Source organism: Cetorhinus maximus, chromosome 15, assembly GCF_964194155.1.
Source record: "Cetorhinus maximus chromosome 15, sCetMax3.hap1.1, whole genome shotgun sequence".
NCBI classification, from domain to species: Eukaryota; Metazoa; Chordata; class Chondrichthyes; order Lamniformes; family Cetorhinidae; genus Cetorhinus; species Cetorhinus maximus.
In genome coordinates this window covers 29,871,102-30,971,173 of record NC_135893.1, presented here as the reverse complement: position 1 = coordinate 30,971,173, position 1,100,072 = coordinate 29,871,102, and the positions used below count along the sequence as shown (strand labels likewise).

At 44.5% G+C, this 1,100,072-nt stretch overlaps 1 protein-coding gene across 1 annotated transcript; it reads right to left on the bottom strand.

Moving 5' to 3' along the window:
• Window positions 1–192,843: 192,843 nt before the first annotated feature.
• On the bottom strand, window positions 192,844–941,081 carry disp3 (dispatched RND transporter family member 3). The gene is given in 27 exon segments (XM_078559213.1): window positions 192,844–193,206; window positions 210,041–210,207; window positions 217,509–217,622; window positions 242,836–242,995; window positions 252,924–253,069; window positions 269,857–269,983; window positions 271,362–271,543; window positions 280,457–280,587; window positions 283,448–283,629; window positions 284,879–285,015; window positions 287,083–287,178; window positions 315,609–315,770; window positions 320,317–320,478; window positions 323,798–323,958; window positions 398,748–398,887; window positions 401,033–401,193; window positions 420,918–421,052; window positions 441,467–441,603; window positions 498,944–499,163; window positions 534,306–535,388; window positions 540,495–540,650; window positions 556,745–556,836; window positions 604,305–604,471; window positions 884,070–884,176; window positions 886,834–886,924; window positions 931,084–931,194; window positions 940,449–941,081. Coding segments are annotated over 20 exon segments (4,038 nt in total). The 5' UTR covers window positions 535,261–535,388; window positions 540,495–540,650; window positions 556,745–556,836; window positions 604,305–604,471; window positions 884,070–884,176; window positions 886,834–886,924; window positions 931,084–931,194; window positions 940,449–941,081.
• Window positions 941,082–1,100,072: the final 158,991 nt, after the last annotated feature.

The following is a 1,100,072-nucleotide window of genomic DNA, read 5'->3' as shown; positions in this document are numbered from 1 at the left end:
CTCTGTGGCACCTGCCCACCACATTCTAGCAGCAATTACCAGCACCGCTGAGGAGCAACCAAGGAGTTCGTGGCTAGACCATCACTGTGGTCTGAAGGCTGCACAGAGCACAGGGAAGAGACCCTGGACTGAGATACCTGCCTTTTATCTTGTGTGGAAAGGTTTAACATCCAAGTGACAAGAACACTGCTCATCAGAACAAGTAGCTACAAGCAGGGAGACATTTTTAGGAGTTTATTGACAATGGTGAACATTATGTACAAGTGACCAACACTTGTGCCTAGGCTGTGCAACTACTTTTCCTTAACTGTCCTAACCCTTCCGCTACGTCTTGGTGCTCCCCGGACATCCACAGTGGAGGTGGAGGCAGCCTGTTGACTGTGACGCCCTGTCTGTGGTGACTTTGGCAGGTGTCCTCTGGAGGGTCAAGACTTGGAGGGCCCCAGCCTTTCGAGGTCCTACTGTGTGTCCTTCTCTGTCTGTGAAGCTGGAGCTGCGGAGGTCACAGGAAAAGGGGATTTGGATGGGCTGGATACTCCTGGAGTCACCTGGGTGGAGGACCCTGGGGTGTGCATATGCTGAACCTCTTCCCTATGGGTGCCCAAGGGCCCCTGGCTGATTCCATGATGGGAAGGGGTAGCTGGCGTGAGATCGAGTTGCCTGGCACTCCTCTCGCGTACACACTGTTGGAGGCCAACTATGGCATCAGTGATGGAGTTAAGCCCATGCAGCAATGCAGGAGTGATGTCTTGGACCAAAGTCTCCCTGGCGGTCACCACCCTGCCAGTGTTGACCTCAGTGCGTTGCAATGCTGGCGCTATCACCTCAGCCTGAAGACGGATGGACTCTTGTATTGTGCCTTGCAATCTGAGGAGTGCAGCAGACATCCCTTCCTGATGTTCTCTAGGTTCAACTGTGACATGACCAAGTCCAGAGGCTTGTCATCTGATTTGGACTCAACGGGTTCCTGGCCTCTAGCAGCCCTCCAAATGCCGGGGACCTGGGAAGTCCCTGCCGCCACCTGCTGTGGATCAGACTGTGCAGTGTGCTCACCAGTTTGTGATCCCATGCCTATTCTAGAGCTAGGTCCCACTGATGCGTGTGTCTCTGCGCTAGTGGAGGGTGTGGGTGAGCGCTGTGACAGAACTTGTAGGGGGGTACATTCTGGTTCCCCTTCAGATGTCCCTGCCGAACTTGTGTGGAGGCCCTGGATCATGGACTCCATCGGCTCTTGGAGTGATGGGCCTGCGGCAACAAGGAGAGATAATTAGTGCATGGTAGTGGCCTGTGGCACGTAATATATCACTCATGGCATGATTGTCTTATGGATATTGCACTGCTGGATCCTCACTTGCTAGAGCAGCGCCGACCTCACTGTCAGCACAGGACTGGTCCTGATCATCACCAGCCAGCTGGATGGCTGTGTTCTCAAATTTCATAAGGACCTTGAACTCCGGCATTCCACCACTGTTCTGTGACCTTTCCCTCCTGTTGCGTCCCCGTTTGTCCTGCATAGATAAAGATGGCGAGAGTGTATCAGGACACCTGCCGGGCCAGATGATACATGTGCCCGGCCTGTGCGGGTGGTGTGTGGCCCCATGGATAGAATGAGGACAAAGCAGGTGTGTGTGTGAGACAGTGAATGGTGAGGTCCCTTGCACTGGCAGTGAGTGAGGGTCTTGTGGATGTGTGATGGATTTTATAGGTTTGTGAGTGTGTGAGTTGAGAGTTATGAGAAGAGTGACTTACCCTGGAGGAACAGAGATCTTTCATCCTCCTGTGGCACTGGGTGGCTGTCCTCTTCTGAAGGGTGTTTGTGCTGACCGCCGCTGCCACTGCCTCCCAAGCTGGGTTGGTGATGTTGCTGCCCATCCTGCAGCAAGAGCGGGGGTACTGGACATCCCAGCGGGCCTCCACGGCATCCAACAGTTGCTCAAGGGACCTGTTGTTTAAGCAGGGGCCTGCAGTCTTTTTTCCTTTGCTAACCGTGTCTCATGGGCAGCGGTGGTGAGCTGGTAGCGATGAGCGTTGTGCTGGCGGCTGCCTTTTAAACATGGTGACTGGCATGATGCAACGACCGGGTGATGGCAGGACAGCGAATGAGAGCCTGCCCGCCATGGAAACGGCATGTTTCTCGGGAATGCATAAAAAATGAGGCGGGTTTGGGACAATATGGTGCAAAAATCCACTATATTGCCATGATCACTCGAGAAAAAGTACTGGGAAAACTAATGGGACTGAAGCCAAGTTGATGTCCTGCATCCCAGGATATTAAAAGAGGTGGCAGCAGAGATAGTGGATGTATTGGTTGTAATCTTCCAAAATTCCCTAGATCCTGGAAAGGTGCCAGCAGATTGGAAAGCCACAAATGTAGTACCCCTATTCAAGAAAGGAGAAAGACAAGAAGCAGGAAACTATAGGTCAGTTAGCTTAACATCTGTCATTGGGAAATACTAGAATCCATTATTAAGGAGGTAGTAGCAGGACGTTTAATAAAGCATAATTCTACCCTTAATGTCACCATTAGCACATAGCTAATATCACCACCGTCAACACCCCTTTGTCCTTTTGTCTATGACACCTTTGGCAATCTCTTCTTTGCCTCCACCTATCACTGGCCCTCTATCCAGCTCTACCTGTCCCACCCCCCTCAACCAATTTATATTTCACCTCATTTCTATTTTTCCTCAGTTCTGATGAAGAATTATACAGACTCGAAATGTTAACTGTGTTCGTCTCCGCAGATGCTATCAGACCTGCTGAGTTTTTCCAGCTATTTTTATTTTTGTTAGCGTCAGTAGGGTTTTGTGAATGGGAAATTGTGTTTGACAATTTTATTAGAGTTCTTTGAGGATGTAGTAAGCAGGGTGGATAAAGGGAACCAGTAGATGTAGTGTATTTGACTTTCCAAAGGCATTCAATAAGATGCCACATAAAAGGTTACTGCACAACATAAGAGCTCATGGTGTTAGGGTGATATGTTAGCCTGGCCAGACAATTGGCTAACTAACAGGAAACAGGCAGCTGGAATAATTGGGTCATTTTTAGGTTAGCAAACTGTAACTAGTGGAGTGCCAGAAGGATTCACTCAACTATTTATGAGCTATATTAATGGCTGGGATGAAGGGATTGAATATGTAGCCAAATTTGCTGACAATACAAAGATAAGTAGGGAAAGCAAGTTGTGAGGAGGATAAAAATAACCTACAAAGGGATATAGATAGGTTAAGTGAGTGGGCAAAAATTTGGCAGATGGAATATAATGTGTGAGGTTGTCCACTTTGACAGGAAGAATAGAAAAACAGACTATTATTTAAATGGAGAGAGACTACCGACAGAGGGTTCTGGATATCCTTCTCAAAAAGTTAACATATAGGTACAACAAGTATTTAGGAAGGCAAATGGGATGTTGGCCATTATTGCAAGAGGGCTGGAGTATAAAAGTCGGAAAGACTTGCTACAATTGTATAGGGCAGTGGTGAGATTGCACAGAGAATACTGTGTACAGTTTTGGTCTCCTTATTTAAGGAGGGGTATACTTGCATTGGAAACAGTTCAGAGAATATTTACTAGGCTAATTCCTGGGTTGAAGGTGCTGTCTTATGGGGGAAGGTTGAGCAGGTTGGGCCTATACTCACGGAGTTTAGAAGAATGAGAGGTGATCTTATTGAAACATAGATTCTGAACAGGCTTGTCAGGGTAGATGGCAACAGGATGTTTCCCCTCTTTGGAGAATCTAGAACAAGGAAGTCCGGTTTCAAAATAAAGGGTCTCCCATTTAAGATGGAGATAAGGAGGAATTTCTTCTCTCAGAGGGTTGTTAACCTTTGGAATTCTCCACCCTATAGAGCAGTTGAGGCTGGTTCATTGAATATATTCAAGGCTGAGTTAGACAGATTCTTGAATTACTAGGGAATCAAGGGTTAAGGTGTGGTGAGGGTGGGGGAACAGGCAGGAAAGTGGAGTTAAGACTAAATCAGATCAGCTATGATCTTATTGAATGGCAGAGCAGGCTCGAGGGGCTGAGTGACCTACTCCTGCTTCTGTTTCTTATAATCTTATGATCAGTGAGTTGGCCTTAGAGATTGGAATGAGGTCCAGTGGGATTCTTGCATCTGATGATTGTGGCTGTCTCCCTACACCACACGCCAACACTCACACCCTCCCCCCAACTCTTACATTGCAAAGAGTAGGGGGGCTCTTTAGCCTAGGTTTAGCTCACCTAAGAGAATATAGTCCAAAGATAAAAGCTGTGAGGAAGGCACCAGGAAACAATCCCAGTTATTAGGACCCCAAGTAAGTGGCTGAGGAGTCTCATGTCTGAGACTTGAGTTCGGACCTGCCCTTGAACAGAACACAACAGATGCATGGCACATATAAGCCAGTTAAAAATGTTCAAATCCCAAATTTCAAAATAAAAATCAGTTATACAGCACCAATAATACTGGAGTTCCACTTTAAGATATACAGGACCAGTTCGGACATGTTTTACTGGTACCCCTCATTCCCAAGTTTCACTAGCTTTTCTTTTTGGGATTGATACATCATAAACTAGCATAAAGATACAAAGATTGTCAACTTGAAATTGTGGGAAACATTAGAAGCTGGAAGGGATTCATACTATTGCAAATATTGCTTCACTACCTTGTTTTTGCAGTATACTGAATGTACTTGAGAACACAGACTGCATTCATTTTTTCCAGTCAGAGACTGCAAACTGAAAGTGCTAGATTACGATGGTTATTGTGATTCAATTATGCAGTTTCAATGTTCCGGATATAAAAATGCCTCAACAGTTCCTGCAGTTTTACATTTGATTCCCAGTAGATGAACCCTATAGCAGGTCATCAAAGCTTGAACCTAGGGTGCCTAAAATATAGTTTGTGGAACACGTGTGGCCCGTGTGCCCTAAAGCTCTGGCCCATGTGGCCTTCCATCTCAGTTCGGGTTCCACTGTTCACTTGCTGTTTCATCCTGTTTGAGTTTTGTGGGCTGCCAGGTTTAGAAAGGGCCCATCTCTTAGCGCTATTGCTTCATTTATGGTTGAAACCTAAATCAGAACTACCAGCAACCTGAGATCTATGCAAATTAATGTGAACATGGACTTGTTATGGGTGACTGGTGAAAACCTAAATGACCGACAGACACAAACAGCTAATATAGTTCCTGCCTTGCACCAGAGGACTAGAATTAGAATTCCAGCTGTACTGAATCTCAGAACAAGGGAGCCTGGGCCCTGATCTTTACTAATATTCACTCTTAGTTGCTTCTGCTGCCAAACACAGCACCAGGTGATGGAGGAAAGAAGCACCCATTTACATCCAGTGATTTCCGGTGAATAAATCAAAAGCTTTAGTGTTGTCCTGGTCATATCTACCGTATTATATCAGTTTGGGATGATTGACCAAATCTGGTGGTATAGGAAGGGTGGAAGGGTTGGTGGAGATCAGTTAAAAATACTCTTGTGATTGTCAAACATGTTCCTTCAGTTATTCAGAAATTTATTCATACCATCCAGTTTATACTTACACACAATTTTACATACACCATGCAAGTGTACACAGATACAGTATTGTAATTCAGAGTCATTCAAGCCTTCAACATCGTAATGCGGGGTCATTCATTAAAAACAATGTTCCTTTGAGAGACCATTTGTTTTTGCTTCCAGGAAGTGATCTTACATGTATAACAAGACCAATGTAATTTTGCGGCATTATCATAGCCCCTGCTCCCATTTGTCCTCACTTGAAAACACATGTTATTGGAAAGAGCCTACCAGTGCACAGGATAATGGCTGGGAAATCGCTTGGAGCTGCTCCCCCTTTGCTGGCATTACATCGCCAGTAATGTGGCGAAGCAAGAGGAACTCTAAGGAATTTTCTGGCCAATCATTTTAGGAGGCCAGAATGATCCAAGAGTTAAAAGACCTGCATTTTTAAAAATTATTTATTTGTTTATGGGAAGCAGCCATTGCTGACGAGGCCAGAATTTATTGCCCACCCCTAACTGCCCTTAAGAAGGTGCTGGTGAGTTGCCTTCTTGATCCGCTGCAGTCCATATTGTGTAGGTACACAGTGCTGTTAGGAAGGGAACCTTATATAGCCTTTTACCATGTCCTTAGTCTCTCAAAGCATCTTACATACAATGAACAATTTTTAAATGTAGAAGCCCCTGTTACATAACCTAAAGTGGGAGGAGAAAAGGATAGAAATTGGGATAGAAGGTGGGATAAAAAGGGGATAAAACCATGGATAAATGAATAAAAATAAAAATAAGTGGATAACAAAAATAAAAATGAATGTAGAAAAAAGGGGATTAAAAAAGGTGGTGACAGAATGTTGTCAACAAATAGGATTCAAGGTCATTAGAAAGGCACCATGGAACTACCATGGATAGGTGAGCTAGATGGGCCCAAGGTCTTCTGCTTGAAACTGTCACTATATTACAATTCATTTAATGCAGGCAAATTGAATAGGTGTGATAGAAAGCATTTTTCATTTTAGAATTTTTATGAATTTAGAGGCACAGTCTCCATCAAGAAGTGTTTGGCAAGCATTTCCTTATTTGTGGAGGTTTAGGAGCCAGAATAGTCGCTCACCATTTTCATAACTCCACCAGCAAGTGACACAAAACATTTCAACGTGATTTACATTACTGCATATGTGTTTATCAACAAGTAAGAAAAGTTTGCTAATCATATTTTCATCGATAACATGCCAGATCACAAGAAAGAACTTGTATTTTTAAACAGCACCCTAAAATCATGTCTCTCAGAATTTCCCAAAGACTTCATATTTATTGAATTACTTTGAAGTGCAGTAACTGTTGTCAAGTGGACAAATGTAGCAGCCATCTTGGACACAGTAAGATCCCACAATAAGATGAATGGGAGCTCTATGGGTAATGTTGCTTGCCAGATAATTGTTGGTCGTGACTTTGGAAAAGCCCTGTACTCTTCTTCAAATAATACTAAGATCCTTAACATCCACTTGTACCAGAAACATAAAGATGAAGCCACCCTTTAACATCTTGCCTGAAGGATCTCTGGCAATATAGAACTCCTTCAGTACTTCAATGCATCAGCCTAGATTGTATGCTGAAGGTCTGAGGTGGGGCTTGAATTTTCTGACTCAAATGACAGTGAACAAAATTGACAAAGAAAAATATTGGTAAGGAAACCTGGATGGTCCATTCTCATTCATCCATCCAAAAAGAACTTGTAGGCTATTCCTAGTACACCAGCCAAATGTTTAGAAAATCATTTTATAGTTTTCACTTTCACCACCATACCAGTTGTGATGATAACTCTGTGTGAAGAGTTTCCTGATAAATTCGTTTTTTGTTAGCTTTAACTTGTGTCCCTTGCCTTAATGTTATCAGTTAGTTTGAAGTGTTGTTTCAGGTTACTTGTTCTATACCCTTTACTCTTCACACAGAGTCATCATCACAACTGGTATGGTGGTGAAAGTGAAAACTATAAAATGATTTTCTAAACATTTGGCTGGTGTACTAGGAATAGCCTACAAGGTCTTTTTGGATGAATGAATGAGAATGGACCATCCAGGTTTCCTTACCAATATTTTTCTATATGACTACGCTTCATTGGCTGTAAAGTGTTTTGGAATGCCCTAAGTTCATGAAAGACATTATAAAAATGCAAATCTTTTCCTTTCTGATAAGGTTGCCTCTCAGTCACCTTTGTTTAAGCCTGAATTATTTGCATTGCTGCTGCAGTTTGACTATATTTCCTGTGGATGGCAATATTACACAGAAAAGATGCTAGAATTCTTCTAACATCTGTGTAATAGTGCTTTAAATATCTGTGTTTTCATTCATGTCACTGACTTTTCTTAGCTTTTTAAATGTTTCAGTGTATTATTAAACTACTGAATTAAGAAACTGTGGTAATCTGAGGTGCAATATACTTTAAGAGAATGTGAGTGGCTGACCATGTGACTGTATTACCCAATTGCTGTGTAATGCGGGCTACAATGTTAATCGTGGTTTAGAATAGGGTCTGGTTTGAGAAACACACATTTGTTAGTGCTCTGCTGCTTGTGTTAATAAACAGCATGTGCTTCATCTTACATTGCTTTCTGTGTCTGCAGTATCTTGTTTGCCAACTCACTCACCAGTAGATAGGTGTGCAACTGTATTCGCTGAGCCAAGTGACCCGACAGAAGGAGCATAACAACTGGCGACGAAGAAAAACACGACCAGTCGACAACACCAAAGAAAGCCCCGAAAATTCAACAGAAGTGAATCAGCCTTACCTTGCAAGGTGATTGTGAGTGCAGCCTTCATCATAGTGGTCAAAGTTATCTCCCTCCAGCATGCCACAGTTTGGCCATATCGAACCATTTGATCAGATCACCGATGACTGGTCACATTGTATTGAACGCCTCGCATTCTTCTTTTTGGCCAACGACATTTCAGGAGAGGAGAAGAGGCAACCAATCCTCTTATCGACATGTGGCAGTAAAACATACGGCCTAATTTGTAATCTAACAGCACCCAACGCCCCAGATTCCAAGAGCTTTGATGTGTTGGTAAGTCTTGTGGCAAGCCACTTTTAGCCGAAACCCTTGGTAACAACGCAGTGTTTTAAATTTAATTCAAGATGCTGCACCCCTGGAGAGACAGTCGCTTGCTATGTAGCAGCCTTAAAACAACTGAGAGAGCACTGTGAGTTCAGAGCGTCGATTAGTGACATATTAAGAGACCAATTAGTCTGTGGTATTAATGAAGATGCCATTCAAAAAAGGCTGTTGTCAGAAATGAATTTAGACTTCAGCAAGGCGCTGGAGTTGGCGCTCACAATGGAGACGCAGCCAGGGGTTCAAAAGTAATCAAGAGAGCACAAAATGGCGCCGTTCATCATGTCGGGAGGGAAGTACCGTTTAGAAATGGCGCAGAAGTGCAGGACTCCGTGGAAAGGTGGGGATCAGCCACCATTAACAGACCAGCAAAAAGCAATGATTTAACAGAGAAAATCCACAATAATAACGGCACAAATGGAACCAGGCAGCTTTCAAGCGAACGACAGTTTAAAAGAATCGAGTGTTTCTACTGCCATCGTAATGGGCACATTATGCGATATTGTAAAGAGAGATTAAGACAAAACTTTAAGCAGAAAGGTAGAAATCGTGAAATCCACATAATAGAGGAACCAGAAGCAACAGAGTCAGATTTTTTCTCTCTACACAACTTAAAAATGGGTATAACAGAGCCAATCTACGTGACAGTGCAAGTCAATGGAAACCCATCCAAATGAAGATGGATACAGGGGCATCCATGACAGTTATAGGGGAACATACATTCAAATATCTGAATGGAGGAGACCACTCACTAAATCCGAAAAATTCAGATGCTAAATTAAAGATATACTGGTGAAGACATACGAGTAAGAGGTATATGCAAGGTTCCAGTACAGTTAGGAAATCAATCCGTTAATTTACTCCTGATAGTGGTAGCAGGGGAGGGTCCAAGGCTACTTGGTCAGAACTGCCTTAAGGAAATAAAGTTGGAGTGGACCAAGATTTTTCAACTCCGAATGAAAGATCTGCAAGAATTATTACGGAAATATGCCTCTGTCTTCAGGGAAGAGCTTGGGAAGATTCAGAAGCTGCAAGCTAAATTCCATTTAGCAACCCCAAGATTCTTGAAGGTGAGGCCAGTCCCCTGTGCATAATGAGAAAAAGTTGATGTTTAATTAGACAGGCTGGAAAGGTTGGGAGTCTTACAACCTTTACAATTTTCTGAATGGGCAGCACCCATAATTCCAGTACTAAAGCCTGACCAGAGTGTGCGAATACGCGGGGACTACAAGTTGACTATTAACAAAGTGGCCAGACTTGACAGGCACTCTATACCAAAAATTGATGAATTGTACTCCAAGCTGGCAGGGGGAAACCGCATATACCAAACTCGACATGAGCCACGTTTACCAGCAAGTTGAGCTAGAAAAGGCCTCTCAGGATTTTCGACTATTAACACACAAAGGGGGTTATACCAATATACCAGGTTACCCTTCAGAGTCTCATCGGCTTGTGCCATTTTCCAACGGACAATGGAAAATTTACTTCAAGGATTTCCCCATGTTGTGGTTTATCTCAATGATGTCCTAGTAACAGGACTAACTGATGAAGAATATCTGGCTAACCTGGAAGAGGTGTTGAAGCATTCCTCACAAGCTGGAGTATGTTTGAAAAGAGAAAAATCTATCTTCCAAGCAAACGGAGTGGTTTGCCTGGGTCATAGGGTCGACTCGTGGGGCCTTCACTCAGTAAAAATCAAAGTCGAGAACTATTCGTGAGGTGCCAGCACCGAAAAACACCTAGAAGTCAAGTCTTTCTTAGGAATGATTAACTATTGTGGCCGTTTTCTCCCAAATTTGTCAACAGTGCTGGCTCCATGATACAGTTTACTCAAGAAAAACCACAGGTGGACTTGGAAAGCTCCACATCAGCAGGCTTTTAAAACAGTAAAGCAGTTGCTACATTCATCATCCCTGTTGGTACATTTCAACCCAAAGAAAGAATTGATTTTGACCTGCGATCCCCTTACAGAGTAGGGGCAGTACTCTCCCACCGGATGGCGGATGGCTCTGAATGGCTCATTGGTTACGTCTCAAGAACACTCAGTGTTGCAGAACAAAGATACTCACAAATAGAGAAGGAAGGCTTATCTATTGTATTTTTCATTAAATAGTTCCACCAATACATCCATGGTCGCCACTTCACCATTGTATCCGATCACAAGCCACTACTAGGTGTGGAAGAATAAAATACATCTACAGGACAACTAAGGGTTAAACAGTTAAAACCGTAGTGGAATACTACAGCACAGTTCCCTCTTTTGTTCTAGCAGGTACACCTGCAGCTGCCAGCTAATTGAGCAGGAAAGGAGAAAAGGAGTATCTTAAACAAGCTTCCTAGAATCCTTGAGACAAGGCTAGGATGTCTGCCCCCAACACAAAGAGACAGGATCAAGCAATGGTCATCTGTTCTCTAGAGTGTACACCCCCTAGCACTAAAGATAAGGTCAAGCATGGTTATCTATTCTCTGTCTCACTTTTTTATTACCAGATGGGCTTCCCCCAATATCCTGTATAGTCATAAATTAGAATAGACTAATTGTGTGTTGCATGCCAAAGACAATGATTCTCAATGTAATTAATTATTGAAGGTTAGACAGTCTTATCACCTTCAAGCTCTTTGATATGTACGACTTTTACTATAACTGTGTACACTCTGATGCTTCCTCAGAGTGCCGGCTAGCTCCATTGTATGCTGCTGGGCTCTCTATGATATCATGATTCAGTAAAGACTTCCGAGACAAACCTCCTGGGTCTGAGTGTTCACTCCGTTTTCCGCGACACTAGGCTTGTTTGCAGAAGTTAAGCAATACGCCCAATTGCCTCTGAACACATCCAAAGGTGGGCACTGATTCCAGCTGCTTGCAAATATACTTTTATCCACCAGCCGGGAAGCCAGATTGCAAATACTGACATGCTGAGCCGATTACCTCCATAAGACAGTAATGTGAACGTCCCAATTCCTCAAGAACTTGTCTGATATTAAACTTTCTGGATTCGTCACCAGTACATGCCAAACAAATAAGGGAGTGGACAGACAGTGATCCAGTTTTGTCTCACGTAAGAGAACAAGTCTTAAAGGGAAGGTCTAACGAGCCAAAGTCAGATGAAATTAAGCCCTATTTTTATAGGAGATACAAGCTCACCTGCCATGATGGCATCTTGCTGCGGGGGAGCGAGAGTCATTGTGCCTCCGAGAGGAAGACAACCATTATTGATGGAATTGCATAGTGCTCGCCCTGACCTCTCTAGAATGTTGGTGTGCAGCTACTTATGGTCGCCTGGGATGGATACAGAAAACAAAAACTTAGTCAAGAGCTGCATACAGTGCCAACAGGTGCAGAAATTGCCTACTTTTTCTCCACTGCATCCTGGGAATGGCCAGGAAGGCCAGGGGTTCGCCTCCACGTTGACTACGTGGGACCTTTTTTGGGCACAATGTTCTTCTTGATTATAGACGCTCACTCGAAGTGGATGGAGGTATACGAGGTGAGATAACCCACATCTGCTGCCACCATAGACAGATTGCATCAGAGTTTTGCGATACATGTGTTACCAGAGATAATAGTGTCTGATAATGGAACGGCATTCACCAGCGGGGAGTTCCAAAGATTTACAAGTCTCAATGGCATTACACATGTTAAGACCTCACCACACTACCCTGCTTCCAATAGTATGGCCGAGAGAGCAGTCCAGGCCTGAAAAAACAGGATGGAGACTATTGCAACTAGATTATCATGGTTCCTACTCAGCTATAGGGCTACGTCACAAATGACCACCAGTATTGCCCCCGCAGGATTATTGATGAAGAGACATCTCAGGACATATTTGAGTCTCATAAGGTCTAATTTAGGGGGGGGAGGGGGTGGAGAGAAATCAGGAGGCTGAGAAAAATTGACATGATTACCACAGCTGTGAAAGAAACTTCACTGTTGGAGACACAGTTTTTGCAAATAACTTTGGAGATGGGCCCAAATGGCTTTCAGGTGAAGTTAGAGCTGTGACAGGGCCCCTTTCCTATCACATATTGGTTGAAGGTTGGATAATTAGGAGACACGTAGACCACCTCAGGAAAAGGGGAACAGATCTAAAAGAAAAGACGTGCCAAGCATTCCCGTTGGAGACTACACATGTGGAAGGAACTCCACTTGGTTTTGAAGTGCCTGTAGGATTTGTTGAGCCTGAGAGAGTTGAGGAGACAAACTTACAGGTTCCTACTGGAGAGCCTAGTGGACAGATGACTAAGTCATAAAAGTACGATGTTTGACACGTTTGAAGAAGCCTCCAGAGAGACTGAATTTGTAAATAGTTTATTTATGTAAATAGTAGATATATTGTAAAGATTGTAACTTGTACTGTTGAGTAAATGGGGAGGGGTGTGGCCATCTGAGGTGCAATGCACCTTTAAGAGAATGTGAGCAGATTGACCACATGACTGTATTACTCAATTGCTGTGTAGCGCGGGCTATAATGTTAATCAGTAGTTTAGAATGGGGTCTGGTTTGAGAAGCTCACATTGTGTTAGTGCTCTGTGATTTGTGTTAATAAACAGCATGTGCTTCATCTTATATTGGTCTCTGTGTCTGTGCTATATTGTTTGCCAACTCATCCACCGGTAGATAACGTGCAACCATGTCCGCTGAGCAAAGCTACCCCACAGAAGGAACATAACGGAGACATTTTCCTGATTTATGCACAAGGTAATCATTTGCATCACAATTTCATTTCACCAAAGATAGGAAGCAGCACTTCCTGGTTTTGATTTTTGTTTTGCAACCATTCTCCAGACATGACTTGATGTAACATATACAAAGTGAATCTCCAGACATGACTTGATGTAACATATACAAAGTGAACCTGAATGTGCAGCCAGCAGGAGTAGGACTGCTCCTCCCGTTACCACCTTATAGAACCTGATCGCACCAACGCCACCCCCACCCAATCATCACCACTCCCTGGCACAATCCAAAGTCCAGGACTACGTGCTGAGGGACGCACTAAAGCTTGGGGCAGCTGCCGCAAAGGCGCAATGGGGAAGGGTCGCTGTCTAAGACCTTTCTACCACAGCGCACCGAGAGACTGGGAACTGTTTAGAGCCCCTCGGGCTGTACAGATCAAAATGAAAGGCTGTAAATGACTGTAATATTGTTTGTACTGATGCACCTGGTGATACATTTTGTAAAAGTTTAACCTGGATTGTACCCTTGTAATGTTGTTTTTGAAATGGTTTTGAATGTGATTGAAGATTTTTATGAATAAAGTATATTTTTACAATAAAAAAAAAAAAATCACCACTCCCAACCCAACCACTTATACCTGGCCCCTCCTGCTCTTGTCCTGACCCCATGACACCCAAGCTCATGACTCTTGAGCCAGGCCCCCATCTTTCATCGAAGAGACGAGTTTTGAGAACTTTTTTAAAGGCGATGGGAGAGGTGAAAAAGCAGCTAAGGCTCAGGAAGGTGATTCCAGAGAGGACTACAAAATGGCTGCAGGCTCGATCTGCCAATAAGGGGGCAAAGGGATGGTGGGATGCTGGTGGAAATTACAGAGATAGCATTGGGGATGGCTTGGAGAAATTTAAAGATCATGATAAGAATTTTAAATTTAATTCATTGGGGGTAGGTGAGGTAAGTAAGCCTGTAGTCTCACTTTAACAAGTGCATGGAACCATTTGGGTATTCAGTCTGTATTTGTAAAATCCTGCTCAAACCATTGTAGGCTAAGAATATGAACAGTAAAAGAACCCTAATAACCCAAGTCATCTCTTCAAGTGTTATTGTTTTTTCTGTCAAAACTCCATTCATATTAGCAAATTGAAGTTTGATTTCTTCAAAGGAGAAAGCCAATTCCCTAATTGCTGGGTGAACTTCAGAAGTACATTGCTCCACATAAACCTTTCAAAAGGTTGGAGCTATTTTCTGTGGGTCACCATGAACAATCTCCTTTGTGATCTTTAATGACACTGAGACTGATTTAAATCTCCATTTATATCAAATATCTAAAACTTCCAAATATGTTCAAACCACAGACTAATATTGTTGCTTTGTAAGGGCTATGGTGTGATAATGATTTCTGTACATACAGGCAGGTGTTGGTGTGCACCAAAATATCTGTTTTCTCAACTACAAATTGCTGTAACTTGCAGTTAGTTATAAGTTGTTTGAAGAGAAAACTATTCCCTATGGGATTTAATATTTGTGCTGCTGGGATTTGCTGGTTGAGACCACAACCAGATCAGCCATGATCTTATCGAATGGTGGAGCAGGCTTGAAGGGCCGAATGGCCTACTCCTACTCCTAAGTTCTAGGTTCCTATTTTCTAGCAATGCTGGAGCGATTTACCCAACCTATAGGAAATCTTAACAAATTGGTAATAATGGTAAGTGCACCATTGACATTAGCCATAAAGTTTGTCTCCATGGTTGAATAGTCAATGGACACTCAGCAACTGGACCCATGCGTAAGGAACATCCGCTTGAAGGTCACTGTTGGCTGCTGATCCCTGGGAACTGTATCTCAGCCTGAGTGAGCGCTGACGAGAAAACTAGCAAAGAAATATTCCTCACTGTGCTGAGAACTCTATCTTTCGCCTCATTTAACATGCTAATATTTTCAGAAATGAGGGTCCAGCTCCATAGGAGATGCCGTCATTAATGCCAATAATAAAAAATCCTCAAATGCTGGAAATTTGAAATAAAGACAGAAACTATTGGTAGAATTGGACCTGCTGTGTTATTTTCAGCATTATCTGTTTCCATGTCATTATTTATACAAGCCACTATGTCAATGTGGTGATATTAATGCTGAGAGATGATGGCCAGCCCTACACACAGTGATATGGGTTGAAGTTTGGTAAGCAGCCTCAAACAAGCTCTTGAAACTTCATCATAATTCTGCAGATAATTCAATTTCTGTAGAAAACTGAACTATTTTGTGTCATTGCATTACGAAAAATGTGTAGTGCAATTCAGGTGAAGCACATTCTCCATTATATTTAATACAAATTTCAAGTCCAAGCTCAAGAATCGATATAAGTTGTATCAAATATAATTTTTCAAAAGAGCAAACATCTCAGGTTAGTAATCTGACCAACTCAGCACATAGATGACAGGTCATTATGCAGAGACGGACAACAATGCTGAAACCTATTAATTACAGGGTAGGTTCAGGCCAGCTAATGGCACAAAGGTTGACAAATTGATCACTTCTGCCTCAGACTGAAATCTTGGTCGAGGATTTTTCACCAGCAGACACAAGCCGGTTCCATCTACTAGGTGTAGAATGGCCCAAGACATCAAGAGATATACAGCACTTTTGAAAGAAAAAGTAAGGCTGACAATGCAATACATTAGCCCTTAGCAATTAATCATTGCATGTTGTATACTATATTAGCAGCTGACAGATTTCTGTGAAGAGCATATGGAGTTAAGGCCAGCTTAACATTCCTAACACCGTAAAGCAATGGCACTACAAATATTTCTGTGTCAGAAATCCCCTGTAAATACTGGTACAAACATGAGAGTTCAACATTCTGAAAGAAAATAGCGTCAGCTACCCAAAGTGAGACAGTGCTACATTACAGATTTTTAAAATTAATATTCAGTTGTAGAACTTAGATACTAATGAATCAATAAATACAGAAAAGTTGAGGAGACAAAATTCTCAAGACACTACTGAACTGTGCATTATACCCAGCAGGTGAACAGAAATTTGATAATCTTGTACCTGACTCTGAAGTATGCAGGCACAGGTTAGAAACTTCTGATTTATAGAATCTGCCACCTTATTTTTACAAAGATTTTATCACAAAGGAGAGAGCAATGATACAAGCAGTATTGGAACAATATAGTATTGAGGACACAGAAACAGGCCATTCAACACAACTGGTCTATGCTAGTGTTTATGCTCCACACGAGCCTCTTCCCACCTTCATCTCATCCCATCTGCTCTGTGTCCCTGATTGTACCTGTGACTACATATATTGTTTTTCAGTTTCTTTTTCCATTTTCCCTCTCCTAAAGGCACAGGTGTATGTTAGGTTGCAGTTCCACAATTCCCACTAGGCCTTAGATACCTCACCTTAATTTGTGAGTTCAGACGAAGAAATGGCATGTCTAATCCTACCCTAGGTTATTGCTTTACTTGCTTTCCAGAAATATCACTGCATAGCAACCATGCGCATTGCTCAAGACTGTTTCTCACTTCTCCAGCCCCAGGCACCTCACTAACTTAGCTGCAATCAGCTAACTCAACCTGGCATAAGCCTGGAGATCAAAGATGGGACCTTTTAACCTGTGTAGTTCAACACTACATTGCATGTGGTGGCCATTCTTCAAACACATTCATTGGCCATAAAGTGCTTTGGGCCATCCTGAGGGTGTGAACGATGCTATATAAATGCAAACTGCTGTTTTCAAGTTCTGTATGTAATAATAATTCTCAAAAAATATTCTCATTGTTCATTTTGCATGAATCTCATCTATTTAAATAATATTGGTCCTTTTAATTGTTATTCATAATAAGGGAAGTGTGCAATTACAGCATGCCTCTCCGCTTCACCAGTGACTGAGAAGTGATCCTTTTGCTAAGTTTTAACTTTCCAGCCTCTATGTCAACCATTTCTAGTTTGAGGAGACCAGCTCTTAATTATGCATTGACATCTAGTGGGATTCGGGTGCCTGGTGGGTGTGGGTGTTACCCCCTTATTGTATGTGTTGTGGCAACTCATAACACACTCCTAACATAAGACAAGCCTCTGTATTCGCTAGAATAAGGAGTATTCATAGCATGACTGATCAGGCTGTTGTTTAACCTGTGAATCATTCCACTATTTCACATTCTCCAAGTCATTCCACTATTTCACATTCTTCAAGTCATTCCACTATTTCACATTCTCCAATGGAAGAATATGAAGATATGAAAAGCACAACCACTGACCTTTAGCATAAATGCTCCTCCATCTGTCTCTGTGCCTCCAGTGTCAGCATTCCTAATATGGGTCATTGCCATGGATAATATTCAGCGCTGTCCCCTTTACAAGTTAAAGATGAATAATATCTTTCAGCCCATTTTCAGTGTAGTTCATTCATCTACAGGGAACCTCAAATAGTCTCCAGTTTAAATGGCAATTCTTTAATTTTAGACTCTTAGCCTCCAATATTCTGACTGAGTCTTTCACTTATTGACTCATTCCATATGCGTTAACTTCATTTCATCTTATCGATTTTCCAGAATTCCTTAGATACTAGAACAGACATTGAAGGTAGCAACTGTGCTGTTCAAGAAAGGAGGAAGAGAGAAAGCAGGGAACTATGGGCTAGTAAGCCAAACACCAGTAGTAAGGAAAATGTTAGACTCTATCATTAAGGACTTGGTAACATGGTAAGGATACTTGGAAAACTCAAATAAATGGGTAATTTTTACACTAGGCTGTAACTAGTGGAGCACAGCAAAAGTCAGTGATGGGCCTCAGCTATTTACAATCAATATCAATGGCTCAGATGAGGGCACCAAGTTCAATATGTCACAAAGTTTGCTGACAATACATAGTTAGGTGGGAAAATAAGCAGTGAGAAGAATGTAAAGAGACTGCAAAAGGATATAGACCAGTTAAGCGATTAGGCAAGGGAATTGCAGATGGAGTAAAATGTGAGGAAGCATTACCCACTTTTGTAGGAAGAATTAAAAAGTGAGAGATTAGTAGATGTTGGTATTCAGAGGTTTTTTTGAGCTCTGAATACGGACTGGAAACATTAACTCTGTTTTTCTCTCCACAGATGCTGTCAAACCTCCCAGGTTATTCCACCATTATCTGTTTTTCTTTCAGATTTCCAGCATCTGCAGTATTTTGCTTCTATCTTGGAGTCTTTGAAGTGTTTTCTTTGTCCTCCCCTGAAATGTTTGCCAGTTGAGAGTTGAGAAGATAGGACCTGGCAGTGGAGATGCTTTGCAGCCATCGGACAGTGTCCTGCCCATCGAGGCTGATTTTGCAGGAGTTTTGCCTGAATTCTTGTGGAGATGGCTTCTGGAAAGGCTCTAACGTTTGTTCACGGTTCTCCTATTGAATCTGCAGAAGCATCGCTGATGGAATTTCTTTAATGCTCTTGTGTGTCGCTAATGTACAGCCTAGGTCTCACTGCAGTACAGGAATGTGATGATGACAACTACCTTAGAGGGTGTGCAATGAATCTTCACTAGATTGATTCTAGGGTTGTCCTGTGAGTAGGATGGGCCTATAATCTCTGGTTAGGAGAATGAGAGGTGAGAAAGTGGAGTTGATATAGATGGGTTCAGCCATAATCTCATAGAATGGCAGAACAGATTGAGGGGCTGTATGGCCTCCTTCTGCTTCTATTTCTTTAGGGATTAACCTATCCCTCCATTCACAAAAACAAATTGAAAGGGTTCTATTTTCTCAAAGCCATTTCTTGATAGTTTCTTTTTCTTTCTCATGGTTAAATTCCTGGCCACTTGCCAAGTGCCTGCAATTGAAATATTAATCTCTTTTTCCTTTTCAGCATGTGGGTGGATATGCTGTGTTTTTGCAGCATTGTCTATTTTTCTTCTGCACTTCCTAAAGCAGGTTCTGCAATAGAAACCACCATTAAAACTTAATCAGCTGCTGCAGAAACCACCCTGCATCATCTCCAACTTCTGGATTGCAGGTTGCTTTTGGAGAAATGCTTCATAACATGGAATCAACCTGACATTAAATACTGCATCCAAAGAACTGGGGCATTGCAGCTAAGGGTTTATAGCTTGCTGCCCTGCAATGACTGAGGCAGAAGGTTAAAGGACTCATTTTCACTTTTGTAAGTGCTAATGTGTTAATTCTCGAGAGTCTAATTGGATTACTTTATCACCTCATTATTTAGTGCCTCAGCAGAGTACCTGTCATACTGGAAGAACTTTGAACAGTTTTAAACCATCCAATTATAAATATGAGACTGAAGTGCCCTTGATAGGTGGTTTATGTTGAGTTAGATGATCTTGGCCTTGGCAGCAGTGGATCACGGCAATTGACCTCACTTCTTGAGCTAGGGAGGAAATTCAGTCAGTGTTCCCACTTACGTGATTTCTTCAATTGAACTACTGTATTTTAAATGATGGTGCCTCATGCCAGTGGGGTTTTATTCTCCTATAAATAGTGACCCTCCAATTTTGCAGATTTGTGTTCACAAATGTTCAATGATGGTCTATGTTGCAGAGGAACCCAATCAAGTGTCCACTGAGTGTGTTCCACTTTACCCATAGCTAGAGTTGTAAGTTGCATTTTCAGAGTTGTAATAGAACAGGAGTGCACCATTTAGCCCAGGGGTTGGCAAGCTGCAGCTCTGGAGCTGCATGCGGCTCCCTGGGGTCTGATATGGAGCTCCCAAACGGCTCCCAAATGAACATATCTTTCAAACACCCAACTGAATGAGGTTTCAGAGAATTATTCACCCAATATGTTCCCATTGTAGAAACATAAAACAATCATCAGCTGTCTAAATATTATCTGTCAAATGCTTCATCAGCAAAAAATACATTCTGTAGTATTGCCCGCCATCCAATCATGTGGTCATGCCTCCAGAGTGACCAAATCTTTTGAAATCAAATAAGAGACATTTTGATCAAGCAAACAGGATTTGTTGGTGACCATGGGAGCGGGGGAGGGGTTGTCCATGGGAGCAGAGAGAATGGTACATAAGAGCGCAGTGTGGAAATGCCTTAATGGGCTTCCAAAGCAGTACTTCCCAAACTATTTTCCAACGTGACTCCATTTTAATACTTGAAAATGAACGTGCCCCAGACACCGACAAAAACAAAGCAGTAATAAAGCAGCATCATAACATTCATAGAAACATAGAAACTAGGAGCAGGAGTAGGCCATTCGGCCCTTCGAGCCTGCTCTGCCATTCAATATGATCATGGCTTATCATCCAACTCAATAGCCTGCTCCCGCTTTCTCCCCATACCCTTTGATTCCTTTCACCCCAATAGCTATATCTAACTCCTTCTTGAAAACATACAATGTTTTGGTCTCAACTACTTTCTGTGGTAGCAAATTCCACAGGCTCACCACTCTCTGGGTGAAGAAATTTCTCCTCATCTCAGTCCTAAATGGTCTACCCTGTATCCTCAGACTGTGACCCGTGGTTCTGGACTCCCCCATCATTGGAAACATCCTTCCTGCATCTACCCTGTCTAGTCCTGTTAGAATTTTATAGGTTTCTATGAGATCCCCCCTCATTCTTCTGAACTCCAGGGAATATAATCCTAATCGACTCAATCTCTCCTCATATGTCAGTCCCGCCATCCCAGGAATCAGTTGGGTAAACCTTCACTGCACTCCCTCTATAACAAGTACATCCTTCCTCAGATAAGGAGACCAAAACTGCACACAATATTCCAGGCGTGGTCTCACCTAGGCCCTGTACAATTGCAGCAAGACATCCCTGTTCCTGTACTCAAATCTTCTGGCTATGGAGGCCAACATACCATTTGCCTTCTTTACCTCCTGCTGCACCTGCATGCTTACCTTCAGCGACTGGTGTACAAGGACACCCAGGTCTCGTTGCACATTCCCCTCTCTCAATTTATAGCCATTCAGATAATAATCTGCCTTCCTGTTTTTGCTACCAAAATGGATAACTTCGCATTTATCCACATTATACTGCATCTGCCATGCATTTGCCCACTCACTCAGCTTGTTCAAATCACACTGAAGCATCTCTGCATCCTCCTCACAGCTCACCCTCCCACCCAGCTTTGTGTCATCTGCAAATTTGGAGATATTACATTTAGTTCCCTCATCTAAATCATTAATATATATTGTGAATAGCTGGGGTCCCTGCACCAATCCCTGCAGTACCCCACTAGTCACTGCCTGCCATTCAGAAAAGACCTGTTTTTTTCTTACTCTTTGTTTCCTGTCTGCCAACCAGTTTTCTATCCATCTCAATACACGACCCCCAATCCCATGCGCTTTAATCTTTCACGCCAATCTCTTATGTGGGACTTTGTCAAAAGCCTTCTGAAAGTCCAAATAAACCACATCCACTGGCTCCCCCTCATCAACTCTACTAGTTACATCCTCGAAAAATTCCAGTTGATTTGTCAAGCATGATTTCCCTTTCATAAATCCATGCTGACTCTGTCCAATTCTGCCACTGTTTTCCATGTACTCAGCTATTAAATCTTTTATAATGGACTCTAGAATTTTCCCCGAATTTACTGACGTCAGGTTGACTGGTCTACAATTCCCTGTTTTCTCTCTGCCTCCCTTTTTAAATAGTGGGGTTACATTAGCTACCCTCCAATCTGTAGGAACTGTTCCAGAGTCTATAGAATCTCGAAGATGACCACCAATGCATCCACTATTTCTAGGGCCACTTCCTTAAGTACTCTGGGATGTAGATTATCAGGCCCTGGGGATTTATTGGTCTTCAATCCCACCAATTTCCCCAACACCATTTCCCTACTAATACTGATTTCTTTCAGTTCCTCCCTCTCACTAAACCCTGTGTTCCCCAACATTTCTGGTATGTTATTAGTGTCCTCCTTTGTGAAGACAGAACCAAAGTATGTATTTAGTTGGTCAGCCATTTCTTTATTCCCCATTATAAATTCCCCTGTTTTTGACTGTAAGGGACCTACATTTGTCTTCACATACCTATAGAAACTTTTACAGTCAGTTTTTATATTCCCTGCAAGCTTACTCTCGTACTTTATTTTCCCCTTCTTAATCAATCCCTCGGTCCTTCTTTGCTGAATTCTAAACTGCTCCCAATCCTCAGGTCTGTTTTTTTTTCTGGCCAATTTGTATGCCTCTTCCTTGCATCTAATACTATTTCTAATTTCCCTTGTGATTTGGCCACCTTTCCTGTTTTACTTTTGCACCAGACAGGAATAAACAATTGTTGCAGTTCACCCATGCGCTCTTTGAATGTTTGCCATTGCCTATCCACTGTCATCCCTTTAAGTAATGTTTCCCAATCCATCATAGCCAACTCGCGCCTCATACCATCGTAGTTTCCTTTATTAAGATTCAGGACCCAAGTCTCAGAATCAACTACGTCACTCTCCATCTTGATGAAGAATTCTATTATATTAAGGTCGCTTATCCCGAAGGGGCCTCGCACAACTAGATTGCTAATTATTCCTTTCTCATTACATAGTACCCAATCGAGGATGGCCTGTTCTCTCGTTGGTTCCTCAACATATTGGTCCAGAAAAACATCCCGTATAAACTCCAGGAATTCCCCCTCTACGGTGTTATTAATAATTTGATTTGCCCAATTTATATGCATATTAAAGTCACCCATAATTACAGATGTTCCTTTATTACATGCGTCTCTAATTTCCTGTTTAACACCATTCCCAACATCACCACTACAGTTTGGGGGTCTATATACAACCCCTACCAACGTTTTTTGCCCCTTAGTGTTTCTCAGCTCTACCCATACAGATTCCACATCGTCAGAGCTAATATCTTTCCTCACTATTGCGTTAATTTCCTCTTTAACCAGCAATGCAACTCCACCGCCTTTTGCTTTTTGTCTGTCCTTCCTAAATACTGAATACCCCTGGATGTTCAGTTCCATCCCTTGTCACCCTGCAGCCATGTCTCCGTAATCCCGACTATGTCATATCTGTTTACATCTATTTGCGCAGTTAATTCATCCACTTTATTGCGAATGCTCCTCGCGTTAAGGCACAAAGCCTTAAGGCTTGTCTTTTTAACATTACTTGTCCCATTCCCACTATTTTTCACTGAGGCCCTGTTTGATTCTTGCCCTTGATTTCTCTGACTATCACTTTTCTTATTCCGCTTTCTGTCTTTTGTTCTTGTCTTTGATTTCCCTTCCTCTGACTCCTTGCATAGGTTCCCATCCCCCTGCCATTTTAGTTTAAATCCTCCCCAACCACTCTAGCAAATATTCCCCCTGGGACATCAGTCCCGGTCCTGCCAGGTGTAACCTGTCCAGTTTGTACTGGTCCCACCTCCCCCAGAACCAGTCCCAATGCCCCTGGAATCTGAAGCCCTCCCCTTCACACCATCTCTTCAGCCACGTATTCATCCGATATATCCTGCTATTTCTACCCTGACTGGCACATGGCACTGGTAGTAACCCAGAGATCACTATATTTGAGGTCCTACTTTTCAACATACTTCCTAACTCCCTATATTCTGCTTTTAGGACCTCATCCCTTTTTTTACCCATGTCATTTGTACCAATGTGTACCACGATCTCTGGCTGTTCACCCTCCCCCTTCAGAATGTCCTCTAGCCGCTCTGAGACATCCTTGACCCTAGCACCAGGGAGGCAACATACCATCCTGGAATCTCGTTTGTGGCCACAGTAATGCGTATCTATTCCCCTTACAATTGAATCCCCTATAACTATTGCATTCCCACACTTTTTACTCCTCCCCTGTGCAGCAGAGCCAACCGCGGAGCAATGAATTTGGCTGTTGCTGCTTTCCCCTGAGAGGCTATTCCCCTCAACAGTATCCAAAGTGGTATATCTGTTTTGCAGGGGAATTGCCACAGGAGATTCCTGCACAGTCTGCCTAGTCTTCTTGCTTTGTCTGGTGGTCACCCATTCCCTCCCTGCCTGTGGACTCTTAGCCTACGGTGTGACCACCTCTCTATACGTGCTATCCACGATACTCTCTGCCTTGCGGATGTTCCACAGTGTCCCCAGCTGCCGCTCCAGCTCCAAATCCTGGACTTCCAGGAGTTGCAGCTGGGGACACTTCCCACACACATGCTGGCCCCAGGCACTGGAAATGTGCCCAGCTTCCCACATAGAGCAGGAGGAGCACACCACGGCTTTGAGCTCTCCTGCCATGACTTACCCCTTTAAATTATATTAAACCTTTTGGAAGATACTTAATATCAATTACTCTCGGGCCCTTCTTCCCTGCTCTTCGTTATTGCAGAACATAGCCCCTACAAATGATGAACCACAAAATAAGACCTTAAAAATTATAAGCAATAAAAGTAGTAAATGCTTACCCGGCCGTACTCACGGTACTCAAAGGATCACCTCGTTCCCTCCTCACCGAACTCCCTCAGTCACCCCTGCTCTCCCAGCTTCTCTTCAACTCCTGACTCCTCTCATGCTCCTCTTCAACTCCCGACTCCTCACACGCTCCTTTTCAATTCCCGACTCCTCTCGCGCTCCTCTTCAACTCCTGTCTCCTCATGCACTTCTCTTCAACTCCCAGCTCCTCTCATGCTCCTCTTCAACTCCCGATTCCTCTCACGCTTCTCTTCCACTCCTGACTCCTTTCGCGCTTCTCTTCAACTCCTGCCTCCTCTCGCGCTCCTTTTCAACTCCTGACTCCTCTCGCGCTCCTTTTCAACTCCCGACTCCTCTCGTGCTCCTTTTCAACTCCCGACTCCTCTAGGTGCTGCTGACTGCCTGTCCCAGAGCCCTTCTTTCGCACCCTCCTCAGTATATGATTATTAAAATTTGTGTATTATAGGTCAACATATAATACGTCATATAACCATACAAATCCAGCTTTAAAATAGTTCGTAAAAAAGTTATTTTTTCACTTACATTTCACTTACATTTTTCACTTCATTTGTAGGTTTCAGTCTAGCTCTCCATACTCCCCGACTCAGTGAAGACCTTCTCATCCTGCTTCCTGTCCCAGGATGGCTGCATGTGACCCTTGCTGCGCATTGCCCCCTATAAAGATGGTGGTCATTAACCCGAAGAATTCAAAACTTAACTTTCAAACCTCAAACATTCAAGTTTGGCTGCTTCTTTGGGGGGGGTTCCAATCATACACTACCTTGTGGCCAATGGCAGGAATGCTGCTGTTCCATGTTTAGAAACATGGGACAAATATGGTCCCAGGAAGAAACAATATGGGACGTGGGACAATGAGTGAAATTACGGGACAATCTCATTTAAAAACAGCACAGTTTGTATCCTGCTTGTGCACAGGTAGGCAGATTATTCAATAAAACATTGCCCTCACCGCGGCCTTGGTTGATCTGTTTGAAAATGGTGCATTCTGATTGGTCATATTTGGAAGCTAATTGATTGATATTAATGGGTTAATACTCTGTTGGGTGGATGCACGACTAGAATGCTGATTAGGCAAAATTGTAACAGAAGTGCTCTTGATGGTCTCGATGCCAAGTGCAGGCAGGCACGTTAATCAATAAGAGAGTGCATGCACTCTGGGCCTGGTGCTGAGGCTGTGCTGGTGAGCACTAGCATTGTGTGCAAGCAGGCAGATAAATCATTGAAGAGACAAACGTACTCTGGCCCTTGCTTTTGAGGCTGCTTTGGAAATGGTTGCAATGAAGAGAAGAATTGAAGCGGAAGATCGAGAATTTCAAGATGAATGGACTGATTCATTTGCATCCACCTCAAATTCAGCTGGCCTCCCTGCATGTCTCATTTGCAATGAGAAATTCGCCAACAACAAGAAACCAATTCTTGAGAGACATTTAATCACTAAGCACAGTGCCAAAGCTGAAAGCCAGCTGGAGAAACCCAGAGGAAAGCGCATTGCTCTGGAGCTGAAGGACAAGGCAGAGAAATTTAGGAACGGATTCGCTAAGTGAGCGAAATCACCAAGTTGCTAAATACTGCTAGTTTTGTGGCAGCTCAAGAGATTGTGAAACGAGGAAAGCTGTTCACGGATGGTGAATATGTATAAAACGAGTGCTTTATCAAAATCTCTGAGCAGATGTGCAGTGATTTTAAAAATAAAAATGAAATTATTCAAAAAAATGAAAGACATGCCTCTATCTGCAAAGACCATGAGGGACAGAACAGTGAAAATGGCCATAGATATCACCAACCCGACAGGTTGGGGATATAAATTCAGCTCCAGCGTATGCAAGTGTTTTCAAATATGAACTTTATAAAAAGCAAATTGAGAAGCTAATTGAATGATGAAAGTTTACAATCCTGCTTGAAAATGAAAATGACAACACACTATCCGAAAGAAAATGTTGAATGACTCCCCAGAGAAATCCAACAGCAGAAATCTGATTTTTTTTCATAAAAGGGGGGAGTTGATGTCAATTAAATGGCATGTTTCAATGTTTAAACTTTTATTAACATTACACTTTTGAGAAAGCATTGTTCAATTCAAAACTTCTAGTCAAAATCTTTAAAATGTAGTTTATAATCAAATGTTCTCATTGATATTAATACATATACATTTATGAGCTTCAGTAAAACAGTGTTGCATAGAAATTCTTAACTGTTTCTCTGTCTTTTCTATGTTATTACTAACTGCAGCATTGTAGCTCTTAAATATTGCGTTTTTGACTAAATTTAAAATAATGGCTCTTCTTGTCATTAAGGTTACATAACCCTGATTTAGTCCCTCAGACCTTCCCTGTCATTCAATTAGATCATATTTGGATCTGCATCTCAAGCTTATTTTTCTTCCTTTGTTTCTTATCCCGAGGTAGCCTCACTCCAAAAACATCTATTGACCTCAGTCTTGAAAGCTTCAACGTCCCAGCATCCACAGCCTTTTGGGGAGTAAGAATTCCAAATTTCTACTAATTTTTATATGAAAAGGTGCTTCCTGAATGGCTTAGCTCTAATATTATGATTATGTTCCCTTGTTTTTGATTTCCCCACCAGAGAAAATAGTTTTTCTGTAGCTATCCTAGAAAACGTTTTACCATTTTAAACACAAAGTGACTATTGAGCAGCAGCTCAGTAACAAGAACATAAAAAGGTAGAAGTCAATCTAACCCAGTGTTTACCCCAGAGCTGATAATTGAATGTTTCACCAATTAGTACCTGACCTGGGAGTGTTTGATGATAATTGTTGGGTGATTGAAATGGAACATGCTTTCATTCTTTAATACCGACATCCATCACATTCAAAGGCACAAAAAGTGGAACAAAAGTCATGTGGTCTCACTTACACAATTTCCTCATTAAAAAGGATCTTGTTGATTTCATCTTCAAAGTACTTCCAAGCACCAACCTCGTGATGGATGGGCATCACTGCTGTACACAGACTGCATCTGTTCAGCATAGACTGTTCTTGAGCATCGTTTCCCATGCTAGTGTTTCAGGAAATAACAACTGCCGGTGAGTGTCCCATTAACTCTACACATTCTTTGTCATTATTCTGAAACACTGCAGATCGATTTCAGACTGATTCCTAGGATGCAAGGATTGTCATATGAGGAGAGATTGGGTCGACTAGGCCTGTATTCACAGGAGTTTAGAAGAATGAAAGGGGATCTCATTGAAATGTATAAAATTCAGACAGGGCTGGACAGACTGGATGCAGGGATGATGTTCCCGCTGGTTGCGGTGGGGCCATTTAGGACTGAGATGAGGAGAAACTTCTTCACTCAGAGGGTGGTGAACCTGTGGAATTCTCTACCGCAGAATGTTGTGGAGGCCAAGCCACTGAATGTATTTAAGAAGGAAATATAGATTTCTAGACTCTAAAGGCATCAAATGGTATGAGGAGAGAGCAGGCATATGGCGTTGAGATAGAGGATCAGCCATGATCATAATGAATGGCAGAGCAGGCTCGAAGGGCTGAATGGTCTATTCCTAATGATAGGTTGTGGAAAGCAGCCAAGCGTTAATAATGACATAATTATAGCCCTTTGGGTAATGTCAACAAACAACTATTGTAACCGCGAGACCAAACTTTTTTTAAAACGCATGCTGACACAAGCTGCCAGACCTGCTGAGTATTTTATCAGAGCAGGAGTCTAGAGGTAACAAAAACATAACTCAGTGTTTTATTTGAAAAAATTGCTTAGAGGTGGACAATGTTATGGAAGTAGAAGTTGGCTGATTTTATCATGAAGAGGATATTGTGTCAGACACTAGGAATGAACAGGACACCATGGTTGCAAATGGCCTGATTTAGTCTGAGGCAGTGGCCAGGGCAGGTGATGGAGACAGTGGTGAAGACAGATATTGTGCCAACTGCCAAAATCAATGACTTTGGCCTTCCTAATACTTACCTGGAAGAAGTTACAGCTCATTTAAAACTCGATGTTAAACGAGCAATCTGAAAGTGTAGAGGGAATGCTGGTGTCGGATATCCAGAAGGATAGTGAAGATTATAGCTGGATGTTGTCAGTGTTTATGTGCAATGCTATGCCGTGTCTGTGGATGATGTCATCAAAGAACAGAATGTGCATGAGAAATAGAGGAGCCAAGAATATATCTTTGGGTTCTCTAGTGGTGAAGGTGTAGAGGTGAGAAGAAACTGCAGGGATGTCTCCTCGATGACAGGAAATATCCTCAGAAGACATGGTTCATGTCACCTGTGCAGAACCCACAAAGCTCAGCAAACAAATAGTACAATGCCTCCCATAACTTAACAATGGGAACAATAAAACAGACCTTTGGATTGCTGAAGACGAGGTTCCACTGCCTGGATGTTCAGATGGAATGCTGTGGTACACATCACAGAGAGCCTCACAGATCATTGTGGTCTACAGCACCCTACACAATCTTGTTCAGCAAAGGGGTGAAGAAACCCCAGCCAGGGAGCTGGAGGTGTTGGATTCATTCTCAGAAGAGATGAAAGTCTGGTTCCCCTCCTCCCTGTCGGCACATGATGGCACCTCCCTCACTCCTGGATGAGAAGGGCACCTGGAGGGAGGTTAAGGTGCCTCGGCCCCTCTTGCCTAGCCACCTCTGTATGGAACCCATGGCCAGAGAGTTGGAATGCATGTCCAAGGTCATATCTGGCAGCAACTGTGTGTTCTGCTGGACCATGCTTTTCATGGCAATTGCCAACCTCCCATCGAGGAAGCCAAGGGCTCACATGCTGGAGACATGTGGAACTCATGGACTCATGGACTTATGGATGATGACTCTTGGACTCCTCCACCGTTCTTGTAAGGCTGTGCATAGCTACTGGTGTCTCTGCCAGACGTTCCCCTCCCTGCATCTTCAACAGGTTTCTTGCTGCTGTTTCCTGAGGCCCATCACCAGCATGGGGCTTAGCATGGGCCCAGCCTCCAGCAGTCCTCTGATTATCAGGGACCTTGCTATCACATCCTCGAGCAGCTGTGACATGTCTGTGACGTGCTCACCAGATTGTGACCCTACGTCTAATTGCAAACCCAATCCCACCAAGATGACTGACTCTGCATTGGTTGAGGGTGTCATGATAATAGTTGATTATGGTTGTGAACTCCAGCATTAGATACTAAACAGTACTCTGTACTATATTTAGGGTCACTTGACCTGGGTGTTGAAGGTCAGATGGCACATGTTTGAGCCTGTCTTGACAGAGTTCAGATACTGCAGAAATGTGCTCATGTTAGCAAAATGTGTTATCAATGAAGTTAGCTGAGCTACAATGTTGATGGCCTGTGTGCATCTTAAAAAAAGAAACAAGAAACAAGACATGGTGTTAGAAGTAAATTAAATGCAACAATGGAGATTCTTAAACCACCGACAGCTCCATTTGGAGGCAAATTTCGCTGAAAACTGGAGGAGGTTCCAGTAACAATTCAAGCTGTACCTCACAGCGACGGGCAGTGATAAAAAAAGCCTTCAGGTACAGTCTTCTATCTTTCTTTACGTAGCAGGGGAAGAAGACCTAGAAGTCTATTAAACATTCACGTATGAAGGTGATGAGAAATGAAATGACTTGAAAGAAATAATGAAAAAATCCGAAGCCTACTGCGGCCCTAAGAAAATCATCACATATGAAAGGTATCAATTTTTTACATGCACGTAAGGCAGTGACAACATTAGTCAGAACGTAACTGAGCTGAGAAAATGAGCTAATTTGTGTGAATTTGGAGAACTTGAAAGAATCACTCATCTGAGAAAGAATAATTTGCGGCATCGCAAATGACTCTCTGAGAGAATGGCTTTTGAGAGAAGTTGATCTCATGTTGGAGAAAGCAATAAATAATTGTAGAGTGGCAGAGACAACAAAATGCCAGATTAAATGGATGACAGAAGGTGATAAGCCACACACAGTCAAGCAGTTAGATGCAGTTAAACAGAAACATCCCCAGAAAGAACAAATAGATAACTTGAAGGAAAAAACAAGAAAACTGCTATTAAAACATTTAAATGTAGCTGATGTGGAACAGAGCATTTACCATGTAATTGTCCAGCCTATGGAAAGCAGTGTAAGAACTGTGATAAACTAAATCACTTCGCTAAGATGTGTAAATTGAAGAAAGTGCACACAATTGCAGATGATGACACAAACACTGAAATTGAACTTTTCGTTGGTGCGGTAACAACAAATTCCAAAGAAGATGAATGGAAGGTTGATTTAAAAATTGCCAACATTTTGGTGAATTTCAAGCTTGACACAGGTGCACAAGCAAATGTCATTCCCATAAATCTGTATCATAAGCTATGCGAAGAAAAACAGCTGTTCCCTGTCATACTTATACAGGTGAAAAAATTGCAGTAGAAGGCACACTTAAGGTGAACTTAACAAAAATAGTCTCAAGCACTTTCATTCATAGTGGTGAAAACTGATGCAAAACCCACTCTTGGAATCAAAGCTTATGAAAATCTGAAGCTAATGAAGAGAACAATGACTTTCACCACTGATGCCATCCTGAGCGAATATAAAGATGTGTTCCAGGGCATTGGCTGCCTCAAAGATTTACCATCAAGATTGAAGAAACTGTGACATCCAAAATACCCAATTTCCACCCAGGAAAATACCAGTAATGCTGAGAGACCGACTGAAAGCAGAGTTGGACAGAATGGAGAAACTTCACATCATCAAGAAAATTGAAGAACCGACAAAGTTGGTTAATCCAATTGTAATTGTAGAAAATCAGATGGGAATCTGTGAGTCTGTCTGGATCCCAGCGACTTAAACCAGGCAGTACAAAGAGAGCATTACCAGCTGCCCACAATAGAAAAGATCACATGTAAGCTAGCTGATGCTAAATACTATTCAGTCTTGGATGCGAGTTCAGGCTTCTGGCAGCTCAAGCTGGATAAATGCAGCTCTTATCTCTGTACCTTCAACACACCACGTGGGCGTTACGGGTTTTTACGCTTACCTTTTGGTATTAATTCAGCTCTGGAGGTGTCCCACAGAACAGTGAAGCAGCTATTTGAAGGGTTAGAGGGCATGGAAACCTCAGGAGAAGAACATGACCGCAGACAGAGGCAGGTACTGGCCAGAGCTAGAGAAAGGAACCTCAAGTTGAAGAAGGAAAAGTGCAAAATAGGTCTTCATGAAATCCAAGTACTTAGGACATGTGCTAACAAGTGAGGGGTTGAAGCTGGACCAGAGAAAAATTGAAGCATTCGTGAACATGCCACCCCAGAATGTAAGAAAGACTTGGAGAGGTTTTTGGGAATGGTGACCTATCTTGAGAAATTCATTCCAAACATGTCAGATCTGACAGCACCTCCCAGAGAACTTTGATAAAACGATGTGGAATGGCACTGGGAACAAAGTTACCAGGAAACTTTTACCAGTCTGAAGATAACACTGACCCAGGCACCATTGTTAAAGTATTACAATGTCAGTCAGCCAGTCAAGATCTCAATGGACGCTTCAAAGGCTGGCCTGGGAGCTGCCCTCTTGCAAAATGAAGCACAAGTGGTATACGCTTCAAAGGCAATGATTGAAACACAGCAGCGTATGCCCAAATAGAGAAATAAATGCTAGAAATTGTGTTTGGCCTAGAACGCTTCCAAAAGTTTGTCTATGGCAAAGACGTGGAGGTAGAGTCTGATCATATATATATTGGAAGCTATACTTAAAAAGCCCCTGAACTGTGCACCACCTAGAATCCAAAGATTACTAATGCGTATGCAGAAGTACCAGGTCAGAGTTAAATACAAACTGGGCAAGGAAATGCACATTACAGACACTCTGTCACGTGCATATCTAGCCATCATGGAGGAAGAGGATAAAGAAATGGAAGCACAGGCTCATATGCTGACAAAGAACTTAGCTGTGTCTGTAACCAAATTGGATGAGATCAGGGAAGTGACCAAAAACAACGCCACTCTGAGGAAACTGCAGCAGACTGTGCAAACTGGCTGGCCCACACATCGAAGCAGAGCCCCTTCTGCTGTACAAGAACACTGGAACTATCATGAGGAACTTCATGTAGCAGAAGGAATACTTTTCAAGGGAGAAAAGATCATAATTCCTGCAACACTGTGGAAAGAAATGCTGCAGTGCATACATGAAAGTCACCTCGGCATAGAAACATGCAGGAGAAGTGCTTGAGATGTAATGTATTGGCCTGGAATGGGAGCACAAATCGGGGAAATGGTGAATGCGTGTGCAGTGTGACAAAAGTGCAGTGAACCACAACAAAAAGAACCACTTCAACCACACACTGTTCCAGAGAGGGCCTGGCAGATAATTGGAACGGACTTCTTCACATTTGACAACATTGAGTACCTACTAGCAGTAGATTATTACTTAAAGTTTGAGTCTGTGTTGCTGAGAAATGGTAGTAAGAGCATCACTGTAATAAGTTTTTTTATTCGTTCACGGGCTTCGGGCTTCGCTGGCTGGACCAGAATTTATTGCCTAGTTGTCCTTGAGAAGGTGGTGGTGAGCTGCCTCCTTGAACTGCTGCAGCCCATGTGGTGTTGGTACACTCACAGTGCTGTTAGGAAGGGAGTTCAAGGATTTTGACCCAGAGACAGTGAAGGAATGGCAATATATTTCCATGTCAGGATGGTAAGTGACTTGGAGGGGAACTTCCAGGTGGTGGTGTTCCCATCTATCTGCTGCCCTTGTCCTTCTAGATGGTAGTGGTCGTGGGCTTGGAAGGGGCTGTCAAAGGAGCCTTGGTGAATTCCTGCAGTGCATCTTGTAGATGGTACACACTGCTACCGTGCATCAGTGGTGGAGGGAATGAATGTTTAAGGCTTTATAAGGCTCTGGTCAGATCACATTTAGAATATTGGAGCAATTTTGGGCCCCGCATCTCAGGAAGGACGTGCTGGCCCTGGAGAGGGTCCAGAGGAGGTTCACGAGAACGATCCCAGGAATGAAAGGCTTAACATATGAGGAACATTTGAGGACTCTGGGTCTATATTCGATGGAGTTTAGAAGGATGAGGGGGGATCTGATTGAAACTTACAGAATGCTGAAAGGATAGAGTGGATGTGGGGAAGATGTTTACATTAGTAAGAGAGAGTAGGACCCTAGGGCACAGTCTCAGAATAAAGGGAAGACCTTTTAGAACAGAGATGAGGAGAAACTTCTCTAGCCAGAGAGTGGTGAATCTATGGAATTCATTGCCACAGAAGGCTGTGGAGGCCAGGTCATTGAATGTATTTAAGACTAAGATAGATAGGTTCTTGATTGGTAAGGGGATCAAAGGTTATGGGGAGAAGGCAGGAGAATGGCGTTGAGAAACTTATCAGCCATGATTAAATGGTGGAGCAGACTCGATGGTCCGAATGGCCTAATTTCTGCTCCTATGCCTTATGGTCTTATCGTCGTATGGATGTGGTGCTAATCAAGCGGGCTGCTTTGTCCTGGATGGTGTCAAGCTTTTTGAGTGTTGTGGGAGCTGCTACTCCCTCCCACCTGCCACCCTTGGATCTGTGTACCTGCTGCTGCCCCTCTCCCCACCTGTTGATGCCGATCACATTCCGGTCCTGCCATCGGGACACTTGATGCTTCCAGAGAATTCCGCCCTTGGACTTCAGAAATCAGCAGTGCAAATGCCCCAATGACACCCAGAAAAATATTCCCTCCTGCCCCTGGCCCTGCTGTTACTAAATCTGAAGGATTTTTAAGATCTCCCCATGCTTTGCTTCCAAAAAAAAAGCACATAGCCAAAATATTATGTGGGTAAAGTTCAAAATGTTCATGTGCTGGGAATGTGATTTGGAGAGATGTCCTCATCATGCTACACTCAGAGCTGTTTGGAGAATCTGGCAAAAAAAATTGGCAAATCCATTTTGTTCATAGTGACAGAAATCCCCCATTTATTTAGGAAGATGTAGAGGAAAGTGAGAATACAAAAGGTTAACACAGCAGTTCTAGTAAAACTGCTGCAGCATGTATTTTACAAAATTTTAAACAATAGGCTCTGCAACGACCAATTAAACATGATTGATTACATGGTCCATTATGGCTCAGCCAAAGATTCATTCTAAATTTTCTTTCCTGCTGATGGGTTGTGTGGTAGGGGGCATTTTTATTTCAATGATCACAGCAAATGTCAGCAAGGAGACTTATTTAATCCAGTAGAGAGGCCTTCGCAACAATCTTGCAGATGATGAAGCATTCAGAGTGTGAAGTTTAGATGAAGATAACCAGAAAATTTAGGATCTTAGCTACTGAAGAGTTTAATGGGCTTTATATATCAAATGGAAGTGGGCCCATAACTGTTTGTAAGCAACTTTTGAGTAACTGGCCTCATGTAAATCTGTCATATATCCCACTGAGGAAGAAGGATTCTAGAAAGGGGATAAACCAACCATGGTTAACCAAGGAAGTTAAGGATAGTATCAAGTTGAAAGAAAAAACATACAATGTGGCAAAGATTAGTGGTAAGCCAGAGGTTTGGGAAAGTTTTAAAAACCAACAAAAATGACCCAAAAAAATGAATAGAGAGAAAATATACTTTGAGGGTAAACTACCAAGTAATATAAAAACAGACAGTAAGAACTTCTATAAATATATAAAAAGGAAGAGAGAGGCCAAAGTGAACATAGACCCCTTAGAGAATGAGGCTGGTGAAATAATGATGAGGAACAAGGAAATGACAGAGAAGTTGAATAAACACTTTGCATCAGTCTTCACGGTAGAAGACACTAATAGCATTCCAGAAATACTAAATAATCAGGGGGAGAAAGTGGGGTGGGGGTGGAATAAATACAATAACTATCACTAGAGAAAAAGTACCAGGGAAACTAATGGGGCTAAAGGCCGGTAAGTCCCCTGGACCTGATAGGTTGCATCCTAGGAATTTAAAGGAAGTAGCTGCAGAGATAGTGGATGCACTGGTAGTAATCTTCCAAGAATCATTAGATTCTGGAAAAGTCCCAGAGGATTGGAAAACTGTCAATGTAACACCCTTATTCAAAAAGGGATGGAGACACAAAACAGGTAACTATAGGCCAGTTAGCTTAACATCTGTCATTGGGAAAATGTTAGAGTCTATTATAAAGGATGTAATAGCAGAGCATTTAGAAATGCATAATATAATCAAGCAGAGTCAGCATGGCTTCATGAAGGGGAGATCACGCCTGGCAAATTTATTAGAATCCTTTGAGGAGGCAACAAGCAGGATAGATAAAGGGAAACCAGTATATTAAATATATTTGGATTTCCAAAATGAGTTTGATAAGGTACCGCACATAATGCTACTTAATAAGATAACAGTCTGTGGTGTTGGGGGTAGTATATTAGCATGGAGAATAGAGGGTTGGCTAACTGATAGGAGACAGAGAGTTGGGATAAGGAGGGTATTTTCAGGATGGCAGCCTGTAACTAGTGGAGTGCCATAGGGATCAGTGCTGGGGCCACAATTAGTTACAATATATATTAATGACTTGGATGAGGGAAGTGAGTGTACTATTGCCAATTGTGCGGATGACACAAAGATTGGTGGGAAGGAAAGTGGTGAGGATGACACAAAGAGTCTACAGAGGGACATAGACAGGTTAAGTGAGTGGGCAAAAACTTGGCAGATGGAATATAACGTGGGAAAATGTGAGATTAAGCACTTTGGCAGGAAGAATAGAGGAGCTGAATATTATTTTATTGGAGAAAGACTTCAGAAAGCTGCAGCACAGAGGGATTTGGGGGTCCTCCTGCATGAATCACAAAGAGCTAGCATACAAGTTCTCAGCAGGTAATAGGGAAGGCAAATGGAAGGTCGGCCTTTATTTCAAAGGGAATGGAATATAAAAAGAGGGAAGTCTTGCTAAAACTGTACAAGGCACTAGTTAGACCACACCAAGAATACTGTGAACAGTTTTGGTCCCCTTATCCAAGGAAAGATATACTGGCAGTGGAGACAGTCCAGAGAAGGTTCACTAGGTTGACCCCAGGTATTAAAATCCCGGATTTTTTTATGAGGAGAAGTTGAGTAGGTTGGGCCTGTACTCACTGGAGTTTAGAAGAATGAGAGGCGACCTTATTGAAACACATAAGATTCTTAGGGGCTTGACAGGGTAGATGCTGAGAGGTTGTTTCCCCTTGTGGGAGAGTCTAGGATCTGAGGGCATAATCTCACAGTAAGGGGTTGCCCATTTAAGACAGAGATGAGGAGGAATTTCCTCTCTCAGAGGGTAGTGAGTCTGTGGAATTCTTTACCGCAGAGGGCTGTAGAGGCTGGGTCGTTAAGTATATTCAAGGCTGAGATAGACAGAATTTTTATCAGTAAGGGAATCAAGGGTTATAGGGAAAAAGAGGAAAGTGGAGTTGAGGATTATCAGATCAGCCACGATCTCATTGAATGGCAGAGCAGACTCGATGGGCAGAATGGCCTACTTCTGCTACGTCTTATGGTCTCATGGTCTGCAGGGCTGCAATGTCGGTAAAGGGAACATATAGGACAGCAATATGCAAAGGAGACCAAGCAGCCCACCCCTAGGGCAGAATCAAGATAGTGGATCTAATACAACATGTCCTTAGTGGCAGCTGTTTATCTTTGTTGACAGTTAACCTATTCCAAGGGAGACACTCCGGAAAACTACATCCTAAGAGCAGCCTTTCACAAAAGTAACAAGAGGCTGCTTTCACTGCGTAGTTGTGGCACTTTTGCTGTTAGCTGCATGCTTGTAGGGTAAAAGGAGCATATCAGAAAATCAGAAAATAAGTAGATTACCACTTTGCATTTTCTACTTATTATTGAGGAAAGTAGGAAGCAAGGTAATTGGATCAACTTGACAGCCTCAGCATAGACCTATCAAGTGTGCATTGGTTCTTTGCTAGAATAGTCAAAATAAGCCCTGCTTTCTCCCTATAGCCTTGAGTCTTCCTGTGCTTTAACCATTTAACAAATCATCTCTTAAAATATGCAATGGTGTCTGTCTCACCATTCTCTGTGATAAAACATTCCATATAACACAACCCTCTGTTGTAAAGATATTTGTCAAAACCTCTCTCTCTTTTCAGTATTAATTTTAAATTGATGACTCTTTGTTATTAAATCCACAACCAGAAGAAGTAGTCTTTCTCCTTTTATTCTAACAAAATTTGACATAATTATAAAATCTCCAATTAAATCTCTGTGCTCCAGCGGAAATGGTCGAAATATCTTGTTTCTTCTCTTAACTATAATTTCCCATCCCTAGTGAATACATCCTGTACGCTCCCTATATCCTTCCTATAATGAGTATGAGGCTATAATAGTGACCTAACTAATATTTTATTTCTTTACCCTTGTACTCAACACTTCTCTATAAAATCCACATTTTATTGGCACATTTAATGGCTTTATTAGTCAGCAATAGCATCTTTCAAGGACTTATGTATTTGAACACCTAAGTTGATCTGTTTATCCATTACCTTCAGTGTCTTTCCATTAAATGTGCACTGTAATTCCTTGTTTCTGTCTTCCAAAATGTATTACCTCACACTCAGCCACGTTAAATTGAATCTTCCATCTGTCTGCTCATTCCACTATCTTGTATCTTCCTGGGGTCTTTTATAATTTTCCTCATTGTTCAATTCAAACAGTTGTAATACTGGTGTGAAGGCACTAAAATTCACCTTGGTGTCCCCAAGCAATTTGTGAGTCTGGCAAGCTCAGTGGAGAGAGAAACAGAGTTAACGTTTCGACTCCGAGTCACATGGATTCAAAACGTTAACTCTGTTTTTCTCTCCACAGATGCTGCCAGACCTGCTGAGTTTCCCAGCATTTTCTGTTTTTATTTCAGATTTCCAGCATTAGTAGTATTTTGCTTTTAATATATTTGTGAGGCTTGTTCGTCTATTTTTACTTTGCAACACGCAGCTAGACCCTGTTTGGGGATCAATGTAAAGAATCCAATAAAATTGTGGTGTAAAACAACACGGTGTGCACAAGTTTACTACCTCCTTTATATTGATTACATGCCATTGATGGTGGGAGCATTGTGTGCCTGGTGCCAGCAGGACAGTGACATTATTAATATAACAGGGCCGATGGACATAAGAGGGAACTCGCAACAGTTCATCTATCCACTTTCTCTGCATGGCATGGGTGAAAGTAAGGCAGTCTTTAAATCACCATCAGGCAAATCAAATGCTGAATCCAAATGAAGCCTTTGGGGAAACAGAATATTAATTAGCAACCAAAATATCATGCAGAGTTATTTATTTATTAACTAAACGAGATTTTAAAAAATCATTGTAAACACAAGGGAAAGGTTATTTGTCTCTTGACCTGTTCATGGAAGAGAGAGATTGCAGCTGAAAAAACAATTAGCAGCATAGCAGGCAGTGTAATTTATTACACTAATTAGTTATGACCCAATGGAAGATCAATTGCAAAGCAGAGAAAATAGTACCAGTTGGTCAATTGAGTTAATGAACAATCTTTTCATGAAGTCTAAAAATGCATGAATTCTGATTTTCAGAAACTCTACACCAAGGTACGAATTAGGAAGAAAGAATGATCTTGCATTTATATAGTGCATTTGGCAAACCGCTTTACATCTAATTAACTATTTTTCAAAGTGCAGTCACTGTTCTGATGTAGGAAATGCAGCAGCTAAATTGTAACTCTTTTGGAGTCAAACAATTAAACTAAATAGCAGCTAAATTGTACATGTACAGCAATAAGGCGGAGGTGTCAGCTGTGGCTCAGTTCATAGCACTCTCGCCTTTGAATCAGAAGGTTGTGGGTTCATGTCCCACTCCTGGAAACCAAGAACTGTGAATGTACTCGAAAGAGTTACAGCAATAAGGCCTCACAAACAGCAGTCAAGTAACTGAACAATTGATCCACTTTAGGTGTTGATTGAGGGATAGATATTGCCAGGACACAAGGAGAACTCCCCACACTTGTGTAAACAGTGGTATAGGAATTTTTATGTCCACTTGAATGGCTAAAGAAAAGAATGTTCGGGTGTAGTAATTATGGTTTTATTTAGTGTGTAATGTACCTTAAGAATCATACATATTAAGGAAAATCACATGATCTGTAGTAACTAATGGCAGAGTAACACAGGCTACCTCAGGGTCAGGGGAGGCGATGGCATAGTAGTATTGTTGCTGGACTAGTAATCCAGAGACCCAGGGTAATGCTCTGGGGACCTGGGTTTGAATCCCACTGCAGCAGATAGTGGAATTTGAATTCAATAAAAATCTGGAATTAGAAGTCTATTGATGAGCATGAAACCATTGTCAACTGCCGTAAGAAATCTGCTTCACTAATACCCTTTAGGAAGAATCTGTCGTCCTGGCCTATATCCACTAGCAAGCAACTCAGTTGTATCAAATTGCTACAGAGTCACAAAAAAGGAATGAAACTGGACGGACCACCCGGCATCGACCTAGGCATCAGAAACGACAACGGCAATCTCAGTCCTGTCGACCCTATGAAATCCTCCTTACTAACATCTGGGGGCTAGTGCCAAAATTGAGAAAGCTGTCTCAGACTAGTCAAGCAACAGCCTGATATAGTCATCCTCACAGAATCATATCTTACAGACAATGACATCACCATCCCTGGGCATGTCTTGTCCCACTGGCAGGACAGACCCAGCAGAGGTGGCAGCACAGTGGTATACAGTCAGGAGGGAGTTTCCCTGGGAGTCTTCAACATCGACTCCAGACCCCATGAAGTCTCATGGCATCAGGTCAAACATGGGCAAGGAAACCTCCTGCTGATTTATCACATACTGCCCTCCCTCAGTTGATGAATCAGTGCTCCTCCACGTTGAACTTGGAGGAAGCGCTGAAGGTGGCAAGGGTGCAGAATGAGCTCTGGGTGGGGGACTTCAATGTCCATCACCAGGAGTGGCTTGGTAACACCAATACTGACTGAGCTGGCTGAGTCCTAAATGACATAGCTGCTAGACTGGGTATGCGGCAGGTGGTAAGGGAACCAACAAGAGGGAAAAACATACTTGACCTCATCCTCACTAATCTGCCTGCCAAAGATGCATCTGTCCATGACAGTATCGGTAGGACTGACCATCGCACAGTTGTTGCGGAGACAAAGTCCCGCCTTCACATTGAAAAAACCCTCCATCATGTTGTGTGGCACTACCACTGTGCTAAATGGGATAGATTTTGAACAGATCTAGCAACTCAAGTCTGGGCAACCATGAGGTGCTGTGGGCCATCAGCAGCAGCAGAATTGTGCTCGAACTCAATCTGTACCCTCATGGCCTGGCTTATCTCCCACTCTACCATTACCATCAAGTCAGCGGATCAGCTTTGGTTCAATGAAGAGTGGAGGACGGCATACCAGGAGCTGCACCAGGCATACCTAAAAATGAGGTGTTAACCCGGTGAAGCTATAAAACAGGACTACCTGCGTGCCAAACAACGTAAGCAACAAGCGATAGAGCTAAGCAATCCCACAACCAATGGATCAGATCTAAGCTCTGCAGTCCTGCCACATCCAGTCATGCATGGTGGTGGACAATTAAATAACCCACTGGAGGAGGAGGCTCCACAAATATCCCCATCCTCAATGGTGGAGGAGCCCAGCACATCAGCGCAAAAGTTAAGGCTGAGTCATTTGCTACAATCTTCAGCCAGGATTACTGAGTGGATGATCCATCTCAGCCTCCTCCGGAGGTCCCCAGCATCTCAGATGGCAGTCTTCAGCCAATTTGATTCACTCCACATGATATCAAGAAATGGCTGAAGGCACTGGATACTGCAAAGGCTTTGGGCCCTGACAATATTCCAGCAATAGTACTGAAGACTTGTGCTCCAGAACTTGCAGTGTCCTTAGCCAAGCTGTTCCAGTACAGCTACAACACTGGCATCTACCCAGCTATGTGGAAAATTGCCCAGGCATGTCCTGGACACAAAAAGCAGGGCATATCCAACCCAGCCAATTACCACCCCATCAGTCTACTCTCCTTCATCAGTAAAGTAATGGGAAAGGTCATCAACAGTGCTATCTAGCGGCGTTTGCTTAGCAATAACCTGTTCACTGACATCCAGTTTGGGTTCCGCCAGGGCGACTCAGCTCCTGACCTCATTACAGCCTTGGTTCAAATATGGACAATAGAGCTGAACTCCCGAGGTGAGGTGAGAGTGACTGCCCTTGACAAAGGCTGCATTTGACTGAGTGTGGCATCAAGGAGCCCTAGCAAAACTGGAGGCAGTGGGAATCAGGGGGAAAACTCTCCATTGGTTGGAATCATATGTAGCACAAAAGAAGATGTTTCTGGTTGTGGAGGTGAGTCATCTCAGCTCCAGGACATCAATGCGGGAGTTCCTCAGGGTAGTGTCCTCGGCCCAACCATTCTCAGCTGCTTCATCAATGACCTTCCTTCCATCATAAGGTCAGAAGTGGGGATGTTTGCTGATGATTGCACAATATCCAGCACCATTCATGACTCATCAGATACTGAAGCAGTCCATGTCCAAATGCAGCAAGACCTGGACAATATCCAGGCTTGGGCTGACAAATGGCAAGTAACATTCATGCCACACAAGTGTCAGGCAATGATCATCTCCAACAAGAGAGAATCCAACCATTGCCCCTTGATGTTCAGTGGCATTGCCATCACTGAATCGCCCACTATCAACATCCTGGGGGTTGCCATTGACCAGAAACTGAACTGGATTAGCCATATAAACACTGTGGCTACAAGAGCAGGCCAGAGACTAGGAATTCTGTGATGAGTAACTCATCTCCTGACTCCCCAAAGCCTGTCCACCATCTACAAGGCACAAGTCAGGAGTGTGATGGAATACTCCCCACTTGCCTGAATGAGTGCAGCTCCCACAACACTCAAGAAGCTTGACACCATCCAGGACAAAGCAGCCTGCTTGATTGGCACCACATTCACAAACATTCACTCCCTCCACCACCGACACACAGTAGCAACAGCGTGTACCATTTACAAGATGTGCTGTAGGAATTCACCAAGACTCGTTTGACAGCACCTTCCAAACCCACGGCCACTACCATCTAGAAGGACATGGGCAACACATAGATGGGAACACCACCATCTGGAAGTTCCCCTCCAAGTCACTCACCATTCTGACTTTTGCTGGGTCAAAATCCTGGAACTCCCTCCCTAACAGCTCTGTGGGTGCAGCTACATCACATGGACTGCAGCGGTTCAAGAAGGCAGGTCAACACCACCTTCTCAAGGGCAACTAGGGATGGGCAATAAATGTTGGCTCAGCCAGCGAAGCCCACACCCGTGAATGAATTTTTAAAAAAGTGTTGAGATAGAGTAGGAGTTGAAAGCACAAGTTTAGTTGTTGCTGAGTATATTGAATTATATTGAGTATAAATTTAATGCTTCCACCCAAGAAGATCAACTCTGTCATTAATAGCACAACTCGGCCACCCTACAACAAACTGGCCACAAGGGTAAAACAGGATTAAACAGAATAAATCAAGTTAAAAATAAATTGGCACTGTACCTCGCCCAATGATTGTAAGTAGCAAGCTCCGTTAAAATAGAAGAAATTATCCCCTCTCAAAATGCCACAATTTGGGAGAATTGATCCTTTTGAACTAGCCACAGATGATTGGTCTCAATACATAGAACACCTGACGTTCTCTTTTCAAGTGAATGAGATTACGTGGGAAAGGAAGAGGCGAGCGATCCTTTTGAGTACTTTTGGGAGTAAAACCTACAGTGCCTTCAAAGTTTGATGGCACCCAGTGCTCCAGATTCGAAGAATTTTGATGAGTTGCTGAAGGGTCATTTTCAATCAAAGCCCTCAATCACGATGAAGAGGTACAGGCTTAATTCATGAAATAGAGCCGTGGGTGAGATAATTGCATGCTACGTCGCAAATTTGAAGCATCTAACTGAACCTTGTGAGTTCGATACGACTCTGGATGACATGCTCAGAGATCGTTTAGTGTGTGGTGTGAAAGAGGACACTATTTAGAAAAGTTTATTGTCCGAAGTGAATCTGGATTTCATGAAGGTGCTACGTATAGCGCTGGCCATGGAAAGCGCTGTAAGAGATTCAAAGGCAATACAGGGTGTGCATAATGGCGCCATCCTCCACCTCGAGCGGGAAACCTCAGCCGAAAAGGACGTGAAAAAACGAGACTCTGCTGAGGAGCAGGAAATAGCCCCTGCTAACCGAAGAATAAAGAAAAATAGCTTAGCAGCGAAATCAAAGAATAATTTCAATAGAGGTGGAAACAATCAGTCTTTTAGCGATTGGCAGTTTAAAATATCAAATGCTACTATTGTCACAGAAATGGACATATGATGAGGCAATGCAAGGAAAGATTCAAGCAGGCTTGTAAACAAAAGAAGAAGCCCAATGAAAGCTACAATGTAGAAGAGTCTGAAACAACAAATTCTGTCATTTACACATTATTCAATCTGAAAGTTGGAAAGACAGAACCAATATTTGTCACAGTGAAAGTAAATGGCAAACCTGTTAGAATGGAATAGAATGGGAGCTTCCACTTCAGTAATTGGGGAACATACTTTCAGATACTTGAATAATGGGGAACATCAATTAAGTTTAGATGAAACAGATGCCAAGCAAAAAACATATACGGATGAAGACATTAAAGTAAAAGGCATAAGCAGAGTAACTGTCCATTATGGAAACCAATTGGCAAAGCTACCAGTGCTAGTATTGAGAGGGAGAGGACCAAGTCTTCTAGGGCGAAATTGGCTAAGGGAGATCAACCTTGATTGGCCACTGAGATTCCAAAAGGAAACTGGAAGCATTCCTGTTTTGAAAAAGGTGTGTGCAAAGACTCAAAAACCTGAAGAAACGCAAGCTGTCCTAAGCCAAAACCTGGAAGAACAGCAGAAGGAACTCAAAATGACCCTGCTTGATGACAGGTGAGCCACCTTTGAAGGGAAAAAGAAAACTTGTTGAAAGACATTCACATACTACAAGATTCCCTCAGGCCAAAGTTTGTACCTCTGAAAAAGTATGAAGAGAAACAAAAAGAATTCAGCACTCCTCTGAACAAACTGAAGAATGAGATGGCAGAGAGGACACAACAATGTTTAATTTTCCAGGAGGCAGCAAACAAATACAAAAAAGAGACCGAAGAGCTGAAGAATGAGCTAGATGAAGCCAAAGAGGATTTGGAAGCAAAGGTCGCACAGCTATCCAAGAAGCAGACAGACAAAATTTTGAGAGACTCAGCCACTGAGCTCAGACAAGTTGAGCTTGCATCTGAGAGAAGTCTGGACAACAGTGAAGTCAAAAAGAAAGCTGAGATTAAAGCCTGCGCTAGAAAAAAGAAAAATGCACATTCCAAACAAGGGAGGTAATCTATTTGGGACACCGGGTAGATTCAAAGGGCCTCTACTCGGTTGAGGAGAAAGTGGGAGCCATAAGAGAGGCACCTGTACCAAAGAATGCCTCAGAGCTCAAATCATTCATATGAATGATCAACTATTATGGGTGTTTCTTACCCAACTTGTCTACAGTGCTGGCCCCCTTGCATTCTCTACTCAAAAAGAACCAACGTTGGTCTTGGGAGGTGCCCCAGAAAGAAGCTTTCATAGAGGTGAAACAATTGTTGCACTCGTCCAATCTATTAGTGCGTTATGACCAGATAAAAGAGTTGGTGCTGACATATGATGCATCTCCCCATGGAGTGGGAGCTGTGCTCTCTCATCGATGGACAACGGCATGGAACGGCCAATAGGTTGCATGTCAAGAATGCTCTCCATAGCAGAAAAGGGACACTCGCAGGTAGATAAAGAAGGCCTGACCATTATCTTTGGTGTCAAGAAATTTCACCAGTACATACACGACCGCCATTTTACAATCATTTCAGACCACAAACCATGCTAGGATTGTTTAGTGAGGACAAAGCTATACCACCCATAGCCTCAGCAAGAGTACAACAATGGGCTTTAATTTTGGCAACATACGAATACACTTTCATACACAGGCCTGGCAATCAAATCACAAACACTGATGCCCTTAGTCATATGCCTTTACAAGAAAATGATGAGCACGTCCCAGTTCCACAGGACCTGGTTTACCGTTAAATTTCTTAGAGTCCTCGCTGGTATGTGCTTGACAGATCAGAGACTGGGCAAGCCGGGACCCAGTCCAATCTCAAGTACGAGAAGAAGTGCTACATGGTCGGTCACAGGAGTCTGTACCTGATGAAATGAAACCGTACTTCAACAGAAGACATGAAATAACCAGGCAGGATGGCATCTTATTGTGGGGAGCATGAGTGATCATTCCTCAAAAGGGAAAGGAGCCACTTATAATTGAACTACACAGTGCCCATTCAGGAATTTCCCGAATGAAGACCATAGCATGCAGCTACCTATGGTGGTCTGAGATGGATGGGCAAGGTCAGCAACTGCAAAAGTTGACAGCTCCATTACACCCTTGAGAGTGGCCAGGTAGACCCTGGGTGCGGATACACATTGACTAAGTTGGACCTTTCCTGGGAACAATGTTTCTGCTCCTTGTCGATGCCCTTTCAAAATGTTTGAATGTATATGAGGTGAAGTCACCAACATCGGCCGCTACAATTGAGAAACTACGTCATAGTTTTGCGATTCATGGACTACCAGAAATAGTCTTATCTGATAACTGCACAGCACTTATGAGTGCTGAGTTTCAACGGGTTTATCGGCCTCAACAGTATCACTCATCTGAAAACTGCACCGTACCACCCTTCCTCAAATAGATTGGCCGAAAGTGGGGTTCAAACGTTCAAGGCAGGCATGAAAAAGCTAACTGGCGATTGCTTAGCAACCAAACTAGCACGCTTTCTTTTTCATTACAGGACTACACCTCATACAACAACAGGTGTCACATCTGTGGAGTTATTGTTGAAACGCCATCTCAGGACAAGATTGAGCTTAATAATGCCGAATTTAGAGGGGAAGGTGAAAAGGTGTCAGGGAAGCCAGAAAACTAGACATGTCTGGAATAGTCGCGAGAGGAAATTTACCGTAGGAGAGCTGGTATACATCAAGAACTTTGGGGAAGGGCCAAAGTGGTTACCGGGTGAAATAAGTCTGGTGACTGGACCTCTATCTTACCACGTGGAGGTGGAAGGCCGGATCATCAGTAAACATGTGGACCATTTAAGATAGAGAGGGACAAGTCACCAAAATTTGGTTCCACCATCATGATCATGAACGGCTCTGCATTTCCTGTTGAGGATACTCAACCCAGGACTGACATGTCTGATGTTGCTGTAAGAGTTGAGGATACAGAACTGCAAGTGCCCACTGAAGCACCTGATGTTCAGGCAAGTCCGTAAAAGGAGGTTCTTGACAAAGAATCTGAAACTGTGTAGCTGCAACGTTCCACACGTACCAGGAAACCACCTGAAAGACTGAACTTGTAAATTCCTTATCCAGTGTAAATATTGTGTCTTGAAAAATATGTACTTATAAATATCATATGTATAGCTGAGTTAAAAGGAGAGGAATGTAGTAATTATGGTTTTACTTAGCGTGTAATGTACCTTTAAGAATAATACTTGTTAAGGAAGATCTACTACATGATCTGTAGTAACCAATAGGAGAATAACGTGGGCTACCTCAGAGTCAGTGTAGAGATAGAGTTGGAGTTGAAAGCACATGTTTAGTTGCTGCTGAGTATATTGTTAATGAACTTAATGTTTGCACTCAAGAAGTGTCTGCAGATCAGCTCTCATTAATAGCACAACTCGGCCACCCTACAACAGGGGGATACTGAATTCAAACCACTCTCAGGAAACACTGACATATGAGTGCACAGTGCCCTTGCCAATGTTCAGAAAAGCCTCTTGTAACCAGTAGCCACCTCTTTGTAAGCTGGTATTTATATTATTTGTATATTTTTTGTGCATTGGCAGTACTCTCACTACTGGAGGCACAGTATAATATAAACAAAGCACATTTTATGTCTGATGGTGTCCAGGACGTCACTTTCTGGGTGAAAAGTGGCCTTTAGAAACAATGCATACTTACTTCTTCACTGGCTGGCATGGCACCAGAGTGCCTAATTTGGATCACGCAGATTCAGACGAATTTATTCATCACTAGCTGGTGTTGAGTTGCAAGTTGGGCCCCGCACTGGTGTTATTTAAAGAGTCAGGAACCCAACTTGCAGGTATGTTTTGCAGGTGGCGTAGTAAGTTTCTGAATTTGCCAGAGACTATTGCTGTATCCTCTCAGAATTAGGGCGGGGTGGAGTAGCAGAGAAGTAGGTGACCTGTCCACACAAAGGCTGCAATAGGTATGAGGGCTGCAGCAGCAGTGTCTCTGGGCCTGCAGCATAAGAGGGGGATAGACCAGAGGCTGTGGAGAGGGCAAGCTTCTTGTGATGTCCTCAGCTAACCTGGAGTCAGATTTCTTCATTCTTCTTGACAGTGTCAAGAGGCTATTTGGACCCAGCATCTTGGCTTGCATGACCATCAGCATTCTACTGTATGCTGTGCATTGAGGTCCTCACCTAAGTTCTCTACAACAGAACTTGTCTGGCACCTCAACCTCCAGCGAGTTGGCAAATGAACCAGGGCCTGGCCGCAGTCCACTTATGTCTTGTGACTCACCCCATGCTGACCCCAACTCTATTCTTGCCTCCAAAGTGTGTTCAGTGCCAGTATCTGAGCTGGAGACTGTGACTGTCAGACCAAGTGATGGAATCTCTTCACCTGTGCAGTGCTGTTGCTCTCTTCCTCCTTGGGCTACTATAGTTGGGCAGGGCACTTCTTGGGCACCTGAAAGCAGGAAATCGGAAGGGGAAAGTTGGTGTAAGGAAAGGTAGGGATGGAGTGCGAAGCAAGAGGTCTATGGTCACACCATCAGGAGCGTGCTTATCAATCCAGGTAACAGGATGGGGGTGAGCTGGGCGTTGAGAACTGACATACGGCAGGAACATACTGCTCTTAGCAATGCTGGATGCCACAGATTCTGTTGTCACCGGCCCTATGATGCTGAGAGCCATTTTCTCCATAGGTTTAGGAAATGCAGGCACCTTGTGCCCCATTATTTCAGCTCTGCTCCTTTCTATTGTGTGCGACTCTGCCCTGTGGGAGGGCAGAATGCTGGTGATGTGTAGCGTTCTGTTTGGGTGGTGTCCCTGCCACAGCTGAAAGCTGGAGGTATGTGGAAGCAGCAAAAGGTGTATGTGAGGTTTGTAGGATTGGTAGGTGTGTGGAGTGAGGTGGATTATGAGGTAAGTCCTGAATGCCAGTGAGTGCTGCTAGGTGAGTGATGGGGGTGTGGTGCATTGAGCAGCATGAGGTACTAGTGGAGCAGTGGGTAGGAGATGTGAAGATGCATTCACTGACATCGACTACCCACATGAGATTTGTTGTCACACTGCTCCTAGGTCCTCGGGACCAGAATCCAGGAATTCACCTGCCTGGCCACTTGCTTCCAATCCCTTCTGAGGGTTGTTCTTGAGGGATTCCTGGCACTCATCGCGGATCCATGGCATCTCTCCTCCTGCCGACCTCCACCAGTAATGCCGCCACCACAGCATCCTTCACAATGGAACTATCTCTCTGCCCTGGTTCACTTTGCCACCGTCGTGAATCTCAACACCAACTTCCTTGAAACAGGGCAAACCAATTTTTAGCCCAAAGTTCTATATCTAAAACATTAACCCATTTCTCCTCTCTTTGGATGCAGATGGGCCTGTTATGCATTTTAGGCATTTTCTCCTTTAATCTGTTACTGATCCAAAGCACAAGTGCAATAATACGACAATGTCCAGGAGTAAAGTGCCTCCACTTGATAACTCAAACACATTGGGCAGGATTTTATGCTGATTAGGCAGACGTGCGCCTGACCTGATCGGACGTGAAATTGCGTGGGATGATGTCAGGCGAGCGTCCCGATGTCACCCCACGCTCACGCAATATTTCAGTCGGTGGGCGTGCGCAAAAGTCAGAAGCGCACTTGCCGACAATTAAGAGGCCGATTAAAGTCATTAATGATGCAATTGTCTTTGATTTTATGTTGCCCGTCAAACCTTATGGTTGGCGGACGGGTGAATTGGCCAGGCGACCTTTACATTTTTCATGAAACCTCATCCAAGGGCGGGATGAGGTTTCCGTTATTAAATGAAAGAAAAATAAAAATATATGGACAGCATTTTTATCATGTATATGTTCAGGTGATGGATTGTGATGGTTGGACATTTTTTTCCTGATCTTAAAAACTATATTTAATGCTTTTCAGGTCTTCAGCTCCCTGAGGCAGCTCTCTGCCTTCAGGGAGCTTTCGGTCAGTGCACGCCCACACCCATGCTGACCTCAGCGCCCGCCCTCCTCCGTCCCCACCCCGGCAGCACTGAGCTTATCAGTGTGCGCTTCACGTTGGCTGGCCATTAATTGGCCAGCCAGCACGAAATCGCGGTCAGGGGCCGACTGCTGTTGACGGTCCGTTCCTCAGTCGAGCCTGGATCCGCTGGTTGTGCCTGCCTGCCGACCGAAAAATTCTGCCCATTAACTAGCCCAGCACTTCAATGCAGTACCAAAGGAATGCTACACTGTAGAGGCACTGTCTTTTAAATGCTATATTAAATGAGGCCCTGTCTGACCGTTATTGTGGTTCAAGTTGATATAAAAGATCTCATGGATGAATTTGATAAAGAGCAAGTAGTGCTTCCCATGCCTTGGCCAACCTTCCTTTCTCAAATTATACCAATCAGAAGTGCATGTCAGGAATTGAAGTGAGGTGGTCAACGTGTCCATATCATAGGTCACACAAACCTCTGTTCATTAAAATAGTTGTAAAATCATCTTCCAATCCACATTCTTGAAATGAAGTAAGCAGAATATTATGGAGGGCGCAGAGTCAGACATGAGAATCCACTCACCCAAGTTCTCATTTATTCCTGCTATGTAAAGCTTTGTGCCAGGACTCATAATTCATAATATCCACACTTATATACGTTACCCAATTCAAGGAGTTCATCAGATCGACGGATGACAAAAGCCAATAGTCAACATTCAATCTACTGGCCCTAATAAATCCAATTACAGTTTTCCTATCAGTGTGCAATAATATCCATATAATCTTCTATCACTCATGTTGCTTATTATCTATTTTACTATGTAATAAATGGAACTAGTTTACAGCATTAAAATAAAATTGATTTAGAAAGGCTTTTGACTGTATTTGCATACTAATGGCTTTAATTGCCTTATTAATGTGATTGGAGGTTGGAAGTTAATTAATTTATCATAGGAGTTGGATGAGAGCTGTCATTTTGGATCATTAAATTTTCACTAAACTGTTGGTTAATTAGTTGATCTTAGTGGAAAGTCACAGCTTTGATCAGCCATAAAGAAACATTTAGCTTTGTGACTGTTACAGTGCTTTGGTTCAGCTAACATGATGAGCAGATGACTTCACTGGACCAAAGAAAACATAGCTAAGGAGCAAAGAAAAATGACCAAGAGGAAGAAAAAGAGAGGAAATAAACAAAGAAATGAAGGAAATGAATAAGAGCCATATTTGGCAAATTTGAATCAATAAAACCTTTGCCGAGATTCATTTACATTTTTCCAAATTTCTCTGTTTCTCCTGTAGGTGCTGACTCTTTCTGGGTCTGGCTCCACAGCTGTGCCCTGCTACATCTCTCGAGTGGTCATTCCTCAATGATCAGCCAAGATGGTGAATGTCACCAGGCTATTTGATTGTGGAATATTGCAGCTGAGCCCAACACTGTACTGAACCAATATCCATACACATGTATTTTACAGCAGGAGTTACTGGATCATAGTCAGGCGCAGACTGATATTTGTTCCCTCTATAGACCTGGGGCATTGAGGCCAGTAGTACGCCTGTGGCTTTCCTGGCTGAGATCAGTTAACAGCACAAATTGGGGATTTTGTGAATACAGGAATAACAACTTGCATTTGTATAGTGCCTTTAACATTGTAAAATGCCTCAGGGCACTTCACAGGAGCATTGTGAAACAAATTTGACACTGAGGCACATATTTTTTGAATATTTGTTCATTGGATCTAGGTGTCACTGGCTAGATCAGCATTTATTCCGCATCCCTAACTGCACTTGACAAGGTGGTGGTGAGCTGTCTTCTTGAACTGCTGCAGTCCATGTGTTATAGGAACACCCACAGTGCTGTTAAAAAGGGAGCTTCAGGATTTTAACACAGCGACAGTGAAGGAACGATGATATTGTACCAAGTCAGGATGGTGTGTGGCTTAGAGGAGAAATTGTAGGTGGCGGTGTTTGTGTGCATCTGTTGCACTTGCCCTTTGAGGTGGTAGAGGACATGGGTTTGGAAGGTGCTGTCAAAGGAGGCTTGGTTAGTTGTTGCACTGCATCTTGTAGATGGTACACACTGCTGCCACTGTGCGCCAGTGGTGGAGGGAGTGAATGTTTAAGGTGGTGGATGGGGTGCCAATCAAGTGGGCTGCTTTGTTCTGGATGGTTAAGCTTCTTGAGAGTTGATGGAGCTGCACTCATCCAGGCAAGTGGAGTGTATTCCATCACAATTGGAGATTCTGTTACAAATGGAGATGTTAGGACAGATGACCAAAAACTTGATCAAAGAGGTATTTCTAATGAGTGTCTTAAAGTTGGGGAGATGCAGGGAAGTTTAGGCAGGGAATTCCAGTGTTTAGGGCCTAGGCAGCTGAAGGCATTGCCACAATGTTGAAGTGATTAAAATTGGGTATGCGCAAGATGCCAGAATTGGAGGAGCTCAGAAATCTCAGAGGGATGTAAGGTTGCAGAAGACTATGTAGAGATATTGAGTGGGCAAGACAATTTGAAATCAAGGTTAGGAATTCTAAAATTATGGCATTGTTGGACTGGGAGCCAATGTTGGTCAGTAAGCATAGAATGATGGGTGAACAGGACTTGTTAAGGATCTGGGCATGTTGCATAAATGACAATGGTGAAAGATTTCCACATGTGTAGCTAGATGGCAGGCAATTTTGCCATGCATAGTTAGCTAGCTTGGCAGGTTTCAGCTAGTAAAACAAATTCAAATGGGCACTATCTAGTCTTTAGGGAATTTTTTAGGGAGGCTCAGTTCCAGGAACAGCTTACTTGAATAACTTAGCTGCCAAACCACTATGCTGCAGAGTATGCTAATTTTTAAACACATTGAAGGCCAAACACAATCAATTCCATATTTCATGGCTGATTAGCTTGTGGTTATTCTATTTATTGATTGCAATGAAGCAAAGCATAAGCAGTAATATCCAACAAATGGAAGTGTGAACCAAATGTGGCATTGATTTAACAAAGTATTATTGTGAGCAATTAGAGACAGCAACTTCTGCTACTCCTGTGGCTTGAGAGAAAGGATTATTAACTGTCAAAAAGAAGATAAGATTTCAGAGATGAGTAGCTGCATTTATACAAAGTGTGTGAGCAAAATTGCAGAGGCATAGAGAAGAATAAGTGCAGAGAGATTTTCCCTCAATTGAGCTTACCATAGAGCAAAAGACATTGTGTGAAATTCAATTTTAGTGCACCTCAAAATGAAATTTTCCATAATGAATTTGATACAAATAGTGAAGAATACAGCACAATGTTTAGGAATCATGCTACTAACAGACCAATCAAAAGGGAATGTAGTAATTATGGTTTTATTTAGTGTGTAATGTAACTTTAAGAATAATACTTGTTAGGGAAGATCACATGATCTGTAGTAACCAATAGGAGAGTAGTGCGGGCTACCTCAGCAGTCAGTGTAGAGTTAGAGTTGAAGTTGAAAGCACATATGAAGTTGCTGCTCAGTATACTGTAAATAAACTTAATGTTTCCACTCAAGAAATGTCTGCAGATCAATTCTATCATTAATAGCACAACTCGGCCACCCTACATCAAACTGGCGATGAGGATAAAACAGGATTGATCAGAAGAAATAAAGTTGAAAATAAATCAACACCGTACCTCGCCCAGTGATTGTAAGTAGCAAGCTCGGTTAGAATTGAAGAGGTTATCCACTTTCAAAAGGCCAAAATTTGGGAGAATTGATGTTTTTGAACAAGCCACAGATAATTGGTCTCAATTCATAGAATGCCTCAAGTTCTTTTTTCAAGCGAACGAGATTATGGGGGAAGAGAAGAGGCAAGCGATCCTCTTGAGTACTTGAGGGATCAAAACCCACAATCTGATTCAAAGTTTGATAGAACCCAGTGCTCCAGTTTCGGAGAATTTTGATGAATTGGTGGACTTCGTGAAGGGTCACTTTCAACCCAAGCCCTCAGCCAAATGCAGAGGTTCAGGTTTAATTCATAAAATAGAGCCCCGGGTGAGACAATTGCATGCTACATGGCAAATTTGAAGCAGCTAATGGAACATTGTGAGTTCAATACGACTCTGAATGACATGCTCAGAGATTGTTTAGTGTGCGGTGTGAAAGAGCACGCTATTCAGAAAAGACTATTGTCCGAAGTGAATCTAGATTTCAAGAGGGTGCTAGAGATAGTGCTGGCCATGGAGAGCACAGTAAGAGATTCAAAAGAAATACAGGATGTGCAAAATGGCGTCATCCTCCAAATCGGGCAGGGAACCTCAGCCGAAAAGGCATGAAAAAGCGAGACTCTGCCGAGAAGCAGGAAACAGCTCCCGCTAGCCGAAGAATAAAGAAAAATAACTTAGCAGCGAAATCGAAAAATAATTTTAATAGAAGTGGAAACAATCAGTCTTTTAGCAATTGGCAATTTAAAAAAAATCGAATGCTACTATGATAATGGACATATAATGGGGCAGTGCAAGGAAAGATTCAAGTAGGCTTGTAAACAAAAGAAGAAGCCCAATGAAATCTACAATGTAGAAGAGCTTGAAACAACAAATTCTGACATTTACTCATTGTTTAATTGAAAGTTGGAAAGACAGAACCAATATTTGTCACAGTGAAAGTAAATGGCAAACCTGTTGCAATGAAGTAGGCACGACACTACAGTAATTGGGGAACATACTTTCAGATATTTGAATAGTGGTGAACATCAATTAAGTTAGGAACGAACAGCAGCCAAGCTAAAAAAATGCACAGGTGAAGACATAAAAGTAAAAGGCGTAAGCAGAGTAACTGTCCATTAGGGAAGCCAATCGGCAAAGCTACCAGTGTTGGTATTGAGAGGCAGAGGACCAAGCTTCCTAGGGTGAAATTAACTAAGGGAGATCAACCTTGATTGGCCACTGAGATTCCAAAAGGAGGTTGGAAGCGCTCCTGTTTTGAAAAAGCACTCAACAACCTAAAGAAATGCAGGTTGCCTTAAGCCAAAACCTGGAAGAACAGCAGAAGGAACTCGAAGAGACACTGCTTGATGACAGAGTTCAAGAGTAGGTGAGCCACCTCCAACGGGAAAACAAAAACCTGTCAAAAGAGCTTCACACACAAAGGTCAGAGTTTGTACCTCTGAAAAAGTATGAAGAGAAACAGAAAGAATTCAGCCCTTCTCTGAACAAACTGAAGAATGAGATGGCAGAGAGGACACAATAATGTTCAATTTTCCAGGAGGCAGCAAACAAATACAAAAAAGAGATGGAAGAGCTGAAGAGTCAGCTAAATGAAGCCAAAGAGGCTTTGGAAACAAAAGTTGCAGAATTTTCCAAGAATCAGACAGATAATGAAATTTTGAGAGACTCAGTCACTGAGGTCAGACAAGTTGAACTTTCATCTGAGAGAAGCCTGGCCAACAGTGAAGTCATAAAGAAGGCTGAGATTAAAGTCTGCACTAGAAAGAAGAAGGCACATAGAAAGAAGATACAGAAATACTAATGGGGCCTTAATTCTGGCAACATACGAATACACTTTCATATGCTCTCCACAGCGGAAAAGGGATACTCGCAGATAGAAAAAGAAGGCCTGTCCATTATCTTTGGTGTCAAGAAATTTCACCAGTATGTACACGACTGCCATTTTACAATCATTTCAGACCACAAGCCATGCTAGGATTGTTTAGTGAGGACAAGGCTATACCACCCATAGCCTCAGCAAGAGTACAACAATGGGCTTTAATTTTGGCAACATATGAATACACTTTCGCACATAGGCCTGGCAATCAAATCATAAATGCCGATGCCTTTAGTCATTTGCCTTTACAAGAAATTGATGAGTATGTTCCAATTCCAAAGGAATTTGTTTTACTGTTAAATTTCTTAGATTCCTCACCGGTATGTGTTCGACAGATCAGAGACTGGACAAGGAGGGACCCAGTCCTATCTCAAGTATGAGAAGAAGTACTATATGGTTGGTCTCAGGAGCCTGTATCTGATGAAATAAAACCGTACTTCAACAGAAGTCATGGAATAACCAGCCAGGATGGCATCCTAGTGTGGGGTGCATGAGTGATAGTTCCTCCAAAGGGAAGGGAGCCACTTTTCATTAACTACACAGTGCCCATCCAGGAATTTCCCGAATGAAGACCATAGCACACAGCTATTTATGGTAGCCAGGGATGGATGGTGAAATAGAAAGTTTAGTAAAGCACCATGTGCAATGTCAGCAACTGCAAAAGTTGCCAGTGACAGCTCCCTTACACCATGGGAGTGGCCAGGTGGACCCTGGGTGCAGTTACACATCGATTACATTGAACCTTTCCTGGGAACAATGTTTTGATGTTTCGATGTGATATTTGCTTCCACCTGCGATCGGCTCCCAACCCCAATTAGCAGCTGGGCAGCATGAAATGCACAAAGACTGGCTGAGCTTTATTGGTGAGGGAGGGAGCAGGGTGGGCACCGGGTCCAATGGGGCTCTGGGTGTGGGGGTGGGATTTAAAAGTGGACAGGAAGCTCCCTTATGGCTGCCATGAGGTAGTCAGAAGCCTCAGGGAGCTGTATGTGAGTCTGTCAGTGGCTGAATGGATATTTTCTGTCAGAGCTGTAATTATGGCCTCAGGACCTGAATCCCATGCCAGGCAGCAAGGCAATGCCCACGGGCACTCTCTCTCCATTTTACCATGTTCTTCTGGAGGCAGTGAGTGCCCAGGGAAATATATTGATCCTGCGGGACTGTAAGAGTGAGCCCAGGTGAGCGGCCATGATGTTGTGCGCCACACTTGGCTCCAGTGCAGGAAAAGGTTCACTGGCCTTCTGCATTCTGCCAGGGTGAGTGGTAAGCCCATTAGGAACTGTGTATAGATGTCTTAGTGGGTGGCAAGACTTGTTGGTGCTCATGGGTGTGAAATGCAGAGTGCCAAATGTTGCATATCCCTGTGCCTTGCAGGACTGAAAAATGTGCCTGGTTGGCTTGGAACTATGCTAAGGTGAGGTGTGCAGATGTGATGGGCACCTGCACCTGTGTTTCTTTGGTGGGGGAATGGCTGGTATGGTCTGGCATGAAGTTGGGGGGGTGGGGTGGGGCTCATGAAAGCACTTCCGTCCTTATAGGAGATGAGAAGTCATAATGCCCAGGAGCGAGAACGAATGGGTGGAGGTGTGCCCAACCCCCTGGCTTTGATGCAGGTGGAGGAAGAAGCTCTGGAGATGGTCTGCAAGTGTGGAGCCAGGTTGTGGAGAGGCAGGGGTGTTAGAGGAAGGTAATAGTCCAGTGGACAAGGAAGAGACGGGGACGGGGTAATAGAGATGTAGGGCAGTGGCAAATGGAATGAGACGCTGTTATGACACAGCAGTTGGTAAAGGCTGAGTTATTTAAAATCCCAGAGGGAAACTGTAAACAACTGTCATAACCTATATTTTCAACTGGTATGTTTCAGATGCAGCTTTAAATTCAGGAATAAGACCACCAGTTCTCAAGAGGTTTTTATATCAAACTACATGAGACATTTATTATTTTCCACAAGTTAAACATATACACATGGCTACAGATTACTACTATCACAACTTTTTAATAAATTCCCAAACTAATCTCCACTAAGGCAACAACAACCTTAAGCAGACACCAGGCAAAGCATTTTCACCTCACAAATTCAAAATGAGGTTCCTTTCAATTTGCTTCCTGTGCAGACAGTTGTAGGCTTACAGCTGCTTTGATGTTACACACCTCTGCCCTGCACACACAAAACTGCTTTGTTATACCCAGCTTTGTTATACCCTTCTGTTTGAATGTAAATTCTCATTGTATCACCAGTCCCTTTGAACCCCGCCTCTTCTAACAATAAAACCCCTCCCATAGTACCAATTTTATTAGTAATATAAACATTGATTGGTGTCTTCTAGCTAGGTGCAAGATTTCACTCTCACTCTTGAATGTGCTACTCAACAAAATGCAAATGTACTCTACTGTTTACATCTCAAAACTACCATACATCAAAACATCCAGACTAGCTGGCTTTAATCCAGTTAACACATACAGACACACCCACAGACTAAACCTCTATTTAAAAAAAATAATTTCCAATAACATTATGTACATTAATAGCTTAATGACAGATGTTTAAACCAATAGTCCCTGTTGCTTGTCCATTCACAATGTGAGGCAGTTTTCCATTGTGAGAAGCAACCAGAGTGCATTCACTGTGACTTGGAATGATGTTTGCTACTGGCATTTTCTCTTTTTCCCTCAGATGCACCATCCTCACAATGCCAGGCAGACTCTGAGGATCCTCCCTTGACCCCTGAGGAGGGGCCAATCCCAGAAACAGATGCGTCACATCCTCCCTCTGCACCAAGCACCAGCACAGACACAGGCATGTCGGTGGGCATTAGTATGTCAGATCAGATGGTACTGCACAGTGGTGAGGGCACATCACACTCGCCTGAGGAGGTGATGGAGGCAGAAAGTCCCCAGGGTGCCGGCAGTCAGAGTTGGAGACCAGGACAGTGCTGAGTCCGAGGCAGATGATGAGCCTTTGGGGAAGTGGTGGCATAGTGGTATTGTCACCGGACTGGTAATTCCGGGGACCCAGGATAATGCTCAGGGGACTCAGCTTTGAATCCCACAAAAACAGATGGTGGAATTTGAATTCAATAAAAGTCTAGAATTAAGTCTAATGATGACCATGAAACCATTGTTGATTGTCGTAAAAACCCACCTGGTTCACTAATGTCCTTTAGGGAAGGAAATCTGCCGTCCTTACCTGATCTGGCCTACATGTGACTCCAGATCCTCAATAATGTGGTTGACTCTTAAATGCCCTCTGAATAAGGGTAATTAGAGATGGGAAATAAATGCTGACCTCACCAGCAACGCCCGCATCCCATGAACAAATAAAAATAAGTTGTCCATCAGGCAGCAGATAGATGCTGGATGTCCAGCGGGGTGCGTGGGAAGGTCTGGCGGACATCGCTGAGGGTTTGTGTGCCATGGCCCCTGTCTAGGAGGAGTCCTTGAGGTGCATGAGCACACTCTCCTCTATTGAGAGAGTGGCAACTCTCTTGGAGAGGCAGCTCCAGGAACACAATCAGGGGATTCTGGGGTTGCCTTCAGACCTGCAAGCCCACGCACTGGCATTGACCTCAGTGGTGTGGTACATGGATGAGGCACCTAGTAACTTGGCTGGCTGCCTGTCCATCAATGTTGAGCAGGGAGGTTCAAACCAACCTCATGTTGACAGATGAGATGCAGCTCACATCTGCAATCTCCTCTCAGGGCAATGTGGATGTTGGCAGCAGCTCCTCTGCCTCTCTGCCAGTGGCCGTTGCATCTGATGAGACCCATCTGATGAGGAATGCCTGAGGCATCAAGGCCGACAGGGCATCAGAATTAGCAAGCTGTCTCCAACCCAGCTGCCAGCGAGGGGTGGGGGGAGGGCACCAAGGCGACACACGTAAATTGAAGATTAAGACTATGATCACAAAAGGGGTTGTCACTGGTGATTTATGTTTCCTTGGCATGTGTGCGCTGGTTCATATATGGCTTCATTATAAAAATGTCTCATTAGGTGCAACCTGTGGACAGCAGAATGGGAAACACCCCATAGGTCTCCCACTGAACTTTAAGCTTTGGAAAGGGAATAGGCTTGGGAGTCATGTGTGACACAGAGGGAGAGATGTAAACTTTATTTCAGAGGTCGGACTTTGACTTAAGGGTGACAGGATTGCCTCATCAGGAAAGGTCATTCAGGTGGCACGACCCTTGCCATGGCCTTGACTCCTTGCATTGGATGCTCAGCTGAAAGCTCTCAGAATCAAGGCCTTCCTGGTCTCCCTGCCTCACACAGGGATTCTCACATTGGCTTCTGTCTCCTCACCCGGGGGCTCCCCTCTCCTCCTGAGACCCAGCACTTGAGACATCCTCTGCAGCATGAGGAGCAGGATTGCTGTCTTCATCCTCCAATTAATTTAACAGAGCCAGGTTGTGCAGAGTGCAGCACACAATGACAATAAGCAAGACGTGCTCTGAAGGATATTGCAGTGCTCCCCCTGATCAGTCCTGACAGCGGAACCTTATTTTCAGCAGTCCAACAGTCCTTTCAATAATGGCCCTTGTAGAGGCATGACTTTGATTGTACCTCTTCTCTGCTTGTATCCTTGGGTGTCTGAGTGGTGTCATGAGCCACCTTTTCAGAGGATAACCTTTATGCCCCAGGAACCAACCATCCAACTGAGCTGGAGTGTCGCAGGATGTACACATCATGGCAACTGCCAGGAGTAACTGGTGCAGACCTGCAATATCTGAGTCTTATGGTTGCAAACGATTTGGACATTGATGGAGTGGAGGCCTTTTCTGTTGACAAAGGCACCTGGCTTGCCTGCTGGAGCCTTTATGGCCACATGCATGCAATCTATGGCTCCCTGGATGCAGGGAGACCCAGCAATTGCAGCGAAGTCCCTGGTTCACTCAGCCTGGCTGGCTTCATAAGTCCAGAAATGAATGAAGTTATTGATCCATCTGAACAGAGCATCAGTGACTACCTTGACACAGCTGTGGGCAGCAGATTTGGAAACACCACATAGATCTCCCACTGAGCCCTGAAAAGAACATTATTGCGACAGGTCCCAGGCAAGGTCTCCCAATTTGTTAACTTCCTGAATGGGACGACACTTTTGTTATGCTCCTGGGTGAGGAGGAATGAGCTGGCTACCCTTCTTTATTCAAACCCCTCGGTTGGTCACGGCAAGGTTAATTTAAAAGGGATCCCTTCCCCCTGTGGATACCTTTTCCCAGTCCAAATGTATAAATGTTTTAGAAGGAGCCAATTTAACTAGGCTTTCTCGAATCGAAGAAAGAGTAAGTTTATTAGTTACTAAAAACACAAGAAAAAAGTAATAGAAACACAACACATATACACACAGATCAGAAATGAGAAGTTGAGTCCAAATAAAAATTTTAAAAAATATATGAATCAGTCTTTGGCTTGTCTATGAGTAGTAGATGGCAAAACGTTACGGCTGTTAAGTTGGGTGATTCTGGTAGAGCTGACTTTGGCAGTTTAGCAGTTGGTTTGGAGACACTTGGTTCTCCAGGTTGGTTGAAGAAGCTGTCCTATTTCATTTTTGATTGTGGCTTTGCTGACTTGCCTCCAGCAACAGAGCGAGAGAGCCTTTGCCTGCAAGCTGCAGAGGTGCCTAGTTGATCTTCTGCTGCCATCACTCTCACAGCACACTAGCACACACGAATCAGGTCTGCAGCTAGCTTTTTAACCCATTTCCTTGTGTATTCCTGGAAAGGAAAAAACAAACATGTCCTTCACCCAGGGTCTGTCTTCTTTCGACTCAGACCATTTCCACATTCTGAGATTTAACTCAACAGGAGGTGGTATTGGATATCTGCTGGGATGTGGCAATCAGTCTACATTGTCTCCGCAACCATAGGAGATTAAAGTTCAGTCTTTTGCATTTCATTTCTCTCCATCAAGTGTCTCTGTCTGAAGTAGGCTTTGACACCTTTTTAGGTGTGGAATTCCATGTTCTCTCAGGACTGGTCAGTCAAATATATTCCACATAGGAATTTTCCAGAAAGTGGTTACTTTACATTGTCAGCCATCTTTTGCTCAGTGTCTTTGCTTGTGTGTCTTTTTTGAAAAAACACATGTCTTCCTGAAAATGTTCAATATGCCTGTAAGTAATTAAGGGCCGTAACGCACTGTCGTGACAACCTGGTGCAAAAAAATTCAGGGCCACTGTAATCTTAAGAGCCACTGGCAAAGGATGGCCACCTGCACAGTTCGAGGTGATCTCTGGGCCAATCATCTGGAAAATGGAGGTCACAGTGTCCCTGAAGAGGCTCTAGACCCTCAGACATGTCCAGTAACAAGGGTGCTACCTGTAAACTCTGACTGCAGGATAATGGTTTCTTCTGTGGTCCCTTCTGCCTTGCACTTCCTGCTGCCCCTGCATGCCCTCTTGTTGTGCCTCTCCTTCCACAGGTCGCTCTCTGGGACAATGCCTGTAGACACCAGGCCTCCTATCCCTTCTGGCCCTCTCCCCCTCTTCTGAGAAGGTTCCTCCAGCGGAGTAGACAATCCCCATTTGCTGAAATACAGATTGCATGGGATAGTGCCCTGAAAGTGCTGGTAAACCAAAAAGTCCTCCAGAACACAGAGAAAATGCAATAAACTGTCTGATAAACACCTCCAAACAACTCACAGCCAAACACTACCTACTCAACTTGCCAAGATCTTGTTGCCTTTTATCTTGCCCTGCATCGAGTTTTAATTAAAAATGTGATGGCCGCCTCGCCAAGCAGATTGTGCACCGAGCGTAATATCACACGGGCAATATAAAATCCTGGTGAATTGCCTTTTTAATTAGCCTAAATGCCCTTTTCCTTGCCAGCGGGTGTGTGCAAATGCCCCTCTGACATTTTATTGTGCGATGTTACCTGAGATTGGGACTGTCGCATGCCTGACACTGTAATATTCAATGCATTGACTTTTGTAAGCTCAGCAGACAGCTCCGATCTTGTAGCCCAGATGCCTTCACTCTTTGTACTGCTTTATGGATGTTTTTAGTTTCACTTCTTGTCTCAACTGGAGCGCCCATACTGCCTCCAATAATAAAGCTTTTCTGCCAGAAAGTCTCTCAGCAACTTTAAACTCTCAACCTTAGGTCAGATGGATGTGGGTTCGAGCCCTATGTTAATGGTTGGAGTTCATAATTTAAACTGCTACTGCAATGCAGTACCAGTGGAGTTCTACACAGTCAGACATGCTGTCTTTTGGATCAGATGCTAAACTAAGACTCCATTCGCTCTTCAAATGGATGTTATGGACCCATAAAGAATAACATGGAGTTTGTTTTGGTCAACAGAAGCAGATCCTAGCAAACAGAAGCAGATCAACTGGTCAGTCATCCTGTAGCTGTTTATGGAATCTTGATTAGTAGTATTGGCTGTGGCTCAGTTAGTTTCATACTCACCTCTGAGTCAGAAGGTTGTGGGTCAAGCTCCTCTCAGAGCCTGCTTGCTGGCTAATTAGATTCATTATTGAGCCACTTAAAGGCCATTATCCCTGAGCCCTCCAGGCTACTGTGGAATGTCCCAAACCCTTGCGGGTCTATCGTGTCTCCTGAAGACCATCCAGCAAATGCTGTTGGGCTTGTCAGCAGCCTCCAGAAGGCACCCGTCTAACCCTCTCAACCCTCCCTTGCCACTAACCATCTCCCCCCCAACCCCTCACCCACCCAAACTCACCCTGGTAAGGGCCTAACTGAAATACCGCCAGCAGCCACTGCTCTTGATGGCGCTGCCTGTACTGGAGAACTGTCAGCCTCTGATTGCTTGGCAGCACTTGGGGTGGGATTTCCGCTGTCTGGAGGAATTAATTCTGCGGGAGTCTCACACTGCCCACTTAAGTGCCCTATTGCATTTCAATTGCATTGGGCACCCTTGGAGAGGTGACATGGGTTTCCCACTGGTGGGCTGAACACACGTCACCTACATGCAAAAATACTGGCTGGTGCTCCAGTGCAGTACTGAAGGGGCACTGCACTGTTGGAGGTGCCATCTTTTGGATCAGACATTAAACTGATGCCTAGACTTCCCTCTCAGGTGGATGTAAAAGATCCTATGGCACTATTTCAAAGAAGAGCAGGGGAGTTATCCCTGGTGTCTTGGCCAATATTTATACCTCAATCAATATTACTAAAACAGATAATCTGGTCATTATCATATTGCCGTTTGTGGGAGTTTGATGTGTACATGTATGTTGATTTTCTCCTTCTGTAAAAGGTAGAGAGAGAGATGTTTAACTCTGATACTGTATACAAAAAATGAAAAGGTATTCCCTTTCCTCACTTCATGGGCACAAAATCCATTTCTTTTCCAAAGAGGCGGGGTGGTGTGGAGGGGAAAGGGGCTGGTTGAACAGACGAGGGAGTTAACTAGTTATTCATTGTGGATGTTCCTCTTGGCTGAATATACACCTGCAGTTGAAGAATCAACCTGGGCTCCAGTTTGGCAATTTGGCTGAGGTTGGAAACACATGAGGATCTTTAATATGGAGAAACCTAGGTGAAAGCCCAAAGTCCATGATGCAGGGCGCCATCAAAATTGAGAAGAGGACGAGAGAAGATGGATTAAATCAAAAAGCAGTGATTAGGTGCATCAAATCTGGGTTTTAAGAGCTTGTTGATGAAGAGAGGTAAGTAAAGAGCTAGACAGTTTGGATGCCCTGTAGGAGAATGAGTTTCAATGAGAGATGATGCCATGAGTCTCCATTTGAACACAGTGAGGATCCAGGAAGGAGGAAAAGTGCGAAAATGGCAAATTTGCAGTGTAGGGGTAATAGCTGAAGAAGGTTCAGAGGAGCAAATAATAAAATAAAGATATTTTAGAATGAAGGGTGTGAGCTTAGAGATTTGGAGGCCCTGTTGTGTGCCTATGCTCTGAGATGCTTCCCAATCCACTCTCTTAAATGCAGTGTCATTGTGTGGTAATTATGGCTTTATGTAATGTGTGGTATACCTTTAAGAAGGATGTTATAATTGAAGGTCACATGATCTTGTGTAACCAATAGAAGAATAGCACTGGCTAACTCTATCATCAGTTAGAGGTCAGTAGTCTGTAGTTAGTAGTCAGTAGTTTGGAAATAGGGTTTGATGTAGATGCACACATGTGTAGCTGCTGAGTACTTTGTAAATAAACAGAATGTGTCCCACCTCAGAAGTGTCTGCTGGTCAACTCTATCTATAGACCAACTCGGTAGTCCCACAACAAGCGTGCAACTGGGATTCACAAGTTCCAACACAATGTTTTGCCATCTATGTAATTATGGTAGGGTCCAAGGCCCCACTACTACAGTTGTCAATGGAGTCTGGTTTTGTGCAGTTTACATTTTACAAAGTGGTTTAAGAAACTAGCCCTCTCCCTTAAAGCAAAACTCTGATGTTTAACAGAATCCTCTATTACTGCATTACAATTTAAAGACTTTCGTTCTCTTAACATATCCATTCTTGTGACATACAACCTTCCTACGCCAATTGGAAAGCAAAAAGACTCATTACCCAATTAGATGATGCTTGACTATTAGCCAAACAGCTTTACCCCCATTTTCAACAAGAGAAATGTTCAAATCAAATTACAGAAAGAACAGTCAATTTAATGCTTTTTCTTTAGGGTTACACGGAGCTCTGTCCTGGAGATTGATCTTCAATTCCTGGAGATTGATTTTCAATTCCTGGAGACTTCAGGCCAATCCTGGAGGGTGGCAACCCTATGACTGACCCACTCTGTATTCAAACATTTTCTGTTTTTATTTCAGATTTCCAATTTTTTGCAATTTTCCTTTCATCTCTTTCATTGATTGGCTTATGTAATCATAAGAGTAGTTTAGAGGGTTTCCGGACAGTGTGGTTGAGGCCAAGAAACTAGAGTAATTGAAGAAATAGCTAGATACTGTAGTAGGAGGACAATAAGGGTGACAGTAAGGTACAGAGCAAATAGGCTGTAGGGCCTCCTTCATCCTGACTATTGTGTAAGCCAACATATCACTTACTGGACACAATTACACAAATAAATAGCTATCTATGGAGGATTTTTTCAGAACCTGCAATCAAACAAATTAGTACATATAACCCAAAATCGGTGCAGTTTTCCAATGATATATTGAGAGCTGGTGTTGACTGTTGACATTCAATACCAATATTGTCAAATAACCTCAGTATGCACATGGTTAGCCTCAGCCCATCATTCTGGCAAGATTCAATCTGATGCAATATTCACACACTACATCATTGAGAACTTCAGGAGTGCAGCAATGAATTTGAATTAAGCAGATGAAAAATCACCATGCAATTCTTGAGTAAAAACCCCCTCTAGTCTCAGCACCTGCTCTCCTATTTCCTTTCTAACATCTCGTTCATCTATCACAAAGCAAAAGCTTATCCTAAAGCTGAACTGCTGTTTTTCCAATAATCTAATTAATTTCAGATCAATTTCATCACTTGAAAATCAAACAACCATGAATCGTGGTTTATGTAGCTTTAGGACATATGGCATGGATCAGATTAGTTAGAGGATACAAATCAACAGTAAATGATTTACAAGAATTAACCAGTGAACTCTTCCAGCTGCAAAACTCATGAACACTATAGCAAATGGCAAAGGAGTGATTTATTTTCTTTATACTGCTGCACCTTGGGCATTTCATTTATTTAAATCTAAATATTTAAAGCAGTTGAAGTTTTTTTTATTATCCTGACTGCAATGTGATGCTGTTTTAGCATCTGGGGGAGGACTTTGGGGTCGTTGGGCGGGTGTGGCAGGCGTGCCCGGGAGCAGCCAGGAAACAGTCTGCCATCGCGATCGGGCACCGACTGCAGCTTCATGCTGGCGGGCCAATGAATGTCCCCCCAGCAAAAAACGTGGCTCTGCACTGGCTGGGAAAGGCCTAGTGGGGGCGGGGGCCTGTCGGCCACAGGGTCCAATGGTGACCCCGCGGCCGGTTTAAAAGCAGCCCAGGCAGCCCCTGGAAGGCTGCCATGGAAGGATGCCTCCTGTTCTTTCGCCATGGATCCAACTGTGGCTGGACACGGCAGGTGGGAGGGCAGGTCGGGTGGGCACAAGGCCCCCTGCTTTTCTAATGAGTGCCTTGCTGTCCTCCTGGAGGAGGTGACTACCAGAACGGACAGCCTTGTCCCCAGGGATGGGAGGAGGAGGCTACCGCACCTCACCAATAGGGTGTGGGAGAAATTAGCAGCAATGGTGAGCAGCCATAACGTGGTGTGGCGCACATTGGTCTAGTGCCAGAGGCGCTTCTATGACCTGCTGCACTCAGGAAGGGTGAGTACCGTGTTGGCATGGGTCAGTGTGCAGAGGTGTAAAGGTGTGGCTGTCCCTCCTATGGACCTCAGGGGTGTTAGAGTCTGAATGCCAACTGTCAATGATGCCAGAGCTGGCCAAGGGGATGAGCCCTGGCTGCCTGGACTGGGTGCCTTGCGGCTCGAGGCCCACAACTTGCATGTGCCCTGCAAGGTGCTCCTCAGTTTCGGTTGGTCAGGTTGCAATGGTACTGCAGGTACAGAGTGGACTAATCAATGCTCCTCTATTGTTTCAGGAGAAGTTGGCCCACAACAATATAGAAAGGTCGCGGACCGGCAGAAGCCCTGCTAGCCTTCTATCGTTTTCAGATATGAACAAGGTGCTCTGGAGCTGAAACAAGGTGTGGAGAGGCTGGGGTGGCAGACGAAGGTAAGAGTGCAGTGCATAGAGGCGAGAGTTTCGGATTGTGCAACCATTCGAGTGTAGTCTCTTCACTGATGTGAACCTTGAATCTGGAGTCCCCATTGATCATTGGAAGATGGAGGCAACATGATGCAGATCTCCACAGTCTCTCCAGGGCACCTGGCATGCAGTGACAGTGTGATGACTTTAACTAATGACATGTCCTTGTTCTCCCTTTTAGGTTCGCCAGCAGGCATGCGCTCTGTGGATCCTGAAGGACCACCCCTAACACTGGAGGACCATCGAGCTTCTGTTGCCACTGTGTCACACCTGCTCTCTGGAGCAGGCACCAAGCATTAGATCGGCGGCTATTATTTTGGTGCACATTGGTGAGGGCACTTCACACTTGCTTGAGGTGCAGGCGCAGGCAGAGAGTGCCCAGGGCGCCGGCAGTTGGAGGACTGCGGGGGACCAGGATGATGCTCAATCGAAGGCTGATGATGAGCATCTGGAGTCGTCCATTAGGCAGCAGATGCTGATGTCCAGCAGGGTGTGCAGGAGGATCTGGCAGAGATCCATGAGGGTATGCGTGCCATGGTCTCCGTGATGGAGGAGTCCATGTGAAGCATGAGCACTGTGTTGACCGTCATGGCCAAGCACACTGCCTCCTCCATTGAGACAGTGGCAACTCTCATGGAGAGGCTGCTCCAGGAACTGAGTCAGGGATTCCTGGGGTTGCACTAGGACCTGCAAGCCCTCACACAGGCAATGACCAAAGTTATCAAGGCCAGCAAGACAGCAGGGTCAGCAGGCTGTCTCCAATGCCAGTACCAGGGAGGGGCAAGCACCTAGACAAGGCACTCACAAAAGTAAGTTCAAGGCAGTATGAGCAAAGAGGGACAGGTCACGGGTGATTTTATGTTCATTTATGTTGACTTTATGTATACTGGTCTGGGGTTGAAGGCCAGAAACATTTATGTAAATATTATAGAACTGTCAGAATGAGATAAATTGTGTTTTTGTTGTCATGGCTTGAGTATGCTTCACCTTTTTATTTCTGGTGTGGGGAATGCCAGTATGTAATGCTGGACGTAGCTGGCTCTGAACTTCATTGTGTTCAAATGAAAGGGTCCTTTCAGACATCCTGGATGGAGGTGGCAGCACTGGCATGCGGTTGAAGCTGATCTTTGGTAGCCTAGCTGAAGGAGCGTTGGATCAAGGGATCCCTGGTGTCCCTGCCTCCCTGTAGGTTACTGAGGCCTGGCTTCATGCCCTCAGCATTCTCCTCACTGTGCTCATCTTCAGACTCACCACTGGACTCATCGTCTGTGGCTTGTGTAACTGTGTCAAGATTCTCTTCCTCTAATGGGTCCCCCCTTGCCAGTACCAGATTATGGAGGGTGCAGCATGCAACCACTATCAGTGACACCCACTCTGAGGGCTATTGCAGTGCTCCCCATGAATGGTCCAGGCATCGGAAGCGCATCTTGAGAAGACCAATGGTCCTCTCTACCACCGCTCTTGTGGAGACATGACTCATATTGTAACGCTTTTTTGCCTCTGTTCTTAGGTGGCAGAGAAGCGTCATGAGTCACCTCTTCAACTGATAGCTGTTGTCACCAGCAGCCATCCATCCAGTCGGGCTGCAGCACTGAAGAACCTCTGCACCTCAGAGTGTCTCAGAATGTAAGTGTCATGGGAGCTGCCAGGGTACCTTGCACAGACTTTGCATCCCGTGGTCACACAGCTACCTGCACGTTCAGGGAGTGGAATCCCTTCCTGTTGACGAAGGCACCCGGCTGACCCGCTGGCACCTTGATGGCCAGATGTGTGCAGTCGATTGCACCCTGGATACGGGGGAACCCAGCAATCACTGCAAAGCCTCTGGCTCACTCAGCCTGGCTGGCCTCATCCGTACGGTAAAAAATAAGGTCAGGACCCACCTGAATAGAACTTCTGTCACCAGCTTGACGCAACTGTGGACAGCTGATTGGGAAACTCCACAAAGATCCCCCACTGAGCCCTGGAAAGAGCCGGAGATATAGAAGTTGAGGGCCACTGTGCCCTTCAGCGCCACTAGCATGGGGTGTCCACCCACACAGTCAGAGCTAATCTCAGGCCCAATCATCTGGCAAATGTAGATCACAGTCTCCCTTGAGAGGTGGAGCCTCCTTCGGCATTGCACCTCTGACATATTGAGGTAGCTGCATCACGGCCTGTAAACCCTGGTAGCAGGATAGTGGCATCTTCTGCGGCCCCCTCTGCATTGGCCTACCTGTTGGCCCTGCGCCCCTTATGCCTGCGCCTCTCCTCCCACAGGTCACTCCCCTGGAAGCTGCATTGGGACACCTGGCCTCGTCCCCCTTCTGCCCCTCTCTTCCTCCTCAGAGGAGGTGCCACCAGCAGAGACCACAATCCCTATTACCAGGATAACAGAAGACTGTCTGGTACCTGGAAGGGTCCACACAGTCTGAATCCCCCGGGGGCCTTGCAAACACAAATAAGTCCTGAAATGAAGCCTGGAAATGTTAAGAATGAAGCCCCAAATAGAGATGAGGCTGCCAAGTACCAATAAGGAACCAGCAGCAAACTATCTCCAAAACTCCTCACTACTCACATTGGCAATGCTGCTTTCTATCCCGCCCATGGATGAGGCTTTTGAAAATGTCAGCTGGCCACCTGCCTGCATTGCCCGTGCGACGAGCTCGAAATCGCACGGGCAAAGGAAAATTGCCATCAATTGGAACTGTTAAAGGCCTTAAGTGGCCTCTTAATTAATGGCGGGCATGCTCCGGCACCCGTGTGCACCCGCCAACCGAAATATCGCGCAAGTGCGCGATGACGTCGGGACGCTCACCCAACGACATCGCATGCAATTTTACGCCCAATCATATCAGGCGCATGCCCGCCCACGGGATGTAAAATTCTGCCCCTGGAGTCTAGATGGTGATATTTTTCCACCTCTTCTGCCTGGATTAAACTTAAGCACAGAAGTGGACTCTACCTGACAACGCTTGAACTTCATTCAGTTTTCAGGTTCATGTCATGATTTGGCTTTGACAGACCTTTAGTGCAAGCCTGTCCTGTTTAAAGGAAAGACCCATAATAATGTAGGGCCTTTACAACCACAGGACATCCCAAAGTGCCTTACAGCCAATGAGGTACTTTTTGAAGTGTAGTCACTGTTTTAACGTAGAAAATGCGGCAGCCAACTTACACACAGCAAACTCCCACAAGCATCAATGTGATAACGATCAGGTCATTTGTCTTTGTGATGTTGATTGAAAAATGAATATTTGCCAGGACACTGGGGATAACAGGCAAACACAGTCACTTGCAAGTGCCGGTCACATGCATGCACCACACCTAAACAGATTTAGGGCGGGATTTTCCGCACTTGCCCGCCGCCGGGATCTTCAGGTCCTGCTGCAAGTCAATGGATTTCTGACTGGGGTGCTGCCTTGCCCGCGGTGGGGTTGGAAAATCCTGGCTTTAGACCTGTACCCTCCTTACGGACCATAACACATTAAAAAGACTCAGATCCCTTTGAGGTTTTTGACCTCAGGGGTGAAGGGGAGTCAGGATGAAGAGCAGCCATTAACCTCTTCAGGTGCAGATACACATCAAGCCCTTGGTAAAAACCCTGTGAGTCATGGCGCAGCACAAAGGGGAAAGAGACAAATGATTTTCCCAAAGGCTTTGGGACCCCAACACTGGGACTAAATAGGGGTTACAAGCCCGCACTTGTCAGGAGATAGGTCAGGGAGCTATTTTCATGGAGGTGACCTTAATTGGTTGCCTTTGCTCTCACCATCCTATATAGGACAGCTGGCAGTCTCTCGATGCTGTCGGCCCAATCACAGGGCTGGCAGCTCTAGAACCATGGCAGCCCCACTGGGAGAGGAGGGTGCCGCTGAGGCGTGTAAGTAACCACAAGGCTGCCTCAAAATGGAAGCGCTACCAGAGGGGCAAGAATAATTATATGTTTTAGAGGGGGGAAGGCGGCAGGCCCCATGGAACAGAAGGAAATGTCCTTCAGGGGATCATAGGTATCATGGTGTGGTCCTCTGTGTGGTCCTGTCAATGAGGCCTGCAGCTTCTGGCTCCAATGACTCCCCGCTGCCTGCTGCAGGGGTGCTACCTCCATTAAGCTGGCAGCCTCTGCTCATGTGGTTGGGAGCTGCTCTGCTGCCAGATAAATGCTGGTGAGACTGAAAAATTACCCTCAACCGATGCCTTAATCATTTAAATTGGCTGCCCAGTTCTGTGGAGCAGGCAGCCAATCAGCAACCTGACCCACCCCTCTGAGAAACTCCCCAGTGGTGGGAATGCATCATGGCACTGTCCCAACGTGGCTCTCCGCTATCGCTCGGCCCCACCCCACCTCTATTTCACTACCTGGAGCCAGGAAAATTCTGCCCAAATTGTCACAGGCCTCCATATCTCTCTCTTGCCTGTTTAGAGCCTGGTGAATGAATGTTCCTCGGGTATACAGGAAAGGAAGTTTGGGACTGTTGTGCCTTGTGCCTGTGCCAATCACAATGGGGTTAACTGTCTGAAATATCCAGGCAGCCACACATGATTTTCCGATGTGTACATGGTGGACAATATTTTCCACCCCGAGCATGTACTTGGGGTATTATCCCTGTTGTTGTATGTGTTCTTATAGTTGGCTTGACTGCAGGACAACTGTTTGGCCATCTTCATATGTTCAGCATCATTGAGAATAGTATCATATGTTCAGATGGATTTTATGCAATCCGTCTCATCGTGTGAAGTTAATGGGTTGGAAGAAGGTTTATGTCTCCCACAGTGGAACTTATTAAGAATAAATCATCAATTTAGAGATTTTCTGTTCACCAGTACCTCTAATCTTGAGCCAATAAGCACAAAACAGATGTAAATTTAAAATCAATGACAAAAACATAAAACAATTTGACAGTGTAGGGAATTGAAGTTGAAATCTTAACGACCGTCAAAAAAATTAGATGGACAAATTCCTGACATCTGTAGGGATTCACTTTTGCTAAATGATGGGCTATAATTTGCTATAGAAGAGGGCACCTAAGGTGTCTGCTGTCAGTTAAATTTGCCCTTGAAAAATTTTGCATGGCAAACTGCTGAAATCATGAGCTAATCATGTTGCAGTGAGGGAAACTGCATCTGGGACCCTGGTGAACAGGACAGTATATATGCTTCCTCTGATTGACGGATTGTGAAATAAACAGAGAATGACTGAAGAGAAAGTGTCAGATTGAATGGGTAAATTCAATGACAAATCAAATGCAGGGAGAAATGAAGAGAGGAAAAGAAAGACTGGATTGAGAGAGAGAGAGTGGGAGAGAGTAAAAAAGGCAGAAAGGAAAGGTGGAAAACAGATGTTTAAATTTTAATTTTTTAAAATCTCCAGTAACAGTTAAAACCTGGAGGAATGAGACTTCATACTAGGAATAATTAATTTTCAGTGCCAAAGAAGTTAAATGGCAGAAATTAACACTTATCATTGGGGTACTTAACCTTGAAATGACCAGAGTTAACTTACTGTAGTGAGCTTAATTTGTAATTACCATGCTAGTGCAGCAACTCCATGGCATTCATGCTTTTGATGGGGAAGTATACAGCAAAGTGTCATTTTTGTGAAGCTATAAATGAGAGGTGATCTGAGACAACAATTTTTGGATTTTCACATTTAACTGCACATTTCCCCTCACCTTAGCTTGTTATTGCATTTGCGTCTATAGCGTAGTGGCACGTGCCATTAGCCTCACTGATACTATGACAGCCAATTATGGGCCATTATAAATAATACAGATGGATCTCACAGAAAGATCAAGTGTGTTCAGGACCAGACAATAGTTGCACTTTGATTTATGGGACACAAATAATCTTGATAGCAATTCCATGTCGCCACCACCATAACGGTTTTCTCTGGGAATCTTGGATGAGGACTTAAATAGAAGGACATGAAAGAAAGATAAAACATTTGCATTATGTAATGCCTTAAATAAATATTGGCCAAGGTAGCAGGAAGAACTCATTTGTTATTCTTCACATTGTGACATAGTATCTTTTGTATTCACCTAAGAGGGCAGGTGGGGCCTCAGTTTAACCTGAAAGACAGCACTTCTGACCATGCAGCATTTCCTCAGTATTGCACTATAGTGTTAATCTAGATTTGTGCTTACACCTCTGGAGTGGGACTCAAACATAAGAACATAAGAAATAGGAGCAGGAATAGGCAATACTGCACCTCAGTCCTGCTCCGTCATTCAATAACACCTTGGCTGAACTTTTGTCCAAAAATCCATCGATCTCAGTCTTGAATATACTCATTGATTGACTAACATCCAGCTTCTAGGATAGAGAATTCAAAGATTCACAACCCTTCGAGTGAAGGAATTTCTTCTCATCAGTTATAAATGGACAACTCTTTGCCCTGAGACTATAACCCTTAGCCCTAGATCCTCCAGCCAGGGGAGACATCATCTCAGCATCTACCCTGTCAAACCCTCTAAGAAATTTAATAGGGTTCAATAAGATACACTCTCATTCTTCTAAACCACAGAGAATATAGGTCCATTTTACTCAGTGTCTCTTCATAGAACTGCCCTCTTATTCCAAGAATCAATTTAATGAATCTGTGTTTCACCCCCTCTAAGGCAAGTACATCCATCCTTAGTTAAGAGGACCTTTGCCTTACACAGTATTCCAGATGTGGTCTCACCAAAGCCCTGTTATAATTTCAGCAAGGCTTCTTCACTGTTATACTTCAAACCCTTGCACTTAAGGCTTAAATACCATTTGTCTTCCTAATTGCTGACTGTCCCTGTATGTTAATTGGTGTACAAGAACTCCCTAAGTTCCTATTTGAGTGCCTCTCCGTCGTGGCAAAAATGGCAGAGGTGGCTGAAAATTGTAAGTCTCACCCCTGAACATGGCACTTCCCATTTTCACGGGGGCAGGAATGGGGGCGAGGCGCTTTTTGCACATGCATGGTTGATGCAGGCAGCTGGACATTTAAATCATCAGCTGCCTCTGCTGAAGTGGGATTTTGAAATGCCAGGAATCAAATCTGAAGTGTGCAGATTAGACCAGGTCTGAACTTTGTGGAATAATTTGGATAGCCAGTGTATCCCTTTGGATCTAGTCCCAGCACATCTTTGGGGAAGGTAAGGTGCCCTTTGGAATTGTTAAAAGTAGGCATAAATGTGCATAAAAAGTCATAAACTCATTACCATCAAGCCCATTGGAACTGTCAACAGACTTGTCAAAATTAACTGTCAAAACTGTCAGAAGCACCTGTCAAAGGAAGCTGTCAAGCTGTCAAGGCATTTAAGCGTCTGGCCTTTAAATCTTTGAAAAAAATGTGAGTGTTTAAAAAAAATGATTGCTCGCTATTTCAATCTATCTGTTGTCATAAGCCTGAGGTCTTCCATTACTGGATTACTGCTGCTTGACTGATTTCACAACCATCCATTATCACAGTAGGGTGCTTGCCATTTCACGGTTTGATTGACAGCTACAGTGGTTATCAACTCTAATGTGGGACTATGAATTCCAATGCTTGTTGTTTTAAGGGATTGTACACCTGCATGAAATGTTTGTTGAAGGAATGTAAATGTAGTAAATAGGTTTTTTTATGAACGAGTGTTTTTTTCAATGTAGTGAAGTCTGCAATAGACATTTAGAATTTTATTTTATAGAACTTTATTTTATCTCATCTCTGCATGGGTCCACCCATGGTGTATGCTAGGTGAATTGGCATGGTAGATGTAAGGGAAAAGGGTGGGGGCATGGGTTGGCATAAGTTGGCATTAAATTGACACAGGGGCTATAAAGAGCGATGGGGGGTGGGTGGGGGCAGAGGTTGACATAGGGGTATAAAGAGCCCTAGGGAATGGGTGGAAGGGCATAGGTTGGCAATGAGGCTATAAAGGGCCATGGGGATGGACGTGAGAGTCAAAAACAAGTAAGTTATGGTAAACCTTTGTAAATCACTGATTAAACCTCAGCACATCTGGGAAGAGAAGTTCATGCTTGGGGATCTCAGGGATGCTGCGACCATGACTATATTCAATAAAGGAGACAAATCATATTGTGGTAACTACAGAGGAGTCTCCCTGCTGTCTGTCACAGGGAAAATAGTCATAAGGATCCTCATCAATCACCTCCTCTGAGTGACCGAGGAGCTCCTTCCAGAGTTGCAGTGCCGTTTTCACCTATCAAGAGACAACAAAGACATGGTTTTCACCATGCAGAAAATCCGAAAAAATTGTAAGGAACAACACTAATCACTCTACATGGCCTTTTTGGACCTCACGAAAGCTTTTGACTCTGTCACCCGCGAAGGGTTATGGAGCATCCTCCTCAAATTTGGCTGCTCTCAAAAATTTGTCACCATCTTCTGCCTACTCCATGACAACATATGAGTTTTAAAGATCGGGAATGCACTCCCTGCAAGGGTGGTTGAAGCAGATTCAACAGTAACTTTCAAAACATCTCTGAAGGTATCATTAGCGGACAACCTACCCCTAGGATTGTCAATGCTCCCATTTCCCTTCACTCTTCCAAAATTACTTCACAATACTTAACTCCACTTCTTCTTCCTCATTCTCACAAACTCATCACCATTGTAACCCTGACTTCCCCACATCTCACATCTTATACACTGCATACCAACTATTCCAGTACGACAGACACATTCTCTAAACACCTCACCAGAATGTCACTAACATACATCCTTCTTTCTTGCAGGAGAAGGTTTTGCCCAGCTTGTGCCACCAGAGGAAAATGAGCATAGTCTCTTCAATGTGGGATAAAGCATGCTGGTCATCACTGGCAGGGACAGAGTCATGACTGTGGCGAGTGGCAATGCAGGAGGAGACATCGTCCAGAATTTCTTCACACTTTATCTTCTTTTTCTCTTCTTCTATCTCACCCTATGCATTCAGCAGGACAAAGTGCAAGCTACATTTTGTAGCTATTCATCTCTCTGTGCTCTGCTTTGACATTAAAAGATAACACTTGCCCCTCTTCTTTCATTGCAGGTGCATCTGCCATATCAGGAAGAAGAGGCCAGAGATGAGGATTCACTGTTAGTTAATCTTACCACAGCAAATGGCACCTCAGAGATTAGCAGTATATCGTAAAGGGTAGGACAGGGAAGCAGTCATCACACTGTGAACACTGTTAATCACAGGTGTACAGGGTCTCAGGCAATGAGATAGGATGCAACGGGGGCCAGGCTACTGGAGGACAAGTACACATAGTAGCTCTGTTGCAGAGGTCTCAGCTGCATACTTTAAAGCCCAGACTACTGAAGGAGGCTTTTTAAAATTTATTGATGGGATGTGGGCTTCGCTGGCTCGGCCTACATTTATTGCCCATCCCTAATTGCCCTTGAGAAGGTGGTGGTGATTTGCCTCCTTGAACCACTGCAGTCCATGTGGTGTAGGTACACCCAAACTGCTGTTAGGGAGGGAATTCCAGGATTTTGACCCAGCAACAGTGAAGGAACGGTGATATATTTCCAAGTCAGGATGGAGAGGAACTTCCAGGTGGTGGTGTTTCCATGTGTTTGCTGCCCTTGCCTTTCTAAATGGTAGTGGCCGTGGGTTTGGAAGGTGGTGCCTAAGGAGCCTTGGTGAATTCCTGCAGTGCATCTTGTAGATGGTACATACTGCTGCTACTGCATGTCGGTGGTGGAGAGAGTGAATGTTTGTGAACGGAGTGCCAATCAAGTGGGCTGCTTTGTCCTGGATGGTGTCAAGCTTCTTGAGTGTTGTTGGAACTGCACTCATCCAGGCAAATGGGGAGTATTCCATCACACTCCTGACCTGTGCCTGGTAGATGGTGGACAGGCTTTGAGGAGTCAGGAGATGAGTTACTCGCCGCAGGATTCCTAGCCTCTGAACAGTCAATGCCACCTACATTGACAGGAGGTTGCATTTTACGTGCCCCCACTGGGCATATTTTCAGAGAGCGGGTATGTAAAGTGGACAGGTGTCCACCTCATCACCTTACTGCCCACCCCAAGCTCACTCCCATAATATGAGGGTGGGCGGGCTCTGAAATTGGCAGCTCACCCACCATATTTAAACAGATATCGAAGGGCTTGTTACCAATCCAATTGATCCCGATAATATGCTGCCCATGCCATAAAGTGGCTGGTGTGGGCAGTCGGGCGGGAGTGGGCAGCCCAATATTTTAAAACATAAAATGGCGGGAAGGAAAGGGCTGTTTCAAACTTTGGGGGCTGCCCTTTGCAGATCAGCGGGTAGTACCCCTTAAGATAGAACTCCACCTTCCTTCCTACCCACCTGTTGCTTTAAATCCACCACCCCCACCCCTTCGCCCTCTCCCTAACTGCCCAAACTCTCCCTGCTCGAGACCACGGACTAACTGGTCTCTGTGATCCATGAAACTTCTTCTTCTCCCTCATTGCAGTCCCAGCAGTGCCTACTAATACACTCTAGACGTCGCTGAGCTACCGATCAATCGGATTGGCTGGCAGCTCCTGGGGGCAGGACGTCCTCCCCACTGAGGGGTGGAAGTCCCACACTGCCCCTGTTCAGGGGGCCGCAGTGTGTTATGGCTGCGGATGGGCTGGCATAGAACAGGTCGGCTTTACCCCAACTTTGCTTCCGGCATGGGGAGGGTGGGCAGCCCTATGCCCCCTGCCCCCCCACCACCCCCCACCCCCCCCGCCCAAATAATATTCTACCCGGAATTTCTCTTAACAGTTTTCATGAGAACTTACACAGCAGCTTAAATGAGCAAACCTGAGTGGAGTGGATGAGCCCTTTAATGAGTACTGCTGATGTGTCCTTCATGGCTGTTAGCCTTACAAATTACTAAGTGAGTTCATCATGTGGCAACTTAGGCACTGGAGCAAACCAAAAATGATCCTATAACAAGAGTGGGACCTTTATCCAAGTATTTTAATAATACCTTTTAATGTTTTTGCTGTGTGCACGTGTCATCTGCAGAGGAGGCCAATTAAATATTATGGGTGGCACAGTTACAGCATGGAATGAGGGTATGTACACTGCCCACCACATTGGATGCTTAGGTGCCCATTTTATGCCTGTAGAATTAAGTCAGCCACTGACTTTTATTGGTGTACATGAGTAATGCCACCCACACTAAAAATCTGTCGCCAGCAACATGTGCACAATCATGCTTTCTAACCATTTCATTGGACAGCTGATGGGATCACACATTTAGATCAGACCAAGACTTGAGCCTCAGGCTGTGCCAATCTGTACAGCTTAAGTACCTCGTCATGCTCATTGATCCATCAGCCCATAAGAAATTAATATAAACATTCCACATTTTAACCTCTACAATTAAAGACTTGGGGCTGGATTCCACAGAGTCAGCAAGACTCCGCAGACCTTTAGAAATGGCAGACAGGACCTAGACGTGGAAGTCCCATTCCCATTTCAGGCAGATTCCATTTTAGCCAGTAGGTTAGGGGATGGGGCATGATTCACACAGGCTGGAAACCTGAACAGAGCAAGGCTATTTAAACTTGGTGCTGAGTTCAAACAGAGGCCATTTTGGCAATTCCAAGGGACTGTGAGTAACAAATTTATGGAGTAGACATAATTGTTCTTGAAGGGCGGACAAGGTCTATTTAAATGTAATTATCTGAAGTTTTTTTAAATCTCCCAAAAAACAAGGCTTAAACTGTAAGAAGAGTTATGAGAATCTCTCTGCTGGAATGCTTTGATTGAAAGGCCATCTGGTGAAGGTTAAAAAACAAATTATTATCTGTTCACGCAATTTCAAAAGATGTTGTTGTTGACACTTCTCAAGAGCTATTATTATGTCATTATGGATGCTTGGCTGAGTTTCAAAGGTTACAATTAATCTCAGCAGGGAGTTCTGAGGTCATAGTTTGACAGATTAAAGTGGCTGTTCAAGGATTAGCTGTCTTTGATGTGTGGCCTGGATAGGTTTTTTTGTTTTGATAATGGATTAACCACTTGAGGAGATTTAAAAGCTTTGAATGTGTTTTATGAATGGGAGATTTTTTCACTGTCAATTGTGTACGAGTAAGAGCTGCATTTAATTTTCAGAAGTTTTTTTTTGCATCTCCACGTGACTCCTGAGGTCTGCCTGAGGTGGATACTGCTGAATGGCTATGGATGTGGCACGGAGGGTATGAAGGAGCATGGAAGATGGGTGGTGGTAAGAGTTGGCATGGGGCTATGAGATGGCATGGGGGTATTAGGCTTCATGGAGATGGCTGGAGGCATAGGTTGGCATTGAGAGGCCAACGAGGGGATCAGGGAGCTTGGGGGTGGTTGGAGGCATGGGTTAGCAAAGAAGGGTTTTGGGGGACATGAGGGGGTATAAGGGTTGTGGGTATATGAGAGCTAGAGGGCATAATAGCTTCTGAAAAGTGAAGCTCCAGAGAACCAATGTGGGCCTTCGAACCAGCCAACCTTGGCACTTGCCTGCCCTTGTGGCCACCTAGGATCTGCTTCCAGGGTTGACGAACCTGACCTGATCCCACCGCCGCCTCCTCCCGTCTTCCTGGAGTGAAAATTTGATCTAGTGGGGTCCTTTAAACTGAGGCGGGTCTGCCAAGTTGGGAAATTTCCTGACTCAAGTTATGTGCTTAGTCGTGAAAATCTGGCCCTTATTTTTACAGAGTGATTGATTACATCTCACAGAAATATCCCGGAGTGCTTCAAAGATGTGGATTTATGGCAAATAGTAGCCATTTTGCCAGACCTTACAAACAGCAATGAGAAGAAATTATTTCTTACATTTTTCATTAAAAGCAATCATACAAATGACTATCTTTCAGTTTTCATCAACTTAAATTCTAATGTACAGATACATTATTTATACAATGCAAAGCAAACCACGTTAGTAAGCAGTGGATGACCTTAACAAGCATTACTTTCCTTTGGTGCAGATATTATTTGCTTAATCTTCCTTGACAGGTTCGCTGGGAGTTTATGTACCATGTCAATCTGTTGAGCATAGAATCTGATCATCACACTGTATTACAGTCATTTCTTGTTTTTGGATTGGATTAACTGTTTCACTGCTAAGCATCGAAATAAATTAGATGTATCTATATTATTAAACATCTTGTTTATACAACCACTCCCTGTCTAACTTCCTGTTGTCCTATTTTTTCTATATGTTTACCATTGAAGTTATCTATGTAAACATTTAGAATGGAAATCCTGGCCCAGGTTTTTGCCATGATGGTGAAAATGGCAGATAAACCCGGAAATTCTAAGTCCCACCCCTGAACATGGCACTTACTATTTTCATGGAGGTAGCACTGGAGTTGGGCCAGGGTTCGCATATGCACAGTTTACTGAGGCAGCTGGCCATTTAAATTGTCAGCTGCCTCCACTGAAATTGGATTTTGGTAGGCCAGAAGTGTGAAACCCGACATGTGTAGATTAGACTAAGAAATGGTCTGAACTTGGTGGGTTAATTTGGATAGCCAGGGTACCCCTTTGGAGAGGCAAGGTACCCCTTTGGTTATGGCTCGAGAATACCTATGGGAGAGCTATGGCACCCTTTGGGAGAGGTAAGGCACCCTTTGGGATTGTTAAAAGGAAACATGATTGTGCGTAAAAGTGCATAAACTCATTGGAACTGTCAAAGCTGTGAAAGAACTGTTAAAGCTCATTGGAATTGTCAAAACTGTCAAAGACCTGTCAAAACTCATTGGAACTGTCAAAGATGTGAATGGATTTAACTCTGCTGGGCTTTACATTGAAAAAAGTCTGGGGTTCAAAAAAAATCCCTCCTTGATATTTCATTCTGTCTGTTGACGTAAGTCTGAGGGCTTCCATTACAGGATTTGTTCTGCAATGACCAATTTTACAAACTAACATTATCACAGTGCGGTGCCTGTTAAGTGAGCAGTTTAATTGACAGCTGCAAATGGCTATAGAATAGAAATTTTTGTTTTCATAAGAGATTAGCTGAAGGAATTTCTATGTATTGAATGTTTCTTTTATCAATGAGAGTGTTTTTTTAAATAGTGACATCATCAATAGACACATAACTTCCTTTTATCTCAGCATGGCTCCTGAGGTTTGCCTATGTTGGGTACTAGGTGAGTTGGCATGGAGGGGTTAAGGGCAAAGGGTACTGGGTGGGGGGCATGGCTTGGCATGAGTTGACATGGAGGTATGAGGAACCATGGAGGGTGGGTAGAGGAGCATGAGGTGGTCTAGATTGGCATGGATGGGGCATGGGGAATGCGTGAGGGATGAGGTCTGGAGGGTAGTTTTTTGTTTTAATCATTTTTAAACTAAATTCAACAAAGTGCTGGATCACAGAGGCAGGCCTTCCGCCCAGCCTGCCTCTGCACCTGGCAGCCTCCGCACTCATTCCTGGGCCGGTGGACCTGATTTCTAATTCAGCCCACCCCTCTCCCCCCCCACCAAATGAAAACTAGAGCTGTGGGTTGCCATTTTTAAAGGTCGGATTCATCCAGCCCTGCACACCTGACCGAGGAACGAAAATCTGGGTCCCTGTGTCTAAACAATTGCCTGCAATGCTGAGTTTCAGGCTTTGTAAAGTATGTGAAGTGTGTTTCTGAATTCCCAACTTCATCACCACCTCGTATTTATTTTATCATCTGACCATGAGCTATTTAACAAAAGGGGACCAAAGCCATGGATGATTATAACGCAATTTATTAAGAAGCAACAGTTTAGATATGATACATAGTGAATGCCAATGGTAGGAGCCTGAACTTATCCTCATTTGCGTCCGCACACACCTTCCAACAACTGTAACTGGATAACAACCTCAGACAAATTTCCCCTTCCCTAGCTAAGGGATACTGAAGCCAAATGCAATATCTCTACCTCTTCCTCAGCACAGTTCAGGATCTGAACCTGGAACTCCCTATGTCTAGTTCATTGCAGTTGTCTGAAAATTCCTCTCTTATTTGATATTCAGTCTCTGTCTTACACATGATTTCCTGAAAAAGAGGGCAGGCAAGCATGATCCTCCCAGGTCTTTGCCAATGGTATTCTTAAACTACGATATACGTTCAACTGGGGGTGGTATGGAAGTTGGAGATGGTTACCCTTAGTGATATTAGTGGAGGAATGTCTTCTATTTCAACACAGGTATTAATCTGTTTATTTTAAATGGGTTAATATGTCTGCTTAAGTAATGGACAGAGGAATGCCATAAAACATTGGCAATGGAGGTAAGGTGTAGGGGAAGTTATAATCACTGGCCAGCAATTCACTTTCCAGGGAATTGTGCTCTCAACTGTGTCCCATATCTCTTTTGAATCAAGCATACATGGTTAAATTTAAATTTACTTTACATAAAAATTCTTATCGAATTAAAAGTAACATTTATCAAGACTAAACTGACCACCAGAGTTGTGAATGATAGTGTGGTAATTATGGATTTATCTGATGTGTAACATATCTTTAAGAAGAATGTTATTAAGGAAGATCACATGATCTTAGTATCCAATAGCAGAGTAGTGTAGGATATCTCTGTAGTTAGTAATTTGTAGTCAGTAGTTAATAGTTAGTTGTGTAGAGGTAGAGTTTGATGTGAAGACACATGTTTAGTTGCTGTTGAGTACCTTTGTAAATAAACTAAGATTTTCCACCTATGAAGTGTCTGCTTTATCAATAGTACCAAATCGGCCACCACTTACAACAAGCGTGTGAACAGGATCCAACAAACTGGTGACTAGGATCCAACATATAGGGTATTATGTATTTATCCAGAGACATTTGCTGATTTCTAGATCCTTACATGTTGATGGTTGGCCAGCGGAACAGATTCCAACTTCCTGTCAATCTATCTTGCTTAATGGTGCACGCTGCCAATTTCCTATCAGCATCCTTTTCTTAAATTAAGAAACATAAATTATGGGTGGAAGTATACCATTAAGTCTGAAAATAGAATGGAAGATTAGAATGGAGAGGTGGCGATTGGTTGGTCAATATTTAGCCATCAACTGATGTCACTAAAATAGATGTCTAGCCATTATTGCATTACTGTTTGTTGGAGCTTGCTGTGTGCAAATTGTTTTTTGCATTTCCTACATTGCAACAGTGACCACACTTCCAAAGCTACTTCATTGTTCTCAAGTATTTGAGACATCTTGAGGAAGCAAAAGGCATTAAAAATGTAAGTTCTTCCTTCATGGGAGCCTTATGATTGCAGAAGTCAGGGAGGACTGAGGAAAATAAAAAGTAACACAGGTTTGATGTCCTAGAAGAGAATAATTTTGAGCAGGGGTCAGTCTGACAGATCTTAATTTCTAAGTAAAATTCTAGGTGAATTCCTTAAACGATACACACACACATCCCCATATGGGTAAATAGACTGATCAGTAAGATTTGTAGAAATGGCCACAGGGTAACAATATGTTGGTTATCTTTGATGCCAACTGGACTAATAGACAGCCCAACTAACTGAACATGCAGTAGGCGGTTGTGTTTCTGCATGGCTGGTATCAGTACTGTGATCATATGGTCTGATGAGAGGATGTACTGCTCTAACATCAGGCTTTTTACAATACTACAGTTATGACAGCCCACCAAGATGTGGCTGAAATAGTCATGGATTTTTCACCTGATTGTTTATTAAATGAGAAAGAGAATATAATAAATCATCATTCCTGCCTTCATGGGTTGCTGTAGAGGACATTAACTTGACAAACCTTACAAAAAACATACAGTGAAGTCCCATTTATCACAATCAAACTGGAGCTGTCAAAATTCAAGGACCACATCAATTTTTTCATGAATAATTTGAATTACACCAGTATTTTGGATTTATGAATAAGCTCGGTGCAAGAATTTTAATGCAATCTGCACAGTGCGGCTGAGGTATAAATATTCATGAGCACTGCAAGACTATCAGGAAGAATATAACTATTCATGAAAGTAATGTTTCAAATTCCTTCCTATAATTTTGATTTAGTTGCTGATGTATATGAACTTTTTGTTGATGAGTTAGTCTCAACAACAGTGTGTTTTATTTTCAAAACCAATTAAAGATGATTTGTTCAATTTATAAACATTGCTTTCTATGCTTGGTGAGCAGTGGCAAGTGGCGATTATTTATCTGAAACCTAGATTAAACAGTGAATGCTGGCAAGCTATTTGGCAGCATCAGATCTGGTTGGATTGTGTCCTCAGCTAACATTCACATGTGCAAATAGCCAGCAGGTGTCTCCAAACAATGGTCAGGATTCTGAATTACATGAAAAAGGCCCAAATACAAAACAGTGCAGAAAATACTAGAAAGGCATTCAGCAACTCGGACTGAAAGGAAATAAGTTATCATTGCAAGTGTAATCCTTTGCCAGGATTGGAAGATATTGCAGCTTAATGGCTTATAAGAAGGAACAGAATAAGGTGAGAGAGACCACATATACGGGGAAAGAAGAAGATTGAGCTTCCTGCTACTTAGGTGGAGAAGAGGAGGTGGGTTAAATAACAGAAGTGATGGGCTAAATAACCGAAGTGGTAACAGCCTAAGATAAAATGAAGTACAATGATGGAAGTGATAGGCAACCTTATTGAAACATATAAGATTCTTAGGGGGCTTGACAGGGTAGATGCTGAGAGGTTGTTTCCCCTTGTGGGAGAGTCTAGGACCAGAGGGCATAATCTCAGAGTAAGGGGTCACCCATTTAAAACAGAGATGAGGAAGAATTTCTTCTCTCAGAGGGTAGTGAATCTGTGGAATTCTTTACCTCAGAGAGCTGTAGAGGCTGGGTCATTAAGTATATTCAAGGCTGAGAGAGACAGATTTTTAATCAGGGATTCAAGGGTTATGGGGACAAGCAGGAAAGTGGAGTTGAGGATTATCAGATCAGCCATGATCTAATTGAATAGCGGAGCAGACTCGATGGGCTGAATGGCCTACTTCTGCTCCTACATCTTATGGTCTTATGGTCTAAATAAAAGACATTTACAAAACCCAGAGAACATCTGAGTGTTTAAAGCAGGTTAGCTAAATTGGAGAGGGAAGCATGAAAACCTGGCAAAGTGGAGCAGGCTGCAATAGACCAGGTGTCTGATGAAAGAGAAAGACAGGCTGAAACAGTAAAGATGAAATAATTAAACACTGACTTCAACCATGTATGGTAATTTAGCACCCTCCCGAGTTAGAAAGTTGTGGGCTTCAGCCCCTTTCTGAGACCTGGGAACAAAATCTAGGCAATACTTCATTGCAGTGCTGAGGGAGTGCTGCACTGTCGAGAGCCTGTCCTTTGGGTAAAATTGATGCCATAGTTGTCTTCTCAGGTGGATGTAAAGGATCCCAGGTCGCTATTTCCAAGTAGGATAGGGAGTTATTTCCAGTGTCCTAGCCAATATTTTTCCCTCAATCAAAAAAAAACAGATTATCTGGTGTTAATAAATTGCTATTTGGGGAACTTGTTGTGCACAGATTGGCTGCTGCATTTCTACATTGCAACAAATGCATTGCTTTAAAAGTACTTAATTCGCTTTAAAGTGCTTTGGGACGTGCTCAGTGCCAGAAAATGTAGGAGGAGAAAATTTTTTAAAATGCCATACTTAAATGTCTAGTGCTGAAGACAAGATCAAGAGGATTGGTTCAGAAGAATTACAGAAACCAACCGTATGAGGGAGCTAAATTATAGTGCATGGTGAAGTCACAGTGCCACAGGGTAATCACTTTACCTCTATTGGTGTTGATGGATCTAATTGGCATTGTAGGTAGTTAGCATCTTCTTAAGCCCAACTGATGAAACATAAGACGTATCTTGCCTTATTCAAGTGGAAGAATACAACCTATTTTGATTCCTCTTAACACACATCAAAGATTATTGTGAGAGATGTTGCCTGCATTATATGGAACTGGCAAGTATATAGGATCAGAGAATCTTTTGGGGCAATTTGTACGTGTCTGTGCTGCTCTATACTAAGGTCATTGTTAGCCTTCAGTTTGTGTAATGCACGACCGGCAGGATATTGATAAAAATGTAGCTCTTGGATTGTAAGGGATGGAATGCTCTTATGAAAACTGCTGTAAATCAGGGAAAATGGTTCTATAAGAACATGAAATTGTAACATGTAGAAACATCATTCAAAGAATCAATGTATATAAATTATATTGAATAATAGATTCTATTAACATGAATATGAGTTACCCTAGTGAGCAAGTTTTAGAAGTGGGTGCCAAAATATTTCTGTAGCTGTCAACCTGTCTGTTTAATCACTCCTTGATCCTGGCCTTTCATGTTCTTGTCCTCAAATGAACACTTACTCTCTCTCACCCTCTGTTATGGTGCCCATCTTTGTCCCTTCAAGAAGGAATGCGACTTGAATGTATCTGGTACACAAGCGACCTAGCAATTCATCAGTTCTGGCTGGACCACATCAAGTGTTAACAGGCCCTGACCTCTTCTTCCAAAACCTGCTCATTTTCCGGAATCATCCTGGTAGGCAAAGTTAGCCTTCAGCTTCCTTTTTCCACCATTAACAATTGCCTTAAAACCCCCTCCCCTTCCCTCTCTGCCCTCGCTTTTGACAAATGTGAGCAGCTCATGGACCTCTTTGTGACTAAGACTGAAACTCATCATTTAGCCGAGTGCTGCATCCTTCCTTATCCACCAGGACAACCTTGTCCCTAACCTAGCCCTGAATCCATGGCCAGAATTTTGCAGCCCCATTGGCATATAGTGTCAAGGTGGATGGGGAGGACAATATGGTGAAAAGGCCAACAATCGGTTTCACGCAGTGTGAAAGCACAGCGGGGTCATCCGATGGTGTCCGCCATGGCGGAACACGGGTCCCACCGGAGGCCGGCATGAACCCGATTTGTATACCTCTAATGGGATGCAAAGTAAGGCCCGACCGGACTCGTCCACTCACGCCAGATTTACCATTACGCCGGTGGTAAAACACGCCAGCCCAGAACACGTCCGGACAAGTGTGACGTGCAGAAGTTGCAACTTACTGTTAGGGCCCTGCTCAGATCACGGACATCTGAGGAGCAGAAGATGCAGGAGCCCTGCAGTTACCAGGCCCTGGAGGAACACGTGCATCGCAGGCCGGGTGGATTCTCATGGGCGTGGCTCCGCCGCGATGCAGCTCACAGAAGGCGGGAGGGTCTCCGTTGATGTCTCGGGTCTGTTTCGGAACAACACAGTCTTGGCCATGGGTTGCTATGGATGATTGGTGAAGTGGGTGGGGGGAGAGGAATGTCCAGCTGTAAGTGGGAGAGGAAGGAGTACTGGGGCGGTGTTGGGGGGCAGGGGGTGGTGGTGGTTGGTGGGGGGCGGCTGTGATCGGAAAGGGAGGTCTAAGTGTGACCAGAAGAGGAAGCTGTACTGGGGATGGTTTGGGGGGGGATGGAGTTTGGGAGGGGAAACAAAGGTGTCTGAGGGGCTGAGGTTGGGAGGTGGTGATGGAGGTGTCGGGAGGATGAGGTTGGGGGGGTGAAAATGTCGGGAGGGCTGAGGTTGGGTGGGGCAGGAGGGTGTAATGGGGGAAGATGCAGCAAGTGGGGAGGTAGGTAGAAAGAAGGGAGGAGACTGCAAGGATAGGAGTTTGGGTGTGGTTGGGGGAAGGAGTTCGGAGGGGAGAAGGAGTCTGTAGGGGTAAGGAGTGAGTTCAGAGGGGAGTCGGAGTCCAGTGGGAGGAAGGTGTCCGGGGTGGGAATGGGGGGGAGGGAATTTGGAGTGGCGAAGGAGTTTAGGGGGTGGAAGGTGCCAAGGGGGCGGACGGAGTTCGGAGAGGTGAAGGATCTGGGGGGTGGAATGAGTAGAGTGGAGGAGGGAGTAAGGGTGGAGTAGGGTGGAGGAAGGAGTAATGGGGAGGGGGTGATGTCCAGGTGAACCTGCAAGGGAGGGGTCTGTGGCTGCCTCCTGTGGAGCAAACTGAGGGCGGGTGTGGTAGGAGGGAATAGTCAGTATGAGAGGGGGCAGAGGAGCTGATAGGGTGAGGGTACGTCGGTAGAAGGGACAGTGAGGGTGGTTGGTGGGGACTTGGAGGCAGGCACGGACCCTGGGGTGGGAAGGTGGAGGCCAGGGAGGTCAATCTGGATGGGATGGGAATCTAAAGAAGGCAGGGAACATACACGTTCACCTCTACATCCTGGAAAGACAAGGGTTCGGGTTGGCAGGTGACGGTGGGGAGGTGGAAGGTGATGCCGGGGGAGGGGGCTCGACAGAGATGGGGGAAAAGCCATGGATGACTGGGAAAGGGGAAAAGGTCAGGGAAGTTGAGCAAAAATTTGCAACGGCCATCGCTGTTGAAATGGAAAGTGAGCGGAGCCTCGTGTTGGACGGACACAGGTGCTGCATGGGAGTGCGATCAGTGGGTGGACGGAGATGCAGGTCAGCTCAGATGGACAACTGAAAGAGAACCCCAGTAGGCAGCATTGAAAATATTCAGGGCATTAAGGTGAGTGTGATGCATGAAGGCTCCACGTGGTGGGAGAGTGCTTGCACAAGTCTCCGAAAGGCACTGCCACACACACACTTCTCCCTCCAGATTCACTCATGGTCGGGCCGTGTGCAGCTGAACTGCTACTGGGAATGGGGAGGTGAGGTGGGGTGGGATGCAGTAGAAGGACTCGCAAAACCTGTCAATGAAGCTGAAAGACAACGTTACACATTATTCAGTGAAAGTGAATATATTTTCAGATTATAAAGTGACAAAATGTGTTCACCTGTGCAACCACTTGTGATCAGAATTTCTTAACTTTTCTAGGCCTATCATTTCTTCTAGGTGCTGCCCTGACATCCGCAGCAGGGGTGGAGACAGCCTGTGCAATGGTTGACTCTGTTAACACTGATGACTTTAGCTGTCCTCCTGTGGGCCAGCTGCTCCTTCTGTGGTGACAGAGGACGCGGTTGAGGGGGTCACAGGCAAAGGGGACTCGGAGGGAGCGGACAGCCTCTGAGATTCCTGAGTGGATGACCCGGGGTGTCCAGCTGCCACTACTCCTCCCTTTGGGTTCCCGGAGGCCACAGCTTGATTCCTTGAGGGGAAGGAGCACCTGGAGGATGTTGAGGTGCCCCGTTTCCCTCTCACATTGTCACTGCAGGAACTCACCCATGGTTACCGCGATTGGGTGCAGGTTTGCACACATCTCCATGTTCTGCTGGATCAGGGTCTCCATGGCATCCACCATCCTCGCCATGGAGACCTCCATACGTGCACATGTGGGCACCACTTCATCAGAGAGCAGGCAGATGCACTCCTCTGTCTCACGTGCCACTCTGTTGATGGCTTCCAATAGCTCTGCGTGATGTTCCCCCCACTTCTGCTGACTCTCCACAATGAGTTGGAAGGTGTAATCCAGAGGCTCATCATCTGAATCAGGCCTCACAGATGCCTCTTCCCAAGCAGTCCTCCAAGTGCCATGGAGCTTGGCTGAACCTGCCTCCTCCTGCTGCGGACACATGTTCGTGCAGTGACCACCAGATTACAAATCCGAGCCTGCTGTAGATCTAGGTCCCACCGAGGTGTGTGTCTCTGCACTGGTGGAGGGTGTGGGTAAGTGCTGTGGTGGGTCTTCCAGGCTGCTTATTTCCAGCTCTTCAATGAAGGAGGTGTCCTCTTTGCTGGAGGTGAGGATCTGGATGGAGCTGAGGGACTGGCTGGCTGAGGGTGTGGGCCGCTTGGCAGAGCTCCCTGTGAACCAAAGTAGAGATAATTAGTGTATAGCAGCAGAGTCAAAAGCAGGAGAGAGAGCACTCACAGTTGCGTTGAGAGAGGGATGATGTGGTGCAGGATCCTCACGAAGGTGTTCACCACCGACCTCACCATCGCCGCATGCACGGTCCACATCCTCACCAGTCAGTGCGATGGCATGGTCCTCAAAGTGAGTAAGGGCCTAATGTTGCCACTCCACCCCTGGTCTGGGACCTCCCCCTGCTGATGTGAGCCAGCTTCTCCTGCATGAAAACAGATGGAGATAGTGTGAGCAGAACACACGGCACTGCTTGGAAAGTTTGTGTGGTGAGCGGAGCCATGGACGGGGTGAGGACGTGAGCTCCAGAGGATATGAGCCTGATGGAGATGTGAGGGTGCGTGTGAGAGTTAGGGGTGTTGGCCCTTGAGGTGTGAGATCCTGTGGATTTGTGATGAGTTTGAGAGTGTGAGTTGAGAGTGATGAGGTGGTTGACTTACCCTGGCGGAATGGATGAGAACATTCACCTGCTTCCTGCACTGGATGGTTGACCTCCTCTGTGCTCCCGTGGCTGTTGCAACTGCCTCCCAGGCCAGATTGGTGACTGGTGGACATCCGGCGGCCAGAGCGGAGGTTGAGGACACACCAGGCACCCCAGAGAGGCATCACTAAATTTGTCGGCTGCCGTCTTCTATGCTTTTAGGGCCATCTATTGCCTGGAGCAGTCCTGGTCTGAAGACATGAAGTAGGGAAGTAGGCTGCGCTCTGATGCGCTTTAAATATGGAGCCCAGAGCGAGGAAGCGCTGAGGTCACAGTGGGGTGGGCAAATCTGAGCCTGCCCGCCAGAGATCCGATGTGAATGCATTAACTCCGGTGAATGCATTATTAATGAAGTGAGTTGTGCCAGAAATGGGACAATGTGGCGTGAAAACATGCCATTACGGCCGGTGGGTAAAATGACTTTTTGCCCACCTGCTACACACTTTGTGCAAATCTGGGATGATTCAGCTCCATGTAGGTCCCCTCTTATCTCTCCTCATGCTCTCTCTGAGCTTCTTTTGTCCTAGAGACGCACCTCCTACTCTCTCAGCTGGCTGAACCAGGCTGTTTGCCTATTTGACCTTGAGCTGAGCTTCCAACCCCATTTTCTCTCCTCTACAAAGACTGCCTACTTCTACCTCTGTAATATCAGTTGACACTGTCCCATCCTTGGCTCATCTGCTGCTGAAACCCTCAACCATGTTTTTGTCACCTCCAGATTCAACCATTACAAACCTCTGTGGCCAGCCACTCAATTTCTGTCCTCCATAAATAAGCTCATCTAAAACCTTGCAGCCTGTATACTAATCCCCACAAAGTCTTGTTCACCCATCATCCTGCTACATTGGCTTCCAGTTCACCAATGCCTTGATTTGAAAATTCTCATCCTTGGGTCCATAGCCTTGCTTCTTCATATTTTTGTAGCGTCCTCTAGTCCTACAGCCCTCTGAAATCTCTGGATTCATCTAACTATGGCCTCTTGCATGCCCCCACTTCCTTTGTTGCACCATAGGTGGCCCAGCCTTCAGCTGTCTAGATCCTAAGATTTAGAATTGCCTCCTTAAACCTCTCTGCCTATCCTCCTTCCTCTTCTCCTTTAAGACCCTCCTGAAACCGAGCTGTTGTTGTTGTTGAATTCGGGTGCTGAAGGTATCAAGGTTCATTGGAATTCCAGTTTGAGCCACAGTCAGATGAGTTGGACAATGAGCTGGAACAACTCGCTCTGGATCTAATGTATCTTCAATTAGAGTTTGCGTTTATAAAGCATTGAGTTGACTCTTTAAGGGGGGGCAGTTCATTAATTAATTTGTTTATTAGTTTGCATATTTTATTGGTATACTCAAAAAGAGTACAAAACATTCAGCGAATGGAATAACTCCACTGAGAGAATCGGACTGGAAAGCACAGCAGGTTACCCTTTCACCTCCATCGCCAGATAGCTGGAGCTCTTTGCTCCGAAAACTCAGTTCAACAGGATGCGCACTGAATGTGATTTGAAAAGAATTCCAGGGGAAAGCATGATGATATTGGCCTGTAACCTCCGAGCTCTGGGGCATTGTAACTGAGGGGGGGGCACCCCAAATATGCACAGGGGAACCCGGCGCACCCACCCCCCGAAACCTCAGAAGTCCCCAAGTAAGGATTGCATGGCATTTGCTCAGGAAGTTCAAACTTCCTTTGGGCAATTGCCGTGCAATGGGTACCATCCAAAAGTACGATTTAAATCGTAAACTTAGGACAGTTCCAACTGAGTCATGGCAAAAGTTACTCAGAAAAGCTTAGAAGGATTAAAACCACTTATAACTTCTGGATAACTACAGCGCCGTCCCCCACTGACCCACCCCCATGGGACTCCCCCTACACCCCTCCCCCCCACTACACCCATCCAAGCACCTCTCCCCCCACAGGCCTCTCCCCACACCCCAAATCCCATGGGACCCACCAACGCCCTTCCCTCCCCCCCAACTGATCGCCCCCTGGCCACCTGAACCCCCACTGACAACCTGACCCTGCCACTGACTTTCCCTCGCACTGACCGCCCCAGACTGACCACTGAGCCCCGCACTCCCCACCACCAGCCGCCCGGCCCCCGGCCAACTGACCGCCTGGCCCCTACCCCCAACCACAAACTAGCCCCCGACCACTCAACCCCCCTCACCCACTCCCCCACTGACCCCCCCAACCACCCGGCCCAACACCACCGCTGACCACCCGACCCCTCCCCACTGACCACCTGGCTCTCCCCTTCCTGCCCATTTACCTCCAAACTTACCTTCCCTCTGGCTTCTCAAAGTGGCTGGACCTTTAAACTTACCACTTTATGGCAGCTAATACTGTAAAAAATGGCTCCTTTACCCCCGACTCTCCTGCCCTCCACAGAAATCCTCAGGAAACCGCTGCACTGCACCTTTCAGACCCAGTCCGAGTCGGAAGGTCAGGCGAGAAAGGAGCGGCTGCATTTCAAGGTAAGAAACTAGCAGCAGAGTGGCAACCCAACTCTGATTCCCACTCCATGGAAATTACAGACCTACGATGCATTAGCAATTCACATTCAAAATGGTACAAGTCATTTTGCCAGTTGAAAAAAAAAATTAAAAAAGCTGTTGTGCTATAACCTATGAATTTTCTGACAGTATAAATTTTCTTTGGTTAGGGTGTTAAGCCAAACTTACCTGCTTGTTCTTATGGTTTGCATGGATGTTGAAGACTATGAGGGGTGAGTTGTATCAGTGTTTTAGATAATACTTTTCCCAACCAACATAATCAAAATGAAAGATCAGCTGAGCAAATATATAGCTGTTTTTGAAATGTTATTGACGCAGGATGTATCCGATATAACAGCCACTGTACCTCAAAAGTAATTCATCCTGTGAAACGCTTTGGACATTTTCACATGATACGTTGTTATATAAATGAATTGAGACGAGCTTCTTCTCAGAAGCACTCCAATGACAGCAAGCCAGAATTAATGCTGTTTGAATCCAAAATCCAACAAACTAGTCAGAGATAAAATCGCAATAGCTAGTAGAAGGTAGAGTGCATCAGATTCCAAGATGAAGAATATTCACAGCTGCTTGGAACTAAATTCTTTAGTAGGTTGTCAAACCTTGCTACCTCTGGGGATTGTGTGATTCCAGACACCAACTATGGTCATGCAACCAATAACTGCTTCCCACCTGAATATATCTGTGCTCCTGACGGATGCTCAGCTGCAAGAAGTCCTTCTTGATTAAAAATTAGGATGCAAATTCATAACATAACGCAGCTGGGTGCTGGCCACACCTAGTTGTTTCCTCTTATACATCTCAAGGGCAATTCAGGATGGGCAGCAAATGCTGGCCTTGCCAGCGATGTTTGGATCCCATGCAAGAATATAAAAAAAAATTCAGTGTCATTTCTCATTTATCAAGCATTCAGTTCATGGAAAATCTTCATTAACAGAATGCAAAAAAATGTGACTGGGTGGCGTAGTGGGTTAACCGTTTATATGTGAGTTTCGGGTTTGTCATGTTGTTACTCCGGGTTCACTCTGCTCAGCGAACACGGCTGCATGCGTTCCTACTGTGGTGTTGGTAAACTAAACGATGTGGCTGAAGAGACCATTGTGGGGTGAAACGTAAGCTATTTATTCATATAATCACCAGAGCACAAACACATATGTGCTTCTTGAACCAGAACCCATTCTAAACTACTGATTGACAACGTAGCCCGCGCTACAGAGAAATTGGGTAATACGTGGACAATCTGCTCACATTCTCTTAAAGGTGTATTGCACCTCAGATTACCACATCTATTCATCTTTACTAGAAGGCACAAATTACAATATTTACAAATATATTATTAACTATTTACATAAATAACCTATTTACAAATTCAGTTTCTCTGGAGGCTTCTTCAAAAGCATCAAAGATGGTAGTTCTACGACTCCTGATGGTTTGTCCGAGGCTTCCCTCTCAGGAGTCATCTGTCCATTAGGCTGTCCGGTAGGAACCTGTAAGCTTGTTTCTTCAACCCTCTCACGCTCAACAGATCTTCCAGGTGCTTCCAAACCAAAAGGAGTTCCTTCCACATGTGGTGTAGATTCCAACGAGAATGTTTGCACCGTCTGTCAGACCTAACCGCATGCACTCATGCTGCCCCTCCCCTCCAAGTTTGACAACATGAAGGTTACTTGTCAGGAAGGTTCTCAAAGTCAGGATGTTGGGCAAAGCTAAATTTAACGCGGTATGATGAGCTTCCAGTTGTGTAAAAAAAATGTTGGCGTCTTGTCAGTAATTTTGCTTTTTCTTTCTACATGTCTTCTTTTGATGGGTTTTCTTCTTGGCAGCGCTGACTTTAATCTCGGCTTCCTCTTCAACTTCCCTATTGGCCAGGCTAGGTTCAGGTATAGGCTCAATTTGAGTGAACTGAGTGGTTGGGTCTTCCAGCATTTCCTCATCTGTGAGCTCCTTTGAAAATTCAGGGAACTCTACTTTTAAAACTTCTTGACTTTCACATAGTTAATTTTTCAGTTCTTCCATTTCTTTTTTATATTTGTTAGTTGTTTCCTGGTGAATTAAGCATTGTTGTGTTTTCTCAGCTAATTTATTCTACATCTCGGCCAGAGATATGCGGAATTCTTTCTGTTCTGTTCATACCTTTTTAGTGGTACAAATTGGGATCTGAGGGAATCTTGCAATATGTGAAAGTCCTTTAGCAGTTTTTCCTTTTCTTTTTGGAGGTTACTGACTTCAACTCGAACTCTGTCCTGAAGCATCACCTCTACGAGCTCCTTTCCTTGAGTCTTTACATACTCCCTTTTCTAAACAGTAACATTTCTGGCTTCTAATTGAGATCTCAGTAATCTCTCAGGATTGTTCTCTCTTAACCAGTTACTTCCGAGGAGACTCGGCCCTCTGTCTGTTAACACTATTAGAGGTAAATTAACAGACTGATTTCCATACTGTACTGGAACCTTGCATACATCGCTTACTCATATGTCTTCCCCACTGTACGTCTTTAATTTAGCGTCTGAATTTTCCAGATTTAATGGGTGGTCTCCTCCATTTAAATATTTGAATGTATGCTCCCCTATAACTGTCATGGATGTCCCTGTATCCACCTCCATTTGAATGGGTTTCTCATTGACTTTTACTGTCACATAGATTGGATCTGCTTTACCCATTTTTAAATTGTATAGTGAGTAAATATCTGGCTCTGTTTCTTCTGGTTCCTCAATTATGTGAATATCACAGTTTCTACTTTTTTGTTTAAAGGTTTGTCTTAATCTGCCTTTGCAATGTTGCATAATGTGTCCTTTACGATGGCAGAAGAACATTCAATTGTTTTAAATTGTTGTTCGTTTGCAGATGTCTGGTTCTGTTTCTGCTGTTATTGTTATGGGTTTTGTCTGTAAAGCCTATGCTTTTAACTAGTCTGTTGATGGTGGCTGTTTCCTGCCTCTCTGTGGAGCCCTGCACCTTTGTGCCATTTCTAACCAGTGCTTTCCTCCTGACATGAAAAACGGTGCCATTTTGTGCTCCCTTGATAGCTGCTGAATCCCTGACTACACTCTCCGTTGCAAGCGCCAACTCCAGCACCTTGCTAAAGTCTAAATTCATTTCTGACAACAACCTTTTTTGAATGGCGTCTTCATTAATCCCGCAGACTAATCGGTTTCTTAACATGTCATCCCGAATTCATAATGCTCTGTCAATTGTTTTAAGGCTGCTACATAGTAAGCGATTGTCTCTCCAGGGGTGCGACACCTCGAATTGAATTTAAAATGCTGTGTTGTTACTGAGGGTTTCGGCTGAAAGTGGCTTTTCACAAGATTCACCAACTCATCAAAGCTCTTGGAATCTGGGGTGTTGGGTGCTGTTAGACTACGAATTATGCCGTATGTTTCAGTACCACATGTCGATAAGAGGATTGCAACCTCATCTCCTCCCCCGATATGTCATTGCCCATAAAGAAGAACACAAGGCATTCAATGTATTGTGACCAGTTATCGATGGTCTAATCAAACGGATTGACATGGCCAAACTGTGGCATACTGTAGGGACGACTATGATGAAGGCAATACTTACAATACTTGACTTTGAAGGGCTGATTTGCTTCAGTTTGATTTCGGTGGCTTGCCGTGGTGTCATTGACTGGTTGTGTTTTGCCTCGTCGCCAGTCGTTATGTTGTTACTTTGGGATCACTCTGCTCAGCGAACACGCCGCACATGTATCTACTGTGGTGTTGGTTGGTAAACTAAATGTGGATGAAAAGACTGTTGTGAGGTGAAACATAAGCTGTTTGTTCATATAAACACTAGAGCACAAACACATGTGTGCTTCTTGAACCAGAACCCATTCGAAACTACTGATTAACAATGTAGAAATTGGGTAATACAGCCACGTTGTCAATCTGCTCACATTCTCTTATAGGTGTACTGCACCTCAGATTGCCACAAGGTTTAAATGTAGCCCACATCCTTTCCTTCTCTCGCCCCCTTTTTTTATTTCTCTCTAGTGGCTGTGAAGGGCTGAAATGAAACAAATCTCAATAAATTGATTTCATTTTCTGTCCTTCACAGAAAGCTGATGTTCTGTTTTTTGGATAAGATGTTAAACTAAAGCCTCATCTGCCCTCTGAGGTGAGTGTAAAAGATCCCATGGCATTATTTTGAAGAACAGCAAGGGAGTTCGGCCCTGTTTCCTAGCCTTTATTTAATCCTTAACCACCATCAGTAAAAGGCGGATTATCTGGTCATTATTCCATTGCTGTTTGTGGGAGCTTGCTTTGTGCTAATGGGGTGCTTCATTCTTAAAATAAATGATTCATGGGATGTGGCTATTGCTGTTAATGCCATTGTTTATTGCCCATCCCTAAATGCCCTCGCGAAGGTGATGTGAACAGCTTTGTTAAATATGACTGAGTGCCTTGCTGGGCCATTCCAGAGGGAAGTTAAGAGTCAACCACATTACTGTGGGTCTGGAGTCAATAAGAACAGCAAATTTCCTTCCCTAAAGAACATTGATGAATTGAAATAATTTTTATAACAGTCTGATAGTTTCACCATTGCTGATACTAGCATTTTATTTCGGATTTATTTAATTTACTGAATTTAAGTTCCCCAGCTGCCATGGTGGAATCTGAATTCAAGTTTCTGAGTTATTAATCCAGGTTTCTGAATTACTCTCCAGCAACAAAACCACTATGCTATGTTGCCCCTACATTACAGCAGTGATGACACTTCAAAAATACTTCAGTAGCTGTAAAACACTTTTGGATATCCTGAGGTCATGAAATGTGCTATATAAATGCAAATCTTTCTTTGTTTTTCTTTTACACAACTGTGGAGGTGAATGTGTGAAAAATAACCCACATGAGAAAGGAACCACAGGTTAACTCTATGGAATCATATCCCATAGGAAAAGGAGATGGCCATTGAGCCCTCGAGTGTGTTCCACTATTCAATGAGATCATTGCTGGTCTGCAACTTAACTCCATATACCCGTCTTTTCCCCATATCCCTTAATATTTTTGAATAATACAAACCTATCAGTACCAATTTTAAAATTAAACACTGATTTAGCATCAATTGCCATTTGATGAAGAAAGTTCCAAACTTGTACCCCCCTTTGTGTGTAGAAATGTTTCCTAATTACTCTTCTGAAAGCTCCAATTTTTAGACTCTGTCCCATAGTTCTAGACTCCCCAAGCAGCTGAAATAGTGTCTCTCTATGTACCCAATCTGTCTCTTTCCTATCTAGAACAATTTGATCAAATCACCCATTAATCTTCTAAATTTGAAGGAATATAAACCTAGTTTGTATAATACCTCCTTGTAATTTAACCCTTGGAGTCCAGATGTCATTCTGGTAAATCTACGCTGCACTCCCTCCAAGGTCAAGATATCCTTCCTAAGGTGTTTTGCCCAAAATTGCTCATAGTATTCCAGGTGTGGTCTAACCAGGCTTTGTAGAACTGAAGCTGAACAGTGTAGGCTGTTACCTTTGGAAAATGAAGAACAAGGGGCAGAAAATCAAAGAGTGAGAAAATAAATTCAAATCGTAGGATTAGAGACTTAAGATTCCTCATAGCTACAACTGGAATAGAAAGGGTTAAAGGAACAGTTGAAAGAATAGTAACTGCAGGTGACATGTCTGCTGGCACTGAGTGGAAAAGCAAATGTTTAATGATAGCTGGTATATTTTCATTCTAATAGAGGGGATAGATTCTGGCACTTCTGTTCACTTAAAGCCTGTGGCTACATAAAAAGAATATCAATGCCCTTTATTTATACACAGCTGCCTGTGCTGATGGCCTCTCTTCATTTATGACAAGCTACAATCTGTCGTGTCTTTTTCACCCTCCTGCTGATCTGTCGAGATAGAATTATTGGGATTTAAAGCTTCCTGTGTGGTCTGTTCAAATGCTGAAAGAGAAGCTGTTTGTTGGCAGCATGCAGCCCGAGGACCTCTTTGCAGTACTTCTGCTTGCCTCTTTCACACATGGTCACAAAGTTGTATTGCTACAGGAAATTTCCTCCCTCTCACTCGCTGGCTGTTGCTGCAGTGCAATACCGCACACACCAGGATCTCTCCATTCTTGCAGTGGAAGCCAAATCACTGAACATCAGTAGCCTATTCAACCATGGGGGGCATTGTAGCCAAGCCCGATGTCGTCCTTGTCTGATGCCATGAACATGCACTCAACTGCAGAGACTGCTGGATAATGATCAGGATTGGGAACATGTCACCAATCATTCTTCAGCTATCCCAGGAATGCTGAGTCCATGGGCTGGATTTTCAAGTCCCGCTGGGGATGGAAACGAAGGCAGCTGAAACTCCAAAATATCAGCGCTGGCAGGTGTGATGGTTTCCTGATGCCTTTCTCAGTACCATGTTCACTAGGGCATGGTGGGGAGGGGCAGTCTTGCAATCCTACTTGATCCCTGATTAAGGCCAATTAAAGTGGTTGAGGAGGTCATTAAGAGCTCATTAATGGGAGGTGTTGTGATTTCCGCAAGGGCACACGGGCTGCATGCACAGTTTAGGGCTGACCAGGTGAAGGGAGTCGGGTACACAGTGGGGAGGCAGTTATGGATGCCCCAGCGAATTACCCTGGCCCCATAAAAGGGTGAACTGTGCAGAGGGCACTCGGCCATTGACAAATAGTGCCATTGGCACTGCGTAGGTGGCAGGGAGAGTGGATGGTAAGTGCCTGGGCAATATAGGGAGTATTTACCCTCTTGGCATCACACGGTACAAGGCTGCCAAGCACAATTGGGCAGCCACCTGACCACAAGGAAGAAAGCAGTTACCTTTGAGATATGAGTCTCAGATTTTGGGCCTAGTGGTGATGAGGAAGAACAACCTCCAGAGGAAGTGCAAATCCACGAGCCTCAAGAGTGCAGAGGAGAGAGATGAGGGGCTGGCAGGACATGGACACCATACTCTCTATATAGGTTTTACCAACAAAGATGGAGCTACCTCAACTTTCAGCTGGTCTGCGACCACAACAAGAGCTTCTTCCATGCACTCACTTTCCTGGCAACTGCCATTACTCCTTCATCCTCCAGCAGCTGCAGCTCTTCATTCCAACCGCCAAAGTCCATAGATGGCTCCTAAAATACATAACCTTTGAAGAGATGGCTACCCACCCCTCTACAGGAGCCCCAGGCAGAGGCACTTTAACCAAAGCCATCTTCTCACCAGGACCACCAGTGGGCAGGCATTGGGCTTCTGAAGATGCGGTCCTGGCGCTGGACCAGTTGGGTGGTGCCCTGCCCTATTCTGCTGCACAGATCTCACTCATTGTGGCGATCTGCTCTGCTCAACATAACATGCCCCGGAGGCAGATAGCTATCGAAAGAGGACGTGCAGGGGAGGATGCAGAACACTGAAGTGTTCCAGTTGTACAGGGAGGTGGCATGGTGTGCGGAGGTCTCATCAGGTTGCTATTCACATCAGGGATCATCTGATTCAGGAACGTTTCAACTGAGACCCTCTGAGCCAAGATGAACATAATGGTATGGAACTCTCTCTGAGGTGCCTATGCTAACACTTCCATTGAAGATGCAGCTCAGAACATGTAAACCATTACTGTCAATGAAGGATAAACATCTGCATGGAGGTTTTGCTATAATCATTGAGGAGCACTTGATCTCTTTCTCAGCTTCATACCTCTTTTTTTTGTCCCCTCATCAATAAAGGGGGTCTCACGTGTGCAGTTTCAAGCGACATTATTTATATTATGAAAGAAACATTGCACAGTTAGAGTAAGAAGACAGCCCAGTGACCCACTCAGTGCTCCGTGTGACATGTTAGCCTTTATACCCAGCCACTTCTACACAGTGTACCCCTTGTGGCAGAGGTGGAGGCAGCCTGCTCACTTGTCTGGACTTGCAGCTGTGGGGGCATCTCCAGAGGCTGCTGCACCTGTGACACTGAAGGGGCAGCCTCCATCACTTGGCTCTGCTGCACAGGTGCTTACTTTGTTAGAGGAGCTGAGGAGGGCCAAAGATGAAGGTGAACCATGAGGGGTGTCACCCTCATCGTCCTTGGTGACAACCCATCATGATCTGGATAGCTGGAGGGGAGCACTAGCTGGGGCACCGCTGGCATCTCTGCCAAACATCTCAACATCTCCAGTGCCACTGAACGGTCTAGACTACATAGTGTGGCATGTGTCCTGTGAATGCCAATGCGCAGTTCCTGGATACTTTCAAGTGCTGCTGCATTTAGCTCTCCATAAGGTTGGCCACTGTCTCCACAGAGGAACTCATGTGCTCATAGCCCTGGGTCATTATGATGTACATGAGCTAGATGGATTCCTCCATTCTCTGTCAATGACCCCACGCTGCTTCAGGAAATTCCAATATGTGCGGGTACGTCTGCTACTGCTGGTCTACGTGCTGCCCCCTTTCCAGGGCCTCGAGAAGCCCTGCATCTATGCCCAGCTGATCAGAGCTGTGTTGGTCCTCCCTACTCTTAGGGGAACTGATTACAGCTGTCTCTGCCTCCGACCTCCCCTTCTGCGCACTTGTGCCATGTTCCTCACCCAGTTGTACCCTACCTAAATTGTGGCGCTGGGCGAGGAACATGGCCACAATCCACCGAGGTGATAGTATCTGCACTGGTGGATAGCACACTGTAAAATTTGACAATGCTTCTTTGGATCTTTGCTGGTCACCTTGACCCAGTGATGGAGAGCGAGAAGGTCTCTTGGGTAAACGTCTGCACCTGTGAGAAACACAAGAAAAGATTGCGAGAATTAGCCTTGGAGAGCAGCAGCCTCTGCAGTGTTGATGCTCCCCAATATAACTCAGTCTTTGGTATGCTGTCGGATACGGTAGCCTGCAATGCACCCCTTTAATGAACCTAGATTGGTCAGTGGTGCTGGTGATGCTGAGATGTTTGGAAAAGTTACCAGCTGCTTCTCAGCTGGTGCTTCCCTCCAGCCATCTGGATCACCAGACAAGGGCTGAGGCTGTCACCGAGGACGATGAGGGTGACAACCTCATCTCAAACTTCACCATCTTTGGCATCCTTAGCTACTCTAATTGAGGCAACCTGTGAGCAGCAGAGCTGAGTGATGGAGGCAGCCCCTGCAATGATGCTCTGTAATTATCATTACCACTGATTGTACCTATTTTGCCATTGCTGGCAACCTCATTATCTGCAATCCTGGCTATTTCTGCAGCTCTAACCTCCATTTGACAATGTTAGAAATGCAAGCCCTTTAAAAGTAAACCAGGACAAGCTTCAGAACAGGTGATGCTCATTGAAGCTTGTAGTTAAGAATTAGATTTCCCCCAGTAAGAGAGGTTTTGCTTCTGGCCAGGGAAAGGATCCAGAAGGGAAAAGTGGAAACTGATATTTTCTGAAATATAGTTTAACAATAAAACAGTTGTGGTTCACAGGATGTTGCCTGCTGCTTGATTGGGTAAATGGATATCGACTTACTAAACACATTGGTGTGGGGATAGCTGTAGTGCTACTCAATAAACACCAGGAGTCTTAGGAACAGGCTTCGATCATTTATTCAAGGGAGAGTCGGCCACAGGCAGTCCAAGACTGAACTCTACAGATTACAGTGAAATCACCCTTTTATACACAGCTAGTCACGTATACATACAATCACATGTTAAACAGATGTCCCTTTCCGGTGTCTACAAAAACCAGGCATTGTTCTCATCTCCCAAGAGGCCTCCCATATCTTGCTGATTGTGCAGTCTAGGGCCGCATCCTGGACTCAACAACCACTCCCTGGCCTTGCTCTTTGTCCCAGTAGCTTGTTTGTCTTATTCCTTATCCTGTCTAGAGTACATCTGCTAATCTTCAGTTCTGCTCATATTTTATTTTTTACTAAAAGACACTTCTAATTAAAGTGGTTTAACCCTTTCAGGGTCTAAAGGTAAAGTACCCCTCCACCTGCCTGAGCTCTCTCTCAGGCATGTGCCCGTTTCTCCTGCAAGGTCAAACAAGAGTGAGGCAAGGTACTGCTGCCCTTGATGGCTAATGGCAGCTGCTCCAATTCAGTGGTAACAGGTCCTCAGCAGTAGTATGGCTCTGTACCTTGCTGAGGGGTCAAAAGTGCCTTGAGCATAAACCTCTCGCACACTCAGGAGCAGCATCCAGCGTCGGTCTCCTCAATTTGTGTTTCTGCCACAGCATGAATACCCAGGGGCCTGTCCTGAGGGTTGGGGCAGCACGCACTTCTGTTTCCTGCCCCTGCCATGAAAATCCAGCCCCATAGCACCGCCCGAGCTGACCTCAACTAACTCTGTGGAGAGCAAGGGTGAAACCTTGAGGATTCCTGGTCAATTTGGCTCAGTTCCAAACTGGTTGGTGGCACCATTTTAAAAAAAAGCAGGGCTGCTCTTCACAAAGAATACAATTAACACCAGTGCCAGATTTATTCCTGACCAGGTTATCTGGTGATGATTTTTACGTGAGGGAACAATGACAAAATATTTTTAAAAATTGTACAATGCATAAAAACAAGCAAGTAGTATGAAAGTTCAGCATGATGCATGAAGCAGCCTTGACTACGGTTATGTTTTAACTTTATTGAATAGCAATTGACCATGAACTGTTAGCGATTGTGGTGAAGATGAAAACTGATACTAATGGGCACTGAGTTCCATGCGTAAGGAACACTAGGGTATATTCATCATCATTATTACATTCTTCACAAAGAACACAATTAATGCTGGTGCAATGTGGGCGAATGATTCGATTATCTCAGGATAAACTAATTCATGAAGTAGTCGGGAATGTCAGCTTTTAATTTTGATTCTTTTTTTCCTCCCAGGGGTTCTCTCTTGACTCTGCATGTATCAGGGCCGAATGGGGAAGAAACCCATGCCCAGTATTCACCAGTGTTGCTCGATAGCTGGTTGCTGCAAGATGAGGCAGAATGGTTTGGCAATGACTCTTCCAATGGTACAACAACAATGCAATAAAACATCCCAAGGTACTTGACAGGAGAATTATAAGACAAAAATGATACCAAGCCACAGGAGGAGACATTATGACAGGTGACCAAAAGCTTGGTTAAAGCGATAGGTTTTAAGGAATGTCTTAAAGATAAAGAGGCACAGTGGTTAGGAAAGGAATTCCAGCATTTAGGACCTAAGCAGGTGAAGGCACGGCCACCAATGCTGGTGCAATTAAAATTGGGAATGTTCAAGATGCCAGAATTAGAGGGGCACAGAGAACTCGGAGGGTTGTAGGGCAGGAGGAGATTACAATGATAGAGAGGGACAAGGCATGCAGGGATTTGGAAACAATGATGAGAATTTTAAAACCAAGGTTCTGTTTAACAGTGAGCCAATGTAGATTAATGAGTGGGTGAATGGCATTTGGTGTGAGTTAGGGCAAGGGCAACAGGGTTTTGGTTGACCTCTGGTTTACAGAGGGTAAAATGTTGGAGGCCAGCCAGGAGTGTGTTAGAATAGGCAAGTCAAGAGGTAACAAAGACATGAATGAGGGTTTCAGCAGCAGAACAGCTGATGTAGATGCAGAGGCAGGCGATGTTACAGAAGTGGAAATAGGTAGTCTTAGTGGGTATGTGGTAGAAAGCTCATCCTGGGGTAGAACTTGACAGAGTCCAGTATGGTTCAGCTTCAGATAGTTGTCAGGGAGAAGAGGGATGGAATTAATGGCATACATCTAACATAATGAGTGTGCACTCCGGCATGCCATATTGGAGGATTAAAAAACTGATACACGCTCAATAAATGGGAACAACTCTGCCAAATTTCTAGGCTAGGTGTTTATGAATCTGACCATTTAGCAGGAGAAATATGGTTGGTGTTTCTCTTGATTGGCTGCTCTAGTAACGGCCGAAAATCATTGTAATCTTTTTTGATGTGGTGTCCACAGACCTTTCACTGACAGCACAGAAGCGACTGAGAGAACACTTGAGGAAATACCTGTGATTGTTTTACACACGAAAGGAAACTCGTGTTGTCAGGTATGATGGTCATGAGAGAGCCAAAGAGCGGTTTAGGAGGCATCATTTGAGATGGCATCAGTTGTAACTAATACAAAAAGGCACAGAAGACTTATAGCCTCAAGCACATGTATTTTAGAAGCAATTATTCTGGAACTGAAAATAGCCAAGGACACTATCAAATGCAGACTGTAGGTCAAATTCAGCACAATAAACACAACACAACACAAATTCAACCCTGCTAAGTTTCAGAAAATATGCAGAAACATCACTTACCAATACCTCAGCTGCAAACTGGTTGATAGATCTATATCTTGTTCTAAGGCTTTTATAAAACTAAAATGAAGGATAGCAGTAGCAAAAGGGCCTTCATGTTTGGCTGAGTTTCTGTGGTCAGTGAAATTCAAGGAGAAAGAGGTCAATTTAAGGAATGTAATAAGAGAAACCAGTGTGGTATTTAATGATGTATTTGTTCTCTAGGAGGATGTACAGAATATAGATGTTGGTGTTAAGCAAGTCATATTATGACTTTTCAAATTATAGATGAAATTAAGGGCAAGACCTGGCAGTGGAAGGAAGCAGAGAGAGATTCCCTGGAGGACACAGTCTCACACTGCTTCATTTCGAAGCTAGTTCAGGTTTTCACATCCAATTTATGCTGCTCAATTTTATTGTTAGTGAAAAGATAAAACCACTTTGCATCAACGCTTAACTTGTGGCTATAGATTGGGGATGATTATCATTGACATCAATTATACTATCAGAGGTGAGGGCAGATGAGCTATTTTCCAGCCTAAGGCTTACTTTAAGACAACGGCCCAGGTTTCCCTGCAGCGGTGGAAATGTACACCAAATATTTTGCCGTCTGGCGTGCTGCTTTTGCTGTTGATAACTTACTCCATGGGCTGAATTATACAAGGTGCCGGATTCTACACACCCCTACTGGCTAGAAGTTGTGGGGTGGCGGGGGTTAGCTGAAGGTTACACTGGCTGCCCGCAGTCATTTAATGGTCAATTGGCCATTAATAAACTTGAGGTGGGACTTGCGCCCTTCTGGATCAAGAAGTCCCATTGGTCAATCAGAGGCCGGCATCTCTCCAGTACTTTGGGACAGAGGAGTGTGGCATTGGATATGGAATTTTGCAAGTGTTGGGAGTCTTGCTAGGCGCCAGGTTGGATGACAGGCCCCAGCAAGAGGGTTGAAAGGTGTGGAGGGCTAGGGTTTGAGAGGCCACGGGGGGAGGGGAGGGGTGAGCAACCTGGAGGAGGACCTTGGGAGGACCCACCGATCTGCTCCAGGACCGTGTTAAGCAGGGATCTGCAACCCTGCCCACACCAGCATGTACAGGGCAACCTGCTGGACTGGGCACTTGGCATGGACTTCTCCCCATCGGTTCAATCCTGCCGTTGGCAGGATGAGGCCCTTGGTGGGAATTAATTACCCATTTAAGGGCCTCAGTTGGCACACTGGTGGGCAAGCCACCTGATGCCACCCCTGCCACTGGTAAAGTTACAGTAGGGACAGGGGCGGAATGGGAGGGGGGAGGCCACTGGCTTGATTCTATATGCCCCTCATACAGAGCAGAAAACAAAGAAAAATCACCTTTAAAATCAGTTACTTGCAATAATAAAGTAGCTCTAGATTTTACTTCAACGGCTTTTATAGCAAAACATTATAAATATAAATATTAAATGGCTATTATTGATTATTGAAAAGTGATTTTTCTGATTATTGGACTTCTCTGTTTCTAGCAATCTCAAAATGTTGCTCTGTTGTTTGTTGGGTGGAGTATTTTCTGCAGCAGATGCTAGATTTGATACCTTGACAGGAAGGGAATCTCAGTTGGGTTGACAAGCTGTTAAAGTTTCTCAGATTTAGCAGCGCCAATGGTTTAATCCTTCCAACACTTCAAGAACCATCACCTGCACTGCACAGAAGTATTTAATGCTGACATATTTGCTATGTAAATCAAACCTGAAATAAATTAACATCTGTTGATAAATGTTGACAAAAATATCTTTGTCACAGTCAAACAGCAAGAAAAGAGAAATAATCATGAAAAGTAAAATAAGTTAAAACTTACAATGATCTAATTAAGTCCCTCAAATAGCCTGAATGTTCTTCACTAGTGTGGACATAGCAAGAAATAAAGGATTTGCATTTCTCTTTCACATTTCTCAAAAACGTCTCAGGTGTCCTGAATTAATTTGAAATGTAGTAACTCTTGTTACATATGCACACCACATGGACAATGGTTCAAGAAGGCAGTTCATCACCACCTACTCAAGGGCAATTAGGAATGGGCAATAAATGCTGGCCTAGCCAGCAATGCCCACATCCCTTAAATGATTAAAGAAAGCACTACAGCCATGTTATATACTGAAAAGTCCCACAGACAACAAGATAAATCACTGGTTAATCTGTTTTTGGTGGTGTTGATTCAGGAGAAGAATGTTGGCCAGCACAACAGACAATCTTCCAAGAGATGGTTAATAATTACCTGTACCTCAGAAAGAGCCACAGTTCAATATATCAAATAAAAAAAATTCACCTCCAACAATACAACACTCACACTAGTACACTGGAGTGACAGCTTAAATTGTGGAGCCTTGCTCTGCATAAAATGGCCTATCAGTGTCAGCTGTGACTCAGTGGGTAGCACTCTCACCTTTGAGTCAGAAGGTTGTGGGTTCAAGCCCTACTCCAGGGATTTGAGCACAGAATCTAGGTTGGCAGTCGTGCATTTGGATTAGACACTAAATCAGGGCTCTATTGGTGTGGTAATGGTGTTGGTTATAGAATGTGTCTGTTAAAGTAGTCTTCCATATGATAGCAGCAAGTCTTTATTAACTACTTGTAATGATATACATATCTACTGTAAAGGGTACAGGCATGGAATTACCTCCATGTCTAGATCTTAACACGTCTCTGGCCAACACCACATTGACGCTAGGCCTGGGTCATGTGCCTTCTTACATCACTGTATGGGTGGTACTGTACTCAGTCCCATATTGACTCTGTATATATCAGCTTATACTACAGTTGGTACTATTTTCAAGACGAGCAGGGGAAATATCCTTCGTGCCTTGGCCAATATATAGTACACGACCAACACCAACACAGGTTTTCTGGTCATAATCACTTTATTGTTCGTGGGTCCTTCTGCACAAATTGGTTACCGCACTTGTGCCTGCACATCAAAAGTAGCCATTGGCTGTAAAATATTTGGGATGCCCTGAGGTCATGAAAGGTGTCATATCTAAGCCTTTATTTCTTTTAACGCTTACTACACTTCAAAGCAATCATTGTATGTGAAACACTTTGACATGTTTTAGAGAGACATAAAAATGCACTCTGTAACTATGAGTCCATTCTTTCTTTCATCAACCCTATTTCCAGGCCAGTGGTGAACAACACTGAAAGCATCATGCAATGATGAAAGCATCATCAATGCAAATAGTAGTTTGATTTTTGAATGAATGTTCACCATTTGAACATATAGCTTCTAACTCATTGATGTGAGTGCTCCCAACTGAAGCAAGCAATATTTGATCAATTACCCTGTGGAGCAAACACTTCCAATTGAGTTGAGATTATGGAAATTTTATCTGTAAAATTATGTGATCAGAGTTGAGTGACGGGGGTCATCACGTTAGTTTGATATCCATTGCTTTTTAAAAATTACTTTGCGAGACAGAGAAATTTCATGTTTATAGAATCATAGAATCATGCTGCACAAAAGGAGGCCACTCAGCCCACTGTGCTTGTGCTAGCTTTTTGGAAGAGCTATCCAATTGGTCCCACTCCTCTTCTCCAACCCCACAGCTCTGCAAATTTCACTTCAAATATATATCTAATTCCCCTTTGAAAGTTACTATTGGATCTACTTCTACCATCTTTTCAGGCAGTGCATTTGAGATCAAAGCAACTCGCTGCATTAAAAGATTCTCCTCTTTTCTCCACTAGATTTCTTGCCAATTACCTTGAATCCTCTGGTTACCGACCGTCCTGCCAGGGCATACTTGGAAATGCTTACATGTAGTTAATTACTTTCCCCTTTCAGATATTGGGCAAGATCCATAATGAACAAATTGGACATAGTTTGGTGAAGGCCTTATCACATGCGTCATACATAGGTATGTCCTTATTATCCACGTGGACATAGTTGAACTGACACCATAACAAAAGAGAAAACCCTAAGCAAGATTGATTGGACAATTTTATGTCAATTTATGTCAATTCAACCTGAGTTGTGCCCAATTCAAGGCAATTCACATTGACCCGCCGCTTTTATAAAAAAAAGTGTAAAATACAAGAACCAAAAACATTCATGTACAACTCTATTTTATGTTGGCTGAGGTCAGAAACTTAACGTTGAAGAGAAATTCATCTTGGACCTTTTCTGGTCCATAAGGCTCCGATACTCGGGGGCCCCTCCCCACTTGGGTGACCAACTGCCCTGAGTTTTCCGGAATTGTCCCATAATCTGGGCTTTTGTCCTGCATCCCGGGTCACCCAGAAGGAAATAACAGTTCGGGTCAGTATTCTTATTCACCGGTTTTTACTGTTTTTTTCCTCCTGAGCAGGCCTTCCTGGAATGCGTTTGGTCCTGGATTTATGCTTTATTCATTTCTGCACATGCATCAGGCCCCAAATGTTCTTTTCTCATCTCTGCGCATGCGTCAGGCCTGGTTGTGCTGAACCCAGAATGTGTGCAGTTCACGTTAGGGATGTATGGCGGTACTCTGTCTCAGCCCCTGCTGTTACAGGGTGTCTACCATGTCAAAGTGTTCCTTAAATTTTCGCCAAGAGCTGATCATCCTGCTCCCCACCCACACGGCAGTGCACAAAGTCACTGTGAGAGTCCATGATTTTAAAAAAATTCCTGAATAGCTATAAGTAAGGTCTAAGCACTGTGGTCGGGATCGCTTATTATCTGGCTCGTCTTTCTGGCTTGCTGTGCAATAAGCATAAAAAGGAATGTATTTGGTAAAGGCTCATTACAGCCAGCAGGACTACTAACTATGTCCAACCCATAGATCAGGAAATATCTCCTGAGGCCAAAGCTTATTTACTTGCAGCACAGAACACACTAGCAGGTGTCAGAGTCCTCATTTTTAGCATGCTAATTAATCTATCGTAGTTTGAAGAACAGTGAAAAGCATGATGACTTCAGAGAGCCATATTAGATTAACTTGCAGCCTCATTTCCCATCTAATTAGTGAGTTCCCTGGTGGTGCAGTTTGATGCCAAAATATATCGGCTATAATCCATAAACTCTTATAGCTAAAACATATTAAAGGAGAAAATGGCATAAAAAAAGCTCTAAGTGATTCAACAGTGCCTCATCATCATAATTCTTCCTTATAGTATTAGTTTGGAACTTTAATGAAAGGAGCCAGGAGTGCATTAAAAGCAAGAAGAAATTACACATAACATATAAAATTATGGAACATCTCCAGAATGTCCCAAAATAATTTACAACCAATGGTTTACTTCTGAAGTGCAGTTACTGCTGTCATGTCAGTAACTCAGCAGCCAATTTGCATACGCTGAGGTAAAAAAATGAATGAATGACCAAACAGAATATACAGCAGAGAAACAGGCCATTTGAGCCAAGTGGTCTGTGCGTTGTTCATACTCCACACGAGCCTCCTCCCATTCTATCTACATCATCTCAGCCTTTCAGCGTACCCTTCTATTCTCTTTCCTCTCAGTACGTGTTTTTTTGGTGATGCCGGTGAAGCCATTTTGGGTGGTGTTATTTAAGGGGGAATGCTGGCCCGAATCCTCGGAGAACTCCCTGCTTTTCTTCAAATAGTGCAATGGGATCATTTACTTCTACATGAGCGTGCGGAAAGGGGCTCAGCTTATTGTTTCTTCTGAAAGAAAGAAGTTCTTCATTTGCAAACATTCCTTAATACTGCACCAAAACACATAAAGAGAGACATCCATTAAAATTCTGCGTGCAATGTCGCTTGCTAACCAGTCTCATATACTTGCCACTTGGGACTATTCTGTACAAGCAGCACTTGCTTCTTTTGAAGACCAGTGGTCCTATTCACACAATAGCCACAAGTGTTTGCTCTCATGAATATACTCTATAAATGTAACGCCAGCAACTTTAAGGGCAGAATTTTCTGGTTTCGTGTGCGGGAGAGGGCCCGACACGCCGACGCGTAAAACGACGAGCAATGACATCGGGCGTGCGTGCCGACATCATCGTGTTCAGCAGCGATGTTTCATTCGGCAGGTGTGTGCCGGAGTCAGCTGTGCGCCTGCTGATATGTAAACGGCCTATTAAGGCCATTAAGGATCTTATAATTAAAGTTATTCTAAACACCAACCTTAAGGTTGGCGGGCAGGCGAAAAGGCCAAGCAGCCTTCGCGTTTTTTAGGAATCCTCATCACGAGTGGGGTGAGGTTTTCCGAAGCATTTATTAGGTAAATTTTAAAACTTTCATAAAATTTAGAAACATGTCCCAACTCATGTGACACAGTCACATAAAGGGTCATGTTTAAATACATTTTTGCACCTTTTATTTAAAAATTTTATTATCGATTCAATCTCCCTGGGGCACGGAGCACGCGCGAAAGAGCGGTGGCCCCGACTCTCCTTCCTCCCCCTGCCTGCACAGGTAGCGCTGAACGCTACCGGCCGCGTATTACGCTGGGCGGGCCTTAATTGGCCCACCCGTGTAAATTGCCGTGCGGAGCCGATTGCAGGCAGCGATCAGCTCCGCGCCCTCCCCTGCCTGCTCCTGGCAAGCCCGCCCGCCGTATGAAAAATCCTGCCTTAAATTAATTATAATCAAAGCCCGGAGGAAAGCTTACAATTACTGGGAATTTTTTCTCAATTTACTTAGGATGCTCTTCTACTCTTTGAGCCTTAGCATTGTTCCTCAACATGGCCCTTGGCCATTCACCTTACTTAGGAACAGAGGAACAGGAGAAGGCCATTCAGCCCATCAAGCCTGCTCCACCATTCAATACGATCATGGCTGATTGAACACTTCAATGCCTTTTACCCACACTACCCCCATAACCCTTTAGGTTAATCAGAAATCTATCAATCTCTACCTTAAATATACTCAGTGACTGAGCTTCCCTGGCCCTCTGCGGTAGAGAATTCCAAAGATTCACAACCCTCTGACTAAAGAAATTTCTCCTCATCCCAGTCCTAAGTGGCTTCCCCCTTATTTTGAAATTGTATCCCCTGGTTCCAGAGTCCCCAACCAGGGGAAACATCTTACCTGCATCTACCCTGTCTATTCCTTTAAGTATTTTGTAGGTTTCAATGAGATCAACTCTCATTCTTTGAAACTCTAGAGAATACAGGCCCAATTTGCCCAATCTCTCTTCATAAGACAGTCCCGCCATCCCCAGAAGAAGTCTGGTGAACCTTCATTGCACTCCCTCTATGGCAATAACACCCTTTCTGAGGTAAGGGGACCAAAACTGCACACAGTACTCCAGGTGCAGTCTAACCAAGCTTCTATACAATTGAAGCAAGACTTCACTACTCCTGTACTCAAATCCTCTTGAGATAAAGGCTAACATTCCATCAGCCTTCCTAATTGCCTGCTGCACCTGCATGTTAGCCTTTGGTGGCTTATGGACAAGGATACCCAGGTCCCTTTGTACTTTCTAATCTGTTACCATTTAGGAAATACTCTGCACATCTCTTCCTTCCAGCATAGTGGATAACCTCACATTTTTCCACATTATATTCCATCTGCCATGTTCTTGCCCACTCACTAAGTCTGTCCAAATCCTCCTGTAGCCACTTTACATCTTCCTCACAACACACATTCCTGCCTAGTTTTGTATCATCCACGAACTTGGAAATATCACATTTGGTCCCCACATCCAAATCATTGATATATATTGTGAACAGCTGGGGCCCAAGTACTGATCCTGTGGTACCCCACTAGTCACAGCCTGTCAAAACGAGAATGACCCGTTCATTCTTACTCTTTGTTTTCTGCCTGTTAGCCAATCCTTAATCCATGCCAGTATATTGCCTCCTATCCCATGTGCTTTTATTTTGCTAATCAATCTCCTGTGGGGACTTTATCAAAAGCTACTCAATTAAAAATTCTAAGGGGAGGTGGATTTATATTGAATAAGTTTTTAATGTGATTCTCTTATTGTCTTCTTCATGCAAGAGATGGACCTGTTTTGGGCTGGAGCAGATATCACCTTGTTCATAAGGTAAGTACTGTATGGCATTAATCAGGGACAGAATAGCCTCCTGGAATAGTTTGGATTGGCTAAAGTGGCCAGAGAGGAATTTTCCACATTTTCCCCCATATTTGGACTGGATTTTTATCTGTTTTGCTTGTCCCTACCAGGAGATGAATTGACTTTAAGGTGATGTGAGGAGTGTATATATGGTGGTAGGCAGGGCATCACTATTATGTGGGACAGGCTGGATGGGCCAGTGGACCTTTCACTGTCTATCATTGCTCATATGTTCTGCTGCATTAGAAAACTCAATCCATTTGCCAGGCTGTTCGCCTAAAGGTCAATTGTTCTCTGGTGAATATTCTAGGTGAAGAATAGACAGGGGAGCTCACAATGACAGAATTGGTGGCACAACAATGCCACACGATCCTTGATTGTTTCTGGAAAGCAAAATATATATACTTATCAATTGAAATCTTCAAGCTTTCTCAAAAGGTCAACAAGCAGATTTCTACATCACAGGGTAGCTCTGGAGCATATTTAGATCCTAGTTTGTTGTTGCTTTATTATTGCAGTTTCTATTGTCATCGTCAACACCATCTGAACAGTCCCATGTATTTGGCAGCCTTATTAGCCGGTCTGCTGTCATCCACAATTCTATAATTACTTCGTTGTTAATACCAGGCAGTTCAGTATAAAGGACGGTGCCTGCCCACCAGCATAACATGCTGCTCAGAAAATAAGTAACATGTCCAGTAGTTGACTTTTTCCTATGATTGAAAACAAACTATTCTTTTTATTAGACCATAAGACCATAAGACATAGGAGCAGAAATTAGGCCATTCGGCCCATCAAGTCTGCTCCACCATTCAATCATGGCTGATAAGTTTCTCAACCCCATTCTCCCACCTTCTCCCCGTAACCTTTAATCCCCTTACCAATCAAGAACCTATCAATCTCGGTCTTAAATACACTCAATGACCTGGCCTCCACAGCCTTCTGTGGCAATGAATTCCATAGATTCACCACTCTCTGGCTAAAGAAGTTTCTCCTCATCTCTGTTCTAAAAGGTCTTCCCTTTACTCTGAGGCTGTGCCCTTGGGTCCTAGTCTCTCCTACTAATGGAAACATCTTCCCCACGTCCATTCTATCTAGGCCTTTCAGTATTCTGTAAGTTTCAATCAGATCCCCCCTCATCCTTCTAAACTCCATCGAGTATAGACCCAGAGTCCTCAAACGTTCCTCATATGTTAAGCCTTTTATTCCTGGGATCATTCTCGTGAACCTCCTCTGGACCCTCTCCAGGGCCAGAACATCCTTCCTGAGATGCGGGGCCCAAAATTGCTCACAATATTCTAAATGTGGTCTGACCAGAGCCTTATAAAGCCTCAGCAGCACATCCTTGCTATTCTAGTCCTCTCGAAATAAATGACAACATTGCATTTGCCTTCTTAACTACTGACTCAACCTGCAAGTTAACCTTAAGAGAATCCTGGACTAGGACTCCCAAGTCCCTTTGCAGTCCAGATTTCTGAATTCTCTCCCCATTTAGAAAATAGTCTATGCCTCTATTCTTCCTACCAAACTGCATGACCTCACACTTCCCCACATTGTATTCCATCTGCAACTTCTTTGCCCATTCTCCTAACCTGTCCAAATCCTTCTGCAGACTCCCCACCTCCACAACACTACCTGTCCCTCCACCTATCTTTATTGTTTGTGAATTCGCTTTCAAAGTGCAATAAAACTGTCCAGTACTCGTTTTAGTTTTCTTTTTGAAAAGGAGCATTATGCTGTTGTTACTGACAGTTTTGCTGCAGTGAGTCATCATGGCAGAAACAAGAGATATATTAGAGAAATATCTGGCCATGTTACCAACCCTCTAGGATTGGCCTGGAGTCTCCAGGAATTGAAGATCAATCTCCAGGACACAGCTTTCTACAACCCTGGAGAAAAATCATAGGGTCTTTAAAAGTATTATTTTTTTTTTGTCATTTTCTTTGAATATTTCTCTTTACCAGATATAAACTGAAAATGGGAAAAGAATGTTGTTTGGTTAACAGTCAAGCGTCTTCGAATTGGGTAATGAGTATTTTGCTTTCCAATTGACATAGGAAGGCAGTACATCACAAGGATGGATGTATTGGCTGACTAATGGCTAGAGCGAGGGAACAAGTCGTGTAATGAAACCTGCAGGAATACATTTAATCACAGTTGGCAATCCTAGCCATGTTCCTACTACTTAATCAGGTTTATTGTTAATTTTCTGGAACACGCAGCATAGCTCATGTGAAACCATTCTGACTCCTCCTCACATAAACAATTCCACTTCTGAGAGAAATTATCAAGATTTTCTTTCACTAATTCCAGTAGTGCACATTAAACTGAATCTATGGGGAGAATCTTCTCCCTGTCGGGCGGGCAGTTCAGGAGCGGGCGCAGGCGGGCATGGAGCCGATTGCCGCCCGCGATCAGCTGCACACCACCATTTTGTATGGGCGGGCCAGTTAAGGCCTGCATTGCGTGATGCCCACCCGGAAGCGCTCAGCACTACCTGTGCAGGTGGTGGGGAGGAGGGAGAGTCGGGGCCTGCGCTCTTTCGCTCATGTGCGGACCTGCTTCAGGGAGATTAATTTAATAATAAAACATTGCAAAAAAGAGGAAAAAAAATTACTCAGACATGTCCCCTCATGTCCCCTCAGTGTCACATGAGCTGGGACATGTTTATGTATTTTAATAAAAAATTTTATTTAATTTATAAACCCTTCATGAAACCTCATCCTGCCCGTGGATGAGGTTTCATGAGAAATGTGAAGGCCGCCTGGGCTCTTCACCTGCCCGCCAACATTAAGGTTGAATGGGCAGCCCTGACAATCACTTTAATGAGGTAATTAATGGCCTTAACAGGCCTTTGACAGGTTGGCGGGCCCACAGCCGACTCTGGTGTGTGCCCGCTGAACTGAAGATGAGAATGACGTGTGGTGATGTTGGGATGCATGTCCGACATCACCGCATGATATTTTATGCATCGGCGTGCGCACGCCAAGCGGAAGGTTCAGGCCTATGGGCAGAATTTTCCTTGCCCATCGGCGTCGGGCATCATGGTGGGCTTGAGTGGACAATATGGCGGGAAGGCGAAAAATCAGTTTCACGACGTTGTGAAACCAATTTCCAATCGTCTGCTGCAACCGTCAATGGCTGACCACGTTTCCCACCACTGCACATCGGGAACTTCATTTTAATCTGCATACCATTATAAGCCCTGCTCGTCGGAATCATTCCCCCACACGCACGTTGGCGTGATTGCATGCTGACGTGTTTCACAACTGAACATAAGTGACATGCATTTGGCGAACTGCACTTCACTTGGGACCTTGAGGCTTGTTTGACTACCTTGCTTCAGGCAGCACTTACAGTCATCAGTGCCACATCACTTTTAGGGTGCTCATGAGCGGGCCTCTACTTTGGAGACCAGCCATGAGGCAGGGGTGGCTTTTCAATGGCTGCAGAGCTATGGCTTGCTTGGGGAAGGGGGAGAAGTGGTCTCCGGCAAGGGAAGAGGCTGTAGGGTGAGGGAATTACTGGGGAAGGAGGGTATCCCAGGGTGTGTGTGGGGACACATGTTGATCTGTGCAAGTGGCCTCAGAGGGTGAGGGCTGAGGAGGTAGTCTCCAGAGGAGTTGAAGCCAGATAGAGATGTGAGGGTGTGTTTGAGAGAGTGAGTGGTGATGCCTCTTGAGCTGGTAGTGAGTGAGATGCCAGTGAATGTGTGATGGCCTTGTGAGTGTGTGAGTTTAGGGTGATAAGATGGTTGCCTTACCCTGGTGACATGGATGAGATCATTCATCCATTTTCTGCACTGGATGGCCAACCTCTTCTGTGCAGCATTGGCACTGACCACCTCTGCCACTACCTCTCAAGCCGGAGTAGTGACATCATTGGCCTCCTGCAGCCAGAGCGGGGGTTGAGGACATTGTGATTGGCTCCAGTGGTGCCTCAGGGATGCGTCACTGAATTGGGGGGCTGCAGTCTTCCTGCATTTTGGGGTCTTGTCTTCTGTACAGCAGTCCTGGGCTGGAATCACTGAGAGGCGTGCATGTGACTTTACTTTAAATCTGGTGCCCTGCCTGAGGAAGCAATGGGTTGACAATGTGGCTGGCGAATCAGAGGCCGCCCACCAGCGAAACCGCGTGTTTCTTGGGAATGAATGATTAATGAGGCGGGATTGGGACAATATGGCGTGAAAAGCCGACATTGCGGCTAAATGGTAAAATGTTGTTTTTCCCACCCGCTACCGCACTTAGAGAGGAATATTCCCAGATTTGCTCCATGACAAGTATGGACTCACGTAATCATGATGGATGTGTGGTGCATTACATTAAACAATGACCTTTCACTTCTGGGCCAGGCTGTAATCTGGACCAGAGCAAGTAAAAAGCTCCTGTAAGAATCTTACAGAGTCCATGTTGAAATGATTTGGGCTAGTCTCAATGCAGTTCTCAATGGGAATGGTCCTACCCCACAATACTGCCCATAATTTGGCCTTAAATTGGCAACTTAATTCATGGAGGCTTCCCAATGGCTAGCGTGAGAATTGGAAGAATGTGACAATTGGACTCTTCTGAGGTTGGGGCTGAGGCAGATTAAAGGAAGCTTTACTCTGCATTTATCCTGATCTGAGACTTGAACACATAATCCAGACTGGTGCTTCAGGACAATTACTAAGGCAGTGCTTTACTGTCAGGGGTGTTATCTTTCAGATGAGATGTCTGCCTTCTCAGGTGGGCATAAAAGATCCCATGAAACTATTTGAACAAAGAGAAAAATGTATTTACTCAGAGAAGGATTAGGATATGGAATTCACTATCACAAGGAACAGTTGAAATGTCTAACACAGATGCATTTAAGGGAAAGCTTGATAAATGTATGAGGGAAATATGACTAGGTTATACTGATTGGGTTAGATGTAGAGGAGTGAGAGAAGGCTTATATGACTGGCCTGAACCTGTTGGGCTGAATAACCTATTTCTGTGCTGTGATGATGACGGTTGTCCTTCAAGTTCGAAGGAGGTGATGGATGTGCAGACTCATCAACGATGAACATGGAGATGGTTATGTGGTCCCAGTCTGGATGCCCAGAGTCAGAAGCAGTTGGGGCATTGGAACTCTTATGTTGTGACATGGAGAGATGCTGCTCTATGATATTGTTCATGGGCAGAAATTAGACATTGATGTCGATCCTTTTCAAAGGTGACAGAAAATCTATGGATCAGGGTTCTCCAGCGGGTTCCTTCTCACGTGATTCTTGCAGTTCATTACGTTTGATGTTGCACCGCTTCAGCTGTTCCCTTAAGCATATCTTTGTAGTGCTTGTGCAGCTGGCCTTGGTTTCTTTTGCCAGATGCTAGCTCTCCAAATAGCAACTGTCCCTGAATGCGATGGCCCTCCATTCTAATTACATGCCCTACCCAGCACTGTTGCACTCCCAGGAACACTGCCTCAATACTTGTTGTCTGGACTCGGTCTAAGATTTCGAGATTTGTGATCTGGTCTTGCCAGTGGATTCTGAGGATGTAGCGAAGAGTACACATGGGAAATTGTTCCAACTGTCTTATGTGTTTGCGGTATAAAGTCCAGGATTCACAGCCATAGAGGAAGGAAGTAATGCCAAGAGGGTTGGACATCTTGATCTTTGTGGACAGTCTAATGCTGTGGTGGTTTGCTACTCTAATGCAAAGCCTTCCAAGCACCTGGCTCTCCTTGCTAGTCCTAGCTGATATCTCATTATCAGGAGAACTGTCATTGGAGATAATGGCTCCAAGGTGTTTGAAACTATCAACATTCTTCAGCTTTGTATCATCGATGGAGATGTCTGGTTGAACAATGCTGGAATTTGGCAAGGGCTGGTATAGAATCTCCCTCTTTCCGAGACTGATGCACAATCCAAACAGCTTTGAAGCCTCTGAATATCTGTCAATGATGATCTGCAAATCTCTCATTTTGTGAATCATTAAAATACAATCGTTGCTGAAAAGAACTTTCTGGATGAGGTTCTCAGAAGTTTTGGTTTTTGCACTGAGACGTTGTAGGTGAAAGAATGAGCCATCAAGACATCTTCAGGTTCCTTGATAGCATGGCTAAGGATACAGGTAAAGAATAGGTTAAAGAAATTTGTGCTATAACACAGTCTTGCTTAACTCCATTCGAGATCTCAAAGAAAGCTGATGATTCAATATTTATAAGGACCTGGCCTGCATTCTGTCATGGAGCAGCTGTATGATCTTGACAGAATTTTGGACAACCACGCCATTCCAGGATCCTCCAGAGGGCCTCCCTGTTGACTGTGTCAACAAAAAATGGAGTAAAGGGCCATGTTCTTCTTGAGGCATTTTTCTTAGATTTATCTCACAGTGAACATCGTAATCCACTGTGCTGCAACCTGGTCACAGTGAGCATCGTAATACACTGTGCTGCGACCTGGTCACAGTTAACATCGTAATCCACTGTGCTGCGACCTGGTCGCAGTGAACATTGTAATCCACTGTGCTGCGACCTGGTCGCAGTGAACATTGTAATCCACTGTGCTGCGACCTGGTCACAGTGAACATCGTAATCCACTGTGCTGCGACCTGGTCACAGTGAACATCGTAATCCAAAGTGCTGCAAACTGGTCGCAGTGAACATCGTAATCCACTGTGCTGCGACCTGGTCGCAGTGAACATTGTAATCCACTGTGCTGCAACCTGGTCGAAAGCCACACTGAGCAAGTTGATAACCTGTTCAGAATGATTGAGCAAAGAATTTTCCTGCTATGGATAGAAGTGAGATATCTCTGTAGTTGCTATGCTCTGCTTTGCTGTCTTTGTTTTTGTAGAGAGCAATGTTCATGGCATTGTGAAAGTCATTTGGCATTTTTTCTTCATTCCAAATGCACAAGAGGATATCATGGAAGACCACTATCATGTCAGGGCCTGTTGTTTTGAAAATTTCCACTAGGATTCCATCTTTTCCTGAAGCCATGCCTGAGTTCATCTGTTTAATGGCCTTCTTGATCTCATCAACAGAAGGAGGCAAGGACTGGTTGCTGAGGGTAAAAACAAAAAACTGCGGATGCCGGAAATCCAAAACAAAAACAGAAATACCTGGAAAAACTCAGCAGGTCGGGCAGCATCGGCGGAGAAGAACAAAGTTGACGTTTCGAGTCCTCATGACCCTTCAACAGAACTAAGTAAAAATAGTAAAAGTTTTTACTTAGTTTGGTTGAAGTGTCATGAGGACTCGAAACGTCAACTTTGTTCTTCTCTGCCGATGCTGCCAGACCTGCTGAGTTTTTCCAGGTATTTCTGGTTGCTGAGGAATCTGGTTGAGGGCTGTGGGGTTGATGGTGGATGGTCTGTTCAGCAGGCTGCTGAAGTGTTCCGCCCATCTGTCTCTTATTTATGCCTTAGTTTTGATCAAGGACGACCAATTGGCTGAGCGCAATGATGTGGATCAGCCTGTGCTAGGAGGTCTATGTATAATTTGATTGAACTGAAGAACATTTGAGTTGTGGGGGTCTGCATATTGTTGTAATTCTTCAGCTTTCTTTTCCCACCACCTGTCTTACCTCATGCAGCTCTTTCTGAACTTTGCTCTTCAGGTGTCAAAACTTGTCTCTTTTGGAGGTGGAGCTTGGCTTGTTCTGCCACTCCATATATGCTCTATTTTTGACCTGCAGGATTTGAGAGATGTTTTTGTCATTTTCATTGAATCAATCCTGAAGCACTCGCTTCTTCGGTCCAAGAACAGTGTTTGCTGTTTCAGTGATAATGGGCAGAATTTTCTGCCTGTCGGGTGGGTGGGCCCGACCCAATATCCGGCGGGCGGGGAGCCGATCCCTGCCAGCGAAGTGGGCCCCGCCACCGTATTACATGGGCGGGCCAATTAAGGCACGCCCAGTGTGACATCCGGCGGGAAGCGCTATGCGCTTCCTGTGCGGGCAGGGGGGAATTCCCCAAAAGCGAGAGTGCGCTGTTTTGCGCATGTGCACAAAAGAGCGCACATCTCCCTGAGGCTAAGTGCTGCCTCAGGGAGAGTGCTGACAGTTCTAAAAACATTAAAAATAGAAAAAAAATCCTTAACATGTCCCCCCTCATGTGACAATGTCACATGAGATGGGACATGTTCATAATTTACACTAAAACTTTATTAAACTTTTTAAATCCCTACATGAAACCTTATCCCGCCGGCGGATGAGGTTTCATGTTTTTTCTATTCCCCGCCGGGGCTCCTGGCCTGTCCACCAACCTTAAGGTTGGACGGGCAGGTCCTTTAATTGTTTTAATGATCCTGTCAATGGCCTCAATTGGCCATTGACAGGTTGGCGGGCGGACAGCTGATTTCGCTCCGGGCCCGCCTTCCTGAAAATTTAAATGGGGCGGGATGATGTCGTGGGTTCCCCCCGATGTCATCCCGTGTCATTTTAAGCATCGGTGAGCGGGCCCCGCCCCCGCTTACCAACGGCAAAATTCAGCCCAATGTCTTTAAATCTGCTCCACTCCTTGATACAGTCTTCAACTAGGGGTACGCTAGCTTTGAGTTTTAGATCATTTGTGTTCCAAAAGTGGCTGTAGCAAGCGATGTTACTCAGTTTAGCCGTACTGAAAAGAGCTCTGACAACCTTTGGTCGCTTGTGCTAAGTTGGAGCAATTTGCAAGTTGAGAATTGCCCTGATTAGTCTGTGATTTGTCCAACATTCTGCATCTCGCATTGCACGACTATATCGTACACCCTGGAGATCCCTCGGATGTACCATGATGTAGTTGATCATGTGCCACTGTTTGACCTTGGATGCATCCAAGTAGCCTTGTACTTATCAACTTGTCTGAACATTTGTGTTGGTAATGCAAAGAATCGCTGCTCAGCACATTTACTCAGGAGTAACAGGCCATCGCTGTTAGGTTTTCCAACCCTATGATTACCCAGAACTCCTCTCCGCTTATTTTTGACTTTCCCACATGGGCATTGAAGTCTCCCAGGACCATGAGCTTATCATTGACAGACGTGAACTTAATGAGTCGACTGAGATCATCATAGAACTGTTCGTTCACATCTTCAGAGCTGTTGAGAGTTGGTGCGTAAGCACTGACGATGGTCAAGTGGCGTGTTCGGTCGAGTGGAAAATGCAACTTCATGAGGCGCTTGTTGATCCCAACAGGAAGTGTAGTAATGTCTTTCATCAGAGATGATCTGATCGCGAATCCTACACCATGTACCCTGTCCTCACTCTCCAATTTTGCCTTCCAGAAAAAAGTGTAGCCACCTCCATCCTCCTTTAGTGAGCCCTCATCAGCGAGACTTGTCTCACTCAATGTTGTAATGTTGATGCGTTAGCATGCTAGTTCTTTGTACCTTTTCTAACCCCTTTCCTCACAAAGGGTGAGCAGTGCTGTCCTAAAGAGAGCTGCCCAGTTACCCTGGATGCTGCCGAACACCTCTGCTGCCCTGTGTACAGAGTCGAGCAGCCACTAGTCCAAGGGCCACCTATGTGCAGAAACTGAACTGGTCTAGCAATATAAATACTGTGGCTACAAGAGGCTAGGAATCCTGCAGCAAGTAACTCATCTCCTGACTCCCCAGAACCTGTCCACCATCTACAAGGCACAAGTCAGGAGTATGATGGAATAGTCTCCACATGCCTGGAGGAGTGCAGCTCCTACAACACTGAAGAAGCTTGACACCATCCAGGACAAAGCAGCCTGCTTGATTGTCACCACATCCTCAAACATACAGTCCATCCACCACCAACGCACCGTGGCAGCAGTGTGTACCATCTACAAGATGCACTGTAGCAACTCACCAAGGCTCCTCAGACAGCACCTTCCAAACCCACGACTGCTACCACCTAGAAGGACAGGGGCAGCAGATGCATGGAAACACCACCACCTCAAAGTTCCCCTCCAAGCCACTCACCATTCTGACTTGGAAATATATATAGCCGTTCCTTCACTGTCGCTGAGTCAAAATCCTGGAACTCCCTCCTTAACAGCACTGTGGGTGTATCCACACTACATGGACTGCAGCGGTTCAAGAAGGCAGATTACGACCACCTTCTCAAGGGCAATTGGGGATGGGCAATAAATGCTGACCTAGCCAACAATGCACACATCCCATGAATGATTAAAAAAAAGGTTTGTGACTATGACTGCTAGTGGTCACCTCCACCTGTCGCTTTGCCATGTCTCCAATGCTGCAGAACTTTGGAAGAAAGAAACAAAGATGAGTTTGCACAAGAACCTGCATGAGAATACTTTTAAAGTGGGAGAACAATTGCACAGGAGCAATTTCACTCTCTTGGCCACAGAAGCCTGGGTACAGTGGCAAGGAGAACCATTACAACTGAAGACTTGTTTTCTGCAGTGGATGACCATGTCTTTTTTGCCATGTCAAGCTCTTCACGCTCCACAGCGCTATGCTGGACCTCCTTCTTGACCACTGAGTCAATCAAGTGATTTCTTCTGCCCAGTTCGCCAAAACAGTTTTGCATGCTAGAGATAGGCAAATCCCAAACTCTGAGGGTTTGAGATTCATTAGCTACCTTCGCCTGTTTTATCCGGCCTGTCGAAGCGGTTTCCTGTGGTGTGGCCGTTGCCACATGCAAGCAACTTTGAGGAGCCACAGTTGAGAGCTGGGTGGGGACCAAAGCCGGCAAACAACTCAAAGCATGACAAGTCTCCCCATTACTCCCTGAGCACCCCGTACACCATATGTAATATAAGGAGCAACTCTTTCAAGTACAATCACAGTTCTTGGTTTCCGGGAGTGGGACATGAACCCACAACCCTCTGATTCAAAGGTGCTATGAACTGAGCCACAGCTGACACCTGAATATAAGGAGCAAGGTGTACTCCCGGTGCCTGACTAATATTTATCCCACAACCATTGAAACAGATGATGTGATAATTTGCCTCATTGCTGATTGTGGCTCCTTACTGAAACTCTTTCAAGTTATCAACAGTCACAGATTGCAACTCTTTCGAGTACAATCACAGTTCTTAGTTTCCAGGAGTGGGACATGAACCCACAACCCTCTGATTCAAAGGCGAGGGTGCTATGAACTGAGCCACAGCTGACACCTCTGTGGCTCCTTACTGAACTATGACTGGCTACATTACTAAAGTGATTACTTTTCAAAATAAGTACCTCATTGGCTGTGAAGTACTTTGGGAAATCCTAAGGGTATGAAAGATACTATATAAATGCAAGAACCTTCTCTTTCTTTATATAAATGCTAATGAACTGTTCCAAAAGCCAGAATGCTGCTACCTCCAGCACATGGTGGTTCTCTCAAAGCTGAGATCAGTGGTTGCCAATTTAGTAATCAACTGTGATTAGAGCTGACTGCACATCACTTAGTGTTAGTTTTAGCAAATGAATCATCAGAAAGCTCAAGGGTTTGACTGGTGAAACTTGCCTATCTATATATGGGAACCAATTTCCTGTAGTAACTATGTCACACCCAATAGTTGAGTCATCACTTAAAGCCATAATCCAAATAATTAAATTGTCACTTAAAACATAAACCAAATAATTACCCTGTCACTTAAGATTTAGAGATACCTGAACCAGTCCCCACTGCAGTCAGGTTTCATTTCAACTGTTTTTTTCCTCCAAGGTTGCATCTTTCCCAAGTTTCACCTGAAAAAAATAAATCCGTATTACTTCAAGCAAGTGTCAGCACTACAAAGGCATTGTCACATGGAGGGGGCAATAATAGGCAGTGGCCCTGACATTAATCTGAACATGGTTTCCATATAGGGTGGGGGCAGGATTGTGTGGGGATACCTGGAAGTCAAATAAGCAGGTTGGAAGTTGTGACCTCAGCTCAATTGTATCAATTTGTTTTGACTTCCATGTTTTGCGTCACCAAGCTGTGCAGTGGACATGTTACACACCTGCATGATGCAATAACAGCTGTATTTCAAGGAACAGCCCACATATGCAAATTGGGTGCATTTATGATGGATGGTGGACACAGAACAAAGGAGTCAATGATGCCTCACTGAAATTACTTGGGGGGGGGGGCACACTTTTCCTCGACGTATGGGAGGAAGAAACTTGCTGCTCTTGCCCAGAAGGTGTGGTTGGAGATAGCCAAGGAGGTGAACAACATGAGCATTATGCCCAGGTCTTGGAAGCAATGCAGAAAATAGTTAAATATCTGAACCAGGTTAGGAAAGGTTAATATATTTACTGATTCAAATACATCCTGTGCTTTATCTCCTCCCCTTTCACTCTTTCTTACTGAGTATTCTCCATCACATCACTCCTCACACTCAATTAACTTTCAGCAGCACCCAGCACTCACTTTCATCACCTCCCTGTTTATCCATCCACTGTTGGCAATGTGATGCATCTGTCTCATAGTCACCCTCACCAAATACATTGTGTCCATTGGTCCTTGTAGCAGAAGAGCACAAAATGTAAGGGAGAATGACAGAATTTCAGGTGGGCCATCACAAATAGTACAGCTCACAGAGGAAGATAACCCAGAGAGAAGTGGGTTGTCTGTGTCTCTGTCAATCAGAGATGCTTGCAGAGAAGTGATGAAAAAATGACAAGTATCTGATCACACATGCTGACTTAATTTAATCTAAACTATGGTATTGTATTAAATTACATTTATTCTTCCATTCACTCCTCCAAGTGAGCTAAACAGAGACTAGTTATTGATTGAAGTGTAACAAAATCCTCTGAATGACTGAACACAAAGAACCTACATATTAGCTATCTAGATGCTCAGAATCCTCAAGTTTTGTGGTTTCACTCCTTCTTCAGAGTTGGGTGTGAGATTGGAATTCACCCAACTCTTCCTCCGAGCTTTATATGGTACTCAAGATGAAGGACTTTGGTTATGTGGAGAAACTGGAGAAGCTGAGATAGTTCTCCTTGGACCAGACAAGGTTAAGAGATGATTTGATAGAGGTGTTCAAAACCAGGAATGGTTTGGATAGAGTAAGTAAGCAGAACCTGTTTCCAGTGCCTGAAGGGTTGGTAACCAGAGCACACAGATTTAAAGGGATTTGCAAAGCAACCAGGGGAAACATGAGGAAACATTTTTATTCACAGTGAGTTGTTGTGACCTGGAATGCAATGCCTGAAGAATGGTGGAAGCAGATTCAATAGTAACATTCAAAAGCAAACTGGATAAATATATGAAGCAAAAATATTAGATGGCTATGTGGAAAGAGCAGGGGAGAGGAACTAATTGGATAGCTCTTTCAAAAACCTGGACAAATGGCCTCCTTCTATGCTGTATCACTGTATGATTTGTAATATCCTTTCTCCATCTGCTGATTGCAAATTGGCAAGTGTCAACATGAGTCAATGCAATGATGTTTATGTGGGTTAGGATGATTAACATTGTTGCTGTTTAACACTTGTTTTCCCCCTATGCCTTATCACTTTTTCCGTCTCTTTTTGAAGCAGGGCTCCAGTTCTTTTTGTATCAGGTGTCCTCTCTTGTACCTTGAATAAACATTATTTTATGTGTAAGTCTAGATATACAGTCTGTCAATGCAAGCCCTTATCTATCCTTGTTTAATGTCTACACCACCAGACTTCCAGCAGGGGTAACTGGATAGCTTTTCCCCCTCCACTAACCAACCAGCTGACATCTTTGTGCTCTGCTTCTTGTCCCTGCTAATATCACCTTATGTGGCCCAGTATCAGTTTTTTCCTGATAATGCTCCTGAATATGTTCCCATATACACTACACTACATATATGTAGTGAATGTGGGTAAAACCTTTCCTGCCATTTTAGGAGTCATGTATTGATGAATCAGCCCTATGTGCAGGTAGTCTTAGGGGTGGAGCTTTTTAGTCGTGAACCTGGTTCAAGCATGTAGCTTCTAAACGAGCTCTGTAAATAAAGTTATCTGTTTCAAGTAAGAAACCTGTCCAGTACACCGAGTTTATTACAATTGGCAATGAGGACAAATAGCTCCGACACTGCATCTTGCTTTGTGAATGTGAGTACATCAATTCTTAAGGGAAGAAAGAAAATTATACTCACCAGACATGCCACACAAAATCGAGCCTTATGACTCGTCCATGGAAGGCTGGAGTCAGTACATAGAGCACCTAGGTTTTTATTTTGTGGCAAATGAAATAACAGAGGAGGAGAAGCAGGAAGCAATTTATTTAAGTGTCTGCAGGAGCAAGACTTATAACCTCATCCGCAGTCTGATGGCCCCGAACACGCCCAATTCTAAATCTTTTAACAAGTTTGTACACCTTGTGAAGACACATTTTCAGCTGAAGCCAATGGTAAGAATGCAGCGATTTAAGTTCAACTCCAGAGGAAGAGCCCGGGTGAGTCAATCGCAACTTATATCGGGAAGTTAAAAGTTGACTGAGCACTGCAACTTCAGAGATACTCTCAATGACATGTGGTGAGATCGTTTGGCTTGTAGTGTACTCAATGGCGCCATTCAGCACCGTTTACTTGCAGAAGTTGATATTGATCTGAAGTGCGCCATGGAAATAGCGCTAGCAATGGAGAGTGCTGAGAGGGACTTGCAGGCTTTGCAGAGAGTCCAACAAGATGCCGTTCTTCAGTTGGGGCAGGAACCTACTGCCGGGTGTGGCTCAAAACCCAGGGAGACAGCCGCAAGATCGCTGCGCGAGAAATGAAATGGCAGATTGGAAGCATCTCACTAGCGATTCAGAAATTAATTTGTTACCGATATGGGGCAACCATGTACCGGAAACCTGCAGATTTAAAGAGGCAGAATGCCACTACTGTCACAAAAAAGGGCATGTTATAAAGCAATGCAGGGTGAAATCGAGACAGCCAAACAGACGGCAGACCAAGATGATTGAAGTGCACTATATAACTGAACCAGAAGCTGCTGATACTGATATCTATTCCTTAAACAATGTCAAAACAGTAAAAACTGAACTAATTACCCTTTAAGTGAATGAGAAACAGAAAGTAATGGAGGTAGACACAGGAGCATCGACCACAGTGGTAGGAGAACATTTAAATACCTAAGTGATGGTACCCAGCCACTGAATCTGGAGCAAACCACGGCTCAGCTGAAGATGTACACTGGAGAGGCAATAAAGGTAAAAAGCATTGTTAGGAAATAGAGATAGTTTAAGTAAGTTATATTGGTATTTGTGGGTGTTAAGAATGAGTTTTAGCTTTAAAGTTTAAGTTTGATTTGTATTTCAGTATCTGTGTGTTAAGAAAGGTCAAATGGAGTTTTAGTTTCACTTTAGAAAGGTGCTTGCATTTCTAATGAAGAGTTTTACGACCCCAAAAGAGGAAGTAAACAACAAGGGTAGAAGGATTGGACTGTTGCCTAGCAACATGGGACCAGAGAGGCCGGTAACTCCCACAGAGACACACAGAGAAGAAAAGAAACAGCAGGTTTGTTTTGGAAGCTGTTTGAGTTCAGTTGGTTTGAAGACAGCTGTCAAGCAGAAGCAGCCTAAAAGGGGACAAGAGGACATCTGGCATGAACATAACATAGCACCTTCAGGAGAAGAGGGCAGAAAGATAGAGAGAGGAAGAAAAGAATATTAAATAAATAGAAGCAATACATATACGTGGGCTTATTTAAAGAGACAAGCTCATTGCAGTCAGGATCTATACTCAGTAATCACTTGCAAGCAGCTAAACGTTCTAAGTCCTTACAAGAGATGGTAAAATACTTGTCAGTAATTACCAACAAGGAAAGGCTTCTTTCAAGCTCTGTTTTAATAATGGGACCTTTCTCTTACAGGAGCTGGGCATGTTGAATGGAAAATCAGAGCTGCTGTCATGTCAAAACCTGCCATTTGGAGTAAATCACCAAAATAATCACACCAGGCATGACCCAGAGATGAGTAAGGGTCACCTCGGAGACAGCATCGAGGCTGTCTGCCTTGTAAATGAAAACTGACACTAAGGCCTTCAAATGATACTGTGCGGTGCTAGGAAATAGAGATAGCTTAAGTAAGTTATATTGATATTTGTGGGTGTTAGGAATGAATTTTAGCTTTAAAGTTGGTTTGATTTGTATTTCTGTATCTGTGTGTTAAGAAAGATCAAATGGAGTTTTAGTTTCACTTTAGAAAGATGCTTGCATTTCTAATGAGGAGTTTTAGGACCCCTAAAGAGAAGGTAAACTTACAAGGGTAGAAAGTTTGGACTGTTGCCTAGCAACAGGGACCCAGAGAAGCAGATCACTCCCACAGAGACACACAGAAGAAGAGAAACAACAGTTATTTTGGAAGATGTTTGAGTGCAGTTGGTTCTGAAAGTTGCGGCCAGGACAGACTGGAGCAAAGAGGACAGATAGCCAGTCCCAAGCTAAAGGAAAACATCAAAATCCAGGGGAGTGGAAGAAGAGAAAGTCCAAAGATGACCTTCTAGTCAAAGGAAGGACAGGAACCTGGAAAAAGTCCTGTTAAGTGAAGTTAAGAGTGAGGGGCAGAAAAAAAGGCTCCATGCTTCAGGTTTAAAGAGACAAAAGCTGCAGAAAGCAGATTTAAAGTGAGAACCACTTGCAAGAGACAAGAAGGTCGAAAGAGATGACTGAAGGTCTGTAACTCTTTGATATGGGCATGTGAAGCAGTGGTACTGTTGACGGCTGAGTCAGAGAAATAGAGTGTGTGGAAGACAGCTTGAGCACATGTGGTGACCCAGGGAAGAGGAACATCAGAAGGATGTTCATTTCATTTCATTAATTTCTGATCAGCTGCCTATTATACATCTCCTGATTTCACTTCCATTTCTTCAATACAAGTGTTGAAAATCAGGAGAAATTTATACCAGCCATCTGTTCCATTATAGCCTAGAAAAATATTGGCTCTTTTATGTGAATACCTTTTTGGAGATTAACTGCTAGCTTAGTTCTAATTTTAAGATTAAGATCTGAATTTTGCAGCCAGTGGTGAAGTGACGTACTCTCGCTGACAATGAAGAAAGCTGCCCATCATCTTTTAGTGGGCTCTGTGGTGTCAATTTCACCTTTTCAGATGTTGTTGGTGCTAGCTTTAGGACCAAAAAATCCTGCGGCGAGTAACTCACCTCCTGACTCCTCAAAGCCTGCCCATCATCTGCAAGGCAGAAGTCAGGAGTGTGATGGAATACTCCCCACTTGCCTGGATGAGTGCAGCTCCTACAACACTGAAGAAGCTTGACACCATCCAGGACAAAGCAGCCCGCTTGATTGGCACCCCTTCCACAAACATTCACTCCCTCCATCACCAATGCACAGTAGCAGCAGTGTGTACCATCTACAAGATGCACTGCAGAAAATCACCAAGGCTCTTTAGGCAGCACCTTCTAAACCCATGACCGCTACCACCTAGAAGGACAAGGGCAGCAGATGCATGGGAACACCACCACCTGGAAGTTCCCCTCCAAGTCACTCACCATCCTGACTTGGAAATATATCGCCATTCCTTCACTGTCGCTGGGTCAAAATCCTGGAATTCCCCCCAACAGCACTGTGGGTGTATCTACACCACATGGACTGCAACAGTTCAAGACGGAAGCTCACCACCACCTTCTCAAAGGCAATTAGGGATGGGCAATGAATGCTGGCTTAGCCAGCGAAGCCCACACCCCATAAATAAATTTTAAAAAACTATCCCGAGCATTTTCAATGTTGCCTGCTGGGGTTCTCTTTCCGTTGTCCATCTGAGCTGACCTGCACCTCTGCCCACCCACTGATCACACTCCCATGCAGCACCTTTTCCCACCCAACTTAAGGGTCAGCTCACTTTCGATTTGACAAATATAGTGGTGGTAAAGTTCTTGACTAGCTTCCCCGTCCTTTCCCCTCCCCGAGTCACCCAAGTCCATTCCTCCATCACTCCTGGCATCACCTTCCACCTCCCCACAGCCAGAACCTTGGTCATTCCAGGGTGTCCAGGTGAATGTACCCATTCCCTACCTCCTGGAGAATCCTACCCCTGTCCACATTGACTTCCCCAACATCCTCTTTCCCACCCCCAGGGTCCGTGTCTGCCTCCAAGTCCCCACCAACCACATTCGCCAACCTTCTACCACTACCTCACCCTCCCACTCTACTGGCTCCCTCTGTCCCCTCTCACACTCAACATTCCCTCCTACCATGGGGTCCCCAGGAGGCAGTCATTGACTTCACAGATCCCCCGCCCTTGCATGTTCTCCTGGACATCTCCCCCCACCCTGACTCCCTCCTCCACCTCGACTCCCTCCTCCACCCTGATTCCCTCCTCCACCCTGACTCCCTCCTCCACCCTGACTCCCTCCTCCACCCTGACTCCCTCCTCCACCCTGACTCCCTCCTCCACCCTGACTCCCTCCTCCACCCTTACTCCCTCCTTCACCCTTTATCCCTCCTACGCCCAGACAACTTCCCCTCTCTGAACTCCCTCCTCCCCTGGGACACATGCCCCCTCCAAAACCACTCCCTTACACCTTCCTCCCCTCTTATACCTACGTCCCGTCATTGCAGCTTCCCCCACCCCCGTTACACCCTCCTTTCCTGTACTCCCTCCTCCCCTCGACACCATTGAACCCCCTCCCAACCTCACCCCCGATACCTTCATCCCCCCCCAAGCTCACTCCCCTGACACCTTCAACCCCCCTGAGACCTTCAACCCCCCCGACACCTTCAACACCCCCCCAACCTCCCTGCCAATCTCCCCCCTCACTGACACCTTCATTGTGCCCCCCCAACCTCCCACCCCCAACACCATTTTCACCCCCTCTCCCAACCTCACCCCCCCTGTACACCCTCCTCTCCCACTGAGACCTAGACCTTCCTCTCCCACTCCCCCACCCCCGCCCGATACATCCTCCTCTCCCACTCACAGCTGGACCTTCCTCTTTCCAGCCACCCCCCTTCGCCCATTATCCATAGCAGCCCATGGCCAATACCATGATGTTCCATACCAGGCCCAAAGCATCAACGGAGACATCTCACCTTCCGTCAGCTGCTTCATGGCCAAGCCATGTGCGTGAAGATCCACCCAGGATATGACGCATGTGTTCCTCCAGGGTCCGGTAGCTGCAGGGCTTTAGCATCCTCTTCTGCTTGGATGTTTTCCCGCCAGCGCAACGGTAAATCTGCCACAGTGGGAAGTTTCCGATCAGGCCTTACTTTGCTTCCGATTAGCGGGATGCAAACCAGATTCACGTCGGCCACCTGTGGGATTCGCATTCCGCCATGGTGGATGCCATTGGACGATCCCGCTGTGAATTCACGCTGGCGTGAAAACGATTTCTGCCCCTCGTGCTCAATTCTACCCACCCTGCTCCTGCCATAACACCCACCGTCAATGGGACTGGACAATTCCGGCCATAGTCAATCCGATCAGTGGGGAGCTGTGTTTGAAGGGAGTTTAGGTCAGAAAGCCCAATGTTCAACCCACTTGGCTTCACAGCACAGAACTTCATGGCCAATGAAAACCAAAAGTTTGGTCATCCTTACTTAAGAGAGAGCAATGATAAACTTCCAAGGGAAAAGATACTTATTTGGATGCACCAAGGAAGGAGCAACGTTCATACAGTGAGACCTGGTAGGGCATTATGGCTACAGAATCAGAGTTCCTTTCCAGTAATTTAAATTTAAATTGGAATGAGCTCTCTAAGATCTCAAGTTTCAAACCAATTCTTTGGCAATGAGCCACCTCAGTTCCCTCCTGAGTAGCTCATACACTTTACAGTCCAAAATAAAAATCATGCTAAATGCTGCCAATTTAATTTTATAAGCAGAACAGTCTTGTAAATATTTATCTTTATAGTTTGGGATTGTCAATTACACTGCTTACAGGATTGACATTTTAATTTAACATGTGAAAATCAGAAATGATTATACATTTCTGTATAACACTTAAGAGTCAAAGCAGTTATCTGGAATTCATTAGTGCTGCATTTCATATTACAAAAGGATGTAGGATTTGCATACTAATTTGTGTATCACCTTCTGCAGTGAGGAAACTGCTTGACAGGAGGGTAAAGTTTGCAATTTAACATTCCCGACACAGGGGTTTCGAGTGACAGTACTGCAAATCAGAATTTTGGGCTGCAGAGGTCAGTATGCATGATTTATGACCTGAAAGATTTTCTGTTCATTTAAATGAACGGGTGGAAAATTGTGAAGACCACGAAACAGTGTGCAGTGACCTTGGCACTGAAATGCCAGATCTGTGCTCCTTGTGTGTGAAGCTGCCTGGCGACAGTTCTAAATTATAAGACGTGTCCAGTCATCATTGTGAGACTCTGTCACCCTTTATCTAAAGAGCAGCAAGCTCAACATGAACCCACACCCTGTTGAGTCAGAGACAAGAATGCCACCATAATATAAAAGCAAAAAACTGCGGATGCTGGAAATCCAAAACAAAAATAAAAATACCTGGAAAAACTCAGCAGGTCTGACAGTATCTGCGGAGAGGAACACAGTTAACGTTTCGAGTCCGTATGACTCTTCAACAGAAGACTCGAAACGTTAACTGTGTTCCTCTCCGCAGATGCTGTCAGACCTGCTGAGTTTTTCCAAGAATGCTACCAACTGTGCCACAGCAGACACTTAAAGCAATGTCAGGCACAATTCTGAGCCTTATCAACCAAGAAATCACGGTTTCAATCCACATTCCGCACTGAATCATCTATTCTTAGCTAGAGTGACAGTGGGATGCTACTAGTGGTCTTACTGAGCCTGGCCTCGAAAGCATAAAATCCAGCAAGAAGGGGAGAAATTGGTTCACATTGCACTGCTTTGTTGAAGAATGCCACATGGGCCACATAGTAGCAGCCTGTGGCCTTGTCTGGCCCAAGGGAATTGGCATTAGTTTGTGTAGGACCACTCAAATTGCTGCTACATGAACAAATTTTGGGAGAGTCCACTCTTAATCACTGTGCAATAACCCTATTAGAAAGTGAGTGTGGTAGGAAGCTTGGTGAGCACAGAATTGGGCTAGATATCGAATTAGAATACACAATACAGAAACAGGCCACTCGGCCCAATTCAGCTGGTGCTGGTTTTTATCCTCCACTCGAGCCTCCTCCCATCTTTCATTATTTAACTCTTATCAGAATAATTTTATTACGGGAATGAACTATATCCTGGTGGCTCAGCTGGTCTATGCTAAGGAACTGCTCCCTGTTGGGCAGTAGCTGGGGTGCTACAATTGACCTCAACAGCCAGCGAAGGAAGGGAAAAGTTTCATCCCGTCTCACCACATATCAAGTCATTCTTACTTAAAGTCTTTATGTGAGGGTTGCGATGGTTAAATAGCTGCCTGGCACTGCCTGCCAAGCTCACACACAAAGCATGACCAATTGAGTGAAATATCAGAGAGCTGCCTGTATCTATGGAACATATATTTACATAGAATTATACAACATAGAAACAGGCCATTTGATCCAGTCAGTCTATTCCAGCGTTTATGTACTACTCAAGTCTTCTCCCATTCTTACTCATATAACTTAATCAGCATAACCCTGTCTTCTCTTCTCCTTCATAGGCTTATCTAGTTTCCCATAAAATGTATTTATACTTTTCACTTCAACTATTTCCTGTGGTAGCGAGTTCCACATTCTCACCAATCTCTGAGTAAAGATGTTTCTTCCAAATTCCCTATTTCATTTCTTGGTGACCATCTTACATTGATGGCCTCTGATTTTGATCTTTCCTACAAATTGAAACAGTTGGGCTTGGCTGTGACAAAACGAATCACATCCTTGATCTTTCCATGGTCCTACCATTCTCCATTAGGGACCTTGACTCTGTAGGAAAGGAGGGGAGAAAAAGTGGGATAAAGATCATTCAGTGCATGTAGTGTCAGCAAGATAATTCAATAGAACACTGGTGAGCTGTGATCAAAGGGAGAGATGGTTAATTTGAAGAGTACACTAATCAACAACTCTAGTGAATGAGGGCACAACACATCATTTTTGTTTAAACAATTCAAATATATTGTGCATTTTCTCCATTAGGTGATCCTCCATCATGTACTCCTAGCTCACACGCTGCCTCAATATTTCCCATGTAATTGACATGTGACTGCATCTTTTACAAATCATGGAATGCATCAGTTAAAACAACTGATATTTCAACATCAGACATATGGACAAATGCTTTGTATACTAAATAGTTCATTTATTTTTCATTATTAACTATTTGCTAGATCAGTACTTAGCACAGATATTAAATGCCAAATCTCTCAGCCAGTTTCTGTAACTCAAAGGCATTTTACCCTGCTTCACAAATGAACATTAAAGAGATATGGGAGCCTGAATCAATATGCTCACTCGGTCTTTCAAAATAAGTCACTGGTCTCTTTCTTGTTTCTTCCTCTACATTTAACCTGATTGCTCTGTGGTGTTGCCAGGAAGAGCCAAATGCACAAGAAAGATACTGATACAGACATCAGCAAGGAGAGACAGGAAGAAAATAATCAATGATATCAGCTTAATTCTGCGGAATCTTGGCCTCTTGCTTGAGTTTAAGCTGAGCTTCCACCCTCACATCTGATCTGCTGCCAAAAGCATTTCATCTAAGCCAGAAATCATTGCTCTCCACAACCTTTTCCCACCTCTATTACTGAAATGTAAAGTTGTGTCATTTTGGGTTTCTTGAAATCACGAGGGGGATCCCTGCAGAAATTACTTCATAGAAACATTAAATAAAGCAAATCTAAAGAAGGGTTTCCTGTTGATTAATCTGGGTAAATGATCAAATTTACTGAGATAACAGGTCAAATGTGAATGTGGCAAAAGTCCACTTAGGATAGGATTCTGAGACTGAAATGCCAGAGTAATATTGCAGTAAAAATGTTTTTCAAAAAGCATAAAATACTCCCAAAATATAAAAGCAGGGCTATGCCTTGAAGAGAATAATCTGCTGACTCCAGCTCAACACAAACACAGCAACAACATGTTAAATCAAGTTACATACAGTTTTTAAATAAACAATATAAAAATAAACACTGCTTCCTTTTATAGGGACATTTCCTTCACACAAAACTGTTTCCTGAAGCCGTTTTTTTTTTTGTTTTATTTATGGACTAGAAAAGCTGGGATAATGTGAGGCACAGCTGATTAACTCTAATGTGACTTGCATCTTTGTGCTATATGTTTATGAATGAAAAAAAATCTATTTGAAATTATTATTTAAATACATAATTAAGTTCTGTCTTCCTTGTATTTGCATCTCCTTTTTTTCATACAATTCAGTGAAGCAATAATTCAGCCAGATTGTACTTCAGGATAGAAATAAAATATGTCCAGTATTTACCACACTGAATTTCTTTTCTCTCTTTAACTTGATCTTTTTAATTTCTATCAAAGAATATACAGTGCCCATGGAACAAAGCTAAAGAAATTCTCTGATGCTATCTAAACTGAGCTCTTGAAAATTTATAACACTGGTAATTGTAGCCTGATAGCTCTCTTGTTTCCTCTTCTTCAATCAACATCATAGAGCCTCTTCTAGGCGAAATGTGCTCTCATTTGGTGTTAGCCATGGCTGAGTGATAGCATTCTTACCTCTGAGTCAGGAGGTTGTGGGTTCAAGTCTCACTCCCGAGACTTGAGCACAAAATCTAGGCTGGCACTCTTGGCGCAATACTGAGGGAGTGTGGAATTGCCGATCGTTGGATGAGAGATTAAACCAGGCTTGACCAATCCATGGCCCGCAAAGCCCTTCTGTCATGGCCCGCGGAGGCAGTTTTCAAAATGTCGGGAAGTGGAGTGGAAGATTCTGCAAAGAACGGCTCTTCCAATCACAGGCCAGCCCCCTCCAAAGTTTGCTACTTATGGGTTCAATCAGAAGCAAATATGGGAGAGAAACAGTCTGGGATTGGAGGAGCAGCGAACACCAGTGATGTTGAGTGTGCTGGGGAGAGGGGTTTTCAGGGAGGGGAGGGAGAGAGAGAAGCTGGCTGCGGGGCCTGGGAGAGAGAGAAAGATGTTGCAGGGCCCGGGGAAGAGAGATACTGCTGGGCCCAGGGAAGAGAGACATTGGCTGCAAGGCCCAGGGGAGAGTGATGCTGTGGGGTCCTGGGGGAGAAGAGGCTGTTTGCAGGGGCTGGTGGTGGGGAGAGGCTGGCTGCAGGGCCTGGGGGAGAAGAGGCTGGTCATGGGGCTTGACCCTGGGTAAAGATACTCACTGCCGGGCCGGGGGGAAGGAGGGAGAGAGAGAGAGAGAGAGCAAGAGCGAGACTGGAAGAGAGCCCCCACACACCAACAAGTACTCACACCCATTCACACAGTGGGTGAGGGTGACTGCATGAGCACCCTGAGACAGGCTGAGCCAGATGCACACACTCTGAGATAAAAAAAAAATACTGCGGATATTGGAAATCTGAAACAAAAACAAAAATTGCTGGGAAAACTCAGCAGGTCTGACAGCGTCTGTGGAGAGAAAGACAGTTAATGTTTCGAGTCCGTATGACTCTTCAGAGCTGGTATACTCTGACCCTCTCACACTCTAATGGTCATCTATTACTCTTTTTTAAAATTATCAATTTATTGCTTTGACATTGCTTTATTTTTGCTTAGCAAGTTATTTCTTTTCTTCATACCTGAGGATTTTAAAAAAATTCATGTTTAATATTGTGCCAAACCTTATCTTTCTGAAATCTGCTCAATGGTCCTTTGAGTGCGAAAAAAATGGAAATAATGACCCTCCCCTTCACCAGAAAAGGTTGGACAAGCCTGGGTTAAACCAAAGGTCCCGTCTGCCTTCTCAGGCGGATGCAAACAAGCCTCTGGCACTATTTTCAAGAAGAACAGGGAAGTTCTTGATGTCCTGACCAACATTTATCCCTCAATAAACGTCACTAAAACAGATTATCTAGTTATTATCACATTGCTGTTCCTGGGAGCTTACTGCATGTAAATTGACTGTCGTGTATTCTATGTTACAACAGTGACTACACTTTTGAAGTATTTAATTGGCAGGAAAGGACCATGGGACATCCTCAGGTTGTGAAAGTTGCTATATAAATGCAAGCCCTCTTTGTTCATTTTGATGAAGCCAATGTTAATTTCTTGGAGATGAACACTAAGGAAGGTGTTATAGAAGCAGCTATATATCTGATGGTGTTCACTATCCCACATTGGAACAAAAAGCTGAACATTTTCTATGCAAATATGTCAAAACTAAGGTTAATGAACTGGAAGACAGATGATATGAATCATTGATTCGGCCTCAGCTAGAGTATTGTGTCCGAATCTGGACACCACATTTTAGTAAATTTGTCAAGACCTTGGAGAGGATGTGAGGATATTTCCCAGAGTGAAAGGAAAAGAATTGGTGAAAGAACCAAAAGGGCACTTGAGGAGAATTTCTTTTGTTCAGCGAGTTGTTACGATCTGGAATGCATCATCTGAAAGGGTGATGGAAATAAATTCAGTAACATGTTACAAAAGGGAATTGGATCGATGTTTGAGAAGAAAAAACTTACAGGGCCACAAGGGAACAGCAGGGAAATGGAACTAATTGAATGGCTATGTCAAAGAGCCAGCACAGGCATGATGGGCCAAATGACCTCCTCCTGTGCCGAGTGATTCGACAATCATATTGCAGAACTTTACATGGAAACATCAGATGGCAAAATTCTTCCTTTTGATAATTTTTTTGGATAAAATTATTGTCAGGAAACAATTCACCTCGGTCTGTAAGGATGAAATCTCACTATTTGTAAGACCCATGGGAGTTTAGGGCGGAATTTTCCCTGCCCGCTGGTGTCAGGCATGGTTGGGAGTGTGAGGGGACAATAAAAATTGGTTTCACGGCATTGTGAAGCCAGTTTGCAATCGCCCACTCTGCCTGTCAATGGCAGGCCGCATGTCAGACATCGGGAACCTCATTGTAATACATCTGCCTATCTTTATAAGGCCAGCTCACTGGAATCATCACCACACACTGGATCATCCGCCCACGTCGGCGGGAAAACACGCTGGTGCAGAACACGTCTTGACAACTGTGATGTGCAGAAGTTGGGACTTACCGCCAGGGCCTTGCTCACATCGTGGACATCCAAGGAGCAGAAGTTGCTGGAGCCCGGCACCAATGGCAAATGGAGGAAAGTCCATGGCATGCTGGATGGATTCTCATGGACATGGTTCTGCTGCGAAGCAGCTCACAGGAGGTGGAAAATCACCATTGAGGGTCTGCTCACAACGGATGATGGTCAAGGCGGTGAAGAGGAAGGTCCAACTGTGCTTGGGAGAGGAAAATGCACCAGGGGGTGGGAGAGGAAGGTCTAAGATCAATTGGGAGAGGAAGAGGTGCCTAGGGGGTGAGATAGGGAGGAAGGTGTCGGGGGGGTGAGGGTGGGAGGGAGGAAACAAAGGTTTCTAGGGGGAGTTTTGGAGGGGGGGAAGGGACTACGGGGGAGGAGAGGGTAATGGGAGAGAAGACAGCAACTGGGGAGGAAGGTGTAAGGGGGTGGTGGAAGGTGTAAGGGATGGAGCTCGGTGGGGAAGGAGTGTGGGGAGGGGAAGGAGTCCAGGGGGAGGCAGGAGTCCGAGGGGAGGAAGGACTAAAGGGAGGGTCTGGGGGTGGGGTGGAGTTCTGGGTGGGTGGTCTGGGGGGAATGAGTTCCAAGAGGGGGGAAGGAGTTCCGATGGAGAAAGGGTTTCGGAGGGGAGGATGCCCAGGTGAAAATACAAGGGGGGATCTGTTGAGTGCATGAAGCTGAACGACACCATTACACATTACTCAGTGAAAGTGAATATATTTCCAGATTGTAAAATGACAAAATGTGTTCACCTGTGCAACCAACTGGGATCAGAATTTCTTGACATTTGAACGCCTTAAACTTCTAGGTGCTGCCCTGACATCTGCAGCAGGGGTGGAGACAGCCTGTGCAATGGTTGGCCCTGTTGCCTCTAATGCCTTCGGTGTGGGACCTCTGGAGAGCCAGGCTTGCTTTGGCTGTCCTCCTGTGGGCCAGCTGCTCCCTCTGCGATGACAGAGGACTAAGTTGAGGTGTCATAGGCAAAGGTGACTCAGAAAGAAAGGACTGAATCTGCAATTCTGAGTGGATGACCCAGGGGTGTCCAGCTGCCCCTCCGCCTCCCTTCCAGTGCTTGGAGGACCCGGCCTGACTCCTTGAGGGGAAGGAACTCCTGGGGGTACATCGATGTGCTCCATTTCCCTCTAGTGTCACCACTGCAGGAACTCACCCATGGCTACTGTGATGAGGTGCAGGCCTGCACACATCTATCTCCAAGTTCAGCTGGACCAGGGTCTCCATGGTGTCTGACATCCTTCCCATGGAGCCCTCCATACACGCACATGTGGGCACCACTTCATCAGAGAGCAGACGGACTCACTCTAACAGCTCTGCGTGATGTTCCCCTGCCTTCTGCTGACTCTCCAGCTTGAGTTGGAAGGCCGAATCCAAAGGCTCATCATCTGACTCAGACCACACAGATGCCTCTTCCCCAGCAGTTCTCTGAGTGCCAGGGAGTTTGGCTGAACCTGCCTCCCCCTGCTGCAGACATGCGTCCATGCAGTGACCACCAGATTGTGAACCCAGCTTGCTCTAGATCTAGGTCTCACCAAGGTGTGTGTTTCTGCACTCGTGGGGGGTGTGGTTAAGCGCTGTTTTCCAGGCTGCTTATTTCCAGCTCTTCAATGGAGAGGTAGTCCTCTTGGCTGGAGATGAGGACCTGGATGGAGCTGAGGGTGTTGGGTCGCTTGGCAGAGCTCCCTGTGAACCAAAGTAGAGATAATTAGTGCATGGCAGCAGAGTCAAATGCAGGAGAGAGAGCACTCACAGTTACGTTGCGAAAGGGATGATGTGGTGCAGGATCCTCACAAGGGTATTCACCTCTGACCTCACCATCGCCACAGGCATGATCCACGTCCTCCCCAGTCAATGAGATGGCACCCTCCTCAAATTGAGCGCGGGGCCTAATGTGGGCCGCTCCACCCTCGGTCTGTGCTCCCTGCTGTTGTGAGCCAGCATCTCCTGCATGAAAACAGATGGAGCGAGTGTGAGCAGGACACATCGCACTGCGTGGAATGTTTGTGTGGTGAGTGGAGCCATGGACGAGGTGAGGATATGAGCTCCAGAGGATATGAGCCTGATGTGAGGATGTGTGTAAGAATTGGCGTTGCCCCTTGAGGTGTGAGATCCCTGTGGATGTGTATTGGGTTTGTGAGTGTGTGAGTTGAGAGTGATGAGAAGAGTGAATTACCCTGGCAGAATGGATGAGACCATTCATCCTTTTTCTGCACTGGGTGGCTGTCCTCTTTTGCAGGGCATTGGTGCTGGCCACCACTGCCACCGTCTCCCATGCTGGATTAGTGATGTTGCTGCCCCTCCTGCAGCCAGAGTGGGGGTAGAGGACATCACGGAGGGCCTCCACTGCATCCAAAAGGCACTGGAGGGACGCCTCATTAAACCAGGGGCTGCTGTCCTCTTGCCTTTTGGGGTATGTCTTCCATGCAGCGGTCCTGGGCGGAAAGCACTGAGAGGTTTGCGCGTGGATGCACTTTAAACATGGTGCCTGGCGTTAGGAAGCAGCAAGGTGATGGCATGGCGGATGAATGAGAACACGCCTGTCCGCCATCAAAATAGCGTGTTTCCTGGGAATGCATAACTAATACATCGAGTCTGGGATGATACTGCGTGAGAAGCTACCATTGCAGCCGGTGGGTAAAACATTGATTTTTGCATTTAGTGCAAATCTGGGATTATTCCGCCCTTAGTCCCCCAAAACTCATCATGATAACCATTCCCAAGTGGTCACTATTGGCTTTCGACACTTCCAACTCCACAAGAGAGTGCCACAGTAGGTCAAAGTCAAGTAGATCATTGCTGGCAAGGTTGTCTTCTCTACCTATATAGGAATTTGTCAGAGAAAGCACGACCTTTAAAAGCACAATGTTACCTTGGCTTAGTTGATAGAATTCCTACCTTGGAGTCAAAGGTAGTGGATCCAAGACCCATTACATATCTGAGCATGTAATTTAGGCTGACAGTTCAGTACTGAGGGCACGTTGCATTGTCAGAGGTACCGTCTTTTGGTTGAGATGTTAAACTGAGGCCTCATCTGCCTATTCAGGTAGGTGTAGAGGATATGAAATGAGTCGTAGTGCAAGTCCTTTCATTCACAGAGATACCTGCTTCAACGCCCAACTTGCAATCCAAACCAAAATCTCAGGTAGCTCCCATCTCTTTATAACCCACCTCTCCAGCATGAACAGTAGTCCAAGATAAGGCACAACCTGAAATGTAAATGAATTTAGCTCTTACACCAATCTGCCACATTGGTAACCCTCACAATTATGTTGTAAGAAGATCCTAAAAAAATAAGAGACTATATGTTAGTGAACATTATTTTCTTGCCTTTCATCCAAACATCAATAATGCAATTAGGACTCACAATGATGATTGAAGCCAAGACCTGGTCGCACTCAATTAAAAAAGATTGATCCAGCCATCCAGGCGGACAGAAGATAAACACAGGATCAGTCAACAAATCAGATAAGATACATGAGATGTATTGGATACAGACCAGCCTGTAGATGAGTAGGATTGTAACTGAAGTGGAAACTGTGGGGATGAGCAAATGCTTTTTTCTTGCTTTCTTTTTATGATGGACTTCATTGATTAACTTCCATTGGATTTTTAAAGGTGATCGTCATCGTCTGTCATTGGCATCCTTCCACCTACCTAAGATGATGGATATGGAACAAATCAAATCCACTGGAGATGGGGTAGCTTCATACAGCGCACTTCTGCCTGTGGCAAATGCAGGAGAGGCAGATTCTGCCACAAGTGCCGCATATGAAGTGGTTTTCTGGTGTCATGGGCTGTTGTTTTTGCTGTTATCAAGCAGCTGTAGCACTGAAAAGGGGATACGTTTGCATATGCTTTTGTGGTGAGAAGGATTCTGTTGTTATTTCTTACCTTGACACTCTCCTTTGAGGATAGTGTGTAGTACAAGAAGGATTTACTGGCTGCTAAGCTGCAAAGTGAACACTCCCTCCATGGAAAAAACTCAGCAAGCCTGACAGCATTTGTGGAGAGAGAAACAGAGTTAACGTTTCGAATCCAATATGGCTCTTCTTCGGAGCTCCTCTTCAAAGACGAGCCAATATTAGACTCGAAATGGTGCTCTGAAGAAGAGTCATACAGACTCGAAATTTTAACTCAGTTTCTCTCTCCAAAGATGCTGCCAGACCTGCTGAGTTTCTCCAACATTTTCTGTTTTTATTTCAGATTTCCCGCATCCATAGTATTTTTCTTTAATTTATTAAATTTGTAGATGTACTTGGTTTTTCCAAACAGGTCTGTGTGGTAAACAAGGGCTGGAAGAGTTTTATATCTCCTTTTCTTTCTCTCCCTTTCCTTGCAATGGGATACAATCTTCGAAAACTGAGATAAGTGTAAGAATCCTATATGCATTTATCTAAAAATTTTTTCTCCATTATTTTAGCTCAGGTATTAATCTGCACATTTTAAATGGTTAATATTTCACTAAAACAGCTGATTTTTCTTCTTCTAATCAGAGATGTGCTAAGGGCAGATTTTCACACCCTTATGGGCACCCCAGATGAGTTGAAATTACATTATCAAGAGTTTCACAATTGTATGATAAAATAAGACTTTGTAGTTATAAAATACCTTTGCTCTCCAAATGTTAATTTTGCTCTGCCTCCTCTGTTTGTTTGAAGTTTACTATCTGCCTCATATTTCACAGGTTTGTGGAGATCATGCGATGATTTTGTGGCACTTTTAATATCGTGACATTTTGTCATGAACAGGAATTAAGCCCAAATGAATTTTGTTGCATTGATATTGACAGCAGTGTTGGTGATGAGTCACAACGCAATAAAGGTGCAATTCTGGGAGTTAGCAGCAAACAATGAGTAGGTGGCTGAGTGTAAAACTAAATGTGAACAGCTGTCAATATTTAGCATACAGATTTTAATTAATGCTAACTCTTAAGAAATCCTATACTATGTGAAATGTGTTTGAGCAATTTCAATCCAATGACAATGGCTGCGAAATCATGGCATGAATCTATCTTATTTTGGAGCTAATTGAAAATTTCAATCAGCCCTCTGTATTTTACTGTTTTCAGCAATTTGGTGTCAACATCAAACACTGGCTTCAACTCTGCCTTGACAATGCATCGAGTGGCTGAAGAATGTCCCAATTCCACTGTGCTGGAATACAGGAGGTTGAAAGTTCTGCAACAGTTGTATTAAGCTCTGGTTAGACTACATCTGGAGTACTGCATTCAGTTCTGAGCACTGCATCCTAAGAAGGATGTTTTGGCCTAGAGGGGGTGCAATGCGGATCCACCAGAATGATACCAGGACTAAAAGGGTTAAATTTGAGGATAAATTGTATGAACTAGGCTTGTGTTCTTTTGAGTTTAGAAGAATCAAGGGTTAGATCTAATTAAGACAATTAAAGGGTTTGATAGGGTAGATAGAGAGGAACTATTTCCTCTCGCGATGGAGACCCGAACAAAGGGCCACAACCTTAAAATTGGAGCTAGGCCATTCAGGAGTGATTTCAAGATGCACTTCTTCAAACAGAGGGTAGTAGAAATCTGGAACGTGCACTCTTAAAAATCTGTTGATTCTGGGGGTCAATTGAAAATGTTAAAACTGCCATTGATAATGTTTTGTTAGGTAAGAGTATTAAGTGTTGTGGAACCAATCTGGATAAATGGAATTATGATACAGAGCAGCCATTATTTAATTGAGTGATAGAGCAGGTTTAAGGATGAATGGCCTACCACACTTCCTATGTTCCCATGTACATCAGTGGCCCGTGGGCAGTGGTATTAAGTTGAGGCTGACTAAACTTTTCTTCTACAGTTCCTGACTGAGGGGATTTGTGTAGAAGGAGATGGGGATACAACAAAAATTAATCTTAAGTATGAAATCCCCAGACTTAAAACAAAACACTATTTGCCTTCAGCTAAATTATATTTTGGTAATGGAAAATTACAAATGTATTACCAGAACTGAATGCATTCTCTTCTGGGCAAGGATAACATATCATTACAAAAAAGAGGTTTGAAAACTGACAAGTCATATGTTGAAGTAATTAGGGTGATTGACAGTTCACAACCTATTCAGTCAATCGGAAGAGATAAGCATTGGTTGGTTATTGCTGCAAAGCATATTAATGTAAAAATCTGTTCAATACCATTCATCTCCAGTTTGCTTGTGAATGTTGGTCCTTCTCCAAGGAGATTAATTCTATCCTTTGAAACATTGCCTTGAATTAGATAACTGAGAAGAAATCTCAATTGAATGTTGTTGGCAAGTTACGTAGTCTCCTTCACTCATGGAAGAAATGTAGTCAATTATTTCCTTTGCTTTATTCTCTGTGCTGAATATATTGATGTACGCGAACATACTGACCTATAATTGTGATCATTACCATATTTACTCATATGTGGGTCGCATGTTAGAGTGTGTGCTATCATATGCATGCAGTGAGATTCCCATGTGGTTCTATACATTATGTTGAGAGTGCTCAGTGACAGGACTAGATGACAACCTTTATTCTTTGGATTCCTAAATGTTGGCTTCTTATACATCCCCGGTTTTAATTTCTTGACCATTGGCGGCTATGCCTTCAGCTGCCTAGGCCCTTGAATTTCCTTCCTAAACCCCTCTACAATTCTATCTCACTCTCCTCCTTTTAGACTCTCCTTAAAACCTACCTCTAATTAAATAAATAAGGCTAGACAGCCATGGCATGGATGGTGTGGTTCCGTGACTGCAACATGTGGGAATCTATGGAATGCATTGCAGTCCCGGACGGCCATATTTGCAGAAAATGTCTGCAGCTTGAACAACATTGGTTCAGAACTTTTTTTTAATTCATTCAATGGATGTGGGCTTCACTGGCTAGGCCAGCATTTAGTGCCCGTCCCTAATTGCTCTTGAGAAGGCAGTGGTGAGCTGCCTACTTGAACCGCTGCAGTCCATGAGGTGTACATCCACAGTGCTGTTAGGGAGGGAGTCCCAGGATTTTGACCCAGCGACTGAGACAATCTCCCTAATTGCTTCAACATATGACTTGTCAGTTTTTAAACCTCTTTTTTGCAATGATATGTTATCCTTGCCCAGAAGAGAATGCATTCAGCTCTGGTAATACATTTGCAATTTTCCATTATCAAAATATAATTTAGCTGAAGACAAATAGTGTTTTGTTTTGAGTCTGGGGATTTCATACTTAAGATTAATTTGTGTTGTATCCCGATCCTCCTCTATACAAATCCCCTATTTCCAAGTCAGGGTGGCGAGTGCCTTGGAGGGGAACATGTAGATGGTGATGCTCCAATGTTTCTGCTGCCCTTGTCCTTCTAGATGGTAGTGGTTGTGGGTTTGGAAGGTGCTGTCTCAGGAGGCTTGGTGAGTTCCTGCAGTGCATCTTGTAGATGGTACTGGGCGTCGGGGGTGAAGGGAGTGAATGTTTGTGGATGGGGTGCTAGCTTGGAAACTGATGCAGGTGAGATATCTCTAGTAAGTTTTTCTCATCCTATAATTTAGATTAGCAGTCAGACTTTGACTTAGCACTTTAAAACTGCAAGATAATTAAAAAACCTAGTTCAACAGAAACTGTATGGTATTGGCAGTTATCTGTCAAACATTAAAAGTCCTGGCTTAAATAGGTATTAATTACTTAACACGAAACTGACTCAACAGTTGCAACTTGGGTGTGTGTCGCTAGCCCTCTATAAAAACAGAGTGGAAACAGCAAGGACTAAGTGTGAGGTGGAAGAAGGGTGCTGTCTTTTGTGCCTTGTTTCAGTCTTCAGTAGCTGGTGAACCTTCAAAGGCATTAATTAGGTGGGCAGGTTATTGATTGATTGGTGAGTTTTATGCCTCTAAATAGGAACAGTAGTTTAAACCAGTACTGGGGGCTTATAAGTATTGCATTAAATTTATAGTTAATCTTGCTAAACTACTTACTGTAACTACAGATTGCAATTGAGTGATATTTCTAAACTTGAAACCTAATTAGTTAAATAAAACACAATAAAGATGTCAGGGCAGGTGATGTGTTGCAACTGTAGCATGTGGTAGCCAATGGCCACCAGTGTGACCCATGGCAACCATTCCTGCAACAAGTGTCTTCAGTGACAACCTTTGGCTCAGGGTTGATGAGCTGAAGTCCAAACTTTGGACACTGCAATGCATCAGGCAGAGGGAAGGCTACCTTTGCTCTAGGAAGCAGTCACACCCCTTTGGGTAGGTACTTCTGATTTGGTCCATGGTCAGAGACAGTGACAACTGTGAGTGAGGCAGATATAGGGACCCGGAAGGTAGCAATGGAGGAGCCACAGTCCCTGCAATTGACCAACAGGTTTGAGGTTCTTGCAGCTTGTGTGGACGAGAGCACTAATTGCAGGGTGGATGAGCAAACTTATCATGCACTGTGGTGCAGGGAGCCTTTCAAGTGGAACAGGAATGTAGTTATAGTATGGGAGGGTATAGTTAGGATGGCAGATACTGTTCTCTGCAGCCGAGAGCATGAGTCCCGAAGAAATATCACTCAACTATCTGCCCAGTGCTAGGGTTAGGACATCTCCTCTGGGCTGAAGGGTAACTTGGAGTCGGAGGGGAAGGATCCAGTTGTCATGGTCCATGTGGGTACCAATGACATAGGTAGGGTTAAAGGTTCTGCTGGGGGAGTATAAGTAGCTAGAGGCTAAATTAAAAAGCGGAGCCATAAAGGTACCAATGTCTGGATTACTATCTGAGCCACAAGCAAATTGGAATAGGGTAATTAAAGTCTGTGAGTGGACTATGTGGCTTAAAGAGTGGTATGGAAGAAATGGGTTTTAATTCATGGGGCACTGGCATCTGTACTACTGAAAGAGGGAGCTGTACCATTTGGATGGTTTTCATCTGAACCACATTGGCCAGTGTCCTAGCAAGTCATATAACTAGAGCTGTAGAGTGGCTTTAAACTAAATAGTTGGGGGGGTGGGGGAGGGGGGCGCGTTTCATGTGGCTACAGTGCTTTGGCAACAGATGCCAATGCTGAAAACAACAACCCACAATAACACCTGGATAGCTTCATGTGCGGCACTTGTGGCAGAACCTGCCTTTCAGGGATTGGTTTCTTCAGCCATGAGCAAAGGTGCCATATAAAGACACTCTATCTGAAATGAATTGCTTGTTGTATGTCCACTGTCATTCACAGGTGGAAGGATGCCAACGACAAGTCTTTTTGTCGTTACATGCTGCTGCGTCTGTCTTTTCGCAGGTAGCCCTGGTTTGGTCTGATTGTGGAAGTTTGAGATAGGCGAAAGGCTCACCTTTACAAGGAGGCCCCACATCTTTAGGTATTTCTCCAGTTCCATGCATGATCTATGTATGACTGGCTCTGATTCAAAGATGTTCCTTGTAACTTTAGACCACATATTTGCTGTGAGAGGTGGTGGACTTCGCCACTATATGGGGTTGGGGGGTTTGTTGGGGAAAGGAGTAGGAGGAGAGGTGTTTGTGTCTGCTTTTCAGCAGGGATGAACTCCATGTAAGTTTGTGAATGTTACTGCTGCCTGTTGACTGAGTACACATGGGCTGGAGTTGAAGAGAATGGTCATTGGCCGCCATCTTTAATAAAGAAGAAAATAACTTGCATTGATATAGCATCTTATCACATCCCCAGGGTATTTATGAGCACTTCAGAACTAATTGATCACTTTGAACTGTAGACATTGTTGTTATCCACCCACATATGGCAAACACTTTGCATAAAGCAAAGTCCCCTAAAAAGCAAATGAACCCAGCATGTATACAATCAGGACCTAATGGTTTATCCACTGAGTTCTGCTAATCTTTTTCAGAATCAAATCCTTTTCTACATTTATTTCTGAACAGAAGTTTCCCCACATCCTCCTGTAGTACATATATTCTCAGTTTTATCGAGATTTGTAAACAGAAATGTAAGATACTTATTTAATATCTCCACCATGCCTCTACAATGCCTTTATTCTCTGCAAAGAGATTTATCCATAAGCAATCCTTTGCCATCTTTAATTATTTTACCTTTCACATGCTTGTCAAGGCCCTTACTGTTTCTTTTTTTTACATCTGTTACTCTTTCTGGGATCAAATATGGACCCATGCTGTACTAAGTTCTGTGCTTTAGCGATCTGTGTTATAGTGGGGCCCCAGTCTAATTTCATAATAAACCCAACCAATATATGGGCCAAACTATTGCTCAAGGGGTCTAATTTGCAGTGTGTGATAACATTTGGGCACTGGTAATGTATTTCTCTTCCCTAAATCCTTCCCTCTTAGAATGAATGAACAGACAACTACATTAAATAACACAGACTAGAAGGTAATATATTGTGTTATCAGGTGCACTAAAAAATAGTAGAGGTAGAAAATTAGACCCAAATAAACACTAACATTTGAAGTTATGGGCAGAGATTGAGTGTTAATGTCAGAGAAGTTTAGTGCCTGAGAAATCACCAGAAAAAAATAGACTTACAACTGGAAATAACTTGGACACTGTGGCAATGGGAAATTCCTGGCTCTGATTTCAGTCAAATTGTACCAATGCCAAATACACCAGTTCATAGTTATAATGACAGTAATTATGGACAGATTGCATATATAATTCAAATCATTTCATGTTTCAAAACAATGATCTTCAATAAAAAGATTCTCACTGTGTTTTGAAGTTCACACACCTACATGCTGAGAGTTGAGCTGTTGTTGGCTGAATAAATGTAATGCAGAATATTTGTATCAAGGCCTACTGATTGTTGTCTTGATTGATGTCCTTATTCACTGCAAGCACTCAGCATTAAGTGTCATCCATCGTTTCCATCCAGCGAGGAGAAAGTCAGGCAGATCATTTCTTAGATTCGTATTCCAGCAGGTTCCAGGCACATTATCAAGCAGCATGGGGGCAGTTACCTGCATGTACAATCTGTACTCTTTTGCTTTTCCAATTTTTCATTCAACACTCTTACAGAAACTTTGAATAACAAAGTATTCTTCACAGCTGGTTGTATAATGGTCTCGGTGTGTATTTCACAAATCTTTTATCTTTCAATTCCCCATGTTGTTATTCGCTGCTCTAAAATCCTTCAGAGCCTTAGGTTACTTTAATATAGGTTAGAATGGTTTCATTAGAGAACTGAAATGATATTTATATGCTAAGATGATTGTGGATACAAATAGACAACATGAAACCAAATTGAAACCTGGCGCCTACACTCAACACTGACCTACACTGTTCCTTAATCCACATTATCCACCCAGCTTGCCCACTCACTCATCTCGCTAGTCTGTCTCCCCCTTACAGCTCTTCAGCTTTCAAAATGATTTAGCAGCCTAATTTCTCGCCATCCAGGTACTCAATCTCCCATTTATCCAGTCTCCCACCATTAATTTCTCAGTATCTCTCAGCCAATGTCTCAAGTGATTATTCAGTTGCCTGCTACATATCTCATCGCTCATTTACTCAGTTACTCAGTCTTTCATCTGCACTAACTCCAGAGGCTCTTTTCCATACCTACCTAGTCATTCAACATGTCATTTAATTATTAATAGGATAGTTATATGGAAGCTTGGCTTCCTGGCTATGCATGATAACCAGTATAACTGCAATCAAGTTAGCAGCTGCTTATGATTTGACATCAAGTGTGATCTCACTAGGAGAAGGTAAAATAACAGCTGAGGCCAATTTGGTCTTCACCTAAGGTCTATCATGATAATAGTTGATTGTGGTAGTGGACACCAGTATTAGATACTACACGGTACTCTGTACTAGATAGGAGGTTACCTGACCTGGGAATTGAAGGTCAGTTAGCGCATGTTGGAACCTGTCTTGATAGAATTCAGTTACTGCAAATATGTGTTTATGTTTGGAAAGTGTATTATCAATAAAGTTAGGTCAGCTACAATGTCGACGGCCTGTGTGCATCATTGAAACAAAAAACAAGACATGGTGTCAGAAGTAAACTAAACGCAACAATGGAGGTTCTGAAACCACCGACAGAGCTCAGTTTGCAGAGCAATCTCACTGAAAACTGGAAGAGCTTCCAGCAGCAATTCAAGCTGTACATCACAGCGATGGGCAGTTATAAAAAAGACCCTCAGGTACAGTCTTCCATTTTTCTTCATGTAGCTGGGGAAGAAGCCCGAGAAGTCTATAACACATTCATGTTTGAAAATGATGAGAAATGAAATTACTTGAAAGAAATAGTGGAAAAATTCAAAGCCTACTGCAGCCCTGAGAAAAACATCATGTATGAAAGATACTGATTTTTTACATGCACACAAGGCAGTGACAACATTAGTCAGTATATAACTGAGCTGAGAAAACAAGCTAAATCGTGTGAATTTGGAGAGCTTGAAGAATCACTCATCCAAGATAGAATAATTTGCGGAATTGCAAATGATTCTCTGAGGGAACTGCTTTTGAGAGAAGTTGATCTCAAGCTGGAGAAAGCAATAAATATCTGCAGACTAGGAGAGGCAATGAAATGCCAGATTAAACAGATGACAGAAGATGATAAGCCACGTACAGTCAAGCAACTAGATGCAGTTAAACAGAAACAGTCCCGCGAAAGAACAAATAGACAGTCTGAACATAAACTGTCTTAACATGCTGTTAAAAAACATTTAAATGCAGCCGATGCAGAATGGAGCATTTACCACATTGTTGTCCAGCCTACGGAAAGCAGTGTAAGAACTGTCATAAACTGAATTTCTTCATTATGATACGTAAATCGAAGAAAGTGCACACGATTGACACAGCCACTGAAACGGAACTTTTCGTTGATGTATTAGCAACAAATTTTAAAGACAACGAATAGAAGGTTGATTTAAAAATTGCCAACATGGTGGTGAATTTCAAGCTTGACACAGGTGCACAAGCAAATGTCATTCCATAAGTCTGTATCATAAGGTGAGCAAAGAAAAACAGCTGACTAAAACAAAAGTGAAGTTGTCTACTTATACAGGTGAAAAAATTGCAGTAGAAGACAAGTGCACACTTAAAGTGAACCAGAGGAACAGTCTCAAGCACTTTCATTCATAGTGGTGGAAACTGATGCAAAACCCATTCTTGGAATCAAAGCTTGTGAAAATTTGAAGCTAATCAAGAAAACAAAGACTTTCACCACTGATGACATCCTGAGCGAATATAAAAATGTGTTCCAGCAGATTAGCTGCCTAAAAGGAGAACAGACCATTAAGATTGATGAAACTGTGACACCCAAAATTCACCGGCCCAGGAAAATACCAGTAATGCTGAGAGATCGACTGAAAGCAAAGTTAGACAGAATGAAGAAACTTCACATCATCAAGAAAATTGAAGAACCGACAAAGTGGGTCACTCCAATTGTAATTGTAGAAAATCAGATGGGAATCTGTGTCTGTCTGGATCCCAGAGACCTAAACCAGGCAATACAAAGAGAGCATTACCAGCTGCCCACTGTAGAAGAGATCATGTATAAGCTAACTGATGCTAAATACTATTCAGTCTTGGATGTGAGTTCAGTCTTCTGGCAACTCAAGCTGGATGAATGCAGCTCCTATCTCTGTACCTTCAACAGGCCATACGGGTGATACAAGATTTTACGCTTACCTTTCGGTATTAATTCAGCTCTGGAGGTGTTCCACAGAACAGTGAAGCAGCTGTTTGAAGGGTTGGAGGGCGTGGAAACTTATATTGACAATGTGCTGGTCTGGGTAGACTCACGAGAAGAACACAACCACAGACTGAGGCAGGTGCTGGCCAGAGCTAGAGGAAGGAACCTCGAGTTGAAGAAGGATAAGGGACCAGTTTCTGAGACAATGGTTCCAGGAACCCAACAAGGTCCACTTCCTGAAATTCCACACAATACTGTGTCTCCCACAGTGAACGTATGAGCTTTGCTATGAATATCGTGATTTATTTTTGATGACTCTGATTCCTCTCTGCCTTCCCCTATAAGTTTGGAAACACCAGACTTAACCCTGTACATAGGCAGCGTTTCATCAATAATTCAGCCGGTGTTGAACCTGTAGTTGAAAGAGACATTGTACAATAACAGAGAAGAAAGAGGGGAGCCGAGTTTCTAGATTACCTTCTGATAACCCCTTAATTCCAGATTTGAAAGTTTGCACAGCTCTCTCAGCTAAACCATTTGATGAGGGATGATATGGAGCTGTTTTATTATGTCTGATTCCATTTAAATTCATGAATCTCTGAAACTCTGTACTGGTAAAGACTGTACCATTATCAGGAACAATGATTTCTGGTAGGCCATGTATGCTAAAACAATGATGCAGCTTCTTGTTACTTGTGCTCAATGTCGATGACCTGACTTCGTATATGTCCATTCATTTGGAATGTGCATCTGCGATCAACAAAAACATGGTACCTAAGAATGGTCCTGCATAATCAGTATGCAGTCTAACCCAGGGTTGACCAGGCCACTCCCACGGATGCAGTGGAGCTGAAACAGGCAACTTCTGCTGTTGCTGACAGTGGAGACAGTGCGTGACCATGCTTTCAATATCACTGTCCATGCCTGGCCACCAGACTTAGCTTTGCACAAGCATTTTCATCTCTGATATGCCTGGATGCGCACTGTGAAGCTCTGTCAAGAGTGGTTCTCTTCCTTGCAAAGGGACGACAACTCTTGATCTGCACAACAAGATTCCATCTTTACAACTTAACTCTGTTTTTCAGGCATGGAATAGTCTCATCTCTTCAGATACTGGTGAATTCGACCACCCTTGCCAACAAAGTCTCTGACTTCCGACAAATTTGGATCCCTATTCGTCCAATTTCTAATTTGTTTTGCACACGCAGGCGAAGAATCCAAGAAACTCAGTAGAAGTTCAACTTCTTGTGGCACTGGAGCATGTACAATGCTATCTTGCAACGGAAGACAACTGAGTGTGTCTGCATTTGCAATATGCAAGCCAGGACAGTGCATAAAGGTATACTCATACGCAGATAATATCAAGGGCCAATGTTGTATTCTTGCTGATGCTATTAGCGGAATGGCTTTATCCTCACTGAATAAACCCATTAATGGTTTATGGTCTGACACAATGGTGAAATGTCATCCATGTAGATACTGGTGGAATTTCTTCACTCTGAATATCACCGATAAACCTTCCTTTTCTATTTGGGAATAACCCTTCTTGGCTGTGGAGAGGTTTCTCGAGACATAGCCAATGGGTCTTTCTGATCCATCTTTCATTCTATGTGATAACACAGCTCCTACACCATAAGGAGAAGCATCATGTGTTAATACCAATTCTTTCAATGGGTTGTAGTGTACCAATAAACACGAATGCAACAGTTTCTTTACTTTGACAAAGGCAAACTGTTGTAAATTCCATGACCAACAATGATTCTTTTTTAACAACAAGTGCAATGGTGCTAATGCAGTTGATAAGTTTGACAAGAAGTGGCTATAGTAGTTGATCATACCCAGGAAAGGCTTGAGTTCGGTTACATTGGATGGAGAGGGCAGATCTTTTATTGCCCTAACTTTCTCTTCTACCAGATGCAAACCCATGGCATCCACCCTGTGACCCAGGTAAGTAGCTTCGGGCACTTGGAATGTACAATTTTCTTTCTTTAATCGTACACCGGCTTCCGTGAGCCTTATTAGCTCCTCCTCCAGGTTGGCCAAGTGCTCGGTCTCGGTTGACCCTGTGATCAGAACATCGTCTATGTATACTACCACTTGGGGAAGTTCTTGCAAAAGACTCTCCATTGTCCTTCGGAAGATTGCACATGCAGACGATACTCCAAAAGGTAGGTGAGTATAATGGTAAAGACGGTTGTGTGTGTTGATAGTTACCTATCCTCTAGACGTGGGCTATCCAGCTCTAATTGTTGGTAAGCGTGGCTCATACCCAATTTTGTATAGGATTTGCCTCCAACTAGCTTTGCATATAAGTCATCTATCCTTGGAATGGGGTACTTAGCTTGTTTGGCTGCCTTGTTTACGGTCAATTTATAGTCCCCACAAATGCGTATGGTTTGGTCAGGCTTAACCGCTGGAACTATGGGTGCTGCCCATTCCGAAAATTGGACAGGTTAGCTTTTCTAACTGGCACAGTTCTGTATCCACCTCCTCCTTCAATGCAAAAGACAGGTCTGGCCTTAAAGAAGTGTGGTGTCACCTGAGGATCCACATATATGTTTCCTTGCAAACCTTTTAACTTCCCTAATTCATCCTGAAATACACTGTCGTGTTTCCTTAACAGTTCAGGAACTCCTCCTGTTCTCAAGTGAAATATTTCAGCCCAGTTGAGCTTGATTTTCTGTAACCAGTCTCGGCCCAGAAGACCAGGACCTTCACCTGTCAGTTATGTGCAAGGAAGTCATACAACAGCAGACACATTATTATGAATAACATCAAAAGGAACCAAACAAGATGATTTACACTCATTGAGCAGGTTGAAGCATATACATCCTTAATCACTCAGCACTTACCAGCTTCTGCAAAAGACTTGCAGGAAATAAAACAATCCCAGCAATGAGATGAAGAATATCTCCAAGTCTGAGAATACTGTTTGGGAGTGTGGCCAGACTGTATACCCATTAATTTGATACTATGTCATTACTTTGAATAGAGTAAGCACCTCACTGTCATTGACTCTTACTAGTCTTCAACAAGAGAACAGTCATACCGAGAACACTTTGGCTTGATACTCTTCAAAGACTTCACCAAGGTAATCTAGGAATAGCAGAATGTTGTGTGACAGCACAGCAATCAGTCTGGTGGCCAGGCATTACTTGCTCTATAGAAGAAATGATTTCTAACTGTTTTACTTGTGCCATTCGCAGCCAGGAACAAAAATTCAAACCAAATGTCACATCAAACGACCATGAGAGGGTGAAACAGCATGAGGAAGTACAGAGAAGCAACCAGGCTCGAGGCTCTAATCACAGGCATACAGCATCTGAGTTACCAGTGCTGAAGCCCAGGGAGAGAGTATGAGTCTAAGACCAACAGAAGGAAGGCACAATCATTGAGAAAGCTCCACAATCAAGACCATACAGGACTGAGACAGACCAGGGTATCATAAGGAGAAACTGCAGCACTCTAATATCCTTGGGGAGAAAGCCAATAGAAACTTGGGCTTACTACTCAGATCCTGATGATGAAGAAGAAAGACTCATTACAAGCTCTACAGCCATCCAGGAGAAGAGCACTCATACCGACAGAAGGAAGAGTACGATATATCTTCAACCTCAAAAACGGATCAGAATGATATCAGGGAGATTGATCAAGGCACCTCAGAGACTAACCCTGTGAAATCTGAGACTTTGGGGGAGGTGTAGTAAATATGATTGGGATAAAGATTTGGAGGGAAATGACGGGTAAAGGGTTAACATCAGAAGCTTACATGATGCTGATGTAATAATGATGTCAGATTACATGACAGAGAAGTAAGAGAGATCCGGAAGGAGGAGAAGCTCCAACTTCGTGTAGAGGTCCAAATGTGTAAATACTTACTGTAAGTAAGGAGTAATGATTTTGAGAAACTACAGACTCGAGCAGCATATTTTGGGAGAAAAGACGATTTCCAAAACACTGTCTAGACTCCAACCGTACAATGAAACAAGGATCAGTGAGGGACCCAGGCCACAGTCGACTGAGTGTGGGATAGGGGGCGTGTGAATGGGTTCTCTGGCTAGGGTTGCTGGGATATCAGAAGAATGGTCAGGGTGTGGCTGTCATTGGGCCTCCCTCCTTCCCCATTCTGGGTCCCTTAATCAGGCACTCAGTGCCTGACAATGAGGGATCCCCGTTGAGAGCCTGAAAACAAACACAACAATGTTTGCTTTTTGGGCTTCTCATGTGGCGATTGCCCTTTCAGCTGCTGGTTAAATACCAGCAGCGGGAGGGGGATGAGGCACTTAAATGGATATTAATTGGCTACTTAGGGGCCTCAGTTGGGGTCGGGGTGAGAAGACTGTCCACGAGCCTTCCCACCTTGGACTTAATCAGGGCAGAGATGGGAAAGAGGCAGGGTCCACATCCGGCAACTCCCCGGCAAATCAAGTGCCCCCTCGCCCCTATACTAGCCTTGGGGGGAGGGCATTAAAGTCCCCCCACAGTCTGCAAGACAAATCCAGGCACAGAAGGAAATGTGGTGTGAGTGAGAGTTTTATGCATTATCCTTTGTACATTGTCAATTGGAAAGATGTCTGAGTTGCTTTGTGATTAAATTAATGATTCAATTAATACTGAGGTTTTGGAATGATGAGAACTCTCAACATACAGAATATTGTGCATTTTAATCGCCCCAGGAGCAGCATGGCACAATCGTCCTAATTTTGTTCAGCCCTTTGAGTTTCAATTTTATAAAATTGGTTGCAGTTTGCCCCATTGGAATCAGAGACAAGATAGAAATGCTAAAGAAAAATTATGAATCCTCATGAGTGTCATACCATTGAAGACTTTCTAAGTACAACCTCAAATCCCACTTTTTCATACTACGCCTAATTGTAGTTCTTCAGTGAATGAAGCCACAAAGTGTTTTTTTTTCCTTGTCTGTGGGTATCATCCTGAATAATGTGTTAATCAGGACTTCACAGGCAAGTGGTGCCAGGGGAGGATTTTTCCCTCATCAGGTGGGTGGGGTGGGCGTGGCCCAGGAGCAGCCGTGCAACAGTCTGCTGCCCGCGATCGGGCCCCGACCGCGATTTCACACTGGCTGGCCAATAAACGGGCAGCCAGCGTGAATCACGCGCTAAAACGCTCTGTGCTGTCTGGGTGGGGTGGGGAGGAGGGCGAGCACGGAAGTCAGCTCATGCGCGCGGGTGCACTCAGTGAAAGCTCCCTGAAGGCACAGAGCTGCCTCGGGGAGCTGAAGGTTTTCAACATGAAAAATAAAGAATGGGAAAGTAAGGAAAACAGGTCGCCTCATCTGACCCTGTCACATGAGCAGGGACGTGTTAAAAATTAGTTTTAAAAGTTTTTTTAATCACTGGTTATCCAGCCCGTGGATGAGGTTTTGTTAAAAAATGCAAAGGCTGCTTGGCCTATTCGCCCGCCCGCCAACCGAATGTTTGGATGGGCAGCGAAAAATTTGATTTAATTATTAATTGATTAAGGGCCTTAATAGGCCTCTTAATTGTCAATGGGCGCGCTGCCGCCTCTCATGCGCACCCGCCGAGCGAAATATCGTGAGAGTGCACGGTGACATCGGGGAGCTCGCTGGACGTCATCGCGCACTATTTTATTCCTGTTCGGGTCGGGCACGTGCCCGCCCAACGAGGGAAAAATTCTGCCCCAGGTATTTTCCTACACCTTCTAAATATAGCTCCTGCCCACCTTGAGCTCTGCTGGTTTCCGAGGAAAAAGAAAAGAAAAACTTGCATTTATTTGCTCCTTTTCATGTCCTTATGATGTCTCAAAGTATCATACAGCCAATGAAGTACCTTTTGGCCAACTCCTGCTCCTAATTCAAATGCCCATATGTTGAAGTGTAGTTACTGCTATAACGTAGGAAACACGACAGCAAATTTATATGCAGCAAACTCCCACAAACTGCAATAAGATAAATGATAATCTCTCTTTTGTGATTTTAAAAAATTCTTTCGTGGGATGTGAATGTTGAAAGGTCCGAGGAATACTCTGGAACAAAATTTCAACACTCGGAGTCCAGATGCAATATTCAAGTGGTTCCTTTATTACGCAAGCAGGGAGCAAACGCTGGGCAGTCCAGACACTTCTCCACTGAGGTTCAAATGAGCACAGTTTATATATTTTTTATTATCAGTTACAACTTAATGGTATTATAGTTAGACAAAGGCCACAGCACAATGACCCCCCCATGGACTGATAATTGTGTTCTTGTACAGTAATTGCAGTGCAGAGACTGGGCATTGTCCTTTTGAGGATAGCAAAGATTATATGTTTGTTCTATACAAAAGGTTAACGGGGGCTGACTGGATGTGGTTCGAGGCTATCAGACGGTGTTAAATGGCCTTCCCCATTTCTTGATCGAGTCACCCCGTGTCCCCACCCATGTGTGTCTCCCATTTTCTAATTGCAGATTTACAGCTGAGCCTTTTGTACAAGTTTTTAGCTTTTGTGTAAGGCTGTGATTATCTGTGTATGCTTTAGCACCCTAGCTGCAGGCCCTGGCTGGCACTTTAAAATAAATCCAAATTTTCTGCACCTTCAACGTCCCTAATTGCCCTTTGTAGTGGTGAGCTGCCTTCTTGAACTGTTGCGGTCAATGTGGTATTGGTACAACCACAGTGCTGTTAGGAAGGGAGTTTCAGGTTTTTTGATCAAGCGACGGTGAACGCAACTGATATAGTTCCAAGTCAGGATGTTGTGCGAACTTTTAGGTGGTGGTATTCCTATGCGTCTGTTGCCTTTGTCCTTCTAGATGGTAAAGGTCTTGGTTTTGGAAGCTGCTGTCAAAGGAGGCTTGGCAAGTTGCTGCAGTGCATCTTGCAGATGGTATACAGTGCTGCCACTGTGCGCTGGTGGTGGAGGGAGTGAATGTTTAAACTGCTGGATAGGGTGCTGATCAAGTGCGCTGCTTTATCAGAATGGTGGTGGGCTTCTTGAGTATTGTTGGAGCTGCACTCCCCCAGGCAAGTGGAGATTATCCATCATACTTCTATCTTGTGCCTTGTAGATAGTGGACTGGGTCTGGAGAGTCAGGAAATGAGTTACTCGCTGTAGAATTCCTAGCCCCTGACCTGGTCTTGTAGCCAAAAACTGTATAGGCAAGTTTCTAATGGATGGTAACCCTGAGGATGTTGATGGGTGGATTCAGTGATTGCCATGCCATTGAATGTCATGGGGAGATGCTTAGATTCTCCTTTGTTGGAGATAATCATTGCCTGGCAATTGTTTGGTGTGAATGCTACTTGCCACTTATCAGCCCAAACCTAAATGTTATCCAGGTCTTGCTGCATGTGGACACGACTGCCTCAGTATTTATGGAGTTGTGAATGGTACTAATCACTGTGCAATCATCAGCAAACATCCCCACTTTTAACCTTATGACGAAGGGAAGGTCATTGATGAAGCAGCTGAAGATGGTTGGGCCAAGGATACTACCCTGAGGAACTCCTGCAGTGATGTTCTGGACCTTTGACCTCCAAGAACCACAACCATCTTCCTTTGTGCTAGGTATGACTCCTACCAGCGGACATGGCTGTAATGAAGCCAGGAGCTGAGTTGCCTCGGTGGAACCCAAACTGAGTGTCAGTGAGCAGGTTATTGCTGAGTAAATCTGCTTGATAGCACTGTCGATGATTCCATTCAAAGCTTGGATGATTGAGAGTAGACTGATGGGGCAGTAATTAGCTGGGTTGGATTTGTCCTGCTTTTTTGTGATTATGACCTCCTTGGGCAATTTTCCACATTGTTAAGTAATTTCCAGTGTTGTAACTTTACTGGAATGGCTTGGCTAGGGATGTAGTTAGTTCTGGAGCACATTTTTCAGCACTACTGCAAGAATGTTGTCAGGCTCCACAGCCTTTGCTGTTTCCACCACCTTCAGCCATTGCTTGATGTCACATGGAATGAATCAAATTGCCTGAAGACTGGCATCTGAGATGTTGGGGACCTCAGGAGGAGGCTGAGATGAGTTATCCAGTTGGCACTTCTGGCAAAATATGGTGAAAAAGCCTTGTCTTTTGCACTCTTGTGTTGAACTTCCCCACCACTGAGAATGAGGATGCTTGTGAAGCCTCTTCCTCGCAAATGCTTATTTAATTGACCATCATCATTTACGACTGGCTATGGTAGGGCTGCAGATCTTTGATCAGATCTGTTAGTTGTGGGATCGCTTAGCTCCGTCTATCACATGCTACGTCTGCAGTTTAGTATGCATGTAGTTCTGAGGCTTGCAGCTCATTTTCAAGTATGCCTGATGCTACTCCCCATTTACTTCTCCCAGCCGCTTCTCCTCCACACCCATGCGTTCTTACCCAATCTCTTACCTGAGCATTGGCACAGGAGCCTGTGTGGGTTTCCACCACTGCATCTTTTACATGATCACCAGGTCTGTGCCCCTAACTCCCACACTCCTTGGACCTGCTATTTGAGCATCGGGGTGATGGTAGTGGGTCGGGGCTCAAATCTGGGAACGCTTGCCAGAACTAATTTGGTCTCTGATCTTCTGCTTAACCCCAAATCCTGCTTGAAGCCTTGAATCTGCAGTGCTCCCGATTTCTTCACATGGTCCTCTCTTGGGCACCTGTCTTTCATGGGCAGGGATACTGAGGGTGTGAGGTTCAGAATGCCCATCTGCCACACATCCAAATCCTGACATTGGGCCCACGCGCAGACCCAGTACTGGAGATCTCAGGGAAATCTGACAGGATGTAAAGGGGAAGAGATCTGATGTAATTTTCCATGTGCAACAAAGGCAGAAGTCCACCTCAATATCTTTCACTAAAAATAAATTGCCTTTTAATTAACAGTGCTACTTGCAAATTGAAGATCAAGTGGCCCTTGAACTTTCTGAACTCTGCTTACTCACAGCAAAACAAAATTAAATCTCTGTGTTAACTCCTCTGATCTTATCAAAATGTTTCATTTGCTGGACAGTTGTGTTTTTGAAGTAATAATGGTTAATCTTGAGATTGGAAAGATGTTCTTCCCCTTAGAGTAGTGGAAATGTGGAATAAAGTGCTAGCTAAAGCAGTTAATGTTACAATGATAACCATGTATATCGAGAGGGAACAGTTCCTCTTACTGGACATTCTTAATTGCAATTCTAGTATACATAATGTACAGGAAAATCTCCCAACTCAGATCAATGTTTATGGAACACAACCCTGACTCCAAGGACCAGTCAAATGTCATGCTAATGAAGACTCTGGTCAGGAATGTTTAATGTAAGATGGTAATAATTAATAATGATTAATAATTAGTGGTAATTATAATACAGGATGGTAATAATGTCTAATGTACATTTAAGTACATATTTTGGAGTTTTCCATGATTTATCTATGGAGAAACTTTGGATTACCATCCCAAGAAAACGAAATGGCTTGGGTAGAGTTCATGATAGAACAGATTGTACGTTGTGTGTTGAAGGAATGTACTGGAATGGCTTTTTCCCATTTCATGATTTCTTATGTTTTTTAAAAAATAATTCATTTGATATGATTGCCTATTGTGCTTATTGAGGAGAGGATTATTCTCAAACATAGCTTTAACGGCCACAGGTTCTCCTATTTTGCAACTTTGTGGCATATATGCTATTTTTACATTATTAAGTGGAGGGGAATACTGCTCTAGTTACTCCATCAGAACATTCTCAGCTTCACACAATAAATAGGTGTTAGTGTGTTAAGCATTTTTAATTTATTTATTGACAAGCCCAAGTGAAAAGCCAAGATACACAGCAGAGCTAAAGATTGAAAAGAGTAGGAAGAAAGCACGTTCAATTATAAAGCACCTTTAATGTCCTATAGAAGCTCACAAATAATGAACTGTTTGTTTTTGTTTTGGCAGCCAGTTTGTACACAGCAAGATCTTATAAACATAAATGAGTTGAATAACTTGTTTGTCTGTGTTGATGGCGTTGATTGAGATGTTAGCCAAGATAGCAGGAGATCTCCTCAGTTCACTTCTGTACCACAAGAAGTTTCATGTCTTGCTGAACAGGCAGGCAGGGCCTCAGTTTAACAGTACAGCTGAAAGATGTCACCTAGCTCTAACAACACAGAACTTCCCTCAGTGATGCATTGAAGCATCAGCATAAATGAAGTGTTCAAGTCCTGAAGCAGGACTTGAAGCAAGATGAGAGAATTCAAGAAGTAGTGGTTAAGTGACTGCGAGCTGGGGTTTCAAACTCTTGTGGGAGGAAGGGAAGACAATGTACGAGCTGGAGAGAGCATTGTCTGCTTGTAGGGTGAAGTTCTGATGATTACTGGTTTTACTGAGCAGTCTGTAACAAAGTAGTAGTGTCTGATTACCTGCAGGATGATCAGAGATTAATGGACCATTCCACTCACTCCTCTGTCAGTGGTGGAAGCAATTTAAATGTAATAAAGTAAATGCTTCACAGGAAGGTATTAGCACAATGTTAGAGCTCTGGGATTGTGAGCCTGCTCCCAGCATGGAATTTCTTAAAATGGGAATGCAGATTGGAGAGTCCTGTGCCTGCAGTTGTTCCTCTCCTATCGAATGAGACTCCACATCAGCAGTGGAGACTCATGGTTTCAGCATGTATAAGCTAATACCTAATAAATTGGTGCCTAATAACCATGCGTGGGCTGCAAAGAGTTAAATTGCACATAGTGTTCTACAACGGTCTCTTAAGAATTCTAATGAGTTTCTTCCTATAATGGACAGCCTTTTAAGCCATTTTTAATCTTCATTTGCAGCTGAGCAATCTGTAACAAAGTAGTAGTACCTGATTAACTGCAGGATGATCAGACATTAATGGGCCATTCCCCTCACTCCTCTTGTTATCAAAGGGGTGATGATATATTTTCTACGCTCTCTGGCCACAAAGCCTTTCTGCACAATTGCTTTATTAGGCTACAGCTGCTTTGGGTACTTACTGAGTAGCAAAGCTGAGACTGAGGGGAAAGAAACAAGGGAAAGCATGTTATTTTTGCATCATTTAGTTACAATCACATGTAAAGACATAGCAAAGATTCAAAACTGATCCCTTTTACCATTTCCTTTTCTTTTCCCTATCAAGTGCTCAGTTCCACAGATATTCCATTCCCCCTTAACGTGCTTGGAGTAGGGGGTCTCGGGATGGTGATCAGGAGCAGGAACCCAGAATGATCGTAAGATCAAAGGCTAAATGGATGTACCTGCAACTTGGGTGTCTCATGGCAGTAACCACTTTTAATAAAAATATTACACACTATTTATACACACAAACTGAACATTACATGGCTTCAAAGTTGCATGAATACAATTTTAAATGTTTTAATTTAAAAAGTGGCTTGAGAGGTCAGTACATCGATGAGAGAAACAGTGGGATCCTTGTTCTGAGAAAGGGATGCTGCAGAGATCTGCCTGACACTTTACAATTACAAGCTCCTGGATGCATTAATATAAATAAAGGATTGGATGGAAAACTGGAATCAGTGTAGATGTGCAAATTTAACAACTTGCATTTATGCAGCTTTAAGGTAGTAAAACATCCCAAGGTACTCACAGGAGGGAAATCAGACAAACATTTGACAATATAAATTATACAGCAGGAGTGCCCCTTAGGAGGGGGAGCATCACATCATGAAGCACTTTTGTTCCCTGCTAAAGGTGCACTTAAGGCTCTAATTCCTGATCACCATCTGTTTCCAGATTACCTCCCCCACCATATCCTTCTCCCCTTTAATGATTTACCTGAGAGCCGCTCAGCAGCTGAAAATTCAAAAACCTCTCCACCCGAGAGCTACTTGGAGTTGCCCAAAAGATGTCAGTAGTTTGCCCGTCTCAATTAAATAAGGACATATATCAGGTGTGTATTAGGTCTACCTGCCCCAACAGAGAGGTTAATCCCCAGTTTCTAGGCTTGCGTCTCTAATATACTAATAGGTCATTATTTTCCCTTTACATGGAGTAGGCCTTATACTATCAGATTTAAATTGACTTTTCATATGTTTATATCTATGATCTCCGGTTCCACTGCCCTAAAGTATTTTAATGTTTTCATTCCAAATTTATTCTTCCCAACCCATTTAATATTTAATGTGCTTCAGTGAGGTTGTCTTTAGTGGTGCCCTGCTCCTGAATGTTGAGATTGGGCATTTATAGTTCCCTCTGTTAGTTGATCCCTCCTTTAACAAGGGACATGAAATATGACTGAGCAGTGCTGGGAGAGGTAGCAGGTGCTGATATGCCTGAGTGAATGTGGCTCCTGTTTGTATAAGATGTGCAGTTTATTTGTTTCTTACAACAGGTTACAGGAATGAAAACCTGTAACTAAAACAGCATTAATAGGTGTTGATACTTTATACTAGAGTTGGCTGAAATTGCAAAATGAAAGAGAAAGATATAAATGTCACAGTTATCTCATAATAAATTATACCTCATCTATCCCACTTCAATCATTTAACATTCTCTTAAGCTTTCCTGTGTTCTGCTTCGAGCTGGAGAAGTGAGGAAACAGAGGGGTCAAAATTGGACTTCAGCACTATAAGGCAAAGCAAATGGTGGCCAATCAATTACATCCCCCCGATTATCTTGTCCATTCACTTCAATGGAAAAGATTATCGAGCAGAGTATGAAATGTCTATAGATTCACATCACCCATTTTGCCTAATTGCTGAAGACCAGTTTCACCTTCATAAAAGTTCAAAGTAAATCCATCCTGTAGGACTGATCTGTTCTGTTAGTGAGGCAAAATCTGAACAGAACTCGGGACTGGGTTAAATGAACAAATGTAACATGCTGATTTCCAGAAACAGTATGATCATCACTTCCCTATAAGTATTTCAGTGCATTGATCCAGGTGGTGCTGAATGCTATGTTTTTATTATAAAGTTTACAAATTATGCAGACAACTGTAAAAGAATTTACCAGCCATCTCTGCCGATTGGTTGCCATGTCTGGGGAGGGGACTGGCTGCAAGTTTGAGAATCCTTTTAAAACAGAACAGGAGCACATAAAAACATCTTGTATTCATTCAGTGCCTGATGAAGTTTTAAAAATATCTCAAAATTCTTAACACATCTAGAATCACAATGAAATACAGCTAATTTACTTTGTAGGTAAACACCCCAGCCATTTGGTGCATAGAAAAGACTGCAGGTAACTTGTAGGTGCAGAGTGTGACATGCTGATGGCAAGATTCTGGATCAGCTGAAACCTGAATTGCTCTCTGTTCATAGAGAAGGGAATATCGGTTGGAGCATTCTATTTCCCACAGGATTTGAAAGGCTAGACAGTAATATAAATACTCATATTTCTAATTGTGTGCTTGTCTTTTCTGTTACCTTACGATATATTGCTTCCTTGAGACCCTCTACCAGGTCGTCCGCTAAGACATGCTTCAAAAATTGTGCAAGATTACAAACGAGCCACTCATTATAGCTACCTTGAAGTCAATGCACCATACACTCTCCTACACAACTGCTACTTCCCAAGCCTTCTACTGCAATCTTCAACCATTCTTATTTGAAGCTCGCCCTCCAACCCCATACACTAAACATGTGCACATGGAGTTGCACTATTGATCTTTCAATGGATATCAGAATGAGTTGACCCTGTCTTTATGGTGGGGTCAGATGGTGGATAGCATTAGTGGGTGAAATTAGGGCCAGGGAGAGAAATCACAGGCCCTTGTGCTCCTCGTGTTTTCTGTCCCCTTATCTTCCACTACCACCCTTCAACCCTCCTCCTCAATCATGCATGTTGAACACGTGTTCAGCTGTGCAAAGTTAAGAGAGGACACAGGTTAAAGTCTGTTGCTCTAAAATGGCAGCACTGGCATCAGATCAGTGTTACATGTTGATTTATGCCATGATCTGCCTGCTCTACATATTTCTGGGAAACATGAGGTGTGTGCCAGTAACCCCTCACCAATATGGCATCTAACCGCTGGCCAGCACACTTTATATCAGAAGTGCGTGTATGTGTTGCAAACTCCATTTTCGAACTTTAAGGTGCCTCATAGCACCCAATAATCCAATTTCGCCTCTGATCCTAGCATTTGGTCCTTTCTGCTTGTGAATCTTGCTAAATGCAAATTGGGTGTTTGAATTCCCTACATAACAAACATGGTTACAAAAGTACTTCACAATAGCTGAGGCTCCTGAGAGAAGCACGTTTGAGAAGTTGTGAAAGGCATTCTATAAACCGATAGGCAGGCAAAATAGAACAAGGGCCACACCATCGATGGAGGAGGTCAGGTCAGGAAGGACCTGGCCTGATATACTAAGTACTTGATAGATAGGAGATTAACCAATAGAGTTTAAATCATTACAGGTTTAATGTTTCACAATAACTTAACATCAACTGGACTCGACTTACTACAGGGTTCCACTCGAAATCCAAGATTAAAGTGAACTCAACCTTTAAGATTAGGTTCCTTGTGTAGCTGCCAATTTAACAACTTTCAGTATTAAATATGTCCAGATGAGTTGCTGTCTAATTCATCATATTGTTGTTAGTTATAAGCTTCGCACTGCCTTGCCTTTGAGTCTTGGCCTGGGTACAGTGGAGGGCATCTGCTGCTCCCTGGTCACTTGTATTCACCTTGGGCCTGCAGCAAGGTGCATCTCTGGGGCAGGTCACACACCAGCGAGAAGGAGGAGATTGGGTGGGAAGGGCATGGTCCAGGGCCACACACCTTTGAGGGGAAGAAGGTCGGGAAGGGCCTTCTGGGGGCAAAGGTGAGGCACTAGGCACCAGTTTACCTTACCTTGCGCTGAAGTGAAGAAAACTCCAACAGAACAGAAACAGAACATTCCTCACATGAGACCTGACAGGAGGTAAGCAAGAGCAAGAAGGGAAGGGCAGACATTGAGCCCCCATATTTTAAAGAGCATCTTCACAGCCAACAGACTAAAAATTTAATCTCACCAGAGAGAACCAGGTTAGAAGCCAGCTGAGTTGTACAGCTTAAAGGCTAGTATCTAACTCATTGTGGGAGGTCTTGTGATGCAGTGGATAGAGTCATTACCACTGAGTCAGAAGCACTGGATTTGACTCCCACCCCAGGACTTGTTGGTCAAGGAAGGCGCATTCATAACACAGCCAAACAGGTTGATTATCAACCTACAAACCTTTCCAATATGTGGACTCAATATCTGTTTCCTGCATCTAAAATACTTAAAAATAATCTGTATTATTGTCTAGCGTTGTCCGTCCATGACCACAGTGATGGCAAACAGCCAGCAAAGAAATTATCTGCCAATACTGCAGCCTATAACCACCAGCTCAAACACCCTCTGCCAGCAGTGCACCATGGCTGCAGTATCTGCAATCCACAGGACGCTCTGCAATAACTCACCAAGGCTCCTTTGCCAATTGCAGGTGGTAAGAGTGGGAGAGATTCCTGGTCAGCCATACGATGGAAGTTGGAGCCTACAAATCACTATCCATAGTTCCAGGTTACCACATGCATCTAAAAGGTTTTTGCCACAGCAACTTGGACTCCCTGAGTAATCTGTAACACACCATCACCATCTAACTCATTGCCGCATTCACTGCTCTATACCACATATCATTCTACCAATTTGCTACTTTATAAATTGGAAAAGAAACATCAACAATTATATTAGAATTTTTATACAATTACTATTTTAATTAATGCATATATTTGCTGTGTCACATCAACTCATTTGTCTTATCTTTTAATATTAGCACATCAATGCATTTCAAAATACCAATTTATATAGATTGAAGTGTTTTGCTAGAAGTTAAATTCCACTGATAAACTCATTGCCAGTAAAGTAAAACAAATCAGGACTGACTTAAGTACATTTTATGACACAGCAGTTGGTAAAGGCTGAGTTATTTAAAATCCCAGAGGGAAACTTTAAACAGCTGTCATAACCTTAAATGCAGCTTAAATTCAGAAATGAAACCAACAAGCTTCCAGAGGTTTTTTATATGAATTAAATTAAATATTTATTAATTTAACAAGGAATTAAACACATACACATGTCAACAAATTACTACCATAATAACTTTTAAACAAATCCCCAAATTAATCGCTCCCAGGTAAATCTTCACCAAGGCAAAAATAACCCATAGACTTTAAACAGACACCAGGCAAAGCACATTTTATCTTACGAATTCAAAATGAGGTCCCTTGCAATCTTGTTCCTTTGCATCGTTGCAGACTTACAGGCAGCCTAGATCTTACTTGCCTCTGGCTTACACACACAAAACTCTTTTCCGTATATGCCTAGCCTCCCCTTTGAATGCAAATTCTCATTGTATCACCAGGGGCAGGATCTTCCGGTCGACGAGCAGGAGCGGGGCCTGCTCACCGACGTGGGATGACATCGGGTGGAACTCCAGACGTCACCCCACGTCATTTCCATTTTCAGGTCGGCGGGGGCGCAGCCGAGTCAGCTGCCCGCCCGCCGACCTGTCAATGGCCAATTGAGGCCATTGAAAAAGTAATTAATGTTGTTAATGGACCTGCCTGTCCAACTTTAAGGTTGGCAGGCAGGCTGGGAGCCCTGGCGGACTTTGGAAAAGGCATGAAACCTCATCCACGGGCGAGATGAGGTTTCATGAGGGTATTTAAATCTTTAAGAAAGGTTTTAATAAAACTAATGGACATGTCCCAACTCATGTGAGTGTCACATGAGGGGACATAGCAAGGAAAATTTTTAAACATGTTTAATAAAAGTTTTAAATTGGAGCTGATCTCCCTGAGGCAGCACTTAGCCTCAGGGAGATGAATGCACTCTTTCGCACGCATGCACGAAACAGCGCACTCCCAGCTGAGGGGATCCCTCCCCGCCTGCACAGGGACTGCATAGCACTTCCTGGCAGACGTCACACTGGGCGGGCCTTAATTAGCCCGCTCACATAAAATGGCGGGTGCCCCCAATTGGGGGCGCCAATCGGAGGCGCGCCCGCTCCTACACTTCTGCACCCGCCCCCCTTCCCCCTCCCAACCCCCCCCCAACAACAGGGGGAAAATCTTTCCCCAGGAACTTTGAACTCCACCTCTTCTAACAATAAAATCCCTTTCATACTACCAATTTTATTAGTAATATAAATTTATTGCTTGGCGGCTCCTAGCTAGATGCAAGAATTTACCCCAGCCTTTGAATGGTTTATTCAACAAATGACAAATGCAAATGTACCCTCTACCTTACTGCTTAACATCTTTAATCTAATTAAGACACACATTCACACCCACAGACACAGACCCTACTACAAGTCTAATTTAAAATAATTTCCAATAACATTATATACATTAATATATTCATTACATACAGTATATTGGCCCTTAATTTGCAGTAGACAACAGCAAATATATTCTGGAGTGCAATGGCTATGCTGCAATTAACCAGGGGTTGTTGGTGTTGGGGGGGTGGTGGGTGGGGGTAGGTATGAGTTCCCTCAGGCTTTATCACCATAACTGTGGCCATTCGATGTTTACATCTATAGATGGCTCTTCCACCAAAGTGACAGCAGCAGATCCGGAGAAACCTCTGAGGAAACTCCCCCCATTTCATGGTTTACAGATGTTTTGGGACTTGTGTGGGACTGTCAAGAGGAGTGTCACCCTACTAATTAAAAGTAATGTTCTGAAAATAAGTCTCATGTGATAACCATTCCGAAGAGCTACTTGCAGTAGTGGAGTCAATGTGTTGAGACTGATTGATTTTTATTAGGTAAGGTTATTAAGGGACTAGGAGCACAGGTGGGTAGTGGTGGTTAAGATACAGATCAGCATGACCTAATTGAATGGCCTTCTGCTGTTCCTGTTTCTAAAAAAGGACACGCAACTTTCAAAGGCAGAATTTCCTAATTTGGTTTGGTTTGTCATCTGATATGTCCCATCCCCACCTCTAATCTTTCCCTATCCCAAACTTGTTGTTCTTTGTTTTATTGATACTCTGGTCAATGATCCTCTAAACCTTCCTTCTCTCAAACTCTAAATTCACCAGCCTTTCTGCTGTCTACATCCTCACTGTGAAATCAAAGTTCATCTCTGCATCCTACCTAACACATTCTTAACCTGAACCTCATGCTCAGTGTTGCTATCTATAGTAGACCAGCCTTTAAAATCCAGGCTTGGTGTCACCTGCCTCCCACTGCTTGATCAATTTTCCACAGTAATCAGTGCCTTCACTATGGGACTAGTTCCTTTTCCTAGTTTTCTTAGATGAAGAGGAGTGATCGCTGCAAAGAACATTCAAATCATTTTATGTATGGGCTGAGACAGACTATAAAACTTGTTGACTTGCATTATTTACTAGTACAAGCAACGGGCAGCTGTTAAAACACGACTTAAGTCCACGGTGAAATGTAAATGATTAAGAGCTTTGCCTGTAGTCCTATGAGACACACAAGAATGGATTTTTGAATAGGATTGGTGACTGTGACTTCAATTTCTTATTTCTTTCAATATCCACTACGATTATACTAAATCACCTGCCTTAATAGATGATCTTGGAATAATTTGCGAAGTAAGAGCAGAGCAGCTATATCTGTAGGGTGATCGGAGATTAATGGGCTACTTCCCTCATTTCTTTGCTTCCCATTTGGCCATGTAATATATTTTCCACACTTTCTGCACACAGCAAATGCATGTCCTACTGTCAGTGCAAAGTGTATTTATTGTAACCAGCTACTTGAGGTATTTATTTAACTGTAGTTGCAATCAAACAATGCAACTGTGATTTTCATATGTTCTACCTTTTACTGAAAGAGCGATCTTCAGCTCAAGAGTGTTTTGAACTAAGAATCACATGAGGCAGTTTTTGTGCTTAGTCCAAGTGAAATTAAATTCCCCATTTATCAGAGAACTTATCAGTGGTGTTTTCAATGTCTTTGGAAATCGGCTAGTGATTGAGGTAGTGTCCCTGCCAAGCCATTTGCATTACTGTTCCTTTTAAGAACAAACTTAGAACTTGACTCCAAGGTTGCTACTTACCATTAGGGGAGATGGTGGCATAGTTCATGGTAATATTATCACTGGACTGGAAACCCAGGGTAATGCTCTGGGGACCTGGGTTCAAATCCCACCAATTTGAATTCAATAAAAACGTGGAATTAAAAGTCTGATGATGATGATGGCCATGAAACCATTGTCAATTGTTTTAAAACCCCATCTGGTTCATTAATGTCCCTTTAGGGAAGGAAACCTGCCGTCCTTACCTGATCTGGCCTACATGTGACTCCAGATCCACAACAATGTGGTTGACTATTAAATGCCCTGTAAACAAGGACAATTAGGGATGGGCAATAAATGTCAGCGATGCCCTCATCCCATGAGTGAATGAAAAAGATATATTGCTACCCTAACTGGTTCAGTGGATCCAAGGATCCTTTTCAAACACTTCTTGAATTGTCCCATATGATGATGATGGGCAGTTTACCCTACTAACCCGTCAACACATTATACACAATGGCCTGTTTCTGTGCCATATATCCTATGTAATCTAGTCTGCAATGTTGTGCAGTGATCTTCCATCCCAATGGAAAATGGCAAGGGAAAGGTATATTGTGACTGTCTCCAGGATCCAACAGCACCACAGCACTCGCTGTTCTGGCATACAAATGAAGAGTGCCACTTGTAGGGTGCCAGGGAGTTGCTGGTGTCCAAGGAGCTAAAGTTTGGAATGGATTGAGATGAAATTGACAAAAAAATTAAGCATGAATAAGTTTGTCAGTTTAGAAAAGTGATAATGTTTGGTGTAGAATGTAGGGTAGCTTATTTGTATCAGGGTAATAGGGTTCTGGAAAGCCCCCAGGGTGTGGTTGATCCTGCCCTTTTGCAAGCCCCAGGTTCATCTAACCGGGCTGATAGTCCCTGGAATGGTCCCATGCCAGGGTTGGAAACAGGGTGGTGGATCTTCTTGGCTGGCAGAAACCTGGTTCAACTGGTGCAACAACAGCGGATTCAACCTGTTGTTAGTTGAGCACTACAACCTGCAGAAGGCAACGGCAAACCACTGCAGTACCTTGCCAAGCATAACCATGGACCAACATTAATCAAAGAAAAATTGCAACAGCATGAAGGGGATCCCCTCCAAACCAGGAGCGAATGCTTCACTCGGTATGGCTAGTCATGCTGTACAGGTGACACCAGATCATCATCATGCTACTGTTAACATCTAAAAGAGAAGCATCAGCACTGGAGCATGAAGTGTGAGGACCCTGTTATAACCTGAAAAATTGATGAATGTCAAGAAAGAAATGAGGCATTTGAAAGTCAACATTCTTGGTTTGAGTGAAATGTACTGGAAAGCCGCAGGTAATTTTACATCAGGGAGCATCACACTCATCAACTCAGGAGGTCAGAAGAATGAGAGAGGTGTAGGAATCCTCCTAGATGAAGATGTTTGAAAATGTGTGTTAGATTAATGGCTACTTTGGACAGAGTGATCCTAGTCAAGATCAGAAACAACCTTTCAATCTTGCCATGATCCAAGTCTATGCACCAACATCTGACAGTGAAGAAGATGTTGGTCACTTCTATGAAGACTCTGTTAAAGCCAAACCTCAATGTAAAACAAATGAGTTGAATTTTGTAATGGGTGATCTAAATGCAAAAGTAAGTTCTATCAGGAAAGGCAACATAGTTGACCCCATGGCCTGGGTGATGTCAATGAAAGAGGGGAAATATGGATCAATTGCTGTACAGCAAATGATCAGGTTATTCTAAATACCTCGTTGAAGGAACATCCAAGAAGGAAATACACCTGGGGCAGAATTTTCTGCCTGTCGGGCGGGCAGGCCCGAACCAATCTCCGGTGGGCGGGGAGCCAATCCCCGCCAGTGAAGCGGGCCGCACCGCCATTTTATGTGAGCGGCCCAATTAAGGCCCGCCCAGTGTGACGTCCGGCAGGAAGTGCTATGTGCTTCCTGTGCGGGAGGGTGGGTGGGGGGGGGATTCCCTAAAAGCGAGAGTGTGCTCTTTTGCGCATGCACACATCTACCTGCGGCTAAGTGCTGCCTCAGGGAGATCGCTTCCACTTTGAAAAATATTAAAAATAGAAAAAAAAAATTCCCTAACATTTGCCCCTCATGTGACAATGTCACATGAGATGGGACATGTTCATAATTTACAGAATAACTTTATTACAATGTTTAAAACCCTGCATGAAACCTCATCCCGCCGGTGGATAAGGTTTCATGGTTTCTCTATTTGCCGCCGGGGCTTCTGGCCTGCCCACTAACCTTAAGGTTGGACGGGCAGGTCCTTTAATTGTTTAATTGCTCCTTTCAATGTCCTCAATTGGCCATTGACAGGTCGGCGGGCCCGCAGCTGATTTTGCTGCGCCCCCGCCTTCCTGAAAATTTAAATGGGGCGGGATGATGTTGGGGGTTCCACCCAACGTCATCCCGCGTCACTTTACGCGTCGGCGAGCGGGCCCTGCCCCCACTCGCCCACGGCAAAATTCTGCCTCTGGAAATGCTCTGGCGACATGACCAGAAATCAAATTGACTATGTGACAAATACAGCAGGTTCTGAAACGCAGTTCAACAAGCAAAGACCTATTCGGACACAGACTGCGGAAGTGACCGTGTACCTCTAGTTTGCACAATCAAAATAGAGCTGAGGAAGTTGAAAAAAACAGGATCATTAAAGAGTCTAGATTATGAACTACGCAATACAGAGATCTCAATTAAAGAAAAATTTAAAGTGGAAGTTCAAAACCGTTTTGAACAGCTTGGAGGCCAAGGAAACCATTCAACATGGGAAATATTCAAAGCATCAGTGTTAGAATCAACAAAAAACACCATTCCAATTAAAGGAAAGAGAAAGAAACAAAAATAGATGATAGATAAAATATTGGATCTGAAGGAGCATAGAAAGAGGTGAAGCAAATAGAATAACGGAATCATTAGGAATTGGATTAAAAGGATCAAACAAAATTGAGTTGAAGAGAAGGAAAAATGGTTGAACAAAAAATGTGAAGGAATAGAAAAATGTAAAAACAGAGATTCAAGAACAATGCATAAAAACATGAGGGAAATCACAGGAAAAGTTGGGTCTACATCTGGCAGATGCATCAAAAGCAAACATAGGGAAGTTATCATGGAAAGGGACCAAGTGCTTGCAAATTGGAGTGACTACAGACAAGGTTTATTTCAGGACAACAGACAAGAAGAAAAGCCAACAATTAAGAAAACATGGATGGTCCAAGGATCATGAAAGATGAAGTAAGAACAGCAATAAATAAGATGAGAAACAATAAAGCCAAAGACCCAGATAAAATAGTCACCGAACAAATTAAAAGTTTAGAAGATTTTGGAATAGACAAATTGACTCTCATCTTTAATGAAGATTACGACACTGGAGAAATCCCAGAAGACTTAAGTAAATCAACGTTTATTGCACTCCCTAAAAAGCTCAGAGCAATTGAATGTGAACCCCATCACACTATCAGTCTGATTTACATTACTAAGATTCTTCTCCGAGTACTGATGAATAGGGTGTTACGATCCCAGCTGATGTTAATGCTGGGCAAGTCAGATTCCAGAGTGGAACCTGGCTTGATAGACCCTAACTTTTATGTTTTTATTTGGAAACCATGGAGGAGCAGTTACTGAACACATTTATAGGAGTCCGCTAGTGTACTTTTAAGAAAAGAACAAAACATGTATTAAACAAGAGAAGATGAATTATATTCCACTTCTCCTTCACTCCAACTGTACTTTTATAGATATACACAAATTCTTAAAAATAACACAAGTTATAAAATCTATCTTATACTCTAATGTTTAAAGTAAGTATACAATCTATGTAAATTAATAGACAAACTGTGGTCAGACACACCACACTCCGAAACCAAGTTTCTATGGATTTCTTAACAATCCTCCCAGACGCTTGTCCACCATGAGACAACCAGTTTCACTGAAACCCTATATTTCTCATGAGGATTTCCAGTCTCCATGTTCAAAGAATTCACCTTGGAATTTTCTATCGGATGTCTTCAACAAGGATCCACCTCCAGGGTTTCGACCTCTCTTTCAGAACCTTTCCAGCTCCTCCAGATCTCTACATGAATTCAAGCTTCACCTTCCACATGCACTCTGTCAGATATTCAGCCATGCCAAGCAGAATACCATGGCTCCAAAAGCACGTAGTAAGGAGTCACCAACTTTCAGCTACCTCCTCGGATCTTCTGGTTTCTCTCAAGCCCACTTTGCTTTAAGTCTGCTCCCTGCAGCTCTGTCTCTTTAATTCAGAATCTTTTCTTCCGCTCCTTACTTTCGATTCCACTTAACAGGACCTGTTTCAGGTTCCTGTTCTTGTTCCTTGACGACTGTCTTTCTGGGAACTCTTTTTGTCCCACTCCCCGGTTTTTTGGGACTTTATTCTTTGTTTTGAGACCTTCTCTCTGCAGCTCCTGTGTCCTGCTTCTTCTAGCATTATTTGCAGAATGGCACTCCTCTGTTGAGATGCAGAATGTTGCCTGACCTTTTCGCACTGTTTCACTTTCTTCCTCTTCTTTCCCTTCTGTGCAAGTGTGCAGGAACAGTTTCCATCCAAAGATATTTTAAAAAATGAGCTCCACATGTACGGAGAGCCATTTACTGGCCTGGAACTGAAAAAAGTGCACCAACTGCGTATGTGCAGCCATTCCCTGGCTGGCACATGCGCAGAACCTGAAGATCGGAAAAAGAACAAACTGTGCATGTGTGGCTATTCTACGGCTGGCACATGCACAGAGACTGCCAGGGCCCACTGGATCTGTAGTTCCCAAACTCGGAGGCTCAGTCTCCAGGTAAGTTACTTTCTTTTCCTTTTTGGGGTCCTCAGAAGGGCCAGGAGCAAGATGAAGCCAGAAATGTCAGCTCTTCAGTGTGGGTTTTGTAGAAGATAGAGGAACAAGAAATGCTATCTTTATGGTATGCATGCTATCAGAAAGAGCCATAGAGATGAAAAAGATGCACCATGTTTTTTTCAGCTGGCGCAGACTCAATGGGCTGAATGGCCTCTTTCTGTGCTGAAATTTTTCTATGGTTCTATGGTTTTATTAATTATAGTAAGGCATTTGATAAGGTGAAAGATCAAGAACTGATGAGCATGTTAGAGTCTCTCGATGGCAAAGATCTTTGAGCGATAATAAATCTTTATTGGGAACAAACCGCAGTCATAAAAGCTGAGAATGATTTAAGTGATTTTGTGAAGATCAAAAAGGGGGGTCTGACAGGAGGGTGTTTTCTCCAGATTTATTCAGTTTGTATAATGAAAATGCTTTTTGAGAGATTGAAGACCTTCCTGGATTATTAGTTGAAAGTTACAACTTTAATAATATAAGATGTGCTGATGACACTTCTCATTGCTGACTCTGAAGAGAAACTGCAAAAGATTTTGAATAGAGTAGCGAGTGAAAGAGCTGAGCGTAAATTGTAAGAAAACAAAATGCCTAGTGGCGTCCAAAGAGAAAGTCATTCCAGAAAGCAAGATCACAGTGAAGAGTCAAAAGGTCAAACAGGCAGACAAATTTTGTTACCAAGGGAATATGTTAACATCGGATGGAAAGTGCGACCATGAAATGAGACGAAGGACTGGAATGGCCCAAGATGCATTTCAAAAAATGAAAAAGATTATGATCAATTCAAAATTCGCTAGGAAAACAAACACACACATTCATGCCCCATCCATGCCCACCCCCCTCATACTTTCCATGCTAATTATGGTCCTCTACCCACCCCCATGGCCCTTTATAGCCCCTCTGCCAACTTAACGCAAACCCATGCCTCCCCACCCACCACCCTTTGCTCTTATATCTATGCCAACTCAGCCGGTATCCACTACGAGCAGACCTCAGGAACCATGCTGAGATTAAATAAATTCTGGTGTGTATTGGTGAATTCACTATTATTAAAAAAAATCTCTCATACATTAAAAACCCATTCACTACATTTAACTTTGTTTAATCCCTTATTTAAAAAAAACATTTGTGTTCATAATCCCACTTCAAAGAGCTGAAGGCACAGGATACTGCAAAGGCTATGAGCCCTGACAACATTCAAGCAATGGTATTGAAGACTTGTGCTCCAGAACTAGCTGTGCCATTAGCCAAGCTGTTCCAGTACAGCTACAACACTGGCATCTACCTGGCAATGTGGAAAATTGCCCAGGTATGTCCTGTACACAAAAAACAGGACAAATCCAACCCAGCCAATTACGGACCCATCAGTCTACTCTCAATCATCAACAAAGTGATGGAAGGGTTGTCGACACTGCTATCAAGCAGCACTTACTCAGAAACAACCTGCTCACTGACACTCAGTTTGGGTTCTGCCAGGGCCACTCAGCTCCTGACCTAGCAAAAGTGGAGTCAATGGGAATCATGGGGAAACTCTCCATGGTTGGAGTCACACTTAGCACAAAAGAAGATGGTTGTGGTTGTTGGAGGTCAATCATAGCCCCAAGACATCACTGCAGGTGTTCCCCAGAGTACAGCCCTAGGCCCAACAATCTTCAGCTGCTTCATCGATGACCTTCCTTCCATCAAAAGGTCAGAAGTGGGGACGTTCGCTGATCATCGTACAATGCTCAGCGCCATTCATGACTCCTCAGACACTGAAGCATTCCATGCCCACATACAGCAGGACCTGGACAACATTCAGGCTTGGGCTGATAAATGGCAAGTAGCATTCTTGCCACACAAGTGCCAGGCAATGACCATCTCCAACAAGAGAGAATCCAACCATCTCCCCATGATATTCAATGGCATTGCCATTGCTAAATCCCCCACTATCAGCGTCCCGGGGTTACCATTGACCAGAATCTGAACTGGACCAGCCATATAAGTTCTGTGGCTACAAGAGGCTAGGAATTCTGCAGTAAGCAACTCACCTCCTGACTTCCCAAAGCCTGTTCACGATCTACAAGGTACAAGTCAGGAGTGTGATGGAATACTCTCCACTTGCCTGGATGAGTGCAGCTCCATTAACACTCAAGAAGCTTGACACTATCCAAGACAAAGCAGCCCACTTGATTGGCACCCCCTCCACCACCAATGCACAGTGGCAGCAGTGTGTGCCATTACAAGATGCATTGCAGCAACTCACCAAAGCTGCTTTGGCAGCACCTTCCATACCTGTGACCTCTACCATCTAGAAGAAAAAGGGCAGCAGATGCCCTCCACTTGTAAGTTCCCCTCCAAGGCACATGCCATCCTGACTTTAAATTAAGCACTGTTTCTTCACTGTTGCTGTGTGAAAATCCTGGAATGTCCTCCCAAATAGCACTGTGGATATATCTATACAACCTGGACTGCAACGGTTCAAGAACACAGGTCATCACCACTTACTTAAGGATAATTAGGGATGGGCAATAAAAGTGCTGACGCCCACATCTTGTGAAAGAATAAAAACAAACATAAGCACTTGGAGCTGTCAATCAAACTGAACTGACAGAAGCGTTAGTGGTGATCTTTCAGGAATCACTTGAGTCAGGGAGGGTCCCAGAGGACTGGAAAATCGCTAATGTAACTCCCCTGTTTAAGAAGGGAGTGAGGCAAAAGACGGGAAATTACAGGCCGATTAGCCTGACTTCGGTCGTTGGTAAGATTTTAGAGTCCGTTATTAAGGATGAGATTTCAGAATACTTGGAAGTGCATGGTAAAATAGAGCAAAGTCAGCATGATTTCATCAAGGGGAGGTCATGCCTGACAAATCTGTTAGAATTCTTTGAGGAGGTAACAAGTAGGTTAGACAAAGGAAAGCCAATGGATGTTATCTACTTGGACTTCCAGAAGGCCTTTGACAAGGTGCCGCGCAGGAGGCTGCTCAGTAAGATAAGAGCCCATGGGGTTAGAGGCAAGGTACTAGCATGGATAGAAGATTGGCTGTCTGGCAGGAGGCAGAGAGTGGGGATAAGGGGGTCCTTCTCAGGATGGCGGCAGGTGACTGGTGGAGTTCCGCAGGGGTCAGTGTTGGGACCACAACTTTTCACTTTATACATTAATGATCTAGATGAAGGAACTGAGGGCATCCTGGCTAAGTTTGCAGATGATACAAAGATAGGTGGAGGGACAGGTAGTATTGAGGAGGTGGGGAGGCTGCAGAAGGATTTGGACAGGTTAGGAGAATTGGCAAAGAAGTGGCAGATGGAATACAACGTGGGGAAGTGTGAGGTCATGCACTTTGGTAGGAAGAATAGAGGCATAGACTATTTTCTAAATGGGGAGAGAATTCAGAAATCTGGACTGCAAAGGGACTTGGGAGTCCTAGTTCAGGATTCTCTTAAGGTTAACTTGCAGGTTGAGTCGGTAGTTAGGAAGGCAAATGCAATGTTGGCATTTATTTCGAGAAGACTAGAATATAAAAGCAGGGATGTGCTGCTGAGGCTTTATAAGGCTCTGGTCAGACCACATTTAGAATATTGTGAGCAATTTTGGGCCCCGTATCTCAGGAAGGATGTTCTGGCCCTGGAGAGGGTCCAGAGGAGGTTCACGAGAATGATCCCAGGAATGAAAGACTTAACACATGAGGAACGTTTGAGGACTCTGGGTCTATACTCGATGGAGTTTAGAAGGATGGGGGGGATCTGATTGAAACTTACAGAATACTGAAAGGCCTGGATAGAGTGGACGTGGGGAAGATGTTTCCATTAGTAGGAGAGACTAGGACCCGAGGGCACAGCCTCAGAGTAAAGGGAAGACCTTTTAGAACAGAGATGAGGAGAAACTTCTTTAGACACAGAGTGGTGAATCTATGGAATTCAATGCCACAGAAAGCTGTGGAGGCCAGGTCATTGAGTGTATTTAAAACCGAGATAGATAGGTTCTTGATTGGTAAGGGGATCAAAGGTTACGGGGAGAAGGTGGGAGGATAGGTTGAGAAACTTATCAGCCATGATTGAATGGTGGAGCAGACTCGATGGGCCGAATGGCCTAATTTCTGCTCCTATGTCTTATGGTCTTCTGGACAGGCACCCCACTGTGATAATGAAAGGTTGTGAAATCAGTCATGTAGCACTAATCCTGGTATGATAACCCTCAGACTTAAGTTGAAATAACAAGCACTGATTTTTTTTAACACTGCAGCTTTTATCAAATATTTAAAGGTCAGAAGATTAAATCAATTGACAGCTTGGCAGTTCAAATGAGCTTGACAGTTTCACTGAGTGTGTGCACTTTTTACACACATTCTTGTCTAATTTTAACAATCTCAAAGGACACCTTACCTCTCCCGAAGAGCACCTGCCGTCTCCCAAAAGTGTCCTGGGACCATATCCAAATGGGTACCCTACCTCTCCAAAGTACCCTGGCAGCTTTAGACCTTCTCCTACCAGGTCTAAAGTGCACAAGTCATGTTTGGGACATCCTACCTGCCAAAATCAGACCTGACTGAGGCAGCTGCACTTTAACATATACTGTTGCCTCCCTGAACCATGGATATATATTTTAGAATGCACTCCCATTCCTCCCCCAAGGAAAATGGCTGGGGCCGGGTTTGGGGTGGGGACTTTCGGATTTGTACCTCTGCTGCTATTTTTGTGAAGACAGAGGGCTTCTCTGTCTGACCGAAAATTCAGGCCCAGGACTCTGCGTATTAAGCACAACCTCAAAACCTGCTGATGACACATAAGTAGGAGACTTGGTAAATAGTGCGAAGGCCTTTAAAAGACTAGAAGAAGATACAGACATGGTACCAGAATGGGCAGATGTGGGCAAGTTCAATTTATTTTAGCTAAATGTGAGGTAATACATTTTGGAATTAAGACAAGGAATGGAGTAAACTATTAATAGAAAAACACTGAAGGGTGTGGATACACAGAGAAACAGGGGTACAAATACATAATTCTCTGAAGGTGCCAATGTAGTTAGATACAGCCATAAGAAAGGACAGTAGAATTTTGGTTTTATAAACAGGATTTTAGAGTACAAGGGTAAAGAACTGATGAGTTTACACAAAGCATTGGTTAGGCCATAGTTGGAGTAGACTGTGCTGTTTGGAACATCTGTCATAAAAAGGGCATTAAATCCATAAAAAGTGCACAGATTAGATTTAGAAGATGTGAGGAAAGGCTTGAGATACTGAAGTTATTTCTACTGGAACAGAGTACAGGCTAAGGGGAGATTTAAGAGGGTTTTTTAAGTGAATAAGGAGAGGCTGTTTCCTCTGATTGGGGAATCAGTTATAAAAGGAAGAGAGGGGTAAGGAAAAATTTCCACAGAGAGTGGAGGATAAGGGAGAAAATAGCAAGATAAAAGAATTCCCAAATTGTTCCGAGATGGATGGTCCAATCTCGGAAGCCACAGATTTTATAACATGGTATCTACTATGAGGAAACAATTTTGACATTGGAATGCAAGTAAGTGTTAGTTGAATGAAATGGAAACAGAATTTGTTTGCTTTCTCAAAATTTGCAGTATCAAAATGTTATGTGAAGCTTGGTAATCTGCAGTGCACCTTCTGTTATTAGGCCTCAGACTCTGATCATTTGTTTCACTGACTCTATACCAACCTGTAATACAGCTTGTATGCCTCATGAGTGAGTGTTGCCATAAAGCCTGACCTGGATTGGTTTAAAGAAAATACATGTTCAATCCAGTTCATCACCGTTGTGTTTGCAAACCACAGGATATTAAAAGGACCCATAATTCATGAAAAGTCTCTACCAATTTTTAAATCTTTTTTTTGTTTCCTGCTCATGTGGTTTGTAAACAAATTTTGTTAACAATTTGTCTGTTCATATTTTCCTTCACTCTCTCCTGATGCCTTTGGTTGAGAAGCCTCTTTCATGAAGGTGCAGAGTTTGAACCTTGCTTCAGAAATCTCAGCCAGTGGAGCCTGAAACTCTGGCTCTGAATTCTGGGTTAATATCCAGCAGGGTACTCACATCTGGCAGGTTGTGGGAACCTATAAAACCCTTCCACCTGATATGACTATCAACTGGCATAAAGTTGGTTATTGCCATGAAAGAAGAGTTCACCTCACAGCTTGTGAAATAATTAATTGGCCTGTGAATTTTTCCACTATTTCACACTGTTCTCCAACGGAAGAGAATGTAGATAAAAATTCTACCAATAGTACCACACACATTTCAAACCACATTAAGTGGGATAAATATTCTAGATGGTTAATAAGTCAGTGTTGAATTCCCTGCCATGCGAATTCTTAACTTTGTGTTGGAGAGACATTCATCATTTGTATCTGATAATTCATTTGAGTATCCAGATGAGGTCTGGCCTCCCCCAAAACCTTCAGATGCTGCAACCTCTGGCACTGCAAATCTACGCAAGGGCCAGGATTTTCTGTGATCGGTGGCGAGTGGACAATATGGTGAGAAGGACAAAAATCGGTTTCGTGATGGCATGAAACCAATTTACAATCATCTGCTCAGCCCGTTGATGGTGGGCCATGTTCTTCAGCATAGGACACCGGGAACCTCATTGTAATACATCAGCATATCATTACAAGGTCAGCCCGCAGGACTCAACCTACCCTGCTGGATCGTCCGCCCATGTCGGCAGGAAAACATGCTGATGTGTTTCACAACAGCATATACAAGGTGTGCATTTGACTTCAAGGTTTGTTTGCTTACCTTTCCTCGGGCAGCACTCGCAGTCATCAGTGCCAGGCTTCACAGGCAGCACCACATCACTTTTAGGGGGGCTCACGGGCAGGTCTCTACCTACTAGATCAGACATATGTGGGTGGCTTTTCAATGGCTGCTGGGCTAGGGCTTGCTTGGGGAAGGGGGAGAAGTGGCCCCAGGCAAGGGAAGAGGCTGCAGGGTGAGGGCTGTACTGGGGAAGGAGGGTTTCCCAGGCTGTGTGGGGGAACATGTTAATCTGTGCAAATGGCCTCAACATAGTGAGAGCTGAGGAGGCAGTCTCCAGAGGAGATGGGGCCAGCTGGACATATGAGGTCATGTGTGTGAGAATGAGTGGTGATGTCCCTTGAGCAGGCAGTGAGTGAGATGCCAGTGAATGTGTGATGGGCTGAGTGTGTGAGATGGTTGCCATATTCTGGCTGCACGGATAAGATCGTTCATCTTCTATCTGCATTGGATAGCCAACCACTTCTGTGCAGCATCGGCACTGATCACCACTGCCATCGCCTACCAAGCCAGAGTGGTAATGTAGCTGGCCGCCCTGTGGCCAGAGCGGGGGTAGGAGACATCACAGTGGGCCTCCACAGCATCCAAAAGGTGCTTGAGGGCTGCAGGCTTCTTGCCTTTCGGGGCCATGTCTTCCTTGCTGCAGTGCTGGACTGTACTTTAAATGTAAAAACAAAAAACTACTGCGGATGCTGGAAATCCAAAACAAAAACAGAATGACCAGGAAAAACTCAGCAGGTCTGGCAGCATCGGCGGAGAAGAAAAGAGTTGACGTTTCGAATCCTCATGACCCTTCAGCAGAACTGAGTAAAGTTAGGAGAGGGGTGAAATATAAGCTGGTTTAAGGTGGGGGGGAGAGAAGTTGGCGGGGGGGTGAGGTGGTAGTAGGGACAAGCAAGCAGTGATAGGAGCAGATAATTAAAAGATGTCACAGACGAAGGAACAAAGACGTGTTAAAGGTGGTGATATTATCTAAGAGAATGTGCTAATTAAGAATGGATGGCAGGACACTCAAGGTACAGCTCTAGTGGGGGTGGGGTGGAAAGACTGACAGGGCATTACTGATTTAAAAATAATGGAAATAGGTGGGAAAAGAAAAATCTATAAAAATTATTGGAAAAAAACAAAAAGGAGGGGGAAGAAATGGAAAGGGGGTGGGGATGGGGGAGGGAGTTCAAGATCTAAAGTTGTTGAATTCAATATTCAGTCCGGAAGGCTGTAAAGTGCCTAGTCGGAAGATGAAGTGCTGTTCCTCCAGTTTGCGTTGGGCTTCACTGGAACAATGCAGCAAGCCAAGGACAGACACGTGGGCAAGAGAGCAGGGTGGAGTGTTAAAATGGCAAGCGACAGGGAGGTTTGGGTCTTTCTTGCAGACAGACCGCAGGTGTTCTGCAAAGCGGTTGCCCAGTTTACGTTTGGTCTCTCCAATGTAGAGGAGACCGCATTGGGAGCAACGAATGCAGTAGACTAAGTTAGGGGAAATGCAAGTGAAATGCTGCTTCACTTGAAAGGAGTGTTTGGGCCCTTGGACGGTGAGGAGAGAGGAAGTGAAGAGGCAGGTGTTGCATCTTCTGCGTGGGCATGGGGAGGTGTCATAGGTGGGGGTTGAGGAGTAGGCGGTGATGGAGGAGAGGACCAGGGTGTCCCGGAGGGAACGATCCCTACAGAATGCCGCCAGGGGGAAGATGTGTTTGGTGGTGGCATCATGCTGGAGTTGGCGGAAATGGCGGAGGATGATCCTTTGAATGCGGAGGCTGGTGGGGTGATAAGTGAGGACAAGGGGGACCCTATCATGTTTCTGGGAGGGAGGAGAAGGCGTGAGGGTGGATGCGCGGGAGATGGGCCGGACACGGTTGAGGGCCCTGTCAACGACCGTGGGTGGAAAACCTCGGTTAAAGAAGGAGGACATGTCAGAGGAACTGTTTTTGAAGGTAGCATCATCAGAACAGATGCGACGGAGGCGAAGGAACTGAGAGAATGGGATGGAGTCCTTACAGGAAGCGGGATGTGAGGAGCTGTAGTCGAGGTAGCTGTGGGAGTCGGTAGGCTTGTAATGGTTATTGGTGGACAGTCTATCACCAGAAATTGAGGCAGAGAGATCAAGGAAGGGAAGAGAAGTGTCAGAGATGGACCATGTGAAAATGATGGAGGGGTGGAGATCGGAAGCAAAATTAATAAATTTTTCCAGGTCCCAACGAGAGCATGAAGCAGCACCGAAGTAATCATCGATGTACCGGAGAAAGAGTTGTGGGAGGGGGCCGGAGTAGGACTGGAACAAGGAATGTTCCACATACCCCATAAAGAGACGGGCATAGCTGGGGCCCATGCGGGTACCCATAGCCACACCTTTTATTTGGAGGAAGTGAGAGGAGTTAAAGGAGAAATTGTTCAGTGTGAGAACAAGTTCAGCCAGACGGAGGAGAGTAGTGGTGGATGGGGATTGTTGGGGCCTCTGTTCAAGGAAGAAGCTAAGGGCCCTCAGACCATCCTGGTGGGGGATGGAGGTGTAGAGGGATTGGACTTTAAATGTGGTGCCTGGTGTGATGAAGCGGCAAGGTGATGGCGTGGCAGGCGACTTGGAGCCCACCTGCCATGGAAATGGTGTGTATCCTGGGAATACATAATTAATGCAGCTGGTTTGGGATAACACGGTGTGAAAAGTCATCAACGTCATTTTCCCGCCCGCTACCGCACTTAGTGCAAATCTGGAATGATTCCACCCAAAATGATATTTTGTCATCTCTACAGAATTAACCCGTGACCAAACTGTTGGTAAAGTGATTCAGGAATCTATTTGATGCCATGTGGCATACAACCCACGTCCTCAGTGGTTCCAGAAAGGGCCCAAGTTTGAGGTGGAGGACCCTGAGGGAAGCTTCTGGGACTTACACTGATGAACAACTCCATCCAACCAGGGGTGAAGTTGGATAGGAGTGTTCCACGAGCCTGAGCCATATCAATCCACCGCGGTGTAGAGGATTCTCAACCTACAGATACCTCTGCAGTGTCTGAAAGTGGAAAGTCAGCACTTGGGTGCAAGTGCACACCAGTAACTGACTGCTATTCTTAAACGGGGATTCAACTCCGCAGAGACCCAGAACTTCCCTTTGCCTTGGAAGATACCAGTGAGTTTCCTCTGTATTTTCTCTAGATATCCAAGTGGCCAACTGGTACAAAAGCATATGGCCAGCAGCTGTTTCATGACCAGTGCTCGACCACTGCAGAGCAGCAACTTGGATCAAGGGAGTCTGGTGTGCAAGATGAATCACGGCTATTAGCTCCAGCTCAGTCCAGTTTGCCAAACCGGCCTCATTTGCAAGATTCAGGTGGATTCCCAGGACAGGAGGTGGGCAGTGGTCCCTTCACAGGATAGCTAAAAGTTTGGAGTATTTATCCCCAGCTGGTCATTGTGAGGGGTTGCGGCAGAGTACACCTGCTGATACTTGCAACTCCTCCACATGTCAGTGGAATCAGTCACCATGAGGAGCATGTCATTGGCATAAGTAGAAAGGACAAACTCCACACCCAGTCTACATAAGAGGTGCAGGAAAGGCTCTTGTACATATGGAATATAACTGGCTGGACCTGAGCATTCCTGAAACATGCCTCCTCCAAAACAAAGGGGTGCCTGGGGAGTGCTTTCAAAGATCTGTAAAACTAACTCAGGCAGTCTGCTGTGTCACATAGATGCTAGATCCAGTTGCAAATCCACGTAAATTTTATCAACCTAGGCTGCTTCATTCCAATCATCTGGAGACAAGAAATATTGCTATTAAGTTCCTGCTGCAATTAAAATAAGTCAGAGTTTCCTGTCCTCAGTTGCAGCTCATTCGTGAGCAGTCAGTGCTAACGGAGTCAGTACAATGATCAGGCAATGCTACAATAGCTTGATAACAAGGATGAGGTAAGTAAGTAATTGTGTGACTTTGTTTCTCCAGTGTGTTGTAATAGTGATGTATAGCAACCACTCACAATGAAGTAATTCAGTCAAATTCAAATGTTTGATTAAAATAGACTAGAGTATAAGCATTCTTTATAACATAGCTAAATGAAAAGTGAACTCATTCTGTTGGCTTGCTTTCCTTCCTACAAATGGCAATTTCTATTAAACAATTTGTATATCAATAAGGTTAGCAGTATTTTTGAACCTGTTTAGCAATTTTGACTCAATAAATTGGTTGTAGTCACATGTATTTAATCACCATCTCATGATGTTTTCTAATTCGGGGTTGAAAAGCGACAAAGGATTATTGAACTATCCAATTGGAAAAGGGGGAGTTAAACATCATTTCTTGCCGTTCAATCTATCCCCATGTGAATGATGAGGTCTTTCCTTTCTTATATGTACTCTTCCCCTGCTTTAGATAACTGGGCTTAGGTTGCGGGTTTTCCCAGGGTTCTTTGTGCCGCCCTCTGATCAAACAGCTGAGCCGCAGCTTAAGTGCTCTGAGCCCACCAAGATCAGCTTTTCTGCAGCTTCCAAGATGAGATGCTGCATACTTGGCAGGGCCTTGATCAGCAGCAGGATGTCCAACCCCTTGTTTGCTCCATTTTTATGAAGTATCCCATTCCCAAACCTGGCCCCTGCAATTTTTGTGGGGGTGGGGGATTGGGGGGTGGGTTCTAAATTGCACATCTGTAGTTCACGGAGGCAACTGCACATGTTAAAGTGCCACTGCCTCAGTCAGATCTGATTTTGGCTAATGGGATATTCACTTTAGACCTGGTAGAAGATCTAAAGCTGCCAGATTTCTTCAGGGAGGTAGGGTGCCTTTTCTGATATGATCCGGGGACACCTTTGGGAGAGGTCAGGTGCCCTTTTCGATTGTCCTTTTAAGTGCATAAACTCAGTGGGACTGTCAAGCTCATTTGAATTGTCAAATGGTGTTTGGATATTGTACAGGTTGCAAACTCACCAATTTATAATGCTAATGTGAAGGTTCGAGTAGGGAGTGCATGCCATATTGCAGCAACCTTTTCCTTTTCCCTTAAATTGAATTTTATCACATGGCTGTGCATGTTAAGGTCTGATAGGAATGGATCAATGAGTCTCATCTGACATTTACAAATGGAACATCTGGGATGGGTTATTAATTCCACTTTTTCTTCCCATTTTCTCCCTTCTCATCCTTCTCTTTTAAACATGTGGTCAGCACCTCACCCAAACCATCATTTATGTGTGAGCCTGGAATGTAAGTAGTGTGGAGTATCACAGCTAAACCCATTTCTGCCCTTACCTGCTGTCCCCAGAAATACACCAATGGTCACTGGAACAAATTGTAGTGCTTTACTGCTGCCCTGGATGAGATCAGATAACACAGATAAGAGGTCAAACCTGGACCCTTTCTGGTTTGCATGGCTCAGGTATTCACTGCCTTCACCACCTGAGTCAACAGGAGAAGTTCTCAGCTCTGTGGTGAGCATCAATGCTCCAAGTATAAATCCAGCCAACTCAACCACAGCTGTTGTGCCAGGTGAATGATTCTGCCTGGCAGTAATCAATTCTAGACAAAAGTTAAAATCCGATGGGAAGACACCAATATGAAATTGGAGGCCTTCTCATAGTATGCATTGCCTTCTGGGTATGAAGGGAAAGGGTAGGATTCAGAGGGAGAAAAAAGCAAGACAGACAGAAAACTCTCAAAAAGGTTTTCATTGACAATGAATAGAAATTTATTTCGGTTTGAGTTAAAGCAGCAGTAATACAACAATTTGAATGTCAAATAATTCAACAACAGTTCCTAAAACAAGGAACATTGTCCAAAGATTCTTTTTCTACAAAATTACTTAAGAAATTTGCACAATATGGAAAGAAAAGTACCAAGTCTAACAATATGCAGTAATTAGAAATACTCAGGCTTTTTCCAAGACTTTGTTAGATGTTGATATTAATGTTGGTTTTTTGGACAATTCAGTATTTTAGGACTAATTGCCTTTAGCTCCTGGTTAAATAGCCATCTCATTAAAATACATTGGGGTATATTAGTCAGTCAATGATTATAAAATGGGGCAACCTGTTTATACTTCCACTTGACTTTTTACTGACACCAGCTATGGAAGAAAATATACTCAGTTGGCTTGCAATGCCTATTTGCAAATGCTCTTATGTAATTTTGATGATGGTAAAGGTATAATGAAACTGTGCCTTTTAACAGCTGCATCAATGGATTTTAATATCATGTCTGGTCAGGCACCTCCAGTCTGTTAAAGCAGAGGTGCTCAGGCAATGGATCAGCTTTACAAGTTAGTGGCCCTGGGTGCAGAGCTTTCCATGATGGCTGTGCATTTTGCGAGTGTGGGTAGAGAAGGCAGCAAACCTGGCATCATATTCCATCCATTTTTCCACTTAATTTAAAGGACCGTTTTGGCAAGCAATTTAGGTTATTTATCTTTTCCCATCAGTTAACTGGAATTATGTAATTTATATTAATTCATTTTTGGATCTATCTATATGTTAAAATATAAATTATAATGCCAATAAAATATTTCATTCTGAACTGACAGCTGCCATCTAATCTTCATTAAACTATTTTGTTAATTTGTGCATTTTTATCAACATTCTCTAAATGTGTTTTAGTGTTGGTGTTTAATATAATTATCTATTTGTTTTGTGTTTGACCATGAAAATAAAATGGATGAAATCAGATTAACAAAATACAAGTGCAAACAAAAAGTGACTCACCTGGGCTTTGTGGGCTAGATTGCTAGGGTAGTTGGATAATGGAATGTTGTGTCATGGGCAGTGGTTGAGGCAGAAGTCATTGCATATTTTAAAGGAAAACTTGATAAATATTTGAAGCACAGGAAGCTAGAGCTACAGGGAGAGAGAGGGGAGCGGGGATAGTTTTGGATTGTTCTAGAAGAAAGGCTGGACAGATTCCATGGGTCAAATGACCTCCTTCAGTGCTATAAAGAACTGTAACTCTCTGGTCGGATATGTATTACAAGCTATGGTTTGGACATTCTAGTGTTAAAGCATGTACTGAAGCATTGGCATGTTGGTGTATTACTTAACTGTCTGCTCTGGAAATATTTCTCCAAGCACTCTGCAAATATTTGGATCTATGTGAATTGCTGATTTACAACAATACCCTATAAATGCCCTGAATATATTGGTTATAAAGAGTAAATGATTAATTTAACAGTAATAATTGAACGATAAGTTACTAACAGGGCAGCAGTTATATAATCCTCTTCTTCAGGATTGGAAACTACAAATCGATGTTCTTTTCAATATAATATATTTACAATACACATCCACACTTTCTACACAGATCCATCTCTCAGATCATCCTGAATAAGCAGCCACTGTACCTTCTTTAAATTTCCTGTCACTGTACTCTCCCTGACTTCAGTTTTCTTCCCTTCTCTGTTGAAGACATTGACTCATGCCTGGGTAAATGTTACAGTCACTCTCCAATATGTACTTAAGTTGTAAGCCCAAAATATGCCAAGAAATTTGGGTCAAAAGCAAAATACTGCAGATGCTGGAAATCTGAAATAAAGAAAAATAAATCTTCATCATTTACCTCAACAGCACTACAATCTTCAGTCTTGCATTACTGGTGAGCTTCCCATTACTGTTTGCAGCTTGGTGGCTCAATAGAAATGAGGTCTTGGACCTCAACTTCAGACCCAGGAATGGGGCACCTGAATTTCTAAGCCCAAGTGTCAGCAGTCAATTCAAATATGGTGGAAAGGGGGGCAACATTGCAATGGTGCCCCAACTTAAATTCACCCAAATATCACCCACATATATTTTCCATCAGAGGTTACTGGATGATGAGCAGGAATAGGAATGTGGGCTGATTCTTCTCCACTCCTTAGCCCAGGGATGCTAAGGCCCATTGCTTCACCCTTATTATGACTTTAGCCAAGGCCAGCAATCTCAACACAAACTATCTGGTCCATATGGCTTAGTGCCATACTTACTTACTTATGTACCAAGTGAACCATCAGCTGTCCCATTAATTACACCTACCTTGCACTAATGAAGTGGATTAGCTATTCTACTTGCAACTGGCTTAAGCATCTACTTTTAAACAGACTAGGGATCAGCGGGATGCATTTATACCATTTGACTTTGTCACTTTGATTCTACACATCGAGGAACTGGTTTAGTTTGATCTCTTAAGGTTTTCACTGTATTTTCTTTTTGTTTAATAGAACAAAAATATTCTATTTGTTCTTTAGATACAAATCTAGTGGAGCCACTTTAGTTTGAAAATGAGATTTTCCTTTAAAGAAGCAACCTGTGTGGAAAAGCATCAGTTAGGTGGTTCTTGTATGTGCATGTCATATTTGAACACCCACACTACTGAAAGTGAAGATGATGGCTTGGCTCACACTTGAGTGCGGTTCTAGGGGAGCAGCAGTGTCAGAGGTGCTACCTTCTGACTAAGACATTAAATCAAAGCCCCATCTGTTCATGTGGATGCAAAAGATTTTGTTTCACTATTTGAGCAAAAACAGTGAGTTCTCCTGATGACCTAACAAAATTCATCACTCAACCAACCTCATTAAAATTTACTACCTAGTCATTTAACTTTTTTGCTGCTTGTGGGACACTTCTGCTTGCAAATAGCTGTTGCATTTAACACCTAATAACAGCAACTGCACTTCCAAAATTATTAAGAGTGTGAAATGCTTTGGGATGTCCCAAGGTTGTCATATATGCTAAATAAGTGCAAGTCCATTTAACATCCCATTAAAGATTTGACCCAACAGGACTTTTGGCCATACCTCTGCCTAATACCATTTGTATAGGGCCACTTGGCACAACACTGCATCATGTAGACCAGGTCATCTGGCCCCATTGTAGATAGCAGTGGAAAGGGCCTACTCTACTTGGCTTCATTATCACTGGTCTAGAAAGGTAAAAAATAACATTTTTCACCTTATAACAGTGGTCTCTGTTGGCAGTGTCTGTGCGTGAAGGCCAGGTCAGCTTCCGCAGGTGAAGAATGGCACTTGGGTGATATAGTGCATGGCTGCATTCATGGGACTACAGGGGAAGAGGAGCAAGTGGAGGAAACTGGAGAATAACAAAAAGTAGAGCAAGAATAAAAAAACCCAGAAAAAAATAACTAATAGGAAAATGTATCCAAAACTTAAATGCTTAATTTCACTTTAATCCAGAAGGTTAGAGAGTTGAGTCTCAGTGACCCATGTCATTAAATCCTGTTGGGAAGACCATCTTTTCTCAGTTGGCCTTTCAGGCGATATTCCTTCTCAGGGACGGAAAAGAATAGAGGTGAAGTGGAATTTCCCTCCCTGGTTTGCAGCTGCACTGGCTGATCATGAGCACTGACACAAGTTTTGGAGGAATCTGTCCAAACTGACACAACCTTGGTTAAACAGCTGAAGGAAGCGACATGGCAAATATGTAGTGGGGAAAAATGGGCAAAGGAAAATAAGGAGACTTTTCCCAGTGCTAACTAGATAGCTGCCAGCTTTCAGTTGTGATGAACAGATTTCCCCAGAATTATGTGTAAAAGATGTAATGTGACTAAAAAGTATCTAGCATCTATTGCTCTCAGACTACATTTTCATTTGTTTCAACTTTTTCCTCAGAAATGGTGAAAAATCGGGGAGTTTGTCAGTAGTTGTACATCTAAACTAGCAATAAAAGCTGCACTCAAACCATTGCTTGCAGTTAATTGGTTACTTAACAGCTTCATCAAATCAGCAATCGTATACCACACACAGGAAGGAAAAAGTTTATACAAAAAAAAGTGGCAATGGTCCCAGTTTTTGCGTTGTGATGAAATTCCCTTTTTTAAACATTATTTCTCTAGTCTCTTGTATTAAAATTATATAAATAAATTACAGTGTTTATCCATTTGGGAGTGGGATTTTGATTCCTAATTTAATTAGTACAAGACAGACACAGAATCCTCCACCACCTATGGTCACTACTCCTAGGACTGCTTTAATAAAAGATCTCCTTGAACGATAAAAGTCATTTGGAGCCAGGATGCTGAGCAGAGCCGTGTTGACGGTCAAGGTGTATAATATAGAGATGCCGGTGTTCAGGGCAACAATCTTTCCAAACTTGGCAAATGGAGTGATGATGCAAAAGAAGAGAGGGACGGTTGCTATGACTGTCGTGATGGCACTGGAGACAATGGCAACACCAACGTGCCTCACAGCTGCTAGAGTCCTCCATTTCCCCATTTTGCATTTATCCTATTAATCAAACAAGGCAGGCTGTTAGCAAACATGTTCATCCATCCATTGAAAATAAGCTGAAAACTGCAAACATGTACATCTTTTAGAAACTGAAATAAAAACAGAAAATGCTGGAAAAACTCAGCAGGTCTGGCAGCAACTGTAGAGAGAGAAACAGAGTTAATGTTTTGAGTTCGTATGACTCTTCTTCAAAAACTGAAACGCACTTATGACATATGTTTACTGAAAACTGGATTGTTACAATCTTAAAGTCACTTTTAATCAATTTCTGGCGTCTTTTCTCTACTACCAGCCATTTCTTTAACTTCCTCTCCTGTGCTCCCTCCACCATCACTTCCAAGTGAGGTGCTCAGTAAGACCATCCTTTCAGCTGTTTCTGCTGCATGCCTCTCTCCCCCTTGGCCACAAAGCCAAGGTTTCCTCAGTAGTGGCCCTGAATTCACATCTTTATCTAGTTTTTCTTCTATGTCCTTTCTTGGCTTCTTATCTTGAGCCCATCTTGTCCACAAGGCCTACCCCTCCTGCTCTCTCAATTATATTTCCACTAAACTGCTGACCACCCAATTTCCCTTCCTGGTCCCAAACTAGTTAAATATTGTTAATAGTTCCATCTCCTCAGATATTGTCTCCCTGTTCCTTTCAAATTTCCTGTCATCATCACTACCTCAAAAAAAGCAACCCTTAAGCCATCTGTCTGCAAAAAATCCACCCCATCTCCAACCTCCCTTTCCTTTCCAAAGTCCTTGAACACATTGTCACCTACAAAATCCATGTCATCATTCTCGGCACTCCACGTTTGAATCCCTCCTGACAATAACTTAAATTCATATATTATATTTAATGTAGTAAAGTGTCCCAAGGCATTGTCAATAAAAAACTCCGAGCTGCATAAGGAGCTATAAGGATGGGTGACTTAAAGCTTGATCAAAAGGGTTCATTTTAGGGAGTTTTTTTAAAAGAGAGAGGGGCAGAGAGGTGCAGAGATTTAGGGAGAGAGCTTCTGAGCTTAGGCCCAAAGTTAGGCATCTGAAAATATGGCTGCCAAAGGTGAGGTGATTAAAATTGGGGATGTGCAAGAGGCTAGAATAGGTGGAGCTTAAAGATCTTGAAGACTGAAACACAACATCAAAATACCTCTAATCAAAGTTACAGATGACATATTCTGTGACTCTGATCGACCTCTTGATCTCTCTGCAGCCTTTGACACATTTGGCCACATTATCATCTTCCAATTTCTTTCTTCCGCTGCCCAGCTAAGTGGGACCACGCTTGCCTGGTTGCACTCTTACCTATGTAATTTTTTATTGTTTCAGAGGCTATGGGTATTGCTGGCAAGGCCAGCATTTTATTGCCCCCATGAAGATGGTGGGCTGCCTACTTGGATACAATTGAGTGGCTTGCAAGGCCAATTCAGAGGACAGCTAAATGCCAACCATATAGCTGAGAGTCTGGAGTCACATGTAGGCCAGAATAGGTAAGGATGACAATTTTCCTTTCCTAAAGGACATCAGTGAGCCAGTTGGATTTTTACAACAATCTGGTAGTTTCATGGTCACTCTTACTGAGGCATGCTTATAATTCCAGATTTTATTTCAAATTGACGTCAAATCCCTGAGTAAGACCTGCCTTCCTGAGGAGGGCAGCTAAAGGAATAAACAAAGGGATACATCTACTGGAAAGGAAAGGCTGACAGCAACCCTCGTGTCTACTGAGTTGGTTTTCCCATCCGAGATAGGATCTTGGATGCACTGTCAGAACTCCCAAAATGTATAAATGAAAGGCTCTTGATTCTTCACCTACAACTCAGCTGTAACCAATATGCCATTATCATCAGTGCTTATGCTCTGATGCTTGACTCTGATGAGGATATTAAGGAAAAGTTCCACTCAAACCCTTTGATGAGTCCTCGCTGCCATCCCAAAGAAGATAAGATCATCCTTCTGGAGGACATTAATGCCAGGGTTGGCTGTGACTCTGATGTTTGGAAAAGTACCATTGGGAAAAATGGTGTGGGAAAAGCCAATGGGAATGGTGTCCTCCTGCTAACAAAGTGTGCTCAGCATGGCCTCATTATAACAAACACCCTCTTTCACCAGAAGGACAAATACAAAACCATAGGGAAGCATCTAGATCAAAGCACTGAGACTCCTGGATTATGTCACTGTTCGAGTCAAAGTCGAGATCTAAGTGAGGTCTGTATCACTCAATCCATATGGGGGACTGATGTCTGCTGGGAAGACCACCGGCTTGTTCGATCGCTGATGAACACCCACCTAGAACCAAGGCATCACAAGAGCCAAAGGTCCAAGAGGAAGAAGATCAATGTATCAGCCCTAAAGCAACCCTGAAGCACAGCTCACAACCAATGTGGAAAATCTTCACACATTCAACTCAATTTCAGAAAAATGGGATCAAATAAAGTCAGCTGTACTAGGCTCCTGTGTCCAGACCTTTGCTTCGGACATTGTCTTCATCAGGACAAGTTCAGCAAAAATGATGCCGAAGTATGTGACCTCCTAAAACAAAAATGAGCAGCCTTCATTGCTTGGCAGAACAACGCAAGGTGGGAAGTCAAGAAGGCAGCATTCCAACAGCTCAAGGCTTTTATACAAAGACAAACATGAAAGATAAAGAACAAATGGTAAGAAGAGAAAGCCTTGGAGATCCAAAAGCATGCTGAATGTCATGATATGTGAAGCTTTTTTAAAAGCTTTTTTTAAAGCCACCATAAAGGCTGTCCATAGACCAAGGTTAAATGGATAAAATCCCCTTTGCTCACAGTATAGTGTTTCTCTTCTTAAGGATGACAATGCCATTTGTCAATGCTGGAAAGAACATTTCCAACAACTGCTCAACTGTGAATCCACAGTGACTGCTGAATTTCTCTGGGCTATCCCCCAGTAACCTGTAGTAGAGTCCATGGGTAAGCCACCTTCGATGGTAGAGCTGCAACAAGCAAAGAAATGAATGAAGAACAACAAAGCCCCGATGGTATTCCTGCTGAGGTCTTCAAAGCTAATGGGCTTTTACTCACTTCAAGACTCCATACACTCATCCTATGGGTTTGGGAGGAATAAGAACTCCCCGCACACCCATGCCCCCCAACTTCAGGAATGCGACAATTGTAACTATATTCAAGAAGGGAGATAAATCATGTCGTGGAAACTATCAGGGTATTTCTCTATTGACCATAGCGAAGAAAATCCTGACACACAAACTCCTCAGTCGCCTACTTCCTGTGGCTGAAGAAATCCTCCTACAGACAGTGTGTGGCTTTAGACCTTGCAGAGGAACCTCTGACATGGTCTTAGTTGCCCAGCTTATCAAAGAAAAATGTCAAGAACATCACCAGGAACTCATCGTTGCATTCATCGATATGACCAAAGCATTTGACTCACCATATTGCGAGGCTCTTTGGATTGTGCCCCAGAGATCTGGATGTCTAAGAAACTTCATCACAATCCTGCAACTGGTTCATGATGCTATGACTGTAACTGTCGAGTGGGAGATCTGAAACAGATGCCTTCAAAATTCGTACCAGTGTCAAGCAAGGTTGTGTGATAGCCCCCATACTATTTACAATCTACCTGACAGTAGCTACGCACCTCAACAAAGATCAACTGCCCTTTGATGTCAATATTAAATACCGCCAAGATGGAAAATGCTTTAACCTCAGTTGCCTCTGTGTCAAAACTAAACTGGCCACCATAGACATTCTCGATCTACAGTAGGTAGATGGCTGCAGTGTCATTGCCCATTCTGCACCAGATTTGCAATCACTCTCGATCTCTTCAGTTTGCATACAAGAGACTTGGCCTGTCCTTCGATGTTGCCAAAACAAAATTCATATCAACCCATACCTGGTCAGTCAAATATTCCACCTTGGCAGCCACCTCACTCAAAAGGCTGCTACTGACGATGATATCCAACTCTGGATCAGGTGTGCCAGCTCAGCCTTCTACAAACGATGGCAGCAAGTGTTTAACAACAAAGACCTCCCCAAGTCAACAAAAGTCCTGGTGTACAGAACAGTTGTCATCACCACACTCCTGTTCTGCAGTGAGACCTGGACTGTGTATCAGCGACACATAAGAGTGCTAGAGAAATTCCACCAGCAATGCCTCTGCCACATCCTCCAGATTCAATGGGAAGACCATCAAACAAACACAAGTATCCTTCTTGAAGTTAGCTTCATAAACATTCAGGCAAAACTCCAGCAAAATCATCCTCAATGGACAAGACACTGGGCTAGATTTTACATGGCCATGCTGGGCGTGTTTTCAGCAGGCGGCACTTAACATAGGGTGGGTGACCACCCCTGAGCTCACCTCATAATATGGACAGTGGGCGGGCGCCGAAATTGACAGCCTGATCGCCATATTTAAATAGATAATTAAGGGTTAATTAGGCTTGTTACCAAGCCTATTGACCCTGTTAATACACTGCCCATGGCATAAAATGTTTAGCGTGGGCAGTTGGTTGGGAATGGGCAGCCCAAGTTTAAGGCTGCGGGCAGGTAGGGAGAAATGGGGGGTTCTATCTTTGGGGGCTGCCCTTTGCTGATCGTGGGATGGCCCCCTGAGATAGAACCACCCCCATTTCTTCCTACCCACCCGCAGCCTTAAACCCACACCCCCCAGCCCCCTCCTTGACCTGCCCAAACCATCCCTGCCCAGGACCCAGGACTTACCTGTTTCCAGGGATCCATTCAACCTTCTTCCTCCTCCTCTTGCAGTCCCTGTAGTGCTCACTAACTTGCCCTTGGCACCGCTAGCCAATCGGATTGGCTGGAAGCTCCCGAAGGCGGGATTTCCTCCCCAGTGAGGGGTGGAAATCCTATCTGACCCTTGTTTAGTCCGCCCGCTGCACATTATGGCTGCTGGGCTGGCCAGTGTGGAGCGGGTTTGCTTCCGGGGGTGGGGGTGGGGAGCCGCCCCGACAGCAACCGCCCCCCCCCCCCCCCGCCCCTGTAATATTTAATATTCAGCCCACTGTGTTCAGATGGCTGAAAAACAACTCCTGCCAGGTCCTATTTTCTGAACTCTCAAATGGTCAGTGTTCCAGGGAGGACAAAGAAAATGTTACAAAGACACTCTGAAGCTCTCCTCGAAGCATGGCAGCAGTGACACTAATGACTGGGTGGAGCATGCTACCAATTGTTCATAAACTTGTCCATTAAGCTACAACATGCTTTCAGTCCAAACACCTTAATGATGAGGCAGAGCAGTGACAGAGATGGAAAGAAAAGGAAGCCAATCCTGCACTCTGGATGCCGCTACCTTGTAGGACATCCTGCCCCACGTACCCAAAGATCTGTGGGTCGAGAAACAGCTGGTTGGGTCACGTGAAGACCCATGGCAGAAACTCACGACCCTGAGCAGACATCATCCTCAAATCCAGGAACGGCCAATGACAATTCCAGATTAATTAACTGAATTTAAATTCCCTAACTTCCAAGATATGTTTTGAAGTCATGTCTCCAGATCATTAGTCCAGTAACATGACCACTACACTGCCGTACCTGATTTGCTAGCTATAGTCAAAGAATATCTTGCAACGGCTTCACTTCCTGCACCTGAACGCTACCTCTAGAGCCTTTCGAGGATTCATCCTTGGTCCACATTTATTTCTCATTTGCGTGCTGCCCCTCAATGACAGCATCTAAAGATATGAAGTAAGGTTCCACATGTACACTCACAACACCTAGCTCTACTTCAACACTACCTCTCTCGACTTCTATATTACCTCTGTGTTGTCAGACTGCTTAGCTAACAGCCACAGCCAGTCCTTGAGTCACAAATTCCTCCAGTTAAACATTTGAAAGACCAAATTTACTGTCTTTAGGCTCTGCCACAAACTCTTCCCTTAGCACTAATTCCAACTTCTTCCTTGGCCACTTTCTCAGGATGAACCACATGGTCCACAACCTTGGCATCCTATCTGACCCTGAGCTAAGCTTCCGCTTCCCATATTGTCTCCCTTAGAAAGACTGCCCTTCAATCACTGTAACATCAATCATCATCAATCCTGCCTCAGCTTCTGTGCTACTGAAAACCTCACCTATAAGCTTATTACCACCTGACTTGACTAATCTAAAGTGCTCCTGGCTGACTGTCCAACTGCTACCCTATTACAAAGCTCATCCAAAACTCTGCTGCCTGTACCTTAATCTGCGCCAAGTACTGCTCACTCATCACCTACACTGGCTTCTGGTCCACCAAAGCCTTGACTTTAAAATCTTTATCCTCATGCTCAAGCACTATAACCATTCAAGAACTCAGTGATCCTCCAACTCTGGCCTCCCGTGCATCCCTCACTCATTTCGCTCCAACATTGGCGGACGTGTTACCAGCCCTATAGAAATGCTGAATTCCCTCCCTGAATGTCCTTATCTCTCTCTCCCCCTTTTTTTAAGCCCTTTCTTAAAATCTACCTCTTTGGCCAAACTTTTCATCACCCATCCTAACTATCTCCTCAGTGTCAATTTTTGTCTAGTTACGTTCTTGTGAAGTATTTTGGGATGTTTTGCTATTCTAAAAGCACTATATATGAAACCAAGTTGTTGTTTTGTTGCTGTGTAAAAGTGACATAGAAATATGAATCAAATCAAGGATGACTTCTCGTATAAGATTAGATAAGAAGGTTATTACAGCCAAAATCAGAGAAGTATTAATGGCTCTGAAGAGTACCTTCAAAACCAAATCCAAAAGACCAAATGAATCTTGAAGCATTCAGGACTTCATTATAACTGAGAAGCAATAAAAGAAAGACCAGAGTCAGGATTAACAAAATGCCTGCCAAGGTTCCTTTAGTATGGATCTTGGAAGAGTAACATTTAGGTGCTGTCCTGCATGTTTACATTGCTAAACATTCCCTTATCCCTATTACAGTTTCATACACCAACATTTATGTAGAAGCAACTGTACCAACATGAACACAGAGGAGTTAGCATGGAGCGTCACTCTCTCAGGAAATGGTTTATATAAAAGCATTCCTGATTTATCCTCAAACTAAAACTCTTTGTATTCATGGCCCTTCCTTTTTCTTGCTGACCTTGTTCTCAAAAGCAAATGGCTCAGTCTTTCTAGAAACTAAAGTAAACTTAGTTAATATAGTTAATTTGGTTAATAATCCAGAATACTCCTAAAGGTGCTTTTTCATCCAACTGTGTTTGTATGTAATATAGTGGTACTTAACATATGTCCCAAGGTGTTTCATAGGAGTGCAATCCAGATAAAAATTGACACCAAGCCAAAGGAAATACTGGATGAGTGATTAAAAGTTTGGTTAAAAAAGTGTGATTTAAAGAGGGTCTTTCTTATTTTATTGCTGAAGGCAGTGGGGACACAGCACAGCCATTGGCTCTGTTTTGGCATAAGAAGCCTGGAGTTGAATCACTTCATTTGTATCAATGGCTACAAATTGAGACAAACTGGTTTCCAACAGACGCGGCCATGACAGATAAAATAAACAGGGGAGAACGACAGGTGCTGGGTTTCCATCTGAGCTCTAGTTCTCCAGGAACCCTTACTGTATGTCAAAGTGGCTTATATGACAGACTAGCATTCTTGGTGCAGCTGTTCATCTCAGCAAGTATTTGTGCTATCGATTGATAGAAAACAAACATTAGAAGACTCAGGCTTTCAAACGATCTGCTACTGCTGTGCGCAGTTGGTTACCATGACATTAAGTGATAATTCAACCAAGTGTATGATTGCAGTTAAATTTCTCTCAAGTGTATAGCCATTGATCAAATGAGTTAAATATTTTCTATATTTCTTCAACATGCATTTTTCACATATATTCCCATTTACTTAGTTTCACAACAGTTTAAATGGAAATTACCCCTCACCTCTAGTTCTACTGCTCATTTATCTTCAGTACATCCTTCATGTTAGTTAACTCACTCAGATCAATCGTGTTTACATTGGATACAAAATGCCCTGTCTACATTACTGGAGTACTCCTTCCCTTCCTCCACAGGCCACATGTTTTTAAAATCAGAACTTCATGTCCTTTAACATTTATTTCTTAGCCTTGAATTTTATCAGTGGAATCCACCAGAAAACAGCTGTGCCATTTTATGGTTCCCCTTCTAAGGTATGGATCCTTGGCTTGCTCTTTGCAAGGGCAATAACAGGCATGGGGACTCTCAGTGCAGGGAGTCAGATAGGTAGGGTGGGCCATTCCACTTGTACTAATCTTGTGGGCTTGTGAACGTGGCTGGAATAGGATAATTATTGCCCCATTCTGCCTCGAGCGATGATACCTGTTTGATGACCACTGACTATCTTGAAGAATTACATTTCTATTGGGTCTGACCATGAGTTTCAGTAAGTTCAAGTACATGAAATTCATTATAAATGAGTTCAATAAGATTAGCCGAATAAAAATTATGACATTACAACTCTCTCTCTCTTCAGGTACCATGCCCTGAGAGGGTATTGGATTTCTGAGTTGGTCCATAGTTATGCTTGGCAAAGTACTGCAGCGGTTTGCCGTTGCCTCTGCAGGTTGCATGCTCCATCACATGGCTTACCTGGAATTTTTCCCACTCTTATTGCCTGCCATTGACATATGTTGGAAAGGTTTACAAGTTGATACTCAACCTGTTTAGCCTCATTATGAATGAGCCTTCCTTAACCATCAAGTCCTGGGGCAGAATTTTCCCTGCCCATTGGGTGTCATGGCGCGCGTGAACGGACAATATGGCGGGAAGGCCAAAAATTGGTTCCACGACATCGTGAAACCAGTTTGCAATCGTCTGCTCCTCCCGTTAATGGCAGACCGCGTTTCCCACCGCCGCATATTGGGAACTTCATTTTAATACATCTGCATATCATCATAATTGATGCTCGCTGGAAACAGCCCCCCACACAGGATCATCCAGGTATGTCGGTGTGATTGCATGCCGACGTATTTCACAACAGCATTTATAAGGTGTGCACCTGGCGAGCTGCACTTCGAGAGGAACTTGTAGGTGAGTGCACAGTAATATTGCGCAGTGCTTGCAAGGGTCGCTTGTTGGACCTCTAGGCTGAGGCGCTGTGCATTCAGACGAGGGCACAGGCAAGTTGCATTTTCCCGGCTGGCTGACAGTGTGGTGCTGTGGCAAGGGCTGCACTGCTGTTGAGACGAGTTGAGGGGTGGGCAAGCGCTGCACTGCAGGTGATGGTGGTGCACAAGCATGTGCAGCGGGGGGAGGGAAGTGCATTAGGGAAACCTTGTATAAAGTGACCATTCCTCCACAGCTGAGACAGTTCAGGCGCAGCCACATTGCATGCTTGGGGTTGGGCCTTTAGCTTATCTGTCCACTCAAGCAATGCAGAGGCATGAAAGTGCCACCAAATGCTCCAGAGCTTTTCACCCTTTGTGCACAGACTGCAAACTAATGAGCATGTTAGAGGACTGCAGATCAATTGGATGACTGGGCATGTTGTACAATCTCCTTGCTAAAGCTGGCTATGGAACATCACTGGTGGAGGCGCTCACAGCTCCTTGCAATGTCATCATTCTGGTTTGGACCAGTCTCCCCAATGGTTCAAGCTAACAGTGCAGCCTTTCAGTGCGGGTTAGGAGAATGCTTGCACCTGAACTGAGAGCACAGCATGCAGTCCAATGGGCAAAGGTCAGGTGGAGTGGAGCGGAAGTGAGTGGGGTTTCGGGCAGCCATACAGCGCACTAAACTCTAGCCTTCCAAGCGGTGACCAGCACTCTCTGGGATGCATTAAAGGGCCTTCAGACTTAACCAAGAAATATTCTTAGATCACCCAAGATAACCCGCGCATCTCTCTCGTTCATCCTGCAGGAGGAGTACATCAGGGGCATGGAGCCTCGTGACCGAACTAGATGCCTCAAGGCTTATAGAGAGCAGAGGTGAAGGCGAAGAGCAATGGAGGTGCTTGGCTGGGCAGGGGGATAAGCAACACCCTCAGGAAGAAGGGGCAGCTGGGGCTCCCATGCACATCGCTGAAGAGCCGCAGCGAGCTATCGCTGGTTGACACCTAGCGACACACAGGGTATATAGACAACATTTGTCATTCCTGCAGATGACCGAGAACCAGTGTCGCCAAAGGCTGCGCATGTCCAGGGAACTGATCGGTCACACCTGCCACCTGCGGCAGGATTTGGCACCACAGGGACATGGAGTGCATCCATTGCCAGTGGTCGTGAAAGTGACCACAGTGCTCAATTTTTACGCCAGTGGCTCCTTTGAGGGCTGCATAGATGGCCTCTGTGGGATATCGCAAGCCTCCATGCACAAATGCATCCATGAGGTCACGGACATCATCTTCACACAGGCACACAAACATGTGCATTTTTCCCAGGATCAGGAAAGCCAGGAAGCAAGAGGGCTGGGATTTGCCCAGATATCAGGTTTCCCACAGGTGCAGGGTGCAATCGACTGCACTCAGATCTCCATGGCAACAAGTGGTCAACTACGTCAACCTCAAGGACTTCCACTCGCTGAATGTTCAGCTGGTGTGTGACCACCATAAACTCATCCTGCAGGTCTGTGTTCGGTTTCCAGGAAGGAAGGAAGGAAGTGTCCACGACTCCTACATTCTCAGTCGGTCTCAGATCCCTGACGTCTTGAGGGTGCAGAGAGGCTGCAGGGTTGGTTCCTCGGGGACAAGGGCTACCCACAGAGGACATGGCTAATGACACCCATGCTTCAGCCTCAGAGTGCAGCATAGAGAAGGTACAATGAAGCTCATGTTGCAACTCGTACCTTGGTGGAGCAAACCATTGGGATGTTGAAAATGAGGGGCAGAATCTTGCCCTTCTCAGACGTGCTCGGCGGGGACAGTTGGGAAGCTGACTGCCGCTCGCGATCGAGGCCGGAAGGCGATTTCACGCTGGCGGGCCAACTAATGTCCGCCCAGCGTGATACGCGAATGGCAGCGCTCAGTGCTGCCTGTGCAGGCGGGTGGAGCGAGAGCCCAGTGAGTGCGACCTTCACGCATGCGCGCGAGTGTGCGCTTCATAATCACCCTGAGGCACAGAGCTGCCTCAGGGAGATGAAGCATTTTCAGAAAAAAAAAGAAATGAATAATGTAATTAAACATGTCCCCTCACATGACTGTCACATGAGCAGGGACATGTTATTAATTAAATTTTAAAATTTTAATTTTATTTTTATTTACTTTAGAAAACCTCATCCCGCCCGTGTATGAGGTTTCCATAAAGTGCAAAGACCTCTTGGCCTTCTCACCTGCCCACGTTGGACGGGCAATGAAAAATGTCAGTCAATTGTCTTTTTAAAGGCCTTAACAGGCCTTAATTGTCGGCGGGCGTGCTCTGATTCCCGCATGTGCCCGATGACCGAAATATCGCACGACTACGCGTTGATGACTGGGCGCTCATCTGATGTCAACACGCATCATTTTACGCTCGAGGGGGTCAGGCATGCGCCTGCCCGCCGAGCTAAAAATTTTGCCCAAGGTTTCAGTGGTTGGACCGGTCTGGTGGACCCCTGCAATACAGTCCACAGAGGACGTCATGCATCGTTGTTGCCTGCTGCGTCCTTCACAACCTGGCACTGCAAAGGGGCAAGGAGCTGGCTGAGGAGGAGATGGAGGAATGCACGTCTCCTCTGATGAGGAGGTCATCGACTTGGATGAGGGCGAGGAGGTCCTCGAAGGCGAGGATGATGGCAATGAGGCCATCGCACTGACCAGGTGAGGCAGGCGCACTTGGGAGGCCCTCATAACTGCTAGATTCGTGGAGGATGATGACGACATGCAGTAAGGAGACACCATATATCCTCACATTGCATCTGTGAATGTTTGACTCCTGTCTGGCTGATGGCAGCGCAAATATCCTCTGCGATAAGGCTCCTGTCATGGAGATGCTGTGGATGCCCATAGTCCCTACATTCCAGAAGGGTGATGCTGACATGCAGTGAGGACATACCATAGATCCTCACATAGCTTATGTGAATGTCTGACTCCCACCTGGCTGTTGGCACCTTGCTTGTGCTCTGTGAATAGTCATATCATGGAGATGTAGAAGGGAAACTTTAACTTCTCCTGATCCTATGGCATCTTTCGTGAGCTGAAACCTTCAGGACTCCACTGTCACCGGACACAGATGCTGATGAGATGGAGGCCGAGCCGCAGCTGAAAGGTGCTGGGAGCACGCAAAGAGAATAATGGAACGCTGTTCTGGCAGCAATGATAAGACCCATCGAGGTGCAGACATGGCTGATGTGACCAGTGACAGTGGAGGCACACCATCAGTGTGCTAGGGAGGTTGCACAAAGCATTCCAGGGAAGAGGCCCTGGGCTGAGTCACCTGCCTTTATTTTGTGCTGGGGCAAAGGTTTCACATCTGAGTGACATGAACACTGCTCATCAGAACACAGGGCCATAGGCAAGGAGACACTCTTGGGAGTTTAATAACAAAGTGAACATTATAGAACCATAGAACACTACAGCACAGAAAACAGGCCATTCGGCCCTTCTAGTCTGTGCCGAAATATTATTCCGCTAGTCCCATTGACCTGCACCTAGTCCATAGCCCTCCAGACCTCTCCCATCCATATATCTATCTAATTTATTTTTAAAACTTAAGAGTGAGCCCGCATTTACTACGTCAGATGGTAGCTCGTTCCACACTCTCACCCCGCTCTGAGTAAAGAAGTTCCCCCTAATGTTCCCCCTAAACCTTTCCCCTTTCACCCTAAAGCAATGTCCTCTCGTGTTTATTTCTCCTAATCTAAGTGGAAAGAGCCTACTCGCATTTACTCTGTCTATACCCCTCACATTTTTGTAAACTTCTATCAAATCTCCCCTCATTCTTCTACGCTCCAAGGAATAAAGTCCTAACCTGTTTAATCTTTCCCTGTAACTCAACTCCTTAAGACCCAGCAACATCCTAGTAAATCTTCTCTGCACTCTCTCAATCTTTCTGATATCCTTCCTGTAGTTAGGGACCAGAACTGCACACAATACTCCAAAGTTGGCCTCACCAATGTCTTATACAACCTCACCATAACATCCCAACTCCTATACTCAATACTTTGATTTATGAAGGCCAGTATGCCAAAAGCTTTCTTTACAACCTTGTTTACCTGTGACGCCACTTTCAGGGAATTATGTATCTGAACTCCCAGATCCCTTTGTTCCTCTGCACTCCTCAGTGCCCTGCCATTTACTGTGTATGTCCTACCTTGGTTTGACCTTCCAAAATGTAACACCTCACACTTTTCCGCATTAAATTCCATCTGCCATTTTCTGGCCCATTATTCCAGTTGGTCCAGATCTCTCTGCAAGCTTTGAAAGCCTTCCTCGCTGTCCACAATGCCTCCAATCTTAGTGTCATCAGCAAACTTGCTGATCCAATTCACCACATTATCATCCAAATCATTGATATAGACAACAAACAACAATGGTCCCAGTACAGATCCCTGAGGCACACCACTAGTCACAGACCTCCAGTCTGAGAAGCAATCATCCATTACCACTCTCTGTTTTCTCCCACACAGCCAATTTCAAATCCAGTTTACAACCTCTCCATGGATACCAAGTGTCTGAACCTTCTGAACTAACCTCCCATGTGGGACCTTGTCAAAGGCCTTACTAAAGTCCATGTAGACAACATCCACAGCCTTTCCTTCATCTACTTTCTTGGTAACTTCCTCGAAAAACTCTACAAGATTCGTTAAACACGACCTACCATGCACAAAGCCATGCTGACTATCCTTAAACAGCCCTTGGCTGTCCAAATAATTATATATCCGATCTCTCAGAACACCTTCCAATAATTTACCTACTACTGATGTCAGGCTCAGTGGCCTGTAATTACCTAGTTTACTTTTGGAGCCTTTTTTAAACAACGGAACAACATGAGCTACCCTCCAATCCTCCGGGACCTCACCCGTGGCTAAGGACATTTTAAATATTTCTGCCAGGGCCCCTGCAATTTCTACACTAGTCTCCCTCAAGGCCCGAGGGAATATCATGTCAGGCCCGGGGGATTTATCTACCTTTATTCGCTGTAAGGCAGCAAGCACCTCCTCCTCTTTAATCTCTATGTGTTCCATGAAACTACTGCTTGTTTCCCCTTCTTCCTTATACACTATGCCAGTTTCCTGAGTAAATACTGATGCAAAAAAACTGTTTAAGATCTCCCCCATCTCGTGAGGCTCCACACATAGACGGCCACTCTGATCTTCAAGGGGTCCAATTGTGTCCCTTACTATCCTTTTACTCTTAATATACTTGTAGAAACCCTTTGGGTTTACCTTCACATTATCTGCCAAAGCAACCTCATGTCTTCTTTTTGCCTTCCTGATTTCCTTTTTTAGTATTTTCTTACATTTTCTATACTCTACAAATACCTCATTTGCTTCTTGTTGCCTATACCTGCTATACACCTCTCTCTTCTTCTTAACCAGATCGCCAATATCCCTTGAAAACCAAGGTTCCCTATGCCTGTTAACTTTGCCTTTAATCCTGACAGGAACATGCAAACTCTGCACTCTCAAAATTTCGCCTTTGATGACAGGAACATGCAAACTCTGCACTCTAAAAATTTCGCCTTTGAACAATTATGTACAAATGATTTAACACCTGTTGGGCACAAGGCAACTACATCTTCTTAACCTTCCTAACCCTGCTGCTACGTTTTTGTGCTCCCTCGACATCCACAGCGGAGGTGGAGGCAGCCTGCTGACTACTACACCTTGTCTGTGATGACCTTGACAGGCATCCTCTGGACGGCCAAGACCTGGAGGGCCCCGGTCTGCTTTTGGGGTCCTGCTGTGTGGCAGTGGCACCCTCCTCAGCCTGTGGAGTTGAGTTTACTGGGGTCACAGGAAGAGGGGATTGGGATGGGCCAGTCACTCCCAAGTCATCTTGGTGGATGGCCCCGGGGTGTGCACCTGCTGATCCACCTCCCTATTGGTGCCCGAGGGCCCCTGGCTGACTCCTTGAGGAGAAGAGGTAGCTGGAGTGAGATTGGGTTGCCCCGCACCCCTCTCGCATTGACACTGTTGGAGGCCTACTATGACATCAGCGATGGAGTTCAGCAGTGCAGGACTGATGTCCTGGACCAAGGTCTCCATGGCAGCCACCATCCTATCAGTGTTGAGCTTGGTGCGTTAGCATACCGACGTTATCACCTCAGACTGAAAGCAGATGGATCCTCCATAACGCCTTGCAGACTGAGGAGTGCAGTGGACATCCCTTCCTGATGTTCCTGAGCTGTAGCTCCAGCAAATGAGGTATGGCTAAGTCCAGAGGCTCATCATCTGACTCAGCAGATTTCTGGTCTCCAGCAGTATTCTGAGTGCCGGAAACCTGGGAAGTCCCTGCCGCCGCCTGCTGTGGATCAGACAGTGCAATCTGCTCACCAGATTGTGACCCTGACTCTAAAGCTTGGTTCCACCGAGGTGTGTGTTTGCACTGGTAGATGGTGTGGGTGAGTGGTGTGATGAGTCTTCTATGACGGTTTCAGCAGATTCCTCTTCTGAGGTGTCTTCAGGGCTTGAGTCAGGGACCTGGATCGTGGACTCCCTCAGCTGTTTCCCAGATGTGCCTGCGAAAGCAAAGAATGATAATTAGTGCATGGCAGTGGCCTGTGAAACAAGACACATCATTCACAGCATGATTGTCTGATGGATGTTGCACTGCTGGATCCCCACTTGGTTGAACACTGCTGACCTCACCGTCAGCACAGTAATGGTCCAGATCATTGCCGGCCAGCTGGATGGCTCTCTTTTCAAAGTCCGTGAGGACCTTGATTTCAGACATCCCTCCACCAGTCTGCGACCTCTCCCTTTTGTTGTGTGTCAGCTTGTCCTGCATGAAGACAGATGGAGAGAGTGTAAGCAGGACGCTTGCTAGGCCAGATGATAAGTAGGCCTGGCATGTTTGGTTGGTGAGTAGTTCCATGGATGGGATGAGGACAATGAAGGTGAGAGAGTGAATGGTGATGTTCTTTGATCTGGCAGTGTGTGAGATCCCTGTGGATGTGTTATGGGTTTGTGAGTGTGTGAGTTGAGAGTGATGAGGAGAGTGACTTAACCTGGCAGAATGGAGGATATTATTCATCCTCTTTCGCAAGGCAGTGGCTGTCCTCTTTCGCAAGGCAGTGGCACTGATTATTGCTGCCACTGCCTCCCAAGCCTGATTGGTGATGTTGCTGTCCCTCCTGCAGCCAGAGAGGGAATAGAGGACATCATGGCAGACCTCCACAGCATCCAAAAAGCGTTCCAGGTCACTGAATTGAGGGTGGGGGGGCTGCAGTCTTCTTGCCTTTCAGGGCCATGTCTTCTGTGCAGCAGTCCTGGGCTGGAAGCACTGAGAAGTGTGCATGAGGCTGCACTTTAAAAAAGGCGCCCGGCATGAGGAAGCGGCAAGGTGATGGTGTGGTGGGTGAATCAGAGGCTGCCCACCTATGAAATGGCATGTTTCCTGGGAATGCATGTTTAACAAGGTGGGATTGGGACAATGTGGCGTGAAAAGCCACCATTGCGGGTGGTGGGTAAAATGTTATTTTTCCTGCCCGCTACCACAGTTAGTGCAAACTGGGATGATTCTGCTCTGGATTGGGACTTGAACCTGGAGCTTCTGGCTCAGAAACAGGGATGCTACCACTGGGCCACAAGACCTCCTACATATTACAACTAATTGACTCAAAATTCTGGAAAAGTTTCAGCCTCATTTTTTTCTCGGCATTAATGCTATTACTACTTTTTCCAACAACTTATATCATGTATATGGAACTGGCATCAACTTGAAAAGGTTGCAGTTGACAGTGTTTAATGCCAGGAAGGTAAACTTTGGCATTAAAAGAAATTGAGCTGGCAGCTGGTTCTACTTACGTCAGTCTCAGCTATCGGAAGGTTTTCTCCCGCCAGCAGGTAACCCTCAACGAGATGGACACAATAATCCACAGAGGAGCCCACCAAGATGGACAGAGAGATGGCTTCCACTGCTCCCATCTCCCAGCCAAACCAGTACATGGTGGCAACCATCAAGCAGATAACACCTGGTAAAATATAATGGACATGCACGTGTCAACACATAAATACTCAATATCCAAGGACAATTCCAAGAAACTTGGAGAAAGTAAAAAAAAACATACACAGTGAAAGGAAGAACTAACTTGCATATATATATGTATATTATATATAGTGCCTTTGCAGCAGTGAATTACTTCTGCAATGTAGACATGGTTGTTTTTTGGCAAACAAAGCAGCCAATTTGTGCACAGTAAAGCCCTACGAACAGCAAACAAAATAAATAACTTGGTATCATTCTTTGGTCAGGATACCAAAGGTAACAATGATGCTCTTCTTCAAAAATATTGTTATGGGATCTTTTATGCCCACCTGAAAGAACATATGGGGCCTTGGCTTAACATCTCACCTCAAAGGTGGCACTTCTGACAATGCAGCACTCCTTCAGTACTGGACTGAAGTGTCAGCCTAGATTTTCATACTCAAGTCCAAAGTGGGACTTCACTCCATAATTTTTTCACTCAGAGGCAAGAGTGTTACCAACTGAGTCATGGCTGACATTGTAATTAATTGATTGATTGATGAATGTTGGCTAGGGACCTCTCTGCTCATCTTCAAGTAGTACCATGGAATCTTTTACACCCACCTGAGCTGGGAGATGAGGCCCTCATTAATGTCTCATCTGTAATATGGCACCTCCAGGAATACAACACTCCCTCAGTACTACACTGAAGCCTAGATGACGTACCCAAATTTTTGGAATTGAGCTTAAACCCACAACTTCTTGCTCAGAGACAAGAGAGCTCCTAAATAGGAAGGAAATCTTATGAAAGATCAAAGTTTGCAAATCTTGGCCCGATAATAGTCATGTGGGTCAAATCCCTGCTGTAGGATAGTAAATTAATGGGTTCATATGAAATTCTTCTGTCTTGAATTTCAACCAAAGAAGAAAATGTCTACAATAAATTGACACCTTAAATAAACAAAGCCAAATTCAATTTCAATCTGTTACTGCTTTCATATGCTGCAATTTCACCCATTGTTGTTTTTAATAAAAACAATTAGGGCAGGATTTTTCACACACCATCCCCCCTAGCATGAAATAAAGCGTGTTGACGTCGACTGAACGTGCCGACATCAACACGCACTCTCGTGATAGTTAGGTCAGCGGGCATGCACCGGAACTGGCTGCGCGCCTATCGACAATTAAAAGGCCTATTAAGGCATTTAAGTTAACAATTGTCCTGAATTTTTCACTGTCCGTTCAACCTAATGGTTGACTGGGAGGCAAAAAGGCTAAGAGGGCTTTGCATTTTTTAGGAAACCTCATCCACGGGCGGGATGAGGTTCCTAAAGCAAATTTTAAAAAAATTAACACTTGAATTAAAAACATGTCCATGCTCATGTGACAGAGTCACATGAGGGGACATGTTTTATGACATTTTTATTTTGTGCATTAGTATTTTTAAACAGCGCTTTGCTCCCTGAGGCAGCTCCGTGCCTCAGGGAGATTGAAGCACTCTTTTGCGCATATGTTTGCGCTAGGTCCGCTCGCACTCCTCCCCCCGCCTGCACAGGCAGCACTGAGCGCTGCCACTCACATTCCATGCTGGCATGTTTATTGATACCAATAACATACAGTGACCAGAGGAAATCATCTGCCTATGATGCCCAATTGGAAAAGGTTTTATTCTCTCACCTTGATCAGTGTAAAATTCACACAAATAAAAGGAAAACAGAATACAACTCTGCATCTGCTCTGATTGATGATATCTGTAATTCACTAACTACTGTGGGAATTCAGTCCTAAAAAAGTACACGCAGTAAAATTAAAAGACAAAAATCCTACACAATGAAGAGCGAACAAAAGACTCCTTAAGCTCTTTTAAACAGGATGTGCGGATACAGCTGAGAGACATATCATTCAAAATTAAAACAGCAAAGACTCTAATTTCGAAAACAATTTGTATGTGTTTTGCATCAATGGAACTGACAACATACTTGTCAATTTCACTGTATGTCACAGGGCAGTTTAAACTTTAACACCTCTGGAAATCTTATTGCAATTCTGTAGGCTAGTTTTTATGTATGTGTACAACCAGAATCTATGCAGGCAAAGAGTTTTATCATTTGTAATGGCTTAGTCAAATGGCTTTCATGCAGTCTACTTATTCTTCTGTGGTTGAGACTTCCTCTTTCTGTACTTTCTCCCTTACTTTTTGGCGTTTCTTCCTCCTCCCCTGGCAACTTACACTCTTCCTACCCAAGATTGCAGGCAGCTAATCAATGTGCCTTCAAGCTTTACCAATGCTGTTCTGAAACAATGACATGTGGAATGGGCAATTATGAAAAACAAAATCCATCACTTTTTAACAGGGCCCCATACTTTCCAGTTGCAAACTGCAGTTTTTTATATCAATATAATAAAGGGGAAATGTCTTTATGAGAAAGTGCTAGTAAAATCTTTGTTAGAAGAAAGAGGCATTGCCTTCGCCACAATGCTGGCGTTGTGTGATGATTTATTTCAGCATATCAAGCACTCACGCATAGAGAAAAAAAGCTTTGTTGGGCAGTTTTTCATGAACATGATAGACCCTTTTAATGGTCATGGTGTTACAAATCCTTATTCACCTCTACTGACCACCTGCATTTATTTCAAAATTCTCATCTGCAACCATTCCATGGCCTCAATCCACTGAGGCGCTGGAGCTTCTTCCAATCCTACAGTGTAGCTTCCATCCTCCCAACCTCCTCCGGCCCTACACCTTATCCTGCACCCTACTAACTTCCTCCAACCTCATAACTTATTCCTTATACTCTCAGTGGCTTATACTAAGAGACCAACAGGGGGAATTGGTCCTATCAGAAACTCTTGGCCCCACAAATTACCAAGTTATGCCCTTTCCTTCTTTTGGATGCTGATCAACATTATGTATTTCCAACACTTTCAGTTTTTCTATGTAACCCTATCAAGCTAGCAAATTATGCTGATGATGTTTTTTTTGTGCAGGCTAGATAGTCTTGTTATAGTTTTTCCTTCACCCATCTCCTATTTTATCTTGATGGCTGTAGTTTGATTTTAGGGCTCAATTGAAACAGAGTCTACAACTTATTAGCAGAGGTTGTCTGTGGACAATGGGGCCATTTACAGTGGAACTCATTCTGTCAAGACACAATGCCATTGCATGAGAAGAAGATTCAGACTCTGACTATTCTTGGTTTTCTGAAATGTCATTATTGAGTGACATTCATCTCAACAGAATTCACTGCAAGAGACTTTCATTGTAGTTAATCCTGACTAGTGACAGATATAAAATAAGGCTGTAAATAAATTATTACCACAAACAGTTAAAAAAATTCTATGGCCAGAATTTTCACGTTGGCATGTGGGCCACGGGCCCGGCACACCAACGCATAAAATGACGCCCGGTGAGGTTGGGCATGTCATTCCGATCTTTCATTTGGCGGGCGTGCGCTGGAGGTGGCTGCACGCCTGCCGAACTGTCAAAGGCCTGTTAAGGCCAATAGGAGACTAATTTAGGTAATTGACAGGGCTGCCCATCCAACCTTAAGGTTGGCGGGCAGGCAAAGAGCCCAAGCGGAACTTCGCGTTTTCAGGAAACCTCATCCACGGGTTTCATTGCATAAATAAATATTTTTTACACAATTCATAAACATGTCCCAGCTCCTATGACACGGTCACATGAGGGGACATGCCTAAATAATCTTATTCTTTCTTTATTTAAAACTTTCAATTTGAACTTAATCTCCCTGAGTCAGCACCATGCCTCAGAGAGATTTCTGTGCTCTTTTGTGCGCATGCGCAGGCCCTGACTCTCCCTCCTCCCCCCACCCGCACAGATGGTGCTGAGCGGGCCTTAAGTGGCCTGCCCACGTAAAATGGCGGTGTGCAGCCGATCGCGGGCGGTGATTGGCTCCGCACCCGCCCGTGCCCGCTCCTGACTGGCCTGCCCAACAGGCAGAAAATTCTCCCTTATGTTTTTTTTTTGTAAATAAGGAAGGATGGTTACAAACCAGAACAAAAATAAAGCTTGGAAATCAAAATGAATTTGCACAGTACCACTAAACATTACTGTTGAATGGTGCTGTCACAGCCCCACTCCACGGCTCCAAGATATGGTATGTGAACCTCACTGAGTTGGGGGGAGGTATGTATTGATGTAAAATGCATCCTCTGTGTGGTTCGTTAATAGAACAAATGCATTTTTATCAACCCAAATAATATTATGAACATACGTATGGTTCATTAACATGCTGTTCATGGAAATTTGTACCAATTCACCTTGAGTTCTAAGTGAAGGCATTTCCTTTCTATAGTGTCTGGACTCAAAAGTGTCACTACCTGAGATTTTTTGCCAGTTCCCGGTTATTGTCCCTGCAGAATGACCCTGGTTGTCGGAATTCCAACCATTGTGTCTTTATCAAATTATGAATATCTAGGCAGGAATATTTCAATGCTCTTCAAGAAATATTTCAGTGGGAATATTTCCCTAATAGTCATGGAATAATGAATGAATCATGTAATGTGCTAAAGCTGTGTCTCCCACAATGCAAATCAGGCCCTGACCTCATTAACTATTAAAGTTAAAATGCATCAGAGGATAGAAGAAACTAAAAAGAATGCAGCAAAGATATTGCTGCAAATTCAGCTATATTAAATGCAAAGAACCAAAGGAACTAATACAAACATATTAAATAAAATCCATAAGAAAATTCACAGCAAGCTTCACTTCAATTATGATCTTGTTTCTTCTCTGTGTTGGATAAGGTTTCCATAAAATCTATTATTTGGTTCCAATCTTAGTCCTAGAAGTTCACTCTTCCAGGCCATAAACAGGTTCCCGAGTTGCTTTAAGTCAGCTCAGTACTAGAAGATCTTCCCTCTCTATCCCAAAATAGATCCATTTTTAGGCCTCAAACAAACCTGAATCCTCTCATTCTATGACCCAAATGCATCCATGAGTAGCTTTGGCTCAGTGGTTACTTTTTCACATCTGTGTTGGAAGTTTGTGTTCCAATTCCACTCCAGAAGCTTGAGTGCTAAATAGAGGCTGAATTTCAGTGCAGTGCTGAGGGACTGCTGCACTATCAGAGGTTTGTTGTATGTTGTAAATTTAGTAGGTCTCACAAAGAGGTTCTGAGTCTTGTATGGTTGAACATTAATGTTCAATGTTTAAATGTTTATTGATAACACATAAATATGTACATATATACAGGGTATAGCCCAAGCTACGAGCTAACTCCATGCTTGCTTCTACACAGTCCACAACTGACTCTAGTCTCAGGTAACGTGTCTCTTTTTCTCACACTGTGGGCGGTACTGTTTCCCAGTCCCACATTAACCCTTGCTATGCCAGATACTACAAGATTCTGTCTAAACCAAATCCCCATCTGCTTTCTAAAGTGAATTTAAAATACCCCATGGCACTATTTAGGGAAGAACAGGGGAATTATCCCCAGTGCCTTGCATATTTATCCTTCAATCAACACCACTTAAACAGCTTTTATGGTCATTTCACACTGTTATTTGTGTGACCTCACCGTGGGTAAATTGGGTGTCAATTCCCCAAATTACAACAGTGAGTACATTTTAAAAATATTTTGTTGGCTGTAAAACTCTTTGAGATGTGAAAAGTGTTATATAAATGCAAGTTCTTTCTATCACATCTAGTTCCAAACAAGCCCAGTAACTTTCCCTATTTTACCATTTAAACATTCACAAAAGATCTCCGCTCTTGAAACTTTAGACTGATTTAATAGTTTCCTTTCTTTCTCTGAGCTCTCAACAGAAGTTCTCAATCCAGGTCCTTTGAGCTCCCCGGTATATTTATTAATATATAAATTCACGGGATTATGATGTAGACACACAGGAGTTTTGGTGGGATGGTCCTCATGTCTTCAAGAACAAAACTAATGCAAATTAGTCTTTCCCTCCTCAGCTCCAGAATGGTGAACTTCTATTCTCATTCTGGTGTTGCCATTCTAAGCCAATGTCTTTTAAAATTAATTGACAGGATATGGGCAACGTTGGCTTGGCCAGCATTTATTGCCCATCCCTAACTGCCCTTGAGATCGAAAACAATTGAATGCAGCTGTATTGTGTGGATGGGACTTCTAGCAAAGTCAGGAAATCCCACACACTGCATGCCCTCACAATTAATCATTTTAGCCGACAGTGATAATAACAAGAGGAGGGCTGGATTTAGGAGTTCCATGAAGTGGAACTGACAGGAAGTGGGAAGGGAGGAACCAGGACATGTGTGGGTAGAAGAGAAGAGGGTGCTGATTAAACCACAGATTCTGGGAGGAAAGAAAGTACGACTACAAACCACAGACTGGGGTAGGGGAAGTTTGCGGGGGGTGTCAGTGGTGAGTGGGGGAGAAAAGTAGAGCTTCAGTTGAGAGGGTAGATGAAGAAGACACTAGCATAATTGGGAAGTCTGGATGGACAAGAGCGTGCATCTCTGAACTGAGTGTCAAATATTTTCTAAAATGTATGTCTCCAAACTCCCTACAAATTAAATCTAGAGCTTTCAAGACTTGCGTCCCCTTTAGGCATTCATCACTTACCCTTTACAATGTAAGTGAAGGAATATATACGGCTCAAGTAACATGCCTATGTTCCACTGCACTTTCAGTGCGCTTACCTGTTGTCAGATTTTTGGGGAGCCATGTCAACTTTCCATTGCCAGTTTCTAGTTTATTGTGTATGTTGTTGACATAATTAATGACAAAACTTGGACTAGAACATTTGGAAAGGTAATTGGCAAGGATTTCTAACTATTGAAGAACATATATTGTTGCAGTGCATTTTGTATCCTCAGGATGACTCGAAAAACTACTTTTGAAGTGTAGTCAATCCTGTTAAAAAACAAATATCCTTACAAGATTAAAGCAAAATAGTGTGGATGCTAGAAATCTGAAATAAAAACAGAAAATGCTGGAAAAACTCAGCATATCTGGCAGCATCTGTGGAGAGAGAAACAGAGTTAACGTTTCGAATCCGTATGACTCTGAAGAAGTCATATGGACTCGAAACATTAACTTGGTTTCCTTCTCCACAGATGCGGCCAGGCCTGCTGAGTTTTTCCAGCATTTTCTGTTTTCATTGCAAATATTCTTGCAATCTTTTTAACCTTTTTAATGGTGTATGGTTATTTAGATGCTGTCTTAAGGTGGTACTTAAAAAAGAAATACAAATCATTAAAATGCCCCCTGAATGGTATATCTGCCCATTCATCTATTATTTATTATGCATTTAATAGCTGTGCAGTCAAGGGTAGGATGAAACAATCAATGGTTTTCTTACCTAGAATGGTCAGCAGTACTGGTAAGAGGAGTAGAACATGGGTGGTAAAAATAGCGACTGCAGCAACACAGATCACCAGAGAGAGAATCAAACTGTACAGTGCACTCTGAACACCTGCAGAAGAGGAAAAGACACTACAATGTTCCCCGAATCATTTCAAAGAATAATGGAATATTAAATTATAGCTGAACAACAGTGAGACAGTTATTCAATCGGGCAGTCTGGTGACAACATTAACATACTGAAGATTCAGTCTCACAAGTATTCAACAGAACCAGAACCTCTTCAACTTTCTACCTGATCTTGTCTTTTTGTTAAATCTTCTAGTGATTCCCTGGTAGCATTGCCCACAGTAAATCAGTTGATATCCTTTTTTATAACAACAGAAATGTCATACCAGGTAACACATGACAGTATTCTGTTGTTAAAGTGCAACAGTATGTGCAGTGTGCAGTTTTGGTGCCCTTATCTCAGAAAGGATATTATTGCCATAGAGGGAGTGCAACAAAGGTTCACCACACTTGTTCCAGGGAAGGCGGGGCTGTCTTATGAGAGGTGGAGGAGAGAGAGAGGAGAGACAGCCGGTTGGGGGAGAGACAGATGGGCAAGGTGGAGGGGGAGAGTGTGTGTTAGAGAGAGCGTGTGTGTGTGAGAGAGTGTGCTGTGTGTGAAACAGTGAGTATGGGAGAGTGAGGGTGTGTGTGTGTGAGTGAGAGTGAGTGAATGTGTATGTGTGAGAGTGAGTGTGTGTGAGTGAGTGTGTGCGTACATGAGAGAGTGAATCTTTGCATGTGTGTGAGAGAGTGAGAGCTTGTGTGTGTGAGAGTGCGCACGTGTGTGTGAGAAAGTGCATGCAGATGTTTGCGTGTGTGTCACAGAGTGAGTGTGTGTGCTTGTGGGAGAGCGTGTGTGTATTTGTCTGAGAGAGAGTGCACGTGTGTGTGTGTGTGTGTGTGAGTGAGAGACAGAATCACAGAATTGTTGCGGAGTAGAAGGAGGCCATTTGGCCCATCGTGTCTGCACTGGATCTCTGAACTTTTTTACTTAGTGCCAATCTCCTGCCTTTTCCCTGCACATGTGTGTGTGAGAGTGAGTGTATGCACGTGTGTATGAGAGAATGAGTGTGTTTGAGAGATATTGTCTCTGCATGTGTATGTGAGCGCATGTGTGTATTTGAGAGAGTGAGCGCATGTGGGAGAGTGTGTGTGTGTGTGTGTATGTGAGGGTGAGTGTATGTGTGTGTATGGGAAAGTGAGTGTGTGTGTGTGTGTGTGTGTGTATGTGTATGGGAGAATGAATGTGTGTGCGTGAGGGTGTGTGTGTTTGTGAGAGACAGCGAGTGTATGAAAGTGAGTGTGAGTGAGTGAGTGTGTGTGTGTGAGAGAGAGAGAGTGCATGTGTGTGTTTGCCAGAGAGAGTGTATTTGTGTGTGTGTCTATGTGGGAGAGTGAATGTAAGTGTGTCTGGGTGAGTGAGTGTGTGAGAGTGTGTGTGTATGTGAGACAGTGAATCTGTGCATGTGTGGGAGAGAGTGAATACCTGTGCGTGTGTGTAAAAGAGTGCATTCACATGTGTGTGTGTGTGTCACAGAGTGAGTGTGTTTGGTTGTGTGCTTGTGGGACGGTGAGTGAATGTGTGTGCATGGGAGAGTGAGTGAATGCATGTGTGTGTGGGGGAGAGTGAGTGAATGGGTGTGTGTGTGGGGGGTGGGTGGAGAATAAGTGTATGTGCGTGTGTGTGGGAGAGTGAGTGTATGTTGTAAAGAAAAATATAACTTTTTCCAAATATTACTGTGGGGCCCTGTGAAGCAGGCTTGTGGGGGGTTATATGTATGTTTGTGTGTTTGTGTGACTACTTTAATTAAACTGAAGACAGTCAGACTGCAAGGTTTAAATCATTAAAGGGTTAGTTGTAAAAGTAGGCATGTTAAAGTGGAGATGAACAAGTTAAGATGGAATACCAGTAGATACAGCATGAATAGGAATTTGCATTAGGAGACAAATGAGGAGTTGAATTTTTAGCTGTTGAAATTCAAAGAAGAAATGAAAGGAAGCTTTACAACTGGCATAGATCATAAATGAATAAAGCAAAGTTATTAAGTGTATTTTTCTTGAAAGTAGTGGCCATAAAGACAACATGAAACATTTTTATATCCTGGGAAAGGCAGCTTCCAAAGAAAGTTAAGAACAATGGGTTTAAAGATGAAAGAGAAAAGAAAACATATTTAAGGAAAGATTGAAAGCTGTATGGGGTGTATGACCATATGATCTTGAAGAGTATGCTGTTCGAGGACAGACCGGTGAAGTAAGCAGCCTCTAGCCACCCCAGAGAAGTGTTTGTTTGTTCCAGAAAGCAAGGTTTTGTTACAAGCCTTGGATTTCCATTGTTGAGTGAGAGGGAGAGAGAAGCCTGTGAAATATCTGCCCTATAGCAACAGTGGGTACCTTGCAGTAATATTACTGGATTCTTCATGGATTAAAAATCTATATAGGGACTGTTGTCTTGAAAAGCATGTTCATTTGAGAGTCTAGTTAAGTAGAAATCTTTTGGGAAATGCTGCAGGCTAAATTTAACTTTGCAACTGCAAACTTGTGTGTTTAAGTTTTCTTTTACTTTGTTAAAAATGTTTTAATTTAATATTTAAAATTTCCAAAAGTGGTAGTGGAATCTTTACTTCTGACTTCAGTACACATACCTTCTCATAATAAATGCAAATTGCAAATCATCGTGATTGCTTTACCAGGTTTCCTTTCGGGATTTGGCCAGCCTGGCAATTACCACCTACCATATCATAACAAAACTGGGGACCTGTCTTGGATTTTTAAAAATTTCCTTCATTGGCTTTGTGTTGGTGAATCTGAAGGCTATGAGTATGAGAAGAACACTGAACTCAGGAATTGGTGTTGAGGGATTTTAAATTGGCCAGCCAGCGTGAAACGTGTGTTAAGAGCCTCAGCGCTGCCGGGATGTGAGCAGGAGGAGCGCAAGTGCTGAAGTTTGCGCGTGCGTGGGGGTGCACTCACTGAAAGCTCCCTGAAGGCGCAGAGCTGCCTCAGGGAGCTGAAGATTTTTAAAATGAAAAACTAAGATTTCTCAAATAATATAAATATATCCCCACATGTGACTCAGTCACAAGAAGAGGGAGATGTTAAATATGAGTTTAAAAGCATTTTATTGTATTTTTATTAATTGTTGGAAACCTCAACCCACCTGTGGATGAGGTTTTGCAAGAAATGCAAAGGCTGCCTGGCCTATTCACCTGTCCGCCAACCGCAAGGTTGGACAGGCAGCAAAAAATTCTACTTAATTAGCTGCTTAAGGTCCTTAATAGGCCTTTTAATTGTCAGCGGGCACACTGCTGACCCCCGCGTGCACCTGCCGACCAAAATATCTCCTGAGTGCGCGATGACATCGGGATGCTCGCCCGATGTCATCGTGCGCTGCTTCACGCTCAGGCGTATTGGGCGTGCGCCTGCATGCTAAGCTGAAAATCCTGGCCCTGGATATTGCTTCTACAAAGCAGGTTGGTAGGTAGAGCTCATGAGTTTTATGTATTGCTGTCAGAAGAAGTATCTGTGGATTATGATGCAGTAAAAAAGACTATACTGAGTGCATGAGTTGGTTCCTGAGGTGTACATGCAGAAAATTCGGAATGTAAGGAAACAGCCCGGACAGACTTATATTGAGTTTGAGAGAGCTAAACAAGGTAATTTTGACATTGGATACAGCATTAAAAGTAGAGATGAAATATGCAGCTCCCAGAGAAGTAATCCTTTTGGGATAATTTAAAGATTTACTTCCTTTGGTAGTTAGAACCCATGGCCTGAATTTTCAGCTTGGTGAGCAGGTGCGATCGACGGGCCCGGTATCTGCCAGAAAATGGATCGCCGACAGCGATTGGCACCCGACCACCATTTCACATTGGCTGGCCAATTAGTTGCCAGCCAGCGTGAAACATGTGCTGAAAAGCTCAGCGCTACTGGGTTGGGACAGAAAGAGGGTGGACGATGACATCAATGTGAGCACGGGCAAGCACTGACAGGGAGTTCCCTGAAGGCAGAGAGCTTCCTCAGGGAGCTGAAGACCTTAAACAGCAAAAACAAAGGTTTCAAAAGCTGAAAAAAGTGTCCATACATCATAATCAGTCACCTTAAAATTTAGCTAATGAAAATGCTGTCCATAGAAATTTATTTATGTTTCATTTCATCACGGTCCCGTCTGTGGATGAGGTTTAATTCGCCCGTCCGCCAAACGCAAAGTTGGATGGGTTACGAAAATGGCAGGTAATTGCACCATTAATGAGCTTAATTGCCCTCTTAATTGTTGGCGGGCGCGCTTCCGACTTTTGTGCCTGCCGGCCGACCGAAATATAGTGTGTGCGTAGGATGATGTTGGGATGCTCACCCGACGTCATCTCGTGCGATTTCATGCCCGGTCGGGTCGGGTGCGCGCCTGCCTGATCAGCATAAAATTCAGCCTCATGTGGAAGAACAGAGATTAAAACAGCTAGGCCAGCAGCGGGGATAGCTGATGATTATGAACTGGTCCATGTATGAAAACCTTTTTCCATTACTCCTTAAAATCCAAGAAGGCTGATTATGATGCACGGACACTTTTTTCAGCTTTTGAAAACTTTATTTTTGCTGTTTCAGGTCTTCAGCTCCCTGAGGAAGCTCTCTGCCTTCAGGGAACTCTCTGTCAGAGCTTGCCCGCGACCGCATTGATCTCATCGCCCACCTTCTTCCCGTCCCCACCCCGTGGCCTGAATATTCAGCTCGGTGAGTGGGTGCAATCGGCGGGCCTGGGATCGGCCAGGAAATGGACTGCCGACCGTGATTGGCCCCCGACCACCAAGAAGGTGGGAAGGTGAAAGGAAGGAGGTAGTCAGGGAGAAGGGATGGCATGGAATTCTCAGGGAGCTTCTCCTCAGACCAGAAAGGAAGCTGCTGAAGGTGGAAGTGACACTCAAAGACTTAAATTTTTCCATTGTAACAAAGTCAATGTGTTGGAAGTTATATGAAAAACCTATTGTGGTAATTGGGAGTCAGAAAAGTTCTGGAAATAAGAGTACTGCGGGTCTGGAGATCCAGAGGCAAGAAAAACTAGTGGTTTGTATACAGGTGGAGCAGGAAGAATCAGTGGTAGCTAGAGAAGTGGAAACATGTTCACAATTTAGACAAGGGAGTTCTGAAGGGAAAATTACAGAGATGTTTAAAGATTTTATCTGTGAAACGAAAATCTATCCATGTGTACAGGGTGAAGCAGGCAAAGATATCAAAATTTGAAGGGACACGTGGACTAGTCAGTTCTCAATATTATGATATAGTGCTATTCATTGTCCAGAAGGGTTATTGCAGGAAAGAGTATTAGTAAGTGGAATTCATGAAGAAACTAAACATATTCCATTGTGTAAGGTAAATTTAAAAGGTACGTTGAAAATAGGCAAGGTGATTGTTGGGGTAGTGGAAAAATTGCCCATTGCAGGGGTTCAATTTATCCTAGGAAATTATATAGCTGGGTCACAGATGTTGCTGATGTCTACTGTAGTGGAACAGCCTGTGGAGATGCAACTGATGGAGATATTGCAGAAAGAGCATCCTGGATTGTTTCCAGATTATATAGTAAGAGATCACAAACTCAAAGGTTGAAACAGGAAGAGGGATAATCTAAAAGACAGGGGAAGGATGCTGATATCCACAGGATATCATATTAACTGGATCTGTATTTGAAAAGATGGTTCAGGAGGAGAAAGGTGGAGAGAGTGAGGCTGAAGTGTTTAGTTCAGTGAAATTAGTAGGGTTACAGCAGAAAGGTCCACGAATAAAGCAGTTGTGCTTATTCTGAAACAGAGGCAGAATGTATTCCAGAGTGTTATTAGCTTAAAAATAATGTGTTAATGAGGAAATAGAGGCCTCCTCATGTTCTGGCTGATGAAAAGTGGATGGTAGTATATCAAATAGTAATACCATCTGGATACAGAAATGAAGTGGCTCATGAAATTCCAATAGCTCTACATTTAGGAATTAGGAAAACTCAAGCTAAAATACAAAAACATTTTTAATGGCCTGGACTACATAAAGATGTAGTCAAATTCTGTCCAACATGTCACACATTTCAGGTGATAGGGAAACCTCAGGCAGTAATTAAACCTCCACTTTTGATTCTGATTCCAGCATTTGAGTAACCTTTATCAGGGTCCTGATTGATTGTGTAGGGCCCCTCCCTAAGACCAAAAGTGGAAATCAGTATTTGCTGATCATAGATTTGTCCACTAGATTTCCGGAAACGATACTTTTACGAGATATTACAGCATAGAGAATTGCAGAGGTGCTGACCAAATTCTTTACAAGATATGGGTTACAAAAAAAATACAGTCGGATCAGGGTTCAAATTTCATGTCAGAGCTGTTTAAGGAAATAATGAACAGCCTAAGAATAAAGCAGTTTAAGTCCTCAGCCTATCACCCTGAATCACATGGTGCTTTAGAGAGATGGTATCAAACTTTAAAGACTATGATGAGAACATATAGTCAAGACTGCCCACAGGACTGGGATCGAGGGATTTCATTCTTGTTGTTTGCTATTAGGGATGCCCCTAACGAATCAACAGGGTTTAGGCCTTTTGAATTAGTCTATGATCATGAAGTAAAGTTGGCGTGGCCTCAAGTTGATTTAGGAGAAACTAGTGGGTCAAAGTTCAGAAACTACTCTTCTGGATTATGTGACAAAATTCAGAGAAAGATTGAATAGAGCATGTGAGTTTGTTGAGGAACATTTAAAGATATCACAGCAAGTGATGAAGACAAATGCAGCTAAGAGGGCAAAAGGTTGTAGTTTTTTTTGCTGGAGAAAAGATTTAAAAAGTAGGTTAGTCTTGTTGCCAATGTCAGGTGAACCATTAAAGACAAGGTTTAGTGGGCCTTATCAGATTGAAAAGAGACTGAGTGAAGTAAATTATTTAATAAATACCCTAGATAGAAGGAAGAACCAGAGGGTGTGTCATGTAAATATGCTTAAAGAGTACTTTGACAGGGAAGATAACCAAAAGGTGGTATTAGTGGTGGTAGATAAGGAAAAGGAAGTAGAAATGAAGGATTCTGAAATTGACTTTCCTCTGATTAAACTGTACAATGAGGAAGTGCTTAAGAATTTAAATGTGATACTGAGATACCTTCCAAGTGTCAAAGTGATTTGGAAAAGCTATTGCAGTCACACAAAGCTATTTGTGGGAATAAGCTGGGGGAAAAAAATGGCTATGCATGATGCAGATGTGGGGGATTCAGTTTCAATAAGCAACATCCTTATAGATTAAATCCTGTAAAATTAGCTCAAGTGCAAAAAGACATTGAATTCATGCTTCAGAATGACATCATAGAGTCCAGTTGAAGTAACTGGAGTTCACCAATCATGATGGTACTGAAACCAGACAGGTACTGAAATCAGGAACATGACTGTGTGTGGATTATTGAAAAGTGAGCGCAATGCCAAAAGTGGATTCATATCCTATTCCACGGTTGGAAGATTGTATTGAGAAAGTGGGACAATCAGAGTTTATCCCAAATGTTGACTTGCTGTGAGGATATTGGCAAATACCCTTATTGGAAAGAGAAAAAGAGATATCAGCTTTTGTAATACCAGAGGGGCTGTATCAGTTCAAAGTTAAGCAATTTGGTATGAAGAATGCGCCAGCAACACTTCAAAGACTAGCAAACAAAATAACTGCAGGACTGAGCAATTGTGCTGTTTATATTGACAACTTGGTAGTTTTCAGTAAACATGGGAGAAGCATTTACAATTTCCAAAAGAACTGCTGATCGACTGCAAGAAGGTAATTTGGTGGTGAACTTGGCCAAGAGTGAATTTGCAAAAGCGTAAGTTACATATTTAGGCCACGCCATTGGACATGATCAGGTGGCCCCACGAGATGTGAAAGTAAAAGCCATCATGAATTTCCCAGTGCTTACAACAAAATGTGAAGTTTTGAGATTTCTAGGCATGAGTGGATTTTATTGGAGGTTTGTACCACAGTTTAGCAGTGTCGTTGCTCCATTGGCTGAACTACTAAAAAGGAACAAGAAATTTCAATGGACACAGGAGTGTCAGAATGCATTTCCCAGTTTAAAAACTATGTTGACTACTACACCAGTTTTGGCAGCGCCTAATTATGCAAAGCAGTTTAAGTTGGCTATTGATGCAAGTAATGTGGATATTCGTGCTGCGTTGTTACAAGAAGATGAAACAGGAATTGAAAAGCCGGTAGGATATTTTTCACGGAAGCTGAATGTACATCAGAAAAGATACTCAACCATTGAAAAAGAGACTCTAGGTCTGGTGTTAGCATTGTGGCATTTTGAGGTTTATGTTGCAAGCAATTCTTCAGAAACTGGGCAGAATTTTCTGGGTGACGTGCGGGGGGCGGGCCCCGCATGCCAGCGCTTACAATGGCACGCGGTGATGTCGGGCGAGCGTCCCAATGTCACCGCGCGCCACCGCGATATTTAGCTGGGTGGGTGCACGATGAAGTGCGACGCATGCCTGCCATTAATTAAAGGGCTTGTTAAGGCCCTTAACTCGGCAATCGACGCTGATTTTGAGGTGCCCGTGCGATCTTCGGCTTGGTGCACGGGCACAATGAGCAGGCGGGTAAGTGACTTTTTAACAAAACTCATCCATGGGCGGGATATGTGGGCTCAGTGGGGTTGTCAATGTTTTATGTGAAGTATTATTGCAGCAAGTATTTTAAACTTGCCTGTGTGATCTGTAGCAGTTCAGAACGAATTCCAGCAGCTTTCTCTGTACTTTGAAGCTTCAGCTCAGCACTCTGCAGTCAGGAATATTTATTGGGCCTGCAGCTTTCCGGAGGCCTCCATTTAGTCTGGGTATGGGTTCTGACATCTCCACTGAAGGCAGCTCCTCCGAGTAGGAAGGGAGGGTTAGAATAAGGAGGAGACCAGGAGTGGACAATCAGCCTCCAGGGGAGCCACCTTTGGGAGGACAGGCACAGGCACAAGGGGAACAGGGCCAAGAGGTAGTCCGAGGTGGAAGGGGCCGCAGAAGATGCCATTATCCTGCTGCCAGGGTATACAGGCGGCGAAGCAGCTACCTCAAAATGACTGAGATGCAGTGCCGAAGGAGGTTCCGACTGTCAAGGGAAACAGTCAACCACATCTGTCAGATGATTGGCCCTGAGATCTCTCCTAACTGTGTGGGTGGACACCCCATTCCAGCAGCTCTGAAGGTCACAGTTGCCCTCAACTTCTATGCTTCTGGCTCCTTCCAGGGCGTGGTGGGTGATTTTTGCGGTGTCTCCCAATCAGCTGTCCACACTTGTGTCAAGCAGGTCACAGACGCTCTGTTCAGGTGCGCATTGACCTCCATCCACTTCCGCCTGTGACCAGGCAAGTCAGGCACAGCGAGCCAGAGGCTTCATGGCCATTGCTGGCTTCCGCCGTATCTAGGGTGCTATAGACTGCACACATGTGGCCATCAAGGCGCCAGTAGGTGAGCCCGGTGCCTTTGTCAACAGGAAGGGCTTCCACTCAATGAACGTGCAGATAGTATGTGATCACAGGATGCAGATTCTGCAAGTTTGTGCAAGGTACCCAGGCAGCTCCCACGATGCCTACATCCTCAGACACTCCCAGGTGCCGGGGCTCTTCAGTGCTCCGGCTCGGCTGGATTCGTTGCTGCTGGGTGACAAGGGCTATCCCCTCAGAAGATGGCTCATGGCACCTCTCCGCTATCCAAGAACAGAAACTGAGGAGTGCTACAATAGGAGCCACAGCTCCACAAGAGCTGTGGTGGAGAAAGCCATCGGTCTTCTCAAGATGCGCTTCCAATGCCTGGACTGCTCAGGGGGCGCACTCCAGTACCCCCCAGATCGCGTCTCTCTGGTAGTGGTAGCATGCTGCGCTCTGCACAATCTTGTGCTGGAAAGGAGGGACGCAGTGGATGATGAAGACCTTGACGCAGTGGATGATGAAGACCTTGACGCAGTGGATGCGGCTGCACATGATGACTCCAGCAGTGGTTCAGAGGATGAGGAAGCACAGGGCAATGATGAGGGACAGCACGCCGACCGGCAACTACACCAAGGAGGCAGGGCTATCCGGGACACTTTAACCCAACAAACCTTCAGCTAGCTCCACACAAATGGATCTGCAGGACCAGCATTGCCTGGCGCATCCATACGCGGCACTTAAGTGCTACATCTTGCACTTCATCAGCTGCAACTAAGGGCTTAGTACATAAACATCAATGTCTACTCAAACACTCATGATATGTCTGTGAAACATACAAATGCGGCACAAAAGAGACACCCTCAGCCATGGTAACAAATGTGGACTTTAATCCCATCCATCCATCAGATGGTGCCACAAAAATCAAAACAAAATGTTGCTCCAACATTGAAAAATATAAATTCTCTAATTTATAATTATAAATAACAGAAAAGCACCAGTGAGAAATCCATGGAGTGCCTAACGTGCCTTATGCTTGCATTTGCGGGTGCCTCGTCTTGGTGCCACCCCATCGCTCGGAGTAGCTTGTGAGACAGCCTGTTGACTCTGCTGTCCTGTTGGCCTTGATGACCTTGGCGGACGTCTCTGGCCTGTGGAGCCTGTGCTGGCTCTGCCTGGGAGTGGGTGGCCAGTTCCACAGCTGGCACCTCCCCAGTTGTCGCAGCCTCAACGGATGCAATGGTCATGGGCAGAGGGTCGGAGGAGCTGCTGCCCTCATCCGGAGTGCCCTGAGAGGAGCTCGCAGAGATGACAGGCAGCTGCTGCGCCGACGTAAGGTCACTTTGGACCTCCCTGCTCACCGCAGATGGATGGGCACCGAGCTGGGACACTTGGTGCCCAGAACATCTCCCACATTGCCAATGACCACCTGTGGCCAGTAGCACTGTGAGGGCTTGCAGGTCCAAGCGTAACCCCATCAGAAGCTGATCAATCCGTTGGAAGCCCCTCTCCATGAGAGTCGCCAATCTCTCCATGGGGGAAACCTGATGCTCTGACATGAGGTTCATGCCATCACTGACACTCTGCCTGGATTCCTCCACCACAGAGACCAAGTGAAGCACACTCTCATGCAACACCGCTAGATGCTCCCGCGCACCCGGCTGCTTTTTCTGCAGCTGCTGCATGGCGAACATCTCCAGAGGCACATCATCACGGCCCGAGTCAGCATGTGCCTGGATCCCTGCAGTCCTCTGGCTGCTGGCACCATCGGCACTCTCTGTCTGTGCCATCTCCTCCAGCGATTGTAAAGTGGCCTCTCCACTTTCCCCCGGGACACTAGCCGATGTTACATTCCCCACTGATGTGGTAGTCGCTGCGCTGGTGCCTGGCTCGCTGAAATGATGTGACACTCGTGACAATTGACGCCCCTCAGGTGTGGAAGGAGGACTCTGGATGTCCTCCTGGCGGCCATGCTGTGGTGATGCTGAAATTAACAACAAGGACAGTGGATCAGTTAGCGTTCAGTCAGTAACACAATTCATCCCTTTCCTCCCAGGCTCATAATGTGCTCAACCTTCAAGAACCTAAGGAGACGAATATTGGTGGGGTGGTAAATAGTCAAGAGGAGGCCCAAACATTACACGTGCATACAGACAGGCTGGTCAGATGGCCTAAGGAATGCCACATGGAACGTTCTGTGGATGTGTGAGGTTATGCACTTGGGCAAGACAGACAAGGTACGGGAATACAGGAGTAATGGTAGGACCGTGGGAAGTCACGACGATTACAGGGACATTGCTGGGCAGACCCGTTAAGGTAGCAGAACAGGAACATAAGGCGTTTAAGAAGGTAAAAGCCAGACTTGCCTTTATTAGCCAAGGAATAGAATGTAGGAAAAGGGAGGTCATGTTGCAAGTGCAGAAAACGCTGTCGAGGCCACATCTACACTTCTGCGTTCAGTTGTGACCTGCGCTTCATGGGAGGGATGGCATCGGAGTGGAGTGCAGAGATTCCTGACCAGGATGCATGCTGGCCTGGAGAGTTGGAGTTATGAGGAACCATTGCATACACTTGTGACATTTGTTGTGGAGAACAGGAGATTGACAGGTCACATTATTGACCTTCATACTGCTATGAGGGGCATAGACCGGGTGGACAGAAAGCAGCGTTTCCCCTTGGCGGAGGGATGACTAACCTGGTGGCATTCATTTAAGTTGAGTGCCATGAGGTTGACAGCTGAGGTGCTGAGGACCTTTTGGACAGAGTAATGTGGGATGCACTGGCTGAAAGGGTGGTGGAGGTACAAACCCTCCTAAGATGCAATAAGTATTTGGATGTGCAGCAGCGATGCCATGGCATGTTAGGCCATGGGGATAGTGGTCAGAAATGGGGTAAGGCGACTTTGGAAGGTGCTAGAGACGCGCATCCTCAAGGGGCCGAGGGTCTTTGGGTATGACCCACACGTCTGATTGTATCAGTCTGTGAATGAGCAGTGTTGCTGCATTAACGATTGCAGCAATCATCAGTGCTTTGGATGGTGGGAAGACAGAGTGGATGGGACTGAGGGCCTCAAATTCCTGGCCGCTGCACCCCAGCCTCACCGACACCTGCCGACCTGGCCGCATGGTGTCTTTCCAGCTCCACGGCCTGTTCTTCAAATTGGGTGAGTATGTGGAGCATGGGCTGGGCACCATCAGTGCGCGAAGGCTCATGGATGTGTGCACATTTTTCTCCTGCAGAACAGAGAACACCATTTATTGGGGCTGATCGCTCATGTACTCTGCACGCGCACGCCGCACCCCAACCACAATGGCCCATCTGAGGCCTCCAGCGGCTCCTGTCCACACTACTGGTGATCAGTCCCCAGAAGATAGTACGGCTGCTCCCAACCCCCTGCCCCAGTGGCCACCTTAGACACATTCGGCGTCCATCATTTTCAATAACACAGGGGTCTTAGATCCCATAGCAAGGAGGCACAACTAGGAGTGGCGCCGAGGCCACCAGATGGCTCTTGGCCACGACTCCTTGAGGCTCCCCTTCCACCATCTCATCACCATCAATAAGACATGTGTTGGAGTTCTGAGTATGTGTCTATCTGCCTCTCCTGCAGGTTGCCACCAGACAACTCAAGTGCGACAAAGACTAACACATGGTTTGGGGAGAACCCATCTTCTCATCAACTACTAAGGCTGATGTAAGCATGGTCACTATCTGTTTTCCCACTCAGCGTGCGCCAGATGCCCAATGCAGTAACGACACTAAGACATGGGGGGGGGTGGCGGTGGTGGTGGTGGCCTCAAAGGCTAAGGCTACCTGCTGGGTTAAATGGCCAAGGCCAACATGGTACTCACCCTTCCAGAGCGCAACAAATCATTGAAGCGCTTGCGGCACTGGATCCATGTTCGCCGCACAACATCCCTGGAGCTGATCACCTCCTGCCAGACCCGCTTCGTCACATGGGGTGCCCTACTCCTCCCATCCTGGGGAAACAGGACCTCTTGCCGTGCTGCCACCTCCTCAACAAGGGCAGCAAGGCTGTCATCAGAGAAGTGAAGGGCACATTGGCCTACCCTGCAGCCTGCCCTCCTCCTCTGGCCTTCCCTCTACCAGAGCCTGCTGTGCAGACCCCCTGCAGTACAACCTGGAGCTGGCCATGGTGATCAGCCTAAAGAAGGCTGCCTGGCCTTTCTTTATGCAGACTGCCGGTTCCCCATTGGAACTGGTGGTCTGTACACGCCCGCCGCAATTTTAAAAGTCCTGTTCTCCACGGGAGTGTGAAATGTGCTGGGCGAGCCTTAATTGGCCCGCCTGCGCAAAATGGCGGCGCGGCCGCTTGCAATTGGCTCAGCTCTGCCCACCTGCTGAACGGAAAATTCAGCCCAATTAGTTGGACAGATCACAATCTTTTAAAATTTCTGGAAAATTTTCAAAACCAGAATGACAGACTGTTCAGATGGGCTTTATTACTGCAACTGTTTAATTTAGAAATTATACATGTGGCTGGATGATAAAATTTAATTGCAGATGTGTTGTCAAGAGTTTAAAGTTCAAAGGAAATTGGACATTTGAAACATGGACAATGGACTGAAATGACCTCTGTTGATACAAAGAACTTATGTATAGTGTCATGTTAATGCATGTACCTGGTAATGTAATAGTTTTGTGTATATAGATAAATATAGTAAGTAATGCGAAATGGATTGTAAAAATGAAACTGTCTTTTAGAATTATGGCAGTTCATTTTTCCATTAGGATTCAGATGTAAAGAAAGATATTTTTTCCAATATTACTGTGGGATCATCTGAAGCAGGCTTGTGGGAGTTGTATGTATGTTTGTGTGTGCTTGTGACTAATTTAATTAAACTGAAGACAGTCAGACAGCAAGGTTTAAATCATCAAAGGGTTAGGTATAAGAGTAGGCATTTTGAAGCGGGGATGAACAAGCTAAGATGAGGTACCAGTTGATACAGCACGAATAGGAAATTGCATTAGCCGATAAATGAGGAGTTGCATTTTTAGCTGTTGAATTTCAAAAAAGAAATGAAAGAAAGTTTTATGACTGGCAAAGATCATAAATCAATGAAGCAAAGTTATTAAGTGTATTTTTCCCAAAAGTAGTGTCCATAAAGACAACACGAAAGATTTTTATATTCTGGGAAAGGTAGCTTCCAAAGAAAGTTAAGAACAATGGGTTTAAAGGTGAAAGAGAAAAAAACATATTTAAGGAAAGATTGAAAGCTGTATGGGGTGTGTGGCCATATGATTTTGAAGAGTGCGCTGTGTGAGGATAGGCCAGTGAAGTAAGCAGCCTCTAGCCACCCCAGAGAAGTGTTTATTTGTTCCAGAAAGCAAGGTTTTGTTACAAGCCTTGGATTTCCATTGTTGAGTGAACGGGAGAGAGAAGCCTGTGAAATATCTGCCCTATAGCAACAGTGGGTACCTTGCAGTAATATTACTGGATTTTTTTTATAGATTAAGAACCTATAGAGACTGTTGCTTGGAAAAGGGTGCTTATTTGCGAGTCTAGATATGTAGAAATCTTTTGAGAAATGTTGTAAGACTAAATTTAACTGTAATCTTGTGTGTTTAAGTTTTCTTCTCTTTTGTTAATAAACGTTTTAGTTTAGTGTTTAAAATCTCCAAAGATGGTAGTGGAATGTCTACTTATGACTTCAGTACACATACCTTCTCGTAATAAATACAAAATTGCAAATCATTGTGATCATTGTGATAACAACATGTATGTGTGGGAGAGTGAGTGTATGTGTGTGTATGGGAGAGTGAGTGTAGGTGTGTGTGTGTGTGGTAGAGTAAGTGTATGTGTGCATGTGTGGGAGAGTAAAGTGTATGGCCTTAATTTTGAGGTTGGTGGGCAGGTGGGCATGATTGCGGGTCCAGGATCGGCTGGGGAACAGACCGCTGACTGCAATCGGCCCCCGACTGCGATTTCACGCTGGCTTGGCCAACTAATAGCCAGCCAGCATGAAACGTGTGCTGAGAAGGTCAGTGCTGCTGGGGTGGGGGTGGGAGGAGTGCAGGTGCTTACGTCAATGTGGGCCAGCGCTGAGAGAAAGCTCCCCGAAGGCAGAGAGATGCCTCAGGGAGCTGAAGACCTGAAAAGTCAAAATTAAAAGTTTCAGAAGCTGGAAGAAAGTGTCCATGCATCATAATAAATCACCTGAAAATTTGGCTCCTGAAAATGCTGTCCACAGAAATTTATTTGTATTTTATTTCATCACAGAAACCTCATCTTATCCATGGATGAGGTTTCATGAAAATTGTAAAGACCGCCTGGCCGATGCGCCCGTCCGCCAACAGTAAGGGTAGATGGGCCACGAAAAATTGGAGTCAATTGCTCCGTTAATGGGTTTAATTGCCCTCTTAATATTTGGTGCACGAGCTTCTGACTTTTGCGCGTGCCTGACGTCCGAAAAATCACGCGTGCGCAGGATGACATTGGGATGCTCGCCTGATGTCATCTCATGCAATTTCACATTGGATCGTGTCGGGCACGCACCCACCCACCGAGCTAAAAATTCTGCCCTATGTGTATGTGTGTGCGTGCGTGTGTGTGTGGAAGAGTGAGAGCGTGTGTGTGGGAGAGTAAGTGTTTGTGTGTGTGTGTGTGCATGGGCAGAATATTAAGCTCGGCGGGTGGGCGCGCCCCTGACCTGGCCATGCATAAAATGACACGAGTTGACGTTAGGTGAGTGTCCCGATGTCATTGCGCAGTCCCACGATATTTATTTCAGTGGGCGTGCACCGGAGTCAGTAGCACGCCCACCAACAATTAAAAGGCCTGTTAAGGCCATTAAAAAGGTAATCAAATTCAAATTTAAGCTAACACACACGCCTGCTGCCCAAGATTGGGGCCCAACTGCGATTTCATGCTGGCGGGCCATTTAAGGCCTGCCCGGTGTGAAATGCACGCTGCAGGACTCAGTGCTGCCTGTTTGGGGGTGGGGTGGGGAGGGGGGAATGAGGGCAAGCAGGGAACTTCACACGTACGTGCAAGTGCGAGCAGGAAAAGCTCCCTGAGGCACAGAACTGCACAGAGCTGCCTCAGGGAGCTGAAGATATAAAATATCAAAAATAAAGATGTAAAAATGTTACAAAACATGTCCCATCATGTGACTCTGTCACGTGAGTAGGGACATATTTTTAACTCAAGTGTAAAATTTTTATTTGTTTTAGGAAACCTCATCCTGCCCATCGATGAGGTTTCCTAAAAAATGCAAAGGCCGCTTGGTCTTTTCGCCTGCCTGGCAATAGTAAGGTTGGATGGGTAGCAAAAAATTACATAATTGGTACTTTAATGGCCTTAAAAGGCCTGTTAATTGTCGGCGGGTGCGGTGCCAATTACTGCATGCGCCCACTGACCGAAGTATCGCATGAGTGTGCAATGATGTCGGGACGCTCACCTGACGTCATTGCACTTCACAGAATCACAGAATCACAGTGCAGAAGAGGCCCTTCGGCCCATCGAGTCTGCATCGACATTTTATGTTCTTTTGGGTCGGGCGCGCGCCCGCCTGACGAGGTAAAAATTCTGGCCTATGTGTTTGTGTGTGTGCGAGACAGAGAGTGAGAATTGTGTGTTTGTGTGTTTGACAGAGTGAGCATTTGTGTGTGTGTGAATGTGTGTGTGTGAGAGAGAGAGTGAACGTCTGAGAGAGTGAGAGTCTATGGGCAGAATTTTGCCCTCGGATGGCGTACGGGCCCCACTAGCTTGGCGGCGGGCGGGCAGCCGACCCCCGCCACTGAAACAGGACCATTTTGAATGGGCGGGCCAATTAAGGCTCGCCCAGCGGCATCTCCGGCGCTTCCTGTTCCAGGGGGGAGGGATTCCCCAACTGTCAAAGTGCGCTCTTTCGCATATGCGCGCAAAAGAGCGCACTTCTCCCTGAGGCAAAGTCCTGTCTCAGGGAGAATAGTGACATTGGAAAAAACTTTAAAAATAAAAACAATAAAAAATTATTAACATGTCCCCCTCATGTGTCAATGTCACATGAGATGGGACATGTTAAAAAAGAACACACAAACTTCATTATTTTTGTTCAAAACGGACATGAAACTTCATCCCGCCAGTGGATGAAGTTTCATGAATAATCAGAAGCCCGCTGGGGCTCCTGGCCTGCCTGCCAGCCTTAAGGTTGACCGGGTAGGTCTTTAAGTACTTTAATTAGCCTGTCAATGGGCTCAATTGGCCATTGACAGGTTGGCGGGCAGACAGCTGATTTCGCTGTCCTCCCGCCTTCCTAAAAATTTAAATGGCCTGAGATGACGTCGGGGATTCCTCCCAACGTCATTACGCGTCATTTTCCGCTTGGCGAGCGGGCTCCGCCCCCAAATCGCCGAGGGGAAAATCCTGGCCTATGCATGTGTGAGTGAGTGAATGTATGTGAGTGAGAGAGAGAGTGAGCAAGTAAGTGTGCGTGTGAGTTTGTGAGTGAGTGTGTGTGTGTGTGTGAGTGACTACATGTAATAGTGAAAAAGTGTGTATGTGGGAGAGAAAGTGAATGTGTGTTTGAGAGAGAGAGTGAAAGTCTGAGTGTGTGAGTGTATGTGTGTGTGAAAAAGAGTGAATATATGTGTGTGTGAGAGAAAGTAAGCGTGTGTGAGTGAGAGAAAGTTGTGTGAGCGAGTAAGTCAGTAAATTTTGTGTGTGTGTGAGTACGTGTGTATGTGTGAGAGAGTGTGTGTGTGAGTGAGTAAGTGTGTGTGAGTGAGTTTCAGTATGAGAGTGACTATGTGTGTATGAGAGAAAGTGTGCGAAAGAAAGAGAAGTGTGTGTGTGAGTGAGTGAGTTTGACAGTGAGCGTCTGTGAATGTGAGAATGTGTGTGTGTGGAAGAGAGTGCCTGTGTGTTTGAGAGAGAGTGTCTATGTATGTGTTTTTGTATGAGTGAGAGTGTGTGTGTAAGTAAGTGTGTGAGAGAGTGTGTGTGTATGTAAGTGAGTAGGTAAGTGTGTGTGTGTGTGTGAGTTTGTGAGTGATTGAGTGTATGTGTGTGAGAGAGTGAGCACATGTGTATGAGAGGAAGTGTGTGTGTGAGAGAGAAAAAGAAAATGAGAATTTTGTGTGTGTGTGAGTGAGAATGTGTGTAAATGAGTGTCTGAGAGAGTGTGTGTGCATGTGAGTGAGTAGGTAAGTGTGTGCTTGTGTATGAGTTTGTGAGTGATTGAGTGTATGTGTGTGAGAGTGACAACGTGTGTATGAGAGGAAGTGTATGTGAGAGAGAGAGAATGAGAATTTTGTGTGTGTGTGTGTGTGAGAGAGTGTGACCAGGGTTTTCTGTTTGTGGTGGGGGAGCGGGAGTGGGGGAGGGGCGGGCGTGGACCCAGTCGCTGCCTGCAATCGGGTCCACTCTGCCATTTAACACGGGCGGGCCAATTAAGGCCCACCCAGCGTATTTGCCGACTCCTGTGGATAGTGGGAGTGTACGGGCGGCGGTGGGGGCGTACAGACCACCGGGTCCAATGGTGGCCCGGCAGTCTGTTAAAAGAAGGCCTGGCAGCCTCCTGTAGACTGCTCACAATGGCCAGCTTTAGGCCGAGGGGTTCAGGTGTGCAGGCCAGGCTGCAGGGTAGGCCAGAGGAGCGGGTCAGGCTGCAGGGTAGGCCAGTGGGGGGCCAAAGCGCCCCTCATTTTTCTGATGAATGCCTTGCTGCCCTCCTCGAGGTGGTGGCAGTATGGTGGGAGGTGTTGGTCCCCCAGGATGGGAGGAGGAGGCCCCCCCACATGACCAAACATGCCTGGGAGGAGGTGGTGAGCTCCCGTGACGTGGTTCGGTGAACTTGGATCCAGTGCAGCAAGCGTTTCAACGATTTGTTGCGTCTGGCAAGCTGAGTACCATCTTGGCATTGGGCACTTAACCCAGCAGGTGGCCTTACCCTCTGAGGCCCCCCCACCCAAGTCTTACTGTTATGACTGCATTGAATCATTTAGGGCATTTTTCCTTTGCTGGGTGGCCAAGCAGATAGTGCCCGTGCTGAGGTCAGCCTGAGTGGGTCATGAGGAGATGAGTCCTCCCCCGCACCATGTGTTGTTCTTAGTCGCACATGACTAGTTTGGGGGAAACCTGGAGGAGCTGCAGCTAGGCGCAGACTCAGAACTCCAGGACATGTCCTATTCAGGGTGATGAGATGGTGGAAGGGGAGCCTCAAGGTGTCGTGGCAAAGAGCCATCTGCTGCCCCCTATGCTGCACGTGGTTGCGCCTCCTTGCTATGGGAGGAAATACTGTGTGGTTCCTAATGTGATGTATGCAGCATGTGGGGCATTGGGGGGGTGGGGAGCAGGCCTAGCATCTTGGTCTAAGTGATCAGCAGCAGTGGGGAGAGGAGGCACTGGTGGCCCGATATGGCCCACTCTGGTTGGGGTGTGGCGTGCGCGAGCAGAGTCCATGTGCAATTTACCCCAATGAATGGTCTTCTCTCTTCAGGAGAAGAATGCTCATAATGCGTCCGAGCGTGCCAGGACTGGAGGTGGCCAGGCACAGCTCTCCATATGAAGCCATTTCGAACAGGAGGCCCTTGAGCTGGAGAGGCACCTTGCACCCAGGGTTTACTGGTGTCGGTAAGGCTGGGGTGGCACGGCCAGGTATTTAAGGCCAACAGTGAGGTCCGCATTGTCCTCCCAACAGCCATAGCATTGAAGATTGTTAAATTGGTTCTGGAATGTTGAGTGTATAATGAGCCTGGGGGGACAGGGATGAAGTTTGTCAATGTGTCCTTGTTCTTCCTTTCAGCATCATCAGAGCAAGGCCAGGAGGAGGAGCAGCAGATGCCCCCTCTCACTCCTGAGGGACCTGAAGTCTCACCAGCATCACACCATTTCTGCGAGGCAGGCACCAGCGCAGATACTAGCACCTCGGTGGGAATTGGAACATCGACTAGTGTCCCAGGGCACAGTGATGAGGGCACTTCACAGTCGCTCGAGGAGCTGGCAGAGACAGAGAGTGCCCATGGCGCCAGTAGTTGGAGGACTGCAGGGGACCAGGCACATGCTCAGTTGATGCCTGATGATGTGCCTCTGGAGTCATCTGAGACTCCCGGGTGTGCGGGAGCATCTGGGTGTGATACATGAGGCTATGCATGGCTTGGTCTCCGTGGTGGAGGAGTCTACACAGACACTCGCCGAAGCTATGAGCCACATGTCCAAGTGCCATGCGTCCTCCATGGAGAGAGTGGTGACTCTCCTGGAGAGCCTACTCCAGGAGACCCGCCAGGGCTTCCTGAGGATGCATTCTGACCAGCAAGCCCTCACATTGGCAATGAGCTCAGCTGGTCACTGCCAGTGCGGGAGATGGTATGGGCATCAAGCTTCCCAGCTCATTGCCCATCCATCCACGGTGAGCAGGGCGGTCTAAAGCGACCTCATGTTGGTGCAGCAGCTGCCTGGTGTCTCTGCGGTCTCCTCTCAGGACGCTCTGGATGAGGGCACCAGTGCCTCCGCCCCTCTCCCAGTGACCATCCGGTGAGGCTGTGACGACTGGGGAGATGCCAGCTGTGGAACTGGCAGCTCCCTCCCAGGCGAGGCCAGCGCAGGCTCCACGGGCCAGAGGACGACTACCAACGTCATCGAGGCCAACAGGACAGCAGAGTCAGCAGGCTGTCTCAGATGCCACTCCAAGCAATGGGGCAGCACTAAGACATAGCACCTGGAAACGTAAACATAAGGCACATTAGGCACACCATGGGTTTTTCACTGGTGCTTTTGTGATGGCCCGAGATTAGGTCCTTATGAGTTATTTTTGATTGTTTACACTAGTGATTAATAGTTGTGAGAATTTCTGAATCACTCATTAAATACCAGATGTGTGATCATGGCTGAGGGCGGCTTGTTTCTTCTGCATGTGTATGTTTAAGAAAAGTGTCATGAGTGTTTCTTTGGACATTCAACTTTATGTACAAGGCCCTTAGTTCCTGCTGATGACCTGGCAGATTTTGCACTTAGGTGTCGAGTATTGAGGCACCAGCAAGGCTGGTCCTGGTGATCCATCTGTGTTGTGCTAGCTGAAGGTTCATTGGATTAAAGCATCCCACGTGTCCCTATCTCCTTGGAGTAGTCCCGGGTCAGCGTCTACCCCTTCAGCATTTCCCGGTGCATGCTCATCCTCGGAATCACTGCTGGACTCATCATGTGCAGCCGCAGACACTGCGTCAACGTCTTCATCATCCACCGTGTTCCTCCTTTCCAGTGCAAGATTATGGAGAGCGCAGCATGCAAACACTATCACAGAAACATGACCTGGGGGTTACTGGAGTGCGCCCCCTGAGTGGTCCAGGCATTGGAAGCGCATCTTGAGAAGACTGATGGCTCTCTCCACAGCCCTTGCGGTGCCATGGCTCCTATTGTACCGCTGCTCAACTTCTGTTCTTTGATTGGCGTCATGAGCCACCTTCTGAGGGGATAGCCCTTGTCACCCAGCAGCCATCCATCAAGCCTGGCTGGAGCACTGAAGAGCCCCGGCACCTGGGAGTGTCTGAGGATGTAGGCATCGTGGGAGCTGCCTGGGTACCTTGCACAAACTTGCAGAATCTGCATCCGGTGATCGCACACTATCTGCACGTTCATGGAGTGGAATCCCTTCCTGTTGACGAAGGCAGCGGGCTTATCTACTGGCGCCTTGATGGCCACATGTGTGCAGTCTATTGCACCCTGGACGCGGGGGAAGCCAGCAATGGCCGCGAAGCCTCTGGCTCGCTGTGTCTGGCTTGCCTGGTCCCAGCGGAAGTGGATGAATGTCAATGCATGCCTGAATAGAGCGTCTGTAACCTGCTTGACCACATGTGTGGACAGCTGATTGGGAGACTCCACAAAGGTCACCCACTGAGCCCTGGAATGAGTCAAAGGCATAGAAATTGAGGGCAGCTGTGACCTTCAGAGCCACTGGCATGGGGTGTCCGCCCACACAGTTAGGGGAGATCTTAGGCCCAATCACCTAACAGATATAGTTGACTGTCTCCTTTGACAGTCGGAGCCTCCTTCGGCACTGCACCACAGATGTATTGAGGTAACCGCTCCGCCGCTTGTATACTCTGGCAGCAGAATAGTGGCGTCTTCTGCAGCCTCTTCCACCTTGGACTACCTCTTGGCCCTTGTGCCTGCGCCTGTACTCCCAAAGGTGGCTCCCCTGGAGGCTGAATGTGCACTCCTGGCCTCCTCCTCCTCCTAGTCCTCCCTTCCTCTTGAGAGGAGCTGCCTCCAGTGGACAGATCAGATCCCATACCCAGGCTAAGGGAAGGCTTCCTGAAAGCTACAGGCCCGCAAATGATTCCTCACTGCAGAGTGCTGACCTGAGGTTAAAAATCCAGAGAAAGCTGCTGATCCCAGTTCTTCAGAGTTCTGAGGTACTGTAGATCACACAGGCAAGTTTAAAATACTTTCTCCAATAAATACTTCACAAAGCAGATTCATGACCCCACTGAGCCCTCTTATCCCACCCATAGATGAGGTTAATAGAGAAGTCTCTTACCTGCATGCCCGTTGCGCTCATGCGCCGAACTGAAGATCGCACGGGTGCCGATAAATCGGCGTCGATTGAAGACTAAAGGGCCTTAACTGGCCCCTTAATTAATGGTGGACATGCGTTGGACTTCATCGCACGCCTGCCCAACGAAATATCGTGATGACGCGTGGTGACGTCGGGACGCTCGGCCGAAGTCACCGTGCGTCATTGTACGCATGGACATGCGGGGCCCACCCTCTGCACATCAAACGGAAAACTCTGCCCTATATGTGTGAGTGAATGTGTGTGTGTTGGAGAGTGAGTGAATGTGTGTGTTGGAGAGTGTGTGTGTGTGAGTGAGTAGGTAAGTGTCTGTGTAAATTCGAGAGTGTGCGTGTGAGAGAGAGTGAGTACATGTGTGTGAGAGAAAATATGTGTGTTTGTGTGTGAGAGAGAGTAACTGTGTGTGTATCTGTGAGTGAGTGAGTGAGTGAGTGTGTGTGTGTGTGAGTGAGCACTCTGAGACTGGGAGTGAGCCAGACACACACACTCTCACCCTCTCATAATCTAATGGTCACCTTTATTAATTACTTATTTAAAAAAATTATCAATGTATTACTTTGACATTGCTTTGTTTTCTTTTCTTCATACCTCAGCTTTTTATTGCAATTCATGTTTAATGTTATTTATTTGAAAATTGCTCATTGACCCCTTTAGTGAGAAAAGTGAAATGTGTCCCCTCATGTGAAAAGGTTGGACAAGCCTGTTCTACACAGTATATAGTGGGTGAATGGGCATGGAAGTGCCATATCTTGGAATGTGGTGCATGAAGGCCCATGGGGGTGGGTGGGGGTATGAGGTGGCACGAATGGGGCACTGGGGAGTGTCTGGGGGGTGAGGGGATGTGGGGGCTGCAGGCCTTTCTGCTTGAACATAAAGTAAAATGAAGAGCTAAATGGAATCTGGGAACCACTCCAGTAAGTTCAGAGAAACTACTCTGGGAATAATTGTAACAACGATCAATAATAATGATTTTTTTTTATCCTGTGCAATTTTTTGGGGCTCTGGGGTGGGTATTATTAGAAGATACAGGGCATTCACAATGTTTCATCTTTCATCACTTAACCTACGTCAGCAACATCTACAGGATTGTAAGAAATAGGATTCCAATTTTCTTTTTGGCCATTGAGATTTCTCCCCTTGCTTTATTTCACAAAAAAATGACATTAGCAGAATGTAGTATTGATAGAAAGCTCGGAAGGACAAAATTAAGGAAATTGAAGCTGAAGTACAAACAACAAAGTTCAAACAAAACATCCATAAAAATGACTTTATCAGCTTTCAATGTTGGGCATTGTTGGCCCAGTGATATGATGTGTTACAGAACAGAGGGAATGGTTCCTCTGAAACAATTCATTCCTCAGTGAGTCCCTGATCTTAGCTGGATTGGTCACAGAGTGGCCATGAATGAATGACTTTTATGGACAGAGGAAAGATTAGGTGGCTAGGCACTACCCAGTCTTACACTTCTTTTTATTTTATGAATTCCTGGGATTGAGGTGCCATCGGCAAAGCTGCATTTAATACCCATCCCAAATTGCCCTTGAGAAGGTGGTGATGAGCATCCTTCTTGAACTGCTGCTATCAATGTAGTGAAGGTACTCTCACAGTACTGCTTGGTAGGGAGTACTAGGATTTTGACCCAATGACAATGAAAGGCCGATAAAAGGAAATGCTACATCCCAGGAGGAAAAACTATTAAAAACTGGGAAATAATAATACTAGTCCTAACTGGTCTTGTATATCTTAAAATGGAACACCAGTAAAAACTGTGAAATAAGAGTGCTGATCCAAACTGCTTTTTTCCTTCTGGGATGTCACAAGGAACCTATGGACCCAAAAGAAAAAAATGAGAAAAAGCCACACCTGGTTTCCTTTTAAAAAAAAAGTCCAAAAGCATAATTCAGGCAAAATAACATACTGACCTTGGGCCAGTCAGAGGACACTGGTATTATATCTGTGTTGAACAATTACCATGTCTCCTGAATCTGAGGTGGATTACTAGGAACCTAGTTATCTGGAGGCCAGTGTAAAACTTTAAGCAGTACGAAGTACAAGGAATGCTATGGGGCACCATTCAATACCATTTATTTTCCCACTTGGGAAAAAAATACTGAAATGTCAGGCTTAAGGAGCTGAATGGTCTTTTCCTGTTCCTATATTCACCTAATCCCTTTTATAAAGTAGCACCTGGAATAAATCTCCTACAAGTAGGACTTTCTGTAGTGTCAACTGTTCAATCTGGATATTCTGATCAATGTTATCCCAGTGGCAACCCATTTATTTTAAAATGTCAATTGAAAAATTCAGGCTTTTGTGCCTTATCTCATGAGCCTATACTGTTGTTCTTGCGACTTACCTATTATTTCCATAAAGATCTGTTTCCAGTGCTCGCAAGTCTGGAATCCATGACGTAGTGATGATTGTTCTGAAAACTGAAGTAGCTGCTCCTGGAGGTAGCTCTCCCATTTCAAGTAGTCTGCATATGTCTGAAAAGAGGACTTTCCTTTATAGGTTGTCTGTGAAGAATCAAAGATCATGGAGATAGCAAAGGGAATCAAAATACCTGAAATCACATATTGTATCAGCTAATTGATGCTTCCGCCTAAAATATAATGCAAAATAGAATTACATTTTGGTAGGCTCACCAACAACAACTTAAATTTCTACATGACCTTCAATGTACTAAAACATCCAAGCGCTTTTACAGGAGTGCAATAAGACAGAAACTGACACCAAGACAAAGAAGGGGATACTAAGACAGTTGACTTGTCTCTGACAAAGCTTTAAGGAGTGTCTTAAAGAGGAAGAGGTGGAGAGATTTTCGGAGGGAATTCCAAAGTTTAGGGTCTAGGCAGCTTAAGACAAGGCTGCCAATGGTGGGGTAATGGGAGTGGGAGATGAACAAGAAATCAGAAGTGGAGGAGTGCAGACATCTTGGAGGGCTGTAGGGCTAGAAGGGATTACAGGGTTAGAGTGGGTGAGGACATGGTGGGACTTCAACACAAAAATGAGAATTTTAAATCTGAGGTGTTGGTGGACAGGAAACCAATGTAGATGAGCGAGCACAAGGGTGATAAATGGGTACTATCTGGTGCAGGAGAATATCAACTTTATACTTAATATTTTAGAATTTCTGCATGATGTTATTCTCCATTTAGCTTGGTCACCAGGTACTGGGCTTTGTAGGTCACATTGGCTGGGCTTTGTAGCTAAGTTGGAAATGCATAGTTCCTAGTGTCTCGTGTTTGCAGTGAGAGGCATTTGATCAGACGCAGAGCCAAAAAGCCACAATTCCATAAGTCTTTAGTGCTGTTAGTTCTTAGTAGGTTGGGCAAATTATATTTGGTGTGGCAGCTGAAGAAGAACTGTTCCTGTACCTGTGGTTGATAGCAAGTGCAATCTGTGGCGACTTTTATATGGTTCAGTTAGGGTTGCCAACCTTATAGGATGGCCCTGCAGTCTCCAGGAATAGAAAATTAATCTCCAGGACATTGCTGTGAGCAACCTGGGAGTGAAATATTAGGAGCATTAAAAATCTTGTTTTATTCCCCATTTTCTTTGAAAGCTTTAATTTCTTAGTCATAAAAATAGTTGACATGGGAAGAAAGGCTGTTTGACTGAATGTCATTAATCAGAGATCTTTAAAATTATAGAAGATTTTGATAGAGAAGATACAGAATATTCCCACTTGTGGAAAGAACAAAACTAGAAACCATCAATATAAGATAGTCACCAAGAAATCAAATTAGGAATTCAGAAGAAATTTCTTTACCCAACGAGTGGTGAGACTATGGAACTCGCTACCATAGGGAGTGGACAAGGCAAATAGTATAGATGAATTTAAAGGAAGCTCGATAAGCAAATAAGGCAGAAAGAAATACAGGGTTCTGTGATAGTTAGGGCGAGGAAGGATGGCAAGAAGCTCGAGTGGAGCATAAATCCCAGTGTGGACTGATTGGGCTGAAAGGCCTCTTTCAATACTATATATTCTATATAATTCTATGTAATGGGGTAATGAGTATTCTGATCAGGTTTCAATTGGAGTGAGAAGGCGAGGCATCTTGGGGATGGTTGTATTAGGCAACTAATGGTGGGAATCATGGCTGTGGGAGGGTTGAAGGTGAGACATCATGTGATGAAAGTTTCAGGAACATATCCAGCCAGTGTTAACAACACTATGTTTAGCCAGAATCAATTAAAGCAGGAGTGTGTCCTCCAGAATTGCCTATAAACTTAAATGTTGTGACTAATCATTCACTGTCCACAGAAAGCAGCTTTTTACAATTAAATGTGTTATGTGTAATGAACAGCCAGGAAGCATACAAATTGAATCAGGAAACTAATCAAACATAAAATTAGCAGGAACGGGAAAGGGATTAAAGCGTGGCTTGCTTCAAAGATCATGGCTAATGGATTCACAAGATTAAATCACTGGGACAGTGCTTGAAAAGTTTTAGGTATGTAAATGTATGGTATTAAATGTTTCAGTAATTAATTGGTAAGCAGTGTATGGATGTGAATAAGCATCAACTTGGAGTTTTGATTCCATGATAATTAAGGATGCAGCCTGTTCAATAGTAATGTGAAGGACCATGGTTTTGGTCAGGTGATCCTGTTTCTTTGAGAAGGAGAACTATACAGTTTGGAAACAAAAATGTAATTAGACCTCCATTATATGCTGTTCTGATCTAGCAGTTGGGAGGTTAAGGAAAGTACAGGACCATTTATCCTGTTAGTGCACTCCCCCTTTTCCCATAACCTGCTTTTGCCTGGCATTGCATACTGGTACCCAAATGCTTCCCACCTAATGCTGCTTTGTATATGGCTGACCCACTGAGTTGAAGTCAGTATGAATAATGTGTGTGTGAGTTTATATATATAAATTAGCAGTGCCATGTTGGAACAGGGGAATATTCAACACCTTGAGCCCGCTCAATCATTGATTTAGATAGTGGCTGATCTGTTTCTTAACTCCACCCAACCACCTTGGTTTCATTACCCTTAATACGCTTGCCTAACAAATATCTGTCAAATTGGTTTTAAAATGTGCAATTGACCTAGTCTCAACAAATGTTTTTGGCGAGGATGGAGTTCCAGATTTCCACTACTTCTTGCATCAGGAAGTGCTTCCTGACATCATCCCTGATCAGCCTAGCTCTAATTTTAAGTTTGATAGTTTAGCACTGGAATATTGCTGAAAAGAGAGACTTGTTGTTGAAGCTTTTCATCTTGCACTTTTCATGACGAATACAAGAATGCCAAATTTCAAACAATCACAACAATTTATACTACAGGAAAAAAGGTTGCTGATTGGTTGGCAAGTCAGCTCTGCTTGGCCGAAGCGTTGCTATGGAGGAAGTAACAGGGAACGATAGGTACCCAAGCTCCCAGGTAATTCAAAAAAGGTGCAAGGCTTGAACATATTCCTTTTGTATGTAGAAAATGGGTCCATATGAATGTATGTCGCTTCTAGCAAGTGTAAATGAGCCACTTTAAGAGCTTGACTAGTTACCTTAAATTGGTTAAATTTGTCCCCTGCCCACTCATGGAATCACATCTAACAGCAGGCATTTTGTTTTGAGTTTGGCAAGCACGGGCTCATTGAGTACGTACGGTCTGTACTCTGCCAATTACGAACAACCGAAGGAACATGGTGTTTGATTCACAACCGAAGGAATATGCTGTTTGATTCAATCAGCCAATTGCATTTGTGTGAAAAACTTCGGCAGCATGTCTCTCTTTTCAGCAATAATTTAAAGTTTATGAGCTCTTGGTTCTAGAATCCCCATTAGATGAAAGAAGGCCACATCTTCTGGTCTCCGGATTGTTGGAGACCGGACATATGACCCAAGATGTGCATCGGGACCTTGAGGAAGTCTTGGTACACTGTCCTCTGTGTCAATTCCCTTGTTCCCCGGGACCCTCCACAAAAGTCTCTGACTCTGAGCTAAAATTGGAGACTATGAATAGTTTTGTGGTACTTAGCTGAATAGTTACCCAGGAAATGTTAGACAGAAAAATCCTAGTCTAATTCCTGTGTAACTACAGAACTGACCCCCAATTCATTCACACTGAACCCCCTGACTTCCTCCTTGATCCCCCCCACTCCCCCAACTACCCCCTGACCACCCGACTACCCCTCAACCAGGCCTGACTACACTCACCACCCGACTGCGCCCCCAACCTGACCTGACTAGCCCTGACCTGACTACCATCCTGACCCACCTGTTATCTCAGCCATCTGCCACCTCACCCACTTGCCACCCAACCCATTTGTCCCCTGCACACCTCCCTTCCTGCACAGTTTCCTCCCTACCTGCCTACCATCCTACCCACCTGCCACATCACCCAGCATTCATCCTTCCCACCTGCCACCCTACCAACCTACCACCTTGTCCACTTGCCACCCTAGCCACTACCACCTCACCTACCTGCCACCCTACCCTCATACACCTGCTATCTCACCACCTACCACTCTACTCACCTGACCAACTTACCTCACCCATCTTATTCACTTACCTCATCCATCTACCCACCCTACTGCCTACCCATTCACTCACTCATCCACTCAGCTATACACTAACATTCACACTGGACATTTAACATTTGCCATATGGCAGCTGGTGCTATAAAAATGGGAAGTGTCTTGTTTACCCCCAACTCTAGAGTGTTGTGATGGAGTTCTCTGAAGGATGCTGCGCTCTGCATTTCTGTAGAAGCTGGGCTCAGTAGACTTGGCAAGAAATACGGAGCAGAACCGGGACGTGGAAAAGTTTGAGTGGGTCAGCTCCATGTAAGATCCAGACCATGGTTTCTTTCTCCTCCATCAACTTCTTTAATTATCTTAAAAATCTGTTGGTTGAATCTCTTGGGAAAAAAAAATCTCATACATTCCTTCTGATTGTTGCCCTATTTTGCCATGTTTGTTTGTTTGTGTTACTAAAATATTTAGTAGTTTCCTGGTGTCTTTAATATTTCTCCCTGAGCACATGCTCAAAAAAGGAGAAACTACTCATGTATGGCACTGCTGTATGTGGGGTCTTGCCATTGACAAATGACTGGTGTTTGCCTTCATAGCAAACTGCTACCACACTTCAATGTATTTCATTGTAAGTGAAACAAGTCAGCACTTTCTCAGAAACCTCCTATGTAATGGTAAGCTCACTTCTTTAGTTCACTGAAAAAAATTGTCTCTGTAATGGAGGCAAATCAAATATTCAGGTCTTGCTGAAGAATATACTTTGAAATTATATATGAATGCAACTGTAGACTGTCAGCTTTAGCATGGTTCCTGGTCATATCATGTTTATTTAGTTTTTACCCAAGTTCTTCTTGGTTTGCTGAAGAAAACTGTCTTGTGCAGCAGATGACATCAGAGATTTAAAGAAAGCCTCACCTATTGCAACTAATGTCAACTTTCCTCTGGTGCACAACATTTTGGGTTCCTATTTTGGTCTTGGGCACACTTCTAGAGATAGTCTCCTTTGGAAAACTAATTCCCTGATCTGCTTCAGATGCACAATGATTGCTGTTGATTTGCAGGAAATGACATCCCACAACAAACCACACATCAGTTATAATATGCTGCAACTTTTGCATAAGAAGTCCCAGGATCAGTGAAACCGTTGGCTCTTGAGTGAATGTGGCAATAACAAATCGCTTGCCATAGGCAGTGGGCGGAATTGTCCCAAATTTGCAGTAGCAGGTGTGAAAAAAGTCATTTTACCCGCCGGCTGCGATGGCAGATTTTCGGGCCGTATCGAATTAATAGTGCATTCACCGAAAACACTCTGGATCGCTGGCAGGCGAGCTCGGATTTGCCCGCCACAATGTGACCTCAGTGCTTCCTCACTCCAGACACCATATTTAAAGCGCATCAGAGCGCAGCCTACTTCATGTCTTCAGACCAGGACTGCTCCAGGTGACAGATGGCCCCAAAAGCAAAGAAGACAGCAGCCCCCAAATTTAGTGGCGTCACTCTGGGGCGCCTACTAGACACAGTGGAAGGCCGCCGTGATGTCCTCTGCACCCACTCTGGCCACAGGATGTTCACCAAAGTCACCAGTCCGGCCTGGGAGGTGGTGGCAGCGGCGATCAGTGCCACGGGAGCACAGAGGAGGTCAGCCATCCAGTGCAGGAAGAGGATGAATGCTCTCATCCGTTCCGTCAGGGTAAGTCAACCACCTCATCACTCTCAACTCACACTTACAAACTTATCACACATCCACAGGGATCTCACACCTCAAGGGCCAACACCACTAACTCTCACGTACATCCTCACATCTCCATCAGGCTCATATCCTCTGGAGCTCACATTCGCATCCCGCCCATGGCTCCACTCACCACACAAATATTCCAATCAGTGCCATGTGTCCTGCTTACACTCTCTCCATCTGTTTTCATGCAGGAGAAGCTGGCTCAGAACAGCAGGGTGTAGTCCCATTCCAGGGGTGGAGTGGCCCACCAATTATGTCCACTTTGGTTCACAGGGATCTCTGCCAAGTGACCAATGCCCTCAGCCAGCCAGTCCCTCAGCTCCATCCAGGTCCTCATCTCCAGCCAAGAGGACACCTCCTTCACTGAAGAGCTGGAAATAAGCAGCCTCAAAGACCCGTCACAGCGCTTGCCCTCCACCAGCGCAGAGACACTCACCTTGGTGGGACCTAGATCTAGAGCAGGCTTGCATTCACAATCTGGTGGTCATCGCATGGACATATGTCTGCAACAGGAGGAGGCAGGTTCGGCTGAGCTATCCGACACTGGGAGGACTGCTGGGGAAGAAGCATCTGTGAGGTCCAGGTCAGATGACAAGCCTCTAGATTTGGCCTTCCAACTCATTATGGAGAGGCAGCAGAAGGCGGGGGAACATCATGCAGGGCTGTTGGAAGTCCTCGACAGAGTGGCACGTGAGTCAGAGGAGTGCATCCACTGCTCTCTGATGAAGTGGTGCCCACATGTGCGCGTATGGAGGTCTCCGTGGGAAGGATGGCAGACACCATGGAGACCCTGGTCCAGCAGAAGACGGAGATATGCGCAGACCTGCACTCCTTCGCGGTAGCCATGGGTGAGTTCCTGCAGTAGCAATGAGATACGTATAGGGGGCATCTTAACATCCCTCTAGGTGCTCCTTCCCCTGAAAGAGTCAGGCAGGGGCCCTCGTGCACCCGAAGGGAGCAGAGGCAGCAGCTGGACACCCCTGGGGCATCCACTCAGGAATCTCAGAGGCTGTTCACTCCCTCTGAGTCCCCTTTGCCTGTGACCCCCATAACCTTGTCCTCTGTCACCACAGAGGGAGCAGCTGACCCACAGGAGGACAGCCAAAGCAAGCCAGAGCCCTCAAGGCCTCAGCTCTCCAGAGGACGCACGCCAAAGCTATCAGAGGCAACAGGGCCAAATATTGCACAGGCTGTCTCCACCCCTGCTGCAGATGTCAGGGCAGTACCTAGAAGAAGTGGTAGGCCTAGAAAAGTTAAGAAATTCTGATCACACGTGGGTGCACAGATGAACACATTTTGTCACTTTATAATCTGAAAATATGTTCAGTTTCACTGAATAATGTGTAATGTTGTCTTTCAGCTTCATTGACAGGCTTTGCGAGTCCTCCCACTGCATGCCCCTGCACCAGCAGTTCAGCTGTATGCAGCTGGACCACGAGTGATTCTAGACGGAGAAGCATGTGTGTGGCAGGGCCTTTTGGAACTTCATTTAAACACTCTCCCACGAATGCAGAACCTTCACCATCACGCTCATCTTATTGTGCTGAGCATTTTCATTGCTGCCTGCTGGGGTTCCCTGTCAGTTGTCCATCTGAGCTGACCTGCATCTCCGCCCACGCACAGATCGCACTCCCATGCAGCACCTGTGCCTGTCCAACACGAGGCTCTGCTCACTTTTGATTTCAGCGATACGGTAGCTGTTATGTTTATTGTCAGCTCCCCTGTCCTTTCCGCTCCCCCAGTCACCCACGTCCTTTCCTCCATCACCCCGGCATCACCTTCCCACCATCATCTACCAACCCAAATCCTTGTCCTTCCAGGATGTCCAGGTGAACGTGCACGTTCCCTACCTTTCTGAGAATCCCACCCCCATCCACATTGACCTCCCCAACATCTTCCTTTCAACCCCCAGGGTCCGTGTCTGCCTCCGTGTTTCCACCAACCACTCTTGCTGTCTCTTCTACTGCTACTGACGCACCCACCCTACTGGCTCCCTCATACTCATCATTCCCTCCTACCACACCCACCCTCAGTTTGCTCCCTAGGAGGCAGTCATTCACTTCACAGATCCCTCCCTTGCACGTGCACTTGGACATCCCCCCCCTTTACTCCCTCAACTCTTAAGCCCTCCTCCACCCAGACAGCTTCCCCCCTCCAAACTCCTTCCCCCCTCAGAACTCCTTCACCCCCCCCGAACTCCTTCCCCTCCCCCGAACTCCTGCCCCCCCCTCCGAACTCCTTCCCTAAGACCTTCCTCTCCCTTACACCTACCTCCCCATTTGCTGTATTCTCCCCGTTATACCCCCCTCACTGCTGTACTCCCTCCTCCCCCTCCCAACCTAAACCTTCCCTGACACCTTTGTCCCCCCACCCACAACATTCACTCACCCCCGGTACATCTTCCTCTCCCAGTCAAACCTAGATCTTCCTCTTCCAACCCCCCGCCCCCCCGCCCCCTCCCACCCCCCCCGCCCCCCCCCCACCCCCCCCCACCCCCGCTACATCTTCCTTTCCCACTCACAGCTAGACAGCTAGATCTTCCACTCTCTCCCTCACCAATCATCCGTAGCAGCCCATGGCCAAGACCATGATGTTTCGAAGCAGACCCGAAGCATCAACGGACACTTCTCACCTTCTGATAGCTGCTTCACAGTGGAGCCACCCAGCATGCGATGCATGTGTTCCTCCAGGGTCCAGTAGCTGCTGGGCTAGAGCATCTTCTTCTCCTCGGATGTCCGCAATCTGAGTAAGGCCCGAACGGTAAGTCCCGACTTCTGCACATCATACTTGTCCAGATGTGTTCTGGGCCGGCGTGTTTTCCCACCAGTGTAATGGTTAATTGGGCATGGGGCAGGGGGCGATTCCGATCGGGCCTTACTTTGCATCCCATTACTGGGATGCAAATTGTGTTCACGCTGGCCTCCAGAGGGATTCGTGTTCCACCATCCGGGATCAGATGATCCCGCTGTGCTTTCATGCCAGCGTGAAACCAATTTCTGCCACTCACGCCGAAATGTACCCCTCCCACCGCCCGCCATGATGCCCATGCCAACTGGGCCGGATGATTCTGCCCATAGTTCTTGCTGGTTTCCACTTGCGGTGGGATGCTACTGAGATGAGATTTCCTGAGCAACAGATTGTGAGAACTAAAATCTGAAGGGGAGACACCCAATGACCACACACATACAAATTTCAACAAGGGAAACGGATGACCATCAGAAGCAATAATCTTTGCTGATTTCCCCTTTGCTAGCACAGAGATGCTAAGGTTAATGGTAGCACATTTCAATGGCTAAATATCGATTGGCATAGGTAGAGACCTATGCTTTAGCGTGACTGAAACTTCAGGAACAGGAGAAGGGAAACTTTAACTTACAAAAAAAAGTAAATCTGGCAAAGCTTTATTCAGACAAAAAGTTAATGGACATAGGGTTAGAAATACCTTTAGGGTATTAAAAGTTTGGCTTGAGACCCAGTGATCCCTGTAAAAAACCTAGGTCTTTACAATGGAAAGGCATCAATCCAATGGTTAATTGGGAACAGAGGAATCAAAGAAAACACCTTACTTTGAGGTCTCACTGGTCCTGCTCTCCAAAGTCAGAGCAACATTGTGCTGCCCCAACATTCCATAGCTGCTTTGGACAGGGGCTGTTGATGTTCTCTTGCAGATATTGGGCAGCGTGTTCTCGCCACAGAGATCATCCTGCTCCTGGGATTTATGATTAGGTCCTGGCTCGGATCGAGGGTGGGCAGCAGTCCTACTCTGCTGCACTTCAGGCAGAAAGGCCCACCCAGGAACTTTCACAGAATCACAGAATTGTTACAGTGTAGAATGAGGCCATTTGGCCCATCGTGTCTGCACTGGCTCTCTGAACATTTTAACTTAGTGCCAATCTCCTGCCTTATAACCCTGCACATTATTTAAATAGAGACAATCATCCAATGCCTTCTTGAATGCCTCAATTGAACCTGCCTCCACCACACTTCCAGGCAGTGCATTTCAAACCCTAAATACTCGCCACTAAAAACATGGCAGCTAGTCATTTCTTGTTTGTGCAGCATTGGTTAAAAATGGTTGGTGGAAGACAGCTGTTGTGTTTTCCTGCAAAAAAGCCACTGCAAAACATTCACCCCAAAAAGGCAACTTGTTTTGCATGAAGCGCTTTGAGACATTTCAAGAATGTGATCATGGTGCTAATAAATTTCTTTATATTCTTTCAATGCTTACAGACTCAAAAGCCATTGAGATCCACTGGACTTTCCCTTCTTTCACTCCAACAGCACCATGGGAAAGTTGTCCAGGAAGTAAGTTGGGCTCCGGGATGCTCTTGCACTCTGGATGTAACATTTGCAGGAAGGTTGAAACGCTGTACCCTAGGAGACAAGAAGAACTCAATATCACATTCAAGCCTTCACAAGTTGACAGCTGACATATCATGGAAAAAAAGTGCAGCAGCCAAGTGCAGGCTAGATGCTTTGCTTCACTAGCCATTCTCATTGCATAAATTAAAATGGAGGCTGGCTATCCAATGCTTCAGTTGTTAAATGCACTGTAAACAAGCCATAGAGATATGGACTATTCCAGATTTATATCCTTGTCTGAGAAGAGTTTACTGAACTCAACCAGGGAGCCACGTTGCTGGGGGACTGTGGGAAGGGTGTGGGGTGTGGTGGCAGCTACAGTTGGTCTCAGCGATTCCTTGGCTATGAACATACGAACAACAACGGTCAAGAAATTACACTCTGGTTCATCCAGCCTGTCCTACATAATTATGCTACTTTATGTATCACAATATATGCAGTCTCTGTTTCACCTGAGAAAAGCAAAGAAAAAACCCAGGCTAATTTGTGGGGAAATCAAGGAAAATTCCTGCCTGATCCCTAAACCACCACACCACCCCCTCCAGCCAGATGATTGGAATTAGTTCAGGAGGTTACTCTGGTCCTGGCACTTCTATGCAGTACCTACCTTTTATACAAAGGAAGAATAAACACAGTCAGGACTCAAATTAATCCTTGTTACCCAATTGGATGATTCTTGACAGTTAGTTAAACAGCCTTTTTCCATCTTTAATATTTCTATAATCATTGAACTTAAGTTTTCAAAGAAAATAAAAATAAAATTTTGAAAAAATAATTCCTGGGTTGTTTGCAGCAGTGCCCTGGAGATTAATCTTTAATTCCCAGAGACTCCAGCACACTCCTAGAGGGTTGGCAACCTTATTTGGGTGGAATACTAGAGGGCAGCAGGAACTCGTTAAACAGTACTCTAATGTGATTTAGAGACTTCAGGAGAGGGAACTAGAAGGAATTAGGGTAGAAAATAATTGACAATTATCAATTTTGTTGTCAGAAAACATTAAGTAGCTTTTTGAATCCTGCTTCCTGTTTATTTCGGATTTATTGCATATCTGTAACTATGGTACGCACGTTCACCATCCCCATCTCCACACCAAAAAAATGAGCCAAGGATGTAGAGGGCTCATTATAATTTGATACTGAAAAGAAAACTGTTCACAACAACCTCAGAAATTGAGATGCTAACCTTTGATAAAATAGAATATCTATAAGGGGAATAAAGCTGCAAAAATGCATTTCTATCACACTATAGCTCTTGTAAGAACCATGCATGAGGCTGAATAATTTATGCGAGGTTTACAGACAGAAAAGAGTATTCATGTGGTCCTGTGTCATACTATATAAAAATTATCTCAAAGAAAAGCAGGGGTGGTCTCCTTGTATCCTGGCCAATATTTATCCCTCAATAAACATAACTAAAAACAGCTTATTTGGTTATCACATTATTGTTTGTGGGGGCCTTGCTATGTGCAAATTGGCTGCTTTGCTTCCTAGATTAAACAATTCAAAAGTAATTATTTGGTTATAAAATGCTTTCGGATATCCTGAGGTTGTGAAAGGTACTACTGTATATACATGCGCAAAAGTCAAATTTTTGAAATTAATTTTTTAGGCCAAAAGTCACGGAGTTGACTTTTACATGGGTAACGTTTCTGAGGGTTTGGCATGTGTGCTTGATTTGACCCTAAAAAAGCTTGTCACAATGGAATAAAGTAAAAACAAACAACACTAAAGAATTCATATTAATTCGTTAGAGTTTATTTATATTATATTATAAACTGTATATTTCTTTATTCTTTGATGGGATGTGGGCATCACTGGCAAGGCCAGCTTTTGTTGGCCACCCCTAATTGCCCTTGAATAGAGAGATTTACTCGGCCATTTCAGAGGGCAGTTAGAGTCACCTAAATTGCTGTGGTCTGGAGTCATGTGTAGGTCAGACCAGGTAAGGATGGCAGATTTCCTTCCCTAAAGGGCATTAGTGAACCAGATGGGTTTTTACAACAATCGATGGTAGTTTCATGGTCACCATTACTGAGACTAGGTTTCAATTTCAGATTTTATTGGATTTAAATTCCACCAGCTGCCATGGTGGGATTTGAACCTGTGTCCCCACAGCATTACCCTGGGTCTCTGAATAAGTAGTCCAGTGTCATTACCACTACAGCACCATCTCCTCAACACAACATAAATATATACCATAATGAATTAACTACAACATTTCACAATGAAATCCTTTGAAATCACTCTGATCACTACCTGAATCATCGGACAATTTGTTCCATTAGCCCCGTAGCATAACATCATCAAATCGATTTTCTTCGTCTTCATCAGTGGTAGTACCAGTAAGATCAGCATCATCATTCCACAAGTAATCGTCTTCAGTGACATCAAGTGCATTTGATATTCTGCATTTTGGAAATTATTTTTTGACAATATTGGGATCACATTCATTTCATGCATCTATGAGCCATTGACACAATGTTGCTAGTGAGAGTGCTCACGTATTTCTGCCTTTAGTGAAAGTTTTTTTGCCTTCTAACATTCATTTATTCCACATATTTTGGATACTGTCCTTAAGAGGTTTATTTACACACAAATCCAAGGGTTGAAAAACACTCCTAAGACCGCTGTGAATAATTGCCACATAGGTGTTGGTTGATCTCACATCATGGACTATATTGTCGTCAAGGTGGGATTTGAACATGTCCCTGATGAGCAAACTTTTTTCTTTGCAGAGTCCTCCTGGTCTCAAATTCCACACTTCAGTGATTAATTTCTTTCAACTGCCTACATCCATCCAGACTTTCTCAAGAACATGGATAACAACACCTTTCTGAAATTTCTCTTTGGCGAGAGCTTTGCATTTAAAAATTACCAAGATGGAACCACTGTGAACCGTATCTTCTCATGACCAGATGTCTTTACAAGGATGGCTTTTTTCACCAATTTTGATAACGGTCTTGCTTACTGGCATGTCAAAGTTCATTCATGTTTCATCCATATTTCTAATGCAGGACAATCAATATGTATTCTTTTCTTGATGTCAGATGACAAAACAATGGAATTTGATGATTTTATCATCGAGCTCAGGTGGCAAAAGCTGTGAAACTTTTGCTTTTTGATGGAGTACTAAATTTCACGAAGCTTGTGCACCACCTGACACTGGCCTTGAATTCTGGAATATCACCTTTCTTCGCTCCTCTGAGTGCGTAGAGTCAGATAGCTCTGCGGTTGATAATATTATCATTTTGTTGATGTTCTTTAACCCATTCTGCCACTTTGTTCTCCAGTTTAAATTGAGTTGTGTACTTGTTATTTGTGGTAATCTGAGATGCAATACACCTTTAAGAGAATGTGAGCAGATTGACCAGATGACTGTATTACCCAACTGTTGTGTAGTGCGGGCTACAATGTTAATCAGTAATTTAGAATAGGGTCTGGTTGGAGAAGCACACATGTTAGTGCTCTGCTGCTTGTGTTAATAAACAGCATGTGCTTCATCTTACATTGGTCTCTGCGTCTGCAGTATCTTGTTTACCAACTCACTCGCCATTAGATAGGTGTGCAACCATGTTCGCTGAGCAAAGTGACCCGACAGAGAAGGAACATAACAACTGGCGATGAGGCAAAACACAACCTGTCAATGACACCAAAGGAAGCTGCGGAAATTCAACAGAGGTAAATAAGCCATAAGGCAATTGTCAGTACAGCCTTCATTATAGTCGTCGAAGTTATCACCCTCCAGTATGTCACAGTTTGGCTATATCGAACCATTTGATCAGACTACCAATGACTGGTCACATTATATTGAACGCCTCGTGTTCTTTTTGGTCAACAACGTATTGGCGGAGGAGAAGAGGTGAGCGATCCTCTTATCGACATGTGGCAATAAAACATACGGCCTAATTCGTAGTCTAACGGCACCCAACGCTACAGATTCCAAAACCTTTGATGAGTTGGTAAATCTTGTGAAAGCTGTTTTTAGCCGAAACCCTCAGTAACAATGCAGTGTTTTAAATTTAATTTGAGGTGTCGCACCCCTGGAGTGACAGTCGCTTGTCATTTAGCAGCCATAAAACTACTGACAGAGCACTGCGAGTTTGGGACGTCAATTAATGACATGTTAAGAGACCAATTAGTATGTGGGGTTAATGAAGACGCCATTCAAAAAAGGATATTGTAAGAAACAAATTTAGACTTCAGTAAGATGCTGGAGTTGGCACTCGCAATGGAGGGTGCAGTCGGGGATTCAGAAGCAATCGAGGGAGCACAAAATGGCGCCGTCCTTCACACCAGGAGGGAAGCACCGGTTAGAAATGGTGCGGAAGCTCAGGGCTCCGTGGAAAGGTGGGAATCAGCCACCATTAACAGAACAGCAAAAAGCAATGGTTTAACAGAGAAAACCCACAATAATAATGGCACAAATGGAACCAGGCAGCCTGCAAGCGAATGACAATTTAAAAGAATCAAATGTTTCTACTGCCATCATAATGGACACATTATGCAATTGTGAAGACAGATTAAGACAAAACTTTAAGCAAAAAAGTAGAAATCGTGAAATCCACATAATAGTGGAACCAGATGAAACAGAGTCAGATACTTACTCACTTCACAACTTAAAAATGGGTAAAACAGAGCCAAACGGAGGTGGATACAGGGGCATCCACAACAGTTATAGGGGAACATATGTTCAAATATCGGAATGGAGGAGACCACTCATTAAATCTGGAAAATTCAGATGCTAAATTAAAGACGTATACTGGTGAAGACATATGAGTGAGAGGTATACGCAAGATTCCAGGTACACTATGGAAATCCATCTGTTAATTTATCCCTGATAGTGGTAGTATGGGAGGGTCCAAGTCTACTTGGTTGGAACTAGCTTAAAGAAATAAAGTTGGAGTGGACCAAGATTTTTCAACTCAGAACAAAAGACCTGCAAGAATTATTACAGAAATTTGCCTCTGTCTTCAGGGAAGAGCTTGGGAAGATTCAAGGGTCCAAGCTAAAATCCATGTGGATCCTGGGGCAATCCCCAGATTCTTGAAAGCAAGGCCAGTCCCATATGCATTACGAGAAAAAGTTGATATCGAATTAGCTAGGCTGGAAAGGTTGGGAGTCTAACAACCTGTATAATTTTCCGAATAGGCAGTATCCACAGTTCCAGTACTAAAGCCTGACCAGAGTGTGCGAATATGCGGGAACTACAAGTTGACCGTTAACAAAGTGGCCAGACGTGAGAGGCATCCTGTTCCGAAAATTGATGAATTGTACTCCAAGCTGGCAGTGGGAACCGCATATACGAAGCTTGACATGAGCCACGCTTACTAGCAAGTCGAGCTAGGAAAGGCCTCTCGGGATTTTGTAACTATCAACACACATAGGGGGTTATACCAATATACCAGGATACCCTTCAGAGCCTCATAGGCTTGTGTCATTTTCCAATGGATAATGGAAAATTTACTTCAAGGTTTGCCCCATGTTGTAGTTTATCTCAATGATGTCCTAGTAACAGGACTAACTGATGAAGAACACCTGGCTAACCTGGAAGAGGTATTGAAGCATTTCTGACAAGCTGGAGTACATTTGAAAAGAGAAAAGTGTATTTTCCAAGTAAAAGAAGTGGTTTACCTGGGTCATAGGGTCGACTTGCAGGGCCTTCACCCAGTAGAAGAAAAGGTGAGAGCTATTCGTGAGGCGTTAGGGAATGATTAACTGTTATGGCTGTTTTCTCCCAAATTTGTCAACAGTACTGGCTCCATGATACGGTTTACTCAAGAAAAACCACAGGTGGACTTGGCAAGCTCCACATCAGCAGGCTTTTAAAACAGTAAAGCAGTTGCTACATTCATCAGCTCTATTGGTACATTTCGAACCAAAGGAAGAATTAATTTTGACCTGCAATGCATCCCCTTACACAGTAGGGGCAGTACTCTCCCACCGGATGGCAGATGGCTCCAAACAGCCCATTGGTTACGTCTCAAGAACACTCAGTGTTGCAGGACGAAGATGCTCACAAATAGAGAAAGAGGGCTTATCCATTTTATCTGCTGTTAAATTCCACCAATACATCCATGGTCGCTACTTCACCATTGTATCTGATCACGAGCCACTACTAGGCTTGTGATTCTAGCTGCTTACCAATATATATTTATTCACCGGCCAGGAAGCCAGACTGTAAATGCCGACACACTGAGCCGATTACCAATTCCTCAGTTATTAAACTTTCTGGATTCGACACCAGTACATGCCAAACAAATAAGAGAGTGGACAGACCGTGATCTAGTTTTGTCTTGTGTAAGGGAACAAGTCTTACAGGGATGGTCTAATGAGCCAAAGTCTGATGAAATGAAGCCCTATTTTAATAGGAGATATGAGCTCACCTGCCAAGATGGCATCTTGCTGTGGGGAGCGAGAGTCATTGTGCCTCCGAGAGGAAGAAACCATTATTGACCGAATTGCATAATGCTCACCCTGGCCTCTCTAGAGTGAAAATGTTGGCGCACAGCTACTTCTGGTGGCCAGGGATGAATACAGAAGTCAAAAACTTAATCAAGAGCTGCATACAGTGCCAATAGGTACAGAAATTGCCTCCTTCTGCTCCATTACCTCCCTGGGAATGGCCAGGAAGGCCATGGGTCCACCTCCACATTGGCTACGTTGCCTTTTTTGGGCACAATGTTCCTCTTGATTATAGATGCTCACTCGAAGTGGATGGATGTATATGAGGTGAGATAACCCACATCTGCCGCCACCATAGACAGATTGCGTCAGAGTTTTGTGATACATGGGCTACTAGAGATGATAGTGTTTGATAATGGAATGACATTCACCAGCGGGGAATTCCAAAGATTTACAAGTCTCAATGGCATAACACATGTTAAGACCTTGCCACACCACCCTGCTTCCAATGTTATGGCCGAGTGAGCAGTCCAGGCCTTCAAGTCCGGAATGAAAAAACTGGATGGAGACTCTGTTGCAACTAGATTATCACGTTTCCTACTCAGCTGTAGGACTATGCCACACATGACCACCGATATTGCCCACACAGGGTTATTGATGAAGAGACATCTCAGGACACGTTTGAGTCTCATTAGGCCGAATTTAGGGGGGAGGGTAGAGAGAAGTCAGCAGGCCCAGAAAAACGGGTGCGATTACCACAGTCGTGAAAGAAACTTCACTGTTGGAGACACAGTTTTTGCAAAGAACTTTGGAGATAGGTCTAAATGGCTTTCAGGTGAAATTAGTGCCATGACAGGGCCTCTTTCCTATCACATATTGGTCAAAGGTCAGATAATTAGGAGACACGTAGATCACCTCAGGAAAAGGGAAACAGATCTACAAGAAAGGATGTGCCAAGCATTCCGGTTAGAGTCTACACCATATGTGAAAGGAACTCCATTTGGTTTGGAAGTGCCTGTAGGATCCGTTGAACCTGAGAGAGTTGAAGAGACAAACTTACAGGTTCCTACTAGAGAGCCTTATGGACAGATGCCTCCTGAGAAGGAGGCCTCAGACAAGCCATCCGAAGTCGTAGAACTACAATGTTCGTCACGTTTGAAGAAGCCCCCAGAGAAATTGAATTTGTAAATAGTTTATTTATGTAAATAGCTGATACATTGTAAAGATTGTAAATTGTACTTTTGAGTAAAAAGGGAGGGATGTGGTAATCTGAGGTGCAATACACCTTTAAGAGAATGTGAGCTGATTGACCACTTGACTGTATTACCTAATTGCTGTGCAGCATGGGCTACAATGCTAATCAGTAATTTAGAATGGGGTCTGGTTGGAGAAGCACACATGTGTTAGTGCTCTGTTACTCATGTTAATAAACAGCACGTGCTTCATCTTACATTGGTCTCGGCATCTGCAGGAGTTTGTTTACCAACTCATTCACCAGTAGATAGGCGTGCAAAAGTGTTGCTGAGCAAAGTGACCCGACAGAGAAGGAACATAACATTATTCTTTCTCAAAGGCATTGTGGTAGATTATGTAGTACACATTAGTCTTGTTGATTGGCTGGATGATTGCTGCCAGAGTTGGCGGAGGAAAAATTGAAAGATTCTCGACTTTAAATGAATGAATTGTAGTAATTACTGGTAAGTAATTAATAATCACAAAGCAGTTTTGATCCCTAAAAAATTAGGGTAGACTTTTACACGAGGTATTTGAAAAATTACATATCTTTATGCTAAAAGTTATGAGATTAAGTTTTTTACGAGATCGACTTCTACACGAGTATATAAATTTAAGTCTCATACTTACATATATAGATGCATACAGACATACCAACACTGCAAGGAAATTACTTTCTTCCTAAAAGTGATGATGCAAAGTGGAGGATTATTATAATCAAAGATTTATAATGACTGAATATGAGCAATTAAAATTAATACACTGCTGCTGGTGAGGCATCATGTATGGAACAATTATTAGGATGATGGTGAATATGTGACCTCTGTTCAGAGCACTTTCAACTCAATATCACTGCGTTGGAGGAGGTTCAGAGGAGGATTATTAGATTGATACCTGGAATGAGTGGGTTGACTTATGAGGAAAGGTTAGATAGACTGGGCTTGTTTCTACTGGAATTTAAAAGAGTGAGGGGTAACTTGACTGAAGTATGTAAGATCTTGAGCAGTATTGACAAGGTGGACACGGAAACGATGTTTCCTCTGGTGGGTGAGTCCAGCACTAGGGGGCACTGTTTTAAAATTAGGGACTGCCCTTTTAGGACAGAGATGAAGAAAAAATTTTTCTCTCAGAGGGTTGTGTGACTTTGGAACTCTCTACCTCTAAAGGCAGTGGAGGCGGGATCATTGAATATTTTTAAGGAAGAGGTAGATAGATTTTTGTTAGGCAAGGGAATGAAAGGTTATCAGGGGTAGATGGGAATGTGGAATTCAAAACACAAACAGAGGAGCCATAATAAAAACAAAATATGCTGGGAAAACTCAGCAGGTCTGGCAGCATCTGTGGAGAGAGAAACAGAATTAACGTTTTGAGTCCATATGACTCTTCAGAGCGGCCGTGATCTTATTGAATGGCGGAGCAGGTTTGAGTGGCCAAATGGCCTACTTCTACTCCTATTTCATATGTTCGTATGTAAATATTGTCTGAAACTGCAGTTTTAACCTGAGACATTAATTCAAAGCAGCTGTCAAATGCTTTGACAAGCCACTTTGGCCTTTACATTTAAAGGTTTTCTTGCAGTCAGCCTGCTTAAAGATTTTCTTGTTTTCTAAAGAAAGCCCATTCCCCCACCTTGCACCTAAATACTTCTATATCAGTTCCTGTTGTAACTGAAGTAGATCCAGAGAATAGTCTAACTGACTTTGTTAAAACACCTAGGGATCTATCAGCTTTAGTGCTGAAAAGAATGTGAACTTACTAACCCTCGATCAATGTAGGAACGTGCCAAGCAACAGCCTGGGCCGTGAATATTTTATTCCAGTTGTCAAGGCATAACAAACCTGTTTTTCTTGAAATATTGATGCACCTTTTATTAAATTTAAAGGCAAATAGTCAGCCACCTATTTTGAAACTGCTGTTTTTAAATTTGAAAAAAATATGATAGGCATTCATATTTCCCTTTGTGCATTGCTGCAAAAGTCCAGCTATACAGAGAAAGCATTGGCTGAAACAGGGAGGGGAACACATCAGAGAGAATAAAAGAAAGATGGATAGACAAAGTTTCATGCACAGGAAACAAGAAAAGGGGTGTGGAGTCAGAGAGTGTAGGTGATGTGGAATGAATAAGTGAGACAAGGGGATGCAGAGCCAATGAGTGAACGGGATGTGGAGTGAGTGAGTGAAGGGGATGTCGAGTTGGTGAGTAAAGGTGTTACTGAGCAGAGAGTGAAGGGGATGCAGACTCGGAGAGTGATGGAGATGCAGAGCCAGAGAGTGATGGGGATGCAGAGTCAGAGTGAAGGGGATGCAGTCAGAGGGTGAAGCGGATATGGAGTCGGAGAGAGACAGAGTTGCAGAGTCAGAGAGTGATGGGATTGCAGAATTGGACAGTGATGCAGCTGTGTAGTTGGAGAGTGATGGGGCTGTAGAGCAAGTGAGTGAAAGTATTTGTAGCAGGCAAATGAAGGGACGTGGAGTGAGTGAGTGAAAAAATGCAGAGTCAGTGAAGGGGATGCTGAGTCAGTGAGTGAATGAAAGCAATCTTAGCTGATTTTACTTTAAGCTTGGGATGGCGCCCAATTGTATCTTCCCTGCCCAATGTTTGTCTGGTTGGCAGACTTAGTTTTACCAATGGGACCTTATTTGGCCATGAATATGCCAGAAGAGGGAGAGCTTGGGAGCAAAATTAATTATTTTTTCCAATTGATATTGTCAAGCACTTTCACATCAGGCAGAACTCAATGCTGTACTGTGTGGCGATCTTCAGTTTGGACCTCAGTCACTACTTGACTAATTGCAAAACTGTCATTTCAGAGAAATTATAGAAAACCACCCATTGAGGAAATTTCAGAAGAACAGAAAGCTCTGAAAACACATGGGTGACTAATCCCAAATACTCATTGGGTATCACTTCCAGTGTTTTATGTTCTTATAAAATGGACTTTGGTGCTCACCGAGGCGAGGAATGCTATTAACTAGGTCATGAAAGGAGTCTTCTTTAAGAAACCCAGTGATAACATCAAGCAGTCTCAGGTAATGTAGAGAAATTAGATGCAGAGCCAAACTCAGCTCACTCTGCACCAATATATGCATCTCAGCACCAACACCAGAACAGTAGGGTCAAAGCATGAGTGTAGCTTTATTCTGTTTATTTGCACCAGCTGTCCTGTGTCCTCTCATTGAAGGTTGTTAGGGTCAGTTCTCTGCCATGGAGCAATGCACATGCTATGGGGTGATAAGCTAACTTCTTGAACTGCTGCAGTCCTTGAGGTTTATACACCCAGTGATGCGAGAGAGGGAGTTCCAAGATTTTAATCCAGCGACATTGAAAGAACAGCAGTATTTTTCCAAGTCAGGATGTTGTGTGACTTAAAGGAGAATTTGCAGCTGGTGGCGTTCCAGGTGCCTGCTGCCCTTGTTCTTCCAGATGGTACAGGTTGTGGATTTTGAAGGTGCTGTCAAAGAAGCCTTAGCGAGTTGTTGCAGTGAATCTTGTAGATGTTATGTACTGCTGCCACTGAGTGCTGGTGGTGGAGGAAGTGTATTTTTAAGTTGATGGATGGCGCACCAATCAAGTGGGCTGCTTTGTCCTAGATGGTGTTGAGCTCCTTGAGTGTTATTGGAGCTGCACTCATCCAAGCAAGTGCAGAGCATTCTATCACACTCCTGACTTGTACTTTATAGGTGGTGGGCAGGCTTTGGGGAGTTGCTTGCTACATAATTCCCAGCCTCTGACCTGCTTTTGTGACTATAGTATTTATGTGGCTGGTCCATTTAAGCTTTTAGATGATAGTAATCCCCAGGACGTTGATGGTGGGGGATTTCAGCGACTGCTCTTGTCACTTATCATCCCAAGCCTGAACGCTGTCCAGGTCGTGCTGCGTGTAGGCATAGACTGCTGTTTCATTATCTGAGGAGTAACAGAAGGAACTGAACACTGCAATCACCAGTGAACACCCCATTTCTGATCCTATGACGGAGGGCACAGAGGAAGCAGGTTAAGATGTTTGGCCTGAGGTGAAGAGCAATTACATAGAAATTGAAATGAACTAATTGTAATTAAAAATGTTACATCTGGACTTAACTCCTAAAAAATCTTTACATAACAATTTATCATGAATTGTGAGATAAATAATATGATAAAATATTGCAATAACAATAATGTGAGATAATCCATGGTTTCAAAACTTGTATTTTTTGAGACGTATCCTAATTGAAAAGAGAAACCGAAAAGGGAAACTGAGAAAGAAAACTGACCCTCCTAGTTTCTAAGGACTGAAACTGAGATTGGAAACCAAAACTTCTGGGGAGACTGAAACTGGTTGAAACCATATGAAAAGGACAGAGCCATCAGAGCTCAGATGTTGATCTCTGTGGTGTAGTACAAGCAGGCTGAAGAAGACAGGGCCTAGGTCTAGATGCTGAAAATAAGCAAATTTACAGTTGCTGCAGCTGTTTCTATTACTTGAAGATAACATTGGTGATGGACACCAGGGGTGGGGAACCCCTGGCCCGGGGGCCGGATTCACTTTTTCATCTGGCCCGCGATGAGATTTCAAACTCTGGCCCTGACCCCCCCCCCCCCCCAATGCGTGCTGCACTCTGGGCCAGCTGCCACCACGTTCTGATACCTGAGCCTCAGCCACAGTCACCAGAGACCAAGGGAGAGAGGGGAGAGAGCGAGGCCCAAGATCCAGGAGCAGGATGTAGGGCAGGGACAGGAAGCTACCCAGTGCTGATCGGGTGGTGAAGTGTGAGTAACCTGGGGCGGGGAGAAAGGGAGCAGGACAACCAACTCCATCGGTGGCTCACCCCTCTCTTCCCCTCCCAGCTCCACTGGTGTCTGGGGACAGGAGCTCAGCCCTTGCAGACTGAGGAAGAGACTCAAGCTCCAGGCCCAGGTGCAGACTCGGACTGGGAGTTGGCCAGGGCCTTGGGTTGTTGAGTCGCTCACCTGGGCTGCTTTGGAGGTGAGACAGAGTGGGAAAGGAGAGAGAGACAGAGAAACAGAGAAGGAAAGGAGAGAGAGAGACAGGCAGACAAAGTGGGAAAGGAGAGAGAGAGACAGACAGATAGAATGGGAAAGGAGAGAGATAAACAGACAAAGTGGGAATCAGAGAGAGACAGACAGAGAGTGGGAAAGGAGAGAGACAGAGAGACAGAGTGGGAATCTGAGAGAGAGACAGACAGAGTGGGAAAGAAGACAGAGAGACAGACAGACAGAGTGGGAATCTGAGAGAGAGACAGACAGAGTGGGAAAGGAGAGAGAGAGACAGACAGACAGAGTGGGAATCAGAGAGAGAGACAGACAGAAAGAGTGGGAAAGGAGAGAGAAAGAGAGAAAGATGCAGACAAAGTGGGAAAGGAGAGATGGAGACAGAGAGAGAGAAAAGCCAGTTGAGAGTAGCAACATCATCAGTGCCAGAAGACACAACAAGGCTCATTAAGGAAAGCAAACTCAGTCATCGCATTAAAGCAGTGGGTGAGTTGAATGTTTCTGTATTCTCTGTAAAAAATAAATAAATTAAGTTGGTTTTTATGTGTGTGTGGCCCGCGACTGATTTTGTCCATGTGTGAGTGCCCTTGATAAGAAAAAGGTTCTCCGCCCCTGATCTACATTCAGACTGTGGTAAACAGAGTTGTGGAGGTTCTGCAGATGTGTGACACATTTGGTGAAGATCATGCCCGTGGAACTCAGTTTGGTTGTGCACTGCTGTTGGCTGGGGAGCAGGCTAAATCCTAGAAGAAGAGGAGCTAAGATTCCTCGTAAGGAAGACAGAGTTTTGAAGGATTTTGGGACTGAGATTGATGACCTATGTGCTGGGTGGACTCCGAAGCCTATTCATAAGATCTGTCTTCTTTGTATCTGCCATTTAATGTGTAATTTATAGTTTATAATCAGCCACAATTTGTCTGCTTAGGTAAAGGAGGTTACCCAAGATAGTATTTAGTATTTGGTTTGTTTGACTCTTGAATAATAACAATTATTTTGTTTTAAACTGTGGAATCATGTGGCTTAATTCTTTCAGTAAATAACTGGTATTTTGGATTGTTTTTTTAAAGTTACAGGTCTCGAACGAGATCATAGCAATAAGGACAGACTATATGACTTGGAAATATGGAGTGAATTTTGTCTGTGTTCTGGTCCAATTACCTCTCATCCTCTAACCCTGTTTCATTTGAAGATTCGCTATGTTTAAGGCCCAAAGAGATTAACTAACAGAACCAAAGAAGCTTACATGCATTGAGGGAGGTCACTTAACCGAATGTTTCTGTGCCAAAAACACCCAAAACTACTTCCACCACCTGCCCTCTTCGCATATCTTCCTTTGCTTCACTTCCACTTTCCCATAACACATGCAAAAGGTTTTATCTCAACTACATTGTGTGGCAAAGCTATCTATGTTCAGGTAACTTTTTACATAAAGGAATCTCTACTAATCTCCCTGCTCACTCGTGGTAATTTCAAATTGATGACCCTTATAGCCCCCATTCATTGTCAAATCCTTCATAATTATAATAATCTCTATTGAATCTTTGCTAGTCTCAAGTCCTTCCTTTCAATTATAGTTTTTCATTGCTGGTATCATTGTACTGGATAAATTTGTGCCTCACAACCTTTCCAGCTTCAACATGCCTTACATTAAGAAGCATTAAAAACTTTACAAAGTACTCTAAACTGTGACCAAACTGTAGCTTTGTACAAATCTATTATTATTTTCTCGCTTTTGCAGTCTTTATAAAATGAATTTATTAAAACGACATGAAACTATGTATTTGAAGGGTTTTGGATGAGTTGAGAGGTTTTGGATATACATATCAAAGCTAGATATGCCGATCTCTTCTATAGGGTTTTTAGCAAGACTCTTGATAAGATTCCACATGGTAGAGTGGTCAGAAAAGTAAAAGCCCATGAGCTTGAAGGGAAAGTGACAAATTGAATGCAAATTTGGCTCAGTGGGAGGAAGTAAAGGGTAATGATTGACTTGTGTTTTTGTGATTGAAAGGCTGTTTCCAGTGGGGTTCCAAAGGACTGAGTACTAGGTAACTTGCTTTTCATGGTATACATCAAAGATTTAGATTTAAACATAGGGGCATGATTGAGAATTCTGCTATCTCCCCATGACATTCAATAGCACTACCATTTCTGAATCCCAATCATCAATATCCTGAGAGTGACCATTAACTAGAAACTTAACTTGGGCCAGGCAATGACCATCTCCAACAAGACAGAATCAATCTAACCGTCTCCCCTTGATATTGAATAGCATGACTATCACTGAATCTCCTACCATCAACATCAGGGATTACCATTGACATGAAACTTAATTGGATCAATCACATAAATACTGTAGCTACAAGATCAGGTCAGAGGCTGAGAATTCTGCAGCAAGCAACTCACATCCTGACTCCCTAAAGTCTGTCCACCGCCTACAAGACAGGAGTGTGATGGAATACTCTCTACTTGCCCAGACGAGTGCAGCTCCAATCACGCTCAAGAAACCCGACACCATCTAGGACAAAGCAGCCCGCTTGATCGGCACCTCATCCACCTACAAACGTCCACTCCCTGCACCACTATCGCATAGTGACAGTACTGTGTACTATCCACAGGATGCATTGCAGCAACTTGCCAAGCCTCCTTCAACAGCACCTTCCAAACCTGCGACCTCTATCACCTAGAAGAACAAAAGCAGCAGGCACATTGGAATACGACAAACTGTAAGTTTCACTCCAAACCACACACCATCCTGACTTGGAACTATACTCCTTCATTGTTGCTGGGTCAAAATCCTGGAACTCCCCCCTAATGGTACTTGGGGTGTACTTATACCACATGGAATACAGCAGTTCAAGAGGCAGCACACCACCACCTTCTCAAATGCAATTAGGGATGGACAACAAATGCTGGCCTTGCTAGTAAGATTCACATCCCATGAATGAATTAAAGCGAAGTTTGCAGATGAAAATAATTTGGCCATGTGGTTCATAGTAAGGAAGAATGTTGTAGACTTAAAGAAGATTTTGATGGGCTGGTCAGTTTGGCAGAAAAGTGACAAATGGAATTCAATCCAAAGTGCAAGATAGTGCATTTGGGGAGGAAAAACAAGGTAAGGGAACACACATTAAATGGCAGGATACTGAGAAATGTAGAGGAACAGAGGGACCTGGAATGCAGGTCCACAGAACTCTGAAGGTTGTTAAGAAAGGAAGGAGATTATGCTAGAATTGTATAAAACACTGGTTAAGCCACAGCTGGAGTACTGTGTATAATTCTGGCCACTGTGTTGCAGGAAGGTTGTGATCACACTAGGGAGGGTACGGAGGAGATTTACGAGGATGTTACCAGGACTGGAGAATTTTAAGTTTGAGGAGTGATTGGAAAGGCTGGGATTGTTTTCTTTGGAACAGGGGAGGCTGAGGGGAGATTTAATTGAGGTTTATACAACTATGAGTGGACAGGAAGGACCTATTTCCCTTAGCAGAGGGTCAATAACCAGGGCGTCTAGAGTTAAAGTAATTGGTAGATGTATTAGAGAGGAGATGAGAATTTTTTTCATCTATAGGGTGGTAGGGCTCTAGAACTCACTGAAAGGCAGGAAACCCCATCAGATTGAATTGCCATAACCTACAAAGCAGGCTGAAAAATAGGATTAGGCTGAGTAGATATTTTTTGGCCGGCAAAGACATGATGTGCCAAATAGTTTCTTTCTGTAGAATTCTGATTCTATAGCAGCAAATATGTTTGCAAAACATTGTTAAAAATAACTTGGTCACAGCTTCTCTCTGCTACTTTCAGTTTGAGGGTTTCACAGATAGCAAAAACAAAAAGGAGGCAGCAAGCTGGAACCAGATGGCACAGAAAAAAGTTACAAACATACAAAACCATCACACAGAGAAAGTCAATCTGGTCAATCAAGCCTGCCCCACATTATCATGGCTGAGGCATCATGGTTAGAGGTTTTATCATTCCCTCCCGAAAACCAACCACCCCCACCCCCCACCCCCCTTGTGGTTGCCCAAACACCCCACAGCTGTAATTTCCTGGGCTATTTTAGAGACTGATCTTATGCTCCTTTTATGAGTCATTAGGTTAGTGGTTTGCCCAATGTGGAATTGAGCCATACAGATGGTTAGCTTTGGCTATGAGTGTGTTCTTGTCTTACCTGAAGGTAAGCACTGAGCACCTCCTGGCTTCACCAGCTCTGAGTTACTGCTGATGGCTTTGCAAATCTTACACAGATTTCCAATTTCTTGGAATAGATCAAAACTCTCATCATAGATGACACTGCCCTTTCAGGAGAGAAAGAAAGAGGGAGAGAAAAAGAAATTTCTCACATTTCAACATCAAACATTGTCTTACATCACCTATGAAAGCAGCTTCATATATTCCATGAACATCATGGACACAGGAGAACACCATCCGGGTCAAAGCAGCCCACCTGATTGGCATGCCATTTTAAACAATTACTCCCTCCACTACTGGTGCAGAGTGGCTACAGTGCGTACCATCTACAAGATGCACTTTAGTGACAGTGTCTTTCAAGCGTGTGACCTCCACCATGTAGGAGAAGGGCAGCAGATGCATGGAAACACCACCAACTACAAATTCCCCTCCAAGCCACATGCCATCCTGACTTGGAACCATATCACTGTTTCTTCACTGTTACTGGGTCAAAAACCTGGAACTCCCTTTCTAACAGCACTGTGGGTGTACCTACATCACATGGACTTCAGAGGTTCAAGAAGGCAGCTCACCACCACCTTCTCAAGGACAATCAGGGTGAGCTATATTTGCTGGCCTTGTCAGTGACATTCACAATCCCATGTATAAATAAAAAAAATCTACTATAAGAATGAAAGCTTTTTAATGATCAACTCATTTCACTATGACTAATCAGGTACCTAATTGATTCCATTCCCAATGTTTTGTTGGCCATTTTTTAAGGGCTCGCAATTGCAGAACATTGCTACAATTTTAAAAACTCATGTTGGGGATGTGGGCATTACTATCTAGGCCAACATTTATTACTTATCCCTACTTGCCCTTGAGAAGGTGGTGGTGAACCTCCTTCTTGAACCGGTGCACTGTGGCAAAGGTACCTTCCCACACTGCTGTCAGATAGCGAGTTTCAGGATTTTGACCCAGTGAGGGTGAGGAAATAGCAATATATGTCCAAATCAAAATGATGCATGACTTGGGAGCATGGAGGTGATGGTGTTCCCATGCACTGGTGCCCTTGTCCTTCCAGCTGGCTGAAATTTTGAGTTTGGTACATGCTGTACTATTTGTTTTGCACAATCAGTGCCCAATCTCAGCCAGGTCGCTGCTGGAAGGGTGAGTACTTTCTACAAAAGTATAGGGATTGTTTGGAATTGGAAAAGGTCATAGATGCAAAATAAGCCCATTCCTTGCTCATATATAATTCCCATCTTCCAACAAGGGAGGCAGGAGAAGAAGCAAATGGTGAGGTATCCACTGAATCACTTTCATGCACTTCATAGTGCTATTGTAGGGAAAAATCTCTTACAGAAAAGGAGTCTTATTCTTTAAAAAAACTGTTGAAAAGTATTTCAGCTTTTGTGACATTTAGGCAGGGTGACTTTGTAACAGATCACTGGAAAAGGAAGGCTACAATTGGAAAAAAGGTGACATGAGTCAGTTATGTACCATATCTCCTATCACATGATTATCTTGCTTTCTTGTGCGGTTCACTCCCAGAATCCCAAACACAACGAAGACCATGGCACCTGTATCCACCAGAGGACGTACTGCTGGCTTCCCACAGCCATCGTTCATGCAGGGGTTGAAGTCAAAGGTTGGAGTCTCCTCAACATTCAAGACTGAGAAAGCTGAATAAAAGTACATCATTAAACATGGGCACCATTTTTAAATAAGACACAATTTTTATATGCCTTTATTGTTTTTTGTTGAAAATGAGATTCTCTCTTCTTATTTACTATTTAAAAAAAACTTTTTTCTCCCCTTCCTCTTCCTTTTCTTCTACATAATTCATAGGACCTTGGGTGAAGGACCTGGTTCCAGGTTGTCAGCAATGCCATTCTGAAACCAGCCACAGCAAAGTACTCTAAGGTGACATTCTCTAGCCACACCTTCCACCCCTCTCCCACTCACTACTAGAACTTTTCAATGACCATGTCCCTGCGCTTGTAACTTTATCACTACTCTTGCTTCAAAAGTATCTTAAAAACCTACTTCTTTGACTGCATCTTTGGTTTCTCACTCTTAATCCTTCCATCTGTTTATCACTATCCTCCTCTCCATTTCTAATGCTTGTCAAGGTGTTTCCTATGAAAGTTGTAGTCGAGTGGGCTTGGGTTAGCAGGAACCTATCCAATTGTCTTGCACACCCTTTAGGAAATGCCTAGCTTTTACTCGATGCCTCCTCACTGCGACATGGCCAGGATCAATGGCAGTGATCATGGTGAACTATAGTGATGAGTAAGTCTCCAACTTTTCCTTGACACCTAAGAGCTCATTTCTGGTTATGCACTTCTGGTGGGGGGTGCTGGTTTTATGTATCAGGAATCACAGACATGCTGCTCTTAATTTTCTGTCTATTAAAATCAAGGATGGTTTTAATCAGGGCATCACGCTCAGGATATTCTGCTGGCATCGGTTTCCAGACTGCCCACCAGCAGAGTGAACTCACAAAATTTAGAATCTGGAAATGATGACTCTCTAATTCTTCTTTTCAAAGCACCAATTTCAAGAGATAACAGCATTTTTGCACACTTTTTTGAATATTTTGCTTGTAATGTAATGCGACTAATTAAACAGTAACCTGGCTTATTATTGCTTGTTGAGATTGAAGTTTCTGATATAACAGAGTGAGCTTATGAAACCCCATCTGACCCTGAAATTATGTCACAGGCATTCCGCTGTTCTTTCTGATGGTGTTAATGGCACTAAAATTATGGGCATTGCCTGGTCAACAACTCCTCTTTCTCACCCCAAAAAACAGTTCCTGGGCCAATCTACACATTGCAAGCCAAGATGGTCCTAGATGGAAAGCTATTTAACCTTGGGAGCTATGTCTGATCTTGGAGGTAGACTTCCTCCACGTTCCAGGCCTATTGCAACACCTAATAGTTGTGCAGCTAACTCAGCCAAAACTAAGAATCAAACCTGGTCTCATGTGGTGACAAAGTGCTAAACAGTTAGATATGGTGAAAGGTATGCTTTAAAGGTTTCCTTCAGCATTTTGAACACAGACTTTGTCTTGGAATTTCCCTTAATTCAAATTTTGCCTGTTGGCTTGAGTTGAAAAGAAACTATGCTTCTTTACCTGACTGTTCTACTTAAAACCCTCTTCCATGTCTCCTGCACCCTCACCTCCAATAACATGTAGAGCTCATGAACTTCTTCATCACTTAAGACTGGGACTATCCATTCAGCCACCTCTTCTGCTTCCCACCCTTGCTCTAGCCCACTGGATCAAATTTTCTCAAAGGGTTCCTGATTCCCTGGCTCTGAGCTCAAAAAGAAACAGAAAATTTATGGCACAGGAAACCATTCAGACCTTTGTGTCAATGCTGGCCAAAAAAGGTTATCCAACTTAATCCCACTTTCCAGCTCTTGGTCTCTAACATTTTAGGTTACAACATTTCAAGTGCGTATCAAGTGTTTTTTCAATGTGACAGAGTTTCTGCCTCTACTACCTTTTTAAACACTGAGTTCCAGACTCCCACCATTCTATGAGTGAAAAAAAAAGTTTTTCTCAACTCCCCGCCTAATCCACTACCAACTACTTTAAATCAATGCCCTCTGGTTATTCACCTCTCACTAAGAGAAATGGGTTTCCCTTATCCACTCCATCTAAACCCCTCATAATTTGAAACACCTCAATTAAATCTCCCCTTAGCCTCCTGGCTAAGAAAACAACCCCAACTTATCCAAACTTTCCTCACAGCTAAAATTCTCTATACTTGACAATATCCGTGTAAATACCCTTTGTACCTTCTTTAGTCTGATCACATCCTTCCAGTAAGCCAGAATTGTAAGAGGTACTCTGGTTGTGACCTAACTAGTGTTTTATACAGTTCTAGCATAACCTTCCTGCTCTTATATCCTATGTCATGCCTAATAAATGAAAATATCCCTATATGCCTTCTAAACCACATTATCTTTCTGTCATGCCCAAGAGGAAAAGAAAATGCAGGCCTACGGGGAGAAGGACCAGGAGTGGGACTAGCTAAATAGTTCTTGCAGAAAGTCATCATGGGCTTGATTGGCCAAATGGCCTCTTTCTGTGCTGTAACCATTCTATGGTTCTATGTGCAGGATCGTTCCAGATTTGCACCAAGTGCAGGAGCGGGTGTGAAAATAGTCGTTTTACCCACCGGCCGCGATGGCGGATTTTCGTGCTGTATCGTCCCATTCCCGGCACGTCCTGCCTCATTAATAATTTATTCACGGGAAACACTCTGGATCGCTGACGGGCGAGCTTGGCTTTTCCCGCCACGCTGTGACCTCAGCACTTCCTCGCTCTGGGCGCCGTATTTAAAATGCACCAGAGCACAGCCTACTTCATGTCTACAGACCAGGACTGCTCCAGGCGATAGATGGCCCCAAAAGCAAAGGTGATGGCAGCCCCCAAATTTAGTCACGCCTCGCTGGGGCGCCTGCTGGATGCAGTGGAAGGCCTCCACAATGTCCTTTACCCCTGCTCTGGCTGCAGGATGTCCACCAGTCACCTATCCAGCCTGGGAGGCGGTGACAGCGGCAGTCAGTGCCACCGGAGCACAGAAGAGGTCAGCCATCCAGTGCAGGAAGAGGATGAATGCTCTAATTCGTTCCACCAGGGTAAGTCAGCCACTTCATCACTCTCAATTCACACACTCACAAGCCATCACGCATCCACAGGGATCTCACACCTCAAGGGACAACACCTCTAACTTTCACACACCCTCACATCTCCATCAGATTCATCCTCTGGAGCTTGCGCCCTCATCCCGTCCATGGTTCCACTTACCACACAAACATTCCACGCAGTGCTATGCATCCTGCTCACACTCTTTCCATCTGTTTTCATGCAGGAGAAGCTGGCTCACAACAGCAGGGAAAGGTCCCAGACCAGGGGTGGAGTGGTCCACATTAGGCCCCTCACTCACTTTGAGGGGCGTGCCATTGCACTGACTGGAGAACACATTGATTGTGCCTGCAGCAACAGTGAGCTCGGCGGCAAAAACCCACGGAAGGATCCTGCACAACATCATCCCTCTCTCAACACAACTGCGACTACGCTCTCCCCTGCTTCTGACTCTGCCGCCATGCACTTATTATCTCTACTTTGGTTCACAGGGAGCTCTGCCAAGCAACCAACGCCCTCAGTGAGCCAGTCCCTCAGCTCCATCCAGGTCCTAACTTCCAGCCCAAAGGGCATCTCTTTCATTGAAGAGTTGGAAATAAGCAGCCTCGAAGACCCATCACAGTGCTTACCCACACCCTCCACCAGCACAGAGTCACACACTTCAGTGGGACCTAGATCTAGAGCAGGCTTGGGTTCACAATCTGGTGGGCACCGCATGGACATGTGTCCGCAGCAGGAGGAGGCAGGTTCAGCTGAGCTCCCCAGCACTTGGAGGACTGCTGCGGAAGAGGCATCTGTGAGGTCCGATTCAGATGATGAGCCTCTGGATTTGGCCTTCCAACTCATTGTGGAGAGTCAGCAGAAGGCGAGGGAACATCACACAAAGCTATTAGAAGCCCCCAACAGAGTGGCATGCGAGTCAGAGGAGTGCATCTGCCTGCTCTCTGATGAAGTGGTGCCCACATGTGCTCGTATGGAGGTCTCCATAGGAAGGATGATGGACGCCATGGAGACCTGGTCCAGCAGAATGTGGCGATGCATGTGGACCTGCACTCCATCACGGTAGCCATTGGTGAGCACCTGCGGTAGCAACATGAGAGGGAAATGAGGCACCTTCATGTCCCTTCAGGTGATCCTTCACCTCAAGGAGTCAGGCCAGGACCCTCGGGCACCCAAAGGGAGGAGGACCGGCAACTGGACACCCCTAGGTCGTCCACTTAGGAATCTCAGAGGCTGTCTGCTCCCTCCGAATCCCCTTTTCCTGTGACCCCCTCAACCTCATCCCTCTGTCACCACAGAAAGAGCAGCTGGACCACAGGAGGACAGCTAAAGCAAGCCAGGGCCCTCAAGGCCTCGGCTCTCCAGGGGGTGCATGCCAAAGGCAATTGAGGCAACAGGGCCAAATATTGCACAGGCTGTCTCCACCCCTGCTGCGGATGTCAGGGCACCTAGAAGAAGTGGCAAGCCTAGAAAAGTTAAGAAATTCTGATCACAAGTGGTTGCACGGGTGAACATATTTTGTCACTTTATAATCAGAAAATACATTCACTTTCACTGAATAATGTGTAATGTCTTTCAGCTTAATTGACAGGCTTCATGAGTCCTCCCACTGCATCCTCCCCCCCACTAGCAGGTCAGCTGCACACAGCCAGACCACAGTGATTCTGGAGGGAGAAGGATGTGTGTGGCAGGACCTTTCAGAGCCTTGTGCAAGCACTCTCCCATGCATGCATCACACTCATCTTACTGTCCCGAGAATTTTCAATGCTGCCTGCTAGGGTTCTCATTCAGTTGTCCATCTGAGCTGACCTTCATATCTGCCCACCCACTGATTGAACTCTCATGCTGCATCTATGCCCGTCCAACACGAGGCTCCACTCACTTTCGATTTCTGTGAAATGGTAGTCGTCAAGTTTCTCATATGTTTCCCGTCCTTTCCCCTCTCCCAGTCACCTACATCCTTTCCCCCATCACTGTGGTCCTCTTCCATCTCTCCACCGTCACCTATCAACCTGAACACTTGTCATTCCAGGCTGTCCAGGTCAACGTGCACAGTCCCTACCTTCCTGAAAATCCCACCCCTATCCACTCCTCCTTCCCCCCATACACCCTCCTTACCCCTCCCAACCTCACACCCCCCTGACAACTTCGTTAACCCCACTCCCAACCTCACCCACCCAACACCTTCATTCCCCCCCATTTCACCTCACCCCACGCCACCCCCCTGGGACACCTTCCTCTTCCACTCACACCTAAACCTTCCTCTCCCCCACTTCACTGATCATCTGTAGCAGCCCATGGCCAAGACCGTGATGTCCTGAAGTAGGCCCGAAGCATCAATGGAGACCTCCTGCCTTCCGAGAGCTGCTTCACAGCGGAGCCACATGCATGAGGGTCCACCAGCATGCGATGCATGTGTTCCTCCAGTGTCCGGTAGCTGTAGTGCTCCAGCATCTTCTGCTCCTTGGATGTCTGCGATATGAGCAAGGCCCTTACATTGAGTCCCAATTCCTGCATGTCACACTTGTCCAGACATGTTCTGAGCCGGTGTGTTTTCCTGCCAGCAAAATGATAAATTGGGTCTGGGGGTACGATTTCTGTCAGGCCTTACTTTGCATCTCATTACCGGGATGTAAATTGTGTTCACACCGGCCTCAAGCGAGATTTGCGTTTTGCCATGGCGGACATCATCAGATGATTCTGCTGTGACTTCATGCCAGCGTGAAACCAATTTATGCTCCTCATGCCGAATTTTGCCCTCCCACCCCTGGCTGCCATGATGCCCGCCGTCAACAGGACTGGATGATTCTTATGATAGAAGCATTGGTCGTGTGGTTGATAGGAAGAAAGGTATAGGCTGTAGGTGTAAGAAGATATCACTAGACTAGCCAGGACTAGAAAAAAAGTGGCAAATAGAATTCAGTCTGGGGAAGGGTGAGGTAATGCATTTGGTGAAGTCAAAAAAACGCAAAGGCACATTAAATGGTTGAATACTGAGAAATTGTGGAGGAACAGAGAGAGCTTGGAATGGGTGTCCATGGATGCTTAATCAATTCCCTTTTGAAAGCTATGAGTGAATATTCCTCGACCCCTCTTTCAAGCAGTGCATTTCAGGTTGCAGCCACTCAGTGCATGTAAAAGCTTGTCCTCATGTCGCCTTTAGCTTTTTTGCAAATCAATTCAAGTCTGTGTCCTCTGGTTCTCAACCCTTCTGCAATGTGAACAGTTTCTCCCTATTTACTTTTTAAAATATTTGTTCATGGGAAGAGGGCCTCGCTGGCTAGGCCAGCATTTATTGCCCATTCCTAAATGCCCTTGAGGTGGCGGTGGTGAGCTACCTTCTTGAACCACTGCAGGCCATATGGTGTAGGTACACCCACAGTGCTGTTAGAAAGGGAGTTCTGTCCAGGTCCCTCGTGATTTTGAACACCTCTATCAAATCTTGTCTCAAACACTTCTCTAAGGAGAACAACCCCAACTTTTCCTGCCTATCCATGAACTGAAGTCCCTTCTCCCTGTAACCATTCTCATAAATCTTTTCTGCACCCTCTCTAAAGCCTTCACATCCTTCCTATAGTATGGTGCCCAGAATTGGATACAATGCTTCATTTGAGGCCGAACTAATGTTTTATAAAAGTTTATTATAGCTCCCTTACTTTAAACTCTATTTATAAAGCTCAAGATCCCTTTTTTAACCACTTTCTCAACCTGCCCTGCCACCTTCAACAGTTGGTGCACATATACCCTCGGGCCTTTCTGTTTTTGCACCCTCTTTAGAATTGTATCCTTCAGTTTACATTGTCTCTTTGCTTCCAAAATATATCACTTGCAACTTCTCTGTTAAATTGCATCTGTCACGTGTCTGTCCATTCCACTAGCCTGTCTATGTCTTCTTGAAGTCTTTCACTCCTCACAGTTCACCATACTTCCAAGTTTGTATAATCTGCTAATTTTAAAATTGTGCCTGTACACACTCCCAGTCTAAGTCATTAATATATGTCAAGAAAAGCAGTGGTTCAAGCACTGACCTATGGGGAATATCACTATGTACTTTCCTCCAGTCCAAAAACAACCGTTCATCTCTACTTCCTGTTTGCGTCGCTCAGCCAACTTCTTATCCACGATGCCACTTTCTTTTTTATTCTATGGGCTTCAACTTTGCTGACAAGCCTATTTTGTGATACTTTTAAAAGTCCTTACACACCATATCAATCACATTAGCCTCAACAGCCCTCTCTGTTACCTCATCAAAAAACTCAAACAAGTTAGTTAAACATAAATTTGTCCTGGCAATAATGGAGACCTTGCTCAAAAAAGGGCAGAGCTGGGCACTGAATATTCCTGGATACAAGTTGGTCAGAAAAGATAAAGAAAGGGAAAAAGGTCAAAAAGTGACAATATTACTCAAGGAGAACACTATAGTGCTGGAGGGTAAGGATGTCCTGGAGGAGTCAAGTATAGAAGCTATTTGGTTTGAGTTAAGAAATGATAGAGGTGCCATTACACTTATAGACTAAATGTATTCTATAGATCACCAACTATTGGGAAAGATACAGAGGATCAAATTGCAGGGAAATTACAGAAAGGTACAGGAAGTATAGAGTAGTGATAATGAGGGATTTCAATTATCTTAACAATAGCCTGGAATACTAAGTGTAAAGGGCACAGAGGGTGGAGAATTTCTGAATTGCATTCAGGAGAATTTTCTTGAGCAATGCATTTCCAGTACTATGAGGGAGGATGCACTGCTGGGTCTGGTTCTGGAGAATGAGGTAGGTCAAGTGGATCAAGTGTTAGCAGAGGAACATTTAGGGAATGGTGATCATCATATAATAAGTGATCATCATTATAATAATAATTAGCTATGAAAAAAGACAAGGAACTGCTGGTGTCCTCCAAAAATCTATCCTTGCACCCCAGCCCTCACACCTCCTGTTGCTCATCTACACGATCTCTCATTGACATCATCCAAAAACAGAGATCAGTTTCCATATGTGCGCTGATGGTATGCACCCAGCTTTGCCTCACCAGCACCTCTATCGACCCTACTGCTGTTTCTAAGTCGTCACATTGTTTGTGTACCATCCAGCTCTGGATGAGCAGAAACTTCCACCAATTAAATATTGTCAAGATCAAAGCTATTAGCTTTGGTCGTGACCACAAACTCCGTTCTAGCTACTAATTCCGTTCCTCTCCCTGACATCTGTGAGGCTGAACCAGACTGTTTGCAGCCTTAGTGTCATATTTGACCCCAAGATGAGCCTCCGACCACATATCTGCATCATCACTGAGTCTGCCTATGGCAACTTAACTGACACTGTCCCTGCTTCAGCTCATCTGCTTTTGAAACCCTCATCCTTGCCTTAGTTACCTCTAGACTTGACTATTCTAAGATACTCCTGACCTGCCTCCCATGTTTTACTCTCCATAAACTTGAAGTCATCTAAAACCCTGCTGCCTGTGTCCTAACTAACACCAAGTTCATCATCCCTGAGCTGATTGACCTGCAATGACACCCAATTAAGCAATGCCTTGATTTTAAAATCCATCCTTCACATCCTTGTTTACAAATCCCTCCATGTCCTCATCCCTTCCTATCTCGGTAATCTCTTCCAACCCTTCAACTTTCTGAAATATCCCCATTCCTCCAATTCTAGTCTCTTGTGCACCCCTGATTTTAATCAATCCATCACTGCCATGCCTTCAGCTGGCAAGGTCCTAAACTCTGGAATTCTCTCCCTAAACCTCTCTACATTTCTAAGAAGTTCCTTAAAACCTACTCTTCGACCAATCTTTTTGTCAGCTCCCCTAATATATCCTTTTGTGCTGTGGTGTCAAGCTTCGTTTGATAACACCACTGTGAAATGCTTTGGGACCTATTACTATGCTATAGGTGTTCAATGAATACAAGTTATTGTTGTTGTTAACCTACCTTTCTCATAGGGGACGTAGAAAAATCCTTGATTAGGGCCATTGGGTCCTGCACTAAGAATGCAGCCAGGTGGTGCTATGCAGATCCGACTGTGATAAGGAGCCCTCCGCAGCTGAGCAAAGTACAGCTTCCTAAAAGAGCCAGAATTTAAACTGTGAGATGAACTTGAAATCCTTTCACAGGTTCAAGCTCGAGTTGAAATTAATGCTTTGTGCTGTACACATCTTAACTAGTGGTGAAATATGGGACCAACAAACCTTCTCAAACAGGAGATCTCTCCACAATGCAGCAGATAAAGGGGCCCTGCTCAACCTTTTTTTTAAAAACGGTATCTCCAAGAAAGATGAAAGTATTATTTATCACATTACCCTAGATTAACGAGGAGTGCCTCCTAAATTTGGCAGCTGAATTGCAGACATATTGGTTAGAATTTTATGCGGCCTTTCGGGACGGGTTCAGAGGTGGGATGACTGGCAAAATGATGTGGGAAGGTTCGGTTGGCATATCTGACACATGGCCTGCCACTATGCCATTTTGCCAGTGGCAGGAAAGGTGGTATATGGCTTGCCAGCCTGGATCCCAATTAATACACTTAGGTGGTCAATTAAGGGTCTCTTCCTACCTCTGCTGGCATTTTACTAGCAGCAGGTGACCCTCCACTGCAAGTACAGTCAGCGGGTTTCCTCTTTTTGGACACTCTTTGGCCCCAGCCGCAATTGCTACCCCCTCAGCAATGACACCGCCTGGCCTCAGCAACCCAGCATCCCCAGACCCCACTTACCTTACCGTGAGGTGCATCCTGTCCTCCAGTAAAGCCTCAGCAGTGGCCATTGCTCTCAGTGGCACTACTGAGACTGCTGAGCTGCTGGCCCTCTGATTGAGCCAGCAGCTCTCCCAAGGTGCTGCTGAACTTAATAGGATGGCTTTCCTCACGGCAGCCACTTAATTGGCATTCACTGATAAAATGCAACCCCGGGTCCTGCCACCCACTGAAGCAGAGTCACTACCCACTTTCGGCCCTGGTGGTGAACCCCACCCACCTCTGAAAAATTCTGGCCACTGTGTCAAAAAGGACTAAGGTTACGGCAATAACCTTATGGTTGAGCCAAATATAGGTTATGGGAGTAATACACCATTTTGGAACATTGCAACGGTTCTGTGGCTCAACACTCTGCAAAATGTGTTGTTGAGAGGCAAAGATCAAGCACCTAGATGATTTTATTTTTCTTTATTCTTTCATGAGATGTGGGCGTCACTGACAAGACACACTGATATTTGTTGCCCATCCCTAATTTCCCTTGAACCGAGTGGGTTGCTAGGCCATTTCAGAGGACAGTTAAGAGTAAACCGCATTGCTATGGATCTGGAGTCACATGCAGACCACAGCGGGTAAGGATGGCAGATTTCATCCCCTAAAAGAAATCTGTGAACCAGATAGGTTTTTACAACACCCTGGAGGCCCCCAGCAGGCTCTGGGGTGGGTCCCCTCTTATTTTGGGCACTCTTTAGCCCATTACTGAAACTAGCTTGCAATTCCAGATTTATTAATTAAATTTAAATTCCACCAACTGCCATGGTGGGATTTGAACCTGTGTCCCCAGAGCATTAGCTCAGGCCTTTGGATTAATAGTCCAGTGCTACCATCTCCCCCACATTCCCTTGTCTGTGGTTGCTTAGTCAATCTCAGTCAGGGTGTGACTGAATGTTATGAATGATACCAGAGTTGCTGGGTTGAGGAGTGGGTTAGGAATGATTTGTGCCTCTGATAGAATTCCAGCTAGTCTTGTTTGAAAGTACCCTCGTGTTATGTTGGGTGAAGGTATGGGCTCAATTATGACGCCCCACACTGCTGAATAGTTTTTCAACACTCATTGTCTGGCTTCATGAATTAAGAATGGCCACTTCACTGAATGACTAGAACACTGCGGTTCCTTTGGGGTGAAACATGGCAGAGAAAATGAGGCAGAATTACAATTTATCTTGACACAGGGAACTGTGTATTCTGGTGGGTTTGCATGCTGCCCAACAGCTTTAGAATCCATTTTCAAATCAAGCTTGGATGTACAGGTTGAAAAGTTTCTCTGCAAGTAAGGCTTGAGAAACCTTGATCCCAGTTCTTTGTGTAATGGTACACAGTACAAAGCTGCCCCCAATTTGGGACAATATAGTAGTCAACTGGTCAGCTCATTCATAAAGGCCATTAGCATGGTTGGGTGGGAAGTGGAAGTGGTACACCAGTAAGAAGGGCATTACTGAGATTGGGTTAATGAACGTTGTTGGACCAAATTGAGGGATGTTGTACTTTAACTTGATGCTCATGCTGAGTGCAAAATGTAGGAGCCTGTTCTGCCAGCATTGACATTCCTTATCTCAAACACAACAAATTTTCACGAGCTTTTTTTCTTCAGATGCTATGTGGGCAAGGGAAGATATAGAAACAGGAGCAGGCCAGTTAGCAACTCCAGCATGTTCTGCCATTCAACTGGCTTATGACTGATCTGTATCCTAATTCCAACCTACTTTAGTTCCATATTTCTTAATATGCTTACCTAACAAATATAAAGTATGTGATATGAAACAAAATGTAAGAGATCTAACAACCTGAGGTTTGAATTTTCAATTGACTGAGGTTCGACAGATTTTTGAGTGAGAAAATTCTAGGTCTCCACTATACATTACATGAAGAAGAGGTCACCTCTGAATGACCTAGCTCAAATATAAAGTTCTGTCTCATTCTTTTGGAGATGCCACCAGAAAAAAACAGTTTCTCTATGTGTACTTTATCAAATCCTTTAATCATCTTAAGCACTTCAATTGGATCACCCCATAGGAACAGGACTAGGCCACGCAGTTCTTCGAGCCTGTTCCACCAATCAAATAGATCAAAGCTGATCTACATTTTAATTTAATTTATCAGCCTTAGTTCTGTAACTGTAATGCCCGTGCAGATCCAATCAGTAAAAGAGGCTTTTGTCCAATCTTGTAACTTACTGAGTGTGATGTTGTTCTGTGGCTGATGCATAGAAATGGAAATCAAGCTTCCAGCCTTTCCTAGTATTGCAGGATAATGATGTGATCATCCACTTCCCTGGACACTTGGGACTTAGTAGCCCAACAATGGAAGAACAGATGGTCAGCTTCTTCGTAAAGTTACCATAGGGCACTGCGTAAACCTTGGAAGCAGAAAGAGATAATCAAAGTTACTATTACAATTGAAATTTGCATATATCTAGGGCCCTTCAACACAGTAAAAATGACCCATGGCACTTCACTGAGAAGTGTAATTAGACAAAAATGGACAGGAGGGAGTTATTAAAATTAGGTAGGGGTTGGTATTATAGAAGGTCTCAAAGGAGAAAAGGGAGGTAGAGTGGTTCAAGGAGGGAATTCCAGCATGTGGGTCCTATTTGCTACTGAGGTAGCTGCATAGGATTTAAAGGCTAATCCCATTAGAAACTGATCGGTAATGGGAGGTGACTAGGGGTACCTACATTTAATAACAAAATCTCTACTCTTCCTCCTGAAGGCATTGGCTTATGCTGTGACATTTCCCCATAGTCGTTGGCCACCTTTAGGTAATCTGCAAAAGTAACCGCAGTGGCAGTGAGGGTCATCCGGCTATTTTACCATGGGAGACATTGGTATTAGCTTTACCTAATTCCACATCTCTGCATTTTCTAGTTGAAGTCACTGGATCTAATTTGATAATTGGGAACTTTGGCTTAGAGGCACTGAGGCCAAATTTAGCACTCTCCCCTATGGGATCAGTTCACAGCATAGACCAGGGATTAAACCTGAGACCGACATTGTTCCATTCTGTTCTGGAAGCCATCAGCGTATTCTGTACACAATATAGACTGTGCCAAAGAACAATGAATGTAATACATTTGGAAGGTGATGTTGATAGCATATGGTGTTATCATTACTAGAATTTACAGCACAATTTACAGCTCAGGAACAGGCTATTCAGCTCCAATGGTTTGTGCCAGTATATTTACCACACAAGCGTCTCTCACCCTGCTTCATCTAATCTTTCACAGCGTAACCTTTTAGTCCTTTCTCCCTTATGTACTTAACTAGTTTGTTCTTAAATGCATTTGTACTATTTGCCTCAACTACTCCATGTGTAGCAAGGTCCTCCATTTAACCACTCGCTGGGTAAAGGAATTTCTTCTGAATTCCCTATCGGATTTATTAGTGAATAGCTTATACTTACAGTCCCTAGTTCTGGACTCCCCTGTAAGTTGAAACATTTGCACCATGGCTGCCATAATAAACTCCTTCATAATTTTACTCTGTTAGTTCACCCCTAAGTCTTCCATTTTCTGCGAAACCATTTCCTGTTAAGGTAGGAACTTCTTGTTGCAGTTATTATAGATCAATAACTTTAGTCTATTCAAAAGCCACTTTGCAAGAACTCACTTTGAATGATGGGATCTCCCCATTCCTTGTTGCTGGCTGATGCCATGGCAAGGGAACAGAGGAATCCAAAGAAAATCTGTAAATGGCAGGTTGGACATCATCTTCGTACTTTGTGACATAAACAGTTCGTAAGTCACCTGAGAAGAATACATTTTAATTGCAAAGATGGTAGAGGTAAGGTTAGAAATTTCACAGTTAAAGAGATAGATCAGAGTTCAACATTTCTCTTTGATTTATGTTTCTTTCCTCCTCATCTTGTTTTTCATGCATTTTTCTCAACTTTTGAAATGTTCTGTCCATGAATTATCTATGTGGACAGTGTCAGTATCGCTTTGTAGCTCAGCTGAAAGACATAATGAAGCAGGCTGTACTGTCAGTGACTCCAGAGGAAAGACCTATGCGGCAAGCTTAACCACAGACGAAGGGCCTGTCTGCACAAGAAGGACATGCTCATGTTAGGAAGTTATACCCACCAGCTGGATCTGGATCTGCCAAAATCTTCAGCTCATTAACTACCATCAATGCAGTCTGAAATTAGCAACCTAATAAAGAGCTATATTAGCATCCGATCGCCCCATCTTCATGATGCCATGAAACTTTGAGAATACTGCCAGTTTTTGAATGGTACAGATCATAGCCTGTTTATCAATGAATCATTGATTGGATTCTTACTTGGATTCAGCCACCTGAGCTCAAGACACCACTTTTCACATGTGAGCCTATACGATGAATGCTGGCAGTTTATCCAAAGGAGGATTAATCCTGTTCTCAGCAGATTTAAAGTGTATGCATTTCTAGCAGAAGTGAATGTGATTAGGAATAGGGACCCTGGGTGATTTTTCCCCTTCAGGTCCCAGGCACATGGAGGTCAACTGTAGTTTTGATAGTATGGTGGTTTGGCTTGATTAGCTACATTCACAGAGGCTAGGGATGAACCTTGGGCCTTCCTAGTTTTATGGCTCACACAAGGGGTGGAATTTTATGCTGCCCTCCCGGTGCAAATGTCAGGGGTGAGCTCACTCCCACTCTGCTGGCTTGCCCTGCAGCAATTTAGCAGTCGGCGAGCTTGAGCTGGGTGTTCCGCCCATCTGGGGAGACCAATCAAATGGCCGGCAGCTCCCTGATCACAGCAATACCACTCCGAGCGGTTGCCACTGCTGGGACTACATTCAATCCCCAATGGAGATTGATGATGGGGCTGGACACCAAGCTAAGTGGGTGGGGTGCTTCGCTGGGACCAGGCTGGCAGGCATTGGCTTGAGGGGTGGGATGATGGGAAACCAGGGGAGAAATGTATGGTGGGGGTAGGGGCTGAAGGGGGGGGGGGGGGGGGGCACTTCTGACAGGCCCAGGAAACCAATAGAGGAGGTAAACCCCTTGCTTGCCAACACTCTAAGCAGTAAAACCTGCCGGGGGTCTTCCTTGGCACCAGCCTCCACCTGAATTGGGGAATAGTCCGAACTTAAGTGGCCATTTAAGTGCCTCAATTCATCCATGGATGGAGGGCAGCTCAATGCCTCCCTAGCCCTGTGTAAAATTACAGCGAGGGTGGGGGTGGGCTTGTAGGGACTGGAACAATGCCCATGGCATTATGGCTAATTTTACATCTCCTGCTCACCTGCCAGCTCGTCCCTGGGGGAGTGTAAAATTCAGTCCCATGGTGTGTGTATCTCCAAAAACCATCTCCTGAATAGCTTTAGGAAAGAGGGTGAGAAATTGGGCAGGAAAGAAGTAACTTTAAATGGCACAAATGCAGTTGAAGGGAAGTATTAGCGCTGCTTACAATCTAGGAAAGAGGAAAGCAGATAAATGATGGGTGGAAAGAAGGCCTGTTCTAAATGGGATGCTCAAAATTGTTCCATTATTATTGGGGAAAATGATTTGTCATCGTTACAATAGCTCAGAAGCCACCATTTTCACTACCTCAAAGAAATGTTAATGTAAAATTATAGCATTTGGTCAACAACTGCACAAAATCAAGGAGTTTATTGCTGCATATTATGCTGTTCCAAACTACTAGCCCCAAGTGTTATTAAAGGCACATCGTTTTCATGCAAAAAATTTTTGACGCACTTAATTTGGTCCAGAACCCAATCTGCTACTCTCTCAGCAGAGGCAAGCATCCATAATGGAGGAAAAACACTGATAACAAAGAGAAAAACAAAGGGGGCACACCTGACCTGTGCCTACAATCTGTGTTGTACCTGCTTTATTCCACAGGAGATTCTGTCCTCGTTTCTTCTTGTCTGAAGATGTTCGCATGTTATTTAGCAGAGGCTGGGGCTTCTCCTGAAACACACCTATTGCACAAGAGCACATCAGTTAGAAAACCAATATATCATTATGTAATGACAACCACAAGTTATGCATTAACAGATTTTCACCCGCTATAGGCAAATACATACGAACGTATGGGGCTGAATCTTCAGTTCGGTGAGTGGGGGCAGGGCCCCATTGCCGAGGCATAAAATGATGCGGGGTGACGTCGGCCGTGTGTCCCGACGTCACCGCACATCATTTAGATTTTCAGTTTGGCGGGCGTGCAGCCGAGTCAGCTGCGCGCCCGCTGAACTGTCAAAGGCTTGTTAAGGCCAGTAATGAATGAATTAAGCCTATTGAGAAAGCTGCCCGTCCAACCTTAAGGTTGGCGGGCAGGCAAAGAGCCCAGGCGGCCTTCGCATTTTTCATGGAACCTCATCCATGAGAAAATGAGGTTTCATGAAGGGTTTATAAATTAAATAAATTTTTTCATTAAAGTTCATTGACATGTCCCAGCTCATGTGACACTATCACATGAGGGGACATGTCTTAATTTTTTTTTTCTTTATTAACATTTTTGGAACTTAAGCTAATCTCCCTGAAGCAGCTCTGTGCTTCAGGGAGATTTCTGCGCTCTTTCGCACGCATGCGCGAAAGAGCGCAGGCCCCAACTCAGGGAACTTCCGGGCACGCATCACGCTGGGTGGGCCTTAATTTGCCCGTCCACATAAATTGATGGTGCAGACCTGATCGGGGGCGCCGGCCCGCGCCTGTCCCCACACAGCCCCCGACAGGGGGAAAATTCTACCCATGAATTAGGAGCAGGAGTAGGCCATTTGGCCCCTTGAGCCTGCCCTGCCATTTGATAAGATCATGGCTGATCTGATTGTGGCCTCAATTCTACTTTTCTGTCTACCCCCTATAACCTTTGATGCCCTTGTCACTCAAGAATCTATCTAACTCAGCCTTAAAAATATTCAATGACCCTGCTTCTACTGCACTCTGGGGAACAGAATCCCACAGACTAATGACCCTCTGAGAGAGTCATCCTTCTTAAATGGGGGCAGCAAGCAAATATAAATAAAAGTATCTGATTAATATTATCTATCAGGCAAATATCAGACTTTTAGGCCAATCTTTAAACAGTTGAAAATGGCCACATGCTTGCACTGTCCTCTTGAGCAGGAATGCTATAGGAACGGCATTCAGTTCCTCTATGGTTTCACAGGTATAGTTACTACAGGATAAAACACACTCTTCACTATCTCATGTGTGCTAGCATTAACAAGTTCATAACACAGATGGAGGCAAAAGGCCGCATTGCTCCTGTGTTGCCCTCTGAAAAAGCCCATCTCCCGTTCTGTTTCCGTTACTCGTTTCATTCTTTCCTTTTCAAATATTTATCCATTTGTCTTCTATAAGCTGTTATGGGTTCCAGTTCTACCATCTTTTTTATTAGGGCAATCCATGTCCTAATGCAGCCCTTTGCATAAAAGAATTCCTCGTAACTTCTCCTTTCATTCTTTTGGTGATGTTTTTAAATTGATGCCCTCTAGTTACTGACACATTGACCAGGGGAAATAGATATGTCAGATTCTTATTTGCCTTCCACAATCAATTGGAGAATGCATCTGGAAAGTGATACACAGGAACATCCATGAACTAAGATACTGCAGCTTTAAACCTAATAAAACATCCATCTGCACAAAATAAAACTTCAACCAGTTTAACAGATCAAAGCAAACCTTTATAAGTGGTTTATAAAGGAAAACTGACTGCTACACTGCACAGTGTTACATTGCAATATTTTGCAGCATGAAATTTGATTTGCCCAGAATATATCAAAAGTGGTTTATGTGAGGAAAAATGGTCAAATTATTTTGACAGCATATAGTTTTTTTGGACAAATATATAACTATTATGAGGGAAGGGAAGGTTTCCTCGAGTTGGTGCACAATCGTACTGGTAAAAACAGAGTATACTCTATCACAGGGGTTGGCAACCTTCCAGAAGTGGTGTGCTAAGTCTTCATTCATTGGCTCTAATTTAAGGTTTTGCATGCTAGTAATGCATTTTAACATTTATAAGGTTTCATCAAAACAGCTTACTAAAATCTTGCCACAACTTAGCCACCGAACATTGCTGTGAAGTGGAATGTCATTATAAGCACTGTGCATCTCTTCCAGCAGTGCTCGAAGCTGTCTGTGAGTCAAAGCAGATCAAGCAACAAGGAAATTCACAATTCACACCACTGGATTCATTACATTATTAAGCTCTGGATTAGAAATTTTAGCACACAGGCTTTCTTGATGTATAATACAGTGAAATTTGACTGCTGGGTGGCCAATTCAATCTTCAAGTAACTTTACAAATCCCTTTTGTTTTCCGGCCATGGAAGGAGCATTATCTGTTGTCACACAAAATATTTTTCTGATATCAACACCTCGTTCTTCAAAATGGTTCACAAAAGTTTCCATTACATCTTCCCCTTTTGTCGTGCCATGAAGGAGTTTTAGGCAACAAAGTTCCTCTCGGATTTCATCAGAAGCACAATATCTTGCAACAATTGCCAAACGTGGAACCTAATTTATATCCATGCTCTCATCCAGTGCAACGCTAACCACTGCTGTGTCTTTTAATACAACCATCTGCTTTTCATTAATGCATTCTGCCATTTCACTTATGTGTCTCTCGATGGTTTTAGCAGAGCAAAGCAGTTCTTTTATTCGAGATACAATTGCATCTTTATTTGGCAAATCATTGAAAATAAACTCCGAATTGCCGAGGAAAGCTTCTTTTATATATTCCTGATCTGTATACAGCTTTCCATTTCTTGCAATGCACTGTGCAATTTTGTAATTTCTTTCTGTGGCTTGATTTTTACACTTAAGCGTTTAAAAATATTGTTTTGCTTCTCATATTCTGCTACTGCCTTTTTGACCAATTCAATCTTGTCCACTTTGTCAAGAATAGTTTTCTTATGCTACATTTGAAAATGTCGTTGAACACTTGATTTGCGACAAACAACACTTTCACAACAGAAAGCACAGACAGCATGGTCCTTCTCTTGAATAAGTCCAAATTCCTCTGTTCAAGAAGACTGAAATGAACTGACATCTTACTTTGCTTTCTTTTCAAATTGTCAAATGCACCCCTCAATTAACAGTGAAAAAGAAAAGACAGATGGCATGCACAACGTCAAATGCACTGCGTTCTTCTGCATTACATAATACTGATGTAAGATGGAAATCAAGGCTTTAAAATATCCCTGTAATGAATAAAACACAAGCATTCACTATTTGAATTCTATATATCTTTTATCAATGTAACATACCTTCTTGGGATAAGTAAATGACAAAACATTTCTTCTTCAGAGCTTTTTCTGCCGTTAATTGGATGAGCAGTGCAAGTGCCAGCCAAAATCACCTGGTTCACTGATATCCTTGAGGGATACCTGGTCTGACCTACATGTGACTCCAAGTCTGCAATAATGTAGCTGACTCTTAAATGCCCTCTGAAATGGCCTAGCAAGCCACTCAGTTGTATCAAACCGCTAAATAGTCAATAAAAAGAATGAAACCGAATGGACCACCCGGCATCAACCTATGCACCGGAAATGACAACAGCAAACCCAGCCCTATCAACCCTGCAAAGTCCTCCTTATTAACATCTGGAGACTTGTGCCAAAATTGGGAGAGCTGTCTCACAAACTAATCAAGCAACAGCCTGACATAGTCATACTCACAGAATCGACCTTACAGATTATGTCCCAGACACCACTATCACCATCACCATCCCTGGGTACATCATGTCCCACTGGCAGGACAGACCCAGCAGAGGTGGCAGCACAATGGTATACAGTCAGGAGGGAGCAGCCCTGGGAGTCCTCAATATCAATTCTGGCCCCCATGAAGTCTCATGGCATCAGGTCAAACATGAGCAAGGAAATCTCCTGCTAATTACCACTCCATCATGTTGTGTGACACTATACAACCACGTTAAATGGGATAGATTTTGAACAGATCTAGCAACTCAAGACTGGGCATCCATGAGGCACTGTGGGCCAACAGCAGCATCAGATTTGTACTCAACCACAATCTATAAACTGATGGCTTGGCATACCCCCCACTCTGCCATTACCACCAAGCCAGGGTATCAAAGCTGGTTCAATGAAGAATGCGGGAGTGCATGCCAGGAGCAGCACCAGGCATACCAAAAAATGAGGTGTCAACCTGGTGAAGCTACAACACAGGACTACATGGGTGCCAAACAGCATAAGCAGCAAGTAATAGACAGAGCTAAGCGATTCCACAGCAGTGGATCAGAACTAAGCTGTGCAGTCCTGCCACATCCAGTCGTGAATGGTGATGGACAATTAAACAACTCACTGGCGGAGGAGGCTCCACAAATATTCCCATCCTCAGTGATGGGGGAGGCCAGCACATCAATGTACAAGATAAGGCTGAAGCATTCACAACAACCTTCAGCCAGAAGTGCCGAGTGGATGATCCATCTCGGCCTCCTCTGGAGGTCCCCAACATCACAGAAGCCAGTCTTCAGTCTATTCGATTCACTCCATGAGATATCAAGAAATGGCTGAAGGCACCGGATACTGCAAAAGCTATGCACCCTGACAACATTCCAGCAATAGTACTGAAGTCTTGTGCTCCAGAACTTGCCGCATCCCTAGCCAAGCTGTTCCAGTACAGCTACAACACTGGCATCAACCCGGCAATGTGGAAAATTGCCTGGGTATGTCCTTTACACAAAAAGCAGGACAAATTCAACCCGACCAATTACTGCCCCATCAGGCTACTCTTGATCATCAGTAAAGTGATGGAAGGTGTCATCATCAGTGCTATCAAGAGGCATTTGCATAGCAATAACCTGCTCACTGACACTCAGTTTGGGTTCTGCCAGGATCACTCAGCTCCTAACATCATTACAGGCTTGGTTCAAACATGGACAAAATAGCTGAACTCCAGAGGTGAGCTGGGAGTGACTGCCCTTGACATCAAAGCAGCATTTGACTGAGTGTGGCATCAAGGGCCCCTAGCAAAACTCGAGTCAAAGGGAATTAGGGGAAAACACTCCACTGGTTGGAGTCATAGCTAACACAAAGGAAGATGGTTGTGGTTGTTTGAGGTCAATCATCACAGTTCTAGGACACCACTGCAGGAGTTCCTCAGGGTAGTGTCCGAGGCCCACTATTTTCAGCTGCTTCATCAATGACCTTCCTTCCATCATAAGGTCAGAAGTGGGGATGTTCATTGACAATTGCACAATGTTCAGCGTCAGTCATGACTCCTTATACACTGAAGCAGTCCATGTCCGAATGCAGCAAGAAGACAATATCCAGGCTTGGGCTGACAAGTGGTAAATAACATTCGGACCACACAAGTGCCAGGCAATGACCATCTCCAACAAGAGAGAATCTAACCATCACCCCTTGACATTTAATGGCATTATCATCAGTGAATCCATCACTATCAACATCCTGGGGGTTACCATTGGCAAGAAACTGAACTGGACTAGCCATATAAATACTGTGGCTACAAGAGCAGGTCAGAGGCTAGGAATCCCATGGTGAGTAATTAACCTCCTGACTCCCCAAAGCCTGTCCACCATCTACAAGGCACAAGTCAGGAGTGTGATGGAATACTCTTCACTTGCCTGGATGAGTGCAGCTCCAACAACAGTCAAGAAACTTGACACCATCCAAGACAAAGCAGCCACAAACATTCACTCCCTCTGCCACCGACGCACAGTGGCAGCAGTGTGTACCATCTACAAGATGCACTGCAGGAACTCACCAAGGCTCCTTCGATAGCACCTTCCAAACCCACGACTGCTACCATCTAGGAGGACAATGGCAGCAGGTACATGGGAACACCACCACCTAGAAGTTACCCTCCAAACCACACGCCATCCCGACTTGGAAATATATTGCTGTTCCTTCACTGTTGCTGGGCCAAAATCCTGGAACTCCCTCCTGAACAGCATTGTTGGTGTACCTACACCACAGGGACTGCAGTTGTTCAAGAAGGCAGCTCGCCACCTTCTTCTCAAGGGCAATTAGGGATGGGCAATAAATGCTGACTTAGCCAGCGATGCTCACATCCCGTAAATGAACAAAAAAAAAGAACGTGCCACCCTTGGCATGCATGTCATAGTTTGCCGACTCCTGCTCTATCAGCTGGAAGGTTTCTTATATTTGCCTTCTTTAGCTAAGTAATAAAGAGTATACTCCTTGTTACTTAGCTGAAGAAAGCAAACAGAAGAAATCTTCTAGCTATGTGCGTGATGTTGCTCACACTTTACAACTAGATGAAATCTCTCCTTGCAAAATCTAAACAAGCAATTATAAAATACTGGTTTTAAATAATTCTGGGCAGAACACCATGTATGATCCTCCACATTGTAATAACATCAGTGTAGCATCAGCAACTTTTCCTAGCATTTGTCAATACAATAGATGCTTAAGGGTTAATTTCTATCTAAAGTCTAGTCTTCTCTTTAATTTGACAATGAACTAAAAGATACTTTTCAGTTGGGAGAGGTTGCGGTTTAGTCCAGCTTTAAATCAGGGGTCCCTCCCCCTACCGGAAGATCATCGAGGCCTCCACCCACCTTCCATCTTCCACCAAAGACACCCACCTAGACTTTCCCTTTTCCCTCCTGTGCCTCCCTGTCCTCTACCCCTCTCCCTCCTCTCCTCTATTTAATATCTCAGAGGGGGAGGTTAATTCCACCTTTCTCCCCCTCCCCCCCAGGGAGGAGCTTTATTATAAAAAAAAATAAATTTAAATCAGGGGTACACAGGTTCTGCTTGGACCTGCAGTCAGTTAATTAGATAACTGGCTTAAACTGGTGTTCAGAAGCTTGAATAAGGGAACATATAAATAGGCCTCCAGTGCTGCTTTTGTCTGCTCAGGAGTGCTGCTTTGTGTGCATTAGAGTGCTTAAGTTGGAGTTTGGTGATTGAACGAGTTTGGTGAAAAGGGAAGGAAGTGATCCTTTCGTTTTCTACCTTTCCTACCCTTCCAGTAGCTGGGTAGTTGGCTGTCACTTGGCTACAGGGGAGGTCCATAAAGCAGTGAGAGTTTGGTGAGAGAGAGGGAGAGCCCAAAAAGCAGTGGAGAGAGAGGGAGCCAGAAGTTTAAACATAAAATCTATAAGTTACATCACAGGAGTCCCCTAAGTTGATTGGTTGGTAAGTATAGGCCTTTTTGGACTTGGCACAAAAGGAGATTATTGGTGAGTGACAGATGAGTTATTATATTATATTATACCATTCTGTAGTAAGCACTTTATATAAAGTATAAGATAGGTCAATGCAGCTCGGCCATGTGGAATGTGCATCCTGCAGAATGTGGGAAGCAGTGCAGATGCAAAGTGCCCTCGATGACTACATCTGCAGGAGGTGTCACCAGTTGCAGAAAATTGAGCTCCAGGTTGCGGAACTAGAGTAGTGGCTGGAGTCACTGTGGTGCATCCGCAAGCCTGAGGATTACATGGATAGCACATTTAGAGAGGTGGTCACAGCGCAGCTAAGAAGTACACAGGCAGAGAGGGAATGGGTGACTGTTAGAGTATCTAAGAGAAACAGCCAGGTAACCTCAGGGGGTTCCTACACTACCTCACTTTCTAACCACTTTTCCATTTTGGATACTGGTGAGCGAAATCATTCCTCAGAGGGCTGTAGCAAGAGCCAAGCTCATGGCACCATGGGTGGGCTCAGCTGCACTGGAGGGGAGGCCAAAGAGTGAAAATTCTGCAATGGTAAGGGATTCCATAGTTAGGGGAGCAGACAGGTGTTTATGTTGCCTCCCTCGTGCCAGGGTCAAGGGTGTCACAGAACGGTTATGGGACATTTTTTTGGGGGAGGGTGAACAACCAAAGGTCGAGTCCACATTAGGACCAATGACATCGGTAGGAAAAGGGGTGAGGTCCTGAAAGCAGATTTTAGCGAGTTAGGAAGGGAATTAAAAATCAGGACTTCAAGAGCAACAATCTCAGGATTACGCCCAGTGTCTCCAAAACTGCTCACTACTCACACTGGCAATGCTGCTGGCCCTTGGATGAGGTTTGTGAAAATGTCAGCTGGCCGCCTGCCTGTTTTGCTCATGCGATGAGCTGGAAATCATGCGGGCAAGGAAAAATTGGCTCTTAAGGGCCTTAAGTGGCCGCTTAATTAATGGCGGGTGCCGCTCCGGCACCCGTGTGCGCCCGCTGAGTGAAATATCGTGCCCGTGCGCAATGATGTTGGGATGCTCACCTAACGCCAACACACATTATTTTACTCCTGATCGAGTTGGGCACGCGCCCACCCACAGAATGAAAAGTTCTGCCTTATATTTTGACAAAGTTTGGACTTTTCAATATTAATTGCCTGCTAAAGGAGTTGAGTTTGGTCAAATGTATGAATTCAACAAAGGAACTGTTACACTGACTGTTCAGTGCAAACCTGGGAAGGTTGGCCACATTTGAAAAATCTTATGCAGCAGACTGTCTAGAGAGTTAAAGATGAAACATCTGCTAGACTTCAAGAGTCTGAGAGACAGTGTTGTAAATATCAAATGCTGTATTACCAACTTGTTTTTAAATAGTGGGAATAAGAGTGTTCAAAGTACTAACACTGTACTTGTTAGCAAGTTATAAAACTAGTTTTAAAAAACAAGGTCCATGAGACCGATGGCAGATCCTGGAACAGACCACAAGTAGTCTACAAGACCAGCCATTGAAGTCCACAAGGAGACCATGAAGACACCCCATGAGGAGACCGTTCACAAAGGTTTGAGAGATGGTCCATGAGGAGATGAATCATAGGCCACGAGACCGATAACATACAATCCATAAGACCAGAGGCAGTCTGTGAGATGGGCTAGAAGCTAATTCTTCATGCTTCTCATTCTCCCAAAGTAGGAGAAGTGTCTATTTTGAGTTTCGAATCATACTTCTAACAATGTTCATATGAATCTTTATCTGTAAAAGTTGTTGTATTTCAAGTTTAGCACAACCAATTTTTAGAAAAGTTTAATGTTTTGATTAGTCTTACATCTGATTATCCATAGCAGGAAATAGTAAAAACTCAGCAATTATGAAATCAAATGTGGAATCTTGAGACCAGTTATAGTGGCTATTGGCCTGTAGTTTGACATCAGTTGATGGTCTCAATTGCGGGGCCTGAGAATGGTAGCCACAGATGACCTTCTGAGATTGAGGCAGAATAGACAGAGCTTAGTGATGCTGAAACTAATGGTGCAAAATGGAAAAGAGGTGTTTTTCCCATTGAAAATATTCTCCACCTCAATGAACAAAAATTAATTAAACAACTTCTAAAAAAGCAACAATCTCTTTTTTAGTTGGCGACTTTCGTCTTGATGACAGTAATGCGTCCAGGGCTTGTATAGCAGATGTTGCAGGTTAATTGCACTGTTGAGCTTCTCTTTCTGCCTCAGGAATACGATTGCAATTCAAAGGTGAAATACTTCTGGACGTCACAAAGAGACATTTCCATTGTCTGTGCTTTCAGTCTTGAGTATTTGAAGTCTAAATTAGGAGTCTGTAACAGACAGGATTGCACTGGAGACTGTTTTCAACCATGAATGACTGTAATGTGAAACTGCCAGAAACAATTCACTTCTGACTCTCAGCAATCATCAGTAGAGTGGATCTTCATCCCATCTCACTGAAGTGCATTTGTCGTATCTACATTTCTCATGCAATTTCACAACTTCTACCTCTTACTCCACTTGATTGCATTCAGTTTCCAGTAAGAGGAAGAAATGGCTGAAAAGTTTTCTACAGTCAGATTCCATACATTTGGATTTCGGTCTCAATCCTTTCAGAAAAATCTACTCAGTGTAAAGTGCAGAATTGTAATGTGCTATTGTAGAAACTCTCTAGGCTGAATTTTGCCATCGGGGCCTGCTCGCCGACACGTAAAATGACGCGGGATGTCATCGGGGGAACCCGCATTTAAATTTTCAGGAAGGCGGGCCCGCAGCAAAATCAGCTGCGGGCCCACCGACCTGTCAATGGCCAACTGAGGTCATTGACAGGATCATAAAACAATTAAAGGACCTGCCCGTCCAACCTTAAGGTTGGCAGGCAGGCCAGGAGCCCCAGTGGGGAACAGAAAAAACATGAAACCTCATCCACCGGCGGGATGAGGTTTCATGTAGGGATTTAAAAAGTTTAATAAAGTTTTAGCGTCAATTATGAACATGTCCCATCTCATGTGACATTATCACATGAGGGAGACATGTTAAGGATTTTTTTTTTCTATTTTTAATGTTTTTAGAACTGTCAGCGATCTCCCTGAGGCAGCACTTAGCCTTAGGGAGATGTGCGCTCTTTCGGGGTTTTTTCAGTAAATTATTATTACAATGTTCAGTGATATTTTTGTCATGAAGCACCATCGCAAATAAGTCACAAATAGGAATCTCTTGCTACCCAATCCACCACTGATTGACTGGAAAATAAATTTATGAATTTTGTGCATTTCAAAGTAAAGAATGTTGGTGTGGGGAAATTTCATGCCCCCAGACTCAGCACTTGCAGGTTGGGATTAACAAGGTTTAATAAAGCTCCCTTTACACTACTCACTAACTATAACAAATATGACAGTTTCTATTTCACCCACTGACCATCTTGTTGCCTCCTGGAGCACATGTTATGCTGTGACCTGATGCGCAGTGAGAATTATATAGGAAGACATTGCAGCCATTTGTGACAGCAATGGTCATAACAAGATGAGTGAGCAGTTAATTAACTATTTAGACAATGTTTGGAGAATGCCATGAGATCCTCAACATCAACTCAGATCACTGGAGAAGATATTAAAGATGGCCCTTGGTTTAACCCTTCATCTGACAATGCAGCAGTCCATTTGCATTGCACCAGGGTGTCAGGCTACACTATGCACTCAGGTTCTGGTAGTTGGCTTAGGTCTGCAACTATTTGATCCAAAGGCAAGAATGAAAACACATCAAAATGATATATTAGAAGCATTCACTAACAGAAGCACAATTGCCACATTGGTTTGTGGACTACTGGCTTACAGTGAGACTAAAGATTCCCTCCATATGAGAAGTCCTGGTCTTTATCAGGTCGTAATAGGCTAAAAAGATAATGGGACATCAACTGTTTTAGGGGGCCGGGAGGGTGAATCACCTTAACCCCTCATACAGTCTCTTATACAAGCAGTGGTATAGACCTGTGATAAAATTCCTTTCTAGGCTCTGGGCTGGAGAACAATTTGTAGCAGAGATCTAATAATTCAGTAATATATTTTTAAGTTAATGAGCTTTGGTACATTGCTTATTTGCTCCTGATGAAATGCTAGTTTACCAATATAATTTTCTAAATTGAATTATAAAATAACAAAGGAATAGTGAGTGATACACAATAAACAGCGTAAAACGAATACCTTCTGAGCAGTTTGACCAATCAGACTAATAGAGCCCTTTTCTGCTCAGCTCCTCATATGACATTGATCAATGGTTTGCAAAGTTATTATGAGGGAAGCCCTATAAATAACAACATCCAGTATTTATATAGCACCTTTTCATGTGAACATCCCAAGACTCTTCATAAATCGATGGAAACAATGAACACTGAGCTAGGGTGAGAAAGATTAGAAAGGTGAAAGTTTGGACAAAGACATACGGCAGAATTTTTAGCTCGGCATGCGGGCACGTGCCCGACCCACTCGAGTGTAAAATAGCACATGATGGCGTTGGTTGAGCATCCCGATGTCATCCCGCACTTGCGTGATATTTCGGTCAGCAGGCGCATGCAAAAGTTGGAAGCGCGCCCTCCAGCAATTAAGAGGGCAATTAAGCCCATTAAAGTCCCAATTAACTCTGATTTTTTGTGATCCATCCAACCTTATGGTTGGCGGACAGGCGAATCTGCCAGGCAGACTTTGCCTTTTTGATGAAACCTCATCCAAAGGCAGGATGAAGTTTCCGTTATCAATAAAAAAAAACATTTGGACAGAATTTTCATCATGTATATGTTCAGGTGACTGATTCTGATGCGTGGACATTTTCTCAGAATTTTAAAGTCTTTATTCATTGTTTTTAAATTCTTCAGCTCCTTGAGGCAGCTCTCTGCCTTCAAGGAGCTTTCATTCTGTGCTCCCCCATGCCCATGCTGACGTCAGCACCCGCCCTCCTCCTGATCCCACCCCAGAAACACTGAGCATTTTAGCATGTGATTATCGGCCAGCCAGTGTGAAACCGCAGCTGGGGGCCAACCGCAGGTGGTGGTCCTATCCCCGGCTGCACCTGGGCCCGCCGATCAAGTGCACCCGCTGGACTAAAAACCCTGCCCATAAGCTATGACAAATAGCAGAATTTTCCCGGGTGTATGGAGACAGGGTTGAATGCGGAGGGCTGGGAAATTAGGGCATGCCACATCAGGATGGTTCCCCACCTATTCCTGCTGTTGGGGAACTTTTCTAGAGATGGGCCGGGATGTGGATCGGCTGCCTGCTCCACGAAGGTGGACAGTCAATTTAAATATTTAAAGCCCCAAATACGGGTGATTATTTAGGTTTACTGGCATTTTGCCGGCAGTGGAGCACCTCGCACCGTGTGGAGAGTCTGCTAGTTCAATGAAGGCAGCCTCCCTGCAGCAGGCTTGGGGTCATTGGAACTGGAGGCTCCATGTTCCAATGATGGGGCCACAGGAATGAAAGCCTCCCCTGCATCCCCAACAACTCCCCCCAGGAGCTTTCCCGTCTGTTCTGCGGGGCCTCCCACCTTCTTCACTCTGTAATTTATGCCTTCGAGGGTGCTTCTATGTTGAGTCAGCCTCACCTCAGAAGTGTCCATCTCTTCCAGTAGGGCTGCTGAGGCTCCAGAGCTGCGAGCCCTCTGATTGAGCTGAAAGCATCGAGAGCCAATCTGCATCTTTAATAGGACAGTGAGCATAGAAGCGGCTAATTAGGAGGCTGCTTTTGGGAATATTGTAATGCTGGTCTCACTCCTGGCTAATGTGGACTCAGGACCAACGATGGGGTCTTAAACCCACAGGAAAATTCTGTCCTAAGATTTTGAAGATGAAGAGAAACAGATTTGTGAAGGGACTTCCTAAGTGCAGGACTGACACGATTGCAGACTCCACCATTAATAATGAAGGCAAAGGTAGGGCAATACACAAGAGGATGGAAATTGCTTATAGGTCAATAAACTAGCAGTGTAATGGAAACATGCACCCCAAACGAAAGGCATGAGATCACCTAAAATTAGATCTCCAACCTAATTTCAGCAATGCAGGTGAGTTGCTGGCTCCTGCCATGCCTCTGCAGGAAATTAATATTGGTCCAAACCCAAATGCCAGTTGGTGGAGGGGGTGGGCTGAGGGAAGGGGGAATTCAGAGATTCATGTAAATACAGACATACTCCAGGGGATCCATGGAAATACCGACACGCTTCCAGGAATCCATATACATATGTGGCACGTTCCCAGTAACCCATGCAAATACTGACATGCTCCCAGGGATCTATGCAGATACTGATTCTTTGGATGCTTTTTACTAACTACAGAAGGTTCCTGTCAAGCTACTGAAAGAAAAGCAGCTTTTATCATTACAGAAAAAGGTTCTTTTTTAAAAAAAAATTGTTTCCAGCTACACAAGTAACCTGTCAATTTGCTAGCATATAAACTAAAAATTGATTAGAATGATGTCTCGCGACACAGAGGTGCTGCATGTATATCTGACAAGAAATCTGATGACCTCTGGGATCTAGAGATACCAGTCTGAAATCCTTTGGCTTTAACCCTCCTTTTAAAAAATATCAGCTGCCTATATATTGTAATCCCTCTGATTCACCAAATTAATTTCCTGTTGTTGCAAGTTCTCACAGTTACTTCACTGGGGCATTCTTAGCAGACTGAAAAGTATTAAAACTGCAGGGCAGGCAGCAGAAGATGGCAAATTCTCATGCAATGCTGTAGACAAGAACACTAAAAAAAAATCACATCTCTGGTCTGCTGCATCAGCATCATGTAATGTGTTCCTTCGGAAGCCCCCTTTCAATAACAGCAGGGATTCTTCATTTTGCAGCTGTTGAACTTGATGTTACTTTTTAAAAAACATTAATAAAAAGAAAACAATAAAAAAAGCCCAATATTATCAACTGTGTTTAGGAAAATCATATTTTGCATGCTTGACTACATCACAAAATTTGGTCTGGTTTCATCAATCCCCCAAGAGTACAGTCCTCAAAGGAACAGTTCCAATGACACAGAGAGATCTGATATGATTTGTTTTATTTAGCACACTTCTTATTCTATTTTCAATTCTCTCTTGGATTCTTTCTGCTGTTATTGGATATACTTTACAGTGCATGTCATTTGCATAAAATAAAAGGAAAGATTGAGGTGATATATGCTGCTCATCATTCACTCTCAGGCTGCTTTGCCATACTTTATTATGTATAAATCTGGCTTGCAGTAAGTTAGGAAGACAGCTTCACTTTCAGAGGCTGAATTTAATCAAAGGTCTGAAAGCACCAGAGCTGATAGCTACACTAAAATCACACTTGCACAGTCTCAACAACAGACTTAACAGGCAAACACAAAATAAAGAATATAGGAAAAAAATAATCAAATGTGTAGTGCAACCCACAGTAAGATTGATTCTGGGGCTCATAAACACAAACTTTTTTTCCATTATGCTGCTAGTGTGATAAACTAGTAACAAAACATGTTAAAACATTTATAGAATTTCTCCATCATCTATTTTAATAACGTATTAGTGTCAGCTTAGCCCACTGATAGCACTCTTGCCTCTGGGCCAGGAGATTGTGGGTTCAAACCCTCACTGCAGGGTTTGAGTACATAATTTAAGCTGACACTGCAATGCAGTACTGAGTCAGTGCTGGCTGCATTGTTAAAGGTGACATCCTTGATGATTAGATACCGAACAAAGACCATGGGCACAATTTTCAGCTTATGAGGCGGGCCGTGTGGGAGCGGGAGTGGGCACGGACCTGATCTTCGTCCGCGATTGGGTCCATGCCACCATTTTACGCGGGCGGGCCAATTAAGGCCCGCCTAGCGTGAAACATGGCTTCCGAGGAGAGCGGGAGTGGGCGGGCGGCGGCAGGACTGCTATGATCGCCGGGTCCAATGGCAACCTGGCAGCCTGTTTAAAAGTGCTCCTTGCAAAGGCTGTCAAACATGGGCCAGCAGGAGGGATCCCTGGAGCGTTGCTGGTGAGCAGGCCAGGCAGGAGGGCAGGGCAGGGGAGCACTGTGCCTCTCGTTTCTTAGATGATTGCCTTGTTACCCTCCTCGAGGAGGTGGCAGCACGGTGGGAAGTCCTCGTTCCCAGGGACGGAAGGTCCTCATTCCCAGGGACGGGAGGAGGAGGCCCGTCGACATGATCAAATGTGCCTGGGAGGAGGTGGCGGAGGTAGTGAGTCCCCGCGGCGTGGTGCAGCGTACCTGGATCCAGTGCCACAAGCGTTTTAATGACCTTTTGCACTCTGGAAGGGTGTGTGCCATGCTGGCATTGGTCACTTAACCCAGTAGGTAAGCTCTCCGCCCTGGTCGCGCCCCCCCCACCCCCAACAATTCTGAGTGCAGTTACTGCATTGAATCATTGACAGCATGTGTCCTTCGCTGGATGGGACAGCAGATTTTGGCCAAGCCAAGGTTACCCTGAGAGGGTGGTGAAGAGATGGGTTCTGCACCTGCAGCATGTGGTACAGTGACACCCACGTTACTGTTTCGGGGGCAACTTGGAGGATCTGCACCTAGGCACAGTGCTGGAACTGCAAAACATGTCAAAGTCAGGGTGCTGACATGCTGGGAGGGGAGCTTCCAGGTGGCGGGGCACCAATCCATCTGCTGCCCTTTGCGTTCAATGTGCTTGAGCCTCCTTGCTTTGCAAGGTTGGACTGTATGGTGCCAAATATGATGTAGGCTGCATTTGGCCAAGGGCCGGGGGGGGACAGGCCTGACATCTTCGTGTGCGTGTGCGGCAGCTGCGAAGTGAGGAGGCACTGGAGCCCTGCAATGTTCCAGTCTGGTTGGGGTGGGACGGCAACGAAGAGATTCCAGGTACAAGTTGCACTAATCAATGCTCTTTTCTCCTTTTCAGGAGGAGAATACTCATAATGCCGCTGAGTGGTTGAGGACTGGTGGGGGAGCTGGCCCAGTTGGCCATCATTACCAGGTTCGAGCAGGAGGACCTCGATCTGGAGAGGTGCCATGCGCCCAGGTCCACCGGTGTCGGTGAGGCTGGGGTGCCAAGGGCAGGTATATTAGCCCAGCCCATTAGTGTCCCAGCAGCCATGACACTGCTGAATGTTCAGTGGCTGAGGTTTGCATAATGGCTTGACCATTGCTTACGAAAAGGTGAGTGCATAATGATCCGGGGGACAGGGATGCACATTGACATTGTCTCCACGTTAACTAATCAAAAGTCCTTGTTCTTCCTTTCAGCAGCAGCGGAGCAGAGCCGGGAGGAGGAGCAGCAGGGACCCCCTCTCACACCTGAGGGTCCTGAAGTCTCTGACCCACCAGCGTCACACCATCTCTGCCAGGTAGGCACCAGCGCAGATACTAACACCTTGGTGGGAATTAGATCATCGGCTAGTGGTCCCGGAGCACAGCGGTGTGGGAACTTTACAATAGCTGGAAGAGCTGGCGGAGACAGAGAGTGCCCATGGTGCCAGCAGTCGGAGGACTGCAGGGGACCAGGCACGGGCTCAGTCGGTGGCTGATGATGTGCCTCTGGAGTCGTCCATGAGGCAGCAAATGCTGGAAGTCCAGCAGGGTGTGCGGGAGTATCTGGCGAAGATACATGACGCTATGCTTGGCTTGGTCTCCATGATGGAGGAGTCCACGCGGGCCATCGCCAATGCAATGAGCCTCATGGCCGAGCGCCATGCTTCCTCCATGGAGACAGTAGCAACTCTTGTGGGGAGGCTCCTGCAGGACACTAATCAGGGCTTCCTGGGGATGCACTCGGACCAGCAAGCCCTCACATCAGCATTCATCTCTGCTGGTCAGTGCCAGTGGGGGAGATGGTCTGGACACCAAGTTTCCCAGCTCAGTGCCTATCCATCTATGGTGAGCAGGGAGGTCCGAAGTGACCTCATGTCGGCACAGCAGCTGTCCATCGTCTCTGTGGGCTCCTCTCAGGGTGCTCCGGATGAAGGCAGCAGCTCCTCCGCCCCTCTGCCAGTGACTGTTGCATCCGATGAGGCTGCGACGACTGGGGAGATGCCAGCTGTGGAACTAGCCGCTCCCTCCCAGGCAGGGCCAGCACAGGCTCCACAGGCCAGAGGACGTCCACCAAGGTCATCAAGGCCAACAGGACAGCACAGTGAGCAGGCTGTCTCAGATGCCAGTGCCAGCGAGGGGACAGCACCTAGATGTAGCACCCAAAAGCGTAAATTTAAGGCACCTTTGGCACACCACGTGTTTCTAACTGGTGCTTTTGTGTTGCCCCTAATGAGGTCATGATTAATTGGTGTGGTGTTTAACACCTTTGTCATTTTGTTTTCTTAAGATAATTTTGTTATATCATTAAATTTAGACATGTGACCATGGCTGAGGGTGCCTCTTTTCCTCTGCAGGTGGATGGTTACCCATGATGTTATGAGTGGATTGTGTCACATTGAGCTTTATTGACAAGGCCCTTAGTTAATGTACCTACCCAGGCAGATTTAGCACTCAGGTATCAAGTATGGAGCCTGCTGCACAGGCTTTTGTTGGAGGTCCATTTGTGGTGTTCTAGCTGAAGGTTCATTGGATTAAGGCCTCCCGGGTGTCCCTGCCTCCCTGAAGCATGCCCGGGTCAGCGCCTACCCCCTCAGCATTTCCCTGTGCGTGCTTATCCTTGAACTCACTTCTGGGCTCATCGTGTGCAGCTGCAGCAATTGCATTTACATCTTTTTTGTCCATAGAGTTGCCCCTTTCCAGCGCAAGATTGTGGAGAGCGCAGCATGCAACCTCTATCACTGACACACGATCTGGGGGGTACTGGAGTGCGCCCCCTGAATGGTCCAGGCATCGGAAGCGCACCTTGAGAAGGCTGATGGTTCTCTCCGCCACATCCCTTGTGGAGGCTGCTCAGCTTCTGTTCTTGGATGGCGGAGAGGTGTCATGGGCCACTTTCTGAAGGGTTAGCCCTTGTCACCCAGCAGCCATCCATCCAGCCGGGCCGGAGCACTGAAGAGCCCCGGCATCTGGGAGTGTCTGAGGATGTAGGCATCGTGGGAGCTGCCTGGGTACATTGCACAGACTTGCAGAATCTGCAGCTTATGATCACACGCTATCTGCACGTTATGGAGTGGAATCCCTTCCTGTTGATGAAGGCACCAGGCTCACCTACTGGCACCTTGATGGCCAGATGTGGGCACTCGATTGCACCCTGGATGCGGGGGAAGACAGCGATCGCTGCGAAGCCTCTAACTCGCTCTGCCTGGCTGGCCTGGTCCCAGCAGTAGTGGATGAACGTCAATGCATGCCTGAATAGAGCGTCTGTCAGCTGCTTGACACAAGTGTGGGCAGCTGACTGGGAGACACTGCAAAGATTATCCACCAAGCCCTGGAAAGAGCCAGAGGCATAGAAGTTGATGGCAGCTGTGCCTTTTAGAGCCACTGGCATGGGGTGCCCACCCACACAGTTAGCGGAGATCTCAGGGATTATCATCTGACAGATAGAGTTGACTGTCTCCCTTGAGGTACGGAGCCTCCTTTGGCACTGCATCTCAGATGTATTGAGGTAGCTGCTTCGCTGACTGCATACTCTGACAGCAGGATAGTGGCGTCTTCTGCAGCCCCTTCCACCTTGGACGTCCTTTTGGCCCTGCGCCCCCTGTGCCTGCACCTCTCCACCCAAAGGTGGCTCCCCTGGAGGCTGAATGTGCACTCCTGGCCTCCCCCACAGAGGAGGTGCCTGCAGTGGAGAGCACACCGTTCATTCCCAGGCTAAGGGAAGGCTTCCTGAAACCTGCAGGCCCCAAAATGGATCTTCACTGTAGAGTGCTGACCTGAAGGTTGTGAGTCCTGTCCAAGCAGCTGGTATGAGTTTTGAAGTATTTCTGCTCACACAAGCAAGTATCAGTAACTTTCCAAATTAAATATCTGACTGAGCACATTCGCAACCCCACTGACCCCTCTTATCCCGCCCTTGGATGAGGTTTATACAAATGTGTCCTACCCGCTTGCCCATTGCACCAGTGCGACAACCTGAAGATCTCAGGGGTCTCGAAAAATTGCCGTCAATTGGTGCCTCAAGGGCCTTAAGTGGCCCGTTAATTAATGGTGGGTACGCATCGGAGATCATCGCGTGCCCGCCCACTGAAATATCGCGATGGCGCACGGTAATGTTCTGCCCCATGACTGTTCAGTTGGAGGTAAGAGGTCCCACAACATCTCTTCAAAGAGAAGAAGCTCCTCAGCTACAGTGAAAAGGAAAATTTAACCTATTGGTTAGTCATCCATTTTTGCTGTTTCTGGGACTTTGCTTTGCAAACTTCCTGCTGCATTTGCTTAACAATATTGACTTTACTTCAAAAGCAATATTTTGGTTGTGAAGCACTTTGGGATATCCTGTAGAGCACTTTATAAATGGAAGTGCTCTTTAACATGAAATTATTTATTTTAAAGAGGTTAATTCCTTCAATCAAAATGCTGCCATCAGAATTTCATATGAACATTTAGTGTGTTTATTCCTAATAGTGCACAGTGCAATTTCAGGGGATGCCTTTAATAGTTTCCCTTCAGACTTTCCCTTTACTCTCTGTGGTCTCACCCTCCAATAATTTCTCACATTCCTCTGCTTCCTTTGTCTCATGTAAACACATCACCTGTATATTTGGTCTTTCTTATCAAATATCTTTTGGCCTGGTTGGGGATATGGTGGAGGGGGTGATGGTGTTGGGCGGGGTGGTCTTATGTGCTGCTCTAAAAATTAAAATGGAATGAGAAACAGCATTATTCTTTATTGAGAGGATTTTATCATGCTTTCTTTCGATGTGTGTTAAACTGAAATTTGCAAACTCGTGCACTTTTAAGTTTTTCCGGAGCTGGATACAGCTCAGATATTAGCATTCACATATAAACAAAGAAAAGGTTGAATCGACAGGATCATCGCTTTCTCTGGAAGTCTGCCCTTTTTCCTAACTGCCCCTTCTGAAGATGCTGCGCGGAATCATCCCAGATTTGCACCAGGTGCGGTAGCGGGCGGGTAAAATGATGTTTTACCCGCCAGCTGTGACGGCGGGTTTTCATGTCGTGTTTTCATGTCGTGTTGTCCCAAACCCGCCACATTAGTTATGCACTCCCGGGAAACACACCATTTCCATGGCGGGCGGGCTCTCATTTGCACACCAGCCATCACCCCGCCACTGCATCATGCTGGGCACCAGCCGCAAGAACACATCTCAGTGTTTCCAGACCACCATGACTGCATGGAAGGCATGGCCCGAAACTGAAGAAGACAGCAGATCCAGGTTCAGCGACGCAACTCTCCAGTGACTGTTGGATGCTGTGGAGGCCTGCCAGGGTGTCCTCTACCCCTGCTCTGGCCACAGGATGGGCAGCAACAGCACTAACCCAGTTTGGGAGGCAGTGACAGCAGCGGTCAGCGCCGATGCCCTTCAAAAGAGGACAGTCACCCAGTGCTGCAAGAGAATGAATCATCTCCTCTGTTCCGCCAGGGTAATTCACTCTTCTCATCACTCTTAACTCACACACTCACAAACCCATCACACATCCACAGGGCCCTCACTCACTGCCAGTTCATGGGACATCACCATACACTCTCTCACGCACACCTTCATTGTCCTCATCCCATCCATGGGACCACTCATCACCCACACTGGTCAGGCATACTTATCGTCTGGCCTGGCAGGCATCCTGCTTACACTTTCTCCATCTCTATTCACGCAGGACAAGCTGGCACACAAGAGGGAGAGGTCGCAGATTGGTGATGGAATGCCCGAAAATCAAGGTCCTCACGGACTTTGAAAACAGAGCCATCCAGCTGGCTGGCGAGGATCTGGACTGGTCCTGTGCTGACAGTGAGGTTGGTGGTGCTCTACCAAGTGGAGGGTCCAGCAGTGCAACATCCATCAGAAAACCATGCTGTGAGTGATGTGTCTTGTTTCACAGGCCACTGCCATGCACTAATAATCTTTCCTTGCTTTTGCAGGAACATCTGCCAAACTGCCGATGGAGTGCACCACCCAGGGCTTCCAATCAAGCCCTGAAGAAACTTCTGAAGACGAATCTGGAGGCACCTTCCCTGGAGTCCCATCACAGCGCTCACCCACACCCTCCACCAGCACAGAAACAACTCGGTGGGACCAAGCTTTAGAGTAGCCCCGGGATCACAAGCTGGTGAGCATTTCACCTCTACTCCCTAAGGATGTTGCAATCAGTTGTACTCCAATTGCTGCCCTTGTTTGGATCAGCTCGTTTAACAAAGACCAGAGATTAACCATTGCTGGTGTAGCTCAGCTCTACACTGGGCACTGGATTTAATCAACTGATCCATGGGGAGAAATCTATTTTGGGCAAAACTTCCAACAAGTTACTCACAATAGATGAGGTGCCACTTTGAACTCCATTTTCTGTTGACATTTGCAAGTGGAAACATTTCTTCATTATTACAAACTCCCTCTTACTTAGTTAATTCAACACAAGTATTTCAGACAGAGATGAAACACAGGGTTAATTTAGTTAATAGAAAGGCAAACTTGTTGAGGTGAAGTGGCAATCATTTCAGCAGCCATTTAACAGCAGTTTTAAAACGTAATGGGGAAGCTCTCAAAAAGATGAAATAATGCATTAGATATATGAAATCTGACAGTTGTACGATGTGACATGATTACTACATTTGTCATGTATGAGCAGTGTTATGTGACCTATTCTGCTACAAGGATGGTACGCTCAAGCTTGTGTGGTCATCAGCAGTGTGTGTGTATCTAACCTAAACCAGAGCTGATCAATCCCGTCCAACTAGTAATAAATTTTGATTTCCGCTCACCTGCACTCTGAATAGGATAATACATTTAGTGTCATTCAGATATGTATTAATAATACTGTACAGGACACGTTCTGTAATGCACTGTCATGTATCATCTCCCCTTTACAAGTTAAAGCAGCAGTTTCTGAATTTCAGATTGAGATCCAATTTCATGGCTGGTTGGCTTTGACTTGTGCCATTTTGGTACATTGACTGCAATTGTGTTTTGAGATTAAAAGCTCAAGTTGGGGTTAACAGCAAAGGCTTTGATAGATCCTAAAACTTATTCAGACAAAACAATCAGATGCAGCAAAAGCCAAGTCACGGGCGAATAGTTTGATTCCCCCCACCATTATTTTGTTTCCTTTGTCTTTTGTTTCAACATTACTGGATTGCACATCAGTGACTGCAGTTTGGCATATTTCTTTCTAGAGATCACAGATGTAAAGTGTGCTGTGGACAAACAAATGAGCCAGCATTTTCCTGCCTTTATTTCAGGCACAGTTTCTCATCCTCTTGCAGCTGCCTCAAGTTAAACAGAAGGCTAGCCATCCTTTTCCGAAGGGCTGGATGTTTGTGGTGGAAACAACCATTTGCCACGGTGCTGAGTTATGGAGCATGCTTCTCAACCTGTGCTGTGCTAAAAAGATGTAACTCAGTGTAATGCATAGGCTGGGACCTTGGTGCACTGAAGAACCAGTGAACCAGGTGAATTTGCCATTTTGTGTTGGTGGTGTGCTTCTACACCACTGCAGTCATTCTTGGAGGAGCTTAATGTTAGATGCAAGTTCTGCTATGGAGATATTCCACTGACATGTCAACATCAAAAGTAGCCAACATCTCTTTTAGTTTCTTGCAGCTCTTTCTGAATTTGAAGATTGTCACCTCCTTTCAGTCTGAAGTTGCTGGTAATAAAGATTATTCTAAGCACCTGTTTACAAAATCATGCACATATGGGAAAATGGATCATGTTTCCAACTCAGAATTTTCTTTCTGTCAGTAAATAATTTCATTGCAGTTTCACAAACTTCAGCAGGCTGTGTTGGAAGCTGAAAGAATTGCTAAATTTATGTTAAAACAAATCTTAAACTCTACCCCAAACACAGTGCAGAGAAGTACTACACAAGAACACAGTAATTAACATTAATTGTTTAAAGTTGTAGCTCCTTTACAAAACCAGTTAGTGGACAGATGGTTTATATCTGGCCAATATTATGGGTTTCTTTGGTCAGTAGCTCTGGACTCAGGCAGGTTTAAGTTCATGTCGCTTGCTGTTTACAGAGGCGCTGATCTAGAATGCCCCTTGTAATTGGTGGTACTGGAATGGCCTGGTAGTGAAGGAGATCTTACTAAAAAGTCTCTAGGCCTGGTAGGGAAGAAGATCCTACTCCAAGGTGCAACTTATAAGAAAATGCTCAAGGAAGTTATTCTACAAAATGTGCAGTGCTTTAAAGAGTGAAATTGAGCCTGTTAACATTCCATCTCTTTTTGAAATATCCATGAGGCGGTTTCATAAAATTTACTCACAACATGGAACCTCTCTCACCAGGAACCAAACAGGGCATGTTCCCCATGGATTTTCCGCTCATTGATCTTAATGAATAGCAAATCATGGGAATCAATATTAAAATAAAATTAAACGTATAACCAGCAGACAACTGTCCATTCTCATTTATAACACCTAAAGATTCAAGAGAGAGCAAGAAACATGCACACACACACATCCAGGTCAGGCAAAATTATTTTTAAAAAGTGAGAAGAAAAGCTGTTCTGTCACCAATGGTGTAAAAATTTGCTTTTGACGTATCCCTCATGAATGGCCTGCCACATCCAGTCGTGAATGCTGGCGGACAATTAAACAACTAATGGGAGGAGAAGGCTCCACAAACATCTCCATCATTGATGATGGGGAACCCAGCATGTCAGTGCAAAAGACAAGGCTGAAATGTTTGAAACCATCTTCAGCCAGGAGTGTCAAGTGGGTGATTCATCGCAGTCCCCTCCTGAGGACCTTGTTATCACAGATGTCAGTCTTCAGTCATTTGAATCATTCTGCATATTGCTAAGGGCTGCATTTTCCGGTCGGTGAGTGGGGGTGGGGTCCACTCGCCAACGCGTAAAATGACACGGGGTGACGTCAGTCGTGCATTCCGACGTCACCGCCCGTCATTCTGATCTTTAGTTCAGTGGGCGCACACCTGACTCCGGTGCGCTCCTGCCGAACTGTCAACGGCCACTTTAGGCCTTTAAAAAAGTAATTAATCCAATTAATGGACCTGCCTGTCCAACCTCAAGCTTGGCAGGCAGGCGAAGAGCCCAGGCGGCCTTCAGAAAAAACATGAAACCTCAACCACGGGCGGGATGAGGTTTCATGAGGGATTTAAAATGTGCATAAAATTTTTAAATAAAAGTAATTGACATGTCCCTGCTCATGTGACAGTGTCACATGAGGGGACATGTCAGGAATATTTTTTTCTCCCTTTAATAAAGTTTTCAAACCTGAGCAGAGCTCCCTGAGGCAGCACTTTGCCTCGGGGAGATCTGTGCGCTCTTTTGCGTGCATGCGCGAAAGAGTGCACTCCCGGCTCAGGGAATCCCCCCTCCGCCCACATAGGGAGCGCACAGCACTTCCGGGAGGACATCATGCAGGGCGGGCCTTAATTGACCCATTCACGTAAAATGGTGGTGCACCCCCGACTAGGGGCACCGATTGGGAATTGACCCGCCCCTGCCCACACCCGCACAACGCCCCCGACAGGGGGGATATTGCTGCCCTAAGAAATGGTTCAGCGAACTGGATACAGCAACGGCTGTGAGCCCCAGCAATGCTGAAGACTTGTGCTCCATGACTAGTTGTACCTCTAGCCAAGTTGTTTCTGTACAGTGGCAATACTGGCATTTACTCAGCAAGTTGGAAAATTGCCCATGGATGTCCTGTCCACCAAATGGGAAATGAGTTTTTTGCTTGCATGCTTGGCTATATAAATAATGGTGAATATACTGACACAATGGGCCGGATTTTTGTGTTGCAAGAAAGTCAGGAATGGTGTGGGAATCGGCAAAATTAAGATTGTGGGGCCAGTAATTAACCCCACACAAACTTCCCACTGGGGCAGAAAGAGGTTTGGGTTAGGTTTGGGCCACGACCCCGCACGCATGGCCTGTGATGTTGGGACCGTCATTGACAGGCCTAGGGGAAGTTTGTATTTCATGTCCCACAGTATTTTCATTGGATCAGGTGGGTTTTGAAAGACTTTGGAAAACCCAACCCACCTGGTGAGAGAGGTCGGGAACCTTGAGGGAAACTTTTTGAGGAATCAAGAACATTATGACAAGTGTGTTAAATGTTTTGACAGCTTCAAATGTCATTATTAGATGCCATCTTATAAGTTAGATGTGTTTTTACTGCAGTGATTGATCATCGGTCCTACAAAGATAAGTTGACCATTACATTGACCAGCATTGTGTGAATGTTGTGATGCATTAGAGCATTTTTCCCAATGGAAACAATGCTATTGTGCATTCAAAAATGAAGGAAACAGTGCCTGGGAACTCTCCTGTCAACAATGATTTAAATGTCCAGAGTGCTTTAACTTAGAAAAAAATGCCTGCTGCTTAAACTTTAAAAAAATATTGTTTCAGTTTCAGTAAGTTCCATTGTCTGTTTTGGCAGCTGAGCCCATTATGCTTGACTGAGTTTCGAAAGCTGCTGAAGCACTTAGCTCAGCAGGGGGTTTGTTTAGAAACTGACAGCATGGCTTGATTGAAAGTTTAAGAGGTTACAATAGGATTATCTGCCTTTGATGTAGTTTCTCAATAGATGTTTGTTTGTTTCATAACTTAATGACCACTTAAGGAGATTTGACTTTTCTTTCAATGGGACTGGAGTTTTGTTTCTGTGCAGTATGAATGGCTGTGCGTTTGAGTGGCCATTTTATTAGGTTGTTATAGGTTTAATTTTTTTTTAATCCATTTCAGAGGTTCCCATTGTTATTACATAGGCCTGAGGTCTGCCCATGGTGGATACTGGGTGAGTGGCAATGGAGGATACATGGGGCAGGGCAGGATGGAGGTATGAGGGGGCATTGTGGAGGTAGCATGGGGGTATGAGGGATCATGGGGGTTTGAGGCATGGAGGGGGTATGAAGGGGCCTGGAGAGGGTATAGGAATCAATGCAGGGGTTGAGGGTTAGGGGGCATAGGAACAATGTGGAGAGCTGGACCGATGTCCCTGATAACTGAGGCAGGCCTTCTAGCCAGCACACCTTGGTACCTGCACTCCTCTGACACTGCCTCTGGCCTACCCAGGGAGGCAGCATACCCAAACCTTGCCCACCCACATCTTCAGGAGACAGAAATATGGTGGATGGGAGGTGGTAACGGGTTTGAATTGGTGAGGCCAGGAACTGCTCTGACTCACATTACCCAAATTTGAGACAAAGATCCAGCCCAAGTCCAGCTAGAATGGAGGTGGTAGTTAATTTCCAGCCAATCATACTTGGAGACTACATTGCTGGGATTTGATTTACACAAACACTTTGTACCATATAACTACTATCCACTTGATGTATTTTGCTAGAGAAGTAATTCTGCTGGACTCAGGAGACTCTTTGCACTAGTTTCGTTCATGAGTGTAGAGACTCTGTAAATTAAAACCACAAGTCCCACCCTGCCTCTAACTCACCCAGTTGTGTCTTTAATTACTCTGTATAAAGATACTTTGATTGCCAAATGCTCCATTGAAACATGAGTGTTGTATTTCCTAATTATCATACAGGGAATCAAGAGCATGTACAATGTTGTTTGAGTCAAGCTGAAGATACTTAGTTTTACGTGCAAGGTTTACCATGTAACAGTAAAGTATTATACTGCTGCTAGGATGGCTCTGCATCTCTTTAGGTCCAATGGACCTAACTATTGCAAGTCTTAAAGACAGTAACAGGGTAAATCGTCTCAGACACATCTGGCATCACTAGGGACAGGGAGCTAGTAATAAATCCCAAGATCCTTCCCAACAATAAGGAAAACTAATAGAAATGATGAGCTTTTTTTGTGGAGACGATGCATCCACAACAGAATTGTGACACATGGAGTTTGATTAATTCAAAATTACATGAACATACACACGAGAGAGTACAACATATGCACATTGTAGAGATTATATACCCAATATGTATGATATTGAACCTCAATTACTATATAAAAGACATTAATTCAAATGGAGATGGCATAAAGTCAGGTTGTTTAGCAAAATAGCAAGTTTGTGAAAAAAGAGTTTTTTGATTAAATACAGTGAACATCCCCACTACTATGATTAGCTATGCCCAAGTATGTCCTGTCCACAAAAATGACAAATCCAATCCAGCTAATTACCGCCTCATCAATCTACTCTCAAACATCAGCAAAATGATGAAAGGTGTCATCAACAATGCTCACCAATAACCTGCTCATTGATGCTTAATTTGGGTTCTGCCAGAATCACTGGGCTCCAGACATCAGTGTAGCCTTGGTCCAAACATGGACTAAAAAGTTGAATTTCAGCATTGAAGTGATTGATTGCCCTTGACATCAAAGCAGCATTTCACCATGTGTGGCATCAAGAAGCCCCAGTAAAATTGAAGTCAATGGGAAACATGGAAAGTTCTTCGGCTGTATTCATTGACCTTGCCTCCATCCTAAGTTCAGAAGTGGGAATGTTATAGTGTACAAATAAATTGCAACTCCTCAGATAATGAAAGTCAACACCTGTATGCAGCAAGACCTGGATAACTTTCAGGCTTGGGCTGATAAGTGGCAAGTAACATTTGACAAGTGCCATGCAATGACCATCTCCAACAAGAGGGAGGCTAACTATTCATCAATACCCTCGATGTTACTATGGACCAGGAAGTTAACTATGAGAGGCTGGTTATTTTGTGATGAGTGACTCACTTCCTGACTCCCCAAATCTTTTCCACTACCTACAAAGCACTAGTCAGGAGTGTGAATGGATACTCCCAGATGAATACAGATCCAACAAGAAGCTCAACACTATCCAGAACAATGCAGCTGTTTGACTGGCAGCCCATCCACCACCTTAAAATTTTGGTCCCTGCAGCCATGGTGTGCTGGTGCTGTTATGTATACCATCTACAAGATGCAGTGCAGTACTCTCAAAGGCTTCTCTGAAAGCACCTTTCAAACCTCCATCCTCTACCTCCTAGGAGAACAAGGGCAGCAGGCACATGGGAAAACTACCCCCTCCAAGTCACAAACTATCCTGAATTGGAAACATATCACCATTCTTTCATTATCACTGAGTCAAAAATTCTTCACTAAAGGGATGGCAACAGTTAAGGAAGCTCCACCACCACCTACTCACTGGCAGTTAGGAATGGGAAATAAATGCTGACCTCATCAGCAACATCCACATCCATGAATGAATAAAAAAGTGTGCTATTGGTTAGTGATGGATCCATGACCTTACCTGAACATGTGATGCAGGAAATGCCCTCTGAACTGAGGTTATACTTGAGGTCGAGGAGGACCTGAATATTGGTATCAGGGCTGAAGAGCAGGGGCGTTCTGCTGGCTGCTCGCAGTTGGGTTGCAAATCCTATGGACATCACTAGGGTAATGATGTAAAGGCCTGAAAGGATGAAACACAAAACAGATCAACAAAGAAATGTGCATTTTTGCTTAGAAAATAATCAGCGTCAGTTTTTAAAAAGTTATCTGTGTTTTCTTTTTGTAAGAGGGCAAATTAACTGATCCCACAGATCTTATGAGGAGCTGAGCTTGAGCACAAGTTGGGGGAATTGATGGTGTGTCGTCACTCCATCTCCAAACTGTGCTGGGTTGTTGGAATTGGTGAATTTAGCTTAGTTTTTTTTAAAAAGGAAAACAAAGCCTTGAAATTGTGCATTTTAATAAGGTGTTAGTGCCTTCATAGTGCACAAAAGAAATTGCAACTTTAAAATTAGAACCAGGACATTCAAGAGTGAAATCAAGAAGTATTTCTAAACATAGGAGCCCGTAACTTCCAGTGGAGTGGCAATTGAGTCGGATTGTCACTCCACTCATAATTACTTACCTTGAAATCCAGCCACTCCTATCTCGCCCGACCTTCTGACTCAGGCTGGGTGAGATATGCATAGCACAGCAAATTCCCGTAGCCTACAGTGCAGGGGAGCTCAGATGAAAGTAAGTAAGCCATGTGCTCTTTTTAATACAGCATTAGCTGCCATAAAGCAGGTAAGTTTAAAGGTCTAGCTATTGAGAAGCTGAGGACAAGGTAAGTGTATAAGGTAAGTGGGTGAGATTGGGAGGGGGCAGGTGTCGGGTGATTTGGGGAGGAGTCAGGGAGGCGTGGTCAGGTGGGGTGCAGTCAGGGGGTCCCGGGCAGGTTGTGGTGGGGGGGAGGGGGTGGGGGGTGGGGGGCTGTGGAGGGTTGTCGGGGGTCCCATGGGGGTCAGGGGGCGGTAGGTCAATACAATAGTTACCCAGAAACTAGAAATAGTTTTAATTCTTCTAACTTTTTTCTGGGTAACTATCTCTGTAAGACATTCAAAGTTTATGATTTAAATCGCATTTTGGATGGTTCCCAGTGCAGGGCAATTGCCCATTGGAAGTTTGAACTTCCCAGGCAATTGCTGTGCAATCCTTACCTGGGGACCTCCGTGGGGGTTCCCCAGTGTACATTTGGGGCACCCCACAGTTATGCTTCCCTGGAGCTCAGAAGTTATGGGCCAAAGCCTCGTAGAACTCTCCTCCCCAATAGGCTATTGGTTCTGGCCATTTGAAACTTTCAAGACTGAGATCAATGAGTTTTTATTGGGTAAGGATATCAAGGGATATCCATGAAGCAAAGGCAGGTAAGTTGGATTGAAGTGTAGATCAGACATGATCTAACTGAATAGCAGAACAGGTTCAAAGTACCTATTTAGGTTCCTATGTTTGTATTAATATGAACCCATTAGTTGATACATTTTTCAAGAATCACTCATGACATGGAACTTTGCAAACTAAAACATTAATGTTTACATGCTAATCATAGAATTGAATTTAAATTCTAATTTTTGGATCTAAAAGTATTAATTGAAAAATTACCAAATATTCTTTAGTGTCCAACAGGCAAAGAGTTTAGGTTTACAGTATGTTTCCATCAGTCCATATGTAACATTTACACATATGGGAAAGAATAGTACTATTGCATTGACTCCTGAGATCGATGCTTTCCCTGGTTTTCTACAGAGAGACCCCAGTTTTGAATTTGGAAGGTGTGCAGCAAATATATACAAAATGTGAAGGTGACTGGTTGCTAAAGGAATGCGGTCTTCTTGGAAACAGGCCAATTCTCTGCAGCTGAAAGCTCTTTCAATTTGACCTGCCTGCTGACATTCGGATCCAGTCACAGATCGACACTTCAATTTACCCTCCATGCCCAGTGGGCATCACACCTGTGCCAATATTGATTGGGCAACCGCTCACTTCAATATCTGCCCCCTGGGAGCCATCGGCTCCCCTCCCTGCCCCACCGCCGCCCCACAACCTGTTCATTATGATGGTAGAGTGAAGTGGCAATTCTTTGGGTCCAACATTTTAAACTTGTTGTGAAACATCCAGCTGTTCTGCACATAGGCTTAGACAGCCAGCAGTAAATTAATTCACTAGAAAAATCAGCAAGCTGATGAATCTTGACATCCATAATGTCAAATATATTAACCTAAACAGCGGTACTTAACCTGCAGCCTTAATTTTATTCTTGAAAGCCTCTTGTCATCTTTTCAATGATTTTAGCTTTTGTATGCACTGGAAGATCATTAACCCTTGAAATATTTTTTGCACTAAAGAGGAATTGGAAGAAAAGGCCAAAAGATTCTTGAATATATTTTGAGCAAGAACTTTGAAGACTGCTGTAAGAATCATCAGGGAACAGCTTTGGCATCTGAAAAACTTTCAATTGAGATATCTTTGGCCAGTTGAGAACACAATGGAAACAAGCAGCACAAGTGCAAATTGGATCAATTGCTGAGTCAACTGTGGTCGCAACAAAGCTTCTTCAACCAATGGTGCAGTTATATTTAATTGCTTTTAGCCATGTGTAAAATCCTTCATAGGCGAAAGAGAGGAGAAATTATACCTTTTGCACCCACAGAAACAAGAGGGAAAGGGACTGATCCCACATTCCTACTCCACATGGGCTGGTAGCTATTTGTCAGATTTGTACTTGCTTCAAGTGTGGCTTCCCAGCTGGGAAGGTAGGATTAGTGAATTAACCCAAAAGTCACATTTTTGAAATAGAATGAAATTCAAAAGAAAAACATAAATCAACTAACTGTGGAGAGGTTGATTCAACTGAAGAATATAGAAATAATAAAAGAAGCAATTTCAGTTCCCACTGTGCACAGCTGACATATGTTAAGCTTCACTGTGCTTATTTTCAGATGATCAAACAGAAATAATAAAAGAAAACTCCCCCCAACAAAATCCCATAAACTGAATATTGTAAAGTAGAAAGGGGAAACTCTGTTGTGGAACAAGAGTTTCAAATCCATCATAAAATTATCCATGTTTATGTCCCAGACTCCTCTGTACTACGGCACACTCCCCGTTCCACTAAGGAATTAAAACACAGCTTGAGGAATCATACCTTTGATTATTTATTCTGAGAACCAGTGAGTTATCAATTGCATGAAGTGATAGAAAAATTCAGCAATTTTCAAAGAGGAAAGTTGAATAGAGGAAATTGTAAGTGATGCCAGTGACCTGATCATTGTTGGAAAATCTTTTACAGTGTTTTCAGCATTTACCGACTGCTAGCTCCTAGCCGTTGCCCCTGGGACTGCTCTTATCTCTGCTCCCTTAAGTCCAAGGGATGCAGACTTGAACTGAAATGGCAGGCAACTGGTTTAGCCATTCGCCACCAGATCTGACTGGATCACATAAAGTAATATCAGGTCCTGCTCTCTCCTGCAAAAACTTTTTACTATTTCAGGATTATCCTGGAATGCAAAGGCAACCCCCAGCTTCTTTCCTCGACTGTAAGCTGTCATTTTAAACTAATTTCCCAATTTCCTCCAGCCTCCACCAACAGTAAGTGTGAGGAAACTAACTCCAAGATGAGCTTTCAACCACATATTCACTAAGACTGCCTATTTCCACCTCCGTAAAACTGCTTTCCTCCACCCCTGCCTCATCTCTTCTCCACTGAAATCCTCATTCATACCTTTGTTACCTCCAGACTTGACTATTCTAAGGGATCCCAGGCTGGCTTTTCACACTCTAACCTCTGTAAACGCGAGGTTATCCAAAATTCTGCTAACTTCCACCAAATGCTATTCACCCATCACCCTTGTGTTCACTGACCTACACTAACTCACAGTTAAACAACACCTTAATTTTAAAATACTAATCCTTGTTTCCAAATCCCTCCATGGTCTCACCCTCCCTATCTCTGTAAATTCTTCTAGCTCTACCAAGCTCCGAGATATCTGCACTCCTCTATTTCTGGCCTCTTGTGCATCCCTGATTTTAATCGCTCCAGCATTGGTGGCGGTGCCCTCAGCTGCCTGGGCTCTAAGTTCTGGAATTCCCTCCCTAAACCCCTCTGTCTTTTTACCTTGGCATTCTCCTTTAAGACATTCCTTAAAACCTACCTCTTTGACCAAGCTTTTGGTTAAATGTCCTAATATCTCCTTATGTGGCTGTGTCATATTTTGTTTTTTAATGTCTCTGAGATGTTTTATTATGTTAAAGGTGCAATACAAATACAATCCTTGTAGCAATTTCTACATTACAACAATGACTACACTTCAATAAAAATATTTAATTGGCTGTAAAGTGCTTAGGGACATCCTAAGGCCATGAAAGGCACAACATAAATGCAAAACTTTTTTTCTTTTCACACACACTCACGTTGAAAAAGCAAATATTGATAACATCTATACTGTTTCATCAAGTGTATAAGATCACTATTTTTTCCCTGACACTTGGGCCAGAGTTTTATGGCCCCGGCGCAGCATGTCTCCCCTGGCGGATGTGGCGAGCTATTTAAATCTCCATTCAGTTCGGCGCGATCGTAATATCCCACTGGGTGGGAGAGGCCGTAAAATCCTGGCCCTGCTAATGTTCTGTTCCCTCCATTTGGATTGAAATAATGCCAACAGTTCAACAATAATCTATGTAATTCTTACCTAAAATGATCCATTTATTCTTTACTGCAGGAAGTGCAACAAAATGGTAAAGTGCATCCTGTAGTCTTGTTATCAGTTGACCAGGGTTGTGTCTTCCATCTGCAGGTGGAAGTGCCTCAGGCACCAGTGAAACCAAAGGGATGTCCCCATTGTCCAAAGATGCTTTAGAAAAAGGCAATAAACTATTTTAAAGAGGTGCACTTATGTGAAAATATATTTGGCAAAATTATTTTTTTTAAATTATTCACTTGCAAGCAGGCAAGGATGCTGAAAGAATCGTGCTGTAAGAAATAATATATTCTGTTCAGTTGTTACAATGTGGCCCTTCACTAAGACTATGCTGTTCAAAAAGATTAATATGATGAAAATGGTGCACCGTTTATCTACCTCATCAAATAGGTCTGCTAAATATCATTTCAAGTAAACACTAAATCAGGCAAATATATTTAATTTAAAAACAAATGAACAATAGTGTAAATTTGTATTGGTGGTCTGAGCTGCACCTTTAAGAGTGCTCAGGCTTAAGACTCAGTGGCACAGAGTTGTAACCTGTTTCCGATGTGCATGCTGAGTGCAGCTTCCTACAAGGGACCAGTGAACTTACCCTGATGTCTTAACAAAGGCTTCTGTAAAGTGGGAACCATTTACCAGATTTTATTTTGTTAAGATGTCTCCAGAAACTTGCTAATTAATTAAGATGCTGCAACGCAGGAAAAGCAGGGAGCTCTCCCAATGTCGTGGCCATCGCTTCTCCCTCAACCAATAGCATTAAAAAACAATCGGATTAACTGGCCATAAAAACAAAAAACTACTGCGGATGCTGGAAATCCAAAACAAAAACAGAATTACCTGGAAAAACTCAGCAGGTCTGGCAGCATCGGCGGAGAAGAAAAGAGTTGACGTTTCGAGTCCTCATGACCCTTCAACAGAGCAATATCAGGAGAAAGGTGAAATATAAGCTGGTTTAAGGTGGGGGTGGGGAGAGAGAAGTTGGGGGGGGAGGTGGTTGTAGGGACAAGCAAGCAGTGATAGGAGCAGATAATCAAAAGATATTACAGACAAAGGAACAAAGAGGTGTTAAAGGTGGTGATGTTATCTAAGAGAATGTGCTAATTAAGAATGGATGGCAGGACACTCAAGGTACAGCTCTAGTGGGGGTGGGGTGGAAAGACTGACAGGGCATTACAGGTATGGATTTTAAAATAATGGAAATAGGTGGGAAAAGAAAAATCTATATAAATTATTGGAAAAAACAAAAGGGAGGGGGAGGAAACGGAAAGGGGGTGGGGATGGAGGAGGGAGTTCAAGATCTAAAGTTGTTGAATTCAATATTCAGTCCGGAAGGCTGTAAAGTGCCTAGTCGGAAGATGAGGTGCTGTTCCTCCAGTTTGCGTTGTGCTTCACTGGAACAATGCAGCAAGCCAAGGACAGACATGAGGGCAAGAGAGCAGGGTGGAGTGTTGAAATGGCAAGCGACAGGGAGGTTTGGGTCTTTCTTGCGGACAGACTGCAGGTGTTCTGCAAAGCGGTCGCCCAGTTTACGTTTGATCTCTCCAATGTAGAGGAGACCGCATTGGGAGCAACGAATGCAGTAGACTAAGTTAGGGGAAATACAAGTGAAATGCTGCTTCACTTGAAAGGAGTGTTTGGGCCCTTGGACGGTGAGGAGAGAGGAAGTAAAGGGGCAGGTGTTGCATCTTCTGCGTGGGCATGGGGACGTGCCATAGGTGGGGGTTGAGGAGTAGGGGGTGATGGAGGAGTGGACCAGGGTGTCCCCGAGGGAACGATCCCTACGGAATGCCACCAGGGGGGGTGAAGGGAAGATGTGTTTGGTGGTGGCATCATGTTGGAGTTGGCGGAAATGTCGGAGGATGATCCTTTGAATGCGGAGGCTTGTGGGGTGATAAGTGAGGACAAGGGGGACCCTATCATGTTTCTGGGAGGGAGGAGAAGGCGTGAGGGCGGATGCGTGGGAGATGGGTCGGACATGGTTGAGGGCCCTGTCAACGACCGTGGGTGGAAAACCTCGGTTAAGGAAGAAGGAGGACATGTCAGAGGAACTGTTTATGAAGGTAGCATCATCAGAACAGATACGACGGAGACGAAGGAACTGAGAGAATGGGATGGAGTCCTTACAGGAAGCGGGGTGTGAGGAGCTGTAGTCGAGTAGCTGTGGGTGTCGGTAGGCTTGTAATGGATATTGGTGGACAGTCTATCATCAGAAATTGAGACAGAGAGTTCAAGGAAGGAAAGGGAAGTGTCAGAGATGGACCATGTGAAAATGATGGAGGGGTGGAGATTGGAAGCAAAATTAATAAATTTTTCCAGGTCCCAACGAGAGCATGAAGCAGCACCGAAGTAATCATCGATGTACCGGAGAAAGAGTTGTGGGAGGGGGCTGGAGTAGGACTGGAACAATGTTCCACATACCCCATGAAGAGACAGGCATAGCTGGGGCCCATGCGGGTACCCATAGCCACACCTTTTATTTGGAGGAAGTGAGAGGAGTTAAAGGAGAAATTGTTCAGTGTGAGAACAAGTTCAGCCAGACGGAGGAGAGTAGTGGTGGATGGGGATTGTTCGGGCCTCTGTTCAAGGAAGAAGCTAAGGGCCCTCAGACCATCCTGGTGGGGAATGGAGGTGTAGAGGGATTGGACGTCCATGGTGAAGAGGAAGCGGTTGGGGCCAGGGAACTGGAAATTGTTGATGTGGCGTAAGGTGTCAGAGGAATCACGGATGTAGGTGGGAAGGGACCGGACAAGGGGAGAGAGAAGGGAGTCAAGATATCGAGAAATGAGTTCCGTGGGGCAGGAACAGGCTGACACGATCGGTCTGCCAAGACAGTTCTGTTTGTGGATTTTGGGTAGGAGGTAGAAACGGGCCGTCCGAGGTTGGGCAACTATCAGGTTGGAAGCTGTGGGAGGAAGATCTCCAGAGGAGATGAGATCAGTGACAGTCCTGGAAACAATGGCTTGATGTTCAGTGGTGGGGTCATGGTCCTTTGTTCCTTTGTCTGTAACATCTTTTGATTATCTGCTCCTATCACTGCTTGCTTGTCCCCACAACCACCGCCCCCCCCAACTTCTCTCCCCCCACACATACACACCCCTCCCCCCACCCCCCCCCCCAACCTTAAACCAGCTTATATTTCACCCTTCTCCTGATATTGCTCAGCTCTGTTGAAGGGTCATGAGGACTCGAAATGTCAACTCTTTTCTTCTCCGCCGATGCTGCCGGATTAACAGGCCAGTCTGTGGGACATTACGGGTACAGAACGGCTGTTGCATTTGTCAACAGAACAGTCACTACACACCAAATACATCATTAAGTGAAGCACTTTAAGAAATTTCTATGTGTTAAGGTATTATATTAATGTATTACTTTCTCTTTCGTTGTACAGTGCTTTGTATAGTCTAATCACATGCATATTATGAAAATGAGAGTCTTATTATACATTAATCTCCAGGAAGAAAAGAAACACCTGTTTCTTCCTCAACTGATAGAAGAGGAATGTCATCATCCAAGTACTGTAGTATCCCACCAATTACCAACGAATCATGGTCTGCAACTAGAAGTGAATCATCACACCCTCCTGAATCCTGTGTTGTGTTGCTATCTTTCTTCTTACACATATGTCGGCAGCTGAAACAGAAGTTTAGAAATGAAATATTCAATCAGAGCTCAAGGTTTCCAATTCTAAGACACCTGTACTATCACTCCAAATGATTGGAGTAATTCAGTACACACCAAGGAGTGAACTTAGGAACTTCCTACTCAACTTATTAAAGTTAGGCTGTGCTGCAATGTTCATGTGTTGAAAGTCAAAATTTGTATGCCAACAGCTACTCATTTATCAGGGAAAGGTGCTTTCACACTTGTGTATTCTATGACTGACCACAGATGTAAGAAAATCATCCCACGACATATTAAATCTTTGTTGATTAGTAAAACAGCAACAGAATAAGATGCTAGCAAATACAAGAAAAAATAGAATTCTTCAGATACTGCACATGTGTTGTCAATATGCGGGTCAGGCTCCACTTGGAAATCAGTCATAGCAGGAGACTTCCAGGAGGATGTCCTTGGGATATCCTCAAAGTAAACATTGAGAGGTTAAACATCCTCACTGACTCATGGAGGTCCCTGGCCTGTGACAGACCAAAATGGAGAAGATTCATTCGGAAAGGCACTGAACACATTGAGACACTTTATTGGGAACACGCAGAGGTGAAGTCAAGGCATCGGAGTGCACACACCTCTAAACAACTCATCTGTCTAATGCTTCAAGCATCACCTGCCCCACATGTGGCAGAGTCTGCAAATTGTGCATTGGACTTATCAATCATCACAGAACCCACTGAACTGGAGTCATCCTCAATCTTGAAGGGCTACCAAAGGAGAAGAAAATGTTGGTCCCAGAAGAATGGAAATCTAATGACCTAATGCTCTTGGGAACCACTGTCAGATCCCGAGGACAACGGATCCTAGTTTGAAATCTTGTGGTCTGCATCGCCATTATATATCAGACTCCTACAGGCATATAACATCAGCTCATCTATAACAAAGATAATAGGCTGCTGCTACATTGCTTTGAAAATACTTCCCCTACATTAGTATTCCCCTTTAAGCAATGCATAAATCAGTGAAGGAAACTTTTAATTATATATGTACTGTCTGAAATCCCAGGGTGTAGCAGTAACCACTTGCTAAAGGACAAAGGAGTGATTTAGAGCCCAACACAATACTGAAAGACCTAAACACAGATTTTCGGCACGACAGAGAGCTTCTCCATTGTGGTGAAAATAGTGGAACTGCCCAAAAATCTCAGTCCAGCCCTGAACATGGCACTTCCTATATATTTTTCTATATTCATGGTGGGGGGAAGGGGTAATGGGGGCTGGACGGGTTTCACACATGCGCATTTTATGGAGGCAGCTGGTCATTAAATCATCAGCTGCCTCCACTCTAATTTCATTTTGGTAGCCTAGGAGTGCAGATCCTGAAGTGTAGAAAGTGGACCTGGTGAACACATTTTCCAGCATTTTCTGTTTTGATTTAAGAGCAGGTCTGGACTTAGTGTTTTCTTTGGATAGCCAGGGGGCTCCTTTGGGGAGGTAGGGTACCCCTGTGAAATTCGCCTTAAAATTTTATTCACAGCTCCAGAAATGACACAAAACAAATTCCAACTGTCTTCCTTTAACCCAAAGGAGTAGGAGGGCGGGCTCCTTGTCTCACAGGGCAATTGCTTTTGCCCCTACTGACTCGTGCACACAGGCGCCAGGAAGAACTTTGTGCTGGAGAAGGGCACATAGCACTTAATATGAAGGAACATAGAAGGTGGGCATGGCATCCTCACACAGAGGCCATAGAAGCCAGTGACTGTGAGCAGCCGGAGGAGGCCATGGTGGTGGTGGAGGGGGGGCGGGGGGGTGCAGAATGTCAGGAGGGAGAGGCTGCTTCCCGTGCACCTGGAAAGATGAGGAGAAGAGACAGGAAAATCAGATACTACCTTGTGGGAAGGGTGTACAGACTTAGGACATCCTACCTCAATATGAAGGAGAACCAATGTACTCAAATCACAATCCATCGGCCCCTATGCCCTGCAGTGGTTGAGGAGGTAGCTGTTGCTCTCAACTTCTATGCCTCATGATCTTTCCAGGGATAATCAGGAGACTTGTCTGGTATACCCTGGTCAGCAGCACAGAGCTGCATTAAGGCTATAACTAATACCCTGGTTGCTCATGTGCGGATCACATTAAATTTCCTATAGATTTGGCGTCTCAAATGCAGAGACCCTCAGCCTTTGCCCAATTAGCAGGCTTCCCTCAGGTGCTGGTGTTATTGAGTGCACCCATGTTGCAATAAAGGCCCCAACTCAAAATGTGACAGCTTTGTCAACCAGAAGTCCTTCCATTCAATCAATGAACAGATGGTTTGTGACCACCAGAAGGTTTTCCTTCATGTGTGTGCAAGGTTCTCTGGCAGTTGGCATGACTCCTACATACTAAGGAGTTCCCAACTCCCTCAGCTATTTCAGCCACCAAAGCAGATCTGTGATTGCCTTCTAGGGGACAAGGGCTACACCTTAAGAACTTGGATAATGACCCCTTTCAGGACCCCACAAACAGCAACTACAACAGCAGCCATGGCGTCACCAGGGGTACTATTGAGTAAGCAATTGACATTTTAAAGGTGTGCTTCAGGTGCCTTGATCATTCAGGTAGAGCTCTGCAAAATGTCCGAACAAGGATATCAAGAATAGTGGTGGTGTGCTACATGCTGTACAACATTGTGCATCGGATGGGCATACAAATCGATGATGACGACACCATAGGTAGAGCTTCAAACCCTCATTACCAGGGTTACAGAAGGCTTTCTGATACCTGGAAGGGTTCACATGGTCAAGATTCTCCGGGGGCCTTGGAAACATCAATGGGTCCTGAAATGAAGCCTAGAAATGCTAAGACTGAAGCTCAGAACAGAGATGAAGCTGTCAAGTTCAAATAAGCAACCAGCAGCAAACTATCTCCTAAACTCCTTACTGCTCACAATGGCAATGCTGCTGACTCTTTTTACCCTGCCCTTGGATAAGGTTTTGCAAAAAGTGGGCTGCCCCCCCTGCCCGCTTTGCCTGTGCGACGAGTGCGAAATCGCACAGGCAACGTAAGATTGAATTCAATTGCCTTTTTAATGGCCTTAAGTGGCCTTTTAATTGATGGCTGGTGCAGCTCCGACACCCACGCACGCCCGCCGACCTAAAGATTACGTGCGCACGGGATGATGTCGGGCCGCTCGCCCAACGTTATCTTGTGTGATTTCACGCCCGATTGGGCCCGCCCGTGAGGTGTAAAATTCTGCCCGATGTATGCCTAAATAGATGGCGTTGCCATGGGATACCGTCTAGGCCCAGTTTTTGCAAGAATCTTTGTTGGGTTCCATGAGAAACGTGTCTTCAATGGAATGACACCTAACCTCCTAACCTTGCATATTTCCGATACGTTGGCGATACGTTTGCCATAATAATGCATGTAATAATTTTCTTGCATGTCTTAATGGGCTTCAAATGAACTTCCTTTCCTTAAAGTACTAGTTGAGAAATCTGCCAGGGGTTCTCTACTACAGTTTACTGCAAGCCTACCATCACTGGTCTATATACGCATTGGGATTCTTACAGTTCAATGTGCTATAAAATTGGCCTTATCAGTAACCTCCTAAATAGGGCCTGTGCCATTTGCTCATCATGCAAGCTTGATGCTGAAATAGGGCATGTTAAAGACATCTTGTGGGATAATGGCTACCCTGATCAGATCATTTCACGCTGTATATTGAACAAACTCATGAACGGGCCCAAGGCTGTCACTTTCGTCCCTGAATTGTGCCCATATACCTCTGGTTACCCTGGAAGAGCTAGGTATCTCAGAAATTGGAACAACAGATGAAGCTAGCTGTTTCACGCTGCTACTATGCAGTAGCAACAGGAGTGGTGTTTGCCACTAACAGGATGCTGCCATCAAGCCAAAAAGATGTTCTACTTATCACACAAATAAGTAAGGAGTATATGAATTTCAGTGCCAGTGTGATGCTAGGTACACAGGCCATATGTCCCAAAGATTGACATATCGCATTAAACAGCATGTCCCTTCCACTGTTCACAACAGGCAAGGTATAGACCATACCCAACCAGCCCGTGCTTGCAAAACTCAAAACACAGTGTCCAATATTAGATGCGATTCCATGATTGGACAACATTTGCTAAATAATCCTCAATGTGCTAAGAATTATGCTGATAACCGATTTAAGACTGTCAGTCGGTCTCGCAGTGTGATGCATTTGTGTGTACTGGAGGCTACATATATTAATACACAGTGTCATGTTCTTTGCAGACAGAAAGAACATGTACACGCATTATGTCTGTTTCAGCTCAACAAAATAAGTGACAGCCATTCACTGGTTCATTCCCCAGGGCAATGCCTTGACCAATCAGAGTCAAGCTGTCTGGTTTAAATTTCAAACAATGTTTGGCAGTTAACTGTCAGTCACTATCAACTGGTGCATGCTCCATGGCAATGCCTCTACCAATCAGGGTCCACTTGCTAGCCAATTAGCACTCACTTCTCATACAGTATAAATTTGTTGTTTCTGCTGATTTTGGCATTTTCTTGCGAATTCTCCTGATGAGTGCAAGACAAAAAGCTTTGACAATTTTTTTTTCAGCAATACTCAATATTCTCATTCCTGTGTTCAAATTCCTTCGTGGTCTTGCCCCTCCCTATCTCTAACCTCCTCAAGCCCTACAACCCTCTGAAATCTCTGTGCTCCTCCAAAGCTAGCTATCTCTGATTTTCATTGCTCCCCAGTGGTGGCTGTACCTTCACTTACCTAGGCCCTAGGCTCCAGAATTCCCTGCCTAAGCCACTCTGCCTCTAACCTTCTTTCTTCTTCTCAGATGCTCCTTGAAACATACCTTTAAGACCAAGATTTTGGCCAACTGTCCTAATATTTTTTATCAGGACAACTATTCAGTCTTAAACTTTGTCTGATTTCACCCCCGTGAAGTTCTTGGGATGCTTTTATTTTGTTATAGATGTATAAATTCTAGATGTTGCAAATGCAACAAAACATGTGCACGGACTTTGCTCTCCCACAATCTGAAGTACAGAAGCACTAAACGTGAAAAATGTCGCCATAAACCTGTTAATCACAATGCTAAAAAAAAACACAGATCGAAAGACACCCCTTTGGAATAAAAATAACAGCTCAAAGGAATACAGAAGTTGAAAATTGGATAGAAACTTGACTTGATGATTGAAAGCATGGGGTGATTATGAATAGTAACTACTGAAGTTACATGACAGTGGAGCCTCCCAGAATTTAGGCCTTTATAAGTGTTCTATTTTCACAATATTTATTAATGGGCAACATTTTCCCCCCGTCGGAGGGGATGTGCTGGAGCGGGAGCGGGCGCGCTCCCGATCGGCGTCCCCAATTGGGGGCGCGCCGCCATTTATGAAAGAGTGCACAGGTCTTCCTGAGGCTAAGTGCTGCCTCAGGGAGATTGCTGGAAGTTTCAAAAATTTTTAGAAGTGTGAAAAAAAAATTCCTGACATGAGCTAGGACATGTCAATTTTTTTTATTTCAACATTTTGTAAACATTTAAAATCCCTCATGAAACCTCATCCCGCCTGTGGATAAGGTTTCATGTTTTTTCAGAATCCCGCCTGGGCTCCTGGCCTGCCTGCCAACCTTAAAGTTGGACAGGCAGGTTCATTGATTACCTTAATTACTTTATTAATGGCCTTAAGTGACCGTTGACAGGTCGGTGGGTGCGCAGCTGACTCGGCTCTGCGCGCGCCGACCTGAAACTGTAAATGACGTGGCGTGACGTCGGGACACCCACCCAACATCACCCCACGTCATTTTACACGTCAGTGAGCAGGCCCCGTCCCCCGCTCGCCGACCAGAAGATGCAGCCCAATGACATTCAGGGAGCCCAGCAAGCAAAGCCTTCTAGACAGAACTTTTGTGTGTGGGGTTGCTTATGTCAAGTTAAACCATTTACAAATTTGAGCCTCAGAGATTGATGCAATCAACTTATGATACTCCTGATTTTGCAGTCATTGATTTCAATGGTTGGAAAATTAGACAAGCTGAGATCTGTGCCCAATTCTCTGTTCTGTGCTCTCATTGAGAAAGGCGCCATTGCAGGGAAGATAATCACGTGGTAAAGGTTTTGGAAAGGGCTCTTTCTCAACAAAATGACTGTCAATTCCTGTTTTTCTTTGTTCCTAACAACCTACTAATAAAACTGAATTGTCAGAGATTGCGTATTCCAAAGCCTCGAATCACAACATATTAGGAATGGGCAATAGATGCTGGCCTGTTCTCTGCAGACAGAAAGAACATGTACACACATTGTGCATATTTCAGCTAAACAAAATAAGTGGCAGCCATTCACTGGTACATTCCTCGGGGCAATACCCTGACTGATCAGAGGCAAGCCGCCTGGTTTAAATTTCAAACAATGCTTGACAGTTAACTGTTAGTCATCATCAATCAGTACATTCTCCATGGCAAGGTTTCTACCAATCAGAGTCTGCTTGCCAACCAATTAGCATTCTCTTCTCATATAGTATAAATTGTTGTTCCCTTTTATACCTGGTATTTTTGCGAATTCTCCGGATGAGTGCAAGCTGAAAAGCTTTGATAAAAAAGGCTCTTTTTTCATCAAAACTCAGGTTCTGTACTTGACTAATCCTCTTTCTGTGACCCCTTGCCCACGATTTGCCAATCAATGGAAAAATATACCTACCATCTCAAAACCTTTCATAATTTTGAAAACCCCTATTCGAACATTGCTTAACCTTCTCTGTTCCAATGAAAAAGCCCCATTCTTTCAAGCCCTTCTTTCATAAGCAGTCTTTCATTCCTGGTATCATCGAGTGCACCCTTGGCTGTGCTCTAGTATCTGTCTTGCAATGGGTGTTCGGAATAATACACAATACTACAACTGTGGCATATCCAACGTCTTGTACAAATTTTGCATGATTTCCTTGTTGATGTCTTTTTGATCTGTAATCCCATCAAGATTAAGGTATCTACATCATTAGATATCCTGTTAGATACCCCGTTCCCTCACTATCTGAAGAGACTTGGGGTATTTTTAAATTTAGAACTACAGTGTAAGGCAGGCGATACTGAATCAGTAGCCTATTTTACATTACACCTGGGGGAGAATTTTCTCCCTGTCAGACGGGCCGATTGGGAGCCGATCACCTCCCGCAATCGGCTTTGCGCACCGCCATTTTACATGGGTGGGCCAATTAAGGCCCGCCCAGCGTGATGCGCACCCGGAAGCACTCAGCGCTACCTGTGCGGGCAGAAGGAGGAGGGAGAGTCGTGGCCTGCGCTCTTTTGTGCATGCGTGCGAAAGAGCGCACAAATCTCCCTGAGGCATGGAGCTGCCTCAGGGAGATTTAAGTTCAGTTCAAAAGATGTTTAATTACATTATGAAAAATTGAAAAAAATTTTTAAAAAATTATTCAGACATGTCCCCTCATGTGACAGTGTCACATGAGCTAGGGCATGTTTATGAATTTTGATAAAAATTTTTATTTCATTAATAAATCCTTCATGAAACCTCATCCTGCCTGTGGATGAGGTTCCACGAAAAATGCGAAGGCTGCCTGGGCTCTTCGCTTGCCCACCAACTTTAAGATTGGACGGGCAGCCCTGACAAGTACTTTAATTAGTTTGTTAATGGTCTTAACAGGCCTTTGATAGTTCAGCAGGCGCGCAGCTGACTCTGGTGCGCGTCCGACGAACTGAAAATCGGAATGACGAGCGGTGACGTCAGGCCCCGCACGCCAAATAGAAGATTCTGCCTCTGATTTTATTTCTATTGACTTCCTTTGAAACGAAGATAAGGCAAGTTGTATAATGGGTGGCTGATTTGATATTGTTTACTTTACACTATCGCTCAAAGTCTAAATTACTCGCTTGATGTTTAAGATATGCTTCCTTTCCCCAAAATGTACAGCTTAATATTTCTCTGCATTCAACAGCATCTGCTGCCTATTTGCCCAATTTCCTAAGCAGGTCTATTTCCTCTGTAACCTCTTGAATTTAGCATTATCAGGAATCGCAATATTTTCTTTTGACCTATATCCATCTGTAAATGGAAAATATGGATCCTTGGCACCTTGTCAAAGTCTTCAGCGGATGCAAAGGAAATTTACTAGAATTATATCAGGGATGAGGGATGTCAGTTATATTAAGAAACTAGAGATTCTGGGATTATTCTCCTTACAACAGAGAAGGCTGACTGGAGAGTTTTGATTGTGTAGACTGGAAATAACTGTTTCTACTGGTGGGAGGGGTGGTAATCGGAGGGCACCGATCTAAGATAATTGGATAAGTATCAGAGGGGAGATGAGTTTTTTTTAATGTAGTGAGTTATGATGTTCTGGAGTTCATTATTTGAAAGGATCATGGAAGCAGATTTAATTATAAATTTCAAATGGAATTGTATATATTTGGAAAAGATTAATTTCGAGTGGTATGTTGTAAAAGAATGGACCCAATTGGCGAGCTCTTTTAAAAAGCTAGTAGAGGCATGATGGGTTGAATGGACCCCCTATGTGTTGCATCATTTTAGGATTCTATAGCCTGTTTTATCCAAGTCTCCACATAAAGAATGGATAATTATACGAGGTATTGGAAGTCTGTGAACACCAAGAGCACGATATCATAGGATTGTTTGGCTTCAGAGAGGTTGGGATAAAATTGGCAAAAAAAGAATTAACAGCAGTTTAGAAACATAGGGCTGAATGTTCCTGTCGGCGTGCGGGGGCGGGCCTGACATGCTGACGTGTAAAATGATCCACGATGACATTGAGCATATGTCCCGGCGTCATCTCAATATTTCGTTCGGTAGGCTTGCACCAGAGTCGGCTGTGCACTCACTGAAATGTCAACGGCCTATTCAGGCCATTAAGAAAGTAATTAAAGTGTTTGAGAATGCTGCCCCTCTAACCTTAAGGTCGGCGGGCAGGCTTAAAGCCCAAGCAGCCTTTGCGTTTTTCAGGAAATCTCATCCACGGGCGGGATGAGGTTTCCTGAAGCTTTTATAAAACAATTAAATCAAATTTCCCAACTTAACAAACATGTGTCAACTCACATGAGGGGACATGTTTAAATAAATTTTAACATCATTTATTAAAGTTTTTTATTGTCTATTCAATCTCTCTGAGACAGCTCTGTGCCTCAGGGAGATTTGTGTGTGAAAGAGCACAGGCCCCGACTCTCCCTCCTCCTCCTGCCCACACAGGTAGCATTGAGCGCTATCTGCCACATGTTATGCTGGGCGGGCCTTAATTGGCCCGCCCATGTAAAATGGCGGCGCGCAGCCGATTGAGGGTGGCAATTGGCTCCGTGCTCGCCCCCGCCCGTTCCTGCCCAGCCCACCCACCATAGGAAAAATTCTCCCCATAGAGTAGGATTTTATGTGTTGATGGGGTTCCTATCCTCCACTCTGAGATAAAGTTGACGTTGAACCTGCCCCTGCTCCGGCAGGCTGCCCCACAGCCATTTAATGCTCAGAAGAATGTTAAATAGCCCAGTGCGAGACTTCTGTGTCCATTTGGGGGGCAAGCCCTGCGTCCTAGAGGTGCCAGTCAGTCAAATGGCTGGCAGCTCTTTGGTCCCAGCAGCACTGCCAGGAATGGAACTACTGCTGGGACTGCATCCAGTCCCCAGTGAAGATCATTGCTGGAGCCAGGTGGAGAGGCAAGTTGGAGCTTGTCCTCGGTGGAACCAGGAATAAGAGGTTCTGGGGAGGGAGGTGAAGGGCTTGGGGAGATGGGGTGCACAGGCTGGGGGAGAGAAAAAATCTGGAGGGTGTCTGACTTTGAGGGGGTTCGTCTAATGTGTCAAAGTGATCTGTAAAGGAGGAACCCACCCTTTCCTGCCAGTAACCCCAGGAGTGGAACCTGCCGGGCTTCAAATGCGGCTCCCTCTTCGGCCACTGTGTGAAAAATTGTGGCGGGGCAGGAAGAGGTCCTTAAATGGCTACCCAAGGGTGGGTGGGCGGCCTGATATCTCCCCCGCTGCATGTAAAATTGCAGTGGGGTCAGAAGCAGGTGGGTAGGCACCAGAAAATGCTGCCATGGCATCACGCCTAATTTCATGCTCCCCGTCTACCTGCCAAACTGCCCCCAGAAAGCATAAAATTCTGCCCATTGAAATGTTCTTCTGTACTCATTTGTCTGTGCTTAACTGCCAAATGAAGGCCACCTCATGTCCTAATGTAATTTAGGACCACTGATGATCTTGTGGATATATCAGTTATTGCACCTCTACCGTCAGCATGAGCTGAAAATTTCTTGCAGAACTGAGGCAGCTTCCACATTTAATGTCATGTACATGGAGAGATAACAATATCCATACAACTCAGCTGACCATCAGTGCTGAGCTTGGGCAACCATCTGGATTCTTGTGAACTGGGATCCTGTGAAGCTGCTCTAATTTCATCTGATTTGGGTAATATGAAATACTCAAATGCAACTTTACTGTCCCAGTTGAGGATTATATTTTGTTGCCTTCAGTGCTCTAACAATGTATTTTTTTGCTGCCTTTTTTTCACAACTTTGGTGGTTGCTTTATACTTCAGGTTTTGGCCCTTCACCTAAGTTTTTCAATTTAAAAAAATAGATCAGAGAAAATGATAAATAAAGTGATGGAGAGGCCAGCTGAAGAGGCACTTGGCTCAAGAGTTTTTCTGGACACTAAAGGCAAGGATATGGTGATACAGCGGGAAAGTGGAGTTGAGATAGAAGATCAGCCATGACCTTACTGAATGGCAAAGCAGGTTCAAAAGGCCTGTAGCCTACTCCTGCTCATATTTTTGAGTGTTGTTAGGCTACGAATTAATAGTTTGATAAGCTTTTGATATAATGTGAAACACAAGCCTGGCCAAATGCACTGACATTGCAATCAAGAGCTGCGAGAAAGACTGTTAATGGATGTTGTTGCATACAGTTTAATCTTATTTAATGTATTTTAACTTCATAAAGATCTGTACATGGATGATGAATTTGCCAAAGTTTTAAATATCTATACATGAACCATACAAGATAAATAATTCTTCAGTCACAATGATTTTTTAGCTTCAAGTTAAAAATTACACATAGTTCAACTATTTTCACAACTAGTTGGACAATTCCAGTCAGCACGTTTACATCAAGTCTCTATGTCAATACATTTACTAATTAACTCTTCATGCAAATTGTCACACTATTCGCAGGGTTAAATTTTAAAGTGGGGCACTCGAGGCTTCTCTACTACATCACTGCCACAGCACAAGTATTTCCTTTTAAAGGCTTCCAGTCATTTGACAAATTTAACGCAGAAGGTAAAAGTACACTAGAATTAAATAAATTAGATTGGTGTTTAATACCCAAAATCTACTGAATTAAGTTGAAAGGCCTCCACATTAATTTAGCACTGTTTTGATATATACCCAAGGCAGAATTAAGTGATGGAACAACAATTTTGATATTTAAATCAAAATACTGTGGATTGCAGTGAACAAGTTGAGCACTGAAGCTTCAAAAAATCCTCCCAAAAACAGGGGTCGACTCATACGGAATATAAAATATGTCAAGCCAAGCAGCAAAAAGGAATGTAAATACTCAGACTTGTCTCTGTTGGGAGGTACTGAAAAATTGTACGCTGCTTAAGAGGGAAGATGGCAAAGCCAAACTTTTTGGGAGGAGGAATATTTTCAATATTTTATTTTATAAATCCAGTTTGCTCTGGTGCCTTGCAATAGACACCTGCGCCAAAATAACATAAAATATAAACAGCGAAGGAAATGAGAGATGTGCCAAACATATATTAAACTCTAAGGCAAAATTCAAGTTTTTTCCTCCCTCTCTGTCACAAAATATTGATAGTTAAACAGCATAGGGGAAAGTCCAATGATATTTGAGTAATTGATCCATGCACACATAACTCCATAAAAATGGAATTCTAATCAAAATCATGCTCATTTAGTGAACATAAAGCCTATTCATTTATTAATACAACTCAAAAACTCTTTTTAGATGTACACTGAAATCCAACCCCAATCGCCTTTAAGATGCTTTACTTTTGTGGAGGAATAAAATACGTGTATAATTGTGAATGAAATGAAATACATGTATAATTGTGAATGAAATAAAATACACGTATAATTGTGAATGAAATAAAATACACGTACAATTGTGAATGAAATAAAATACACCTATACTTGTGAGAGAAATTAACTTAAAATACATGTATAATGAAATTCCTGTAGAATGTCCCCAAACAGTCACGCAGCCAGCACATAAATTAGCAAATCAAAGGGCCAGTGCTACCTTCCCAGACTAAGGGGCTCCGGATGTCAGATACGGTGGCAAAATCTAAGAGGAAAAAAACTATTGTGTGTGCATTGCCCAGGATATGTAACCAATTAGCACTATCTATTTGCTGAACCATCGACATTGTCCTGTCTATTTGCTAAACCATTGACATTGTCCTGTCTAATCGTTAAATCATTAACACTGATCGCTATCCTTTGAAGCCATTTGAAACTATTGTAATTGCCCAAGTTTCTGTCACGAACCTTTTGCTATATCTATGTGTGTAAAGAGGTGTTAGGCAGAGACTGGTTCGCTCCGTTGTATGCGACTAGGTTCTCCGTGATATCACAACTTTAATAAAGACTTCCTAGACAAACCTCCAGGGTCTGAGTGTTCACTCCGTTTTTCTGCGACAAGATGGTGACGAAGGTGGGATCCGACTGAAGTCCAGTGGCCTCTTAAGTTGGAGAGGTAACCTCTTAAGTTGGAGATGTAATTGAAAACCTGGACTGTCGGATCTCTGAAAAAGAACACTCGCGGAGAAAGGGAGAGACTCTCCTAAATTGGAGAGAGTACGAACTGCATCCTAGTTGAAAGGAGGGAGTGCAGTTAAATAGCGTCCCAGCTACCTCTTAAGTTGGAGAAGTGGCCTCTTAAGTTGGAGAGGTGAAAGGGGGACGAAAAGCATCCAAGCCGAAAGGGGGAGTGCTTGAAAAAGGGTAGCTACCGACCAGACTCAAAAGACCCAAGGAACTGGAGGACTTTTTAGGAACTCTTAAACACAAGTGAGCGCATAGGGTAGGAAACGCACCGCACTGTTAATTGTGTTTTCTTTTCAGAAAAATGGGAGGTCGCAACAGCAGAGCGGGCTCTGCCACTCCCCCCGCTTCGCAAAGTACTAAGAACAAACTGAAACCGCCGAAACCGGAGCTTAAAACAGGAACTTTGAAGATGAGTATGAAAACGAAAAAAAAGTAGTAGTAGTATACCCAGGGGTTCGAGTCCCCTGGAGGTGAAAAGTAAGTAATTTCTATGCTTTCTTTTGTGTCCATTATAGTCCTGAAATTGTCCAATATGTTTCTGATTGGGTTAAATGGACTCAAAGTAAAGGAGAGAGCTTCCCACCAGCTGGAACTTTTAATCGGGACAGAATTGAGCACTTATAATATGTTTTAAGGGAGGTAGATAGTCCGCTAATGAATTTTCTGTAACTTAAAAAAAAAGTGAATTGATCTAAGTTACAAGAGCTGTTTGTGCTGAAGAGAGAGAGAGAAAGAAGGTACCCCTAGGGGGTTAATGAGCAATTGACAAGCAGCAGCAGAGAAAATGTGAGCGTTCATCAGTTTGAAGGTCCCTATAGGTGGAGCCTTCAAGATCCCTTTATTCCCCCACTGCTACTTGAAGATTCGTTTAGAGTTAAGTTCAATATTATAGGAGTATCGATACATACCTTTATCTATGTGTTTGTTTGTGTGCAATGAAGCATTTGTATGTGAGCTACAAAAAGTAAAACCATAGGATTAACACCTTGATGACAGGCAGAGTTAAGCGGTTCCCAGAGAGAACCTTCACTGGAAGTGAAAATACTGAGCCATTGAAAGATAGGATAAGAAGGTGCATTGTAGAGTTGTTTAAGGAATTGAGGTCTGACATGAGACAGCAGCAGGATGGGAGTAAACTGGAAGGAGTGGGGGTGCCTACCTAAATGGATTCAGATCAGGGAACTAATTTCACAGGGAGAGTCATTAAAGAAGTGTGTAATGTTATGGAGATTAAACAGAAATTCCATATTCCTTACCACCCCCAGAGTCCAGGGATGGTGGAAAGGATGAACTGAACTTTTAAAAAAAACATCAATCAAGAGACAGGGAACAGCCCAATATTCTAATGCACTGTGGGCTACCCTAAGCAGGACCGACAGGTTCACCCCATTTGAAATGATAACAGGTAAGGGCCATGCAATTACCTGAAGGCATTATAGTAGGAGGTGTAGGGCCACAGAAGGGAAAAATACAGGACAATGAAAGGGAATTAAGTAGGCAATTACATAAGTTGAGAGAGGAAGTTAGAGACTGACAGATGATTAAGGATATGGAAACAGGCAAATCCAAAGAACAACAATGGACCATACCAGGTAATTATGACAGGTGATACATGCGCACTTGTAGATATGAGAACGGGAAGTAAATGGAGGCATTACACACAGTTAAAGATACATGACAATTGACCAAGCGGTAACCCAGAGAACGGGAGCCGATGTTAATGTCTCCACAGATCTACAATCCTAGTTGTGGGCCTATCAGTACTGGGAACAAGGTCAGGGATCATCAATGCTCATCCTGCACCGCAGGAGGAACTTTGGTACAGCATGGACAGTGCCGAATGCGACACGCAACGGGGAATGATAAATGTAACAGTAGGAGAACAACTGCTTTCAAATTGTAGTAAGGGTTGCTTCAGATCGAGCATGGGAGGTCCGCCCAAAAGAGCCACTACCCAGCCACCTCGCACCTCTACTTTCACAGTCTGAGTAGAGATAATTGAAGCCCCTCAAACCACACCGACTGATCCATCTTGTCCGACTATGCATCCAGGACCGACGAATGCTTTGGTACTGGTTAATCAAAAGTTTTGTATGATAATGTACACCATGAGCTGGTACCCGTAGTCTTGAATGTATCCAGTGTTGTCCTGCCCTAATGGTACTCAACCCATACCCAAGCACTCTATACGGCTCTGACGCGCCAGTTGATGACTGAAGCAGTTCAGTTCAGTGGCGAGATGCGATCAGGCTTGGGAGGGAACCGCGTTAAGCGCAGCCTGATAAATGATGCCGCTACAATATTCAATATAGGGACATCATTGGTTAATCCAAAGCCTGGCTTCCATGCTCGAAAGTCATGCGGGGACTATCAATAAATTAATGGAAATAGGGAAAAATATTTCAGGCGAAGCGAGCAGAAATGATGTATGCAACACCTATGGATCTTGGGCACTGGAACAAGCCTGGGAAAATTTAAGACAGACTAAAGAAGAGGTAGTCCCTTTATGGGTAACTAATGAGCATTTATTGAATCTCTCACGACACAGGAATCATGACTTGACTGGTTGCCAGCTCAGGGGTTTAACACGTGTATGTAGAATGAATGTTGAATGTATAGTGAATAGTAATATGCTAATAGGCATTGTATTAGTAATACCTGTCATACCTATGTCAATGACATAACCCAGGCAAGACGCCCACAGTGACTGCTGGTACGGGACCCCAGCCATGGGGCCCATTTGTACACCTACAAATGGACTTTATACAAATGCCTAAATGTATGGAATATAATTATGTTTTAGTTCTAGTATGTTTTTTCTTGCGATGGGTGGAGGCGTATCCCACCCGACGAAATGATGCTGTTGTTGTTGTAAAATTGTTGTTCATTTTACTGCTAAAGTGATAAAGGAACTGTTGAAGGCCTTACAATGCAACCATCACCTTTCCTGCCCATACCACCCCCAGTCTACTGGGGCGGTGGAAAGACAAAATGGTATTCTGAAAAACAAACAGGCTAAATTATGTGAAGAAACCAGTTTGAAAGGGCCTGAAGCTCTACCCTTGGTGCTCATGACTATGCGCTCTCACCCTAACTGTCTCAAGAGCTTGCATATACAGGTAGTAGAAGCTCAGAAAAAGCCCACCATTGAAGATGCCATCAATACCAGCCTGGGGACCTAGTCCTAGTAAAGACCTTCAGGAGAAAGAACTGTTTGGAACCTCGATGGGAAGGGCCTTTCCAAGTCCTGCTCACCACCCAAATGGCCGTAAAGGTTGAAGGACGCCCTTGTGGATCCACGCATCGCACGTCAAGCGGACGCTGACCTCGGACGGAAGTGCTTGTGCAGGAACTTTAACTGAGCCGTCAGAATGCTGACTCTGATTTGGATCCTCTCCTGCGTGGTCCTTGCGGGGGCATGGAATACCAATTCTGCGGTTCAACAAATGCAGGCCGTAGCCTCGCAAGTTAATCGGACTAAATGTTGGATTTGTACTCATTTTCCTCTATGCAAAACAGCAGCTGAATTGCATGAGAGGGTGTAAAGGACCCAACCTTGTGCTGCTAACAACTCGAACAGCCCTGAAGATTAAAGGGAAGGAAGACTGGGTCCATGCCACTCGTTGTAAAAAACATTGTCCGGCAGTCCTATAACCGTTGTTATCAGTGAACTAATTTGCGTTATGTATTGGATACTGCTTTTTGTTATATTCTGTCTTTTTGCTATATTTTGTGGGGTGTACCCAAAGGATTCTCACCCCAACACCTTTTTGTCTTTATGTCGCACCTATGCTAGAGAGGTAGGACAGGGTGCCTGTTGGATATGCGCCCAGACTCCCCAACATGGGGGAGAGACGGGTAATTGGCGTGCTGTTCCTCTAGATGACACTGAGTATGCTGACGTTCAAACTTTTGATATTGTAACACCGCAGCACAATATGTTTAGGGGTTGGTTCCGTCGCTCTCCACCTGCCAATGGGTGGAACTATACAGAACATGGGATTAGAATTAGAGCCCCACTAGAGCTGGTAAACGCCACCTGTTGGTGTTCCAACCTTACACTCAGCACTTATGATCTGGGACAAAGCTCCTGTCATACTATAGTATCATACATCTTTGACATTTCTGTCCGAAAGCCCGCCAGTACTGAACATCCACCAGACCCTCTTAATGGTACATACTGCGTTTGTGGAGATAAAGCTTACCCCTGGTTGCCTGGGATGCCTCAACTATCCCTTTTCTCTAATGTGCCTGTAGGAAATTCGGAAAAAAACGAAACCACTCCCACCTGGAGTGGCTGTTGGTACCTAGCATACTTAAATCCCTATCTTCGCCATATAGGTAAATCAGATATGCACCCACATCGGCGCCTACATCGCTGTTGCATTTCGGAATCTGAACGATTCTGGATGATTGCTTTGCCCCCTTATGGATCGGCTCGTAATTCACGTGAAATTATCAACCTGGCAGCTGCGCTTGAAAAAGTCTCTAATTCAACGGCTGATGCTCTGATTAAAACACAGAAGCAGATCTCAGCTAGCACCACTGAAATGATAGCATTACGCCTAACTGTATTACAAAACAGGATGGCCCTTGACTTCCTCCTAGCTGAAAAAGGTGACACTTGTGATATGATAGGCGCAGAGTGCTGCACTTATGTACCCGATGTCTCTGAAAATATCACTGACTTGGGACAGCATGTCATGGACAAGGTACAAGAAATAAAGAAGGCTGGGGAAAGTTCGAGCAATTTTTATAAAAAAGATTCTCAGTGGTCTACAATACTAGGTTGGTTTTCCGATTGGGGAAGTTGGTTGCTATACTTTTTAATTGGGATAGTCGTAGCATGTATCATAGGATGCTGTGCGTGTGTTACTTTACGGATTTGCTGCTCCCAGATTATCAATAGTGTCTCCACTGGATTAGGGGGTGCCCCAATCATTCCCCAAATGATGCACACTGGTTCCAGCGAAGCCCACTGGTGGGGAGAGAAAGTTTATCCCACCAGGGACCGGCCTTTTCCTCATGGTTATGAACACCCATATGATGATGAAGGTATTATTCCTCACTGGTGTTAATCTAAAAGAAAAGATTAACAAGGAGGGACTGTGGAGGAATAAAATACGTGTATAATTGTGAATGAAATGAAATACACGTATAATTGTGAATGAAATAAAATACGTGTATAATTGTGAATGAAATAAAATACATGTACAGTTGTGAATGAAATAAAATACACCTATACTTGTGAGAGAAATAAACTTAAAATACATGTATAATGAAATTACTGTAGAATGTCCCCAAACAGTCACGCAGCCAGCACATAAATTAGCAAATCAAAGGGCCAGTGCTACCTTCCCAGACTAAGGGGCTCCGGATGTCAGATACGGTGGCAAAATCTAAGGGAGAAAAAAACTATTGTGTGTGCATTGCCCAGGATATGTAACCAATTAGCACTTATCTATTTGCTGAACCATCGACATCGTCCTGTCTATTTGCTAAACCATTGACATTGTCCTGTCTAATCGTTAATCATTAACACTGATCGCTATCCTTTGAAGCCATTTGAAACTATTGTAATTGCCCAAGTTTCTGTCACGAACCTTTTGCTATATCTATGTGTGTAAAGAGGTGTTAGTCAGAGACTGGTTCGCTCCGTTGTATGTGACTAGGCTCTCCGTGATATCACGACTTTAATAAAGACTTCCTAGACAAACCTCCAGGGTCTGAGTGTTCACTCCGTTTTTCCGCGACAACTTTAAGGTGTCCCTGACTTGAACTTCAGTGAATAAAAAGATCCCTGCAAAACTACTGCAAGTTATGGCAATCCCCAGAACCAATGTGATAAATTGTACACATGACACCCACAGAACTTTGTCCACTGGAGAGCTTTGCAGTTCACATAAAACGGTGAGAAAAACATTAATAAACAGATGGAAAACATCAAGCAACACTGACCTTCCCCTTCGTGGCGACTTGAAAAAACTGCTTAGAAAGTACTTAAAAGCATGTTGGTTATTCTGGACAACAGCAGATAATATTCATGAAGCTGGTATTGACACACTATACAGATGGATGGATCTGTGGGATGTATACAGCACCAAAAAATCAGCCCCATATTACTGGCGCAACAACAGAGGTCCCTGTCTTCGACATTCCTCAAAGACAGTGAACAACTTTCAACCCAATCTGCACGGGACATGGATGGTGCAGTCACCAAAAGTAGAAGACGAAGGATGACTCAAAGTGCAACTGTGGCCCTAAGTCCCAGAACCTGGAAGAGATTTTATCAACCTGCCTGCTAAGATCTATTGTGGGAGGCAACTCATTTCTACACTTGACATCTCAGGAGGTCATCGAATGGATTGCCAAACTTGACATCCCATTATAAGCTTTGTCCCATCATATGAAAGTTGTAGTAGGCGAAAGTGGGTGATGTACGATGCACACACTGGGTGCTTTGGCTTCCTCTGAAGCTCTTTGTTCCATTGTGCAGTTTCAGAGAAAACAAAAAATGTCACCAAATACTTGTCAATATTGCCCTACCAATGCAAGTAAAACAGAAGTGTTCAAATAATTGATTTCATTTTCAGTAAGGTTGTTAAGGTAACAAGTCTGTGAAGCAAATTTCACTGTTACATGGTGCAGGCTCCATTGTGATGGTTGCTTTTGTAGATTAGATGCTTTCATACTTAATCATTGAGCATAAATGTAAATCCATGGCATAAATCCAAGCTTTTCTAGGTTCAGATTTATATTTATTTCTCAAGCCAATTGTCATTTAAAGTCATTGTCATTCCACAGAGAAAAGAAAACAAGGAAATTTGAACTGGACAGAGAAAAGCTTTGTTTATGTGAACAGCAGGAGTGGCGGTGGGAGGTTGATGGGGAGATGCGGTGGGTGGTGGCGGTTAAACTTAAGGATGACTGAGAATTAACTGTTGGTTTTGATCTGGCAAGGAATATTCACTTAGCACCTAAATTCAGGGAGGAAGGAGTTGAAATGTATTTTATTTCATCTGAGAAAGTTGACACAAAACTAGAGTGGCTGAAAGAAAATCAGTCTATTTTACTGCGCAGTGTGTTGCAGAAAATGCTTTGGAGGTGTCCTCATCTCTTCCAGATAAACACTTTAGTGACTAAGAGCAGAATTTATGCTCGTCAGGCAGGTGTGCGCCTAAGCTGAACGTGCGTAAAATGATGCGCAATGACATCAAGCGAGCGCCTGACATCATCACGCACTCACGCGATAGTTCAGTCAGCGGGCGCGCATGGGAGTCAGCAGCGCGCCTGCTTACAATTAACAGGCCTATTAAGGCTATTAAATATCTAATTGAATTAAATTTTTCACGGCCCATCCAACCTTATGGGTGGCGGGCAGGCGAAAAGGCCAAGCGGCCTTTGGATGAGGTTTTGATCAGTAATTTTTAAAAAAATTAAAAATTTTTAAAACTAATTTCAAACATGTCCCTGCTCATATGACAGAGTCACATGAGGGGACATGTTATTTACATTTTTAAATTCTTTTTTATTTTCAAAAATTTTCATCTCCGAGGCAGCTCTGTGCCTCAGGGAGCTTTTCCTGTGCATACCCGCGTGCATGCGCGAACTTCCGCGCTTGCCCACCTCATTCCCTCCACATAGGCAGCGCTGAGCGCTGCAGCACATGTGTCACAGTGGGTGGGCCTTAATTGGCCCGCCAGTGTGACATCGCAATCGTGGCCCAATCGTGGACAGCGGTTGGCTTCCCGACCACTCCCACTCACCCCCGCTGAGCTCGCCCGACGAGGGCAAAATTCTGCCCTATGATACTGCTATTCTCAATGTCTGAGTTGGTGCCAAAGGCTACCAGACAGAAATTTAGAAATTTAAGGAAGAAATAGAGTCGGGCTTTTGTGGAATTTGCTAGAGCAAAAGAAATGGGGCAGAATTTTGCCCCCGTTAGGCTGGCTCGGCGGGGGGCGAGCGGGAACGGTTGGGAAGCCGCCCGCCGCCCACGTTTGGGCAGTGGTCGCGATTTGACGCTGGCGGGCCAATTAAGGCCTGCCCAGTGTGAATCGCGCGCAGCAACGCTGCCTGTGTGGACGGGAGGGGGGATGTGAGCGAGCGAGCGCAGAAGTTTGCGCAATGAAAGCTCCCTGAGATTAATTTTGAAAATTAAAAATAAAGAATTTTAAAATGTTAAAAAGTATGTCCCCTCATGTGACTCTGTCACATGAGCAGGGACATGTTAGAATTTAGTTTGAAAATGTTTTTTTTTAATGACGGATCGAAACCTCATCCCGCCTTTGGATGAGGTTTTGCAAAAATTCTAAAGGCTGCTTGGCCTTTTTGCCTGCCCACCAACCATACGGTAGTCCGGCAGCGGAAAATTGAACTTAATTATTACTTTAATGGCCTTAATATGCCTTTTAATTGTCGGTGGGTGCGTTGTTGACTTCCGCATGCGCCTACCAACCAAAATATCATGTGAGTGCACGATGATGTTAGGATGCTCGCCCAACGTCATTGTGCATCATTTTACGTTCGTCCGGGTTGGGCCCACGCCCACCCGGTGAGCGAAAAATTCTGGCCATGGTGTTTGATAGGTAGCATGGATCAATGAAGGTTGAACATGACTGAGAAGATGAAGGAGATGATGCTAATGGAAGAATTTAAAATGGTGTCCCTTTGGGCATAAGGCCTCACCTGGAAGTCCATAAAGTTTCTATGATAAAGGGAGGCTGCAGTAATGGCAGGTGACTGAGTTGTCTCACAAACATGTCAGTAACAAGTCTTTGTTTGGGAACTCACAGAGAAACTGGAGAGATAAGAAATCTGATCATAGTTGTGCAAATGGCCCAAAGGAAGAAACAGACCCCCCTCAGAGTACAGAGTCTGAGGGTTAAGTTTGATTTAAAAGGAGCAATATGTTACCTTTGTCATAAAAATTGTGAAGGCTGAATGTTGGAAATTAAAAAACAAAACTATAACATTTGTAGGATTACACAACGTTCCTCCAGAAAATTCTGCCCAAGTGGGTAAAACTGATGATAAGCTGGTATGTTCTTCTGGGTAGAATTTTCTCCCTGTCAGGCAGGCGCAGACCCAATCGGTGCCTGCTATTGTGTTGGCGCCGCCATTTTATGCGGGCGGACCAATTAAGGCCTGCGCAGCATATTCCTGTGGATAGTGGGAGTGTGCGGACGGTGAAGGGTGTGCACAGACCGCTGGGCTAATGGCGGCCTGGCAGTCTGTTTAAAGGAAGGTCTGGAAGCCTCCTGTAGGCTGCTCACAATGGCCACTTCGAGGTCACACTGCAGGGGGTCGGCTGAGCAGGGCACGCTGGAGGGAAGGGCGGAGAAGCAGGCCAGGGTGCAGGTTCTGCCACAGGGGCAGGGCAGGCTGCAGGATAGGCCAGCGGGGGGCCAATGTGCCCCTCGCTTTTCAGATGAATGCCTTGCTGCTCTCCTCAAGGAGGTGGCAGCACGGTGGGAGGTGTTGGTCCCCCAGGATGGGAGGAGGAGGGCCTCCCATATGACTAAACGTGCCTGGGAGGAGGTGGCGGAGGTGATGAGCTCCCGCGACTTGGTGCAGCGCACCTGGATCCAGTGCCATAAGCGCTTCAATGATTTGTTGCGCTCTGGAAGGATGAGTACCATGTTGGCATTGGGCGTTTAACCCAGCAGGTAGCTTTAGCCTTTGAGCACCCCCCCCACCCCCCAAGTCTTACTGCCGTGACAGCATTGAATCATGTTGGGCTTTCTTCCTACGCTGGGTGGGCAAGCAGATAATGCCCATGCTTACATCAGCCTGAGTGGTTCATGAGGAGATGAATTCTCCCCCATGCCATGTGTTGCTCTTAGTCGCACATGACTAGTCTGGGGGCAACCTGCAGGAATTGCAGCTAGGCACATACTCAGAACTCCAGCACATGTCCTATTCACGGTGATGAGATGTGAAAGGGCAACCTCAAGGTGTCGTGGCCAAGAACCATCTGCTGCCCTCGATGTTGCACGTAGTTGCGCCTCCTTGCTATGGAAGCAAAGATCATGTGTTTCCTAAAGTTATGTATGCAGAATGTGTTGGGGGTGTTGGGAGCAGGTGTACAATCTTTGTGTGACTGATCAGCAGTAGTGGGGAGAGGAGGCACTGGAGGCCTGATATGGGCCACTGTGGTTGGGGTGCAGCGTGCGCGAGCAGAGTCCATGTGCAAATTGTCGCAATGAATGGTCGTCTCTGTTTCTCAGGAGAAGAATACGTCGGTACGTTTGAAGACTGGAGCAGCCAGGCTCACCTCATGATGTTAAGCCGCTTTGAACAGGAAGCCCTGGAGCTTGAGAGGCACCATGCACCCAGGTCAACTGGTGTCGGTGAGGCTGGGGTGGAACGGCCAGGTATTTGAGGCCAACAGTGAGATCCGCAATATCCTCCCAACATCCATAGCACTGATGATTGTTTAATTTGTTATTGTTGCAACATTGCTCGGTCACAGAGTGGTAGAGTCAGAGGAGTGGATCATAGATAAAAGTCCTTCGTCCCTTCGAGGATGCACGTGTCAAACATGTTTCTAAGTCGACTAATCCCACTTCCCAGCACTATGCCCATGGCCTTGTATGCCATGGCATCGCAACTGTACATCCAAACATTTATTATATGTTTGGAGGGTTTCTGCGTCCACCACCCTTTCAGGCAGTGCGTTCCTCATTCCCAACACCCTCTGTGTGCAAAAGTTGCTCATCACATCCCTTGTCAACCTCATGACCCTTACCTTAAATCTATGCCACCTGGTTACCGATCCCTCCGCCAAGGGGAAAAGTTCCTTTCTGTCGACCCTATCTATGCCCCTCATAAGTTTATACACCTCAATCATGTCACCCCTCAATCTCCTCTGCTCCAAAAAAAAACAGGCTATGCTATCTCTCCTCATAAGTCAAACTCTCCAGCTCAGCCAGCATCCTGGTCAATGACCTCTGCACTCTCTCCACGCCAATCACATCCCTCCCGTGAAGCACATTTCAGAACTGCATGCAGAACTTTGGCTGTGGCCTAGGCAGCTTTTTCTGCGCTTGGAACATTACCTCCCTGATCCTATATTCTATGCCTCGGCTAATAAATGCAAGTATGGCATCTGCCTTCTTAAACACCTTATGTACCTGTCCCGCTACCTTAAGGGACCTGTCAACATGCACAGCAAGATCCCTCTGATCCTCCTTATTTTCCACAGTCCTACCATTCACCGTGTATTCCCGTGCCTTGTTTGTCCTGCCCAAGTGCATGACCTCACACTTATCCACATTACATTCCATTTGGCGTTCATCAGCCCATCTGACCAGCCCATCTATATCTGCCTGTAATGTAAGGCTATCTTCCTCACTATTTGCCACCCCACCAATGTTCGTGTCCATTGGGTCTGGAAAGTTGAGCGCATAATGAGCCAGGGGAAAGGGATGAAGTGTGTCACTGTGTGCATACTAACTGATCCACTGTCCTTGTTGTTCATTTCAGCATCATCAGAGCATGGCCGCCAGGAGGAACTGCAGATGCCCCCTCTCACACCTGAGGGCCCTCAAGTGTCACCTGCGTCACACCATTTCTGCGAGGCAAGCACCAGCGCAGATACTAGCACCTCGGTGGTCTTTGGAACATCGGCTAGTGTCCTGGGGCACAGTGGTGAGGGCACTTCACAATTGCTGGAGGAGCTGATAAAGACAGAGAGTGCTGATGGTGCCAGCAGTCGGAGGACTGCAGGGGATCAGGCACATGCTCAGTCGGTGCATGATGATGTGCCTCTGGAGCCGACTGCGACGCAGCATCTGCAGGAAATGCGGCCGGGTGTGCGGGACCATCCGGGAGTGATACGTGAGGCTGTGCTTCGCTTGGTGTTCGTGGTGGAGGAGTCCACGTGGAGCATCACTGATGCAATGAGCCTCATGGCAGAGCATCATGCTTCCTCCACAGAGAGAGTGACGACTCTCGTGGAGAGGCGCCTCCAGGAGAACAATCAGGTCCTCCTGGGGTTACGCTCGGACCTGCAAGCCTTCACAGTGCCAGTGGCCACAGCTGGTCAGTGTCAATGTGGGAGGTGGTGTGGGCTTCAAGCTTCCCAGCTCATTGCCTATCCATCAACGGTGAGCAGGGAGGACCTTAGGTCGACGCAGCAGCTGCCTGTCGTATCTGCGGGCTCCTCTCACAGTGCTCCGGATGAGGGTATCAGTTGCTCCGCCCCTCTCCCAGTGACCGCTTCATTGGGCAAGGCTGCGACGACTGGGGAGATGCCAACTGTGCAACTGGCAGATCCCTCCCAGGTGGGGCCAGCACAGGCTCCACGGGCCAGAGGATGACCGCCAAGGTCATCGAAGTCAACAGGGCAGCAGAGTCAGCAGGCTGTCTCAGGTGCCACTCCGAGCGATGGGGCGGCACCAAGATGTAGTACCCGTAAACGAAAGCATAAGGCTGTTTAGGCACACCATTGGGTTTCTCACTGGTGCTTTTGTGTTGGCCCGAGATTAGGTCCTTATAATTTTTTTCTGCTTGCTTAACGTTTTGTTTTGGATTTGTGAGAACATCTGATGTTTAAAATAAAAGTCAGATCTGTTACCATGGCTGAGGGTGGCTCCTTTGTTTTGCATGTGTATATTTAAGATAAGTGTCATGAGTGGTTGTTTGGATATTCAAGTTTATGTCCAAAGCCCTTAGTTCCTGCTGATGACCTGGCAGATTTAGCACTTAGGTGTCGAGTATGGAAGCGCCAGGCAAGGCTGGTCCTGCTGATGCATTTGTGTTGAGCTAGCTGAAGGTTCATTGGATTAAAGCCTCCCGGGTGTCCTTGCCTCCTTGGTGTAGTCCCAGGTCAGCGTCTAGCCTCTCAGCATTCCCCTGTGCTTGCTCATCCCCAGAATCAGTGCTGGATTCATCGTGTGCAGCTGCATCTGCTGCGTCAATGTCTTTAATGTCCACTGCGCCTCCCCTTTCCAGCGCAACGTTGTGTAGAGCGCAGCATGCAAACACTATCACCAATACACGATTTGGGGGTACTGGAGTGCGCCCCCTGAGTGGTCCAGGCATCGGAAGCGTATCTTGAGAAGACCGATGGTTCTCTCCACCACAGCCCTTGTGGAGGCGTGGCTCCTATTGTACCACTGCTCAGCTTCTGATATTGGATAGTGGAGAGGCGTCATGAGCCACCTTCTGAGGGGTTAGCCCTTGTCACCCAGCAGCCAACTATCAAGCCGAGCCGGAGCACTGAAGAGCCCCGGCACCTGGGAGTGTCTGAGGATGTAGGCGTCGTGGGAGCTGCCTGGGTACCTTGTACAGACTTGTAGAATCTGCATCCTGTGATCACACACTATCTGCACGTTCATGGAGTGGAAGCCCTTCCTGTTGACGAAGGCACTGGGCTCACCTGCTGGCGCCTTGATGGCCACATGTGTACAGTCTATTGTACCCTGGACACGGGGGAAGCCAGCAATGGCCGTGAAGCCTCTGGCTCGCTGTGTCTGGCTTACCTGGTCCCAGCGGAAGTGGATGAAGGTCAATGCATGTCTGAACAGAGCATCTGTGACCTGCTTGACACAAGTGTGGACAGCTAATTGGGAGACACCGCAAAGATCACCCACCGAGCCTTGGAAGGAGCCAGAGGCATAGAGGTTGAGGGCAACTGTGACCTTCAGAGCCACTGGCATGGGGTGTCCGCCCACACAGTTAGGAGACATCTCAGGGCCAATCATCTGACAGATGTAGTTGACTGTCTCCCTTGACAGTCAGAGCCTCCTTCGGCGCTGCACCTCAGTCATATTGAGGTAGCTGCTTCGCCGCCTGTATACCCTGACAGGAGGATAGTGGCGTCTTCTGCGGCCCCTTCCACCTTGGACTACCTCTTGGCCCTTGTGCCTGTACTCCCCAACGTGGCTCCCCTGGAGGCTGAATGTGCACTCCTGGCCTCCTCTTCATTCTAGCCTTCCCTTCCTCCTCAGAGGAGCTGCCTCCAGTGGACATGTCAGAACCCATACCCAGGCTAAGGGGAGGCTCTGGAAAGCTGCAGGCCCAATAAAGGTTACTGACTGCAGAGTGCAGACCTGAAGGTTCAAAGGACGCAGAAAGCTGCTGGAATTCGTTCTGAACTGCTACAGATTACACAGGCAAGTTTAAAACACTTTCTGCAATAAATACTCCACAAAGCAGATTGACGACCCCACTGAGCCCTCTTATCTTGCCCGTGGATGAGCTTCATTGAAAAGTCTCTTACCCGCCTGCCCATTGCGCCTGACCCAAAGATCACACGGGTGCCTGAAAATTGCCGTTGATTGACGAATTAAGGGCCTTAACTAGCCCGTTAATTAGCGGCGGGCACGCGTCGAACTTCATCGCACGCCTGCCCATCGAAATAACACGATGGTGTGTGGTGACATCGGGACGCTCGCATGACGTCACTGTGCATCATTTTACGTGCTGACGTGTGGGGCCCACCCCCCGCACGTCAAACAGAAAATTCTGCCTTCTCTGTTTACTACTAAGGTGGGACAGTGTGCAAGAAATTATGGAAGTTTTCCGTTTAAAGGTGAAGTGTCTTCATTCTTCGTTGGTGAGGCAGGGAAGTCAATTGTTACTCTCAGAGATACAGGATCAGCACAGTCATAGAATTGGCAGACGGGAATTTACCTCCAGACTATTTGCTAAATAAAAACATTGACGGAATTTTTTTTACCCGCTTCTTTGTATAGAACTAATTTAAAATGTGGCTTAATTACTGGCCCTGTATATGTTGTGTTTCCTGCATCCACTTTCCTGCATGTCTCAGAAACCTGGACAATAAGTAAAGATCTGTGGTAGAAAATAGAGGCCTTTGAAATGTGGATGCTAAGACGTGTGCTAAAAATTCCATATACAGACCAAAAGACAAATGAAGATGTATTTGAAACTGCAAAAGCAAAAAGAACTCTTAAGAAGTGACAGTCAGAAAAGAAAATGTCAGTTTTTTGGCCATTTGATCAGAGCTGATAAGGTACAGAGATCTCTTCTAGGAACAAAGTGGGGAGCAGCAGAAAGAAGGGTTGACCTTGGTATAGTTGGATGACGGACGTCACAGAGTGGATACTGCTACAGTGGACATGTGAGGACGGAGCAAGACAGACGAGAGTGGCATTCCATGACAGCAGATCTCCTGGCAGGAGTGGCTACAAGCAGAGCAGCATTAATTGGTGGGTGGTTCATAATTTGCCGATTGATGGTGTGGATTTTTTATTGGAAATGACTTGGTTGGGGATAAGTTAGTTCCATCTCCAGTATTTCAAGAAAGCCCATTGAGGCTTGCTGAAACTGAAGTTGTACAAGAAAAGCTGAGTGGCCTAAAATAATCAATAGCTTTCTGTAATCCTGCAATGAAAAATACTGTTTCAACTAAGGGTGTGTCCAAAGAATCAGAAACTCTGTCTGCTAATTTTTAAAGGACATTAGAGCATCAGGCTGAAAAGAAAGAGTTAGTGGCAGTTGGAGGTGAGTTAAAGATGTATGAATTAAAAATGCAGAAAAAATATGATCAAAGTGTAGTAAAACAGATAGCAACAGTATGCAAAGGTAATGATGAAACAAAGAAAAGGAATGCTTTGAAGGAGAGTGGAAAGATTGTAGCCAGTGCTGACACAATACAGCAGTGAGGAAGGATACGGGTTCTTGAATGTAAATTAAAACTTTGAAATAAAGAAGCAATCGCGCTTGTTAGAAAGGAATTAGACAAAGCCCAAACCCAATGGGAGGTCGGAATTTTTTAAAAAAATTTGTAAACTGAATAAAAAGAGCCATCAAGCTTTCTTAGCTAAACATCAAAATAAGATTAACGCAATTCATAAAGCAGCTAAAGAAGATTTTACTTGACAGAGAAATTAACTGCTTGCATGAAAGGAGCCAGTGTTTAATCTCTTAGAAAATATCAAATATCAAAGAATTAAATCATAGGAAAGAACTTAGGAGAGAATTTTCTCCCTGTCAAATGGGCGGTTTGGGAGCAGGTGCAGGTGGGCGCGTAGCCGATTGCCGCCCGCGAGCGCCTGCACACCGCTATTTTGCGTGGGTGGGCCAATTAAGGCCCGCCCAGCGTGATGCCACCCGGAAGCGGTTAGCACTACCTGTGCGGGTGGGAGGAGGAGGGAGAGTCGGGGCCTGTGCATGTGCGCGAAAGAGCGCAGAAATCTCCCTGAGGCACAGGGCTGCCTCAGGGAGGTTTATTTCATTGTGAAAACCTGAAAAAAAGATTTGAAAAAATTAATCAGATATGTCCCCTCATGTGACAGTGCCACATGAGCTGGGACATGTCTATGAATTTTATTAAAAAATGTTATTAAAGTGATAAAGCCTTCATGAAACCTCATCCCACCTGTGGAAAATGCGAAGGCCGCCTGGGCTCTTCGCCTGCCCGCCAACCTTAAGGTTGGATGGGCAGCCCTGAAAAGCAATTTAATTAGTTTAATAATGGGCTTAATAGGCCTTTGACAGTTCGGCAGACGCACAGCTGACTCCGCCGCGCGCCAGCTGAACTGAGGATCAGAATGATGCGTGGTGACGTCAGGACACATGGCCACTGTCACCACGTGTCATTTTACGCGTCGGTGAATGGGGCCTGCCCCTGCACACTGACCAGAAGATTCAGGCCTTAAAGTTAATGTAATCCTGAATTTAAACTGGGTTAGGAGAATTCAATCATCTTTCATGACAATTCAGATTGTTGATTGGCTGGTTGAAACTTTCTTCAAAGACATTAAAAATCATGCAGACATGGAAGAAAAAGGAGATCAGGAGTTAGAACCTGAATGGAGTGGTTCAGAACTTCTTTTGAAAAGTGAGAACCCTGATGACAATTTAGTATCTGGCTTTAAAGAACAAAGGAAGATGCAGAATCCAGAGGGTAGGAAACATTATGACAGGGAATTTTCCTTGAATTCCAATTGACGGCCACCAGTACCCAGATATCAGTTGTTTTTTCTAGCAATAAGCGATGTTGTTCTTGACAATGCCACGGACCGAATATATCTGCTCTCTTACTGTCCATAATCAGTAAGTTTTGCATGGACAGAAGTGTGCCCTGTCTTACCCTGGAATGTATATTCCAATTAAATGATTTAGCAGCAAGTTTTTGTGAGTTTACAGTGAAGAATGTTATTTATTCTCATGCACTTACCTGAATTAATGGAATATCACACACTCAGTCTCATAAATGCACACACACACAAAGATTGGATTCAGATTACAGTTAATTCAATCTCTGATTTATGATTTCTGGTCATTCAAGTGGCAGGCCTGTGGTTCCTTTAATGGAATTGACCATTTAAAGTTGAAGTGATGATCTTGTAAAGTGAAAGGTTTACAGCCAGTTGTGAGGTTTCTTGTAGTCAAATATCTAGGCGATTGGTTATCAGATGAACTTTGCAACTGGAATAGGTTAAGTACTTTGGCTACTTGATGACTTTCAGCTAGCTTCAGAGCCAGGTTTTCAGGCTAGCTGATTACCAATGGCTCTGATAATCTGCAGGGTCTGGGCATAAAAAAGGTGCAGTCCCTGAAAATAGTTTTGATCACATGACCACAGGATAACACTTCTGATACCCACGCAGCCTAGTTTAAATGCCATATAATGGGAAGTTGATAGTGCCCATTAAGTTTGGATCTTCCCTTTTGTCCAGTATGAAACATGGGCCTGAATTTTTCCCGCGTCAGGCAGGCTCGGCGGGAGCGGGCGGGGTCGGTCACAGAGCCAACAGCCGCCCGCGATTGGCTCTGCACCACCAATTAAGCCCGCCCAGCATAATACACAACCGGTAGCGTGAAAGAGTGCCGGGCCCGACTCTCCCTCCTTCCCCCGCCCGCACAGAGAGCGCTCAGTGCTTCCGGGTGCGCGTCATGGTGGGCGGGCCTTAATTGGCCACCCACGTAAAATGGCAGCGATCGGCTATGCTCCCGCCTGCGCCTGCACCTGCTCCCGCTCTGCCCCCCAGACGGGGAGAAAATTCTCTCCAAAGTTAATTAGACCAAACAAATTGTAAAATTCTTCGACCATCACAAATACTATCCCAGGTTTTGGATTGTGTACAGTACATTATCCCACAGGAAACAGTTACCTACATAGAATTCAATGGGTAAATTATTCTCAGAATGCCCCTTCCATAGGATTTCTCTTCAAATATTTTATAAGTAAAACCGCATTTCAATTACCTCTATTATACGCAGTGCTTCCACAAGATACACTAAGGTATTTTTAACCACCCTTTTTAATTTCTTAGCTTCTCAGGCCAAGGGACAACATTTTACATTTTCACCCAACAATAATATTATAAACCCCGCTGTACTTTAATACCCATCTGGAAGACTGGTACAGGAAGCATCACTAAAAAGGACTTTGGGTCCTTCGGGTCACCTGAAGCTGGAAGTTTGAGGACGCATTTTTCTGAATTTAATTTCCTTAATGCTTTATTTGCTCTTAATACATCCGCAATTGTAACGTGTTTCATCATAGTGCTTAGTTCCAACACATCAAAACTAGCATTGGGTCTTGTCTGAGTACATAGCCAATTTAACTGTCCAATCTAGCTTCTTAACTGCTAGCTTCTTGAGATGCAAAATCGTCTTTCTGTGACAACCTAGCGTGATTTATCAGGATATGATGAACACTTTTGAGACATGATTGCTGATTCAAGGTTACTCCCAAACTATTCTGCTTAATGTCTAAGCCTAAAGGTCCCCGAAGCCTAACTTCCAATCTTAAATTCTCCTTTTATCTTAACTATAACAAATTGCACAAATTCCACAGAACTCCCTATAGAAAATCATTGACATGAATCATAAAGATGCCTGAAAGTATCCTTTTGTGGTACCAGTAGAACATCGTTGGATTTGCTTTCAAGTGAATACAGCCTAATTTTTGCAAGATAGACCTAACCAAGAAATACCATACACTCGATGCGTGATTCAATCATAAACATATTTTTAAATTTCCAGTTTCCCTTCTATAATGCTTGCCTCTCTAGCTGGTTTCAAAAATACTTCTCTCTGAAATTTCACCCTGCAAAAGTGTGGCTTTTGTATCAATTGACCTACATTCCCAAAAATATGTGACCAACAGAGCTAAGAAAATTTTCAGAATTACTTTTCCCGCTGTGGGGTGTCCACTCTAATATCTTGATCTCCAAGTCTCTCTCAAAACTCCAAGCCACGAGTCTCATTTTAGACATACATGTCCCATCTGGGAGTACTTTTTCCATCTGTGATAAGGCTGGCTGTTCGTTATTTGGCACTTCAGAGTAGACACCAAATTCCTTCTAACTACCCAATTCTTTGTTTTGCCTCTCTTATTAATTTATCTTCTAATTTGTTGGCAGCCACCAAAACTTCCCGGCCATAAGGGTTTTTAATTCTAGCAGTGTTCCTAGATTGTTCTGTAGTCCTTGTTCTCTCGCATAACCTAGTCAAGCTATGGACTTTACTTACTTAGATAAAAGCAAAAAACTGCGGATGCTGGAAATCTGAAACAAAAACAAAAATACCTGGAAAAACTCAGCAGGTCTGATAGCATCTGCGGAGAGGAATACAATTAACGTTTCGAGTCCATATGACTCTTCTGGTGAAGAGTCATACGGACTCAAAATGTTAACTGTATTCCTGTGCAGATGCTGTCAGACCTGCTGAGTTTTTCCAGGTATTTTTGTTTTTGTTATGGCGTTTACTTGCCCTCTTTCTGGACAACTGCTACAGGATTGCTCCCTCCCATGATCAGAGGTTCTACCAACAGTGCATAATTATTTTCTAGTGCAACAGTCACTCCCTGGTCCAGTATCAGAACTTGTACTGTATTTTATTGCTTTCAATTGTTTCAACTCCTTTTGCCAGTCAGTAGATCATACCTCTTGTCCATAATCTTGGACATTTAGCCAATGCCTGAACTTGCCAATAGATTTCCCTGCTCTCCCTGCAACAGTTACATCCCTCCTTTCACTGGACCCTTCTGGTATGTATATCACCCTTGAACTGGCTCTAGGCAATCTAGGTCCTTTGGATACCATAGCCCAGTTCTGTGCATTGGTATCATTTTCGTATTGCCTTCCAGCCCCTTATCTACCATATTCTGTTCCTCATAACTATCAAACGTATGAGTATGAGTATGTGAGGTACAGGGTGCCTCATTGCCTTCTATTATTTCCTCAGATTCTGAAAGTTTGTAATCAATCCCAATTGACTGAAGTGAATGGACTTTAGTAGTTTGACTATCATTTTGTAGAATCTTTGTCCTCCCATCACACTCCATCACTTTATTAGGATATTTCAACTCTTCCTGTCCCTCTTGTTTATGGCATACTAAATTCCCAGGATTAAAGTTTATCTTGGACAGTCTTATGCAATGCCACAGAGCTTTCAGAATTTTCTCCTAAACCTCTGCCTTCATGAATGCCCTGCTCCCTGCGTGTAATGCATTCAAATGTGCAGAAAAAATGGAATAATGGTTATTGTAGTCCCTTTTAGGGCTAGGGGATTATCTCACAGCACTGAGTCTATTTTTGGATTCATCCCATAGCCCAACAGATAAGAACAATAACATCGCCTCAACCATCTGAAGTGCATTATTTGCATGGACGTCCCATGCCAGGGCAGTTGTTAGCTTGCAGTTTGGTTGATTGGCTAAGGTCTTGTGGAGCATCTCATTGATCACTGTCTGATTTATTTCACAGAGTCCATTGCTGAAAGGACTTTTAGCTGGGGTGATCATAACCACAATATTCATATTTTTGCATGTCTCTAAACTCGTCATTGGCAAATTACTCTTATTGTCAGTCAGAAATTTAGCCAGTGCTCCCTATTGGTCCCTATCCATTTTTCCATGATTTTGTCTCTAGCATGCATTACTGTGGAAAGACTGAGCCTGGTTGCCATGGGGAGAATTTTCTCCCTGTCGTGGGCTGGTCGGGAGCGGGCGTGGAGCCGATTGCCGCCTGTGATCGGCTGCGCACCGCCATTTTATGTGGGCGGGCCAATGAAGGCCCACCCAGCTTGACGTGCGCCCGGTAGCACTCAGTGTTACCTGTGTGGGCGGGGGAAGGAGGGAGAGTCGGGGCCTCTTTTTGTGTGAAAGAGCACAGAAATCCCCCTGAGGCACAGAGCTGCTTCAGGGAGATTAAATTAAAGTTCAAACCTCAAAATAAAAAAAGTTAAAAATCATTTATACATATCCCTTCATGTGACAGTGTCACATGAGCTGGGGCATGTTTATCAAGTGTTTAATAAATATTTATTAGTTTAATAAACCCTTCATGAAACCTCATCCTGCCCGTGGATGAAGTTTCATGAAAAATGTGAAGGCCGCCTGGGCTCTTCGCCTGCCTGCCAACCTTAAGGTTGGATGGGCAGCCCTGTCAAATTGCTTAATTAGTTTATTAATGGCCTTAACAGGCCTTTGACAGTTTGGCGGGCGTGCAGCCGACTCCGATGTGTGCCCGCCAACAAAAAATCGGAATGACGCGCAGTGACGTCGGGACACACACCCGATGTCACCGCATGTCATTTTACTCATCGGCGTGTGGGGCCCGCCCCTGCACACCGAACAGAAGATTGTGTCCCATGTCTACAAAATGTAAAATGAAAATATACCTCCCCTTGTCCCACATTTTAAAATCCATTACCTCGTTAAAGTTTCATGCTAATGAAGACTTACAATAGGCTGTGATGGTGTCCTCTCATACTTTATACATGCATCACACTTTTCACTAATCTCTTCAATGAGTGTTGCGTACTTATCATCAGCACACTTTTGCCCTTTAGTAGGATTTTTAATCTGTGACAAGAAAGATGAGCAAATTTTCTATGTAATTTGGCAACTTGCTTCTTCTCTCTCAAATTCCTATTATCTAATGCTACCAACACTTCTTTAACATTCTGATTAGAAATGCCAGGTATGTTAAGGGGATGCAATGATGCCTTGATTAGGTAAACTGTAGATCTACTGACTTTCAAAAAACAATTGCTTTATCATGTTCCATGCCCAGTTTCATTTGTGCCTTTTTCATGGAAAGCTTGCTCAGCAGCAAGAGCTTTTCACTAGAGACTGCAGCTATACTGATAAGGTGGCTTACTCCACTTATTTTGTATGGACTCACCATTCTTTTCAATTATCTCAATTTGTTGTCATTCCCCAAACCTGAAACAAGTAGAACTTTCATACTCTCTGACCTTATTTTGATCCTTACAACTGAGTGGGCAGAATTTTATGAGTCGGTGAGCGGGGGTGGGGCCGGCTCGCCGATGAGTAAAATGACGCACGGTGACGTCGGGGGGAATGCCTGATGTCACCGCGCCCGATTTAAATTTTCAGAAAGGTGGGGGCGCAGCAAAATCAGCTGCGCGCCTGCCGACCTGTCAATGGCCAATTGGGGCCATTGACAAGATCAATTAAGTAATTAAAGGACCTGCCCGTTCAACCATAAGGTTGGCGGGCAGGCCAGGAGCCCCAGCGGGAACTAGAAAAAACATGAAACCTCATCCATGGGCGGGATGAGGTTTCATGTAGACTTTAAAAAATTTTAATAAAGATTTTGTAAAACTTATGGACATGTCCCAACTCATGTGACATGAGGGGACATGTAAGGGAAATTTTATTTTTCTATTTTTGTCTTTTTTACATGTGCAGCCGATCTCCCTGAGACAGCAATTAGCCTCAGGGAGATGAGTGCGCTCTTTCGTGCGCATGCGTGAAAGAGCGCACTCTCGATTTTGGGATTCCCCCCACTGCCTGCACAGGGAATGCATAGTGCTTCTGTTCGAATGTCATGCTAGGCGGGCCTTAATTGGCCCACCCACGTAAAATGGCGCCGCGCCTCCGATCGGGGGCGCCGATCGGGAGCGCGCCCGTATGTGCCCGCCCATCAACTTCCCCACCGATGAGGGGAAACTTCAGTCCAGTGAGTCTAAATAACATTTTAACCCATCTATTCCACACACTGTCTTGGTGCAATCACTATCCAACTCATCACAATTGAATGAATCAGTGACTAGTACACTCATTGACTGACTAAATTCCACTTCTTAATTCCACTTGATCGTATTGTTACATCAGTGGGAAATGGCATTGTCAACAATGAGTAGTAGATTAATTGGTGGTCTATGCTAGGTTAGTTGTAATTCACAAGAAACAAAGTTGGATGCAATTTATTGAGAATTGTGGTAGATGATCTATTTATATTCTCTGCTGAGTTAAGACTTGGGAAATGTTTGATTGCATTGTACAATATTTCCACTTTTATGGGGTAAGAGTACATTATGGTTAACACAATACTTTCAGGTACAAACACTGAGGATCCAATGCTGTAGCTGACTATCCCTGAATCCCATCAGGTGATAGACCTTGAATGCCTTTCTAATCAACTGAATCCCATGAATATGACATTATCATACTTCCAAACATTAACTAATTAAAAAAAATACATGAATCCAATTTTTCCCTCCCAGTGCTATCAGAGAATAAGTAATACGGTCTGCATCATCAAACCTTTCTGGCTATGTGGCAGGAAAGGGAAATGCTTTCCAACATTTGGATATTAGATACAATATAATATAATCAGCTGATGGGAAGAGCGGTTTTGCTAAGCAACTGTTTAATACTTATGTATATCACAAACCTGTTCCGCCTTTCGATTCACAATTCAAAGCATCCAAGTTACTATGATGTTAATATGTTGTGTGGCACTACCACCGTGCTAAATGGGATAGGTTTCGAACATGAGGCTCTGTGGGCCATCAGCAGCAACAGCAGAATTGTACTTGAACACAATCTGTAACCCCATGGCCCAGCATATCCCCCACTCTAACATTACCATCAAGCCAGGGGATCAACCCTGGTTCAATGAAGAGTGCAGGAGGGCATGCCAGGAGCAGTACCAGGCATACCAAAAATGAGGAGTCAACCTGGTGAAGCTATAATGCAGGACTACTTGTGTGCCAAACAGCATAAGCAGCAAGTGATAGACAGGGCTAAGCGATCCCACAACCAACAGATCAGATCTAAGCTCTGAAGTCCTGTCACATCCAGTTGTGTATGGTGGTGGACAATTAAACAACTCACTGGGGGAAGAGGCTCCACAAATATCCCCATCCTCAATGATGGAGGAGCCCAGCACATCAGTGCAAAAGATAAGGCTGAAGCATTTGCAACAATATTCAGCCAGAAGTGCCGAGTGAATGGTCCATCTCGGCCTCCTCTGGAGGTCCTCAGCATCACAGATGCCAGTCTTCAGCCAATTTGATTCACTCAATGTGATATCAAGAAATGGCTGAAGGCACTGGATACTGCAAAGGCTATGGGCTCTGACAATATTCTGGCAATAGTACTGAAAACTTGTGCTCCAGAACTTGCCAAGCTGTTCCAGTACAGCTACAACACTGGCATCTATTTGGTTATGTGGAAAATTGCCTGTCCTGTACACAAAAAGCAGGACAAATCCAACCTGGCCAATTATCACCCCATCAGTCTACTCTCCATCATCAGTAAAGTAATGGAAAAGGTCATCAAAAGTGCTTTCAAGCGGCACTTGCTTAGCAATAACCTGCTCACTGACGCCCAGTTTGTGTTCCATCAGGACCACTCAGCTCCTGACCTCATGATAGCCTTGGTTCAAACATGGACGAAAGAGCTGAACTCCCGAGGCGAGGTGAGAGTGACTGCCCTTGACATCAAGGCAGCATTTGACCGAGTGTAGCATTAAGAAGCCTGAGGAAAACTGGAGTCAATGGAAATCAGGGGGAAAACACTCCACTGGTTGGAGTCATACCTAGCACAAAGGAAAATGGTTGTGGTTGCTGGATGTCAGTCATTTCAACTCCAGGACATCACTACAGGAGTTCTTGATGGTAGTGTCCTCAGCCCAACCATCTTCAGCTGCTTCATCAACGACTTCCTTCCATCATAAGGTCAGAAGTGGGGATGTTCGCTGATGATTGCACAATATTCAGCACCATTCACGACTCCTCAGATACTGAAGCAGTCCATGTCCAAATGCAGCAAGACCTGGACAATATCCAAGTTAGGCTGACAAGTGGCAAATAACATTCGTGCCATGCAAGTGTCAGGCAATGACCATCTCCAACAAGAGAGAATCCAACTATCGCCCCTTGATGTTCAATGGTATTACCATCACTGAATCCCCCACTATTAACACCTTGGGGGTTACCATTAACCAGAAACCGAACTGGACTAGCCATATAACTACTGTGGCTACAAGAGGAGGTCAGAGGCTAGGAATTGTGCGATGAGTAACTCACCTCCTGACTCCCCAAAGCCTGTCCACCATCGACAAGGCACAAGTCAGGAGTGTGATGGAATACTCCCCACTTTCCTGGATGAGTACAGCTCCCACAATACTCAAGAAGCTTGACATCGTCCAGGACAAAGCTGCTTTATTGGCACCACATCCACAAACACTCACTCTGTCCACCGCTAACGCACAGTAGCAGCAGTGTGTACCATCTACAAGATGCACTGCAGGAATTCACCAAGGCTCCTTAGACAGCACCTTCCAAACCCATGACCACTACCATCTAGAAGGACAAGGGTAGCAGATAGATGGGAACACCACCACCTGGAAGCTCCCCTCCAAGCCACTCACCATCTTGACTTGGAAATATATCGCTGTTCCTTCACCATCGCTGGGTCAAAATCCTGGAACTCCCTTCCTAATAGCACTGTGGGTGTACCTACACCACATGGACTGTAGCAGTTCAAGAAGACAGCTCACCACCACCTTCTCGAGGGCAACTAGGGATGGGCAATTAATGCTGGCCCAGCCAGCGAAGCCCACATCTCATGAATGAATTTTTTTTAAAAATCCTTTTTAATCCCAACAATGCTTTTGGGCTACAGTTATTTTGCCCTAGATCTTTGCTTGTACTGCTCCCTTCTTTTGCATTAAAAATGTCATGCTTTCTGAACAAACATGGCCTGACGATTTGCTGTTTTGTACCTTGTACTAACTTAAAATAATCTCTTTATTGATAAAATAATTGCTGCTAAGCATCAGACAGTTTAGTTGCTCATTCTGGCACAGGTTAGGTATCTCTATCTCTCCTGAAACTCACAAAATTTTCTTGGAAGTAGCCCATGGGCACCAGCAGTCACACCCAAGTGGCCAAGTTTCAAGTGTGAATCCAGACAATGGGCTGAATTTTACATCCCACAGGTGGGCGTGCGCCCGACCCAATCGGGTGTAAAATCATGCGAGAAGACAGGCATGCTTGGCAGGCACGCACAAACGATGGAAGAGCATCAGCTGACAATTAAGACGGTAATTCAGCTCATTAACAGCACAATTGTCTCCAATTTTTCATGGTGCGTCCAACCTTATAGTAGGCGGATGGGCGATTTGGTCAGGCACCCTTTGCATTTTTCGTCAAATCTCATCCAAGGGTGGGATGAAATTTCCGTTATCAGCTATATTTTCAGGTGATTGATTATGAGGTATGGACATTTTTTGCAGCTTTTTAAATCTTTATTTTAGCATTTTCAGGTCTGCAGCTCCCTGAGGCAGCTGTCTGCCTTTAGGCAACTTTCTCACAGTGCTTACCTACACCCGCGGAAATGTCATCGCCCATCCTCTTCCCGCCCTCACCTGGCGGCGCTGAGCTTTTCAGCTCGTATTTCACACTGGTTGGCCGTTAATTGGTCAGCCAGTGTGAAATCGCGGTCGGGGGCCGATCGCAGCCAAGAGCCAGTTTCCCAACCGCTCCTGGGCCTGCCAATTGTGCGCGCCCAGCAAAGGTAAAATTCAGGCCAATGATTTTCAGAAAACTATTCAACTTCATGGCATTACAGATGAGCCAGTCTTTAAAAGATACCTACATAGTTCACAGGATAATGATTAAGAATGGAAAATCTGGCTGACTTTCCTCTCCACAACTGGGAGATCAAATGTAGTATCCCACCTGAATGAACACAGACCAGAGCTCAAATTATAGAATCATGAGGTTGACCCGGGCCTGACATCACATGATACAGAATTTATGTGTCAATTTATATCAAGCAACTCTCAACAATCTCACTGGAGGGGAGGGGGAAGGTTGTGTGTTTTGCATCGTGGAAAAAAGCTGCTTGTGAGTTGAACTGAACTTTGCTTCACCCAGTGTTAATTTGGTCTGACTTCAGATACTGAAGGAGTACAGATGCATAAGACACAGAAATCTGGTCCTGATCCTAAGAGAGTTTCATTGTTATGCTCTTGGGTTCTACTACTCCACAACTCGATATAAGACAGCAGGGGTAAATTTTCATATGAAGTAGGTGCTAAAACCAAAGGGAGTGACTGACATCACTGATCTGGCAACATCTATGATAGCTTGGAATTTGTAACAGTTATAGTTGGGGCTGGCTGACTTCACCTGACACACCCCCCCTCCATTCAATAACCTCGTCCCTGCATAAGTTTATAATTTAACAAGGTACTTTGCTGCTGCTTTGTGGGCCTAGTTTTTCTACATTTTGAGATTCATCAAAATTTTTGGAGGACAACCTTGAGTGTTCATCATTGTTTCATCTTTATACAGTTTCCTTAGCGAAATTAATTTTTCTCCAAAAAACCCGATAAACTCGTTTGTCATCGCAAGTGAGATTGAATCACTTATAAAAGTCTTGTCATTAATATTTTGCAATCATCTTGTCAATTCCTCCATTCAATGTGACATACTGATTTCAATCTCCCTTCAACTCTGAGTTAATATAATGAAATACACACATTTAATAGGATCACAGCATATGAACAGCAACAGGCTCTGTTTGAAAGATATAGGGCAGAATCTTCTGGCTGGCGTGCGGGTGGCAGAGTCCGCATGCCAGCGCTTAAAATGTCGCGCGCTGACATCGCGCGAGTGTCCCGACATCAGCCCGCGGCATCGCGATATTTCAGTCGGCAGGCGCGCTATGCAGCGGGACACACGCCCGCCATTAATTAAAGGCCTTGTTAAGGCCATTAACTCTCCAATAAACCAGGATTTTGAGGGGCTCACGTGAACTTCGGGTCAGCGCAAGGGCCCAACGTGCAGGCGGGTAAGTGATTTTTTTACAAACCTCATCCAGTGGTTGGATGAGGTTTGATATCGGGTTTAAAAATTTTTAATAAAGTGTTTGTGTTCTTCACTAACATGTTCCATCTCGAATGCCATTTTCACATGAGGGGGCATGTTAATGATTTTTACATTTTTCTATTTTGAGTTTCACAGAGTTTCAGCGATCTCCCTGAGGCAGCACTTTGCCTCAGGGATAAGTACGCTCTTTCGCGCGCATGTGCGAAAGAGCGCACTCTGGCAGTTGGGGAATCGCCCCCCACCTGCACAGGAAGCACACAGCGCTTCCTGTCGGGCGACACACTGGGCGGGCCTTAATTGACCCACCCACTTAAAATGGCGGTGGGGCCCATTTCGGCAGCGGCGATCGGCTGCCCGCCCGCCGACAAGTCGGTCGGGCCCGCCTGCCCATCAAGGGCAAAATTCTGCCCATAGAAACTGTAACAGCCAATTAACAGAATATTTTTTTGAAGAATCTAATTCAGATTATACTTTAAAGCCAGCACTGCAGAAGCTGAACCCTTGGCAATCTGAATCTTCTAACCCACATAACTCCATTCTATTTGCCCTTATATTTCTTACTGGCTGATTTGCCCAGTTTGAGCATTGTGGACCTGGAGGTTTGTAAAGTGCTGTTCTTCATGCTGTTAATATCCATTGGTATCAATATCTACTAATTTATGCACATTAATAGGAACATGGGATCATAGTTACAACACAGGAGGTAATTTCACTTATCAGGGCGGTGCTGACTCTCTGTAATAGCCCATCACTCCTGCTACCTATTTCCTATAACCCTTTTAAAATGTTCTTTTTCAAATATTTATCCATTCAATCCATTTCCATTATCCCAAAGCACTGTTTTGAGGGAGAGCAGATGAGTTCTCTTTGGTGTCCTGGTCAATATTTATCCCACAACCGATATCACTAAAACAGGTTATCTGGTCATGATCTCATTGCTGCTTGTGGAAGCTTGCTTTGCATAAATTGGTTAACGTGTTTCCTATATTACAACAGTAACTACACTTCAAAAGTATATCATTGGCTGTAAGGTGCTTTCAGATGTCCTGATATTGTGAAAGGCACTATATAAAGTTTTCTTTTTCATAATAATGGGCAGGATTTTCCCATTCACGAGCGGGCGGCGCGGTTGGGACCCGCTCGCCAACGTATAAAATGACGCGCGGTGACGAAAGGCGAAACTCCCCAAGTCACCGTGCCCCATTTAAATTTTCAGGTAGGTGGGGGCGCAGCAAAATCAGCTGTGCACCCGCCGACTTGTCAATGGCTAATTGAGGCCATTGACAGAGTCGATTAACTAATTAATGTGTTCTGTTGAAGAGTCATACAGACTCGAAATGTTAACTGTGTTCCTCTCCGCAGATGCTGTTAGACCTGCTGAATTTTTCCAGGTATTTTTATTTTTATTTTTGTTTTTGTTTTGGATTTCCAGCATGTGCAGTTTTTTGCTTTTAACTAATTAATGGACCTGCCCGTCCAACCATAAGGTTGGCGGGCAGGCTAGGAGTCCTGGCGGGAATTAGAAAAAGCATGAAACCTCATCCATGGGCGGGATGAGGTTTCATGTAGGTTTTAAAAAATTTTATTAAAGTTTTTAAAAAAATTATGGACATGTCCCAACTCATGTTTCCGTGTCACATGAGGGGACATGTCAGGGATTTTTTTTTTCTATTTTTAATATTTTTGACAGCACAGCCGATCTCCCTGAGGCAGCACTTAGCCTCGTGGAGATGAGTGCGCTCTTTCGTGCGCGTGTACGAAAGAGCGCACTCTCAGGTTTAGCGATTCCCCCCCTCCCTGCACAGGGAGCGCATAGTGCTTCCGTGAGGACGTCATGCTGGGTGGGCCTTAGTTGGCGCACCCACGTAAAATGGCGCCGCGCCCCCGATTGGACGCGCCGATTGGACGCACTTCAACTTTGCCCCCGACAGGGGGAAAATCTTGAATTAAACAAAAATATAACAATAAGACACAGGTGCAACATTGAAATTGAAGTGCAAATCTACCTTTCTTTTTAAAGCATGGATTCTGCTTCCGTCATGGATTTAAATTATATATCTAGCCTGTGAGGCTCCATTGGTATTGATAAGGAAACTTGGGCACTCTTTAAGGCATAGGTTTTTAAAGTTCAATCCTTGGGATGCTGCAGGAATCCATGAGATTAGTTAACTTACTTCAATCTCGGGCTCTTCAATGATCAGTCATTGCACAGTGAGCAGAATTCTATGTTTATCAACTTTCTAAATTGTAAGCCTTGCCTCAGTGGTAACACTCTAGCTTCAGAGTCAAAAGGTAATGGGTTCAAGCCCCACTGCACAATCTAGACAACAATTCAGGACTGAGGGTGCATTGCAATATCTTCTTTCAGGTGGAGTGTTAAAGCTCCATCTACCCCTCATTACAGGAAAAAGAGTCACCTTGTTGGAAATTATATGAGTTTTCCTACAGTACAGCAGTGACTATCCTTCAAAGGTACTTCGTTGGCTGTGAAGCACTGTGGGATGTGAAAGGTCCTATACAAATACAAGCTCCTTCTTTACTAGCACATGATTTCTGTTGTTGTACATCGATAAAATCATTTTCTGGAATGTTCATACTCTACTTTTGGGTAGCTCACTATTATCTGGAAGTGAGAAAAGATTTTGCTGTTCTTGCGAGTTTTGCTAGTTTTACAATAAGTTTGCAATTGACAGTGCGAGACCTGCACATTAGGGACTAGTGCCCCAAATATCTCACAGACATTAATATAAAATGGCCTCATCTAATTGAACAGTGCCACCAGGGAAGTGCTACCACCAAAGTCAATTAACAACTTGCACCAGTGCAGAAGGAAGAGGGGAATGCACATGAAACCAGAGTTTGAGGTGAGATGTCTCAGAGGGTAGTATAGATGTAGAGGAGGTTACAGAGATTGGGAGGGGAGAAGCCATAGAGGGATTTGAACACGAGGAGCAGAATTTTAAATCTGAGGCATTATTGGGCCAGTAGCCAATCTAGTTCAGTGAGCACAGGGGCGATGGGTGATTGGAACTTTGTGTGAGTTAGGACACAGGTAGCAGAGTTTTAAATGAGCTGTCGTTTATGTGGCAGGGGTGGAAGGCGAGAGGCCGGCAGAGCTCAGAAAAAGGAGGAAATAGATGGTGTCAAACTCTGGGGTCCAGTGGGTAGGGGGGGCCAGGCTTGTTGCTCTCAATGGAGTTTCTTGTTGTCCCCCAGCCTGAGCAGCCAGAGACAAAGCTGCAGACCTGAAAGACCGACTTTTTAAAAAATCAAGACTCTGGCTGACAGTTCCGATCTTTTTAAAGCTGGTCAGGCCAATTTCACTGAGTTGCTGTGCTGCTGCTTCCCACCTTCTGGCAACTTCATGGTTCTGATTTTTTTTGAAAAGCCTTCCAGGAAACCACAGAGCTATCTGAAGGTCAACAGCAACAATGCAGCAATTGAGTTTTTGCTTCAATAATGGAAAGTGAAATGTCTATTTCAGAACTAATTGGATGTTGGGGGTGGGGGGGAATCTGGGTGGTGAGGTGAAAATGGTTGGAGGTGTTGGAAGGGTAGGGGTGGGGGGAGGTTGGAGGGGTGGGAAGTGGTGGGGGGGGTTTGAAAAGGTGGGGGTTGAGGGGAGTTGGAGGGGTGGGGGAAGTTAGAGGAATGTTGGAGGGGTGAGGGGCTTGGAGGTGTTGTAGGGGTGGGTAAGAGGTTGCGGAGTGGGGTGGGTAAGAGATTGGGGGGATTGGGAAGGGAAGGTGGTAGGGATGGCTAGCATGACATGGGGGTGTCGTTCTTTTTTTGCCATTGGCATTTCTTATTCATTAATTGCATTTTTTCATTTTAGGCTATAAATTCACAGTGTACAACACAATTTTTATGAGAGCATCTGGGGAAGGGGAAACAATCCAGATCTTGAGTTAAAGCCACACTGAAATTAGGTACAATATATCATTCTTCTCTGAAAAGTTCAGATCAACAATTCAATCTATATTTGTCCTAAGCTGCTGACAAACTGACACATTGACAAATCCTGAGGATCATGCCATTAGTGTAAAAGAGGCAGATGACATTTATGGTATATTGTGGGTTAGTGCCAGAGAAGTCAGAATGGTAAGATTGTATTAGCTACAGAGTTGAATTGTTTTGTAAATGTAGTGATTTATTTGTATCCACTTTCCTAACATCAGTTGATTTCTCTGTGATTAATTATCCTTAGAGAATTAGCATTGGACCTCCAATTTCACCATTGCTCCAGTCACTCTGGCTACTGCATGCAGATGCAATGAAAGAAAGACAAACCTACATTAAACAGAATGTTTCACAATGTCTCAAATTGTTTTGCAACCAATTAAATACTTTTGAGTTGTAGTCACTAGTATAATGTAGGCAATGTTATCAAATGGCAGAGCAGACTCGAGGGGCCAAATGACTTACTCCTGTTCCTAATATGTATGTTCGTATGTCATTCTGGATGGATGAGATTAGCTGGACTGGATGGCTTTTCTCATCCATAATTACCTTGCAAACAGAGGGTGGAATCACGGCTGGAGTTCTGTTTATTTTGTTGCTAATGGAAGTTTACTGTGAGCAGGCTTTGTGGGGTGAAATTTCCAGGACAGGTGCACGTAATGGGCTCATAATGAATCAGTAACCTGTTTTATCCTGCACATGATTCTCAAGAGTTATTTCTATTGACTCCAATCTTGTCCTTTTGCCTACTTACCCATTATCACACTCTATCTTGGCATTTTTCTGAGTTTTTTGAGAAAGGAAACATCATAATAAGGTTGTGTTGCATTGTTGATATTGAAAATATCTAATAGTGAGAACTAGCAATCAGCAGAGTCTTCAGACTTGCTGATCAAGAAAACACAGAAACAGGCCTCTTGAAAGTTATGTCGCACAGAGACACCTGAGGGCTCCAATGCTTCTCACTGACAGTGAAGGCCTATGTTCTACAATCATTCCACTTTGTTGCTCAGGAGTCATTTGATCTTTCTACCCTGTCAGATTACTGATAAAATGACATTACTGATGACACCCCATCTGTGAAATAATTATTTTGAATAATATCATGCACTCAGGCAGGAGTAAGTCTTCAAATTCTTCTACAGAATGGATAAGATCTTTGCAGTTTATCATGATTGCAAGTATTGAATCGTTCCCCCAAATGTGAATTTACTGTCACTGTGTCCAAATGGTTCAATGTGCAGAACACATTAATGAGGGCTGAGGTAGTCACTGAAATCAGTGTTATCATCTGCACAGTATTATAAATAACTAATAGGATATTTTCCTGTCAAATTAATAATATTGCACAGAGCTGATAAACAAACCAGAGAATACAAATTTTACTTTAAGAGTCACAGTGCGATCACCTATAGGGCGCACACAAACTAACACTGCATTATATTGTTGCTGCTCTTAATATTAATGACCCACACTGCATATATGTCGGATGATGTTTGTAACCAGATGCGAACAATGGGGGTTATCATTTTACTAGTACCTTTCTGTGATTGGTGAATTGATTGGTGAATCTTGAAAGAGGGCAAAATAACATGCATGATTGAGGGGGAGGATTAAGTGGGAAATAAGGACTCCGGAAAGAGGAGAGGCATCGGGACCCAAGATTTCTCTCCCTGGCCCTGGAGGCCGGTCAGGAGACAAATCCATGACCAAACCCTGCTGAAGCTGGACTGTACTGGCCACACCCTGATGCAAAGCACTGATGTCCTACAGCTGCGGGTTACAGCCTCAACTCATTTTTAAATTATTTTTACATACATGGGAAAAGAACAATTCTGAAAATCGTGCCCAATCCGTTTTGTTTTATATTAGTTCATGGGATGAGGGTGTCCTGGCAAGGCTAGCATTTGTTGCCCATCGTAAATTTCCCTCGACAAGGTGTTGGTGAGCCACCTTCTTGAACTGCTGTAATGCATGTGATGATGGTTGCTCCTACATTGCTGTTAGGTATGGAATTCCAGGATTTTGACCCAGCAATGGTGAAGGAACGGTGATATATTTCCAAGTCAGGATGGTGTTTTAACTAGAAGGGGAACATGAATACAGTGTTGTTTAAATACAACTGATGCTCTTGTTCTTCTAGAGAGTCAGGAGATGAGTTACTTTTTGATCTGCTCTTGTAGCCACAGTATTTATGTGGCTCATCCAGTTACATTTCTGGCCAATGGTGACCCCAGAATGTTGATGGTGGGGCATTCCACAATGGTAATGCTGTTGAATGTCAAGGGGAGGTGGTACGACTCTTTCTTGTTGGAGATGGTGATTGTACTTCTGTGGTACAAATGTTACTTGCCACTTACCAGCTTGAGTCTGAATGTTGTCCATGGCTCGTTATATGCACACACAGATTATTTCATTATTTCAAAACTTCTGAATAGAACTGAACACTGCAATCATCAGCAAACATCCCTATTTCTGATCTTATGATGAAGGGAAGGTCGCTGAAGATGATTGAGCTGAGGACACTGCCCAGGGAACTTCTGCTATCCTGGAGCTGAGATGATTGGCCTCAAAAAACCAGAACCATCTTCCTTTGTGCTAGGTATGACTCCAACCAGTGGAGAGCTTTCCCCTGATTCCAACTGACTCCAATTTTGCTAGGGTTCCTTGATGTCACTCTCATCTCAGCTCTAGAATTCAGCTCTTTTTCCCAGGTTTAGGTCAAGATTGTAATGAACTCTGGAGCTGAGTGGCCCTGGTGGAACCCCAAATGGCCATTGTTGAGCAGGTTATTGGTAGTATGTGCCACTTGATGGCACTGTTAATACCACCTTCCTTCACTTTGCTGATGATCGATAGTAGACTGATGGGGAGATGTCTGGTCGGATTGGACTTGTCTGCTTTTTGTGGACAGAAAAAATCTGGGCTATTTTTAACTTTGCTGGGTAGATGCCAGTGTTGTAGCTGTACTGGAACAGCTTGGCTAGAGGCGCGAATAGTCCCAGAGCACAAGACTTGAGCACTACAGCTGAGATATTGCTGGGGCTCATAGCCTTTGCTGTACCTAGTGCTCTCAGCCATTTCGCAATATTACTTGGAGTGAATGGGAATAACTGAAGACTGGCATCTGTGATATTAGGTTTTCAGCAGGAGGTCGAAATGGACTGTCCACACAGCACTTCCAGCCGAAGATGGATGCAAACACCTCAGCCTTGTCTTTCCCACTCAGGTGCTGAGCCTTGCCATTATTGATAATGGGAAAATGTTTGGAACCTGTTTCTCCTGTTAATCATTTAATTGTCCACCACCATTCATGACTGGATGTGGCAGGACTGCAGAGGTTTTACATGATCCTTTGATTGTAGGATCACTTAGCTCTGTTTCTAGCATGCTGCTTTCACTATTTAGCATGCATGTAATCCTGTGTTGTAGCTTCAAATGACTGGCACCTTATTTTTAGGTATGAATAGTGCTGCTCCTGGCACCATTTCCTACACTTCTCATTGAACCAGGGTCGGTCCTCTGGATTGATGATAATGGTCGAGTGAGGGATATGCCAGGCAATGGGATTATAGATTGCAGTATATTATAATTCTGCTGCTGCTGACAGCCCACAGCGCCTCAGGGATGCCCAGTTTTGAGCTGCGAGATCTGTTCTGAATTTTTCCTGTTTGACACTATGGTAGTGCTCCATAACACGATGGAGGGCATCCTCAGTGTGAAAACAGGACGTCACCTCCACAGCGCCCATGAGATGGTCACAATTACCAATACTGTCATGGGTAAATGCACTCTATCATATGTAATGGGCTGGCAGAAGGCATAAACATGCATTTATTCATGTCGTCAGATGTTCTAAGATATTGCAAAGCCCAGAACAGTCAGGCTCTAGAAATATATTTCAATGAAATGGTTAAACAAGGTTCATGAACATATAATCTTCAAAAATAAATTCAGAAATTAAGAAATTACAGTTATGGGGCTGGATTTTCAAAGGGCTACTGAGTTAGGACTCGGTGTAGGAGGTAGGTGGTAGCAGCACCCAACATGGCTGCCGCCTGCCTCTGCTGCTGACACTATGCTGGTAGTTCCCACCCCCTGGAGGCTCAAGGCATCACTATTTGGGCATCGAGCTCGCCTTCAGGCCAATTAGGCCACTTGAATTTAAAAATAGCATTGCAAGAAACTCAGGTGTGTGGTCAGGATCTGGAATTCATCCAGATGTCATATTCCTGACCCTGCATTGAAAATCTGGCCAATGGTTTCTCCAGTTACTAAGTTGTTTTGCAAGTAAATTACTTAATTTATATTCTTGTTTTTCAATGAAAAGGTGAAACACATTGAACAGTGCATTAATTTAGGGATTTAAACAATGTAGTGCATTTTTGATGTTTCCATAGAGATTGAGAGAACAATTAAAGTAAACAAAAATCAGGAGAGCAACTATGGTACATGAGACCTTGTCTACATACTTAATGCACTTGTACTCAAATTCCTCTTGGTGTTATTGGAGAAAGGTGTTAATTCATGTCCAAGTTAAAGCCTGTGTTAGCACGTGGAGCATTTGATATGAGTGCTTTGGGATTTCACACTGTACAGCACCTCAGAATTGCTGCCCATTACTAGACTAATGGAAAGAATGTGTGATGGGCTTTTTGACAACTTTTCAAGGGCCATCAATTATGCAGCTGACGACATGGCCAATGGTGGAGCAAAGAAAATATGGGATGTGCAAGAGGAATGAATTGGAGGAACGTAGAGAACTTGGACAGATCTAGTTCCAGATTTAGAACTAGAGGAGGTCACGGGTTGGGGGGGGTTGGAGTGGGTGTGGACAGGCTATGTGGGCATTTGAAAACAAGAATGAGAATTTTAAAATCAAAGTGTTGCTGGAATCGGGAGTCAATGTTGGTCAGTGAGCACAGGGATAACGAGTGAATGTGACCTGGTTCAGGTTAAGACATTTGCAACCAGAATTTGGACAAGCTCAAGTTTACAGAGAGATCATGGTGGCGGCCCAGCCAGCAGAGCATTAGAATAGTTAGGTCCGGACTTAACAAAGGCTTAAATGTACCCTTTAGGACTAACATACAAAGTACAGCACAAATTTTCTTCCAAGTTTTACTTGCGGCAAGTTGAACTGAGATTTGCCAATTACCTTGAGAGCTCATGTTCATGACTTTGAATGAAACCCTTAATATTAGCAAAGAGACATCATAATTAGCATCAATATTAAATTAAAAAGACCTGCTCCCATCTCATTCAAATTTACTACAGCACTATAGCTCTCAAAAATCAAAGGGCACAAGTTAAAATGAGAAAGGTAGGAACAAGTCAGATGGAATTTCATTCCAACAAAGTGTAGTGGAATAACAAAACCAATTCAACAGAGAAGACTGTTGTATAAAAGCATTTTACAAGCTTTCTGCTGAATATTGTTAACCTTGCAGGTACATAGAAACATACACAGAAAATAGGAGCAGGAGTAGGCCTTTCGGCCCTTCGAGCCTGCTCCACCATTCATTATGATCATGGCTGATCATCCAACTCAATAGCCTGCTCCCGCTTTTTCCCCATATCCTTTGATCCCTTTCGCCCCAGGAGCTATATCTAACTCCTTCTTGAAAACATACAATGTTTTGGCCTCAACTACTTTCTGTGGTAGCGAATTCCACAGGCTCACCACTCTCTGGGTGAAGAAATTTCTCCTCATTTCAGTCCTAAATGGTCTACCCTGTATCCTCAGACTGTGCCCTCTGGTTCTGGACTCCCCCACCATTGGGAACATCCTTCCTGCAAATACCCTGTCTAGTCCTGTTAGAATTTTATAGGTTTCTATGAGGTCCCCCCTCATTCTTCTGAACTCCAGCGAATATAATCCTAACCGACTCAATCTCTCCTCATATGTCAGTCCCGCCATCCCAGGAATCAGTCCAGTAAACCTTTGCTGCACTCCCTCTATAGCAAGTACATCCTTCCTCAGATAAGAAGACCAAAACTGCACACAATATTCCAGGTGTGGTCTCACCAAGTCTCTGTACAATTGCAACAAGGCATCCCTGTTCCTATACTTGAATCCTCTGGCTACGAAGGCCAACAATACCATTTGCCTTCTTTACCACCTGCTGCACCTGCATGCTTACCTTCAGTGACTGGTGTACGAGGACACCCAGGTCTCATTGCACATTCCCCTCTCCCAATTTGTAGCCATTCAGATAATAAAGTGGAAAACCTCATATTTATCCACATTATACTGCATCTGTCATGCATTTGCCCACTCACTCAGCTTGTCCAAATCACATTGAAGCATCTCTGCATCCTCCTCACAGCTCACCCTCCCACCCAGCTTTGTGTCATCTGCAAATTTGGAGATATTACATCTAGTCCCCTCATCTAAATCATTAATATATATTGTGAATAGCTGGGGTCCCAGCACCGATCCCTGTGGTACCCCACTGCCTGCCATCCGGAAAAAGACCCATTATACCTACTCTTTGTTTCCTGTCTGCCAACCTGTATCTTCATCCTCGAGGTGGGAGTCAGGGAAAATTCCCAGCTTGGCCTGCCTGCCTCAGGAGAAAGTGACCCAAAGGCAGGATCTTTAGCACTGGGGGCAGTGCAGGCTGGAGTCAGGCCTGGAGTAGAGCATGGAGTCCTCCAGCTGTAGACCAATTAAATCTTTTTTTAGATAGTATGGCCTGAATTTTCACCGAGACGACATGACTCAGCGGGTCCTGATTCTGGGATTCCCGAACCCATTTCTGGGCCGTCTGATTTTCGGGAGTGCCTTTAAAGAGTGCAGACTGGTTTCTGTCAGAGGCCCGAATCCAGCACTCCCACCCTGGGTGGCTCTATTGCAGAGAAAGACATCTCCTGCTTTTCTGCAATTCGATTTTCTAAGAATTGGGCCAGGTTTTTAAAGAGTCGTGGTTCACAGCCCCTCTGGGGAGACTTGGATCCTCATCTTTTAAGTTTAAAAGGTCCTCCTCATGCCCTTTGTGCCAAGCTCTGCCCCACAACCGGCCCCCTATGGCTCCTCATGCCTCAATGCCAAGCTATGGCACTTCCATGCCTATTGACCCGCTATACACTGTCTAGAAACTATGAACCCTGTGGTGTATTGTGGCATGTGTAAAAAAAGCTTTAAAAAAAGTAATTCATTTATAACTTTCTCTTGTGTTGAAAACATTTTTTTTCACTCAAAGGGAATAAAAGTGCCAGACCCTTTAAAGTATCTGTAACAAAAACCACTGAACCTTGTGGAAATAAACATTGTGAAATTGATAGCAGAGATCAGAGAGCCTGAGCCTGAGCTGTCAATTAAAGAATGTTTTCTCTGGGGCACAGGTGTTTTAGTACTCTAATGGTTGTCTGGGCTGTCAGCCAAACGTGCATAATAAGGGGCCATAGGAAGTAGGTGGAATGGCAGAGCTTGGCATAGGGGGCATGAGGGGCCATAGGGAATGGGCGGAAGAACAGAGCTTGGTATGGGGGCATGAAAGTCCATGGGGGCAGGTAGGGGGCATGAGGTAGCATGGATGGAGCACGGGTAGTGTTTGGAGGATGCGGGGGGGGTTGCTGTGAGGGGCTAGGGCTGGTGGCCCTTTGTGCTTTTATTTTAATTAGGACAAAGTCCCACGGCACCGAGGCAGGCCTTTCAAACAGCCTGGCTCCACATCTGGCAGCCCTTGTGGCTGCCTCCAAACTTTTTCTCGGGTTGGCTGGCCTGACTCCAGCCTGCAGAGCCCCAGCACTGAAGATCCTGCTTTTGGGGAACTTTCTCCTGAGGCAGGCAGGCCAAGCTGGGAATTTTCCCTGACTCCCACTTCGAGGATGAAGATCCAGGCCTATGTCATAGTTGTGTACCAAGTAGCAAGATACCTTGGCCAGAATTTTCCTATTACCAATTGGGCCAGAATGGAGGAGGAATGGAAACAAAATGGCTTTAGAGTGGCACAGAAATCCCACCTCCATTTCCACCTTGTGCCATTTTTCCATGGGCAGGAGAGGGAATAGGCCCTGAATAGACCTGCTCCTGTCAACAAGCCAATTTACATCATGCTAGGCTCATCAACAGCCGTCTCCAGAAAATTGTGATTTCAGCGAGAGGGTCGGGTTCAGCAGCTGTTGGGTTTTACACCAGCTGCATGGAGGCGAGAATCATGAACATATACGAACATACATATGAATTAGGAGATGGAGGTGGGGTGAGTTTTAAAAGGTAAGTAAAATGGTTTTCCCTCTTTTACAGATCATTAGAAAATTATGGGTACTGTAGCATAATTTGTATATGTGTTCATTAAGGTAAGTCACGATAGTGTTGCGAATGGAAGATTTAACTACTCATTAAACAATGTATTTTCCAAATTTTTACTTGACAGCGTTAGACAATTTGTAGGAATTACTAACTTTGTGTGTGATGAGAAGAGGAGCAAAATGCTGGCAATGAATAGCAACTTGGTTTCTCATGTGCAGCTCACCACCACCTTCGCAAGGGCAATGAGGGATGGACAATAGATGCTGGCCTAGCCAGTGATGCCCACATCCCATGAATGAATAAATCAAAATGCATCTCATCCGGTACAAAAGACCATAAACCCCCGACTAAACAATTTGACCCCAGAACTGCTATTCTCAGCAGCTGTCTAAACTGAAAACATAAAAACAATCAAAAGTGTTTAAAAATCAATGGATAACGGCCTCCGTCGCATCTGTTCTGATGATGCCACTTTCAAAAACAGTTCCTCTGATATGTCTTCCTTCTTCCTTAACTGAGGTTTTCCACCCACAATGGTTGACAGGGCCCTCAACTGTGTCCGGCCCATCTCCCGCGCATCTGCCTTCACCGCTTCCTCTCCCTCCCAGAACCATGATAGGGTCCCCTTGTCCTCACTTATCACCCCACCAGCCTCCGTGTTCAAAGGATCACCCTCCGCCATTTCCGCCAACTCCAGCATGATGCCACCACCAAACACATCTTCCCTTCACCCCCCGGCGGCATTCCGCAGGGATCATTCCCTCCGGGACACCCTGGTCCAATCCTTCATCACCCCCTACACCTCAACCCCCTCCCACGGCACCTTCCCATACAACCGCAGAAGGTGCAACACCTGCCCCTTTACTTCCCCCCTCCTCACCGTCCAAGGGCCCAAACACTCCTTTCAGGTGAAGCAGCATTTCACTTGCACTTCCCTCAATTTAGTCTACTGCATTTGCTGCTCCCAATGCGGTTTCCTCTACATTGGAGAGACAAAACGCAGACTGGGTGACCGCTTTGCAGAACACCTTCGTTGTGTCCGCAAGCATGACCCAGACCTCCCTGTCGCTTGCCATTTCAATACACCACCCTGCTCTCATGCCCACATGTCTGTCCTTGGCCTGCTGCAATGTTCTAGTGAAGCTCAACGTAAACTGGAGGAACAGCACCTCATCTTCCGACTAGGTACTTTACAGCCTTCCGGACTGAATATTGAGTTCAACAATTTTAGATCATGATCTCTCTCCTCCATCCCCACCCCCTTTGCGATCTCCCTTTTTTCCAATAATTTATATATATTTTTCTTTTCCCACCTATTTCCATTATTTTTAAATGTATTTCCATCCATTGTTTTATCTCTACCTTTTAGCCTATTTCGATCCCTTCCACCTACCCCACCCCCATTAGGGCTATCTGTACCTTGCTCATCCTGCTTTCCACCCTTAATGTCACCTATTAGCACATTCTTAGATAATATCACCACCGTCAACACCTCTTTGTCCTTTTGTCTATGACATCTTTTGGCAATCTCCACCTATCACTGGCCCTCTATCCAGCTACCTGTCCCACCCTCCCTTAAACCAGCTCATATTTCACCTCTCTTCTATTTTTCCTCAGTTCTGTTGAAGAATCATATGGACTCGAAACGTTAACTGGATAACGGCTGAGGGTGGGTGGGAGGGATGGTGGGGGGAATATTAATTGCTGCATTTTGGGGCCTTCCCAATACATCTCAACATTTGCCGCCAATTTCATTGGAAGATCTCGGCCAATATATTTTGGAACGGACAGGAATGGATGCTGGCCTTTTAACTTGCCTGCTCTGGGTTTGGCCCACCTCCACTCCAGGTAAGGGTCTGTCGATGAGAGCAGCTGACCCGTCTTCAAGGAAAATAGGAAAATCCCACTTCCTGGCAGGCTGACAACAGATGTGGGATTGGTCCCAACTCCTGATTCAGACCTCCAACGTGAATATCTGCCCTCCCCACATCACCAATATTATCTCATATTTATATTATGATGGCATGGTAGGTTCAGGTAGTCTCTGTTTCTGGCTTCTTGTAAATCGCATAGAGGTGACCATAGTCTGAGACAGAGAGAATGGTTGGTGTGCAGACCCAAACGGAAGGGATTTAAGGTTCAGCAGAACTAATGTGTGATTGTGGGCATACATGTTAACACATGAAGTTTACACGTTAGGAAGCTTTTGGAGTGAGAGTGGAGGCACAAGTGTTACCACAAGGCTCTTCAAGAGTGGTTGCATTGGAATCTTGTCAGTATTAAGTTTTGCCAGGTTCTCACCCAATGTCTAATTTAGCATGTTATAATTGTACTTTTGCATTGTAGCTTGTTAATAAAACTTGTATATTTTGGAACCAAACACCCTCTTGTCTGTTTGTGCAAGGGACCAGATCTTACACAGGTTACTTACAGGGTTCAAGAGACAATAGATGGGTTTCTAGAGACCGAAGGAACTGAATGTACAAATTGGTTTAATCTAATCTAATGTATGAAAGCTTGATTGGGTCTAATGACCCTTTTCTGGTTCAATTTAATATCAAATTGAATGTAAAAAGGCGAAGTAAAGAATTGAGTAATTCCTGACTATGAGAAAAAAAAAGTAGCAAAGCATGTACCTATCTCCAAGTAGATAATAGGGCTCATTATAATTGTGTAATTATGGACTACTGTACCACATTCCAAGAACATAGTGGGGACACATGTTGGCATCCACATTTATCAGCATGTATGCAAATAAGAAACATGTGTCTGGGTTCGATTGGTTCTTGACTTTGGCAGGCTTAAGATACGGGTCTTCCACAGGCAAGGCCCAATTGTCACAGAGCCACCAGGGTCTGGATGTCTTCAACAAGCAGTACAGCTTTGAAATTTGAATTAAATTGCAAATAAGCTATGAGAACTAAAAGGCAGTGCAATGAAACCAGAGATGCATGCATATGGAAGCCATTTTATCCCTCTGTGCCTCTAAATTCATTGTTTTCCAAACTTTGATAAATGTGGTTATATGTGAATAATTGAGCAATGAGCAATTTGCATTTTTGTTTTGGGAAACAGTTTCTACTGCTCATAATTATAGTGAGATTGTAATATGTTCTTTATATAACATTTTGCTATAAGTAACAAACAGCAGTAATCTTTTTTCAATGGGCATTGTCAATACCTATTTTAATAGGAAAAATCAGGACATTTAACAAATTTGAATGCAAGTGGAGTTTGTATTAATCCTTGGACTGCTGACAAGGCACAGAAAAGTTCAGATTCCCTTCCTTATTCGTTATTTAAAAAAAAGTTATCAGCTCACACACCTATTGCAGAAACTAAACACTAACATTTTGCTGATAAAGCTAATCATAGCTAGATTTACTGCTATTATCATACTCTTATACTGCAAATTCTATTATTTTAACCAAATCATTTATATCCCTGATTACAGGTTCTTTGTTTTTAAAATTGTAACTATGTTCAAAATGGGGTCAAAAAATAACCTAGCTACAAACCTTTTCGCAGCCAAAAAATAAAGTTCTTTTATCACTAGTGGGGCCCTATGTTTGAGGAGATACACTGGCCAGAATTTTCTGGCTGACATGCGAATGGCATAGCCCGCACGTCAGCGCGTAAAATGACGCGCGCTGACCTCGCTCAAGCATGCCGACGTCAGCACGCGCCATCGCGATATTTTGGTGGATCAGTTCACCCGCCATTAATTGAAGGGCTCGTTCAGTGCCACAAGCGCTTCAACGACCTCTTGCTATCAGGAAGGGTGAGTACCATGTTGGCATGGGTCACTTAGCACAGCAGTTAGTTTGACCCCCTGGTGCTGCCCTCCCCCTCCAACTCTGAACGTAGTTACTGCATTGAATCATTCATGGCATTTGGCCTTCACTGGGTGGGCCAGCATTTATTGTCCATGCCTAGTTTACCCTGACGGTGGTGCTGAGCTGGCTTCTGTATCCGCTGCATGTGGTTCCCTTACACCCATAGCACTGTTTTGGGGACACAGTGCTGAAACGCCAAAACATTTCAAAGTCAGGATGCTGACTGAGTGGGAGGGGAACTTCCAGGTGGCGGAGCAGCCACCCATCTGCTGTCCTTGGTGTTCTAGGTGGTAGTGCTTCCTTGCTTTGGAAGGTGGTACAGTGTGAGTGGCAAATGTGATGGGGGCAGCATCTGGGCAAGGGGGTCAGCCCTGGCTGCTTGGAGTGAGTGTATGGCGGTTCCAGGGTCACGATTCACATGACCCCTGCAATGTTTCACTCAGATGGGGGTGGCAGGGCTGCAATGGTAATCCGGGTACAGGGCGGACTAATCAATGCTCCTCTCTCCTTTTCAAGAGAAGACCACACACAATAATGCTGAACGGACTGGTGGAGGGCAGGCACAATTGCTCACTCTCACCAGATATGAGCAGGAGGCTCTTGAGATGGAGAGGTGCCATGCGCCCAGGTCAACTGACAGTGGTGAGGTTGGGGTGCCAGTGGGAGGTAAGAATGCCATGCACTGAGGTCACAATGTCAATCATTACAACCATTCCACTGTTGACTGTTTAGTGAATTCAGCATCCAACATGGGTTTCCAATTGATTATGGAAGGAGGAGCGCATCCTGATCCGGGGGCCCGGCATGCCTATTAACAGTGTCACGATTTCAACTAATCAAATGCACTTGGTCTTCCTTTCAGCCTCACCTGAGCATGCCCGGACCGAGGAGGAAAAGGGCCTGCCACTGACACCTGAGGGCCCTGAAGAGTTAGAAGCACCAGCGTCACACCATGTTGGTCAGACAGGCACCAGCGCAGGTGCAAGTACCTCGGTGGGGATAAGATCATTGGCTAGTATCCCGGGGCACAGTGGTGAGGGCACATCACACTCACTTGAGGTGCAGGCGGAGACAGCGAGTGCCCATGCCACTGGCAGTCAGAGAACTGCAGGGGACCAGGAACATGCACAGTCGATGGCTGATGATATGCCTCTGGAGTTATCCCTGAGGCAGCAGATGCTGGAAGTCCAGCAGGGTCTGCGGGAGGATCTGGTGGAGATACATGAGGCAATGCATGCCATGATCTCCATGATGGAGGAGTCCATGCGGAGCATCAGCAATGCATTGACCCTCATGGCCGAGCGCAATGCTTCCACCTTCGAGAGAGTGGCGACTCTCATGGAGAGGCTCCTCCAGGAGAACAATCAGGGCTTCCTGGGGATGCGCTCGGACCTGCCAGCCCTCACAGCGGCATTGACCTCAGCTGGTCAGTGTCAGTGTGGGAGATGGGATGGGAACCCAATATCCCAGGTAGGTGCCCATCCATCAATGGTGAGCAGGGAGGCCCGAAGCGACCTCACGTTGGCACACAAGCTGACTGTTGTATGTGGGCTCCTCTCAGGGTGCTCCGGATGCAGGCAGCAGCTCCTCCGCCTCTCTGCCAGTGACTGTGGGATCCAATGAGGCTGTGGCGACTGGGGAGATGCCAGCTGTGCCAATGGACGCTCCCTCCCAGGCGGGGCCATCACAGGTTCCATGGGCCAGAGGATGCACACCAAGGTCATCAAGGACAACAGGACAGCAGAGTGAGCAAGAAACAAAAAGCTAAAAGCTACTGTGGATGCTAGAAATCCAAAACAAAACAAAAACAGAATTACCTGGAAAAACTCAGCAAGTCTGGCAGCATCGGCGGAGAAGAAATCAGTCAACGTTTCGAGCCTCCATGGCCCTTCGGCAGAACTGCTGAAGGGCCATGGAGGCTCGAAACGTTGACTGATTTCTTCTCCGCCGATGCTGCCAGACTTGCTGAGTTTTTCCAGGTAATTCTGTTTTTGTTTTGTTTCAGCAGAGTGAGCAGGCTGTCTCCAATGCCAGTGCCAGCGAGGGGGGAGCACCTAGATGTAGCACCCAAAAACATAAGCTTAAGGTACCTTAAGTACACCATGGGCTTCTCGCTGGTGGTTTTCTGTTGCCCCGGCACTGGTTGATTATTAGTTGGCGTGCAGCTCAACACATGTGAATGAACTTTCTTTTCTGTTTTGTTTGATGAAAACATTAAATACTTTAGTTCTGAACAAGGCTCAGGGTGCTTCCTTACTTCTGTAGGTGTACGGGAACCCATGATGTTATGAGTGACTTGTTCCTCATTGAGCTTAATTCACAAGGCACATAGTTAATATTCCTAACCAGGCAGATGTTGCTCTCAGGTATCAAGTATGGAGCCGGCAGCCATGGCATGTGTTGGAGGTCCATCTGTGGTGGCCTAGCTGCAGGTTTGTTGCATTAAAGCCTCCTGGGTGTCCCTGCCTCCCTGGATGTTACCTGGGTCAGCATCTATCCCCTCAGTGTTCTCCTGAGCGTGCTCGTCCTCGGACTCACTACTGAACTCATCGTGTGCAGCCAGAGCATCTGAGTCTACATCTTCTTCCTCCATTGCACCCCCGTTTCCAGCGCCGGATTGTGGAGAGCACATCATGCAACCACTATCAGCGACAGAATTTCTGGGGGGTATTGTAGTGCACCCCCTGAACGGTCCAGGCATCAGAAGTGCATCTTGAGAAGACCAATGGTTCTCTCTACCACAGCCCTTGTGGAGGTGTGGCTCCTATTGTACCGCTGCTCAGCCTCTGTCCTTGGATGGTGGAGGGGCGTCATGAGCCACTTTTTGAGGGAATAGTCCTTGTCACCCAGCAGCCAACCATCCAGCCGGGCTGGAGCACTGAACAGCCTCGGCACCTGGGAGTGTCTCAGGATGTATGCGTCATGGGAGCTGCCTGGGTACCTTGCACAGACTTGCAGAATCAGCATCCTATGGTCAGACACCATCTGCACGTTCATGGAGTGGAATCCCTTCCTGTTGACGAAAGCACCTGGCTCACCCACTGGGACCTTGATGGCCACATGTGTGCAATCTATTGCACCCTGGACACAGGGGAACCCAGCAATCGCTCTGGCTCGCTCCGCCTGGCTGGCCTCGTCCCAGCGATAGTGAACGAAAGTCAATGCACATCTGAACAGAGCTTCTGTCACCAGCTTGACACAACTGTGGACAGCTGACTGGGAGACTCTGCAAACATCACCCACAGATCCCTGGAAAGAGCTGGAGGCATAGAAGTTGAGGGCAACCGTGACCTTCAACGCCACTGGCATGTGATGTCCACCCACGCAGTTGGAGCTGATCTCAGGGCCTATCATCTGACAAATGGAGATCACTGTCTCCCTTGAGAGATGGAGCCTCTTTGGCACTGCACCTCAGACATACTGAGGTAGCTGCTTCGCCGCCTGTAAACCCTGGCAGCAGGATAGTGGCGTCTTCTGCGGCCCCTTCCGCCTTGCACTTCCTGTTGGCCCTGCATCCCTTGTGCCTGTGCCTGTCCTCGTAAAGGTGGCTCCCCTGGAGGCTGAATATGGACTCCTGGCCTCCTCCAACTTCTGGCCTTCTCTTCCTCCTCAGAGGAGTTGCCTCCAGTGGAGAGCACAACTCCCATTCCCAAAATAAGACAAGGCTGCCTGAAACCTGCAAGGCCCCAAGAATGGTGTTTACTCCAGAGTCCTGGCCTGAAGCCTGTTATTGCTGTACAAGGAGCTCTGAAGAGATTTGAAGTTCTCCTGTTCACTCAAACCAGAAAGGATGGTGCTGAGCAGAGGAATGAGGCCAAGAAGCCTTTGTGTTTTAAATGTCACAAGGCGGGACATGTCGATGCTGATTCCTACAGATTATGGGAAAAACCTGTGGGATTTGTAGGGGCACACAAAACCAATGCAGGAAATGGGAGTCAGAGAACAGAGCAGATCAGGCTATAGCTCTGACTGTGGCAGCAAATCCCTGTAAATGCACGACTGAGTGCGTGTGAGTTTAAAAAAATCCTAGAGAGTTACAAGCATTTGTATCAGAAGGGACAGTGGCCACATTTCCCCAGAGTAAGGCAACTATATTGATATTGAGAGATACAGGGGCCAGCCAAACTCTACTGCTAGGAAAAGGCATGACTTTTCCACAAGAGAGTGCAGTAAGTTCCAAGGTGTTGGTAACGGGTATTGAAAGAGGGTACATGCCCACCCCCTTATACCAGGTGCACCTGGAATGTAACCTTGTGTCAGGTCCGGTGACCGTGGGAGTCACCTTCAGTTTGCCTGTGGACAGGTTGACCTGCACCTTGGAAATAACCTGGTGGGATCAAAATTGATAATATCCCCAGTAGTCTCAGAGAAACTGACCAAGGTCAGGGAGAAAGGACAGCTGCAGGAGAAAGTGCCTGGCATTTTCCCTGACTGCGGTAACCAGGTGTATTGTCAGACAAACTCTGTCAGAGGAAGCTGAAGTGTCACTGCAGATAGATGACCCTGCTGTCTGATTATCTGAGAACTTTTTCAGGAGTCTAGAGGACCATAAGGAGCTAATAAGTAGGTTGCGGCTCAGCAAGCCGACCCACTGTTAAGAAAGTTAGCTCAGGCTGCCCAAACTGAAGCTGAGGCAGAGACAATTCCTGAATGCTACTTCATTAAAAATGAGGCGCTAATGAGGAAGTGGAGAACTCCCTTCACAGATTTGCAAACGAGGATTAGACAGTGATCCACCAGGTAGTGATGCCACTGAGGTACCGTGGGGAAATATTAAGGCTAGCACACAAAATTCCAATGGATAGGCATGTTGGGCTGCCTGCATCAACCTGCATTTTTAATGGCCACACCTCCACTGGGATGTAGTAAGGTTTTGTAGAAACTGCCACACCTGCAAGGTTGTGTGAAAACCTTAGCCTGCAATAAAACCTGCACCTATGATTCCCGTGTTGGCTTTTGAGGGATCAGTCAGCAAGGTGCTAGTGGACTGTGTGGGGCCCCTGCCAAAAATAAAAGGGGGCTACCAGTATATCCTTACCATCATGGATGTGGCTACCCATTTCCCAGAGAACCATATCTGCCAAGATAGTGGTGGTGAAAGTAACACAATTCTTAACCCGGTATGGACTGCCTTTTGAGATCAGGGCTCAGATTTCATGTTACAAGTATTCCAGGAAATCATGGATAATCTGGGTGTGACCCAGTTGAAGTCCTCAGTGAATCACCTGCAGTTGCAGGAGGCACTAGAATGGTACCACTAGACCCTAAAAACAATGATCAGGGCATACTGCCATGAGTACCCCCATGACTGGGATAAAGGACTAGGTTTTCATCTATTCGCTACCAGAGGCTCACCCAAAGAGACCACCGGTTTTAATTGGGTTGAATTGGTTCACAGACACCAAGTGCAAAGTCCTCTGAAACTAATCAAAGAGAGATTTTTAGAACAGAAGGAGGAAGTCTCCATGTTAGACTGCATAACCGTGTTCCGTAAGTGACTCATGAGAGCCTGTGATGTAACTCAAGGACACTTAAAAATCTCCCAAACATCTATGAAAATACAGGCAAACATGCCAGAGCTTGAACCTCTCAGCCAGGAGATTACATGCCTGTGCTCCTGCCAATACTGGATGAACCCCTAAAAACCTGGTTGAGTGGCCCATACAGAGTAGCAAAGAAACTTGGGGAGGTAAATTATCTAATTCACACCCCAGACTGCAGGCAAAAGCAAAGACTGTGTCATGTCAACACGATAAAACAATATCACAGCTGAGAAGGGGACAAGTGGGTAACGGTCTGTCCAATAACAACAGACCTGGAGGATGTGGAGAACAGTGAAGATGAACTGGAGGGAGATGTGGGTAAGGCCCACATTGAATCCCCTACTGTCCAGCTAGCAAACAGGAATTCTAGTGAAAGTGGATAGCATATTCACCCAACAAATACAGATAGGAAGGAGACCTGACAAGGCTGCTCACTGCATTTAAAAGCATCGGTAGAGACAAGCCAGGCTGCACCACTTTAACTCTCCATGATGTGGATATGGGAGAGGTCTTCCCATAAGGCAACATCCCTACCGTCTAGGTCCAGAAAAGCTGGCCCAGGTCCGGGAGGAGATTATCTACATGCTGGAGCACCAGCTAATAGAGCCTAGCAGCAGTAGCTGCAGCTCCCCAGTTGTGCTCATGCCCAAGCCAGATGGCTCCACAAGACTCTACATTGACTACTGCAAGGTTAATGCAGTGACCAGAGCCGATTCCTACCCGAACCCCCGCCAGGAAGACTGCATAGTTAGGGTAGGTAACGCAGCCTACATTACAAGGACAGATTTACTTAGGATACTGGCAGATTCCCTTGACTGCCCTTGAAAAGGAATTCTCTGCCTTCATGACTCCAGATGGATTATACCAGTGCCCTGTCATGCCATTTGGACTCAGAAATGCCCCAGCCACCTTTCAAAGGCTGATGAACCAGGTAGTGGTGGGCTTGTCAAATCTTGTAGTGTACTAGATGACCTCCTAGTTTACAGTGACCCTGGGAAACTCACTTAGAACAACTGGAAGCCCTCTTCCAGAAATTACAGTCGGCTGACCTAGTGTCAATCTTGCAAAGAGCGAGTTCACTAAGGCTCAGGCGACCTACCTTGGACACGTGGTGGGTCAAGGACAGGTACTGGCCAGAGCTGCAAAGGGACAAGCAGGAGTACAATTTTCCATCCCACAACAAAATGAGAAATCATGAGATTTTTAGGGATGTGTGAGTTCTACCACAAGTTCGTCCCAAACTTCAGCACTGTAGCTGCCCTGCTGACACAACTACTATAGAAAAAAGCAAAAGTAGTACGTACCAAGAAGTGTCAGACAGCTTTCGAGAAGCTAAAAGCCATTTTAAGAAATGCACTAATGCTAGCAGCCCCAGATGTTAACCAAGCATTTAAAGTAGCCATCGATGCTAGTGACCTTGGATAGGGGCTGTTGTTGCGCAGGAGGGCGAATCAGGTATAGAGAGACCAATCGGGTACTTCTTCAAAAAACTGAACAAACATCAGAAATGGTATTCCACAGAAGATAAAGTAACCCAAGGTTAATTACTGGCTCTCAAACACGTAGAGATAAATGTTTGAAATGGATAAAGAGAGACCACAGTCTTATACGAGACCACAGTCTTATTAAACGACTTTGACCTTTGTGGAGATATTCAAAATTCAGAATGTAAGATTATTCCGTTGGAGTTTCTTTCTCCCACCATATCACCTATAAGTCACTCATATTGCAGGAAAATTGAATGCGATCACGGATTCCCTAACCAGAACTTGAAAGAGACACAGTTAAAACTGATGAAATAAGCCAAGGCTAAGAGAGTGAATGGAAGTGAATGTGTTTTTTTCTGTGTTTTTATACCTTGTAATGAATCTCATTTCATTTCTTTGTGATAGGGAGGTGTTACGAGGCTATGTCCCTGTATTTTTAAAAATATGATTTTTCTAATTTCAACTGACTGGAACCTTTGCAATTTGAACTGAGACAGAGCAAACTGTTTAAAAATGCAAGGCCACATTTCAAGGTGGAGGTGTAAAACCAACAAATCACCCTCAGGGGAGTGTGAAGAGAGACATTTCCTATAATGCAGATACCCATCAAAACTCATAACTGTCTAAGGAAGAGACATTAAAAATGCAAAGTACTGGATATTGAAATAGTGACTGCCACAGACAGACCCACCCAAAACCTCTTGGAAATACACATTGGGTGAAGTATTTCAAGGCAAGGCTGCCAGCCACTAGAGAGAGATTGTAAGTGACACAGGCAGTGCCAAGAAAGTCTTCAGCAGAGGAAACAAACTGAGGGTTTTCTCTCTCCCCCTCTCTCTCTTTTGTAATCAGCATGTCGCCTGGTTCGAGAATCTGACTCTACCAGAAACCTACCAGTGAACTGAGATCTCGTAATAATTTTTTAAAAAATTCCTTAATGGGACGTGGGCGCTGCTGGCAAGGCCAGCATTTGTTGCCCATCCCTAATTGCCCTTGAACTTAGTGGCTTCTTAGGCCATTTCAGAGGGCAGTTAAGAGTCAACCACATTGCTGTGGGTCTGGAGTCACATGTAGGCCAGAGCAGGTAAGGGTGGCAGATCCTTCCCCAAAGGACATTAGTGAACCAGATGAGTTTTTACAACAATCTAAGGTTGTTTCATGATCACCATTACTGTGACTGGCTTTATAGTTCAGGTTTATTAACTGAATTCAAATTCCACCAGCTGCTGGGGTGGAATTTGAACCCATGTCCCCAGAGCATTAGCTTAAGCCTCTGGAATACTAGTCCAGTGATATTACCACTACACCATCATCTCCCCTTAAATAGCAGCAGCTTCTACATTTGGCTGTACCCAAGAAACCAGTTAATCTAGATGACTGCAACGTTTAAAATCTACGTGTCAAGGACACTCAAAGGGCACTTAACCATATATTCTGGCTGATATATTTGTGTGTGTGTGTGTGGATGTACGCGCATGCATGTGTGTGTGCGTGCCTGCGCCCTAATGCTGCATGAGGGCCAAATGCTTGACGTTGTGTTTTATTACTTTTCTCAGGTTTAGGGGTTAATAAATTTGCTCTTTCTTTTACTCAAGAAAACCTTGTTTGATTAACTCCTTATTGCTCACTGCTTAAACAGTAAAATACATTCTGATTTGCAAAAGGACATATCCTTGTGAAAAAAGTAATTTAAACCTTTGTTATGACCAATCGAGGAGGTTGATTAGAGGGGAGCCAGTTCGCACCTTTGCACCTGATGTAACAACATCCAAAAACACTTCACTCAATGAATTACTTTGAAGTGCAGTCATACGTGCTATTCTGGCAAGTGGAGCAGAAATATTGTGTCATGCAAGATCCTAATAAAAAGCAGCAAGATTCCTGAACATGAATTAATTTTTGGGGGTGTTTGTTGAGGGATGGATGTTGTCCAGGACACTCAGGGAATTCCCAACAATAGCTTAGCATAAGAATACCAGAAATAGGAGCAGGAGTAGACTGTAAGGCCCTTCAAGCCTGCTCGGCAATTCAGTACGATCATGGCTGAACTTTGGCCTCAACCACACTTTCCTCCTGCTCTGCATATCCCTTGATTCCCTGAGAGACCAAAAATCTGTCTCTCTGTCTCAGCCTTAAATATATCCAACAATGGAGAATCCATAACCCTCTGGGGTAGAGAATTCTAAAGATTCATAACCCTTTAAGTGAAGATATTGCTCCTCATCTCAGTCCTGAATGATCAGTCTCTAATCCTGAGACTGTGCCTCTGTGCTCTAGATTTCCCAGTTAGGGGAAACAATCTTTCAGTATCTACCCTGACAAGTCTGCCCAGAATCTTGCATGTTTCAATGAGATCACCTCTTATTGTTCTTAACTCCAGAGAGTATGGGCTCAATTTACAAAGCCTCTCATCATAGGACAACCCTCTACTGCCTCCAATGAAAGTATATCCATACAAGTATATCCTTCCTTAAATATGGAGACCAAAACAGTACACGGTTCTTTAGGCGTGGTCTCACCCTTTACAATTGTAGCAAGACTTCCTTATTGTATACGGGATGGTTTTCTGGACCAATATGTTGAGGAACCATCTAGAGAACAGGCCATCCTAGACTTGGTGTTGTGTAATGAGAAAGGAATAATTGGCAATCTAGTTGTGTGAGGCCCCTTGGGGATGAGCAACCATAATATGATAGAATTCTTCATCAAGATGGAGAGTGATGTAGTTGATTCTGAGACTAGCGTCCTGAATCTTAATAAAGGAAACTACAATGGTATGAGGCGCGAGTTGGCTATGATGGATTGGGAAACATTACTTAAAGGGATGATGGTGGATAGGCAATGGCAAACATTCAAAGAGCGCATGGGTGAACTGCAACAATTGTTTATTCCTGTCTGGCGCAAAAGTAAAACAGGAAAGGTAGCCAAACCATGGCTTACGAGGGGAATTAGAGATAATATTAGATGCAAGGAAGAGGCAAACAAATTGGCCAGAAAAAACAACTGACCTGAGGATTGGGAGCAGTTTAGAATTTAGCAAAAGAGGACCAAGGGATTGATTAAGAAGGGGAAAATAGAGTATGAGAGTAAATTTGTGGGGAACATAAAAACTGACTGTAAAAATTTCTATAGGTATGTGAAGAGAAAAAGATTGCTGAAGATAAATGTTGGTCCCTTACAGTCAGAAACAGTGGAATTTATAATGGGGAACCACGAAATGGCTGACCAACTAAAAACATACTTTGGTTCTGTCTTCACAAAAGAGGACACGAATAACATACCAGAAATGTTGGGGGACACAGGGTTCAGTGAGAGGGAGGAACTGAAAGAAATCAGTATTAGTAGGGAAATAGTGTTGGGGGAATTGATGGGATTGAAGGCCGATAAATCCCCAGGGCCTGATAATCTCCATCCCAGTGTACTTAAGGAAGTGGCCCTAGAAATAGTGGATGCATTGCTGGTCATCTTCCGAGATTCTATAGACTCTGGAACAGTTCCTACAGATTGGAGGGTAGCTAATGTAACCCCACTATTTAAAAAGGGAGGTAGAGAGGAAAAAGGGAATTATAGACCAGTCAGCCTGATGTCAGTAGTGGGGAAAATTCTAGAGTCCATTATAAAAGATTTAATAGCTGAGCATGTGGAAAACAGTGGCAAAATCGGACAGAGTCAGCATGGATTTATGAAAGGGAAATCATGCTTGAAAACGCTACTGGAATTTTTCGAGGATGTAACTAGTTCAGTTGATGAGGGGGAGCCAGTGGATGTAGTTTATTTGGACTTTCAGAAGGCTTTCGACAAAGTCCCACATAAGAGATTGGCGTGTAAGATTAAAGTGCATGGGATTGGGGGTAATGTATTGAGATGGATAAAAACTGGTTGGCAGACAGGAAACATAGAGTAGGAATAAACGGGTCTTTTTTCCGAATGGCAGGCAGTGACTAGTGGGGCACCGCAGGGATCGGTACTGGGACCCCAGTTATTCACAATATATATAAATCATTTAGATGAGGGAACTAAATGTAATATCTCCAAACTTGCAGATGACACAAAGCTGGGTGGGAGGGTGAGCTGTGAGGAGGATGCAGAGATGCTTCAATGTGATTTGGACAAGCTGAATGAGTGGGCAAATGCATGGCAGATGCAGTATAATGTGGATAAGTGTGAGGTTATCCACTTTGGTAGCAAAAACAGGAAGGCAGATTATTATCTGAATGGCTATAAATTGAGAGAGAGGAATGTGCAACGAGACCTGGGTGTCCTCGTACACTAGCCGCTGAAGGTAAGCATGCAGGTGCAGCAGGCGGTAAAGAAGGCAAATGGTATGTTGGCCTTCCTAGCCAGAGGATTCGAGTACAGGAACAGGGATGCCTTGTTGCAATTGTACAGAGACTTGGTGAGACCTCACCTGGAATATTGTGTGCAGTTTTGCTCTCCTTATCTGAGGAAGGATGTACTTGCTATAGAGGGAGTGCAGCGAAGGTTTACTGGACTGATTCCTGGGATGGCGGGACTGATATATGAAGAGAGATTGAGTCAGTTAGGATTATATTCGCTGGAGTTCAGAAGAATGAGGGGGGACCTCATAGAAACCTATAAAATTCTAACAGGACTAGACAGAGTAGATGCAGGAAGGATGTTCCCGATAGTGGGGGAGTCCAGAACCAGGGGTCACAATGTGAGGATACCGGGTAGACCATTTAGGACTGAGATGAGGAGAAATTTCTTCACCCAGAGAGTGGTGAGCCTGTGCAATTCATTACCACAGAAGGTAGTTGAGGCCAAAACATTGTATGTTTTCAAGAAGGAGTTAGATATGGCTCTTGGGGCGAAAGGGATCAAAGGATATGGGGAAAAAGCGGGAGCAGGCTATTGAGTTGGATGATCAGCCATCATCATAATGAATGACAAAGCAGGCTCGAAGAGCCGAATGCCTACTCCTGCTCCTAGTTTCTATGTTTCTATTCTTGTACTCCAATCTCCTTGCAATAAAGGCCAACATGACATTTGTCTTCCTAATTGCTTGCTGTACCTGCATGCTGGCCTTCTGTGTTTCTTGTACGGGTACACCAAAGTTCCCTAGGAATAACATTTACAAGTTTCACACCTTTTAAAATTATATTCTGCTTTTCTATTCTTACAACCAAAGTGAATAACCTCATGCTTCCCCACATTATATTCCATCTGCCACCTTATTGCTTACCCATTTAATCTGCTGATATCTCTTTGCAGTGTGATGAACCCGAAGGAAAAGAAAGAAACTTACCTGAAGCTTAAATCAGAGTTCAGAGACTGGAAACTATAGGCCTCGGTGTTTCTGCGCATGCGCCCGTCATAGAATGGCCGCACATGCACAGTTTTTTTTTTAACGATTCTCGGGTTTCTGCGCATGATGGCTGTACATGCATATTTGGTTGATTTTCACGTCTTCGGGCCAGTAAATGGCCCTGTGCACATGTGCAGTTCTTTTTTTAAATTTTCACCTAGAAACCAGCACCGTGCACAGAACGGAAAGAAGTCCCCAAAAGTGAAACAGTGTGAAAAGGTCAGGTGACCTTCTTCATCTCCACGGAGGAGTGCCATTCCACAGAAAGTGCCCAGAGGAGAAGGACAGGAGCTGCTGGGAGCAGGTCCTAAGTACAAAGAAGAAAGGTCCCAAACCAGAGAGTGGGACAGAAAGAGGTCCCAGGAAGACATTCAAGTCAAGGGAACAAGAACAGGAATCTGAAAAGGTCCTGTTGAGCGAAGTCAAAAGTAAGGAGCAGAAGAAAATACTCCGAATTAAAGAGACAGAGCTGCAGGGAGCAGACATAAAGCAAAGTGGGCTTGAGAGAAGCCAAAAGATCCGAGGAGACAGCAGAAGGTTGGCACCTCCTTACTACGGGCTTCTGGAGCAGTGGTGTTCTGCTTGGCATAGCTGAGTATTTTAGAGAGTGTACGCGGAAGGTGAAGCTTGAATGCACGAAGAGATCCAGTGGAAAGGAACATTGGAAAGGGAGGTCGAAACCCTTGATGAAGATGTCCGAAAATAAGTGTCATTTGAGAGAGAATTTTAAGGCAAGTTCTTCGAGCTTGGAGATTGGAAACCCTCATGAGACAGACAGAGTTTCAGTGAGACTGGTTGACTCACGGTATAACAAGTGTCTGGGGGCGTTGATGAGAAATCCATAGCATGTGCTTTGTGTGACATCTGTTTCTTGATTTTTGGAGTGTAGTGTGTTTGACCACTGTTCGCCTATTAGTTTACATGTACTGTATACTTACTGTGAACATTAGAGTAAAAGATAGACTTTGTAACTTGTGTTATCTTTACAAATTTAATTAACTATCTGTAAAAGTATAGTTGGGGTGCAGGAGTAGTGTAATATAGTTCTTTTTTTGGTTTAATAAATGTTTTATTCTTTTGTTAAAAGATCATGAACAGATACTGTGTCTCTGCTCAGTAGCCACCCTGCTTTCTTAAAAAAAATAAAAGTTAGAATCTATCAAGCCAGGTTCCACCCTGGGATCCGACTTGTCCAGTAGTAACAGCAGCTGGGATCATAACAGCAGCCCCCTTGTGTCTTCCTCAAAGTTTACATTCCCAACTAGCTTTGTGTCTTCAGCAATTTTAGATACATTACTCCCTTTCTCTTCATCTAAGTCATTAATATAGATTATAAATAGCTGAGATCCCTTCTGAACCTTGCAGTACTCCGCTACCAACTAGAAAATGCCCCATTTATTCCTACTCTTTGTTTCCTATCTGTTAACCAATCCTCTAGCCATGTTAATCTGTTACACCAACACCTAGAGCCCTTCCTTTGTGTATTAATCTTTTGTGTGTTACTTTATTGAATGCCTTTTGGAAATCCAAGTAAGCCACATCCACTGGTTCCCCTATAACTACCCTACTGGTCACATGCTGAAAAAAACTCTAATCAATTTGTCAAACTTGAATAGCAGTGTTTCATGTGCTAACTTCACATTTTCTGGAGAATTTTATAAAATCAAAATCAGCGCATTCACTATCTGTGTAGCTACTTCCTTGAGAACCCTAAGATGTAGGCCATCAGGTCATGGGGATTTGTCAGGGTTTAGTCCATTAAGTTCCTCCTATACTTTTTCCCTGCAGATATTAATGCCCTCACATTCCTTATTCTCTTTAGTATCCTGGTTGCCCTCTATTTCTGATATGTAATTTGTGTCTTCTACTGTGAAGACATACATACAATATTTGTTCAATGTCGCTACAACTTCCTCATTCACCGTGATAATTTCTCCTGTCTCAATGTTTACTTTAGTTACTCTCCTCCTTCATATACTTTTAAAAGCCTTTACAATCTTTTTTATATTCCTGACTGCTTTACTCTCATGTTCTTTTTCTTTCATTTTTGTCAACTTTTTTGTGGTCCTTTTCTGGTTTCTAAAATATTTCCAATCTTCAAGCTTACTACTATTCTTTGCATTGATATATTGTTTATATAGAAAATATGAATGAAAGGTTTTATGCTCATCAATATCTTACAAATACAAAAAGTGCTGGGAAAACTCAGCAGGTCTGACAGCATCTGTGGAGAAAAAGACAGATTTAATATTTCGAGTCCTTATGACTCTTCTTCAGTTGGGAGTTCTTCAGTTGAAGAAGAGTCATACGGACTCGAAATGTTAACTCTGTCTTTCTCTCCACAGATGCTGTCAGACCTGCTGAGCTTTTCCAGCACTTTTTGTTTTAGTTTCAGATTTCCAGCATCCACCGTATTTTGCCAATATCTCAAAAATGATCATGTTGTTTGATACGTCCTGTGTGCAGTGATAGTTTCAGTCATTTTGCAGTCTTTCGAGTTAACTGTTACGTAGTTTGGAGAATTTTGCAGAATAGTTTATCTATGGGTGTTGTTAAAATTTATTTAACTTATATTTTAACAACTTGCATTTATATAGCACCTTGAAGTCCTTAATATTGCAGAATGTCCCAAGACAGTCAGGCAAAAATCAGCCAAAAAATTGACACCAAGCCAAAGGAGATATTAGGACAATTGAAGCAAAAGCTTGGCCAAAGGGGTAAATTTTAAAGAATGCCTTAAAGGATAAAAGAACCTGGAAAGTTAGGAATGTTTAGGGAGGGAATTCCAGTGTTTAGGGACTACATGACTGAAAGTACTGCCACCAATGGTGGAATGAAAAGACTGAGAATTGCATAAATCCAGAGTTGGGAGTTCTTGAAAGTTTGTACTGCTGGTGAAGCTTTGAAGGGAGATAAGGAGGCACAAGGCCATGGAGCGATTTGAACATGAGGATGATTATTTTAAAATTACAGTGCTGGTGGACTAGATACCAATGCAGATCAGCAAGCACAGGGTTGATGGGTGAATGACACATGGTGCAGGTTGGGTGAGAATACGAGTAGCAGTTTTGGATGATCTCACGTTAATGAAGTGTGTAAGATGGGAGGCCAGCCAATATATTATTGGAGGCAACAAAAGCATGAATGAGGTTTCACCAGTTGATGAGGTGAGGCAGGGACAGGGTATGTGTGATATTATGGAGGTGGCAATAAGCAATTTTTGTAATGGACAGGATCTCAGGTTGGGAGCTTAACTCAGTTTGCAAGCAACCTAATTTAATCTTAACAGTGGCAGGTAGGGGATTGGTGGCTAGGGAACAGAATTTGTGGTAGGGGCTGAAGATAATGGACTTGGTTTTCCCAATGTTTAATTGAAAGAAATTACAGCTGACAGGACTGAATGTCAGGCCACCCGCCTGACAACATAGAAACAGTGGAGGACACGAGAGAGTAGCTAGTGAGGTAGAGCCAGGGTTCATCAACATATATGTGGATCTGGCATCATGTTTAATTCCATCACAGGAGACATTAAAGGCAAGCTTGCCCTCATTTTTATCCAACAGCTGCACATGCACAATTCGAGAAGTCAGTTGAGAGGAATATCAGCTGGAAGAAATGGAAATGTTTCTGGAGATGCAGTATGGGTTGCTCTTCTAAAGGTTGAAATTAACGCAGATGGTTAGTGTTAAGTAATATTCCCACTAATAGGCGCAAACCATTGCTATACTCTCTGGCATTGTTAGTGCCTGCCACTAGTCGCTAAAGAAAATGTTTCAAGTATAGCACTTTTACTAGTGCACAGTTTTACCTATTATTATAAAGAAAATAAATAGCAAAACTTGTGTGTCAGCTTTGCTCAACTGGTAAAAATCTCATGTTTAAGTTAAGTGAGTGTTTAAGGCCAGCCCTCAAGTACAAAATCTAGACTAAGGCAGTGCTGCATTGACAGAGTAATTGTCCCTTTGAAGATGTTACACTTAGGATCTTTTCTCCTGTTTAGGTTTTATGGCACTATTTGAAGGACAGCAAGGAATTTTCTGATTTTTCTGGCCAAAATTCCTCCTTCAAATCTCCTTCAAACTCCGCCTCCTTCAAACCAACACCACTATAAAAAAATAATTGCTCACTCATCCCATTGCCAAGATCCAGCTCTGTGCAAAATGTATTGGTCTATTTAATAATACACTTGAAAGTAGTTCATTAAACATGAAGCACTTTGAGTTGTTTCTGTAATAAGTGACCTTGGCTATTATAAATTACTACTTCTCAGTAAAATTTAACAATAAGAATGAGATTTAGTAAAAACTCCATGTGGTTCTCATACTGATTTTAATTTTAGTGGATAAAGAGAAAGGACCTCATGGTAGATGTATTACAAATATCATTTCAGAACAAGGTTAGGGCAAGAGCTCAGAAACGGTCAAGCTCATGAGTGGCTAACATTTATAATTCATCAATTCCTGAACCATGTACAATTTATATGTGCTAACTAGCTCCTCCTGTACATGCTATTTAAGCAATGTGACTTTTTTCTTATGATGGCCTAAAACTTAATTTTGTTTCCCAACGTTTCAGGTCTCCTTGTTGTTTAGAGCTGGCAGCTTGGAGGTGCCCATTAGGTGTTTCTCTCTGTCCTTTTGCAGGGAAGAGGCTCACAACTTCTCCATAGCAGCATGCACAATTAAAGTAGAGGTTACTATATAATGATTAAGACTGGGAACCCTTGTAATTTCCCTCCTACTTAACCAAGGGACCAACTGTATCCCACTATTGAGAACTCTTTAGGGGTGAAGTTGGGCAAGGATGCAGATGTAAAAAAAAAGGCAGAATTGCTTTTATACACCTGTTCCACAACATTTCAGGAAAGTTCTATTAAAATTGATGAAGCTGGATATGGGGTGGTGGGGTGGTTTTACCAGATATGACATGCACATTCTGCATCCTTGTCGAATTTTGCCCAAAGTAATTCATCACATATTTGAGAATGGAAGCTGGGACCTTCCTGGTCTGTATGGCATTTTCTGCATCATTTGCTGAGTAGAAGTTAGAGTCTAATACAACACTTATAGTAATATTACAACATATGGTAGTGGTATGCTACAGGTCACTCAGACAGTCCAAGTTGCTATGGGAACATGAACTTTTACAAGCATGTTGTAGTCTGGAGCTATGGATAGTGATGAAACAGGCTCCATCACTTGTCTGACCAGGAATCTTTCCCACTCTTACTGCCTGGCATCAGCATGTGTTGGAAGGATTTGCAGGTTTATACTTAACCTGTTTGGCTGTGATATGAATGCACCTTCCTTGGCCATCAATTCCTGGAGTGGGACTTGAACTCAGAGCTTCTGGTTCAGAGGCAGGGATGCTACCCACTATGTCACAAGACCTTCCTCATTACAACATAGACTGAATTCTAAAAATACACCCACAATGTTAAGCTCATGTTCTTCAGCAATGCCACCTTTCACTTTGGTAAATACATACAGAAGAAACTAAAAAAAAAAAATGGCCCTTACTTTGAGTAGCAGGAAATCTCCAGAGGTGAGATGTATTGGCTCCAAATGCAGAGTGCAGCTGGCATGAGGAACAGAACAGCCACCCAACAGCAAGCAACTATCAAAGACATGAACAGTCCAAAGTCATGGACAGCTGGGATCTGGTAGTAACAAAACAAGATTATTGTTAAAGATCTTAAACAGAAGCACAGTTCAAATGGACTGAGTCAGTACTGAAAGTGGAATAATCTGGGTACTGGATTAGTATGCTAAATCCTTGGTTCAGTTTTAGCTAGACTGGTTTCCTCTCCTTCTGGCAGGAAGGTCTGTACATGAAACGCATCTTTGGCAGGTTCATTGCATTTCCTAGAATATATAAACATACTGATCGTGAGTTAGGGCTAAATTGGCAGTTGCTCAGTGAGACCAAAGTTGTGGCTGGTTATAGATAATGAAAACATCATATTGATGAAGGTGTAGGGCCACTCTGAGGTAGGGACTAAGGCATTAAATTGGGGCAATAAAAAGGAGGCTTTACTTTGAATGTAACCATTTGATTCCTGATTGAAGAGGATATGTTGCTGATACTGTCAACTAAATTAAAAACAATCATCCAGCATTAACGCTCTTCACATTAATAATTCCAGAAAAGTTATTTTCATACAATATATTCAAAACATTAGTTTATGGAGGGTGATAATTGGGAGGTCAGCCAGGAGCTGTTGGAATAGTCAAGTTTGGAGGTAACAGAGGCATGGATGAGGGTTTCAGCAGCAGGTGAGCTGAGGCAGAGGTGGAATCGGGTGATGTTACAGAGGTAGAAAAAGGCAATCTTAGGGAAGGCACAGATATATGGTCAGACTAGATGGCAATAACGGGTTTCCTTTCCAAAAGGTGTGGGAAAATGAATTGAAATTAAAATGAGATGTTCAGTCTTTCAAACAGATGTGAGGATTTGGTCATGGTCTCAACCGAGCTTTTAATCCTTTAAACACTGAAGACCACCCTGATGTTATAACCAAAACATACTGCTGCAAATTGGACAGGCTGAGCAACTCTCAGTTGTGCCAATGGGGTTACAATCAAATTAGTTAGCAATAGCAACATTGCATATCATAAAATCAGAAATACACAAGGAATGCATGTGGTCCACCGTGCCTGTGCTGTCCCTTTGAGAAGCTATCCAATGAGTTCCATTCTTTTTGCCCATAGCCCAACAATTTTTTCCACTTCATGCAATTCCCTATTGATGGTTATTATTGAAACTGTTTTCACCACCTTTTCAGGCAGTGCATTCCAGATCATTACAACTCTGCATTAAAAACAATCTCATCCCCCTTCTGTTTTTTTTGCCAATTAACTTAGCTCGGTGTCCTCTGCTTACCCACTCTCTTGCCAGTGGAAACATTTACTCCTTATCAACTCTACCAAAACACTTCCTAATTTTGAATGCTTCTATTAAATCTCACCTTAACCTTTGCTGTTCTTAAGAACAATCCCAGCTTCTCCAAGGGCAGAAATTTTCGCTCAGCGGGCAGGCGCGTGCCTGACCTGCTCGAGCGTGAAATGATGGGCGGGTGAGGTTTCCAAAAGCAAATAATAATAAAAGTTTTAAAATTTAATTAATAACATGTCCCTACTCATGTGACAGAGTCACATGAGAGGACATGTTTTATTACATTTTTATTTTCTTCATTTTCTTTTTAAAAAATGCTTCATCTCCCTGAGGCAGCTCCGTGCCTCAGGGAGATTATGCAGCGCTCACTCATGTGCATGCGCGAAGTTTGTGCTCGGCCTGCTTGCCCTCCTCCCGCACCTGCACAGGCAGTGCTCAGCGCTACCACTCGCATTTCAAGCTGGGGAGGCCTTAATTGGTCCACCAGCATGAAATCACAGTGCGGTCCTGATTGCAGGCAGCGGTCGGCTTCCCGACCGCCCCCGCCAGCCCCCGCCGAGTCCGCCCACCAAGGGCAAAATTCTGCCCCAAGTCTCTTGTAACTGAAGTCATCCCTGGTACCATTTCATGTACACACAGCATTGTGAGTACCTTCTTCCATCTGCATTGGGGCACTCTGAATATTAACGGAAACTGGAATGGCCGTTGTAAGCAATCTGCTTCAGCTAATAAATGGATTTTACTCAACACCTCACTCTCTGGAATAAAAGCCAGCCCTTGAGTTTGGCGTTATAAACAAATATTATTGTGCAAAAAAATGCAAACAGAAATAAACAGGGAAGTATGTCATTCATGCAAAAAGAATAAATTAGCAGACTTCACAGCATGAAGTCTGTTATAACTAACTAACCTGGGAAAATATATTTGCCGCATAGGCGGCAGCTGTGGTGAATGAGGTGAAGAAGGTGGCTTTCCCCGCTGTTTTGATGGTATGAATCATTCTTTCCTGTGGGTCGCGAATGTGGCTTGCTTGCCGGAAAGTGTTGATGAAAACGAAGACATCATCAACCCCTGAAAATAACAACATTTACTGCTGAAAAAACAAAGAATATACCTGACCTTTTGACCCTTTCAAAAGTACAGGGTGGAAATCTCATTATATATCAATCAGCTTGGATGAAATTCCTCTGTCAGCCATCTTAACAGAGGTTTATTTAAAATTGTTTAATCCTTCTTTTAAATGGCAGTAAGAGACAGGTGGACTATTTAAAAATGAAGGAGATTTCAAACCCTTGTAGGGGTTTGGGGAGCTCAGAGTTGTAATGATCAGAGTTGTGATGACTAGAAACTGGACTAGCCATATAAATACTGTGGCTACAAGAGCGGGTCAGGGGCTTGGAATCCTGCGGCGAGTAACTCGTCTCCTGACTTCTCAAAGCCTGCCCATCATCTGCAAGGCACAAGTCAGGAGTGTGATGGAATACTCTCCAGTTGCCTGGATGAGTGCAGCTCCAACAACACTCAAGAAGTTTGACACCATCCAGGACAAAGCAGTCCGCTTGATTGGCACCCCATCACAAACATTCACTCCCTGCATCGCTGATGCACAGTGACAGCAGTGTGTACCATCTACAAGATGCACTGCAGAATCTCACCAAGGGTCCTGAGACAGCACCTTCCAAACCCACGTTCACTACCATCTAGAAGGACAAGGGCAGCAGGTACATGGGAACACTGCCACCTGCAAGTTCTCCTCCAAGCCACTCACCATCCTGACTTGGAAAGATATCGCCGTTCCTGCACTGTCGCTGGGTCAAAATCCTGAAACTCCCTCCCCAACAGCACTTTGGGTGTGCCTACACCATGTGGGTTGCTGCGGTTCAAGAAGGCAGCTCACTGCTACCTTCTCAAGAGCAATTAGGGATGGGCAATAAATGCTGGCCTAGCCAGCGATGCCCACATCCCTTAAATGAATTTAAAAAATTCTGGAATGCACTGCCTGATAGGATTTGATAATAGTCCCTACTGCATACAATGGGCACGTTCATTCAAACATGATTTGCCCGCTATATGTGGTGAATGGGAAATCCATCTAACTGCCAGTACCCAAGATTTTGGAGAGGTAAGGGCCCATGAACCCTAATTGTGTTTAAAAGTGCTAGGCACTTTAGTGCATGATGCTAAATTGATCCAAATTGGATAATGATTTATTTGAATGACACTCACAGGTCATGTATTTAATGAACAGCTGGTTGATGTTAGATTGCTTACACTGTTAACCAGGACAGTCAGATGGTAGAAACTTTGGGCAGCTTCAGCATTCCTGGACACTGCACAAAGGCACTCAGTTTCTTAAGTAAATAGTTAACAGCAATTAATCACATTTTAACCTGGTTTGATAAACTTACTGAATTGTCTGAAATAGACAGTGATTAACATGTTACAAAATTCTTTCGAGTTATCAACAGTCACAGATTGCAACTCTTTCAAGTACAATCACAGTTCTTGGTTTCCGGGAGTGGGATATGAACCCACAACCCTCTGATTCAAAGGCGAGGGTGCTATGAACTGAGCCACAGCTGACACCTCATTAATATGTTACAGTTGAATTCAATAATGCTGGCAAATGATTAGTGTTATTTGTCCAATACACACATAAAAGTGTTGGGGGCTTTATTTTAAAAACCTGGATAAGGTCAAATATACAATGTTTCAAAAGAATACTGTCCTCAATCTACACCTGAAGTGCTGTAACCTGCAAGGCTATGGACTGGATACTGGAAGGTGGGATTAGAATGGACAACTAGTTTTTTTTTAGCCAGCGCAGAGAAGATAGGCTGAATGGCCTCTTTCTGTGCCATAGCTTTTCTATGGTTCTATGGTTCTTCATGCAATTTCTCCTCCAAACTACGTATGAAGCTGATATCCCCATTTGCCACAAACTCCAAGTATCCCTCCCTCAACTTGAATGCTCACTTAGAATCATAGAAAGTTTACGGCACAGAAAGAGGCCACTTGGCTCATCGTGTCTGCGCTGGCCGAAAACGAGCTACCCAGCCTAATCCCATTTCCAGCATTTGGTCCGTAGCTCTGCAGGTTATGGCACTTGAGGTATATATTTGGACACGTTTTAAATGAGTTGAAGGTTTCTGCCTCTACTACCCTTTCAGCAGTGAGTTCCAGACCCCTAGAACTCTCTGGGTAAAAAGAATTTTCCTCACCTTCCCTCTAATCTTTCTACCAATAACTTTAAATCTATACCCGCTAATCACTGACCCCTCTGCTAAAGTAAACTGGTCCTTCCCATCCACTCTATCCAGGCCCCTCACAATTTTGTACATCTCAATCAAATCTTCTCTCAGCCTCCTCTGTTCCAGGAACAACCCCAACCTATCTAATCTTTCCTCATCGCTGCAATTTTCCAGTCCTGGCAACATCCTCACAAATCTCCTCTGTACCATCTCTAATGCAATTACATCCTTTCTGTAATGAGGTGACCAGAAGTGCATACAGTACTCAAGTTATGGTCTAATTAATGTTTTATATAGTTCCAGCATAATCTCCCTGCTTTTATATTCTATGCCTCGGCTAATAAATGAAAACATTCCATATGCCTTCTTAACCAACTTATCAACCTGGCCTGCTACCTTCAGTGATCTGTGGACATTCACTCCAAAGTCTCTCACTTCCTCCACACCTCTCAGTATCCTCCCATTTACTGTGTAATCTCTTGCCTTGTATTACCTCCCCAAATGCATCAACTTACACTTCTCTGGGTTGAATTCCATTTGCCACTTTTCTGCCCACTTGACCAGTCCATTGATATCTTTCTGCAATCTACAGTAATCCACCTCGCGGCCAATTTTTGTGTCATCTGCAAACTTCTTGATCATTTCCCTTACATTTACATCCAAATCATTAACGTATACCACAAAAAGTAGGGGATCTAGTACTGAGCCCTGCAGGACCCCACTCCAGTCACAAAAACATCCATCAACAATTACCCTTTGTTTCCTGACACTGAGCCCATTTTGTATCCAGCTTGCTACATTCCTCTGGATCCCATGGGCTTTTAATTTTTTAACCAGTCTGCCATGTAGGAATGTTATGGACTTGATTTTCCAGACAGGTTTCTCATTCGAAACATCAAACTTTATTTACAGGCTGCAGCAGCAGTTACATGCTTCCATCAAACTTCCCAACTAGAAGAAGCACTCCCACTCTAAGGTTCCCTGCACTTACAGCTGATTCATTCACACCATCACGTGATACTATGCAACACAATAAGTCTTAAAGCTACAGTCATTATATTCCTTAAAGCTACAAATACACATTCCTCCCCCTTTAAATCTTTTGTACAGTTTGCAGTTACAAAGAACATCTACCTTCATGACATCACAAATGTATACACAGGTCATGGAATTATAAGTTCAGTCTCTCAGGTGGTTTCCTGATTTGGGTGGAATGTTGTAGTTCCACGACTTTCGAATCTCTTACACGATCCACATTATCTGGAACTGCAGCAACATCAGGTACTTCTTTAGGCAAAAGCACAATGTTATCTACTCCAACAAAAACATATGGTATGTCTATCTTTGGTTGAACAACTTCAACAAGGGCCATAGGTTCTACAATGGTTACAGGTGGAATATCATTTTGTTCTTCTTAAATGATCCACATGTTTGCGGGTGATTCAGCCCTCCACTTCTATGTGGTATAAAAAGGGTCCAGTCACAGAAACTATTACACCAGGTAACCAACTTGATCCACCATCGAAGTTTTGTACGTTTACTGCTTCACCAATAATAAATTCTTGCTCATGACTATGCAACTCATGAGTCACTTTTTGATTCCCTTGACTTTTCTCCACCTTCCTTTCCAAATTGGGAAGTATCAGGCTTAGTCTGTATTAGTCTCCAATGATCCCCCTGATAATTTTTTCATCCCAGGTTTAAAAGTTTATACTGTTCTCTCAGCTAATCCGTTAGACGGCGGATGATATGATGCTGTCTTTATGTGTTTGATACCATTTAGGCTCACAAATCTTTGAAATTCAGCACTAGTAAATGCAGTACCATTGTCTAAGACGATTACTTCTGGCAATCCATGTGTAGAAAAGCTTTGGCGTAACTTTTCTATAGTTGCACCTGACGCTGGCAATCTAACCTCATAAATGTCTAGCCATTTGGAATGTACGTTAATTATTAGTAGGAACATGGTGCCTAGAAAAGGACTGTCATAATCTATGTGCAGTCTCACCCAGGGCCTACTAGGCCATTCCTACGGGTGTAATGGGCCCACAACAGGTAACTTCTGTAATTGTTGGCATTGTATACAGTGTTTCACCACCTTCTTCATATCACCGTCCATGCTCAGCCACCAAATGTAACTTTGCATGATCGTCTTCATTGTTGAGATTCACTGATGTGTGCTGTGTAGCTCTGTTAAGAGTGGTTCCCTTCCTTGTGAAGGAATGACTAGTCATGCACCCCATAACAGGATACCATCTTGACTGCTCAATTCATTCCTTCGAGTGAAGAATGGCTTCAATTCATCAGGGACCGGTTCCTAGGACCATCCTTTCAACACTTGGTGTCTCACTCTAGAGAGGACTGGATCACAATTCGTCCAGTTTTTTATCTGCCTTGGTGAGGAATCCAGGAAATTTATCGCTAATACGATCTCTTGGGGTATGTCCATTGCTCTTCTGCAAAGGAAGGTGACTTAGGGCATCAGCATTGCTTACATGCATCCCTGGTCTTCATATGAAGATAAAATTAGAGCCCCTCTTTGAATTTGTGCAGAAGCTATGGGAGGAATAGCTTTTTCTTCATTGAACAGACCCAAGAGCAGTTTGTGCTCAGACACTATCATAAAGTGTCAGCCATGTACATATTGATGAAATTTTTTAACTCCGAAAGTAATTGATAATCTTTCTTTCTCAATTTGTGAACACCCCTTTTCGGCCGTGGAAAGGGTCCTGGGCATGTAGTCTGTCGGCCCTTCTGAAATGTCATCCATCTTGTGCGATAGTACCTCTCCCGCACCATAGGTGGATGCTTCACAGGTTAGTACTAGTTACTTCGTCAGGTCGTAGTGTACTAACAAGTTTGAAGAGTGCAAGAGTCGTTTAACTTTCGTGAAGGCTTCCTCATGGGGTGACTTCCAAACCCAATGCTGGTTTTTCATTAACAATGTGTAGAGGTGCTAGGGCTGTTGGTAAGTCGGGTAGGAATTGACCATAATAATTAACCATACCTAAGAATGACGAGTTCAGAGATCTTTAAGCGAAGGTGCGTCCTTAATAGCTTTAACTTCTTCTTCTACCGGGTGTAACCTCTGGGCATCCACCCGGTGGCCTAAATAAACAACTTCGCTTGCCTGAAAGGCACACTTTCAGGCAAGGTACTGCTTCCCAAAATCATTTCAAGATTCCTCCAAATTAGCCAAGTGTTCAGCTTCCGTGAACCCCGTTATAAGGATGTCATCCAGGTAGACCATGATTTGAGGTAGTCCTTGTAGCAAGCTCTCCATCGTCCTCTGGAAAATCGCGTAGGCTGAAGAAACACCGAAGGGCAGACGTGTGTATTTATATAACCCCTCTGTGGGTGTTTATGGTCACAAACTCTCTGGAGGTATCATCCAGTTCCAGCTGCTGATACGCGTGACTCATATCTAGCTTAGTAGAAGTTATCTCTCCTGCTAATTTAGCACTGACATCCTCAATCTTGGGGATACGGTACTTGTCCAACTTGGCAGCTTTGTTTACTGTTAATTTATAGTTCCCACAGATCCAATGGTCTCATCCGGTTTTAGGACAAGGATTATAGGTGCTGCCCACTCTGAGAATTGAACCAGCTGTATGGCCCCCAGCCTCTCTAAATGGTTCAATTCGGTGTCAATTTTCTTCCTCAGAGCATATGGCACCGGCCTTACTTTAAAGAAATGAGGAGTTGCTTCTGAGTCAACCTAGGTCTTAGCCTGTAGGCCTTTGATTCTCCCCAGTTCGTCTTGAAAAACTTTGTCATATTTCTTTAGCAGCTCCGGCAGTTCTCCTGCTCGTAGCTGGAAAATTTCAGAACAATTTAGTTTAATTTCTTTCAACCAATCACAACCTAGAAGGCTTGGCCCTTCGCCTTCTACTACCATCACCGGGAGTTGCGCTGTTTGGTGCTTATAATAAACAGGTGCAGTAGTAATACCCTTCACTTGGATAGTTTCGCCAGTATAAGTTTTCAAATTGGCTGAAGTCTATTCCAAATACAATTGCTGAGTACCCTAGTTTAAATTTTTGAAGGCATGCTCTCCCACTGCAATGGTTGAAGCACCAGTGTCCACTTCCATCATTAAAGGTCTTCTATTTTCCTGCAGAGTAACAGTGATTGGCTCTGTCTTTCCTACTTTTATATTAAATAGAGAATAAATATCAGAATTGGTGGCTTCTGGTTCTTCCACATTAAGCATTTTGATTAACTTAGTTTGCTGCCTGGGAGTCTGTCTCAATCTTGCTTTACAATGCTTCAGTATGTGCCCTCTTTTGTGGCAAAAATAGCACTCCGCCTCTTTAAAATGGCAAGTTTCAGGATTATGATTTCTTGCACATCTGTAACAATTCATTTTCAGATTTGCTGCTGAGCTGTTTCCTATATTTATTTTAAATTTTCGGGTAGTGGGGACTGTTTCCTGCTTCGTGGCTGAGTCTCGGCTTTTCGCACTACACCTCCGCCAACTGGAAAATGGCACCATTTTATGCACCTTGTATAGCCTGCACATCCCGTTCAGTGCTTTCCATCATAAGCGCTATTTCCAATGCATTTTTAAAATCAAGCTTTACTTCAGCTTATAATTGTCGTTGAATGGCATCATCTTGCACACCACAGACAAAACAATCCCTGAGCAAATTGTTTAGGGTCTCCCCGAAATCACAGTGTTGAGTCAGTTGTTTCAGTTTCGCCACGTATGTAGCAATGGTATCCCCGGGGCTCTAACCCTCAAATTAAACCTGAACCTCTGCATGGTGACTGAGGGTTTGGGTTGAAAGTGTCCCTTAATGAGGTCTACCAATTCACCAAAGGTCTTCGAATCGGGGCACTCGGGGCCGTCAAACTTTGGATTAAATTATAGGTTTTACTCCCACAAATGCTTAGGAGAATTGTTCTCTTCTGTCCCTCCCCTTGAAATAGAACCCGAGGCATTTTACATATCGACACCAATCCTCTGTGGATGGTTCGAAGGGGTCAATCCTGCCAAAATGCAGCACATCTGGTGAGTATATCTTCCTTTTCTTCTGTTTAAACAAGATACTCACAGTCGCTGGGTGAGGGATAATGCCGGACCCAATTTATCCTCGTTGTCAGTTTGTTATGGGCTTGATTTTTCAGACAGTTTTCTCATTAGGAACATCGAACTTTATTTACAGGCTGCAGCAGCAGTTACATGCTTCCATCAAGCTCCCCAACTAGAAGAAGCACTCCCAAGCTTAGAGGTGATTCATTCACACTGGTCACGTGATAGTATACAACACAAGTCTTAAAGCTACAGTCACTACATTCCTTAAAACTATAATTATTACAAGGACCTTGTCAAAAGCCTTGCTAAAATCCATGCAGACCACATCAACAGCACTGCCCTCATCAATCCTCATTGTTACTTCCTCAAAATTATAATCAAATTAATCAGACACCATGCTGACTGTCCTTGATTAATCCATGCCTCTCTAAGGGACAGTTTATCCTGTCCTTCAAAATTGATTCCAATAATTTGCCCACTGCAGAGGTCAGAATGAATGGCCTATAATTATTTTGTCTATCCCTTGCTCCCTTGTTAAACAAAGGTACAACATTAGCATACCTCCAATCCTCCAGCACCTCATCTGTAACCAGTGAGGATTGGAAAATGATGGTCAGACCCTCTGCAATTTCCTCCCTGGCTTCTTTTAACAGTCTGAGGTACATTTCATTCCATCCTCATGTTTTATCCACTTTCCAGGATGCTAATCCCTTAATACTACCTCTCTCCCTATGTTTATCACATCCAATACTTTGCACTCCTCCTCCTTAACTACGTTACCTGCATTGTCTCCCTTCTTTGTGAAGACAGACACAAAGTATTCAAAAAGAACCATATCCACATCCTCTGCCTCCACTCATAGGTTACCTTTTTGGTTTTTAATGGGCTCTACTCTTTCCTTAGTTACCCTCTTACTCTTAATGTATTAATAAAACATCTTTGGGTTCTCCTTGATTTTGCTTGCCGCTATACTTTCATGCCTTCTCTTTGCTTTCCTAATTTTCTCTTTCTATTTTCCTCTCGGCTTTCTGTAGTATTGAGTTTTCGATGTCTAATGTAAGTTTTCCTTTTCTGCCTTATGTTACCCTGTAAGCTCCTTAACATCCAGGGGACTCTACACTTGGCTGACTCACCCTTTTTTTGTGGGAACATATTCACTCTGAATCTCTTGAATCTCTCCTTTGAATGCCGCTCACTGCTCTGACACTGATTTACTTCAGGTAGCTGTTTCCGGTCCACTTCTGTTAAATCACATCTGAGCTTAATAAAATTGGCCTTGCCCCAATTTAAAACTTTAGCTCCTGGGCCAGAATATAATGGCCCCCTCCCGTCCGGTTGGATATTACAGCCCCGCCGAGCTGAATGGAGACTTAAATGGCTCGCCCCATTCACCAGGGAGAGATGTGCCACTGCAGGGCTGTAAAATCCTGGCCCTGTTTTATCTTTATCCTTTTCCATAATTATGTTAAAAATAACTGAATTATGATCACTATCACCAATATGCTCTCCCACTGTCAGTGTAGTTGTATAGTTAAGTAGCAGTTTTCCATCTTGTGATTAGATGTTTTGTGCTTTGGTGGTCAACTCTGTGTTAAGCATTGCCTAATATGGCTCAGGAGTCCTACTCTGGCATATTTGCAGCAGAGGAAGATAGCAGGCTGAAACTGTGCAGGATCCACTGGCTTCTGTTTTCACTGGGCCTTCTTCTCGCCAGCTGAGTTTTCCATTTCTGCTCACCTCTCCCAGTGCCTTTCCAAACAGTCATCCTCTAGAGATCACAGCCATTGATGACTGTCTGTCAGTGTCAATGTCTGCCATCTTCGCATCTCACTTGCAGGTGTCCTTGTAGTGGAGGTATGGATGCCAAGGAGGTTGTGAGACAGTGGCCAGTTCATCATACAGAAGTTCTCTGGGTATATGGCCATTATCTATCTGATGAACATGGCCAAGCCAGTGCAGATATTTTTGGCTTGGCAATTAGTGTATGCTGATGGAATTCACACGCTCCAGAAACTCTGAATTGGTGACCTTGTCCTGCCAAGAGATGCTGAGGATATGTCTGAGACAACGAAGGTGGATACTATTCAGCCTTTTCTCTAGCCTATGTTGTCCAGGACATTACTATAAAGGAGTGCACGGAGGTCGCAGACTTGGTAAACATGCAGTTTGTTGTTCTCAGTCAGGTTGCTTTGGTTCCACACACTCTGCAGATCAGCTGTTTGACTATAAAAACCATCACATGGTTGAGAGCTCAACATGGACTTGGGTTAAACATCTGAATTAAACATTTGGCAGGCCATTGGTACACTGCAATTGGTTACTATTCTATGGTGAATTAGCCCTGAAATTAATCACCCTGCATTAAACTTGAACCCAGGTCTGATTTATGGAAATTGTTCAATCATTGTTCACAAAACAGATGAAAAACTGGAGAACATTTGATAATTACCCATTCAGTTTTGGGAGTTTAGTATGCAACCATTTAGTTGCCATTTTAATTTTCTACAATGTAAGCAAGGAAACCTTCTTTGTAACTTTGTTTATGAAGGAAACATTTACAAAATCCTTGCACCTTGCACAAAAAGGACACCTTCCTCCCAGAAGTATGATTTTAAAAGCAGAAGTCTGTTCTTCTAACCGATTACTTGTGTGCCTTAAGATGTGGAGTTATTGATGAATGGTGAGCACTTGAATCATATTAGACTGTTATACTACCCATTGTACTGACCTAGCCTCCCACTACTTAATTTTGGAATTCACAGAATTTTTGTACTTTTCGAAGAGCATGATAACCTCCATTTCTACAAAGTACCCTGCCCAAAGTACACAAATCTACAATACTTAGGTTGTTACTTTTATGCCCAAATGTAAGGCTGTTTTGGGCATGCCTCATTGTATAGGCAGCACATCAAATCAGGAGACTACTAAGCACACTAAAACCATGAGATACAAAATCGTCCCCAGGAGGTTATCTCAATGCTTTCAATTCCCTAACAGCCCAGTATAAACATATTTTACTTAGACGCCAGTCAGATCAACCCAATTAAAAAGCAATCTGCCCATTGAGCCACAGCCTAAACAAATTGCCATATTTGTGTGACAATTGTTATGGAGCGGGGGAAATCAAAAGTATTTTTTAAAAATAGAAACACTGGAGGGAATTTACCGCTCCGGAGACCAAGTGTGGTGGCGGGCATGAAAAGTGGCACGTTTCCTGCTGGCTGGCGTGGCAGGTTTCCACGCCAAAATGTTTGCTTTCTCAGCTCATCATATATGCATGAATGTGAAACACATCATATTTTGTGGCGGGGCATGCTGGGATTCATCGGCCCCGCTGTGACCTCATTGGATCATCTTTCAGGGCACCATATTTAAATTGCACTCATGTATATCATTTATTCTGCATCCCGGAACGGTTGTGAAGAAGAAAAGTAGGAAGCCAACTACCACCAACTTCAGCAACAATGTAATGGGGGCACTTCTGGGCACTGTGAAGGCATGATGGGACATTCTTTACCCTCATGATGGCAGGAGGTCCACCAACCCCACCATGCCAGCTTTGGAGCAGATTGCCTGGGTGGTCAGTGCTAATGCTCCTCAGAGGAGGACCACCATCAAATGCAGGAAGAGGATCTGGCTCTTACACACACACACACACACACACACAAACACACACATACACACACACACACACTTTGACATCTTCATTTCTTCAAACATCCTGTGCAGCTCGCATCCTCAGCCCTTACACAGGTCCACTCAGCACACGGAGAAGTCAGGCATCCTTATCATCTGCCTTGGCATCCATCTTGCTCACAGTCTGTCCAGTTGTCTTTATGCAGAAGATCATTCACAAAAAAGGGACGGAACCCAGGCCGGAGAGGAGATGCCTGAGCTCAGGAACCTCAACATCTATGAAGAGTGGGCAGCAGAGCTGGCCGACGAGGACCTGGACCATACCTGAGCCGAGGGTGAGACCAGCTCCTCCCAAGCCAGTGAGGACCCATCAACAGCTCACTGGTCACCTGATGAAACTGAGAGTGCTCTGTAATGTTGTTGACTATGCAGCCAATCACTAATTATTGCTTCTCTCTTCGACAGGCACCAGCAGCAAAAGGAAGAGGCCCATCAGCAGCCAGCCCATCAGCCCCAGACCCCACACCACTGCGGATGAGGATCCTGAGGACCCACCAGATGTAGAGCTGTTACAGCATTCACGCGGTGCGCCACGTGCCTCCACCAGCACAGAAACACACACCACGGTTGAACCTAGTTGTAGGGCAGGCTTAGGGTCGCAGTTTGGTGAGCACATCACAGATTCAGGTTCACAGCAGGTGGAAGCAGGGACATCCAAGGTCACCGGCACTCAGACAACTGCTGGAGGTCAGGCTCCTCAGAGTCCAAGTCAAACAACGAGCCTCTGAACTCGGATCTCACACAGATGTTGGAGCTGCAAAATCAGACATAGGAACATCAGGCAGGGTTCTCAGATGCTGTCACCAGATTTCAATGGGCGATGGAGGAGTCTATCTGTGTTTAGTCTGATGTCATCACGCCGACATGCCAGTGCACCAATATTAACACTGGTAGGATGGCGAATGGCATGGAGATCTTTGTCCAGGACATTGTGCCTGATATGCGGCAGGACCTGCACTCCATCACTCTAGCCATAGGTGGGATCTATCAGTGGCTAAGCGAGAGGTGGAAGGGGCAATTTGACTTCACTCCAGGTGCCCCTTCTTCTCAAGGAGTCAGGTAAGTGCCCTTGGGCATTGATAGGGAGATGCAACATCAGCTGGACACCCTGGGGCCATCCACTCTAGTGACTCCGAGGGAGTGCAGCCGATCCCAATCCCCTCTGCCTGTGACCCCATCATCTTTAGCTTCACAGGCTAAGGAGCATGCACTTGCCCCACTGCAGGAGACCCAACGCAGGCTAGGGCCCTCCAGGCCTTGGCCCTCCAGAGGTCGCCCACCAAGGTCATCACAGCCAACAGGGCGCAGCAGTCAGCAGGCTGCCTTCACCTCTGCTGCTGATGTACAGGAAGCACCTAGATGTAGAGGTATGGTAAGAAAAATTAAGAAATACTAAGGGCACAAGGGTAGCATGGACGTCCACAATCTGTATAGAATATGCACAAATGTAAATAGATTTTGACTCATTCCACTTCTCATCTTGTGTATGCCTCTTCTATCCGATGATATGCTCTGTGGTCAGTCAAATGTCACAGATGTCACCCCCCCCCTCCTCCCAGATGTCCCATCACCTGCCTCCACCCTATGCTGTCTAGAACCATCTCACTACAATGCCTGACCATTCTCTGTGCAGTATCAACATAAGTGAAGACCTCTGCCTCTGAGAAAGTTGTGGTTGGCCAAGGCATCTCTGAGACCTGCTTCAGCAGTTCATATAATGTTGCCTCATGAATTTAGAGCCTGGAGGCTGCTTTAGTCCCCCAGTGCTTCTGCATTATACAGTGCTCAATGTGGATCTTACAGGTTAGAATGGCGACACACTTGGAGTCAGTGCATCTTTCATTGGCCTTCATGTACTCTCAGTAAGACTTGAGTGAGCTTTACATATGACCCCATACTCTTATGCGCTCCTGTCTGCCTGCTACTTTATCTCATGTCTGCGTGTATATCTGAACATCACCCCAACATAAGTCCCCATCTTCTAACCTCCAGAATTTTGAGTTATGAGCCTTGCTGACAGAGTTGAGCCTTGCGATTCCTGCTAGATGGTTAAAACTGTGTGACCTAGGAGTTGTGTGCAGAGGCCCCAGATGCCTGATTTGGTAATGGGAGGTTGCAGCGCTTGGCCAGAAAGTCTGGCTAGCGTCTCATCACATTAACCCTCTGCCAGCTCCGAGATGGTCAATCGACATGGTAATGCGCAACTTAACATCACATCGATGTGCCTGGGTTCCGTGTGCATCTGTCAGATGTTGGAATGAAAATGTGGAGGTCTCAAATGGGATTAGAGCAAGTCTCCGAGACATCTGGTGTGTGCTCTTTATTAACAACATTTGGGGTCCGTAAGGCCCAGGCGGAATGTCATCATTTTGTTTCAGGCCCACAAATGCCACGGCTAGGCAGCATGGGGTGTTGGGAGACTCCAAACGGGGGCACAGTCATGAGTGCTTAGTAGATATTAGAATATGCTACTCCTAAAGGTTTCACAGTCCACTGAAAGGAAAGATGAAGTGTAGCCCCACATCCATTACTGAGAATTACAGATGATTGCGCCCTGAAGAAATATTTAATGCTGGGGTCTGAGTATGATGATGAGGCCTGAACACTTGTCTTGCCTGTCGATTGTCTGTGCGGACAAAACACAGTGTGGATTCAGAATTAACCTTACACATGAAGGCAAGAACCAATGGGTGATGATTGTCCTCTTTGAGGCGCCTTGTCAGACAGCAAACATATTGCCACAAGAGTATGAAGGATTGCATTGCTGCTCCTGCCTCTTGAAGTTTGCCATAGGCAGTGGAATGTTGGCGAGATGCTTGAAGAGGCTGCACCACTCTGCACACAAAACGCTATGTTGCAGTTATTATCCCATAACATAAAAGCCACAGGTTCCTGAGGTTGCTGTATCTTCCAAGGATGAGTGCATCATGACGCAAGACTGTAACTCCTCATTCAGAGATGGATGTGCTGCAGTGACCTGATTAGGATTGCAACTAAGGTGGTAAGGTGGATCCAGCATGGAGGGTACTGGTTGAAGAGGCTCATGTGAGCCTCTTGATTTTTTATCATCCTCCTGGAACCTGGTGGCTATAAGTGTGTCAGGTGCACACCTGCCTCATCTGGCCCATGCTACGGCCTCTTCCTCTGGAGCCTCAGCTTCCTTGCTTTCATTGAGCTCTGCCCTTCCAACGTCCTCTTCATCGGAGGAGACGTGTAACTCCTCCATTTTTTGTTCCGTCAAGACGTCCCCCCTTTGGAGTGCCAGGTTGTGTAGAGTGCAGCAAGCCACAAACTTGCTTGAGACCCTCTGGGGAGAGTACTGGAGAGCACCGCCTGACCTGTCCAGACATCAAAAGCGCATCTTCAAGATGTTAATGGTCTGCTCAATCAACGAGAATATTGTAGAATGAACAGCATTTTACCTCTACTCTGAGGCACTTTGTGGCCGCCGAATGAGTGCCATCAACTACTCCTTTGTGGGTAATGTTTGTCACCGAGGAGCTAACCCTAGATGTGTTGAGGGCCCTTGAAGATCTGTGGCACCTGCAAACGTCTCAAGATGTACGAGTCGTGGGAGCTTCCAGGGTATCTTGCATATATGTGCATTATCTGCTTCTGGTGGTTGCAGACCAGCTGCACATTGAGATTGTGGAACACTTTCCTGTTGACAAATTGTAGTGGCTGTTCCCAGGGAGCTCTTAGAGCCTCATGATAGCAGTTGATGGCACCCTGCAACTGTGGTAATCTGGAGATCACTGCAAATCCCACTGCTTTGGCAGCCTGGCTGGCTTCTTCTAAGGAGAACTGGATGTAATTGTGCGCCTTGCTAAATGGGGCATCCATAACCTCTCGAATGCATGTGTGAGCAGATACTTGAGAAATCTCGCAGAGAACCCTAGTGGAGCCCTGGAATGAGCCACTTGCAAAGAAGTTCAGAGCGGCAGTCATCTTTAGAGCTACTGGCAATGGGTGGCCTTCAAGTCCTTGTGTCAACTCCTCTCGGAGAATGTGACAGAAGTGAGACTCCACATTCCTAAACATGTGAAGGTGTTTACGGAACTGTCTCTCACTCATCTGGAGGTATGTGAGGCATCTTCCTTGGGGCTGAACTTTGCCCATGATGGGTGGGCGGGCAGCTGATCGCCGCCGCCGAAACGGGCTCCGCCGCCATTTTAAGTGGGCGGACCAATTAAGGCCTGCCCAGCATGACACCTAACGGGAAGCGCTATGTGCTTCCTGTGCGGATGGGGGGGATTCCCCAGATGCGAGAGCGTACATCTCCCTGAGGCTAAGTGGTGCCTTAGGGAGATCGCTGAAAGGTTTTCAAAGTTTAAAAATAGAAAAATAAAAAAATCATTAACATGTCCCCCTCATGTGACAATGTCACACGAGACGGGACATGTTAATAAAGTGCACAAAAACTTTATTAAAATTTTTTAAAACTGACATGAAACCTCATCCCGCTGGTGGATGAGGTTTCATGTTTTTTCAGAAGCCCGCCGGGGCACCAGGCGTGCCCACCAACCTTAAGGTTGGACAGGCAGGTCCTTTAATTGTTTTAATTATCCTGTCAATGGCCTCAATTGGCCATTGACAGGTCGGCGGGTGGACCGCTGATCGCACTGTGCCCCCGCCTTCCTGAAGATTTAAATGGGGCGGGATGACGTCAGGAGTTCCCCCCGACGTCATCCCACGTATTTTTGCGTCGGCGAGTGGGTCCCGCCCCCTTCTCGCCGACGGAAAAATTCAGCCCTTGGTCTTGCCAGACCCCTCCTCTTAATGGCTTTATTAACCTCAGTTTCTGGGTTTTGATGGGACCCCGCTGGCCATTGTTCAGCAGGGTGAGGCTCTTCCCTTTGCCCAGCCTGGTGGCGATGGGCCCTTCTTCTCCTCCTTCTTTGTTGCCTGATTACCAGGATGAACACAATGTTGCCTACTCCATCCATGAGGCACTTATGCTCGGATCTGTGGAAACATTGAACAGAAACATGAATGAATATAAGCCTGCGATGGTCACCTTCCAATCGCTTACTACGGAGTCATTGTGGAGCCAATGGGTCACTTTCATCCCAGATGTTACATCCCCATCTCGTCCCTTGGAGTGCCAATAAAGCCTTCTGAACCACCGGTAGGGTGGGCATGCACACTCTTCCAACACCCCGTCCCTCCCCCAAATGTCAAAGGCATGGCAGGGCTTTTGGATCTGATTGAGTTCTGCCATGCGACAGAAGCCTCAGTCAGGGCATTGTCAGCCTATATCCTTTATTGTACAGCAGCCCCAGCTTGCACTCACATTATGAGAGGAATGTGGGGGAGGGGCCTTCAAAATCTTAAACTGCCAGCTGCAAGGTTTAGAGTTATTAGGGCCATTAGGCATTTCTATTTTGGCCCTTGGCCCCTTTTCAGTTGGTTCCTTTTGACACTCGGGATTTCCCACGAGAGAGACAATGGCCCCAATCGGGTTTATAACTCTCACAAGAATGTGCAACATGAGTTAAGGCACCACATTCCCTTCATTGGCATTTGACTGTTCCTAACATGTCTCAGCTCTGCCTTCCTCTCCATTTGGAAAAGCAAAAATTAGTAGGGTACCCCTTCAATCAGCCCATGTGCAGCAGTTGACTCCTCCCACAAGCGCTGATAGCCCTCCCCTGACAATTTTTTCAGAGCTTGTTTTTGCACTGCGTCATTGGATTAGGCTTGAAAATTTGTGGGTGCTGAGGTTTTACTATCAGGCCAGCTTTGGCTCCCCTGCTGTGATTATCAAAATCTCTCTCATCATTCTGGAAGAGCATCATGTGCAGGTTTCCCTCCAATCGCTCTCCTTCCTCCCCCTCTAATTCTTGATCCAATCGTTATAGTCGTTGACATTCCTGTCCTGCCTCCTGAACCGTTTGATGTTGGTGTCCAGATGCCCAATGTGGACCTGGCCCTTCCCCATCCTGAGGCCCATTGTGCTGTGACTTACAGAAACCCACACCATGAGACTATTGAGTGCCACCCCTACATTACCTGTTCCCCATCTAAAGGCTGCAGAGGCCTCCCCTGACTGTGACTGTGCCATCCGTGGCCCAGTGTCAAGCTACCAATCCCCAGGAGTGACATGTGAGAGGGACTGACCACGCTCTGCGCACCATGTTGGGCACGACTGACACAGAACCGACAGGCCCTCCCTGTCCCTGGACTGGGACCAGGACAGGCATGCCAGGCACAGCCCTCTAAATTGTGACGCTGATCCACAGGACTGACTATGCTTTGTGGCCCTGACTATCCGTTCCTCCATTGCCTAGAATTGTCCATGCTTTCTGGCCCCGACTACCTATGGCTCTTTGGCACAGGACTGTCTATTCCACCCTTCCCCCCAGTCATGTGTCTTTGTGTCCTTTTCCCTAATCATCCACACCCAGTCATATGCCTCTGTGCTCTCTTCCCCTGGAGGAGTCGCGAGCGCAATACTGTGAAAAGTAGGTGAAGATACCTTGAGGTCACGAGTGAAATGGTGCTCGCCAGGTGCACATCACTTATATCTGGTCGTGAATCATGCCGGCCTAATTTGCTGCCGTATGGCCATTTGATCTGGGATGGGGGTTTGATACTGGTGAGCTGCCTTGTTAATGAGTATTCATGATATTCAAATGAATGCAAATGCAGTTCCCGACATGGTGCAGGCTATCCGAATTGCCATGAAAGTTGGGAGTGGAAAATTGTGAACTCTTTTTACGCCAATGGGAAACTGACTTTTGGCCTTTCTCCACATTTTCCCATTCTGCACACCATGACGCCCACCGCTGATGGGACTGGAAAATCCCACTCACTCTGTCTGATTCATACCAAATAGTTCCAGAAGGTAGTACTTATTTCGAGCTCAGGATAAAAACCACTGTTATATAGGAGCTTGGATTGCACAAGCCTGGTGTCTGAGATTGACACTGATAAACACAGTTTTCATAGACCGATGATAGATTTTTAGATCTTGAGCTTTAAATGGGAATACAAGGTTGCTTCTGGTTTATGAATTTTATAGCCTAAGTTTTATAGCCTATCTAACTCAAGGAGACCAGCATTCTAGCAGATCGATATAAACAGCACTTTAAAATTGAACAAACTTCTCCGCACTGTGTAAACACTGAACCTGAGGTATGGATTGGCAGCAGATTTACATTGCCAGCTGTGGCTTTCAACATCAGAATAGAAACGTTAGAGAGAAAAGACATGAAAAGCGGGAAAAAAACTTTGTCTTACTTTGGCTGAATAGTAGGACTTGTCTAATGAGGGCTTAAAACAGTATTTAGCTAAGCATTCATATGTTCCATATTCAGTGAGAACCAGTCAAAGGAATTCATTGGTCTAAGGCTGAAATGTTTTATAAAAAGAAAAGCCATTGATGGCCTAGTTCATTAGCTTACTATAACTGAAACCATTAATGATATTCAAACGCTTTATGTTATATTAATAATTACATTTTAATGTCTAGAATCAAATTACAAAACAGACGAAATGCAGTTCCGTCGAGCAGATAAATCCATATGCAGTGTGAATGTCACTAAAAATTTAATTACTTATCTATTCAAATAAAAAAAACTTATTTGATTCCAGCTTTATTTATTGTGCTCTTTTGTTAAATTTGTCTAAAAACTGTGACTGATTGACTGGTTGAAAATGTGCCATTAAAATACCAGGGATAATCTTATGGTAAGTGCTCCTCTGCATATCAGTCCCTCTTGTCCTTGTGTTTTTCTCCCATTCTATCTTTTCAGCCTGTATGCTTGACTCACTTTTACATACAATTTTTTTTGAGCAGATATTGATTCTAGCTTCCTCCACTCTCCTTGGATCACTTGCAATCTTTCTTGGCTGAGGCAATCAGGCAGTGACCCTGCTTCATACCATCAGCAGAAGCCTCTGGTGCAATGTTGAGGTGAACCAGGATCACTCAGTCAACAATTATTTCTCTTTCTCTTCCTTTTAGGATGTCTTTCATTAAAAACAGGAATTTTCTATGAAGGCCATCATGCATATGACCTGTATTGTACTATTCCATTATAAGATGCAGAAAGGGCCATTGCAGAATGAGAAAGTGGCTGCTAATTAGATCCTAGATATTAGATGCTTGTACTTTGCTTTCAGTCTGCCTCCATGTAACTTGCAACAATAAGAGGCGACTGAGGAATAAAACTCTCACTTTGTAACATCTTGAGATTATAGGGTAACTAAATAAATTAGTTAATATTATTTCTTGATTTATTTATATAGGTGGCTTTATTTTACTTGTGATACAAACAGAATAGTTTTGGCTGTGAGAGGGTACGGAGGAGTGAATTTGGACAGTCACTTCCAGTGGGCCTGTGCCTAGAGCACCATATAGCCTCTAAAAGTTGGTATTCCTCACTCAGAGAGGCCACAGGATAGCCAACATGGAAAAAGGCGTAGGAGAGTTTTCTGGTTTAGAAGAGGTTTTCATCTGAGTTTGGGGCTGAGGCATATTGAGGGATCTTTAACCATGCTGTATCTGGCCAGACATGTTTGATGCTGATAATGGATACCTGTAATGGAAAGTGTTCTATTCCCCCAGCATTAACATCCCTCACTTGGGTGAACATGAAAAAAGAAAAAGGACTGGGCACCAATAGAAAAATTAGTCTAAGATCTTATCCACTTGTGCAATAAACTTTGAATCCTATCCATGCGTTTGAGATATAGGTTATCCTCCACCCATTTAAAAACCATAAATGAAAATATATGCCTTCAGATGGGTGAAAATGAAACTTCTTTAATGTCACAGCATCTGAAATCATTGAAAAATCACTCACCAATCCCCACAATGACAAAGGCAGCCACTCCATTTAAGATGCCCAGGTACTGGATGCCAAACACTACATGGTACAGAAACAGGGCAACCAGGCAGCTCAAACCAATGCTGGCAATCCCAAAGAATGTCAGAAAGGCTGGTGAAACATAAAAAACGTGTGAGATTCAGCACAGATTAAAATGATATTCCCTTAGAATAGGAAACATTTTCAAAAGGTAGCTAGTTAAAGAAAAAATTTAATTTTAGTTTTCAGAATATTGCAACTTAAAGCATGTGGTAATGTCACAGAAATAAACATACAATCCAAACAGGTTCTGCTGCAAGTGTAACTTGTATCTCAACTTCCATTTCATCACTAGACAGCAAGGTATAGTGTTTATTGACGTGCACCACCGATCAGGGGTCTTGCCCGCTTAAAGTGGGAAATTGTGAGTACGATGCGCTTGATTTTTTGACCATTAATTTAATGTGGCTGAGTACATCTGGTAGAAGAGGCACCCAGCACATTTACAAAATTGGCTGTATTGTTTCCAAGGTGGGAGGCAGTAATGGAAAATCCTCCAATCAGCTGAGTAAAGGGAGAGAGGAAACAAAATACATTTCACAAGTGTGGGGACAAACAAATACATTCTCAGTAAGTAATTTTTTGTGGGCATGTTTAGTTGTTAAATGAGAAATTAATGTTGGGTTTTTTTGGTTTGCAATTAACACAAAAGTGGTGTCAAACGGACAGCTTCTATGCTGTTTGAACAGAAGTTAGGAGTGCTGCCTTGTAGAGCCAGAGATAATAGGGACAGTGGAATAAATGGGTGTCATCAGGAATAAAACACATTAATAGAAAACTTTAAACATTATTCAAATATTTTAAGAGTAGTACAAATAAAAAGCAAAATGGAACATTCAAAAACATGAAAGAAAATGCTAGGTATACACAGCAGCCTCTGAAAGAGGAAGACAAGACTCATTAGAATTCAAAATGTTAATCTTCACTTATGTTAAATATTATGAAGGCTTATGATAGAACAGACACAGAGAAACTGTTTTCACTGGCAGAAGGGTCAGTAACCAGATACAGAGGCCGGGATTTTCCATGCCCACTGGCATCGGGTGTGTTCGGTAGCGTGACCAGACGATATGGTGAGAAGGCCAAAAATTGGTTTCACAATGCCATGAAACCAGTTTGCAGTCGTCTGCTCCGCCCGCCTATAGCGGACCGCGTTTCCCACCATTGGACTTCGGGAACCTCATTGTAATACATCAGCATATCATTATAAGACCAGGTCACCGGAATCATCACCCCTGCTGGATCATCCACCCACATCGACGTGACTGCACGCAGACGTGTTTCACAACAGCATATAAAGGAAGTGCACTTGGCGGGATGCAATTTGAGGGGAACTCGGAGATGAGTACACAGCAATGTTGCAGAGCACTCGCCTGGGTTGCCTGTTGGACTTCAAGGTTGAGGCAACATTGGCAGGGAGGGGGTGCTGGGGGTGGCATGGGCTGCCCTGTGGTTAAAGGTAGGACATGAGCACGTGTGGGGGATGGGGTTTGGGGGGTGAGGGAAGCAGACAGATATTAGGGAAACCTTGTACAAAGTGACCTTCCTCTGCAGCTGAGACAGTTGAGGCACAGCCACATGGATATGACTGGAGTTGGGCCTCTAGCTTCTCTGCCCACTCAAGCAACGCAGGGCATCAAGGTGCTACCAAGTGCTCCAGAGCTTTTCACCACTCGGGCACAGACTGCAAAGTAATGAATGTTTTAGTGGGCTGCAGAGCAGTTGGACGACTGGACATGATGTACAATCTCCTTGTTAAAGCTGGCCATGGAGCAGTCACCAGTGGAGGTGCTCACAGCCCCTTGCAATGTCATCATCCTGGTTTGGACCAGTCTCCCCGATGGTTCAAGCTAACAGTGCAAACTTGCAGTGCGGGTTTAAGAGAATGACTGCACCTGAGCTGAGAGCACAGCATGCAGTCCAATGGGCAAAGCTGCCACCAATCGGTTGGGTGAAGTGGGGCAGAGGTGGGTGGGGTTTTGGGAAGCCATGGAGCGCCCTAATGTCTGGCCATCCAAGTGGTGGCCAGCACTCTGCTGGATGTGTTCAGGGATCTTCAGACTTAACCAAGACAGGTTCTTAGTACATCCATGCTAACCCACGCATCCCTCTCTTTCATCCTGCAGGCAGAGCACATCAGGATCATGGAGCCTGGTGACTTAGCTGTATGCCTTGTGGCTTACAGAGAGTGAAGACGAGGGAGAAGAGAGTGACTCAGGCGCCTGGTTGTGCAGGGGGAGGAGCAGCCTGGAAGAAGGGGCAGCTGGGGCTTCTGCATATGCCGCTGAAGAGCTACAGTGAGCTGTCGCTGGTCGGGGCTTAGCCAGACCCAGGGTCTTTAGACATCACCTTTTATTCCTGCAGATGTCCGATAATCAGTGTCACTGAAGACTGCACATGTTGCGCTGGTTGGTCACATTTGCCAGCTACTACAGGATTTGGTGCCACGGGGACATGGAGGGCATCCACTGCCAGCTGCTGTGAAAGTGACAGTGGTGCTCAATTTCTACACCAATGGCTCCTTACAGGGCTCCACAGGTGACCTCTGTGAGATATTGCAAGCCTCCACTCACAAGTGCATCCATGAGGTCATGGATGCCATCTTCACGAGGGCACACAACTTTGTGCATTTCGTCCAGGACCAGGACAGCCAGGATGCAAGAGCGATTGGATTTGCCGAGATCTCAGGTTTCCCACTGATGCAGGGTGCCATCGACTGCACTCACGCACCATTCAGATATCCGTCGCAACACTTGGTCAACTATGTCAACCGCAAGGGATTCCATTCGCTGAATGTGCAGCTGGTGTGCAACGACCATCACAAATACAGCCTGCAGGTCTGCACATGGTTTCAAGGGATTGTGCACGACTCCTACGCTCTCAGTTGGTCACAGATCCCTGGAGTCTTCCAGGGTCCACAGAAGCTGCAGGAATGGCTCCTTGGGGACAAGGGCTACCCGCAGAGGTTGTGGCTGATGACACCAGTGCAGCGGCTTCAGACTGCAGCTGAGTGAAGGTATAGCGAAGCTCATGCTGCAATTGCAACTTGGTGGAGCAGACCATCATGATGCTGAAAATGAGGTTCCAGGGTCTGGACTGGTCAGGTGGAACCCTGCAATATAGTCCACAGAGGGTCTCACATATCATTGTCGCCTGCTACGCCCTCTACAACCTGGTGCTGCAACAGGGAAAGGAGCTGGCTAAGGAGGAGATGGAGGTCTCTTTGATGAGGAGGACACCAATGGGGATGAGGGTGAGGAGGTCCTCGAAGGCAATGATGACCGGGATGAGGCCCTTGTACTGGCCATACGAGGCAGACACGCTCGGGAGGCCCTCATAGCTGCTAGGTTTGTGGAGGAGGATGACGTCATGCAGTGAGGAGACACCATGGATCCTGACATTGCATCTATGAATGTATGACTCCAGTCTGGCTTATGGCAACACACATACCCTCTGTGATAATGCTCCTGCCATGGAGGTGCTGTGGAGGCCCTAATAGTCGTTCAGCTGCAGGAGGACAATAACGACATGCAGTGAGGATGCTCCATAGATCTTCATATAGCCTCTGAGAATGTCTGATTCTTGTCTGGCCGAGGGCAGCTCACTTGCGCTGTGTGATCAGGGTCATATAATAGTGATGCAGCCATGAAACTTTAAAAGCATCTGATCCTTTGTCCACCTTCAGCACCTGACTCCTTCAGGAGCACAGCATCACTGGTCATAGATGCTGAAATGATAGGGGCCAGCCCCACCTTCAAGGCGCTGAGAGCACACAGAGAGAATGATGGAATTCTGTGATGCCTGCTCACGACATTCTGGCAACAATGACAAGCACCGTTGAGGTGCAGGCATCAGTAATGTGTCCAGGGACTGTGAGGCCGAACCATTACTTGCGTCTGAAGGCTGTAAAAAGCACAGGGAAGAGGTCCTGGACTGAGACACCTGCCTTTATCTTGTGCAGAAAGGTTTCACATCTGAGTGACATGAACATTCCTCATCAGAACAAGGAGCCATAGGAAGGGAGACATTTTTTGGAGTTAATTGACAATTGTGAACAGTATGCGCAAACGATTAACACCCATGCCCAGGCTGTGCAACTCCATTTTCTTAACTTTCCTACCCTGCCACTATGTCTTGGTGCTCCCCCAACATCCACAGGGGAGGTGGAGGCAGCCTGCTGACTGCTATGATGACCTTGGCAGGCGTCCTCTGGACGGCTGAGACCTGGCCTGCATTCAGAGTCCTGCTGTGTGGCAGTGGCACCCTCCTGGGTCTGTGGAGTTGGAGCTGCTGAGGCCAAAGGAAGAGGGGATTCGGATGGGTCGAACACTCACACCTGGATGAATGGCCTCCTCCCTACTGGTGTCCAAGGGCCCCTGGCTGACTCCCTGAGGAGAAGGGGTAGCTGGAGTGAGATCGAGCTGCCCCGCAGCTGGAGTTGTGCCCGCGCAGCAGTGCAGGAGTGATGTCCTGGACTAAGGTCTCCATGACCACCATCCTACCAGTGTTGACCTCGGTGTGTTGGCATGCTGGTGCTATCACCTCAGCCTGAAGGCAGACAAACTCCTCCATTGTGCCTTGCAATCTGAGGAGTGCAGCAGACATCCCTTCGTGATGTTCTCGAGCTTGACTTTGCAGCTCCAGCAACTGTGTCATGCCTGAGTCCAGAGGCTCGTCATCTGCCTCGGACTCAGCCAATTTCTGGCCTCCAGCAATCCTCTGAGTGCCTGACATCTAGGAAGTCCCTGCTGCTGCATGCTGTGGATCAGATAGTGCAATATGCTCACCAGGTTGTGATCCCAAGGCTACTGTAAAGCTAGGTCTCACCGAGGTGTGTGTCTCTGCGCTGGTGGAGGGTGTGGGTGAGTGCTGTGCCTCCCGAATCCTCTTCAGAGATTTTTTTGAGGCTTGATTTGAGGCCCTGGGTCATGGACTCCATCAGCTGTTTCCCAGTTGTGTCAGCAGAAGCAAGGGGAGATAATTAGTGCATGGCAGTAGCCTGTGAAACAGGACACATCACTCACAGCATGGCTGTCTGATGGATGTTGCACTGCTGGACCCTCACTTGGTAGAGTCCTCACTGTCAGCACAGGACCGGCCTAGTTCCTCACCAGCCAGCTGGATGGCTCTGTTTTCAAAGTCCATGAGGACCTTGATTTAAGGCATTCCTCCACCGGTCTTCGGCCTCTCCCTCTGTCTGCGGCCTCTTCCTCTTGCTGTGTGCCAGCTTGTGCTGCATGAATATACATGGAGAAAGTGTAAGCAGGATACCTGCCAGGCCAGATGATAAGTATGCTTGGCATGTGTAGGTGGTGAGTGGTTTCATGGACGGATGATGACAATGAAGGTGTATGTGAGAGACTGAATGATGATGTCCCTTGAACCGGCAGTGTATGAAGAACCTGTGGATGTGTGATGGGTTTGAGTGTGTGAGCTGACAGTGATGAGAAGAATGACTTATCCTGGAGGAACAGAGGAGATCATTCATCCTCTTGTGGCACTGGGTGGCTGTCCTCTTTTGAAGGGTGTTGGCGCTGAGCACTGCTGTCACTAGCTCCCAAGCCTGGTTGATCATGCCGCTGCGCATCCTGCGGCCAGAGGGGGGGTGGAGGACATCGCGGCGGGCCTCCAAGGTGTCCAAAAGGCGTTTCAGCGACACGTCATTAAACTTGGGGGCTGCAGTCTTTTTGCCTTTTGTGGACATCTTCCCTGCAGTAGTCCTGGGCTGGAAGCACTGAGATGTGTGTGCATGGCTGGACATTAACTATGGCGCCCGGCCTGAGGAAGTGGCGGGCGATGGCAGGGCAGGCGAACAAGAGCCCGCTCACCATGGAAACGGCGTGTTTCCCGGGAATGCATAATTAATGCGGTGTGTTTAGGATGACATGACGTGAAAAGCTGCCATTGCGGCCAGCGGGTAAAACGTCATTTTGCCTGCCCGCTACTGCACTCAGTGCAAATCTGGGATGATTCCACCCAGAGATTTAAGAGAATTGGAAAAAGTACGGTGTGGCAAGGAGGTAATGAGAGGGAGGAGAGATGACGAGAAATATTTTTTATGCAGCAAGTTATTTTGACCTGGAATGCACTGTCTGAAAGGTTGGTGGAAGCAGATTGTGTGGTAAATTTCAAAAGGAAATTGGATAAATACTTGAAAAGGAAATATTTGCAGGACTATGGGAAAAGCGCAGGGGAGAGGGTTGAATTGGATAGCTCTTTCAAAGAGCCAGCACAGGCATGATGAGCTCAATATCCTCATTCAATGCTGCACGATTCTAACCTACGTATGTTAACCAGTGGATAGCAGTGCAAAGCCTGAGAAGTGATGAGGCTTGTTAGGTATAGGGGCGAAAAGCAGATAGTAATGATGAGCAGTTGGTTTTCAAACTGAAAGAAAAAACCTACATTTATATAGTTCTTTTCATGACTACCGGTCATCTCAAAGCACTTACAGCCAATGATGTACTTTTGAAGTGCAGCCACTGTTGTATTGTAGGAAATGTGACAGCCAACTTGCCCGCAGAAAACTCCCTCAAACAACAATGTGTTTTAGCGATGTTGATTGAGGGATAAATATTGGTCAGGACACTGGGGATAATGCCCCTGCTTTTCAATTGTGATTGAATGGGTGGTTCGAGATGTTGGGTAATGGTGAGGAGGTTGAAGGTGGTTCCATTTCACAAAAATCGAAAGTGAGCGGAGCCTCATATTGGATGCGCACAGGTGTCACATGGGAGTGCAATCAGTGGGTGGGTGATATGTAGGTCAGCTCAGATGGGCAACTGAAAGAGAATCCCAGCAGACAGCATTGAAGATGCTCAGGACAATGAGATGAATGTGATGGATGAAGGCTCTGCGTGTGTGGGAGAGTGCTTCCACAAGGCTCCGAAAGGCCCTGCATTCAGCTGGACCAGGGTCTCCATGGTGTCCGCCATCCTTCCCATGGAGACCTCCATGTGCGCACATGCGGGGCAGCACTTCATCAGAGAGCAGGCGGATGCACTCCTCCGACTCATGTGCCACTCTGTTGAGGGCTTCCAGGCTACTTATTTCCAGTTCTTCAATGAAGGGGGTGTCCTCTTCACTGGAGGTGAGGACCTGGAAGGAGCTGAGGGACTGGCTAGCTGAGGGCAGTTGTCACTTGGCAGAGCTCGCTGTGAACCAAAGTAGAGATAATTAGCGCATGGCAGCAGAGTCAAACACAGGAGAGGGAGCACTCAACAGTTGCTTTGAGAGCGGGATGATGTGGTGCAGGATCCTCACGTGGGTGTTTGCCACCGAAGTCACCGTTGTCGCAGGCAGTGTCCAAGTCCTCACCAATCAACACAATGACATGCTCCTCAAAGTGACTGAAAGGTCTTATGTGGGCCACTCCACCCCCCAGTCTGGGACCTCTCCCTCCAGTTGTGAGCCTGCATGAAAACAGATGGAGAGTGTGTGAGCAGGACACATGCCACGGCAGAGGATAAGGGTGTGTAGAATGTTTGTGTGGTGAACGGAGCCATGGACGGGATGAAGACGCGGGCTCCAGAGGATATGAGCCTGATGGAGATGTGAGGGTGTGTGTGAGAGTTAGTGGCGCTGTCCCTTGAGGTGTGAGATCCCTGTGTGATGAGATGTGTTTGGAAGTGTATGCTGAGAATGATGAGGTGGTTGTCTTACCTGGCGGAACGGATGAGCGCATTCATCCTCTTCCTGCAGTGGATGGCTGACCTCCTCTGTGCTCTGTTGGCGCTGACTGCCGCTGCCACCACCTCCCAGGTTGGACTAGTGGCTCGGACCTCCTGTGGCCAGAGCGGAGGTAGAGAAGTTCGTGGCGGCCTTCCACTCTGTCCAGCAGATGCCCCAGAGAGGCGATACACAAATAATGTACAATAATGCACTGATAAATTGGAGGGATGCTGCTATCTTTGCTTTCGGTGACATCTGTCATCTGGAGCAGTCTTGGTCTGTAGACAAGAAGCAGGCTGCGCTCTGGTGCACTTTCAATATAGCACCCAGAGCGAGGAAGCACTGAGGTCACAGTGTGGCAGGCAAATCCGAGCCTGCCGTCAGCGATCTGGAGTGTATGCTGTGAATGCATTATTAATGAGGTGGGACGATACATTGTGAAAATATGGCATTGTGGCCAGTGGCTAAAATGTCATTTTTCATGCCTGCTACTGCACTTAGTGCAAATCTGGGACGATTCTGCCCTAAGTTAAAGAGGTAGCTTTTAAGGACTGTTTTAAAGGAGGAAAGCAAGGTAAAGATTCAGAGAAGTACAGGAGAGGAAATTCCAGAGTTTAGGGCCTAGAGAGCTGAAGGTACAGCCAACAATGGTGAAGCAATTAAAACTGGGGTTGCTCAAAAGGCCAGATTTAGATGAGCCCAGATATCTTGGGAGGATTGTAGGGCTGTTGGAGGTTACAGGGATATGGAGGGATGAGGTCATGGAGAGATTTAAAAGCAAGGATGAGAATTTAAAAATAAAAACATGCTTGTAGATCAGTGAGAATAGGAATGATAGGTGAATGGAATTTGGTGAGAGTTAGGGCATGGGAAACAGAGTTTTGGATGACCTCAAGTTTATGGAGGGTTGAATGAGAGAGAGAGTAGTTTGGAAAAAGATTTGCAGGGATATGGGGGGAGGACTGGGGAGTGGTAGCTAAATTGCTCTTGCAGAGAGCACTTACAGACTCGATAAGCCAAATGGCCTCCTTCTGTACTGTAATCATTCTACGATTCTATGGGTGCGTTGGAACAGTCAAGTCTAGAGGTACAAAAGGCATGAAGAAGATTTTCAGCAGCAGATGAGCTGAGATAGGGGTGAAGTAAGCCAATGTTATGGAGGTGGAAATAGTGATCAAGTGAATAAGTGACGGAATATGACACCAACATTACAAATGTGTCTGGTTTAGTCTCAGACAGCTGCCAGGGAGCAAGATGGAGTCAGTAGCTAGGAAGCCGACTTTGGAAGAATTGGAGAACATTTCTGTTGATCCAGTGATGGATGTTGGACAAGCAGTCTGATAATTTAGCAACAGTGGAGGCATTGAGAGAAGGGGTGGTGAGCTACATGTTATTAGCATAGATGTAAAAACTAATGCTGTGCTTTTGAATGAAGTCACAAGAGACAGTGTGTAGGTGGGAAATAACAGGGAGCCAAGGATAGATCCTTGAGGGACACCAGAGATAAAGGCGCAGGCTTTATCAGAATGTTACAGAGATGAAGATCTTCAGTTACACGGAGAAAGTGGAAAAGCTGTGATTGTTCTCTTTAGAGTACAGAAGGTTAAGAGGAGATTTAATAGAGGTGTTCAAAATCATGAATAGTTATGATAGAGTAAATAACGATAACTTTTCCAGTGGCAGAAGGACTAGAGACTAGAGAACACAGGTTTATGGTGGTGAGCAGGGGAAACAGAGGTGACATAAGGAAACATTTTATTTTATACAATGAACTGTTGTGATTGGAATGCAGTGCCTGAAGGAGTAATGAAAGCATATCCAACAGTAACATTCAAAAAATAATTGAATAAATACTTAAAGGGAAAAGAATTTACAAGGCTATGGATTAACTGGATAACTCTACCAAAGTGCCAGTATAGGGAGAATGAACCAAAGGTTTCCTTTACTTTAACAATTCCATGATACTCCATGCAGGCAACTAAAAATTTAGCATTGTAGGAAACTGAGCATAATTGAATGTTGGAAGAATTTGATGCTGATTTATAAAGTTTTGATACAGGATTTTTTGATAGATTCACTCAAAGATCTGATGACAGGAAAGTGTTAGGTGAAATCCCCAAAGGATTTTGAGTTATGAGCAAGAAGTCAAATTTTGCAGGTATTCTGTCAGGATCCTTCTGGTTCTGAATGCTCCCTTTTTTGTTGAGGAGTAGAGCTCTTTATAGGAACATTGTATGCACAATCTGGCTGCAGAAACAGAACAGTGAAAATATATTTTTTTTGAATAGTGTACAGAAATTTGATGTAGACACAGACCAGTGTACAATAGTGCACTGATAAATTTATGTTCAAATAAAACAAAATAAACAGACAGTGATGGCTCAACACCTATGAGATACACTCAAGTTTTCAATGCAGAGGGATAATAATCTCAGAGCTCTGACATATGATGCTTCAAATGCAACAAAAACACTTGCAAAAATGATTATAATATGCTATCTTCCTAGTGATTATAACATTTATTCTTGCAAAACTACCATCACTTTTGCAATTTATGGTATGCAGCCACATTTTCTAGAAGAAATGAAACAAGTATTCATAACTATTTGCAACTAACCTCTACGGTCATTTCATGGCCCCAGTAAATATTGTAAATAGCTGAGGCCCCCACATTGATCCTTGCGGAACTCCACTAGTCACAGCCTGCCAACTTGAAAATGCCCCAGTTACACTCTGCTTCCTGTTCATTAACCAAACCTCCACCGATATTAATATATTGCCCCCATTTCGATGAGCCCTTATCTTGTATATTAACCTTCAGTGTGGCACCTTATTGAATGCCTCTTGGAAATCCAAGCATACCATGTAATGACTTAAATAAAGACACCAAGAGTAAGTATCCAAGTTTACTGCTGATGCAAAGCTAGGTTGGAATGCAAGCTGAGAGATGGACACAAAGAGGTTGCAATGAGATATAAACAAGCTAAGTGAATGCGAAACTTGGTGGGAAATGGAGAATAATGTGGAGAAGTGAGATTATTCACTTTGCTCATAAGAATAGAAAAGCAGGATATTTTTTAAAAGGCATGCAAATTGTAAATGTTGATATTCAGAGACTTTGGTGTCGCCATACAAGGATGCAGAAAGTTAACATGCAGGTACAGCAAGCAATTAGGAAGGCAAATTGCATGTTGGCTTTTGCTGTAAAGTGATTGGAATACAACACAGAATGAAAAGACAGTAAAAACTGGGAAATAAGAATAATGGTCCAAACTGGTCTTGTATACCTTAAAATGGAACGCCAATAAAAACTGGGAAATATGAATACTGGTCTAAACTGTTTTTTCCTTCTGCAAAGAATAAGGAAGGCTTGCTGCAATTTTATAAGGTGAGACCACACCTGGAGTACTGTGCACAGTTTCGGGTTCCGTATTTAAGGAAGGACATGTTTGCATTAAAGGTGGTACAGCAAAGGTTCACTAGATTGGTTCCCGGAATGAGAAGGTTGTCCTTTGATGACAGGCGGAGTAAATTGTGCCTATATTCTCTGGAGTTTAGAAGAATGAGAGGTGTTCTCAATGAAAAATACAATATTCTGATGGGGCTTACAAGCTAGACACTGAGAGGTTAGGATGAACTTTACTGGCCCTGGCTAGCCAGAGTGGAGACAGTGGGGCCAGTAAAATGCCAGAGGACTGTGTCAGGGGTGGCTTTCCAATATAGTCCCATGGCCCGAATGTTTAGTAGTGGCGTGCTGCATGCCAGATCGGTTGCCTGTCCCAAGGAGGTGGACAGCCATTTCAAGTGCTTAAGGCTCCAGTTTGGGGTCATTAAGTGGAGCCACCAGCATTCTGCTGGTGATGGGCAGGCGCCCACTGTATGTGGAGGCCACAAGTTTCATGGAGGCATCTTCCCTGTGGCAGCTGGGAATGGGGATGGGGTGGGGTGGGATTAGAGAGAAAGTCATGGATGCTGGAGGCTCTACGGCGTGAAGTGAAGGCTGCAGGCAGGGAAGGCAGCCCCCATAACCCCAAAGATCCCCCCAGGGGTTCCTCCACCGACCCTCGGCTCTGTGATTTTTTTATTTTTAATTTATTTACCTGAGCCCTGTGGTCTCTTAGCTACTTCATCAGCATCCTCCTCTGCTGGTGGAGCTGCTGAAGCTTCAGAGGGCCTGCAGCATCTATATCCCCCCACTGTCCTTAATCACCAAGCTGATTCTGCTGCTGGCAAGTACAGACTTGGGGCCCCTATTTTGTCCTAACATTGGTGTTTCGAAACGCGTTGTTAGATTCAGACTGTTGTTTCCCATGGCTAGGGAATCTCAAGCATGAGGATACAGTCTCAGGATAAGGGGTCAATCATTTAGGACCAAGATAAGGAGAAATTTCTTCATCCAGAGGGTTATGAATCTTTGGAATTCTCTACCCTAGAGGCTTGTGGCTACACTCAGCTTAAGGCTGAGATAGTCAGATCTTTGGTCCTTCAGCGAATCAAGGGAGCAGGGGGGAAAGTGGAGTTGAGGCAGAAGATCAACCATGATCACATTGAGAGCAGGTTTGGGGGGCCACATGGTCTACTCCTGATCCTATTTCTTGTGTTAAAGTAGAGGGGAGTGAACAGTCCACTTGAAACATCCATCAATGGACTGAAACATTACAATGAACAAAAGCCACCTTATACTTATATTACTAATGCTTCAGGAGGAATATTTCTGTTTGTATAAATAGACGGTAATAAGCTATCTCATTAGAATCAGAAATAAAGATTATTTTAATCTAATTTTCCATTAATGGGATCAGTCTGTCCGGCTTTCATATTTTGGGTCAAATGGCCACAAATTCTCCCTGCAACCAGATTTTAGAAAAAGCTAGTCCTACCAAAATACACCCCTTCCAACTGATTTACCCTTACCTCTTGTAGGAAGATGCTGTGCCATCCTCTTATCCCCTAAGTTTGCTTCAAGTCTGGAATTGAATGGAGCTGGCGTTAAACGTACACTCACCACTTTATCCCATGGGGTTAACACTAATGCTCGGCATCGCTCAACTAATTTATATATTTTTTAAAGAAGTGTGGTGAACACAATAGATTTTAAAAGCCCTTTAAAAGCTTATATAACTAGCAGTTGGAGTAGTGGTTATGTCCGATGCCAGTGGTAGTGAGACAGCACAGACTCTGAATTACATGTTCAGTGGGCTCTTACGATAAATTAATTGCAATTCCATTTGCGCTTCATTAACAATTTCCATGAAGATGGCTTTAACATAACTACAGTATGCTCGATATACAATAAAAGATGATACAAAGTGAATTAGAGAGTTATTTTACAAATTTAGGCCCCACATTACGTTGTAAACCACAAGAGCAGTGATTGGGAAAAGATTTCGGTACCTCAATGAATCTTGCTCTGGAAAGTTTTTCTTGAATTGTTACATATTAAACAGTGAGAAGTATGTTCCAGCAGTACTGAAGGATCCTTGGTGAGATGGTGGCTTTGTGGTATTGTCACTGGACTAGTAATCCAGAGGCCCAGTCTAATGCTCTAGGGACATGGGCTCAAATCCCACCATGGCAAATGGCGGAATTTAAATTCAATTAAGAAAATCTGGAATATAGAGCTAAACTTGGTAATGGTTGCCATGAAGCTATCACTGACTGTTGTAAAAAACCCATCTGGCTCACTAATGCCCTTTAGGGAACGAAATCTGCTGTCTTTACCTGGTCTGGCCTACATGTTATTCCAGACCCAGTGCAATGTCATTGACTCTTAACTGCCCTCTGAAATGGTCTAGCAAGCTACTCAGTTTGAGGGCAATTAGGGATAGGCAATATGTAATAGCCTTGCCAGTGACACCCACATCCCATGAAAGAATAATGAAAATTCTTAGCTTTAACTTCATAATTTTTGTCTGTGACTGGCATTCTGGTATTCGAGAACAGACCACGTGTCCCACTAGAGAGCTGATTTAGATGGAGCAAATGACTGAAGGGCCAAGAACCAAAGGGCACAGATTTAGGGTGAATGACAAAAGAACCAGAGGTAACATGAAAAATCTTTTTATGCAATGAGCTGTAAGGATTTGGAATGCATTGCTCAATAGGATACAGGTTCACTGGAAGGTTTCAAATGGGAAATAGATAAAAAGTTGAAGGAGAAAAAGTTGCAGGTATATGGGAAAGAGCAGGGGAATGGGACTAACTAGATTGCTCTTCAAAGAGCTGCACAATAGGCTGAATTACGCTCTTTTGTGCTATACTACTCCATGATTACAAGATTAATAGCCTTTGGACTTCCGGCTCAGGGACGGTGGTGGGGATAAAAAGCCACTACTCATTGATTGTGTTTGAAAGTGTATGTAACTATACGCTATGCAAGGAGAGGAATAACCTGCTGTTATTCACTGTTAAGGTGGAGAATGGCCACTTAGGAGAGCTACCCCTGCAATTAATCAGACCTTTCAAGAGACAAGGAGAGAAAATTCAGAGGTGTGGTGGCAGTGGTCAGTTGACACAGTGGGGAGTGTGTGTATGGTAACTATTTAAATTCTGTGCTAGCCATTTAAGTTTTAAATGAAGAGGGTTTCACTGCAATAGGTTATTTTGAAAATGCTATTCATAACTAAATCTCACTCTGTATCTAAATTTGACATTAATTGGCAGTATGATTGCTTACATTGTACGAAGGGACCAGAACCATAATAAAGTTCCCCTTGTCCTCACCTTCCACCTCAACAACCTTCAGGTTCAATGACTCATTCTTGATTATTTCTGCCAACTCCAAACACATCTTCCCCTCCTCTCCCATTTCAGCATTCCAAAGGGTACATTTGCCCCTCAAACACATGCAACAGCTCTCTCCTTTCCTTGGCACTTTTCCATGGAAGCGCAGGAGATGCAATACCTACTCTTTTACCTCCTTGCTCCTCATATTCCAAGGCCCCAAACATTCCTTCCAGGTGAAACAATGACTTACATATATTTCTTCAATTTAGAATACTGTGTTCACAATTCACAATGTGGTCTGCTTTACGTTGGGTTCCAAAGGCAGATGGAGCGACTGCTTTGTGGAGCACCTCTGTTCAGTCTGCAAGCATAACTGTGAGCTTCTGCTTGCCTGTCATTTTAATTCTCCACCTTGCTCCCACGTTAACTCTCTGTCCTTTGCCTCCTTCAGTGTTCTATTGAAGCTCAACGCAAATTTGAAGAACAGCACCTCATCTTTTGATAGGTACTTTACAGCCTTCCGGACTCAACATTGAGTTCACTAATTTCATAACCTCTGACCCCATTTTGTTCCCTCTTTCTTAGCTGGTTTTTGTTTCTTTCTCATTTTTTTTGCTTTCGGGTGGCTGTTGTTCATCATTCTGCCTTTCACACCTACTCTAGACACATCTTTCATTTCTTTACTAGTCCCTTTACCACTTCCATTTGGCCTTGCACCATCAACCTTTAGTCATTAATCTCTTCTGTCTTCCACCAACCATAGGCCTTCCTTTTTCTTCTTTTATCCACCGTCCCCCTTTTGCTTGCATTAAACCCATTAGATTTTTAACTTTTCCCACTTCTGATAAAAGGTCATTGACCTGAAACGCTAACTCTGCTTCTCTGTCCACAGGTGCAGCCTGACTTGCTGAGTTTATCCAGCATTTTCTGTTTTTATTTCAGATTTCCATAGTATTTTGCTTTTGTTTTAGTTCTTGATCTCGGCACATAAATTCTTTGTGCCAAGTATACATGTGGGAACCAGGTGAGGAGAAAATCAAGGGCAGCTTTTCTCTTTTCAGGGCTGAAAGGCTGCGCTGAATTTCCAGCATTAAGGTTTGATTTTGGGATTTATTCTGGTGGTTTCATTAGTCATTTGCAGGCCCTTTCCTATACCCACATATGTACCTTTTAAGGGCAAAAGTCAATGAGCAGCCTACTATCATCTGCACTCCAAAATTAAACATGATATAAGGCCACAAGCAGTTCTCCAGAAACTTCCAGTGTGTGTCCTTGAAACTATAATGTAATTATGAGTTGCTGACTTCAAAGAAAGAAGAGGTTTACTGGTAATTTGATGGAGCTTTAGGAGGAAAAGGGAGTGGTGCTGGGACTCATGGGAGAGGCCGGGAGGCGGAGAGGGGTGTGTTTGATGAATAGTTTGGCCATCCACTTAGAATTGCAGAATACTCGAACAAAGCCGTGGTCCAACAAATCTCTTGTAGTTTTTTGTCTTCACAGGAACAATTTTTTTAAATTTATTCGTTCACGGGATGTGGGCATTGCTGGCTAGGGCATCCCTAATTTCCCTTGAGGTGGTGGTGGTGAGCAGCTTTCTTGAACTCCGGCAATCCATGTGATGTGGGTACACCCACAGTGCTATTAGGGAGGGAGTTCCAGGATTTGGACCCAGCGACTGTGGAGGAATGGTGATATTGTTCCCAGTCAGGATGATGAGTGGCTTGCAGGGGCACTAGCAGGTGGTGGTGTTCCCATGTATCTACTGCCTTGGTCCATAGGTGGAGTCCTGACTCATGCCTTGCAGATGGTGGACAGGCTTTAGGGAGTCAGGAGCTGAATTGCCTGCCATAGAATTTATAGCCTCTGACCTGCTCTTGTAGCCACAATATTTATATGGCTGGTCCTGTTCAGGTCAATGGTAACACCCTAGGTGTTGAAGATGAAGCTGAAGATGGTTTGACCTAGGGCACTACCCTGAGGAACTCCTGCAGTGTTGTCGTGAGATGATTGACCTCCAACAATCACAACCATCTTTGTTTGTGCTAGGTATGGCTCCAACCAGTGAAGATTTTTCCCTTAGATTCCCATTGACTTCAGTTTGCTAGGACTCCTTGATGCTACACTCTTCAGCTGCTTCATCAACAATCTTCCTTCCATCATAAGGTCAGATGTTGGGATATTTGCTGATGATTGCACAATGTTCAGCACCATTCATGACTCCCCAGATACTGAAGCAGTCCACATCCAAATCCAGCAAGACCTAGACAATATCCAGGCTTGGACTGACAAGTGGCAAGTAACATTTGTGCCACACAAATGGCAGGCAATGACCATCTCCAACAAGAGAGAATCCAACCATCACCCCTTGACATTCAATGGCATTACCATCACTGAATCTCCCACTATCAACATCCTGGGGGTTACTATTGACCAGAAACTGAACTGGACGAGCCATAAAAATACTGTGGCTACAAGCGCAGGTCAGAGGCTAGGAGTCCTGTGGTGAGTAACTCACCTCCTGACTCCCGAAAGCCTGTCCACTATCTAAAAGGCTCAAGTCAGGGGTGTGATGGAACACTCTCCACTTGCCTGGATGAATGCAGCTCCAACAACACTCAAGAAGCTTGACTCCAAACAGCAAGGGCAGAGGGGGTCCTAATCCAGGTCCCTTTGTTCCCCCTGGCGGGTGCCTCCATCTAACACAGAGTGCCTGGAAAGGAGAGAGCCCACCTAACAAGCGTGGTTGTGGGATGAGGCACTAAAATGGCCAATTAGGGGCCTCAACTGGCCTCTGGGTGGGTAGGTCGTACTCGTCTCTTAGTGGGGAGATTAAATTTTGTCCAATGTTTCCACTTGTGAGTGAGGCCAAAACAAGGGGCCATGAATATAAGGTAGCCACCAACAAGGAATTCAGGAGAAATTTCTTTAGGCAGAGAGAGTGGATAGAATGTGGAACTTGCTACCACAAGGAGTAGTTGAGGTAACTAGCATAGATGCATTTGAGGGGAAGCTAGTTAACCGTAGAAGGGAGAAAGGAATGGACAGTTATATTGATGGGGTTAGATGGGCATGACAAGCTGAATGGCCTTCTTCTGTGCTGTAACTGTTCTATGATTCCATGAATAAGGTGTGGGAGGAGGCTCATATGGAGCATAAACACCAGTATGAGTTTGTTGGACTGAAAGGCCTAGTTCTGTGCTGACAATAATATGTAATACATTATGGCCAGGATTTTCCTGTCGGCGATTTGGGGGCGGGGCCCGGTCGCTGACGGGAAAATGACGTGGGATGATGTTGAGAGGAACCCCCGATGTCATCCCGGTCCCTTTAAATTTTCAGGAAGGTGGGCAAACAGTGAAATCAGCTGTCCGCCCGCCGACCTGTCAATGGCCAATTAAGGCCATTGACAAGCTAATTAAGATTGGTAAAGACCCTGCCCATCCAACCTTAAGGTTGGCGGGCAGGCCAGAAGCCCCAGCGGACCCCTGATTATACATGAAACTTCATCCACTGGCGGGATGAGGTTTCATGTCCGTTTTCAAAAAGTTTCATAAAGTTTACGTGTTTCTTATTAACATGTCCCATCTCGTGTGACATTGTCACATGAGGTGGACATGTTAATAATTTTAATATTTTTCTATTTTTGGAGTTTTTTTACCTGTCAGTGACCTCCCTGAGACAGCACTTAGTCTCAGGGAGCAGTACGCTCTTTCACGCACATGCGTGAAAGAGCACACATTGACAGATGGGGAATCCCTCCCTCCCCCGCACAGGAAGCGCACAGCGCTTCCTGTCGGGCAGGCCGCTGGGCAGGCCTTAATTGGCCCACCCACTCAAAATGGTGGCGGGCCCCGTTTCGGCGGCGGAGTTCAGCTGCCCGCCTGCCGCCGAGCCGGTGGGGCCCACCCGCCCACCAAGGGCAAAATTCTGCCCTATATCACAGAACAAGCTCATTATTCTATACTTGCCATGTCTATCCTCCTACGACTACCTTCCTCTAGGCAAGGATAGAAATTTGTGCATGTGCCTTGCTGGCTCTGTGGGACAAGGGCAGTGTGACTGGAATTGAAAGAGGAGTTCTCAGTTTTAGTTGGCATTGGGTGTGTGAGTTGACATGGGCAGACTTGTATACACATCAGTTGGCAAGGGAGAGTTTATGTAGGAACATAGAAACAGGTGTAAGCCATTTACTCAACAAGCTTATGTGCCATGGACCACAGATGATCTGCGACCTAATTCCATATAACTTAGGGTAACAAAAATCTATCAATCTCAGATGTAAAATTTACAATTGATCCAGAAAAACTGTTTGTGGAACACTGTTCCAAATTTTCAAATGTTTCCAAATTTCACTTCTGAAAGATGTTGCTGTAATTCTTAGACTATAGCTCCTAGTCCTCAACTCTCCAACCAGCGGAAATAGTTTCCTTCTATCTACCCTATCTGTTTCCCTTAATAACTTGACAACTTCAGTCAAATCACCCCTTAACCATCTAAATTCTAGGTAATACAACCCTAGTTTGTGTAATCTCTCCTTGTAATTTAATCACTCATGTCCAGGTATCAGCCAGAATTTTTCCGTCGGCGATTTGGGGGCGGGGCCCACTTGCTGACGGGAAAATGACGCGGGATGATGTCGGGAGGAACCCCCGACGTCATCCCGCCCCATTTAAATATTCAGGAAGGAGGGCGGACAGTGAAATCAGCTGTCCACCCGCCGACATGTCAATGGCCAATTGAGGCCATTGAAAGGATAATTAAGCTAATTAAAGGCCCTGCCTGTCCAACCTTAAGGCTGGCAGGCAGGCCAGGAGCCCTGGCGGGAAGGACAAAAAACATGGAACCTCATCCAATGGTGGAAAGAGATTTCATGTCTGTTTAAAAAATCTTTAATAAAGTTTATGTAATATTTATTAACATGTTCCATCTCGTGTGACATTGTCACATGAGGGGGACATGTTAATAATTTTTTTATTTTACTATTTTTGATGTTTTTAAAACTGTCACCAATCTCCCTGAGACAGCACTTAGTCTCAGGGGGCAGTGTGCTCTTTCGCGCACATGCGCGAAAGAGTGCACTTTGACATTTGGGGAATCCCTCCCCCTCCACACAGGAAGCGCAAAGCGCTTCCCGTCGGGCAGCCCGCTGGGTGGGCCTTAATTGGCCTGCCCATTCAAAATGGCGGTGGGGCCTGTTTCAGCGGCGGAGTTCGGCTGCCCACCTGCCGCCGAGCCGGTGGGGCCCGTCGACCCATCGAGGGCTAAATTCTGCCCATCATTCTGGTAACTCTACACTTCACTCCCTCCAAGCCAATATATCCTTCCAAAAGGGTGGTGCCCAGAACTGCTCACAGTAAGTCTGAATTAGGTCTCCTGCCCTACTTGGTCAAAGGATACTTTCTGGTGCTGGGATCCTAATGAATGGAATGGGGGTCTTGTCAGATGAAGGGAGAACGAGCAAATTCATTAAATATGATAGTTGAAATGGTCAAAGTGGCCAAATGTGAGGAGGCTATAAAATGAATAGCAGGATACAAGCTAGTGTCTACAATTCTGCATATGAACAACCTTCGATTCCAAACAATGTATCAACAACAACAACAAGCATATATATAAAACCTGTAAAATAGTAAAAACATGCCAATGCATGTCACTGGAGCGTAATCAGGCAAAACTTTACATTAAACCACATAAAGAGATACAAGGCCAGTCACCTAAACTTTGGTCAAAGTTGGGTTTTAAGGAGAACTTCAAGAAGGAGAGGCAGGGAGCAAGAAGTCTGCAGGGAGTGAATTGCAGAGTTTAGAGCTTAGATGGCTAGATGCCCGCTGCCAACGGTGAAGTGGTGAAAATCAGGGCTGTGTAAGAGGACAGAAGTGGAGAAGCATTGAGATCTTGGAAGGTTGTATGGCTGGACCAGGCCTGCACTTCTTTCACATGAAGAGGACAAAATTAGAACTGGAACTATTCTGTGCTATTCTCCAGCCCCTCCTGTTGACTATCTGTAAGGTGGCATTGGTAAAGATAAGGAAATGGAAATGAAAACAATACATACCACAAGAAAAAATAAAATGAGGAGGGGCTCTAACCTGAAAACGAGGTGAGAATGTATACCAGGACTGCTATACATCCACTGCTGATAAAAGCCAACAACATGTCATTCTTAAATGTTCGTCTCACTTCATAGTCAAACAGGTCTGTTCCACCATACAGGACTTGCACTTTCCTGCAAAAGTAATGAAAAAAGCAAGAACCTTAATGCAAATGCACCATTGTATAATTCCACAATGTTGATTATTATAAATATATTCCCACCAGTATTGATCCCTAATTGCAGCAGAAAACATTTTAGGGTTTGTAATACCCTATACATCATACCTATCAATTGGTGGGTAGCCAAAATATTTTACAAGGAATTTGATAAACACAAAAAAGAAAAATATAAAAATATGTAGAATATACAGCACAGCAACAGGCCGTTAGGTGTTTATGCTCCACTCGAGTCTCTTCTCATCTTCCCTCATCCAACTCAGCAGAACTCTCTATTCCCTTCTCCCTCATATGCTTATCTAGCTTCCCTTTAAATGTATCTATAGCATTTGCCTAAACTATTCCCTGTGGTATTGAGTTTCACATTCTCATTACTCTCTGAGTTTTCTATTTCATTTCTTGGTGACTATTTTACATTGATAGCCCTTACTTTTGCTCTTCCCTACAAGTGGAAACACACACTCTATATATCGATCTAGCATAATTTTGAAGGCCTCTATCAAGTCAAACCTCAGTTTTCTGGCCAGAATCTTCTGTTCGGCATATGGGGGCGGACCCCGCTCGCCGATTCATAAAATGGCATGCGTCCCGACGTCACCGCGCGTCATTCCAATCTTCAGTTCGGTGGGTGCGCACCCAAGTCGGCTGGTGAACAGTCGGTGAACTGTCAAAGGCCTGTTAAGGCCATTAATTACCTAATTAAAAGTGATTGTCAGGGCTGCCCGTCCAACCTTAAGGTTGGCGGCGGCAGGTCAATAGCCCAGGCGGCCTTCGCATTTCTCATGAAACCTCATCTATGGGCGGGATGAGGTTTCATGAAGGGTTTATAAATTGAATAAAATTTTTTATTAAAAGTCATAAACATGTACCAGCTCATGTGATACTGTCACATGAGGGGACATGTCTGAATAATCTTATTTTTTTATTTTAAACATCTTTTGAACTGAACTTAATCTCCCAGAGGCACGGAGGTGCTTCAGGGAGATTTCTGCGCTCTTTCGCGTGCATGCGCACGAAAGAGTGCAGGCCCTGACCCTCCCTCCTCCCTCTGCCTGCACAGGTAGTGCTGAGCACTTCCGGGTGCGCGTCATGCTGGGCGGGTCTTAATTGGCCCACCCATGTAAAATGGCGGCGCGCAGCCGATCGAGGGCAGCGATCGGCTTCGCGCTCGCTCCCTACCAGCCCGCCCAATGGGGAAAAACTTCTCCCCTCTGCTTTCAAGAGAAAAGAGACCCTGGCTGCTTATTGTTTCCTCATAGGTATAACCTTGCAGTTGTGACATCATCCTTGTTACACACAGGGTGGCGGGGGGGGGGGGGTAACTTAAACAGCCCTGATTTGTCCTCTGACCACCCATCCGTAAACAGAAAAGTGTTTTTGATTTTTTTAATCTCTCCCTTTATAAGTGGTTGCGTATTTTCCCAACTCCTCATTTTTGGTGTGGTATGATTTGTATTAACAACACCACAGCAAACTCGAGATCGGGTAAAATCAGAGGGATTGTTTATTTTACACACACTCAAAATGCAGGAAGAAGGTTCACAATGTCTCCCCCACCACCCCCCACCCCCGCCTTGTGTATTCATACAGTAAAAGAGGGATAAAGAAAATAAAGGTGTACAGGGCAAAGACCACAGAGAAAATAAGAATTATTGTCTCACATGGCTCCAGAGTCCGGATTCAAAGCCCAATAGTATATTCTTTCACAGAGTGGATAGGTTGAAGACTGATTCTGGATAATTCACTTTTCCAGTAGAGATAATTTCCACAATGGACTAAGTGTGTAGAGATAGTCTTGTAGGCACTGGTATAGAAATTCAGAAGTTCCAGTTGAAACAATGTAGATGGGGGCTAGGCATTCACCTAGACTGAGCCCTTGTTCTGAGCTGCTGCTTGGTTGATCGGAGATGGCAGTCTGAGCTGTGCAGCTCTACAAGGCACAGTGACTGGTTCTCCCAACTGGGGAGGGGGGGGTGGTGTGTGGGGGCTGGGGGGTCATGTGATATGACTCCCACTTTTCCACTTTGGTTTGGCCACAGGATGTATGTTCCTTTGTCTGGATTCTTAAGATTGGTAATGTTTCAACCATTAATAATTTCAAAAGTGGTTTCAAGGTCCTTTGTCCTTGCAGATTGGTCATCTCCATTGGCCAGGGTCTAGCCTTAGAAGTGTAAATGGCTAATGTACAATTCCTTTGGATTTGATATCTGCAATCACGGGGGTTATTAGAGATAATGAGGTGGCAGCTGTTCTGAGTACCAGGAAGTTCCTTTTGTTTGAGTTGAAGCCAATCATGGCTTCAGTCATTTTAAAGCCTTTGCTAGTTTATTATTTTTAAAAAAGATTTTAGTCATTAGCCATGCTGATATATATCTTAGCTCTGGGACAGCGTAATTTTTTTGCATCCTCTCCACTGCTCCTATATCTGTTTCATAATATGGCAACAAAAACTGTGCATAGTACTCCAAGTATGGTCTAAGTTTCAATACAAGTTAAGCATAAACTTATCTTCTTTCCAATTTTATCCCTATAGTAATAAACCCTAGTGTTTAGTTTACATTTATTCTAGTATTATTGCCATGTTGTAAATTTCAGAAATTTGTTTATTTGTAACCCCAGATCCCTTTGCTCCTTTAACCCATTAAGATTCTTATTTTCCAAGTAATATAAGACCTTATTTCTTACCAAAATGTAATACCTCACACCTATCTATGTTGAAATTCATTAATAAACTTACAGAATGGGCATATAATTAGCTAATATCTTCTTGTAATTTGTTATAATCCCCCTCAGCCCAGAAATATCATGTTAAGGACACTAGTACTCCAGCTGGGGAGGCCGTTCCACCAATTTTAACTTCATGGAGTTTACATTGTTCTAACTTTTAGAAGATGGCAGTCTGAGCTGTGCAGCTCCACAAGACACGGTAACTGATTCTGCCAGCTGGGAGGGGAGGGGGTGTGGGTGGTGGCAGGGGGGTCATGTGATATGACTCCCACTTCTGCACTTTGGTTTGGCCAAAGGATGTATGTTGAAGGTGCCATCTTTCAAATGAGACGTTAAATTAAGAACTAGACTGCCCTCTCAGATGGACATAAAGGATCCCATAACACTATCTTGAAGAATAGTACAGAGTTTTTATTTCAATTCTGAATTAATGTCAGTAAAACCAATTATCTGGTTAGCTCAGTGCTGTTTAAGGGAATGTGTAAACTGGCTGCCACATTTCTCACATTACATTACATTGGTGACTACAATTCAAAAGCATTTCATTAGCTGTAAAGCACTTTGGGACACCCCGAGGAAACTAGCTAGAAATGTCAAGATGTTTAGCAAGCGTTTCTACAGGTACTCAAAAAGGAAAAGAGTAAGTAAAGTGAGTATTGGTCCTCTACTGAGTGACAATGGGGAGTTAATAGTAGATAATAAGGAAATGGCGGATGAAATGAACAAATATTCTGCTTCTGTCTTCACTATAGAGGACACACTTTGGCAGGAAGAATAATAAAGCAGAATATTACTTAAATTGAGAGTGACTGCAGAATTCCAAGGTGCTGAGGGATCTAGGTGTTCTAGTGCATGAGTCACAAAAAGATAGTATGCAGGTACAACATGTAATCAAGGCGGCTAATGGAATGCTATCCTTTTTTACGAGAGGAATTGAACATAAAAGTTAGGATGTTATGCTTTAGTTATACAGGGCATTGGTGAGACCACATCTCAAATACTGTGTGCAGTTTTGGTCTCCTCATTTAAGGGAGGATGTAAATGTGTTGGAGGCGGTTTAGAGGAGGTTTACTAGATTGATACCTGGAATGAGCAGGTTGTCTTATGAGGACAGGTTGGACAGAGTGGGCTTATTTCCACTGGAGTTTAAAAGAGTGAAGGGTGACTTAATTGAAGTTTGTAAGATCCTGAATGGTCTTGAAAAGGTGGACGGGGAAAGGATGTTTCCTTTTGTGGATGAGTCTAGAATTAGGGTCGCTCTTACAGGACATAGATGAGGAGAAATTTTTTCTTCCAGAGAGTTGTGCGACTTTGGAACTCTCTGCCTCAGAAGGCAGTAGAAGCAAGGCCCGCTGAATATTTTTAAGGCAGGGGTAGATAGATTCTTGTTAGGCAAGGGAATCAAAGGTTATCAGGGGTAGATGGCAATGTGGAACTTGAAACACAAACAGATCAGCCATGATCTTACTGAATGGCGGAGCAGGCTCGAGAGACCGAATGGCCTACTTCTGCTCTTATCCAATATGTTTGTATGCATCTCGAGGTCATGAAGGACACTATATAAATAGTTTCTTTTTCAGATCTTTTGGTAAATTTTGTTCCAGAATGATGGAGAAAAGACCTGGGAAACAGAATTCATTTAATTTCCCTGGACATCCAATGTCAGAATCAAGCATTTTCAGTTGAAAAGCTTGAATTAAATGCAGATTAAAGCACATTCTACTCAACCTCAACAATGTGCCTTTTCCCTCAGGAGGTTTTGGCTTACTACACTAAACTGACATTTCCAATTTGTCACACCACATATACAAATAACATGAGTCTAACTCCCCTTCCAATTCAGGTTGAGACCGCCTTAAAAGAGCAAGCAGCAGTAAGATCTCGTCAAATTTTAGAATAGAAGTTCAGAATACTGCCTCCAACACAAACTTTGAAGCAAATGAGTGTGCAGTGTGACTGAATACTAAATGGGACCGTCTGAAAACCCTGTGGCATTTCTTCAGAAGCTCTTGTAATCCCATAATCCTTTTCATATCAAACAAAAGATCAGCATTTTAATAGCAGCTTTTCAATGGAGTGCCAAATCATGTTCACAATTTAGGCCACCCCAAGTATAAAACAATTCTGCTTAATCACCATATTTCCTGTTTATTTTGCTTGTTTGCAGATAATTGAGATTAGAACAGCATGAATCTTCCTCGGCACCCAGTTTGCTGACTAACTGCCCGAGCACTCGTGATTTTGCCCATTAATATTTGATACTGTGTGCACAAATAGCATCTCTTTTAATTTTTATGGCCTTTGTGATTGGCAACATTCTCCCATAACTGTGAGCTGGAGAAGCGGGAGCCTAATTAGTGTCCATGCATTGGAGGTGGTCAGATAGGAAGAGAAAAGCTGCAAATGTGACATACAGACCACAAATTGCTGAAAATAAACAGTTGTTCTGTCAGCATTTAAGAGGAGAAAAAGAGAGGTTAACTGAGCTTTAGATGTATTAACTCTTTCTACAATGTTAGTCTCTACTCTTTTTCCATATAATGATGGACCTGCTATGTATTTCCAGCAGTTCCTATTTCCATATTCCAAGGGCAGAAAAATCTGGAGTCTTTATCGCTGTGCAATAGTAGCACATGAACATGCTAATATATTTGTTTGAAATTCATGTCTGGTATGTCAACAAAAGGCATCAAGTCATTTAAGATAAGATAAATGTTAATATCTCAGTTGAATAAGCAGACTGAGGACTTTCATATGTGTGCAGTAGTGCTCCCTTGTCCCAGAGTGCGTTTTCAGCCCAGAAATATCATGTTAAGGACACTAATACTCCAGCTGGGGAGGCCGTTCCACCAATTTTAACTTCATGGGGTTTACATTGTTCAATAAAGAAGAAATTAGCCAGAATATTGGGAAAAGCCAGGAAATTACAGGTCAGTTAGTCTTTCCTCATTTGTAAAAAACACACATGGCAATTGAAGCAGACTGGGGTGGGGAGTGGTGTGTAGAACAGGATTAATAGGTTAGCCCTTTTAAAGAGTCAATAGAGTATGATCGGCTGAATGGCCTTCATTTGTGCTGCAAGGTTATATGGTTTTTAAAAAACATGGGCAAATCAGGGAAGTCGGCAAGGATTTGTAAAGGGCAGATCATGCTTGACCAATTTAACTGAAATTTTCTAGGGAATCACTGCATGTACAGAGAAAGAGCATGCATTAGATGCATAAAAATATTCTCAGTAGGTTTGATAAGATGTCACATAACAAATTTGTTGCAAAGCTGATGTATTAGTATTAGAGGAAAGATAGTATCAGAGGAAAGCAGCTGCATGGATAATGACATGGCTAATGGCCAAAGTAGAGACAAATGAATATTTTCAGTTTGGTTCATTGTAGATAGGTTGTGTTCAAGGCTCAGCATTGGGGTCTCTTTTAGTCTAATACTTTGTCAGTATATTTACATTGGTTTTTTTGATCATCCTAGATTAATACAGAAGATTGAGGGAGGCACAGTAAGTTTGGTGGAGGGCGACAGAGTGGTGGCAGCTGCAGAGAAATGCATGGTACACATTATGAAAAAGAACTGTGAAAGGAAGTATATTGAAGTAAGATTGAAGGTGGAATTGACCATAAATAAGCAATGGGACACTTACTATAAAAACAAGAAGAATATGGTTAATTTACACACAACTTTAATTAGGTCAGTCCTGGAGTTCTGAGCACCCAATTATAGGAGGAGTACAAAGATTCATTAGAATACCACAAATCTGTGGTTATAAATTTAAAGAAAGATTTGAAAAATTGTGTGTTTTTTCTATGGAACAAGGAATCAAATATTCTTTTCAAAATTATGAAAATCTCTTAAGAGGTTAAATATTGCAAGATTGTTTCCACTTGTTGAAGAATTGATAACAAAGTGGCATAAATTCAAAAAATATAAAATGAGAAGAATATTTTGCATGCAGAGAGTTTTACAAAAAAACAATTTTAACGCATGTTTCACGACCACAGGACAACTCAAAGCACTTTAAAGCCAATGAAGTACTTTTGACTTGTAGTGACAGTTGTAAAGTAGGAAACACAGCAGTCAATTTGTGCATAGCCAGCTCCCACAAACAGCAACGTGATAATGATCAGATAATCTGTTATCTTGATTATGTTGATTGAGAAATAAATATTGGCCAATACACTGGGAATAACTCCCCTATTCTTCTTTGAAATAGTGCTATGGGATTTTTTACATTCACCGAGCAGGGAGATGGAGACTCAGTTAAACGCCTCATCTGAAAGATGGCACCTCCGACAGTGCAGTACTCCGTCAGTACTGCAATGGAATGTCAGCTTCGATTTTTGTGCCCAAACCCAGGGACTTGAACCTGGAATTTTGTGACTCAGAGGCAAGAGTGCTAACAATTGAGCTCCAGCTGACACTTATGGAATGTCTTTCTACAAATACCTACTGAACCAAAGACTGTAACATAATTTAAAAGGGAATTGGAAAAGAACAAATATAAAAAGGCTATACAAAAAGGACAGGGAAAGAAGAATAAAGTACACAACTCAAGTTAAAGAGCCATGACCGACATAGGTGAGGTGGGCTGGATGGTCTTCTTTTCTATAATGCATATGGTTCTGAGACTTTTAAGTAGGCAGCCATTTTGCAGACGGCAATGTCCCAAAAATAGCAGAGAGATGAATGATAAGTTCATCAGCTTTTAGGGGTGTTGGTTGGGGGAGAAATGATGGCCCGGATACTGGGAGAAGTTCCTGCTCCTCTTTCGAGAGCGTTCTGAATTTTTTGTGTCTTTCTGAAGTACTGAAATTGGTTGATAGGACTGCTGTTATAATCTCAGTCAAAGTAGCGACTCTGTTGTACTGCACTGAGGCTTGAACGCGCAAGTCTTCTTTTATTTATTCTTTCATGGGGTGTGGGCATTGCTGGCATGGCCAGCATTTGTTGCTCATCCCTAATTACCCCTGAACTTAGTGGCTTGCTAGGCCATTTCAGAGGGCAGTTAAGACTCAACCACATTGCTGTGGATCTTGAGTCGCTTGTAGGCCAGACCAAGTGAGGATGGTAGATTCCATTCCCTGAAAGGATAGATTTTTATGACAAATCGATGATAGCTGCATAGTCACTATTACTGAAACTATCTTCATATTCCAGAATTTTATTAATTGAATTTAAATTCCACCAGCTGCCCAGAGCATTAGCCTGGGCCTCTGGATTACTAATTCAGTGACATTACTACTATGCCACTATCTCCCCACCAGTCTGTGAGCTAGATGAAAGAATGCTACCGCTTGAGCAAAGGTTGCAGGCCTTCCGCATTAAGGACCTATAATTTGTTTTACTGCCACCAAATGAACGAGGTAACAGTTTATCATAAAATGATGGAAGTTGACAAAACCTATCACTCATCACATCTTGGGATTATTGCCTCCCTTTTTAGCAGACCTTAAAGATCCACTCTAGCATTAAGCAGTTTGCACGACATATCAAAACATTTCAGCAAGACATTGAATTTTACAGCCGGAAGTACTCAGCAAAAGATAAAGGAATATTATTTAAGCCATTGAAAGAAATGTTACCAATCTGAATGTCACAGTTTATTAATTCCCTCGCAATTCTTTTCCCTTTAGAGTTTGGAGTTAAATCAGTCTGGAATCCATAAAGAGGGGAATTAATGACAACAGCACCTTGTGATGTTAATTGAAGCCGACATCTGCAGCACTTTAATTCTTCCGTAAGTACCTTCAAACCTTTGATCCACTATCCTTCAGGGCTTCCGATCTTTCTTTTGATCTGTGAGTTCTCTATTGATAATACTATTCATAATGCACTTTTCTTGTATAAGTTTGCAATTCCACAGCTTGTACAGCTTCATCTACAGTACTACTTCTAATGGTTAACAAAGTAGGAAGATAATTTCTGCAATCCTAATTTCTACTGAAATTTTGAAATGGCCATTGGCTTGATTCAAATAACAGCATCAAGTGGAAAAATGTAAAGTTAAATTTTCCCCCTATTAATTCTCTTTTCATAAAGATCTGGACAAAAATATTGAGTTAAACATAAGTTTTATAAGGACAATATTAATACTTTTGCTGGATGTTGCCTCTCTCCATACTTCTGGTAATTCATGAGTTTTAGATGTGGCATTTCTCATGTATTCATATTATGACTACAACAGTAATATACGCAAATTCCCAATCAGTTTGGGCTCCAGGGCAACACATTCTTATGCAAATAGTTTTACAGTGTATTGATGGAAAGCCCTACATACAGAGATACCAAATTCAAACCCGAAGACATTGTCACCATAAGACCCACACAGGATGCTGGGTAGGTGATGAGGCTTAACCACTGGAGCCGAAACAGAGCCCTGGACTCCATTGTAAATTTAGCCAGAGTCCTGCACCAACTAGTTCTACGTAGAATTACAACACACACACAGGCCATTCTTCCCAACCAGGGTGGAATCTTGTGTCTTCCCATGAGGTGCGTTTGGTGGTGAAGGGACATTTAATCAGATGGGAGGGCGGTCGGTGGGGACACCACCACCTTCCCACCTCTACACCGATTAATTCTGTGGTGGGAAGGCCTGTGGATGGCTTTCCCGCCCTGCCACCAATTGAGGCTCTTAAGTTGGCAATTAATGGTCACAGAATCTTTACAGTGCAGAAGGAGGCCCATCGAGTCTGCACTGGCTCTCTGAAAGAGCATTCTAACTAGTCCCACTCTGCTGCTTTATCCCCGTAACCTTTCACGTTTTTTCCTTTCAGATAGCAATCCAATTCCCTTTTGAATACATTGATCAAACTTGCCTCTACCACGCTGCCAGGAAGTTCATTCCAGACTCAATCCACCCTCTGGGTGAAAAAATTGTTCCTCACATTACTATTACTCCTTTTGCCAATTATTTTGAATCTCTGCCCTCTAGTTCTTGACGGTCACTTGAGTGGGAACAGTTTCTCACTATTTACCCTGTCCATACGCTTCAGGCTCTTGAATACCTCTGTCAAGTCTCCGCCTTTTTGTCTTCAATGTAAACAGTCCTAACCTCTCCAGTCTTTCCTCATAGCTACAGTTCCTACACCCTGGAACCATTCTTGTGAATCTCCTCTGTACTCTCTTCAATGCCTTCACATCCTTTCTCAACTATGGCACCCAGAACTGGATACAGTACTCCAAATGAGGCCTAACTAGTGTCTCATACAAATTCAACATGACCTCCTTACTCTTGTACTCAATGTCCCTATTAATAAAGCCTAAGACACTGTATGCTTTATTAACTGTTCTCTCAACATGCCCCGCCATCTTCAATGATTATGTACACATACACTGAGGTCCCTCTGTTCCTGCACCTCCTTTAGAGATCCTCCCTCTATTTTATACTGTCTTTTCATATTCTTCATGCCAATTTGAATCACCTCACATTTCTCTGCATTGAACTCCGTCTGCCACATGTCCACCCAATCCACCACATGTCTACATCCTTTTGAAGTTCACGGCTATCCTCATCACAGTTGACTATGTTTCCAATCTTCGTACCATCTGCAAATTTGGAAATCATGCCCTGAATAACACAGTCTAGGTCATTAATTTACATCAGGAAGAGCATGGATCCCAATACTGACCCCTAGGGAACTTCACGAGAGACTTTCCTCCAATCTGAAAAACAACCGTTTATCACTAATCTCTGTTTCCTCAGCCAATTTCTTATCCAAATGCCTACTTTCCCTTTTATTCCATGAGCTAGAATTTTGTTCACAAGTCTGTTGTGTGGCACTGTATCAAATGCCTTCTGAAAATCCATATATATGACATCAATAGTTTGTCCTTATCAACCTTCTCTGTTACCTCCACAAAAAACTCTAAATAGTTAGTTAAACATGATTTTCCCTGAATGAATCCATGCTGGTTTTCCTTAATTATCCTGCACTAAGCGATTATTGATTTTGTATAGGACAGAATTTTTTGCTGAGCAGGTGGGCGCTTGCCTGATTCGCTCGAACGTAAAATAGTACGTGATGATGTCGGGTGACTGTCCCAATTTCATTGTGCACACGCGTGATATTTCGGTTGGCGGACACACACAGGAGTCGGAGCCCCGCCCACCATCAATTATGAGGCCAGTCAAAATAAGAACATAAGGAATAAGAGCAGGAGTAGGCCATTCGGCCCCTCAAGCCTGCCCCGCCATTCAATAAGATCATGGCTGATCTGCCCCAGGCCTCAGCTTCTCTTCCGTGCCAGCTCCTCTTAGCCCTCAACGCCCCGATATTTCAAAAATCTATCTACCTCCTCTTTAAGTACTTTCAGTGATCTAGCCTCTGCAACTCTCTGGGGTAGAGAATTGCAGACATTCACTACCCTCTGAGAGAAGAAATTCCTTCGCATCTCAGTTTTAAATGAGAGTCCCCTTATTCTGTGACTATGTCCCCTAGTTCGAGATTCCCCAACTAGTGGAAACATCTTCTCAACACCATCCCTATCAAGCCCCTCAGAATCTTGTACGTTTCAATAAGATCACCCCTCATTCTTCTAAACTCTAATGAATAAAGGCCTAACCTGTTTAGCCATTCTTGATAAGTCAACCCCTTCATCCCAGGAATCAGCCTAGTGAATCTCTTTTGAACTGCCTCCAATGCCAGTATATCCTTTCTTAAATACAGGGACCAAAACTGTACACAGTACTCCAAGTGTGGCCTCACCAACACCCTGTACAGTTGTAACAAGACTTCCCTATTTTTAAACTTCAACACCCTGGCAATACAGGCCAAAATTCCATTTGCCTTCTTAATTACTTGCTGTACCTGCATGCTAACCTTTTGTGTTTCATGCACAAGAACACCCAGATCCCTCTGAGCTGCACTTTTTTGGAGTCTCTCTCCATTTAAATAATTGTCTTTTGATTCTTCCTGCCAAAGTGCATGACCTCACACTTTCCTACATTAAACTCCATCTGCCAAGTTTTTACCCACTCACTCAATTTATCTATAATCCCCTTGTAGATTCCTTATGTCCTCATGACAACATGCCCTCCCACCTAATTTTGTATCATCAGCAAATTTGGATACATTACACTCTGCCCCCTCCTCCAAGTCATTAACATAAATAGTAAATAATTGAGACCCTAGGACTGATCCTTGTGGCACTCTACTAGTTACGTCTTTCCAACCTGAAAAACACCCATTAATCCCGACTCTCGGGGCAGAAACTTCCGTTCGGTGTGTGGGGGCGGGCCCCATATGCCGACACGTAAAATGACATGTGGTGATGTCAGGCATGCGTCCCGACGTCAGGGCGCGTCATTCTGATCTTCCATTCAGCGGGCGTGCACTGGAGACGGCTGAGTGCCCGCCAAACTGTCAAAGGCCTGTTAAGGCCGTTAATAAACGAATTAAAGTGATTGTCAGGGCTGCCCGCCCAACCTTAAGGTTGGTGGGCAGGCGAAGAGCCCAGGCGGCCTTCGCATTTTTCATGAAACCTTATCCACGGGCGGGATGAGGTTTCATGAAAGGTTTATTAATTAAATAAAATTTTTCATGAAAATTCAAAAACATGCCCCAACTCATGTGACACTGTCACATGAGGGGACATATCTGAATAATTTTAGTTTTCTATTTTTTCAATCTTTATATCTGAATTTAATCTCCCTGAGGCAGCTTTGTGCCTAAGGGAGATTTCTGCGCTCTTTCATCCATGCGCACGAAAGAGCACAGGCCCTGAAACTCCCTCCTCCCGCCGTCTGCATAGGTCACGCTGGGCGGGCCTTAATTGGCACACCCATGTAAAATGGTGGCGTGCAGCCGATCGCAGGCAGCGATCAGCTCCACGCCTGCCCGCACCCGCTCCCAACTGGCCTGCCCGACAGGGAGAAAATTCTCCCCTCTGTCTTTTGTGTGTTAACCAATCCTCAATCCATGCTAATACATTACCCCCAAAACCGTGAGCACCTATCTTGTGTAATAACCTTTTATGTGGCACCTTGTCGAATGCCTTCTGGAAATCCAAATACAATACATCATTTTATTAACTCTGTTTGTTGTATCCTGAAAGAACTCCAGCAAATTTGTCAAACATGATTTCCCCTTCACAAAGCCATGTTGACTCTGTTTGATTGTGTTAAGCTTTTCTAAATGTCCTGCTACTTCTGCTTTAATAATGGACTCTAGCATTTTCCCAACAACAGATGTTAGGCTGACTGGCCTATAGTTTCCTGCTTTTTGTCTCCCTCCTTTCTTGAATAGGGGCATCACATTAACGGTTTTCCAATCCACTGGGACCCTCCTGGAATGACATCAGTTCTGGAATATTTCAACCAATACCTCCACTATCTCTGCAGCCACTTCGTTTAAAACCTTTGGATGCAGGCCTTCAGGTCCTGGTGACTTGTCTGCCTTTAGTCCCATTAGTTTGTTAAATACCTTGTCCCTCGTGACTGTTACAAGATCTTTCCGCCCATTAGCTCCTTGCTTATCTGATATCTTTGGGATGTTTATAGTGTCCTTCACCGTGAAGACCGATGCAAAATATTGGTTTAAATTATCTGCCATTTCCCTGTTCCCCATTGCCAATTCTCCAGTCGCATCCTCCAAGGGTCCCAAGCTCACTTTAGCCAATCTCTTTCTTTTCATATACCCATAGAAGCTCTTGCTATTCGTTTTTATATTTCTTGCCAATCTACTTTCATAATCAATGTTCTCCCTCTTTATTAGCTTTTTAGTCATCCGCTGCTGGCTCCTAAAAAATCCCCATTCCTCTGGCCTACCACTGGTTTTCGTTTTTGTATGCCTTAGTTTTTGATTGGATACTCTCCTTGACCACCTTTGTTAACCACGGGTACTTCTTACTTCTTTTTGACCGGGAGAAATTTTTGCTGAGTATTATGAACTATCTGCTTAAATGTCTGCTACTGCTCATCCACTGACCTTCCCCTTAGTCTATTTTCCCAGCCTGCTTTAGACAACTCTTTGTTCATACCTCTGTAATTGCCGTTATTTAAGTTGAGGATACTGCTTTGAGACCCGAGTTGCTCGCCCTCAAACTGAATTTGAAATTCTACGATGTTGTGATTGCTACTCCCTAGAGGATTCTTAACTTTGATATCTCATATTAATCCCACCTCATTACACATAACTAGATCTAAAATAGCCTGTTCCTGGGTAGATTCTGCAACGTTTTGCTCTAAGAAACAATCCCTGATGCACTCTACAAATTCGTCTTTCATGTTACCCCGTCAATCTGATTTGTCCAGTCAATATGCAGATTAAAATCACCCATGACAACTGTAGCGCCCTTCTTACACGCCTCCATTATTTCCCCATTTATAATTGTCCTACAGTGAGGCAACTCTTCAGGAGCCTGTAGACCACTCCCACCCGTGATTTCTTCCCCTTGCTATTCCTTGTATCCACCCAAACTGATTCCACATCATGATCTATTGCACCTATGTCACGACTCACCATTGCACTGATACCTTCCTTTATTATCAAAGATATCCCATCTCCCTTTCCTTTTTGCATATTTTTCTGGAAGGTTGAATACCCTTGAATATTGAGTTCTCAATCTTGGTCACCCTGCAACCTCTGTAATAGCTATCAGGTCATATTCATTTATTTCTATTTGTGCCGTCAACTCATCTATCTTGTTACAAATGCTGCGTGAATTCTGATAAAGAGCCTTCAGGTTTGACTTTTTACCATTGTTACTCATTCTGGTTCTAATTTCTGCTGCACTCTTCTGCTTATATTTTCTGCCCCTTCCTATCACACTTTGATTATTGTTCATCTGTTCACTACCCTGCACCTCTGCTCTCTCGTTTCTTTTTGACTTTTTAAACTTCCCTTCAATTGAACCCTCCATCCCACTAATTAGTTTCAAGACCTATCTACAACCTTAGTTATACGATTGGCCAGGACACTGATCCCAGCATGGTTCAAATGAAACCCGTCCCAATGGAACAGCTCTCTCCTTCCCCAGTACTGGTGGCAGTGCCCCATGAATTGGTACCCATTTCTCACCCACCAATCTTTCAGCCACGCACTTACCACTCTAATCTTATTTAGCCTATGCCAATTTGCACCTGGCTCAGATAGATACCTTTGTGGTTCTGCTTTTTAATTTAGCTCTGAGCCACTCATAGTCCCTCAGAAGAACCTCTTTCCTAGTCCTACCTATGTCGTTGGTTCCAACGTGGACCATGACAACTGGATCCTTACCCTCCCATTCCAAGTTCCTCTCCAGCCCAGAAGAGATGCCCTTAACCTTGACAGCAGGTAGGCAACACAGCCTTCGGGACTCTGTCGTTGCTGCAGAGAACAGTATCTATCCCCCTAACTATGCTATCCCCTATTACTACTACATTTCTCTTTTCTCCCCCCATTTGAATGGTGCTCTGTACCATGGTGCTGTGGTCAGTTTGCTCATCCTCCCTGCAGTCTGTGCCCTCGCCAGGACCGGGGGCAAGGACCTCGTACCTATTGGACAAGGGCACTGGCTGAGGCTCCACTAAAGGTAAATTTTGGGTCCCCATACCTGCCTCACTTGCAGTCACACCCTCCTGTCCCTAACCATGGTCCAAATTTGATGTAATTAAGTTAAGGGGTGTGACTGTCTCCTTAAATGCAGTGTCCAGGTAACTCTCCCCTTCCCTGATGTGTTGCAGTGTCCGCAGCTCGGTCTCCAGCTCATCAACTCTGAGCCAAAGTTCCTCGAGCAGCCAACACATGCTACAGATGTGGTCACCGTGGATCGCATCGGCATCCACCAGCTCCCACATACTACAGCTGCAACATATCACCTGCCTCGCCAACTCTATTCTATTTAATTAATTAATTTTGATGTTAAATATTTTAAAAGTGGATTTCTTAACTGTACTCTACAGCTGTAATAACGTCTCCTGATTTAAACCACTTGGCCACTCAAAAGAGACACAGAAGAGATACCCACCAATCACCTACCTGTTTTCCTTTGATGTCACACTTCGGCTCTGACAGATAGAAACGGGTCCTCCTCTCACACTCTCCTCCAGGTGCTGCTGACTTTTTTTTTGTAAAAATATACTTTATTCATAAAATATCTTCAATCACATTCAAAACCATTTCAAAAACAACATTACAAGGGTACAATCCAGGTTAAACTTTTACAAAATGTATCACCAGGTGCATCAGTACAAACAATATTACAATCATTTACAGCCTTTCATTTTGATCTGTACAGCCCGAGGGGCTCTAAACAGTTCCCAGTCTCTCGGTGCGCTGTGGTAGAAAGGTCTTAGACAGCGACCCTTCCCCATTGCGCCCTTGCGGCAGCTGCCCCAAGCTTTAGTGCGTCCCTCAGCACGTAGTCCTGGACTTTGGATTGTGCCAGTCCGCAACAATCGGTCGGGGACAACTCTTTACGCTGGAAGACCAACAAGTTTCGGGCAGACCAAAGCGCGTCTTTCACCGAGTTGATGATCCTCCAGCTGCAGTTGATGTTTGTCTCGGTGTGTGTCCCTGGGAACAGCCCGTAGAGCACAGAGTCCTGTGTCACAGAACTGCTCGGGATGAACCTCGACAGCAACCACTGCATCTCTCTCCAGACTTTCTTTGCAAAGGCACAATCCACAAGGAGGTGAACAACGGTCTCTTCCCCACCACAGCCACCTCGAGGGCAACGTGCAGAGGGGGTGAGCCTCCTGGCGTGTAGGAAGGATCTGACGGGGAGGGCCTTTCTCACCACCAGCCAAGCTACGTCTTGGTGCTTGTTGGAAAGTTCTGGCGATGAGGCATTCTGCCAAATGACTTTGACAGTCTGCTCGGGGAACCATCCCACAGGGTCCACCCTCTCCTTTTCCCTCAGGGCCTCTAGGACGTTACGTGCTGACCACTGCCTGATGGACTTGTGGTCAAAGGTGTTTTTCTGCATAAATTTTTCCACCAGGGACAGGTGGTACGGCACGGTCCAACTACTTGGAGCGTTCCGCGGCAGCGTGGCCAGACCCATCCTTCGCAACACCGGGGACAGGTAGAACCTCAGCACGTAGTGACACTTGGTGTTTGCGTACTGAGGGTCTACGCACCGCTTGATGCAGCCACACACAAAGGTGGCCATCAGTATGAGGGCGATGTTGGGCACGTTTTTTCCCCCTTTATCTAGAGGCTTGTACATCGCGTCCCTGCGGACACGATCCATTTTCGACCTCCAGATAAAGCGGAAGATGGCTCGAGTGATCGCCATCGCGCAGGAGTCTGGAATGGGCCAGACCTGCGCCACGTACAGCAACAGCGAGAGTACCTCACACCTGATGACCAGGTTCTTTCCCGCAATGGAGAGGGAGCGTCGCTCCCACATGCCCAGTTTCCTTTTCACCATAGCCACTCGCTCCTTCCAGTTTCTAACGCATGCCCCGGTCCCTCCGAACCATATCCCCAGCACCTTCAGGCCGTCAGCCCTGACAGTGAAGGGGACAAAGGATCGGTCAGCCCAGTTCCCAAAGAACATGGCCTCGCTCTTCCCACGATTTACCTTGGCTCCCGAGGCCAGTTCGAACTGGTCGCAGATGTGCATCAGTCTGCGCACCGACAGCGGATCCGAGCAGAAGACGGCGACGTCGTCCATGTACAGGGAGGCTGCTGACTGCCTGGCTCCGGGTCCTCCTCTCACACTCTCCTCCAGGTGCTGCTGACTGCCTGGCTCCGGGTCCTCCTCTCACACTCTCCTCTAGGTGCTGCTGACTGCCTGTCCCAGGGTCCTCCTGTCACACTTGCATTAAGCTAGATTTTATGTTGCCCGTGCAATTTTGTGCTCATTGCACAGGCAAAATGGGCAGGCAGCCAGACGACAATTTGCTAAACCTTATCCAAGGGTGGGGTAAAAAGGGTCAACAGCATTGCCAGTGTGAGTAGTGAGGAGCTTTGGGGATAATTTGCTGCTGGCTGCTTATTGGTACTTGGCAGCTTCATCTCTGTTCGGGGCTTCATTCTTAGCATTTCCAGGCTTCATTTCAGGACTAATAGATGCCTCCAAGGCCCCCGGAGGATTCAGACCCTGTGAACCCTTCCAGGTATCAGACAGCCTTCCGTTACCCCGGTAATGGAGATTGTGGTCTCCGCTGGTGGCACCTCCTCTGAGGAGGATAAGAGGGCAGAAGGGAAAGGAGGCCAGGTGTTCCTATGCAACTTCCAGGGGTGGGATCAATGGAGGATAAGCGCAGGTACAAGCGGTGCATGGCCAACAGGAAGTCCAAGGCAGAAGGGGCCACAGAAGATGCCACTCTCCTGCTGCCAGGGTTTACAGGCAGCAATGCAGTGACCTCAATATGTCCGAGGTGCATTGCTGGAGGAGGCTCCGCCTCTCAAGGGAGACAGTGACCTCCATTTGTCAGATGATCGGCCCTGAGATCAGCTCCGACTGTATAGGTGGACACCCCATGCCAGTAGCGCTGAAGGTCACAGTGGCCCTCAACTTCTATGCTTCCAGCTCTTTCCAGGGGTCGGTGGGGGAATCTGTATGGAGTCTCCCAATCAGCTTTCCACAGTTTCATCAAGCTGGTGACAGAAGCCCTGTTCAGGCTGGTACTGACATTTATTCTTTACCGTATGGACGAGGTGATCCAAGCTGACCGAGCCAGGGGCTTTGTAGCAATTGCTGGGTTCCCCTGCGTCCAAGGTGCAATTGACTGCACACATGTGGCCATCAAGGCGCCAGCAGGTCAGCCGGGTGCCTTTGTCAACAGGAAGGGATTCCACTCCATGAACGTCCAGTGTGTGATCACAGGATGCAGATTCTGAAAGTCTGTGCAAAGTACCCTGGCAGCTCCCATGATGCTTACGTTATGAGACACTCCCAGGTGCCAAGGGTCTTCAGTGCTCCAGCCCAACTGAATGGATGGCTGCTGGGTGACGAGGGCTATCCGTTGAAAAGGTGGCTTATGACGCCTCTCCGCCGCCCGAGAACAGAGGCAGAGCAGCGTTACAATAAGAGTCATTTCTTCACAAAGGCAGTGGTAGAGAGGACAATAGGTCTTCTCAAGATGCGCTTCCGATGCCTGGACTGTTCAGGGGGTGCACTACTATACACCCCGAGCGGGTGTCACTGATAGTTGTTTCATGCTGCGCTCTCCAAAATCTGGCACTGGCATGGGGGCCCTGCTGGAGGATGAGGATCTTGACGCAGCTGCACAGGCCACAGATGTAATCCAGTAGTGACTCAGAAGAGGAGCATGTGAGGAGAACACTGAAGGCATGCAGGCAGACCTCAGTAGCCTCCAGGGAGGCAGGGACATCAGGGATGCCTTGATCCAACGCTCCTTCAGCAAGGCTGCCAAAGATCTGCTTCCACCTCATGCTAGAGCTGCTGCCTCCGTTCCGGATGTCTGAAATTACCCTTTCATTTGAACCCAAAGTCCATTCAATGTCAGTGCAAAAAAGTATTGCATACTGGCGTACGTGCACCAGTAAAAATAGGTGATGCATGCTCAGGCCATCAGAACAAAAGCAAATTTAATGTTATTGTCACATTGAATGTGTAATGACATTACCATTACTGGTGTTGATGTGCACACCAGCAGACATAAAAATGAAACAGAAATGAACAGAAAATCACCAGTGACCTGTCCCTCTTGTGCTCATGGTGCCTTTAACTTACATTTCCGAGTGCTACATCTTGGTGCTCCCCCCTTGCTGGCAGTGGCATTGGAGACTGCCTGCTGACTCTGCTGTCTTATTGGCCTTGATGACCTTGGGGGCCGTCCTCCGGCCAGTGGAGCCTGTACTGGCCCCACCTAGGAGGGAGGGGCCAGTGCCACGGCTGACATCTCCCTAGTCATCACAACCTCATCAGATGCCACATCACTGGTGGAGGGGCGGAGGAGGTGCTGCCATCATCCAGATCATCCTGAGAGGAGCCCGCAGAGGCGACACGCAGCTTGTGTGCCAATGTCAGGTTGCTCTGGACCTCCCTACTCACCATTGATGGGCGGGCACCTAGCTGGGATACTGGGTGCATCATCCATCTCCCACAGTGGCACTGACCACCTGAGGTCATTGCCTGTGTGAGGGCTTGCATGTCCGAGTGCAGCCCCAGGGTCCCCTGATTCTGTTCCTGGAGCTGCCTCTACATGAGAGTCACCACTCTCTCAGTGGAGGAGGCATTGTGCTCGGCCATGAGAGTCAACATAGTGCTCATGCTTTGCATGGACTCCTCCACAACGAAGACCCTGGCACACAGACCCTCATGGATCTCCACCAACTCCTCCCATACATCCTGCTGGACATCCAGCATCTGCCGCCTAATGGACAACTCCAAAGGCTCAGCATCTTCCTTCGACTCAGCATCGTCCTAGTCCCCAGAAGTCCTCCGACCGCCGGCGCCTTGGGCACTCTCTGCCTCTGCCTGCATCTCAAGCGAGTGTGAAGTGCCCTCACCAATGTGCACCGATATTCTAGCCATCGATCAAATGCTCACCAAGGTGCTGGTATCTGCATTGATGCCTGGTTCAGAGAGTGGATGTGACGCAAGTGTAAATGAAGCTCGGTGGTCCTCTGGTGCCAGGGGTGGCCCTTCGGCTCCAGAGGCCGAGTGCGTGCTGGTGAATCTAAAGGAGAACAAGGACATGTCATGAGTTAAAGTCATCACACTGTCACTGTGCATGTCAGGCACCCTGGTGAGACAATGGAGGTCTGCCTTATGCTGCCATCATCTTTCAATAAGCAACGGGGACTTCAGGTTTCAGGCTCCCATCAATGAAGACACTACAAAAGAGTGGTTGCACAATCCGAAACTCTCACCGGTGTGCACTTCACTCTTATCTTCATCTGGCACCCCCACCTCGCCATGCCTGGTTGCAATGTGGAGCGTGCCGGCTCTTTAGCTCCAGGACATCCTGATCAAATCTGGTGAGCAGCAGCAGGTTGGGCGGGCCTCTGTCTGTATGTGACCTCTCTGATTGGTTATGGCTCGTCTTCTCCTGAAAGGACAGAGGAGTTTGATTAGTACACTCTACCTGCAGCACCATTGCTGCTTGGCCAACCCCAGCTAAGGAACACCTTGCAGGGCACATCTGAGTTGCGGTTCTCGAGCCGAAAGGCACTCAGTCCAAGCAGCCAGAGCTCACCTCCTTGGCCAGCTCTGGCATTGACAGTTGGCTCTCAGACTCGAGCACCCCTGAGGTCCACGGGGAGTCCACTTCTGCACACTGACCCAGGCCAACATGGTACTCACCCTTCCTGACCGCAGCAGGCCACTGAACCTCTTTTGGCATTGCACCCATGTGCGCCACACCACATCATGGCTGCTAACCTGCACTGCAATCTCCTGCCACGCCCTCTTTTTGAGATGCGGTGGCCTCCTCCTCCCATCTCTGAGGACAAGAGTGTCCCTCCTGGCAGCCATTTCCTCCAAAAGGACCACGAGGTACTCATCCGAAAAGCGGGTGGCCAAGTGTCCAAACAACCTGCCCTCCCATCTGCCATCTCCAGTCGCATTCGACTCCATCACGTTAGGTAACGAGAGACAGGAGAGATGTTCTTCCGTGCCAACCTTCAAGGGGCTGCCTGTGCTGTTCTTAAACCAGCTGCCAGGTTACCATTGGACCTGGCGGCCGACAGGCCCTTGCCCCCACCCAGCCCTTCCTGACCAGTGGAGAGCTATGTTTCACACTGGGCGGGCCTTAATTGGCCCACCAGCGTGAAATTGCGGTAGGAGAGCGATCGTGGGCAGCAGCCTGTTTCCTGGCTGATCCTGGGCCCGCCGACTGCGCCCGCCTGCTGAAATGAAAATTCTAACCATTGTTTACAGCAGTTTCCATAGCACTGAAGTCAAACTGACTAGCCTGTAGTTGCCGGCTTTATCCTTGCACCACTTTTTGAACAAGGGTGTAACATTTGCAATTCTCCAGTCTTCTCCCTGTGTCTAAGGAAGACTGGAAGATTATCACTAGTTCCTCTGCAATTTCCACTCTCACTTCCTTCAGTACCCTTGGATGCACCTCATCCGGTCATGGTATCTTATCTATTTGAAGTAAAGATAGCCTCTCTAATATCTCCTCCTTCTCTGTTGTAAATTTTTCTAGCGTACCAGTTACATCCTTTCTCACCTCAGCCTGGGTAGCATCTTCTTCCTTTGTAAAGACAGATGCAAAATAGTCGTTTAATATCTCTGCTATTTCTCCTGCTTCCACGTGTAAGTCCCCTTTTTTATCCCTAACCGGCCCCACTGTTTCTTTTACCATGGGCAGAATTTTCCCATCGGCGAGTTGGGGGCGGGGTCCACTCGCCGACGTGAAAATACGCAGGATGACATCGGGGGGAACCCCCGGTGTCATCCCGCCCTATTTAAATATTCAGGAAGGCGGGCAGACAGCTGTTGAGGCCATTGACAGGATACTTAAGCCAATTAAAGGCCCTGCCCGTCCAACCTTAAGGCTGGCGGGCAGGCCAGGAGCCCCAGCGGGCTTCTGAAAAAACATGAAACCTCATCCACTGGCGGGATGAGGTTTCATCTCTGTTTTAAAAAACTTTAATAAAATTTATGTGATATTTATTAACATGTCCCTTCTTGTGACATTGTCACATGAGGGGGACATGTTAATAATTTTAATATTTTTCTATTTTTTAAGTTTATAACACTTTCAGGGCTCTCCCTAAGATAGCACTTAGTCTCAGGGAGATGTGCGTTCTTTTGCGCACATGCGCGAAAGAGCGCACTTTGACATTTGGGGAATCCCTCCCCCCCCGCACAGGAAGCGCATAGTGTTTCCGTCGGGTGGCCCGCCCACTCAAAATGACTGCGGGGCCCGTTTCGGCGGCGGCGATCGGCTGCCTGCCTGCCGCCGAGCCGGTGGGGTCCGCCTGCCCATCAAGGGCAAAATTCTGCTCCATGTCTTTATTATTTATATGCTTTTTAAAACTTTGGGATACTGTTTTATGTCAGCTGCCAGTCTCTTTTCATGCTTTCTCCTTGCTTTTCTTATTAGTTTTTTCACTTCCCCTCTGATCCTTCTATATTCAGCCTGATTCACCTTTGCATTTTCTACATGACACCTGTCGTATGCACATTTCTTCCTTTTCATCGTCACCTCCATCCCTTTCGTCATCCAGGGTGCTCAGGATTTATTTGACCAATCTTTCCCCTTCAAGGGAATATACCTTGGCACTGCCCGCAATACTGTTTCTTTGAAGGTGGCCCATTGTTTAGCTACCATCTTTCTTGCCAACATTTGATTCCAACTACTTAACTCAGGTGCATTCTCATCACATCCAAGTTGGCTTTCCCCCCAATTAATTATCGCTGCTCTGGATTGTTCCTTGTCCTTTTCCTTGGCCAACTAAGCCTTATGATACATTGGTCACCGTCTCCTAAATGCTCTCCCACTGATATTTGATCCACTTGGGCCAACTCACTCCCCAGTCACTCAGGGCCTGATTGAGGGACCCGGCATCAGGAGAGAGACCGCTGAGAGCCACACCACTACCTTACTGCCTACCTCCCTCTTCCCTCCCTTGCCACCCCCACCTCGTGATCCCCTCCCACCATCTCTCAGCTCTGCAATGAGATCCACCGATGATCCTAGGCCTTGGGTGGGTATAGTACCGGCAGCAGCCACTGCCTCCCTGATGGTGCTGCTGATTTACCAGCAGCTCTGGCAGGCGGGACTTCCACCCCTGGGATCCTTGTCTCCTGCCGCTGGTATGTCAAGTGACTATTTGGCACATGATTTGGCGGGCCTTCCCGAAAGAGGCGAAGTGGGGCTCTCACCACCTCTCCAGCCGGCAGCCGAGACCCCAGTTGCCTCCACAAGATTCCGCCCCCAATGTTTATCCTCCACATGAACAATGGCTCAAATCCCACATGTCTGCTGTTTCCATATTCCTTTAACCCCATTTCCTTAAACCATTACCGAAACAAAATCTTAAAAGTTGTCATAATCTTATCTGCAATCACCATCTCCCATAATACATTCTATAGGCCACCACCCTTAAAGTAAATATTTATTCTGCTTTCTGTCATAAATTACAAATTTTATATCAATGTTCTTTTGTTCAAGATCCCTCAATTAGTGCAAATAGTTTGTTTCTATCCATGTTGTTCCTCAGTTTCATCATTGTAAACACTAATACCATAGGAACAGGAACAGGAATAGATCATGTATGTCATTCAATGAGATCATGGCTGAACTGTATTTTAACTTGCTTTGGTTCTATAACCTTTGACGTCCTTTCTGAACAAAAATCTAACAATGTCTGACAGCATCTATGGAGAGAAAGACAGAGTTAACCTTTCGAGTACATATGACTCTTCTTCAGAGCTTATATGGACTCGAAACGTTAACTCTGTCTTTCTCGCCACAGATGCTGTCAGATCTGCTGAGTTTTTCCAACATTTTTTGTTTTTGTTTCAGATTTCCAGCATCCGCAGTATTTTGCCTTTAAGTCTATCAATCTCAATTCTGAAATTTTCAATTGACCTGGCTTAAATAAGTTCATGATCTCCTCTGTTCTAATGAAAATATCCCCAGTTTTTCAAGCCTTGTTTTTGTATTTCCTGATACCGAGCAGCAGCTTATTGAATCTGCGCTGTACACAGCTGGGTGATGGACATGTGATCTGGCACGCGTATATGTGCATAACTGCTCTAAGTCTCGGAGCAAACTGCATTATTTGTAGCCAATGCAATCAGGCCAAAGTGGCTGATGGAACGTTGGTCAATGCACCCGAGTGTCAGGTTAACGTAATTCAGGACCACTCATCCCTATTTCCATTCAGTGATTCCTGGAGGAGCTGGTGGGATTGCTCTGTTACATCAGAATCTTTCAAACGACTTGAGAAATACTGAAACTATGGAACTATACTCCTTAAACATATATCTTTATAGAATAAAACTTATATTGACTTCTGCGTTATTTAAATCAAAGGAAGATTGGTTTAAAAATCTTCAATATTTCCCCCTAAATAGTTGCAAATATTTTGAAAATTTGCAAATGCCATATGTAGTTCAAATGGGAACAGCACAGCATTGTTATGGTTGTGGTGGGATGGAGATATGTGATGAGGAGCAATGAACGCATTATTACCTATGTCTTATTAATAACCTGACTGGTCATGAATGAGGTTATAGCCCCTGCCCCTCTAATGTCCCATAGATCTTTGCCAACTTGTTTTATCATAAGCCAGATAAGTAATTCAAAATTGATGGCCAACTTTAAACATTTTCATGCAACTTAAATAGGCATGTTTGCAAAATGAAACAGCAGGACAGAAGAGCCATATCTTACTGACCATAAAAATGACACCTTTCAAGTATTTCTATTATCTGACAGGCTGCAGAGCAATCAAAGAAACCAGAAGAGTTGAGAATAATGATAATTTACATACAATTTAAATCTTATGCTATTTCTTGCAATATTTTTTCGCATAGGCCTTATCTAAAAGCTATATAAAAAGAGATTCCACTAATCCTACAACAAACAACTTGATTGCATTGAGGCTAAAAACACCAGGGGCTGAATTTTATGCTGATCGGGCAAGTGTGTGCCTGACTTGATCGGACGTGAAATTGCGCAAGATGACGTCGGGCGAGCGTCCTGACGTCATCCTACGTTCGCGCGATATTTCGGTCCGTGGACCTGCAAAAAAGTCGGATGTGTGCTTGCCGACAATTAAGAGGGCAATTAAGCCCATTAACGGTGCAATTGTCTGTCATTTTAAGTAGCCCGTCCAATCTTATGGTTGGCTGATGGGCGAACCGGCCAGGCGGCCTTTACATATTTCATCAAATCTCATCCAAGGGGGGATGAGGTTTCCATTATTAAATAAAGTAAAAATAGAAATCTGTGGACAGCATTTTTATAATCTATACATATAATCTAATTGTGATGTTTGAACATTAAAAACTTTATTCTTTGGGTTTTGGGTCTTCAGCTCCCTGAGGCAGCTCTCTGCCGTCAGGGAGCTTTCTGTCAGTGCACGCCTGCGCCCGCATTGACATCATCGCCTGCCCTCATCCCGTCCCACTCCGGCAGCGCTGAAGCTTCTCAGCGCGCGCTTCACACTGGCAGGCCATTAATTGGTCAGCCAACGTGAAATTGTGGTCGGGTGCTGATCATAGAAGGCGGTCCCTTTCCTGACTGCTCTCGGGCCCGCCAATCGCGCCTGCCCAGGAGGAGCTGAAAATTCAGGCTCAGGATTTCATGCATCCTCATTCTCTTGCCTAAGATCCATGGACAGCTTTTGAATAAGAATGGAGGGTATATTTTTGGCATTTGACAGAGTTCAGTATTCTCGCAGTTACAAAGTTGTGTGTTCAAGTCCCATTCCAAGGCTTGAGCACCAAGAGTCAAGGCTGACAGACACTCCATTACAGTACACTACATCTGCCAGAGGTGTTGTCTTTCGAATGACTCCCTGAAACTCTGGACCTAAATGACAGAAGAGTTAGTCTTATAGGACCGCAAGGAATGATGGTGGGGGAGAAAAAAACAAAGAAACAAAAGATATGTCTAGATCAAGTGTGCTGCTGTCTGAAAGCAAAAATAAGAAAAAAACTGAAACACGAAAATTAAACACAATGGGGGCAGAGATTACAGTCTGAAATTGTAGCTTCACTGGAACAGTGCAGTAGGCCGTAGGCTCCCATTTTGTTTCGGACAACAGTACAGCTGCTCGAGGCACATATTTTGTTTCTTTCTTTTTCTTGCTCCATCAACATGCCCTTTGGCCCTGTAAGAATAAATCTTCTGTCATTTAATCTCTCCTGTTTTCCACCCTATCGCAGACCTTTTACCCACCCACCCCTTGCTCAAAACCTATTACATATCTAATTTTTCTGATGAAAGATCAACGACCTACAAAAATACATACAAATGACCATAAGCATTAGGAGCTATTTGGTACCTAAAACATTACCTTTGTTTCTCCACAGATGTTGCCACATTTGTGGAATATATCAAGCTTATTCCATTTTTATTTCAGATTTCCAGCATCCGCAATATTCTGCTTCTCAATAAACTATAGATTTTGTTTATTCGTTCACAGAATGTGGTTGTAACTGGCAAGACCAGCATTTATTGGCCATCCCTAATTGCCTTTGAGAATTTGGTGGTGAGCTGTCTCTTTAAACCACTGCAGTCTGTATGATGAAGGTACTCCTACAGTGCTGTTAGTTCCAGGATTTTGATCCAGTAATGATGAAGGAACAAATATATAATTTCAAGTAAGAATGGTGTGTGACTTGAAGGGGAACTTGGAGGTGGTGCTGTTCCCATGCACCTTTGAAGCACAAAGCAGGCAAGTCAGTATCTGTGGAGAGAGCTGACTAATCTAGACTCTGCGTCAAATCTTTTCTACCCTTTCTAAACATGTTACACAGGTGGCATCTTACTGAGAAAGAATTGGGTAAACATTTGCTTCTAATCAAACCCATAATGCAAATCATGCAAATGACATCAAATGCATCATTGCAGAAATTAACTTCTTTTCCTCAACCAACCCATCATATAAAAATGTTTTAGACACAGTGGGAGGGAAACATAACGTGTACCCAAAATAAGCATAGATTTGGTGGGCTGATCACTCTATGCCTGCCTTATGGCATGAGGCAAATGCATGCCTCTGTGAGCTGTAGGTATAAAACAGGTACCCCTCTGTAATGCTGGGAGGGCAAGTACTTGGTTGGCTTGAGTGGAACGGCTGGCTGTTCAGCTTGAAAGAGGCTTCGACTCCACTCCCAGAAGGAAAAAAACAGTAAAAACTGGGAAAGAATACTGATCTGAACAGGTCTTGTATACCTTAAAATGGAACGCCAGTTAAAACTGGGAAATAAGAGTACGAGTCCGAACTGTTTTTCCCTTCTGGGCTGCAGGGGCCCAAAGTTCCTTTTGTAGGCCAAGGAGAAGATCGGCTGTTTCTCCTGGTCCCACCCAGTGAAAACTGAGTATTTTTGGACCATTTTTAAGCAGCCTGAAGTGATCCCTTTAATGCAACTGGTACAACTAGGCAGAGCATGCTTGGCACAAGCTCCATCCAAATGTACTCAAATTTCCAACTGGTGTAGGAACTAGATTTACATATATAAGAAGCCTAACATCTGTTTTAAGCTGAGGCCTTGGATGATGTAACATCGTCTAAGCCAACATGGTGTCTAGTGAACTTCCAAAATTGATTGAGTGTGACAGCTTGCAAAGCAAAATTTGGAGGCCAAACCTCTATTTTACACACATAAACAGGTGGTTGTAAATGGATTTTCTTCCCCAGTGCCTCTTTAAATATATCTTTATGATATGGAAATCTGTCCTCTGTCATGAACACTTTAATCACAGAAAATAGTTAATCTTCAAGGACTAAGGACATTCGAGACAAATTTGGGTTTTAAAAGATACTGATCATAAAAGGGTTACTGGAGGACTCTGACTGCTATTCCTGATTTTATTATTACTAATAAGTTTGCTGTTTATTGAAAGCAGCCTGTTAAAGTCTGTTTTATTCTGGGTCTAACAGTAGCAAAGGTAAATAATTGGCCATTTTGATGAGTGAATTAAACTTCTAAACTAATGGTGAAACCTGCAGATTAGTGGGGCTAGATAAACTGCGCACTCCTCCCATCCCAGTCATAACACCTCCCATTTTAACTAGGGCTCCGTTAAAACCATGGGGGGAGAATATTCCCCATGTCGGGCGGGCCGTGCGGGAGCGGGCGCGGGCGGGTGTGGACCTGATTGTTGCCCGCAATTGGGTCCACGCAGCCATTTTACGCGGGCGGGCCAATTAAGGCCTGCCCAGCGTGGTTCACGACTCCCGTGCATAGCGGGAGTGGGCAGGCGGTGGCGGGCGTGCTCAGACCGCCGGGTCCAATGGTGACCCGGTGGCCTGTATAAATGAAGGCCTGGCAGCCTTGGAAAGGCTGCTCACAATAGCTAGAAGGGCTCAGCAGAGGGGCAATGTTGGTGACGCAAGTCCGGAGGGTAGGCCATCAGGGCGGGCCAGGTCGCAGGGTAGGCCATCGGGGCAGGCTAGGCTGGAGGTTAGGCCAGCGGGGCAGTGTGCCCCTCGTTTTTCAGACGAGTGCCTAGCTGCCCTCCTGGGGGGAGGTGGCAGCACGGTGGGAGGTCCTTCTTCCGAGGGATGGGAGGCGGGGGCCCCCCCACTTGACCAAACGTGCGTGGGAGGAGGTGGCTGAAAGTGTTAGCTACCATGATGTGGTGCGGCGCACATGGCTCCAATGCTGCAAAAATGATCTCCTGCGCTCGGGAAGGGTGAGTATCATGTTGCTTCAAGTCACTTAATGCAGCCATCACCCTTTCCCCCAACCACCACCGCCCCTCCCCCACCCCGGCAACTCGGAGTACAGTAATGTAATTGAATCCCTCACGGCCTGTATCTCTCGCTGGGTGTGACAGCAGAGATTGCCCATGCCCATTTCACCCTGAGATGGTTGAGCTAGGATGTTCTACATCCACAGCGTGTGTGACACTGACACCCAGAGTATAGAATGGGGTTGAAAGTCAAGAGTCTGCATCTAGACAGAGTGCTGGAACTGCGAAGAATGTCAAAGTCAGGGTGCTGACACGTTGGGAGGGGAGCTTCCAGTTGGCGGGGGACCAATCCATCTTCTGGTGTTTGCACTCTACGTGCTTGTGCCTCCTTGCTTAGCAAAGTGACACTTTGTGGTGCCACATGTGAAGGAGGCAGCATTTGGGCAATGGTGGGGGAGGGGGGGGGTCAGCCCAGGCTTGTTTGGTTGAGTGTGCAGCAGTTGGGGGTGACGAAAAACTGGAGTCCTGCAATGTCCCACTCTGGCTGGGTTGGCAGGGATGCGATGGGAATTCAGGTGCAGGCTGGACTGATCAATGCTCCTCTCTCCTTTTCAGGAAAAGACTGCGCACAATGCATCGGAACAAATGCGGACTGGCGGAGGGCAGGCCCAGTTGGCCATCCTAAAGGCTTTCGAGCAGCAGGCCATGGATCTTGAGAGGCGCCACGCCCCCAAGTCCACCAGTGGCAGTGGGGCTGGGGTGCCACGGGGAGGTATGTTTGGCGAGCACTCAGGTCACCATGTGTGTCACAGAAGCCATGGAACAGCTGAATGCTTAGTGATTAAAGTTAGCAACATGGGTTTACCCTTGTTTATGGAAGGATGAGCGCATAATGATCTGAGGGAACGGCATGCAATTTGACATTGTCTGCACTGTAACTAATCAAATGTCCTTTTTCTTCCTTTCAGCATCACCGGAGCAGGTCTGGGAGGAGGAGGCAGAGGGCCCGCCTCTCACCCCTGAAGCCCCCGAGCAAATGCACTCATTTGCCAGGCAGGCACCAGCGCAGAGACTAGCACCTCGGTGGGAATTAGATCTTCGGCTAGTGCCTCGGGGCACGGCAATGAGGGCACTTCACACTCACTTGAGGTGCGGGCAGAGGCAGAGAGTTCCCAGGGCGCCAGCAATCGGAGGACTGCTGGGGGAACCAGGTACATGCTTGGTTGATGGCTGATGATGTGCCTCTGGAGTCGTCCGTGAGGCGGCGAACGCTGGAAGTGCAGCAGGGTATGCGCGACGATCGGGCAGAGATACATGAGGCTATGCATGGCATGGTGCCCAAGCTGGAGGAGTCCACACGGAGAATCGCTGATACAATGAGCCTCATGGCTGAGCGCCATGCTTCCTCCATGGAGAGATTGGTGACTCTCGTGGAGAGGCACCTCTAGGAGAACAATCAGGTCCTCCTGGGGTTGTGCTTGGACCTGCAAGCCCTCACAGCGGCATTGACCTCAGCTGGTCAGTGCCAGTGTGGGAGATGGTTTGGGCACCAGGCATCCCAGCTCGATGCCCATCCATCTACGGTGAGCAGGGAGGTCCGAAGTGACTGCACATCGGCGCAGCAGCTGCCTGTCATCTTTGCGGGCTCCTCTCAGGGCGCTCCGGATGAGGGCAGCAGCTCCTCCACCCCTCTGCCAGTGATGAGACCGATGAGGCTGCGGCAACTGGGGAGAAGTCAGCTGTGGAACTGGCTGCTCCCTCCCAGGCAGGGCCATCAAATGCTCCGCGGGTCAGAGGACGTCTGCCAAGGTCATCGAGGCCAACAGGACAGCACAATGAGCAGGCTGTCTCAGATGCCAGTGCCAGCAAGGGGACAGCACCTAGATGTAGCACCCGTAAGCGCAACGTTAAGGCACACCATGGGTTTTTCACTGGTGCTTTTATGTTGGCCCATAGTACTTTGTGTGTGATGTCAACACCATTTTTGTTTTGCTTTATGAAGTTACATTTGTTTACTCAATAAATTTTGACATGTTGCCATGCCTCAGGGTGATTCCTTACTTCTGCATGTGTACACGAAGCCACGATGTTATGAGTCAGTTGTTTGACATTGAGCTTTATTGACAAGGGCCTTAGTTAATGTTCCTAACAAGGCTGATTTAGCGCCCAGGTATCGAGTGTGGAGCCCGCAGCCCTAGCTTGTGTTAAAGGGCCATCTGTGGTGGGCCAGCTGAAGGTTCCTTGGATTAAAGCCTCCTGGGTGTCCCTGCCTCCCTGGAGTATGCTCGGGTCAGCATCTACCCCCTCAGTGTTCTTCTGTGCATGCTCGTCCTCAGACTCACTGCTGGACTAATTGTGTGCATCCAGAACAAAAGCGTCTACGTCTTCCTCATCCACTGCGTCACTGGAGCACCGAAGAGCCTCGGCACCTGGGAGTGTCTGAGTATGTAAGCATTGTGGGAGCTGCCTGGGTACCTTGCACAGACTTATAGAATCAGCATCCTGTGATCACACACTATCTGCACATTCATGGAGTGGAATCCCTTCCTGTTGACGAAGGCACCGGGCTCACCTGCTGGCGCCGTGATGGCCACATGTGTGCAGTCTATTGCACCCTGGACGCGGGGGAAGCCAGCAATCACTGCGAAGCCTCTGGCTCGCTCTGTCTGACTAGCATCGTCTCAGTGGTAGTGGATGAAAGTCAATGAATGCCTGAATAGAGCGTCTGTCACCTGCTTGAGACAAGTGTGGACAGCTGATTGGGAGACACCGCAGGGATCATCCACCGGCCCCTGGAAAGAGCCGGAGGCATAGAAGTTGAGGGCAGCTATGACCTTTAGAGCCACTGGCATGGGGTGCCCACCCACACAGTTTGCGGAGATCTCAGGGCCTATCATCTGACAGATGGAGGTGACTGTCTCCCTTGAGAGACGGAGCTTCCTTTGGCATTGGACCTCAGACATATTGAGGTAGCTGCTCCGTCACCTGTAAACTCTGGCAGTAGGATATTGACGTCTTCTGCAGCCCCTTCTGCCTTGCACTTCCTGTTGGCCCTGCGCCCCTTGTGCCTGTGCCTCTCCGCCCAAAGGTGGCTCCCCTGGAGGTTGAATGTGGACTCCTGGCCTCCTCCCCCTTCTGGACCTCCCTTCCTCCTCAGAGGAGGTGCCTCCAGTGGAGAGCACAACTCTCCCAGGCTAAGGGAAGGCTTCCTGATAGCTGCAGGCCCCAGAAATGATCTTTACTGTAGAGTCCTGACCAAGGCTTTTACTCCTGTCCTAGCAGCTGGTATGAGTTTTGAAGTCTTCCTGCTCACTCAGGCAAGTATAAGTTACTTTCACACTTAAATACCTCAAACATCACATTTGTGACCCCACTCACCCCTCTTATCTTACCTGTGGATGAGGTTTATACAAATGTCTCCTACCCACCTGCTCGTTGTGCCCGTGCGATGTCCTGAAGATCACATGGGCTGCGAAAAATCGAAATCAATTGCTGCCTCAAGGGCCTTAACTGGCCCGTTAATTGATGGAGGGCGCGCATCCGAAGTTATAGTGCCCGCCTTCCCAAATATCGTGATGGCGCACAGTGATGTCGGGACACTTGCCCAATGTCATCGTGCGTCATTTTACGCGTGGGCGAGCGGGTCCCGCCCCCGCATGCCAACAGGAAAATTCTGGTCATGATGTCAGCCAAAGATAACTTGCAAAATTCAGCATGCTGTTATTGGAGAAATAAAAGGAAAAGAGCGGGAATATATGGTATTCTTCTTAAAATAATCAATGGTTGCACTCGATGATTAAAGCATATTCAGTCACTGTGTTTTGTTCAGCTGGCACAGTCACTCATGGTTGCATTTCTCATGCAACATATCAAGTTCATGACAGAACAGGACAGCCATCCATCACTTCTCACTATGTAGTGTTACAACCAGGTGAGAAAGGGTGAACTGGCTCCCCTCTATTCAACCTCCTCTGTTGGTCAAAGCAAAGGTTTAAGTTTCTCTTTCACGAGGATATTCCTTTTCCAAATCAGAAAGTATTTAACTATTTAAGCTGTGAGCAATGAGGAGCCAATGAAACAAGGTTTTCTTGAGTCAATTATTAAACACTAAACCCAAGAAAAATAATAAAAGCACAGTGTCAAGCATTTGGCCCTCAGGCAGTCATTTGGGACCACACACACACAAACCAACACACAGATGTCAGAAGGGGAGTTAGAGTCCAAATAAAAAAAAAGGTAAACAAATATACAGTTAAGTGTCCTTTGATTCTCCTTAAGGCATAGATTTTAAATGCTGTGGCTGATTTGGATAAGCTTGGGTATGGTCAGATGTAGAAGATGTTGCAATTATTACTAGATCTCGGTTTGCTGGTAGATTTCTGGTAGAGTTGGCTTCTTGATCCAGGCGACATGTTTATTCCAAAAGAAAGAGAGGGAAAGAGAGCAGCCTTCAGCCTGCTTCCTCTGCTGAAGACTTTCTTGACACTGCCTGTGTTACTTGCAACTTCTCATCAGTGGCTTGGCAGCCTTGCCTTGTAATACTTCACCCATTGTGTATTTCCAAGAGGTTTTCGGTGTGTCTGTCTATAGAAGCCATTGTTTCCATTTCCAGTACTTTGCATTTTTAATGTATCTTCCTTAGACAGTTACGAGTTTTGATGGGTGTCTGGACTACTGGGAATGTGTCTCTCTTCACATTCCCCTGAGGGTGATTTGTTTGTTTCTCAGCTTCACCTTGAATGTGGCTTTGTATTTTGTAAGCAGTTTGCTCTGTCTCGGTTCATGCACGACCCACTCGGGGTAAAGTCGCACAAGATGACATCACGCGAGCGTCCAGACGTTATTGCGCACTCGCACGATATTTCACTCGGAGGGTGCAGGTGGAAGTCAGAAGTGCACCTGCCAACAATTAAGCCCATTAACGGCACAATTGTCTGTGATTTTTCATGGCCTGTCCAAGCTTAAGGTTAGCGGATGGGCGAATCAGCCAGGTGGCCTTCACATTCTTCATGAAATCTCATCCAAGGGCAGGATGAAATCTCCGCTAGGAAATAAAATAAAAAGAATTATCCGGGGATGGCATTTTTATGAGGTATGCTTTCAGCTGCTTGATTGTGATGCAGGGACATTTTTTTTGCAGCATTTTAGTGCTTTATTTTATTATTTGCAGGTCTGCAGCTCCCTGAGGCAGCTGTTTGCCTTCAAGGAGCTCTCTTGCAGTGCTCACCCACGCTCAAGGTGATGTCGTCGCCTGCCCTCTTCCCACCCCCCACCCCGGCAGTGCTGAGCTTTTCAGTGTGCGTTTCACACTGGCTAGCTGTTAATTGGCCAGCCAGCATGAAATTGTAGCCGGGGGCCAATCGCGATCGGGGGCCCATTTTCCTGCTGCTCCCGAGTCCGCCAAGCACGCATGCCTGACGAGGGAAAAATTCAGGCTCATATTTTCAAAACTAAAGCAGCAAAGTCTGGTATCACCTCTATCACAAAGAAATGAAATGAGATTTTTTTTACACTCACTTCATTACAAAGTGTAAAAAATAAAAAAATAACACATTCACTACCATTCACTCTCTTTACCTTGGTTTGGATTATCCCATCAGTTCTAATTGGGTCTTTTTAAGTTCTGGAAAGGGCACATGTAATCACATTCAATTTTCCTGTGATGTCAGTGATTTTTAGGTGATATGGTTGGAGAAGAAAACTGCAATGGGATGACCTTGCATTCTGAGTTTTGAATTTCTCCACAAAGGTCAGTTGTCGGGAAAGACTGTGGTTTCTCCACCTCCTTTTGGGACATATATCTCAAAGTGTTTGAAAGCCAGTAATAAACATAGGGTTTCTTTTTCTACTCTGGAATACTTTTCTGATGTTTGTTCAGTTTTTTGGAGAAATGACAATTGGTATCTCTATGGCAGAAACAATGGGAGCTTGTCAGAAAGGTACGGTGATAATCATAGGGGATTTTAATCTACGTTTGACTAGAAAAAGCAAATGGGCAAAGGTAGCCTATATGAGGAATTCATAGGGCAGAATTTTTCCCTGGTCAGGCAAGCATGGTGAGTGGGCCCGTGAGCAGCCGCGAAACCAACTGTCACCCGTGATTTCATGCTGGTGGGCCAACTAAGGCCTGCTCAGCGTGAAATGCGGCTCCAGACTGGCCGGGAAAAATGGCCCAGGCAGCCCCAGAAAGGCTGCCAGGGAAGGCCGTCTGTCTGCCATTTTAGTGATGGAGTCGAGTGTAGCTGCAAATGCCAGGTGGGAGATCAGGTTGGGTGGGCACTCAGCCTCCCGCTTTTCTGATGGGTACCTTGCTGTCCTCCTGGAAGAGGTGACTGCCAGGAGGGGCATTCTTGCCCCAAGAGGTGGGTGGAGGAGTCCACCACATCTCACAAAGTGGGCATGGGGGGAGTTGGCAACACTGGTGAGCAGCCATGATGTGGTGTGGCACACATGGGTGCAGTGCTGGAAGCGCTTCAATGACCTGCTGTGCTCAGGATGGGTGAGTACCATGTTGGCATGGGTCAGTGTGTGCAGAAGTGTTAAGGTGTGGCCATACCCTCATGAGCCTCAGGGGAGCTAGAGACTGTGTGCCAAGTGGAGCTGGCCAAGGGGGTGAGCTCCGGTGCTTGGATTGAGTGCCTTACGGCTCTGAGGGCTACGACTCGGATTTGCCCTGTGAAATGCTCTGGGGACCAGGGTTCGAATCCTGCCACGGCAGATGGTGGAAATTGAATTCAATAGAAATCCGGAATTAAAAGTCCAATGATGACCATGAAACCATTGTCGATTGTTGTAAAAACCCATCTGGTTCACTGATGCCCTTTGGGGAAGGAAATCTGTCATCCTTACCTGGTATGGCCTACATGTGACTCCAGACCCACAGAAATGTGGTTGACTCTTAAATGGCCTAGCAAGCCACTCAGTTGTAACAAACCGCTACAAAGACACAAAAAAGGAATGAAACTGGACAGACTACCGGGCATCGACGTAGGCACCTGAAACGACAACGGCAATCGCAGCTTCCTGCAAAGTCCTCTTTATTAACATCTGGGGGCTATTGCCAAAATTGGAGAGCTGACTCACAGACGAGTCAAGCAACAGCCTGACATAGTCATCCTCACAGAATCATACCTTACAGATATTGTCCCAGGCTCCACCATCACCATCCCTGGATATGTCCTGTCCCACCGGCAGGACAGGACCCAGCAGAGGTGGCATACAGTCGGGAGGGAATTGTCCTGGGAGTCCTTAGCATCGACTCCGGACCCCATGAAGTCTCATGGCATCAGGTCAAACATGGGCAAGGAAACCTGCTAATTATCACGTACCGCCCTCCCTCAGCTGATGAATCAGTGCTCCTCCATGTTGAACATCACTTGCGGGGAGCACTGAGGGTGGCAAGGGTGCAGAATGTGCTTTGGGAGGGGGACTTCAATGTCCATCACCAAAAGTGTCTCAGTAGCACCACTACTGACATAGCTGCTAGACTGTGTCTGCAGCAAGTGGTGAGGGAACTAACAAGAGGGAAAAACATACTTGACCTCATCCTCACCAGCCTGCTTGCCACAGGTGCATCTGTCCATGACAGTATCAGTAGGAGTGACCACTGCACAGTCGTTGTGGAGACGAAGTTCCGCCTTCATATTATTCCATACCCTCCATCGTATTGTGTGGCACTACCACCGTGCTAAATGGGATCGATTCCGAAAAGATCTAGCAACTCCAAGACTGGGCATCCATGAGGCGCTGTGGGCCATCAGCAGCAGCAGAATTGTACTCGAACACAATCTGTAACCACGTGGCCTGGCATATCCCCCACTCTACCATTACCATCAAGCCAGGGGATCAACCCTAGTTCAGTGAACAGTGCAGGAGGGCATGCCAAGAGCAGCACCAGGCACACATAAAAATAAGGTGTCAACCAGGTGAAGCTATAAAACAGGACTACTTGCGTGCCAAACAACATAAGCAGCAAGTGATAGACAGAGCTAAGCGATCCCACAGCCAACAGATGAGATCTAAGCTCTGCAATCCTGCCACATCCAGTCGTGAATGGCGGTGGACAATTAAACAGCTCACTGGAGGAGGTGGCTCCACAAATATCCCCATCCTCAATGATGGAGGAGCCCAGCACAGCAGAGCAAAAGATAAGGCTGAGGCATTTGTAACAATCTTCAGCCAGAAGTGCTGAGTGGATGATCCATCTTGGCCTCCTCCGGAGGTCCCCAGCATCACAGATGCCAGTCTTCAGCCAATTCGATTCACTCCACGTGATATCAAGGAACAGTTGAAGGCACTGAATACTGCAAAGGCTATGGACCCTGACAACATTCCGGCAATAGTACTGAAGACTTATGCTCCAGAACTTGCCACGCCCCTGGCCAAGGTCTTCCAGTACAGCTACAACACTGGCATCTACCCAGCTATGTGGAAAATTGCCCAGGTATGTCCTGAACACAAAAAGCAGGACAAATTCAACCCGGCCAATTACCGCCCCATCAGTCTACTCTCGATCATCAGTAAAGTAATGGAAGGGGTCAAAGCTATCAAGCGGCACTTGCTTAACAATAACCTGTTCACTGATGCCCAATTTGGGTTCCGCAAGGGCCACTCAGCTCCTGACCTCTTAACAGTCTTGGTTCAGACATGGACAAAAGAGCTGAACTCCCGAGGTGAGGTGAAAGTGACTGCCCTTGACAACAAGGCAGCATTTGACTGAGTGTGGCATCAAGGAGCCCTAGCAAAACTGGAGTCAATGGGAAACAGGGGGAAAACTCTCTGCTGGTTGGAGTCATATCTAGCGCAAAGGAAGATGGTTGTGATTGTTGGAGGTCAGTCATCTCAGCTCCAGGACATCACTGCAGGAGTTCCTCAGGGTCATGTCCTAGGCCCAACCATCTTCAGCTACTTCATCAATGACCTTCCTTCCATCCATCATAAGGTCAGAAGTGGGGATGTTCGCTGATGATTGCACAATGTCCAGTATCATTCGTGACTTCTCAGTTACTGAAGCAGCCCAAGTCCAAATGCAGCAAGACCTGGACAATATCCAGGCTTGGGCTGACAAGTGGCAAGTAACATTCGCGCCACACAAGTGTCAGGCAATGACCATCTCCAACGAGAGAGAATCCAACCATCGCTCCATGATGTTCAATGGCTTAACCATTGCTGAATCCCCCACTATCAACATCCTGGGGGTTTCCATTGACCAGAAACTAAACTGGACTAGCCATATAAATACTGTGGCTACAAGAGCAGGTCAGAGGCTAGGAATCCTGCAACGAGTAACTCACCTCCTGACTCCTCAAAGCCTGTCCACCATTTAGAAGACACAAGTCAGGAATGTGGTGGAATACTTCCCACTTGCCTGGAGAGTACAACTCCTACAACACTGAAGAAGGAGAAAAAGCATTCCGCTCGATTGGCACCACATCCACAGACATTCACTCCCTCCACCATCAATGCATATTAGCAGCAGTGTGTACCATCTACAAGATGCAATGCAGGAATTCACCACGGCTCCTTAGACAGCGCCTTCCAAACCCACGACCACTACCACCTAGAATGTCAGGGGAAGTAGATAAATGGGAACACCACCACCTAGAAGTTCCTCCCCAAGTTACTCACCATTCTGATTTGGAAATATATCGTTGATCCTTCACTGTCACTGGGTCAAATTCCTGGAACTCCCTTCCTAACAGCACTGTGGGTGTACCTACACCACATGGACTGCAGCGGTTCAAGAAGGCAGCTCACCACCACCTTCTCAAGGACAACCAGGGATGGGCAATAAATGTTGGCCCTGCCAGCGAAGCCCACATCCCATGAACGAATAAGAATAAAGACCCCGAAGGGCCACCCCTGACAGCAGAGGACCACAGTGCTTCACTTTCACTTGCGTCACACCCAATCTCTGAAGCAGGGACCAGCGCAGATACCAGCACCTCACTGGACATGCGAGCAGTGGCTAGTATCTAGGTGCTCATTGGTGGGGGCAGTTCACGGTCACTTGAGGTGCAGGAGGAGGCAGAGAGTGCCCAGGGCGGCGGCAGTCGGAGGTCTGCGGGGGGCCAGGACAATGCTCAGTCAAAGGCTGATGATGACCCACTGGAGTCGTTCATTAGGTGGCAGATGCTAGATGTCCAGCAAGATGTGCGGTAGGATCTAGCAGAGATCCATGAGGGTCTACGTACCATGGTCTCTGTGATGGGGGAGTCCACGCAGAGCCTGAACACTGCATTGACACTCATGGCCGAGCACACTGCCTCCTCCAATGAGTGAGTGGCAACTCTCATGGAGAGGCAGCTCTATGGACAGAATGAGGGGTTCCTGGGATTGTACTCGGACCTGCAAGCCCTCACACAGGCAGACCTCAGGTGGTCAGTGTCAGTGTGGGAGATGGATGAGGCACCCAGTATCCCAGCTAGGTGCCCATCCATCAATGATGTGCAAGGACTTAGATGTCCAGAGCGACCTCATGGTGGCACATGAGCTGCCTGTCGTCTCTGCAGGCTCCTCTCAGGGCGCTCTGGATGATGGCAGAAACACCCTGCCCTTCTGCCCGTGACCATCGCATCTGATGAGGCTGCAATGATTGGGGAGATGCCAGGCGTGGCACTGGTCGCTCCCTTCCAGGCAGGGCCAGCACAGGTTCCACTGGCCAGAGGATGACCACCAAGGTAATCAAGGCCAACAGAACAGCAGAATCAGCAGGCTGTCTTCAATGCCGGTGCCAGCGAGAGAGGAGCACCTACATGTAGCACTCACAAACGTAAGTTAAAGACATCATGAGTACAAGAGGGACAGGTCACTGGTGATTTTATGCTCATTTATGTCTACTTTATCTATACTGGCCTGGGAATGAAGACCAGAGAAGTTTATGTAAATAGTTTGGAATTGCGCAAATGAGATAAATTTTGTTTTTGGCATCAAGGCTGTACCTTTTCATTTAATTGGTGCAGAGTACGCCAGTATGTAATGCTTGACGTAAATGACTCTGAACTTTATTGCACAGGCACTGAGTATTCTTTGGGTTCAAATGAAAGGATCCTTTCAGACATCTGGGATGGAGGAGGCAGCCCTGGCATGCGGTTGAAGCTGATCTTTGGTAGCCTAGCTGAAGGAGCATTGGATCAAGGCGTCCCTGGTGTTCCTGCCTCCCTGGAGGTTACCGAGGTCTGGCTCCACATCCTCAGCGTTCTCCTCACCGTGCTCATCTTCAGACTCACTACTGGACTCATCATCTGTGGCCTGTGCAGCTGCGTCAATATCCCCTTCCTCCAGTGAGTCCCCCATTGCCAGTGCCTGATTGTGGAGAGCGCAGCATGCAACCACTATCAGTGACACCCGATCTGGGGAGTATTGTAGTGCTCCCCCTGAATGGTCCAGTCATTGGAAGTGCATCTTCAGAAGACCTATGGTCCTCTCTATCACCACCCTTGTGGAGGCAATGACTCTTGTTATAATGTTGCTCTGCCTCTATTCTTGGGTGGCGGAGAAACGTCATAAGCCACCTTTTCAATGAATAGCCCTTGTCACTAGCAGCCATCCATATAGTTGAGCTGGAGCACTGAATAGCCTTGACACCTGTGAGTGTCTTAGGATGTAAGCGTCATGGGAGCTGCCAGGATACCTTGCACAGACTTGCAGAATCTGCATCTTATGGTCACACACTATCTGGACGTTCATGGAGTGGAAGCCCTCCCTGTTGACAAAAGCACCCAGCTGAACCGCTGGTGCCTTGACGGCCACATGCGTGCAGTTGATTGCACCCCGGATGTGGTGGAACACACCAATCGTTGCAAACCCTCTGGCTCGCTTGACATGGCTGGCCGCATCCATTCGGAAATGAATAAATGTCATTACCCGCCTGAACAGAGCTTCAGTCACCAGCTTGATGCAACTGTGGACAGCTGATTGGGACACTCCACAGAGATCCGTCATTGACCCCTGGAAACAGCCGGGGGGCATAGAAGTTGAGGGCCACTGTGACCTTCAGTGCCACCGGCATGGGGTGTCCACCCACACAGTTGGAGGTGATCTCAGGCCCAATCACCTGACAAATGGTGGTAACAGTCTCCCTGGAGAGGCGGAGCCTTCTTCGGAATTGCACCTCGGACATGTTGATGTAGCTGCATTGCAGCCTGTAAACCCTGGCAGCAGGGTGGTGGCATCTTCTGCAGCCCCTTACGCCTTGGACTGCCTGCTAGCCCTGCGTCCCTTGTGCTTGCGCCTCTCCTCCCACAGGTAACTCCCCTGGAAGCTGCATAGGGACACCTGGCCTCGTCCCCCTTCTGCCCTTCTCTTCCTCCTCAGAGGAGGTGCCACCAGCGGAGAGCACCATCCCAATTACCAGGATAACAGAAGGTTGTCTGATACATGGAAGGGTCTACATGGTCAAAATTCATCAGGGGCCTTGGAGACACCAATAAGTCTTGAAATAAGCCCTAGAAATTCTAAGATTGAAGCTCAAAACAGAGATGAAGCTGTCAAGTTCAAATAAGCAACCAGCAGCAAACTATCTCCTGAACTCCTCACTACTCACAATGGCAATGCTGCTGACCCTGTTATCACACCCTTGGATGAGGTTTCATTAAAAGTGGGCTGCCCGCCTTCCCGTTTTGCTCATGCGACGAGCACAAAATTGTGCGGGCAATGTAAAATCCAGTGCAATTGGCTTTTTAATGGCCTTATGAGGCCCTTTAATTGTTGGCGGATGCGGCTCTGACACCCGCACGCGTCCGATGACCTGAAGATTGCTCGCGTGCGGGATGACCTCGAGACACTCACCTGACACTTGCACTATTTCATGTCCGTTTGAGTCGGGTGTGAACCCGCCCGCGAGGTGTAAAATTCTGCCCATGCTTGCTAAATTTGCTAATGACACAAAGATAGGTAGGAAAGTAAGTTGTGAAAAAGACATAAGGGGGCCACAAAGGGATATAGTGAGTGGGCAAAGATTGGGCAAATGGAGTATAATGTGGGAAAAAGGGAAATTGTCCATTTTCATTCAGGACAAATAAAAAAACATTATCTAAATGGAGAGAGTGCAGAGCTCTGAGATGCAGAGGGATCTGGGTGTCCTAGTGCACGAATTGCAAAAGGTAGTATGCAGGTACAGCAAATAATTGGAAAGCTAATGGAATGTCATAATTTGTTGCAAGGGGAATTGAATACAAAAGTAGTGAGGTTATCCTTCAGTTATACAGGGCATTGGTGAGACCACATCTGGGCCTGAATTTTCAGCTTGGCAGGCGGCTACAAACAGAGCAGTCAGGAAACAGACTGCTGACCATGACCGGCCTCTGACCACGATTTCATGCTGGCTGGGGAATTAACGGCCAGCCAACGTGAAACGCACACTGAAAAGCTCAGCACTGCTGGGGTGGGGGCAGGAAGAGAGCGGGAGAAGGGCAGGCAATGAAGTTTCCACGGGCATGGGCAAGCGCTGACAGGAAGCTCCCTGAAGGCAAAGAGCTGCCTCGGGGAGCTGCAGACCTGAAAACCATGAAATAAAGTTTTGAAAATCAGGAAAAAAATGTCCAAGCATCACAATCAGGCACCTGACCATATAAATGATAAAAATGCTGTCCATAGATTTTTATTTTTATTTTATTTATTAATGGAAACCTTATCCCACCCTTGGATGAGGTTTAGTGAAAAATGCAAAGTCCAGCTGGCCAACTTGCCTGTCCACCAACCGTAAGGTTGGATGGGCCATAAAAAATTGGAGACAATTGTGCCACATGCTTTCAACTTTTGCACGTGCCCGACAAGCGAAATATTGCACGAGCACAGGATGATGTCGGGATTCTCACCCAAAATCATCTTGCGTGATTTTACGCCCGATCAAGTCGGGCTTGCACCTGCCCGCGGGATGTAAAATTCTGACCCTGGAGTACTGTGTGTGATATTGGTCTCCTTATGTAAGGAATGATGTAAATCATTCATTAGTCCATTAAACCTTCTCTGAACTGCTTCCAAATTGGAAGCAGTTCAGAGAAGGTTTAATGGACTAATACTTGGAACAGACAGGTTGTCTTATGGGGAAAGGCTAGGCTTGTATCTGCTGGAGTTTAGAAGAGTAAGAGGCGACTTAATTGAAACATATAAGATCCTCAGTGTTCTTGACAAGGTGGATGTGAAAAGGATGTTTCCTCTTGTGGGAGAAGCTAGAACTATAGGTCACTGTTTAAAAATAAGGGGTCAACCAATTGGGACAGAGATAAGGAGAATTTTTTTCTCTCATGAAAACGGGAGTCTTTGGAACTCTCTTCCTCAAAAGGTTGTGGAGGCAGAATGTTTGAATATATTTAAGGCAGAGGTTGGTAGATTCTTGATAAGTAAGGGGGTGAAAGGTTATCGGGGATAGACAGGAATGTGGAGTTGAGGTTACAATCAGATCAGTCATGATCTTATTGAATGGCGAAGCGGACCCGACTGGCCATTTCCGCTCCTAATTTGTCTGTTCATATTCCTGATTCATCCTCCTGGAGGAGGGTAGCCCCTACCCCAAGGTCACAAGCATTGATGGCTATTTTAAATGCTTGGTTAAAGTCTGGAGCTACTAGCACTGGTGTGTTTATTAAAATGCTTTCAGTTTCTTGAAAGTTTTCTGGCATTTCTCGGTCCATACTTTGCTTTTTTCTGTAGTAGGTCTGTAGGGCAGCTACAGTACTGAAGTTTGGGACGAACTTGTAGTAGAACCCACATATCCCCAAAAATTTCCAGATTTCTCATTTTGTTGTGGGAATGGGAAACTGTACTATTGCTTGTAGCTTTGCAGCTCAAGGCAGTACTTGTCCTTGACCCACCACATGTCCAAGGTAGATCACCTGATCCTTAGCAAACTCGCTCTCTGCAAGGTTGACCAAGTCAGCTGACTGTAATTTCTGGAAGAGGACTTACAGTTGCTCCTAATGAGTTTCTAGGTGTCACTGTACACTAGAAGGCTGTCAAGGTACACTACATAATTGAATATGCCCGCCACTACTTGGTTCATCAGCCTTTAAAAGGTGGCTGGCAGATTTCTGTGTCCAAATGGCTTGACTTAGCACTGGTATAACACATCTGGAGTCATGAAGGTGGAGAATTCCTTCACACAGGAGGTCAAGGGAATCTGCTAGTATCCCTTGAGTAAACCTTTCTTTGTAATGTAGGCTGCATTACCTATCCTACCTATCAGGTAGGAGACAGCTCTAGTCACTGCATTAACCTTGCGGTTGTCAGTGCAAAGCCTTGTGGAGCCGCCTGGCTTAGGCACGATCACAATTGGGGAGCTCCAGCTACTGCTGCTAGGCTCTATTAGTTGGCGTTCCAGGGTTTAGTTAATCACCTACTGAACCTGGGCCAGCTTTTCTGGACCTAGAGAATAGGGATGTGGCCTTATGGGAAGGGCCTCTCCATTATGCACATCATGTAGACCTAAAGTCGTGGAGCTTGGCTTGTCTCTACAGATGCTTTTAAATGCAGTGCACAGCCTTGTCAGGTCTTCTCGCTGTTCTGCATTTAGTTGGGTGACTATGGTGTCCAATTTCGCTAGAATTTCTGTGTTTGCTGGGCAGTAGATGGTTCAATGTGGGTCTCACCCATATATCCCTCCAATTCATCTTCACTGTTCCTTTCATCCTCTAGGTCTGTTGCTATTGGACAGACCGTTACCTGCTTGTCCCCTTCTCAGCTATGATATTGTTTTAACGTCTTGACATAATACAACTTTTGCTTTTTTCTGCAGTCCGGGGTATCAATTAGGTAGTTTACCTCCCCAAGCTTCTTTGCTACTCTGTAAGGGCCACTGAACCGGGCTTTTAGGGGTTCACTAAGTATTGGTGGGAGCATTAGTGTGTAGCGTCCTGGCTGAAAAGTTCAGGCCCTGGCACATATGTCTGCCTGTTTCTTCATAGCTGTTTGGGAGATTTTTAAGTGTTATTGAGCCACATCACAGGCTCTCACGAGATGCTCATGGAACACGGTTACGCAGTTTAACATGGAGACTTCTTCCTTCTGTTCTAAAACTCTCTCCTTGATTAGTTTCAGAGGACCTCTCACTTGGTGTCCGTAAACCAATTCAAATGGAGTAAAACCAGTGGACCGAATAAGTGAGTCTCTTGTAGCAAATAGAAGAAAACCTAATCCTTATCTCAGTCATGGGGATACTCATGGCAGTATGCCCTGATCATTAATTTTAGCATCTAGTGGTACCGTACTAGTACCCCTGCTGCTGTGGGTGATAGGTTGAGCGCTTCAGCTGGTCATGCCCAAGTTTCCCCATTCTTCCTGTAATATTTGTGACATGAAATTTGAGCCCTGATCCGACTAGATCTCCGTGGGCAGTTCATACCAGATAAAGAATTGTGTTAATTTCCCCCACCACTATTTTGGCAGATATGGTTCTCAGGGGCACAGTCTTTGGTAAGCGGGTAGCCACATCCATGATGGTGAGGATATACCCTTTTTTTTTTGGGTAGAGGACCCTCACAGAGTCCACTAGCACCTTACTGATTGACTCCCCAAAAGCCGGCATGGGAATGATAGGTGCAGGTTTTATTGCAGGTGGGGGTTTTCGCATAAACTGGCTAGTGTGGCAGGATCTGCAAAATCTTCTACATCCTTGTGGAGGTGTGGCCAGTAAAAATGCTGGCTGATGCGGTCTTAGGTTTTTTGTATACCAAAATGCCCAGCCAACAGGATTTTGTATGCTAGCCTTAATATTTCCCAATGGTACCTCAGTAGCACCACTGCCAGGTGGATCATTGTCCATTCTCATTTGCAGGTACTTGAGGAGCTTTCCACTTCCTCATCCACATCTCATTTTTAATGTAGTAGCATTCAGGGATTGCCTCTGCTTCAGTTTCAGTTTGGGCAACCTGAGCTAACCTTTTTAACAGTGAGACAGTCGGCTTTCCAAGCTGCAACAAAAGAGGATCTATTTATTACCTCCTTAGAGTCTTCTAAATTCTCAAGAAAGGTCTCAGATAACCAGACAGTAGGGGCATCTGTCTGCAGTGCCACTTCAGCCTGCTCTGATGGAGTTTGTCTGGCCATAGATCAGGTTACCACAGAGTCAGGGAAAACGCCAGGCACTCCCTCCTGCAGTTGTTCTGTCTTTCTGACCTTGGTTGGCTTCTCTAAGTCTACTGGGAATACTATCACATTTGATCCCACCAGGTCACTGCCAAGGAGCAGGTCAACCCTGTCTACAGACAAACTGGGGACGAATCCCATGGTCATCGGTCCTGATACAAAGTCACACTCCAAGTGCACATGCTATAAGGGGATGGGCTGTTTCAATACCCTTTACCAACACCCTGGCACTTACTGCACCTGCTAGCGGTAAGGTTATGCCTTTTCCCAGCAGCCAGAGTTTGGCTGGCCACTTATCCCTCAGTATCACTATAGGCTTGCTCACAACGCTCTGGGGAAATGTGGCCACTCTTCCTTCTGGTAACTCTCGGGGTTTTTTTTAAACTCAAGTGCACTCACAGTAGTGCGTCTACAGGGATTTGCTGCCACTGTCAGAACCATAGCCTGGTATGCTATGCTCTCGCTGTCTCTCTCTCTGACTCCCATTTTCTGTGCAGGGTTTGTGTGCCCCAACAAATCCAAAGGTTTTTCCCATAACTTCCAGCAATCAGCAAGGAGATGTCCTGCCTTGTGGCAGTTCAAACACACAGGCTTCATGGACTTCTAAACTTCACTCCTCTGCTCAGCACCATCCTTTCTGGCCTAAGGTGGACCCTTTAAGCTTCCAGCTGACCCTTCTTTCCCATAGGTGGTCAGTTTCCTATCACTCTCCCACCTCTTATCCTTCCCAGTTGGTTGAGGGAGATGAGGGAAGGGTTTCCTTTGGGATGAGGGTTTGTGGACAAAGTCAATCATTGGCCAGGTTTCCTGCCTGTCTTGCCCCTGTTACTCTCTGTTCCTTTATATGAGTTCTTATCGGGAAGGGTGTGGAGCTTTTAAATTCCGAGGACACTTATTTCAAGAAGGTTTTCGTGGGTGGCCTAAATTTTAAGAACCCATATGCACCATTCAAAAGCGAGTTGCTTAAGCCATTCATACTCCAGGTATGTCTGGTCAGGCTGTATCCTGAGGGTACAGAATTTCTGACAGTATGCCTCCAGCACTAACTGGTATGTGCTTAAAATAGCCCTTTTGCTGCCTCCTAGCTTGTTTCACTTCCCTCAGCAAAAGGGAGTAAACTTCGTGAGCTTTTCCTGTCATCCTACTCTGCAACATCAGGGACCAGTGTTGGGCTGGCCACTTTAACTGCTGTACTACTCTTTCGAAAAAGATAAAGAAGGCGTCCACCACTTTTTCATCAAACTTAGGCATTAAAAGGGTACACTTGAATACCTTAGCCCTTAAGTCTGAGCCTGGGGTCATTCCATCACCAGGAGTGTCTTCAATGGGCACAATGGGGTCCTTCATTATCAGCTCGACTGTTTTAATTTAAACTCCCTTTCCTTTTCTCTTTCCTGGAATTCTTTTTCCTCCTTCCGTTCATGCCTGCCTCGCTCTATTTCCCGTTCCTGCCTGTCTCTCTTTTTACCTTTCCTCAAATTCCAGTTCTAATTTCCGCTGCTCTAATCTTAATTTCTCTGCCGCTAATTTATCTGTTTTAGCATCAATTTCTGCCCCTAGATGTATCACCATCTGTTCTAAAATTTCTGTTTTTCTGGCTTTCATGTGAAACTCCACCTTCTAATTAAACTTTTAATTCTAAGGACAGTGGCCTTAACTTCTCACGAGTAATTTCTTCCTGTTCTATGAAAGCATTGACATCAAATGTAGATGCTTTAGCACTTTAGCATTACATACCCAAGAAAACCTTTTGCAGTTTTTAAATTGCTTTTGAAGAAACAATTTAATTTCTCCACTCCAATTCTTTCATCAGTCTGTGGGAATGATCCTGGACAAGCCCCCAATGTTTTTACGGCCAGATGAGGAAGAGTGAACTCTCTTCGCTCTATTCAACCTCTTTGGTTGGTCACAACAAAGGTTTACAATCTTTTTCACAAAGTTGTGCCTTTTCCAAATCAGGATATATTGGCCTATTTATGCTGTGAGCAATAAAGAGCCAAACAAACAAGGCTTTCTTCAGTCAAAAAGCACAATAATACAAACACAGTGTCATGCATTGGGCCATAAACTCACTCTCCCACATCCATACACACACAGGTAGAGTTGGCTTCTCAAACCAGGTGCAAACTTATTCCAAATAAGAGAGAGGAAGAGAGAGAAAGCCCTCAATTTGTTTCCTCTGCTGAAGACTTTCTTGACACCGCCTGTGTCACTTGCAATCTCTCTCTAGTGGCTGGCAGCCTTGCCTTGAAATACTTCATCCATTGTGTATTTCCAAGCGATTTTGGGTGTGTCTGTCTGTGGCAGCCATTGTTTCAATATCCAGTACTTTGCATTTTTAATATCGCTTCCTTAGACAGTTACAAGTTTTGATGGGTGCCTGGATTATAGGAAACGTGGTTTATTGTTTCTTGCTTTCACCTTGGAATATGGCCTTGCATTTGGTAAGCAGTTTGCTCTGTCTCAGTTCAAATTGCAAAATTTCCAGTCAGTTGAAAGTTGAGAAATCATATTTTCAAAAATAAAGGGCCATAGCCTCATGACAGTAGTATAATATACCCTGACACATACACAAGCAAGATTAGATTTGCAGAAAACAGAAGTTAGTTTCCAGCAATGTTTTTCAGTTGAAAAATCAAAAGTACCAACTAGGAATCAACTTAAATTATTAACACATTTTCATTATGTTCTGTAAAATGTAAAGGAATTCTTGAAAAGGTGACAGAGAGAGTGTCTTGTAGTATATACAGGTCAAGGCGCTCTTGGCAATAAGTCTGAACTGTGCAGTTGCCAGTGAGCTAATGGTATTTATTTCTTGCATTTCCAAAAGGGGCAGGCTGTGCCTATTGGGGTGGGGATGTGGGTGTGGGGGGTGGGGGGGGGGGGGGGTGTGCAGAAGAGCACAGACTTGCTCCGCTCCTTATTTACCACAAAATCATTGATGGGGTATTTATACTTATGGATATTATCTCATTAAAACTAAGGGAAGAAATCTTTCTTCCGCAGTGGTTTAACCCATATTACCAAATCAAACACACCCTCATTATAAGCGATGGGTTTTGAAAGGCAAGAATCTTCAGCCCCAGTAGTTTTTAACCTTCCTTGTTGATTTACTGTTGTTCTTCTCAAAGTCTGTGTTTTAAAAAAAAATCTTTCATTGAATGTAAGCGTTGCTAGCAAGACCAGCATTTCTTACCCATCCCTAATTGCCCTTGAGAAGGTGGTAGTGAGTTGCTGCCTTGAACCGCTGCAGTCCATGTGGTGTAGGTAGACCGACAGTGCTTTTAGGATAGGAGTTCCAGTATTTTGACCCAGTGACTGTGAAGGAACAGCGATATAGTTCCAAGTCAGGATGGTTTGTGGCTTAGAAGAGAACTTGCAGGTGGTGTGCCCATGCATCTGCTGCCCTTGTCCTTCTTTGTGGTAGAGGTTGTGGGTTTGGAAGGTGTTTTCTTGCCCATGTTTTATCTGATGCCATGAGACTTCACGTGGTCCAGAACCCATGTTGAGGGCTCCCAGGGCAACTCTCTCCTGATTGTATACACTGTGCCGCCACGTCTGATAGGCCTGTCCTGCCTGTAGGACAGGGCACACCCAGGGGATAGTAATAGAGGTGTCTGGGACATTGTCTGTAAGGTATTATTTGTGTGTACTACTATGTCAGATTGTTGCTTGACTCGTCTATGGGACAGCTCTCCCAATTTTGGCACAGAAGGATTTTGCAGGGTCAACTAGCAGGGGGTGCCGTTGTCATTTCCAGTGCCTATGTCAATTCTGGGTGGTCCGTCTGCTTTTATTCCTTTTCGACTTTTCTGGAAAAATTTGGTTCAACTGAATGGCTTGCTGGGCCATTTCAGGGGTAGTTAAGAGTCAACCACTTTGTGTAGGTCTGGAGTCATATTTAAGTCAGACCGGGAAAGGCTTGCAGGTTTCCTTCCCTAAAAGGACATTAGTGAACTGGATGGGTTTTTATGACAATCTGATCGTTTCATGGTCACCATTACTGAAACCAGCATTTTAAAAAAAGATTTGTTAATTGAATTTAAATTTCATTAGCTGCTGCGGTGGGATTTGAACTCATGTGCAGCTGGCATTATCCTGAGCCTCAGGATTACTTATCCAGCAACATTACCACAATGCCACCATCCCTCTAAGCCATCAGTAACAAGAATGCTCAGAGGGGAGGAGAAGGAGAGCTTGTATTCAAACAACTTCTTTTATACTGTGCTGTAACCATTCTATAATATCCTTAGGATGCTTCAAGGCACCTCACATCCTATTAATTATGTTTACAATGCTGTCTTTGTTGTTATGTTGGGAAACGTGGTAGCCAACTTGCCAAAAAAGCTAATCAATGATTTGCTTTTAGCGGCGTTGGTTGAAGAATTAAATATTGGTTAATACATTGCAAGAACTCATCTGTTCATCTTTGAATACTGCTATGGGATCTTTTATGTCAACCTGAACAAACAGCTTGGGGCCTTGGATTAACACTATTTGAAAGGTGGAACCTGTGACCATGTTGCACTTGTGCTGCGCTGAAGTATCAACCTAGAAAATAGTTTTAACTCTTCCAATACTTTAGATCTACACATTGTAAGGAACATATCTTTTCATTTCTGTTGGTCTGTTGTAAAGAACAAATCTTCTTATTTTCTGTTGGACTGGGGATTAAAGTTACAATGGCTACAGGTTGAAAGACATGTCCAATGGAACAGGATGAGAGATATGTACAATGTTGCAGTCCTGGAACAGAATGTGCCATGAAAGACAGGATGGTGCCAGAAAGGAGTCCTGGACCAAGAGAGCTGCCTGGAAACAGCATTTTAATTGACTCCTGACCAGGTGGCCAGGTTTTATATGAGAGCAGTACAGCTGAATAGCTCCTAGCCTGAAAGGAACAAGACCTAAAACCTCTCTCTCCTGTGAGTATAAGATTCCAGTAATCCTACAATAATAGCTAGATGGCTTTTTTCTTCTCATATCTCTATAACCTGATCTCTCTCTGAAAACCCCTGTCAAGAGGCAAAGGGGATAATCACTGTTAGAGACATTGAAAGGCAAGTGCTCAACCAGTGAACTAAATGCTGAAAGTGCTGGAAGACCACCTCGTGTCATTAACAAGAACTGAAAGGAGTTTGGAAGACTTCGATCAAAATCAACCCATTGAATCCTGTATTCTGGAATTGGTGCTATCGAACTGTTTTATCCGACCCTTAAAATCCATGTTTTTGTGTGTCTTGTATGTGTGTGCATAAGGATTTAAGAAGGGGTAGAGCTTAGGTTATAGAGTTAGAAATTAGCAGTTCATATACCTTTCTTTTGCCACTGATTAACAACAGTTTGTTCAATAAACACTTATTTACTTATTAAGTTTACAAACCTGGTGCTTGTATTCTGTTAACCTAAATTAAACAGTTAGTTAGAATTAGGGCAATCTGGTGGTTTGGTCAAACATTTTCACATTTGTTATGGCTCGGGGAACAGTGGGGCTTGATATTACAGCGCACTATCCCTAGTTAATCATGACAACATTATGACGTGCATAGGATTTATCCACTTCAAGAGTCTGAGTTCAGAGGCCAATGGAATCATGTTGGTAAATGGGTGTGATGTTTGCTATTACATCACATTTAGACTATGTGTCATTTCCTTTGAATTTTGAAGCACTGGATAACACAAGATATGTGCATATTTGCAGTCATATTCAAAGATTCAGAAGGTAATTTGAATACCTCAGGTTTATAAGTTACCATGGGTGGTATTTAATGGAGGTGATGGGCATCTCACCCACCGGCTTGAAGGCTGGTGAGAACCCAGCATCCCATTTTTTTGGGAAGGTCCACCACAATAAGTGCCAATTAGGCACTTAACTGGGCAGTGGTGGGCCTTCCCTGGGATCAAAGACCCTGAGGTTGGCAACTTTTTATTGCTTGGCAGTACCACCTGGCAGGTGGTGGCTGCTGCCAGTACTACCCCTGCCAGAGGCCTTGGAAAACCATGTACCCAGGCACAGGTGAGAGATGTTGGGGCGGGGTGGGATGGGGTTGATGTGGGGGTCAGCATTAAAGTAACGTAGAGAGAGATAATAGTGCAAGCAGTTAGTGTTGGTATGAGTACAGGGTAATTTTCCTTTAATATGTCCATAGGCAGCTTTAGAGTGGTCTTTTAAAGGTCAAGAAACTGGCAGCGTGGCAAAATTAAGAGTTAATAGCTATTTGGTTTCCCCCAACTTATACTGTATTAAGTTTAAAATTACTTCAGTGAGATACTCTGATCAGTCGACATTTTGATTTAGTGCAGTATTAATATTTATAATCTATTTGAAATGTGGTCTCAATTTTAATGATGTGCCAGATCATCTGACATTCCCACGACTTATCCATGTCACAGGATAATTCATTACTGGATATTATTTCACTATTACAAGGAAGGTTTACTCTCTGGCAAGATCTCTGAAGAAAACCATTTAATATTCCTTCATTGTGCAGACGTGATCTCCCTGGCTCAGGGTTCCATTTAAAAAGCGAATTATGGATGCTAATCTCTCCATCCCTGTTCTGTCAGCCTTCATGTGAATGCAGTTGAGAAAATGATTACACACTGAGGAAAAGGAGTGAGACAAAGGGATCAGTGCTGTGGAATCACAGCAGAGCTTATGGCATATGTGTCTGAATATAAAGTGGATAAAAACAGTGTGAAAGAAACTCTGATACAGGGTGCTTATGGAGTAGTCAGTGCTTAATTTCCTGTTATTACATTAAGATTCTATAAAGTGAATTTTCCCAACTATCTTTTTTTTTAAATGCAGTTTTCAGCCCTCTTTCAGTCAGTGAGTTCATACCAAGTGCCCACAACATCATCTGCTCTATATAATACAGAAATCTATAGAAAAGAAGATAGAAAACTTAAATGAAAGAGAAAATCTACTGAGTCATAACAGAAACTAAAAATGCTGCAAATGCTCAGCATTTTAGGCAACATCCCTATTTATTAACCAACAAACCCCTCCTCATTTTCTTACCATCTCCCAATTAATCTCTACACAGAGTAGATTATGAGGAGGAAGGTTGTTCAGTCCATTTTAGCTAAAACATCTGGAAAAATTCCACTCTCCAACATGACACAATAGAAATGTTTCTTAAAAATGCTATCAGGAATTTTACCTACAATCACCCTACCCAGAATTCAATGGGCCATAACTTCCCAGCCCCCCAGCGTCGTATTGGGAGGATACCCCAAGGATCGGGGAGGGGAGGAGGCAACCCACTCAAGAGGTGTGGGGAGAGGGGAAACAACTTAAAGAGGTGCAGGGGGAGGGAACAACCTAAAGAGACATGGGGGGAGGGGGAAACAGCCTAAAGAGATGTGGCGGGGGGAAGGAGCCCCCTAAAAAGGCGCAGGGCGAAACCTCTAAAGAGGTGGGGGAACAACCTATAGAAGCAGTGGGGGCAGGGGGATTTTCTCTTTCATTTAAGTTTTCTATCTTCTTTTCTATAGATTTCTGTATTATGTAGAGCAGATGATGTTGTGGGCACTTGGTATGAACTCACTGACTGAAAGAGGGCTGAAAACTGCATTTAAAAAAGATAGTTGGGAAAATTCACTTTATAGAATCTTAATGTAATAACAGGAAATTAAGCACTGACTACTCCATAAGTTGGGGGAAACAAACTAAAGAGGCGCAGTGGGGGGGAACAACATAAAGAGCCGCGGGGGTGGAGGGGAACAACCTAAAGAGGTGCAGGGGGAGGGAACAACCTTAAGAGGCGGCGAGGTGTAGGGGAAACAAACTTAAGAGACGCTGGGGGGTGGGGGGTAACAACCTAAAGAGGCATTGTTGGGGGGGGGGGGAATATAAAGAGGTGCAGGGGGAAGGAACAATCTAAAGAGGCACAGTGGCGTGAGGTGGAACAACCTAATAAGGTGGTGGTGGTAGGGGGAACAACCTAAAGAGGTGCGGGAGGGGGGTGAAGAAACCTTAAGAGGCATGAGGGTGTGGGGAAACAACCTAAAAGGGCACAGGGCGGTGATGGGAACAACCTAAAGAGGTTGGGGGGGGTGGTGGCCCCTAAAGAGGCACAGGGTGGGAGGACACACTAAAGAAATGGAGGGGAGGGAACATCCCAAAGAGGCAGGGGGGTTGGGGGGGAGGGGACACCCTAAAGAGGTGTGGGGGGGAATCCCCCTAAAGAGACAGGGGGAGCACCCCCCAAAAAGTTGTGGGGGGAGGACCCTTTGAAGGGGTGCTGGGGGAGAACCCTCTAAAGAGGCGTGGGGTGAATCCTCTTTGGACGTTTCCAGGTAAGGTTTGCATGGCAATTGCCCAGAAGTGCAAACTTCCACTGGGCACTGGCCTTGCACTTGGAAACATCTGAAATGTGATTTAAATCACTAACTTCCGATGGTCCGGACTGTATTACATCAATAATTACCCAGAAAAAGTCAGGTTTGAAATGGTTTTAATCCTTCTGGGTAACAATTGTACAGACCCAGACTGACCACACACAGGACATCCCCCCACACCACCCTTGGATTCCCCACACCCCTGACTAATGCACCACCACTTACAGGTCTCCCGCACCCACCGACTACCCTGCCATGGGACTCTCCACTCCCTCCTCCCCGACTCCCTTCCAAGGGACTTCCCTCTTCCCATCCCCCCACCCCAGAGCCACTCCCAGGGTACTTCCACCCCTCCCCAATTCCTTCGCAGGGCACCCCCCCGACCCCCTCCACGATCCGCTCCTTGGGGACTCCCCCCACACCGGACCCTGTCCCAGGTGACTCCCTTGCACACCCCACTGGGCAACCTAACCCCTCCCTTGGGACTCCCCAGCTGACCCGCCCCACCCATGGACTCCCTGACTGCCTCCCAAGGCACTCTCCTGCTCCCCACCTCCCTGAACACCTCTCAGGGGCCTCCCAAATAGGGAACCCCGCCCCCCCGAACTCCTCCCAGGGAACTCTCCCGAACCCCTCAGCGGAATCCCCAAACACCCCCGGATTCCCCGGCCCCCTCCTAGGGGTCTCCCCCAATCCCTCCCAAGTGATTCCCCCCCACCACCAACCCCCTCCCAGGGGACTCCCAAATACACCCCAGGGGTCCACCACACCACCGACCCCCTCCCAGGGGACTCCAAACCACACTCATAGGGGTCCCCCGATCCCGCTGACCCCCCCACCCAACCCCAGGGGTCCCCTCCCACTCCCAGCCGACCACCCCCCCCCCCAACACTCCCAGGGGTCTCTCCTACAACTCCTGCTGACCTCCCCCTCCCCCAGTGGTCTCCACCCACCCCCCCACTCCCTGCTGACCTCCCCCTCCCCAAGGCAACTACTCTCCAACTCGTCAACCTCCCCTTCCATCGGGGTCTCCCCCACAACCCCCCCGCACAGGTCTCCCCCAACTCTCCATGGGGTTTCCCTCATAGGCCCTGCATAGGCCTCCTTAACCCTCCCAAAGCCTGACTCTCACCTCCACCTCCCCGCCCCAAAGCACGACTCTCACCCACCGCCTCCCCCCCAAGCCCGGCTCTGACCCCCACCTCCCCCCGACAGAGCCTGATTCTCACTTCCACCTCTCCCCAACCCCCCACCCCCTGCCCCGCCTCCAACAAAGACCTGACCTGAGGCCCAACATGCTTCTCCCACTGACATCTGACATGCCTCCCCTGACCTCCGACAGCCCCCCCTCAAATCCTATCCACTTACCTTAGACAATTAACCTTCTCCCTGGCCTGTCAAGAACCTTTAAATTTAAATGGACCTTTAAACCTACTTGCTTTACGGCAGCTAGTGCCTTAACAATGGGGGCGTGGCCTCCTTCACTTCAAATCTGCTGCACTTTGACACTGGGCCCTGGAGACCCGCTACACTGCCTGGATCTCACCCGGACTGAGTCAGAAAGTCAGGCGAGATAGGATCATAAAAAAATCAGGGTAAGAAATTAGGCACAGAGTGGCAATCTGACGCTGATTTCCACTCCGATGCCCAATGTCATATGTTGATTCATGTGCAAAAAATACCTTCCAGAGACTCACTCTAAATGATCCTTTCTCTACTTTGACCACATACCTTCTTGATTTACTGATACATTTCAGTCTGAAGTAGTGTCTGTATTTACCGTTTTTAAACTGCAGATAACTTTAGACAATTCTAACTTCTAAATTCCAAAGTTAAAAGCACTTAATTTTTTGCAGTCTTTTCTTACATTGCTCAGGTCTGTGAAAACATAGACCATTCTTGTAACTCTTTTCTGTACCACCTCCAGGATTCGAAAGTCTCCAGTGTCACACAGTGAACCAGAGATATACTGAGATGATTTATATATACCATGGCCTTCCTTGGTAATTTATTCTGAGTTCAGCCGCCAACTTCCCTTCTTACTCCTAACTTCCTCATTTTTGCCTCATATCCTCCAGTATGTGAACCCTTTGCCTTGCTGGACAATTTACCTAAATCAATTTTGTCAGTCCTTGGGTTCAGCACATCATATCACAGAGTGACAGCAACTAAATCAGCATAAATCTGGGAACAAGCCTTTTTATTTGATTTATTAGTAACACAATAATACTGCTACCATCCTACTGCATGTCCTACAGCATTGGATGTACCAGGCATACTGTCGTATCTATCACTAAGCTGCAAGCAGAGTGGAGAGATAGGGCTGGTTGGATGAGAGAATTGCTTTCATTACTATTTCAATATAAAACTTAAGAAAAACAAACAAGACTATTGTGATTAATTGAGGTGTATATAAAGTTACATATAAAAGCTATGCGTATGGTCCATTTGGGAACTGTACTGCCCAGTAAGGAATTGAGTCAAACAGGCTCATCCTAGGTTCGATCCTTGTTGAATTAGTTTATCATAGTTTTGGTGGCAGTAATATCACTGTAATTGACCTCAGTGCCCCGGGGCTAAGCAACAGGCAAAATCAACCAGAGTTTCAGCTCCGACTACTATCCATATGCCCTTGCTGGGAAGTACATTTATGGACACTGGTTGATGGGAACAGGCTCAGCTCTGAAGCCTAATACCAAAGTCACAGGATGAATAGTTATTTAGGAAAATTAATGAAGGTAAACTGACTCAAGTAAAAGCATTGATTAGGACCTTCAGGAAAGGGAGAAAACTGGGGAGAAAAGAAACATCTTTAAAGAAATAATTACAAGGTTAAGTCCATACTGCACATATAAATGTTCAGGTTGTCTTCTCTTAAGCACAATCATGTACTTAAGTTACTCACTTGGTGGACTGTGAAGCCAACAGATCGACGTAGGAGATCACGAACTTCTGAAACTTCCTGTGCTGTTCTTCCCAACGGTCATCCACTGAGTAGTAATTGGGAAGTGGGGCTCCAAACAGGATCTCACTACGAAGCAATGAGCTTTTCATGTTTTCTGCTGTGAGTCCCTCATCGACATACCAGTAAAACTCAGGGTGAGTAATAGCCAGCTGGAGTGAGCCTGGAAAATTAAAATCAATATAAATTATGCCATAGATAATAAATATAGTGAAGTTCTGGCTGTTACTTATATAATGTTCTCAGTAATTTGATTCAAAGACCCGACAGTACAGTGATGGGATTTCATGCATGTTAGATACTTTGCTGACCAAAATCAGAAGAGCCGAAACAATCACAATTAAGAAGCCTATGGAGATCCTTAAAAACAAAGGCGACTACATTTTCCTGAAATATTAAGATCAATAATTATCTACATTGTAACAGTCACTGATTTACTACTTGACCCACTTTTTCTTTCAGTCTGCAGGTTTTTAAAACCATACAATGAATGATTATCACTTAATGACTACTCCTCAATTTATTATGTCTTCACTCCAGGTAACAAACCAGGTGGTGTGTCCTGCACTAGGGGTTCTAGGGTTTAGCCTAGGTTTCTCAACAATAAAATAAAGTATCTTCTTTAAAACCAGAGAGATCACAGTATTAGACTGAAGGATTTTCTCACCCCAAATTGTTTAAAAATTTGAAACACTGGAGCTGAACTATCCCATACATTTAGGATGAGTTGAACAAAGGTTTTAATGAGTTTGTTTCAAGGATTTCATATATCTCAATATTAAGTCATTTTGATCATTCATCCTATACTTTTGACATTTGTTTATGAAGTCATCTGCATTGCAATATACATTGGCCTGTAAGTATCTTTAGGGGTGGGGTGCTGACGTTCTCATCTGTGTTTATTGATTTATGAAAACTCAATATACATTCACCTTACTTAATGCCCTACTCATTATACATTAATTATTTACATTTGGTTACATAAACAACATTTTCATTTTCTGTAAAGCATGTTGGGATTTTTCTGAGAAGCACGCTTACATAAATACAAAGCTTTCTTCTTTTGAAATAAATTAATAAGCTTGGCCTGCTATGTATCCATGCTTCTTGCCAAAAAATGCACCCAAGTCTAAGATTCACGACCAATTCTTCTTGACTTTTCCATGCACCATGTGCTGTCACAAACTAGAAGTTAACAAACATGAACAGAATGGGATATAAACTGATATCTAAGTTTGCACCAACCAGGACTTCAGCCTACGACTGAAAATCTATCTCAATACAAAGTGAGAATTCATATGTGGTAACAGCAACAGTTCACAGTGTGCAGTATTTTAGGACTGGATCATGGTGTAAAGATCAACAGCATTGAAGAGTCTGCCAATGTGTCAAAACATTGTATGTAGTGTAACAATTCATTTTGCCATTGTCGTATTGGGATTTTGGGCATTCCATCATAGAAAGCAGCTGGAATATTGAGAGATATTTAATATTCTCATTTTCATGTGCCTTCATGGCCTTGCCCCACATTTCTCTGTAACCTCCTCCAATGATACAACCCCATTAGAACTGTCTTCCTCTGACATTCTGACTTTATCATCACATCCACCCTTCATACGAACATATGAATTAGGAGCAGGAGCAGGAGTTGGTCACTCGGTGCCTTGAGCCTACTCTGCCATTCAATAAGATCATGGCTGATCTGATCATAACCTCCACTCCACATTCCCGCCTACCCCAATAACCTTTCACCCCCTTGCTTATAAAGAATCTATTTACCCCTGCCTTATAAATATTCAATGACTCTGCTTCCACCACCTTTTGAGGAAGAGAGTTTCAAAGATTCATGATTCTGAGAGAAAAAAATTCTGCTCACCTCTATCTTAAATGGGCAACCCCTTATTTTTAAACAGTGACACCTAGTTCCAGATTATCTTACAAGAGGAAACATCCTTTCTACATCCACCCTGTTAAGACCCCTCAGGATCTTATATCTTTCAATCAAGTCACTTCATACTCTTCTAAACTCCATGGATACGAGCCTAACCTGTCCAATCTTTCCTCATAAGACAACCTTCCCATTCCAGGTATTAGTCTAGCAAACTTTCTCTGAACTGCTTCAATGCATCTATATCCTTCTTTACATAAGGAGACCAATACTGTACACAGTACTCCAGATGTGGTCTCACCAATCCCCTGTATAACCGAAGCATAACCTCCCTACTTTTGTATCCAATTCCCCTCACAATAAACAATAGCATTCTATTAGCTTTCCTAATTATTTGCTGTACCTGCATACTAATCTTTTGCAATTCATGCACTAGAACACACAGGTCCCTCTGCATCTCAGAGCTCTGCCATCTTTCACCATTTAGATAATATGTTTTTTTCTCCAGCACTGGCAGTGCTTTTAACAATCAGGAATTCCCTTCCCTAAACCTCCCTGAAAACTGCCCTTAAATCTCATTTCTTTGAACAAGTTTTTGGTTACTCCTCCTAATAGCCCTTTGGCTCAAATATTCAATTTTATCTGATTAGGCTTTGTGAAGCATCTTGCAACAGTTTCCTGTGTGACATGTGTTACATAAATGAAAGCAATTGGTTTTCTTATGTGCCTGTCTCCAGAAGGGTGCACATAGATTCTACCAATGGGGTTTAGGTCAAAAAAGTGGAAACTTTCTGAGCTGTAGCTAGGGTTAGGATGGCTGTGGTGGTGGTGTGGTGGGTTGTGGAGGAAAGAAACTCCCATATGGACAGGTTGCCACCCCCAGTGCCTGGCCCATGGTGACGGCAAAAAAGTGTTCCAAGTGGCATTTTCACCAATCTGTGTCGCATGAAAATGAGGCGCACTCTCACTGACTCTGCAAAATCCAGCAGATGATGGTTTTAGAGGGCACTTTGGGTCTAAATGTTTGAAAGAACATGGAGGAAGGTGAGGTTGGGGGAAGTGGGTGGTTCTGCCATGTGGACAAGGCTTGTCACTGCAACAGATTCACACTAAACATGGTTTCAAACCATAGCGGTGTGAAATGGCCAAGGAATTATCACCACTTCTCGTGGCAGACATGTTAGCCCTTGATTTCAGATTTCCACTGAAAGTTTACCAGAATCAACTTTACATGAATGTTGAATTTATGTCACAAACAAACAATAAAGTGGTCAACAGGTTTGGTAGGAGAAAAGGGAAAGAGCCAGGGAAAACATTTTCTCAACTGTTTCAAAGATATCAAATATCAAAGGCAGTACAATCACCCCAAGCAGTCCCAGTGAACCTACCATTCCTACAATAAATTATGGCCCAATATATTCAACGTAAAAAAAAAATTAGCTGAATGGTGAAGGAGCCAACAGGGTCAATTTAAAGGATCACACTGCTAATGTCTCCCAACAGAAGAAACAGAGCATGAGTGTACATCCAGTCATCTAAGGGAGACATCAGTTAACAATTAAATGAAGGGATTGACCAAGGGTAATAACATGAGGTAGGAGCAAGTTTGGTGCAGAAAAACTTAATTTTCATTGAGGACACATGTTACAATGCTTACACGCTTGGCGCCCTCTGCCTACCGGAAGCTCCGCCCCTTGGCATCAAACCATGGTTGATAGACAGGAGGGAGGGATAACAAATCTAATTACTACATTTCCTCCGCCGTAATTTCCTTATAGGCAAGATTTTTAGCTCATTGGGTGGGTATGCACCCGACCCAACCGAGCGTAAAATGGGCCAGGATATTCCCCTCGGTGATTTGGGGGCGGGGCCCTCTTGCCGAGAGGAAAATGACGCAGGATGAGCCCCCGACATCATCCCGGTCCATTTAAATCTTCAGGAAGGTGGGCGGTTAGCGAAATCAGCTGTCCGCCCGCCAACCTGTCAATGGCCAATTGAGGCCATTGACAGGATAATTAAGCCAATTTAAAGGCCCTGCCAGTTCAACCTTAAGGTTAAAAACAAAAAAACTACTGCGGATGCTGGAAATCCAAAACAAAAACAGAATTACGTGGAAAAACTCAGCAGGTCTGGCAGCATCGGTGGAGAAGAAAAGACTCGACGTTTCGAGTCCTCACGACCCTTCAACAGAACTGAGTATAGTTAGGAGAGGGGTGAAATATAAGCTGGTTTAAGGTGGGGGGGGGGGAGAGAGAAGTTGGGAGGGGTGGTGGTTGTAGGGACAAGCAAGCAGTGATAGGAGCAGATAATCAAAAGATGTCACAGACAAAAGGATCAAAGAGGTGTTGAGGGTGGTGATATTATCTAAGAAAATGTGCTAATTAAGAATGGATGGCAGGACACTCAAGGTACAGCTCTAGTGGGGGTGGGGTGGAAAGACTGACAAGGTATTAGTTGTAGATTTTAAAATAATGGAAATAGGTGGGAAAAGAAAAATCTATATAAATTATTGAAAAAAACAAAAGGGAGGGGGAAGAAACGGGGTGGGGATGGGGGGAGGGAGTTTAAGATCTAAAGTTGTTGAATTCAATATTCAGCCCGGAAGGCTGTAAAGTGCCTAGTCGGAAGATGAGGTGCTGTTCCTCCAGTTTGCGTTGGGCTTCACTGGAACAATGCAGCAAGCCAAGGACAGATATGTGAGCAAGAGAGCAGGGTGGTGTGTTAAAATTGCAAGTGACAGGGAGGTTTGGGTCTTTCTTGCGGACAGACTGCAGGTGTTCTGCAAAGCGGTCGCCCAGTCTGCGTTTGGTCTCTCCAGTGTAGAGGAGACCGCATTGGGAGCAATGAATGCAGTAGACTAAGTTAGAGGAAATGCAAGTGAAATGCTGCTTCACTTGAAAGGAGTGTTTGGGCCCTTGGACGGTGAGGAGAGAGGAAGTGAAGGGGCAGGTGTTGCATCTTCTGTGTGGGCATGGGGAGGTGCCATAGGTGGGGGTTGAGGAGTAGGGGGTGATGGAGGAGTGGACCAGGGTGTCCCAGAGGGAACGATCCCTACGGAATGCTGCCGGGGGGGTGAAGGGAAGATGTGTTTGGTGGTGGCATCATGCTGGAGTTGGCGGAAATGGCGGAGGATGATCCTTTGAATGCGGAGGCTGGTGGGGTGATAAGTGAGGACAAGGGGGACCCTATCATGTTTCTGGGAGGGAGGAGGAGGCGTGAGGGCGGATGCGCGGGAGATGGGCCGGACACGGTTGAGGGCCTTGTCAACGACCGTGGGTGGAAAACCTCGGTTAAGGAAGAAGGAGGACATGTCAGAGGAACTGTTTTTGAAAGTGGCATCATCAGAACAGATGCGACGGAGACGAAGGAACTGAGAGAATGGGATGGAGTCCTTACAGGAAGCGGGGTGTGAGGAGCTGTAGTCGAGGTAGCTGTGGGAGTCGGTAGGCTTGTAATGGATATTGGTGGACAGTCTATCATCAGAAATTGAGACAGAGAGGTCATGAAGCAGCACCGAAGTAATCATCGATGTACCGGAGAAAGAGTTGTGGGAGGGGGCCGGAGTAGGACTGGAACAAGGAATGTTCCACATACCCCATAAAGAGACAGGCATAGCTGGGGCCCATGCGGGTACCCATAGCCACACCTTTTATTTGGAGGAAGTGAGAGGAGTTAAAGGAGAAATTGTTCAGTGTGAGAACAAGTTCAACCAGACGGAGGAGAGTAGTGGTGGATGGGGATTGTTCGGGTCTCTGTTCAAGGAAGAAGCTAAGGGCCCTCAGACCATCCTGGTGGGGAATGGAGGTGTAGAGGGATTGGACGTCCATGGTGAAGAGGAAGCGGTTGGGGCCAGGGAACTGGAAATTGTTGATGTGACGTAAGGTGTCAGAGGAATCACGGATGTAGGTGGGAAGAGACTGGACAAGGGGAGAGAGAAGAGCGTCAAGATAACGAGAAATGAGTTCCGTGGGGCAGGATCACGCTGACACGATCGGTCTGCCGGGACAGTTCTGTTTGTGGACCTTAAGGTTGGCGGGCAGGCCAAGAGCCCCAGCGGGCTTCTGAAAAAACATGAAACCTCATCCACTGGCGGGATGAAGTTTCATGTCCATTTTTAAAAAATTTAATAAACTTTATGTGTTTCTTATTAACATGTCCCATCCTGTGTGACATTGTCACATGAGGGGGACATGTTAATAATTTTAATATTTCTCTATTTTCTGGCTTTTCTTACCTGTCAGTAAACTCCCTGAGACAGCACTTTGCATCAGGGAGTAGTGCGCACTTTGACAGTTGGGGATTCCCTCCCCCCAACACAGGAAGCGCATAGCGTTGCCTGTCAGGCAGGCCGCCGGGCAGGCCTTAATTGGCCCGCCACTCAAAATGGTGGCGGGCCCCATTTTGGCGGGGGAGGGGGGGCTCAGTTGCCCGCCCACTGCCAAGCCGGTGGGGCCCGCTCATCCACCAAGGACAAAATTCTGCCCATGATGTGCGATGGCGTCGGGCATGTGTCCCGATGTCATTGTGCACTCTTGCGATATTTCAGTTGGCGGTCAGGTGCCGGAGTCGGCAGCTCACCCGCTGACAATTAAGAGGCCTATTAAGGCCATTTAAAAAGTAATTGAAGTAAATTTATCGCTGGCTGTCCAATGGCAAAAAGGCCAAGCAGCCTTTGCACAATGTCTTTGATATGAATGGGCTCTCCAGTGTAGGTTCTCAGTTTGGCGGACATGCATTCCAATGTCAATGGTTCACTGCCTTCATTGAGGTACTTGAACGTGTGCTCCCCGACAACAGTAGCTGAAGCACCGGCGTCCACCTCCATCTGCAGTTGCTTGCCATTCACCTGCACTGTCACTGCAATGGGCTCAGTTTTGACAGCAGTCACCCGATTCAGAGAATATGCATCAGCAGCGTCAGCTTCTGCACTGCCAGTTGACTCAAGCAGATTTGTTCTCTGCTTTGCTGATTGTTTATTTTTTGTTCTGCACTGCCTAGCCACGTGCCCTTTCTTGTGGCAACAGTTACACTCTGCCTCTAAATCTGTAAACATCTGCTCAATGATTCCCGCCACATCTATAGCAAATGAGTAGCTTGTCAGCTGACATTGTTATTATGCTTCCTGATTCGTCGTTTGACAGACAGGGAATCACGCTTAAAACCTGCAGTGCCACTTTTCGCACTATGCTCAGCAGCTGGCCTCCGTCCAACATGGTGCACCGTGTCATTATTCACATGGTGCAAATCCTAAGAATCTTTTGCGGCGCTCTGCATAGCGAGAGAAAGGTCCAAAGCGCACTTAAAATCAGTATCCAATTTAGCAAGCAAACAGCACTGCATGGCGCTGTCATTCAGCCCATATACAAGTCTGTCCCGCAGCATACCATTCAAGCCATCCCCCAGTACTTGGTTAGCTGTTTCAGGTTCGCCACAAAGGTAGCAAGAGATTCACCTGAAGCATGAATTTTCATGTTGAACTTGAAGTGCTACATAATTACAGAAGGTTTTGGCTGAAAATGTGACTTCACAAGCTCTACTAACTTGTTAAACGACTTAGAACTAGGTACATTCGGGGCAGTCAGGTTTCTGATAGGGTTATATATTTTGCTTCCACACACACTCAGCAGGATAGCCCTACGTTTATCTTCACAGTAATTTCATTCGCAATGAAACAGAAACCGAGTCTCTCGACATACTGACTCCAATCCACTGCATCTGCATCGTACAGATCAATCCTCCCAAACAACGGCATGACTGGCAAATATTTCTCAGCTTTGTGTTACTCACAGCAACCAGGGCGAAGTGTGCAGCATAAGTTGGTTTTACCCTCATCACCAACTGTAATAACTTGAGGTAGGAGCAGATTTGATGCCGAGAAACAACTTTTATTGAGGACACATGTTACAATGCTTACACGCTTGGCGCCCTCTGTCTATCAGAAGCCCCACCCCTTAGTGCCGATCCACAGATGATAGACAAGAGGGAGGGGCAATCAATCCAATTACTACAACAAGCTTACATGTTGATCCATGATAATTTGGGCATAAGCTTGCACTCAGGAATTGGAAAGAATTATCTATCATTGAGCTACTTCTAGAATCAAATTTGGAAAACAAAAGGTTTCATATTGACGCCTGCCCCCAACATGTACATAGATTGGATTGAAAAATGAAAAAAAATTGAATGGAGCATGCTAGAAAACTATTAATGTAAGCCTTCAGTGACCTTAGACATCATCACACCGAATGACCATCTTGTTTCTGCTTCACATAACTCACAATGCTTATCAACGGATGAAGACACAGGGCATGTCGAGATTGAAGAACCACACTGGGCTCCATGATGGGATGTTTCTGTCACCAATATAAAACTAGCTAAGTGATCATTCTAGTTTCTTTTATTAAGTAGGCAGCAACCCTTCTTGCTATGTAATGTAGCCTCGTTATTCTATTTTTATTTAAATTCAATCAAAACAGAGATTCAATTTGAAATTGGAAATCATTTTGAGTGGTACACAGCAGCATCTCATCCAGTTTAGGGGAATTACTGGTCATCTACTGGGATTAAAAAGAAAGCCTTTGTGAATTTAAAGTGTCAAAGCACTTTATGCATAAAGATATTTCTGACAGCTTAGAAAAAAAACAATGATTAATAAAACTTCAAGACAAAATAGTTTGAATGAGTTAGTCAAAATGTCATGTAAGCAAACTGCAATTAAAGATCTTAATCCTGAAATGATTCCGTTAGGTAATCATGTTTAAAATCTTGATGTGTTTATCTGAAATCCTCTCTACTAGAGTAACGAACAGGAAATATTAATCATCTTAAAGTAAACGAATAAATGCCTCCAGTGAAACAGCACAGAGATTAATATTTTTCAGCTTTCATAACGTAGTATATTACAGTGTAATGTTCAGGAATCTTGCCTTCTCAGAAGATGAGGGGGAAAACAGCTAAGTCTCAAAATTTTGTGTTATTTTTTTCTTCATACTTTGAAAATTTTCTTAATGATTCCAACGTTTTAATTCTTTCATCTTGATCCTAAGGCCATATATTTTCTCTTATTATTAATTAGGACTGATTTGTTCATCTTGCCCTGCTGTTGAAGTACAATGTGCTTACAAATGTACAGAGCCAGCAGGTGAGGCACACCAATCAATAGCATCACGCACTTAGATATATTTACCCCCCAGAATGTTATAGTAAACCCCAGTTCCAATTAGTTAGCAGTTTTGGATGCTGATGCAAACATTGCTTTGTGTTTGATAGTGCAGAAGGACGCTAAACGGGACCAGGATCACCGCCTTCCCAATCTGAGCATCAACAGTCTGGTTTTTGAGTGGGTCGTCTAGAAATTTTTAACCAGTCAGCTGGGCACGAGGAGCTGAATTTCATCCCAGATAATCTTGAGGGGCATCTGGGTTTGTGCAAGATAAAAGGGATACTTTAAAAAAGGTACAGTTATGACATTTGCTATTCTTGTGAGAAGGCTTTCATTAGCAGGCATGCTCAAATATCAGCCCATCACAACACATCTATAAAATGTATCCTTTAACACTTCGCAAGCAGCTAACAAGCCACTTCATCAGTTTAAATGGCCCACATGCTGTTAATTCAGCTATGGTTTGTGAATGTTTCTCTTAAATAGCTCATCAAGCAAACACAGGCATCAACTTATGTGCAACATTGGGGTGCTGAGGTTGTGGTGGCGAACAGGACTGAACCATTAACAAGCTTGATAGTAGTTTAAATTTTCCAACTCAACACTATCTTAGAGGAAAGGATTAAAAAATGACCACAATATTTGATTCACCAATCAAAGTTTAGAATTACAGACTAGTCAATCCATCAAGTTCACACTATCAAGAGTGATTATAGACTTCACCCCCACTTCTTCCAGTCACTACCTGTGATTGTCTTCTTTAAGGACAAAGGTCATTTCCCAGCTTGCCCCTTGAAAAATAAAATTAGGCAATAATATTTTATATCTTATAGCCTCTCCATTGAGATCTTAACATGCCAAGTTCTTAGCAAAACTGATTGTCAGAATAGAAGCTGCGTTTATTAACAGGCTATAAAAGTCTAAAAAGTTGGAGCAGAAATTACTGTTCGCGCTAGCCTCATGTGAATGTGCTTGATTTGTATTATCCTCAGCGTTATTTAAAAATGTTAGCACAGAAGTTAAAATAACAGAGAATTTGGAAAGAGTGCATTAAGAAGCATGGAAAATTTCTATAGCTTCAGGTTCTGTCTAAATTTCTTACATTAAAACAGTTACTACACTTCAAAAATACTTAACTGTTTGTAAAACATTATGGGACCTTTGGAGGTGGTGAAAGATGCTATATAAGTACACGCCTTTCTTTCTGCTGTTGGCTATTTGATTTTTAAAAAATTTTCAAGAACAGAAATTAAAAGAACCTGACAATGTTAAGAATGGGAAATTACAGTTACGAAGACAGAGGTGAGACACTGATTATTTCAACGGGAGCACAGAAAGCTAAGAGGGGGTTGAAAAAAGGTTTTTTAAAATTATGAAAGACTAAATGGGGTGAACAGAGAAAGTTAACTTTTCTAGTTAGCCAAATTAACTATTGAAATTGATGACTGCTTGTCTAAGAGAGTGAGGAGAGAATTTAGCAATTTTAGCAATTTTTAATGTTTGAATATGGGATGCTTTGTCATGGAGCAGCTGAGCCAGGGATCACTTAGGTTTTAAGCATTTGTCCCTTGAAAGATGAAGCAGAGAAATATACTTGGCTACAGGGAGAGAATAGGGAAGTAGAATTAGCTTTAGATGCTCTAGAAAAGTTAAGGGACAGAGACAAGTTGCTGAATAGCCTCCTGTGCAGTTAAACTCTTAAGGCTTGTCTCAGTATCAACCTTCCTGAGGGGTGAACACTGGAAGCAATCTACTGCCTGACATAAAAATGAATACTCTTCCAGTTTGGAAATGATGAAGACAGTTTTACACAGATCCTTGTATTGTGTGTAATGTGGATGCATTAATAACTCAGAATTATGGGAAATCGGTTGTTACTAAACTTCCCTAAATTGGCATTTATGTTCTATAATGGTTGTAGCCTGGGGAGCACCTTCCATGCAGGACATCCTAGGGTCTCTTACCTCTCCCTACCATTCTGTATTAGCTTCTGCTTCTCCAGCGAACTACATACTCTATGTCTATTTCTTATCCTATTTATGTCTTCTACGTGGTAGTTGCAAAGCTTCCTCATATTTCAACTCACTAATTCCAGATGTTAAATACTTACTTTTCAATGAACCTCTATTACTGTAAATGCATTTTTTAAATAGTATAATGCAAAGGGTGTCTCTCCAAGGGAAAAAAAAAAGACTGAACAAAAGTTACAGCCAGTGAATTGTTCATGAGAGAGAGGGTAAGACTGAAAGAATCCCAATTTGCATTGTCTAATTGAGGATTCTGCTTTTTCCTGTTGGGAGTGCTGCCTAACATTGAGGCCTATTCCAAATGGCAGCAGGCCATCCCGATCCAAAAATTTTAATATCATTTTTGCTTTCAAGTATACTCAATGCTCTCAATTACAATTTGACATCAAAAACTTTAATTTGGAATGAATTTGACATCAAATCTGATAGCGCCCTCAAACTTAGATCCAGCATGCTCAAACCTATCAAATGCAGTCAGCAATCTGCATCGAAGAATACAAGGAAATTAATTACTTAAATAATATCTGAATTTATTCAGTTTTCCATTTTGTCCAAAAAAATCATTCCACTATGCATTATATGCTTGAGAGCACCACCTGATCCCTAGCAGTTCTTAATTCATTTTAATCTCAGGGTCTATACTTTTCACCCACCCACCGCCCCCAGGTCTCAGGTTTAAACTCTCCCACCCATTACCACCCCTCCCACTACCCACCTCCAATATCGGGGTCTAAATTCTCCCTCCTGCCTCCAAACTCTGTCCTTTATCCCACCTGTGACCAAACTCACCCCATCCCTTCTGCCAGTCTCCGGGCCTCACTGACCTCTCTTGACGACCCTCCACCAATTCCCCAATACTTTCCTCATTGTTACGGTCCTGGCTGTTCCTGTACCAACTTTAAATCTGCAATAGGGCTGGCTGGAAAATATCACTTCCAGTTTCCAGCTGGCCCTGTGACCAGAGATCTCCAGTTGGGGGAGAAAAGGGGAGAAATGGGGTGGGGGGAGAAAGGGGTGGGGGAGAAAGGGGGAAGGGAAGAATGGGGGAAGGGAAGAATGGGGGAAGAGAGGGAAAGGGGAGGAGGGAAAGGGATAAGGAAGGGAAGGGGGAAGAAAGGGAAGGGGGAAGGAAGGGAAGGGAGAAAAAAGGGAGGTGAGAAGGGGAGGGAAATAAGAGGGGGGTTGGGGCAGAGAATAAGGGGTGTGGTGGGAGGGAGGGCCAGAGGGAGAGGTTGGGTCAGGGTGTATGACCCTACACACTGGATACATAATCAGCTGGTACTTAGGAAAATTTTGGCTGTATACATAGTCACATTTTATTGTCATCAATTGCCGTCCTGCAGTGGTCACAATGATATCAGCTGATAACTATCATTTGACATCGCAATTAATGGTTGTGAGTGAAAATGAAATAGAAACAATCATCTGGCCATCATTCTGAGTGCAAGTGATATCAAATGATGACAATGTGATTGCATTTGAGGATTGATGTCAAATGATGACAAAATGATTACAATTGAGTACAGTTGATGTCAAATTAACACTGTTGAAAGTAAATGATGTCAAATTATATGAAATTTTCCAGTAGGAATGGGCAACAAGATGAGCTCCACCTCTTTCCCGCTGAAAAATGGGACAGTAGAGAAACCAAAATTGTCCCCATTGATTTCTGTAGCCCAGAAGGAATCCATTCAGCTTATCATGCCTATGCCAAGTCTCTGAAAGATCTATTCACTTCATCCCTTTTCCCTGTGCTTTGGCCCTTACTGTTGGATTTTTCTTTTATAGCTATATATTAATGGCTCTCTTAGAATAGAATCTGCTTCCAGCACTGTTTATGATTGGACAACCCATAACCCAACAAATGTGAAATCTATTGCAGTTTATGTCTATATAGATTTTTCAACCATTGCCTACAATAATTTAGAACTGCATGATTACAACCTGCATTTGGTGGCAGAGTTGTGCTGATAGGAAAGCAGATCTCAGAACCACAACCTTGCAAAGATTTAGTTCTCATCACTGAAACTCCTCTGTCCTTTCACTGGGAATGTTAAATCCATAAATTTGTTGTTCTTTCAAAGAAATCTAACCACTTTCTAGAGAATTGTTCATTGATTGGTGCAAGAAATATCACTACTGCTGAGATAGCCATTTTGTGCTCTTTAACCTAGCCAGACCTCTCGAGCTTTCAGGTCTAACTGGTTAGAAATGTAGAGTTGGAAATAACAGAATATTAGTTAGCTATTTATTTGCATCGTTGAGCAACCCCGATTAATGCAATTTCAAATTACATTAGGTGCAATTTTTTTTTAAATAGCCAAGTTTCTGGCTTCACATACTCTTCAATCACAAAAAAACACCTAATTCCAACTCCATGAGTCTTTGTTCTGTCTCGGCACATCTGCTGCTGAACCCCAATCCATGCTTTTAACATCCCAAGACTCAACTACTCCAACACACTCCTGGATGACCTACCATCCTCCACCTTCCATAAACTTGAGCTTATCCAACACACTGCTGCCCAAATCTTATCCTGCACCAAGCATTGCTCACCCACCTACCCATGTTCACCAATCTACATTGGCTCACAATATCCCAAAACTTTGATTAAATCTTCATTCTTTTGATTAAAGCTTTATGGCATTGTCACTCCCTACCTCTACCATCTAAGAACTCTGCATCCAACAACTCTGGCTTCTTACACATTGCTCACTCCATATGCCCCACCATTGGCAGTGTGTGCCAGCATGGGAAGCCAGGGTGTTGGGGCCAACTTGAGGGTTCCAACGATGCTATTCGACTGTGGCTACTTTTGGTCCATCAATTATTCGAGTGTGGCTACTATTGGTCCATACAGGTGCACAGTGCTCAGCTATGGAATACACAAGAGCCATCGCTGAAGTCTATGGTACAGGAGCTGAGGCTCCTTAACTGGTGTTTGCCAGTTTCTGATTCTTGACTTCGTCTTGGTGGTTCAGGTGGTCAAGATTAGCGTGCGGTCCAGCTTCACTCCGAGGTAAGTAGGACTGGGGTCTTGCCGTGCAAGGTTGTCCCAGGAGGTCAGATTCAGGGTGTGTTTAGCATTCTTGATAACAAGCTGAAATGCGAATACTGGTGTTTTGTGGGGATTTGGTTTGAGCCCTATTTCTGATAGTACTCAGAATTGATGTTGAGGACCCTGTTCAAAGTGGACTCAATGTCAAATATGGCTGCTTGCGTTGTCAGGACAAGATCGCCTACATGTGCAAATTTGCACGGCTTTATTGGCTGCAACATGTCGCTCATGTAGACCTTGAAAAGCGTCGGTGCAGTACTGATACTTGTGGTCGTCCATTGTTGAGAGATCGAGGTGAGGTGGCTTTGTCGCCAAGGTGGACACATAGCCGTCTATTGCTCAGTATCGCCAAAAGGAGGCAGTGTTTTAGGGCAGGGGGTGATCCTTGCGAGTTTCAGCATCAGGCCCTTAATCCAGACTATGTCATCAGCCTTAAAGGGCTGCACCGGTCAAGTTTCCTCTGGAAACTGACCTCAATGTGTGTTGTGAGGGCAAGAGCTTGGTCATAGCAGCTATGTTTAGGCTGGAAGCCTGCTTGTTCTTCAGGAATCGTGGCCTTGACAAGAGTAGAATGATACGTTCTAGGGAGTTTGTAAATTGTGCACAGAAGTGATATTGGCCTATAGCTTGCTGGGTTGATCAGCTTGCCAGGTTTTAGTATGGCATAGACCATTGTCTCCCGCCATGCTTTTGGGATGTATCCTGATTTCATGGCTTTGCTGTATAGTTTCACAAGCCACTGGAGTCCCTTTGGGCCAAGTTGTTGGAGAAATTCCAGGGGAATACTATTTCTGCCAGCTGCCTCCCCTTTCTTTATTGCCACTAACCCTTCCTTCACCTCATCTATGCTGATGGGGGTGGGGGCTTGTGGAGGGATCAAGGTCATTTTCCAGCATAGTTGACAATGTACCTCTTGGCGTTCTTGTCAAGAGGTCCTTTTGTCCTCTCCACTAACTTGGAGGCTATGGAGTTGGGCTGGACTTTTGGGGTCCGGCATTCCATAGGATTAGCTGCTCCAAGATGACGTAGGAGGGTGTGAAGTCCAGGCCTTTAATGCACTCAATCCAATGCTGGAGTCCGGCTGAATCTAGAGGCTCAAGCAGGCCCTTTGCAACCTGTGGGCTGCCAGAGCACGTCCTGGGTCTCCTTTGTCCAGCATGGAGTGTATTTTTCCCTGAAGCTTGGTGGGGTTGGGGGGGAGGTGGTGATGGGTGGGTGGCAAGGTGCAGTCAGGGGACCAACAAATCAATGATGATAACATTCTGGGATCACGGGGGATTCAGGTCACTACTTTTTTGATGGCTTCCCTATAGCATATAGCAGTCCCAGTTGCACCTTTGGATTCGTATTGATGAGATCACAGAGATTTCAATACCGACATGGGTAATGATGGGCCTATTGGCCTGTTGGGAAAGTCAAAGTATTTTCCGGGATGTGTGTAATGTATTCCTGCTTTGGTCTTTGGACATGATGGTGAGGTCGGGTTGTAGCCTTGTTGTCAATGGCAGAATGGAAAGTTGCTTTGATTGGGATTGAAGACCAGTTGCAGGTCTTCTATAGACATCCAGTCTGTTAGGTCTTCTCTATTGGCTTCATTTGTCTCATTACCTCACAGTGTGGTGACTGTTAAAATCAGTAACATATACAGCTGGGATTGGTACGCTTGGGAGTGCTGGCTTCAGCCATTTTGAGTTAGGGGCTTTATACACATTAGTCATGTGCCACTCTTCTTGTGCGTTGTAGATGGTGGTCAAGCTTTGGGGAGTCAGGAGGCGAGTTATACGCCTCAGAATTCCCAGTCTCTGACCTATTATTGTAACCACAGTATTTATATGGTTAGGCCAGTTCAGTTTCTGATCAATGATAACCCTCAGGATGTTGATAGTCATGGATTTCAGTGACGGTAATGCCATTGAATGTCAAGGGGAGATGGTTAGATCTAGAATTCGGTATAAACGTGTATAATTTTAAATTGGCTACATGTATCTCTGGTTGGCGTTTAAGTGCACAATTGGGCAGAATAGAGGAACTTTTATTCTGCATCAACTCTGATGCAAGAGTGTTTGATATGAACAGTGGGATGAAAAACATTGAAAACTGTTTACGTCTCAGAATGGATACCTCTCACTGATGCACAAAAAATGCATTAAAAAGCATGCAATAGTTCCAAGAGAAATTCCGTTACTTATCTAACTTTGCATTTCTGAGGGGTTCAATCACTTGCTTCAGCTCATTGAACCAATTCAGTCTAGCTGATGTAGTGCTAAGTAGGCATAGGCAAAGGGCAATGCAATGCATAAGCAGTGCATCAAGACTGTGATTGCACAGATATTACTCAAATGGCAAAGAACTCACTGTACAATGAACTAACAGAGTACCAGAACTGTTGTCCGAATGTGTCATAGCTGGACTGCCAGTGGAAGGATTGAAAAAGAGATGTTTCAAATTGGTCCGAGAAGTTCTCTATAATGGTTGCCTCCTTTCTGCATAGATCCTGATGAGTATATTTTAATCTTCAGCACCCAGGGCACATAATGCTGCATGTCAGGAGCACATATGAGGAATTTAGACTCGTGCTTGATTAATAAACCAATGATTTATGGTCCATTGATACTCATAGACAGAATTCATAGGCCTGAAGTGGGGTGAGTGGTTAAATTGTTATATAAACATAGTTCTGTGCTGGGGCAAAAAAAGAGGAAAATTACCCCTACATTGAAACTGGTTTCAATCAGTAATGGTGATCTTTAAGGTACTGAAGAAAAGGTGTTGGGCTAATGGCTTATGGTCTGTTTAAATTGTGACCTTTAGACCAATGGATGCAGTCTGAAAATTTCTCACATGACCACATGACTGTGAGGGCTTCCTTTTAGATGGTGGCGTATCTCGTCTCTGTGTTCAACAGTCATCTGGAAGCACAGTATACTGGTCGGCGACTAGCATCCAGTTGATCCTGAAATAGGACCATTTCAAGGCCTGTGGATGAAGCATCTGCTGGTATGGTGGTGGGCAGGGATGGACCGTAAAATGTGGTTGTGAGCAGCATCGCTTTGATACAAATGAATGTTTGCTCTTGACTTGTTTTCCAGGACCATTACTGGTCTTTCTTAAGTAGATGTCTCAAAGGTTCTGTGACCTGTGCCAGGCTTGGTAGGAATTTTGCCAGCTGGCTCACCATCCCCATGAATCTATGGAAGGCCAGAATCGATGATGGGTTGGGAACTTGCTAATAGCTTTTACTTTCTGTGAGTCTGCAGTGATGTCTTTATTGCAGACGACGTGTCCCAGAAACCAAATTGATGTCTTGCAGAACTCACATTTCTATTCAATGTTAGCCCTGCTTCCTGCAGGCATTCTAGGGTTGCTGTGAGTCTTTAGTGGTGTTCCTCCACTGTTGTGCCATGAACCAAAACATTGTCCATGTGGCAGATAACAACCTGTAGGCCTTGCAAAATGGCTGACATCGTGCGTTGAAATATTTCAGGTGCCAAGGCAATTCCAAATGGCAGGCGGTTGAAGCAGAATCTGCCGAAGGGTATAATGAATGTAGTCAGCAACCTGGACTTAGAACCATAGAAAAGTTACAGCACTGAAGGAGGCCATTCGGTATATCTATCCTTGGTTGACAATTCAACAGGGACCACGGGTTCTAAATGGTTACAGGTGGAACATCATTTTCTCAAATGATCCACGTGTTTGTGGGTGATCCGGCCCTCCATTTCTATGTGGCACAACAGGGATCTGGTCACAGAAACTATTACACCAGGTAACCAACTTGATCTACTGCAGAAGTTTTGTACATATACTGCTTCACCAACAGTAAATTCTCACTTTATGCAAATCATGAGTCGCTTTTTGATTCCCTTGACTTTTCTCCACCTTCCCCTCTAAATTGGGAAGTATCAGGCTTAATCTTGTTCGAAGGCATCTCTTCATAAATAACTCTGAAGGTGTTGAACCTGTAGTAGTGTGGGGGGTTGCTCATAGCTCAGAAAAAACAATCTTCCATCTTGTCTTCTTCTGTGTACCACAGAGTTTAGTCTCGTTCTTCATTTTGACTCAGTTGATTCTTCAGCTCTTCTGTTTCCTTCTTATATCTGTTGGCTTCCTCCTGAAACCTTGAACATTGCTGCATCTTCTCTGCCACTGATTCTTCAGTCTGTTCAGAGTGATGTTAAATTCTTCCTCCTTCTGTTCATAATTTTCCAATGGTATAAGCTTTGACTTAAAGGATCCTTGTAGTGTGTGAAGGTTTTTCAACAGGTTTTCCTTTTTTTTACGAAGCTCACTTGCTTCATCTTGAATTCTCTAATTCAGCAGAGTCTCCTTTCGTCTCTTCTGCTGTTCTTCCATGCTGCTGTTTAATACATTCTTCATTTCCTCAGGTTGCTGAATGGCTACACACTCCCCTGACATCCTGTTAAGGTCCTTTGACTCTCCAGGGTCATTCTGAAGTACCTTGCCTTGTTCCTTTCCCAACTCAGGAACTCTTCCTGCTTCCTTTTGAAACCTCACTGGCCAATCAAGACTAATTTCCCTCAAGCAATTGCGACCTAGAAGGCTTGGTCCTTCGCTTTCTACTGCCATCACCAGGAGTTGTGCTGTTTGGTGCTTATAATAAACAGATACAGTGGTAATACCCTTCACTTGGATAGCTTCGCCAAGTATAAGTTTTCAATTTGTCTGAAGTCTACTCCAAATTCAATTGTTGAGTACCCTTGTTTAAATATTTGAAGGTGTGCTCTCCCACTACAGTGGTTGAAGCACCAGTGGCCACTTCTATCAAACCATAGAAAAGTTACAGCACAGGAGGCCATTTGGCCCATCTTGTCCATGCCAGCCCAAGGACACCCAGGTACCCTTTCTAATCCCACCTTCCTGCACCCGGCCCATAGCCCTGCAGCTTACAGAACTTTAGATGCAGATCCAGGTACTTTTTAAAAGAGTTTAAAGTTTCTTCCTCTACCACCAACTTGGGCAGCGAATTCCAGACACCCACTACCCTCTGCATAAAACCCAGGCTTCAGGGACCTGCAGCTGGAGACACTTCCCACACACATGCTGGTCTCGGGCACTGGAAATGTGCCCGGCTTCCCACATAGAGCAGGAGGAGCACACCACAGTTTTGAGCTCTCCTGCCATGACTTACCCCTTTAAATTAAATTAAACCTTTTGGGAGATACTTAATATCAATTGCTCTCGGGCCCTTCTTCCCTGCTCCTCATTGTTACAGAATATAGCCCCTACAAACAATGAACCACAAAATAAGACCTTAAAAACTATAAGCAATAAAAGTAGCAAATGCTTACCCGGCCGTACTCGCGGTACTCAAAGGATCTTCTTGTTCCCTCCTCTCTGAACTCCCTCAGTCATCCCTGCTCTCCCAGCTTCTCTTCAACTCCCAACTCCTCTTCAACTCCCGACTCCTCTCGCACTTGTCTTCAACTCCCGGCTCGTCTCATGCTCCTTTTCAATTCCCGACTCCTCTTGCGCTCCTCTTCAACTCCCGACTCCTGTCGCACTTCTCTTCAACTCCTGATTCCTCTTGTGCTCCTTTTAAACTCCCGGCTCCTCTCGCGCTCCTTTTCAACACCCAACTCCTCTCGGTTCTGCTGACTGCCTGTCCCAGAGTCCTCCTCTCGCTCTCTCCTCTAGGTGCTGCTGACTGCCTGTCCCAGAGTCCTCCTCTTGCACTCTCCTCTAGGTGCTGCTGACTACCTGTCCCAGAGTCCTCCTCTCGCACTCTCCTCTAGGTGCTGCTGACTGCCTGTCCCAGAGTCCTCCTCTCGCTCTCTCCCCACAGTGCTGCTGACTGCCTGTCCCAGAGTCCTCCTCTCCCTCTCTCCTCTAGGTGCTGCTGATTGCCTGTCCCAGAGTCCTCCTCTTGCACTCTCCTCTAGGTGCTGCTGACTACCTGACCCAGAGTCCTCCTCTCGCACTCTCCTCTAGGTGCTGCTGACTGTCTGTCCCAGAGTCCTCCTCTCGCTCTCTCCTCTCGGTGCTGCTGACTGCCTGTCCCAGAGTCTTCCTCTTGCACTCTCCTCTAGGTGCTGCTGACTGCCTGTCCCAGAGTCCTCCTCTCGCATTCTCCTCCTGTAAAGATCTCTGGGAACTCCTTTCTATACTTGGAGCCAGGCCCTTGTTGGTTGGCCTCATCAATTTTTTGTAAAAGTTCAAGGTTGACGCAGGATTTCTGGCTGAGCAGTGGTTAAGGACCTTGATCAGGGTCTCTCAAATTCTTTTGGCTTTGTACCCAAGTGTCACCTGCAGAGTACCATTCATCAGGAGTTTGATGCCTCCTGTTCCATACAAGTGCATTGTAGGTGGCATCAACCATTGGGTCACCAGCCATGGTTCTCTGTCCGATAGGATCGTAACGCTGGTTCCTGTATCCAACTTAAAAGTTTGTCAGATGGCCATTAAACAAGACATCCACATTCCAGTACAAAAATCCAGGATCTTTGAGATCACCCAAGCAGCATGGTTGTGTGTCCTCTTGGTGTGCTGTCTCGAGCTCACAAATGCTCATGGTATCTTCTGTGCATTTTGATGTTTTGGCTTTGCACAGCTTCCCAAAGTGTCCTATTCACTTACATTGAAGCACTGGGCTGAAATTGCCAGACACTGATCACGTTTGTGGGATGCTTAGCTCCACAGCACTTGCATGGCCGCTCTATTGGTCGGTCAGGGTATTGCTTCCCTTGGCCTGGATTGTCCCTGTTTCTCTGCTGTTTCACTAACTGGACAGTGGGGTTTACTTTGTACCATGGTTTGCTTTCTCCTCCTAACGTGGATCGGTGCTGCAAATGAGACTTCAGATTGCCTGACAATCTGGATGGCTTTCTCAAGGGTTAGACCTTCCTCCACTTGAACCTTGTTTGAGAGTGCACTGCCCGCCAATCCTAAAACTATTCTATCCCGGTTTACTCCAGGTATTTACATCATTACTACTACCCCTGATTAGCTCAGATTTCAGGTCCCCGTAGTTACAGTCTTCAGCCATTCTGTACAACTCACTAATGAATGAGTTGACAAGTTCTCCAGGCTGCTGGACATGTTTAGTAAATTTAGCCCTTTCAAGGATTTTATTACTTGAGGTTAAAATAAGCGTTGAATGATTTTAAAACTTCATCAAATTTTGCAGATCATTCGTTCATTCCTTGTCTAGCTATTATATTATTGGTTATCGGGCCTACCGAATAAAACAATGGGCTACCTTGTTCACCTTGTTCTGTCTTTTTGTCCACACCTGAAGCAATCGTGTATCTAAGCAATCTGCTTCTCCAAAGTCCCAAATTTTGTGATTGATCTGGGCTTGAATAAGTCCAAATAGATCTGGAAGAATGGGTTTCTGATCCATGGTTAAAATTTTTGAATTACTGGTTCAACTTTAAGAGGTTTCCGAAAATCCAAGATGGTGCCACCATTCACTTCTTCTCAAAGGGGTTTCCTGTGCTTAGGATAAAAGCAAAATCTCTGAAGAAGAGTCATACGGACTCGAAACGTTAACTCTGTCTTTCTCTCCACAATGCTGTTAGACCTGCTGAGTTTTTCCAGCATTTTCTGTTTTTGTTTTCTAGCACTTGTTGGTTTTGGTGGGCTCCCACAGTAATGGTGTTCATGATCTCAATGTTTAAATTTATTCAACAGTGGCTGCCTGGATCAACTAGTTAGCGCAATGTTCACGAGTCTTGGAAGTGTCGAATCCTGGCTTTAACTGGGTATTTAAAACTGCCTATTTAGTCACGATTAATTTTTAATTAATAACTTTTGTTTTGTTCAGAATGAGCTCAACTCATTAACCCTTTATATGCCAGACCCTTATACTACAACATTCAACATAGATTCTACTTGGGGAACAGAAGCTGTGAAGTATTTATAATTCAATAGTGCAAAACTCACAGATGTCAGATGTTCAGCAGGTTTGATGCATACGAATTGGTCTTCATGCTGACCTGCCAAATGTGGCAGTCCAACTCTGCTGTGTGTTGATCTAATGGAATTGGTATAAAAGCAATGGAAAATTGCAGTACAGATCTTATAGAATATTACCTGGGATGAAGGGTAACAGACGCAGTTGAGAAGTTAACTCTTTTTCACTAGAGCCAAGATGATTTAACAAATGACATGATGGAAATTTTCAAGATGACAAAGGGTTGCGATAAGATAAATAATGATAGATTGATGTGAAGGAAACCCATTAAAAAAATCCAACTTACTTGGGTCTCCTCTGGTCCAATCCTGCCAGTTTTCACTGGTGGGCCTGGTATTATGCACGACTTGCATGACCAGGGGTTAAAATAGCATCACTATCCAAATGACATCATCAGGCCCCAACTTTTAGATATTAATGAGGCCCAGCCCTGGCAGGAAAAATGGCAGCAGCTTAACAACAAAATGGCTTTTTATTATTAAGTTGCTATGAGCTGTACAAACTGACTGATCACTGCAGATTGGCAGTGAACCGACAGTATAATTTTCTAAGAGGAAGTCTCTCCTGCTTCTACTCCACAAGCTGTCTTTCACAGAGGGCTCCAGCCAATCAAGACCCTTCCCTTTTCTCAAAAAGTCTGAGGAATAGTCAAAGTCACTACACTGGCTGCACGTTTTCTATGTTTTGTTTTGTGACCAAATGATCCATGAACATTCATTCAAAAACTGCAAAGCAACAAATGCATACATTTCTCATAAATACACAAGAACAAATAGCAATTCATCAGTATTGAATGAAAAGCCACCTCTGACAATGGCTTAAGATGTTTATCATTGAATGCAATAGCTGCATCCACTTGACACCTGGAGCTTATTAGTTTGCACTTAGGAAAGATACCAGCCTGTCCCTTTGTGAAATACCATGTGATCCAGTCAGCCTTAACCAAAGACACATGTGACCTTTTTTGAAACTATGGTGTACTGTCCCTCTTCATGGTCACTGCAGAGGTGTCAGCTGTGGCTCAGTTCATAGCACCCTCGCCTTTGAATCAGAGGGTTGTGGGTTCATGTCCCACTCCCGGAAACCAAGAACTGTGATTGTACTCGAAAGACTTGCAATCTGTGACTGTTGATAACTCGAAAGAGTTTCACCAACTAATTGGGAGGTGTCAGCTGTGGCTCAGTTCATAGCACCCTCGCCTTTGAATCAGAGGGTTGTGGGTTCATGTCCCACTCCCGGAAACCAAGAACTGAGATTGTACTCGAAAGACTTGCAATCTGTGACTGTTGATAACTCGAAAGAGTTTCATGGTCACTGCGGAGGTGTCAGCTGTGGCTCAGTTCATAGCACCCTCGCCTTTGAATCAGAGGGTTGTGGGTTCATGTCCCACTCCCGGAAACCAAGAACTGAGATTGTACTCGAAAGACTTGCAATCTGTGACTGTTGATAACTCGAAAGAGTTTCATGGTCACTGCGGAGGTGTCAGCTGTGGCTCAGTTCATAGCACCCTCGCCTTTGAATCAGAGGGTTGTGGGTTCATGTCCCACTCCTGGAAACCAAGAACTGTGATTGTACTTGAAAGACTTGCAATCTGTGACTGTTGATAACTTGAAAGAGTTTCACCAACTAATTGGGAGGTGTCAGCTGTGGCTCAGTTCATAGCACCCTCGCCTTTGAATCAGAGGGTTGTGGGTTCATGTCCCACTCCGGAAACCAAGAACTGTGATTGTACTCGAAAGAGTTGCAATCTGTGACTGTTGATAACTCGAAAGAGTTTTCATGGTCACTGCAACTTTTTACATGATTGGCTACAACATCCTCCTCCATTGCCATTGCTTAGTTCCACCTTACCTCTCTGATCGCAGTCAGAGCACATCTAACAATGGCTTCTCTTCCCACCCTTAGAGTGCTACAGAGCTAATGATACAAGGATCCATCCATAGAACCCTTTTATTCTTAACTTGACAGCCATGACTCAGTTGGTAGCATTCTCACCTCCGAGCCTCAAGGTTCTGGATTCAAGTCCCACTCCGGGGCTTGGGCACAAAAGAAAAAAAAAATCAAGCCTAACAGTCCATTTTTGTTCTGAAGGAGCAGTGCAATGTTGGAGTGCTGTCTTCAGCTGAGATGCTAAACCAAGGCCCTATCTGCCAGCTCAAGGTGGATATAAAAGATCCCATGGCACTATTTTGAAGAAGAGCAGGGGAGTTTTCCCTGGAGTTCTGACCAGTATTTATCCCTCAATCAGCATCACAAAAAACAGATTATCATGATCATATTGCTGTTTATGGAAGTTTGCTGAGCGCAAATTAACTGCTGTGTTTCCTACTTCAAAAAGTACTCCATTGGATGTAAAGTGCTTCAAGGTGTCCAGTGATCTTGAAAATAAATATTTAAATGCAAATCTTTCCTTCATCTACATGTCAGACCTTGAGAACATTATTCAAAGATGGCATCACTTTCAACATGTAGGTTGACACCCATCCCCACTCTTCCACCAATTCTCTACATCCCTCCACTGCATCTGTGATGTCGGACCACTTGTATGATATCCAGTCTTAGAGTAAGTCATAATTTCCTCCAGTTAAACATTGAGAAGGCCAAGTCCATTGTCTTTGGTTCCCACCATAAATTATATACCCGTACCGTCAAGACCACCACCTATTGAAACCACTGTCTCAGACTGAACCTAACTGTTTGCAACCTTGGAGTCCTATTCAACCACGAGCTGAGCTTTAAACCCCATTCCAGGATTGGAAAATTGCAATTAAGAAAGGTAATCTATAAAATCAGAGCCAAGCCATTTTGGAGAGAAGTTAAGTAACACTCCTTTGTGCTAAGAGTGGAACTCTCTTCCATAAAAAGATAATGCCAGCTCAATTAATAATTTTAAGTCTAATATTGATCCATTTTTGCTGGACATGGGTATGAAAGAATAAGGAGTTAAGGTAGGTGGATGCAGCTAAGATAGATATCAGCCATGATCTCACTGAAAGATAGAACAAGTTATCAAGGAACCAGTAATCCAGAGACCCAAGCTAATGCTCTGGGGACATGGGTTTAAATCCCACCACGGCAGCTGGTGGAATTTAAATTCAATTAATAAAAATCTGAAATATAAAGCTAGTCTCAGTAAGGGTGGCTATGAAACCATTGTCGATTGTTGTAAAAGCACATCTGGTTCACTAATGTCCTTCAGGGAAGGAAATCTGCAATCCTTACCTGGTCTGGTCTACATGTGACTCCAGACCCAAAGAAATGTGGTTGACTTGTAACTGCCCTCTGAAATGGCCAAGCCACTCAAGTTCAAGGGCAATTAGGGGCAGGCAAAACATGCTGGCCTTACCAGCGATGCCTACAACCCATGAAAGAATTAAAAAAAACAAGCTCAAGGATCTAATGGCTGACTCCCATTCCTATCATCATTATCATAAAGACTGCCTACTTCTATCTCATAGCATCACTCAAATCCATTCCTACCTGAGCCCATTTGTTGCCAAAAACTTAAGTCACTTTCGCACTCAACTAATCCAAAGCCTGGCCTTCCATCTTTCATTTTCTGTAAACTTCAGCTCATCCAAAACTACGCTGCCCATATCCAATCTTGCACTAATTCTGGCTCAACCAACACACTCGGCTTTGCTGACCCATATTGGCTCCCATTCTCCAATGCTGCAAACTTAGGGCTGTTATTTTCCCCAGGGCACCTAGTCAATTTATTGCCTGAGGGCAGGTTTGCCATCCAATTCAGGACAGCAGGCAGACTCCAGCTTGAAAGAACCATAGAAAAGTTACGGCACAGAAAAAGGCCATTCAGCCCATCGGGTCTGCGCCGGCTGAAATAAAGGAAAAATATTAAACTTGCCACTCATTTTAATCCCACTTACCAGTACCTGGTCCATAGCCTTGCAGATTACAGCACTTCATGTGCAGATCAAAGTACCTTTTAAATGAGTTGAGCATTTCAGCCTCAACCATCAATTCAGGTAATGAATTCCAAATGCCCACCACCCTCTGGGTGAAAAAGTTTTTCCTCAGGTCCCCTGTAATCCTTCTACCAATCATCTTAAATCTATACCCCCTGGTAATTGAACCCTCAAATAGGGGAAACAGGTCTTTCCTGTCTACCCTATATAGGCCCCTCTAATTTTGTACACCTCAGTTAAGTCACTCTTCAGCCTCCTCTGTTCTAAGGAAAACAACCCTAGCCTCTCCAATCTTTCCTCATAGCTGCAATTTTCAAGCCCTGGCAGCATTCTTGTAAATCTTCTCTGTACTCTCTCCACAGCAATTATGTCCTTCCTGTGATGTGGTGAACTGTACACAAAATTCCTACTGTGGCCTAACCGCACTTTATACAGTTCCAGCATTACATTCCTGCTTTTGTATTCTATACCTCATCCAATAAAGGAAATCATTCCATATGCTTTCTTTTCCACCTTATCCACCTGTCTTGTCACCTTCAGGGACATGTGGACATGCACTCCGAGATCTCTCACTTCCTCAACACCTCTCAATATACTCCCATTTACTGAGTATTTCCTTGCTTTGTTTGCCCTCCAAAAATGCATTATCTCAATAGCTCACACTTCTCTGAATTGAATTCCATTTGCCACTTTTCTGCCCACTCAACCAAACCATTGATATCATTCTGGAGACAACAGCCATCCTCTTCACTATCAACTACACGGCCAATTTTTGTGTCATCTGCAAATTTCCCGATCAAACCTCCCACATTTAAGTCCAACTCATTAATATATACAATAAACAACAAGGGCCCTGACACTGAGCCCTGTGGAATACCACTGGAAACCGCTTTCCATTCACAAAAACATTCAACAACCATTACCTGTTTCCTGTTGCTGAGCCAGTTTTGGGTCCAACTCACCACCTTCCCCGTATCCCATGGGATCTCACTTTTCTGACCAATCTGCCCTGTGGGACTGTGTCAAATGTCTTACTAAAATCCATGCAGACAACATCCACTGCATTACCCTCATCAATCCTCCTTGTTACTTCCTCAAAAAATTTGATTAAGTTAGTAAAGCATGATCTTCCCTAACAAAACCATGCTGACTAACCCTGATCAATCTATGCCTTTCTAAGTGACAGTTTTTCCTGTCTTTCAGAATTGATTCCAATAATTTGCCCACCACCGAAGTCAGACTGACAGGCTTAGAATTTTCTGGCCTATCCCTCACACCCTTTTTAAGTGTTGGTACAATGTTTGCAGACCTTCAATCCTCTGGTGCCTCACCTGTATCTAGTAAGGATTGGAAAATGATCCTCAGAGCAGCCACTATTTGCTCCATGGCTTCCTTTAACAGCCTGGGATACAATCCATCTGGCCCTGATTTATCCACCTTCAAGGATGTCAGTCCCTCCAGTACCTCCTCTCTCATAATGCTTCTTGTATCTAATATTTCATACTCCTCCTCTTTAACAAGAATGTCTGCATCACCCTCTTCTCCTTGGTGAGAACAGAGACAAAGTACTCATTGAGAACACTGCCCACATCTTCAGCATTAACACCTAAGTTACCATGTCTAACTCTGATAGGCCCTACCCTTCCTCCGTAATTCTCTTGCTCTTAATGTACTGGTAAAGCTTCTTTGGGTTTTCTTTGATTTTACCTTGCTTTCCCAATTTCCTTTTTTACTTCACCCCTGTATTTTTCATACTCCTCTAGGCCTCCTACAGTATTAAGCTTTTTTGTGATTGTCATAAGTTTTCTTTTTCTGCTTTATCCTACCTGTATGCTTCTGGATAACCAGGGGGCAAATCTATATTCAGCAGTACCACCCTTTTCCTTTGTAGGGTCATGTCTACATTGTGCCCGTCGAATCTCACTTTTGAATGCCTCCCACTGATATGACACTGTTTTCTCTTCTAGTAGCTGTTGAGCCTACTTTCGCCAGTTCACCTCTCAGCTTTGTAAAATTTGTCTTCCCACAGTTTAGAACTTTTACTCCTGTTCTATCTTTATTCTTTTCCATAATAATGTTAATTCTAACTGTATTATGGTCACTATCTCCAAAATGGTCCCCCACTGCTACTTCATCCACTTGCCCAGCTTCATTTCCTAAGACTAAATCTAGAATTGTGCCCCTCTCATTGGGCTTGTTACATGCTGGCTGAAAAGGTTCTCTTGAATGCAGTTCAAGAATTTTGTGCACTCTGTGCCCTTCATGCTATTCGGATCCCAATTGATATTAGGGTATCTGAAATCTCCAACTATTACTGCCCTATTGTTTTTGCGCTCAGAAATTTGCCTACATATTTGCTCTTCTAACTCCATTCCACTATTTGGGAGTCTATAGTACACTCCTATAAGTGTGGCCGCCCCTTTTTTATTTCTGAGTTCAACCCATATGGTCTCGTTTGATGCTTCAATTAGTGTAACATCCCTCCTCACAGCTGTAACTGATTCTTTAACCAATAATGTCACACCCCTACCTTTTTTTATCCCCCTCTCTACCCTGCCTGAAATCTCTATATCCACAAATATTGAGCTGCCATGTTTGCCCCTCTTGAAGCCAAGTTTCCATTATAGAAATGATATCATGCTGCCATGTGTCTATCCGTGCCCTCAGCTCATCAGCTTTATTTACTATACTCCTTGCATTTTCATACATACCTTTTAACACTGCCAAATTCCTGTGCTTTTTAACCTGTGCTTCTCCTGTCTTTCAGTCACTCACTAATTTTTTCTCTCCTGTTCCCTGCTCTGAACATGCCCCCAGGTTCCCATCCCCCTGCCAATCTAGTTTAATATCCCACTAACAGCATTAGCAAACCTCCCTGCAAGGATATTCGTCCCAGTCCTGTTCAGGTCATAGAGTCATAGAGGTCTACAGCACAGAAAAAGGCCCTTTGGCCCATCGAGTCTGCGCAGGTCAAACAAGTACCTAACTATTCTAATCCCATTTTCTAGCACTAGAATCATAGCCTTGTATGCCATGGCATCGCAAGTGCACATCCAACTACTTCTTAAATGTTATGAGGGCTTCTGCCTCTACCACCCTTTCTGGCAATGAGTTCCAGATTCCCACCACATTCTGGGTGAAAAAATTCTTCCTCACATCCTCTCTAAACCTCCTGCCCCTTAATTTAAATCTCTGCCCCCTGGTTATTGATCCCCCCACCAAGGGGAAAAGTTCCTTCCTGTCTACCCTACCTATGCGCTTCATAATTTTATACACCTCAATCATGTCCCCCCTTAATCTCCTCTGCTCCAGGGGAAATAACCCCAGTCTATCCAATCTCTCTTCATAACTAAAACTCTCCAGCCCAGGCAACATCCCGGTAAATCTCCTCTGCACTCTCTCTAGTGCAATCACATTCTTCCTATAATGCGGTTTCCAGAATTGCACGCAATACTCTAGCTGTGGCCTAACCAGCGTTTTATACAGTTATAGAGTCATAGAAGCCTACATCACGTAAAAAGGCCATTCGGCCCATCGAATCTGTGCTGGTCAAACAAGTACCTAACTATTCTAATCCCATTTTCCAACAGCCTATAGCCTTGTATCCCTTGTAAACCGTCCGGCCTGTACAGATCCCATCTTCCACAGAACCAGTCCCAGTTTAATTGCTCAATTCTCCTATTTTTATACTCAGACGTCACTGGGAGCTCTGGAATCCAGAGCTCAAGGGCTGAATTTTGCCCTTGATGGGCAGGCGGGCCAACTAAGCCAACTAAGGCCCGCCCAGCGTGCCGCCCAACGGGAAGCGCTATGCGCTTCCTGTGCGGGTGGGGGGGATTCCCCAACTGCAAGAGTGCATTCTTTCGCACACGAGATGGGACATGTTAATGAAGTACACAAAAACTTTATTGAACTTTTTAAATTCCGATATCAAACCTCATCCCGCCACTGGATGAGGTTTGATAAAAAAATCACTTACCCGCCTGCCCGTTGGGCCCGTGCGTCTAGCCGAAGTTCGCACGGGCCCCTCAAAATCCTCATCGATTGGTGACTTAATGGCCTTAACAAGGCCTTTAATTAATGGTGGGTGCGCATCGCGCTGCATAACGCGCCCACTGACTGAAACATCGCGATGCCGCGCGCTGACGTCGGGACGCTCGCTCAACATTTTAAGCGCTGACGTGCGAGCTCCGCCACCCGCACGTCAGCCAGAAGATTCAGCCCCAAGTTTCTGTAGCTGGTGACATTTCCTGCACGTGGTCATCTAGAACAATGGTAGCATCAATGACTTCACACGTATAACAGGATACGCATTCCACGTGATCGAGCTGTCCTGCCATGGCTTCAATTTACTTCCCGTATGTTAACTTCATTTTACTTTGGTTTTTTACTTTGGTTTACTTTCCTATTTTATTTTACATGGCCTTGACTTTACTTCCCTATTGCTTGTGTTTCTTACTTAAATCTAAGTAGCTATCTCTTTTAAAAATAATGCGTTTTCTAATTTTGAGCTACTTAAAGAGCCTCCCTAACAACAGCTTCTCACCAACCAATGCATTTATGTTTCTCCTGTGATGTCACTCTTGGATTTTTTTTTAAACTCAGCCCTCTTGTGCAGCTTTTCAATCCCGGGCCAGAATTTTTCCCGTGTCAGGTGGGCTCGGTGGAAGTAGTTGGGAAACCGACCACCGCCCGCAATCGGGTGCGCACCGACATTTTACACGGGCGGGCCAATTAAGGCCCGTCCAGCGTAATGCGCGTCTCCCGAGATCAGTGGGAAGGGGCGGGCAGGGGCAGGAGGCCAATGTCCGCCAGGTCCAATGGCAACCCGGCGTCCTATTAAAAAATGGCGCAGGCAGCCGTGCTAAGGCTGATTTTGATTCTGCAGATCAGCAATGTGAACGTCGTCGGAGAACAGGACAGGTGGGAGGGCAGACGGCCCCGAGGTTTTCCGACGAGTGCCTCGCTGTCCTCCTGGAGGAGGTGGCAGCATGCTGGGATATCCTTGTCCCAAGGGACGTGAGGAGGAGCCCTCCCCCACCTAACCAAACATGCCTGGGAGGAAGTGGCATCATGGGTCAGCTCCCATGATGTGGTGAGGTGCACATGGGTGCAGTGTCGCAAGCAATTTAATTACCTCCTGCAATTGGGAAGGGTGAGTACCGTGTTGGCATGGGCCACTTAGCACAGCAGTTAGGTGGCCACCCCCCCCAACTCCGGACCTCAGAGTTCTTAGAGTGTGAGTGGCAAATGTCATGGAGGCAGCATCTGGGCAAGGGGGTGAGCCCTGGCTGCTTGAAATTAGTGTTTTGTGGCTCCAAGGTCACGAATCAGCTGAGCCCTGCAAGGTTTACCTCAGGGGTGGCAAGGCTGCAATGGCAATGCAGGCATAGGGTGGACTAATCAATGCTCCTCTCTCCCTTCAGGAGAAGACAGCCCACAATAATATAGAGAGGCTGCGGACCAGCGGAGTGCCGTCCAACCTTGTAATCCTTACCAGATACGAGCAAGAGGCACTGGAGCTGGAGAGGTGCCATGTGCCTAGATCAACAAGCCGCGGTGAGGTTGGGGTGCCATGAGGAGGTAAGAGTGCAGTGCATTGAGGTCAGAAAGTCTGTCATTGCAACTATTCCACCGTTGACTGTATATTGATTTCAGCCTCCAACATGGAATCCCCATTGATAATGGAAAGACAAGGGCACCCTGATCTGGGTGCCAGGCACGCACAGCAACAGTGTAACTACTTCAACTAATCACATGTCCTTGTTCTTCCTTTCAGCCTCACCAGATCACCCTCAGTCTCAGGAGCCTGAAGGGCTGCCGCTCACCCGAGGATGCTGATGATCTGAATGCACCAGCGTCATACCCTCTCAGCCAGGCAGGCACCAGCACAGATACCAGCACCACAGTGGGAATAAGATCATCGGCTAGTATCTCAGTGCACAGCGGTGAGGGCACTTCACACTTGCTTGAGGTGCAGGCAGAGACAGAGGGTGCCCAGGGTGTCGGCAGTCAGAGGACTGCTGGGGACCAGGAACATGCTCAGTTGGTGGCTGATGATGTCCCTCTGGAGTTGTCCCTGAGGCAGCAGATGGTGGAAGTCCAGCAGGGTGTGCGGGAGGATCTGGCGGAGATACATGAGGGAATGCACGCCATGGTCTCTGTGATGGAGGAGTCCATAAGGAGCATGAGCAATGCAATGACCCCCATGGCCGAGCGCACTTATTACACTTAAAACCACCAGCACTCTGAGGAAAGGAACAGCGGGGTCTAGTGGAAGGTAAGAAAGGGAAAGGGTGCTTCAACATAGAGGCACCCTCCCTCCAACTTTTTAAAAATCTTTAATTAAAAAATAGATTAACAGGCCACCAATGGTGGTGTGGGGGGTGGTGTGGCACAGGGGCAGGGTGTGCTGTAAGGAGGAAGGTGGCAGGGGTGGAGAGGGGGGGGAGGAAGAGGGTGGGATGGAGGGGAAGAGAAGATAGGGAAGGAGAGCCCCTCTACGGGGAAAGCTGTGGCTGCTCCTGCAACCAAGCATGCAACAAGGATCTCTCTGCACAACCCGAGCCTGCCACTGGGTGTCTGCCTCCAGGCACCTAAACTGGCCCCTGCCACCTCAAGAAACAGCTGGCAAATTCCACTTGGCCTCCTTTAATTGGCCTCAATAGACTCTCTTATTAAGCTTGGTTAGCTACCCATACCGTGAACCCACCTCTGCAAAAATGGCCCAGAGAAACCAGCACACAGAGGGAGCGTGGCTCTTTTTTTAATCTCCTGCCTGCCTCTGATCACATTCCCAGCAGGGGCTGAAAATCCAACCCTTAAAACCTTCATCTTTGTTTTTAAATCCTTCATGTTTTCATTCCCCTCTGTGTTCCCTCTTCCAAAACTACAACTTTCCTCCTGCCGCACCCTCTAATTCTCTGGCTTCTTGTGTATGCTTCCTTCCCCTCAGTTCATTATTGACAGCCACCCCTTCAACTGCCTAAGCTTCATGCTCCAAAATTTTGATTATAGGCAAAAAAGTTACATTTTGTCACAAACTAAATCTTACAACATGCTCTATTTGAAGCTCTGATATGCATAAAACAGTTTCTCTTGCATTATTCAAAGTGGACTTTGAAAGCAAAAAATACAATTCTAGTACAAAAGCCAGGAATTGCAGTAGATATTCATTTAAATATTTCTACAGAAGTTCTGGGGCCAGACCATGAAACATATGCCAATACTCTAGCATACAAACTGCAGCTGACGAGACCCAAATAACAGTAATTGAATACAAAATATTCTCAAGATCTGAAATTTTAGATTTTTTATACCAATGCAGCTGATTTTTCCAGAGAGATTGTAAAGTGAATAGAACTGTAGTTCATAAAAAATTAATTTGCCAAAGTTGGTATCAATGTGTTATTTGGAACAAGTGATTGCTCAAGTCCCAGCATGACCAATAACTCTGGGACTGGTTAATCAAAATAACAGTAGTTGGCAGAAAGTCATGGTTTTTCCAGCAAGTGTAGAAACCAATGGAATTTGTTACAGGCTGTTGTTTCATACAAAATCATTTAAAATAACAACATAATTCAGCATATTACCTCCCAAAGCTAAAGGCAGTCTGTTTTAACTGATCAAGTATAAGCTCAAATTCAAGTTTTTGACACTCATGGTCCTTGGATCGAAAGAAAGGTTCGTCAGGTTTCATACAGACAAAGTTCTCATTTTCTAAATCATGTACAAAGTAGGAATGGTGTGGAATTGACATGGTAAAATGGGATATATTTTGCTTCATAGAATATACAACACAAAAGGAGGCCAATTAGCTCAAGTGCCTGTATCAGCTCTTTGAAAGAGCTATCCAATTAGCCCCACTAAAATAAAATTTATAAATTTATAAAATAAAATTAGCTCCACTCCCTTGTACTTCTCCATATCCCTGAGAAAAATTCCACTTCAAGAATTTATCCAGTTCTCTTTTGAGAGAGATTACTGAACCTGCTTCCATCATCTTTATAGGCATTGCGTTCCTGGTCATAGCAAATCTCTGGGTAAAAAAAATTCTCATCCCACCTCTGCTTCCTTTGCCAATTAGTTTGAATCTGTCTCCTCTGGATACCATACTGTCATCAATGGGAACAGTTTCTCCCGATGTACTCTATAAAAATGCTCCATGGTTTCCAACTCCTCCATTAAAATTCTCCTTAACCTCCCCTGCTCTAAAAACAAACAGCCAATGGGCCACTCCACGAAACTGAAGCCCCGCATCTCTGGCACCATTCTAGTAAATCTTCTCTGCAACTTCCCTAAGGTGTTAACATCATTTCTAAAATATGGCACCCAGAATTGACTACGATTCTCTCGCTGGGGTCTAATCTATGTAAGGTTTAGCATGACTTCTGTGCCTTTGTATTCTATGCCTCTATGAATCCAAGGATCCTATATGCTTTAACAGCCTTCTGAACTTGCCTTACTACCTTCAAAGATTTGTGTACACACATCCCAAGATTTCTCTGTTCCTGCACCCCTTTTAAAGCTGCAGTATTTAGTTTATATTGCTTGCAAGGAGACATTAGCTTTTAACTACTGGTCAATACTTCTGGCTGTCCAAGCAGATAAATCGGTTGAAACATAACTATTTTAGGTCATTATATAAAACCCTGGGTTTAGTTGTGAAAAGCCAATATATGTTACATTAGTTGCAACCTCTAGTTCTCTTAGCAGCTGTGTATTTCAAATTTTAAATTTGGAAGTGAATCCAAGTTTCACCTTCAATGAACAACTGAACAATTAATCAGTTGAGATTAGCCTTGAAACTTGCTAACTCCTGCAAAGGTAGCTGCTGCATCATTCATTTATGATCACCTTTAACAACCACTCTTCAGCGTTCTGCTCAACATATATTAGAACTTTAACTATCTTTCCTTGTTCTGTGCACCCTATTGTATATTTATCAGTGCCTTCTTTTTACATTCTTCCATAGCATTCACTCTTACAAAAATTGTAAGATCATGACTAATTGATTAGTGATAATTAATTCTTATTAATGGAAAATTGCTTTCTTTCGGATTGCTTCCTTCAGCTGCTAACTCGACATGATGGAAGGTAAGACTACGAATGCCTATACACTGCTTTACAATCACTATTAGCAATAGAATGGGATAAATAGTGGTTAGACTACCTCTGCAATTGTATTCAAAATTAATAGGAAGCATTAAGAAGTAAAATTAAACCATACACAAACAAAAACATTTACTCAAGCCAGTTCTTAATTCTTATAATTTTTCTCACTTACTGACCAAGATTAGATGAGAACATACCACGAATATCTGCCAACTTTTGCCCCATCCCGTCGTAGTAAATCCTTCCACCTTGTGCTGTCGGGAAAAAATAGGTCATGAGAGAACTGGGAGGTGAGCAATAAGAATATGAACCAAGTGGCATGTCTTTGAGGACTTCGTGAGGCTTCCAGCAAAACTCCCGAAACCGAGGATGGTCCATGACTTTTTTCTCAATGTCATGAATCGTCAACAAACGCTCTTTCGTGAAGATATTCCTTTCATCATCACCTCTTGCTAGAAATACAAGCTCCATCCTCCACAGCGCATGCGTCTGAGTGTCCCCATTAATGTAGGTGTTTGGATAGTTCTTGTGTGGCACAGTCCTTGCTTGCCGCACTCTATATCCGTCATAACTCTCCTTGGGCATGAGGTGTGAGAACAAGTCTCTTTTCCACAGCTGAATTCCATCAGGCCACTGGGCTTCACTTGATCTGTAAGTGGCTTTGACAAGGGAGGCATCACCTAACTGCGAAGCATTATTGTGTAGTTTTTGCAGCTCTTCAATGATGAGTTTCTCCAAAGTTGCAGATGTATACTCAGCCAAATCACGTCTATTCCTCCCCCAAGACCCGAACTGTGATTTTAAAGCAAGGGTCAATGCATCAAAGCGCTGTGAGGATACATGGTTACGAATCTCAAAGGCATTGTAGGATATATCTATATCGAGAGCAGAACAATGCATAAGCATAACAACAGTCAGAATTGTTGGGATCGTGCAACCTATTACTAATATTAAGGCAGTGCAATATAGGTTAGTAAACATCCACCCAACTACTCCCCAAAAGCCTTTAACATTCAAATCGTAGAATAATCTTTTAAAGCTACAGTGGCATTTCTTGCAAAGTCTTTGGCCTCTATAAGAGTTAGCCAACACGTCGTCCTCTTCTTCCTCCAGCCATAGATGTTGCACCAAAGGGTCATCATCACTTTCCATTTTAGTTTTTGCCCTGATGAAAGGTGGGGGGGGGGGGAAGAGAAGGTTCTCAAGCAAAACTGTAAATTTGATGCTAGAGTCTCCTTTTCTTCAGTCTGCCTTCCACGTGAACAGCCAATTTACAACACCTATAATAGAAAATACAATGCAATAAAGTTTATGACTTGTAAATGGTGGGGCATAGCCACTCTAAATATCTAAAGGGTTTGGTATATAATTTAGACACACTGAACACATATATAACATTCAGTAATCAATCCTGAACTTGGCCTCTACTGATTCTTAGTACAAGTTGGTCCAAAACATCCTCAACTTCCTTATGGAAATGCTTTGCTGTCAGGTTGAAAAATATGCAAGTTGAACATTTTTAACACCAACTTTTCAGAATCCATCTTGGATGCAACTTTTTTTCTTTTTATTCATTCACAGGATGTGGGTTTTGCTGGCTGGGCCAGCATTTATTGCCCATCCCTAGTTGCCCTTGAGAAAGTGGTGGTGAGCTGCCTTCTTGAACCACTGCTGTCCATGTGGTGTAGGCACACCCACAGTGCTGTTAGGAAGGGGGTTCCAGGATTCTGACCCAGCGACAGTGAAGGAACGGCAAAATATTTCCAAGTCAGGATGGTGAGTGACTAGGAGGGGAACTTGGTGGAGGACACTACCATGAGGAACTTCTGCAGTGATGTCCTGGAGCTGAGATGACTGACCTCCAACAACCACATCCATCTTCCTTTGTGCTAAATATGACTCCAGCCAGTGGAGAGTTTTCCCCCTGATTCCCATTGACTCCAGTTTTGCTAGGGCTCCTTGACGCCACACTCGGTCAAATGTGGTTTTGGTGTCAAGGGCAGTCACTTTCACCTCACCTCGGGAGTTCAGCTCTTTTGTCCATGTTTGAACCAAGGCTGTAATGAGGTCAGGAGTTGAGTGGCCCTGGCGGAACCCAAACTGGGTGTCAGTGCGCAGGTTATTGCTAAGCAAGTGCCGCTTGATAGCACTGTTGATGACCCCTTCCATTATTTTACAGATGATTAAGAGTAGACTGACAGGGCGGTAAGTGGCCGGGTTGGATTTGTCCTGCTTTTTGTGTTCAGGACATACCTGAGCCATTTTTCACATAGCCGGTTAGATGCCAGTGTTGTAGCTGTACAGGATGGCATTTGGTCAACTCCCTGTTTCACAGTAGAGGCCAATAGCATACAACTTAAATTATACAGAAAAATTATGTAGCTTGCTTCACTGAAACTTGACAGTGGCTCAAGTAAAAAAGCTAAAGGAGGTGCAGGTGGACAAGCAATGAGAGAAACAGCAACACAGTACAGGATGGTGATTCAGGTCAATTGGGCAAGCACCAGCAACAAAATGAGTCACAGCCTTGAGTTCTAGACATTTCCAGCACCACATGATTGTCAACAGCATAGGTTCCAGGCCTGGCTGTAGCTCTGAAAAACATCCACCACAACTAAAGGAAGGACAATGGAGCTTCAATTCCTGCAGACCAGAATGCTCATTTATGGCTATTGTTCCTTTTCATAAAATATTTGATTTCTCTCATCTGCAATCCTTGAATAGCCAAGGAAGACAGCTTCTATTTGGAATAATTTCCTCTCAAGAGACAGATATACTATTGTTTCCACCACACTGGAAATAAGAATACTGGTCCAAACTGTTTTTCCTTCTGGGTAGTGACGTCGCTGGAAAGTATAAGCACATGGCAGTTAAAACAGTCCCCTGAGGACTGTTAGCCTATATGCATTCTGACGAAGGGCCTATCCACTAAACTTTAATGCTTTCAGATGCTGGAGAATTTTCTGTGTTATTTCCAGCATTTTCAGTTTTTTTTTCTTAACATGCTTAAAAGTCTTATTAAATATAAAGAAAAGGAAACGGTTTTGATTGTTCTACAGGCTCTCAGAAAAGTAAATGTGCACAAAGTGCTTTGAAATAAATCTTCAGTTCACTTCCTCATAGGCTAGGAAAGAGAGAGACAGTTTCACAGTGCTGGTTGCTTACTAAATTGAACAAGCCTTTAATTTTAAATTCCTTAATATTGGGAATGGTTGGCAATGAGGCAATTATTTCTGGAGACATGTTGGGCTGGTTTTCATGGAGGAGGTGGGAGGGTCGAGTTGGGAAATTTCCTCCGGAGGCAGGCCTGAGGTAGCAATGGGGGAGGCAGGCAGATGGCCGGACCAACAGGCTAGAACATCCACCTCTGTTACAGGGACATTTGCCTAGTTTTAATGATGAATGTCAGGCCCTTAAACCCTCAACCTCCCTCACCCACACCCAACCTCATACCCCCTCATAACTCCAATGCACCCCAAACTCCCTCATATCCCCATACCCATTCCATGCCTACGTATCCTCCATAGCCACTCACCCAGTATCCGCTGTGGGAAGACCTCTAGATGTCTTTGAAATGGACATTTAAAAAAAAACTTCTAACAATCTAATCTCATTCCAACAAATTGTACTGAAAAAACCTCTCCTTCAGAAAGAACCATTCCAAAAAAAAAATCCCAAGTGGTCAATCTATGATAAAACAAACATCTATTTCACTAAGCACGTCAAAGACAGCTAATCCTTTAATGACCTCTTAAAACTGTCAATCAAAATGAGCTGAATTTTATGGCCTCGTCGTGGTAGGGGAGGGGACACAAAGTGTGGCGAGCCATTCAAAAGTCTATTAATTTTGTTGGGACTGTAAAATCCAGCTGGCATAAAATTCTGCTCAATGTCTATATAAGCCCCTATTAAGATAAGCGGTTCTGGACCTCTTGAAACTCAGCCACATTTGGCTCAGTTGTCATAACAAGCCATTCCAGCTCACAGTCAATGGAACCTATTGAAAGCCCCAAACAGATGGCTAAGTTATTTTTCTAAGCTACATCAGTTGGCCTGTCAATCATTGCACTCCAACAACTGTTGCCTGTGTTTTTTTCTCCGACAGCTACTGAAGGTTTTTTTTAGTTTTGAAGAGCTCTAGGCATGTAACTCACCTCAGATCATTAAACCAGAATTCCCAAGCAATGTTTTCTTCAGCTTTGAACACATAAGAGCACTTTTCCTAATAGCAACTGGACTTTAGTGCATCTCAACATTTACACAATGTTGATCAATGTAATGGGCACATTACCTTTGCAAGCCAGAACCCTATATTCAATCAATGAAGCAAAAAGACATATACCTTACAATATAGAATTTAACTACTGAAATTGAAAGAACAGTTTTTTTTTGTATTCCAAAGCCTGTCAATGAAGGACTTCCAAAAGTAGGTGATTGTTTTCTTTTGGTTCCCCACTTGGGACTGGGGTTCCCCTGTTGTTCACAACTCCTCTGAAAGGAGCCTGATTCCACAAAGATTGGGTTGGCGGTGGGGGGAGGGGGGGGGAGTGGGGGGGGAGCAGGTGTGAAGGGGATTGGACTATCTACCTTGGCAATGGAGCAGTCGAGGATATGAGTGTGCCTGTACCCACCTCCTTATCCCACGCCGACGAAAATAGCCGCAAATGGGAATGGGGGCTGGAATCCCAGTATTTTGTCCCGTCATGCTTACTTATTCTAAGTCTTGATAACAGTTTATAGCTTTAACTGTTCAGTTGAAGAGTATGAGCCCTTCAGATTCAAGTTAGAAATGGTTTTCACTTGTGGTAAAGCTAGCCAGGAGAAACAAAAAGCTTCCACTTGAGTGGAAATGGGCCGTAAAAAAATGTTTTAGATTTGAAGGTTGTTCATTGCCCATAGGCGCTGAATATTTCATTGAACAAAACCACCTGAACACATTAAGTATGCTACAACAAAAAAAGAACTTTTCATTATGCTGCTGAAACTGCACTTAATCACTAATATTGCAGAAAATTCTGAGATAAAATCAAATTATTCAGGGTCTGAATTTTAGTTCCCTATAGGCACCAATTTTTAGGCAATAATTATGACCTCTACTAGAGATAAGAAAGTCGGCTGCGCACCCACTGAACTGTCAAAGACCTATTAAGGCCATTAAGAAAGTAACTAGAGTTGTTAAGAATGCTGCCTGTCCAACCTTAAGGTTGGCGGGCAGGCGTAGAGCCCAGGCGGCCTTCACATTTTTCATGAGACCTCATCCACGGGTGAGATGAAGGGTTTATTAATTAAATAAATTTTTTTGAAAAAATGAATGGACATGTCCCAGCTCATGTGACAGTTTCACATGAGAGGGCATGTCCTTAATTTTTTTTTTACCTTTCTTCAATGTTTCATAACTTAAACTAATCTCCCTGAGGCACTTCTGTGCCTCAGGGAGATTTCTGCACTCTTAAAGAGCGCAGGCCCTGACTCAGGGAATCCCCCCCGCCCATACAGGGAGCGCTCAGTGCTTCCGGACGCGAGTCACGCTGGGCAGGCCTTAATTGGCCCGCCCACGTAAAATGGTGACGCAGTCCTGATCGGAGGCGCCGGTCAGGTTCACCCCCGTCCTTGACCCTGCCCGCCCCCGCACAACCCCCCACCGACGGGGGAAATTTCTGCCCATAAGCTGTGAAAGTAAGCCTTACTCCTTTGGTGTGAAATTCCAATAATAATTCTCATGGGCAATGGGTAAGCTCCATTCTATTCATTGCTTGGCAGGGAAGTGATGAGTAGATTTATGCCAGTCTTGGTAGAAAGTCCCACCTTTCCATTGGCGCTGGTTTTCTTTCAACGAATCAGCGTACTGTTAACAGCCTCTGTCAAATATCACCGCTTTCCAGTTCACGCTCTTAGCTGCAGGATTTTCCAGCTGTTGACATTGATATTACATAGTTTGAGATTACGGACATAATCTCGTAAAGCTGCACTAGATGCAAGGAGCCTGGAAATGTATCAACTGGTTGGGTGAGCTCCAGGATGATCTTAAAGCAAGATACTCCTGGCCCTCCATTGGAACACTGTGCAGGTGAGGCGTTCTGCACCCTTGGTATCGACCTGCTTTTTTCCTATTTTTGGACTACTGCAGCTTGCTCCATTTTGCTATTTTTCATGTTTCCCTTTTTATGTCTATCCTGCACTTTCTTAAGCTATCTACACACTCTCTGTGTCTCCTATATGAATTATCTTTCTTTGATTTCTTTTATTATGCCTCCCATTGCTTCGTATGATCACCACGCTAACCATTTAACCATTTCCTGTTCTACACTTATGGGCTCTACAAATCATTCTAATTCATTGTATCCATGTGTGTGCGTTCCCTCCTTGAAACACCTTTTTTTCCTTACTAAATCCAGTTCATCTGTAATATCTTCCAGTTCTGATGAAGGGTCCACGCATGAAACGTTAACTTGTCTGATCTCTCCACAGACTTCTCCCAAGCTGCTGAGTGATTCTGACTTTTCCCTTTATTGCTTCAACTCAGCATTGACTACCTTGAGGATCTGCAAAACATTTTACAATGTGACAATGAGTGTAAAGGATGACACTTGTTAACAGACAATTCATCAAGATTAATATGATGGATTAGAAATGCAGAAATAGACAACCCCAAGAACTTTGAGGCAGTTGGTTTCTGGAACAGTTTCTCTTGCCTGTGCTTTAATTCAAAGTTCTAAATCTTTGGGGGACTAATTTTCATTGGAACAACAACATCTTACATTTATACAGCATATTTAACATAGTAAAATATCACGAGTTGCTAACAAGGATGATATCAATAAAAACACCAAGCCATGAGGAGATACCAGTTCAGATGATCAAAAATGTGGGTTTCAAGGAGTGCGTTAAGAGGAGAGTGAGGTAGCGACTTAGAGAGGCTTAAGGAAGGATTTCAAGAGCAGAAAGGAGATGTGCATGAGGCCGGAATGGGAAAATGCAGAGACCTTGAAGGCTTGCGGGACTGGAGGAAGCTCCAGATAGGGAGTGGCAAAGGCGTGGAGATACTTGAAAACAAAGATGAGGATTTTGAAACTGAAGCATAGTCGGACTGGGAGCCTTGAAGGTCAAGAAGTACAGAGGTGACGGGTGAATGAGATTTGCAGTGAGTTAAGATATGGGTACAATTCTGCAAAGATTAGTGGTAAGTCAGAACATTAGACAGAATTTCAAAACCATCAAAGAATGACTAAAAAGTAATAAGGAGGGAGAAATTGGAGTAATTTAAAAATGGATAGTAAGTATTTAAATAGGAAAAGAGTAACTAAAGAGAGTGTTAGTCCTCTAGTGAGTGAGTCTGGGGAACTAATAATGGGAAATAAGGAAATGCTGGAACTGTTGAACGGATATTTTGTGTCTTGTCTTCACGGCAGAGGACACAAATAACATCCCAAAAATACTTGTAAATCAAGGGGTGAAAGGGAGGGAAGAACTTAAAACAATCACAGTCACCATGGTAAGGGTACTGAAGGCTGTGAAGTCCCCAGCGCCTGATGGAGATCGTGGATGCATTGGTTGTAATTTTCCAAAATTCTATAAATTCTGGAAAGGTCCCATCAGATTGGAAAATAGTGGATGTGACACCGCTATTCAAGAAATAAGCGAGACATAAAGAAGTTAGCCTAAAGTCTGTCACATGGAAAATGCTAGGATCTATTACTAAGAAGGTTATAGCAGGGTGCTTAGAAAATGGTTTTGTGAAAGGGAAATCATGTTTGACTAATTCATTAGAATTCTTTGAGGAAGCAACAAGTAATGTGGATAAAGGGGAACCTGTAGATGTTGTGTTCTTGGGTTTCCAAAAAGTGTTTGATAAGGTGCCACATCAAAGATTACTACACAAAATAATAACTCATTGTGTATGGGATAACATCTGTTCATGGATAGAGGATTGGTTAGCTAACAGGAGGCAGAGGGTAGGGATAAATGGGACATTTTTGGGTTGGTAAGCTGTAGCCAGTGGGGTGCCACAGGGATCAGTGCTGGGGTCTCAACTATTTACAATCTATATCAATGACTTGGATGAAGAGACCAAAGGTATGGTTGCTAAATTTGCTGATGACACAAAGATAGGTAGGAATGTAAACTGTGATGAGGACATAAAGCATCTACAAAGGGATTTATATAGGTTAGGTGAGTGGGCAAAAAATTGGAAGATGGTGTATAATGTGGGAAAATGTGAACTTGTGCACTTTAAAAGGAAGAATAGAAAAGCAGTATGTTATTTAAATGGAGAGATTGCAGAACTCTGTGGTACAGAAGGATCTGGATGTTGTTACGAAGATGTGTTTATTTCAAATAGAAATATAGAAAATAGGAACAGGAGTAAATCTTTTAGCTCTTCGAGCCTGCCCTGCCATTCAATATGATCATGACTGAACCTCAACTATCTCAATGCCACACTCCCACACTCTCCCCATATCCCTTGATGCCTTTAGAGTCCAGAAATCTATCTATTTCCTTCTTAAATATATTCAGTAACTTGGCCTCCACAGCCTTCTGTGGTGGGGAATTCTACAGGTATAGAGTGAAGAAGTTTCTTCTCATCTTAGCCCTAAATGGTCTACCCTGTATTCTGAGGCTGCTACCCCTTGTTCTAGACCCCTCCAGCCCGAGGAATCATCATCCCCACACCAGTCTGTCCCACCCTGTCAGAATTTTATACGTTTCAATGAGATCCCCTCTCATTCTTCAAACTCCAGTGAACATAGGCCTAATCGGCCCAATCTCTCCTCATACGACAATCCTGCCATCCCAGGAATCAGTCTAGTGAACCTTCGCTGCACTCCCTCTATGGCAAGTATATCCTTTCTTAGATAAGGAGACCAGAACTGTACACAATACTCCGTGTATCATCTCACCAAGGCTCTGTACAGCTGTAGTAAGACATCCTTGCTCCTGTACTCAAGTCCTCTTGCAATGAAGGCCAACATACCATTTGCCTTCTTAACTGCTTGGTGCATCTGCATGCTTGCTTTCAGTACAAGGATAACCAGGTCCCTTTGTACATCAACATTTCCCAATCTATCAACCACCATTTAAATAATACTCTGCCATTCTGTTTTTCCCACCGAAGTGGGTAACTTCACGCTTATCCATGTTACACTGCATCTACCATGCATTTGCCCACTCACTCAACCTGTCTAAATCACCTTGAAGCTTCTTAACTTTAACATTCTCCTCACCACTCACATTCCCACTGAGTTTCGTGTCATCAGCAAACTTGGAAATATTACATTTGGTTCCCTCATCCAAATCATTGATATGTATTGTGAATAGATGGGGCCTAAGCACTGATCCTTGCGGTACCCCACTAGTCACCGCCTACGACTCCTACTCTCTGTTTCCTGTCTGCTAACCAATTTTCAATCCATGCCAATATAATCCATGTGCTTTAATTTAAAATACATCACATCCACTGGTTCTCCCTCATCTATTCTGCTAGTTATGTCCTCAAAAAACTCCAGTAGGTTTGACAAACATGATTTCCCTTTCGTAAATCCACGTTGACTTTATCTAGTCCCGTTGACATTTCCTAAGTGTCCTGTTATCACATTCTTTATAATAGACTCTAGTAATTTCCCTACTACTGATGTTAGGCTAATCTGACTGTAATTCATTGTTTTCTCCCTCCCTCCTTTTTTAAATAGTGGGGTTTCATTTGCCACCCTCCAGTCTGCCGGAACTGTTCCAGAATCTACAGAATTTTAGAAGATGAAAACCAACACATCCACTATTTCCATAGCCACCTCCTTTAGATTGGGATGTAGATTATCAGGCCCTGGGGATTTATCGGCTTTCAGTCCCATTAATTTTGACAGCACTATTGTTTTAATAATACTAATTTTCTTCAATTCCTCCTTCTTACTGGACCCTTGGTTCCCTAGTATTTCTGGCAAGTTATTTGTGTCTTCCTCCATGAAGACAGAATTAAATTAATTGTTTAATTGCTCTGCCATTTCCTTGTTCTCTATTATAAATTGTCTCATTTTAGACTGTAAGAGACCTACATTTGTCTTCACCAATCTTTTTCTTTTTACATACTTCTAGAAACTTTTACAGGCTGCTTTTATGTTCCTTGCAAGTTTACTCTCATACTCTATTTTTCTCCTCTTAATCAATCTCTTGCCCTCCTTTGCTGAATTCTAAATTGCTCCCAATCCTCAGGCTTGCTACATTTTCTAGCAACTTCATATAACTCCTCTTTGGATCTAATACTATCCTTAATTTATTTTGTTAGCCATGGTTGGGCTGCTTTTCCTTATGTGTTTTTGCACCAGAAAGGAATGTTGCAATGCATACATTCATTCCTTAAATATTAGCCATTGCCTATCCACTGCCATGCCTTTTAATGAAGTTCCCCAATTTATCTTAGCCAACTCATGCTTCATACCTTCGTAGTTTCCTTTGTTTAGATTTAGGACCCTAGCTTCAGATTGGACTACTTCACTTTCCATTCTAATGAAGAATTCTATCATGTTATGGTCACTGTTCCCTAAAGGACCTCATACAATAAGATTATTAATTAACCCCTTCTCAGTGCACAATACCAAATCTAGGATAGTCTGTTCCCTAGTCGGTTCCTCAACATACTGGTCTAAAAAACCATCTCGTACACACTCCAGAAATTCATCAGCCACAGTACTATTGCTAATTTGGTTTGCCCAGTCTATATGTAGATTAAAGTCATCCATGATTACTGTAGCACCCTTGATACATGCATCTCTAATTTCCTGTTTAATGCCATCCCCTACCTTACCACTACTGTTTGGAGGTCTATAGAAAACTCCCACTAATGTTTTCCGCCCCTTGTTGCTTCTTAGCTCCACCCAGACTGGTTCTACATCTAGATTTTCTGAGCCAATATCCTCTCTCACTATTGCACTGATTTCACCGTAAACTCACAACGCCACATCACTTTCTTTTCCTTTTTGCCTGTCCGTCCTAGACATCGAATACCCTTGGGTATTCAGTTCCTACACTTGGTCACCCTGCAGCCATGTCTCTGTAATCACAATCACATCATAACTGTTTACATCTATGTGCTCTGTTAATTCGTCTACCTTATTTCAAATGCTCCATGCATTCGATACAGTGCCTTTAGACTGTCTTTTTAACATTTTAACATTTTTTTTGTACTATGGCCCTTTTTGCTGCTTGCCCTTGTTTCCCCTGCCTTCTACTTTTGCTTTCTACTTTTCTGTCTTTCATTCCTATATTTGTTTCCCTCTCTTGTGTCTCCCCACTCAGGTTCCCATTCCCCTGCCAGTCTAGTTTAAACCCTCCCCACAGTACTAGCAAATACCCCTGCGAGGATATTGGCCCCAGTCCTGCTAGGGTGAAACCTGTCCAACTTGTACAGGTCCCATCTTCCCCAGAATTGATCCCAGTGTGTCAGGAATCTAAATCCCTCCCTCCTACACCAGCTCTTCAGCCATGCATCTGGTCTAATCTCCTATTCCTGATCTCATTAGCATGTGGCACTGGGAGTAATCTTGAGATTACTATCTTTGAGGTCCTGCCTTTTAATTTATTTCCTAGCTCCCAATATTCTGCTTTCAGGATCTCATCCCTCTTTTCACCTATGTTGTTGGTACCGATATGGACCACGACCACTGACTGTTCATCCTCCCCCTTCAGAATGTCCTGCAGCTGCTCAGTGACATTCTTGATTTTTAATCCATTGGTTGGAAACTTGGGCCTGAACTTTTAAGAACAGACTTTTTTAAACAACAAGCTAAAAGGGATGAGTGGAAATCGCAGCCAAAAATGGTTTCCCCAAATTGCATCACAATGGAATCCACATTCCAATTTACTGGGATGGAGATACAGGGTCTGCGAAGACCTCAGAAGAAACAATAAACCTCTGAGGAATGTGAAAGACCCTATCTCCTGTGTCATTAACAAGGCATTAAGACAAGCACCTGAGATTCAATTGTTGGAGATGGGACATTAAGTCTAATCACTTGGGCCATGAGACAATGGCTAAGGTAACTTTGCAGACATGAATGAATCAAGCTACCTTTTGGAATACATGAACAACAGCATTAAAAAAGGCACATTTTGCAGAATAGATGCTGATGAACTGAGGACAAGCTGCTGAAGCTGTTGAGCACTGGTCTCTCTCCAACCCTTCCTAGTAAGCTTCGAGCCTTGTTTGCTGATCAGAACCAATTAGAGGTTGGTCCCTTTTAAGACAGAAAAGAGAAGAATTTTTTCTCTCAAAGGGACATTAGTCTGTGGAATTCTCTTCCCCAGAGAGCAGTGGAAGCAGGGTCATTGAGTATTTTTAAGGTTGAGTTAGATAGATTCTTGATTGACCAGAGAGTCAAAGAGACTAGGGGGTAGGCAGGAAAATAGAGTTGATGCCACAATCAGATCAGCCATGATCTAATTAAATGGCAGAGCAGGTTTGAGGGATTGAATGGTCTACTCCTGCTTCTAATTCGTATGTATGTTCCTATGTATGGGTAACAAAATTTTTGATGAGCACAAGTTTATATAAGATGGTATATGGGACGTTGGTCAGAAAAGCATTGGAATAATCAAGTCTTGAGATAACAAAGGCATGGATAAGGGTTTCAGCAGTTGTTGAACTGAGATGGGGTGGAGTCGGCTGGTGTTATGGAAGCAAAGGGAGGTAGTCTTCATATTGGTGAAACTCAAATCAGAGACACAAAGAAAACCAAGGCCCAGATTTTCACTAGACTCTTGTCATGGCAAAAATTGCAGAAATTATCAGGAGGACTAAGTCCCATCCCCGAACATGGCATGTTCCATTTTAATGAGGGCAGGTTTGGAGGTCGGTTGAGTTTTGCACATGCGCAATTCACAGAGGCGGCTGGCTACTTAAATCATTAGCTGCCTCCACTGATTTCCAAGTTTTGCATCCCCAGCTGTATGGATCCCAAAATGTGCAGAGCAGACCAGGTCAGAGGGGGTCTGTTTTTTGTGCATTTGTTTTGGATAGCCAGAGTACCCCCTTGGAGAGATGAGGTACCCCTGTGGAGTTATATCTCAGTTTGTATTTAGCGGGCCAGAAGTGTCAAGAATCAACTCCCACTGTCTTTTCATGACCCAAAGAAATTGGGAGGGTGGGGCTGCTGGTCTGCCAAGGCAATTTTTTGTTCCTGCCCCCACTGACTGTTGCACCCAGGTGCAAGGAAGTAATTAGTGCGCATAACACTTTGTCTGAGGGAGCAACGAGGATGGGCATGGCAACCTCTCACTTAGAGGCAGAGGAAGCTAGTCCAAGTGAGCATCCAGAGCTCAGAGAGAGGGCTGAAGGTCATGAGGAAGAGGCAGTGGCAGGAGCAGCAGCAAGGAGCAGGTGGAGGAGAGGGAAGACAAGCAGGTTCTACCCAGTGGGGAGGGTGTACAGACTTTAGACACCATACCTCAACATGACAGAAAATCAGTGCCGAAGACTCACATTGAGCTGCAACAGACATTAATCGCATAGTGCATAAGCAACTGGAGCCACAGTCTATCGACCCCCTTGCACTGCCAATGGTTGTGAAGGTAACCATCACACTGAACTTCTATGCCTCAGGCTCTTTCCAGGGCTCAACATGAGACCTGGCTGGTATTTCTCAGTCAGCAGCACACAGATGCATTAAAGAGGAGACAAATGCCCTTTGCTCATCTCGGGGAATACATTAGTTTCTCCATGGATTTTGCGTCTCAGACTCAGAGAGCCACGGGCTTTGTCCAATTTCCTTGGTGTTAAGAAACATTGATACTTATCTTAGTTTTAAATTGGCAGTTGTAAGTTGGGAACTACAGTTCCCAGCGGGCCTTGGGTCTTCTGCACAAGCACCGGCCAGGAACTTGTAGTGCATATACAGTTCATATTGTTTACAGTCTTCAGGTCAGGAACTGACCCTGGCTGCTTGCGCAGAAGCAAAGAAGTGAAAACAGCGTGAAATTCAGGTCAGGTGACATGAACTGGAGCGCGATTCCAGAGAAGGTGTCCTGGGGAGCAGGATATGGGGAGGGGGACAAGGAGAGGTCCCAGAAGAAAGCCCCATGCAGGGACAAAGGCAGGGATCAGAAAGATGTCCCAGAAAGAGTCCCAGGTAAAGGATAGAGACAGGGATCACAAATAGGTCCTGATATGCAGAGTTGAAAGAAAGGATCAGAGAAACAGGTTCTGAATTAAAGACAGCGCTGCGGGGAGCAGACTTGAAGCAAAGTGGGCCGAGAGAAGCCCTGAAAATCTGAGGAGGAGCCGAAGGTTGGTAACTCCTTACTGCAGGCCTTTTGGAACAGTGGTGTTCTGCTTGGCATGGCCAAAGTTCTGAAATTGTGCTTAGAAGGTGAACTTTGCATGTACTCAGAGATCCATGAGAAAGGGATCTCGGAAGGCAAGATTGAAACCCTGGAAGTAGTTCCTTGTTGAAGCCATCCCAGTGGAAGTGACTTTTGGAGAGAATTCCAAGGCGAGATCTTCAAACGTTGAGACTGGAAACCCGTGTGAGAAAGACAAAGTTTCGTGAGGCTGGTTGGCTCACAATGTGACAGACGTCTGGGTGGGTTGTTGAGAAATCCATGGAGTATTCTTTGGTCTCACCTGTCATTTATTTTGGAGTGTGGTGTGTCTGACCACAGTTCGCCTGTTAATTCACATGTACCTTATACTTACCCTGAATGTTAGATTATAAGGTAGTTATTGTAAATTGTTTATCTGTCTGAATTTACATGTGTCTGTAAAGATATTGCTGGGGTAAAGGAATAGTGTGATTTCAATCATCTTTTTGCATTGGTACTGAGATCTTTCTAACCTTTTTGTCTGCTGGAATATAGTTCGTTTTTTTTGTTTAATAAATATTTTAAAAGTTCACCAGCAGACTTCTGTGAATTTGTTCAGTAACTTTCCTCCACAAGTTAAAAAATTAGGATCTATCAAGCCAGGTTTCACTCTGGGACCTGACTTGTCCAGTACTAACATCAGCTGGGATTGTGACATCAGGTGCAGGGCATTATTGACTGCACTCATGTTGGAATAAAGGCCTCAACTCAGCATATGGAAACCTTTGTGAACCACAAGTCATTTCACTCAATCAATGTCCAGGTGGTTTGTGACCATAATAAGGTCTTCAAGTGTGAGCGAGATTCCCAGGCAGCTGTCACACCTTCTTCATACTAAGGAATTTGCAACTCTCCAATCCTTTTCAGCCACCTATGCAGATCCTGCAATGGATCCTCGGGGGCTACTCCTTAAGTACTTGGCTAACAACTTCTTTAGGAATCCACAATCCGAGGCAGAGCAAAACTACAATAGCAGCCATATCATTACCATCGAGCAGGCCATTGGCATTTTAAAGATGAGATTCGGATGCCTTGATCACTCAGCTGGAGCTCTCCAATATGGCCCAGCAAGGGCTTCAAGTATGGTTGTTGTATGTTGCATGCTGCACAACAATGCGCAGCGGAGGGGCCTCCAACTAGATGATGATGAGGCCATGGGTAGAGCTCCAAAGTCTGGGAAGGAAGAAGATGAGGAAGAGAAGGAGGAGGAGGAAGCCAATGTACATTCAGGTCATTTTTAAACAGATAAGGATGATGAGCCCACCAATGGCAGAGCAGCAGGAGGCATGGACATGCACCCAGGTCTGAAACCATGCAGGAGGGGTTCCTTGCCAGATGGGTCCTCGTTCAGAATAGGTTTTTCATAAGGTCTCCAAAATAACAACTGCCATCAGCAGTCCCTGGTGACATACCTCCACATAAAGATCCTTGTACCTTGATGCAATTCAGTTACATTCAAACTGCAGCTACCCTCTCCATCATAAACGTGGTCATCAGCATCTTTCAAATACACATGTAATATTTCCCTTGCAAGCTGACTTCCTCATATGAATGCCATTGACTGTGAATAAGGCACCCATGCCGCCAACTCGACTATAATCAAGCCATGCCCACGATACAGATAATGACAAGAATGAAGACGTAAAACCCTATACATGCAGAAACGAGTGTATGTTGCATCATACGTGCAGATATGGCATCTCGCTTATGATGATTAAATGACTGTGCCATAACAGCTCATTGAAATAAGTTTTGTTACATCCATTCCAGCAATGGTCTTGCTTTAAGAACTGGGCACCGCATGTATTGGTCCTGGCTTACATATACCTCTGCAAAATGCACAAACTGCATCCTGTGACACTGGAAATGACAATGCAGCCACTGTAGTGGTGACAGCAGATGACCTTTATTAACTGGACAATACATGGCCTACCGAGCTGTGCTACCCACACCAAGGCCAAAGTGCAACACTGCAGTGCAAATAATTGTATAGCACCCAATGCTCATGCTTCAGATGTACTTGCTGACCAGCATCTGGTCGTGGACTTGGATAATTTAGCCTCTGTTAAAGTCATGCTTAGACGGAAACCGAAAAATACAAGGAGCATCTTAATGCTTGAGCCTTTGACCTCTGGAGTCTTATGTGATACAACAGAGAAGGAAGAAGCTCTCGTATGCCTCACCAATCGGGCCATATCATTGCTCCTGGTGAAGCAACATCAAGATGCAACTCAGCATGCCACCCTCAATATTACTGGTAAGAAGGGACGTCACATTTTTATCATTCCTTTTGAGTTCTCCATTGTACACACACACACACTGAGTCAAGTAGAAGTGAACATATTCAACAAGTGCTCAATTGATACATATAACGTGAATACAGTAACCAGGGAGAACTCATTAGTGCTCTAGGCAAAACGGCATCCTGCGCTCACACACACTCCTACGACATGCCACCTGTGTTGCCTCAAAGCAGGCTGCGCATTTATCTGTCTAAATGGCAAAAAAAGAGCATGGTGGCCGGCCTTGTTGCATAGGCACCCATTGGGGTCCTCCTTCAGACTGTGGCCTCTGCAACTCGGCATGGGCAGCCATGCTCACTGGCACATGTGGAGCAGGAGAGGGCTCTGGCAGAGGAGTGGTGGAAGGTGAGGGCGCTGAGGAGTTCTCGCCACCTTCACCCTCCTCAGAGTTCGCCACAGCCCTGGGTTGGTCTTCAAGTAAGGCTGATGGGGCTGGCTGCTGTCGTCCAATAAAGCAACCGCTGGGCCAACAGTGCAACTGTCATGTTAAGGGTACGCAGCTTCTCATGTATCTCAGTATTCATGCTCTAAATGGACTGCTGCAGGCTACTGAGGGAGACTTGCACCCTTTCCAGGTCGAGACACTGTTCTTGCATCCACTCCGAGTGTTGTACATGCGTCTCCCATGAGGTTGGCTAATCTCTCATGGTTAAAGCTTATGTGGTAGAACCCCTGGGACAATGTGGATGGAACTCATGACAGCGATGGACTCTTACATTTGCCCCAAGAGCCCCATTGCCTCAGGGAACTCTGCCAGATGTCCACACATCTGTACCTGACTGGAAAAATACTGTGCCCCAAAAGCTGAATCCTGAGGCTCCACATTCCTGCCCACTGGAGCACCATCATGACTTTCCACCCTCCTCCGAGGGGGACTGTGCACAGATGTCTCTGACACCTCCTCCTGCACTCTGTTGCGCTGACTTTCACCCTGTGCTACTGACTCTAAACGCGCGCTACATCACTCCAATGAGCCTGTATCTGAGTTGGTGAGGTGTGGACTCGTATGATGTAATTCTGCATCCTCGGACATCTCTTCCTTTTGATGCCTGAGGGGTGACATGGACCAGTGGGGGAGGGTGAGCAGAGCTGGGACTAGTGTGAGACACAAAATGACATATTTAGGTATAGTCCTTCTCAACAAGAATGCACTCTCTGATGCACGCTACTGCCTTAACCATGCTCGCAATGCCTGCATGACTTAACCCCATCTTTGCACTCCCTCTCATGCTAATGTCGCCTTGTGCTCAGTGAAGTGACAGCATGACCTCCATCGTTAAGGCAATCTCAACACCTCGTTTCTCACCTGCTACTAAAGAGTCACCATCACCAACAGACAGCTGCACAGGCATCCTGGCATCTCCATGGCCATCTTCTCCATGGGGCACATGAGCCTCAAGTAGGCTCACCCACCCCCAGTCTGGGCCATCTCTCTGGTGTTCTTCACCCTTTTGTTCTGCAACCACAACATGAATTAATGTCACCCTCAAATACAGTGCGTGCAGAGATAATGCTCTTCAATGCATCTGTGCATCATAATGTCTATTCACATCCATTTTGCATTCAGCTAAATTACACATTCTTCTGCTTCAGCACTGAGGTTTATATGTGCCAGGTCTCATATTTTATCTGCAGCATGCAGATGTGATTCTTTCCTTGGACCTTTGTGACTATAAGCCAAGCAACAGGTCACTTTTGCAGTACTGGATCCACGATCTCCGATGATCTCCAGTTGCACTCATGGCTGCCGTAATCTGAACCCACGTCTTCTTGGTCATAGCAGGCAGTTTGTGACGGCCAGCAGGGTAGATCAGCAAACGAGTGGCAATCGGGCAAGTGGATAGGAGAATGGGATCATTCATTCACTGAGTCTACCCAGCTTACTAAATCAATGCATATTATCTGCATCAAGTAGTGGTGGCAAGGCAATGCCATCTCAGCACACTTTTGATTAGGAAGCATCAATGACAATTCACCCAGAAGGAAAGCCCATGATGGGTCATGCGTTCTCAGATCACCTAACAGTTGGACAACATTTACAGCTTTGACACTCACCTGACAACTCAGTAACTCCAAGGCTCCGTATGTGCTGAATTCAGGAACACTCAGACCAACAACTCCGAAGGGGCACTTTATATATCCGCCTGTGTTGCCCAACCTGCAAGGGGCCCATCTCCGACCCAACACCACATCCTGGCTTGCCTGCCCCGACTTCAATTCCAGCCTGGCCCCCCAACTGAAAATCAGACCTATGGATGACCATTTTTAAAGGGCAGGTAAGCAGAGCCAGGAATTCTCCTGCCTCTGTGCACCCAGCCCAGGGTTGAAAATCTGGGCCCAAGATTGCGAATGTTCTTGCTCAGCTTGAGACAGCTGCCAGTTAAGTTGTTTTTTGCCAGGTGCATTTTACATGGGAGCAAGAGTTTAAATAGAAAAAAAAAATAACCAAAATATGTTTTCATTTTGTACTGATCTCACTCCCTATTAATGTACATGTATCTTTTTGTTAAACATTACATGAAGAGGAATTTATCACCCGGGGGGATTCCTGCCCAAACACAATCGACAGCATGGCTACGAAAATCCAAGCTTTTATCACCTAAATATCATCCCTTGTTGACCTCCTCTTCTCTCTGATTGTATTTACCAGGTAATGCCCTGCAAAATAGGCTTAGTCTCTTCACTGAAACATCCTAACATTCAACAATATGCACCTTTAAGATTTTGGATAGCTACAAACCAGTTAATATAAGCTTTATTTCGTTGCTACTGACACTAAACTCAACCTCCACTCTGAGAATACAACCACTGGAACCTTGATGTCACAGCAAACAGAAGTACTTCTGGAAGGAAGGACTATTAATGTAGCTTAACAGTATTCATTATCTATCCAATATATGACTTGAATTTTGCGGTGGTAATAACAGCAAAACTGTTAGCATCCAATGTCATTACTCCACTGAGACTAACAGCAACTTCAGGTGTCCACACATGTGCAGAATATCACAAAAATTCAGAAGTTGCAGTCAGTGATGCTATGCTCTTTCAGAGAGTGCGCTGTTAAGGACCCCGATATCCCCTCCCCGCTCCCACCCAACTGAGCGCAATTTCTAAGTAATCAGTGAAGTGATGAAAATTTCCACTTTTACAATCTCTCTCTAAAAACCCTTGAAAAAAATTACACCTTGTTGAATGAGGTGAAACTGGCACACTAACAGGGGAGGGGATGTGAGAAAGAATTTTTTCACCCAGAGGGTGGTGGGAGTCTGGAACTCGCTGCCTGAAAGGGTGATAGAGGACGAAACCCTCGTAACATTTAAGAAGTATTTAGATGTGCACTTGTGATGCCATGGCATACAAGGCTATGGGCCTAGTGCTGGAAAATGGGAGTAGAATAGTTAGGTACTTGTTTGACCGGCGCAAACTCGATGGGCCGAAAGGCCTTTTTCTGTGCTGTAGACCTCTATGATTCTAAGACGCTATAACATCATATTTACTGCTAAATACCCTCATTAGCCCTGAGAAACTCATTTTACATTTGTGGAATGTCAAATTTTTCAATTATAACAATATTGCAAAGTAACAATTTTAATTTTATTGTTATTTTGATATTTTAGTTTATATTTAAATTCAACCATAATCTATTTTGCTATCTCAAAATTTAGAAGTGAGGGATGAAGCACTTTTAATGTCCTGATTTGTAGTCTGTGAGAATACTTCAATGTGATTGGCTGCTTAATCCGCCTGCTGACATCACTTTTTTGCATTCCTGAAGATCTCGATTTCCTGTTGCTTTTGCTGATCTCAGGCGGAAGCCAGGCATTCATAAGCAGCATCAATCTACAGAAATAATTACTCTATAATTCACTTCAAGAAGTAGTTAAGAGGAATTACCCTCACTATGTGACTACTTATAGCAACTAAACGATTTAGGCTTAATGAATATAGCTGCACTTTAACGACAGAATAATACATTGTGTGTCACATAGTTAAGCTTACCCAGAGGATCTTCTATATCTACCACTAGCAGGATCATGGGCATCCTATTGTGTATATAAATAATGACCTAAATTGTGCGTATGAATATTTAAAAAAAAAAGGCATTTCCCAAAACATCTTGTGTAACAATTTACGTGCTGTCATCTGAAGCTGTTTATTATTAGCTATAATGTGTTTAGATTTCTTTCTTGGGATTACTGTTTATTTTTAATTATCATGATAAATTTCCTATTCATGCATATCTGCTTTCTCCTGATCTATACATGGCTCTAATGTGCATCATTCTTCGCACATTGAACAAGGCCCTGTTGAATGCCCACAGGATTTATAATTATTTGCCTTGCAGCTCGGTTACGTCAGAATGACAATAATTTAAAATACTGAAGAGTTGGGTGGGATAGTCAGTTAACTCAATGGCCTTTCAACCAAGACAGAAATTCTAATCCAGCCCCTCTATTGTCATGGAAATAATTTTCTGGTTGGCGAGCAGGGGCGGGGCCCGCTCGCCGATGCGTAAAATGACACGTGGTGATGTTAGACGGGTGTCCCGACGTCACTGCGTGTCATTTAGACTTTCAGTTTGTTGGGCTGTGCCCACTGAACTGTCAAAGGCCTATTAAGACCTGTTAAAAACGAATTGATATAATTAAATGAGCTGCCTGTCCAACCTTAAGGTTGGCGGGCAGGCGAAGAGCCCAGGCGGCCTTCGCATTTTTCATGGAACCTCATCCAAGGACAGGATGAGGTTTCATGAAGTGTTTAAAAATTCAATAAAAATTATTTAAAAAATTAATTGACATGTCCCAGCTCATGTGACACTGAGACATGAGGGGACATGTTTTAAAAGTTTTTAATTACTTTATTCAGATGTTTAAGAGTTAAACAAACCTCTCTGAGTGCCTCAGGGAGATTTCTGCGCTCTTTCACGCACATGCGCGAAAGAGCGCAGGCTTGGACTCAGGGGATCGCCCCTGCCCACAGAGGAAGCGTTCAGCACTTTTGGGTGAGTGTCATGCTGGGTGGGCCTTAACTGGCCCACCCACGTAAAATGGTTGCGCTCGCTCCCGCCCGCCCCCGCACAACCCCCCCAACAGGGGGGAAAATTCAGCCCCATGAGTCATTTTGTTTCCATGCTTTTTCTCTCTGTCTTTTTTACTCGCACATTCATAGTTTTGTTCAGGTGAAATAAAAATTGTTTTTTAAGCTCTGTGAAGTAGAATGTATCATGATGTACAGTAGTAAACAAAATGAATAAAAAACTTTTCAATCGCTTGTCTGTGACAAGTCATCCTTTGAATTAAAACAACCAAAGTGGTGTTATTTAGTCAGATGCTCATTATCTCAGACACCAAAGTCTAATTTTCTAACTGTATATACATCTTAAAAATATAGTTACATTCCAGGTTTCATTTGCAAAGTGTAGCTGCAATGGTAGATGGCTCAGCGGATAAAGATACTGATTGGAACATACAGGCAAGGAAAGTCCCAGAAGAGAGGAGGTGGTCTTGACCAACATTTATCCCTCATCCAACATCAATAAGCAGATCATCTAGTTATCATCACATTGCTATTTGTGGGACCATTCAGTGCGCAAACTGGCTGCTGCATTTCCTACATTACAATACTGACTACCTCAAAAGTACTTCATTGGCTGTAAAGCACTTCAGGAGGCCCTGAGGTTATGAAAGCTGCTATGTAAATCCAAGACTTAAATTCTTTCTTTCTAACAGTTACTCCCAGAGACTATCCATTGACCTGATACAGAAAGGGCACAAGACTAGCAAACACTGGGGGTTGGTTGGATTGGACACTACTGCAAAGCCCCATATGACCAAATAGTCCAATGGATCTCACCATCCAGGTTCACACATGAAAAATTGGATGGGGAATCATCAAGAGAGCTCCCAGTGCCTGTGGAACGGGGCTCCAGCTATAAGTCACCACCTTCAGGACAGGATGGAGTAAATAGGAAAGCAAGCTGGACTTACTGGCAACATTTGAAAGTGTGTTAACTCAACTTCAGGAAATCTGAGGCACTATACAATTCCAGGATCAGGATGTGAATTTCCACATGAATATCCTTTTGATAGAAATGAAGAGAAGGTTACATGTTAAAAAGAATTATAATTGAAAAATCAATGTTTAATTTAGTGCATCATAAAAGTGAGAAGATGAACATGATACCTTAATCCGTGGTAGAACCAAAATATTTTGTGTATAAAATTTATGAGATAATAATTGAAAAATCACAAGAGAGGGAGGAATAGGTTATTTAATTAATGTGAAGATGCTAATTGATACCAAGTTTAAGGTACATGTAATGTGATCATAACACTTACATTGCAGAATTGCCACTGTGATGTTATATTATCTACCAGCAGACTTAAATTACACAATCCATTTTTAAACTGTAGATTATGCACACTGTTGCCAAAATCAATCAATGATGGAGGGGGTGGGTTCAAGTCTAGTGGTAGAGATGCCGATCAACGGAGCTGTTCCATCCTGGATAGTATAGTGCTCCAAAGATTCTTGTAGCTTCTTTTATTTAGGTAAATGGCGAGCATTCCATTAAACTCGATTTGAGCCTTGCAGATGATGGAAAGAATCTTGAAGGGGTGGGGGGGGGGGGGGGGGGGGGGGGGAAGGGGGGTTGCTGCGATTAGGAGGTGATCCATGTGTTGCAGACTGTCCAGTCTTTGCCCTGGTCATGCAGCCACACAGCAGATGGAGCTGGTCCAGCTAAGCTTCCGGTTAATGGTAACTCCCATGATGTTGATACTGGGGGAATATGGCAATGGTGGCATCAATTAATCATGTAAGGTAGTTGTGTTTTCTTATTTTAGATGGTTATTGCTTCACTTTTATGTGGTGCAAGTATTTACTGCCACTTGCCAGTTTTAGTCTGAATATTGTGCAGGCTACTTGATTAATGGAAGAGTTGTGAATGCAGCTGAACACCACAGGATCATCAATTAACAGTCCTATTCCTGGCGTTATGATGGAGGGAAGGTCATTGATGAAGCTGCTGAATATGGTTGGGCTGAGGATTCTAACCTGAGGACCGCTTGTGACGATGTTTTAGGGTGGAAAAGAGGAACCTCCAACAACCACAAGCATTTTCCTTTGCATCAGGTATGACACAAGCCACTGGAATGTTTTCCTCAGTGCCCAGGTTTAGTTAGGTTATCCAGATTTTTGCATAGCAAAGATTTACTCCAGCCTTATCCTGTCATACAAAGCAATCCTTGTACACTGACACACATTATATAAACAGAGTCTACACCTGAAAACCATCACACAATATACAAAGCGTATGTATACCAACACGCGTTATACAAACAGTGCCCACATACCAATACACCAACATCATCCCCACCTCCACCCTGATTGCCTGATTGGTGTCTAATAGGCTTCAATTTTCATGATGAGATATGGCTGCAACCATGTAAATGCAATTGGGACTGATTGAGTGAATGTTTGCCACTCACTAACAGCATCAAAGGCTCCAAGATCAAGGCACAGCAAGCTAAACCACAATCAGAGTTCCGTCTACATTATTAAACAATCACACTTCAATCACATTCCAGAATTTTCAACTTTCTTTTGCCTTGGTGACACTCAGAGCCTGTGTGATGATTCAACACCAGATGCAAAATAGATGTCTGTCACTGACCGTGCCCATTGGAAGATGATGGAGATTGTCACAACTCACTTCACTTCTGATGTCAGTGATCTTTAGAAAGAAAAAACACCCCTTCCCCGTTGCCTGTGTTCAATTCAAAACAAATAATAAGCAAGGAGTCATTTGGTAGCACAGAACTTGAGCATTGCTGAAAAAGAGACATGTTGAAGCTTTTCGTTTTGCATTCATCAGGACACTTCGCAAGAACAATACATGTGGATGATATGTTTGCTATATTTAAATCTGCAGCTGCATGTAATAATTTCCTGACATGTCTTAATGGGCTCCATCCTGCACTCAAATTCACCTTTGAAATGGAGCAGTCAAATTAACTCCCCTTCCTTGACGTACTAGTTGAGAAATCTGCCAGGGGTTCTCCACCATGGTCTACGCAAACCTACCCTCAGTGGTCAATATATGTGTTGAGATTCTTACAGTTTCACATGCTATGAGATTGGTCTTATCAGCAACCTTGTAACTAGGGCCCGAGCCATTTGCTCATCATGCAAGCTTGATGCTGAAATAGACCATAAGACCATAAGACATGGGAGCAGAAATTAGGCCATTCGGCCCATCGAGTCTGCTCCGCCATTCAATCATGGCTGATAAGTTCCTCAACCCCATTCTCCCGCCTTCTCCCGGTAACCTATGATCCCCTCACCAATCAAGAACCTATCTATGTCGGTCTTAAATACACTCAATGACCTGGTCTCCACAGCCTTCTGTGGAAATGAATTCCATAGATGCACCACTCTCTGGCTAAAGAGGTTTCTCCTCATCTCTGTTCTAAAAGGTCTTCCCTTTACTCTGAGGCTGTGCCCTCGGGTTCTAGTCTCTCCTACTAATGGAAACATCTTCCCCACGTCTGCTCTATCCAGGCCTTTCAGTATTCTGTAAGTTTCAATCAGATCCCCCCTCATCCTTCTAAACTCCATCGAGTATAGACCTAGAGTCCTCAAACGTTCCTCATATGTTAAGCCTTTCATTCCTGGGATCATTCTCGTGAACCTCCTCTGGACCTTCTCCAGGGCCAGAACATCCTTCCTGAGATACGGGGCCCAAAATTGCTCACAATATTCTAAATGTGGTCTGACCAGAGCCTTATAAAGCCTCAGCAGCACATCCCTGCTTTTATATTCTAGTCCTCTCAAAATAAATGCCAACATTGCATTTGCCTTCCTAACCACCGACTCAACCTGCAAGTTAACCTTAAGAGAATCATGGACTAGGACTCCCAAGTCACTTTGCACTCCAGATTTCTGAATTCTCTCCCCATTTAGAAAATAGTCCATGCCTCTATTCTTCCTACCAAAATGCATGACCTCACACTTCCCCACGTTGTATTCCATCTGCCACTTCTTTGCCCATTCTCCTAACCTGTCCAAATCCTTCTGCAGCCTCCCCGCCTCCTCAATACTACCTGTCCCTCCACCTATCTTTGTATCATCTGCAAACTTAGCCAGGATGCCCTCAGTTCCTTCATCTAGATCATTAATGTATAAAGTGAAAAATTGTGGTCCCAACACTGACCCCTGCGGAACTCCACTAGTCACTGGCCGCCATCCTGAGAAGGACCCCCTTATCCCCACTCTCTGCCTCCTGCCAGACAGCCAATCTTCTATCCATGCTAGTACCTTGACTCTAACACCATGGGCTCTTATCTTACTGAGCAGCCTCCTGTGCGGCACCTTGTCAAAGGCCTTCTGGAGTCCAAGTAGATAACATCCATTGGCTCTCCTTTGTCTAACCTACTCGTTACCTCCTCAAAGAATTCTAACAGATTTGTCAGGCATGACCTCCCCTTGATGAAACCATGCTGACTTTGCCCTATTTTACCATGCACTTCCAAGTATTATGAAATCTCATCCCTAATAATGGACTCTAAAATCTTACCATTGACCGAGGTCAGGCTAATCGGCCTGTAATTTCCTGTCTTTTCCCTCACTCCCTTCTTAAACAGGGGCGTTACATTAACGATTTGCCAGTCCTCTGGGACCTCCCCTGACTCCAGTGATTCCTGAAAGATCACCACTAATGCCTCCACTATCTCCTCAGCTATCTCCTTCAGAACTCTGGGGTGTAATCCATCTGGTCCAGGTGATTTATCCACCTTTAGACCTTTCAGTTTTCCTAGCACCTTCTCCTTGGTAATGGCCACCATATTCACCTCTGCCCCCCGACTCTCTTGAACTTTGGGGATGTTACTCGTGTCTTCCACCGTGAAGACTGACGCAAAGTACCTATTCAGTTACTCCGCCATTTCTTTGTTCCCCACTACTACTTCTCCAGCATCATTTTCCAGCGGCCCAATGTCCACTTTTGCCTCTCTCTTACCCTTTATATATCTAAAAAAAACTCTTGCAATCTTCTTTTATATTACTGGCTAGTTTACCCTCATATTTAATCTTCTCCCTCCTTATTTCTTTTATAGTTGTCCTCTGTTGGTCTTTGTAGGCTTCCCAATCCCCTGGTTTCCCACTGTTCTTCGCCACATTGTATGCTTTCTCTTTAGCTTTTATGCTGTCCCTGACTTCCCTTGTCAGCCATGGTTGCCTCGTCTTCCCTTTAGTATGCTTCTTCTTCCTCGGGATGAATTTTTGCTGTGTCTTCCAAATTACTCCCAGAAACTCCTGCCATTGCTGTTCCACTGTCTTTCCTGCTAGGCTCATCTCCCAGTCAATTCTGGCCAGCTCCTCCCTCATGCCTCTGTAGTTGCCTTTATTTAACTGTAATATCGTTACATCTGATTCCAGCTTTTTCCTCTCAAATTGCAGGGTAAATTCTATCATATTATGGTCACTTCCTCCTAAGGGTTCCTTCACCTTAAGCTCCCTTATCAAATCTGCCTCATTACACATCACTAAATCTAGAATTGCCTGTTCCCTAGTGGGCTCCACCACAAGCTGCTCCAAAAAGCCATCTCACAGACATTCCACAAATTCCTTTTCTTGGGATCCACTACGAACCTGATTTTCCCAGTCTACCTGCATATTGAAATCCCCCATGATCACTGTAACCTTGCCTTTCTTACACGCCTTTTCTATCTCCTGGTGTATCTTGTGCCCCACATCCTGATTACTGTTCGGAGGCCTGTACATAACTCCCATTATGGTTTTTTTACCTTTGCGGTTCCTCAACTCTACCCACACAGATTCTACGTCATCTGACCCTACGTCATTTCTTGCTATCGATTTCATTTCATTTCTTACTAACAAAGCAACCCCACCCCTCTGCCAACCTGCCTATCTTTTCGATAGGATGTATGTCCTTGGATATTTAGCTCCCAGTCCTGATCCCCTTGCAGCCATGTCTACGTGATGCTCAACACATCATACCTGCCAATTTCAATCTGCACCACAAGCTCATTTACCGTATTTCGTATACTGCGTGCATTCAGATTCAACACCTCCAGTCCTGTATTTCCCGTCCCCTTTCTCATTGTCGTCCCTTTATAGGGCACATCAAAGGCATCCTGCAGGATAATGGCTACCCTGATCAGATCATTTTGCACTGTATATCATGCAAACTCATGAATGGGCCTAAGGCTGTCACTTTTAGCCTTGTAAAGTGTCCATTCTACCTCAGACTACCCTGGAAGGGCAAGGTATCTCAAAAAATTGAGCAACAGGTGAAGCTAGCTGTTTCACACTGCTACTATGCAGCAGCAACACACATGGTATTTGCCACTAACAGGATGATGCTGTCAAGCCAAAACTATATTCTGCCCATCACAATGTGGTATATGAGTTTCAGTGCCAGTGTGATGCTAGGTATGTAGGTTGTACATCCCAAGGACTGGCAGATCATACCAAACAGTATGTCCCAGCCGCTGTTCTCAACGGGCAAGGTACAGACTGTATCCAACCAGCCCGTGCTTGCAAAACTCAAAACACAGTATCCAACATTGGATGTGATTCCACAATTGTACAACATTTGTTAAATAATCCTCAGTGTGCTAAGAATTACGCTGACAACCAATTTAAGATTGTCACTTGGGCTCGCAGCGTGGTGCACTCGCATGTACTCGAAGCTACACATATTAATACACAGGGCCCTGTTTGCAGACAGAAAGATCATGGATACACATTGCGCCTGTTTCAGCTAAACAAAATAAGTGACAGCTATTTGCTGACTCATTCCTCAGGGCAATGCCTTGAACAATCAGTCAAGCTGCCTGGTTTAAATTTCGAACAATTCTTGGCAGTTAGCTGTCAGTCACCCATCACTGGTGCATTCTCCATGGCAACGCCTCTACCAATCAGAACCTACTTGCCAGCTGATCAGCACATACAGTATAAATTGTTGTTTTCCCCTTACATTGGTATTCGTGCAAAATGTCTTGATGAGTACAAGGTGAAAAGCTTTAACATGTCTCTTTTTTCAGCAATAAGCAAGGAACAAATACACAATAAAATAGACTTCCAATCAGTGATGTTCACGTATGAATGTTTAACACACTCGTACTAAAATAAAACTTGCATACATAGCGCACCTTTCACAGCTTCAGGATGTCCCAAAACACTATAAAGCCAATTAAGAATTACTGAAGGTGCTGTTGTAATATTGTCGTGGTAATATGGTAACACCATGGTAATGCCATGGTAACACTCTCATGGCTGAGCTGGCTGGCTTGGCACACACGGTGATTGTAAATTCGTAGAAGCCTATGAAAGAGTGCTCTAAAACAGGCACCAGCTTGGCTGCGCAACATTCTACCAGCGGGATCTCCTGCAACTCATGTCCGGCTCTTCTCCCATGTTCCAGCGCCGGGTTCCCTCACTCCAGAAGAACGACTCAATGGCGGCTGCCTGTGAGATTAACACACACGTGGGAGCAACCCCAGAAATAGCCCTGGAGTGGCGGAGATGGGGGAATAACGGTTGGTGCAGCAGCTGGGGCACACAAGGAGACAGGCGACAATGCCGGAGTGAGATGGAGACCGAGAGCTCGACCAAGGTTTCATCTGAAACAGCCAGAAACTCCCAACTTCCCATTGTCTCCAGTGAACAAAGAAAGAATTCTTCAGGCCTGAAATATTTCAACTACCATCTTGAGGACCTGGAGGCAGGAATCACCACCTGGTGGTTACTGCCTGGAGTGGCGCAGCATGGGCCAACAGTGAGACCACGTGACTGCCACTGCTCTTTATGAATCCCAGGGAGAGAGGTCCTATGGGAAGGAGAAAAGAGGACAGTAGGAGTATGTGTGAATGTATGTCCTAGGCCCACACAGCAGAGCCTAGTCTCCAGTTGTCTTGGACCCCCTTGCCACTGGACCAAGGCCTTGCTTCGTGAAGCCTGGTGCGGTAGCTGGTGTGCAATGGCCACCCCACGTTAAAAGAACTCATGCACAGGCATCTTCCACCCCCTTAAAATGAAGTTCGGGACCTGGAACGTAAGGACCCTCATGGTCAACCCCAACAGCACCAAACCGGAATGGCATACTGATATCATTGCCCAGGAGTTCAGACGTTTTGACACTGACATCACTGCCCTAAGTGAGACCCAGTGCGCAGGGGAAGGCCAGCTCAAGGAACAAGGTGGTGGTTACACCTTCTTCTGGAACGGTAAAACAGTAGAAGATCGCTGCCTCTATGGGGTTGGCTTTGCCATTAAAAACAAACTAGTTGTCTGCCTCAAAGACACCCCTTGCGGGGTAAACGAGCGTCTCATGACCCTTCGGCTCAACCTAGCCCAGAACCAATGCGCCACAGTCCTCAATGCGTATGTCCCAATACCGGATACTACAGACGAGTCCAAAGAGGAATTTTACTCCAGCCTCGAACAATCACTGGCCCAAGTCCCATCAGAGAGACAAGTAGAAGGTCTCATGGCAACACCCTATCTCCAAGCACTGGCACCTGCTCAAATACCCCATTGTCCGAGCGAGAGACCACAAGAGCCTGCGTATCGCCCGTGCCATGACAGGAGCCGATGACTGCTGGATGGACCACAGCCTAATTCGCTCTGCCATCAATATCAACGTAGTATCAAAGCAGTGATGGCAACAGAAACAATGCCACAGGAAAATCAACACTGAGGCACTCAAGGACCCTGATAAGACAGCCCTATTCAGCCAGCGCCTCATTGCCATCCTGGAGATTCCTGATGTCCCAGATACACAGAGTGTCCACAGTGTCTGGTCTGCACTCAAGGCCTCCATAATCAGCACCTGAGAAGAGACGCTTGGTCACTCAACCAGGAAACACCGAAACTAGTTCAATGAGAAAGACGAGGAGATCCAGGAGCTGATGAGCTGCAAACAAAAGGCATTTCTGAATCTGAAATAGCAACCCAGCTCTTGAGCAAAAAAATCAGCTATACAGACAGCTGAAGGCTAAGGTCCAGCAAAAAACCCGTGACCTAAAGAACAGATGGAGGGTGGAGAAAGCGCAGGAGATCCAACAGTTAGCCAACAACCAAGACGTGCGAGGTTTCTTTAGCACAGTCAACACCACCTATGGGCCAAGCACCCAAGGCCCCACTCCATTGCTGGCCAAGAACAGAGAGGTAGTCATCAAGGACAGAGAGGCAGTCAGCACCCACTGGAAGGAGCGCTTTAAGATGTTCTTAACAGAGACTCTGTCTTCAACATGAGTGCCCTCGACTCCATCCCGAAGCATGCTACCTGCCACCATCTCAGCACAACCCCAACCCGGCACAAGGTAGAAAAGGCCATTCAACAGCTAAAGAGAAACAAGGCATCAGGAGTAGATGGAATCGCTGCCAAAGCACTAAAGCACAGCGGAGAAGCACTACTGGCACGAATATTTGGCCTCATCTCCCTTATTTGGAAGCAGGAAAGCATGCCAGGAGATCTCAGAGATGCCATAAGATGATCATCTTCAAGAAAGATGACAAGTCCAATTGAGGTAACTGAGAGGAATCTCCCTGCTGTTGGCCAAAGGGAGGGGCATCGCAAGAATCCTCCTCAATCACCTTCTCCCTGTGGCTGAAGAGCTCCTCCCAGAGTCACAATGCAGATTCCACCCACTAAGGGGCAAAATGGGCATGATCTTCACTGCATGGCAACTGCAAGAGAAATGCAGGGAACTGCACCAACCCGTGTACATGGCTTTCTTTGACTTCACAAAAGCCATTGACACTGTCAACCACGAAGGATTGTGGACTATCCTCCTCCGCTTCGGCTGCCCCCAAAAGTTTGTCTCTACCCTCCGCCTGCTCCACAATGACATGCAAGCCATGATCCTGACCAATGAATACACCACAGACCCAATCCATGTTTGGACCAGGGTCAAGCAAGGCTGTGTCATTACACTGACATTCTCAATCTTACTTGCCGCAATGCTCCATCTCACCCTCAGCAAGCTCCCCACTGGATTGGAGCTAAACTACAGAACAAACAGGAACCTGTTCAACCTCCGCTGCCTCAGGCCGGATCCAAGGTCGCCCCATTCTCTGTCATTGAACTACAGTACGTAGACAATGCTTGCATGTGCGCATACTTGGAGGCCGAGCTCCAAGCCATCATCAACATCTTCAACATTACGTTGAAGGCGTAAGAGACTATGGGCCTTACACTAAACATCCATAAGACAAAGGTCCTCTACCAACCTGTCCCCTCCAGACCGCACTGCCCCCCTCGCCCAGTTATCAAAATCCACGACAAGGCCTTGGACAATGTGGACCACTTCCCATACCTTGGGAGCCTACCGTCAACAAGGGCAGACATCGACGACGAGGTTCAACACTGCCTTCAGTGTGCCAGCACAGCCTTCAGCCACCTGAGGAAGGGAGTGTTTAAAGACCAGGACCTCAAACCTGGCACCAAGCTCACGGTCTACAGAGCAGTAGTGATATGCACCCTCCTATGTGGCTCAGAGATGTGGACTATGTACAGCAGGCACCTCAAAACTCTGGAGAAGTACCAAAAGCGTTGCCTCCACAAGATCCTACAAATCCACTGGCAGGATAGGCACACCATGTCAGTGTTCTCGCTTAGGCCAACATCCCCAGCATCAAAGCATTGGCTGCGCTTGATCAGCTCTGCTGTGTGGGCCATATTGTCCACAGGCCTGACACAAGACCCCAAAACAAGTGCTCTACTCAGAGCTTTGACAAGGCAAGTGAGCCCCAGGAGGGCAGAGGAAACGCCTCAAGGACACCCTCAAAGCCTCCTTGAAAAAGTGCAACATCCCCACCGACACCTGGGAATCCCTGGCCCACGACCACCCAAAGTGGAGGGAAAGCATCCAGGGAGAAGCTGAACACCTCAAGTCTCATCGCCATGGACCAAGCGTTGCAGCGAAAGGAGCATGTGGCAGCCTGGGCACCCACCCATTCCCCCTACCACCGGTGACAGAGACTATAGGTCATGCATTGGACTCTTCAGTCACCTGAGAACTCATTTTTAGTGTGGAAGCAAGTCATCCTCGACCCCAAGGGATCGCCTAAGAAGAAGAATATAGGAAAAGTGGCAGCCAATTTGTTCACAACAAAGTCCATCATAATAAACAGCAATGATTCTCATGGTTCCTTTAACAAGTAAAAATGCTTAGAAATGCTGATGCAGTGTTTCATAGTGGCATTGACAGAAACAGTGCTGACAGTACCGCAGTTTTTAGCTTCTTTCTATGCTCCACTATTAGGAGAGCAATGGGCAAGTATTGTCCTGTCCCCTATATTCTGTCAGGTGCTCTGAGACATTTATTTTCATCTTGAAGGATGCTTTTGTCTAGTATAATCTTTTTCATATAGAAAATCCACTCTTCCCTGCATTATGCTCCAACTCTCATCATCACCTTTATCACCTAGTGCTGATGTATTCACTGCCATCTGAAAATAACTTTAGACTATATGGAATTACCTGGAAAAACTCAGCAGGTCTGGCAGCATCGGCGGAGAAGAATAAAGTTGACGTTTCGAGTCCTCATGACCCTTCAACAGAACTGTTCTGTTGAAGGGTCATGAGGACTCAAAATGTCAACTTTATTCTTCTCTGCTGATGCTGCCAGACCTGCTGAGTTTTTCCAGGTAATTCTGTTTTTGTTTTGGATTTCCAGCATCCGCAGTTTTTTGTTTTTGGACTGTATGGGCTGGACTGGGTTTTCATGGCATACAGGAAAAAAATAGCCATCGAACGGGATAGAAAAGTTTTTACCCTCAGCCATTTTCGCAATGTCTGGGGAGGGAGCGAGCCCCAGAGCACACCCTCCCCCCGCCACCCCCAGCGGAATATGAAGGAGGCAGCTAACAGAATCACAGAATTTTCCTTGAGAGCCCGCACCAGGTAAGTTTTTTTATTTTCTTGGAGATGCCTGGGCTTTAGCAGCTATGAGGTTTTACACCAGCTGCATGGAGGCATGAACTATGGAAGTGGCAAGAGTTTAATAGATAAGGAAAATGATCTTGCCTACTGTGCAGTTCATCATTAAATGCTGTAGCATGAGTTGTAACTGTGTTCATTAAGGTGAGTTACATTAAGTGTTGTGGCTGGAAGATGTAACTACCCCTTAAACAATGTTTCTGCCAACTGGCAAACTGTCAAGCAAAAGAGCAACATTGTAAATGTGGAAGTCTTCTGGTAAGTTAAACAAAAATTCAACTAATGGATAAAAAGGTAAAGTACATTTCACACTATTGAAAGGGTAGCTTAGTATGATAATAATGTGTAAATGTTTAATTCTATCCTATTGTTTTTATATATTCAGTTGAGACATCTGTTGAAATAGCATTTCTGAAGTCTGTTTGTTACTTGGAGAGTATTATGGGCTCTTGGCTGCAATCCAACTGCCTAATCATTTTACAAGTGCTTGCTTTCTTTTTTACACAGATGGTTTGAAGGGTCTGTTTGTTTACTCAGGAAGTTTTATTGAACTGCATATAGATGAGCCACTGATTGCATCAGGAACACTGGGCCAAGGTTTTCTGGGATTGAAGGAGGGCTTTTTAATTTACCTGCTCTGGACTCAGCCCACCTTCATTTTTGCCTCTGATGGCAGGCCTGTCTCCAGGTCACTTAGGCCCTAGACCACCCCAGAAGATCCCACCTGCTGGCAGTTTTGAGATGGAAGTGGGTTTGCAAAGTTGGGATTAGTCCTATCTCCCAATTCCCAAGTCCGACATGAACATTCGGTGCTCTGTGCTTCAAGAATAGAGCCTCTTTACAGAACACGAGCCATCAAAAGGGCGATAGCAATATAGTTCAGATTCTCTGACCAATGGTCCTGGAGTGTAAAGCTTCATACCAGGTATGCAAGGCTTCTATGGAAATGAATGGGAGGTAAAAAGTTTTCTTATTAATAAACACAACACATGTAGGTGATTTTGAACAGTGATTTGCACTTATTAGTTTGTGGACGCACATGCCTCTGCAATGCTGTGACAGATGCCCAAACTCCCTATGCAGGCCTCACATTGGTTACCACCTCTCCAATTTCCCCACTCTTGGTTCATGTCTTTCTTCTCATTCTCACCTCTTCATCCATTTTTTCTAACACTCCTTAATCTTCATGGCTATTCATTCTCTTTCCGTGACACCAGCTCCTGACAATAACCTTGAATGAACTTCTGAATAATTCTAAGAACCATAAACCAGTTCAGCATCTACGCAACAGTGGCCACCATAAAAGTAGCGAATAAATTATTTTAAAGGAACATAGGCTAAAAACAAAACCAATGCCTCGGCATTGTTGGAGTAGAGTTTAAAACCACTTCTACATTGCAAAGGAAAATAGAAAATACTAGAAATACTTTGCAGGTGGACAGAACAAAAGAATTTATATTGCTATTTTAGTTTGGATTCTGAAAGGCTGGCATCTCTGAGCTGTAATTACATGGCTTGATCTGGCTCCTTATCTTTGTGGTAGATCCAGTTCTTTGAGAGTCTGCCACCTGGATAAAATAACTGAATTTAGCAGTGAAAACGGCAGGGACTGATTTACAGGCAGAATTCTCTTGGCAACTGAATTAACACAGCAATGTAAAAGTGACTTAAATCATTCATGTAGAGCTTTGTGCTGAATAGCGGCCTATTTTCTGTGATCTACCATGGCTTTATGCATTTTGTAGTTAACAGCGGGTGCTACAGTAATAACTATAACTTGCAGCCTAACCAAGTTGCAAACCTGCTGTGTGTAAGGAATTGGGAATGCATTTAAGTGAACAACAACCTGTGATTGAAACGTAAGTACTTGTCAGCTCTGGGGTGCAAACCCTACAGGATTATCTAGGAGCCATCAGGAATTAAAGATCAACGTGCTATGTGCAACCTGGGAGAAAAATCATTGGTACATTTAAAAAGTTATTTTTTAATATTCTTTGAACATCTTCATTTATTAGTTATGAGACTATTAGAGATCAGGGTGGAAAGGCTATTTGCTGGGCAGCGTGATTGGCAGTCATGTAATGAAATCTCTAGGAATACATCCAAATAGAGTTGACGATATTAGTCAGCTGGCCAGAGCTCCACTGTTTTAACTTTCTGATCAAACAGCTTTTTGTCTTTATCTCCGCTATAACTTCACCAACCTATAGGTGACAAAACCTTTCTATTCTCTTACACCATGAGCTCAGACAAGTCACAAGAGAAAAAAAATGCATAATTGACAGTTGACCCCACCTGTTCATAGTGCAAAACCGTTAAGGCCTATAACTCATCCTGCAGTCTCACCTCACAAAACACAGCACCCTATGAGGATGCTGGGGCAAGTCTCTTCCATAATTAGAGTTACAGTGTATTATTGGAACGAGGTATTTCATGGGGAGCTGAAAATGGCTTTGAATCCATGTCTTTCTAATCTAAATAAGTTTCAATATTGATAAATTACAAGGTGTAATTTCAAAGCATATTTCCTATGGTCATTAATTCAAACAGCTTACCACTGTTAACTAATCACTGGTATATACACATATAAGTGTGAAAGTTGAACAAACAACATGCATTTCAGCAGGAAATTCCTGATTATGCAGTCCAAATGGCTGAAAGTGCACCCATTGGAGAAATATTGGAGATATGGACTATGGACTACAGGCTGCAGTTGGAGGAACGGGAAGTTGTGGGAATGCAAGAGGGATCGTAATGTGATTGGAAGTTACAGGGATAGGGAAGAAGGGATTTAAACATTTCAAAGATATTAAATTTCAGCTGTGGGAGGTCAGGGAATGGTTGGTGAGGATAGGGGTGATGGAGGATCTGATGCCACTCATACAATGTTAATGGTTCAGTTTTTAACTGCAGTATTTTATCAGTATTTCTCAGTATTTTTTGAGGAAAGTCCATCATCAACTAATGTGCTGAGCACAGAGATCAGGAAGATTACAGGTTCAATACACAGGTTTGTGCTCAGTTAACTGATCTTGGTTAGGTAGCAGTGTGGGTACTAGAATTAACCATAACTTTCCTGGGCTACGAAGAGAAGAGAAGAAAAATCAGCATATACTTGTTAAAGAGTACATATTTTACAAGGAAAGTACAATTTTGCCCGGAATCCAACCTGCATTCTAAATATAGAATCAATGTGGCATACAATGGCATCCTTCACACAGATTGCATCTATGCTCTGGTTTTAATGCATGTGCGTGAGAGCGAACAACCCCCTGGCTTCCAAACTTGGTAAGGCAGGATTACTGTGACTTGCAGAGGGAGACAAGCCAGACTCAGGTCATCAGCACTCTATATACTTCTCCGAAAGAGATAAAAACTAATCAAAAAGAAACAAGTGTTTTGCAGAAATTCTGCAGCAAGGAGAAAGTAATTTTATTTCGGAAATCCTTGATGTCAAATTATGCTGTGGGATATTAATGTTTTAACAGTCCCCATGTTCACCTGAAATTGCTATTTCAGTGTAGGCAGTGACTACAGGCCCTTTGAGACACAGGCACATTAAAAATTAGTAGTCCAGTACTTCAAAATGTTATTTCTTTTTCAAATAACTTTTTCATTGTGTTTTTAATAGGAGCTTTTCCTTTTATCTAGTGTACAGTTTCAGCTGGGGCCACCCACACAAATAGGCATTCCTCAGGTATCTTCAAGCCCTCTGACATTATACAGTAATTCTTTGTTAGTTAGCTATTGTTAGTTAGCTAATTTACACTAAAACTGATTAAGCAGATTAAAACACTGTTTTCCACTAGAAGGACAAATACAAAACCACATGGAGACAACCTAGATCAAAGCATTTGCACCTCCTGGAATATGTCATTGTTCAAGTCAAGATCTAAGTGATAAAAACAAAAAACTACTGCGGATCCTGGAAATCCAAAACAAAAACAGAATTACCTGGAAAAACTCAGCAGGTCTGGCAGCATCGGCGGAGAAGAAAAGAGTTGACGTTTCGAGTCCTCATGGCCCTTCAGCAGAAGTTTGGAAGCCAGGAGTTGTTCTGCTGAAGGGTCATGAGGACTCGAAACGTCAACTCTTTTCTTCTCCGCCGATGCTGCCAGACCTCCTGAGTTTTTCCAGGTAATTCTGTTTTTGTTTAAGATCTAAGAAATGTCTGCACCATTAAAACCACGTGAGGGATTGATGCCTGCTGGACAGACCATTGACTTGTTTGATCAGTGCAGACCATCCACCCAGCACCAAGACATCACATGATCCAAATGTCTAAGAAGAAGATCAATGGCTCAGCCCTAAAGCAACCCAAGCAAAGAAGAAAATTCAAAATGCAGCTCACAACCAATTTGAAAAATCTTCACACATGTTTAATTTCAAAACAGTGGGATGAAATAAAGTCAGCTCCACTCGACGCCTGGGTCCAGACCATTGGGTTCCAGTATCTTCATCACCAGAACTGGCTCAATGAAAGTGATGCAGCAATATGTGACCTCCTGGAACATAAACGAGCAGCCTTCATTGCCTAGCAGAACAAAGTCGCAAGTCAAAAAGGCAACATTCCAATAACTCAAGGCTGACACCCAAAGACAAATTTGGAAGATAAAGGATAAAGGACAACTGGTGGGAAGAGAAAGCCCAAGAGATCCAACAGTATGCTCACCATCATGACCTGCAAAGCTTTTTTGAAGCCACCAGGGCCACCTATAGACCAAGGTCAAATGAACAAAATCCCCTTTGCTCACAGGATGGTGTCTCTCTTCTTAAGGATGACAATGTCATTCGTCAATGCTGGAAAGAGCATTTCCAACAGCTCTTCCACTGTGAATCCATGGTGGCTACTGATATTCTCCAGGCTATCCCCCAGTACGCTGCAGTAGAATCCACAGTTGAACCACAATCGATGGGGAAGCCATAACAAGCAATTAAACAGATGAAAACATTAAAGCCTGTGGTCCTGCTGGTATTCCAGCTGAGGGCTTCAAAGCTGGCGGGCTTTTGCTCACATTGAGAGCCCATGGACTCATCCCACCGATTTGGGAGGAAAAAGAACTCCCCCCATGCCCCCAACCCCCAACTTCAGGGATGCAAAAATTGCATCCATCTGTCAAAGCTTTTTGTCTTGCACTTGTCACGTCAGATTCGCAAGAATACCAAATCTCAAAGGGAACAATAATTTATACTGCATGAGAAGAGGGTGCTGATTTGTTGGCAAGTGGACTCTGATTAGTAGAGGTGTTGCCTCTACTAATGCACCAGGGAAGAGTTAACTGCTAATCTTTTATTTAAATTCAAACCAGGCAGGTTAACCCTGATTGGTCAAGGCATTGCCATGGGGAATGGACCAGAGAATAGCTGTCCGCTAAGCTTTTGTTTAGTTGAAAATGGTACAATGAGTGGATATGTTCTTTCTGATTGCAAAGGGCAGGGCCCTATGTGTGAATACATGTAGTTTCTAGCATGCCTAAGTAAGCCACTCTGGGTGCCCGACTGATAATCTTAAATTGGTTGTCAGTGTAATTCTTAGCACAATCAAGCCAAAAAAGCATTCTGCCTACCACACAAATGAGTAATGTGGTACATGAATTTCAGTGCTGATATGAGGCCAGATATGTAGGCCGTACATTCCAACAACTGGGGGATCGTGTTAAGTAGCACGTCCCTTTGGCTGTTCGCAACAGGCAAAGTACTCCCCGTACTCAACCAGCCCGTGTTTGCAAAACTCAGAACATAGCATCCAACATTAGATGTGATTCTGCAAATTGGACAACACTTGCCAAACAATCCTGATTGTGCTAAGAATTACACTGACAAAAGCTTGGCAGTTAACTGTTGAGTGTTTCCTGGTACATTCTCCAATTAGCACCCTTTCACCATGCAGTATAAATTGTTGCTCCCTTTGAGATTTGGTATCCTGTCCTGGTGAATGCAAGCTGAAAAGCTTCAACAGCATATCTCTTTTTTCAGCAATATTCAAGTTCTGCTTAGCCAAGCAACTAATTGCAATTATCTTCAAGAAGGGAGATAAATCATTCTGTGGAAACTTTTGAGGTATTTTCCTGTTGTCCATAGCAGGGAAAATTTTAACGCTATCCCACTGGAGGAAGAGGATCTTGAGGCCACAGAGGATGAATCCAGTAGTGAATCAGGAGAGGGGTACGGTGAGGAGAACTCTGAGGGCATGGAGACAGAGCTCTGTATCCTTCAAGGAGGCAGGGACACCTTGATCCAACGTTCCTTCAGCTAGGTTATCAAAGATCTGCTCCCATCTCATGCCAGGGATATTGCCTCTATCCAGGATGTCCGAAATGCCCCCATGCCCTGTGTTCTCCTCACCGTACCCCTCTTCTGACTCACTACTGGATTCATCCTCTGTGGCCTCAAGGTCCTCTTCCTCCAGTGAGATGGTGGCGTCTTCTGCAACCCCTTCTGCCTTGGACTTCCTGTTGGCCATGCACCCCTGTCATGTGAACCCAAAGTCCACTCAAGTGTCTGTGCAATAAGGTTTAGAGCCACTCACGTCCAGCATTACATACTGGCATGCCTTGCACCAAAAATAAAAGGTGAAGCATACTCAGCCATCACAACAAAAGCAAATTTAACGTTATTGTCACATTCAAATCACATTGCCAGGACCATTACTGGTTTTGATGTCCAAACCAGTAGACAAATAAACCATACTTAACTGAACAGAAGATCGCCCGTGAACAGTCCCTCTTGAGCTCATGGTGCCTTACTTACGTTTGCAAGTGCTGCGTCTTGGCGCCGCCCACCCCGCCCCCACACCCTCGCTGGCAGTGGCATTGGAGGCAGCCTGCTGACTCTGCTGTCTTGTTGGCCTTGATGACCTTAGCAGTCATCCTCCGGCCAGTGGAGCCTGTGCTGGCCCCACCTGGGAGGGAGCGACCAGTGCCACGGCTGGCATCTCCCCAGTCATTGCAGCCTCATCAGATGCCACGTTCACTGACAGAGGGGCAGAGGAGTTGCTGCCATCATCCGGAGCACCCTGAGTGGAGCCCGCAGAGACGACAAGCAGCTTGTGCACCAACGTGAGGTCGCTCTGGACCTCCCTACTCACTATTGATGGACGGGCACCTAGCTGGGATACTGGATGCATCATCCATCTCCCACATTGACGCTGACCACCTGAGGTCATTGCCCGTGTGAGGGCTTTCAGGCCCAAGTGCAACCCCAGGAACACCTGATTCTGTTCCTGGAGCTGTTGCTCCATGAGAGTCACTCTCTCAATGGAGGAGGCAGTGCACTTGGCCATGAGGGTCAACACAGTGCTTATGCTCTGCATGGATGCCTCCACAACAGAGACCATGGCATGCATACCCTCATGGATCTCCGCCAGATCCACCTGCACATCCCGCTGGACATCCAGCATCTGCCGCCTAATGGATGACTCCAGAGGCTCATCATCTGCCTTCGGCCCAGCATTGTCCTGGCTTCCAGCAGTCCTCCAATTGCTGGCACCCTGCGCACTCTCTGCCTCCGCCTACACTTCATGCGAGTATGAAGTGCCCTCACCAATGTGCACCGACAATGTAACGACTGTCTAATGCCCACTGAGGTGCTGGTATCTGCGCTGGTGCCTGGCTCAGAGTGCGGGTGTGACACAGGTGCAGATGAAGCTTGGCGGTCCTCTGGCGTCAGCGGTGGCCCTTCTGGGTCCTGAGAATGAGTGTGTGCTGGCAAATCTAAGGGAGAGCAAGGACATGTCATTAGTTAAAGTCACCATTCTGTCACTGTGCATGCCAGACACCCTGGTGAGACAATGGAGAGCTGCATCACGGTGCCATTGTCTTTCAATGATCAATGGGTATTCCAGGTTTGAGGCTCCCATCAACTAAGAAACTACACTAGAATGGTTGCACAAGCTGAAACTTTCACCTCTGTGCGTTGCGCTCTTACTTTCTAACACCCCTGCCTCTCCATGACCGGTTGCATGGGGAGCATGCTGGCTCTCCAGCTCCAAGGCATCCTGCTTGAACCTGGTCAGCAGCAGCAGATTGGTCGGGCCTCCGCCTGTCCATGACCTCTGCAATTGTTTATGGCTTGTCTTTTTTCTGAAAGGGCAGAGAAGCATTGGTTAGTCCACTCTCTACCTGCAGCGCCATTGCAGCCTGGCTGACCTCACTTGAGGAAAACCTTGCAGGGCACATCTGGGTCGTGGCCCTCAAGTCGCAAGGCAATCAGTCCAAGCACCCTTGGCCAGCTCCGACATCATTAACAGTTGGCACTCAGACTCTAACACCCCTGAACACCACGGGGGATGGCCAGCCCTTAACACTTCACCACACTGATCCATGCCAACATGGTACTCACCCTTCCTGAGCGCACCGAGTCATTGAGCCGTTTGCGGCACTGCACCCATGTGTGCCACACAACGTCAAGGCTGCTGACCTGCGCTTCCACCTCCTTCCAGGCTTTCTTCGTCAGGTGTGGTGGCCTCCTCCTTCCATCCCTTGGTACAAGGGTGTCCCTCCTGGCAGCCAGGAGGACCACGAGGACTTGTCTGAAAAGCGGGAGGCCGAGTGCTCACCTGACCTACCCTTCCGCTTGGCGTCTTCAGCCTCTGCTTAGGCCATAAGTACCAATGCAGATTCTATGCTTCTTCCCCGGCAGCCCTTGAGGGGCTGCCTGTGCCATTTTTAAACTGGTCGCCGGGTCGCCATTGGACCCGGCAACCAACAGGCCCCTGCCCTGCACAGCCGGTCCCAACCATTGAGAAGCCGCGTTTCACATTGGCTGGACCTTAATTGGCCAGCCAGCGTGAAATCACGGTCATGGGCTGATCATGGTTGAGGGCCTGTTTCCCTGCCGCTCCCGGGCCCGCCAATCGGGCCCACCTGTCGAGCTGAAAATTCAGCCCCTATTGTACAAAACAGTTTTCGTCACCACACTCCTATTCTGCAGTAAGACCTGGACTGTGTATCAGCAACACATAAGAGCGTTAGAGAAATTCCACTTGCAATGCCTCTGCCGCATCCTCCATATTCAATAGGAGAACAAACACCAGTGTCCTTCTTGAAGCCAGCTCCACAAACATTCAGGCAAAACTCTGCAAAATCAACCTCGATGGAATGGACACTTGTGTCCGTAAGGCTGAAATGCATCTCCCCGGCCACGTCCTGTTTTCTCAACTCTCAAATGGCCAGCATCCCGGTAGGAAAAAGAAAATGCTACAAAGGCACTCTGAAGCTCTCCTTGAAGCGTGGTAGCATTGACATGAATGACCGAGAGGAGCTTGCTACCAATTGTTCAAAATGGCGACAACTTGTCCATCAAGCTGCATCATGCTTAGAGTCCAAACACTTTAATGATGAGGCAGGGCAGTGGGAGAGAAGGAAGGAAAAGGAAGCAAATCCTCCACTCCGGCCTGTTGAGTCACGTGAAGACCCACAGCAGAAAGTGCGACTCTGAGTAAATGTCATCCTTGAATCGAAGGACAGCTGATGACATAGCTGGATTCACAGAATGGAGAGAAATTGGGACCATTTTAAATTTACTCTGGTACTTGATTATGTTCAGTGTGCATTAGATGATATTATTTAGCTAACTTACAAGGAAAAATCTACAAGGCAGTTGAGAGACTGGCCTTTTTATGTAGTGCAGAAACTTGGGCAACATCGAGAGGAACAACGAATGGATACTAATGAGTTGCGGATGCTGAGATGGATGTGTAGAGTGACGAGAAAGGACAATATCAGGAACCAGTGCATCAGGAGTCAATGAGGATTGTGGGAGCAGCGAGGAAAGTAGTCAAGAGGTGATTGAAATGGTATGGTCATCTGTTGCAGATAGATAGAGAAAATGTGAGGTTAGTGATATAGATGGGACTGTCAGGAAGAAGGAGAAGAGGAAGGCCCAAGACCAGATGAAAAGTTGCCATGATGAGAGATTTAAACACAATGGGACTGAAAGAGGAATGGGTGACTGATAGGGAGGAGATGGAGAAGGGTGATCAACCAACATTGTGGCCCAAGTAAAATGGGAGAAGCCAAAAGAAGAAGATTTATCTAACCTACAAATTACCCTTTAGGAAACATGAGATGTGCACTGGGACTTCAGCTTGGATGAAGAAAGAAAGAATTTTACATCTAAGTTTTCAAATGACACTCAATTAAGAGGCACAGTAAATCGTAGATGGAAATGGGAAGATTAAGCGATCAGGCAAAGCTGTGGCAGAGAGAGTTCAATGTGGGTAAGTGTAAGGTCCATCAACTGTTGCACATGTACAAAATGTAATCGAAAAGTCTGATGTAATGCTGAGTGTTATCTTGGGCTGGGGGGTTGGAATACAAAATAAAACTTAATTTGGACAACACCCTGGTCAGACCTCATCTGGAGTTAAAACTAGCATTAGTTTTATGCACTGCGTTCTCGGAAGGTAGATTGGCCTTGGCAGGAGTCCATTGCAGATTTCCTAGTATGATATTGGGGCATATAGAGTTAAATTACAAGTACATGTTTCATAAATCTAGCTTGTGGGAGGAGGCTTATGTGGAATATAAACATCAGCATAGACCTGTTGGGCCGAATGGCCTGTTTTGGTAATACATGTTTTATGTAATTTTATTTACTTCCTGAAGTATAGATGGTTGAGAAGTGATCCGATTGACATATTTAAAATGATAAAGTGAGTTGATAGGATTGGTAGAGAACTATTTCATCTGCTTGGGGAATCAAGAACAAGGGGGCACAATCTTAAAGACAAAAGCTGAACCATTTAAAACTGAAATCAAAAAACACATTTTCAGACAAAATTGATAGAAATCTGGAACATTTTCCCCCAAAGCTGGAGGATGTTGGGTCAATTGAAATTCCCAAGACTAACGTCAATAGATCCTCAGTCTAAACACACAAACACCTTCGGTCTGTCCACAAGCATGACCCAGGCCTTCTTGTCGCTTGCCATTTCAACACACCATCCTTCTCTCATGCCCACATGTCCATCCTTGGCCTCCTGCAATGTTCCAGTGAAGCCAAACACAAACTGGAAGAACAGCACCTCATCCTCTGATTAAGCACTTTACAGCCTTCCGGACTTAACATGGAGTTCAACAAATTAAGACAATGAACTCTCTCCTCTATACTCGCCCCTTTTTTATCCCTTTTTTCAATATTAATTTTTAATTTTTATCCAATTATTTTTATTTTTATTTATTTTTATTCATTGTTTTATCCCAATCTTTTATCCTATTTTCGATATTTGTTCCGCACCACCATCCCCTCCCCCACACCCAAAAGGGCCATCTGTCACTTGTTCATGTTGTTCTTTTCAGAGTACTTCGCCTTGTCCTGCTATTATCACATTCTGCTTTCTTACCTTAATGCCACTATCAGCCCTTCCTTTAGCCCTTACCACTACCATTACCACCCCTTTATCCTTTTGTTCATGACATCTTTGTCAATCTCTTCTTTGCCCCCAACTATTGCTGGCCTTCACCTGCTCCACCCCCTTAAACAGTATAAATTTCATCACATTTTTACTTCTCTTTAGCTCTGAAGAAGAGTCATATGGACTCGAAACATTAATTCTGTTTTTCTCTCCACAGATGCTGTTAGACCTGCTGAGTTTTTCCAGCAGTTTCTGCTTTTGCATCAATAGATCCTTCTTGTCCTCATTTTTCACCCCACCAGCCTCCACATTCAAAGGTTCATCCTCTGCCATTTCCACCAACTCCAGTATGATGCAACCACCAAACACATCTTCCCCTCAACCCTCCCATTCAGCATTCCATAGGGACCGTTCCCTTTGTGACACCATGGTCCACTCCTCCATCACCCCCAACTCCTCATTCCCTTCCTACTGTACCTTCCTATGCAATCGCAGAAGGTGCAACACCTGCCCCTTTACATCCTCCCTCCTCACCGTTCAAGGCCCCAAACACTCCTTTCAGATGAAGCAGTGCTTCACTTGCACCTCCTTCAATTTAGTCTACTATATTCACTGCTCCCAATGCAGCCTCCTCCACATTGGGGAGACTAAATGCAGACTGGGTGACTGCTTTGCGGAACACCTTTGCTCAGTCCGCAAGCACGGCACAGACCTTTCTATCATTTGCCATTTCAACACACCATCTTGCTCTCGTGCCCATATGTCCGTCCTTGGCCTGCTGAAATGTTCCAGTGAAGTCCAATGCAAACTGGAGGAACAGCAGCTCATCATCTGATTAGGCACTTTACGGCCTTCTGCACTTAACATTGAGTTCAACAACTTCAGGCCACGAACTCCCTCCTCCATCTTTACCCCTTTTTAAATCCAATTTTTAATTAATTAATTAATTTATTATTTATTTGTTTATTTCTATATAATTTTTTAAAAACTTTTTAAATTCTTTTTTTTATCTTTTTCTCCCAACCACCCCCACAGGGCCATCTGTCACCTGTGGTGCTTTCAGAGACCGCTGACTTTTGTTCTGCTATTAACATATTCTGCTTTCTTACCTTTATGCCACGATCAGTACCTTCTTTAGTCTTTAACACTACCATGAACAATCCCTGTGTGTCCACGGCATCTTTGTCAATCTTGTGCTCCCACCTATCCCTGACCTTCTATTTTGCTCCACCTGCTCCACCCCATCTTAAGCAGTATCATATCCATCACATTTCTACTCTTTAGCTTTGAAGAAGAGTCATACAGACTCGAAACGTCAACTCTGTTTCTCTCTCCACAGATGCTGCATGATCTGCTGAGTTTTTCCAGCATTTTCTGTTTTCATATCAATAGATTTTTGTTAGGTATGGGTATCAAGGAATGTGGGACAAAGATGGAGAAATGGAGTTGAAGTACAGGTCAACCATGTTCTGATCAAACAATGGAACAGATTCAAATAGCCTACTCCTGTTTCTTTGCTCTTTTTTTCTTTATCACTAGAAGATCTTCTCTGTTGGGCTATGGTTGGGATATGTGGGTGGCGGGCTCTGGTGTGACAGAAGGCAAGTCTGGTTGGTGGGTGCAAACTGGTTCTGAGCTTTTAGGTGAGCATTCGCCCAAAGTTCAAGTGAGAAGGCAGTCCATCATTCATGTTTGGACCCACCAACCGCTTCTTCCTGGTATGGGGAGTTCCAGCTGTGATCAGTGCAAAGCTGAGGCTGAGTCACCACATTCAAACTGAGTGGTAGATTTTAGTCTTCACCACCTGGGCAGTAATCTGGCAGAACAGATTGCCCACCCATTACACAGCCTGTTGGATTTTCAATCCATTTATTTCAGTGATATATAAGTGAATCAAGAAATTATGCTCGTTCTTGTGTTGAAATTCTGAAAGAACAGAAGTCACCATTTAAGGATCTTTTAAACCTAGTCCCAAACCCATGACTTCCACTATCCATAATACAAAGAGGAGGAGAAAACTGATCATGAATACATGCTCTGGAACTTGTATTTCAGGCTTTCAAGTGTTTGCTCTCACTTTGAGATATCAAATTCATTTGGAAGGAGGCCAGTTGGCCCTTCACACCTGTATCATATTTTTTGTTAACAGAAAAAGAAAGACTTATATATATATATATATATATATATATAGCACTTTTCACGACCACTGGATGTCTCAAAGTGCTTTACAGCCAATAAAGTACTTTTTGAAGTACATTTGCTGTTGTAATGCAGGAAATGTGCCAGCCAAACCAAACTTCCATAAATATCAATGAGATAATGACCAGACTACGACCGGGATTTTCCACGCCTGCCAGCATCGGGCGTGTTTGATGGTGTGAGCAAACAATATGGCGCGATCAGATTCACAATGGCGTGAAACCAGTTTGCGATCGTCCGCTCAGCCCACCGATGGCAGGCCGTGCTTCCCGCCAACAGGCGTCGGGAACCTCATTGTAATACATCTGCATATCATTATTAGGCCAGCCCGCAGGAATCATCCCCTGCCCTCTGGATCATTTGTCCACCGACGTTTTTCACAACAGCACAAAAAGGTGTGCACTTGGTGGGCTACACTTTGAGGGGAACTCAGAGTTGAGTACACAGTAATGTTGTCCAGCACTCGCCAGGGTCGTCTGTTGGACTTCAAGCTTAAGGAGTGTTGCGTGGGGAGGTGTGGTTAAGGGCCGCCTTGCGGATGAGGTGACTTGTGGGGGAGGCGGTCAAGGGCAGCCCTACCATTGAATATAGTGCACAAGCATTCGGGGTGAGGGGTAGGGTGGGTGAGGGAAGCTGCCACACATTAGGGAAACCTGTATAAAGTGATCATTCTTCTACAGCTAAGACATGTCAGGTGCAGCCGCATTGATATGATTGGAGTTGGGCTTTTAGCTTACCTGCCCAATCAAGCAGTGCGGAGGCAAAGTGCCACCAAGTGCCTCAAAGCTTTTCGTCCCCTCGGCACAGACCACAAAGTCATGAGCGTTTTAGTGGACAGCAGAACTGGTGGACAACTGCACACATTGTACAATCTCCTCGCTAAAGCTGGCCATGGAGCAGTCACTATTGAAGGTGCTCACTTCCCCTTTGCAATGTCAGCATCCCGGTTTGGACCAGTCTCCCCCATGGTTCAAGCTAATAGTGCAGCTTTGCAGCACTGTTTAGGAGAATGCCTGCACCTGAGCTGAGAGCACAGCATGCAGTGCAATGGGCAAAGCTGCCGCCAATCAGTCAGGTGAAGTGGGACGGAGGTGGATGGGGTTTTGGGCAGCCAAGCAGCGCACTAATCTCTGGCCACCCAGGTGGTGGCCAGCACTCACCTGGAAGCGTTAAGGTGCCGTCACACTTAACCAGTGTCTTAGTCTACCCATGCTAACCATATGTCTCTCTCTTTCATTTTGCAGGGGGAGTATATCAGGATCATGGAGCCTGGTGAACTAGCTGTATGCTTGATGGCCTACAGAGAGTGAAGACGACGGAGGAGAGAGCGACTGAGGCTACTGGCTGCTCAGAGGCAGGAGCAGCAACCTTAGGAAGGCTGGGGCTCCTGCACATGGACCCAAGAGCTGCAGTGAGCCATCGCTGGTCTAGCGATACCCAGGGTCTATAGATGCTGTCTTTCATTCCTGCAGATGACTGAGAACCAGTGTCGAAGTCTGCACATATCTAGGGAACTGGTCGGTCACACCTGCCAGCTACTGCAGGATTTGGTGCCATGGGAACATGGAGGGCATCCACGGCCAGTGGCCATGAATGTGACCCCGGCACTCAATTTCTATGCCAGTGTCTCCTTTCAGGGCTCCACAGGTGATTTCTGTGGGGTATCATAAGCCTCCACACACAAATGCATCCATGAGGTCATGCACGCGGTCTTTGCAAGGGCACACAACTTTGTGCATTTCACCCAGGGCCAGGACAGCAGGATGCAAGAGCGATTGGAATCGCCCAGATCTCGGGTTTCCCCGGAGGTGCAGGGTGCGCACAACTGCAGTCACTTGCCAGTCAGATCTCCGTCACAACACATGGTGAACTACTAACAACCACAAGGGGTTCCACTCGCTGAACGTGCAGCTGGAGTGTGACCACGAGAAACGCAGCCTGCAGGTGTATGCACGGTTTCCAGGGATTGTGCATGACTCTGACATCCTCAGTCGGTCACAGATCCCTGCAGTCTTCCAGGGTACACAGGAGCTGTAGGGATGGCTCCTTGGGGACAAGGGCTACCGCAGAGGCCGTGGCTGATGACACCCGTGCGGTGGCCTCAAACTGCAGTAGAGCGAGAGTATAATGAGGCTCATGCGGCAGCTTGCAAATTAATGGAGCAGACCATCGGAACGCGGAAGGTGAGGTTCCAGTGCCTGGACCGGTCTGGTGGAGCCCTGCAATACAGTCCACGGAGGGTGCCACGCATCATCGTCGTCTGCTGTGCCCTTCACAATCTGGTGCTGCAAAAGGGAGAAGAGCTGTCTGAGGAGGTGATGGAGGAGCTGGACGTCTCCTCCGATAAGGACGCCAAGGGGGAATGAGGGTGAAGAGTTCCTCAAAGGCGATGATAATGGGGCATGAGGCCGTTGCACTGCTAGATGAGGCAGGCGCGCTCGGGAGGCCCTCATAGCTGCTAGATTTGCGGAGGATGATGACAACATTCAGTGAGGTGACCCCATAGATCCTCACATTGCACCTGTGAATGTTTGACTCCTGTCTGGCTTATGGAAGCGTGAATACCCACTGTGAGAATGCTCCTGTCAAGGAGATGCAGTGCAGGCCCTAAGAGTTGCTCGATTGCAGGATGATGATGATGACATGCAGTGAGGACACTCCATTGATCTTCACATAGCCTCCGAGAATGTCTGACTCCTGTCTGCCTGAGGGCAGCTCGCTTGTGCTTTGTGACCAGGGTCATATCAAAGTGACACAGCCATGAAACTTTAGAAGCATCTGATTCGTTGTCCACCTTCAGCATCTGAGCCCTTCAGGAGCACAGCGTCAGTGGTTACAGATGCTTAAAAGATGGGGGCCAGCCCCACCTTAAAAGTGCTGAGAGCACATGGAGAGAATGATGGAACTCTGTGGTGCCTACCCACTATATTCTGGCAGCAATGACAAGCACCGTTGAGGTGCAGCCATCAGTAATATGTCTAGGGAGTGTGAGGCTGGACCATCACCTTTATCTGAAGGCTGCACAAAGCACAGGGAAGAGGCTCTGGACTGAGGCACCTGCCTTTATCTTGTGCAGAAAGGTTTCACATCTGAATGACACAAACATTGCTCATCAGAAGAAGGGACCATAGGCAGGGATACATTCTCGGGAGTTTAGTGAACAGTATGTGCAAATGATTAACACCCGTGCCCAGGCTATGCAACTAATTCTCCTTAATGGGGTTGGGGTGCTTTATCGATCCTCTTAATCACATTTTGGTTTGATGTTGTAAGTTTCCTTTAAATTTTGTCTTTGGTTTTGCAGTGACCCTAACTTAGGGGCTGTGTCTTATTTTATCCCTCATTTTGTTAATTTAGTTTATTTGGTTGGCTTTAAAAGAGCTAATTCTCCTTAAATTTCCTAACCCTGCCGCTATGTTTTGGTGCACCTCCGGCATCCACAGCGAAGGTGGAGGCAGCCTGCTGACTGTTATGCCCTGTCTGTGATGACCTTGACAGGCGTCGTTTTGAGGGCCGAGACTTGGAGGGCCCCGGCCTGCTTTCGGAGTCCTGCTGTGTGGCAGTGCCACCCTTCTCAGCCTGTGGAGCTGGAGCTGCAGTGGTCACAGGAAGAGGGGATTCGGATAGGCCTGAACCAGAGTCACCTGGATAGATGGCCCTGGGGTGTGCACCTGCTGACCCTCCTCGCTATGGGTGCCCAAGGGCCCCAGGCTGACTCCTTGAGGAGAAGGGGTAGCTCGAGTGAAATCGAGCTGCCTGGCACCCGTCTCGTGTACACACTGACACACTGTTGGAGGCCAACTATGGCATCAGCAATGGAGTTCAACCCGTGCAACAGCGTAGGAGCGATATCCTGGACCAAGGTCACCATGGCGGCCGCCATCCTACCAGTGTTGACCCTCAGTGCATTGGCATGCTGGTGCTATCACCTCAGAGTGAAGGTGGATGGACACCTCCATTGTGCCTTGCAATCTGGGGAGTGCAGCGGACATCCCTTCCTGATGTTCCCGAGCTTGCCTTTGCAGCTCCAGCAACTTTGATATGACTGAGTCCAGAGGCTCATCATCTGACTTGAACTCAGCAAATTTCTGGTCTCCAGCAGTCCTTTGAGTGCCAGAGACCTGGGAAGTCTCTGCAGCTGCCTGCTGTGGATCAGACAGTGCGATGTACTCACCAGATTGTGATCCCGAGGCTATTCTAAAGCTAGGTGCCACGGAGGTGTGTGTGTCTGTGCTGGTCGAAGATGTGGATGAACACCATGATGGGACTTCAAGGAGGGTGCCTCCAGATTCCCCTTCAGAGGTTTCTTCGGGGCTTGATTGGATCGACTGGGTCATGAGCTCTGTCGGCTGCTTTCCAGATGTGCCTGCGGAAGCAAAGGGAGATAATTAGTGCATGGCAGTGACTTGTGAAACAGGACACATCACTCACAGCATGGCTGTCTGATGCATGTTGCACTGCTGGACCTTCACTTGGTAGATCATCGCAGACCTCACCGTCAGCACAGGACTGGTCCAGATTCTCACCAACAGGCTGAATAGCTATTTTCAAAGTCTATTCGGACCTTGATTTCAGGCATTCCTCTGCTGGTCTCCATGTTGTTGTGTGCCAGCTTGTCCTGCATGAATAGAGATGGAGAAAGTGTAAGTAGGACATCTGTCAGGCCAGAAAGTAACTATGCCTGGCATGTGTTGGTGGTGAGTGGTTCCATGGACGGGATGTGGACAACGACGGTGAGTGTGAGAGAGTGAATGGTGATGCCTCTTGAACTGGCAGTGTGTGAGGGCCTTGTAGATGTGTGATGGGTTTGTGAGTGTGGGAGTTCAGAATCATAAGGAGAGTGACTTAACCTGGTGGAAAGGAGGAGACCATTCATCCTCTTGCAGCACTGGGTGGCTGTCTTCTTTTGAAAGGCATTGGCACTGACCACCACTGCCACCATCTCCCAAGCCTGGCTGGTCATGTCGCTGCCCATCCTGTGGCCAGAACGGGGGTATAGGACATCCTGGCGGGACTGCACAACATTCAAAAGGCATTCCAGTGACACGCCGCTGAACCTGGGGGCTGCAGTCATTTTGCCTTTCGTGGACATTTTCCCTGCAGCAATCATGGGGTGGAAGCACTGAGATGTGTGCGCGCTGCTGGGCTTTAAATATGACGCCAGGCGTGATGAAGCGGTGAGTTTGGGATGATACGGCATGAAAACCCACGATCATCGTTTTAACTCTTTTGAGTCAAAACAATTAAACTAAATTAACAAAATCAGGGACAGAGTAAAAGCAGCCCCTTAAAGGGAAACTGAAAAAACAGAAGACAAAATGCAAAGGAAACTTACCAACATCAAATCAAAATGTGATTAAAGGAGTCTACAAAACACCCCAGTCCCCGCGGTGCCCACCGAGCACAGAAGGCCTTGACGGCGCAGCGGACACCACGTGCTCCCTTTCCAGGCACACACACCCGGCCGCGATCATGGCCATGGAAGAGGGGCAGGCAGTCGGGTCAGATGACCCCCTCGATCGCCCGCTGCCTGTACCTACTAATGGCCAACTTGGCCAGGCCCAGGAGCAGTTTCACCATGGGGTCCTCCTCCCTCCAGCCCCACTCTGCACCAGGTGCCCATAGATCAGGAGCATGGGACTGAGGTGTAAACAAAACAACAGTAAAAAGTTTATCAAGAAACTAAAAAGGGGGTGCAGCCTACAACCAATTAACATATACATGGTCCACCGACTCCACAAGGCCGCAAAAGATGCAGGTATCTTGGGAGTCCGTGAACTGACACAACCTACGGTTGTATGGCACTGCTGCGTGCAACACCCTCCACCCCAGGTCCCCGATGGAAAGTGGGAGGACTACCCTGTAGAGAGCCCCGCACAGGGGACCTCTGCCGCCGGATGGCAACAAGGCACTCTAGGGCTTATCCGGGTGGCAGGCAAGGGCAAGGAAGTGAAGGGTGTGCAGCAGCAGCCCATACAGGAAACCCCTCTGCGCCGTGCTAACAGCCATGGAGGGCATTTCCATGAGACAGCTCAGATTGTGGGGCACTGGCTCCCGAGGGAGAGTTTGGGGCTTGGGGCCAATGTGGAATTCCATCCGAACAGGGGTACGCTTGGACGGAAGACCACCACGCACCTACGCCACCTTGAGACCCAGAATGATGTCGGGCCCGAGCACGACCGTCCTAAGGTCTGAATGGCATTGGCTGCAAGCCGGACATCCACGAACGCGTGATTTGCCAACTCCTGTGGTAGCATCCAGCCCACTCCTCTGCCACCCAGCATGTCCCTGATCCTGGTCACCCTGGCAGCCACAGCCCTCCTCTCCGCCAGCCATTGAAAAGGGTGGAGGGGCAGATTCCTGGGCAGTGGCTCTCTGATGATAGCCACTACTCCTAACGGCGGAGAGCTGCGTCGCGAGGTGACCATTTTCCAGACTTTGCTCAGGTCCTGGTAAAAGACAGGCAACACCTGCAGGGAGCCACGAAGGCCCCTCCGGTCTACAAACTGGAGCTGCACATCAAAATTCAGGCCATGCACCTGGTGGAAGAAATACGTCACTAGGGCACACCATCTCGGGGGGGGGGTTGCGATCATCGTTTTACCTGCCCGCTACCGCACTTAGTGCACATCTGGGACGATTTTGCCCTATGTTTTTGTGGTATTGATTGAGGACTAAATATTGGCACAGACACTGGGGAAAATGTGCCATGGGATCTTTTACATCACCTAAGCAATCAGAGGGGGCTCGCTTTAAAGTCTTGTCCAAAAGATAAGCTTCCTCAATACTGCACTGGAGTGATAGCCTTGATTTTATTATTAGAACAATCACTAGCTCCAATATAACCAGAGTCATCAAATATTAATGATCACTTTATCTCTAGTACTTCAGATAGATATTATCAATGTTATTGGGTAGATGTTCTGGACTTGATTTTCCAGACAGATTTCTCGTCAAAAACATCAAACTTTATTTACAGACTGCAGCAGTGGCTACATGCTTCTATCAAGCTCCACAACTAGAAGAACAACTCCCACTCTAAGGTTCCCCGCGCTTAGATTTGATTTGTTCACATTGTCATGTGATACTATACAACACAAGTCTTAAAGCCACAGTCATTACATTGCTTAAAGCTACAAATACTACATTCCTTCTCCTTTAAATTTTTTGTACAGTTTGTATTTACAAGAACATTTACCTTCATGACATTACAAATATATACACGGGTCATGGAATTGTAAGTTCAGTCTCTCAGGTGGTTTCCTGATCCGGGTGGAAAGTCGTAGCTCCATAACTTTCGAATCTCTTACAGGATCGACATTATTTGGAACTGCAGCAACATCAGGTACCACTTTAGGCACAGGCAGTTCAGTGTTATCTACTCCGACAGAGGCATCTGGTATATCTATCCTTGGTTGAACAATTCAACAGGGACAACGGGTTCTAAATGGTTACAGGTGGAACATCATTTTCTCAAATGATCCACGTGTTTGTGGGTGATCCGGCCCTCCATTTCTATGTGGCACAACAGGGGTCTGGTCACAGAAACTATTACACCAGGTAACCAACTTGATCTACTGCAGAAGTTTTGTACATATACTGCTTCACCAACAGTAAATTCTCACTTTATGCAAATCATGAGTCGCTTTTTGATTCCCTTGACTTTTCTCCACCTTCCCCTCTAAATTGGGAAGTATCAGGCCTAATCTTGTTCGAAGGCATCTCTTCATAAGTAACTCTGAAGGTGTTGAACCTGTAGTAGTGTGGGGGGTTGCTCATCTTGTCTTCTTCTGTGTACCACAGAGTTTAGTCTCGTTCTTCATTTTGACTCAGTTGATTCTTCAGCTCTTCTGTTTCCTTCTTATATCTGTTGGCTTCCTCCTGAAACCTTGAACATTGCTGCATCTTCTCTGCCACTGATTCTTCAGTCTGTTCAGAGTGATGTTAAATTCTTCCTCCTTCTGTTCATAATTTTCCAGTGGTATAAGCTTTGACCTGAAGGGTCCTTGTAGTGTGTGAAGGTTTCTCAACAGGTTTTCCTTTTTTTTTTTTACGAAGCTCATTTGCTTCATCTTGAATTCTCTAATTCAGCAGAGTCTCCTTTCGTCTCTTCTGCTGTTCTTCCATGCTGCTGTTTAATACATTCTTCATTTCCTCAGGTTGCTGAATGGCTACACACTCCTCTGACATCCTGTTAAGGTCCTTTGACTCTCCAGGGTCATTCTGAAGTACCTTGCCTTGTTCCTTTCCCAACTCAGGAACTCTTCCTGCTTCCTTTTGAAACCTCACTGGCCAATCAAGACTAATTTCCCTCAAGCAATTGCGACCTAGAAGGCTTGGTCCTTCACCTTCTACTACCATCACCAGGAGTTGTGCTGTTTGGTGCTTATAATAAACAGATACAGTGGTAATACCCTTCACTTGGATAGCTTCGCCAAGTATAAGTTTTCAATTTGTCTGAACTCTACTCCAAATTCAATTGTTGAGTACCCTTGTTTAAATATTTGAAGGTGTGCTCTCCCACTACAGTGGTTGAAGCACCAGTGGCCACTTCTATCAAACCATAGAAAAGTTACAGCACAGGAGGCCATTCGGCCCATCTTGTCCATGCCAGCCCGAGGACACCCAGGTGCCCTTTCTAATCCCACCTTCCTGCACCCGGCCCATAGCCCTGCAGTTTACAGCACTTTAGATGAAGATCCAGGTACTTTTTAAAAGAGTTTAAAGTTTCTGCCTCCACCAACTTGGGCAGCGAATTCCAGACACCCACTACCCTCTGCGTAAAAAAGATCTTCCTCATCGCCCTACACCTTCTGCCGTTTATCTTGATCTATGTACCTGGTTCTAGAATTCTCCATCAAGGGAAACAATTTTATCCTGTCCACTCTAGCTTTTCCCCTCATAATTTTATACACCTCAATCAAGTCACCTCACAGCCACCTTTATTCTAAGGAAAATAACCCCAACCTATCCAATCTCTCCTCGTAGCTACTCTTTTCTAACCCTAGCAACATTCTTGTGAACCTCCTCTGCACTCTCTCCAGAGCTATTACGTCCTTCCTGTAATGTGGTGACCAGAACTGCACACAATACTCCAGTTGTGGCCTCACCAGTGTTTTATACAATTCCAACATTATATCCTTACTTTTATATTCTATACCTCTGCCAATGAAGGAGAGCATTCCATATGCCTTCTTTACAACCTTGTCTACTTGAACTGCTGCCTTCAGGGACCTGTGTACTTGTACGCCAAGATCCCTCACTTCATCTACCCCTCTTAGTATATTCCCATTTATTTTGTAATCCTTGTAACTGTTTGGCCTCCCTAAATGTCTGACCTCACACTTGCCTATGTTAAAATCCATCTGCCTCTTTACTGCCCACTCTACCAACCCATTTATATCATTCTGGAGATTATGGCTATCCTTTACACTATCCACTACTCGGCCAATCTTTGTGTCATCTGCAAATTTCCCAATCGTGCTCCCCATGTTCACGTCCAAATCATTAATATATAACACAAACAGCAAGGGTCCCAACACCGAGCCCTCTGGAACACCACTTGAGACAAATTTCTTACAAAGCCAACCTTTTATCCAGTTTGCCACATTACCCTGAATCCCATGGGCTTTTACTTTCCTGACCAATTTGCAATGTGGGACCTTGTCAAATGCCTTGCTAAAATCCATGTACACAACATCCACTGCACTACCTTCATCAACCCTTCTTGTCACTTCCTCAAAGAATTCAATTAAATTTGTGAGACAAGACCTTCCTTTAACAAATCCATGCTGACCATCCCTGACTAGTCCATGCCTTTCCACATGACAGTTAATCCTATATCTCAGGATTGATTCTACTAATTTGCTCACCACCAATGTAAGACTAGCTGGCCTATAATTGTTTGGCATTTCCTTTGATCCCTTTTTAAATAACGGAACTACGTTTGCATTTCTCCAGTTCTCCAGTACCTCCCCTGTATCTATTGAAGATTGGAAAATTATCCTCAGAGCATCTGCTATCTCCTCCCTAACTTCCTTCAGCAGCCTCAGAAACAATCCATCTGGCCCTGGTGACTTATCAACTTTCAAGGATTTCAACCCTTCGAGTACTTCCTCTCTCTTTATGACTATCCCGTCCAATATCTTGCAGTGTTCCTCCTGGACTACTATATCTACATCCTCCCTTTCCTTTGTAAATACGGAGACAAAATATTCATTCAAAACCCTTCCCACAGCCTCTGCATCTACACACAAGTTTCCATCTTCATCTCTGATAGGTCCCACTTTTTCCTTAACTAACCTTTTAGCATTAATGTATTGGTAAAACATCTTTGGGTTATCTTTAACTTTACTTGCTAATCTTTTTTCATGCCCTCTCTTTGAATTCCTTATTTCCTTTTTTACTTCGTCCCTGCACTTCCTATATTCGTCTAGGCTGCCTGCAGTGCTTAGTTCTTTGTGCCTATCGTACCCTTTCTTTTTCTGTTTGATCTTCCCCTGCATTCCTCTAGACAACCAGGGAAGTCTCGATTTGGCAGTACCACTCTTATTTTTGTAGGGGACATGTCTACTTTGTACAATTAGGATCCCGCTTTTTAGTGCTTCTCACAGGTTTTCCACTGTTTTATCTTCCAGCATTGCTGTCCAGTCCACATCAGCCAAGTCCCTTCTCATTTCTGCAAAATTTGCCTTCCCCCAGTTCAAGACTTTTACTCCTGCCTTGTCTCTGTCCTTTTCCATGGTAATGCTAAATCTAACTGAATTGTGATCACTGTCCCCGATATGGTCACCAACTGTCACTTCACCCACTTGCCCTTCATCGTTCTCCAAGACTAGGTCTAGAATTGCATCTCCTCTCATTGGGTTTTTCACTAATTGGTTGAAAAAATTTTCCTGGAGACACTGCATGAATTTTTCTCCCTCAGTGCCCCTTATATTGTTTGAATCCCAGTTGATATTAGGATAGTTGAAGTCTCCTACTATTATTGCCCTCTTGTTCTTACAAGCAGAAATTTGCCTACATATTTGTTCTTCTATCTCCCTTTTAACTATTTGGGGGTCTGTAGTATACTCCCAGTAGAGCGACTGCCCCTTTTTTTATTTCTAAGCTTAATCCATAAAGCCTCGTTTGCTGACCCATTTAGTATATCATCCCTTCTCACAACTGGAATTGATTATCATTAAAGGTTTTCCATTTACATGCAGAGTAACAGTGATTGGCTCTGTCTTTCCTACTTTTATATTAAACAGAGAGTAAAGATCAGAATGGGTGGTTTCTGATTCTTCCACATTATGTACTTCCATTAACTTAGTTTGCTGCCTAGGAGTCTGTCTCAATCTTGCTTTACAATGCTTCAGTATGTGTCTTCTTTTATGGCAAAAATAGCACTATGCCTCTTTAAAATGGCAAGTTTCAGGAATAGGATTGCTTCCACATCAGTAACAATTCATTTTCAGATTTGTTGCTGAGCTGTTTCCTGTATTTATTTTAAATTTCTGGGTAGAAGGGTTTGTCTCTGGCTTCACGGCGGAGTTCCAGCTTTTCGTGCCACACCCATCTGTCCGTTCCCACCCCAACCAGAAAATGGCACTATTTTGTGCACCTTGTATAGCCTGTACGTTCCGTTTGGCACTTTCCATCGCGAGTGCTATTTCCAATGCTTTTTTAAAATTGAGATTTACTTCAGCTAATAATCGTCATTCAATGGCATCATCTTGCACACCGCAGACCAAACGATCCCTGAGCATATTGCTTAGGGTCTCCCTGAAATCACAGTGTCCAGGCAGTTGTTTCAATTTTGCCACATATGTAGCAATGGTCTTCCCCAGGGCTGTAACCCTTGAATTAAACCTGAAGCTCGGCATGGTGGCTGAGGGTTTGGGTTGAAAGTGTCCCTTAACGAGGTCTACCAATTCACTGAAGGTCTTTGAACTGGCAACGTTTGGGGCCGTCAAACTTCAGGTTGAATTATAGGTTTTACGCCCGCTAATGCTTAGGAGAATTGCTCTTCTCTTTTTTCCCCCCTTTTATTTTGTTTGCCTGGAAATAGAACCCAAAGCATTCTACATATTGATACCAATCCTCTGTGGATGGTTCGGAGTGGTCAATCCTACCAAACTGTGGCATATCTGATGAGAATGTCTTCCTTTTCTTCTGTTTAAACAAGATACTCACAGTCGCTGGGTGAGGGACAACGCCAGATCTGATTTATCCTCGTTGCCAGTTTGTTATGGGCTTGATTTTCCAGGCATTAGAAATATCAAACTTTATTGACAGGCTGCAGCAGCAATTACAGGCTTCTATTAAACTCCACAACGAGAAGAACAACTCCCACTCTAAGGTTTCCCACGCTTAGTGCTGATTCGCTCACACTGTCACCTGATACTTTACAACACAATAAGTCTTAAAGCTATAGTCACTACATCCCTTAAAGCTGCAATTACTACAGTAGAGAGGCAGCAGAGCAGGAAAAGATAGAGAACTTGAAAAAAGAACCTTTCCTTGATTTATTTTAACTTTACTGGTTTGTGCTGGGACTTCGGGCAGATTAGAAAACCAGCTTCTTCCCTGAGATTCAGCTGTGGCCCAGATCTTCCGATCAACGTCGGAGAGGATACGCCCGACGCTGACTATGATTTAATCTGCCCGGTTACCATTTTATGTTAGAGGCTTTTCACCTTCTGATACCAGCTCCAGCGGGAATTCTGGGATTAACAGTCGGGTGGCCACCTGTCAAGTGTAATTCAGCGCAGCCATGCCCCTTAAGGCCTGTCTACAGTTCATTGGCATACATTGTTTTAAATGGAGCTGATAATCCACAAAATTGCACAAACTCCCCTCACTGATGGTACTAATCCTTCCTCATCCACTCCTCAGCAGTGTTCATTCCACTCCCCTCCCTCACCTCCCGACAGTGTTCATCCCCCCTCCCTCCACCCCCAACAGTGTTCACCCGCCTCTCCCTCCACCCCCGACAGCGTTCACATCCCCTCCCTCCACCCCCGACAGTGTTCACCCCCCCTCCCTCCACCCCGACAGTGTTCACAACCCCCTCCCTCCACCCCCGACAGTGTTCACCCCCCCTCCCTCCACCCCCGACAGTGTTCACCCCCCCTCCCTCCACCCCCGACAGTATTCACCCCCACTCGCTCCACCACCACCCTCCATCCCCGACAGTGTTCACTCCCACTCCCTCCACCCCTGACAGTGTTCACCCCCCTCCCTCCACCCCGACAGCGTTCACCCCCCCTCCGTCCACCCCCGACAGTGTTTACCCCCCGCCTCCCTCCACCCCCGACAGTGTTCACCCCCACTCCCTCCACCCCCGACAGTGTACACCCCCCTCCCTCCACCCCCGACAGCGTTCACCCCCACTCCCTCCACCCCCGACAGCGTTCACCCCCCCTCCCTCTACCCCCGACAGCGTTCACCCCCCTCCCTCCACCCCCGACAGCGTTCACCCCCCCTCCCTCAACAGCGTTCACCCCCCCTCCCTCCACCCCCGACAGCGTTCATCCCCCCTCCTTCCAAGCCCGACAGTGTACACCCCCCCTCCCTCCACCCCCGACAGCGTTCACCCCCCCTCCCTCCACCCCCGACAGCGTTCACCCCCCTCCCTCCACCCCCGACAGCGTTCACCCCCCCACCCTCCACCCCCGACAGCGTTCACCCCCCCTCCTTCCACCCCCGACAGCGTACACCCCCCCTCCCTCCACCCCCGACAGCGTTCACCCCCCCTCCCTCCACCCCCGACAGCGTTCACCGCCCCCCTCCCTCCACCCCCGACAGTGTTCACCCCCCTCCCTCCACCCCCGACAGCGTTCACCCCCCTCCCTCCACCCCCGACAGCGTTCACCCCCACTCCCTCCATCCCCGACAGCGTTCACCCCCCCTCCCTCCACCCCCGACAGCGTTCACCCCCCCTCCCTCCACCCCCGACAGTGTTCACCCCCCCTCCCTCCACCCCCGACAGTGTTCACCCCCCCTCCCTCCACCCCCGACAGTGTTCACCCCCACTCCCTCCACCCCCCCTCCCTCCACCCCTGACAGTGTTCACCCCCACTCCCTCCACCCCCTCCCTCCACCCCCGACAGTGTTCACCCTCCCTCCCTCCACCCCCGAGTGTTCACCCTCCCTCCCTCCACCCCCGAGTGTTCACCCCCCCCCCCCACCCCTGACAGTGTTCACCGCCCTCCCTCCATCCCCGACAGTGTTTACCCCCCTTCCTCCACCCCCGACAGTGTTCACCCCCCCACCCTCCACCCCCCCTCCTTCCACCCCCGACAGTGTTCACCCCCACTCCCTCCACCCCTCCTCCCTCCACCCCCAACAGCATTCACCCCCCTCCCTCCACCCCCGACAGCGTTCACCCCCCCTCCCTCCACCCCCGACAGCGTTCAGCGTTCACCCCCCCTCCCTCCACCCCCGACAGCGTTCACCCCCCTCCCTCCACCCCCGACAACGTTCACCCCCACTCCCTCCACCCCCGACAGCATTCACCCCCACTCCCTCCTCCCCCGACAGTGTTCACCCCCCCTCCCTCCACCCCCGACAGTGTTCACCCCCCCTCCCTCCACCCCTGACAGTGTTCACCCCCCCTCCCTCCACCCCCGACAGTGTTCACCCCCCCTCCTTCCACCCCCGACAGTGTTCACTCCCCCTCCCTCCACCCCCGACAGTGTTCACCCCCCCTCCCTCCACCCCCGACAGTGTTCACCCCCCCTCCCTCCACCCCTGACAGTGTTCACCCCCCCTCCCTCCACCCCCGACAGTGTTCATCCATCACCCTCAACCCCCGACTGTGTTCACCCACCTCTCTCAATCCCCGACAGTGTTCACCCCTGAGAGTGTTCATTCATCTCCCTCACTCCCAACAATGTGGACTCCTCCGATATCTGGGCAGGAGCCAGGGATTTCAGAAGGCAAGATGTGAGAAGGGATTGCAGGATGGGGTGAGCACTGTCTGGGTGGTGGGGGTAAGCCGGGAGGAGGGTGGTTGACCATTGTCCGGGTCGGGGGAGGGGAGGGGAGTGGGGGAACTGAATATTGCCGGAAGAAAGGGTAAACATTGCTGGGGGTATTAACATTGTTGGAAAGGAGGTGAATATTGCCGGGAGAGTGGGGTGATAGAGGGATGCTAGAGTGCTCTGACACTCCAGCTGATTTATTTAGAGTTATGCTGGCTTTAAACCTGCTCTGAAAAGCTGTAATCAAATATGTGTAAAAACCAGCATAAATACAGGGCAAACAGCCCAAGTCTGCGTGGTTCTGACCATTTCATCCCGCTATCATCGGAATTACGGAGCAATCCAGGCAGGGTAAAATTGGCAATCATAAATTTAAACTTCCCGCATTTGTATCGTGGACGTGCGCACATCAGGATTTCCTCAGGGTCCCGACACGCATCGGTGACCCAAGCTGTGTCGGAGGCCTCTCCCTATCCTAAAGATGTAGGTCAAAATTAGATCTGGGTCTACGACAAAATCACATTTTCAACTGGGGGAAAATTTCAGAGGTTGAATAGAAAGTTGAGGCGGGGGGATGGGGGTGCAGGTTTAATTTTCCCAGGCCATCGGAGGAGGATTTCAGGGGTGGAGGGAGAGGCATCAACCATGGAAATTCAGAATAAAAGGTATTGGGCCAGGATCCAGACATCTTCTCACCTCTTTCTGTTTTTCCCAGGGACGGGTTGTCGACAATTTACTGGCGCAGCAGCGGCAGAAAGCCAACTGAAGTATTTAGGATCCAATCAAGAGCCACTTCCCCAATTGGACAGCAGCTCTTTACCAGCAGCGCATAGTTCACATGCAGCATCTTAAACTTGATAACTTAAGAGGAAGCAAGTGCAAGCGGGAAGTCATTAAGGTCTGAAACTGACATGTACTTAAGGGAAGGTGGCAAGCCTGAGGTCAGCCACAGGAGTAGCTCATTGAGACTGCTGTTCCTGATACTGTTGGGGTGAGGAAACTGCTGCCAGATCCTGCAGCATAACTTCACAACTCAATGGGGCTTCAGAACCTTGTGTCTTCAAGCCTGCATGTGGAAATTGGGCTATCTGTTCTGAGGTTGGGTGGACCACTGAAGGCTTGAGAAATAGGAGCAGGAGTAGGCCATTCAGCCCCTCAAGCCTGCCCTGCCACTCAAGAAGATCATGGCTGATCTGCCCCAGGCCTCAACTTCTCTTTTGTGCCAGCTCCTCATAACCTTCAACTCCCCGATATTTCAAAAATCTACTTACCTCCTTTAAATGTTTTCAGTGATCTAGCCTCCACAGCTCTCTAGCGTAGAGAATTGCAGACATTCACTACCATCTGGGAGAAGAAATTCCTTCGCATCTCAGTTTTAAATGAGAGTCCCCTTATTCTGTGACTATGTCCCCTAGTTTGAGATTCCCCCACTAGTGGAAACATCTTCTCAACATCTAGTCTGTCAAGCCCCCTCAGAATCTTGTACGTTTCAATAAGATCATCCCTCATTCTTCTAAACTCTAATGAATAAAGGCCTAACCTGTTTAGCCATTCTTGATAAGTCAATCTCTTCATCCCAGGAATCAGCCTAGTGAATCTCTTTTGAACTGCCTCCAATGCCAGTATATCCTTTCTTAAATACAGGGACCAAAACTGTACACAGTACTCCAGGTGCAGCCTCACCAACACCCTGTACAGTTGTAACAAGACTTCCCTATTTTTAAACTCCAGCCACCTAGCAATGCAGGCCAAAATTCCATTTGCCTTCTTAATTACTTGCTGTACCTGCATGCTAACTTTTTGTGTTTCACAAGAACACCTAGATCGCTCTGGGCTGCACTTTTTGGAGTCTCTCTCCATTTATATAATAGTTTGCCTTATGATTTTTCTGACCAAAGTGCATGGCTTCACACTTTCCTGCATTAAACTTCATCTGCCAAGTTTTCGCCCACACTCAACCTGTCTATATCCCCTTGCAGATTCCTTATGTCCTCATCACAACATACCCTCCCACCTATTTTTGTATCATCAGCAAATTTGAATACATTACACTCTGGCCCCTCCTCCAAGTCATTAATATAGATAGTAAATAATTGAGGCCCTAAGACTGATCTGTGTGGCACTCCACTAGTTTCGTCTTTCCAACCTGAAAAATACCCATTAATCCCGACTCTCTGTCTTCTGTCTTCTAACCAATCCTCAATCTATGCTAATACATTACCCCCAGTACCGTGATCTCCTATCTTGTGCAACAACCTTTTAAGTGGCAACTTATCAAATGCCTTCTGGAAATCCAAATACACATCTACCGGTTCCCCTTTATCAACTCTGCTTGTTATATCCTCAAAGAACTCTAGCAAATTTGTCAAACATGATTTCCCTTTCACAAAACCATGTTGACTCTGTTTGATTGTGTTAAACTTTTCTAAATGTCCTGCTATTTCTTCCTTAATAATGGACTCTAGCATTTTCCCAACTACAGATGTTAGGTTGACTGGCCTATAGTTTCCTGCTTTTTGTCTCCCTCCCTTCATGAACAGGTGCATCACATTTGCAATTTTCCAATCCTCTGGGACCCTCCCAGAATCCAATTAGTTCTGGAATATTTCGACCAATGCCTCCAATATCTCTGCAGCCACCTCCTTTAAAACCTTTGGATGCAGGCCATCAGGTCCTAGCAACTTGTCTGCCTTTAGTCCCATTATTTGGTCAAATACTTTGTCCTAAGTGATAGAGACTGTTACAAGATCTTTCCTCCCTTTAGCTCCTTGCTTATCTGATATCTGTGGAATGTTTATAATGTCCTCCACTGTGAAGACCGATGCAAAATATTGGTTTAAATTATCCGCCATTTCCCTGCTCCCCGTTATCAATTCTCCAGTTGCATCCTCCAAGGGTCCCACGCTCACTTTAGCTACTCTCTTCTGTATGTACTCGTAGAAGCTCTTGCTTTTCGTTTTTATATTTCTTGCCAATTTACTTTCATAATCAATTTCCTCCCTTTTTATTAGCTTTTTAGTCATCCACTGCTGGCTCTTTAAAAAGTCCCAATCCTCTGGCCTACCACTAGTTTTTGCCGCTTTGTATGCCTTAGTTTTTGATTGGATACTCTCCTCGATGGCCTTTGTTAACCATGTGTGGTTCATCCTTCTCATCGAGTCCTTCTTTTTGACTGGGATTAATCTTTGTTGAGTGTTATGAAATATCTGCTTAAATGTTCTGCCACTGCTCATCCACTGACCTTCCCCTTAGTCTATTTTCCCAGCCTGCTTTAGTCAGCTCTTTCTTCATATCTATGTAATTGCCTTTATTTAAGTTGAGGACACTGGTTTGAGACCCAAGTTGCTTGCCCTCAAACTGAATTTGAAATTCTACCATGTTGTGATTGCTACCCCCTAAAGGATCCTTAACTATGAAATCTTTCATTGATCCTACCTTATTACATATTGCTAGATTTAAACTAGTCTGTTCCCGGGTAGATTCTGCAACGTATTGCTCTAAGAAACAATCCTTGGTGCGCTCTACAAATTCGTCTTTCATGTTACCCCTGCCAATCTGATTTGTCCAGTCAATGTGCAGATTAAAATCACCCATGACAATTGTAGCGCCCTTCTTACATCCTTCCATTATTTCCCGATTTATGCTTTGTCCTACAGTGAGGCAACTCTTTGGGGGCCTATAAATGACTCCCACCTGTGCCTTCTTCCCCTTGCTATTCGTTATATTTACCTAAACTGCTTCCACATCACGATTTATGGCACCTATATCACTACTCACCACCGCACTGATACCTTCCTTTATTAACAAAGCTAGTCCACCTCCTTATCCTTTTTGCCTTTTTTTCTGGAACGTTGAATACCCTTGAATATTGAGTTCCCAGTCTTGGTCACCCTGCATCCACGTCTCTGTAATAACTATCAAGTCATATCCATATATTTCTATTTGTGCTGTCAACTCACCTATCTTGTTGCAAATGCTACGTGCATTCAGGTAAAGAGCCTAAAGCTTCGACTTCTTACCATTATTACTCATTCTGGTTCTAATTTCTGCTGCACTCTTCTGCTTATATGTTCTGCCCCTTCCTGCCACACTTTTGATAATCGTTTGCCTCTTCACTACCCTGCACCTCTGCTCTCTCGTTTCTTTTTGATTTTTTAAACTTCCCTTCAATTGAACCACCCCCCCACCTCATCCCCTGCCCCCCCCCCCCCCCCCACCACTAATTAGTTTAAAGTCCTATCTACAACCCTAGTTATACGATTTGTCAGGACACTGGTGCTAGCGTGGTTCAAATGAAGCCTGTCCCAACGGAACAGCTCTCTCCTTCCCCAGTACTGGTGCTAGTGCCCCATGAATCGGAACCCATTTCTCCAACAGCAATCTTTGAGCCATGCATTTACCTCTCCAGTCTTATTTACCCTACAGCAATTTGCACGTGGCTCAGGTAGTAATCCAGAGATTATTACCTTTGTGGTTCTGCTTTTTAATTTAGCCCCGAGCTGCTCGTAGTCCCTCAGCAGAACCTCTTTCCTAGTCCTACCTATGTCATTGGTAGCTACATGGACCACAACAACTGGATCCTTCCCCTCCCACTCCAAGTTCGTCTCCAGCCTAGAAGAGATGTCCTTAACCTTGGCACCAGGTAGGCATCACACCCTTCGGGACTCTCTGTCTTTGCTCCAGAGAATAGTATCTATTCCCCTAACTATGCTATCCCGTATTACTACTACATTTCGCTTTTCTCCCCCCACTTGAATGACACTCTTTACCACGGTGCTGTGGTCAGTTTGCTCATCCTCCGTGCAGTCTGTGCCCTCGTCCAGACCGGGAGCAAGAACCTCGAACCTATTGGACAAGGGCACAGGCTGATGCTCCTCCAAAGCTAAATTCTGGATCCCCATACCTGCTTCACTCGCAGTCGCGCCCTGCTGTCCCTGACCACGGACTAGATTTGATGTAATTAATCTAAGGGGTGTGACTGCTTCCTGAAACACAGTGTCCATGTAACTCTCCCTCTCCCTGATGTGTCGCAGTGTCCGCAGCTCGGAGAACTCGGACAGCTTGGCTCATCAACTCTGAGCTGAAGTTCCTCAAGCAGCCAACACTTGCTGCAGATGTGGTCACTGTGGATCGCACCGACATTCATCAGTGCCCACATACTACAGCTACAACACATCGCCTGCCCAACCGTCTCTATTCTAATTAATTAATTTGGATGTTAAATATTTTAGAAGTGAATTTCTTAACTCTACACTTCAGCTGTAAATTACGTCTCCTTATTTAAACCACTTGGTCAATCAAAAGAGACACAACAGGGTTACCCATCAATCACCTACCTGTTTCCCTGTGACGTCATACTTCGGCTCTGACAGGTAGAAACAGGTTGAAGGGGCTCTCTGCCGCTGCTTTTTGTCTTCCACCACTGCTGCCTTTCTCACGCTGGTCTGCTCTCCGTGTGTACCCGGCTCTCCTCTCCCTGTTTTAAACTGTGGAAATCCAGGCTCTGCTCTTGTTGTTTTAAACTGTAAAAATCCCAGCTCTCCTCTTGCTGTTTTAAACTGTGGAAATCCCTGCTCTCCTCTCACTGTTTTAAATTGTGAAACTCCTGGCTCTCCTCCCGCTGTTTTAAACTGTGAAACTCCCGGCTCTCCTCTCGCTGTTTTAAACTGTGAAACTCCTGGCTTTCCTCTCGCTGTTTTAAACTGTGAAAATCCCTGCTCTCCTCTTGCTGTTTAAATTGTGAAAATCCCGGCTCTCCTGTCACTGCTTTAAACTGCTGCATTGTTAGCCAACTCAGTAGCCACATGGGATGAGACCAGCAACTGGAAGAGGAGCAGCAGCTGCAGCATACAATGGACCCATATGCAGCTGGATTCTGCAGAATGGTTGAAAGCTGGCTAAGAGATACAAGGAAACATTACTCTCAGCACAGAATCAACAAGCAAAAGGTCTCTTGGACCTCTTCAAGCAGCAGTGCCACCAAAGGCTACAGCTCTCACGGCAAGTGGTCACAGAACTCTGTGCACTTTTGAACGAGAACATGAGGCCAGAAGGAACAGATGGACACCCGCTGTAAGCAGCAGTCAATCTTATTGTGACACTGAATTCATTTGCTTCTGTATCATTCCAGGAGTCAGCTGATCCAACCAACAGGATATCACAATCTGCCATATATAACTGCATCATTAGAGTGGCAGATGTCTCATATACAAAGGCGTTGGACTACATCAAGTTTGAAATGGATGCTGCAGTCAGGCCCTGAGAGCTGTGAGCTTCACCTCCATGATAGGATTTTCTCAGTTGCATGGCTCGATAGACTACACCAATGTGGCCATTAAGACACATTCAAACCAGCCAGGTGTATTTGTAAATAGGACAGAGTTCCATTCCTCCAATGCGTAGCTGGCAAGCGACCACCACAAAAGAATCTTGCAAATGCATGCAAAATCCCTGGGTAGCTGCCATGACACATTCATACTGAGGTTGTCTTAGATGTCTCAACACTTCAGCCCACTTCAGCCTCTCCTGGGTCACAAGGGGTATTCGCTGAAAACATTGCTGATGCAAAACCCCATTACAGAGGCACAGGAGAGATACAAATGTTGCCAGTTGACCATCAGATCAACAATTGACAGACCATTGACTTGCTTAAGATATGGTTCTGGTGCCTCAACCAGTCTGGGGTCCCTCAAATAAGGCCCTTCAAGGATCTGCTTAGTGGTGGTGTGCTGCACTTTGCACAACTTGGCACTACAGAGAGGAGTGGAACTGGCATTGGAGGATGGCAGGGACTGCTCAGCATCCTTGGAGGAGGAAGAAAATGACAACCAGCCGGCAGAGCATGTCTATTCAGAAGTCCCGCTGATGTCTGTGCCCATTGACCTGCATGTCAGAGAAGCCTGCAATACCTTCATCCAAGATTCACTGAGTGAGGGGCATGCAGCACTGCACTCTTGTCACATAGGCCCCTGCAGTAGCACTTGTGGCTGCAATCAAGAGATACCATCCCAGCTTATAGATCTCCTTGCTCCAAGTAAACCTACACCACTACCCCTCCAACTCTACTACTGCCACCCATCACATGAATTAAACTTACATCCATTCACTTCCTAATGGTCTAATGGATCACTAAGAACTACACGACAAATTTGGAGGTGGCCAAAGCAAATGGTTCCATTGCAATAAAGTTATCCATCATGACAGTGACATTAAAGAAGGCACCCAAATAATCCTATTGTGCAACTAAGATCTTTTCCATGTTCTCTTTCTCATACTTCTATATGGTGCTTTCTCTATGGCTGCAGCTGATGTGAAGGCAGCCTGCTCATTTCTCTGCTCCAGGGAGTGAGATCCTCTGGGTTGCAGTGTCAATGAGGGCCCTACCACGGACTGCCTCATTTGCATCTTTGCAGGGGCAGCCTCGGTCATGGGGGCATAATGCACCACTTGTGACTCTGTCAGAGGTGCTGAGGGGATGGTTAGAGGCTGGGGAGGGGAGGGCAGCAGTGTGCTTGGGGGAAGGGGAGGTGTGCCTTAAGGACAGCCCCTATCCCTGCTTCCCCTTATCCTTTCAGGTACCACCTGCACTTCACTGCTAACTGAGAGAGGGAGGGCATTTGGCTGCAATTCCATGCATTTCTGAGCCATCACTGTAACTGACTGATCAATGCTAATCTAGGTTGCTGACATTGTGTGAGGGCTATAGCACTGATTATGCATCTACTTATTGGTCTGTTACACATCACTCTCTATGAAGATAGCCACTTTTTCAATTGAGGAGGCTTTGCACTCATTTGCCTGAAAGATTGCAACACTCGCAGCATGGATAGACTACAATGTTTTCTGCGCAAGGGCTTGCACTTGTCTCATGAAACTGACAGATGGCCATTTCTCCCTATGCTGCTCCACAAGCACCTACTTTGTGTATGACCCCCAAGGCTCAGGAACTGTGTTGAGTTGGGCATGGCTGAAGCTATCCTCAGGTCTCTGACAGGAATCTGGAAAGCTGTCACTGCTTCCAATACCTACTCCTACTCATGTGAAGTGCTCCTCACCTTGTGTCATCTGTTCTCTCTGTGACTAAGGCCCCAATGAGCTGCGTGTGTCTTTGTTGATGGAGAGTGCACATGACTCACGTGATGGTGCTTCCTAAGAGTGCTGCTCTTCCTCTGTGGTCTGCGCTGCTTCAGTATGCAGCTCCTGCTGTGTACCTGTCATTGCCCTGCAGGAGAGATAAGACCTCAGTTAGTGAAGTACGTATTGGCGTAAAGGAGTTTCAAATCCTCACATATTGCTATGCTTTAAATATATACTCACAATACAACTGCACAACTGAAGAAGCTGCTCAGATCCAACTTTATGATTAATTCATAATGCTTTCACTCGCTCTCTATTACACCCCATCTCTCCTTCAGCGATGGCCTGGCCTGCTGCCATTCTGCCAATCTCTCGGACTTCCTCAAGAAGCTCAGTACCCCACCCCCGAGATTCGATGCCTCTCTTGGGAGTTTTGCGCTCTCTTCTCCTGCACTGAGAACAAGAAGAGCGTGAGGGGTGCAGTGTGCGGATCATAAAGCGATGTGACATTTCACAGACTTCACTGTTGAATTGGTGCGCAAAGTCATCATTTTAGGGATAGGTGCAAGTGTTATCTGCTTATTGGGGGACCTTGTGAGACCAACCTCTGTGTTGCTGCAAATAATGTGCTTTAAAGCCTTTCTGTGCAAGTGGCTGCTAAAGAGATGAATCATGGCTGTCAGTTGAGAGTTGCAGGGCATTCACTTTGCCAGTCCTCAAAGGGCATTGAAACATTTCCTGAATGGTATCTATGTCCTGTTCATCATATTGCAGCTAATCTCCTTGGCTACCTCCATGCATGCCTGCTTGGTCATGCTGGCTGGCCTACTTCTCCATCCCCTGGAAACAATATTTGCCTCTGTGCTCTCACCCCTCCACAATAACCTCCAAGAAAGCAGCTGTGAAATGTGGTACAGCCCTCCTTGTCTTGCTTCCATTTCCTGCACAAATTGCTTGTCCAAATCAATTCAGCAGTCATCTTACTGCAGCTATTGTGAAGGCTGCCAGCAGGCCTTTAAATCTTGCAGGCTCCCAATTTGTCCATCTCTAATTGGTGACCCCAGAGGCAGGTTCCTAAATGGACACCTTCTGGAAAATTGAACTGGAAGGCTTGCTACTTGCAAATCTGAGTTCCTGACCTAGAAATTACCCTCCCACCCATGCAAAAACTAAGATAACAAGATTCTACCCAAGGCTAAATTAAAAACCATTACCATAACACTTGCTCTGCACTACCACACACACCGTTGAATTTACTGCTGTTATTTTAGTGACCTCTCACTGTTACACCAGTCTCACCTTTCTGCTCTATTCTCCCTGTAGTATAAAGAGCCAAGACCTCATTTGTTAAAAGTGGCCATTTAAAATGTCAAAGCATTATGTGTGTGTATTCCAAAACAACAGAGCTCAGTTGCTCTGTCACATGATGTGGTTAGGCTTTGCCTCATTTGGAACAATTCAGCTTCCTAGGTTTCATACAGCAATGGAAAGTCTGCACATCCTGTGAAGGGCAAATTAGACTGTCTACTGTGGGGACAAGAGGATTTTTACAGCAAGGTTAAGTGCAGCTGTTAATCTGGATGTATTACTGTGGTGAAGATCCAAACCAACAAATACCCAGGCATCCATAGGTTAGTACCATTGTCTGTAATAACCATCCATAAAATAATTCCACTCATCCCAGAAAAGCTCAAGGAAAAAAAAGGGAGAATGACATCCATGTGTTCTTTAAACAGCCCAAATTTCAGGAGCACTAAGCCTTCAACAGCCATCAACTGAATAGCTAGGACATTGCAATGCTTGCAAGAAGATTGCAGCAAATTGTTACCATAATATTGCAATGAACAGGCATGGAAACAGAAAATCAATAGGGGATGACAAACTGCCATAAAATAACCTCTTCCTGAAGTTTCTGCCCTTTTCACTTTGGAAATGTGAAAAATCATCATGACTGGAACTTTACAATCCCCTCAGGGAGGTGGGATGGCAGGCAGGGGTGCATAAAATTGGGTGGCGCTGTACCTGCCACCTATCCATCCCTACCGTAATTTTACCAACAGCATAGAAGGCGCCAGGCAGCCCCTTCTGTGGGAGTTGGAGGCTCAGTGAGAGGGGACACCTGTAAATAGCAGATGTTTTTTGTGATATATGAAAGACAACAAAATAAAGCACAGCTTGCCTGGAAATGTAATTATTATCCATTCTAAAATGGATGAAGTGCATTGTTGAGTCAGTTTTGGCTTTGATTTTTTAAATTTCAATGTTCAATGTCTCCAGTATCCCGAGGAATATTCAAACTGGCTTGCTGTCAATAAAAGACTGCCCCAGAGCCAGGTTACTCTTCATGTTAGAAATAAACTAACGCATAGGCTTGTATTCATCACCCAGCCACCTCTGCTTTCAACTGGCAAACAGAGTAAAGGAATATTATAAGATACTGGGTGGAATACTGTGCCCTCTACTGTGGGGTGTGGGGACCCGACCACCTTCCCACCTCCACCCCAATTACGTCCATGACGGGCAGGTCTGTGGACTGTCTTAACACCCAGTTGCCAATTTAAGCCTTTAAGTGGACAACTAATGCCCCTTAAGGGCCTCATCCCGCCACCACTAGCATTAACCTAACTGTGGGCAGGGAGCTTGCTATGCGGGGAGTACGCAAACACTAGCATGTTTGCTTTCAGTTCAAAACTGATAGATGGCCATGTCTCCCTTTGCTGCTCCACAAGCACCCACTTTGTGTTTGACCCCCAAGGCTCAGGAACTGTGTCGAGTTGGGCATGGCTGAAGCTGTCCTCAGATCTCTGACGGGAATGCGGAAAACTGTCACTGCTTCCAATACCTACACTTGCTCGTGAAGTGCTAGTTCAAAGGCACTCAGTGCTTTATCGAGGAACCGGCATGGGGATGGGGGGTCCTGCTGAGAGCAAACCCCTGCCCTTGCTACTGCCCTCCCTCACTTTCCCTCCCCTGTGACGTACTTCCTGACATCATTCACCTGTGCCTGTACTGGCAGCAGCCACTACCTCCTGGGGACGCTGCCGTTCAATAGAGCTGCTGGCCTCTGATTGGCTGGCAGCTCTTAGCAACTGGGGATTCAGCCCCTGGGGTCCTTGATCCTGGGGAAAGGCTTACTGCTGGACTATTAAGTTCCTGAGCGGCACATGGTGCAGAGGCCTTCTCGAAAATAAGTGATGCGGGGTCTAGGCTGCTGGGTCGGCAGGTGAGACCACCCCATCGCCTCCACAAGATTTTGCCCACAATTCCAACCGACAATAATGCAATGTAAACTAAATTCTTAGCTTCAACCATTGTACTGAAAGGACAAATACACAGCCAGCTAATAGCTGAAAAAAAGGCAACAAAGTCAAGCAGAGTCAGAACTGGCACCTTCTCAGTTTCAACCATGATTCTCAATCCCTACATTAGCAATTATGTCCCACAGCAAACACAAGTCCTACAAGCTGTCTGAGATTTGGGCATTGGAGGCCATGGAAGAGACCATTGTTCATTTTCTAAATCAATGAATATCACTTGCTAAGAAGGCAAATAGGAACTCAAACTGATGTGAAAAATGAGCCTGCTGAAAACAGCCATGCTGAAGCACACTTTTGATTTAAAAAATAGCCCTATCCCAGCATCCGTAAATGTATCTTATGCTCCAGTTATAGTATAGCAAGTGCTATGAAGATGTCGCTGTGCGTTAAGAAGTGCTCTTAATAACCTCAGGAGGCAGAGATTTGTTTTTTAATCTGTATTACAGCCAGTGCGATCACCCAACTTCACATAAGCATCATTTCCAGTGCTACACTGCATTTTGGCATTAGTGTGGCAAGAGACACTAAAAACACAGTATTACCAGCAGGGATGCAAATAGCATGTAATATACAGCAATACTTAGCTTATTTATTAACAGCATTTCCTACAGAAGGAGGGATGTTTCACACCAATTCCTGTTGTGTTTTTTTAACTGCAAAAGCCTTTGTGATGGACTGTTAAGCTGAGCCAAATATATTAGAAAACAACTATATTTAGTTTCAGGGTGATCTTGCTGGTGAACTCTGCCAGCTGCTGCAGGGTAGGAAGGTGCATTTGATTGGTTTCTGAAGACATGGGGCTGCATCTTCCGGTCGGTGAGCGGGGGACGGGGCCTGCTCATCGACGCATAAAATGACGTTGGGTGACGTCGGGCGTGCGTCCAGATGTCACCCTGCGTCATTTAGATTTTCAGTTCAGCGGGTTTGCAGCCGAGTCGATTGCGTGCCCGCCGAACTGTCAAAGGCCACTTAAGGCCTTTAAAAAAGTAATTAAAGCAATTCATGGACCTACCCATCCAACCTTAAGTTTGGCAGGCAGGCGAAGAGCCCAGGCAGCCTTCAGAAAAAACATGAAACCTCATCCACGAGCGGGATGAGGTTTCATGAGGGATTTAAAATGTGTATGAAATGTTTAAATATAAGAAATTGACATGTCCCAGCTCATGTGACAGTGTCACATGAGGGGACATGTCAGGAATTATTTTTCCACCCTTCCAAAAGTTTTTGATACTTCCACCGATCTCCCTGAGGCGGCACTTTGCCTCAGGGAGATCTGTGTGCTCCTTCGTGCGCATGCACGAAAGAGCGCCCTCCCAGCTAAGGAAATCCCCCCTGCCTGCACAGGGAGCGCACTGCGCTTCCGAGTGGACGTCACACTGGGCGAGCCTTAATTGACCCGCCCACGTAAAATGGCGGCACACCCCCAACCAGGGCTGCCCATTGGGAACCCGCCCACCCGCACCCATTCCCACACATCCCCCCCGACGGGGGGAGAATGTTGCCCATGGGGTTGAATGAGGAGGGCAGAGTGCAGGCTGGAAACGTACATTTAACAGTCAATAATCTTGCAATAAGTTAGCTCCTGGGAAAAAGCACCAAATATCAGAAATGGATTATCTTCAACTAAAACAGAGAACTTTTAGTAGTTTTATCTTTCCTTGAGGCTCCAACAAATAATTCTGCTTTTAACTTCCAGGCTGCTTGCATTGTCATGTTCAGTATCATGTGATTAAGGCGGTTATTGTGAAATGATAGACAATCAAATAAAATTAAGTATCTGGTTTTGGTACATATATTCATAGGATTTTGGCTTCACAAAGAAGAGTTGTGACACATTTTCAAACTCAATATTTAACCGACTTAAGAATTGAGGTCAATCATTACCTCAGTTGGAGAACTTTGTATAGCATTGGCCTCAATTCTATAGGAAAGATATGGACACTTTAGAGAGGGTATTACACAGGTTGCCTGGTATGAGGAAATACAAAGAGAGGTGTGAAAAAAATGGTGCTTTATTGTTCCAAGGCAGATTACAGTATGATGAAAAAAGTGTTTAAAATGATCAAGGGATGGGACAGAAAAACACTTGAGTAGTTGAGAGATTGAGAAGAAAATTAATACAAGACACTTAGAACAAAGAGCAAGAGAAGCTTCTTAGCACAGAACTGCGAAAGTGTGTAATTAATTTCCAGCTAGGGTCAGGGGCTGAGGCAGAAACAATGTCAACATTCAAAATTAGATTCAATAAACAAATGAAGGAAAGGGGGGTTGATTGGAAATAGAATCGAGAGGGTAAATATGGTTAGAATTATTTGTTGAAGTACATGGTAAATGTTGCCATGGATTGCTTGGGCTCCATGTTTCCATGTTGTAACTCCTGTGTGCTGATATCTATCTGAAGGGGCACAATGATCAGTTTTAAATAAATGTAGATGCACACACAGCTGACTGCTGACAACTCAATCCCACAAATGGGTTAACTCATTGGGCCTAAAAAAATGAAACAACTCCTAATGGAATCAAAATTCTATGAATACATGCAAGAATAGGGGAAGTGGTGGCGTAGTGGTAATGATATTGGACTAGTAATCCAGCGGCCCAGGCTGATGCTCTGGGGAGATGGGTTCAAATCCAATCATGGCAGCTGGTGGAATTTAAATTCAATTAATAAATCTGGAATTGAAAGGTAGCCCAGGGGCAGGATTTTTGGGTCGGCGGGTGGCCGCGATCAGCCGGCCAGGGAACGGACCGCTGCCCGCGATCGGCCCCCAACCACGATTTGAATTGCATGCTGAAAGGCTCAGCGCTGCGGTTGGGGCAGGAGGAGGGTGAGCGCTGAAGTCAGTATGGGTGTGGAGGAGTGCGGAATGAAAGCTCCCTGAAGGCAGGGAGCTGCCTCAGGGTGCTGAAGAATTTAAATTCAATAAAAACAGATTTAAGAATCTGGAAAAATGCCCACGCATCAGAATGAGTCACCTAAACATATGGGGCAGAATTTTGCCGTCGGTAAGCAGGGGGACGGGGCCCGCTCGCCAACGCGTAAAATGACGCGGGATGACGTTGGGCGGAACCCCCGACGTCATCCTGGCCCATTTAAATTTTCAAGAAGGCGGGCCTGCAGCTGATTTTGCTGCGGGCCCGCCGACCTGTCAATGGCCAATTGAGGCCATTGACAGGATCAATTATACAATTAAAGGACGTGCCCATCCAAACTTAAGGTTGGCGGGCAGGCCAGGAGCCCCAGCGGGCAATAGAAAAAACATGAAACCTCATCCGCCGGCAGGATGAAGTTTCATGTAGGGTTTAAAAAAGTTTAATAAACTTATTATGTAAATTATGAACATGTCCCATCTCATGTGACATTGTCACATAAGAGGGACATGCTAAGGAATTTTTTTTTTCTATTTTTAATAATTTTAAAAGTGTAAGCGATCTCCCTGAGGCAGCACTTAGCCTCAGGGAGACTTGCGCTCTTTCGTGCACATGCTCGAAAGACTGCACTCTCGCTTTTGGGGAATTCCCCCCCGCCCGCACAGGAAGCACATGGCGCTTCCCGTCGGACGTCACGCTGGGCGTGCCTTAATTGGCCCACCCATGTAAAATGGCGGCAGGGCCTATTTCTCCGGCGGGGATTGGCTCCCCGCCCACTGGAGATTGGGTCGGGCCTGCCTGCCCGACAGGCAGAAAAATTTGCCCATGGATGCTGAAATTTGTGTCCAAACATTTTTATCTTTTTTAAATTAATCTTAGAAACCTCATCCCGCCCTTGGATGAGATTTCCTCAAAAAGGCAAAGGCTGCCTGGCTGATTCGCCTGCCCACCAACCGCAACATTGGATTGGCAGTGAAAAATCCCCGCCAATTGAAATTTTAATGGCCTTAATAGGCCTCTTAATTGTCGGCGGGCTCGCTGCCGACTCTTCCGCATGCCTGCCGATTTAAATATTGCGTGAGCGCACGATGACATCGAGATGATCACCTGGCATCATTGTGCGCTATTTTACACCCAATCAGGTCAGGCGTGAGCCCGCCCACGGGACGTAAAATTCTGCCTCAGGAATGATGTCCATGAAACTATGATCAATTGTTGTAAAAAGCCCATCTGGTTCACAAATGTCCTTTAGGGAAGGAAACCTGCCTTTCTTACCTGGTCTGGCCTTCATGTAACCCCAGACCCACAGTAAAGCGGTTGACTCTTAACTGCCCTCTGCAATGGCAAGGGCAATTAGGGGTGGGCAACAAATGCTGGCCTTGCCAGCAATGCCAGCATCTCATGAAAGAATAAAGAAAATAAAAACAAAACCTGATAGTTAAGTTTAATTGATTGTCTTTAGAAATAATCACCTTATTCACATGGTACCTCAGCAGCGGTCGTACAGCAGTTAATGTAATGTGCCAAGGAACCCAAACAACGCCTGAAACAGCGCAAGTGATTGATTTTATGTTATAATTATACTGTTCAATCAGCTGGCTATCAATTTCAGCACAAATTCAATGTGCAATACTGTTATAGCTGTAACAGGAGTATACGAAAATATGAATTAGGAGGAGTAGGCCACTTGGCCTTCAAGTCTGTTCCGCCATTCAATAAATTCATGGCTGATCTGAATGCAACCTCAACTCCATATTCCTGCTTACCCCTTATAGCCTTTCACCCCCTTACTTATCAAGAATCTATTTAACTCTGCCTTAAAAATATTCAAAGGCCCTGCTTTCACCACCTTTTGACGAAGAGAGTTCCAAAGACTCACAAACCTCTGAGAGAAAAAAAATTCTCCTCATCTCTATCCCAAATGGGCAACCCCTTATTTTTAAACATCGGCCCCTAGTTCTAGATTCTCCCACAAGAATAAACATCCTCTCCACATCGACAATGTCAAGACCCCTCCAGGTCTTACATGTTTCAATCAAGTCTTACTCTTCTGAACTCTAGTAAATGCAATCCTAACCTGTCCAACATTTTCTCATAAGACGACCTGCCCAATCCAGGTATTAGTTTAGTGAACCTTCTCTATGCTGCTTCCAACACATTTACATATTTCCTTAAATGAGGAGACCAATATTGTATACAGTAATCCAGATGTGGTCTCACCAATGCCCTGTATAACTGAAGCATAATCTCCCTACTTTTGTATTCAATTCCCTTTGCAATAAATGATAACATTCTATTAGCTTTCCTAGTTACTTGCTATAGCTGCATACTAGCCTTTTGCGATTCATGCACTAAGACACCCAGATCCCTCTGCATCACAGAACTCTGCAATCTCTCATCATTTAGATAATATGCTTCTTTTTAATTTTTCCTGCCAAAATTGACAACTTCACACTTTCCTACATTATACTCCATTTTCCAGGTCTTTGCCCACTCACTTAACCTATCTGTTTCCCTTTGTAGCCTCCTTGTGTCCTTTTCACGTCTTACTATCCTACCCATCTTTGTCTTCAGCAAACTTGGCAACCACACCTTCAGTTCCTTCATCTAAGTAATTTATATAAATTGTAAAAAGTTGAGGTCCTAGCACACCACTCGTTACGTCTTGCTAACCAGAAAAAAAAACTATTTATGCTTACCCTCTGTTTTCTGTTAGATAGTCAATCTTCTATCCATGCCACTATGTTGCCCCCTACATCATGAACTTTTATTTTCTGTATAACCTTTGATATAGCACCTTATCAAATGCCTTCTGGAAATTTAAATACAGTAGGTCCACCAATTTCCCATTATCCACAGCGTATGTTACTTCTTCAAAGAACTCCAATAACTTATTTAATCATGATTTCCCTTTCAAAGAACTATGTTGACTCTGCCTGATTACACTGAATTTGTCCAAGTGCCCTGCTATAACTCCCTTAATAGTAGCTTCTAACATTTTCCCTGTGGCAAATATTAAACTAACTGGCCTATAGTTTCCTGTTTTCTGTCTCCCTCCCTTTTTGAATAAAGGAGTTACATTCACTATTTTGCAATCTAATGGAACATTCCCTGAATCTAGGAAACTTTGGAAAATTAAAAGCAACACATCAACTATCTCTGAAGAAGCATCATATGGACTCGAAACGTTACCTTTTTTTTTCTCTCCACAGATGCTGTTAGACCTGCTGAGTTTTTCCAGCATTTTCTGTTTTTGCTTCAGATTTCCAGCATCCGCAGTATTTTGCTTTTACATCAACTATCTCACTAGCCACTTCTTTTAAGACCCTAGGATGAAGACCATCAGAAACCGGGGATTTGTCAGCCCGCAGCTCCAATAATTTTCTCAGTACCCCTTCTCTGGTGATTGTAATTTTCCTGAGTTCCTCCCTCCCTTCCATTTCCTGATTCACAGCTAGTTCTGGGATGTTACTTGTATCGTCTATAGTGAAGACCAATGCAAAATACTGGTTCAATTCATCTGTCATCTCCTTAGTTTCCATTATGAGTTGGCTGGAAAGATGGTGCAGGAGAGATGGCTTATATTTCTGGGACACTGGAACTGGCTCTGGGGGAAATGGCATCTGTACAGGCCGGACGGGTTGCACCTGAACAGAGCTGGGACTGAGTTCCTTGCGGGCCATTTTGCTAGCGCTGTTGGGAGGGTTTTAAACAAACTCGGCAGGGGTGTGGGAATGAAGAGAAAATATTAGAGAGGGATACTAGGGTGCACAGGGAGGGAGGGACAGATAGCACGAGTATAGAGAATAGTAAATTAATAGGTAAAGTTGGGATAAGGGAGAAAGTAACAAAATCTAAATCAGGGTTACTATGCATGGATGTAAATGCACTGAGTATAGTAAATAAGATTGGGAAGTTACAGGCACAGATTGGCATGTGGAAATATGATGTTGTGGCGATATCAGAGACCTGCCTCAAGGAAGGGCAGAACTGGGTGTTAAATATTCCCAGGTACAAGGTGTTCAGAAAAGATAGGAAAGGGAGGAAAGGAGGAAGGGTGGCGATATTGTTAAGGAGAGCATTGCAGTGCTGGAGAAAGAGGATGTCCCAGAAGTTTCAAGGGCAGAATCAGTTTGGCTAGAGCTAAGGAGCAAAATGGGTGCAATTACATTGCTCGGTGCAGTCTATAGACTGCCAGATAGTGAGAAGGACGTAGAAGAACAAATCTGCAGGGAAATTACAGAGAGATACAAACATTATAGAGTAGTTATAATGGGTGACTTTAATTACCTGAATGTAGACTGGGACAGTGGTAGTGTAAATGGCAGAGAGGAGCAAAAGTACCTAGATTGTGGCCAGAATTTTTAGATCGGCGGGCAGGCGCACGCCCAACCCAACTGAGCGTGAAATGATGCATGATGACGTCGGCCAAGCATGCCAATGTCAACGCACAGTCGTGCGATAGTTCGGTCGGCGGGCGCGCACCAGAACCGGCAGCGCACCCGCTGACAATTAAAAGTTCTATTAAGGCCATTAAGTTATCAATTGTTGTTAATTTTTCACTGCCCGTTCAACCTAACGGTTGGCAGGCAGGCAAAAAAGCCAAGCGGCCTTTACATTTTTTGGAAACCTCATCCATGGCTGGGATGAGGTTTCCAAAAACAAATACAAATAAAATGAAAACTTTATTTTTTAATTAAAAACATGTCCCTGCTTATGTGACAGAGTCACATGAGGGGGCATGCTTTGTTACATTTTTCTGTTGTTTATTAATTTTTTCAATATCTTCATCTCCCTGAGGCAGCTCCATGCCTCAGGAAGATTATTCAGTGCTTTCTCGCGTGCATGCACAAAGTTTGCGCTAAGCCTTCTCACCCTCCTCCCCACACCCACACAGACAGCGCTCAGCGCTGCCGCTCGCGTTTCATGCTGGGCGGGCCTTAATTGGCCTGCCAGCATGAAATCGCAGTGTGCTGTCGATTGCAGGTGGCGGTCTGCGTCCTGACCGCCCCCACTGATCCCGCACGCCAAGGACAAAATTCTGCCCTGTGTCAGCACTGTGTTCTTTCTCCAGCACTGCAATGCTCTCCTTAACAATACCGCCACCCCACCTCCTTTCTTTCCTTTCCTATCTTTTCTGAACACCTTCTACCCGGGAATGTTTAATACCCAGTTCTGCCCTTCACTGAGCCAGGTCTCTGTCATCGCCACAGCATCATATTTCTACAGCAGTATGTGTCCAATTCAACAAGAAAAGACGCACGTTGGACCTGGTTCTTGGAAATGAGGTAGACCAAGTAGATCAAGTGTCAATGGGGGAACATTTAGGAGACAGTGATTATTGTGTTGTATGTTTAGGATGACGACAGAAAAGGATGGTAGGCAAATCAGAGTAACAATAATTAACTGGGCGAGAGCCGACTTCGATGGGTCAAGAATGGAGCTGGGCCAGATAGACTGGAATGAAAGATTGGCAGGAAAATCTGTAGGTGAACAATGGGATACCTTCAAAAAATAATTGGTTTGGGCACAGTCAAGATATATTCCATTGAAAGGGAAAGCTAGGGCAAACAAATCCAGAGCTTCCTAGGTGAAAAAGGAGACAGAAATTAAGATAAAGAAGAAAAAATGTGCTTACGACACGTGTCAGGTATAAACTACAATTGAGAATCATGAGGAATACAGAAGGTTCAGGGGACGATGAAAAAGCATAATAGAGAAGCGAAGAGAAGTTATGAGAAAAGACTGGGAGCCAACATAAAGGGGAATCCCAAAGTCACCTATAGGCATATAAATAGTAAAAGGGTGGTAAAAGGAGGAGTAGGGCTGACTAGGGACCTAAAAGGGAATTTACACATAGACGAAGGGGCCATGGCTGAAGTATTAAATTAATACTTTGCATCCGTCTTTACCAAGGAGGTAGATGCTACCAAGGCCATGGTGACAGACAAGGAAACTCTATCACTAGAAGGGTTCAAGATTGATAAGGAAGAAGTGTTGAATAGATTGTCGGTACTTAAAGTTGACAAGGCACCGGGCCCGGATGAGATGCAGCCAAGGATATTGGAGGAAGTGAGAGTAGAAATTGCAGGGGCAATGGTCATAATATCGCAGCCTTCCCTAGACTCAGGGGCGGTGCCAGAGGACTGGAGAATTGCAAACATTACGCCCTTGTTCAAAAAATGTTGTAAGGGCAAGCCCAGCAATTACAGACCAGTCACTTTAAATTCAGTGGTGGGCAAGGTTCTAGAAACAATTTTTCTGGTAGAATTAGTAGTCACATGGAAAATATGGGTTGATGAGGAAGAGCCAGCATGAATTTCTAAAGGGAAAATCATGTTTAACTAACTTGCTGAAATTTTTGAAGAAGTAACAGAAAAGGTCAATGAGGGTAACGTTGTTGATGTGGTATACATGGACTTTCAAAAGGCATTTGATACAGTGCCACACAACAGACTTGTGAGAAAAGTTATTGCTCATGGAATAAAAGGGACAGCAGCAATGTGGCTACAAAATTGGTTGAAAATAGGAAGCAGAGAGTAATTGTCAATGGATATTTTTTGGGCTGGAGGGAGGTTTGTGGTGGAGTTCCCCAAGGGTCAGTACTGGGGCCCTTGCTTTTTCTGATAGATACTAATGATCCAGATCTTGGTGTGCAGGGGATAGTTTCAAAGTTTGCGGATGATACAAAGCTTGGGAGTGTTGTGAAGTGTGAGGAGGATGGTGTGGAACTTTAAGGGGACCTAGGCAAGTTGGTGGAGTGGGCAGATAGGTGGCAGATGAAGTTCAATGCAGAGAAGTGTGAGGTAGGAAGAACATGGATGGACAATATAAAATAAAGGATGAAATTTTGAAAGGGGTGCAGGAGCAGAAAGACCTGGGTGTATATGTGCATAGATCATTGAAGGTGGCAGGACAGGTGAAGAGAGCAGTTAATAAAGCATATAGTATCCTGGGCTTTATTAATAGGGGCATAGAGTACAAGAGCAAGGAGCTAATGCTGAATTTATATAAGGATTCGTTAGACCTCAGATGGAGTATTGTGTACAGTTCTGGGTGCCACATTATAGGAAAGATGTGAACACATTGGAGAGAGCGCAGAAGAGGTTTTCAAGAATGAGAAACTTCAGCTATGAGGATAGATTGGAGAGGTTGGGACTGTTCTCCATGGAGAGGAGAAGGCTAAGAGGAAATTTGATAGAGATGTTCAAAATCATGAGGGAGCTGGACAGAGTAAATAAGGTGAAGCTGTTTCCACCCGTAAAAGGATCACAAACGAGAGGGCAGAGATTTAAAGTGATTTTGCAAAAGAAGCAAATGTGATGTGAGAAGAACACTTTTTCACACAATGAATGGTTTGGGTCAGGAATGCACTGCCTGGAAGTGTGGTGGAGGTAGGTTCAATTGAGGCATTCAAGAGGGCATTGGATGATTATTTGAATAGAAACAATGTGCGAGTGTACGGGGAAAAGGCAGGGCATTGGCAGTAGGTCATAATGCTCATTTGGAGAGCTGATGCAGACATGATGGGCCGAATGGCCTCCTTCTGCGCTGTTAAAATTCTGTAATTACCCTGACTCACTTTCTATAGGACCAACTCACTTTGTTAACTTTTTTCGTAAAATATCAATAGAAACTCTTACTATCCATCTTCATATTTCTAGCTAGCTTTCTCTCGTACTCTAATTTTTCCTTCCTTATCAATCTTTTGGTCATTCTTTGCTGTCTTTCATATTCTGTCAAATCTTCTGTCCTGCCACCCATCTTTTGCAATTATATGCTTTTTCTTTAAGTTTGATACTATCTTTAACTTTTTTGGTTGACTATGGATAGGGTGGTCCTCTCCTTGGAATTTTTGTTTCTCGTTGGAATTCATCTATTCTGTGTATTCTGAAATATTCCCTTAAATGTTCGCCACTGCATCTCTATTGACCTATCTCTCAACCTAATTTGCCAGTTCACTTTAGCGAGCTGTGCTTTCATGCCCTCATAATTTCCCTTAATTAAGTTTAAAATACTAGTCTTGAGCCATACTTCTGTCCCTCAAACTGAAAGGCCTGAATTTTTCCAGCGGCGGGCGGGCTTGGCGGGAGTGGGCGGTCGCAGAGCCGACTGCCGCCCGCGATGGCTCCGTGCCGCCATTTTACGCAGACGGACCAATTAAGGCCCGCCCAGCGTAAGGCACAAGCCGTAGCACTCAGCGCTACCTGTGCAGGCGGGGGGAGGAGAGAGTGTCGGGAGCTGCCTCAGGGAGATTGAATCGCTATTGTTATTAATGAATAAATGGATTAAAAATTTATTTAAACATGTCCTGAAATGGGACATGTTTTTATATTTAGGAAATTTAAAAAATTTGATTAATAAAAGCTTTAGGAAATCTCACCCCGCTCGTGGATGAGGTTTCCCAAAAAATGTGAAGGCCGCTTGGCCTTTTTGCCCGCCCGCCAACCTTAAGATTGGATGGGCAGCGTTAACAATTACATTAATTACTTCCTTAATGGCCTTAATAGGCCGTCTACATATTGGCGGGCACGCAGCCGACTCTGGTGCGCGCCCGCCAAACGAAATATCGCAGGACAGTGTGATGATGTTGAGTCGCACGCCCGTCGTCATCACGTGTCATTTTATGCATCGGCACGTCGGGCCCGTCCCTGCGCACCAACTGAAAAATCCTGTCCAATGTAAAATTCAATCACGTTATGATCATGAGTGAGGTACCATTGTTACTTGTAGCTGTCAGGTTACACTTATCCATGTTATGTCTGAATAACCACTCAAATTGACTGTTAAACTACCTGTTTTTATTTTCAGACCCTCTAGAATACTCCCAAAGAACAAAAGTAATACAACAACAACTTACAATTACATAATTCTGTTAACATAGTAAAATATCCCAAGGTGCTTTATTGTAACATAAGGGTGTTCGGGCAGAGTAAGGGTTAATATCGGACTGGAGAACAGTACCACCCACAGTATTTTGCAGAGGGTCACACGATGGTATACTGTGTGTAGAAGAGTCTGGAAGGAGCCAGCATGGAGACAGCACCCATGTATGGAAGTACCTCGGATATGTATATAGTTATGGGTTACCAATAAATGGGTTGTTTCTAACCATACAAGCCTCCAGACCTCTTAGTGAAACTCTAAGGAACACCTTAAAATATAGGGAAGCGAGAAGAGGTTTAGGGAGGGAATTCCAGAGCTAGAGCCTTGGTAACTGATAGTATTACTGCCAATAATGGAACAATTAATATTGGGAACGGGCAAGAGGCCAAAATTGGCAGAGAGATCTCGAAGGCTTGTAGGGCTGGAGGAGGTCACAGAAATAGGGAGGATTGATATTTTTGTGTAAATGTTGTGATGTGCTTATTCCTATCAGGGTGCCATCTAGTGTTTAGTTAACAACATAGAAGTTGCATACAAATCAATGGAAGTGAAAATACAGCCTTAGGCCCACTGCAACCCTCCTCTTCACCCTCATAATCTTGGGTAGACTTGTTCCGCTCCATGTTATTGGATTTTTGGTCATTCAGTACCATTCTTTTTCCTTTTATTGTTCCCCACCAACCAATAAAAACACTAACATTAGGAGGCAGGGCTAACCCAGGGTAGGAAGGAATCAATGTCCAACACTTCCATTGCAACAACAACAACCTATATTTATATAGCACCTTTAATAGAATAAAATGTCCCAAGGCATTTCACAGAAGCATAATGAAACAAAATATGATACCGAGCCGCATAAGGAGATATTAAGTCAGATGAGCAAAAGCTTGGTCAAAGATGTAGGCTTTAAGCAATGTCTTATAAGATGAAAGCGAGTTAAAGAGGTGGGAAGGTGTAGGGAGGGTATTTCACAGCTTAAGGCCTAGGCCTCCACCGATGCTGGAACAATTAAATTCTGGGGTGCTCAAGAGGCCAAAATTAGAGACAGGTATCTCCGAGGGTTGTGCAAGTGGAGCAAATTACAAAGAAAGGGAGGGATGAGGCCACAGAGGGATTCAAAAACAAAGATGAGAATCTTAAAATCAAGATGTTGTTTGACTGGGAGCCAATGTAGGTCAGCGAGTGCAGGGGTAATAGATAAATGGGATTTTGTGCAAGTTAAGGCACGGACAGCAAAGGTTTGGATGATCTCAAGATTACGGAGGGCAGAATGTGGGAGATCAGCCATGAGCGTGTTGTAATAGTAAGTCTAAAGGTAATGGAAGGCAGATATGAGGGTTTCAACAGCAGATGAGCTGAGACAGGGGTGAAGTTGGGCAATTTTACGGAGGTGGAAATAGGTGATCTCAGTGATGGCACGAATAAACAGTTGGAAGCTCACGTCAGCATCAAATGTGACACCAAGGTTACGAACAGACTGGTTTAGTTTCAGACTGTTATCAGGGAGTCTACAGCAAATGTTTGGAATGGGCGATCAGAAAACAATACCTTCGGTCTTCCCAATATTTAACTGGAGGAAATTTCTGCTCTTTCAGTACTGGATTTTCGATAAGCAGTCTGATAAATGTAGCAACAGTTGGAATCGAGAGTGTTAGTTATAAGGTAGAGCTAGGTGTCATCAGCGTACATGTGAAAACTAAATCTGCACTTTTGGATAATGTTGCCAAGGGCAGCTTGTTGAAGAGAAACAGGACTGGAGAGGCATTGGAGGAGGATGGTACGGTCAACTGTATCAAATGCTAGGTCGAGAAGGACAAGGAGGGAAAGTTTACTTCTGCCACAGTCACATGGGATATCATTTGTGAGTTTGATCTGAGCTGTTTTGGTACTGTGGCTGGGGCAGAATCCTGATCAGAGGAATTCAAATATGAAGTTCTGGGAAAGATAGAACTGGAAATGGGAGGTGACAACACATTCAAGGACTTTGGAAAGGAAAGAGAGGTTGGAGAAGGGGCAGTAATTTTTAAGGATGATAGCGTCAAGGGTTAATTTTTTTGAGGAGAGGGTAATGATGGCAGATTTAAAGGAGAGAAAGACAACACCTGATTATCGGCTAACATGGGGACAAGGAGGAGAAGTTGGGTGTCAGCAGCTTAGGTCAAGGGAACAGGGGGTGGGGTTACGGATAAGATGAGCTCACAGGGGGCACGAAGGAGATGGGGGAGAAACTAGAGAAAGATGCAACAGGATTAAAATCAAGCTAGAACTTAAGAGGCAGAGCTGTAATCCCCGCTTATTTCAAAGCATTGGAGAATTCCTATGTGTTTCATAAACAAGCTATTGCTTGTTATTGTGACTGACAAAAAGTTTTTGAGTAGCACTGCTATGGCCCTATTTGAAAGTTACTGTACAGTGCCTGGAGGAAGGCCTGCCATCTCTTTCACCTTTGAGGCTCAGCACCAAATCATGGCACATTTAATTAAAAACAAAAAGCTAAAAGCTACTGCGGATGCTGGAAATCCAAAACAAAAACAGAATTACCTGGAAAAACTCAGCAGGTCTGGCAGCATCGGCGGAGAAGAAATCAGTTAACGTTTCGAGCCTTCATGGCCCTTCGGCAGAACTGAAGCATAGTTAGAAGAAGGGAGAAATATAAATTGGTTTAAGGTGGGTGGGGGGTGGGGGGGGAGAGAGAGACATTGAGGGTGTGGTGATTGTGGAGATGAGCAGATAATCAAAAGATGTCACAGACAAAAGGGTCAAAGAGGTGTCGAAGGTTGTGACATTTGTCTGAGAAAAGTGCTAATTAAGAATGGAAGACAGGATATTCAAAGTACAGCTCTAGTGGGGGTGGGGTGGAAAGACTAACAAGGTTTTAGTTTAGATTTAAAAATAATGGAAATAGGTGGGGAAAGAAGAATCTATATAAATTATTGAAAAAAAAAGGGGGGGGGGAAAGAAACGGGGTGGGGATGGTGGGAGGGGGGGAGGAGGGGGAGTTTAAGATCTAAAGTTGTTGAATTCAATATTCAGCCCGGAAGGCTGTAAAGTACCTAGTCGGAAGATGAGGTGCTGTTCCTCCAGTTTGCGTTGGGCTTCACTGGAACAATGCAGCAAGCCAAGGACAGACATGTGGGCAAGAGAACAGGGTGGAGTGTTAAAATGGCAAGCGACAGGGAGGTTTGGGTCTTTCTTGCAGACAGACCGCAGGTGTTCCGCAAAACGGTCGCCCACTTTGCGTTTGGTCTCTCCAATGTAGAGGAGACCGCATTGGGAGCAATGAATGCTATAGACTAAGTTAGGGGAAATGCAAGTGAAATGCTGCTTCACTTGAAAGGAGTGTTTGGGCCCTTGGACGGTGAGGAGAGAGGAAGTGAAGGGGCAGGTGTTGCATCTTCTGCGTGGGCATGGGGAGGTGCCATAAGTGGGGGTTGAGGAGTAGGGGGTGATGGAGGAGTGGACCAGGGTGTCCCGGAGGGAACGATCCCTACGGAATTCCGTCAGGGGGGGTGAAGGGAAGATGTGTTTGGTGGTGGCATCATGCTGGAGTTGGCAGAAATGGTGGAGGATGATCCTTTGAATGCGGAGGCTGGTGGGGTGATAAGTGAGGACAAGGGGGACCCTATCATGTTTCTGGGAAGGAGGAGAAGGCGTGAGGGAGGATGCGCGGGATATGGGCCGGACACGGTTGAGGGCCCTGTCAACGACCGTGGATGGAAATCCTCGGTTAAGGAAGAAGGAGGACATGTCAGAGGAGCTGTTTTTGAGGGTAGCGTCATCAGAACAGATGCGACGGAGGCGAAGGAACTGAGAGAATGGGATGGAGTCTTTACAAGAAGCGGGGTGTGAGGAGCTGTAGTCGAGGTAGCTGTGGGAGTCGGTAGGCTTGTAATGGATATTGGTGGACAGTCTATCATCAGAAATTGAGACAGAGAGGTCAAGGAAGGGAAGAGAAGTGTCAGAGATGGACCATGTGACGATGATGGAGGGGTGGAGATTGGAAGCAAAATTAATCAATTTTTCCAGGTCCCGACGAGAGCATGAAGCAGCACCGAAGTAATCATCGATGTACCGGAGAAAGAGTTGTGGGAGGGGGCCGGAGTAGGACTGGAACAAGGAATGTTCCACATACCCCATAAAGAGACAGGCATAGCTGGGGCCCATGCGGGTACCCATAGCCACACCTTTTATTTGGAGGAAGTGAGAGGAGTTAAAGGAGAAATTGTTCAGTGTGAGAACAAGTTCAGCCAGACGGAGGAGAGTAGTGGTGGATGGGGATTGTTGGGGCCTCTGTTCAAGGAAGAAGCTAAGGGCCCTCAGACCATCCTGGTGGGGGATGGAGGTGTAGAGGGATTGGACATCCATGGTGAAGAGGAAGCGGTTGGGGCCAGGGAACTGGAAATTGTTGATGTGACGTAAGGTGTCAGAGGACCTGCGGTCTGTCCGCAAGAAAGACCCAAACCTCCCTGTCGCTTGCCATTTTAACACTCCACCCTGTTCTCTTGCCCACATGTCTGTCCTTGGCTTGCTGCATTGTTCCAGTGAAGCCCAACGCAAACTGGAGGAACAGCACCTCATCTTCCGACTAGGCACTTTACAGCCTTCCGGGCTGAATATTGAATTCAACAACTTTAGATCTTAAACTCCCCCTCCTCCCCCCCTCCCCCCATCCCCACCCCGTTTCTTCCACCACCCCCCCTTTTTTTTCAATAATTTATATAGATTCTTCTTTCCCCACCTATTTCCATTATTTTTAAATCTAAACTAAAACCTTGTTAGTCTTTCCACCCCACCCCCACTAGAGCTGTACTTTGAATATCCTGTCTTCCATTCTTAATTAGCACTTTTCTCAGACAAATGTCACCACCTTCGACACCTCTTTGACCCTTTTGTCTGTGACATCTTTTGATTATCTGCTCATCTCCACAATCACCACACCCTCAATGTCTCTCTCTCCCCCACCCCCCCCCCACCCACCTTAAACCAATTTATATTTCTCCCTTCTTCTAACTATGCTTCAGTTCTGCCGAAGGGCCATGAAGGCTCGAAACGTTAACTGATTTCTTCTCCGCCGATGCTGCCAGACCTGCTGAGTTTTTCCAGGTAATTCTGTTTTTGTTTTGCACATTTAATTAACGTGGGCTTCCAGCATTCCACAGTCCCAGTGAAAGAAATGAACTGCAGTGAATGTTTGGTGCTAAAGCCAAATGAAGGAGAAGTTAAACCTCAGCAGACAGCTATAGAAGCATGAGGCCAATCATGAAACTAGGCCCAGTATGATCAGTTTTGAAAGCTTTGACTCCTCGCTAGAGGTATGCCAAACTTAGCTTCTGACAAAATACATAAACTCAAAATACAATGAATCGATTCTTGAGTGTTAACGTAATTCAGTGGGTAGCACAGCCATCTTTGTGCCTGAAATTTCGAGTCATACACCAGGGCCTGAGCACAGAATTTAGGCTGACACATTTTTTTGTTCTTTCATGGGATGTGAGTGTCACCTGCAACGCCAGCATTTGCTTCTCATCCCTACCTTTATACAGTATTAAAGAAATGCTACATTGTTGATGGACAGTAAAGATCCTGTGGCACTATTTGGCCAACACTGCTTTCTTAACCAGAAACAAAACAACTAATCATTCATCTCATCACTGTTCTTGGGCTCTTGCTATGTGCCTATATAGTAAAAGTGACTGGACTTAAGATACAGACCATAAAGAAAATTAGCTTTCAGGGAGATAAGAAAGGAAAGTTGTATTACAGTATTTCATTTTGGAATGGAATGAAATTATTAATGCCTACAGTCCCTCAACCTGTAAACTTACAAAAGTTTTCCTTTCGTGCTGTCATCACTAATGCGATGCATTAGCTTGTTTAATCTGGAACAACGTGTGCAGATCTCGAAATTCAGAGACCAGAAAATGGGCATAACAGGAGGTAGGATCATAGGTTGAGTGGCAAAAAAGAATTACATTTATACAATGCTATTCATGACCTTGGATGTCTGAACATGCTTTACAGCAGTGTACTCACTATGGTGATGCAGGAAACATGACAGCCAATTTGCACCCAGCAAGATTCCAACAATGAACAAGGTGATAAAGGCCAGGTCATCTGTTCCAGTGACATTGTTAAGGGATAAATCTTGGCCAGGACACCAGGAAGGACGCTGCTACTCTTCTTCAAAATAGTCCCATGGAATCCTTTACATTCACCTAAAGAGCAGCTGTTTAATATCTCATGTGAAAGATGGCAAATCCAACACAGCAGCAGTCTCTTAATACTGCTCTGGAATATCAGCCTAGATTATGTGTTCAAGTCACTGGAGTGGGCCTTGAACTCACAATCTTCTAGGTGCTGCCACTGAGCTATGGTTGACACATACTAGAAATGGCAATTTGACCATTTGGTTGACCTTATAAAGACTCTCAAAACTGTCTCACAAAATTCATTGTATTGAAAGATGTGTGGGGCTTCCAAATTACAAACATACATACGAACATGGAGCAGAAGTAGGCCATTCGGTCCCTCGAGCCTGCTCCGCCATTTAACAAGATCATGGCTAATCTGATAGTAACCTCAAATCTGCATCCCCGCCTACCCCCAATAACCTATTGCCCCCTTGCTTACCAAGAATCTATCCACCTCTGCCTTAAAAATATTCAAAGATTCTACTTCCACCACCTTTTCGGGAAGAGAGTTCTAAAGACTCACGATCCTCTGAGAGAAAGAAATTCACCTCATCTCCATTTTAAATGGATGACCCCTTATTTTTAAACAGTGGCCCCTAATTCTAGATTCTCCCACAAGCGGAAACATCCTCTCCATATCCACCCTGTCAAGATCCTTCAGGACCTTATATGTTTCAATCAAATCGCTTCTTCCTTTTCCAAACTCCAGCGGATACAAGCCTAGCCTGTCCAACCTTTCCTCATAAACCCACTGATTCCAGGTATTAGTCTGGTAAACCTTTTCTGAATGGCATCCGACGCATTTACCTTCTTCCTTAAATATGGTGACAAATACTGTATACAGTACTCCAGATGTGGTCTCACTAGTGCTCTGTATAATGGAAACATAACCTCCATATTTTTGTATTCAATTCCCCTTGCAATAAATGATAACATTCTATTAGCTTTCCTAACTACTTGTTGTGCCTGCATACTATTCTTTTGTGTTTGATGCACTAAGATACCCAGATCCCACTGCATCTCAGAGCTCTGCAAACTCTCACCATTTAGATAATATGCTTCTCTTTTATTCCTCCTGCCGAAATGGACAATTTCACATTTTCTCACATTATACTCCATTTGCCAGATCTTTGCCCACTTACTTAACCTATCTATATCTTTAAGTTGTGAAGAGGACATAAGGAAGCTACTAACTTTCCTACCTATTTTTCTGTCATCAGCAAATTTGGCAGTCATCCCATCCATCCCTTCATCTAAGTCTTTTATATAAATTGTAAACAGTTGAGGTCCCAGTACTGATCCCTGTGCACACCACTCATTACATCTTGCCAACCCGAAAAAGACCCATTTATGCCTACACTCTGCTTCCTGTTAGCCAGCCAATCTTCTATCCATGCTAATATGTTACCCACTACACCACGAACTTTTATTTTCCGCAATAACCTTTGATGTGGCACTTTATCAAATGCCTTCTGGAAATCTAAGTAAAGTACATCCGCCAGTTCCCTTTATCCACAGCATATGTTACTTCCTCAAAGAACTCCAATAACATGATTTCCCTTTCACAAAACCATGTTGACTCTGCCTGATTACCTTGAACTTATCCAAATGCCCTGCCATAGTTCCTTTGACAATAGCTTCTAACAGTTTACCTATAAAGGTGTTAAGCTAACTGGCCTGTAGATTCCCATTTTCTAACACCCTCCCTTTTTGAATAATGGAGTTACATTTGCTATCTTCCAATCTAATGGGACCTTTCCCGAATCTAGGGAGTTTTGGAAAATTAAAACCAATGCATCAACTATCACACTAGCCATTTCTTTTAAGACCCTAGGATGAAGTCCATCAGGACCCGGGCACTTGTCATCCTGCAGCTCCAACAATTTACTCAGTACCACTTCTCTAGTGATTGCAATTTTCCTGAGTTCCTTCTCCCTTCCATTTCCTGATTTATAGCTGCTTCTGGGATGTTAATTGTATCCTCTATAGTGAAGACTGATGCAAAATACCCATTCAATTCATCTGTCATTTCCTTGTTTTCCATTATCAATTCTCCAGACTCACTTTCTATAAGGCCAATGCTCACTTTGTCAACTAATTTCTTTAAAAATATTTATAGAAACTTTTACTAACTGTTTTTATTTTTCTGGCTAGCTTTCTCTCATACTCTAATTTTTCCCTCCTTAATAATCTTTTAGTCATGCTTGGCTGTTCCTTATATTCTGTCCAATCTTCTGGCCTTCCACCTATCTTTGCACAATTATATACTTTTTCTTAAAGTTCGATACTATCTTTAACCTTTCTAGTTAACCATGGATGGTGTGTCCGTCCTTTGGACTTTTTTTTACTCGTTGGGATGTATCTATTCTTTATGTTATCATATATCCCCTTAAATGTTTGCCACTTAACATGCTTATCATAGTTCTAGAGATGAGAAATATCACATTTACATGAGTATAAATTGATAAAGGAAGCAGACACAACAGTTCAGGGATTCTGCACGGAGAGGGTGTTGACTTGACAATTTCTCAATTTATTTGAAAGGTGGCTTAGATTAATGGCCATGCAATGTTTGTCAATGTTTAATGATCCAATTTAACAATCTCCAGGGACAATATCCAACTCCAATTAGACTACAGAAAGCAAAAATAATGACTTTGATGAATGCTGGAGTTGCACCGGCATAGCAGATCCTTTGACTATAGGTTGCACAAACTTCCACACTTACTTCCAAACCCGCGACCTCTACCACCTAGAAGGACAAGGGCAGTAGATGCTTGGGAACACCACCACCTGCAAGTTCCCCTTCAAGTCACACACCATCCTGAGGTGGAACTATATCACCATTTCTTCACTATCGCTGGGTCAAAATCCTGGAACTCCCTTCCTAACAGCACCGTGTGTGTTTCTACAACACATGGACTGCAGCGGTTCAAGAAGGCAGCACACCACCTCAAGGGCAATTAGGGATGGGCAATAAATGCTGGCCTAGCCAGCGATACCCACATCTCAAGAATGAATATTTTTAAAAATCTATCTGATTTTGCACATTTTGGACAGGAATTTCTGAAAAGTTAAATGTATAACAAATAACTTTTTTGCAATGAAGATATTCTCTCCCCACTTGGTTATCTTAGTTTAGTGTCAGTATTATTTATTAAGGTTTTCAACAGCAAAAGTGAACATCATTTGGTAACATGGTAGCACCCTTGTGGGAATCAGAATAATGTGGTTTCAAGTCCCACTCGATAATCTAGACTGACAGTCCAGTGCAATACCAAGTGAGTTCTGCGTTGTTGGTGCTATATAAATGCAAGGTATTTTTAGCTAGCAGTTTCTCTAACATCTAATCCCCTGTCTGTAATCACCCTTCCTGGCAGCCTATTCTAACAGTTGATAAGATGTTGTATTGCCTGTAGAGGGACACAAATCAATAGCTATTCTTCCATTGGAAATCAAAAATAAATTCTGATACCTTGATAAACGACCTTTCCTGTCACCTAGCTCCAAACATGGCTCACTTTCTTTGACATTCTTATCAAGATAAATTGTTCCCCAGTTGCTTGAACAATCTGTTTGCTTCTCAAACTGGGGGAAAGAAATTCTCCAAATTAAAATATAATAGTTTATTACACTTATAGATTTGGGGATTTGAAATATTTGTATCACTGCATCATCCTGACAATTTGATTCTGTAGTCACTTAAAGATATTTTCAGACCTGACAAGTTATACACTTAAATTCAACATTACACTCCAAGAGGGACTGGGCCATGCTGATGGGATCATCATGAGCCTTTCACTTCTGGCATTTGGGTTCAAATCTTGCCTGAATAATAAGCTAAAAACTCCTCTTTGGCTAGCAGTGAGAGTCCTATGTAAAATACAGTTGGGCAGAATCAACTTTGCTCCTCATGGGCACATGCTTAGAGCAAAAAAAAAGTTAACTTGAAATTAATTGGCTATTTCAAAGAGGACACGGTGGCTTGTGAGAGAAACGAAAAGTTGAGCCCCCTTGCTGGGACAATACAGAAGGAGCTTTTATCCATAACAAAAACAGAATTACCTGGAAAAACTCAGCAGGTCTGGCAGCATCGGCGGAGAAGAAATCAGTTAACGTTTCGAGCTTTTATCCATGTTTAACTGCATCATATTGGTGTGGGAATGCCTGATGGTGACCCTGTGGGCATTTCCCTGCCGGGGCGGCAAATGGAGGTCAGGATTGTTTCCATGTCCCAAACCACCCTAAAAGAAACAATTACTTGATGTGATTTTCCCTGGAACAGTCAATTAATGGCCAGAGGGTGGGCGCGCAGTTCAATTGAGGACAATGGGCAGGCTCTTGAACCTGAAGGGCCAATCAGAGGCCGTTCAGCTTGAAAGGAAAAGCAGTAAGTCAGGGAGAGAAGGCCTAAAAATTAAAATTTGAATTAAAAAAATGGATCTTGCAAGCAGGCCACCACTGAGAGGGCATTGGGGTGGGGGGTGGGGTGGGGGGGGATGTTGGGGGCAGTGGGAGGCGTAGCTTGTGGCAACTCCTGCACCCAGGCAGGCAGGAACAGCTTCCAGGCCTGCTTGCTTGGAGTGCTGCTCACCACACCACACCCTCCCACCCACCCAACCCCTCCCTTCCAGGAGACCGTGCCCAATCACCTAAACTGCTGCCTGTAGGAACCTGGAGGCCAAACAGGATTTTCCAGTTGGCCTCCTTTACTTGGCCTCAATAAGCTCTAACTGAACCAGGTTGGCTATCCACTGTATGCGGGTAAGGAGCCTTGCTGCCCCCTCATCCTGCCTCGGCAAAAATAGCTCTGACTGGCAGGGCTGTTTTTAGTTCCTGGCCGCCTCCACTCCCAGTCTGCGCAGGGGCTCAAAATCTTGTTCAGGGTGTTTGAAATGGATAAAGTGTTAATATGTGCCCCAGCCATATTGGTACATTCCTCAACTCAATAAGCACCAGAAGTCCAAGGAAAATATTATTCAGAGGGTTTCCCCTTTGAAAAGCATTGTGAAGTTCATAATCATCAATAATTAGCAGCTCAAACAAAACAGATGGCAGGAGCAATTTCCTTGGAACATTCTCCCATTCTGCCACAGTGATTTCAGTAGAAATCACTTTACTCATAGACTCATGGGCTCATACAGCACAGAAGGAGGCCATTCGGCCCATCATATCCATGCTGGTCAACAAAGATCTGACTATACTAAACCGATTTTCCAGCGCTTGGCCCACAGCCCTGGAGGCTATGGCAACGCAAGTGAATATTTAAATACTTCTTAAATGTTACGAGAATTTCTGACTGAACCACCCCTTCAGGCAGTGAGTTCTAGACTTCCACCGCCCTCTGGGTGAAAAAATTTCTCCTCACCTTCCCTCTTAGCCTTCTATCTCATACCTTAAATCTATGCCCCTTGGTTATTGGCCCCTCTACTAATGGAAAAAGTGCCTTCCTATCCACCCAATCTATGCCCCTCATAGCTTATAAACCTCTATCAGGTCCCCTCTCAACTTTTGCCGCTCCAAGGAAAACAACCCCAGCCTATCCAATCTTTCCTCATAGCTCAGACCGTCCAGTGCAGGCATCCAATGCAGGCAGCATCCTGGTACGTCTCCTCTACACCCTCTCCAGTGCAATCACATCCTTCCTATAATGTGGTGACCAGAGCTGCACGCAGCACACCAGTTGTGGCCTAACCAATATTTTATACAGTTCCAGCATAGCCTCCGTGCTCCTGCATTCTATGCCTCAGCTAATAAAAGCAAGTATTCCATATGCCTTCTTAACCACCTTATGTACCTGCCCTGCTACCTTCAGGGATTTGTGGATATGCACACCAAGGTCCCTCTGATCTTCAATACCTTCCAGGGTCCTACCATTCATAGTGTAATCCGTTGCCTTGTTAGTCCTCCCCAAGTGCTTTACCTCACAATTTTCCGGGTTGAATTCCATTTGCCACTGCTCTGTCCACCTGACCAGTCCATTGATATCCTCCTGTAGTTTATGGCTATCTTCCATACTATTTACCACCCTATCAATTTTTGTGTCATCCGTGAACTTCTTGATCATGTCCCCTACATTTAAGTCCAAATCATTTATGTGCACCACAAACATCAAGGGCCCCAGCACCAAGCCCTGCGGAACCCCACTAGAAACAGACTTCCAGTCACAGAAACATCCCTCTACCATCACTCTCTGCTTCCTGCCTCTCAGCCAATTTTGGATCCAACGTGCCACTTTGCCTTCGATCCCATGGGCTCTTACTTTCTTGAGTAGTCTGCCATGAGGGACCTTATCAAAAGCCTTGCTAAAGTCCATGTAGACCACATCAAATACCTCATTAACACTCCTGGCTACCTCCTCAAAAAATTTGAACAAATTTGTCAAATTTGTCCCTTAACAAATCCATGCTGACTATCCCTGATTAATCTATGTCTCTCTAAGTGCAGGTATATTCTGTCCCTCAGAATTATTTCTAGTAACTTCCCCACCACCAAGGTTAGACTGGCTGGCCTGTAATTTCCTAGTCTATCCCTTCCTCTCTTTTTTAATAATGGGACAACGTTAGCAGTCCTCCAGTTCTCTGGCACCTCACCTGTGGCCAGAGAGGATTTGAAAATTACTGCTAGGGCCCCTGATATCTCTTCCCTTGCCTCCCTCAACAGCCTGGGATACGTCTCATCCAGGCCTGCAAATTTATTCACTTTTAAGGCCACTAAACCTGCTAGTACCTCCTCTTTCTCTATGTTAATTTCCTCTAATATTTCACAGTCCTCCAACCTGATGTCTATACCTGCGTCCTCCTTTTCCATTGTGAAGGCCGATGCAAAGTATTCATTGAGGACTGCACCTACTTCTTTCGGTCCACATACAGATTACCTCTATGGTCCCTAATTGGCCCTACTCTTTCTCTAGTTATTCTCTTGCTCTTTATTTATTTAAAAAGTCCCTTTGGGTTTTCCTTTATTCTACCTACCAATGCTTTCTCATGCACTCTCTTAGCTTTCCTAATTTCCTTTTTTAAGTTCCCCCTGCACTTTTTATACTCCTCTAGGGACTCTGCCATATTGAGCCCTCGGTAGCTGCCACAAACTTTTCTTTTTGTCTTAATCCTAACTTTTATGTCATTTGACATCTAGCGTTTTCCAGACTTGCCCCCATCCCCCCTTTGTCTTTATGGGAACATATTTGCGCTGTACTCTTGCTATTTCCTCCTTGAATGCCTCCCACTGCTCTGACAGTTTTATCTGCAAGTAGCTGCTCCCAGTCTACTTGAGCCAAATCATATCTCATCTTAGTAAAATTTGCCTTTCCCTAGTTTAAAACTTTTTTTCCCAGCCTAGCCTTATCCTTTTCCATAACTATCCTAAATCTAGCTGAGTTATGGTCACTATCTCCAAAATTCTCCCCCACTGATATGCCTTCCACCTGCCTGGGCTCATTTCTGAATATTAGGTCCAGAACTGCCCCCTCCCTTGTTAGGCTTTCTGCGTACTGGCTAAAAAGATTCTCTTGGATGCACCTTAAGAATTTTGCTCCCTCCCTACCTTGCGCACTAAAACTATCCCAGTTAATATTTAGGTAGTTAAAATCCCCTACTATTACTGCCTTATTATTCTTACATTTCTCTGAAATTTGATTACACATTTGATCCTCTATCTCTTCCTGACTGTTGGGGGCCTATAGTACACACCCAACAGCGTGTTTGCCCCTTTTGTGTTTTATACTTCCACCCATAATGCCTCATTTGATGATCCTTCCAAGATATTATCCCTCCTCACTGCTATGATTGATTCCTTGATCAATATTTCAACCCGCTCTTCCCTTCTAACCCCCTCTCTACCTCATTTGAATACCCTATAACCAGGAATGTTGAGCTGCCAATCCTGCCCTTCTTTTAGCCAAGTCTTGGTCATAGCTAGGATATCATACTCCCATGTGCCTATCTGTGCCCTCAGCTTGTCTGTCTTATTCCTCAGGCTCTTTGCATTAAAATATATTCCATTTAGCCTTGCTAAAATCACTTTTTTATTATCTAGTCTATGTTTCCTCTGCCTTCCAGTCTCCCTTACTAGCATTTTAACTTCTAATTCCATTTCAGCTTCTCTCACCTCTGAGCTATTTTTCAGGGTCCCATCCCCCTGCCAATTTGGTTTAAATCCACCCCAACAGCATTAACCAATGTCCCTGTGAGGATTTTGGTCCTGTTCCTGTTCAGGTATAACCCATCCAACTTGTACAAGTCCCACCTCCCCCAGAAACGGTTCCAATGCCCAAGAATCTAAAGCCCTTTTCCTCCTGGACCATCTCTCCAGCCACGCATTCATCTGCTCTATCCTTCTGTTCCTATACTCACTACTGTGTGGCACCGGGAATAATCCTGAGATTACTACTTTTGAAGTCCTGCTTTTCAATTTCCTTGCTAACTCCCTAAAGTCTGCTTGCAGGGCCTAATTTCTTTTTCTTCCTATGTCATCAATCCCAATATGGACCATGACCTCTGGCTGTTCACTCGCCCCCTTCAGAATGCATTGCAGCCGTTCAGTGCCACCCTTGACCCTGGCACCTGGGAGGCAACATACCATCCTGGAGTCACATCTGTGGGCACAGAAGCGCCTGCTGACTACCCTCACTAATGAATCCCCTGCCACTATTGCCCTTCCACACTTCTTCCTCTCCCCGCTGAGCAGCTGGACCACCCACAATGCCATGGCCTTGGCTCTGGTTGGCCTTCACAGGGGAACAGCCACTGTCACCATTTTCCAAGGCCAAAAAATGGTTTGCGAGCGGGATGCACTCGGGGCATTCCTTCACTACCTGCCTGGTCCCCTTCTTCTGTCTGGAGGCCACCCATTCCCTACCTGCTTGCACTTCCTTAAGCTGTGGGGTGATGACGTCCTCAGCTTGCCTCCCATGTCCAGCCTCTGCTCCACCCTACCCCCACACTTCTATGTTTCCACCCTTCATCTGTCTCCTGTTTCCAGCCTTCACTTCACCCTACCTACCACTCCCTCACATGCCCCCCACCCCCCCCAACCTTTGCTTGACATGCTTCTGCAGGATGTTAGCTGAAGATTCAAGATTTCAAAATGTTACTTTCTCTTGTATATGTGCGTAAACCTCCCGTTAATGTCACATAAACAGACATGCAATCCTTCACATCAGATCATCTTATTTCCCAACATTAGATTGACATCTCCATATATTTGTTTGTTCTACTACTTGACTGTCACAGCTCTACTGAACCAACACACAGTACTAGGTTTGTGTATGTATTTACAATATTACAATGCAACTTAACTCTATTCATGATTCTGATTTCTTATGAAAGCCACAGACTGACTTTACAACAGGGAAAAGAATTGTCAAGGCACTTCCAACATAAGACTTAATGACAGGTTTGACAGTTCCAAACAAAATGAGCAACAGATGCATCAATGCTACTCTCCTTTATCTTTAGAGATGTATAAATATACATTGGGAGGAATCTTCCAGTCCGGCCAGCAACAGGAAGCTTGGTGGGTGGGGGAACTTAATTTGGCGGGAGGCCAAAAATCAGTTTCCTAACAGCAGGATGAACTTTAGGAATTCTGTTCTCCAGACTTTAAAGGCGGGTTAAAGACGGGTCGAGCTTCTCTATGAACAATGTCAGGAAGCTGTTTTGCATGCATTAGCATGTTATGCATCTCATTAAAAGGCCACATCGCTGGAATTAAGTTCCCCATCCAAATTAGTTTCCCTACCAGTCAGAAATTAGGACGGTCACGTTCACGACTGTATATAAGTTATGTGCACCTGGGGAGCTTGACTCTTTCCACAACTTTGAGGTGAGCAAACACTGATTTGGCCTTCTTATGGGCTGCTTACAAATCTCAACCACTTGACTCCTATTGGGTGCTGGTAGGACAAGTTGTGTAAGGCTGGTGAGAGGAGACAGGCAAAGGGTGGAGGGTGCCTATGGTGGAGTGAAGGCTGGACACGGGAGACAGGTGAAGGGTGGAAGGATGGAAGGGGGGCGTTAGGGTGGAGCAGAGGCAGGCTGAGGGTAGAAGGGTGCAAAAGGGGGTGAGGTGGAAGGGTGGAGCAGAGGCTGGACATGGGAGGCAGACTAAGGGGGGAAGGGTGGGGTAGGGTGGAGCAGAGGCTGGAGATGGGAGGCAGGCTAAGCGGGGAAGGGAGGGAGGTTATCCAGGAAAGGAAGGCAGACTGTCCGGGACAGGAAGGAAGGCAGTGAGGGAATGTGAGGCTGCAGTGACATGGATGGAGGGAAAGGCCTTGTTTCTTGGATCTAGGGGTCTTGTGTCTGGGTGGGGAAGGGGTTTTCCAGGCAGGAATACTGGTAGAGAAATGGTCCTAGAGACTGGGGCTGGTGCTGATGACAGTGGAGTCCTGAGGCTTGAACTAAGTGTACTGGACAGCAGAGGAAACAGTCACAGTAAGGGAGAGGAGGTTGGGGGAGGTGGGGGGGCGTGGGTGGTGGTGTGGGAAGAGTGGGATGCAGTAGGCTGGCAGGTCAAGGGGATAGTCGGCTAGGTGAAGGTTTCATGAAAGAAGTGTCACAGAAATGGATGAAACAGGAGGCTCAGATAACAGGAGGGTCAGGGTAAGGGTGGGCATGGGGATGGTAACGGGCATATGCTCAGAGGGGAAGGAACACATGTGGAGGTTGATGGTAATAGGTGCAAGGGTAATGGAGGGAGGTTCAAGGGTGACAGAGGGGAGAGGAATGGTTATATTGGATTAAGCAAACATGCAGAATTTCTGGTTCTCACTACCAATGGTTATATTGGATGGGTCAGAGGTGATGGGGAAGTTGGTAGGTGACAGTGGGAGGGTAGAAAATTGTGGAGCAAGTATCAACTGTTAAACGCACCATCTTGGTAATCTCACCTATGCAACACAGTCACTGTAAAACTGCGATACCTTGAAATAGGAGGAATGTCTTTTTGGGTGGGTGGAATTCAAGGTCAGCACAAGTGACCGACTAAAGGGACACCCTAATAATCATGAGGCAACTGGATGACAACCATGTTCAGTTGTGTTCTCCTCTTTAGGGTGAAGCCCACATAGCAGCAGGTTTGTTCTCGACTCATGGGCTAGAATTTTTCAGTAAATGGGTGGGCGCGCGCCCGACCCGTTCGAGCATAAAATAGCGCGTGATGACGTCAGGCGAGTATCCCGACGTTATCGCACACTGCCGCGATATTTCAGTCAGCGGGCGCATTCTAAGCTCGGATGCGTGCCCACCATCAGGACTACCCACCAAGAGGACTATTAAGCCCATTAACGGCGCAATTAACTGGGACTTTTCTCTGCCCGTCCAACATTACGGTTGGCAGGTGAGCGAATCGGCTAGGCAGCCTTTGCATTTTTCAGGAAACCTCATCCAAGGGTAGGATGAGGTTTCTGTTATTAAATTTAAAAAAACCAATGCACAGAATTTTTATAACGTCTATGCTCAGGTGGCTGCTTGTGTTGCGTTGTCATCTTTTTCTGGATTTAAAAATCTTTATTTGATGCTTTTGAAGTCTTCAGCTCCCTGAGGCAGCTCTCTGCCTTCAGGGAGCTTTCAGTGAGTGCTCCCCCATGGCCATGCTGACTTCAGGGCTCACCCTCTTCCCGCCCCCACCCCAGGCAGCATTGATCATATCAGCACGCGCTTCACTCTGGTTGACCGTTAACTGGCCTGCCAGCATGAAATCGCGGTCGGGGGCCGATCACGGGTAGCAGAGCATTCCCCGGCTGCTCCCGGACCCACTGCTTGCGCCCGCACACTGACCTAAAAATCCTGCCCTTCATCTCATAACATCGAGATCCCAGCAAGGTCAGAGCTGCTGTTCAATCTGTGTGATTTGCCTCCTGCTGCTGTCAGAGGCAGGGATGAAGGGAGGGAGGGAGGTGGATGACACCAAGGGACACAGGTGGGGGTCAGCAGCAAACTCCCGACTACAAACCTCTGTCCTCCTGCATAAATGTTTATGACTGACAAGGGCTCATACAGTAAGTCTTTCTATGCTGTCAAGGCAATGGTCTCTCAGGGTCTCCAGGGCAGTGGAGGCAAGCTGATTAAAGTCAGAAGGAGGGTTCCCACACATTGCTCTCATCACCTCAGTCAAAGAGCAAAGTCTCTATGGACAGTTATATATTAACAGGAGGAAAACCCATCTCTGGTTATCCAGGATGTCTTTTGCCTGCAAGAGGTGGTGTGAGAATGCCATGTCTAGGCAGAAGCCAGGCACAGGACTTAGTACTAGTTTGGTGGTTCGGAGATAGAGACAAACCTGAAAACAATATGCTCATTAGATTTATTACTTCATTTTGTTCACAGATCCACCGAGGCCTAGATGAAGCATGCTCCAGGAAGCCCTGCCTTTCTATTGACTCTTATCCAGGTAAGGAGGAGAAGGGCCCATTGCAGGTTAGCATAGGGCCAGGAGGAGCAATGGCCTGAGCAGCAAAAGACAGCGGGGCCTCAAGAAGGTCAGGATGCTGGCAACCAGGGTCCACTGCCATGGTGAGCATTGGCCTCACCATGTGTATATCGCAGGCGGTCCAATTTTGTTTGGATTCCAAAAATCAGGCTGCAAGAACGTTGGGTTTGGCAGCAATCTCAGGTTTCCCGCAAGCACAAGGGGCTATTGACTGCACACATGGTCTTGAGAGCAGTCACATTCATTAATAGCAAAGGTTTCCACTCTTTGAACATGTAGCTGATATGTGATTACAGAAGGCAAGTCCTGCATGTCAGTTCCCAGGGATCTCTCACGACGCCTACATTCTGACCCACTCCCAGTTGCCACAGGTTTTTGAAGGACTCGGCAATTGCAGGGCTAGTTCCTTCAGGACAAAGGATACCTCCAGAAGACCTGGCTGATGACGCCAGTTCACTGTCCACAGAGTGCTGCTGAGGAGAGATGCAATACCGCACATGCTTCCACCAGGTCTATAACTGAGCAGACCATAGGCCTCCTAAATATGTGGTTCAGATGTTTGGACTGCTCAGGCAGGGCTCTCCAATACTCAATACAAGAAGTGTCCCTGATAATCATTGTCTGCTGTGTCCGAAACAAATTTGCACTGCAAAGGTGGGATGTCTTGGCTGAGGCAGATATGGAGGACCAAGATGTCTCCTCCAATGATGAGGACAGTGAAGGGGATGGAGTTGATGAGGGCCAGGATGTCACCAAGCCACATACAGAGGCCATTGCAGGGGTACAACGTGGCAGACAGATAGCTAGCAGATTCCAGGCAGAGTAAGCTGCTGATACATTTCCTTTACTATTTGGTTTTCTACCCTTTGCAGGTTGGAAGGCCCTCGCTCCTTTCTGGTTACAGACATTATACTGAGCTCGAACATATCTTGATTTATCATAGCTGAATTAAGTTGCACTACTTAATGTCTGTTCTGCTGGTGGTTTGATCCTTTGCATGCACCAAACTGTGCTAATATGCAGAGCCCTGGCACTAAATGCGTGCATTAGAACCTGCACAGCACTCCATTGTCCCATGACCTTGGGCACCTGCAAGCAGAATTGAGATTTTCACCCATGCCCTCGCAAAGTCCGTGTGAGGGACTTTGTGCATGGCAACTTGGAAGCAATGTCAAAGCTAACCTCAATAGGGATGCACTCATGTTCACCCTCACACACCTAGAACCATAGAAAAGTTACAGTGCAGAAAGAGGCCTTCAGCCCACTGTGTCTGCACCAGCCAAAAAGAGAGAAGAGAAACTAGCCATTCATTTTAATCCCACTTTCCAGTAGCCTTGCAGGTTACAGCACTTCAGATGCAGATCCAGATACCAAATGAGTTGAGTGTTTCAGCCTCAACCACCAACTTTGGCAGTGAATTACAGACGCCCTCCTGGGTAAAAAAGTTTTTCATGTCCACTCTAATCCTTCTATGAATCACCTTAAATCTATGCCTCCTGGTAATTGACCCCTCAACTAGGGGAAACAAGTCTTTCCTGTCTATCCTATCTAGGCCCCTCATAATTTTGCACACCTCAATTAGGTCACCCCTTAGCCTCCTCTGTTCTAAGGATAACAACCCTAGCCTATCAATCTCTCTTCATAGCTGCAATTTTCAAGCCCTGGCAATACTCTTGTAAATCTCCTCGGTACTCACTCCAGAGCAACCATGTCTTTCCTGTAATGTGGTGACCAGAATTGTACACAAAATTCCAGCTGTGGCATAACCAGCGTTTCATACATCCATCAGTACGTTTTTGCTTTTGTATTCAATAGTGCTGTGTTTGGCAGCAGTAGAGAGCTTCAGTGTGAGATTGGTGACTGAGGGAGTTTAAGGTTAAATTAAGGGTTAAAATTCTATCTAAATTCTAGTCTTTCTTTAATTTAGCAATTAACTAAAAGTTGCTGTTAGGGCTGGAAGGTGAGCTTTAGTCCAACCGTAAAACAGGGCTCATACAGGCTCTGCTTGCAACTGTAACTAATTAATCAGATAACTGGCTTAATCAGGTTTTCAGAGGCTAGGTTCGGAGAGTCTAAAAGTAGGCTGTCTCATAGTGCTGACTTCGTCTGCACTGGAGTGCCGTGTTTGGCTGCAGTAGAGAGCTTCATTTGGAGATTGGTGACTGAGGGAGTTTAAGGGTTAAATTAAGGGTTAAATTCTATCTAAAGTCTAGGCTTTCTTTAATTTAGCAATTAACTAAAAGTTGCTGTTAGGGTTGGAAGAAGGTGAGTTTTAGACCGGAGAGGAGAGGCTAGCGAGAGCGGTATAAAAGGACGCGAGAAATAGAGGCTGAAACCGGAGAGTAGAGGCTTACCCTTAGGACCTTCAGGCGAGTTCGAAGTGATGTCATGCTTCAAAAAGTGACATGGTGCAGGGGAGGTAGCTGATCGGTAAGCAAGGTCAGGTGAGTACTTCTACTTCTACTTTTTCTACTAATTAAACTGCTGCAGTCCATTAGTTTAAACAAAATAAGGTGAGGACCTTCGACTGTAGTGGGAGTGTTTGGAGTGGAATAAGGCCCTAGCATATTTAGTATTCTTTAAAGGGAGTAACTAACGAGCTTAATCGAAAGGGAAGTCATGGCAGCAGAGCTCGCACCCGTGATATGCTCCTGGTGCGCTATGTGGGAAGTCATGGACACTTCCAGTGTCCCTGATGACCATATGTGCAGGAAGTGTGTCCAGCTACAGCTACTGGCCTACCGCATATCGGAGCTGGAGCTGCAGGTGGATTCACTGTGGAGCATCCACGATGCTGTGATTGTCATGGACAGCATGTTCAGTGAGGTGGTCACACCGCAGGTAAAGACTGAACAGGCAGAAAGGGGATGGGTGACCACCAGGCAGAGTAAAGGAAGGCAGGTAGTGCAGGAGTCCCCTGTTGTTGTCCCCCTCTCTAACAGACATACCGTTTTGGATACTGTTGAGGGAGGCGACTTCTCAGTGGAAAGCAGCAGGAGCTAAGTCCATGGCAACATGGGTGGCTGCTCTGTACAAGAGGGGAGGGGGAAGAGTGGCCGGACTATAGCGATAGGGGATTCAATAGTAAGGGGAGCAGACAGGCGCTTCTGCGGCCGAAAAAGAGACTCCAGGATGGTATGTTGCCTCTCCAGTGCCAGGGTCAAGGATGTCTCAGAGAGTCTGCAGGGCGTTCTGAAGGGGGAGATTGAACAGCCAGTGGTCTTGGTACATATTGGTATCAACGGCATAGGTAAAAAAAAGGGATGAGGTCCTACAAGCTGAATATAGGGAGTTAGGAAGTAAATTTAAAAGTAGGACCTCAAAGGTAGTAATTTCAGGATTACAACTAGTGCCACGTGCTAGCGAGAGTAGAAATAACAGGATATATCATAGAGTCATAGAGGTCTACAGCACAGAAAAAGGCCTTTCGGCACCATTGAGTCTGCAGTGGTCAAACAAGTACCTAACTATTCTAATCCCATTTTCCAGCACTAGGCCAATAGCCTTGTATGCCATGGCATTGCAAGTGCACATCCAAATACTTCTTAAATGTTATGAGGGTTTCTGCCTCTACCACCCTTTCAGGCAGCGAGCTCCAGATTCCCACCACCCTCTGGTGAAAAAATTCTTCCTCATATCCCCTCTAAACCTTGTGCCCCTTACCTTAAATCTATGCCCCCTGGTTATTGATCCCTCCACCAATGAAAAGGTTCCTTCCTTGTCTACCCTATCTATGCCCCTCATAATTTTATACACCTCAATCATATCCCCCCCTCAATCCCCTCTGCTCCAAGGAAAATAACCCCAGTCTATCCAATCTCTCCTCATAACTAGGACTCTCCAGCCCAGGCAACATCCTGGTAAATCTCCTCTGCACTTCTCTAGTGCAATTACATCCTTCCTATAATGCGGATTCCAGAACTGCATGCAATACTCTAGCTGTGGCCTAACCAGCGTTTTATACAGTTCCAGCATAACCTCCCTGCTCTTATATTCTATGCCTCGGCTAATAAAGGCAAGTATCCCATATGCCTTCTTAACTACCTTACCTACCTGTCCCGCTACCTTAAAGGACTGGTGGCCATGCACACCCAGGTCCCTCTGATCCTCGGTACTTCCCAGGGTCCTACCATTCATTGTGTATTCCTGTGCTGTTTGTCCTGCCCAAGTGCATCACCTCACACATATCTACATTAAATTCAATTTGCCACTTATCAGCCCATCTAACCAGACCATCTATATCCTCCTGTAATCTAAGGCTATCCTCCTCACTATTTACCACCCCACCAATTTTCATGTCATCCGCGAACTTACAAATCAACCCTCTTACATTCAAGTCCAAATCGTTTATATATACCACAAACAGCAAGGGACCCAACACCAATCCTCTTGGAACCCCACTGGACACAGGCATCCAGTCACAAAAATACCCCTCGACCATCACCCTCTGCTTCCTGCCACTCTGCCAATTCTGGATCCAATTTGCCAAATTGCCTTGGATTCCATGGGCTCTTACCTTCGTTATCAGTCTCCCACGTGGGACCTTATCAAAAGCCTTGAAGTCCAAGTAGGCTACATCAAATGCATTGCCCTCATCTACACACCCGGTTACCTCTTCGAAAAATTAAATCAAATTGTTCAGACATAACCTCCCCTTAACAAAACCATGCTGACTGTCCTTGATTAACCCCTGCCTCTCCAAGTGTAGATTAATTCTGTCCCTCAGAATTGCTTCCAATAGTTTCCCCACCACAGAGGTTAGACTGGCTGGCCTGTAGTTCCCTGGTTTATCCCTTCCTCCCTTCTTAAATAACGGTACCACATTGGCTGTCCTCCAGTCCTCTGGCACCTCTCCTATGGCCAGAGAGGTATTGAAAATTATTGCCAGTGTCCCTGCTATCCCCTCCCTTGCCTCACTTAACAGTCTGGGATACATTTCATCCGGGCCTGGAGATTTATCTACTTTTAAGCCTGCCAGACCACTTAGAACCTCCTCCCTTTCTATGCTAATTTCTTTAATTATATCACAGTCCTTCTGCCTGATTTCCATACTCATGTCGTCCCTCTCACTTGTGAACACTGACACAAAGTATTCATTTAGAACCCTACCTATGTCTTCTGGCTCCACACATACAAATTACCACTATGGTCCTTAATGGGCCCTACTCTTTCCCTAGTTATCCTCTTACTCTTAATGTACTTGTAAAATAACTTTGGATTTTCCTTTATTTTACCTGCCAATATTTTTTCATGCCCCCTTTTTGCTCTCCTAATTTCCTTTTTAAGTTCCCCCCTACACATTCTATACTCCTCTATGGCTTCTGCTGTTTTGGGCCCTCGGTATCTGCCATAAGCCTCCCTTTTCCTCTTTATCCAATCCTGTATATCCCTTGACATCCAGGGTTCCCTGGATTTGTTGGTCCCACCTTTATCTTTACTGGAATATGTCGGCCCTGTACTTTCCTTATTTCTTTCTTGAATGAGTCCCACTGCTCTGACGCAGATTTACCTAAAAGTAGCTGCTCCCAGTCCACTCTGTCCAAATCATATCTGATCTTATTAAAATCGGCCTTCCCCCAATTTAGAACTCTGATTTCTGGCCCATCCTTGTTCTTTTCCATAATAACCTTGAACCTAACTGAGTTATGATCACTATCTGCAAAATGCTCCCCCACTGATACCTCTATCACTTGCCCGGCTTCATTCCCTAAAATTAAGTCCAGGACCGCCCCCACTCTTGTAGGACCTTTTACGTACTGGCTTAAAAAGCTCTCCTTGATGTATTTTAAGAATTCCACTCCCTCTAAACCTATCACACTATGACTAACCCAGTTAATGTTGGGGAAGCTGAAATCCCCCACTATTACTATCCTATTATTTTTACACTTCACTGAAATTTGCCTACATATCTGCTCTTCTATTTCTCTCTGATTGTTTGGGGGCCTATAGTGCACTCCCAGTAATGTGATTGCTCCTTTTTTGTTTTTCAGTTCCACACGCATGGTTTCATTTGAGGAGCCTTCTAAGATGTCCTCCCTCCTTACTGCTGTAATTGATTCCTTGATCAATATAGCGATACTCCATCCTCTTTTACCTCCTTCCCTGTCTTGCCTGAAGACCCTATATCCTGGAATATTGAGCTGCCAATCCTGCCCCTCTCTCAACCATGTATCTGTGACAGCAATGACATCATACTTCCATGTGTTAATTTGTGCCCTCAACTCATCTGCCTTATTTGTCAGACTCCTTGCATTAAAATAAATACCATCCAACCTTGCCAAACTCCCTTGTGCCTTAACTGGTCTATAATTTCTATGCCTTCCAGGCTCTCTTGCTCTCTCTTCTAATTTTGACTCTGTATCTGGCCCTGCTGAACCTGCTCTCAGGATCCCATCCCCCTGCCAAGTTAGTTTAAACCCTCCCCAACAGCATTAGCAAACCTCCCTGCAATGATGTTGGTCCCATTCCGGTTCAGTTGCAACCCGTCTGCCTTGTACAGGTCCCACCGCCCCCAGAAACAGTCCCAATGTCCCAGAAATCTAAAGCCCTTCCTCCTGCACCATCTCTCCAGGCACGCATTCATCTGGACTAACCTCCTATTTTTATACTCACTAGCGCGTGGCACTGGAAGTAATCCAGAGATTACTACCTTTGAGGTCCTGTTTTTAAATCTGCTTTCTAGCTCCCTAAATTCCACTTGCAAGTCCTCATCCCTCTTTCTATCTATGTCGTTGGTACCAATATGTACCACAATCTCTGTCTATTTGCCCTCCCCCTTTAGAATGCCCTGCAGCCGTTCAGTGACATCCTGGCACCAAGGAGGCAACATACCATCCCAGAGTCACGTCTACAGCCACAGAAACACCTGTCTGTTCCCCTTACTATCGAGGTCTCCTAACACTATTGCTCTTCCCCTCTTTTTCCTCCACCCGTGCAGCTGAGTCACTCAGTGGCATGAGCATGGCTGCACTCCCCAGAGGAACCGTCAGTCTCACTGTTTTCCAACACAGAAAAACGGTTCTTAAGCGAGATGCACCCTGGGGATTTCCTGACTACCTGCCTGGCACCTTTCTTCTGACTGATGGTCACCCATTCTCTCTCTGTTTGCACTTCCGTAAGCTGTGGGGTAACCACGTCTAGAAACGTGCTATCCACGAAACTCTCAGCCTCGCGGATGCACTTCACGAAACTCGGAGCTCGAGTAGCTGCAGCTGCACACGTGGTCAGTCAGAGCGCAAGGAGTGTCTAGGACTTCCCACATGTTGCAGGCAGTTCTAGGACTTCCCACATGTTGCATATTGGATGAATACGTGGCTGAAGAAATAGTGTGGAGGGGAGGGATTCAGGTTCCTGGGACATTGGGACCAGTTCTGGGGAAGATGGGACCAGTACATACAGGACGGGTTGCATCTGGGCAGGACCGGGACCAATGTCCTCGGGGGGGTGTTTGCTAGTGCTGTCGGGGGTGGGGTTTAAACTAGAATGGCGTGGGGATGGGGACCTGGGCAGGGAGACAGAGGAGGGGGAAACAAGGATAGAAACGAAAGACAGAAAAGTAAGAAGCAAAAGTGGAAGGCAGAAAAAAACAAGGGCAAAAAACAAATGGGGTCATAGTGCAAAATAAAGCTAAGATGATGAACAAGGTTAAAAAGACAAGTCTAAAGGCATTGTATCTTAATGCGCAGAGCATTCGCAATAAGGTAGATGAATTAACAGTGCAAATAGTTATAAACGGTTATGGTATAGTTGCAATTGCAGAGACATGGCTGCAGGGTGACCAAGGATGGGAACTGAACATCCAGGGGTATTCAATATTTAGGGAGGACAAACAAATAGGGAAAGGAGGTGGGGTTGCACTGTTAGTAAAGGAGGAAATCAATATAATAGTGAGGAAGGATAATGGCTCAGAAAATCATGATGTGGAATCTGTTTGGGTGGAGATAAAAAACACCAACAGGTGGGGGTTGTCTCTCGGCCCCCATACAGTAACGGAGATGTAAGGGAAGGCATTAAACAGGAAGTTAGAGATGCATGCAATAAGGGTACAACTGTAATCATGGGTGACTTTAATCTACATATAGATTGGACAAACCAAACTAGCAATAATACTGTGGAGGAGGATTTCCTGGAGTGTACACGTGATGGTTTTTTAGACCAATACATTGAGGAACCACTAGAAGGCAGTGAAATGAGAAAGGATTAATTAACAATCTTGTTGTGCGGGGTCCCTTAAGGAAGAACGGTCATAAAATGATAGAATTGTTCATTAAGATGGAGAGTGAAGAAGCTGAATCTGAAACTAGGGTCCTGAATCTAAAGAAAGGGAGCTACGAGGGTATGAGGCATGAGTTGGCAATGATGGATTGGGGAACCTTACGAAAGGGCTAACAGTGGATAGGCAATGGCTGATATTTAAGGAACGTATGCATGAATTACAACAATTATTCATTCCTGTCTGGTGCAAAAATAAAACAGGAAAAGTGTCTCAACCATGGATTACTAAAGAAATCAGGGATAGTATTAGGTCCAAAGAGGAAACATATAAAATTGCCAGAAAAAGCAGCAAGCCTGAGGATTTGGAGCAGTTTAGAATTCAGCAAAAGTGGACAAAAAGATTGAGCAAGAAGGGGAAAATGGAGTATGAGAGTAATCTTGCAGGGAACATAAAAACTGACTGTAAAAGCTTCTATAAGTATGTGAAGAGAAAAATATTAGCAAAGACAAATGTAGATCTCTTACAGTCAGAAATGGGGGAAATTATAATAGAGAACAAAGAAATGATAGAAGAATTGAACACATATTTTAGTTTTGTCTTCATAAAAGAGGGTACAAATAATTTCCCAGAAATGCTAAGGAACCAAGGGTCTAGTGAAAGGGAGGAATTGAAGAAAATCAGTTTTAGTAAAAGAATGGTGCTAGAGAAATTAATAGGGTTAAAGGCTGAAAAATCCCTAGGGCCTGATAATCTTCATCCCAGAGTACTAAAGGAAGTGGCCCTGGAAATATTGGATGCATTGGTGGTCATCTTCCAAAACCCTATAGACTCTGGAGCAGATATTGCAGATTGGAGGGTGGCAAATGTAACCCCACTATTTAAAAAGGGAGGGAGAGAAAAAACAGTGAATTACAGGCCAGTTAGCCTAACATCAATAGTGGGGAAAATGCTAGAGTCTATTATAAAAGACATGGTAACAGAACACTTGGAAAGCATTAATGGGATTAGACAAAGTCAGCATGGGTTTATGAAAGGGAAATCATGCTTAACTAATCTACTGGAGCTTTTTGAGGGTGTAACGAGTGGAATAGATAAGGGATAACCAGTGGATGTGGTTTATTTGGATTTCAAGAAGGCTTTTGATAAGGTCTCATATAAGAAGCTAGTGGGCAAAATTAAAGCATATGGGTTCGGGGGTAATATACTGGCATGGATTGAGAATTGGTTGACAGACCGGAAACAGAGTGGGAATAAATGAATCTTTTTCCAGATGGCAGGCGATGATTAGTGATGCACCACAGGGATCAGTGCTTGGGCCCCAACTATTTACGATAAATATAAATGACTTGGATGAGGAAACCAAATGCAATATTTCCAAGTTTGCTGACGACACAAAACTGGGTGAGGTTGTGAGTTGTGAGGAGGATGCAAGGAGGTTTCAGGGCATTTTAGACAAGTCGTGTGTGTGGGCAAACACATGGCAGATGCAGTATAATGTAGATAAATATGAAGTTATACGCTTCAGTGTGAAAAACAGAAAGGCAGAGTATTACTTAAATGGGATATATTGGGAAATGTGGATGTACAAAGGGATCTGGGTATCCTTGTACACCGGTCAATGAAAATAAACAGGCAGGTGCAGCGAGAAACTAGGAAGGCAAATGGTATGTTGGCTTTCATTGCAAGAGGGTTTGAGGTCAGAAGTAGGGGTGTATTACTGCAGTTATACAAGATCTTGGTGAGACCACACCTGGAGTATTGCGTGCAGTTTTGGTCTCCCTATCTAAGAAAGGATATACTTGCCATAGAGGGAGTGCAGCCAGGGAAGGTCATTAGGCTGATACCGGGGATGGCAGGATTTTCGTTTGAGGAGAGATTGGTTCGACTGGGCCTGTATTCACTAGAGTTTGGAAGAATGAGAGGGGATCTGATTGAAATGTATAAAATTCTAACAGGGCTAGACAGACCAGATGCAGGGAGGATGTTTCCCCTTGTTGGGGAGTCTAGAACCAGGGGCCACAGTCTCAGGATACGGGGCAGACTACTTAGGACTGAGATGAGGAAAAACTTCTTCACTCAGAGGATGGTCAACCTGTGGAATTCTCTACCACAGAAGGCTGTGGAGGCCGGGTCACTGAGTATATTCAAGAAAGAAATTGATAATTTTTGGATATTAGGGGCATCAAGGGGCATGGAGAGAAAGCAGGAATATGGCGTTGAGATAGAGGATCAGTCATGATCATATTGAATGGTGGAGCAGGCTCGAAGGGCCAAATGGCCTACTCCTGCTCTTAGTTTCTTTGTTTCTATGTTTCCCTCACCCAATAAAGGAAAGCATTCTACTTGCTTTCTTGACCATCTTGTCAACCTGTCCTGCCACCTTCAAGGGCCTGTGGACATGCACTCCAAGGTCTCTCACTTCCTCAACTCCTCTCAATAGCTTCCCGTTTATTGAGTATTCCCTTGCTTTGTTTGATCTCCCCAAATGCATTACCTCACACTTATCCAGAATTCCGTTTGCCACTTCTCCGCCCACTCAACCCAACGATTGATATCATTCTGGAGTCAACAGCTATCCTCAACTATCACGCTCTGCCTCCAAAGGGGGGTGGATCTGGCAGAGAGCTCTTTCAGGCAGAACTAGATAGATGGGTCCACAGGGAGAAGCAGCAAGAGATCACCATTTAGCCCCCTGAGATCTCTTCTCCATGCTCATTGATCAGGGAAGATCATGTTCCTGCCTCCTGATCACCACTCACCCATAGTAAACCCATATCCCTTGACATCTTTATCATGCTGAAAAGTTTTGAAGTTACTTTGGAGTCTAATCACTGACAGTGCCTCACCTGCACTTTGGGTTGCTGAGTGGTAACCACTCCAGACCCTCCAATTGCAGACACTCCTACAAGTCTCAATCCTAGGTGGCCTTAGTATTAGTGTGAGGCTGGGATTGATCAGTGTGGACACTCCAGCCAACAAATATCTTTCCTGCATTGACCCTGCAGAGGCCTGTAGAGCTGCTGCTTCACATGGATAGCCTCACAGTCCCCGGCATGGTCCAGCACACAGTCCCATTCCACTCTCTCTCACCTCATGGACTAGACCCAGGTCCTTCAATGATGTCTGAAGCACTTTGATTGCAAACCCTTTATGCGAGTTCTACTGCAACCCTTGATAAGGAGATAAGCAGCCTAAACAAATCTCCATGTGAGGTCTGACAAAGACTTCAGTCAGCTGCACACACAAGTCTTTAATCCTACACTCAAATCCCTCTTGCAGTCAAGGCTAGCTGTACTGTTGCCTCCTTACTTGCAGCCTTCACCTGCATGTTAGCTCAAAATGACAAATCGCCACGGAAGGCCATTAACTATTGCACATGCCTACCACAGCTTTCTCCAAACATGTAGGAAAGCCTTTGGTTTTCTATTGTTAAGAAGACGGTGTAGAGCTTCAGTCTCTCAGCCCTGAAACTGCATCTACTGTGTTCCTTGCCACTCACATAGCAGGTTTCACTCCCCTCGAGTACTCGTGGCATCCACCCACATCTCACATCAGGATAAAAACAGGAGGAGCTGCAATGACTCCGCTGAACACATTTTCAGAAGTCATAATATGGTGAGCTACAAGTAATGGCTTGCATGAGGCATGCCCTGGCAGCACACTCAAATTATGGACAGTGCTCAATAATGTACATGTTGGATTGTTGAGTAATCACTATGTTGATAATGTGAGAGAAGTTAATCTATAGGAGTTCATTATTTGAATCTGATGGGGGCCCAATTTCCACACCTTCAAATGCTAGTGACCACTGAAGCAACTAGCAGCAAGATGGAAACCAGGGAACTTCCAAACAATGTAAGTGGACGTATTCTTACAAATGCCAAAATTATATACAATAGTTGTATACCTGTGTATCTTTCTTTGCCTACCGCTACATCGAGGTGCAGCCCCAATATCTGCAGCTGAGGTGGAGGCAACCTGCTGACTTCTATGTCCAGTTGACTGTGATGACTTGCTCGGGCATCCTCTGGTGGTCCGAGGCCCAGAGGCATCCAGCCTGCTAAGGGTCTCCTACTCAAGAGCAGGAGCACCCCCCTCAGCCTGGCCTGCTGAAGGTAATGGACTCACTGGCAGGGGAGAGGTAGACGGGCAGAGCATCCTAGGAGAGCCCTGGGATGAAGGTACAGGGTGCCTGGCTGGTGCTCCTTCTCCATGTGGGTGCCTGATGGCAGCTCCCTGACTCCTTAGGGAAGGGGCACCTGGAGGGAAGTTGAGGTGCCCGTTCCCCTCTTGCTTAACCACTGCTGACTGCACCCATGGCTGGAGCGATGGAGTGCAGATCTGAGCACATATCTGGCAACCACTGTGCATTCTGCTAGACCTGGTCTCCAAGGCGTTTGCCACCCTTTCCATGGAGACAGCCAAATGCTTGCATGCTGGAGCCACAATAGCAGACAGGATGTGGAAGGACTCCTTCAGCAATCGGTCTGGTTTGCACATAGCCTTTGGCAACTCTGCCTGATGTCCCCCTGCCTGTCTCTGCATCTCTAACATGTCTCTTAGGCCCAAGTCCAGAGGCTTGTCATCTGGGGCTGAGCAGGGGCCTAGTCTCCAGCGGTCTTCTCAGCTGTCACTTCCTCCGCCAACTGTGGACTCATGTCAGTGAGGTGCTCATCAGATTGTGACCCTGAGCCAATTTTAGAATGTGGACCCACCAAGGTGACTGTATCTGTGCTGGTGGAGGGTGCAGGTAAATGCAGTGATGGTGCATCCTCTGAGGCATCCTCTTCAAGAATGGAGTTGGAGACAGAACTATGGGTGGCTTGCTTTATAGGTCTCCCCCTTTCCTTGCTGCTCCCTGGAATGGAGATAAAGATTTAGTGAATGCTTAAGCAGGCCTCTTAATTAAAGCAATGTGTTACACTGTGGGCACAGCTGACAACTGCAGGCTGGAGGCATCATCACTGGCTTCCTCAGGGAGTCCTATCTCACCTTCAGCACAGGCATGGTCCTGCTCCTCCCTGGCTATCTCAGCGGCCTGTTCTTCATAAGAGGTGAGGACTTGAATGTCTGGAATGCTGCCTGCAGTCTTGGTCCACTCCTGCTTATTGTGGGCGTTTTTGTCCTGCATAAAGACAAAAGGATTGATTGTCATCCCAATAGTTGCATGAACAGTTCAGGGACATGCATGCCTATGGCATGCCTCCCCCATAAGTGATTAACAAGCAGGATGTCCTACAACTGATAGAAGTTTGAGAACAGGAAGTGGCTGGCACACATTCAGTGCACAAGTACCATCTGTTGGTGAGTGCTGCAACCCAAACTCCTGTCTGACATCCCTGTGCACTCACACACTTAGACTGCTTGATGCCCTTATAGTGTCAGTTTGCAGTGAGTAGATGGTGCTACTTACCCTGGCAGAGCCATTCATCCTCTTCCTGCACTGCTGGGCATTTCTTTGGTGGGTCCCACGGATGCAAACCTCTGCTACGACCTCTGTCTAGACCACTGTAGTCAGACGGGAGGGCCCCCTGCTGCCATCCCAGGGAAACATTACCACCCTGCTTTCCAGGATGGCCTGGAAGAGAATCTCCAAGGGGGATGTGCTGAATCCCGGGGCCACACGTTGTCTGCTCTGTGGCATTCTGATTGATACAGAGCCTGGAATGACAGCCAGACTGAAGCTCCTGGCCTGCAATGAATGAGTGGCTGTCTGGGTACCCTTTAAATATAGTGCCTGGACCTTCAACCCCATGAGATAATAGCGGGGACAGCAACTTCCTGCCCAGCCTTGCCAGGTAATGAGCTGAATAGCACAAGATTGCGCATGGTCAGCCATCCCGCTCCCCAGAGGAAATCACTCTGACTTCTGCTCCTGTCACAGACTCCATAACGGAAGATTCCAGCTGTGGATATATATATTTTTTAAAGATTAACTTGCAGAGGTGAGGGGCCCAGTAGACATGAGAGACTAGAGTTCATGACTCAGTGGTAGCATATTCTCTTCTGATATGGAACATTTTGAGTTCAAGTTCCAACCCAGACACTTGAGTGGTAGTGCCAGCTTTCAAGTGAAATGTTAAACCAAAGCCAAGTCTGCCCTTTCTAGTGGACATAAATGATCACATACCTCTATTTTTTAAAAAATTCTTTCAGTGTGTGGATATCGCTGCCTTGGTCAGCATTTATTGCCCATCCCTAATTGCCCTTGAGAAGATGGTGCTGAACTGTCTTCTTGAACCGCTGCAGTCCATGTGTTGTAGGAATACACACAGTGCTGTGAGGAAGGGAGTTCCAGGATTTTGACCCAGCAACAGTGAAGGAGCAGCAATATAGTTCCAAGTCAGGATGCTGTGTGGATTGGAGGGGTACTTGCAGCTGGCGGTGCCCCCATGCATCTTCTGCCCTTGTCCTTCAAAGTGGTAGAGGTCGCTGGTTTGGAAGGTGCTATCAAAGGATTCTTGGTGAGTTGCTGCAGGAATCTTGTACATGGTACACAATGCTGCCACTGTGCATTAGTATTGGAGGGAATAAATGTTTAAGGTTGGTGGATTGGGTGCCAATCAAGCAGGCTCCTTTGTCCTAGATGGTGTCCAGCTTCTTGAGTGTTGTTGCAGCTGCACTCATCCAGGAATTCCAGCATACTCCTGACTTGTCCCTTGTGGATGATGGACATGCTTTGGGGAGTCAGGAGGTGAGTTACTCTCTGCAGAATTCCCAGCCTCTGACTTGCTCTTGTAGCCACATTACTTAAATGGCTGGCTCAGTTCAGTTTCTGGTCAATGATAGCCCCCGGATGTTGATACAGGGGGAATTCAGCAATGGTAATGCCATTAAATGTCAACGACTGGTGATTAGATTTTCTCTTGTTGGAGATGGTAATTTTCTGGCACTTGTTTGGCATGAATGTTACTTGCCAATTATCAGCTCAAGCCTGAATGTTGTTCAGGTCTTACCATCGAATATTTCAGTATCTGAGGAGTTGTGAATAGTGTGGAACATTGTGCAGTCATAAGCAAACATCCCCACTTTTGACCTTATGATGGAGGGAAGGTCATGAATGATGCAACAGAAGATGGTTGGGCCTGGGACACCACCCTAAGGAACTCCAGCAGTGATGTCCTGGGACTGAGATGATTGACCTCAAACAGCCACAACCATCTTCCTTTGTGCTATGCATGACTCCAACCAATGAAGAGTTTTTCCCCCCGATTCCCACGACTTCAGTTTTGCGACGGTTCTTTGATGCCACACTTGGTCAAATGATGCCTTGGTGTCAAGGGCAGCCACTCTCACCTCACCTCTTGAATTCAGCTCTCTTGTCCATGTTTGGACCAAGGATGTAATGAAGATAGGAGCTGAACGGACCTGGCCAAACCCAAACTGAGCATCATTGAGCAGGTTATTGCTGAGTAAGTGCCGCTTGATAGTACTGTCCATGACCCCTTCCATCATTTTCCTGATGATTGAGAGTAGACTGATGGGGCAGTAGTTGGCTGGGTTGGATTTGTCCTGCTTTTTGTGGACAGGACATACCTGGGCAATTTTCCACATTGCCAGGTGGATGCCAGTGTTGTAGCTGTACTGGAACAGCTTGGCTAAGGGCACGACTAGTTCTGGAGCATGACTTCAGTACTATTTTAGAGAAGGGGAGTTATTCCCAGTGTCCCAGCCAAGATTTATTCTTCAGCCAATATCAGAATAGCTTGTCATTATTGCATTTCTGCTCATGGGACCTTGCCATGCTCAAACTGACTTCCACATTTCTTATATTACAATAGTGACTACATTTCGAAAGTACTTCACTGGCTCTGAAACACATTGATATTCTTAGGTTATGAAAGGCACAATACAAATGCAAGTCTTTCTTTCATTAAAGGCGAAGCATGGAATACATATCAAGAACTAACATGTTACACCCAAGAGATGACAGTACAATATAAATGAGGCAGCAAAGATGTGTCTGGTTGAAGGAAAGACCACCTCAGTAGAGATTCTCATTCTCTATTTCTGCAAGCAGAAGTTCAGCAATGGCAAAAGCAACTGCAGTTTCAGGTGCCATTTGCCTGCAAATCAATTATTTACTTGTTGCCTATAAGGGGATGAACTGTCAGGCTGATTGTACAGCCCAGCAATATGACTGTGACAATGAGAAAGGTCCACCATTACACTTTTCCAATAACTGTGCCTATATGATCTTAAGCTGCTTGTTAGTATCACTGTATCTGTTCTACAACAATAATGGAAACCAGGCTGTGCTATGCAACTTTTTATTCAAAGTGGTTCCACAATACAAATGGATATATAATTTATTTCAGATTTCCATCATCCACAGTATTTTGCTTTTACTTGAGAACCTTATGTTATGATCCTTGACCAGACCCCCAAGTATTTGGTAAGATTGGTTTGGGGACCAATAATGTTTTGTTTAAAGTTGTCAAAGTTTGAGATTTAAGACACTTGGTGAATAAAGCCAAAAGATTCCACGGGCTTTGAATAAACAAAAATAAACCTTATTATACAAGGTCAGAAAGATAAAACAATCTCCACTATAAGTATTGCTGAAAAAAGTCACTTTGTCGAAACTTTTCATCTTGCACTCATCAGGACAATCTCAATGGAGTCCACTTGCCAACCAATCAGCATTCTCTTCTCATACAGTATAAAGTTGTTGCTTTCCCTGACATGAGTATTCTTGCGATTGTCCTGATGAGTGCAAGATGAAAAGCTTCAACAAAATGTCTTTTTTCAGCATACTCAAGTTCTGTACTACCAAACGACTATTTCATTTACACTATCTATCTTACACTCTAACATTCAGGGTAAGTATATGAGGTACATGAAAGTTAAAAAGCAAACTGTGGTCGAATACACCACACTATGCAATAAATGGTTTGTTGGAGGCTAAACATCTCAGCTCCATTACATCACTGCAGGAGTTCACCTAGATGGTGTCCAAGGCCTAATCGCCTTCAGCTGCTTCATCTATGACCTTGTCTCCATTATGAGGTCAGAAGTGAGGGTTTTTGCTAATGATTATAGTGTTCAGTCAAATTTGTAACTTAAATAATGAAGTAGTCCATACACGCATCCAGCAAGATCTTGATACCATTCAGGCTTGAGCTGATAAGTGGCAAGTAACTGTGTCACACAAGTGCCAGCCGATGACCATCTGCAGCAAGAGAATCTCTAACCATCTCCCCTTGACATTCAATAGCATTACCATTGCTGAATTTTCCACCATCAATATCCTGGGAGTTAGCATTGACCAGAAACTTAACTGGACCAACCACAACGACTGTGACTATAAGAGAAGGTCAGAAGCTGGGAATTCTGTGGCAAGTAACTCACCACCTGACTCCTCAAAGCCTGTCCATCATTTAAAAGGCGCAAATCAGGGGTACGATAGAATACTACCCACTTGCCTGGATAAGTGCAGCTCCAGCAACACTTAAGAAGCTCGACACCATCCAGGGCAAAGTAGTCCACCTAATCGGCACCCCGTCCACCACCTTAAACGTTCACTCCCTCCTCCAGTGGCAGCAGTGTATACCATTTACAAGATGAAGAATAGCTATTCGCCAACCCTCCTTCGACAGTATCTTCCAGACCCATAACCTCTACCACCTAGAACAAGGGCAGCAGGTGCACAGGAACACCACTACTTGCAAGTTCTGCTCCTGGTCACACATCATCCTGATTACAAAATATACCGGCGTTCCATTACTGCCATTAGTCAAAATCCTTGAAATCCCTCCCTAATAGCACTGTGGGTGTCTGTATGTTACCAGGACTGTAGCAGTTCAAGAAGGCGGCTCACCACCACCTTCTCCAGGGCAATTAGGGAAAGGCAATAAATGGTGTTGCTAGCAATTCCCACATCCCACAAATGAATTTAAAAAAAGATAATAAATTGCATAGCCAAAAGAACAAAATACGACTATGAGGAAGAAATAATCAAACTTGAATATTTCACCCAATTCTGGTTGCCAAGGAGCAAAATAACCAGCCAACGATTGTAGGCAGTGCAGCCAAGAATCATTGATTCTGGTGTCAGAGTAAAGCTGGAGGTACTTAGGCTATTCTGTGGAGAGCATAGGCATCAAAGAGGTGATGTTTCAAATGTGTACATAATTTTTCAGGGTATAGAAAACGTTATCCTGGAGCATTACTTTAAATTTATCTCCAGGAGTAGAAATAACAATTACAGGCCGGAATTTTGCGGCCCCGTTAGTGTCGGATGTCATGGCGGGGACAATAATGGCAAGAAGGCCATCTTGAAACCAGCTTGCGATCATCCGCTCCACCCGTCAACGGCGAGCCACGTTTCCCGCTGTCACACATCGGGAACCTAATTTCAATACTCTAGCATTTTATTATAAGCCCTGCTCGCTGGAATCAACCCCTCACGCTGGATCATCCGGGCATGTCAGCGTGCATTCATGCCAATATGTTTCACAACTGTACATAAGCAATGTGCACCTGGCGAACTGCGCTTCGCTTGGGACTTTAAGGTTTGTTTGCCTACCTTGCTTCGGGCAGCACTCACAGCCATCAGCGCTAGACTTCGCAGGCAGCGCCACATCACTTTTACGGGGCTCACGGGCAGGTCTCTATCTATCAGGCCCAGCCGTAAGGCATGGGTGACTTTTCAACAGCTGCAGGGCGAGGTCTTGCTTGGGGAAGGGGAAGAAGTGGCCTCAGGCAAGGGAAAAGGCTGCAGGGTAAGGGCTGTATTGGGGAAGGGGGTATCCCAGGGTGTGTGTGGGGGCACATGTTGATCTGTGCAAGTGGCCTCAAGATGGTTAGGGCTGTGGAGGCAGTCTCCAGAGGAGATGAGGCCAGAAGGAAATGTGAGGGTGTGTGTGAGAGAGTAAGTGGTAATGTCCCTTGAGCTGGCAGTGAGTGAAATGCCAGTGAATGTGTGATCACCTTGTGTGAGTGAGTTTAGAGTGATGAGATGGTTGCCTTACCCTGACGGCATGGACGAGATCATTCATCAGTTTTCTGCACTGGATGGATGACCTCTTGTGTGCAGCACTGGCACTAACCACCTCTGCTACTGCTTCCCAAGTCGGAATGGTGAGACTGATGGGCCTCCTGCAGCCATAACAGGAGTAGAGGACATCTGCAAGTTCTGCTCCTGGCCTCCATGGCGTCCAGAAGGCCCAGGGATGTGTCACTGAATCGGGGGGTACACTCTTCTTGTGTTTTGGGACCAGGCCTTCACCAGAGCAGTCCTGGGCTGCAAGTGTTGAAGTGTGCGTGCAGCTACAGTTTAACTGTGGCGCCCTGCATGAGGAAGCGGCAAGGTAATGGCATGGCAGCCAAAGCGGGGGCCACCCGCCAGCGAGTATCCTTTGGTTGCATAATTAATGAGGCAGGAATGGAACAATACGGCACAAAAAACCGCCACTGCAGTAGGCAGGTAAAATGACATTTTCCCTGTTCCCGGCTGCACTTTGTGCAAATCTGGGATGATTCCGCCCACAGTGTCAAACTAGTGAAAGACAATATTGAGACTGTTGTCAGGATTCTTTTCACACATGAATAGTCAATGTGTGGAATAAATTTCCAGTAGAGAAGTGCAGTTCATTCTCTGGATGGATGTACTAGGATGGGCTGTAGTTGTCTTGTGTAGAGGTGAATTACATTGCTTTTTTCATCAACCTTTTAATTTGCATACTTCTCTACAATGCAGCTATTAGGAAAATCAATTTAGCTGAAACAAAAATATATGTTTAAATAGTTGTCAAATGTCAATTTAGATAATTTATTGGCTTCAAAATTCAACTGGAATTCTTTCGTTTTGAAAATTAAATGAAGATGATTCACTTTCTACCTCCTTTCTCTGACCTGAGTCTCAGTTTCAGCTTAAAATATCTGAAAGTTCATAGAACACAAAAGAAAAGCTACAACCTATTTTTAATCAGCACACTGTCTATCTCACATACACACAGCCTATGTTTTTAAAAGAAAATGCCCAACATAAGTTTTACCTCAAGAAATCTTTTGAAATGTGCTTATGAAAATCATTTGAAGAAAAGCTACTGCATAGAAAATGATGGGAGCAAATAAGAAGTATTTCATTGATACAGCTGACTAAATTGCACTGTTGGATCTCAGGAAACTGAGCACACTGCCCATGCTCACATGACAATCGAAATCCATTATAGCATCCTAGCTCTAGGCCTTTAAATAAAACAATAATTGAAGTGTTTCAGGTCAGGAACAAAAGATAATTTATCAGATAAATTTAATCATGCTGTTGTAAAGTTTTGTAATTTTGATTTCCTGTGCAGAATCTTACTACTTTAGTCTCTGGCAATACAGCAGAGCAATTTCTGGGTCGAGAACCTGAACCTTTTAGAAGTGTGCCTTTCAGTTACTCTTTCCAGGGGCAAATCAATGAAGGGATTGCCATCCAATTGGGAAGAGCAGGTTGGATGAAGCACCAGAAGCATGACATATGAACATACAAAATAGGAGCAGAAGTAGGCCATTCGACCCCTCGAGCCTGCTCTACCATTCAATAAGATCATGGCTGTTTTGTTTGTGTTTTGAATTCCATGTTCCTATCTGCCCCTGAATGAATGAAGGGACACTGACACCACTCATAGTGGCAGCACTGTGCGGTGTGGCACAAAAGAGGAGGAGAATGGATGAGAGACTGGGAACAACTGACCTCTGCTTCACAGGTGCTTCACTGGAGGTGATGTTGGAAGCAGTCAGGGCAGGGAGATACTTGCTTTTCCAAGAGGATAGCAGGAGGAGACCAGTCAGCCTCACCAAACAGGCTAGGCTGGAGGTCGCAGAGGTGGTGAGCAGCCAGTGTTGGCAGCAGACGTAGATATAGTGCAGGAAATGGTTCAATGACCTCTTGAGGTCCATCAAGATGAGAGTCATGCAACTGTCCTGCAACTGATGGCAGCCATCACTCTCTTATCTCCCTGGGAATCTTCACTGCAGATACCCTCTGAGGCACACAATTTGCAGCCCAATAGAGGAATGTACCCCCAGGCTCGTCGTCAACCCTCTATCTTCACACAGCACTAACATTCACTCTTAATGTGCTGACCTAGCACTCCCCCTCCCTTGGTAGCCCCCCCCTACTCCTGGGAGAGGCAGAGAAGCGTGGGGAGAATTGCACCTTTGACAATCCTAACAGCAGTTGAGGAGAATGTTTTGGAAATTGACAAAGTGGCAGCTGTGCAAGCTATTACTGATAAAGAGATAGGGGTGGCACAGAGACCAGGTAAAAGTAATATATATCACGCTGATGCTTGGTACTGACTAGTCATTCATGTTGAACTGTCATCACCAATATATTAAATCTGATGGTCTGCAAAATGCTAAGGTTTGAACCCATTTCACCTACATGCCGCTCTAATGAATCTCTTTCATATCCTGCAGGAGCATTGCCGGAGCCTCAGGGGTTTTACAACAAGTGGAAACTTATGGAGCAAAAAAGAGATACGTGTAGGCATCTGTCAGAATTTCCAGAGGCCCTCATTTCTGCCACGAGTGCCACAATATTGCAGGCATTTGAGCACATGACCATGTCCATTAATAGAATGGTCAATCACATGGAGAGTCATAAGCAGCAGGCCAACAAGTGGATGCAGGCACACAACAGTGGTCTCCATAAAATGGTGATGAACTTGAGAAGCATTAATCAAACAGTTACTTTCAGGACTGAACACAACACTCAAATGCAGTCAAGTGCTCTTCCACTCTTAGTTAACAAGGAAATGAGTGGATATGGATCCTGAGAAGGAAAAGAGTGATAGCAGTGATAATAGTGGGGGCTCTCCTCAATGCACCCAGATCATGGTCTGTGCCCTCAGCTCCTGTGACAGAGCCACAAATACTGTGCCCTACCCTCATGACAGGACAGGAGGTGTCCTTGCAGAAATGAGGCAGTCTTTGGTGGGGCAATCACTGGTTCATCAACCCAGAGGATATCTGCCATGAGCATCTCATGTGGCAGCACAGGGAATCAAGCAGGCTACTCCCAGCTCTGCTCAAGCCTCAAAGGGTGCAGCACATAGAAGTTAAGAGGGAGAGAGCACAGAAACGGTCTTATGGAGGCATTTGGGAATCACAATGGTAGCGTCACATGGAAAATGTTTATTCCAATGAGGCAAGAGTTTTTGACACTTGATGAAATGGAATTGTTTCTGTTCAATTCTACATTGACCAGAGAGAGGAAAATGCAGGTAAATGGCACGATGCTCAGTATGACAATATGAAGTAAAAAATATAGTGGATAGATGGCTCTTTGCAGTAGATTCGTTTCTGGTGTTAGGGGGAAAAGAAGGGATACAGTAATTATTAGGGGGAATATAGGGGTACAGTAAGAACTTATTGAAAGGGAATTAATTACTTAAAATCTCCAAGCACATTGGCAGTTAAAGGTTACCAGATGAACCTTGCACAGCCTTAAGGGCCTGCAAACAACAGAAAGGCCTTGGAGCCAGACTGTAGTCAGAGGATGGCAATAACTACTAAGATTAAGTGTGCTCTTCAACAGATAGGGGAAGAACAGATGGTAAGGTCTCTGCCTGGGTGAAAACAAATAGGGATGTACTTGTTACCAGAGATGTCTTGTAATGTAAACCTATATGTTGATGAGATCGGAATCTGGAAACTGTTCTTGTATGTGACCAATAATGTATAAATGTGATGAATACTTGTAGTTTAGCAGAGTACTGTCTCAAGCTGTATTGAGATGGTGCCCTCCTGGCAATTGCTCGAATAAATGATCGTGACCTGTACCTGAGACTCCTGTGGTCCATTTGACCGCAATATGATTGAATTTTACATCCAGTTTGAAAGGGAGAAGAGTGGGTCTAAGACTAGTATTTTAAACTTAAATAAGAGCAACTATGTGGGCATGAAAGCTGAGCTAGCTGAAGTGAACTGGGATACTAGGCTAGAGGATAGATCAATAGTGAAGCAGTGGCAGACATTTAAGAGGATATTTCAGAATACTCAGAATAAGTAAATTCCTACTATAAAGACAAATTCCAAGGGGAGGGCCCATCATCCGTGGTTAACTAAAGAAGTCAAGGACAGCATCAAACTGAGGGAAAAAGCATATAACTGCGCAAGGATGAGTGGTCAGATGATTGGTCAGAATATAAAGAACAGCAGAGAATGACTAAAAGGTTAATCAGGAGAAAGAAATTAGAGTATGAGAGGAAGCTAGCTAGAAATGTAAAAATGGATAGCAAGAGTTTCTACAGGTATAAAAAGGATAAGAGTAGGTAAAGTGAGTGTTGGTCCTCTGCAGAGTGACAATGGGGAATTAATAGTAGATAATAAGAAAATGGATGAAATGAACAAAAATTTTGCTTCTGTCTTCACTGTAGAGGATACAAAAACATTCCAGTAATAGCTATAAATCAGGGGGCGGAAGGGAGAGGGGAACTAGGGCCAGGATTTTCCATTTGGGGGGGTGGAGCGGGAGCGGACGCAGACTATTTTACGCGGGTAGGCCAATTAAGGCCCGCCCAGCATACTTGCCAACTCCTGTGGATAACAGGAGTGTGTGGGCAGCGGCGGGCATGCACAGACCGCTGCATCCAATGTTGACCCAACAGTCTGTTTAAAAGAAGGCCTGGCAGCCTTCTGTAGGCTGCTCACAATGGCCAGTTACAGGCAGCACCGGAGGGGTTCAGATGTGCAGGCCAGGCTGGAGGGAAGGCCAGATGAGCAGGCCATGCAGCAGGGTAGGCGAGAGGAGCAGGTCAGGCTGCAGGGTAGGCCAGAGGAGCAGGTCAGGCTGCAGGGTAGGCCAGAGAAAGGTCAAAGCGCCCTCGTTTTTCTGATGAACACCTGCCCCTTTACTTCCCCTCTCCTCACCGTCCAAGGGCCCAAACACTCCTTTCAAGTGAAGCAGCATTTCACTTGCACTTCTCTCAATTTAGTCTACTGCATTCATTGCTCCCAATGCGGTTTCCTCTACATTGGAGAGACGAAACGCAGTCTGAGTGACCGCTTTGCAGAACACCTTCGGTCTGTCCGTAAGCATTACCCAGACCTCCCTGTCGCTTGCCATTTCAGCACTCCACCCTGCTCTCATGCCCACATGTCCGTCCTTGGCCTGCTGCATTGTTCCAGTGAAGCTCAACGCAAACTGGAGGAACAGCACCTCATCTTCCGACTAGGCACTTTACAGCCTTCCGCTCTGAATATTGAGTTCAACAATTTTAGATCATGAACTCTCTCCTCCATCCCCACCCCCTTTCTGATCCCCCCCTTTTTTTCTCCAATAATTTATATAGATTTTTCTTTTCCCTCCTATTTCCATTATTTTTAAATGTATTTCCATCCATTGTTTTATCTCTACCTTTTAGCCTTTTTCGATTCCTTCACCCCACCCCCACTAGGGCTGTCTGTAGCTTGCTTGTCCTGCTTTCTACCCTTAATTAGCACATTCCTTAGATAATATCACCACCTTCAACACCTCTTTGTCCTTTTGTCTGTGACATCTTTTGGTTATCTCCACCTATCACTGGCCCTTTATCCAGCTCTACTTGTCCCACCCCCCCTTAAACCAGCTTATATTTTACCTCTCTTATATTTTTACTTAGTTCTGTTGAAGGGTCATTCGGACTCGAAACGTTAACTGTGTTCCTCTCCGCAGATGCTGCCAGACCTGCTGAGTTTTTCCAGGTATTTTTGTTTTTGTTTTGGATTTCCAGCATCCGCAGTTTTTTGCTTTTATCTTAGACACACAGGGCTTGTTTTTACTGGAGTTTAGAAGAGTGAGGGGTGACTTGATTGAAATATATAAGATCCTGAATGGTATTGACAAGGTGGACATGGAAAGGATGTTTCCTCTTGTGGGTGAGACCAGAACAAGGGGGCACTGTTTTAAAATTAGGAGTTGCCATTTGAGGATAGAGATGAGGAGGATTTTTTTTCTCTCAGAGGGTTGTGCAACTTTGGAACTCTGCCTCAGAAGGCAGTGGAGGCAGGGTCACTGAATATTTTTGAGGCAGAGGTAGATTGATTCCATTGCCTAACAAGAATCAAAGGTTATCGGGGGTAGATGGGAATGTGGAATTTGAACACAAACAGATCAGCCATGATCTTATCAAATGGCAGAGCAAGTTCCAGGGGCTAAATGGCCTACTTCTGCTCCTATTTCGTACGTTCACATTTATGTAGACCTCAGGCTTCCCGGCTTTCCCTTTTATAGTGCTAATATCATGTCAGTTTCAGGCCTCAATCACTGTGCACTTGCCTTATCAGATCTGCTGAGTTGCCGACACAGCATGTGACCCGTGTGCTGTTATGAAAAGGACATTGCAAACATAAAATATATTTTAATTGTGATATCGTATGCCTCAATTGGCTTGAGCCTCTGCCAAGGGGTTTCCGACTTCACTCACAACCTAACACTGGGAAAGACAGAAGGAAGCCCAATGGCATTTTCTGCAATTTTCACTATTCCCCAACCCCCGAATCTGTTTCTCTGACATGTGAAAATTCAACCCTCTTTGTTTGCTTCAACCTGTATTTTGGGCAATAGTAACTTAAGGTACTGAGGAAACAATATGGCAGGTGAAAACAAATTGAGAAAGCATTTGAAGTAATTTGTGAGAATTTGATAGACAGATTGTGCAATCACAAGGTGATATATTTATGTTATAAAACAGAAACTGTGTGTGACATCTTTAGCATAGAAATATCCAATTACTGTGCCTCATGCAGGAAGAACAGGTACTTTTAGTCAGTTTTAAATAAAACATTAATGCCACCTATTGAATTTAATATTTAATAGCTCCATACACATGGATGCACAGTCACATTCAAATACATGGGGGAGGCAGTAGCATAGTGGTATTGTCACTGGACTAGTACTCCAGAGACCCAGGGTAATGTTCTGGAGACCCGGGTTTGAATCCCACCAGACAGTGAAATTTGAATTCAATAAAAGTCTGATGAAACCCTTGCTGATTGTTCACTAATCTGGTTCACTAATGTCCCTTCAGGGAAGGACTCCAGACCCACAACAATGTGGTTGACAAAAAGTGCCCTCTCAATGAAGGCAACTAGGGATGGGCAATAAATGCTGGCCTGGCCAGTGACACCCACATCCCATGAATAACTAAAAAAAATACAATTAGAATACATATTAACATTTTGCTAAACACCCAACTCAACGAGTCCATAAACAAACAGAGAGCAGCACATCACATTGACCTGTTCATGCTCAGGCATTGAGCGGTTATTTTTACTGGCATGTCACCGTCTGATATCCATCTAAAAAAAAATTGCCAAGTGATCAATTTAACAAAATTTATATTTCTTGTTGCTGGATTAGTAATAGCACAGAGCATTAAGGATATTAATTCCTGGCATGGTTGTTGAACATTCTGTAAACTGGATCTCCCAGTGGGGAGTTCTGTTTGCAGGAAGCCCATCTTGGAAAGTTGCGGATTGCATTCTTAAAGAGCACAAACTGGATGTAATTCCCCACAATGCAAGTGCCAAATTGTGGAACATCCTCCCAACACATTATTGACAGCAATCCATAAAATAATGTACCAATTGTAATACAGGTCGAATATCCTTTATCTGTAAATCTGAAAACCAAACACATCCAAAACCACACTTTTTTTGAACCTCTCTGACCTTTCGGATGGGAAGTCTAGTTGATTGTCTGCACTGTTTACCTTGCGATTTTTGTGGTAACATGTCAAAAAGAAACTTATTACAGGTACCCTGTATTTATTATTCAGTGATACATCTTACTTTTCTACCCATTTTATTTACTTTAGACTATAGCTAGCCTAGGCTTAGGCTATTGTAATGTAAGTTTGTATGCAGTATTCAAAAGTTGAAATTATCTGAAATCTGAAATGCATTCAGTCCCAAGGGTTTCAGATAAAGGATAGTTGACCTGTATAAGGGTTTGGCATATATAGTGTTAACGTGGAACTGATTACAGTATTGTCCACACGGTGATGCAAGAGAACATATGACCCACACCTAGCGGTCAGTCTAGTGTTGACACAGCCATGTGCACAAGCAAGCGTGGAGACAGCTCCTAGCTTGAACCCTTTACTGTTTATACGTGCATAGTTCTTGTAGTTAATAAATACCTACATAACCTACTTAAGACCTAGAAGACTTCATCTACAACACCAATGTCTGCCTATAATGTAAGTGTCCGCTTAGAGTGGCTAAGTATGTACAATTTATTTTTCTGCTTTCTCCCAATGCTATGCATTCCAAATTTCTCAACCAGAAAATCATCAACTTGAGATTAAAGCCTTGGGGTCTAGCTTTTATGTACTGTGGATCGCAGCACTGTAAAATTATTGTTTCCATAGTGACAGAGCCTTGCATGTCCCATTGGCAGGTACCCCATGAAATTCATTGCCAGTGTTTTTTACCATTTAAATACTTTGAACTGAATTCAACAGTGCCTTGCTGAAACCTAGGCAGCAGAAGGTCTCTAAGAAAAGCTGAAGGAATACTTCAATGCTTCCAAACTCAGAAAAATTGGGTTATTCTTTAGTATGCAATGTGATCTCACCAAGATCAGTTATCTTGAGCAACAATCTTATAGTAAGGGTTAGTTTTCACTGCCTTGGTGTGTCAAATAGGATAGGGCACAGGTGTATTATTACCTTGTATGGATGAAATAATATGAACTGATTAATAGGCACAAAATATTTAAAGTACTACAGACATTAAGGTTAATAGCATGAATATGACAGAAGAAAAGTTTAGCAGATTAGGAAACAAAATTAAAGAGCAAATAAAATCCAATATCTCAGTTGTTTTCATGAATTTGTTCTCTATAACCATTAGAATTTTTTGCCAATTTGATCAAATGCAACATTTGTTCTAAATGCCAAACTACACAAATCCTACCAGGAGCTGAAGAGTTCTCGTCCCAGTCAAAAAATTTGGTCCTAAGACTAAGGACTAAGAGTCCCAAGACCAATTGGAGTCCTGGTCACTAGTCGGTACACAGATCCCTCTTCCGACTACCAGGTGCCCAAGAAAGCAGATGTTACTTCCCTGACCGTTCCATCACTAATGACAGCATCTCCATTGGTCAGTTTTCCCACCTTTGGTTCCTACCTCACATAGAGCTAACCAGAAAAAGAGGCTTTCAAAAAAAAAGGGTTTCCATTAGCATATGCAGCACGGTGAATTCTCATGCTAAAGTAATGAACAGATAAGTTAAATAAAGATTTTGAGAATTATTCCACTTGGTTTCAAGCTGTTTAATTACCTGTACCAATATATGCAAACAGCGTTAGTCATAATGAAAGCTGCCATCATTGTCTAAAACAACAAAGGCTCCTCTATGTGTGCTCATTCAGGGATTCAGCTTCAGGTTTCTCTTTGAAGATATAAAGAGCTAAAGTGATCATAATACAACTGAGTTCCACATTAAATTTGAAAGTGACATACTCCTGTTCCAAACAAGAATCTTGAACTTAAACAAAGCCAAATACATAGGTATGCACAGAGAGCTGGATAAGGTTGATTGGGTAAATACACTAAAAGGTGTGGTGGTAAATTGCAGTGGGAAGCATTTAAAGAAACAATTCAAAAATGTTCAACAAAAATTTGCTCCATTAAAAAACAAAAACTCAGCAAGAAAGATCAATCTGTAGCTTACTAGGGTAGTGAAGGATAGTATTAGATTAAAAGAAGAGGCTTATAATGTTGCAAAGAATAGTAAACCTGAAGATTGGGAAACCAGCAAAGGGACACTGGAAAAGTTGATAAAAAGGGGAAAAAAAACTGAAAAAAGTGAGCTGGCAGGAATATAAAAACAGATCACAAGAGCTTTCATGTGTAAATGAAAAGGAAGAGAATAGCTCAAGTAAACATTGGTCCCTTAGAAGCACAGACAGGAGAACTTAGCATGGGGAATGGGGAAATGGCAGAGACATTGAACAAATATTTTGTGTCTATCTTTGCAGTACAAGACTTTACCAGAAATAGAAGGTTACCTAGGGGCTAATATGAGTGAGGAAATTATGGTAATTAAAATCATCAGAGAAAATGAACTGCAGAAACTCAAGCAACTAAAATCCTACAAATCCCCAGGACCTGATGGCCTACATCCTAGGGTTCCAAAAGAGATAGCTGCAGAGGTAATGGATACGCTGGTTACGATTTTTCAAAATTCCCTAGATTCTGGAACAGTCCCAGAAGATTGGAAGTTAGAAAATGTGACATAAGAACATAAGAACTAGGAGCAGGAGTAGGCAATTCAGCCCCTCGAGCCTGCCCCGCCATTCAATAAGATCATGGCTGATCTCATTTCGGCCTCAACTCCAATTTCCCGTCCTTTCCCCGTAACCTTTCAACCCGTTACTAATTAAAAATCTGTCTGTCTCCTCCTTAAATTTATTCAGCATCCCGGCATCCACTGCACTCTGAGGTAGTGAATTCCACTATCCTTTGAGAAAAGTAATTCCTCCTCATGTCTGATTTAAATCTACCACCCTTTAGCCTAAAACTATGGCCTCTCATTCTAGAATGCCCCACAAGGGGAAACATCCGCTCCATGTCTACTTTGTCTATCCCCTTTAGCATCTTATATACCTCAAGTAGATCTCCTCTCATCCTTCTAAACTCTAGCAAGTATAGGCCTAAATTGCTCAATGTCTCCTCATAAGACAAGTCCCGCATCTCTGGAATCAATCTAATGAACCTCCTCTGAACCGCCTCCAGTGCAACTACATCCTTCCTTAAGTAAGGGGACCAAAACTACACAGTACTCCAGGTGCGGTCTCACCAATGCCTTGTACAGTTGCAACAACACTTCCTTATTTTTATACTCTATTCCTTTAGCAATAAGTGCCAAAATTCCAATTGCCTTCCTTATTACCTGCTGAACCTGCATACTACCTTTCAGCGATTCATGCAGGAGGACACCCAGATCCCACTGCACTGAAGCATTCTGAAGCTTCTCCCATTTAAATAATAAGCCGTCTTTTTATTCTTCCAACCAAAATGGATAACCTCACACTTATCCATGTTAAACTCCATCTGCCAAATTTTGGCCCATTCACTAACCTGTCCATATCCATTTGTAAATTTCTTATTTCTTCATTGCAACTTACCTTCCCACCTATTTTGGTGTCATCTGCAAATTTAGCCATAGTACCTTCTATCCCTGAACCCAAGTCATTAATATAGATTGTAAATAGTTGGGGCCCAAGGACCGAACCCTGTGGCACCCGGCTAGTTACAGCTTGCCATCCAGAAAAAGACCCATTTATCCCGGCTCTCTGCTTTCTGTTGGTTAGCCAATCCTCTATCCAAGTTAATATATTATCCCTAACTCCGTATGGTCTTATCTTGTGTATTAATCTTTTGTGCAGCACCTTATCAAAGGCCTTCTGGAAGTCCAGATATACTATCTACAGGATCCCCATTATCCACTTTGCTTGTCACATCTTCAAAGAACTTTGGCAAATTAGTCAAACACGATTTACTCTTCATAAAACCATGCTGGCTCTGATGGATTGCATTTTGACTTTCCAAATGCCCCATTACTGCTTCCTTAATAATGGATTCCAACAATTTCTCAACAACAGACATTAAACTAACTGATCTATAGTTTCTTACTTTCTGCCTCCCCCCCTTTTTGAATAAGGGTGTTATATTAGCATTTTTCCAATCCACTGGAACCTTTCCAGAATCCAGGGAATTCTGGAATATTATAGCCAATGCATCCACTATCTCCACTGCCACTTCCTTTAAGACCCTGGAATGTAGGCCATCAGGTCCTGAGGACTTGTCACCCTTTAATCCCAATAGTTTGCTCAGTACTTTTTCTCTAGTGATGGTGATTGTTATAAGTTCCTCCTTCTCTATACCCTCTGCACTACCTGTTACTATTGGGAAGGTACTAGTGTCCTCCACTGTGAAAACTGAGGCAAAATATTGATTAAGCATCTCTGCCATTTCTGCGTTCCCCACTATTAACTCCCCAGTCTCGCCCTCCAAGGGGCCAACATTCACTTTAGCTACTCTCTTTCCTTTTATATACTTGTAGAAGCTTTTGCTACCAGCTTTTACATTTTGCGCTAGTTTTCTTTCATAATTTACCTTTGCTCTTTTTATTATTTTTTTAGTAACCCTTTGTTGATCTTTAAAAGTTTCCCAATCTTCCAGCCTGCCACTGACCTTTGCAATTTGGTATGCCTTAGTGTTTGCCTTTATGTTATCTTTAACTTCCTTGCTTAGCCATGGATGCTTTTTCCTCCTCTTACCATCTTTCTTCCTCTTTGGAATATATTTTACTTGGGAGGAACTGAATATCTTCTTAAATATCTGCCACTGCTCATCAACTGTCCTACCTTGTAGTCTTTCTGCCCAGTCCACTAGGGCCAAATCTGCCCTCATACCTATGTAGTTACTTATGTTTAACTCCAGGACACTAGTGTGGGTCTCAAGTTTCTCCTCCTCAAACTGAACTTGAAATTCTAGCATGCTATGATCACTCTTCCCCAGAGGTTCTTTACAATGAGATCATTAATTAATCCCATCTCATTAGACAAAACCAAATCGAGAATAGCCTGCTCCCTGGTTGATTCCACAACATATTCCTCCAAGAAACAATCTCTAATACACTCTATAAACTCTCCCTCGAGGCTACCCTTGCAAATTTGATTAGTCCAGTCTATATGCATATTAAAATCACCCGTGATTATTGTCATGCCTTTCTTACATGCTCCCAGTATTTCCTGGTTTATACTGTGCCCTACTGCTAAACTACTGTTTGGGGACCTATCAATTACTCCCACCAGGGACTTCTTTCCCTTGCTATTTCTTATTTATACCCAGACTGACTCTATGTCTTGCTCTCCAGTGCCAGCGGCACTACTATTCAAGAAAAGAGGGAGAGAGAAAACTGTGTACTACAGGCCAGTTAGCTTGATATCAGTCATCAGGTAAATGCCAAAATCTTTAAAGAAAGTGTTAACAACAGATCTAACAAAAGCTAAAAATACCACATCTTAAATTTAAAAGTACACATCAAGACCACTTTCAAGCAAAACTTATTCTAGAATAATTTAAACTGCTCAATGTTTTCAAACAGCTATTTCTTTTTGTTGCAGAAATTAATGATGTACAAGAAGGGAATTAGCTCTTTTGGATGGTATCTCTGATCTAATAACATCTGCTGTCAGCTCTCCTACATTACAGAAGCTCTCAGTGACACCCTGTATTTCTAACATGTAGAATATCAGATGTGAAATAGTAATGTTATATCCTCAAAACAAATTTATCTTACCATCATCTGCCATTGCATGCTTTTCGCAGGTATTGCAGTTGCCTGTTGGAACTCCAAGCGCCCACCATGTGCTACATCAAATGCAGAGCAGGTCCAGTGTACCACTGAAATGGAAGTTTCAAATTCTAAAGATGCTAAACATTAATAAAATATTTAAAAAGAACAAAAATTGCTGGAAAAACTCAGCAGGTCTGACAGCATCTGTGGAGACGAAGACAGAGTTAACGTTTCGAGTCCGTATGACGCTTCATCAGAACTAAAGAGAAATAGAAGTGTGGCGAAATATAAGCTGTAAAAGGGTTGCTGAGTTTTTTCAGCAATTTTTGTTTTTGTTTCAGATTTCCAGCATCCGCAGTATTTTGCTTTTATATTAATGAAATATATTTTATTCTCAAAAATTCAGATCACATTTGAAATTTTCAAAACATGTTGGGATGTCTGACACTGGGAACTTTGGTCCACATGCAGAACAGTGTACCTCCAGTTCTGAATCAGCCCGCTAAAAGGGTCTGTAAAGCCACACAGGAAAAAATAATTACACCTGTCACAGATGCATCATACCTCTACATTAAATAGCGGAAGTAGCATTCTTTAGACAGAGCCAAGAAAACCCACAACCAGCATATCATATCAAAGCTCTGCAGTCCTGCTGCAGTCAGTCCTAAATGGTGGTGGACAATTAAATAACTAACAGGAGAAGGAGGAGGCTCTAGGAAATCCCCATTCTCAATAATTGCAGAGCCCAGCAAGAGTGCAAAAGACAAGGCTGAGCATACACAACCACCTTCAGCCAAAAATATTGAGTGGATGATCCATCTCAGCGTCCCCCTGAGATCCCCACCATCAAAGATGCCAGCATATAGCTAAATGCACTGGATACAGAATAGGCTTTGGGCTCCATCAATAGCACAATTTTAGTGCTGAAGGCTTGTAAACCAGAAGTAGCTGAACCTCCAGCGAAGCTGTTCCAGTACACCTACAAACTGGCATTTACCTGACAAGGTGGAAAATTGCCCGGGTATGTCCTATTCACAAAAAAAAAGAACACATCCCAACTAGTCAATTGGCATCTCACAGAAGCACAGAATTGTTACAGCACAGAAGGAGGCCATTCAGCTCATCATGGCTGCACCAGCTGTCCGAATGAGGAATTCACACCATTCTCCACCTTTTCTCCCCGTAACCCGACAGATTCTTCCTTTTTGGGTAACAGTCTAATTACCTTTTGAATTCCTCACTTTAACCTGCTTCCACCATACTCTCAGTGCGTATGTACAAACATATGAATTAGCAGCAGGAGTAAACCATTCGGCCCCTCGAGCCTGCTCTGCCATTTGATAAGATCATGGCTGATCAGAATTCCATACTTTAAACAATCGCTGTGTGAAAAAAATTTTCCTCATGTTGCTTTTGCTTCTTTTGCCAATTACTTTAATACTGTGCCCTCTTGTTCTCAATCCTAAGAGCCTACAATTAATCATTAGCTAAATGATGGAAGGTATCGGTGATAGTGCTATCAAGCAGCATTTACTCACCTGCTCACTAAAGCTCAGTTTGGGTTCCACCAAGACCACTATGCACCAGACCTTTTTACATACTTGGTACAAAGCTGAATGAAAGAGCTGAATTTCAGAGGTGGGAGTGACTGCCCTGACATCATGGCAGCATTTGAAAAAGTGTAGCACCAAGCAGCCTTAATAAAATGGAGTCAATGTGGATCAGGGCAAAGTGGTCAGTCTCTTCACTGACTGGAGTCATGCCCAGCACAAAGCAAGATAGTTATTGTTGGAGATCAATCACCTTAGCACCAGGACATTGCTACAGGAGTTCCTCTGGGTAGTATCCTAGGTCCAACCATTTGTTTCATCAGTGGCCCTCCCTGCATCATAAAGTCAGAAGTGGGAATGTTTGCTGATGGCTGCAGTACTCAGTTCCATTGCTACTCCTCAGATAATAAGGCAAACCATGCATGCATGTAGCAAGACCTGGTAATCAAGGTGTGGACTGATTAGTGGCAAGTAACATTTATGCCATACAAATGCCAGGCAATAGCCATCTCCAATGAGAGTCCAAAACTGCCCCTTGACATTCAATGGCATTACCATTGTTGAATCCCCCACCAACAACATCCTGCAGTCACCAGTGAACAGCAATTTAATAGACCGGCCACATAAATACTGTGGCTAAAGAGAAGGTTAGAGGCTGGGTATTCTAAAGTGAGTGACTCATCATCCGACTCTCCTAAATCTTTCCACTACCTACAAGGCACAAGTCGGGAATACAATGGATTATTCTCACTTGCCTGGATGAATGTTCCTCATTTTCAAGAAACCCAATACCATTCAGAACAAAGCAGCCCACTTGATCAGCAGCTCACTCATAACCTTAAAATATCTACTCCGCCCATCACCAGTGCAACGTGGCTGTAGTTTGGACCATTTGCAAAATGCACTACAGCGCTAAAGCTTGTTCAACAGCACCTTACAACCCATGACCTCTGTCACCTAGAAGAACAAGGGCAGTAGGCATATTTACTAACTCAAAGGTCCCTTCCGAGCCACACACCTTCTTGCCTGTTCCTCCATTGTTGGCTCCAAGTCATGGAACTTGCTCCCCAACAATGCTATGGGAGTATCTTCACCGCATGGACTGCAGCAGTTCAAGAAGGCAGTTCACTGCCAACTCATTAAGAGTAATTAGGGATGGAAAATAAGCGCTGAACTTACTAATGCTGCCCACATGCTGTGAATAAATAAAATAAACTAAATAAATGTACATATAAATACTAAAAAAATGCAACAAATATTATAGACACATATATAGAGATAATTTTGCTGTCACACCTGTTTGCAAGCTAAAGGGGGGTTCTAAAATATAGCATCAATAGAAGGCAGGAAGATGATGGGAAAAAATGTACAATAGGAGCTTTTGAATCATTACATTTCTAATACTCTTGGAAGCTTTGGTTCTCCCTCAGCTAACTGTAACATAACAAATTATATCCCTACATAGTTGACATGGGAGCAACCCAGGCTCCCATGCTGCTTTCAGCCTAGCGAGTAATAACCCAGGTAGGTTAAAATTGCTTTTTTTTTTATGCTAAGGCATAAAACCATGTGCAAGGCCAAATTGCTGTGTTCATGGTAAGTAAAATATTGAGGTAAAGCCAAATCATCTACAGGATAATTGGTTAAAAACTGAGGTCATTAACATTTCACTCCTGAGATTAAAGGAAAGCTATCATGTTCCCTGGGAGGGGCTAATCCAACAATAGAATACAACTAAAAACAAAAAGCTAAAAGCTACTGCAGATGCTGGAAATCCAAAACAAAAACAGAATTACCTGGAAAAACTCAGCAGGTCTGGCAGCATCGGTGGAGAAGAAATCAGTTAACGTTTCGAGTCCTCATGACCCTTCGGCAGAACTGTTCGGCAGTTCTGCCGAAGGGTCATGAGGACTCGAAACATTAACTGATTTCTTCTCCACCAATGCTGCCAGACCTGCTGAGTTTTTCCAGGTAATTCTGTTTTTGAATAGAATACAACTGCTCAGGCTGAACAATGTACAATAGGTGCAAATACAAGAGGCCAGATACTGATATGATGTCTCATTGTGCTTTAGCTCTTTGTCGGTCTCTGCATGGTGCTTCTTTCAGTAATGTCCTCAGAGACTGGGCTGAGAAAAAGATTTGATGTAAAAAATGGTGCAATTTACTGTAGCCACTCTCCAAGACAGCTTTCAGTTAAAATTGTGCTTTGCAGAGAAATTCCAAATTACATCTCAATGTGTCAAGAAAGTTGTTGCTGCTATCAAGGTAATACCAACCTTCCTGCAGCAGAGTGTCAACAACAACTTGTATTTATATAGTGTCTTAAATGCAGTAAAAGCATCCCAAAGAGCTTCGTAGAAATATTATCAGACAATATTTGGCACTGAGCCACAGGGGTATTAGGACAGGTGACCAAAAGCTTGGTCAAAGAGCTTGGTTTTAAGGACCAACTTAAAGGAGAGAAATACGTAGAGATTTTTGAAGGAAATTCCAGAGTTTAGGGCCCAGGCAGCTGAAAGCATGACTGCCTATAGTTGGGTAATGAAAATTGGAGATGAGCAAGTGTGCAGAATTGAAGAAGCACAGAGATCCTGAAGCATTGTAGGACTGGGAGATTTTACAAAGCTGGAGAAGGCCATGAACTTGGAAACAAATATGAGAATATTAAAAATCAAGGCGCTGTTGGAGAGGGAACCATGTGGGTCAGTGAAAACAGGAATGATGGATAATGGGTGTGGTGCAAGTTGGAATACAAGCAGCAGAGTCTTTACTTGATGAGTCTTTTCCTGCGTACAATAGTGTCTATTGAACACAACTGTGAAGCCAAACATAATTCTTCCCCTTACCCCAGCTAATTCTGCAAATAAAATCTTACTGAGATATTCCTTCATATCCTGTGATAGCTGATGGTTAATTATTCTCAGGGCTGTGGAAAGGGATGGACTAGATATGAGAATTGGCAGGCAATTTCCATCAGCCACACAGACACTAAGATATATCCAATGTGAAGAGACAAGGTCAGAGAATCAGAGTCAAATTACTGATTCTGACAAATCCACTTTCCTCAGCATTGTTGCGAAAATGTCTAATTTCATGATCTTTATGATGTTGGAATATAACTTTTACTTTGGACATTGAAATTTTAAATGTAAGAAAATGGAACTCCTGGTGAGAGGCTGGTAAACGGACCTATAGTAACTACAATTCAAAGGATGGTCTGCGTTTTTATTTTATTTGTTTATTTATTCATTCATGGGGTGTGTGTTTCGCTGGCTGGGTCAGCATTTATTGCCCATCCCTAGTTGCCCTTGGTGAGCTGCCTTTTTGAACCGCTGCAGTCCATGTGTGTAGGTATATCCACAGTGCTGTTAGGAAAGGAGTTCCAGGATTTTGACCCAGCGACAGTGAAGGGACAGCGATATATTTCCAAGTCAGGGTGGTGAGTGATTTGGAGGGGAATTTCCAGCTGGTGGTATTCCCATCTATCTGCTGCCCTTGTGCTTCTAGATGGTGCTGGCCGTGGGTTTGGAAGGTGTCGACGAAGGAGCCTTGGTGAATTCCTGCAGTGCATCTTGTAGATGGTACACACTGCTGCTACTGTGTGGCGGAGGGAGTGAATGTTTGTGGATGTGATGCCAATCAAGCGGACTGCTTTGACCTGGACAGTGTCAAGTTTTTGAGTGTTGTGGGAGCTGCACTCATCCAGGCAAATGGGGAGTATTCCATCACACTCCTGACTTGTGCCTTGTAGATGGTGGACAGGCTTTGGGGAGTCAGAAGATGAGCTACTCATCATACGATTCCTAGCCTCTGACCTGCTCTTGTAGCCACAGTATTTACATGGCTAGTCCAGTTCAATTTCTGGTCAATGGTAAATCCCAGGATGTTGGTAATGGGGAATTCAGAGATGATAATGGCATTGAACGTCACGGGGCGATGGTTGGATTCTATCTCGTTGGAGATGGTCATTGCCTGGCACTTGTGTGGCACGAATGTTACTTCCCGCTTGTCAGCCCAAGCCTGGCTATTGTCCAGGTCTTGTTGCATTTGGCCATGGACTGCTTCAGTATCTGAGGAGTTGCAAATGGTGCTGAACATTGTGCAATCATCAGCGAACATCCCCACTTCTGACCTTATGATGGAAGGAAGGTCATTGACGAAGCAGCTGAAGGTGGTTGGGTCGGGGACACTACCCTCTGAGGAACTCCTGCAGTGATGCCCTGGAGCTAAGATGATTGACCTCCAACAACTATACCATCTTCCTTTGCACTAAGTACGACACCAACCAGCAGAGAGTTTTCCCCCTGATTCCCACTGACTCCAGTTTTGTTAGGGCTCCTTGATGCCACACTCGGTCAAATGCTGCCTAAATATCAAGGGCAGTCATTCTCACCTCACCTCAGGAGTTCAGCTTTTTTGTTCATGTTTGAACCAAGGCTGTAATGAGGTCAGGAGCGGAGTGGCCCTGGCGGAACCCAAACTGGGTGTCAGTAAGCAGGTTATTGGTAAGCAAGTGCCACTTGATAGCACTGTTGATGACCCCTTCCTTTATTTAATAAGGTCAGGGTTAGAAGCAGGAAAACATGAAACATAGATAGTTCTTTCTAAGTTTCATGGGAGAGATGAGATGTTTACAGTTGTCTTCATAAGGGCTTTAAATTACTCACGTGGGTCCCAGGATCAAAGGGATGCTTTGAAAGGTCAAGTTAATTATTTTAAAACGCTTTCTCAGGGCATCCCAGGTGTTCCACGTTGCCATGGGGATAGGTTGCAGGGAGGTACCTTTTGTTTTGGCTTCATCTGTATGATTTTTCACAGGAAACAAGCAGTTTACATCTGGAACTGGAACAGCTTGGAGGAAGCTGCCAGTAGTTGCAGTCGGGTCCTGAGAGCACTTTGAGACACAGACAGAAAATTTACCAGAAGCCGGATACCAGGAGCAAAAAGGGTCATCAGTAACAAAGAATGTTGTCTGAATTTGGAGTTACTGAGCAAGAAAGCGTGAATGCTTGAGTTGGGGTGTCCACAAATGTGAGTTGCTTAAAGAGAAGTGGAGGGTCACCTGGCCGGATGTGAGTGGAAGGGCCCTAAGAAACCTCATATCTCAGAGAATAGCAGGAACGCTGAGGTGAATCAAAGTAAATTGCTGAAATCTGTCTGCCCCCATAACACTTGACTCCCTTGCCTAACTAAAATCTGTCTAGCTCCGCCTTGAATAAATTCAAAGACCCAGCCTCCGTGAGTTTCTGGGGAAGAGATTTTCACACACCAATGACCTTTTGGGAGTAAAAGTCTCAGTCTTAAAAGGGAGACATATTATTTATAAATTATGTCCCCTAGTTTTAGTCTCCCCCAGGAGCGGAAACATCCTCCCAGCATCCATGAGTGGAAATAAAAGTAGAACCATAAGTGTGCTGTTGAAATTTATGGGCTTAAAGAGTAAGTCCTTAAAAAATTTATAGCTCAGTTCATAGTACTTGCTTTGTTTAACTCTTGTACAGTAAACATTTTTGCTTAAAATGTGAACCTTTGTGGCATAATTCTTTCAGTTAATAACCGGCAGTTGGTGAATTTCTTTTTAAACGTTAGTGGCCTCCCTCGAGATCATAACAGAGGTCAGAACAGGTTCAAAGAGGAGTGCAGGAGGGCATGTCAGAATCAGCATGATCAGAAAAATAAGTTGTCAACTTGTTGAAGCTCCAACACAGGACTACTTGCATGCCAAACAGCGGAAGCAGCATGTAATACACAGAGCTAAGCGATCCCACAGCCAAAGGATCAGATCTAAGCTTTGCAGTTCTGCTCCATCCAGTCGTGAATGGTGGTGAATGGTGCCCAGCACATCAGTACAAAGAACAATGCTAAAGGCTGGAATTTTCTGTGCCTACTGGCATTGGGCATGTTCAGTGACGTGAGCGGACAATATGGCCAAAAGGCCAAAAATCAGTTTCATGATGCCGTGAAACCAGTTTGCAATCGTCCGCTCAGCCCATCGGTGGCGGGCTGTGTTCCCAACCATCAGGGGTTGAGAAACCCAGTGTAATATGTCAGCATATCATTATAAGGCCAGCCTGCTGGACTCATCCTCCGCTGCTGGATCATCCACCCATGTCGGCGGGAAAATACACCGGCAGAGAACATGTCTTGATGACTGTGACGTGCAAAAGTTGGGACTTACTCACATCGCAAACATTCGAGGAGCAGAAGATGCTGGAGCCTGACAGTAATGGGATCCTGGAAGAATGTCCATAGCATGCTGGGTGGATTCTCATGCTGTGAAGCAGCTCATGGAAGTTGGAAAGTCACCGTGATGCTCACAACAGATGATGGTCGAGGGTGTGGGAGAGGAAGGTCTAGGATTGACTGGGAGAGGAAGTGGTGTCGGGGTTGGGAGAGGGAGAAATGAAGGTGTTGGGGGTAGGTTGTGGGGATGAATGAAAGTGTCAAGGGGGTGTGAGGTTGGTGGGGGAGGGAGTACGAGGTGGAGAGGTAACGGGGGAGAAGATGGCATCTGGGGAGGTAGGTGTAAGGTGTGTGTAAGGGAAGGAGTTCGGAAGGGGGAAGGAGCCCAAGGGGAGGAAGAAGTGCGGAGAGGGGAAGGAGTATGGGTGGAGGAAGAAGTAAGGATGAAGGAAGGAATAGGGGAGGGGGAAGGAGTAAAGCTGGAGGAAGAAGTGAGAGTATCTGAGGGAGTCAGGAAGGGGGAAGGAGTAAGGCTGGAGGAAGGAAGTAAGACTGGAGGAAGAGGTAAGGCTGGAGGAAAGAGGGGCGGGTAAGGACTAAGCGTGGCGGAAGAAGTCACGGTGTCTGAGGGAGTCAGGAAGGGACTAAGCGGGGAGCGTTGTGGGAGTACTAATGGGAGGGAAGGGGTTCCATGGGGGGAAAGGTGTTCCGGGGTCGGGAGGTGTCCATAGGGGGGTTCCAGAGGAGGAAGGAGTCCAAACATGGAAAGGGGAACCAGGGGGAGAAGGAGTCCAGAAGGGGAAAGGGTTTCTGGGGGGAAGGGGTCCGGAGGGGGCAGGGTTTCCAGGTGGGGAAGGCATCCAGAAGAGGGAAGGGGTTCCAGGGGGGAAGGGGTCCAGAGGGGGCAAGGGGTTCCAAGGGGGCAAGGGGTCCAGAGGGGGGAAGGGTTTCCGAGGGGGGAAAGGGTTCCAGGGGGAGAAGTGGTCCAGGGGAGGGAAGGGGCTCCAGGGGAGGAAGGGGTCCGAAAGTTGGAAGAGGTTCCAGGAGGAAGGGGTCCAGAGGGAGGGAAGGGGTTTCGGGGGGGGGCAAGGGGTCTGGAGACGGAGAAGGCGTTCTGGGGGGGAATGGGTCTGGAGGGGGGGATGTCCAGGTGAATGTGCAAGGGAGGGGTCTGATGGGTCCATGACTGCCTACTGGGCGGAAAACTGAGAGTGGGCGTACTAAGGTGGTAGGGTGGGGGTTCAATGGTAGTGGTAGAAGGGATGGCAAGGGTGGCTGATGGGGGCTCGGAGTCAGGCCTGGACCCTTGGGGTGGGAAGGAAGAGGTCAGGGAGGTTAATGTGGATGGGGGTGGGGTTTTCGGGAAGGAAGGGAACGTGCACGTTCGCCTGGACATCCCCGAAGGAAAAGGGCTGTGGCTGGTAGGGTGATGTGAAGGAAGTCAACTGTGATGGGGGAAAGGAAATGGATGACTAAGAGAGGGGAAAGATGGGGGAGCGCATGAAAAACCAAATCCAGACCATGCTGTCGAAATCGAAAGTGAAAGTGGCTGTCATGGTGGGTGAGATCAGGTGCTGCATGGGAGTGTGCTCATTGGCTGGGCAGAGATCACCTCTGATGGGCAACTGAAAGCGAAACCCAGCAGGTAGTAATCAAAATGCTCAGGATATTGAAGTGAGCATGATACGTAAAGGATCTGCATGCGTGGGAGTGTGCTTGCACGAGGCTCCAAAAGGCCCTGCCACACACCCACTTCTCCCTCCAGGATCACTCATTAGCCAACTGCTCCTTCTGCAGTGACAAGGTTGAGAGCCTCACTGGCAAAAGGGACTCAGAACGAGGGGACAGCTTCCTAGATTCATGAGTGGATGATCTAGGGGTGTCCAGCTGCCGCTCCTCCTCCCTTCAGGTGCACAGGGGCCCCAGTCTGACTCCTTGAGGGGAAGGGGCACCTGGAGGGATGTCGAGGTGCCCTGTTTTCCTCTCGCGTTGCCACTGCAGGAACTCACCCATGGCTCCCGCGATGGAGTGCAGTTCTGCACACATCTCCGCGTTCTGCAGGACCAGGCTCTCCATGGCCTCCACCATTCATGCCATGGCGACCTCCATACACATACATGTGGGCACCACTTCATTAGAGAGCAGATGGATGCACAGAGTGGCCGACTCGTGTGCCACTCTGTTGAGGGCTTCCAACAGCTCTGCGTGATGTTCCCACGCCTTCTGTTGGCTCTCCAGGATGAGTAGGAAGGCCAAATCTAGAAGCTCATCATCTGACTCGGACCTCACAGATGCCTGATCCCCAGCAGTCCTCCGAATGTCGGGGAGCCTGCACGAATGTGCCTCCTGCTGCTGCGAGCATGTGCCTGTGCGGTGACCACCAGGTTGTGAACCCGAACCTGCTCTGGATCTAGGTTCCACTCAGGTGTGTGTCTCTGCACTTGTGCAGGGTGTGGGTAAGCGCTTGAACGGGTCTTCCAGGCTGCTTATTTCCAGCTCTTCAATGGAGGAAGTGTCCTCTTGCCAGGAGGTGAGCACGTAGATGGAGCTGAGGGAATGGCTGGCTGAGGGTTTTGGTCGCTTGGCAGAGCTCCCTGTGAACCAAAGTAGAGATAATTAGTGCATGGCCTCAGAGTCAAAAGCAGGAGAGAGAGCACTCACATTTGCTTTGAGAGAGGGATGATGTGGTGCAGGATCCTTTCACCATCGACCTCACCGTTACCACAGGCACGGTCTGCGCCCTCACCAGTCAGTCTGATGACACACTCCTCAAAGTGAGTAAGGGTCCTCATGTGGGCCACTCCACCCCTGGTCTGGGACCTCTTTCTGCTGATTTGAGCAGGCTTCCCCTGCATGAAAACTGATGGACAGAGTGTGAGCAGGACACATGGCACTGCGTGGAATGTTTGTGTAGTGAGCGGAGCCATGGACAGGATGAGGACGCGAGCTCAAGGAGGTATGAGCCTGATGGAGATGTGAGGATGTGTGTGAGAGCTAATAGTGTTGTCCTTCGAGGTGTGAGATCCCCATGGATGTGTAATGGGTTTGTGAATGTGTGAGTTGAGAGTGATGAGAAGAGTGAGTTACCTTGGCAGAACGGATGTGACCATTCATCCTGTAGCGGCATTGGGTGGCTTTCAATTTTTGCAGGGCATTGGCATCGACCACTGCTGCCGCCGCCTCCCAAGCCAATCCTGCCCATCCTGCAGCCAAAGCAGGGGTAGAGGACATCACGGTGAGCCTCCTCTGTGTCCAAAAGGTGCTCAAGGGACGTGTCATTGAACCTGGGGGCTGCAGTCATTTTGCCTTTCAGGGCCATGTCTCCTTTGCAGCTGTCGTGGGCTGGAAGCACTGAGAGGTGTCCGTGCAGCTGGACTTAAAATATGGTGCCAGGCATGATGAAGCAGTGAAGTGATGGCATGGCAGGCGAATCATCCATTGCCATGGAAAGGGCGTGTTTCCCGGGAATGCATAACTAATGTTTGGGACGATAGGGCGTGAAAAGCCGCCATTGCATCGTTTTACCCACCCGTTACTGCACTTAGTGCAAATCTGGGATGATTCCGCCCGAGGTATTTTCAATCACCTTCAGCCAGAAGTGCCTGATGGATGATCTATCTTGGCCTCCTCCTGCGATCCCCAGCATCACAGATGCCAGTTTTCAGCCAATTCAATTCACTCCACGTGATGTCAATAAGCAGCTGAAAGCACTGGAAAGTGCAAAGATTATGGGCCTTGACAGCATTCTGGCAATAGTACCACAGACTTGGCGCTCCAGAACTAGCTGTGTCCTTAGCCAAGCTGTTCTAGTACAGCTACAACACTGACGTTTGCCCAGCAATGTGGAAAATTGTCCAGGTATGGCCTGTCCTCTAAAAGCAGGACAAGTCTAACCTGGCCAATTACCATTCCATCAGTCTATCCTCAATCCTCTACAAAGTGATGGAAGGGGTTGACGACAGTGCTATCAAGTGGCACTTACTCAGCAATAATCTGCTCACTGATGCTCAGTTTGGGTTCTGCCAGGGACACTCATACCTGAACTCATCACAGCCTTGGTTCAAACATGGACAAAAGAGCTGAACTCCCGAGGTGAGGTGAGAGTGACTGCCCTTGACATCAAGGCAGCATTTGACCGAGTGTGGCATCAAGGAGCCCTAGCAAAACTGGAGTCAATGGGAATCAGGGGGAAAACTCTCTGCTGGTTGGAGTCATACCGAGCACAAAGGAAGGTAGTTGTGGTTGTTGGAGGTCAATCATCTCAGTTCCAGGACGTCATTGCAGGAGTTCCTCAGGGTAATGCCCAAGGCCCAACCATCTTCAGCTGCTTCATCAATGATCTTCCCTCAATCATAAGGTTAGAAATAGAGATATTTGCTGATGATTGCACAATGTTCAGCACCATTCATGACTCCTCAGATCCTGAAGGAGTATGTGTCCACATGCAGCAAGACCTAGACAATATCCAGGCTTGGGCTGAGGAGTGGAAAGTAACATTTGCATCACACAAGTACCATGCAATGACTAGAGAGAATCTAACCATCTCCTCTTGATATTCAATGGCATTACTATCTCTGAATCCTACACTATCAACATCCTGGGTGTTACCCTCGACTAGAAACTGAATTTGGCCAGCCATTTTAATATTGTGACTGCAAAAGCAGGTCAGAGGCTGAGAATTCTGTGAAGAGTAACTCACCTCCTGACTCCCCAAAGTCCGTCCACCATCTCTAAGACACAAGTCAGGAGCATGATGGAATGCTCTCCACTTGTCTGGATGAGTGCAGCTCCAATAACACTCAAGAAGCTTGACACAATCCAGGACAAGGCAGCCCGCTTGATTGGCACCCCTTCCACCACCTTAAACATTCATTTCCTCCACCACTGATGCACAGTGGCAACAGTGTGTACCATCTACAAGATGCACTTTAGCAATTCACCAAGGAACCTTCAACAGCACCTTCCATGACCTCTACCACCTCGAAGGGCATGGGAAGCAAATGCACAGGGACACCACCACCTTCAAGTTCCCCTCCAAGCCACACATCATCCTGCCTTGCAACTATATCGTTGTTCCGTCACAGTCGCTGGGTAAACATTCTGGAACTTTGTCCCTAACAGCTCTGTGGGTGTTCCTACACCACATTGACTGCAGCAATTCAAGAAGGCAGTTCACCACCACCTTCTCAAGGGCAATTGGGGATGGGCAATAAATGCTGGCCTAGCCAGTGATGCCCATGTCCCATGAGCAATTTTTAAAAAATGTCCTTCCATATGTCATATACCTAAGACATGAAAGAGATCATAAACTGTTTAAAATCAAACCTTACCTTTTTGCTTATTTAAAAAATGGACCTTGCTGAACCAAAAGCTGGCTGCTACAGGTCACATGAATCACAAGTTGGCTACAGTTTCTGGAAATTTCCACCAGCAGTTACAGAACAAAAGCTCAGCCCCCATCCTTGTGGAATCTCACACCTCTCATTGTGAGGACACATTACAATCAGGGACCAGCAGACGATCTGTCTCCCTAGAGATAAAAACAAAAAACTACTGCGGATGCTGGAAATCCAAAACAAAAACAGAATTACCTTTGCCAGACCTGCTGAGTTTTTCCAGGTAATTCTGTTTTTGATCTGTCTCCCTAACCTGGTCCTACGACGAAGGGAGTGCCATCAAAACTCATTATACCTGCAGAGGTGCCAAAAGCTACCACCTATCTCGTAATGTGAAAATTTGATTTTGACCAGAGTCATTGAAACTGCTTGTTAGCCTGCAACTGGGCAACATCACGTAACCTAAGCTATTAGCCTTTGGAAAGTTTAATATTACATTTCTAGACTCGCAACTCAGCCTGCTGTTTAAACTCCAGCCTGCAAACCTCAAAGCAGAACTCCACGCTGACCAACAGCCTGCATCTAGTCTAAGCCTCCTCAGAGCCTCTTTTTCTGGAAGATTCTTGCCGTCGCCTGCCAAGCAGCGCAAGTCTCTGTATACCAACCTAATCTTGCTGCGTCCTCATCAACTTCAAATGAATTCTGCAAATCCTGCTTCAGCTAACTGAACCTGCCCCAACTGTAGCTCTTCTTTGAAGGGACCCTCATTGGACTCTGACTTTCTGGACTCTTACAATCACGTGAACTGGTATCCATATCTGTTGTGCTTTTTCTTTTCAGTTATTCTTGGTTGCAAAAACTCCTCTTTCTTATCTGCTTATTGTTTGCGTGTATGAAGTTGCGACCATTCCTTGGGTTTGAATGGATGAATGAACTATACTTCTGACTTAACCCTAAAGAGAGTTTTCTGCGAATCATTTTAAAAATTGACCTCAGAAACTGAGGGTTTGGGGAAATGCGCCACAGCCTATTTCAAGCATTAAAGTACATCTGCTTATGGACACATGGCAGGAAAACAAAGGAGTTCAGTTTTGCCTCCCTACCTTATCTGTAACATACAAAACAGTACAAGGGGAGCAGAGTATCATTAGCAGTAAGTTTCTGTAGATCGTGTTTCAAACTTTCTGTACATTGAGCAATGAGAACACTAGAAGAACCTTTATTCCATTTCTATCCCAAGAGTGCCTGCTGGCACTTTTAGGGCTCATCAGATCAGTTACCTGGAAAACAATCATGCAGGCCGTCACTAAATGTTCCACATAGATTTCCGAAGCAGTTTTTAATCAGCCCAACAAGGCCTACGGAAAGACAGATTATCCACAATCTTCAGAATAATCCTTTCCACTGTCTAACTATGTATTGGTTTTCTTCTGTACGTCCAGCAGCTGAACTCTACATAGCAACTTGGGCAGATCCTTCACCAGACTCAGACTAAATCTTTGTCATGATGTCAGGAAATCAGACTAACACCACAGTATCACAGTAAAAACAACTGACAACAGCTGAATTAATGTGACTTTTTAAAAAGTACAAAGAAAAGGAGGCCTGGTAAATAATTCTGAGAACTAAAGGAAGCTGCAAAGGGATATTATACAGATTGTGGGATGGGGAAAAATGTAGTAAATGAAATTTAATGCAAATAAGTAGGTGGGGATGTCAAGCAACTATCATATTTTTCCTAATATTATTGTGGAATATTTTAAAGCAGGTTTGTGCCTGTGCGTGTGTGTGTGTGTGTGCGGTTGTGTGTGTGTGGCTGATTTTTTTTATTCATTTATGAGATGTGGGCTTTGCTGGCAGGGCCAGCATTTATTGCCCATCCCTATTTCCATTGAGAAGGTGGTGGCGAGCTGCCTTCTGAAACCGCTGCAGTCCAAGTGGCATAGGTACACCCACAGTGTTAGGAAGGGAGCTCTAAGATTTTGACCCAGCAACAGTGAAGGAACGACAATATATTTCCAAGTCAGGATGATGAGTGACTTGGATGGGAACTTCCAGGTGGTGGTGTTCCCATCTATCTGCTGCCCTTGTCCTTCTAGTTGGTTTGGAAGGTGCTGTTTAAGGAGCTTTGGTGAATTCCTGCAGTGCATCTTGTAGATTGTACACACTGCGGCTACTGTGCCTCGGTGGCGGAGGGAGTGAATATTTGTGGCTGTGGTGCCAATTAAGTGGACTGCTTTGTCCTGGACGGTGTCCAGCTTCTTCAGTGTTGTGGGAGATGCACTCATCCAGGCAATTGGGGAGTATTCCATCACACTCATGACTTGTGCCTTGTGGATGGTGAACAGGCCTTGGGGAGTCAGGAGGTGAGCTACTCATCATACGATTCCTAGCCTCTGACCTGCTCTTGTAGTCACAATATTCATATGGCTAATCCAGTTCAGTTTCTGGTCAATGGTAACACCCCAGGATGTTGATAGTGGGGGATTCAGTGATGATAATGACATTGAACATCAAGGGGCGATGGTTAAATTCTCTCTTGTTGGAGGTGGCCATTATCTGACTCTTGTGTGGCATGAATGTTACTTGCCACTTGTCAGCCCAAGCCTGGATATTGTCCAGGTCTTGCTGCATTTGGACATGGATTGCTTCAGTATCTGAGGAGTCACAAATGATGCTGAACATTGTGCAATCATCAGCGAACATCCCCACTTCTCACTTTATGATGGAAGGAAGGTCACCGATAAAGCAGCTGAAGATGGTTGGGCCTAGGACACGACCCTGAGGAACTCCTGCAGTGATGTCCTGGAGCTGAGATGACTGACCTCCAACAATCACAACCATCTTCCTTTGTGCTAGATATGACTCCAACCAGCGGAGAGTTTTCCCCCTGTTTCCCATTTTTTCTCCAATTTTGCTGGGGCTCCTTGATGCCACACTCAGTCAAATGCTGCCTTGTTGTCAAGGGCAGTCACTCTCACCTCACCTCGGGAGTTCAGCTCTTTTGTCCATGTTTCAACCAATGCTGTAATGAGGTCAGGAGCTGAGTGGCACTGGCGGAACCCAAGCTGAGCGTCAGTGAGCAGGTTATTGCTAAGCAAGTGGCACTTGATATATTGATGACCCCTTCCATTACTTTACTGATGATCGAGAGTATACTGATGGGGCGGTAATTGTCCGGGTTGGATTTGTACTGCTTTTTGTGTACAGGACTTACTTGGGCAATTTTCTGCATAGCCGGGCAGATGCCAGTGTTGTAGCTGTATTGGAACAGCTTGGCTAGGGGTGCAGCAAGTTCTGGAGCACAAGTCTTTAGTACTATTGTCGGAATATTTTCGGGCCCCATAGCCTTTGCACTATCCTGCGCCTTCAGCCATTTCTTGATATCATGTGGAGTAAATCGAATTGGCTGAAGACTGACATTTGTGATGCTGGAGATCTCTGGAGGAGGCCGAGATGGATCATCCACTTGGCACTTCTAGCTGAAGATTCTTGCAAATGCTTCAGCCTTAGGTTTTGTATTGCTGTGCTGGGCTCCTCCATCATTAAGGATGGGGGTATTTGTGGAGCCTCCTCCTCCAGTGAGTTGTTCAATTGTCCACCACCATTCATGACTGGGTGTGGCAGGACTGCAGAGCTCAGATCTGATCTGTTGGTTGTGGGATTACTTAGCTCTGTCTATCACTTGCTGCAAATGTTGTTTGGCACGCAAGTAGTCCTGTGTTATAGCTTCACCAGGTTGACACCTCAGTTTTAGGTGCTGCTCCTGTCATGCCATCCTGCACTCTTCATTGAACCAGGGCTGATCCCCTAGCTTGATGGTAATGGTAGAGTGGGGGATGTGCCAGGCCATGAGGTTATATTGTGTTCGTGTACTATTCTGCTACTGCTGATGTCCCACAGCGCCTCATGGATGCCCAGTTTTGAGTTGCTCGATCTGTTTGAAATCTAATGCCTTTAGCATGGTGGTGGTGCCACACAAAACAATGGGGGGTATCCTCAATGTGAAGCCACCACACATGACTGTGCAGTGGTTACTCCTACCGATACTGTCATGGGCCGATACATCTGCGGCAGATAGGTTAGTGAGGATGAGGTCAAGTAGGTTTTCCCTCTTTCCTTTCTCCGACAGGATTTCCGACTGTCTCTTCTGCCCTGCTCACCTTCATTGCTTTCCATTTCTCTCCTGGTGTTTGACAAGGTGTTTACTAAAACCCGCTTTCACAGCCATATCTCCTTTCTCAGTGACTGTCTCCGTCTCCGACTCACCCCACGTGGATTTCAACTGAAATTCCATCCCTCTTGTTTTGAACCCACCCAGGATTACAGGTATCTCCGGGACATAAAACGTTTCTCGGACTGCTGTTCCCGTCGCATTCTGAGATCCACACTCAGTGCCATGCGCCGCCATATGAACACACTCTACCTCTCCCTCCAGCAGCACCGCCGCACCCTTTTTCAAAGCTGCGCGTGCCCCCAGTTTCATTTTATTCTTCGCCTCATCCGTCGCCTCAACAAGAAACTTTTTCTCTTTCTCTCAAATGCTAAGGAACGCAAGCTCCAACCTCGGACGGCCCGCTTCTACCTCCTACCCAAAATCCACAAACAGAACTGTCCTGGCAGACCGATCGTGTCAGCCTGTTCCTGCCCCATGGAACTCATTTCTCGTTATCTTGACTCCCTTCTCTCTCCCCTTGTCCAGTCCCTTCCCACCTACATCCGTGATTCCTCTGACACCTTACGTCACATCAACAATTTCCAGTTCCCTGGCCCCAACCGCTTCCTCTTCACCATGGATGTCCAATCCCTCTACACCTCCATCCCCCACCAGGATGGTCTGAGGGCCCTTAGCTTCTTCCTTGAACAGAGGCCCCAACAATCCCCATCCACCACTACTCTCCTCCGTCTGGCTGAACTTGTTCTCACACTGAACAATTTCTCCTTTAACTCCTCTCACTTCCTCCAAATAAAAGGTGTGGCTATGGGTACCCGCATGGGCCCCAGCTATGCCTGTCTCTTTATGGGGTATGTGGAACATTCCTTGTTCCAGTCCTACTCCGGCCCCCTCCCACAACTCTTTCTCCGGTACATCGATGATTACTTCGGTGCTGCTTCATGCTCTCGTCGGGACCTGGAAAAATTGATTAATTTTGCTTCCAATCTCCACCCCTCCATCATCGTCACATGGTCCATCTCTGACACTTCTCTTCCCTTCCTTGACCTCTCTGTCTCAATTTCTGATGATAGACTGTCCACCAATATCCATTACAAGCCTACCGACTCCCACAGCTACCTCGACTACAGCTCCTCACACCCCGCTTCTTGTAAAGACTCCATCCCATTCTCTCAGTTCCTTCGCCTCCGTCGCATCTGTTCTGATGACGCTACCCTCAAAAACAGCTCCTCTGACATGTCCTCCTTCTTCCTTAACCGAGGATTTCCATCCACGGTCGTTGACAGGGCCCTCAACCGTGTCCGGCCCATATCCCGCGCATCCTCCCTCACGCCTTCTCCTCCTTCCCAGAAACATGATAGGGTCCCCCTTGTCCTCACTTATCACCCCACCAGCCTCCGCATTCAAAGGATCATCCTCCGCCATTTCCGCCAACTCCAGCATGATGCCACCACCAAACACATCTTCCCTTCACCCCCCCTGACGGCATTCCGTAGGGATCGTTCCCTCCGGGACACCCTGGTCCACTCCTCCATCACCCCCTACTCCTCAACCCCCACTTATGGCACCTCCCCATGCCCACGCAGAAGATGCAACACCTGCCCCTTCACTTCCTCTATCCTCACCGTCCAAGGGCCCAAACACTCCTTTCAAGTGAAGCAGCATTTCACTTGCATTTCCCCTAACTTAGTCTACTGCATTCGTTGCTCCCAATGCGGTCTCCTCTACACTGGAGAGACCAAACGCAAACTGGGCGACCGTTTTGCGGAACACCTGCGGTCTGTCCGCAAGAAAGACCCAAACCTCCCTGTCGCTTGCTATTTTAACACTCCACCCTGTTCTCTTGCCCACATGTCTGTCCTTGGCTTGCTGCATTGTTCCAGTGAAGCCCAACGCAAACTGGAGGAACAGCACCTCATCTTCCGACTAGGCACTTTACAGCCTTCCGGGCTGAATATTGAATTCAACAACTTTAGATCTTAAACTCCCCCTCCCCCCATCCCCACCCCGTTTCTCCTCCCCCCCCTTTTTTTTTCAATAATTTACATAGATTCTTCTTTCCCCACCTATTTCCATTATTTTTAAATCTAAAACTATAACCTTGTTAGTCTGTCCACCCCACCCCCACTAGAGCTGTACTTTGAGTATCCTGTCTTCCATTCTTAATTAGCACTTTTCTTAGACAAATATCACCACCTTCAACACCTCTTTGATCCTTTTGTCTGTGACATCTTTTGATTATCTGCTCCTATCACTGCTTATCTCCACAATCACCACACCCTCAACTTCCCTCTTCCCCTCCCCCCCGCCCTTAAACCAGTTTATATTTCTCCCTTCTTCTAACTATGCTTCAGTTCTGCCGAAGGGCCATGAAGGCTCGAAACGTTAACTGATTTCTTCTCCGCCGATGCTGCCAGACCTGCTGAGTTTTTCCAGGTAATTCTGTTTTTGTTTTATGTTTTTCCTCTTGTTGGTTCCCTCACCACCTGCTGCAGACCTACTCTAGCTACTATGTCATTTAGGACTCGGCCAGCTCAGTCAGTAGTGGAGCCACTGAGCCACTCTTGGTGATGGACAATGATGCGTCCTTGCCACCCTCAGTGCTTCCTCCAAGTGATGTTCAACATGGAGGAGCACTGGTTCATCAGCTGAGGGAGGGGGGTACGTGATAATCAGCAGATTTCCTTGCCCATGCTTTACCTGATGCCATGAGACTTCATGGGGTCCAGAGTCGATGTTGTCCCGGGGCAACTCCCTCCTAACTGTATACCACTGTACTGCCACCTCTGCTGGGTATGCCCTGTCCAGGAATGGTGATGGTGGTGTCTGGGACATTATCTGTACGGTATGTATGTAAGGATGACCATGTTGCTAGACTAGTCTGTGAGACAGCTCTCCCAATTTTGGCACTAGCCCCCAGATGTTAGTGAGGAGAACTTTGCAGGGTCGACAGGGCTGTGATTGCCGTTGTCATTTCTGGTGCCTAGGTTGATGCCAGATGTAAGCCATCCGGTTTCATTCCTTTTTTGCGACTTTGCAGCAGTTTGTTACAACTGAGTGGCTTGCTTGGTCATTTCAGAGTCAACAACATTGCTGTGGGTCTGGGTCACATGTAGTCACATCCAAGCCAGGTAAGGACGACAGATTTCCTTCCCTAAAGGTCATTAGTGAACCAGATAGTTTTTTACAACAATCGATAATGGTTTCATGGTCATCATTAGACTTTTAATTCCAGATTTTTATTGAATTTAAATTCCACCATGTGCCGTGGCAGGATTCAAACCCGGGTCCCCAGAGCATTGCCCTGCGTCTCTGGATTACGAGTCCAGCGACAATACCACTACGCCATCGCCACCCCAAATTCAATTGGCCTGGAGACAGGTAGACTGCAAGGTTTAAATTATCAAAGAAGTCAGGTGTAAAACAAGCATTTGAAAGATGATGAACAGAGCTAGGGTGAAGTTAGCAGATACAGTATGAACGAAATTAGCATTTTTAGATAAGTGGAGAAGTGCTGATTTTCAAAGGGATTTGGAAGATTTTTACAACTGGCAAGATAAATAAGGCAAGGTCATTAAATTAATTTTTCCCAAAAGTGCTGGCCATAATGATAACTTGAAAGATTGTTATATTCTGGGAAAAGTAACTTCTAAAGACAAGTGGAAACAATGGGATTTACAAATCAAAAGGGATAAAATATATTTAAAGAAGGGTGAAAGGTTGAGTGAGGTGAGGCCATGTGAGATCTTGAAAGGTGCACCATGTGAAACAGACTGGTGGGAAAAGCCTCTAGCCACCATGAGGAAGTTTGCTGTTCCAGTGACCAAAGTTGAGTTAAAAGCCTTTAGAAGTCCATTGTCCAGTGGGTGCTGTGGTAAAATTACTGGATGACTTTATAAATTTGGAATCTATTTGGACTGTTGCCTTAAAGATGGTGTGTAATGGGAGTCTGGCTATGTAGGAATTTTTGGAACTGTTATAAATGTGTAACAATAATCTAGTGTGTGTTTAAGTTTGTTCTTCTTTTGTGAATAAATGTTTTAATTTAATCTTTAAAATCTCTAAAGGTGGTAGTGGACTCACTACTTCTGAGTTCAGTGTACAAGCCTTCTCGTAATAAATACAAATTGCAAAATCGTTGTGATAGTGTGGCCAAGTTTCCCTTGTGGATTTGGTCAGCCTGGCATATCCCACCTGCCATAACAGGATACATTTTAGTAAAGAGTGAATGGGAATGCTCGAGTAATGTGAAATAGGAGAAACGTTTTGGGGTTCAGATTTACAAGAGATTAAACTCAATACCACAAAAGGGATGGCGATAAGAAAGCTAATGGAATTTTCAGTTTTATGGCAAGAGGTATAGTATATAGGTGTATTAGTGAATTACATAAAATCCTAGTAAGAACACAGTTGAACTATTGTGAGCAGTTGTGGCCTGCATAAGAGAGGAAGGATGTTGAGGCATTACAAAAAATACAACAGGCTCACTAGGATGCTGCCTTGTACAAGGACACATGTATACAAATAAAAACTTGAAATTTGAGGTTGTTTTAAATAAAAACAAGGAGAATACAGGTTGATTTGATAGAATTGTTCAAAAATATGAAGGAGTGGGTAAGAGTTGATAGGATCAGACTGTTTCCAGTGGTTGAGGCTTGTAGAACAAGGGGACTGAGATGTACGATTAAATGCAAGAGACTTTTTCAGAGAGGTGGAGAAACAATTTTTTTTAAAACACAGAACACTGAGGGGATTTGGAATGGACTACTATCAGAGTTTGAATATTCACATTTAAATGCGTGCTTGCCCCTTGCTTGAAATTGCTGTAATATTTGTACATAAATGACAACGAGTGCCATTTGTCTCACAGTTATTTTTGGCAGCAAATTATGATTCATTGTCATCTATGCCTCCAACAAAAAGGGGAAGGCATAAGTCTCCAAGCTTCTATAGGAAGAGAACCCCCAAGATGGACACTAAAACTCTTTTAATGTACTTCAAGAAATTTGGACCAAAAAAAAGATTTTCTTTTGACCTTTCATATTGAGCAAATAATTCAGTCTCCATCTCAAATCAGTGGTGGCACTCATGCCTCTGAATCAGAAGCTTGTGTATTCAAGTCCCACTCCAGAGACCTGAGCCCGTTAATCTAGGCTGACACTTCTCTGCAGTACTAAGGCGGTACTGCACTGTCTGAAGTGAGGGAGTTGAAATGAGGAGGCCATGCACAACAGAAAAAAAAGAGGAGACATTGGTTTCATGACACTATTAAAAGAAAAGGGGAATTTCTCACATGTCCTGACCAACATCTATGACTCAACCAAAACACACTATATGGTCATTTAGAACAAAAAACAGAAAATGCCTGATAACTCAGCAGATCTAGCAGCATCGGTGGAGAGAGAAACAAAGTTAACGTTTCGAGTCCGTATGACCCTTCTTCAGAGCTAAACAGAAATAGAAATGTGATTAAATTTATACTGTTTAAGGGGGTGGAGCAGGTGGAGCTGGATAGAAGGCCAGCGATAGATGGGGACAAAGGAGAGATTGACAAAGATGTTATGAACAAAAGGACAAAGGGAGTGTTAATGGTAGTGGTAAAGGCTGATAGTGGCATAAAGGTAAGAAAGCAGAATGTGGTAATAGCAGAACAAAGGTAAGCACTGTGTGAAAGAACAACACGGAATAAGTAACAGATGGCATACAGACTCGAAACGTTAACTCTGTTTCGCTCTCCACAGATGCTTCTAGACCTGCTGAATTTTTCTAGCATTTTCTGTTTTTGTTTCAGATTTCCAGCATCTGCAGCATTTTGCTTTTATCTATGTGGTCATTTATCTCATTGCTGTTTGTGGGTTCTTGCTGGGCACAAATTATCTGCTGTTAGCTGTTAACAACAGTAACAGCACTTCAAAAGTGTTCATAGGCTGTGAAGTGCTTAGCGATGTAAACCGGACTACACATCTTCAAGTTCTTTCTTCTTTACCAATGCACAATTCTATGATTACAGGGATAAATTGGCCATTTATTGGCACAAACTCCTCAGAAGCAGCAGAATTGCATAGTATCCCAGCAGGTCAATGCTAGGATTTTATGGCAACCCTGCTAAATTATTAGGGCAAATTTACCTCACAACCAACATCACTAAAAACAGATTATCTGATCATTGTCACATTGCTGATTGTGGGAACTCACTGTGCACAAATTAGCTACCACATTTCATACTTCACAATAGAATTACTACACTTCAAAATTGCTTTATTCACTGTAAAGCGATTTGGGATGTCCTGAGGTTGTGAAAGGTGGTATATAAATACAAGCCTTTTCTTTTTAAATGTTCTAATTTATCCCTGTCCTTGTAGAAGTGAGCATTGGTAAACTAAGAAAGAACTTCCATTTTTATGTTCCTCAAGATGTCCCAAAGCGCCAGGGGTGTTAACTGGAATTCAGCCAATTCCATTTTGACCTGTATAAATCAGAAGCCTAAAGCTATATGGGATGCTTTGGGAATGATAAATCACGTGCCATAATCCTTTCAGGGATTGTTACAAAAGGAAGTGAATACAAATGAGCTATTGTATTCAGGCAGAGCAGCTCCAATGTTATTTTGCATCAAAATCAAAGTGTATGCCACTTCAGCTTTGATTCGGTATGAATTCAGAGAAAGTATAAAAACACATATTAGTATGCCAACCCACACACCGCGTAACAAAATGAATCAGTTTGTTTTAAGTGAAGTATATGAATTCACTTCTTTCCATAAGAATGAGATCTCCTAAATTATCTTCCAAGTCAAGGGACTTTAAATGGTTCAATTTAAGAGCAAAGCTGTCAAGTGTCTAGATGGATTTGGGACAGCATTTACTCTTGATGGAGGAAGAATATGGTCCTGAGGATAAATCTATTCAATGACATCTTTTTCTCATCATTACTAAAGGATCACAGATGGCAAGATCAGGGAGGGGTTATATGAGTGCTCCTCACCTTGTTTAATTTTTGATTTTCTAGATCACTGCATGTGCTTTACAAAGCAAAAAAAAAATCACATTTCTCCCAGAGCAAATATGTGCCATCTTAAAGGAGTTAAATTGAATAAATTATTTCAATCTGCTTTTTTTCATTAGAGTCACATTCATGTTCAAGGTCAGGCGGCCAGATGCCCATGTTGTCTGCCATGTGTTGGATGTTACACCCATTCTGATTGTTCAATTTCTTATATCCCCAGTTATCTTTTCTTCGATCTTTTACTTTTGCCATGATTGTTCTGCCCAGTGGCCTGCTTCTTGCTAGAATCATAGAATGACCTGTTTCTCACGTGTCGGTGCAGACTCGATGGGCCGAAGGGCCTCTTCTGCACTGTGTGATTCTGTGTCAGCACAGAAGGACACTATTCTGCCATCGTGCTTTTGCCGGTTCTTTGACCAAGCTATCTAATTAATTCTACTCTCCTGTTCTTTCTACACAGCCCTACAAATATTTCCCCTTCAAGTAGTCAGTCAATTCTCTTTGAATGTTACAATTGAATCTACTTCCACCACCCTTTCAAGCAGTGCATTTCTAATCACAACACACTGTGTAAAGAAATGTTCTCCATGTCGCCTCTGGTTCTTTTCCTAATCACCTTAAATCTGTGTCCTCCCTTTGCCAACCCTTCTGCCACTGGGAACAGTTTCTTGTCATTTACTGACTGAAAACCATTCATGCTTTTGAATACCTCCATCAAACTTCTCTGCTTGAAGGAGAGCAATCTCTGTTTGTCCAGTAGCTCCACATAAGGTACCAGTTTAGTAAATTTCTTCTGCACCCTCTCCAAGATCTAGTCGGCATACCTTCATAAAGTGTGGTACCCAAAATTGAACACAATACTCTAGCTGAGGCCTAACCTCGACTTTATAAAGGTTTAGCATAATTTCCTTACTTTTGTACTTCATTCTTCTATCAATAAAGCCAGAGGTCCCATATACTTTTTAAACAGCTTATCAATTTGTCCTGCCACCTGCTAAGATTTGCGTACATGTTACAGGTTTTTTTCTGCTCCAGCATCCCTTTTAAAATTGTATCATTTAGCTCATATTGCCTGTTCATTCAACTTACCAAAATACATCACTTCATACTTTTGTGTTAAATTTAATTCACCACATGTCTGACTATTTCATCAGTTTATGTCCTCCTGAAGTCTGTTATTATCCTCCTGTTTCCTACATTTCTGAGTTTTGTATCATCTGCAATCTTTGAAATCCTACCCTGTATATCCAAATGCAGGTCCATAATATATATCAAAAAGATCAGTGGTCTCAATAGCAATCCCTGAGGAAACTACTGTATATTTATCTCCAGTCTGAAAATCAATCATTCACCATTATTCTCTGCTTTCTGTCCTTTTATTAATATTGTATTCATATTGCAACTTAATCCCATGGGCTTTAATTCTTCTAAGTCTATTATGTAGTACTTTTGGCAAATAGCTTTTGAAAGTCCATTTACACAACATCAACCATATCATCTTCATAAACGTTCTCCATTACATCATCGAGAAACTTGACCAAGTTAGACAAATGCGATTTGTCTTTAAAAAATCGATGCTGACTTTAATTTATTCAATCATGCCTTTCCAAATGCCAATTAATTTTGTTCCAGATTAACGTCTCAAAGTTTCCCCACCACTGGCATTAGGCTGATTGGGCAGTGGTTTCCAGGTTTATCCCCATTCCTTTTTTAAACAGGGGTGTAACATTTGCAATCTACTAGTCACACATTCATATCCAAGGTCAATGGGCCAGAGGTTCCACAATATGCCCTCATTACTTCTGTACTTTACTTCAGTAAAGTAAGATATGCATTCCAATCAAACTGGGTGATTTTTCTACTTTGAAGACTGCCAACCTCTTAAAAAATGATTAATTGGATGTACTTATCTCATCAAATATTGCTTCTACCTCCTCTTACTGCCACATTGACAGCATTCTCTTATTTAGTGATGTTCCTCTGTTCTTTCTATATTCAGCTCAGTTTTCTACTTACTATGAGCCTTAAAATTGTCACAGACCTCTTTTATTTGTGATTTCTACCCTCTGTAGCTATCCAGGCAGCTCCAGCTTTGGATGCCTTTCCTTTCCCACTTTTGGGAATTTGTTTACTCTGTACCCAAATCATCTTCTCTTTGAAGGCCTCCTATTGTTCAATTACCGTTTTGCTGAGCAATTTTTTGTTCCAGTCCACCTGGGCCAGATACTTATATAACTTATTGAAGTAAACCACCTTCCAGTAAAGTATTTTTATGCTTGATATTGCCTTGTCCTTTTCCATAACAATCCTAAACTTTATGATGTTATGGTCACTTCCTAAAATGCTCTTCCACTGAAACATGCTCTACTTGATAACCCAGAATGAGATGCAGCAATGTCATACTTTGTATATGTAGAAGACTCCCAAGTTTATTTCCAGTGTTTCTTGTCTGTTTTGCCTCTGTCCTTCTAAATCATGTTCAACCTCTCAGTGGTCTTTCTCACTAAGGCCACCCAATTATTTCTTCTGAGTGCTTTTACGTAAAGACCTCCTTTGCCACATTGCATGTGCCTGAGTAAACCCCTAAAAATTCTAAGTAGTTACTGAAGGTGTATCAATTTACAATTTTATATCAAGTCACAAATTAGAAAAAAAACAAAAGCTTAAAAGCAGTATACACATTGGAATCAATTCATTTTGCTGTCATCAGTATTTAGTTGATATCTTAGAAAACCTGCTCTCTTAAATCAATTGCTGGAATAATGAAATTATCTTGGCTTGGATGTTTTTTACTAGCAAAATATCTCGGTCCATATATACCTTAACAAAATGATCAGTACCATTCTTTATTTGTATGCAGGAGATCAATGTTGATATGGGACTGAATCAAATAAAAGAAAGGAAGAACGGGACCAAACAAAAAACTCAGAAAAATATAATCTGATGAAAAGAATTACCAACCCCTAATTCACAAAACATCTTGACCCTTGGTTGACCCATTGTCCATTTGGGTTTCTCAATGGCCCCAGTTTCTGAATATGGAGATGACATTTATTCTGACTAAGTTTCTAGATAGTTCTATGCACAAAAATGAGAGCCAATTATGTCACATCACAGTACACTGCAGAAGTCACAATTCATTTCACAGAGTGCTGATCCTTGTTCTGGTATTAGCACCTTCTGCGATCTTACCTTTATGCCACTATCAGCACCTTCTTTACTCTTTACCACCACCATTAACACTCCCTTTGTCTTGTGTTCATGACATCTTTGTCAATCTCTCCTTAGCTGTCACCTATCCCTGACCTTCTATCTCATTCCACCTGCTCCACCCCTCTTAAACAGTATAAAATCCATCATATTTCTACTTCCCTTTAGCTCTGAAGAAGTCATACAGACTCGAAACGTTAACTCTCCACAGATGCTGTCAGACCTGCTGAGTTTTTCCAGCATTTTCTGTTTTTATTTCAGGTTTCCAGCATCCATAGTAGTTTGCTTTTATCGCAATTCATTTTATGATTTAAGATTATCCCCAAGGCCAATAGACCAACAGCTCTTAATTAAGAGAGTAGGAACAGATTTTAGTACCTTGGCCTGAAACATTCCTATCTTATCTTTAGACTCGAGTCATGCAGCGCTTAGATCAGCTCAGGGCTGCTTGACACAGCTGGCTTTTTAATAGTTTTGTGCACTTGTGTTGTAGAACAGATAGCCCTCAAGGCTGTGAGTTTACACTGGGAATTTGAACAGAGATGATCTGTGTTATGTTTTTAAGAACATTACAGCTCTCAGATAACTCTACCTAAAATGGGAAACTCCCCCTTACAAAACCACAAAACTTTAACAGAAGCCTTTATTTTGGTTCTGCGTCCAATACTGGATGTTAAACTGAATAAGGGAGCACCTTGTAATTATAAAGCACCTTATCATTTTCCTAGGAATGTCACAAAAAGCTTCGTGCAATTAATTACTTTGGAATGCAGTGAATGCAAATCAGGTTGCCATTGTGCATCCAAGGCCCTACAAATAATGAGATGAATTGTTGTCTTTTGGGTGGTCTGGATGAGGGAGGAATGTATTCAGAGCACAGAGGAAACTCCTGCCTTGTCTTGAATATTCCTGATAACTCTAAGTAGTTTTTTTTTGCACTAAAAAAATTAGAATCAAGCAACATAAACATAAATAGGTTCCTTCCTTTAAATTAAGAGTCATAGACAAAAATGATATTGTGGTCAGGTGGCGGGATAAATTTTCAGCTTCACTGGTTGTGCGGCAATATGGAGGATCAATATTTTCAATCATTGACTTTGATGGAATAAAAATTGAGGGTTTCTACAATGGACATCCCATTCCACTAGATTATTGCCCAGATAATGAAGGTGAAAATGCACCCCAAGACCTTCAAAGAGATTCTGCTTAATGTCTGAGAGAACAAATTTATACTGGATTAATTTAAATATGATGGCCGGAATTTTATGGCGCTGTCGCAGCATTTGGCTTTAGTGGGACTGGAAGATCTCGCCGCTGGGGTAGGCTGTAAAATTCCGCCCTATGAAGCTGAAGTTCAAGTGGTCGGGCAGGATGAAACACAGATAGATTGACTGCTGATGCCCTAGAATTTGGGGCAGAGGCTGAATCTGCTGGGTGCCTGCCGCATTTAGCGTTGTGAATATACTGACAGACTTGACCTGAGAGAACATGGAATGTCACACTTGAAAAGGTGTCATGGTCTTCTTCAATATGATCGGTGCAGGCTTGGAGGGCCGAAGGGCCTGTTCCTGTGCTGTATTTTTCTTTGTTCTTTGTTCAAGCAGAGACACTTGAAAGAGAGATAGGAAAGATGCAAAAGGCTGAACTTTAACCTCCTGTGGTTGTGGAGACAAAAGACTGATTTGCCCGTTTCAGCAGTCACCCAAAAATCCATCTCCTGTTGATTTATATCTCAGAATGTATAAATAGTTCGATATGAATGCAAGAATGACTATTTCCCCTCCTGGAATACAAAGGGAAAAATGGGTTAAAAAGCTAGCTGTAGAGCAATGCAGTGTATGCTATATAAGTGTGTCAGTGTGAAGGAAAAACAGTCACCCTGCAGTTTGTAGGCAAAGTCTCTCTCTCTGTTGCTGGAGGCAAGGCTCAGCAGAAGCCACAATCAAAAAAGAAATAGGACAGCCTCTTCAGCTACCCTGCAGAACTAAGTGTCTCCAACTAACTGAATCTGACAAAAACAGCTCTACCGGAATCACCCAACTTAATGGCCGCAATGTACCACCATCTATGCCTCACGGACAAGCCAAGGACTGATTTGCATATTTTAAAAAACTTTTATTTGAACTCTTAACTTCTCATTTCTGATCTGCGTGTATGTGTGTTGAATTTTTATTATTTTTCTCGGGTTTTAGTAACAAATAAACTTACATTTTCTTTGACTCAAGGAAGCCTGGTTAAATTGGTTCCTTAACAATACATTTGGACTAGGAAAAGGTATCCACGGGGAACGGATTCTTAAATTAACCTTGTTGTGGCCTATCGAGGGCGTTGAATAAAGAAGGGGAGCCAGCTCATTCCTCCCCACCCGGGATCATAACAAAATTGAGATCCTATCCTGGTCGTTATACATTGGGGATCTCGTCCAGGAATTTAGAAAATTGGGGACCTCATTCAAAGGCCGGTCATGAGTCAGAGAGGACTGGGGAAGGAGGCACCAGTAGGAGACCACTGGGAGGAGACGACCACCGGTAGGAACCACCGGGGAGAGAAACCATTGGGAAAGCAGCAAAGAAAGAGGCTCCAAGCAGTAAGACCATAAGACCATAGGACATAGGAGCAGAAATTAGGCCATTCAGCCCATCGAGTCTGCTCCACCATTCAATCATGGCTGATAAGTTTCTCAACCCCATTCTCCCGCCTTCTCCCCGTAACCTTTGATCCTCTTACCAATCAAGAACCTATCTATCTCGGTCTTAAATACACTCAATGACCTGGCCTCCACAGCCTTCTGTGGCAATGAATTCCATAGATTCACCACTCTGTGGCTAAAGAAGTTTCTGCTCTTCTTTGTTCTAAAAGGTCTTCCCTTTACTCTAAGGCTGTGCCCTCGGGTCCTAGTCTCTCCTACTAATGGAAACATCTTCCCCACGTCCACTCTATCCACGCCTTTCAGTATTCTGTAAGTTTCAATCAGATCCCCCCTCATCCTTCTAAACTCCATCGAGTATAGACCCAGAGTCCTCAAACGTTCCTCATATGTTAAGCCTTTCATTCCTGGGATTGTTCTCGTGAACCTCCTCTGGACCCTCTCCAGGGCCAGAACATCCTTCCTGAGATACGGGGCCCAAAATTGCTCACAATATTCTAAATGTGGTCTGACCAGAGCCTTATAAAGCCTCAGCAGCACATCCCTGTTTTTATATTCTAGTCCTCTCGAAATAAATGCCAACATTGCATTTGCCTTCCTAACTACTGACTCAACCTGCAAGTTAACCTTAAGAGAATCATGGACTAGGACTCTCAAGTCCCTTTGCACTCCAGATTTCTGAATTCTCTCCCCATTTAGAATATAGTCCAAGCCTCTATTCTTCCTACCAAAGTGCATGACCTCACACTGTTGTATTCCATCTGCTACTTCTTTGCCCAGTCTCCTAACCTGTCCAAATCCTTCTGCAGCCTCCCCGCCTCCTCAATACTACCTGTCCCTCCACCTATCTTTGTATCATCTGCAAACTTAGCCAGGATGCCCTCAGTTCCTTCATCTAGATCATTAATGTATAAAGTGAAAAGTTGTGGTCCCAACACTGACCCCTGCGGAACTCCCCTAGTCACCGGCCGCCATCCTGAGAAGGACCCCCTTATCCCCACTCTCTGCCTCCTGCCAGACAGCCAATCTTCTATCCATGCTAGTACCTTGCCTCTAACGCCATGGGCTCTTATCTTACTGAGCAGCCTCCTGTGGGGCACCTTGTCAAAGGCCTTCTGGAAGTCCAAGTAGATAACATCCATTTGCTCTCCTTTGTCTAACCTACTCGTTACCTCCTCAAAGAATTCTAACAGATTTGTCAGGCATGACCTCCCCTTGATGAAACCATGCTGACTTTGCCCTATTTTACCATGCACTTCCAAGTATTCTGAAATCTCATTTTTAATAATGGACTCTAAAATTTTACCAACGACCGAGGTCAGGCTAATCGGCCTATAATTTCCTGTCTTTTCCCTCACTCCCTTCTTAAACAGGGGCGTTACATTAATGATTTGCCAGTCCTCTTGGGACCTTCCCTGACTCCAGTGATTCCTGAAAGATCACCACTATCGCCTCCACTATCTCGTCAGCTATCTCCTTCAGAACTCTGGGGTGTAATACATCTGGTCCAGGTGATTTATCCACCTTCAGACCTTTCAGATTTCCTAGCACCTTCTCTTTGGTAATGGCCACCATATTCACCTCTGCCCCCCCGACTCTCTTGAACTTTGGGGATGTTACTCATGTCTTCCACCGTGAAGACTGACGCAAAGTACCTATTCAGTTACTCCGCCATTTCTTTGTTCCCCACTACTACTTCTCCAGCGTCATTTTCCAGCGGCCCAATGTCCACTTTTGCATCTCTCTTACCCTTTATATATCTAAAAAAAACTCTTGCAATCTTCTTTTATATTACTGGCTAGTTTACCCTCATATTTAATCTTCTCCCTCCTTATTTCTTTTATAGTTGTCCTCTGTTGGTCTTTGTAGGCTTCCCAATCCCCTGGTTTCCCACTGCTCTTTGCCGCATTGTATGCTTTCTCTTTAGCTTTTATGCTGTCCCTGACTTCCCTTGTCAGCTATGGTTGCCTCGTCCTCCCTTTAGTATGCTTCTTCTTCCTCAGGATGAATTTTTGCTGTGTCTCCCAAATTACTCCCAAAAACTCCTGCCATTGCTGTTCCACTGTCTTTCCTGCTAGGCTCATCTCCCAGTCAATTCTGGCCAGCTCCTCCCTCATGCCTCTGTAGTTGCCTTTATTCAACTGTAATACCGTTACATCTGATTCCAGCTTTTTCCTCTCAAATTGCAGGGTAAATTCTATCACATTATGGTCACTTCCTCCTAAGGGCTCCTTCACCTTAAGCTCCCTTATCAAATCTGCCTCATTACACATCACTAAATCTAGAATTGCCTGTTCCCTAGTGGGCTCCACCACAAGCTGCTCCAAAAAGCCATCTCACAGACATTTCACAAATTCCTTTTCTTGGGATCCACTACCAATCTGATTTTCCCAATCTACCTGCATATTGAAATCCCCCATGATCACTGTAACCTTGCCCTTCTTACACACACGCCTTTTCTATCTCCTGGTGTATCTTGTGCCCCACATCCTGACTACTGTTTGGAGGCCTGTACATAACTCCCATTATGGTTTTTTTACCTTTGTGGTTCCTCAACTCTACCCACACAGATTCTACATCATCTGACCCTACGTCATTTCTTGCTATCGATTTCATTTCATTTCTTACTAACAAAGCAACCCCACCCCTCTGCCAACCTGCCTATCTTTTCGATAGGATGTATATCCTTGGATATTTAGCTCCCAGTCCTGATCCCCTTGAAGCCATGTCTCCGTAATGCCCAACACATCATACCTGCCAATTTCAATCTGCGCCACAAGCTCATTTACCTTATTTCGTATACTGCGTGTATTCAGATACAACACGTTCAGTCCTGTATTTTCTGTCCCCTTTCTCATTGTCGTCCCTTTATCTGATGTGCTTGAAGTTAGATTCCTAGCCCTTTCCAAACACTCTGTCCTATTTTGTGTTCTGGGGTCTTTAATAACCTCTCCTGGGCTCTCCTTTCTTTTCAGTTTTTTTTTAAAGGACCGCAGTTGGCAGGCTTCAAATAGTGAGGGCTGTGGAGAAGCCCTGGAGAGAGAAAATACAGTAGAAGGTTGATGACTTGTGCTGTGGGCCACTGGGGCAAAGGCAAATCTTTGGAGCAGTGGTGCTCTTCACAGCATGGCTGCGGAGTTGAAGTCATGCCTGTGAGTTGGTGCTGGAGTGCAGGTTCGAGTATCCAGGGGAATGTAGTCTCGGGAGACCAGATTGAAATCCTAGGGAGTGAGTAGTTGTTAAGGAAGACCAAGCTGGAGCAGCTTTGAGGGAATTCAGAGACTTGATTTCAAAAGTGAAAAGTTTGGAATTCCTCATGAGGGTGTTTTAAAGAGATTGCGTAATTCACAGTGGATACTGACATCTGGGTGGATTGCTGAGAAATCCATGAGATCTGTCCTGGTTGTGTTTGCATTTTAATGTGCAGTGTGGTGTGTTTGACCACAGTTTGCCTGTCATTTCACATATATCTCATTGTAATTCTGAACGTTAGGATAAATATAAACTAAGATAAATATTGTAAATTGTTTTACTTTTCTGACTTTTTAAAGTTTATTTTGTTTGTTCAGAAGTCATGGGATCTTGTAGCATTGTTTGCTTAGTAAGTACCTTAGATCACAAACTTTGTCTACTTTAAACAAAAAGTTACTGGCCCCTAACCGTATTGTACCAAAAACTTGTGTGTCTGGTCCAGGATCACAACAATGGCCATTTACTCTTGTAAGAGAATATTAAATGTTTCTAGGCATTTTCCCTTGGCCTTTCCTTGTCCTCAGTTCCACCGTTTAAGCATCATGGGTCCAGTTCAACTTTCCTGGTGGCTGTCAGGGCAGATGACTTTGTTGCTTCCATACAGAAATGGGCCACTCACCTCAAGTAGTTAAAGGATCAATTTCCTGCATTTTTGCCAAATCTCCAGAACACTGTATTTGCCTGACTCCCCTCTTACCTGATTCAATACAATACACTGTAGCCATTGTCTCCTCCTCCCCCATTCACAAAGGGTATCGTCAGTATACATTTTGCCAGCACCTCTCAAAGCCAGGACCTCCACCTTCCAGAAGGACAAGGACAGTAGGTGGATGGGGCACCACCAGCACCAAGTTCCCCAAGTCACACATCATCTTGATTTGGAAATATATCTCCATTCTTTCACTGTTGTTCAGTCATCATCCTGTAATTCTCCCACCCAGCAGGACAGTGGGACTATCTTTGCCACAGTGGGCTGTGGTTCAAGAGGCAGCCTATCACCAACTTCTCCAGGGCAATTAGGGGTGGCCAATAAATACTGCTGTTACAAGAGGCGTCCACATCCCGTGAGTGAATAGTAAAAAACCTCCGCTATCTACAAGCAACCATTTGGTGACACATAGGGTAGAATTTTACATGCCTACTGGCGTCAGGCATGTTTGGCGGCATGAGCAGACAATATGGCGAGAAGGCCAAAAATCAGTTTCATGATGTCATGAAACCAGTTTGCAATCGTCTGGTCTGCCCAGCAATGGCTTGCCGTGTTTCCCGCTGTCGGACATCAGGAACCTCATTGTAATACAGCTGCATATCATTATAAGCCCAGCCTGCCGGAATCATCCCCCCATGCTGGATCATCGGAGCATGTTGGCGTGATTGCACGGGGACCTCAGAGGTGAGTGCATAGTAAGGTTACGCAGCACTCGCCAGGGTCACCTGTTGGACTTCAAGGTTGACGCGACTTGAGTGGGGCAAGGGCTGCACTGCAATCGAGGCAAGTTTGGTGGGGTAAGGGCTGCACTGCAGTTGATGGCAGTGCACAAGCACGGTGGGGGGGTGGAAGGAAGAGGGCACACATTAGGGAAACCTTGTATAAAGTGACCATTCTCTGGCAGCTGAGACAGTTCAGACACAGTCACATTGACACGCCTGGAGTTGGGCCTCTAGCTTATCTGCCCACTCAAGCAATGCTAAGGCATGAAATTGCCACCAAATGCTCCTGAACTTTTCACCCCTCAGGCACAGACTGCAAACTAATATGCGTTTTAGTGGACTGCAAAAGATTGGATGACTGGGCAGGTTGTACAATCTCCTTGCTAAAGCTGGCCTTGGAGCAGTTGCTGGTGGAGGCGCTCACAGCCCCTAGCAATGTCATCATCCTGGTTTGGATCAGTCTCCCCCATGGTTCAAGCTAACAGTGCAGCCTTGCAGTGCGGGTTAAGAGAATGCCTGCATCTGAGCTGAGAGCACAGCATGCAGTCCAGTGGGCAAAGCTGTCGCCAACTGGTTAGGTGGACTGGGGTGGAGGTGGTTGGGGTTTTAGGCAACCATGCCACGCACTAAACTCTGGCCATCCAAGCGGTGGCCAGCATCTTCTGGCCGGCATTCAAAGGTCTTCAGACATAACAAAGAGAGGTTCTTAGTACACCCAAGCTAACCCATGCTTCTCTCTCTTTCATCCTGCACGAGGAGTACATCAAGGGCATGGAGCCTGGTGACCTAGCTATATGTCTTGTGGCATACAGAGAATGGAATTGAAGGAGAAGACAGCGACGGGGGCACCCGGCTGGGAAGAGGGAGGAGCAGCACCCTCAGGAAGAAGGAACAGCTGGGGCTCCCGCACACACCGCTGAAGAGCCACAGCGAGCCGTCACTAGGTAAACCTAGGGTCTATAGATGCTGCGTTTCATTCCTGCAGATGACCGAGAACCAGTGTCACCAAAGACTGCGCAAGTCTAGGGAACTGGTCAGTCACACACCAGTCACACCTTCCACCCCCCCACCGTGCTTGTGCACTGCCATGGTGACATGGAGGGCATCCACTGGCAGTGGCCATGAAAGTGACTGCGGCGCTAAAATTCTACGTCAGTGGCTCCTTTCAGAGCTCCAGAGGTGACCTTTGAGGGATATCGCAAGCCTCCACCTGCAAATACCTCCATGAGGTCACGGATGCCATCTTCGCGAAGGCACGCAACTTTGTGTATTTTGCCGGGGACCAGGAAAGCAAGGGTGCAAGAGCACTGGGATTTGCCCAGATCTCTCAGGTTTCCCACAGATGCAGGGTGCCATCGACTGCACTCACATGGTGCTCAGCTCTCCATCGCAACAAGCTGTCAATTATGTCAACCACAATGGCTTCCAGCCACTGAATGTTCAGCTGGTGTGCGACCACCACAACCGCATCTTGTAAGTCTGCTATGGTTCCCAGGGAGTGTCCATGGCTCCTATATCCTTAGCAGGTCTCGACCCTGACGTCTTCCAGAGTCCACAGAAGCTGCAGGGTTGGCTCCTCGGGGGCAAGGGCTACCTGCAGAGGACTTAACTGATGACACCCGTACGCTGGCCTCAGACTGCAGCAGAGTGAAGGTATAACGGAGATCATGCTGCAGCTTGCACCTTGGTGGAGCAAACCATCGGAATGCTGAAAATGAGGTTCCGGTGCCTGGATAGGTCTGGTGCAGCCCTGCAATATAGTCCACAGGAGGTGACATGCACGCAACCTGGTGCTGCACTGGGGAGAGGAGTTGGCTGAGGAGGAGATGGAGGAGCTGCACGTCTCCTCCGATGAGGAGAACATCGATGGGGATGAGGGTGAGGAGGCCCTCGAAGGTGGCGATGAAGGCAACGAGGCCATCGCATGGCCAGACGAGACAGGTGCTCGGGACGCACTCATAGCTGCTAGATTTGTGGAGGATGATGAAGACATGCAGTGAGGAGACACCACAGATCCTCACATTGCCTCTATGAACATTTTACTCCAGTCTGGCTGATGGCAGCGCACATACCGTGTGATATGGTATATTTACGGTAGAGATTGATCGATTTCTGATTAACAGTAACATAAAGGGTTATGGGGATAGCATGGGTAAAAGGCATTGAAGTGTTTGATCAGCCATGATTATATTGAATGTTGGAGCAGGTTCGAACGGGCTGAATGGCTTTCTCCTGTTCCTACGTTCCTGTCATGGAGACACAGCGGAGGCCATAATAGTCGCTCGATTCCAGGAGGATGATGACAACATGCAATGAGGACACTCCGTTGATCTTCACATAATCTCTGTGAATGTCTGACTCCTGTCTGGCTGAGGGCAGCTCGCTTGCGTGATCAGGGTCATATCATGGAGGCATAGCCATGAAACTTTAAATACACCCGGTCCTTTGTCAGCCTTCAGCACCTGAACACTTCGGAAGCACAGCTTCACTGGTCACAGATGCTGATGAGATGGGGGCCAGCCCTACCTTAAAGGTGCTGGGAGCACACAGAGAGAATAATGGAACTCTGTGACGCCTGCCTACGACATTCTGGCAGCAATGACAAGCACCGTCGAGGTGCAGGCATCATTAATGTGTCCAAGGAGTGTGAGGCTGGACCATCACTTTGGTCTGAAGGCTGCATAAAGCACATGGAAGAGGCCCTGGACTGAGACACCTGCCTTTATCTTGTGTAGGAACTAAGGTTTCACATCTGAGTGACACAATGCTGCTCATCAGAATAAAGAGCCATAGGTAGGGAGATATTCTTGGGAGTTTATTTACAATAGTGAGCATTATGTACGAGTGATTGCAACCCATGCTCAGGTTGTGCAAAGGGGCTACTTTTTACTTTGCCCCTGATTTTGTTAATTTAGTTTAATCGTTTGACTCAAAAAAGTTACATCGTCTTAACTTTCCTAACCCTACTGCTACTTCTTGGTGCTCCCTGGAAATCCACAGCAGAGGTCGAGGCTGCCTGCTGACTGCTATGCCTTGTCAGTGATGGTGGGTGTCCTCTGGACAGCTGAGCCCTGGAGGGCCCTGGACAGCTTTTGGAGTCCTGCTGTGTGGCAGTGGCACCCTCCTTGGCCTTAGGAGCTGGAGCTGCTGAGCTCACAAGAAGAAGAGATTCGGATGGGCCAGACACTCCCGGAGCAGCATGGATGTATGGACCGGGTGGTACACCTGCTGATCCTCCTCCCTATGGGTGCCCGAGGGCCCTTGGCTGACTCCTTGAGGAGAAAGGGTAGCTGAAGTGAGATCAGGCTGCCCCGCATCCCTCTTGCATACACATTGTTGAAGACCAACTATAGCATCAGCGATGGAGTTCAGCCCATGCAGCAGTGCAGGAGCGATGCCCTGGATCATGGTCTCCATGGTGGCCACCACCCTACCAGTGTTGACCTCGGTACGTTGGCATGCCAGTGCTATCACCTCAGCCTGAAGGCAGATGGACTCCTCTATCGTGCCTTGCAATCTGAGGAGTGCAGTGGACATCCTTTCCTGATGGTTCCCGAGCTTGCCTTTGCAGCTCCAGCAACTGAAGTACGACCGAGGCTCACCATGTGACTCGGACTCAGCAGATTTTTGGTCTCCAGCAGTCCTCCCACTGCCGGGGACCTGGGAAGTCCCTGCTGCCTCTTGCTGTGGATCAGGAAGTGCAATGTACTCGCCAGATTGTGATCCTGAGGCTACTCTAAAGCTAGGTTCCACCGAGGTGTGTGGCTCGGCGCTGATGGAGGGTGTGGGTGAGCTATGGCAGGTCTTCAATGAAGGTGCCTTCAGATTCCTCTTCAGAGGTTTCTTCGGGACTTGATTGGAGGCCCTGGGTTGTGGGTTCCGTCGGCTGCTTCCCAGATGTGCCTGTGAAAGCAAGGAGAGGTAATTAGTGTATGGCAGGGGACTGTGGACAAGGGAAGTGACTCACAGCATGGTTGTCTCGTGGATGTTGCACTGCTGGACCCTCACTTAGTAGACCACCACCAACATCACCATAGCACAGGTATGGTCCAGATCTTTGCCGGCCAACTGGTTGACTCAATTTTCAAAGTCTTAATTTCAGGCATTCCTCCACCAGTCTGCGACCTCTCCCTATTGTTGTGTGCCAGCTTCAAGTCCTGCACGAATACAGATGAGGAAGAGTGTAAGTAGGAATCCTGCCGGGCCAGATGATAAGAATGTCTGGCATGTGTGGGTGGTGAATGGTACCATGGATGGGGTGAGGACAATGAATGTGTGTGTAAGAGAGAGAATGGTGATGTCCTTTTAACTGGCAGTGAGTGAGATCCCTGTGGATGTGTAATGGGTTTGTGATTGTGAGAGTTGAGAGTGATGAGAAGAGTAACTTGCCCTGGTGAAAGGGAGGAGATCATTCATCCTTTTGCGGCACTAGGTGGCTGCCCTTTTTTGCAGGGCGTTGGCACTGACCAGCGCTGCCATCGCTTCCCAAGCCAGATTGGTGATGTTGCAGCCCCTCCAGCAGCCAGAGCGGGAGTAGAATACATCACAGTGGGCCCCCAAGGCGTCCAAAAGGCATTTGAGGGACACGCCACTAGACTGGGGGCCAGCAGTCTGCTTGCCTTTTGGGGCCATGTCTTCTTTGCAGCAGTCCTAGGCTGGAAGCACAGAGAAGTGTGCACGTGCTGTATTTTAAATATGGTGCCCGTCGTGAGGAAGCGGCGAGGTGATGGCGTGGCAGGCGAATGAGAGCCCACCGCCATCGAAATGATGTGTTTCCTGGGAATGCATGATTAATGAGGCACAATTGGGACGGTATGCCACGAAAACCTGCCACTGCAGCCAGCGGGAGCATAGAGTCAACTTGTACATATATGTTATTGATATTCAGCTCTATCTAGTTCTCTACTCCACTTCCCTACTGGTTATTGGCACAATTCAAATTGCTTATTTTCCAATACGTCTGCAGCCTTGTTCACCCCTACCTCAGTGATGCAATACAGATGCCATGTGGTTAAAAAATTCCCTAATGTGTAACTGTTTCTAGAAAATACATATTGTTAAAGTATTTACTTACAAAACAAGGGAAAACTTGGCTTTTAGTTGTTAGTGAATTTATTACCCTTGCCGCCACACACATAGCAGCAATCACATCTTGGTACCTTCAAGGAATGTCTACATTTAAACTATTCTGAAGAGCATTCCAAATTGGTTCTAAACTTGTCACTGCATAGGTCAACCTTTCTTTGCCGTTTAAGAAAAACATTTTCTATGCAATGTAGTTCCATGGAGACATTTCTCCATCAGACAGATACACTTGGCTGTCCTGATTTTCTGAAATTCCCATTCCATAAGGTGGGCTATGTGGTCAGGGTAGCAGCTCTACTGTTCTAAATACCAGGACATTTTCAACCAATTATAGGGTCTAGAATTGAAATAAATACTTCTTAAGCCTTTCAAGAGGAAGAGCTACTGTTTGCAAAGCCATTCACAAACAAGCAATTTTGGTAGAGGCAAATTAAGTTCAGAGTGTTAGCGGTGACTGTTGTCTGAACTTGGGAGTGTTAATGCTGTGCACTGTCCGAGCTCAGGAGCATTAGAGCCATGCACGGTCTGAACTTGAGAATGTAAAAAATTTCAATGCAGCATTACTTTCTACTAAACCAAATACTGCAGGGGCAGGATTTTTAGTTCGGGAGGCGCACGCGATCGGCAGGCCCGGGAGCGCCGGGGAACTGACCACCAGCCGCGATCGGCCAGCCAGCGTGAAACACATCCTAAAATGCTCAGTGCTGCCGGGGTGGGGGCGGAAGGAGGGCTGGCGCTGACATAAGCGCGGGTGCGGGGGAGCACGGAATGAAAGCTCCCTGAAGGCAGAGAGCTGCCTCAGGGAGCTGAAGAATTTAAAAGCAATCAATAAAGACTTTAAAATCCAGAAAAAAATTTTCATGCATCAGAATCAGTCACCTGAACATATAGATGATGAAAATTCTGTCCAAACATTTTTTTTTTAATTTAAACCCACTCTTGGATGAGGTTTCATCAAAAATGCAAAGTCCGCCTGGCAAATTCACCCGTCCGTGAACTGTAAGGTTGGATGGACCACAAAAAATCTGGGACAACTGGAACTTTAATGGGCTTAATTGCCCTCTTTATTGTCGGTAGGCGCACTTCTGACGTTCGCACGCACATGCCGGCCAAAATATTGCACGCCCGCGGGATGACATTGGGACGCTCGTCCGACGTCATCATGCGCTATTTTAGGCTCGAGCGGGTCAGGCACGCACCCCCACGCTGAGCTAAAAATTCTGCCCCAGATGTGGAAATCTGAAATAAAAAACAAAAAATGCTGCAAATACTCAGCAGGTCAGTCAGCATCTTTGAAGAGAAACAGAGTTAACATTTAGTCAGATGAAGGGTAATCACGACCTGAAATGTTAATTCTATTTCTCTCCACAGATACTGTCTGACCTGCTGAGTATTTCCAGCATTTTCTGTTTTTATTACTGCCCATCTACAGCCTGACTGGCACTGACCAGATCAAAGTACATGTTCTGGGTACAATGCTGGGTGAGTAGCTCCAATTATACCTCCACTTCCCTTTATTGTCTGTACAATTGTACACGGGTTGAAAGTGTTGCCAGTAAACAGGCCAAGTTCAATCATGATAACAATTAAATTCAATTATTGAACAATGACTGGGTGTGCCCTCTATTTTATCAAATTGAGGATGGATATCAATAATAAAACTTTCCACAGTCTCAGTTTACAAGTTAACGACCCCTATGTGAAACTGCAATATATTTCTTCATCTTCTCTTCCTGCGCTTAGAGATGCATGAGGCAGAAAAAGCACATGCTTACATCTGCTCCATAGCTAGCTTTCCTCGAACAGGCCGCTAGCTTGTTGCCAGAGGCTATAGATTGAGGGGCACCACTCCACATCAAGCATGGCTGACCAGGAGATTCTCCCACTCTTACTGTCTGCCATAGGCATATTAGAAGAATTTACAGGTTGAAAAATCAACCTGTTTGGCCATGTTACAAACACACCGTCCGAGGCCATCAAGTCTTGGAGTGAGACTCAAGCCCGGAGCTTAAGAGGCCAGAATTTTTACCTTGAAGGGTGGGCAGGCCCCACCGGCTCGGCGGCGGGCGGGCAGCCGAACTCCGCCGCTGAAACAGGGCCCGACGCCATTTTGAATGGGCGGGCCAATTAAGGCCCGCCCAGCGGCCTGCCGACAGGAAGCGCTATGCGCTAAGATATATTTACATTATCCATCAGGAAACTCCCCATGTCTGCATCCACTAAATGCAAGGTTTAATCCCAGCACTACAGTTCCTCCACTTCAGATTTGGCCGACAACCTCCATATAAGCAAGAAGAAAACAGTGTCCTGAAGGTGGGAGCGGAGCAACCCTGGTGCCATATAGAAGAAACAAAATTGGGGTTGGGGGAAGGGGGGAAGGTAGTGGTGGTGTGGTGCGGCAGGAGATGGTATTTGGTGGTTGAGTTTCCTGCCAGAAGAGCTAATCAACTTGCTGGTGTGAACTGTACGTGTTCTATTTATTATTTGTGCAGCCTTTCCCTGGTTGAGTGACTATACTCAGAGTTGAGGCTTTAGGTTCTCATTTTCACTCTCACTATTTTTCAGGATGTATCTCATCTAGCTTCTCCTTGGAGATGGGAGCTTAGGCCACTGTCTTTCTTTTCTGCCCTGATATTGAAATAGAGCTGATGGGGTTGGTGAAGCCCAAGCAGTCAGGAGCAGCATCAAAACATGAGGGTGTTCAGCAGAATTAACAAGATCATGATCAAAGACGAGCAAACAGGTGAACTCAACCAAGAAGCATATGTTCCCCATATTTCAAAAATAAAAACTACCAGCAATCTGCATTTATACTGCTCCTTCAAAACAGTAAAATATCCAAAGGTGCTTCACCAGACATAAGTTCAACAAAAATGTACACAGAACAAAATGAGACATTAGGGCAGGTGAACAAAAGCTTAGAAACAGGGATAGTTCTTAAAAAGAAGAATAAGGTGGAGAGGTGAAGAGGTGTTTGGGGGAAATTCCAAATCTTAATGCAGAGTTGGCTGAAGGTATGGCTGCCAATGAAGCAAAAGAGGCTGTGGGGTGGAGGATGCTGCATAAAAGAAGAGATTTGGAGTTAAGCAGAATTCTCAGATGGTTGTAGGCTGGTAGAAATTATAAAGATAGGGAGGGGAGAGAACATGAAGGGATTTGAAAATGAAGGTGAGAATTTTAAAATTGAGACACTGGTGGACTGGAAGCCAAATTAGACCAGCGAGCACAGGAGTAACGTGTGAACAGAACTTGGTGCAAATTAAGATACGAGCAGCAAATTTAATTTCATTTTCTGAAGCAGTGGGAAAAAAAGGCTTTTTGTGCAATCCTCCAAAAATTATTTTTTAAAAAAATTAATAAATTAGATCCAGTTTGTAGTTTAACAAAGAGTATGCACATTTTCCCTAATTCTCTAAAACATACTTTTGCACATTTTCCAAGAATACACCCTCCCAAAGAGGAGCATTCATACTTTGTGTCAGTCATGGCTCAATTAGTAGCACTTGCCTTTGAATCAAAGGTCACAAGTTTAAGTCCTACTCCAGAGACGTGAGTACAAAAATCTAGGTTATCACTCGAGTGCAGTAATGAGGGAGTGCTGCACTGTTAGAAGTGCCATCTTTCGCATGAGACATTGAACCGAGGCACTGTCTGCTCCTTCAGATGGACATAAAGGATCCCATACCACTCTTCTCAAGAACAACAGAGAAGTTATGCATGGAACCCTGGCAATATTTATCCCTCAATCAACATCACTAAAAAAAAAAATTATCTGGTCACTATCATGTTGCTGTTTGTGGGAGTTGCTGTGCACAAATTGGCTGCAGCGATCACACTACAAAAGGTATTTCATTGGCTGTAAGGTGCATTGGGATGTCCTGAGACCATGGGAGGAATCTTCTGGTCTGGAACATAAGTTGGAAGATGGGAGTGGAAATGACAATGATTTCTGCTCGGGATGGGATGGCTGGCCACGCATGATCGTGTGGTGGTCAGCTCATTAGATATGCACGCATGAGGAGCACGGCGAATCTTGCAACGGGGCGGGCAGGAAGTCCTGCCCTTACCTGATGGGCTCTGAGGTCTAGGCTCCATCTTTAAAGGGCACCCAGACAGTCATTCACTCACTGCAAGCCATCAACATCACTCTAGGCCTCGGAGTGCATGCCAAGACCATAACCAAACCTTTCGATCTCAACCCCCTCCACACCAAACCCCCACCCGCCCCCCCCCGCCCCGCCCCGATAATATGTCTCAGAGCAGGCAATGAGTGGCCCCAAGGTTCCAGTGATGCCTTGCTGCAGGTACTCCTCCAGGCTGTCCGGGAAAGAGGGGAGGTTCTGTTTCCCAGGTATGGCAGCAGGAGGCCCTCCCGTCAGACCAAGGTGGCTTGGACAGCGGTAGCAGCCCAAGTCGGCACTTGTGGAGTGAACAAACAAACGTAGCTCCAATGCAGGGAGGGGATGAACAAGGGTAAGTGGCACCATCTAGTCACTGCAAAGGAACACTCATAAGGGCATCAGGCAGTGTAACTGTGCAAGTGTACATAGATATCAGATAGGAGGATCGCGTGCAGGCAGTACTCAGCAGCAGATGGAATGTGTGGCAGCCACTTCACGCTGTAAATGTTGTACTAGCTGCAGGACAGTGTAGGTGTCAAACACTTGCTGGAGAGGGTTCAGGAGCATCACAGGCATGCATGCTCACAAGCTGCTTATGCACCCATCAGGATGACACTCATTCCTTCTGTTTGTCTGCAGGAGAAAAATACGCACAACACCAGGAGCGTTCCCAGAGCAGCGCATTCCAGATATCAGGATCCTCACAAGAGGAGGCCACCAAACTTGCTGGAAAGGACCGGGACTGAGCATGTGCAGATGGGGAGACAGGACTCTCCCAGCAATCCAGTAAGGATGCCTCCAGCCTGCTGCTGTCAGGTGCACATATAGGACTAATGAGCGAAACATTGAAGTGTGCATAACCATCACTGAGTTCTTTCTCTTCTCCACTCCAGGTATCAGCAGCCAGCCTAAAGCGAAGAAAAGGAGACAGCTTACTTCCAGCTCCAGCTCCACCTGAAGCACCATCTCCGATGATGACTCAGAATCCTCAGAGGATGCACTGTCATGCCAGTCACTTTTTAAAAATTCTTTCATGGGATGTGGGCTTTGCGAGCATTTATTGCCCATCCTTGAGAAGGTGGTGGTGAGCTGCCTTCTTGAATTGCTGCATCCATGTGCTGTAGGTACACTTAGGGTGCTATTGGAAAAAGAGTTCCAGGATTTTGACCAAGCAACAGTGAAGGATTACGATATAGTTCCGAGTCAAGATGGTGAGTGGCTTGGAGGGGAACCTGCAGGTTGTGGTATTCCTGTACATCTGCTGCCCTTGTCCTCCAGAGGACGCCCTAAGCCATCACAGTTAACAAGGCATAGCAGCCAACAGGCTGCCTTCACCTCAGCTGTGGTTGTCGGAGCTGAACCTAGGCATAGCGACATAAAAAGAAAAATTAAGAAATTTTGAAGGTACGTAGGTGGCATGGGTGTACAATCACTGTACATATGAGTCAGACTTCTAAATATATGTTCATTTTCACTGTTTTCAAGTTTGATGTATTCTCATTATGCTGCTAGTAGCTGCAATGGTCGGAGGCATTTTCGGATATTGCACTTTGTTTTCCATCAGATTCCGATGATACGTTTTCATCAAGACACTACTGATTGTCTCACATCATCAGCAGTGTAATCGCTGATTATCCTGACATGACGATGTTTAAGCCTTGGTAATCATTCATGAATGTGCAGCCAAGGTACGAATCAAGCAACCCATCAGTTACTGCTCACCCAGTTTTGAGCCTTCTGAGAAAGCTGTCTGCGCAGCGTTTACAGCCACCTCATTGCATGTCCTGCTGGTGTTCTGCTGTGAGATGTAAGGAGGATGCAAAGAGGTCTCACAGGGAGCCAGGCTAAGTGTGTGGCCAGGCACATGGTAGATAGAGTCTGAGGGTCTAAAGCGTGAGGCTCTCCAGTGCGGTTGGAACAGAAAATCAGTCTTTCTTACATATTGAGATAATGATGTGCTAATGGCCAAACAGACCTGGGTGTCCTTGTTCATAAGTAACTAAGCTAACATGCAGGTGCTATAAGCAATTAGGGGGACATCTGGTAAGTTGACCTTCATTGCAATGGGGAATGGATACAGGATTAAGTAAGGCTGCAGTTGTCTGGCACCTTGGTGAGGCCACACCTGGAGGATTGTGTATCCCGTTGGTTTCCTTACCTAGGCAAGGACAGACCTCCCATAAAGGGATTGCAACCAAGGTTCACCAGAATGATTCCATGACTGTGGGGTTGTCCTATGAGGTGAGAGTGAGGAGACTGAGCCTGTATTCTCTACAGAAGAATGAGAAGCGATCTCAATTTAGCATTATTACCTCTTACAGGGTTCCACAGGGTGGATGCAGGAAGGATGTTTCCCTTGGCTGGGGAGTCCAGAACCAGTGGACACAGTCTCAGAATAAGGCATAAGCCATTTAGGACTGAGATTTGTAGGCATTTCTTCACTCAGAGGGTAAGTGTTTGGAAGTCTCCATCCCACAGAACAGTGGAGGCACTGCCATTGACTATGCTCAATCAACTAATAGATTATTAGTTTTCTGGAAAATAACAGTATGTCAGTGGATATAGGGATAGTGAGGGAAATAGGTAATAAGTTGGAAGATCAGCCCTGTTCTATGATGAATGGTGGAGCAGGCTCAAGGGGTAAAATGGCTTACTCATGCTGCTCTTTCCTATGTTCCTGTGTCCCTCAGCCTGCCTGACAGAGTTCTCTGCAAGGCATTGTCCCCATTTGAAGCAGGTGTCAGGGTGACATGAGTGCATCCCTGCTGAAATAAGACCATGTGTGACTTTCAATGTAGCATGCAAATAGGCTTGCTGGAGCCAAGAGACAGAATCATTTATGCTTTCACCTACCGAGGCTGTGGGAATACGCAGTGTCATGCAGATACTGTTGCACGCATTTGGCGCAAATGGGATGTATTTCATTACAGATGCGTGCATTTGGCGCAAGTGGGATGTATTTCATTACAGATTGGCATGTGCAACCAATCACATTGCCAGCATAGCTAATGCGAAATAGTACAATTTATTTCAGCCACCAGAATACAAGGTCAATGGAAGTAAACACTAATGTCTGCCCCAAATAGGGAGCCCCAGCCTCCCAGCCAGCAGAGGATTAAAAACAACAGTGTAAAATAAATGAATTAGTGGCTCACTCAGCCAGGAGTTTATTGGCAATTAGATCGTCACGAGCCTGTCTGCCACTTCGCACCATTACCATGCCTTCTGCTTGTGCATCTGCAACATCCTGGCCCTCATCATCATCATCTCCCTCCCCATCCTCATTGTCAGAGGAGACATCTCGGTCCTCCATCCCTCCCTCTGAGAAGGCATCCCCCCTTTGTTGAGCGAGGTTGTACAGAGCATAGCATACCACTATGATCCTGGCACACTCTGTAGGGAATACTGAAGTGCCCTACCCAAGCTGTCCAAACAGCGGAACCCCATTTTCAGCAGACCTATCTGCTCAATGGCCCTTGTTGAGGCATGTGTGGCATTATATCTTCCCTCACTGGCACTTTGCAGATTCTGCATCGCTGTCATCAGCCAGGTCTTGTATCTCTAGTCTCCAGCAAGCCAGCCCTGCAATTGACATGGTGGACCAAACACTTTGGCACTGGCAATTGGTTGAGAATGTTGGCATCGTGAGAGCTCCCTGGGTAGTGCGCACAAACCTGAAGGATTTGTCTGGTGTGATCACATACCAGATGAACATTGTGAGTGAAAATATTTCCTGTTAATGAATGCAGCTGGCTGCTCCCAGGGAGCTCTCAGCACCACATGTGTGCAGTCAATAGCACCTTGCACTTATGGGAATCCTGTGATTCCATCAAAACCTAATGCATTGACTGTCTGGCTCTCAGGATCCAAATGGAGTTTCACAAAATCATGTGCTTTTCTGAAGAGGGCATCTGTCACCTCCCGGATACACAGGTGCATGGCAGACTGGGATATCCCGCACAGATCTCCAGTTGAGCCCTGGAAGGAACCACTGGCAAAGATGTTTAGGGCCGCAGTCACCTTTAATGCCACCAACACGGTATTGACTCCCAGTCCTTGCAGACGCAGGACATCATTGAGCACCTGACATAAGTGATTAACCACATCCCAGGACATCCTAAGGTACCTCCGGCATTGTCTCTCACTTTACAGCATCTGCAATATATCCGATTTCAGGTCAATGCTTGCCATTGTACTGGCTCCTGGTTGCCAGCAGCCTGCGCTTCTTGAGGCACTGCTGACACTGACTCTTGCTGCCCTGGCCATTATTTTTCCTGGCCCTGGGCCACCTTGCGCTGATGCCTCTTCAGCTGGACCATTGTCAGTAGAAGGGAAGGGTTGTTTTGTGTCATCATCGTGAAGGCCTGGGGTGATCTGTAAACAAATTGTAGTGATCCATCTAGTCAGCTTATCCTTTGAGCTTTCCCTCCAACCTTGTCAATGGGAAGACCTATATCTAAGCATTTGTCTACCCTTGGCCTCCCCACACCCCACCATGGTGAAGCACATCCTGGAGGGCCACAGATGAGTGGTCCTCTTATTCATACCTCCATGTGAATGGAGACATGCCACATTGACCAGGGTAATGAAAGCCACGTCTGTACACCCTCCCTCAAACACGAGTGAGCTTCCCTCTCATTACGCTCGATACATAATCGAGAGACCCTTGCCTTTGCATTTTAAGATGTTCAATCTACCCCCTTATCAACTATGACCATCTATCCAGGATCCCTGAGGTTCTAAACAGGCAGATTGTTGCCATCTTTCAACTGGGCACTGTGGAGCTGCCACCTTCCTTCCTGCCTCCAACTCTGCCTCGGTCAACAGGAGATGCCCTGCAGTACATAGTTTACTGCAGCTCCCGACCTTGCTGGAATCTCGCTTGAATGAGACCCAGAAACCATGGAGGAATCCTGCTTTCTTGGGAGATTAGGCACAGAGGAGAGCGCAACTGAGCATGGTTCTCCTTCCAGTTGACTCATTATTATTATTAGGGTGCCCCTTTAGTCGGCCCAATAAACCAGTAACTTCTCCCATCAGCAAAGACTCTCCTACCACTTTGGCTATTAGCGAGAGCCTGCATTCAGACTACTGATCAGAAAAATGGTGCATGCTACATTTTAAAAATGCTCCAGCAACACCCACCCTCCCCATCACGCACCAAGGTCCCCCATCATCCTTCAACAACATCACATTCTCATTTCTCTCACATTACCCTTGACCCTATTATTATCTTTGTTGAAATGCCTGCTCTCCATCCTGAGCACATAACCAGTTGACATTCCCAAACCCCTCCAGACCCTGACCCCTCCTGTTCTTGAGGCCACCTGTACACTGACTTACCAAAACGCCACCCCTCACCCCCATATCCAAACCCATCCTTGACCCTGCAGCTACCACTCTACTCAACTTTCCCCTCTCAATGTCACTGTTCCCTCTGCTTCCCAGTACCCACATTCAAATCCTCCTACCTGTCCTGGACAGCCTGGCTTCCTTTCCCAGACACCCACCTAACCTGCTCCAGAGAACCTGGCTTCCTTCCCAAGACACCCAACCACCCTGCCTCGATGACCCTTGTACCTTTGCCTAGCCCCATTCCAACATTCCTTGCTGACCTGCCTCCCTTGTGCAGTATCTTTGACCTTTGCCCTGTAGACTCTTTCCTCCCACCCTTGGTCACGCTCCAAGTACCTTGGACAATCAACACCTGAACTTATTCATAGCCTGCCATAGAAGAATGCTCCTGAAAGAGGGCAAAGCAGCGGCTACTAATTCCAAAGTCCAGGAAGATGACTACCTCGCCTGAGGCACATCACTTATATGAAGTCGTGAATCTGAAGGCACGTATTTCTCACTTGTGGATAATTTCATTGGGAGGGGAATTTAATTCTGGCGAGCTGGTCTTTTAACGAGCATGCATGACATGCAAATGCACGCAAAAGGGTTTCCTGACGCTTGCAGTTGGGGAGCTCGACCTTCCTTTAAAGTTCTGAGAACTTAATTGCAAAAGTTCATCCCACCATTGGAATTCTGAATTTTGGCCTCTGCACGATTAAGTTCCCCTGCCCGCCTTTCTTCCCCCTCTAAGCGGCAGCAAAGATTCCACCCCATGAAAGACCTTATATAAATGCAAGTCTTTCTTTTCTTTCTTTATGACCAGACTCTTTAGTACCTTGTGCTCTCATCTGTAGAACTGGGGTTCAAATCTGCTTTCTGTGGCAATTATTAAATGAGTGATTATTTCTCGCAGACATTGTGCAGTTGATATGGAATTTTAAGTTCAGGATTCAGCGGAATTCTCAGCAATTTTGATAATTTTAGATACCAGCTGAAACTTTGGATCAGAGGCCTAATTAGAGATACTGTTTACTTTCCAAAGCAGCATAGTTGTGATTGATGGTCACAGAGAGACACAAGAACTAGAGATAAACCCGCTGGTGTGCTATATATGGAGCACAGATGGTGGAATCTTCTTATATTTTCCCTTCTGGGTTTGCCCAATAGAGGACACAAAATATACCTTCCATCAGTGGTGACTTGGAGTTCCTTTGTCCAAAGTTGTGTATTTCTGATGAAATCCTGCTAGAATGCTGGAAAATGTATTTTCATAGATCTCATCAGTGACGAAATAAATGTTCAGGAAATCATAAGTATATTAAGCTCTTCTGCAATTATAATTAATATAGAAATATTTTCAGAGCACTGGGTACTTTGCACCTTCTTGATCAGGTGTGGAATGCCCAGAACTAACAGGTTAATATAAAGTAGGTACCTTAATGAATTTGCGTTCCCAGGATTTGCAGTTTTGAAGTTCGGGTCTACGTTCATGTTAGGAAATAGAGATAGCTTAAGTAAGTTATACTTGTATTTGTGGGTGTTAGGAATGAGTTTTAGCTTTAAAATTTAAGTTTGATTTGTATTTCTGTATCTCTGTGTTAAGGAAGATCAAATGGAGTTTTAGTTTCACTTTAAAAGGCTGCTTGCATTTCTAATGAGTCGTTTACGATCCCTATAAAGTGAAAGTAAACACACAGGAGTAAGAAGAACAGTGCTGTTGCCTAGGAAAAGGGGGCCAGATAGGCAGGTTCCTCCCGAAGGCATACACACAAAACTAAAGAAACAGCAGTTTTAAGTTCAGGTTGAAGCCAGGACCCAGAGAGACTGGACACTGGGAGAGGGAACTGCAGATTTTCCAAAAGAACAAAAAGGTCCCAAGCTGAGAAATACCCCAAAAATCCAGGAGAGTGGAAGAGGGGAAAGTCCAAAGGAGACCTTCTAGTTAATGGAAGGACAGGAACCTGGGAAAAGGTCTTGTTAAGTGAAGTTAAGAGTGAGGGGCAGAGAGAAAGGCTCCAAGCTTCAGATTTAAAGTGAGAACAACTGCAAGAAGCAAGAAGGTTCAAAGAGACAACTGAAGGTCTGTAATTCTTTGCTATCGGCATGTGAAGCAGTGGTGTATTGTTAAGGCTAAGTTGGTGAGAGAGAGTGAATGGAAGACAGCTTGAGTGTGTATGTGGTGACCCAGGGAAGAGGAACATCAGAAGGAGAGTTCGAAACCCTGGAGGTGAACCTTTGTGGAAGGTGTCTGAGCGAAAACATCAGTTTGGGAGAAAATTTCAAGGCGCGGTCCTGGAGAGTGGAGATTGGAATCCCTCATGTGAAGGATGGAATTCAGTGAGACTGGCTGGCTTACAGTGTGACAAGCGTCTGGGGAGAGTTGAGGAGAGATCCACAGCATCTGTTTGAGGTGGCATCTGTCACTTGGTTTCGGAGTGTGATGCATTTGACCACAGGGTACCATTGATTTACATGGACTGTGTACTTACTGTGGACATTAGAGTATAAGATAGCTTTTGTAACTTGTGTTATCCTTACAAATCTGTATATATCTGTAAAGGTATAGCTGTGGGTGAAGGAGTATCATAATATAGTTCATCTTTTATTGTTGAATAAATGTTTTATTCTTTTGTTAAAAATTCATCAGCTGACTCCTATGCCTCTGTTCAGTAGCTAGTCATCACATATCTAAAGAAACAAAAATAAAAGTTAGGATCTGTCAAGCTAGGTTCCACTCTGGGATCAGGCTTGTCCAGGGGTAACCTCAGCTTGGATCATAACAATCCATCCATCCATTTAAATACTTGGACAAAATGTCATGCAAATCTCACAAACATTTTTGATGTGCTTCCCAGCTGGAGAATTTCCATTTTAGATGCACAAAAAAGTAAATTTACAAAAATAAACCCTGATGAATTCAGAACACTTACAGGTTTATCTACTTCTATACAATATTACACAGCTAAATAATGTATATAGCCAAGGAATGTAAATTAAAGGATGTTCATCATTTTTATTCAATTGCTATTTAATTTCAAAAGATCATTACATTCAGGGCACATTAAAAAAAATCAATGCGCTCCGAGAATGTTGGCAGCATGCTATTTATTGCACGATTAGTGATGGTGAGATTTGAACTCTTACCCTATGGATAATTAGTTTAGTATTTGAATTTTACCATATCCTAGAATATTGACCAGTACAGAAGTAGTCAATTTGCTTTTATACAGTTCTTAAATTGACTTATTCCCTTCAGAGGTTGAAAGACTAACCCCTGAATCTATTCTTTGGCCTTTATTTTTGCTTCAAATGCGAAAGAAACAAACATCAATAAAGTGCTGATTTTTATTAACTTACATTCACAATTCAAAACTAGCATTTAAATGAGTTACACATATGCCTCCAACAAGCACTTAAAAAAATCTGGTAGTGTAGCTTGTATCTTAAATTTTTCATAGTGAAGTTTGTTAGCTAAATGTTTTTGAATTACTTTTGAACCTACTGACTTGACACAAACCAAAATAATGGAGTTGGACACTTCAGCCTTCAAAGGAGGTGACAAAGATAGTACCTCATATGTTTACAAACTGTACAAACAAGGTAAATCTGGAATACTTCAAGTGAAACCATTGCAGCAGCTCAACGAAGTGCAAGTTCAAATTGTCAATAGGCAATGTTAGGAAATCCTTCTTCAAAAAAAGAGCAATCAATACATGGAAAGAACAGTGCAGTGCAATGAAGACAGACATCTTAGAAATGTTTACAGAACAGTTGGATGGTGTGATGTGGAGGGGACTTGATTTCTGGATAGACAAGCTAGGATGGCTGAATGGCCTTTTTCATCTCTAGCTACTTGTGACATTCTGGAAATAATTTTCTCCATTTTGTCTTGCTAATCAAAAACTCCTTTTACTCTTGCCTGTTCTTAGGTTTAATAACCACTGACATTTGTGATTGGATTCTTAATGTTGAACAAATTTTCGGCTGCCTCCTACTACAGACATTTGTCTGTGCAACCAAACCAGAATAGCACATCATTTACCCAGTTAACGTCTGTTGCACCAGCTGTTCCTCTCAAAAAGCACAGATAATGCTGGACATGAATAAAACTGATTAATCAATCCATACTCAGCTTTAAAAATAATTGATCAATTCTGCCAGTACTGTAGCTGATAAAAATATTATATAGGATAATGAACCCTTCCCCTTCCTAACTGATAAATCTAAACTATTTCCGACAATAGCTTGGGTATAAATGAAGGATGGAATTTTCTGTTCTGTTGATAAGGCTGCTGTTGGGCACAAGTGATGGCAGATGTAGCTAACATCACAGTTGTTGCTCAGTTAGAGAGGACACTATGGCCCTGCTCTTTAAATCATCACAATTATTTTGCATTGCCTTGCAAAACCTGTCTCCCTCATGCCATGCGCTTTGTGCAAGGTTGTAGCCAGTGAAATATTAACTGATATTGGTGAAGAGGACTTTGAAGGAATTTATTTTCAGCAGTGAAGCAGACAAACGGTTTCTGTACCCAGGCCTCGAGACTTGCCTCAGCGAAATGTCAAGATTCAGCCTGGTGATCACAGCTTCTCTTAAGTGATCTCGACATTTACTGCTAAAACCCATACTTCAGGACAAGCAAGGGCCTTTCAGGGATATCAAAGCTCAACAGGATCCATGACAAATTGTGGCAACAACTTACAGGCATCCAGATAAAGGGCAAAATTTAAATAATGGCTATCTGCAGCCTATAAATGGTGGCAGCATTCGTGCCATGCACTATGATAATGTGAAGATGCTATGGACTAGTTTGAAATTTGTCAACCCAAACCTAAGCATAGAGGCTTCACCTTCTCATTCTTTTCCCACTACACTAAGACACTGATTTCTTACTGGGGAATGGTTATGTTGGGCCAGATCATATTTCAGTACACCACAAATGTCTACGCTTCATATTCACAGCTACAGTGAATGGTCAGAATCAAGTGATCATATGGTAGATTTTCAATTTGCCACACGCTATAGAAACAGCTTGAATTTCTTATTTACATTAAATTGAAATAGGGTGGTTTGAATAACTATCAGTCAATCAGCAAGACCAGTTCTACCGTCATGCCTTGACCAACATCCACCCATGAGCATTTTCACCAGGGATCAATGGCCCATTGGACAACAATCAGGAACATGAACCCTAGTCAATTTTGCTCTCCCTAAATGTGTGTTGCTTCCTTGGACTGAGATTAACCAATTCAGCTTAGGCTGGGGTTTGAATGCAGAACTCTCCTGGTTTATATGGCTTAGCCACTTGACTACACAAATTGCTCGATCCCACCAGCAGCCAGAACTGTGGTAGGTGGAGGCACTTAATTTGGCGGAAGGCAAAAAATCTGTTTCCCAATGGTAGGATAAACTGTGAAATTTGTTCTCCTGACTGCAAAGCAGGTCGAGTTTCCCAATGCACAATATCAGGAACTCAATTTGCATGTACTTGCATCTCATGCATGCTCATTAAAAGGCTACCTCAGCAGAATTAAGTTGGCCCCTCAAATTAAGTTCCTTGTCAGTGAGAATTTAGAACGTTTAGTTTTACATGGCATGCACCTGGCAAGCCTCACCTCTTCCACGGCTTTGAGGTGGTAGACGCTGCTTTCACCTTCTTGGGGACCTCACTTAACTTCACTCATATCAAGTGCCAGTAGCAAAAGCTGCACTGGATACGAGAGGCAGGCAAAGGCTGGGTGGGGAGGGAGAGGTGGGTGTAGGGTGGAAGGGTGGAACGAAGGCTGGACAGGGGAAGCAGACTAAGTGGTGAAGGTTGGGGGTGGGGGGGAAGTGTGTCTTAGAGGGTGGGGTCAGTGGTGTCAACGTTGGGGTCCTGGGGGATGAACACAGGGTGCTGGTGATAGGAGAGAACAGTCACAGTCAAGGGGAGGATGTGGGATGCTGTAGGGTGGCAGGTGTAATGTGAGAGTTTGGTAAGTGCAGGTCTCATGGGGAGGGGCGTCATGTAGGGGACTAGACAGGTGGCTCGGATAATGGCAGAAGGCAGAACGGGTGGGCATGGAGATGGTAACAGGTGTCGGTTCTGAGGGAAGGCAAGTGGAGGTGTATCGTGATTGGGTTCAGGGTAATGGGGAGAGGTTCAAGGGTAACAGAGAGGAAAGGAATAATGATATGGGTGGTCAAGGGTGGATGCAGGGAAGTTGGTGGATGAAAAGGGGAAAGGGAGGGTAGAAGGTGGTGGACAGAATCTGGAAGGTGACACACGCCATTTTAAAAATCTGACCTCGACCAGCTAGTCAGTCAGCGAGATTCCTCAAAGTGGGGGGAGGGTCTTTTCGGGTGGGTCAAGTTCAAGGTCAGCACAAACAGATGACTAAAGGGAGATCCTAATAATTTAGGCAACTGGATGTCAACCATGCTCAAAAGTGTTCTCCTCTCTGTGGTGAAGCCCACACGGCGCTGGTTTGTTCCTGTCTCATGGGTCTCATAACATCGAGAGCCCAGTGAGGTGTGAAGCTGCCGTTCATTCTATGCCATTTGTCATTGGCTGCAGTCAGAGATGAAGAGAGGGAGGGAGGGAGGTGGATGCCTTCAAAGGACACAGCTGGTGGGCAGCAAACAGCTCACAACTCCAAACATCCATTCTCCCTGGTGAATAGTCATAGCTGACAAGGGCTCATGTCGTTAGTCTTTCCATCTGCTAAGGCAATAGTCTCTCAATAGAGTCTCAAGGGTAGTGGCCGTAAGCGGAATAGCGTCAGAGGGAGGCTTCTTGCACATGGCTCTCATCACCCTGGTCAAAGAGCAATGTCTCCATGTGCAGCCATGTATAAATGGGAGGTACACCCATCTCTGGCCCTCCAGGATGTCCTTCATCTGGAAGGGCTGGGGTGTGGATGCCATGTCTAGATGGAGGCCAGATGAACTGCTTAGTGCTGGCCTACTGGCTTTGAGATGGAGGGAAAACTGTAAAGGACATGCTGACTAAATGTACCACTTCAATTTGTTCACAGATCCATTGAGGTGTTGATAATGCAGGCTACATGCAACCCTGCCTTGGTAATGGTTTTCATCAAGATGAGCAGAAGGTGGGCGCATTGCAGGTTGGCACTGGGCCAGGAGGAGCAAGGGCCAGAGCAGCAAAGGCAGCAGGGCTTCTAGAAGGTCAAGATGCTGGTGGACATGGTCCACTGCAACAAGCATCATGGGTTTATTGCAGGCGATGCTCTTATCTAGAGATGAGCGAAAGGAAGTGCTGGAGACACCCTCGTATGTCCTGGAATGTGGTTGCTCACATCTGCCAGCTTCTTCCAGAGCTGTGGCCGCAAGAGCTCTGGAAGAGTAATGCGGAGCCCCTGGCTTGCATTGAGTGAATGTCTGTCTGGGTGACCTTTAAATATGGCGTCAGGACCATGGACCCCATGAGGTTACAGCAGGTCTGACAACTTCTTGCCCACCTCACCATGAGATTTGCCAAGCTCCTCGTGGATGCATAATTAATGAGCTGAATAGCGGAGGGTCACGTGTGTTCAGCCGTCCCGCCGCCCACCGGACTTATTCTCCAGAATGGAAAACTCCACCCCAGGTGTTATCACCTTGAAGTCACTGGGGTTTTTACTATATGCTGTGTTAGAGAATTTATCAACTGGAATAAATCCAACACAGATCAATGGAATAAATGTAGACTTACAGTTATATGGCGCATTTGATGACCACTGGACATCTCAAAACGCTTTACAGCAGATGAAGTACTTTTGAAGTGTACTCAACTGTTGCAATGTAGGAAACCTGGCAGCCAATTTTCAAACAGCAAGATCCTAGAAACAGCAATGTGGTAATGACCAGATAATCTGTTGCTGTGATGTTGATTGAGGGATAAATATTGTCTAGGACACCAGAGATAACTCCCCTGCTCTTCTTCAAAATAATGTTATGGATCTTTAACAGCCAACTGAGAGGGCAGATGGTTTAACATCTCATCTGAAATGTTGCACCTCCTACAGAGCAGCACTCCCTAAGTACTGCACTGGAGTATCAGATTTGATTGTTGTACTCAGGTCCTGGGTTGATGATAGGCTATTCTCTCAGGTTTCTATGTGAAGGTCATTTGGGGCAGTCTTAATCCACAGTGGCAATATCATTAAAAGGTACAAGAACGACTGCTATGGTATATGGAAATTCCATTACAATGCAGTAAAATTTGGGATTAAGATTAGTATTTGGGATGCTGAGCAGAGTGGGTCCACCTTTACCCCATGTCTAAAACAATGGCACGGATGGCCCTAGGCATACTTGAAGCTGACACTACATTTTAAATAGGTCATATGTCAACTTGTGGTCATGTTCATTTCTTTCTATTTTGTAACCCTGACTGAAATTGCTATGTACATATTTCAATTGCAACATTTCCAACTTCTGTTATAAACACACATGCAACGAATTTCTAATTCATTTTGTTTTTTCAAAACCTTGCATCTATAGTCTTTTATAACTATTAGTTTGCTCTAGTTTTTGTTGCTATAAGGAACTATCATTAACAATTTACATACAATTGTCTGGCTTGAGCTTGCATGTTTGAGGCTCAGAACATTAGAGTTGTCTAGAGGCCCTTCCCCGAGCTTGCTGAGAGTTTTTCCCAAAAAATCAACATGCACACAGAAGTACTGTAGATAGATACTCACTCAGCATTCACATTTTTCAATAAAAATCAATATTGTGGTGGTCCTAAGGATCACAACAGAGCAATATCACTGCAAGTGTCTTGAAAATAATAGATCGGCAAGAATGCACAGCTGCAGCTTTTGGACTTTAGAACCTTTTTGATAATCTGCTTAGTTTCTTTGGCCACCGAAAGAGTAACATTTTGGTCCAGTGAAAGGATTGTGTAAATTACTTGCAAAATGAATGAAGGCCAGAATGATAGTGTGTATCACAGATTCTGTAATCTCTGGCTTTAAGGGTTGAATCTCACAGGCATGCTGCCATCTGAAGAGGAAAGCAATTTAAAAGAGTTAAATCAAAAGTGTTTTAAAATGCATTAAATCCAAGTGGTGAATCATTAAGAACAGAAGAGAAAGTATGGACAGGAAAAGACACTCTGCACATTGAAACTAATCCTTCCAGGGCCCCGGGTGCTCCCTTTATAGGAACCATCTGCAATCTGAAATCGCCTAGTGCTTTGTTACCTACCACCCTCCCCAGAAGATTACTCCAAACATTTCACATGGAGTAAATAATTTCTTACTATTATCTGTTTTAAATGTTCTTTTCAGTGATTGATATCCTATTTCGATCACTTCATTCTCGAGTTTAATTTGAGTATCTGCTGGATTTATACTCTCTAAATCTTTAAAAATGATATACATCTTCATAAGGTCCCCTTGAAGACTTTACATGTCCTGAACATTCCTCACAACCATTCTCATTTACATTTACTCTTCCCACCCTCCTCCCCATAATCATTTTTATTTCTACCAGTGGTGACCAAAACGGAATTCAATACTCTAACCAGTGGGTTGCAAAGTTCAGCATAAACTGACAAATATTTTATCCTTTAATCAACAGGCAGAATTATCTGCTCCCGTTTGCAGAGGGCACGTTTGATGACGTGAGTGGAAAACATTGTGAGATGGCCCTAGTCACGTTTCCTGGCGACGTAAATCCAGGACACAACTGTCCCCTCCCCGTCAGCACGGGCCGTGTTTCCCACCATCCAATGTCGAGAACTTAATTTTAATGCATTTATATCTTATTATTGTGCCCGCACGCAGGAATCATCCCACCACATCAAATTTAATTCCCAGGTCAGCATGACTTCAGAACGGCTTGATTTACGACCGCCTTCAAAAGGCATGCGCCTGGCGAGCTGAACTTCGGAGGTGAGTGCACACAACCTTACGCAGCGCTCGTGAGGATCGCCCGTAGGACATCAAGGAAGGGGCGCCGCACATTCAAGGAGTGCACTGGCAAGTCGCTTTTTCCCGACTGGCTTTCAATGCGGTGCCGGGGCAAGGGCTCCAGTGAAGGTGGGGCCGGGGAGGAAGGCAGCACAGATTGATGGAAGTGCACAAGCATCAAGGGATGCTGGCAGCAGTCAGTTTGAATTGATTTATAGTTAATTCTGTTGAACTAAATGAAAAAAATTAATTATTCCCAGAGGAGGCAGACTATAAAATGTCTGCCTATTGTCTGGAGTAACCTCTTCTGCCTAGTACACAGTCAAATTTAACTACTTTAAACATGATTTAACTGAAAACCTACATTTGTTAATCTTTACAAAATAACTATAGGAAATTGACTTATGGTCCGTCTTCTCCACACCCTATGATGCACAAAAGAAACTTAACACAAATGCCTGTTTTAGAGTGGTCTAGTCCCAAGAACTGAGTTATACTGCCTTTTCCAGACCACTCCCAAATCATGGAAACACAGAATCTGCGTGTGTGTGTTTATGCACTTGTAGTGCTTTATGTTCACAACAACATTTGCTGCACTCCAAATGATCAAGTGCTTTTTTTTTTTAGGTATTTGTGATCTGCCACTGCATCTAACACACAAGTATGTCCAGAGGTATAAATCTCTGTACATTAGCTATTATATTAAAAATTGTATATGTGCATTTAAGTCCACAAACCCACCAACCCTATTGTCACAATATTTGGTCACTCTTTTTATGTCAAAGCTGGTTAAGTTCTTCTTTATTATTTGGGGAGGGGTGGGGGGAGATGGGTGAAGGAAGCAGCCACACACTTGGAAAGTCTTGTCAAACCTGAGCATTCTACCGCAGCTGAGACCGTTCATCAGGAGCTCCATTGACATGGTTGGAGTTGGGCCTCTGAAGCATTTCTGCCCATTCAAGTAACGTAAAAGCATGAATGTGCCGCTAAATACTCCAGAACTTTTCACCGCTTGGGCGCAGACTGCAAATTAACATGAGTTTTAGCGGGCTGCAGAACAATTGAAAGACTTGGGAAAGGTGGACATGGGACAGTCACTGATGGAGGCGCTCAGAGCCTCTTGCAATGTCTTTATTAAGGTTTGGACCAGTAACCCTCGTGGCTCAAGCTAACAGCGCAGCCTTACAGTGCAGGTTAGGCTAATGTCTGCGCCTGAGCTGAGAGCACAGCATGCAGTTAGGTGGCTGAAGCTGCCACCAACCGGTCAATTGGAGTGAGTCAGAGGTGGGTGGGGTTTTGGACAGGCACATGAAACATTGGCCATCTAAGTGGTGATCAGCACATTCGGGGGTACATGAAGGGGCCTTAAGATGCAGCCGGAGCTGGACATTTAACCAAGAGAGGTCCTTAGGAGACATATGCTAGCCCTCACGTCTCTCTCTTTGATACTGCAGGAGAACATCAGGATCATGGAGCCAGGTGATCTAGCTATATGCCTCATGGCTTACAGGGAGCAGAGAAGAAGAAGGAGAAGATTGTGGCGGAGGAGCCTGGCTCGGCAAAGGAAGGAGCATCACCCTCAAGATGAAGGGGCGGCAGGACCTTCTCCAGGTGCAGCTGAAGATCCACAGCGAACCGTCGCTTGTAGGCACCTTGCTAGATCCAGGGTCTATAGACAGTGCTTGTCAACCCTGCACATGAGCATGTCTAGGGAAACTGGTCAGTCACATATGCCACCTTCTGCAGGATTTGGCGCCACGGGGGCTTGGAAGGCATTCACTGCTATGGCAGTGAAAGTGACCACAACTCTCAATTTGTACGCCAGTGGCTACTTCCAGGGCTCGGCAGGTGACCTGTGCAGGATCTTGCAAGACTCCACCCACAAGTGCATCCAGGAGGTCACGGATGCCATCTTCACAAAGGCACAGAACTTTGTGCATTTCGAACGGTATCAGGCAAGCCAGGAAGCAAGAGCACTGTGAATTGCAAAGATTTCTGATTTTCCACAGGTGCAGGGTGGCAGAGACTGCACTCACGTAGCGCTTAGATATCCATGGCGACAAGCAGCCCAGTACGTCATCCGCAAGGGCTTCCAATTGCTGAATGTTCAGCTGGACTATGACCACAACAAATGCACCATGCAGGTCTGCACATGATACCCCAGAAGAGTCGTACATCCTTAGCAGGTCTCAGATCCCTGACATCTTCCAAGGTCCACAGAGGCTACAGGGTTAGCTCCTCAGGGACAAGGGCTACCCACAGAGGCTACTCACTGACACCTGTGCGGCGGCCTCTAACGAGGCTCATGCCGCAACCCAGACTTTGGTGGAGCACACAATTGGCATCTTCAAAATGAGGTTCCAGTGCCTAGACAGATCTGGTGGAGCACTCCAGTACAGTCCCCAGAGGGTGTCACGCATAATCGTAGCTTGCTGCGTGCTACACCACTGGCGCTGCAACGGTGGAGGGCCCGGTGGAGGAGGAGAGAGAAGAGCTGCACGTCTCCTCCAATGAGGATGTCGAGGGGGATGACGGTGATGAGGTCCTGGAAGGCAAGGATGCCAGCGATGAGGTCATTGCACTGGCCAGGCAAGGCAGGCTTGTTCATGAGACCCTAGCAGCCGTCAAATTCATTGAGAATGATGATGAGATGCAGTGAAGACACTCCTGCAATCCTCACGTTGCATCTGTGAATGTCTGACATCTGTCTGGCTGAGGGCAGCTCGCCTGCGCTCTGTGAACAGGGTCATATCATGGAGATACAGCGGTGATACTTTAACAGCACCTGATCCTCTGGCAGCTTTCATCACCTGTCCCCTTCAGGACCACACCATTACCGGGCATAGATACAAAAGAGATGGGGGGGTGGGCAGCCTCACCTCAAAGGTTCTGAGAGCACACAGAGAAAATCACCGAACTCTGTGACACCTGCTATGACAGTCTGGTAGCAATGAGAAGCCAAATGAGGTGCAGGCATCACTGACGTGTCAAGTGACTGTGATACCAGACAATCACTTGGCTTTGAAGGTTACACACTGCACAGGGAAGAGGCCCTGGACTGAGACACTTGCCTTCATCTTGTGCAGGAACCAAGGTTTCACATCTGAATGACACGAACACTGCTCATTATAACAACTAGCCATAGACAAGGAGACATTCTTGGGAGTTTATTTGCAATCGTAAAAATTATGTACAAGTGATTAATACCCGTGCTTGGGCTGTGCAACATCTTCTTAATCTTCCTAACCCTGCCACTACATCTTGGTGGTCTCCCGACATGCATAACAGAGGTGGAGGCAGCCTGCTGACTGCTACACCGTGTCTGTGATGACCTTGGCAGGCATCCTCTGGAGGCTGAGACCTGGAGGGCCCTGGCCTGCTTTCAGGGTACTGTGGTGTGGCAGTGGCACCCTTCTTGGCTTGCGAAGCTGGAGCTGTTGGGGTCACAGGGGAATCAGATGGGCCAGACACTCCCGGAGTCACCTAGGTGGATGGCCCCAGGGTTTGCACCTGCTGATCTTCCTACCTATGGGTGCCCAAGGGCCCCTGACTAACTCCTTGAGAGGAAGGGGCAGCTGGAATGAATTCGAGATGCGCTGCCTGCCTCTTTCGTTGACGCTGATGGATGCCAGCAAGTGCCTCAGTGATGGAGTGCAGCTCCTGCAGCAGTGCAGGACCAATGTCCTGGAGCAAGGTCTCCATAGCAGCCTCCATCCTACCAGTGTTGACTCTGGTGAGCTAACATGCCGGCGCTTTCAACTCAGACTGAAGTCCTCCATTGTGCCTTACAATCTGAGAAGTGCAAGAGACAATTCTTCCTAATGTTCTCAAGCTTGTCTTTGCAGCTCCAGCAACTGAGGTAGACCCAAGTTCAGAAGCTCATCATCTGACTCAGGCACAGCAGATTCCTGGCCTCCTTTGAGGCCTGTCCTTTGAGTGCCTCAGATTTCCCTGCCTCCACCTGCTGTGAATCAGAGTGCAGTATGCACACCAGGTTGTGACCCCACTGCTAATCTTGAATTAGGTTCTACCAAGGTGTGTCTCTGCGCTGATGGAAGGTGTAGGTGAGCGCTGTGAATGGTCTTCCATTGGTGTGTCTGCGGATTCCTCTTCCGAGGTGTCCTCGGGGCTGGAGTCGATGACTTGGCTTGTGGCCACCTCAGTTGCTTCCCAGATGTGCTTGCAAGAGAAAAGAGAAATAATTAGTGCATGGCAGGGGACTGTGAAACAGTCATATTGCTCAAGTATGGTGTCAGATGGATGTTGTAGTGCAGGATCCTCACTTTGTTGCATGCCACCAACCCCACTGTCTGCGCAGGAACAAACCACACCCTCTCCAGCCAGCTGGATGGCCCTATTTTCAAAGGCCATGAGAGTCTTCAGGTCATGCATGCTTCCCCCAGTCTAAGACGTCTCCCTCTTGTTCTGGGGTAGCTTATCCTGCATGGAGACAAATGGAGAGAGTGTAAGCAAGATGCCTGCCAGGCCAGGTGAGAAGGATGCCTGGCATGTGTAGAGTGTGAGTGGTGCCATGGACAGCATGAGGACATGCTGGGCAGGGGAGATGAGGGTGTTTGAGAGAGAATGAGTGGTGATATCCCTTGAGCTAGCAGTGACTGTGAACCCTATGGATGTGTGAGTGCGTGAGTGGTGTGGTTTGAGAATGAGTGGTTTGAGAGCGTGCGAGTTGAGAGTGATGAGAAGAATCACAGAATTACAGGAATTTTAACGGCACAGGAGGAGGCCATTTGGCTCATTGTGTCTGCATCGGCTCTCCAAATGAGCACTAGACCTACCGTCAATCCCCTGCTTTTTCCCTGTACCCCTGCACATTGTTTCTATTCAAATAATCATCTAATGCCTTCTTGAATTCTTCGATTCAACCTGCCTCCACCGAACCTGCCTCCACCACACTTCCAGGCAGTGCATTCCAGACCCGAACCACTCGTTGTGTGAAAAAGTTTTTTCTCATGTCATATTTGCTTCTTTTGCAAATCACTTTAAATCTGTGCCCTCTTGTTCTTGATCCTTTTACGAGCGGTGACAGCTTCTCCCTACCTCATGATTTTGAACATCTCTATCAAATCTCCTCTTAGCCTTCTTTCTTCCAAGGAAAATAGTCCCAACTTCTCCAATCTATCCTCATGGCTGAAGCTTCCCATCCCTGGAACCATTCTTGTAAACCTCTTCTGCACTTTCTCCAATGTGTTCACATCCTTCCTATAATGTGACACCCAGAACTGTACACAATACTCCAGCTGAGCTTTAATGAGTGTCTTATATAAATTCAGCATAACCTCCTTGCTCTTGTACTCTATGCCCCTATTAATAAAGCCCAGGATACTATATGCTTTATTAACTACTCTCTCCACCCTGTCCTGCCACCCTCAATGATCTACACACCCAGGTCTTTCTGCTTCTGCATCCCCTTCAAAATTTCACTCCTTATATTATTTTGTCTGTCTATGTTCTTCCTACCAAAATGCATCATCTCACACTTCTTCAGATTGAACCTCATCTGCCACCTATCAGCCCACTCTACCAACTTGTCCATGTCATTTTGAAGTTCTACACTCTCCTCCTCAGTTTACAACACTCCCAAACTTCGTATCATCCGCAAACTTTGAAATTGTGCCCTGCACACCAAAATCTAGATCATTAATATATATAAGGAAAAGCAAGGGTCCCAATACTTAACCCTGGGGAGCTCCACTACAAACCTTCCTCCAGCTTGAAAAATATTTATTAACCATTACTCTCTGCTTCCTATTTTTCAGCCAATTTTGTATCCATGTTGCTACTGTCCCTTTTATTCCATCAGCAATAAGTTTCTCACAAGTCTGTTGTGTGGCACTGCGTCAAATGCCTTTTCAAAGTCCATGTACACCACATCAAGGGCATGACCCTCATCAACTTTTTTGATTACATTTCAAAAAACTCCAGCAAGTTAGTTAAACACAATTTCCCCTTTAGAAATCCATGCTGTCTCTTCCTTATCAACCCATATTTTTCCAGGTGAGTACTAATTCTATCCCAAATAATTGTTTCTAGAATCTTGCCCACCACTGAAGTTAAACTGACTGGTCTGTAATTGCTGGGCTTATCCTTACAACCTTTTTTGAACAAGGGCATAATATTTGCAATTCTCCAGTCCCCTGGCACCTCCCCTGAGTCTGGGGAAGGCTGAAAAATTATGGCCAGTGCCCCTGCAATTTCTACTCCCACTTCCTTCAATATCCTTGGAAGCATCTTGTCCAGTCCTGGTGCCTTGTCAACTTTAAGTACTGACAGTCTATTCAACACTTCCTCCTTAGCAATTCTGAAGCCTTCTAGTGACAGAGTTTCCTCGTCTGTCACTATTGCCTGGTTGGCATCTAGCTCCTTGATAAAGATAGTTGCAAATTATTTATTTAATACTTCAGCCATGGCCCCTTCGTCCATGAGTAAATTCCCTTTTAGGTCCCTCATCGGCCCTACTCCTCCTTTACCACCCTTTTACTATTTATACGCCAATAGAAGACTTTGGGATTCCCCCTTATGTTAGCTGCCAGTCTTTTCTCATAATCCCTCTTTACTTCTCTAATATGCTTCTTCATCTCCCGACTGAACCTTCTGTACTCTTCTTGGTTCTCAATTGCATTTTCTACCTGACCCTTGTCATAAGCACACTTTTTCTTCTGTATCTTAATTTCTATCTCCTTTTTCATCCAGGGAACTCTGGATTTGTTTGCCCTACCTTTCCCTTTCGATGGAATATAACCTGACTGTGCCCAAACCAATTATTTTTTGAAGGTAGTCCATTGTTCAGCTACACTTTTTCCCCACCAATCTTTTGTTCCAGTCCATCTGGCCCTGCTCCGTTCTTGCCCCATCGAAGTCAGCTGTCATCCAGTTAATTATTCTTACTTTGGATTGCCTATTGTCTTTTTCTATCATCATCCTCAAACGTACAATACAATAGTCACTGTCACCTAAATGTTCCTCCACTGATACTTGATCTACTTGGCCCACCTCATTTCCAAGAACCAGGTCCAACAGTGCGTCTTTTCTTGTTGAATTGGACACATGCTGCTGTAGAAAATTTTCCTGAACACAACCTAGGAACTTTTGCCCTCTCCGCCCTTTACACTACCACTGTCCCAGTCTACATTAGGGTAATTAAAGTCACTCATTATAATTACTCTATAGTGCTTGCAATTCTCTGCAATTTCCCTGCAGATTTGTTCTTCTATGTCCTTTTCACTAGTTGGCAGTCTACAGACTACACCGAGCAATGTAATTGCATCTTTTTTTGTTCCTTAGCTCTAGCCAAATTGATTCTGTCCTTGAACCCTCTGGGACATCCTCTTTCTCCAACACTGCAATGCTTTCCTTAACCAACACTGCCACCCCTCCTCCTATCTTTCCTTTCCTATCTTTTCTGAATACCTTGTACCCTGGTGGAACGGAGGTCATTCATCCTTTTGCGGCACTCCGTGACTGACCTCTTTTGGAGGGCTTTGGTGCCCACTGCCACCACTGCCTCTCATGCTGGATTGGTGAAGTTGGTGGCTGGTCTTCGCACAGAGCGGGAGGTAGAGGAATTCATAGTGGGCTTCCACTGTGTCCAGCAGGCACCCCAGAAAGGCGTCACTAAATTTGGGAGCTGCCGTCTTCTTTGCTTTCGGGGCCATCTGTCACCTAGAGCAGTCCTGGTCTGTAGACGTGAAGTCGGCTGTACTCTGGTGCGCTTTAAATATGGTGCCCGGAGAAAGGAAGCGCTGTGGTCATGGGGTGGCAGGCAAATCAGAGGCTGCCCATCAGCAATCCAGCATGTGTCCCGTGCATGCATTATTAATGAGGCAAGATGTGCCAGGAAGTGGACAATACGGCATAATAAGCCATTGCAGCCGACAGGAAAAGCATCGTTTTTCACGCCCACCACCTCATTTCGTGCAATTCAGGGAAAATTCTATCTAACATCACTAAAATAGATTATCTGGTAATTACCTCATTGCTGTTTTTGGCACTTTGCTATATGCAAACTGGTTGTCACTTTTCCTATTACTAGAGTGACAATACTAAAAAAAGTGCTCCACTGGCCAATAAAGCACTTTGGGAAATTCTGAGGTTACGAAACTATTTAACTTCATGCTCTTTCGTTCTTCAGCTGGTATGATTACATTGCTGAGCATTTTTTTTTACATATAATTGTTTTATTATTTTCTTTGGACATTGCAAGTGATCATGCTACATCACTCCCAGGTCAAAAGTTGCACTCTATTAGTTTTGTCCCATTCATATGATGTAAATTTTTTCCACCAATGTGCAATATTTGACATTCATTAGGGCAGAAATTTTCACTCGGCAGGCACGCACCTGACCAGCTCGAGCGTGAAATGAAGCGCGTTGATGTCAGCTAAACGTGCCGATGTCAACACACAGTTGCGCGATAGTTCGGTTGGCGGGTGCGCTGCCGACTCCGGCAGCGCCCCCACCGACAAGTAAAAGGTCTGTTAAGGCCATTTTCCATTAAGTGATAAATTAAATTAAATTTTTCACTGCCCGTCCAACTAAATGGTTGGCGGCCAGGCGAAAAGGCCAAGCAGCCTTTACATTTTTTTTGGAAACCTCATCCACAGCCAGCATGAGGTTTGTAAAAGCAAATAAAAATAAAATTAAAGTTTTAAAATTGAATTAATAACATGTCCCTGCTCATGTGACAGAATCACATGAGCTGATATGTTTTATTACATTTTTATTTTTTTTTTTTAATATCTCTTCATCTCCCTGAGGCAGCTCTGTGCCTCAGGGAGATTATGCAGCACTCACCTGCACGCATACGCGAAGTTCGCACTTGGCTGGCTTGCACTCCCCCACCCCCCCCACTCCTGCACAGGCTGCACTCAGTACTGCCACTCGTGTTTCACGCTGAACGGGCCTTAATTGGCCCATCCAGCATGAAATCGGGGTGTGGTGCTGATCGCAGGTGGCAGTCGGCTTCCTGACTGTCCCCACTGAGCACCTCCGCCAAGGGCAAAATTCTGCCCTAGAGATAAATTTAATTTTGAATTTACCCAATTGCAAAACCAATTTAAATCTTCAATTATTTTTCGGAATCACCAGCCCTTCCTTTTCTTCTTATTTTAGTATCACTAGTAATCCCATTACATTACGCACCATTTGTTTCATTTAACTTCTGCGAATTTTCTTAATGCCGACTGGTTTGCAGGATCATTCACTTGGTGAGGTCAAAAGGCTGTTTTTTTTAAAATTATAAATGGCAGATGAATTTTCAGCTATTTTACACCTTATTTTTGGCCCCACAGGATAACCTTTGGAAGCCTTTGTAATTTTGGACTTGGTATAATCAACTCCTTGTACACATTTTTCATTCACAAAAGTATAAGTAAGGCTGGCAATAGGCTCACTTTGACTGGGACATTATGAAATAACTGCTGGAGAGAAAAAAAGACTTGACAGCAGGAAAGACACAAAGATTACCATTTTAACCTAGCTCATTGGGCAGAAAATCCATACAAAATCAGGTGAAGGCCAGTTTACACCCCACTCAATATTAACTCCACCCTGATGGAGAGTAAAATCAAGAGGTGTATAAAACTAGCATTGAATCTGATCCCGTCAGTTTCCTGAGATATCCCAGCCTTGCTTGGGTACATGAAAGGGTTGTACATTGAAGTGGCTGTAGCATCGCTATTAGAGGTCACTGTGCCCCTCTGACTAAACCAAAAGAACTGAGTTAAAATCAGGTTATTAGCATATAAACTAATGAAATTATTTTATGACTTTAAGGAAAGTGATGAATTAACACTCTTAAAACAGCAAATTAACAAATTTCATGGAAACACACAATTATGATTTCACCCTCTTTCACTTATATTTATATTTTTGTAAAAAGTAGTTTGAAGCAGAATTAAGCAGTTGACATAAGATTTATACCTGAGGTTCATTCAGCCACCAGCTGAGAACAAAATCTCTCTATTCTATTCTATTTGATTGAAATCTCGCTGTCTCTTTCTTCCCTACTGAATTATGGCCCAAGAGACACAGACCCAAATCTACAATTAAGGATAAAAGTGAAGTTTGTAGAGACAGCATGTCCATTTCTATTTGATGCATCTTCATACCACAAAGGAAACTATAGAAGCGGTTTTGTATACTCAAGATGGGTGCGGCAAGGATAGAAAAAACAACAAATTAAATGCTGAGGCCATGTGAGTAAGAGTATAATTTTGTTTCTGAATGTGTCCCTAACTTAATTTGTAGCACAGTGGCAAAGTTTATTGTTTGGGAAACCCAAGTAGAAATGAAATCTCCTCAGTTTCACCCCTCCCCCTGCCCCTCCAGTGCAGATGAAGGTCAAAAAACAGAAGCATAACAATGCCATTAAACACAGAAGCCCCAATCCATCAAGACCATAGAAAACACAAATAAAGAGAAAATTGAGAATGATGGAAAACAAAAATAAAAATGCAAAACTGCACAGCGAGATCAATCACTCCCTGAAACACAATAACCAGCATAATGTTTCAGGTATAGGTCTTCCTCAGAATCTTGTTCAGAACTTATCCTCGCCCACTTCACCCCCAGCCCAAGTTTTCTGCTTCAGATGCTGACTTTACATGCTGTGCACTTCTGACATTTCCCATGAATCACTGAAGCAAATGACCAAGCAACGCATCATCTAGACCTGAAACAGTTACGTTTATTTCTCCTCATCTCAGTCCTAAATGGCCAACCCCTTATCCTCCTGTGGCTATGACCCCTAATTTTCACCTCTCCAGCCACAGGAAACAGTCAAGGTCTCAACAAATTTCATATATTTCAATGAGATTCCCCCTCGTCCTCTAAGTCCAAAGAATAAAAGCTCATTCAACTCCTCGTATAAGAGCCCTCTCTCATCCTAGGAATCAATATGGTGAACATTTGTTGCACCGCCTCTAAAGCAAATATATCCTTTCTTAGCTAAGGCTACAAATTAAAGTTAGGGGCACTGTTCTTTCTATCCTAGTCATGCAGCCCAAGTCCCAACATTTAGAAATAATTTCCCTTACTTGCAACCAGCATATTCAGAATCAAAATGGTTGCAGTTTCAATTCGCAAAGCAACAAATACAAGATATTAAGAAAAGCCTAAAATCTCTATGGGCAGGATTTTTCGCTGAGTGGGCAGGTGCATGCCTGACCTGCTCGAGTGTAAAATTACGCGCAATAACATTGGGCAAGTGTCCCAACGTCATTGCCCACTCGTGCAATATTTCTGTCGGCGGGCACGTGCAGAAGTCGGCAGCACGCCCACCAACAATTAAAAGGCCTATTAAGGCCATTAAAAATATAATCAAAATAAATTTTTCGCTATCCGTCCAAACTTACGGTCGGCAGGCAAGCGAAAAGGCCAAGCAGCCTTTGCATTTTTTAGGAAACCTCATCCATGGCTGAGTTGAGGTTTCCAACAGCAATTAAAAATAAAATAAAAACTTCAATTTTTCTTTAATAACATGTCCCTGCTCTGAGTCACATGAGGGGACAAGTTTTTGAACATTTTAAAAAATCTTTATTTTTAATTTTCACAACTCCTCATCTCCCTAAGGCAGCTCTGTACCTCAGGGAGATTTTCCAGTGTGCACCCGTGAACTTGCGCTCTCACCCTCCTCCACCCCCACACAGGCAGCGCTGAATGCTGCCGCGTGCATTTCACGTTGGGCAGGCCTTAATTGGCCTGCCAGCATGAAATCAAGGTCCAGCCCCGATCACGGGCAGCGGTCAGCTTCCCAGCCATTCCCACCCGGCCCCGCCAAGCCAGTCCAATAAAGGAAAAATCCTGGCCTATGTGTTAGCAAAGCATAATAGTGTAATAGTACCAATGTGTGTGATGCATATGTCAAATTTGCAAAATGATTGCATGCAACACACCAGAATTGGCAGTAATAAGTGTTACTTAATTGGATTTAGCCCAAATTTGGGGGCTGCAAAGGGGAGTTATTGGGTTTAATCCTAAATATCAGAAGACTTTAAAAGAAAATGAGTATGGAGGTTCAGCAACATTTATTCCCCACCCCAAGTTGGCCAAGGGAAGGTGGTGATGACAACTTTAGAGAGCAGTTAAACATCAACCACATTGGTTTGGAACCTGAGTCCTCTATAGTCCAGATCGGGTAAGTATGGCAGGTTTCATTCCCGTAAGACCCTCTACCTGGCCTAAAAGTTCTAGCCTATACTCTGGGTTTCAATGGCAAACAACAACTTGTTCCACTAAATGCGCTACACCTTTATTAAATCACTGAGTAATAGTACATGCTCATGATAATACCAGCTCACAGGGCTACTAAGCAACTGGTGTATTATCGTGAGTATACACTATTGCTTAGTAGTTAATACCCAAGTTGTCATGTGCCATTGATACTCAGAGTACAAGCTAGAACTTTTAGGCCAGATAGAGGGTCTTACAGAATTTGGCAAGCCAGCCAGGAGACATCTGGCGAAGGAACTGTGAGAGTCCATTGTGTTGTGCTGGGAGGAGAGTGAGATAAATACAAACCGATTGAATGGGCTAAAAAAAGGTTTTACTTTATATGGCGCAAGGTCAGTGCCAAAAACAGCATACAGAAAGAGCACACAAAGACATTGTTGTTACAGTGGGTAGGGTGGTCTGCTCAGTCACCCGGAAGTCACACATGGAGGGCTCATCAGTGGATTGACCACCGAGACGGAGTCCAGCTTGCAGGGCTACTAAGCAACCAGTATTATCATGAGTATGTACTATTGCTTATTGGTTTTATAAAGGGTACCACATTTAGTGGAACAATATCCAATTAGCTGTGTGCCATTGATATCCAGATAGAGGGTCTTAGAGAATTTGGCAAGTCTTGAAGGTAAAGGAATGATTGAACATATTATGGGCTAGTCACGAGCAAATGAACACAGGAATTAGGAGCAGGAGTGGGCCACTCAGCCCCTCAATCCTGCTTTTCTATTCAATAAGATCATGGCTGATCTGATTTTAACCTCATGTTCCTGCCTACCCCGATGATCTTTCACCCCTTTGCTTATCAAGAATCTATCTACCTGTGTTAAATATATGTTAGGACTCTGCCTCAACCACCTTTTGAGAAAGATAATTCCAAAGTCTCACAACCCTCAGAGAAATTGTTTTCCTCATCTCTGTCCTAAATGGGCAACCCCTTATTTTGAAACAGTGACTCCCAAGTTCTAGACTCTCCCACAAAGGGAAATATCCACCTTCAGACGTGACAGCATGGAATGAGGTGCGTATTATGTATGGCTCCTGGCTGGTAGAGCAAGCTTGCGAAAATACGGGGCAAGGATAAAGGGAAGTTGCGGGAATATGTGGAAAGATTTGGTTATAATATTTCCCCACTACCAGACCATCTAGTTGAGCTGGAGGAAGAGATTGATAAATCCCAGGGAATAAATTGTCAGCTGCAGCAAGCAAATCATGAGATTCTGCACAGAATTCAGAGCATTGAGCAACTATCTTGGTGGAATATGTTATGGGACTGGGGAAGTAATATTGAAGTCTATTCTTGGATGCAAATCATTTCACATGTGTTAGTTGTTGTACAGTTGCTTATTGTTTTATCTCTATTGTCAGATTTATGTCACCAACAAAGATGTAGAAAGCAGAAGCAATGGGCTAAAAGCCTAGAGGTTGAGCAAGAAAAGTTTATGTAAGTGCAGTAATGCTCATGGAAGACAAAATTATACTCTTAAAGAGTAGGTGCTGTAAGCCAATGTATCAGAGAACACATTATTAACTACTTCTATGTTTAACTATGTAACTACTTTTATATCAATGTTCGTAGACAGGTTGTGGTGTGGCCCTGATTGCAGAGTTTGTCAGGTGGTGGAAGATGGAGCAGAGGTGAAAGTGAGACCCAGACTGAAGATATCTAAAGAACTGTATTGTGGGCATGAAGCCACAAAGCAGGGTGGTTAATTTAGTCAAGACAAAACTTTGCTAGAATTAGCAAGTTCTGCAAAATGAATTAAATTTCAGAACTGCTTGCATCAGGAAAAGATACCGATTTCCCCTCATTAAGGCTAATAAACATGTCTGTTTCGACTGGCCCTGGAGATTGTTAACAGTGCGAGAGAGAACAAAGTAGAGCCAAATTGGCTATGTTGATTCAAGTGTGGGCCTTGAGGTTCCTGCAAGGGGCCCACCCAAGTGACATCTGGAGAAGGAACTGTGAGCCCACTGTGCTGTGCTGGGAGAACAGTGGGGCAATTACAAATCAATTGAGTGGATTAAAAACAGGTTTTACCTTATATAGCAGAGGGCTAGAGCCAAAAGCAGTGTAAAGAAAGAGCACACAAAGACATGGTTGCTGCAGTGGGTAGAAGTTGCACACACAGGGCTCATCAGCGGACTGATCACCAAGATGGACTCCAGCTTGCAGGGCTCCTAAGCAACTGATATTATCGTGAGTATATACTATTGCTTAGTGGTTTAATAAAGGTGTATCACATTTAATGAAACAATATCCAAGCGTTGTGTGCCACCGATACCCAAAGCAAAGGCTATAAACTTTTAGGCCAGGTAGAGGGTCTTACATTCCCTAAGGGAGATTAGTGGGTGACTAGTAGGTTTTATGGTAATTTGATTCTTATAAACTGAATTCAAATTCATAAATTACCATGGTGGGATTTAAACTCCACAGGCAGAACTTTTAGCTCGGCGTGTGAGCCCACCCAACTTGCTCGACATAAAATAGCGCATGATGACGTCGGGCGTGCATCCCAACGTCATCGCGTGCTTGTGTGATATTTCGGTCAATGGGCTGGCCAAAAATTAAGAAGGCAATTAGGTCCATTAAAGTTGTAATTGTCCCCAATTTTTCATGGTCCATCCAACCTCACGGTAAGCGGACAGGCGAATCGGCCAGGCAGCCTTTGCATTTTTCATGAAACCACATCCAAGGGCGGGATGAGCTTTCCATTATTAAATTTTAAAAATTAAAACCTATGGACAGAATTTTTATAATGGGGAGAATTTTCTCCCCGTTAGGGGAGGCTGAGCTGGAGCGGGCGTGTAGCCGATCACCACCCACGATAAGCTGCATGCCGCCATTTTATGTGAGCGGGCCAATTAAGGCTCGCCCAGCGTGATGCGCACCTGGAAATGCTGAGCGCCCCCTGTGCGGGCAGGAGGTGTAGGCTGAGTCGGGCCCTGTGCTCTTTTGCATATGCATGCGGAAGAGCGCAGAAATCTCCCTGATCATTTCCCACCTATTTCCATTATTTTTAAATGTATTTCCATCCATTGTTTTATCTCTACATTTTAGCCTTTTTCGATTCCTTCACTCCACCCCACCCCCACTAGGGCTATCTGTACCTTGCTTGTCCTGCTTTCTACCCTTAATTAGCACATTCCTTAGATAATATCACCACCTTCAACGCCTCTTTGTCCTTTTGTCTATGACACCTTTTGGCTATCTCCACCGATCACTGGCCCTCTATCCAGCTCTACTTGTCCCACCCCCCCTTAAACCAGCTTATATTTCACCTCTCTTCTATTTTTACTTAGTTCTGTTGAAGAGTCAGATGGACGCGAAACGTTAACTGTGTTCCTCTCCGCAGATGCTGCCAGACCTGCTGAGTTTTTCCAGGTATTTTTATTTTTATTTTTGTTTTTAATATTGAAGACGGTTCCTTTAATTAAGTTCTCACATTCTAATAAGCCTGCTTGCATCTAAACCATTAATGCCTCCCAGTATTTTGAAAGATCTACAGCATTTTAATCTTGATCTTTTTACAAGCAAGTCATCTGTCCTAATTTAGAGCCTCAAGTACTGGATCTAACCTTTGAACCCTTTCCAATCCATCAATGCCTATTAGAAGGTTGGATGCCCACATCTGCATCCAGTAATCTAAAACCTAGCCTTAGCAATGATATGTAGAATATGCTTTGAGTGACAAGGGTCAATTTTACAAAATCCAACTCCTAATAAGGACCCTCGCCTTCTGGGAGGGCAAGCTGGGAATTCATGGGCCTTTTTCCATTATTTTTCATCCATTAAAATAAATGTACAGAAAATAGTTGGAAGCATGTACCCAAATTCTGATGTGCATTCCTAATGATCAAGGCTCTCCTGGGGAGCCCAAAGGCACAAAATTGGCCCTATAATCAAAAGCTCATCTGCTGATAACAGATTTGCCTTGCCTAGAAATGTTCAGTGAATAATAAATGATCACCACCATATCATTCCTCCTCTACAAAACAAAAACAAAGAAAGGTTAGAAATACTCAAAGCACGCAACTGTACTGCAGAAACAGAAGAGTCATTTCAGGTCTAAAATCCTCCCTCAGGACTTTCCAATCTATGCATTCCCAATGCTACAGAAGAAACTCCACGTCGAAGTAATCCATTGTGAAAAGTGTTTTGAAATGTTTCAAATTCAAAAAAGTGCTATATAAATGCAAACATGTTTAATTAATTCCTTGTTCATGCACCCTGTATAATATGCATTGCCTAACGTTTACGTACTACTAAATCCCAATGCCTTACAAGTAACTACCCCTCAAATACCTTCTGAACAGTGTAAACAGTGGGAAGCAAGGATCTCATTTTAGTTTTGTCACTTTTGTTAAAGCTCAAAGTTGAATAATATCATGGGATTTGGTAAAGAGGGAGAAAAACATCCATCAATGCAGGCTAATATTTAGTTACCATGAAGCCTCCCACCTTCCAACCCCACAAGTCCCCTCCATCCATCCAACTTCCAGAACATCACATAGTAGGCAGCTCTTTTTACATGATTACTTTTTTTTCTTACAGAATAGTGTGAAGTAGTGGAAGAATTCTCAGGCTGAACAACAGTCTGACAGTATCCATCCATGGCCTGTGCCAGCACTAAGGTGTTAGCTTTATAACAACCCATATGATGGAGGAGAGGGGTGGGCACCCATACCCAACGGACATGAGTATCCCACCTGATGTCGCTCTATGGGCAGGATTTTATGAGGTGCCATAGTGTCCGCCACCCCAGCTAAAAGGTTGGTGGTGGGGGGATGGTGTGGTGAGCTCTCAACAGCTGCCCCGCAATAATTTAATGCTTGGAGCAGAGTTAATTGCTTTAAGGTGACATTTATGTTCGACATTTAGGGAAGGACAGGCAAAAAGGAACAGGAGGCAGTGTTGTGCTGATAATAAGAGATGGGATCAGCACATTAGTAAGGAAAGATCTCATATCGGAAGAACAAAATGTGGAATCTGTTTGGGTAGAGCTAAGAAACAGCAAGGAGCAGCAAATATTGGTAGGAATTGTTCATAGACCACCAAATGGTAGTGGTAGTGTGGGGCATGATACTAATCAGGAGATTAGAGAAGCATGTAGCATGGGTAATACAGTAATCATGGGTGACTTCAATCTGCATATACGCTGGGTAAACCTAATAAGCACTAATGCTGTGGAGGAAAAGTTTCTGGAATGTGTTATGGATGGTTTTCTAGAGCAGCATTTTGAACAGCCAACTAGTGCTATGATATGGCAGGAGTTAATTGCCGGATTGACCAAATCCTAAAGGGAAATTTGGTCAAGCTATCACAATGATTTTTCAATTTGTATTTATTACAAGAAGGTATATGTACTGAAGTCAGAAGTTGAGAATCTATTACCATCTTTGGAAATTTTAAATGTTAAATTAAAACATTAATTAACAAAAGAAAAAAAACTTAAACACACAAGATTACATTTACCCAGTTGAATTTAGTCTTACAACATTTTCCAAAATATTCCTACTTAGCTACGCTCACAAATAAACACCCTCTTCTGGGCAACAGTCCCTATCGATTTTTAATCTATAAAAGATCCAGTAATATTACCTCGAGGCACCCACTGTTGCTATAGGGGAGGTATTTCACAGGCTTCTCTCTCCCTCTCATTCGACAATGGAAAATCCAAGGCTTGTAACAAAAACTCGCTTTCTGGAACAAACAAACACTTCTCTGGGTTGGCTAGAGGCTGCTTACTTCACCAGTCTATCCTCGCACAGCACACTCTTCAAGATTACATGGCCACACCCCCATACAGTTTTCAGTCTTTCCTTAAATATGTTTTTCTCTGTCACCTTTAAACACATTGTTTTTAACTTTCTTTGGAAGTTACTTTTCCCAGAATATAAAAATCTTTCATGTTGTCTTTATGGCCACTATTTTCAGGAAAAATAAACTTAATAACTTTGCTTTATTCATTTATGATCTTTGCCAGTTGTAAAACTTCCTTTTATTGCTCTTCGAAATTCAACAGCTAAAAATTCAACTCCTCATTTATCTCCTAATGCAAATTCCTATTCGTGCTGTATCTACTTGTATCCCATCTTAGCTTGTTCATCTCTACTTCAAAATGCCTACTTTTACACCTTACCCTTTGATGACTTAAACTTTGCAGGCTGATTGTCTTCAGTTTAATTAAATTATTCACACATACACACACGCAAACATATACACAGCCCCCACAAGCCTGCTTCACAGTATCTCACAATAATATGGGGAAAAAAATCCCTTTAGACTAGAGAACAGGCTATTTTAGATCTACTATTATGTAACACAAAGGGCTAATTAATAATTTTGTCACAAAAGAACCGTTAGGGATGAGTGACCATGATAGAATTTTGCATTATATTTGAAAATGAGATCGTTCAATCTGAAGCCAGGATGTTAACTTTGAATAAAGGAAATTATGAAGGTACGAGGGCCAAATTGGTTGAAGTGGATTGGGAAAATACATTAAAAGGTTTGATGGTACATTGGTAATGTATAGTCTTTAAAGAATTATTACATAGTTTACAGCAACTATACATTCCTTCAAGGCACAAAAACCCAAAAAGAAAAGTCAGTCAACCATGACTAACAAAGCAAGTTAAGGATTGTTTTAGATTAAAAGAAAAGGCCTCTAAAATTGCCAGAAATACTAGTAAACCTGAGGGTTGGGAGCATTTTAGAATACAGCAAAGGAGGACCAAGAATCTGATTTTAAAAAAGGGAAAATAGAATATGATTGTAAACTAGCAAAAAATATAAAAACAAACTGTGAAAGCTTCTATAGGTATGTAAAAAGGAAAGGTTGCCCCAATTCTATCTAACTGTTTAATTTAGGTTAACAGAATATGAGCACCAGGTTTGTAAACTTAATAACTAAATAACTGTTTATTGAACAAATTGTCTTTAACTAGTGGCAAAAGAAAGAAATATGAACTGCTAACTTCTAACTCAGTAACGCAAACTCTACCCCTTCTTAAACCTCTATACACAAACACACATACATACACACAGACACACATGAGACACGCAAAACATGGATTTTAAGGGTGAGATAAAACAGTTCAATAGCCGACGGTGGCAGGGGTCGGCTGTCCTCCCGCCGCTGAGCCAGTGGGGCCCGCATGCCCACCAAGGGAAAAATTCTGGCCTTGAGGTGTTTCCTCTTTGCAGGCTAGGAGCACAGCTAAAGCTGTTGGGCTCCTGCACAGCGCAGGCCTCCCATCTGGCGGGGTGGGATGAGGCCATTAAGTGGCCATGAGCCACTTAAGGGTTTCAATAGGCCTAAGGGCGGACAAGCCACTCAACACCAGCTCCACCCCTATAAAATTTCAGACAAGTCGAGGAAGGGCAACAGGAAGGCCACCCAGTGGATTTTATGTGCCCCCCACCTTTAAACCCATCAGGCGAGGGTGGGGGAAGGTGGAGGGCAGGGGGGTGCGTGGTGGATGCGGGGAGAGTGTAAAACCCATCCCCATAATTCAGAGCTGGAGTTCCAGTCTCTAATCACCAGGATTAAACCCTGCACTTATTAACTCAGGGATAGGAAGTCGACTTCTACCACTGACCCATGGGGCAGAATTTTACCCTTGGTGTGCGGGTCAGCGGGAGTGAGCAGTGGCGGTCAGGAAGCTGACCGCCGACCGCAATCGGCTGCGCACTGCAATTTCACGCTGGCTGGCCAATTAAAGCCTGCCCAGCGTGATAGGTGGCTGGGGAATCAGCAAAAAGGGGTAGACGGGGGTTGGGACATGATGTCCGCCTGGTCAATGGTGACCCGGCAGCTGATTCAAAACTGGTCCAGGCAGCCCCTGGAAGGCTGCCATGGAAGGACGCTGAAGTCTGCAGGGATCCTATTGCGGTTGGACGCGGCAGGCGAGAGGGCAGGTCAGCGGAGCAGTCGGCCCCACGTTTCTCAGATGAGTGCCTCACAGCCCTGCTGGAGGAGATTGCAGCCAGGGGTGAAACCCTTGTCCCCAGAGATGGGAGAAGGCGGCCCCTACACCTCACCAAAAAAGCCTGCAAGGAGGTGGCATCCAGGGTCAGCAGCCACGACTTGGTGAGGCGCATATGGGTGCAGTGCCAGAAGCACTTTAACGATCTGCTGCGATCGGGATGGGTGTTGGCATGGGTCACTTTGCAGAACAGTTAAGAGCTGACCATCCCCCTGTGACCTCAGAGGTGTTAGAATGTGAGTGGCAAATGTCAATGAGGCAGGAGTTGGCCAAGTGGGTGAGGCCTGGCTGCTTGGACTGAGGGACTTGTGACTCCAGGGTCATAAATCGGCTGAGCCCTACGAGGTGTTCCTCAAGTGAGGCTGGTCATGGTGCAATGGCGCTGCAGGTAGAGTGTGGACTAATCAGTGCTCCTCTATCCTTTCAGAAGAAGATTTCCCATAACAATATTGAGAGGTCGCAGACTGGCGGGGGACCCCCCACACCCTAATCGCATTACGAGCAGGAGGCCCTGGAGCTGGAGAGGCACCATGCACCTCAGTCAAGCGGCCGCGGTGAGGGGTGCCAGACGAAGGTAAGAGTGCAGTACACTGAGGTGAGAATTTCGGCAATTGAAATCATTCTAGTCTAGTCTCTATATTGATGTGAGCCTCGAACCTGGAGTCCCCATTGTTAATGGAAGGACAAGGGCACCATGATGCATATCTCTGTCTCAACAGAGTGCCTGGCATGCACAGTGACAGTGTCATGACTTAAACCAATGAAATGTCCTTCTTGTCCCTTTTAAGCTCATCAGTTGCTATGAGGAGCCTGAAGGCCCACCCCTGACTCCGGAGGACCACCATGATGAGTATGCACATGTGTCACACCCTCTCTGTCAAGCAGACAGCAACGCAGTTACCAGCACCTCTGTGGGTATTAGATCGCCATCTAGTATCTTGGTGCACAATGGTGAGGGCATTTCACACTCGCTTGAAGTGCAGGCAGAGGGTGCCCAGGGCGCCAGCAGTCGGAGGGCTGCTGGGGACTAGGACAATGCTCAGTCGATGGCTGATGATGGGCTTCTGGAGTCATCCGTTAGGCAGCAGATTCTGGAAGTTCAGCGGGATGTGCGGGAGGATCTGGCGGAGATACATGAGGGAATGCACGCTATGCTGTTCGCTGTGGAGGAGTCTCTACGGAGCATGACCACTGCGTGACCCTCATGGCTGAGCGCAATGCCTCCTCCATGGAGAGTGGCAACTCTCATGGAGAGGCTTCTCCAAGGATTCAATCACCCTGGGGATGCACTCGGACCTGCACGCTCACACACCAGCAATGACCTCAGCTGGTCAGTGTCAGTGTGGGAGGTGGATTGGGCACCCAGTATCCCAGCTAGGTGCTCGGCCATCAATGGTAAGGGAGGTCCAATGCAACCTCACATTGGCTCACGAGTTGCCTGTCGTCTCTGTGGGCTCCTCTCAGTGCACTCGGATGACAGCAGCAGCTCCTCTGCCCCTCTACCAGCGACTGTGGCATCTGATGAGGCTGCAGTGACGAAAATTCGCATGGCCTATGTAAATTCGGAGACAATTGGTGTGTAAAGGGTCTTACCAGGCCTCTTGATTAATGGCGGGCGCACCTCCATCTCCATTGCGTCACCGCCGAGTGAAATATCGTGAGAGTGCGTGCTGACGTCAGGGTACTTGGCCGACGTCATCGTGTGTTATTTCACGCTCGAGCAGGTTGGGCGCATGCATGCCTGCTGAGCGAAAAATTCTGCCCATGGTATATCATATCTTGTCTATGGTAGGGGCTGATGAGCAAAACTTCAAATATATTATTAAATAGTTACTAAATAATGAACTATTTCTGTACTTTCTCTATCCTTTATGTGGATCAATTTATTCTAAGGATTTTTCTTAATTCTAAGGGCAGAATTTGAAGGTCCCCAACAGTGGGTTTGTAGATGGCAGCACCTGTAAAATTGCCCATGTGACCTTCCCGCCGCCGTGCAACCTGTCCCCAACCTGTTTGCAATTTTACAGGGGGTAAGCAAGGCCTAGGGTGGCACGCCCTGCCCATACCTTAATTGAAACCATTAAGTGGCCAATTATTGAGAGGTTGGAGGGGGGGTTGATGTGGGGTAAGCCCTGAAGATAACCCTGATGGGGCTTCGGGCAGGAAAAGAGAGACTTCCATCATTGGCCCTTCACTACATGAGGAGCTGCTCCCCTCACCCCAGTGCTCTCTCCCTGCCTGGACACTCCATCAAGACCGGCAGTCCCTCTCTCTTCACACCCAGGGGCCTCCCCTCCCATTCCTGTCATGGGACCCCGCACCTACCTGGTACTCTGGGCTCCAGCACTTTGAATTTGGGGGCTGCTATAACTACAAGCAGCGCTACTAAGAACGCTGGGCGCTGCTGGGACTACACAGCAGCCGGCAAGCCAAATGGCTGGCTCTCTGAAACGGGACTTCCTCCTGAATGAGAAGTGGAAGTCCCACCTCCAGCCAATTAACACTCCTCGGAACATTGAATGACTGCGGGGCTGTCATCCCCAGGAAACCCTGCCATCCGAAGGATCCTGCCCTAAATGCGTGCATGAGAGAATTATAATTATTGTTATGTAGAATTAATAAACAATAATTTTTTCTGAACTTTCAAGCAATCATTTGAAAATGTAATGGCTAAATTGTAACTCAGCCTTTCGTGGGTGTTTGAAGCTTACCATTTGTGAATTAAGAATATTTAGGTAATGCTCATTTGAATATAGCACAAAACTTTATGATCAATCTAAGATTTAAATATTAAGGCCAAGTACGACTGGCAACACCTAATGTAATGCATGTTACATTTTGCAGACAAATATTTCAGTGATATGGTTGCTACCAATACTGCACCAGTAACATTATCTGGAGCAGGCAGTGGGGGGTTACATTGCCTGCATACATCACTTTTGAAAAAAAGGGGAGTAGAAGTCCACACATACATAGGCTGGGATTTTCTGGTCACGCCCACAGGAAATTCCTGCCCAAAGGCAATGGACGTTTGGCTGCCTCAGAATTTTCCATCCCAACTGCGACAAGTCCCACCACTGGCGAGACTGGAAAATCCCAGTCATACTTAACCTTAGAGAAAAGCTACTAGAAATATAAAAGGTAGTTCAGCAGACATTGCACTACCTGACTATATGTCAACGAGTCCCAGATGAATTGAAATTCCTGAATAGCTGAACAATGGCAAACTGAAGCTATCGTTTATGGCTTTCAATAGCACCTTAACTACATGCATCTGGATTTGATTCTATCTCAACTTCACTGGGTTCCCACTCAGGATAAACTTCATAATGCTCGACTCCATTGTTCTCTTCCACCATCTGTTAAGATTTCAGCCCCATATAGGTTTGTCTCCCTTTTCATCTGGAACATTGCTGCTTCTATTCCTACCTCAGTTGCAATGCTGCTGACACTCTCATCTACACAATTAATTACCACGGGGATTAGCTTTTACAATCTTTTCCTCATCAGCCACACCACCTCTACAAACTAGAGTTAATCCAGAACTCCACAGCTTAAGTATGTTCGCAACAAAGTCCCATACATTAATCAAGCCAACCTCATCAGCTCTACAGATAAAAGCAAAATACCGCAGATGCTGGAAATTTGAAACAAAAACAAAAATAGCTGGAAAAACTCAGCAGGTCTGACAGCATCTGCAGAGAGGAATACAGTTAACGTTTCGAGTCCGTATGACTCTTCATCAGAACTAAAGAAAAATAGAAATGAGGTGAAATATAAGCTGTTTGAAGGGGTGGGACATGTAGAGCTGGATAGAGGGCCAGTGATAGGTGGAGGCAAAGAAGAGATTGCCAAAGATGTCATACACAAAAGGAGAAAGGGGTGTTTACGGTGGTGATATTAGCTAAGGAATGTGCTAATGGTGACATTAAGGGTTGCAAGTAGGATGAGCAAGTGACAGATGGCCCTAGTGGGGGTGGGGTAAGGGGAAGGGATCGAAATGGGCTAAAAGGTAGAGATAAAACAGTGGATGGAAATAAATTTAAAAATAATAGAAAAACATGGGAAAAGAAAAATATATTTCTTTTAAATGATAAATTATTAGAAAAAAGGGAGATCGGGAAAGAGGTGGGGATGGAGGAGAGAGTTCATGATCTGAAGTTGTTAAACTCAATGTTAAATCCGGAAGGCTGCAAAGTGCCTAATTGGAAGATGAGGTGCTGTTCCTCCAGTTTGCATTGAGCTTCACTGGAACCGGTCTGTTCGCAAGCATGACCCAGACCTCCCTGTTGCTTGCCATTTCAACACACCATCCTGCTCTCATGCCCACATGTCCGTCCTTGACCTGCTGCAATGTTCCAGTGAAGCTCAATGCAAACTGGAGGAACAGCACCTCATCTTCCAATTACGCACTTTGCAGCCTTCCAGACTTAACATTGAGTTCAACAACTTCAGATCATGAACTCTATCCTCCATCCCCACCCCCTTTCTGATCCCCCTTTTTTCTAATAATTTATAAATTTAAAAAAATATATTTTTCTTTTCCCACCTATTTATATTATCTTAAAATTTATTTCCATCCATTGTTTTATCTTCACCTTTTAGCCCATTTCGATCCCTTCCCCTTACCCCACCCCCACTAGGACATCTGTCACTTGCTCGTCCTGCTTTCTACCCTTAATGTCACCATTAGCACATTCCTTAGCTAATATCACCATCGTCAACACCCCTTTGTCCTTTTGTCTATGACATCTTTGGCAATCTCTTCTTTGCCTCCACCTATTACTGGCCCTCTATCCAACTCTACCTGTTCCATCCCCCTCAACCAGCTTATATTTCACCTCATTTCTATATTCCTTCAGTTCTGATGAAGAGTCATATGGACTCGAAACGTTAACTGTATTCCTCTCTGCAGATGCTGTCAGACCTGCTGAGTTTTTCCAGCTATTGTTGTTTTTGTTTCACCAGCTCTACAGGTGCCTTGTGTCCTAGCAAACTGATTTCAAGAATTTTGTCAGAATTTTCCAACCAGTACCAAATCTTACCTCACACTATTAGGCTTATCGATAAAATTAAATGCATGATACTAAAGATGACAGTGTGGGTAAAGGCCGTCAGGGGAAGCCAACAGTTAATGGATATTTTTCAGGCTGCCGAGATGTAAACAAGGATGTCTGCTGTACTGGGACCATTGTTCTTTTCAAATTATATGATCTTGGGTAGAGAAGGCTCATCAAGATTTGCAGACAACACAAAATTGGAGGGCATGTTAACATGATACACAGAGGTACCAAATAAAACAGCAAAGGTAATCCAAAAACATATAATACATATACACATCTTGTAGTTTAGCAGGGTTATTGCATGTCTAATGAGTCCTTTGTTTAGTGATTTGTAGCTTAAAATGGTGTACAAAGTGGCAAATTGAAATGTGGGATTACATAGGATATACAGCATAGAAACAGGCCATTCGGCCAAGCCAGTCCATACTCCACTTGAGCCTCCTCCCATCGTTCTTCATTTAACTCAATCAAAGCCCTCTATTCCCTTCTTCCTCATATGCTTAGCTTCCCCTTAAATGCATCTATAATATTTGCTTCAATTACTCCCTGTGGTAGCAAGTTCCACATTCGCACCACTCTTTGGGTAAAGAAGTCTCTTCTGAACTCACTATTTCGTTTCTTGGTGACCACATATTAAACTAGCTATGCTCTTAAAATAGCATCTAGCTATGCTCTTCCCCACAAGTGGAAACATTCGCTCTGTATCAAAACCTTTCATAATATTGAAGATCTCTATTAGATCATTCTTCAGCCTTCTTTTTTCCAAGAGAAAAGAAAAGAGATCCGTCAGTTTGTTCTTTCCTGCTATGTATACCTAGGCATTTCTGGTACCATCCTTGGGCGGAACATCCCATTTTTGCACTAAGTGCAATCGTGGGTGGGTAAAACAATGTTTTACTCACCGGTTACAATGGTGGGTTTTCACACCATTTTGTTCCAAACACGCCACATTATTTATGCATTCCCAGGAAACATGCCGTTTCAATGGCGGGCGGCTGCTCATTTGCCTGCCTGCCGTCCCCTCAGCGCTTCATCATGCCAGGCGCCATATTTAAAGTCCAGCTGCGCGCAACACACCTCAGCCCCTAGGTTTAGCGATGCGTCACTAGAACACCTTTTGGATGCTGTGGAGGCCCACTGGGATGTCCTCTACCCCACTCTGGCCACAGGATGAGCAGAGACATGACCAACCAGGCTTGGGAGGTGATGGCAGCAGTGGCCAGTGCCAATGCCCTTCAAAAGAGGACAGCCACCCAGTGCCACAAGAAGTTGATGATCTCTTCAGTTCTGCCAGGGTAAGACACTCATCTCATCATTCTCAACTCTCAAACTCACAAACCCATCACACATCCACAGGAATCAAACTCATTGCCAGTTCAAGGGTCATCACCATTCACTCTCTCACACTCATTGTCATTATCCTGTCCATGGGACCACTCACCACGCACACATGCCAGGAAAACATATCATCTGTTATCCATACATGAATATCCATACATATTGTTCTGACGAAGAGTCATACGGACTCGAAATGTTAACTCTGCCTTCTTCTCCACAGATGCTGCCAGACCTGCTGAGTTTTTCCAGCTATTTTTGTTTTTGTTTCAGATTTCCAGCATCTGCAGTATTTTGCTTTTATATTATACATATCATCTGGCCTGGCTGGTGTCCTGCTTACACTCTCTCCATTTCTATACGTGCAGGAAAAGCTGGCACACAACAACAGGGAGAGCTCGCAGACTGGTAGGGGAATGCCTGAAATCAAGGTCCTGGCGGATTTTGAAAACAGCCATCCAGCTGGCCGGCGATGAACTGGACCAGTCCTGTGCTGACAGTGAGGTTGGTGGTGCTTTACCAAGTGAGGGGCCAGCAGTGCAACATCCAGCAGACAACCGTGCTGTGAGTGATATGCCTGTTTCACAGGACACTGCCATGCACTAATTATCTCCCCTTAATTCAGCAGGCACATCTGGGAAACAGCCAAAGGAGTCCATGACCCAGGGCCTCCAACCAAACCCCGAAGAAACTTATGAAGAGGAATCTGGAGGCACCCTCCTTGAAGTCCTGTCACAGTGCTCACCGACACCCTCCATCAGCGCAGAGACACACACCTCGGTGGGAACTAGCTTTAGAATAGCCTCGGGATCACAATCTGGTGAGCACACCAAATTTTCCGATCCACAGCAGGCAGCAGCAGGGACTTCCGGCAGTCAGAGGACTTCTGGAGGCCAGAAATTTGCTGAGCCCAAGTCAAATGACGAATCTCTGCACTTGATTTAGTCACTGGTGCTGGAGCTGCAATGGAAGCTTATAACATCAGGAAGGGATGTCCGCTACACTCCTCAGATTGCAAGGCACACTGGAGGAGTCCGTCCACTATCAGGTTGAGGCGATAGAGCCGGCATGCCAATGCACCGAGACCTTGGCCCAGGACATAACTTCTGCACTGCTGCGTAGGCTCAACTCTGTCGCTGATGCCATAGCTGGCCTCCAACGGTGTGTGCGCAAGGGGGCTGCCGGGCAGCTCAGTCTCACTCCAGCTACCCCTTCTCCTCAAGGAGTTAGCCTGGGCCCTCGGGACCCATAGGGAGGAGGAATATCAGGTGCAAACCGTGGGGCCATCCATTCAGGTGACTCCAGGAGTGTCCAGCCCATCCAAACTCCCTCTTCCTGTGACCTCAGCAGCCCCAGCTCCACAGGCCGAGGAGGGTGCTACTGCCACACAGCAGGACCCCAAACTTGGGCCAGGGCCCACCCAGTGCACGCCCTTTATATGCTGATTGTGGGGATTTAATGGTGGTAATGTCATTGGCTGTCAAGGATATACTTTCTCTTGTTGGAGACATTTATTGTCTGACACTTGCACGTTATGCGTGTTGCTTGCCACTCATCAGCCTAAATGCTGTTCAAATCTTGCTACATGTGGTCGTGGACTGTTTCAATTTCTGTGGCATTCCGAATAGAACCAAAAACTGTGCAGTGATCAGTGAGCATCCCCACTTCTGACCTTATGATGGAGGGAAGGTCATAGCTGAAGCAACTAAAGATGGTTGGGCCGAGGACACTGCCCCAAGGAACTCCTTTAGCAATGTCCTGACGTTGAGACAATTGGCCTCAAACAACTACAACCATCTTCTTATGTGCTGGGTATGACACCAGCCAGTGAAGGGTTTTTCCCAAGGTTCTCATTGTTTTCAATCTTATTAGGATTCATTGAAGATACACTTGGTTAAATGTTGCCTTTCTGTCAAGGGCAGTCACTCTCCCCTCATGGCTGAATTTCAGCTCTTTTGTCCATTTTTGGATCAAGGCTGTAATGAGCTCTGGTGCAGAGTTGTGCTGGCAAAACCCAAACTGGGCATCAGTAAGCAGGTTATCGATGAGTAAGTGCCAATGATAATACTGTCAACAATATCTTCCATCAATATCTTGTCTGAGAGTTGACTGATGGGCAGTAATTGGCTGAATTGAATTTGTCCTGCTTTGTGCAGACAGGACATAAATAGGCAACTTTCCACTTTGTTGTGTAGATGCAAATGTATTGGAACAGCTTGACTGGAGGTACAGGCCACTGGTCAGCAACTAAGTTGTGATAAAAATTCAAGACGACTTTGTACCACTACTACTACCAGAACTACAATAACTTGTATTTATATAACATTTCTAACATAATAAAACAGCCCAAGATACTTCATAGGGACATTATAAGACAAAATGTGATACCAAATCACATAAGGAGATATTGGGGTAAAGAGGTTGGTTTTAAAGAATGTCTTAAACAAGGAAAGCAAGGCAGAGAGGTGGGGTTGTTCAGGGAGGGAATTCCAGAGTTTAGGGCCTAGGCTGCTGAATACATGGTCATCAATAGTGGAATGATTAAAATTGGAGATGCTCAAAAGGTCAGAATTAGAGGAGCACAGGTTCTGAAAACAAGGACAAAGATTTTAAAATTGAGGCATTGCTTAACTGGGAGCCAGTGTAGGTCAACGAGCACAGGAGTGATGGGTGAACAGAATTTGCTACAAGTTAGAACGTGGGCAGTAGAGTTTTGGATAATCTCAAGTTTACAGAGGGTAGATCATCGGTGGAATTTTCCTTATCCACTAGAGTCAGGCATGTTCAGCGGTTTGAGCAAACAATATGGCAAGAAGGCCAAAAATTAGTTTCATTACGTCGTTAAACCAATTTGCAATCGTCGGCTCAGCCCACCAACAGCAGGCCATGTTTCCCACCATCAGACATCGGGAATCTCATTGTAATACATCTGCATATCCTTATAAGGCCAGTCCGCCAAAATCATCCCCCAAACCTGGATCGTCCGCCCAATGTGTTTCACAATAGTGTATATAAGGTACGCACTTGGCGGGTTGCACTTCACTCGGGACTTCAAGGTTTGTTTGCCTACCTTACTTCGGGCAGCACTCACAGTCATCAGCGCCAGGCTTTGCAGGCAGCAGCACATCACTTTTAGGGGGGCTCACGGACAGCTTTACCTACCAGACCAACCATAAGGCATGGGTAGCTTTTCAATGGCTGCAGGGCTAGGGCTTGCTTGGAGAAGGGGGAGAAGTGGCCTCAGATAAAGGAAGAGGCTGAAGGGTGAGGGCAGCACTGGGGAAGGAGGGTATCCTAGGGTGTATGTGTGAGCACATGTTGATCTGTGCAAGTGGCCTCAAGATGGTGAGGGCTGAGGAAGCAGTCTCCGGAGGGGATGAGACCAAAGGGGCATGTTAGGGTGTGTGTGAATGAATAGGTGGTGATGTCCCTTGAGCTGGCAGTGAGTGAGATGCCAATGAATGTGTGATGGGCTTGAGTGTGGGAGTTTAGAGTGATGAGATGGTTGCCATACCCTGGCTACACAGATGAGATTGTTCATCCTCTATCTGCATTGGATGGCCATCTCTTCTGTGCAGCATTGGCACTGATCACCACTACTATCGCCTATCAAGCCAGAGTGGTAATTTTGCTGCCCCTCCTGCAGCCAGAGCAGGGGTTGAGGACCTCAGAGCGGGCCTCCACGGTATCCAAAAGGCACTCGAGGGATGCGTCACTAAACCTAGGGTTTGCAGTCTTCTTGCCTCTTGGGGCCATGTCTTCTTTGCAGTAGTCCTGGGCTCGAAGCACTGAGAGGTGTGTGTGCAGCTGTACTTTAAACGTGGTGCCCAGCATGCTGAAGCAGTGAGGTGACGGCATGGTGGGCGAATCAGAGCCCGCCCACCATCGAAACGCTGTGTTTTCCAGGAATGTATAATTAATGCGGGATTGGGATTGGGACGATATGGCGCAGGAAGTCGCCATTGCAGCCATCAGGTAAAACGCTGGTTTTCTCGCCCGCTACCACACTAAGTGCAAATCTGGAATGATTCTGCCCCATGGGAGGCTGGCCAGGGGTGCATTAGAATAGTCAAGTCTAGAGGTAACAAAAGCATGAGGGTTTCAGAGGCAAATTAGTTGAGGCATGAGTGGAATTGAGATATTTTGTGGAAGGGGAAATAGGCAGTCTTAGTGACGGCACAGATTTGTGGTTGGAAGTTCATCTCCAGGTCAAACATGACACAAGGTTGTGAACAATCTGGTTCAGCTTCAGACAGTTGCAAGGGAGGGAATTAGAGTCATTGGCTATAGGGAGTGGAGTTTGTACCACGGACCATAGGCAAAGGCTGCTGTCTTCTCAATATTTAGTTGGAGTAAATTTCTGCTAATCCAGTACCGGATGTTAGACAGGCAGTCCGACAATTTAATGACAGTGGAGAGGCTGAGAGAGGTGGTGACAAGCTGGGTGTCATCTGCGTACATGCCACTGTCATGAAGAGATTAATGTCCATAATGTTATTGGAAACTACTTTTTAAAAGAGAGCTTGGTGGTGTCTGTGTCTATGTACGTGTATGTGTGTGTCTTTTAATTGGATTAAAACCAACTAGAGTCTGGGTGCTTTGATGTATAGAAAGAAGTAGGTTTGAAATGGTAATTAGATGAACATGGGGAAGTTTAGAAACATAGGTGTCAAGGGGGTACATTTGCATTTGTTGAATAAACCATTGAAAACTGTGGGTGAAATCTTGCATCTAGCTAGGAGATGCCAAGCCATGTGCTTATATTATTAATAAAATTAGTGGGATGAAAATGTTACTGTTAGAAGATGTGATATTAAAAACCTAGTAATACAATGGGAAATTTTCATTCAAAGGAAAAGCCAGGTATAAACAGAAAGGAGTTTGCATGTGTAAGGAAGAGGCATTTAAGATCTAAACAGCCTGCATGCCTGCAACTGTTTCTGCAAGGAACCTCGTTTTGAATTTGTAAGGTTAAATGTGCTTTGCCTGGGGTCTTTTTAAACCTATGAGCTTTACTGTTGCCTTAACAGGGGTGTAACTGAGAGTCAGATTAATAAGGGGATTTTTGTAGTTATTATAGTAGTAATTTTGTAGACATATGTATGTGCTTTCAATTTTTCTTGTATTAATAAATGTTTAACTTAGTTTTATAAAAAACCTCTTGAGGCTCGGTGGTCTTCTTACTACTGAATTCAAAGCTTACATCTCAAAACATACAAATTGCAAAAATTGATTATTTTTGGATGGTTTCAAGTTTCCCTCTGGGATTTGAACAACTCAGCCCTTACCATCGGCTGTGTCATAACAGTTGCCGAGGTGCAGTATGTAGATGACAAATCAGAGGGGGTCAAGGATAAATCTTAAGGGGAGAACAGAAGTAACTGTGCAGGAGTGGAAGAGAAGTCATTGCAGGTGATTCTCTGGCTATGATTTGGTAGATGAGAACGGAATCAGACAAGTACAGTCCCACCCAGCTGGATGACGGTGGAGAGGTGTTGGAGGAAGATGCTGTGGTCAACCTTGTCAATGACAGTGGAGAGATGTTGGAGGAAGATGTTGTGGTCAACCTTGTCAAAGACTGCAAACAGGTCAAGAAGGGATGGTTTACCTTTGTCAGTCACATAGGATGTCATCTGTAATTTTAATAAGAGCATTTTCGGTACTATGCCAATGGCAGAAATCTGACTGGAAGGATTCAAACATGGAGCTGTGGAAAAAAATGGGCACCAAATTTGAGAGGCAGCAGCATGTTCAAGAATTTGACAAAAAAGGGAAGGTAGGAGAATATGAGAATGTGGGAAGAAATTTGTCTAACACACCTTTCAGACTTTACAGTTTGACCAAATCTTTATTGTCCTTCAACAGGGGATTAGAAAATTGTCCAATGATCAGGTGTAAATGAGGGGAGATAAATGAAAAAGTTAATTAAAGCCACAATAAAACTGTTCAAATTATTGATCTCAGGAAAAAAAGATTCTTTACCGTCACTGAAAAAGCAATCTACCTGCAGGGAAAAAATGGTTGTGATGAAAAGTCATTTTAGTTCAGTGGGTGTATTGGCTGGAATTACATCATTTGTATGTACGTAAGTATATTGAGTGAACCTGAACACAATGCTGATAGATCTGTAAATTAAAAGGGACCATCAATCATCGATCAATCCATTTTTCATTAAAACTATTATTATACTTGGGAGAAACGGAACAACTTTTTGATCAAGTTTTGGTGAAAACTCAATCTGATGATTGAAAACCAAAGACAGTAGTGTGAACTTCAAATGGATGAAAAATGAATCTGGAGATGGCTATTCAAAGAGTTACTAATCACCTAGTTGAAATCAAGTTATGAGCTGTGTGGAGTCTGGTCACATTTTAAGAAAAGAAAGCATGCAACAAAAATATTTGGTCCACGAAGTTCATTTCTTCCACAGGTAGCACAGATTCCGTCATATACCCCATTCCACCCATTTGAGATTCTAAGGTAATGCTCTGGAAATTCGTTCCCTGAAATTTGGGTTTTTCAGTTTTGAAAGAATCCAAAAGGCTAATTTTTGAATGGTAACTTCAAATTAAAATTATGTCAGAAAAGCAGGGGTCACAGGGTTCAAACTAACAAGGCACATTTAAGTGTTTTAAACAAGCAAACAGTCCAACAACTCACATTTATACAGTGATTTTCATGTAGCAAAATATCCCAAGTTACTTCAAAGTAAAATAGAGGGGAAATGAAGCAAATCAGACATTGAATAGGAATTAGAAGAGTGCATTCGGGAAGGTTGCTGAAGCAAGGCCAAAGGAGTAGATTTCACAAAGGATTGTGAAAGTGGGAGAGATGAAGTTTGGTGAGATAATTTCAGGGCCATGATAACTGAAGGCTCCTTTAGTAATGGGAGAAAAGCAGCAGAGCCAGAGATACAGTAGACCCAAAATTGTAGTGTTTGAGCTGGGATGCAAGATGAGGGCGGTTGCAGAGATGAAGTGAAGAATTACCATATTCGTAGATGAGTAATCACTGAAATCACCACTAGATTTCAGGAATCATTTCCCCCGTCAACAGCTATTTTTTCAACCAATATGCCACTGTCTTTCGGAGCTCTTTCCTAAAATTTCCATCTGCCCTTCACTTCCCATTTAAAAAAAAAAGTTTTCTTAATACTTTTCTTTTTGGTCATGCCTCTCACACAAACTTGGGTCCTTTCTCTCTCTTGTATATCTCCATAAAGCACTCAGAAATGGTGTATGCAAAGAGCTCTATAAAAATGGATTTATTTTCTCTCCAAATGCTTTGATTGGGAAATATCAATACTGAATTTATTTCTTTTGGTTAATATAACAGCTGCAATCCAAGAAAGAATAGTTAATGAATCGTACAAGTTTTTAAATTAAATAACAAACTCAGCATCTGCCCACACAGGCTTCCGGATACATAAACATCTAATGAACCTATTTAAAAGGCAGGTATTAAACAAAATCATCACCATCATTGCAACTGCTCAATGGACCACAATAGTCTTTTTCGGGGGTGCGTTTTCCTCTATGCCTATCTGTCTATTGGCTCTATCAGGTTTTCTCTTTATCACCGTATATATGAAAATTAAGCACCCAATGAAAATAGCAGGAAAGAGTGCAATTCATAAAAGAAGAAACAAACTGTCTGAACAATCACAACAGATACAAAAACTGTAGCAAATGCCAATCTAATTATTTATTTTAAAAGATACATTACATGAGCATTGGGTTAAATCTTCCTCAACGCATTTGGATGGGAATGGAAATGTTCCCTGCTCCCACTGTCAGGGATGCTAAAATGGATGGACAGGGGAGCAGCCACATTGCTCCGTAGACTTTGTTTTCAAGCCAGTTTTGCTTGTGCTCATCAATATTCTTAACTACCCAATACTTTTTAATGACTTCAGAGAAGCTTGTCCCAAATCCTTTGGGGGATCTGAGGTATCCTTCACAAAGGAAGGTAAGTAAATAGATTAGTCCCTAGCTTTTAGACATTCCTATGTTATTACTTGAAGCTTCATATTTCAACTTTATTACGTGCTTTACATTTCACTAATAGATTGACATTTTATATAAAAAGCTATGTTACTGTACAACAGAGGAAATTACTCCTGTTGTCTCACTGCAACCTAGATACACAGAACTACCTTTCCTATATCGGGGATAATTCAGCACAGAGCAGGAGACAAACTTGAGCCTTTTCTGGTTGGTATTGCTCAGTTTTTACTAGCTGAAACTAATGCAGTGTCATTGAGTTGGACATGTTAAGGAAATGGAATCAATTATGAACTTGAGTTACTACTACTGTGAATTAATTCTACAACACCTCCTCTGCCCCCATCACCCCAACAACATCCAGTGACATCTACTTCTTACAACCTCCCTAGTTAATTGAATTAAATGTAAATAAATGTTTCATTCAATGATCATGACTGCTTGTGCGCAACTAAATATCATACATTGGAAATGTTTCAAATCTTACGTTAAGTTGACTCAATTGACAGCAGTCATCTCGAGTCAGAAGGTGGTGGGTTTGAGCCTCACATCAGGATTACGAGCTCATAAACAGGGTGGGGTATTAAGGGGTGCCACATTATCAGAAGTACTGTCATTCTTGTGAGATTAAAGTCTAGCATAGGTGGCTGTTAACGGTCTCATGGCGCTTTACAAAGAAGAGCAGGGAATTCTTTCAGGATCCTGGACAAGTATTCCTTCTTCAACTTCCCTACCAAAAAAACAGATTAACTGATAATTTATCTTATTGCTGCTTCTGGGGTACTGTTGATGCAGAATGGCTACTGTACTTGCATAAGCGATTGGTCTTCAAAAGTAATTTATTGTATAAAGTGGATTGCGTATTCTGGTATTAGGCACTATATAACCATCCACTTACTTTCATTCTCTTAAAGTCAGGGATCTGAAAACTTAGCAGGATTGAAGCTGAGGAGAAACTTAGGGCAGGATTTTCTGTGCCCGCTGGCATCAGATGTGTCTGGTGATGTGAGCGGACAATATGGTGAGAAGGCCAAAAATCAGTTTCACAACATTGTGAAATTAGTCTGCAATCGTCCATTCTGCCCATCAATGACCACTGGACTTCAAGGTTGAGGTGCTGCGAACTAAGGCAAGGGCACAGGCGAGTCACTTTTTCCTGGCTGCAGACAGTGTGGTGCTGATGCAGGGGCTGCACTGCAGTTAAGGTGACTTGAGGAACTGGGCAAGGGCTGCACTGCAGTTGATGGTAGTGCACAAGCGCATGTGGGGTGGGGAGGAGGGAAGTGGCCATACACTGGGGAAACCTTGTGTAAAGTGACCATTCCTCCACAGCCCAGACAGTTCAGACGCAGCCACATTGACATGCTTGTAGTCAGGCCACTAACTTATCTGCCCACTCAAGCAACACAAAGGCATGAAATTGCCACCAAATGCTCCTGAACTTTTCAGCCCTCAGACACAGACTGCAAACTAATGAGCATCTTAATGGACTGCAGAACAGTTGGACAACCAGGCACATTGTAAGATCTCCTTGCTAAAGCTAGCCATGGAGTACTCAGTGGGTGAGGCGCTCACAGCCCCTTGCAATGTCATCATTCAGATTTGGACCAGCCTCCCCCATGGTTCAAGCTAACAGTGCAGCCTTGCAGTGCAGGTTAGGACACTGCCTGCACATCAGCTGAGAGCACAGTAAATAGTCCAGTGGGCGAAGCTGCCGCCAATCAGTCAGGTGGAGTGGGGCGGAGGTGGGTGGGGTCTCGGGCAGCCATGCAGCGCACTAAACTCTGGCCATCCAAGTGGTGGCCAGCACTCCCCAGGATGCATTAAGGGGCCTTCAGACTTAACCAAGACAGGTTCTTAGAACACCGAAGCTAACCCACGCGTCTCTCTCTTTCATCCTGTAGAAGGAGTACATTAGGAGCGTGGAGCCTGGTGACCTAGCTGTGTGCCTCATGGCGTAAGAGAGCAGAGACGAAGGAGAAGAGAGCTTCAGAGGCGCCTGGCTGCACAAAGGAAAGAGCAGCATCCTCAGGAGGAAGGAGTGGTTGGGCCTCCCGCACATGCCGCTGTAGAGCTACAGACAGCTGTCACTGGTCGGCACCTAACTAGTTCCAGGCTTTATAGGCACCACTGTTCATTCCTACAGATAACTGAGAACCAGAGTCGCCGAAGCCTGCACGTCTAGGGAACTGGTCAGTCACATCTGCCAGCTGCTGAAGGATTTGGTGCCATGGGGACATGCGGGATATCCACTGCCCGTGGCCGTGAAAGTGACTGCGGTGCTCAATTTTTACGCCAATGGGTCCTTTCAGGGCGTCACAGATGATCTCTGTTGGATATTGAAAGCCTCCAGCCACAAATGCATCCATGCAGTCACGGATGCCATCTTCGCGAAGGCACACAACTTTGTGTATTTCGCCCAGGACCAAGAAAGCCAGGATGTAAGAGTGCTTGGGATTTCCCCAGATCCCAGGTTTCTCACAGATGCAGGGTGCCATCGACTGCACTCATGTGGTGCTCAGATCTCCGTCGCAACAGGCGGTCAACTATGTCAACTGTAATGGCTTCCACTGATTGAATATTCAGCTGGTGTGTGACCGCCACAAATGTATCCCGCAGATGGTTCCCAGGGAGTGTCATGACTCCTACATTTGCAGACCGTGTCAGATTCCTGATGTCTTCCAGGGTCCATGGAGGCTGCAGCAAAGGGTTATTGGGGACAAGGATTACCCACAGAGGACGTGGCTGATGACACCCATGCAGTGGCCTCAGACTGCAGCAGAGTGAAGATATAACAAAGCTAATGCTGCAACTCACATCTTGGTGGAGAAAACCTTTGGGAGGTTGAAAATGAGGTGCCTGGACTGGTCTGGTGGACCCTTGCAACATGGTTCACAGTGTGTGTCATGCATCGTCATCGTCTACTGCACCCTTTACAACCTGGCGCTGAAACAGGGAGAGGAGCTGGCTAAGGAGGAGGTGGAGGAGCTGCGTGTCTTCTCTGATGAGGAGGACGTTGATGGGGATGAGGGTGAGGAGGTGCTCGAAGGTGGTGATGAGCCCATTGCACTGGCCAGACAAGCCAGGGGCACTCAGGAGGCCGTCATAGCGGCTAGCTTTGTGGAGAATGATGACGACATACAGCGAGGAAACAGCATAGATCCTCACATTACATCTGTGAACGTTTGACTCCAGTATGGTTGATGGCAATGCATGTACCCTCTCTGATAAGGCTCCTGTCATGGACACACAGCGGTAGCCCTAATAGTCACTTTATTCCAGGAGGATGATGACGACATGCAGTAAGGACACTCCATAGAACTTCACATAGCCCCTATGAATGTCTAACTCCTATCTGGCCCAGGGCAGCTCACTTGCGCTCTTTGATCAGCATCATGTTATGGAGATGCAGCCGTGAAACTTTAAATGCACCTGATCCTTTGTCAGCCCTGAGCATCTGACCCCTTCAGAGGCACAATATCACTGGTCACAGATGCTGACGAGATGGGGGCCAGCTCCACCTTAAAGGTGCTGAGAGCACACAGAAAGAATGATGGACGGAACTCTGTGACGCCTGCCCATGACATTCTGGCAGCAATGGCAAGCACCATTGAGATGAAGGCATCAGTACTGTGTCAAGTGAGTGTGAAACCGGACCATCACTTTGGTCTGAAGGCTGCACGTAGCACGTGGAAGAAGCCCTGGAATGAGACACCTGCCTTTATCTTGTGCAGGAACCAATGTTTCACATCTGAGTGACACGAACACTGCTCATCAGAACAAGGAGCCATAGGCACGGAGACATTCTTGGAAGTTAATTGACAATCGTGTACATCATGTAAGTGATTAACACCTATGCCCAGGCTGTAAAACTACATCTTCTTAACTTTCCTAACCTTGTCACCATGTCTTGGTGCTACCTGAACATCCACGGCAGAGGTACAGGCAGCCTGCTGACTGCCACGCCCTGTCTGTAATGACCTAGGCAGGTGTCCTTTGGAGGGCCATAACCTGCTTTTGGGGTCCCGCTGTTGGGTTTGTGGAGCTGCAGCTGTTGGGGTCACAGGAAGAGGGGAATCCGATGGGCTGGACACTCCTGGAGTCACCTGGGTGGATGGCCCCAGACTGTGCACTGCTGATCCTCCTCCCTATGGGTGCCCAAGGGCCCCTGGCTGACTCCTTGAGAAGGGGAAGCTGGAGTGAGATCAAGTTGCCCCGCACCTCTCTTGCGTACATAGCGTTGGAGGCCAACTATGGCATCAGCAATGGAGTTCAGCCTGTGCAGCAGTGCAGAACTGATGTCCTGGACCAAGGCTTCCATGCCAGCCACCATCCTACCAGTGTGGACCTCAGCGCGTTGCCATGCCAGCGCTATCACCACAACCTGAAGGTGGACGGACTCCTTCATCGTATCCTGCAATCTGAGGAGTTCAGCGGACATCCCTTCCTGATCTTCCCAAGCTTGCCTTTGCAGCTCCAGAAACTGAGACATGACCAAATCCAGGGGCTTTTCATCTGATTCGGAGACGACAGATTTCTGGCCTTCAGCAGTCCTCCCACTGCCGGAGACTGGGAAGTCCCTGTCACTGCCCGCTGTGGATCAGACAATGCAATGTGCTGAGCAGATTGTGATCCCGAGGCTACTCTAAAGCTAGGTCCCATTGAGGTATGTGTCTCTGCACCGGTGGAGGGTGTGGGTCAGCGCTATGATGGGTACTCAATGAAGCTGCCTTCAGATTCCACTTCAGGGATTTCTTCCAGACTTGAGTGGAAGCCCTGGACTCCATTAGCTGTTTCCCAGATATGCCTGAGAAAGCAAGGAGAGATAATTATTGCAATGCAGGGGACTGCGGAAGAGGACACATAACTCACAAAATGGTGGTCTGATAGATGTTGCACTGCTGGATCCTCACTTGGTAGAGCACTACTTACCTCACCATCAGCACAGGAACGGTCCAGATCCTCACCGGCTCTATTTTCAAAGTCCGTGAGGACCTTGATTTCAGGCATTACTCCACCAGTCTGCGACCTCTCCCTGTTGTGTGCCAGCTTGTCCTGCATGAATAGAGATGGAGCGAGTACAAGCAGGACGCCTGCCAGGCCAGCTGATAAGTATGCCCGGCATGTTTGGGTGGTGAGTGATCCCAAAGACTGAATGAGGACAATTACAGTGAGTGTGAGAGAGTGAATGGTGATGTCCCTTGAACTGGCAGTGAGTGAGATCCCTGTGAAAGTGTGATGGGTTTGTGAGTGTGAGAGTTGAAAATGATGAGAAGAGTGACTTACCTTGATGGAAGGAGGAGATCATTCACACTTTTTCAGCACTGGATGGCTGTCCTCTTCTGTAGAGCATTGGTGCTGACCACTGCTGCCACCACCTCCCATGCTGGATTGGTGACATTGCTGCCCATCCTGAGACCAGAGCAGGGGTAGAGGACATCCAAAAGGCACTCGAGGGATGCATCATTAAATTGGGGGGAAGCAGTCTTCTTGCCTTTCGGGGCCCAGTCTTCTTTGCAGCAGTCCTTGTCTGGAAGCACTGAGAGGTGTTCGCGCGGCTGCACTTTAAATATAGTGCCCAGCAAGATAAAGCAGCAAGGTGATGGCGTGGCGGGCGCGTGACAGCATGATGGGCGAATGAAAGCACACCTACCATCGAAACGGGAATGTTCCCGGGAATGTGTTATTAACAAGGCGGGATTCGGATGATACGGCGTGAAAAGCCGCCATTGCAGCCGGCGGGTGAAATATCCATTTTCCCACCCGCTACCACATTTACTGCAAATCTGGGACGATTCTGCCCTTAGACACTTGCAGCGCTATTGCCAACTTACTTGGCATACATACGCAACATTGATATTCCTATAAAAACAAAAAACTACTGCGGATGCTGGAAATCCAAAACAAAAACAGAACTACCTGGAAGAACTCAGCAGGTCCGGCAGCATCGATGGAGAAGAAAAGAGTCGACGTTTCGAGTCCTCATGACCCTTCAACAGAACTGAGTATAGTTAGGAGAGGGGTGAAATATAAGCTGGTCTAAGGTGGGGGGCGGGGGGGGGGTGCGGTGGTAGGAGAGAAGTTGAGGGTGGGGTGGTTGTAGGGACAAGCAAGCAGTGATAGGAGCAGATAATCAAAAGATGTCACAGACAAAAGGATCAAAGAGGTGTTGAAGGTGGTGATGTTATCTAAGAAAATGTGCTAATTAAGAATGGATGGCAGGATACTCAAGGTACAGCTCTAGTGGGGGTGGGGTGGAAAGACTGACAAGGTATTAGTTGTAGACTTAAAAATAATGGAAATAGGTGGGAAAAGAAAAATCTATATAAATTATTGAAAAAAACAAAAGGGAGGGGGAAGAAACGGGGTGGGGATGAGGGGAGGGAGTTTAAGATCTAAAGTTGCTGAACTCAATATTCAGCCTGGAAGGCTGTAAAGTGCCTAGTCGGAAGATGAGGTGCTGTTCCTCCAGTTTGCGTTGGGCTTCACTGGAACAATGCAGCAAGCCAAGGACAGACATGTGGGCAAGAGAGCAGGGTGGAGTGTTAAAATGGCAAGCGACAGGGAGGTTTGGGTCTTTCTTGCGGACAGACTGTAGGTGTTCTGCTAAGCAGTCGCCCAGTTTGCGTTTGGTCTCTCCAATGTAGAGGAGACCGCATTGGGAGCAACAAATGCAGTAGACTAAGTTAGGGGAAATGCAAGTGAAATGCTGCTTCACTTGAAAGGAGTGTTTGGGCCCTTGGACGGTGAGGAGAGAGGAAGTGAAGGGGCAGGTGTTGCATCTTCTGCGTGGGCATGGGGAGGTGCCATAGGTGGGGGTTGAGGAGTAGGGGGTGATGGAGGAGTGGACCAGGGTGTCCCGGAGGGAACAATCCCTATGGAATGTCGCCGGGGGGGGTGAAGGGAAGATGTGTTTGGTGGTGGCATCATGCTGGAGTTGGCGGAAATGGCGGAGGATGATCCTTTGAATGCGGAGGCTGGTGGGGTGATAAGTGAGGACAAGGGGGACCCTATCATGTTTCTGGGAGGGAGGAGCTCCAACAAGCTCCAACAACTCATCGACACCAACACCCATCTGGGACCCTCCACCCCTGCTTCTCCCTCCGTCCCCACCCCATCTTCCAATCCCAGCCCCAGCCGCGTATTCACTATACCCCCTGACCTTCCTCTCTCCGATGCTGAACGTTCAGTGCTCAGCAAAGGACTTAGTTTCATACCCTTACGCCCTCATCTCAATGAATTTCGGGCTCGGCACGATGCTGAAATCTTCTTCCGCCGTCTTCGTCTCTGTGCTCACTTCTTTGGGCAGGAGTCCTCTCCCCGTTCAACGGATCCTTTTACCCACCTCCAATATTCTCCCTCCACCTGGACCCCTCCCTCTGGATTCTTACCTTCTCTTGATCTTTTCATTGAGAACTGTCGGCGTGACATTAGCCGTCTCAATTTCTCTGCTCCTCTCACCCATTCTAATCTGTCTCTCTCTGAACTTACTGCGTTCCGTTCTCTCAGGTCCAACTCCAACATTGTCATCAAACCCGCTGACAAGGGTGGTGCTGTTGTTGTCTGGTGCACTGACCTCTACCTCGCGGAGGCTGAGCGTCAACTCGCAGACACTTCTTCCTACCTCTCCCTGGACCATGACCCCACCACTGAACATCAAGCCATTGTTTCCAGGACTGTCACTGACCTCATCTCCTCTGGAGATCTTCCTCCCACAGCTTCCAACCTGATAGTCGCCCAACCTCGGATGGCCTGCTTCTACCTCCTACCCAAAATCCACAAACAGAACTATCCCGGCAGACCGATCGTGTCAGCCTGTTCCTGCCCCACGGAACTCATTTCTCGTTATCTTGACTCCTTTCTCTCTCCCCTTGTCCAGTCCCTTCCCACCTACATCCGTGGTTCCTCTGACACCTTACATCACATCAACAATTTCCAGTTCCCTGGCCCCAACCGCTTCCTCTTCACCATGTACGTCCAATCCCTCTATACCTCCATCCCCCACCAGGATGGTCTGAAGGCCCTTAGCTTCTTCCTTGAACAGAGGCCCCAACAATCCCCATCCACCACTACTCTCCTCCGTCTGGCTGAACTTGTTCTCACACTGAACAATTTCTCCTTTAACTCCTCTCACTTCCTCCAAATAAAAGGTGTGGCTATGGGGACCCGCATGGGCCCCAGCTATGCCTGTCTCTTTATGGGGTATGTGGAACATTCCTTGTTCCAGTCCTACTCCGGCCCCCTCCCACAACTCTTTCTCCGGTACATCAATGATTACTTCAGTGCAGCTTCATGCTCTCGTCTGGACTTGGAAAAATTTATTAATTTTGCTTCCAATCTCCACCCCTCCATCATTTTCACATGGTCCATCTCTGACACCTCCCTTCCCTTCCTTGACCTCTCTGTCTCAATTTCTGATGATAGATTATCCACCAATATCCATTACAAGCCTACCAACTCCCACAGCTACCTCGACTACAGCTCCTCACACCCCGCCTCCTGTAAGGACTCCATCCCATTGTCTCAGTCCCTTCGCCTCCGTCGCATCTGTTCTGATGACGCTACCTTCAAAAACAGTTCCTCTGACATGTCCTCCTTCTTCCTTAACCGAGGTTTTCCACCCACGGTCGTTGACAGAGCCCTCAACCGTGTCCGGCCCATCTCCCACGCATCCGCCCTCACGCCTTCTCCTCCCTCCCAGAAACATGATAGGGTCCCCCTTGTCCTCACTTATCACCCCACCAGCCTCCGCATTCAAAGGATCATCCTCCGCCATTTCCGCCAACTCCAGCATGATGCCACCACCAAACACATCTTCCCTTCACCCCACCCCGGCGGCATTCCGTAGGGATCGTTTCCTCCGGGACACCCTGGTCCACTCCTCCATCACCCCCTACTGCTCAACTCCCACCTATGGCACCTCCCCATGCCCACGCAGAAGATGCAACACCTGCCCCTTCACTTCCTCTCTCCTCACCGTCCAAGGGCCCAAACACTCCTTTCAAGTGAAGCAGCATTTCACTTGCATTTCCCCTAACTTAGTCTACTGCATTTGTTGCTCCCAATGCGGTCTCCTCTACATTGGAGAGACCAAACGCAAACTGGGCGACCGCTTTGCAGAACACCTGCGGTTTGTCCGCAAGAAAGACCCAAACCTCCCTGTCGCTTGCCATTTTAACACTCCACCCTGCTCTCTTGCCCACATGTCCGTCCTTGGCCTGCTGCAATGTTCCAGTGAAGCTCAACGCAAACTGGAGGAACAGCACCTCACCTTCCAACTAGGCACTTTACAGCCTTCTGGACTTAATATTGAGTTCAGCAACTTTAAATCATGAACTCTCTCCTCCATCCCCACCCCCTTTCTGATCCCCCTTTTTCCAATAATTTACATTTTTTTATATATATTTTTCTTTTCCCACCTATTTCCATTATTTTTAAATGTATTTCCATCCATTGTTTTATCTCTACCTTTTAGCCTATTTTGATCCCTTCCCCCCACCTCATCCCCACTAAGGCTATCTGTCACTTACTCGTCCTGCTTTCTCCCCTTAATGTCATCGTTAGCACATTCCTCAGCTAATATCACCACCGTCAACACCCTTTTGTCCTTTTGTCTATGACATCTTTGGCAATCTCTTCTTTGCCTCCACCTATCACTGGCCCTCTATCCAGCTCTACCTGTCCCACCCCCCCACCTTCAATCAGCTTATATTCCAACTCATTTCTATATTTCTTAGTTCTGATGAAGAGTCATATGGACTTGAAACGTTAACTGTATTCCTCTCTGCAGATGCTGTCAGACCTGCTGAGTTTTTCCAGGTATTTTTGTTTTTGTTTCAGATTTCCAGTATCCGCACTATTTTGCTTTTATCATTTCTATTTCTCCTCAGTTCTGATGAAGAGTCATTCGGACTCGAAACGTTAACTCTGTCTTCCTGTCCACAGTTGCTGTCAGACTTGCTGAGTTTTTCTAGCTATTTTTGTTTTTGTTCCATCATACATATGGTTCCCCAGTCAAATGCAATGGGCAATCTACAGAAGTTTAGTTTAAATTCAAAAGCAGAAGTCAGCGGCACTTGTATAGGATAAAAACTCAACACCTCAGGGTAGGGAGAGAGAAAATCCTTTACAGGTCTCACTCCCATATCCACTCTGCAGGGAAGGGGAAGATACCAGTCAAATCTGACATTTCACATCACCTGGCTTCCACCCAACTGCAATTTTCAGTGAGGCAAAAGGTCAAGGCCTGTGCCAACACTAAAATCATGGAATACAAGCTTTCTTTACACCATCAAGTGCAACCAACCCAGGAAGGTTGTGCCTGCACCTATTAGCTACATTTTCAAGCCACTTTCACGCTGAGCAAGAAGCATGCTAGTACAGTCCGTCTCCGACAGATGGGTATCGAAGGATCAACTGACAATCCAGCCTTAAATTTACAAAGTTGACATGCTTAACTCTAAGGATGCAGAACCTGTGTATGGGACGTCAGCAGGATCAGCATTCAACACCGAAATTTCACAAAGCTGTACAACTTTCTCACCTGTAGCATCACAAGTTTATTTTCACTCAAAATGCAAGCAGGAGATTCGCACCATTTGACTACCTCCAAAAACACCGTGCAGTGCTAAATATAACTAAGCATAAAGTCCGTTATGCTCTCAACGGAATTCAAGTTTCGTGCAGATTTTACATCATGTACTGCTACGATAATAAGCACTTCACACAGCTCTTAAATAATTCATTGCCTGTTTTTGCTTCGTTTTTGGGAAGCGGTTTTGTCATTAAGGTGGCAATTTACATACCACTGCCTTCAACTGTAAACCCCACTGCAGAGCATGTCCTTGCCACATTCAGATCTAGCATTACATTTTTAATTTAATATGCTTATAGCCTGTTTAACTGCCAATTAACTTTCTGCAATTAATCGTTTCCGTACATTTACAGACAGTTGAAACATGAATGCTGCCAAGAAAATCAACTTACGTTCTCAAATCTCTCTCCTCCTATCCTTAGACGTGGATCCCTGCGGAAACACTTTCCGGTAGTTTGTCACTGGATTACTGTAAGGAATTGGTAGGGATTTCACATGAAATCAGGATCAGACTTTCAATTCATCCACTAGGGTTGGATTCAAACCCCTTAGTTGTAAGATATTGTGCAATTATATTAGGTTAAGTTTAGTATAGATATTGAGCATCATGTCTTAGTTAGTATAGGGAGCTACAGTGAGACAGAGGAGAAAATGAGAAGAGCAAGCAGAAGACAGATAAAAAAAAAGTGAGCAGAGACCAGAAGGAAGAAAGAAGTAACACATTTCCTGACAGGTAGATTGAGGCCAATCTGCAAATTTGGGACATTCTATGCATGAGCAGACAACTTGAGTAAGATAAGAAATCAGAAACCAAATGCAGTATTACACGGTTAACTGTATTAATGTACAACTGGGTTTAGACAATAGGATGTAGTGTCAAACATAACTGCATAAGCAGTGAAGTGGGGAGACTAGCATGGAACAGAGAAATCTACGTAAAGTGGAAAATTACTGAAAAAATCATTTGGTAAGAAAAACAAAAGGCTGGAAGATAGAGTAAGAAATGGCAGTCTTGCGTCAAAATTAGCCACGAGATATACTGCTGAACAGGACAAATCTGCCTTGAGTCAATTTTCAGACAAAGGGCGAGCACATGATGTTAAGAGTTTCATATCTTATGAGTGAAAGTATGTGCATTAGGGTTAAAATATAAATGCAGTGCATCTTCAGGGGCACATACCTAATCAAGAATGGTCCTAAACTTATGTATATCTTGCCCCCCAATGGGTATCCTACTTCCAAGTATATAGATGCATTTACTTGCTAGCAACTTTGTGCATGTTTAATAAATTTTGAAAGTTAACTTGTCTTCAAGAGTCTAAGCCTTTCTTTGGACTGGATTGGACATGGTATCAATGAATTGTCATGTCTAAAGGGTGAAAAATCAGGTGTTTAAAACTGTACCACCTAGACTCCCTTAAACTAAATTTTAAACTATATAAACCATCTACAGAAACATAATTTAAACACTTGAGCAATGCAAAATTATTTTTGAATGGCTTCAAAATTTTTTTGGCATGGTCCAGAAATAAATTTGAAATCCAACGTAATTCTTAAGGAGCAACATGTTACATCTTTTGAGAAACCTCCTTTCTTTTAATAAGCTCCAGCCCTTAAAAGTTTGACAGCTCGCTATTAAACAACCTTTGAGAGAAATGAAGCAAAACTGGATATCCAAAGGAAAAAAAACACAAGAACCGAACAAAAACTTTGCCATCTAACTGTGGTGTTCAGAACTTCCTACTGAAGCTGAAAGGCAGCTGGCCACCATTTAATGTATGTACTAGAACAAAAGGGTTTGAACTGCTGACAGTTGCTGGCAATCGCCCATTTCTCCCAAACATCACCTGGAAATAAAAGTGTCCAGTTATCTTCCCTGAGAGAAATTACAGGGTTTTAACTTGAGCCAGCTTGGGTGAAAGCGGCACAGATATTTTACAATATTTGTTACTTCCGGGAGTCATTTCTACATGTCAAAGAAATACAGAAATGAAAAGGTGCCAGCATGTTAGAAAATTCCTTGGACATCGGTTCAAATGGTGTTGAAGCAGGGGACTAGGTGAAACAAAGCAAGCAAACATTGTTCTTTCTGAGTCTCCTCATAAATATTGGTGTAGTTGCTTGGATTCAATTTAGCCTCTGTGAATAAGATGAACATTTTTACCACTCAGGCACTTTCTCATAGCTAATAAGAATATACGTTCAGGCACACTGCAGCATAAAACTGTTCTTGAATTTCCATTTAGTTCTGAAGAAGAGTCATACGGACTCGAAATGTTAACTCCGTTTTTCTCTCTCCACAGATGCTGCCAGATCTGCTGAGTTTTTCCAGCGTTTTCTGTTTTTACATCTTGAATTCTCTCAAAATGCTATTGGGTGATCCAGTATTATAGCAGCAAACAGGAGCTTTTCACTTTATCTAATGGATATTCACTATTTTCGACTTGCCTCAGCATTTTCCAATGTTGCAAAAAGCACCAATTATTCTCTACATAGCTGCTAGCTGCACAGAAGTGTGAGTTAACTAAAAGGGAAAGATGACTTCTCTGTTGCAACATTCAAGTAATGTTTCAAGGAGAAATTTGAGTTTTTGCAAGTCAAAGATTGGCATATTTTGGGGGGCAGGTCAAGATATACTCAGACAAGATTTGATGAGATATATTTATATTTTGAAACCTTCTGAGGTGCTACTTTTGTCTCTCAAGAATATCATACGTTACTAAAAGAATTGCAGCTGTTCAGTTATTATTCACACTAATTGTACAAACCTTTTTCTTTCTATACAAGGGGATCTTCCATGAAGTTGGTGGCAGAAGAAATTAAGTTTTATGCTATGTAATGCACAATATATCTTCTTTGATCAAAGAATGAGAATATGGAACTCGCTGCTACAAGGTGTGGTTGAAGCGAATAGTATAAATGCATTTAACGGGAAGTTAGACAAGCATATGAGGAAAAAGGGAACTGATGGTTACAATGGTTGATTTAAATAAGCAAGGATGGAAGGAGGTTCGAGTGCAGCATAAACACCTGCACAGACCAGCAGGGCCAAATGGCCTGTTTCTATGCCATATTCCTATGAAATCCTATGTAGAGCTACTGCTTTGTGGTGATTGAATACAGCAAGTAGCATTTTCATTACAAAATACTGTAGGAGTGGTTAATAAATGCTGGCTGAAATTCTACGATTATGTGCATATTTTCATAAAACCTGTAAATCAATGATCTTGGTTACTAACAAAAAAGTCAATTTAACTAATTAATTGACCAGGATACACAGGAAGATGGCAGGCGGGTAGGAAGGAGATGTAGATATTGATAGCAATATCAATACAGAAGTTCCATGACCCCATCCACAATAATTAAGGAACCCAGTCAAGAATAAAAAACACAAAGCCGAAACATCTCCAACCATCTTCGCTCACAGGTGTTGAGTGGATAATGCTGCATGGCTTCCTCCCATGATCCCAACCATCACAGATACCAATCTTCAGTCAATTCAATTCATTTCACGGGACACAAGAAACAGGGTGTGCACTGGACACAGTAAAGGATGAAAGTCTCAACAATATTACAGCTTTGGAATCATGGAATCTTACAGCACAGAACGAGACCAGATCATTCAGCCTGTCGCATCTGTGCCGACTCTTTGAAAGAGCTGCTCAATTTATTCCCACAGTCCAGCTTTGTCCACATAACCCTGCAAATTAGCCCTCTTCAAGTGCATGTCCAATTGTCTTTTGAAAGTTAGTACTGAATCTGATTCTTACACTCTTTCAGGTAGTGCATTCCAAACCTTAATATTAATAACCCAGTGTGAAGAAATTTTTCATTTTTCCTCTAGTTATTTTTCCAATTACTTTATATCTATGACCTCTGGTTCCTGACCCACAGAGGTGATATAGTTTCTCCCTACTTGCTCGACCAAAGGCCCTAAATTTTGAATGTCTCCCTTCAGCCCCTAACCTTCACTGCTCCAAAGCGAATCTCTAGCTTCTTCAATCTCTCTGCATAACTGAACTCTTTCATCCCCAGTAACATCCTGATAAACCTCTTCTGTACCCTCTCCAGGGCCTTGGCATCGTTCCTAAAGTGTTGCATACAGAACTGTGCATGCGGCAGCTGAGGCCTAACCAGAGATTTGTAAAGATTTAGCATGGTTTCGTTGTTTTTGTATTCAATGTAGTGTGAAAATTTAGCTCCGGAACTATACCTCTAGCTAAAATAAAAGCAAAATACTGCGGATACCGGAAACTGAAATAAAAACAAAGTGCTGGAAAAACTCAGCAGGTCTGGCAGCATCTGTGGAGGAAGAATCAAAGTTAACGTTTTGAGTCCATTATGACTCCGAAGAACCATCATATTCCCACCAGGGCAGCTAGTGAAATTTAAATTCAGTTGATAAATCTGGAATAAATCTGGCCGATAAATCCCCAGGGCCTGATAATCTACATCCCAGAGTACTTAAGGAAGTGGCCATTGAAATAGTGGATGCATTGGTGGTCATCTTCTGAGATTCTACAGACACTGGAGCAGTTCCTACAGGTTGGAGGGTAGCCATTTAAAAAGGGAGGTAGCGAGAAAACAGGGGATTATAGACCAATCAGCCTGACGTCAGTAGTGGGGAAAATTCTAGAGTCCATTATAAAAGATTTAATGGCTGAGCACTTGGAAAACAGTGGCAGAATTGGACAGAGTCAGCATGGATTTACGAAAGGGAAATCGTGCTTGACACATCTTCCTGTGTATCCTGGAATTTTTCGAGGATGTAAATAGTATGGTTGATGAGGGGAAGCCAGTGTAGATGGTTTATTTGGACTTTCAGAAGGCTTTTGACAAAGTCCCACATAAGAGATTGGCGTGTAAAATTAAAGCACATGGGATTAGGGGTAGTGTTTGAGATGGATAGAAAACTGGTTGGCAGAAAGGAAACAAAGAGTAGGAATAAATGAGTCTTTTTCCAAATGGCAGGCAGTGACTAATGGGGTACCGCAGGGATCGGTGCTGGGACCCCAGCTATTCACAATATATACTAATGATTTAGATGAGGGAAATAAATGTAATATCTCCAAATTTGCAAATGACACAAAGCTGGGTGGGAGGGTGAGCTGTGAGGAGGATGCAGAGATGCTTCAGTGTGATTTGGACAAGCTGAGTGAGTGAGCAAATGTGTGGCAGATGCAGTATAATGCGGATAAATGTGAGGTTATCCACTTTGGTAGCAAAAACAGGAAGGCAGATTATTATCTGAATGGCTATAAATTGAGAGAGGGGAATGTGCAACGAGGCCTGGGTGTCCTCGTACACCAGTTGCTGAAGGTAAACATGCAGGTGCAGCAGGCAGTAAAGAAGGCAAATGGTATGTTGGCCTTAATAGCCAGACCATTCGAGTACAGGAGCAGGGGTGTCTTGCTGCAATTATACAGGGCCTTGGTGAGACCACGCCTGGAATATTGGGCTGAATTCTCCCCCCGGCGGGGGGGAAGTTGATGGGCGGGCGCGAACAAGCACGTTTCCGATTGGCGCCCCCGAACGGAGGCGTGGCACCATTTTACTTGGGTGGGCCTTAATTGGCATCCGCACAGAAGCACTATGTGCTCCCTGTGCGAGCGGGGGGGTTTCCTAAATCAAGAGTGCGCTCTTTCACGCATGCGCACAAAAGAGCGCACTCATCTCCCTGAGGCTAAGTGCTGCTTCAGGGAGATCGCCTCTACTTTCAAAAATATTAAAAATGAGTTGGGACATGTCCATAAATTTTACAAAATCTTTAATAAAATTTTTTAAAGCCTACATGAAACCTCATCCCGCCCGTGGATGAGGTTTCCTGTTTTTTCTAGTTCCCGCCGGGTCTCCTGGCCTGTCCGCCAACCTTAAAGCCTCAATTGGCCACTGACAAGTCAGCAGGCACGCAGCTGATTTTGCTGCACTCCCGCCTTCCTGAAAATTTAAATCGGGCGCAGTGACGTCGGGAGTTCCCCTCGATGTTACCGCGCGTCATTTTACACGTTGGCGAGCGGGCCCCGCTTCCGCTCGCCGACTCGTAAAATTCTGCCCATTGTGTGCAGCTTTTGTCTCCTTATCTGAGGAAAGATGTTCTTGATTTAGAAGGAGCGCAGCGAAGGTTTACTCAACTGATTCCTGGGATGGCAAGACTGACATATGAGAGATTGAGTCGTTTAGGGTGATATTCGCTGGAGTTCAGAAGAATGAGGGGGGATCTCATAGAAACCTATAAAATTCTAACAGGACTAGACAGCGTAGATGCAGGAAGGATGTTCCCAATGGTGGGGGAGTCCAGAAGCAGGAGTCACAGTCTGAAGATAAAGGGTAGACCATTTAGGGCTAAGATGAGGAGAAATTTCTTCACCCAGAAAGTGCTGAGCCTGTGGAATTCGCTACCACAGAAAGTAGTTGAGGCCAAAACATTGTATGTTTTCAAGAAAGAATTAGATATAGCTCTTGAGGCAAAAGGATATCAAAGGATATGGGGAGAAAGTGGGAGCAGGCTATTGAGTTGGATGATCAGCCATGATCATAATGAATGGCAGAGCAGGCTCAAAGGGCTGAATGGCCTACTCCTGCTCCTATTTTCTATGTTTCTATGCTTCAACAATAACAGTCGACTCGTAAAATTCTGCCCATTGTGTGCAGTTTTGGTCTCCTTATCCGAGGAAGGATGTTCTTAGTATAGAAGGAGCGCAGCGAAGGTTTACCAGGCTGATTCCTGGGATGGCGGGACTGACATATGAGGAGAGATTGAGTCTTTTAGGATGATATTCGCTGGAGTTCAGAAGAATGAGGAGGTATCTCATAGAAACCTATAAAATTCTAACAGGACTAGACAGGGAGGATTTATAACAGTCCAACATTTCAGATTTGTAGTTTAACAATTATTCTGTTGGTGCACAATGATGTGAAGCAGCCAAAGGTACCCTTTATGTTGACAGTCAGGGATGTTTATATAACCATAGTTGCCATGTTAGAAAAGGAAAACTTGTCAAGAGTTCAGATTGACGACCAGTGGAGCAAGTCCAGGTGAGGACAGGGTCATGCTTACTATTTCGTGCACCTAAGCCCACCACTTGAGGAAGGCAGGGGAGAGGAGGAAAGAGAAAGAACCATACATACACTTCACAGTAAATATATAGAAGTACAGTACAGATAAATTCAAGGATATCCACAGAATACCTATGCACATACACTAAGTTTGCGGATCAAGCTTTACAATTGTTTTTAATCAAAAGTTATTGAGATTTATGAGGGAAATTCTAGGGCTTCAGATGATTAGAGCAAAAGTGTTGAATCAATTTAAGGCAGTAGTTTTCAGATTTTCCTAATTTCATAACTCTCCTGCAAATACTGATATTGCCTTCTGCATTGCTACATGCCAATAACCTCTGAAAGATAAAGTGTCGGCTTTGCAGAAAAGGTTTTTAAAAAAGTTTATAGCAACCAAAATAATAAGCTGAACAGTCAACAAATACATAAATTCATCAACCTGTAATGTTAACTCAATCTTCTTCATTCCACAGTTGCTGCCTAACCTGCAGTCTTTCCCACATTTTCTGGTTTTACAATACATAAAATATATTGAAAGTACATAAATAATCCTCAAACACTGTGCACACACTAGTTAGTATGTCACGTCCTGGTCTATTGCAAGTAGCTAAATACTTCCACAAAATAGTACCAAGTGTCAGTAACTGCTTCTCAATTAGTTACATGATGTTTCTAGACATTTCTGAACTATCAATAAACTAATGCAGGGTTGGGAATATCATGCATGGACTCAGGTCACAGGTACAGTTTCAAGCAGAGCTACTTAATAAAGAAATGAAGAAAAATGCTGAAACATAAGAGAGCATGCTGTATAAGACAAACAGCAATTACATTAAGATATGCAAAATGCTATGTTAATATAAACACATCCATATTTTATTATTCCATTAACTTAATAACTTACTCTAATTCCATATGACTGTGTGAATAGTAAAATAGCTACATCAGTACACTCTTCTGAATTTCTCTCATTAACACTAATCAATATTTGCAAGCATCTTGGATTGCCTTTGATTTCTGTCTTTAAGAAATATGGGAGGCTTTTGCTGCTGGATTAGGGCATATTAAAAAGCAAACATTTTGTTTAAAAATCAAAAGATTCTACACCTGTAATGATTTAATCATTTGAACTTTTACTGAATAATAGTTGGAACTGGTAAACATACACACACTGCAGCTCAAGTCAGGCTTGCTGCATTCCTTGGGGAGAATTTTCCCCATGTCGGGCGGGCCAAGCGGGAGTGGGCACAGACCTGATCGCCGCCCGTGATCGGGTCCATGCCACTATTTTACGTGGTTGAGCCAATTAAGGCCCGCCCAGCGTAATGTGCGACTCCCGAGGATAGTGGAAGTGGGCGGGTGGCGGCGGGAGTGCAATGACTGCCGAGTCCAATGGCGACCCAGCAGCCTGGTTAAATGAAGTGCTGGTAACCTTGGAAAGGCTGATCACAATGGCAAACAGAAGGGCTCACCATAGGGCTTCTGGAGAGCAGGCCAGTCCGAAGGGTAGGGCAGCGGAGTGGGCCAGGATAGAGGGTAGGGCAGTGGGGCAGTGTGCCCCTCGGTTTTTGCATGAGTGCCTAGCTGCCCTCCTGGAGGAGGTGGCAGCATAACGGGAGGTCCTGCTTCCAAGGGGCAGGAGGTGGAGGCCCCCACACCTGGCCAAACTTGTCTGGCAGGAGGTGGCTGACACAGTCAGCTCCCATGATGTGGTGTGACACATGTGGGTCCAGCGATTCAACAACCTCCTGCGCTCCGGAAAGGTGAGTACCATGTTGGCAGGGGTCACTTAATGCAGCCGGCAGCCTTTCCCAGCTAGGCCCCCCCCGCCCCCCAACAACTTTTGTGTACAGTTACAGCATTGAATCCTTCACGGCATGTTTACCTTGCTAGGTGGGCCAGCAGATATTGCCCATGCCTAGTTCACCCTGAGAGAGTAGTGCTGAGATGGGTTCTGCACCCGCAGCATGTGTGACACTGAGTGTAGTTTCGGGGGCAAACTCAAGGATCTGCACCTAGGCATAGTGCTGGAACTGCGAAGCATGTCAAAGTCAGGGTGCTAACATGCTGGGAGGGGAGCTTCCAGGTGGCAGGGCACCAATCCATCTGCTGGCCTTTGTGTTCCACATGCTTGTCGCCTCTTTGCTTTGCAAGGTTAGACCATGCGGTGCCAATTGTGATGGAGGCAGCATTTGGGCAAGGGCTGGCTTCTTTGTGTGAGTGTGCGGCAGCTGCGTGGTGACGAAGCACTGGAGCCCTGCAATGTCCCACTCTGAGCTGAATGGCCTCCTTCTATGGCCGGAATTTTCCGGCCCCATTGGCGTCGGGAATCATGGCGGGTGGGGGAACAATATGGCAAGAAGGCCAAAATTTGCTTTCACATTGTTGTGAAACCAGTTTGTCCCACTCTGGTTGGGGTGGCAGGGATGCGATGGGAATCCAGGTACAGGCTGGACTAATCAATGCTCTTCTCTCCTTTTCAGGAGAAGACTGCACACAATGCCACTGAGCGGATGTGGACTGGCGGGGCCCAGGCCCAGTTGGCCATTGTGACGAGATTGATCTGGAGAGGTGCCATGCGCCCAGGTCCACCGGTGGCAGTGAGGCTGGGGTGTCACGGGAAGGTATGTTTGCCGAGCACTGAGGTCACCATGTGTGTCCCAGCAGCCATGGCACTGCTGAATGCTCAGTGATTGAAGTTTGCAACATGGGTTGACCATTGATTTTGGAAAGAGGAGCGCATAATGATCCAGGGGACAGGCATGCACATTGACATTGCCTCCACTTTAACTAATCAAATGTCCTTGTTCTTCCTTTCAGCATCACCGGAGCAGGGCTGGAAGGAGGAGGCAGAGAGGCCACCTCTCACACCTAAGGGCCCTGAACATTTTGATTCACCAGGGTCACACCATCCCTGCCAGGCACGCACCAGCACAGATACTAGCACCTCAGTAAGAATTAGATCATTGGCTAGAGTCCTGGGGCACAGCGGAGAGGGCACTTCACACTCGCTTGAGCTGCGGGCGGAGACAGAGAGTGCCCATGGTGCCAGCAGTTGGAGGGCTGCAGGGGACCAGGCACAAGCTCGGTCGGTGGCTGATGATGTGCATCTGGAGCCGTCCATGAAGCAGCAAACGCTGGAAGTGCAGCAGGGTATGCGGGAGGATCTGGTGGAGATACCTGAGGCTATGCATGGCATGGTCTCCATGCTGGGAGTCCATGCGGAGCATCACTGATGCAATGAGCCTCATGTCCAAGTGCCATGCTTCCTCCATGGAGAGAATGACGACTCTTGTGGAGAGGCTCCTCCAGGGCAGCAATCAGGGCTTCCAGGGTTTGCGCATGGACTTGCAAGCCCTCACAGCGGCATTGACCTCAGCTGGTCAGTGCCAGTGTGGGAGATGATTTGGGCACCAAGTAGCCCAGCTCGGTGCCCATCCATCTACAGTGAGCAGGGATGTCTGAAGCGACCTCACGTCGGCGCAGCAGTTGCCTGTCGCCTCTGCGAGTTCCTCTCAGCGTGCTCTGGATGAGGGCAGCAGCTCCTCCGCCCCTCTGCCAGTGACCGTGGCATCCGATGAGGCTGCAGCAACTGGGGAGATGCCAGCTGTGGAACTGGCTGCTTCATCCCAGGTGGGGCCATCAAAGACTCCATGGGCCAGAGGACAGCCGCCAAGGTCATAGAGGCCAACAGGACAGCACAGTGAGCAGGCTGTCTCAGATGCCAGTGCCGGCGAGGGGGGAGCACCTGTAAGCATAAACTTAAGGCACCTTAGCACACCACGGGTTTCTCACGAGTGCTTTTATGTTTCCCCGCTATTAGTTCATGGCCACTTGGTGTGATTTGTAACACCTTTGTAATTATTTTTTTCCAAACTTAATTTTGTTAAATCATTAAATTTTGATATGTGAGCATGGCTCAGGGTGACTCCTTTCTTCTGCAGGTGGACGGTTACCCATGATGTTATGAGTGAGTTGTGTGACATTGAACTTTATTGACAAGGGCCTTAGTTAATGTTCCTATCCAGGCATATTTTGCACCCTGGTATTGAGTATGGAGCTTGCAGCCCTGGCTTGTGTTGGAGGTCCATCTGTGATGTGCTAACTGAAGGGTCGTTGGATTAAAGCCTCCCGGGTGTCCCTGCCTCCCTGAAGTATGCCCCGGTCAGCATCTACCCCCTCAGGGTTCTCCTGTGCGTGCTCATCCTCGGACTCACTGCTGGACTCATCCTGTGCAGCCAAAGCCTCTGCGTCTACATCTTCTTCGTCCACTGCGTCACCCCTTTCTAGCGCAAGATTGTGGCAAGCGCAGCATGCAACCACTATCAGCGGCACACAATCTGGGGGGTATTGGAGTGCGTCCCCTGAATGGTCTGGGCATCGGAAGCGCATCATGAGAAGACCGATGGTTCTCTCCACCACAGCCCTTGTGGAGGCGTGGTTCCTGTTGTACCGCTGCTCAGCCTCTGTTCTTGCGTGGTGGAGAGGCATCATGAGCTACCTTTTGAGGGAATAGTCCTTGTCACCCAGCAGCCATCCATCCAGCCGGGCTGGAGCACTGAAGAGCCTCAGCACCTGAGAGTGTCTGAGGACATAAGCATCGTGGGAACTGCCTGGGTGCGTTGCAGACTTGTAGAATCTGCATCTTGTGATCACACGCTATCGGCACGTTCAAGGAGTGGAATCCCTTTCTGTTGACGAAGGCACCCGGCTCACCCGCTAGTGCCTTGATGGCAACATGTGTGCAGTCGATTACACCCTGGACGCAGGGGAAGCCAGCAATCGCTGCAAAGCCTCTGGCTCGCTCTGTCTGGCTGGTCTCATCCCAGCAGTAGTGAATGAAAGTCAATGCACGCCTGAACAGGGCGTCTGTCACCAGCTCGACACAAGTGTGGACAGCTGACTGGGAGACTCTGCAAAGATCACCCACCCTGGAAAGAGCCGGAGGCATAGAAGTTGAGGGCAGCCATGACCTTCAGTGCCACTGGCATGGGGTGTCCACCCACACAGTTGGCACAGATCTCAGGGCCGATCATCTGACAGATGGAGGTGACTGTCTCCCTTGAAAGACGAAGCCTCCTTCGGCACTGCACCTCAGACATATTGAGGTAGCTGCTTCGCCACCTGTAAATGCTGGCAGCACGTTAGTGGCATCTTCTGCGGCCTCTTCTGCTTTTGACTTCCTATTAGGTCTGCGCCTGCACCTCTCCTCCCCTCCCAAAGGTGGCTCCCCTGGAGGCTGAATTTGGACTCCTGGTCTTTTCCCCCTTCTGGCCCTCCCTTCCTCCTCAGCGGAGGTGCCTCCAGTGGATAGCACAACTCCCATTCCCAGGCTAAGGGAAGGCTTCCTGAAACCTGCTGGCCCCAGAAATGATCTTTGTTGTGGGGTTATGACCTGAAGGCTCCTGTCCAAGCAGCTGAGAAGAGTTTTGAAGTATTCCTGCTCATACAGGCAAGTATCAGTAACTTTCACAATTAAATATCTGACAAATACCACTCTCGACCCCACTCACCCATCTTATCCCGCCCGTAGGTGAGGTTTATACAAATGTGGCCTACCCGCCTGCCCATTACGCCCATACGACGTCCTGAAGATCACATGGGCCCTGAAAAATAACAGACAATTGCTGCCTCAAGGGCCTTAAGTGGGTGATTAATTAATGGCGGGCGTGCATTGGAGAACATCGTGCGCCCGCCCACCTAAATATCGCGATGGCACATGATGACATCGGGACGCTCGCCTGACATCCCATGCATCATTTTATGCGTCAGGGTGCGGAGCCCGCCCCCGCATGCCAACGAGAAAATTCTAGCCCTTGTCTCACTCATTCCCACAACTACTTTGTTTGCAATCATTGTTCATTGGTCTTTTGTCTGACAAATGTCAGAATTTCAAGGGATTCAAACTTAATACCAGTTGATTACAGCAAAACCTTTACTGGCACACAACAGAAATGAACATATACAGTGTCTAGCAGTAATTTACAATTCCAAACAGATTAGATATCACCTGTTAGGTTGCATTGTCTACTTCTTGTTTTGCTTCTTTAGCCAGATATATGTTAGGGTCCTATCAGCAATATATCCACCCACAAGCCAAAATAAAAGCAAAACACTGCGGATGCTGGAAATCTGAAACAAAAACAAAAATTGCTGGAAAAACTCAGCAGGTCTGATAGCATCTGTGGAAAAGAAGACAGAGTTAACGTTTCGAGTCCGTATGACTCCTCATCAGAACGAGAGGACTCATGCGGACTCGAACCGTTAACTCTGTCTTCCTTTCCACAGATGCTGTCAGACCTGCTGAGTTTTTCCAGCAATTTTTGTTTTTGTTTTTGTTTCACTCATAAGCCAAATTGTCTTTCATGGTCTTCTTTTCCGGCACTAACTGTCCACAATCTCTCTTTTTTTATGCTCCAAGTGCTGGCTATATGACTCAATAAGTCAATTTTGTTGTCACCAGTTCAAGCTCTGGTTTTGCTGCTTATGCAAGCTTACAGATCTTGTGCTCAATTGTGCACTGGTGTTTCCAGTTCCTATCGAATATTTTGTCAAAGCATTCTAATTTTTCTGCCCCTCTTTGGACTGGACTAACGGTCAACCATTTGTACATTTATTATGGGTCCTTTACAGACAATAGCATTTGCAGATGTGGCTCAAAAGTTTCAGTTATTAATTATAAGTACTGCCTTGAAACTCCATCCTGTCTTGACAGGTCTGCTTAAACATGCAACTTACACTTTAGAATTACTTGAACTATTGCATTTCAAAACAACTTGAGTTATTGTACCTTTAAAATTTGAAGACATATGTTAACATATGAATCAGTAAAACAATTATAAGTAAATTAATCTGTGAAAATCTTATCCATTCTTCTCATCATATGACATTCATTTTGCACTAGTTCATAGCGGTTCTGTTCTCAGCTCTGCATTTTGCAGGCATCAGGTTATATCTGATATATCCTCTCACACATCATTTAATAATTCATAAACCACAATTGCTTCTTATATCTATATTATTGCTAAATAATTAGTTAAAAAAAAGAAAACTTATTCCAAACACTTACTTAAAACACCAATCAACTCACCATTCACACATAATTTTAGTTACCATACATCCCCTGCAGAACATCAGTCAGCAGAAACTCTGGATGTCTTTTTCCCCCTCACCATGGGTTCTTGATGGAAATTGTAGTACCCCCTACTGGGACTCCAAGTGATATCTCAGCAGCGATTAGCAATTGAATCTTAGGGGTCCCTAGTGTTCACTTGTTCTGTGTTTAATTATGAGAGCTTGGTAACTGATCTATGCTCACTGAGCTTGATTGGCTGTGGACTCAGAGCTGGAAGCCAGAGCTGAAGCATGGAGTAAAGCATTGTAAATAAAACCTGTTATACATATAGAAACTAGTGCCATCTCTGCATAGATCCAAGATATAAAATATACAACACTCTCTTCTGTATTATCCCCTCAATTCTCTCTCTGCCTATCTCCCTCTTTCCAGTTCACCTAGCTATGCAATTTGAAAAGTATTTCTTTATGCAAGAGGTCACTATGAAAATAAAGTAGAGGGCTTTCACTACAGGCACAAGGTTGTGATTCTTAGGTGGGAGGATGGAAGAGCAAAAGATTGCCAGCATTCAGCCAAATGGCTGAAGGGTGGTGGAGCAGATTAAAAGTTAAGGATTGTACATGATAAGTGCTTCCTACATATTCATTCTGTACACTTACTCTGGTAAACGATTCAAATACTGCTAAAAGTTTATTCGAAATTGTGAACTTTTTAGAAAAATTAAGAATCTGGAATTTTGTTTTTAAATACACAATTTAAAAATAAGTAAAAAGCACGAAAAAGCATATTAAGTTCAAAACAATTAAACAATGGCTAAAGCGAGAGCTTTCATTTTTGACATCACCATGTTCCAAAATATGATTCCCCCAAAAATAATATTTTTCATGTTTCCATTAGGGAATTGTATTTCATGCAGCTCTCTGTCAATTATATACCTAGCAATTAGTACTGTAAGGGCAGAATTTTCCCACCTGTTAGAGGGGGGAAGTTTAAGAGTGGGCATGTGGAGGCACACCTCTGATTGGCACCCCCGATTGGGGGCATGCCGCCATTTTATGTGGCTGGGCCTTTTATGTCATTTTACATGACATCCGCACGGAAGCGCTATGCACTCCCTGTGCAAGCGGGGGCGGGGGGGGGTTGGAATTCCCTGAGCCGAGAGTGCGCTCTTTCGTGCATGCGCACGAAATAGAGCACTCATCTCCCTGAGGCTAAATGCTGCCTCAGGTAAATCGGCGCCAAATTTAAAAATGTGAGAAATAGAAAATAAAAATTCTCTGATATGTCCCCTCATATGACACTGTCACATGAGTTGAGACATGTCCATCACTTTTAAATACTGTTTATTTACATTTTTTAAAACCTACATGAAACCTCATCCCACCTGTGGATGAGGTTTCATGCTTTTTCAAATGCCCACCAGGGCTCCTGGCCTGCCCACCAGCCTTAAGGTTGGAGGGGCAGGTCCTATAATTATTTTAATGACTCTGTCAATGGCCTCAATTGGCCATTGACAGGTCAGCAGGCACACAGCTGATTCTGCTGAGCCCCCGCCTACCTGAAAATTTAAATGGAGCAAGGTGACATCGGGAGTTCCGCCCAACGTCATCCCACGTCATTTTACGCGTCAGCGAGCGGGCCCCATCCCCCGCTCGCCGACCGGAAAATCCTGGCCTAAGGCTGGCGCCTTTCAGGTTAACTGCACCGGCACACCAAACAACAAGGGCACATGCTGAGGTGCTAGCTTTTCAAATAAGGCACCAATCATAAGTAACAATGGAATGTCACGATCCATGTGCTGAGCGCTTCTCCCTGGGTTATTTAGAAATGAAAAGACTTGTCATTTTGTATAAGCCTATGCTACAAACTATTAGTGCTGACAAAATTAGTTTTCAGAGTATGGTTATTAAAACATAGTGCATCCTGTTATTAGAGCAGCAAGGCTTCCAGCAAATTAAGTCTAATATACACAACTGTCTGCGTCAGATTACAACATCCTAAGATTGGTTCTGTCCAAGGGAGGGTAAAAACTGCTTTAAATCATTGCTACTTTATTTGCAAAGGTACCTAAAATGGTCCGGCAGAACTGGTTATTTGAAAGGAGCAACAAAAGGCATGTGGACAAACAGAAACAACTCAACCTTAGCAAACAAGAGTCCAAGAGGAACCGGCCTAGTTAAATCGTCAAATGGGGAAAGAATCAAAGTAATAATAATATGCATTTATATAGCACTTTTTCAAAATATTTGATATATTTTCAGATAATTACTAAGGATTGGTAAATGTGGCAGCCATTCTTTTGTAAAAATGCCCCACAAACATAATGGGCTTAAATTCTGTGGAGTGGCAATCAGAGTCAGATTAATACTCTGCTCGTATTACCTAGAAATCCAGTCACTCCTTTCTCACCCGACTTTTCGACTCAGGTGGGCAAGAATTGTGTAGTGCAGCATGCTCCTGAGGCTTGCAGTTGAGGGCTGGAGAGTTGGAGGTAAAGAAGCCATGCCCTCTTTTTTAATGACACTAGCTGCCGTAAAGCAGGTTGGTTTAAAGCTCTAGCCACTTTCAGAAGGCAGGGAGAAGGTAAGTGGGTAGGATTGGTGGTGGTGGGCAGGTAGGGTAGGGGTGAGGGGGGTTCAGGGGAAGGGTTGGGTGGTCAGGTGGAAACATGTTTGGTTGTGGGGGGAATGTTTGATCAGGGGGGAACATTTGGTCGGAGCAGGGGTTGGTTGGTCGGGGAAGGGTCGGTTGGTCAGGGAAGTGCCAGCCGGTCAGTGGGAGTGTGGGTGGCGGTGGGGGGGGTGGGCGAAATGGGGAAAGGGTTGTTCGAGGCAGCAGTCGTCAGGCGGGCAGTCAGTCAGGAGGGTGAGGATCAGGTGGTCCGTCGGAGGGTTCGATCGGAGGGAGTCGGTTGGTTTCGGTGGTGGTCGTTCGGGTCAATTGGTCAATGGTGGGGTGGGGCTTTGGTGTTCGGGGGAAGTTGGATGATCAATCGGTGGGTGGGGTTCGGGCGTTCAGTGGAGGATTCGGGTAGTGGGGGGAAGGGGGGGGTGGCATGGGGGGAGTCACGTGGGGGATCAAGGGGTGGGGGAGGCAGATCACTACTATAGTTACCCAGGACTTTAAAATGGTTTTAATTCTTCTAACACTTCCTGGCTAACTATTACTGCAAGTCAGTTGGAACCATCCGAATTTTGTGTTTCAAATCATACTTTCGGATGGTTCCAATTGCAGGGCAATTGCCTACGGAAGTTTGAACTTCCCGGGCAATTGCAAGGCAATCCTTACCTGGGGGCTTCCCGAGGTGGGCTCCCCAGTGCATCTTTGGGGTGCCCCCAGTCACGACGCCTAGAAGCTTGAATGTTACAGGCTAATGTGACAAATTTATTTAATTGGTCGAAGGAGTAATGTTGGCTAGGACAACAGAAAAATCCATGGGTGGAATTTTTCATGCCTGCTTGCATCGGGTGTGTTCGGTGGCGTGAGCGGACAATATGGCGAGAAGCCAAAAATCAGTTTCACGACGTTGCAAAGACAGTTTGCAATCTTCCGCTCAGCACGTCAATGGTGGGCCACATTTCCCGCCATCGGATGTTGGGAACCTCATTGTAATATATCTGCATATCATTATGAGGTCAGCCTACCAGAATCATCCCCCCAAACTGGATCATCCACCCACATCAGCGGGAAAACACGCTGGTGCAGAACACGTCTTGACAATTGTGATGCTCAGATGTCAGGACTTACCGCCAGGGCCTTGCTCACATTGTGGACATCCAAGGAATAGATGCTGGAGCCTGACAGCAATGGGACCTTGGAGGAATGTCCATGGCTTGCTGGGTGGATTCTCATGAACCTGGCTCCGCTGTGAAGCAGCTCATAGGAGATGGAAAGTCACCGCTGAGGGTCTGCTCACAACGGATGATGGTCAAGGGAGCGGAGAGGAAGATGTACCAGGGGGTGGGAGGTGGGAGAGGAAGGTCTTTGATCAACTGGGAGAGGAAGAGGTGTCAGGATGGGAGTGGGGGAGAATGAGGTTGGGGGCGAGGTAACGAAGGTGCCATGACAGAAGTTGGGAAGGGAGGAGCGAAGGTGTCGGTGGGTAGGTTGGGTGTTGGGGGGGCTGCGAGGGAGGATGGGGTAACAGGTGACCACTGGGGAGGTAGGCGTAAGGTGGGTGTGGAAGGTGTAAGGGAAGGAGTTTGGAGGGGGGAAGGAGTGCAGAGAGGGGAAGGAGTCCAGGGAGAGGAAGGAGTCTGGCAGGGAGTGAGGAGAGGGGAGTGAGTAAGAGTGGAGGAAGAAGTGAGGGTGGAGGAAGGAGTCGGGAACGGAGAAGAAATAACGGCGGGGGAGGTAGTCCGGCAGGATGGGAGGGGGCATTTTGGGGGGCAGGAGAGGACTAAGGGGGGGAATCCGCGGGAGGGGGGGTTGTGAACATGTTCCAAGGGGAGAACGAGTTCCAGGATGGGAAGGAGTTCCGAAGGGGGAAGGAGTTCCTCGGGGAAAAGGAGTTCCAATGGGGGAAGGAGTTTTGAGGGGAAAATGTCCAGATGAAAATACAAGGAAGGGCTGTGGTAAGTTTATGACTGCCTCCTGGAGAACGAACTGAGGGTGGGTGAGAAACAAGGACAGGTGAGAATGACTGAGGGCAGAGTGAGGTGGTAGGGTGGGAGTGTGAGAGTTCAACGGTATCAGTAGAAGGGATGATGAGGCTGGTTGGTGGCAACTCGGAGGCAGACATGGACCCTGGGGATGTGAAGGAGGAGGTCAGGGAGGCTAATGTGAATGCGGGTGGGATTTTCGGGAAGGAAGGGAACGTGCACATTCACCTGGACATTCCTGAAAGAAAAGGGCTGTGGCTGGGTTGGACACAGAGGAAAGGTGATGCCGAGGGGTGGGGGGGCAGTCGACGGTGACGGCAGAAAGGAAAGGGGGGACTGGGGGAGGAAAAGGATGGTGGAGCAAAGGGAAAACTGTATTACCACCATGCTGGCTAAATCAAAACTGCAACGGGAGTCATGGTGAGCGAGATCAGTTGCTGCATGGGAGTTTGATCAGTGTGGGCAGAGATGCAGGTCAGCTGAGACAGTCAACTGAAAGCAAACCCCAGCAGGCAGCACTGAAAATGCTCAGGACATTGAGGTGTGTGTGATACAGGAAGAATCCACACGCGTGGGAAAGTGCTTGCATGAGGCTTTGAAAGGCCCTGCCACACACACACTTCTTCCTCTAGAATCACTTGTGGGCCAGCTGCTTGCAGCTGAACTGCTAGTGAGGGGGGGAGATTGGGAGGTGCAGTGAGAGGACTCGTGAAGCCTGTCAAAGCAGCTGAAAGACATCATTAAACATTATTCAGTGAAAGTGAATATATTTCCAGATTGTAAAGTGCCAAAATGTATTCACCCAACTGTGATCATAATTTCTTAACTCTTGAACACCTTAGACTCCTAGTTGCTGCCCTGACATCTGCAGCAGGGACATAGGCAGCCTGTGCAATGGTTGGCCCTGTTGCCTCTAATGTCTTCAGCATGGGTCCTCTGGACAGCCAAGGCTTTGGGGTCCCTGTCTTGCTTTGGCTGTCCTCCTGTGGGCCAGCTGCTCCCTCTGCGGTGAGAGAGGACGAGGTTGAGGAGGTCACAGGCTAGCAGACTCGGAGGGAGAGGACAGCCTCTGAGATTCCTGAGTGGATGACCCAGGGGTGTTCCTCCTCCCTTCGGGTGCTCAGGGGCCCCAGCCTGACTCCTTGAGGAGATGGAGAACCTGGGGGACATTGAGGTGCCTCATTTTCCTCTCAAGTCACCACTGCAAGGACTCACCCATGGCTCCTGCAATGGAATGCAGGTCTCCACACATCTACGCATTCTGCTAGACCAGGGTCTCCATGGCATTTGCCATCCTCCCCATGGAGGCCTCCATGTGCACACATGTGGGCACCACTTCATCAAAGAGCAGGCAGACGCACTCCTCCAACTCGCATGCCACTCTGTTGAGGGCCTCCAACAGCTTTGCATGATGTTCCCACACCTTCTGCCAACTCTCCGATGAGTTCAAAGGCCAAACCGAGAGGCACATCATCTGACTTGGACCTCGCAGATGCCTCTTCCCCAGCAGTCCTCCAAATGCCGGAGGGCTCGGCTGAACCTGACTCCTCCTACTGCGGACACATGTCGTGCGCTCACCGCCAAATTATGAACCTGAGCCTGCTCTACATCTAGGTCCCACTGAGGTGTGTGTCTCTATGCTGGTGGAGGGTGTGAGCAAGTGTTGTGATGGGTCTTCCAGGCTGCTTATTTCCAGCTCTTTAATGGAGGAGGTGTCCTCTTGGCTGGAGGTGAGGACGTGGATAGAGCTGAGGGACTGGCTGGCTGAGAGTGTCGTACACTTGGCAGAGGTCCCTGTGAACCAAAGTAGAGACAATTAGCACATGGCAGCACAATCAAAAACAGGAGAAAGAACACTCACAGCTGCGTTGAGAGGGGGATGATGTGGTGCAGGATCCTCATGAGGGTGTTCGCCACCGACCTCACTGTCACTGCAGGCACAGTCCACATCCTCACCAGTCAGCGTGAGGACACACTCCTCAAAGTGAGTGAGGGGCCTAACGTGGGCCACTCCACCTCTAGTCTGGGTCCTCTCCCTGCTGTTGTGAGCAGGCTTCTCCTGCATGAAAACAGATGGAGAACGTGTGAGCAGGACACATTGCACTGCGTGGACTGTGTGTAGTGAGTGGAGACATGGATGGGATGAGGACGCAAACTCCAGAGGATATGAGCTTGATGGAGATGTGAGGGTGTGTACGAGAGTTAGTGGTGTTGTCCCTTGAGGTGTGAGATCCCTGTGGAAGTGTGATGGGTTAATGTGTGTGTGAGTTGAGAGTGATGAGAAGCGTGACTTACCCTGGTGGAATGGATGAGACCGTCCATCTTGTTGCAGCATTGGGTGGCTGTCCTCTTTTGCAGGGCATTGGCGCTGACCACGGCTGCCACTGCCTCTCATGCTGATTGGTGATGCTGCTGCCTGTCCTGTGGCCAGGGCGGGGATAGAGGATATCATGGTGGGCCTTCACTGTGTCCAAAAGGCGCTCGAGGGATGCATCATTAAACTGAGTGGCTGCAGTCTTTTTGATTTTCGTGCCCATATCTTCTTTGTAGCAGTCATGGGCTGGAAACACTGAGAGGTGTGCGCGCAGCTGCACTTTAAATGTGGTGCCTGGCGTGATGAGGCAGCGAGGTGATGGCATGGCGGATGAATGAGAGCCTACCCACCATCAAAACAGTGTTTCCTGGGAATGCATTATTCATGCGGCGGGATTGGGACGATACGGCGTGAGAAACCACCATTGTAGCCGACGGGTAAAACGTGGTTTTTCCTGCCTGCTACCACACCTAGTACAAATCTGGGATGATTCCGTCTCCTGTTTTATTTTGGAATACATCCACCTGCTCAGGCCAATACAACTTATCACATCTGGGTACAGCAGCCCAGTGGTTATGTTAGTGTACCAGGAAATTAGGGGCTGAAATTTCAAATGTCAGCAAATAAATCTGGTTATTTATGGGTTAGCATCAGAAAATGACAATGAAAGCTGATGAACTGCTATCAAAATCTAACTGGTTCAACTCATATCCTTCAGGAAAGGAGAACCTGCCACCTCTATCCAGTCTGAGCTACACAAGACTCCAATTCACATGTTCGATAATTGACAGAGTCAATTCGGGATGGGAACTAAATACTGCCGCCATCACAAAGACCTCAGTACTTTATTGGAGTGTCAGCCTAACTTATTAACCAAACATTGGTGTGGGGCTCAAATGCAAAACCTTTTGATCTAACAATGAGAGTACTACCAACAGAGTCAAGCATCCCTATATTCCAATGTGTCTGTGCAGGTGAAGCTCCCCGTGTCCCTCCATCAGTTGAGCTCTGAATGTTAGAACACCTACTTTTAGACAAGATAGAACATGGGAAGGAAATAAAACACAAATATCACAGTCCAACGTAAGTACATAAGAAATAGGAGCAGGAGTAACCACACAGTCCATCGAGCCTGCTCTGCCATTCAATACAATCTTGGCTGATCCTGGGTTTCAACTACACTTCCCTGCCTGTTCCCATATCCCTTAATTCCCTGAGATTTCAAAAATCTGTCTATTCCAGCCTTAAATGTATTTACCAATAAAGAATCCACAACCTTCTGGGGTGGAGAATTCCAGAGATTCACAACCCTTTGAGTGAAGGAATTTCTCCTCAGCTCCGCCCTAAATGATTGCCCCCTTATCTTAAGACTGTGCCCCTGTGTTTTAGATTCTCTGACCAATGGAAATAATCTTTCAGTGTCCACCTATCAAGCCCCTTTAGAGTTTGTAGGTTTCAACGAGATTGCTTCCGATTCTTCTAAACTTCAGAGAATACAAACTCAATTTACTCATCCTCTCTTCATAGGAGAACCCCCTCATCCCAGGGACCAATTCAGTGAACCTTCTCTGTACTGCCTCCAGTGCAAGTATATCCTTTCTTAAATGTGGAGACCAGAACTACACACAGTACTCCAGATGTGGTCTCACCAAAACCCTGTACAGATGTGTGCACAGCCAGGTTCAGGAGAAATTGCAAAGCAACAGGAAGCCATTTCGATGTTAACATCATTTCAATAGGAAAGGCGTCCCACACACTGGCAAACTACTGAATAGATAAGATGGTGACTAAAGGAGGAAGAAACAAAGCCAGAGAGGGCTTGCTAGATTGAGGAGCATGCAAGAGGTACCACCGTAATTAGAAGGGCAAGCCAAGAATGCCAGTACAAAGAGTTAATAACTTATATAGATTAGTTAACTAGCCTGCGAAGTATCAGAGCTTGAATGAAAAGAGTGGCTGAGCAATGACTTTACAAGCCATAGAAAGAAGATGAGAAACTGTATCAAAGCGGAGGCAGTGTGTTAATACAGTGATACTGTCTGTGCAAAGCTTATTAGTTCAATTAGCGTTAGTGTGAACAGCTATTGCCCCAGGAAACCCACATGTGAGGTAGAAGCAAACTTGAGATGGAAGGAAGTGTGAACTGTAGGAGTTTGAGAGAATACTATTGGTGCAATAAAGCAATTTGGGATCCAACATTTACTATGAATGTGATGGGATATTTAAACAGATGACAAGAAAGAGCAACAGTGACTACCAATTCGACAATTCTTTTTCAAGATTAAAGAACAGCAAATCTTTTCATTGTTTTCACTAAAGGAATCAACAAAACCAACCACCATCGATAAAACATTCAAATATCAGTGCAGAATTTAAAACTGAGGAAGATAGAAGCAGTAATTCATAGGCAAGGATATTGAAGCAGACAGTGCAAAGGGGCTCAAGGGGAAAGCATATGCATTTCTGGACAGAGAGGGTCTCAAGGCATTTAGGAGTGAGCAACAAATGCTGGCCTTGTCACTTTCCATAAATGAATAACAAAAACATGGTGGAAAGATGAGGTGATCTTTAGCAACAGAGGGTGATTGTGTTATTATTAGTTCTCAAATGCAACAAGGGCTATTGTGTTCTTGAAATTAGCAATGAACACTAAATGCAGCTTAGCTAGTGTCACTCACATAAAAATAAGGACAAAAATATATGATGATTAAACTACATAGAAGACAAGTTACACACAGTGTTTGTAACTGCTAGTGGGACCTCCTGGATAAAGCTTTCACCCAGTAGTGTGCCCCTGGAAAAAAACAACTCTGATGTGTCAGGGCATCCTGGTCATGGATACAGGCTCTCTGGAAGGGTATTTTCCACTTAACCCTTTGTAAAGTGCCACAATCCCAGTGTCCTACAACACTTCTGCGCAGCAACTCCGATGTAGAGAGAGTCCCTGGTATCAAACATACTGTGCAGGACTGTTGTTCGGCTTCACCAAATGGAATGAAGCAAAGAATAAACCCGTACGACATATAGCTCCATTAAAACAAACAGATCCCATAGTTCTGATATATAAATTTTTACTCTCTGAATGCAGAGATGGCCTATTTCCAAATTGTCATTTGTTAGCATTTTCTCAGTTGTAATACTGTAGAGATTGCAGACCAAATGACAGCTCTTGGATGACCTTCTTAGCTACAAATGTTAACAGGTCTGCCAAGAGCTACATGTGTAGGGGAGTAGGGCCACAAATGGCCTCCAGGCTTTAGCAAGCCCTCTGCTCCACAAGCAGCATTGGACAGCAGTTACAAAATCAAAAACACATTATGAATTTGTATTCATAATTTTGTCATTTTAATTTCCCTCCTCCCTGAGAAAAAATCCTGCTCAAGGGAGAATTTTCCATATCAATAATTGTGTTCTCATGGGGGTCATGTGTAATGCAACAGATCAAAATGCTGCACATGAGTTATTAGAACTGTGTGCAGAGATTGATCGATAGCCTCAGATTATGTCTTAAGGCTAAAATGGTCCCTTTCAGGCTTGTCAATGTAATGTACTCTTCAAATGGATTTTAAATGCAAAAATCTGTCAATATAGATTTTCTTGGTCCAAATGATGGGTCAGCTGCCTGCGTGGGTCATCACCACAGGAAAGAAAGTGGAACTTTTCTTTGGGCACAATGGCAAGAGTGTCACAGAATTTCCGAAACATTCAGAAAGATGGTCTAATGTTACAAAGTTGTGCTCATTTCCTTCTGATGGACACTTGTTAGGAATTTCAGTGTGGAAGAATACAAAAAAAAATTTGAAAAAACATCCACCATAGTCATGTAAAGATAAAACTCCTCACTGCTGAAAATATCTCCTTTCTCGCCAGACAGCAGTGGGTGGTAGGCGTGATGACAATCCAGTGCCATCCCAAATGGCCATTATTCATGTGGATGCCAACTATTGGAGGGAATTGCAGTAAATTTGTGGTAAATTATCCAGGTATGTCTTGTCCACAAAAAGCAGGACAAATCCAATTCAGCAGATTACCACTCTATCAGTTTACTCTCAATCATCAGTGAAGTGATGAAAGGTGTCATTGGCAGTACTGTCAAAAGCTTAATCACCAATGACCTGCTTACTGATGCTCAGTTTGGGGGTTCTGCCAGGACCACTTGGCTCCAGATCTCATTACAGCCTCAGACCAAACATGGACTAAAGAGCTGAAGTAAGAATGACTGCTCTTTAACATTACGGCAACATTTACTGTGTGCAAGGTCAAGCAGCCTTACTACAAGTGAAGTCAATAGGAAATATTCTCCAGCAGCTGGAATCATACATAGCACAAAGGAAGATGGTTGTAGTGGTTGGAGACCAATCATATCAGCTCCAGGAGTTCCTCAGGGCATTAACCTAGGCCCAACCATCTTCAGCTGCTTCATGAATGAACTTCCCTCCATGATGAAGGTTAGAAGTGGGGATGTTTCTTAATGATTAGAGTAGTCAGTTTCTTCACAAATCCTCAGATAATGAAGCAGTCCGAGCCTGCATGGAGTAAGGCCTGGTCAATATTCAGGTTTGGGTTATTAAGTGGCAAGTAATAATCATGCCACACAAGTGGCATAAATGACCACCTCCAACAAAATAAAGTTGCAGCAGGTGGGGATGTACAAGAGGGTTGAAGTATTCAGAAAAGAATATAGAGCTGCAGTGGAACTCTGACATAGGGAAGACAAGGTCATGCAGCAACTTATGAACAAGGAGGATTTCAAATAGAAGGCCCTGAAGGGTTGGAAACCAGCGTAGATTAGTGATTGGTGTGGCAGGCGAATAGGGCTTATTACAGGGTAGAATGCAAGTAGCAAAATGTTAGTCAAGTTTGAGTTTATGGGGGCTGGGGACAGTGGAGGGGAGGAGGAGGATAGGAAACTAGCAAAGAAAGCATTGGAATAGTCAAATCTGGCAGTGACGAAAGCATGTGCAAGATTTCAGCTATGGAAGTGGAAATAAATTGGTGGCTCGCAAATATTACATCAACTCAGTATTCAGCTTTTCATTTTGATGTATATTATTGAAAATAGGAGTGTAAGAAGCAAAATTATTTACATCATGGCCTTTTCTAGGGTCATGATGCAAATCTAAGAAAATAGTGCCCTTTTTTGAGATAACTAATTCTAGAATATCACTGAAAGTAGGTTACTCCATAAGAGAGCAAACATTTCTCATTAACTTCCCTTTTTATTTTGTACGATCCAAAGAATAGAAAATCAAGAGCCTTGTCTCCTCAATTATCTAGTAGCTCTTTTCACCATGTATTTTTCAGCTTCTAGTAATTAATTTTGTCCTTCAGGGTCTGTGTTACTAATACAGCTGCATTCTTTAACAAGGTTATAGAAGAGGCCTGAAATGTTTAGAAACAAATTCAACATCACACTGCCTTTTTCTGTTCAGGTGGAGAGAGAATTTTCCAGTTGGTTTGCTCTTTCTTGTAAAATAAATTAGTTTTGGTTTTACCTAGCAATTATTTTTATACTCCTTTTGTTTAACTATCATTGGGATGTTTATGATTTAAAAAGGAAAATCACCACTGACCGCACATGACCATCAGCAGACTGTGTACACCAACCATACACTGTGTATGTAATGGACAGCAGACCATGTATGGGACTGACAAACCACAACTGCATACAGCAGCGACCACACACCACCTATACACCGCATACACAGTGGGCAGCAGATTTGTCCACCACTAAATTAGAATCTTTCCTTTCATCAGCACCAAAACGCTCCAAAGAAGTAGTTTGTTCATGAAGAAAAAATGATGAGAGGTTTTATGCACCCATGTTTGTTGCTCGAAGACATCAGAATGCCTGCTGAGCATTGGTATTGTGTTTGGTATAATGTTTTTCATGTCAATAAACTTCTTCCAGAGAAACCTGAATGAAATGCAAACCCGAAGAGTCCACAAAGCACATCTTTCCTTTAAAGAATATCCAATTCCTAATTACTGTTGATCCTTTAAAATGCTGCCTCTTTCCACTGAAGGGGAAGCAGTCATGGCATGCGATGTTCCCAGGGCTTTGTCCTTAATTGGCTGGAGGGTGGCCAATTAAGGGCAGTCGGTGCGACAAGCAGGCGGAGGCTGAAAGTGCATACCCAATTGAAAAGGGAAATAATGGCTGCAGTATTGTAATGCTATAGCAGGGAGAAGCGAGGAGCAGGAAAGGAAAAGGCCAGACATCCATGGTAGGGCAGCCCCAAGGCTCAGTGATGCCGCAAGTGGTGACAGATTAGCTAGGCATCTTGTTCACAGAGACCAAGCAGGCCTAGCTAAACTGACAGAGTTAGGGGGCAGCTGCGGTATTGTGAGAGGACCTGGGTGCAGTGCCACAAGGAATTCAAGGAGCCTCTTCATTCTGGCGAGATGATAGGCCTCCAGGTCTACAGCCACCAGTAAACACATCAACTGAGCAGCCTAAGGGCACATAATGCTACTGAACATGGGAGAAATATATGCTCAGTATAATGACTGGCACATAAGTGAAGCTCAAATTGCTAGCGCTCCAGAGGAGCTAAATGCATGATAAATTCAACATCTCATTCAATTGAGCCACTGGAATTGTTAAGAGAGGCTAGCATAGCCTTACGTCTCTCTCTTTTGTCCTTGCAGAAAAGGCTATACAATGCCAGGAAGAGGAGCTCACACAGGTGGAAGAGTGCCCAAGCTCGCCAACTGACTCAAATGGAGAAGGTTCTCGACACTGCAAGGGTGGCATCACATAAAGAAGTAAATGGGAGAAAAACAGGGATACCTATAGGAGGAGCTGAAAAGATATTGAATTTTATAGATGAAAGGAATGGAATGTACTTCTCCTTGTGTGATAGCATGCCTAAACTTCAGCTGCATTGGGAAGCCTCAGCTCTGCAGAGACACCTGCTGTAAGAGGCGAGTTCTCATGATCTCCTCCTTATGTCTCCCACAACTGGCTCTGTGGAAGGAGAACATGCCATGCTGCAGCAATATTACCCAGTTCCTTAAAAGATATGGAAGCCATGGAGCTAGCACGGTCACATCAATCAAGCGCACACTCCACTACTGGATTAGAAAGGGTGGCACTGGGTGAGAATACGTCATGCAAGAAGTGTTGAGAAAAGCAGAGGTAGCTGTAGGCAGTCATCCTCGAAGAATTGAGTAAAAACACTGACATGCTCAGCTGGGTACAGGTGCAGGGCCTCAGGAGTCACAAGCAAGATGGCTCTACTTTGACCAGCAGCATGAGATTATGTGCTCACAGAGTTCCCTGAAGCAGTGCAAATTCATGGGCTGAAAATAGAGGAGTTTGTTCAACTCATGTGCACTGCCATGCCTCAGGATTTTGAACACATGAGCTCCTCTATTGAGGGAGTGGTCAACCTCATGGAGAGCCATATGAAGGAGGTGGCTGCACAATAGTGTACTGACATGCACAGAATGCATGCTACTTCTGTCGCATTGACCAGTCAGTGGTGCGGATTTTTTTTTTCATTCACGGGATGTGGACTTCGCTGGCTGGGCCAGCATTTATTGCTCACCCCATGTTACCCTTGAGAAGGTGGTGGTGAGCTGCCTCCTTGCACTCCACTGCAGTCCATGTGGTGTAGGTATATCCACAGTGCTGTTAGGAAGGGAGCTCCAGGATTTTGACCCAGTGACAGTGAAGGAACGGTGATATATTTCCAAGTCAGGATGGTGAGTTACTTGGAGGGGAACCTCCAGGTGGTGGTGTTCCCATCTATCCCCTGCCCTTGTCCTTCTAGGTGGTAGTGGTTGTGGGTTTGGAACGTGCTGTCTAAGGAGCCTTGGTGAATTCCTGCAGTGCACTCGTAGATGGTACACACTGCTGCTACTGTGCATCGGTGGTGGAGGGAGTGAATGTTTATGGATGTGGTGCCAATCAAGCAGGCTGCTTTGTCCTGTATAGTGTCCAGCTTCTTCAGTGTTGTGGGAGCTGCACTCATCCAGGCTGAAAGATAAATGGACTAAATGCCAGTTGTGCCCTAGCTGGTGGTCTCCTCTGGTGATCCAGAGTGCCAAAAGGTTAAGGTAGTCACCAATGAGGATGAAGGTGCCACATCTCATGGGGCACCATCATCATCATCGGCCTCCTTTGCCCCTCTGACCAAGGGACGAGCTATGCAGCACAGCCTTGTGGCTGAGGCTTCCCCCACATCAAAGGCCACAAGAAGGGCACTGCATAGAAATGGCCGAGAGCTTATTATTTTTTAAATTACATTGGAGATTTTGTGCCATGATCCCAGATGTGTAAATTTCAATTTTTTGATGACAAAACTGTGAAATAGGGAAGAGTGGTGAAGGAAAGCAATGATCCTTGAATCGATCACTGAAACCACTCGAGAGATGTGTTCCATGTATTGTCAATATGAATGGAATTATTAAAAGTTGTGTGTCTTATAAATGCATTCTCACAATCAGAGCAAAGTGAGTAGCAGAGCATGCTGTCCTGCTGGCTGAGTAGCGCTCAGGTGAAATGTGCCTCAGTCAAATGTGCCATAGCAGTCACGGTACACTGATGAGTGCTTTGGCTTCTTAGGCAGCCATTGCTACCTCCCTGAAAAGCATCGTCACCATTGTGCTCTGCATCTTCCTGGTCCTCCGATGAACTGTGTCAATCTAGTGCTTCACAGATTTCAAGGCCAAAGCCTCTCTGGAGGGCCATGTTGTGGAGAGTGCAACAGACCACCAAATTGAGCAAGAAGCTTGCAGGGGTATACTGCATGGTGCCACCTGACCGATCGAGGCACTGGAACCGCGTCTTCAGATGACCTACTCAATGGTGGCCCCTGTGAGCCGATGGCTTCGGTTGTAGTGCCTCTGTGTTTCCATCTTGTGGTCACATAAAGGCTTGAGCAACCACCTCTTCAAACAATATCCCTTATTTCCTAGAAACCATCCACAGAGTTCCAATGGTGACATGAAGACCAGTAGCTGCCGGAGGATGGAGGAATCATGGCAGCTGCCAGGATAGTGCAAACATGCATAAAGCTCTTGTTGTTTTTGTATACCAACCCTTAGGGAGTGGAAACCCTTCCTGTTGATGAATCTCACTGCTCACTCGGCACCTTGATGGCCATATAGGTGATGCCTTACACTTGCGGAAATCCAAAGATTAAGGTGAATCCCATTTCTCTTTGTGCCTGCGAGGCCCCATCTGTTTAAAATTGCAAGTACTGCTCTGCTTTTGCAAATAGGGCACCAGTGACCTGCAATAGTGTGCTGTCACTTGAGGGATGCTACCAAGATCCACTGCTAATCATAGAACAAGCCAGGGGCAAAGAAGTTCACTGAACTTAACGGCTACTGGCTTAACTTTGAGACTAACAGCTCGAGTGGCTTCCTGTGCTAACACATATTGAACCTGATGTCTTCAAGTTCTCTTCAAAGAACACAACTGGCTGACAGCTATCGAAGCACTCCCATTGACACAGGACTTCAAAAAAAGACCATGCATTCATCTGAAATCCCATAGTCCCAACTGGAACACACTCTGATGACTTCCCCACCTCTCAATGGCACACCTCCTAGTTGACTGCAAACATCAACTACCACAACCTGGTAACTGGCATGTGTGTTGAAGTCCCAGGTTCCAACATTCCATGGAAAATCTGGATAACCCTCAACGGGCTGAGTATGGCCTAGAGAAGATGTGGCCACTTGCAAGTGGAATGTGAGGAAGAGTTCAAATTGTGACTATGGCCATCCAAGTCAGACCGTTGTTCATATAATGAACTTCTGCCCTATGAGATCCATTCATGATGGCATCACAACCACTCGCACTGCATTAGGAGAGGCCATTAAATGGACTGTTAATCGTAACATTGAACTATAACTACTTCCTTAGCCATGTGAATAAAAAAACTAGCAGGACATGGCAACCAGTACTGTGAGGACTGAAGTCTTCCTCAGCGGGGGCACAAATCTCAGATACCACCTTCCCAAAAAGGGACAGCCTCCTGCAGCACTGATTCTCTGACAGTTCCAGATAGCTTCTTCTGTGGTGGTACACTCAATGCTAAGGATATGGCTTTTATTGCCTTCCTGCCCTCATTCCTCTTCCCTGCCCTCCTCACACCCAGGGCTTTGCATCTGCTCCTGAGAATATTGATCTTTATTGGTACTCATCCCATCTCCAAGTATCTTAGTCCCATGTCCAGCTGTTGCATTGCTGCATTCAAATGTTTACTGAACACCCCTCATGGCCCCACAATCTGTGGAGGGTCACGACCCCTTCGGCTGACCAACCATGCACAGACTACTTGTTCGGCTAACTCTCCTCACCCAATGGCAACTGTGTGCCAATGGATGAACCCCCATTCATCCTTCACCCTCTTATGAGCCCAGCTCATTGAACATTGTGGCTATGACTCACTCCCTGCCGCATTGCAACCTCCTTCTATGTGACCCATTCCAGGTCCAACATGGATCTGTGCCTTCCTTCAAATATTGCAGACTGCCCCTTGTAAGCTGACAAGCTCATTAAAAGGCTTAATTGGTCATTTTTCAGAATCAGACTGATCGCCAGGTCCCACCTTCCCCTTGTCACAAAAATCGCTGCCCGTCAGAACAGCGTTGGGAAGCTGCCATCAGGAAATTATGCACTCACCAGCCTCAGTTACTCAGGCCACCAAAATCCTGCCATGGTTTTACACTAAGGAGTCCATAGAGGAAACTTCTGATTTCAGCCAAAGTTGATTAAAGAACAGCACTGGAATGTCCCCAGTGTTATTAGTTAGTAAACACACTGGAATCTATGGAATTGAGTCATTTACAATGTGGAGATGCCAGGCTTCATCCCAAGTCTGTGCTGAATTTGCAGGAAACATGAGGCAGCAGCAAACTGAACCCCAGTCAAACCTGATACTCCCAGGCTGGAAGGAGCAAAAAATTTGGACAGATCTTCCATTCCCAAATATTAACAAACTCCCGTCATGTGGTGTCAGGTGACAACAAGATTTAATTCTGTTATTATGTCCCTGACACATAAAGACTGACTAGTTGCGAGGATCAGCTACTCTGTCTGTACCGTACCCAAAGCCCTATCCAAGACTTGTTCAGTATGGCACAGATAGCATCACACTGGCACTCACAAGACCCTATGCAAGAATGCGTCAATGTCTTCAGTTTCTGCTTTCTTCACCTGAATAGTAAAAGTGAAATGTATTGATAGAGGTGCAACAGGACAATTCTTCACCACTGCAACTGTTTATATTGATTATCTGGTGTGTCCAATGTTTAAATGTGAGTGGGAAGTGAAAAACTTAATAAGGTCACAAAGAGTGGTAGGGCAAGAGCTCGCATGCATACTTCCAAACATTACAAGTGCATTAACCTCAATTGTTCCCCCTCAAGCAAAGTAGCAATCACAACCCACTTTCCATATTGAGGGGTCTCCAGTACTTTGCTCGTGTCCACACTTAACCTGTGAGTTAGACAGCAGCATTTAGCTATTTGACCTTTGGGGGACATCACAGCTGAATTTGATCCCTCCCTATATCCAACAGAATTTACTGGTTGGCGCTCAGATGCAGGAGCTTTGAGTGGTTTTTAAACTTATGCTAGGTGGCACAGTAAGTAGTGTTGATGGGAGACAAAAGTTGAAAAGGGATACTACAAAGAATTATGTAAGCAGCACAGAAACAGGCCATTATGTCCAACCAGTCCAGGCCAGTCCCACTCTAGTCTTCTCTCATCCTTCCTCATCTAAATTATCAGCATGACTCTCTATTCCCTTCTTCCTCATATGTTTATATAGCTTCCACTTAAATATATCTATGCTATTTCTTGTAGCAAGTTCCACATTCTCATCAAGATAAAAGCAAAATACTGCAGATGCTGGAAATCTGAAACAAAAACAGAAAATGCTGGAAAAACTCAGCAGGTCTAACAGCATCTGTGGAGAGAATAGAAAGATTTACCGTTTTGAGTCCTTATGACTCTTCTTCACTGTCATAAGGACTTGAAACGTTAACTCTGTTTTTTTCTCTCCACAGATACTGTTAGACCTGCTGAGTTTTTCAGCATTTTCTGTTTTTGCTCCATATTCTCATTAATCTGGGTAGAGAAGTTTCATCTGAATTCCCTATTCTATTTCTTGGTGACTATCCTGTATTGATGGCCTCTAGTTTTACTCTATCAAAACATTTCATAAAGTTAAAGAAATTTTAGGTCACCCCTCAGCCTACCCTTCTCAAGAGAAGAGACCCAGACTGTTCATGCTTTCCTGGAGAGCATAACCTCACAAGCTCTGGTATCACCCTTGTAAATCATATTTGTGCCATCTCCAGTGCTTTTTTTATTCTCCTAGGATGTTAGCACCCCTGGCAAGGCCAAATATTGCCTATTCCTAATTGCCATTGAACTAAGTGGCTTACTAGCCATTTCAGAGGGCAGTTAAGAGTCAACCATACGTAGCACATGTAGGCCAGACCAGGACGCAGATTTCCATCCCTAAAGGGCATAGTGAACCAGATGTTTCTTTTTAATGACAATCAATGAAAGCATCACAGTCCCATTATTGAGACTAGCTGTCAATTCCAATTTTATTAACTGGATTTAAGTTCCACCAGCTTCCATGTCCCCAAAGCATTAGTCTGGATCTCTGGAAAACTAATCCAATGACATTACCACCACTGTCTCTCGTTTCATAATATGGCAACCAGAACTGCTCACAGTACTCCAATTGTGGTCTAACAAAGGTTTGATACAAGCTTATCATAACTTCTCTACTTTCCAATGCTATTCCTCTAGAAATAATCCTTAGCGCTTACTTTGCATTTTCTGGCCATATTGATCCAAATCAAAACTTTAAGTGATTTGAGATTTTTTTTCATTATTCATTTACAGGATGTGGGCTTCACTGGTTGGGCCAGCATTTATTGCCCACGCCTAGCTGCCCTTGAGAAGGTGGTGGTGAGCTGCCCTCTTGAATTGCTGCAGTTCATGTGCTGTAGGTACACCCACAGTGCTGTTTGGGAGGGAGTTCCGGGACTTTGACCCAGCAACATTGAAGGAATGGCGACATATTTCCAAGTCAGGATGGTGAGTGGCTTGGAGGGGAGCTTCCAGGTGGTGGTGTTCCCATCTAACTGCTGCCCTTGTCCTTTTAGGTGGTAGTGGTCGTGGGTTTGGGAAGTACTGTCCAACTTGATGAGTTTCTGCAGTGCATCTTGTAGATGGTACACACTGCTTACTGTTCGTCAATGGTGCAGGGAGTGAATGTTTGTGGAAGGGAAGGCAATCAAGCAGCCTGCTTTGTCCTGGATGGTATCAAGCTTCTTGATTGTTGTTGGGGCTGCACTTATCCAGGCAAGTGGAAACTATTCCATCACACTCCTGGCTTGTGCCTTGTAGATGGTTGACAGGCTTTGGGGAGCCAGGAGGTGAGTTACTCGCCACAGGAATCCTAGCCTCTGACCTGTTCTTGTAACCACAGTTACTCCACAGGCTACTCCAGTTCAGTTTCTGGTCAATGGTAACATCCAGGATGTTGATAGTGGAGGATTCAGAGAGTGGAGGATTCAGAGATGGTAATGCCATTGAATGTCAAGGGGCGGTGGTTAGATTCTCTCTTGTTGGAGATGGTCATTGCCTGGCACTTGTGGGGGGTGCGAATGTTACTTGCCAGTTGTCAGCCCAAGCCTGGATATTGTCCAGGTCTTGCTGTATTTGGACATGGACTGCTTCATTTTGTGAGGAGTCACAAGTGGTACTGAACACTGCAATCATCAGCAAAATCCCCACTTCTGACTTTATGATGGAAGGAAGGTCATTGATGAAGCAGCTGAAGATGATTGGGCCTGGGACATTAATCTGAGGAATTCCTGCAATGATGCCCTGGAACTGAGATGATTTTATCTCCAACAACCACAACCATCTTCCTTTGTGCTAGGTATGACTCCAACCAGCAGAAGCTTTTCCCCCTGATTCCCAACAACTCCAGTTTTGCTTGGGCTCTTTGATGCCACACTCAGTTCAATGCTGCCTTGATGTCAAGGGCAGTCATTCTCACCTCACCTCACCTCTGGAGTTCAGCTCTTTTGTCCGTGTTTGAACCAAGGCTGCAATGAGGTCAGGAGGTGAATGACCCTGGCGGAACCCAAACTGAACATTAGTGAGCAGGTTATTGCAAAGACTGGGCAGCTTGATAGCACTGTTCATGAACTCTTCCATCACTTTACTGATGATTGGGAGTAGACTGATGGGGCTGTAATTGGCCAAGTTGGGTTTGTCCTGCTCGGACATACCTAGACAATTTTCCACATTGCCGGGTAGGTGCCAGTGTTGTAGCTGTACTGGAACAGCTTGGCTAGGGCTGCAGCAAGTTCTGGAGCACAAGTCTTCAGTACTATTGCCGGAACGTTGTCAGGGCCCATAGCCTTTGCAGTATCCACTGCCTTCAGCCGTTTCTTATCACATGGAGTGCATCAAATTGGCTGAAGACTGGCATCTGTGATGCTGGGGACCTCCGGAGGAGGCTGAGATGGATCATCCACTCGGCAAATCTGGCTGAAGATTGATGCAAATGCTTCAGCCTTATCTTTTGCACTGATGTGCTGGGCTCTTCCATCATTGAGGATAGGGGTATTTGTGGAGCCTCCTCCTCTAGTTGTTTAACTGTCCACCACCATTCACGACTGGACTACAGAGCTTAGTTCTGAACCGTTGGTTGTGGAATCGCTTAGCCCTGTCTGTCACTTGCTGCTTATGCTGTTTGGCATGCTAGTAGTCCTGTGTCGTAGTTTCACCAGGTAGACATCTCATTTTTAGGCATGCCTGCTGCTGCTCCTGACATGCCCTCCTACATCCTTCGTTGAACCAGGGTTGATCCTATGGCTTGGTCGAAATAGTGGAATGGGCATATGTCGGGCCATAAGGTTATAGAACGTGTTCGAGTGCAATTCTGCTGCTAGGATGGTCATGCTCGGTTATTCTAGGTCTCGAGGTGGTGCAGGTACGCGGTTGTCTTCTCTCTGAGCGTACCCCTGTTCGGACAGAATTTCACATTGACCTCAAATCCCAAATCCTCCCTCAGGAGCCGGAGTCCCACAACCTGATCGCCTTGTGGAAAGGACCTTCTCATGAACCTGCTCCTGGCCTGGCCAAGTTGGCCATTAACACGTCCAGGCAGTGGGCGATCAAGGGGGTCGTCCAACCCGACTGTCTGCCCCTCTTCCGTGGCTACTTTCGTGGCCGAGTGCCCCTGGAGAGGGGGCATGTGGTGTCCACCAGCACCGTCGAGGCCTTCCATGCTTGGTGGGCAGCGCGGGGACCGGGGTGTTTTATCAACCCCTTTAATTACATTTCAATTTTATATTTGTAAGTTTCCTTTAAATTTTGTCTTTTTTTTTTAGTTTCCCTTTAAGGGACTGCCTTTTACTTTGTCCCTGATTTTGTTAATTTAGTTTGTTTAGTTTGGACTCAAAAGAGTTAAAATTCTGCTGTTGCTGATAGCCCACAGCGCCTAACGGATGCCCAGTCTTGAGTTGCTAGATCTGTTTGAAATCAATCCCTTTTAGCACGGTGGTAGTGCCACATAACACAATGGAGGGTACCCTCAATGTGAAGTTGGAACTTCATCTCCACAAGCACTGTTCGATGGTCACTACTACCGATATTGTCATGGACAGATGCATCTGTGGCAGGCAGGTTGGTGAGGATGAGGTCAAGTATGTTTTTCTGTCTTGTTGGTTCCCTCACCACCTGCCACAGACCCAGGCTAACAGTTATGTCCTATAGGACTTAGCCAGCTCGGTCTGTGGTGGGGCTATCGAGCCACTCTTGGTGATGGACATTGAAGTCCGCCACCCAGAGTACATTCTGCACCCTTGCCACCTTCAGTGCTTCCTCCAGTGGTGTTCAACATGGAAGAGTACTGATTCATCAACTGAAGGCAGGGGGGGGGGGGGCGGGGGGTGGGTGGTAATCAGCACGTTTCCTTGCCCATGTTTAACCTGATGCCATGAGACATCATGGGGGCCAGAGTCGATGTTAAGGACTCCTAGGGCAACATCCTTCCCACTGTATACAAATGTGTCGCCACCTCTTTTAGGTCTGTCCTAGCCAGGGATGGTAGTGGTGGTGTCTGGGACATTATTTGTAAGGTATGATTCTGTGCATTTTTCCGACCCTATTGACCTGAATCAAAGCTTTGAATGATTTGAGATTTAGGGATCCAAGGATAGAAATCACTACAAGCTCATTGGTAGATACAAAGAGCAATTTAAAAGGCTAATTTATCACAAGGGGGGCTGGGAGTTATGGTGCAATTGTATATAGCTCATTATACCCATCAGGAACACGGCCTTTAGTTCTAGCAATGCACTTCTGGAAGCATACATGGGCCTTGGATAGGCTGATTCGGCCGGATGATACTGGGCTTAAAATTATTAAACTACGAGGACAGGTTACATAGGTTGGGCTTATATTCCCTTGAGTTTAGAAGATTTCAGGGTAATCATTTAAGATGATTAAAGGATGCATGGTGTAGAGGCAAAAATATTTCTTTGGATGGGAGAGCTCAGAATAATCCTAGACCTTTAAAATACAGGGGTTATATACGAAGCACTTCTTCAAAGGGTAATGGAAATCTGGAACTCTCCCCTGTAAATACATGTTGAGGTTGGGGATGAATTGAAATTTTCAAAATTGAGATTGTTAGTACCCTTACCTAACAAATATCTAAGTGCTATGGAAGCAAGGCAGGTGGGCAAGAGAGCAGGGTGGAGTGTTAAAATGGCAAGCGACAGGGAGGTTTGGGTCTTTCTTGCGGACAGACCGCAGGTGCTCTGCAAAGCGGTCGCCCAGTTTGCGTTTGGTCTCTCCAATGTAGAGGAGACACTCCACCCTGCTCTCTTACCCACATGTCTGTCCTTGGCTTGCTGCATTGTTCCAGTGAAGCCCAACGCAAACTGGAGGAACAGCACCTCATCTTCCGACTAGGCACTTTACAGCCTTCCGGGCTGAATATTGAATTCAACAACTTTAGATCTTAAACTCCCCTTCCCCCCATCCCCACCCCGTTTCCTCCCCCTTCCTTTTTTTTCCAATAATTTATATAGATTTTTCTTTTCCCACCTATTTCCATTATTTTTAAATCTACAACTAATACCTTGTCAGTCTTTCCACCCCACCCCCACTAGAGCTGTACCTTGAGTGTCCTGCCATCCATTCTTAATTGGCACTTTTCTTAGATAATATCACCACCTTCAACACCTCTTTGATCCTTTTGTCTGTGACATCTTTTGATTATCTGCTCCTATCACTGCTTGCTTGTCCCTACAACCACCCCACCCTCAACTTCTTTCCCCCCGCCCCCCACCTTAAACCAGCTTATATTTCACCCCTCTCCTAACTATACTTCAGTTCTGTTGAAGGGTCGTGTGGACCCGACACGTCGACTCTTTTCTTCTCCACCGATGCTGCCAGACCTGCTGAGTTTTTCCAGGTAATTCTGTTTTTGTTTTTGTTTCCAATTCTGCGTGGTTCTGGCCAATCATGGAGCAATCAGGGTAGGGTAAAACCTGCAATCGGAAGTTTAAACTTCCCGCGTAAGTACCGGGGGTGTGTGTCATGCATATCTTTGGGGTACCTCTGGTCTCCGACTATCCAGAGACTGGAAGATCTGGGCTCAAATGTGGCCACACTTGCAACAAGTTTTTGAGTGACTGCAACATGCCCTTGTGCAAAAGAGATACTTGCTAATAAGGAGGGGCAGGAAAGACAAAAAAAATAAATTGAGAAAAAAAAAGGCAATTTGTCATTTACATTTTCCTGTAGGAATAGAGGCAGTTAGATGCAACTGGTGACTATTTAATCAGGGTGGCTGATCAGTGTGGAGCCCTAAATGCACATTTAATCTGGGAATGATGCATTGTTTAAGTATGTTGTGGGATCAATAACGATCCTTGCAGCTTCCATATCACCAACTCTACATCACACTGCGTGAAGAGAAAATGGCTTACATTAATGCACGAATATCAGTCAATGTCTGGTTGATTGTGACTTTTTTTGCGACGGATTTATAAACATTCCGATTTGTGCACAGTACTGTAAAGGACAGTCAGTTCAGACTACAACAAAAATATCCCAGCTAATTATGATCTCTCCCTCATGCCATCTGAAAGCAGCTGAAACATCATCATGCAGAAATATTGAAATAACATAAGTGTAAAGTAGAATACTGAACAAGAGAACAAGACAGCTGATACCGGGGAATAAGGTACAATGCATCCATTCTATGCAGTGGCTCAGTGACATGTCAAAAACAATTTATGTGGTTTGTGAACTGCATTGGAATTCTGGAATGGGATGACTGCCTTCTTATGCCCTTTGTTTTACCTACTGGTGCTCAAATGACTACTTTTTGTCTGTGAGCAGAGCATCTGCAAGCTATTTAGGCATTGAGAGGGGGCGGGGTGAGACATCACATCCAAGCCTGATCCTGTCCGTCCACCCAAACACACACTTTAGAGCAGGGGTCAAGGAACAAAGATCAGGAGTGGGAATTGTGGGAGGTTTGCCCTTCGAGTCATAGCATTGCACCAACCCTGTTCCACAGGCTGCAACCAACCAACTCAGAACAATGTTAACTAGTTTGCTTTCATTCCTCTTTTGCTGATTGCTATCCAATGAATAATCCCTGGCAAAAATGTTGAGAAGGAAATGTCCCTGGATGACACTGTCAATCGCTTATGGTTGTTTGCTGTCAGATGGAAGGATCTTATTGAATGGCAGGATCTTATTGAATGGCAGAGCAGGCTCGAGAGGCCGAATAGCCTACATCTGCTCCTATTTCGTATGTTCGTATAATAGCAATAGGAATGGAGCGGAGGAGTGTGTGGGACATGGCCTCAGCTTGGTGCTCATCACAGTACCACGGCAGAGGTCAGAGCCCACCTGTGTGCTCTCAGGCACTCTCTCCTCAAGTTGGTGAATGATTACAGAGGCTGACTTTCAATGAACAGAAGGTTGAAACTGCAAGCTAACTCAGTTTAAGAGGCCATGAGCCTAAATATTGCTACTGTAGCACTTAACACTGCAACCACCAACATTTTGCAAACTATAGGGCCAAGTCCTCAGAGGAAAGGCAATCACATTCAGATTGCCACTCCGCTCCTACCTACCTTGCATCAGAATTCCATATTTCTCACCCAGATTTCTGAACCAGGCTTTCTCAGAAATGTGGAATGTACCAGTTCTGGGAGTTCTTCTTCGTAGTGTAGAAGTGTCGGGGGATGGCAAGCCATGCTTCCCTTTTTACAGCACCAGCTGCCATATTCCACTAACTTTAAATGCCCCAAAACCACTTTGAGAAGCTACAAAGAGAAGGTAAGGGTGCAAGGTAAGTGGGTGAGGAGATAGGGTGGCAGGTAAGAGGGTGAAGGGATAGAAGGGTAGGGTGGTTTGGCGGAGTAGTCGGGTAGCTGGGGGAATAGTCAGGTTGGGGTGGGGGGAGATAGTTGGCCGGTGAGGGTGGGGGCAGAGTGAGGGGGGGACAATTGGGGTCAGGGCTGGAGTAACAGTCCGGTCGTGGGGCGGGATAGGTAGTTTAGCTGGAGGGGAAGTCGGATGGGTAGCTGAGTTGGGGGACTGTTGGGTCCAGTCAAGGGGGTAGTCAGGGGCATCTGGGGGTAGTTGCCTCATGAGGTGGTGGTCAGTAATATAGTTACCCAGGAGTTAGAACTGCTTTTAATCCTTCTAATTCTTCCTGGGTAACTATTCACAGAATCACACAGTGCAGAAGAGGCCCTTCGGCCCATCAAGTCTGCACCGACATGTGAGAAACACCTGACTTACCTACCTAATCCCATTTACCTGCACTTGGCCCATAGCCTTAAATGTTTTGATGTGTCAAGTGCTCATCCAGGTACTTCTTAAAGGATGTGAGGCAACCCGCCTCCACCACTCTCCCAAGCAGTGCATTCCAGACCGTCACCACCCTCTGGGTAAAAAAGTTTTTCCTCACATCCCCCCTAAACCTCCTGCCCCTCACTTTGAATTTATGCCCCCTTGTGACTGACCCTTCACCTAAGGGGAACAGCTGCTCCCTATCCACCCTGTCCATGCCCCTCATAATCTTGTACACCTCGATTAGTTCGCCCCTCAGTCTTCTCTGCTCCAACGAAAACAACCCAAGTCTATCCAACCTCTCTTCATAACTTAAACGTTTAATCCCAGGCAACATCCTAGTGAATGTCCTCTGCGCCCCTTCCAGTGCAATCACATCCTTCCTATAATGTCGTGACCAGAACTGCACACAGTACTCCAGCTGTGGCCTCACCAAGGCTCTATACAACTCCAACATGATCTCCCTACTTTTGTAATCTACGCCTCGATTGATAAAGGCAAGTGTCCCAAATGCCTTTTTCACCGCTCCATTAACATGCCCCTCCACCTTCAGAGATCTACAGACACACACGCCAAGGTCCCCTTGCTCCTCAGAACTTCCTAGTGCCATGCTGTTCATTGAATATTTCCTTGTCAAATTACTCCTTCCAAAGTGCATCACCTCACACTTTTCAGGGTTAAATTCCATCTGCAACTTATCTGCCCATTTGACCATCCTGTCTATATCTTCCTGTAGCCCAAGACACTCAACCTCACTGTTAACCACCCAGCCAATCTTTGTGTCATCCGCAAACTTACTAATCCTACCCCCCACATAGTCATCTATGTCGTTTATATAAATGACAAATAATAGGGGACCGAGCACAGATCCCTGTGGTACGCCACTGGACACGGGCTTCCAGTCACTAAAGCATCCTACTGTCATCGCCCTCTGCCTCCTGTAATTAAGCCAATTTTGAATCCGCCTTATCAAATTACCCTGTATCCCACGTGCATTTGCCTTCTTTATAAGTCTCCCATGTGGGACCTTGTCAAAGGCTTTGCTGAAATCCATATAAACTACATCACTTGCACCACCCTCATCTACACACCTGGTCACCTCCTCAAAAAATTCAATCAAATTTGTTAGGCATGACCTCCCTCTGACAAAGGCATGCTGACTATCCCTGATCAAACCTTGCCTCTCCAAGTGGAGGTAGATACTCTCCTTCAGAACTTTCTCCAATAGTTTCCCTACCACTGACGTAAGACTCACTGGCCTGTAGTTCCCTGGCTTATCGCTACAACCCTTCTTAAATAGCGGAACCACATTAGCTGTTCTCCAGTCCTTTGGCACCTCCTCCGGGGCCAGAGAGGAATTAAAAATTTGGGTCAGAGCCTCTGCGATCTCCTCCCTTGCCTCCCTCAGCAGTCTGGGACACAAATCATCTGGACCTGGAGATTTGTCCACTTTTAAGCCTGCCAACACCTCCAATACCTTGTCACTCCCTATATCAATTTGCTTAAGAACCTCGCAGTCTGTCTCCCCGAATTCGATACCTTCATCCTCATTCTCTTGGGTGAAGACGGACGTGAAGTATTCATTAAACACTCTGGCGATGTCCTCTGGCTCCACCCATAGATTATCCCTTTGGTCCCTTAAGGGCCCTACTCTTTCCCTGGTTATCCTCTTCCCATTGATATACTTATAGAATATCTTGGGATTTTCCCTACTTTCACCAGCCAGAGATTTCTCAAATCCCCTCTTTGCTCTCCTAATTGCTTTCTTATGCTCCACCCTGCACTGTCTGTACTCCACTAATGCCTCTGCTGATTTGCTTCCCTTGTACCTGCTAAAAGCCTCTCTTTTCCTTCTCATTGTAACCTGAATATCTCTGGTCATCCATGGTTCTCTGGGCTTGTTACTCCTTCCTATCACCCCAGAGGGACCATGTTGAGCCTGTACCCTCCCCATTTCCTTTTTGAACACCCACCACTGTTCCTCTGTAGATTTCTCCATAAGTAACTGTTCCCAGTCTACCTTGGCCAGATCCTGCCTTATCTTACTAAAATCCACTCTCCCCCAATCCAAAACATTTTTTTGCAACTTGTCGATTTCTTTGTCCATAACAAACTTAAACTGTACCAGGCTGTGGTCGCTATCACTAAAATGCTCGCCCACCACATCAGCCACCTGTCCGGCTTCATTCCCCAGAATTATGTCCAGCAATGCACCATCCCTTGTTGGATCCTCTACATATTGACCTAAAAAGTTCTCCTGTACACATTTCAAGAAATCCACTCCATCCAAGCCCTTAACACTATGTCTATCCCCATTAATGTTGGGAAAGTTGAAATCGCCTAATATAATTACCCTATTGTTTTTGTTTTTACACACCTCCACAAATTGTGCACATATTTGCTCCTCAATTTCCCGCTGACCATCTGGGGGTCTATAATAAACACCTAATAATGTGGTTGCCCCTTTTTTATTCCTAAGCTCTACCCACAAAGCTTCATTTGATGCCCCCTCCAAGATATCATCTCTCCTTACTGCAGTAATGGACTCCTTAACTAACAATGCAACACCTCCTCCTCTTTTACCCCCTCCCCCATCTCGCCTGAAGATTCTATATCCCGGAATGTTGAGCTGTCAATCCTGCCCTTCCCTCAACCATATCTCAGTGATGGCTACTATATCACAATTCCACATGTCAATCCTCTCCCTTAACTCATCCGTTTTACCTGTATTCTTGTAAGTAAGTTGGAACCATCCAAAATCACCAATTTTAACTCAGTTTAGGAGAATTTTATCATGTAAATTTAAATTTACATTAGGCAAACATTCCCCCCACCCCCACCTAGGCTTTTATTTCCCTAAAAGCTAAGCCTCATAGCAATCACTTACTGCTCCATTCTCAAAAAACAATTGAATCCTGTTGTCACTTTCAATCTGTGATGTAGTGAAAGGGGTGAATAAGCTTGAAATGTCAGTGGCAATGCTTCATTCCAACATGACGCAATTCTCCATGGAGACATTCGAGATAATTTAGAGAGTTACTCAACTTTTTGTGGTGACTTACTGCAGAGATTTTGCTTATAATGTCCATCTAGAGGAATGCATGCACACTTACAATAGAATGATGGGGCCAGGTGGTGAGAATGAGATGTATGTGTTGATACTTTTTAAAAAACATGCACCCACACCATTGACAGGAATAGGAATACTCAAAAGTTGGCAACAAAAAAAACAGAATTTTCCTTGACAGGGTCTAAAAGAAGAATGGAGATAAGAATAGAACAATCAATAAACAGTTGTCACAGCAAATATGGGAAAAGCTATGTGGGAAGTGACAATTTCATATTGCGACAGAATCAAATCGGGTGTATAAAAGAACATGTTGCCTACTCTGCTCCAAATAAAAAGCGGGATATTTTCCATCATCAGTGTATGTGTATTTCAAAGAGTTTGGCCAATTATATGTCCAGTTAGAGTTACATGCAACGTATGTATAGAAGGGAGTTTTTTGTGGGTTGCTACTATTTTGGTTTGAGGAGTCTGGAAATACATGGCACCTATCACTTGCTTTGAGATAAAATGTTATTGTGCCAAGAAATTTAAATTGCAAGTAATAGATTGAGATTTTGTTGTGCAGCATGATACAGAGGAATAGTATCCTGAATATTATTCACAGAATAAACACACAGCTGGAAGGGTGTTGTACACAGGATGATACATCCTGTGTTAAAAATGTGTCAAAACGATTCAGTCATACAGTGAAAATACAAAACTCAGATAAACATATCAGCATCATCTCAGTTCAAGCAAGGGTGACACTAGGACTAGGCAATCCCTAGCTGATCCAGTGAAAGTACACCTATGCAACAGTAACAGCAGACACTAAAACACGTAGGGGCCCCCACAGATCAAATATCACTGCTGAACCCAAGAACAGTTAATATTTTCAAATATACTGAAAAGGTTGCATATTTAGGGATTTCAGTCCTTGTACTTATGCAATAGCAGATTCTGAGAGATTTCAGTTACTGTAATCATGGGAACTGACAAAGTAGTGAACAGACAGCCATTTAGCTTATTAAAGTTCATTCCCCTCCACAGGTTACATACAATCCCTTCTCTTCTTAGGCAGTCTCTTGGGATTGAGGGTGACTTGTTTACACTCCAATTCAATGGGTTTTGAGGTGGCTGATAAGTCCAGTGTGCGATCTGCAGACTCTGCCACATGTGGGACAAGTGGTACATTAAGGGTCAGTTAGATGAGTTGTTTGGAGGCTTGTATGCTCTCTCTGACGCCTCTGCATGTTCCTTACAAAGTCTCTCGCTGTGTCTACTGCCTTCCTGAACGAACCTTCATTTTGGTTGGTCACAAGTCAGGGACTCCCAGGGGTCAGCAGGGATGTTTTACTTCTTCAGTGATGCTTTGAGGGCATCCCTAAAGTGTTTCTGCTTTCCTCATGGGAGACTTCTGCGGTGATGAAGTCCCGAGTAGAGCAGTTGCTTCGCAGTCAGGCATACAACATTACTGCCCAGTGGAGCTGGTTTTGAGTGATTAGCGCCTTGATGTTGGGCAAGTTGGCTTGGGAGAGGCTTCTGCTGCTGAACTGTCTTTCTTGTCCCCAGATTTGGCAAATCTTGGGAAGGCACCGCTGGTGATACTTCTGCAGTGGTTTGAGGTGCCTGCTGCTGGTGCCTGGGTAACTATACTACTGACCACCACCTCCCCTGCTATTGAGGTTTTTCCAAGTTTCTGAAGCATGTATATGCTTTAGTGACTGGAAGTGGCGTACCACAGGGATCTGTGCTCGGTCCCCTATTATTCGTCATTTATATAAACAACATAGATGACTATGTGGGGGGTAGGATTAGTAAGTTTGCAGGTGACACAAAGATTGGCCGGGTGGTTAACAGTGAGGTTGAGTGTCTTGGGCTACAGGAAGATATAGACAGGATGGTCAAATGGGCAGATAAGTGGCAGATGGAATTTAACCCTGAAAAGTGTGAGGTGATACACTTTGGAAGGAGTAATTTGACAAGGAAGTATTCAATGAATGGCATGGCACTCGGAAGTTCTGAGGACCTTGGCGTGTGTGTCCATAGATCTCTGAAGGCGGAGGGGCATGTTAGTGGGTTGGTGAAAAAGGCATATGGGACACTTGCCTTTATCAATCGAGGCATAGGTTACAAAAGTAGGGAGGTCATATTGGAGTTGTATAGAACCTTGGTGAGGCCACAGCTGGAGTACTGTGTGCAGTTATGGTCGTCACATTATAAGAAGGATGTGATTGCACTGGAAGGGGTGCAGAGGACATTCACCTGGATGTTGCCTGGGATGAAACATTTAAGTTATGAAGAGAGGTTGGATAGACTTGGGTTGTTTTCGTTGGAGCAGAGAAGACTGAGGGGTGACCTGATCGAAGTGTACAAGATTATGAGGGGCATGGACAAGGTGGATAGGGAGCAGCTGCTCCCCTTAGTTGAAGGGTCAGTCACAAGGGGACATAAGTTCAAGGTGAGGGGCAGGAGGTTTAGGGGGGGATGGGAGGAAAAACTTTTTTACCCAGAGGATGGTGACGGTCTGGAGTGCACTGCCTGGGAGGTTAGTGGAGGTGGGTTGCCTCACATCCTTTAAAAAGTACCTGGATGAGCACTTGGCATGTCATAACATTCAAGGCTATGGGCCAAATGCTGGTAAATGGGATTAGGTAGGTAGGACAGGCGTTTCTCATGTGTCGGTGCAGGCTCGATGGGCCGAAGGGCCTCTTCTGCACTGTGATTCTGTGATATATGAGCACAGGGATCACTGCTGCCTGGTAAACCATGACCTTAGTCTCAGGTTTGATATCCTGGTCCTCAAATACTCTTTTCCTCTGCCAGTTGAAGGCTGAGCTGACACATTGCAGGCGACAATGAATTTTGTCGTCTGTTTCCTTCATCGAGAGGAGGCCTCCCAGATATGGAAAATGGTCCACGTTTTCCAGGATCTAGCTGTTGATCTTTACCAATAGGGGGAGGTTCTGTGCTATGGAAGCTGGTTGGAAGAGAACCTTAATTTTCCAGGTGTTTATTGAAAGACCCAATTTCTCAAATGCTTCAGATACAATCCATCTATGATCCATTTCATCATAGAATTTTTCAAGAAAAAACTTTCTCAAAACAGATTTCCACCACACCCTCCCTTCCCATTCATGCCCTGGTGCACTAAAGTAAAATGTCATCCTCACATTGCTACCATTCAGTCCTTCTCTTCAGCTCTCTGCAACCAACCTTTCTCCATGCTCCAACAGGAACCATGGAGTGTTTGATCAACAATCTAAGTTATTCACAGGGCTACCGACCTCATTTATAATTAGAGGTGATCAAATGGCATCATTTCAAACAATAATTAATCATATTACAATCGAGAGGATGAATAGAACAGCTTGTTTGTGCTACAAAGTAAAATAACACAGGGCTGGGTCAGAAACTAACTTTATAAATGGGCTGGCAGGAACAAGCTTCAGCGTCAGCCTGATTATTGCGGGTCAAGAGCAGATTTGTCATTGCTGTATTGTGGGTGTCTTAAAACATTCTTTGTACAGAATGTTAAATCAAGGCTTTTTGTTTGATCCAATGGTTCAGAGATCTGCATTAAAAAATTCCATGAAGTACAGGAAAATCTTAATATCCTGGCCATCAGTCTTTCCTCAATTAACATTACATAAAAACAAGTAAATGAGACATCCATCTTGCATTTGTATCTGGGATATTGCTATTGACACTCTGCTACTCCATACTCATCATATGACAGATTTCAACAAAATGACAGCTTTGGCGCAAGGGGCAGAAGGTCATGTGTTCAAGTCCTACTTCATAGACTTGAGCACAAAATCTAGGGTTGCATTCGTCAGAGATGCTGTCTTTCAGGTAAGATGTCAAACTGAGACCCTGTCTGCTCTCTCAGGTGAACATAAAAGATACCATGGTGCTATTTTGAAGAGCAGGGTAATTCTCTCCAGTGACCTTCCTTTTATCCTTTAAAAACATCACTACAAAGATTATCTTCTCATTACTTTTAGGGGACCTTGCTGTGTGCAAATTGTCTGCCGTATTTCGTACATTACAAAGAAAATACTTCGAAAGTACTGCTTGATTATGATTTGGAATTTTCTAAGCTCTTGAAAGGCACTACATAAATGTAAATTTAGTAATCCTGAACATAAATTAAGGTATTGCTTCCTTTTCAACTTCAACGAAACTATAATTCCTTCAAAGAGGTTCCACTGTCCTGTGATAGTTACCAGATTCCCCAAAAAGCAGGACAAATTCAATTCAGCCAATTAACATCCCATAAACCTCCTCTCAATCATCACCAAAATGATGGAAGGTGTCGTCGAAAGTGCTATCAAGCTGCACCTACTCACAAATAACCTCCTTGCCAAAGCTCAGTTTGGGTTCCATTAGGACCATTTGGCTCATGACCTCATTAAACCCTTGGTCCAAATGTTGACAAAACAGCTGAATTCCAGACATCAAGAAGGCACTTGACCGAGTGGACTATCAAGAAACTCTAGCAAAACGGAATCACTGATGATTACACAGTGTTCAGTTCCATTTGCAAATCCCCTGATAATGAAGCAGTCTATGCCTGCATGCAATGTGATCTAGACAGCATTCAGGCTTGGACTGATAAGTGGCAAGTAACATTCACACCACACAAGTGGTGGGAAATGACCATCTCCAACAAGAGAACCTCTAACCATCACCCCTTGACATTGAATTCCATTACATCGCTTAACCCTCCATATTGGCAGTTACCATTGACCAGAAACTTAACAGGACCATTCATATAAATACTGTGGCTACAAGAGCAGGTCAGAGGCTGGGAATTCTATTGCAAGTAACTCACCTCCTTACTCCCCAGATCCTGTCCACCATTCACAAAGCACAAGTCAGAAGTGTAATGGAATGCTGCCCACCTGCCTGGATGAGTGCAGCTCCAGCAACACTCAAAAAGCTCAGCAACACCCAAGACAAAGCAGCCCACTTGATTGGCAGGTACCCCAACCCTCACCTTAAACATTCACTCCCTCCACCGCCAGCACACAGTAGGAGCAGTGCACACCATCTACAAGATCCCGGTAAGTCACTGGGTCAAAATCCTGGAACTGCCCCTCTAACAGCGCTATAGGTGTACTGACACCATATGCAGTGCAGCAGTTCAAGGCAGCGGCTCACCACCGCCCTCTCAAAGGCAGTTAGGGGTAGGCAATAAAAGCTAGCCTTGCCAGTGACACCCATACTCCATGAACGAGAAAAACATCATAACACCTTTTTTCCCAAAAAAGCGATAAAAAAGCAAGACCCAAAACCAAAACAGAATATTGTGGAAACTCTCAGATGGTCAGTCAACATTTGTGGAGAGACCAGGCAAGCTAGTTTTGCAGGTCCATTCATCTTATATAAATGAAGCAAATGTTAGATGGGTGCTGAGATGCATTGTTTCCTTTTATCTTGATGTGATCTCAAGTGACTTGAACACAAAATCCAGACTGGCATTCAGTGCAGTGCTGAGAAGGTGCTGCACTATTAGAGGTGTTGTCCTTCAGGTGAAGCATCAAACCGATACCCCATCTGCAGTAGAGGCTGGGTAACTGAATATATTCAACACTGAGTTAGACAGGTTTTTGATCTACAAGGGAGTCAAGGGTTATGGGGTGAAGAAAGAAAAGTGGGGCTGAGGCCACAATGAGATCAGCCATGATCTTATTGAATGGCGGAGAAGGCTCGAGGAGCCAAATGGCTTACTCCTGGTCCTATTTCTCTTGTTCTTGTATTCCATTAGGTGACCTTGATATATGCATATTGAATGCTACAAACATACAAGTACATTGGCTCAAATCTGACTTTCCAACATACAGAGTTGTCCAAAAACCGGACATTTTTAGAATGTGGTATGCATCAATTTTAATTGAGTAAAATAAAAAAAACCTACCTGGCAATGATCTATAGGCATTGCATTGGTGCAGTGTAGTGCAGGACTAATTATCTGCTTTGCTGCTTGCACACTGGTCTATTCCTGTGACCCAAGCGGCCCTTGACCCCACCCAACCCGGTTTGGCCCTACTGCCCACAGTCCGAACCGCCTGACCTGAAACCTAGCAGGTTCAGAAATCTGGCACAGCCCCGGCCCCAGCCAAAGTTGCAAGTTTTGAGACACTGTACTGTACTTCCTTAGCTCTAAAGCGTTTTGGAACATCCAGAGGTCATGAAAGGTACTGCATAGGTGCAAGTCTTTCATATGTTGCTGCATCTTCTCCAATGTATTGTTAACTTACAGCACTGCAGTACACAGGATCGCCAAGATATGACAAGAGAGGATAACAAATCTAAACCAGTGTTGTACTTTATCAGCAATGAAATCTTGCAGTGTATTTTGCTGGTAAACATCCGCTATGGATTGATATGCATCATGCATCACTCATGCCAGTACATGCTGAAGTTAGATTCCGTTCAATTGAAACTTTATTCACATTTTCCAGTGAAAATACCAGACCAGTTTCATGTCATTGTGTTTGATTGACAGGTTTTGGTGAAAAGCTGAATTAATAGAAATCACTCATTTTTGTACAAGGGACATATTTATGAAATGCCCAGCTGAAATTTCTCCAGGTCCAAAAAAACATAAATCATTTTTTATTGGACTTTTCAGGCACCAGTTAACAAAAAGGTGCCCAATGTCCTAAAGAATCTTTGGGTAAAGTTGAAGCAGATTAGTACTATCCTGAGGAACTCCTGCAACATTGTCCTGGGACTGAGATGATTGGCCTCTAGCAACCACAACCATCTTCCTTTATGCTAGGTATGACTCCAACCAGTGAAGCGTATCCCCTGATTCCAATTGACTTCAATTTTACTAGTGCTCAGTCAAACACTACCTTGATGCCAAAGGCAGTCAATCTCACCTCACCTCTGGTATTCAGCACTTTTGTCCATGTTTGGACCAAGGCTGTAATGAGGCCTGGGGCCAAGTGGCCCTGGCGGAACCCAAAACTGACATCAGTGAGCAGGTTGTTGCCGAGTAAGTGCCACTTGATAGTACTGTCAATGACGCCTTCCATCACTTTGTTAATGATTGAAAGTAAAATGTTGGGGTGGTAAATGAGCAGATTGGGTTTGTCCTGCTTTTTGTGGACAGGACATACATGGGCGATTTTCCACATTGTTGGGTAGATAGTGTTGTTGTAGCTGTATTGGAACAGCTTGGTTAATGGTGCAGCTAGTTCTGGGCACAAGTCTTCAGTACAACAGCAGAATGTTGTCGAGGTGGATAGCCTTTGCAACATCCAATGCCCTCAGTGGGAAATCCTTCTCAAATGATTTCATATAGTGATGGTTAAAAGGTTATTCAACTATTGAAAGCATCACAAATTGAACTTGATCCTGTTCTGATCTCATACCTACACCTGCACTTTCCAACAAGGATCACTGGACAGTAATTCATGATGGAGAAAGCTGAATTATTGTTTCTCTTTCTGAGCCCAGGGTTACAAAGGCCATTTATAATACCCCTACATCGGTCCTGGCTGAGATTAGCTATTTTATCACCAGCAAACACCATTGGGTGCCACACCACCTTGTGGATTTACCAGGGCCTTTAGCAGCCTGTGTTTGTACATCAAGACTCAAAACAAAATATTCAGCATTAACAGGTCAGGAACATGGCATTCTATTTGAAGCAACTTGCGTACTGGCAAATAATTTTAAAAATATAACTTCCTATTAACCATCAACTGTTACATTTGCAAAAATCAGATACATCTACATTCACCAAGGATTAATCTAGAAGTGCTCTGGTCCATGAGGCTTACTATTATACAATCTAGCTATCAGAGACTCAGACAAACAAACAAATATGTGAATCATTTTAAGCTGATATCTTGTTTTTGGTCGGAGGTGGCAAGTAGAGTTCAGATGATGATTCTAAATTCTTGCCACATTGACTAATCTCAGCCAGGAAGTGCCCTATAACCTGAATGGAAAGAATTAAAATCAGAGGGATTTGGGTGTTTTAATATATAAAATTCTGATGAACAATGCAGTGACACCGTAGCCAAATTAAACTGAGCTTTAGGATGTAATCTCAGGACAATTCACTTTAAAACAAAGTACTCCATTTCATCCTTACACAAGGCCTTGGTTAGACCTTAGAGCACTGTACCCAGTTTTGGTCTCCATACATGGTGGGGCATATTCAGGGCTTTGGAAGTACAGAGGAGGGCAACAAAGTTAATTCCCAGTTTTAAACGCCTTAGTTACCCAGGTATAAGTTAGAGAAAGGTAGACTTGGGGATGATTTGATGGAGGGGAAAAAAGACTTGCATTTATGTAGCACCTTTTATGACATCAGGACATCCCAAAGTATTTTACAGCCAATGAAGTACTTCTGAAGTGTAGTCACTGTTGTAATATAGGAAATGCAGCCGCTCATTGGTGCATGGCAAGCTCTCACAAACAGAAATGGGGTAATGATCAGTTATTCTATTTCTTTGATGTTGATTCAGGGGTAAAAACTAGAGTAAAAGTAAAATACTGTGGATGCTGGAAACCTGAAACAAAAACAGAAAATGCTGAAAAAACTCAGCAGGTCCAACAGCATCTGTGGAGAGAGAAAAAAACAAAGTTAACATTTTGAGTCCTTATGAGCCTTCTTCAGAGCTGAAACTAAAAACTAGAGAGTTTCTTACACCCCAACCCAGCACTTCGCCAGGGTGTCGAGGTGGGGGTGGAGGGGAAGGGGGGTTGGAGAGGGGGAAGGCAGAAAATCTTGCTGGCATCATCGTGTGCACATCCACCAGTGGTGTTAGATCTGAGCTATAAACAAAAATAGCTCATTTACAAATCTGGAACACAATCTCAGCATTTAGGCAACATAAGTAACAGGAAATAAAACCCATAAATGCTGGAAATACCCATTAAATCACCCGCAGAGAGGAAGGGTTAAATATTTTCAGCTTTAAAAGACCCTTTAGTAAAACTAAAACACAAACTTAATCTGCATACAAAAATAAAAGATAGTTGTGGGAGGGTCACTCTCCGGTTGGCCATTGGAACAGCTGCGTCAAAGATTCCGTGCATTCCTCAGCACAATGGCACATTGCCCTTGCTATTGGCTCTGGTAGACCAGCAGTTTCAGGCAGGCCAAGTTCTTTCAGAGTTACAGGCCTTCCAGCAGCAGTTACTTTTTATCACAATCCACATCCTGAGGAACAGACGAGAGGACTGTTTTATGAAGCTGCTTGGGGCAAACTTTAAAAGAAATCCACTTGCATCATTCTCCAAACATTTTTTATATTCATTCATGGGATGTGGAAGTACTGGCAAAACCAGCATTTCTTATCATAATTATCTGGTGAAGGTGAAGAAGGTCATGTACTAGAGAAGAAGCCACGTACCTGGGCAGCTACAGTCCTTGTGGTGGATGGAATCCCACGATGCTGGTAAGTAGGACGTTCCAGGATTTTGACCCAGTTAAGGTTGGGAGAGAAACATAAGGTGGTGTTTCCAAGCACCTGCTGCCCTTGTCATTCTAGGCTGTGGAGATTGCAGGTTTAGGAGGTACTGTTAAAGAAGCCTTGGTGAGTTGCTGCAGCATATTTTTAAATGGTGCACATTGCATCTATGGTGTGCCAGTAGTAGAGACAATACTAATCAGCGAGATGCCTTGCACTGGTGCCAAGTTTCTTCAATGTTTTCGAAGTTGCACTCACCCAGGCAAGTGGAGAGCATTCCATCACACCCCTGACTTGTACCTTGGAGCTGTGGAATGCGCAGGAGGTGAATCACTCACTGCATTAGGGGGAGATGATGGCATAGTGATATTCTCACTGGAAGAGTAATTCAGAGACCTAGGGTAATACTCTGGGGACCCGAGTGCAAATCCCACCATAGCACATGGTGGAATTTGAATTCAGTAAAAATCTGGAATTAAGTCTAATGATGACCATAAACCATTGTCGATTGTCATAAAAACCCATCTACTTCACTCATGCCCTTTAGGGAAGGTAATCTTCCATCCTCACCTGCTTTGGCCTACATGTGGCTCCAGACCCAAAGCAATGTGTCTGACTCTTAACTGTCCTCTGCATTGGAACAAACTGCTAAAAGCCAAAAAGGAATAAAGCTGGACGAACCACCGAGCATCGACCTAAGCACCGGAAACAGCAATGGCAGACTCAACCCTATTGACCTGAAAAGTCCTCCTTACGAACATCTAGTGGCAAAATTGGGAGAGCTGTCTCACAGGCTGGTCAAGCAACAGCCTGACATTGTCATACTCACGGAATCATAACTTAGCTATAATGTCCCAGACACCACCATCAACATCGCTGGGTATGTCTTGTCCCTCCAGCAGGACAGACACAGCAGAGGTGGCGGCACAGTGGTATACAGACGGGAGGGAGCTGCCCTGGCAATGGTTGACTTTGGACCCCATGAAGTTTCATGGCATCAGGTCAAACATGGGCAAGGAAATCTCCTGCTGATTACCATGTACAGCCCCACCCCCATGACCAAAAGTGATGATCGCAAACGGTAGCAAAACTATAGACAGAGTTCTAAAGGACATAACTGCTAGACTGGGTAGTGAGGGAACAAACAAAAGGGAAAATCAAACTTAACCGCATCCGAACCTGCCTGCTGCAGGTGCATCTGTCCATGACAGTGTTGGTTGGAGTGACCACCGCATAGTGCTTGTGGAGACGAATCCCGTCTTCACACTGAGAATAGCAACCATCATGCTGCGTGGCACTATTGCCGTGCTAAATGGGAAAGATCGAACAGATCTAGCAACTCAAGACTGGCAATCAGCAGCAGCAGAATTGTACTCAACCACAATCTGTAACCTCATGGCCCAGCATATCCCCTACTCTCCATTACCATTAAGCCAGGTGATCAAGCCCGGTTCAATGAAGAGTCGCAGGAGGGCATGCCAGGAGCAGCACCAAGCATGCTTAAAAATGAGATGACAATCTGGTGAAGCTTACATACCAAACAGCATAAGCAGCAAACGATAGATAGGGCTAAGCAAAACTACAACCTACGGGTCAGATCTAAACTCCGCAGTCTTGTCACATTCAGTCGTGAATGGCAGTGGACAATTAAATGACTCACTGGAGGAGGCAGCTTCACAAATATCCCCTTCCTCAATGATGGAGGAGCCCAGGGCATCAGTGCAAAGGATAAGGCTGAAGCATTTGCAACAATCTTCAGCCAGAAGAGCCGATCCATCTCAGCCTTCTCCAGAGGTCCCCAGCATCACAGATGCCAGTCTTCAGCCAATTCACTCCACATGATATCAAGAAATGGCTAAAGGTACTGGATACTGCAAAGCCTTTGGACCCTGAGAATATTCTGGCAATAGTGCTGAAGACTTGTGCTCCAGAGCTTGCCACGTCCCTAGCCAAGCTGTTCCAGTACAGCTACAACACTGGCATCTACCCAGCTATGTGGAAAATTGCCCAGGTATGTCCCGTACACAAAAAGCAGGACAAATCCAACCTGGCCAATTATCGCCCCATCAATCTACTCTCAATCATCAGTAAAATGATGGAAGGGGTCATTAGCAGTGCTATCAAGTGGCACTTGCTGAGCAATAACCTGCTCACTGATGCTCAGTTTGGATTCTGCCAGAGTAACTGACATCCTGATCTCATTGCAGCCTTGGTTCAAACATGGACAAAAAAGCTGAACTGCAGAAGTGAGGTGAGAGTGACTGCCATTGATATCAAGGCAGCATTTGACCGAGTGTGGCATCAAGGAGCCCTAGCAAAATTGGAGTCAATGGGAATCAGGGGGGAAACTCTCCACTGGTTGGGGTCACACCTAGCACAAAGGAAGGTGGTTGTGGTTGCAGGAGGTCAATCATTTCAGTTCCAGGGCATCACTGCAGGAGTTCCTCAGAGTAGTGTCCTAGGCCCAACCATCTTCAGCTGCTTCATCAATGACCTTCCTTCCGTCATAAGGTCAGAGGCGGGGATATTCACTGATGATTGCATAATGTTCAGCACCATTTGCAACTCCTCAGATACTGAAGCAGTCCATGTCCAAATGCAGAAATACATGGACAATATCCAGGCTTGGAGTGACAAGTGACAAGTAACATTTGCACCACACAAGTACCAGACAATGACCATCTCCAACAAGAGAGAATCAAACCATTGCCCCTGGACATTCAATGGTATTTCCATCACTGATTCCCCCACTATCAACATCCTTGGGGTTACCATTGACCAGAAACTGAACTGGACTAGCCATATAAGTACTGTGGCTACAAGAGCAGGTCAGAGGCTAGGATTCCTGCAGCAAGTAACTCATCTCCTGACTCCCTAAAGCCAGTCCATCATCTACAAAGCACAAGTCAGGTATGTGATGGAATATACTCCACTTGCCTAGATCAGTGCAGCTCCAACAACACTCAAGAAACTCGACACAACCAGGATAAAGCAGCCCACTTGATTGGCATCTCATCCACAAACATTCACTCCATCCACCACCAACGTACAGTGGCAGCAGTGTGTACCATATACAAGATGCACTGCAGAAACTCACCAAGGCTCCTTAGACAGTACCTTCCAAACCCACAACCACTGCCACCTAGAAGGATGAGGGCAGCAGACTCAAGGGAACACCACCACCTGGAAGATTGCCTCCAAGCCACTCATGATCTTGATTTGGAAATATATCACCCATTCCTTCACGGTCAAAATCCTGGAACTCCTTCCCTAATGGCACTGTGGGTGTATCTATACCTCATGGGCTGCAGCAGTTCAAGAAGGCAGCTCACCACCACCTTCTCAAGGGTAATTAGGAATGGGCAATAAATGCTGGCCTCCTGCGATGCCTCCATCCCATGAATGAATAAAAAAAATAATACCCAGCCTCTGACCTGTGCTTGCAGCAACAAGAATAGTGGGTGGAATTTTATGGCCCCATCACGGCAGCATCTGTGCCATAAAATGTGGTGAGCCCTTCAAAACTCCATTGTCTTCAGTGGGAATGGAAGGTCCCACTGGCTGGAATGGCCTTGAAAGTCCCGCCCAATGTGACTGTCCAGTTAGATGTCTGGCAACGGTGATCCCCAGAATGTTGATGGCGGGGGATTTGATGACATTCAACAGCATTATTATCCAGCAGAGAAAGTTAGACTCTTCAGTATCTTGTTGGAAATAAACAGTCATGGCCCAGCAATTGTGTGGCACGAGCGTTACTCATTAGTCCAAGCCTGAATGTTGTCGAGGTCTCACTGCATGCAAGCATGGACTGCTTCATTTTCTGCAGAGTCATGAATGAAACTGAACACTCTGCAATCATCAGTGGACATCTCCACTTATAACCATATGCTGGAGGGAAGGTCATTAATGAAGTAGCCAAAGATGGTTGCACCAAGCACACTACCTTGAGGAACTCCTGCAGCGATGTTCTGAGGCTGAGATGATACGCCTCCAACAACCACAGCCATATTCCTTTGTGCTGGGTATGAATCCAACCGGTGGAGTTTTCCTAGATTACCAGATTAACCAGTATTTTTAAAATGGCTTCTTGATGTGACACTCGATCAAATGCTGCCTTGATATCAAGTACAGTCACTATCACTTCACCTCTTGAATTCTGTTCTTTTCCCCATAATTGGACCAAGGCTGCAATCAGATCATTACCACACCTGAATGTTACCCTTGGTGTGTAGGCGTGATCGGCAGGCCCGCAACCAGTCGGGAAACGAGCCGCCGCCCGCAATCAGCCCGATTGCGATTTCATGCTGATTGACCAATCCCAGCATGAAATGTGTCCTCTCAATGGTCGGGAAGGGGCGGGGGCCTGTCGGCCACCAGGTCCACTGGCGACACAGCCGCTGATTTGCACAGGCAGCTCCTTGAAGGCTGCCAGGGAAGAACATATTTTCTGCGTTGTGAACACAAGTTATGGCATCAAGTGTGGCTGGAGACGCCAGGCAAGAGGGCAGGTCGGGTGGGCACTCAGGCCCCCCGCCCCGGTTTGTGGCTGCCAGGAGGGACACCCTTGTCGCCAAATGTGGAAGGAAGAGGTCACCCGCACCTAACAAAAAGAGCCTGGAAGGAAGTGGCAGCACAGGTCAGCAGCCATGACATTGTGCCGTGCACATGGGTGCAGTGTCGCAAAAGGTTTACTGACCTGCTGCTCTCGGGAAAAGCGATTACCATGCTGGCATGGATCAGTGTGTTGAAGTGTTAAGGTCTGGCCATCCCCCCCTGGAGCTCAGGGGTGTTAGAGTCTGAGTGTGAACTTTCAATGATGCCAGAGCTGGCCAAGGGGGTGAGCCCTGGCTGTTTGGAATGAGTGCCTTGCAGCTCGAGGGCCGCGATTCGGATGTGCCCTGCAAGGTATTCCTTAGGTGGGGTTGGACAGGCTGCAATGGTGCTGCAGGTAGAAAGTGGACGAATCCATGCTCTTCGGTCCTTTCAGGAGAAGACGATCCATAACAACACTGAAAGTTTGCGGACAGGCGGAGGCCCCCCATACTTCCTAACCCTATCCAGATTTGAGCCACGCACCTCGGTCAACCAGCCATGGGGAGATTGGGGTGTTAGATGAAGGTCAGAGTGAGGTGCAGAGGTGAGTGTTTCGAATGGTGCAAACATTCTTGTGTAGTCTCATCATTGATGGGATCCTCAAAACTGGATTCCCCATTGATCATTGAAAGACGATGGCACCATGATGCAGATCTCCATCGTCTCACCAGGTTGCCTGGCATGCACAGTGACAGTGTGATGACTTAAACTAATGACATGTTGTTGTTCTCCCTTAGATTTGCCACCACGCACCCAATCGCAGGACCCTGAAGAGCTACCCCTGACGCCAGAGGACCGCCAGGCTTCACATCCACCTGCGCCACACCTGCTCTCTGAACCAAGCACCAGAGCAGACACCAAGACGTAGCATTCACAAACCTAAGTTTAAGGCACCATGAGCACAAGAGGGACTGGTCACAGGTGATCTTCTGTTGTGTAATGTTTTATGTTTTCTGGTCTGGGAATTAAGACCAGGGAAGGTGATGTTAGTTTTTTTGGATTGTCAAAATAAGATACATTTTGTTTTTGTCCTAATGGTCTGAGTAAGCTTCACCTTTGTATTTTTTTGGTGCAGGGTACGCCAGTACGTAATGCTGGACTTGAGTGGCTCTAAACTTTATTGCACAAGCACTAAGTGGACTTTGGGTTCAAATAAAAGAGTCATTTCAGGCATCTAGAATAGAGGCGGCAGACCTGGCATGAGGTGGAAGCAGATCTTTGACAGCCTGGCTGAAGGAGCATTGGATCAAGGCGTCCCCCCTGGTGTCCCTGCCTCCCTGAAGGACATAGAGGTCTGCCTCCAGGCCTTTAGTGTTCTCTTCAGTGTACTTCTCTTCTGACTCACTACTAGATTTATCCTCTGTGGCTTGTGGAGCTGTGTCAAGATCCTCTACCTCCAGTGGGTCCTCCCTTGCCAGAGCCAGGTTGAGGCACAGAGGTTGAGAACCACTGTGACCTTCAGAACTGCTGGCATGGGATTTCCACCCACACAGTTGGAGGTCGCCCCGGCCCACTCATCTGACTAAAGGAGGTCATGGTCCCCCTGGAGAGGCGGAGCCTTCTTTGGCATTGTACCTCAGAAGTATTGAGGTAAATGCATCGCCGCCTGTAAACCCTGGCAGCAGGATAGTGGCATCTTCTGTGGCCCCTTCCGCTTTGGACTATCTGCTGGCCCTGCGCCCCTTGTGCCTGCTCCTCTCATCCCACAGGTCACTACCCTGGAAGCTGCATTGGGACAACTGGAGAAGTATAGACCCTGAAACTACGGGGAGTGAGAGGTGTCAGGGGGGAGGGGAGAAAGACCCTGAGACTGAAATGAATTATGAACTAATGGGATCTGGTAACACTCTCAAGCATGTAGAGTGAAAACATTTTTTAGACTAAATGGAAAACTGAATAAATTCAGATATTACTTAATATAATTAATTTCCTTGTATTTTTCAATGCAGGTTGCTGAGCTCATTTGTTGCTTTGGAGCGCATTTGATAGCCTACAGCTCGCTCAATGTCTTCCAGTGGCTTTTGCCTTTTGATCATATTTGATGTCTAAGATGGCAAAACAATGGTGATTACAGAAAAAAACTCATTCCAAACCAGAACATTTGATGTCAATCGGTTTTGTGCGCATCTGAACGCAAAAAATAATGTCAACATGTTCGGCTTGGAACCCTTCTTCATCTAACCCAATCAGCATAACCTTCTATTCCTTCCTCTCTCAAATATTTATCTAGTTTTTCCTTAATATATAAAGGAATATTTGCATTTTCAGCACCATTAACAAGAATGCAATGTATGAACCATTTTAGCATAAAACAGCTTATTAAATGGGACTGTAGCTTAATTACACTATACAATGGAAATAACAGTCTTGCCAGGATATCCATGGAACTGAGATTCAACTGAAAACAGCCAAGAATTATTATCTGCCTTATCAAATCTCTTAAATTCAATTAGTTTTGCCAAGTATGAAACATCATTACAAATACGCCTTATGATAAATGGTTTTTTAAAAAAATCTTCCCTGTAGCTCACTAGGAATTCGGCAAGGATTCACTTCCGTAGTATCCATCCAGCAGCTGTTCACTAGCTTTTTAATCTGTAACTGCCAATAAGAAAAACTTCAATTCTCACATAGGAAAAGTAAGTTTTCCCAGTGTTCCGAAGCACAACAAAGAAGCAAAATGCCACCAAGCTCCTATAAGGCTAACAACCCAGCACAATGCAACAACAATTTGGCTTTATGAATCGTCTTGAATGAAATGACATGTTCCAAGGCCCTTCATAGGAGCATTACCAAACAAAATTTGACGTGGAGACACATAAAATGATATTAGGGCTGATGAGGTAGGATTTAAGGAACATTTCAAAAAGGAGTTTAAAATGACATATATGTTAGACTATTTTGTGAGGTTCTAATTAGCAGGATAGGTAAGGGGGAACCTGTTTTTCTTTTAACTCTTTTATGGGATGTGAGTATTGCTGGCATAAAAACAAAAAACTGCGGATGCTGGAAATCTAAAACAAAAACAGAATTACCTGGAAAAACTCAGCAGGTCTGGCAGCATCGGCGGAGAAGAAAAAAGTTGACATTTCGAGTCCTCATGACCCTTCAACAGAACTGAGTAATATTAGGAGAGGGGTGAAATATAAGCTGGTTTAAGGTTGGGGGGGGTGGGGAGGAGAGAGAAGTGGTGGGGGTGGTGTGGTTGTAGGGACAAGCAAGCAGTGATAGGAGCAGATAATCAAAAGATGTCACAGACAAAAGCTCAAAGAGGTGTTGAAGGTGGTGATATTATCTAAACGAATGTGCTAATTAAGAATGGATGGCAGGACACTCAAGGTACAGCTCTAGTTGGGGGTGGGGTGAAAAGACTAACAGGACATAAAAGGTATAGATTTAAAAATAATGGAAATAGGTGGGAAAAGAAAAATCTATATAAATTATTGGAAAAAACAAAAGGAAGGGGGAAGAAACAGAAAGGGGGTGGGGATGGAGGAGGGAGTTCAAGATCTAAAGTTGTTGAATTCAATATTCAGTCTGGAAGGCTGTAAAGCGCCTAGTCGGAAGACGAGGTGCTGTTCCTCCAGTTTGCGTTGGGCTTCACTGGAACAATGCAGCAAGCCAAGGACAGACATGTGGGAAAGAGAGCAGGGTGGAGTGTTAAAATGGCAAGCGACAGGGAGGTTTGGGTCTTTCTTGCGGACAGACCGCAGGTGTTCTGCAAAGCGGTCGGCTAGTTTACGTTTGGTCTCTCCAACGCAGAGGAGACCACATTGGGAGCAACAAATGCAGTAGATTAAGTTGGGGGAAATGCAAGTGAAAGGCTGCTTCACTTGAAAGGAGTGTTTGGGCCCTTGGACGGTGAAGAGAGAGGAAGTGAAGGGGCAGGTGTTGCATCTTTTGTGTTTGCATGGGGAGGTGCCGTAGGTGGGGGTTGAGGAGTAGGGGGTGATGGAGGAGTGGACCAGGGTGTCCCGGAGGGAACGATCCCTATGGAATGCCGCCAGGGGGTTGAAGGGAAGATGTGTTTGGTGCTGGCATCATGCTGGAGTTGGCGGAAATGGTGGAGGATGATCCTTTGAATGCGGAGGCTGGTGGGGTGATAAGTGAGGACAAGGGGGACCCTATCATGTTTCTGGGAGGGAGGAGAAGGCATGAGGGCGGATGCGCGGGAGATGGGCTGGACACGGTTGAGGCATGGTCAGCATTTGTTGTCCATCCCTAATTGCCATTGAGAAGGTGGTGGTGAGTCACCTTCTTGAACTGCTGCAGTCCATCTGGTGTAGGTACACCTACAGTGCTGTTACAGATGGAGTTCTGTGCTTTTGACCCAGTGACTGGGAAGGAGTGGTAATACATTTCCAAGTCAGGATGGTGTGTGGTTTGAAGGGGAACTTGCAGGTCATGGTGTTTACATCGGTCAGCTACCCTTATCCTTCTAGGTGGTAGAGATCATGGTTTTGAAAGATGCTGTTGAAGAAGGCTTGGTGAATTGCTTCAGAGGTCTTGTGGATGGCACACACTGGTGCCACTGTATCAGTAATAGATTGAGTAAATGTTTTAAGGTGATGGATGTGATGCCAATCAAGCATGCTGCTCTATCCTGGATGGTGTCAAGCTTTTTATAAATTCATTCATGGGATGTGGGTGTCACTGGCTAGGCCAACATTTATATCTTATCCCTGATTTCCCTTGAGTAGGTGGTGGTGAGTTGCCTTCTTGAACCGATGCAGTTCGTGTGGTGTAGGTACACCCAGAGTGCTGCTAGGGAGGGTGCTCCAGGATTTTGATCCAGCGATAGTGAAGGAACAGCGATACATTTCCAAGTCAGAATGGTGACAGGCTTGGAGGGGAACTTGCAGGTGATGGTGTATGCTGCCCTTGTCCTTCTAGGTGTTCGCAGTCATGGGTTTGGAAAGTGCAGTCTAAGGAGCCTTGGCGAGTTTCTGCATTGCATCTTGTAGATGGTACACACTGTTGCAACTGTATATCAGTGGTAGAGGGAGTGAATGTTTGTGGATTGGGTGCCAATCAAGTGGGCTGCTTTGTTCTGGATGGTGTCAAACTTCTTGAGTGTTGATGGAGCTGCACTCATCCAGGCAAGTGGAGGGTATTCCATCACACTCCTGACTTGTGCCTTGTTGGTGGTGGACAGGCTTTGAGGAGTCAGGTGGTGAGTTACTCGCCACAGGATTCCTAGCCTCTGACCTGCTCTTGTAGCCACAGTATTTATATGGCCACTCCGGTTCAGTTTCTGCTCAATGGTAACCCCAAGGATGTTGATAGTGGGGGATTCAGCAGCAGTAATGCCATTGAACGTCAAGAGGTGATGGTTAGATTCTCTCTCGGTGGAGATGGTCTTGCCTGGCACTTGTGTGGCGCAAATGTTACTTGCTAATTGTCAGCCCAAGCCTGGATATTGTCCAGGTCTTGCTGCATTTGTTTATGAACTACTCAGTATCGGAGTCGTCGAGAATGGTGCTGAACATTGCGCAACCAGTGAACATCCCCACTTCTGACCTTATGATGGAAGGAAGGTCATTGATGAAGCAGCTGAAGATGGTTGGGCCTAGAAAACTACCCTGAGCAACTCCTACAGTGATGCCCCGGATCTGAGAAGATTGATCTCAAACAACCACAACCACCTTTCTTTGTGCTAGGTCTGACTCCAAATAGCGGAAAGTTTTCCCCCTGATTCCCATTGACTCCAGTTTTGTTAGGCTACTAGACGCCACACTTGGTCAAATGATGCCTTGACGGTAAGGACAGCCACTCTCACCTCACCTCTGGCAGGGTCACTCAGCTCCTTTCTCCATGTTTGAACCAAGGCTGTAATGAGGTCAGGAGCTGAGTGGCTCTGGCAGAACCCAAATTGAGCATCAGTGAGCAGATTATTGCTAAGCGAGTGCCACATGATAGCACTGTTGGTGACCCCTTTCACCACTTTACTGATGATCCAGAGAGACTGATGGGGTGGTAATTGCTGGGTTGGATTTGCCCTTTGTGTGTACAGGATATGCCTGGGCAATTGTCCACATTGCCAGGTAGTTGCCAGTCTTGTAGCTGTACTGGAACAGCTTGGCTAGGGGCGCGGCAAGTTCTGGAGCACAGTACTATTGCCGGAATATCGTCAGGGCCCATAGCCTTTGCAGTATCCAATGCCTTCAGCCATTTCTTCATAATCATGTGGAGTGGTTTAAATTGGCAGAAGATTGGCATATGTGATGCTGGGGACCTCCGGAGGAGGCTGAGATGGATCATCCAATCGGCAATTCTGGCTGAAGATTGCTGCAAAAGCTTCAGCCTTATCATTTGCACTGCTGTGCTGGGCTCCTCCACCATTGAGGACGGGGATATTTGTGGAGCCTCCTCCTTCAGTGAGTTGTTTAATTGTCCACCACCATTCATGACTGGATGTGGCAGGACTGCAGAGCTTGAATCTGATCTAAATGAGCGATCTTAAGTGTTGTTGAAGCTGCACTCATTCAGGTACATGAAGAGTATTCAACCACACTTCTGGCTCTGCTTTGTGGATGGTGGACCGGATCTGGAGAGTGAGGAAATAAGTCATTCACTGCAGAATTCCCATCTCTGGCCTGCTCTTGTAGCCACAGGGCAGGATTTTCTGGCCCTGCCTGCCGCTTGGATCGTCCAGTCCTTCTGAAAATCAATGGGCTTTTGGCTGGGCCAGCTAATTTCCTGCAGCGGGTCCTGCCACGTTGGGGCCAGAAAATCCCGGTCACACTGCTTATATAGCTGATCCAGTTCAGTTTCTGGTCAATGGTAATCTCCAGAATGTTGATAATGGGGGATTCAGTGATGGTACTGTGGGTGAACTTAAAGGTAAGATTCTCTCTTGTTTGAGATGGTCATTGCTTGGCACTTGTGTGGCGCGAATGTTACTTGCCACTTATCAAAACAAGTCAGAATGTTGTCCAGGTCTTGTTGCATGTGGGCGTGGACTACTTAGTATCTGAGGAATTGCAGAAAGACTTGAACGCTGTGTAATCATCAGCAAACATCTCCACTTATGACCTTATGATGGGGATAAGGTTATTGATGAAGCAGCTGATGATGGTTGGACCTAGGAGGTGACTCTGAGGAGCTCCTGCAGCAATGTCCTGGGGCTGAGCTGATTGGCTTCCAACAACCACAACCATGTAGTATATTATGATTTTCTAAGGTGTCACAAAGAATTTTATTACACAAAATTAGAGTTCAACGGTTTGGGTAATACATTAGCATTGATACAGGATTAGTTAACAGATATAAACAGAATGTTGGGGTAAATGAGTCAACTTTGAGTTGGCAGGCTTGGGTTAATGGAGTTCTGCAAGGATCAGCACTTCAGCCTCAGCTGCTTAAAATCTATATCAATGACTTAAGATGCTGTATACAAGTCTAATGTATCCAAGTTTTCTGACAATAACAAAGGTGGGTGTGAAAGTAAGGTGTGATGAAGTGAGAGGAGGACAGAAAGAAATATAGAATTGTTATGACATGGCAGGTGATATGTGCCTGGCAGATCAAATCCACAAGAGAAACTTGGCCATGCTATCACAACTGTTTTGCAATTTTATTTATTACAACAAGATTTGTGCACTGAATTCAGAAGAAACGAGTCCACAAACAACTTTAGAGATTTTAACAATTAAATTAAAACATTTATTAACGAAAGAAAATAGTTCAAATACAGACATAAGATTACAGTTATTTGATATTATAACACATCCCAAAATTCCTAACTAACCTGACTCCTAACTAAACACCCCCTCTGAGGCAACAGTCCAAAATAGATTTTACATTTAAATAGGCAATCCAGCAAGGCTACCACATGCACCCACTCAAGAGTGGAATTCCAAAGGCTTTTTAACACAACATTAGTTACTGGACAGTGCAGACTTCTACAAAAGTGGCTCATGGCTTTTCTCCAAGTCTGCTTTACACTGTGTACCTTTCAAGGTGTTACAAGGCCACACCCCCATAGCCTTTCATCCTTCTTTATAATATGCTTCTCTCTCCGTAATGTGTAAAATCCCATTGCTCTATGTGTCTTTGGAAATTTATTTTCCCCATAATATAAAAATCTTTCATGTTGTCAATATAGCCTTTTTCCTTTTGGGAAAAATAAACACGGTAACCTTGCCCTATTTATCTTGTTAGTTGTAAACATCCTGCCATCCCTTTGAAAATCAAATAACTCCTTCATTTATCTAAAAATGCAAATTTTCTTCACACCTTACCTACTCACCCTTAGACTTGAGCTCACTCATTAGCAGTTCAAATACTCTTTTAACACTTCACTCTTCTGATAATTTCAACCTTGCAGTCTATCTGACTCTAATTCAATTAAATCAGTCACACAAACAGAACCATTCCACATAGAATGGATAGGGAGCAGCTGTTCCCCTTAGGTGAAGGGTCAGTCACAAGGGGGCATAAGTTCACGGTGAGGGGCAGGAGGTTTAGGGGGGGATGTGAGGAAAAACCTTTTTACCCAGAGGGTGGTGACGGTCTGGAATGCACTGCCTGGGAGGGTGGTAGAGGCGGGTTGCCTCACAACCTTTAAAAAGTACCTGGATGAGCACTTGGCACGTCATAACATTCAAGGCTATGGGCCAAGTGCTGGTAAATGGAATTAGGTAGGTAGTTCAGATGTTTCTCACATGTCGGTGCAGACTTGATGGGCTGAAGGGCCTCTTCTGCACTGTGATTCGGTGATTCTGTGATATCTAATTTGTTGGAGATACAGAAAAGCAGAATATTCTTTTAAAGAGTGATATACTGGAAAATACTGGTATTCAGAGTGTCCTGTACATGAATCATAGAAAGTTAACATGCAAACCATTAGGAAAGCAAATGGTATGTTAGCATTTACTACGAAAGGACTGCAGAATTAGAATAAGGAAGTCTTACTGCAAGTATACAGGCTCTTGGTGAAACCACACCTGGAGTACCATTTTCAGTTTTGGTCTCTTTATCATAGGAAGGCTATACTTGCCTAAGAGTGCAATAATAGCTCACTCAACAGATTCCTGCTTGGCTAAGGGGAAAGAAGGGTTTGTCCCATGTGGAAAGATCTATATTCTCTAGAGTTTTGAAGAATTGAGAGGTAATATCATTGAAACATAGAATAATTGAATGGTTAAAGCACAGGGGGCCATTCAACCCATCTAGTCTGCACAACTCTCTGTGGACAGAATCACCTGGCCTCATAGAAGCAGGTTTGTTAGTGGGACTGAGAAGAATTCCAGGAGTCTTTCACAAGTTTGGCTTCCCCAACATCTCCCCGCCTCCCTGCGATCTTTCCAGAGGTGGGTGCACAGCTGCAGTGGAGGTTAGCCAATAGGAGAAACAAATAGGGGACAAAATATCAACAGAGCCACAATAGTCCCAATATTGGATGGGACCTGAGGCCAAAATCTGGCAGATACCTGGAAGTGGCCTCCCAGCAGCAGGCCAGGGAGCTTTCAAGGCCTCCTCTAACTCTCCCCATCCCAGAGCTGAGAGGATCAGAGGGCCATAACTGTGGTCATAAGCAGTCCTATGGGGGTGTTCTCCCACCACAATGGTGGCCTGACAGCTGTGGCCATTCCTCATTTTAAAATTTCCAGATGTCTTCAAAGAGGGCCTCCTTCTTGAGTCACGTTCACTGATACCTACATGCCTCATCAGTGCAGACCTCTCCCAGTGGGGCTGCTGGCCACTGACATCTATGGGCCCGCGAACTGGGCTTCCCATTTCGGGGACCCATCTGCCATCTTTAATTGGACTGCAAACGCAGAAACGAACCTGAAAATTGTGCAATCAGGTGAACACAAACGCCATCAGTGTCAGGACCCAGAAATAGCCCCAGCGCCTGAGAATATTCTAAGAGCAAAAAATTCTGCCTGCAAGAATAATTCAGCTAGTCATATTTCCCTGCCTTTTCTTGGTAACCCTGCAAATGTTTTTATCTTCAGATGCTTATCAAATATAAAATTTTTAAAGGGCTTGGCAGAATAGGTGCTAGGAGGACATTTCCCCTGGTTGGGTAGTCTAGAACTAGGGGTCATAACTCAGAATAAGGGTTCAGCCATTTAGGACTGAGATAAGTTAAAATTTCTTCACTCAAATGTTTGTGAATCTTCAAAATTTTCTACCCATGGGGCTGTGTATGGTCAGTTGTTGTGTATAATTCAAGCCAGAGATTGAAATATTTTTGGATATGGAATTAGGGGTTATGGGAATAGTGCAGGAATATGAATTTGAGGTACATCAACAATGAACTTATTCAATGGTGAAGCAGCCTTGAAGGACTGAAAGGCCTAGAACTGCTCCTACTTTTTATAAGGGAGAGGTTTAGGGAGTGCTTCAATCCCAGCTGATGTTAATACTGGACAAATCAGATGCCAGAGTGAAACCTGGATTGATAGATCCTAACCTTTTTTCGAAACAGTCGAGGAAAGTTACTGAATAAATTCGTGGGAGTCTGCAGTGAACTTTTAACACAAAGAATAAAACATTTATTAAACAAGAAAAATGAACTATATTAAACCAGACGAAAAGGTTGGAAAGATCTCAATACAAACACAAAGGAATGATTTGAACATTCACTATTTCCTCATCTCAGCTGTATCTTTACAGACACATACAAATTCAGAAAGAAAAAACAATTTACCATATCTATCTTACACTCTTAACATTCAGCGTAAGTATGCAGAACATGTGAACTAACTGGCGAACTGTGGTCAGACACACCACCCTTCAAAGTAAATGACAGATGCGACCAAAGCAGGTTCTATGGATTTCTCAACAACCCGCCCGGATGCTCGTCACACCATGAACTAACTGGTTTCATTGAAACTCTTTTCTTTCTTATGGGGGTTCCAAATTCACATTTGAAGAACTTGCCTTGGAATTCTCTCCAAACGTCACTTCCATCCGGACAGCTTCAACAAGGATACACCTGCAGAGTTTTAATCTCGCCTTCTGAAACTCCTTTCCCCAGGATCTCCAAGTACACTAACGTTTCATCTTCCAAGCACACTTTCAGATCTTCGGCCATGCCAAGCAGAACACCACTGCTCCAAAAGGCTACCTTTGCCCTTACGGCCAGCAGCACGGAGTCACCAGCCTTTGGCTGCCCTCTCCAATCTCCTGGGCTTCTCTCAAGCCTACTTTGTTTCAGGTCTGCTCCTCGCAGCTTTCTTTAACTTTAAGCCTTTCTGCTCCTGGCAGTTATCTTGGCTCAATGGGACCTATGTCTGATCCCTGTCTTTGTCCCTGCTTGGGACTTTTTCTGGGACCTTTTTCTGTCCCACTCCCCGGTTTGGGACCTCCTCCTTGGTTTAGGATCTTCTCCTGTTCCCTGGGACACCTCCTCTCTAATGGCGCTCCAGTTCAGATCACCTGACCTGCTGTTTTGCATCATTACACTTCTACGCTTCCTTTTCTTCTGCGCATGCGTGCAGGGTCAATTCTCAGCCTAAAGAATGTGAAGTCAACGACCAGAAATTACGAGGCCCACTAGGAACTGTAGTTCCTGGCCCGATCTCAGACTCTGATACTCAAGGTAAGTATCGGAGTTCATTACTGGAGGGAATTCCAGAGTTCATGCCCCAGGCAAATTGTAAGGTAATGGCTGCCAATGGTGGAGCAATGAACATAGTGGATGCATAACAACAGAATTACCAATTTGCTAGTTGGGATTTTGCACAAACAGTGCCAGGGACATCAAAAATGCCAGTTTCTGTTTTTTATCACTCGGATCAAATGCACAGACTGCAGATAAAATTCACCCTCCTCCTCCTCAATGCTGCAAATCTCACACACAATCCAAATTGTGATACTATATATTGTATATTTAAAATTGTATATTCAAGAAAGAAATTGATAAATTTTTGGATATTAGGGGCATCAAGGGGTATGGAGAAAAAGTGGGAATATGGCATTGAGATAAAGGATTAGCCATGATCATATTGAATAGCAGAGCAGGCTTGAAGGGCCAAATAGCCTACCCCTGCTCCTAGTTTCTATGTGATAAGAAGTTTCAACCAAAGCTACACCATTTTGCCAGTTTGGTTGCTGACTGACCTCCCAATACATTTCCTACTGACAGGCTTATTTTTTAAGAACACTGACAGAAACAAGATGCCTTATGACTGTGGGTCACTCCAGCCATCAGAACAAGGTCAATTTCTGACTTTGTAAAGCAAACCACCTCCTGCACCATATTAATGGATACACCAAGAGCATTCCTTTGGCTGTAAAGCCCTTTGGGGCCTCCCGAGGTCATGAAAGGTCCTATATAAATGCAAGATCTTTCTTTCACTTACAATTGCACTTGCAAAATCCCAGCTGTCGAGCCTTTGGCCCTCCTTTCAACACATTTCTGCAGCTACTGATCTGCTCACCTCCACCTTCAATGCCCTGATGCCCATTAAAATACGATTACTCTATCAATGCTTGATCCCCCTACTATGGCCCTAGTTCCCACTCTCCTGTGGTAAGGTAAGCTATGCAGACTTCAACATAAATGGTGGGCAACTGGTTTAACCCATCCATTATCAGGTCGAGCTGGACCAGCTTCATCAGATACTGCTATCCTGTGCCACTACTGCTCACTATTCCAGATCATCCTGGAATGCAAGTTTTCTCTAGTGTAAACTATCTTCTTAAATGCCTCTCCCATTTCCTTCACCCTCAATGCCAAAAAGTGCAAAGGGTTCAGGAATTTATTTCTAACAAAGAGTGAGAACATTCATCAGCTGTCTCTGTCACTTATCTCCCTAACCTTTCCCACAGGGCCAAGCTTCCGCTAAAACTACCTCCCCCACCCTAGCCCTGAACTCAAACCTTTCGCTCCTATCACCCCTCAAGCCCACTCTCAAGTCTACCATGAAACTCCATCGACCCTATTCCCATTAAAATACTAACTGCACAACTTCCTTCACTGGCCACCATATCAGCTGGTATCAACTGTGTTCTCTCCTCAGGTCCTATCTCCATCTCCTTTACATGCTGCCTTCATTCCTCTCCTCAAAAAACAACTCTCAACTCCCCTATCCTTGCAAACTATCAACACATTTACAACCTTCCTTTCTTCTCCAAAGACCTTGATTGTGTTCCCAAATTGTGGGCCCATCTTTCCTGGAAGTCCATATTTGAATCTCTACAAACGGGTTTCCTCTCCTGCCACAGTACCAAAATATCTCTCATCACAGTCACAAATTACATCCTACGTGACTGTGGTAAACTATTCCTCCTCACCCTTCCCAAACTGTCTTCAGCCTTTTCACACAGATGGCTTCACCACCTTTCCCCAACATCCCTTCTTTGTCCAGTTGGGTGGGGCTGCACTCACTCACTTTCTTCTTATCCACATAGACATAACCAGAAAATCACCTGCAATGGCTTCTCTTCCCACACCCGCACTGATACCTCTGGTGTTCCACAAGGATATATCCTTGATCCCCTTCTATTTTTCATCTACAGGTTGCCAAGAGGAATCTTCAGATGACACAATGTCAGTTTTCACCTGAACACTGACGACACCCAGCTCTACCCCACCACCACCTCTTGGCCCCTCCATTGTCTCTAAATGGTCACATATGCAGTAATGGATGAGCAGAAATATCCTACTAAATATTAAAGCCATTGTCTTCAGTCCCTACCATAAACTCCATAGTCACCAACTCCACCCTTCTTAGAGGAATAAATATTAGCCAGGACGCGAGGAGCATTCATTCCCCTGCTCTTCTTCCAGAGTACCATGGGGCCTTTTACACCCACATGGAAGAGAAGACTGGGCCTCAGTTTAATGTCTCATCTGAAAGACGCCACCTCAGACAGTGCAGCATTAGAATGTCAGCCTAAATTTTGAGACTACAGTGGGGCGAAAGTGCTACCCATGAACCCCAACTGACATTTGAAATAGAAACATAAGACTGCAGTCCAACATTCGCTGGTGAATCCACTAGTGCTGTTGTTGCTGGCAGTGTCTCAATCAAGGTTAGTCACGTTATAGTGATGATTTGAATCCAGAAGCCTCCCCAAATTGTGGGAGCAAAGGTTATGTAATATGCAAGCACTTAAAGCTCCTAAAACAATACAAATCCCAACACAAGAAGGGCTGCCCTTATAAATCAGAGAATAACATATCAGCAACAAAATGTAGTCTATGCAATAAGATCCAAAATTCTACACATTGGTGAAACTGGAAACACTTTCTGAACTAGTCTCACAGATCATCTTAGTGAAATTAGAACCAGGAAAAAAGCAAAGCTACCAACAAACATTGTATGCAACATGGACTCGGCTCTTTCAAAATTATGGGTTTAGAAACAAATATAAATTGGTCTATTTTGCAAAGGAAGAGGAAAGAAAGGCAGTGGATTTCAAATTTAGCTACAATGCCATCAGATGGCTTAAATTAAAAACACTGAAGAACATAAAAATGAATATATTGCAATAATTATCTGTTATCTAATGAACGAGAAACAAGAACCTAATCCACATCCTTAAATACACAAGATAAACCTTACTAAAACTTAATTCAGTGTTGGGACCCTTGCTCTTCCTGATATATATTAATGACCTAGACTGAGTTGTTCATGGCATGATTTCAAAATTTGCAGATAATATAAAAGATTGGAAACGTCAGTTGTGATAAGGATAGTCTTGAACTTCAAAAGAACATAGGCATGTTGGTGAATTGGGCAGACAAGTGGCAGATGAAGTTCAACACAAACAAGTGTGAGAGATTCATTTTGGCAGGATGAATATGGAGGGGTGTGTACCATCTACAAGGTGCACTGCAGAAACTCACCAACACTCCTTAGGCTGCACCTTCCAAACCCACGGCCACTACCATCTAGAAGGACAAGGGCAGCAGATACATGGGAACACCACCACCTGGAAGTTCCCCTCCAAGCCACTCACCATCCTAACTTGGAAATATACCTCCATTCCTTCAATGTCGCTGGGTCAAAATCCTGGAACTCCCTCCCTAATAGCACTGTGGGTGCACCTACACCACAGGGATTACAGCGGTTTAAGAAGGCAGCTCCCCACCACTTTTCTGAAAACAATTAGGGATGGGCAATAAATGCCGGCCTTGCTAGCGATGCCCACATCCCATAAATGAATAAGAAAAATAGGCAGTGTAAAATAAAGGGGGAAACTCTAAAGGAAGTGCAGGAACAGAGGAACCTCGGTGTATCTGTGCATAATTCATTGAAGGTGGCAAGGCATGTTGAAAGAGCAGTTAATAAAGCATATAGTGTCTTAGGCTTTATTAATAGGGGCATTGAGTACAAGAGTAAGGAGGTCATGTCAGTTGACCGGCTCAGGCTCAATGGGCCAAAGGGCCTTTTTCTGTGCTGTCAACTTCAATGGCCCTATGACTCTATGACCTTGTATAAGACATTGGTTAGGCCTCATCTGGAGTACTGTGTCCAACTCTGGATAACTTACTTGAGGAAGGATGTGAAAGCATTGGAGAGAGTATAGAGGAGATTCACAAGAATGATTCAAGGGATAAAGATTAGCTATGAGGATAGATTGGAGAGGTGGTACTGTGTTCCTTCGCGAAAAGAAGGCTGAGAGGAGAATTGCTAAAGGTATTCAAGATCCTTAAGGGTATGGGCAGGATAAATAGTGAGAAACTGTTCCCACTCGAGAGAACATCAAGATCTAAAGATTCAAAATAGTTGCCAAAAGGAGTAGAAGTGATGTGAAGAACAATTTTTTCACCCAGAGGATGGTTGGAGTCTGGAACAAGGTTCCTGATAGGATGGTGGAGGCAGGTTTGATCGAAGTATTCAAGAAGATATAGGATTGCTATCTAAAAAGAAAGAATGTGCAAGGTTACGAGGATAAGGCAGGGGAATGGGACTAGTTAGAATGCTCTTTCAGACAGCCAGTGTAGACTTGATGGGCCAAATGGCCTTCTTCTGCAATGTAAAGATTCTGTGATATGTCAGAGCATTGTTTTTTTTTCAATCCACTCTAACTAGATAGAGGTGCGCTTCTTACTAACCTGCTCCTCCTTTATTGGGAGGACATTTTCTGCAGGATTAATGCATTTGTTCAGTTCAAGAACAAATTTTGTTGTTTATAACCTGGAAGTCAATGGGTCTGTTTGTGTGGATGGTCTCACCAAATACTTAGGCTACTAACCTCCAACTATTACCCAGAAACACACTTCACGCCATGCAATTGCTATGGTTACTGCTGTCACCTTCCCACGCCCCAATTGGCATGCATTCCATGCCAAGGTTGAAAGAACGCCATGCGGGGGTTTGGAAATTCTATCCAGCATTCCACCTAACCAGACTCCATCCAACACTTGCTTTTGGTAAACATACTTTAGTGCTGCAACATTTATTTACATTAATTTATTTACATAATACTTTACTTGAGAATTAGAAAGGAATAATGTATCAAAAGCAAACACAATATATATTTTTAAACAAAACACTAATCATACATTGTTACAAATACAATTGTTAAGAATGCCAGCCACTTCTCTGGAGCCTGAAACTCTAAAGCAATTGATTAATTGTACACTTTAGCATCTTAAAATGGCAGGCTATGTTAGATCTCAAAACTGCTCAAACTATCCATAAACAATGCCATCGGAGATTTAATGGTCTTTTCTTAAAAAGGTTTAATAAGTTTGAATAACTAACTATACATTGAATCTTCATGAAAGGAGTGTCTTCACTAGTAGAGACAGAGGAACAAATGCTGAAAAGCTGAAAGAGAAGCAGTAAATGCTAGGAAAATAAACAGCAGGTCATGGGGAATTCAAAAAGAGAAAAAGATGGTAAGTTTGATCCTCATCTACTGGGTGGGGTCTGGATTGGGCCAATCGTCTGCTGGTTGAAAAACCCATCACATTTTTATTTTATCCATTACATTGGTTCTGTAAATGGCATGCAATGTGACCAGGTGGTGAAGATGAAAATCTATCCCAGAGTGCTTTCACATTTCAAGTGGTGATCCTGTTCATCTCCCTTTCAATTCTTGCTACAGGGATGTACCACAGCACTACACTATACTTGCACATATTTTTAGATTACATGTACATACCTTATAAAAACCATACTAAAGAATATACACACCACATGAGGGAATGATGGCATAAGTAGTAATATTACTGGACTTGTAATCCAAAGACCCTGAATAACGCTCTGGGAGACATGGGTTCAAATCCCACCAGGGCAGTTGGTGAAATGCAAATTCAAGTGAATGATAAATCTGAGATTAAAAGTGAGTCTCAGCTACAGTGACCATGAAACTACCAGACTGTTGTTAAAAACCTATATGGTCTACTAATGTCCTTTAGGGAAGGATACCTGCCATCCTTACTTGTGATGGCCTACATGTGACTCCAGACCCACAGGAATGTGGTTGACTCTTAACTTCCTTCTGAAGTGGCCTAGCGAGCCACTCAGTTGTACCAAACTGCTTCTGAAAAGTTGGAAAGAAATAAAACTAGACAGACCACACAACACCAACCTAGGCACAAACAGGCCCAGCTGACCGTGCAAAGTCCTTCTTACTAACATGTGGGGCTTGTGCCAAAAGTGGAGAGGTGTCAGGAGGGAGTTGCCCTGAGAGTCCTCAATATTGACTCCAGACTCCCATCAAGTCTCATGGCATCAGATCAAACATGGGCAAGAAACCTCCTGCTGAGTGCTACCTACCACCCTCCCTCAGCCAATGAATCAATACTTCTCCATGCAGAGCCCTACTTGGAGGAAAGTATTGAGGGTAGCAAGGACACAGAATGCATTATGGGATGGGGTTTAATGTCCATCACCAAATGTGGCTCAGTAACACTAATACTGACTAAGTTAGCCAGATCCTGAAGGGCATGTCTATCAGAATAGGCCTGTGACAGATGGCGAGGGAACCAACAGGAGGAGAAAAGACTAGATGATCTTGCACTCACCAATTTACCTGTCGCAGATGAATCTGTCTATCACAGTATTGGTAGGAACAGCCACCACGCTTGAGGAGACAAAGTCCTTTCTCATACTGAGGATGACACTCACTTGTATCGCATGACACCACCATCGTGCTAAATGGGATGGGTTCAGAACAAATTTAGCAGCTCAAAACTGGACATCCATGAGGCATTGGGTGTGTCATCAGTAGCAGAATTGTATTCAACCCCAGTCTGTAACCTTAAAGCCCAGCATATCCTTCACTCTACCATTACCATCAAGCCAGAGGATTAACCCTGCATCTGTTGAGGAGTGAAGGAAAGCATGCTAGGATCAGCACTGGGAATACCTAAAATGAGGTGCCAACTAGATGAAACTACAACATAGGATTACATGCATGCCAAACAGCACAAGCAGGGTGCAATAGATAGTGCTAAACAATCCCACAACCAACTGATCAGATTAAAGCTCTGCAGTCCTGTCACAACCAGTCATGAATGGTGGCAGACAGTTAAACAACTAACTGGAAGAGAAGCCTCCATAGACATCCAAATCCTCAATGATGGGGATGCCCAGAACATCACTGAAAAAGAGAAGGCTGAAGCATTTCCAAACAACTTCAGCCAGAAGTGGTGAGTGGATGATCCATCTCAGCCTCCTGCTGTCATCCCTGGGATCACAGGTGCCAGTCTTCAGCCAATTTGATTCACTCCATGTGATACCAATAAAACAGCTGAAGACACAAGATACAGCTAAGGCAATGGGCCCTGACAGGGGTACTGAAGACTTGTGTTCCAGAACCAGCTATGCTCCTATCCAAGCCGTTCTAGTGTAGCCATAACACTGACACCTACATGACAATGTGAGAAACTGCCCAAGTATGTCCTCTCCTCCAAAAGCAGCACAAACCCAATCCAGCCAATTGCCACCCATCAGTCTGCTCCCGACCTCAGCAAAGTGATGGAAGGTCTATTTGTCAGTGCTGTCAGGTGGCACTTACACAGCAATAGCCTACTCACTTCACTAATGCCCAGTTTGGGCTCCACCAAGGCCAATTGGTTCCAGACCTGTCTTGGTCCAAACATGGACAAATGAACTGAATTCCAGGGGTGAAACGAGAGTGACTGCCCTTGACGTCAAGGCATCATTCGTGTGGCACTACAGCCCTAGCAAAATTGAAGTCAATGGGAATCAGGGGGAAAACTCTCCGCTGGTTGGAATCATACCTAGCACAAAGGAAAATGGTTGTGGCTGTTGGAGCTCATCTCTGCCCTACGACATTGCTGCAGAAGTTCCTCAGGATATTGTCCTAGGCCCAATCATCTTCAGCTGCTTCATCAATGACCTTCCCTCCGTCATAATTCAGAAGTCTGTGTCCATATGCAACAAGGCCAGGACAACTTTCAGACTTGGGCTGGTAAGTGGCAATTACCCAACATGCCACAAAGGTTTCAGGCAATGAACATCTCCAGCAAGAGAGAATCTAACCATCGCTCATTGACATTCAATGACATTACCATTTCTGAATCCCCCATTATCAACTTCCTGGGATACCATTGAGCATATACTGAACAAGATCAGCCATACAAATACTGTGACTATAAGAGCAGGTCAGAGGCTGGGAATCCTGCGGTGAGTACCACACCTCCTGATTCCCGAAGTGTATCCACCATCTTCAAGCACAAGTCAAAAGTACCTACACCAGATGGACAGCAGCTGTTCAAGAAGGCAGCTCACCACCACCCTCTCAAGAGCAACTAAAGATGGCCAGCAATGCTGGACTTGACAGCGACATTCACATTCCAAGAAAGTAAAAAAAATGTTTAGAATTATCGACCTAAACGGAGTTGGTGTATTTGATGACCGCTTTGGTGCCTTCAGAGTCAGCGTGTTTGCCCAGTTCCCTTGGCAGCATGAGGTGGACGGCACTCTGGATCTCCCTGCCTGAGATGTTGTGGCGCTTGTTGTAGTAAATGACGTGCTAGGCCTCACAGGTGGTGCACTCGAAAATTTCAACAACGAAGGAATTCATAACACTCATGACCTTGCTCGAGATCCTGGTGGAAGGGTGGACCTGGGTCAGCACCCTGTACATGTAAATGAAAAAGCTCTGCTTGCAAGATTTCCTCAGTTTCTTGGGCGGCTTCTTGGTGACTTTAGTCAGCAATTGCTTCAACGCCTCGTGGTTCGCCTTAGACACAGTCGCCACCTCAGGCATTCCACTCAACTTGGACCAACTCATAGGTGCACCGCATAGACAGCCGATATATCCTACATAACAGAACACAGATGGTGATAGCACTCTGCCTATTGAGTAGCCTGAGAACTCTGTAATTCATTATATTAGTGAATAATATTACAAAATTTGCTGATCATGCAAGAGTTATAGGACAGATAACAACTAAAAAGATCGATTATTTTCAGAGAGACCTGGACTAATTATGTAAATTAGCTGACATATGGCAGATGGATCTTACTGTTGATAAATACATGTTAATACATATAAGTTAACTGTAAACCTGCATACAACAGGAAACAGGACTATAGTTCGGTCGGCTGATGGAACTGGGCAAACTCTATCCCACAGAGACACACTCCGCAAAATTCAGAACATCGAGCGTGACAATTTTCTCAACACAAGCCAGTGAACATATAAGCAAATCCCAACTAATACTTTTCAGAGAATTGGGTTAATAACTCTGAAAATAAGGGAAAACATTATAGAGATAGTAATAACACATTTTCTCAGAGGAGCCAGGGAAAACATTGTGTTCCTGATATTGGTGGTGGGGGGGGTGTTCAACAGGTGACAGTTGTGGTAGTGGTTAGGTGGGGAGAGGGAGCGTACATGACAAAACATAAATGCATGGGTTACAAGGGGCAAATGATCTTTTCTCTTGCTGGGCTTTATATCCAACTAGCAGCAAACTTCAGCCTACTTTGAAATACTGGATCTTTTGCTGATTTAGACAATTCCAAATGCATTTTTTAAATCCGAGGTTAGCACAACACAGCAATTGCAGTTGAGAACCCTTACTCCATACAGCAGCTCCTGCAATATGCTATTTTATTCTGCTCTTCTAATGGTAGTCAAACTGAAAAAGCACTCGACCAAAATACAATAGAGGCTTTGAAATAAGAACACAAAACACATAATTTAACAGCATAGGTTTAACAGGGAAAATTTGGAATTCTCTACATTACTTGCTATATGGAAACAATGAAGATGAGTTGCTTTCTTTCTAAAAAAGGCCCCCCTAAAACAGAAGATTACTAACCCTAACTTAACTCTTCAAGGCTAAAATGGAACAGACTTTAAAATAAAGACTGCAGACTTTGGCTGCTGGCTGTGAGCTACCTGCTGAGAGACTGGGATTGCCTCTCTCTGAACTGTCCACTTAGGTCCATCAGATGATTAAGTTTTTGCTTGCCAAGTTGTAAGTCACAAAGGTCGTCATCGATTTTAGGACCCAAACAGCTGTCAATCAAAATCACTAGCCCAGAACGGGACCTATTTCTTTTAATCATGTGCAGGGTAGACAATATACTTTAACATTTAGTTAAACTAGAATAGTTATTCATCGATACTGAATGGATGCAATCACTATTAATGACTCATGATGCTCATCATTGAACGTGATCATTCTAGGTAATCGAATTGAAACCTTTTGAGTTTCACGTTGTTCACAGTTTCATCAATCTATACCGTAAGCCATACTAATGCTGGTATGTCTAGTGCTGACCTGATGCAGCACCCACTTGAGAAACCCTGGGTGGCACTGATTTAATTATTTTCCTGCTGATCCTCGCAGTAAAGAAATAATACAAGTTAAAAAGGCCACCACACTGATCACTCAGTCTGTCAGGGGAACAAAAACCCACTTAGCTCATAGCATCATCCAAGTTTAACTGAGGTTAAAAGCCAGTTTACCCACTGCACTATCCAGTTCTATAAGTTAAAACATTAAATTTGCAAAAATGATGAGTGCAAGTCAGAGGAGAAACACTTTCTAGAGTGTGATTATAAATCAAACAGCAAATTAAGAATTAGCTGTGTACTGGCAATCACTGCTCAATACAACCCCAGAATGTCCCCAACAGGAACAAAGGATAATTCAATAGTTTTGCATGAATAAACCATTTCTCTGATGATAAATGTCAAAATTGAAACATCCATAAAATTACTAACCTCAGAAAATTAATATATTCAGAAGCTGCAGTTACAGTGAAGGCCTTACTTCACATCTTCACGTTACTCTAAATAATATTCATGTTGCTTCTCAATATAAAATCTGCCTCAGATTCATTTTGCCACTAACCAAGCATATGTTTTTCTACCACCCTGGATAAGTTGCCTTTTTAAACTTTTTATAGTTTATTATTTGTATTCTTAATGTTTTCCCCCTAAAAGTACTGTTCTTATGCACATTTCATCCATTTATCTCTCCTTGCATTCCACCAGTAATCACTCAGATTCACACAAAAGATAAATGATCCCTGTAATACTGAACTCCATGAACACCACTCAAGTCTTATGATAACTGGAAAGCTATATATTAGACGTTATCATGTAAATGCTTCACCTTTGCTAAAATAACAACAGCAGCAATTGAAGACAACGGCATTACCCATTTAAAATAAATGCATCAGTGCCTCCACCAAATTAGCAGATGACAGCATTAAACATCAACAATATCATTTCAAGGCAATGCAGAAATTACATAGAATATACAGCACAAAAACAGGCCAATTGGCCCAACAGTTCATGCCAGCAAAAATATCAGGAACAACTTGCTGTAATGTGATGTGTGTGATCACCTAGAAGGATAAGGGCAGCAGATGTAGGGGAACATCATCATCTGCAAGTTCCCCTCCAAGTCACACACTATGCTGACTTGGAACTATATCACCGCTCCTTCACTGTAGCTGGGTCGAAATTCTGGAATACCGTCCCTCATTGTAGTATGGGTGCACCTGCAGCATGTAGACTGCAGTGGTTCACCACCATCTTCTCAAGGACAATTAGGATAGGCAATAAATGCTGGCCTTTCTTGCAATGCTCACATACCAAGAATAAAAAAAAACTTGGTAATTAATTAAAGAATGTAATTATATCTTTGCTCGGACTCTTCGCTATGCGAGATAAAGAGGCAAGATATAAAGCTGAAAATCTGAAATAAATGCAGAAAAGCTGCTGTATTAAGTGGATTGGCATCTGATGTGTTAGAATCCTAAATATAAGCTTCTAAGTGCCCCTTTCTAATGCGGGGTCACATATGAATTACAAGCTTATCTTCCTCTTCAGGTGCTGCCCATGTTATTGTCCATTTCGACTGAAATGGATCAATAGACACCAGAAAAAATTGTCATCTACTTACTCAGTTTAAAGAAAAACACTTTGAAGCTACTGAAGTAAACAGTGCACAAGGCTGGATTGTGCAGCCAGGCCACAAACCAAACTGCCTGTTTTGATAATCTGGAGCAATAAGATTAATTTACTTAGGTATGAGTAAATGGACGCAGCTGAGGCAGAGTCTACCACATTCCAGGCATTATCAACTTTAAACTTCAAAAGGTTTAAAAAAGTTTCCAAAAAGCTATTTCAGTCATACATAATCTGCACTGCACATACCCATGCTGCAATCAATTTGAAAACAGAAAGCAAGAATGTTAGGGGAGAGGGGAAGCCAAAATTGAATACAAAGAGAAATGGAAAATACGAAAAGAAAGAAATACCGGCAAACCAAATGCAACCTGCCCCTTTCCCTTCCTTTAAATTAAAATAGGAATCATGCCATGTTCTCACTAGTCAAATCTGGTAATTCTGGGTATACTAGTTGCCAGGTGCTTTACAGAATTTATAACCCGATTGGTGGACCATGATTCTATTCCAGCTGCAACCATTATTGCATAGCTGCTCCGGTTCAGTGCTTTACAAAGAATAAAACACTGGGATCAAATGAGCATTAAGAATTACCAATAAGTCTATAGTTTTCTAGTTCAAATGGTTAGTTTGGTAATTTAGTTGTCCTTTGAAATCTTGGAAATGCAGTAACCAATTTGAACTGAGCAAGATCCAACAAACAGCATTATGATAACGCCCAAATAATCCGGTCTAGTGATGTTGGTTGAGTGATGAGTATTGGCCAGGAGGTTAGGGAGAACTCCCCTACTCTTCTTCAAAATAGTGCCATATCTTATGCCTGAGAGAGCAGATCTGCCCTTGGTTTAACATCTCATGCGAAGCACATATGACAAGTACAGCTTTTCCTTACTACTTCGCTGGACTGTCAGCCTATGGCTGGAAGTTTCCATCCTCATTGGCATCAGGCGTCATGGCGGATGTGAGCAATCAATATGACGGGAAGGCCAAAAATTGGTTTCACAACCCATCCACTCTGCCCATCAATGGCGGGCCACGTTTACCACTGCCGCAGGCCGAGAACATCATTTGAATACATCTGCATATCATTATAAGCCCTACTGGCCGGAATCATCCTCCCATGCTGGATCATCCGGACACATTGGAGTGATTGCATGCTGACATGTTTCACAACTGTACATAAGCAACATGCACCTGGTGAGCTGAACTTCGCTCGGAACTTCGAGGTTTGTTTGCCTACCTTTCTTCAGGCAGCACTCGGGGTCATTAATACCAGGCTTTACAGGCAGCACCACATCACTTCTAAGGGGGTTCATGGGCGGACCTCTACCTATCAGACCAGCTGCAAGGGAAGGGGGTGGGGGGGGGGTGCCTTTTCAATGGCTGCAGGGCCAGGGCTTGCTTGGGAAGGGGAAGAAATGGCCTCAGGCAAGGGAAGAGGCTGTAGGAAGAGGGTTGTACTGGAGAAGGGGGGGTATCCCAGGGTGTGTGTGTGTGGAGGGGGGGCGCATGTTGATTTTGCAAGTGCCCTCAAGATGGTGAGGGCTGAGGAGGCAGTCTCCAGAGGAGATGAAGCCAGGTGGGGATGTGAGGGCTTGTGTGAGAGAGTGAGTGGTGATGTCTCTTGAGCAGGCAGTGAGTGAGATGTCAGTGAATGTGTGATGGCTTTGTGAGTGTGTGTTTAGAGTGATCAGATGGTTACCATACCCTGGCAGCATGGATGAGATGATTCATCTGGTTTCTGCACTGGATGGCCAACATCTTCTGTGCAGCATTGGCACTGACCACTTCTGCCTCCACCTCCCAAGCCAGAGTGGTAAGACTGATGAGCCTCCTGCAGCCAGAGCAGGAGTAGAATACATCGCTGCGGGCCTCCACGGTGTCCAGAAGGCATCCCAGGGATGCGTCACTGAATCTGGAGGTTGCACTTTTCTTGGTTTTTGGGGCCATGCCTTCGCTGGTGTCCTCCTGGACTGCAAACATTGAGAAGCAAACATTGTGTGTAGCTGCAGTTTAAATATGGCACCCTGCGTGAGAAAGCGGCAAAGTAACAGTGTCACGGGCAAATTGGAGGGTGCCCGCCAGCGAGACGGCATGTTTCCTGTGGCTCCATAATTAACGAGGCAGGAATGGGACGTTACGGCGCAAAAAGCCGCCACTGTGGCCAACAGGCAAAATGTCCTTTTTCCCATCCGCTACCGCACTTAGTACAAATCTTGGATGATTCCATTCTACATTTTGTTCTTAAGTCTCTGGAGTGGGACTTGAACGAGCAAACTACTTACTCAACAGTAAGAGTCCTACGAACAGAGCCATGACTAATAAATGTTGCGTTAACGAAGTAGAATACACAGCACATAAACAGGCCATTCAGCCCAACGAGTCCATGCCAAGCTTTATGCTCAAGCCTTCAGCTCCTCCATCCTCCCTTATCTAAATCTATCAGCAGAGCCCTCTATTCCTTTCTCCCTCAGATGCTTAACTAGCCTCCCGTTAAATGCATATATACTATTCACCTCATCTATTCCCTGGGACAGCAAGTTTCAGATTCTCAGCTCTCTGAGTAAAGCAGTTTCTTCTGAATTCTTCATTTGATTTCCTGAATATATTGTATTGATGGCCTTTAGTTTTTCTCTTCCACACAAGTGGAAACATTCTGTGTCCACTCTATCAAAACTTTAATAATTTTAAAGAACTCGATTTAGGTCACCATTAGCTTTCTCTTTTCAAGCTGTTCTACCTTTCCTGATCGGTATAACCTCAGTGTTCTTTCTTGCAAGGCCTGCGAGCCAGTGGCGGCTCCCAACAACACTAAGTGCAGCTCCCCGACTCCACGTTGGTTAAATTAATGGTGCGTAATCTCATTCAGCATCGCAAGGTGTGTTTTAACATCGTTCCGTGTGTGACTGGCACCACTTCGGAGCAGCCTCTCACCACTCCCTAACCTCCAAGTTGCGGCCTCTTCCCCGTCCCACCCTCTCGCCGAACCTCGCACTCCCTAACTCACCCTGCCTCTTCCCTTAGATAAAAACAAAAAGCTAAAAGCTACTGCGGATGCTGGAAATCCAAAACAAAGGGTCATGAAGACTCGAAACGTTAACTGATTTCTTCTCCACCGATGCTGCCAGACCTGCTGAGTTTTTCCAGGTAATTCTGTTTTTGTTCTGCCACTTCCCTTGCCTGGACTTGCGCCCCATTCAAGATCCAGATCCCATCTGAAGCCAAAACTCCTATGTTGTGGAATTACGAGTCCTGATGGTGCAGAAATACCGAGCTGGGGCTGCTACAATCCACATCCTTTTCAAAATGACTGTCAAAGTTGCTCCTGCCTCGTTCATAGCGAGGCTTCACGAGAGAGGAGCAGCAAGTGGGAGCATTTAAAAAAAAAAGAATGGACTGTAGCAGCCCCAGCTCGGTACCTCTGCACCATCAATACTCGCATTTCCACAACATTGGAGATTTGGATCAGATCTGGATCGTGAATGAAAACGCAAGTCCCGGAGAGGGAAACGGCGAGAAAGTGAGTCAGGGAGTGGGAGGTTCTGCAAGCGGGTGAGTCACAGAGGGGGAAGAGGCCACAACTCAAAGGTTGGGGAGGGGGATCTGCAGTGACCAGGAGGATCAGGAAGCAGGCTAAGTGGCAGAAGGAGGTACTGTGTGTAGAACGTTGCATTTTTCTTTTAAAATAAAGTAAGTTTAAAAATATATAAGCTATTTCATTTACCAATGTAGGAATTTAGCGCTTCCAGTTTTTAAAGTAAGTTTTGCATTATACAGCTTTTAAAAGGCTTACTTGCATAAGTGCATTTTTAATTCCTTATATATTCCTGGTTATTGTTTTATAATGCTGTATTTTTTTTAATTGTACATGTGTATTTTTTAAGCATATGTGATTTTGTTTTAATTATATGCGTTGCTCTAACATTACATCATGAAGGAGTAGTAAGCAATGATAATTTAATAGTTGATGTGGCTCTAACATTGCAGGTTTTTTGTTAAAGTGACCCTTGCTTGAAAAATAGTGAAGATCACTGTTACATATCTCGCAGGTATCATCCCCGTATATCTTTGTTACTTTGTCTCCAATGCCTCCATATCTTTATGATATTGGGAGCATAACTGTGTACAGTACTCTAAATGTGGCCTAACCAAGGTTAGAAACAAGTTATACATAACCTCTCTGCTTTTCAATTTTATCCCTCTAGAAATAAGTCCGTGTGTTTGGTTTGTTGTGGCCTTATTGACCCGTGTTGCTACTTTTAGTGGTTTGTGTGTTTACACGGCAAGATCCATTTGTTCCCCAATCCTATTTATATTCATATTTTCCAAGTAACATGCAACCTCCTTATTTTTCTTACCAAGATTTAGCACCTCACCTGCCTGTGTTGAAATTCATTTGCCAATTATGTGTTCATTCTGCAAGTTTATTAATGTCTTCTTGTAATTTGTTGCAGCCTTCCTTATAATTGACCATCTCCCCTGTCCCCCTACCCCCTCCCAAGTTGGTGCCACCCACAAATTTAGAAATTTATTCCAAAGCCTAAACCCCCAATATATAAAATAGTGAACATGTGGTCCCAGCACAGATCCTTGAGGGACCGCACTTTCCTCCTTTTGCCACTCTGAATAGGTACCCTTAAACTTACTTTACCCTACTCACTATTTTCTGTCTTATATCCAGCTAGCTATCCATTCTAATTGTCCCCTAACTCCACATGCTCTGAACTTATTCATTAGTCTCTTGTGTGGTACCTTTTTGAAGTCCTTTTGCAGATCAGGATAAATTACATCTACTGTATTACTGTTGTCTATTCTCTCTATTATCTCTTCAAATAATTTAGTAAGATTAGTCGAGCAAGACTGTTCCTTTCAAAATCCATGTTGATTATCCATTATCATATTTTTGGTTTCTAGATGTTTTTCTATTTTCTCGAGTAGGAATTCCGTTATTTTTTCTACCGCTAATGTTAAGCTGACTATTCTATGATTCCCTGGACACATCCCTTCTTAAATTTAGGGTAACCTTAGCTATCCGCTAGTCATCTGGCACCACCCTTTTTCAGAATTAATTATTAAATATGCATTGGTGCCTCTGCTATCTCTTCTCTGGATTCAAAAATGTGTGCATGCAATCCTTCCAGGGAGTGTTATTCCATTTGATTAGTTAATGAATCAATACTCATCTTTTTACTTTAAATGCAGAAAAAAAATTTCCACTTTTATGCTTTAACTTCATTTACTCTGGCGTAAGGTTTTCCAAAGTGGCCAGATTTCCAAGTCACCCATATCACTCCACAACTGACAGTCATTTAGTGCTGCTCCCTCCTGGCTTTTAAACTGTATTTAACTTATTTATTAAGCTCATAGACAAACACACTCATAAGACATTCCTCTAAGCACCCTTGTCAACAGCATTGCAAATTCACAGACCAGGCATTACCACACAAACACATTAACATCACCAAGGATTCTTTGTAGCCTATAATCTAACAGCATAGCCAGAGGCACCAGTTTACAATTACTGAACATTAAGTTTCATTTTAGTGCATTGGATTCCAATGTTTTGAGGGTTCAGTGATTACATCTGTTTTTCTCCAAAAATTGAAAACTAGAGGCCTTGACCATAAAATGCAAAGCAGCAGTGATTCCCTGTAAAATCAAAACCACTCGGACATACTGACTAAATAATTCAAGCTACATTTTATGACATAGCTGAAAACTTGAATCCTATCTTGAAGAATACCATTCCATTACTTTGTCTATAAATTTAAAAAACCAGTGTCATTGACAGTAATTAAATATAATTAACAGATTATATTCATCACAAAGGTACAGCATCTTCTTTCAACTATTGGCTTCAACACAAACAAAAACCTCCTCCATATTTGAGTCATTTCTCAACAAATCTGAAAAAACAAAAATCTTTTGAGAAAGTGGAATGCAGCTGTGCAAGGCACAATATAGAAGCATGCAGCCAGGATAGGAGACTAATACATACCAAAATACCTCAGCAAGTCCAATCAGAGCACACAGGGCGAAGCAAGTTGGATTTACTGACTCAAATGCTTTGTGTATGCTACTCCTGATTGTTGATTGCAAATTATTAATATTTTTGGGGGCAGTGATTATAGTGAAGATGCATCAAAATAAAATGACATTTCTAGTACCGATGGTTTATGTAATGTTTTAAATGTTTGAGTAATACATTTTAGGTGGATTTTGGGCTAGCCATGTTTTAGGGGGAGGGCACTATGACTGACCCATGAAAACGAGCTGCTTACATCTTGAAATTTGTTCGCTAAATTTCATTGCCTCCCTATCCTCCTATAAGACTTTCCTTGAAATCCAGTCCTTTGATCAAGTTTTTGGCTACCTGATTTAAAATTGACTAACATGTCTCTGTGTTAAATTTTGCTTGCTAACATTCTTGCAAAGCAAAGAACTTTGGGAGACTTCAACATTGTAAAGTCGCTACATAAAGACAAGTTGTTTGCACCATAAAAACATTTCCAAAAGAATCCTTTGGACAAGTGCACAGTCCCCCCCTCCATTCCTTTCACAACGAATTGAGTTACCGAAGTGTGAACACTGTCGTACGTTTTCTCCTTCCCTTATTACAAGCCACTTGGTGTAATTGTTTATTGTCTCAACAGTGCACATCAAGCTGTGCAAGTTCACCTCATGATAGCTGCACACACTGAATATTATGCATTTGCATGTTAACTAGATCTTAAACAAAAATAACTTTGCTAGTAAACACTTCTGTCTCATTTTAATTCAGGATGAAATTAAATTATGAAACCATCTGAGATATAATCGGCCAGATTTTACAGACAGCAATGAACAAACAGCACCAGTCATAGCGAGACACTCTCTGTAAGCTTTTATACAGGAACTTGCTGTGATAGGAAAGCCATTTAAACACAGTGCCCTCTACATGGGATCTCGGACCTGGATGAACAAGGCAAGTAACTGTGTAGCTCCTCAACCAATCAGATTGAGGAATCGTTAATACGAAGCGAGATTCTGAGCTAGGAAGTATAAGTTAGTACAGTACCACACCATGAATAGAATGATAGAGAGGGCAAGAGAGATGGGATTTAGAAAGAGAGATAAAAAGACAAAGAGAAAGTAAAAAAAAACATTAACAATAATTGAAAGATGAAGGAATGAGACTCCACACTTATAAAACTTAATTTCTAGTGCCAGAAAGATTGTTTGGCAGTAATTGAGACTCACCATAAACAGTAAAAGACTTTACTTACACAGGAGTGGAGAAGCCCTAACTTTTTCTGGGGAGTTTGTGTATCTATCACATAAGCACAGCAACTTCATGCCTTTCTATGTGTTTGAATTATTTCTTTATTCTTTCATGGGATGTGGGCATCTCTGGCAAGGCCAGTATTTGTTGCCCATCTCTAATTTCCCTTGAACTGAGTGGCTTGCTAGGACATTTCAGAGGGCAGTTAAGAGTAAACTACATTGCTGTGGGTCTGGAGTCACACCTAGGCCAGATTGGGGAAGAACAGCAGATTTCCTTGAATTGATTAATTCCAAATAAATTCCACTAACTGCTGTGGCGGGACTTGAACCAGCACCTCCAGGGAATTAGTCTGTGCCTTAGTCCAGTGATATTACCACCACACCACCATTTCCCCTATGCCAAGTGTCTTGGCGAGACACCATCGTAGTGTGGCTTAAGGGAGGCAGGGCAACTCTGACAGCAACTTCCCAATTTCTGCATTTAACTGCAACCCAGATTTTCAGCACAACAGAGAGGTTCTCGAACTCTGCATTTCCAATCTTCCCGGGGGTGGGACTAGAGTCCGGCCCAGGTTCGCGCATGCGTGAAATGTGGAGGCAGCTGGCCATTTAAATCACCAACTGCCTCCTGGCAAAGATTGTGTGTGGGGAGTATGAGTTGGCACTAAGTTGGCATAGGAGGTGTAAGGATCCACGGGATGCGAGGAGGTAAATAGGTTGGCATGGGGTATGAGGGGTCATGGGGGTGAGTGGGGGGCATGGGTTGAGGGCTGGAGGGATGTTTTTTGTTTTTCAAAAATTATTTAAGCACAGCGCGAAACACAGAGGCAGGCCTTGCGCCCAGCCCACCTTTGCACTCAGCAGCCTCCGCGTTTGTTCCGGCGTTTCCCAGCCCCTCTCCTATTCCAAACACCCCCGCACCCATCCACCACCAATCCTCTGCCGCCGATGGAAAATCCAAACTGGAGCCGGCTATTTTTAAAGGTCAGGTTTTCCAAGCCAGGAAATCACCCAACTCTGCGTACCTGACCCAGGAGTTGCTTTTGATTTAATAACAGTGAGTATTGATAGCTTCGCCTTTATTTATACCACAAAATCTGGGCTATTGTTTTAAATTTATTGGAGGAGGGACAAAGAGTGACAGAAAGAGCAAACTTAGCTTTACTCATCAAAATTTAAATTATATAGTGCATTTTTTAGATGCATGAGCTTGCGCACTGCCAGATGTAATATATTCTTCCTAAATTATATGCTAGCACAGACTTTACTCTTGATCGTTATATTTAAAATTTGCATTCCAATATCCCACTCCCAGTAGTCAAACAGGTAAAGATAACATTGGATAATATTACACGATACAGACCAGAAGGGCCTATATTCAAATTTTGGTTTGAGATCAGCTTGGCCTGCATCAAGCATGCATCAAACATGGGACTTTCTTTTTCTGCACTGCACCAATCAATGCATTTACTTACCAAGTCACTGGGAGATATGTGTATTCTGTCGGTCCTTCTACAGGACAGATTAAAGCAAACAAGATTATGACAAAGCAATGTGGCCGTTGCTACAGGACTTGAAGATCTGCCAGTAAAACAAGCAACTCAATAATAAATTGGAGTTTAACAAATCTTCCTCTGTAGAACAAAGGTTGAGGGATGATAAAAGTGTACATTTTTCTTGCATCTTTTTTTTCTTTTTATTATTTCATTGGATGTGGGCATTGCTGGCAAGGCCAGCATTTGTTGCCCATCCCTAATTTACCTTGAACTGAGTGGCTTGCCACACCATTCCAAAGGGCAGTTAAGTATCAACAACATTGCTGTGGGTGTGGAGTCACACGTAGGCCAGAAAAGGTAAAGACAGCAGATTTCCTTCCCTAAAGGATATGAGTGAACCTAATTAGAGAATTTGCTAAAATGAAATGAACAATATCATTTAGAAGCTGTATCTATTTTTTAATACGTTTGAGTTTTTAAGGAATTTGGGTTTGTGTAAAAAATGCCTGTGAACTGATTTTTAAAAGATTTAAGAAGTGGAACAGCTGCCAGGGTCTGCAGTGCATTCTAGACTTGGTTTTCAATTATTCTACTGGGACAATCATGTGCCCACTGGTGAATTTTCACTCCAGTGACATATCTGAAGGTAAAAGTAACAAGCTATAAATAATTTAATGGTGATCAACCAATTCAAATTCTCTCATCTCCATTAGTTGACAATTGTAAATGTATTTTCTGTCCGATGTCATTTAGAGTCTTTTAAGAAGTTCTGGTTATCCAATGGCAATCCACGAATGCATGCACAAAGGATACTTTCAGGATTTCAACAGGGTGGTGGGTGGGGCAGGGATCAATGGAACAGGCTTCCCATTAGGATTTGGAATTTCTTGTCCCAACACTGGCTCTTACTTACAAATACTACTGAATTTCTAAAAGTCAATGTTGCAAATACCCTCCATGATGTGTGTAGGTACTCCTGTGCTCTGAAGCTCTACATTAAAAAAAGTGAGATTCCTGGTTAGTGGTTATTTTGTGACAACCTCAATGAGGATTGCTCATTACAGTGATTTGAACCAGGTATATTTGTCAACAGCTGAAAAAACCCAAAAACCTATGCAACAATGAATATAAAGTTAAAGACTTAGGACGGAATTTTCTGTCCCAGTGGCGGGTGTGAGCAGACAATATCGCGGGAAGGCCAAAATTTGGTTTCATGCCATCATGGACCCAGTTTGTGATCGTCCGAGCCGCCCATCAATGCTGGGCCGCATTTACTGCTGCTGCAAGTCAGGAACATCATTTTATTACATCCGCATCTCATTATAAGCCCCGCTCACCGGAATCATCCCCCCACACTGGATCAGCCAGGCAGGTCGGTGTGCAGTCTTTCACAACTGTACATAAGTGACGTGCACCTGGTAGGCTGCACTTCACTCAGGACCTCGAGGTTTGTTTACCGAACTTGCTTCGGGCAGCACTCACAGTCATCAGTGCCAGGCTTTGCAAGCAGCACCACATCACCTTTAGGGAGCTCATGGGCAGGTCTCTACCTACCAGACCAGCTGTAAGGTTGCAGGGCTAGGGCTTGCTTGGGGAACGGGGAGAAGTGGCCTCAAGCAAGGGAAGAGGCTGCAGGGCGAGGGCTGTACTGGGAAAGGGGCTTATCCCACGGTGTGTGTGGGGGCACATGTTGATCTGTACATGTGGCCTCAAAATGGTGAGGGCTGAGGAGACAGTCTCCAGAGGAGATGAGGCCAGGTGGAGATGTAAGGATGTGTGCGTGAGAGAGTGAGTGGCAATGTCTCTTGAGCTGGCAGTGAGTGAGATGTCAGTGAACGTGTGATGGCCTTGTGAGTGTGTGAATTTATGGTGATAAGATAGTTGTCTTACACAAGGGGCACGGATAAAATCATTCATCCATCTTTTGCACTGGAGGTCTGACCTCTTGTGTGCAGCATTGGCACTGACCACCTCTGCCACCAACTCCCAAGCCAGAGTGGTGAGATTGATGGGCCTTCTGTGGCTAGAGCGAGGCTAGAGAATATCGCAGCAGGCCTCTAAGGTGTCCAGAAGTCATCTCAGGGGTGCGTCACTGAATAGGGGGACTGCGCTTTTCTTGGCGTTTGGGGCCATGATTTCATCGGTGCCCTCCTGGGCTGCAAGCATCGAGAATTGTGCGCACAGCTGCAGTTTAAATATGGCACCCTGCGTGAGGAAATGGTGAGGCAATGATGTGATGGACAAATCGGAGCCACCCTCTAGTGAGACTGCATGTTTTCTGTGGCTGCATAATTAATGAGACGGGAATGGGACAATACAGTGCAAAAAGCCATTGCGGCCAGTGGGTAAAACATCCTTTTCCCGCCCGCTACCACAGGAAGCTAAGCTAGAGAGTGATTCAGCGCAGCTCTATATAAGAAAGGGACTTTTTAAAGCACATAGTCGATAAGGGCACACAGTCAGAGAGGGAGACTTCGCTTGAGTGAGATAGAGACCAAGAGAGTATAATTGGAAATTCAAAGTGGCAATTTGGTACAAAGGGGGAAAAGAGGTGCTTTAGGTAAGGTTTACCGCAATACATAAAGTATGCAGAGCGGGGAGCTCGGTGAAGGATGGGGAAGAGTTGTTTTGTTTCTTCTACTGTTCTTCAGCCTCCAGTTTTTGATTTCCACTTTGGTGCTGCAGAAGGAACAGGTAAATCAGTAACTGGTATTATTAGAAACTGAGTTTTATCAGTATTGTAAGCACTATATTGTTTCATCAGTATTGTAAAGTTTACTGGCAGTGCCAAAATTTATTGAGAGATGTAGGCTTTATTAATTAAAATTAATTAGCAATTATTAATTAATTAACACAAATTGGAGATGGCAGGGCAGATGATATGCTGCGATTGCAGGATGTGGGAACTTCTGGATACCGGAGTGATCCAGGGCAAACACATCTGCAGTGCGTTTGCGGCTGCAGGAACTTCGGCTCAGATTTACTGAGCTGCAGGCTGAACTGCAGACACTGCGGCACATCAGGAAGGGGGAAAGTTACCTGGACACTTCATTCCATGAGGTGGTCACACCACTTAGAATAGGGTCTTCTGATTCGGTCAGTGGTCAGGGACAGGACGGTGTGACTGCAAATGGGGCAGGCAAGGGGACCCACAGGGCAGGAGTCTCAACCTTTGCAATTGTCCAACAGGTTTGAGGTTTTTTCAGCTTGTTTGAATGAGAGTGGGGGCTGTAAGGTGGATGAGCTAATTGGCCATAGCACTGTGGTACAGGAAGCCATTAAAGTGGGGGTAGTAGCAAGGAATTTAGTGGTAATAGGGGACAGTATAGTCAGAGGGATCGACACGGTTCTCTGCAGCAAAGAAAGCGAGTCCGGATGGCTGTGTTGCCTGCCCAGTGCCAGGGTTCAGGACATCTGCTCAGGGCTGGATAGGAACTTGCAATGGGAGGGGGAGGACCCAGTCGTCATGGTACATGTAGGTACCAATGACATAAGCAGGACAAAGAAGGAGGTTCTGCATAGTCAGTATGAGGAGCTTGGCACCAAATTAAGAAGCAGAACCTCAAAGGTAATCTCTGGATTATTACTTGAGCCATGTGCATATTGGCATTGGACAAATCAGATTAGGGAGATGAATGCATGGCTCAAAGGCTGGTGTGGGAGAAGTGGGTTCCGGTTTGTGGGGCACTGACACCAGTACAGGGGACAGTGAGATCTGTACCAGTGGGACAGTCTACACCTGAACCATGCTGGGACTGGGGTTCTTGCGAGCCACATAACAAGGGAAGTAGAGAGGGATTTAAACTAAGTAGTGGGGGCAAGGGATCAAATTTGGGAAGATGTGGTAAATCAAAGAGTAGAGACAAGGCAAAAGAGGAAGGTATTATTATGGGAAATGAAAAACAGACCCTGACAGAAAGGGCTAGAGAGTACAAATCTAAAAGTAAATCGACAGATGAGACTAGAGGTTATAAAAAGAATAAAAGGATGAAACTAAAGACCCTGTATCTGAATGTGCAAAACATTCAAAAAGGAACAGGTGAACTGAGAGTGCACATAGAAATAAATAAGTACAATTTGATAGCCATTACGGAGCCATGGTTGCAGGAGCACATGGATTGGGACCTGAATATTAAAGGCTACAGGATATTTAGGAAGGACAGGTAGCAAGGAAAAGGTGGAGGGGTGGCTCTATTAGTTAATAATGGTATTAGCACAATAGAGAGGGATGACTAAAGTTCAGGAAACCAGGATGTGGAAAAGGTTTGGGTAGAGATAAGAACTGGCAAAGGCAAGAAGTCACTTGTGGGATTCGTGTACAGGCCCCCTAACAGTAACCACATGGTAGGGTGGAGCATAAAGGAAGAAATAATTGGAGTTTGTCAGAAAGACAAGGTAATAATCATGGGAGATTTTAATCTACATAAAGACTGGAAAAGTCAGATGGGCAAAGGTGGCCTAGATGAGGAGTTCATAGAATGTTTTTGGGATACTTTCTTAGAACAGCATGTTCTGATGCCAACCAGAGAGCAGGCGATACTAGACCTAATACTGTGCAACAAGATAGAATTAATTAATGATCATAGTGAAGGCACCGCTATGTAGCAGCAACCATAATATGATTGAATTTTACAGTCAGTTTGAGGGAGAGAGGGTTGGGTCCAAGACCATTTAAACTTAAATAAGGGCAATTATGAGGGCATGAAAGCAGAAATGGCTAAGTGCATTGGCAAATTAGGTTAAGGGATAGGTCAATACAGATGCAGTGGCAAACATTTAAGGGGGCATTTCAGAATACATAAAATAGATACATTCCAACAAGTAAGGAAAAGTCCAAGGGACTGACACACCAACTGTGGTTAATGGTTAAAGATAGATATTGGGAGGGGAAGGGGGGGTGGGTGGGGGGGTGGTGGGGGGGTTGGAATTTCAGGAGGTGTGGGTCGGACATGGAGAGGTGGGGGGGGGGGTGGCGAGGGGGATGTCAGGTGAGCAGACCCATGCGAGTGGGGGCGATCCCATGGGGGGTGGGGGGGGTATCAGTCTGGCTCTTTACAATAGTTACCCAGAAGTTAGAAGAGGTTTTAATTCTTCTAACTTTTTCTGGGTAACTATTACTATAACCCTGGCGGAACCACGTGAAGTTTGTGATTTAAACCACATTTTTGGATGGTTCCCAGCGCAGCGCAATAGTCCAGAGCAAGTGTGCACGTCTGGGCAATTGTCATGTAAACCCTTACCTGGGAATTTGCCAGAGGGATTCCCCAGCATATCTTTGGGATACCCCCCAAATTCGATGCTAGGGAGCTTGGAGGTTATGGCCCATTATTAAAGAAGTTATATCAGGACACTTGGGTAAGTTCAAGGTAATCAGTCAGTCAGTATGGTTTTGTGAAAGAGAAATCATGGGCAGAATTTTCTCGTCAGCGTGCTGGGTAAAATAATGCATGGTGATGTCGGTCATGTGTCCCAGCGTCACCGCGCATCATTCTGATCTTCCATTCTGTGGGCACGCACTGGAGTTGGCTGCGCATCCGCCAAACTGTCAAAGACCTGGTAAGGCCATTAATAAACTAACCAAATTGACATGGCTGCCCATCCAACCTTAAGGTTGGTGGGCAGGCAAAGAGCCCAAGCAGCCTTAACGTTTTGCATGAAACCTCATCCACGGGTGGGATGAGGTTTCATGAAGGTTTCATTAAATAAATTTTAGAAATTTTGACACTTCATAAACATGTCCCAGCTGAGAGGACATGTCTGAATAATTTTTATCTTTCCTTTTTTTACAAACTTTGAAAATGAACTTTATCTCTGAGTCAGCTCCGTTCCTCAGGGAGATTTCTGCGCATGCACACGAAAGAACGCAAGCCCCGACTCTCCCTCCTCCTCCCCCTACACGCACAGGTAGTGCTGAGCACTACCGGGCGCGCGTCACACTGGGTGGGCCTCAATTGGCCTGCCCACGTAAAATTCTCCCCCATGTTTAACCAGCTTATTAGAGCTCTGTGGATAAAAGGGTCGTGTACTTAGATTTCCAGAAGGCATTTGATAAAGTGTCACATCACAGGATATGCATAAAATAAAAGCTCATGGTATAAGGGGTAACATATTGGCATGGAAAGAAGATTGGCTGGCTAACAGGAAGCAGAGAATAGGCATAAATGGGTCTTTTTCTGGTTGGCAAGATGTAACGAGTTAGATTAGTACTGGGACCACAACTATTTACAATTTATATAAATGATTTGGATGAAGGATGGATGGGATGATTGCCAAATTTGCTGATGGCACATAGGTAGGAATGTAAGTTGTGAAGACGACATAAGGCAGCTACAAAAAGATATAGATAGGTTAAGTGAGTGGCCAAAGATCTAGCAAATGGAGTATAGTGCGGGCAAATGTGAAATTGTCCATTTTGGGAGGAAGAATGAAAGAGAAGCATATTATGTAAATGGTGAGAGATTGCACAGCTCTGAGATGCAGAGGGATCTTGATGTCTTAGTGCATGAATCACAAAAGGCAGTATGCAGCTTCAGCAAGTAATTAGAAAAGCTAATAGGATGTTATGATTATTGCGAGGGGAATTGCATACAAAAGTAGGTAAGTTATGCATTCTCACGACCCTTCGGCAGAACTGAGTACAGTTGGGAGAGAGGTGAAATGTAAGCTGGTCTAAGGTGGGGGGGCGGGGGGAGAGAGAAGTTGAGGGTGGGGTGATTGTGGGGATAAGCAAGCAGTGATAGGAGCAGATAATCAAAGGATGTCACAGACAAAAGAATCAAAGAGGTGTTGAAGGTGGTGATATTATCTAAGAAAAGTGCTAATTAAGAATGGAAGGCAGGATACTCAAGGTACAGCTCTAGTGGGGGTGGGGTGGAAAGACTAACAAAGTTTTAGTTTTAGATTTAAAAATAATGGAAATAGGTGGGAAAAGAAGAATCTATATAAATTATTGAAAAAAAAAGGGGGAGGGGGGAGAAACGGGGTGGGGATGGGGGGAGGGGGAGTTTAAGATCTAAAGTTGTTGAATTCAATATTCAGCCCGGAAGGCTGTAAAGTGCCTAGCCAGAAGATGAGGTGCTGTACCTCCAGTTTGCGTTGGGCTTCACTGGAACAATGCAGCAAGCCAAGAACAGACATTTGGGCAAGAGAACAGGGTGGAGTGTTAAAATGGCAAGCGACAGGGAGGTTTGGGTCTTTCTTGCGGACAGACCGCAGGTGTTCTGCAAAGCGGTCGCCCAGTTTGCGTTTGGTCTCTCCAATGTAGAGGAGACCGCATTGGGAGCAATGAATGCAGTAGACTAAGTTAGAGGAAATGCAAGTGAAATGCTGCTTCACTTGAAAGGAGTGTTTGGGCCCTTGGACGGTGAGGAGAGAGGAAGTGAAGGGGCAGGTGTTGCATCTTCTGTGTGGGCATGGGGAGGTGCCATAGGTGGGGGTTGAGGAGTAGGGGGTGATGGAGGAGTGGACCAGGGTGTCCCGGAGGGAACGATCCCTACGGAATGCCACCGGGGGGGTGAAGGGAAGATGTGTTTAGTGGTGGCATCATGCTGGAGTTGGCGGAAATGGCGGAGGATGATCCTTTGAATGCGGAGGCTGGTGGGGTGATAAGTGAGGACAAGGGGGACCCTATCATGTTTCTGGGAAGGAGGAGAAGGCGTGAGGGCGGATGCGCGGGATATGGGCCGGACACGGTTGAGGGCCCTGTCAACGACCGTGGGTGGAAAACCTCGGTTAAGGAAGAAGGAGGACATGTCAGAGGAGCTGTTTTTGAAGGTAGCGTCATCAGAACAGATGCGACGGAGGTGAAGGAACTGAGAGAATGGGATGGAGTCCTTACAGGAAGCGGGGTGTGAGGAGCTGTAGTCGAGGTAGCTGTGGGAGTCGGTAGGCTTGTAATGAATATTGGTGGACAGTCTATCATCAGAAATGGAGACAGAGAGGTCAAGGAAGGGAAGGGAAGTGTCAGAGATGGACCATGTGAAAATGATGGAGGGGTGGAAATTGGAAGCAAAATTAATAAATTTTTCCAGGTCCCGACGAGAGCATGAAGCAGCACCGAAGTAATCATCGATGTACCGGAGAAACATCGACACCAACACCCATCTGGGACCCTCCACCCCTGCTTGTCCCTCCGTCCCCACCCCATCTTCCAATCCCAGCCCCAGCCGCGTATTCACTATACCCCCTGACCTTCCCCTCTCCAATGCTGAACGTTCAGTGCTCAGCAAAGGACTTAGCTTCATACCCTTACGCCCTCATCTCAATGCATTTCGGGCTCGGCATGATGCTGAACTCTTCTTCCGCCGTCTTCGTCTCCGTGCTCACTTCTTTGGGCAGGACTCCTCTCCCTGTTCAACGGATCCTGGTACCCACCTCCAATATTCTACCTCCACCTGGACCCCTCCCTCTGGATTCTTACCTTCTCTTGATCTTTTCATTGAGAACTGTCGGCGTGACATTAGCCGTCTCAATTTCTCTGCTCCTCTCACCCATTCTAATCTGTCTCTCTCTGAACTTACTGCACTCCGTTCTCTCAGGTCCAACCCCAACATTGTCATCAAACCCGCTGACAAGGGTGGTACTGTTGTTGTCTGGCACATTGACCTCTACCTCGCGGAGGCTGAGCGTCAACTCGCAGACACTTCCTCCTACCTCTCCCTGGACCATGACCCCACCACAGAACATCAAGCCATTGTTTCCAGGACTGTCACTGACCTCATCTGCTCTGGAGATCTTCCTCCCACAGCTTCCAACTTGATAGTCGCCCAACCTCGGATGGCCCGCTTCTACCTCCTACCCAAAATCCACAAACAGAACTTTCCTGGCAGACCGATCATGTCAGCCTGTCCCTGCCCCACGGAACTCATTTCTCGTTATCTTGACTCCCTTCTCTCTCCCCTTGTCCAGTCCCTTCCCACCTACATCCGTGATTCCTCTGACACCTTACGTCACATCAACAATTTCCAGTTCCCTGGCCCCAACCGCTTCCTCTTCACCATGGATGTCCAATCCCTCTACACCTCCATCCCCCACCAGGATGGTCTGAGGGCTCTTAGCTTCTTCCTTGAACAGAGGCCCGAACAATCCCCATCCACCACTACTCTCCTCCGTCTGGCTGAACTTGTTCTCACACTGAACAATTTCTCCTTTAACTCCTCTCACTTCCTCCAAATAAAAGGTGTGGCTATGGGTACCCGCATGGGCCCCAGCTATGCCTGTCTCTTTATGGGGTATGTGGAACATTCCTTGTTCCAGTCCTACTCCGGCCCCCTCCCACATCTCTTTCTCCGGTACATCGATGATTACTTCGGTGCTGCTTCATGCTCTCGTCGGGACCTGGAAAAATTTATTAATTTTGCTTCCAATCTCCACCCCTCCATCATTTTCACATGGTCCATCTCTGACACTTCTCTTCCCTTCCTTGACCTCTCTATCTCTATTTCTGATGATAGACTGTCCACCAATATCCATTAGAAGCCTACCGACTCCCACAGCTACCTCGACTACAGCTCCTCACACCCCGCTTCCTGTAAGGACTCCATCCCATTCTCTCAGTTCCTTCGCCTCCGTCGCATCTGTTCTGATGACGCTACCTTCAAAAACAGCTCCTCTGACATGTCCTCCTTCTTCCTTAACCGAGGTTTTCCACCCACGGTCATTGACAGGGCCCTCAACCGTGTCCGGCCCATATCCCGCGCATCCGCCCTCACGCCTTCTCCTCCTTCCCAGAAACATGATAGGGTCCCCCTTGTCCTCACTTATCACCCCACCAGCCTTCGCATTCAAAGGATCATCCTCCACCATTTCCGCCAACTCCAGCATGATGCCACCACCAAACACATCTTCCCTTCACCCACCCCGGCGGCATTCCGTAGGGATCGTTCCCTCCGGGACACCCTGGTCCACTCCTCCATCACCCCCTACTCCTCAACCCCCACCTATGGCACCTCCCCATGCCCACACAGAAGATGCAACACCTGCCCCTTCACTTCCTCTCTCCTCACCGTCCAAGGGCCCAAACACTCCTTTCAAGTGAAGCAGCATTTCACTTGCATTTCCTCTAACTTAGTCTACTGCATTCGTTGCTCCCAATGCGGTCTCCTCTACATTGGAGAGACCAAACGCAAACTGGGCGACTGCTTTGCAGAACACCTGCGGTCTGTCCGCAAGAAAGACCCAAACCTCCCTGTCGCTTGCCATTTTAACACTCCACCCTGTTCTCTTGCCCACATGTCTGTCCTTGTCTTGCTGCATTGTTCCAGTGAAGCCCAACGCAAACTGGAGGAACAGCACCTCATCTTCCGACTAGGCACTTTACAGCCTTCCGGGCTGAATATTGAATTCAACAACTTTAGATCTTAAACTCCCCCTCCCCCCATCCCCACCCCGTTTCTCCCCCCTCCCCCTTTTTTTTTCAATAATTTATATAGATTCTTCTTTTCCCACCTATTTCCATTATTTTTAAATCTAAAACTAAAACTTTGTTAGTCTTTCCACCCCACCCCCACTAGAGCTGTACCTTGAGTATCCTGCCTTCCATTCTTAATTAGCACTTTTCTTAGATAATATCACCACCTTCAACACCTCTTTGATCCTTTTGTCTGTGACATCTTTTGATTATCTGCTCCTATCCCTGCTTGCTTATCCCCACAATCACCCCACCCTCAACTTCTCTCTCCCTCCACCCCCCCCACCTTAGACCAGCTTATATTTCACCTCTCTCCTAACTATACTCAGTTCTGCCGAAGGGTCGTGAGGACTCGAAACGTTAACTGATTTCTTCTCCACCGATGCTGCCAGACCTGCTGAGTTTTTCCAGGTAATTCTGTTTTTGTTTTGGATTTCCAGCATCGGCAGTAGCTTTTACCTTTTTGTTTTTATAGGTAAATTATGCTTCAGTTATACAGAGCACAAGTGAGATGACATCTGGATGCTGTATACAGTATTGGTCACTTTATTTAAAGGAGGATATAAATACATTGGAAGCAATTCAGAGAAGTTTTACTAGACTAATACCTGGAATGGGTGGTTTGTCTTATGAGGAAAGATTAGACATGTTAGGCTTGTATCTGCTGGAGCTTAGAAGAGTAAGAGGCAACTTGATTGAAATATATAAGATCCTGAGGGGTTTTGACAGGTTGGGTGTGGAGACTTTGTTTCCTCTTGTGGGTCACTGTTTAAAGATAAGGGGTCACCCAGTTAAAACAGAGATGAGGTGAAATTTTTTTTCTGAGAGTTGAGAGTCTTTGGAACTCTCTCCCTGAAAAGGCAGTGGAAGCACAGTCTTTGAATATTTTTAAGGCAGAGGTGGATAGATTCTTGGTAAGCAAGGTGGTGATAGGTTATCGGGGGTAGGCAGGATGCAGATTTAAGGTTACTATCAGATTAGCCATGATCTTACTGAATGGCAGAGCAGGCTCGAGGGGCTGAATGGCCAACTCCTGCTTCCTTGTTCGTATGTACCACACTTTGTGCAAATTTGGGACAATTCTACTCTTTGTTTATTTTTAGTAGTAAATTACAGCAATAATGCTGGTGTCTGTGCTTGAACAGGAAAACCTGATTAGTGAACTTTTTAAAAAAAAACTTTATCACTTTCCTGCAAGAATGAATTATTTCCAACATTTGTTCTCTCAGGTACAATAATACAGAAGATTACCAATTGCATCTTTGTCATTTCACATTAAATTCACATTACTTTATTTTTAAAACCAACAAAAGCTCTAATCCATTTCTGCCACATTGTCGTACTTCTTATGCATTTACAAAAGTACATGCAACGAATCTCACTATAACCTCACTATAGATACAAAATTGGCTAAGGGACAGAATGCGTAGTGAATGATTGCTTTCTAGACTGGGAAAAAGTATGCAGTGTCTTCCAGGAGCTGGTATGAGGGCCATTGCTCTTTTGATATACAGTAACATTTCTGTTATCCAGCATGTTCTGGGAATGGGAATCGGTTAATCAAAAAGGCAGATTGCCTAAGATGCAAGATGAATTCCACCTTTTCATCCAATCAGAAATCTCCTGATGTCACCCAGTGAGTGGCTGGTTGATCTTGTACTGTGTTGGAGTCTCACGAGAGGTGCAAGGGTGCGCAAATCGACTAACCGTTGGTGAGGGAACATGGTGCTGCAGAACAGTGAGAGGCTGAGACCAGAGCCAAGGGACTGCTGCAGATAGCAAGTTTCACAATTATTAGTGGTTGTGAGAGTGTGGACTGACGGGGAGCGGTGACCACTCAGTAACAAGCTTCTGAGGGATGAGAAACAGCTCAAGTCATAAAACAGACCCAACACAGCAATTCTAGTTACTAGAGCGTGCCAGTTGGTGCAGTGCTGGATAACAGAAATTTTACTGTATACAAATGATCTGGATTTGGATATATAGGCACAATTTAAAATTTATAGATGACATGAAACTTGGAATGTGGGGATAAGTGTTACAAGGCTATGCCCCTTTATTTTTGAAAATATGATTTTTTAACTTTTAACTGACTTTGTAATTTGAACTGAGATAGAGCAAATTGCTTAAAAAAATAAGACCACATTTCAAGGTGAAGGTGAGAAACAAACAAATCACCCTCAGGGGAGTGTGAAGAGAGGTATTTCCTATAATCCAGACACCCATGGAAACTCGTAACTGTCTAAGGAAGAGACATTAAAAATGCAAAATACTGGATGTTGAAGGAATGGCTGCCACAGACAGACCCAGCCTAAATCTCTTGGAAATGCATAATGAGTGAAGTATTTCAAGGCAAAGCTGTCAGCCCCTAGAAAGAGATTGCAAGTGACACAATTGCTGTCAAGAAAGACTTCACCAGAGGAAACAAGCTGAGGGCTCTCTCTCCCCCCTCTATCTTCTGGAATAAGTGTGTCACCCGGTTCGCGAAGCCAACTCTACCAGAAACTAGGGGGAGGCGATGGCGTAGTGGTATTATCGCTGGACTAGTAATCCAGAGACCCAAGGTAATGCTCTGGGGACCCAGGTTCGAATCCCACCACGGCAGATGGTGGAATTTGAATTCAATAAACAAAATCTGGAATTGCAATGATGAAACCATCGTCGATTGTTGTAAAAACCCATCTATTCACTAATGCCCTTTAAGGAAGGAAATCCAATGTCCTTAACTGGTCTGGCTGACTCCAGACCTACAGGTTAACTCTTAAGTGGCCTAGCAAGCCACCACTCAGTTGTAATAGACCGCTACAAAGCGACACAAAGGAATAAAACTGGATGGACCACCTGGCATCGACCTAGGCACTGTAAACGACAACTGCAGTCCTGTCGACCCTGCAAAGTCCTCCTCATTAACATGAGGGGGCTAGTGCCGAAATTGGGAGAGCTGTCTCACAGACTACTCAAGCAACAGCCTGACATAGTCATCCTCACAGAATCATACCTTACAGATAATGTCCCAGACTCCACCATCACCATCCCTGGATATGTCCTGACCCAGCAAAGGTGGCGGCACAGTGGTATACACTCGGGAGGGAGTTGCCCCGAGAGTCCTCAACATCGACTCCGGACCCCATGAAATCTTATGGCATCAGGCCAAACATGGGTAACCCTGCTGATTACCACCTACCGCCCTCCCTCAGCTGATGAATCATTGCTCCTCCATGTTGAACACTGGAGGAAACATGGAGGGTGGCAAAGGCACAGAATGTACTCTGGATGGGGGACTTCAATGTCCATCACCAAGAGTGGCTCGGTAGCACCACTGCTGACCAAGATGGCTGAGATCTAAATGACATAGCTGCTAGACTGGGTCTGTGGCAGGTGGTGAGGGAACGAACAAGAGGGAAAAGCGTATTATACTCACCATCCTGCCTGCCGCAGATGCATCTGTCCATGACAGTATCAGAAGGAGTGACCACCCACAGTCATTGCGGAGACAAAGTCCTGCCTTCACATTAAGGATACCCTCAATCGTGTTGTGTGACACTACCACCGTGCTAAATGGGACAAATTTCAAACAGATCTAGCAACTCAAGACTGGGCATCCATGAGGTGCTGTGGGCCATCAGCAGCAGCAGAATTGTAATTGAACACAATCTGTAACCTCATGGCCCAGCATATCCCCCACTTTATCATTACCATCAAGCAAGGGGATCAACCCTGGTTCAAGGAAGAGTGCAGAAGGGCATCCCAGGAGCAGCACCAGGCATACCTAAATATGAGGTGTCAACCAGGTGAAGGTATGAACAGGACTACTTGCATGCCAAACCACATAAGCAGCAAATGGTAGACAGAGCTAAGTGATCCCACAACCAACGTATCAGATCTAAGCTCTGCAGTCCTGCCACATCCAGTCGTGAATGGTGACAGTTAAACAACTCACTGGAGGAGGAGGCTCCACAAATATCCCCATCCTCAATGATGGAGTAGCCCAGCATAACAGTGCAAATGATAAGGCTGAAGCATTTGCAACATTTTCAGCCAGAAATGCCGAGTGGATGATCCATCTCAGCCTCCTCCGGAGGTCCACAGCATCACAGATGCTAGTCTTCAGCCAATTAGATTCACTCCACGTGATATCAAGAAACGGCTGAAGGCACTGGATACGGCAAAGGCTATGGGCCCTGACAATATTCCGGCAATAGTACTGAAGACTTGTGCTCCAGAACTTGCCACGCCCTTAGCCAAGCTGTTCCAGTACAGCTACAACACTGGCATCTACCCAGCTATGTGGAAAATTGCCCAGGTATGTCCTGTACACAAAACGCAGGACAAATCCAACCTGGCCAATTACCGCCCTATCAGTCTACACTCAATCATCAGTAAAATAATGGAATGGGTCATCAACAGTGCTATCAAGTGGCACTTGCTTAGCAATAACCTGCTCACTGATGCCCAGTTTGGGTTCTGCCAGGGCCACTCACCTCATTACAGCCTTGGTTCAAACATGGAGAAAGGAACTGAGTGACCCTGCCAGAGGTGAGGTGAGAGTGACTGCCCTTGACATCAAGGCAGCATTTGACCGAGTGTGGCACCAAGAAGCCCTAGCAAAACTGGAGTCAAAGGGAATCAGGGGGAAAACTCTCTGCTGGTTGGAGTCATACCAAGCACAAAGGAAGATGGTTGTGGTTGTTGGAGGTCAGTCATCTCACTCCAGGAAATCACTGCAGGGGTTCCTCAGGGTAGTGTCCTAGGCCCAATCATCTTCAGCTGCTTCATCAATAACCTTCCTTCCATCATAAGGTCAGAAGTGGGGATGTTTGCTGATGATTGCACAATGTTCAGCACCATCCACAACTCCTCAGATACTGAAGCAGCCCATGTCCAAATGCAGCAACACCTGAACAATATCCAGGCTTGGGCTGACAAGTGGCAAGTAATATTTACACCACACAAGCGTCAGGCAATGACCATCTTCAACAAGAGAGAATCCAACCATCACCGCTTGATGTTCAATGGCATTACCATCACTGAATCCCCCACTATCAACATCCTGGGGGGTTACCATTGATCAGAAACTGAACTGGACTAGCCATTTAAATACTGTGGCTACAAGAGCAGGTCAGAGGCTTGGAATCATGCGACGAGTATCTCACTTCCTGATTCCTCAAAGCCTGTCCACCATCTACAAGGCACAAGTTAAGGATGTGATGGAATACTCCCCACTTGCCTGGATGAGTGCAGCTCCCACAACACTGAAGAAGCTGGACATCGTCCAGGACAAAGCAGTCCGCTTGATTGGCACCACATCCACAAACATTCACTCCCTCCACCACTGATGCATAATAGCAGCAGTGTGTACCATCTACGCGATGCACTGCAGGAATTCACCAAGGCTCCTTAGACAGCACCTTCCAAACCCACAACCACTGCCACCTAGAAGGACAAGGGCAGCAGATAAATGGGAACACCACCACCTTGAAGTTCCTCTCCAAGTCACTCACCATTCCTGACTTGGAAATATATTGCCGTTCCTTCACTGTCGCTGGGTCAAAATCCTGGACCTCCCTTCCTAACAGCACTGTGGGTGTACCTACACCACATGGACTGTAGCGGTTCAAGGAGGCAGCTCACCACTGCCTTCTCAAGGGCAACTAGGGATGGGCAATAAATGTTGGCCCAGCCAGCGAAGCCCACATCCTGTGAATGAATTAAATAAAACCTGCCAGCAAACTGAGATCCCATAATAATTGCAGCATCTTCAACATCTGACCACATCCAAGAAACCCGCTAACCTAAATCAGCCGCAATATTTAAAATCTGCACCTCAAAGACAATCAAAGGACACTTAACCGTATATTCTTTTACCTTTTTTCACTGGACCCCAACTCCCCTTATTTCTGATACTTGTGTGTACATGTGCATGTACAAATAATTGGATGAGGGTCGAATGTGCGTGGGCCCAAAAGATTGCATGAGGGCCGAATGCTTGACGTCGTATTTTTAAATAAATTTGTTCTTTCTCTGACTCAAGGAAATCTTGTTTGGTCGGCTCCTTATTTCTCACAGCTTAAATAGTTAAATATATTTTGATTTGGAAAAAGCATATCCCCATGCAAAAGAAACGTCAACTTTTCTTATGATCAACCAAGAAGGTTGACTAGAGCTGATCCCCTTCTCACCTGGCCATAATAACAGTGAGAAGAATGGCAGACTTCAGGAGAACACAGACTGGTGAAATGGGCTAATATATAGCAGATGGAATTTAATGCCGATAAGTGTGAAATGATATATTTTGGTAGAAAGATTGAGAAGAGGCAATAGAAACTAAATGTTACAATTTCAAAGGGAATGCAGGAATACAGGAGTTTAGGGCTTTAATATACACAAATCTTTGAAGAATGCAGGACAAGTTCAGAGGACTGTTAAAATGCATATGGGGTCCTTGGCTTTATTAATAAAGGCATCAAGTAGAAAATAAAGTTATTCTAAATGCTTATCAAGCTCATTGAAAGTTCATCTGGAATCCATTTTTAAGGAAGTAGTAGCAGGACATTTGTAAAATCATAAAACCATGTTGACTGTTTGATTATATGAAAGGGAAATTGTGTTTGACAAATTTATTAGTGTTGTTTGAGGATGTAACAAGCAGGGTGGACAAAGGGGAACCAGTCACTGTAGTGTATTTGGGTCTTCAAAAAGCATTCGATAAGGTGCCACATAAAAGGTTACTACACATGATAAGAGCTCATTGTTGGAGGTAATATATTGGCATGGATAGAGGGCTGGCTAACAAGAAATGGAGTTGGGATAAATGGGTCATTTTCAGCTTAGCAAACTGAAACTAGTGGGATGCCACAGGGATTCACATGTGTTATAGATAAAGGGGAACTGGTGGATGTACTGTAATTAGATTTAAAGAAGGCATTTGACAAGATGCCACATCAAAGATTATTATGGAAAATAAAAGCTCCTGGTGTAGGGGATAACATATTGGCATGGATAAAAGATTGGCTAGCTAACAGGAAACAGAGCTGGCATAAATGGGTTTTTTTTCTGGTTGGCAGGATGTAACAAGTGGTGTGCCACGGGGATCAGTGCTGGGGTCTCAACTTTTTACAATTTATATAAATGGCTTGGATGAAGGGGCCAAAAGTATGGTTGCTAAATTTGCTAATGACATAAAGATAGGGAGGAAAGTAAGTTGTGAAGAGGTAAGGAGGCTACAAAGGGTCATAGATAGTTTAAGAGAGCGGGCAAAGATCTGGCAAATGGAGTATAATGTCGGAAAATGTGAAATTGTCCATTTTGGCAGGAAGAATAAAGAAAGAAGCATACTATCTAAATGGTGAGAGATTGTAGAGCTCGGAGATTCAGAGGGATCTGGGTGTCCTCGTGCATGAATCTCAAAAGGTTAGTATTCAGGTACAGCAAGTAATTAGGAAAGCTAATAGTTTTTTTAAATTTAAAACTCATTGGAGTGAAGAAGAATGAAGGGGATCTAATTGAAACATAAAAGATTCTGGGGTGGTTTGACAGGGTAGATGCTGAGAGGGTTTTCCCCTCATGGGAGAATCCAGAACTAGGGGGGCACAGTTTCATAAAATGCATGTCCTATTTAAGACGGAGATGAGGAAGAATTTCTTCTCTCAGAGGATTGTTAACCTTTGGAATTTTCTACCCCAGAGAAGAGAGGAGCCTGGGTCATTGAATATATTCAAGTCAGATTTAGACAGGTTTCTGATCTACAAGGAAATCAAGGGTTATGGGAGGCAGGCAGGAAAGTGGAGTTGTGGCCATGATCAGCTCAGCCATGATTTTATTGAATGTCAGAGCAGGCTCAAAGGACCAAATGGCCTACTCCTGCTTCTATTTCTTACGTGCTTATGTAAATTCTGCCATTTTAGCCTAGATATTAACTATTTTTAAATAAATGGTGTAACATCTTCACAAAAATAACAAGGGTAAAACACGAGGCTAACTCAAGTATTCATGCATAATCCAACAGCAAATTATAGGTATAATTTTTGTATAATTTGTGCATACATGCAGAATAGGTGCAATAAGCAATTGTTAGTGGAAAAATCAGTCAAAATACAACACCAGTATAACAGCAGCTGGACACAAAGAATCTAACAACACCAGCTTAGTCACTGTTAAGTTAAAAAATAGCAGCGCTCATCACATTGCAGCTTTTCACACAAAACCCGCATCCTCACCACTGCCTCCAATCTCATTCTTCCATGTTCTTTTACAGGTTGGTTTGTCACTGCTCAGCCCTGTTGTAATTGTCACCCAAATATATGTATAATACAGATACCTACCTATCCCTCAGGCAAATAGCAAAAAATGATCCTTTGTAGAAGATTACAAGTGCAGCAGAGAGGGGACTAGGGTCAAGCAACAAATAATTCCAGTTGTCAAGAATTTAAGTTATGAGGAAAGCTCCAGGATGATGGGCTTATTTTGGAAAAGAAGCATTAAGGTGACTTAAAATTCTTCAGTTAGATGAAGGAGATTAACAACAATGCTCTAAGCAAATTTACAATGACAAATCGGTTGAACCATCAGGAACATAGAAACTTACCAGAAGGGGAAAGTTTATTTTGAGCCCATAGGATAATAAAGTTGTGGAATAAACTGTCAAAGACGATTGTATAAAAAGGGACAAGTGGCTGTTAGATGGATTTCTGAAAAGAGAAAGGATAAGCAATATTCCAGGAAAAATAACTTGTGTAAAGGGTCAACTTAACAAAAAGGAATAGTCTTACTGGGCAAATTGTACTTTTTTCCTACTTCTCAGGTTTGGGAGATTCTCTCATGTACATTTATATATATATTTTTTTTTAATTCCTGGTTTCAAACATCCAAACCACAAAGTAGAAATATTCATATTTGCTTCCCCATTTGCTACTCACTTGTGCTGTGCATCTCATTGGAGCCATTGGCCTGATGTTGAGGATACTATGGCGAAAACTCCTTTAATAGTTAACAACACACTAGCCTATCCTAATGACTGAAAATTTTGAAACACAAGAATATTTAATGAACGGACTCAATTGAACTTCTAAACATGTCGTTAAACATATAAAGTTACTTGCATTTACATGGTGCACAATCTCGCCTCTCAGAAACTTCTCAAAGCAACTGCACAGACAAATAAATCATTTTTTGTTTCCCGTAAAAGTTGTTATATAAGTAAAGGCAGCAGTTTGCACATGACCAGATCTCCCAAACAAAACTGAGATGGATGACTACTACATGCACTCTGACCTCGATCCTTGATCACCTATACTGTTCTAATGAAACTCGAAGAACAGTACCATCTTTCGATTAGACAATTTTCAGCCTTCCAGACAATACCGAGTTCAACAACTTTGCTGTTTTTTTGTAGAAAGCAGATAATGGTGATGGTTCTGCTGTTGTCATCTGCAGCTCCTCTTGATTCATCTCATTTTCTTTACTTTTTCCATTACTAACTCCTTTTTCCTTACATCATCATTTCTTTTGTAATTTAATAACTCCTGCCTCCCACTGAATCACAACCTTCCCCTTTGTTCTCCCCATTCCTCAACACTTTCTCACCCACTGTACTTGCTTAAAACACATTACATCATTAATTTTACTAGGCCTGATGAAAAGTCATCGATCTGAAACAATAGGCTGGATTTAATGTTCCCAACGCAGGTCCTGCCCGTCAGTTGGAGAGCCGGTGGGAAACTGGTGTCACTTCAGTGGGGGAGGCCTGACCAAATTAATTCAAGCACTTAAGTGGCGAGCGTTAGGCCCTTCCCAGGAATTAGAACCCCGGCAGTTGGAATCCCACCCGCCAAGAACTTCCAACCAACCAGAGGCCAGGAGCTCTCCATTGCCTGCAGCACCACTAGGCTGACAATAGAGTAAAGCCTTTACCAGAAATCATCATGGGATCCCTGGAGAGAGGTGAGTGTGGCAGATAGCAACGAGGGGGTCACCATCTCAGTTTTGTTTGGGAGATCTGGTCATATGCAAACTGCTGCCTTTACTTATATAACAACTTTTACGGGAAACAAAAAATGATTTATTTGTTTGTGAAGTTGCTTTGAGGAGTTTCTGAGAGGCGAGATCGTGGACCATGTAAATGGGGGGGTAGCAACGAAGGGGGTCACTATCAAGGTGGGAGGAGGGCAAGCATTGGTACTCAGCGTGCACCACCCCCTTCCTGATGTCAGGTCCCTCAATTGAGCATTAAGTGCCTTTGAAAGAGGGTACCCTCAGGAGGCCTCTGACAAACCCAACAGGGTTTGCTGGGCAGCCATCAGGTGGCATGAGGAACCCATGCAAGTTCAGGAGAATCGCTGAGCCACCAGTAAATTCCAGTGGGTTCAAGGATAATGACCTTTAGGAGCTCAGTAATGAGTCTATTTAGTCAGTGGGCAGGTTTCCCATGTCAGCCCATTACCATCACTGATTTAATGGGGGTCAGTTTTCCCACCAGTGGAAATGGGCGCCAGTGGTCTGCACCAAATCCAGCCCATTACGATAGGAATCAAAGAAATTTCAGAAATAAGAAAAAGTTATTTCAAAGGGCTCCCTTTAGTAGGGACAGTACTGGCTCATCGTGTCTGTATCAGCACTAGCAACACAATCAGACTTATGCCACAGACTGAGGCCTTGTTCTGTGTTGTAAGATTCAAAACCATTTTTCTTGCTCTTTCGCCAGACATGCCCTTTAATTCTTCAAGTGTTTCCCTTTCCTTTTTAAAACAATGTCATGGACTTGGCTTCAGTTAACACCCATAATAATGCATTCCATATTCTGATAACTTTTGGTATATACTTCTAGTATTAATACTAGGTCACCAATTCTCCTACTAGTGGAAATAACCTTACATTACTCTCTAAATAATTTGAGCGCATCAATTCACCCCTTTCCTTGATTCCAAGCTTGGTTTTCCAAAGCCCGATGAAAGAAGCAGGGAAAAGCAAGGATCATAGGAGCTCCAGAGACTCAAGGCCCTTGAAAAAGATAGAATAGAAGTGCGTCAAATCGGACAAACACAAACGCAGGTTAAAGGGAAGAATGTAAGTTATCTGGAGCACTGAAGGAGTAGGAGAGAAAGCTCAAACTGGCACTGACCACAGCAGAAATCAATGGACTTGAGATGAAAAAGGTTTCTTTCTGAAAACCATTGCCAAGGTCTGTTATTTACACGACAGTAAGAATGAAAAATATATTTCCTCACATGGAGCAACTTTAGACAATGAAGATTACTCTTGCACAGAAGATGCGATAAATCTACTATCATGCCATTTGTTCACTCATGATATACAGGGTAAATCAAATGCAATCTACAATATTAATCACAGTTACAGGAACAAGGTCCAACCATTGATCCCTCAGAAATGACTATCAAAGGGTTACATATCCACTCCACCAGCTGCCGTCATCAGGGCACCTGACCATAAAAACACAATCACCCCATAAAATGAGTGGTTTTCAAATCTTTTCAATGAGGGGACAACAACTTGCACTTATATAACACCTTCAACATAGTAAAAAGGTTCCAAGGCACAGGATTGTTAACAAACAAAAGGGAGAGACAGAGCAGAATTCCAGAGCATAGGACCACAGCAACAGAATAAGGGAGATTAAAAACAGCAATATGCAAAAGGCCAGAATTGGGCAAAATCTTGCTACTAGTGACATACTCCTAGGGGCCCTAACATAATTTTTAAAAGACAATGCCACCAACCCAATAAAAAGGGTAGTGCAGATTTTGATATTTCTGAAGCTGTTTGCCAGTAAGTTAATACAATGCCTATAAGTCCATGATTCAGAAAGCTGACAGCTACATCAACCCTATGTCAATCAATTAAACTGACAATTATGGGGTCCCAGGACTCGCTGCAAGGCAGCAGTTTCTTTGCGTTCAGTGTCACAAACCATAGGAACAATGGTGAGAATGAAGTGCTTTAGCTAAACTCAAAATAAAATTACAGCTTTGAAAACTCTTCTTATGCAGACATTTTTTTTAAAAACAGTGGATACTGTAAAGTTAGTGGAAGGTGTTTGGTTTCATTTGTGTCACAATTTATCTTTGCGGCACTGGCACCAGACTTCATTGCAAAGCATTAAAAATCAGGCTACACTCCATATAAAATCAATGCTTGCTTATACTTTCACGGAAGGACCAACAATTATGGCACCACCACTGCAGATTCTAAAAAATCAGGAGATCATCTAAAACATAAATGCCAGAATGCAACAGACACTACACAGCCTTCATAAAAATAAAAACAATACGCTGAATCAATTTCTAACCAAATTAATCTAATTTCATATCAGGGTTTAGGCAAGATCTTTCGAGCTCTATTCATGTGCTTTAGATATGATCTGAACAACACAATTAAAGGGCTGCCCTCTTATTACTCTCTAACTTCTTAAGCATGGCAATTAAAATACAATGTGTGCCCTGTGGCCAGGCAGGCATACATCATTACAAACAGTGTTCAGCATTATATCTTTGAACATCCAAACAAGGAGCAGAAGTAGGCCGTTCGGCCCCTCGAGCCTGCTTTGCAATTTAATAAGATCATGGCTGATATGACAGTAACCTGAAATCTGCATCCCATCTACCGCTGATAACCTATCACCCTCTTGCTTACCAAGAATCTATCCACCTCTGCCTTAAAAATATTCAAAGACTCTGCTTCCACCATCTTTTCAACAAGAGAGTTCCAAAGACTCAAGATCCTCTGAGTGAAAAAATTACACCTAGTCTCTGGTTTAAATGGGTGACCCCTTATTTTTAAACAGTGACCCCTAGTTCTTGATGCTCTCACAAGAGGAAACATCCTCTCCACATCCACCCTGTCAAGATCCCTCAGGATCTTATATGTTTCAATCAAGTCACCTCTTATTCTTCATTTCATGTGCAATGTGATCTGTACAACAGGTTAAACAGAGTTCCACTGTAATTGAACCAGAGATTCCGAAGTGGAGTATTGGTTCCGTTCTCAGCATATTATTCTACCATAAATATATCACAGTTTCTATCTATTTCCATTGGCCAACAGTGTGGGGAGGTATTTCCTTCCTTTATTCTTTCATGGGATGTGGGCAACAATGGCATGGCCAGCACTTGTTGCCCAACCCTAATTGCCCTTGAACTGAGTGACATACTAGGCCATTGCAGAGGGCAGTTAAGAGTCACCCACATTGCTGAGAGTCTGGAGTCATACGTAAGCCAGAGCGCACAAGGATAGCAGATTTCTTTCGATAAAGGGCACTGGTGAACCAGGTGGGTTTTACAATAGTTGTCATGGTCACTATTATTGAGATTAGCCTTTTTTTCCAGATTTATTAATTGAATTTAAACTCCAACAAGTGCCAGGTGGGATTTGAACCCATGTCCTCACAGCATTAGATCGGGCCTCTGGATTTCTAGTCCAGCAACATTACCATTACACCACTGTCTTCCCCAAAGGTTGCAAGAGTCCCTCAATTATAGTAGATATAGCAGGTTGTATCACTACTGGCTTTTATTTTATTTAAGTATGCATTAACTTTGGCCCAAGGTTTTTCCAGTGTCTAACACAGTGCACATTCCAAGATTTTCTATACACTTGTCATCAGTAAGTTAAAAAATCCCTGCAACACAACAGTAAGGGCACAGTTGTAATGGAATTAACGGTTCAAGTCTGGTACTTGTTTAGGGGAATGCCACATTGGCCAACTGACTTGAACATACTGTTGGCCCCAATTGGCTCCTTGCCTAGTTAAGAGAGAATTCTGCATTTGCCTGCTTAAGCTTTCAAGAAAAGGCTCTCTGCAAGATGGTCTCACATCACTTGCCTAAGCTAAATGAATGGTGATTTCATTACAGAACTCAGAGTACATGTGAAGTCAAAAAACCATTTGCATTAACTCAATTTATCCAATCTAATGACCTTGTTTATAGCCCAATGCCAAGAACACCAGCTTGGAAAGATTGGCAGCAAGGTAAAGGAGGAGAAATATAGCCCAATGGCAAGAACACCAGCCTAAAGAGATTGGCAGCAAGGGAAATAAGGGAAGGAGAAATATTTCAAGAAAGTATTCTTTACAGACTAACATCGGGAGGGGAGACAGTCATGTAGTAGTAATGTCAATAGACTAGTAACCCAGAGGCCTAATGCTATGGGAATATGGGTTCAAATCCCACCATGGCAGCTGGTGGAATTTAAATTCAATTCATAAAAAAGTAAACCTGGAAGTAAAAGCTAATCTCATTAATGGTGACCATGAAACTATCAACAACAATCTATCCTTCAGGAAAGGAAATCTGCCATCCTTACCTGGTCTGGCTTACATGTGACTTCAGGCCCACAACAATGTGGTTGACTCTTAACTGCCCTCTGAAATGGCCTAGCAAGCCAGTCAGTTCAAGGGCAAATAGGGATGGGCAACAAATGCTGGCCTTGCCAGCAATGCCCACATCCCATGAAAGTATACATTTGAAAAAAATCTGAGCCTCGAGTAATTGCCATAATTAGTAATGATGGTTAAACTTTAAAATGAGCATAGAATGAAACAATTTCAAAGGCTGGGAATCTGGAATAAAAACATGAATAAAACTGGGATCTCAACCTGTCTGTGCCTGGAGAGAGGAAAGATAGGCGCATGAAGTGTCTGTACGCGAAACACAGACTTGACTTTTCTCTTTTTCAAATGTTGACTGGCTCAGAGCGTATTTCCAGCATTTTGGCTTTTTCTTTTAAATGCAGAGGTAAACAAGTTGCTGTCGGGTGGGATTTGTTATTAACCAATCTGCCTGGGGTCTTTTGTCAACATGGAAAGCATGAAACCATCCATCCCCTTTCTACTCCAGAATGTGCAGTGTTGCACACAATAGTACATTTTACACTGCGGAGCACTTTTATAACCTGCTACTATTTCACAGCCCAAAACATAAAACAACATGCAGTCCTCAGAAGGATTGCCCTTCTGAGCATCAGACTAAACTTTGTTTTCAAATAAGGCAAGAAAACCACTTGGGGTTGAACCTATGGTAATAGAAAAAGAGGAAGGAGGAACCATTTCATGTCAAAAGACAGCTTCTCCGGTGGCCTTGCTCACTCCACCATTCCTCCTCTTCCTCGCCGCTCTCCCCTTCCCCCGCCAGCCTCTCAGCAGTTCAAAGCATGGTGGTTTGAAATCAATGATTGATAAATTGCTTCAGTGTCACGGCTGTGCTGCATGACAATATTGAGGCTATTTAAATAAAGCTATATTTTTAAAAACTACATTTTAAAAGACTGAATATCAAGATTGTCCTGAGAAGCTATCAGGCAATTTTGTGGAATAAACTATTATCTCTCAAGAGGACAAAGACACTGGGTGAAATCATCTCAGATTTGCACTAAGTGCAGTAGCGGGTGTGCAAAATGACATTTTACCCACCGACCTCAATGGCAGCTTTTCACACCACATCGTCTAAACCCGCTGCATTAATTATGTATTCCTGGGAAACATGCTGTTTCCATGGCAGGCGGACTGACAGGTGAGGACGTGGGCTCTGCCTGCAGTGACAGTGAGGTCGGTGGCGAACACCCACCTGAGGATCCTGCACCACATCATCTCTCTCAACGCAACTGAGTGCTCTCTCTCTCCTGCTTTTGACTGTGCTGCCATGCATTAATTATCTCTACTTCGGTTCACAAGGAGCTCTGCCAAGCAACCGACACCCTCAGCCAGCCAGTCCCTCAGCTCTATCCATGTCCTCATCTCCAGCCAAGAGGACACGTCCTCCATTGAAGAGCTGGAAATAAGCAGTCTGGAAGACCCATCACAGCACTTACCTACACTCTGCACCAGCGCAGAGACACACACCTCGGTGGGACCTAGAGCTAGAGTAGGTTCAGGTTCACAATCTGGTGTTCACCACACGGACACATGTCCGCTGCAGGAGGAAACTGGTTCGGCCGGGCACCTTGGCAGTCAGGACTGCTGGGGATCAGGCAACTGTGAGGTTCGAGTCAGATGACGAGCCTCTAGCTTCGGCCTTCCAACTCATCATGGAGAGCCAGAAGAAGGCGTGGGAACATCACGCAGAGCTGTTGGAAGTCTTCAACAGAGTGGCACGCGAGTCGGAGTGCATCTGCCTGCTCTCTGATGAAGTGGTGCCCACAATGCACGTATGGAGGTCTCCATGAGGAGGATGGTGGGCACCATGAAAACCCAGGTCCAGCAGAATGCTGTGAGCCCCTCAACCTTGTCCTCTGTCAGCATAGAGGGAGCAACTGGTCAATGAGTGATTCTGGAGGGAGAGGGGTGTATGTGGCAGGGTCTTTTAGAGCCTCGTGCAAGCACTCTCCCACACACGCGGATGCTTCGCAGATCATACCTCAATGCCCTGAGCATTTTAAGTGCTGCCTGCTGGGGTTTGCTTTCAGTTATCCATCTGAGCTGACCTGCATCTCTGTCCACCCAATGATCACACTCCTATGCAGCACCTGATCTCGCCCACTACGACTGTTGTTTCACTTTCGATTTAGACAGCATGGCCTGGATTCGCTTTTTCGTAAGCTCCCCCATCTTTTCCCTTCCCCCAGTCACCCATTTCCTTTCCCCCATCACAGTTGACCCCCCTGGCATCAGCTTCCACCTCCCCTCCCTGACCTACCAGCCACGACCCTTTTCCTTCAAGGATATGCAGGTGAACGTGGACGTTCCCTTCCTTCCCAGAAATCCCACCCCCATCCACATTAACCTCCCCAACCTCGTCCTTCCTACCCCCATGGTCCATGGTCCAAACGATATAGATGGGTTGGTGGAGTGGGCGGTAAAGTGGCAGATGGATTTTAATGTAGAGAAGTGTGAGGTCATACATTTAGGGAGGTCAAACAGTTACAGGGATTACACAATAAATGGGAATATACTAAGAGGGGTAGATGAAGTAAGAGATCTTGGCGTACAAGTTCACAGGTCCCTGAAGGCAGCAGTTCAAGTAGAAAAGGTTGTAAAGAAGGCATATGGAATGCTCTCCATTGGCAGAGGTATAGAATATAAAAGTAAGGATATAATGTTGGAATTGTATAAAACACTGGTGAGGCCACAACTGGAGTATCGTGTGCAGTTCTGGTCACCACATTACAGGATGGACATAACAGCTCTGGAGAGAGTATAGAGGAGGTTTACAAGAATGTTGCCAAAGTTTGAAAAGTGTAGTTACAAGGAGAGATTGGATAGGTTGGGGTTATTTTCCTTAGAACAAAGAAGGCTGAGAGGTGACTTGATTGAGGTGTGCAAAATTATGAGGGGAATAGATAGAGTGGACAGGATAAAATTGTTTCCCTTGGTGGAGAATTCTAGAACTAGGGGACATAGATTCAAGATAAGTGGCAGAAGGTGTGGGGGGACATGAGGAAGAACTTTTTTACGCAGAGGGTAGTGAGTGTCTGGAATTCGCTGCCCAAGTTGGTGGTAGAGGCAGAAACTCTAAACTCTATTAAAAAGTACCTGGATCTGCACCTTAAGTGCTGTAAGCTGCAGGGCTATGGGCCGGATGCAGGAAAGGGCACCTGGGTGTCCTCGGGCTGGCATGGACAAGATGGGCCGAATGGCTTCCTTCTGTGCTGTACCTTTTCTATGGTTCTATGTCTGCTTCCGAGTCCTCACCAACACCCTCACTGTCCCGTCTACCACTACTGTTGAACCCTCACCCTCCCACCTACTGCCTCACTCTACCATCGGTCATTCTCACCACTCCCTCATACCACGCCCACCCTCAGTCATGGACCTATCAGACTCCTCCTGTGCACATTCACCTGGATATCAATGCGCCCCCCCCTCCCACCCACCCACCCACCCCCCGGAACCCCTAACCCCCTCTGGATCCCTTCCCCCGCACCTTAGTCCTCCACCCATCCCCCAATTCCAGCCCCCCTCACCCCGGCCCTGCTTAAACCCTCCCCCTTCCTGGCTCACTCAGGCACCCTTACTTCTTCCACCAACCTTAGTTCTTTCCCCCTCCCAACTCCTTCCTCTAACCTAACCTTTACCTCCAGCCCCACTTCTTCCTCTAGCCTTACTCCTTCCCCCTTCCTCCACCCTTATTTCTTCCTCTCCCTGGACTCCCTTCCCGCCATCCCCCCCCACCCCACCCACATCACCTCACCTCACCCACACCACCTCACCTCCCCTCCCATTTCTGCGCTCCTTCCTCCCCTTGTACTCTCTCAACTCTCTGCGCTCCTTCCCCCCGTGTACTCTCTTCCCTCTCTGCGCTCCTCCCCCCCCCACCCCCCCCCCCCCCCCCGTGTACTCTCTCCCCTCTCTGCGCTCCTTCCCCCCCCACCCCCCCCCCCCCCGTGTACTCTCTCCCCTCTCTGCGCTCCTTCCCCCCCCATGTACTCTCTCCCCTCTCTGCGCTCCTTCCCCCCACCGTGTACTCTCTCCCCTCTCTGCGCTCCTTCCCCCCACCGTGTACTCTCTCCCCTCTCTGCGCTCCTTCCCCGCCCCGTGTACTCCCCACCTCCCCCCCTCCCCTCCTCCTTCCCCTCCTCCCCCCTCCCCTCCCCTCCACCCCCTCCCCTCCCCCCTCCTCCTCCCCTCTCCCCTCCTCCCCCAACCTCACCCCCCCAACAATTTCATTGCCCCCCCCCACCTCACCCCCTCCTGACAATTTCATTGCCCCCCCAACCTCATCCCCTCCCAGCCTCACCCCCGACGCCTTCTTTGCCCCCCTCCCGACCTCACCCCCGACGCCTTCTTTGCCCCCCTCCCAACCTCGCCCCCCCCCGACGCCTTTGTTCCCCTCCCGACCTCACCCCCCCCCCCCCGACGCCTTCTTTGCGCCCCCCTGACCTCGTTCCTGACACCTTCTTTGCCCTCCTCCCGACTTCACCCCCCCAGCACCTTCTTTGCCCCCCTCCCAACCTCACCCCCCTGGACACCTCTTCCTCTCCCAGTCAATCCTAGACCTTCCTCTCCCACCCCCTTGACCATCATCCATTGTGAGCATCAACGGTGACTTTCCAGCTTCCGCGAGCTGCTTCGCAGCTGAGCCATTTCCATAAGAATCCATGCGGCTTGCCATGCACATTCTTCCAGTGTGCCATAGCTGTTGAAGCTCCAGCATCTTCTGCTCCTTGGATGTCAATGATGTGAGCAAGGCCCTGGTGGTAAGTCCCTTCTTCTGCATGTCACAGTTCTCATGACATATTTTGCACCGGCGCATTTTCCTGCCAATATGGGTGGATGATCCAGTAGGCCGCGGGGGGAGGTGGGGGTGGAAGGTGGGGAAGATGGGTCTGGCGGGCTAGCCTTATAATGATGTGCTGCTAATGTATTACAATGAGGTCCCAACATCTGTGGAGGGAAATGCAGCCCGCCATCATGAGGCTGAGTGGACAATCACAAACTGGTTTCATGACATAATGAAACTGATTTTTGGCCTTCTCGCCATTTTGTCTGCTCACACCACTGAACACGTGCAACACCAGTGGCACGGACGATTCCGCCCACTCTTTCGGATATTGAATCAATGTTTGTCAGATCAAGAGATAAACAAAACTCCACTGACACCTTCATTGTAAAGATGTGAATTTGCCTTTTCAAAAAACAAAAGGTTCCGGTGTACTGAAACCACAGGTGGGATAAGAAACTAACTGCTTAATGGGATTATCACAATATCATATTTGGACCATAACTCAACACGGATTTGAGGTCACATGATGCAGAGACCATCTTTGTTCTTTGCTAATAGATATTGACAGCAGTTCAAACTGACTTTTGAGAGAGAACTTCATCACAGAGAGATTGAATTCCATCAGAGAGAGAAGTCCTGAAAGAAAAGCCATTGGACTGCTGTAATCAACTAGTCAGTTAAAGTACCACATTGCAGCACCTTGAAAGACAAGCCTCCTCTACCCCGTTCCAGTCTTCTAACCTACCTGAGAAACCAGCCTCAGGGGTAAATCAATTTTAGGAGCCATCATAAGCTGCTGAGATATCTCTTCAATTTCAAAGCCTGCACTTTAGACAATGTAATAACGCAACTACGAAACAACAGGCCTGTACCAAAACAGATAAAAGCAAAAAACTGCGGATGCTGGAAATCCAAAACAAAAACAAAAATACCTGGAAAAACTCAGCAGGTCTGGCAGCATCAGCGGAGAGGAGCACAGTTAACATTTTGAGTCCGAATGATCCTTCAACAGAACTAAGTAAAAATAGAAGAGAGGTGAAATATAAGCTGGTTTAAGCGGGGGTGGGACAAGTAGAGCTGCATAGAGGGCCAGTGATAGGTGGAGATTGCCAAAAGATGTCTCAGACAAAAGGACAAAGAGCTGTTGAAGGTGGTGATATTATCTAAGGAATGTGCTAATTAAGGATAGAAAGCAGGACAAGCAAGGTACAGATAGTCCTAGTGGGGGTGGGGTGAAGGAATCAAAAAAGGCTAAAAGGTAGAGATAAAACAATGGATGGAAATACATTTAAAAATAATGGAAGTAGGTGGGAAAAAAAAATCTATATAAATTATTGGAAAAAAGGGGAGGGGGGGAAATCGGAAAGGGGGTGGGGATGGAGGAGAGAGTTCATGATCTAAAATTGTTGAACTCAATATTCAGTCCGGAAGGCTGTAAAGTGCCTAGTCAGAACATGAGGTGCTGTTCCTCCAGTTTGCGTTGAGCTTCACTGGAACAATGCAGCAAGCCAAGGACGGACATGTGGGCATGAGAGCAGGGTGGTGTGTTGAAATGGCAAGCGACAGGGAGGTCTGGGTAATGCTTGCGGACAGACCGAAGGTGTTCTGCAAAGCGGTCACCCAGTCTGCGTTTGGTCTCTCCAATGTAGAGGAAACCGCATTGGGAGCAATGAATGCAGTAGACTAAATTGAGGGAAGTGCAAGTGAAATGCTGCTTCACTTGAAAGGAGTGTTTGGGCCCTTGGACGGTGAGGAGAGGGGAAGTAAAGGGGCAGGTGTTGCACCTTCTGCGGTTGCATGGGAAGGTGCCGTGGGAGGGGTTTGAGGTGTAGGGGGTGATGGAGGAGTGGACCAGGGTGTCCTGGAGGGAACGATCCCTGCGGAATGCAGCCAGCGGGGGAGAATGGAAGATGTGTTTGGTGGTGGCATCATGCTGGAGTTGGCGGAAATGGCGGAGGATGATCCTTTGAATGCGGAGGCTGGTGGGGTGATAAGTGAGGACAAAGGGGACCCTGTCATGTTTCTGGAAGGGAGAGGAAGGTGTGAGGGCGGATGCGCGGGAGATGGGCCGGACACGGTTGAGGGCCCTGTCAACCACCATGGGTGGAAAACCTCGGTTAAGGAAGAAGAAGAACATGTCAGAGGAACTGTTTTTGAAAGTGGCATCATCAGAACAGATGCGACGAAGGCGAAGGAACTGAGAGAATGGGATGGAGTCCTTACAAGAAGCTGGGTGTGAGGAGCTGTAGTCAAGGTAGCTGTGGGAGTCAGTAGGCTTGTAATGGATATTGGTGGACAGTCTGTCACCAGAAATTGAGACAGAGAGGTCAAGGAAGGGAAGGGAAGTGTCAGAGATGGACCATGTGAAAATGATGGAGGGGTGGAAATTGGAAGCAAAATTAATAAATTTTGCCAGGTCCAGACGAGAGCATGAAGCCGCACCGAAGTAATCATCGATGTACCGGAGAAAGAGTTATGGGAGGGGGCTGGAGCAGGACTGGAACAAGGAATGTTCCACATACCCCATAAAGAGACAGGCATAGCTGGGGCCCATGCGGGTACCCATAGCCACACCTTTTATTTGGAGGAAGTGAGACGAGTTTAAGGAGAAATTGTTCAGTGTGAGAACAAGTTCAGCCAGACGGAGGAGAGTAGTGGTGGATGGGGATTATTCGGGCCTCTGTTCGAGGAAGAAGCGGAGAGCCATCAGACCATCCCAGTGGGGATTGGAGGTGTAGAGGGATTGGACGTCCATAGTGAAGAGGAGGCGGTTGGGGCCAGGGAACTGGAAATTGTTGATATGATGTAGGGTGTCAGAGGAATCACGGATGTAGGTGGGAAGGGACTGGACAAGGGGAGAGAGAATGGAGTCAAGATAGCAAGAAATGAGTTCCGTGGGGCAGGAACAGGCTGACACGATCGGTCTGCCGGGACAGTCCTGTTTGTGGATTTTGGGTAGGAGGTAGAAGCGGGCCGTCCGAGGTTGGGAGACTATCAGGTTGGAAGCTGTGGAAGGAAGATCTCCAGGGGAGATGAGGTCAGTAACAGTCCTGGAAACAATGGCTTGATGTTCAGTGGTGGGGTCATGGTCCAGGGGGAGGTAGGAGGAAGTGTCTGCGAGTTGACCAAAACAGACTGAGTTAAATTCCATTTTATAATTACTGTTTTTAGTCTTCATCTGTAACTAATTGTGTATGTGTGCACATGTGCATGAGAGACAGAGAGAGAGACAGAGGGAGTGTGTGAGTGAGACATCATTATTTTTTTAAACTTCCAGAGTAAAGGGTGATAAAAGATAATGCCTTAAGCACCCTAAAATTGTCCGTGACATGGGATACAGAAGCAACATGCCTTGGAAGCAGCTATTCCTTTAGGCACACAGAGGTTCTGTAAGCTCCCTTTATTTACAGTATAGCCTTAATTCCGTTAATAGTAGCTTCCCACTGTAGCTTACATTCAAGCATCTTCAATTCATAACACACCTATAAAAGTAATAGGAACAACACTGAATAGAGTTGCTGTACCAATTCCAAATACATATGCTGCAGAGAAAGGCATCAACCTGGTTGCCTTAAACTTTTCTTCATTCTAGTTGAAAACTGAAGACAAGAACAATTTTTGAAAAGTTCATACAAAATTCCATCTTAAATCACATGATGTTCACGCTGAAAACTTCTGATGGCAAAATATTCAGGCCGGGGTTTTCCATTCCCAACAGGGGCAGGTGCAATGGCGGGCAGGGGAGAAACAATGCAGTGGGAGCTGAAAAATCTGTTTCCCGCCGGTATGAAATGATGGCAGGAACGTGCGCTCCTGTCCATCATGGTGGGTCACCATTCCCGCTAGCACCCAGCATGAAGCCGTTTTGCATCCATTAATGGGATACAGATGAAGCCCCAACCGGAGTTGTCATCCCCCAATCAAATTATCCACACTGCCAGCAGGATATCATGCCGGTCTGGAACACATCTGGACCAACATGGCATGGATGTGTCAGCACTCACCTTGAAGAAAGACTGTGGCAGCTTGCAGATAGTAAAAGATGGAGGCCTCTAGCAACACTGATTATACGGGGAGGAGAGGAATGAAGATATGGGGTGGGTTTGGAAGCCTACAGGGGGATGGGGGAGGCTGGGAGTGGTAGGGGAAAGAGAGAGATGCTGCAGGGGTCGTGAAATTGTTGAGATGGTTTCTGGAGCGGGAGGGCGGGAAGAACCACAGTGGAGTGTGGGTTGTTTGGGGGGTGGGGGGGGTGTTTGCAGATGTAAACGGGCATTGAGGGAATGTGCAGGTGTGAACAGGCATAGGGGGTGTGTGCAGGTGTGAACAGGCGTGGGGGGGTTGTGCAGGTATGAAGTGGCATGGGGTGGGGAGGAAGAAGAGGGGAAAGAGGTTCAAAGGGAGGAGTCTGTGCTGTCAACAGATGAGTCCTGGGGGACAAACTGAGGGAATTGTTGATAGGAAGGAATGGTGAGGGTTAAAGGGGCCAATGGGAGCTGGTAGGGTGTGGGTCCTGCGATGACGGGTGAAGGGATGATGAGGGTTATTGGAGGTGGAGACAGAAGTAAAGCCAGATTCTGGGGGTCGGTAACCTGTTCATTGTCAAGGGGGTGGGCTCCTCGAGAAGGTAGGGGACGTGGACATTCACCTGCATGCGATGGAGGGCGATGGGGGGAGGGTTGGAGGGTGTTTCTGTGCTGTAGACCTCTATGACTCAAATGAATGTGGGGAGGTCAAAGCTCACGCCAGGCAGATCAATGGTTATGGGGGGGTGGAGGGAGGGAAAGAGGGTGTGGCTCATGGGGGAGGTTGGAAGGTGGTGGACGTTGGCAATCACAAGATGCTGCATGGGAGTTGGGTCATCGGGGAGGGCTGAGCGGCAGGTCAGCTTAACTGGACAACAGAAGGGGAACCCCAGCATGTAGTACTGACAAAGTTAAGGTGTTTTAACAGATGAGCACGTGAAGGGCAAAGGCTCAGCATGCACGGGAGGCTTCTTGCACATGGCTCGCAAGGGCCCTGGCAAAGTTCCTTGCCTCCCCGCACATGCATGATTCCAGGGAACATGGACCCAGCCTGGGCTGTCCCCCTGAATATGGGGAGGGGGGTTGCACACAGGCTTAACGGCTATGAATCGCAATTAGACCACATCAGACTCATTAAAGTGCAAGTGTAGTCTATTTACAAAAGCGCAAGAACATTAAAAATTATAGTGCAACCTTGCAACCACATGTGAAATCGTAACCACTTAATCTTTCATTCCCTAACACTCCTTTTAGGTGCTCCCCCGACATCCGCAGCAGGGGTGGACGCAACCTGCTGACCAGTTTGCCCTGTTGTCTTGGCTGACCTTGGTGGGTGTCCTCTGGAGACCAGAGCCTGACGAGCCCCAGCTTACTTTGCTCTGGGGCATCTGCTCCTTTTGTGGTCACAGAGGACGAAGCTGAAGGGGTCGCAGGCAAGGAGGTTTCCAAAGAGCCAGACATCCTCAGAGTCCTGAATGGAGGCCCCAGCAGTGCCTGACAGACATTCCTCCTTTGGGCACCCGAGGGCCCCTGCCTGACTCCTTGAAGAGAAAGGGCACCTGGAGGGAGGTCGGGAGGTGCCTCGTCCCCTTCTCGTGCAGCCACAGCAAGATCTCACCATGGCTGCAGCAATGGAGTGCAGGTCTGCGCACATCTCCGACAGAAACTGGGTGTTCTGCTGGATGAGGTTCTCCATGACGTTTACCATCCTCCCCATGGAGGCCTCCATGCACGCACAGGTCAGAATCACTTCATCAGAGAGCAGGCAGACAGACTCCTCTGCCTCACATGCTACTCCGCTGAGGGCCTCAGCTACCTCTGCTTGATGTTCCCCCGCCTTTCCAGCATCTCGTGCAGGGCCAATCCCAGAGGCTTGTCATCCAACTCGGACATCGCAAATGCCTGTTCCCCAGCAGTCCTCCAAGGCTGACCCTGCCTTCTCCTGCTGCGGACACATGACTACCAGAATGCAAGACCCTGTCAAAGTAGGTCTAGTACGCACCAAGGCGCATCTCTTTCTGGGCTGGTGGAGAGTACAGGTGACTGCTGTTACGGCTTTACAAGTGCACTTTCTCCCTCCTCCCAAATGTCCTCGGTCCTCTGTGGGCTGGAGGTACTGCTGGACAGGGCTTCTTCTTCAGGCCCTCCCGCCTTCCTGCTGGCACCCATGACTGAGAAAGGAGAGAGCGAGTGACTGCGTGAGCTCTCTCCAACATGGAGGAATGCATGACCCTTAGGTTTCTATGTGACTATATTATGCATGGATCCTTACTGGACAGAGGCCGTCCGATGACCTCTCCATCTGCACAAGCTCGGTCATCCAGCTCCTCCCCTGCCAGCTGAGTTGCCCGCTCCTCGAACTCTGTAAGGTTCCTCAGTTCAGGCGGATGTCCACGATGTGAACAAGGCCCTAACAGTAAGTCCCGACTTCTGCAGGTCACACTAGTCAAGATGAGCTCTGGGCCGGCGTGTTTTCCCACAAAAGTGGGTAGTAAATTTGACATGGGGGGGTGATTCCGGCAAGAAGGCATGATGATGAGATGCAATTGCATTGAAATTAGATCTCCGATATCCAGCAACAGGAAAGGTGGCCTGCCATTGGCGGGTGGAGTGGACGGTCACAAACTGGTTTCACGACAGCATAAAACCAAATTTTTGGCCTTCTCACCAGCCATGACACCCGACGCCAACAGGGGTGAAATATTCCTGCCATTGAGTTCAACTTGTAACCACAACCTCTGGTTTTCTGGTTCACTATTACAAGAGCCCCATCGAACAACCATGATATGATTGGGTGTACTGTACTTTGCAAGTACCAGAAAGCCTGAAGATAATGTAGGAAGGTACACAAGGAACGTAGGCTCATTTACGAGAGCAGCTATTTGATAGTAACCACTAGGTTTAGCAAACTCTTGGGTGTAACCTAAAGCTTCTAAAGTGGTAAAGCTGGAGCTGATCAAGGAATGATGCCCAATCCTGGCTTCCCTTGCTATCTTTAGCATAATTCTTGGGACACTAATTTAAACCCCACTTAAGATATTCTTCCTTTTCTTAGAGTAATGACTGAGTTCACAGTAGCAACAATAATGGTTTGACATTTTCACTGGCTCAATGCAAGCAAAGTGAATGCAGAATTAGATCACAGAAATTAAAAGGTGAAATGTTAAGTCAAATCCATTTTAACCTCAGTTTATAGCCATCTAACTTTCAATTAAGGATTGATACAAAAGTAAGCTGTCCCTCTAGTTCTCATACATGCTGCTTCGGTTTCAACCTCAAAGAGCTCGCTTCAGCTAAGTCAGATCCCAGAACACAAAAAATAATTGTGAATATTATAAACATAATTTTTTTTATTTTATATTGCAATGATTATCATAGAATCATTATGACACAGGAGATGGCTTTTAGGCCCATCCAGTCCAAATTGGTGCATTTTTTCTTTACGGAATAATTCAATTACCCCACACTCCCAGATGCTCCAAGTCAGCAAGCATCACCAATTCACTCAGTGATCATAGCTATATTAATAACTAGTGCACTCCTCCTCCCACCCCAACCCCATCATGCTTGCATGTGCCGGACTGCTGAATTTACCTTTGTAAATAAAAGGTCTAATCTTTCAATAGGATGCTCCAGAGTGCAGTTCCTTCACACTGCTTATTTTTCTAGTTCTAAATAAGATTTTTCAGCCTCAATGACCGTGATTGAAAACCTGAAGTTGCATTTACATAACTAGCCCAATGTGTCTCATCTTGATGTGCATACCTACCAGATAAGAGGAGAAGAGAAGAACTGGGTAAAACTACACTCGGGTGGATCAATCTGTTCTAAATTAACACTACCTGCCTCTGCTAACAAGTTATGCCCATTCATCATTTTGCCTCTTTAGTGTTCTGTTTTCTCCCTTCCTACTTTTGCGCTCCCTTCCTACTTTTGCTGTCCCTCACACTTCCTATTGAAAAGTCTGGTTTTTGGAAGACTTTTCATATGGTAGTACGGTAACACTTCAGTATGTGTAGATCACAGAAGACAGCAGAATTATACTTTTATATGGAAAAATAACATACACAGGTACAAAGTGCTCATCAGGTCCATTTAAATGTGAATTATGCTAATGGTGTGTTTTAAAGGAAATCAAAACAAGTTAGCATTTCAACCATTCTTTCTTAAAGCTGCCTTCCTGTACACACCAGGTAAAAGTTCACTTTCACATCTAACCTTTTGTGTGTTTTGTAAAGGGAAAGCAAGTATCTTGGGGTCAGTTCTTTCTCATTTTGAAATATACATCAGATTTTGTTGTAGAAACAAAACTGTTTAAGTTTGAAAATTATATCAATTTTTGTTGAGATCAAACAATAGGAAGAGGCAAATCAAAAATAAAAGGATTTTGGTAGACCAGGAAGATAAGCTGATGAGTCTGCAAGCAATTAATGGTAATGAGATTAAGGAAATGGAATAAAAAGTGGCAAGATAAACTACCTAGTTCTATGCTCCAAGGAAGGCAAGAAAGTGGAGCTGAGGCAGAAGATCAGCCATGAACATACTGAATGACAGAGTGGGTTTGAAGAGGCCCTATGATCTGCTCCTGCGCCTATTTCTTATCTTCTTAATTAAAGTTCTGCAGTGTTTTAGGACCTAAATGCAGAGGCCTTACAGCAGAAGTGCCCGTTCTTCTTGCCTTCTTGAGACACCAAGGTGCAAACCAATGTACGACCAGGGCCACATGTAAAGATGCAACCACACACTGAAGCCCTTAAAAGGGACAATGGCAGCATGGATACAAGGTTGGCTGAATGACAGCAAGCAAAGTAGTGGTAAATAATTATTCTTCAGACTGGAGGAAGGTATATGGTGGGGTTCCCCAGTCCTCGTAAGAAGGCCACTGCTTTTCTTGATATCTGTCTTGGGTGTACAGAGCACAATTTCAAAATTTGCAGATTACACAAAAATTGGAAGTATTGTGAACTGTGAGGAGAATAGACATAAACTTCAAGAGGACATTGCAAGGCTGGTGGAATGGGCAGATATGTGGTTGATGAAATTTAATGCAGAGAAATGTGAAGTGATATATTTGAGTAGGAAGAATCAAGAAAGGCAACACAAGTAAAGGATCCAATTCTACAGGGAGTGCTTCAACAGAGATCTGGGGTATATGTGCACAAAAAATGTTAGAAGACTTCACTTTTGGTCAGTCCAATAAAACAATTATATAATTTTGGGGTTTTGGAGTTAATTCTCCAAGTAATTGTCAGCAACAAGGAATCATGTCCACCACACATCAGAAAATCCCAGATGTGTTGCCCAGGATTTTTCAATATGCTGTTCCTAGCTTCCACTGGGTGCTGAGAAAACATTAGAATTTAGTGTGGTTTACCTCATCAACTGATGCAACTACACTACCCGCCACTGGTGGGGTCATACCCAGCATAAAGAAAGATGGCTGTGATTGTTGGAAGCTGATCATCTCAGTCCCAAAGAATCACCATGGGAGTTCCTGAGGGTAGTGTCTTAGGCCCAATCATCTTCAGCTGCTTCAATGACCTTCGCTCCATAAGGTCAGAAGTGGGGATGTTCACTGATGATTGCACAATGTTCACTACCATTTGTGACTCCTCAGATACTGAAGCAATCCATGTCCTGATGCAGCAAGACCTTACAGTATTGGGCTGATTAGTCAGCAAGTAACGTTCATGCCACATAAATGCCAGACAATGACCATCTCTAACAAGAGAGAATCTAACCATCTCCCCTTGATATTCAACGACATTACCATCACTGAATATCCACTATCAACATCCTGGGGGGTTACCATTGACCAGAAATTAAACTGGACTAGCCATATAAATATTGTGGCTACAAGAGCAAGTCAGAGGCTGGGAATTCTGCAGCGAGTAACTCACTTCCTGACTCCCCAAAACCTGTCCAACATCTACAACCACAAGTCAGCAGTGTGATGGAATATTCTCCACATGCCTGGATGAATGCAGCTCCATTAACACTTGAGAGGCTCGACACTACCTAGGTCAAAGCAGCCTCCTGGATCAGCACCTCATCCATCAACATCCACTCCCTCCACTACCAGCACAGTGGCAGCAGTTTGTACCATATTCAAGATGCACTGGCCAAGGCTCTTTCAACAGCACCTTCCAAACCAGCGACCTCTAGCCCCTAGAAGAACAGGGGCAGCAGACACAAGGAGGTGGTGGTGGCATAGTGGTAATGTCCCTGGATTAGCAATCGAGAGGCCCAGGCTAAAGTTCTAGGGACATGGGTGGAAGCTAGTGGAATTTGAATTCAATTAATTAAAAAAATCTGGAATTAAAAGCTGGTCTCAGTAATAGTGATAGTAACTGCTGATTGTCGTAAAAACCCACCTGGTTCAGTAATGTCCTTTTGGGAAGAAAGTCAGCCATCTTTACCTGGTCTGGCCTACATGTGACTTCAGACCCACAGCAATGTGGTTGACTCTTAAATGTCCTCTGAAATGGTATAGCAAGCCACTCCTTTCTATCAAACTGCTAAAGAAAGGTCAAATAGGAATGAAACCAACCAGACCACCTGGCATCAACCTGGGCACCGGAAATGACAATGGTACGTTTAGCCCTGTCGACCCTGCAAAGTCCTCCTTATTAACATATAGAAACTTGTGCCAAAATTGGGAGAGCTGTCCCACAGACTAATCAAGCAACAGCCTGACATAGACATGCTCAAGAATCATGCCTTACAGACAAATGTCCCAGACACCATCATCACTATCCCTGTGTAGCAGGGATGAAGCAGTCCATGTCCAAATGAAGCAAGGCCTGGACAAAATCCGGGCTTGGGCTGCTAATTGACAAGTAACATTTGCACCACACAAGTGCCAGGCAATGATCATCTCCAACAAGAGAGAATCTAGCCATCACCCCTTGACATTCAATGGCATTACCATTGCTGAATCCCCCACTATCAACAACCTGGGGGTTACCATTGACTAGAAACTGAACTGGACTAGCCATATAAATACTATGGCTACTAGAGCCTCTCAGAAGCTAGGAATCCTGTGGTGAGTAACTCACCTCCTGACTCCCCAAAGTCTGTCCACCATCTACAAGGCACAAGCCAGAAGTGTGATGGAATACTCTCTGCTTGCCTGGATGAGTGCAGCTCCAACAACACTCAAGAAGCTTGACACTATCCAAGACAAAGCAGCTCACTTGATCATTTGTGGATGGGGCAACATTCACTCCCTCCACTACCGACACAGTGGCAGCAGTGTGTGCCATCTACAAGATGCACTGCAGGAACTCACTAAGGCACCTTAGGCAGCACCTTCCAAACCTATGACTATTACCATCTAGAAGGTAAAGAGCAGCAAACACATGGTTACACCACCACCTGAGGTTCCCCTCCAAGCTACTCACCATCCTGATTTGGAAATATATCACCGTTCCTTCACTGAGTCAAAATTCTGAACTCCCTCCTTAACAGCACTGTGGGTGTACCTATACCACATGGTCTGCAGCGGTTCAATAAAACAGCTCATCACAACCTTCTCAAGGGCAATTGGGGATGAGCAATAAATGCTGGCCTAGGCAGAGACGCCCACATCCAATGAATGAATGAAAAAAAAAGTCTTGTCCCGCCGGCAGGCTAGGTCCACAAGAGGTGGCAGCACAGTGGTGTACAGTTGGGTGGGCGTGACTGTGGAAGTCCTCAACATTGACTCCAGACCCACAAAGTCTCATGGCATCAGCTCAAACATGGACAAACCTTCTGATTACCACCTACCAGCCTCCTCAGCTGATGAATCAGTACTCCATGCTTAACACCAATTGGAGGAAGCACAGAGGATGGCAAAGGCAAAGAATGTACTCTGGGTGGAGGTCTTCAATGTCCATCACCAACCATGGCTCAGTAGCATCACTATTGATCTAGCTGACCAAGTCCCAAGGATATAGCTGCCAGACCTGGTCTGTGGCAGGTGGTGAGGGAAACAACAAGAGTGAAAAACCTACTTGGCCTCATTCTCATCAAGCTACCTGTTGCAGATGCACTTGTCCATGACAATGTAGTAGAAGTGCCTACAGTTCTCGTGGAGACAAAGTCCCATCTTCAAATCGAGGAAACCCTCCATCGTGTTGTGTAGCACTACCATCGTGCTAAATGGGATAGATTTCGACCAGATCTAGCAACTCAAGATTGGGCATCCATGAGGTGCTGTGGGCCATCAGCAGAATAATGTTCAACCACAATATGTAACCTCATGGACTAGCATATCTCCCATTCTGTCATTACCATCAAGCCAGGGGATCAACCCTGGTTTAATGAAGAGTACAAGAAGGCATGCCAGGAGCAGCACCAAGCATACTGAAAAATGAGGTGTAAACCTGGTAAAGGCGCAACACAAGACTACTTGCATACCAAACAGTAAAAGCAGCATGGAACAAACAGAATTAAGCGATCCCACAACCAACAGATCACCTTAACGAAGGGCAAATCTGGGTGCTAAATATTCCTGGTTACAAAGTGTTCAGAAAAGATAGGAAAGGAATAAAAGGGGTGGGGGGGGTGGGTGGGGTGGGTGGGGTGTGGGTGGTGGCGTTTTTGGTTAAGAAGAGCATTGCAGTACTGGAGAAAGAGAATGTATCACAGGATTCAAGGACAGAATTGATTTGGCTAGAGCTAAGGAATAAAAAGGGTGTAATTACATTGCTCCATGTAATGTATAGACCACCAGCTATAGGAAGGATAAGAGGAACAAATCTGCAAGGAAATTAGGAGGCATAAACATCATAGGAGTAGTTATAATGGGGGACTTTAATTACCTGTATATAGACTGGGATAATTGCAGTGTAAGGGGCCGTGAGGGACAAGCATTCCTAGATTGTGTTCAGGAGAATTTCCTACAGCAGTATGTGTCCAGTCCAACAAGAAAGCAGGCACTGCTAGACCTGGTTCTTGGGAATGAAGTGGGCCAAGTAGATAAAGTGATAGTGGGGGAAGATTTAGGGGACAGTAATCATTGTATCATAAGGTTTAGAATGACGATGGAAAAGGATATTGGTCAATCCAGAGTAAGAATAATCAACTGGCACAGAGCGGACTTCAATAGGGCAAGATCGGGGCTGGGCCGGATAGACTGGAACCAAAGGTTGGCGGGAAAAACAGTAGCTGAATAATGGGCTACCTTCAAAGAGGAGATGGTTTGGGCACAGTCAAGGTATGTTCCCTCACAAGGGAAGGGTAGGACAAACAAACCCAGAGCTCCCAAGATGACAAAGGAGATAGAAATTAAGTTAAAGAAGAAAAAGTGTTCTTACGACAGGTGTCAGGTAGCAAATACAATTGAGAACCAAGCTGAATACAGAAGGTTTAGAAGGGGTGTAAAAAATCAAATACGAGAAGCAAAGAGAGATTATGAAAAAAGACTGGCAGCTAAAATGAAAAGAAACCCAAAGCATTCTATAAGCACATCAATAGTAAAAGGGTGGTAAAAGGTGGAGAAGGGCCAATTAGGGACCAAAAAGGGGATTTACACGGAAGCAAGAGGCAATGGCTGAGGTATTAAATGAATACTTTGCATCTGTCTTTACCTATAAGGTAGATGCTGCCCAGGTCATGGTGACAGAGAAGGAAACTCAGTCACTAGAAGGGTTTAAAATTGATAAGGAGATGGTAGTGGATCAGCTGTCGGTACTTAAAGTTGATAAGGCACCAGGACCAGATAAGATGCATCCAAGAATATTGAAGGAAGTGAGAGTGGAAATTGCAGAGACGCTGGCAATAATTTTTCAATGCTCCCTGGATTTGGGGGAGGTGCAGGAGGACTGGAGAATTGCAAACATTATGCCCTTGTTCAAAAAAGGTTGTAAAGACCTGCTCTGCAATTACAGGCCAGTCAGTTTAAATTCGACAGTGGGGAAACTTCTAGAAACAATTATTCGGGATAGAATTAATAGTCACATGGAAAAACGTGGATTGATTTGGAAGAGTCAGCATGGATTTGTTAAAGGAAAATTGTGAGACTAACTTGGAATTTTTGAAGATGTAACAGAGATGGTTGATGAGGGAAAGGCCATTGATGTGGCGTATATGGACTTGCAAAAGGCGTTCAATACAGTGCCACACAACAGACTTGAGAGGAAAGTTATAGTTCATGGAATAAAAGGGACAGTAGCAACGTGGATAAAAAATTGGCTGAAGGATAGGAAACAGAGAGTAATGGTTAATGGGTATTTTTCAGGCTGGAAGAAGCTTTTTAGTGGAGTTCCCCAGGGGTTGGTATTGTGACCCTTGCTTTTCCTGATATATACATATATAATGATGTAGATCTTGGTGACAGGGGACAATTTCAAAGTTTGCGGATGGCACAAAACTTGGGAGAACTATAAACAATGAGGAGGACAGTGTAGAACTTCAAAAAGGACATTGACACATTGCTGGAGTGGCTAGATAGGTGGCAGATGAAGTTCAATGCAGAGAAGTGTGAGGTGATGCACTTTGGTACAAAGAACATGGAGAGACAGTATAAAATAAAGGATACTATTCTAAAGGGTGTACAGGAGCAGAGAGACTTGGGTGTATATGTACATAAGTCATTAAAAGTGGCAAGACAGATAGAGATGTTTCTAAAGCACACAGGGGCATAGGGTATAAGAGGAGGGAGGTTTTGATGAACTTATATAAGACACTGGTTAGACCTCAACTGGAGTATTGTGTACAGTTCTGGGCACCACACTATAGGAAGGATGTGAACGTATTGGAGAGAGCGCAGGAGAGGTTTACGAGAATGGTTCCAGGGATGAGACACTTCAGTTATAAGGAAAGATTAGAGAAGTTGGGACTGTTTTCCTTGGAGAGAAGGTTGAGAGGGGACTTGATAGACGTTTTCAAAATCATGAGCGGTCTGGACAGTAGATAGGGAGAAACTGTTTCCGCTCGTAAACAGATCGAGAACCAGAGAGGGCACAATTTTAAAGTGTTTTGCAAAAGAAGCAAATGCGAGGTGAGAAAAAAAACTTTCACACAGCTAGTAGTCAGGATTTGGAATGCACTGCCTAAAAGTGTGGTGGAGGCAGGTTTGATTGAGGCATCCAAGAGGGCATTGGACGATTATTTAAATAGAAACAATGTGTAGAGTTACAGGGAAAAGGCAGGAGATTGGCACTAAGTCAAAGTGCCCAGAGAGCCGGTGTAGACACGGTGGGCTAAAAGGCCTCCTTCTGCACCGTAACGATTCTGTGATCTAAGCTCTGCAGTCTCACCACATCCAGCCGTGAATGGTAGTGGACAATTAAACAACTACCTGCATGAAGAGGCTTCACAAATAGCTCCATTCTCTATGACAGGAGTGCATTTGAAACTATCTTTGGCCAGAAGTACCTAGTGGATGATCCATCTTGGCCTCCCCCAGAGGTCCCCTGCATCACAGATGCCAATCTTCAGCCAAATCAATTCACTCCACATGATACTAAAAACCAGCTGAAAGCACTTTGCAGCTCCAGCTATGGGCCCTGACAACATTCCGGCAATAGTCATAGAAGAGTCATAGAGGTCTATAGCACAGAAAAAGGCCCTTCAGCCCATCGAGTCTGCGCCAGTCAAACAAGTACCTAAACTAATCCCATTTTCCAGCACCAGGACCTTGTATGCCATGGCATTGCAAGTGCACATCCAAATACTTCTTAAATGTTATGAGGGTTTCAGCCTCTACCACCTTTTCCGGCAGTGAGTTCCAGATTCCCACCACCCTGAGTGAAAAAATTCCTCCTCACATCCCCTCTAAACCTCCTGCTCCTTGCCTTAAATCTATGCCTCCTGATTATTGATCCCTCCACCAAGGGGGAAAGTTCCTTCCTGTCTACCCTATCCGTGCCCCTCATAATTTTATACACCTCAATCATGTCCCCCCTCAATCTCCTCTGCTCCAGGGAAAATAACCCCAGTCTATCCAATCTCTCCTCATAACTAAAATTCTCTGGCCCAGGCAACGTTCTGGTGAATCTCCTCTGCATTCTCACTAGTGCAATCACATCCTTTCTATAATGTGGATTCCAGAACTGCACGCAAAACTCTAGCTGTGGCCTAACCAGTGTTTTATACAGTTCCAGCATAACCTCCCTGTTCTTCTATTCTATGCCTCAGCTAATAAAGGCAAGTATCCCATATGCCATCTTAACTACCTTATCTACCTGTCCCGCTACCTTAAGGGACCGGTGGACATGCACACCAAGGTCCCTCTGATCCTCGGTACTTCCCAGGGTCCTACCATTCATCATGTATTCCCGTGCCTTGTTTGTCCTGCCCCAGTGCATCACCTCACTTATCCGGATTAAATTCCATTTGCCACTGATCAGCCCATCTATATCCTCCTGTAATCTAAGGCTATCCTCCTCACTATTTACCACCCCACCAATTTTCGTGTCATCTGCAAACTTACTGATCAACCCTCTAAATCTAAATCGTTATTGCTGAAGACTTGTGCTCCAGAATTAGCTGCACCACTAGCTAAACTGTTCCAGTACAACTACAACATTAGCATCTACCCGTCAATGTGGAAAATTGCCCAGCTATGTCCTGTTCACAAAAAAACAGGACAAATCCAACCCTGCCAATTACCACCCCATCAGTCTACTCTTGATGATCAGCTAATTGATGGAAGGCTTCATTGACAGTACTATCAAGTGGCCCTTGATTAGCAAAAACCCACTCAATGACACTCAGTTTGGGTTCCACCAGGGCCACTCAGCTCCTGACCTCATCACAGCCTTGGTTCAAACAAAGACAAAAAAGCTGAATTTCAAAGTTGACACAGAAGTGACTTCTCTTGCCTTCAAGGCAGCATTTGACTAAGTGTGACCTCAAAGAGACCTAGCAAAACTGGAGTCAATGGAAATCGTTGGGGGGGTGGGGGGGGCAGGGGGGGAACTCGCCACTGATTAGAGTCATACCTAGAACAACAGAAGATGGTTGTGGTTGTTGGAAGTCAATCATCTCAGTCAGAGTACATCGCTGCAGGAATTCCTCAGGTTAGTGTCCTAGGCCCAAACATCTTCAGCTACTTTATCAGTGACCTTCCCTTCTTTATAAGGCCATAAGTGGGGATTTTCATTGATGACTGCACAATATTCAGCATCATTTGCAACTCCTCAGATGCTGAAGCAGTCTGTGTCCATATGCAGCAAGACTTGGACAACATTCAGGGTTGGGCTGATAAGTAACAGGTAACATTTACACAAGAGAGAATCTTACCATCTCCCTTTGACATTCAATGGCATTACTATGGCTGAATCTAGCACTAACAACATCCTGGGGATTACCACTGACCAGAAACTGCACCGGACGAGCTACATAAATACTGTGGCTAGAAGAGCAGGTCAGAGACTGGGAATTCTGAGGCAAGTAACTCACCTCCTGACTCCACAAGCTTGCCCACCATCTACAAGGCACAAAGTCACGAGTCTGATGGAACATTCTCCACTTGCCTGGATGAATGCAGCTCCAACAACGTTCAAGAAGCTCAACGCCATCCAGGACAAAGCAGCCCACTTGATTGGCACACCATCCACCACCTTAAACATCCAGTCCCTTCACCACCAATGCACAGTGGCATCATCTACAAGATGCACTGCAGCAACTCACCAAAGGCTTCTTCTTGCTATTTATTAGCACCTTCCTAACCCACGACCCTCTACCACCCAGGACAAGGACATCAGATGCATGGGAACAGCACCACCTGCAAGTTCCTCTCCAAGCCACACACCAACCTGACTTAGAATAATATTGCTGTCCCTTCACTGTTACTGGGTCAAAATTCTGGAACTCCCTTCCTAACAACACTTACCAACACCACCTGGACTGCAGCGATTCAAGAAGGTGACTCAACACCACTTTCTCAAGGGCAATTAGGGATAATCAACAATTGCTAGCCTTGCCAGCTGTGGCTCAGTTCATAGCACCCTCGCCTTTGAATCAGAGGGTTGTGGGTTCATGTCCCACTCCCGGAAACCAAGAACTGTGAATGTATTCGAAAGAGTTACAATCTGTGACTGTTGAAATACTCAGCAGCTCATTATAAGAACCTCCCATGATTTTTTTTTAAAAATAGACTAAGACCAGAAACAAGACACTCACCTGAAGGTGACCGGGGAGAAAATGTTGAGTCAGCCTCTTATCATTCTCATGCAACTCTGAGCAGAGGATCGACAGGTTGCTCAGGCTATCCCATCCATCAGGAACTCCCTTGTGGTCCTATAAGTATGTTCTGGAATGGGACAAATCTTGGCTGAAGTGCTGTGGACCTGCCATTTTCATCAGCATGGATTGTACGTTTGAGTTATGATGATTTAAGAAAATTAAAAGACCCTTATATGATCTGCTGTATTCTCAGGTCCTATCTGCAAATATTTGATATATGAGTTTCAAATTTTAAAATATAAAGTAAAACAAGATGAATGAAACATTTTTCATGTTTATTCTAAGATTGCAGCAATTTACATTTATTTTTTAAACTTAGGGTGAAAGGTGTCATTCCAGCTTAAAAATTCCAAATCTTATTTTGAATAAAAATTTCCAACCTCCACCCTTCCTCCCAATGTCCTGTCGTCAAGTTATTGACTTTCTGCTTAAGTATAGTTCCACAGGTGTCCTTCGGTACTTCATCTAAAGGCAATTTTTCATGCATGAAGCAGGAATACCAAACTTCAGTTTCATGAAGATACAAGAGAAATAAAGTGGAAATTGGTGTTTAAAATTACTATTTCCACTGGCAGGAGGATCACAGAGGACACAGCTTTGAGGTTAATTGACAAATGAACCAGAGAGATGAGGGGAGGTTTCCCCCCACCCCTCCCCCTTTTAAACAACAAGTTATGATGATCTAAAATGCACTGCCTTCAACAGTGCTGGGAGAAGATTTAATAACTTTCAAAAGGGAATTGGGTAAATAGTTGGAAAAAGGAAAAATATTGCAGGGCTAAGGAAAAAGGCAGGGGAATGCATCTAATTGGATAGATCTTTCAAAGAGCCAGCACAGGCACAATGGATTGAATGGTCCCCTTCTGTACATGAATCTACGATTCTAAACTGGACAGTGTGTTAGAAGGTTTTGTTACAGAAGCGTGAGCTGATTCTTTACCTGCACTGATATGCACACGTTCATCCAAAAAGGTAACGATCATCAAAAATAAAGAATCTAACCTGAAGCTTTCTTTGCTTGTGGGACTCAAATGACATTTTTAAAATCATATCATTTCCACGAAAGTCAATTACAAACATTGACATGTTTCATGTGTTTGCGACTTTCCAATTATTTCTAAAAAAAAATTATTTTTAATAAACGCAATGTTTTCCCCTCTTCTTCACAACTCTATTGAAGGAATGAACTAGCTCTGGATCTCTCAGTCCATCCTACACGGAGTCTTGAGTCTAACATCTAAAGTAGGAAAGCTTTTGGATACGTAAAGTAGTAAAACTAAGCCCAACCTAGTTTGTTATAATCCTTGGCCAGACCCCGGGCTGTGGTGGAGGGGAGATCCGGTTAAGGACCAATAATATTTTAAGTCGATAGAGTTTGAGATTCAAGATGCTTACTAAGTGAATAAAGCCACAAGATTCCATGAGTTTGGAAAAAACAAAATTAAACTTTACTATACAAGTTCAGAAAGATTAAACAATTCACAATTTCTATCTTATACTCTAACATTCAGGGCAAAGTATGAGTACGTGAGTTAACAGGCAAACTGTGGTCGAACACACCACACTACACAACAAATGACAGATGCAACCAAACCCGTTTCCATGGGTTTCTCAACATCCCACCCAGACATTTGTCACATTGAGAAACAACCAATCTCACTGAAACTTTGTCTTTCTCATGAGGGTTTCCAATCTTTACATTTGAAGATCTAGCTTTGACATTCTCTCCAAAAGTCACTCCCGCCCAGACGGCTTCAACAATGACCCCCTTCATAGGGTTTCAATCTTGTCTTCTGAGATTCCTTTCCCCTGGATCCCACTTTACTGTATTATCATATCCATTCTGCCCACTACAATGCACAGCATTCCTCACATTGAATTAATGATCCATTTATACAAACAGGACACAACCAATACATTTTTTAAATGGCTTAAATGATATACAATCACAGAATAGTCTCAATGAATCCAAAAACTGAATGCCATTCCAACCACAAACCAAAATAGGCCTGTTGTATTTGTAACAGAATGGAATTTTATCTTTAATAGTAGATGTATGAGGTACATTTACCACTGAATAAAATCAAATGCAGCTCCTGTTGCATCTTGTGGTTCTTAGAAGTTCGAAATAATCACATTTTTAAACACAAATACTGGCGTTAACTTTGAGTGCAATTTTTCAGATCTCCATGTGCTGCAGATGACATTGTTAGTTGGATGAACAGATTGTAGTGCAGTAGTGAGTGATGTAGCATCCTGGATACTTATGTATACGTACACATAACAACATAGTTCCTAACTTCTCGAATAATATTAACAATGGGCCGTAACTTCCTCGGTGTGGCAATCAGCATCAGATTGCCATTCCGTGCCCAATTACTTACACTAAAATCCTTCTTGCCTGACCTTCCAACTCAGGCCGAGAAGATCCAGCGCAGCAGTCTCCAAAGCCCAGCATTGCAGTCTAGCTCCATCGGATTAAAGGTGGTCACGTCCCCTTTTTTACAAGCACCAGCTGCAGTAAATCGAATAAGTTAAAGGTCCCATTGGAATTGACAGGCCAGAAAGAAGGTAAATGTCTACGGTTAGACAGATTGGGCGGGGGGCAAAAAATAAAACATTGGGAGGTCAGGGCAGAGGGTGTGTCGGACCTGTGGGTGAGGGGGTGGCAGGTCAGGTTGGGCCTGCAGTGGGTGGGGAGCCTGTGCCAGTGGGGGAAATGAAGGGGTCGGTGGGGAATCCCGTGGGAGGGTGATTAGTCCGGTGGGGGCGGGGGGAGCTGGTTTGAGTCTTTACAATAGTTACCTAGAAGTTTATTTTTTTAATTTTCTACCTTTTTCTGGGTAACTATTTGTGTAACACAGCCAGAACCATCTGAAGTTTGTGACTTAAATTGCATTTGCAGATGGTTTCCAGCCAGGGCAATTGCCCAAAGGAAGTTTGCACTTTTGGGCAATTGCCATGCAAACCCTTACCTGTGAAGTTCTGAGAGGTATTCCCCAGCATATCTTAGGTGTACCCCCCACAATCCAACACTATGGAGCTTGGAAGTTACGGCCCAATATAACAGCTCTTAACTGAAACTAGAGAGACATGTTGCATTTTCTAGGCTTGCAACACGTCATATTTTCAGAGCCAAGCTAGTTAAACAGATTTGCTACATGTGAGGCAAAGTGAGAAGCCAGGCACTGGCTAATGCCTGTGCCTTTGCAGAAATGTTAATGATCTTAAGCTAATTCATCATATTGCAATTTATAATGTACAATACTGAAGATAAATGCAACATTTCAGTCTCTGTAATAAAAGATTTCTACATTCTGCACGAGTTGCATTCTGCACGAGTTGCATTTAGCAGGATATTAGCATGTCAGTTTTGTGCTTGATTTACTGGTATCATTTTCATGGCTATAATAGCGATCCTATCCAAGAAGCCTAAACAATTACTTCAACACATTGCTGCAATTTGTACCCTCCTATTTCCAGTTTATTCTATTGCTTTTCTGAGTCTTCGATTAACTTCTGATATTCTCCTTTCAGTATCAGAGGACGTAAATGAATCAAATGCCCCTGGAACCTATTTTTTTTCCTTAAATTCAACGCACAAATGGCAGTCTTCAAATGCAGATCAGAGAGATGGTGGCTTGAAGAAAAGGAATGGGAAAATATTTTATTTGTCACAGCAAGAGGTATGTGGCAGTCCAATCACAAAAACTGCAGGAGAGGACAAAAGAATTGCATAAGATGCATTTTCCATAGGTAGTTTTCTTGACATAATAGAAGCATGAATGAACAAACTTCTGTCTCACCTTAAAAAATTCCAAAGCACTTCTCAGTTCATGAATTAGTTTTGAAGTGCACAACAAGACCTGAAAGCAAGTGCAAATCAACAATCGGTTACCCTGCATTTGACGATGTTCGAGTGAGGATGTTGACCTCAACATCAGAAGACCAGCCTGCTCTTCTTAAACAACCATACAGAGGCTCGGTTTACCATCTCACCTAAAACAAATGTATTGCAAAAGCAAAATACTGTAGTTGCTAGAAATTTGAAATTAAAACAGAAAATGCTGGAAATACTTTAGGTCTGGCAGCATCTGCGGAAGAGAGAAAATACGTTAGTATTTTAGGACAATGACCTTTCATCAAAACTGGGTAAGTTAGGGATGTAATAGGTTTTAAAGCAAGGACAGAGTCAGTGAAAGGCGGGGAGGAGAGTGGGAAAAGAACCAAAGGGAAGGTCTGTGATAGGATGGGAGGCAGGGGATATTAAATGACAAAAGGGTTGATGATGCAAGATTACAAAGATTGGTAAAGGGACAAGAAACAAAAAGACGTGAATGACACAAATCATGATTTATGGCTGTCATCTGAAGAGAGAAAAACCAAAACCAGCAAAGGAGGTCAGGTAACTCTATTTTCCTCTCCAGAAACAATGGGCAGGATCTTTAGAGACCAAGTGGGAGTGGGAATTGAAGCGGGCAGGAACTGAGGCAGGCAAACATAATTTCACACCACAGGCTGACATACTGGTTTGCTGGCACCATTCTGCCTAAACTATGTTCTGGAAGGCTGTATTGGAAATGGAATAGCCACCCCAGAAGCAGCAGGAGTAGTGTTAAGTTAATTTAAAAACCAATTAAGGCCAATGATGAGAGGTCAACTGGAATTTTCACTGCAGGCCTCCAGTGCTATCAGGAGCACTGCCGATGCCTACAGGTGGTCTGTCGATGGCAGACCAGGAACCCAGGACTCCAAGATGACTGAGCCCCCCCACCCCACCTACATGGTTACAGTTGCAGCCACAGGCCACCCTGTTAAGGGGTTCCCCCTCCACAATGATGGCCCCCGGCACTGTGTCCATTTTTTCATTTCAAATATTTTGGAAGTGCTGAGAGTTATGTCTCTATATGCAGGCATCCTGTCTTTCCTTTATCTCCAACAGAAGGCTGAAGTTCCTTCAGTACTCGAGTATTTCCCATTGGTTCTCCAGCTCCAAGAGCCCACCTGCCTCCTCAACTGGACACCAAGTGCATTCTCTGAAACAAAAACAGAAAATGCTGGAAAAACTCAGCGGATCTAACAGCATCTGTGGAGAGAAAAAAAAGAGTTAACGTTTTGAGTCCTTATAATTCTTTTACTTCTCTTTAACACTGAAGAAATGTAATGAAATTTATACTATTTAAGGGGGGCGGAGCAGGTGAAGCTGGATAGAAGGCCAGTGACAGGTGGAGGCAAATGAGAAATTGCCAGAGATGTCATGGACAAAGGGGTGCTAATGATAGTGGTACTGGCTAAAGGAGGTGCTGATGGTGGCATTAAGGTCAGAAAGCAGAATAGGATAAACAGCAGGACAAGGATAAGCAATCTGGAAAGAACATGAACAAGTGACAGATGGCCCTTGTGGGGGTTGGGTGTGGGGAGGAGATGGAGGCGGGACAAAAGATTGAAAATAGGATAAAAGGTGGTGATAAAACAATGAAAATAAATAAAAAATAAAAATAAATGGATAAAAATTTAAAAATGAAAATGAATATTGAAAAAAAGGGGGATAAAAAGTGGGTGAGGATGAAGGAGAGAGTTCATGGTCTGAAATCGTTGAACTCAATGTTAAGTCCGGAAGGCTGTAAAGTGCCTAATCGGAAGATGAGGTGGTGTTCCGCCAGTCTGCATTGGGCTTCACTGGAACATTGCAGCAGGCCAAGAACAGACATGTCAACATGAAAGCAGGATGGGGTGTTGAAATGGCAAGCAACAGGAAGGTCTGGGTCATGCTTGCGGACAGACCGAAGGTGTTCCGCAGAGCATCACCCTGTCTGCGTTTGGTCTCTACAATGTAGAGGAGACCGCATTGGGAGCAGCGAATGCGGTAGACCAAATTGAAGGAAGTGCAAGTGAAGAATTGCTTCACCTGAAAGGAGTGTTTGAGCCCTTGGACGGTGAGGAGGGAGGAGGTAAAGGGACAGGTGTTGCACCTTTTGCCATTGCATGGGAAGGGGAAAAAGGTGTTGGGGGTGATGGAGTAGTGGACCAGGGTGCCCCAGAGGGAACAGTCCCTATGGAATGCTGATTGTGGGGGTGAAGGGGCAATGCGCTTGGTGGTGGCATCATGCAGGAGTTGGCGGAAATGGCGGAGAATGATCCTTTGAACGTGGAAGCTGATGGGGTGAAAGTGAGGACAAGGGGGACCCTATCATGGATCTGGGAGGGAGAGGAAGATGTAAGGGCAGAGGCGCGGGAGATGGGTCGGACACGGTTGAGGACCCTGTCAACCACAGTGGGTGGGAAACCTCAGTTGAGGAAGAAGGAAGACACGTCAGAAGCACAATTTTGGAAAGTGGCATCATTGGAACAGATGCAGCGGAGGTTAAGGAACTGAGAGAATGGGATGGAGTCCTTACAGGAAGCAGGGTGTGAGGAGCTGTAGTCGAGGTAGCAGTGGGGGTCAGTGGGCTTGCAGTGAATATTGGTGGACAGTCTATCACCAGAAATTGAGACAGAGAGGTCAAGGGAGGGAAGTGTCAGAGATGGACCATGTGAAGGTGATGGAGGGGTGGAAATTGGAAGCAAAATTTTGATTAAAATTTTCCAGGTCCAGACGAGAGCATGAAGTGGCACTGATGTACCAGTAAAAAGAGTTGTGGGAGGGGGCCTGAGTAGGACTGGAACAAGGAATATTCCACATACCCCATAAAGAGATAGGCATAACTCAGGCCTATGCAGGTCACACCTTTTATTTGGAGGAAGTGAAACAAGGTTAAAAGGAGAAATTGTTCAGTGAGAGAACAAGTTCAGCTAGATGGAGGAGTGTGGTGGTGGGTGGGGATTGTTCGGGCCTCTGTTCAAGGAAGAAGCGTAGAGCCCTCAGACCATCTTGGTGGGGGATGGAGGTGTAGAGGGATTGGACAACCATGGTGAAGAGGTGGCGGTTAGGGCCAGGGAATTGGAAGTTGTTGATATGACGTAGGGCATCAGAGGAATGTGGTTGACAGGGCCCTCAACCGTGTCCGACCCATCTCACGCGACTCTGCCCTCACACCTTCCCTCTCCCTCCCAGAACCATGATAGGGTCTCCCTTGTCCCTACTTTTCACCCCACCAGCCTCCGCATTCAAAGGATCATCCTCCACCATTTCTGCCAATTCCAGCATGATGCCACCACCAAACATCTTCCCTTCACCCCCCGTTGGCATTCCGAAGGGACCGTACCCTCCAGGGCACCCTGGTCCACTCATCACCCCCAACACCTCACCCCTCCCACGTCACCTTCCCATGCAATCGCAGAAGATGCAACACCTGCCCCTTTACCTCCTCCCTCCTCACTGCCCAAGGGCCCAAACACTCCTTTCAGGTGAAGCAGTGCTTCACTTGCACCTCCTTCAATTTGTTCTATTGCGTTCGCTGCTTGCAATGTGGTCTCCTCTACATTGGAGAGGCCAAACCCAGGCTGAGTAAACACTTTGCGAAACACCTTTGATCTGTCTGCAGGCATGACCCAGACTTTCCTGTTGCTTGCCATTTCAACATCCCATCCTACTCTCATGCCCACATGTCCATCCTTGGCCTGCTGCAATGTTCCAGTGAAGCCCAATGCAGACTGGCGGAACAGCACCTCATTTTCCAATTAGGCACTTTACAGCCTTCCAGACTTAACATTGAGTTCAAAAACTTCAGACCATGAACCCTCTCCTCTGTCCTCACCCCCTTTTCAATATTCATTTTTTATTTATTTTCATTTTTATTCTTTGCTTTATCCCCATCTTTATCCTATTTTCAATCTTTTTTCCCCACCACTGTGCCCTCCCCCCATCCAACCCCCCACAAGGGCCATGTGTCACTTGTTTGTGTTGTTCTTTCCAGAGTGCTTGCCCTTGTCCTGCTATTATCATATTCTGCTTTCTGACCTTAATGCCACCATCAGCACCTCTTTTAGCCAGTACCACTATCATTAGCACCCCTTTGACAATGACATTTCTGGCAATCTCTCCTTTGCCTCTACGTATCACTGGCCTTCTATCCAGCTTCACCTGCTCCACCCCCCTTAAACAGTATAAATTTCAGTACACTTTTACTTCTCTTTAGCTCTGAAGAGTCATAAGGACTCAGAATGTTAACTTTTTTTTCCTCTCCACAGATGCTCTTAGACCTGCTGAGTTTTTCCAGCATTTTCTGTTTTTGTTTCAGATTTTCACCATCCGCAGTATTTTGCTTTTATCCAAGTGCATTCTCTGGCCTGTGAAAATCGCTATCAGGTTGCTGCTTATACCACAGCACAGGGTCAGGACACACATTTGATGCCAACTTTGGGGTCCCAAACCAAAACTGAAAGTCCAGCCCCACTTTCATCAGATTGGTGCATCAGGACTTGGTGTTTAAGTCCTAGAGTGGGCTTCAGCCCACAGCCTTTTGTCTGAGGCAACACTACTACCCCAAAGCCAAGCCGGCATATCTCTCTCTGTTCAGGTACCATGCCCTAAAAGGGTGTTGACACCCATGGACCTCCATGTTAATCTTCCTCTAGAGACGTGTATCATCTACGTTGGTGGTACATTCATCAATTTGAGAGGCTACCTCAATTTCTTTTACCAACAATCTTTCCCATAAGCATCGGACAAAATTATGATTTATTAAGTGCCTAAGAAATTTCAACTGAAGCTGACATCACAACTACTAAAGCTTACATGACAGTTTCTTTTTAAATGTATTGTAAGTTTAAATGAAAGGAGGGCAGCACCCTGAGAACAAGCTGAGATCTTCTCAAAAAGGGATGTTCCTATAGCAAAACTTTTTTTTTAAAAAGGCATACAAAAACTTGGTTAAAAAGTCCATTACAATCCGAAGATGTCCTTCTGGAGGCTCAGGTCAGTTGGGGTGCGGAAGTGGGGCAGAGTCAATGCCATTCACCATACTTCACTACTGAACACAGCCCACTCTCCCGTTCACAATCTGATTGGAATAGAACTTTCAATAGAAAGAATATTTTAGGGAGGGAGGGAGAAGTTCAACATTAAATTGAACTTCCCTGGCTGCCTACAGTCAATTCTGAAACAGCATACTGAAAGATGACTGAAAGGCATTGGTAAATGTACGGCTATTTCCCTTTCTAATACTTTATATAGTGTTAATATATAACACCTTGGAGAACCTCTATATCAATTCCAGATAAGCCAAATAACAAAAATGAGGCTCCAGTTGTCAGTAAAAGAGTGCAGCAGCACCACAGATACCCAAACCAGCAATACATCAATGTCTCCACACTAACAGAGCACTCATCACATTTTTCAATACCAAAATTAAACCCCAGACAATGCACCATGGCCATGAAACCTGGTCATTGAGGCACATCAAGTATTCATAGGGAGCGGACTCAAAATTTCCCAATGAGAAGCCCCGTATTGAGTGCCCACACTCATAAAATCTTCCCTTACATATAAGAAAAATCACTTCCATGCTAAAGTCTGTGTAGCCTATGAAAACTCCTTGGGAGTTAAATAAATCCAACAATCAAGCATTATCACGTACAGCATAGGCCATGTAAAATATACAGCTGGAAGACACAGATAAGGGCCAAAAGGCTAGAAATCACAGACTTACAGGATTGTACTATCTTTCTTGGTTTGGTCTTTAAATAACTATAACACTAAAAATACTTTGAATACAGCCTAAGGTATTTACATTGTGAGCTGTGTAAAGTCAAGTCTCACTACAGTTATCAACAACTGCAATAAGCAAAGGGAACAAGTTTTCTCTTTCTTTCTGCCAGCAGCTATAATCTGATGCAACTATTCTGTAGAATTTACACATTTCAAAAATAATGCATTGCTTGAATTCACAAGCTGTCATTGCCCATCCTACTCACCAGTAAAGTATGGGCCTCTTCAGCAATCAGTGACAAAGTGGCATTTACATATACTGCCAGGAAAGGGTTCTGCTTCAACCCATCCTGCTTTCACGTTTGAAGGTGCTGATGAGGTAAATGCTCATAACCTAAGTTTGAATTTAATGGGGAAACTAGAATCTTTTGAGTCATCATATAAAATGTGTGATAAATGTACAGCTATTCCCCTTTCTACGTCTTGCAGTCACCCTTTTACGCTGTTTTGGAATTGACTATAGGCAGCTAGGGGAGTTCAAATTTATTGTTGAACCTCTCCCTCCACCCTAAAATATTCTATCATGAAAGTTCTATACGAATCAAATTGAGAGCGGGAGAGTGGATGGATTGTGTTCAGTAGACTTTATTTATTCCGCACTGAAATTGAAATTGTGATGTCAAGTGAAGGGGAAATAATAATGACATCTTGCACAGAATTTGTAACACAAGGGAAATTAGGCATGGGCAATAAATGCAACACTCACATCCCATAGAATACGAAAAGAAAGACTATTCAGCCCATTAGGTCAATGCCAGCATTTCTGCTGTATACTTCTGCACCTCCTTCACCTAACTGCATTAACATCTATTCCATTCTTTCTTCTGTGTTTATCTAACTTCCCCTAAAATGAATCTGTGATAGTCACCTCAACTACTTGCGGTAGCCAGTTCCACATTTTAACCACTCTCTAGGTAAAGAGGTTTCACCTGAATTTCCGATTGGATTTATTGGTGATGATTTCATATTTATGGCCTAGAGTTTTGGACAAACCCACAAGCAGAGTATTTTCTCTATGCTTACCCTTTCCTGATCAGGTCACCCTCAGTCTTCTCATTTGTTTGGAATAATGCCTAATTTTCTCAGTCTTTCTTGACAGAACCCTTTTGGTTTTGGTATCACCTTTGAGAGTCTTTCTAAAGTTTCCCCAGTGCCTTGATATGCTTTTTATAATTTGGAATCCAGAACTATGTATGCACAGTGTTCCAACTGTGGTCTTACCAAACTTTCTACACAAGTTTGATATAACTTCTCTGGTTTTCAATTCTATTCCTCTAGAAATTAACCCTAGTGCTATATATATTTTAATGATCTTATTAACCTGTCACAGTTACTAGTAATTTATGTATCTGACTTTGAAACTAAAATTATTTTAATCATGGAAAAGCAGACTATCCAATTCCCAAGCATAAAACATGAAAAATAAGGGATTTAGAACTTGAAATATTTAGAAGACAAAATAAAATCAGTGAGTTCTATAATGCCAAGTATCAAAAATTACAATATTAAAAATGCATGAGTAATTTCCTGTACAAAATCTCTAATTAAAATGTACTTTAAAAACAAAACTAAGGTCCTTGAACGTATTAAAGGAAATGCCTCCGAGTCATATTTCTTCATTTCTGTTCTTGAGAAAGAACATTGAAAAAAGGAATTTAATGCTTTTTTTCATTACTTTTCAACCAGTTCCCAAAATGGCAGACTGTTATAGTTAGTGGCACTGAAAAAGATGTAGTCAAAATTGAGCCACCATCAATAAATGCTCCTTTAGGAATTAAAGCAGTGAATAAGTCTCATAGCTTTTATAAATATCAAAAAGTCAAGTAGTTAGTTAGAAAATGGCTCAGTGACCATCATGGATGTTCACTCCCCAACCTATAAATTTGGCTCCCAATCCAGCTGTGCCTGGAGTATAAAATGCTCATCCTTGTTTTTAGAATCCCTCCATGGCCTCGCTCCTTCCTATCGCTAATCTCCTGCAGTCCTACAGTGCTTCACAAACTTACAGGTGAGCTTCTTGTGCATCCGATTTTCATCATTCATCATTGGTATCAGTGCCGTCAGATGTCTCAGCCCCAAGCTCTAGAATTTCCTCCCTAAATTTCTCTCTCCTCCTTTAAGACATTCTTTAAAATTTACCTGTGACCAGTCACCTGTCCTAATGTTTGTGTTTGTGACTCAGTGTCAAATTTTGACTGATAAGACTCACGTGAAGCACCTTGGGGATTTTCACTATGTTAAAGGCACCCTGATGCCAGCAGTAACTCAGTGGGAGCATTGAATCAGGAGTTTGGGTGTTCAGGCCTCACTTCAGTGACTGGGACACATTACAAAGGCCAAAACATAATCTAATTTGAGGGAGTGCTGCACTGTGGAGGTGCCGCTTTTTGGACGAGACGTTAAACCAGACTGTATCTGGTCTCTCAGGTGGATGTAGAATATTGCACAGAATTATTCAAAAAAGAGCAGGGGAGTTCTCCCTGGTACCTTACCAACATCACCAAAACAGAGCATCTAGCCATTGTCACAGTGCTACTTGCAGAAGCTTGCTGTGCACCAAATTGGCTGTAACATTTCCTAAAACAGTGACTACATTTCAAAAGTACTTCATTGCCTGGAAAGCACTGAGACGTCTTGAGGTCATAAAAATTGCTACGTAAATGCAAATTGTCATTGTTGGATCTGATTGAATGCTATGTAGCAGGGATTGTTTAGGTGTGGGAGGAGTCTTTAATATGATATGGAGGCAACAGATTAGAAACTGTGAACATGAACTGTGTGTCAACAACTCAAGAAAATCTTGAAAAATTACATGATTTAGGCAAAGGCAGCAATATTCTTGTGCAGCAACACAGGACTTCTCTGACACACCAAAATGTGAATTAGGATTCGACAAGGCAGGAAGGGTAGACTAAAGTAAAGAATTGTGATGAGCTGAAGGCAAAGCCGGCTTACAATCGCGGGTTACAAGTGGACCAGCAGCAGCTGTAGGCACAGCTATATGTGCCTAACCATGCCAGCAAGTTACCATGACAACAGGCCCTTCCTGTGGAATCTCACCACCAAGCTCATATGCTGTAAGTATATTGTTCAATGGTTGTGTTAAATCTTTACAAGCAGGAATGCACTTAAAAAAAAGAGCAACTAAAACTTTATACAAAAAAAGTAACTAATACAAACTGATAACACCAGACTTGCTCAGAGTTGCTTAAAGAATGGTGGGCAATAAATTTTGAAAACTTTGGCACAAAATGTCTTTCCTAGCCCTCCCTGTTTTTTAGTTATGAAATGGCCCCTATATAGGTCAGATTTATATGGGTGGACTGGAAGGTGTTTAATACTATATTATAGGATTTGCAGACCAAATTATACATGCTTCATCATATTTAGGGAGCTGCATGTTACATTAACGTACCCATATACATCAATTGCACATTCATTGCATACAAAGCACCCAAATGTGTGTGTAGTATTACTCAATCTCTCATCTACTATCTTCAGAGTAAGGAATATGTGATGGCACAGCCGAAGAACGCCACTTGCCAAAGGTGCAAGCATCAGCTCCCTCACTTAAGAGACCAGCACAGGCAGACAAAAAATGTACGGAGGTTGAGGAAATAGCACAGGGAAGGACACAGTAGAGGTGATGAAAGAATGGCTGAGCATTCCTGAGCTGTTCACTCTCCTTTCTCTATTGTGAGTTAATCAACAATGGCTACTATACCCATGCTTTGGCACAGATCCTTGCCCTACCTCCTCATACAGGTCACCTTGCCACCGCTATGGTAATACTTCAAAATCATAGCCTTCATTATGATCATAGATTCCAAGTGTAACCTGAATATTTTAGAATTCTCCTCCATAATACTGAACAAAAATCATAAATTAAAGCACTCATGTGCCTCAAAATTTTCACTACCACTTTAAAGTATAAGAAAATTAGGAAAACTTCAGAAATTCTAAACACAGATTAACATTCTGTTCACATTTTCTATTGGTATTATATTCCTTCTTATTTATTTCTATTCCTTTCAATAACGTCAGTAAGAAAATTAAAATCTGGTCCTTCGTGAGGATTAGTACAGGCAAACAAATGCACAAAACAGAGACACATATTGCACAGAAACACATGGCATCACTTGTGCATGAAGTTACAATGTTGAAAATGCCACACAGCTCTTCCAGCTCCCATCATCAATAACTGTTTGCCAAAAGTTTTGTCATGTTTCTATAACATCTGTTTGTTTTATTTTCTGCCTTGGTTGTAATGGAAAAAAATAAACTCAGTTATAGATCAAGGAATGTTGCAAAATAAAGGTAAAGGCAACAAATTCTAAATCGACATGACAGTCAGAAAGGCAAGCACCCATCATTTATTGAATTGACAGATGATGGAGTTGGGATGATTACATGTGGCAGTTATTTTTCACGCATTTGAAATATAGACACATTTCTTACATAACACAACTGCAGCTATGAAGTTCAAAAGTAATTTATATACTCAATTTTATGATCTCTTTTGACTTTTAAAAGCTCTCTGACACAGTCCATCACCAGAAACTTGTAACTGAAGAGAGGGAGAGGTAAAGAAAGTAGTTGTAAATTGGATTATTAATTGGCTAGCTAATAAGTAACAAAAGAGTGGCAATCAATTGTAGCAGGTCTAATTGGGCTATCACCAGATGAAGAGAGTGAAGACTGGTCTGAAAACACCCTTCATAATGTTCCTAAGTAATGACAACGAGCATATAAAGCAGAATGTTCAGGCTCATGGACAATGCCAATTTGTAGCAAGAGATTATTTCGAGAAAGCGAGAATTTGAAAAAGACCATAAATACAAGGTGCCATATGTAATGACCCATTTCTAAACAAAGATTATTTTGTCAAATACGAATACAAATTAGGAGCAGGAGCTGGCCACTCAGCCCCTTGAGCCATTATAAGACATTAGGAAAAAGGTCTGGCAGTAATAGCTAACCAAAGGCACCAGAGAATTCTGTAGAGTTGTAAAAAATGAAGGAAAACAATATGTAACTTAAAGTGCATATTTAGAAAATAAGGAACTTGTATTTTTGTAGGACCTCATGCCCTCAGGGTGTTCCCAGTGCTTTATAACCAATATATTGCTGTATGAACTACAATATATTACTGTATGAACTGCAGTCATTACAATTCAGCCAGGATCAACAACCAACTGAAAGCAGAGAGGATGAATGACCAAATTACTTGGTGGAACAGGTTGAGAGAAAAAAAATGTTGGCTGGGAAAGCTCTTCACAATGTTATTGGAACTACTATGTCCATTTAAGCGAACAGATGGGTTCTCAGTTTACAGTCTCATAAGAAGATGGCATGTCCTAACACCACAGCACTCCTTCATTTCTGTATTGAAACGTTAACTAAGATTGTGTACCGAAGTCCGGCAAGGGGTGGGGGATTGATGCAGCTGCAAAAACCATAATGTTCCAACTCGAACCTGGTACAAACAGAGCCAGATGTTCTGATGAAAGCTCATCGGTCTGAAACCTTAAAATGTTTCTCTCCACAGATGCTGCCTGACCTGCTGACTATTTCTTGCATTTTCTGTTTTCATTTCACATTTTCAGCCTTTTGCTTTTGTGATAAGGCCAAACTGGAACATCATTTTGCACTTAACTTACACAACTAATTTCACAGCACATATAGAATTACACAGTAAGGTCATTCAGCCCAGCTGGACCTTGACTGTGTTTATACTCCTCAGTTTATATGCATACTGCAAGTATTCAAAACTGCATTGGACAGGGAAGAAAGTTGAAAAAGTCAGCAAAAGCCCTTAAAGGGCATGTTAAATGGTAACTCTTTCGAGTTATCAACAGATCGCATGTAACTCTTTCGAGTACATTCACAGTTCTTGTTTTTCCGGGAGTGGAACATGAACCCACAACCTTCTGATTCAAAGGCGAGGGTGCTATGAACTGAGCCACAGCTGACACCTCATGTTAAATGGTAAGGTGAACTGAACTTTTCTGTCGATTCTCATTTGTTTCACATAGAAATATTTGCAGTTTAACATTGATAGCATCAGTGGGAGAAACTAATGTAGATATTTACTATAATTAAACTTAATTACTATCAGGAGACATACAATCGTAAACCCAAGGTACTTCAGCTGTGTCTAATTCAACATCCGCACAGGGATGTATTAAGTCACAACATCCACCCATTCCATGATGATACCATCAGCACTCCAGTTGTTTAAAGCAAAATAAAGATTAACTGAAATAAAGAGATGGCATTGATAATTTCTTGTAGTTGTTTGATTGTTAAAAAGAAATGCTGCAGGTGGCATTCTTCAAGTTTCACATAGCTCAGCCCAAATATATCTCACTCAACAATTCTAAATCTGCACTTTCAAAAGGTTTGTATTGCCACCAGCTTTAGTATATATTAAGCACATATATCATTTGAAAATTCACATCACACCAATCCTTGGCATTAATCCATAAACACATTTTATGACATGCTAACCACAAAGTTCATTATACACAAAATATTTTTTCTACAGGTCACTGATTTTTGGAAGCTATCTAAATTAATTCCTAATTTACATAATTAGCCTCCATTTACAATTGTTATTTATTTCAGCACTTGTTTCTTTGTGGACATACGCACTTGAGCATGTCATAAAGCATATATGATAACTCATGCTAAAAACTCTAATCTTAATGTTCTGCCACAAAGCAGGTCAAATGGCAATTTTTAAAACTACCAATATTGTAAAAATTTGAATTAAATTTCCGTATCATTAATAAATGGAAAATGACATACATGTCAAGCCATCAGGTGTCAAAACTAAATTTAAGATGTATTATTTTGCAATATAATGTGGCACAAATGGGTTCGTTGTAATGCTCAACTCCAGGTAAGTTATGGGGTGAAAATGTATTTCCTTCTTTGCATCAAAGTGACTTCCTTTTGAATGCGAATAAATCAACGCACAATCACTGACAAACTTCACTCCTCAAGGTGGTTACTATTCAAACCAGATATTCACTGCAGCCTCACCACCTCAGTGTTGTTTCAACAACCTGGTCTTCTCCATGAGCCACAGTGTATAAATAAACTGTCCAAAAATTGATTTTAGAAAAGGGACATTGAAAAGCTCAATTAACAGACAACAGTAATTACTACAAATCTAGAGATTTCTATATACCAGAAATGGATTGGAAACTGAAAAGCTCAATTAACAGACAACACTAATTACTACAAATCTAAAGATTTCTATACACCAGAAATGGATTGGAAGCTCAAAATTTCAAATATACTATGTTTCTTATTTATGGACACCACAAACAAGACATACAATATTTAGAGGATAAAAATCTTGCTAACTACACATTTCTAATATTATTTGTGAATTACAGAATGAGAGTTTCTGTTTTTAATCAAAAGAATGTTTACTAAATTGTTGTTATTTGGCAAGGGAGATGAACTAGATGTGTAAAACACATTCAGGACCACTCAAAGGGAATCTAAATGATTTAAATAAAACAGCACTGCTTTAACTACAACTTAGCTATAATATTCCACATCTACAACCCAGGGCAAATATCCAGCTAGGTTGGGCAAGGTTCAATTTAAACAGGAAATCTGAATGTGTTGTACAACTATAGTTTGCAATTCAGCAGGTCTTTGCCACCACTTCTTTGTTAAATGTTCTAAAACAGTCCCCCTTCCTTTCCAAACTAACTGATTTGTGCCCTGGTCCAATTCCTCAGGTGCCAGCTACATTCTAGAGACTTCCCCAAGTGGCTTTTAAACTATTTTCCTTCGCAATTCCTCAGCACATGTACTTCCACAGGTAACACCACACCCACGTAGCCATTATCAATGTGACCCTGAAAGTAGGGGAGAAAAAGTTATTTGACAGTGGGGATATTACAGGTTAGTTTAATCTTCTAATCTCACCTAACATCTATATATTTAGCAAAGGCCAACAAAACAGCAAACACCCTGGCATATTTATTGTATGTACAAACAGCATAATCATGGGATCATCAACTGTTGTGAAACAGTTACAGCTGTCGTGTGTTTAGAACAATTTGCTTTAAGCAGTCTTAGAAATCCTCAGGAGTCCCGACTTCAGAGACAGCTTATGGAATAAAAACATAACTCACCATCTAGCAATTTACTCTGATTTAAAAACTATTGGTTCACAAGCAGGTATTCTGAGATTAGAGACTCAGCAACACAAATTTTCCCTTTGAAATATTCAGAATCATGAAAAGCACCTGGCTACCTTTTCAAAATTTAACTACCCACATTGAATATTGGGAACAAGTCAATCTATGCAAGGGACCAGAATCAACATCCATTGATGACATCATTAACCCTCCAGGTTCAACTATCATAACCCAGTTTTGGCTGTACTTTTAGGTTCAGCAACTATTTCACGTTATTTCCCTGTACTTTTAGGCTCAGCAACTATTTCACATTATTTCCCTGACACATACCAAAAGCTGGTACAAAAGTTTAATCTAACAAGGGATTGAACAAGTTGACCTAGGAGCACAACTGAACTGAATTTGTACCTTGATTAAGCAGTTACTCCCCCACAATGATCACAGCTTAAATTGGAACTCTAATTGGCAATCATCACATGACATTTCAGCATCACCCCAACTGGATTCAACAGATGATCTCTGGAGAACACAAAAACAAACAATTTGTGTTATAAATCCAGAGACACAGTCACCTAAAAAGAGATGGAAAGAGGGAAAAATATCACAGCAAATTGAGAATTTGAAGCAGAAAGATAGAAAATTTATGGCACAAGAATATATTTGGTTCATCATGTCAGCCAAAAAATGTTACCTGGCCTATGGGTGGACATATGGCAGATGAAATTTAATGCAAAAAAGTATGAATTAAGAACATAGGAGGAGAGTAGACGATAAGGCTGGTCAAGCCTGCTCTGCTATTCATTATGATCATTGCTGATCTTCAGCTTCAACTCCACTTTCACTTCCACTGTCCATATCCCTTGATTTCCTGAGACACCAAAATCTTAGCTTTAAGTATATTCAAAAGGTAATTCATTTTGGTAGGAAGAACAAGGAAAGGTGAAATAAAGGATACAATTCTAAAGGGGGTGCAAGAGCAGAGGAATCTGAGGGTATTTGCACAAATCATTGAAGGTGGCAGGGCAAGTTGAGAAAGCAGTTAATAATGAATGCTGAATCCTGAGCTTTATAAATAGAGGCATAGAGTACAAAAGCAAGGGACTTACAGTGAACCTCTAAAACTTTTTACTTAGGCCTCAACTGGAGCATCGTGTCCAATTCTGAGCAACGCACTTTAGGAAGAATGTGAAAGCATTGGAGAGGGTACAGAAGATTACGAGAATTGTACCAAGAATGAGACACTTCAGTTACATTGATAAATTTGTGAAGCTGGGGCTGTTCTTAGCAAAGAGATAATTGAGAGGAAATTTGATAGAGATGTTCAAAATCATGAGGGGTCTTGAGCAAACAGTTGGGGAGAAACTGTGCCCTTTGGCAGACAGGTCAAAAACCAGAGGACACCAATTTAAGGTGATTGACCAAAGAATCAGAGGTGACGTAAGGAAAAACTTTTTAAACACAGCAAATGGTTAGAATCTGGAATGCATTGCCTGAGAGAATGGTGGAGGCACATTCAATCATGGCTTTCAAAAGGGAATTGGGTAAATATTAGAAAAGAAAGGTTTGCAGGTCTATGGGGAAAAGGCCGGGAAGTGGGACTAGTGCTGTCACAGAGAACTGGCACAAGACACAATGGTCTGAATGGCCTCCTCCTTTGGTGTAACCATTCTATGATTTCACATGATTCCAGTTTCTCCCCAATTATTTGCTCAAGACCCCTCATGATTTTGAACATCTCTATCAAATTGCCTCTCAATCATCTCTTTGCTAAGAACAGCCCCAGCTTCACATATTTATCAACGTAACTGAAGTGTCTCATTCTCGGTAAAATTCTCGTAACCTTCTGTACCCTCTCCAATGCTTTCACATTCTTCCTAAAGTGTGTTGCTCAGAATTGGATGCAATACTCCAGTTGAGGCCTAACTAAAAAGTTTTTAAGATTCACCATAAGTTCCTTACTTTTGTACTCTATGCCTATATTTATAAAGCTCAGGATCCAGCATGCATTATTAACTCAACCTGCCCTGCCACCTTCAACAATTTGTGCAAATACCTCAGGTTCCTCTGCTCTTGCACCCCCTTTAGAATTGTATCCTTTATTTTACCTTTCCTTGTTCTTCCTACCAAAATGTATTACCTTGTTGAATATACTTAAAGCTAAGATTTTGGTGTTTCAGGAAATCATGGGATACGGACAGTGGAAGTGAAAGTGGAGTTGAAGCTGAAGATCAGCTATGATCATAATGAATAGCAGAGCAGGCTTGAGCAGCCTTATCGTCTACGCTCCTCCTATGTTCTTACTTCATATTTCCCTGCATTAAATTTAATCTGCCATGTGTCGACCCATTCCAGCAGCCTGTCTATGTCCTCTTAAAGTCTATCACCATCCTCCTCGCAGTTTTGTGTCATTTGCAAATTTTGAAATTGTGTTCTGCACACTCAAGTCTAGATCATCAATAAAAATCAAGAAAAACAGTGGTCCTTATACCAACCCCTGTGGAACCCCACTATATACCTTCCTCCAGTCCAAAGGCAACCATTCACTACTTACCGTTTCTTGTCACTCAGCCAACTTTGTACTCGTGCTGCCATTGTCCCTCTTATTCCATGGACTTCAACTGATACGAAGTACCCATTTAGTACCTTAGCCCTACCCCCGCCTTCACGTGCAAATCCTCTTTATGGTCCCTAATCGGCCCTATTCCTCCTTTATCATCCTTTTACTATTTATGCCTATAGGAGTCTTCTGAGTTCTCTTTTACCTGAGGGCTGTGGAAGCTCAGTCATTGAGTGCGTTTAAAGTAGAGATTGACAGATTTCGGAATACCAAATAAGTAAAGGGACATGGGGGTAGTGTGGGAAAAAGGCATTGAAGTGGATGATCAGCCATGATCATATTGAATGGCAGAGCAAGCTCGATGGGCTGCATGGCCTGCTCCTACATTCCTATAAAAACAAAAAACTGCGGATGCTGGAAATCCAAAACAAAAACAGAATTACCTGGAAAAACTCAGCAGGTCTGGCAGCATCGGCGGAGAAGAAGAGTTGACGTTTCGAGTCCTCATGATCCTTCAACAGAACTGAGTAATATTAGGAGAGGGGTGAAATATAAGCTGGTTTAAGGTGGGGTGTGGGGGGGTGGTGGGGGGACAGAAGTTGTGGGGGTGGTAGTTGTAGGGACAAACAAGCAGTGATAGGAGCAGTTAATCAAAAGATGTCACGGACAAAGGAACAAAGAGGTGTTGAAGGTGGTGATATTGTCTAAATGAATGTGCTAATTAAGAATGGATGGCAGGACACTCAAGGTACAGCTCTAGTGGGAGTGGAGTGGAAAGACTAACAGGGCATTAAAGGTATAGATTTAAAAATAATGGAAATAGGTGGGAAAAGAAAAATCTATATAAATTATTGGAAGGCCTTCTGGACTGAATATTGAATTCAACAACTTTAGATCTTGAACTCCCTCCTCCATCCCCACCCCCTTTCCGTTTCTTCCCCCTCCCTTTTGTTTTTTTTCAAAAATTTATATAGATTTTTCCTTTCCCACCTATTTCCATTATTTTTAAATCAATACCTTTAATGCCCTGTTAGTCTTTCCACTCCACTCCCACTAGAGCTGTACCTTGAGTGTCCTGCCATCCATTCTTAATTAGCACATTCGTTTAGATAATATCTTCAACACCCCTTTGTTCCTTTGTCTGTGACATTTTTTGATTATCTGCTCCTATCACTGCTTGCCTGTCCCTACAACCACCCCCCCCAACAACTTCTCTCCCCCAACCCACCCCCCCACCCCCCACCTCAAACCAGCTTATATTTCACCCCTCTCCTAATATTACTCAGTTCTGTTGAAGGGTCATGAGGACTCGAAATGTCAACTCTTTTCTTCTCCGCCGATGCTGCCAGACCTGCTGAGTTTTTCCAGGTAATTCTGTTTTTGTTCCACATTCCTATGTTGGCTTCTAGCCTCTTCTCATACACTTTGCTTCTTTTGTTTCTTTTTCCACTTCCCTTCTAAACTTTCTATATTTAATTTGGTTCTCACTTGTATTATCCCATCATGCATGCCCCTTTTCTGCTTCATCTTACTGTCCATCTCTTTCATCATCCAAGGGGCTCTGGATTTATTTGTCCAACCTTTCCCACTCGTTGCATTGTACCTTGACTGTCTCCAAACTGTCTGCTCTTTAAAGGCAGCTATTGTTCAGTTACAGTTTTGTCTGTTGATTCCAATTTTCTTGAGTCAGATCCGTTCTCACCTCACTGAAATTGGCCTGCCCCAGTTAATTATTTTTATTCTGGATTTATCCTTGTTTTCTTTTCATAGCTAACCTAAACCTTACAATACTATCATCTTGGGCACTAAATGTTCCCCTCCTGACATCATCCATTTGTCCCATCTCATTCCCTAGAACCAGTTCCAGTAATGCTTTTTTTTTTGGCAAAAATATACTTTATTCATAAAATATCTTCAATCACATTCCAAACCATTTCAAAAACACCATTACAAGGGTACAATCCAGGTTAAACTTTTACAAAATGTATCACCAGGTCCATCAGTACAAACAATATTACAATCATTTACAGCCTTTCATTTTGAGCTGTACAGCCCGAGGGGCTCTAAACAGTTCCCAGTCTCTCGGTGCGCTGTGGCAGAAAGGTCTTAGACAGCGACCCTTCCCCATTGCGCCTTTGCGGCAGCTGCCCCAAGCTTTAGTGCGTCCCTCAGCACGTAGTCCTGGACTTTGGATTGTGCCAGTCCGCAACAATCGGTCGGGGACAACTCTTTGTGCTGGAAGACCAACAAGTTTCGGGCAGACCAAAGCGCGTCTTTCACCAAGTTGATGATCCTCCAGCTGCAGTTGATGTTTGTCTCGGTGTGTGTCCCTGGGAACAGCCCGTAGAGCACAGAGTCCTGTGTCACAGAACTGCTCAGGATGAACCTCGACAGCAACCACTGCATCTCTCTCCAGACTTTCTTTGCAAAGGCACAATCCACAAGGAGGTGAACAACGGTCTCTTCCCCACCACAGCCACCTCGAGGGCAACGTGCAGAGGGGGTGAGACTCCTGGCGTGTAGGAAGGATCTGACGGGGAGGGCCTTTCTCACCACCAGCCAAGCCACGTCTTGGTGCTTGTTGGAAAGTTCTGGCAATGAGGCATTCTGCCAAATGACTTTGACAGTCTGCTCGGGGAACCATCCCACAGGGTCCACCCTCTCCTTTTCCCTCAGGGCCTCTAGGACGTTACGTGCTGACCACTGCCTGATGGACTTGTGGTCAAAGGTGTTTTTCTGCATAAATTTTTCCACGAGGGACAGGTGGTACGGCACAGTTCCAGTAATGCCTCCTTTCTCATTGGACAGGAAGCATACTGATATTTTTAAAAATCCTGAATACACTTCACAAACTCTTCCCCCTCTCTGCACTTTACACTTATACTATCCCAGCCAGTAGAGTTTTTGCACTGCTGTGCAATTTTCTTGCAAATTTGTTTCTTTATATCTTTTCTGCTAGTTGGTGATCTAGTGAATACATCCAGTAGTGTAATGGCATTTTTTTGTTCTCTTAGCTCTAACCAATTAGATTCTGTCCTTGACCCCTCTAAGGCATCCTCCGTCCCCAGCACCTTCATTAATATTACCATCCATCCTCCTTTCTTTCCTTCCCCATCATTCTTGAACATCTTGTATTCAGGAATATTTAGTACCGAGTCCTGTCCTTTTTTAAAAAAAAATCTAGGTCTCTTGTCATCGCCACAATATCGTATTCCCACGTGGCTACCTATGCCTGCAGCTCATCAACCTTCCTTACTACACTCTGTGCATTCACATACATGCACAGTATACCCAATTTAGGCCTTTAATGCATTTCTCTTATTCTGACCACACCTAATACCTTACTATTTCTTACATTAGCACTATCTGTCTCTCCCAATTCTTCGTGCAGCTAATCCCACTTTCCAGCTCTTGGCCCATAGCTTTGTAGGTTACAGCATTTCAGGTGTATAGCTAAGTATTCTTAATTGCAATGAAGATTTCTGCCTCAGAGTGAGTTCCAGACTCCCCCCATCTTCTGGGTGAAAATATTTCCCTGCAATTCCCCTCAAATCCTTCTGCAAATTATTTTAAATCTATGCCCCTTAGTTATTGACTTCACTGCTAAGGGGAATAGGCCTTTCCTATCTACTCTATCTAGTCCCCTCATGATTTCATATACTTCAATTAAATATCCCCTCAGCTTCCTCTGTTCCAAAGAAAACAATCCCAGCCTATCCAACCTTTCTTCATAGCGAAAATTCTCCATTCCCGGCAAAATCCTCATAAATATCATCTGAACCCTCTCTGGAGTGACCACATCCTTCCTGTAGTGCAATGGCCAGAACTAGAACAGTACTCTAGCTGTGCTCTAACTAGTGTTTTATACAGTTCTAGCTTCCTTGCTTTTATATTCTTCGCCTCAAATAAAGGAAAAGTATCCCACGTGCCTTCTTAATCACTTCTAACTATCCTGCTATCTACAGAGTCCTGTGGACATGCACTCCAAGGTCCCTCTGTTCCTCTACAGGAGTTGCATTTTGTGCAGGGGCAGAAAAGTCAAGGGATAAGTCCACCTGCTGTTGATCTGCTTGCCCCAAGTTATTTAATGGCTGTTGGGCTTTTAATTGGCTTAAACTGGCACATCCACCCCAGAAAGGAAGTCTTGCCTCCAAGAGCTGCCGGACAATCAAATGGCTCCCAGCTATCATCCCAAGCAATGCCAATGGGAGTAGTGGCCATTGCTGGGAATGTATGCAGTACTGAAGAGGAGATGCTAAGTCAGAACATTCAGTCAAGTATATGGTCTCACTGGGACCAGGAGGGCAAGTGCTGGCAAAGGGAGTGGAGGCGGGAAAGCGCAAGGGAGCAGGGATTCCAATTGGCATAGGGGCCTGGATTTTCATTCTTGAGGCGGGGAGGGAGAAGTTGGAAAAATTCGCGGCTAGGGAGAAAGTGCCCTCAAAGGCGGGATCTTTATTGCTGGGGGCAGATGTGGCTGGAGTTGGGCCAGCTGATCCACAAAAAAGTGCGAGGCAGCCACAGGGGCTAGGTATGGAGGCAGGGTGTTTAAAAAGCCCACCTAAGTGCCTTGGGATTTTGTCCTAGCTAAAATAACACAAAGGCCCTCCATCTCTCACCCTTTGTTCCCCCTTCACCCTCCAAATACCCATGCCCCATCCATGCTGCCTCATGCATCCCACCCACTCCTAGGCCCCCTCATGTCCCCTATGCAAGCTCTGTCCTTCCACCCACCCCTATAGCCCTTCATTGCCCCATGCCAAGATTTGGCACTTCCATGTCCATTGATCCACTGTACACTTTCTAGAACCACTGAACCCTATAGTGCAGTGTATAGTAGTATGTATAAAAAATGCTTTGAAAAAAAAGTAATTCATTGAGAACTTTCTCCGATGTTTGAAAAAAAAGTCTGGACTGCAAGCTAATAAAAGTGACAATCATCAAAGCCCTTTGAAATTTCAGAAACCACAAATCATAAACCATTGAAACCACAACTTGTGTAAACAAACATTGTGAAATTGACTGCAGATTGACCCAGGGAAAAGCCTCAATATTATTGCAATTGCGCAGCTTTTCCCTGAGTTAATGCAAGTGTGGTGGAGGTGTGTGCTCTATTGAATGTCCTCTTCACTTGCTGCCCTTGAGAGGATGGTGGTGAGCTGCCTTCTTGAATCAGTATGGTGTGTGTAGTGAAGGTATTACTACATTGATTAGGTAGGAACTTGCAGAATTTTGACTCGGTGTTGATTACGGAATGGTGACATGTTTCCAATCAAGATAGTGTGTGAAACAAAAACAGAATTACCTGGAAAAACTCAGCAAGTCTGGCAGCATCGGTGGAGAAGAAATCAGTTAACGTTTCGAGTCCTCATGAACCTTCATGAAGGGACATGAGGACTCGAAACGTTAACTGATTTCTTCTCCACCGATGCTGCCAGACTTGCTGAGTTTTTCCAGGTAATTCTGTTTTTGTTTTGGATTTCCAGCATCCGCAGTAGCTTTTTGTTTTTAAGATAGTGTGTGACTTTGGTCTGCTGACCAAAGTTGGTGCAAGAGGGAAAAACAACTAGGGTTACTATCTCGTCACTCCTGCTGGAAAATGTTTAGCATGATGCCATTTGGGGCTAAATAGGCAGTCAACATACATTAAAAGATACATGTGAAAAATGGCCACTTCAGGCTGCCAGAATCTGAACAAGATGCCAGTGCCTTTAGGGAGGGGAAGGTAGAAAAGGAGAGCGAAGAAAAACAAAAGAATATATCAACACATGCTCAATGAACAGATTCACCACACTCCTGGAAAACATCCTACAGCACCCATCTTAAGAACTGGCTCAGTCCCAAGGAATACCTTGTACAGATTTACCATTTATTAAAACTGCAGACTCCTTGGTCCCACGATTTAATCTCAAGGCAACCTGCCATTACATTGCAGCTTCAGGTATCAATATAGTGCCCTCAGATATTAATTACCTCATGAGGCAATTTTTTTATAAACTGAAGGATAAAAGTAGTAAAGCTTCTGTTTCCAGTAACTTGTTTTATTTTTTTCTTCTGTACTTTTAAACACACGAATTTTACCACATAAATTGAAAACAACATATTTGCAAGATCGTCTGCCCCACCACTTTATTTTACCTAAATCTCCTCATCTCTAATTCCTTCAGCCCTACAACCCTCCAGTATTTCCTTGCTCCTCTAATTTTGGCCTTTTGAGTTTTCCAGATTTCAATCGCTCCATTATTCATGGCACTGCTTTCAGCTGCCAAGGCCCTAAGCTCCAAAATTCCCTCCCTAAACCTCTCCCCCTCACCCCAACCTCTCTTCCCCCTTTAAGACCCTCCTTAGAACCTACCTCATTAACCAAGCCCTCTTCTGTTAATCTGTGTTAATTTCTACTTACGTGGCACGGTGTAAAATTTTGCTTTCTAACACTTCTGTGAAGTACCTTGGGACATTTTATTACATTAAAAGTACTTAATAAACACGAGTCGCGGTTGGGAAATTAAGTTATGGGGAAAAATAATCAATAACACAACCTAAATACAGTAAACCTACACCATCAGTATAAACTATGAGCGAAAGGCTAATAAAATCTCGCCAAAAGGGAGTGAGTCAGTTTCAAACCTTTTGCTCCTATCCCTCTTGACAAATACTGTAACTGCTCACCTGGATTTCCCAAAACTAGCACTCAAAGCACCATAATAGCTTAAACCATTTACAAGAGGGGCCACCTTATAGGTTTGCAAAAGAGGTAATTTACTTGTGTGTGTGTGCGCGTGTGTTTTATATGTATTAAAGCAAATGGTGTTGTATACCTACTAAGATTAAACCTCTACCAACAGTACTAAAACGAAACGGAAACACATCGTCAAATAAACCCAGCAGCTTCAATTTTTCCCCCCACAGATAGCCAACAAATCAAAATAATCAGTGAGCATCAATAAATCTGAGACTAGTTAAGGACAGATATGCATTATTCCAGAAAATCTATGGCGTTAATACATACCTTTGAGAAGGGAAGGAAACAATGTTAATCTTCGATTAAGACATTAAGATTAAATACAGAAACAGTTGTCACCTCCACATTAGGTCGTAAATCAGTTAACTTAAAATACGAGCTATTCCAGAAAGGTGAACCTCCTCAGCAAAACGAATGTATTTCCATGCATACACTCTTTGTTCACAGATTATACACTAAAACAATCTTACTTACCAATTTGAATGCGTTTTCCTCGCGCGTGATGCAGCAACGGGAACAGTCTTCAATGGAAAAAGATGGTCAAATGGTAAATAAGTAAGCGGAATTTGAAAAAATGCACTGAGGTGTTTCTACTTCAGTGGATGTTAAAAGTTATTAAGATTTAATTTTCGGCAGAGCTTCTGAAGAGCTCCTGGAGCTCGCGCTTCAGTGACAGTTGGAGCGGAAGGAACGGCAGCCCCGAGCGCGAGCCGGCTTTGGAGCGCGAGCCCGGGATGTGATTTCTGTTTGGATCGCGAGCCCAACGGTTCCTAACTGTCAGAATGGGAGCCGGTGATCTCGGGCTGCTGTGTTTGCAACGCGGATCCAACAGCTCGAGCTAAAAAAAAAACCCACAGCCCCAGCCCACGCTCCGCTTTTTGTTTTGGTTAGCGGGGCACCGGCGCGCACCAAACCTCCGCCACAAAAGGTAAACTCTCACTTCGGAGCAGCCGGACGACCCGTCTCCACTCCACCCGGCTCTCCTCGGGCGGGTGCGTGCTTGACTTCTGAAGCCCGCCTTGGTTTGCAAAGAGCAGCCAGCTCTCGCTGCAAGAGTGAAACACTCTGTTAACTGGTGCTCTATGCTGACGGACGACCCCATGCATTTCATCAGGTTGGTGCGGTCTTACTATTTATTAATCTCCCGGCAGCTCTTCCGTTTCTTACACAGTTTGGGCATGAGGTGGTGAGAGGGCTGCAACGATGCTCAGGGTGCTGGTGAAGAAACGAGCTATTGAAAATAAGAGCAATATAACACTTTCATAAATGCAAGCGAATGTATTCTGCACGCAAATCAAGATTAATCCATAAAGCTACAAAATGTGGAGGCAGGAGCAGGGTTTTTTTCTGTTTAAAAAAACGGCGGGGAATAACTAAATAATTTAAAAACCTTTTTTTTAGTCATTTTCTTACACACAACAGCTAGATGACCTGGAATTATTTTTTTTAAAAGAGTTTAGCTGCATGGCTCTTAGGAGCAAATGAGATTTCCCCCTAGGTTGATAGTTTGTGAAGGTCTGTGTGTGCTTTAGGTTTGGGTATTCCACGGTGCATTGTTCTATTCACACAACATTGGTGGGAATTATTTTTCCTTTATAAAAATAAAAGCTTTAATGGAATGTTCTGAGGATTTTTTTCCCCAAGCAAGTCCCTTTATTCTACTATAACATCACTACAAAGTATTAATACAAAACTTTTCACGTTTGCTTTCGAATAAACGAAAATAGTTTTACTACCAATTGTCCGCAGTGGCATTAATCATTACATGATTGCACTCCCTCTGGTCACTAACGTGGTAAAATTACTTGCAATACGGTTTAACAGCGACAATGGAAATATTGCAACTGCAGAGGGCAGAATGATGTGCCCATTATGTTGTGCATTGCTGTCACTACGAACCTAAGCGAATGCCCCAAGGGCAAATACACCATTAGTAAAGAAAGTTAACCCGAGGGAAAAAAAAATCTCAGTACAAGGTAGTTTTGCTTCATAAGTGCATATATGCTTTGTTGATTTTAGCTGTAGTTAATTGTGAAGTGCGTTTACAAGACTTTATTTTAATTACCTCCTTCAAACCCAATCTCTGGCTCCTCCTTTAAATATGCCTTAAAACTGGGATTAATCGTTGAGTTTACAGGACATTCTTAGCTTTAACTGGCTATTTTGCAGTTTATATCGATGATACTAATATTCTGTTTCTGGGTCGTTACGAACACAAACTTTTTAAATCAATTGTTAAACACAAAAGCAAGTTTTCTAATGCTTCATTTATGTACAATGAGTTGTAAATTCTACTTCTTGTATATGGCGATCTGCTACAGCATGGAGCAAGTGAAGGATTATGGTTACTAGAGGTATGATAACATTGTGACTATGTTCCTGGAATAAAAACAGAAAATGCCTGAAATGCTCAAGTCAGGCAGCATTTATGGAGAGTAAGAGCTAACGTTTCAAGTTAACGATGATCCTTCGTCAGAACTTATTACCGGGCTAGTTGCCCAAAGCCAATGGTTAATTTCCACCAGGACAGCTGGGGATTGAAATTCAGTTAAATAAAATCTGAAATAAAAAGCTAGTACCAGTAATGGTGACATGAAACTACTGGAGAGTGCGCGAAAACCTATTTGTTCACTAATACTCGTTAGGGAAAGGAAATCTGCCGTCCTTACCAGGTCTGGCCATTATGTGCCTCCAGACCCACAGCAACATAGTTGACTGTTAACTGCCCCCTAAAATGGACTAGCGAGCCATTCAGTTGTATTCAATAAAGGGCTCACCAACAGCTTCTCATGGGCAATAAACGCATGCTGTAACCAGCGAACCTACATTCTATTAAAGTTTGTAATAATTGGGATATTTCCACTGATTTACAGCAGCAAGAATAATTCAATTAACAAAGTAAAAATCTCAGATAGCAAAGGCAATTATGTGACTGTGCCCATGCACATTGTTATCCAACATCTTTCTCATTGTTCAGTTCATTGTGATTAAAGTGGAATTTAAGACCCACTACCCCTAGTTGGTCCCAACTCTGCAGCATTTAACTCGTCCTTAAGTTTAACCCCTTCTGCACAGCTTAGCTTAACACAGAAACCCAGGGCTTAATCATCAACCCAACATCAACATTAGTATTGAAGTTTTACAGGAATTAGGTATTCCACTATGCACACCAGCAGAAGGAGAGAGAGGAAGCAGCAGCAATCTCCAGATGGTTCTGAGACAAATACAAAAACATCACTTGCACTATCAACAAGCTGATCTGGGAGCATAAGACAAACATATGTTGAAAGGTCGTGTGGACCTGAAACGTCAACTCTTTTCTTCTCCACCGATGCTGCCAGACCTGCTGAGTTTTTCCAGGTAATTCTGTTTTTGTTATAGAAAATAGGAGTCCTTCTTCAAGCCTGCTCCACCATTCAATATGATCATAGCTGATCCTCTATCTCAACGCTGTACTCCATAGAACCATAGAAAAGTTACAGCACAGAATGAGGCCATTCAGCCCATCTTGTCCATGCCAGCCCGTGGACACCCAGATGCCCTTTCTAATCCCACCATCCTGCACCCGGCCCATAGCCCTGCAGTTTACAGCACTTTAGGTGCAGATCCAGGTACTTTTTAAAAGAGTTTAGAGTTTCTGCCTCTACCACCAACTTGGGCAGCAAATTCCAGACACACAATACCCTCTGCGTAAACAAGTTCTTCCTCATGTCCCCCCTACACCTTCTGCCACTTACCTTGAATCTATGTCCCCTGGTTCTAGAATTCTCCATCAAGAGAAACAATTTTATCCTGTCCACTATCTATTCTCCTCATAATTTTGCACACCTCAATCAAGTCACCTCTCAGCCTTCTTTGTTCTAAGCAAAATAACCCCAACCTATCCAATCTCTCCTCATAGCTACACTTTTCTAACCCTGGCAACATTCTTGTAAACCTCCTCTGCACTCTCTTCAGAGCTATTACATCCTTCCTGCTCTCTCCCCATACCTCTTGTCACCTTTAGAGTCCAGAAATCTATTTCTTTCTCAAATATAGTCAGTGACTTGGCCTCTACCTTCTGTGGTAGAGAATTCCATAGATTCACCACCCTGAGTGAAGAAGTTTCTCCTCATCTCAATCCTAAATGGTCTACCCCTTAACCTGAGACTGTGACCCCTTGTTCTAGAACCCCCAGCCAGAGGAAACATCATCCCTGCATCCAGTCTGTCCAGCCATGTCAGAATTTTATACGTTTCAGTGAGATCCCCTCTCATTCTTCTAAACTCCAGTGAATACAGGCCTAGTTGACCCAATCTCTCCTCATTTGAAAATCCTGCCATCCCAGGAATCAGCCTGGAGAATCGTCGCTGCACTCCCTCCATGGTAAGTACATCCTTTCTTAGGTAAGGAGAGCAAAACTGCACTCAGTACTCCAGGTGTAGTCTCACCAAGGCTCTGTGTAGCTGCAGTAAGACATCCTTGCTCCTGTATTCAAGCTCTCTCGCAATGAAGGCTTGTCTTTTTGAGTGCTTGCTGCACCTGCATGCTTGCTTGCTTTCAGTGATCAGTGTACAAGGGCACCCGGATCCCTTTGAACATCAATATTTCCTAATCTATTACCATTTAAATAATACTCTGCCGTTCTGTTTTTCCTACCAAAGTGGATAACCTCACACTTATCCAGGTTATACTGCATCTGCCATGTATTTTCCCACTCACTCAACCTGTCTAAATCAACTTGAAGCCTCGTAACACCTTCCTCACCACTTACATTCCATCAAGTTTCATTTGGACAAACTGAGTGAGTGGGCAAATGCATGGCAGATGCAGTATAATGTGGATAAATGTGAGGTTATCCATTTTGGTAGCAAAAAGAGGAAGGCAGATTATCTGAATGGCTATAAATTGAGAGAGGGGAATGTGCAACAAGACCTGGGTATCCTTGTAAACCAGCGCTGAAGGTAAGCATGCAGGTGCAGCAGGTGGTAAAGAAGGCAAATGGTATGTTGATCTTCATAGCCAGAGGATTTGAGTACAGGAACAGGGATGTCTTGCTGCAATTGTACAGGGCCTTGGTGAGACCACACCTGGAATATTGTGTGCAGTTTTGGTCTCCTTATCTGAGGAAGGATGTATTTGCTATAGAGGGAGTGCAGCGAAGGTTTCCCCGACTGATTCCTGGGATGGCGGGACTGACATATGAGGAGAGGTTGAGTCAATTAGGATTATATTTGCTGGAGTTCAGAAGAATGAGTGGGGATATCATAGAAACCTATAAAATTCTAACAGGACTAGATAGGGTAGATGCAGGAAGGATGTTTCTGATGGTGGGGGAGTCCAGAACCAGGGGACACAGTCTGAGGATATGGGGTAGACCATTTAGGACTGAGATGAGGAGAAATTTCTTCACCCAGAGAGTGGTGAGCCTGTGGAATTTGTTACCACAGAAAGTAGTTGAGACCAAAACATTGTATGCTTTCAAGAAGGAGTTAGATATAGCTCTTGGGGCAAAAGGGATCAGAGGATATGGGGAGAAAGCGGGAGCAGGCTATTAAGTTGGATGATCAGCCATGATCATAATGCAGGCTCGGAGGGCTGAATGTCCTGCTCCTAGTTTCTATGTTTCGATGTCATCAACAAACTTGGAAATATTACATTTGGTTCCCTCATTCAAATCATTGATATATATTGGGAATAGCTGGGGCCCAAGCACTGATCCCTGCAGTACCCCACCAGTTACTGCCTGCGTTTCCAAAAGAGACCCATTTATTCCTACTCTCCGTTTCCTGTCTGCTGACCAATCCTCAATCCATTTCAATGTATTAACATCCCCCCCAATCCCATCCCATCCCATCCATGTACTTTAATTTTACACACAAACCTCTTACATGGGACTTTATCAAAAGCTTTCTGAAAATCCAAATACACCACATCCACTGGTTCTCCCTTATCTATTCTTTTAATTACATCCTCAAAAAACTCCAGTCGGTTTGTCAAACATGATATCCCTTTCATACACCCATGTTGACTTTGTCTAATCCGATTGAAATTTTCTAAGTGTCCTGTTATCACATCTTTTATAATAGACTCTGGCATTTTCCGTACTACTGATGATAGGCAAACCGGTCTGTAATTCGTTGTTTTCTTGCTCCCTTTTTTTAAATAGTGGGGTTATATTTGCCACCCTACAATCTGCCGGGATTGTTCCAGAAGTCTACAAAGCAAGCTGGGAAATAGTATTGTCATATTCTTAAACGATCCCATGGCCAATCAAGAAAAAAAAATCTGTGGATATCGTGACATGTTTGGAAATCTTGTAAGAAAATGAAGGGTCGGTGCTATGAGCAGATAGTCAGGATTCAGTGAGGCATATCAGACGACCTCAGTCCACTTTAACTTCTGTCTACAGGCCATAAAAAAATCACCAAGAAATATTTGCAGATTAACTCACAGAGCAAAGCCGAATGTGGAGAATGCTGTGTTTAAGTACCGTCCTGCAGTTCAGGCCGTAAAGATCCAGAAGCTTTGCGCATGCATTTAAACTGGCACCGCTCCATAGAATAATCAGGAGAGCAGTAGCAGCACAAGGTACGAAGCCATATGCAGAGGTAATTCACCCCTCGAGCCCATAACACCATTTAATGACTAAAGTCAGTGAGGCTCAATACTACACAGAGCATAAAATAGATGCCCAGTTGCTCAGCGTTCCTGATTATTAACATTTTAATTATGCACGCATGCATTGTCAGTTTGATTGGACCAACTGTTTTGGTGGTGCTCCTCGAGCAGAAGGGAATACTTCAAAAACTGGTGTTTATTTTGCAGCGTTGGGGGACTAATGCAAATTTATTGGTTCAAAATAACAAGAGAGCATTCCTGGTCGTCATAGAGTTAGATCATTTCGGCAGGGCACTTAAAAATTGAGGTCAGAATCTTTGGGCTGGGGAGTTGAAGCGGCTTCCTGATTACTGTTAAGTTAATACGAAATTGTTCTCAGCCTTTTAAAGATGGCAGCCTGCTAACACGAGATATAAACTGCTCTCCATCCGAAGTTATTGCTCTTGGGTGGAGTTAGAAATAGAAAAACTGAAATTTGGTTGAGCGAATGTCGCTGAATAAAAATGTAAAGGGAATTATTTTCAAGTTTTGTTTTTAAAAATACTTAAGGAGCAGGACTCAGCACGGATTGAACGATCAGAGTATATGTAAAGTTAAACATTGGATATAGGGCACTGAAACAGGCCATTCTGCTCAACCACGCCATACCGGCGTTTATGCTCTACTCCAGCCTCCTATCCTTGTGCCCAGCTGGACTCTCCATCCCCAAGCAACTATCAAATCCAATATTTTAAACAGCACGATTCAATCACACTCCACCTTTTAAACTCAAAGACATACAAGCCAATTCTTAGCAAACTTGTTTCATAATTTACTTTTAACCCCAGGATCATTTGGGTGAAATAAAAACAAAATAGTGCGGATGTTGGACACCCGAAATAAAAAAAACAGTAAGTGCGGGGGAATAAACTCAGCAGGGCACCATCTGTGGAGAGAGGAACCGAGTTAACGTTTCGAATCCAATATGGCTCTTTGAATCTGTACTACACCTCCTCCAAGACTAATATATCCTCCCTGACTCTCCAAATGGGCTCTGACCAAGACTCTTTATAACAGCAGCATCGCTTCCATCCCTTTGTACTCTGTCGAGGGTACCCAATCCCCTGGATGGGCAATTGATCATCTCGAGAGCTGCAGATGGTGACTCGAGAGAAATGGACCCTGTTGGTGCAGTTTGGGTCTGTGCAGTACCCCAGCTAAAGCATTTTTTCTCTTGAAACAGATGAAGAATAATTGACGGCTAGCCAGTCAGCCAGCAGCAGTAAGAGTATGAAGGAAGGATTGGACTTCACAGCAGCTTGTGGTATGTGGAACAAGTTGAGGAATCAACTGAAGGTCAAAAAGCGATCATTTTAAAAAGTAAGAGACTGATGCCTGAGTGGCACAGCGGGTTGCCAAGATCAGGTTAACGTAATGAAAGTTTCGCACTCTGGCTGGGAGCATCCTCCATGAAAGTGTTTCGTATGAATTCAGCCCATCACTTAGTGTCCGCAAGGTGATAGCATAGCTGGCCGTAATTATCTTTACCGATCTGGAAATCGCTTTCGGAGATGCTATATTGATGACTCGTGTGAAACATGAAAAAGATTCCCATTGGCACATGAAAAACATTCCTGTGAGAATGGGCTAGAGGCACATTGAATAAACGGTGCATTGCCTCCAGTGTAAGCTACACCTGAGCTGCGAGTACTTCATGATGGCTAAATTTAGCCACGACTTGGTCTTTTTAAAATAATCTATACGGAGGCACGAGATCGCCCCAGAGACATCAACAACAAAAAAAACAAATAATTTTCCCGGCCCCTTTTAAAAGGGCACAACTAATAATGGAACTTGACCATAAGAGAAAGAAAAGAAAACTAAATAACACTATTCTGGTTGTCCACCAAACACTCCAGTGCTTTGCGATGCTCCCTGGTCGCAGAACGCCGGGGACTTTATGTGGCCTCAAATCAGATGTAAGTAAAAATGGACTGCACTTTAGGGCAAGTACCTCCCAACTCGATTTGTAGCAAAAATATATCCTCACAACATAAAAATGACACAACCATAGACATTCTAAGGAAGAAACAAGGGGTAGGAATGAAGGTTAGAAAGACAAAGGAGAGTGGGGGTGGAAACATTTCAGCCTGGAAACTGTTGTGAATGGTGTTATTGTGTGAATGTTATTTTAATAGGGGTGCTAACCCATTTATTTCAAATGGTTTTAACAATGTCATTAAAATAGTGAAGAGAGAAAATTGTCACAAAGGCATGAAGCATTGACATGATAATATCATTGTGATTTTCCAGGGTTTATTTTTATTACATTAAGTGAATAAGAGCAGGATTTCTAATGAAATGTTCTGGAGCAAAGAGTCAAGTATATTCATAAGGTTTTAAGAAATAGAATTTAATCCGTTGACAATGTGCTTTCTGTTACTTATCTAATAAAATAAGCATTTAGGAAACATCATGCTGGTATCACAGCAGGAACTTGTGCTATCCTAAGATCCTTGGCAGGAAAAGGAATGATGTGAACAGCATATTTGCAAGATGTGCATTCTTTATTTTTTTTGGATCAGCAAACCTGGTGAAGGGGTAAAGTCCAGTATAGGCCACCACCATAATTGAAATGAATGGAATAGCAATAGCACTGTAACAATATAAAACATCTTAAGGTGTACAGGAGCATAATTAGAAAAAATGGAAACAGAGCAAAGACGACAGCTGGGCAGGTTGCCAAACATTTGGTCAAAAAGGTAGGGGAACAAGGTAGAAAGGCAAAGAGATTCAGGGAGGGAATTCCAGAACATAGGGTCGACACAGCTGAAGGCCTGGTTACCAATGGTACACCAAAGGAAGTTGAAGATGCACAAGAAACCAGAATTGGAGGAGGACAGAGTTCTCAGAGAATTGTAGGGTGGAACAAGGTTACAAAGATAAGGAGGGATGAGACCACATAGAGATTTGAACACAAGGATGAGATTTTAAAATTGTGGTGTCGGTGAACCAGGAGCAAATATAGGTCAGAGCGCACAGGAGTGGTAGGTGAATGGGACCCGATGGTAGTTACGATACGAGTAGCAGAGTTTTCGATGGTGGCTGGAGAGTGGGAGGCTGGGCAGGTGAGCATTGAGTAAGAAAATAGAAACAGATAATGAAAAATGCAACAACAAAGGGTGTTAGAATTTTCTTCTGATTAACAGAATGCTTTTTGCTTGTGGACTTGGTCTTTAGTCTTCCAATGCCAATGTTAGACTTGGATTGCTTTTTGATTCAGTCATCATGTTATAGATTTAAAGCTGCAACAGTTGTCACAGCCATTCAAGTACTAGTTACAGACTCAATGGTATTGATGTGCGTAAAGTTCCTCTGTAAAAAAGCTGCTGAGTATTCTGTTTTTGCTCGATGTATTTATAACACTGCTCTGACTTCTGCAACTGGATTCTGGAAGTAAACATAAATCAATCTATATCTCACGCTCTAACACTACAAATATATCACAACCAATGCCCATTTTATCTGCTTGGTAGATAAAATGAAAAGGTCATCTATATTCCTTGCAAGCTTCAGTCATGCTCTCTTAAAGGGGCGCTGTTTATTTTTTTCTTTCTTTTCCCTTAACAGCTTTCTTCCCAACTCCTCACCCAGAAAAGCATTTTTGCCCCTGATCACCATCTGTTGAATCCCCTTGTAAAGTGCATGCCTGGGAAAGTTGGACAATGTTAGGATTGGATGCAGCTGTTAAGCTCCCAGGTTTAATAGTCTGTTCATGCTCACTGCCTCACAAGGGGTAGCTATTGCTCATTTGTTGTTGGGACAAAGTCCTGGAACTCCCTATAAAACAGCACTATGGGAGCACCTTCACCACTGCATGGACTCCAATGGTTCAAGCAGGCAACTCACCACCCTTTTCTCAAGAGCATCTAGGGAGAAGAGATCAATGACGATGAAGCTCAGCTCCAGAGAATAAATTTTTATACAAAGTCCTTACGCAACCATGACTCAACACGTGTCAGCTCCTTGGGTGGGGGGAGGGGGAGAAAGGCAATCGATGAACAAAATAATTAATTAAGAATAAATTGTCATAGTCTTTTCCATGTATGAACTTCATGTAAAAAGCTTTATGTGAAAACCAATCTTCAGAGACTTCAAAACACTTCATTATTCAAAAATAAATTGTGAAGGCTTTAGTTTTCTAGTGCCATATGTAAAATTTAAATTGGCTTCTGTACTAGTAAACGTGATTTTCCAGTTGAAAGCCAGAAATAACTTCTTGCATAGTATTTTTGGTAAATGTATTTTGATAACCACAGAAATGATATATTTTAATTCCATGTAAGTGAATGGGTTTTGAGTGAGTAAAATGTCAGGCTGTACAATAGTTTCTAGAATTTATCCTGTCTTCCACTACAGATGTGCAGTTCTCTTGGCATTTGATAGTTCTTAGAGATATATCACAATCCCATGCACACAGTTTCCTGGGTACGAACATACGAGTTAGGAGCAGAAGCAGGCCATTCGGCCCCTCAAGCCTGCTCCACCATTCAATAAGATAATAGCTAATCTAATTGTGGCCTCAGCGCCAATATCCTGCCTATCTCCAATACCATTTGATTCCTTTTTTGTCATAGAAATGTAGAAAATAGGAGCAGGAGTTGGTCATTTGGCCCTTCGAGCCTGCTCCACCATTCGATATGATCATGGCTAATCCTCTATCTCAACGTCATACTCCTGCGCTCTCCCCTTACCCCTTGATGCCTTTAGAGTCCAGAAATCTATCTACTTCCTTCTTAAATATATTCAGTGACTTGGCCTCCACAACCTTCTATGGTAGGGAGTTTCGCAGGTTCACCACTCTGAGTGAAGCAGTTTCTCATCATCTCAGTCCTAAATGGTCTACCCCATATCCTGACACTGTGACCCCTTGTTCTAAACCCCCCAGCCAGAGGAAATATCATCCCTGCATCCAATCTGTCCATCCCGGTCAGAAACATATATGTTTCAATGAGATCTCCTCTCATTCTTCTAAACTCCAGTGAATACAGGCCTAGTTGGCACAATCTCTCCTCATATGACAATCCTGCCATCCCAGGAATCAGTCTGGTGAACCTTCGCTGCACTTCCTCCATGGCAAGTATATACTTTTTTAGGATAAAAATACTCCTGATGTGGTCTCACCAAGGCCCTGTACAGCTGCAGTAAGATATCCTTGCTCCTGTACTCAAGACCTCTCTCAATGAAGGTCAAGAATCTATTTACCTCTGCCTTAAAAATATTCAATGACACTGCCTATACCACTCTCTGGGAAGACAATTCTACAGAGTCACGACCCTCTGAAAGAAAACATTCCTCCTCATCTCCATCTTAAATGGGAGACCCCTTATTTTAAAACTGCATCCCCTAGTTCTGGTCTCTCCCACAAGGAGAACCATCCTTTCAGCATCCACTCTGTCAAGCCCCCTCAGCATCTTATATGTTTCAATAATTCATGTCCTCTCCTTCAAACTCCAATGGATACAAGCCCAACCTGTCCAACTTTTCATCATAAGATAGTCCTTTCATCCCAGAAATCAGTCGAGTGAACCTTCTCTGAACTGCTTCTAATGCAATTCTTAAATAAGGAGACCAAAGCTGTACTTGGTATTCCAGATGTGGTCTCACCAAAGCCTTGTACATCTGTAGCAAAACATCCCTGCTTTTATTTCCATTTCCCTTGAACTAAAGGCCAACATTCCATTTGCCTTCCTAATCATTGCTGTACCTGCATATTACCTAATGTATCTGCAGAGATCACTCTGTACCTCAGAGTTCCGCACTCTCTCTCCATTTAGACAAAATGCCACTTTTCTATTCTTCCCACCAAAGTGGACAAGTTCACATTTTCCCACATTATATTCCATTTGCCAAACTTTCACCCTCTCACTTAACCTACCTTTTAAGTCCTCTTTCCTACCAACTTTGTGTCATCAGCAAATTTAGCAACTATACATTCAGCCTCTTCATCCAAGTCATTGATATAGATTGTAAATAGTTGAGGCCCAAGCATTGATCTCTATGGCACTTCACTCATTACATCTTTCCAACTCGAAAATGACCCAGTTTATGTCTACTCTCTGTTTCCTGTTAGCTAACCAATCCTCTATCCAGGCTAATATGTTACCCCCTACACCATGAACTTTTACTTGTAAAGTTCCTTTGGATTAGACAGGCTGCTGAACTGTCTGATGAATGCACAGAGCTGTTTTCTTGATCTACATGTAAGTATTGTGATGCCATTTTTGCATCAGGATGAAAGCAGCGTGTAAGGACAGACTAGGCATGTAGTCCTGAAGCTGCCATGCCTCTGTGTGTCTCTGTTTCTGTGCCAGTGTGTCTCTGTGTCATAATGTATAATTGCCTCATAATGAAATGGTCTGAAGAAAACCAGGTCTTCATTTTAGAAGCCAGTATCCACCGGCTCTGTAGAAAGAGCAGTAGTAGATCACAATATGTGAGATTAGGGCAAAGCGATCTAAATTGGAATGAAGTTGAGCTTCTATATATTTCTTTAAAAATGTACAAATTAATTAGTTATTTTTCTTTGATTATTGGTTATAGGTCCAGCATGTAGTTTCAAATTGAATGGTCAAGGTTAACGGCAAAGCGATTTGTGCTGATAGAAATCTGATCTGATTTCCCTGATGTTACAGGCTGTCAGTGTAATAGTTTGCAATACATAGACTCGGCGTCACAATAGGTCTATAACAACATCACTAATGTCTCATAATTTCAGAAGAGTAACCTGGCCCGTCTATTTTCATTAAATAAAAGTACCAGCTCATTGTATTAAGTGGCTTTTAGATAGTGAAGGGTATTTAATACAAAGATTTGGTGAATGTTATTCAGGGGAATAACAATAAATACCTGTATTTATGTCACATCCTATTACATCAAACCATGCAGACTATCTGACACATAAATCCCTTAAAGTTTAGGGACTGTTATTATAGATCAACCAAAGCAGCCATTATTTCCCCAACAAGATCTTACAAACAGCAATATAGTGACCTTTTAACAATTTGTATTATGTTGGCTGTGGGAAGAATGTTCACTAAGACACTTTGACCAATTAACCTTCCCTGCATAGTGCCGTGGGATCTTTAATTTACAGCTGAACCATCGAATAGGGCTTTAAGTTAATATCACAATCAAAGTACCTCCAACAATGTAGTCCACTCTCAGTGTCACATTAGAATATCATTTGAATACAGGAATTGAAGAATTAAATGAACTTAAAAACTACTTAGCCAAAAACAGCAGTGGTATTAGCTGGCATATAAGGAGTTAATGCAGTTTCTTTTTTAATCATTTATGGGATTGGGCATCACTGGCTAGGCCAACATTTATTGCCCGTCCCTAATTGCCCTTGAGAAGGTGGTGGTGAGCTGCCTCCTTGAACTGCTGCAGTCCCTGTGGTGTAGCTACATCTACAGTGCTGCTAGGGAGGGAGTTCCAGGATTTTGACCCAGCGACAGTGAAGGAACAGCGATATAGTTCCAAGTCAGGATGGTGAGTGGCTTGGAGGGGTACTTCCAGGTGGCGGTGTCAATTTAAGGAGAAATCCCAGAGTGTCTACTGGCTGCACCTTGAATTGACATCTAGAGCGGAAACAAGGCTCCTGTTGATTGGTGATCATTGGGGGAGTCAGTGATCATGGAGGCGGGTCAGTGATCACTAGAGAGGAGTTTGATCACTGGCAGTTTTACAGGCAGGGGGAAGCACTCCACTTTTTCCTGGCCCACAAGCAGTGCTGAAAAAGCACATGCGTCTTCCATGCAGCAGTCCTCACCTTCCTTTAGCTGTGAAAAGCCCCACTTGCTTAACGTTATTATGTCCCCTTATTTGGAAAATGATACAATTGCATTAGAAGCAGTTCAGAGAAAGTTCACTTGACTCATTCCTGGAAAGAGGGGCATATCTTATGAAGAAAGATTGAGCAGATTGGGCTTTTACCCATTGAAGTTTTGAAGGATGGGAAGTTATTGAAATATGTAAGATCTTGAGGGGATTTGATAGGATAGACACTGGAAGGATGTTTCCACTGTTTTGTGGGAGAGTCTAGAACTAGAGGACATGGTTTAAGAATGAGGCCTACCATTTAAGACGGAGATGAAGTGAAATTTTTTCTCTCAAAGGGTCATTAGTATGTGGAATTATCTTCCCCAGAAAGCACTGGAGGCTGGGTCATTGAATTTATTCAAGGCAGAATTAGACAGATTTTTGATAGAAAAGGGAATTAAGCATTATAGGAGTCAGACAGCAAAGTGTTGAGACCACAACCAGATCAGCCATAAGCTTATTGAATGATGGAGCAGGCTTGAAGGGCTCCTAAATCCTACATTCCTATTAAAATGTGAGGCACATAGCTTCATTAAAATATTTAAATAAATAACACACCTCCTGAAGTGGATTGTTGCTCCCCTTCCTTCCCAGTTAAAATCAGAAGTGGATGAATTTGTGGCACCTTGGGTTGGAGTTTGAGATTTTTTAGGTTTTAACTACCCAGCCAACACAAACTCATTCATTTTTGGCCATTAAAAATGAGTGTGTGAATGCAATTTTAATATCTGCTTTACTCTTGGAGGGCTTGCAAATAGGACTTTTAAAACATAGGTTGCTCTTTCCAAACAATTTTATGGTGCTTTCATAAGCAGAGCTTCTTGTACACAAAACATGCTAACTTTATTTTCTCATGAAGATAAAATATTCTAAGTTTAGTAAATACTAAACTTTGCATAGTCCTGTACTACTCAATCACCTGGTCAGCATTATCACCACATAGATCATAATCACAACTAGACCAGTCATATAAATGCTGTAGCTACTAGAGCAAGTTAGATTCATTATTTTGAGGTGAACGGCTCCCCTTCTGACTCCCCAAAGCTCCTCTACCAACTACAAGACACAATTCAGGAATATGATAGACTAATTTTCACTTGTCTGGATGGAGGCAGTAACAACAACACTCAAGCTCAACACCATCCAGGACAAAGAATTCTGCTTGATTGCCAGCCTGTCCGGCAGCTTAAAGGTACATTTCTTCCACCAGCGCACGCAGTGGCTTGTAACATCTACAAGAAGGATTGCAGGAACTCATCAATGCTTCTCTGGCATCAGCAACAACACTTTGTATTTATATTTAGCGCACTGAATGTCCCAAGGTATTTTTCATGAGCATTACCAAACAAAATGAAAAAAAGCTTTGTCAAGGAGGTAGGTTTTAAGGAGCATCTTAAAAGGAGGGAAAGCAAGGTAGAGGGGTTTAGGGAGGAAATTCCAGAGCTTAGAGCCCAGGCAGCTGAAGGGATGGCCATCAGTGGTGGAGTAATTAAGTTTAAGACCACAGAGATCTTGGAGGATTGTGAGGCTGGAGGAGATTACAGAGATAGGAAGGGGTGAGGCCAAGGACAGATTTGAAAAAAGGATGAGAATTTTAAAATCAAGGAGTTGCTTAACCAGGGGCCAGTGTATGTCAGTGAGCGCAGTGGTGATGGGTGAACGTGACCTGATGCGAGTTAGACACAGGCAGCAGAGATTTGGATGACCTCAAGTTTATGGAGGGTAGAAGATGGGATGCCAGGCAGGAGTGCATTGGAATAGTCGAGTTTAGAAGAAGGAAAGATATGAATGAGAGTTTCAGCAGCAGATGAACTAAGGCACCTTAGTGATTACATGGATATGTGGTTGAAAGCTTATCTCAGTGCCAAATATGATATCAAGATTGCAAACAGTCTGGCTCAAACTCAGACAGTTGCCAGGGAAGGGGACATAGTGGCTGGGGGGCAGAGTTTAAAGTGGGGATCGAAAACAATGACTTTAGTCTTCATAATATTTAATTGGAGAAAGTTTCTCCTCATCCAGATGTCGGACAAGCAATCTGACAATTTGGAGACAGTGGAGGGGTTGAGAGAGGTATGATGAGGTAGAGCTGGGTGTGGTCAGCTTGCTTGTGGAAACTGTTTTCGAATGATATCACTGAATGGCTGTATGTAGATGAGAAATATGAGGGGGCCAAGAATAGATCCTTGGACGATGCCAGAGGTAACAATGTGGAGTGAGAATAGAAGCCATTGCAGGTGATTCTCTGGCTATATCTAATTAGATAAAAATGGAATTGGGCAAGTTCAGTCCCACCCAGCTAGATGATGGATAAGAGGCATTGGAAGAGGATGATGTGGTCAACTGTGTAAAAAGCTGCAGACAGTTTGAGAAGGGACAGATTACCTCACAGTCACATAGGATGTCATTTGTGATTTTGATAAGAGCTATTTTGACACTGGGGCAGGGGCAGAAACCTGATTGGAGGTACTTAAATATGGAGTCCCAAACTCATGATCTCCACCACCTAGAAGGATAAGGATAATCACCCACCATCTCAACTTCAACATATATTGCTGCTGTTTCTTCATCATTGTTGGGTCACAATTCAGGAACTCCTTACCTAACATTTAGCATCTTCACCACACAGATTGCAGCGGCTCACCATAATCTTCTCAAGAGATGTGCAAAAAACATTGGCAACACCCACATCCCAACAAGAAATATTGAATAAGGAATAACTTGAGCACTACTGAAAAAATAAGGCTGTCAAAGTTTTTCATCATGCAGTCATCAGGACAGAAGCAAGAATACCAAATTTCAAAAGTAACAACAACTTATACTACATGAGAAAAGGGTGCTGATTGGTTGGCAAGTCAACTCCTGGTTGAGACGTTGCCATGATGAATGCACGAGGGAACAGTTGTCCCCTCTTTTAATTGAAAAAGGTGCAAGGCCTGGAATATTCTTTTTGTTTGCAGAGGACAGAGTACTGCTAGAAAGCATAAATGAGTGTAATTTTTTTCAGCAATACTCAAGTTCTGTACTTCCAAGAAATAGCTTTACAAAAAAAAATTTAAATCCATACATTATTTATTGGCACTTTAGAGTCAACGATATGGGACCTATACTACAAGTCAATTCAGATGGATAACGTGCAATGAAAAAGTGGCTTTCCTGTTCACAAATTTTCAGGCCTACACAAGATTTAACACGCCGGATGGCCTTCTTATTTAGGAGAGCTTATGGTTACATAAAGTTCTCAGAACACAGGGCAAAACAAAATTCCAGGTTTGAGCTTTCCTCAGAATACTTTGCTAATGACATTTTTCTGCTGCAGGGTTGGCCAGCTGAGATTATAGCAATGACCCTTAGAAGTTCAATAACAAACTAGCACACCTGCCACTCAATAACCTGTTTTTCAATGAATGATGTTGGAAATCTTCAAACCTGGAAGATATTTACAGCATTTTGTGCTCTTTATTTTGGATTTCCAGAAGCCACAGTATTTTGATTTTGTCTTATGCTCCAATTGGCTGCCAAGTTTCCTACATTGTGTCATGACCACAGATCCTATCCCCGTATTACTTATGGGCATATTGAACTTTTAAGTAAGATGTGTTTTTTTTAAAAAAAGGACATTCAAGCAAAAGCTGTCTGAGACTGTAAGGTAACCAATTGCTAGAAAATTCCTTTGTGGATTACTTGACCAATTAGTTCAGGAAGAACAGAATGTTGCACCTAAAAGGTGTGACATGGCCTACTTCAGACAGAGGTTCTTCAAAGGGAAAGATACAATGCAAACTGAATTGTAATCTCCTGTGGTGGCAGAGATAATAGAAAATGATTACCATCTCAACTGAAACCATCTCTTGTTGAGTTATCTCCCAGACTTTGAACATGAACTGAGTTGAAAAGTAAACAGATCTGGACGAAAGACGTGTTTGGTTTTTTTTCCCTTTTAGGAATGCACAAAGAAAGGGGTTTAAAAAAAGCCAACTGCAACCCTAGTTCTGTGTGCTAGTCTGGTGTTCTGTTCTAGTGTGTGTTCTGTGAAGGCCATAGGTGAAGAGCATCAAATGGGCATCCCTGCGCTTGCAGGTAAAAACTCTATCTTTCTGATTGCTGGAAGCAAGTCACAAGTCAGCAAAGCCACAGTTGAAAAGGAAACAATGCCTTTCAGCTAACCTGCAGAACCAAGAACCTCCAAACCAACTGCTCAACTGCCAAAGTCAGCACTACCAGTATCACCCCAACTTAATGGCTACAACATTTCACCATCTACTCCTAACAGACAAGCCAAAGGACTGATTTTTGTATCTTTTTAACTTTTATCTTTGGACTCGATTTCTCATTTCTAATCTGTGTAGTATATGTGTTGCATTTTTGTAGTTTTTTCTCACACTTAGTAACTAATAACCTGACTCTTTCTGTGACTCAAGACAACCTGGTTAAATTGGCTCCTTTTAAAACATCTTTTTAAAATTACTCTTGTTGTGACCAACCGAAGGGTTGAATAAACAAAGGGATCCAGTTCGTTCCTCCTCACCCGGGGGCATAACAATTTGGGGTATCTCGACTGGGATCATAAATTGAGGGACCTCGCCTGGGGCCTAGTCATAATAATTGCAACAATGCTACACTTCAAAAATACTTAATTGCCTGTAAAGCACTGTGTTAGCTCCTGAGGTTGTGAATGGCATTGTATAAATACAACTTCTTTCTATCCTAATATTGTTTAAGTCACTGCTTCTTCTGTCTAGGAATGCTCACCTCATACTGGAATGAAGAGGTGCTGTTCTTCTTTCTGACATGATTTTCATTAGTCTCTTGTAGCCTGTTCACCTTCATTACTATGTTTCCCATCTTGTTACGGATCAAGTGTTTGCTAAAACTTGTGTTCACTCTATTTTCTCAAACTTGGTCTTACATCTTCCAGTTCTGATGGAAGGTAATTTACCTGAAATGTTAACCCTATTTCTCACTTCACAGTTGCCGCCTGACTTGCAGACTTGTCCCTGCATTCTTTTTTTCTTCATCTCCGATTTCCAGCATCTACATGACTTGCTTTTATTGAAGTCGTTACAACATTGCTCTAACAAATCAGGCTATAATTACAAAAAAACACACTGTCTAATTAAATGATGGCAGACTCAGCAGCCTCTGAAACATTTATAGAACTGCCCTTCCAGACTCAGCAAGTCCAGAAAGCATTTTATAATGTAATGATGTATGGCCATGATATTAAAAGAAAATTTGTTTTAACAATAATTCAGAGGCCCATCAACTGCAAAGTTTTTCACAAATGCCGCAAAGCCTTTATCTTAATTAATCCTTGCTCTAAAGAATGGACAGCAGAATTGGATGCCCAGTGGACAAGAGGCACTGATTGATTTGGAAATTCGATATGGCATCCATTTTGACTCATCTTCAAGGTGTACAAAATTATGAGAGGAATAGATAGAGTGGGCAGGATAAAATTGTTTCCCTTGGTGGAGAATTCTAGAACCAGGGGACATAGATTCAAGATAAGTGGCAGAAGGTGTAGGGGGAACATGAGGAAGAACTTTTTTACGTAGAGGGGAGTGGATGTCTGGAACTCGCTGCCCAAGTTGGTGGTAGAGCCAGAAACTAAACTCTTTTAAAAAGTACCTGGATCTGCACCTTAAGTGCTATAAGCTGCAGGGCTATGGGCCGGGTGCAGGAAGGTGGGATTAGAAAGGGCACCTGGGTGTCCTCGGGCTGGCATGGACAAGATGGGCCAAATGGCCTCCTGTGTTGTAACTTTTGTATGGTTCACTCATGACCATGGTACATAATCACATACGCAGATAAAATTTGGATACCTTTAATCTCAATTCCTGTTATTGCAGATTTAACACAAGTATGGGGCTGAATTTTCACCATGGAGTTGGGAAGCAGGAGTCAAATCCATTTTTGGGTCAGAAACGTGCCACAGAAATGGGATACTGATTAAAGTTCAGATTCTCGTGTGGGGAAGCCCTTATTGTCATGGAGACGAGTTTCATTTCCACCCAGTGGGGGTGGGAATGGAGGTGGGTCAGATGAAATGTGTAACTCATTTAGACACCCCATGGCAGCCATCAGTGGGGCTGCTGGTTGTTTTTAAGGAAGAATCTGCTGATTGTGCCAAAGCCTTTCATTACACGAGAGGAAAATGAGATGTCATAAGGAAGCTAGATGTTTGACATCCAGGGCAGGACAGATCCTCACTTCATTGATGCTGACCTGGGTTTAATGCTGGAGGCCATGAGGGAGAAGAGAAGGTCCTCTTCCCTGATGATGGAAAGAGAAAGCCACCTGGTCATGCTGTAAGGGCACCTCTCTGTTTAACATCATTCCCATCTGCCTCCAATTCCTCCTCCCCTGTCACCTGCTGCTGCTCCCCAGGCAAACTGTTTATTTCCTGGACTTCATTGTCCTCAAGGTTCATGCTTCTCTGGAGAGCCATGTTATGAAGAGTGCAGTAGACCACCACAATGACAGAGCTCCTTGCAGGAGGTTATTGCAGGGCACCACACAACTGGTCCTGGCCCCAGTATCACTTCTTTAGAAGCCCAATAATCCACTCAATGGTTGTCCTAGTGAGTAGGTGGCATTGGAAGCATCACCGCTGTGCTTCTGTCTGGGGCTCCCGTAGATGGGTCAGTAGCCATTTCTTTAAGAGATCTGCCTTGTCTCCTCGGATCCATTCATGCACTTTAAGGGTTGGAGTGAAGATCTGAGGCAGCCTGGACTGGCAGCAGATGAAGGAGCCATGGTAGCTGTTTAATACAATCCACCAGTCTTTTGGCCCTCAAAGGTGCCCAGTCTACCTTAGATTACCATAGAAGGGCAAGGTATCTCAAAAATTTGAGCAACAGGTGGGGCTAGCTGTTTCATGCTGCTACTATGCAGTAGCACCACGAGTGGTATTCGCCACTAACAGAACACTGTTATCATACAAATGAGTAATGTGGTATATGAATTTCAGTGCTAGTGTGATGCTAGGTATGTAGGCCATACATCCCAAAGACTGGCATATCGCATCAAACTGCATGTCCCAGCCACTGTCCGCAACAGGCAAGGTACAGACCGTACCCAACCAGCCCGTGCTTGCAAAACTCAGAACACCGTGTCCAACATTAGATATGATTCTGAGATTGGACAACATTTGCTAAATAATCCTCAGTGTGCTAAGAATTATGTTGATAACCAATTTAAGATTGTCAGTCAGGCTCGCCGTGTGGCACATTTATGTGCACTGGAAGCTACATATATTAATATACAGGGCACTGTTCTTTGCAGTCAGAAAGAGCATGTACATGCATTGTGCCTGTTTCAGCTAAACAAAATAAGTGACAGCCATTCGTTGACTCATTCCTCACGAGAATGCCTTGACCAATCAGGGTCAAATTACCTGGTTTAAATTTCAAACAATGCTTGGCAGTTGACTGTCAGTCACTATCACTGGTGCATTTTCCATGACATCGCCTCTACCAATCAGAGTCCACTTGCCAACCAATCAGTACTCTCTTCTCATACAGTAGAAATTGTTGTTTTCCCCCTATATTGTTATTCTTGTGAAGTGTCCTGATGAGTGCAAGATGAAGAGCTTTGACATGTCTCTTTTTTCAGCAACACTCATGTTCTGTACTACCAATGACTTATGGTGTTTCATCACTATGAAATTTATGAAAATAATTTCCCGATTTGATATCACCCTAAAGAATGCATCTTAAATTACACTATTATTAGATTTGGGAATAAGATTGTATTTTTTGTATTTTTGATTTTGTTTTTAAACTCCAAGATTGTTAATATTGCTACTAAGATATTATGGGATTTTTTTTAGAATGCTTGCCAGGAACATAAAACCTTGCCTCCTACAGAAAATGGTCTCCTTAATGCATTTATTGCTGCATTTATTAATGATAATCAATTTGTTAATTTTCATCAAGTTGTCCCTTAATCTGCTTTCTAATTTATACACCTCACCTGAAGACTAACAATTTCTAGGGCACGCTACTATGAATTCCATTGAAGTGCAGTGTAGGCAAAAGTGGCAACCATTTTGCACACAAGGAAATCCTACAACTAGATGACTGATAACTTAATGGGGGTAATTTTCAATGTCAAAGTCAGTGGAAGTAAAAACTAGGAGAGAAAAAAAGAAAGACTTGCGTTAGGTATTAGACCACAGGATGTACCAATGCGCTTTACAGTCAATGAAGTACATTTGGAGTATATTCACTGTTGTAAGAAACATTCACAGAATCACGGAATTCTTACAGCATAGAAGGAGGCCTTGCAACCCATTGTGTCTGTGCTGGCTCTTCAAATGAGCAATGCACCTACAACCATTCCCCTGTCACCTTTTCCTAACCCTGCACATTCTTCCTTTTTGGATAGTAATTTAATTCCCTCTTGAGTGCCTTGATTGAACTCGTCTCCACCACACTGTTAGGCAGTGCTTTCCAGATCTTAACCACTCGCTGCGTGAAACAGTTTCTCCTCATGTCTCCATTGCTTATTTTGCTAATTAACTTTGTTACGATCCATGGCCAGACCCCAAGTTGTTTGGGATCAATAGTGTTTTGTTTAAAGTAGACAAAGTTTGAGATCCAAGACACTTACTAAGTGAAGAAAACGACAAGATTCCACAGGTTTAGAACAAACAAAAATAAAGTTTAGAAAGATAAAACAATTTACAATATCTATCTTATACACTAACATTCAGGGTAAGTATGAGGTACATGTGAATTAACAAGCCCACTGAGCTTGAACAGAACACATTACACAATAAATGCCAAATGTGACCAAAATTGATTCCATGGGTTCCTCAACAATCCACCCAGATGTTAGTCACACTGAGTCAACCAATCTCATTGAAACTCGATCTCTCACAAGGGTTTCAAATCTTCACCTTTGAAGATCTCGCCTTGGACTTCTCTCCAAAGGTCACTCCAACTTGGAGGCTTCAACGACGGCCCACCTCACGGCTTCAGTCTCACCTTCTGAGATTATGTTCCCCTGGATGTCTGAGTACACTCAAGCATCAACTTACAAGCACAATTTCAGATCTTCGACCATGCCAAGCAGAACACCACTGCTCCAAAAGAGTACCTTTGCCCCAAAGGCTGCAGCACAGAGTCACCACCCTTCAGCTGCCTTCTTGGATTTTCAGGACTTCTCTCAACCCCACTTCACTTAAAGTCTGCTAGCTGCAACAACTTTCATGCTTTTTAACTTAACTGGTCTCTTCCTGTCCCTGTCCGCTGTTTGGGAGTGATTAAAACTGACTACTAACTAAAAACTGACTCCCCAAGAAGTGTTATTCATTGACTCTTATACTGATCCAGTAACCTTCAAGAGGGCCCCACCCTTGTTACTAGGCAGGAACAAATGTAACAAGCAGGAGAACATCCTGTACCTTAAATGTTACAATCTATACACAGAAACTTAGCACACAAAAATGCAGAAAGAATGGATTTCATAACACCATTCCCTTGGAAGAAAGAAAGCTTCACTAAAATGAAGGTTTCTTTACAATGGCTTCAAAATTTCTTTACAAAAGTACTTAACATCATAAAATCCTAACAAATCACATTACATACCTTTTCGTTTTGTTGCTCAAGTACACACATCACATTATAAAGTTACAAAGGTTTAACCAAAACAAAAGTCAGCACATGTAACAAGTGGGAGTAGCAGGATTTAAACAGCATAGAATTACCATAACTCAGACTCTCCCTTTTCTCCTATACTCTTTCTTTGAACTCTGAATACGTGCTGAGGGACGCACTAAAGCTTGGGGCAGCAGCCACAAAGGCGCAATGGGGAAGGGTCGCTGCCTAAGACCTTTCTGCCATTGTGCACCGAGGGACTGGGAACTGTTTAAATCCCCTTGGGCTGTACAGCTCAAAATGAATGTAATATTCATTGTATGTATCAATGGATTTCGTGATACGTGTTGTAAAAGTTTGAACCTGTTTGTATTTTTGCGTTGGTGATTTTGAAATGTTTTGGAATGTTGTTTGAAGATATTTTGTGAATAAAGTATATTTTTGCAAAAAAAAATAGAAACACACACCGAGACAAACATCAACTGCAGCTGGAGGATCATCAACTCGGTGAAAGACGCTCTTTGGTCTGCCCGAAACTTGTTGGTCTTCCAGCGCAAAGAGTTGTCCCTGACTGAGTGTTGCAGACTGGCACATTCCAAAGTCCAGGACTACGTGCTGAGGGATGCACTAAAGCTTGGGGCAGCCGCCGCAAAGGCGCAATGGGGAAGGGTCGCTGCCTAAGACCTTTCTGCCACAGTGCACCGAGGGACTGGGAACTGTTTAAATCCCCTTGGGCCGTACAGCTCAAAATGAATGTCTGCAAATGATTGTAATATTCATTTATTGTATTGATGCATTTCGTGATACACGTTGTAAAAGTTGAACCTGATTGTATTTTTGTGATGGTGATTTTGAAATGGTTTGAAATGTTGAAGATATTTTGTGAATAAAGTATATTTTTGCAAAAAAAAAATAGAACAGCAACAATTATATGGTTTTTGGTCATAATCTTTTCATGGTCAACCAAAGATAGTGAAGATACATTAAAGTTTTCTTTAGAAACATCTTGATCAGCTTGTATTTCTATTTAGTATTATGGTTTTCAACTTTGTTGGTGTGACTGCAAACCAGTGCTCTGACTGTCTTCCCCTTTTCAAATACGGATGTATATCAGTCATATTATGTGACACAAATGACATTCACCTAGGCTTCTCAACTTTAATGCAGAAGGACATGGGATTTTTCTTACTCTCCTCCTCTGTTAATGGAAATATGCATCAATGGGTCCTTTGTATTTGCAACGGACACCGTGTAAATCTGATTGGCAACCAACTTCAAAATTATCTTCCTCACTCATTTCTTCCATAACAGATTTTCTCTTTTCATTGTTTTGATCAACATCAGATGAATAAACTTGCACCGAGGGGCTTTTCCTCTCTTTACTCAAGTCATTTTCTAGTTTATCTTAGATATATGCTACAAACATCTGAACACATTCATATTTTCCCCGTTGACGTTTCAGAAATAGAACCTTCATTTCCACTTCTTTCACAATTTTATCCAAGTAGTTTACTCTTTTTTTCCAGTTTTTTTCCAAGCTTGTTAATATTTTCATTCAGCTTAGCAAATACTCTGTTGAGTTTAGTTGTCTTTGTTTCAGAGTTATCTGCAAAACCCTTATACAAGCTTAACAACTTCAGATAGGTCTTCAGTTCATTTTGGAATCTTTCTTCTATAGTCACTGACTGCTCCTTTCACTTCTTAGATCCTCAATCTGTTTTTCTGAATTTTCCTTATCTGCTTTTAAAGTCTGGATTAGCGCTTCCATACTGCACATCTCAACTTTCATGGTACATTGATCAGTTTTTCCTTCAATTGCTTGTTATCAGCAATAAGCTTCTTATACCTGGTAAGTCACTCCAACTTGAACGGCTTCAACGACAGACCACCTCACAGGATTTCAATCTCGCTTTCCGAGATTACATTCCCTTGGATTTCCAGGTACACTCAAGCATCAATTTATAAGCACAATTTCAGATTTTGGCCATGCCAAGCAGAACACCACTGCTCCAAAGGAGTACCATTGTCCCAATGGCCAACAGCACCAAGTCACCAGCCTTAGGCTGCCTTCTTGGATCTTCAGGGCTCCCCTTGTGCCCAATTTGTTTCAAGTCTGCTCCCTGCAGCACTTTCTTGAATTCAGAGCTTATTACGCTTCTCCTTTCTTTAATCTCAGTTAAGGGACCTATTTCTGCCCTCTGGCTTTCATCCTTCAACTGGGACTGCCTTTTGGGACCTCTCCCTGTTCCCCTCCCTGGTTTGGGACCTCTCTCTGTCCCACTCCTCTGTCCTGCTCCCTGGGACACCTACGAGATCATGGCGCTCCATTCCAGGTCATCTGACCTGCTTTTGTGTGCCATTATGTTTCTTTTCTTCTGCACAGGCACACAGGTGGCCTCTTTGTTTCCAAGGTTTCATATGCAAGCAACTCCCCACTGCCCACGCCCTTTAACCCATTTCTTACACTCAAGCCCTAGTGCCCAGATGGAACTCTAGCATCATGCCCTTGTAGTTCTGGCACCCCCACCACCTGCATTTGCACTGCTCCACCCTCACTGGCACGCCACCCTGCCTCTCACCTTTGGTGCTTGGATGAAGCCAGCATTGAGCTTCCACTTGCTTGCCACCTCCTTTTATCAGGTGGGGCTCTGAGATCCCATGGGCCCCATGTGCCATGCTTTGTGGCATCCATTGAGGAGGAGGAAGGGCAGAGGGGGAGGGAGGTCCAGCCAGAGGCAAGCAGAGATCAGCAACTTCAGGGCCAAAGGAGAGCCTACCTAGGGATGGGAACACAGGAGAAGGGTGCAGGTGGCATACAACCAGACTCCTGACAGCAGAAGAGGCTACCCTCCAGAGAGGATCTACTGTCCAAGGCTCAACTCTATGTGCAAGTGTCAGCAAAGTAGTGTCATCAAAGTCTTCATCTCTCCGGGGATGCCGTCATTGATCTATGTACCATGATGGAAGATGAGATCAACCCCATGGGAGGTGATGACCACCCAGTGCCAGTGGTTCTGAAAGTCACTGTGGCACTGCACTTCTCTTCAGGAATCCATGGAGATATGAGTGAGATCTCTCAGTCTGCAGCACATCGATGCATCAAGGTGGTGACCAATGGCCTGTTCAAGAGGGCTAGTAAATATGTACATTTTCGCAACCATCTGAGCAGTCAAGCTAAGATTGCCACTTCCAGGTAAATCTTCACCAAGGTAACAGTAACCCAATGACTTTAAACAGACACCAGACAAAACACATTTGACCTTACAAATTCAAAATGAGATTCTTCTCAATTTGGTTCCTTTGCAATCACAATTGTAGGCTTACAGGCTGGTTAGATGTTAAATGCCTCTGACTTATGCACACAAACTCCTTTCTGTTTATACCTAGCCTCCCCTTTGAATGTAAATTTCCCATTGTATTACCAGGATTTTTGATTTTACTTCTCCTAACAATAATCGTTTCATTCCACCAATTTTATTAGTGATGTAAACACATTGCTTGGCATCTCCAAGCTGGGTGCAAAGTTTTACCCATTCTTTTGAATAGTTTATTCAATAAATGCAAATTGACACTTTACCTTTTTTTAAACTTCCTTATGTTTATCTAATTAGCATCTCAAACTACTATACATCAAAGCACCCTGACTAGTTGGCTTTAATCCAATTAAGACACACACATTGACACAGATCCTACTACAATTCCAATTTAAAAATAATTTCTAACAACATTGTAGACATCAATATCTCTTCATGACAGGGGGCCAGTTGTCCAACCTGGCCAGAGCTTGCTTCTGTATGGCCTGCCATCAAATATTGAACAGTAGACTGAAGATGGAATCCAAAAGCTGTATAATTAAAGCAATTGAAACAGCTCAAGTCTCGGTCATGTGACAGGGTGGATTTTGGTTGAGCTATTCAGCTAACAAGTCTCCCTCGGTTAAAACCTGTCGTGTATTGAGCAGGTAACTGTGGAGCCATACACATAACATTAGAGATGAGGAGTCACAAATATCTTGCCTTTGTCCATAGCTGGCAGGTGCAGACATCTCGTCTACTATCCTTTGTGTTGGTTTGGCTGGAATATTTGTACAATGCAAGGAGTATTACATTCCAGGGGTTTGATGTGTTAGCCATTGTCCACTTTTAAACTGCTCAAAAGCTTCCAGAGCTATCATCGTATGGTCAGCAGCAACCATTTTATTAGTCCAGCCATTTGTCCATTTTAAAAGAAAAATAATTTTAAAAGTACCTAGCTAGGGTGACAATATATAATATTATTTTCCCTTCATGTCTTCTGGCCATGACAGTAGCATGAACATATATAAATCTATGAGTCTTCTGTTTAGTGTGAATCTGTCTGTCGTACCCCAAAACGTCACTCTTCAGGCACCACCCTCACAGTGGCATATCTCAAATTATATAGTGCAACTGCACTTGATTAGTTCAAGTATTTTTTATAAAATGCTGATGAATCACAATTGAGGACTGCTTTTTTGCAGAAGGGAATTGCGAACAAGGGGCTGGATTTTAATGTGCAATAGCATTTTGCTTTGGGAGCAGATGAAAGCAAAATTTTCAGCGCTTCAGGAAGCCAGCTCTAACCCACTGACTTCTGCACTTCACTGCAATGCATTTGGCTGCATGCAAGAACACCCTCCCCCCCAACCAGGAGAAGCAGTTTACCACTTAAGTTAATTGCTCAATGAGACCAATATTGATGTTGATTTTTCAGTTTAACTTTGGGTTCACAGGCTTCCTGGAATTCAGCAGTAAAAGCAAGGTGAGTACACAGTTGCAACTGAGGGGCTGAAGCAATCTCCAGGAAATACACTTGTAAGTATTAAGGACTCACAGCTGCTTTCTTATCTGCTTGTGGGAAAGTGTTTGCTCGCAGTACGTGTACTGTGAGGTTACTTTACTTTGGCAGTTTCTTCAACACATTAGAGGTGTCATCTGCACTTTGGAGATTCGGAGGTCTCATCTATCAGATCAGTATGCGTGTCATTTATGCGGTGTTAGATTGGACCTCAGATGAGTACCAAGATGACTAGCAACAGAGTGTTGCCCACATAGGTCTAGGAGAGAGGAGATCAGCATAGAGGTGCAGATTACAGGAGGCCAAACCCAGCACCTAGGTCTACAGGCAGAGTATAAGATTCCACAGCATGTCTGAATTCCACTATCCCAGGATGCTCAGGCTGTCACGTAAGGTGGTGGCTGATATTTTCAGCCTGTTGGAACATGACCTGGTGACTAAACTTTACCATGGCAGTCAAAGTCACCATCATCCTCAATGTTTTTGCCTCTGGATTTATTGGAAATATTTGCAGGATCTCCCAGTCGGCAGGTCACAAATACATAAGATAGGTGACTGACAGCTTATTTATTAGACCTGCCAATTATGTCAACTTTTCTACCTATAATGTCAGTCAGAGTCAGTGGGAATTCAGGTTTGCGATACTGGCTGGTTTCCTACAAGGCGCAAGACATCACCAACTGCCCACACACTTGGCAATTGAAGATAGGTTACCTAGAAGTTTTCATCATCTGCAAGAGTTTCCTCTCCATCAATGTGCTATCATCGGGTGTGCACATGATTCCCAGGGACCCACTATAATACTTTTATCCTGTGGCAGTCCACACTCCTAAACATCTTTATACCGGGAGGCAGAGTTACTGGCTGGCTGATTAGGAACAACGGATACCCACTGACACCTATCAGGAACTCTAGGAAGGAAATCTGCAATGAACTCCAGATGTGTCATCAAATAAGTCGTTGGCATGATGAAGATGTATTTCAGATACCTGGATAAATCTGAAAGTATCGTTTAGTGCACTCTAACCAAGGTCTCCAGAATGGCCGTGATGTGCTGCGCTGTGCAAAACATTGCCTAGTAGTGAGGTTTGAACCTTCAGGATTAACAAGGCACAGTGCTCAGTGCCTTTTCGGAGGATTCTGAAGAGGAAGGAGGATTAGACAAGGAAGCAGAAGATGATGAGAGCAGTGCAACGCCAGAGGTATGCATGGCTGCCCTGAATGCGCTGATTATTGCAAAGTTCACTTAGGTTCTGCCACTGCACCCATCTCACAACCTCACTGAAGAGCCACTATTGCTGTCCCCTGCCCCACCCTCCACCCCCTCCAAACTCCACCCCCACCACCATGCATGCCACTAACAGAAAGCAGGCCTTCAGATAACCAAGTATCCCTTTCATATCCCCATTGCTTGATGTCAATTCTTCCCATTTACCAAATGAAAAAGTCAGTTTCCAACCAGGAGCTAACAATGGGCAACAAGGGAAAGTGATGTAAAACAATAATTTTATGTGCATCAAATTAAGAAAAAAACAATTAACAATATAAAATCTGTAAGAGACTCATGTGCGCACTCTTGTGCAACTTCAAATCTTTACTGGGAGGGATACAGTTGACGTTTCGACTCCATATGATGCTTCATCAGTTCTGATGAAGGGTCATACGTACTCGAAACGTCAACTGTATCCCTCTCCGCAGATGCTGTCAGACCTGCTGAGTTTTTCCAGGTATTTTTGTTTTTGTTCTAGATTTCCAGCATCCACAGTATTTTGCTTTTATTCAAATCTTTACTCTTCCTTTTCCTGCCACTTCTGTGTGGTGTAACCCCTGTGGCTTCAACAGAGTCAGGCTTCTCAGGTCCCTGCTCTGATTGTTGAGTTGTTCTTCGCTGACATCCTCTGGGGTTTGGAGCCTTTGAGGCCTCTGCTAAAAACTGTGCCACCTGCACCTGTGTAGGAACAGATTGTCATCGTGACACAAGGTAGCATGTTGAGTACTGACTTGGGGTGGAGGCACAGACAATGGGTGAGAAATTGAAGCCCTTTAAATGATGTTCCCACTTTCATATCCCCTTTCACCACAAATCATCTTGTGGCATCCACCATCTGCTCTTGGTCACTTGTGAAGTGCAATTCATCAGGAGAAAATCCAACTCTCTCTATAACAGGTTCCATTAAAATGCAAGAATTGAACAAGTGCATGGTCAGCAAGAGCCCCGTTATGGTGTAAACTTAGAGGGATTGAACTCCTTTAAGGGGTTGTCAGTAATGTCAACTAACTCCTGCTGAACGTATGAAGGGCCTGTGGGAAATACAAGACATAAATGTGTGCTGTCAAGGTGAGAATGTTTGAAATTATCATTATGAACATGATCATATTTCAATCGTTGTTGACATCAAGTCAACCTGACTAAGTGTTGTATGCCATGTGGCTGGCTGATATTTAATTCTGTTATCACCCCATCTCAGACAGTTAGAGATGCCAAAACTACACTGATCTCCAGTGCCACACCCTTTGCGCTTGCCACATATTATATGTTTGGATGGTCACCGCAAGTTCTCTGTCTCTCCCTGCTTGTCGGTGGCATCTTCAATAAGGAGGAAAAGAAAAGACATATGAATTAAAATGATGAAACATTTCAACAGATGGCTGGAGATCATTGTTGAGGGTGAATATAAAGGAGAGGCATGACATAACATAAGGATGAGGGTGTCAGTGGTGGATAGGTAAATGGGAATGTGAAGAGTGCTCAGATTGAAAGGAATGGTAAATGGGTATGAGGAGTGGTTTGCTCCAGTTGGCTTGAGAAAGTAGAGTGAGGAGGTTAGGGTGATGCACACATAAGGATGTAGGTAAAGGTGCCACTGTTCTCACCTTTCCTGCTCCAGTTAGGTCATGATCAAAGTGCTATGCTGGATCGCACATTTAATGCACAATTTTAAACAATGAAATAATCATTTCTCCAAGTGCAGATTTAATCATGAACTGCAAGTTAAAAATAGTATAATGACCAACCATCTGCAGGAGAACCTACAGATTAATGATAAAAGTTTTTGTCTATTTAGACACTGATGTCGAAAAGCCCACAATTCAGGCATTTTTATCAACCTAAAGCAACATAGTTTCTGCAGGCATTAGACCACAAGACAATGATATATTCCACACAACCTCCTTACCCCGGGATGAGACGTGCACTCATATTTAAACCATTAGTTTATGCAAACACCACAACTTGGCAATAAATTATGTACTTGAGCTCTGCTGCAGGACTTGAGCACATAATCTAGGTTGACATTTCAATGCACTATTGAAGGAGTGCTCCATTTTTGGAGGGGTCATATGTAAAACAGAGTTTGCATTTATATAAGACTTATGATGACTGCAGGCCATTCCAAAATGCTTCCCAACCAATTAAGTACTTTTGAAGTGTGTCACTATTGTAACGTAGGGAAATGTGGCAGCCAATTTGCATACAGCAAGCTCCCACAAACAGCAATGTGATAATGATTAGATGATTTCATGCAATGTTTGTTGAGAACTAATTATTGGCCAGAACACTTTAGATAGAGCCATGGGATTGTTTACTTCTGTCTGGGATGGCAGATAGGACGTTGGTTTAATGTTTCATTTGAAAATCGGCAGCTCTGACAGTGCAGCATTCCCTCAGCTCTGCACTGAGGTGTCAGCCTTGATTATGGGCTCAAATTTGTGGACTGAGATTTGAATCCACAGGCTCCTGACTCAGGGTTATGAGTGCTACCAATGAGCAAAGATTGTTAGCATGTTGAGCTGAACTGTGAAAACATGCCAGCAATACAATTAGATTGGTATTTCTAAAACTGGCTTGGTCTGAATGCGCTAAAGTGAGATATTGATTTGGTTACAAGTTTTATTCAGTGGTTGTGATGGAATCAACTTGACCTGATTAGTTAAGAACAGCAAACCAGAAACATCTTGGCACAACATTAGATATGTTTACATCTACTTAAAAGGACAGAAGGGATCCGCCAATTTAGCGAGCCAATATCACAAGAGTTTATTTTTTGTAACGCATGTGATGTATTTATGGTATTGATAATAAAGGATTTCCGCAACATATGCTAATCGCAAACTATGATGTGAACTTCAACACTTCCATATGGTTTAAGTTCAATCCATAAAAAAATCATTTTTGGTACTATTTCCATCTATCTGTTTTTGTCTCAATCCTTCCTGTTCTGTACAGGATAGACTGCAACTTGCCAATAATGCCTACTCACAACTTGCTTCTGGGGTGTAAATGAAAGTAGAGCAGAGCGACTCTCTGTGAAATTCCCTCGCTCCCCAAAGAAAGTGCCATCAATTGGAGAACCGAGTACATGACAAGCTGGAAGCACTCCAATTACAGGTGACAGAATAAACAGGATCATTAGTCAGAAGTTACGTGTGGGAAATCTGATGCCATTCATCTACACAGATAAAGAGAAAGTCTGAAATAAAAACAGCAAGTGGAAACACTTCCCCAAGGACCTTAAAGTCACAATCCATCATGACTGATTGGCACTTTACTTATCCAATTCTTTACAAATCTAGTGAAAGATGCCATCAGAAACATGAAATGGTTATGGAGTAGATAGAAACTACTTTAGCCACTTGAGGAGTCTAGGACTAGGGGGCATTGTCTCAAAATTAGAGCCAGACCTTGCAGGAGTGAAATTAGGAAATACTTCTTCACACAAAACATGGAAGAAGTTTGGAACTTTCTTCCACAAATGGGAAAGTGATAGTAGATCAACTGTAAATTCTAAATATAAGATTGATAGATTTTTGTTATCCAAATGTATTAAGGGACATGGGGTGAAGGTGGGTATATGGACATAGTTGGCAGATTAGCCATGATCTCTTTGAATGGCGCAGAATAGTTCAAGGGACTAAACCTACTTCTGTCTCTATGCTGAATGACTGCTATGTATTTCTAGTACTTTCCAGGTGGGGTCAAGCAGGGGTGTTCTAACATGTTACCCTCCCCTTTTCTAATAAATGTGATTCTTGCAAGATGACACAGACTCATACTTTATTTGTGTAGCTTTTGTGAGCTCATGTCAGTCCAATGAGTGCCGGGCCCAGATGGTGAATTCTGACCAGCTTTTATTTTCCTCTTTCATGGGATATGGGTGTCATTGGCAAGGCCAGCATTTGTTGCCTATTCCTAATTTCCCTTGAGAAGGTAGTGGTGAGCCGCCTTCTTGAACTTCTGCAGTGCATCTGTACACCCACAGTGCTGAGAAGGGAGATTCTGATCCTGATCCCACGACAGTGAAGGAATGGCAATATAGTTCAGTGTCAGGGTGGTGTGTGGCTTGCAGGGGAACGTGCAGGTGATGGTGTTCCCATGTGTCTGCTGCCCTTGTCTTTCTAGGGAGTATAAGTCGTGAATTTGGGAAGGTGTTTTCGAAGGAGCCTTGGTGAGTTGCTGCGGTGCATTTTGTTTATGGTACATACTGCTGCATCAGTAGTGGAGGGAGTGAATGTTTAAGTTAGTAGATGGGGTGTTGATCAAGCAGGCTGCTTTATCCTGGATGGTGTTGAGCTTCTTGAGTGTTGTTGGAGCTGCACTCATCCAGGCAAGTGGAGAATATTCCGTCACACTCCTGACTTTCAGCAGCACGACAATTCACAGCTGAGCTAGGAGTTCCTGGATCAGTCTCCAGTCTATGCTGATTTAGATCACAGGCTAGGAGCTGATAAGGGTCTCAGTGTCCTTGACCTAAGGAAGAGAAAACTTTCTAAACTGCGATGATTGCAAACCAGAAACTCCAGTTGAGTGTGTGTGTGTCAGTGAGGGGTGAGGTCGAGGGTGGTTAGGCTCAGCTGTGATGTGCCCTGGAGTGGGCCTGTGCCAGGGGAGCTCCCAGATTACGTAAGCAGCATGAAGGCAAGATCAATAAAACCAGGTGATCCTAGGGCTACATAGGAATGGTACACTTTAAATGCAGAACTACTCTCATCTTTCAGGACAGAGAACTCAGCGTATTGAGACTCTTGGTACGAAATGAAAATTTTCATCGCCAGTATCTTCATAGTGATCCTGAAATTGTCAGTGAGTGGCTTCATACATCAAAGAGTAGCAGCAAGAATGCGTAATCTACTTTGACAAGAGCTGTCGGTTTGCATAGGGTCACTTGCATGTAATTCTAGGTATATAGATATGTTGCAAGATGTCTGAGCTATTTATTTCTGTTACATTTCTAATTCGTCCATACTGCCAGGGATAGAACTACCACCCACCATCTAACTCGTACTGATTGCCAGGGAACAACTTGAGACAATTATGACTTGAAATTGTTGGATGGGTATACCACAGCCTCGTTTATCTTCACTGCAGAGGGCAGCAGAAAAATAAAACATCACTGTGCTGTGACAATGTTTGTACATTGCAACAGCATAAGAAAAACAATTCCTTGATGATAGAAAGGTTAAGTGAAGACGAAAAAAAATACTTCAGTAAATAACTAACAGGAAGAATTGGAAATGCACCACAGGCCTGTTTGTATTTGAGAGAGAAAAGCCATGAAGTTGTCAGATTGTGGTAAAACTCCAACAGCTTCCCTAACGTCATTTAGGGGAGGAAACCTGCCATCCGTGCACTGCCTGGCCTATATGTGACACTAGTCTTCAGCACAAAAATTAAGGCTGACACTCCAGTACCTTATTGAGAGCCTGCTGCATGGTCGGAGGTGCCATCTTTATGATGAGGCATCAAACTGAGGTCCTTTCTGTCTTCTCAGGATGACGTAAAAGATCCCATGACTTCAGTGTCCACCACTAAGAGTGACTTGGTAGCACCACTACTGACCAAGTGGCTGGGTCCATAAGGATGTAACTGCTAGACTTGTGGACATTGCTGGCTAGGGCAGCATTTATTGCCCATCCCTAATTGCCCTTGCGAAGTGTGCTACCTTCTTGAACCGCTGCAGTCCATTTCTTATAGGAACACCCATAGTGTTGTTAGGAACAGAGTTTCAGGATTTTGACCTAGTTGCAGTGAAGGAACGGGGTGATATGGTCCCAAGTCAGGGTGTGTAACTTGGAGGGGAACTTGCAGATGGTGATGTTCCCATGTATCTGCTGTCCTTGTCCTTCTAGGTGGTAGAGGTGGCTGGTTTGGAAGGTGCTGTTGAAGGAGCCTTGGTGAGTTGCTGCAGTGCATCTTGTACACACTCTGCCACTGTGGGCAGTAGTGCAGGGAGTGAATGCTGAAGGTGGTGGTTGGGGTGCCAATCAAATGGGTTGCTTTGTCCTGGATGGCGCTGAGCTTCTTGAGTGTTGATGGAGCTGCACTCGTCCAGGCAAGTAGACAGTATTCCATCGCTCTCCTGGCTTGTGCCTTGTAGATGGTGGACAGGCTTTGGGGAGTCAGGAGGTGAGTTACTCGCTGCAGAATTCCCAACCTCTGACCTGCTCTTGTAGCCACAGTATTTATATGGCTGGGTCCAGTTTATTTTCTGGTCAATGGTAACCCCCAGGATATTGATATGGGATCTTCAGCGATGGTAATGCCATTGACTATCAAGGGGCGATGGTTAGATTCTCTCTTTTTGGAAATGGTAATTGCCTAGCACTTGTGTGACACAAATGTTACTTGCCACTAATCAGCCCAAGCCTCAATATTGCCCAGGTCATGCTGCATATGGACACAGGCTGCTTCATTATCTGAGGAGTCGCAAATGGTGCTGAACATTGTGCAATCATCCGCGATCATTTGCAAATTGAATCTGCGGTGGGCAATGAGGGATCCAACACGTTGGAAAAACCAACTTGAGCTCATCCTCACCAATCTACCTATCATAAATCCATCTGTCCATGTCAGTATTGGTAGGAATGACCACCACACAGTCCTTGTAGAGACAAAGTCCGGCCTTCACATTTAGGATACCCTCCATCATGCCGTGCGGCACTACCGCCATGTAAATGGGATAGATTTCAAACAGATCTAGCAACTCAAATCTGGGCATCCATCAGGCACTGTGGGTCATCAGCAGCAGCAGCATGGTATTGAACCATGATCTGTAACTTCATAGCCCAGCATATACCCCAGTCTACCATTACCATGAAGCCAGGGGATCTATCCTGGTTCAATGAAGAGTGCAGGAGGGCATACCAGGAGCAGCACCAGGCATACCTCAAACTGAGGTGTCTACCTGGTGAAGCTACAACATAGGACTACTTGCATGCCAAACCACAGAAGTAGCATGTGATAGAGCTAAAAACAAAAAACTACTGCGGATGCTGGAAACCCAAAACAAAAACAAAAACAGAATTACCTGGAAAAACTCAGCAGGTCTGGCAGCATCGGTGGAGAAGAAAAGAGTTGACGTTTTGAGTCCAATGACCCTTCAACAGAACTGAGTGTAGTTAGGAGAGGGGTGAAATATAAGCTGGTTTAAGGTGGGTGGGTGGGGTGGGGGGAGACAAGTTGAGGGTGGGGTGGTTGTAGGGACAAGCAAGCAGTGATAGGAGCAGAGAATCAAAAGATGTCACAGACAAAAGTATTAAAGAGGTGTTGAAGGTGGTGATATTATCTAAGAGAATGTGCTAATTAAGAATGGATGGCAGGACACTCAAGGTACAGCTCTAGTGGGGGTGGGGTGGAAAGATTGACAAGGTATTAGTTGTAGATTTAAAAATAATGGAAATAGGTGGGACAAGAAAAATCTATATAAATTATTGAAAAAAACAAAAGGGAGGGGGAAGAAACGGGGTGGGGATGGGGGGAGGGAGTTTAAGATCTAAAGTTGTTGAATTCAATATTCTGCCCGGAAAGCTGTAAAGTGCCTAGTCGGAAGATGAGGTGCTGTTCCTCCAGTTTGATAGAGCTAAGCGATTTCACAACCAACAGATGAGATCTAACCTCTGAAGTCCTGCCACATCCAGTCGTAAATGGTGGTGGACAATTAAATAACTAATAGGAGAAGGAGACTTCCCAAATATCCCCATCCTCAATGATGGGGATAGCATTGGCCCGATCCCATTCTTCTAACTGGGCACCGGTCTCATTACTGTTTAGTTTGTTCTTGTTTTTTAGCATACTATGTTTTCCTGGACTCTGTTGGACACCTTTTCAAATGTTTTCCTTTGTGATTCTATGGCCGGAATTTTCCAGCTCCCCTGCGGCGAGCCATTGAAATCTCCATTCACATCAGCAGGACTGGAAGATTCCACCTGCGAGAGGGGCTGGAAAATTCTGGCCTATCTCATTGCTTGAGGTCTACTATATTTGTCAATATAGTTAGCTGTTTTATTTTGCCAAGTTCTGTTCTCAGCCCCATAAAATCAATGTTTCTCCAATCCCTTGACTTGATCTTTGTCATGCTTATGTCCTTCTCAATTATTACCTTAAACCATATTATATTATGATCACTATTGTCTAGATATGTCCTTACTTTTGCTTCTCTAATCTGCCTTGGTTTAATCCTCTTTAATGGATCCAGTAGCAAATCCTCCCTTTGTGGTCTTTTTACATACGAGGTTAGGAAGGAGATCTGTGCACATTGTAGGAACTCCATTCCCTTATATCCTTTACCTACCGCTTTTGGTCAATTAATTTCTATTTAATACTATTCATTGCTTTTTAGTATTTGTCACTGTTTAGAATTTGTCACAGTTTCATATTTATCACTCATTAAGGAAGTAGTTTACCGAGCCACAGATGCTGATGAGCGAGGCCAATATATATATAGTGCTACCATGTTATAAATGCATCATATATAATAGGCAAATTGAGTGTGCTCGCAATAAGTGATGGGCACCGTATTGCTTTTCCTTCAATACTTCTGGATCAATATCTTGGAACACCCTACCTAACAGCATTGTGGGAGTACCTTCATCAGATGGACTGTGCTAGTTCAAGGAAGTGAGTCAGCACCATCTTTCAAGGGCAATTACAGAGAGGCCATAACCACTAGCAATGCCCTTAAACCAAGAATTAATTTTTTAAAAACAGGTTAACATTTTGGACATGTGACCTGTTTCAGGTATACAATCTGTGCCGTTGAAGTTCCATGACCTCAAATGCCAATAGACCTACTGTGTTTTTCCAGCATTTTCTGTTTTTATTTTACAATGTTTAAGTAATGGTGTCTAATTTCAGACTGAGAACTTACATAATCAATGTGGAAACAAATCAAAGCTGTGACATGAGGGTGCCCATTCATTTAAAAATTAAATATTTCTGAAATTACTGCATGCGCTGTGGGAAATTTGCAGAATGATGCTATTTCATTATTCTCAGAGTGCAGAATATATTGCTCAATTATGATTGTACAGAAATCGCATATGGATTGAGGTGATAATAAAACTGAAATGCCGTGTCTGTGGTATTTAAAAAGGAGTCCATAGAAATCCACTAAATGGATGACTCAACAGAGGAATGATAAATGAGAGCAGGACCTCCCTGGAGATACTAATCCCATCGGTCACTAGCTGTTCACAGCTGTTTGTGCTATAAAACATAACATTGCTGCTTGTTGGATTTTTGCCTCTGAACGTTGTAAGGTGATGGAGAGGACTGCTGACAACAATGCTCAAATGTTATCGATGTGCAGGTGGTCCAGTGTCCAAAAGACAGGGCTTTATGTTTCTAATTGTGGGCACTCCGTCAAGGGTGGAACAGTCTGTGCAGGTCAGCAATACAATTCCTGCATTGTTGGCTTTGTGGCTGGAACACAATAATAGCCACAGTGTTCAGTATGGCAGCCATTTTTATTGGTTGTGAGCAATGCTTTGCTTCCAGTGGCAAGGAACAGGACTACAGAGTCCTGGATATTTTGAAAGATTGAACAGGCTGGAACTCTTTTCTCTAGAAAAGAAAGGGCTGAGGGATAATCCAACAGAAATCTGTAAAATTTTGAAAGGGTTTGCTAGGGCAAACATTCGTAAATTGTTTCCATTTGTAGTGGAGTCCAATACTTCAGCCCATAAGTTGAAGATAGTCACTCATAAATCCAATAAGATAGTCAGGAGAAAATACTGGTTAGAATATGGGAATTGCCACCACATGGAGTAGTTGAGGAAAATAGCAAAGATGCATTTAAGGGAAGCCAGAAAAACACATGAGGGAGAAAAAAATAGATGCTTTAACTGATAGGGTTAGATGAAGTAAATGGGAGGAGGTGCATGTGGAGCATAAACACTGGCATGGACCTATTTGAAGCGACTAACCTGTTTCTGTGCTGTACATTCTATTCCTATCATCTCTTTCATATTATAATGCTGCTCTCAAAGGGAGCATACAGCATACTAGGGCATTACACAAGTTCTTTAACTGACCATCTCTGATAACTACAGTAAATTCGGTGGGTAGCCCTGACACTGTAACATCATGCTATAACCAAAGAATAGTAGAACATCAGTGATCACCAAAGGCTTCACGCACAGTCAGTGTTATTCAAACTTTGGGTGAAGGTGTAAAAATGGGTGATGTTGAATTTTAACATTCAGCGTAATTGATCCAATATTGCCTGTTTTACAACAATGCCCTCAAATTTAAAGTAGCTCCCCAGTGAGTTCCCAGTCTTAAGCCTCAAAGTTTTGCCAAGCGAAAGCCTTTGTCTTCCTTGAATGGCAGAAGTCAAAATGAGAGAAGCAGTTGCCCTGGACTGCTCTTCCATACCTCATTGCAGCTAGGTATTGGGTAGCACTGGCAGAAGTTTGGGCGCTGGTCTCCAGCCTATCCTGTGTTCTGGGGAAGCAAATCAGATGTAGATATAATACTGGGAGGCTAAATTAGATAGCCCTCGAAATGGATTTGGGAATTGTGACGAGCAATTAACCTGTGCCCCTTGATTGAAATACAGGCAGCACACCATCTTCTTTCTGTCTACTGACGTAGGCAATCAGCATTATCTGTGCTGTTCATTAACTGCACACATCAGTATTTAACAGGAAGTATTTATCATCTATTGCCAGTTGCCTTAGTGGCAGTAGGAGTCGACCACAATGTTAGATTGAAATTGTATCTAGGTCAGACCAGGTTTGGGAGGAGGATGGGTAGATTACTTTCTCTGAAGGACAATAGCGAATCAAATGCATTTTTTGAATAATCCAGCAGCCAGGTCACTTATGATTTAATGGATTCAGTTTTACAACTTGTGTCATCCGGAGCAGTAATGAAGGCTTTGCAATTTTGAAAAAACGTTTATGCCTGTTTTAAAAAAGGACACTGCTGATCTTTTAGATGGTTACCACAGATCATCTGACTTTTGGAACTGCAAGTTGACCAAGCTTCTGGAAGCTCCTAAAGGGTGCAACATGTCTAGAAAACAACATTGTGGAATATTGCACCTGCTATTGTCCACAAAAACTTACCACAGAACATGAAGGATAACAAGCCCTCAAATTTTCTTACTCCAGATCTGGCAGGTAACAAAGGAGAGCTAACGAAACTAATTATTGTAAAGAAAATATATTTTTATTTCTATTGGACTGTGGATTAAAATTACAATGGCTTCAATTTGAAAGACATGTCCATTGGAACAGTGTGAGGAATATATACAACGTTGCTGTCCCGGAACAGAGTGTGCCATGAAACAGGATGGTGCCAAGGAGGAGTCTGGTCTAATGGGGAACTGCCTGGCAACAACGTTTTAATTGGCTCCTGACCAGTTGATCAGGGTTTGTATGAGAGCAATGCAGCAGAATAACTTCTAGCTTGAAAAGAAAAAGACCTAAAACCTCTTGCTTCTGTGTGTGTAAGATTCCAATAATTCAACAATAATAGCTAGCTGGCTTTTTCTCCTTATATCTCTATAACCTGCTCTCTCTCTATGAAAACCCCTGTCAAGAGGAAAAGGGGAAAATCACTGTTAGAGACATTGAAAGGCAAGTGCTCAACCAGTGAACTAAATACTGAAATTGCTGGAAGACCACCTTGTGTCATCAACAAAAACTGAAAGGAATTTGGAAGACATAAATCAAAATCAACCCATCGAATCCTGTACTCCGAAATTGGTGTTATTGAACTGTTCTATCCCACCCTTAAAATCTATGTTTTTGTGTGTCTTATATGTTTTGTATGTGTGTGTATAGGGATTTAAGAAGGGGTACAGTTTAGGTTACAGAGTTAAAAGTTATCAGTTCATATTTCTTTCTTTTGCCACTCGCAATTTGTTCAATAAATGCTTATTTAAGTTTAAAAACTTGGTGTCATATTCTGTTAACCTAAATTAAACAATTAGGTGGGTTAATCAAACTTTTTCACATTTGACGCGGCTCGGGGAGCAGTGGGGCTTGATATTGCAGTGCACTATTCCCAGTGAATCATGGCAAAGTTTGGGGGCTCGGGTTTGAGATATTTTGGAACAAAAGACTGTTACAATTTGGGTGTAGACTTAGTAAGTAATAAAGGTTAAAAGGAAACACCAGGTTTGTAGTCAAAAATAAGATGGCACTGGAAACTGCTAAAGCTTTCCTGCAAGTGGAAGAGATGTCCCTGACGATTTTACAAGGGATCCCAAAAGCCAGGCTAATTGGATTGGCAAGTAAATTAAAAGTAGGATTTCCTGCCAAGGCTAGGGAGGCAGAGCTAATTGAAGAGATGGCACAGAATTTAAAACTGGAAGGAATACCTGAAAGACCAAGTTCTCAAGGGGTTATTCATTGGAATGGGCTCAAATTCAGTTGCAACTAAAAAAAATGGAACCAGAGGTAGCAGAAAAAGAAAGGGCAGAGAAAGAAAAAGAAAAGGAAAGAGAAAGAGCATTCCAAAGGGAACAGGCAGAAAGGGCAGAGAAAGAAAAAGAAAAGGAAAAAGAGAGAGCATTTCAAAGGGAGGAAATTAGAAAAGGAGGAAAGAGAAAAAGAGAGAATTCCAGCTTAAAATGCTGACAGTTAAAAAAGAGACACCAGTCGATGAGGCAGAGCTTATTTCCAGATCAGAACCCAGTGGGGAGAAGTTTAAATTTGCACGAGCTCTTCCAAAATTTGAGAAAAGGGATGTTGAAGCATTCTTAATTTCATTTGAGAAGATAGCTAAACAGATGATCTGGCCAAAGGAAAACTGGACATTGCCCATGCAGAGCAAATTGACAGGTAGAGCACAGGAAATTTATGCTTCACTGTCAGAGGGGGCTTCTAGGGATTATGATGTGGTGAAAAAGGCCATTTTGAGTGCATATGAGTTGGTCTCTGAAGCATACAGACAAAAGTTTTGAAATTTAAGGGAACAGCCTGTGAAAACTTGCATTGAACTTGAAAGGATTAAGCAATGTAGTTTTGACGGGTGGATACAAACATTAGGAGTTGAAATTACCTATGAAGTTCTCAGAGACCATTCTCTTGGAAGAATTTAAAAACTCCCTACCTCCTGTAATAAGAACTCATGTTGAAGACCAAAGGGTTACAACTGCTATACAGGCAGCAGTAATGGCTGATAATTATGAGCTGATCCATAAAACTAAACCTCTTTCCCATCACCTCCGTGAATTTGAAAAGGATAGAAAATGGGAGAGTGAAAGGAAGGCAAGTAGCCAGGGTAAAGAATGGATAGCTGGGAATATCTTGAGAGCTCCTACCCAGATCAGGAAGGAAGGTATTGAGGATGGAGGTAAAACTCAAAGGCCTAGGGGTTTCCATTGTAATAAAGTGGGACATATTTGTTCAGAATGCTGGAAGTTGTGAGCGAAGCCATGGGACTTATTGGAGTTTGCAAGAGTGAGTCCTAAAAGGGAATTCAAAAAGAAAATGCCATGGATTAAATTGTAGCTTTAACTACAAATAAGGGTCTGGAGGTAAACATTGCTGTGAATGCAGGTGAAGTGAGTAAGGTAGATGAGAGATGCAAAGGGGTTTTGTCTAAAGGAAACGTAACTCCTTTTTCATCAAATGATGCAGCTCAACCCATAACCATATTAAGGGACATAGAAGCCACTCAAACTCTGGAGAAGGACCTCCAGAGAGTTCAATGAAAGCTAAAGTATCGGTAAATGGGGTAAGTGGAGAGTATATCCTGGTTCCATTGTACAAAGTGCAATTGGAGTGTGATTTGTTGTCTGGATCAATGGTTAGAGGAGTGGTAAGAAATTGCCCATGGATGGAGTTGATTTACTCCTGAGAAATGATTTGGCAGGAGTGAAGGTTATAGCTTCACCCATAATTGCAGAAAATCCGAGAGAGGCTAAAGAGACAGAACAGTTACAAGAACAAGTTCCTGCTATTTTTCCATTGTGTGTGGTGACCAGAGCAATGGCTAATCAAAGTCCATCACCAGAGGTCAAAGTAATACTACCAGCAGAGTAGCCAAAAATTTCTTTAAGGATGAAGATAATTCAAAGGAAGTGTTTGGCATGCCTACATTAATTGAGGCTCAGAAAGCAGTCCAGAGTTAAACAAATTAGTACAGTCAGCTCACACTGAAGCTGAGGTGGAAGGAGTTCTGAAGTGCTATTACATTAAAAACGGAGTTCTGATAAGGAAGTGGAGACACCCTCACAGACCTACGGATGAGGAATGGATGGTTGCCCATCAGATAGTGGTACCACGCAAATATCGTAAGGAGATTTTGCGAGTAGCATAGGAAATTCCTATAACTGGACATGTAGAAATACGGAAAACCCAAGCATTGATAAACAGACATTTTATCTGGCTGTTGGTACAGCTGAGTTATTAAAAAACCCCAGAGAGAGTCTTTAAACAACTATCATAACCTATAGTTTTAAGTGTTATGTTTGAGAAGCAACTCTAAATTCAGGAATCAGAGGTTTCTTGAGGTTCTACATTAAATGAAACATTGCATTAATTTACATAAGTTATATATATATATATATATATATATACATAGCTACAAATTACTACTATCATAACTTTTAACAAATTCCCAAACTAATTTCCATTAAGGCAACAGCAACCCATAGACTTAACCAGACACCAGACAAACCCCTTTCACATTACACATTCAAATTGAGATTCTTTTCACTTTGGTTCCTGTGGAGTCAGTTGGAGGCTTACAGCTGCCTTTGATCTTATATTGCCTCTGCCTGCACACACAAAACTGCTAAAGTTATACCTAGCGCTGCTCATTGAATATAAGTTCTCATTGTATCACCAGCCTCTTTGAACTACACCTTTTAACAATAAAACCCCCTTCGTAGTACTATTTTTATTAGTAATATAAACATATTGCTTGGTATCTGCTAGATAGGTGGTAGTTTTGACCCACGTCTTGAATGCTCTATTCAGAAAATGCAAATGCATGCTATCTCTCTTACATATCAAAACTAGTACACATCAAAGCACCCAGACGAGCTGGCTTTAATACAATTAAGACACACTCAGAGAGTAAACCTTTAGTTTAAAAGAAAAATACTTTCCAATAATATTATATACATTAATAGCTTCATGACACTGGCCAACACTTCATAAGTATGTAGTGCAATTTTGTAAGATGTGTCATACATGTCAGGTAGTAGTAGGTAAACCTCAACATGTAATCAAACCAGCACCTTTAATACCTATACCAGTTTTTGAAGAACCGTTCAGTCGGGTATTAGTAGATTGTTTAGGACCATTACCCAAAACAAAAGCAGTACGTCAGTGTATCCTTACAATCATGGATATGACAATCCGATTTCCAGAAGCTATTCCTTTAAGGACAATTAGAGCTAAAGCGGTAATGGAAGAGTTAGCTCAGTTTTTCATTCATCATGGCCACCAATTGAAATACAATCTGACCAAGGCTATAACTTCATGTCTAAAGTTTTCCAGGTCATAATCAGCAGCTTGGGTATCAAACAACTAAAATCTACCGCCTATCACCCACAGACACAGGGAGCTTTAGCGTGATACCATCAGACTCTCAAAACCATGATTAAGACCTATTGCCATGAATACCCAAAGGATTGGGACAAAGGATTAGATTTCTTACTATCTGCTACCAGAGATTCTCCAAATGAATCTACTGGATTTAGTCCATTTGAATTGATCTATGGTCATGAAATAAGTGGTCCATTAAAAGTGATTAAGGAAAAGTTCCTAAAGCATAAAGACAAATCCCCCCTGTTGGATAACATGTCCATGTTTCTAGAAAGACTCACAGGAGCATCTAAAGTAGCACGAGAGCACTTAAACATTTCCCAAGCAAAAATGAAAGAGTAGGCAGACAAACATGTTACAACTAGAATGTTCCAAGCAGGAGAAAAAGTATTGGTATTGTTGCCTTTGCAAGGTGATCCCCTGAAAGCGAAGTTCGGTGGCCCCTACAAGCTGGTTAGGAGAGTTAGTAAAGTGACTTATCTGATAGATACTCCTGAGCATAGGAAGAAGAAACGATTATGTCATATAAACACACTGAAGCAACATCATCGTAGGGAAGATGATGGGAAGGAGCAAGTATGCCAGGTGGTAGGAGTAATGGAGGATGACAGAGACAGTAAGAGTAAGGTGGAGGGAGGAGTAGACAGTGTACAAAGCGAACATCCTACAGTTCAACTAGCCAATGTGAAAATACTGGGACAGTCAGATACTGTGTTCTCATATTTAGAGGAAGGACCACAGGAAGATCTAATAAGGTTAGTTAGGAAGTATAAAGGAATTTGTAGGGGTGCACCTGGAAGTACTAAGTTAGCTAAACATGATGCGAATGTAGGAGACTCAGTGCCAATAAAACAACATCCTTATTGGCTGAGCCCAGAGAAACAAGCTCAGGTAGAAACAGAGATCCAATATACAAGCTCATAAGACTGGGGGCAGGATTTTTCCCATCGCGGGGGTGGTCGGGAAGCCTACCGCCACCCGTGATCAGCTCTGCACCGTGATCTCACGCGGGCGGGCCAATTAAGGCCTGCCCTGCGTGGATTGCGAGTGGCAGCGTTGAGCGCTGCCTGTGTGGGAGGGGGGGAAGACGGCAAGCGGGTCTCACACGCAGTTAGCACATGCGCAAGAAAGAGTGCTTCAATTTCCCTGAGGCAGTAAAGAAAGACAAATCCTCTATGTTGGATTACGTGATTTAATAATGACAGTAAAAATTTAATAAAACATGTCCCCTCATGTGACTCTGTCACATGAGATGGGACATGTTTTTAATTCTAAAATAAAGTTTTTATTTAATGTTTATTTGCTTTAGGAAACTTCATCCTGCTCATGGATGAGGTTTCCTAAAACATGTAAAGGCCGCTTGGCCACAAGTGTATCATGACTTTGGGACGCACGCCATGCCCACACGCCGAGTATAATATTCTGCCCCATAAGACCATAAGATGTAGGAGCGCATTCAGCGATATTCAACGCATCGAGTCTGCTCTGCCATTCAATGAGATCATGGCTGATCTGATAATCCTCAACTCCACTTTCTTGCCTTGTCCCATAATCCTTGATTTCCTAACTGATTAAAAATCTGAATATCTCAGCCTTGAATATACTTAACGAGCCATCCTCAACAGCCCTCTGTGGTAAAGAATTCCACAGGTTGGCTACCCTCTGAGAGAAGAAATTCCTCTTCATCTCTGGGCAGCTGCTCCCTATCCACCCTGTCCATGCCCCTCATAATCTTGTACACCTCGATCAGGTTGCCCCTCAGTTTTCTCTGCTCTAACAAAAACAACCTAAGACTATCCAACCTCTCTTCATAACTTAAATGTTTCATCCCAGACAACATCCTGGTGAATCTCCTCTGCACCACCTCCAGTGCAATCACATCCTTCCTATAATGTGGCGACCAGAACTGCACACAGTACTCCAGCTGTGGCCTCACCAGGGTTCTATACACTATAAATGACCCGCTGTTTCTCTCACACTCTCTCACTGTAAATGACCACGCTTTTTCTCTCACACTCTCTTATATGCTGGAAAATCAATTGATTGAGCCCAGCTGAAGCAGCTGGAGCTCACCAGTAGTGCTGGTTCCTAAGCCTGATGGACCAATTAGATTTTGTACAGACTACCGGAATGGGAGTGCAGTAATGAGGACAGATTCATACCCAATTCCTTGATTCGTAGATTGCATCGATAAGCTTGGCAGGGCCTCGTTTCTTTCTAAAATTGGTCTATTGAAGGGATACTGGAAAGTCCCATGAACATCAAGGGCTAAAGAAATATCCACCTTTGTTACGTCAAATGGATTGTATCAATGTCGAGTTATGCCATTTGGGTTTGAAAATGCCCCAGCTACATTCCAGAGATTTTGAATCAAGTCGTAGCTGAAGTAACTGTGTGATTTAATTAGATGATGTCATAATAGATAGTAGCACATGGGAAGGACAAATTAGAGGACCTGTTTAAGCAATTGCAGTTGGCTGGCTTAGTCATAAATCTAGCCAAAAGCAAATTTGCAAAAGCAAGGGTACCTTACCTAGGTCACATTGTAGGATAAGGGCAGGTGTTACCAAGAACAGCAAAAGTGAATGCTCTAGTAGAACTCCCCATTCCTAAAACTAAACGAGACATTGGTTTTTGGGGATGTGCGGATTTTATAGGAAGTTTCAGCACAATAGCTGTACCTCTCACCAATTTGTTAAGAAAAGAGGCAAAAGTGGTATGGTAAGCAGAATGCCAAGCAGCCTTTGAAAAGCTGAAGGCAATCTTAATACATGAACCAGCGTTGGCTGCCCCTGACTTTACCAAACCTTTTAAAATAGCAATTGATGCTAGTGACTTGGGGTAGGCACAGTCCTATTACAATATGATAAATTAGGGATAGAGAAGGCAGTGGGGTACTTTTCCAAGAAACTAAATCAATGTCAGAGGAAGTACTCTACAGTAGAAAAAGAAACTCTAGCATTGTTGATGTCTCTTTAACATTTTGAAGTTTATGTCCAACATGATAACAAAGAAACACTAATCTACACTGACCATAATCCACTGGCATTCATTGAAAAGCTTAAAACTTGAAATGCAAGACTGTTTAGATGGAGTCTATTCTTTCAAACATTCAATGTAAAGATTGTTCACATTGCCAGCAAAGATAATGTGATCACAGATGCATTGTACTGGGTGTAAAATGCTAAAATAAGTTAAAGGGGTAGGAAATGCTGAAGGTTGGATAAGGGGGAGGAAGGATAAATGGAAGTAAGCCTCATATTTTGTTGTCCATGTGTCACATACATTGTGATGAAATGCATTTTTGAAATGGCGTTTCATCACTTTCAAGGGTGGAGACATGTAAAGAACATACATTTTTATTTCTGTTGGACCGTGGATTATAATTACAATAGCTGCAATTTGAAAGACATGTCCACTGGAACAGTGTGAGGGATATATACAATGTTGCTTTCCTGGAACAGAGTGTGCCATGAAACACAGGATGGTGCCGAGGAAGAGTCTGGTCTAATGGGGAACTGCCTGGCAACAATGTTTTAATTGACTCCTGACCAGGTGACCAGGGTTTGTATGAGAGCAGTGCAGCAGAATAGCTCCTAGCTTGAAAAGAAAAAGACCTAAAACCTCTTGCTCCCGTGTGTGTAAAATTTCTGTAATTCCACAATAATAGCTAGCTGGCTTTTTCTCCTCATATCTCTAACCTGCTCTCTCTCTGAAAACCCCTGTGAAGAGGCAAAGGGGAAAATCTCTGTTAGAGACATTGAAAGGCAAGTGCTCAACCAGTGAACTAAATACTGAAAGTGCTGGAAGACCACCTTGTGTCATCAACAAGAGCTGAATGGAATTTGGAAGACATTGATCAAAATCAACCTATCGAATCCTGTACTCTGGAATTGGTGCTATTGAACTGTTCTATCCCACCCTTAAAATCCATGTTTTTGTGTGTCTTATGTGTCTTGTATGTGTGTGTATAGGGATTTAAGAAGGGGTAGAGTTTAGGTTATAGAGTTAGAAATTAGCAGTTCATATTTCTTTCTTTTGCCACTGGATAAAGATAATTTGTTCAATAAATGTTTATTTACTTACTAAGTTTACAAACCTGGTGCTCAGATTCTGTTAACCTAAATTAAACAATTAGGTGGATGGATGAAACTTTTTCACATTTGTCACAGCTCAGGGAGCAGTGGGGCTTAATATTGCAGTGCACTATCCCCAGTGAGTCATGACATTATGCACAAGGAAATTCTAAGGATCTCGGTCTGCCTCTATTATATGTCTACAATTTTGACCATGGGAAGTGGAAACTCCTTTGTTAACATGAATAGACTATCGATTGTTTTCCATCATGCATCAATAGCCAGTCATCACATGACCAAAACTCCTTGATATTTGAAAGCCTTTTATTATAAGCCTTCTTTGCTTTTTGCAGCAAACAGAATGCAGGAGTAATATGAGGAGGAACATTACTGCTGAAATCAGGCTATAACATTTAGCCTTCTCCCAAGGCACAAGGTTGAAATTTCTAAGGCACCCTTGTTTCCAAAAGATCCTGAATTTTGCTGGAGAAGGGAAACTTGTCCTCTGGTTACCAATATTGTCAAGGCTATCTACTCTACTTGCTGTGTATCTCTTATCCGGAAGAAACTCCATGAAATCCTGTCTTCAGCTATCTGGACACATTTGAACTTCAGCTACTCGAGTGGAAGAGCCCCTCTTACAAATACATGAACTGTTAACTATTCAATTAGGTTTTAATATCTCTAGAATATTTTAAAAATATAATATTTATATAATATTAATTATATAAACTTTTCTTTTACTGTACCTTTCTTGTAAGTATCTGGTGTATGTGTGAAGTAGTGATAAACTTTTCTGAGAAAAGTGTATGTGAATAAATAATGCTCCTAGTTTAAAAACCCATCAGTCTGCTGCTAGTGACGATATAAAAACTGACCACATACAAATGGGGGTTTGGGAATACTGCTCAGCCTTATCTAATTTAAACCACAATGATTACAAACAGAAGGGTAGAGGAATTAGGGGGTTTCAGTTTGTCTCTCTTCCCCTGTCCATAATGCTGTTCATTTTGAACTAATGAGCTCTGTGTTGCTGGTCCAGTGCTTTACCACTAGACCACCGGACCCATGAAATCGAAGAGAATTGGTTAATCACCAGGATTATTTGAAGGAAAAACATGACTAAAGGAAAATCAGAACTGATAAAAGGGAAGTTCAAGGCTGATGGTAGGAAAAATTAGTCTCCAAGCAGTGCCAATTACAAAATATTCTGCAGTAAGGTAGGATTGTGGGTGTCTGTGCAAGGTTGAGCTTGGTGGTATGGATGGCCTCCCTGATCTGTGCTTGTTTTTGTGGTCTCTTGTACTATGAGGAATGCTATGGGAAAATAGAAGAAAAAATAAATTTCATAAAAATGCAAAGCGAATTAAAAATTGGTTTATTAGTGAGAAAAGTGATTGACATCAATGCATTTAAAAAAACTAGTGTGGTCAACTTAATATTGTCCATTGGAAACCTCACCATGATAAAAACAGAGATGAGCAGCCAATTAGCGCAAGTAAGGACCCACTTAGGGTCTATTTTGCACTAGCACCGGTATTTTCCTGCCATCTGAGCTGCACCCCGCCATTTGTGGAGGCCGCCAGCTCCCCCTGGCAGCAGGATAGAGGGCCATTAGAGCGTCAGCCTCCGTGCCCCAATGACACAGGTATGGGAATGAAAGGCAGTAGCCCCATCTGCAAATAATCTCACGGAAGAGTTTCACCTCCATTCCGAGTGACCCTACCTGCTTCCATACAGGCACCTCCATGTTAAAGCACCTCTACGCCTGTCTGCCTGCCTCGGCAGCACCCACCACTCCTGGTGGGGCCGCCTGCTTGATATCGCTGCGGCCTTCTGATTTGGCTTGCAGCATCAGGAGCCCACCCGTCCTCCTTAATAGGACAGTGAGCATGGAGACGGCCAATTAGGAGGCTACTTCCCGGAAGTTTGCATTGATGGGCAAGCTGAGGACATGGGCATGCTTGGGACCTCCATTTGGGCCTAAAGCTGTGGTCTTGATGCCCACGATAAATTCAGCTAACTGAGTGGTTGTAGACTGTAGAAGAGTAAAACAGGTTTTCTGAAGGAGACACATAAATCTAGAGATTACTGCAGCTGTGCTAATGAAAGGTTAACACTGCATTATTGCAGATTTTCAGGAGCATGCTAGTTTTTCAGTCATGAAAGCTCTGACACAGACAGTTGACTAGCCAGTAGATCTTCTGCATCTGTTAAACAGCTAAGTATCACTTAAGTGGTTGAAGTCGCATTTTAACCATATACTTTGCATAGAGAAGAGAAGATCAAGAGTTGGTGTTGTGGAATCCTTGTGGAACTGAGGCTGGTCATAATGAGTACTACTCACTCTGATGATGCAGCACTGGAGCTGCTGATTCAAGAACTGTAGGGAAAGGAGGGCTGCCCTATGTGTGTTGGAGGGCTTTGCTCTCAAAAGTGCGAGTACGTTAAGTGTGGTAAGAGTTTGCACCTCCCAGCAGACCTACATACAGGACAGAAGGACAATGTCAGGCTGAAATACAGAAAGTTGCCAAACTTCCCATGGCACGTGTACATGGCACACAGTGCACACTCACAACATTTAACTAATTGTATGATATCCCATCCCAAGCAATCATGGAAGCTTATACTGCACATTCTTGCCAGGAGATATGGATCAGCTGCATATTAAGCAAAGTATAAAACATTCCTATTCATATAAACTATTGCACACTGCCTAAGAGGCCCCACCAGTTTCATTCATCATCTACTGTAATTTTAGGAATTCCAGGGATGGGGCAAATTTTTAATGGACCTTTCATACTGTTGATTTGGAAAGCAGATGAAGACTTTGGCTTACCTAAGTAAAACATCAGTTACTTGTTCGACATGTGTAGGCAACAGGTTAACTGGTATTGTACATATTGCCTGTGATAGCCTGGAACAAGTTGTGGCATAAAATGATGGCATTGGTCATCTTGATAGTCATTGTTGTCCTTATTTTTAAGATTGTCTGTTGGTGTTCTTGAAGCATGGAATAGCTCTCTACTGGACTTAAACTTCCCAAGAGAATGCATCTCATTTATTGCTAGATAGGTGGCATTGTGGCAAGTGCAGCTAGAATGTATTTGATAAAACTTGATATGCCTGGAGTCTTCTAAGATCCTGCACATTCTCCTCCACTAACTCAGGTGATGGGAGGATCAAAAGCACCGTCATAATTGTCCACTGTGTAGCTGCAAAAACGAATGACAGTTTCACCCTTAGCAGATTCTCAGCACGCAGAATTCTGGCCGAGCTCTGTAATGACATTTACTCAGCACCTGCTCAGTATGATGGCAACGATTTTGGAAGTTACCCTCTTCTGGAAATATCTGCAGCAATTTTATAGTATGAACTCAACTGGAAGAAAAGGTATCAACTTTAGGCCCCTCAGTTGATGGTCAGTAGCCTCAAATTGCGCTGAGCATAATCCTTTACATGGGCAATAATTCCTCGGCTATAATGATCTTGTCTCCTAAGCAGCAGAACTCTGTTGAGATGTGTAAATTAGCCAGAGGCAATATAAAGGAATGCTGTTGTGACCTTAATGACTTGATAGGTTAGTGGTTAAGTTGGGTTCCAGTTTACCATGATTGGTGGGAGGTGTTCTATGCTCTTTTGAGTTGCCTGAAAGTTGTAGCCAGAATGCTTTCAAATGAGGAATGAGCTATAAGAGTACAAGGATTGGAGTGGACAATCCTTCCTGTATGTACAGAAATGGAGCAGTAGACTCCTGGCTAAAGTACAGAGCTAAGCATGTTGAAATATTATGGGAAGCCTTGCTGTTTATAACTGTATGCTGTTTGTGATGGAACAGAACCTAATGCTATGTGTGGAATCGTCCCAGATTTGCCCTAAGTGTGGTGGGGCAACGAGGTAAAATGATGTTTTACTCGCCGGCTGCAACGGCGGATTCTCACATCGTATTGTCCCTCCCACGTCGTATCGTCCCAAACCCGACGCATTAATTATGCATTCGCAGGAAACACGCCATTTCCATGGCAGGGGGCTCTCATTCACTTGCCACCACTGCTTCAACACGCTGGGCGCCATATTAAAAGTGTAGCTGCACTTCTCAGTGCTTCCAGCCCACGACTACTACATGGAAGACAGGATGGCCCAAAAGGCAAAAAGACTGCAGCCCCCAGGTTCAATGATGTGTCCCTTGAGCACCTTTTGGATGCAGTGGAAGCATGCCATGATGTCCTCTGCCCCAGCTCTGGCTGCAGGATGGGCAGCAATATCACTAATCCAGCTTGGGAGGCGGTGGCCATGATGGTCAGTGCCAAAGGCCTGCAAAAGAGGACAGCCACCCAGTGCCACAAGAGGATGAATGATCTCCTCCATTCCGCCAGGGTAAATCACTCTTCTCATCACTCTCAACTCACACGCTCACAAACCCGTCACACATCCACAGGGCCCTCATCCATTGCCAGTTCAAGGGACATCACCATTCACTCTCTCACACACACCTTCATTATCTTCATCCCATCAATGGGACCACTCACCACCCACACATGCCAGGCATACTTATCATCTGGCCTGGCAGGCATCTTGCTTACACTCTCTCTATCTCTATTCGTGCAGGACAAGCTGGCACACAAGAGGGAGAGGTTGCAGACTGGTGGAGGAATGCCTGAAATCAATATCCTCATAGACTTTGAAAACAGAGCCATCCAGCTGGCTGGCAAGGATCTGGACCGGTCCTGTGCTGACGGTGAGGTCAGTGGTGCTCTACTAAATGAGGGTCCAGCAGAGCAACATCCATCAGACAAGCATGCTGTGAGTGATGGGTCCTGTTTCACAGGCCACTGCCATGCACTAATTATCTCATCTTGCTTTTGCAGGCACATCTGGGAAACTGCCAAGACAGTCCACGACCCAGGGCCTCCAATCAAGCCCCAAGGGAGGCTCTGAAGAGGAATCCGCTGAAGCGCTCCCTTAAGACCCGTCACAACACTCAATCATGCCCTCCACCAGCACAGAGACACACCTCTGTGGGACCTAGCTTTAAAATAGCCTCGGGATCTCAATCTGGTGAGCACATTGCATTGTCTGATCCACAGCAGATGGCAGCAGGGATTTCCTCGGTGTCTGGCACTCAGAGGACTGCTGGAACCAGAAATTTGCTGAGTCTGAGCCAGATGGCGAGCCTCTGGACTAGATCATGTCACAGTTGCTGGGGTTGCAAAGGCAAGCTTGGGAACATCAGCAAGCGATGTCTGCTGCACTCCTCAGATTGCATGGCAATGGAGGAGGCCATCTGCCTTCAGGCTGAGGTGATAGCGCTGGCATGCCATCGCACCAAGGTCAACACTGGTAGGATGGCAGCCGCCACGAAGACCTTGGTCCAGGACGTCGCTCCTGCACTGCCGCCATTGCCGATGCCATAGTTGGCCTCCAACAGTGTGTGCACTAGAGGGATGTGGGCAGCCCGATCTCACTCCAGCTACCCCTTCTCCTCAAGGAGTCATCCAGGGGCCCGGGCACCTGTAGGGAGGAGGATCATCAGGTGCACCTCCTTGGAGCCATCCACTCAGGTAACTCTGGGAGCGTCTGGCCCATTTGAATCCCCTCTTCTTATGACCTCAGCAGCTCCAGCACAGGCTGAGGATGGTGCCACTGCCACACAGCAGCACCCCGAAAGCAGGCTAGGGCCCTCCAAGTCTAAGCCCTCCAGAGGACACCCGCCAAGGTCATTACTGACAGGGCATAGCAGTGAGCAGGCTGGTTTCACTCTGTTGTGGATGTCCGGGAAGCAGCAAGAAGTAGTGGCAAGGTTAGGAAAGCTAAGAAGATGTAGTTACACAGCCTGGGCATGGGTGCTAATCACTTGTACATAATGTTCACTATTGTAAATAAACTCCCAAGAATGTCTCCCTGCCTATGCCTCCTTATTCTGATAAGCAATGTTTGTGTCACTCAGATGTGAAACCTTTCTGCCCAAGATGAAGGCAGGTGTCTCAGTCCAGGGCCCCTTCCCTGTGCTTTGTGCAGCCTTCAGACCAAAGTGATGGTCCGGCCTCACACTCCCTGGACATATTAGTGATACCTGCACCTAGACGATGCTCGTTGTTGCTGCCAGAATGTCGTGGGCAGGTGTCACAGAGTTCTGTCATTCTCTCTGTGTGCTCTCAGCACCTTTAAGGTGGGGCTGGCCCCTATCTCTTCAACATCTGTGACCAAATGTGCTCCTGAAGAGCTCAGGTGCTGAAGGCGGACAAAGGATCGGATAGTTTTATAGTTTCATGGCTGCATCCTTATGATATGACCCTGATCAGTGAGTGCCCTCAGTCAGACAGGAATCAGACATTCTCAGAGGCTATGTGAAGACCTATTACATGTATCATCATTCTCCTGCAACTGAGCGACTATTGGGGCCTTCACTGCGTCTTCATGACAGGAGCATTCTCACAGAGGGTATGTGCGCTGCCATAAGCCAGACTGGAGTCAAATGTTCACAGATGCAATGTGAGGATCTATGGTGTCTCCTCACTGCATGTTGTCATCACCCTCCACAAATCTAGCAGCTGTGAGGGCCTCCCAACAGTGCCTGCTTTGTCTAGCCAGTGTGAGGGCCTCTTTGCCGTCATCATTGCCTTCGAGGACCTCATCGCCATTGATGTCCTTCTCATTGGAGGAGACCTCCAGCTCCTGCATCCCTTCCTCAGCCATCTCCTCTCCCTGTTGCAGTGCCAGGTTGTAAAGGGCTCAGTGGGTGACGACGATGCGTGACATCCTCTACGGACTATTTTGCAGGGCTCTACCACACTGGTCCAAGCACCAGAAACTAATTTTCAGCATCCCAATGGTTTGCTCCACCAAGTTGTGAGTTGCAGCATGAGCCTCGTTACACCTTCGCTCTACTGCAATCTGAGGCCGCCACACGGGTGTCATCAGCCGTGGACTCTGTGGGTAGCCCTTGTCCTCTAGGAGCCAACCTTGCAGCCTCTGTGAACCCTGGAAGACGTCAGGGATCTGTGACCGACTGAGAATGTAGAAATCATGGATATTCCCTGGAAACCGTGCGCTGACATGCAGGATGTATTTGTGGTGATCGCACACCAGCGACTGGAAGTCCTTGCAGTTGACATAGTTGATCCCTTGTTGTAATGGAGATCTGAGCGCCATGTGAGCACAGTCAATGGCACCCTGCACATATGGGAAACCCAAGATCTGGACAAATCGAATTGCTCTTGCATCCTGGCTCTCTTGCGCCCGAGCGAAATGCACAAATTTGGGTGCCCTCACAAAGATGACATCCATGACCTCATGGATGCATTTGAGGGTGGAGGCTTGTGACATCCCACAAAGGTCACCTGTGGAGCTCTGAAAGGAGCCACTAGTGTAAAAATTGAGCACTGCAGTCACTTTTACGGCCACTGGCAGTGGATGCCCTCCATGTACTTGTGATGCCAAATCCTGCAGTAACTGGCAGATGTGGCCGACCAGTTCCCTAGACATGCGTAGTCTTCGGTAACACTGGTTGTCGGTCACCTGCAGGAATGAAATGCGATGTCTATAGACCCTGAGTCTAGCTAGGTGTTGACCAATAATGGCTCGCTGTGGCTCTTCAGCAGCATGTGCAGGAGCCCCAGCCATCCCTTCTTCCTGAGAGTGCTGCTGCTCCCTGTGCACAGCCAGGTGCCTCCATCGCTCTCTTCTAGGTCGTCTCTGCTCTCTGTACACCACGAGGCATACAACTAGTTCACCATGCTCGTGATGTACTCCTCCTGCAGGATGAAAGAGAGAGATATGTGGGTTAGCTTAGGTATACTAAGAACCTCTCTTGGTTAAGTCTGAAGGCCCCTTAACACATCTCGGAGAGTGCCGGCCACCACTTGGATAGCCAGAGTTTAGTGCGCTGCATGGCTGCCCGAAACTGCAACCACCTCCACCTCACTCCACCCCTGATTGGCTGCAGCCTTGCCCATTGGACTGCATGCTGTGCTCTCAATTCAGGTGCAGTCATTCTCCTAACCCCCACTGTATGGCTGCACTGTTAGCTTGAATCATTGGGGAGACTGGTCCAAAACAAGTTGATCACATTGTAAGGGGCTATGAGCGCCTCCACCCGTGACTGTTCCATGGCCAACTTTAGCAAGGAGATTGTACAACATGCCAAGTGGTCCAACTGTTCTGCAGTTCGCTAAAACACTTATTAGTTTGCAATCTGTGCCCAAGGGAATGAAAAGCTCTGAAGCACTCGGTGGCACTTGCATGCCTCTGAGTTGCTTGAGTGGGCAGATAAGCTAGAGGCCCAATTCCATGCATGTCAATGTGACTGCGTCTGAACTGTCTCAGCTGCAGTGGAATGCCACTGTGTACGTCAGACATTTTTCTTTGCTATTTTTAAAATGGACTTTCTGCTGAACCCAACAAGTTGGCTGCTACAATTCACATGACCACAGGATTGTCCCTTTGATCTGGAACCTTCCACCAAGATTTACGATAACAAAAGAAACCTCCTCTCTTCATTGTGGAATTCCACATTCAATTGTACGGACATTATAGTCACAAAACCAGGGGACTCGCAGATTGCAACTCGTTATTCCTGCAGAGTTGTCAGCAGATCCATCTCATACCTGGGACTATCCAGGTCCATTTAAAAAGCGGACCATTGAGGGGACAATGGATGTCATTTGTACCTTGATAAACACACCCCTCTAGCAGAGTCAGAGGATCTGTCCAAACAATAGCACCACAATGCAAGAACCTTAACATGGATAGTAATGCTTTCAAAAGCTAATGGCCGGGACATTATTAGTCCTGAAACCAAAACCAGCTGCAGACAATAGATAAACATCACTTTTGAAATCATTATGGAGAAAGAAGGTCACATGACTTAGGTGAGCGTTTTGAAATCTCTATTATCCTTTGAGAACAGGGAAACCCTCTGTCTGCTGAATTACCAACTAATTGAACAGACCTACAGCAGGGCTCCCAGTTGACCAAACAGCTGGCTACCATGTCTCAACTCCTCAAAGCCTGTTTGATTTTAAAAGTCTCAGAATACTTAGCAGGCAATTATCAAAGCACAGAAATCCCATCATGCTACATTGTTATTCGTTTCAAGGATTTTTGTGTTGCTGTGTCCAACCAGGAACTCATCTGGACTAAACTCTGCCAAAAAGGGAAACACCCTCTGGACTTCGATTTTTCTGGATTTTGGAAATCACGTGAACTAATATTCATTTCTGTGGTTCTTTTACTGTTGTTATCCCTAGAAAAACTCCCTCTTTTCTAACCCCCCCTTATGATATATATTATATAGAGAGTGTGTGTGTGTGGTTGTGAACAATCCCACCTGGGTTTGAATGTGAAATAAACTAACCTTCTGAGTTAATCATAAAGAGAGTTTGCTGCATTACACCTATAAAATTGGACCCCACAAACTGAGGGTTTGGGAAAACATGTCACAGCCTACTGTTGTGGTGTGAGAGACCACTAAAGTCTGCGAGTTTCCAGTAACCAAAAGTTTCATTCAAACATATGTCATAGAGAGAGAACCACAACCTTTCAAGGTGCCTCTCCCTATGATACAGGCTTTGTAGCACATATTTATAATTCTTATCTTCCTAGTTTTCATTATAATGTTTCTCATTAATTTCTTAACTAACCATAGTGTTCTATCAGCTGATGTTCCTATTATCTCACCCCTCAGCCTTGGGTACGGCCTTCAGTTCCCCCTCATCCCCTTCTTGTCCTGTTCAACAATGAATATCTGTGAAAGCTGTTATTGTTACAACTGCTGGGCTAGCTGCCTCTGGAACCATCCTTGGCTAAGGATCCCATCATGCCTATAGTATTGGCTAAATTTCCCATCATGCCTATTGTTATGACTCACTGGGGATGGTGCGCTACAGTATCAAGCCACACTGCTCCCATAGCCATGACAAATGTGAAAAAGTTTGATCAACCTATCTAATCGTTTCATTTAGGTTAACAGAATACAAACACCAGGTTTGTAAAATTAATAAGTAACTAACTGTTCATTGAACAAATTGTTCTTAACCAGTGGCATAATAAAGAAATATGAACTGCTAATTTCCAACTCTATAACCTAAACTCTACCCCTTCTTAAACCCATATACACATCCATAAAAGACACATAAGGCACATAAAAACATGGATTTTAAGGGTGGGATAAAACAGTTCAACAGCACCAATTCTGGATTACAGGATTCGATGGATTGAGTTTGATCGATGTCTTCCAAATTCCTTTCAGTTCTTGTTGATGGCATGGGGCAGAATTTTACTGTCAGCGAGCAGGGGGCGGGGCCCACTCGCCGACGTGTAAAATGACATGGGATGATGTCAGGCGGAACCCCCGACATCATCCCGCCCCATTTAAATTTTCAGGAAGGCGGGGGGCACAGCAAAATCAGCTGTGGGCCTGCCAACCTGTCAATGGCCAATTGAGGCCATTGACGGGATCATTTAAACAATTAAAGGACCTGCCCGTCCAACGTTAAGGTTGGTGGGCAGGCCAGGAGCCCTGGCGGCAAATAGAAAAAACATGGAACCTCATCTAGGGGCAGGATGAGGTTTCATGCAGGGTTTTAAAAAGTTTAATAAAGTTATAGTGTAAATTATGAACATGTTCCATCTCATATGACATTGTCACATGAAGGGGACATGTTAGGGAATTTTTTTTTCTTCTATTTTTAATCTTTTTCAAAGTGGAAGCGATCTCCCTGAGGCTGCACTTTGCCTCAGGGAGATGTGCGAACTTTCGTGCGCATGCGCAAAAGAGCGCACTCTTGCTTTTGGGGAATCCCCCCCCCACCCGCACAAGGAGCGCATATTGCTTCCCACCGGACATCACGCTGGGCGGGCCTTAATTGGCCCGCCCACGTAAAATGGCAGTGCGGCCCGCTTCTCCGGCGGGGGTCTGCTCCCCGCCCGCCGGAGATTTGGTCGGGCCCGCCTGCCCGACAGGCAGAAAATTCTGCCCATGAGGTGGTCTTCCAGCACTTTCAGTATTTAATTCACTGGATGAGCACTTGCCTTTCAATGACTCTAACAATGATTTTCCCCTTTGCCTCTTGACAGGGGTTTTCAGAGAGAGAGAGAGAGCAGGTTATAGAGATATGAGGAGAAAAAGCCAGCCTGCTATTTTTGTGGAATTACTGGAATCTTCCACACACAGGAGAAAGGAGTTTTAGGTGTTTTTCACCTAAAGTGAAGGCTAGGAGCTATCTGCTGTGCTGCTCTCATATAAAACCTGATCACCTGGTCAGAAGCCAATTAAAACATTGTTGCAAGGCAGCTCCCTTGGTCCAGGACTCCTCTGCGGCACCATCCTGTCTCTCATGGCACACTCTGTTCCAGGACTGCATCATTGTATATATCTCTCATCCTGTTTCAGTGGACATGTCTCTCAAACTGCAGCCATTGTAATTTTAATCCACAGTCCAATTTAAAATAAAAAGATATGTTCTTTACAACAGTCCAACAGAAATAAAAAGATATGTTCCTTACTCTAGAAAGACTTCTCATAATTACATTTGCCTATTCTAAAGCCATTAATGCACATTTTAATATCAATCTTAATAAAATCAATTCATTCACCCCACTTCACTACTTTAAAAAGCACTCAAAAGCACCTCTGCTTATGGACAGAGGGTGAGAAGATAAAGAAATTCAGTTTGCCTCTCTCCTCTCCATAACCTTACTAAATTCTCAATAACATGCTTTGATTGAATGAATCAAAATGTCCAATCTGCTGATTGGACAGGGAGGTTTTAGAATTTTCTAGAGTTCTTGATGCGAGTCATCATTGCAGCATATACAGCTAGAGCAAGATATTTGGCAGAAGGGGTCTGAAGTACATCACCACCTTTGCTTCTTTATGAACTTGACCCTTCCTAATTTCCCGCCTGAATGTTTGATTCAAAAAGTAAATACTAACAGCAGCACCCAACTTAATTTTATTCTCACATTATGTCCAGTAGACAAGACATGATGGAACCAAATTAGATCCATCCTCAAGGCTGATGTGGTGCAGCTTATATATTATATCCAGATATTCAAGAGCCTAGTACAGTTTCTGCTATGTGCCAATAGGTAGCTACGCATGTCCTTGTAAATACTTCCTGCATAACGTGGAATCATGGCACACTAATCAGCCCCTCCCCTGCCCTGAATATGATATATTTTAATGTTAACCGTGAGTCATTGGGAGAATTGGCTTTCTGCTGGCATTGAAAAGATAAAATTGAAGTTTAAAAAATGCCCATGGGGTCTTCTTCAGGACTGTGCCACACTTGCCCAATTCAATGTAGTTATCCGTAAAAAGTGTCTGTATAATATTCTAGGAATTTTGTTGAAACGTATCTTTATCAGTTATTATGACAAAAGTGGCACAGGGTTGTTTCTTGGAGGGCACAATGTCAATACTTACTAATAACAGTACTGGGGAAATTATGACAAAGATTGTGAAAGACTGCAGGAGGGCACAAATAGGCTACCAAGATGGGCAGATAGATGGCAGATGTGGTTCAATGCAAAAAACATGCAAAATAATACACCTTGGAAATACGAATAGGGAAACTATTGGATTTTGAATGTAGTAGAGAAACAAAGAGGGACTTAGTGCTGAAGCACAAATCATTAAATATGACAGTAAAGACAAATGGATTCCTTTGTTTTGCATCTAGTGGCACAGAGTACAAAAACGAACAGTGATTGCTGTATAACATTGGGTTGGGCTTTAGTTTAAGTGCTATGAGAAATCCTGGATTGTCTAAAAGCAATAGAAAGATTCTTCCATTAAAGAACCATTAATGTTTAAATACACAAGTAGGCCATTTAACTGATTGCATCTGTGCCAGAACTCTGCCGGAGCAATTCAAAACTAATTTCACTGCCCCACACCATCCCCATAACTCTGTACCTTATGTTTCAAAATTTTATCTACTTTTCCTGAAAAGAATAAATGTTTTTTTGTCCCAGTGTCAAAGTATTCCATCTTTTCAACAACTCTTAAAATCCATAACTTAAACAATAGTGATTATTTAAATGGTCAAGCACTCAACAACCAGGAAAAATAACGTTGTACTAGTTGCTCCATCAAAACTCTTCATAATTTTATTAGATTTCCTCTTAACTTCTCTGTTCCAGTGTGAATAGTCCGTATATCTCAAACCCCTCATAGCTTTCTCATGCTGATGAATTTACACTTTATGCTCTCCATGCCCTTAGTGTCTTTCATTTGGTAGGGAATCTAGAGTTGTACACAATCAAACAAAAGAAAGAAAGACTTGCATTTATATAACACCTTTGACAATACAGGATATTCCAAAATGCTTTACTTTTGAAGTGTTGTCACTAGTGTAATGCAGGAAATGCAGCAGCCAATTTGCACGCAGCAAGCTCTCACAAACAGCAATGCAATAATGATCAGATAACCTGTTTATGTGAGGGATAAGTATCGGCCAGGGCACCAGGGATAATTTGCCGGCATTTCTTAGAAATACTGTAGTGCCATGGACCTTTTACATCCACCTGAGAGGGCAAACAGGGCCTCAGTTTAGCATCTCATCCAAAAGACACACCTTCAACAGTGCACCAATCCCTCTGTATAGCATTGGAGTATCAGCCTTGATATCTTACAGTGCGACTTAAACCCCAACCTTCTAACTCACAGCTGAACTGTGGCCCAATATTGTGATGTATAAATTTATTAGATTTTTTTGAGGGTGTAACAAGCAGGATGGATGAAGGAGAACCTGTAGCTGTGGTGTATTTGGATGTCCAAAAGGCGTTCAGTAGGATACCACACAAAATGTTACCACACTACATAAGACCTCATGGTGTTGTGGGGTAAATATATTAGCATGGAGAGAGAGAAATAGGAAACAGAAAGTTGGGATAAATGGGTCATTTTCAGGTTGGCAAATTATCTAGTGGGGTGCTGGGGCTGCACTATTTACAATCTATATTAATGACTTGGATGAAGGGAAAGAGGGTATTGTAGCCAAATTTGCTGCTGGTACCAAGATAGGTAGGAAAGCTGTGAGGAGGAAACAAAGAATCTGCAAAGGAATATAAGTAGGTTAAGTGAGTGAGTACAAGTTTGGCAGATGGAGTAGAATGGGGGAAAATGTGAGGTTGTCCGCTTTGGTAGGAAGAATAGAAAAGCAGAATATTATTCAAATGGAGAGAGACTACAGAAAGTTACGGTACAAAGGGATCTGGGTGGCTTTGTACATGAATTATAAAAAAGTTAGCATGAAGGTACAGTGTATAGTTAGGAAGAAAAATGGGAGGTTGGCCTTTATTGCAAGGTGATGGAGTATAAAAGTAGGGAAGTCTTGCTGGAACTGTAATGTACTGCATGCAGTTTTGGTCTTCTTATTTAAGGAGGGAAAAACCTGCATTGGAGGCAGTTCAGAGAAGGTTCACTAGGCTGGTTCCTGGTGATGAGGGAGTTGGCTAATGATGGAAGGTTGAGAAGCTTGGCCCATACTCATTGCAGTTCAGAAGAATGAGAGGTGATCTTACTGAAACATAAGATTCTGAGGGAGCTTGACAGGGTAGATACTGAGAGTATGTTTCTCTTCATGGGGGAATCAAGAGCAAAGGGGTGCAGTTTCAGAGTAAGTGGCCTCCTACTTACATTGGAGATGTGGAGGAATTTCTTCTCTTAAATGGTCATTAATCTTTGGAATTCTCCATTGCAGTGAGCAATGGAGGCTGGGTCATTGAATATATTCCAGATTTCAAGACTAAGACAGATTTCTGATTGACAAGGGAGTCAAGGGTTATGGGGAAGGGGGCAGGCAAGAAAGTAGAGTTTGTTACAAGGCTATGCCGCTTTATTTTTGAAAATATAATTTTTCAACTTTCAACTGACTGGAAATTTCACAATGTGAAATGGGACAGAGCAAACCGCTTAAAAGTGCAAGGCCACATCCCAAAGGAAGGTGAGCAACCAACAAATCACCCTCAGGGGAATGTGAAGAGAGGGACATTTCCTATAATCCAGACACTCATTGAAACTCGTAGCTGTTTAAGGAAGAGACATTAAAAATGCAAAGTACTGGATATTGAAACAATGGTTGCCACAGGCAGACTCACCCAAAACCTTTTGGAAATGCACAACGGGTGAAGTATTTCAAGGCAAGCCTGCCAGCCAATAGAAGGAGATTGTAAGTAACACAGGTAGTGTCAAGAAAGTCTTCAGCAGAGGAAACAAGCTGAAGGCTCTCTCTCCCTCTCCCTTTTGGAATAAAGGGAGCCGAACCGAACCAAATTCTACCGAACCGAGATTTTGTAATAATTGCAACATGTTCTTCACCTCACCACATCCAAGACACCAGCTGACCTAAATTGGTCACAACATTTAAAATCTACACCTCAAGGACAATCAAAGGACACTTAACTGTATTTTCTTTTACCTTTTTTATTGGACTCTAATTCCCCTTATTTCCGAAAGCTGTTTGTGTGTGTGTGTGTTGTGTGATCCCATATGACTGCATGATGGCTGAATGCTTGGTGTCACGTTTTCATTTTATTATTTTGCTCAAATTTAGTGATTAATAAATTTGCCCTTTCTTTCACTCAAGAAAACGTTGTTTGACTGGCTCCTTATTGCTCACTGCTTAAATAGTTAAACACCATAGAAACTACAGAAAAGTTACAGCACAGAAAGAGGTCATTCAGCCCATCATGTCTGTGCTGGCTGAAAAAGCTAGCAGCCCATTCTAATCCACCTACCAGCACCCGGTCCGTAGTCTTGCAGGTTACAGCACTTCAGATCCAGGTACCTTTTGAATGAGTTGAGGGTTTCTGCCTCCACTACCAACCCAGGCAGCGAATTCTACTCACCCACCACTCTCTGGGTGAAAATGTTTTCTGTAATATCCCCTCTAACCCGTCTGCCAATCACCTTAAATCTGTGGCCCCTCGTAATTGACCTCTCCACTAGGGGAAACAAATCTTTCCTGCCTACTCTGTCTAGGCCCCTCATAATTTTGTACACCTCAATTAAGTCACCCCTCAGCCTCCTCTGTTCTAAGGAAAACAACCCCAGCCTCATAGCTGCAATTTTCAAGCCCTGGCAACATCCTTGTAAATGAAATACATTCTGATTTAGAAAAGGCATAAGCTCATAAAAAAGAAACTTAAAGCTTTGTTGTCACCAACCGAGGACATTGAATAGAGGGGAACCAACTTGCCCCATCTTACCTGGTCATAACAAGTTAAGGCCATGATCAGATCAGCTGTGATTTTATTGAATGACAGAGCAGGGTCTCGTGGCCCAATGGCCTATTCCTGCTCCTATATTTTTATGTTCTTATATCTATTATAACCCCTTTATTCTTGTTCTCTTTTCCTCTATTTTAAAATCATAAATGCTATCAACCTTTATTTTAATGGCTTTATCTAGCTTCATTCACACTTATAAGGAATTTTAGAGACTTCTTTCACTAGAGCCGAGGAAATTCAACTGTGACCTGGTAGAGGTCTTCAACTTTATGTAGGGTTAAGATAATGCGAGGACACAAATGTGATTAGGAGGTCTTGTGGTACAGTGGTAGCATCCCTGCCTTTGAGCCAAAAGCTCTGGGTTTGAGTCACATCCAGGACTTGATGGCCAAGGAAGGTGCATCCATAATGTAGCCAAACAGGTTGATTATCAACCTGAAAATCCTTCCAATACATGTCAATGGCAGGCAGTAAGAGCGGGAGAGAATCCCAGTCAGCCATGCAAGGGAAAGAAAGATGGATGCTCTACCATCACTATCCAAAAGCTTCAGTCTACAACAGGCATCTAAAAGTGCACGTTGTCACAGCAACTCAGCCTTCGAGTGATCTGTAACATACCACCACCACAAATATGAATGTTGTCAATTGCACTGAGAAGAATTTGCAATGTAGATTAACTATAAGCAGCCATTATTAAACAATGTTATTTATACCTCCCCAACAGAGAGGGCAACATAACAAATTGCTCAACTCTTAAGATATACTACACCCCTCCCCATTTTAAAAAAAAGACAACTAAAACATTAAAATGTAAAATGGTGCAAGTACATAATTTCCCAGAATACAATGGCCAGCAACTTTCCAGCTCTTGGCCATCTTAATTGGGGGTGCCCTAAAGATGTGCTGGGCGCCCCTGCACCCCCACTCACGGAAGTCCAGGTAAGGATTCCATGGCAATTGCCTGGGAAGTTCAAACTTCTATTGGGCAAATGCCCTGCAATGAAAACTATCCAAAAGCTATCCCCACAAACCCCACGGGACTCCCCCCACTCCCCCAACCACACATGGGACCTCTGGCTAACCCCCTTGATGCCCCCCATGGGACTCCCTTCACTTCCCTGACCCCACTACAGGACCCCCTGACTATCCTCCGACCTTGCATGAGACCTCCCAACTGCTCTCCCCTCCCCGCTGACTACCCTCCCCATTCCCCCACTGACCACCCCCTAACCACTTAACCCCATACACTGACCACCTCCCCATTGACCACCTGATCCCCCCACTGACCACGCAACCTCCTCACTGACTACCCCCCCACGGACCACCCTCCGACTGACCACCCCCTCACCACTTGACCTCTCCCACTGACCACCTGATTTCCCTCCGCCACCAACCACTCCACTGACTACCTGACACCCCACCCTCCCACCACCTGACTGGTGCTGTTAAAAAGGGGGCATGGCTTCCTTACCTTGGACTCAGCTGCCCTTGACACAAGGGGCTGAATTTTGCCCCTGATGGCTGGGTGGGCCCGACCGACTTGGCGGCGGGCAGGCAGCCAATTGCCGCCGCTGAAGCGGGCCCAGCCGCCAAGTAGGCGGTGCTTCCTGTGCGGGCGGGGGTGGGGGATTCCCCAAATGTGAAAGTCCGCTCTTTCGCGCATGCGCGTGAAAGAGCGCATGTCTCCCTGAGGCCAAGTGCTGCCTCAGGGAGATCGCTGAAAGTTTTCAATGTTTAAAAATAGAAAAATAAAAATATCATTAACATGTCCCTCTGACAATGTCACATGAGATGGGACATGTTAATAAAGTGCACAAAAACTTTATTAAACTTTTTTAAAACCGACATGAAACCTCATCCCACCGGTGGATGAGGTTTCATGGTTTTTCAGAAGCCCGCTGAGGCTCCTGGCCTGCCTGCCAACCTTAAGGTTCGTCGGGCAGGTCCTTTAATTGTTTTAATTATCCTGTCAATGGCATCAATTGGCCATTGACAGGTCGGCGGGCGGACAGCTGATTGCGCCTTCCTCAAGATTTAAATGGGGCGGGATGACATTGGGAGTTTGCCCCAAAGTCACCCTGTGTCATTTTTGCATCAGCGAGTGGGGCCCGTCTCCTTCTCGCCGACGGAAAAATTCAGCCCAAAGTCTCAGAGTTCCGCTGCGCTACACGGTTATCACCTGGCCTGAGTTAGAAGCTCAGGATAGAAAGGAGCTCCGACTCTGATTGCCAATATGACTAAATATGAATGTATGACTATTACGGGCCAATATGACTAAACCAACAACAACAATAGCTGAAACTTAACAGTTTGAGTTGCATATTTGTTGCTACTGTATTCGCAACCAAAACACATATGACCGATACTACCCGAGTAATTTACATGTGAAAAGAAATGACTTTCCTTAACACCAATATGTGTTTAATAAAAATCTCATCATTTGGCAAGCAATAATGAAGAGAAGAACTTTTTTCTTCTTTCTTGCATACTGTCAATTAACCTGCCTGGCTTCTTTCTCTTTCTGTCTGGATATCTCCTTCCATGAGCTTAACTCTACTCTCTCACCATCTCTGACTGTGTCAACTCTGAACTTTGATTATCAACTCCACTTAATAGTTGTGACTATGACATTGATTAATTTGTCTTAATCAAAATCCCTGACTCACTTTGTTCTGCCAGTGGATTCTGTAATACCAGCAAACTTTCAGTTTCTTTTAAACTTTCATTTTTTTTCTGACTTTCACTTTGGACTGTAGGAGAAATTTGGACTATAGCAGGTTTATCATGCTCTCCCTTTGTCAGGTTTCCTTTTACAAAGAATGACACTGACAGTGTCTACATGACACTGATGGAGTCTCCCTCCAATCTTCACTAATTTTATTTATTCATTGGCTATGTGCATCACTGACAAGGTCACCTTGTTGCCCATCCCTAATTGCCCTTGAGAGCAGTTAATAGTCAATCACATTGTCACGGGTCTGGAGTCACATGTAGGCCAGACAGGTAAAGACAACAAATTTTCTTCCCTAAAGGACATTAATGAACCAAATGGGTTTTTTAATGACACTTGATAACAATTTCATGGTTACTATGACTGAGACTAGCATTCAATTCCACATTTTAATAATTGAATTTAAATTCCATTAGCCACTGTGGTGGGATTTGAAGCTTTGTCCCCAGAACAATAGCCTGGCCTCTAGATTACTGGTCTAGTGACATTATCACTACACCACCATCTCCTCTGTGAATGTACCTAGTCTCTTTACAGCAAGCACAATTAAACACACCTTCTTTTCACCTCAGTGGCTTTTCACCATGACCTTCTGACCAGCACTGAACTTTCTAAGGGCAGAACTTTGCACAAAGTGTGGTAGTGGGTGGGAAAAAGGACATTTTACCCACCGACCACAATGGCGGCTTTTCGCGCTGTATCATCCCATTCCCACGCGTCCTTCCTCATTAATTGTGCATGCATGGGAAACACACCGGATTGCTGGTGGGCGGGCTTGGATTTGCCCGCCATGCCCTGACCTCAGCACTTCCTCACTCCAGGTGCCATATTTAAAATGCACCTGAGCACATGCCTGCTTCATGTCTTCAGACCAGGACTGCTCTAGGCAACAGATTGCCCCGAAAGCAAAGAAGATGGCAGCCCCCAAATTTAGTGACTTTTTCTGGGTTGGGTGCTCAATGCAGTGGAAGGCTGCTGAGATGTCCTCTCCTTCTACTTTGGCCGCAGGAGATCCACCAGAGTCACCAATCCGGCCTGGGAGGCGATGGCAGCTGTGGTCAACGCCACCGGAGCACAGAGAAGTTTAGCCATCCAGTGCAGAGAGAAGATGAATGTTCTCATCCATTCTGCCAAGGTAAGTCAACCACCTTATCACTCTCAACTCACACTCACAACCCATCACACATCCACAGGGATCTCACACCTCAAGGGATAATGCTACTAACTCTCATGCACACTCTCACATCTCCATCGGGCTCATATCCTCTGGAGCTTGTGTCCTCATTCCATTCATGGCTCTGCTCACTATACAAACATTGCATGCAGTGCCATGCATCCTGTTCACAATCTCGCCATCTGTTTTCATGCAGGAGAAGCTGGCTCACAACAGCAGGGAGAGGTCCCAGGCCGGGGGTGGAGTGGCCCACATTAGGCCCTTACTCACTTTGAGGAACGTGCTATTACGTTGACTGGTAAGGATGTGGACTGTGCCTGCGGCAACGATGAGGTCAGAAGTGAACACCCGCGTGAGGATCCTGCACCACATCGTCCATCTCATAACGCAATTGTGAGTGCTCTCTCTTTTGCTTTTGACTCTGTTGCCATGCACTAATTATCTCTACTTTGGTTCACATGGAGCTCTGCCAAGCGACCAACACCCTCAGTCAGCCAGTCCCTCAACTCCATCCAGGTCATCACCTCCAGCCAAAAGGACACTTACTCCATTGAAGAGCTGGAAATAAACAGCCTGGAAGACCAGTCACAGCGCTTACCCACACCCTCCACCAGCACAGGGACACATACCTTGGTGGGACCTAGATCCAAAACAGGCTTGGGTTCACAAGCTGGTGGTCACCGCATGGAGACGTGCCCGCAGCAGGAGGAGGCAGGTTCAGCCGAATTTCCCCACACTCAGAAGACTGTTGGGGAAGGGGCATTTGTGAGGCCTTGGTCAGATGATGAGCCTCCGGATTCGGCCTTCCAACTCATGGTGGAGAACGTAAGAACATAAGAACATAAGAACTAGGAGCAGGAGTAGGCAATTCAGCACTTCGAGCCTGCCCCGCCATTCAATATGATCATGGCTGATATCATTTCGGCCTCAACTCCAATTTCCCACCCTCCCCCCAAAACCTTTCAACCTGCTACTAATTAAAAATCTGCCTTTCTCCTCCTTAAACTTATTCAGCGTCCCGGCATCCACTGCACTCTGAGGTAGTGAATTCCACAGATTCACGACCCTTTGAGAAAAGTAATTCCTCCTCATCTCTGATTTAAATCGACCACACCTTAGCCTAAAACTATGGCCTCTCATTCTAGAATGCCCAGAATGGGAAACATCTGCTCCACATCTACTTTGTTTATCCCCTTTAGCATCCTATATACCTCAATTAGATCTCCTCTCATCTTTCTAAACTCTAGCGAATATAGGCCTAAACTGCTCAATCTCTCCTCATAAGACAAGCCCCGCATCTCTGGAATCAATCTAGTGAACCTCCTTTGAACTGCCTCCAATGCTTCCTCAAGTAAGGGGACCAAAACTGTGCACAGTACTCCAGGTGCGGTCTCACCAATGCCTTGTACAGTTGCAACAACACTTCCCTGTTTTTATGCTCTATTCCTTTAGCAATAAATGCCAAAATTCCATTTGCCTTCCTTATTACCTGCTGTACCTGCATACTAGCTTTCAGTGATTCATGCATAAGGACACCCAGATCCCTCTGCACTGAAGCATTCTGAAGTTTCTCTCCATTTAAATAATGAGTCACCTTTTTATTCTTCCGACCAAAATGGATAACCTCAAACTTATCCACGTTAAACTCCATCTGCCAAATTTTGGCCCATTCACCTAACCTGTCCATATCCATTTGTAAATTTCTTATTTCTTCATTGCAACTTACTTTCCCACCTATTTTGGTGTCATCTGCAAATTTAGTGATCGTACCTGTTATCCCTGAATCCAAGTCATTAATATAGATTGTAAGTAGTTGGGGCCTAAGGACCGAACCCTGTGGCACCCCACTAGTTACAGCTTGCCATCCAGAAAAAGACCCATTTACCCCAACTTTCTGCTTTCTGTTGGTTAGCCAATCTCTATCCAAACTAATATATTAGCCCTAAATCCATGTGATCTTATCTTGTATATTAATCTTTTGTGCGGCACCTTATCAAAGGCCTTCTGGAAGTCCAGATACACTACATCTACAGGATCCCCATTATACACTTTGCTTGTCACATCTTCAAAGAACTCTAGCAAATTAGTCAAAACGATTTACTCTTCATAAAACCATGCTGGCTCTGATGGATTGTATTTTGACTTTCCAAATGCCCCGTTACTACTTCCTTAACAATGGATTCCAACAATTTCCCAACGACAGACATTAAACTAACTGGTCTATAGTTTCCTACTTTCTGCCTCCCCCCCTTTTTGAATGAGGGTGTTATATTAGCATTTTTTCAATCCACTGGAACCTTTCCAGAATCCAGGGAATTTTGGAATATTATAGCCAATGCATCCACTATCTCCACTGCCACTTCCTTTAAGGCCCTGGGATGGAGGCCATCAGGTCTTGGGGACACTGTCACCCTTTAATCCCAATAGTTTGCTCAGTACTTTTTCTCTAGTGATGGTGATTGTTCCAAGTTCCTCCTTCTCTATACCCTCTGCACTACCTGTTACAACTGGGGTGGTACTAGTGTCCTCCACCGTGAAAACTGAGGCAAAATATTGATTAAGCATCTCTGCCATTTCTGTGTTCCCCACTATTAACTGCCCAGACTCATCCTCCAAGGGACCAACATTCACTTTAGCTACTCTCTTTCCTTTTATATACTTGTGGAAGCTTTTGCTATCAGTTTTTACATTTTGCGCTAGTTTTCTTTCATAATTTACCTTTGCTCTTTTTATTATTTTTTTAGTAACTCTTTGTTGATCTTTAAAAGTTTCCCAATCTTCCAGCCTGCCACTGACCTATGCAATTTGGTATGCCTTAGTGTTTGCCTTTATGTTATCTTTAACTTCCTTGCTTAACCATGGATATTTTTTCCCCCTCTTACAATCTTGCTTCCTCTTTGGAATATATTTTGGAATATATAGTCAGCAGAAGGCAGGGGTACATCATGCAGAGCTGTTGGAAGCCCTCAACAAAATGGCATGCAAGTTGGAGGTGTGTGTCCACCCGCTCTCTGATGAAGTGGTGCCCACATGTGTGCGCATGGAGGTCTCCATGGGAAAGATGGCGGAAGCCATGGTGACCCTGGTTGAGCAGAACGTGGAGGTGTGTGCAGTCCTGCACTCCATCATGGTAGCCATGGGTGAGTTCCTGCAATGGCAACATGAGAAGGAAACAGAGCACCCAGCGTCCCTCCAGGTGTTCCTTCCCCTTAAGGAGTCAGATCATGGCCTTCTGGCACCCAAAGGGAGGAGGAGCAGCTGGACACCCCTGGATCATCCACTCAGGAATTTCAGAGGCTGTCCTCCCCACCTGAGTCCCTATGCCTGTGACTCCTTCAGCCTCATCCTCTGTCACCGCAGAGTAACTTTTGTGCCACACGAATATCAGGCAATGACCATTTCCAAAAAGAGAGAACCTAACCATTGCCCCTTGACATTCAATAGCATTACCAGCATTGAATCCCCCACTATCAACATCCTGGATGTTATCATTGGCCAGAAACTGAACTGTCCTAGCCACATAAATACTATGGCTACAAGGGCATATCAGAGGCTAGGAATCGTGTGACGAGTAACTCACCTTCTGATTCCCTAAAGCCTGTCCACCATCTACAAAGCACAAGTCAGGAGTGTGATGGAATACTCCCGTCTTGTCTGGATGAATGCAGCTCCCACAACACTCAAGAAGCTTGACACCATCCAAGACAAAGCAGCCCGCTTGATTGGCACCACATCCACAAACATTCACTTCCTCTGCCACCACTGCACAGTAGCAGCTGTGTGTACCATTTACAAGATGCACTGCAGAAATTCACCAAGGCTCCTTTGGCAGCACCTTCCGAACCCACGACCACTACCATCTAGAAGGACAAGGGCAACAGATAGATGGGAACACCATCACCTAGAATCATCACCATCGTGACTTAGAAATATATCGCTGTTCCTTCATTGACGCTGGTCAAAATCCTGGAACTCCCTTCCTAAAGCACTGTGGGTGTACGACACTACATGGGCTGCAGCGGTTCAAGAAGGCAGCTCACCACCACTTTCTTAAGGGCAATTAGGGATGGGCAATAAATGCTGGCTCAGCCAGCGAAGCCCATATCCCATGAATGAATTAAAAAAAAGAAAGAGCAAACAGCCATCAGGAGGACAGCTGTAGCAAGCCTGGGCCCTCAAGGCCTCGGCTGTCCAAAGGACACATGCCAAAGTCATCAGAGGCAAGAGGGCCACCCATTGCACAGGCTGTCTCCACCCCTCTTGAGCATGTCAAGGCAGTATATAGAAAAAGAGGTAGGCCTAAAAAAGTTAAGAAATTCTGATCACAAGTGGTTGCATAGGTGAGCACATTTTGTCACTTTATAATCTGAAATATATTAACTTTCACTGAACAGCATGTAATGGTGTCTTTCAGCTTCATTTGCAGGCTTCGCGAGTCCTCCCCCACATCCCCCCCTCCCCACCCCCTCCCCCGCATTCCCCCCCTGCAACTAGCAGTTCAGCTGCATGCAGCTGGACAACGAGTGATTCTGGTGTGTGTGTGGGTTTTTTTCTGTAGCTTCGTGCAAGCATTCTCCTGCACACATGGAACCTTCCTCCACCATACTCATTTCAATGTCCTGAGCATTTTCAATGCTGCCTGCTGGGTTCTCTTTCAGTTGTCCATTTGAGCTGAGCTGCATGTCCATCCACCCACCTATTGCACTCCCATGCAGTACCTGTGCCCGTCCAACATAAGGTTCCGCTCACTTTCAGTTTCAAAAATATGGTCGTAGTCAAGTTTTTGCTCAGCTCCCCCATCCTTTCCCCTCCCCCATTCACTATGTCCTGTCCCTCATCCTCGTTGACCCTCCGGGCATCACCATCCTCCCCACCATAACTTACCAACCAGAACACTTTTCTTTTCAGGATGTTCAGGTGAACTTGCATGTTCCCTAACCTCCTGAGAATCCCACCCACATCCACATTGACCTCCATGGCCTCCTCCTTTCCGCCCCCAGGGTCCATGTCTGTCTCTGAGTCCCTACCAACCACCATCACCGCCCTTTTTACTGCTACCATTGCACACTCACCCTCCCGGCTCACTCTGCCCCCTCTCATACTCACTATTCCCTCCCACCAGGCCAACCCTTGGTTCGCTTGCCAGGAGGCAGTCATTGACTCCACAGTCCCCTCCCTTGCATGTTCACCTGGACATCCCCCCTTACCCCCTCCTCCACCCTTAGTCCCTCCAACATCCTTACTCCCCCCCTACACCTTTACTACCTCCTTCACCCTTGCTCCCTCCTCTGCCCTTGCTCCCTCCTCCAGCCTTACTCCTTCCTCCCTTCAGACTCCTTTTTCCCCTGGACTATTTCCCCCTTTGAACTCCTTACCCCCTCCAAACTCCTTCTCCTCCCCACCACCCCCCCCACCCAGGCTTCTTCCTGTCCTGTACTCCTTCCTCTCCCTGGACTCTTCCCCCCTCAAAACTCCCTCCCCCCTCCAAACTTCTTCCCTTACACCTTCCCAGCCCCTTACACCTACCTTTATAGTTTCCACATTCTGCCCCATTCCACCTTCTTCTCCCCGTACTCCCTTCTTCCCCTCCCAACCTCACCTCCAACACCTTCGACCACGCCCTCCCAACCTTACTCCTCTGACACCACCTTCTCCCGAATCTCAATCTCCCGCAACCTCACTGGCCCCTGACATCTTCGTTCCCCCCAACAACCTCAACCCCCGACACCCTCTTCACCCCCTCCTGATCTCACTGAACCCCACCCCCAACTATACCTCCTCTCTCATTCATAGATGGGTCTTCCTCTTCTCACCCCCACCTCACCAATCATCCATAGCAACCCATGACCAAGACTGTGATGTCCCGAAGCAGACCCCAGACATCAGCAGAGACCTCTCTCTTTCTGTGAGATGCTTCGTGGCGGAGCCATATCCATGAGAATCCAGCCAGCCTGCGATGCATGTGTTCCTCCAGGGTCTGGTAGCAGCAGGGGTCCAGCAACTGCTGCTTCTCGGATGCCCGCAATCTGAGCAAGGCCCTAATGTTAAGTCCCGACTTCTGCATGTCACACTTGTCCAGACGTGTTCTGGGCCATCATTCTTTCCTGCCGGCGTAACAGTAATTCTGGCATTGGGAGACACTTCTGGTCGTGCCTTACTTTGCATTCCATTAGCGGAATGCCAAGCGGGTTCATGCCGGCCTCCAGCAGGATTGGTGTTCCACCATGGCGGACACCACCAGAGGATCCCGCTGTGCTCTCATGAAGGCTCACAACCACTTTTTGGTCTTCTCACCATATTGTGCCCCCTCCCCACCCCCCGGCTGCCATGACATCCAACGCCAATGGGGTTGGAAAATTCCAGCCTAAGTTTCATTCCTTGTGTGTGTCATGACTCATGATCACTTTGTCTTGCTTTTCTCTTCGCTAATAACCTCAGGCTTAAGCAAGCTAAACCTTGTCCCAGGAGCATGTTTAAATGCTAATTCATAAGTTGACCAACATGTTGTAGACTGTGGGGTTATTCTATAAGAGAACAGAATATGTCTGGCTTGTGTCGAAGGGAAACAAGGAAATTACTGTCTAGCTTGCCATCGAGCAAAGACTTCTGCAAAGACCTCTTGTTATGATATGGCAGGTGGTATTTGCCTGACTGACTAAATCCCAAAGGGAAACTTGGCCACGCTATCACAATGATTTTGCAATTTGTATTTATTACGAGAAGGTTTGTGCTTGTGTGAAGTCAGAAGTAATGAGTCCGCTACCACCTTTAGGAATTTTAAAGATTAAATTCAAAGATTTATCACAAAAAGAAAAGAGAAAAGTTAAACACACACAAGGTTACAGTTACACAATTATTTAGTCTTATAACGATTCACAAATTTTCTAGTTAACTAGACTCCCAACGACACACCCTTTTCAGGCATTAGTCCAAAATTGATTATTAATTTATAAAACATCCAGCAAGATTACCACACAGTTTCTTTCTCCATCTCACTTATCATTGGAATTCCAAGGCTTTTAACACAATCTTGGTTACTGGAACAGCAGATTTCTCCAGAATGGCTAGAGGTTTTTGCACAAGTCTATTTTATAAGTGCACCTTTCAAGACCTCACACGGCCACACCCACACAACTTTCCACCCTTCATTAAATATATTTCCTCCTTTTTGATCTGTAAATTCCATTGTTTCAACGTACCTTTGGCAGTTACTTTTCCCAGAATACAAAAATCTTTTATGTTGTCATTATGGCCAGCACTTATGGGAAAAATAAATGTAATAGCTTTGCCTTATCCATCTTGCCAGTTGTAAATATCTTTCCATGTCCCTTTGAAAAGCAATCACTCCACTTATTTACAAATGCAAATTCCATTTTACTTAGCTCAGCAATTATCATTTCAAATACCTGTTTTTTACACTTAACCCCTTTGATAGTTTAAACCTGCAGTCTAACAGTCTGCAGTTTATTTAAATTATCCACATACACAGAAATATACACACACACAAACATAAGCCTGCTTTAAAGTGTCCCACGGTAATATCAGGAAAAATATGATAGTTCCTTTATGGTCTTCACAATCGGTACAATTCTTTGTGGTGTGTGATTGTTTTTTTATCCATTCATGGGATGTAGGCATTGCGGGCCAGTATTTATTGCCCATCCCTAATTGCCCATGAGAACTGAGTGGCTTGCTAGGCCATTTCAGAAGGCATTAAGAGTCAATCACATCACTGTGGGTCTGGAGTCACATGTAGGCCAGACCAGGTAAGGACAACAGATTTCCTTCCCTATACGACATTAGTGAACCAGAAGGGTTTTTACAACAATTGAAACTGAACTGGACTAGCCATATAAATGCTGTGGCTACAAGAGCAGGTCAGAGGCTAGGAATCCTGCAGCGAATAACTCACCTCCTGACTCTCCAAAGCCTGTCCACCATCTACAAGGCACAAGTCAGGACTGCGATGGGATACTCTCCCCTTGCCTGGATGAGTACAGCTCCAACAACACTCAAGAAGCTTGACACCATCCAGGACAAAGCAGCTTGCTTGATTGGCACCCCATCTGCAAACATTGGCTCTCTCCACCACTGATGCATAGCAGCAGTAGTATGTACCATCTACAAGATGCATTTCGGAAACTCACCAAGGCTCCTTAGACAGCACCTTCCAAACCTACTACTGCTACCATCTAGAAGGACAAGGGCAGCAGATACATGGGAACACCACCACCTGGAAGTTCCCTTCCAAGCCACTCATTGTCTTGACTTGGAAATATATTGCCATTCCTTTACGATCACTGGATTAAAATCCTGGAGCTCCCTCCCTAACAGCACTGTGGGTGTACCTACACCACATGGACTGCAGCGGTTCAAGAAGGCAGCTCACCACCGCCTTCTGAAGAGCAATTAGGGGTGGACAATAACTGCTGGCCCAGCCAATGAAGCCCACATCTCTTGAGTGAATAAAACAAATCAACAATGGTTTCACGGTTATCATTAGACTTTTAATTCCAGTTTTTTTATTGAATTCAAATTTCACCATCTGCCATGGTGGGATTCTAACCCTGGTCCTCAGAGCATTACCCTGGGTATCTGGAGTACTCGTCCAGTGACAATACCACTACGATACTGCCTGCCCTATATGGTATTAGATTTGGTGGTATTAGAGTGTGTTTGACTCCATTCTTACTCAGAAATAATTTCAAACTCTTTTAACATAAACTGTGGATCATTATCTAATACCAACACCTCTGGAAACCCATGAATTGCAAACCAACTTCTCTAAGCCTCAATAGTTTTGGTAGTTTAGGCCATAGATTCAACATTTATCCACTTGCTATAGCTAAACAAGGCACTCTTTCCCTTCTACTTAGTGAATTAACATGTATTCATTCCTATGGTTTTCTTGTGTTTGACCATGAAATGAAAGGAACCATAGTTGGATAATTTTTCATTCTGAGTCACACTCCACAACTTTTTGCCAACTCTTTACTTATAGCTTCTAACTGTGCATAAGGCATTGGCCTAGCCCTGCAAAATGTTAGCTGTCATTGTCCTTTATCTTGATTTCAGCCTTCTGATGCCCAACGTTATCATTTGGTCCTCCTTGATCAAAGATCACTTTGTGTTCTCTTAACACTTCCTCAATGTCAGATGTACTCGTACTGATCCCTACTATAACTAACCTGGACCAGTTTAACTGTATTTTCTTAAGCTAATTTCTTCCTATCAGGGAACTTTGTTCCCTCTTAGTACCACTGATGGTAAGTGCTTAGATGCACCATCGGATTCCACCCTGACACTAACTTCACCTAACACTGTTGAAATATACCTTTAAGGGACAGCAGCATGACATCATTAGAAGAGAAATGTGTCCTGTGATCCAGTGTTAGTTTCACTTTTGCTTTGAGCAGAGCACAAACACACAGCTCCTAATGTCTCCAAGCTATGCAACTACGTAAGACTGTTCTCATGTGCCTAGTCTTAATAAATGAACCCACAACATGATTATCCAATCCCATTTGAGCAATTGGTGATTGTATCATAATAATAACACAACAAGGTAATCACCAGTGGTCAGGTTGGTGGCAGCAAGATTAAGTACAGGTACGACATGGTAAACAGACTTAATCATCCTACATGGCATGAGAAGACCCTTGATATTTTGGTCAGACCACAATGAAGTCACAGCATCAGTGGGTGTTGAAAAATGCAGTGTGCTGACTGTGAAGAAAAACTCTGGAGACACAGCATGGAGCTAGTGCTGAAGTAAAGAGCTAATAAGCAGATGGATCCCTCGTGGTGAGACTGCAGTGCACAGTCTGTCAGTTTCATGAGTGGGACAGCACGTCAAGAGGACCAGCACCGGGTTAGCTCAACCAAGAAAGGCAAGTGGCCAGGGTTTGGGCTGGATCAATAGCAAGTAAAGGAGAGTCAAACAAAAAAAAATATCATTAAAATTATGCCAGAGAAGATTGTGTTTATAATGCGTGGCTTCAGGAGTTGCTGAACAATAAGTTGAATAAAAATCAAAGGCATCATTACTCCGTGGTGTGTTCCCACCACAACTCGTCTTCATGGTGGCGCTTCAGGAAAGTGCATGAAGGCAGCTATGGTGAAATTTATCCCAGGTACTACAGAAGAAGGAAGTTCAAAGGAATGTTGTCAAAATGTCCACAAAATTCCCTAGTTTGAATTGGGATGCGGCTGACCTATTATCTGAATTCAAAATGTTTAAACATCGTATAGAGCTATGGTTTCATGATTTAGGTTCTCTCTACTACAGGTAGAGAGAGTTGTTTCTAAAGCATATAGTATTCTAGGCTTCATTAATAGGGCCATAAAGTACAAGAGTAGGGAGGTTTTGATGAACTTATATAAGACACTGGTTAGACCTCAGCTGGAGTATTGTGTACAGTTCTGGGTGCCAGACTATAGGAGGAATGTGAACGCATTGGAGAGAGTGCAGAAGAGGTTTACCACAATGGTTCCAGGGATGAGACACTTCAGTAATGAGGAAAGATTGGAGAACTTGGGACTGTTTTTCCTTGGATAGGAGAAGGTTAAGAGAAGACTTGAAAGAAGTTTTCAAAATCACGTGGGGTCTGGACAGAGTAGATAGGGAGAAACTGTTCCAGCTTGTAAATGGATCGAGAACCAGAGGGCACAGTTTTAAAGTGTTTTGCAAAAGAAGCAAATGCGAGGAAAGAAAAAACTTTCACACAGCAAATAGTTAGGGTTTGGAATGCACTGCCTGGATGTATGGTGGAGGCTGGTTCCATTGAGGCATTCAAGAGGGCATTGGATGGTTATTTAAATAGAAACAATGTGTAGAGTTAAAGGGAAAAGGCAGGAGATTGGCACTAAGTTAAAATGCTCAGAGAGCCAGTGCAGACATGATGGGTCGAATGGCCTCCTTCTACACCGTAACAATTTTGTGATCCTGTGATTCTGTGTGTGTGAACCAGCCAAGCATGCCATAAAAATTTGCCCAGCAATTGGGAATGCAGTTCTACACAGGCTGAACACATCAAGATTAACAGCAGAAGAGCTAAACCATATGGACTACATCGGAAGACTGGTTCAGAATCAGGTTAAATTTATGTAGTCATCGACTAGAAATCATATCATTTTGCCAACAACCTAAAGAATCCATAGACCGCTTCGTCAGCAGATGCAGAGTAAAGGGTACGTACTGTGATTTTTCAAACACAGAGCTAGCAGGCAGAATTGTTGAGTTGGTGATTGCATTCACTCCCATAGAAGCATTCCAGATGATCTGCTAGATAAGGCCAAAACAAAAAGCATCAAAGAGTTACTCAAGAATGGACGTAAGTGCAAAGCGATCCTTGCAGGTCAACAAAGCATGGTTACTGGTCAGTACTCCCCGCAGAGATGTCTTAAGTGCTTGCTACATTTCTTACCCCATTCAGATGATACTATTTTCAATTACTTCCTTTCAGGCTATCTGTTAGCCAAAATCTCTTTCAAGCTCACATAGACCACACTACATGCACTGTACCAGGATGCATCTGTATCACAGATGACATAGCTGTTGTAGGAAGAGCAAAACAAGAACATCACTATATTCTGCACCCATGATGCAAGCAGCACGTAATGAAGGATTGGTGTTCAACAGTCTGAAATGTGACATCAACATGCAGCTGATCAATTTCTTCGGTTCTATTTATTCCAGTGCTGACATATGTCCTGATCCAAGTAAAAAAGAGGATATTAAAGTCATGCCAACTCCCCAAGATAAGGACGATCTTCAAAGATGTCTAGATATCTTTAATTTCTTATCTCCAAAAATACTCAATTTCGCTCAAAAATCTTCATCGCTAAGGGAATTGTTAAGAAAGGATGTGTCTTTCCTGTGGCATGAAGATCACCAATACCTCTTCAAAGCTGAAACAGTCGTTATCAGAAGCATTGCCATTGCAATGTTACAGTCCTAGGGAGGCAACTACCCTGGAGATAGATACCTCACAGAAAGGTCTGGGGGCATGCATACTACAAAAAGACAAATCAATTGCACTTGCTTCAAAATCTATGTCTGTAACGCAATCCAACTCCTCTAACATTGAGTTGGAAACATTAGCTTTAGTGTTTGGAATTCTCATGCCTATCTATTTGGAAAAAGATTTGTGGCAGAGACCAACCACAAACTACTGGAGATATTTTTGTGAAAAGCATTGACCAGTACACTGCCAAGATTGCAACGTCTGTCAAAAAAGATTCAAGGTTACGACTGTGAGATCAGGTACAAGCCAGGTAATTTGATGATCATGTCGGATACACTTAACAGATTGACTGATTCAGTGAACACAGAAGATATATCCTTAGGTCTACAAGCTGACTTCATTGACATTGAGCTTGAAGATGTTCTCCAAATTGATTTAGTACATTTTTCACAACACAAATGCCACCAGATACAAGAAGCAACAATGATAGATTCTACATTACAGAAACTGTGGAAAGCCATCATTGAACGATGGCCTGATTCAATTCAGCATCTCCATGAACACGTGAGACCAATGTGGCCTTACCGGGATGAGCTAGGCATCTCCAAGGAGTCATTTTTAAAAGCAGGCTGGTAATCATACCTGAATCTTTGAAACCTGATATTCTTCAACAACTTTATCACTCACACATGGGCATAGATTGGACAAGAAGACTCGCAAGAGAAACAGTTTATTGGCCAGGTTTGAACAATTACATAGAAGTTGTTGTCACAAAGTGTGAGGCATGTCAAGAGCATGTGCCAAGTCAGCACAAGGGACCATTGATTGTACATGAAGTTCCTACCCATCATTGGTCCAAAATCACATTTGATTTCTATGATGTCCTTGGCACTGACTTCATCGTCATCATCAACAATTTTACCAAGTACCCCATTATTTGGCAATTGCACAAAATATCAAGCATACCTGTCGCACACACTGTAAGTGCTATTTTCAATTTATTAGGTGTGCCTAGAGAGATCATTACAGTTAACGGTCCGCAATTTATTAGTAAACCATTTCAGGATATGTGTGAGAAGTGGAATATTGATCACATTACTTCTTCTCCTCACTACCCTAGATCTAACGGCTTAGCTGAATGAATGATTTGCATGGTGAAACCCCTAATCCTCAAATGTGTACAGACTAACCAAGACCTACACATTGCAATATTACATCTGAGAGTGACACCTTTAATTGCAAGTATTCCATCACCAGCAGAGCTCATATTTGACAGACCAGTGCGTACCTAGTGACCTACTTTTACCCATTCTACTCTCAGAAACTAGAGAGAAACCTTTAAAACTACAAGAGAAGATGACCAGCATGTGTGATAAAAATGCAGGTACAGAATTTTTAAGTTTGCTGTTTGGACAAAAATTCACACCCAGGACCCCACAGAAGATATGTGGAATCCAGCCAATGTGACAAGGATTTGTTCAGAACCAAGGTCCTAAAAAGTCATTACACACAAATCTGCAAAGGTGAAGCATAGCCAAGGACTAATCAGATCCATTCTAGCTCCTCATCAACAGTGCAGTCTGTTGCATCGAGGACAAGATCCCAAATGAAACCAGGAAAACATCCAAGAATGACAATCCCACAGATCACTATGAGCAATTAAAGACACCTCCAGCCGAGACTATCATTACAAGATCAGGGCATACCAGCAGATTACCTCTACGCTTTAGAGACTCATAGCTTCATCAGTTCTCTCCACTTATGTGATGGTAACTAGACATAGAAACATAGAAAATAGGAGCAGGAGTAGGCCATTCGGCCCTTTGAGCCTGCTCCACCATTCATTATGATCATGGCTGATCATCCAACTCAATAGCCTGCTCCCGCTTTCTCCCCATATCCCTTGATCCCTTTCGCCCCAAGAGATATAATATCTAACTCCTTCTTGAAAACATACAATGTTTTGGCCTCAACTACTTTCTGTGTTAGCGAATTCCACAGGCTCACCACTCTCTGGGTGAAGAAATTTCTCCTCATCACAGTCCTAAATGGCCTACTCTGTATCCTCAGACTGTGACCCCTGGTTTTGGACTTCCCCACCATCGGGAACATCCTTCCTGCATCTACCCTGTCTACTCCTATTAGAATTTTGTAGGTTTCTATGAGATCCCACTCATTCTTCTGAATTCCAGCAAATATAATCCTAATTGACTCAATCTCTCCTCATATGTCAGTCCCACCATCCCAGGAATCAGCCTGGTAAACCTTTGCTGCACTCCCTCTCTAGCAAGAACATGCTTCCTTAGGTAAGGAGACCAAAACTGCACACAATGTTCCAAGTGTGGTCTCACCAAGGCCCTGTATAATTGCAGCAAGACATTCCTGCTCCTGTACTCGAATCCTCTGGCTATGAAGGCCAACATACCATCTGCCTTCTTTACCGCCTCTGCACCTGCATGCTTACCTTCAGCGACTGGTGTACGAGGACACCCAGGTCTCGTTGCACATTCCCCACTCTCAATTTATAGCCATTCAGATAATAATCTGCCTTCCTGTTTTTGCTACCAAAGTGGATAGCCTCACATTTATCCACATTATACTATATCTGCCATGCATTTGCCCACTCACTCGGCTTGTCCAAATCACACTGAAGCATCTCTATATCCTCCTCACAGCTCACCCTCCCACCCAGCTTTGTGTCATCTGCAAATTTGGAGATATTACATTTAGTTCCCTCATCTAAATCATTAATATATATTGTGAATAGCTGGGGTCCCAGCACCGATCCCTGTGGTACCCCACTAGTCACTGCCTGACATTTGGAAAAGGACCCATTTATTCCTACTCTTTGTTCCCTGTCTGCCAAGCAGTTTTCTTTCCATCTCAATACACTGCCCCCAGTCCCATGCGCTTTAATTTTACATGCTAATCTCTTATGTGGGACTTTGTCGAAAGCCTTCTCAAAGTCCAAATAAAGCACATCCACTGGCTCCCCCTCATAAATGCTACTACATTCTCGAAAATTCCAGTAGATTTGTCAAGCATGATTTCCCTTTCGTAAATCCATGCTGACTCTGTCCGATTCTGCCACTGTTTTCCAAGTACTCAGCTATTAAACCTTTTTCATGGACTCTAGAATTTTCCCCACTACCGAAATCAGGCTGACTGGTCTATAATTCCCTGTTTTCTCTCTACCTCCCTTTTTAAATAGTGGGGTTACATTAGCTACTCTCCAATCTGTAGGAACTGTTCTAGAATCTATAGAATCTCAGAAGATGACCACCAATGCATCCACTATTTCTAGGGCCACTTCCTTAAGTACTCTGGGATGTAGATTATCAGGCCCTGGGCATTTATCGGCTTTCAATCCCATCAATTTCTCCAACACCATTTCCCTACTAATACTGATTTCTTTCAGTTCCTCCCTCTCACTAAACCCTAGTTTCTGGTATGTTATTTGTGTCCTCCTTTGTGAAGACAGAGCCAAAGTATGTGTTTAGTTGGTCAGCCATTTCTTTGTTCCCCATTATAAATTCCCCTGTTTCTGACTGTAAGGGACCAACATTTGTCTTCACCAATCTTTTTTTCTTCACATACCTATAGAAACTTTTACAGTCAGTTTTTATGTTCCCCACAAGTGTACTCTTGTACTCTATTTTTCCTTCTTAATCAATCCCATGGTCCTCCTTTGCTGAATTCTAAACTGCTCCCAATGCTCAGGTCTGTTGTTTTTCCTGGCCAATTTGTATGCCTCTTCCTTGGACCTAATACTATCTATAATTTCTCTTGTAAGCCATGGTTTGGCCACCTTTCCTATTTTAATTTTGTGCCAGACAGGAATAAACAATTGTTGCAGTTCACCCATGCGCTCTTTGAACATTTGCCATTGCCTATTCACCGTCAACCCTTTAAGAAATGTTTCCCAATCCATCATAGCCAACTCACGCCTCATACCATTGTAGTTTCCTTCATTAAGATTCAGAACCCTAGTCTCAGAGTCAATTACGTCACTCTCCATCTTGATGAAGAATTCTATATGCAGATTAAAGTTACCCATAATTACAGATGTTCCTTTATTGCATACGTCTCTAATTTCCTGTTTAATGCCATTCCCAACAGCACCACTACAGTTTGGGAGTCCATATATAACTCCCACTAACTTTTTTTGCCCCTTCGTGTTTCTCAGCTCTACCCATACAGATTCCACATCGTCGGAGCTAATATCTTTCCTCCCTATTGCGTTAACTTCCTCTTTAACCAGCAATGCAACTCCACCACCTCCCCCAGAACCTGTCCCAATGTCCAAAGAATCTGAAACCCTCCCCCTCACACCATCTCTTCAGCCACGTATTCATCTGATATATCCTGCTATTTCTACTCTGATTAGCACGTGGCACTGGTAGTAATCCTGAGATCACTACCTTTGAGTTCCTACTTTTCAACTTACTTCCTAACTCCCTATATTCTGCTTTTAGGACCTCATCCCTTTGTTTACCTATGTCGTTTGTACCAATGTGTACCACGACCACTGGCTGTTCACCCTCCCCCTTCAGAATGTCCTGTAGCTGCTCTGAGACATCCTTGACCCTAGCACTAGGGAGGCAACATATCATCCTGGGGTCTCGTTTGCGGCCACAGAAATGTGTATCTATTCCCCTTACAATTGAATCCCCTATAACTATTGCATTCCCACACTTTTTACTCCTCCCCAGTGCAGCAGAGCCAACCATGGTGCAACGAATTTGGCTGTTGCTGCTTTCCCCTGACAGGCCATTCCCCCCAACAGTATCCAAAGCGGTATATCTGTTTTGCAGTGGAATAGCCACAGGAGATTCCTGCACTGCCTGCCTAGTCCTCTTGCTCTGCCTGGTGGTTACCCATTCCCTTCCTGCCTATGGACTCTTAGCCTGTGGTGTGACCACCTCTCTCTACGTGCTATCCACGATACTCTCCACCTCGTGGATGCTCCACAGTGTCCCCATCCGCCATTCCAGCTCCAAAACCCAGGGTTCCAGGAACTACAGCTGGAGACACTTCCTGCACACACGCTGGCCCCGGGCACTGGAAATGTTCCCGGCTTCCCACTTAAAGCAGGAGAAGCACACCATGGCTTTGAGCTCTCCTGCCATGACTCAGTCCTTTATATTAAATTAAACCTTTTGGAAGATACTTAATATCAAATAATATCATTTACTCTAGAGCCCTTCTTCCCTGCTCCTCGTTGTTACAGAATATAGCCCTTACATAAGATGAACCACAAAATAAGATCTTAAAAACTATAAGCGATAAAAGTAGTAAATACTTACCTGACCATACTCACGGTACTCAAAGGATCATCTTGCTCCCTCCTCGCCAAACTCCCTCAGTCACCAAACCCCAACTTAAGCACTCTACTGCATCCCAGAGCAGCACTCCAGTGCAGACAAAGTCAGCACCATAAAATGGCCTGTTTTAATACTCTCTGAATTTAGCCTCTGAAATCCTGTTTAAGCCAGTTATTTAATTAGCTAGTTGTAGCTGCAAGCAGAGCCTATATACATGAACATGTATTGTAAATAGTTATACATTTTTGGAAGAGGGGAAGTATCTTTAAAAAGAAAGGGGGATATTGTACTGTGCCTTTAAGGGATAGTAGCATGCCATTACTAGAAGGGAAATGCATCCTGTGATCCAGTCTTAGTTTCACTTTTGGTTTTAGCAGAGCATACACACACACAGCTCCTAATGTCTCCAAACTGTAAAAATATGTAAGACTGTTCTCATCTGCCTCGTCTTAATAAATGAACCCACAACGTGTTTACCAATCCCTTATGAATGACTGGTGATTATATCATTATGATAACACAACAGACACTGGGGTACTGTTGTTGGAATAACTAGTCAGTTGTACAACAGCTTTCCATGAGGAAATGTGAGTTAGGGATTTCTCGTACTCGCCTTCCGAGATTAACAGACACTGCTGCAGTTGCGACAACAAGAAAGTAAGTTGTGAATCTCTGACTTTCATTTTTACTGTGGGCACTGGAATTACATCCTCAGCTCTCATTACTCTCATCTTCCTTGTGCTGTTTTTCTTGCTCTCTGAATGAGTACAATTTTTGATCTTTCTGCTCAATAGCAACAACCTCTGTTTCCATGTCTATCACATGTGCATTTGAGGATTTCCAGGCCCCTGAACTAGCTTTAGGTCTAATACAACCTCAACTTGGTGCGTCGCTGTGACCAGGAGCTTTACCAGGACCTGGAGCATTGCTGTTTCCTTTACTCCTGCATGGCATCTGGATATGACCGACTTTCCCACAGGCATAGCACTTTGACTGGAATTGGAGTTATTTAAATGGTTGGTGGCTACCATGGCAACTGCAGCATCTAAATTTCTTACTCTGAGACTGCGAACTTGGCTGCCTTGACTTGAATCTTTCTGAAACCTCCCCTCCCAGCTCCAGAAAAGAACTCCATTGCTATCTGCAACCATCTCTTTCTGCCATTTTCATGGCTGTGGCCTCATCACAGGTCTCCTTCCACATCAGCATATTGCCTTTGCTCAAAAGCTTGGCCTGGATTTTATTGTTCTTTTGACGGCCTATGAATGTGTCTCTCAAGTCATTTCTAACATTGTGCATACTCATAGTGATGAGAGAGTTTCTTTAATTCGAGAATGTAATCTGGAACAGTCTCACTTGGCAACAGCTTTCTTTGATAGAATGCAACTCTCAATGCAATCTCATTCTTAGTTGTGCCATAATGTGAGTTCAATATCTCATTGCTGAGCATTTTGCTATACTGTCCTCTCTTCTGGGGAGGTGTAAATAAAGTGGTTCAATAATGGCTGCTAATAGTGAATCAACATGGTGAATTCTTCTCTGTGCAATACACAACGGAAAGATACATCCCCACAACAGAAAGGGCAGCACAGAGGGCACTATAACAAAATGCTCAGCTCTTACAAAATTTTCTCTTCTACAATGACATTAAAAAAGAATTGTGAGAGAAAAAAAAATTAAATGAGGGATCAGAAACATGGCAGTTTGTGGCATTCTCTGCTACAAAGTACTGAAGCTGTATCGATAAATTCTTTTAAAAATGAATTAAAGAAAGGCCTCCTACTTCAATTTTTCCCTTTAGGCCTAATAGAGGGAAGCTTGATGAAACCTGAGGAAAAGGTGTGGTATGGGACTGCCATGGAGGGCAAAGCAACCCAAAGATGAAAGTGGTAGGTTGGGATATTTTCTTGGAATCAACTCCAAGCTGATCTAAAGGCCACAATGGACTGGACGGAATTGCAATATAGATAAAAACAAAAAGCTAAAAGCTACTGCGGATGCTGGAAATCCAAAGACACAATAATGTCATAATGAAATGCCATTCTCTCAGTTCCTTCGCCTCCGTCGCATCTGTTCTGATGACGCTACCTTCAAAAACAGCTCCTCTGACATGTCCTCCTTCTTCCTTAACCGAGGTTTTCCATCCACGGTCGTTGACAGGGCCCTCAACCGTGTCCGGCCCATATCCCGCGCATCCTCCCTCACGCCTTCTCCTCCTTCCCAGAAACATGATAGGGTCCCCCTTGTCCTCACTTATCACCCCACCAGCCTCCGCATTCAAAGGATCATCCTCCGCCATTTCCGCCAACTCCAGCATGATGCCACCACCAAACACATCTTCCCTTCACCCCCCATGACGGCATTCCGTAGGGATCGTTCCCTCCGGGACACCCTGGTCCACTCCTCCATCACCCCCTACTCCTCAACCCCCACTTATGGCACCTCCCCATGCCCACGCAGAAGATGCAACACCTGCCCCTTCACTTCCTCTCTCCTCACCATCCAAGGGCCCAAACACTCCTTTCAAGTGAAGCAGCATTTCACTTGCATTTCCCCTAACTTAGTCTACTGCATTCGTTGCTCCCAATGCGGTCTCCTCTACATTGGAGAGACCAAACGCAAACTGGGCGACCATTTTGCGGAACACCTGCGGTCTGTCCGCAAGAAAGACCCAAACCTCCCTGTCGCTTGCCATTTTAACACTCCACCCTGTTCTCTTGCCCACATGTCTGTCCTTGGCTTGCTGCATTGTTCCAGTGAAGCCCAACGCAAACTGGAGGAACAGCACCTCACCTTCCGGGCTGAATATTGAATTCAACAACTTTAGATCTTAAACTCCCCCTCCCCCCATCCCCACCCCGTTTCTCCCCCCCCCCCCCGCCTTTTTTTTCAATAATTTATATAGATTCTTCTTTCCCCACCTATTTCCATTATTTTTAAATCTAAAACTAAAACCTTGTTAGTCTGTCCACCCCACCCCCACTAGAGCTGTACTTTGAGTATCCTGTCTTCCATTCTTAATTAGCACTTTTCTTAGACAAATATCACCTCCTTCAACACCTCTTTGACCCTTTTGTCTGTGACATCTTTTAATTATCTGCTCCTATCACTGCTTATCTCCACAATCACCACACCCTCAACGTCTCTCTTCCCCCCACCGCCCACCCCCCCCCCCCCCACCCCCCACCAACCTTAAACCAGTTTATATTTCTCCCTTCTCCTAACTATGCTTCAGTTCTGCCAAAGGGCCATGAAGGCTCGAAACGTTAACTGATTTCTTCTCCGCCGATGCTGCCAGACCTGCTGAGTTTTTCCAGGTAATTCTGTTTTTGTTTTGGATGGAATTGCATATGGTCATCTGCGCATCCCACTTTCTGCCTGATTTTCTGATGCAATGTCCTACCTGCAAGGGTGGGAGAGTCGGTTGTTGTAGGTCTGTGCTTGGGGTGTACCTGGGACACATATAAGGCCCAGGATAGGAAAATCACATACCTTTTATATTGCCTCAAGTGATAAGATGGGCAGGATTCCCTCTCAGCTATTTAGATATACATGTCCACAAACAATTGGCACAACATACAAAGTAGCCTTGTGAGTGTGCTTAAGGACACAGATTTGCAAAATATCCATCTGCTATGCAAGTTAAGTATTTCAAATCAAGCTAAATTAAAACTGGCTCGATTCCAAGCAGTTTGGATTCCATCTTCCGATGCACTGCTGATTCCCAATAAACAGTGTTTATATTACCCCTTTCAGTACAAGCAATCCTTATACACAATTAAAGTAGGCACATTTAACATGAAACCATTTTCACGACACAAAAATATTGATTTTTAATGCAGAAGAAAGGGCACATGCAATCAATGGAGGTTGAACCACAACAGGTAGTGGGCATTCTGTGGGCCGAAGTACAGGAGAACTGAACTATACAGTCAATGTTACCCAAAATGACAGTGAGAAAAAATTGATTCCTTGATCTCTGCATGGAACAGCCATCTAGGCTTTTGCTGCAAATGAAGATTCTGACAATCCCTCTCCTTCCCAATGGTAGAATTTTAGCTATCTTTTAAGTTTCCACCTAAGAAGTTTCTGCTGATCAACTCTATCAATAGCACCACAGCTTGGCCACCACTCACAACAAACTGGCAATGAGGATAAAACAAGTTTAACAGAAGAAATCAAGTGAAACGAAATTGGCACTGTACCTCGCCCAGTAATTGTAAGTAGAAGTTCCATTCTAATCGACAAAGTAATTCCCTCTCAAATTTCTGCAATTCAGAAGAATTGATCCTTTTGATCCAGCCACGGATGATTGGCCTCATTATATTGAACGCCTCACGTTCTTTTTCCAAGTGAACGAGATTACGGGTGAAGAGAAGAGGTGAGTGATCCTCTTAAGTACATGTGGGAATAAAACCTATGGCTGGATTCAAAGTTTCCCATATTCAAAAAATTTTGATGAATTGGCGGACCTTGTGAAGGGTCATTAGCAACCAAAGCCCTCAGTAATGATGAAAATCTTCAAGTTTAACTTGAGAAATAGAGCCCTGGGGGAGACTGTTGCATGCTATGTGGCAAATTTGAAGCAGTTAACAGAACATTGTGAGTTTGGTACATCTCTAAGCGACATGCTCAGAGGTCGTTTAGTGTGTGGTGTGAATGAGGATATGGTTCAGAAGAGATTATTGTCTGAAGTGAAATTGGATTTCAAGAAGGCGCTGGAGATAACACTGGCCATGGAATGTGCACTAAGAGATTCAAAAGCCATACAGGGCACACAAAATGGCGCTGTCCTCCACATCAGGTAGGAAACCCCAGCCAAAAAGGACATAAAAATACAAGACTCTGCTGAGAAGTGGGAAACAGCCCCCACTAGCTGAAAAATGAGGAGAAATGACTCAGCAGCGAAAATAAAGAACAACTTCAATAGAAGTGGAAACAAGCAGTCTTTTAACAGATGGCAATTTTTAAAAAATCAGATGTTATCACAGAAATGGACATATAATGAGATAAAGCAAGGAAAGATTCAAGAAGGCCCTTAAACAAAAGAAAAAAACCCTGTGAGTATACAATGTAGAAGAGCCTGAAACAACAAATTCAGATACTAACCCATTGTTTAATCTAGGAGTTGGAAAGACAGTACCAATATTTGTAGCAGTGAAAGTAAATGACAGACCTGTTAGAATAGAAGTGGACAGAGGAGCATCCACTATAGTAATTAGGGAACATACCTTCGGATATCTGAATAATGGGGAACATCATTTAGAAGAAACACATGCCCAATTAAAAACATAGACAGGTGAAGACATTTAAGTCAAAGGCATAAGTAGAGTAACTATCCATTATGGAAGCCAATCGTCTAAGCTACCAGTGTTGGTTTTGAGAGGCAGAGGACCAAGCCTTCTGGGGCGAAATTGGCTAAGGGAAATCAATCTTGAGTGGCCACTGAGATTCCAAAAGGAAACTGGAAGCATTCCTATTTTGGAAAAGGAGTTGTGTAAGGACTCAACTACCTGAAGAAATGCAGGCTGCTTTAAGCCAAAACCTGGAAGAACAGCAGAAGGAACTTGAAGAGACCATGCTTGATGACAGAGTTCAAGATGACTTCTCTGAACAAGCTGAAGAATGAATTGGCAGAGAAAACACAACAATGTTCAATTTTCCAGGAGGCAGCAAACAAATATAAAAAAGGGAGATTAAAGTCTGTGCTAGAAAGAAGAGGGCATGTAGAAAGAAGATGCAGAAATACTAATAGGGCTTTAATCCTGGCAGCATACTAGTATGCTTTCGCACATAGGCCTGGTAATCAAATCGCCAATGTACCTAGTCGTTTGCCTTTACAAGAAAATGATGAGGACGTCCCAATTCTACAGGAGCTTGTTTTATTGTTAAATTTCTCAGATTCCTCGCTGGTATGCGCTCGACAAAGTCGGGACTCAGTCCTATCTCAAGTCCTCCAAGTGCTCCATGGTTGGTCATAGGAGCCCTTATCTGACGAAATAAAACAGTACTTTAACAGAAGACATGAAATAACCAGCCAGGATGGCATATTATTATGGGGAGCATGACTGATAGTACCTCCAAAGGGAAAGGAGCCACTTTTAATTGAACTACACAGTGCAGATCCAGAAATATCCCGAATGAGGACCATAACACGCAACTATCTATGATGGCCTGGGGGGGGTTGGTGAAATATAGAGTTTAGTGAAGAATTGTGTGCAATGTCAGCAACTGCAAAAGTTACCTTCAACAGCTCCGTTACATCCTTGGGAGTAGCCAGGGAGACCCTGGGTGTAGTTACACATTGACCATGTGGGACCTTTCACAGGAACAATGTTGCTGCTCATTGTCAATGCCCACTCAAAATGGGGTGGACATACATAGGTGAAGTCATCAACGTCTTCTGCTACAATTGAGAAACTACGTCAAAGTTTTGCCATTCACGGACTACCAGAAGTAGTTGTTTCTGATAATGGCACGGCATTTACGAGTGCTAAGTTTCAATGGTTTATCAGCCTCAATGGTATCACTCATGTAAAAACTTCACCATACCACCCTTCCTCAAATGGACTGGCTGAGAGGGTGGTTCAAACATTCAAGACAGGCATGAAGAAGCTAACTGGAGATTCCTTAGCTACCAAGATAGCACACTTTCTTTTCCATTATAGGGCCATCCTTCATACAACAACAGGTGTCACGTCTGCGGAGTTATTGATGAATCGCTGTCTGAGGACGAGATTGTGCTTAATAATGCCGAATTTAGAGGGGAAAGTGGAAAGGAGTCAGGGAAGCCAGAAAACCAGACACGACTGGTATAGTCATGTGAGAAATTTACCGTGAGAGAGACGGTATACGTGAAGGACTTTGGAGAAGGACCAAAGTGATTACTGGGTGAAATAAGTGCAGTGACTGGACCTCTATCTTACCACGTGGAGGTGGAAAGCTGAGTGGATCATTTAAGGAAGAGAGAAACGAGTCACCAAGAATTGATTCCACCAGTGATCATGACCAGGTCAACGTTTCCTGTTGAGAGTACTCAACCCAGTACAGACATGTCTGTTGTTCCTGTAAAAGTTGAGGATACAGATCTGCAGGTGCCCACTGAAGCACCTGATGGTCAGGCAACTCCAGAAAAGGAGATTCCTGACAAAGAATCTGAAGTTATAGAGCTGAGACATTCTACATACATAAGTAAACCACCTGAAAGACTGAACTTGTAAATTTCTTACCCAGTGTAAATATTTTGTTGGCTTGAGAAATTTGTACTTGTTATATAAAATGTATATCTGAGTAAAGGGGGAGGGATGTGGTAATTATGGTTTTATTTAGTGTGTAATACACCTTTAAGAATAATGCTTGTTAAGGAAGACCATATGATCTTTAGTACCCAATAGGAGAATAGTGTGGGCTACTTCAGTAGTTAGTAGTTAGCAGTGTAGAGATAGAGTTTGAGTTGGAAGCACACGCACAGTTGCTGCTGAGTACCTTTGTAAATAAACCAAAAGCTTCCACTTAAGAAGTGTATGCTGATCAGCTCTATCAATAGTACCAACTTGGCCACCGCTCACAACTGGTACTATAACAATATCAGACAAATTTCAGGCCAGAGTAATCAAAGGCACAGGACTGCAGTTAGCCTGCTGCATTTCTTTAACTGCATGCAGCAGCTTTTCCCTGATTCTTTTTCCTACCCGACAATATAGGACTTGCCTTAATGCTGTATTAGAGTGTCAGCCTAGATTCTAGTAATTTACATTGGCATAGACTTTGATTGTGCCAACAGGAGCTGTCTGCTGGTGGCCAAGAACTGAATGCACAGGGATGTAGTGCAATGAACCAAAATGGTAATATTTAGCAATAGACTATTACAAAAGATGAACAATTGATTTTATGAATGGACACATGGAATCCCCAGAGTTCCTCAATCTATTACAGTTCGCGTTTTTTCTACTTGTTTACACCAATTACATTTCACATGAAAATAAATGGTCCTTTAATTAGCAATGTTAAATACAAATTGAAGGTTAAGCTGGCTTTGGGATTTAATTTTTGAACCTCTGTTTATTCATAGCAAAGTAAAATTAAATTTATGATCTGAACTCCTTCACTGACCCTTGTTTCATGAACATGATTTTATTTATTAGATCTTTGAGCCTTGGTTGTTCAGTTATGTGCTCATTTTAAGTAATATGGTCAATGTTGAGATTAAGATAAAAAAGACACCATCTCTATAACGATTGTCGATATCCTAATAAAAATCTTATGTTTAAACATACTTTCTGACTGTAAAGCTTTATTTCCAGGTGTCACATTTTTGTTACTATGTCTGTGTCAACTTTTTTCCCATTATAAATTCCTTTCTCCACACTTACAGTGGACTTTGCCGACGTAAATGCAGTATTGATTGTGCCACTGGATTCCAACTTTTTGCTTAAAATGCTTCCTGAAAATTTTATATCTGTTTGTGAAATTTATAGTGTCTAAAACTAAACAAATTTTAAAAATTCAAAGAAATAAACCTTTTGCAATAACATTTATCCATTGAACTGTCCTTTGTACCTTGTAATGCCTTCATTGAATTTTTCACTTGAAGGCACCAGCAGGCTTGTGCTTGTACAGAATATTTTTGCAGTGCTATGACTTCGTGACAAACTTGGATTGCTCATTGTACCTAATTTTCTAGGACGTGTCAGTCCTGTTCAGTCAGCCACACCAATTGAATATTTTTCTTTAATTTCTAGCAATTATACTCTAAGGCTTTTCAAATTGATTTGAAGACAAGTAGAGGTGAAATTTCAGAATCTTTATTCAGGTTAATTTTATATTGTGCATGTTCACTTTTCAAACCAGGATGCTGTATATGAAATTGTAACTACTGATTATATACCTGTTTTAGTTTCTACTTTGTTTTCAGAAAGCGCATTAATCTCCAGGGGAGATTGTGGCTTTCTTCATAACACCGTACATTTTTCGAAAGAAAAATTGAATTTTACAAGCTGTAATTACCTTGAGTATTTTCTCGATAGTAATAGATGCCTGGAACTTCTATGGATGTTTTCTGTTATGTCTTTTCTCCAGTGGATCCCCTGATCACCCACTGAAGATTTAGCAGGAAATCAGGGACACCGCAGAAGATCAGGATGAGAATGTTTACATTTTCTTTCAGTTTTAAGTGCAGAAACACAGGCATAAAGGTGGACATCCTGGAATCAATCACAAAATGCTAAATTCCAAGCTTTCCTGAAATTCACAAACTAGTGGTGTGACACATAGGATTCCCCTTCTCCTGTCTCAACCAGTTCTGTCAGGCCTATGACCAGTCCCTACCATCACCGGAGTCCACCAGTAAAATTTAACCTCATATTCAACTCAGACTTGTCCACTGTCCACAGTCCTGCCACATCCTAGGTTTCCCTTCCAAACTGATGCCAAATCAATGCATTCTCCCCATACTGCCAACTTAGTTATTTAAAAAAAAGTGAATATTGGCACCACTATCGAGTTTGGCGTTTATTGCCTATCCCTAGTTTTCTTTGAGAAGGTGGTGGTGAGCCATCTTTTTGAATTGCTACAGTCTTGGTGTTAAATCAAAGGTACTCTCATAGTGCTGTTAGACAGGGAGTTCCAGGATCTTTATACAGCTACAGTGGAGGAATGGTGATATGTATCTAAGTCTCAATCATATCTGAAGTGGAAGGGGACTTGAAGGTGGTGATATTCTTTTGCACCTGTTGCCCCTGTCTTCCTAGGTAATGGGAGTCACAGGTTTGGGAGGTGCAGCCAAAGAAGCCTTGGAGAATTGGTGCAGTGCATTCTGCAGCCACCTTGGTGGAGGGAGTGAATTTTTAAGGTGGTGGGTGAATTCCAAGTCAAGCTTTGTCCTGAATAGTATTGAACATCTTTAGTGTTGTTTAAGCAGCACTCATCCAGGCAAATGGAGAGTATTTCATCACACCCCTGCCTTATAGATGGTGGAAACCAGTGGGGAGTCAGGAGGTGAGTTACTAGCCAGAGAATTCCCATCCTCTGAGTTGCTTTTGTGGTTAAAATATTTATGTGACAAACACTCTAAGTTTCTATTCAATGGTGACTCATAGGATGTTGACGGTAGTGAATTTAGTGATGGCAATGTCAATGAATGTCATGGGGAGGTGCTTAGACTTTTTCCAGTTGGAGATGGTAAATGCCTAAGCACTTGTGTGATACACATATTATTTGCCATTTATCAACTTAAGCCTGAGTATTGTCCAGACCTTGTTGCATGCGGGTACAGATTGTTTCATTATCTGAGGAATTGAGAATGGAACTGAATGCTGTGCAATCATCTGTGTACATCCCCACTTCTGACTTTATGATGGAGTGAATATCATTAATAAAGCAGGTGAAGACAGCTGGGTATAGGAGATCACCCTGAAGAATTCCTGGGCTTCACTGATTGGCAATACTGTCAAATTATCACCCCAGTTCTGTCAAAACCTTAGACCATTTTCCAGTGCTACTACATGCAGGACCACCTCCATTGCTGTTAAATCACAGGATTGCTCCCAATTCCCCAACCCTAGTCCTATTAAACATCAGACACCTAACTTTGACAGCTATATCTTTCCATGCTCCTCTGTTTTAATAACATAAGTGATAAAGATAATTTACATGCTTATCATTTCACCAGTACAATGTTTTATTGCATGGTATTTCAAGATTATTTTATTCTATGAAAATCAAAAATTAATTGACTTTATTTTTATACTGATATGAAATTTGATTTGTTCAGTCACTGTAAATCAGCAATCCTACTACACCATGTAGGTCATCATTTTATATTCCATTAATGTAAAACAGTCTGACATCCAACTTGTCTTGACCAATGTGATGAGAAATATGCTGGTAATGTAATTTACGTCCCCTGTGCAGTAGGGACTGCCTGTAAGTGTCTTACTCCATGAGACTTACAACATCATAGTTTTACTCCCATCAATAACATGGAAAGTGCTGAGAGATTAGTAGACGCTATGAAAACATTCAATCCTGAAAGACTTGTCGTGAAAAGGAGGTGGTGAACCAAAGGTATCATCCAAAATGCTTTTAAAAAAGATTTTTGACAACCATTTTCTCCCCTCTCAGTAACTGAAATTCTTATTGGCTGATGGAGTGACAACACCAAGGGGAATATTTAGACCTGAGCAGGCAGATGGAACTTAGTCCCTATTTTAGGGTCCTGCTCACTATCCTTATCCACTGTAAATGTATTCTGGAACTGTATATGTAAACTTGAAAACACCCTTCTTGATCCCTGTCAGTGGTGGGACCCTCCACTTAGAGGAGAATTTAATTATGGTATGGCAAATTTACACAGCAGCTTCCATTCTAAAGGTGAACATGAAGAGAAACTGTTTCCAATTAGCTGTAAGGTTGATAACTGAGGACACAGATTTAAGATTATTGACAAAAGAATCAGAGATGACATGATATATTTTTATACAACAATTTGGGATGCACAGCATGATATAATGGTGAATACAGATTCAACAGTGGCCTTCAAAAGGAAAGTGGCTAAACATTTGAAGGAGAAATGATAGCAGGAATATGGGGAGCAGTGGTACCAACTGGAATGGTTTTTGAAAGGGCCAGTGTGGACTCGATGGGCCAAATGGCCACCTTCCCTGTTGTCCGATTTTATGAGAACTTATTTAATAGAAAAAATTGACAAAGGTGTGTAAACGTAAAGGCAGAATTTCTGCTTTGTGTGGAATTAGTTATCCAGATAGGAATTGTGCCCCAAATTGTGCTTGTTTTGAGAAATGTTATTTTTTTCCCACAAACTCACTTGCATATAGTTGCATGCAAAATCCATCATGAAGCAGTGCAACTGGGCAACATTTCAAAATATCTAAAAAAAATTTGCTTCAAAAATATTCCTTGATATATGTAAAAGTGGTAAATTGAAGCCATTTGATTACAGTGGAGGTTGATTTTATCACAAAAAATAATTCTTTTAATTACAGTGTCAATCCATGACCCATGTGTAATCAGCTTTTAAATTGCTGAAAATTACTTTTAAAAAGTACATGGAAACTATTTGCAAGTCGCTTTGAGGAACAGTAGTCAGTTTCTGCTTTTAAAAAAAATTACATTCAAAAGCTTTTAATTTGTGTCTATTGGTGTCCTTGCCCTCAGAAAGAACCCTATATGTTTAGAACCTCCTTGAAACCCCATAAATGGGTACAATTAACAGAAACTCCCATGGTGATTAATTCATCATGGGACTGTGGCTCGGTTTATGGACAGGGCAGACTGTGGCATAATATGTTGTAAACCAGGCAGAAGATCAATGAAACTCAATTTGCACTGAACATAATTTGTGCCTAAAATTCAGTGAGCTTTTGCCTGTTTTATGTCAATTGCTAGTGAATTGTGCTGATAAAACCAGCGGAATGGACCAGAAATCAACCCCATGATTTTTAATATGTTATAGATACAAATGAAATGATTACAAACTTTGCAATAATGTGATTCAGCTTCATTCATTGTTCTTATAATGTCTCTGATTCACTGTGAATAATGCCATGGGACATTGGCTCGTCTATATATTTACGAAAAAAGCCTTTGCATCTAGTTCACATTTGTCATGCTTCAGATGCCTCACTTCAAAGTGACAAATATTAAAGAAAGAAAAGAAAGAAATATTGGCATTTCATGTTTTTTTAAACTTGATGCTATAAATTTATAAGCACCTGTCAATCTGCAAACTGCCATCACCAACAGCAATTTACCTTTATTCGAGCTCAGGATTTTCCTATTGATGGGTACTTCGACTTTCTTATGCAAGTTAAACACAGGTCAATCTTAGCAGCAGAATAATGCAAAAGCAAGCAGCATTGGGTCCAATTCTGGCCACCACTCTTTTACGAACTATGTCAAGGCCTTACAAAGGAGATTTACTAGAATTATACCCCAGTTATGTAGAAAAACTAGAGAAGATGACATTGTTCTTCTTAGAGCAGTGATGTTTAATGGGAGCAAAAGAAAAATATTAGAGATGCTAGAAGTCTGAAATAAAAAAAGATGTTGGAAATATTCGGTAGGCCAGGCAGCATTTGTGGAGAGAGAAACTGACTAAATAGGCTGAATTTTTGCCTTGGGAACAGGAAACAGGAACCAAAACAGTTTCCAGGTCCAGAACCCACCTCTGGGGCCTAAATAGCCACTGACCTGGAATTCTGACAAGGGCATCCCCTTAATTGGCATTGAGATAGGATCCTTGTTCAATTAAAGGTAGCAGGTGGGTTCTTGAAGCTGGAAGGCCAATCAGAAGCCTTCCAGCTTCACAGGCACAGTCAGCTGCAGTAGAAGATAAGTAACTGAGGGCACTTCAACAAAAATGTGTCCTCCCAACCACTTAAAAAAAAATTAATTCAGGAGTACCAAAAGCAGACAGGCCATCACTGTGGTGCAGGGGTATGGACAAGGGAGGTGGGGGATGAAGAGCTCTTCTACAGGGTAGCCTTTGGATGCACCCCACACAGGCAGGCAGGGAGGGCTTGTAGGCCTGGCCAGGAGTGCTGCTACCCTGGCCTTTCACTGGGTGCCTGCCTCCAGGCAAATAGCCTACCCCCACTTTGTGTTGGGAAACTGGAGGCTGACTGAAAAATTCCAGTCAGCTTCCTTAATCCCTGCTTGACAAGGCTCTTAACAAGCCTAATTGGCTGCTCACCTTGTGGAGGTAGGTAACCTTCCCAGACCCTGAACCTGCAAGGCCGGAACAGCGAAGGTCAGGAATGGTGTTGGGAACCAACACACATAATTTTCATGCCCCATCTGTCTCCGTTCCTGATGTTGACAAATCCCAAAAATTCAGTTGAATGTTTCAGATTGATGACCTTTTGCCAGAAGTGGAAATAAATCACAGATCCTGCCTGTAAAGTTAGAGATGAGTGTTTCTATTTCTCCTTCTCCAAAGCTCCTTTGCTCAATGTTTCTGTTCCTCATAGTGCTTTATATGGCTATGGACATGAAATGTCCCATGAACCTGAATCACAGTTATACTCATCAGGCACTTTAATATTAAAGTTAGGGCTCTGGGCAATAATACTAAATTGAAGATTTACAATCATCTGGCGGTATTTAACACAGATAATGAGGTTCTCATCAGCCGGTTGGTGAAAAGCAAGCAGCATTGTGTTCAATTCTGGCCACCACTCTTTTGCAAACTATGTCAAGGCCTCACAGAGGTGATTTACTAGAATTATACACCAGTTATGTAGAGAGACTAGAGAAGATGGGGTTGTTCTTCTTAGAGCAGTGATATTTAATGGGAGCAAAAGAAAAATATTGGAGGTGCTGGAAGTCTGAAATAAAATAAGATGTTGGAAATACTCGGTAGGTCAGGCAGCAGAGGCGTGACCTCTTTTTGGGAATGCCGACTGTATTAATTGCCCATCAGGCACTGAAGTGGCCAGCGGCAGGTCTTCCTTGGTCTCAAGGACCCTGGGGTGAGGTCCTACCTTAGAGATCTGCCAGCCAATCACAGGTTGGCAGCCGTGCATTGCAGGCTGTGCCAGTGGGAGCAGTAACTGCTGCCTTCAATAGAACTACTAGAGGCCCAGGATCGCTGCAGGGTCTAGGCCAAAAGTGGTTGGGCAAGGGTGAGGAGTGAGGAGGGGTTGGCAGCAAGCATAGGAGATGGGTCTCAGTGGACCCCCTTCCCCTTCTCCTTCTCATTCTCAATGTAGGATCCGTTGATCATGCACTGAGTGTCTTTCATACTATTTCTGTCTCATTGGTGGTTGTGTCACTTTTTCTACTGCTTTTCTTTTTCTGACCCTGTAGTGACAAAGGAACCCAGTTTTCTACTAACAGAGTTGTTGACAATGGGAAAACCATGCATCACAGCCATTACATTCTTCTAAGGTAAGAGTGCTTAGAATGCTCCCCCTGCCTCTTTCACCTGTTATCTTCATTAGAGCTGCTAACTTCTTCTGTTCACCACCCACCTAGTTCTTGATAAGTGGGGTTCCCAATGAAAAAACAAAGGAAGGTGATTGTGAAGCAATCATTGACACTGGTTTCTCTGATGATAACTGAGTTAGCGTTGCCCATAGGCCTTTGTCCCCTAGAGTTAGAGAATAAAACCACATCAATAGGTGTTGCTTATGACTTCCTGAGGGAAGAATGCAATTTAATTTATGTTATTGCATCATTTCCAAAGGAAAGCTATGATAGTGGAATTGCAATTGTATGCCTATTTGTCACCCCAAATGTAATCTCAAATTGCAATCTTCATGCATGCAAGATACCTACGATTAAAATTTACTGTATTACACTAAATGGATGTACAATTTTAATTAATTATCTGCCGATAACTTTTAACACCTTCAAGAGTGATAATGAACAGTTCAGAATTATGCATTAATTATCTATTTGCAAGAATTCATTGGGCTGATTTCTCATGGTTTTAACTGAGGATCAGTATCAGAAGTGGAAAGGCATGGTTGGATTAGAGTTTATTCCAACAGTGTGACCAGTTTAGATAAATGTTTATCCAGCCCGTTATAGTCTGAATGAAACAGCAATCTTTTGAATTGCCATTCTTAATTCACCTGAGGTTTACAAAGTGCTCGATAAGTTTATGAGCTGCCATCACATCTGTGTGACTCAATGGATAGATACAGATGAATCAGCGGTGCTGCTGCCAGACTTTGCACTGCGTAGGATGTGGAGGTATTAATGACATATGGTAACTTTCCCATTTATTCAGCACTCCTGTCCATCTCAGTACCGAAAATATACAAAATCTCAGCACTGCAAATAATCTCTTCATTGTTTGAATAGTAGTAGGAACTGTAAGTAGGAATATTTACACAATTCCACAAAATCCTCTTGTGCAGATGACCATCTCAGAGCCCTTAACAATGGGAGTGAGGAGAATGCAGAGCAGGAGATGGGAAGGAATGGGGGAAAATGAAGGCATAGTCAAAAACATATGTTTTTAGAAAGTGTTTAAAGGTAGGGAAAGAGGTAGCTGGGTGAAGTGCCTTTTGGAAGCATGTCCCAAACAGCAAGTTTGCTGTTGCTGCTGGTTGATTGATGGGCAATAAAATGGCAAAAACAAGTTGCAGGAAAGAGTAGAAGTAGTAGTAGTAGTTCAGAGTTGAAGGGTCTTGGTTAGGGCATATGGCTGCAGGAGTTTACACAGGTAAGATAGAAGATTGTGGACCTTGAAGGTGATATGCTGGGGATAGGGAGCTGGTGGAGTTTAGCAAGGACATGGATTGATGAGTCATAAGTGAATGAAATTTGAGCAAGGACTCAATATGGACTGTTCTGGATCATCTGAAGTTTGAGTGTTTGTGTGTCACCAGCAGTGTGAGGTTGGGGTATCTGTGTGTCACTAGCAGTGTGAAATTATTGTGTCCATGTGTCATGTTATGACCGGGATGGAAGAAGTGCGTGAATTATCAAGCCTCACTACTCTGCAGGCCGTACCATTAATTTAAATGTTTAATTTTCTCACCAAAATGGCCTATTAGGTACCTATACCTCTAATACCCAGAAGATAAGAGACTCTGACCAGGCTTCTTTCAAAAACTCACAATGGTTACTTTATTTTAAAACAAAACTTCTTTTAACAAGTTAACACACAATTGTTAGCGGGAAGTACAACTATCTATCTCTACCTAAAGAAATCCCACAGCATACACACAAACAAACAAAGGACAAACAGATAGAGCTTCTCTGCAGAGACAGGCTTTGGAGGATTGGAAGTGAGTTACTCATCGCAGGATTCCTAGCCTCTGACCTGCTCTAGTAGCCACAGTATTTATATGGCTAGTCCAGTTCAATTTCTGGTCAATGGTAACCCCCAGGATGTTGATGGTGGGAGATTCAGCAATGGTAATTGGGTATTTATCTCACCAGCAGTATGAAGTTGGGGTGTCTATGTCACTAACTGTGTAAGGTAGGGATATTTGTGTCACTAACTGTGTGAGCCTAGGGTGTCTGTGTGTCGGTGGTAGTGTGAGGTTTGTGTGTCTTTGTCACTCACTGTGTGAGGTTAGGGTGTATGTGCGTCACCAGCAGTGTGATGTTAAGGTGTCTGTGTCAGCAGCAGTGTGAGGTTGGGGTATATGTGTGTGTCACTAGCAGTATTTTTATTTTATTTGTTCATGGGATGTGAGCATTGCTGGATAGGCCAGCAATTATTGCCCATCCCTAATTGCCCTTGAGAAGGTGCGGTGAGCTGTCATCTTGAACCGCCGCACCCACAGCTCTGTTAGGGAGGGAGTTCCGGGATGTTAACCCAGCGACAGTGAAGGAGCAGCGATATATTTCCAAGTCAGGATGGTGTGTGGGCCTGAGGGGAACTTCCAGGTGGTGATGATCCCATCTGTCTGTTGCCCTTGTCCCTCTAGATGGTAGTGGTCATGGGTTTGGCAGGTGTTGTCAAAGGAGGCATGCTGTGTTCCTGCATCTTGTAGATGGTACACACTGCTGCTACTGTGCGTAGGTGGTGGAGGGAGTGAACGTTTGTGCATGGTTTGCCAATCAAGCGGGCTGCTTTGTCCTGGATGGTGTCAAGCTTCTTGAATGTTGTGGGAGCTGCACTCATCCGGGCAAGTGGGGAATATTCCATCACACTCCTGACTTGTGTCTTGTAGTTGGTGGACAGGCTTTGGGGAGTCAGGAGGTGAGTTACATGCCGCAGGATTCCTTGCCTCTGACCTGCACTTGTAGCCACAGTATTTATATGACCAGTCCAGTTCAGTTTCCGGTCAATGGTAATCCCCAGGATGTTGATGGTGGGAGATTCAGCAATGGTAATGCCATTGAATGTAATGGGTGGGGTTGGATTCTCTCTTGTTGGAGATGGTCATTTCCTGGCACTTGTGTGGCACAAATGTTATTTGCCACTTGCCAGCCCAAGTCTGGATATCGTTCACATCTTGCTGCATTTGGACATGGACTGCTTCAGTATCTGAGGAGTTGTGAATGGTGCTAAACAACGTGCAATCATCAGTCATCAGTGAATATCCCCACTTCTGACCTTTATGATAGAGGGAAAGTCATTGATGAAGCAAATGAAGATGAAAATGAGGACTCCTGCAGTGATGTCCTGGAACTGAGATCATTGACCTCCAACAACCACAACCACCTTACTTTGTGCCAGATATGACTCCAATCAGCGGAGAGTTTTCCCCCAATTCCCATTGACTCCAGTTTTGCTCAGGCTGTTTGATGTCACATTTGGTGAAATGCTGCCTTGATGTCAAGCACAGTCACTCTCACCTCACCTCTGGAGTTCAGCTCATTTGTTAATTTTTGAACCAAGGCTGTAATGAGGTCGGGAGCAGAGGGATCCTGGCCGAGCCCAAACGGAGCATCAATGAGCAGGTTATTGCTAAGCAAGTGCCGCTAAGCAATTATGAGGTTAGGGTTTCTGTGTCACCAGCAGTGTGAGGTTAGGGTGTCCGTGTTTCACTAACTGTGGGATGTTGGGGTGTCTGTGTATTACTGTGTGAGATTGGGGTGTCTGTGTGTCACTAACCGTGGGAGGTTGGGGTGTCTGTGTGTCACTAACTGTGGGAGATTGGGGTGTTTGAGTCACTAGCAGTGTGAGGTTAGGGTGTCTCTGTCACCAGCAGTGTGAGCGTTGGGGTGTATATGTCACTAACTGTGTGAGGATTGGGGTATCTATGGCACTAGCAGTGTGAGGTTGGGTCAGCCATTTTATTTATGGCTGTAAGTTTTGAATTACTCCATTTTAGTTTGAAATAAAAGTTTTTCTCCTTCATTGATAAACAGAGGTTTCAAGGTCATGTTAAGTCAGTTAAAATGACATGTTCCTAGTTTAAAATTTGTACAATATGTTATCACATCTGCACAACATGAATTACTCGACTATGATCTAACAGTGCAGGAACCATTTTGTGCACAGTAAGTTCCAACAAACAGCAATTAGACGAATGACAAGTTAATCTGTTTTTTGATGGTGTTGTTTGAAGGAGGAATGTTGGCCAGGAGAATGGGAGATCTCCCTATTTTCTTCAAATTGTGCGGCAAGATCTTTACCATCCACCTGAACAAGTAGATGGGGCCTCTTCTGAAAATACTGCATTGGAAGGTTACTAGTAGTGTTAGGTTGTGCTTAAGGATCAGAGTGGGGATTCAACCCCTGACCTTTAGTTCAGAGGCAACAGTGCTATCTACTGAGCCAACCTCACAGCACCAACTACTGCTTTTCGAAATGTAGCAGTTGTTACCAGTCGGCTAGTTATTTTGGTCCTTGTGGACTTTCCCAGCAAAGCACCAACTACACTACTTAAATTATTCTTATAAATTTGCGGCTTCCACACCACAATGTGTGGGGAAAACAATCTATTCCTGAACAAGTACCTGCTTTTAAATTAATGTTCTCAATATACAAGCTGCCTCCTGCTTGTCCAACAAGGAAATATTTACAATAGCATCAATATACTGCACTCAGACTTTGAGAAACATAGCAAGCTTTGAGTCTTTGAAGGCAGCAGTTCAAGCCCTCATGTCCAATATTTGGAGTAGAAACACAGGCTTGAATTTTACCCTTGGCGCGTGCACGCGCGCGATTGGCGGGCCAGGGACTGGTTAGGAAACAGGCCCCTGCCCCCGATTGGCCCACGACCACAATTTCACGCTGGCTGGCCAATTAAGGCCCGCCCAATGTGAAATGCATCTTCCCAATGGTCGGGAACGGCTGGGGAGGGAGGTCGGTGGGGGGGCCTGTCAGGCGTTGGGTCCAATACCGAACTGGCAGGCGGTTTAAAAACGGCACAGGTTGCTCCTTGAAGGCTGCCAGGGAAGAACATATCTTCTGTGTGCTGAAGACCAAAGCTATGCCCTCAACAGTGGCTGGAGATGCCAGGTGGGAAGGCAGGTCGGGTGGGCACTCGGCACAGCAGTTTTCGGACGAGTGCCTCGCGGTCCTCCTGGAGGAGGTGGTTACGAGGAGGGACACCCTTGTCCCCAGATATGGAAGGAGGAGGCCACCACACCTGACAAAAAGACTTGGGAGGAGGTGGCAGCCCAGGTCAGCAGCCATGACTTTGTGCAGCGCACAAATGGTGCAGTGCTGCAAAAGGCTCAACGACCTGCTGCACTCAGGAAGATGAGTAACGTGTTGGTACGGTTCGGTGTGGTGAAGTGTTAAGGGTTGGCCGTCTCCCTGTGGAGCTCAGAGGTGTCACAGTCTGAGTGCCAACTGTTAATGATGCTGGAACTGGCCAATGGGGTGATCCCTGGCTGCTTGGCCTGAGTGCCTTGTGACTCTAGGGTCACAACTCGGATGTGCCCTGAAAGGTGTTCCTTAGGTGGGGTTGGCCAGGCTCCAATGGCGCTGCGGGTACAGAGTGGACCAATCAATGCTGCTTTGTCCTTTCAGCAGAAGATGAACCATAACAACATTGAGAGGCCTTCCACTCAGCATCGTCGTGGTCTCCATCAGTCCTCCGACTGCTGGTGCCCTGGGCACTCTCTGCCTCCGCCTGCTCCTCAAGCAGGTGTGAAGTTCCCTCACTGCTATGGCCTGACATTCTAACCGAAGATCTAACGCCCACCAAGGTGTTGGTGCCTGGTTCAGAGAGCAGGTGTGACACAGTTGCAGCTGAAGCCCAGAGGTCCTCTGGCATCAGGGGTGGCTCTTTGGGGTCCTGCGATTGGGTGCGTGGTGGCGAATCTAAGGGAGAACAACAACATGTCATTAGTTTAAACTATTACTCTGTCACTGTGCATGCCTGGCGGGAGATCTGCATCACAGTGCCATCGTCTTTCAATGATTAACGGGGTCTCCAGTTTTGAGGCTCCCAGCGATGCTGGGGTTACACAAGAATTTTTGCACCATCCAAAACTCTCTCACCTCTGTGCACTGCACTCTTACCTTCGTCTGACACCCCAGTGTCTCAATGACAGGTTGACCAAGGTGTGTGGCACCTCTCCACCTCCAAGGTGTCCTGCTCAAATCTTGTCAGGATTAAGAGGTTTGGGGGACCACCACTTGTCCGTGATCTGTCAATGTTGTTATGGCTCGTCTTCTGCTGAAAGGACAGAGGAGCATTGACTAGTCCACTCTCTACCTGCAGTGCCATTAGACGTGAATGGCTCTAAACTTTATTGCATAGGCACTGAATTGACTTTGGGTTCAAATGAAAGAATTATTTCAGACATCCGGGATGGAGGCGGCAGCAGATCTTTGGCAGCCTAACTGAAGGAGCATTGGATCAAGGTGTCTCTGGTGTCCCTGCCACCCTGAAAGATACAAAGGTCTGCCTCCATGCCCTTAGCTTTCTCCTCACTGTGCTCCTCTTCTGACTCACTACTGGATTCATCCTCTGTGGCTTGTGGAGCTTCATCAAGATCCTCTTCCACTAGTGGGTCCCCCTTTGCCAGTGCCAGATTGTGGAGAGCGCAGGATGCAACTATGATCAGTACAATACCTGCTCTTCAGGGTATTCTAGTGTTCCCCCTGAACAGGCCCGGCATTGGAAGCTCATCTTCAGAAGATTTATGGTCCTCTTTATCACCGCCCTTGTGGAGGTATGGCTCCTATTATAATGCTGCTCTGCGCCTGTTCTTAGGTGGCATACCTAAGCCATCTTTTCAACTGATAGCCCTTGTCACCCAGCAGCCATCCATCCAGTTGGGCTGGAACACTGAATAGCCTCAGCACCTGGGAGTGTCTCAGCATATAAGCGTCATGGGAGCTGCCAGGGTACCTTGCACAGACTTGCAGAATCTGAATCCTGTGGTCACACACTATCTGGATGTTCATCGAGTGGAACCCCTTCCTGTTGATGAAGGCACCCGGCTGACCCGCTGGCGCCTTGATGACCACATGTGTGCAGTTGATTGCACCCTGGATGCTGGGGAACCCAGCAATCGCTGCAAACCCTCTGGCTCGCACAGCCTGGTTGGCCTCGTCCGTACGGAAATGAATAAATGTCATTACCTGCTCGAACAGAGCTTCTGTCACCAGCTTGACACAACATTATTGACAGCTTATTGGGACACTCCACGCAGATCCCCCACTGATCCCTGGAAAGAGTCAGAGTCATAGATATTGAGGCCACTGTGAACTTCAGAGCCACTGGCCTGGGGTGTCCACCTACACAGTTGGAGGTGACCTTAGACCCAATCGTACGACAAGTGGAGTTCACAGTCTCCCTGGAGAGGTGGAGCCTCCTTCAGCATTGCACCTCGGACATATTGAGGTAGCTGCATCACCACCTGTAAAGCCTGGCAGCAGATTAGTACAATCTTCTGCGGCCCCTTCCACCTTGGACTACCTGCTGGCCTTGTGTCCCTTGTGCCTGCGCCTCTACCCCTGCAGTTCCCTCCCCTGGAAACTGCATTGGGACACCTGGCCTCCTTTCCCTTCTGCCCCTCTCTTCCTCAGAGGAGATGCCTCCAGCGGAGAGCACAATCCCCATTAGCAGGCTTACAGAAGGCTGTCTGATGCCTGGTAGAGTCCACACGGTCAAAATCCTCCAGGGCACTTGGAGACACCAATGAATCCTGAAATGAAGCCTAGAAATGCAAAGAATCAAACTCAACAGAGATGAAGCTGTCAAGTTCAAATAAGCAACCAGTAGCAAACTATCTCCTCACTACTCATACTGGTAATGTTACTGACCCTTTTTATCCGGCACTTGGATGAGGTTTTGCAAAATATGGGCTGCCTGTTTTGCCAGTGTGACGTGTGTGAAATAGCGCGGGCAATATAAAATCAGGATCAATTGGGTTTTAATGGCCTTAAGCAGCCTTTTAATTGACAGCGTTGTGGCTCCGACACTCGCCAACCTGAAGATGGTGTGGGATGACGTCGGGATGCTCCCCCGACATCATCTCGCACTACTTTATGCCCGATTGGGTCAGGTGCACGCCCGCCCGTGAGGTGTAAAATTCTGCCAATATGCTTGTGGCACCTGTTAGGCCCTGAAAAAGAGATTAGCTGCCTCCTGATGTGTTCATCCTGTGGAACTTAACCAAAGGTATGAATATTGAATTCCATCCATTTTTGAGTAGTTAATAAGCTTTATGATCAATGATCTCCCCAGGACAATTTTACTAATCTGTGTCAAATGATGAATGCTGTTATTGCACGAATGCATACTTCTCAAAATAGGTTATCAATAAAACCAAAGGTGTGGAACCAACACAATTTATCTCAACAGCTCAGAAAATTCACTGAATATTAGCTTATCTTGTTCTGCTATAAAAGGTGTGTTTCTTTTTCTTCTCCATAACATTCTGTCCCCTTCAGCTTATGAAGGCACTGATTCTGGATCGAAATTAGATCTATGGGTGTAGGCTGCTAGCTTATATTTTGTCCAAGTGACTGTCATTCAAGTGTAAGCCTACACAGGCAACCTGGCTCATGTGGGGAAGATTGCTTGATGCTCTCCTCTCTCAATGGCCACAGATTCCAACATGGGTCAGTGAGGTAACAAACATGAGTGAGACACTCGAGCTGCTCTTTCCCCTGTTTACCCTGAAGCAGTGAAGTTAATTCTTTTGCTCCCAGCTGCAGAGATCAGTGTAGTGTAATGAGTTAATAGAATAGTTATGGTAATGAGTGATGTTGACCATGACCATTTGTTGCCCATTCCTAAATGTCCCTTGAACTGAATGGCTTACTAGGACATTTCAGAGGGCAGTTACAAGACATCACATTGCCATTGGTCTGAGGTCACATGTAGGCCAGATCAAGGTCCCTAAATGCATTAGTGAACCAGATGGTTTTTACAACAACTGATGTTAGCTTCATGGTCACTATTATTGAGATAAGCTTTCAATTCCAGATTTATTAATTGAGTTTTTATTGAGTAATTAATTAATTCCACCAGCTGCCATGGTCGGATTTGAACCCATGTTGCCAGAGCATTAGCCTGGGCCCCTGGATTACTAGTCCAGTGACATTACCACTGCACCAACATCTACCCACAACTACCAGGGCAAGATTACAGACTGTCTAGATATGCTGGTGGCATGGCCTATCTTATGAAACAATCAGCTAACTTAGAATAGATCTAGGACTCTCTTGTGTGTAGTCTCTCTATTCTTATGGTCTCCATTGCTGATGTGGCTCAAGAAGACCTGAGGCAATGCCTTTATTCTCCAGGCCATCAGAAGAGCTATCTTTCTGTTCTTTTCTCCATTTCTGGATTGGGGAGAGGGGTATCAGTATTTTTATAGATAAGGTCTTCCTTCTTTCCCTTTTTTAATCATACACCTGACCTGGTACCGTATTCCTCAGAGAGAGAGAGAGAGACACTGCGTTTGACTGACACCAAATTCCCCTGCGGCCAATCACGAGGAGGGGCAGGAACTAACTAGGCATGTCTTTCTCCTCTGATTTTACCCTGGTTTACCTGCATTCCTTTGTGACATGGGTCAGGAACTGAGCAGGGTGAGAATTAAAAATTTTGAAACTGAAATTGGTAGTTTTTTGTTAGGCATGTTAGGGTATTAACAGATACAAACCAAGATTGGTAGGTGGAGTTAAGATGCAGGTCTGCTGTGATCTAATTTGTAGATTAATAGATTAACTCTAACACTACTCTAACAATAGCTCCTGAGCATGCATAAGGAGCTATGTAATAATGATGTCACACAGAAGGGAATGAGGAGAATCTGAGAGGCGAGCAGTGGCTCTGCCCTGGTGCTTTGTAATTCTGTACATAGTTAAGTATTTAAAGATTACTTGAAAAGGGATCTTTGTCTCCAGCCAGATCTCTTGCTGAGAGTAAGACATCCAATATCCTCCAAGACGACCCAACAAAAACAGATGGTAGCAGTGGTGACCAGACCCACAGAAAATCCATGTAAAATGGTGGCAAACAGCCTGAGAGAAGCCCCACAGCAGCAGAGAGCAGCAGGTGAAGGATAATGAGGCCTACCTGGACCAGAGAGGGAAACGACAAGGACAACCCGGTGACTGACACCGGAAGCAGTGCAGGAAACAAAAACCTCAACCTAGGGTGAGCAATGAATTTTAACCTACCTCTCCCAGAATCATTCCAGAACATCTAGAGCCCCAGCAAGGCCAAGCAATGGCAATACTGGAGAAAGCGTTTCACTTGTTATCGAAATGCTCCAGGTTTTGTGAGTAAGACTAACAAGGACCAGGTTAGTACCTTATTATATGCCATTGGTAGCATCTTAGACGATGTGCTGGCCAGGCAGGAGGTGAACGAGGAGACAGCCTTCTGTGAGGATATCATTAGAGCCTTTGACTTGTATTTTAGCCTTTGTCAAAGCATCTTCAGAGAGGGGGCAAAATTCAACCGTCAAAATCAAAGAAATCCCATGGGATAAAGCCATTAGAAGCCATTCAGCTTGTGTGCAAAACTGAAAGCACATCATGGCAGCAACCAGGGAAGTCCACTTAAAAAATGCCAACCACCATTTTACAATGTCTCTGCTTTGGGGGGAAGAAGGTCCACAGGTGTGAAGAATGTCCTGCCCGAACCACAGAATGTCATGAATTCGGCAAAATTGGTCATTTAAAAACAGTCCGTCTTTCAAAAAAGCCTGTTTCAGCAAAGCAAAAGAAAAATCTTTTTAAAGAAAGTTCTATACAAGAATTATAGGAACCAGACAACCAGGAAATCACTTCTCTCAGTGAAATCAAAGAGAACAAAAAGCAATACTGGAGCACTAACATTGAAGTCAATGGACATCAAACAGAATTTAAACTGGATACAGGAGCTGGAGTCTCAGTTCTGTCTGATGGAGTTAAGTGGCTGCAAAAGGTTACTTTGCAACCTTCAATGAAATTTCAAGGTCCAGGAGGAATCAAGCTAAAAAGTCAAAGGTCAGCTTGATGCAACATTAAGGTACAAAGGCAGAAAAATCTCTGAGATACTATATATCATTCAGAACCAGGAATGCTCCTTGTAAGCAGGAAAACCTGTATAGGTCTGAAGCTAATCCTTAAAGCTAGAGAAGCCAACGACTTAGAACAAGACAACAAATTTAGAAAAGAACTTCCAGAACCCCTCAGAGGCTTGGGAAAATTGAAAATGTGTACCACATGACACTAAAGGCAGATACAAAACCCATTTGTGTGTTTACACCCAGGAAGGTCCCAAACCGGTAAGAAACGAGATAGAGGCGATGCTTAAACATGGTTATTTCACCAGTTACAAAACCAACCAGGTGGTGTTCTGGCATGGTACCAGTTCCAAAACCAAATGGATCCATCAGAATCCGCATTGATCAAACACAATTGAACAAGGTAGTAGAACGGGAGATACATAGGCTCAATGGCATCTATAGACAAGAACGTAGCTTAGCTCGTGGAGAGTACAATCTTTACTAAGCTCGCCACAAACAGCTGATTTTGGCAGTTACCGCTGGATCAGGAGTCAAAACTTTGAATTTGCGGTACCTTTTGGGTGCAACTGTTTCAACTGTCTACCTTTTAGCATCATGACCTCACATGAGATATTCCAGAGGACGATGCCCAACAGATTAGAAGGCATGGGAGGCATCGTATGCCTCATGGATGTTGTTTTGATCCATGGCTCAACAAAGGAAGAATGTGACAAAAGAGTAAGAGAAGTATTAAAAACACCACAAGTTGCTGGCTTAACACTTAATGAGAAGTGAATTTTCAAAACCACATTAAAATTCTTAGGCCACATTATCCAGGAAATGGGAATCACCGCAGATCTGCAGAAGACAAAAGCCATAAGAGAATTTCTGCCACCCAGGAATATCACCAAACTCCAAAGGCTTATAGGTATGGTCAACCAACTGGGAAAATTCTTAACTCACGTAGCTCAAGTGAACGAACCTCTAATACAACTTTTGAGGCAAGACCAGATGTGGTGCTGGATTGAGATCAACAGCAATCATTTGAGTGATTCAAGAAAATGTTGATATCTTCTGAGATCCCAGCTCACTATGATCCTGGCCTTCCAACTATTGTAGCAGCGGATGCGTCAGCAACAGCACTGGGAGCAGTTTTGTTCCAGATTCAGAATAATGGGACAAGAAGACCTGTCTATTATGCATCAAGGTCCCTAACTAAAACCAAACAGTGCTCTGCTGTCACAGAAAAAGCACTAGCAGCTACTTGAGCATGTGAAAAATTTTCTGACTACCCCTTAGGCCTACAGTTCAAGATTGAAACTGACTACAAGCTGCTGGTAACTTTACTAAATACAGAGGAAATAGCAAAGATGCCACCTCAAATCTGAGAGACCAGCAGTGGCTCTGTCCTAGTGCTTTGTAATCCTGTATTTTGTTAAATATGTCAATAAAGGTTACTTTGAAAAAGGATCTTTTCCTCCAGCCAGATCTTTGCTAAGAGTAAGACACCAAACATTTTCCAAGATGACCCAACAATAACAGATAGTTGATGGCAAAACAGGTTCAAGGGGCTGAATGGCTTCCTCCTGTCCCTTTTTGAGGCCTGTTCCTGGTCTTGACACAATACTAGTAGGATGAGTAATAGCAGGAATAGCAGCAGCCAAAGCAAAAGTGGGAGTGAAAGAAATAATAGTTTTTGTCAGGCTCAAAATGATGATTATCAAATTAAGATTCGTTTAATAGTCAAGCAAATTATGAACTTTATTCTGCCTTATTTTTTCCAGCCACTTCTCAGCACAAATGTTTCTTACAAAACGGAAATAATCAATAATAATCATTTGGTGAGGTGTAATACATGAAAGATGACAAATGTGCGCTGCTAAATCAGACAATAGTGCACCTGTTAGATGATTTTCTTTACATGCCCTAATTATAAATCACTGGATTCCTTTCACAAAGCAAGTTAACCCTTTAGGCAATGCAACAGAATATTTACAGTTAATCATGTGCCTGGCCACAAAAATCTCCAACAACTGCTGCTTGAAATTCAGTTCAGATTATATCGAATGGACATTCTGTTGGCCTGTGTCACTGTTGCCCTCAGAGGAGAAAAGAGCCAGGCAAGATTCCTGTCCCTAATTTGATGTGGCCAGTGCTCCCTGCTACAACCTATGTGTGTGTGTCCATTTCAAGAGCAAAATTAGATTGGTCTTGGATCTGACATCCCATCTCCAGGTTTCCTTGTGGAACCTGAGTGTTGCAACACTGACACAGGTTGTTCAACCCATTGAGTTTGCACCGTGGTTTTTCTCTACATGAACCATTGACTGAGTCTAATCCCACTCTCCTACTCACGCCCCACATTCTTTAATAGAACAAGTATTTGGTAGTATTTGGTAGTTTCCAAATAATTATGGAAAATAAGTAAATCAACAAAATAACAACAAATGAAACATTGGGTGGAATTTTAACTTAAAAAAAACGGATGGGTTTGGTCCACCCACAGGATACCCTGACTACCCCCCTACCCACTACACCCCTCCATCCTCTGATGGGAATCCCTCATGGGACCCACCCCACACCCCCAACAAGACCACGAACTACCCCCCACCACCCCCCACTACAACCCAGCTGAATCCCTATGGGATCCTCTGACCATACTTCCTTCCCACTACACCCCTCCATCCCCCACGGGACCCACTCGACACCCCAACCAAACTCTCACAGGATCCCCGACTATCCTAGAACCCCAACTAGCTCTCCCCGCACTCCAATCCCCTGCATTCCCCCCAACTGCATCCCCCTAACTGCACACGCCCTCATCAAATGCACATCAACATGCACCCCCTGCTACAACAGCCCTCATCCTCCCCCCTTCCTGGACTACCCAAACCCCACTCCTGGAACACCCTCACCCAATCTCATCTCATCCTCCCAGATTGCCATCCCCGCCATCCCCGGACCACCCAAATCCCCCTCCCACCAAAATTCTACCCTTACAAACCAACCTTCTACCTTGCTTGAAAGTGGCTGGACCTTTAAACTCACATAATTTATGGCAGCTAGTGCCTCCTTGAACCGACTCTGCAGCCCTCGATAGAAGGCCTCAGGAGCGCACCACACTACACAGTTCTCACCCGCCCTGAGTCAGAAGGTGGGGCGAGAAAGTATCAAAAGATTTTTTGTTAAGAAATTAGGAGTGGAGTGGCAATCCGATTCTGATTGCCACTCTGCGGAGGTTCAGGCCCAATAGACGAACAAGGAACCTGTAGGCAACGTAACAATTGGCAACTACTATTTAACAAGGGACATTCAACTCGTAATCACAACATTTGGAATACTACATTGAGGTGTTGCCCATGCCTTGTAGTCTTGGAAGGGTACTGGGCGTTGGCTGACTCGACCAGATCTTGTAACCACTACATGCAGGTGTGATTTTAAACCGTCTGTTCCTTCACTCTGAGGATTGCATTCGGGCTGACCGTGCACAGGAGTCGCGATGCTTGGTGTGTTGATCGTTGTCTCTTCATCTGCAAAATGTACATGCTGGTCACTGCTGCATCAATGTATCTCGAAGCTTCTACACAATAGGAAATTTGGACTGATAGTCAGCCATTAGCAGATTGCCTTCTCTGCCCGCTATGAACAAATCCATAGCTATCTTGGTCCATGGTGATGATTGTATGTCATGCAGTTGCAAAGGTTCTTTCTGTTGGCTAGCCTAATGTTCCTGATATGCATCATAAGATCTCACTACCTGGTCAATGTTCTTAGGAACAGGAATAGAAGCTGAAGTACGCCATTCTAACCTGATCTGCCATTCAACTGGACCATCGCTGATCTTCTACCTCAATGCCGTTTTCCCGTACTACCCCCATATCTCTTGATATCTTTAATATTGAGAAACCCATCAATCTCTGTTTTGAACATATTCAATGACTGAGCCTCCACAATGCCCTGGGATAGAGAATTCCAGATTCACCATCCTGAGTGAAGAGATTCCTCCTCATCTCAGTCCTAACTGGCTTACCTCTTATTTTGAGACCATGTCCCCTGGTTCTGTACCCCCCCTCCAGCCAGGGGAAACATGCTTCCTGCATTTACCCTGTTCAGAATTTTGTATGCTTCAATGAAATCACCTTTCATTCTTCTAAACTCTAGAGAATATAGACCCAGTCTCCTCAATGTCTCTTCACAGGACAATCCTGCCATCCCAGGGATCAGTTGGTGAACATTTGTTGCACTCTCTCAATGGCAAATATATCTTTCCTTAGTTAAGGAGACCAAAACTGTACACAATACTCCTGGTGTGGACTCATCGAGGCTCCATATAATTGCAGTAAGACATCTTTACTCCAACACTCAAAAACTCTTGTAATAAAGGCCAAGATACCATTTGCCTTTTTAATTGCTTGCTGTTGTCAGGAAGATATAATATTATTGGAATTTATTATAAAATAGTGGTGTCTGTGTCTGCATGTGTCTGTGTGTCTGTGTGTGTATATGTGTATGACTTAATTGGATTAAAGACAGCTGGTCTGAAGGCTTTAATGTATTAGAAGATAAGCTTAGTTTGACATGGGGGAAGTTTAGAATGTAAAGCCTAAAAGAACATTTGCATTTTTAAATAAACCAGACTAGATTGTTTTCAAATGAGGGTGAAATGTGTCACCTTGCCAGGTGAAGTTCAGAAACAGTGTATTTATTTTTCCCCAAAGATTACTTGGTACTATGATATTTTTTTATGAACAGGGAGGTAAAGTCCAAAGATATAGTGAAACAATGGGAATTTGTGTTCAAAGGGGAAAATATGTGTAAAGGAGAGAAGGCTGAGTGTAAAGGCAGGCATTTTAAGATCTAACAAGCGTGAAAAGCCTTCAGCATCAATGCTGTCTACAACAAACTGAAGTTAAGAAAACTCACTTTGAATTGGATTGTTCAGGGTATTATGTTTCTTTGCCTGGGTCTTTCAAAATCTATGTGTCTTACTGTTGCCTTAATGGAGACTAACTGGGAGTCAGATTAATTAGGGGATTTATAAGTTATTGTAGTAGTCATTTGTAGACATATGTATGTGCTTAAAATCATTTCTCTTATTAATAAATGTTTAGTTTTGTAAAAACCTATAAGGCTCGGTGGTCTTATTACTACTGAATTCAAAGCCTGCACCTCAAAACACACAAATTGCAAAAATAGTTGTGGCAGTTGTCTCAAGTTTCCCTCTGGGATTTAAACAACTCAGCATTTATCATTAGCTGTGCCATAACACTGCACAGTAAGACCATAAGACCATAAGACATAGGAGCAGAAATTAGGCCATTCGGCCCATCGAGTCTGCTCTGCCATTCAATCATGGCTGATAAGTTTCTTAACCCCATTCTCCCGCCTTCTCCCCGTATCCCCTTACCAATCAAGAACCTATCTATCTCGGTCTTAAATACACTCAATGACCTGGCCTCCACAGCCTTCTCTGGCAATCAATTCCATAGATTCACCACTCTCTGGCTAAAGAAGTTTCTCCTCATCTCTGTTCTAAAAGGTTTTCCGTTTACTCTGAGGCTGTGCCCTCGGGTCCTAGTCTCTCCTACTAATGGAAACATGTTCCCCCACGTCCACTCTATCCAGGCCTTTCAGTATTCTGTAAGTTTCAATCAGATCCCCCCTCATCCTTCTAAACTCCATCGAGTATAGACCCAGAGTCCTCAAACGTTCCTCATATTTAAGCCTTTCATTCCTGGGATCGTTCTCGTGAAACTCCTCTGGACCCTCTCCAGGGCCAGAACATCCTTCCTGAGATACGGGGCCCAAAATTGCTCACAATATTCTAAATGTGGTCTGACCAGAGCCTTATAAAGCCTCAGCAGCACATCCCTGCTTTTATATTCTAGTCCTCTCGAAATAAATGCCAACATTGCATTTGCCTTCCTGATTACCGACTCAACCTGCAAGTTAACCTTAAGAGAATCCTGAACTAGGACTCCCAAGTCCCTTTGCACTCCAGATTTCTGAATTCTCTCCCCATTTAGAAAATAGTCTATGCCTCTATTCTTCCTACCAAACTGCATGACCTCACACTTCCCCACGTTGTATTCCATCTGCCACGTCTTTGCCCATTCTCCTAACCTGTCCAAATCCTTCTGCAGCCTCCCCGCCTCCTCAATACTACCTGTCCCTCCACCTATCTTTGTATCATCTGCAAACTTAGCCAGGATGCCCTCAGTTCTTTCATCTAGATCATTAGTGTATAAAGTGAAACGTTGTGGTCCCAACACTGACCTCTGCGGAACTCCCCTAGTCACCGGCTGCCATCCTGAGAAGGACCCCCTTATCCCCACTCTTTGCCTCCTGCCAGACAGCCAATTTTCTATCCGTGCTAGTACCTTGTCTCTAACACCATGGGCTCTTATCTTACTGAGCAGCCTCCTGTGCAGCACCTTGTCAAAGGCCTTCTGGAAGTCCAAGTAGATAACATCCATTGGCTCTCCTTTGTCTGACCTAATCGTTACGTCCTCAAAGAATTTTAACAGATTTGTCAGGCATGACCTCCCTTGATGAAACCATGCTGACTTTGCCCTATTTTACCATGCACTTCCAAGTATTATGAAATCTCATCCTTAATAATGGACTTTAAAATCTTACCAACGACCAAGGTCAGACTAATCGGTCTGTAATTTCCCATCTTTTGCCTCACTCCCTTCTTAAACAGGGGGGTTACATTAGTGATTTTCCAGTCCTCTGGGACCCTCCCTGATTCGAGTGATTCCTGAAAGATCACCACTAACGCCTCCACTATCTCTTCAGCTATCTCCTTCAGAACTCTGGGGTGTAATCCATCTGGTTCAAGTGGTTTATCCACCTTCAGACTTTTCAGTTTTCCTAGCACCTCCTTGGAAATTGCCACCATACTCACTTCTGCCCCCCGACTCTCTTGAACTTTGGGGATGTTACTCGTGTCTTCCACCGTGAAGACTGACGCAAAGTACCTATTCAGTTCCTCCGCCATTTCTTTGTTCCCCACTACTACTTCTCCAGCGTCATTTTCCAGCAGCCCAATGTCCACTTTTGCCTCCCTCTTACCCTTTATATATCTAAAAAACTCTTGCAATCTTCTTTTATATTACTGGCTAGTTTACCCTCATATTTAATCTTCTCCCTCCTTATTTCTTTTTTAGTTGTCCTCTGTTGGTCTTTGTAGGCTTCCCAATCCCCTGGTTTCCCAATGCTCTTCGCTGCATTGTATGCTTTCTCTTTAGCTTTTATGCTGTCCCTGACTTCCCTTGTCAGCCATGGTTGCCTCGTCCTCCCTTTAGTATGCTTCTTGTTCCTCGGATCAATTTTTGCTGTGTCTCCCAAATTACTCCCAAAAACTCCTGCCATTGCTGTTCCACTGTCTTTTTTGCTAGGCTCATCTACCAGTCAATTCTGGTCAGCTCCTCCCTCATGCTTCTGTAGTTGCCTTTATTCAACTGTAATACCGTTACATATGATTCCAGCTTTTTCCTCTCAAATTGCAGGGTAAATTCTATCATATTATGGTCACTTCCTCCAAAAGGTTCCTTCACCTTAAGCTCCCTTTTCAAATCTGCCTCATTACACATCACTAAATCTAGAATTGCCTGTTCCCTAGTGGGCTCTACCACAAGCTGCTCCAAAAAGCCATCTTGTAGACATTCCACAAATTCCTTTTCTTGGGATCCACTACCAACCTGATTTTCCCAGTCTACCTGCATATTGAAATCCCCCATGATCACTGTAACCTTGCCTTTCTTACACGCCTTTTCTATCTCCTGGTGTATCTTGTGCCCCACATCCTGACTACTGTTCGGAGGCCTGTACATAACTCCCATTATGGCTTTTTTACCTTTGCGGTTCCTCAACTCTACCCACACAGATTCTATATCATCTGACCCTACGTCATTTCTTGCTATCGATTTAATTTAATTTCTTACTAACAAAGCAACCCCACCCCCTCTGCCAACCTGCCTATCTTTTCGATAGGATGTATATCCTTGTATATTTAGCTCCCAGTCGTGATCCCCTTGCAGCCATGTCTACGTGATGCCCACCACATCATACCTGCCAATTTCAATCTGCGCCACAAGCTCATTTACCTTATTCGTATACTGCATGCATTCAGATACAACACCTTCAGTTCTGTATTTCCTGTCCCCTTTCTCATTGTCGTCCCTTTATCTTATGTGCTTGAAGTTAGATTCCTAGCCTTTTCCAAACACTCTGTCCTATTTTGTATTCTGGAGACTTTAATAGCCTCTCCTGGGCTCTCCTTTCTTTTCAGTTTTTTCATAATTTTCCATGAAGTTGAATCCACCCCCCCACATGCTAACCTGCTGCTTTGTTTCCCATTAGTCCTATTTCTTGGAGTTTTACCCTTCCCTCCGCTTTCTAGTTTAAAGTCCTGTTGACCACCCTATTTACCCTTTTCACTAGAGCATTGGTCCCAGATCGGTTCAGGTGGAGACCGTCCCAACGATACAGATCCCTCCTGTTCCAATACTGATGCCAGTGCCCCACGAAATGGAACCCCTCTTTCCTGCACCGCTCCTTTAGCCACGTGTTTACTTCCCTTATTCTCACGTCCCTATGCCAATTTGCACGTGGCTTGGGTAGTAATCCAGAAATTATAACCCTCAAGGAACTGTTCTTTAATTTAGATCCTAGTTCCTGATAATCCCCAAACAGGTTCTCTTTCCTAGTCTTACTTATGTTATTTGTGAAAAAGTCTTACCTATGTTATATGTAAAGTCCCGCCTTTCGCGACTTCCTTGTTCACGTATTCGCTTACCTGTGCTAAAGCCTTTGTACACTACATCATCCATTGCATGAACAATTGTTCACTATCTACGTTTTCTTTCCTCTTTCTCTGAGGAGAAAGCATCCATAATGGAGCAGAGACCTTGGCACATTTTAGGCAGGGAATTGTGCTGAAGTCTCTGGAAGTGGGTTCCTTGCATTAGTCCTAGCCATGGATATTTAATTCTCTTTTTTCCCAAGCAGTGCCTGAAATGGTTGCAGCTGAAGTGCAAACTGAATGGACAGATTAACCTGCAAATGTGCGGATCTCTTGATCGAGAGCTGCAATAACAGATCTGTTTAATTTTGAAACGCCCACTGATTTTGTTTGCCAGTTTTGAGGTAATTCATGATTTTTTAAAAGAAGGATTGTCTCTCTTTGTGAACTTTTCAATACATGTCTGGTATTGCTCAGAAGCTCCCCCTATCTGTTGTATGCAGGTACCACAATTTGCTGCACAGTAGCTGCACAAACTAATGCTGCCCTTACGTTGCTGAAACCTATCTAATTGAGTCCCATTGAAAAGCATGTTCGTCGTTCATGATTTTGCTGTTTGCGAGGTTCCGTGGGAATATAACCATCGTGAACAGTAGGATTTTACTGCACCTGCATGTTGGCTTTCAGTGACTCATGAACAAGGACACCCAAGTCCCTTTGAAGTTCAGCACTTCCCAGCCTCTCATCAATTAAGAAATACTCTGTATTTCTGTTTTCCTACCAAAGTGGATAACCTCACATTTCTCCACATTGTTTTCCATCTGCCAAATTTTTGCCCATTCATATAGCCTCTCAAAATCCCCTTGAAGCATCTTTGCATCCTCCTCACCAATCACACTTCCACCTAGTTTTGTGTCATCTGCAAACTTGAAGCATTACATTTCATCCAAACAATTGATATAGACTGAATAGCTGGGGTCCAAGTACTGATCCTTGTGGTACCCCACTAGTCACAACCAGTCAACCTGAAAACGACCCGTTTATTCCTACTCTGCTTCCTGTCCATTAACCAGTTCTCAATCTATTCCAGTACATTGCCCCCAATCCCATGTGGTTTAATTTTGTTTACTAACCTCCTGTGCGGGACCTTATCAAAAGCTTTCTGAAAATCAAAATGTACCACATTCACTGGTTCCCCTTATCTATTCTGCTAGTTACACCCTCAAAAAACTCCACCAAGTTTGTCAAACATGATTTCCCTTTCAAAAATCCATGTTGACTCTGCCCTATCATATTATTTTCTAATTGTTCTATTATCACAGCCTTTATTATAGATTCTAGCATTTTCCCTACTACTGATGTCCAGTTAACAGGTGTGTGGTTCCCTATTTTCTCTCTTCCGCCTTTCTTAAATAGTGGGGTTACATTTCCTACCTTCCAATCTGTGGGAACCATTCCAGAATCTATAGAATTTTGCAAGATGACCATTAACACATCTACTCTCTCAGCAACTACCTCTTTCAACACTCTGAGATGTAGATCATTGGGTCCTGGGGATTTATTAACATTCAGTTTCTTATTCTCATCAGTGTCTTGTGTATTCCTGGAAGATTTTTTTGTATCTTCCTCTGTGAAGATAGACACAAAGTATTTGTCTCATTTCTCTGCCATTTCCTTATTCCCTTTAATAAATTATCCTGTCTTTGCCTGTAGTGGGCCCACATTTGTCTTTGCTAATCTTTTCCTTTTTATATATCTATATTTACAGTCCATTTTTATGTTTCATATTCTATTTTCTCTTCTTTTAACTGTTTCTTGGTCCTCCTTTTGCTGAATTCTAAAATGCTCTCAATCCTCAGGCTTACTACTTTTTTGGCAAACTTTTAAGCCTCTTCCTTTGATCTAATACAATTTTTAACTTCTCTTGTTAGCCAAGGTTGAATCACTTTTCCTGCTGGGTTTTTGTGCCTAAAAAGAAAGTTTGCTGTAAGCCATGTATTAATTCTTTAAATTCTAGCCAATGCCTGTCTACCATTGTACCTTTTAATATATTTTTCCAATTTACCACAGCCAATTTGCCCCTCATATCTTCGTGGTTTCCTTCGTTTAGATTTAAGATTCTAGTTTTGGATTGAAATATATCACTTTCAAACTTAATGTAAAATTCTATCATATTATGGTCACTCTTACCTAGAGGATCCTTTACAGCAAGGTTATTAATTAGCCCTTTCTCATTGCACAATACTAGATCTAAACTACCTCGTTGTCTAGCTGGTTCCTCAACATACTGTTTTAGAAAATCATCTAGTATCAATTCCAAGAATTAGTCCTCCACAGCATTAGTGCTAGTTAGGTTTACCCATTCGACATGTAGATTAAAGTCTTCCATGATTACTCTATTAACCTTATGCACCTCTAAATTCTTGATTTAAATTGTGCCATAGTACATTACCACTGCTGTTTGGCGGCTATAAACAACTCCTACCAACATTTGCTGCCCCTTGCTGTTTCTTAGCTCCACCCAAACTGATTCTACATCTTGATCACTGATCTAAGATCCTCTCTCACTAAACATCTGATCTCATTGTTTATTAATAGTGCTATCCCACCTCATTTTCCTTTTTGTCTATCCTTTCTAAATGTCAAATACCTTTTCACCATTCAGTTCCCAGCTTTGATCACCCAGCAGCCAAGTCTCTGTAATGGCAATTAAATCATACCTGTTTGTTGCTAATGCTGTGTGCATTCAGACAGAGCCTTTAAGTCAAACATTTTATTATTTTTGCAACTTCTAGCCTTATCTGTTGGTGCTCTCTTAAGTTTGTACATGCTGTACCTTCCTGTCACACTCAGATTATCAATTCCCTTGTTGCTACCTTGCTCTCTAGCCTTGTCCTCTCTCTTTAGCTTATGACATTTTCCCTAACTTAATTCCTTGTCCCCACTATTTAGATTAAAGCCTCTCTACCTCTCTAGTTATACAGATAGCGAGAACACTGGTTCCAGTATGATTCAGATGAAGAAACTCACTGATGCTGAGCCAGAACACTGAATAACGAGTAAGTCATCTTCTTCTCTTCACTATTCCCAAATGCCTTTGCTGGAGCTGACCAAGCATGTTGGACTCCAGTGTTGCCAGAATAAGCACCTGGTGTCCCTTCAATAGTACTTCATTGGATACACCAATTTCATCCCAGTATGGCCAATAACCTCTCAGATCCATCAGAATTTCTTGAATTGTTTTGGGCCAACCTTCTAAAACAACCTGCCGCAGAGCTCAGGGTGTGGGGACTTGAAGTCCCCCTCTCTCTCATTTTGACCAAAGCACATGAGATGTACATTGTAGACATCTTCAAGGCTTGTGCAGACTTCATCCTCCTGGGAGTTGAATAGTATGTCTTGCTCCTTTCCAGGGTTGGGCAGTCCACTTAACATACCTGATAGGACCATCTGGCAACTGGGTTTGTATTTGATATCACAGTTATATCCCTTTATCTTGATGAGCAACCTTTGGAGTCTGATCACTCTTGAGTGGTTTTCTCCAGGTCATCTCCACTGGCTTATGATCTGTCTCGACTGTTAACTTTCTCCCAAACAAGTAGAGGTGGAACCTGGTGATCTTGGAGTCAAGAATGAGAGTTTTTTGTTAGGCATTGGAGTAATTTGCCTCTGCTGGCAACAGAATTTTTGAACAAAATGCAACGGGCTTACCATCTTGCAGAAGATATGCACTGAGACAGTGCATGACAGATGTTAAAGATATTAAGGGGTATGGGGAAAATGCGGGAAAATGACATTGAGGTAGAAGATCAGCCATGATCTAGTTGAATGGTGGAGCAAGCTCAAGGGGCTGCATGCCTACTCCTCCTATTTCCTATGTTCATATGAGACCCTCTTACATTGAATCCCCTTCTAATGTCATTGCTTTCCAAGGGTCATAGAATTGGAGGCATGGCTCAATTGATAGAGCTTTCTTCGACACATTGAATGTGTGTTGTTGATTGTCCTTCCAGAGGAATGGTGTGTCCTCCCTCAGAAATTCCCGTAGTAGAGACACCTCCTCTGAAAAAATGTATGGAGCAAGAAAGTTGAATAGACCTAGACACCTTTGGAGGTCGTCCTTGCCCTGTGGTGTCAATGTTGACTTGATATCTTCAATCTTCCCAGGATCTGGATTGATAACTGAGTTTGTGTAAAGGAACCAAAAAAAATTGTGGTGTACCTTAAGGGAACACTTTTTGCTGTTGAAAACCAAACCTTCACATCTGGCAGTCTCCATTAACTAATTTAGGTTTTTGTCATGCTCTTCCTCTGTGTATCCTACTTCAGAGATGTTTTCTGTGAAAATGCACAGCCAGGGACTTGATCCATTATCCAGTCCATATGCTGTTGATATATATCCTGGCTGACCAACAGTCCCAGTGGTGAGTGGAGGAAATAGTACTTGCCAAAGGGAGTTTGAAACATTGTTAGCTCTTGGGACTCTCTTGACAAGTGAATGGAGCAACATCAGAGTTTTACATTTAGCTTGGAAAATTGTTTTGCTCCAGCAAACGTCGGATTTATTTCCTCTTGCATTGATATCTTATAAGGGCACCTCTTTAAGGCTTAATTTAGCCTCTTTATGTCTAATCATTGTCAAATTGAACTGTCCTTTTTGATTACAGTAGCGATGGAACTGCACCAGTCCATGTGATATTGCACTCGTCAAATGAAGCCTTGTTTTTCCATTCCATTGACTTACAACCTCAATTTTTCACACATGGGCACTCTGTGTTTTCAAGACAGCTCGATTGAGAGCATTGCACCTTCTCTAAGGTGTAAGACAGCATCCCCATGGAAATTTCCAATGGTGTCAAACTGGTCTGGGTACAACCTCTGGAGGTCCTGTACCAATCCAATGGTGTGCCGGTGCTTTGACTGTTGTGGTCCTCAGACCAGGTCAGCTCATGGATGGTGACCATATTCAGTTGTTTGCATGCTGGCAAACCTGCTCCTGCTGGTCTTGCTACACCCACTATGTAAAATGATTAAGTAGACCATGTTAACTCCTTGTACCTGCATTTCAAGCCTAGGGAACCTAGGCACTTAATTGTCAAACATTTGTATGCCATAAGCTTCACACTTGTGGGTTGCACTTCCATGCCTTTTGGTTACATGTCTTTGAGAATGTGGAACTGTAGAGTGCAGACACTCATGCCTGTGTCACCCTACAACCTCAGTAGATGCACACCTGTGTCAACCTTCAACCTCAGTAGATGCCTGTCAGGCTTATTGGGGTAGATCATCTGGAGTGCTTCCGTTTTGTTAACTGAATTAACCTTTTCCACTAAGGTGATCCATTCTTTCTGGGTGTTATACCTTATAGTTTGAGCACTGCCCTCTCTGGCTTGCCACCATGTTCCTGTTGCTGGACCTTCTATAAAGTTTGGCTCAGTGCCCTCTATACCTGCAGGCTCATCACATGTCAGTGGATGCCATGCATCTTTGTGGTTTATGGGAGATCCACAGTTACCGCACACTTTGTTCTGCCTGGGTGCTTTGGATATTATACCTATGATGTTTCATAAAGCTTGCAAACACTGTCTCCTTGTGGCAATTGCCTTGCATCTGCGTCCATCCTGCAATGCGTTCTCCATGCTGTGTCCTTTCGGCTTTTCCAGGAGGTCCCTCTGGAATGCCTCAATAGGAGTCGAGGTGATAAGCAACTCTAAAATTCTTTCTGAGAGTTCAGGATCAGCGAAATCACAGTCTTTTGCTTTCTCCCTGCATCAGTTAACAAGTCGTACAGGCATTTGTTGGCTTTCTGTCTGTACCGCATTAATTCCAGGCGGTATACCCTGAAATTCACTTTAATATTAACTTGACTTTCCAATGTTGCCCATAGCTTTTCTAGAGTCCTCTGATCATCTTTGGACAGACCGGAGGCATTAATTCTTCTCAGACCTTCAGTTTTAATGGAGATCCTAATCTTTGTATCTTGCTTCTCTGCATCCACAACCTAGTGGTCTTGGAAGCATAGTCCAATACTTTGTCTAAACAGTCTGAATTCCTCTGGGACATTGGATGCTTTCCAGTCCATCTCTGGAAATCTTGCTGCCATTGCCTCTGCCTTCTGTTCATTTCTTCCCAAAGGAGCAACTGTTGCTTCAAGAGCTGCAGCAAACTGCAATGCCTGCAGAGCTTAGTAGGAGTTATGCCCGGAGTTGTGCTGTTGCAGCATGGGCTTTTAGCTTGCAGGCAGGATGGGCCCTGGCATCAGGGTCAGCAAATGATGAGCAAATCTGGCAATAGGAGGGAATACTGAGCACCAAAACACAACGCTACAGTGAACTCTGCAGATGAAACTGCCATTGCTTTTCTTTGCCGGCTTGGGCAAAACTAGAAGTGTGCTCACTTACACTACTCACAATCTCTCTCTGAAGTGCAAACAATGATCCAGCTGCAACACTTAAGATAAGGATTCCAATTTAAATCATTGTTTTCAGCTGTTGCTCAATGCTTTCGGTACACCACTGCTGCCACCATATTGTATTCTCTCTAGAATACAAACAAAGCTGAAGTCAGGATAGCAGTTGAACACAGTTCTTTAATTGAAGCTTCTGAGCTCTTTTAAAGACAACCTAATAAACTTAATCGACAAAATGAGGGATAAAGTAAACACAGCCCCTAAGTTAGGTTAGCTGTAAAACCAAAGACAAAGTTTAAAGAAAACTTACAAGCATCAAATCAAAATGTGATTAAGGGATCAATAAAGCACCCCAGCCCCCACGGTGCCCACCGGGCATGGAAGGCCTCGACGGTGCCAGCAGACACCACGTGCTTCCTCTCCAGGGAATGGAGGCTTCTTCTTACTGCTGCTATATGTATATGTACTGCTCATTGTCCAGACTAACTAACTAAGATGGTTGCTGCATCACGTGACATTGCATCATTTCCTGTGATGACAACTATTTACATAATCATATATTTAAATTAGTATACTTTTGTGTTAGCAAGCACACTGTCACAACCTAGCACGAGGTAAAAATATGATTGAGAGCATCAATTTGTCAAGAAAAGATGAGATAGCTGCCAAAACATTTAGAATTTTTAATAAATTATTTAGATATTTTAAAAATTGTTTACATAAGAACAGGCTTTCTGGAAATGGCACAATCTGTGTTGATATTAGGTTTTGTTTGTCCCATATTTAATACCAGAATGAAAATATGGTGCTGGACAGGGCTCATTTGGGGGTCCTGAGCCTGCTCAAGTCATCAGCATGCCTACCAGCACAACTTTCCGTGTCACAGTCTCCTAATTTGTCACCTCTGTGCTCGTCGTCATATTGAGGATGATGAACAGGTTCCAAAGCTGCAGACCCAGTTAGAGGGCCCACAGCAATGTCAGGCTGTCAGCCCTATTGGGAGAGGTGGAAACTTTTGAGGCAGGCTGGTGACTGCGAGGGTGCCTTAACATAAAAGCACCCCCAGTTGCTTGTCTAGAATTCAAGAAATAAAGAGGCTTGAAGCCAGTAAGGATGGGAGGAAACCCCTCCGCAGGAGCAGTGAAGGATGGTCCAACCAAGGATGAGGGATGGCCTTTCATTCCCATGGCCCTGTCATTGGGGCATGGAGCCTTCAGCTCTGATGACTCCCACTGGCCTGCTGCTTGGAGGTCGCCTCAATTGAGCCGGCAACTCTGCACATGGCAGTACGGCTGCTCCAATGATGAGACATGGCTCCCCCATATTTTCCCAGCCACTAAACCCACCTGCCTCCATGAGGCTGGGAAATCCCCTGCAGGATTACTGGGAGGAACATAACTGAAAAGATTAGTAAACTGGAGGAAGCAGAATTCCAAAAGCAATTTATTCACTGAAATAATGCAACAACAAGCAGAACTTGCATAAACTTATGTATCACCTTTAATGCAGCAAAACTTCACAAGGCACTTCACAGGCACATAATGAGAAAAAAATCTTACACCGAATTAAAGAAGAAGACATTAGGTAGGCAACCAAAATCTTGTTCAAATATATGGGTTTAAAGCCACAACTTAAATAAGGAGGGAGAGGTGAAGAGATTTAAGGAGGGAATCCCAGAGCTTAGGGCCTAGGTAGCTAGGTGCCAATGTTGGGAAAGGAAGTTCAGGATGGACAAGAGGCCAGAGTTAGAGGAGGGCAGAGTTTTTGAAGGATTGTAGGGCTGAAACTTTACAGAAATAGGGGCATTTTAAAAGAGGAGAGGAAGGTGGAAAGTAAAACATAATGTAGAGTATGGTTAATATACATAATTGACCAAAGATAATGATGGTCACAGTAAGGAAAATTAAAAACCTAGTTATAAAATGCTAGCACAAATTTGGGGTTCAGGTCTTATGATTGAGATGAGGGGATCCATTCAATTCATCCACCAAGAAAGGTCCTGCACTTTCACCATCAGCATTCTAGTGTTTAATGATTGCAGGATTTTATTAGCAGTGCCTTCCCTGTTGTACATTTTAATGATCAATCATGGTGTGCGAAGAACAGCTTCCTGACGTCAGTGCTAAATTTGCCTTTTTACTTGTTTGAATCTATGTCCCCTCGCCCTATTACCATAGTTTAATTTGAAGTGTTCTGGATTTCATCATCAATAAACCACTCCAGCAGGTTTTGATAGCACTCAGGCCCCTTGATAGGATTATGGCATTGTATTTGGCCTCATTGTAGTCTCTTATTCTCTAACATAAGTTTTCTATCCCAACCCTACCAGCTTTTCATTGAATTTGGGCAGACAGAGCCTAAAGGTATGGATTCTGCCATGTCCTCACCTCTGTACAACCCCCTGCTCGTCCCACTACATTATCCAGGGGATAGCACAGAATATGCCCTGTCCATATTTAGGGCAGTCAAATGAAGACTTAGGTTGGGGTTTTCCGTGCCCGCCGGCGTCAGGCATGTTTGGTGGCATGAACGGACAATATGGTGCGATCGGTCTCACGCCAGCTTGAAACCAATTAGCAATCGCCCACTCAGCCCACCAATGGTGGGCCATGTTCTCTACCATCGGAAGTCGGGAACCTCATTGTGATACATTAGCATAACATGCTCAGGACAGATGAATGTGAAATGTGAAGGATCCGTGTGCATGGGAGAGTGCTTGCACTAGACTTCAAAAGGCCCTGCCACACACACACACACACTTTTGCCTCCAGAATCACTCGTGGGCCGGCTGCTCCCTTTGCGGTGACGGGTCTTCCTGGCTGCTAATTTCCACCTCTTCAATGGAGGATGAATCCTCTTGGCTGCAGATGAGGACATGAATGGAGCTGAGGGATTGGCTGGCTGAGGGTGTTGGTCCCTTGGCAGAGACCCCTGTGAACCAAAGTAAAGATAATTAGTGCATGGCAGCAGAGTCAAAAGCAGGAGAGTGAGCATTCACAGTTGCATTGAGGGAGGGATGATGTGGCGCAGGATCCTCTGTTCCATGCAGACCTCACTGTTGCTGCAGGCACGGTCCACATCCTCACCAATCAGCATGATGGCAAGCTCCTCAAAGTGAGTGAGGGGTCTAAAGTGGGCCACTCCCTCCCCGGTCTGGGACCTCTCCCTGCTGATGTGAGCAGGCTTCTCCTGCATGAAAACAGATGGAGGGAGTGTGAGCAGGACATTTGGCACTCCATGGAATGTTTGTGCTTGAGTGGCTCCATGGACAGGAATGAAGATGTGAGCTTGAGAGGATATGAGCCTGATGGAGATGTGAGAGTGTATGTGAGAGTTAGTGGTGTTGTCCCTTGAGGTGTGAGATCCCTGTGGATGTGTGATGGGTTTGTGAGTGTGTGAGTTGAGAGTGATGAGAAGAGTGAGTTACCCTGACGGAATGGCTAAGACCATTCATCCTATAGTGACACTGGGTGGCTGTCCTCTTTTGCAGGGCATTAGCGCTGGCCACCGCTGCCACCACCTCCCAAGCCTGGTTGGTAAGGCCACTGCCCATCCTGCAGCCAAAGCGGGGTTAGAGGGCATCGTGGCAGGCCTCCACGGCATCCAAAAGGCATTCCACTGATGGGTCGCTAAACCTGGGAGCTGCTGTCTTCTTGCCTTTCGTGGATATCTTCCCTGCAGTAGTCGTGGCCTGGAATCACTGAGATGTGTGCACGCGGCTGCACTTTAAATATGGTGCCCAGCATGATGAAGCAGCGAGGTGATGGCGGGTGGGTGAATGAGAGCCTGTCCACCATGGAAACAGTGTGTTTTCCAGGAATAATGTGGTGGGCTTGGGATGATACAGTGTGAAAACCCACCATCGCAGCCTGTGGGTAAAATGTTGTTTTGCCCACCCACTACCGCACTTAGTGCAAATCTGGGACGATTCCGCCCTTTGACTTAAATATAATTCCTCCCGTCCCATGCGAGACAACAGACAGCAAGACTGTTCCATTGCAATCTCTTTCACACCAGCCCAGGTGGTGTCCTGCTCTTGAAGGTGCTCCTTAAATGTATTTCACCAGGTCTTTTTTAGCCAGCCCCATCTTCTTCTTCTTCCATCTGGTGCCCATTCTACTGCCACTCTGGTGGGGTGTACATCTTGGAGGCGAAATATGTGTCCTACCAGCCTCAGTCATCTCTCTGCCATGATGGCCCCACTCTCTTGATCAAGGTTGGAACCCCTGTTTCTGACCCTTACCAGACAAAAAAACTACCCACTCACCTCCCTCAGATTTTTTCTGCCCAATCTTCCAATGTCTCAATCAGCAGAGGAAACCTCTGTGGGAGCAGCGGAGAGAATCTGAACAGAAGGCACGGCCCTTTTTACGGCACTAGCTGCCATATTCTGGTAAATAAGAGATTTAATGTTCCAGAGGTCTTCAGTGTGTCAGGGTGCATGAGTGAATGGGTGAGTGAATGTGTAGGTGTGTAAGTGTAAAATGGGTGAGTTAAGTAAATAAGGTGACGGGGTGGTAGCTGATTATGTTGGCAGCTGGGTAGGGTGATGAGGTGAGGTCAGGTTGAGTCATGGGGGTATTGGGGGGGTTGGAGGAAGTCAGGTGGTGGGAGCTAGTTAGGTTGGGTTGGTGGGGGGAATTGGAGGGGTCAGGGAGAGTCGGGTGATGGGGGTCAGGTCAGGTCACAAAAGAGTCTGGGGATTGGGGGGGTAGTCGGGTGGTTGAGGGGGGAGTTGGGAGGATTCAGTTGCATAGTTACCCAGGAGTTAGACTAGGATTTTTCTGTCTAACGTTTCCTGGGTAACTGTCCAGGTAAGTAAATTCCAAACCTTCCAACCCTCAAAGTTGGACGATTTTTCAGAGGGTCCTGGGGAGCAAGGGCAGCTGCCCATCGGAAGTTCAAACTTCCTGGGCAATCCCCATGGAGTCAGTGCATTGGGATTTTCGAAGGGTCACATAGCACAGCTTGGGGGGGTACATCCAGTCTCTGACTGTGGTAATCTGAGATGCAATACATCTTTAAGAGAATGTGAGCAGATTAACCACATGATTGTATGAACCAATAACTGTGTAGCGTGGACTACAATGTTAATATTAATCTAGAGTAGGGTTTGGTTGGAGAAGCACACATCATGCTAGTGCTCTGTTGTCTGTGTAAATAAATAGCATGTGCTTCATTTAATATTGGTCTCTGCGTCTGCAGTATATTGTTTTTGACTCACCCACGGACAGATAAGTGTGCAACTGGTTCGTGAGCAAAGCGACCCTGCAGTAGAACATAACAACTGGCGATGAGGATAAAGCACGACCAGTCGTTGATGCCAAGGAAAGCCGTGAAAACTCAACTGAAGTGAATCAGCCATGCCTTGCAGGCCGATTGTAAGTACAGCCCTCACCATAATCGTCGAAGTTATCTCCCTCCAGTATGCCACAATTTGGCCGCATTGAACTGTTTGATCAGACCACCGATGACTGGTCACATTATATTGAATGCCTCATGTTTTTCTTTTTGGCCAACAACATATCGGGGGAGGAGAAGAGGCGGGCGATCCACTTATTGATGTGTGGCTGTAAAACATACGGCCTAATTTGTAGTCTAACGTCACCCAATGCCCCAGATTCCAAGAGCTTTGATGAGTTGGTGAATCTTGTGAAAAGCCACTTTCAGCCAAAACTCTTCGTAACAACGCAGTGTTTTAAATTCAATTCGAGGTGTCGCGCTCCTGGAGAGACAGTTGCTTGCTATGTAGCAGCCTTGAAACAACTGACAGAGCACTGTGAGTTCAGGATGTCGATTAATGACATGTTAAGAGACCAATTAGTATGTGAGATTAAGGAAGACGCCATTCAAAAAAGTTGTTGTCAGAAATGAATTTAGACTTCAGCAAGGCGCTGGAGTTAGCACTCGCAATGGAGAGTGGAGTCAGGGATTCAGAAGCAATCAAGGGAGCACAAAGTGGCGCCATCCTTCACGTCAGGAGGGAAGCACCGGCTAGAAATGGCGCAGAAGCACAGGGCTTCACAGAAAGGCGGGAAACAGCTATCATCAACAGACCAACAAGAAGCAATGATTTAACGGATAAAAAACCACATTAATAATAGCGGAAATGGAACCAGACAGCCTACAAATAAACGACAATTTAAAAGAACCGAGTATTTCTATTGCCCTCGTAATAGGCACATTATGCAACATTGCAAAGACAGATTGAGACAAAATTTCAAACAAAAAGGCCGAAGTCATGAAATTTATATAATGGAGGAAACAGAGTCAGATATTTACTCACTAAACAATTTAAAAATGGGTAAAACAGAGACAATCTACATGACAGTAGAAGTCAACTGAAAACCCATCCAAATGGAGGCTGATACAGGTGCATCCCCGACAGTCATAGGGGAACGCATGTATAAGTATCTGAATGGAGGAGGCCACTCACTAAAGCTGGAAACCTGAGATGCTAGATTAAAGACATACACTGGTGGCGCCATATGAGCAAGAGGTATATGCAAGGTTCCAGTACAACATAGAAGCCAGTCTGCTAATCTTCCCCTAATGCTGATAGAAGGCAGAGGACCGATTCTCCTCGGAAGAAACTGGTTAAGAGGGAGCAATCTTGAGAGATTATTGAGATCTTAATCAGAAGAAGGAAATGTTATTGTTTGGAAAAAGGAGCATGTAAAGACTCAACAGAGGGAATTTTGTAGAGCTGATGCTTCAGGACAGAGTTCAAGTTGAAGTCAGTAACCTCCAAAAAGAAAAGGAAAAACTGCTAAAGGACTTTCGCATATTGCTAGATTCCCTCAGATCCCAATTTGTACCACTAAAAAGGTATGAAGAAGAACAGAAAGAATTCCGCATATCTCTTGCTAAGATGAAGAATCAATTAGCTGAGAAAGCACAGCAATACCTAATTCACCCGGAAACAACGAACAAATATAAAAAAGAACTGGAAGAGCTGAAGAATCAGCTACGTGGAAGACAAGAAGCTTTAAAAATAGAGACCCCTGAGTTTTCAAAGGAGCTGACAGGTGAGGAAATGCTGGAAAACTCAACCACTGAGTTCACTCAAGTTGAGCTCATACCTAAGTCTAGCCTGGCCAATAAGGAAATTGAAGAGGAAGCCGAGATTAAAGTCAGCGCTGCCAAGGAGAAAACCCATCAAAAGGAGACACGTAGAAAGAAAAAGCGGAATTACTAACAAGGCCCCAGAATTTTTTTTTTTACGCGGCCGTCAGATGATCATTCCATGTTGAATTTAGCCTTGCCCAACATCCTAAAACTCAGAACCTGCCTGACACTTGCCTTTCATATTGTCGAACTAGGAGGGGAGGGGCAGCAGGAGTGCTTGCGATTGGGCCCAAAATTGGAAGAAAACATTCCCGTTGGAGTCTACACCACAGGTAGAAGGAACTCCCCTTGGTTTGGACCCGTTGAGCCTGAGAGAGTCAAAGAGGCTCCTATTGGGGAGCCTAATGGACAAATAACTCCTGAGAGGGAGGCCTCAGATAACCATCCAAAGTCACAGAACTATGACGGTTGACGCTTTTGAAAAAATCTCTAGAGAGACTGAATTTGTAAATAGTTTATTTATTTAAATAGTTAATATATTATAAAATGTGCTTTCAAGTAAAGGGGGAGGGGAGGGATGTGGTAATACAATGCACCTTTAAGAGAATGCGAGCAGATTGACCACATGACTGTACGACCCAATAGCTGTGTAGCACTGGCTACAATGTTAATGCTAGTCTAGAGTAGAGTCTGGTTGGAGAAGCACATGTCATGTTAGTGCTCTGCTGTCTGAGTGAATAAATAGCATGTGCTTCATTTCATATTGGCCTCTACGTCTGCAGTATATTGTTTTTGACTCACTCGCCAACAGAAAAGCGTGCAACCGGCTCGCGAGCAAAGTTCTACCCACAGTAGAACATAACACTCACAATCTGGAGACCAGAAGATCTGGTCAATGTCCTGCAGGTATCTTTGACCAGCCTTCTGTAGTACTTCTTTACTGGCAATGCTATGTGATACCTAAGATCTTATGTAGGCAGCACTGGTGTAAGTCGTCCAACCTATGGACACGTTTGCTGTCCTCTTCTGTGTCTCACTGGCATAGATTGCAGTTGGGCACTACTATGGACATGTAGAATTGTAGCTTCATGGCTGTGTTGATGGTGTTGGATGCCTAGACCATGTGGAGCTGCAGGAAGAATGATGCAGCTTTGCTGATTCTTCTGTGAACATTGACCTTTACATCACCCTCCCTGGAGATGTTGCTTCCTAGGTGGGGAAAGTGATTGACGTCCTCGCTACTCTTTTGCCCGATGGTGATGGGAAGGCCTTGTTGCCATCCAGTCATCTGTCTTGGTCTTCTCACAGTTAATGCATAGACCAGCCTTGGCACTGCTATCCTCAGGACTGGTGGTCATGTCTTGGAATGCGCATGATTCTTCAGCTGGCAAGATGATGGGTGGGATTTTCCAGTCCCTCCCGCCGGTGGGACCTTCCGGTCCAGCTGAAGTAAACAGGGATTTGAATGGCTTGCCACATCCACCATGGGGAAACCCAATATGGCAGGGCCAGAAAATCCCAGCCAATGGCATCTGCGAAACCCAGGTCTGTCAACTGAAGGTGTTGCCACGGAGTGCTAGAGTCTGCTGCCACCATCACCTTCCTCATGATGAAATCCATAACCAAGAGAAAAAGGAATGGCAAGAGTGTGCAACCTTGCCACGCTCCTGTGATGATGTTGAAGGAGTCAATGATATCCATGCTGGCCTTGATGCAGCATCTGGAGTCATGTATAACGCTTTGAAGATGTTATTATATCACGATGGGATGTCGTTTGTCTTGTGACATACCAGAGTGACTGCTGATGGACACCATCAAAAAACTTCTTGAAATCACTGAAGTTGATAACAAGTGGCTTCTGATACTCTAGGCTCTGCTCTATGATGTTCCTGAGTGTAAAGATCTGCTCATTCCATGATCTGCCACCCTGAAAACCTGTCTGTTCTTCATGAAGGGTACTGTCTACTTTTGCTTTCATTCTGTTGAGGAGCACTGTGCTGAAGACTGTGGAAGGGTTCCCCCTTTTCTCCCTCAGAGACCATCCCCACACTCAAGTTCATGACACCAGATTTACAAGTGTATGGCTTGAACAGAATCACTGGCAAGACAAAGTTTCTTCTGATGCTACCCAGGCCATGGTGACAGATAAGGAAACTCTGTAACTAGAAGGGTTCAAAATTGATAAGGAGGAAGTGTTGAATAGATTGTCAGTACTTAAAGTTGACAAGGCACTGGGACCGGATGAGATGCATCCAAGGGTAGTGAAGAAAGTGAGAGTAGAAATTACAGGGGCACTAGCCATAATTTTTCAGTCTTCCCTACACTCAGGGGAGGTGCCAGAGGACTGGAGAATTGCAAACATTATGTTTTGTTCAGAAAAGGTTGTAAGCATAAGCCCAGCAATTACAGGCCAGTCAGTTTAACTTCAGTGGTGGGCAAGATTCTAGAAACAATTATTTGGGATAGAGTTAGTGGTCACATGGGGCAGGATTTTTACCTCATTGGGTGGGCGCGGCAGGAGGGCCCCGGAGTAGCTGCGAAACTGACCACTGACCATGATCGGGCCCCGACCGCGATTTCGTGCTGGCTGGCCAATTTACGGCCAGCCAGCGTGAATCATGTGCTGCAGCGCTCAGCGCTGTCGGGGTTGGGGCAGGAGGAGCGCGAGTGTGGAAGTTTGCGTGCACTGAAAGCTCCCTTAAGGCACTGAGCTGCCTCAGGGAGCTGAAGATCAGCAGAAGCTGATGTGAACATGGACTTTCAAAAGGCATTTGTTACAGTGCCACACAACAGACTTGTGAGAAAAGTTATTGCTCATGGAATAAAAGGGACAGTAGCAATGTGGATGCAAAATTGGCTGAAAAATAGGAAGCAGAGAGTAATGGTCAATGGATATTTTTCGGGCTGAAGGAAGCTTTGTAGTGGAGTTCCCCAGGGGTCGGTATTGGGATCTTTGCTTTTCCTGATATGTATTAATGATCTAGATCTTGGTGTGCAGGGGACAATTTCAAAGTTTGTAGATCATACAAAGCTTGGGAATGTTGTAAACTGTGAGGACGTCAGTGTAGAACTTCAAAAGGACATAGACACGTTGGTGGAGTGGACAGTTAGGTGGCAGATGAAGTTCAATGCGATGAAATGTGAGGTGATGCATTTTGGTAGGAAGAACATGGACAGACAATATAAAATAAGGGGTGAAATTTTGAAGGGGGTGCGGGAGCAAAAAAACCTGGGTGTATATGTGCATAGATCATTGAATGTAGCAGGACAGGTGGAGAGAGCAGTTAATAAAGCATATAGTATCCTGGGCTTCATTAATAGGGAGTAGAGTACAAGAGCAAGGAGCTTATGCTGAATTTATATAAGACACTTGTTAGACCTCAGCTGGAATATTGTGTACACTTCTGGGTGCCACATTATAGGAAGGCTGTGAACACATTGGAGAGTGTAGAAGATGTTTACCAAAAATGGTTCCAGTGATGAGAAACTTTAGCTATGAGGATAGATTGGAGAGGTTGGGACTGTTCTCCTTGGAGTGAAGAAGGCTAAGAGGAGATTTGACAGAGATGTTCAAAATCATGACGGGACTGTACAGAGTAGATAGGGAGAAGTTCGTAAAAGAATCAAAAACGATAGGGCACAGATTTAAAATGATTTGCAAAAAAAGCAAATGTGACGTGAGTAAAAACTTTTTCACAAAAGTTTTCAACCAAAGAGTGGTTTGGGTCTGGAATGCATTGGCTGGAAGTATGGTGGAAGCAGGTTCAATCGAGGCATTCAAGAGGGCATCAGATGACTATTTGAATAGAAACAATGTGCAGGAGTATAGGGAAAAGGCAGGGCAATGGCACTAGGTCTTAATACTCATTTGGAGAGCTGGAGCAGACACGATGGGCTGAATGGCCTCCTCCCGCACCGTTAAAATTCTGTGATTTTGTGATAATTCACAATTGCTTTATTGAATTACCCACGGCCCTCAGAGAAGAGCTGCCTTCAGCAATCACAAAATACAATTACATTTACAGTTAACGTTACCTGGACCCCTGTCCCATCAGAGGCTAAACCCCCCGCCTTGTTCCTAACTTAATACTTAAGTCTTTATATCCCATCTTAATATTTACAACTGCCCCTTGGTTGGCCTTCCAATGGCGCTGTAGGTCCCTCGGTGGAGTTGACCAGACTCGATCAACTTCCTTGACTGCCTGCAGAAAACAGTGGTGTACTACAATTTCTGTCCCCAATTAGGCCATTTCTGCTACTGCCCTGGCCAATTCATTTCAATGTCCAGTAGCTAGCACTCTTAGTTTATTCTACGCATAGTCCAGGAAAGTATGATAAGCTCATGCTGGTTGAAACAATGGTTTTTCCATGGAAAATATATCTCAGATGAATATGATCAGCTCTCACATTGTTTAAATAATTCTCCTGCTCTTTTGAGGCAATACAGCACCTGACTCCAAGATCGATGGAGGCTTAAATATCAATGGTCTGTTTCTTGCGCATTGTGTCGAGTAATCAGTCTCTTAATTGTGTTAGTTAATGGAATGTAATGGCATTTCCCTGGTATACCATTGTTTCATGATAGCAATCAGTCAATGTCCAAACCCTTTTGATGAGCCATTGTCTTTTACTATATGTCTGAATTAACCCCTCCTGCACAACCCTGTGCTGTTGGCTGTAGCTTGATTTCTGTATTGTGTGGTAAAAAAACATGAGGTCAAAACACATCCATGGGTTTGGGTTTTGTCCTCCATAAATTTCCCAGTTGGAGGGGATTCTGATCCTACAAGCCCTTGCCAGATACTGACAGCAGTGTTATGCCCCTCCAGTTGTTGCAGTTGCTGAGCTTCCTTTCTTTGGCAGCTTGATGATTACTTCTCTTCTCCAGTCAACTAGGATGTCCTCCACAGTCCAGATCTTGTTGAACAGGTCCGTGATCTTTGGTGTGATGGTGTTCTTGACATGTTTCAATAGCTCTGTGGGTATCTTGTTAATCCCAGGTGCCTTGTTGTTCTTAAGGCTCTTGATGGTTCTTTTTACCTCTGATTTGGCGATTTCTCCCAAGTTGACGTTCAACTGCTGAGGTGTGGTATTGTCATCAAACATGGAGCTTGGGTTGGGCTGGTTGAGGATCTCCCGAAAATGTTCTATGAGCATCACCTCTTGCTCCTTGGTTGTCATTAGTGACCACTGCCCTTGATTGGTACAGTGGCGTTGCATCTTGCACCAGTCAGTTCCCATGCGATCCTGTACAGCATCTTGGAGTCATTCTGATTTGTTGCTTCTTGTGCCTCTCTGCCTTTTAATCCATCTTCATTTGTCTCTCCTGCAGCTCTTCTTCACAGCTTTATTCAGTTTTTGGTACTTCTCATCATCTTCTCGTCTTTGCTCAGTCTTCTCTTCCTGGTCCCTTTTGTTCTTCACCAGCTTTCTTTCATCAATCAACTTCCACATTGTGTCAGTGATCCATCATCCTTTGTTGGTTCCTCTTCCCCATTCAATGATGACTTTTTCAGTCTCCTTAGTCCCTCTTTTGAAGATTTCTCACTGTTCCTCGATATTGCCTGACCCCAGTAGTACTGTTCGAGAGGGCCAGATGGAAACTGTCCAACACGCGCTTGTCTTTTGGTTTTTCTATTGCAAATGACCTTCATGACTTTGTAGTTGTTGCCTTCTTCAGTTTCAGGTGGACCTTGCCTAACACAAGGTGGTAGTCAGGTCATACATCAGCACCTTAACATCTGGACATCTTGTAAAGATGTCCTCCATCTGCTGCTGATGCATGTATAGTCAATCTTATACAGCGTGTTACCATCTGGAGACCTCCATGTCTTTTTGTGGATGTCCTTTTGTTTGAAGAATGTATTTCCATTGCTGAGCCCATTGCTGTTGCACAAGGCCAGCAGATGCTTGTCATTTCCATTCAGAAAACTTGCTGACCCATGGGGCCCAATCATACTGTCCAGCCCTTGCTGGCTGCCATAAAGCTTAGCATTTAGGTCACTAATCAATAGCTTGGTATCATAGCTGGGTGCCTCATCCAGTGTGTCCTGCAATTGATGGTAGAATTCATCTTTTTCCTCCCCTGTGTCTGTCTCTGTTGGTGCGTAAACCTGCACAACAGTGATTTTGGTGTGACTTGTGGGGATTCTGGCGGTTATGATGCAACGGTTCACTGGCTCCCACCCAAATAATGCTTGTGCTGAGCATGATTGAGTATGAGGCCAACTCCATGGGTGTGGTGTTCTTCCTGCCTGGAGTACAGCATCATCATGCCTTCACCGTTGATTCACCTTGGCCTGTCCATTGTATCTCACTGATGCCTAAGATGTTAAGCCGATAGATTCTCATCTCTCCGAGCACCTGGGTATCTTCCCATACTGGAAGTGTGTTCGGATGTTCCAACTGCTGATTCTGGTGATGGTTTTGGCATTGAAGATTGGGATTGTCAAGGATTGGACTTACTTTCAGCTTTCTTCCAGTCCCAACATATGTACATCCTTGGATGTGCTGTCCTTTCTTTGCTGATTTTTGCTGTTATGGCTACTTCTTGCTGTTTCTCTGGAGGTAATGGGTTTTTATGGGGTGAGGGTGCCCAACAGTCCTCCTTCTTCACCCAGGCTTGGGATTGGCTTCGGCAGAGTTAAATGTTAAAAATTGAAAGTCAAATGAAAGTAGTATGTAATTTGTTGAAATACAGTTTGAGCCATATTTTCCTCCATTTTGCATCCATACATGTGTCCTGTTTACTATAATAGTCTCCACTTCAGAATGAAACTCAAAAATTCAAAAACCAATGGCCTTGGTGTCTCCAGACCAAGAATTGGAAAGTGGGTTGAGGTTCTCGTTTGCAGTTGCAATCCAGTGTTTAAAAGTATATGTGGGAAAATCAGGAAAGGATATGATTGGGTCAGCTGTGAAGCCTCCGAACAACGAATAGCCAATTGACGCAGTCTGTCTAGGCCTTATGTGAAGGGTGCCGATGACCATTTGGATGTAATCTGGGAGAACTGCCAGGAGTGACAGTATCGTATCCCACTTTAGAGCACTCCATCAAGAGCTGAGGGAAAAGGTGAAACTGTTCATTAAAAAAGCTCACATCTAAAGTTATCACTGTTTCAGAGTCAGGCCCTGCACAGCCAAGATTTCTGTTTAGTTTCTAACCATCTTGTTGGTTAATATAGAAAGAAAGACAAGCTTGGAGCTGTTGAGTCTGCTTTTGTGCAAGTGCATGGGTTTGGATGCCTCGCTTACAGGTTTTATTAGAGGGAATGATGCCAACAGACAATAGGTCATGGTGGCTGCGGGAAACCTTACATTGCAGTTGCTGAGCTCAGTCACAGATTAATGCCTGAGTCTTCTCTAACTTCTGTGACAACAGTCCTGCTTTTATCCTCAACTAAAAGATCAAAAAACCTTCCCTCCTCCATGATCTTCATGCCTCATTTATACTAACTCCCATCAGCTTAACATTATAGAGAGTGGATCTCAGAGTTGGCCTTACATGAACAGAAAAGGGAAAAATATAGCCATGAAGCAGATGGAAGTATCTATTAGAAGGTTATAACTATGTAGGGCCGTCTTCAATGATGACGGTCAGTATAGCCTTGCAAAACGGACCGCATTGATTTGAGCTGTCTTATGACATTCTAAAGATCTAGACTATTTCAACAGATTCTGCAAAAATTGTAAACATAAAATGAAGCCCCAAACATAATTCTTTAATTATCCCTTTCCTGCTCCTGTTCCTTATAGTTTACTTCCCTTTTGAAGGTGGTGACTTCTTCTGAGGAATGGACCTATTGACTATGGCACTCCTCTGATTGTCAATGTCTTATCAGTTACATTACTACGGTTTATTAATGTCAATTACATTGTTAAGGGAAACAGGTGATGAGTATTTGAACACATATATATAGGGGATACCTGGGAAACTGGGTATAGGTGAGGAGTGTTGACACTGGACAAAGTCAATTAACTTTCTCAGCAAGGAAAGGCTCTATGTCTTAGTTTTGACTTCACCAACTGGCTTGAATCCTGTTAACCATTTGTAGCAGAGAATGGTTGGCCTAAAGATGAAGATTGGAAACTAAGAAACCTCTTCAGACAGAATATTGTAATTTGAGTTACTTTACAGAAGAACGGCTGAAACCAAGTGTATGGTATCAGGGTATGATTTTCCACCATTGTTCTGTGAAGCTGGACATATGACCAATGGCAGAATGAAATGGATATGTGGACATGGGTTATATCCTTACCAAAGAAAAAGCAAAGTATGGCCTTGGCACTTGCACTTCCCACCAGAAGCAGGATCAGGTGCAAAGTATTTTTGGAGCTAGAGGCTCATCAATTGAACACCGAGGAAGGTTTGGATAAACTTTTAAAATTTCGGGATAAAATTTATAAGAAAGATGACCTGTTAAATGCATATAAGGCATGGTCAGACTCTGATAAATTTAGAAGGATAGATGGTTATTCCAGAAAAGAATATATCATGGACTTGAACATGTTATATACAAGATTTCAGAAAACCTATTTGAGGTCCCCACTTCAGTGTTTGTTTTCAAATTGCTGCATTGTGCTAAAGTATTGAATATGGATAGGTTCCTAGTTTTGACTGGAATTAGATTCTCAGAACAGATTAGCTGCTGGAACAGATGTTTGAAGCTTTAAAAAATTTTGGGGGGGTAACATTCATTTACAGCCGATGGGACCTTCTGCAGTAACACAAAAGATGGAGGATTCAACGTTGGCAGCATTTTGAGGCACAAGTGTAAATACAAAAGAACAGCCACTTACAAAAGAAATGAGGATAGACTCTTTTGGTAGCTTTAACAGACAACAGCAATTGAGTAACGATGGCAGGAGAATGAACCCCAGGAATAACCGAGGAATGGCAAACTGGTATTTCAGATCTAACTTGAAATATCATTAGGCGATGAATTGTCTGAAATGGAATAACAGAGATTTTGAAATGACACATGATAAGGACCAAAAGGGGAAGGTGACGATACTGATCAGTCAGAAGGCATTGTACTGGTCACCACGAGTTTTAGTCTGGTGATGGGTGTTCTAGTGGCAGAGTCATTCAATTGTATTGTGTTAGACAGTGGGTGTATGTCAACAGTATGTGGAGTGGATTGGTTAAAGTGTTACCTGGATTCACTAAATAGTGAAGACCGAAGTAAGGTTAAGCAATACGAAAGTTCTACTCAGTTCAGTTTCGGGGACGATATCACGTTAAAATCACTAAAGAGAGTGCTGATTCCTTGAAAAATAGTTGGAGTAAACCATTTTATCAGCACAGATGTAGTATCCAGTGAAATACCTTTACTGTTGAGTAAGTTGTCTATGATAAAGGCTCAAATGAAATTAGATATGGAGCACGATAATTCAATTCTGTTTTAGAAAATCTGTAGATTTACAGTTTACACAATTGGAACATTATTGTATCCCTTCAGAAGGCCTAACATTTCTAGTCACAATGTTAAAGAATTGTTGATGACATTAGGGGTAGGAGTTTAAAGGAAAAAAGGCAAATTGTTTTAAAACTACATCGGTAGTTTGCCCATCCACCTTGTCATAAGTTTAAAAATTTGACTAAAGGATGCAGGGGTAATGGATAATGAATATACCAAACTTATAGAAGAGATCAGTGAGAAATGAACTATATGTAAAAAATATAGGAGGACACCATCACGGCCTGTAGTGAGTCTTCAATTAGCAAGCGACGTTAATGAAATTGTAGCAATGGACTTGAAGGTATGGGATAAAGACAAAAATGTCTACTCTTAAACTTCATAGACATGGCAACTAGATTCAATATGTCAACAATAATATACAGTCTTCAAATTGAGGAAACCCTCCATCGTGTTATGTGGCACTACCACTGTGCTAAATGGGATAGATTTTGAACAGATCCAGCAACCCAAGACTGGGCATCCATGAGGTGCTGTGGGTCATCAGCAGCAGAGTTGTACTCAACCACAATCGGTAATCTCATGGCCTGGAATATCCCCCACTCTACCACCATCACCAAGCCAGGGGATCAACCCTGGTTCAATGAAGAATGTAGGAGGGCAGGCCAGGAACGGCACGAGGCATACCTAAAAATGAGGTATCAACCTGGTGAAGCTACAACACAGAACTACTTGCAGACCAAACAGCATAGACAGAGCTAAGTGATTCCACAATCAACAGATCAGATCTAAGCTCTGCAGTCCTGCCACATCCAGTCGTGAATGGTGGGCAATTAAATAACTCACCGGAGGAGGAGGCTGCACAAATATCCCCAACCTCAGTGATAGTAGGGGGGAACCCAGCATATCAGTGAAAAAGATAAGGCTGAAGCATTTGCAATAATCTTCAGCCAGAAGTACTGAATGGATGATCCATCTTGGCCTCCTCCTGAGGTCCCCAGTACCACTGATGCCAGTCTTCAGTCAATTCAATTCATTCCACTCCATGCGATATCAAGAAATGGCTTAAGGCACTGGATACTGCAAAGGCTATGGGCCCTGACAACATTCTAGCAATAGTACTGCAGACTTGTGCTCCAGAACTTGCCGCACCCCTAGCCAAGCTGTTCCAATACAGCTACAACATTGGTATCTACCCGGCGATGTGGAAAATTGCCCAGGTATGTCCCATAAACAAAAGGCAGGACAAATCCAACCGGGCCAATTACACCCAATCAGTCATTCTCGATCATCAGTAGAGTGATGGGAGGGGTCATCAACAGTGCTATCAAGCAACACTTGCTCAGCAATTACCTGCTCACTGGCGCTCAGTTTGGGTTCCGCCAGGGCCAGCTTCTGACTTCATTACAGCCATGGTTCAAACATGGACAAAAGAGCTGAACTCTCAAGGTGGAGGTGAGAGTGACTGGCCTTGATATCAAGGCCACATATGACCAAGTGTGGCATCAAAGAGCCTTAGCAAAACTGGAGTCAATGGCAATCAGTGGGAAAGCTCTCTGCTGGCTGGAGTCATACCTAGCACAAAGGAAGATGGTTGTGGTCGTAGGAGGTCAATCAAATCAGTTCCTGGACATCACTGCAGGAATGCTTCAGGGTAGTGTCCTCATCCCAAACTTCTTCAGCTGCTTCATCAATGACCTTCCTTCCATCATAAGATCAGATGTTTGCTGATGATTGCACAATGTTCAGAACCATTCGCGCCTCCTCAGATGCTGAAGCAGTCCATGTCCGAATGCAGTAACACCTGGACAAGATCCAGGCTTGGGTTGACAAGAGGCAAGTAACATTTGCAACACACAAGTGCCAGGCAATGACCAACAAGACAGAATCTAATCTTCATGCCTTGATATTCAATGGCATTACCATTACTGAATCCCCCACTATCAACATGCTGGGGGTTACCGTTAATCAGAAACTGAACTGGACTGGCCAGATAAATACTGTGGCTACAAGAGCAGGTCAGAGGATAGGAATCCTGCAGCGAGCAACTCACTCCCCAAAGGCTGTCCACTATCTACAAGGCACAAGTCAGGAATGTGATGGAATACTCCCCACTTGTCTGTATGGATGCAGCTCCCACAACACTCAAGAAGCTTGACACAATCCAGGACAAAACAGCCCATTTGATTGGCACCACATTCATAAACATTCACTCCCTCCACCACCGACACCCAGAAGCAGCAGTGTGTACCATCTACAAGATGCACTGCAGGAATTCACCAAGGCTCCTTCGACAACACCTTCCAAACCCACGACCACTATCTTCCAGAAGGACAAGGGCAGCAGATAGATGAGAACACCCCCACCTGGAAGTTCCCCTCCAAGTCACTCACCATCCTGACTTGGAAATATATCACCGTTCCTTCACTGTCACTGGATCAAAACCCTGGAACTCCTTTTTTAGCAGCACTCTCGGTGTACCCACACCATATGGACTGCAAAAGTTCAAGGGAGCTCGCCACCATCTTCTCGAGGGCAACTAGGGATGGGCATTAAATGCTGGCCCAGCCAGCGAAGCCCACATCCCGTGAATGAATTTTTAAAAATGAGGAAATTTGATCGGACAATTGGACTTTTGTTCACTCAGAATAGACTTGATGCCAGTTATGACATATTGGAACTGAGTACTATGATGAAACATGCTACAGTTGAAGTTCTGAGAGCAAATAAAACATTGAAGAAATTAAATTCAGAGAAATGCGCACTCCAGTTTCCAGCCTTGAGTGATCCAGAAGATATGAGGTTCGTTATTTTTAGCGATACTTCATGTGCCAAACTTCTGGATAGACATTCTAGCACAACAGGGTTTATCATGTTCTTGGTGGGAAAGAATAATAAATGCGCATTTGCCTGGGAAGCAAAAAAAATAAGAAGCTTAGTGAAAAGCACCTTGGCTGCTGAAACACTGGTGTTGTTAGAAGCAATAGGTATGGGAGTGTACTTAACCAGTATACTGAAGGAAATCCTTCACAAGGGGCAATTTGAGAAATGTTTGCCCATAGAATGCTATGTGGATAACCGTTCTCTTTGGGACAATGTTCATTTGGCAAAGGGTGTCACTGATAAAAGGTTGAGAATCAAATTTAGCAGTATAAAGCAAATGTTGGAAAGAAGAGAGATTTCCAAAATAAAATGGGTGGTTTCAAGTCATCAATTGTCAGACTGTTTTACAAAGAGCTGCTTGCTCCAAGAAGTTATTAGGTGTACTGGAAGAGGGATGCCTTACATTATAATGAGAATATGGAAAACCAGTATTTCCTTTGTTTTGTAATTATTTATACATGATAAAGAAGAAAAAAAGGTTTTGTTTAAAGAAGGGGGAATATGGGATCTATTACTGTTTGGTTGTAGTATAATTTGAGATACAGAAGATGGAAAATATATACAATTTGTTTCTTTTTGATTAGTTTGAAAGATTGTTCTTGTGTTTTCAAAAGTTTAAATTTAAAGAGAGGGACCTGTCAATGTTTTATCAATTACATTGTTCATGTCAATTACACTGTGAAGGAAAATAGGTGATAGGTATTTGAACACATATAAATAGGGGATAGCTGGGACACTGGATGTGGTTGAGGAGTGTTGACACGGGACAAAGTCAATGCACTCTCTCAGCAGGGAAAGACTCTGTGTCTTAGTTTTGATGAACACCACCACCTGGAAGTTCCCCAAGCTACTCATCACAGTATCACAGAATCATTGTATTTTTACACTGCAGAAGGAAGCCATTCGGCCCATCAAGTCTGCACTGGATCTCTGAAAGAGCATTACACCTAGTCCCACTCCCTTGCCGTAGCCCCGTAACCTTGCACATTCTCTCTTTTCAGGTAGCAATCCAATTCCCTTTTGAATACCTCGATCGAACCTGCCGCCACCAGCCTTTCAAGGTTTGTCCCAGACTCCAACCACCCTTTGGGTGAACTTTTTTTTCTTGACATCACATTTACTCCTTTTGCCAATTATTTTGAATCTGTGCCCTCTAGTAGTTGTTGTCGTCGTCGTCGTCAGTGAGAACAGTTTCTTACTATTTACCCTGTCCATACCCCTCAGTGTCTTGAATACCTCCTATAAAGTCTCCTCTCAGCCTTCTTTTCAACAAGGAAAACAGTCCCAACCTCTCCAATCTATCCTCATAGGTACAGTTCTTTATCCCGGAATCATTCTTGTGAATCTCCTCTGTACTCTCTCCAATGACTTCATATCCTTCTTCAAGTATGGTGCCCAGAACTGGATGCAGCACTCCAGATGAGGCCTAACTAGTTTCTCATACAAGTTCAACATGACCTCCTTACTCTTGTACTCAATGCCCCTATTAGTAAAGCCTAAGATACTATTAGCTTTATTAACTGCTCTCTCCACATGCCCTGCCATTTTCAATGACCTATGTACGTATACATTGAGGTCCCACTGTTCCTGCACCTCCTTTAGAGGCTCTCCCTTTATTTTATACTGTATCACCATATCTTTCCTACCAAAACTAATCACCTCACACTTCTCTGCATTGAACTTCATCTGCAACTTGTCTGCCAAATCCACCAATGTGTCTGTCTTTTTGAAGTTTAAGACTATCCCCATCAGGGTTGGCAACATTTCCAATCTTCGTATCGTCTGCAAATTTTGAAATCATGCCCTGCACACCACAGTCTAGGTCATTAATATATATCATGAAGAGCAAGGGTCCCAACACTGACCCCTGAGGAACTCTACTACAAACCAATTTCTTATCCAAGTGCCTACTTTCCCTTTTATTCCATGACCTAGAATTTTGCTCACAAGTCTGTTGTGTGGCACCGAATCAAATGCCTTTTGAAAATCCATATACGCTACATCAACAGCATTGCTCTTATCAACCTTCTCTGTTACCTCCTCAAAAAACTCCAGCAAGTTAGTTAAACCTGATTTTCCTTTGATGAATCCATACTGGCTTTCCTTAATTATCCTGCACTCATCTAAATGATTTGATTTTATCCTATACTATCGTTTCCAGAAGTTTCTCTACTACTGGGGTCAAATTGATTGGCCTGTAGTTGCCAGTTTTATCCTGGCACCCCTTTTTGAACAAGGGTTTAACATTTGCAGTTCTCCAGTCCTCTGGCACCTTTCCTGTGTCTAAGACTGGAAGATTATCACTTGTGCCTCTGCAATTTCCACTTTCGCTTCCCTCAGCAACCTTGGATGCATCTCATCTAATCCTGGTACCTTATCTATTTTAAGTAAAGATAGCCTTTCCAACACCTCCTTCCTCTCAACTGTAAGTTCTTCTAATGTACCAGTTACTCTCTCTCTCACCTCAGCCTGGGTAGCAAGTTCTTCCTTTGTAAAGACAGATGCAAAGTTCAACACCTCTGCTATTTCTCCAGCCTCCAGATGCAAGTCTCCCTTTTTGTCCCTAATCAGTCCTACTCTTTTTTTTTTAACCACCCTTTTATTATTTACGTGCTTATAGAAGACCTTTGGATTCCCTTTTTATGTTCACTGTCAGTCCCTTTTCATGCTCTCTCCTTGCTTTGCTTGTTAGTTTCTTCATTTCCCCTCTGGTCTTTCTATATTCAGTCTGATTCTCCATTGCATTTTCTACCTGTCATCTGTCATACACGCATTTCTTCCTTTTCATCTTTACCTTTATCTCTCTCATCATCCAGGGTGCTCTGGGTTTATTTGTCCTAGCTCTCCCCTTCAAGGGAATATACCTTGCCATTGCCTACAGTACTTTTTCTTTGAAGGTGGCCCTTTTTAAATCTACAACTAATACCTTGTTAGTCTTTCCACCCCACCCCCACTAGAGCTGTACCTTGAGTATCCTGCCATCCATTTTTAATTAGCACTTTTCTTAGATAATATCACCACCTTCAACACCTCTTTGATCCTTTTGTCTGTGACATCTTTTGATTAGCTGCTCCTATCACTGCTTGCTTGTCCCCACAACCACCCCACCCTCAACTTCTCTCTCCCCCCGCCCCCCCACCTTAGACCAGCTTATATTTCACCTCTCTCCTAACTATACTTCAGTTCTGCCGAAAGGTCATGAGGACTCGAAACGTCGACTCTTTTCTTCTCCACCGATGCTGCCAGACCTGCTGAGTTTTTCCAGGTAATTTTGTTTTGGATTTCCAGCATCCGCAGTAGCTTTTAGCTTTTTGTTTTTGATTCCAACTCACTCAACTCAGAGACATTCTTATCCCATCAAAGTTTTCTTTCCCCCAATTAATTATTCCTACTCTGGATTGTTCTCTGTCCTTTTCCATGGCCAACTTAAACCTTATGATACAATGGTTACTGTTCCCCAGAGGCTCTCCCACTGATTTTTGATCCACTTAGGCTAAGTCATCCCCCAGAACTAGGCCCAAAAGTGCATGTCTTTTTGTTGGACAGGAGAAAATGATCTGCTGTAGAAAATTATCTTGAACACATTCCAAGAACTCTCGTCCCTCTTGTTCTTTTGTACTATTCCTATCCCAGTCTATATTTGGATAATTGAAGTCCCCCATTATGATTACTGTATAACTCTTGCACCTCTCTGTAATTTCTTTGCAAGTTTGTTTCTCCACATCCCTTCCACCAATTGGTGGTCTATATACTACACCAAATAATGTTATTGCACCTTTCTCATTCCTTACATCTAGCCAGAGAGATTCTGTCCTTGACCCCTCTGGAACACCCTCATTCTCCAGTACTGTAATGCGATCTTTAATCAATACTGCCACTCCCCTAACCTTTCCTTCCTTTCTTGTCTCTCCTAAATACCTTGTACCCAGGAATATTGAACGCCCAGTCCTGCTCCTCTTTCAGCCTGTAATAGCAATAACACCATAATTCCATTTGTCAACCTGTGACTGCAGTTCACCAGTCTTATTAATTGCACTCTGTGTATTCACATACATGCACACTAGTCCTGACTTAGGCTTTTTTATTTTCCCGCTTATTCTGACCCCATCTAATGACTTACTGTTGCCTACTCTAATTTTATCAAACTCTCCAAGTGTTCTATCTACCTTGATGCAACTCTCTGATATATCCTTGTTATCAGTTGCTACTTTACTACTTCCCATTGTCAGTGTTTCTCCTCTGCACTCCGAATTTCTCCCCCGCCCCCCGGGATTCCCATTCCCCTGCCAATCTAGTTTAAACCCTCCCCAACAGCACTAGCAAACCTCCCCGCGAGGACGCGAGTCCCAGTCCTGTTAAGGTGTAACCCATCCTTCTTGGACAGGTCTTACCTCCCCCAAAATCTATCCCAATGCCTCAGAAATCTAAAGCCCTCCCTCCTGCTCCACCTCTCCAGCCACGTGTCAGACTGCTCAATCTTCTTATTCTTATGTTCACTAGCATATGGCACTGGGAGTATTCTTGAGATTACTAGTATTGTGGTCCTGCTTTTTAATTCCCATCCTAACTCCCTAAAATCTGCTTTCAGGATCTCATCTCTTTTCCTAACTATTTCATTGGTCCCAATATGGACCAAGAACTCTGGCTGTTCACCCTCCCCCAAAAGAGTGTCCTACAGCCATTCTGTGACATCCTTGACCCTGGCACCAGGAGGCAACATACCATCCTGGAGTCATGCCTATGGTCGCAGGAACATTTGTCTGCTCCCCTAATTATGGAAACCCCTACTACTATAGCACTTCCACTCTTCCACCTCCCCTCCTGTGCAGCAGAGCCAGCTGTGATGCCATGGACTTGGCTCTTGCTACAGTCCTCTGAAGAACTGTCTCACTCACCAGTATCCACAATGGAAAAGTGGTTAAAGAACGAGATGGCCTCAGGGGATTCCTGCACTACCTGCCTTTTTATCTTAGATACTCTGGTGGTCACCCATTCCCTCTCTGGCTGTGTATTTCTTAGCTGTGGTGTAACCACCTCTTTAAACATGCTGTCCACATAATCCTCAACCTTATGGATGCACCACAGTAACTCCAGCTGCCGCTCAAGCTTCGCAACTCAAAGCTCAAGTTTCTGCAGCTCATGGCACTTCATGCAGATGTAGCCATCAAGGGCACTTTATGCTTGCACGACTTCCCACATCCTGCAAGATGCACATTCCACATGGCCGAGCTGCAATGACATACCTTCTAATTTATATAAAGCGTTTACTACAGTATTTACTAATTCATTTTAATTATTATCTTAATTTAGAATAATTGCTATGTAGACTACAATTTACTGTGTTTATCTCAGTCTCACCCCTTCTCGCGCTCTTTTAACTCCTGGTCCACTCTCAATCTCACTCCTTGCGCTCTTTTAACTCCCGACTCCACTCTCAGACTGGCCCCTTCTCACACTCTTTTAACTCTCTGGCTCCGTTCTCCGCTCATCATCATGACTTGGACATGTATCTCTGTTCCTTCACTGTTGCTGGGTCAAAATCCTGGAACTCTCTCTGTAACAACACTGTGGGTGTACCTACACCATGGACAATAAATACTGGTCTAGCCAGTGACGCCCACATCCCATAAATGAATAAAAGAAAAACTTCAACTGGCTTGAACCCTATTAAACACTGATATCCTACCAAAGTGGTCAATTCTGCACTGTCATCAACAGTGAGTGTCAACAGGGTAATCAACTATGGAGGGCAGAATAGCCAAGTCTCATCCTTTCTTTATTTGGTGTTGACATATGAAAACTTGACAGCAGAGGGAATGGGAGTGCTGATTGGCTTTTCCACGTGCTGTTATTGTGTTCTTACTGCCACCCAGATTGAAATAAGCTAACAGCACTGGTCAGGATTCAAAACTGAACAGGTTGTCTGGCTCAGTGTGTTTCGATATCTCAAAGTCGCTGGTACCAATGTGCACCACGCTTCTGGCTCGCCCCTTTCCTCCTGCAGAATATTCTGTGCACTTTCCATGATGTCCTTTACCCTGGCACCAGGAAGGCAACACATCATGCTGGGCTCGCGATAATGGTTACAAAAATGCCTGTCTATCTGCCTAACCATGTGTATGGAACCTCCTACAACGGCTGCATTTCTACACTTTGCTGTTCTCTCCTGTACAGTCTCTTGCCCATTGGTGCCATGGTCTGGGATGAACTACTTCAGGGTATCATTATTCTCAGCAGCCCCTAATACTGAATATCTGTTTGAGAGTGGCACACACCCCAAAGATGCCTGTACTAACTGACTCTTCTTACTCCTCTGGATGGCCATCTGCCTATTATCCTTACCTTTCATTGCTTGTAGGGTGAACACTTCCTCGAACATATGCTCCAGGAAAACTTCATCCTCCCTAAGGCTCTAAGTGACTCCACCTACCCCATAAGCTTGGAAATCCTGAGCTTGAGCTGCAGCAGCTGGAGACACTTCTTACACTGGTCAACCAAGGCATGTAAAGTGTCCTGAAGTTCTCAGATGGCACAGGAATTGCCAGCAACAGGTCTCAGATGCCCATTCACTATGCAAAAAATTCCTCTGTTCCCTCTTTAACAAGCTACTTAGTGCCCTGTTTAAATTATTAATTATAATGAATATGTCTGGACGTGCTTGTGCTATACTCTTTAATTCACTTACTGCTGTACTAACCCCAACACCTAATTTAAAATGCATAACCTAGTTAAGAGAGAGAAAAGAGAAAAAAAATTCTCAAACCATCACTTATCATCTCTCCATGACATCACAATTTGATTTACTTTAGAACTCAATCAGTCAGTTTCACTGTGATCTCTCCCGAGGCCCCTCCGATCTCACTGTGCTTTCTCCCCAGGCCCACTCGTTTATAGCTCTCTCTGATCTCACTCTGCTCTCTCCCAGGCCCATCCTCTATACCTCCCTCTTATCTCACTGTTCCCTCCCCTAGGCCCATTCTTTATAGCTCTCTCTGGCCTCACTGTGCTCTCTCCCAGGCCCACTCCTTTATAGCTATCTCTGATTTCACTCGGCTCTCTCACAGGCCACTCCTTTATCACTCTGTCCGATCTCACTTTGCTCTCTCCCAGGCCCACTCCTTTTATAGCTATCTCTGATCTCATGGTACTCTCTCCCAGGCCCGTTCCTTTTTACCTCTTTCTAATCTCACTCTGTTCTCTTCTCGGTCGCTGCTTTATCACTCCAATCAAACTTTGCTCTCTTCTAGGTTGCTCCTTTATAGTTCTCTCAGATATCACTGTGCTCTCTCCAAGGCCCACTTCTTTATAGCTATCTCTGATTTAACTCTGCTCTCTCCCAGGCCCACATCTTTATAGCTATCTCTAATCTCACTGTGCTCTCTTAAAGGCTGCTCCTAATAGCTTTATCTGATCTCCCTATACTTTCTCCCAGGCCCTCTCCTTTAATGCTATCTCTGATATCACTTTCTCTCTCCCAGGCCCACTCCTTTATACATCTCTCTGATCTCTGCTCTGTTCTCTGTCGCTCCTTTACCACACCGATCTCACTTTGCTGTTTTCTAGACTGCTCCTTTATAGCTCTGCCTGATCTCACTGTGCCCTCTCCCAGGCCCTCACCTTTATAGCCCTCTCTGATTTCACCGTGCTCATTTAGGCTGCTCCTTTATAGCTCTCTCTGATTTCACTCTGCTCTCTCCCAGGCCCACACCTTTCTAGCTCTCTGATCTCACTGTGCTCTCTCCTCGGTCGCTCCTCTGGATCTCTCTCTGATCTCACTTTACTTTCTTCTAGGCTGCTCCTTTGTAGCTCTCTGTGATCACACTGTGCTCTCTCATAGGTGGCTCATTTATCGTTCTCACGGATCTCATTATGCTCTCTCCTAGGCCACTCCTTTATCACACACTCTAATCTCACTTTGCTTTCTCCCAGGCCCACTCCTTTATAGCTATCTCTGATCTCACTCTGTTCTCTTCTCAGTTGCTCCTTTCTAGCGCTCTTTGATCTCACTGTGCTCTCTTCTTGGTCACTCCTTTTTAGCTATCTCTGATTTCACTCTGCTCTCTCCCAGGCCCACTTCTGTATAGCTCTCTCTGATTTAACTCTGCACTCTCCCTGGCCCATGTCTATATAGCTATCTCTGATCACACTCTGCTCTCTCCCAGGCCCACTCCTTCATAGCTCTCTCTAATCTCACTGTGCTCTCTCCCAGCCCACTCCTTTATAGCTCTCCCTGATCTCACTGTGCTCTCTTCTCTGCTGCTCCTTTATTGCTCTCACTGATCTCGCTGTGCTCTCTCCCAGGCCCTCTGCTTTAGAGCTCTCTCTAATCTCACTGTGTTCTCTCCCAGCCCACTCCTTTATGGTTCTCCCTGATCTCACTGTGCTCTCTTCTCTGCTGCTCCTTTATAGTTCTCTCTGATCTCGCTGTGCTCTCTCCCAGCCCACTCCTTTATAGCTCTCCCTGATCTCACTGTGCTCTCTTCTCTGCTGCTCCTTTATTGCTCTCATTGATCTCGCTGTGCTCTCTCCCAGGCCCACTCCTTTGTAGCTACCTCTGATTTCACTCTGCTCTCTCCTAGGCCAGTCCTTTATCACTCTCTCCACCCTCATTTTGCTTTCTCCCAGGCCCCCTCCTTTATAGCTATCTTTGATCTCACTGAGCTATCTCCCATGCCCACTCCTTTATAGCTATCTCTTATCTCACTCTGCTATCTCCCATGCCTGTTACTTTTTACCTCTCTCTGATCTCACTCTGTTCTCTTCTCGGTCGCTCCTTTCTAGCTCTCTTTGATCTCACTGTGCTCTCTTCTCGATCATTCTTTTATAGCTCTCTTTGATCTCACTCTGCTTTCTCCCAGGCCCACTTCTTTATAGCTATCTCTGATCTCAGTCTGCTCTCTTCTCGGTCGCTCCTTTAGCACTCTGATCTCACTTTGCTGACTTCTAGGCTGCTCCTTTATAGTTCTCTGTGATCTCACTGTGCTCTCTCCCAGGCCCTCTCCTTTATAGCTCTCTCTGAGCTCACTCTGCTCTCTCCCAGGCCCACTCCTTTATAGCTATCTCTGATTTCACTCTGCTCTCTCCTAGGCCACTCCTTTATGGTATCTCTGCTCTCACTGTGCTCTCTGCCAGCTCACTCCTTTACAGCTCTCCCTGATCTCACTGTTCTCTCTTCTAGGCTGCTCCTTTATAGCACTCTCTGATCTTACTGTGCTCTCTTCTAGGCCGCTGCTTTATCACTCTGATCAAACTTTACTCCCTTCTAGGCTGCTCCTTTTATAGTTCTCTCTGGTCTCACTCTGCTCTCTTCACAGTCACTCCTTTAATCCTCTCTCTGACCTCACTGTGCTCTCTTCTAGGCTGCTTCTCAATAACTTTCTCTGATCTCCCTGTACTCTCTCCCAGGCCCTCTCCTTTAATGCTATTTCTGATATCACTTGCTGTGCCCCAGGCCCACTCCTTTTATACATTTCTTTGATCTCATTCTGCTCTCTCCTCGGTCGCTCCTTTATCACACCCATCTCACTTTGCTGTCTTCTAGGCTACTCCTTTATAGCTCTCTCTGATCTCACTATGCTCACTCCCAGGCCCACACCTTTATAGCTCTCCCTGATCTCACTGTGCTCTCTCCTCGGTCACTCCTTTGGATCTCTCTCTGACCTCACTTTACTCTCTTCAAGGCTGCTCCTTTGTAGCTCTCTGTGATCGCACTGTGCTCTCTCATAGGCGGCTCATTTATCGCTCTCACTCTGCTCTCTCCCAGGCCCACTCCTTTATAGTTATCTCTTATTTCACTCTGCTCTCTCCCAGGCCCAATCCTTTTATAGGTATCTCTGATTTCTCTCTTCTCTCTCCTAGGCCACTCCTTTATCACTCTCTCTGATCTCACTTTGCTTTCTCCCAGGCCCACTCCTTTATGGCTATCTCTGCTTTCACTGTGCTCTCTGCCAGCTCACTCCTTTATAGCTCTCCCTGATCTCACTGTGCTCTTTCCCAGGCCCTCTGCTTTAGAGCTCTCTCTGATCTCACTGTGCTCTTTCCCAGGCCCTCTGCTTTAGAGCTCTCTCTGGTCTCACTGTGCTCTCTCCCAGCCCACTCCTTTAAAGCTCTCCCTCATCTCACTGTGCTCTCTTCTAGGCTGCTCCTTTATTGCTCTCTCTGATCTCGCTGTGCTTTCTCCCAGGCCTTCTCCTTTATCGTGCTCTCTGCTCTCACTGTGCTCTCTTCCAGGCCCTCTCCTTTATAGCTATCTCTGCTCTCACTGTGCTTTCTCCCAGGCCCACTCCTTTATAGCCATCTCTGATCTCACCATGCTCTTTCCAAGACCCACTCTCTTACAGCTTTCTCTGATCTCACTGAGCAACTCCCAGGCCCACTCCTTTATAGCTAACTCTGATCTCACACTGGTCTCTCCCAGGCCCACTCCTTTATAACTATCTCTGATCTCACTCTGCTCTCTCCAAGTCCCACTCCTTTATACATCTCTCTGTTCTCACTCTTCTCTCCCAGGCCCGCTCCTTTTTTACCTCTCTCTGATCTCACTCTGTTCTCTTCTCGGTCGCTTCTTTCTAACTCTCTCTGATCTCAGCCTGTTTTCTCCCTGGCATACTCCTTTATAGTTCTCTCTGATCTCACTGTGCTGTCTTCTAAGCTGATGCTTTATCACTCCGATCAAACTTTGCTCTCTTCTAGGCTGCTCCTTTATAGTTTTCTCTGGTCTCACTCTGCTCTCTTCTCAGTCACTTCTTTATTTCTCTCTCCGATCTCACTGTGCTTTCTCCCAGGCCGACTCCTTTATTGTGAGACAGGCTTTTGTAATTGTTTTTCATGACTGCTGTGAGGCAGTCTGTCAGCAGGAAACTGCATAAATACAGCAATGCAGGAAATTATAAGTAAAAAAATTAGATTCTTTAAGTCAAATAAGATGGCTGTGATATTTTCACTCTTCACCTACCTAAACTACACTCGAACTGATAATGCATTATGTAAAGTGTTCCATCCCCCAACACTATCATTTGTCACATAGATTCATCAATTAGCATAAACAAAGAGATTTCCTATAAAAATTTGTAGCTTAGGTCCTTAACAAAAACAGAATTACCTGGAAAAACTCAGCAGGTCTGGCAGCATCGGCGGAGAAGAGTTGACGTTTTGAGTCCTCATGACCCTTCAACAGAACTTTGTTTGAAAACCTTGCCTTTTTACAATTAAAGGGAGACAACCTTGTTGAAAGCATTGGACCAGGAGTAGGCTATTCAGTCCCTTCAGGCTGCACCGCCATTCATTTAGATTATGGTTGATCTGTACCACAACTCATTTACCTAACTTTGCTCTTCTCCTTTGATACCCTTACCATAGAAAAATCTGCTGATCTCAGTCCTGACAGGTCCAATTGTGCCCAGCATCCACAGCTTTTCTTGGGGAGAGAATTCCAGATTTCTGGTACCTGTTTTGTGAAAAAGTGCTTCCTGATTTCCATCCTAACTGGTCTAACTCTAATGTTAAGATTCTTGATTCCCTCACAAGAGGCAATAATTTCTCTCTCTTTATCTATCGAATTCTGTTATTTTTAAGAACTTCAGGCAACGCCTTAAACTTCTGGACTCAAGGGAATACAAGCCAAGTTTTTGCAACCTGTCCTCATAATTTAATCCTATAATATCTGGTACTATTCTGGTTACTGAAGAAAAACTTTACATTGTGGACCTTTTCTATTTATAAGCACAAAAGATGATGAAGTAAGTGGTTTTGAAACAAATAATCACATCACACTCAGTACTCTTGTCATTCCCCTAACCCTCTGGAAAATAAAAATGATTTGCTAGTTTCTCTTCTTTAAATTTTGCTTGACACAGCAAGAAGGCAAATGTATCCTGAAAGAGTGTGGGGATCAGTGGAAATAAGCAGCAGGCGAATCAGCACTCAACTGCCGCCTCTCATTAGCAGCAGACAGAGAAGAGGTGGTAGCAAGGGATGGTGCATGGGGATAAATCCAGTAATAACGGTGCCCAGAAGTCATCAATGGGCACTTCGAAGAAAATACCAGTAAAATGTATTGGGGTGAGAGCAACAATTGCATTGTTAGCCCTAAAATTTAATCAACACTTGCCTTTCCCTTTTGATTTTTGCAACAACAAAAAGCACTTGCATTGTCACCCGTAATATTTCATCTCAAGGTTTTATGTTGAAATAAGGGCGTTAAGTATTCCTGGTTTGCAGTTCTCTCCCTTCCCCCTTGTGGTGTTAGGGTACAGTTTCAAAGATGCCAACATCCTGTCAATGCCAGGCCCTTGACCTCATCCGTGCTCTGTGAGCCCGTATACTCAGTTTTGATAGGCAATTTGACTATTGTGATCAGGTTGATTTATTTTATCTCCTCTAATCTAGGTGCACTGAGGTTATTTTTACCAACGTCATCACCATGTAGGCTGAACTCAGCCACCTCAGCACCCATTGGGCTGAATCTTCTGAGGAGTGGCAATCACCGCCTGATTGGCACTCTTCTCCTATTATCTTACCCAATGCCGAACTCTGCATTTCTGGCACGAACTTC